At 42.9% G+C, this 1,097,041-nt stretch overlaps 15 protein-coding genes across 55 annotated transcripts; 9 read left to right on the top strand and 6 right to left on the bottom strand.

Moving 5' to 3' along the window:
- Positions 1-46,916: 46,916 nt before the first annotated feature.
- BOC (BOC cell adhesion associated, oncogene regulated) lies at positions 46,917-101,413 on the top strand. Of its 7 annotated transcripts, none has more exons than XM_032098562.1 (22): positions 46,917-47,004; positions 56,721-56,826; positions 56,942-57,038; positions 57,741-57,909; positions 77,943-78,110; positions 78,483-78,761; positions 86,381-86,527; positions 86,795-86,938; positions 87,353-87,646; positions 88,446-88,718; positions 89,260-89,561; positions 92,247-92,409; positions 93,295-93,405; positions 94,623-94,829; positions 95,645-95,826; positions 96,957-97,062; positions 97,248-97,370; positions 98,028-98,249; positions 98,654-98,880; positions 99,462-99,541; positions 100,178-100,371; positions 100,705-101,413. In XM_032098562.1, exons 5-22 carry the CDS (start codon positions 78,026-78,028, stop codon positions 100,887-100,889), a joined length of 3,324 nt encoding a protein of 1,107 aa, XP_031954453.1. In that variant the 5' UTR covers positions 46,917-47,004; positions 56,721-56,826; positions 56,942-57,038; positions 57,741-57,909; positions 77,943-78,025; the 3' UTR covers positions 100,890-101,413. The 7 variants fall into 7 exon arrangements, with proteins under 7 accessions (XP_031954453.1, XP_031954452.1, XP_031954455.1 ...); XM_032098561.1 differs by having other exon boundaries at positions 56,942-57,052; XM_032098563.1 differs by lacking the exons at positions 56,721-56,826; positions 56,942-57,038 and adding an exon at positions 56,845-56,941 and having other exon boundaries at positions 46,950-47,004.
- On the bottom strand, positions 84,623-144,717 carry CFAP44 (cilia and flagella associated protein 44). 14 transcript variants are annotated; one of them, XM_032098548.1, is made up of 35 exons: positions 144,401-144,717; positions 140,000-140,082; positions 138,171-138,348; positions 136,990-137,152; positions 135,863-135,965; positions 135,334-135,550; positions 133,719-133,833; positions 133,020-133,184; positions 131,764-131,919; positions 131,069-131,116; positions 130,208-130,307; positions 128,854-128,948; positions 127,001-127,207; positions 125,957-126,067; positions 124,149-124,301; positions 122,170-122,388; positions 121,109-121,251; positions 119,944-120,238; positions 117,961-118,016; positions 117,378-117,540; positions 116,922-117,052; positions 115,773-115,987; positions 115,215-115,380; positions 113,743-113,917; positions 112,178-112,663; positions 110,560-110,763; positions 109,962-110,157; positions 108,859-108,969; positions 107,241-107,371; positions 105,979-106,095; positions 105,169-105,370; positions 104,319-104,479; positions 103,403-103,537; positions 102,745-102,906; positions 84,623-86,740 (listed from the first exon to the last, which is right to left on the bottom strand). In XM_032098548.1, exons 2-34 carry the CDS (start codon positions 140,055-140,057, stop codon positions 102,772-102,774), a joined length of 5,310 nt encoding a protein of 1,769 aa, XP_031954439.1. In that variant the 5' UTR covers positions 140,058-140,082; positions 144,401-144,717; the 3' UTR covers positions 84,623-86,740; positions 102,745-102,771. The 14 variants fall into 14 exon arrangements, with proteins under 14 accessions (XP_031954439.1, XP_031954437.1, XP_031954440.1 ...); XM_032098546.1 differs by lacking the exon at positions 84,623-86,740 and having other exon boundaries at positions 102,488-102,906; XM_032098549.1 differs by lacking the exon at positions 84,623-86,740 and having other exon boundaries at positions 102,488-102,906; positions 138,171-138,342.
- Positions 144,718-145,570: 853 nt separating this feature from the next.
- ILDR1 (immunoglobulin like domain containing receptor 1) lies at positions 145,571-163,885 on the top strand. Its single transcript, XM_032098545.1, has 8 exons — positions 145,571-145,675; positions 148,582-148,752; positions 150,843-150,992; positions 151,601-151,720; positions 151,871-152,017; positions 156,259-156,390; positions 157,396-158,201; positions 159,692-163,885. Exons 1-8 carry the CDS (start codon positions 145,621-145,623, stop codon positions 159,731-159,733), a joined length of 1,623 nt encoding a protein of 540 aa, XP_031954436.1. The 5' UTR covers positions 145,571-145,620; the 3' UTR covers positions 159,734-163,885.
- A 3,217-nt stretch (positions 163,886-167,102) lies between these two features.
- Positions 167,103-168,456, top strand: LOC116436403 (apovitellenin-1-like). The gene is made up of 3 exons (XM_032093509.1): positions 167,103-167,178; positions 167,552-167,711; positions 168,357-168,456. The coding sequence occupies exons 1-3, from the start codon at positions 167,118-167,120 to the stop codon at positions 168,454-168,456; spliced, it is 321 nt and encodes a 106-aa protein (XP_031949400.1). The 5' UTR covers positions 167,103-167,117.
- A 12,215-nt stretch (positions 168,457-180,671) lies between these two features.
- On the bottom strand, positions 180,672-182,819 carry GPR15 (G protein-coupled receptor 15). Its single transcript, XM_032098541.1, has one exon. The coding sequence runs from the start codon at positions 182,817-182,819 to the stop codon at positions 181,719-181,721; it is 1,101 nt and encodes a 366-aa protein (XP_031954432.1). The 3' UTR covers positions 180,672-181,718.
- Positions 182,820-190,141: 7,322 nt separating this feature from the next.
- Positions 190,142-202,487, top strand: CLDND1 (claudin domain containing 1). 2 transcript variants are annotated; one of them, XM_032098543.1, is made up of 7 exons: positions 190,142-190,209; positions 190,581-190,758; positions 194,431-194,559; positions 194,690-194,984; positions 196,158-196,265; positions 196,639-196,776; positions 196,870-202,487. In XM_032098543.1, the coding sequence occupies exons 4-7, from the start codon at positions 194,696-194,698 to the stop codon at positions 197,088-197,090; spliced, it is 756 nt and encodes a 251-aa protein (XP_031954434.1). In that variant the 5' UTR covers positions 190,142-190,209; positions 190,581-190,758; positions 194,431-194,559; positions 194,690-194,695; the 3' UTR covers positions 197,091-202,487. The 2 variants fall into 2 exon arrangements, with proteins under 2 accessions (XP_031954434.1, XP_031954433.1); XM_032098542.1 differs by having other exon boundaries at positions 194,419-194,559.
- Positions 202,488-216,423: 13,936 nt separating this feature from the next.
- On the top strand, positions 216,424-227,205 carry LOC116439260 (phospholipase A2-like). Its single transcript, XM_032098544.1, has 4 exons — positions 216,424-216,992; positions 220,118-220,283; positions 223,778-223,884; positions 226,966-227,205. The coding sequence occupies exons 1-4, from the start codon at positions 216,950-216,952 to the stop codon at positions 227,127-227,129; spliced, it is 480 nt and encodes a 159-aa protein (XP_031954435.1). The 5' UTR covers positions 216,424-216,949; the 3' UTR covers positions 227,130-227,205.
- A 1,887-nt stretch (positions 227,206-229,092) lies between these two features.
- LOC116439257 lies at positions 229,093-236,454 on the bottom strand. The gene is made up of 4 exons (XM_032098540.1): positions 236,105-236,454; positions 231,971-232,414; positions 230,269-230,410; positions 229,093-229,207 (listed from the first exon to the last, which is right to left on the bottom strand). Exons 1-4 carry the CDS (start codon positions 236,196-236,198, stop codon positions 229,198-229,200), a joined length of 690 nt encoding a protein of 229 aa, XP_031954431.1. The 5' UTR covers positions 236,199-236,454; the 3' UTR covers positions 229,093-229,197.
- A 2,522-nt stretch (positions 236,455-238,976) lies between these two features.
- On the top strand, positions 238,977-291,248 carry GRAMD1C (GRAM domain containing 1C). Of its 9 annotated transcripts, none has more exons than XM_032098535.1 (18): positions 238,977-239,080; positions 240,448-240,576; positions 256,998-257,082; positions 259,841-259,944; positions 261,717-261,812; positions 263,009-263,089; positions 269,419-269,537; positions 270,749-270,869; positions 274,692-274,851; positions 281,300-281,446; positions 282,240-282,358; positions 283,447-283,589; positions 285,189-285,292; positions 285,986-286,165; positions 287,620-287,677; positions 288,192-288,302; positions 289,133-289,238; positions 291,028-291,241. In XM_032098535.1, the coding sequence occupies exons 1-18, from the start codon at positions 239,006-239,008 to the stop codon at positions 291,103-291,105; spliced, it is 2,016 nt and encodes a 671-aa protein (XP_031954426.1). In that variant the 5' UTR covers positions 238,977-239,005; the 3' UTR covers positions 291,106-291,241. The 9 variants fall into 9 exon arrangements, with proteins under 9 accessions (XP_031954426.1, XP_031954424.1, XP_031954422.1 ...); XM_032098533.1 differs by having other exon boundaries at positions 238,991-239,179; XM_032098531.1 differs by lacking the exon at positions 238,977-239,080 and adding an exon at positions 239,440-239,742 and having other exon boundaries at positions 291,028-291,248.
- A 1,030-nt stretch (positions 291,249-292,278) lies between these two features.
- On the top strand, positions 292,279-299,711 carry ZDHHC23 (zinc finger DHHC-type palmitoyltransferase 23). Its single transcript, XM_032098530.1, has 4 exons — positions 292,279-292,445; positions 292,682-293,377; positions 294,075-294,242; positions 295,035-299,711. The coding sequence occupies exons 1-4, from the start codon at positions 292,339-292,341 to the stop codon at positions 295,300-295,302; spliced, it is 1,239 nt and encodes a 412-aa protein (XP_031954421.1). The 5' UTR covers positions 292,279-292,338; the 3' UTR covers positions 295,303-299,711.
- Positions 299,712-302,822: 3,111 nt separating this feature from the next.
- On the bottom strand, positions 302,823-324,861 carry CCDC191 (coiled-coil domain containing 191). Of its 3 annotated transcripts, none has more exons than XM_032098524.1 (16): positions 324,772-324,861; positions 322,539-322,680; positions 320,134-320,262; positions 319,421-319,599; positions 318,700-318,923; positions 317,744-317,900; positions 315,705-315,895; positions 314,738-314,984; positions 312,962-313,416; positions 312,369-312,463; positions 309,685-309,767; positions 308,530-308,631; positions 307,439-307,582; positions 306,213-306,365; positions 305,655-305,809; positions 302,823-304,163 (listed from the first exon to the last, which is right to left on the bottom strand). In XM_032098524.1, the coding sequence occupies exons 1-16, from the start codon at positions 324,844-324,846 to the stop codon at positions 304,031-304,033; spliced, it is 2,664 nt and encodes an 887-aa protein (XP_031954415.1). In that variant the 5' UTR covers positions 324,847-324,861; the 3' UTR covers positions 302,823-304,030. The 3 variants fall into 3 exon arrangements, with proteins under 3 accessions (XP_031954415.1, XP_031954416.1, XP_031954417.1); XM_032098525.1 differs by having other exon boundaries at positions 322,539-322,626; XM_032098526.1 differs by lacking the exons at positions 317,744-317,900; positions 318,700-318,923.
- A 70-nt stretch (positions 324,862-324,931) lies between these two features.
- Positions 324,932-338,325, top strand: QTRT2 (queuine tRNA-ribosyltransferase accessory subunit 2). 3 transcript variants are annotated; one of them, XM_032098528.1, is made up of 8 exons: positions 324,932-325,215; positions 326,224-326,279; positions 327,519-327,595; positions 330,272-330,481; positions 331,419-331,618; positions 334,200-334,351; positions 335,826-335,943; positions 337,005-338,325. In XM_032098528.1, exons 1-8 carry the CDS (start codon positions 325,019-325,021, stop codon positions 337,264-337,266), a joined length of 1,272 nt encoding a protein of 423 aa, XP_031954419.1. In that variant the 5' UTR covers positions 324,932-325,018; the 3' UTR covers positions 337,267-338,325. The 3 variants fall into 3 exon arrangements, with proteins under 3 accessions (XP_031954419.1, XP_031954418.1, XP_031954420.1); XM_032098527.1 differs by having other exon boundaries at positions 335,823-335,943; XM_032098529.1 differs by lacking the exon at positions 324,932-325,215 and adding an exon at positions 325,266-325,284 and having other exon boundaries at positions 335,823-335,943.
- Positions 338,326-346,361: 8,036 nt separating this feature from the next.
- Positions 346,362-360,870, bottom strand: DRD3 (dopamine receptor D3). Its single transcript, XM_032098523.1, has 7 exons — positions 360,760-360,870; positions 358,106-358,397; positions 353,005-353,117; positions 351,658-351,800; positions 350,348-350,544; positions 349,133-349,478; positions 346,362-348,315 (listed from the first exon to the last, which is right to left on the bottom strand). The coding sequence occupies exons 2-7, from the start codon at positions 358,385-358,387 to the stop codon at positions 348,119-348,121; spliced, it is 1,278 nt and encodes a 425-aa protein (XP_031954414.1). The 5' UTR covers positions 358,388-358,397; positions 360,760-360,870; the 3' UTR covers positions 346,362-348,118.
- Positions 360,871-379,409: 18,539 nt separating this feature from the next.
- On the bottom strand, positions 379,410-880,599 carry ZBTB20 (zinc finger and BTB domain containing 20). 9 transcript variants are annotated; one of them, XM_032098515.1, is made up of 12 exons: positions 851,906-852,073; positions 851,765-851,809; positions 793,323-793,382; positions 759,723-759,844; positions 719,060-719,135; positions 636,635-636,698; positions 567,640-567,740; positions 521,865-521,920; positions 440,331-440,427; positions 433,174-433,361; positions 412,744-414,351; positions 379,410-407,513 (listed from the first exon to the last, which is right to left on the bottom strand). In XM_032098515.1, the coding sequence occupies exons 11-12, from the start codon at positions 414,329-414,331 to the stop codon at positions 407,095-407,097; spliced, it is 2,007 nt and encodes a 668-aa protein (XP_031954406.1). In that variant the 5' UTR covers positions 414,332-414,351; positions 433,174-433,361; positions 440,331-440,427; positions 521,865-521,920; positions 567,640-567,740; positions 636,635-636,698; positions 719,060-719,135; positions 759,723-759,844; positions 793,323-793,382; positions 851,765-851,809; positions 851,906-852,073; the 3' UTR covers positions 379,410-407,094. The 9 variants fall into 9 exon arrangements, with proteins under 9 accessions (XP_031954406.1, XP_031954408.1, XP_031954407.1 ...); XM_032098517.1 differs by having other exon boundaries at positions 793,323-793,379; XM_032098516.1 differs by lacking the exons at positions 851,765-851,809; positions 851,906-852,073 and adding an exon at positions 880,523-880,599.
- Positions 880,600-1,025,370: 144,771 nt separating this feature from the next.
- GAP43 (growth associated protein 43) lies at positions 1,025,371-1,078,638 on the top strand. The gene is made up of 3 exons (XM_032098513.1): positions 1,025,371-1,025,673; positions 1,056,069-1,056,696; positions 1,077,867-1,078,638. Exons 1-3 carry the CDS (start codon positions 1,025,644-1,025,646, stop codon positions 1,077,953-1,077,955), a joined length of 747 nt encoding a protein of 248 aa, XP_031954404.1. The 5' UTR covers positions 1,025,371-1,025,643; the 3' UTR covers positions 1,077,956-1,078,638.
- Positions 1,078,639-1,097,041: the final 18,403 nt, after the last annotated feature.

The raw sequence follows: 1,097,041 nt of genomic DNA, 5'->3' as shown, positions 1-1,097,041 counted from the left end.
AACATTGTGCTGCTCAGCCCTGGAGCACAAGCTGCAGCCATTCCTTGTGTTCCACTGCCAACACAGAGAGGCACCAACCTGTGCAAGGATAAGTTGCACAAATGTTCCCCCTGCCCCAAGAAAATAGCCCTTGCTGCCATAAGAAAGGCAAAAAGCATGATGGAGCGAGGGACCACAGCTATAACAGTGCACACTTGCTAACTAGGAAAAAAATGGATAAGGAGGAGGAGGAGAAAGAGAAGGAGGACAGATGTAGCAACAGCATGGGCTTGGGCAGGAAGGGGGCTGGCAGCAAGGGAGGCAGCCAGACACGTAGGGTCCCTCTGCTGATGCCATCAACTATAGGGCTCAGGGCCTGTTTATTATCATTGCTGGCAGCAGGGAGAGTTGGGGTTTGCTTTTTTATGTTCTTCTTTTTTTCCTTCTTTTCCTGTTTTTGTTTGTTTGTTTGTTTGGGTTTTTTTTGTATGAGTGTCTGTGGGGTTTTGTTGGTGGGGGGGGGGGATGGTTTGTGACGTCTGGGCTGCATCTCGGCCAAGGAGGGCTGGGGGCGGGGAAGGAAGGGTGAATATGGGATTTTGCCCAATCCACTGATTCTCAATGGAGGCTCCAGGCAACCCTCGAAGCGCTGTGAGGCAGCACTGGCCCGAAGAAAGGAACCTTCTTGGGCTGTGGGGGGAAGGCAGGCAATGGCAGGCATCCCCCCTGCCAGGTGAGCGGGAGCCCAGCCGCTCTCCCCTTCCCCCAGTCCTAGTGCCCAGCCAAATCTCCCAGTGGAGATTTTGGCCCCTGAGCTCAGGCCAGGAGGTTGTGCAGCACTGTAAGACTGAAATGGGTAAATAAATAGAGTGTACAGAGCAGACCTTTGGCTGGAGGGATGCTGGTCTATGCCAACTGGGGCTGTGTACGTGTGAAGCTACACATACATGTGTGTGTGTATATATATATATATATATATAAATAAAACCACATTCCTGCATGGAGCACAGACTGTAAGGCTGGTGGCAGTGGCAGTGACTGTGACTTTCCAGCTTGGCCCCACATGGTTTCTTCCCTGAGCCTGCTGTCCCTGGCTAGGTGATATCATCTCTTCCAGGAAAACATCTGGTCCTGATTTCAGGCCTGCTGGCGACCGAGCTACCGCTGGCCTTCCAGGCAAGGTGCCCTATGGATTAATTGCTTTCACAGTTGAAAACGTGCACCTTGATTTTTAGTCTGAATTTGTCTGGCCTCAACTGCTGGCAGCTGGTTCTCATAAATGCCCTTTTCTGCCAGATTAAAGAACCCTTTGATATCAGGACTCTCTCTCTCCCTTGAAGTGCCTGTGGATCAAATCACTCCTTGGAAGAACCAGGGAGAGTGTGCCTTTTTAAATTGCACACTGTAGGGTGGGTTGTCCAGACTTCAAACCTTTCCAGATTAAGCCATGTGGCATTAAATATCCTTTGGCATCCACACCTGTTCCTGCATCCCTCACTAACATTGTTAAGGGCTGCCTGCCAGCCCGGGATGCTTGATGCCTTCAAGATGCAAACACAGCCATGCACGGACCAGCAGAGAAGCAGAGATTTGGGGGAGACCCAACAGATGCATTTGGCCGTAGCAGTTTTAACTTTTATATTTTTCAAATCCTGTACTCCCTAGTGTGTAATTCTGAAGTTCCATGTGGCCTGTTAGCTGCTGTTCTCTCATGCTGCTTAGACATAACAAACCCTATCTAGGTTTGCACTTCAAGGACACCTTGTTGTCCCAGGCCCCAAAATATGTAAACTAAAGCCTCTGAATGGGGGGGGGGGGGGGGGGGGAGGAGAGGGGATCGTTTGGTAATTACTTCATTGCCTGCAATTGTAATTGGAGAATTAACCCTGATATGCAAATGGACCAAACTTATAAAAGTATGAAGAACCCGTGACCCGGGGTCCATCTTGGGTGGAGGCTTTTGACTGCCCAGGGTGTACCTTTGAAGGCCCTTCAAATAAATACCTGCTTTTATTCTCTTAATCTTGTCTAGCCTCTGTTTTCAGGTAGCCACTTCAAGGCATCAGCTTGGCTGCTCCTTAGGTGTGAAAGGACCAATGAAATGAAATCTTCAACTGTGTCTGCTGCTGAGGAAATCATGGTATGCTGAGTGGGTCAGAGCAATTGAGGCTGACCCTCACTAGTGGGAGGGTGTGAGGGAGATTGCAAACTGGCCAGCACGTTGCGTACCAGCAGCCTTGGAGGAACAGATTCATCTCTTGGATCAAAGTGTGTTTAGCCACAAAAGTCTGTAAATGGAGAAAAAAAAAATTGTTGGTTTGCAACATTTATTTTTCAGATTTTAGCTTCTTGTGGTAGTATAGCATAAAAGAGGGAAAGGTTTGGAATGAAGCCTCGAGCTCACAAAGTGCAAAAAATATCTTCCTGCCCAGTTTTGCAATAAAAAGATGTTTGTGTCAGCAATGGAAAGGAGAGCTTTTGTTTGTTTGTTTGTTTGTAAGCTCTGCAGCCCAGTATCGCTGCCGTGTTTGTTACACCCAGAGCTCCTGCAGAGTGGCATTTCCAGTGTCCACACACGTCTCCACTTGGTGGCTGGAGTGCCACAGTCTGTAACACACAGGGTCTGGGATGCTGAGACGCTGCTACTCTGCCACACTTACAATTGTCTGGGGTTATAACCAGCTGAGATTACAGCCAGTTGGGTATAACCAGCCCTGGCTACAACAGCTGGGGAATATGAAACACTGGCCTTGGCCCAGTAATTTGCAAAAGGTCACCCAGAGAATCTCTGGCATGGCAGGATCCGAACCCTGCTCTTTTAACTCTGCCTCATCATCACAGAACACTCTCCTAGGTGGGGCAGCTCCTCAAGTGCAGGCAGAGCTGTCTGGGCAGCCTTTCCCACTAAACTGCATTTCTGAAAAATAGGATTTATCTCTCACAGTTGTGTATTTTAATCAGAGATACAAGTCTTAAGCTGAGGGCAAATCAGGCCCCTTCTGCCCATCTGATGAGACTGGGAAGTAAATCCATAGGGTATCTCAGGAGAGAGCACCACAACAGACTAGTCCAACGCAGACCACAAAACTTTTCATCAAAACCTGGATTAAAATTCACCTTTCAGGAAGATTTAACTTCTTTACAGACTTTGTGCACTCTCCAATTCTGCAAACTAAAGCAAATGGTAAAAATGTCTTTCACCTGCCCAAGCAGGACCAGTGGAATTCTCCATCCCACCGGGGTGCTGACTAGTAGGGTATTCCCTGCAGACCTGTATCTCCTTCAGGAGAGCTAGGGAGAGCAAGTCGGTGTTGCGACATCAAACCTTTTTCTTCCTGTGTGGTGATCAGTGCTAATGGGACTGTAAAGGAGAAAAAAGATCTTCTTTCTTGCCTCAAATCCTCCTACCCCTGTCCCAGTCCCAAGGGTCCCGTGTGATATGAGACATGTGTTTTCCTTTCATCCCTGCCTGAGAAACTCATGTTTCAGCATTAGCATGCAAGATGGAAGAGAGGCAGCATTTCTGGGAGGATTTCATCCCAGAGATTGCTTTCACCTTTTCCTGACTATTTTCCCAACACTAACTGCAGCAGAAAACCCTGTCAGTTTGTTACCTGCTCACTCCCCGAGGTGGTGAGCTGAATCTCTTGACTCTGTCAGTGATGCACTTAGACATGTGACAAGCACCTCTCACCAGAGGCTGCTATCGGCAGCTCAGGTACGAGGTGCTCTGTAGGGTGCATGGCAAAGGAGGCGTGGAGAGGGGAGGTAGCTTCTTGTCTCACCAGTGAAGAGGTGTTAATTAAAGTGACTACTTTAACTTTTTCACGCCCTGACATTCTTTGTCAGCCTGATGAGAACGTGCATGACCCAAGTGGCCTCCCAGGAAACGCTCCACTCTCCTCCTTGGCCACTCTTCACCATCCCCCCTTCGTCATCATCTCCCGCCCACCTCCCACCTCGGTGCTGCTAATGCATTTCCATTATTTATGAGACATCCCTTGGTGTTTCCAGTTCAGCCTTTCTCATTCTTCCTACTTTTTGCTTGGCATGTTGAGGTCCATGGCCCAGAAGTCAATATGGCTCAACACTCAGCTGCCAAACACAAATCCCTTGAACTTTTCCTTTCTAGCAGGGTTTGTTTTAAAGGAGCATTATGCGATCATTGTACATGGTTGTATGAACAAAGCAAAAGTCACAAGTTTTGGATTAATGGCTATGGAAGCCAGTGCCTTCTCAGGCTGGCTGTAAAATATGTAACCTACCATCAGCAGTAATGTGGACCAGAATCCTGTCAAAAGATGGAAAAGAGAATTCATCTCTTCAGACGCCCTCTGTTTTTTCAGACGCGCTCATGTTTTGATGGTTTATCAGTGGCACAGCCAGCTGGTGCCATCATGGTTACAGGTTCCTTCTGCCTTGCTGTGCACAAGGAAACCATGTAACACATGATCAGTGCATTTCTCATGTACTGTCTATGTGAATAAGCCTTTCAGCTGCAGCACAAGTAGGTTTGAACTCATTGTAGTGAGTTCACTCGTTGCAGCACTGCTCTGTAGGGAAACGGGGAATATATTATTCTTTTTTACAAGGCCTGCATTTGCACGCTGACAGAGGAGGCCCAGAGGAATGCTTCCTCACCAGACAGCAGCCAGACCTTAGCTGGATGACCTTATGGCTCGCAGACAGCAGTTTTACTAGCACATCCAAAATAAACCTGTCCTTTGTCCTGATGCAGAAACTGCACGGAGGCTGTTTCATTTAGAAGCCATTCCTTGGACAGCTTATTCCTCCAGTGGCCTGGGAAGGCTGTCAGCCTCTCCTGTGAACTATTTACCACATCTGCCTTTTGTAACACCAAGTTATTTTGCTGCCTTGTTCCCACTCCAGCCCCCACAGCAAGAAAATAATCGTGCACACCCAATTAAAGCCACGCACAACTCTCCCAACATCTTCTGCTGGCCTTCAAGGATGTCCATGGGTTTTCCCACTGAGAGTGAAGGTTTCTCATTTCCACTGTAATAGCCCAGGGCTTGTTGTCTAAATGTGATTTTGAATTAGGCAAAGGTCCATGGTTCCATGTCGATGCCAAGATGTGGGTGGGAGCGGAGGGGAGGATTTTTTCCTAGGGATTTGAAATCTCTTCTTACGCTGTTTCTGAAAGATTTCATCTCTCCAGGAAGCAGAAGTCTCTCGAGATGAGCTGTTTGTGCAAGACTCTGCCGTGTGGGCTTGAGCTGGAGCCTTCAGATGCAGCCAAACCAAAAGACTGCATTTTTTCTGGGTTGGGACCAGTCAGGATCCAAACTTCAGGGAAGGATTTTGGTCCAAGAAATTGAATCTGAGCTGCTCTTATCTTCAAGTGTTTCAGATGAAAGGGTCGCTTGAGCCCAAGAAGGCGTGTGAAATGCAGTCACCCTGACTTAGTTGTGCCTCCAGGCAGGAGATGTGCTGGGACAGTAAGGGAAGCTGCTCGTGGCTCGGGTGGGTGCGTGATGAAGTGACTTGACAAGGGACACACAAACAGCCTGTAGCAGAGACAAGGAAAAAAATTATCTAAATGTTGTTTTGTTATCCCTCTTTGATCCAGAGAGACTACTTTGGCTGGGCCAAATCCACAGCTGGCGTAAGGCCCTCCATACTATCCAAATGTCTAGGAAAGATGCAAACATAAAGATTGAGTTAGGAGTGAGTGGTCCTCATTTCTAACTGGAATTTACGACAGGAGCCAAAGTTGGAGTTCACATGAAACACATCCCATTTCAAATCACCAAAGCCAATGCCTGGGTTGGATTTTCTTCCATACCAAATATCAAGGCTGAAAGCGTGGCAATGCCTTGTCTTGAAATATATCTTATTTCCACGGTCTGGCTAAAGAGGTCCCTCACTCCCAAACCATTAAAGCCTTTGTTTCTTTCCTAAATCTCACAGCACCGACGTTTGCCGTGAAATCACCAGGTCAGCATCCCCCTCCTGGCTTTACTCCTCCATTCTCTGTGAGCTTGCTGGGTTACACTCCAGGTTACACACAGGGAGATGAGCTGAGAATCCCCAGCAGCGACAGATAAAATGCTGCCAAGTGAAACCCACACTTGTTGCAGAGTCGTGTTTTAACCTTGTCCCATCCCTCCCCCTGTAGAAAGCCAGCCTGGGTGGGAAAGTCGAGGAGAAATAAGATGTTACGTTCATCCCGGGAAGCTGAGGGACGGGGGATTTGTAACTGGAGACCAGGGTGGAGGCGGGGGAGAAAGAAACACACAGAGATATTGATGACCCCCTATGTGGGCAGGTCGGCTGTCCCCGGCGCCCCTTTCACAGCACGTTTGGCATCTCTCGGCGCCATGCATCCCTCTACGTGCATGTCCCTGCATGCAGGCGCGGGCGGTGGGATTGGGGGGGGCGGCTCCAAAAGCCTCGCTGAGAAAGGTATTTCTTGTGGGGAGAAAGACGAGGGGGGGAAAGAAAGAGGGCAGGCCCCCTCGCTCCCCACTGAGTCCATTTCTCCTGCTTTGCCGGAGCTGTCAGCCTTGAATCCCGGTGGCGTCCCGTAACTAATTGACAGCAATGGGGGCCTTTGGGAGCCGAAGAATACGCATCCTTGCCGGGCGAGCGCTGGAGCAGGGGCTGCGCGGGCAGCTGTGGGGGATATAAAGGGCGGCTTTGAAAGCCTTTGTGCCTGCCCGCAGTGCGTGCGGGCGTGTGTGTGGCGGGTTTGTGGCGAGGTGAGGATGCCGGGCAGGGCGGCGGGGGGAGCCGCACGGAGAAGCCGCCGTGCACAAGTGAGGTTCTCCCAGGGAAAAGGGGCGGGGGAGGGAGGAAAAAGCCCCAAACGGAGCGAGGAGCGAGGTCCCCGCGCTCTCTCTCAGAGGCCGTCGGCGCTGCGAGCAGGGAGCTGGCGGGGGATTCGGTGTAAAAGCCAGGGCCGTCGCGAAACTAGATCTCTGTTTTTCATCCTGCCCTGGCCCAGACTGTAAAATATGACCTGCCCGCACGGCCGCCAAGCTGCAGCTTCGAGAAACAAAACCCCTGCTGTGCTTTTTTTCTGGGCTTTGGGAGCGGGCAAAGAAATCTTCCCTCCCAGGTGTAACCTGGCAGCTTTGTCCCTGTGGCCATCCTACCCCTTCCTGAGGATGCTTTGATGCCCACCAGAGGAAGAGCTGGATTTTTTTATTATTGTCCTGAAGCCAATTGCACAAACACGTCCCAGCGTCACAGACAAAATATTGTCCGGGAGACATTTTTATGTTTTTGGCTTGACTCATGCAAAAATGCCCCATTGTCTGTGACATTTTAAGAAACAATCTCTGATAAAAGTACTTGCACATCTACAGCTGGAAAGAAATAAATTAACTGCTTGAATTTCTCCGGGGTCTGTCACTGTGGAATTGAATAACAGAAGCAACCAAATGGGGACAAGTGTGGAAGAAACAGCTCCCAAGGCAGCTGGGCAAGGGTGCTACTATCAAACAAGCCTAGCACAACTGTAGTGGCAACAAGGGACACTTATATTTTAGACCTAATTTGTACCCAGTTTTTGAGAAAGTGAGTGTTTGAAAGATGGAGCATCAGTTCATAGGTTTGAAGGTCAAAAGATATCATTAGACCAGCTAGTCTGATTGCTTGTGTTACAGAGACCCCAGGCTGATATCCAATTACCTTTACATTGAGCTAAATGACTTGTATCTGACAGTAGCACCTTTTTGGGTTTGTTTTTTTTTTTTTTTTGGTCACAGTCTTTTGTCTCTTTATTTCAGCTAGGCCCTATGCAAAAAATGCTTGGACTCAGCCAGTAAAGAGATTCTGGGCATTTGGCAAAATGCAATTTTCATTCTGTGTTTGCCTCACTTAAGTAGAAGCTGTATTTTTGCTAGATCCTATGTGTGACAATACAGCACAGGAAGTCCGGCTCCTCACAGGTTTGCTTGCTGAGCAAGGCTAATTGCCCAGCTCTAGGCTAAAAGAGAGGTGCCCAGCTATCTCCCAAGTCAAGTCCAGAGGCCCTTGGAAGCACCCCAGTTCCCAAAACTGTTCATGCTGTGGGCAAGGCAGTGAGCCCTCATCCTTTCTGTTGCCTGTGAGTTATACACTACAGGAAAGGGGAGCTGGATTTCCTGGGGACTATAAACAGCTTTTTGCTTGGTCACAGGTCAGTGTGGGAAGGTTTTCTCCGCTAATCCAGAGTGGGCATGTTAAATGCAGGGAGCAGGGCAAGCCCTGGGTGGGCAGTTGGGCTTGCTCAGAGCATCCAGCCCGTCTGGTACCCATCCAGTAGCTGGCTAGTGTCTCTGCTCCTGTGAATTAATGGTATTAAAGGGTGGATGATCAATTTGTGCTGTTGAAAGAGAATTCCTTGACCAACCAGAAAAGCAGTTCCTCATGTTGTTGGGGTTTTTTTTATAAGTAGAGAAAAGCATGAAAAAATATACTCATTTATCAATATGTTTGAAACACTTTTTTTTCTGGTTTGAGTCACATGGATGATGGTGTTGGTTTCTCTATGCCCCAAACACCCTCGGGCCAATACAGCTCTGTCCAAGCTCTGAAAGATGATGTTTGCTCCATCTAGTAACCACTGGCTTCAGCCCAAGCTCCCAATGAACTCAGTAAAAAGATTGACTCAGCTTAAAAGGGAACATGACCTTAGTCTGTACCCTGAACAATAGTTCAGAAATGCCTGCCTGGCTGCAGGCTGCAATGACCTGTTGCTGCTTGTGAGAGTTGCACTGCAGGCTCTGGGCAGCTCCGACCATCTTTAGGCTCCATGTTTGTGGAGCACCCAGTGTGGAATCAGTATCAGTTTTCTGATGGATGCTTCCACACGTTGTTGCAGCAGATACGTGATAGCAGAGCCTGTCAGTGCAGGTGTGAGCAGGGATGGCACTGCTCTCCCCCTGCGAGCTCTGGAATTTCAGGCAGCTGTTTTGACAGCAGAGGGGTCGCTGGTTTGTGTGGGAAGAAAGACTGTGACTGCTGGCAGAGGCATCAGTTCAAGCCTACTGATTGCTCTCTCTTAGCTGACAGTAAAAATAACTCTATTTCAGATAGTACAGCGTTGTTCTTTCCATGTGGAAAAATCGGAAAGGCATGCAAAACTCTCCGTCTTTTTTTCCTGCCAACTGCCTTGATTTCTACTTCCACATTCCCAGCTGCCGCTCCTCTTCAGGTTGCCCTTTTTGACTCCTCGATTAACTTCTTTGTCCACCCGTTTACCACTCAGGACATGGCGACCTTTGGACGTAAATCTGCGCTGACGTCCCTCCCACTTGCGTGCTTTTGTCGGGGCTGACATCTGCGAGACTCCTTGTGGTGGAGATGGGAGGGAGCCGGGTGGATGTGGGACCTGGGCAGAGCCCTCCCCTCCCAGGGCTGCTGCCCACCTCTACTCTGTGTTGCTGGCTCCCCGTCCCACAGCTCAGCGCTTTAGCTTGGGATGAAAGAATCACACATTTTGGTCTGCAGCTACCAGATGAGACTTGAGTGTAGGGGCAGCCTTCACTCTCTGGTGTCTGCTGGCTCAGGAGTTCCTGAGCTGCCCATGGGACTGCTGGCTCTCACCTCCTCAAGACACAGACCATCTTTATTATCAGGTTAATTTGGACAAGCATTCTTGGCAAGAAAGCCGAAGCCTGTATATGGGCCCAGCCCAGCCCGCATGCAGTGCCCCTTGTTGGAGCTGCTGCTGTTTGAAATGGGAGCCTTGTTTGGAGGACACCCCCAGAGCCAGGACAGTGCATTTGCTCCTTATGTTACATCAGGGTGCAAGGTGTCCTCCCTGCACAGCAAGTCTCTGACAAGCCTTGCAGCTGTGAGGGGGCCACAGACCATTGCAGAGCCCAGCCATGCACCTCAGACCAGAGCTGACAGGTGGGGTGGACACAGCACCATTTTCCAGAAGCAGGGCCTTGTAGACTTTTGAACCAGAGGCAACTTTTTCCCAAATGGTGTCCCAGGCTGCAGCATGAAGGCATTATTTGCTCTGAAGTGGGTTTTAGTCTGCACAGAGTTTGACAACTGGGATATGGAGTGCTGCCTCGTGGGTCCACTGTGATTTTTGGCAGTATCTCCTGAATCCTGCTCTGAAGCTTCCTGCTCTGAAGCTTTTCCGAAGTCCTGCCCAGAGCCTGCACCAGGGATGTGAGATGCCAGTTAAGGTTCAGCTTTCCAGCATCGTGTAGGGATTTTGGCTTTAATTACACAGACAGAGCCCCCTTCCCCCAGCCTCCCCCTTGTTCCCAGCACAATGAGGTCAGACACCTGCAGAACTGAACTTTAGGGAAATGGCCCCAGAGCAAGACAAAGGCGTTGGGCGGTGGGGGACGGGAATGTGAGGGGCAGGCAAGCAGCTGCGGCAGAGGAGGCACAGCTGGATCCCCCCACAGCACTGCCTCCTTGCCTGCCCCTGCCTCATCCTTCTCAGGCCTGTTAGAGTAGTTCCTCCTTGAGAAAGCAGAGTAGTTTCTCCTTGAACTCCATGGTAGCACCACAGCTGCCAGGCAAAAGAGTCCCTGGACAAGCTCCTTGCTGAAAGCCTCTCTGAACAGTTAAGGGAAGTGGTCTTGTTTGATGTTTACTCACTGAGCCCTTTTCTTCTCCTCAGCTTTACCCAAATAGAGAGAGACAACTCCGTAGAGGTTGAAATAGATGAGCTCTCCCCATCAGACCTGGAGACACTACGACTGGGCAAGCTCTGAATCCCTTCCTTGCCTCACTTAGATCAGTCTTTCTTCCTTCAGTGGAGGTGGAATGCAGATGGCATTGCTGAGCTGTGTCCAGATGCTTGAAAGACCTGCTTTAAATACTTTCCTAAAGGAAAAGGAACAATAAGCATTGCAACTGCATGAAGGGATATGAAGTTGTACTTACAAGCTCAAGAGGTCTGTGAGCTTTACAGAGCACTCTTGGCAAATGAGTTTTAGTGAAATCATACATGGGTTGAGCTATACCAGGTTTTTGTTTGTCTCTTCCCACTCAAGAGAAAGGAAATAAGAGGACATATCCATTCCTTAAAAAAAAAAAAGAAAGAAAAATATTTCAAAAGAAGCAAACAAAAAAGAGAGGAGGACTAATAGGTGACCTACATTCCCACCACTGGTCTGCTTCTCTGTGTTCACATATGTTAAGTGGGAAGAAACACAGTGAGTAGATAATGAAAATGGGATGACAGATACAGTGGAGTAGGTGGATAATGAGAGGAAAAGAATTAAAAGGGTCATCAGTTCTCATGCTTACGGATTCAGCTCAATATACTAAGTGCCAGGAGAAAATCTGGGGAGTTGCATCATTCAAGTGCTTCCAAGGAGATTTCCTGTGCTTCCTTTTGATGTCAGGCAAGTGGAACTTGCCCAATAGTACCTGCTTTCAGACAGCACTTCTCCCTAGGTTGTAGAGGGCATTGTATGAGCACTGCATGAGTATAAGAAAGCATCTCTTTAATAAGAGATGACTGGTTGGAAGGGCCAAGTGAATTCCCCACTCCATAGAGGTCTGCAATGCAGCAGTTACAAGGCAGCAAGTTAAGCCTGAGCTTTGGACAGTGTTGGATTGAGGACTTCCAGTTTAGGCTCCATCTCCTTTTGGAAGGGTCTGTTCTGCCCTGGAATGGTGTCAGGCTTAAAGTCTTCTCACCTCACTGTCACACTGTGGGAATGTTGCGGAGGGGGTTCTGTGCCTCCCATCATCTCTCCTAAGGTACGACCCACTGTGCTGCTGCCTGGGCTGAGATGTGGTGGTGAGGGGTAGGGATGAAGGGGAGGGGGTGGGGGGAGAAGTTGGTGAAGAGGGTAAAGGAAGCAACTTTTTAAATAAAAAAAAATAAGTGATGAATAGATCGGCTAATCCCGGGAAACCTTGAGAATATAGAGCAGCGTCTGTGGAGCCTCCCTTTTTTCTTTTCTTTTTTTTAATTTTCCTTTCTTTAATTTCGCTGCAGCACGTATAATCAATTATGGCTTGAATCGGGGATAAGGGGAGGGAAAGTACTTCAATTCATAAATCAATTTTATACGGTCATCAGTCAGGTTGTGAATGCAAATACCTCTGTCGGTTTAGGTTATTCAGAATTAATTGACTCCCACCGGGCTGGGCTGCAGATGGAGAGAAGCTTTCTCACAAAGTCTGCTCAGGCTCAGCATGGGGGCAGGCAGGCGGGCTGGCTTCCTCCTCCTCCTCTTCCTCCTCTTTCCTCTCCTGGAGCATTATACTATTGGCGTTGAGGAGAGTTTTGTGTGTGCGTGTGTGTGTCCCCTCTGTGAGAGGGAGAGATGCTTGAAGAAAGAAAGGGATATGCAAAGATTAAAGTCACAAGCCCCCTCTTCAGCCCTGGCCTGCGCAGACACTTTTATGTGATTAGGAATGCTTTGCTTTCAAGGGTTTGCTTTTAAGCCTTGAGCTTCTCTTGAACTTCTCCAATAAGAAAACAAACAGCAGTGTCAAAGCCTCCCCTGTGCCTGGAATTCGAGCTCGAGTTGTGTCATTAAAGAGCCACTTCGCTACTGGGACTTTGGCATCTGAGTCACTGTTTCAAAGCCAGTCTGGGGCAGGAGAGATCGAAAGTCATTAAACATGTAGTGGTTGTTTTGGTGGCCTATTGAAAAATGAGGTTTGGAGGGTTTCAGGGCCACCGGGAGGACACAGAACAAATGCTGCCACCTGAATCCTCCCTCCTCCTCCTGCACCTTCTCTCCAAAGGCTGCATGGCTGAAATATCTGGCAAGCTGTATGGAGAAAACTCAAAGGATGGATTTGCTGGAGGGTGAAGAGGCAGCCCCTCTTTTTCTCTCCCATTACCACTACCCAGGTCAGCACTCCTCCTGGGCTAAAAGGCAGGGCAGAGCTGGCACTGCACTACAGAGGGGGCTCTCTCCATTTCCTCACATCCCCACACCCCAATCCCCTCGTGGGACTGCACCCGTCCTGGAGGCTGTCACCCCACGTGGTACCCCAGGGCTATCACCCCACTTCTCTCCTGGCCCCATGACCCCTTCCCTCCTCCCTGGCCAGCTCCCTTTGTCTCAGTGGTTAGCTGATGCCATGAGTTTCCCCACACAAGGGACAGTCATCCTGGTTTTTGCATGGTCTCCCCAACCAGTCCAGACCTCAGACTGCCTGGCATGCCCACCACATCAGCCACCCTGCGCTGGAGGTTTGTGTCTGGTGTTGCCCTTTCCCAGATATCACACTGATGGAATGAGTGGGGAACACTACTTCATTGCACTCCCTGGGAAAGATAGTTGGTATTAACACTCAGGCACACGCCTTTCCCTCTTTGTTTTGGCTTGTCACACCTAGGCCTTTTCAGACCAGGACACCTCAGCTTCAAACTGCAGGAGCTCATCTAGAGAAGCAGGCCATCAGACATGCTTCAGTAGATACCTAACTATGAGATCAATTGCCAAAACCAGTCAGAGTAGGTAACCCTGTTTTCTGCCTGGGGAAACTGAGGCACAGATAAATATGTGGCTGAATCCAAAGCATCCTACTTTAAAAAGTGGCATAGCTGGGAATAAAGCCTAGGTCCTATTCTCTACACTCTTGTTATGGTACTCACCAGGACCCCGACAGTAGACCACCAGAGCTGAACACATGGGGCATGTCCATGCCCTCTGCTGTACAATGGGCTAAGCACATCAGGTTTCAGCAGGGCCGGAGGCACTGGCACATTAGTGGAGTGCCGGAGATGACCCAGTGGAGCTGATCCTCACAATGCCATGGAAACAATAGGTCAGAAACACCAAAAGCTTGGAAGAGGCTGTGGAGGTAGCAATAACTGGAGAGGAAGCTTGGCTATGCTTAAAGCACCCCGGGAGGAGGAGGCTGCAAAGGAAGATGAAAGGAGCTGTCTGTAGCTGTCTGCAGTTAAGTGGGGAGGTGGGAAACGGCTTTGCAGTTCTTCAGCAGGAAGCGTGGGGAGCAGGTCTTGGCAAAGGGAAGCAAAAAGGAGAAGCAGAACAAAAGAGCCATGCAACTTCCACTCAATGCTTTCCTCCATTTTGGGCAAATCTGCTATTTGAACAGCAACCAAAGAGCCAGGTGCTTTGGATGGTCTTCTGCAAGGCTCTGCCAACTTCACAGCACCCCTCAGCTGCAAAATTCTCCGCTAGTTTTCACAGATGCAATTTCATCAGAGCCCCTTCCCACGACCCACTCTGCCCCCTCTGCCTCCACTGCAGTCACGGGCACACCTACACACACCATCCTGCCACCCCATTTCCCCTCAGTGCTTCCCCTTCATGATAAACACTATGGATGGGAATTCATGAGAATATGAATGCCCCAAATTCGTCATCCTGTATTTTTTGAAATGAACTTGGTCCATGGTCTAGAGAAGGCAAACATGGAATTGTTAGCTCTAGCACCAACCTGGGAGCCTCAGGGAATTTCCCAGCCCTGCCACATGCCAAAGTACAACCCATTAGGAAGGATGGGCCCCGTGTTTGCAAGCCTGACAAGTCTTTCAGACTGAAAATGAGAATTATGCAGACAAGTCACCCTCTCTTCTGCTGAGCCTGTTGCACCTTGTAGGTTCCCCATGGCCAGCATGTTGTCTCTGCTGCGCCTCCTCTTTATGGCAGTGCCAGGGGGATGTCCTGCTCTGAGGCTGGCAGTGACTGGGAGCATGGCATGGGAGCACACTGTATGTTTTGTGCGTGGTGTGGAAGGCCTCAGGCTTGTGGCAGTACCAAAAAGCTTTTGCCATATGGCTCTTCCCGTGGGAGCCCTGTGCTCCCTCTTCCTGTGACAAGCACCAGGAAATCCATGCATTAGATAAAAAGGTGTCATGACGGCCTTGTGCAAGTCCAAGTCCCATCCACCCACCAGCCTGACAGTAACCAGGTCTGACTCTTGCTAAACTCACATCCCTGGGGCCAAAAGCTGGAATCTGTGCTGCCTCTGCTAAGCCTTCTCTAAATTCCCTGCTGAATATCCCTGAGAAGATCTGCTTGGTGTTCATCAGGTTGGAAAACAGTTTTAAAAAAAACAAACATCCTTTGGGATCTTCCACCAAATCTGTAATATGTGAGAATTAACCTATTTTTAATGCACTGCCTGCTTTCCCCACACTCCCTTGCTGGCCTGAGGCTGGTTCATCTTTCAGAGCTGAACAATGCTTCGTGTGTTTCTGTTTGCTCAACATTTAGAGGGGAGGCCTTCCTCTCTTCAGTGTTTTCTTAGCATTTTTTAATCATGTTTATAAAGTCAAATACCTAAGTGACCAAAAGAGGGGCGAAACTGCTTCTCTGCTCTGCAGGGTACTGAAATCTCCTCTTGAAGTCAATGGGGAGAGCCATGCTCTGCTGAAATCCTGATCAGAGCTGGGGCTTTAGCAAAGGGGAGGAGTGAACCCCTTGCTTTATTACACAGCTCCTTTCACAGAGGCCCGGGGAAGGAGGGGAGAGGTGTGGGGGCGGGAATCTTTACATCCATGGTAGGACTTCTGAAGAATTTACAGTCATCTTTCCTAGAGACACTAAAGATTTTATAGCCTTGGTACCAGTGGTTACAATGCCCTATGGAGCACAGAGCTGAGTGTATGCCAGGGACCCCTTCATCTCACCAGAGGCTGGAAGGTGGCCAGGGGCTTCACACGGGGAAGTTTATTTCAGAGAGAGAAGGGAGTGAGGAAGCGGGAGGGAGAGAAGAGGGGAGAGAGGCCGAGCAGAGGGGGAGAGGGAAGGGAAAACAAAAGCATGTGAGAGTGAGGGAAAAAGGCAGGATGAAGAGCAAGGGAGGGGGAGCAGAGGGAGGCAGCAAAATGAGAGGATGCCAGCATGGGAGGGATGAGAGGAGAGACCCAGAAAGGAGGAACAGAAGGGAGAAATGAAAGGGAGAGAGAAAAACATTTTAGAAGTGGCAGAGGGAGGAAACATGAGATGAAGGAGTAACAGAAAAGGAGCCAGAAGGAGGGAAATGAAGAAATAGCAACTACAAGTAAAGTTAGAAAGCAAAACAGGTTCTGAGAGCAGGTACAAGAGGGAGGCTTGGAAGCAGCCTACAGCCCAGTCCCCCAGACAAACTCAGCACAGAAAATCAGGCTTTTCAGTGACTGTCCCCATTCTCCTGCCAAGTGTTTAAACTGAGAGAGGAGCCAGGGAGCACTTCTGCATACCCAATTCTGCACAGACCTGCACACCCAGGCTCCTCTTGGGCAGATATTCACAAAAGTGAATATGCATCTATACATGCATTGTGTGTGTGTGCATGCATGTGTACGCACCCTCACATGTATGTGCAAGCAAGTCACATATCCAACGCGATGGCATCCATGCTTTCCCCCTGCTCACACTTCCGTGCACCTGCTGTGCCTGTACAGGCTCTCCCTGTACCTTCACCTGCCTCCACAGCCATCCTCACACCCAGCTTGAGCTCCACTCACTCCTCGGCTGGCTGCAAAACAAGGCTGACACTTTGTGAAAAATGCTGAGGTTTGGATGTTTAGGTCCATTCCATGCTGGGGAGAAAATGAGCCTTTAAGAAGCTGGTTGTTCTTTTTCTTTTTTTTTTTCTGTCTTTTTTTCCACAGGAGGGAAAAAAAATCAGACAGGAAAATGAAGGCAGCAAGTGCTCCACCCTAGCACGTGAAACATGGACATTTAAGAAATAGTTTCTCTGACCTGGTAGTCTGTGAATGCAGATTTAATGACGATTGTGGTGGTCAATTGTAGCCTGGTCATTTATAGCCCTAGGAGGCTATGCTTGAGGCCCCTAGCCAAGGAGTTACAGTGCTGTCAGGGCATTAGAGAGTCAGTTCCTTGTTCTTCATCCTGAGTCTGGCAAAATCAATATGCTGGCATATCTCTGGGTGCAGTGGGGTGATCTCTGAGCTCTGCATCTGCTTGGTTTGCAGATGGGGGGAGCATTAGCCCAGGGCTCCCACACAGTGGTGTGCCTCCTGCAAGTGGAGCCAGGCAAACCTGGGGCTCTCGGGCCAGAGCGGATGTCGAGCTCCTGCCAACATCCCCTGCCCATCACTGTGTTTGTAAAGCACAATGTGCCAGCTCAGTCTCAGGGAGGGTCAGTGGCAATCATAAAACTCCCTTAAAGCGAACATTGCACTCATCGTGCTTCTCTCTCATTATAATGGACAGAAAGGGGCTTGTAGCAGAGATTTTCTGTACTTTTATAGGTGTTGCCAGAGCCCAGAAAGGGTAGGGAACCAAAGGGCAAGAGACCTGGCAACTGTATATTGGGATGAAGAAGCAACAGCGGTTTATTATTCTATTAAAATCGCTCCCCACAAGCTGTGTAAACTTTCTCCTGTTGGAAAAACGCTGCACAAAGGCCCTGGGTAATACATTGTTAATGGGTCTCTCTCATACCGACAGTAACCACAGCTCCACGCTGGAGGACTCGGCAAACCAGCAGAGGAGGTAGATCTGTGCACGCTGCAGGAGCATGTCCTGACATCTGAGCACCATAGCAGAGCCATGAGCATGCCAGGGGAGCATCCTCTCCATGTCAGTGTTAGTGTCAGACCTCCTGGGGGACAGCTGCATGTTTTTGGACACTTTAGGGGCATGTTGTCCCCTGCCATAATTTGGCACCAGTTGAGTGTATTTGACTTTAAATGGATGAAATGTAAAGAGACAGACCTTCAGTTAGACAGCTGTTGGAGAACAGCTTGAGGAAGGGATGCTTTTATTTCAAGACCTTCCAGATGCACGTTTCCTTCAGCTTGTAATTCAGCCTTTCACTTGTTTGGCAGTGCTCATCTAATGCCATTGGCTTTTACAGCCTCCCTGTGAAACATCACTGCTTCAAAAATGCCCCTGTCCCCTCTCTCCCCATATTTTCTTTGAATTTTTTTGCTTTCCTGTAGAATAACCAAGAAATGCGTAGGGTAAAGTGCCTCTGGCAAGACAGAGAAAGCATGAATCAATAGAGTCACAGGAGTGCAAGCTGAGCACATCCTCTGTACCCAGCAATGGAAATCAAATTTACTTTATTTTTTCTATTCTTATTTGGTCATCAGAGGCAGCCATAAAGCCAAGGCCATCTGCTTTGGAGATGTGTGGTCATTTCTGCTAGGAGAGATTACCAGCAAGCCTGCATGTCAGGGCAGGAATAGAAAGGAACTGGCTCTTGTGCCAAGACTTTCTTGGTAATCCAAGGAATTCACCCACAAAAAATGCTCAATTAGTTCAAACTATAGTCCAGAGGGGCCCTGGCATCCTCAAGCTATAAACAGAGAAGAGAAATGGATCTGATAAAAAGACACATTTCTGGTAGGCTTGGAGGAATGCTGTGTGCTCAGTACATGAAGGGAATCTGCATGGCTGTGCACAGGTCTTTACTCTGGGGCCATGCACCACTGGTTGATTAAACCTTTTACTCCTGCTGGTGAATAATTATCCACCTGACCTGTTCCACCACAGGCAGCAAGAATACCCCATTAGTGACTTCTTCCCAAAGAGACTGGGGTGCTCATCCCTCATCTGGCTCTACTTGGCCTTTGGCAACGATGCTTAGGCCAGAGGTTTTGGTGCCAGGTGCTGGGTGCTGACAGGAACATCCCCAGGTTCAGGGACCCCTGCGGGAGACCTGGCTCTTGCAGGTGGGCAGAGCGCTGCCTCCCAAAGGAAAGAGCCTGGCACCTTGGGAGGTGTGGCCCAGGGCCTTAGTTCTGATGTTATTTTGTTCCCTGATTTTGGAAGGAGCAGTGGAAACAATTAGGTCTCTTAATTTCTCTGAGGCAAGATCCAAATACAGAAAAGAATACATCTCCCAGGCAGGGAGAAGTGGGGAATTAACTGCCTTTTTTTGGATGAGATCAGAGAAAGCTGATTTATGAAGCAGAGAGAAAGCAAAGTGCTTTTATGGGTAAAATGTTCCCTGCTTATTTCCTTTCTGTCAGACTACGTTCCTCCCACGCTTCTGGCTGTGAGCTTGCTCCTTGGAAGCCCGTTTAAGCATTTCAGCATGTGATGATTTAACTGGGCATGGATTCTGACAGATCTTTGCAAATAACATCCCAGGAGTTGCTGGAGGTGACAGCCTAACGCTGACTCGGGGCACTTTCAGGAGGACAAGGCTGGCAAAGAGAAACCCAGTCATCCCTGTGTGCTCCCAGCCTCTGCCAGGGCCCCTCTGAGCATCAGGCCCTGGGAGACACCCCTGGCCATCCGCTGAGATGGGGTGTGCCTGGCAACCTGCTCTAGCTGCTGTCTCCTTTGGACAGGCGGAGGAGACGCCGCTCCACGGCACCGAGGGCTGCAGAGCTGAAGCCTCGCAGGGTGCGGGGGCGTTGGGTTACAGCTCAGGCAGAGCGAGGGAAAGCAGAACAGGAGAGAAATTCAAGAAGTTGGGTGTGGAATGAGAAAGTTTCTGCAATCGAATTTCCACACACGGCGCTTTCAGCTCCTGCCAACGTACATACGGGAAGGGATGAACTCAGGGGAACTCAAGAGGCTTATTCCTACTGAGGGAGAATGTAGCAAGCAACTAATAATGTTGAATTATGGGGCACCAGAACTGGGGCATCTCAAGTGTTGATGGTCAGGCTGTGCTGTCTGCCCTGGTGGCATGGTTCCTAGTGACAAAGACACCCTGCCACGGTAGGTAAGGTCCTGGCAGATCAAGCTGCAAAGCTGCATGTGCTGCACCCACACTTGCAAGTACAGCCCAGTTTTCACTTATATAGGTGGGGGCATCAATATTGCCTGAACTGTGCAGAGGAACCACAAGTGGAGCCACAGTGGCGATCTGTGGAGCATGAATGTGGAGCAATTCAATGCAGGGATGTAGCAGGTTTTGGACACCCAACAGACCCTTCTGGGGATTGCTGGAAGGTTCTGGTACAACTGGCTGTCACTTCTGCTCAGGCACCACCCTGTTGATGAAGTATCAACCAGAAAGAACTCCAGAGCACCTGCAAGGACACCGTAAGGTCCAGGGATGGGAACAGTCAAGCACTTGACACACCTTCAGAGGAGAAAATTAGCAAAGGAAGTGAAATTAAATCACCCCCCTATGAAATCAGGCAAAACAGGAAAATACAGTTTAATAACCAATAGTGATATAGAGAAGCCCCCACGCTCAGACCCCAAACTGCGGTAGGTTTACAAGGAGGAGGGGAGGGCAGGGGTTGGAGCTGGGGGTAGGGAAGAGAAAGCTGTAGGAATTGACCTCTCTCCCCCCTGCCCCCTCCTTTTTCTTTAAATCCCCACCTAGTCAGGAGTGCTCATTAAGGATGGCTCTCGTTTCCCTAATTAGGCTGCCCCATTCCCTTCACAGGGCTCCAGACCTCTGCCATTCAGCAATAACAAGAATAACAAGAAACTCGTTATTTTACAACCTGGGCCGGGGAGGAGGGGAAGAGGGAGAAGATGGCTTTGTGATGTGCTGCTTGGAGGAAAACAAGCTCAGAAAAACCTGGGTCGAGGGAGGAGTCCCTCCTGTTAGGGAGACCTGGTCTCCTCTTAAACACTCTCTTGCCCTAGTACGTGCCTGCACTATAAGTAACGCTATAAGGAATGAGGATTTGTTTGGGGTGTTTTTCCCCCTTTCTGCAGGCTCATTCTTGAAAGTTGTTTTTCTTTCTAGCAATCATATGTATGTGTACTTGATTTTATGTGAAAAGTAACCTCTAGGGACTGTGACAAGGCATGAGCCATGCCAGCCCTGAGCTGGGGAGGAGGAGGTGGCAGCTGCGGCAGTGGGACAGTCCACGTGTTATGTGGTCGATATTTGGCATTCGGCAGCACGAGGGAGGCTGTGATGGTTTGCCTCGGGGAGGGCAGCAGCGGAAGCCTGGTTTCAGCCCGGCTTTCCAAATTCCCTTTCCCTCTCGGATGCCGAGGCTGTGCACGCTCACCCAGTGGCCAGCCCGGCTGTGCCCCACGTGTGCGAGGTGCCCCCTCCAGCCACCCACAGCTATGGCCCCTTTGTGACTTTGCCACCTCCATTCTGCATCCTGCTGCTGATCCCCTCTGGAGCGGCATCCCAGCAAACTTCCTCGCCAGCAGATGTTTGATTCCCAAAGCTGCTGTGAAAAAAAAAAAAAAAGCCAGACAAAGAAACCTATGCCTGTTTTATACCCATGGAGCAGAGATGGAGGATGAGTGAAGTGAGGGCTCCCTGACAGACTCCTTGGGTCCCCGTTACAGCATCTGTAAGACGTGACCTTTCCTCTAAGCGTCGTGTTGTGTAGTATCCCGCCCCAGCAGCAAACAAGCTAAGTCAGCACGACCAAGCATGTGTTTAAGTGTTGTTCTGGATGAGAGGAAAAAAAATAAATGCTTGCCACCTTGCAAAATCAGACCCTCCCTGAGCATTTGGAATTAATTTTGTCAAAATGAGCTTATCATCTCCATAAATTGTTTCAAATCCACTCTGTTTTGCAGAGCTAAACATTTCAACATTTTATGCACATTACCAATGGAACCATCTTTGCTCAATTTATGCCTCATTTAAATAACTTATTACATCAGATATAGGGCTTTTTTTATAGCTCAGTTTTAAGCCTCTTTCTCATACTCTCTTTAAGACTTGTCTAAGTCTTTCAAGATGTTCTTTCAAGCCCTCAGACCAAATTAAAACATCATTCACTGGAGCTTCAGCACTTAGCAGTTTCTCAGAGATCTGGCAAATACTCTTTGAAATACCTCGGGAGCAGAAGAAATGCCAAATAATGTCTGCCTTAGTTTACACATTGAGATTTGAAGCATGAATGTCCAAAGTTATGCCTCAAAAGTTGGTGCAGGCATGTAAGCAAGGGATCCCAAAATTCTCTGAGGTGACAAATACCCCACAATAAAGTCCTCAGGGATTTATGATATCAATTACTTGGATTTTGCCGCCGAGCCTTTCTTACAAATGATGGTTCATATTGTTTTCTAAATTCATGTTCATGTCTTAACTCATTTACATCTGCTAAGGGGTTTGGATTGTCCTGATTGTAAATAGACAAACAAGTATGTATCTGCTGGGACTGAGATTCACTGTGCCAAACCCTCTTTAAACACTCTTCTCTTCCACACACACAGGAAAAAAAAATTTAAAAGCCCAAACGCCCTAGATTTAGACCAAGGAAAATTGTTTCAGCTGAAACAGTTTTCTTGGGGTAGGATTTTTTGTGCCTAACCCCAGAACTTTGGGTCATCTGAAACATTTAGCAAATTGACATCAATTTTGCTGAATTATTTTGACTTAAAGAAAAGGAGCCTTGTCTGCAGGGGTAAAAAATCTCCTACTTAGCTCTGCACTATTTTTATGGAAGTGATGTGTCCCAGCATATCTATCAGATTAGGAAAGATTGTTGCTCAGCCTTTAGCTGTGATCAGCTTTCCCCCACCAAGAAACACTTAGCGAGGGCACGGGCTGGAGAGAAGGTGTGTTACAGCTTCATGGACAGCCTGGGCTGTTGGAGTCTCTTCCAGCCTATGGAAACATTCAGGACTTTACCTTTTCCTGCTGGTAAAACATAGCTTTGCCTTCCTGCCAAGAGGGGAACTTGGGGATGTTTTGTCTGTGCTGACCCTCCAGCTGGGGCCAGGACACGTCTTGGCCACAGCAGGATGGAAGAGAGTGCCCCGGATCACACAACTGGTTTTACATCTCCTCTCACTTCTCCTGTTTCAAGCAGAAACACATGGCAGGTATCTTTACAAGCAGAGGACATCTGCATTACACCAAGTGCATCTGGGTTGCACTTGGAGGGAAGCTCTGGAGTTGCTTCCAAAGGCAGACCTGATGTCTATACTGAAAGTAGTGGACATGGGAGTATGGGAAGGACCTGGTGTGCCACGTGCTGGTCTGGAGGCATCAGCTTGGTGGCCCAGGGGCTGATGGATGAAAAGCACAATGTATTTGCACCTACCCTGGGCCCCCTGTGTTGAAGCTGGGCAGCACAGCTAGCGAGACACATTCCCTAGAGGCCTGAGTCACTCTACACTTTTCATTTTCTCCTTAGTCCACTCGTTAATTATGTGCTGCACTCACATCTGGGTGGACCAGTCGGGATCACAGTTGCTGGAACGATAGGCAGTCCCAGCAGATCTCACATCTCGTGGAGGTGGAAGTGGGGGAGACCTTACCTTCAGGCAACTGGGGCCCTGGGCCAGGGTCACCTACACCACAATGCCTGCCACGCTCTTTCACACGTGTGAGCACAATGGGAAGCGAGGCGCTCCCAGCTGGGAAAAGGCAGTTTGCAGCTATTCTGAGCCGTACTGGTTGGAACCCTCTTGTGAAAACAAACTGAGAGAGATGTCCCTGGTCGCCATTGACTAGCACTGCTGGGACAACACAGGCAGCTTTACTAGGTGAGAGAGGGGATGGAGGAAAAAGCCCCAAGTTCTCCTTCCGCCCTGCCCTGCTCCATTCCTGCTGCCCTGGGGCGCATTGTCCCGCTTTGTCCCCGACAAGCACGTGTGTCCGGTAGCACCGCAGTTATTTTTAGGCGGACTTGGCCAGCATCCATGGTGGTGGTGGCTTTGGTGAGCCGGGAGAAGCAGACTTTTCTCTCTCTGCCTTTCAGTGTTTGGAAACAGTGAGGCTGCCAAGGCAGCCTGTCTCCTGCTCTGCACTTCCAGCCTCTGGAAAGTGAGAATGAGCCCTGAAAAGCCTGGCAGGCTGACCAGGAGAGCCTGCCAGGCAGCCAGCAGCATCCTGCCAACACCAACGGCCCTTTGCTGCCATCAGCCAGGGAAAACTGGGGCAGGGGAGATGGAGAAGGGGAAGCAGCAGTGGAGGGAGAGGCTGGAAAATTGCACAGGTCCCTCTTGGGAAGAGCCTTTTCATTTCCTGAGCCTGACTCTGCATTTGTTATGGACGGGAGCAGCATGGGAGGTTGGAGCAGGGGGAAGTGGGGAAGGGCGAGGCATCCACTGCAGTCCCTCTGGGATTTCTTGTACATGTGTTTAGGACTGGGTCAATCTTCCTCAGGGGAAGGAGGCTGCTGGCATTAGCCAGGCTCGGAGACCAGAGCAACTTGCAAGTGACAATGCAGTTGGCCTGGGCCAGGACACTTGTGGGGCTCCCCCCTGCCTCCTGACACCTGGTTTGGCCATCCCAGGTGAGAAGGGACCAAGACATCCCTAGAAGGGACAGAATGAAGAAGCAAAGGACTGCTACACCAAGGGATGCTGCAGACCACGAGCAAGGCTGCATTGTGGGCAGCCCAGCAACTGGATAAAGGAGAGGTGTACTCTATCCCCGATGGAGCAAAGAGCAAGTCTAACAGTCAGCAGACCACTCAGCCAGCTGACACTGATAATGCTGGTTTTGCCTCAGCTACTCAAATCTCACCTCTGAATGAAACCAATTGTTTTCTTGAAAAAGAAGCAGGGGGCATGTTTTTCTACCAAAAGCTTTGCAGATACCCTGTACCTCAGCAGGAGCAGCTAGGCCATCAGCAAGGCAGCAGTGGCAGCTGGGGCTGAGGGACAAATCTTTCTGAAATGCTGGCATGTGTTTCACTACAGACTCTTGTGGGAAGCCCACTCCATAGGGCCAGGAGCCTCTCCTCTCCTGGCTGCACACCAGGATAGCAGGGCCAGGGCAGTGGCTGGAGCCCCCTTTTTCTCTCAGAGCCCCTCCATTCCTGGCTCTGAGCCGTGCCACTGCCAAAAAGGCAAAGGACTCTAGTGTCTGAAGGGGAGGGAGAAGGAAAAGAGGAGGTGCAAGTGTGCGCGCGCGTGTGTGTGTGTGTGTTGGGGGGAGATGGAGACATCGGGTAAGAACAGCCCAGCTTTCAGAGTTTGGCTAACACCCTCTCCAGCCTCTCACTCAGCATACACGGGGTCCCATGATCTGAGTAGCAGCCCCTCTCAAGCCATTGTGTGCCTGACCCGCTTAAATAAACGGTGTTATTTTAAGCAAGGGCAGTCGAGCATTTGCCGAAGGACCTTCTCTTTCTTGCTCCCTTTCTCCCATCCTCCTTCCCCCCCTTTCCCGCTGCTTCAGTTTCCCCTCCCACCCCACTTTCCTTTACACAGCACGATTAATCCATCAAACCGAATGGGGGGGAGGAGGAGGGGCAATGAGCCCGCACTCCACTGAGCACTGAAGAGGCCCCCATTCATGGGTCAACAAAACCAGGGAGGACTCTTGGACTTAATCAGCCAAGGAGCGCTCCAGCCCTGGAGACAATTAACATCAAAGCAATGCAGGAGAAAGAGGAGACGGGACAGCCAGGAAGCCTGGAAACCCACATACAAATCCCGATTAAAAAGGGAGGGAGGTTAGGGAGGAAGTGGAGAGAGGGAGGATGCTCGGCAGCATGCGAGAGGAACTGATCCATGTCTGCCTCCAGGAGTGGGAAACTGAGGTGCGAGGAGGAGGCAAGACTTGCCCGAGGCCGATGTGCAGGGCAGCAGCATGGGCTTGCTGAGGGCAGGGTCCTCATCTCCTAAATTCTGCAAAAGCCCCTTGCTGAGGCTGCCCTGGGGTAGGAACCCGCATCCTCAGCAGCTGTGGCACGTATCCCTTACACCAGCTGAAGTTTCATGAATGTCAGTGGGACTAGGATTAAGAAGCAACATGTGGCCGGGTGTTGCTAGCCTCCCACACCTCATTTTGAAGGTTGTTTCCAACAGTCTTGTCATAGTATTGTCACAATCCACATAATTGAAAAAACTTAATAATACTTTATTGTTACCTTTGGGCACTACATCAAAGACTGCATGCACCTAAACACAATAATCATATTTTGCCTTTGTACCAGATGGTCACTTGGCTGCTAATGTAAACTGGCAGTGGTCCCACTCAGTCCCAGGGAGCAGCAGGGGCTCCGTGGCAAGAGCCTGGCACGCAGGCTGCATTGCCTATGGGGAGGGACAGCCGAGCCTGGAAACTCTCCTTGCACTGAAGCTCGGGGTTTAATTGCGGCTTCCTTTGGAAATAAAAGCGGCAGATGAAGTTATAGGTGAAGAAGGAGCAGCTCCTGCCCCTGTGGCTGCGGGCCCCTACGCACACGAGTGCGCTGAACCGAAAAGAAGGGGTTGCACACTGCTGAGAGGAAGGGTAATGGCAAAGGAGGCTGCGGGGCAATTTTCCAAAACTTTTGCTGCACGCTTCCCCCCTTCATGGGCCTCACTCTGCAGAGATCTTTCCACACCTCAGGAGCACCATGAGGAAATGTTAGGCTGCTAGTGAGCTGTTGCAGTTGCAATTTACCATCTTCTTAAGTTACTGTGGGATTATTGAATGGAAAATCAGATCTGTGCCACAGCTTGCTAGCACATTCCCTCTTCTCAGCCCCAGACTGTTACGGTCTCCTACCCAGAGCTCTGCAACAGGTAGTGCTGTCACCAGCCTGCAGCTGCAGCTATGGCTGTGCTGAGATCTTACAGTCTGTGTGAAAGCATCAGCTGTGATGGGGTTTGCATTACCTCCCTACCATCACCCTGACAAAGCACCACAGAGGTGCCGGAGCCCTCCTAGAGGGGAGCAGGGTCTGTGGGCAATGTCTCATTAAACCCTAGCAGCTCAGGTGTTCAGAGAGCAGAACACATGGTACACGTGGAAATGCCACCTCTCTTCCTGGTGATTCCATTGGCATTTTCCCTGATTGTACTTGCCTGTTTCAACCAGTAAAATCTCCAGGACTGGGACTTTCTCCTATGGTGGGAAAGTATAAATCCTTAGAGCTCAAAAGGTGGCACAAAACCACTTGATTAAAATATATAGGGGGGCGTGCATGGTGCTTCATGATGGTTAGGCTTCTGATTTGGGGGTACGGGGCATTCTGGTTCATGGCTTTTGAGGAAACTCTTAAGAGGTACAATTCCATTGAAGGCTGTGAGCAGAAATCATGGAAAACAGAGTATAGAGACCAGGAAAAGCTCGGCAAAAACACTGCCAAGAGGACCTACCTCTTCTAGCTGAAAGATGACTTTCATATAATGAATTGCTAGGTGGCCCAATGAACCACTATGTTTCCATACCAGTATTTACCTCAGAGTCCATCACCCAATTCATACTATGTTTCTCAGTGTGTAAATGTTTGCTCTGTCCTTCTGTACACTTGAAGCCCTGATCTACACAAGTGTCACTGTTCAGGGGCAGGCAACTGACAAGCTTTCCTGATGCTGATCTCCATAGCTTTGAACTGCGAGTGAATATCCCTGCGTACAGGGATAGAGCTAAGTGAATCCCTCAAAAATTGGGACCCTGAACAATGGACTTGGGTCAAGATCAGGGCCCTGGGCCAGTTGCAAGTGGTGCACCAGATTCTGCAGGAGTAAGGGCTCTTTCCAGAAGGGTCGGGGCCACAGAGGGAGCAGGACATGAGTTGGGTCCCACCACCTCATGAACACATAGGTGGCAGCATGGGCAGGTCCATGCAGATAGTTATTCCCCACAGGAGAAAGGGGAACTTGGAAGCAGCCCACATTTCACACCACTAAAATTCCTTGTCCTGTGGGTTGCTCTGGCAAGGTTTGGCTGCTCTGGCTGAGTTTGGTAGCCATGCAGTAGCTCTGCACAGCTGGCTTCATGCCTGGCATTGTTGCCACCATGGGCAGACAGGTGAGGAGGAGGTGAGGGAGCACCGGCATGGGGGACCAGCTCTCAGTGTATCAGTTACATCTTAATTGCAGCTGTCTGGTTGCAAGGAAGAACAGGAAGGGGAGCAGAGAGCCAGCTTTGGCTTTTGTTTCATGCACTGAACTTTTGGGCTCCTCTTTCCTTTCTTCCACCCACCCTCTTTTGCTCAGATACAGCCACCCACAGGCTTGCACTACACTCACTCATGCTTTCTTGTTTTGTCCTGTCATGGCTCTTCTCCAAGAGCTCGGAGAGTCTCTTGAAGAAAAGGAAAGGGGGAGACAGGGTTGTGTGGAGGTAAAACACTATGCAGCACATTCCTTCACCTTCCTCCTCCTCTGCACTGTCTCCTGAGCATCCCTCCCTTTTCCTCAGCAGGTACCTATGGAAAGTGACACTGTCAACAAACCCCCAGCAGGATCAGCCTTTGGTCTTGCTCAGGCAGCTGGTTCCCATTAAATGTTCTCAATCATGGAGAATTCTTTCTCTCTCATCTGAAATATTTTATTATTGCTTTTCCTTTCTTTCAGTTTCCTAAAGAGAAGGGAGGGAATTTGCATGTGTGCATGCAGTGAACTAAAGAAAGGGAATTTAGAACTCAGTCTTACCATGCTCATGTGGAAGGGTATGCATTAACCAGCTGCTGTAACATTTATTCTTTCTTACACACCCACTGAACTATTGCTCAGGTTTTCATTCCCCCACTACCTCAGGTGGAGTCCCCAAGGATGAGAAAGGTGCTGTTTCTTGAGCACGAGCCCCTCCATTTTCTTGGCTGCAACTAAAGGAGGCCAAGATTTAAACTGGGTTGGGTTGCCTGCAAGGCTGAGAGGTTTCATAGGAGCAGCTGAGAGCTGTGGCATTCCCATTTTGCCCAGGTGCCACTGGTTTTGGGGTATAAGAGGAATTACTTGGCTGAACAGTTTGTCAGCACCCTCTCTCCTGAGCTGACACATCTAAGACCACTGTCTGGTGATGCACATAAGACCAGTGTCTGGGCTCTGCCTAAATCTGGTGAGGACAGGTCAGCCCAGCCAGGTGGGGACTGGTCCCAAGGTTGCTCCTCCAGCGAAAGGCACCCGGGGAAGCTGAACACGTGGGTTGGGCACTGCGTGTAGCTTCCCTGAGCTGTGTTGTTCTACTCCTGGCTCACAAGCCCTGGCAGAGGCTGTGCTGAGGCTCCCCTGAGGCAGAGCAGGGACTGTGCCTTGCTCTATGGCTGCTTCTAACACTGGGTTTAACACATGTAGGCCTGCTGAGGACTTGGAGACACAGTCGTGGGAGAGCACAACAGGACTGAGAGGCAAAGCACCCCAGGTGCAAGAGAAGACATATACCTCAGTCTTTGCCCAGGGCACCCCAGTCTTACCCCTCTGCCTTGCACAGTGATTCTTTTGGCCAGCAAGTTTTTCTGTTCACTCTGAGCACAGACAAGTGTTTTCAAGCCTGGGGCACCTACTTGCTAGGTGATTCCTCCATGCCTGTAACTCCCAGAGCTGTCCCTTCTTGCTGTGGAGCTACCGCGTTCTGGGACCTCCCCCAGGTCAGGGGCCCCCTCGCTCCATACCTCAGACCCTGCGTGGGGTGGATCATGCAAGATTGCCAAAGTTTGCCACAGGCTTCCAGCACTGTTTCCATGGGGAGATGCTGAAAGGAGCAGTAGGCTCTAACAAGGAGGACCATGGATGTGAGTGGTTAGGAGACAAAGAAGAGCTCCTTAAGAAGAGAAAAATGTATATGATTGCATAAAACCACGGTTTTGTTGAGACTGACTCATGGCCTGAGCAGCATAGCTGATCCTAGGGCTTGCTGCAGAGCTGTCTCGGCTCCAAATGACAGAATGGGTAATGCAAATTTTCCCTGGTAATTGTTCAACCTCTATTGCCTTTGAAAAGACAAAGAACACATGAAGCCCCCTGCTCTCTAATGAGAAAATGCCTGCACTTGGTTTTCTCCTCTGAAATTTCAACTCTTTCTCTCTGCTGTTCGTTTCTGCCCTGCTGCCTGGCTGTGGCCTGGTGTGATGCCTGCAATCTTCCTCCTGGGACCAGAGACATGTTTCTCCTCACAGCTCATTAGCAGCAACCACCATATCATCTTCAGCCATCTGAGAAAGTATCCTCATCTCCTTGCTTGCAACTGGCTTGCCAACAATTTCCCCGCAGGGCTGGATGGCAAAGGATCCTGCAGCTCTCCTGCCTTAACATGGACACATGAGAAGCAAATCAATCCCAAGTGCTTCGCAGTAGGGATGTAGCGCTGGAAGGGATCTCCTGTTTTACTATGTCTTGCCCCTTGCTATTGTCAGCAATCACTTCGTGCAATCTTCCGCACAAATGTGAAGATCCAAACAATCCTAATAAGTTTTAAGATTCTCCCACTACCCCAATTAGTAGACTCTTCCAGAACTTGACAGCTCTGAGGCTTAAACCATTCTGGTATTTCCAGTCTCAATTTATTCCTGGCTGGAGCATGCCCACTTGTTCTTGCGCCAACATTGTTCCAAGGCTTAAATAGCTCTGCTCCCTCCCTGGTGCTTATCCCTCTGATGTGTTTACCAAGAACAATCATATCCATTCTCAGCCTGCATTTCACTGGGCAAAATAAATCAACAGTCTCCTGCCTCACGATAGGCACTCTCTTCCCCTGACCACGCTGCTAGCCTTTGTCTGCATCCCCTATCAATGTTTCTCTTTCCAGTGCAAATGGCAAGAAGTGGAAACCATTCTCCATCACCTGTGCCCTGAATAGGGTCCTGAGCATCACTCCAGTTTTTACTGGTGCCTCAGTGGCCTAAGAAGGTCTGAGTGTGGTGATTTTTATAGGCACAAAGTGCTTCTCCCAACGGATTCTGGTTTTGACCCTTGAATGCTGAGTAAAGTAGTGCCTCATGGCAGTATTTTGACACCACTTAGGAGCCAGCAGCCCTGCTATGCTCTGAAGCTGTCATGCATGCTTTTGGTAAAGCATGCAAGACTTGCTCGCAAAACTGTAGGGATAAAGTTACTCTCGAGGTTTTGACTCATTTGGTGGCACTGGCTGTTGAAGTTGGGTCTCTGATTTCCCAGCGTAGGGAGGCACCCTGGGCTGTATCACTGGATGGGCTTAGCTGAAGGTTTTGTTACCTGGTGGTTTTCTTACAGTGCAAGAGGTCCACATAGGTTTTGTCAGTGATGCTTTCCTGGACATTTGGAATTCCTGTGAGCATGATATTGAAAGGCCGAAATAAAATTATCTGGGTGTGAGTGTGCTTTTTTCATAATTTAGCATGTTATCTAATCACTTCATTTTTCACTTGTAAAAGGTGTACAAAGTGCAGACGACAGATTTTCAGGCTAGGATATGCTGCAGTAGAAAGAAACAAACAGGTCTACTTTTCAGTTAAGCCAAACCTGGACTTCAAGGAAAAAAAACAATCACTTTTGGCTTCTCAAAGTATAGGAACTCAGCCATGCTCTTAACTTTCTCTTACTGACAGCTGTCCTTCAGTTTCATTCAGTTCTGTTCTGTAGATCTGTAACAGCATTTCTTGTATCTTGGTGAAAATCCTGCTCTGATTTTGCTCGGTTCCAAGATCTCAGCAGACACGTTGTATAGAAGCAGCTCAGCAGAGTGATCTCCCTCTTGATGGATTGACTCCCTGCTTGAGAAAATGTTATTCTGACAGAGCACCTGTGGCCCAGACTGATTTGAGTCCTTCTCAGCACCAGACAAGTGTTGGTGTTGTACCATGGCATGCTTTGTGTCCATACAGAGAGGCTGAGGTGTAACAGGGAAAAAATACTCAAAAACTTAAATGGTTTCTTCCCCCCATTAAAGTCTTTTGTTTCTGAAACCAAAGCACAGTAAATCAAGGGGTTCTGCCTTAAAAGAACTTCATGTGCTCTTTATTTTTAAAAGAACAACCCCCAAACCAACCAAATCCCCAAGTCCCCAAAAGGAAGAGGAGGAGGAAAAAGATGGGACCTCAGAGAGGATTCATAAATCACATTGCAATGGACCTGGTTCCTGCATTCAGCCCACCAGGCAAAGCGCAGCACATAATGGGACTGGTGGGCCATGTGTGCAAGCAGACAGAATGCAGCTGACTTGGAGGAGACGTGCTCTCTCTGGCACATATAACACATGCTCAGTCCCTGCCGTGGCCTCACTCAGTCCCTCCTGCCAAAAAATAAACAAGCTGGATCAAACCTGTCATGGTCTGGAAGCCTTCAGCTCTCCCTTTATTTTAACATGGTGAGCATGGTCTGGTTTCCCAGCATTAATGCTTTGGCATAGTGCTGAAAACCTGTTCATTCTCCAGTTCTTGGACTGTGGCTTCCCACCTGGTCATCCAGGGTGTGCCCAGACCCCAGGCAGCAAGAAATTGGAAGGAGGGGAAGAAAAGGGCCACGCATTTCCCCAAAGCCAGACCTTTCCAAGATTTTTCCTGGGGGACTTCTTGCGGAGTTGCCCAGGAAGCCCCAGGAGGACAGCACGTGAAGTCCAGAACACCACTGCATGACCCCCACGCCCTGACACAAGCAGCCAGGGGCTGAGGCAGCATTTTGGGCACACAGAGCCAGTGAGGAGCCCTGCAGGCTGTGGGGTGGGGCATGCCCATTCCCACATGGATCCAGAGGCACGTCAGGCTGTGCGCCCACCTCCTGGGGCACAGGCTGCTGGGTGCTGCCACTGCTTTGCGCGCATACCGACCACAGGTGCAAAAGCATGGTCTGCCCCCAGATCCTCAATCCCAAAGCATCCACATTCACATCCAAGCGTTTTGAGGCTCCTTCTCCAGTTATCCAAGCAACCAAAAGGTCACAGGTGATAGAAGGTAACAGCTCATGTGTCACCCAGCAGCCGTGCCCTCTATCTGGGAACAAGGGCAGTAGGTGGCAGATGAAATTAAAGGCCAGGTTTCTCTTTAGCTTCCTTCAAAATACAACTTCTCCTATTGCTCTGCTGAAGCCTGAAATGCTTCTGTTATCAGAAATGGCCTCAGGATGTTCACAAGGCTTTCCTTCAGTGTCCTTTGGTGGATACCCACAACAAGAAGATTGGAAAGAAGCTAAATCTAAGTCCTAACTGTTCTGCAACAAGCTGCAGTATGCAAGTATGATTTTGTTTCGTGTGCATCTGGGTACTGACCTGACAGTATCCCAGGGAACTGATGAGTTCAGAGGGTTACTCACCTTGCCTTTGGCACCCCAGAGGCACAGAAACAGGCAAGTGTGATGTGATTTGGGCATTGCAGCATGGGATACATTGTTTTTCTTTTTTTTTTTCCTTCTTTTCTTAATTTGTCCTTTTTTCAAATAAAGGAGGAGGAAGGAATCACTCTCATTGGGACTGTTTCATCCTTTGTGTAAGGAAAGGGAAAGACAAATAGGGAATTCCAATGGCTTTTGGGACAGCCAACACCTGGGTGGTGCATTGTGCTTAAAATGGTCTCCAAAAATAACTAGGACCACAAAGGGGGAAAACTTAATAATTAACTGGTTTCCATCTCCAAATGCTTTGGAGACATGAGCTAATCAGTCTGTAGGCGCATCCAAGCACACACAATGTCTGTAATTAGTTTGCTCTTCTACTTCCTTACCTCTTGCCCCAGAATATTGCCCACCAAGATTCCTATCAGACAGAACAGGTCTCTTTCTGCCCTTTCTGCAGAGGCCTGACAGTCTTGCCTCCTCTCCTCAAAGTACACTGTCTCTCTGTCAGTCTGTCTGTCTACTTCCCTCCCCTGCTGGCCATGATCAAATTTCACTCAATGAATCACAGTCTACTGGAAACTCCCTCCGATCTTTGCCAAGAATTGCAAAGTTGATGAAAATGGGACTTGGAGCCAAAGGCATTTTAGCACAGTGTCTCACCAGTTCCAACCAACTGCATTCCCATTGCAGTTGGTTGCTTCTGGTTGTCCTGTTTCCGCTTTCAGCTTGGCACCTCTCCACCTGGAGCATCTTTCCCAGGATTATCATGATGATTACTTGATGCTGCAATACACCTCCAGGGCCCTCCTGGCAGATTCAGGCTTCCTTCCACCCCAGTGTTCCCTGGTTTGGGTTGGGTTTTTTTTCAAGGAAGAGGACTTGTTGAGACCAAGTGCCCATCTATCCAGATCACTTGTGTGAGTTTAAACATCTTCTCTGTTCCCAGTTATCTGGTACAGTTCTGCCCTTGAACCTTCCTTCCCTCTCTGACAATTTCATGGCTCTGCTGGTTCTTCATGCTAGACCTTCACAGTCTAGCAGAGCAGGTACCCCTTGACTGACAACCACAAGTCCTCTCCCAGGTGGGACCTGGATTCTTTGTGGAACCCAAGGCAATGTTACTTCACTTTTCTCCACCACTAAAATGAGCATAATAAACTCCATTAGGGGAAGACACTGGATTTAATGCTGGAGAGGTATCTCAAAATGGAGAGGAACCACTCTGAGTTCTCCTGGGGCTCTCCAGCACACAGAAAGGAGGTTTCTTCATGCCACCCTTAAGCTAGCTCCCAAGGACTTAGCAACAACCTCTTCCTCAGGCCCAGGCTGAGATGCTGAAGCAAAGTCTCTTTGTGTTGATGTCGTCCCCATGTCCAGAAACAGACCTGTCCTTGGGCAGTTAAGCCTGGTGAGACACTGAGGAATAGTCCCTAGACATTTATGTGTTGATAGGAAGATTTTCATCCCTGAGGCTCTGCAGTGAGGTCCCAGGGCTCCCAGGCAGGACAGCATGCACAGTTCCCTTTGGGGCTCTCAGAGAGGCTGTAGCCCTGTCTGGCTGCTAGCACAGCCTCCCCAGGCCACAGTGCGGCTGTTGCAGGCTGTACAGGAGCACCATCTCCTTATTCTCCAGCCTTCACTTCTCCCTCTTGCCTTTCCACTTCTGCCCCTTGCTTTTGCTGTTTGTCGTACTTCCTATTCTATTTCCTCTCCAGGGCTCTTTTCTTATCCTGCCTGCCATCACCTCCCCCACCCCCTTCCCTCTTGTTTTCTCTCCTCTCCACCTCTGATCCACATCCAATCACCCCAGCTGGCTCCTCTTCTCCTGGAAGCCACCAGGGATGTGAGACAGATGCCCTGGATCAACAGGGAGCCACAGTTCAGTCCCAGCCCCCAGCTGGCTCCCAGCTCTCATGTCCCAGCTTCCCATCAGGAAAGCTCAAGCCCTGACCAGTCTGGGAAGTGATAAAGTGCCTTGCTGCCCCCATGCAAGGTTAAGTCCTCCCACAGGAGTAAGGAGCAGTACCCCAGCACAGGCGTGGGCTCTCTGACAGGAGAATGCAACGCGCCTCTGCCGCCTGCCATCCCACACACGACCACCTAGCCTTGGGGGACAGCCACAAGCACTTATCAGTATTCGGCCCCTTGCCGTGAGAAGGAGGGATCGTTTTCCTTTCTGGGTCTCCCTGCTCCCCCTCTAGCCCTCTGCTCTCTCCTTGCCTCTCATCCATTTCCTTTGACACTGGTCCCAGGCCCACTGCCAAGTCTCAGATCCATTAGCGAGGTGCCTTGCTGACTGAAGCACAAATCAGGATGGATCCGGGTGCAATTAGCAGCTTCTAGCACCTCATCTGGAAGGCATTAGCTTGGCGTTTGGGGGAAGGGGTTATGGGTTGGGAGGAGAAGAGGGAATGGATATAGATGCCAAACAGAATAAATAAGCTATTTCTACCACTCCTAGGAACAGCCATCGAGAATCCAACAGCAACACATCCATGCAATAACCATCTGTGGGGGACACAGTTACTGTACCAAGCTGGCGTGACCCATAGACCTTTCCTCCTGGAGGATGTGGTTATCATGTACAAGAAGGTACCGAGATGGCAAGAAGGTATGCACTTAGCTAACAGCTTGTGGGTGATAGCCCTCCTGGTTTTCCCTCACAAACCAAAGCTTGTGGTTATGGTGTCTGTAAGTGGACTTGGTCTACTTTGCCTTCCATCTGGCTCCCAGTGCACTAAAATCCCTGATAACATGATGGCATGGTGTCTGTCTGACGTGTGATGAGCCAAGACAGACTACCAGGTATTAGTTATCACAGCCCATTTGTGTGGTAGACACAATCCCCAGTTAAACAGTTCTCATCAAGCCAGGGTTCTATATAAAATATATTGGCCTTAGTTTTCCTCACCTAGCCTTGTAGATACTTTTTAGGAAAACCTTGGCACTGCTCTCAGCAGAGACCCAAGCCATCCCCTGCTCTCTTATCAGCTTGCTCCAGGCTACAGCCAGGGTGCATGGATGCACAGGAGGCTGTGACTCCTGGGCAATCTCAGTCCCAAACAACAGGACAGAGCAAACATACTCAAAGCCTTTGTAGTCCCAGAAAGGTTCTGCTCTTTCACAGGCACAACGATGCTGTCACAGAACATGTCTCTGAGGGATTCCAGTATTACTGACCATTAGAAAAGGTGACTGCAAGAGTGAGAGAACCAAAGCCAGCCTGTTCATTATCTTTGCTTTTCCTTTCCCCTGGATCTCAGCTTTGGGGAGAAGGCAGGGTGGGAGTGGGGGACCTGGGGGCTGTCCTGGGCCCCTCTGTGGTGACAGAGCAGTCTGAAGGGAAGTTGGACCCAGAGGGAGACAGGGGGCCGCTAGCGGCAGGTGGCTGGCATGGCTCTGAAACAGTGCGTGTTGAACTGGGAGCATTCCAGGGAAAAACCAAACACCGAAACCCAGTCATCTCTGGCAGGAGAGCCCACCAGCCAGCAAAGCAAGGGGGCTGGCTTTTATTTGTTCATCTGTGTATTCATCTGTGATCCCCATGCCCACACGCCAGATCCCCCTTGCCATAGCATGCACAGGCCATTCCACTTCCTGGGGCCACCTGCTGATGGCCAGGGGCTGGGGAAGCCAAGGCTTCCTCTGAGCCAGTGATCTCATGTTATTTCTGTGCAGGCAGCAGCTGGAAGTAGCTGGAAACATCTCTAACAATAATTTTTCCTACACCGGCTGTTGCCAGACGATGGTCTGTGAAGCCCTGCTGGTTAATGAGCTCATGGAAAGTGAGCTGCACCTGGGCTCCAGGGCCAGCCATATTCTGAAGACATCCAGCCCTGAAACTGTGGTGACATAGGTGTGAGAGTGCCTTGTAGAAATGTTGAGGACTGATGATATTTATTGGTTCAAAGAGTTTGGCACATGTTGTTACATTCTCTGCTGGTTACCCTGGTAGGTACAAGGTAAAGTTGGTGATGGTTTATGCTGTCAAGAGAATGGAGACTGGCAATGCATGATGCTGGACTAGCTTAGAAGGACAGTGGCTGGAAGGACCCTGTGACTGTTCTCTCTGGTTTTGGTACAAAGAGGCAAAATTGCAAGGCATGAGAGAAAGCCTGCACCTCCTCCTGCCCCATCTATGCCTCTTGCTAGCAAGCGGTGGCCAAAGCCAGGGATGGTAGAAACTGGGACATTCATCCTTTCAGCATCCTTGTTCACTGACCCAACGTGACAAGGAGGCAGCCCTGTGGTACTCAGTGTTTTCCAAAGAGCAGATGCACAATGCCTGGAGTACAACAGAATGTGGGAGCCTCCTCCGGGTGAAAAACACCAAGTAAATGTGAGAGGGGCAGAAAGGGGGGAGCGGATGTGCAATGAAGGGTGTGAGTGCCAGGGTGGCGGGAAGTGCACCCGTGCTGTGCTCTGGGGGTGCCACATGAGCAATTGTCTGCCCTCCCTCTGGCTGTGAGTGGCTGTGCCTTGCCTGCATCCTTGGAGGCAGAGAAGGACACCCGTGCACGCTCTGCCGGTGGCTGCCTGCACGTACTCTCTCGTTTTCCTGGCTGAGGCAGAGAGAGAAGGCCTGGTTTCGGTTAAGCCTCGGTCACACAAAGATGCCTTTCCTATTACTCTTTTGTTTTTCATTCTAAGCAATGTTCCTATTTAACTCTTGCAACTCTCCCCTGTTAGTGTAGCCTGCCCTGCCTGAGGGCTAGCCCAGGTCAGAGATAATTCAGGAACAAAGAGGAGTTGTTGGACTGTGGGGCTGGAAAACCCTCAGCCCCACCGAGAAGCTTTGGGAACCTCAGTATGTAAGAGGGATAATGCTGTTGAGAAGATCCGGGAGGCCAGGATGAAGATACTCCAGTGGTGTAGTGCTGAGCATGATAGAAATACCTAAAGAATCAGTCATGGCATTATCATGACTGAATTTGGCACCAAACTTCAAATCCACAGAGGGGGAGTGGGGGAGGCGGAAAAGAAAACATGCAAAGGCCTTTTCAAAACCCAAGACCACAAGAAAAAACTTCCTATAAACAAATCAAATGGAAATATTTTTTTAGTTCTATAAACATTTCCCCTTGAAGCGTTCAACCCAAATATTGCATCACTGTGCTAAGACATAAACAAATCTTGCAGTGAAAGAGATGCGCACCAACAATAGACTGCCCTGTTTGCCTTGTCCGGGCTGTGAGAAGTGCAAAAAACAAACAAACAGGGCAAAGAGTGACAAGCAGAAGAGAGATGTCTGAGGAGTACTTGTTTGAATATTCAAGGGAGAGAAGAAACACCACCCCACCCCCCCAAATCCCACTGAGCTTCAAGAAGGAAATTCATCTCCTTCAGGGTCCTTAGAAAGTCACAGCTCTGGCAGGTCAAGGACACCAGCCAAACTTGTCTTTCAGAAAGCAAGGTAGCTTCTGATTTTCCCCAAATATATTATTTAAAAATATATATTCTTTGACACAAGTATCTCTTGGGTAAAGATGTATTTATTTTTGCAGCGATTGTAATGGTGGTGTCAAGAACTAAACTGGCCAAACCGTGCTGTGATTTACACCAGTGTTGTACTTCCTATACAAGGAGCCCAGTCACACACCTATGGGAGGGTTGTCCTCTGAGAAGCATTTAGCAGGACTTCAGCAGGAGGCAGGGGTCTGGGGCCTGGCTTTTAGTTGGTAAAAATCTTTAGAGGCAGTCCAGGAAGAAGAGTTTGGCACCAGATTAGAAAATGTGAAGTACCCCACAAGAAACACACCCCCAAGGAACAGCAGCAAAAGGTGATGCTGGGACACTCAGGACTGCCTTTTGCTCTGTCTTCCTCATGTGTAGGAACCTCTAATCCAGCTCTACCTCCTCCATTTCTCACGTTTTTTGGAATGCAGTTTGACCCTGTAGACATCATACTTCTGAAAGCAAACAAAGAGATTTGCCTCCAGTCCCTCCTCCTGCTCCTGTGCCAGGGAGAGCACTGTCCCTGCGTGGGAAAGGAGAGTGGACAAGGACATGCTGAGTGGCAGCAGCAGTGAGGGACATGGTGTATTCACCATGGCGCCATTGCACTCAGCAATTTTGGTGCTGCCTGGTGTCGTGTGTTTCAAGTCATAGTACCGTGCTGGGATCAATATTTGGCTCATACCTCAAACAGACACTGTAGGAGCTGCCAGGGACCTACTGGCTTTGTCTCTCTCATCATGAGACACAGGCGAGGAGCTGCACAAGTCACTTGGGTGGGAGGGAATTTCATTCTTGTTCCAGCTCACACAAGAGACACTGTAGAAAGGGCCACCAAAAAAAAGCTGCTTGGTTCGGTCTAATGGGAAAGTTTCACTACCAAAACGCTAGCATCAATTGAAAACTCTTGGGCAGGTAAACTGGCTCCGTATTCAGCTGAGATGAGACAGAAACATAGTTATCCATGATTCTTCGGCTGGGATCACACTACAACAAGCAGAAACAACCACAGTTTCTCTGGTGGCTTAATGCCCTCCTTCCACAAGCCCTCCTGGCACTGGGCAATGCTATGCGGGGTCCTCACACTCAGCAGCCCTGGCCGAGCTGCCTGCAGCACTGCAGGGAACAGTAAACCTTCTGAGACCATTTGATCTCCCTAGACTCTTGACAAAACCTTCTCCATGCATGCTTTCTTTGGTCTTGAGAAAATGACTTCAGGTGCTGCTGTGGGAGCTGATTTATGAGGGGAGGCTGACAGAATAAAGGGCCTCACACACTTCTCATGTTACATTGCATCTAGCTGGTGTGAATTCAGAGACATTTACACCCAGCTAACTGAGGGAGAATTGGGCCCAGACCCAGTTTATCTGTCTGACAACAGAGAGAATTAAAGACCTGTAAATGCTAAGCAGGGGTGGTCCAAAAATATTAGAATCAGAAGTAATGGAATGAAGTATACAGGAGTAAAATTTAAGTTGAAGAGAAAAGATTACAGCTGACATACATTCCCTAAGCCGAGTGTTCTGCCTTCCACAAGATGCTTCTAGGTATGGCTTACATCAGTCAGAAAAAGGGATTAAATGGGTTTTGGGTTCAGCGTGGTCTGGCACGCAGCAGGCAGACTAGATTGGGAGTATTTTGAGTACTGGTGTCTTGCAAGACATCAGAAGGCAGCCTGCAAGTGGATTACAGCATCCTTCTCCAAATTCCCACCCATACAGTCATGCTTCATGCAATATCTAACACATGCAGTCAAATGAAATGGCAACAAATAAAAGCAGCTGGTAGAAATGAAAAACGAAGAATTTCAAAGCTTTGCCTGATTTTTATTTGTCTATAACCGCTGGCTGCTGCTTCGTATCACGCCACGAAAGAATGTGTGGATTTCTTTTTTTCTTCCCTGAAAGATTAGTTTGTTCTTTGGCTTAAAAAAGGATCAGAAACACTAAGTTATATAACCTTTTAAAGTTCACCTAACCCTTGTTCTCAGAGACTGTAAATTCCTGAGCACCATGGCCTTAGCATCAGCCATGATTCTTTTTTCTAAGAGAAGACCTAGTTCCTAAAGTTTCAAAGAAATGACTGGTAGGTGCTTTGCTGTCCTGCTCTTAAAAATGCAGTAGAAGTGTATTTGTGCACAGCCTAATGAAAAGACAAAGCAGGGCATATATGCCCAGAGGCATGGAGCTGTAAGACCAGCTCTTTATTTTTTTGCCTTTTACTGAGTGTCCAGATTGCAGTGGAGTGATGGTATCCAGTGGACACCATATAAAATAGAGAGGAGAGTATTAGGAGGACACTGCAGATAGGCAATGCATAGCCTGGCTGACCAGAAGGACAGGGACTCATAATGGTTCAAACATAAGCGCCTGCAAGGCTTAACACCAGAGAGTTGAAGATACTGAGGAAGATGATACTAAAGGTCCATATGAAGAATAAGGAACAAATAATGGAAAAGTGCAGGTTGGTAAAATAATGCTGTTCTGAGAGACATGTCCTCCAAGTTAAACAAGAGCAGCCTCCTTAAGGCTCCCCTAGCTGGGCTAGCCACTGGGACAGAACAGGGGAAGGTAGGTCTAAGGAGAGTGACACCTCTGACATTGCTTGGGGTGTCAGGAATGTCCTTTGGCCAGCTGGTCCCTCTGAGGAGAGGGAGGTTATCCCAGGGTGCATCCTCACAATTTAGGGGCTTAGCCCTCCTTGGGCTCCATGAGCTCTTGGATGACCCCAAGAAGCAGCAGCTCATGCCTGGGGCCAGGGGCTTCCCCACAGGCTGAGCCCAGAGTGGGACCTGCCAGTGCCGCGGGGGCTTCCCCGCGCTCCCTTCGGTGCCTGGCTGTCTCCAGGCTGCGGCTGCCAGGCTGGGATGTGGGTTAGCAGATTTTTTCCACGCTGTTTCTCCGGGATCCCTGACAGAGCCCATCAGAGCTGCCTTTTATCAGCACTGCACGCCTTAGTGAGCCTGTCATGACTCACACACAATGTGCTCTGTGCCGGATTAATCCGGCTGGCTTTCATGCTCAGGATGTGGGCGCCGGATGGGAGGGGGGCATTGGGGGCACAGGGACAGATGTAGGGCTAGTGGGGGCCCGGGAGACTGGGGATCCCCAGCCTTTTCACTTCCTGAAGTTAAGGACTTGTTTGAGGCTGTTCCAGAGGACAGGGTAAGCACAAGCCTTAAGCAATGAAAAAGAAAGATGGAAAGGCAACAGGTGGGAAAGAGCTACGGGAAGAGAGATTATAGGTGAATAATAGGTGAATAAATGGACTACAACAAAGAGAGAATGTGATGCAAAGGGAGATCTGTGTGCCTTAAAAGGTAAGCTCCCTTGTTGATAGACATGACAGGCAGCTATTTCCCACAGGTGTAATTACCCAGGGACTGCGCTCCAGCTAAAGGGATCTTTTCAGTTTTCAGCATTAACCTGGAACACCTTTAAGATGCCTCCCCATCTTCACAGTTGTGGTCTGTAAACCACAATGACCTACTACAGATTAAGGGAATCATAAAAAGTGTGAAACCCTAAACCCAGCGGAGTCTGTACTAATAGGAATAAGCTTCCCATCAACTACTGTAGCACCAGGTTTCCATGCAGAGTCTCCAAAGAGAAAACAAATCTCACATGAGAAGAAAAAACCTGCTCTTTCCAACAAACTTCTACAAAACTAAAAATGGATAGCAGGGGGAAAGGATGAATCAAAGCTACCTAAGCCAACACCACTGAAACATCTTGGACTCTGCCATGATTTCCAGCTGAAGGGGTGCACACACACAGAGAAAAAAAACCAAACTGATTTTTGAAGAGGTGGTGATGTTGCAGTTTTATGTACATACATATAATTTGAATGCATATGCTAAAACATTATATATATATCTCCTCCAATGTGAGATTCACAATGTTCACTTGAAATTATCTGTTCTATCTAATGCATTTCACCCATGAGAGTCCTACTTTCAGCACCTACTGCCCAAGTTCCCATCTCCACTTGGAAGGGTGAACTATTTTATAGAACGCTGTACTGTCTATCCATTGCACATGCATCCAAGAGTTTCCAGATAATTTCCTACTCAAGAATGAGAATAAGCTTGCCTGCCACTGAAATATCACTGTCTCTGGGTAAAATACAACACCTACTTAACAGCACAGAGCAACATTGTCACTGCAAAAGATGACATGCATGGTCTTGTTTTTACATCCTGTCCATCAGGGGAGCATTTCTTATCATTATTCTGAGACGGATTTTGGCAGTGAACCCAAAGGCAGGAGGGCATGTCCTACCGCTTTCTGCACACAGCAGGTTCCTGGTGCTCTTGTATCCAGTCTCAGGACTTCCCACATCCAGCACTGGCAGTGAGGTGTTTGGTCATGATCACAAACGTGGTTATATTTGCTTTCACTGCAAGAGAAGTTTTAAACTGTAGGAGAGTAGTTGCTGAGTTCTGAGGAAGGAAAGCACGATTCTAGGGTGGGGGAAGCTATTTATTTAGTGCATTTGTCTGATCTCCTTGCTCATGCAAAAAGCTTTACCAATTACCTTTGATAATTTCCCATTAACAAAACATTTTCTTAAACACCCTGTCCTCTACTCAAAATGTTCAGTGACGTTGTAAAACACTTGCCAAACACAACGGGATCTCTCTGACTGCTGATCCCTGAACACTTTAAGACAAGGAAACAAATGGACCTGAACCAAATCTTCTCATAGACTCACTGATTCTCCAAGTATTTCCTATCAATGACCTGACTACAAACAGAATAGTAGTTCTTTACAACATCCCCTGTGGGTATGTGGCACAGAACATAGGCACAGCTGTACCCACCATATATAAAAGATGTAACACCTTTTATACCCATATACGTACCACTGCAAAAAAAGAGAATGATACCTATGCGGGACTGTGTTTCTTACATACTGTTTTTACCATGTCTGAAACAGGAACAGTACTAATAAAACTATCTTGCTGCCAACCCCTCTCTCAAGAAGGAAAAGCTAGCACTGGTTCACCGCGGGTTTTTTTTATTTCAAAATACATATGTTATCCCTTGTGTGTGCTTTGTTCATGCATGAGGGGTAACATATATTCTGAAATGAAGGAAACGCCAGTGAATGTATGATATTTCTGTCTGACATCAGGATGAGCTTGTCACAACCCAAGTCTATGTCCCTGACTTGGACCCTAGTGGTAAAACTAAACTGACATCAAGCTGGTTTAGTTTATGCCAGCAGAGATTTCCTAATATAGACAGGTCCTATCTCTTGTCCTTTCATCCCACCCCCCCTCTTTAATTTGGCTGAGTTCTGATGACTGAATCACTTCCCCCTTTGTTTCTCTGATTTCTTTCCTAATCTGCTCCTGAAAGATGCTTAGTTCCTGAATCCCTATACAAATACACTTTCCTTTCTAAGCTTCTCACCAGCCAAACAAGGTTTTATTTGTTTATCTAATTTGACATGCCAAGAGAGAAATGATCCCATTTCCTATGGATTATCAAAGTAACAAATAGCTTTACAAGAGGGTAAACAAAGTAAAACTCATGCTGAAACTCTTTTGAACTGGGGGCTTCCCAGTTCACATCCCTTCGTAATGTGAGTCTTTCCCCTCTCCTCTACACTGTACACAAGATGACTTTCTGGTCACTTCGGACCATGGCCATTCCTAGAACTTAGCTAGTCATCACTGCCTCATCCCTCCTTCCACAAACTTACCTTGAATTTCCAACAACATGGCCAGACAGCTTTGAACTCGCTCTATGATGGAGCATTTTATCCACCTTGTCTTTGCTTCCACAGCCTAATTCCCCCCATCAATTTTTCATTTTTGCAAAAATGCAGAGCTGGAAGAACCTGGTGATGAGCTAAGAGCCTCCATGGAGGCAGGGATGCAGAACTGATTTTTGTTGGGAGTTTTGCCTAACTCAGGCGGCAGACATGGTACACCTAAAGCAGCACTCTGCAACACACCTCCTGCAATGTACATTTCTGGAGAATAATAGACAAAAGGACAAAACTCAGGCACGAATCTGGGCTAAAATTCGTAAGGACTCAGAGTCAGAGCTGCTGATGAGCTCCTCCCAGGACGGCAGACCCCAGCAGTGTGCAGCCTACATTTTTTCAGGGCACTTAGGTTTGGTGGCTGGGGCCTGGCTGGCTCCCCCCCACCCCCAACATCCCTTTCTGTTTATTACTCCTGCCGTAATTGGAAGGCATGTGTGGATGAATTAAACATAGCAGGACAGATGAGAAAACTCTCCCTCTTAGCTGGCTGAATGAGCAAATTTAACTGAGCCTGTTACCCACTGAGTATCGTGCCGACATGCCAGGGTCCGGTTTCCTTTGAGCTCGCCCTTTCATGCGGAGTCCCTCTGTGCCCCCTGCCTTGCTCCTCACAATATCAAACAGCTGGAGTTTCAGCGGCCCCGAGGAGAAGCCTTTGCATCCGACAGCAGCAGCAGTGGGAACTTTGTCTGGGATCAGAGAGGGACAGGGCCAATATGGGCAAATTGGTAGCTGAGGATCAGGGGGGCCCTGGCATCTCCAGAAGGAGATGGGACCCCCCCACCCCCCAGCCATGGGGCTGTGCTTGGTCAATGCCCAGAGTAAAAGTTTCCTTGTGCCTAAGGAACTGGGGTTAATGAGGGGGTTTCAGCTTTCATACTGCTTCAAGCTTCAGACAGGCCAGTGGCATCCAGAAGTCAGTTCTGGTGGGGAGTTTGAAACAAATGCGTGCCAGCCTAGAGCAGGCATCCCCAGTACAGCAACAAGAGAGCTTCCTGAAAGCAGGACTGCCACTGGCTTGTCCAGGGATGCCAAGGGGACATGGTTGCACAAACCAGCACCCTGCTTTGTCCCAAGGCATTTCTTTTGGGAAGCAGGTGGGAAGAACAGCACAGGGAGGGCACTGCCGCATCCATCTATTCCCTCAGCCGCAGGGATAAACAGGGAATGTAATCCTGCAGGGCTGCAATCTTTTTTTCAAACTCTTTAACAAGCCCTGGGGCACTTCTTCGCACAAGGTAGCTCTAATTCTGCTCCCTCGCCTTTTTCTTCCCACCTCTGTAAGCCTAAAACCAGTTGGGGCTAATTCAATTCCGGCTTTAATTTAGGAGAGTTTACGACTGCTTTAAATTAGGAAAGCAGTGTTTTTCAGACAAGGCAGGTGCTAGAGGTCTTAGCACTTGTAAAAATTAGGCCACTTAGAGGGTGTCTACATATGGATTTAGCACCTGAGGGGTGTGTTACTGAGCAATATAAGGAAAAACTTGAAATCTTTGAAACAATTCTTTAAAAGATAATTAGACAACAAAGTTACCGTTTCAGAGGAAGGAAGTTTGTGTTTAACCTGATAAGTCTTTGTGTTCAACCTGATAAGCTTACCCATTGAAATGAAAGGTGAAGAAGCCATCAACACACATTCCCTTGGAACTCAAAAAATCCTACAGAAAAATCAGTTTTAATCTTTTCAGCACCCACGTAATAAAGCAAGGAAGAACCCCAAATCCAAATACAAAAACACCAAATCCTTTGCATCATCCTTATGTTCTCTTATGTGTGAGAAATGAGTAAGCCAAGAGATCAGAACTCTCCTACAGTGCCACTAAGCAGGAGTAACTCTGAAACCCAGTGGTGACATGATGAAAAATTTCAACTCTTTCACCTTCTTTGAAGACTGAAGGACTTCACGTTTAGAAACTACAGATCATGTTTGTCGTCTATGCTCTTTTGTACATGGCAAAAAGGTGAGAAACCTATCCTGACCTTTCAGTGACAGATTTGTTTCAAGATAGTCTTTACTGAAGGGCCTTGAAAGACCAAAGATTTCCCTGCACTTCTAGGTAAATTTAAGTTTTGAGGCAGGATTGATGCAGGGAAATGCAGTTAGGAGGAACTGGTTTGGTTTAATCTTAGGGAGTGCTGTCATTGCTTCTCCTGAAAATTTGTGCCCGAGACACCTTCCGTGAGAGCAAGCACCTGCCAGGAAGGGATGGTTGGAAGAAAAGACCTTTCCATCCTTCTGGTATTTATTACAACTGAGGACCGCCGAGGATGGGGTGGGATGGCCGCCCAGGAGGGGCGCCCGGGGAGCTCCGCGAGGCGCTGGTGCCACTCCGGTGGGCGGTGCCAGCCCCGGAGCCCCGCGCCCGGGCGCCCCGGACCCGCACCCCGCACCCCGGGCCGGCGGGGCCGCCTCCCCCGCCCACAACAAACTTTTCGTCCCAACTTTCCCGCTTCCGCCGGGCGGGGAGCGTGGGGCAGCGGGGAGCGGCCCTGGGGGTCCGCGGCTCCCGGTTCGCCGTACCGGGGGACGGGGATGGTGCGAGGAGGGGTACGGCGCTCCACCGCTATCCGCCTTTGGGGAAGGGGTTTTACTTTGAGTTTTCTCCCTCCTCTGGCTCCTCCTCTTCTTCCCTCCTCCTCAGGGGGAGGGGAAGGAGGGAGGCTCTTGGGGCAGGAGTAGCTAGAGCAGGGAATTGTTTGGGAGTTCAGTCATCCAAAAGCCGTCTCCCGTATGGAGGGTCTGGCTTCCCGCATCCCGGCGCCTCTTCCCTCCTCCTCCTCCTTCTCCTCCTCCTCCTCCTCCTCCCGCCGCGTCTGAGCTCAGCGCGGCCCCCCATCCCCAGCGCTAACCCGCAGAAAAAGCACAACCACTACCCCCAAACCAAGGGCCCCCCCACTTTCCCCTTCCTCCAAAATAGGCTTTTCCCCCCTCTTTTTCTCTCCTTTTTTTTTTTTTTTCTCTCTCTGTGTGTGTGTGTGTGTGTGTGTGTGTAGTGAATTCCCCGCAGATCCGGCCTGGAAGTTCCCAGCTCCTGGAGTTAAGCCTCTTTGTTGCTTCCCTTCGTTTGGGGCATCTTTGTGTTTCCCCCCGCCTGCTCCACTGGAGACTGCGGTGAGTGAAAGAGAAGGGGGCCCGGGCCTGGTGGCCCTGGCGAGTGGCTGGGAGGACGCACGGTGGTGGCGGGCGATGGGGCGCAGGGCTTTCGCCCCATCCATCTTCAGGCAGCGGCAGAGTTCGGGAAGTTGGTGTGGGGATGTGAGGAAGGGGGTCTGCCTAGGGATGTAGGAGACATGACAGGGGAATAGTGGAGACCCGCTGGTCCCCACCGGGACGGGGCTTGTTTTCGCGCAGGCAGGTGAGATGTGGGGGGCTCGGATGTTTCCTTCCAGCTCTTCCTCCTCGGCGGGTCGGCCAGAACTAATGGTGGGCCCATGGAACGCACACGCTCCGCGGTGCTCCAGGGCTCGCCTGGAACTTCTCCCGCAGCCTGGTCCACGACCTTGCCCCGTCCTCACTGCCGGCTGGGCGAGGAGGGACGGTGAGCAGTGGAGAGAGGGAGAAGCTGTGCAAAATAAGCCGCAGATCCATCCTCCATTGCTCGAACTCTTGTCAAAAGCTGCTGGGAGTTTACAGGCAAGAGCTGTCTCTGGCAGATGCGAAAGCATTTTGGTTTGTGCTCTGTGAAGGGGCTGCTGCTGCTGCAAAGAAAAGCAGGGATGGGTAGTTTGTTAGTAGAACTTTTGTCCTGTTCTGTGACCGTAGAGTTTGTAACCCTGGTGCAAGGATTAGGAGCGATTTGGGTCAGGGGAAGTAATTTTCTGCCTGGCAGTGGGATGTTGTAGAATTTGTGCACGCGTGCCTCCTTGCTTGGACTGCAACTTTGGCAGGTCGTCTAGATGGTGACTGTAAATAGAACATGTGCTGGGGAGAAAGCGGGGTGCTGAATTTGTAGCCATGTCCGAACCAGACTTTTTGAAGTGCTCTGAACATACTAATAGTTACTTTGAAAAATAATAATAGACTTTAACCAATACCCCTGGCTGGCAAAAGGTACTTAATACAAATCTATCTTTGGGCATTTCCCCAACTAATTCTGGTATCCCAAGTGTTATTTCACTGGCATTGTGTGAAAGGCAGTTCACGTCTATTAAAGTTGGGGTTTTTTGTCCTTGTTTGTTTTATAGAAACTCTCTTGACCTCTCTGCAGCATTATGTGAGTGGGATAACAGGAATCCATACACACACTCAGCACCCGCATGTAATTCCCAGCATGTCTTAAATGTTTTTCTTGGTGCCCAATTCTCTTAATTTCTACATTGCTACCGTAGTGTCTTTTTGATATGTTCATTTGCAATCTGTCATTAAAGTTTCTTTTCCCATGGGCTAAAAAACTACCATGGAAAATATTAGAAGAATGTGGGCGTTTTGTAAGTAGAATTTTATCTCAGTTTTCTTTTGAAGCTAACTGACTCAGTGTGCCTACAATTAAGAGGAGGGTTCCTCCATATTTATGCCTATGTACTTATATGGCAGACACTTCAATTTAATGGGTTGAATATTGACGTTCATGGCTCAGGGAAGGATTTTAGCAGAAACACATCATGGGTTTGCAGTGAAGATTTGTTCTGTTTATTTAAGTGACCTAAAGAAATGAAGGTGAAATAACTTCCCATGCTACTAGGAGTCACATGGGGATCTCCTGAAGTAAATAGGACAACTAGGAAGAGCTGTGAGCTCCCTGCAGGGTGCATGATATTCTCACAAGAAATAAATGGAGTTTTTTCCCATGTCCTTTTCTTAATCCTCCCCTTCAGATACCGTTACAGGGACTCATCCTGCATATCCCAAGCAGAAGAGATCCCAGTAGGTGTTTGCTGTGAGGGTTGAAGTCAGACACAGTGCAGTCCTCCCTGCTTCCTGCTGGGGAATGTGAGGCAGGTTCATCAGAATGGTGCGCAGAGGTCCTGTGCAGATGGGAAAGGCAAGTTCATTTTTTTCCCACTCATACACACACACCCCCACAGGACCTTTATTTGAGAGGTAGCACAGTACAAGTAACTACCACACATTTCTTCTCTGCTTGGCACAATGAAGAAGTATTAGAGCTGCATAATTGTGCATGTGTGTGCTCCAAACTAGTGTGTAAGGTGTATGAGTTCTGTGTATCCCTGCAGTCTGGAGAAGGCAGCTTTTCTGTACTTTGTACTGGCATGATACAGAAGCACAGAGCGAGAGGTTCTTTGAGATTGCAAAGTGAAACCCAGTGCCTGGTGTTTGCAGAGGTCTTTCCAGCCTGCAGGGTGTGAGACTCCTGGCTTGGAGTTTTGCTCCCTTGAAGGACAGGTGAATCATTGCTCAGTCCACTTCACTCCATGAAATTCTTCTATATCCTCAAAACTAGCAGCAGACAGGTCCCTCCAAATCTTCACTACCAAACTGGCAGCCCTGCAATGCCTTCAGGATGCTGATACAGCTCCTGCTGTCTGACTGGGGCCAGCAGAATTGCCTCTTTGGGAGCCAGCTGGAGCCTCCTGCAGAGCAAGAAGCATCTCAGGAGGGGCTATGAAGCAGGCAGCCTGCTGTCCCCACGCTCCACAGTGCTGCATAGGAGAAACTTCCTTTCCAGAGTTAGGAAAAGTTACTCATTTACGGCAGACCTGAATTTTTGTAGTTTCTTGTCATTGTTAGTGAAACACTTGACTGAAACACCACCAGATCTACCTGCCAGTGTTTCCTGGCCTCTTCCTGAACAATTATTGCTGCTTCTACCTGGGCTGTGGGAGGGAACATGGATGACAGGACAGGAAAGGCACTTCAGTTGGAAGGATGTATTCGGATGTGGAGGTGTTTGAGCTGGGTCTGCAGCCCATGCACATGCCTTGTGTGACCTCACGTTTTCTCCACAGCCCTGTGCCTTACTGTTCCCATGCAGAAAATGGAACTGGACCCTGTGCTGGTGGGTTGAGCACTGGGAGGAGGGGTAGATATTGCTGTCTGTGTTGACTCTTAGTAGCTGACCTGTACCCACCCTCCTGTCTCTCAGAGCAGAACTCAGGTGCACTGGGGGGGGACCCTCTCTGTTGTGCTCACCCTCCTAAGGACTGCCACAGGGCTGGAGAGGCACCTCTGTGCCTCCAAAATCGCTCTCTTCCCAGGCAAAGACAGGCTGTCTTCCAGCACCCCACCTTGTGTGCCTCATGAAGCAGGGGAGCAGTGACAGGGAAGAGTGTATTGGGAACCATGCTTTTTGTTTTAGCCCAGGTTGGCCTGCAGGTGGATTTTCAGGGACTTGGGCTCAGCTGGGCTCAGTTTAGTCACTCAGCCTGCATGATGTTACAACAGCAGTAGGCCAAGGTAACTCCAGGTTAACAAAAGTTCCTTTGGTAGTAAATAGTGGTGGGTTGTTCATTTTAATATCCAATGCTGAGTGCCTCAGAGACATGAGGCACAATTCCCTTGGACTTCTTTAATGGGCAAAGGTGACTTTGATATATTACTGCTGGTGTGTTACAGACCAAGGCTTGCAAATTTCTTGGTTTAAACCGTTACCTCCCAGGCTAAAAATTTGCAGTGTGAATTCTGCAGTTAGGCTGGGATATCCCACAAGGAAAAAGTTCTCTTGCTAAATCTTTGGAGACTTCCTGTTTCTGGTTAGACTGAAAACATCCCGAGGGAAAAAACCTGCTGCTGTGTATTTTGGTGCTCCTGTGGTCAGTCTCAGTTTAAGAGGCTGTTATGTATTCCAGTTCCTAGGCCACAAGAACAGTTTAAGGTGAATAATGACTAAATGAATTGCAGGTCCTTAGGTAGAATGGGGGTGAATATCGTCTTCCAGGTTTCTAAATGTACTTTGGGTAATTGTTCAACAAAGGTATTGCAAGCATCTTTGTCTGTTTCTTGATACTGGGTTTAGTTCCTCTTGGCTCCAAATCATACAGCATCATGTCTGCTGCTTCATTGGCTGAACATAGTGCTTGAGGCCGGTTTTCTGGAGGGAATGCTTGCAGAATGGGAAGCTTTCAAAATTTGCTTTGTATGCATATTTGTGCATAAGTCTTCTAAAATCTCTCCACAGGAGCATGTGCTCCAGCAACACAGCTGTTTGAGTGTCCATGGGAAGCTAAGACAAAAGGAGTATGGAGCAGTAGAAGCAAGTTGGCTGAAAAGCTCAGAAAGATATTTATTGCAGGGAAAAGAAACCACTTGGTGCTTACACAGTCCCAGAGCTGCTGCAGGCGGTGCAGAGCTTTCTGCTTAAACAGGGAGCAACAGATCCCTGCCCTGAGGATGTTACATGCTCCTTTTATTAAAATGGCCTCTCTTCCTTGCAAAAGGACAAATGGGATGGGAGGCTCAGCTCTGCCTGATGGAGTTGGTAGCAGAGCACCTGGACTGGGTGCCTGTGAGGGCCTCTGAGGGCTGACATTGTGTGTTGTAGGAGCTTTTGAGTAAGAGGCAGTGCCAATTTATTTTGGCTCTAGTGGCATTGATGGAGAGAGATGTGCGTCAGGGAGCGTGTGGGACGTGCTTGAGCTTCTTTGCCCTCCTTGTGGGCAGTGTGCCAGCACAGAGGTGAGAGCCAAACTTTATCCTTGCTTTCTGCTCAGCTGCTCTTGAGCTGTGTCCAGTCATCTTCCGTGAGCAGCCATTAGATGTGAGGATGGCAACTGCGCCTTGTGCCTGTGCAGAGTGTTGGAGGATTGCTGGGCAAAGTCCAAACCACACCACAGAGTGTTACCCCTATGGAAACCTACCGTTGTCAGGTTCGCAGAGGTTTTGGGCTGTGGTGTCTCTGTATTTGTGTGTGAAAGCCAGATGGTGTTTTGGAAAGAGGTCATTTTTCATTAACTTCTGTGCCTGGCATAGGCAGTGAATCTTTCACCCCGAGCCCTGCAGTGGCAGTGCTGTTTTGGCTCTCTCAGGTCCACTCTGGCAAAGAGATTAGCCAGCAGGTTGTACTTTTATGCACAGCCATAGACCCAGGGCCCTGCCAAATGCGAGGATGTGTTCACTGGTTGTAATGTCAGCGAGTCTGAACAAGCTTTTATATCTGAAGACTGTGCATCAGGCCCTTCTGCTGCTCTTTAAATCACAAGTGCAGGGGAAAAGGGTGTAAAGATCCCTGTCAGAACTGTGTCGTCAGCTTTCGAATACCAGAATGAGGTTACTTTTTATTTTTCTTTTAGTTGACAAAAGGACAGGTTAGACAGAGCCCTGTGAATTAATGTGTTGAGTTTAGTGTGGTTTAGAAAGCCTGTGGTAATACGAACATATTGAAGTAGCCTTTGAGAAATATACTGCAAATATGGATACATTGGCCTGGAATACAGCATTTATTTCTAAAATTCAGCTTCTTCTGATAATGTCACTATAATTTATCCTGGTACTTTTAGGGAGAGCAGCCACCTTGCTTAGTGATGCCAGTGTTTCAGGGTGCAAGCCTGGGATGTGAGGGCAGCTGCATTTGATTCTCTACACTACAGATTTCTCCCCAGGCTGGGGCAAGCTGCTCTTTGCCTCAGTGCTCCACCTGCAAAGCTAAGTGGGACTTCCCTGCCTCCTTGTGGTGTTGAGGATAGCTCTGCTGGAGATCAGGAGAGACCATAGATTTGTTGGCCCTCAAAAAACCTCTTGGATAAGGACCACAGTTGGTTTCAGCAAAGAGCCTCCTGCAGCACTGACAGCCCAGTGGGAGGCTCCTGTGGTTGCCTCTGGGGACGTGTGCCCCTGCTCGCTGGGTGGATGTGGGCTCTGTAGGGGCTGCAGGATGCTTTTGGTTTGGAGGGCAGGCTGGATGTGCAGCTATAGCAAAGGTCCCCTCTGAGCGTGACCCTTGGGGAGCCTCGCGTAGGTAGCAGCAGTGCAGCTGCAGCGAACTTCTGGCTCCAGCCAGTGGTGGTACAGAGAGGCCATTGTAATCCTCTGTGCTGTACAGTGTACATCTCAACAGGCAAAGTGGCTCCAGGGTTGGTTGTTTCCCCCCACCTCCCCCTTCTCCATCCCTTCAAATCTACTTTATGAAGTTCCTCCCCTTAAATTGAAAATTTGGCCTTATCTTCAAAGAAGCCCTTTAGTGCCAAGCTTTTAAAGGTGGGGAGGAGGCGAGAGCAAAAACATCACATCCATTAACAGCCCAGTTGCCAGAGAAAATGTTTTTTAAATCATAATCTGAAACCTTAGTGTTTGGGAGCCAAAGCTGAGATTGAATACAAGTATGGGCCTTGTCCCTAGAGAGTCGCAGCGCTGGGAACATGCTGGCACAAAGACAGACCGTGGAGCGCGGATTCTTGTGCATGCACGCACACAAATAGACAATTATTTGGAAGCCAATAGTGGCCTGGATGCTGAAGAAATTTAATCTAGTGCCTTCTGCCCCAAGTTGCTCCCTGAGCTGTAGCTGATGTGGAGAGCATTCTCATTACTCCAGTGCTCCTCTGGATGGCAGCCCCCTCTGGAGCAGGAAGATTCCTGCTATTTGTTGGCCATGGGTGGTAAAAAGGACTGGCTGGTCCAGCTTCTTTAGAGCCTGGTGCTGTCAGTGAGAGATTTCTTTGGGGCCCCTGAATGGTGATGGGCATATGATTTTTATGTTTTATTTCCCCAGAAGAAAGCTGCTTGTGTAACAAACCCAACCAAGCACTGTCAGATTGAAAGGTTAGGTCTGAGTCCCAGTGTCAAGAGATATTCTCAGAAACATGCTGGGTGGGATATTTCAAAAACACCTGGGCTGACTTCGATGATGTGGTGAAGAGCCAATGAGGCTTGGGCATTGACAGACCAGACAGCTCCCCTCCTCACTTTTCAGTACAGGCTCACACTTGGTGGGTGTGCAGGACGGTCCCACTGTCACCACTGTAAGAGCTGCCCACTGTAGTAGATTAGTCCTGACCATCTACTCCTGCATGGAAGTGGACCCTATTTCATAAGTGGCTATCAGGCAGATCTTGGCTTGTGAGCAGTTGAAGTGCAGCTTCTAAGCCAGAGTCATCTGGGCAGAAGGAGAGCAAGATGGCCCAATTACCCAGTTGTAATGGGGTTTGAATCCCATGAGGAGCACCCCATGACTAACTTCTTCTGGGACCTTATGGCATGGCCAGCCAGACCTTGCAGGAGGAGGGCTTGATATCTACTAGCTCTTGAGTACCTGTGGGGACTTCCTTACCCCTCAGCTGGCCAAGCAGGATATCAGGCTTATAGCTTACGGGCATTTCTGGAGGCTTTGTAGAGTGAGACAAGCCTGTGAGAAGCTGGTGCTCAGAGAGCACCTCAGAGAGGCATGCCAGCTGCTTTAGATGTGTCCATCATCACTTCCTCACTCTGACTTTGCCCTTGAGGTGTCTGGGACTGGCCTGAAGGGAAAAGATGTTTGCTTTCCAGCAGATGAAGAGCTGAGCTCCTGGTTCCATGCAGCTTGTGCCTGAACACCTCTGTAATGCTGTAGAGAAAGAGTCCAGGGCCACGCAAGGACTGGTTGCCTTTGAGGACCTTGCTGCTCTGGGTGCCTGAGGTACTGTAAATGTTGCAAGAGTAGTTCAGCTAATGTCACCCCAGCTCCAGATCCTGTCAGAGGTGGCTGCCCAGGCAGCAGAGAGGAAGAAGTCTTGGGGTCATGATCAACTATGCTGGATGACCATGCAGCCCATTAGTTTGATGATGGATGCTGAGAAAGGGAGGTCAGTACCAAGGTACAGAGCTGGAGCTGCTGGAGCCTGGGTGTGTTTGCTGACCCTACTCACCTCTTGGTAGGGAGGTATGGAGCCAGTTTCAGGAAGCCTTAGGGAGGAGTGATCTGGTTTACATGGCTGCAGCAAGACAAGCCAGCCCTGTGTCTTAGGACAGGTACCAGTCCTGCAATACTCCTGCTCCCACTAGAGTTGGCTGTCCTTGCCTGGTATGAAATGTGCTGTGGAAAATAAGAAATACGGGCTGTGGGATCCTGCTGATGGCATCATGAACCCTGTGGTCTTTTGTGGAAGGAAGAGTCTGCTACTTATATCATGTAGCAATTTAAGCTGGAACATAGTTGCTAAATATACAGTTGTCCTGTTTTCCTCCCAATTGCCTGGGCTGCAGATTTGGGGAGAAGGGAATAGGAGCACAAAGAGAACAACATCAAGAGCAAGTGGCAGGCTGTGTTTATCATTGAGGCCTGACCCTATAATCTCCCTGGGGATAGCTTTGGACATCCCTAACCTCTGAGCCACTTGAAAGAACCACCTTTAAAAAAATTTCCCAAACTGGTGACCAAGCGAATGAGTGCAAATTTCCTCAGCCACAAAAATGTGACTATAACCCAGTTTTTGCATAGCTTCAGCACTGGAGATAAGTACAGGTTTCTTGACTCTCTGGATGAAGGCCTGAGAAAGGCCTGCTGTGCCATCTTCCTCCATCACCATATTCCAAAACCTAAATTATTATTTGTATTACAGTTGTGTCTACAAGTTTTAACCAAGGCTGGGACACATCTATGATAGACACCATGTTAACTTGTAGTGAGAGACTGTTCCTACATCCCCATTCAAAACAGTGAAGCAAATGCGGAAGAGGAGATAAAAATAGAGCATGAGAAGGACACGTGTGCCTTGGAGTGACTTGGCAGGTCAGGACTGGAGCTAAGTACAGGTCCCATGTTGCCTGGTACTCAGTCCCATGCTCCATCCTCCACCTTGCCCTGCTTCTCAGAAGAGGTCGAAGTCGAGCATCACTAGATCTTGGTTGAAAGCTGTCTGCCTTGAAGCTGGGAGTTGTCCATAGCAGAGTCTGATCTTCCTCAGCCCTTAGCTCACATCAGTGGCTACATGAGCTCCAGTGAGTGGCTTCCCAGAGGGGCACTTGGCACTGCAGCTGGTGTTGGTAGCATCCTGCTGCTGTGCATGCCTTACATTGGGGTAGGCAGCGGGTCTTGCAGAGCTGGGGAGCTGCAGGGGGAGAGCAAGAGCTTGTGGCTGCAGGGAAAGAAAAGGAGCCAGTTACGTCTTTAATTCTCTCCTGTCAGTCAGTTTTCAGTTGTGGCATCATGCTTTGAAAGATAGCTGGAAGAGGAGAGTGCCACTGTAATAACAGTGTTTTGCTTGCAGCGTGCAATCTCAAGTAGAACAGTATCATTACATAAATATTTTGTGCCTTTCTACAGGGGGTCTGGGACTGTGCTTCTCCTGCTCTGGAGGCATTGCCTTTCAGTGCACAAGCCAAGAATAAACTCTAACAGATGCTGCTAAGGCCAAGTCCATGGCTTGTGTTGTGCCCAGGTGCAAGAGGAGATGTTCAGATCTCCATGGTCAGCAGAGGTACCTTACACTGTAAGGAGGTGCAGGAACAGCAGGGAGGGACAGCAGAATTAAAGAGAGTTGCTCTTCCTGAGCATGTGTCTGGGGACATGCAGGGGTACCTGAATGATAATCTGACCCCTGCAGGCACAGGCAGCCCAGCAGGGAGCAGCTGTGTGGACACCAATGGCAGGATACGAGCAAAACCTGGCTTGATGCATTAACTGGGAACTATCTGTCAAGGAGGATAGGATTGCTTCAGTGAAACCTGGGCAGGTTCCTTCCCCCATCCTTTCTGGTCTGCCTTGGAACACTGTTCGGGACAGCAAGTGACAGCTCAGATGCATCCTCTTCTGGTATCTATTTGCAAAAAGCTGTAGGCAAACTGTCTTGGGGGGCTGCTCAGGGCCATGCCCTACTGCTGTCCGAGTAACAGCCTAAACTGCAGTCAGAGGCTTTTTGCTCAGAGGAATGCTTTGAAATATATTGGTTTTAATGGCACTGTGTTACCAAGGGCTCTTTGTGTCTTAAGTGAAGAGATGACTTTGCTCTACTCTGCAGGAAGAGGAGCCTATCTGCAGTAGGACTCCTCCATTTTGCAAGTGGTTTGATGTGCTCTCTGCAAGCAAAGTAATTGAATTCGAATTGAGAAGAGATCTCAGATGAGGTATTTGTGCCCTTGCAGTTTCTTGCTGGCTCAGTCAGTGCCTTGGGAGTGGAAGAGTGGTGGGAGACTTCAGACAGCTGCACAGTTACGGCTTTTTCTTCTCTGTCGATCCCAGGTGACTCCCTGTGCGTGAAAGACTGTGAAGAGGCCCCAACATAGCTGCTGCCTTCGCTTCTGTCCAGCTGAATTAGACAGGGCATGGGATGGAAAAGGTGTTAAAAAATGGGTTTGTGCCACTCATCCATCCTCATGCTTACTAAGAATAATCTCTTCCTCTCTCCCAGCACACAGCCCCCTTTCAGTTTTGCCTCAGACCTCACAATGAGAACAGGATTGAAGCTGAGGCCTCTAGCATGCCCCTGTTCCCTGCATGTGTGCTGCCTCCCAAAGGATGTGGGTGCCTCTGCCAGGTCCTCGCACCCTCTTTTCTCCCTGTTTTCTGTCTTTAACTTCCCCTCCTCTGCCTGAAGTCCCTGTGCTGCCAGCAGCAGTTGCCGGGGCTGAGAAGGGCTTGTTGGGCCATATCCTGGGTACCCCTGTCCTTACTTGTTTTGGGGAAGGCTGATAAGGAACAACTGGGGGTGCCTCCCCAGGCACCAGCCCACTGCTGCAGAGGTGTTCCCAACCCTCACCAACCCGAGGCAAGTGCCGAGCACTGGCGTGTCAGAGCGGGTCTGGGGAGCCCTTGCCCGGGCACGGTGGCTGCCTGCAGACACAGGCAGGGCTGCTGCCTCCCCACAGATTATTCTGGAGAAGCACCGGCCTCGAAATGAGATCTGTGTCTCTCCTTCCCTTCTTTTCCCTCAGCTGGTGCATTGGGGCTTGAGGCAACATTTTCAAGTCCCCACCAGCATTTCCGATCTCGCAGCGTTCTGCAGGCTGGGAGGGTTTGATGCTGATCTGTCTCCTTACAGGCAGGCAGAGAAGCAGCGGACATGGCGTGTGCTGAGGTGCCAGCATCTGCAAGGGGCATGTAGGAACCAGGCCAAAAAGGCTCAGTGAGCTGTTAATGAGCCACAGATGGTCAGCTTTATCTTGGAGCCTGCCGATTTGGCCTTCTAGAGCTTTCTGCTGAAGAAATATGTGAGTAAAAGCGGGTGGTAGGTAAGAGCTGGGAAGGAAGACCCTAAATTAAAGATCCTTAGACATATATGGGGTCCTCAAGAGATCATCTCTGCTGGAGGCTCATTGTGTTTTTTCTGAAGGTCTCCGTAACTGCTTGTGGGCTGCAAAAAAGAGACTAATTTTCCATGGAAGAATTTTATAGTTGATAGGTAAGAACAAGCAGAGGTTTATCTGTGGCTGTTACATAGGAGGATCTCCTGAGGCTTTGCTGGAGTACCAAGCCCCAAAGGCTGCAGTGGATGTGTTCCCCTCTTGCACAGGGCAGGATGCTCCCAACAGATGTTTGTTATCGGCAAAGTAAAGCAGAGAAACAGAAAAACTTCAGCTGGCAAGAAATGCAAGGGGAAATTATAATTGTTTCCCTGTTGGGCTTGCAGAGAGAATTCTTGAAGCTGCTTCCTGTCCCACTGTAACATTTTATGTTTATATATCTCTTTCATGAGGAACTATTAAATCCTGCAGCATGTTGTGCATGTGACTATATGGGAACAGCTAGTTTTACCCATCCTATGGGAGAGTGTGCCAGCTGCACAACTGGATCTAAAATCATGGAGCAGCATTTTCACAAAACTGAGTGCTTTTCTTCCTAAAAGAGTTCATAGTATTTTCCAAGTTAGGAAGTGGTCAATAATTTCCCTAATGGTAATTCTGAGATTGTATTTCCCTTAGATAGGTGAGTTTTCACAGTTGCTAGAGGGAGGGGAAAGACCTTATTCCTTTCCACTTCTAATGCTGCATTTGTGGTCTGTAGCAAGTGACAGTATTTAATGTAATGTAGAGGGTACGTACTGCCTGAGCTGATCTACAGATGACTTTGCACTGAACAGTGAAAGGTTTTTTGGGGGGTATTTAGTGCTATGGGACAGTCACAGATTTCCCTTCTCAAAGAAAGCAATTAGAGATAAATGTCCTTGAGACAGAGGATGGCTTTTGTAGAGCACCTAATACTGGGTTCTTAAAGGAGTCTCTGTAAAATAAAGGAATCTAATACTCCTTATGGTCCTTTACTGGACAGTAATATAGGATTTTTGGAAGATCCAAAGAGTTCTAGATTTTCTTTTTTTCCCCTGGTAGACAAGCAAATGTCAGGGGTTTGCTGTGTCCTCCCAGAACACTGCTGGGTGAGTCTTTGGAGAAGACAATCTGATCTTTTCTGTGAAACATTTGCTAATACCTCTCAAGCAAAGGTGCTTTCTGCATTAAAAAGGCTTTCTAAAATGATAAGGCAATTCACAACACAAAAGCTTCCTAGTCCTTAGAAGAAGAGGTAGACTTCTTCAGTTAGATTATTAGCATTTTAGACTTAGGTTTTAAAAATGTCTTAGGCTGACCAGAATACGTTGATAGATGGAGAACAGATTAGAATCTCCTGTTCTCACCCCCAAAGCCTAGGAGCTGGTGTCACTGTTTATTCCTGGTCTCTTTACTGCTTACAGTTTTCTCCAAAAATTACTAAATATGTAAAACAAGGATTGGGTTTGGGGTTTGAGGTTTCTTTTTTTTTTCCTTCCCATATTCTAGGCCAGACTCTGACCACAGTCATGTATTTGTTTTTTTTTTTTCTCCCTTAATTCCAAATGGAGTCACATAACAATAGCCTGGAAAAAAAGTACTGGAAATGATTTGTTCACGAATTTATTTCCTTTTTTGGGCTACAAGGAGTGGGTTAGCATTTGGGTAAGGAGGCTGGGAGCTCCAAGCCATCTCTTTCAAGGTTGAAGAGGGTTTAAATGGGAACCATCCTGGTAAAATGAGAAGTACTGTGGAAAGGCAGCCTTTCTGGGGCAAGCATTTCTATTGCTCCATGTGCAGAGCCTCATGCTTGGGGCACCTTTTCTCAGCTGAACTTTATTTGCTATTTATGTAACAAGGTCTAAACAGGCTTTGTCTGCCACGGGCGGGCAGGGACTGACTGGAAGAGAAATGCTCCTCCCGTCTTGGGCTTCTTCAGAAGTGGGTGATTGTTTTCTTTCCTTAACAGTCTGCTAATAGGAGGTAGTGGGTGGTGTTGTCTTTCTTATTTATTTTATGTAGGATGTCATGACAGATGGTGATTTTGACTGTTGTCCACAGCTGCAGAAACTGATTGCTTTCTCAACCAAGCTATCAGCTATGATGGAGGCATCAGAGCAGGATGATCTGTGAAGGAGGAAAGCCTATCAGAGACATCAGAGTCCCAGCTGACCGTGTTCTGTCATTTCTGTCCTGAAGAGCAGGAGAAGTATTTTGCAGACAGGGTTAGGAGATACGTTTTCAGTATCAGGATCTTTGGGTCTTGGGAGGTGACACCTCTGATTACAAGGAAAATTAAAAGTCACCAGGTGGGACAGCAATGAATATGTGATTGCTGTGCTGGTCAGGATGGTGGTTGTTAAAATATCAAACAGTACAGGCAGTGAAATCTTGATATTTTACTGATGGTTCAATGTGTTTGGTCCTTATGGGAGAGAAAGCAGAAGCAAGTGGAGCTTATGCATACTGGACAGGGAGAACATAATCTGATAAAGGCTAGACCAGTCAGTAAAGTTTTCAGATCACAGGAAATTTCCTCGAAGTATTTATTTATTTATGGCTTTGCTGAAAAATTTTCAACCAGCTGTGTTTAAAAATATAACAGTAATGAGATACTTAAAAAAGGAGTTAATCTCTCCCTCTCTTTGACATGCTGCAGAGCACCAGCTGTAGCACAAGCAAGCCCTGGGGAATCCAAGTGGCCTAGCTGTTCAGCCTTCGAGCCAAAGTCACACCTTGGGAAGCCAAACCCCAAGGGAAGCACTGGCCTGTGGCAGGTCATGAGGATGCTGGAGGGTGACCATTTGCTCATCTTCAAGGGGCAGCAGGTTTAACCTGCGGAGCTCTTCAGCTGCCCAAATCTTCTCAGTTCTTATGGACCCCAGCCACTTGTTCTCAGGGCAACAAGACCCAGTTTTGTCTGAAATATGGGGAGACCTTGAACTGTCTCTGACACCCCTGATGGGAAAATGCTGGAAGGAGGAGGAGGGGAAATCAAGGGCTTTTGTACTGAGGGAACAAAAAACATGCTCTGTGTGTCCCTGGGTTCAGCTATTACAGACTACAAACCAGACTGGGTTTTTCGTTTTGCTTTTAAATGCTTCTTTAGCCAATGCGATTTTTTTAAATTATTTTTTTGTCTGTCTCTTCAGGAGACAGAGCCAGTCTGGGACTCTTCATTTGGCCCATCCAGCCTATCCACAAAGCATGCACAAGCCGTCTTTCCAGGCTCATTTCCTCTAGGATTCCCTATGGCTTTGCAATGGCCAAACCTTTGTGTTTGATGTCAAAGGTGGAAAGGGCAAGCTAGCTGTGCTGTGTCCTCCGGTCCTGTGCCAGTGGAGCTTAGTGCTGGGTGCAGGAACTCCATGAGAGTAGTGAAAAATGTGTGTGGTGATTGGCAGAAATTGTTTTGAGGAAGCACATGCCTCCTCCTCTGATGATGGCATGGCACATGGTGGACTGGAAAAGCAAAGCATGTTAGTTTTGGTCCTGGGTGGAGGATTGTGGGGAGAAGTCTTGTCTCCTCTGGGCCCACTGGTTTCAGCTTCAAGATGCATATCACAGCAGAAAAAATCTCCTCTCCCCTGTTTCCTTTTTCCACCGCTGGTAGCTAATCAAGATTTGGTTTTAATGACTTCCCTCTACTCTCTCTGCTTCCTCTCCCCCTGCCCCACACATGCCTTTTTTATATTTTTTTATGCATTTCTTTTTGGCAGAAGTTGAAACACAAGAAGCATTTGGACCAAGATGAAAACAGTGGAGGAGCATGTTGGGCAGTGCAGTGCTTTGTTCTGAGTTCAGGGGGAGACGAGGGGAAGCGAGCGGGGACGGGATGTCATTTCCCAGATGGAGACCCTGCCAAAGATGTTCTTGCTTCAGAAAGCAAGGAGTGATTTTTGAGGCTGTACCACGTTTAACCCTTCGTTGACCCGCTTCTGCCATCCAGGGAAACAGCAAAGGCCTGGACCAGAAGTGGGATGGTGTTGTGTTATGTGGCCCAGGTGATGTGGATGGTCTCAAGCCAAAGTCTGCTGTTGTGACTAAATGCTGTCAACAGTTGGAGGTGCTTGTTCTCCTGTTGGAAACCCTAATGAGTGGATTAGCAATCTGCAGTTGTTTGAGTGAGGGTCCAACACTACTGCAATTGCTATTGGAAAAACAAGATCAGCATGTTCCTTAGAGGTGTTAGGACTGCTATGCTATCTCCTGCCCTGCCAGAAGCACCTGGTCAGATTTGGGATGCTGCTGAACTCTGCTTCAGCTCTTCACATTCCAGGGCAGGGAGCACTTTTGCCTTGTGATGCTTGGGAAACACCTTGTCCTGTGACCAAAGGAGCCCTGCACTGCTGGGACCACAGCAGCAGCAAGCCCCAGCCCTAGGTAGTTTGTGGTTGTGCTGGGGACCACTGGCTGGTCATAGCACTGGTTCCTTCTCTCTGTTTTGAGCCAGCCTCCCATGTGAGAAAATTGTAAGTTTGGAGGATATGGGGGGTGTAAAACCTCTATAGGCATGTATTTACTGCCATATTTGTAGCTCCTTGGGCCTTAAATATTGCATTGTGTGTAGGCTGCTGATTTAACTTCCCAAGGGCTGTTGCACAGTAGGAAATGGAGGGTGAGGATACAGGAGGGGAGCAGAGAAGGAAAAGTTAAAGCAACTCTGCCTCTTCATTACTATTTCTTCCAGGTTATAAATACTTGGAGCACTTATGTCAGGACTCTAGAGGAGCTCATTTATCTCCTGATGAAAAAACCTCAAGGGTTTTTGTCTATGGTACTGGACTGTTTCTTGGTATGGAGGTTTGGCCTTTTAAATCTGGATGGAGTTCTCCTGTGGAAGGCCGCCCTCTTTCCTCAGAGTTGGAGTAGACCAATGCTGTATGCATAAAATGCATCAAGTCCCTTTTTGTCAACTCAGACAGAGTCACTATTCAGCACAACTAAAACTGCAAGCCTCTTCTTCATTAGGACCAGCAACCTCTCTGGCCCTTTGATCTCTCACAGTCTTTTTTCTCTAGCTAGGAGGATGACAGCTTTCCTAATCCCCCCATGAATCTCCTGAACATAAACACAGTCTAGGTACAAAGGTGTCAGTAATTTTGGGCTGCAGAACCACAAGCTTCCTCTTCCCATCACCTTTGGCTGTGGCATGAGAGTTTTGGATCACTTGTGCAGAATGCAGCTGGCTGCAAACACATCAAGGGATGGTTATACCAACATTACTGTGGGTGCATCCATGGCCAGTGACTGACAGAGAAGGGATGCATCCAGTGCTGGCCTTGAAACATGCCCTGTATCTCTCACACTTCTTTTAGACAGCCAAGAGAGGTCTGATCTATAGGAAATGAGTATAATGCCACTCTGGTATCCTCTGTTGGGATGAGGCGTGGAAGAACAGGGGCGTGTGGACAAAAGATGCATGTGTAGGATTGCCTGTGATGGGTTTCAGCTTTATTTTTGACATGTGCAATCTTGATTGCTTTCCCATGGAGGTCAGCAGACCTTGTTGGAAATTCCATGTGCATGTCTTACTGCACAGCATGTCTAAACTTGCATATTTTTAATCCATTTTCTTGGATCCTTTAAGTCATCCAGGTACCCTTTCCAGCAGTCTTGTGAACCAGGGGAGGGAAGCACTGACCGATGAATAGGGACCTGGGTGGGAAGCAGAGAGCAGCGTTTCTCCTCACTTGCCCAGTGCCACTGAGCACCCTTGGCTTCAGGGCTGGGATCAGCTGGCTTGCCCTCAGGTCTTTGGCCCTGGTCTCTGCCTCCTCATAAGCACAGTAAATACCACCGCAGGCTTCTAGGTAAAGTGGGACTAAAATGCGTGGTACCAATAGCTGTTGGGTGTTGCTCATTATCTTGGAGGACTCTTTTCCACCTGGACTTTGGCTTTATTTCACTTGCCCGGGTGATTGCATGTGTGTGGTGCAGGAAGGTGTCCACTGAACCCACACAGACTGCTGTACCCACAGCTGCCCAGGTCTGCAAATCTTATCCTGGATGAAAACATTTTGAAGGTGTGAATTGCTCATTGTTTGTCCATCCTGGTGGTGGGTCTTCCTGAAGTAGTTCATCCTTTTGGCTGCACTAGTGCCTGCTGATGGGCTCAGCTGGCCTGTGACTGCTGATCATGGGGTATTTGCAAATGGTGCCACACTGGCTCTGCTACTTCTCCTTCTCTGTTTACTAAGTTCTTGGCAGCTGGATGTTTGAATATTTGCTTGACAAACACTTTCCCTGCAGTCTCTGATTACAGAAAGTTTAGTCTGACAAACCCCCCAAAATGAATTATCCTGTTCTCTGTTGTCAATGGTATCTCGCAGTCTCCCTTAACCACAATATTTTGTGTGTGGTGCAAACTCATATTTTCCCCTTGTTGCAATCAGCATGCCCCTCCCTGCTCTGTTCAGTTACCGAGGCAGTATCCCCAAGATGCTGACATCTGTATTTTACTAATCCAAAAATCCTGGGGCTACCAGGAAGCAGTATGGATAATAACACTGCATACCTGTCTAGCACCTTTCATCTGAGAATCTGAAATTGTCTGACTCACATTCATCTCGTTACTGCTTGTACCAGCTGGAGTTTGCTATTCCAGTTTTTGCAGCCTGGAAAGCTGAGACACAGGGTAAGGGTATGTTTTGTCCGATAGAGGAGGCAATTCCAGAAATGTGGCATCATAACCTCCAAGACTATGAGTTTCTATCCCTCTCTGTCTTGCTAATTTGCCTCTGAAAGGGAAAGAGATCAGTGGGATGGTTGGTTTTGAGCAATGCTTTTTTGCAGGGATCCATGGCTTTATTTAGTGTCTCAGTAAATTCCACCCAAGAACAAAAAAGCAATTGCAGAATTTCTCCAAGGTAAGTTACCTTCCTTGGCTGTGGTCAGGGGTCCATAATGTAGTTCTCAGGAAGAAAACTATCCAAATATTGTCTCTTGTTGTCAGTTTGGTGGTTTGGAGCGATGCTGAGGGACAAGTGTTCATGGTTGGCCTGGATGGGTAAAGTTCTTACTGTGTTTCAGGGGTGGTAATGAGACTTGTGAAAACATGTCTGCAGGTGTCTGGGTGGTCAGGCTGGGCTGTTAATCCATCCAGCTGCTGGCCTGTTTTGGACAGGGTCCAAGACCAGGTAGGACACTGCTGCTTTTCTTACAGCTTCCAAACACAGCTGAGGACCTTCCAAGCAGACCTGGGCTGGTTTATGGTTTTGGGTGGAAACCACAAACAAACCACGTCAAATTGCTGGATTCTGCCCCAAACCAGGCAGAGTGCATAGGCTTCTACTTCATTTTGCTTGGAGATGACTGGAAGAGGTGGGAGAGGGAGGAAAACCTGCATGGATCCAGTGTTGATGTAAGGCTGTAGGTGATCCATTCCTAAAGCCTTCACGTGCCAATTCCCATGGCTAGACCAGACTGATGAGGGAAGAATAATAAATAATACCTGAGCTGACATCTCCTGGGAGCTTGGGTTTAAGAGGAGGGATATTTTGTCTGAAACCCTTCCAGAAAGGGACAGCTGGGAGGGGGATTAGTGTAAATGTGGGCCTTCAACATATGTAATCTCAGCTGAGGTGATGGGGCAGTTGGGTCAGGGTTTCCTGTGCTGTGGGGCCCTGAAGCATAGTGTTCACAGGAAATAAGAAACCCTAAGAAAGGGGGAGAATTGCATGCCCCGGGGTGTAAAAGTGCATTTATTTTTCACGTGCTGCATCAGAACACGCTAATTTTTGCCTGGGAGGGAGGGCAAGTGGATGCAAAAACAGTCCAGTTCGCAAGGAAAGGAGTGGGGAAGTTCGATGCCAGATAGCTCAGAAAAGGTGGCTGTAGGACTGTCCCCCCTCCACTTTGGCGCAGGGCACGAGATGGGCGCCCAGCCGTGCAGACCCTCCAGCGGGCATGTGCCGCGGCTTTGTAAGGGAGTCACGCTCTCCCCTTGAGCCCAGGGCACCCCCGGCTCCCCACTCTATCCCCCTTCTCACATTCCCTCTTCTCCCATGTGCTTTTATTCATTTTGCAAACAGTGTATGCCAAATCCGACTTCACAGCTGGCTCTGCTCCACGTGTTTGTTTTCTATGCCTGCGCGGCGCTCGCCAGCTCTGCTTGCGCCACGGCTCAGAGGTGGAGGCGGCGGGGGGAGAGCAGGGCTGGTGGGGAGGGAAACGGGAGCAGGCTGCTGCCTGCCAAGCCCTTATTTGTTTAAAGCTTAAGCCTGTTTGAGAGAGCCTTTTTGGAGTGAGGGGTAAGTGGCAGGGGTGGGATGCGGGGGAATGGAGAAAGTAAACTGTGCGTCAAGGAAAGCAAACTTTACAGCTGGAATTGCTGCTGATGCTTGTTGTGTGAAAGGCCTGGGGAGGGGCCTTTGCCTCTGTGCTCGGGCTTTTAGCGTGGGTGCGACTGTGAATGGGCAGAGGTGAGAAGCGGGGAGCCAGTGGCCGGTCTGTGCTGTGCCCGTCATCACGGGCGCTGCTGCTTGAGGAGCACTGGCTGTGGCACTTGGCAGCGTGTCCTAAGAGCTGGCTGGGGTGCAGGCAGGTGAGTCTCCCTTGCCAGGCTCTGAGGCAGCAGCATTTTGCCATCCTTTTGTTGTGGAGCATCCCCTTGTTGACAGAGAAACCATATGCCGGCCCTGCCCATCTGTCTGTGCAGGGCTACGTGAGGTCTTGCTTCATCCCCTGCCATGTTTGGCTGACTGTCCTCAACAGGACCATCATTCTTGGAAAGGCGTGTTTATTGTTGTGATGATAAATGGGGCAAATCACATGCAAACACAATCTTTAAAAAAGCCTAAACAATGCAACCTTCTCCTGTTTCATCTCTGGGAAGAGGGGAGATCTGTCACCCATCCTGAGACCCCACTGCAAGTGTCTCGCCCAAGATTTTTCACCTCGGGGTGGGCCCTGTGGGGCTTTGGAGCAGTGTGGCAGCTGCTGATCATGGCACAATGAGGGCTCTGGCTCAGCCCATCTGGGTTCTGGCACTAGGTGCTAGTCCCCACACCCCACCTTAGGCATTTGGCACCAGAGTATTTTCTATGGACCGTCATTTCTGTCCCTTTGTTTTGCTAGCCTTGAGCTTCCTCTTGTGTTTTTTGGAGTAGTGACATGTCTTCCAGGGGAAATTTGTCCCAGCAGAGAGTTCTACAGGCTTTTGACCTGCTCCCATAACGAAAATGATTATTGTTAGTGAAAAGCAATTTAGTGACAGCTATGGAGAGTAAAAACTCCCATTTATTCCCAAATTTATGAAAGAAAAAAGATCCTCAACTTTTAAATATCATCTTCAAAGGACAAGAAAAATGGGCTTGTGCTCTTTTGCATCCCAGCAACAAGTCATTGCTGAAAAGAGTGCAAACTAGAAGGCAGTTTCTCTTTATGGTGGTGATGGGGATGTCTCTAAAGCCAGCCATCTGGGGATTAAACTTTGTATTGACGTTACTGGCAAGTACTTTGTCCTGTCTCTTTTGTGTGCTCTTCTGGATTTTGATGTCAACTGTGTTAAACTAGCCTTGTGCTTGTTAATGCAGTTTCTGGGCCCGCTCCCATTGAAGTCGTGGCAAAGATCAGGCTGATTTTGGTGCCAGTAAAATCAAGTCCTCTGTTATAATCCAGAGCTTGTGTTGTTTTAGCAGGTATTTCTGCTGTGCCACTGGCTTATGTTTATGATAAGCTTGGTTGGTTTTTTACTGCAACAGTGGTAGGCACCCTTGCTCTTCAAGTACACACTGGAAGAAGGTTCAGAGCCTAGGAAAGCTACCTGAATCTTTGCTCTGCCAACAGGAAAATATCCCCATAGCAGCTTTCCTCAAGGAAGGCTTAACAGTGTCACTGGCAGTTCCTGTGGACTTCTCTGGTTTGTGGTTTGGTTTTTTTTGTTTGTGTATTTGTTTCACTCTATTACTGTTTCTAATTGGACATGGAAAAGATTTTTCTATTGTTCCTAGACAAAGATGATTTGAGTTGGTTTTTTTTTTTAGTTTGGTACTTAAAGGTAGGCTCATGTTTAAGCATATGAAGATGTGGACTGCTCTTAAAAAGCATCCATAGCTGCTTTCTCTCTGGCTTGTGATCTCCTCTGTGAACAAGAGCTTCTGAGTCTCAGTTTGCAGGTGGCCATGGCTGTCAGACACTGAAATGTGCTCGTTCCCTCAGCACTCCTGCTGTGCTCCATGCAGATGCTGACTGGTGGGGTTTGTCCACCACTCCTCTGTGCTTTGGTTTATATTATACAGAGAGAGGAGTGTTTCAGCTGGTGGTTACCAGCATGAATGGATGCTGGGATATTTATTGTCTGTCCTGTTGCAAGCTTGACCCCATCACGTGACAGAAACAATAAAATGGAGATGAGTCTTTTCAGAGCAGCTCAATGTCACACCTTTGCCATGATTTATGGTCTTCTTTCCCATTATTGACCACTGGTCTGGCTGCAGAGGGGCCGTAGGGTGATATTAGGTAGCCTAGGATTTGGGGTTTTTTAGCGTTGCTGCCACATCAGTGGCAAAATTGTTGTTCTGGTCAACATCTTGGTGTCTTGTAGTTGGGGAGTGAAAGTTGGCTGTGTGTGTTCCCCAGGAGCTGCTGGGGAAGTGATGCAGAGTGAAAACAGCTTTGGAGAACATCCTGCTCGGGATCCCCACGGAAAAATGCTGTTTCACTGGAACCAGAGCATACTGTGGAAGTGTATCTGTTGATTAAGCTTTTGTCTTAAAGCAGCAAGGAGATTCTGGTGGAGAGCAGGAGTGGTTTTCCTGCTGTTCTGGGTAGGCCACATTTAAATTAAGTGGAAGTGTGTCAGCTGGGGAGAGAGATTTGCTTGAGAGGTGATGGTGTGAGGTGACAGCCCCTTCTCAGAGGAAAACGGGACAAGGATTTGAGCCTGGATACACATGTGGCAGGTGAGCTGTGGCATTGCCATGTCCTTGCCCTGAAGCAGTGGGGACAAATGCAACATAAGGAAATCTGCCAAAATCCCAACTCCTCTATTTCTTCTTTCTTGACCCTCTCATCTAAATTTAATTTTATTGCTTTTTCTTTTCTGTCACCTTTATTCCACACTTCCCTTTAGTATCTCTGAGAGCTTTTGCCCAACATCACTTTCCCTGGGTCTGCCAGGCCTGCCTTCTCTCTGACCTCTCCCTAACCCAAGAAGCAATTAGACTCTCAACATCAGATTTCAAGGTTTGGGGTTTTTTTGTTTGCAGAGGATGAGAAGGGGAAAACAAAAGCAGTGCCCCGAGTAATGTAAACTAGCCACAGGCACATCTGTGCCTGTGTAATGACAGCTCCTGGTGGGAACTGCCCATGGCTCCCTGCGCCCTCCTCCACTGCAGCTGCTGACAGGGAGGGAACAACCTAAGGCCCGGCTCATGTTGATGTAGGATTCGGCATGGGGGAGCCCAGACCAGAGCCAGCTGCATCAACTGGCACTCACCACCCATCCTGTGGGTCCCACAGCATCAGTTGCCAGCAGAGCCATCCCCTGGGCTTTTCTTGCCCAGATGCACACTCTCACTTGTTCCCAGCTCTTTGTTACATGCTTTGCTTCTTTGTCCAAACAGCAAAAAGGTGTAGACAGGTAACTTTTGTTAGTGCTTGTATCAAGCATCCTAAAATAAGTAACTTTTCTACCCAACGGTGTGAAGTCTAGAGGACATGGGATTGTTTTTCCTGTGTTTAGTACAGCATCTGCCTGCAGCTCTGACTGCATTGACACTGATCTCTGGCTTTAGTTGTGATGGGAATGATAAAGTGAGTATTGTTTTCATATGGCAAGATAGAATGCTTCAGGCAAGTATTACAGTGCAGTAAATCCCTTGCTTCTAAGACTCAAGGTGTGTTTTCTCATCACACTGGCGTGCGTGGATGACCCCTTCCCTGCTGCCTCTTCTGAAATATTTCTTACCATAAAGATTCAGTATTGTCCCATAGTAAAGCCTCAGAAAAGCAAGACTTTGTTGCTGCATGGTCAGATGAGTTTGTAGCAGCTGTGGGGAAAACTGAAAACACTCCAGAGCAGGTAACTCATCTCAGGTGTGTGACTACATTGATGTGGTTTTCAAGGGGATCCTGACCCTTTTTTTTCTGACACCTGCCTTGGCAATAGAGTAGGTTGAGCTGCACCTCTGTGGGGCCTTGGTCTCGTAGGACCTTGATAGCAGCAATTCTGCTGATTTTTTGACATTTGAAGGTCAAGACCCTGAATGCAGGACCTGCACCCTTCTGTAAGTGCTGCAGATATACACCCCCTTCAGGATTCCTCAGCTCTTTAAACTGGGACCTTAGCTGTGAGGCAGGAGAGTCTACAGGTGGATCAAGGATGAGAAAGATGGAGAGTACAGAGGAAAAGTTGGTCTAAAACTGTGGCAGCTCTCCCAGTTTGGAGTGAAGTTGGACTGAAAGGTTTTGATAGGAGAGGCAGCCTGTCCCAGCCACGGGGGCAGCCCCGACAGCTGCTCCAGGGCCACTTTCTCCCTGCGTGCACTTGGGAGAAAGAGCCAGAGAGCAGCCAGTAGTTCCAGGCTTGTTGCAGCAACAACATCTGTTTCCTAGGTGCACTTTGTTTCTGAAGAGGCTGTGCAGCACGCTCCATCTGCGCCCTTCTCTTTTTTCCCCCTTTTTTTTTTTTTGCCGCTTGTGCCGCGATGGGCAGCAGACAAGGACGGCGGCTCCTAGGGGAGGCAGGCGCTTCCCGGGAGGACCCTGCGCCAGCTCCGTGCCAGCGCTGGCTGTCGGGCTCTTTGCACCCGGAGCAGTATTGTCAGCATCTTGACAGCTGGCCGGCTGCATGCTTATTAGTTACTACTTTCCTCTTGCCTTCCACCTCTCCTTCGCCTCCGTAACCACCTCCACCTTCTCCCTTCCTCCTTCCCGCTCCTGCCCCATCGGCTGGCCAGCCCTTGGGGAGCCCCCAGCCTCTCCAGATTAGAGCTCTCCAGGGACTTCGTCCTTTTGAAAGGAAGAAAGAAGGAGAAAAAAAAAAAGGGGGGGGGGGGGGAAGGGAGGGGGGAGAAGGAGGGGAGGAAAAAAATTTATTAAAAAAAAAAAAAGAGAGAGAGAAAAGAAAGAGGGGGAACAGAAGAATGAAAACAGACCCAAGGGGCAATAGTCCCTCGAGCCATTTCACTGCATTACAATGAATATGGACTCTATTAAGCTCCGTTCTGCCTGTTAGTGTTTCCCAGGGCAACACAGCTCCCATATGGCAAGCATGCAGCAGATTAGGGTAGGCCTCCGGGCTTCATTGAGGGCCCGAGGCTTGACTGGCAGTTGAACCCCATCCTTCCCCCCCCCTCCTCACACTTGACACTGCCTGTGTTTATCTAAAGCAAAAAGGGCCAGGGTGGGAGAAGGGGGCATTTGGGGGGTTATTGTCCCGGGCAATGGGAGAGGGCAGGGAGAGGGATGGGGGGGTGATGAGGGAGGGAGGTGGGATGGAGGAGAAAGGGGGTGGGGGGGGCACAGCCCCTCATACATATTCAGGAGGGGTCTTGAATGGGCAGAGGAGAAATAAAGCAGATGGAATTCATGTTAAAGAACAGCCACAATCGCCCTCCAAAAACAAGGAGAGAAAAGCGGGCAGCCTTAAAGGAGCGTAGGGAGCAGCGTTTATCCAATTAGCAGGGTTGTCAAATTGAATTTACTCAGAATGGAGGGGGAAGCCGGGGGGGAAGGAGGGAAATTAAGTGTCTAGGGCATGGGGGGAGCATGATATTGAAGAAAGGACGTGGGTTTTCTTTTTTCTTACGCTTTAGCCTTGTCTTTTCAAGGACTGGAGCTGCTTTCAGGGCACGCCAAGGGGCAGCAGAAGCCAGTGTGTATACTCTGTTTTAGCACAGGGCTCCTCTCCTGATAACTGTGGAAAAAAGGACGTGTATCCTGTGGGACAAGGCCATCTTTGCATTCCTGGCCCGCCTGCACTAGGGCTGTCCCAGGCTGGCGGGTCCAGCCACCCTGGGACCACCATGCCACAGGCAGTGCCCAAAGCGAGCCACACTCACGGTGCCTCTGCCATGGTGACACTGGGGAGCCTGTAGTGGGTATGAGGGTGGCATTTCGTTCTTCAAGCGGCCTCACACTTGCTGGCTGATGAAATGCCAACGTGAAGGGGTTTGCTGGAGCTCAGCAAAGTCAGCCTGATCAATGCCAGCTGGAAAGTGGCGCTCAGTTCAGAGGAGCCGTTGGATGGAGAGGTGCCAGAAACTGCAGGCATTGGGTCCTCAGGGATATGTGCAAAAGTCAGACAGGCTATGAGAAGGCTTTGCATCCTGTTGCTAATTCAAAGCCAGCATGCCCAGTCCTCTCCCTGGTGAGGCTGCAGGCTGTTGTGGAAAACTGCTCGGGGAACTGCTCAGGGAAGTAACTTCATCCTGAGGAAGACAGAAGAAAGTTACGAAGGTTGTTGCATGTTTGGTTTGTTGCTGGTTTGGTTTGCATGAGCAGTTCTGCTCAAAGAAAAGAGATGTTTTACTTGCAAGTTAAGTTTATTTTTAAAGAGGTGTCTGTTGCTCAGGACTTGCTTGAATTAAAACTGTGGTTCTTCTTTAGGGTCACCTAGTTGCAGTTTGGAGGCAAACCCACTGATCTGTGGTGGTTGTGCCATGCCAGGTTTTACTCGGGATATTTTCCTTCTGCCTATAAGCATGAATTTATTCCAGACACTTTCTCTGTTGTGGCTTTTTGATGGACTCTCTGAGCTCACAAGCAGACAGTAAGAGAGTCTTTTTTTGCCTAATCACTTTTAAAAAGGGAGGAGGGGACCTCCTCATACAGTTAGTCAAGGGCTATGTTAAAAGAGCTAATGCACTCTTAAATCAGCTCTCAGTGCTACAGAGGGAAAAAACAGGCAAGCTTTTCTCCCTGTTTCCACATACGCTGTGCTACCACCTTGATAAGGTGGTGTAACATTGGGTTCTGCCTTTCTGCCCTCTCCTGATACCAACCACTTCCCATTTGGGAGCCTGCCACTTCCTATGGCACCTGCACACCCATCCCCATCAGCTGCCCATGCTGTTACATGGGAGCTTCTGTCCTACACCAACCTGTCCTTTTCCAAACCCTTGCAGAGAAAATGAGCATAACTTAACAGTGTGAAATTAATACTTTGGAATGGGGACAGGGGTTGGGTAGAGGTTAATTTTGCCCTGCAGGATGTTACTGTTGGATGGGTTGGGGAGAAGCAGTCAGGGATGCCCAGATTGCTGTCCATGCCCAGGAATCATGCAGGGACTTTGCAGCTGATCTGCTCAGGTATGTCACCTGGACAGTATTTTTGCAGCTAGAGGATTATACAGTTGTACCATGTGATTTTTCAGGTGGGATGGAAAAGACTGGGGGTCCGAGAGCAGCTTGCTTGATGGGATGGAGGTCCCAGTGAGAGAGCTTTTGATTTCTAGCCCTGCCTGGCACTGCTTTACTGTATAACCTTGGGCCAGGTTGGCTTCCTCTTCTAGCCCTCAGATTCCTAAATTTGTAAAACAAAGGGATACTGTTGCTCTTTTCTCTTTCACATTTTGTTTTTCAGTGGTTTGTGCTTAATGGGGGAAAAATACTGTATTGTATTAAAAACCAATGATTACAAGTAAAATTGGCTCATAGTACTGTGTAAGACATTGCTTTTTCTGAAAAGCTAAGGTCTCAATGTATGAAACAGAGAGCTGGGAGTACCATTGTCCCTACTTGACTTGCTGGAAACAGAGAGCAGCTGCAGTGAATTCTCCAGAGTCACCCAGGGTGTCCCCAGCTGTTAGCTGGACTGAAGTTGCTGCAGCCTTACCCTCGGTGCAAAGCAGTGCCTACTCCTTCCCACAGTTGATCCCTTGCAGGAAGATGTGCCCAAGGCCTGTTCTGCCTGACACAGCCCCAGACCAATGTCATGTGCATGGGTGACTTTCCCAGCTCCCGGTCTGCCTGTGCATTCCCTCAGCCTGCCGGCGGAGCTGGGATGTGTGGTGCAGGGATGCTGCCCCGGAGCTGGGGCAGAGGCTGGTTCCTATTTGGGAACCTTGTAAATTACAGGCAGTGTGGCAGTAACGAGGGCTGCTTGGCTGGCCCTTGTTAAGCAGGAGGGGGCTTGGGGCTGTGAGCAGCATTTCCTCAGTAAAACCTTCAGTTTCTAATCAGCAAACACCTCTCCTGCTGCCTGTGCTTAATTCAAATCCCCTTTTCCTTTCGAGTTTTGTCACCCCCCTGCACAGGCACGGGCCTTTCTTCCCTTTTATATCTTCACCTCTGGTTTTCCTTTCTTGCTCTGCTGCCTTTGCAGTGCCCTCCGTCGCCGCGGCACAGCTGGGGCAGGGTTAGGTGTGTGGTGGGAAGCCGAGCCGACAGATTTTACACCCCCACCACCCCTCCTTAGCTGATGAAGCTCTCGTTAATTTTTTTCTCTTAATGGCCCCTCCTTTGATTTACTGGGCTGTCTGAAAGGGACTTAGAGCTCCACAGACAGGAAATTGTTATTTTAACCTGTCAGGAAAGAATTTAAAATAAATAAACAAATAATTTTTTTGTTTGCCCTCACTCTTGAACGTCTTTAAATTATTTTAACTCTTTCTTTTCCTAGATAACAATTAAGCAGGAGCTGTCAAGGCTGGTGTTGGTGGCTGCAGAAGTGCTGGCAACCAGGGGCAGCTCACAAGGTACCTGCCTTGGGGAATGGAGGCAGCAGAGCAGGACGCTGTCATGCAGCAGCCCTGCAGCCCCTGCCTGGGACCACCACCTCTGGGAAGTCAACTGGAATGCCTGGGGCCTCCTCCACTCCCCACCTCTGCCTCCTCTCCCACTGCAGTCCGCTCTGGTGCTGCTGGCAGGGATATGAGGCAGATCGAAAGCTGCCTGATTAATAAAGTTCCTTGCTTTGCACTATTGCAGACTGCTTAAGGGCAGCATTTTCAAAAGAGGTCAGCTCCCATTTAGGCATCGAAATAAGTTGGTTGCCTATTCAGGAGAGCTCAGCATGTCAAGAACTGAATGCTTTTGAAAATCTGGCTTCAATTGTGGAAGCTGAGAATTTCAAAATCTGGCCCTGGATCCTAATAGTTCTTTTGGAATTGATGTTTTCATTCATTTTCCTCATTATTTTTATGCTGGCCATTTACTTTTTGTACTTCACTCAGCTGTGAAAGAAATGGCCACATGTCCCTATTTAGAGCTCATACCCTTGCCTGGAGGTTTGGGGAGTGTCATGGTTTTAGGTACCATACACTTGCTGCAACACACCTTCCCTCCTCACTCTCTGCTCAATACTGTTCAATCTGCCCAGTGCCGTAGCCAAATTTTTTGAGCTCCTCTTTTTTTTCTCCCCATGTATTGCTCTTCATCTTTTCACAGACCTGGGGGCAGCCAGTTCAGTCATTGCATCGATGTGCCTGGGTGGTCTCCTAGCTCGTGAAGGGGCTCATGCTCAGTTCTGCGCCTTTGGCTTTGCCTTTCTGGCCAGAGGCTCTGTGCAACGCAGAGCTGCAGGGAGGTCTGGTTGGGAACGTCTTTGCCTACCCCCTCCCTCAGCCTGGGCTCCAAGGAACAACTCCTCTCCGTCCAATATTTTTCCATTCTGCTGCCAAACCCATCCAGATAGGGGGAATGAGTCAGCTTTGCTCCATAGGCTTCCAGCACTGAGGAACCAGACAGTAGGTCCTGCCCCAAAATGTTTCTTCCACATCAGTGTAAGGCTTTCCATCTCCAGGAAACCTTAGGGTGTGAGGTGTTTTAAAGCCAGACCTAACTCAAAGTCTTTTCCAGATGAGTGTACTTAGTGGGACATTAACTTGAGCATCAGCAGTGGTGTCAATGCTGCGTGTTCTGGTATGGACAGACCCAGGGCACTTTTACAGCCATCATCAGTGGTGACTTGCCCTAGTGGCTGTGGCCTAATGAAGGGTGCTTTGGTGGCTGTCTTACGTGGAGAAATAAACTCGAGCAACTCAGGTGGGTCTCCAGGTCAATCACTGAAGTATCGTGTACGACACTATGTGCTGGTTGGTGGGGGAAATGTTGAGACTCTCCTCAGGTGAGGAGAGTGAATACCAAGAAGGATGAGGTGTGTGGGAGGGAAGTTGCTGTCTTGTCTCTTTGGCACTGGAGGTTACCCACAGGGATTTTCACATGTAACGGGGCCGTGGCGTGCAGTAGCTGGAGTATGGCCTAGCTGGTCTCTCTGGGTGCCTTCAGGATATGCCCGATATCTGAGCTCTGTCCATGCTCCTGCATGCCTGGAAGCCACATTGGGCCATGCCAAGCTTGACTTAATTTACCCTGCCTCTTAGCAGGGCCTGTCATCTTGGCCTCACAGCCACTCTTCCCATGACTGTGTAACTCCTGGAAAGAGCTGCCTTGTGTAGAGCCTGCTGGGCCAGCCAGTGCACTGGACTCATACTGGCCTGCAAAGTGCCATGTAAAGATGCTCTTTGCGGCCTTCTCAAAACTCCAGCCGCACGTTGCATTACTTGCTGGTTTTTTTCCTTTTGAAATCACCAGCTCAGAGGAGGCTTTTCTTCTCTCTTCTCAACTTTATATGAATGTCTCTTCCATTATTTCTCCTTCAAGCAGGGCTCTGGGACATGGTGGGGGGAAAAGGGACAGCCCAATTTGCAGAGATGCATGCAAGCCAGCTTGCTGGATTCTTGCTGTCATGATGGGGACCTCAGTGTGGCTGGCCATGGCCATTGCCCTGTGCTGCACTCTTGCACCTTTGCTGTCCCCAAAGGCCAAGCAAAGTCATTTAAGAGTAGCTTGGTGGTATTTCCCCAAATGCTGTGGTTCCTTGCTAGCAGTAATCAGCCTTGCTTTGAGCAACTCACCAAGCCTCTCAGGGGGAGCCTGTGTCAGTCGTTACTGCTGGAGTTAGGAAGTTTAATTTTGGGGGATTATGCTTGGAGGGACTTGTGCCCTCTTTTTGACTGGGATGGTTATGGAGAGCGCATGTTCCAGCAGGTGATGGCTCAAGCAGTGACCATGGTGGAAGTAGGAAGTAAGGACCCTGCAGAGTCAGGTGCTCTTGAGGATGGTGCTTGTGGCTAATGAGCTGATTGCTAATCAGCTGCTGCTTGGGCTGTCTGCCATGGCTGCTTTGGGTTCGGTCTTGGGCTTCTTCCCTATAGACATACCACAGGAGCAATTCTGCAGTGCCTTAGGACTTGCAGGTCATCCTAGTGCTGCAGCTGAAGGGAGCTCAAAATCCTATAGCTGCATTATGAGGCCAGTAGAGGGAAATCTCCTCTTGATTTCAGCCTGTTGCCTTTGATTAAAGATGAATTCATTCTGACATCTGAGGTGTCTCTTGGGGGAGCTACTGAGGTCTTTAATCCCTCTGACCTGACTTGTCTGCTTTAATATTCGTTCATGAGTCTCCAAAGCAGCTGCTGCAGTGTGCAGCTCTTCACAGCAACCTGGGTTGTGACAGGTGGCCTTACATTTCTAGTTTTTTGGGGGCTAGTTGGTACTTTCAAATATGAACCTGGTGGTTTGTGTAGACTCAAAACAGGTGGTGTGTTTCAGGCAGAACAGTTAAACTGAAGTGTTTTCATAGGTTGAGTCTCTCAGTTAGAATGGACTTGTAGTGCTCATTTACTTTAGTGTTCAGAGTAGAATATATTCCCGACATAGCCAAGAAGTGGCAGCAACACTCAGTGGATCTTCAGTGACACTTTGTTGAAAATGTTTGTGTTTTGCTCCTGAAAATTGCCTGGTGTGCATCACTGTCATTCACTGTGCCAAGTATGAAATGGGGAAAGGGAGTGTGTGTCTGTGTGTGCTCGTGTACTGAGGGCTGAGGATGGGATGTCTTGGGAGACTCCCAACCATGTCTGGGAGAGAGGCTGGAGAAGAGAAATGCTTGCATCAGTGTCTGTAGCCTCCTCAGGCCACTGGCTCGGTGAATCTGTGGCAGTTTAGGGATGTTGGTGGAGAAGCCAGGCAGGGCTGGAAAGCAGAGAGAAGCTGAGGGTTTCATCCATCGTGTCTCTTGTCATCCGCAGGAATCCACTGCCGCACATCCACTGCATCCCCTGAGGCAGCTTATGGGACCCTTCCCTGGGCGCCCCAGGTCACACCGCATGGGATGGCAATGACACGTGGAAGGAAGAGGCCCATGTCCCCCATCCCTTGCCTCGTGCTTGCGGCCGCCAGCTGTTTTGCCAAACTGAGTGAGTGTCTGTTCTGACCCATTTTGGTTTGCCTTGATGCTGTTTTGCGTAGCCATGCCTCAAGTACAAAGTGGTTTTCTCTCTCTCTGCTGTTCCGTGAGTAGCCTTGACCAAAGGTCTAGGTTCAAACCCTCCTCCAGAGGAGGAGATACATTTGGAGTGGAACAATTCTCTCTGGCAGTGTCAAGAAGAAATGGGGCTGATGTACATCTCCAAACATCAGGGTGGGTGTGTGTGGAGTCAAGGGGAAGGTGCAGCACAAGCAGGGGCAATGGGGAATGCAAAATGTACAGCACCACAGCTTTTTTCTCCATCCTTTCTATTGCTGAGTCTCACAGAGCTTTCTTATTCCCATTTTTTCCCTCTGTGCAGGTGAATCTCTGCAGGTCACAGTGCAGCCTGCTTCCATTGTCCAAAAACTTGGGGGTCCAGTCAGCCTGGGGTGTGTGGTGGACCCGCCCCGAGTGAACCTCACCTGGAGACTGAACGGGAAGGAGCTGGCTGGATCAGACGAGGTGCTGGGTATCCACGTGGAGCGAGGGAAGCTCGTCATCACGGCTCTCAACAACCGCACCGTGGGGCGATACCAGTGCATCGCTCGTGTGCCCGAAGGAGTCATTGCCAGTGTCCCTGCAGTGGTCACCTTAGCTAGTGAGTAGCTTCAGTTCTCTGCCAGCCCCTGCTTTGCTTGGGCCATCTCTCACGCATCTTGAGAGGCTCATCTATTCTTGCTTGTCCATGTTGGCACCAAGGGATGACTCCTTTGGTGTAGGCCATTTTGTAGCGTTTGTGATTGTGGACTGGCTGACATGTTGTGGCCCAGCCTCACCCAAGCTGTCCTCCTTCTGTGTGGTAAGCTGCAGACCTGCCCTGCAGGGAGGTTGAGTGTACAAATAGTACCTGCTGGTGCTGATGGCCAAACTGCTGCTGGGGCTGCTGCAGGACTGCTGCCAGCACAGGATCAGTGTGTGCTAAGTTTTACTGCCTTCCTGAGACACAGCTCTGAGTGAGGGACTTTGCTCCTATCCCTGAGCTTACATGCTCCTCACTGCTGCCCTCTGGCATTGGGAGACGTGTGCATGGCCAGAGGTGTCTTAGGTGGGGAACTCTTCTTACAAGTGCCTGGTTTTGGCCAGATGTTGTGTGTATTTGGCCAGAAAGTGCTGTGTTTGGATGCATCTGAGAAAGAGCAGTGGAAAGCCCCACCTTCTCAGAAGCCCACACAGTGTTTGGTGGAGGTTGCCATTGCCTTGCAGTGACAGTCCCTGAGCGTAGAAAGGGCTTCATCTTTCCCAGCAAAAGGGAGTTTGGGGCTAAGTCTTAAGAAAATGAAGAAGTGAAGATGTTTGTGCAAAGTGGGGCCTGACTTTGCTTTAAAGCCAAGAGCTATTGGCTTGTCACTGATACATTAATCAGCAGTGAAATGTTTAGGCCAGGCTGGGTGGGAGGAGGAGGAGGCCAGGGAAAGCAAGGAGAGAGTTGCTGAACTCTGAGGCAGGGTGGGAGGGGGTTGTCACGGGGCCGAATCTGTCAGGGGATTTGGCCTGAGCCCCATGCTGAGATTAAGTTTCGGAGAACACATTCCAGAGCAGAAAGGGGGCTGTGTGTGCTGGTGGCCTGATAGAAAGAAGGAGAGGAGGGGAGAGGTGGATGGGATTACCAAGGGCATGGTTTGCATTTAGGAGAGTAGGGTGTGCACAGCTCCTCAGCCTGATCAGTTCCTGCTTAGCTGATCCCCTTTTCTTTTTTTACTCGCACCCCAACCCACCCCCACCAGCTCTGTCTCTCCTCGGAAAAGTATGTCTGACCTATCTGCTTTGGTCTAGCATCAGTGGTGGATGAGAGACAGGTCCTAAAGCACCAGAAGGCCCCACATTGTCCTTCAGGCCAAATCAAAGCCACAACTGAGTAGTGCATCAGCCCTCTCCAGGTGCCAAATCACCTTCGCCTGCTGGGGGTATGTGTGCAGAAGAGAAGGACTTGGCCATTGCTGTGGTCCCTGTCATGACAAATGGACTTCTGAGAGGAAGTCAGGAGCACCATTCAGTGGAGCTCACAGAACTGGAGCCAGAGGTTGGATGATCAGGCAACTAATCCATTGTGGAAAACCCCTGTGCTGCGCTGCACTGCGCTGCATGGGTCCCTTGTCCTCTGGGGAAGCTGGGGATGGCAAAGGCTGTATCCCACACACCTGGACAGCCTTGGGTGATAGAGAGCACTCAGGTGGGGAAGATTTAGCAGTCAATGAGTGAAGAGAGAGAGAGTGTCCCAGTAAAGATGTGGGACTGAGGGTGTAGGAGGAAGACCTCTTCTGGATGGGTTCAAATAACCAGTCTCATGTTCATGAGCTGAAGGCTGCTTGCAACAGTGGCACTGCAGTGGTCTGAAATAACAGGAAGCACCAGTTGGTGGTGGGACTGAGTTTGAAAGCTGTGGTAGCAGGTGTGCCCCAGGCTCTGTCTCCTGCTCCAGACCTCCTCTGCAGGACCTTGCTCAGAGCTGATTCAGTGGCGACCATGGTCCTGGGAGGGAGAGGAAAGCCCCTGGCAGGTCAGCATTGCAGTTGATACATCTTCTCCAGATAACCTTCAGGGCTGAAAGAGAACCATCTGAAATTCTTAGTTTCCATCCAGAAGTTATTTTGGAGTGGCAGGGGGAAGGTGAAACTGGAATGTGAATGAAAGCAGGGGGGCGGGGGGAGCAATGGAAATATTTTCAAGGCTTAGGTTTATTTTGGAAGAGGACCTGGAGTCATTGAAAGAAGTGACTTGCTAGGTTTCAAGGAGTGTGGGTAACATTGTCTGGCAAACTTTTAGGCTATTTCCCCTCCTTTCTTTTTGCCTTCTTTGAAGGAAACAGTCTTGACTGCCCCAGGCTCTGTGTGCCCGGTCCCCCGGGGCCTCCCTGTGCTTTGCTGACAGTCAGCAGGTAGATAACCATCACTGCAGTGCTGGCAGCCACAGCGTAGCCCTGGGACTGATACCTCCTGCTCTCATCTGCAGCACAGTGACGCCGAGTCCATCTCTCTGCCCCCTGGCTCAGAGAGCTGGTTGAAACTTGCATTTAATTTCTCCAGCAGAGATAAAATAGCTGTTGTATATCCAGGAGGTGGAGGGTGGAGGGATTTGCAGAAGGGAGAGCTTTCATAAAGTGACAAAGGGAGTAGCACTTCAGGCATTACTTGGGCACCTTTGAGTCCAGTTAGAGCTGTCCTGGTGCTCCACACAACCTTGGCAGCCTGTGGCATGTCAGTGCAGGTCACTGCAGGTCGCACCTGCTGATCACTGCTGGCCTGGCCATGGTGCACAAGATCAGCGCTGCAGGCCCCAGGGCAGCACTGCAGTCTGGGACTGTGTATGGATAAAACAGGAGTATTCCTGGTTTTCCAAGCCCAGCCTTAAGCCTTCATATGGATGACAGCTGCAAAGAAGACAGATACTTTCCGTGCCTGATTCTAGGGAGCAAAGTTGCCATCCTGCCAGCAAGCCCTGCCCCAGCCCCTCTCCTGAATAGAGGTGCTGTATGTAAAAGGCATGGCTGCAGTGGGATCTGGTGGTGCCAAGTAATTCCACCAGGGACTTGTACATGGTGCTGAGGGCTGGTTCTGTAACAGCCAAAGGTTTGGAAGGTCAAGAGCTCTTCGTGGAGCTCACAGGGGCAACTGAAGTGCGGGGCTGGAGCAAAGCTGATGCACAGAGGTGGCAAGAGCTGTGTAACTCCCAGCACTCATCTGCACACAAGGAAAATCAGTGTAGCAAACAGCAGCAAGCCTGACCTGGATAGACATGACATTTAAATACAAAACAGAAAAATAGATGAGGGGTGCAACAAAGAAACTCCACCCATTCCAGTGTCCTGTGGCCAGGGATGTGGGAGTGCAGGTACCTGTGTCCCAGGGAGGCTCACTGCCCTGTTCCCTCCATCGGTGCCACGGGTGAGGTCAGTCCTCGGTCTTGTGGCAGCACGTGTGGGAAGCTGGACCTCAGCATGTGGTGCTTGTGGGCAGTGACCCTGCACGGGGTCGGGCTGGGCATCCCCCAGGAATTTGCAGCTGCTTTCTGAAGACAGCCCCATTCATTTTCCTTCACTGGGGCCTCTCCTCTGATACTCCCCAGAGAAATGGCAAGAGGGAGGGAGGGAAGGGGATGGCTGCCTGTTGGAAAAGCATTTGCAGAGCAGGCATGGGGGCTCTGGCCCCGGGGCAGAGGCGGTGTGAGAAGGGGAGAGAAGGAAAACACAGGTGGTGTTTTGTGAGCCAGCAGAGTTGTGGCATGAGGACCGTGAGATGGGCCCAGGGTCAGGGAGTGGGGCTGAGGCATGGTGGGGGAGATGTGCTGGGGCGGTGTGAGTAGGCAGGAGTCTGTGGGGCTGTGCCTGTCTCAGCAGGGTGGGAGGAATCTGGTGGTGACAGCACCAGTGCCCAGGCTCCTGCGGTGCTGGCTGGATGGGGAGCGAGAGCCATAGCCCTAGGCTGCTCTCACAGCTGAGGGGGGAAATGTGGAGGGTGCCTGCCCCCAGGATGGAGAACTCCATTCCTGCCTATTCCCCTTCTCAGGCTCCCTCCCCTTCCCTCTTTCACCCTTCCCTACGGCAGGGAGGACTTTTACCTTGGGGGTCATAATTTTATTTACTATTGCTTCTTCTCCAAAGTTATTTATGGTCTCCCATTCATTTAATCGGGTCTGTCTCGCCTGCCTCGTTGCTTGGCCCCCAGCCCTGGGATTCAGCTGGTTTCCCTCCCCAGTGACAGCAGCACAGTTGGCTGCAGGGCTGACCCTCCCCGCACCCCACCTCGCCCCATCGCGCCTCGGAGCTGGCTGCAGATGGACACAAGCAATGGCCTTTGGTTGCACTCCCTCCTAAACAAAAAAAGGGGAAAAAAAGGGAAAAAAAAAAGCCCTGTTGTCCCAGCAGGGCTGGGATTGGCAGCGCTCAGTCTGCCTGTCCGCAGCACCTCCTGGACAATGGCTGGTAGATGAGGACTTGCTTCACTGTGGTCAGGCATGTCTTTTAAGGACAAGAACATGGGCTGGCACGCTGGGTGCTGCCATATGAGAAGGAAAACACAGCCAATGAGAAGGGATGTGGTTTCTCCCAGCTGCAGTGAATGTTAGACTCTGGTGCAAATTGCATGTTAGATGTGGGACCTGGCTGCTGCTGGCTGGGCAGCTGAAGGGGCAAGTGCTGCATATCCCCTGGCAAGTCCTGGCATGGACCCTCTCCTCCACCCCTCCCTGCCCTGCCCGGCCTGCTGGGGGGGAGCATATATGGTCCCTCCACAACTTGGGGGCAGCTTGTCTGAACCCCCCAGGGTGAAGCCGGTTGTCCCAGCTTGGCACTGCACCCTCTGTTTTGCTGTGCTGGGGCCAAATGCAACAGGATGTGTGTGGGGGAGCTTGTCCCATGCACAGAGGGGGACGGGGTGACCCTGACCACCCCTCACCACCTCTGGCTGACGCATCAGTGCTAAAGGATGGCTGTACATGCCCATACCAGTGGCGAGCAGGGCAGTTGAGATCGCCCGTGGCCAAAATCCACTGGCAAATAAATCAGTCTTGTTCTCTGTGGGGAAGCAGGAATTTAGGGGAGTAGTTTGGCAGGAAGCTCATACACTTGGCATATGAGAAAGTAGTTTGTCCCAGTTCTGCTGTTTTTCCCCTCTCTCCTGCCAGTTTCACTGTGCTTCTCCAGAGGCACCTGGTTCTTGCTCCCCCAGCCACCCCAGGATCCCTTTCCTCTGTTCCCTCCCCCTCTGTCCAGAGTTTCACTCCTTCATGCCTCGCTTCTGGGCTGAGGGGAAGCCAGGAAGAGCTGCAGGTCCTGCTCCCTATTGTGGGGCTGCAACACCCACAGCTGTGAGATGTGGGCTGAGCCACCATCTGGGGGGCTGCATGTGAGAGGTCCCCCTGTCTGCCCAGCCCACAGTCGTCCCAGGAGGTGCCCTGGTCATCATTTTCCATCTTCAAGATGGCTCTGCTGTGCCAGGACCTTGGGTCTGCTCTTTTTCCAGGCTCCTGGGCCCCTTCTTCTCTTCAGGGTGTGTGTGCATGTACACGTGCTCGTGTAAGTGTGTGTGTGCAGATCCCTGCCAGCATTGCTGGAGCCTGTGCCTTGGCTCTAAAATCTTAATTTGGCTGTGATGAATCCAGACCACCAAGGCGCACATTAATTTTCCTGATGCTCGTTTATATTTTGTTGATCGGAGAAACATGCGCAATGTGGGCAGGCAGACACTGAGCTTTTGCCACTTCTCCACCTCTTTCCATTTCTGTGGCTCTTACTATTTCATTCCTTGATCAAATATAAAAAGCAAAGAGGAGAAAATATCCATCATCATTCCCCTCCCCAGCAGTAACTTTCATTGGAGGAGGAGCGTGAGGTGCTGCCAGCTTTTCACAAGTTGAGTTAACTTTCATCTGGCTTTAATATCCAGTGGAAACATGGCTCCCCTCCTCAGCTTGTCTTAAAGGATTAATCACATTTCTGAAGTTCACCCATATTCCTTCTTTTTATTTTTTTTTTTTAATTGAACAATGCCAAGAAATTCCAGAAGTATTAAGCATGTTCATTGCAAATCATTTTTATGACATTGCAAAACCTCCCTTTCTTTTCAACCTCCTCCCCTTCCCTCAGATCTGGGCCCGGGACCGCTGGCTCCCCCAGCAGCCGCCCAACAGCCCCTCCGCACCGCGCTCAGGGAGGCTTTCTCAACGCCTTGCCAAGAGAGCTGGTTTTTATTTAAACTCCATAAAGGATCTTGCTTTAATCAGAAAGTCTGCTTGAGAAATTTCATGTCACTTTTCCATGACTGTGGGTGGGAGAAGCTTGGAGCCAGAGTTGTCTTTTGCTCTTGGAGCGCTGCTGCATTTCCCAGAGAACAAACCCCACATTTTTCTGCTGGCTGGGGCTGCCAAGGGAGGCTGCCTGCCGCCCGCCCGCCGCCAGCCCTCCTGCTTCCCCCGCTCCCCAAACTGCCCGAGGTCGCTGGTGCCACATCCTGCGATGGATTTCTAGGGGTGAGGGAGCTGTCGACAGCACGTGGCCATGCCGTGGCTGCAGATGCAACACATTGCCTTAGAGTGGGGTTTTGCAAAGGAAGTGTGGTCTCGTCCAGATTTAGTGGCATGCCACTCAGGAGATCTGTTAGCCCTGGGTCCTGGGAAGAGGCACCAACCTGAGCCTTGATGTGACAGCGTGACCTGCGACCAACTGCGGGATGTGCCATTGTCACTAGTGGTCGCCTGGGCTGGTGTACAGCATTGTAAAAATGCATGTGAGAGACTTTCTTCCTGGCACAAAACTTCCTCCCTCACACCACAGACTGTCTGAGACAAACTTCAAGCTTGCAGTGCCTCAGTAAGATTTGCCATCACACCCAGAGAGAATGGAAACCAGTTTTGTCTCTGGAAAGTTTTGTGGGGCCAGGTTGGCATGCTCCCTTGCCCTGCCAGATGTAGGGTTTTACTGCAGTCCTCTCCTCCTGCTTTACAAAAACAGGGAAAATAAAACAAAAAGCACTTCCTGTGCTTCCAGTCCTGCTGCCCACATCAGCCCAGCCAGGGCAGGAATCCCCAGCACAGCCTGGCAGGGGGATGTGGTGGGACAGGGTTTTCATAGATGCTTTAGGGAAGGAGCAGCTGTGCCATGTAGAAGAGGAGCTGGTTTTCCTCTCAAGTCCCTGTTCTTTTAACTGGAGCGTGGGCACTGCTTGGGCACATGTGAAGCATTGTGGTTAACCACAACTTTCAGCTGTGAGATATTTGATGGGAGCAAGAGTGCCCAGAGCACAGATGCCAATTTCTCAGGTGTTGGAGGAGCTCAGGGAGCATCACAAACTTTCTCCCACCTGGCATCTGTACTCTCTTGAAGCAGGCTGGGCTCTCTGAGTTACAACTACAAAGTCAGCTTCTCGGTAGCATGACAGCAGTGTGTGAAATAGCAGGAGGCAGAAGGACCTTTTTTGGCCTCCTTTCAGTGCTGCAGTAAGTTGGCTCATTTTTTACTCCCAGGCCAGGATTTTTCGCACCCGGTTTCCCAGCACTGGAGCAGGCGGTCTCTGCAGAAGCTGTGTTTTAAGTTACTCATTTTGTAGGAAGAAGGCGAAAAAAAATAAAAGTGTGAAAGCAGGCCAGTTTCCCTAGCTGCTGGGGTCAGAGCAGTCCTCTGCTGGCACCATGATGAAACAGCCCTGAGTCCATGGGGAGAGGATGAGCTGACACTGAGATGTCCAGCCAGCCACTGAGATGCCTTGTCCTTTGCTCTTTTTGCAGATCTCAAAGATTTCAAGTTTGATGGCCAGCACGTGATTGAGGTGGATGAAGGGAACACAGCCGTGATTGCCTGTGACCTGCCTGAAAGTCACCCCAAGGCTCAGGTCCGCTACAGTGTGAAGCAGGAGTGGCTGGAGGCCTCCCGAGGTGAGTGCACAGGGGTCTGTCCCGACAGGTTCCCTCACAGGACGCTCAGTTTCACCCTTCCTTACCAGCTGTCTCTGCCTGCTGCGTCCTCGTCCCTTTGCCACCTGTCTGAGCACAAGTTAGTTCAGGGTCCCTGGCGTGGTCTCCCTGATGTCCATGCTGCCTGGGACATCATGTGGTTTTTCTTCAGGACACTGCATGTCTTCCAGGAGGCTGGACAGGAACATATCTTGTGACCATGTGCCATCTTCTTTTCTCTCTCTACAGACAATTACCTTATTATGCCATCTGGGAACCTTCAGATTGTTAATGCCAGCCAAGAGGATGAGGGGACTTATAAATGTGCTGCCTACAACCCCGTGACACAGGAGGTGAAAACTTCAGTCTCCAGTGAGAGGCTCCGTGTGAGACGTAAGCCACTCTCCCTTCACTGCACATCTCCAGCTTTTGGAGCACAGACCAGTGCTATGGCAGCTGGTTTTCTGTGTGAACCATTACCAGTGCTGAGAAAACTCCTTTCCAGCAGCAGAAGGCCCCAGGGTCTGCTCCTGGAGTGCGTGTATGCAGCCCTGGCATTGCTGTGCTTCCTTAGGATTTGTTCTTGGTAGTGGGCAAGCAAAGGCCCTTAGCCCTTTGGCAAGGTGGCTTTGCTGTGTGTGTGAAACCCTTAGAGAATGTCCCTCTTGTCCTGCATTGCCATTTACCTGCCCCAGCACAGGGAAACAGTGTGCCCTACCACTAACCCTACCTACCCAATGCACAGGGTGCTCTCCCACCATCCACCTTCCTTCCCACCCATCTCCTTCCTCTCTCTCTCCTCCCCAGGCTCCACAGCAGAGGCAGCCCGGATAATCTACCCTCCTGAGGCTCAGACCATCATTGTCACCAAGGGCCAGAGCCTCATTCTGGAGTGTGTGGCCAGCGGGATCCCCCCACCGCGGGTCACCTGGGCCAAGGATGGCTCTGGCGTCTCTGCTTACAACAAGACGCGCTTCCTGCTCAGCAACCTCCTGATCGACCCCACAAGCGAGGAGGACTCGGGCACCTACAGCTGCACGGCTGACAATGGCGTTGGGGAGGCCGGAGCCGCCTTCATCTTCTACAACGTGCAGGTGTTTGGTGAGTGCTGCTGGAGCTGCTGTTTCAGAAAGGACTTGGACCCTCATCGCTGCTTTTAGGGGAAAAGACTAGCACCGATGCACTCTCCTCTTCCTGGACAAACCCTAATGTAATGCAAACCCCTGCTTGTGGTTCCAGTTTCCAGGAGACTAGACATTCTTTCTTGAGGGTAGTGGTTTCTCCTTCTTGGCTCCCTTGGATCCTCCCTTCCTCTGCAGAAGCTCTTCTCCTGTCATTTGTGGCACTGCTTTTGTTCTAATACTTTCTAGTGGAGGACTGGTTGCTTCTTAGACGTATTTGACATTGGCATAAGGAAGAGACATTGGAGTGCCTTGGTTTTTGTTCTGTTTTGTAGGGAAGCTCTCTATGGGGTGGAAAATGTAAGGGATACTACACCTTAGGTATTTCTACCATGCACACTTCCCCTTCTCACAGTTGTTAGGGAGACTAAGCCTGTGTTTCACAGATTGCATTTCATCAGGTGCCAGTGTGTTGTGGCACAAGCACAATCTTTGCAGAGTAGCATTTCAGCTCAGAAAAATGGGACTTGTAGATGTCTGATGTCATGTGAGGGGGCAGATGGCCTTGGACTACCTCTGTTTGCAGTTTGTGTGGATGCTGAAGGGGAGGAGCATTGAAGCAGACCCATGTGGGCCCCCACAAAGGAAGTGGGAGTTTAGGGTAGGAAAGGATCCATCACTCTGCTCTCATCCCTGCCAGAGAGGGAAGTGCAAAGCCATGACCATGCCATGCTCCCAGCCAAGTGGCACTCAGCAATCTGTGGTTTTTCCTCACACAGAACCCCCAGAGGTCACCGTGGAGCTGTCCCAGCAGATCATTCCCTGGGGCCAGAGCGCCAAGTTCACGTGCGAGGTGCGAGGGAACCCGCAGCCCTCGGTGATGTGGCTGCGCAACGCGGTGCCGCTGTCAGGCAGCCACCGGCTGCGGCTGTCACGCCGGGCGCTGCGGCTGCTCAGCGTGGGGCCCGAGGACGAGGGCATCTACCAGTGCATGGCCGAGAACGAGGTGGGCAGTGCCCAAGCCATGGTGCAGCTGAGGACAGCCCGCCCGGGTAAGCCACTCTCTCCAAACTCGTGGCTATTCAGTCACAGCCTAACACACAGAACAAGGACAGGGGAAGAAAGTTGGTGTGTTGCTCCTGCCTCCTGTTTAACCTATGCTGCGAGTGCTGTTCTGCCTGGGGTCTCCATATCTCCCTGTGGGAACACATGACAGCAGTTTCACTTCTAAGGGCAGGGCCATGTGTGCACGTTGGGCGATCGCTACACAAGAGACATGGGACATCTGGGTGTGGTGCCTCACCCCATGGCTTAGCTCTGCCTCTGAGCTTGCACTGAGCAAGAGCCTAAAAGCTGAATTCACCTGGGGTAAGAGAGGTACCACCTGATTCCTTGGACCCTGTTGAACTTACACAGAGTAAGAGGGACTTCAGAGAGGCAGGGAGCCCTGTGGTTTATAGCAGGGGAAGGAGGGATTGTTGCCAACACCTTTTTGAGTGGCACAGCAGGCAGCACCACACAAGGGGCTCACAGCTCTGCCTTCACTGCAGCCTGGGATGGGCATTTACCCTGCCATGACACCTTGTCTTCCAGGAGCTCCACTCAACCCTGGGCGAGATGCCCAGCTGGACTCGGCTCAACCTCCAACACCACCTTCCAGGGACAGTGCCTTAAAGCTGCTGCCCTTGGATAAAGCTAGACTGCCAAAGCCTGGAACAACCCCGCTAGCAGCATCTCCACAGTGTGCAGCCAACAAGGAGCTGGTGACTCCAGCCGAAGCCCCCATCATCCTCAGTTCTCCACGGACATCCAAGACAGACAGCTACGACCTCGTGTGGAGACCCCGGCCTGACAGCAGAGCGCCCATCCTCTATTACGTGGTGAAGCATCGCAAGGTATCACTGTTTTGCCCTGCTCCCATCTTCCCTCTGTGCCGTTCCCAGGCAGGCTGGTGGCCTCACCACACATTTGACACCTTGTGAGCAGGCGTGTTGGGGCAGGGGCACCCATCACTCACTGGTGGCACTGGTTAGTGGGACCTCCTGCGCTGCAGCTCAGCCTGTTGAGGTGTGATGAGTATAGGCTGTGAGAGGAGGTTTGCTGAGCTGTCCAGGAAGAGCCCAATGGCAGAGCCTGTCTGCTGAAGTATGCAGAAGGCACATGCACGCATTTTTCCGGTAGCTTCCACTTCCAATTCTCAGTTGTGTCCTTGCATAAGTAGGAAGTCCTGAGGGCAGGTTGCACGATGACTTGCTCTGGAATGCTTTTGTCTTGGCACAAGCCACGGGGACACCTCTGCCTTGACCGGCTTGGGCTGCAGGACACAGAGCAGCAGCCTCTCCACTGCATGTGCCTGCCCTGCCCAGCAGCACTGAAGTGCTCATGCTCAGTGAGTGTGAGGAGCCAGCAGAGAGTTGCCATAGCCATGCTAAATCCTCTGGGAAGGTCCTTATCCACTGGTTTTATTCTAGAAGCTGGAAGGCAGTGCACTGTTGGGTACATCTCTTGCAGGTGGCACAATCTAAGCACATGGTGTATGGCTGAGTCCTGCTGGGGCCCAAGGGCTCCTCCCTCTGGGGTGCTTCACAGCACCGTGGGCACAGTGCGGGCACAGCTGTAGCCCAGCAGTTTCTTTAAATGGCGAAGCATTGTCGATGGAAAAATTCTGCTTTTGAGGTCTAAGGTATCTCTTTCCATTTTGCTGGAGATAAATGAGAAAAAAGAGCTTGAATTTATTTGTCTGCTGCTTTTCTTTCCTTTGAGTAGGCAGGGAGTTGCAGTAGAGAGGCAGGTGTTTGAGTATATTCCAAAAACTTGCTAGAGCACATGTTTGGGATTCACAGCCACTGCAAGGCACTATTTTCACGTACATGTGAATATATGTATCTATTTTCCTGGAACTGTGTGATTTTGTGAAAATACAGTGTAACAGAAGACTGTTACAATCCTTGATTTCTTTCTAAACAAAACTTAAGATGAGGATTTCAGCTAACCATCTCTGTAAAGAGCCCTTTAAAACAAAGGCAGAAGATGCCAGCACAGGAACACAATAGGGCGAGCTTAAATAAAAAACAAAGATGCCAAAAGCATCCCCAGACTATTGGCTCTGGTTGTCTGCCAAGAAGAGATTTATTCCCCAATGGTGTATCATGTAACTACCAATTCTGCTTGCGATCTGAACTCACAGCCTTGGAGTTTGTCCATATTTGTTTTGTTTTTCAGCGCTTCACCTGGAAGGGGCCGTGGGGCAGTGAAGGTCACCGTGGGTCACTGCAGTTTGCAGTAATATGTTTTCAGTGTAGTCCAAATTCTCAGCTGGAGACTCTTTCTTGGGATGCTTAAGGATTGTGTGGAATGGAATTAGTCCCAATAACCCTTAAACTTGTTTAGAAAGAGTCTCTTTCTATCCAAGATCCTTAGGATCAAGTTATATAATGATCTGGTTTTGACACTTCTGACTGGAAAAGCATGTGTGTGGAGAGGGAAGGAATCAATTCAGCGACAAAAGAAAAGGCTCTTTGTGTAGAAGATGGCTGTAAGGAAAGTTAGACCTACTAACAGGAGACCTACATTTGTACTGGGCAAGGTTCTGCTTCTTCTCTAGAAAATACCTATGAATGTCTCTTTTTACCCTGTTCATACACTGCCCCTAAACTCTCAGCAGCCTGCAAGCAATCAGATGCCATGCAGAACTTACTTTTTTTTCTTAAGAGTTTCTCTTTTTCTTTCCTGGATATTAGCAGCCTTTAGGGCTCCCCTCCCTGGCCTCACAATTTTGCAGGCTCAGGAATAAAAATAAAACGAGGCAGGCATTAATCAGTCAGTGTCAAACGCTTGGAGAAGATGAATGATACAGCAGAGTCTTGGCATTTCCGTTCTGTTGCGTTGCCTGCATTACTAATGCTCCTTTCGGCACCGGGTCACTTCAGTGTCCTGCCTATTTGCCTGCAAAAATATTATCTTTGCAGCTGGGGAGAAGGAGGAAGGTCCCACCTTCCCTCCCCCTCTGCATGGGGCATCAGGGTAGCACCAAAAAACAAACTGTGTTTCCAAGCCTTTCTGAGGGCTGTGGCCATACATGGTCTCCTCCCTGCAGAAACTTGTGCTCCAGCATTATGGTTCTTCATTTCAGCCCCAAAGTGCCAGGGGTGAGGCTGGATAAAACTCAGTAAAACAAACTTCTGTCTGGGTACCTCATCCCATGTAAATGGCCAGCATCTAAATGAGCAGCTCAGCAGCTGGGCTGCAGGACAGGTTTGGCTCCTAAAGCAGCTCAGTCCTGTGGCTAATGCTGCATCTTGAGGGGCACACCCACTCCAGAGACTTACACACATTGAGGTGTGGTGGTATCAGAGGGACCCAGAGGACAGAACAGGGCTGACTGAACCCTGGGGTCAAGAAAACACTCTGGGGCTTAGGTGACTTGTCCTGCTTATACCTGAATTGCTTGCTGCAATTCCTTTGCAGAGAGGGAAGGTAGACGTGATTAGTACACAGCTTACTAATAAAGCTTCTGAGCTCAGTGCCCACAAGAAGCCCAGCCTGCCCCCAGCTCTGCAACGCCTGCATTGGTCTCTCAGCAGGTCACCAACGCCTCGGACAGCTGGGCAGTGAGGGATGTCCCAGCCTCGCAGCACCGCCTGACCCTCACCAGGCTGGACCCTGGGAGCCTCTACGAGGTGGAGATGGCTGCTCACAACTGTGCCGGCGAGGGACAGACGGCCATGGTCACCTTCCGCACCGGTAAAGGGCAAACCTTCCCCTGGGTTCCCCTCTGCTCTGAGTCGGGGGGGGGCCTCTGAAACATCCTGTCCCAGCCCTGAGCACAAGGCACCAGCCTAAGGACAATGGGTGTGTTTCTGCTCTGGAAACCCATCTGCCCTCAGTTTAGAGCAACTGTCAGAAGGGACAGTGGAGGGTAGGAGGGGGAAAATTCCAACCCATCCTCTATGTGGGTTGGAACGAGCCCCTTCTTCCCTTGGTGTTGCAGTTGAACACTTGCAGAACCGTAGAAAATGGGTCTATCATAAATGTCAAGAGGTTGTTTAATCCATCCTCTGCCTGGAGACAGGATCACCCTGGGGAGGTTTCCCATCAGGTGTTCATCTTAGCTGTCTCTGAAAGCCTCTCCTGCACTGAAGGAAACTCCAAGCCTTCCCACGCGGTCTGCTGGGTGCTGAGCTGTCTTTGCCAATAAAAGGATGTTCCAAACATCTATGCTAAGTGCCCCTGTCCCCTGGCTGGTTTTCATTTCTCCAGAAGGTGTGGGGAATGGCGTTCCCTTCATAGCACCCTTCCCCATGGTGTTGAGCTTGCTCACATCTCCCCCCAGGCTCCTGTCTTGTGATAATCACTACCTTCTCAGGCAGAATCTAGCAACATTTCAAGAAAACCAATATAAGTTGTGGAAAATTAAATATGAAGGGGATCTATTAACAAATCTGCCCCTTTAGCTTTAGTTCCTGCCAGCAGGCTGAGTGCTTTGAGCCCCTAGGGCTGTTAGAATCCAGGAAGTACTTACCTCCGCATCCTGTCTGGGAATATTTGCTTTCCTCATCACAGCACAAGCTAGTTCAGAGAGCGCATCTCTGCTCTCTTTTACTGATGCCACCTCTCCCTTCTGCACAGGCCGGCGCCCAAAACCAGAGATTGTTGCCAGCAAAGAGCAGCAGATCCAGAGGGATGACCCAGGCACGAGCACTCAGAGCAGTAACCAGGCCGACAACAGCCGTCTGTCCCGTAAGGCCCTCCCTGAACTGGCAGCAGCGAGGGTGAAGGGTGCTGGGTCTCTTATGGGTGGCAGTGGCCAGGCCATGCTGGGGTTGAAGTCTCTGCTGGGTAAATCAAGACTGCAATGCTAGATGGGTGGTTTCTAGTTCCTGACAAGGAGAGGTCCTTGTGGGACACCCCTGCTACTGCCCTTGGCAGACAGTCAGTTCTGGAGAGCAGGCAAATCCCACTGCCTGGCCCCACCTTTAATGCAAGGACTTCTCAGCAACGCTCTGCCTCTTGCTGAGTTCCACACGGAGGGTTCGGAAAGCCTTGTCTTGGAGTCTGTATGTGTGGGCACAGGAACAACAAACTCTGCTGCACCAAGGGTGCTGATGGAATGTGAGGGAGGAATGGGGACCAAGTCCCTGCATGTCCTGGCATCCTCCTCTCTCAGCCAAGCCCTGGCAAGGGGCAATTAGTTCTCATTATAGGGGTGCAGAGTGCTCCATTTGGGTATCTTGCTGCACTGGAGAAACATCAGATCCTTACTGGTCAATCCAATTTGTTGTTTCCGACCTTGTCTCTATCATTACTATTGCCATTATCATTTCTCTGAAATTCTCTCCTTCAATCCTAATCCTCCTGTGAAGTCCCATCCTTCAGTCTGCCCCATACTCATTCATTTGTTGCCTTTATTTTCATATCCATAGCTCCGTTCATCTCTTTCCCTCCCATCTTTTGACTGTTTTCCTGTCAAGTTGCATTTCCACAGTTCAGAACTTTTCCTTATTTCCTTCCCAGCTGTTTCTTCTCAATCTCTTCTGTTTCCATCTCCTACACTTGGCTGTCCCCAGCATCACTCTCGCCCTGCTCACAGCTTCCACATCACCCAGGCTTTTTGCTCCATCTCCAGCCCTGCATCCACCCCTCTCACTGCTCTCCCTCCCATGATGGGTGATCACACCTCAAACCTTGTCTTGTCTTACTTGAGCTGGGAGTGGAAAAGGAGCAGGATGCAAGCAGGAGTAAAAGGTGCTTGCGGGCACAAACTGAAAGGAGTGAGGATTTAGGGGTGCCAGCTCTAATGAAGACACAGAAGGAAGAGAGCATTCAAGATTTACAGAGCATGTGGGTGGGTGCAGTGCAGGTAGTCCTTCGCCCACATACCTCTGAGCTACTGGATCCTCCGGACAGGTTGGGCAGAATACGTTTCACGTCCTGATCTCCTTCTGGGTCCCTTGCAGCTCCAGAGGCACCGGACCGTCCAACCATCTCCATGGCATCAGAGACATCTGTGTACGTGACCTGGATCCCCCGAGGGAATGGCGGGTTCCCCATCCAGTCTTTCCGTGTGGAGTATAAGAAATTGAAGAAGTTGGGAGACTGGGTCCTGGCCACCAGTGACATTCCTCCCTCTCGCCTCTCTGTGGAAATCCCAGGCCTGGAGAAAGGTAGGCAGGTGCTCTCCTCCCTGCTTCCTGGAGGTCTGGAGGAAAGCTGCAGGGTCCCTGGAGGATGGTTAACCATCTGTCACATCCTGCTCAGCCCTGGCATGTGTGATCAAAACAAAGCTTCCCTGACTCCCACCTTAGGTGCGTGGGGAAAAAGCTGTAGATGCTTCTCCAGTTTCTCCAGCTGCAAAGACCAGCATAGGTTTGACCTCCCCTGGGGAGGCTCAGGCATGCTTCTCTGTATTACAGGATACAGTTACTAAAGGCATTTGGTTTTGCTGTTTACCAGACAGGACAAAACTTTCCTTAGCCACAGGCAAGACAGATGGGCACACAAATCCCATTGCACTTTACATGAGAAAAGATCTTATCACTGAGCTGGACAGCTTAAAAGGGGAACATAACTACCCCAAACTAAAGACCAATAAAATGAAATTTGGGTAAAAATAACTTAAGCTTTGAACTGACGTTTATGTACTTAATTCCCATGGAGTAGAGGAAGAATGCCTTTCCATACCTGCTTTCAGGTCAGGATATCCTTTCAGGCATTTCTTAACCCCCTACACACCTTCCAAAACTGCTATCTGACCTTTGGACCATCCAGACAGGAATTGGGGAAGGTAAATAAAAGCAGGCTCCACCTAGGACATAGCTGAAATGTGGCCGTTCGGTGTTTGTACTTCCATGACAAACTCCCTGTAGGCTCTCTGCTTTCTGGAGATGTAGCCCCTCTTCATGCTCAGGGCCGTGCTGACAGTAGAAATCTTGGAAGACTCCAATCCCTGCAACGCTTTTACTTTGCATTTTCCCCATAGGCACATCCTATAAGTTCCGTGTGCGGGCGCTGAACATCCTGGGAGAGAGCGAGCCCAGCGCGGCGTCCCGGCCGTATGTGGTGTCCGGCTACAGCAACCGCGTCTACGAGCGCCCCGTGGCCGGGCCCTACATCACCTTCACGGACGCTATCAACGAGACCACCATCATGCTCAAGTGGATGGTAAGGTTTGTAGGGGTGGGGAGCACTGCAGGGGCAGGAACCAGGTGTGTGGGTGCTCCTTGCCCACTTACACCTCCTCCAGGTTACCACACTGGAGCCTGCCACCAGCACAAATGGAGCTGGGATACAAAAGCTGTCTCTGCCAAAGGACGACTGGGCTTGGAACACATAGAAGGGCGGGAAGTCAGAGAGCCTAGGAAACCCTTTCCATCTGAATCTAACATTGCATACAGGAAGATTTCAGTGGGTAACCTTGGGGTCTTGACCATTTTGTTCAACAAGCACAGTTCAGTAATGCATGGGGTGGCTGCTTGCTCTCCTGGCCACATTCCTGGAATTCATTAGCACCGTTCTCTGTCCTAATATTTTCCAGCAGATACGTTCTTCACATTCATTTGCTGGGTAACAATCCTAAATGCTGATAATCATTTACAGCAGTCCACTCCAAAGGATTTTTAGGAGTGTGTAGGATCTTCTGGATCACAAGCCCAGATCCAAGTGTTTTCAGCAGCTTAGAGTTTATTTGGAGGGATGCTTTGCTCTCCTCTCCTAGCTGCTTCTAGCCAGAAATTGCCACAAGGCAGGGTGGGCACTGCTGTTCATTTAAACTCAAGCAGTACCTTGATAAAATACTGGGTGAAAGACAGCAAGAACACACAGAGCTGGGACAGTACTGCCCTGGGTGTGGGGGAGGAAGAGAGCTGTCTTCAGAAACACAAGGCTCCTGCAGTGACCAGTTCATGGCAAACCTAGTTGGTCTGGAAGCCACGAGCCTACCGGAGTCAAGGTGATGGTGTGCTTGCCCATGCCCAGCTGAGTCACTGTTGTTGAGGAGTTTTTTTTCTCTGAGTCATTGGCTGTGGCTGCTGTGAGAGGTAGCAGAGCTTGGAGTGACAGGCCCAGATTCACAGCTTGTCTGTTACCTGAGAGAAGCAAAGCTTGAGAGTAGAAAGTAGCACTCAGCTTTTGCAGGGAAGCCCTTATTGTGCAAACCAGTGGCAACATGAGGAAGATCCCTCTGCTAGGTTTTGTTCCTGTCCCATCCCATTTATCCCACCTGCTCCTCACCTAGTACAATACAGAGCATTGACATCTCTGCTAATTTCTGCTCTCCCTCCCATTCTCTGCAGTACATCCCAGCCAGCAACAACAACACTCCCATCCATGGATTTTACATCTACTACCGCCCCACTGACAGTGACAATGACAGTGACTACAAGAAGGACGTGGTGGAAGGTAGGAGAAGTTGAGAGACTGGTCCCAGCCACTGGTTCCTACTGGAAGACAGCACAGCCAAAAGGAGCCCTGTGCACAAAAGGCAGCAGCTGTCCAGGCTACATTACCTGGCACTGCTGCAGAGCTGGGCCAGCTGCCTGTTCCCTGAGGAAGCTACGAGCTCCCTGTGCTTGTTCCCTCCTCAGGAGATCGGTACTGGCACTCCATCAGCCACCTGCAGCCAGAGACCTCGTATGACATTAAGATGCAGTGCTTCAACGAGGGAGGCGAAAGCGAGTTCAGCAACGTGATGATCTGTGAAACCAAAGGTAAGCGGCTTCCCCGGGCAGCTCTGGGAGCAGAGCCTGCTGCCTTCCCTGCCTGCAGCTGTCAGAGCACAGCTGGGCAGGAACCATCCCTGCCTGGCAGTGCGTCACCCAAGCTCCAGCGAAGTGGTGGAGGCAGCGCTGGGGAGAAGAGAGACACAGGCTCATCCATGCCGTTGATCAGTATGTGACCTATCTGTGTACTTAGCCTTGTGCGGAGTCCATCGCTGCCCCTCAGAGTAGCAGTTTCACCTTTTGTTTTCCTATCACATAGGTAGCGACTGGAAGCAGAAGGGCTAACTTCCCCTTGCTGTGCTGAACTCCGGTGTTGTGTTAGAAGCAGGCCCCATGTTGTCTTCCAAGCAGCTGCACTGTCATGACAGGAACAGCATTAAGTCCAAGTGTGTGCTTTGGAGAAGCTCTTTTGGTTTTGCTTTTGCTTGAGCAGTCCAAGAGCAGATCTGGCAGAGCTGTGAGCCAAGCACAGAGGCCTTGTCTGTACTGCCGTATGCATCAGCCTAGGAATCCTGTCATCCAGGAGTGCTTCTTTAAAGCCACCATAGATCTCTGGCCACTCCACAGCAGTGTAAACGTTCCTGGATTGGGCTGCTATGCCATCTGCCATGTCTCTGTCTAATGTTCTCTCTCTTCTTTCCACAGCTCGGAAGTCTCTTGGTCTGCCAGGTCGTCTTCCACCCGCCACAGTGCCCCCTCAGCAGCGTCCTCCACTCAGTGGTGGGCACAGTGGCCTGGGGACAGGAGCCATGGTGGCCCGTTCCAGCGACTTGCCGTACTTGATTGTAGGCGTTGTGCTGGGCTCCATTGTACTCCTCATCGTAGCTTTCATCCCCTTTTGCCTTTGGAGAGCTTGGTCCAAGCAGAGTAAGGGTTGTTTCTTGAGGGCTGATTTACAGGATGTGGTTTGCCTGTGGATTAAATCTGACCCTGGGTATAGTTGCATCAAACACCCAAAATGTGAGGGAATTGTGGGAAGCAGGGAAGGGGTGGGTCGAGGGCAAATCTCAGATGGAACCCCATAAAGACAAAGGCCACTGTTCGTCTCCTGTCCTGCTTGCCTTGTTGCAAAGGAACCTCTGGGACTAGGGGCAAAGGGGCACTACATTTGCAGCTGTGTAGGGCCCCTTTCTGCCATTTGTCTCCAAGAATACTTTGCGTGCCAAAATAGCTGCCTGATAGGACAGCCTAACCCTATACAAGCTGAGCTTCAACAAGCTTCACTTTACCTCTCATTTTTGCCTCAGACTTTCTTTCCCTTGCCTCTGCAGAGCAAACCATCGACATGAGCTTCCCGGGAGCTGGGCTGCTGGTGTCATCCTGCCAGTACACCATGGTGCCTCTGAGAGGCATCTCTGCTCCTCGTGCCAGCGGACATCCCTTTGTTAATGGGCAGCCCTATGCCAGCAGGGCACATCTGAATGGCATCTGCCCCTCTGCAGGAGTGGGGTATGCAAGCACTAAGCCCCGAGATTACAGCCCTGATGAAGTGCCACAGGTGAGTCCACACCTGGGATCAAGAGCTGGTTTGTCATGAGCTGGAGGCCACACTTGCAGTGAGAGGACTTCTCCAGATGTGGCTGGCACACTTTGCAGCATGTAGAAGTGGCAAGACTGCCTTCCCAAAAGAGGTTTCCCCTTTGCACTGAAGTCTGAGACATGGGGGGAACAGGAAGGTCTCCAAAACACTGCTGAAGGGGTAGTTTCTTGGGCCAGTGGCTCTAAGTATGGAGGAGGCAGTGAGAAAAGGCTACTCTGATGGGAACAGTTCCTGTTTCCCCTGAGCAAAGCTCAACAGGGACTGACAGTGCTGAGAACTCTGTAAAGGGTAACAGGCAGTGCCAGAGCTGAGACTATAAATTGCTTATCCCCCACTGATTGAGCAGTAAGTGTGCAGTGAGCTTTTCAGTGCTCAGTTCCACTGCCCTCAGAAACAAAAGAAACAATTTCAGCTTTTTCTGCCTTCTCCTGTAAGAGTTTCAGCAGTGTGCCCCAGGGCTCTGACTCACAGATCAGCACCTGCTTCTTAATGCTGCCATGTGCCATTGCTCTGCTAAGAATCCTTCTCTCTCCTTCCAGTCACACGAGGAGACCAACGCCTTGCTGCAGGCAAGAGTGCTGCAGAATGGGAGTGCCCAGCAAGACTACCAGCCCTCCAGGTTAGAACTGGTGTGTGGAGAGGGAGGGTGCAACTCCACTGGGACCCACAAGACTACATGCTCACAAAAGCCTGCCCTCAATACACTCCCATCCGTCCCAGCTCTCTTGGGAAACAAATCCATGCTCCAGCACTAAGCTGCCTTAGTCTAAATTCTCTTCGCACAACTCATTCCTCTGAGGATTTCAGGAAGGAATAATTTAATTGTAGAGATGACCAAGACCTACTCCACTCTGTCCCCTTTTCCTTCTCCTGTTCCTAAGTGGGAGATTTAAAAGGAGGATGAGAGAAGCAAACATCTGAGATTGATGGTGATAAACAACTGCTCCAGACTCTGCCTGGTGTCCAGCTGTGAGTGCTTTGTGTCTCTCTGTTCAGACATCTTCCGTACCATGCTCCCTGTGAGGCACTACTCCTCCCAGCTCCTGTGGCACTCACCAGCTGTTGGATCATGGATACCAGGTCCCACATCACCTCATTCCCCTCCCACAAGTACATCCCAATTTCTGCTCTTCCCCTCATCTAGGAATGTTCTGTGTCATAGCATTGATGAGCTGGCTGAGACATGACACAAGTAATATCTTTCAAGGAGGAAAGATCTGTTAACAGCACTGAACCTCTTTGCCTGCTTCCCCAGATTGCCCAGCTCCAGAACAGAAGACAGCTCTTTCCTCTACAGTCTCCCAGATGACTCCACTCACCAGCTTCTTCAGCCACAAGATGACTGTCCTCACCTTCAAGAGCACTTTGTTGGCCTCCATCATCCAGTGATGGGAAGCAAAGTGGGAGGCCCTAGCCTGGATGCTCGACGGGATACCCTCTTCCACCAAGGTCAGTAGTTTGGAAAACTCCATGCCTCCTTCATCTCATCACTTTAGGCTGATCTTGAAGGGAAATCTCACTGCAGAGCCTTTCTGATGGCTCATATTCAAATGCTGTGAATCATCTCCCTAAGGCCTGATCCACTGATGCACCCCTGTAGTTCAGATCAAACTTGTTTTGCATAATCATGGCATCACATTCCCACATGGACTTTCAGAATGCAGATCTTCCTCTTTGATCAGACTACCCCTCCTCAAAAAGTGAGCTGTTCACTAGAAGCCTCCCTCAGCATCTCTCATTCCAGTGTGCATTGTAATCACTTCTTGCTCCTTTCCCCCTCAGGAAGCCCTTGCTGCTTAGGCCTAGTGCCTGTTGAAGAGGTAGAAAGACTAGATTACTGCCAGTCCAGAGGAGATCTCCATGTCCAGAATCCGGTGATCTCATCTTTGGGTCAGGACCTACCAAGACATCTGAACAGCAGCCCTCCACCACTGAGACCCTTAGAGACTCATCCTCCCACCAGCTAGGGACCAAGCTGCCTTTTGCAAAAGACTTATTCTAAAGAGAAAAAGAGAAAGGGTATTTATTTTTGTATAACACCCCTATTTATATATTTATGCACTTGTATATAGATGTATATGTGCCTTTTGTAATGGTATGGAGACAGAAGGCATCCTCAGCAAGGTCACAGGAGGACCCAGGAAACAAGGCAGCAGCTCTCGGTGGCACCTGCTGTCCATCAGAGCACACAATGGAAAACAGCTGGACAAGAGACACTGCAGGACATGGATCCAAACAGAGCTGCCACCACTAAGATCCAGCACCCTCTTGCAGTGAGGGCTTCACAAGAGATAATGCTGTCACAAAGGCCTTTTCCTCTCCCCCACAGGAAGGTTTGTTCCAGGAACACACTCCTGTGAATGGACTGGAGTTATGCACTCTGCCTGATCAACTTAAACAACCTTTCACATACACGCCATCTGCAGCCGCCTATCTGTAAAGACAAACCCACGCTTTAACATCTAAAATAAAGGCTTTAGTCTTTGCTGTGCCTGGCTCTATGCTAATTCCTCACACAGAATGAGCCTTCTCTTTTTTACCTGCAGACATACAGCAAGCAGGACACCTGGGGAAAGGTGACATTTTCCTGCAGTTAGAGTTTTCCAAATAGTCACTGGTGATATTTAGTCTGAGCTCTTCTTGTTTCCTGTCTCCAGCTGAGTCTCTGGTTACCCAGCTGGCAGTGTATGTCTTGTGCCCTTGGTTAGGCCAGGGGTTCGTGCCAGACAGCCCCTCGCCTGGGGCTCCAGCCATTTCCCACCACCCAGGGCACAACCTGCAGCTGCACAAGAGCTCCCTGCACCAGGGGTGTTGCTCAGCAGGGACCCCCTGTAAAGGCAGGCTGCACAAGCCCCAGTCACACGCTTGTGCTGGGACCAGCAGGAAGTTCTTGTGCCTGGCTAGAATATGGCTAGAGCCCAGCTGAGCATACACCAGACAGAGACGCAAAGACCAGTGGCAAAAGGTGGGCAGTGGGGAGGACCAGCAAGAGCAGCTGCAGGTTGTTTAATTTGTTCAACTAAAAATTAGCACCTCAGAAGCCTTGCACTGGAAGAACACAACCCCTCCACCCTGGGGCTGAAGGAAGGTAAGTGCTGTAAATGATCATATGCTGCCACCACACCAAATAAGAGAGGCAAAAAAAGAGTAACACCTGAAAACACACAGAGCTTGGCCCTCTCTCACTCATCAGGCATATGCAAGCCAGTGGAGTTACAGGCTGACTTTGCATTGTTACACCCTCCTCCTGCTAGGTAAATTGCTACGTCCTGCCCTGAGGACAAAGGCCCCTTTGCTTTCTCCAGGCAAGTAGCACCACCCTTGACTCTAGCCCAGGTAGCAGAGCAGGGCCATCGCTGCTCAGCAGTAACAAATGCTCACTTGAGGCAGACCTCTTCTACCATTCTTGAGAACAAGGTACCAAAGCGGTATTTGCCCCTGTGAAACTTCAAATCAGCTTTCCACAGCCACTTGTTTGAAGAGTAGACACAGACATAATGCACGCGCAGACACAATGCACACACAGACACACACAGGGCACCTTGTCCAGTGTAAGCCTCTGCAATGGACTGATAGCAGTATTTAGTAGTTTTATTTGCAATTTTTTATTCCCTATCAGTTGCTACAGTCGTATTTTGATAGAAAAAACAAATATAACCCTTTACAACTAAACCCCTGTATAGCCAAAACAATTTTGCACTTCCAGGCATGACTGCTGCCAGAGTTAATTGTAAGAGTGACAAGGATTGTTAGGTAGCATTTCTGAACAGGGAGTTGGAGTCTCAGAGTCCTGTGGTAAAGGTTGTAGAAAGAGGCACCCACCTTTTCTGCTAAGGGAAGAGAGTTCTTTCACTTCCTCTCTATTCTGACCCGCTTGATTTCCTCTCTCAGAAAGACCACGTCACGAGTCGTGTGTATGAGCCGTGACTCCAGCCTGGCTCTCTCTTTGATGTCAGTAGTTTGGGAGTCCTGAAAATCTCTGCCCTGTATAGAGAAGAAAAAAATGGCTCCTATAAAACATGGAGAATGAACAGTAGAAATTCATTTCAAGCAGGGAAAGTGAAGCTTTGCAAGAAGCAGGACAGCTCCATGACTCCTCCACTCCTTAGTCAGAACTACATGAAAGTCAGAGTGAAGGTTCACAGACTTACTCCCTAGAAGAGAGCAATAAATCCACTTTCCATTGTAATGCTTTGCTAAACGACCGTTTCCATGTAACAAAGGAATATTTCTTTAATTCCTGCAAGACATATTTTAATTAGAAGTAAGATGAGTTTGTTTCAGTCTTAGAAAGCAGCTAAGTAAGAAATTGCAGAGTTGCTAAGGTATGGAGCAGCCACTCAGCCTGTCCCACTCATAGCCCAAACTGCTGACTGCAGAGCAGGATGTGAGACCAGGGAGCTGGTGAGGGCCAGATGATCCCTTACCCATTTCTGAACAGTCCCAAACCTGCAAGCATTGCAGTGGCTAAAAGACTCACCAGATCAGTCGTCAGCGATTCCAGCTCAGTTTCAAGCTGATGCTTTTCACGGCAAAACTTGTTCAGCTGGTGCAGCTTGCTGGTGTTTTCCCTTGTCAGCTTTGTTAGCTGATGCTGCAGGACTACAATTCTTTTCTAGAAAGATGTAAAAAGTTGATCTGGGATGAGAGAGGACAAAGAGTGTGGAGTGGGAAAGAAGTGCTAGGCACAACGTAAATGTCAAAAAAGACAGGTAAACAACAGACTTATCCTACACACACCACCTGATCTCACAGTACCTTTAGTGCAATGTCATCTTCTTGTTTTTAACCTATATATATATACTGCAAATGCCTAAGTAAGTAAAGCAGTTAAGCAAAAAGTAGGGGAAAAAGAAAGCCATTAGGTACATAGTACTTCTGTACCCTCCTGTGCTTTTCTGTAAGGGCAGCATAAGCGTGTTGCCTGCTTGCACCACAGTAGCTGAGCCTTAGGCCCCCTCAAATGGAGACATGAACTTTCAGACTGCACAGACTGGCACTCCAGGCATGAGCCGGAACCTGCCCTGTACTCAGTTTGTCACCAAAGGCACTGGGAGAAGGCAGTAGGTGCCTAATGCCACCCGAGAACCAGAGAAAAGCATTCTGCAAGAGCTTCTCATAGGGAATGAAGTAGGACGATGAGGTTTTGGAAAGCGAAACAAAGAGATCAACTACTTCCATGAAAAATAGGATGTGCATCAGCAACTGGAGCAGAGGTAGGAATGATGATGGGAAATTGGAGTTGAACATTATGGTCTATTAATGACAAGTGAAAAAAAAAAAATCAAACATGAGCACGTTCACAAAAGATTTTAGTGTAACTATTCAGCCCCCAGGGAAATGAAGCCATAATGGATCATCATAACACACGTCTTCCTCCTCTTCCTGCTGCTTACCTCCCATTCTCTGAGCTCCACAAAATGCTCATATTCTTTCTCCATTATTCTCACTTTCATCTTCTCCATGGGTATGTTAACAGAGTGTGCTTGAACTGCTTCAAAATCAACCAGCCGACCAAATTTCTCCATCATCAGATGATTGCACCTCTCCTCCAGTCCTAACATGGCACAAATGGCAGCACTGTCATTCATTTCTTAATAAGAATTTCTGCCTTACCCCAGCTTTTTGTGTGAGCTCTTTGGTATTTGCTCTGTAAAAAATAATTCACACAAAACCACACAGAGCTCACAGCTAAGTAATGCCATTTGTCCTTGCCCATGATCCCGCCTGTGTTGTCACTAAGCCACACTCTAAGCCAGTCCTAGTAAGGCACTCCCACACCACAGGCTGTACAGGGCCTCTGCAAGTCTGGTGGTGCTAGACACAGCTTTGGGTTTGGCTCTTGGGAAAGTGTTTTGAATAGGGCTTGTTTAATTCTTCAGATTACAAGAGGAGGAAATTGCCAGAAAAAGCTTATGTATCTTTGGGGAAACTACTTTTTTCCTAGGAGTTCTGGTTTACAACCAGAAATAGCAAACACATATCCAGACTTCCAGTGTCTCATCTTAGTCAGCTCTACTTATACTAAGTTCCCAAATTATTTCACACAGCCTGGTGACTCTGCAGTGCTGGAGAACTACAGCTACTCCATCAAAACAGTCCATTTGATCTGTTCTATTTTCTGCAGTAACCCTCTGTGACATCTGTGCAAGTATAGAGACCAGACATGGTGAGTTACCCGCACCCAGTGAGGGGGACAGAAGGAGCATTGGCAATGCTGTGTTGTCCAGAGTCTCTGTCACTCACGTTGAATCTCTGCCTCCATCTCCTTTTTGTCCTGGAGAAGCTGCTTATGCTGCTCCCGGGCCTTCTTATGGATCTCTCTTTGCATTATCTTTTCATTACGTAGGTCCACAATTCTCTTCTGCAGGTACTGCAAGGACTGGTTGGTAAATACCAAAGTCTGAGAGAAGTCACGGGGCATCTGCCCATCAACCAAGCACTGCACCTGCAAAAGCAGCCAGAAATAAGCAAGGCTGGCTTTATTTATTAAGGATGCTGGAGATGTCTGTATATCAAATGTGATATATACAAATGTGATAAATACAGAACCAGTGAGTGAGGTAATAGTAAGCATGGGCACAACTCTTTTTTTGGGCCAGGGAATTGTGTAAATGAATGCATTGTATCCAACGTGGCATTATTGAATTGGGCAGAACTCCCATTAGTTTCAATAGTTTTCGGTCTTTTTTCAGTTTTTTTTTTTTTTTTTTTTTTTTTTTGAGGGGGTGTTTTGGGGTTTTTTTCCCAGGAGAATATCAGTAAGTATGGACCTGAAGGAAAATACCATGCTGAACCTATAAAGCACTTGAAGACTATGCACATTTCAGCCATGGGCCAGCCTGCCTGTCCTTACCTTGTTTCTGTCAGCACAGGAGAAGGCAAAACAAAAAACGGAATTCTAGAGGAAATAGTAGCATCAAGTTCAATTAAAGGCACTTCCCTCCCAGGAGACCAGAGTGGATGGGGAACTAAAGGCCCCAAAGAACAGTAACACTATTGTTTAGATGTACACAGGCCATTCTGCACGCACAGATGCACAACATCTTGAATTACCTGATGGAGTCTCAAAGGCACAACTACATACAGCTCATTCAGTCTCTGCAGCTTTTCCCACTGAAAGGCCTCCAGTTCCCTGTTTGTTGTGTCCAGACTGGCTTCTACTTCTTTTTCCTGTAGAAAGACAAATTGTGGACAAACAAAATCCTGTAGTACTTAAAATACGTAAGGCAGCAAAGCTCTGTTAGAGTTCCTGATCCAAAGGGAAAGAAGTATATTAAAAATGTGCTTTTTTAAAATTACATGTGATAGGTGAGTTTCACAGGCAAACCCAAGGCTCATCGACATATATGCAAGCAAGATTCCAACCTGAATACCTCTGCACACATGTGCACTCCTAAATGTCTCCTTAGAGAAGACCAGTATGTATCAAGAGACAGCTGCTTTGTTTAGCATCTAAAGCACTTGTAGATCTACAGAGCCTGCAAGATAATTTTTATTGTGCTATGCCTGGAAATGCTTATTGATTCTGCATGAGAAAGAAACAATTCAGACTCAAATATCATGCCTCAGGGTGAATATGTGGCAGCTGGCACTTAGGAAAGCCTTTAAAAACTAAAAAAATGTTCTAAGTTAAGCACACTTGATGGAACATTTTTGAGACAATAAAAGTGCAAGACTTGCATAACGTTATTTTGGTAGCACTCTCTCTCTTCCAGATAACTCTTCAAATTAAGATATTTTTGAATTAATACAAATCAAATTTCTTAATGAATGCAGGCGTTCAAAGAAGCTAAACAGAAAATTTGTACCAAAAGACTTTATTCAGTGGTTACCTGTGACAAAGAGCAAAGGAAAATAACTAGAAGCAAAAGAAATAGATGGAAGAATAGAATTATAAAGTGTTTTTAATAAAAAGCGTTTATTTTAACCTGGATTTGTGTTAGGGTAAGCATTCTTCAATCTCTCTCTGTTCCTTTACACACATACAGAGGATAGGCCAGGCCACACCATGTATTTCATCTGAACCAGAGAATCCAGTTCCTGCTGCTGCACGAGGCTAGACAGCTGGGAAGGAACCGGACCTAAAGCCTCCATCCAGCCCCATGAAAGCTAAGGTTGGACCAACTTGATTTACCCTTTTCAGGAGAAGAGGTGACCCATGTTGAGTTGCCTCCTGCCTCTGTGCTACCATAGATACCTCTTCCTAAACAAAGGCCTCTCAAAGAGTTAGGATTTTGTTTTTAAATCTTAGACTAGCACTAATCACTAGCACTACATTTAACATGCTGATGCTTGCTGAGAAAACATTACAGTACCTTTCTGGCCAAGGTATTATATTCCTTTTTGAGATCAGCAGCAACTTTCTTTTCCTCTTCTAAAGCCTTCTCAATGCCTATCCGCTGCTGCTGCAGCTGGATGGTGTTCCGGAAGAGGTCCTCACTGCAGCCTGAGAGGGAAAGGGTCAAAGAATAGCTTACTTTCACTGTGACTGCACTGGAGTTACTGGGTAGAGCTGGTACCTTCTCCTATTGTGCACAATCCCAGCATTCCCCATAATAACATTGTGGGTTTGGTTTCCTAGAACTTCCTTAAACATGAACCCATGGACCACGTGCCTCCATGACCAGGTGAATGTCTTGGATGGATCTTCTTTTTCTTTACATTCAGTCAAGACCGTTTGTTTCCAGAAGTCAGATTAAATGCATCAAAGCCAGCATTAAAGCCAAATGCTCAAAAAGTTAGCTTTTGTAAGCAATGCAGTCCCAGTAATTAATACATGTTGCAGTAAAATCTTCAATTTTGTGAGCACATAGTTGTTTCTCCATAGCACCCTTCCCTACAAATTATGAATTTGCTGTTGGGATCATTTAAAGCTCTGTTTGTAAACAAAGCTGTATTTCATAGAACCTGTGTGATGGTAAGGAAGATCTGTGAATTTCTGTCTAATACTGTGATTTCAGTAACGCTAAACAAGGGCACAATTATGCCCAAATCAGCAGGCATAATAAGAAAAAAGAGGGTTCAATAAAGGCAAAGAAAATTACACATAAAGATTAAAATATGAAGAGGCTAATGCAACACGTAATTTCCCTATTAAATTAGCAATTTGGACTTTCTGAATAAGAAGTAAAAATCTTTATTTCTTCCCAACATTCCATTGAAAAATGAGATGAATGAGGAGTTAATAAAAAAATTCCATTTGTGGAAATGATATTAAAATCCAATTTTAAAAAAAGGGGAAGGTGAATTGTTGGTAAGCTCGAACTTAAAAATGAAGCAGTGCTGTTACATGGTCACTGACACACCACTCACAGATTTTTTTTAAAAAACATCCTAAATTAGTTAAACTTGTACAAAAGAAATGGAGGGAGAGAGGTTGCCTGCCTTTTTTGAATGCACAAATGAAGAGGATTTTGCAAAGTAAAGCTCCTAACTTTTCAGAGCAGCCTAGCAACAGGCAATTGCTGCATAAATCCACGAGGTGGTAACAAAGAGCTTCAATTAACACCATGAGGATCTCCCTCAGAACGTCCCTGAACAGGGAGGGATCCAGCCAGGCCAGGCAGCCGGTTTCCAGAGAGCAGCTAAAGCCTTACCACTGCTCCACTCCAGAGAGGAGCCTTTTCTCTCCAGAAAATGGCCGTGAAATGGTGAATGCTTCTTTACACAAAATAATTAATCCTTAGTGCTTAGCTAAGTTTTATTTTTCCAAACTTCTTTAATTAGGGTAGTCTACACTACCAGCAGTTTTATTATCTTGACCAAAGTTTCCTGGGGAAAAATGCTGCGCACAGGAGGGGTACACACATTCCAGCCCTTCATGGCTTTAACATGCAGCGAATAATTAAAAATTCTGTGTTTTCTTTTCAAACACATAATATTGCCCCTAAAGCTAAACAACTAGTTAACACAAGGAAATAACAGCTTAGGTACCTTCTGGGCAAACAGAGCCATCAAAGGCTACATCTTCAGATCCACAATTTTCTTCATCAGTCTTTAAGTCAGGCTTTTCACCATCCTCCTCTTTGTTCTCCTTTTCTTCATCTGAAAGAAACAGATAGGCTGCTTGCAAAACACTCCAGACCCACCAGCTATGCATTATGCCAATGTGCTGGTGAACACAAGCCCAGTAACCCATGAAAGATCATTCTGGTAGTATGTGAATCCAGGCACCTTGTGCCTATTGCATTGATCTGATGTGATGTTTTCACAGAAAGGAAAAAGAAAAAAGAGGAGGGAAAAAAAGAGGGAGAGAGATCACCTAGTAGTGGAAAAGGCACAGGTGCAGCCCATGTTTTTGGGACTTACTTCAACAATATTTCCTCTCTTTATATGTGTTAGGAATTCAAACAGTGTGGGTTTACCATTATACTACAGAGATTAATCTACCAAGCAGAGTATGGAAACATAACTCTGTCATAAAAGCATCACCATTGTCTGCACTTTTTGCTAATCATGTCCCACTTGAAACCGAAAGCCAAGTCAGAGAGAGCACAAGTATTTTAGCTCAGTAAGACTGCCTAGCTTTAACAGCTTAAAACTGAGTCACTAAGACAAATTAAATCCTTTCCATATTATGTTTAGTCCTGTGACTAATAGATGATTGCAGATTAGGTTTATGATCTCTCATTAGTCAATGGACAGATTAGAGCAGAATGTCACGAATGTGGCAGACTAATCACTTATCCATAGCTCCCATTGGTGCAGCATAGGAAGCACCTATTTAAGGCTGTGCCTCTTCCTCTTACCAATTATCAGTCCTCAGTATTGACTAACAGGACGTAAATTGCAGGAGCTCTTATCAGACCAACTGCAGTCATGTTAGAAACTGGATTACATCATTGTTATCATTCACGATGACTGCCACAGAACACGCTGTCAGTCTATAAACAAATCTGGATAGGGCTGATCTATGGGGTTTTGAACTGACTGGAGTGTTGTGTGTACTCAGGGCTCCAGCTAGACAGAGACATGTACTTGACCACATGGAAATATGTGCAACAAATCCATAAAGCAGAAAGAACAAAATCTCCAACCTGCTTCTCTTCCTAGTTCTTTTTTTCCCACAAACTCAACTTCCTTCTTCAAAATATCAGTCAGAAAATCAGCAAATTCGTTGTTTTCTCCAAGGGATGCTTCGAAGCTGGCATAAAGAGCTTTCTCACGTTCTTGAAGCATTACAATCTCACACTTTCTATCCTCCATTTGTGCAATGTAGCTCTTCAATTTTGACTAAGCAAACAAAAAACTACTTCAGTTAAAAGGTACAACCCATGTGTATGTAAATAAGATGCATCTGTGAAGACGTGGAAATGCAAAACTTGTCTTTCTCCCTTTAAACCCATGTTTCAATTAAGCATCACCTAGAAGTATGTTCTTAAAATATGTGATTAGTCACTTACGCCGTATCATGAAGGACCTATTAAAATACAAATGTTAAGATTATTTCAAAGATAAGTATTGGAAGTTAGAAGTGACCATCCTAGTAGGCTGATCATCACGAGTTTCCTGTTTTTCAAAATTTAGCATTAGTCACCGGATCAGTGCTCAAACAAAGTCAAGGGATGCCACCATTTACTTTATGGTTTGCTTTTGTTTCAAGCCATGCATTAATGGTACACGTGGTCTACTTACTTGTATGTCCTCTTGTTCATTGATGAGGGTACAGATTTGCTCCTCAAGAAGGTTCTCATGTACCTCAAGTTTCTTCAGGATAATCAGCTCATCACAGCATGTGATGCAGCGCAGATCAGCACTTTTCATCTGCATATCCATCTTCAGTTTCTTGTGCCGCAAAAGGCGAAGTTCAGCATCGAAGTTGATGACCAGTGTGTTGATCTGGAGCACAGGAGAGTTGAATCAAGAACAGGAAAAGTATTACCAGTGCAGTCAAACATGCAAAGCTAGAGAAAGGAGCAGAAGGGGAAAATTCTCTCTGCCAAATCAACAACTCAGACTTTCTATTTCCTAGACAGTACTTAAGCACTTAGAAAGACAAAGTTAATCCCAAATGTGTCTTTGTTCTCAGCACAATAATAAAAGAATCACCAGGGCTTCACAGGAATCTTTCACTACATCCCCTCCATCCTTGAAGTATTTTACTCTTCCTAGAATGTTTTAGAGTAGTCTGTAGTTTACAGTAGTTTATGTAACATTCCCAGATGCAGCAATAAATAAGTCTTCTGCCTTGACAGACTTCTTTTGAAATAGCTGCCAGCTCTTCCCTTAGACATTTACAGCTAAATCAGTACTAGCAGCTGCTAACATTAACTTATAGATGTGTGATGTTTACAGCAGAATTTGGGTATTCCCTAAAAACCTTCATACACATAGACACAAGGGTGTCTGTGTTGAGGCAGACCAAAGAATCAATGGCCAGCAGCAGAAAATAAAGAAAAGGTGCTAAGAAATGGAGCGAACAAGTGAACAATGGCACACCTCTGGTATACTGCTCTCTGTACCCTCCTAAACTGGCTTAGGAGCATCCTGAGCTTGAAGTGGTATGCTTCTGTTCAACAGCTTTGAGTGGATTTTTCTTCCAGACTTTATCAAATTATAGCTTCCCCCACATCCTAGCACTGAGTTTCCACAGCTTAGCTATTGTTGGATAGGAAAACTACTTTCATTTGCATGCTTCAAGCTTTCTATGTGACCGTTTCATTTAATATCTCTCCTTCTTTAAAGAGATTATTCCCACTCTCCTTTTCTAAGCTATTCAGAATTTTATCGCATCTCTACAACCATTTCAGTTGGTCTTTTTGCAGGCCAAAGATACTTTATCCCCTTAGATGTACCTTTGAAAGAATCTTTTCCATGACTAAGCATTTTGGTTACTCTCTTTTGTAGCTTTTCTAATCCTACAAAGTAGTTTTTGAGACCAAAAAGTTGACATTACAGTTGCTTAAGAGCTGAGATCATCATGAATCTACTAAGTTGTAGTGATGCTCCTTTTTTAACTCTGTAATTTTTCAAGTTTTTCAAGTTATGTCTAACATTTTACTTGTCTTTTTTTTTTTTTTTTTGGCCACTAAGATCATAGTTTCATGGAACAATCAATAAGAAATCTAAGATCTGTTTTTCAAGTGATAATAGAACACAGGTCATAGTTATGGATTTATACTGATTAACACTGCAAATTTGCAACAGTTAGCATTTTAGAGTAGCTGCAATCCTGAGACAGAAAGGGTTTTGGATTCATTTATGATCCAGTGGGATTTTTTTAATCTGACAAAAACAACTTTCAATTTCCTACCTTTTTAATCAAGGTCTCCTGCAAGTATAGATTTTTTATCTTCTCCCTCTTTAAAATTTCCAGTTCCATTTCTGTTGGCTCTGCTTTCTCCATGTCGAAAGCCTTCTGCTCCTCTGTGACCACCGCTGATGCACCTCCAGCCTGTGCCATGGGGTCACCCTCTTCCACTGGAGGACTTCGGAGAAACACGTGCCTAAATGCACGAGATGAGGGACACCCTTCCAGTGGTTCCTTGAGCTTTGCCTTGGCCTCCTGCTCCTCTTTGAACTTTAGGAGGACGTCACTGTTGTACTCAACTACTTTTTCAGGAACCTCATCTGGGTGCAACTGAGGGATCGGGGGAAGAGGGAGATGTTCTGATAAATCTAAGCTTGCCTGTATGGATTTCAATTCCTTCACTAAACCCTTGATTTCCTCAATAATAGAAACCTTGAGATCCCGCAAAGACACAATCTCTTTGTTCATATTCATTTTCATCTTACAGATCTGCAAAGAAAAAACAATTTTAGTAGGATTCTCCAACAGAGGAAGTAGTCTTCCCCAACACAAGAAGGCTAACATTAGGATTATTAATCATTCTGTGATACGGGGATATTGTATTAGTTGACTCTTTTTACATGAAGTAATGATTGAATGTGATCTATCATTAATATACTTGTCAGAAACTTCTCTGATCTTTATAAAAGAAAATAACACACCACCCACCTGAAACAACTGGAATTCCTCATCTGTATAAGCCCAGAATCTATGACAAGAACTATTCCCTTTCTTTGTCCTAATGAGTTGTGTTAATCACTGGATATCTGGTAGCATCAGCACTACAGCGAAGTGCTGAAGCTCAAGTGTGAGACTAAAATGATCCAACAAATCCCCTGAGACTGTAGCATTGCTTGTATAATGCTTAGACCTCACTGTCAAAGTTATCCAGTGTCACTCTTTTGCACTCCAGCCAAATACAATGAAAGACCATTCCTGTGAGAAGGATGAGGGGACAGAAGTCACAAGGAAAGCAACAAAGATACTGTACAACATTTGGACTTAGTATGTCTTCATGGTTAAAAGATATGTGGCAGCTGTAGGAGTCCTACCACAGCAAGGTGACTCCAAAAGATCTGGTTTCTCAGCAGAATTCCAACTCCAGAAGCAGTGATTGCCAAAGTGCAAATACAGAGAGGCCACACTAGAATACTTGTCCTTGCTCACATCCCTGTATTTGTAAAGTTATTTCACGGCAGGTGTTATTTAGCTCACTGTTTTAGTAGATTATAAGACTTTCTTATAATTCAAAAAGACAGGTGTTCCTGCTGAAGCACTAGTAAAGGTAAATTCTCTTTCTCATTTATAAAGTGCCACCCTGGATTGATTCTGGTTTGGGTTTGGTGAAGCACAAGACAGTTCACAAGAGAAGGGCTCATTTGTAACTAAAGCTTACTCAAAACAGCATTCTGTCCTTCAAGGCCTATTCCCACACTCACTTTGAATTCCTTTCAAAAAATTTCTTTAGTGATTAATACACTATCCTCGCTTCCCCCCAGAAATGGGGCAATATACACAGTTTTACATACCAACTCTTCCAGGGATACAAGCTGCATCATCTTCTCAGCGTTCATTCGCTCGTGTTCGGTGAGTGTGTAGTTAGTGGCAGTCTTCAGCCTGTAACATCCAAAATTTGCCCGTTCTTCTTTGATCTCCTCAGCATCTTCAGAATTCTCATAGTTATCTCTAGGTTTGCTCTTGTATCTGGTAGGTACAAAATAAAGCTGAACTTTCAGACAGAAGCATAAAAATGAACAGTTATTTCATACCCTCATGTTGCACATGACTTGTGCAACAAAATTTGGGAGGTGAAAGAGTGATACATCTCTTTCAGAAAAGAATGGCTACCTTGGAAAGAATATCCTTCCACATTTAAATGAAAATCCCAGATTCTTTTTTCCCCTAAGAACTCTTAAAACACAGCTCTGCCATGGAAAAGTTTAAATCTTCACACTTGGACTGAGTTCTGGATTAAGTGAGTACATGCCGCTATCAATTTCAGGGAGCTGCACATCAACAATCTACCAGCCTGCAGCTCACAACACCTACTCTACATTGTTGAACACTCAATAACCTCAAAAGCTTTGTATTCTGACTCTACATTGGTCCCATTCCTTGTCATTCGTCTCCTAAGGAAGAACTTCTGTACTGCCATGAGCACAGAATGGTTTGGGTTAGAAGGGACCTTAAAGATCATCTCGTTCCAATGCCCCTGCTATGGACAGGGGCACCTTCCACTAGACCAGGTCACTCAAAACCCCATCTAACCCGGCCTTGAAAAAGAGGTTATTCGAAGATATGACTTAGGTTAGATATTTGGAAAAGGTTCTCCACCCAGAGGGTGGTTGGGTACTGGAACAGGCTCCCCAGGGAAGTGGTCACAGCACCAAGCCTCACAGAGTTCAAGAAGCATTTGGACAACGCTCTCAGGCACATGGTGTGACTCTTGAGGCTGCTACGTGCAGGGACAGGAGTTGGACTTCGATGATCTTTGTGGCTCCCTTCCAGCTCAAGATATTCTATGATTCTGTGGAAGATGTCCTGTCCCCCTTTCTTGCCTCTCAAGATAAAGACCAGCATGGAGCATGAAGGCATATCACACTCACATAATGGCTGAGATGCTAACACTGCTGACCTCACCCAGCTGTTACAGTGTCTGCTCCACATGGTGCTTGCAGGATTCACTAAAAGTTGACTGTAACGGCATAGGTGTCTCTCAGTCATGATCAATTTAGACACATTTTACTCCCTATCTGAAAATGTAGCTACCTAGCTAAATTAACATTTGATAATATTTTAGATGAACCATAGAAACTAAATATATTCTAACGCTCTCTCAAGACTTAGTGATACGTGAAAATTCATCTGTTTTAATTACAGCCCTTAGGATTATAAAAACCTAAGCAGAGAGATTATAATGCCATAGGACAGCTAAATAGTATTACTTGACCTCAGACAAGAAGCAGAACTAAAAGGGAACAGAATCCAGTTCAAGACTCACAATTCATGCCACTCTGCCCTCCTCTTCATGATCTTGGCTTTCAGTGCATCATATTTCTCAACAATTCTTCTGATTTTCTCACGTTTGCTTTCTATATAACGCGTGGTTGGCTTTCGGTCCTCTGGTGTCTCCAGCTTTTCAGCCTCATTCTCAAAAACTACACTTTCTGAAACAAAAAATAACCATCTGAAGATGTAAATACCACGCAGCACAGTGCAGTCCCAGCTACTGGAAACTCCCCCGGACAGCTCCTGTAGAGCTGATGTAAATCAGGATAGTTCTGTTGTAGTGGATGTTCTGAAAATATTCAGGGTCTTTGACTTGACTTTTAGTCACATTCTACCCATGGGGCTGACAGACAATTGCTGGCATTGACCTAAACACGAAAAACATACTATGTATGAGTGTTACTTTGTATGTAGGTACAAAAAAAACATACCACAGCTATATTTCTTTACCTGTACTTACACATCTATTTCTTTATCTTGGACTCGGGAAAACAAACTGAGATGAAAGACAGAAACCCTATTACTGAAAGATTTAAATGGTTGTCATTACCTCTATGCACAGAACTTGTCTCCCTGGGGATTTCTTCTGCTCGTTCTGCCTGTTTAAGTGCTGTCCACTTCTCTTTAAGTACTGCCCACTTGCTGTCCCCGTGTTTCTTATCTGGGGCATATTTCTCGGACATTGTTAGAAGGCTGTAGGTGGAAATCTGATGATTGCTTTGGATAGCATGAACAATAAGAGTAAATTCCAGAGAGTCCCGAAACCTGGAATGCCAAATTAGACAAAACTGTCTGATGGCAGTGGGCACAACATACCATTTTGCCTGGACGAAAAGGGCACGAATAGTGTAGTTTACTCATTGCACATGCAACCATTATATGTAAATCCCCAAGTGAGTAAGTAATTGCATAGCATGATAACATCTGACACTATCTATTGGCTTTTATCCAATCTAGGAATGGAGATGCTCAAGAATAAACACATTAATATCTTCACCAATATTGAAACTTACACTAGGCTTTTCATGGGAATAACCCTCCTCTTCCATTAAGGACTGATTAAAAATATGCTCATTCAAGCCTTTTTCCCCAGTCCCATACTCTGTGTGCCTAAGGTGTTTTTGTTATTGTGTATTTCTTTTATTAATTCATCTTTTGCTCTTACCTGGATCTATGAAAACCAACGCAAAATGCACCTCATGCTTAAACTTGTGTTCTTGAGAAAGTTTTGTTTCATAACTTCAAATTGTATAGAGGACATCGTATTAGCAATGACACTAAAATATCTGACAGATATGCAAGATGTCTTAAAAACAGGCATTCATTTCACAGGTTTTTTTCAATGTTTCAGTAAGAGTTCTTGGTTCTTACTGAATGTACAGGCAAAACCCCAGGCAAACAGTCTCAACCAGCTTTCTTCATATAGAAGTGAATCAGAATTAAGTAATTTCCTTCATTTGACTAGCTGCATTTTTACCAAAGATTCAGTAGAAGTAATTACACATAAATATTAATATATACTCGCATGTATGTTCCAAGTAAAATAAGAAGTGAATCATAACAGAACAGATGAAATATTGATTATATGAGAAAGAGAAAAAAAAAAATCACATTCTTTTTCCTTGTGGGAGGTACAACTTCATAGACAATAAGCTCTATGGAAGGTCAGGGAGAGAAGTAGAAGAAAAGTGGTAATTACTGTGTTTGTAGTTTCTGCAGTCCAATCAATTGTTTCTCGTGCTCCCAAGCCAGCTCCTTTTGCACTAATTGGATTCTCTGTAGTTTCTGCCTATCCAGCTCCTCAAAGATCCTACGGTCCATCTCAAACTCCTGCAGGAAGATGCAAAACTCAACATCACATTATTTTGGCTACTAGGTCTTGATAATAAATATTTTTACCTAGGTGCCATAGTTCCATGCACATCAACACTAACCTTTATTTCAGAAGCTATCTCCACAGAGAACCACATTTTTCTCCTGTGCTTCTTAATTGGCACAAATCAACAGCTGTGATTCAGAAGTCCCAGCAATTTATATATTCCTAAAACTACCTTAATCCAAAATATTGGACATCTTTGGCCCCAACATGATATGTAGCAACATTTTAGAAGAAGGTCCCTCTAAGGTAAATGACCCTCATAAAAGCCAGGTGTACCTCTCTGTGCAACTGCATGTGCTTGGGCAACTCCTGATTCTTTTGAAGGAGAAAAGCAAAGTCATGTCTCAGCGCACTTAACTCCTCTCTCCTCTTATTTTTCTTTTCTTCAGCTTCCTCCATTTTCCGTTCAAACTCCTTTTTCTGCTTGTATTCCTCAATACTGAAAATGCATGAAAAGAAAATGGCATTATCTCAATGCAAGAGAGGAAAGATTACATGACCTTTCAGACTTCCCTGACAGTCTTAAATTCCCAGTGAACTCAACGGTTCTTAAGGTAACTTAGAAAGGAATCATCTTCCTGTATTTTTGTACATTCCTAACATCAAGGGGCTTTGACTTTTTGTTGTCTCTGTAGTCTGAAGTTAAGTGTCTCATAGTACAATATTTGAATTACTGCCAGAGAAAAGCAGATGAAATGGACAGAAAGGCTGAAAAAACTGTGTGTTTAACAAAGAGATGACCTAAATTCAGGGTGATCAACTTCTTCCTCCTCTTTGTAAGCAAAAAGAAATACATGGACTGAGGAAAGAGCTACCAACAGTTGAAAGTCCCTTTCATCATTATCTAAGTATCTCTTACGTGTAGGCATCAGGATCCTTAATATCTTCAGTAGCCTTCTCCTTCTCAAGACCACTCTGGAATAAAAACATTGTCTTGTCTTTAAACAAGCAGTTATAGTTTCAACAGACAATAAGACTTCTAGAAACAGTAAGAGAGAACTCCCACCACCTCTTACAAAATCAAAAGAAATCTTCATTTTCAATATTACTATCTGGGCCTTAAATATCAGGTTGCAGTGTTTCAAGCAGAAAAAGGAATGAAGCTGGTTTATATGTAAAAGAACTAATGAAACATAGTTCTTAGGGACAGAGAATAAAAATCCTGTAACCTCTCCATTGGCATAAATCATTGCTTGTCCTAACTTCACTCTGTCCCACAACATCTTTGGTTCTCTACCCCCCTAGACCCAATTCTCTTGTCTCCCCTCACTGCCACATTGACAAGAATCAGTGTGTCCTGGATTAATTCCAAGTTACATGTGTAATTAATCTGGTTGGCTTCTGCTGACTGCATAATGGATTCACAATTATCAGCTGTGAAGAATGACAGATGGATGGACATTGCAGTAGCACAAGCCTCATTTCCCTAGGCAATCATGCTCTGAAAAAAGAGGGGGGACCATCACCCAACAATTTAGTTGTACTTAATTGAACTTTAATTTAACTCAATTAGTTTCAGATGATTTGTATTTGATTCTCTAAGAATCTCATTAAGTTTAATGAAGACAGAATTTTTAAAATCTTCCACATGACTTAAAACTAGAATAGATAGCAATGAAGATATACTTTGAAAAGGGAAAAACTCTATTAGGATGGTCATTAAGCAATGTTGTTCGCTCAAACAATAGAACTGACCATAAAGGTCTTTATACAGAGCTACTTAACTATTCAAAACTATAAATCTGTATATATATTTTATAATTGTACATTAATCACTTCTTGTAATGCTGGAGCTAGCAAGGCTCTGATATCAAAGGTTCTAATCATTCACTTATAGAAAATAACTCTGACTCTATTCTCAATGCTATATATTCTTGTCATGCTGGTAAAGAATTCCAACTAGCTGAATGACCAAAATCACAATTTCCTCTGTCCCTGTTATCAAGCATCCTTCAAAATGTAGTTACCAAGCAGTATTAAAATATATTTAAAAGTTTAATTTGTTTTATGTTGACACTTTCAAGATTTTTAAACTCTACTGAATGTATGTCTACTGTAATATTTATTGTGCACAATGGCACTTCTTTACTCAATAGCTCTCGCTGCTTCTTTCAAGTGATATTTATTTAATTCAGACACCCTTAAGACTTTTTAAAAATTTAATAAAGTCGGAACATTTTCAGTGGAGGAGTTGACATCCCTCCTCTTGTGCATTGTCAGTAGAACTGTTTCTGAGTTCCAGTGTCATCTGTTCAAGCATGCTAGAGGTGAGCAGCTCTACAGTGAGTACAGGACACCAGTAAATTCATTACTACTAATGCTGTCCAAGAGTGAAAGAGCAACAGGATCAGCATCCTGTTGTGCTATTTTGCAAAGGTAAAAAATCCATTGTGAATTTTAGATGAATGGTACTATATGTATGGAGAAACTACACATTTGATATTCTCCAACAGTATTTCTAGAATCCCCATCCAGAGCAGAATCAAACTTTACTGGAATTAAACCCAAGGAAGGCATGAAGTATGATAAATCCTTGCAATTCTTTCATTCTAGGAATATGCATGACTATACCTTTGAGTGGGAAAACACTGGTAGAATATTACATCTGAACAATACATACTGTGTTTATTTGGAGAAAACCACAAAACACCAAGACCAAACAGTGCACTCACAGAGCCCATTTATTAGGGAATGTTTTGCAGGAGTTGATCTTCTAAATTGTTTCGGAAACTTCAGCTTTTGCTATGAAAAATCTTTTAAAAAAATAATTGAACTGTGTTTGTCCACCTGGGTAGTTTCATACCAAATAGGCCTAATTCAGTGAGAGAGGGTACCAGCTTACCCTAGGAGGGGGGATTATGACTTTTAGCTCTTTGGGAAGCTCTTCAGGAAGTGCTTGCGGAAGCTCTTCCTCTGAACAGATGTCGAATGTAAAAATGTTTCCATCTCCACCACAGGTAACCAGACACCGATCATCACGACTACAGCAGATGCCCCGGATCTGCCCATAATCATTGTCATGTACGTTCAGGTACCAGTAGTCCTTCAGGGCATCCACGGACAGGTCTTTGTCATTGAGAGGATAAGCACGCAGTGAGCCATCCTGCATCCCACAGAACAGCAAGCGGCTGCTGGTACTGTTAAATAAAGAACAAGAAACAGTAACAGCAGCAACTTCTAACAAGCAAGCTCAAAATATGAAGAGAGCTTATCTAGCTTAATAGCAGTCACTTTCCCAAGTTTGGAACCTGGGAGCAAAATATTTGGACCATTTCAAGTATGTGTGATTTTACTACAAAATGTTTTTCAGCTAACTGGCTGCTCAGGAACATTCCAGCACTTGTGAGGTACCATAGAACTATCTCAGCTCTGAGTTGAGCAGTGTGGCAGACACCAAATTAAAAGCTAGAAAAGCAGTTTTTTCTCCCTGCTCCCCATTTAGTACAGATGGTGGTGAATGCAGCAGTAGATTAAAGCCTGAATTAAACCTGTCTCCTTTTGATGCAGAACATGCCTACTCTTACAGGGAACCCAATACTGGGAGTCTGAAAAGAATCCACCTTTTTCATTCATACATATCACAGAACATCCCAAGAAGCCTATATTCTTAGCACAAGAAGGATGGACTGACCTCTCCAAGTTGGTCTAATTCTCTTTGGTAACTATGATAAAGAACTGCTCTTCTGCTGATCACTATATGCAGGGACTTCTAAGGGTTCTCCTAGAGTTCTACAATGTAGGGTGGTTGAGTCCTAATCAGTACTTACTTAGAAATCAGACTTTTTCATCTTTGAAGGTCTTTTTAATTTATTCTGTCAGACACATAGCCCAGCTATGTCCATTAGGAATTTTAAGTGAAACTCAGTTCCAGGAAATCCAGAGAGAGTTCCTGTATACTAGAGTTGAGCCACAATTGAAAAGAGACAAAGGAGCATACACTCCTCCCTTCCAAGTTCAGTTTTATCAAGCTTTATCCCAGAGCTATTTGTTACATTACAGTGTTTTACCAGAAGGAGATTTGGTGAATGGGATTGTCATCGGTGTCCTCCATAGGAATCACTTCAAAGGGTTCATCTTTCCTCTTCTCAGGGTCTTCTTCATCATCATGTGAGAATTCGCAATGATAGAGAAACCCTGAGTCGTACCCACCCTGAAGAAGAGAAGGACCATAAAGAAATGGTGATAAAAGAAAACTGAAGCAGCTGACCAGGTAAATATAAATTTCAGAATAATTCTTCCTTTCTTAAGGATCTAAGATAGGTTAGAAAATGTTACTTCCAAACACCTAGAGATCCTATTTATCCACAGACAGAAGTCTGCCACGATCACTGGCATTACAAGCCATTCTACCACTGATGCCATGATGATTTTTGCCTTTTCTTTTATACTCCTGTTATACCTTTTTACAACTTCTGTATTCTTAGTGCTTTTTGCCTACATTCTTGGACTTGTTTGTTCAGCTAAGAGACAAAATATTTTAGAAGCTCCGCAGTTAGGGATCAGTGTGCCCCAGACCCCAAGGTCCTCTCCAGAACACATTCTGTAAACTAAGATAGAACCATCCAGGGGAAGGTTCCTTGGGGAGGGGGGCTCACTCAAGCCTCTCATTGGGGAATTTTTGATAGATATGCTAATTAGAAAGACCTATAATGTTACACCAGATCTTTTGAGGGGTGCACTGTGGCGTGCATTTCAGTGCATTCGACCTGGACGTGTGTACCCAAGGATCCTTAAAATAAATACCAAGGTAAAATCCCTTTTTCCTTTCTAACCATGTTTGACTCTTGATTTTAAGACCAGGAAAAGGCATCACTACTTTGTTAAAATTCTACCTTCTGCTTGTGAGGGAACAGCTCAGTCTTTGTGCCCATTCAGGCACCACCAAGAGGGGTACCTACCAGAAACATACCAAACAATCTGAATTGGAGTGACACTACTGGTTTACTTCACAAAAACCACTGAAATTGTCAAGGTTGAAAGGAATTCAATGTCCTAGGGATGGCAGGTTTCAAAGGGAAAGGATGTGACATCATGCAATCCCATCAGCATGAAGTAAAAACTGATTTACCAAGGAAAGCCAAAATTTTCCTGGTGCTGAATAAAAGCCACAGAGGATGGGACTGGGCTCCTCTGGTATGTAGAGAGGTGGCAATGGTTCTTCTTCAGGTTCTTCCTCTTTAGTTTCTTCTATCTCAAGTCCCATCTCCTTTTGTTGCTTTATCCATTCAAGCCTTGCTTTCTCTTTCTCCTGCTTTTCTTTCTCTCTCCGTGCAATCTCCTCCGCCAGCTATTACAACAAGCAGAGAAACACTGAGACATGAAACCAACGCACTCCCCACATCACTGACTGAAGGAGTGTCATAAATGAAATCCAAGGTGGTCCTGGCATTATACATACAGAATATCTACAGAAATCTCTTTCCTGTCAACTAGGCAGAGATCAACCAGACTTCAAGGGGCTCTCCAGTGAAATGCCCCCATTTCCCTCCTCTGAAGTATTTGCTCTTGGTCCTTTGAAACAGAAATAATTCTGAATGACAAGCAGACTTCAACATTTCCTCAGAGAGATTATTCCAAATCTTTACCATTATGCTTACTCCTACATAAATCCTAAGTCCTGTCCCCTGCCTGCCCTGGAGAAAGAAAAGCACTGGCAAGCTGAACTCAAACAAGTTCTAGTGCATCATTGGTATAGAGCAAAAGAGAGAAGCTGTAATGGACTTTATGTTTTCTGAACAATGAAGGAAAGATTCATCAAACCTTTAAAACTCCCTTCCATTCAAGCCTACTGTAGCATAAAAAAGTATCAAACATTCTCTAAAATATCTAAGAAGATATTAGATTGCTGAATCAGCAAATCTTTAAATATGATCAGTGGATCTTTGTCTGATTTATCTTTTAAAAATCTCCTGTTCTAGGGACTCTACAGACTATAAAAAACAATTTTAGTGCTTCACCACCCTAACTGTGAGAAATCTTTCCTTGCATTAAAACTTCCTTGTTGTAACTTATTAATTATTGATCTACTTCCAGAGGAAAAAGAGAGCAATTAATATCCTTTCTCTCTGTAGAAACATTTTTTATTTTTAGCATTTAGAGTGTTTCTCAACATTATTTGACTAAAAAAAACCAAAACAAAACAAGACCAACCAACAAACAAAAAAGAAAACCAACAAAACTCTACACACAATCTTTTAATCGCTCCTTCAATATGCATGCTTTGTGATCATTCTTATGGGTATTGCTGTGAAAAAACACGTAAAGATCTTTCTCCTGAGTACTGACTTCCTCCAAGTTATAACATGAAATGAAGCTTTGCCTGACATTGAGTAATACAGGAGCAGTTAACAGAGAAGGCACAGAAATCACAAGTTAACAACAGAGCCAGAGAGGCTGTTCGTGGTGGATTGAATATGGAACTGAGAGCCTGCTCACTGGAGTTCCCCTCCTGAGCTTAACATCAGCTTGCATTTCAGTTTCACAAAGTTAACTATAGCTGTGAATTGGCACAACTCTTTTCCTTTGGCCCCACATATTCTTTTTAAATACTGAGTTGTTCAGAAATGAAACGCACACCTTTAAACTTAAAACATTTTTTAAAAAACAGAAATACTGCTAAATAAAGAGAGATGTTTCATGTTTTGCTCAAGGTGACTACATGGGGGTTTTGTAACTGTTCAAAGGAATTTCCTATAGGGCCAACATCAACCATAAGAAATATTCTTTTTGTGAAAATTACAAAAATTAAAATATTTTGAGAACTAGTGCACTACCTTTCCCTTTCTCTAATGCTGTCTTCTAATTATAATCAAAATTTACATCATGCTTTCAGTGCCATGTAGGTTTTATTTGAATAAAACAAAACCAACTTGTAATTTCAAGCTACAAATGGCATTGTAATTTCAAGCCACAAACTACCTGGCATTCCGTTTCAAGGAGCTTAGCAAAAACCCTGTGATGAAATATAGGGACTAAAAACTCTTTTGGGTAGTTTTGTCACCTGGCACAATGAAGAAGATTAAATTCTGCCACAGAAGGGTTTTTTACCTTGATTCGGGATTTAATGCTATAAAAATGGAAGTACTGTGTTGGCAGGTTTTTTATGTGATAGGTGGTCACTGTATCCTGCTTCCCAGGGAGAGGGGCAGGAACCTGGACAGCAAAGCCATTCTCACAAAGGATGAGCAATGTGCTCTTGTCCTGTATAAAAACACAAATACAAATATAGGGCAGATGTATAAATGGAATTGAGACAAATGGGAGGAAAAGTTAGTCAGCAGATGCACAGGCACATAGCCAAACTCCAGCCACACTTACCTGTGCTCTTATTTCAATGGACACTTTTAAATGGACATCAGAAATCAGTGAGCTTCTTTTATGCTAGGCAAAGCTAAGGAATTGAAATCCTTGCTGTGTCCAAACCAGCTATAATTCTGACACTCCTGAGCTTGAAAGCAGCATGATGATGTTTTGGAAATTTGGTTAAATTAAAAGACGGATTTGACCCAAGAGTTAGGAGGTTTGGGGTTGATAATTTCATACATTCTCATACTAATAAATCTTTTATATCATCAAGACTTGGCTCAGAGTCTTGCCAAATGCTACTTACCTCTCAGCTTGTTTTTTGCTGGTACCTGACAAGCCCCTTAAAATGCAAAGTTAGGAAGAATAGATGAGGTGAGGGTAATAATTATTCAGTGTTTTGAGATTTTAAAAGACAAGTCCGTATTTAGTTTCAGTTTACATAAGCTATCTGGAGAAAAGAAAGAGGGTTATTTTATCTGACCATCACTAAAAATGTGCAAAGAGGGCATATTAGAGTTGCTATGGAAACCCTAACTAAGAATGATACGGTTCCTGTGTCTATAGGATCTCAGTTTAAAAATGCGTTCATTAAATGTAACGTATTTAATCACCAAAGTGCTTCTTTAAAACAAGAAAAAAAGACGTAGTGTGACACTCAGATGCTGGCACTGTGTTAAGCAAGTGTTTCCATCAGGCAGTGGAGGCCAGATACTGGTAGACAAAATTACTCAGGCAGAATCTAACACATCCAAGACACAATGAGTGCTTTTTTAGTAAGAGGGAGTACCTTGTCTTCAAGGAAAGGACTCCAAAAGCAACTGTCAGATCAAGATCTGTTGTTTCTGCAGTAAGATAGAACACATACCAGCAAGACTTCTTTTGCTAGCACGGTTTTTAGCAGTTCCAATTAACAAGTAAAAATACCAACACTTTGCCACTATGCACGTGTAAAATGTATCTTGTCAGCATCTAAATATAATGAATAGCCTCTCCTCTAAATAAGGATACTGGACCAAACAAAATGTCAGATGTTACCCTAACCCTAGAACACTTTTAAATATTAGCAAGAATCTATTTCGATATGTCCTGACACATTTCAAACACAGAATGTGAATTTCAAGAAGCACCCAAAATCTTGCTTAATGTGGTCAAAATGCTTTGCAAAAGCCTGTCTTAATATGGGCAAGAGTCCCAGGCAATAATGCCCAAATAACTTCTTTGTCAAAGAGAATAAGACCTTCCAAAAGCTAAGGAATAAGATTGTTTCTTCAGGTCAAGGGCTCAAAAAGCAAACCAAAATCTTGTGGTTTTCATTATCCAAAACCCAAAATATGTCCATAGTGACTGAGCCAGAGATACAGCTACACAGAACCTGTTAGAAGCTGTCATGCTGAAGCAGCATGAAGAACAAAGTAGCAAAACATTGTTTGTATTGTCTATAGAGAAAAGGGCTAGAGTTATGGATCTTCATCTATTTTCATTGGAAGTTCTTTTCAAAATGATATTTTAACACTGCATGGAAGGAAAGAAAACAAATGTGCATTACTCACATGAGAAGGTGGAGACCACTGTAATGCCTGTACAGGCCCAGGGACACAGATGAATCCAATTGGCTTGTATTCATCCTCAATAGCAAAAAAGAAAACTGTTTTGTCTTTACTCTGAGGAAAAACAAACAAACAAACAAAGATGATGACTGAATCAAAGCTGACCAAAAAATTCAAAAGACTCTAAGCACTTTATGACATAAGCACATACTTCCAATTTTTTTTTTTTTTTTTTGTGGTTAAACAGGGGAACTTAGGACTGGATTTCCATGATGATTACTGGGAGGAAATAAAAATCCTACCCATGTTGCTCCAAGAAACATGTTGCACCCAATAACTGTTAATTGCTCTCATGGGCCTCCTCTGGCATCCCCAACCACATGCTTTCTGCCCATTGGCCCAGGATCTCCTTTAAATCTCAGGCTCAGGCCTGATTTTTCAGATAAGACAGCACAAGCTGATTCCCCCAGATAACAAGAAAATCCAGAACTGGTACACAACATGATTCATTGTAGCTTAAATCCTACATTAAGTGAAATGCATGGCAGTTCAGCTCAAGGAACATGTAACTGCAAATGCACTGATCAGGGCTAAGGACTAGCTTTTAAAAAGAGACACCACATTTACTGGAAATCATCTCAAAGACTACCAGGCATAATGACAAACTGACTGACTGACCCTGTGGTAAGGCTGAGTAGCAGCTGGATTGCTGCCAATGTGGTGTATCAACAGACTTGCTTTTACTAATTCCAAGATCCTACTAAACTAATTCCAAAATGAACTAAATCCACCTTCAAAGGGGATTACAGAATTCACACTAAACAGTCCAGTAATTCACAAAATGAATTGTGTGAATTGCATGGTTGCTTTCCTACAGAAAAACAGATGTGTGTGCAAACAGACCCTTCTCCCAGCACAGAGAACTACAACAAGCAATCAACAGCAGCAACAGAAGTAAAACTGTGTTGTCAGTAAACAAACTTTATCTCTTTAAATAGGCTTTACATTTGTGGCTTAATAAAAATAACCAAACTAAATGATACATACCCCTGTGGCAAACACACGTCCCTTTCGTTCATATGCCAAGGCTGTAACTGCAGCAGCATGAGGTTTAAAGACTTGTTTCAGATTTATCTCTGCACTCTGACTGGCCTGTCTGGCATGACCAGGCAGCAGTCTGGGATCATAAACCTCAATTATGCGGACAACACCATCTTCAAACCCCACAGCAATCAGACCTCCTTCAGGATTTACCTTTAAGTGAAATGAAGAAAAACAATCACAGTGTACATCTGAGAGCTTAGAAGAATAATCCATATGGCACCTGCTCTGGTGTTTACCTGCAACTCACCTTATGTGGAAGCGTTGCTCAAGCACAAAGAATATTTCATACACGGGAAATGTTGTTTATTCTCTCTAATACCATGAAGGAAGAGAGAGAACTGGGGCCTATTTTTTGGGTTGGATTGTGCTTTGTTTTTTTTAGTGATAACATGCCATTGAGACTGAAAATGCTAATGAGGATGTGCTTGTAACGTCTGAGGAAGAGAATTCATACTGACATTAAGATATATCAGTAGCTTCTTAAGGAGAAGAGTTGGAACTCAAAAAAGGAGTTATATTACCCTGAATATAATATGGGGTACCAAATGTAAGTATGATTTTTGAAGAGGTCAGGGCACAGGCTTGGGTCTGGCTGACTCCGTGTAAAGCACAGGAGTCAACAGGGACAGCTACTTGAGATGGAAAGTAGGAGTCTTTACCATAAGTCCTGTAGGTAAGCCAATTGCTAACAATTAAGAGAGGCTTGAACTGTGATAAAGGTTAGCAGAAACAGGTCTGTGTTTTAGCTGGATATAGCTGAACTTGTGGATTTAGCTGATATTTGCCCTACATGATAGTGTCTTGATGTCAATTACAAGCTGACTTCAGTGTTCACTTATCTAACAAGTATACTGTTAGGCTTGCCTATGAGGAGATTATGGCATACAGATGCTTTAAAGTATGTTGGATTAATTTTTCTCAGACTAGTAGCACAGATTTTCAATTACATTTGCACACTTTGAATTGTGTCTGAGTATCTAATGTGATTTCAAATGCAGCTAGATAGACTAAGTACCCTTTGTTTTTCAAATTGGGTTTAGTAACAATTTTCATAAAACTGAACTGAGTCAGTTTTGTGATGCTGCACAATTTATTGTGGCAGACAGCTTACCTCATGAATTCACAGGTCACCACTTAACAACATCTCTGAAAGCCTGCATGGCCAGAATTATATTTTTATAAAATATTTCTTTTTATAAAATGAAGGCATTGTCCCAGTGGAACCCTCACCTTGAACATTCAAGTAATTATTTTACTCCTAAATTTGCTTATAATTAACCCATCGGGCTTGCTGTGTTTTCTCAAGAACATAACTAGACACTATTTTAATTAAAATTAGCAAATATGTCTAAAAGTGATAGACTCCACACTCCACAAATGATCAGTTCTGGCAACACTTTTTTATGATTTATCTCCAAATGTTTGTGATTTGTCTGGGCTGTCATTTCAAAATGTGTTAACTAACTCATGTTAATTGACAATTGCTCTGCGTGGGTTAAATAGAAGCTGTTAGTCTACAAACTCAGACTACTTCCCATACTGCACACTAAGATCTGATTTTAAAATCTTAGGAAGGCACAAAGTAGGATACCTGGTAATCCATAATAAAGTTAAACTGTACCCATACTGTATGCAACACACTACTCCACAAACTTATATATACATCCTGCTATGGTAAATTGCACTGGGGCCTAAAAAATGACCTCTAATGTCTTGTTTGGTGAGCAGCTTTCTGGATGCTGGCAGTCTCATAGGCTCCTCGATGAATTTTTGCTAACATGCTAGGAAAAACTCACAACAGCCGGTGTCCATGTCAGCGCTGTTCCTCCCTGTTTAAACTTGATTACACTCAGTTGGCTGTTGCTGCCAAAATCATAGATGCGCACTGACCCTGTGGGGAAATGAGACAGTAAGAATTTATTTCTTGCAATAGCACTTACAGGTTAGGATTTATGCAGAAATGTCTATTTATTTGAATTAAAATCTGGATAAAATGTATGTTTTCTCTTTTGAGTAATAAAATGCCTGCCTGGAAAGATGACTGATGGTTACAGAGTACCACAGCTAGCATGGTGCTCGTGAACAAAATATATGATTTCTTCACTCTTCAACTTATACAGAACCAAGAGTTGTCGAGGCTGAGGGCTGTAATAAGAAGTCCCATGCTTACAATCCACATGTAATTTTCAAGAGAGCACAGAACTGTGGCATACTGTAAGGAAAATCTTTACTGACAACATAGGAAAATATGATAGGCTACTACTTGGGACTGCCTAGGGATGAAAGCATTTAAAGGGAGGAAAATATAGGAGATTGTCCACAAAAGATCCAATTTCACCAGAGGGAAATTTAACAGATTTGTAGGCACACATAGAATTCCATTCCAACTGGCATACATCTGAAATGTCATTGCTCAACTGGTAGGAGTTTGTCTTCAGGCTAAAAGAATATGTGCATTGTATAACACAGACAAATTACATGATAGTACTGACAAGAACTGAGTTAAAAGACCTTGCAGTGTTTTCTGTGCAGGTAAATGACATTGTTAATGTTCTGGCCAGTAGTTCTTCTTTCAAAGCACAATAAAGCTAAGAGTGAGAGGCCTAAACAGCAATATTTATACAAGTTAAATGAATATGTCTGTAATTACATGTTATCTGTTGTTGAGAGCATAATAGCTATAGTATTTTCTAAGAAAAGCACAAACATTAATATTTGCAATGGCTTACACTATGCTGGAGGTGTACGTAATTCCTTACAAAACAAAAATCCCAACACTTATTAATCCCCAGCCCTGAATACAAGTGCTGCTACCCAAACCAGATGTCTCTTTTGTCTCAGAATGTCTTTTCAGCCATTCCTTCAGAACAGTGTACAAAGTTTCCCATCAAAAACTTCTGTGAAGTTTAATAATTAATTAATAATAAATAATTAATACTGATGAAGCAGTATTAATGCGTTGTTTCAAATATATATATTAATGATTTGCCTCAACTATTCAAGAACTGATCCCAGGAATAACAACTGTGTGTAAAGTGACTTTGCAAGAGCAAATGCACAAATGCAAAACACAGTAGCTGCAAACTGAGCATCATGGCCCTTCAAAACCAATAATGGCAGTGCATGAGAGGAAAGGAACACTGTACTTACGGTCAAGAGCCGTGGTGGCCATCAGGCATGTAAAGGGAGAGACACCAATGGCCTCAATCCTCCCCGAGTGGAAGGTACACATGCGCTCTGGGTCATGGGTCTGCGGCGCAAAACAGAAGAGAAATTCTGCTGCATGCTACTCTTGTGCTCTCCAGTTTGGGTTTATGCTGCCTGGGAAATCATTTCATCATCCAAGGAATTACAGGCTTTGCTACTCTTTCTTTACATTAGTTTGTATAGTATGTGTCTTTTATTCACTATAAAATTCTTGGATCATATTTTACTTTTCACATCAGAATTTTATTCCCTGCAAGGGATTGTTCCAGAGCAAAAATTAAATGCCCCCTTTTTTACCTCTGCCATCTACTTCTCCACCAAAAACATCTCCAGCAGCAACACTAGTTACTAGTAGGATAAAACATGACAAGTGGGTTTCATCTTCGCCTTGTTTTTTTCTAGTTCTTTCTGTCATTTAAAGACTACAGTAAGGATTGGTTCAAACACCTATCTATAGAGGATATATTGACACTCCTTGAACTCATTTCCTGCATCCATGTAACTTTCATTACCAGTTTATCAGAATCAAACTCCTTTAAAGTAACTTGAATTTGGCAGCTGAAATTCCAGGAATCAAAAATCAAATTCCTCTTTGTCACCCTGCACAATCATTATAATCAATTACATTTGAAAATTTTTATAAAACAAAATATCTGTTCCAATGCTAAAATTTTCTACTGAGCAACTTCATAAAACACAAATTCCATTGCAGGTGCAACCAGAATCCTGTTACAGAATGTAATAGGATATGGCTCCTATTGCAAATGAACTGAAGAAATCAGAAGAAAGAAAAAATAAAACTACCATATTTGAAAAAGTCAAATCCAGCTTCCATATTGCTCCACTTGTATCCTGAAGAAGAAAAAAACATTTATTGAGTATTTTCAGACTCAATTTGGAAATAAAACTGCACATGGTGACTTCTTAAAAACACCTTAATGATTATCATTGTGAAACAGAAATTACTAAATGCAATGATGTTGGTCTTATGAAACCCATCCATCAATTCACGGCAATAGAACTTGGACAATACCTTTTGTCATTCTCCTATCCTTATGCCAGTCTCACACGTTACTGTACACTAAAAACACAGCACAGCATAACACAGCATAATGCAGTTGGAAAGGACTTGCAAGGATCATCTTGTCCAACTCCCTGATCACTTCAGGCCTGACCAAAAGTTAACTCATATTATTAAGGGTCTCTATTAAATGCCTCTTAAACATTGACAGGCTTGGAACTTAAATCACCTCTCTAGGAAGCCTGTTCCAGTGTTTGAAATAATAATAATTAATAATAAAAATAATAATTTTTAAAATAACAATAATAATAATGGTAGGTAGGTAGATAGATAAGATGATCTTCTATATATCCAGAGGAAGATTGAATTCCACCAAAAAGAAACACACTGGTTTGTAATGGACTCCTGCTGTTACTTACCATCACCTCCCTCATCTTGTGCTTCTCTGTAGGGATGTATGTATCTGAGTATGTCTTACCTGAGCATACCAAAAGGGCTGTCCATGGTCATGAATTTTTGTCATGAAATTCAGGCTGACATTCTTGCCAACCCAAAGTTCACTCATAGGCTCCACCTCCACTAACCCTGTGTCATCCACAGGATCAGCAGTATCTATTACCTCGAAGTTCCACACCTTCACGGCATTGGAAGAATTAAAAAAAAAAGAAAAAAAAAAAAAAAAAGCAGGGTTTTTTTTATAAGACTGAGTTGTTTTCATACACAATAAATACAGAAATTCAAAATTTTAAGAAAGCAAAATCACTGCTTTGAATATAACCTAGAACAATGACAGGAGCTTCAATTCAGCCCTGGCATTAGCACATGGCAGCTTCAGAACTATGCAGACCAAATGATATCTGTGGGCTCTCTGCATGGCTCATACTGAGGCAGCACAAACTAATGGGAAGTCTAACCCTTCCATGTTCTGCTCTGTGGGATAAGGACAAGATATAAGTTAGCATGCTTATAATCAAGTGAATTTTCCTAAGGGGATAGCACCAACCTATAAAACACAGAAACAACAACAGTGTCTGAAACCTTCCACTGTCTACAGATCAGTTTCCCATTGATTATCTGGATCATTTCACACATCAACAGAAGACACATCATGTCCTCCCTTAAAGAGCAGGGAAATAAGATTACAAAATTCTTGATCATTGGCAGTTGAGATCAGAAACTGGTGTTATACATAAGGAAGACATCTTGACCTTAATTTATGAAATTATATGTTAGCTTCAGGATGATTTTTCTTGTAATTGTTCCCCTATTTCAGGATACCTATCTCTGAGATGCTCATTAATTTCTGTGTCATTTTAGCATTAATAATCTGAGCTTTTAAATACTCAGAAAATCAATTTCAAATATTCCTGTAGTTTATTATTTATCTTTGAAATAATACTATGCATTAATAGGCCTGAAAATTATAAAGACGAACAAATGTTAGAAAGCAGTCAAGAACAAAGCTGTTAGAAGACCACTGAAGATTATTTTGATTTACTAAAGTAAAATCTGACTTATTTATTACTATTAAACAAGGGACACTGCGTGCCATGCTGTCCAATTCAAACACATACACTGTGGAGACGTGCTCTTATTTTCTTTGTCCTAAAAATTAATTTTCAGAAAGAAACTGCACTCCAAAATTTCCTCCAAAAACCTGGTAAATGAGATACATAGTATTTACCTGCTGCCATACATTTGCACACCTAAAGGCAGAGCAAAAGAAAAACTCACCCGAATGACACCATCTTTTCCAACAGAGTAAAGATCTCCTTCATCAAGAACTAACTGGGTGATAGGGCCCTCGTGACAGGGCTTGTGTCCAACTTGACAGAGCTCTACTTTAATGAGGCCAGCTTCCCAAAGCAGAAAATTGCCCCACTCAGTTCCTGAGACAACCTTCAATGCAAATGAAGATAAATATATTAGCACCTGCATGCAATCGTGCAGAAATACAGGCAAGAACCCAGTTAACATTTGTGGCTTCCTTCCATGAATGCATTAAATCAATAGCAAAGTACAGACTTTTGCAAGAGAAGATGTAAAGGGTGAGGAGGCTCAACTTTTTAGCAGTGTGACATAATTTGCAAATGGTTGTAGATTAGGACCAACAGTCTCTTTGTATTTCTGTACACTGACGTTTTCGCTACCCCATTAGAAGACACTCAGCTCTGAGCCAACAGAGACCTTTTCTCTGTGAACTACAACACTAACTGTATTTTCCAATTACTACAAAGCAAGCCAGGTTTTGGGCAGATTGATGGCAACAATTCTCAGAACTGTTCTGATTCTGATTCTCAGAACAGCGCATCACGGGCCTGATTCAAAACATTTTGAAGCAAATAGTAACTCTCCAACTTACAAAGCAGACTTTATATCAAAGCCTAAAGGGGTACATAATATTTTTTCTTTTTGTCACTTTTCCTTACTTACCTTCCCATCGGGCAGCTCCACAAAACCCGTAATGTCGGACACTGCTGTTTTTCCAAACCTGCCTAAAGCTCCTTGTAACTTGAGACCAGTTAATGTGAGAGCCATCTTCCAGAACCTGAGTATAGAAAAAACATCCCTGTCTGATACAAGGTTTCTTAAACACTCTTCAGTCTCTCTCAGACACTGCAATACCCTCACCAGGCATGCCTCCGAGGTAAGAGCTGCTCATTTATTACTCTTTTTCACAGGAGAACCTGGGCTTTTTTTCTTTTGAAAATGAGATAAAGCTTTATAACTACACAAACATTTCCCTATGCTACTCCTATGAAAAAGCTAGGAAAAGGATTTGGAATAGGCAGAATGAAGATTAAACTACTATTTAAAATTAAGAAGTGTAAAATGCACAGCTACATCTTTCCAGCTACAACCCATACACATAGTTAGGGATACCTATTTTATTCTTGCTGTCTCCAGTGTATGATGCTCAGCTTTGTAAATCCAAGGGACTGAGGTCTTCACTGAGTATCATCCAAGCCCTCTTGCAGAATTGAACTGTACTATAAAATCTCACTGAGCCAAAGGTTTTATCCTAAATATTAATAGTTATTTCTATTTGATCATTAGTACAACATAACTTGAAATTGCTGCATTGCAGAAAAATTAACATCTACTGCAATTAGGGATGGTTCAGGGTGTGCAGGAGTCATTACATTTAAGAGAGCTGTTGAAAATTGTAATTTGAGTCAACATTTGGGTGAAAGGTCACATTTATCATGTTATAAAAGCTATGACAGAGTTTATTTGTAGTATTTTAGCTCAAAAGAAAGCTTATAAGAGGGTTTGTTCTTTCAGATTTCCATAAATAATGCATTCTACACCACATTTGTTCTGTGTCTAAATAAGTCATTTGCTATTTCAGACCTACTTTGCAACCAAACTATAAAGCAAATCTCAGATTTTGATCTGATTCCCCTGTTAAAATTCAAAGAAACTTTAGATGCATTGTAATTTTAAAGGTATCATTTTTATTACGATAGGATCGCACTCATATCTTAAGTCTCTGTTGTGTTAACATTTAAGTACTGGATAAACCCAGAACACAAAATGAAAGTTTAAAGTCATTTGGTGTTTGGTCCTTTTTTACAAAAGGACCCATGAGCTTAGGAGAGAAGGGAGTATATGGAAGCGTATCTTTTGTAGGCTTTTGGTGGGATTAGAGGGTTTCTGATCCATGACTTGGCAATCACCTCTAATAGCTGTCCAAAGAGCAGATGAGCTCAAGAAATCAAAGGTAGAAGGCACAGAAGGCATATATCCTATGTTAGGCCAGCTAGAGGACATGTATCTATAAGTATTTTTCATTACTTCTTCCTAGTGTTTGTTGAAATTACAAGAATGGAGCCAGCGGTACTGACATTTAACATCAAGCATCATCCTTTTTGGACAGCAAAGGCGTTGAAAGATTTGTTTGACTGGCTGAAGGTCCTGAAATTCCTCCTTTTTGTAAGAGCTAAGTAAAATAGCATTCCTCATTAGTACATGTTTGCTAAGGATACATTCTTGTTTGTCATCTCCTATGTATTTTGACTGCAGAGGTGTTACGTATTAAACCTACCTGATGTGTCCTGATCCACCTGTAGTTAGATGCTCTTCATTCTCAGCAGAAAACATGACCTTGTAAACATCCTGTGCAAAAGCTTTTGACCTCAACAGAGTCTCTTCTTGTTTCCAGTCCCATATAGTCAACATGTAGTCAGGGCTGCTCCCAACACTGGCCAGCAAAGTGCCAGCACGGTTGAAATCACCAAAAACATAAGCTGTCTCTGTTCCACCTGAAGAAATGTACAAGCCCCAGTACACATGCACAGGAAAGATAGAAACAATACAAAAATCTACTCAGAAGGAGCTCAACTTTCACTGAGGTTTTTTTTCAATAGGTAACGGCTCTAGGTTGGCTATTGATCAAACAAAAGTTTCTTCCCATGCAATAATAAAAAACTTGAAACCAGTGTTTTCTATTTTTGCTGTGAAGGACCAAAAGATTCTATTTCCTTCTAAACTAAAAATGATCCACTACTCCATCTGCTGGGATCTTTAAACACTAGTCCATCTGTATAAAATGAAAATAGAACTTTTTACACTACCTTTCAGTATTCTGTAGGGCCTCACTGAAGGATATGTGTAGATGACAATGTTTGGCTTCCCTCCTTTTTCTCCTACGGCAAAGTACTCCTTACTAGGGTGTGCCTTGAAAAAGCAGAAGTCCTGTTGCATGCTGTAATGACACCTTTGTCTTTATCCTGCTAGTTTTTGAGTTACTGTATTCACTCACTCATTAGTCAAAACACACTGCCATAAATACTAGATTGCATTTTTCTGTGTGTTTATTCTGAACAACTGCCAACCTGTTGCTCAAGATCAGAATGAAGCCACTTTGCCCACAAAATGGTATATCACACATACACTGCAGAATCACGACAAATGGTGAAATAACCTGCTTTGTGATCCATTCTTTTACTATTCCTGCCTCACTCAACCCACTAGCTAATCTTTCCATAGCAGCATTTGTGTCAGCAGCTATCTACTTCAGCAGACAGCTGCAGAAAAGCCATCCTGAGCGACAGTATTCTGAAGGTGTAAAAATGTACATCGATTCCCCAGAAAAGGCTGCTTACAATGAAGCAGGACAGTCTGAGGCTGGTAGTCTGAAAGCCTGGCTCATGTGCAATAAAACGGAGAGATTGCAGAGCTTTCACAGGGTAAGGTGCTTCAAATTCAGGGACAGCACTTGAGACTCCAAACTCTTGATAAGTTTAATAGAAAGTTTAATAGAGTGAAACCAGATACTTTTTCTCTCCATTTGTGTAAGAGCTTGATTTTCTAAATTTTAATTGCAAGTAAGACTCTATATTAGTGTCAGTTGTGAATAGGACAGATGAAGTGTCGAAAAAAAATAAGAGTTTCTATGAGCCAGAAGATTTAAGTAAGAATGTAACAGTGCTAAAAATTAATCCCAGCTGGACTTGTCAATCTTTTTAGGTACCTGAGCCTGGGACTAAGGTATGCAAATACTTGTTCTCTGCCAATTACATTAATGGGATGAGAAGCCCATGGTGCATGGTCCACACATTCCCTTAATCAATACCATAGTTTCTTATGTATATGCATGTGCAGCTGTAGAAATCTCCCATATCTGCAAACCACAACCAAGCAAACAGGTTTTTTTCTTAGATAGTGACTAAGGTTCTTAAACAAGAAACAAGAGCCATACTGTGATAAACCCAATTCCACCACCACGGCTGCTCCGGACATATCTCTGATGTTTAGTTCTCAGGTTCTGGAGCACCACCTGGTTGCCTGCTATATACACCACAGTATGGCTATCCATTACCATCAGATTTACAGGTCTGGTACAGTCATATCCAAAAGAATGTCTGGGAACAGCCCAATAAGGAAAAGATTAGACACTGTCTTTCTAGAAAGTTTACTAAGTGGATAGAAATGCTTAAACTGAAACTGAAATGGGAATACTGAAACTAGTGACTAAGCCTGAAGGCAGGAGATAGTTTTCTTCAGTATACAGTGAAAGTAAAATATATGACTCTGAGAGGAAGGCACAAGTAAAGGCCTTCTAAAGTTCATATTCCATCTTTTCATCTCCAGTAGGGGTACACCTCTTGCTTCTACTGGATCATTTGGAGCTGTAAGGAATTCATACTTTATCTGTGTTCCCTTTTCAAATAAAATGTAAAAGATGTGCACCAGATTACCAGGAACTGTCCTACAGACAAGAGATCAAACCAAGCAAGTTTTCAAGCTTACTTCTTAATTGTGTACAGGCAGATGTAGAGAAGGGAAAATCCAGTCTTCAATAGCAACTGAACTGTGTCTGCAGAGAAAACCACCAGCATATATGAAAGTCACATATCCTATCTTACCCTACTTGACCATACCTATCAAAGAGTTTATTGTAGCTCGTAACTGATGGGCATCACTTCCTTTATTCTATCAGTTTAGATCTTCTGAGCACCAGAATACAAATCTACTTGGTTCCTTTCCCACTTCTCCCTTATGAGCTACACAGCAGCCCTTCTGCCCTCCCCTCAGCTTCTTGGGGAACACCAGTGTGGCTGCAGAGAAAGGGAGAGCTTTGCAGGGCATATTCTTATGCTAGTCTTCTGCCTGGTCACATTAGCTTCTCTATGATCTAGTTCTACATGAGTACTTATAATAGTAAGCATTATGCCCAGTAAGAAACGTTTATGAGGTCAAGACAACATTTAAGATTAAAGTCACCCAGAACCATAACTGGTCAGGATTTTTCCCCATGTCTCAACCAAAGGTATCCCACTAATGCTACATAGGCTACTCCAAATTTGACAAATACAATTTTAAGAACATATATTAAATATCATTAGCTTTGAATTTGCACAAGCTCAACAGAAAGGATACTTAAAGGTAAGAAGGTCAGTGGGTATCTCAGTGTCGTCAGTGGCATATGGGCCTGAATATACATCTTCATACGTATAGAAGAAGTTTTCCGGGATTTCCTTTTTTACCTCCTCAGGCCTTTTTTGTGATTCTGAGGATACTTGACTACTGCCTTGTTCTTCCAAATTGCCTTCTGCACCTCAGAAGTGGGAACATAACAGAAATTTATATTCACCATACGTTTTGGGTTAGTTGCTGATATTTGCACCTAACCATTAAAGGGAAGGGGTCACAATTGTTAGCCTCCTTTGACAGAGCAATAAATACTTCATAGCTCAAAACAGGGGTCCCATGTCTTAGTAACTACTTGTTCTGGGACAGCCTGTAACAAACATTCCCTCAAGCTTTTAAAAACTTTACTGTAAATATTCAAAACTGAAGAGTTGAAACAAGAAAAATTTTGAGACCATTTGAAAAATACTGATTTTAAAACTTGAAGACTTACCAAAGCAGTTCAGTTGAGGTTTGCTTGATGTTTAGGTCTGCACTTTAGAAACCAAACAAATTTTAAAGTGTCTCTTTTCAGTAGCTATTGAATGCACATTGTTACACAAAACAATTAGTAAAACCACATATAATGAATCACCAGAAGACACCATTGTCCTCAAGAAAGAAAGCTGCTAATGTGTGATCCAGAGTAGTTCTTCACTGTATTGCAATGCATAATACTGTCAACTTGACTTCCAACTAGTCATAAGCACTTGTTAAAAGTAGTTTCCAGTGGGATACATCAGGTTAAATATATTCTGTAAGCATTTCATGCTGTCCTGACTGTTTTCTCTCCTAGGTGTGCCACAAAAAACAAGCAAAGGGGTCAGAGACCAGCCAGGCAAAGAGCAAAGTTAAGGCAATTGGAAGGGAGCAGAAATACTCAATCACTGTAACTGATTACAGCCTGAGGTGCTGTTCTAAATAATAACAGTGAAAAATAATGAAAACTAGAAAGTACCGGGGGTTTTAAGTTTGTGCCAACATGTCCTCAATAATACTTTCAGTATCTGATTCCACTTGGTCCCCTTCTTCCTCCTGTTCCTCTGCTTTGGTGATTCCTTTGAAACACTAGTTTTGTCTTCTTTTGCAAAGTATAATTGGGATCACCCTCTTAGGTATTAATTCCTTGGACTAATTTGCTCATACATGCCATATTAAATAAATATATAGCTCTGTAATAGTAGAAGAATCTCCTCTGTCCAACAGCATACTTCCTGCTGTTTAGCATTAAGTGTAAGGAGAAGTTTGCTTCCAAAAAACAGTAATTTAAAACTCACTCAGGGGAAGGAAAGAAACCCGTCCTATAACAGGAAAAAGGTGGAATAGGAAGATCAAACAAATGCCAAAAGTAATGTAGCAATGCATCAAAAAATCCTTCTAAAGTGGATTTGTTATTCATGCTACCTGGATCTAGTGTGTTAGATGACATGCAGGACAGTTGAAATAGACACTGGACAGGCATTTCAAGACGAAAAATATGTTAAAAAGAAAAACACAGGCCTCTGACTGAAAGAGTCTGGTGGAGTTAAAAACCTGATTTCAGTATTATCTACAAAGAGAGGTCTAAGCAGCAAAAAATTTCAGGGGAGAGACTTTGTGAGCTGAGGCAGAACAGGAACAGCAGGCACAGTGCTTAGTTCAGAACTTCACTATGAACAGAGTAAAAATAAAATTTGGCAACACCAAGAGCAGGAACTGGAGATGAACACTTACTAGTAAGAAAGGGGTGAGTGGTGGAAGAAGCCAGAAGTTACTCTAGGTTCAGTATTGAAATCACGATACAACGGGGAAATACTCACCACTGGGATCTGCCTGTGCATCTTCTCCTGGTTCCTCATTGTTTCCCTCCTGTTCCATTGGAAAAGATGGATGTCCTCTCTCCCTGGAGGTGGTAAGGAGGAACGTTTAGTATTGTTGCCTTTATTTGCCACTTAGACCATTTTCATTTCCTCTCAAATGCTTTGAGATTCCCAAAGATGGTATTTGTCTTCTGCCTGCACACAAGTACAGATAACCCAAAGATATGTCCTACTTTGTAGAGTGAATCAATTGGCCCAGGTTTTAGGACTCCAGGCTCTGAATAAATTGCTACAGCAAGACTTTCATCTAAATACTGTGTAACAGGGGGAACTGACAACTGATTTAAATGTTTTGAGCTTCTCTTTAATATACTGGGAGGAGATGTGCTTTTGAGACGAGGCTATTCCTCCACCCTTCTGGTGGGCTTCACAAAAACATCAGGACATAGACATTCTGAGATCATCTAATATCTTGAATGGAAAAGCAAGAGAGATGAATCTTTAAGGAAAAGGGACTTTATCCAAAACATTTTATAATAATGGAAAACAAATTTTAAAAGTTAACACAATTAAAAAATAATAAAACAGCTTAATAACATTCCTCCCTTGTGTGATTTTCATCTTTCAGAGATGAAAATCTTTTTCAGAGTTCTACAATTTTCACTAGTTACTACAGTCCTCTGGAGTGGAAAAGGTCCAAATTTGTCATATAAAAACCAAACACATTGACCATTTTTACAAAAGTCTCAAAAAGAAGCAAAAAAGCATAAGCATTGTTCTTTAATTTTTTTCTGCTTTTTGATTTCAAATATGTTCTCCATCTGAACACAAATGAAACACCTTAAACTGCACATTGGAGCAACTTTGTATCAATATTACAGCACAAAAAAACCTATCAGAAATCAGAAAATTCAGAAGTTGAATGAAAAGAAACATGAATACTCAGAATAAGAAATATGGGCAGGATGCAAGCAAATCTCTCTTCATTTGTAATCATGACTTTGATACCACTAAAAAATCCCTAAAAATGCACTTCCTGTTTCCAGCTTTGGGTCAGAATCCATTTGGAAAAAATATTTTGAGGAATTTCAGGCTTTTCCGATATTTCAGGAAAGGCAAAGTGTCCTAACATAATGGCACCCATGAGAAGGACAAGAAGGACAAAGAAATATTTCAGACATGTCATTCTTCTTGTTATATAGCCAATCTTCATCCAAAGGTTCTGAGTATCTGCCACAATCTGACCTTCCTGCATAATTTCACATAAGAATTACAAATGAGCTTTTATCCCTTAGGAGTGCTGAGGAAAACTTGAAAACAGACAAGCAGAAAGTTTTACATTTAGAAAACAAATGAAAATAAAACAATTGCAATATATCTCAATATATTTAAATGAAATTCATGAGTTTTTAATGGGGTAACACCACTGATATCACTGAAGAAATAGTTATAGACTATTTGCATAAATAGATAGTGGAGTGTTCAGAGACCTGAATTCTAATTCCAAACCCAGTAATGACGTGTACAATTTGTATCAGCCATTTCACCTCTGGCTGTCTCAGTTATCTCCTGTGAAAAATTAGATAATAATACTTACCCATCTTAGCGAGTGTTTTCATATCCACAGAGAAAAGAGCAATGAATTTTCAAATTATTTTAACTAATTAGCAATCATTTCTCTTCTAAAAATTAAGACTATGATAGTTTTCATTATAAATTAATTCCTATCTGGAAAATGCTTTAGGCTGAAAGAGGATATGAACATTTCCGCCTGCGTTGACATCTAGTTAGAGAAAGATACTGCAGTGTCCACTGTGCACATTTTTGTGATGGCATTCAAGCACTGTGCCTAAGAAGATTCTGAATTTAAGGACTCAGAAGAGGCTCATGGGGGGTAACGTGTCTACTTTGGCCGCAGACTCTGGGATTCATGAGTTGGCTGATCCAAAAAACTCCAGTGCAGGCTCACCATGACAAAGGCATTCATCTCTCTGAATGTTGATTTTATTTTCCTGGGGGAAACCTGGGGGGTTTTGGCAGGTTTTTTTGAGGCAGATTTGCTAAATCAGAAGGATTTAAGCCTTTTGATATTGAAAACTGAGATGGTGACAAGTAGAACCGGTGTGACAAGTCTAGCGGGAAAAAAACACTCATAATTTTTCTACCAATGCCTGGCCAGGGCAGCCTATTTTCTCCCTAGTCCTAGTAAAGCAAAACACTGACTTGAAATAACTGTACCAGATCCACATCAGTGTCGTCATTTCCAAGAACTCCATCAGGACTGAATTCAGGTTATCCTTGTTTCAGTGGACAGTGCAGAGTTCCATTTTCTTTCAAATTGTGTTCATTCAGGTATATGTCTTCAGTTATTTCAAAACTAAAATGTTCTTTATCAATTTTGCTGCCACACAGAATCTTTACATATGGGAGCCTCTCAAAAATTCTCAGTAAATTTGGACATTAAGTGATTTCTCATCTCAGACAATTGTCTCATTTATTCAAAATACAGCATAATTAAATCAAATGGGCGTTTTTTTGCTAACACGTAAACAAATTCAGTGAGATGACACCACTTTCTTTCTATTTTGTCATCCTACACTTTTCTTCTTTCCAGAAAAAAAAAGATGTTTAAATGTGTAAGCCTCATAAATGCAGTTCTTGCCTTCATAAACCCTGTGACTGACACTTCAACTGCATAAAATACATGAAATTAAATAATGATCAAAAGGCAGCCTACAGTTTTACTTTAGAAAACAGAACATATCTAACAGTTATTTTAAGCTGTCTCTGCCCCACACCATTAACTCTTTAGGTGTGCTTAAATGACAGCACCTATCAGCTTTTACATCCACAGAAGAGTGATAATCAGTTCTGTCCACTAATTCAGTTTATGTAGAAATAGGGAACTATTACTGCAGAATAAAACTGCAGTGCTATTAGTACCAGCAATAAGCAAGAGATTTAAAAAATATTTCTACATTGTGCTACTTCTGAAGGATTTTATTTCTTGGTTCATTCTAAAATGTGCTAATTTTTTTGTAGAAAAGCTTTACCCACTGATGGACTTTGGAGAGAAAAAAAAAAGGACACTTGGTCTTTCCTTCAGGAGAGATTGTATGTTATTCCTTTAGCTGTTTTCATTCCACATGAAGGAACTCAAGTTTGTCCCAAGACTTCCAATCCTGACTCCTCCTAGCACTGCATTATGAGCTCTCCACGCTACTCTCTCTGCTCTTTCTGACCTGGGCTAGCACTGGTCTAAACACAGCTGCAGCATTTGGGTATCGTGAGGGATGTCTGCCACGAGGAACTCCATACTGATCATCTCTTCCAGGGTGAGGCATCTTCTTCGAGTCTAGCTCTGCTTTGGATGTGTCAGGTTTCTTGCCATCTGCCAAGTCCTGTTTCTTTAACTCATTTTCAAATATGGTCTCCTCAGCACTTCTTTCTGAGTCTTTCCTTTCTTTTTGAAAAACAGCAGACCATCGACCAACTCTCTCAGTACTCCTTTTAGCTTTCAGACCACATCAGAGTACATCAGCAATTTACGGGGCTGCTGCTGAGTGCAAAACGTGCAAACAGGAAAGTCTTGTGAAATTTACTTTCATTAAAAAAAAAATTAAAGTCTTTTAGTGCTTATATACGGAAAGAAAAATATCCAAGTGTAAATCAGCCATAGAAACCAGTGCTATCTGTATACCATTATCCATCAGCATTACTAGAAGATTAGTAATAAAAGTCAGTTTAGGCAATCAACCCAAGATCCCAAGGAAAAAAAAATGTACTAGAGAATATGGCTGCTCTTACAACAGCTAGAGGACTTGAGAGCAAGGAGAATAACAGAGGATATAAATTCTGACAGCAGTTAGGTATATAAATTATTTACTAGTCAGAGATGGAGACAGCAAGGATAAAGCTACAAAGCAGGATCTAGACACATCATCTTTATCACAGCTCCATTGTCTCTCTTCTCCCTCATCAGAGAGAGAAAAGACATGGACCGGAGCCCTGCTGTTGTTCTCCTCACTATGTTACACACATGCGGAGTATTTTCCTATTTAATTAGGAGAAATAAATCTAATTTCTTTCCAATCTAATTTCCAGTCTTGTACCTAAAGTAGCCCTCTGTATGATCCACATATCCTAGCTCTGCCACATGCAAGTAAGTTTCTTAAAGCCTGCCCTGCGAATAAAGGTTACCAGGTTTTTACTAATCAGAAACAAGAGCAGGTGACATCACCAGTTACTTATTAACTTAGAGCGTAAAGAAAAATCATAAAAATGAGTATGAGAGCAGTGCCACAAATGGAACGAGCAATGAAATCAACTGCCTCACACATGGTGAAGAAAACCCAACAAGTCCCACATTTCAGTGGTCTATCCCTGCTGAAGGACACTCACTGCTGTTTAGCAGGGATAGCAGAGGGCAGGCAGGGGACACCTGGCGCTCCGCAGGGCGGGCAGGGGAGGGAGCCTCAGCAGGGCCTTGGGGAGGGTGCGGGCACAGAGGGGCCCCGAGGTCGCAGAAGCTGCGGGGGCGTGAGGAGCGGGGCTACCGGGGACAGCCCACGGCACTCGCGGGCCCGCCGGGGGTGGCTGTGTCCGGAGCTGCCGCGGCCTCCCCACAGCCCCGGTACCTGGGCCCGGAGCTGCCGCGGCCTCCCCACAGCCCCGGTACCTGGGCCCGCTCTGCCGCGACCTCCCCACAGCCCCGGTGCCTGGGCCCGCTCTGCCGCCGCGGTTCTGTCTCCAGGCAACCGCGGCGGCGGCGCAGCGCCCCGGGAGCGCGGCCAGCGGGCGGGTCCGCGGCGCTACCGGGCCAATTACAGGGGATAGTGGGTGTTTTACTTTGGGTTGCTGGGGTTTTTCCTTTAAAGTAATCTCTGCTTTGGCTACGGTTGCGGACTTCTCAGAACTCAGCGGGAAAATTAAATTAGCGACAAGACGAGAGGACATAGTGTTGAGCTGCGCCAGGGAAGGTTTAGGTTGGACATTAGGAAGAATTTCTCCACAGAAGGGATGATTAGATATTGGAATGGACTGCCAGGGAGGTAGTGGGGTCACTGTCCCCGGTGGTGTTTAAGAAGAAACTGGACGTGGCACTCAGTGCCCTGGTCCAGTTGACATGGCGGTGTTCGGTCACAGGCTGGACTGGATGATCTCGGAGGTCTTTTCCAACCGAGCCGATTCTGTGATTCTGTGAATTCCCCAGACGTTCTTCCCACCCGCAGTTCGAAGCGTGCGCTCCCGTGCGCCCCTCGCTTAGGGCGCGCTGCCCCCGGCGGCGCAGCTCGGGCGAAACCTCGTGTGTGTGCCCGTAACTTCCCATACACCTGTGTCCTCAGGATAGATAGATAGATAGATAGATAGATAGAAGTTTTATATCGATACAATAAATATATGTTGTGGGATATATATTTTTCATTCTACATATATATATTTAAAGCAGTTTCTGAAGCTGGCGGCGGGCATTTTGTCCGGCGTTCCGGCGAAGGGTGCAGGTACAGGGGGAGGGGACTGCAGCCGGCGGCAGCTCCCGGCCCAGGGACAGGTGCCACGGAAGGGGAGGGACAGTGGGCGCGACGTCCCCGGGCGGAGGAGGAGGAGGAGGAGAGCGCGCCATGGCCCCGCGCGGGCGCTGCCGGTGGCCGCTGCTGCTGGCCTGGCTGCCGGCCGGTGAGTGCGGCCCGGGGCTCGCTGCGCCCTCGGGGCCCCTGGCCCGCCCTGCCCCGGGACACCCCCGCGGCGCTGGGGCCGGGATTCGGGAGGCGCCCTCGGGTTTCGCCCGGGGTTAAGGTGGTGCGGAGTCGGGGGAGCGGCGGCGGCCCCGCGGGGAGGGAAAGGGGCGGCCCGGTCCGGGCGGGCGCTGTTCCCCCCGGTGCCCTTCCCCGCCCGCGGGGCTCTCCCGAGCTCGGTACAAAGCCGTGCGGAGACGAGTTTCGCTCCCCAAAGGTGCGGCTGACCTCTCTCCTAGGAGGAAGTGGCCTCCTGCTTCCTGGCAGCCTTCAGTATCGGTCGCGTGCGGCCAGCTCGGCTGGGACCTGGGCGCTGGGACACGGGGCCGATCCCTTTTGGCCTCTCGCAAGCGCCCACCCGAGCTTTTGCTGCCAGCTCAGCAGCCCCAACCTCTCGGGGATCTGGGGTAGCTGCAGTGCTGCTGCACCTGCTGGGCACCTGCTCGTGTGGGGAGCAGGAGCTCACCTCCGCGCCCACGGGCGGCCTTCAGCCAGCAGAGTTCTTTCTGCCAAGCTTTGCGGGTTGCCTGACAGCTTCTAACCTCCTCTTGGAAATAAAGTGAGCATTTTGCTTCTTGGATGCCTGGGTCTTGGATGATGACTGGCTTTAAATAGTGAAGTTTGGTTTTTCACAGAGAACCAGTGAAGGAAACAAAATAGTATGGAGGGTATGCTTGTTTATTGTCTTTCTTGAAGCCATGTTCCTGGGAGATGCTCTAGCCAAGACTTGGCTACACTGGCTCCAGAGGTTCGTGTCTTCACTGCAAAGCCAAAGATGTAGCCAAAACTTGCTAGATTGGTAGTGTCCATATTTGTTCTTTCTAACCAGGATAAGAAAGATAGCATCCTGCAGTGGCGTAATGCAGTCCAAGTTTAGGAACCAGCCTGAATTTCACAACTTTTCCATTTTCTTGGAGGAGGTTAATAAGAAACATTGGACATGCAGTGACATCTGACTGTTCTCTGGGGGAAACAGTAGGTTTTCAAGCTCTTCAGAAAATAAGGAACTTACTTTTCAACACTGGCTGTTTTGCAGAACAGAGGTAATGAGAAAGCATTCCTTCCATAAAGAGATGTGGGTTTTGTTAGTAAAAAGCACGTAGTGATTTTGAGTGTTTTATTCTTGCCAGAGAGATGCTGTTGCAGGAAATCCATGGAAAGCGTTTTATTCCTATGAGCCTTGACAAGTCAGAATTCATATGGGGTTTCATTTAATTGACACTGAGATCAAGGTTTTGCCACTCTTGAGAATTTGAATTGGTTTCTTGTGATTTTCTGCATTAAGATCCCAGAGTCAGCTGTTTCACTATGAAAGCTGAAACAAGATGTGTTCAACTACAGTGCTTTTAAATAAGACTGTAACTACCTGTCAGCAGTCTGGACCTTGCTGTGCTACAGCATTGTATAAACTTGTTTTATCTAGAGGTTTGCACAGCTGCTGGTGTTTCTGTGTTTAAGTGCATGTGTGTCTATCTTCTTTTTGAGAAAAGCCCTGGATTCAGGGTTTGCCCTGGCCCTCTCTATGTTTGTGTGGTATTCTTAAGTCAAATGAGTTTGCTCTGCCTGTGCTTTCAGTTGGCTGACAGGGTGTCCCATTTCAAACCAGAAACTGAGCAAGTACTGCATTGACAATACCCTACTGCAGAACGACTTGTTGAGGCAGCATTGCACCACTGCAGCATCTTTTCCACAGTGTGGAAACTGTGTGAGCTTGTATTTGCTGGGAATGTAGTGTGGAGGTGCAGCCTAAGAGGACATTGAATGATGCTTGACAAAGAATGATGTTTGCAGTTGTGGTCCAGATGTTACTACATAGTAGTAGCAACTTGTTCTCTTGCTCTCATCCTGAAAACATGGAGTAGAGGGAAAATCTTTGAATATGTGATAAAAACCAAGTGTTGGTTCATGGAGACCTGTTCAGTTGGTACCTTCAAGCCTCCCACTCTCGTTCCCATCCTTCCTGCTGTCATGCTCCCCAGTTAAGAAGCAACTAGCACAGCACTGCAATCCCTGCCTGGTTCTCTGGCATGTACTCCCAACAGGGCATCCCACACTTGCCCTGCACTGTTTATATTCCCTTATCAAAGGCAACTGGTGATAACTTTGCTATTGTTAATGACAAGCACAACTTACTGTACTATCAAAGTTTAAATAAGATAGAGATGTCTCTGGAATAGAGCTAAACTACAGCTTATGAGAAACTTTGTAAAACCTCCATGAGTGTGTGCAGCTGCTTGGATAGAAAGTGCTGTAGAGTTTGTTAGGATGAGTACATAACAAATACATAATGAGAGCTTAATTAAAAAGGAAAAAAGGGGGTAATTGATGTGTGCTGTTCTGAAGTGGTGATGAACAATTAACTACAGTGCTACAGCCTGAAAGTTTTATTGTCTTAATCCTGGTCACCACCAAGTAACATTCTGATGAGTGTCTTAGCAAGACCTTGATTAAATTGATTTGGTGTTTATACAAACATATGGCGCTGCAGAACTTTTCTGGTTAGGATTAAAAGCCAAGGGGGTCCCATCCCATGTGCTTCTGGGACAGTTTTCCCCATGTAGAAGGAGTACACAGAGTGATAATGCTGCATGATGGCTACTCATGCTTTGGAGAAAATAATTCCATCCATAAGGCAGGCCAGTGAAGCTTTCTTCTGTCAGGAAAAGATGGGACTCATGTTCTAACCAGGGTTTGTAACCCTGGATGACTTCACTGGAGGGCCTGGGAGGTGTATAGGTGCAGGTCCTGAGTGGGGCCAAAGGTGATGTACTTGGATCTGGTGCAGATGATGTGATGGGAGGCCTGAGGAGTCTGTGGGCTGATGGCCTCCTGTGTTCTTGTTTGCAGGTTGCCTCTCCCTCCTGGTGACAGTGCAGGATGTTGAGCGCTACACCACCTTATTTGCCACTGTCATCCTCAAGTGTGACTACAGCACCTCAGCGCAGCTGCAGGACGTGGTGGTGACCTGGCGCTTCAAATCCTTCTGCAAAGACCCCATCTTTGACTACTACTCAGCCTGTAAGTGTCAGGCTCGTCTTCCAAGGAGTCCCCCTTCAAATGGGAAGAAAGGGGAAGGTAGACTCACTGGGGTAGTACAGGCTTTTGACCACTTCCTATGCAAAAACCAGGTGGTGGCATTTCCCTGCACTCCAAGGAAATACAGGTCATGTCTGTGATTTCCTCTGAAATGTCAAGGCCTTATGAGATTGTAGAAATCCCATCCAAAGCAGCTGTTTTGTCCTCCTTGTCATCAACTCAGAATGTAGGGCAGTTCAGCTGTGGTTGACACAAGTCAATCTTGGCAGCCCCATCTTATGCTTCGGCATGTTTGAAAGCAAGGGCCCTGCAACAAGTGGGCCTTAGGGTTCCCTGGGGGACCTGTGGTTGGAGCTGGATACCTGTGACCAGATGTTACTGATTTTAGGAAGTAGAAGAAACACATGCATTTTGGAGAGCATGAAGACTTCTAAGTAATAAAATTTAGTAGTGGTGGGAGCACTTCATGTGCAGACATTCTGGTGCGGGCAGCCTTCATTCAGGGGTGTTTAATAGGGTACACAAACTGCATCCCAGGATAACCACCTGGTCAAAAAAGGTGATGATCCCACTATATTTAGTGTTGATGTGGCCTCACCTGGAATACTGTGTGCGGTTCTGGGTCCCAGGATTTAAGGGTATTAAGGTACTTGAATGCATCCAGAGGAGGGCAACAAAGCTGATAAAAGGCCTGGAAGCCACATCCTGTAAGGAGCAGCTAAGAACTTTGGGCTTGTCTAGTTCAGGAAAAAGGAGACTGAGGGGTAACATCATTGCTCTCTGCAGCTTCTTGAGAAGGGGAAGTAAAGAGGGAAGTGCTGATCTTTTCTCCCTGGTATCCAGTGATAGGATGTGTGGGAATGGCTCAAAGCTACATGAGAGGAAGTTCAGACTGGACGCTAGTGAGCATTTCTTTGACAGAGTGGTCAAGCACTGGAACAGGCTTCTTAGGCTGGTGGTCGATGCCCCAAGCCTGTTGGTGTTTAAGAGGCATTTGGACGGTGCCCTTAATAGGATACTTTACATTTTAGTCAATCCTGAAGTGATCAGGCAGTTGGACTAGATAAGCTTTGTAGGTCCCTGCCAATTGAACTATTCTGTTCTGTTCTATTCTTTGTAAACCCTGCAGAATGTTTAAATGGCAGCCATAGCATAACTGTACACTTAGAACTGAGCTCACAGTGGGCGCTTGGTGCCCAAACTCTCCTTTATGCAGTCTGGATGGGTTGGGTAGGCATGTTACTAAGTGCTCTACAGCCTAGTCCCCAAGCAGGTGGGTCCCTGGCTCAGCTGATCCCAGCATAATGAGAGTGCTTTTAGCCCAGGCTCAAGCTAAGAGTCCCCAAAAGGGACTTTGTGCTCCGTTTTAGGTACAGCAGTGGAAGAGCCTTTGGCAAGATTTGTCCTCATCTCTCTTCACTGCAAGCCATTTACAGAAAATGCTGACTAAATCAGCTGTCTCCCCAAATCTCAGCTCCCAAATACTTGGAAATTCAGTGTTGGCTTATGATGTGAGTCTGTACAGAAATTGCCTCTACTCCTCCATTAATTCTGTTGGGTGTATTTACACTTAATCCTTAGCTGGATTCAGATGATGGATTATTTTCTGTCTTTATGAGCTCCACAACATTTAATGGGATACAGGAGGGAAAGGGAGACAATCCTTAGAGCAGTTCCTGTATGCCTGGGGATTTTGTTTGGTAGATAAACACCCTTTGTTTTAGTTCTAGGACTCTTGGGTGTTTTATGACTTTTTCCTTTCAACTTCATACTGTGAGCTGCCTTCCAGCCTACCACCATTAGCTTCTTTCTACTGTTGTTCTTTCAGCTGTGAGTACAGGAGGCATCTCCTCTGCAGTTCCTGCATTCTCAAAATCTCTGCCATTCCTGTGGCTCTACCTCTGTTTGTTTTTGAGTACTCCAAGGCAACTTACTGGTTTGAAGCCATGGTTTGTATTGCTAAACCAAAGCAATTGCACACATGTACTCAAGAATTTCTCCACTGCTCACAAAAGGATAGAAATTGGTCTTTTGAAGTAACTTTTGACATCTCTTATGATGTGTGTTTGTAGCATACCAGGCTGGTTTAGCCCTTGGCCAGGACCCTTCTGACGACTGCAATGACAGCCAGCGGAAGGTGCGCATTGTCATCCAGAAATTCGGGCAGAAGGACCCTGTGCTGGGCATCGACTACCAGCAGCGAAAAATCACCATTCAGAACCGTGAGTGACCTCCCAGGCAGGCAGTGAACTCAGGAACTATCCAATGTCTGCCTCTGCTAAGCGAAGAGAAGCATAAACATGGCTAATGTAATATGTAGTTTACGTAGTCCATATGGCAGTGCAATAGGAGCAGGGAAGGGCCCTGTCCCCAGCTGGCCTCAGGGTGTTGGAGGCACTACAACTTAAGGCTGAGCTGAGGATGCCAGAGCATTTTGCTGAAGAGCACAGAGGCTAGAAAACAGTTCCTTATTCCAAGTACTGCATAATTGTCCAGGTGTATTATATGTTCCCTGCTGTCCATCGAGCAATAGATATTGCTCCTGCCAGAAGAGCTATTGGGATTGCTGACCTAACAGGGACAGTGATCTGTGTTCCAAAACCAGTAGGGTTGGCTTCCAGCAAGACAGAAAACACAGACTGGCAGTGAATGCTGTTTATAGGAGTTCTCAGTGGACTCAGGTGGGATTGTTTGAATGTGACGGCTATGCTTGGAAAGAGGGGAGATGCAGTACTCTGTGTCACCTGCAGGCAGAAGGCTCTTTTCAGGTGGAGCCTGAAAGTAGTGTCTTTCAGTCACAAATAGCCCACTGTCAGTCCCTCTCCCACAGGAGCAGACCTTGTCATCAGTGAGGTCATGTGGTGGGACCATGGCATGTACTACTGCACTGTGGAAGCACCAGGAGACACCTCAGGTGATGCGGACAAAGAAGTTAAGCTGATTGTTCTCCGTAAGTGCCTGTACTTTGTTGCCAAGATATCTCCTCCTCTTCTCTTCCTCTCTACCCCAGGACATCTCCAGCAGTAGAGAGGTGCTCAGTAACTTACCATGGCCAGATAGATCAGGATCAATCCTTTTTCTCTCTCCTTTTTTCCCACAGACTGGCTCACAGTACTCCTTATCATTCTCGGTGGCCTCCTCCTCCTTCTGCTGTTTGGGATATGCTGGTGCCAGTGCTGCCCCCAGTATTGCTGCTGCCACATCCAGTGTGGCTGCTGTCCAACACGGTGCTGCTGTAATCAGAAAGGTGAGGTTCAAGCAAATGTGCTTCCATTTATGACTTCTGACAAGACAAAAGCTTGGCTGGGAGTTTGCTGAGCTCCACTTTCTCCCTTCTGCTCAGCACCCATATAAACTGAGACATTTCTTTGGCCAATGTGACCTCCATGACCAGCTAATCTGTAATGAGAGGAGGGGATTTCAGATACATGGAATCTATCTTGCTTCTCTGTGTCCAACTTTGACTAGTTTCTCCTCACTCACACCTTGTTACCAGCTTCTCACACCATCCAGGGCGCAATCAGTTCTCTTGTCTAAGTGACTCTGGACTTTCCTGTCTTGTGGTTCATATGCCTGTGCATGTGAGAAAGGCAAGCAACTCTCCAAACTAGCCTTACCTTTAAGTATGTTGCTCTGAATTACGTAAAAATTGGAAATTTTTTATCTGCATGTTATCTTCAGAGCTGTTCCTTGTACAAGAAAAAGATTTTGTTTGGTTTTCTTTAGGGAAGGAAGTGAGAAGAAAGCAGGGAAAGATGGTCTCTTGCTGATCAGCCTTGCAAGTGCATTCTGAAGTTTTGAGGGTCAAAAGAAACTTTGTTCTGTTTGCTTTTAGCAGTAATAAAGTTTCTGCAGCCAGACCCTGTTGTTAATAAGGCTACTGTTTGAATTTTGGCTGTTAAGTTCATATAACCTCTGCATTCCTGTAACTGAAACTTGGTTAGACTAGTCCCCCTTAAGCTTACACAGTCTAACAGTAACAAAATACAACAAATACATTTATTTATCATTGAAATCACCAGATTCTTCCCCAGATGCTACAAGGAGAGGATTTATGAACAAGGAGCTCTGTTTCAGGTTTACCTTTACTTTCAAAACAGCTATTTAGTATACCTTGGGTGTTAAGCTGTGAGAATTTTAGACTTAAGCTTAATTTGTTTAGCCCTTGCAAAGAGTGAACAGAACATCCCTTTTATTGCTAAAAACAAAACAAAACATTGGAGGCTTTACAGGTTGTCACGTAAAATGTGACTGTGGAAATTTGGCAGAAAAATGAGGCTGTGGAAATTTGGCAGAAAAATTAGTTTCTGTGGAAGGGGAGAGAGGTGATGGAGACGAGAGACTCACGCCTCCAGAATTCCTACTTCTCAGCAAAAAGGGAATTCAGAGTTTGTGTGAGCTCCTTTCTGTTTTTCTGCGCTGCAGATTATAGCTCACTCCAGACTGCTGCTGTTATTTCCTGCCTCCTGCTAAAGAGGAGGGATTCTTGCAGGGTTCTCTAAGCCTCTCCGTGTTCATGAGAGAAGGTACAGACAAGTCCAGCCTCCTTAACTGGATGCTGGATTCTGTGCCTGTAATTTCCATCCAAGCTGCCTGCCCTCTTTAGCCACTTTACAAGGGATCCCTGTGCCTGCTCCTCTCCCCTAATACACACCTTCACTTCATCCTGCCTTGACTTACTTTTTTTGCACTCCAAGAAATGAACTGGAGGCCTTAAAAAACACAAGAAGATAGATTCAGGGGACATCTTAAAAACAGTGCTGAAGAATAACATTCACACAGCTGAAGAGAAGGCAGGAATCCTCACCTGCTGTGCGAGCATAGTGTGAGTGTGGGTGCTTCCTTCCCCGTTGTTGGCCACTAGAGGACAGCGTGGATCTGCTGAACAGTCACAGGTGCCCGTGAAGCAGGATAATCCTGGGTGCTGTGAATCACGCCATTAACTAACATGGGTTTGAACCGAGCAATAGAAGAAGTACATTGTTTGAGTAATTCGGGATTGATGTGCAGAAATATTAGACATGCCCCAGGAGCAAGCCAATTACATTCCCCACGGAAAGCTCTGAGAAAAGCCCATCAGGGTAAATATACGTATGACCTCCTTCTGGTCCTATTAATTCCTTTTCTACTGTGGACTTCTTCCAATAATGAATCCGGGAAAAATAGGATATACTTGCACCTGGGTCTCACTAAGTTGGAAAATACTTTATTTTTATAATTGGCCCAGCAGCTGTTAAAGTCTGTCAAAGATTTTTCTTTGAAGAACAGATTTTTCCAACAGAGAGTAAGTGGAGGGAACAACACAACATTCTGGCAAAACAGGTAGAGGTTTTAGAATTAGGGTGAATCTGACCTTCCTCAGATAAATATGTTCACTTTAAAAAGATCTGTAACTTGCATTTTGCAGATGGGGAATCAGACTAATGGATTCAAACTGGAAGGCAAAGTATCTGGGGAAGAAAGAAGGGCTGATGGTGGTGAAGGAAGACCAGGACTAATTCTGGATTTGTTCAGCTGTAGGGAGAGATCAGAAAGTGACAGGGACAGGATTACTTTGGTCCTAGTGACAGCCTTCCTACCTTAAGAGGGAGAATGCTAAGCAGGTATGCCCACAGATGCTGGATCTCTTACTCCTCATGCACTCAGCAGGCTCTAGGACATTCTCAAGGTAATAACTGGAGGAATGGGAGAGGGAGAGATAAGGCCTTCCCCTTCTATTTATCCCTTTTCTTTGTATTCTTTCTCTCATCGTCTAAGTTTGAACATAAACTGGAAGAAAATCCCTCGGGACAAAAAAAAAAGAAGCAAGTTTGACATAAAGTTCTTGGAAGCTGCTACCTCAGACCACACAGCTTTGAAGATACCAGATTATTAGGATTAAAACCCCTGCAGTTTCTAGCTTTGTAGTTCCCTCTGGTTGAAGCCAGACTGGGGAGGGGGAGGGAGTTTGCAGTGGAGAATGAAGTGGAGCTGCATGAACTGCAGTGAAAAGGAAGGATGTGTGGAGAGGCATGGTCAGTCCCTCTTTTGCTGCAAGTGGTGCTCTGGATAAATGCAGTGAAACAGCTGAAGGAGGACATGTTTAATAACTGGAGTGCTACCTAAAGTGGAGAGCTCAGTCCCAAAGAGCGTGCAGTCTAAATGCTGCTTACTGCAGTGAACCCAGGGGACAGAATTAATTGGAGCTTAGCTGTAGCCTGGTTCCTTAAAGAAGCAAATCTTATGCAGTCATCTTGTCTGTCTATCCCTTGTCTCTTTCCCTCCAATAGCTTTTAATTTCATCAGCCAACTTCAGCCAGATTTATCAAAGGGATGAAAGTCTCAAAGGCAATTATATTCCTATCTGTTTCTTGAACTGTAATGTTCTGTTCATGCCTGACCAGACAAGAGGCTGCAGTAAAAGTCTGTCACTTCTGAAACTCCAGGAAGGCCATAAAAGAGAAATTTTGCAAAGGCACTGTTGCTGAAAAGCTTCACCCAGGAATGACAGACAAACCAGGCTTTGTAAAGTCAGGGACTTGCAGAATTTACTTGCTTGTAAACTTAAGTTTTGGTTGGTTGTGGTAGAAGAAGTAAGTTTCTGTAAGATGTTTTTAGGTATTCCCCCAAAAGAAGCAGCAATGAGCTATGGTTTTGAAGGCAAGTATAGTGAGCTTGTCTGTGTAGAGGAGAGAGAAATGCTGAAAAAAGGGAAGTAAAATTGGAGTCTGACCCCACAAATAGGGGTCTGGAGTTAGCAGTAGTGGAAACCCTGTGAAAGAGAGAAATTTCCACTGTTTGCTCTTTTGGTGCCCTGGACATTGCTGTTGAGAACAGGAAATTTAGTTTGTTCACCAGTTTGACCACACTGTCTTAGGGGATTTAATTTTAGCAGTCATTCCGAGGTAAACTATGGAGTGACAAGAAGAGTGGTCAAAAGACTAGAAAGGGAAAAGCTGGACAGTGCACCTCTGAGTGCCTTCTTTGTGAAACAGAGGAAATGATGGAGTATAGAGTGGAAAATATGATCTGGACAGAACCCACATAATGGTGGCAAGGAAAGGTCTCATTTAGCTGGAAATAGAAGCCAAAAGGAGAAAGGACCAACGATGAGCTGAAAGAATTTTGAGAGAGAGAAAACTTGCATGTCTTGCTGTGTGAAACATTATTTCCCACCTTTCTGTAACTATACTTACAATGACTGGGCAAGTAGAAGTCTTAACTTGGTTATGTGCTGCATACTTAATCATAGTGTTACTTGTTCCCAGTTGCTGGGACTGGAATCAGAATGTTAGGCAGTAAAGTTTTTCTTCTGTTTTAGGTACTTTTTTGAAGATGTACAACTTTGTATTGGAATTTTCTGTACTCTGTTTTACCTTTGTTGTAGGGTGGAGAGCGATTTTAATTGTGTGAACTTCCTGTATCCAAAGGCTACAGCCTGTGAAGCAAAATGGATCTGCAAGCTGTGCCCTCTGGACAGGTGCTGTAAGCTTTCTTTTTCTTTTCCAGTACTGGAACGGCACCAGTTCATGAAGCAGGCTCAGGCACTTGCACCCTGGTTATCACCCAACATGTTCTACGGAGGTGCCGACAGGAACTCAAAACTTTCCTCTTACCAGCTGAACCCTCTACTGCAACGAGGTGAGACCATGGGCATCATTTCAGAGGGAAATCAGGATGAGAAACAGGTAACTTCTTTGGGAAGTTCAGCATTGAGGCTTTAGCTTCTCTACCAGAACAGAGAGAAAGATGTTCCGCATGACTGCATGTCCTAGGATGACAGCTCTGCCACATCTGCAGTGCACCATAGACTTGTCTGGGTGCATAAAAACAGCTGGTTATCTTAAGTGTCTTTCTGGGCTCAGTGCTGGGTGAAGCAGTTTAACACTAACTAAGGTGTATCTGTGCTACACCCCAGCAACTGTAGGGTAAATATACCCAGCTTATCTTGCTTTGTGTGGCAGAGGAGGGTACTGTCTCTTTGTTCTGCTGTGCTGGTCACGGTCAACTCCTTATAGCCAAAGCTGACATGACAAGTGAGGTGTAGTTTGTTTGAGTTCTTATCAAATGTCTAGTCTTCAAATGATTAAGGGCAAACTGCCTTCTCTGCAACAGATCTAGCCTGCATGCAGCAAAACATGAAGGACTCTTTAATGAACCAGGAAGAATTTTCTTCTCCATTTGCTACTTATATCCATGCATACGTGTGTACATACGTATGCCTGGGTATAAAAATTTTCTTTTTTTATTTTCTTTTTCTTTTGCAGTATTTCTTCCAGTTCAATGAAATATAAAAGGAAACACTATGATCTTTCTCTGGTTATTTGTAAATAAAATATGGTATCAGTGCTGTAGGGAAAAAAGTTCCTCTAAATACACAGGCTGTATTTCCAGGTGTGCTGGACTTCCTACCTCTGCACTGCCTAAACCATGTTAGATCTTGCTGCAGCTTATTAGTTACTACTCTTTGCACCATACCTCATTTGGTCTGGATGTGCTGGTTGTGGTGCCTAAGACTTGCGCAGTTCTTGCAGTGAGGTGGAGCAGGAGAAGAGAAAGAACTCAGCCAGGATCATGAGTGCAGAAGGGCCCTCTCTTCAGTGTTTTCTCTTGACTTGCTGCGTTCTCCTGTGCTTTTATCCTTAGATGTATCTCTGCAGAACAGTCTTCCACTGGCGCAGCCGCAAGCTCAGCTTTCCCATAACAACGGTGTTTTGGACTACCTGGAGTCTGAAATCCAAAACCTGAACATGTCCCAGCTGCGGCCGCCCTCCCACCAGCGGCAGGCTGTGCAGCCCAGCTTGCTGTCCTCGCTGGGCTCCGACATCGTGCCACCCCCTCTCGCCGACCACGTCTCCTCCAGCCACGGGAGCAGCCACTCCTCACGGCCACAAAGAGCTGCCCGCACCCCCAGGCCCTGGGACTCTGCAGCAGAGGACAGAAGGGAAAACCGGAGGTGGCCCTTGCCTTCCACTGGGGATTCTCATTCCAGCTACAGTCAGGAGCCCTGGGACAGGCAGCGAGACGATCATCCTCAGAGGCAGAGGACAGGTGGCTACAATGGCAGGCCCCAGCAGCCCCGACGGGATGTATCTCCCCCGCGCCAGGCTGAGAGGGGCAGGAGCAGCAGCAGCAGTTTCTATCCGGAGGAGGCCAAGGAGCGCTCCAGCCACCATCGTGGTGGGCGGCAGGAGCCCGGGGCGAGGCGAGAATATGAGCACCATGCTGGGAGGAGCAATTACTCCGGCCAGCGGCGGCACAGCTACTCCCCCCCTTCTCGCAGGGGCTCGTGGAGCTCCTCAGAAGAGCGAGTCCATGTCCCGGTGTCAAACCGCAGGCAGAGGAATCGCAGGTCCCGGGAGTGGCCAGAAGATAAACCCCCCAGTTATCGCTCCTTAGAAATCATCCCAGCCCAGGACAAGAAGCACAAAGGCAGCGCAAGGACCCGCTCGGTGAGTCAGCTGCCTTTGTGCTTTGCCATCTAAGGGAAGAGGGGGGGTTTAGGGAGAGAGAGGGAATGCCTGCTACTTTCTGTAGCCTGTTGTCTTCCAAACAGAGGCCAAGGAGCAAGGGGTGTTCTGCACAGCTGGTTATGAAGAGGCTGCTGAGTACCCTCCTTTTGACATTCATTGCCTGGATGCAGTATGTTCAGGGGCAAAGTAAAAAGGCAAAGCCCTGGAAGTGTTCAATGCCAGGCTGGATGGGGCCCTAAGCAACTTGGTCTAGTGGAAGGTGTCCTGCCCAGGGTAGGGATGTTGGAACGAGGTGATCTTTAAAGTCCCTTCCAACCCAAACCATACGATGATTCTGTGATTCTGAAATAAATTAAGTTCCCTGTGGATACAAAAATGCTGTTAGCAAGAAATTTTCCTGCTTCTTTCTAAGCCCGTGAGATACTTTTCTCTCTCACAAAGATATTAGCAGAGTTCTATAAACTATGAACACCTGCGACCTTGCAGAGCTTTGTTTATGGTACAGTAGAAAAATATTTTGACAATGGATGTTTTAGGATTTTAGCCAATCACCCCCAAGGGGTGGCTGATCCTTTGTCCAATTAGACTATGAAGAAAAAAGTCTATAAAAGAGTTTGTAAAATAATTAAATAAATCAGTCTTGCTGCACAATTCCTGCCTGCTGGATCTCTCTCCTCTCCTCCCTACAGCTGCAGGATACCATAATAGTCCCCTGCAGGGTGACATGTTATATTCCTATCCCCATCCAGAGGCTTTTGGGGTTCTGTGTATATATTGGTGTTAAAATAGCTGTTCTGGTACTGACTGGGAAGAAAGCACTTCCAGACTAGGCAGCAGCATCCATGCCTCTGTAACCCTCTCTGGTGTTGGTTTACTTCTAATTTCTTTTAAAATGTGCATGATATTTTTAAGATGGCTCATATGGGAAAACATCCAGGTAAGATGGCTAAAGCTATATGAAATAGGCTTTAAGATAATGGGTGGCATGGATGAGAAATGTGTCATTCTCCAGGCCAGGTGGAAGAGGATGACTCGCTTGTTGGGACTCTTGAGAACTGAACATACTTTATATGGACAGTGAACAGCTACTGTTCACAACTCTTGTCAGTTTGCACTGGGATTAGACTTCAGGTAGCAACCTAAGTGTGAAAAGCTTCATATCCAATTGCTAATCTCCAAATTAGACAGTGTATTCCCCCTGAAAAAATGAGGATTCTTTTAAATAAAGAAAATGTTAAGTGTCCCTTATCACACATACTCAGAATTTTACCAGGTGGGAGTATTCTGAGGGGCTCTGTGGTGCATATTACCATTTTCCCTTCTGTGTTGTGGAAGAAAGTGCAATTCTAGTTCCAGCTGGGATGTGTATATGTATGAATGGTTTTTGTTATGGTGCTCAGAGCAGGTAGGAAGACATAGGATTTTCATTCATCATTCCTTGTTCCTGAATCTTTTATTTTCTCTTGCAGGACAGAGGAAGTTCCCACAGTGGAAGAAGCATAGTCATTTAATGTCAGTACTGGAAGAACTAAGATTCCCGCTGGACTTCTCCTAGTTTTTCTACTATTCAGGTTGGGGTGGCTGCTTTTGATTGAACAGACAAACAGCAATAAAACAGATGAAGCAACTTCCCCTTAGACTTACAACTCGGAAGAATATGTGTCTAGAGCCATGAAAGCCATACATAACCTATTTTTATTGCTGTGATTTGGAAATTTAGGTTGGCCTAAGTTCTAATGGGCTGAGGTTCATTGAAAACTACTGGAAACAGCAGATTTTTTCAGTAAATAGTCTATTCCCAGTCTTTAAAGAGAGCTACCAGTTCTCTTTATCAAGTGCTGTGGCACTGCAAGGGAGCCCAGTCTGTAGAATGCTGGTCCTTTGCAGACCAGTTACCAGAGAAAGGTTCCAATGTTCACAGAGTTGTAAAGTCACAAGACAGTAGAATAATTTAGATTGGAAGAGGACTCTGGAGGTCATCTGATCCAGTCCCCTGGGAGCCTTGTGGGGAGAGGCACAACATCTTTCTAAGGCCCTTTGTTGTGCTTCAGAATGTGTAATGTTTGTTGCTTCTGCCTGGCTGCTCAGCATAGCTGGGACAGTTGCTTCCTTTTGTCCCCACTAAGCCTCTCTCCCAAACAGGAGGATCATGGTGCTGGAAGAATGTTGACTGCCTTAATAAGGTCTCACTAGCATGTCTGCAAATTGCCAGCTTATCTGCTCTTTGCTGACTGAAACAACCTGCTCTACTTTGAGCTTAGACCTTAGTGCCTTAAAAGGTACTTGTTCAAGCCTTTTATGCAGACTTGAATTTATTTGTAAACTTAAAAGGCTAAATTTGCCAAGGTTTGTCCTTCCCTACAGGGACTGAGCAAAGTATGACTACTGTTCTTTACCTGGGACCAGAATTTCCTTCAACTCTAGGAAGCATGGTTTTGGTGAATATATCTTGCCTAAGCCATGTACTCTTTTCCATACATTTTATATTCTCCCTTTCCTCTCTGTGCCATGTATCATATACATGGGGTGGGATAAAGGGCTCTGAAGAAGTTTTACAGTCATCATTTTTACTGCTGTCCTTGATCTTTACCCTGACACTTACACCAACCCTGCAAGTGTGGTGCATCTGATCAGAGCTGGATTATAGGGTTTCCTCAGTTCTCACCCTGCAACTAAAACACAGAATTTCTCTATGCCATTTCTCCTTGATGTGATTAATCCACTGTTTTAATTTAAAATGTGCTGGAGAAAGAGAAGCTCTCTGGATGCTGGCTGCTTCCACAGAAACTGTCTTGCCAGAGGCACTTCTTGGATTTAAGAGACTCCACGGTTGGCAAGGAGCTTCTGGAGAATCTTGTGAATTATTTTGTAACCCAGAGGCACTGGAGAGTGGCCAGTACCAATGACTGTCTTGCCTAGTTTATTTCCCAGCCAGTGCCTTATGGGACACTTGCTACTGTTTGTTCTTTAATGTCCTCATTACTCATGTGCTTATGCTTTTCCCTGGAAGACTTGGAGAGACTTTCACTTTGTCCACCTCTTTTTTTTTCTTTTCTTTGGACAATGATGGGAAGCATCGCCCTTCGAACAAATGGTCTGAGTTGGATATGCAATGCAGTTGCTGGTCAACCCAGGGCTACTACAGAGTACTCATCTTCCTACTGTTTCTTGGCTGAATGGGCTTATTTGTAATACCTGCCTATGGAGATAAAGCAGGAGGACCAACGAGCTTCTCTGGTTGACTTTGTTTCAGAACTGGAGGCCTAGTTTTTGAAGACAGAGGGTCTCTTTGCCCACAGTTGATGGCTATCACAAAAATTTAAAAAAAAAAAAAGCTAAAAGACTAACTCCAAATTTGAACTCAAGAAAGAGGGGCTGTAATTAGCAGAGTACTTGTCTGCATTAGGCCCAGACTGAACAAGGTGTATTGACCCATGAGTCATATTTGAAATACAGGGAATTGTGTTCACAGAACTTGCAAAGCTAGTATCACTCTTGAATCTGTTTATCAGCCCCTCTGTGGATCATTTTTTTCTTATTTTATGACACGCTGAGGATTTTATGAACCACCTTTTTGTATGATGGACTAGCATTTTTATTAGTTAAGTGTGTATGATGACTGCAATGACAGAAAATTATTTGGGGCTGCTTCTTCCAAAACTAGCAACCAGTTTTGACATTAGCTTTACCCTCTGCTGACTTTTAGCAGATACCAGGGCCTGGCAGATTCTACCCGTGGAAGCTGAATTGCTAACTTGGAATTTGACTCTCTCCTTGTGCTTCCAATAGGTTCATACATCATGCGAGACAACTTTTTCCTGTCCTAGCCCAAATGTCCAGGTTTCAGGAAAGGGCTGCCCCTTTCTCCATCAAAAGTAGAGGCTATTTGAGACATGTGGTGAGATCCCAAGACAGTTGCATGGAAGGAGTTCACTTTCCTTCACATTCAAGTGGGTACAAGCCAACACGTATCCAGCAAGTTTTCCCAAGAGCAAGAAGCCTCTTGCACTGCAGGAAAACTGAGATTACTCTCTCTGTAACAGGAGCAGCTGTTGGAGCTGCTGGAGTATGAGCACACTAACTGCAGAGGTGGTGCTTTTTTATCTACATCCTAGGAAGGAGCCCTCCATCTTTATTTGTTCCTCTAGTCCCCATAATTGAGCTAGGGTGACTAATTGTAGATTTGTGAATGCAATTCATAAATTGTGAAGTCTGAAGAGTTTTATCTGTACATACTTGATTTCTTCTTCAGTCACTTTGTTCATGTTTATAGAAACATAAACCAAAACTCTTCAGGGAGAATTGATTGTATCTCCGTGTTAACTCTGCAACTTCTTAAATTGTGACAGAAGTAGATTGGGTGATCCATCAGGGAAGCAGAAATGATACCGGGCTTACTAGTCTGCAGACCACTGCGGTTCATAAAGCACCAGCTGGTGGGCTGTGAAATAACGACAAAGGAAATCTATCTTTGCGTGCTTTACAACTGCAAGCAGACAGAAAAGTGGGAAGGAAATAGGCTCTGCTTTAGATGCTTATTTCTGATTTTAATTGGCTGTAAATGAAGCCCAATGTAGCAGCATTGCACAATACAACGTGGACACTTTTCCAATAAGATCACAGGGTCTTTGACTTTTTAAGAGAGAGAAAGAACTGAACAGCTCCAATACAGCACACTGAAAGAAATAACAGTAGGAAGTATCCTAGCCTCATTCTTTCTACATTGCAATTTATTCATGCTTAATTTTTTAGCCATTCCAAAGAGCTGATGTTCCTATGTCCCATTCACGATGGTAAAAGTTGAATATTTCACATCTGGGAGTTACTGCTATTCTAGACTTTTGTTCTTCTGTTCATGCTGGAAGAACAAGAAATATACCTTACCCCCACAGAATGAATCTTCTGTCTCAGATAAAGTGCCTTCATAGCCACTGGTGTTACCCTAATTTAGAATAATGAAATGAGTAAGTGACCATGCCATGTAGGGCCAGATAAGGTCACCCATGCTACAGTCAGCTGCTGTCTACCTCAGACTGGAGATGCATAAGAGAGATAAAAAATCGTGTAATTTTTCTTTGATTAAGAAAGTACTTGCAATATCTGGCTTTCTTGCTTATTTGCAGAGCGCCCTGCCATTCTGGAATGCCATTCCAGGAATGGGAGGCAAGGGCTGCTTCTGTGCAATCATTGATCTGGTCTTGGCAAGTGCCTGTTTGGCACTAGAAAGTGCTGAAACCCCCAGTTGCTATCTCTGGGATTATATTCATGATAGCGCTGCCTAAAGTTAGGCTGACTTCAGGGCTGGGGAAGTTGCCTTGTGTGACAACAGCCACAATGCAAAGCTCTTCAGCAGTATGAATTACCACACAGGGCAGCTAAGTCCCTTCTGTTACTACCTCCTGCAGCACATCAGTTTAAAACACCCACTTAGAGCCTCCCATTTGTTGACCTGACAGAAGGAAGAAATGACACTTGAGGTTATCTTAAATTAACCCCTACAAGTAATGACTGCTCATTCCTGTTTCTGCTAACTTTAATGCCTATGATGTGCCTTGTGCTGGTCTTCTGAATGTTACTCCAGCTTTAAAAGAAGATAATAAATGTGTAGATTCTCTTCAATGACTGTCAAGTGTATAATTGAAATATAAGAGAACTTTCAACCAGTTGCTCTTGTGTGTTCTTCCTAGACCGTAAATTGCTTTTTAATGTTTGCACCAGAAGTGGAACTGAAAAGTCTCTGTCCTTATTTCTTGAATTAACATTTTTACACGTCAGTAGGAATCTTCTGTTGTTATGTTTTGGACAAAAATGCAAAATGGTTTGCTTCTATGTGGGATTTTTTTTGGGGGGGGAAGTCTTTTTTTCTTTGTTCTTCTGAGAAAAAGGATCATTTGAATAAATACATAGCGAGTGGAAAAATGTCTGGAAACTATTGGCGGTCCTCTTCAATGATGAGACTCAGTGTAGTTTGGCTGCCACGTCTGTAAAATGAGAACACTTACTGTTTGGTTCTGAAGTACTTGGAGCACCATGAGAGGAACAGTCTTCTAAAAATCTTGTTTGATTGATAAATGAAGGTACTGGTTGAGCTTTTCACACTTCCCACATGTGACAGTCCCCTACTAAGTGGTTGACATAAGAATGGAAATGTGTTGGGTCTCACACAATAGGCTTAATTTCTGTCCTCCCATTCCCCCAGCTGATGCCCTTTGTAGCTCAGCGTTGTGGCCTGTCTCTTGCCCCCGGCTGCGTGTGCCAAACACAGGAGATTGGACCTACTGGGGACCCAAGGGGCACTTGGAACCTGAGCTATGGGAAAACATTCCCTACAGCAGCAATGCAGCCACTTTCTGACTGCAACTTGGGAGCCTTGGGAGATGTTACCATAGAATGGTAAAAATGGTTTGCTTTGGAAAGGACCTTACAAGATCATCTCATCCACCCTGCCCCTTCCACTAGACCAGGTTGCTCAAAGCCCCATCCAACCTGGCCACTTGTGAAGTGTCTACAGCTTCTCTGAACAACCTGTTCAACCAGTGTCTCACTGCCCTCACAGTAAAGAGTTCTTCCTTGCATCCAATCTAAATCTTTCAATTTAAACCTGTTTCCCTTTCTCCTGTCAATACAAGCCTTGGTAGAGTCTTTGTATTTCTTATAAGAACCCTTTAAAGTACTGAAGAGCTGCAGTAAGATCTCCCTGGAGCCTTCTCTCCAGGCTGAACAGCCCCAGTTCTTTCAGCCTTTCCCCACAGGAGAGGTGTTCCAGCCCCATGATCATTTTTCATGTCCCTCTGGACCCGCTCCAACTGCTCTATGTGTTTCTTGGGCTGGGGATCCCTTAGCTGGATGTTCCTCCTGGTAAGTTTTGACAGCTGTCTCAGGTGTATTCTCATCTATTCAGCCTGTGCAAAAAGACTTGGTCACAGGGAAAGAAGTGTGAGAGGGGTGCACAGCTCTGTGCACCATCTGGTTAATGCATTTGCTGTAAGTGGAGGGGGAAATGCCAGCGGGTGTAACAGCAGCAGGTAAGTGCCAACTGCCAGAGCAGTGGGTTAGGGCACAGGAGGAGTAGGAGCAGGAGCAAAATTCAGCCCAGCTCTAGCTACTATTAATGTGGAATTTGGTCAGCTTATGAAAGGGGCCTCTGTGACATGGTTGCCTGCAAAAGTAGGGGACTCAGTGACCCAGAAGCTGCCTTCCACATCTCTTGGGCTCGGGTCAGACTGACCCTCCATTACCAAATCTCAGTAACAGGTCCAGAGTCCTCCACAGCTTCTTGCTTGTCCCACTGAGCTGGATGTGCTTGCAAAAGAGCAAATGGGGAAACAAAGCAGGACCTTTGACCCCTTGCTACCACTATATTAGCTCTGCATAAATGCTGGGGTCTCAGATGTGCACCTACCTCAGCTTTGGCCTGAGAAAGAGAGAAAGCAGGACAGGTAAGAGCTGAACTCTCTGTTCTGGGTGGCATGGACTTTGTGACTGGTCTGTCTAGACCATAGACAAGTGAGTGGAGGTCATCTTCTGTTTTGCCCCATCTCCTACTGCAAACCAAAGTGTGAGCCCTTCTCACGCTCCATGGCCAGGAATGGTGCTGAAATGGAGGAGGGTGGGAGTACCTGGGGTGACCTGGTCTGAAGCTGAGTCATGGATGCTCCATAAGACACTCATAGGAGGGTAAAGCCCATGGTAGGAATTGCAGACTTTGTGTTGGGAGATACATAACCTTTTCCCAGGTGCCTTCTCCACAGCGACTACAGGTTCTAAAGGGGGTAAGAGCATCTGTTCATGCTCCTGGGAAGCAAATTTATGCCTTTTGTGAACATGGAGAGAAACTGGCTCTGGGATTAAAAATCAAGGAAGAGTGATAAAGGAGCAACTGTGCAAACATCTAGTGAACTGGGTGATAGCTTTTGGAGGTAATCTGTGCACAGAAGGAAATAAAAATGGATGGAGATCTCCTTACTGTGGGATAAGAAGAAACATTGACTTGTAACCACCTGCTACGGGATTTAGCAAAGCATTCACATATAATAGACTTTCAGCCTATTTTGCCATTGCAATTCCTATGTTCAATGTTTTCTTCATGTTGCTCTGAGTGATGCATCCCTCTAATTGGGGGCATAAACCAATTTTAATTTCTAAACACCTTTTTAAGTGCAGCATGTTTGAAAAGCTTGTTTAGGTGTAAGGTATTTTCAGTGTACCAAGTAGCAAACTTTCAATTCTCCAATTCTGAGTTTTTTAAAAGACAAAAATAAAGGAAGTCAGATGAAGCTAAATTTTGCACTCACTCACTTTTGGGAACTTGTTCTGCTTGGGCTACTGTCTGCTGCATTAATTCCAAAGTGAAAAAAGGCAAGGGAACCTAGTTAGCTAGTTGGGACTTTGCTCAACTAAAGCAAGACAAAGTACTCTGATCACTGGGTCACTAAGATGATCATTGTATGTGATGTACTCACTAGCACAATGATCTTTACAGCAGTTTACCAAAACAAACAAAAAAATCCCACCTTATAAATTTTTCAATTGTACTTATGCGTGGAGGAAACCTACTCTGACTTCTGGCAGTTTTACTGGTTTGCTCATGTGCTGAAACAAGGGATTTTAGCTCTTATATAAAAGAACCAGCTTTAACTGTCCATATTGCTTTGAGATCCTGAAGTTATTATTGTGGATATTTGTGATTATACAAATAAAAGGACACCTTCATTTTTATACTGCCTTTTCCTCACATCTTCAGAGGAAATGCACCATGATCTTTCTGTTCTTGTCTTCATTTATTGGTTAGGTTTGTTGCAAAAATCTGGTGTTTACCCAACAAACAACCCCAAACATTGTATGCTGATTCCCACAGGTCTCTCTGTGTAGAGAGCAGAACTGGTACTGCAAACCATGCTGCAATCCAGGGCATTGGTGATAGCTCTGATCCTGCTCCTTAGCACCACTCTCCCCGGTAAGTCTGGAAAGCTTTGCTGTTTGCCTGAGACAAAGCTCAGCTTCTACAGGTTCTCGTGTACTGTGAAGTAGGACTGAAGCCAAATAATTTAGTTGAAAATCATGACTACACAGTGCTTGGCAGCGTGGAACAAATCAGTGGAGACCTGGCATGAAAACTGCCCATACTTGGTGCAAATACTCTGCCATGAATGGTCTATGACTTAGATACCCATGACTGGGTGAAGAGGTGCTGCTGGATGCTGCTAGAGCAAATTCTGGGAGAGGTTCTGAATCTCAGAATTTCAAATCTCTTTCCCTGTGCTTCTGGGAAGATGGCAGAGACACAAGTGACATGAGAAGCCTCATGGGGGTTTGCCTTTTTTTCTCAGAAGTGCAGTCAAAGTCCATCTTTGAGAAAGACCGTCGTGACTTGCTGGCCATCCCTGAGGCTATTGCATCTTACTTCTATGAAGCTGTGAACAAGGTGTCCCCTAAAATCAGTCAGTTCTTGCTGGATACTGTCCAGAGTCCATCAGTTGTTGCGGCCAGGTATGGAAAGCTGCTCTGTAGTAGCACTCCATAGCCATGTGTGAAAGGGAGAGGGAGGTGTGGGAGAAAGAATAGATTAATCAAGTATCTATATGGGGAGATCGAAGGGGAAATTAATCAGCAACCAAAGCCTGATGTACCAAGGAAACAAGGTGCTGGAAAGTGGGGTGAGATGGTACGGTCTCCTGCGAAAGCACAAGCTCTTCCCAGAGAGGCACAGTGTACATGACAATGTTCTCAGGGATAGCTGGTACTGCTCTTTATCCATGGGTACTGAGGGAGGAGGCCACTGGCTGGTGGGGGATCAGCTGTCTGGAAGGGTGATGCAGTGCTGTGAGGGGCTGAGTACTCAGTGTGCCAGGATCACTTGATGCAAACCATAGAACTGGCTCTAACTGTGCATATATCTTGCTCAAGGAAGGGGAATGAGTTTCCTCACCAAAGGAAAAGCACGATCACCCTAGAGACAGTTTGATGTAACTCGTGGCACACACATACTGCCTATTCCTGTCTTCTGAGGAAAGCCCCTCTAGGACTGCCAAGGAGCTCTGCACTCCCAGCGACAGGCAGTGTGATAACTACAGCAGATGGGGTTTACCCTCGCATACTTGTGTATCTTACCACATACTCTGTTGTCTCCTGCAGACAGAGATTCGCCAAAGAAGCAGCTAGAGTCAGTATAATGTTCGAACAGCTGATTGAAAAAATAAAGAACCTGTGGTACACAAGAGTCCTAGGCTATTAGCCAAGTGAAGACAAGTCAGTGTTTCCTGATGTGTGTAACACCCTGCAGTGTCCTCTTTCCCCCTGCCCCTCCTACGGACCAAGATCAGTCAATAAGACAGAATCGATGCTCCTCTTAATGCCACTAGAGGGAACCCACCTTCAGAGACCAAAAGATGGAAGGCGTCTGCGGAAGGCGTCTGCTGAAGCCTCCCTGGAAAAAAATCAAGCGGCTGGGCATGGGGAAGGCAATGTAGAGATTGTAGAGCTCTTCTGTAGCCAAATCTTGAAAATTAATTCCTCCTGAATGGCTTGGCCATTGCTCCTCTAATAAAAAAAAAAAATGTTGGTTGTTACACTTCCTTAAGTTTCTTGTTTGTACTCACTGCTACAGAATCCCACTCCCCTTAGCATCCCACTCTGCTGAGAATGTAGCTGTGACTCACAAAAAGTTTTTGCAATGCTAACAAACCCTGAGTGTTCAGGTGCTTTTAGCTAAACTGAGATTGTTCTTGGGTGGAGGAGGCACTACCTGAGCACCTTTCAGAGTAGCCACAATTTTTTGTGCAACTGATCATGCTGCTTGGTTAGGTAGGAAGCAAGTAGGTGCACCTGTACCACATGTCTGGAGATTTCAGATAATTTGGAACACAAATGCCAGTAAGTTGAACTGTCCATCAACCTGAGCAGGACTTTGGAAGCGTGTTTCATTGGCCAGCCAGAGAGGCTACTGAATGAGCTTTTCCAAAGCAGAAATGAGTGGAAAATTTTTCACTATCTTGACCAGTTTATGAAAGGGACACTTATGCCCAGCACTGTGTGTCAAGACCTGGCAGGTCTTCATCAGTCCTGTGTAACTCTATCAGCTCAGATGCCCACAGTGGACAAAGAAATCCATCTACTTTCCCATTAAGCAAGCAGAAGCAAGTAGGCAATTTTTCTGAAATCACAGTGGGAGATCGGCAGAGGCTAAAGCAAGTCCATTATTTTGTTGTTTTGTTTTTTTTCTTTAATTATCAGTCGGATCAGCTATAAGCTCACACTTAACCACTTGCCTGGAATAAACTCCCCCTCATTTTCCAATTTCTTTGTCCCAGCAGCTCCTTGTCACCATGTGCAATCACAATGAAATCAGTGTCCCCATGCAGAGCAGCAAGTTTTTCCATCTCCGGTGGCTTCACCACTTCTGCAGAGCTGTTTTGCAGGTTTATTCATTGCTGCTTGTTTTCCTTAGACGGTCTGTGCTTTCCCGGCCACAGTGAACGCACATGCGTATGTATTATGTAAATGCACCGGTATTTAGGAAGAGATTAGGGAAAGCAGAAGTTTTGGCTGATAAGAACATTTACCACATGAAAAAGCCAGGACCTTTAGCTCTTTTGCTACAGGGATGATTTTCTTCCTGCTTGTTTTTGCATGTGTCTGTTCAAACTTCCCCCTCCCCCCCCCCCCCCCAAAACATAACACTTATAAGGAGAAGCCCTGCAACTTAAATTCCCTCTTATCCCAGGGAATAATTCAGAGTTCTGAATTTTCTCAGAATAGAGCTTGTTCTTCTGGCATTTCTAAAGTATTTCTTTCTGAAAGAGTGAAAGTCATGAGTCATATGAAAGAGCCTGAAGGTGGTCTTAAGAATTTGGAGTCCTGGAAATCAGTGCTTCAGCCTTTTCAATCTACTTGTATGCATGGCCAAAAAGAGTAGGAAAAAGTTTGGAAAGTATAGGGGTCCTTGTATTGCATTTTGATCCTGTTGTGTGACTTCACTAATGCAACCCAGTGGCATTTCTGTATTGCATCACTGCACAGCTGGACCAGCACAGTAGCTGGCATGAATTCTGTGCTAAAACTTAACAAAGTTGACATTTTATTAAGTGCACTTCATTATAGCCTTTTGCTTCTTTGCAATGTAACCTCCAGAAAATCCAAGCCAGATGAATCCTGATTAGCAGTTTGATGTCTGATTTTAGCAGACGGGCAAAGTAGAATCAGACCGTAGCTCTCTGTGTTTGTTTGTACTCAATCTCCTGATCATGTAGTTAGTTATCTGTACATTTTTATGCTTGAAAAAAGTAAGCAGAAAACCTTCCAGGTAGTTAATCTCTTGTACAATCTACAACGTGGTTGGGCAACCTATGAAGAGCAAAGTAGACAACCTTCCACTGCCACTTCTGCCCCTGATGTTACTGGCATCCTTTAAGACAGAAACTAGCAGCTGAGACAGCATTCAGGCTGGGATTGGGTAGGGGGAATAAAAGCTTTTTATCCCAAAAAGAACCCTGGGGCTAATTCATGGGACACATAATGAGAGGGCCATATATTTTATATCTCAATGTTAAAATATTTCATATCTACTCTCAGTTTTCAGTTGGAATAAACAGGTTGATCTGTAATTTCATTTTAAAACATGTACAGAAATCAGTTCCCAAGTGATGTTTGTTGCAGAGTTCACTGAGTGCTTCAAGATTCTTGGAGAGGCTTTGTAAGTGAAGCATTCATTTCAGTGAGATTCATGTCACAGAAACTTTCTTTGTGAGTAATCGTCATTCAGCTCGCAGCTTTTGAAAAGCTTGTGGTGTAACTGGTTCAACTGAGTCCATTAAAATGAAATCTTAAGAAATGTCAGGTTTCTGTTGTTTCTGAGATGGGTGGATAACCCCTCGGGTGTTCCTGATTTCTGCAAAAAACACCCTTTCTTGAAAAGTATTTATGATCGTGGATACTTTACACCATTTTCCGTGGCTCAGAGTGTTGATGGCTTTTACACTTCCTAGCTCCCCTCACCTCTTTTAACGCTTGGAAAATTCACTAATTAATGCTAAGGGAACGCACGCCTCGGGCCCTGTGCTGCTTCGAGCACCGGTTGCTGCCCTTGTCGAAAAACAGCCCAAGTCCTTCAGCGGCAGAAAGCCCAGTGTAGGAGGTTTGAGAAGACGAGGACTGGGAAAAGTCGTGTAAAATATTTGAAACCTACGGCTGGTACTCAAGCCTACACCCACGCAGACATTGCATCTCAGGGTACCGCAGGTTTTGTCCTCTGGTGAGGGCTGTGCGGGCAGGCACAGCGAGGGGAGGGAGCAGGCGGAGATGCTGGACGCGCACTAGGACGCAGAGCTGACACGGCCATCGTTCTGATGGCTCTGCCCTTCCCACTTGTGACTTTGGACTTTCAGCAAAGAGGCTTTTCCCGATTTTAAAAGTAAACGCCAAAATCACCAACGGGGTGCTTGTGTGCGCATGGCTACGTGAAGCTAGTAAGGAAAAAAGGCACAAGCGTGCAGCGGGCGGCTGCGGGGCAGCGCTCGCCTGCAGAGGGGCCCGGCGGGCGGCACAGGGCGAGCCTTGCGTGCCGGGAGGGCGGCCGGGATCAGTCAGCGCCCGCTCCCTTTCGCTCCCCGCCCGCGCTCCCGGCCGCAGGCGAGCGCTGACTCAGAGCGGCCCCGCCGCCGCCGCCGCTTCGCACGCGATGCCGCCGGTCCCCTCATTCCCCGCATCCTCCCGGCCGCGCAGGGAGCGCGGGCACGCTCGGGCGACGGCAGCTGCCTGGCAAGGACGAGGGGTCCCCAGCCCAGCAGGGGATGCTCGGGGAGGCGGGAGTCGGGCAGGAGTGGCTGGAGGAAGGGAGGACGAGGTTTACAGCCATAATCCCACTCTTTGGTGCGGCTGGGACAGGTAAATTGCTCCCTGCTGGCCGCCTGACCCCGTGGAAGGGGAAGTGTGTTTCGGCATGGGCCGAATTGGGGTTGAGAGGCTGCAGCTGGGCCGGAGTTGGGTGGGGAAGGTTTGAATGTTGTTTCCGTAATACACAGAAAGTTTTTCGCATGTGTTTGCTCCCTTACCTGGGTGCTCACCAGAGGGGTGGGGGCTCCTTTCGTCTGGGTGTGTAGTGACCATGCTGTGCGTTGTAGATGCAATTTTTGGGGGTGAGAAAGGGTGTGCCGAATTAGATGATCCCGTGCTGCAGATTTATGTTTAGATTTGGGGGTGATATGCGACTAGGTAACCTCTCAAAGTGTTTCTTCGTGAAATGTTTCTTAAGGAGTTTCTCGGTTTGCTATTCAAAAACCTAGAAAATTGCAGCACAAGTCCAAGCTAACTGTTTGGACAGTAGCTGTGGTGAAACTGCTTTATTAAAAGTTTCCCAGTGCCATAACTTGGCGGCCTTCAGATGTGCACCACAGCACCAGGTACTGCCCGTGTGTCGTGGGAGATGCATCAACTTGCTCGCTGCCATGCCGGGAGCATAGCTGGAAATGGTTTAAAGAACATTTGCTAACCACCCCGAGCTGCACTGATTACTGAAAATTATAGCAGAATAAATATTTACAAGTACTGCTGCTATACATGTCAGTGAAGAGCACAGACTGTTTATATTCACGTTTATATTCACAGCCTCCTATCTCCAGGTTTACAGTAGCATCCTTGTTAAATGGGTTCAGATGTTGGTTTTGGGGCTGTTTTATTCTCAGTTCACTTGAGAGACAAAAACTTCAGATATGAGGGAAAATGTGTGAGTGACCCAGTGTTTGAAAACAAGTGGATTAAGTTCCCTGCTTAGAAAAAATACTTCAAGATTGTTATTTTTTTCCTGATTGTAACATTTTCCCTTCTTTCCAAAGGCCTCATTGTCTCTTGCATTTCCCTGGGGTGCCTGATGTTAAAAGTCCTGCCAGTGAAGGACTGCTCCCTTTGGAGTGGAGCACGGACCCTCCCAGGTAACCTTCCCTTCAGCAGCGGCTTCAAAATGCCGTGCTCAGGTCGGCTTTGATACTTGGAGAGCACAGAACTGCAAAACAGCCAACGTGGCTGTGTGACTTGCAGGACTAATCTGTTTACAATTACTGTCAATTAAATCCAAAGTTTTGTTGGTTTTTTGTTGTGTTGTTTTTTTTTTTTTTTTTTAAGGAAGGAAACCCACATAAATCAAACCTTGTTAATGGCCACAGCCTGTTTTGTCCTTAGTTCGATGCTGCCTTTTGTCAGTTAAACTGCCACTGTGGCTGTTGGCTAATTCGGCCTTTTAGGTCTCCCTTATTTCTGAGCTGCTTTGCTCAGCATGAAAATGGGAAGTCTCCTATTTCTTCTTTTGGAGTGTCAAAAAGAGTTGGAGCTACATACAATTATTTTAGCAATTCAAGTAACTAATTAAGTCTTTTTTGGTCAGGAAAAAGCTTGTGATTTTTAGATTCCAAATGAGCTTTTAGTATTCTAGTAATAAGGTTTACTTGATAGAAGCCTTATTTTCTAAAAATAACTGGTAGATTTTGCTGGAGGGAGAAATTGTTAACTTTATTTGGAGTTACCTGTTTTTCCAAATAGTACTTTGATACTCCAGAAAAATAAAGATCTATTGTATAAAATCAACATACATGCACATGACATGTAATACTTTTCTATCTATTGAGAAGCAATGCTTCATCCAAAATAGTCATGAATCTGATTAACTGTATTTGCAAAAATGTCCTTTGTTCATATAAACTCCATCCTTCTTCTGAGGACCTCTTAATAGTGGTTAGGTTTAAAATTTCTCCACTTCAGTTGTAAGTGCCTTTTGCTCCATCGCATAATATTGTGGAGGGTTCAGTGGGTGGTGAAGGAGAGAGGGAAAGAAATATTTCTCTGTTGAATTGACTCATCACAGGTCAGTAATTTTTGCCAGCTCATGCGCAGTGTTAGAAATATGGTGCAGGCAATTGTCATCTGTAAACTTAGAGAAAAATTCATGTATCAAAAGAAAAAAGACAAGAACAGTAGGCACTGTTATAAGTTTTTTGGGCAGCTCATTGGCAGCTATCCACCATAGAGGGCTGGCAGGTAATGCAGACATTGCTAACTTGTGTCATAACACATTAAATCAAAATATGAAGTATGAATGCAGAAAGTACTTCAGTTCTTGACACGCATTTACTCCCACACAGTACCAGGGTTTATGACTGATGAAGCAAATCACAGACCTGACTTAAATAACTGAGTAAATAAGAAACCTGGTTTTGAAGCACCTAAACTGGCATGTGTGATCATGTCTGTTCCCTGAGTGGACTGACTATGTGTGATGCTAATAGGTGGTTATACCCTCAAAACCCTTCAGCTTTCCTTTTAAAGCAATCTTTGTTTCCCTTCCAGTATGTGCAAGGAAAGCGTGTGGTTCAAGGGTAAACCTACAAGTTCAAAAGCAAGTAAAAGGAACCTCTGAATAGATTTGCATGGCATCTCATGATTTTTAGTGAATTTTGTGAGTTCTGAGGATAAAGGATGGCTACCTACCCATACAGGTTTTGACAGATTTATGTGAAAAATAATCTGTTAAGTGTTTGCTCTTAGTGAACTAGATGATTGCCTGCAGTCTTCTCCAGCTGTGCTGGTAATGCCGCTTGTTAGAGCATGAGTCAGAATGCAGGTTTGCTTTTCTCAGATAAAAAGGATAAAGATGCATGTCACTATTTGTCCTCTCTATGAACATGAGACACTCAACAGCTGTTAGCAGACACTTCAGCCATTGTGTTTTCACACTACAGTTTATCCTGTCCTTACAGCCACAGGAGAAGAGCGGGGAACACAGATGCCTAAATCACTGTGACCTTGCCCTACGCTTTATCCAAGTTGCTTAAAGGCACTTTAAAGAAGGTGCAGCCAGCAGTATCAGGAAACCTGTCCAGCAGCACAGCTGGGAGGACCTATTTGGATGGCTCCTGTCTCTATGTGAGACCATAGAATTATGAGTTTCATGGGTCTTCAGAGGTTTTGGAGATGAATCATTAGCATGAATTCTAACAGACACACTAATCCAGCTGGGTTCACTACTGGGTAGGTAGTCTGTGAGTTAGGCTTTGAGTCTTCTCCCTCAGCCAAACCCCAGCTCTCTTGAAGTTAGTCATACAAAATTCCAGTTGATTTTCAACAAAACCACCAGTTTCCATACTGACTTTAATTAGTATTTATTTGGATGACAGTGGAAATAAGGACCTATAAGCATCATTAGTCTAGTTGCACAAGTACTTAAAAATTCGAAGAGTAGGAGGATTACCTCTCCTTTACGAATCAGCAGGGCTTTCAGACATTTTTAATAGCCTCAGGAAGGTCGCAGCCTCTTAAGTGGCTATGCAAAAAAGTGTGTGTCACAGCTATCAATGTGGTTGCCAAAACGTGAGTCCTGGGGATTAGAAGGGTTGTTCAAGGTTTATTCTCTTCTCTAGCTACATCAAGTCTTTTTTCCATGCAGCAACTCTTCTCTGAAGTGTTCTCTCATCAAGTGCTGGCTTAGCTTCTCATGGGCACCTCGTTTGAGCACATTTCATATCCACCATACACTCTTTGTCCTACTCTTGACAAAAAGAAAAAAAATGTGCTTGCTTTTTCTGTCGAGGTCTCTCCTTGTCTTTATTCCCCTGATTTTTCCAAAGTCACCTTCTCTCTTCTGGTACGATATCTGAAAAAGTTTTTCAGTTACCTGAGGGTGTTCCTAAGTGGTCAGAAGTACCATGTTCTTTGACTAGATTTCATAATACCTTATCTAGAGCTGAGGTTTTGGGCATGCCACTGCACTTTTCAGTGCATTTGTTGCTCTCTCTTTGCTTCTCAGCACCCCTCTATCCACAATGTCCTGGCTGGTTATGAGGAGAGCAGAAGTTTATGTACATATATATGTTTCTTGAAAGCTGCTAAGCTTCTACTCTTACTTGCAACACTTTTTAGGTGGTGTGATTGTACCCACGGTGGGTAACTCCCACAGATTCAAACACAGGCAAAACCAAATATGCACCTGTCTCTTTTCTCTCTTTTTTTTTTTAAATCTTTTTTGTAATGGTTTGCATTTTTACTCTGTGTGAGGCATGATTAGAAGTTTCTGTAGCTCCCAGAGGAGGGGGGTGAGGAGTGGGTGGCAGGGGAAATGGTGGTTGTAATCATGCAGTTGTTTAGGCAGTGCATGGAAGGAAGTCATGTGAGTGGTCAAGTCAGGTGCATGGTACTATATATGGCAAACATTTGTGCTGTATTTATTTATACATGGTGTTTCTCAGTGCAAAAGCTGCTCTTTGCATTTAAAGCCTGACTTTCTGGACATTTGGTGTAGCAGTTTTAAAGCTAGACTGAAAATCTGGATAGATTTAAAAACCACTGACCAAGTTTCATTCTCTGAGCAGATGCCACACAGTTTCAGTCTGGTTTTCTTTGCTTCAAATTGAGGGTTAAAGAAAGGGCATCATTTGAGAAACAGCTGTTCTTTTATATTCATATTAACTAGTTTTATCAGTGTAGAAAGAAAGAGGGCATCAGATTCTGGGGACTCCATTGCACAGTAAAAGAAGTTTGTTTTTTTTTCAGAATTGACTAGTAACTTTTGGCTGCACGCAGTTATTTCCTGGTATTATTGAATCCACTTTATTTTTGAAGGATCTGCTGTTTCAAAAGCAAGTATTTATCTTGTCTGGATATCAGTGCTTTGCAAAGGGTCTGAAGCTAATACAAATGAAAGCCTCTGAATTCACCTTGTGAGAAGCATTTTCTTTGGGATAGGATTCTCACCTTACATTCCCTGTGACCTACTCTAGTCCCCAAAGCAGCAAAATGCAGTACAAATTGAAAGAGAAACATTTGCCTTTTTTGACATCTATTGCTGAGATGCCTCTTTTAAAATCCCGTGTACTCTAGAAAATGTGAGAAGTAAACAGCAGAGGATATATGTTTACTTACTAGACTTAGTAGGAGATTCTGAGTAAGAATGTGGTCTCTTACTAATAATGAAACTGTTCTGAAGTGTGAAAATATGTATTTTGGTCACAATTCATTATTTAGATGATTGATATTGAAAATGTTGCATGCTCTCAAACTATAACAAGTGGCCTCAATTTCCAAAGCTGCTGCAATCTGGTACAGAAACATAGGTGAGGTGAATTGGGAAAAAACCCCTATGTTTCAACAATTTATTTTTTAAAAAGTATCAACACAACCAGCCTGGCCTTTGGCAGGAATTTTTCACCAGCTCAGAGCTGGAAGGCTGCCTTTCTTCTTGAAGGCTGTTGGTTTCCAATCCACTTGCTTTCTCATCTCCCATATTTTGCATTCTTTTACTTCATTATGAACTCGGGTCTTACCTGCCCAGATGTTTGGGGCCAAACCCCCTCTGTCATTTAGTGAGACTGGAGTATTCAAAAACCTTCTGTCACTTGCAGGAAGACTCCGGCAGGGTACTGAACACCTGCATCTGGCAAACTGAGCAGCTGCTTGGGTTGTTATTGAGACCTAGAGTGCACTAATGGCAGGCTTTGTGGTATAATGTTAGATGTTAGATGAGATAATGTGGGCCCTTTCTGGTTTTCTAGGGGTTCCCAGCCACCTCTGTGTGTGACATTTGGCAGCACTGTAATTACTTCTGAGGCCATTTAATGCATGGCCGGTGCATATTTCCATCAGTTGTGGATTTAGATAGCTCTTTCTTTGTTCCTATTCATGAACTGATCCCCCTTTCTCTGAGAATATGCAGAATGCTGAGATATTTAGTAAATAGCCCGAGGGGATGGATTTTCCACTGGAGGATTGTGGTCACTGTTTTCTGTGCTTCACTTGCCCTGAAATGTGCTCCTTAAATGGGTGAAGCCTTTTAAGCAAGAGAAGAATGACAGATTCATTTAGATTGGGAAAGACCTTTAAGAGCATTGAGTCCAACAGTTTCAGTTAGAAATTTTGGGATGTGTAATGATTTGTGCTCACAGCTTGCAAATCTACTCACAAGTTCCTGCTGACCTCATGAATGTAAGTGATCCTACAGGGATAATAAACTAGTATTGCAGGAGTAAGACTGTAACTGTTAAAAGTGTGTGTTAGTCTCCCCACCCATGAGCTGACATCTCTTTGTACAGTATGCCTTGCAAGCACCTGAGAAAAAACCCCACGTCTTTTGTCAATGACCTTGCTGTTCCTGTGGAGCAGTCAGCAAATCTATCATTGCAACATTTTTGCAAGGTCAGGAAATATTCTTTTTGTAGTTCAGCCTATTTGAAACCTGAGGCACAGACATGCTGCGAGGGGCTTTGCCTCCCACCAGTCTGAAGGAGCCAAGACAAGAAGCTGCAGATGAGATCTGGATGCATCTAAGTCAGTGGAAGTTTTCCTCTTGGCTTCCAAGAGCCAATCTTCACTGCAGTACTTGTGGAGGGTCAGTCCACTGCAGTGACTACACCACTTTTCTTGTTTTGAGGGCAGCAGGTTTGCCCTGCTGATCCTGGGTCTGAAGCTATCCCCTGTGTGACTTTCTCCTCAGTCCTCTGCAACTCAGTTTTCCATTTAGCTGTGGTGCAGTTGTCAGTGCTAGCACATATGCTGCTGAAATTAAAGTCACAAAATTTCTTTGCCTATTTAAGCAAGCATCAGGTCTGGGTAGAATTTTTCTTTGTGTTGAGATGAAATACTTTATTTCTGAAAAATGCTGATTCATTCAAGCCAAAACTGAGACCAAGAGAGGCTTCTAACAGGATCCTGATTTGTACCAAGAAGGAGAGGCACTTCAAATTTGATTGTGTACACCTCAGGAAAGTGCACCAACCTCTAGATTGCTGGGGGTGGTACTGATAGTGTAGTTGTTTTCATTAAAAACCTCAAAAGGTCTTGATTTAATTCTAAGGCAATATAAAAGCATCTCTGAAATAATGAAAAGGTTTGTGGGATGGGCAGATGAATGTTCCCATCCAGACTCACTGACAGATTTTCTAGTAATGCTTTGCTATTTTTTGATGACAATGATAGCAGAAGTTAGATTACAAAAAGCCAAATAATATTTCTTTGCTGCAGTCATAGTGGATTTATTTTAAAATAATAAAAGTTGCAGGGAAAAAAGCCTTATCCAAATTACTTGCCAAGGTCTTTGGCAGGTGTCATATCAGAATTGCACCATTTCCATTTTACATAGCAAACCAATTTACTGTCATTACATTCTTTTAACATAGATAAAATAGGCATCCTGTTACATTACTCAAGTCTACCACGTTAAATACTTTCAATCACAATAATTTTGCTATCATCTTAAGATATTTTAGCGCCAACAAACTAATAAATGTTAATATGGAATAGTGAAAGTCCCTGAAGTAAAGCTGTTCAAGCATAGGTTGTCTTTTCTTTGGAAAAAAAAAAAAAGAAAATAATGTTTACCATGTCATGAAATTGTCAAACGACCTGCAGTTCACAAGAAAATAAAGTACGCTATTCTGGGTGAAAGTCTGAAAGAATCTGTTGAGTTTTCCTTTACTGAATTAGTTGCCTTTGGTATATTTTATTTCCTTGCTCATGTGGAGCATTTGCTGTGGCATTTATATGTGATTCTCCTCAAACCTGGCAATATCTATCAAGTTTATTTGTTATTTTCCAGAAACTAAAGCTTTGAGCATGAGATCTTGGTGGATTTCCTTAGTAATTTTTCCAATTTGATCTGGTATTTTGAAGTATTTAAAAAAAAGAAAGAAGCAGCCTTAACTAGAATTATTTAAGGTCTTGTACATTGGGTGTATTCCAAAGTACTGCAGTGCTGTAATAAAAACCATATCTTAGTTGAAATGCAAATCTTAGGCTTATTTTTTTTTTAAAAAAAAGGTCTCCTTATACAGTTGTAAAGGTAGAAAGAAGATAAGAGATGGAGAAGAGAGCAGTTTTTGAGGGTCACTGCAGATAAATTTAAAACTCTAAAATTTGAGCTGACACTGGTCTCAGTCTCAAACACTGGCAGGTCTGGGAACAGTTGATGCTCTTCATGCAGTTGTACGCCTGAAAAAGGAGTGTGGGAGTTAGGTGGGGGTGGGAGGGAAAGTCTGCCGTGTGGAGGAAGAAAAACAAAATCTTTTAGAAGAGGTCGTGAGGAAGGAAGCAAACACATGCAATGAAGGGAGGGGAGAGCAAAACCCTTGTGTGTGTCTCTGTGATACCCTCCTCGTAGCCCAGGTGTGCATCCCAGTATCTTACTGTGTGCCAGAGAGCACTCTGCCACCCGCAGTTGCTGAAAGACACTTCTGCCTGCCCTGAGCCTCTGAGCCAGCTCTCCACCTGCTCTGGTAGCCAGCAGGTCCAGTGTGGAACTGGCTGGGGAGCTGGGCCAGATGTGCATGCCTTGGCTTCTAGGTTTGTGCCGCCATTGTGTGAGGTCTGCTTTTGTTTCTCTGCAGGCATTAAACAGCTCAGCTGTTGCCGATACAAAAAGCAAACACCAGGATTTATTTGTAACACTCCAAATAGTCATTGCCATTTACGGATGTTTAGAAAACAAAGAGGTGTGAAAAGAAAAGCCATAGTGTGAATGTACACATGCTGCAGTTACATCGGAGGGATACCACTGCCATCGCCCAGTCTCCAGGGGTTTTTTCTCTGCTGTCCAATCAGTAGTCAGCCCTTCAGGCTTTGTTCATTTCTATTTTTCATGAGCTAAGTTAGCTGATACAGCCGTCTTCCCTTTGAAGCCTTTTAGCAGGTTTGCATGTGTGTAACCGTTCGCTCTAGAACCCACCATGTCCTTTTCCTTACTGGAACTCTTTAGTTCTGACCCAAGCAGTCAGAAATTGTGTGAGGTCCTCAAAAAAAGTCTTTAAAAGCACAAGTGTGCTTTTGTTGGTCTTCTTTCCTTTAAGAGAAAAGTTAAATGCAAGGTTTTGCTTGTCTCCTGGTTTCTCTGCCTTCAAGTTCTCTTTTTTCTGAAATCTGAGGGGCTAAACACTTTAATGATTACGATTAAAACTGAAGATTTAATGTTATAATAAGAAGCTGAGACTTAAAATGCACAAGACTCAAGTTATGAGAACTGGTAACACACAAATTCATAAAAATACTGGATTTCTAAGTTCAGAAAACCTCCAAAAGCCCATAATTGTTCAGGCTGGTTTGAGGACATTGTGAATTATTTGTGGGCAAGCTAGAAACCAAAAAGAAACACTCGTTTTTCTCACACAGAATGAAAACCTATATACACACAAGTTCAAAGCTTGTCTCGGAGAGGCCTTGACTGAGTCACATGGTTCTTTTCTGTAGTTTGTAGAACTTGTACTGGGGTTCCAGCATAAGCATTTGTAGCTGTTTCTCGGTATGATGGTTTCACATTTACACCATGCGTTGTCACAGCAATCATCATTGTGAAGTAATTCTGGGGTTAAGGTTTCCTATTCCATCTATTTGCATTTAAAAGGAAGCAGCATCCCACCCACCTGAAGCACTGGCTGCATTACAGTCGCACCTTTCTCTGTTGCTCGATTCTCTTTTTCTTTTCCTGCCATCTCTGGGGGGAGAAGTTCCTTCCTCCGAAGACCCAGCTCCCAGTCAGAGGGACACAGAGCGCTTCCTCTTCCTGGCAATATAATCCCCTGCCACAAAACTGGATAAGGAATGGCTCAGGTGGGTGTCCAGGGTGTCAGAGTTGTTGCTGCTGATTTTCACCCGTGGGCACAGGCACTGGAGCATGGCTCTGCGGATGTAGTTGTCAAAGCAAAAGTAAATGAAAGGGTTGGCACAGCTATTGGCAAAAGCAAAAGGGCTGCTCACCTTTATGCCCAGCAAGGCAACCGTGCCAGAAAAGCAGTCAGGATGCTTTAGGAGTCGCAAAAGGATGGCCATAAGCTTGAAAAGATTGTAAGGAACCCAGGAGACAACAAAAGCTGCCACTACAATGAAGACGATCTTGATGGATTTCCTCAGTTTCTTATCACGTTTCCCAGCCTTCTGATAGTGCACACAGAGTCTCTTGGTGATGGAGCAGTAAAAGGTTAAGATACTCAACAGTGGGAAGAAGAAGGCCAGGATTAAAAGCATCAGTGACATGATCTGTTTGGCTTCTGTCACGGCTTTGTCTGTGCAGTAAGTCTTTCCATATTGCTTCTTCAGTTCTCTGGACAAAAGGGTCGGCATCCCTAAGCAGCAGGATAATAACCAGACACAGATGCAGAGTGCTCTGGAATAGGATCTTGTTCTGATCTGTCTTGCGACAGAGGGGTGCATGATGGCGAGGTACCGGTCAGCACTCATGCAGGTGAGGAGCAGGATGCTGCAGTACATGTTGACTGAGATGACGTAGGAACTAGCTTTACAGAGGAAAGATCCTACCCTCCAGTTCTCATCCGACACCTCCATGTCCACCCAGAATGGCAGCGTGATGAGGAAGATGAAGTCAGATGCAGCGAGGTTGATGATAAAGATGTCAATCAGCCTCTGCACCCGTCGCTTGAAGACCAAGGCCGCTATCAGGATTGAGTTGCCAACGATGCCCACCAGGAACACAGCGCTATAAAGGATAGGGAGGAAAGTAGACATATGTTGCAGCTGCTGGTACTGGCACTGGTCATCGTAGTAGTAGTCGTAGTTGAAGCTGACTGTAGCCATGGATGACAGCTCAGGGAGTTCCATTTCTGGCCCCGCTGTCTTCATTCTCTCTCTGAGGGAGGCTCGGAGCTTCCCCTTACCCTTCCCTTCCAGGTCTTCGTTAAAAACATTTTATCAGTGAGCGGGGAGGAGGGGGAGAGGGGGGAGGAGCAGAAAAGTGGTTTTGTGGGGAGGTAATTTTTACCCTTTTAACCAACTGCACAGGCAAAAAACAAGCAACAAGAGTATCTGATTAGTCAAAACCCTGCCTTCAGAATAAATGCTTGAGAGTTTTTAAAAATCAGGTTTAGTTTTACTGATTCTATCTCCATTTTGCATTTTCTGGCTTCAGGTTTTGCTTTTCTTTCAGGTGGAGGGAAGGTAGTTTTCAAGATTCTGAACTTTTTTTTTTTAGGAAAGTATATTTGTAGTTTGAAGACATTTGAGATTGTACCAGCTCATAAGAAGCCCAGGAACAGTGAATTCAGGTGCCCCAACCTTTATCTATATTCAAAATATTTTGTATAAATTGCTTGTTGGGGCAAGTTTGACTTTTCTGAGGCTTGGAGGTTTTCACTTTACTTGTCTGGTTATGATTGTTGTTTTCTGTTTGAAAGTAATTCTCTCATACGAATATATACAGGGAGAAACATTTAAAACTACTATAACCATTCTACCCTGTAGTTGGTTGCTCTTTACCTGTCCCAGGTTTTTCGCTGCCCTACCAGTGCTCTCCTCCTGCCCTGCAGCCCCACCAGTTCCCCTAGATCTGGAGTGCCCACATCCAGCTCTAGGAATGTATTAGAAACTTCAAGAACAGTTTTCCAGTGTGTCATATATTCTTCTGCAATTTGAAACTTGACTTGATGTTCCCATCCCCCACATAGGCTTCCTTATCAGCCACAGTCCTGGACTCCAGAGCAGCAGTTTGTTCCTTCTCCTTCTGGCTGCACAGCCTGCATGGCTCTTGAGCTGTTCTTATATACAGCACTCACTCCTCTTAACGAGCTCTGATTTCTTCCATCTTTCACTCTCAATATCAGTATTGCTCCAGCTGTGACTTACCTTACAGACAGCCCCTGCAGCGTTGCATAAATCAAATGGAAATTTCATTTTTAAAACTACTGAATTCATTACAGCTTTGTCAGCGCATACTAATTTGAAACCTGCACTATTAGTTTTCATCATCTTTCCTCTCTTCTAAAGATAAATTCATTTTCTCCTTCCTCTCCCTCCCACCAGCATGTTCACAGACCAGGCGTGCCTCCAGGATTCTCAAAACTTTGAGGAAATCACCTCCTGGTGTGTGCTCCATCCCCGGGCAGACAGATTGCATCTGTATGTGTCTTCACATGCAAAGAGCAACTCCAAACTGCATGCACAGCAAGTGAGTCCCTCCAGTGCACTCTGGATGCACTCAGATTCATTCTCCCAGGGCTCAGGTTATGTGCTCCTGTGCAGCAGGTGCCTGCTGTGAAACGACTGGCTGCTGGATGGAAGGGTATTTAGGTGGGCACTGTCTCAGCTGTAGATATGCTGATATCTAACAAGTGCCTAGTTATACACAACTGCCTTCCTATCTGTAGGGCACTAGTGGACTCTAGCTGACTATTTTTATGGAATGTGTAAGCACTTGCCTAGTGAGTGTAATTCAGCCACCACAAACTCTGAGAAAGGATCAAGGTGTATAAAAACACCCTGGCTAAGATTATTGATTTGTATGCCACAGATGTAAATGTGAACCTGTAAGGAATAGCAGGCTAAAAATCATCTTCCCACCTTCTCAAAATGGGTGTAAGTGTTCACCCTATAAATCACTGTGTCCTCTTCTAAGTAGGAGGCAGTGACTCTGTTTAGTTAGTTCACTTATGAATCAGAGTAAAAAAACTTTCCATAGATTTCTAAAATGCCTCGTTGTTATTCTAGGAGTAATCTCCTGCACCTGATTGTCTAAAAGACAATTCTTATTTTCAATGAAATGTAAAAGTCTCTTCTGTGGTGATTAAAGTGAGTAGGTACTGTTGCCATAAGTCTTTTTGTTCATAAGAGACTTGTCACTGGTCAGTTACATATGGATTTGTGTGCCACCTTATTTCTCCCCTGGCAAAGCTGGGAGAAGGAAGCACAGAACCAAACTCCTAACACACTTAGAATCAGGTTGCATTTGAGGGCATTGCAATTTGCATGCAGGAGACATCAAGTGTAAACCTGCAAGAAAACACAGGCTAAAAACCATCCTCTCCCCATCTGAAGAGAAAAAAGAATACACTGAGTTTTCAGCCAAGACTTGTGTAAAAGAGCCCAAGTAGCTGACAGTTTACAAAAAAAGATATTTGATGAATTCAGTGCAGACATGAGTTTTGCTGATTTTTGCTTATTGCTGCTTCAAGGAATGTGTTTTCAGGTTTGTTTTTTCTTCCAAGGAGCAGTGGGAAATGGAGGCATTCTCTTTCCATCAGTACTAGAACAGGAGATCAGCTGAACCCTACAGTCAGTTCTACAACAGTTCTGCCTCTCTTGCAAAGGCGGACCTACCTGTTATTTTACTCTGCAGTTAGAAAATAACAGCTTACAAGCAGTTACAAGCTTTAGAAATCAGACACAAACTTCTCTTCCCTCCATCTCACACTACTTCATACTCCTTGAAATTCACTTCTTCCCTCTCCACCTCAGAGCAAACAAAAAAAGTATCTTCAAAAAGCTTAAAGGCATAATAAAGATAAGTTTATGTCTGTGTATTCCTGTGTTTGTGGTTCCTCACTGTGTTGTCTCTCTTTAGATTAACAGCCTTACTCACTAAAATAAAAAATCAAATAGTAAACCTTTTCCAACAGGGACCAACTCTGCTCTGCTGAATTTGCTCTGTATTTCTTGAATGCTACAAGCAGACTTAGGGATGTCACTGCATGTTGCCATATTCCACATGTGACACTTCCTTATCTGAACAGAAGATTTGCAAAGATAATCTAAAGCATAGTCGTGAATAATGAAGTGATCTGTAATTATCCAAGTGGAGCAGCAGCAGGCATATTTGTCAGTAGTCTGGGGTGGTTTTGTGTGATTGTGATTCACTTAGGGCATCATGTAGTTTCTTACTCTTCCCAGAGTTCACTTCCCTGAGATAGAGCCAAGCTATCAAAAATACTGAGTACATGGAAATTCCCGTGATAACACTCCTGCACAGATACTACAGAAAGCTCAGGAGGACAGACTCTATCCTCTCCTCATCCTACTCCTATATTTCCACAGCATTTTCCTCCTCCCAGGCTTCACCAGATACATGTAAACACTTTTCCTGAAAGAATTCTCTTCTGAAGCAACCAGCTACTGGTTGGCTCAGGTGTATGTTCTTCCATTCGGGATACCCATCTTGTCCAGCCCTTGATGCAGCTCTGAAAAAATGAAGCTTCTGGGTGCTGAGAATGAACTCAACCGTTGTAACCAGGCACTCAGAGCAGGTACTGCGACGGTGGCCCCGCATGTGGCCAGTTCTGCTTTAAATTGTGTGTTGCTCTGATGGTTCTGACTCTCTCAAATGCACCTGTGAGATCTGTCAGGTCCGTGTTTACACCATTCCTTAAATCTTCCTCCTAGGAAGCGCTGAGATGTTTCCAAGAGCAGCAAGGGAGAAGCTGTCACGTCTTTGTTCACGGTTCTGTAATGCCTGTGATAGATGTATTATGGTAGGTAGTCACGTAATTTGTGGGAAAAGTATCTGCACAGGAAGTAGGCAGCGTTGCCGATTTTGTTTGTTACACACACCACCTCCGCCTTACAAAGTTCTGCAATTTCAGGTAGCAAGGTGTGGGTTTGGTTTTCTGTGTTGTTTATATTTTGTTCTTTTTGTTGTTGTTGTTCTACACCCTCTGTTTTACTGATAGTTGAAATGTCATTTTGTTCCAGCTTGTACATGCACTTTTATATAAGAACAGGCAGCTAGATAAAATAAGCTGCGTATCTGTAAATTATTAATAGTGATAAATGCTGAGAAGGACAGAGGTTCGTTTGGCTGTAAAATAAAGTGTAGTAGTTTCTGAATGATTTTACTTAAAAAACATGTAAGAAACAGATTTGCAGACCTAATTAAAAAAGAAAAAAAATCAAAAACCCCACACTAAATTGGCTGCAACTGCCCTACTATGCTATGGCTAGTTGAAGGCAGGCTCAAAGGTAACCACATGAATGCTAACCAAAAGAAGTTTCGTCTCTCAACAAAGAGGAAAAGGTGGGACCTATTCAGGTAAAATTGTGGGCACTGATAGACTGAAATAGTTTCATGCTGAGAGCAGTGGTCTACAAAATGCAGTGCAGGAAGAAAATAGGTTTGTACACTTAATTTTTAGATATTGCTTATTGTCTATTGCCGTTTATTTAATCTTTTTTTAATTTCTATTTTTGTGTATGTTTTATAATGTACATTATATATTGGTACTGTAGTACATATGTATAATTCTAAAAAAATATATACATTTAATAGGGGTGCCTGCTCAAAAAGCTTTTACTGAAAAGATGCATGATAAAAAGGTTTGGAGAGCACTGACATAAAGGATGAGTACCATTATAATGCCCCAACGCTATTCATGTTATTTGGGAGAAGCACATCTAGAAGGTTTTCTCTCTGTGAAAATTATACTACTGTGTTCTGTGCCACAAAAAAAATTAAAGAAAAACAAAGAAGGCAGAAATAAAACCAGGCAAACTGTATAAAGAGGTCTGAGGGGAATGGGAGGGATTTTCTATTCACTCAGGCTGTGGGAAATGCTCATAGATGGTGCCTAAAACTAAACCTGAAAAACTTTTTATTTTATTTAAAACTAAAACTTTTTATTATTGAGAAGAGAATATTTGTTGGGGGAGGTGATATCTTGTAAATTAACTAGTAGTTTTGGAAGAAACGGGCAGACTTTTGAACACCTTTTTCAGGTCTGAATCAATAATTCCTGAAGTGAACGTGATATATGAAGAAGGTTTTTTTTCTTTTTTTGTCTTGTATCAGCTTCATTTAATACAAGTGGTGCCACCTCCTACAAATGCTTACATATTTCCTTAGACTGTGAGAACTACAATGACACACATTTTGTACTAAACAATTTAATTTTTTTTTGCAACATACTGGGGTTTTGGTTTTGTTTGTTTTGTTTGCAGCACTCTAATGTTAAACTCTCCGTCAATGCCCGAGAACTCAGTAATGCTCGTGATCCAGGTCTGCTATCAAAGAAACTTCACTTTTGCCAAAAGCAGGAATAGCATTTAAGCTATAGCCCTGAGGATTATTTCCTTAGCATTGTTCCCTTTGTGCTTTCCTGTGCACAGTAAAGCAAACTCTTACTTTTAAAACCTTCCCAACTCATCCTGTGCTGTAACTAAACTGATCAACCAGTGGTTCTGCTGAGGCACATTGAGGAGGTGTGAAAAGAAGAGAAAAAAGAAAAGCGTTGCTGGCAAGGAATGACCCCATGCATTTATCTGTAACGTTTTTATTGGGTTGCTCTTACTATAAGGAAGGGTATTTTTCCAGGAAAAAAAATCCAGATGGAATCTGTAGAGAGTATTTGATTTTAAGTAAATAAAATGAAAATTCCTTCTGGATGCTTTTGAGCAGCTGCACACTTCACATTGATCAGGGCAGATTATGAAAAAGAAGAGGCCACCCTAGCCTAATTTAATAATGGAAGTAGCAATGGCTGCAAAATTTTTCAGAATTGATTTTCATTTTTACAAAATTAGATCTTTTAGGAGAAAACTGTAGTCGTGCCAGTGTTAGATAATTCACTGCATTTTACAGCAAATGGTTCCAATTCTGCTTTTACAATTTACGTAGTACAATTTACATGGCTTAGAATACACAGGGGTTTTGTTGACTTTTTTTCCTTTTAATGTTTTCTGGCTTCAACCTTTGATAGCTTTTCCAGGTATACAGAAAGAAGTTACTGATTTTTTTTGTTCCCTGTTGCTACTACATGTATTTTATAGTCTTGTGAGTCCTTTCGTTTAATAAATTAACTCCTTAAATAAACTCCTCTTCTATAAATAAAATGGACTGACCTTCTGTGATATATTTCATTAAGAGAGGTTTTCTAATTGCTCAGTGATTTTCATATCCCTTTTCAGGTTTATCTCTATTTTGCCAACATATCAAAACTAGTCATGCTATTTCAGAGCCAGCAGCAATTCTAGATGTGATACAACTTCTTTCCTTGTTATTTCTCAGTTTATACATCCGTGGTTACGGGAAAGTTGGGGGGTTTTTGGGGTCACATCTTGGTAGTTGGTACTTCACCAACATTCTTCCTTTTTCATTTTGTGTTTCCCAGGATGAAATCTTAGGTAAGTATAGCCTCCAGTCTTTGCTTTTAAATTAATGAGCTCATCGATGACCTTATTGAAATGCATGTTTGCTTGCCCCAGCCGCGACATGATCAGGTCACCCTGTCCCAGTACCCTCTCTATGTCATTATTTACCCTTCCCTCGTGCCATCTGTGAGGTTTATCAGTAGTACTCTGCTTTCTTCCAGGCCATCGATAAAGATGTCAAGTATTTTAGAGTCCACGATAAATCCCAGACAGACCGCGAAATATGTCTTTCTACACAGTTTTATTATGAAGTGTTGCTGAGACAGCTCCATGTTCCAGAAAGGTGGGGCATATAGACAGAAATGTCTTTCATTAAATACAATTTCTAATAATTTTTTTAATTAAAAAAGTAATGTTGCACCAAATCTGAGAAGTTTCTTCTGTGGCTGTTTTTCACCTTTACATCCTACTTTCTTACCTTGCTGTAAAAATGCTTCCTGGCTGTTCTGGCGGAGGAGTTGATCAGGATAATTCCCCAGAAGTCCTCAGAGCGTGAAAGCCTCGGATGATGCTGGGGTTTTTTTCTGACTATTTGTTTGCTTGTTTGGAGGTTTGTAAAACCAAGACTGGGTGGGCTGGTCTCTCAAACAGGGGAATTGTTAACCACTTTTACGAGTCCTCTTGTCATTTCTGTGGTTTCATGTACCAGGGATGGAGGGAAACGTCCAGTTTGAGGCATGGAGCCAGTGTTACCAATTTTTTTGCAATTTTTACTGGGTTTTTTTCCCCCTTCCATGCTTTCCCAAGTCATTCACCCAGGCTATCATGTCACCATTTTTTCCAAGCGATCAAGAGAAACAGAAAAAACTAGAAAGGAGGTTGTAGCCAGGTGGAGATCGGCCTCTTCACCCAGATAACCAGCGACAGGACGAGAGGCCACAGTCCCAAGCTGTGCCGGGGAGGTCCAGGCTGGACATGAGGAGGAATTTCTCCCCAGGACGGCTGATGAGCCATTGGAAAGGGCTGCCCCGTGGGGGCGGGGGCCGGCGCCCGGCGCCTCCGGAAGGGGGCGGCAGAACTACATCGCCCAGCGTGCCCCGCGCGGGCGGGCGCGGCGGGCGGAAGCGAGGCCGGGCCGGGTGCGAGGCGGCGGCGATGGGCGGTGGGTGCCGGGCCGGGCCGGCGCTGAGGGGGACGGGGCTGAGGGGGGAAGCGGGGCTGAGGGCTCGGGGTGCTCCCCTCGGGTTTGCTGCCGGCCCGCGGCTGTCGCCCCCCGCGCGGAGCTGGCGCCTGGGAGGCCCGAGACCCCCAGGGGCGGTCGCGCTCCGTGGGGATGCCCGGCCGGCCCGGCCCGGCCCGGCGCTGGGCTGGTCCTGCAGGGACAGGTTCTCTTGGCCCGAGGGTTTTTCAAGTCATTTCACTTCTCCATCTTACCTTTTTTTTTTCGTTAATGATAGCACTGGGAGATGTCTGTCAAGTAATTTCAGAGTGAAATGATGATGTCCAGCCATTCGGTTTGCTCTCTTCTTGTAGATCACTTGTTGTGAACTGGTGGTGTGGAAGAACCTGAATGAATGGAACAGTCAGGGCAGAAGGGAGGTTTGTGTTTCATGCTCTCGACTGGCCACAGGACACAAACAACACTGTGCCTCTGAAGCCATCTGGAAGCATTGGAGCTGTGTGTCCTGAGCGGCTCTGTGCATCTCTGAAGGTAAGAAAGTGTTTAGTAGTAGTCTTTCCTAACATTTTGTTGCCCTGAATATCGATCGGACGATCCTGTTTGGTGCTGTTGGCAGCCCTCTCCCCTTATTTGCACCCTCTTGTAGGCCTTTTGCCTAATCGCTTTTTGACTGCAAGCATGTTTCCTGAGAGAATGCCAGCCAATGCAGCCGTCCTTTTTTTGTGGTGTCACGTAAAAGGAGTTTCTTGAATGTGGTGGCCCACTGTTAGCTGGAAGGAGTGACAGCAGTAACAAGATAAAAATGCATGGTTTTGTATTCCCTTCTGACATGGTACAGTAACTTCTTACAAAGACTGTCCAGTCTTCAGTCTTAGAGTTGATTTTTCGCCAGAATACTTGCTTTTGTTCTGTTCTCTGTTTTTCTTTCCTGACTCTACTAACTTGCCCCCTTTGTTTTTACCTTCTTTGAAATGCATGCAGTCTAGTCATTCTATTGAGTATTGCTTCCAGTTTGGCCTTTGCCTTCTCTTTTTTGAGCTTTTTTCAAAAATTTTCTTTTTTGAAAATTTAAAAATTTTTATGTGTCTCATGTCTTTTAAAAAGTGAATATAATCGCAGTATCTTGTAAAGCACTTTCGCCTGTTTGCAACCATCTAGTGTCTTAAATTCGTTGCATAGCTTAGTGTCAGCTGCAACTTGTTTGGAATAGCTTCTCCTGTTAGACAGAAATGTGCTGTCAGAGCTATAAGAACAAACCTGTTAAAACAGTGAAGGCTCTTGTTGACAGCCTATGGAGAAAAAGCATTTTTATTTGTTATCAATCTTTGTCTTTATAATTTTATATTTATAATTTATAATTTGGTAGCACTAATGTTATTTTTTCGTAAGCATCTCCTACACGTTGTTCTGCACAGAATCTTTTGCAAAGTGTGGCATTAATCCCATAAACACACAGTGTGTTTCTTCGTGGTCTTCTCCGGTAACTATTTCTTACTGGCTGTCCTCGCTGTTCCCTTTGAGCTCTGCCTGGGGCTGGCAGGATGGTTCTCTCTTTTGAAAGGACACCTCATTTAGGGGGGAGTGTGTCTCCTGTAAATGAAGATGCAGTGGATATGCACAGTGAATGGGCAGGGTAGTCGAGTCTACTCCATTGGCAGGAAAAACTGGTTCAAGCTTTGCATAAAGTGTTGTAGAGTTCTTCATCTTTTCTGTAAGTAGTTGCAGTGTTAGGCAGAAGCATTGAGGGAACCTTTATTGTAAGGAGCTGGGGGTCCACTCTTGCCTTGTCACTGTCCTGTCCATACTGAAAGTCATTTGGGGAAAAATGCCACACAAAGCCGCCCACTAGATTTTGGGGTCTGTAGCCCCCTCGGCTGCTCTCTACCCCTGCCTGCAGTTAGATTACAAGGATTGAAAGTCAGTAGATTGCCATGTCCCTTTTACCAAGTGGATAATGAACACTGGGCAATGCTTTAATTTGCTACTTGGTGATTAAGCCTTCATTTTGCTTATGAACCGTTCTTGGTTGCCAGCTGACATCAACTCTGCCGTGTTCACAGCACACCAGCACACAGAAGGCTGGTCAGAAATGCGTAGTTGTTTTTTAATGGTGATCTAGTAGGGATACTGCCAGCACCAGTGTTCTGCACCTGGCAGCCAGGGATATGTAGCTGAAAGTAAGACTTTTGGGGCACTTCTTTTCTTTCTCTGTGTTCGGTATAAATTTGATAGGGCTTTGTCAGCATTTATATTGAAAGGCAGTGACAGCAGATCAGTGGCCCAATAATGTCCCGGTTACATTCTTTTTCACCAGACACTACTCTGAGGATGGAGCTTGGGGGTTTTTGTGATCCTTCCACCCAGAGAGAGCCCTTTCTAAAGAGAGGAGTCTGTTGCAGAGACAGTTTCTCATGCAGTAGATCGCAATATAGTGGAAAATCCAGACCAGCCTGTTCTGCTGCTTGCTCTGAGAGTGATCTACTCATCTCTGAGCTGAGCTGGGCAGAAGCTTTGGCCCTGGAGGTGCCACTTGCCCTGTTTGCTTCGGGGGCAGTATGTGAAGGGGAAAGGATCCCTCAGTTAGCTCAGTAGGTTGTGAATGGTGGGGTCAGAACTATACAGCAACTTGTTCTTCCTATCCTGTTCATCCCATGTCCTGTGTACCTTGAACAAGATGCTGGGATATCAAAGGAGAGTACAAATACATAAACAGGAATTAAACACTGCACAGAGAATTTGCTTCCAAGTCTGCGCTTAATTCTATGTTTTCTACATAAATAAGCCCAGATACGGTGTGTTCTCCCTCTCAATATTTCTATTAACTTACAAAAGTTTACAGCTTGTAGATTTAAGTACAGTTGTGGTATGCAAACTTGGCAGTATTTTGAATGGGTGTTTCTTGTCAGTTCACCAAAAATCAGTTCTATTCTTTCTCATCACTAAGGATGCCATTCAAGGATGGATATTGCAGAGTGTGTGCCTCATTTAATGTGGAAATGAAGCATAGGAAATGATATGGGAACACATTTCTCCTCCTTGTTAGCCAGTTTCAGACAAATACAGGAGCAGATGGAGGGGAAAAGAAATAAGAATGGTATTGTTAATGGCAAACATTGATGCCTTTGAAATTCCCTTCTTTAATTTGCAACTTGTTTTCTAGTTCAGAATTTCTTACTGACAAGTCTGACTTGAGGCTCTGGTGTTTTTCCTGGTGAATGCTGAGGTTTAAGGCACTTGCTGTTTCCAGTTGCGGTTCATTAGTTGCAAAGAAACTAGACCAAAATATTTTGATCAAAGTATGTGGGAGAAGGGAGGTAGAGCCAGCAGTAGACAAGAGCTGATTAGATAGTCGCTCCTGCCACCAGCCTACCTCTAGCTGCTGAGCTAGTTTCAATTTTTTTTTTTTTCTGGCAAGTGCATCAAGCCTGATTCATAATAATCCATAAATTTAATCAAGCACACAAAGCACGTGAGAACAACTGGCATCCGAGAGGAGTCCTCTGGTGTATTGCAGCCACAGAACATTTCTTGTATTACCAATCACTTGCTCATTAAAGTCATGGTATTGTCATAAGCATAAGCATGTGTGGTATTTGTGTTCTCCCCATGCCTCCTTTGACCGTGAATCTCTGCCATTTGGGGGCATGACCCGACAAAGGAGGGCATAAATGACCCCTAAGAGAGGGACGCGAAGTCCTTGCAGCAGCATATGAAGGCCTTTCAGTTTTGTCACCTTGTTCCCATGGAACAGGGCACCCCTCTGCATTGTTCCCGGTCTCCAAAAAATACCATGGTATGTATTGTGGCATTATTGCAGCATTTATCGTGATTTCCAGATTTGTCTTCCAATGCTTCCTTCATGTTCTGCCTCTAGTGCAAACATTTCTAGTGCTACATTTCTCTCTTCCCTAAAGGCATTCCAGCACCTTGGCATGGCTGCCCTTTGTGAGCAGCCTGGAAGAGCTTTTTCGTCATGCCTGTGGTTCTTATCTTTGCTGTAAACACAAGCTGTGAAAGTCTTATGGGGTGGCAGGCTAAAAATAATTTCCACCCTTGGTAATCTCTTAAGGAAAGATAAGTCTTCTTCCTGGGCGTTGTGGATGGAGTCTCTGACGTTGCCTACAATCAGGATCACAAATGGCAGGGAGCTGTGTCATCTGCTTTGGAGATGAGTTGATGTTGTTCTGTCAGTTGCTGTTTCAGGGAGAGCAGCCAGTGCAGTGTGACTGGGAGAGCACACTCTCCAGGATATTATCCCTACTTGGAACTTGAAGACCCAGTGGATGCTGGCCAGCACTGTAGATTTGCTCAGTGTTCCTTTGATTCTAGCAGGTAGGGAAAGGAAGGCATGCATACCCTGAGGGGGTGTTGCAGAAGGGGGCTGATGCCACGAGTTTGGCACTGCTGGGATAACTTTGTGCTTCCAGAAGCGTTGCTCACTTGTCCCTGTGTCCCCACCCAGGGCGCCATGATGGATAACCGGTTTGCTACCGCGCTGGTGATCGCCTGCGTGCTCAGCCTCATCTCCACCATCTACATGGCAGCCTCCATTGGCACCGACTTCTGGTACGAATACCACACCCTGTCCCCAGCCGAGAATGTGAGTGAAGCTGGTAGAAGCATCTGGGAGGAGTTTGTCAGCAAAGATGCAGATGAGAAGACCTACACAGATGCGCTCTTCAGGTGCAACGGCACGGTTGGACTGTGGCGGAGATGTATCACTGTACCCAAAAACTCTCACTGGTACAGCCCACCAGGTACCTCCGGAGCCATTATCACTTCCCTAGCTTGCCTGGGGTGCTAACTTCCTCAGAACACTTTGTTCCTCCAGAAGGTTTATTTCTAGCTTATGTTTTGGTTGCTTGGTTTTTTAATAAAGACAGTCCAGATTTTTAAAGAGGCAAAGGGCAAAATGGTCTGTGGCTGTCAGTGCTGCAGCTTCTGGTTTTGACACATGATACTTGATCTAAATTTAATCTCACAAGCTTGATTTTTATTTTGCCTCAGCTGTCCAGTTGGGGCTACAATTATAGTTGCTCTCCCAGTTACTGTGTTTAAGGACACATCCTGGGATCCAGCAATGGAATAAAGACACTACTTTATCAAGGAGGCACTTGTTGCTTTTAGCTAGTCATTCACTTTGTTCATCATCACATCAGCACATCCTGGATTCCTTGAATGGATATGGAGTGAAATATTTGTATGATTTTTCAAAATCATTGGAGGATAAAATGTGTGGTAAACAATTATTTTAATTGCTTCAAGGTCGATTTTGGGTACTTACTGTATATGTGAACATCTTCATTTGGAAATCTCTTAAAGATGTACTTTCAGATACATTTCTGGAGGAAAAAAAACATTACATGAAATACTTTTTTTTTTTCCTCTCATGAAAATGCTTATTTTGGAAGACACTTAAACCAGTTCTGCTCAACAGTATTCTCAAAGAAAAATCTGAGGTAGAAATTTAGTATAAAGAAGCAAATCCTTCATATTTAAATAGGCTTTTTATCCCTCTTTTGATTTAACTGTTAGTATGAGACTGTGTTCTGCGTGTGGAGATAAGCACAGTTTAGTTAAGGGACCCCGAACACATGAATATGTGGCAACATAGTTGAGCATCATATGCCACCACATTTCTTTCCCAGTCTGTTACACATGGCGCAGTTCTCTGTGGATAATCCAGGGAAGCTTGAAGATTCTACATGTTGGAATGGTGTCCCTTAGTGTAGTACCTTGTAACAGCCATGCTATGTCAACTACATCATAGGAAAGCATCTACAGATCTGTTTGGAGAGGTAATTTTTGCTCACAAAGGGAACTCAGAGGAGCTTCCTAGCTCAAATCATTGGGAAAGGAGGATTTGAAAGGGGAGAAGGAGGGTTGAGGGAAGACACCTAATGGTAACTTTTTCTTTTTTCCACCCCCAGAAACCGATATGACTACAAACTGCATCAGTTTCTCGCTCTCTGATCAGTTTGTAGAAAAGTACATAGAGCCTGGAAATCACAACAGTGGCACGGATTTGAATCGGACTTGTAAGTGTCTTTCAGTTCTGGCAGATAAGAAAGTAGAATTAAAAAAAGATGTTTCTCAAATACAGTCAACAGCAAGGAAAGCTTCTGTGTCTTGCTCGCCATTTACTGTTTTTTACAGTAGCACAGGCAGTAGGTCAGAAGACATAAATGTGTTAGCAAGGGTTTTGCCTATGAATTTTTTGCACAGGAATTTTTGAGTTAACAAATTAAGTTCTTTATGCTTCAATGGAGTCTTTGGTCCTCTTTAGCTATGAATGTGGAATGTCTGATGAAGCAGAAACAGCAGGGTAGAAGGGAATGTAAGATGGTGGGAGGAGATCTGTTTTTAGCACACCTTCAGCAAACTTGAGATGTGTGTTTCTTTCACATACAGATCTCTGGCGATTGCAGTTTCTCCTGCCCTTTGTCAGCATCGGCCTCATGTGCTTTGGGGCTCTGATTGGGCTCTGTGCTTGTGCCTGTCGCAGCCTTTACCCGGCCATTGCCACTGGAGTCCTGCATTTCCTAGCAGGTAAGTGTCCCGCCATCCTCCTCCAGAAGCTGAGAGTACCCCCTGGAGCACTCCATGGGTGAGCTCACTGTGCTTTGCTGCTTCCTTCCCCAGGGCTGTGTACACTGGGCCTCGTTGGCTGCTATGTAGCTGGGATTGAGCTGCTCCATAGGAAGCTGCCTCTGCCAGAGGATGTGAGGGGTGAATTCGGCTGGTCCTTCTGCCTCGCCTGTGTGTCCGCACCTTTGCAGTTCATGGCAGCTGCTCTTTTCATCTGGGCAGCTCGCACCAACAGGAAGGAATTCACCCTCCTGAAAGCCTACCGTGTGGCATGAGTGCTGCTACTGCAGTCTGGGGTTTCCATGTTAGAGCCTCTTCTCCCCAGCCCTTACTACTTTTTTCTTTTAGTCAGAATTTTATCATGTACTGCATGCTTCTTGCCAGTCGACAATTTAGCCTGCAGGCCCTGAAGACAAAGACCTCTGGGCTAAATGACCAAACCCTGCCAGAAGTCTGCAGAACTTTAACAGGTTTTTTAATTGGGTTTTTTTAAGAATTGTTATTATTTTTTAAACTACATTTGGTTGTTGACAGTTCCCCTTAGTTAGGTGTACAGGCCCCTTCCTAATTTTATTACCCTGTCAGCCTGGAGAAAATAGAAGTGGTGTTGTGAGGTGGAAGAGAGATAGGAAAAGGTGCAGGTATGCAAGAATGGGAACTTCAATGCACAAATAATACATAATGAGGAGCTGTCTGCCATGTGACTGAAGCTGGCAGTACCTACAGGGAGCACCCGAGAGACATGGGGGAATTCAGAAACCTCTGTTAAGAAAATACTGTAGCTAAATCAGTCTGTAGCTCAGATCTGGGTCTCCTATTGTCACTAGTTTGCTGTGTTTTGTGGCATCTGCCAAAACAGCTGGAGGGAGAGCAGGCAGCTGTGGCAGTGCCTGTACAGCACACCCTCCTGAATGCACACTGTGCACTTGCTTCTGCCAAGGAGTAGGATAAGATGGCCCTCATGGAGCTCTGTCCTGCTGTAGCTCCACTGCTTCCAGGACCCAGGCTAGTTTGGTATCTGCACTACATGTGATTGTGCACTCTACTCTTAATTTGTGGTGCTTTTGCTTGATGTGGAATAAGGCTTCTCTTTTGTTGAAAAGTACTTCATCACAAGTTTTTTGGTTTTAATTTGGTTTAGTGTATGTGTGTATATGTACATATATAAACTTAACTTTTTTTAAACCTCACCTGTTTATCCTTTATAGCACACAACAGGGTTTTTTTAAAAAGTGCTGTTCTTTCCCCATCTTGTTTAAGTTAAATAATAATAATAATAATAATAATAATAATAATAATAATAATAAAGACTCAGAAATTTTCAGCTTTGCATGAATCTGATGGGAGGGTAAGGGAATGATCTAGAGCTGATTTTACTTGGGGAAAGAGGAGCCAGTGTCTAGATCATTCTCTCTTTTCATGGAAGTATCACCAGAAACCATGACATTAGATTGGATTTTTTTAAATGAAATTCTTGGACTCCTGCTAACTTTAAATTTTTTCCTGCTCATCACTGGTGGTCACAACAGCCCATAATTTCTAATTAATTCAAAAATGTTATATTTATTCTAAATCACTGCCACTCTAGCCAGACTGGGTTACATGTCATATCTAGGAAACAATGTTCCAAGACTAAACTGTTTAATTCTGAGGCCTTAGCTCACCTTGTTTCCTTACTTCATGCTTAATAAAAGAAGTATGCCTTAGGAGAAGTAATTCCTGACAAAACAAGTGATGGCAAGGATTCTGTGGGACTCTGGTGATGAGAATGATACAGAAATAGGCATTTTTATCTCATGGCTGTTTTTCTGTTGTGTTTTGTGCCTTTGTGCTTTTTTTTTCCTAGTAGGTGTTTCTACCCAAGCTATGTTTGCTGGATCAGCAAATAGCCCTAGTCATGATTTCCCTGAAGATCAGATATAACTGCTTGTGTAATTTCTTTTATTTTTTCTCTCGAGTGTGTGATAGGCTTCTTCTATTATCATTCTTGGAATCTTTACGAAGTAAAACAGAGATGATGATGAAAACCAGAGTCACTGAAAAAGCAGTGGCAGGCCATTCAAGATAATCCTCTTTCTCCTGCTGTTGAGTAGTTTTTTATTTTCGTCCTTAAACAGCCCCTTTCTCTCCCTATGGTGTCTGGGCTATTTGTAACCTCGTGAGAGGGGATGTGGTACTTTTGTGCAGTATCTGAGAGTAAATGAAAATCCGTGCTGCCTGATCTGTATGATAAGGTGCTTTTTCAGAGTAATTATCCTGACTTAGATAGATAAGGCCTAACTGCTCAGCTTGTCATGTTCCTCATTTGCTAGAATTACTAGGGCATGCAAGCCTCATCTTGGGTCAAAAGGACTGAAGTTGCTGTTCTGCAGTTTGAGAGGAAACACTGCTGCTGATTTTATCTAGTACAGTTTATGAGTTTTTTTTCCTTTTTTTTTTCAGGAGCTGGCAGAATATTTGTTTTATGTGATTTTAATCTGAGCAATGGAAATCCTGTGCCCTCACTCTCCTCTTGTATGGGACACTTATTTTTCTGAAGTGTAAATCTCAGTTGTCAAATATTGACTTTCTTGCCTCCAAAAGAAGAAATGTAATAGGGAGAAAAGGGGATGTTAGAGGTGCTGTCAGTCCTTTCTTCATCATTTTAAATACCAGCAAAACCAAGATTGCCTGCTTGTGTCTATGCCTGAGACAAATGTTTCTGGTTTTCTCTGCCCAGAAATGAAGAAAAGAGGCTTTAATTGAGTCTTGATTTGGACCATTTTAACTAAAATGAGGGTCACCTTTCAGATTTGGTGGGGTTTTTTTCTGTTTTGCCCTTGTGTAAAGTTTTCTTCATCAGAGTGGATCTTGGTGAGAGGCAAATCTCACCCAGAAAGAGGGCTGGCCCTCTCTGTTTGGGGTGGGGGATCTGTGTATCAGTATTCTGCTTTGTAAATGTGTGTTTCGCTCAAGGTGAGCAAAAGGGAGCAAGAAGAGTTCTTGGACTGCTGGCTTGGGTCCACTAAATGGCATTGGTTGACAGAACAACAGAGGAGATACTGAGGATGGAGTAATTCTGTAAAAGAGGTGATTAAACACATTAACAAATAATGAGAGACCCCAAGTGTGTGACGCAGGCTCTTCACACTGACAGAGCCTCATGCCTTGTTCAGAGGCTGCATTCAAGAGGAGCTTGAAGCGTGTGTGTGTCTTTGTGGTCACATACATGTGTGCAAATGCAGACACCCTTGCTCAAAAAACTGAGGAGTGCTTCAGCTTGGGAAGATAAAAGGCTGTATTTGTATTTCTCAGTATTTTGTGGTCTGGCCGTGCAGTATGTTTGCTGATACTGGTTCAGTGCTGAAGGTAGGGATGAGGCAGATACAGTTAGATGAAAACAGGTGAAGAAAGGGGGTGTTGTGGGTCTGTGTGCACAGGGAAAATGGCACACATCTCTAACACTTGTATGTGCCGGTGCAAGTGAAGAGAAGGAATATCAAAGGAAAAGGAGAAACGGGGAATCTGGACTGAGCGTGAAAACTGAGGACTCTTGGCACTACATGTGAGCAAGCTCCCAGAACTCCAGCATGAATTCCCCACATGGTATTTCATAGCCAGGATAGCAAAGGCCAACTGCTCCTGTATCACTCACAGCTCCATCACAGTGGTGGCTTAAGTGGGTGAATTGTCCTCTTGTGCTTATGAGAAGCTCCTAAACATTCTGTCCCCCAAATCTGAGGTCAGCAAGCTGCATTTCAAACATGCTGCTTATGACACTGTTTCTTCCTCACAGGCTTGGGTTTGTTTTCCTGCTGACTCTGTGAAACCTCTGGGAAAGCAGGACTAGCAGAAACTTTCACAGATCAATAAAGTTTTTAGTCTAGGTAGCAGCCTCTTATTTTCTTTCTTCAGATGGATGTTCTCCCCATTCTCTTCCCATGCTCCAGTAGTTCTGAGAAGGGACTGATAAATGAAGCTGCAAAGAGGGGGTTTATTGTGTCTGTAAGGACAGCTCCTGCTGGTGTTAGAGATGGCTGAAAATAGAATAGTCAATCCCACTTCCTTGCTTTAATAAAAGAGTAAGGAAAAAGAAGTATAGAGCAGACACAAAAGATTGGTTTGTTGTGTAAAGGGGACAGTTTGCCATGTACAAAAGTAAAGATACATTTTGAGTGCAAGTGGCTGAAGATGATGCAAGAGTCACTTTTAAATCTTGTCATGCCAGAAACTATGTGTCTTGTTCTGCTTTTCCTTCTGGATCATGCTGGCCAGGTGATCCTTTCCTCAGAGAAGGTCTGTTGCAGTCTTTTTGCTATGGTGATAGTGAATGCCTCCTCTCTGTCATCTAAAACGCTCTGAAGTATTTTTTTGAGGAAGGTGTTTGGATTTTGGGCTGGTTATTTTGTTTTGTTTTGTTCTGATTTTTGCCACTTAGGCCTGGCACCAAGTTATGTACCAGCTTGCAGTCAGTCTCTTGCAGTATTGTTCTGTGATTCAAAGCAATGACTTCTGAAAAGCTCTTTCCTACTCTCCAGCATTGTGTGTCCTCAGCCAGCACCTGTTATTCAAAGAAAAATTCTGAAATGTCAGCAGCTTGTTATCATTACATCTCAGACTGACTATCCAGCCCTATTTGTGTGTATTTCCTGCTTGAGTGAATTCTATGTCTGAACAGAGAGGATAACATCTTGAAGCTGCTTTTTTTTTTCTCATTACCTCAGGAATAGCTGGAGTTTGTGCTGTAGAACTTCTTTATAAACTGGTTTCAGATAGGAAAGGATCAAAAGTTTGCATGTTTGCTGTTAACTTTTCTATTGCTGTAGAATATTGTCCTGTGTTTTTAAACCATGGCTTTCAGGACTACGGAGTGCCAAGTGAAGCCTATGTTCAATTCATGGTTCAGATACATGGCAGTGGAACAGTAGATTCTCCATAACTGGAAGATTGCATAGGTGTCTGGATATAGCAATAACAGCCACATGCAAAATTAACATTTAACAAGCACTTGTCTGCCTACTGATACAGACCAAGCCTTTATAAAAACCAATGAGCACTGAAAAAACCTGAAACTAATAATATATTCCACCCCCTTGTCTCCTCCTTCCTTCTAAATTTACCCCTCTTAAAAATAGCCATAGGGACAGTGTTTTATTTATTCCTCAGGTTAGAGCCATGAGTGTCAGATGTCTCTGCTCCATGCTTTCTGTGTACAGACAAAGCTAAAGATGATGGTGACCATGACAATACCTTTGTGAATTCCCTGAGAACCTTATTTTCAGAGACTTTGCCTGTGAAAAACGTGTATAAGAGCACCAAAGGTGGCCACCTGAAGTGTTTACACTAATGTTGATTTCATTGTTGATTGAATCCACCGGTTGATCACCAAGTTGGTGTGTTTTGGAGCACTGGCTGGGTGAGAGCAGGAGTGTGCTGGACTGGCATTGCAGAGTAGGTACTAATTTTCTGTGGTGCCTCAGCTTTGCCAGAGCCTTCCTGCATGCTGGTGTTTCAGATAGCAGATGCTGGAGAACTGGTTCCACAGCCTTTCCAAATCTTTCCTGGGTCTCTCCCTTACCCCATTGCTAATTCCCTATTTTAAACAAACTGCTTGTGTGGGTGATTCATTTCTCCAGCCCTCATAAAATTGCTTTGATTACAAAAGGGGTAGAGTTCTTCTTCCCCACAAATCACTTCTGCTTTCTGAATGCTTTCTGGGGCTGTAGCAGTAGTTTCTTCTGCAAACAGATCCCTTTTGTCTTGTGCTGAAGTGACCCATTCAACCAGCGGCTTTGATTTGCATTTTGATGTTTACTTCCACACAAAACAACAGCAGCAGTGGTGCAAAACCACGGTTTCTGCCCAGTGCTGGGACTGGTTGGGTTCACTAAAGGTCTTGGAGTTCTGGAAGGTGGTTACCCATCCACAAATGATGAGGATGTCGCAAGTGGTGTCAGTAGCAGGATGGTGCTGGCAGAGGCACCCCAGTGTCCCAGTGCAGAACGGGGAGGCGAGGCAGGAGAAGCTGCTGAGCTGGCTCAGGCTGCAGTGGGAAGTGAGCAGCCCTGGAGAGTGCGTCCCAGGCTCTGGAGCAGCTTCACCATTCTGCTTGAGCCACCGCAGACCTGCGCGGGAGCAGCGCTGGGACAGCTCTATCAGTGGTGTGAGGGACAGCATGAACACGCTCTGGGATTTCCTCTGCGTCGTGGGGCTTGAAGGGGAGGCTGCAGCAGCCAGGGCTGTCCTCTGCCGGGAGCACAAGGAAGTGTGCAGCATTATGGGCAGAGGAAGCCAAACCTGTTCTGCAGGAGATAAGTGTGCTTTACCTTCAGCCGCCTTTGTGAACTGACAGGAGTGGCATCATCCGGGTGGCAAACTTGTTACTGCCATTCTGTGTCTCCTTGCTTCCTTCTCCCAGCTCCCGAATCTCCCCTCACTGATTCTCCCCTCTTTGTTCTCTCTCTTTCACCACAATATATGAACTAGTTACTCACTTCAGAGGCACTTTGGGCCATCCTTGGAGGACCTTAAATTTGTCCACATCCCTATTCCACAACCATCTGGGTGCGTCTGGAAGCCTAAAACCAGCTAATTGGAAATGTGAGGCAGAGGGACGTGTTGGGGCATGCAACTACAGCCACTGGCACTCAATTTAACATGGCCTGAATGCTGTTGGCTCTGCCTGCCAGGTGCTCATTTTACAGTTTAAACTCTCTGCATCCAGTGTTTACACAATGAGAAATAAGAGCTTAATTTGCAGTAAAAGATTTGCATTGTACAGTCCAGGCTCTCTACTTCTGTTACGCTCCCTGCTCTGGGTCATCTTTACCCCAGGAGATGCCAGTAGGGAGCCTTTAGCTTCTTGATCCATGGACATTGTTGCTGTTCAAACAGGCTGTCAAGGAACCAGAGATCAGCTGATGGAGCACTACAGAAAACTGCCATGGTGGTGTCATACATAATACAAAGATTCTGGTCTACAGATAAAGACAGTACATGTGGAATTTTTTTCCCCTGTTTTCAGAGGCTGTATCATATGTTTAGCTTGGGTTTTTCCTGTTGCCAGTCATTTTTAGATTAACTGGTAGAGTTTCTAGAAATTATGGGAGTCACCTTTGTCTTCTTACTGGAAAGGAATATTTCCAACAAAGATGTCGTGGATTTCAAGCGCCCAACTTAATGAAAAATTATGAGGGTCAGCTGAAGCAGTGAGAAGTAAGTGGACAAAGAAAGTAATTGAAAATGAAGATTCAGAAAGTTGAATTTCAGACAAAAATAATGTTTTCTGTAGGTTTCCTATTCTGGGGCATAGTAAATTGGGATACGTATAAAAGATGCAGGAAATAATTGTTCTTCACTTGACCACGTTCAGCCTTAGCTGGTGTGTGTTGAAGCTGTAAGTCAGCTGGGGGTATCCCAAGAGGAGTGAACATCACCTCTAGAACTTTTAGAAACCATAACCTACAAGATAGGGAGTGACAGAGCCATTATGTTGAAGGAAGGACTCTTTGGGTGGGCCAGGTGATTTTTTTTAACAAAGGAAATTGATACAGAGTTTCAATTGCTGGGAGTTGTCCACATCCACTGGTGAGAGGACAGGAGGTAACCAGCTTAGTCTGTAGTAAAGGAGAACTAAGCTGAGGGACAGAAAAAGCCATCTCAGTCTTGGCGTGCTTGGTTCTGGCTGGATGATTATTTGTCCTTTCAGCCCTACATTGTTCCTCATCCAAGCTATCTTCAGGAAAATGCATCACCTACCCAAGAGCTCATCTACTGAGTGTTACCAAGAGACACCATTTCTGAGGGACTTTATTTATTCTGTCACAGAATTATTTGCGAAATACAAATACCAAAACTGCTAATTGAACATGGACCCTCAAATGAGTGTTGTGAAATTTGGCAATGATTCAATTACTTATTTTACCTGAGACACTGGCTCAGGATGCGTTCCAAAAAGTCACTTATATAGGTGTTTCCTAAAATTTTAGTTTGTTGTATTTGTTCAAGATGTGTTTAGTTTGGGGCTTGCTTAATCTGGTTTCTCAGTGAGACAAACCTGAGGAAACTAGGATGTCTATGTATTTATGTGTAGTGGTTTCTAAACCATGGCACTATGATTGTTGTCCTTCCTTCCTGTTCAGAATTTATTAGCCAGTTCAAGCCAGAGATGATGAAATACTGGTTTTGTTTCTTGTAAAGGAACTTTGTGGAGGACGGGACACTGTTAATGCCTCTATTGAAGGTGCCATTGCCATCTGAGTGCTTACTAAGATGTTCCAAGCAGAATAATCATTTGTCTAGATGACAGTTCATGGTTTTCTTACCCTTCTTTTTTAATCACTGATGTCACTGTTATACGATGAATGAGAGGTACTAGGTATCAAGACTTTTTTAGGTGATTTTGTGAAACGTGAAAGAAATGCACTGGGGTTTGCTCTCCTGGATTTAGAACAAGCAAAAGACTAGCCTTGAAATCCTGCAGACATTTGAGTGATGTCATGCAGATCTGGTCTGTAAAATTCCCAGTAACTGATATGTAACTGTTTGGAACCTTGGTGCAGCATTCTAAGAAAGTCTGTCACTTGGTGTAATGAAGAACCTCCGTTTGACTCTACAGGATACATCTCACCATATTCTTGTCTCATTTATGGCATTTCCTGTAGGGCTGAAATGAGACCACACATTATTTGTAGCCCGGAACTGCTGTTTTTTAGGCATTGCTGGAGTAGTTCATAGGGAGTTACATTAAAAATTTGTCATAAATAGCAGAATAAGGGCAGATGTTTGATATGCAGTGAGATGTCTTTTTGATGTTTGTTATGCTGAGTCAGGCTGAAATGAAAGTGATCAAAGGAAAGCATCAGAAATTAGAGGTGATGCAGAACTAGACAAAAGTAAAATTTGGAAAATAAGTCTGAACTGTAAATAATGAAGCTGATATTCCTTCTGCCCTTGCAGGAGAGCAAACAGCTTCATATTAGTGAAGCAGTCATACGTGTTCTGAGATAGTATTCTTCTTGAGCTTGTTCACACAGGAGTACTCATCAGCAGTTTCCCCACAAACTTCTTTGGAATTTACTTTGGAATTTTGTGACTGAATATTACGTTTGTTAAGCAAGATGTCTTTGTTAGACATTCCTCTTCATTGTCATAAATTTCTAAGACAGATTTTTCTTTCAAATAGGAAATAACTTGCTTCTCATCATAATGTTCTAACAGTAGATTCTGCCCTATCTGAAGTCAGTGTGTGCTTCATTCTTGAGCTCCCCTTTGTTCTCTGTATCTTTATTTTTTAATGAAAATTCTTTCTAATGTGTGACTGACTTCTCTCAGATGAGTCCTTTGAACTGTTTCCAGCTCTGTTATCAAAAGATGCACAAATCTTCTCATAGTGACAAAATTTAACAAACAAGAGGAGAACATTAAAATCATGAGCAGGTAAGCCCACAGAGAGAAGAGCTGGTCCAACTGGAAATAATCAAATTTGAAGAGAGTTTCTAGCATCTCAATGCCACAAAGTGGTGGGCACTTTGGGTCTATGACGCTGATGTAGTAGGTCTCATATTAAAAACTTAGAAGGAAATGCTGTGAGTTCAATTCTGGTATAACCAGATCACACACTTAAGGGTTTTAAATAAAATTTCAAGATTTTAGTGTTAGATGGTAATTTTGTTTCAACATACTGCCCTACATTTTATAGAAAAATTAAGGAGAAGCTTTCGGCCTTTGTTGCTTGCCTCGACTCTGCGGTATAGGGAATTTGTTTTGAAACTATGTTGTGGTTTTCAGTTCATGGGGTTTGCTTTGCTTTGAGGTTTTCTTTGTTTTTGAGACAAAGAAAATCTTAGTAAGAGAACTGTCTCCCCAGAGATCACTGCATCAACACATTTAATCTCTAGGATTACATTGCTTTGTAGATTGTCAGACTGCTTCAAGGTTGACAAATTTACTTTGTCTAAGGCATTATCCTATGAAGACTTACAAAAATATTAGATGAAGGGAAAGTGTCAGCCAGTTGAACACTTCCAATCCCTACTTTTTCACAAAGCATGTTAATATCAGGCTTCCAGTTAAAGCTCGGTATGATGGTACAGAGATAAGTGAGCAAATAGCACAACAGAGCCTTGAATATACAAGTTAAAGTAAACACACAAGTACACAATTACAGCCATGGGCAAAATATCAGTCTTGGCACTTCTCACCACATGTAGGTAGTATGAAATGCAAATTCAGAAATTTTCTTATACTAGCCAAGTACAATAATTGTAGCCAGAAAAGGTCTGCAGAAAAGAAAAGGAAAGAAATATTTTCTTTCAAAGAAAATAAGATGTGACTCAGAAAACAATATTTTGGTCATATCTGGCATTAACATAAGCTGATAAGCAAAAATTAATTCGGCAGTAGTCTCAGAAAAAATACTCTCTATGAACAGTAAACAAAGCACCAAACACATAATTTGGCAGTGGTTGGAATGTGTGAAGACGTGCTCAGCGCTGTGCAAGAGAGGATAGCAAACTTGCCAAGCCAAATTTAAACGAAACAGTGGCCTAACTATCGTTCTGCCAGGGAAAGCCAAACTGCAATGCCAAGGAAAATAGAAAGGTTAAACTATCAGGGAATATAGTGATTACTGAGAAATATGTTTTGATTGATGGATGTATTTATTTACAGTTAAACTTGCTAAACAAGTGGCAAGGGATGCCCTCAGTAGATCTACAGACAAAACAATTGCTACTGGAAGAGCATGCATGTGATTTTGGCTTCTCTCTAGCAAAACTGCGGAAAAATGTAATGTTTTGGAAACAAAACAAGTAACATTTTCTGGATAAGTTACTCCAAGAATTAGACTGCTTGTGTCACTCAGTCCAGCAGAGCTTGATGGAATTCTGTTTGAAGAAAAAACCCTACAATAAGCTGTATTTCTAAAGTAATAGTAGAAATTGGCAAATAGACAGAATCCTTGTACTGAAGTACATAAAGCCAAGGAACCAACTGACCAGTCAGCCTTGCCTCAGTCCCTGGCAAGGTAATGGAGCGCCTCGCTCTGGAGACATCTCTATTCACATGGTGAGAAGAAGATCGGGAGTAGTCAGCATGGATTCACTAAAGGTAAATCACGCTTGACCAACCCAATTGTGTTCTACAATGAAGCAATTACCTGGGTGGGTGAGGGGACAGCAGTGGATATTGTCCACCTCCACTTCAGCAAGGCTTTTGATACTGTCTCTCACAGCATCCTCATAGGCAAACTCAGGAAGTGTGGACTGGATGAGGGCACAGGGAGGTGGATGGAGAACTGGCTGAACAGCAGATCCCAGAGGGTCGTAATCAGTGGCACAGGGTCTAATTGGAGGTCCCTAGAGGTTTCCCCCAAGGTTCAATACTGGGCCTAGTATTGTTTAACTTTTCCATCAGTGACTTGGGTGAAGGGGCAGAGGCCTCCTCAGCAAGTTCACTGATGACACAAAGCTGGGAGGAGTGGCCAATACCCCAGAGGGCTGTGCAGACCTCGACAGGTTGGCAAGATGGGCAGAAAGTCCCCACAAAAATGCCCATGTCAGGAGCTCTTGTCGTACTGTAATATGCTGCCTGCCCAACAGAGGAATTTGAGAACCAATAAATATCTGTATGCCCAATCCAACAGAAGTAGGAGTAAATATCAATGGAGTTGCCTCTGAGCTAATTTCCAGGCAGAAGCCAGAGAGAACCTGTGAGTAGGCAAAGACGTGGCACAAGTTTTACTAGTGTTCACACTCATTCTTCTGCCTGGAGAAAAGAGAAGCCTCTTCTTCTCATGTGTCCCAAGTTATCACTATGGATTGAGTGTCCAATATAGCTTCACTTATGAAGATCCTGAAACCTTCAATAATTCTCGTGTCAGAAAGTTCAGGAGCTGATTGCAACACATATCAGCTGTTCAGAATGACAAGAATGCCTTCAGGCAGAGATGGATGCTGCTTACTGTGCAAATATGACAGCGGTAGAGATCAGGGACTTGATGTCCAGTGGGGTATATATGGATAGGAACAAGGTGTAAAAAGAGACAAAATACACAAGTTCCAGACATACAATGGAGTAAAGTGGGAAGGGTGTCTTGACTGTGAGAAAATGCACTGAAGTAGAACATAGCCATTTTAACTAGGGCTCTCCGGAACTGACCTACTCTTTGCTGCCCAGCCTAGAAGGCCAGACACCCTACATTAATTTATACACTTTATCATTGCAGATCTTTTTTCTGCTAACTATTCAAACATTATTATTGCAGGCAGTTTCTTGGTGTGCTGGGAACTGGGTGAACTCCTGAACTCCCAAGTGATGACTGGCATCCATGAAGTGATAAGACATTTCATCAGGCACAGCCTGTTATCTCATTCTACCACCTCACAACCAACAGCATTCTAATCATACATTAGCAGTTAAAATTATAAATACACTGTGTTGTTCAGTAAAGTCTTAAATTCTCTGTAAGTACTATGTCTGGTATGAGAAACAGGCAAGAGAGCAAGGTAAAGGTTGAAAATTTCCTATACCTGTAAGCAAAAGACTACATGAAATCATAATCAAAATGCCTCACCTGGATTATTTGCTGAATATAAAAGAGGCAGCTTTACTGAGAATTGAGGACATTTCATGAGCTTCAGGGAGCTCCAAGGGGGCTTCCTGTGTTGGCAGTTCCTTGCTGTGTCTCAAGGCACAAGTCACTAAGTTCCTCATTCAGAGCACAGCAGCATGTAGCCCTCACCAAACCTGCCCTTGGGTGCAAAGGTACGGGCCTGGATCCGATAAACTCTTGTCATGTAAGGGAGGAGAGGACTTGCACTGGGACTGCAAATGTGGTCATTTACCCACTACAAGCACAAAGCCTGAAGAGGAGATGTAATACAGGCAGCATGCCCTCAGCTAGGGGCTGGCCAGAGAGGAAAAACCCACAAACCTACTAGGTGACCACAGTGACCAGCCCAGAGCATTGTGTAGCAGCAGAACAAATTGCAGATCTGTCTCCTCTCTTCTTCCTGGAGGGTGGAGCTCTTTTCACTGTCCTGATGTTTTTTCCTTGTCTTTTTTTTTTTCCCAAACCTTTTAATATACCCAATATGGAACTAATTTCCGCAGCAGCAGAGGCGGTGAGTCACGTAACAAAACAAGGTAGCAGTAGTGAATATGAGTGTTGGTGCAGATGTGTATATATAGAAAAGAAAGAGGTTTTGAAGGACCTGTGGAAGGATGTCAACAGTGTAAGGGACAGTATTTGAATTGGGCTTGGTAACTCAGACTGTGATTGTGGAAATAGTGAAGAGGAGTTTCTAGGGTACTTTCATTAATGTAAGCTTAATTGTGTGTCTCTGTGTGGGTCTGATGAACAGCACAGAGATTCCAGGAATGCTTAAAATCTTGCTGTCATGGTTTCACTAGCCATATGCAGCACTGGTTGATGTCAAGAAAAGACAGCAGCTAAACCTTTGCTCTCTAATGTTTCTTCTATTAAGCCTGTAGCAGTACCCTTGAGCTCGTGGCCAACCTTCAGGAGGGCTACAGGAAAGATGATAGTGAATCATCATGGTAGTATCTTCAGGGGGTGATTTCACATTTCATGTAGGAGTAGCAACACCACCTAAAACTTAGCGCATTATTGGCTTTCTCTTTATGTCTTCAGATGTCAAACATGGGAGACATTAGCCTGTACACTTGATGCATCCTAATTTAGCAATCTGAATAATGGAGCAGAGGTACTGCAACATACATCCTCTTTTCTTCAGGAAGACTCTAATTGCCCTGCTTCTTAAAAGTGGAAGATTCAGAACTCCCAAGTGCTCCCTGATGCAAATAGGACCAAGTGCTGTTATGAATGGAAGCCTTCAATAAAAAAAGCACTTTCCTGTGTCTGTTGCTACCTGAGGCTGGAGATAGTTACCAACGTGAGTCTCCAAGCTATTTATGATGTTGTAGGTGAAAGTGGTTGGTTGGGACAAAAGGTGGAAGGAGAGAGGTATGAGATGGCAAGTGTAGAAGCAGGAAAAGTTTTAGTAATTGAAAAAAAAGAAAATGAAGCCTGAATAGTGGGGAAATGAGAAACGGAAGCAGACAGTGCACAGCAGACTACGTGGAAAGGCAGCACTGGAATACACTGGCAGAGCTGAGTGAGGATATTGGTCTAGAGTTGTCAGGGTTGAAATGTACTTGCAAAGGTGGAATAAGAATTTTATGTGCTGATCTGTATCATACCTTCCCCACCCAGGCCATCCCTTCCTCTGTCTCCCAGGAGGATCTATGAACACACCTCTGTTTACATTTACTTTACAATCAGAAAAGAAAAAAAAAGTACGATTTTGCTCTGTTGAGAACTGCCCATGAATTTAAACAACAGACTTCAAAACACTGACACATCAAACCAAGTATTTTGGTGGGCTTCAGAGTCTGGGTGAGTACCATGAATCTTGGTGCAATTGGTATGAATTTGTGTCATGGGTCTTTCAGCTTTGTCTCTAACAGGAGTTCCTGTTAAATGAGCACAAACATTTATGTTAGCTGTTCTTTTACGGGGAACTCAGAGACATTCCAGGAATTTGTCTTGGATACCAGACTGTATGTTCATCTCCATATGTGTGGGTGTTCCCTGGTCTCCCGTTGGATGAAGCAGCCAAACCTCTTGGTGGATGTCACAGGCTAAAGCAGCGTGAGTATTGAAAGAAGACACCTTTATTCAACCTGTATCCATTTACTTCATCTTTTAAGTGGGAAATGTCACCAGGGCTCTAAAATGAAAGCCAGCTGTCTCAGGGTGCTCAGCTGATCATGTATGCCTGGTTTTCACTCCAGACAATGCTCAGTGTGGTTCCGAGGAGATGCTCTTGTCCCTGGTTTGTATTGACAGCAATGTCCCTGGGTGGTGATGGTAGTGGGTTCTGCACTGCCAGGGCAGGCAGTGTTTCTCATTCTTGACTATCTATGGCCAAGGGACATTGACTGCAGTCTTGAAAACCTTTTTGGAGTCATGGCTCCCTTGCCCTGGCACATGCAGCAGGTTATGTGAGTTCCCAACAGCTCCTGGAGGACACAAGAACCTCTCTGTTCCTGAGCAAGCCTGTCTCTCCGGTGGTAGGATGGCTGCTTGCTCTACAGCAGAAGGGCAGAACAAACAAGGAAATGAGTGCTTCTGAAGGCCTCAGCATAAGACAGAGTGTCACGAACTCTTGGGAAAAGAAGGCTGTTAAAGTCAGAAAGCCTTGATGTTCTCAGTGACAGCAGAAGAAGGCAACGGGGGCCTGCCACCACCTGCAGTGGCTGCACGACAATGGGACATCTGAACCCCATCTCCCTTCTGTGGATTGCATCTCCTCTCTCCATGGCTTGTGGAAGGAATGTGTGAAGGGATGCAATTCTGGGTTTCATGGGAAATGAATGGAGCTTGCATGGTTCCAGATCCTCACCAGGGCTGGATGGAGGCAGCCGTGAGGGTGGCAAGGCAGCCTGCTGGGGTGGTGTAGCTCTTCTCTAGCACACAGCCCACAGTGTTTACCCCACATTCAGCAACGCTGACAAGGAAGAAGCTGCTGCTCCCTCCACATATCATATTACTCCCCTGCTTTAACTCCCCATCATGCCCTGACTCCAGTCAGCTCTGCCTGCCTGCCCTCCAGCAGCGTTATACATGCAGACCATGAGGTCCACTCCTTCATGGGAGCAGTGCAAGAAAGTGTGCAGAAGGGGAATGACACACGTAGAAATTACTTCAGAGGGGAAGGTCCCCCACAGTCAGCTCAGGAGACAGTGCCTTCGGAGACTGCTAGGAGAAAACTGTGACAGTGAAAGCCTGAGAGAGGCGGCCTTTTGCCTTTATCACCTTAGGAGGCGGTAGGGGGGGAGTGTGACTGACTATAGACAAAAGCAGGCACTGACTTTGAGAGGGTGCTGCAGGCTGGAGCCATCCAGCTTCACTATTCAGAAATGCCACAATCAAGATGAGACCAGCACACAGCAGCAGTGAAATGCAAGGAGATACATACCAGACACCCTCAAACCAGGAGCCACTCTTAGAACTCTTTTCAGGGCTGACTTAGAAACTGGAAATAATAATAATAATAATAATAATAATGTTGTCTTTCCTCATTAAAGACTGACTGGGCTTTATCAGCACTAAAAGAGGTGCAGACCTTCCATGCAAGACAATATTAAGCAAGACTGTTTACTTATTATATTACTGTGTTAACTCTGTAACTGGTTATGTCACCAGAAATCATGTGGCAGTCTTAGATTTACTTTTCTACCTCCAGACAGGTAATGTGGGGTTTGCTTCTCTTTAGAACTGATTTTCTCTTTTTATTCTGACTACCCAAACAGTCATTCTGTATCCTTCAGTCTCTTTAGTCCTGGTCTCTGGAGGGGCAGATCCTTTAGGAAATCTCTAATACTCGTGGTATTGCAAGAAAGCTTCCTCTGTCCCTCAGAGGAAAACCCAGTGGCTGGGACAGCAAAAGCACCATTGACTCTGCTGGTGCTGAACAGAGATCTCTTCTTGAGGCTGGTGGCGACATCCACAGTGGTGGCTGGGTATTTCATCTGAGGAAGGACAGCCTCTAGGAGATGAAGGACAGCCCACCTTCTACAAGAAGATCTGACATCTTAAACTTCATTGGGTAAGCCTTGTTAAAAACTGCGGAGTCCTTACAAATATCTTCACCCCTTCAACCGAAGATTTTTCCCAAATATAGTTTTTCAACAACAAACCCAAGAGTATGAAGTACTATCATTCCTGAGAGCCAGCTGGTTTGGTGGTACACGCCAAGGGAACTGTTTTCAACATAGCCAGTTCATCTGAAGAAACAGCCTCCCAACAGTACGGATTGACTGCCCCACACAAGTCACCTGAGGCTCAAAGTAAGTTTCTCGTGCCTGCAGTTTTGGACAGACTAGTCTGAGTCAGAGTTTGATGAGATGACACCTAAAATTCTCATATGCTGCCTCTTGCCACTAGTGAGGGTGGAGCTCAAACAGGTAACATGCAAAATTCACAGGAACGGGTGGGATCAGGAAATTAATTTTATTTCCCTTAACAGCACTAAAAATGCCCTTGTGATCCCAGTGCATTTGTTGTAACATAGTAAGAATGTGATTAGCACTTAATACTATTTAATAAATATGCTGATTAACGTAGGCAACAGTAATCAGTACTTTGCACAGATTAACAAACTTGACCAGTCAGTGGTGTGAAACAATCATGAGGATGTGTTATATTAACTCTGCTTTGCGTTTTGGGGTTGAATTTGGGCATCCCGTCCTAATACCTGAAGAAACCTTCTTCAAAAACTGAAGATACATTTGGCTATGAAAGGAGTCTCTATTTCTTTATTTTGCATTTCTTGCTGAATGGGGGGGGGCAAAAAACTAATCTGTTATTTGGGGTGCTGTGAGAATGGGAAGAATAGAATTAATTTCTGATCTGAAACTTTATAATGTCTTTTTTTGATCAGGTTTATAAATCAGCAAGGCTTTGAAAGAACATGATTAAGTGTCTGTTTTCAAATCCAAATGATTCGGATAAATCCAAATGAGAGTAGATACTTTTGGTGACAGTTTCCCCCGACTTGGGGACCCCAGGAATCCTGTAAAGCAACTGCAGAGGTTCCTCACAACTCCCTCTTGGTCCCCGATTAAGAACTGGGACAGCCAAATATCCCTCAGGGGTGGGGTTTTCTCTAACAGGGCGTACGTAGTTCAGCCAGACCCCACGTGATGTTTCAAAGCCTGCCTTCTTCGTGTCGCTTCTCACAGGCCCGGTGTCCATAGAGCCTTTGATCACAGCACATCTGTCCTCTGGCATCCTCTTTCTGCAAACTTCCATTCTTACGGTCTAACATTTGCCAGCAACAGCTCACACACACAGAACCCTGAGCACAAACACAGGCTGGGTGGAGAGTGGATTGAGAGGAGCCCTGAGGAGAAGGACCTGGGGCCATTGGTGGACAAGAAGCTCAAGGTGATCTGGCAATGTGCACTCACAGCCCCCAATGCCAACTGCATCCTGGGCTGCATCCAAAGCAGCGTGGCCAGCAGGTTGAGGGAGGTGATTCTTCCCCCCTGCTCCACTCTGGTGAGACCCCATATGAGGTACTGCATCCAGCTCAGGGGCCCCGGCATAAGAATGGGGATATGAACCTGCTGGAGCCAGTCCAAGGGAGGGCCTTGAAGATGATCTGAGGGCAGGAGCGCCCCTCCAATGGAGACAGGATGCTGGGGCTGTTCATCATGGAGGAAAAAAAGGCTCCAGTGAGACCTTATAGCAGCCTTCCAGTACCTAAAGGGGGCTACAAGAGAACTAGAAAGGGACTTTTTACAAGCACTTGTAGTGACAGAACAAAGGGGAATGGCTTTTAAATGAAAAAGGGTATGTTTTGGATTAGATATCAGGAAGAAATCCTTTACTGTGAGGGTGCTGAGACACTGGGACAGGTTTGCCCAGAGATGATGTGGATGCCCCGTCCATGGAAGCATTCAAGGTGAGACTGGATGGCACTTGAAGCAACCTGTTTGAGTGGAAGGTGTCCCTGCCCATGGCAGGGGTTTTGAACGAGATGATTTTTAAGGTCCCTCCCAACCCAAACCATTCTATGATTCTGTATGATTTGGCATTATGACTTGAGTAAATTAATAATTACTGAAGGGGGTTTCCAAGGGCAGAAGTGTAAGCTTCTCCCAAGCCCCTCCGAAGTAGTGCAGAAGCCAGGGCAGGGTGTCCGAGTTGTCCTCCTCCCTCTCCTGCTGCCAGCACATGGCCCATCATGGGGGTGGTGGTGGGCAGGAAATTTCAGGCTGGTAATTGTAATGAGATTTACTCAGTCCTGGTGTCTCGTTTGCCCTCTATCACAGGCACCCAGGATATACTGTATCTTGAAAACTTGCTTGACAAAGAGTGATGGCAGCTGCACTGGGGCAGGTCTCAGCAGAAGGGAGCTCCATAAATGACTTGCTGATGACCTTTGATTTGACTACCAATATGTAGCAAGCAAATATTTAAACCCGTGCCCTTAAGAAAGGAAGCACAGCTTTAGCATGGGGAGCTCAGGCAAGGTGTGCTGCTATGACAGTCCTGGGCTGTGCCCAGGAAGGGGCAAGCAGCCTTCTTCCCCTCCTCTTCCCCTCCAGCAGAGCACCCTGCCCATCATGCCCTGTCCAGGTAAGGGGCAGATGCTCAGACCCCAAGTCGGGTGGCTGCTGTACCAAGGAAGGCAGGAGTTTTAAAGCTGTTTCAGGCCCAAAGACAAAATAAGGGTGGCCATTCCTCTTGCCCACATTGCCTGTGACCCCATACAAGCAGAGGCTGTGTGAGGGGGAGGTCACCTCTGGATCTGGCTGCCTGCTGTGAACTAGAGCCCCAGGGGGCTGGACCCAATGCTGGTCTTCTGCCGTGGCTGGCACCCACATACTGACGAGTCTTCAAGAAATCCACTGGTGTTGGTCAGGTGGAGCAACAGACCAAGAGGGTATTTATCCCTCAGAGTGGTGCTGAATTAGCTCTTTTGGTCAGTTTATAATTAGGTACTTGCACTTAACAGTATTCTTTCTGTTGGATGTTTATAGTTTTGTCTTTTCTTTTTTAAACATGAAAATAATCGGTCTTAAAATAAAATAATTTTTAAAAAATACCCTGGGAAGTGATCTATAAAAGGAGAAAATCCTTGCCAAGGGCATGCCACAGCAGCGAGCCCAAGCCACAGAAAGCCCGGTTGAAGGCTTCGCTTTGCCGCAGCTTCTCAGAGGTTAACCAGGGTCTGTAAGCAAACAGCTTAAAGAAGGAGCCCGGCTTAGTGCCTGGGTCTTGGGCTGTCCCAGAGACTACCAGCCTAATGCCCTTCCAGCAGCCCCTCCCTCCCAAAGGCGATGCTGGGCAAACAGAGCCAGCCCTCGCCCTCTCCTCACGCAGCAAGGAGCGGGGACGGCCCGGACCCGCACTGGGGCTCAGGGGCATCGCAGGAGAGGGTGTTTCACTTCAGACGGGCGCAGAGCCATAACAGGCATTTGTGTATATAAAGCCCGGAGCAGCAGCCCGGGAGGATTGTTTAGCACAGCCACACCTCGGCTCACTCGGCAGCACGGCGAGGCGCTGCCGGAGTGCCGGCAGGCGAACCCCGAAGTACGCGAGAGTGGGAGCGATCTGCACATGGGCCCCCGCCTGCTGCTCACACTGATGCTGCTTCAGGCAGGTGAGTACCACCCCTCGCTCCCTCTGCCCTGCCATGCCTCCCCCTGTGCAGGGACAGCCTCTCCCCTTGCCATCGGCTTTGCGTGATTCACGGCAGGACCTCCGTGTGATTTGGCCGAGGAAAAAAAGTGTCACAAGACAATCCTCAACCTTACAGTGAGGGACTGCCTAAGTGAGCTGCCTGCCTGCCTCACTTCCCAGCCCCAGCTACGGCTTGCATAAACTGTATAAACACAGGTCTTTTTATTTTTTAATAGTTTTCTGCTACAGAGTTGTTAGTGTCTGTTTTCATAGAAATACCTTCTTTTTATACCAGTGGCCATGGAGTGAGCAGTTTCCAACTCATCTGAATTTAAAATAATTTTTTAAAATTCTGTTTATAAAAGCCATAAATGATGGCTAACATAAAGCCCCTACACACAGAGGCAGCAAAACACTAAACTGGCATATCTGAGGTTATAGCTGCAGTTGACTTTTGAAAGAAAAAACAACCTCCTGCCTTCATTTACAGCAAAGGCTGCCAGTTTAAGCAGGAAGTAGTGCTAAGTTGTCAGATTCGCCTCTGCACACCTCTCTGCAGGTATGTTCTTCTCTAAGGTGCTCCATTAGTAGTTTAACTAATGATTGGACGTGCTGCTAACGGGATATTTGGCTAGAAGCAGGCTGCTGTGGAGACTCAGACTTTTTCAAGGCTTTCCGGCTGTGTTGGCTTGGCTGCCTAGTGTAGAGAAAGCAATTTCAGTTTTTGGTCAAGTTATTAGCTGTGCACCTGAATATTAAAATGTACTTGCTGGGGCTGACCTCTCAGCTGCAGCAATGTGCTGCTGGCTCAAAACCCAGACAGCTTTCAAAGAACAGGAACATCAGAGGCTGCCTGGATGCCTCTTGCAGAACACGCAGCCCTAAGCCCACTAATTGAGTCTTTTGGACTCCATTTCCTTTGGGGCTTTCTCCCACTCACTTTCATGAGCAGTTCTGCACTGTAATTACAGTTCCCTGATCCTCAGAGATATCCCCAAAAGAAGAATGGCCTTTCTTCTTCTGGGTGAGGTACAGTTACCTTATACCAGCCTTAGCCATTTTCAGCCCATGGCCAACAGACCAAGCCCAGCAGTCCTGGCTTAAGAGGCCAGCAAAAGACAGCTGAAAAAAAAAACCAAGCTGCTTGTCAGAAGGCCGGAATGCCTACAAAGAAGTTTTTGTCTCCATTGGAACATTTTCAGGGTCTGCAAACTGCAACAGGTTGAAAAAGCATGATTTATACCCCCAAATCCAAAGCAGCTCACTACTTGTGATTTCCCCTGAGAGCTGAGCCCCCTTCTAACTCTGGAGCCTTGCTGTTTAGACAAGGAAAATAAGTGGTCTCTTTAGTTCTCAATAAAACCCATCTAATGTGTTTTTAGCATGAAAGCTGAACACTTAAGTAGTGTTCAGGTGAGAAGCCGCTTGCTTTTTCAGGAATGTGCATTGAATCCCCGAGGAATGCCCCAGGAAGCAGACAGAGGCTGTGTTGGAACAGCCTGAGGTGTCAATCCCTGGGGTGAAAATGGTGGCACCCGTTCCTGCTGGGGGGTCAGGCTGGGAGAGGGAGCAAAGCCTTGCCTTGTCCTTCGTGGGGAGAGCCCCTCCTTGTCTTCACTGGCGCTTGGATTGGGCTCGGAGGGCGAGCTAGCCCAGGAGATGCGGGAAGAGGCCCAAGCAAGGGGATTAGAGGCTAGGTTTTAAAAGGAAAGCAACTGTTTTAATAATAGTATTGAGTCCTTGGGTGGTTTAGGGGATTAATTAGCCCGTGTTTGCACAACACTTTGAAGAGGTCAAGCATGCTGCAATAGCCAGGGGCAGGTGGCAAAGCGACCTCAATGGCGCGTTCCCAGCTCCCAGACATCACCTCCCTCTCCATCCAAGCATGCCCGAAGGTCCCCCTGTGTGTTTTTGGAGTGGCTGTGCATGTGTGGGATGAGCAGATGGGTTAGGCTGTCAGGCTGAGGATTTTCATCCTACCAATAGAGCAGTGCGAAGTGCATTTGGTCCTTCACAGTAAATCCAGGCATGAAATGCTCCTATTTGTCACTATAGCATGATAAGCAGCAACGTTTGCAACTGAGCATCACAGTGGGTTGAGTATTAGGGACAGGCTACTCTTGGTGTTCGTAACACTGCAGGACTGAGTCTGTGGTTTCTAAAAAAGTTGCAAATTAACATGCACAATCATGAGACTGTTTGAAAGACTTGTAATTCACAAATCTCCAGAGTGGCTTGGGTGGCCATCCATACTCTCCAGCTGACACAGAGCTCCTTTCTTCTTTTTTCTTTAAATTAATGCAGCCCACCTGTTATGACTTAGGTGGAACATAATAACGGAAACAGATGCAAGTGTTGCCAGCACTTCCAGAGTCTCAAGAGGAAGAGGATACATCCATCTTGGCTGAGGGAGGCACTTTGTCCTTGACAAAGTATGTACTCTTCAGGCTCAGGGACTCATAGCTGTCTCTCTGTGCAGATTAAGAGCACTGTCAGTACTTTCTGCCACCTGGACAATGGTTAAGGGATCCTGAATAGTGGGGGAAACTTTGATAACGAAAGAAATCTTGAGCAACATAGAAACCTCACTTCTTTCCACAGAGCCCAGGTTAGGTCTGGTTGCCTGGTTGTAGTCTGCTGCTTCATGTCCCAGTTGGGACCATAGCATAGCTGGAAAACTTTCCCAGGTTTGGGAGCTCTGGGGTGCAGGGAAGCCCAGCTGGCCCTGCATGGTGCTGGCACAGACCTTGCAGAGCTTTACAGCTTGGGCTCTGTGATGTGCAGGACCAGGCACACTGCTCCTGGGTGCAATACAGCTGCAATCACACACCAGTGCACCAGAACTAGTAAGTTCTGCTTGAATTGAGCTCCCATGGAAGAAAGAGCCTGCTCGGGTATTTTTGCATCCACCTTTTGATTATCCCAGGCCTCAGACAAAGCTCCCTGCGGAGTACCCTTTGCCAGCTGAATGTCACGACTAGTTAGATTGTCAGGGCTGCACCCAACCAGCCAGTCAAAATCAAAACCATCTCCCTTTAAGGACTGTAGGAAAATCAGCAGCAGGCATGTTTAATCCTTGTGTGTAACCGTGTTCTGTCTTTGCAGTTTGGAAAGGTGCTCTGGGAAAATCCCATTCACTGCACACTCGAGGAATCGTGGAACTGGCTGGAGCTATATCGTGTGGCACAGGACGCTCTCCCTTGGCATATATTGGCTATGGGTGCTACTGTGGACTGGGAGGACGAGGTTGGCCTAAAGATAAAACAGATTGGTAAGAAAAATCTCAAGTACGTGTCCAGAAGCAGCATGGATCTCCCTACCCTTCTTTGTTTGTGCTACTGTGAGTCCACTGACTCATTTGCTGCCTTGTGGACAGGGAACTTAGTACATATGAACATACTGGGGATTTGTGAGTGATGACCCATGCATCTCTTGGGATGTGAATGAGGGCTTAACCTCCTTCTGGATGACACCAAAGCTCTTAGGACCTTGTACTATGTGGGGTAGAGGGCAAAGGAGAAACCAGGATGTAATTTCTTGAAATAACTGAATGTTTTTTTCATAGAGATCAAACCCTGCCTGACAAAAGGAGAGTAATCCAAGGTATTTGGACGGTTATTTCACCCAGGTCCTTAAAATGGAAGTGATGGGAATATCACTGTTTATTTTCTTGAAGAAATCCATATTGATGCAAGGAGTAATCAAACCTGTTGCCTTAACTGCCTGTTAGTTCACATTGAATCAAGGTAGAATAAGAGAGGAGAACATGTTATTTCCCCTTTTCTTAGTTAGTGGGGCAGATGTTGAGCTTGTTATTCCCAAGGAGTGTTGGAGGTGTTGCAATGAAAGGCTTCTTTCCTGTACTGTGCAATGAGCATCCGAGTAAAGCTGAGCATGGTGAACTCTTGTCTGCTCTGAGCCTGTTATTTGCAATCTCACCAGGTTTGGAATATCAGAGTCAGAGCACACAAGTCTATCTTTACCTACAGCCAACAGGCCAGATGCTACTAGTAAGCAAGCCCTGCTTTTAGGAGGGGTGAAGGCAGTCTGCAGCTCACTGGGAAGGAAACTGAGCTTTCCAGAATACCTTGCTGCTGGAGACAGTGCACATTGCTACAAAACCAAATTTTGCTGAGTTAGCATGACAGCAAAAGCAGGGGAAAAGGAAGAAAAGGCATCAAGGTTAAAGGCCTCTGTGGGCATGAGAGAGAAGTTGTCCCTTAAAACTAATGGAGCTGTCTTCATTAATGCAGTGAGATGTTTCACTACCAAAGTCCTCTCATCATGTCCCTTTATTTGTCTGTGAAACATTTCATCTATGAAACAGTCAATATGGGGCTCACAAATGATGAGTAACTGCAGTAATACCTCTTGACCTGCTTATCACAGCAGTGTGTGTGAGGTGTTTAATTATTTTTTAACAATTTAAACAATTTAACAAATCTCGTAACAAAGCCTTTAAAGTAAAACACGACTTCACTAATTTGGAGTATGGCTTTTATTGAAGGGCCAGCAGAGTGAACTAAAAGCTGTTTTCCATAGAGGCTGAGTGATGTCCAAATGTAGGTGACCCTGGGAGATGCAAGTAGTCAGCGCTCCTGAAAAAGAGAGAGTAAGATATGGCCAGGTGTTCATTAGGCAGTGTTTCTGCTGTTGTTTAAATTCCCTGGAGTATGGATTTTATCCTAAAGGAAGAAAATGAGATTTTTCAAGTGGAAATGCCTCAAAATATCAGGTAGTTTGTAAAAGGGAAGCTTGATCTTCTAAGTACATTCATTATTATTCCTTACCTGCAATGTTTGGCTGCTGTAGAAAAACTTGAAAGATTTATTTAGGTTCTTAACTAGGAAGAATCAGCAATGCCACACTAGATTTGGCACTAAAAATTTCCATTTTCTGTTTGCTAGAGAAATTGGTATCTAAGAACTACTGCAATGAGTAGTGTAGTTGAGTACCCCACACCTATCAAAGTGACCACATTATTTTCCATATTTGCCATTCTAAAAAAGAAATAGAGTGGCAAAACTACTGGCTGTGAGTGACAAACACTGTTTGAAATTAGTCACCCCCTTGTCACTTCTGGGTTTGTTACCGAGACCCTTACAAAAGGAGTAATTTTCTTGTGTGTAATTCAGTCAATCTGTCTAGACAGGGCTAGAGTGCTGCTAAGCACCTCTCTTTTATGTGCAAAAGGAAAAAATGCCATTGAGTGGGTAAGCCTTTTATAAGGTTTATTCCACATACTGACTTTGATGTGGTGTTGTCAGTAATTACCTTTTCCCTTTTGTTCCACTCTCACAGTTCCATCACTTCAAGACATCATGGCATTTCTTCCACATAGAGGCAATAGATTTGTTCCTCCTTCTCCTTTTTGTTCCCCTGGATTGCTGCAGCACCTGTGTTGTAAAGTAGGACCTGAGGGTGCTCAGCATTTCCCTGAAAACACCATGAAAGGCAGGGATGCATATATGACTCATCTAAGTCATGGAATCATTAAGGTTGGAAAAGATCTCTAAGATCATTGCGTCCAACTGTTAAATCCCGGCAAACTCATCGGGAAGAGTAAGATTTCCCCTCTGTCGCAAAGTTAAAGCAAAAGGAAAATATGCACAGCAATGAGGGTGCTGTTGATGTGACACACACAACGTGACAAATTCTTACCTTAGTGGCATTTGCTCAACAGCAGGGGTCTGGCCAGCTGATCCCTGCGGACCAGCCGGAGCTGTCTGTAGCCATTAGGGCTGTCTCGAGCAGGTTGTTTACTAGCCAGGTGACACAGTCGTGTTTGTTTGCCATAGCTGATGGCCAGTGCTCTGCCATGGTGTTGGTTGACTCTGTTTGTGTTGGTGTAACCGAGTGTTAGCGGGTTATTAAAAGCTTAGCTCCACTCTGACCCAGGTGCAGCAAAGGGCATTTCCAGACAGGAGGAGACCATCTGAAGGTGGCAAAGGACAACAACAGGATTCCTTAGTCTTTGTTCCTTGGCGGTTCTTTCAGATGTTTGTAAAATAGGAGCCAAAAGTCTTCTCAGTTTGTGCTGCTGTAAGCTATCTGTCACCTTGCTGCAGCTGTGGGTATCATCAGGAGGAACTGCTGTAAGGGGAGCAGAACTGTGCCCCAAATCCTGTGGTCCTACAGTTTATGTTATGTCACTCTATGTTAGATCTCTGCAGCATGAAAATGTGAACTATGGTGCAGATGTGCATAGAGGGAAGATAGGTGAATGCCTTAGATGTAGATATTTTTAAGGTTCATAAGTTAACTGATACAAATTTCGCCATTGAGATGGATTAATTTGTAGCCAGCCCTCAGAACCTGGATGGGCCAAGGAGCATGTGGCCGGTCCAGGTGAACTGAAGAGATGAAGCTTCTTGATGATACTGAGGAAGGCAAGAAACATCCCAATTCCAAATTTTGGGATGAGTCTAAGCCTAAGCCAGTGAGCCACAAAAGCACAACTTACAGGAACACTTCAGCTCCCTTTCAGCCAGATCACCGTGTCTTGACCACACATGCTTTCATGAGGGCAAAAGCTCAGAGGAAGAGGTACAGTGGTCATGGGAGAAAATATGACATTAACGAGCTCCTGAGACACGTGAGCCTTCCCAAAGATGCCAGGATACTTGGTTCATCAACAGATGATTTACTGACAGGCCGGGGTGAACTCTGCTGTCATGAGCTCTGTGTGAACAAAGCAGCCCTGGAGTCTGTGCCAACAGTGGAATGCAGGAAGACACCCAAACTCTATCCTTTCATGTCTCCCAGGTGCTGCCACAGGCACGACTGCTGCTACGACACGGCAGAGAAGGAAGGCTGCAACCCCAAGGTGCAGCGCTACCAGTGGGCATGCGAGCACAACACCGTGCGGTGCGGTAAGTAAAGGCTGTCTCCTGTCGGGGGGGGTGGTTTCCCTGCCTCCTCTGCTGGCACCAGGCTGACCAAAGAACTCTGGGGCCCCCAGAGGCAGGTCTGTGTTTGTCAAGCTGGTTTCAAAGCTGCTTTAGGCAATGTCCGTTCTCTTCCAAGCTCTCTGCCCATTCCTTGCCAGGAGTCCCCAGCTGGAGCTGGGAGGAAAGCTGGAGCCCCAGCACAACCCATTCCAGATAACCTGAGATCTCCCCAGGCTGAAGAGTGGGAGTGGAGGCCATGGAGCCCACAAGCCATCTTAGTTTGGCAGGGATTCAGATGCATCCCTGGAGACTTTCTGCTTGCTGGCGTTAAGCATGCCTGCTCCTCGCTGGCCTCTTCCCACAGCTGCAGGTCTTCAAGGGTGCTCTTCCCATTGCAATTCTGGCCCTACCTCCAGCAGGACTGTCCACTTTTTTACTATCCTTAAGCACTGCTAGAAAAGAGGCAGCCTACTTAGCATGGCTGCAAGACAGGTTAAATAGGATGCCAGCCTGGACCTCTGCCCCATGTGGGGCTCCAGCCTGAAGTCCTGGGGTTCCAGCAGGGATTTTGAACAGTGCAGAATCAAATGCTCTCGAGTGCTACAGGCAGACAGTGAGTGTGGGCTGTGCTCAGCTCTACAGCTGGTACCCAGTCAAGAAGGTTTGAATTGCAGTCACAGCCCGTCAGTGTCTCGCAGAGTTTGTTTTGACATACACCAGATGACTTGAGTTTTAGAACTTGTCACTTGTATTTCCAAGTCTCCAAAAAGCTCCTGGTGGTAAAATGCATTGTAAAACAAAGTTTGAAAAGAAATTGTGAGAGTAAAACGTATCCCCATAATCCTCAAAGCTACTTGCTCGAACATTAGAAGACTATTTCTGCCTTATCAGAAGACCATATTCTACTGGTGCAATCCTCAGCATCGCCAGCAGCTGAAGATCTGCCAGCAGATAGGGGATGGGACACAGCACATCTGCAGCTGGTCTTTTCCAAGTTCCAGAACAACCTATTAAATACAAAGTGCTGGCAAAGGAATGTGTCACTTTAATGTACAACTGCCCTCCCTCCTGCCTACCCATATTTCCATAGCTGACTGATATTTTTGCTAGTCATTTTATGGGAAAAAGCCCAGTTTCTCTTTGCTGTGAAGGAACAATCCAAGCTGCAGATATGTGATGTACCACTGAGTCCATGGTGCGTGTGCCATAGGAGTGCAGGGGGCTGCAGTTGCTCTGACTTGGCCAACAAGCATGAGTTAAATGAATTCCATTAATTCCTTAACTGATGTCCAGGCAAGACCTGATGCATCCATCAACTGTTCTGCACAAGCCCTTGGCAGGCTTCACTTCCCCCGACATCCCCGGTGAGGAGGAACAATAGAAATGTGCTCTGAAGGCAAATCTCCAACCCCAAGCTACAGCACAGCAGGTCTTACTGGGATGTGAAGGTATAATGTCTGATCCCATTCAAACAAAAGGGATGAAGAGTTAAATTTCCAGGCATGCTTGCTGGGCCCAGAGTAATGATGTCCAGAAGTGTTAGAAGCAGAACTGTTTGCGCTGTCATTTCAGTGCAACAGGAATTAGATGCCTGCTGCCTGACACTGTATCATAAATGCAGGCATTTTCAAGTAAAAGAAATAGAAACTCATTTTACGTGGGATTTCTTCTCTCTTTGCTACCATTAGGTAGTTTTGTTTGTGGAATGAAATAACTGGCAGAGACATATTCTTCAGTCCAGATATGCGACTGCCTGTAGGCAAATTTCATTCAATAGATATCTGGAATATAGAAAAGGCTGTAAGTTGTGGGGTCTGGTCAAAAAAATCACTCTGCTCTAACAGAAATGTTGCAAAGCCAGACTTTTGCACTCACATTAGATGAACAGTGGCTGGCACAGCATGGGAAGAGCTCAAGGAACAGAGGGGCAAGGAGAATATCAGGCAAGACTGGTAGCTAAGAAAAAAGTGGCCTTAGGTCCTCATTGATGGGACCCTTGAAACACTTCTACCAGTAAATATGTGATTATTCAGACCAGCTTAGCAAACATGGGCTTTTCTTATTTTTCAGATACAGGGTTTATCCATCAGAGTCCAGTGAATTCTGAAAAAGTTCCTATACTTGTTGCAGTTGGTTTTGGAGTAAAGCCCATGTGCACTGGCTCATCAAGTTATACATTAAACTTTGCCTAGTGCAGGGTTTTGGGGCTGTTAGATAACCCATGGCAGCAGCCTCAAATAAACAAGGCACTGTGCTTTTAAATAATACTAACCCAACAACTGCATTTAAGCCACCTATAGGTGGGATGAGAGGTTCACTAACTCAAACTCAGTCATTTGCAATGTAGCCTTCTAAGCTAGTGGCTTTGATGTTCTTCATGGTCATGGAGTCATACAGTTGCATTCTATATAGTTCCATGTATGACTTTGATCACTTTGTTAGCTGCTGGCTCATAAAAATCAGGTACCTGGCCCTGCTGCAGAGCTTCTTGGCTCCTCTGCTGTGATCAGAGACACGTAACAGCAACTGATACAGCAAGAGTGAAGGACGCCTGGTGGGCACCCTGATGCCCTCAGGTTTCTGAATATCCCTCTGAGAGGCTCCTCCTTTCAAAGCTGGTTTTTTTTTTTTTTGCCTTTTGAAATCAGTCTGTTTTGCAGAGGGAGGAGTTAGAAAGGAAATTCACTGACTGAGGAACGGTGGAATATCTTTACCTCAGGCTAAGATAAAATAATTTTCCTTTTTTAGCTTTGGCTGCTGCATTAAACCCTCATAGTTCACACAGTTCTAGAAGGGAGTGCTCCATGCTGGGCAGATTTTTATAAGCATTGCCAATTTACATTTAGCTGCTACTTTCTGATGCTCTTGGTCACAATTAAGGTCAGATCTGTTGAGAGAAAGAGGGCAGGGGAGGGTCAGATCCACTCACAGCACAACATGTTGGTCCTGCTGCCACAGCCTCTGATCCCTAAGAGTTGCTTTTTTAGGGAATTATGCCTTCTAAAACTGTTTCTTGCCTTTGATACAGAATCTCTCATCCTTGGCTCACATTTTCTTTTGCAGATAACCTGACAGACCGGTGTGAAAAAATGGTGTGCCTGTGTGATCAAGAAGCAGCCAAGTGCTGGGGAGCAGCCCCATACAATCCACACTTCATCCTCTGGCCAGACTTTTTATGTGGACAGACTCATCCCACCTGCCATGTCAGATATGGGGGGCCAGAATAATATTTTTAGGACCTTTCTTCTAACAATTTGAACCTGAAGGTGCTGGAATAAAATTTTCCCTCGTTTTCCAGCTCTAGCAATGGTGTGAGAGAATTTCTGTTAGGCCAGGGTTTATGGGAAGGAGAGACAGACCAGGAAGGCACAGTGGTCTGGGAGGGAGGGATTTACCCTCTGTGTGAGACAGCACTTGGAATGTACCGAGCTCTGTCTTTGGGTGGACAATAAGCAAGTCAAGAGCTTATGGGTTAGGATTAAAGGGCAGACTAGTAAGGGTGACACTGATGTGGGTGTCTGCTACAGGCCACCCAAGCAGGAGAAAGTGGACAAGGCCTTCTACAGGCAGCTTGAAGCAGCCTCACAGTCACGGGCCCTGGGTCTGGCGGGGGACTTTAACTACCCTGACACCCGCTGGAGAAGCAAGGTGACAAAAGTGATATGGGGACTGGAGTATCTCTCTTATGAGGAAAGACTGAGGGAGCTGGGCCTGTTCAGTCTGGAGAAGAGATGGCTGAGAGGGAACCTCATCAGTGTCTACGAATAACTGAAGGGAGGGTGTCAGGAGGATGGATCCAGGCTCTGCTCAGTGGTACCAAGCAATGGAACAAGAGGCAATGGGGCACAAACTGATGCACAGGAAGTTCCACCTGAACATAAGGAAGAACTTCTTTACTGTGCAGGTGACCATGCACTGGAACAGGTTGCCCAGAGAGGCTATGGTGTTTCCCTCACTGGAGATATTCCAGACCCACCTGGACCCAGTCCTGTGGCATGTGCTCTGGAAAGATCCTGCTTGGTCAGGGAGATTGGACCAGATGACCTATTGTGGCCCCTTCCAACCTTACCCAGCCTGTGATTCTGTGACAGGGTAACAAATATACTGAAGCAAGGGCAAGATCCTGCTCTGATCATGGCCTTTGCAGAGGGTTTGTTCTGTGGTGCAGTGGGAACACATTTCCTGTCACCAAATGGCGCCTTTTTTTTTTTGGGCAGGGGTCATAGAATCATAGGGTAGTTTGGGTTGGAAGGAGCCTTTGAAGATCACTTAGCTCCAATCCCCATGCAATGAGCAGGGACACCTTTAACCAGACCAGGTTGCTCAGAGCCCAGTTGTCTTATCCCTCATGCTCCTGCCTCACAGCACTGGGGACACTTCTGAGCTGTGTTCAAGGGTAAGCAGAGTTACACTGAGCTATTGCAGTTGCAAGGTCAGCAAGGGTTTCTCACTTCTGCTTACCAGCAGGCACACCCACACTTTGCAAAAGAATATACACTCCTCACTGCTGCACAGGCTTCAGAGCTGATACGCTGCTCTCTGATACATATGAAAGATGATCTCCTATATAGGCATGGTCACTGACTGCCTGGGAATCAAATATTGTCATGTAAGGAAACGGTGGCTGTGGAGAACATCAGTCATGTCAAGCAAATCTTTCATCTCTGCTTTTTTTTAGAGGGTATTAGAGGCTTATATTCAAACAACACATTTCCTTCTGGCAAGAGAAACCAAAATCCCATTCTTTTAGCCAGGAGTAGCTATGTACAAGTGGGCCTTCTTTGCCTCTTTGTTACAAGTGTTTAGGCTGGAGCAAGCCAAAAGGACAAGAGCTGCTTTCAGAACCAATGCTTTTGATTTCCTCAGGTAGGTGCTAGCACTACATGGGCACTGGGAGCACCTGGGTAGGCTGGGCTCCTTCTGTCTCTGCTGAAGCTCAGCTTACAAACTTCAAGCCACACCTTTAAATAAGAACTAATGGCATGGAAAGACCCAGGGTACCTCATCAGAGTCTAAATTCGGAGATATGTGGCCAGACTAAGTGGAGTTTTGGCAGGTGATAATACAAATTTCTTCACAAAAGGCTGCTTTGCTCCTTGCTGCAGGAGGATGGTGAATATGCCACTGTGGCTGTTAAAGCTGCAGGAAAAAGAAGCTTGCTAACAAAAATTAAAAAGCCGAGTCAACATGTAGAGGCAAAGGCTTTTATTCCATCTAGAGCTCCACTTATGGGGCATCAGAAGTTGTTCCACCTGCAGGCTTCGCATATCCCAGCAACTCCTCTAATGCTGCACCTCAAGCTATGCTGAGCAAGAAGGAAAGGAGAGAGAATGAGTGAGCAACACAGAGTCAGGACAACACAATAAACTCCTCCTAGGCTTTCTGGCAAAAAACGAAGTTGTAAACTCTTAATGTAGACTGTTTGCAGAGGGATGATGCTCTGTGGGCAGCATCAGCCTATAGAAGGGAGTACGCTTCCCAGCAAAGGCTGGAAGATCCTCCCCGGTGAGAGAGGCAGAGCTCCCGGCGTGTCCCGGTCCCCGCCACGCTGTCCATCAGGTGGCGGCAGCGCTCCAGTGAATGGCAAGAGCAGCTCTTCCTTCAGCCCTTCAGGGAGGGGATTTTTTTCATCACGCCGAGCAAGATATTTGGGCGCCAGGAGAAGAGGTGCAAATCACAAGTCTCCTCACTGAACGCAAAAAGTCAGCTGAGCTCGGTTTGAAACGCATACCACATCTTGGATTGCTCAAAATGGGAACTAAACTTGTTTCAAAATGCAGTGTCAGTCTCCTCAAATTAGACCAGTTGACAGAACAGGAAAAAAAGCAGGCAAGCTTTTGGGTACATCAGCCTCTTATTGAGGCATTTCTTTGGCTCATGTGTGGTGAAAATGTCTGGTTTTCCCAACGTTATGAGCTGCTCTAATAGAAGAGAGATCTTTAAATACAGCTTTAAAAATCACACCTCACACACCTAAGCCATTAATAGGCTTTTTGTACACAAGCATTGCAAGAATACAGATGTAAGCATGAAGCTGGCAGGAGGAAGAACCATCCTTCAGCATAAATGTTAAAGAACTGAATCAGTCCTTGGTCTTTGTTAAAAGAAGCTGCAACATCTCACTGAAAAACTCTTGGCTGAAAAGTGGCAATTGAAGAAGATCCTATTATTTTCTTTATAGGTAACTCATTAGGCCCATTGGTGAAGCTCTACCCAATATAAACAAAAAACTATTTGAAAAAGTGATGGAACATAGAGCCAGCTCTGTTAGAGTTTCGTTCACACTGCTTATCTCCTGAACCAGATCCCATGTCTGACCAGAGGTAAGTAAATGTCTAACTCCTCTTTCAGTTAGAACACTGGTACCTTTGGCAAGACTCTTGTCCCATGCAGAGGATGCACTTCCTCAGCTGCGGGGTTAAAACAATGATCAGAACCGCTATGCCTCCAATACCAGCTGCCACAACCCCAATGATTGTTCCAATGGATTCTTCTATTCCAAACAAGCCTGGGGGAGAAAGGAAGGTAGAGAGAGTAACATAAGATATTTTCCAGACAAGTGCATGCAATGCAGCCAGCATGTTTTCTGCAGTGGCTGCAGGGGAACCTGCTTACTGTGATTATGCTGATGTCTTGTCTGACATGAAATCCCTACTAGAGTGTCTTGCACTACAGAGCTACTGATTTTTTTCATTCCTATATAGGAATTCCTAAGCAGCATTCCTAGGCTGCTCTCTGGGGCTTTAGAGACAGGACAGCCTCATCACCCCAGCAATCTCCCTCATCAGCTAGGCACTATGGGATGGCAAAAGAAGCTGCTGCTTGAATTAATGGGACTCAGGCCTGTATGCTTTATTTTTGAAAAGAAAAAAATTACTCTGACAACTTTGAGAAAGCCATCGGTCTCCCTGTCTGCTTCCAAAGGAGACAGCACCAGAGAGCAGACAGAGCTCTGCTGAAGTCCTTTCCTTGACTGGCTGCTCTTGGGACTGTTGCATGGCAGAGATGGCATAGTGCTGAAATTATACATTTCATCATCTCAGGAACACAGAAAGGCAATTATGCTAGCCAGAGTGCAGACATTTCAAGAGTAACCTGTGCTACTGAGACTATGAGATCAAGCCAACAGGAGACCTTATTAGACACACAACCAAGCCCTTGCAGAGGGGCACAGTTTTCTTGCCTTAGTGTTATAGTTTAAACTGAGTAGTTTTATAAAAATTAGTAACTCAGGCTCAAAAGGCCAAAGGTTTAGTGAACCTTGGTGAGATAGAAGATTTGGTAATGAATAAGAGGGAAATGGCACTTGTGTAATTTACTCTTGACACAGAAGGAGGTATTTTTTCTTAATTAGATAATAAGAAAATAACCCTTCTGATGTGCTGACTTTTTGGGACTGGAATCTGTTGAGCCTACAAAAAGGGAAGGTTTGACATTTCCAGCTGATACAGGCATAGCAAGTTACTACTTTACTTAACACAGCTAGTGTGTATCTGTGGGGCTAAGAAAACATAGCATGGCCCTTTAAATGCTACTTTCATTTTGATGTGAATGAAGTTCATCAGAAATTATATAACGATGATATTATATATGATCCTCATGATTATTGTGGGATTACTTACGTCATTCGGAGTTAAGGAATGACTATGCAAGCTAGTGGGTTGGAGAGAAATAACATCAAAAAAAAGAGGTCTAGAGCTATTCCTTGAGATGGTACCTTGTCACCTGTCACAGGGCTTCTGCCAGAGCTGTGAGTACAAGGGGAACTTGTTTGATTGTTTCATTCTTTACAATGAGTTTATTTTTATGGATAATGTTATTCCTTCTTTTTTTGTTGTTGTAAATGCTCCTTCTTATAATAATACCTGTGATTGTTTATAGAGACAAGCTAATGAATTTTAGCTGGCCTTACAAAAATAATGAGAAGTGCTATAGAGCAATTACACTGCATGACACCAGGCCCTTAATGCCAGAGGCTAAACAGGCCAACTTCCCTGTTTCTGCAAATGTGCAGACCAGCTTTGGAGGAAAAACAAGGAGGAAAAAAGTAAATAATTCCAAGTATTACCCAGAGCCCTCCTGATCCTGAGCTTTGTGCCGTCTCCTGTCACCACCTTCCCATCCGGAAGTGTAACCTCACAGAAATAAATACCATGGTCACTGGTTGTCACATTGAGGATAATCAAGGAAACATCCCCTTGGGACAAGTCTCCACTCATGAAGACCCTGGAGTTATTTGGCAACATGGTCACATTCTTTTCTAGCAGGTCCATCTGGCCCTTTTCATCTTCTTTGTACCACTTCACCGTCAGGTCGGTCAGGGAGGGACGCTGCGGACTGTTAAGATGACAGTTCAAGACCACAGTTTCACCCTCTTTGGCTTTCTCCTTGGCTGGCGTTTGAGTCACCAAAAGGTTCCACGGCTCAGGTGTCAACAACAAAGGCTGTGCTGTTACATGAGTTACAGCTGCTGCGTTCTCCCTGTTTGCACCTCTGCCAGTAACTCCTACATCTGTACCAGGGAAGAGAGAGAAGAGGACGGCTGAGGGTGACAGCATGATAAATATGATAAATGTCCCTGCTGCTCCTGACCTCTAACCGGCACAAGGAATGGGTCCTGGAATTAGGACTTGAGGGCAGTCACTGTTATGATGATAGGGATTTTCTTCCTAGGTCCTGCTTAGATTATGTTCTTAGGTCTTTTCCTGAATATCAGCTCCTTTCTACTGCCATCCTAGAGGACGAACAATGCCACTGTCTAATGGCTTTGGGTGAAATTTTGAATCCAGTCAGCCACATTTCCACCTGCAACACTAATCTCTTTCTTCTCACCCCAAAAAGTCTCAGGGCCTGATGTCCCTGCTTCAACTGCTTTTGAGGCAAAGCTAAAAATGCACGTACAGTTATACACCAGCAGTTCTATTCTGGCAAGCGCACTGAATAAGTGCGTAGCTGATGCAACTGCCTGCATCCCAAAACATAATGTGATTCTTAGAATTTCTGACATGCACTTTCATTACAGGACAGGAAATCCTGAAATTATGGGAAGAATCTCCAATACCAGAGACCGAATCCCCAGCAGATCCTATCAGCAGTCTGGGGGACTGAACATCAGCCTTGTGCACGTACTGAGGCTGAGGGTGACAGCTACGCTCTGTGAAGGGACCATTTCCTGCTAACTTTTGTTAGAAAAACATGAACATGTCTGTATTAGATATTTCAACCTGCCTTCTCATACTCAGGTGCTAATCACAGTATCATATGCTTGAGCTAAGAGTAGCGGGAGTGGATCTCATTTCTGGAAACAAGCCTGGGCACAGAAAATGAGAGGAATAGTTGCTGTCTCAAAAAGAGGGAAAAACAAACCTAAAAATAAGCTTTTGCCAAGAAGGAGTTCAGACCAATTTTTGGAAAAGCTTCTTCCGTTGTTTTATTTTCTTCAAGTGAAACAGTCTCCCTTGGAGTTAGTTCGTGTCCTGTCAAGGACTGCAGACCACTCCAGAGTGAAGGTCGTGATTTCCCATTGTCTTGAGTCTTTCATTGCCATGCACAGAGTGAAACGCTATTGTGTGGGTCTGGTAAAACATCACAATGACAATAGATGCTCTCTGCTCAGGGACAAATGTCTCGAGGCAATGGAAAACCAACCCTCTTTATGATCAGTTTGAGACTTACTTGAATGGCTCCTCCAGGCATGCTTGTACACAAAATTCACAGTTGTATTCATAGTTATTATTATTTATGCCTCTTATGGGAGTAGAGGATTTTTGTCAGACAGCAGGGCCCTGTTGTTCTGGGCACCTCAAAAAGGCTGGGGTATAGAGCTTACAGTTTAAATATGAGGCAAGAGATAACTCTCAGATGCAAAAATACAGGAACTGTAAACTGGCCACGAAACTAGGCAGCAACAGAGCATGTGAAAAACCTTATGAGCTGTTTGGTGCTCTGTGCTTTTACCTCCAAGTGAAAATTTTGGCCTTAGAACTGAAACACCAATCCATGGGAATTGGATGACTGAGAATTAGGTACCCAAATACAGTTTTGAATCCAGTTCCCTAAAATTAGTAGTTCGTATTAAAGGCACCAGATGAGATAATATCCTTCCATTCATATGTAATCTTACCAATGAGCCCACTGGAGTTACCTGGGGAAATCTGAGGTCCAGATCTTCCCTGTCCAGTTAGATCCATGTATCGAGGCAGCAGTCATAAAAGTTGAAGTATCTTGACAAGATACTTTGACAAAATACAAAGTATAATCGAAATAACAGACAAAGCTTGACATATTACAATTTTTGTGCATCAAATATTCTGAAGTGATATATTTAGTTATTTATTACAGTGAATTTGAGCAGTTTTATAATAATGCTCTTTTAAAATCTCAGTTTATCAACCATTTTCTCCACGAGATAACTGCTGCTTTAGTTAGCGTGTGCTACTGATACCTTGTTTTCAAGGAATGGCCACAAAATTTCTTCTCTTCTGCAAGTATTCCAGCCTTGACATATGCACCCCTGTGACACAACTGTAATTTTTATTTCTTTTAGTGATGCAAAAGGTATAATTTTTGCACAGACACTTAATGACATAGAGAATGTAACTGAGTAGAAACAATGTGCTTTGACGCCGCTTTTGTTCATCATGAGTTTTATACACTTCTCCTATCATGAAATAACTGGCCTTGTCATCTGTTTTATTCCACATCTTTGGTTCAATACAAATCATGTAATTTAATTAGGAAAACCAAAACAGGAGAGGAGTAAGCTGTCTTGTTTCACCCCAGCTTTCTTTGAGGGTTTCACTGAGAAGGTCACAGCACTACCTCTATTTTTCTCCCTTTGTTTTCTTTCTTTTTCTTTTTTAAGGCTGCAAAACTGGAACATATTAGTTCACTGGTATTCAATTACACAATGCCCTTATCGTTTTGGCATCTGGGAGCATACCATGCCAAATGCTTTGCTGACTCTGCTTCAAAGCTCTTTTTAAGTCAATTGCTTCATTAGCAGAGTGATGTGTAGGTCCCTTGTTATGCGGGTTGTGGGGCTCAAGCCTCATGGAGAGGAATGCAAGGCTTTGTGGTGAAAGCACTTGAGCTAGACAAGGGTACAGAGAAATACAGCATGGATGATCCTGTCTAGACCTGGAAAAACGATTAGATGATCTAATAGGTCATTGTCATATGAAGTCCTTAGTTCACGTCCAATTTTCAGCCACGGGGGAGAAAGCTCTCCGGGACTCCCTGTAATGCGGGAATGTGCTCCACATTTGGCAGTACTAACAGGGCACCTACGAAGCCCTCAGCCTTCCCTTTATGTAATCTGCAGGTTGATACTTTCCCATGTAAGGCCATATCAGACCTGTAAGTGAGAAATACACAAGGCAGGCTAGAGGAGGTGGGGTGACAAAAGGAAAGAATAAAGTAATAGCTGCACTCTCTTCCTGTCCTGGAGCCTCACTGAAGTCTTTGGTGCCTGGAGTAAATCCGAGCAGCCCTGCAAGCTTCTTCTGCCAGCCGCCAACAGCATGGGGGAACCAAAATGGTGTGTGGAGCTCAGTGCAGAATTCTACCTTTCCAGTTCAACCTCCTCTCCTTCATTCACGCTCAGTAGCTGGAGGAGAGGTTGAGAACAAATAGGGCCCAATTTCCAAGCCACAAAAAATCCTCTCCTGCTGAAATTACTGTCTTTCAGATGGTTTTGTTGGCTTTAGAGCTCAGCTTCGCACTCATACCATGCTGGTGCCATGAGGGTGCTTTACAAGCTGTATCCAGCTCCCAGACATCTATGATTAAGTGATCAATTGCTGCACATTGCTACTCTTAATTTATATGACTTTTGCCCTGGGCTAAGGTTGGCTTTCACAAAGGGATATGAATAACTACCTTGTGACAATAACTGGTTGCTAATATATCAGAGAAATAAAATAGAAATGAAACTTCTAGCAATGATGATACACATCTGGGAAAAGGCAGGCAAATACACTCTTTCTGAACATTTATATTAGATAAACACGAACATATCTAACAAGAAAAGTATGTTTTAATGCAATGCACAACACTAAATACAATTTCCCTGCACCCTGAGGAAGCCCTCAATGGAAAGCTACATTACAGAAAAAAAAGAAAAAAAGAAGAGAACCTCTCAAGCTAAGCTCCAAGAACAACCTACATTTCTTCTAATTAAGGAAGGTGGTTTAGTACTCACCCACCACCAAGAAGAAGATGAATGAAGACACTGCAGATCTATAGAATTTCCCAATGTGCTGGCTCATGGTTGCTGAAGTACATGGCCTCACCATCTCTCCCTTTGGTAGTACGGGTAAAAATATGTGTGTATTATAGCAACAGGACCTCACATTCTGCCCAGTGAATGTCACACTTCCTAAAGTTACCACAGCTTCGAGCTCGCAGTGCTCTGCCTGCTCCCTGGATGAGAGCCACGTTTGAAGTGACAACAGTGACTTCCCCTGGGGCTGTTCTGATCTCTCTCTGAGAACATGCCAAAAATGCTCTGAGAGCAGAGGGAAGATAATACATTGTTTTTCACTTTAGGCTTGTATAAACCACAACTTTGGGCCAAGTACAGAATATCCAGATACTCCAAAGGAGACCTCTCTTCTGCTGAGCCCCTCCCGAGTGATGGTGAGAAAACAAAGAGCATTGGCTTAATTTTCTGAACAGGCAGACCCTAATGTACCACAGTATCACCCTAATGCACCACAAAAGGAACTCAGTATCTTTGTGGCTATATGCACATGGTGTTTATAGATGATCTGTATTCCCCAAGGTGTTTTTTTCAGTGCAGAGCAAACCCTTTTTCATCAAAAATCGACTACTTAAACTCTATTTATATTTAAGTACAGCTTGTCTATATGACTCGGGTGGAGGGGAAAACTGCTGGAGAGGGTGGCCTATGTGCAACACCAGCAGGTGTGCTCTGAGTTAGCCTGTGTTTATACAAGGCCCACACAGAGCATGACTTTGTGAGAGGAGCTACAGCAGCTCCGAGCCCCACATGTACCACCCAGCCCTGCCAGCTGTGCTACCCCTGTACCAAGCATGGGCTACTGTCACTATTTGGCTGACACCTCTTCCCTCAACTACAGGATTAGGGATTATGGCACACTTTATCTCAGGATCTTGCATCTCTTTAAAACTCTTCAGGTAATGGAATTGTGCTTGAGTATCCAGTAAAGACTCAATTCCATACCTCTTAGAGCACAATGCAGCTGAGAGAGGCATGACTATTTCTGCTTTTCTTTGCATTTGAAAGCAAAAAGGACCCACACTTGATTTGCAAAACTTGGCTGACCAAATAATGTCAAGGTCCATTCCTGGAGTCACCAGTTGTCACTCTAGCTTTGGTGTGCTGATCCCAAAGCAGTGGAATCAGTGAAAGCAGGATAGGCTAGAGGGAGTACAGTTAAAGGAACCTGGGAGGCAAATTCTTCTCTGAAATGGCTTGGGAGAGCGGGAAGACCTGTGATTACCAGGCAGAAATCATATTAGGAAGGGAACTGGGACCAAGTGCAGAGCAACAGAGCACTTGAGAAGAAAGATGGAAGATGGTGAGGGTCTTCTGAAGGAAGTACTGCCAAAGTGTTAGTGAGCAAACCCAAAATATCCATGAAAGGAAAAAATTAGGAGTCCAAAACGATGAAGAGTTTGAGGAGGAAATAACCAGTAGAGTCAAAGGCATCTGGCAGATCAAGAGGATTTGGGACCGAGTTACCAGTTTTGAGTACTGATTTTGACTGTGTGTAGAGGAGTCAGCGTGCAAAGATGGATCTGAACCAAAGGCCATCCAAACATTGCCTGATTTAAACCCAAGTACTTGGTGTGCTTCAAAAAAACCCTTCAAGTGTGTTGTGATGGACATACCACCACTGTTCCTGCAAATGCTACTTATGTTCATTTCATCCTGAACTAGCAATTCTCTTGTGAATCCTCCATTAAGTAGGTCATGCCTGAGCCAAAGTGCCAGGTCAGCCAGCTTTTAACCGAGGGAATACAAAGGGGGTTAGTGTTGTTGGCAGCCAGCAGTTGAACATGAAGCTTCTCCCACTTGGATAACCCAATATGATTCAGTTTTTGGACAAAAAGAAAAATAAACTGGTACCCTGAGTATTGTTGAAAAAAGCCCTCAAAATTCGAGTTTCAGGTGCAAATCAAGAAAGCAAGGCAAAAAATTAAACAAAATGCACATTCTTTTTTACACTTTATTGTAAATTTTGGAGACTTGCCGTTGCTTGCATTAAAGCTGTCCTGTCTGGGCCAACAGCTGGGAGGGGGTGTCACCCATGGGGACTTCGGGCACCTTTGCTATTGTAGCAGTGAGCAGGTATCACAAGGCCCTGACATGTTCCTTCAGGGAGAGCCTCCACACACTTTCTAGGGAAGAGGTAGAGAGAAAGGGGACAACAGGAGGAAGCACTGTTGTCACAACAGGCTGCTCTACTCCTCCTTCCCTTGGCCATCCATCGCTTTTTCCACCATCTACCAGCCTACTTCTTTGCACCTCACAGGGCTCTTCTTTTTGTGTGAGGTGACCTGAGGGCACAAATCTGCGAGCCATCATACCACTCGGCGCCGCTCACCAGCTTCAAAAACGAAACCCAGGGTTTCCTGCGATGACACTCCCTCTCACTGACTTCCTTTATGTCACCTCATCCTCTGCTCGGCCCGCAGCCAGCTTTCCCCCTCTCCCCCTAGGAGTCCCCCCGGAGCGGCCTCTCGGCGGTGTTTTCCGTCGAATCCCACGAATCCGGGATGTGGGAGCCGTTTTGCTGCCCGGGCGCTGTTTAACCGGCTGCGCTCACGGAGGGCCGCGGGCGCGGGACTCTCCCTCGGGCAGGAGGCAGCGAACGCCGCCCCCCCGCAGCCGCGAGTTTTTTCCTACTACAGCCCTCAAACTTTCCACCGGCGCGCAGGCTTCCCAGTTAACCCTTGTGGAAGGCGCAGAGGGGCTGCCGCGGCCGGACGAGGGGGCAACCGGCGGCGCCGCAGCGCTCCCCGCCCCCCATGACGGCTCCCCCTCCTCAGCAGCAGCAGCGGCGCCGCTCGCCCCTGGCAGCCTCCTCCCGCCGCGGGCCGCCGGCCCCTTTAAATGGCGGCCGCGGCCCCGCCGTGCGCCCCGCGGAGGCAGCCGGCGGGTGCCGCGCCGTCCTCGCCCCCCTCCATGGTAAGCGCCGCGCTCTGCGCTCCCCGCCCGCCCCTCCGGCGGGCTCCGTGCCCCCGGCCGCCGCCCCGCCGTCCCCCGGGCCAGCGGCGGGCCGCGCAGGTAGGTGCGGGGGGCGGCAGCCCCGCTCCTTCCCCGGGGGGCCGCACGGGCGGGCCCCGGACGCGGCGGCGGCGCGGCTCCGCCGGCAGCGCTGGGAATCTCTGCCGTACCCACCCACCTCCCCGAAAGTTTGTGGGGCGAGGCAGGGCCAGAGGCAGGGTGGTCCCTGGGGCTCCCCGATGAGTGGGGGTGGCGAGCGCCCTGCGGGCTCCGTGCAGGGAGGGTCTGGGCTGCCGGGAGACCCAGCGCGGGGGCGGCTGCTGCACCCCGGCGTTATGGTGGGGCGGGAGCGGGCGAGCAGCAACTGGTGGGGATTGCAGCGAGTCCGGGTGTTTGAGTGGAAAAGCCCCCCGGGGGCAGCTCTGCTCTCGCGCCACGTAGCCTGGAGTGTCTGTGCCTTTGCCTCGCCCCGTGTCCCCTCCGCAGCGTGTCCCCAGCCCGGGCCGCAGCCCCGGGGCAGCGCTGGGCGGGGATGCGCGCCCCGGGCCGCCGGGGGTGGCCCAACACCGGCTCGGTTCGGAGTTGGAGTGGAAACGCAGCGTTGCCTCGTCCCGGCGGATGCGGTAGTACAGGCGGGGTTACTGGTTAGGGCCCTGGGCTGGGTTTGTACCGTTTGCTGGGTGGAATGGCACAAGTGACTTTCAGTGGCTCGGTTACCCTTCATAAAGTACAACTGACCTCCAAAGCGAAGAATACTGATAACAAAGGAGACTACTACAGAATTAGAAAACAGTACTGCTTATATCTTCATAGTAAGTGATGTGAGTTAAATTATTTGCCTCTGAAGTGTTCGGCGTGTATTTATATACAACTTACAGTGTAACTAGCAGTAAGTATAAACATTTCATGTATCGATATTATAATAATATGTGTCAGTCCTCTGGTAAAAATGCTACACCTGTATGACCTTTCTCAGGTTCTGAAAGGTCTCACAGATTCCTGAGACGTGCTGCAGGCTAGGCGCTGATGTCTTGTGTTGATGTTATTTCAGTTCCAAGTATCTGCAGCTTCAGTGTACAAGTTGGGGGCTGCAGTGGAAATAAAATACTTTGATAAAAAATGTAAAAGAAATTTAAATATAGTATAGTCTAGGGGAAAAAAAAACCTCCAGTGAGAAAGCTGTCAGTGGGAAGTGTTTCCATACCACTCACCTTGGTGAAGCTACCATGTCAGGTTTCATTTAATATGCAGCTGTTAAGTGGACTAACCATCTTATTTCACCTTTCTCCACCGTTGCTGAATTACATACCTTATTTCTTTGTTCACAGGAAGTTCATGAAGTGGATCATGGTCTTATTAACCAGCTACTTGCTAATTCAGAGGAGACTCTTAGTTCATGCACAGAGAAAATGCAGGGTCCTGCTCAGTATAGCTGGAGTGCTGACTGGAGCTTTTGGGTAATGTGTTTCATCTCTTTTCTAACTTGGTTTCAATTTGTAAATATAATACATGTCTATTTTAATTTACATATGTGTGTATATGTACAAGCTTTATATCCACAATTCTCAAGTTGCTTTGTGGTCATGAATTAGTAAAGTGTTCTCCACCCATGTAGTGAGGCAGGTAATTTTATCATTACCGGCTTACTAAAGCGTAAAGTGAGACTGAGAGGGGGTGAAGTTGTTTATCTGATGTCATGGATCAAGTTAGTGACAGAACTTCTGCCTTCTGTGTCCAGTCCTGTCTCCCAGTCTGGCATGGTTCATTGACCCACCTAGTGTCTCTTATGTCTATAGAAAGACATTTTTGGAGCTCTGATGCTTTTTAAGCATAAGGGCTGAATTTTGATTCTCCTTGGTGGTTCTGAATTGGATTCCTAGTGTCTGTTTTTGTCAAGTAAACACATTTGTTTTCAACAAGAGTAGATAAACTTCCTGTGTTTTCTGTAAAAATGGGATTTGTTAATAAGAAAGGCAGAAAAGGAGGAGTTTAATTTTGTTCCTTTCCAGGAAAATGCCTGACTGAAAGCAGAGTATGTAATAATAAATGCTGATTTCAGTACTTTTCTTTTGGTAGATTTTTTTTTTTACTGCCTTGAGAGAAGGTGAATATATGTATGTGGACTTGGAATATACGTTTTGTTGCTAGTTTGGTGAATGGATTGGTGAATCCCTTTTGTTTGATAGGAAGGAGACCACATGTGCATGGAGCCACAGGCAGGGTGACAGCTGATCTTGTGAGAGACTTCGAGTGCCAGAGCTGTGAGGAGGGGAATCTGACTCAGGTTCTGTATCAGGTGTCCTCAGTACATCTGTGTGCTTAAACTCCTAGGAACATCATCTGGACTACTGTGTCCTTCTCCTGATGAGGTTGTCAGAGTGTTCACTATGCTTAGCAGGTGAAAGATTAAGTAACTAGCAAAGGCCATAAGGAATCCGTAGCAGAGCTGTGAGCAGAAGTGGGGGTGGATCAGATTTCCCAACTCCTTATTTATAAACCTAGCTTGTATGTTTTCATCCCTCCTGTTCACAAGCAGATGTCCTAATGGTCAGGACATCTGGTTTTGCGTCTCAGGCCATATGATAAACACTCTCCAAATGCATGTGTACTCTTAAACTGAGCATCAGTAGTCTGAAACTGATGGAAATGGGACAGGCCTAATAAAATCCCAGCAGGTTGTAGACTTGTGTTACTAGAGTGAGTACTTGTGGTGTTCAGTATTTCCTTCACTATCCCTACAGAGACAAGGATGGTGCAGGGCTGTCCTGCCTGTGCCCAGCTGTGTCTCTGCACTCGAGTGGATAGGAAGTTGTGCTGTGCAGACATTGTAACTGCCAGCTATGCTCTTGTGAGGTAGCAAATTAGATTGTGCAAACTAATGCTTGATGGTTTGTGTACTACCACTACTGCAGCTGGTATTTTGTGTGAGGAATAAACCTGTCAGGTCTCGGTGTCAGGTTGTTGGACCTGCAGTTAACAACTCAGTGTTTCCTTGATAGGCTTGGCAATTGAAAATAAAGTTATTAAAGTATTCTATGTGGAGAATGTAGCTGTGCTTTTGGCTTTGCACTCTCTGGTTTGAGACGTGCTGAAGGCTTGAAGTTTCTTTGAACAGAGCTTTGAGCCTGCACAGTGCAAGATATTGTGTATCGTCCCAGTGCCACTCTGCTTCCTGTAGTAATGCGTGCCTGTAACTTCATGGGAGTGGGATTCTTCAGTGCAGTGGCAGGTGCTGTGTGAGGTGTTTTCCAGTATGATTAAATTATTATCTTCTGTCTAACTTATACTTCAAGACCTTAGTATTTGTTTGATGTTGGTGTTTATCTGGTTCTGCAAATATGACCTTGCAGTTAAAACAAAGTCATTGTATAATACTTCCCTCTTGTAAGATAGTGCTGTGGCTTGAAATGTTGTAGCCTTACAGCCTGTCACTGATTAGTTTTAAAAACCTCTACCAGCCTGGTTATAGGAAGCCATTATTTTCTCAGCCTCAAGGCAACTGAAGTGTAAAGTAGCAGGAACCAGAAAGTCACAAATTCGAGGCAAAAATTAAGATCTTCTATTTAAAATGTTATGTCATTGGCATCTCTTCTTGACAGAAAATGTTTCAATAACTTGCATGGTTGATGATCAGCTGCTGAGTATTAAAAACAAATCATTAAAACTCCCAAAAGTCTGAGTCATAGTAAATGTGTAGGTGATAGCATGGAAGGCAGCCTGTTGCAGTGTGTGAAGCATGTGTCACTGACATTTGATGAAGATGATCTGAGTTTCCTGTGGCAGGTGGGGACTTTTATGCTCATTCCCACTCTTAAGTCAGTAGAATGGAGGGATTGCCACAACAGCAGGACTAGCCTGTGGTAGCAGCCAGGGATCAGCTTTGTTGTCTGGGTTATTTGCTTGGAGAGGCTGCATGTTTCCAACAGCTTAGGTTTGCTCCAAGGGCTCATTTCTTCTGAGGATGATGTACTCTTGTTTTGCTGATGATAGAAACCAAACGTGGATGTTGGAGCCTGACTGGTTTGACTTCAATTTTTCATGGATTGAGTGGGAGTAGGCAGTTGTGCCATGCCTCTGGAAGTCAGGCCAGGTATCATGAATGCTCAGTAGGTGCTGTGAGCACATGTAATTAGCAGCAGGCTAGGGCTGGCAGCCTCTGGGATACAATCTCTCTCCTGGCTATGGTGAGTGGGGAGAAGGAAGGGTAGCAGAGAAATATCAGGGAGGGAAGAAGAATAGCCTATCACTATCCTATGTGAAATTTTTCTTATCTCTTAAAACCCAAACCTTTGGATATCTTTATTGAAAATTTTTGAGAAATAATTAGTTTTCTCTGTTACTGTAAGCAGTTCTTAAAATGATAGTGTTACTAACTGCTGTTTGTAAGGTTGATAGTGTGTCACAGGATGTTTTTTGGTTTGGTCCCACCCCCCCACCTGCAGGTGGACAAAGCTGGACTTCTACAACCTCACTGGAGGAAGAAAAAAGATTGCTTACAAACTTAATCTTGGGGCTTTCTCTCTGTGCTGGAAAGTGTAAAGCTTGTATCTCCATTTGATTAAATAGTCCTAGTTTTGGCAACTGCAAATAGATTATGAAAGGCAAAGATGATTGGAAATTAAGTTATATCTGGAAGCCCTATCTCAGGATTCTGAATTCATCTTTTTATCCTTTTTTATGCCCTTCATACTGAAATATGGTTCAGTTTAATATCTTTGGAAGAAGAAACCTAAAAGCCTTAAGTATTCTACCATAGTGAAGAAGGTAAAGGTGAATGAGAAAACTAATGAAAAGCATCCTTGCATCAAAAGTGAGCCCCTTGTGTCTGGGGACTCTAGTTTACATTAATGAACAGTCAAAGAAAGTTCATGTATGTCTGCAATAAGAAGAATGCCTGTGGAAAAAAAACCCAAAAAAGTAAGTCCTTCCCTTGGAATGAAAAGGTAGGTGGAACGACTGGAAATCAAATGAGCATCTCAGAAAATTACTTGTATTTGGGAGGCTTCGTTAAGCATTTGGAAATGTGAGGTGTCAAGGAGGTGTTGGAAAGAAGATAATAAAAGAGGGCTTAAAAAAAGGCAATTGATTGGAGTGTAATGCCAGTTTAAAGAGTTGGTCAGTGTGGAGGAGTCTGACAATAGAAGCAAATAACTGATACAATGAAAAGTGAAAATAAGCCTTTTACTTTTCATAATAGAAGAGCGAATGAGGTTGCACAAGATTGAGAAAGTATTTTGAATTTTTACACACATGGATTTGGTTTCTACAGGAAAGAACTAATCTGGGAGTATGTGACAATATGTATGGCAAGAATACAGTAAGCATGTGTGACTCAAACCTGCGCAGGAGGGATGCAGATAAGTGTCACAATTTGGAAGAGAGCTTACTGAAGCGCAGTAAATTGGGGTACTTCAAGGCCCAAGACTGGTAGGGTTAAATGAAATATTTCTTGTATCTGTAGTTGTTTGAATCCTCCTTCCACCTTTCTCTGAGGATTCACACCACTCTTGGAATGGCTTGCTGGGCTGGTTGAAGTGGTAATTGTTTTGGGGGTTGATATTTAAGGCCTTGTGACAGTAGCTCTCTCTTATGTTGTATGCTTGGTATGTTGCTTCTTATCTGTGCCTCCAAATGTTTGGGATGTGCAGGAGATACAGCAATTCTCTTGACACTGGAGGAGGATTTTTAGCCTCCTTTTTATTTGGTGGTATGGAGCAGTCTGCTAAAGAGGATGAGAATTGATTGAATTAATTGGGTAGGTCTACAAAGAGAATAAAAGCCTTTAAGCACATTAATGCTGCATTTTGGTGTTTTGTTGGTTGGTTTTTTTGTTTATTTTGTTTTTTTAAAAGTCCTAACTTTAGTACAAATAGCTTTTGCTATAGTTGTAGCACTGGTGTGTTGTTTGTTTACCTACCTGGAATCCAGAAACAGGTGCCTTTTTTCAGCCCTGTGATAGCACTGATTATACAGGAACAGTGTTTTAAGGTGGTAGGAAAAGACAAACTGCAGTTCTAACCAACCCTTGAACATGGGTGGTTAGGCTAAAGGGGTTTTTCTCCCTTCTTTTCATGCTGGGAATGTCTTTATTGCTGTTGGTGCAGCTCCAAACTGAGCACTGGGGTAGATCTGGCTGGCATCAAGTTTTAACCAGTTCTGAACAAAGACTGACGGGGGTGCCCTATTGAAATAAGCTTTTGCCAGCTGCAGCAGTACGTAGTTCTATATAATATAAATTATTAGTACACACATGTAAGTTAGTCTAGAACCTGAAGATCAAGTTTAATAGGTCAGAAAGAAAATACTTCAGATTTGTGTGATTTAATTTTTTTTTTTTCAAGTCACTGGGAGCAAAACCATTAGAAATGCAACATGGTTCAGGAAATCTTCATGGGGTTGGAACAGTGATATCTTTTTAATGAAAGGGAGGTCCCTAAGTTGCAGAATGAGTGCTTTAAAAGTCAACTCCAGGAGATGGGTATAAGATTTTTAAAATATTTCTTGGGTTTTTTTGCCTTGTGGTTCGTTTACAGCTTGTATTTCTGCAAACAGGTAGTGGTGTAGCACTGTGTCTTTCAGGTCTGCTATGGATGAGGCACTTGTATTTAAGAAGAGGGAAAGAAGACAGGAAGATGAAACTGTGCAGGATATGATTGTTTTGTGGTATATGAAGTTATTAGCAGCAGCCAGGAGAAGCTGTTTTGGGGCAATTGTTTGGTCAGTGCCACTTTCCATGGAATTTCAAGTGCAGTATGGCTACTGGCAGGCTTAATGAGATGACCAGAGCAATTTATAGCAAAGCCACAGTCACTCCTACATTACTAACTAGGTAGTGTTGTGGTTTAATATGCTCCTTCAGGTCTTCACTGTAGTCCTGATCGAAAGTATTTATGTATCCTTTTACAAGTTGCTGAAAAGTAAATGGCACCAAGGGGAATTACTACCATGGTGATTGTTTCCTTCATGATGTTGTTTTCTGATCTGTATTTGGGCACTGTTACTAAAATACAGATCAGAGATGCAGATACAGAGAGACAGATTTTACTGGCAGAGTAAGGAGGGCCATGTCCAACTGAGATGTGCCATTCTTTTGCTTCGGTATTTGGCTACTTTGGCATCAAATAATCTTGGTGGGACTTGGCTGCAGGTAAGGAAGGTGAGTTGAGAAGTTATGTCTTGTAGTTTCTGTATTGTATAAGGTGTTTTTCCTCACCCTGAAAGCATCTGGATTTTCCCTGTTTGTTAAATGGATCAAATAAGTCCAAAGACAGGCATTTTGAATTTTTTTGTTTTACTTGGGTAGCCTGCAGTGAAAGATCAGGTGAAAAAACAGATGTTCTTAACCAATAACATTGGCTGCTTGTTTCACACACGTGCTATACAAGCAGCTGTGAGTCAGATGAAACTGCTGTTCAGAAAGGAATGTATTTCGTTATCCAAAAGGAAATAATCTTGATTGAGCTTCTAATTGCCATTGCATCATAATACTTGGTACACTTGTGGCTGTTGAAACCTGGACAACATAGTTACAGGACTCAAAATTAGGCTGGGGAGCAGACAAATTGACTTGAGCTAAAGGGTAACTTCCTGCTGGAGAGTGACAAACTCACTTCAAGTACAGAGTTAAAACAGTAACTGCAGAGTTCATCCAAACCCTTGGTTTATTTGTATTAAGTTTGTTTTAGAAGTTGATGTATCACAGGACTTTGTTGTTCTATTTTGATTTACCTTTTTCTAACTCTTCATGCGGTAGACAAAATTACTAAAATAGAACAAAAAGAATGCTTGAATGCTGCTTTTTTGAAGTCGAGAAAGTAGGTACAGATGCACAACTTTTCCCTAAAATGAGCAGGGCTGTTAAGAGCCTTGTGAATTTGGCTTGTGCTAGTGTCCTGGGGAGGCTGCCTGAGACATTGTCTTTGGTCAGGGGCATTACAGGCATAGTTTTACTACCAGGTTCAAAGATGTTATTGCCAGCTAGGAGGTGTTGATGAGGATGCTGAGTAAATCTGAGATTGGGACATCTTGGCTCTTGGAAGCTAAAAGCACCCTAATTTCTAATTCAGAACTGAGGAAGAATTAGAATTAGTTTGTCAATGAATTAGAATTAGTTTGTCAGTGGAAGCATCCAAATCTCTCGCACTTTTTGTGTAACTGCCATCCAAACTCAGAGGTGCTTGGTGGCAGTTATATAAATTATTATATTTGAAACTGAAATAATCTGCCTTATTGCTAATTGCAGATGTCCACAATCAGGTGTTCAATCAGCTGCAGATGGTGTTATCTTATAAACAGGAAATGCACTTAAAACAGTCTATGCTAATGCTATTTTGGAGACTTGAGTCACACTGGTACCCAGGCTCTGGTACGGCCTTTCTGAGATCACTTTGAATCTTCTTACTGGCTTTCTGATGGAAATAAATTGCCAGTGAGTATTTTTATGTATGGATATGCTTCCCAATATTTTGCTGCTCTTTCAGCACACGGCGATTCCCCGTGATGTATCCTGTCTTTGCTTTGGGAAGGCAGAAGAGTTACCTCGTTTTTCTCGTGAAACCAGTTCCTGCTATTTACATATGTAGCTGATCTTGACAGCAGAACTGCGGGCCATCCAAAGCCACCACCCAACTAGGTGCACAGAGACAGCTACTTATCCTAGCCAGCAGCCCAGGCTGCAAAATGACTGTAAATACAGCCTCTTTGTGTTCAATTACCTTCTTTCAGACTTGCAGATTTAAATCTGAGTGATTAAAATGCCTTGAAACACATTTTTCTGTTTCTTCTGTCAGCTTTCTCAGTAGGATTGTGCTGGGAGAGGGATCTCTCTTTGCTGCTGACTCCGTGTAGTTAGCTGTGGAAATGTAGCAGCCAGCATAAAGAAAGCAGAGTAGGTGCGTGCCTGCTGTTCCCCTCTCAGAGCAGGCAGAGGTCTGTTGGACATGCAGAGCCCTGGATCCCTTGCCTTAAAGTGCCTCTGAAGAGCTGAGCTCTGGGCAGCTGGTGAAGGGGTGGCTGGTAATGTTCACATTTTGGGGAATTTGGGTGTGCATGAAGCATGCCCTGATGTTCTCCTCCCCTGTGCTGGAGCTCAGACTGAGAAGGTGTCTTAGCAAGGGCTTGACTTAGAACAGGGGACAGTGGCTGAGTCTTGTGTGAGAGTAGATTCTTCTCCATGCTGAGTTGCCAGGTACAGATGTACTCTTAAGGCTGGTTCATGGATTGTAGCCTTCAGCGATGCACAGAGGAGGGGTGCTGGGCATTAAGTGCTTCTTTTCCAGCTGGTGTTTCCCTGGTGATAGTACTTCCCTCTGCTATTCCCTTTGGGACCTCTGTGAACTTGAAATGATTTATGCTACTGCAGTCTGCTTCCCAAAATCAGTTCCGATGATGGCGGTTCTAGATTGGAGCTGGGCAGCTCTTAAATGTTACCCCCTGCGGAAGTTTCTTTGCCCAGCTGCTGCAGCATTTGTGTGCCTGTTCCGCAAGGCTGGGGTGTTTCAGCCTGTTTTCCAAGCTGGCATACAAGCAGAGGCTGGCAGAATGCTAGCTAGCACTGCTGGAGGGTGTCCAGCAGCTCTGAGCAAGTGGGTGAGAAGGGGGGAGCTGTAGCGGCTTTGGCCAGGGATTTGTATGGTTTGGAACAGGCTGCAGGCAGTTAGAGGAGGAGGAGGTATGTGTAGGGGGGTGTGTGTCTTCTGACTTTACATTAGCTTCATGCCTCAGTCAGTTTTATTCTGGAATGGAGCATATGCTTCGCTATGCACTGTTATGTGTCAAGCTTGAGATTTTTATTTCCAAATCAGAGTTGTTCTAAAAGTACATTGGCTTCACTGTTAAAATGCTCTAAAACATTTACTTGCAGAAAAAAAAGTACTGAATACTACGAAACCATTGCCTCAGAATAAGCAGGGGATATTCTCAGTCCAAACTCTTGTTTTTCAGGAAAAAAATATATAGTACTGCTAATGGCAAGAGGCTTTCTTATAATTGATAAGAAGCTTATTCCCCAAGCACCTTGTTTGAGTACCTTCATTTGAACCCTATTTCAGTGAAACGTAATGGCTTGTGAAAATGAGCTAATTCTAGTGTGACCTTGAAGGAGAAACTTGGGAGAGTTCCTTACATGTTCTAAACTGAAATATTGTGTTACAAAATTCTTCCAGGTCTGTTCTACTGTTTTTTGGTTTGGTGGGTTTTTTTTGGGGTTTTGGGGGTTTTTTTGTTGTGGTTTTTTTATGTTTGTTTGTTTGTTTTTTTTTTTTTTCTCTTTTCTCCTTGGATTGCTTTTTTTTTTTTTTTTTTAAAGAGCATTAAAAATGTAATCTCTAACTGGTTATGCAACTCAAAGTTCTCTGAAGAAATACCTTTATATTTTCAGCTCTAAGTCTTTGAATCTCCTTCTTGGGAAGGATGCCAGATTTTAAAATTCTTCACAAAAATGTTACCTTTGTTATAATTATATAACCTGATGTTAGCAGCATAGTATTTCATATGATGCTAAATTTTCTTGTCTGTCAAAATCATAATTGTAACAATTTTGGTTGTGGATTTTCTAGGCTGTTTTTCAAGCCATGCTCCACCATGTTTTGATATCTGTACTTACACAGGTGAAGCTCAAGGATGAGACCTTCCTTCCTGCTTTTGGAAGGACACTGTGAGGTGTGGGAATGACCCAGGCCTTCTGTGAGCAGTATTCCAGTTCAGCTCAGTTCATGTTACATGTGGGGAAATGCTTGTGATCAGGTCTCCCTGGTCACTAGTTGACCAGAACTGCTTTTCAGGAAAACAGACTTGCACCACGTGTCAGGCCAAGGATGGCTTGTTAAAACTGATGTCCATCTTACTTGGTGAGAGCTGGGCTACTCTTGTGGGACACAGTGCTTGGATGTACTATATCCAGTCTTTAAAATAAACAGAAGCAGTCTCCCTTTCAGAAGCACCTCATTCAGTCACTTTTGTGACACTGGGTGTCAAATGTTTTTTAAGTGGGCGTCTAAGCAGCTCTCCATAATGAAATAGTTGTGAGGAGTTTCTTTCTACGTGGATTTTTGGAAGCTCCAGGCGTTGGTGGTAAATCATAATTTAACACTTTTAGTATGCCTGCCTGTGCGTATGTGAGAACTAGTTAATAGTAACACTCATTTTGGGAGAACTAGGTACTCTGTCTTTAGCCTTGTTTATGGGATCTCATGGGCTTAAAAAGCCACAACCACCACCCCTCACTCCCCTATCCACCTCAACCTTCTCTCCCCAACCAAACTGATCCCTAGAAGATACAGTAGCTGAAGTATTTGCCAATGACCTATATTTTAATATCCCTTTCTTTAACATCTCTTAGTGACTGAGGAGAAAATCAACAGCATCCTCCTTCAGTGGCATCCAGTAGAACTTTGGTGAAAGTATGTCTTTCTTCTGATGGAAATACAGTATGTATACTTCAGAGTTTCTTTCTCCTTCAGCCTCTACAAAGAAGAGGGGGGCTGGGTCACAGGAGTGGGGACATAATGACCTTAGTGCACAGCCCTGTGCCTACCAGTGGCCCTGTGCTTATGAGACTCCCCTCTCCACAGGTAAGGCTGAAGGGAAAAAAGCCTATAATGAATGTAAGGAAAATAGTTGTAGCTCCCTAAACATTTCCCCCTCCCACTGTGATTGTGAGCTTGTTTCACATTTCCTTGAGAGCATGGGAGCTTTTGGAAAGCAGTCTCCTAAGGAATACAATGGGTGAGCAAAGCCTGGCAACAGTTGCTTGGTTTCTTTTTTTTTTCAGTTGGTTGACATGCCTCTCATGACCTGTGAATTAAATACAACTGTGTGAATAAGAAGATGTGATCAAATATCTCCTTATTTTAAAAAAAACCCAACAAAAACTCCCAAACACATGCAACACCCCCCAAAAAAAGAAAAAAAAAACACCTAAACCAACAAAAGTGAACCAAAGTGCCCAGTATTCTGTACACAGCACAGTAAGTCACCCTAAGTAATGTCATGCTGCTCTTCAGGTCCTGTGAATTTTTTTTTCCCTGTGTAAGTTAAATGTTTTTGCCCTTAAAGAGAGAAAAGAACAGAAGTCACTGCTAGTAAAGCTTTTGAGTACTCAATGACTGAAAATTGTTCCTAAACAATTTTTTTTCTGCGATTTTGTCAAGAAGTGGTTAGTGGAAATAGATCACTGTAACAGAGTGGATCTGGACTTTTTACATGTGACAAGGTAAACAGAACAAGTCTGACACTTCCAACATACAGCCTAGTTCTTGCTGTTAGCAGAAATGGGATACTGTGCCCTGTAACAGCAAAAAGATAAGGCAGACTGGTAGTCATGTGGATGTGAGCTTTCACTGTGGTTCTGTGCCTAAAAGCAATCTGTGATTCAGATTTCTCTGTTTGTGGTAACTCCTGCAATGCTATATCTAGCAAGAAGAACACTGAAAATAAGAGAGGATTCAGAAAAGCCTTAAGAATAGTTCTGGAAAAAAAAAAAAAATCTTTTTGCTAGTAGACTTGAAAAGCTTAATCCCTACCTCAGAAGGAGATATGGAGTAACTTCTTACAATTCAAAAATAATTCATGAAGTGAAGATAAAGTTAACCAACTGGACTAGTAGAAGAATCCATAGCTAGGACGGATTTTTCTATCCAGAGTGACTTTTAATTTAAAAAGGTAGAATATATATTTTGTTCTTTGCCAAAGGGAAATTTGGTCATTGCAGATCTAATTTTAAAGCAGGAGAGCTGTGGCTTGTGTGTTACATAGATTAGATTGGATCATTAATGAACTTTTGTGGACTGAAGAAGTGGTTGCAATGGAATCAACATTTCTGTGATGGAAAGGTTGTCAGACGTGGCACCTTTTACGGGTGAGAGACCACCATCTCAGTGTGCCATGGGAATTGTTCCTTTGTTAATAAGGGAGTCTGCCCAAATCTGTTTTGAGGTATGTGAAGTCTTAAGTGTGTCTGCCTTACACTGTTTAATGAGGCTTTTGTTCAGGGCTGTTAACTTGGTTCTCATCTACCCTAGTGGGGCTTTAATCTGAGTGAAAGTGGGATCTTGGTATGTTTTGTTTAGTGGGTTTTTTTGGTAGGTTTTGGGTTGATGTTTTTCCCCACTATATCAGATAAGTTTGAAGAATATTTGCAGTATAGAGGAGTGTTGTACAAAATCCAAACTTCTCTCTGAGTGTTGTTCTTCTGGAGGCTGTTTTCTTTTTCTTTCTCCTGATGCTAAGAAGGGTTTTTTATGAATTTGAATAGGTAAGAAATTGTTATTCAGTAGAAATGCAACAGCTTTTGCCAGAATACTTAATGTTTGTTTTAATATGCTAATGTAAGGTTAAAATGTACTTTTATCCTAACCTTACTAATACCTCCAAATTTGTTTTTGACCCTGTCTAGAAATTTCATAGGAAAATACAGGTCTTTGGGGAATAGTCAAGTGATCTTTAAGTGAGATTTAGAGTTAGTGGCCTGGATTTACATGCTGTTAGACAGAGGAGCAAACCTGTGTGTTCCATGGGCCATATTCTGGTGGTTAAGTGAGGCTTCTGAGCATAAAAGAAACAGTAGTTCGGGCAGCTTGCTTTATAGGCCTGTTTGATTCTGGGACCCCTAGCCCATGGTGGTAACTGATACCAAGACTGAAGCTCAGTGGGAGACATCTCTTGAAATGAGGTGTGTACTGGTTTGAAAACAAACCAGTGCGAGATCGTAAATCAGAATTATAATTTAATAGGAAAATTAAATAAAAGCAATAGTACAAGAACACTGACAGTCAGGATACAGCCTGACACCCTGTTAGTCAGGCTGGTGGTAGCAGTCCAGCTGAAGAGGTCCTGTTGAAGCGGTGATCATACAGAAGGGTCTGGTCTTTGCCTGAAGGTCCAGTGGTAGCTCTTGTCCTCTAGGAATCCAATAGGGCTGCTTGTGCTGTTCCAAACCCCGGATTGTATCCAGGTGGGACTGCTTGGCTCCTCCCCCCTGGGCAGGGCATCTCACAATGGGCTGATGTAGTTTTATGAGTCATGGGGTGGGTCCTTGATGGCCCATTAACAGAGATGAGCTCCGGAGGGAGTTATCAGGGATGAGTCACGGTAGGAGATAACACTGTCCCGCCTGTTTTAACAGCTTGTGAAGATGATAATAGAATACATCTTACATTGTAACCTAGGACAGGTGACATCAGAGTTGTTACCCCACTGGTGAAGTCAACTTACATGTGATCTCAGCTGTTGTATTCATGGCTGCATGTCACAACTACAGACTGCAAATTGTCAGGTAACCTGTGTTTTGTGGTGTCTCAAAACAAAGGGAAAACACTAACGAAACAAATGCAAAATTATTGCAGCCATTAGTGATAAAAAATGTGCACACCATTCTGCTGAAGTTGATTGCTTATTTGCATGCTTAGTGATATTTGCAATCAAATACTTTCCCAATGATTAGGATTTTTGCAGTATTCCTGGGAGAAGGTGTTGCTTAATTTTCCTCTGCAGTTTGCTAAATGGCTCAAATTGTTTGCAGTGGCTACAATTTGAAGATGTGAATGTGAAGGGAAGCTGTTTTTTTAACAGGCCTCTATCCTATAAATAACTCAGCGTAGTCCTATTTAGGTTTACATTTTTTTTCTGGAACGTGACTTTATATAGTTGAACTGGTCCATTTCTAAAAAAGGTATGAGAATCACTTGGTTATGTGTCTCCAATATCTTGTTCTTACATAACTGTCTTCTGTAAAACTTTCTGGTTGTCACTGAAAATGGTTTTCTGTTCATGCTATTTTACAGGTTTCTGGTATATTTTGTGGCTTCAGATGAAAAATGCTAATAAGTTGTCGGCTGCACTTAATAATTTCCTTAGTGATTAAATATAGCATAAGCATAAATGCCTAAGATTATCCTCAGGCAAAGTGTTTGCCTGATGACTTATAATTAAACTTAGAAACGTGTATGTATTAAAAACAAGTTGCTGTTTTCATCTTGTGCCATACTACAACCTGATTTATGCCTTTCCTCTTTTAGTATTTGGTGCTAGATTTTGTAACCCAGAGGTGGCAACCTGCTTCAAATGCTGCCACATGTTGGACATTGTAGTAGTGATTAGGAGAGATGCTGTATTCATAGAAATGTCTTATTTTCTTCACTTTAAGGAAGTTGAAATTACCAGTAGTGTTAAAATTGCCCTTCTTGTTTCCCAGGTCTGTTGAGGGATCTCTCCGTTATCATCAAGCCACATACTAAGTAGGTAAAAAGTACAGATTTAAGTGAGCTAGTTTCCATGAAAGGTAGGGAAAAGATAAGGTTGAAAAGTTTCAATGTGCTCACATTTTTTCTGCTGATTAGATGAGGATTCAGAGCAGACTCTGCATAAGTGTTCTAAGAGCTCAGTAGAAATCTACAATTAATAAGGATTTCTTACAGTGTGTCACTCATGACAACATTTCTAAATGCCAGGAAGCGTTTCTCAGACAAGCTATAGCAGGTTTTATGCTCTAGAAAAATTGCATTTCTAAGTAAAACTCAGTGTCTTGAGTCTTGACTCTCAGAGCTGTTGGACTGGCTGATTCAGGCACTAATATAAATGTGTCTGTGATGCTCCTATTTTCTTTGATTCCTTTTGTCGTATAACCACAGAAATGCTGAACTTCAGTGTAGCTCCCATTTCTTGTATACAGCATGTTTCTCTGAGAAACTACACTTCTCTTTAAAAGCATTGCTTCCTAAATCATGATTTCACAAATTCTGAGCTTTCAGTTTCCTCTCATGGCATACCAATTCTTTTATCCCCTGTATGCTGGCATTGGCAACACAAGTCCAGACTTCAGTCAGCTGAGGTAGGACTGTGTGTAAACCACAAGGACTCTGGAATTACAGGTGGAAACTTTACAGATGTGAGTTAATTTTTCATTTTCCCCCCACATCTCTTTCCAGAGTAATTGCAAAGAACTTGGTTTCTTCAAAGCAGTGCAGACACTGGATTCCTGTTTTGGATGATCAATTAAAAGCGTGCATTTCAGGTCTGGATGTTGCAAACCAAGAAACCATAGCCCACCTATTTCAATAGATTACATGCTCTCCAAGAATGTTATTTTTATAATCTCAGAAATAACTGCAATATAACTGGAAGCATTACATCTTAGAGGAGACATGTCTAACATGTTGCCCTTTAACTGCACCCAAACCTTTTGTGTTTACTTTTCTCAGAAGGGGAGGGGTGGATGTATTTGGATGTATTTTCTGTCTCCATCCCTTGCTGGCTTTTTGCATTACAGTACTCAGAATATCAGTGGACAGCAAATACTTACTCAAACAGAGGTCAAACATAAAGACTTTCTTTTATTCATGGTAATAGAAGGTAACATTGACTTACTTTTTTTAAAAGCTGATCTGTGTCAGGGCAACTTTGTTCTCTCCCGTGTTACATGCACTTAAACACTTGACTTTGAGGTTGCATTTGTGTTCTTGTGACCTAAGAGCTCAATTCTCAAGTGTAAGTAGATGCCAGACCATCGTAGGATGTGAGTGTAGGGTGGTGTTCCAGGATCTTTTGAACTGTAAGAAGCCAGAATGTCCTCAGTGCAAAAGAGCAAAATGTGGGACTCTTGAGGAGATGGGAGCACTATTGGCTCTAGCTTATTAAAAGACCCTCAAGCTGAAGATAAGTCTGTCATGGTTCTGAGATTTTTTTGGACAAGCACAAACCTAGTGAAAGGGTAGTGGCTGACTAACATGCTGCAGGAGTGTGTCAAAAGTAGGTGTTTTGTTAGTAAGCATGCTGCAAGGTCATACAGTCGAAAGTGGTTCTTTGCCTCCTTTCTTCTTTCTTTTCCCCCCCTCAATGTAAGTAGTAACTAATCTTATGTAGATGGGTTTAATGGTGAATGTCAAGTTTTGGAGTAATACAGTTGCTCAAGTAGAGAACAGCATGTATGTGCTTAAAATCTTTAGGAAGGTTTAAAAAAAAAAAAGTGTGAAAGAGGCTTTTGTAGTATATTTATACCTGGTTCTAGGAACACTTAAAAGTGATTTCTTCCTGTAATAGCTTTAGTCCAGCTGAGTCATGGCCTTATACACCATTTAGTTAAGACCGCCTCTAAAATAAGTGTCCAATATCTGTGAAGAAAAAAAATACAATCCTCTTATAACTGCAAAATGAAAAGCAGGGCTTTTACAGCAGAATATTTTATGGAGAATGTGCTGAAGCTCTTCATTTGAATGGGAGCAGGCACATTTGTTCATAAGAATGAGGAGTTAAAGTCCATCAAGATAGTCCTCTTTCTGTGAATTTACTGCCCAGTTTGAATCTTAAGAGAATCATAGACAGACAGTGATCTCTTTAAATATGGGGTGAACTGTAGAACATCACAGAAAATCAAGAAGTGATGGTGATGCTGCTTACTGGAGGAAACTTACTACCTTTATTCCTGCGGATCTGGTTATAGCACCTGGTGAGAAATCCAGTGCATCGTAGTATTCCTGAAGTGGTACTACAAATAGACATTGATGTTCTAGGTTGTGTCTAGCTATTGGCCTCTGTGAGAGCTTGATTTTCTCTGTCACCTCAGTGTTGTGGCCTTGCTGCAAATATTTAGTCCCAGAAGGGCTCTCATCTCCTTATGGGTGGAGCAGGTTGCCATCATAGCGCTGTAATGCTTTGTGACTGACATCTGGCCTGATACAGGGAATAGTTTGGCTCATGCCAAATAAATACTCTTACATAAGTAAGCATAAAGTTACAGTGATGATCACATTTAGATACCACCTATTCTTTATTGCTCTTCTGAGGTTCATTTGTTCTTCAAGATAAAATTACACATCTAGTATGAAGACAGTTGATGGCTGAAAATAAATCTGTTTGCATAACCTTTTACTGTTCTTTGTTGCAGCTCTCAAGTTCCACTTACAAATATAGGAGTGAGGAATTCAAGAGACAGTTTTCTCATCTGCCAGACTCAGAGAGACTCATAGTAGGTAAGAAGCAGTTACAGCAAAAGTCCTTGTCTTCTGGCTGATGACTTCAACTTGCAGTCATGTCAAAGCATTTTGGGTTTTGTATGGCAAATTCTAGCTACACCTGATAACTTCTTATTCTCCTCTCTCTGAGCTTGCATCAGATACTTTAAAGGAAAAGCCAGGTCCATACTCCTTTCCTCTACTGCCTGCTTTGTGAAAAAAAAAAAAAGGATGTTGTTTTTGAGACCCTGTTAACTAGGTAAATCATCCTTAGCAAAAACTTTCCCCTTGCTCTCTGGAACTAGCACCTTTGCCCAAAGCACCTTGATTAATGTGACTCCTGGGACTAAGTGACACAGTGGGTGGCTGTAATTTAAAAGACTATTTTTCAGATGAATAGGAGAGGAAAGAAGCAGATGTCAGAGAATATCAAACTATGATGCATAACTTTTCTCAACACTGAAATGTTCCCTTTGAGCTCCAGCTCGGTTTTACTCCACTGCAGAATCCAAAGCAAGCATGTAGCCCTACCTCCTCTGCATACAGTGATGCACCTTATTCCCTTCTTTATCACCTGCCTGTGTTATATTTGTGTAACAAATACACTGTATGTTTTCATACAAAAGAGGCACTGTGACTGTTTAAAGTTCATCTCTCATTTTATGCAACTTCTAAGGAAGTGAACATTGAGAGGCTGTTAGCATATGCTTGCAGCATGCAAGCAATGGCTCTGAAGCAGTTAAATCTCTGTGTCTTTTTCCAGCCTCAGGAGGCAGTTATCCTCTGAAATGCCTTCTGCATTTTTAAAATACTTCAGTAGGGAAGTAAAACAGAAGGAAAGAATATTACTTCAAAGCATTGTTTTGATGTTTCTCCTTACACTTGATGGATAATGAAAGCCATGGAGTAAACTCTGAAGCAGTTTCAGAGAAGAGACTGCCTAGGATTTAGAGAAAGATGTAGTAATGGGTTAATCTCAATCTGTTCCATCAGAAGAAAAGCCACTACTTTTATATAATTTTTTTTTTACCCCACGAAAAGCAGTGCTTTAAAGGAGTTTTTGCATCTTCCAAGCAAGGAGCTCTTCCTTTGCTTGGTGCAGAGAAACTTGGTACAGGCTTTACAGTGCTCCAAGAACCCATTGCTTGCTGCTGTTCATTAAAAGAATTGTTACTGCTTCTGTTCTTAAATTAGCTGTTAAAAAGAAGCAACTATTCCACTGTAATGAGCACAGTATGTAAAGATTATATGAATATTTTTCTATTTTCTTAAAACTATTTTCTGAAAATGAAAGGAATTACTTTGGCTGTCTAAATGGGAGCTTAAAGGAGTGCCACTATAATTTACCTGAAAATGTTTTCAAGCAACATATTAAGTTATTGGTTCTGAAATCTTAGAAGGAGAAATGCTAATCTCTTCCTTTTGTTTTGATATTTGCTTTTGTGTAGGTGGGTCAGAGTGGGGTTGCTCATCACTTGCTCAGTGATGACCTTTATAGGTCTGAATCCCTCTCTTAATAACACAGAAGTCAGATGCAAACTTCTTACTAATGCTTTCCTCAAGTCCTTAACCTTGAACTCCTGTTGCCTTCTTCTCTCAGCGTTTTGGTATCTGACTGTTCTTTAAGCATGCATTTACAACTTACTTATTTAGATTTGTGTAGTTATGTCTCTTAGGGCTTGTATACACGTCTCATTCTTGTTACAAGAAACTTTATTTCCACTTGATTATTTGAGGGAGGAAATGCTAGAGAATTTAAAAAAATATAATAAAAGCTTCTGTAAATGCAGACATAGCTTGAAGTTAGGATGTTGGGGATTTCTGAACTTCTTGGTATTTGAACAAGAACTGTATTATCTTCTTGTAGTACACAAAACCAAAATTCAGGCTCAGACAATACCAGATACAAAGCTATTTGATACCTCTAAGGGTAAAATCACTAATATATTGCATCAATACATACATTCTGTGTATTTTCTATATATTAGGTAGCCTTCTTTAGGTTGGAGCTTCCAAAAGAGGTCTGTCTTAATTATTTAGCAGCAGTACTTGTGAAAATTTCTTTTGTTTGGATCTTCAGGCTCTGAAATTGGGAAAGCTCTCGGAGATTTTTAAACAGTGCAACCAAATCCTCTGCTCTTGTTCTTAATTAGCAGGTATCTGATGATGGGTAATTGCATTGTAGATGAAATCCGTTTTTCAATATGGGTGTTTCAGTCAGAGACAGTATCATAAAAACAACAGTCAACTTCTGGAAATATCCCCTGCCTGAAGAACTGGATATCTTCAAGCTGCCTGTTAGTGTCTCACTCTGCAGATAGTTTTAGCTAGTGATAGGATCTGTTTAGTGGTAAACTATTATCTTACTACAACATACGAGCTACTGTTACATAGGAGTTGACAGTATAATCTGTTGTACTAAAAGATGTTTGTGTATTCTGTTGTTTAGGTGCTTTGAAGTTTGACTAATGAATATTTCTCCCGTGTACTGCTGGTCTTGCCTGATACCTCTTCTCTGAAAACCTAAGATAATGCACAGGGGTTGATACATGGAGTGCTGTCCTCACACGGATGTACCATCAGCTCAGACTTTGGGCTGTTCCCAGAAAATGGTCTGGATGCAAGCCAGTACAAGTCTGCCTTCATAGTCTTCTTAAGAGTGAAAGAAATGGCTTTTTATTGTATTGTAATAGCCCATCTCATTTTAGGTAACAGGTTGGGGTCAACTGTGCTGCAGTCAGTGGGTGAGTAACTTGCTCTTGCTCTCTGTACACAGATTATGCCTGTGCGCTCCAGAAGGATATCCTGCTGCAGGGACGCTTGTATCTCTCTGAAAACTGGCTCTGTTTCCACAGCAACATTTTCCGATGGGAGACCACAGTAAGATCTCTAAGCTCACTTGAATCCCACCTTTTCTCTGTCCTATCCTGTCAGGATATAGGATTAGAGTCTCTCACATCTTACCCTGTCAATCTCAGACTAGTAACTTTGGGCTGTGAAGAAAGAGCCTGCATCCCTGAGTGGAAATGCAGATCCGTTCTCTGTAAAATAAGAATAGCAACGGAGGCATCTGAATGCTGAAGTAAGCCTGCTCAGTCAGTCATTCAGCATGGGGAGTTTAGGAATTATGCTAAAGATGGCTTTTAACATTTCTGGATGGCAGTTTGCCTTTCTTTACCATGCAGTTGTCCTATAAAGGCATGTAACACACAATCTTCTACTGTTAGACCTGGGGCATGACATGGTATGTGGTGTTGCCCTATTCAAGAGCTCTCCAGCATTGAATCTTACTTGACTTAGCCTCACACGTAACTATCAGCATCTGAGAACAACAGAAGGGAATTGATAAATTACTTCTGCAAGTTCTCATATTGTGATCTGTGGCTTTTGAACAGTATGAGCAAAGGTAGATATTTGTGATCTGTTGGCCCTTTATTTCTGTCAGATTAGGTTTGTGAGTTAAAATTTTTCATTCAAACAGTTGTTGCACTTGCTGTAGAACTTGCATGAAGCAGTGAATGAGAAAGGGAAGACAACCTAGCTAACAGGGGATGGACATGTCAAAATGTTCTGTGAGCTGTGAGACTGCTTACGCCTTAAGTTAGTCTCTTAGACTTAAGTGCTCTGAAATACACAGGACAAACAACAAATAGCTTGTGTATTCAAGATGGCAAGGGGCTATAGAAATACTTAACTGAAAACCAAGCTTACTTTTGTCAGATGGATTTGGTGATTGAATATATCTTATTTTAGATGTGAAATTAATTAAAAAATAAACCCTTTGAAATTATATGCTTGAATATATAAACTGTTCAAAGACTGGGTTTTTTAGCCAAGCCAGCATACATCCAGGTAACCTGTTTCTGCCTGTCTAGCAGAGTGATATATTCAGCAATACCTTTAGGCAATCTGAGCTCATCAGCTACAATGTTAGAGCCAAGTTTGGGACCTCATTAGCAGGCTGTGTTGTTGTAAAGAGAGATGGAGTAAGTGGAGAACCTTCTTCTCACTGAGGAAAAAACAAGATAGAGCTGTATGTTTCTCCTTTCTCTAAGCTGAATGGCAGCACAGCCTCATACTCAAGAGAAGAGGTGGTAGGCTGGAAGGAAATGACTTGTTGCAGGCCAGATAGACCATATTCTTCAAACACAAACATTTCAACTACTAATATACAAGTCAAACATGTCTAGGCAGGAAGAATTTCTTGCAGTGACTAGACTGCAAATAAAACTCTGAAGATGGACTATATAGTAAACTTCTGTGAGATAACACAGTCTATTATCTTATCTCTCTCATCTGTGTCCTGCTTTATGTGTAGCATTCTGATTGGGATTGACTTTCAGATCTGTGATTTGTATTTGGTTGGGACTGTGGTGTGTGGCTGGAGGAGTGGAAGAAAACAAGAAAGAACCACTTCCTTCCCTAGTCCTAATGTGAAAGAAGAGGAGATGACTCTTAAGTCACCTCAGCTTCTGCTTTGAAATGCTTGCTGTTAAAGCAGCAATTAGAGACAGTAATTGCTTTTGTGATCTCATCTGAATTTCATCCTAGGGTTTGGGGTTAGTTTGAGTTCCTCTTGCATGTTCTGTAACGTCTAACTTTTTAGTCATAAGTTTTTTTTAATATGTCTTATTAAATGTGTTTCTGCTTAGATTTCTATTGCTTTGAAGGATATCACTTTCATGACAAAGGAGAAGACTGCTCGTCTCATTCCAAATGCCATACAAATAGCAACAAAAGGAGAGAAGGTGAAAATCTGTGTTTAAATATGTTCTTGCTAAATGATAGAGTCCAGAACACAGCACTTGTTCTAGTCTATATTTGCATAAGTAACTTCCCTGTCAAATGTTTAAATGTGATTGGGATTAGAAGGCAGACTGTGGTTTCGTGCCTGTGCATGTTGGTTTGCTAATTGAACTCCAGTTTGATTGCAGAATCCCTTAGTGGTGTTTATACAGTAACCAGAAAGTAAAAGTTTGTCTCACCTATTCCAAGGAAATCTATTTTAAAACTAAAATTCAATGCATGAATTCAGAATGTGTATTCTTCATATTGGAAAAATATCAAATCACTGAATTTCAAGTGCTCCTGGAAGAAAACTACTGGAAACAAAAGGAGTATGATGTCATGGATGTCAAGTCATGGAGAAATTTACCCCAGAACATGTGCTGGGAAATGAAGTTTTTGAGTGTGTATTTAAAAAACTGAAAAGCATGATGCAGAGTCTTCTTATGTGCAACACACTTTGTGATTAGTTCTTCTATAAATGCCTTGAAAATAATAGTTCTTTGCAAAGAACAGAGAACAGCTTATCACAGTGAACCTGGAGCAACTGTTCTTTGTGAAGGGACTGTGATTCCTCATATTTGGCTGGTCCCTCTCAATTTATCCAGTATTAACTTTCATAGACAAGGAAGATAGACCTCTTTGCTAAAAAGCCCCCAGCTTTCCAATGGGAAAGATTTTAACACTGCAGATGATGCATATAATTTGATCTCCTATTTTAATTATTTTAATTTCACATCATCTTGTGTGAAAATGTTAGTAAAAGGCATATGTGGCAGAAGAATGGAAATAGCTGCAGCCTGTAAGAAACAGGCATGTGCTTTTCTGAATTGTTCAACCTCCTATTTGCAAGTGGGGGAAAAATTTAAGTGTGTAATTAGTTGAGGAGGGAGGATCTCTTTCTTTATGCCAAGGGTAGCTACGTGGCCAGAACAGCAAGTGTCTTTGTATACTGTGTGGACATTGGGGAACATATTATCACTCACTGAAAGTGATACAAAGTGTGGAACATGAGGAATATGACCCCAGGTTTGTTGAATGTGAAAGGAGGCATGCTGTTACTGATAACCTTGGGATATTCAAGATACAAGGAAGCATTTTGGGACTCTTGAAAATAGCTACATGTGAGCTTATTTTTTTACCTTGTTTTTTTCTGCAGTTTTTCTTCACGTCATTCAGTGCAAGAGACAGAAGCTACCTCAGTATCTTCCGTTTGTGGCAGAATGTGTTGCTGGATAAGGTAAGCTTGTCTGCATCAGTACCTGTGGTTAAGCAACCAAATAATCTTTTTCTAATGCAGACAGATGTGCCTCTGGAGAATAAGAGACTTGAAGTTAGCTTTTCCTTTCTGACTTAGAATTCTAATCTGATGTTCTGCTTTGGTTCCTTGTACTTTAGATCACAAATGAAATTCTCATCCTTTCCTTCTCAGGCTGCCACCTACAACTCTGCTGTTGATGGAGCATTTTGCCTTTGCATATAGGTTGCATGCTTCTCTTCACTACCAGCTCTAGCATATGTTACTAAATTGATATGCATTTGCTTCACATTTTCTATGCCTAATTTGTGATCAAAAAAGCAAGAGGTTTTCTCAGTGAAAACTTTCAAGGAAAAAGGCCAAAACTCCTATTCAGATAAGTTAGCAGCTAAGAACCTTTGCCAGCCAACTCATTACAACTCTGCTGACCTTGAATAAGTGCAACAAAGGCAGGCTGTATGATATGGAAGTGTATTTTGGCAACTTCTGCTAGTTAGCTTGATTTATATTGCAATTTGTGGATACTTAAGCTAATCATCTTACTAAAAATGGACTGACACTTTTGCAGAACATCACTGCAAGAAAGACAGTTTTTGTAAACCAATTCCTTCCTGTTTATGGCTCTCGTTGTTTAAATATTTTAACACAGTTGCAATTACACACTGAAATACCCATATATAATGCTGCAACGATCCCTAAAGGTTTAAAGCTGTTGTGCTACTTACATATAGTAGCTACACTTTTTTTTTTCTTGTGTTAGATGAATTTTAAGGTAGACTAGAGGCACTTCTTGTCAAAACAAAAGCTGAAAATAAAGGGAAGTGCTATTTAAGGCAAAACCAATGTTTCTTGCAAATCTCTTGTCCCTCAAATCAAATACGATATAACTGTAACTTCATAACCATCTTGTCTTGAATCCAGCCACAGAGTACTATGTCACCTGTTGACTGCAATGTGCAACTGGAAGTAACCTTGCTTTCTTTCATTGTGCAAAATTTGTCAGAAATGGCACTTACATTATTCAGTTGATTGGTTTGTGGTGCTGGAGGGTCAGTCTATGGACATTCAGGTATACAAACCTATTCTAGGGCTGGAACAGAGGTAACTAGCTTAGTACTGTTCAGTATTAGTTTTTCTTGTGTGTTTCTACTCTGTGACACTGAAATGAGTATCACATTAGGATCAATTTTTCACTTTAGAGCAGTAGCTAAAGGATAGATAAGAAAGCAGGAAGCATGAACTGCATGCAAGATGAGATGAATTAAGCCAGCAGGTTTTAGGAACCAGTGCATTTGAGTAGCTTGGGAACTAGCCTTATTATTTCTATCAAATTGTGCTGTTAGCTTGCTTGCATCCTCACTGAAGTATGTTAATAAGATAAGTCTGTTTGTGAGAATTTCCCCTTGGGGTTCTTAGTTGTAAAATGGAACACTGTCATAAGGTGTCTGTAGGGCTTTTTAATGTAGTATGTTTGGAACTGTTATTGAAACAGGATTTCTGTTAGGTTGAGTGCTTCTTCTGCAATGTAGTAATGACTTCTGATTCTCTGCTAGAATGTGTTTGAGTCACCTGTCAGCCTTCTTTAGATCAAGCTATAGAGGGGCACTGTGGAGTTGAAAATAGAAATTGAAGTTGCTAGAGCTGGATCCACTGACTCCACTACAGTAGCAGGTGTCTGCTGAACTAATACTAAAAGAGAGCCCTTGGTGTTTTCAAGCAGTTTTGCTGTTTTCTCCCCACCACCCCAATGTCAGGACCAGCATACATTTGGAAAATATCTCATACATCTGACGCCCTGCCATGGTATGCAATGCCTGAGTATGTGAAGCTTGGTGTTCCTGATCAAAGGGATGCCATCAGAATCTACAAAGCTTTTGACAAAAAACAAATCTCACTCTGGAACCAGTTCCAAAAGGAGCCGGTTTTAATGTTTCCTCTACAAACAGCTAGATGCTTTAAAGCCTGTGAATAGCTTGGTTATATTCTGGAGCACATCTGCTAGACCTGGAGATGATACCCAACTGTTAAATGATGAAATAAAGTAATTCTCTTGTCTTCAGAAGTATAACTGACTATGGTGTCACAGTGCTGGTTTGCGCCACCTGACGGTGAATAATCCCCAGTTTTCAGGATTTGGATCCAGGGGACTGGAATTGCATTTGCTTCAAATCATGTCTGCACAGAGGTAATTTCCAGTCACTGGTCTCTTTAACACTTCCTGGGCATAGATTTTGTTCTGAGGTCTCACCTCTGAAGTGACCTGTCTGCTTTACCTGATACACCTTAAGCTTTCACCACCTGTAGAACTTCCCAGTGGGGTCAGCCTCATACCCTTTCCCAGATCTCCATCTGGTGGCCGTTCTGCCTGGTACCTCCCAAGTATTGCGTGTCCTACATGGTTGAACGAGTAGTCCTTTGACAAGCCTGCCTTTCTTTCAGAAAGTGACTTGCACAGTGCAAGGAAACCCGTAAATGGTTACATGCTATTCTGTGCCCAAACTTACTCGTCTATCAAGATGCTCTCCCCCAACTCTGTACCACTGTTTGGACAGGACTCCTGGTCCTCTTTAGCTGAGTTATAATTTTCTAGCTCATAACTTCTTCAGACTTGCTCAGAATACACTACAGTGTGTTTGGTGCCCTTCAACTTTTGTTCCTCTGTGAATCAGTGGGTACTTTCCTCTTAAGATGGGCCTCTCTTAAACTTTTTATTCTTTAAATGTTCATGTAAAGGCTTTTTTCTTTGAAGGAAAATTCCACTTTTTTTTCCCCATCCCTGTTGCAAAAATGTGTGCAGAGTGAGTCTCCTAGGCTTTTACCTTGCCATTGTTTTTTAAATGATCCAGCATCATGGAAAATAAGGAATCATTAATGCAGGTCTGGAAGAGACATGACACCGGTCTTGATAAAACAGATAGCTGCTTCCACATCCACTGTAGCTTTCAATAATACATCTGTTTATAAAATCAGCCCAAAATCCTGTTTTGCAGTGAGCTTTCCAGATTGGTACAAGAAGTTTATTCATGGCTGCTATTGACAATAAGAGCAGTGCCATTTACAGTTTTGCTTTATTTTCCTAAACCTTATGGGTGTCAAATATCCCTCAAGTTTAAGGGAGAAGGAACAAATTAAAATGTAATTAGGCAGGTCATTCAAATCCCAAACAAACACAGCACTCCTTATTTCTAATGGAACAAGATCTTAACTTAATCGGTCTCAATTCCCATGAGTCCTCTTCCTTAGAGTTGGATTTATTTTCCTATTGTTCTTCTTATGCTTTGCTGGGTAGAGATTTGCACCTGTCTCCAGAGACATTGTAGCAGGTAAGTCTAGAGGTGTGAGTAGGAACAGAATTTCTGGTCAGCTGGGCTTCTTGTGGCAAACATCTACCAGGACAGCAGTTCTGCCTTCCCCAGCAGTTTCTCAGGGAAGGTTGTGAAAAGAGAGATGTTTATTTGCACCTTTGTGTACAACAAGATTAATTTTAAAGCTAAAGAAGGCTTGGTTTGATTCTGAGCATCGTGTTTGGGCAGTTAGAGGGAGAGTTTGCTGTTTTCCTCCCCTATCCTGCAAACAATCAGAGTTCTGTATTAGAGTTGCCTGGCAGGAGTGTGGTGTGTGGTGGGGCTTGTCTCTTGAGTCAACCTGTATGGCATGTCTTGTTCATATTTCTCCATTTGTCCATAGAGAGTAAAAATCAGCAACTTTGCTTCTGTCAGTGGTATTCTGTAGTATTGCTTGTGCCGTGACACCGCTTTGTCTGGCATGAAGCAAAGTATTGATGATCTATGCTCTGGTTGAAAAGACAAAAGTGTATCCCAGCTGCTTCTTGTAGCCTTTGTTTTTGTATACAAAGAGAACTGAGGAAGAACCCAGTGTAGACCATCACCTTGAATGGGCAAAGTAATTCATGTTCAGATTTAGCCTTTCAAGCTTCAGAGCTTCTCTAAGCCATCCTCTCAGAAGCAGAAGTCTGACCCAGAAAATTTATGCCCTTCTTTGCTTTCAGAACTGGCTCTTTCTAACACAATAAAGCAAGTCTCGTTTGATCTTGGCTTGTGACCATTAAGAACTTATTATATCTAGCTGAGCTAGGAATAATTGAGCAGAGTGCAAGAATCCTGTTTTAGAAGCAGAAGTCAGTAACATTGGCTTTACAAAACAACAGGAAACAGCTTTATAGATTCCTTTACAGAAGCTGAAAAGCTTCTCTGCTTTCCTCAAACTATTGAGCTGACTGTACAAGGGCAGTCTGATTTGCCCATAGACAGAACATACCAGTGAATTTCATTAGCAACATTAGCTCTGACCCATTATGACTGGAAATCAAGGCATTGGCAATACTGGGCAACAGAAATTAAAATGGCTTTGTTTCTGTCCTTTGATTCCTGGTTGGAAGGTGTGCTAGCTAAAAATACATCTCAGTCATATTTTGAAACCATGTAATGCCTGCCCGTTTTTTAGCCATATAATAAGAACAGCTGTAGGTAGTTGTTTGTGGTTATTAGTTTATTGTTCCAAAGGACAGCATGCCTGGGGAAAGTAAGGCCAGCTGTAAGTGGATGCACGTGTTTCAGCAGTGCATTGCTCTGTAGAACAAACCCCCGTGCAGGGGGAGGCTGGCGTTAGCTGCTATGACCCTTGCTTTATTGCTGTGTGTTTTGTGTTTTAATGTTTACTTTGCCCTCGCTAGGATTAAATACCTTGAAACTGATCTCTGCCAATAGGGCGCTTGTTGCCAGCTGCTTTCTGAAAAGCCCGAAACCGTGTTCTGCCGGAAAACACCCGAGGGAAAAACCCTTCCTCGTCTCCCGCGTTGGGCTGTGCTTGCCCCGGCCTCGGGGGGAGCGGCTCCCGTGCGATGCTTTGCGGGGGCGAGGGGGCAGCGGGACCCGCGTGGGGCCCGGCCCGGCGGCGATGGCCGGGACTGCCCCGGTCCCGCCCCGGGCCGGCAGCAGCGGCCGGGGAAGGCGCTGGCCCGGGCCCGGCGCGGGCGGGGGGGCGGCTCCGGGCGGGCCCCGCCGCCGCCCAGCAGGAAGTGGGAGCGCGGCGGCTCCCGGCGGGAGCGGGGCTGCCCGGGAGCGGCGCTGCCCGGCGGGACGCGCCAGGTGGGTCGCGGAGCGGGACGGGGAGAGAGAGCGGGCGGGGAGTGCCGGCAGCCCGAGGAGCGCCGGGACGGCTCTGGGCGCGCATTTGCATCCTGCGTGCGGGTCAGCTCCGCCGTGTCTGTCTAAAATTGCGGGTACTGTAACACTCTACAGGTGAAGCAAGCGGGTGGAGAGGATCATTTAAAGGTCCTTTAAATAATGCATGGGTATTTAATGTCATCATTTCATGCAAATAGTAAGCACTACTTGTGTTACTGCCTCATTAGCACAGTCCTGTTCCCTTGATCAATATGGATGGTGGCCGAGGCACATTTTCCAGTGTGGTGTCTCCTGTTTTAAGATCGCTAGTATTGCTCTCTGAGCTCTGTTAAATACCAAAAACCTTTTATTTCCTTTCTCTCTTTTTTTTTTTTTTTTTTTTGTCCACCCCTCCCCCCCCCTTTTACAGCCAAGGTGGACTTTGAAACTCATTGCTTACTCTGCAGATAGGACTGTGTCATAGTACTTTCACCTCTAAGCTTTCCTGATGATTTAAGAGAACTTAAATATGTCCCAGTAGCTGTGGGAATTCATAGAGCAGGACAGAGATATTGTAGAGAAGAAGACTTAGCTAGTGGTGAGTCAAGGTAATGCTGAAGAAAAACAACTATTTTTCATAAAGAGGATGCTGGTGGTACAAATTGAAGACCTCCTGTCCCACCTTGGCAAAGTGGGCAGTTGGCTGACCTAGACACCAGTGTAGTGACTGAAATGCTAGCCTGCCACGATTTGTAAAGTACTCTGAGCATCCTCAGGAAACAGGCAGGTATCTATTAAGCAGTTTGTTCAGGATCAAAGATGGACCTAACTGGTCTTGTGCTATGTCGAGTGAAATTCGAGAGGGAGGTACCTTGAAGGTATCTCTGAAAATGTTGGTAACGTGTAAAGAAGCAAGTACTGGCCACAAGTGTGTTTTCTCAAAATGACAATTTTTCTTACACCTGATGTTATTGGTTGAACAGCAGTGGGTTGGGAGTATGGAGCAGACAGGAGTACAGTTGCCCAAAACGCTGAAACCCAATCTCGGAACGTGATACCTGAATGCTTTCGGTCCTTGTCAGAATTGAGGTTAAAGGCTGTGGCGTAATTCGAACTTGTTGCTGTTTTTCCTCCAGCGCCTTACTGTGCCATACCGTGGTTCTTGACTAGCTCGCTTTGTTTCAGAGGCTGACCAAGCAGGAATTCTGGCAGCTGGTGCACCAGAGCTATGGCTCTGAGCTGGGCCTGAACAGTGAGGAGATGGAGAGCTTCCACTCATCGTCTGAAGACAATGGGCAGTCTCGGTAAGGAGAGGCTGTACAGCCTATTGAAACACCTGGGGAGAAGCAGTGTCCTCTTGCTTAGAAACTGCTTCTAAAGAGCTGCTGTAGCCTTACCAGAAAGGTTAAGCCTGTAGTAAAAGGATGCAGAGGTCTGAACTGCATAGACTGGGCACGTATAAAAACTTAACTGAGTGAATTTTCTGAAACAGTAGGAGTGCAGCTGAGGCCCCTTAGAAGAGCAGAGAGGAAGACCTTGTTTTCCCTGGATCTGCTTGGGGATCAGCATAGGGTAGCTTAAATAGCAGCCTTTTCCCATGATGGTGCCTGTATGCCCTTCAACGGTTTGGAAGGTTTGAATGGAATGGAGCTGTATTGTGGTTCAGGCACTTTTTTCTTCCCCTCTGTGGAGAAATACTTGTTTTGCCTTGTTCTCCTGATATCTGAGGTCTTAGCTTATTTTTGTATTGTCCTCAGCTTGAATTAAAAAACAGAAATAGTAATATGATAAGCTGGAATAATTGTAATAATAATGATGTGATTTTTTTTTTTTTTTTAACAAATATGAACTGATTTATGACCTGCCAGTGTCAATCTAATAACAGCACTTTACATATCTCTATGTAAATAAGCATGACTCTACAAAACTGAACAGTGTAATTTATGTCTCTTCAATCCTGTATTATCTGAGTATGTCTGTGAGAAAAATGTCTTGAGTTCATTGCAGGCTTCAAAAGATACCCTATTAAATATGTTCTGATTGTCTTTTTTTTTTTTTTTTTTTTGATTGGTTTGCTTTTTGTTTTGGGCTTGCTTGGTTTTTTTGTTGTTTTTGTTATGTTTTGGGGTTTTTTTGTTAAAAAGTCACAACTTTGCAACTTTGGAATAAGGGACACAGGAAAAAAAATTATTTTCTGACACTTTCTTAAAACATTTTCTGTCCAAATTAGTTATAAGCTACATCTGTTTCCTCATTTCCCACAGCACTTGCTTACTTTTTGATGCACCAGTGCTTGGTTTTATTGACCTTATGATCAGAAGCTGAATCTTCTGAGAGGTAGCTGGAATGAGGAAAATGGCTTGACCTTAATGAGCTGGGTGTGGGAAGAAACGAGTTGGTATTTTTTAATGTTATCTGAACAGCAATGTTTTGAATGCAAAAATCACATGAGACGCTTTCTCAGATTTCTCAGCACTTATATCTCCAAGGATATCTTCCTTTTTGCTTTGGGCAGATCCAGCATTTGTGATGATTCTGGAGAAAGGGATGAAAAACTACCCAAAATGATTGGTTTACTTCGTGAGCCCTCGCTTCAAACAGAAGGAGAGCCACTCAACAGACACACGTTGCCAGGAGTAAGTGCTGACACAGCCTTTCTTGCTGTTTGTAGCTGATAAGCATATCTGCTTAACTTGTGTATCTGTAAGCATAGGATGAATGGAGATTGCAACTTCTAAAGAAGTCTTTGAGAAGTCAAGAATGTTTCTTAAATCTGAAAACGAGCAAAATTCTTTATAAGAGATTACTGTTGGTGTGAGCTTTAGCAATGCTCTGTCACTAATTTGCAGCACAACCTAGCTAGAATGCTGAGGCTTATGCCCTGGTCTGGTTTTTGTTTTTCCTTTAAAAACATCATTACCTGATTTTTCTTACCCAGTTCCTGAGGATACCGTATTTGTTTTTTATCCAAGTGCTTTTTGATAGTAATGCCTTGTTCACCAATGCTTTCTTGCTTGTGCTGTTTGTCATTTGAAAAGATCTCTTATATTACTATCCTCTACATAGGGTATATTAAAAGATAGTTATGCTTTGTTACCCTTGCCTTGAAAGGTCAGTTAGTCTGCTGTTGTGATTATATGAAACCTTTTTTTATTGAAATCTGTGGAAATGCTTCAGAAGGAAGGGGGAAACCCCCAGACTTGCTATTATAAGGATGAATTTTACCTTAATGCCTTGGGTTAGTACAACTGAACAAGCATGAATGTCTCACTCGTGTTCATTCATGTTGTATGAATTTGTGAATGTGTTTGGCTGGTGGGGGCTATCACACTATTAGTAGTGACATCTGAGATGGGCACAGTGTCTAGCACTGTTACTGGGACTCCCATGTGCAGCTGTAGTCTAAAAAGTTGCAGATATTTTCTCTTTGGGTTATTAGATATCCCAAAGAGCTTGGAAAAGAAAATAAGCCACTAATGCATTTTTTATAAACTTTACTAGGGCTGGGTACCTAATTGCCAGTTTTGCTTTGGAGAATTTGGGGAAGGAAGGAGATTATTTTAATAGTTTTTACTACCCTATAAATCTTCTGACTTTTGTCACTTGCTGAAAGTGATCTGGAAGTTAAGTAGGATTTAAATAGTTCTGCCAAAATCCAAGTTAATGGCTAGAAACTCATATCCAGCAAACGATATTGGTATTTCTCAGATGTTAAAAGCTTAGTTACTTGAGTGATGGGTATTCCTTATGGAAACCCTAACAGTATAAAGCAAGATTTTTGGAGAGTTGTAAGAGAGGCATGAGAGGACTGGGTATGCTGCTGGAATTTGGGCTGTTTGGGATAACTAAAAATCTACACAGGTAGCCTGAGTTTGGACTTGTAAGTCTTATTTGCACAAGAACAAGCCATTTAAAAATAATTGCTGTGCCTGGAAAAAGAAGCCACACCCAGAGATGTCTCTTGTAGGTGCTAAATCTAATTGGGCATCTTGGTAAGGAGGAATGCCTGGGGATTTGGCCTGTAAAAATGCCAGGATTTTCCCTTGAATAAACTGCTTCTGAAAAGTCTTCTAATTATAGTGTAAAAGTGCAATCTTGCTAAATGTGTAACTAAACTGTTTAGTTTACTGTTTCAGGGTAGCTAAAATGCACAGTGTTTTTGTCAGCTGTATGTGTCACTCAGCATTACTCAAGAATGTCCATGCTCTCTCCACAGCCCCAGGATTGCAGCATATTTTGTAGAACCACAAGGGCAATAGGAGGAGGCAGTAGTGCTTAGAATGTATTTATCAGAAGCCATCACAGTGATGACACAAAGCACACTTAACCACCTTCCAAAGACTGGAGGGAAACAGGCTTAAACTCCCCTTTACTGCTCTGATAGACAAAGTAAGTCCCAAAGCTCTCGTAAGAGGAAAATCTGAAAATAGTGGAGGGGTTGGGTCTTGTATTTGGCCCATCTTGAAGGAAATGTTGTTAATGGCTGTCTGTAGTTGATTGAGGAAAGTCTGTGTGGAACCCTGGTCATGGCTCATCTGGCTCTCAGTGTATGTGAATGTGGGAACCAACTTGTTGCCTGTTTTTGTAACCATCATCTTCCCTTCACCCCTTGCAGGGAGGCCTTCCAGTCCCAGAGCTTGCTGTTCACAGGCTAAAAAACCAAAAAAGCCTTGGCACTGAGCTTAGCAATACTGGACTAGCTCGGGAGATAAATGTACAATAGGGAAGAAATTATTAATCTTTAATTTCAGCTGATAGATCTTAAAATCTTTACTCTTTAGTGTGAAAACAACCCAAACAAATGCAAACCAACCCAAACCCCCATGAAATCTGTGTTAAACTATCAGTTATTCCGGGAGCCCCAGCTTGAATCTCTTCTTCCATGACATCATGAAAATTTTTTTTTTCTAGAAGCTGTTGCTTTTGTCTTCTGACTTGAGCCTGACTTTCCTGCTCTGCTCATGGCATAATGGGCTGCTCTTATGCTGCTGGTGGGAGCTCCATGTATTCAGTAGATCCCTAATTGTTGTCAAAATACTGTGAGAGTTCCTTGGGTTTGTGCTGGATCAGTGTGTCAATTTTTAGGCCGTTCTATCACAACTAGCTCCTTTTTGACTTCCATTTGTATTGGTAGAGTATTTTGACATTTAATATTGGTTCTGTCTAGATCCTGTTGTGGGACTGAGTATAACTTACATGGCAGCTCCTCTCAATAGGACCATTTGTTAACTGATCTGTTTTTCTGATTCAGTCTTCCTTTTTAATTTTTTGATCTTGAAGGAGTATTTTTGTCTGCTTATACTGCAGTCAGATTGATGCCTGTCTCTATTTTCCAGCCACCTACCTCCTCCTAATGGCCCTTGGTTGCACAAAAAAAGTAACAGGTTTTTATTTCGAAAAAAACCCAAGAAGTACAGGAAGTACATGATGACTGTTCAAGCACCAGATGCTCTTGCTTTCTTGAGTCACTGCTGAATAATCTTTAGGGAAGATGCTTTTGCAGATGAATCAGAACAACTCAGTTGAGGAGCCCTGATCATGTTTACTATGGCCCATGCAGTGCTCTTCTGGGGGCTGTACTGCTCTTGATTCCAGGTGTTCCACTGGCAGCGGTGGGGCCTTGAGGAGAGATTTAGAGTGAAAACTGATGAGAAGCTTTTTGGGTGGCATTTTGAGATATATGACCTTTGTCCATACAGTTTCCTTGGAGATTTACTTCTTTAAGTGTGCAGTGGTATATGTGCTTAGCTGACAGTTCTTGTTTAAGGTTAAGAGCTGCATCATTGATTAAGTGATTGATGTTCTGCTTATATACTGGAGATGGTAAATGATACTCCATTGCTTTGTTTCTGAGAAGCAACATTTTATAGGTAGGATGGCTCTAGACAGTGTTTTAAATTTCTTTTTTCAAAGAGTGATGGAGTCCTACAAAATAAGAACTTTTCAAATATATAATTGGGATAATTTAGTCTTGCTGAAAGAGAAAGGCCCTACCTGTTTCATTGTGCTTCCCCTCTGGGTTGTTGGACCCTTGCTTAAGCCATTAGGAAAAAACTAACCTGATGAATACCAAGCAAATCTGTGTTAGGTTAATGAATTTATAAATGCTAATGTTGAAGCAGGGAAGGGGCCGAAACTGTGCAGAGTGGTGCAAGGGGACAGTCCTGTGTAAGGCAGCTCTTTGTACCAACAGTGCATAAACAAGAAACAAGTCTGCTCCTTGTTACTGGGGTTTAGTAAAATATTTAAATAAAGGAAAGAGAGGTTGTCTGGGGTAGAGGAAAAAGGGAGAAATTAGTGCTTGTCTGTGTGGTAATTGAGTAGATAGAACTTGTGGCTTTCTTTGTATGGCTGTCTTTTTTAAAGTAACTTTCTCTTTGGGTTGGTTTTTTTGTTTTGTTTTTTTGTTTTTTAATGATCTCTGATTACTGATATTTTTTTTTTCTTGGTTGTTTCAGGTGGAGGAGTCCCCAAGTGAGAAACAAATAAAGAACCCTCTTCTATCTTCAGAAAGAAAACCTGCTAAGCTAGTTAGGAGCAGGTCTTTAGAAAAATCCTTAGACCTTAATGAGAATGAAAATCTTTCAGAGAAGAGCAGTGCCTCAGATAGTGAAGAAGGTAAATCTCTTAACAGCTGGGATCTGTAAAACAACATGACTTTGGTGTTCTGTCTCACTTGTGGAGAAAGTTAGAGAACTTCCTGATCTTATGAAACTTGCTTGCTTATTTGTTTCACAGAATTGCAACAAAAAGGTTTTTTATCTTAGTTTCTGGGGGAAAAAAGTTGTTGAGTGTTTAGAATGAAAATAAATTGTGGTTTTTCTCTTTTGGTGTGTAGAGAGTTGCTAACAGCTGAAACTAAAGAAAGTTTCTTCACAGTGGGGTGGTGTTAATTTCAAAGATGTCTCTTTCCATCCTTTGCATTTCTTGGAAACTGAGGGAAAACATTTCAGACTATTTTTAAGTTTCTGAAAGATTCCCCCAACTCCCTCTTCTTTACACTCCTATGTTCTTAAGGCTTATGGGCTTCATTGTTATTGATGGTGTAAGCTGAGGAACTTACTGAAAGCCCAGGGAAGATAACTCCCAGCTTTCAGGAGAGTATTGTGCATATTCTGAATCTGATCTGAAGATGAAAAACCTTCATGGATATCTTGCAACAGATTACACTCTCTGTGCAAACATAATCTTAATGGATCCTAATGTACCAACCTCATAACTCATTACCCAATATAAGATAGAAGAAACTTGGATACCTGGAGGATAAACTTGTGCTGAGGTCTGTGGGTGCTTGTCCTGTGGTCCCACAGTAGCCCCTGACAAGTTCTCACTTTCTGTGGTGAGCTTTTCACTTACCCTGGGGAAGTTTTCTGTGCCAAAGGGCTGTAGTTGTTGGGGCAGCTCATTGAACTTTGGTGGATGTTCTGTAATATCTGAATCTTTGATTCTGTAAATGCCTTTAAAGCAAAGTGTGCACAACCTGCATTGGTTCCAAGGTTATACGGTGGTGAGCAAATGAAAGACAAAAAGCCCAACAGTAGTACTGTGCTCAGTAGCAGCTGTGTATTTCTTTCATGTGCAAAGAGAACTTACTTCATCACTTGTTGGCAAGGAATAGAACAGTTCAGTTGATTGAGGCCAGTTCTTAATCTCACTGAGAAATTTTATATCTTGTCATTTCAGAGTTGACAACTGAAGTTGTTTGCAGGTGACATTATGTGGGGATCATTGAGGTGTCCAGGAAAGTTTTCAGAGTTGCAGTTTGAATTGGCTGCCTTCAAGTTGTGCTTTTTGCCTGGGGATATACTTTATATTCAATAAACTTTGCTTTTGCTCCCCCACAGTGCTTTTGTGTTGGCTTGAGTTCAGATTCAACTCAATGCATGTCAGACATTACCATTTTTGTGAATATACGTACTTGAACAGGCTGTTGTTTATGCCATGCTCCTACACACGTAACAAGCTTGACAAATTAATTTACTCTTCCAAAGGTGTATCTTTTAGAGCAGCAGAAAGTTTTGGTCTTTGGATGTTTTAGATATTTTGCAGCTTTCCTATCTTCCTATTACCACATCTCTCTTCTTTCTCTGGATTTTAGTTTTTATGGCAAAGGTCTCCAGTGTAACTGATTAAAAAGTAGTCCTGTTGTCTTTCCTGCTACTAGTTGCCTAAATCATAGCAGTAAATATTCCCTGTCATGCCTGCATTAGTGATGTTGAATAAACTGGAGATGTCTCTTTAATAAAAAGACAACTGACTTCATGCTGCTTTTATTTCTCTTCCCTTCCCCAAGACTAGTCTTTTTTTATTCAGAGCAGGATTTTCTAGACTCACAACATTAATCTTTTCTGTCAGAATCTTTATGATTAGAATGTCTTTCTTCTGTTTCTCTGTCTGTTTTCTGTTGCAGTTGCCCCACACTCTTACAAGGTGAATTCCTTCACGCAAACGAAACTAGCTTTCCTACATGGCAAAGGTTTACCCATGCGATTAATTTCTCTTGTGTCCTCTGGCTCATACTCAGGCTGCCCATGGAGGTGTCCTGGCAAATAAGGTGAGGGGCAAGCTCAAGACTCTGGTTCTTCACAAGATTAATTCCCTTGTCCTAAGCAGTTCTCACCTTGGGGATGGGGGGGTCTGCATCCCACTGTCCACCACTGGCCTGTTGACCTGCCTCTTGGTGTTTTTGTCCAGGTTTATAAATAGAGGATAAATCCTGAGCCATGACAAACTTTTGGCTAAGCTAAACGTTAATATCTGTGGCCTTAATTCTGAATTTCAGAAAACAGGTTTTAGTTCAAGCATAGAATACATATTTGCAACACAGGGCCACGAGATCTTTTTAATTTCCTCAAATGACTCTTTAGTATATAGGGTAGTTTGTTTCTTTGTTCTCAATGACTGTGTCCAGCAGCATGAAATACTTCAAATAAAGAAGGGGAAGCAGGATATTGGAAAAACAGTCTTTTCTGCTAGAAGGCTTTACTGTATGCAGGGAGATCATACGTTTCTGCTGTCCTTGTGTAACGTGACAGACTTACTGTGTTGTTTCTGTGTGTACTAATACCCACCTTAAATGTGTGATCTGCAGGAGAGTATAACTGCCTGTACTGTGGTGCTGTAAGATGGGCACAGCGGAGGCTTGACTTTGCTTGCAGATAGTGGTATATAGGGCATATGGTGTTTGAAATACAGGATAGTTGAAATTAGGTTCAGCCCTGTGTTAGTTGTCCCCCTCCCCACCTCAATATGAAATTTTGGGTATATGGTGTATGTAAGGAAGAGTAGCCCTGTTATCTTGTTGGAATTTTAATCAAAATACTGAAAGGATGTATTTTGTTGGAAAAAAAAAATTATTTACTTTGGATTTTGGAGGATATTTGTTTGAGTCACTTGAAGGCAAAAGGTTGTAGGGATTCTTTATCTTGTGAACTGGAAAGGGTTAGCATTGTGACAATACTCACTCAGTAGCTCCCCAGGTTAATTCTGTACTTAATGTTTAAAGTATAGGGGAGGTGTCTGAAAATGGTTAATACTGCTGATGCAATCTTTAAATAGATGATGTCTGGAACATGTTCACTTCTAGGAATTGGTTTTATTCACTTGATTTCTGGTGTATCTGGTTAAAGGCTCCTACCTACATATCTTTCATGCAGCGTGTAATTTTTTCCCCATCCCCAGCGGTATAGAAATGTTCAATGGTGCCAAGATTTGCGTACATACTTTTTTAAAATCTGATCCTCCCCCAACTCAGTGGAGTGGAAAAATAAACCTTCTTATTAATTTGTTTGATAGTCTCTGCTTGTATCAGTTCAGCTTTCTTAATTTGGTTGTGGTGTGTTTTAACTTCTTGCTGTTGGTTGTGGATGAGAATTTTAATAACAATGTTTTTCTTACTGCTTCCCCCCCCGCCCTTTTTTGTCTCTTTTTTTGCGCTGCAGATGTCTTTAAACCTCTGCCATCACTGCTGCATAATGGTATTATATTCAAACATTATTTCACAGCTTGCTTTGCAGTGATGAAATGACCTTATGAAGTGCAAGGCAATAGTGGGGGAGGGAATAGACCTGCTGTCATTAGGCTGAACCAGGACACTCTGGGTAATATGTTTACTTCTGTGTTTTTGGGTCCCTCAGGGTCCTTACCTAAAATCAGAATGATCTCGTGTTCTTTTAGCAGACAGCTCCAATTCAGCTATAAATGTATTCAGGCTAAGAGAGTTAGTGTGATAATAGTATGCTGCTGAGGGGTTAGAACAGCACTGAAAGTGAAGGAGTTAGACTGATATCTCTGTATTTGCACATAACATTCTGTTAATAAAGAGCATTCCAAGCCAATCTTAGGTAAAATGCTTCATGTTGCCGTAGTGTTGTGAAAAATAAAGGCAGATAGAAGTTTACCTGTGTGAGTTAAAACAAACACAACAGTAGACAAACATGCATCTTCATTTGTAGAGAGATAAGTGGTTAAAGCTGCCTGTTCTGTTCAAACTGCAAGTGTACAAAAGCGTACCCTAACTCATTGCTGTGTTACTTTTTGTGCTCGCTGCTTCATTTAGGATTTCTATGGATATGTTTTGAGAACTTGGAAGGTACTTGCTTCCACAGATGTGGAACTCGCAACACAATTTATGCATACATGCACCTTCCAGACTCATTGTCCAAAAGGTTTCCAGTTTTTCTGGAGAACAGCTGTTTGAATCCTAGCATCTAAAGTAGCTGATGGGCCTGATATATAAACCTAGTTTTAGCTTGAATTTCCTAAAAGTTACTGCTTTATGTGCTAATAGCATTAAAAAAACCCAAAACTTTGTTTCTTTCAAGAGCTAAGAAGGATTGTAAGTAAAAACGTATTTTTCAATAGATTCTCATGCACTTGGCACTTTATTGACTGTTCCTTATTAGAGACATGACTATATAGAGATAGTGTAGGTAAATTAACTTACAGGAAATTTTGTATAGACCTGTGGGTGCTCTTTCTTCAGACTCACTAGAAAGAGGACAGACTCGGAGTAATACAGCTTGGTGGCAAGATCTGCACCTTAAGGTAAAAATGCATGGGCTTCATGCATATCATAAGTTGCCCTGGCTTACCAAATTACTTTGCATCAGCAGAAAAATAGTGGCTGTCCTCAGGCATTTCAGGTGAACACGAAGTTGTGTTGTTTAGCTCAGGCTCACTGGGGCAGAGGTAGCTTGTGTTATCTTGTATTTGCTAAGACGTATACAAATAGCTGACAAAGCTGATCTGATGCTTATCTGGTGGCTTGATCATGTGTCTGGCTCTTTATTTTTTTTTTTTTTAAGTGGTAGTAGGTTCCTTGGGCATGTCAACATCCAGCTGAGTGACACTCAACCACAGTAACTAGGTTTGAATTGCCTGCTCTCTGATTCTATGCCAGCTGATGCACAGTAGGCAGAGGGGATGTCAGCAGCAGTATCTGAAACTTCCTGTCTCTTAGCAAAAGAGAGGATGTGGGAAGTGCACTCTGAAAGGAGAGATCTGTAGTGTTGAGGTCTTGTTAAGTGAGGTCAAACTTACAGTTCACTTGGCCTGCCTTTTGTTAGAGTTAGGTTCAGCTGGGAGTGGAAATACAGTGAGCATAAGCTGAAAGCTCAGGCTGATTTCTGGCTTCCTGCAGAATGTTTCAGCACAGCAGAATTTGTATTCTACGTGTGATGACTGTGTATTGACTGGTTAAATAGACCTCTTGAATTGTGTATTTGCTTTCTGTCCCATCTCATAATTGTGTGGAATTACAATTGCATAAGCAGAACATAGCACAGGAAGGAAGTCAATCTCTTGTGCAAGCACAAAAATATAGCACTCACGCTTCACTTTTGGGGTCCTACATTGAAGCCTGATGAGATCAAGGAGAGCTTTTTTGGAGGCAGATGTTCTAACAGGCTTCAAGCAGGCTAGGAGCAGCATTAGAGGAAGTCTGCTCAGTCAGAACTGGGTTTTGTTGGGGACTGCTGTGGTTGTTTAGCTGCTGCATTTGCCTTTATTGATACTGACTGCTACCAAGCAGCAATGTTTTAAGTGCTGTAACCTTAGCTTGTGGGCAGCTTGTGAACTACACTGTGATATTCAGGCTGCCTTTGCATTAGTGGCTGGCACTGACCTTTCCTAGCCCCGAGCATTCGTTTGTATCAGTTGAAAGGTTGGCCATCCTGAAGATTCGCTTTTGGGCTTCTTGTTTCATTTTAGTGATGTGGGGGAGGGGCTTGTTTGTCTTGTTGGTAATTACAGTTTAGGATTGGCTTGTTTCTAAAGCATAAGCAGATTGAGTCAGGGTTGGCATAGGAAACTGCTTGCCCTCCAGGATTATAATTCTATCCCTTATCTCTTGCAAGCGTGGCTGAGACAACCACAAAGCTGAGTCATGCCAGCAACCACCAGGACGCAGAAATAGCAAAGATCAGTGCTGCAGCCACAGAATGCCACTGGGGTGTTCGGTGGCTTTGAAATAGGTGGTGGCATTTGAGCCTCTTAGTGCATTTTTGGGGACTGCAAAATGGAGCAGGGTATCTCTTGTGTTCCTGCTCAATACGTATGGAGGGAAAAACAGTTTGAAGAACTGCTTGGGAGTCTACCTGGTCCCTTAGACTGTGGACACTACCAGTATTATAAATGTTAAAAGCAGAATTCTGAAACTAGCCGCAATTAAGAAGAAAACTGCTATGGTTTTACTGTCCTTGCTTCTCTTTTGTACAATAGAGACACATGTTAATGAAAATTATGCTAACTTTGTCTTTCCCCAATATTTCTTGTAGAATTAGTAAAATACTGAAGGCAAAACTAAAGGGATGGGACCTTTTGTTGTTAATTTATCAATTTGCACAGGGAAATGGTGGTAGTTGTGTATACTTGAAAATCAGCTCTGGACTTGTTCCTGAAGGCAACCTACCTACCAAATCATTTGCTGCTATAATTACTTGGTTTCTGAGAGCGAGAAACAAAGGCTGATGCAAGCTTGGGAAGGATTTAAGATGTAATAAAGCTTAGAATGCTAGAAAGGTTCTTCATAATACTGTTCTTAACCTGATCTCTCTGTCTCTCTTAGCAGTGAAGGAGACTGTCTCTGACAATGATATCTATGGGAGGCTTTTTATAAACAGAGTTTTCCACATCACTGCAGACAAGATGTTTGAAATCCTTTTCACCAATTCTCACTTCATGCAGAGGTTTCTTAATTCCAGGAGTATAGTAGGTAATAAACTCTTCTTTCTGTGTATGTTATAAGCTACCCTGAAAATTTTTACCTCTGAGAATTGCTAAATAGGGCTAAGTTGAATTTTAAGTTTCTCCTTTGCTTTAAAAGAATTTTTAAGCTTTAAAGTTTCACTACGAGAAAAGATATTTAAAGCTAGACTGTTGTTTCCCTAGATATGTACATTTTGGAGTAAAAGCCTCATTTCAGTGCACCACAGACCTGCACCTTAATGCCTGAATTTTGAGTAGGTTATTAAGTTGATGCATTCTGTGGGGTATTTCTGATTACATTGTGTCCCAGAAATAGTGAAAATTGTACGGCTGGCACACAGGCAAAAATCATTGCATCCTCCTAAACGATACTCACAGGCTTTAATTTTCTGGATGAGTAAATTTTATTCACTGAGACAGTAAGAACAGAAAATTAAGTTAAAAAGGGTAATATTTATTCAGTGTCAGCTTGGAAGGCAAAGTGGCAAAAGCTTTTGATAATGCTAAGTGAATCTATTCAACTTCAAGCAAATGGGAAATGACATATTTTCATTTAATTGCTTCTTCTTTTCTCCACCCTCAAATCTCTTTCAGTAGATTCAGGTTCAGCTATTCAGAGCTTCACCTTTGTTCATTAGCACACTACAGTTTTCCCTTTCCTGGAAAAACCTCACAACTATTTGGAATCAGTTTTCTGTCTTTCCCCCTATTGCTGTTCTCAAACTCTTAAGACACAATAGGGCAGAGATAATGCCCTTCAGGTAATTTTTATGTGAGATTTTGCATCACTTCTCATCTAGATGCTGTATCAACCCCTTGGAATAGAGACTCCAATGGCAATCAGTTGAGGACTTTGACGTACACTGTCACGATTAACAATCCACTCTGTGGGAAGTTCACAACTGCAACTGAAAAGCAGGTACTGTGTGCATGTGTGTGTCTGTCTGGTGCCCTTTAAGGCAAGGGAGAGGTCAGCTCTGTGGTCTGTCAGAGTTCTGACTGGGATTAAAGTTCAGTGAACTGAATGTGACTCTGCAGTTTAAACAGAGCACCTCTAAGGGTGGCTTGCTGTCTCTCTCACCATTACTGAGCCAATGCTTATTAAATGAGAGAGGTTTTCTACCTTTACAGATGGCTGTAAACTCCATAAAACTTGCAGGGAAAAGTATTATTATCTCTTAGGAATTGGGGGGTGAAAAGGTGCAATTAAAGGCTTTCCGTATCCACTTCTGGGCTCCCCAGTATGAGATGTGAAGAGTCTGACAAAGGGCCACTAAGATGATGAAGGGACTGGAGCATCTCATCTGAGAAATGGCTGATAGCTGGGAATGTTTAGCCCTGGAAAAGAGAAGGCTCAGGGGCATCTTAAAATTTATAGAAGTATCTGAAGGGAGGGTGCAAAAAAATTGAGTCAGGCCTTCACCATCAAAGGCCACACATTTCAGTGGTGCCCAGCAATGGGACCAGAGGTGATGGGCACAAACTGAAACACAGATAATTCCTTCTGAACATCAGGAAACACTTTTTCACTGTGAGGGTGACTGAGCAGCAGAGCAGGTTGTCCATAGAGATTGTGGCATCTCCTTCCTTGGAGATGTTGGAAAGCCCCCTGGGCATGGGCAGATAGTCCTGCCTTAGTTCTTGGAAAAGACGAGCACCAGAGGTGCCTTCCAATCTCAACCCTTTTTGTTATTCTGCTTTGGGAAAGGTCTCAAAGAAGAGCTGTGGTCATGAGGCAGTGGCCAGCCTTGCATCTGGTACTTGAAGTGGCAGTGGGGAAGTACTGCTGCTGCCAGTGTTGGCTCTAGCAGGAGGCATCTTCTCTTTTCCCACCCCACCTATGGTTAACATTCTTACCTGGTTTCTATAGTGATTCTTCAGGCTTTCTCTCTCCTTGAGTTCACTTGGAGTTGGTTAATCCAGCCTAAGGAACTCAGGCTGCAAGGGGGTGGAGGGAATTTATGTACCATGAATATACCTTCTTATTTTTATTTTCTTTTATGATAGATCCTGCATAAGCAGAGTCAGAAAGGTCAGTCTTACCAGGTGGATGCTGAGGTCCTGACACATGACGTCCCTTACCATGATTATTTCTACACTGTGAACAGATACTGTATCAGTCGCACATCCAGTCACAAGTGCCGGTTACGGTGAGCCTGGGTGGTCCACGGGAGGAGGGCAGAAGCCAAGGCAGGGATGTTCTGATGATTAGTAAAAGATCTGCCAGCAGCATAGGAAACGTTGGGTTCTCTTCTGGAAAATAAGCTTGGTCACATGTATGCTGTGCTTGGATCTCATTAATGCAGTGAGAAACTGACTGAGATGGTGACTCTGAGGTACAGAACTCATCTCCAATACCAATTTGGGTCCTGACCAGCCTCGTGTTTTCAAGTGCAGCTGTGTGAGTGGGATAAACTGGAAAAAATTGAGATGTTTTATTACAAGGTTTCCCAGACATCCTTGCTAAAGGCCTGCAGAGGAGAATGGTTTCACAGGAATGTGCGGGGGAGATAGAATGTACTTAATTTTGCAAGGAGGTGCTCAAGTGAACTCTGCCTAGATATGGAAGTTCCTCTCCCATTTGTTGAAAACATTGGAAGTGGTGCTGTCTTTAGTGAGAGTTTTTATCTCAAACTTAATCAGTACTCAGGAAAGGTTAGCAAGCCTGGATTCTATTCGGGTTTATCTCAGGCTATAAAACTACTGCAAACTCTACTGGGAGGAGAAGGGAAGAAAGGTCCTTGAAAGACTGCTTTGGATTTTTTTGGAGTGAATCACTGTTATTCTTTGAGACCTAGACTTGTTTATTCTGAGATGCACGACAACCCTAGGGTAAAGAGTAAAAACCTAGGTATTAACATCATGTATAGAACAGAAGGTACATGGTGATGTCACAGCTGGCCTTACTAAACTGTGCTTAAAGTGGCTCAGAAACTCCATTTGAAAGGAGTTATTGTGTTAGACTGGAAACACAGTGGGCTTACATTGATTTGGAAGATTACTTAAAAAGTTGAAGAAAGTGTATTCTAGGATAGTCAGTGTTCTTGACTGAAATCACAGGCTATGCTTTTGTCCTTTATAAAGGACAAAATCCTTTATAATATCCTTATATCCTTAAAATCCTTTATAATAATCCTTTGGGATTCACTCAGCTGTTAGAAGCATTCCTCTGAAGGATTCTAGTCAATTCATTTTTATTCTGGAAGCGTTATTGATTAGCTTGACCTGAGGAATGCAAGGTAGGACTGTCATTTTCCCCTCTGTCATGCTCACAGAAAGACAGATTTTAATTTCTCAGAGTAGGGTGTGAGCACTTGATGTATGAGTGGTGATAAAGAATTTCACCTTCTGCACCTTGTAGTGCCCATGTAATATATCATGTGTACATATACAAAGTAAAAATCAGGGGTTTATTATCTGGAAGCCTGAATCCTATTTTAAATGTGTGTTAAAATGAGAATGCATCAGAAGGTAGAAATCGTCTTCTAGTCTGAGTCTGAAGGAAACATTTCAAAATGTTTCCCATAATTTGGACATTCAGATTTTGAGGCTTTAGCTGGAGATGTTGTCTTTGCTACTGTCTCTTGCCTTTCTTCAGTGAAAGTGCTGCCCAGCTGGAGAGCAATGGCAGTTCCAGTTGGTATTTCAGATTTTAGACATGAGCTGGAGGCCTGCTTCTGATAAGAGATTTCTGCTATCACGGTGCCACCTAGAAGAGCACTCTTTCATTATTGCATTCTGTTTGCTAGGGTTTCTGCAGAAGTGAAGTACAAAAAACAGCCTTGGGGTCTTGTCAAGTCTGTAATCGAGAAGAATACTTGGGGAGGAATACAGGAAAACTTCAAACAACTTGGTGAGACATTTTCTTCTTTGTGCTGGAGTAAGGAGGCTACTTTTGCTATGTATGTTTTTGTGGCTGTCAAACCTGGCTCCTTGAAGAAAGGCTTGGAAAAAAGGCAATGCCTAAGCAGTCTTGAAAGACAGAACTTCCTGTCATCAATGTATCTGCCAGTTGCAGGGTATGGAAGAAGCCTTTTGGCTAACAAGGGGCTTTTGTATACCTGGTCATAATTACTTTCAGAAGGAAACACGAGGAGCAGCAGGAAAGCATGTATTATGCATGTGCTTATCTCTAAGAATTTCCTTGATTGTGCATTTGAGAAGAGAAGCAGTGGCACTTGGCAGGCTCCATGAGTGTCTGTTCACAGCCTGGCCAGCCACGGCTGCAGGCTCTCAGTCTGACACAATTCCTAGTCTCAGTCTAACAGTGTCTTGCAGTGCTCTTCCAACTGCTGTCTGGCATAGCATTGAACAATCCTGCCTGGGCTGAGTGTGCACCACCTCTGCTGAGTGTTCCAAGTGCCTCTAGCAAATAGAACTGGGGTGGAGGTCAGGGTGTACTTTGCCAATTAGCTGCTTTAAGTTCATGTACTGGAAGGTGTGCTTGTTCCTCTCGCTGCCATCCTGCATATCTCACAATTTGTCTTCAGTGTTAAGCTGTTCAGCTTTCCAGATTTCTTCAGTAACCTTATTCTTTCCACTGCAGAATCAGATCTCCTAATGGAGGAATATGCAATTAATCAGTCCATAGAAGACTCTGGGAAATTACTTGCTCTGAGACGGAGGCGACGCACTTTACACCGGGGTTTGGCAGAATCACTTCCCAAACGTTCTTCCCAACATTCCTCTGGTGACATGGGAGTAGAGTCCCAGGGCAGCTTAATAGGTAGGAATTTTTCATACCAAGTGCTTTCCAAAAGGTGTGTTCAAGAAAGCATAACTCTTAAAATAGTGCAAGAGTAGCACTTGTGTATATATTACTGTTGTCTTGATGTAATTGGTGTGACAGCAAATGCTTTAATAAGTTCAGGCTTCTTCAAGCTTGCATAAAGTAGATTTGGAGTATGCATGGTTACTTCCTATCATAAGTATCTCATGAAATCAAGCCTAATATCACCTTCAGTTTTAAGACAAAAATCAATCAAAATCTAAAATGCTGTTCTATGTCTGCAAAGGATTGAAAATGAGTTTGGATCAGGAAAAAAAAAATTAACCTGATTCTTGTAACATTTCTGAAAATTTGCTTTTTTTCTTCAAATAACTGCACACACAGGTCACAAGTTGATTAAACTTTGCCACTTGCCTCTTGGCCCTGTCATCTCAGTTTTGGTTATTTATTTTTAATGTTAAGAAGTCTGTTTCCCATATGCTTCTGTAATTTCTGGGTCACTTAAGCATTTCTTGCAGTTCCACTGCCCTTAGGCACAAAAGACTTGGGCACTGGGGAGTGGTGGATTCCATGACAAAAATTGAATTGTAAACAATGAAGTAGGAGCAAGTGCACTTCCCTTAAGGGGGAGACAACACTGAGTACACCTTTGAGAGAATATTTGGATCAGCAGTGTGTGTGAAGGACTCTTTACCTATCTGAAATTGCTTCCTAATTACTTAATTTTGCTACTGCTGCTCCTCCTTTTCAGATGAGCGTGTCTCTCAGGGTACACTACAACTTTTATGTATGTCCTTTGTCCAGGGCAGGATGTGCAAAACTGGAATTATTTTTGAAGATCAGCCTGCCCACGGTGATAGGTGCTCAGTTTGGAGAGAACATGCACACTGTCCCTCAGTAGTGTCTGATCCCTGTTGCCTGATGAATAGCAGATGGCCTCTGGAAAGGCTGTTTCCAGGACAATAGATAAACCAAGCCAGTAAGGATGGGACCAGTTACAGGAAAATGTGACTGACACTGGTTGTCAGAAAGATGAATGTGAGCAGGAGAACAAGCAGCAGAGAGCCACTTTGCAGCCTGTCTCTGCTGTGTGTGACTAGCAGCACATGTGCTGGATGCACGTTAGGAATGGATGGACTGCAACCCTCTCAGGCTATTCAGCTTTACTGTGACCATGCCCCAGCATTCTGTTCTCCCCAGCACAGTGGGATAGGGGGAATTCTGATGGAAGAGCCTGACTGTTCAGCCAGCTTCTCAGAGATGACTGCAAAAATACCTTGGTGAATGGTGGAGGTGGTCATGTGCACCGACATGACCTGTTGTTTTTTTCCATCAGAAGTTGTTGAGCAGTTCTGTGTGAAGTGCTGGGCACTGACATATATCTATCTGCACGCATCCTTTAGGAATGTTCTTCAGTACTTTTTAACCTCCTTCTCTTCCATGCCCTATAGGAAGGAAAAGAGATGCAGTAAGTAGGACCACCACCATCATTGTAGTAATGAGTGTCTTGTAAGTACTCACTTGCATTAAAATGTTGCTTGACTTAAGCTCATCTTGATCTTTATCTGTATTTGTTCCTCATTTGCATGTTAACATTGCATGTAGCATGATAAATCTTAACCTAATTTGAGTGGAACATGTAGGTATAAAAGGGGAATGGATTGACTTGGAAATTACAGGCAGAATGAAAATGCTGACTTGCCAAACTAGTTACCTTGCACGTCTTTCTTAGGTCTGATCCTATTAACAAAATAAAGTCTAGAATTTACAGATTCCTAATTTTAAAAGTTCCAAGAAGAGATACTGTTGTTATTTCTATTTGCTATTACCCAGCTTAATGGTAACTGCTAAGAATTGTTCAGATAGATACTAATTTCCAGTACAGTGCTGCCCCACACCTTTTTTCTCCCAGGATTCTGGGAGGATTCTGTTTCCTTAGCTGTCTTTAGCCATGATCTTGTGTTTGTAGCATTGCAAATGAAATTATTACAAAACCTGGGTTTTTCTTCTCTTCTCTCTACAGTTTGCTGCTCTTGGTCTTGCTGAATATAACACTGTTCCTCAAACTGTCAAAGATAGAGCATGCAGCTCAGTCCCTCTATCACGTCCAGCTTCAGGAAGAAAGCTCTTTGAAGTAAGTTGAATTCACAATCTCTGCTTGCTTTCTTCTTCAGCTTATGTGAAAATATGATCTAAGGAAATAAATTATAAATAATGAAATTCAGTGGCAAGTTTTCAGAAGTGGCTGGGGCTTGCTGTGGTCTATGCTGAAATCCAGTGACATGTCTGACTGCATCTTGCAGTAATAAATTTCTCCTTTGACAAGCTTTTTTGGGAGAAATGTTAACCTTAGTTTGCATTTATCAGCCTGCTGTGACTCATCTTCTGTGAATATCATAGTGCTGATCACAGAACCAAAGTATTCATCCTGTGTGAACCAGCATGTTCTCAAATGGAATGTTAAAGGTTCATTTAGCTTTTTAGCTTCTTTCTGTGAGTCTCCTGCTAAATCTCTTCTCCTTCAAAAACTTCCATGTTATGTGCCTTTTGTACTCAGACACAGAAAGATGGTACTTCCTCTTGAATACAGTATCAACAAATAAGTTAAAAACCATATCCTGATGCTGAGACTGGAAGAGGTGTAGGGACCTCCCATAGTGACCATCTCAGAACTGGTTAGAGCAACTTTCTTCATAAGAAGGATCTTGCTCCCTGAAGTGTGAGCCTTATATTGTAAATGTAATGTCAGCACACTTTTTTCTTGGTGGCTGTTGTCTACAAAGATCTGAGGTACTAGCTTCAAGAAAACAGGCATTGAAATTCAACTGCAGGCAGCTTTTTATGTGGCTTTTGTAAGAGGGTGCTTTTAGCAATGGCAGAGCAATGGTGGCAGAGAACTGTTGCTTTTATAAAGGCATGGAGGTGCTTGTTTCATGTTTCTGATGTAATCTCCATCTTTTTCAGCATATCCCCAGAAATGGTATCAAAAGAGGAGATTCCTCAATATGATAAGGAACAGGTTAAACATGTGAAGGGAGTTTTAAGAGACTCAATTGAAATGCTTGAGCAGGTAGGTCTGACACTCTTTCCTGGTGATGTTCTTGTTTCTCAACAGCTCAAGTTTTCTCCCTTGTGTTATCATAGCTTTTGTTTGATGTGGTCTGATGCTAGATAAAGTTTTCTTGATCGGTTTTGCCCTAGGCAGTGCTTATGTTTCTGATGTTTTGGGTTGGTTTGGTTTTGAATTTGTTTCTTGGAGGGTTTTTTGGGTTTTTTTTGTTTGTTTGGGGTTTTTTGTTTGGGTTTTGTTTGGTTGGGTTTTTTTGGGTTTTTTGTTGTTGTTGTTGGGCTTTTTTGGTTTTTTTGGGGGGGGCGTTTGTTGGGTTTTTTTTTTATTGTTTGGTTTAGTTTTTTTGGGTTTGTGGTTTTTGTTTGTTTGTTGGGTTTTTTTTGTTTGGTTTGTGATTTTTTACTTAACTAAGATGTAAGTGTGCATGTCAATTTTCTTCAACTTGTCAAGTGCTTAAGAGATGTGTTGATGCAGTTCTGAATCATGACAAAGCAAAGACTGGAGTATTTCAAAACAGATTCCCTTTCCTAAGAAGACTCATACTAAGATGTTTTTTTTCCCATCTTATTTTGGGGTTTCTTCATTCATTTTTATCCTGGCTTTTGCTCCCTGCTACTCTTCTAGATATTGGCAAGAGCTTCACTTAGCATTGATATCAAGGGGCCACCTAATCTCTAGTGAAAAATAAATAAATTCTGCAGACTCATATTTTTCTGAGAGGCTCCATAGAAGTTAATCCTCCGTCACAGTAACTTAAAATTTCAGGCTCCTGTATACTACAGACACACACAAAAAAAGTTGTTGAATACTGTTGTGTCTCTGATCCTGAAGTCCATGACCGTTAAATCCCTAAAATCCCTAGGCTAAAATTTCAACTCAGTAACTGAAGGACAGTAAATTGATGCTTTAGTTTTTACTTACCACTCATGAATGTTCTGATTTTAACTTCTTTTATTAAATCTAAATGCAATGGAATAAATTATTAGTTTAGGAAAGCTGAAGGGGGAGTTCACATGTACCTTTCTCCAGCATTTGCTCTTTCTTCTTCCATACACTAAAGGAGGTTAGAAAAAGAAGCCATTTTTTATACTTCTTGTTTAGAGGTGTCTCTGCACACACAGCTGCTATTCATCTATTAATTAACCACTTTGATCACAACTTGAAAAAGCCTGAGTGCTGGAAACTTCACTTTAGAGAGAAGGTTTTCTGGTTTCCATGCCCTTTTAACTTTTTCTGCTTACTATCCAAACAATTCCTAATTCTGAAGTGTTAAGTGCTTTTTGAACACACAGTGTAAAAAAGAAAAGTGAGAATTTAGCCACCTTTTTCATCCAGAATAACACTTTTTGTCTGGAAGTCCTGACACATCTTAGTGCTTGCTACCTTGTGTTTTCTGAGGGTTGTCAATAATCTAAACACACTTTGTGCACCAAAATGCACTAGGAGGGCCAGGTGTTAAAAGAAAATTCATGTTGTACTGCCATGTTCCTTGGAGTATTTGCACTGAACATTATCTGTGACTAAAAATGAGTTGGGTGGTTTATCTTTTGTGCTGTTGTCTGGTGAGGTGTTAAGACTTTATCATCCTAGACTGTTAGTATTTATAAACTCTGCAGAGTGTAGCTGTTAGGAGAGCACAGTAAGCCAACTGTTTATGGAAACAAGGAGGAGGAAATCACATGAAATCTTTAAAAGAAAAGGAGGAGGGAGGCTATTTTCCTGATAATGCTCACCCATACAGGAGACTGACTTAAGTAATTGGTGGGGGGGGATGATTGTATCTTCACAGCTGAAGATTTCCCTTTCCATGCTCCAAAGAAGCTTTGACCACTTGAACAGGACACAGAGCAGCAAGACTGAGAGTTAATAGCCACACCAGCTTTTTATTCAAGACGTCTGAAGAACACGTGTGTGTGAGGACTTGTGGGGTAGGGATTGTAACTGTCTCCTCTGGACTCTTTACTGTTTAGCTCAAAAGCTGCACAGAATAAAGGTTTGTGGAAGAAGTAAGTCGGGTTCTGCATTGCCACAGCTTGGCAGTCTTGTCTCTCCTGCCAGCCCTCTACCGTGGGGAGGCTCACTTCCAAACAGCGCAGAGCTCTTGCATCCATCCCATGGTGAGTGAGCGAGGGCAGTTGTACTGCTGGTGAACAGATCCGAACACTTTGGAGGGTGAAAAACACCCTCAGCAGAGAACTGGGCTTGTCTCTATGAAATCGCAGCTTTTTATGTCAATGTACAAAATGACCGTCACCGAGGAGTGTTTTGGAGAAAAAACGTTACTGGATTCACAGCTACAGGATCTTCATAGGCTTTTTTTAGCAATGGGGACCTTGTGGAACAAGTCACCATCTTAAGATGAATATGCCTAAGATTAATTAAGAGGAAGAGGTTTGATATCTCTTGCATACTGCAAGCTTTGGCAGGCTGCCTTCTGCCATATGTTTCTAGCTCTCCCAGAGAAATTTCAGCCCTCGGTGTTTTCCCTCCATCAAGGGCTGTGCTTCAGTGTGGTGTGCCCACTGATGATGAAACACCTTTTCAGGTGCTTCAAGCGTTTTCTAAGCAGGTTGAGGGAAAGAAGATGAATATAGAAAAAAAAATCCAAGAAAATGGAAGGGCCCCCTTCCTCGAGGCTGGGGTGCGGTTGGAGGGCAGCCCTGACTGGGGCGGTGCTCAGCCCGTCAGGCAGCGGTGCAAACACGGGGTGTGGGGTCGGGAAGCGGGGCGCAGGGTCGAGTTCAAGGTGTACGGTGGGAGACTTTTCCCGGCCGCGTGTCCAGCCCCGGGTAGCGGGAGCCCCGCGGCGCCGCCCCCCGCGCCCGCCACCTGTTGCGCTGTCCCTTTAAGGCAGGTGCCCCCGCGTGACGGCGGCCCCGCCCCCCGCGCGCCCATTGGCGCGCGCCGCCGTCAGGTGGACGGTCCGGGCGGGGGCGCCGCCCCCCGCACACCTCGGGGCGCGCGCGGCCAATGGCGGGCGGGCGCCGCGGCGGGGGTGGGGCCGCGGGGCGGGGGCGGCGGCGCGCGCGGGGCACCTGAGGCGGCGCCGGCGGCGGGAGCCGCTCCCGGCCCCGCGGGAGGGACGGGGCGGGCGGCGGCGATGGAGGAGCCGCTCTGCTGCTGCGAATACGTGGACCGGCGCGGCCAGCGCAACCACCTGGCGGCGTGTTGCTGTGACTGCGAGGAGCTGGACGACGGCTGCGACAGGTACCGGTGCTGCGACCTCCGCCACCCTGGGGGCCGCCCGACTGCGGGACATCCTCCCGGCGGCGGCGTCCCCGTGGGGCTGCCGCTCTGAGGGCGGGGGAGCCGCGTCCCGCTTCCCGAGAAACTTGTTGGGAGAGAGGGCGAGGGGAGGCGGTGGGAGCGGGACGGGCAGGGGCAGGGCGGCGGGAGGGCGGCTGCCCCGGTGCCAGCCGGCGCTGTGCTCCCCCCGCTCACAGGTGGCTGACGTGCAAATCCCTGCCCCCGGGAGCGCTGGAGAGGATCGCCGACACCATCGCGGACCGGCTGCGGGTCCCGTGGTTCTCGGGGGCCGTGAAGATCAACGTGAGCCTCGTGCCGCCGCTCGTCCTGCTGCCCGTCTTCCTCCACGTTGCCGCCCTGCACTTCCTGCTGGGGCTCATAATCCTGACGTCCCTGCCCGTCGTGGTGCTGTGGTATTACTACCTCACCCACCGGAGGAAGGAGCGGACTCTCTTCTTCTTGAGCCTGGGGCTCTTCTCCTTGGGATATATGTACTATGTGTTTCTCCGGGAGGTGGTTCCCCGGGGCCACGTGGAATATTCCCAAGTGGTCGCTCTCACGTGCGGGTTAATTCTTATGCTTGCAGCCCTGTCTCGAGCCAAGAAGGACCCTGGCTATCTTCCCATCCCAGCAGGCAATGAGGAGCCATCGCACCAGGGTTTGGCCAGCAAGAGTGTTAGAGGGAGCTCCAGCGGGCTCCATGGTATCTCAGGTGCTGCCAGCAGTCGTGCTGTGAATGGGGAAGCTAAAGGTTATTGCAGGATGTCAGCTGGGCAGCCAGAAGGTGTGAAAAAGGACTGGTGCACTAAATGCCAGCTGGTCAGGCCAGCCCGAGCAGGGCACTGCCGGCTTTGTGGCAGGTGTGTGAGGAGGCTGGACCATCACTGTGTCTGGTAGGTTTTGCACTGCTGAGGCTCCCTGTGTTCTCTCTTTCTCTCTCTCGTAAGTTCCCTACTTTTTTAAGCTAGCTTCTTTTTTTTACAGTCCCTGGCAAATAGAGTTGTTTTTGCTGTGTGCAAGACCTTATGACACTCTTTAAATACAAAAAGCTTTGTATTTACCCTTTAAAAGAACAGTTGGAATAATTGTTTATTCTAAGTGGGTTGAGCTGAGAGCTGAAAGCTTCTACAGCATACTTCAGAATTGGCTTGACTTCTCTCCTGTTTTTTCATCAGTTTGCGTTGGTTTTTTTTTTTTTTTGGTGTGGGTTTTGGATTTGGTTTTTTCTTTTTCTTTATTAGACTTGGTCTGTGGAGCACTAGCAATCCTGCAGTTAAGTTGCTTTAGTGGTCTCCTGAGGCAAGGGAGCCTAAAGCTGCCTTTTGGGTATAATGTGTCTCAGTAAAGGATACTACCCTTGCTAAAAATTTGAGGCAAACAGTCTGCTGCTGTTACCCTACAGATCTATTGTCTTGTGTTTGTAACTTTATAAAGTTATAGACCTTCTTTGAATATATTTCAAAGTTCTCAGCCTGTGTTGAATGGAAGCACCATGGAAATCAGGTTCTTTGACAGCTGGGGGAGGGAGAAGAAATAGAAGACAGTTTATTTTCTTATTTTAAGCAAGTAATCTCTTCTTTCCTTTTGGAGGATTAACAGCTGTGTAGGGGAGCACAACCATCAAGCTTTCATCCTTGCACTCTCGTTCTTCATGCTCACCTCTGTGTATGGGATTACCTTGACCCTGCACACCATCTGTAGGGGCCGAACTCCCTTTGTGGCATTGTTCTACTGCCCCGGGGCCTATTCTGACTACAGGTGAGATGTCTGTCTGGAAGAGAGCTGGGGTGGGAGCAGCCTTGCTCAGGCAGCTTAGCTCCTGCTCCTTGTTCTGCTGGCTGTCAAACCTGAATGCAAAGCGCTCCCTAAAAAACCCTGGAAAGCAAAGACATGTCTCTGCTTTTGCCAAGGTGGGCAGCCTGAGACTTGGAGAAAGTTGAAGGAGCTGGGATTTGAAGTACTTACTGTGTTATATATAGATGTACTTTTAAATACATTTGCCCTCAGATGCAGGTAACAATCTGACAGCCTGAAATCCACATGTGCTCTCTCCCTCTTATTCCTCACTATTTATCTAGTGACTGTCCTCCACGTTATCTGCCTAGAACATGCCCTGTCTGGCAGGGAGGCTGGTGGGAGCTGTTGGACACGAGTTCAGAGACCAGCACTACCACAGATGGGCAGAGTACTGCTACTACATAAGTGACTCTTCCTTCCTCTGCTCCATCTCATGCCCGGTGGAGTATGAGCATCCTGGGGTCCTTAAATAAGGCCGGAGCACCTTTACAACAGGAAGAGTAAAGAGCTAGGTTGTGTGACAGCAATGTGCAAGAGTAGCTCTGGTAGCAGTAAAAACTCTCATTAAGTAAGCCCTGAAGCTTTAATTTTGAGAAAGCTTTTAAGGATTATCTGATGAAAGCAGCAAAGTGAGATCACTGTGGCAGATGTTAGACAGGGATTTGAAAGGATAGTGATTACCAGGGAAAGTCACTTTGTAGCAGCTGCTCCAGTACTAAATGGCTTCCTTCCCATCTTTTTCCCTTCTGCCAGCTCTGCTCTGTTGTTCACCTGTGTATGGTACTGTGCCATTGTAACAGCTGGCATGGGATACATCCTCCTTATCCAGCTGTTGAACATCAGCTACAACGTGACTGAGAGGGAAGCTCGGCTGGCTCTGCGGGACAACACTGGGCGCAGACTGCTGGGCGGCTTAGTGATAGACACTGGCCAGTATAACCGGGGACTCCTGTGCAACTGGGGCCACTTCCTGAGCCTGGGGTCTTCTCCTCCACAGCGCTCTGCCGAGGACATTGTGTGACACCCCTCTTTCTGCAGATGTGTCGTGGTTCACTGACTTTGTTTAGCAGGGGAGCCGCCCCTCCCTCCAGGACTCCTTCCTTGCACAACCTTCCCTTGTGGTCGGCATGTAGGCTGCCCATCCCCTCACCGACAACACCAGAGGTTTTCCCAGGTGGAATGGTTCTTCACATGCTGTCAGCCAGCAATAGGATGCAGAAAGCAGTAAGCCATATGTGCAGATGGGTAGAGGAGGAGCCTGCTGCCATTTTCCACTGTGGGAAACAGCAAGAAGAGCACAAGGTTTTGAGAACTTGAGTTTTCATTAGATGTGAACACTGGCATCAGGAGTAACCGGCTGCTGGGCTTCAGGGAGTGCACTGGTTCCTGCAAAGGTTAAAGAATCCCTGGCTCGTACCTACGTGTGGCATTTTGGAGATGTCAGAAGAGTGAACTCTGGATACAGATGGACCCTTGCAGAAACCAGGCTCTTTGGCTAAAAGAGACTGTCTAGGCAGTCACTGAGCAGCGTTTTCCTCTCTGGTGCATTTATTTATTTATTTTTACTTTCTTATTCCATCCAGCTGTGTACATGCTTCTATTAAGTGCCTTTGTGAGCTATATTCCTGTAGGGCTTTGTAGATTCCTTCACCTCTTGACCCCTAAAATTGTTATTCCATCCCTGTCTAAATGAGTGAAAAGAGATCCCATTGTTCTTTCTGTAAGCTGGGTCTGTATTGGTTTGAAGGCTTTGCTCATCTCCCTCAAAGTGTTTCTGCTCTGATTATGGGTTGTGACACATGACAGCAGGTAAATACACCAAGTAAGGAAATGTTTTGAAGTAACAATGAACTCTGAGGGCAAAACAAGAGTGCTGTCCATCTGGTATTACTGTAGCTTTATGGAAATTACCTTCTCCTTCTGTCTGTGGGAGAAGGGAATCTGTGGGAGAGTAGGCAATTCTGCTAGCAGCATGTTTGGTAGGTAGCATCTTGGTTGGTTGTGTTGCTGTCAGCACAGTGATCTTGTCTCAACCCCAGTTGTAGAGCTGCCTGACTGTAGAGCTGTTTTCTCATGCCAAGAAGCCAAGGAACAGATCAGCCTTAGGGTACGGAGGGAGAGGTGGAGGATGTGTTAGAGGTGTCTGATTTTGGGATAGACGACCTGTAGTGGCAGGTGAATGAGCCTGCAAGAATGTGATTTGTTCCTCATCAGCCTGCAACTGTATTATGGCCTGGACTTGAGCTTCAGCCAAAATGACGAGGTTTTGGTGGCAGTGGTTTCTGGATTTCGTGGGTGGGATTTTTTTGTTGCTTTTTGTTTTAAACCCTTTATGTATGCTGTTGGCCCTGCAGCAATAGGAAGGGTCTGGCTGGAAGAGCTGGGGACCATGGCACAGGAATTACAGGTTGGGCCTAAGGTGAAAAAGCAGAGATCAGAGCTTTGTCGTAGCCATGGTGATTTCAGATGTGTGCATCATGCACAGGTCAGGCCTGCCCCTGACTGCACGGGCGTGGCAGGCAGCTGGGGGATGTTGGGCAAGTGATGCTCATTCATTGTGCTGCTGTGCATTAGCTTTGAAGAATGGATGGATGGTGCATGGTGCTAACAGAAAGCAGGGTCAGGGGTGTCCCTTGAGATCCCTGCCAAATTTGTTGTGAGTGCTCTTCATTACATGTCCCACTTTAAGGTAAAGATTGTGTCCCTCTTTGTACTGTTTGGTTTCCTCGAGTGGCACTTTTTATAACCAGCAGATAACTGAGGAGCAGCTGCACCTGGAATGTGGCTGTACAGAGTTACTGAATTTCCCTTATTTCCTCTTGCCCCTTTTCATCCTGTGAGCAGTTCTCTATAAGGAGGTAAAGGGACAGCTCTCTTGCTTCTTACCCTCTAACCAAGCACCCTAAGAGGTTCTGATCACTTCCTTGATCCTAATGTGAATAAAAAGGCACCTAGCTGGACTGTGCAAAGCATTCCTTTTTGACTCTGTTTGGAGCTTGAAGCCTGATCCTAGGAGTTGAAATTGAGACAAAGTTGCTTTCCCTTGATTTGTCTGTAAATGTTTCCAAGGCACATATGTATTTTGTGATGCCTGCTGAGATGAACTGGAGCGTGGCAACCCTGGAGATAAGGATGCTGTGGGCTAGTGGGATCTTCTTAGATCTTACCCTGCTGGCACTGAGGAATATTGAGGCAGAAGGACCTCCTGGGCTAAACAAACTCCTGCAGTGGAGACAGTCAATTTGTTTGTCCCTGTGCGTTGCATGCACAGGAATCAATCATGCACCCACGGGCTGAACGAGTTCTGGGAGCTTTTGCAGGTTTGAGATAAGTGATTCTCAGAGTCCTGCTACTCCTGGCTGGGAGAAAGCAGAGCAGATCGCAGGGCTGGCAGTGTTGGCCCTGTGGTACTCACTTGCACTCATAGGCAGAGATTGGTTTCTACTTTGCAGCCTGTCAGTGTAGCCTTGTCCCTTGTCTCTCAGTGAGCTCTTAGTGATTGGGAGGTTTCATCTGAACTGCTTACACCGAGACTCTCTCAGGGCTGTTCTCCCAGGCAGCGAGGAATTTGGAGTGCAGCTTAGGAACAAAAGACCTGAGACTAATGTAACCATTTCATACCTTGGTCAGGCATGCTCCAGTATAGCAGGGGTGAAGTGCTGAAGTAAATTTCATTTTTTGCACTGGCTCCAGTGGGAACCAAAACTATTCAGGGCACTAAAGGGTTGCAAGAATGGGATTTTTCTAGGAGGAAAATGCAGTGCTGATTCCTCAGTGAATAGGAAGTTCAGGTTGGCTGTAATCTGCATAGCAGTGGTGACTGTTTCTTTAACAGGATTTGTTTACCTCTTCTTCCTGAAAGGATTTGCTTTGTGAATGCCTTGGGAGATGAGAAACATAAAGTAACAGGATATTTAAAAGGCATCTAAATGGGCGGAAGAGTTTCAATCCCTTCAGATGCATACTTGGGAACTCTCCTTTTAACATCCCTGAGAATAAGCAGGGAACTCTTGGAGGGTAGTGCTCCCTTTGCAGTTATTGCAAGGGCAAACTGTTGTGATCCGGTGTGCTCAGGAACAGTTTCTTTTCTGAGTTATTTCCTGCTGAGCTTGGTACTGACCATACTGGTAGAAAAATGTTAAAATCTAAGAGCGTTAAGAGTCAGTCCTCTGGCTCACTATGTTAGTAGCTGCCTAGATCCATGCTGCCTGGGGGTTGGAGCAATAGGAGCAGCCAGCATGTGACTTGTGGGTTGTGTGTGGCCTTTAGGCAAGGACCAATGTCTCACCTGTAAAACTGTATGCCTGGCAGTGCAGAAAACAGTACCCTGCTGGCTTTTGAAAAGTCTTCCCTCTGTATAACAAGAGGACTTAAAGCTGATCAAGAGCAGGGAAGGATTCTGGTAACAGCCAGCCCGGATGATTTTCCACCCAGACTCAGAAGTTAGTTTGTCTCGCTTTACCCATGACCTTTTAAGAGGCACTTGTTGTTTTACAAATAACGTGGACTTCTGCAGACCAGGCAGCTTGTAGGGGACCAGGCTTCTGGTATTGCTGGTGTTGTAATGTTACACCCTCCGTGCCCAAATGCCAACACCCCACTGTTTGGCGTCTGTAGGAACACTGTAGTGGGAACAGTGCACCTTTAGATACACCCTATAAGTGGTGGCTTGGCACTCTTTAACTGTGTCTTCCTTCATTGTGCTTTTTTGTAGGCGAGTCACAGGTCCCCACATCGACTGTTTCTCCATTTAACTTGTCCTCAAATGACAAAAGTCGCTGGTGAGCCTGAGCTGGTGCTGCTTGTGACTCCTAATCACATTTCAGCCTTCATGCTATGATGGTGCTTTTTTTTCCCTTCAAAGTAGGTTGCTTTCAAGTGTCTTAATGAAACCATTTGCTGTAAAATTTCTTCTGAAGATAAAATGGATACTGCCTCACTGCCTAATGTCTTAATAATGTGCTTGGTTTTTTCCTCCTATATGAATGTATATTGCCTCATTAGGGCAGGAAGCGTGTGTGATTATGGATGTGTTTTCCTGTATTCCTTTCAGTGAAAAATTCTAGTTACCTAGGATTTTTTTTTTTTTTTTTTTGCCACTACCAGGATGTTCATGCAGCAAAAATCTTTCTGCAGACAGGTGAAGTTCTTTCTGAAATGTGGGAATTCAGCCTCCCAAGGTCTTGTCTTTATGGAACTCCTCTAATGATAATGTGAAGAGTGATGGGCGCTGGAAGAACTGTCTACGTTGGAAAGTTTTTTGGTTGGTTGGTTGGGTTTTTTTTAAACCTGAGCTTTAGGAAGAAACTTTGTGAAATATTTGTGAGCCTTTTTGAAGAGACTGATGTGTGTATGTTTGTGTCCATTTTGCATCATATTCAGTGTTTACAAATGGGTATCAACTGAATCAAAATAAATTAATGGAAATTATTTGTGGAGTGGCCTGTTGATTTATGCCAACACACGCAGGCAAGCCAAATGACCAAAAGCTGCCACCATCTCATGGCTGGCTGTTCAGCTGTCAGCTGGACTTGGGAATAAGGGACCAACAGTCTAAGGAAAAGTTGGGAAACAGATGTTCTTCCAGTTCTGCAAAAGTTGACCTGTGGGTTTGTTGGTATTGAGATAAAACAGACCTGCTGGCAGTTTCTCAGCATCCTAGAAACTAGGGATATTCCCTCATGGTAGGAGTTTGAATGGGGATCTTTCATCCTATCAATCAATCAATCATCGGTCTCTGAGCAGGTTCCTAGCCTGTTTGTCATGTGTCTTGTTTCCCCACTGGCACCTGCCCACATAATACACCCAGAACCCCAAAAGAGAACAATCTCTTACTTTAAACCCTTTTCTAAGCCATATTTGGAAATGACATGGATATTCTCCTTGTAGATAGTGGGAAGAGATGTAGCCTTTAATCCTGTTGGTATCTTGGGACAGCTGCTGAAAGGCGAGATGACTTTTAATGAGTAGAATCACAGGTGCCTTTGATTGTTCCAGATCTCTGCTTTGATTCGCCTGGGTGGTACTTCTGTCTGGTGTTCAGCTGTTTCTGTTTGAAGGTAACTTTGCACTGCTGACAGCAAGGACCTTCCACCAGGGTTTTTAGCTGGAATGAGACAGGTGTTTGCAGAAGGGTGTCAAGACTTTGACACCCCAGCATGACCAGCTTTGTGAACTCTGTTGAGTGCTGTTGATGGGGACACAAGACACTTCTGTCTCTCCCCAGCTTTTATTTTTTTCCCCCGTTGTGGCTTGCTGTGTTGCCCCTGCAGAGCAGGGCCATGTCTGGAGCAGCAGCTCCTGTGCTAGGGGCAGCCAAGGTGCACTGCTGGGGCAGGTGCCCATAATGGATAGCAGGTCTGCAACGATGTGAGCTGTGGATCACGCTGCAGTGGTCCATGGACCCCTCCCAGGCTTACTAGTGTCCTTCCCTGCCTAGGGGGAGCAGAGGAAATTGTTTAATACTTCAGGCACTCTTTCAGATCCTGTTTGTGCAGGGCCTAGGGGATTTGGAAGTGACTGGTGTACAGATTTAATGAGAAGATGGTATTTCTGTGGTTAAGGTTTTTGGGAAACTGTGTAAGAACTCTGGAGGGCAGGTGTCAGTAGAGGATGGGGAGTTTGCAATCACTTCAAGGTTCTCTATTTGCTGTTGTACCACAGTGAAAGTCCTCCCCCCATTCCTGTGAAGGAGAACGAAAGCCTGGCTGTACAGCCACCTCCCTCTCTTGCTAAGAAAAGCAAGGAGCTGACAGGCAGGAGTGTGCCTGAGCTGTGAGAGTGTGGGCTGATGACCAGCATTAAGGCATTGACATCTGCATCTAACCAAGTGTTGGAGCAGGAGGAATGCTCTGGTACAGCTGTAGGCTGAAGCTGTTTCCTTGGTCTGACAAGCTCTCTCACATGTCACCCTCCTGTGGGAGCCTCAATTTGCAAAACACTAACGTTGTGCCAGGGATTTTAGGGGTATCCTGTGCATCATCTGGCACAGCCTTGCTTCTGCCAAAGAGGTATATGTTTCAGCCATGTGTGGATCAATAAGGAAGTCAAGAGGCTTCTCCTCTCCCTTTTAATTTCAGTATGAATGTGCCTGATCCCTGAACATCTTCCCTATTCTTCAGCTGGATCTACCTGAGGCTTCAGCTCCATGCTTGCACTGGCAGTAGGCAAGGGCTCTCAAAGCACAGCTCCCCCGATCTTTTAGCTTCTTGCTGCTGGAACTGTCCAACCAAAGAGCATCTGTCAGGAGAATCTTTCAAAGCTACTAGGAATAGAAGGAAACCCTGGAAGGTGAGAGCATTGGAGGCAAAGGACAGTTTTCAAAATGTTGACTGTACTTCAAGTTCTTTGGAGGAAACTATGCTCTACATAAGCAGTATTATTTTCGTGATGGTGAGTGGGCACTGAGATGAGTGGGAGCTGTGGGCTTTGAGGACAAAATGTGCATTGCTGGGGAAAGAATCTGCAATTTCGTAAACTGGATACACCCCTGAGTAGCCAGTGCTTTGGGGCACCTTTTTTTGCTGCGCAAGATGTAAATTCAGTACGTATTCAGCCTGTTACTAGGGTCAATTCCAGGCTGCATGTGGGTGCATCCACTCTACTGCTCCAAACTCCTGTTCCTCCCCCTACAGCTACAGCATGTCCTGTCTCTGGTTGGCTGGAATGCTGCCTTCTCTCTAGGTGAGGAAGGATATGTCCTCACCTTTTGTCCTCTGGGTCACTGTTCTCCTTACACTGTGAATCCAGGTGGAGGGTGGGCCAGAGGCTTTCCTCGCTGTGTCCGTTGTCAAGCCCCAGTAGGGAGGAAAAGTCCAGCAGAAGCATGGGAGCATAAGGGCTGGTTCAGGAGTTCCAGGAGCTCATTGGGCACTACATGGCTGAGACTTTCAATGGGGAAGAATGCACTAAGAGCAAGTGGATTGCTGTTAGCACCAGGTGTGGCTGCTGGCTGCACTTGGAGCATTACTTTGGGAGCTCAGCCCCAGCTCTGCTCCTCCCTGCCTGTTTGGCTCAGTCCTCTGCAAAAAACACTCCCCTTCTGCAGTGCCCGCTCTTCCCCGCAACACGAGTTATCCAGCCTCTCCCAGCTTGTGCTTCCTCTCACAATCTGCCTCGTAATGCAGCCAGATGGTCTGAGCTTGCCCACACTCCATGCAGGCACCTTCAGCTCTCTGCAGAGAACAGGCTTGTCTGACCTGCTGCTGGTCAGGTCTGCACTGCGCCTTTGGGATATGGGGAATGTTCGGGTGTTGCACAGGATGGCTGTGGGAGGTACCTGGGAGTGACAGCTGTCTTCAGACCTGCACCAACAGCCTGTGTGACAGCCTGGCTTTGTGGGCAGGGAGAGTCTCTGACCATATCCCTGTGTCTACATGGACAGATTCCCAGTGCTAAAGCTCTGGAGTGTGCTGCTGTGCTCGGGCACCCACCTATGCCACTCTGCAGCATTTAGTGCTGGTCTAGGTCCCTGGTTCTGGCCTTCTGTCCAGTGCCATTCAGTTGGCTTCTGACACAATCTGCACCAACAGCTCAGTTGTATTCGTTTCAGATTTTGGTTTATTGGAAATTTTCAGTGCATATATGGGTTTTACAAATGATCTGTTACAAGAGAACAGTAAACTGTTATTGTTGTCTTCCTGGTGTTACTCAAGTACTTCCTGTACTGCCAAATGCTTTTGGAGAACTTTGCCTATCTGGCTGTGAGACGGAAGTGATTCTAGCTTCCTGCCGTAAGTCGTTCCTAAGACATACTGTACCTGAACAGCATTACCCTGTCTGCATTATGCTGCAGGTTAAGGTTAAACAGAGGTATGAAACTTGCATTTTAATCATGTCAGCTCTAGCTTATGTAAAAGCTACAATCTGCCTTTTTCTTGGAGTTTTATCTTTTTTTCTTTGAAGTACTGGATCAAGTGAAACAGCCCAGACAGACTTGCACAATATACCCTGAAATATTAAACAGCTTGGGAAGTGTTTAAATGACAAGATAATTGAGGCTCATAAACTTGGGATCACCGCTTGATGCCAAAATCAAAGCACTGTGTTTGTGAGCTGGCCAGTGCTGCAAACAAGGCAGTCTCTTGCAAAAGAACCCAGGTTTTAGATTGTCCATATGCAGTGCTGTGATCTGGATCATTAGCAAATAGGGTTTGCATAAACAGCTCTTCCCTCACCTCCTCTAATCCAAACTTTCCTGGCTCAGTTAGCTAGAAACTGTGCTCTGGGTGGCCAAGTTCATAGCAGTGTTTAGGGGTCAGCTGACAGTCAGGTCTGTCTGCTCTCTGAACAAGCTGTCACCAGAGTACTGCCAACAGAAAAGCACTGGGCTACTGCTTAGGGAAAAAGAGATGAAGTTCAGTTCTGTGCTTCCTTGGATGAAGGAAGATTCATGTCAGTGCTGCAGCTCTGCATGTGGAAATGGCCTTAGCCTCAAACACACCCCGTGCTAGGCTTTGGTTATCTGGGGTTCATAGCCACCAGCCAAGACACCCCTACGGAGGCTTGTGGGGTCCTCCCCAAGGAGGAGCTTGAGGGGAACGACTCCATGAAGTGTAAAGTGAAACTGTCAGATAAGCTTCCATCTATGCTTTGTTTACAACAACAGTGACCACAGGGAGCTCCCTTTGGATATAAGACCCTCTGCACTTGGTCAGCCTTCCCCTTGGACTTGTTTCAGTCAGCAGGGAGATAGAACTGAAGAGAATCGGTCTTGTTGTCTCCTTCCCATCTCATCTGGCTCTCTTCTGTCATGTCTGGAAGTTGGGGAGAATTTCAGCTACTCTCCTACGTAGCTGGTTTCTTCTTTCTTCTCTTTCCCTTTCCTTTTTCATCAGTAATGGGTACTGCCTCCATGCCTTGAATGCGTTCAGTGTAAGTCTCCTTAAAGAAATTAGGGACACAAGGAACAAGGTGACAACGTGCAGATGTGTTCATAACATAACAGGCAATCAAAAGAGCACTCCTATTTGAGGGGGGAATTCAAATCTCAAGGATTTGTCCTTTCTGCTGATACTCAGGGCTGTCACATGTTAAGCATCTACATGCAGACCATTTCATTGATATGTCAATCATGCTGGGGAAAAATAACATATTTCCCTTTTCTATTCCTCTCCACCAAGAATTTTGCTCTTCTCTCTGACAGGATTCATTAGCTGGTGTTTGCTTAGAACTCTAAAGATGAAAGAGGTTTTCTGAGGAATAAACAGGGCCTCTGAAAGAAGTTTCTTTAGGAAAAATGCAGGTTCATTTGGTCCAGACCAACCCCTTGGGAATGGAGGCAGCTGGGCTCCAATTCTTACCTGATTTTAATCACCCCATCACAGGTGCCCTGCCCTGGGTTCCCACATGGGTAATAGGGACCAACAGTCCTGTCTAAAGAAGAGTTTGTTATGGCAAGGTCTGAACTGCCTTTTGCTGGTGGGGGAAGAGATAATAAGGAATGACAGGTGATTGTGCTCCTAATAGGAGGTCATATGTAGAACGAATCCAGTCTCTTCCTGGGTTTGACTTTCCCCTGGTTCCTCCAGTTTGCTGGCTTATTAAACTGTGCACTATTCAGAACTTACTGATGCAGCAAGCTAGAACAGGTCTGCCCTACTATGTAAGAGGTGAATTTAATTTAATTCAATTCTTCCTCCAAGGTGCTGCAGATCCCATTGGGGCTGTGCAAAGGCACAGCCTATTCATGACTGCATAAAACTACCATGCTCTTTCATGGTGAGGCAGGTGAACAGACTTCTGTTTTCTGCTGAACTTTGACAATAGTTTTTTCTTCCTGCTAGAATGCTTTTTATGGGACAAGGAGTGGACTGGGTGTGTCCAGCTCTAGTCATGATTGGTAGAACTGACTGCTCTAGTTTTTGCTGTCAAGATAGGCTGGTGATGGCAAAAATGTAAAGACTCCTTAAGTAGGATTTCTAGTTGATCAACTTTGGATTTAAGAACTAAATAATCTGCTGTGGACAAAAAAGTACTATGTAATTCCTACACAATCATTTGGCTTGCTATAATTGTACTTAAAGATTTTCCTAAGGCAGCTTTTAGCAAAAGCTGCGTGGCCAGATCTGCTAATCAGCTTAGAAAGTTTCAGCTACTTATCCTTACTTAGGCTTTCACTGTATTCTCTTTTTTTGAGATTTAGAAGTCCTGTGCAGGATGCCATTACACTTTCATTTCCAGGCTGCATGGAAACTTAGCATAAACCAGCTGATGCTGTCTGTGCATATCACAGAAGCAAAACACCAGCAGTATAGAACCTGTTTTTCCTGTGTTCCTGGAGAGCAGCTGACCTGTCAAAAGTAGTCCCTAAAATCATCTACAGGGTATATTAAACTGAAGTAAAAAGGACTGCTGGTCAGGGCATACACTTACTTATTACTGTGTTCAGTAGCAATCTTCAGCCTCTCCCATAAGGCCCTTTTTTCCTCCATGATATGATCAAACCATGCCCAGAAGTACTTCCTCATGAGGCAGACTGTGTGGAAGGTATCTGCTCTCTCCTCCTGAGTGGAGAGATAATCCTTGTACTGGGGAGGAGGACAAAGAAACAGGTGAGAATGGCTTTTTTTCTTCTTTTCTATCCCAACCTCTGGCCCAATAAATAGAGCAGTGCTGAGATTGTGGCAGTGAAGGGTAGTGGGCACATGAAGGGTAGTGGGTACAGGAGTGGAGGAAAACCAGCAGGGAGCAGGGTGAGAGAGCAGAGGGTGGAGGAGCAGTGTGTAGGAGAAACTTCTGGGTGGAAGATAGTGATGGAGAGCGAGCAGCTGAGAGAAGGTCTCTGAAGAAGGGAATAATGTTGCTGGAATGGGGATAGCAAAACTCTGCAGAGGTTGTGCTACAGCTGAGTGAATTTGCACTGTGGTGAGGGGAGAGTGTGGCAGCAGCCAGCTCTCTTGGTGTCATTTCTCCACTGTGGTGCAGGCCAACCTTTAGCCAGTTCCTGAAGCCCCGCCTCAGTAACATTTGGGAGTAGAAGTCCTCAGCCCGAGACATCTTCTCCCTGAGACTCTGCTGGGCATCCTGCAGCCAACTCATCAGGCATTTCCTCTGCAGGCCCAAGCTGTGATGCCTTTGTGCCACCTGAGTGAAAACAGCAGAGACAGCAGCTGGTTACCTGAACTGGTGACTACCTAAGTATAACGCCACAGAAAACTGAGTGCACTAGAAAATCATCTCAGCTTTTTGGGTCACCCCCAAATCCAGATTTCTGACAGCTGGAATAACTTACAGGATCCCACAAAGAGGGGTCAGCATAAGGAACACCACCAGTCTCTCTACCAGGCCATTGCTGCATCACTTCTAGAGAATGCCCTTTTGAATGAGACGCTCAGTTTAACTGATTGTGGATGGGGCAGAGGCATGGCCTGTAACAGCTTAGTCCAACCCTGTCCATAATGCTGACCAGCAGGGTGGACATATGGAACAGCTTGTATCCATCTACTTCTTCCCAGCTGGAAGCCTTTGTGCATTTGGTGAAGTACTGTGAGTAGCTTCAGTTCCAGTGACTTAAATGGAAGCTTTCCAACTTAGCCCTGGGCTCTGGCTCGATCTTCAGGATACGGCTGAGTGTTATCAGTCTCCCCCTGATAAGGGATGCTGAGTCCGTCACGTGTGGAAATGTTTCATTAGCAATACTCCTGCACTGAGGTCTCGGAAGCTGCCACTCATTGTTCTGCACTGAGGATAGGGCCAGGATAGAATAGATTGTTGGATTATCACCTGAAGTGTCCTGCCACTAGCAGTGGCCAGCTCTGTACCAGCAACTTCAGAGAGAGGGAAAGCCCTGATGACAGGCTGGGGTTAACTCCTGCAGCTGAAGTTGCTTGGTGGTATCTCACTGATAAGCTTTGCCGTGGAGTATGAGAACTGGCAGGTGCATGCCATATAACTTCAATTATTTTTTTTCTGTTTAATCCTGGTTAATCAGCTATAAATGAGGATGCCATCCCTGCAAGTTTTTAGTGGCTTTTAATGACTATTGTCAGATGGGCTGATTTAAAGAACTAATACAGGGCAAGGTATGCAGGGAGAATTTTTGCTTTTTCCATCTCTATCTGGCCTAAAAGCCTATTAAGACTTCTGCTAAGTGCTGCATCTACTCTTCTTCCCTTCCTGTTATGGCACCAGTCATTTCCTTTACCCTCAGCACTTACCACTACATTTTCTTTGGCTTGCTCCCTCAGCCTTTTCCATGGCAGTATTCCCAGCTTTCTGAGAAGGACCTTCTCATAATGATCTTTAGCCTTTTTCTGGAGCTGCTGTTCTTTCTCCAGCCTCCTCTGCTTCTCCAGTTCTTTCTGCAATACAAAAAGCAGTAGTTTTAATTCCATCAGGATGAAGAGGATATTAAGCAATGACAATAGATTATCATATTGGAGCTGGAGGTTCTGACCTGACAGGAAATAGGGATCTGTATCATCTTTAGCACTGCACACCAGACATGACCCCATGTAGTAGAACCTGTGTCCTAAAGCAAACTGTCTTCTCCTGGGAGATGATGTGGCAGGAACCTCCTTTGAGGTCCAAAGATGGTTCTGAGTTTATGCATGGACCCTATCACTTAATTTAGCCTAAACAAAAGGGGAGGGATGTGGGCATTTCATAACTGTAAAATACTACTTTTGACTGATACTCAGGGATGAAGGTCAAACGTACTAAAACACTCCAAGCAGATCAGTAGTTGTAGGTTGAATTCCTGTAGGATTTCAAATGTACTATTTGGGTTATTAGGACAAGTAATTTCCAACTACCAGTAATGATGTGCAGATATTCCTAGGTTAGCTCCAAGGAGAGAATGCTTCTATTCTTCAGGTGGAAATCTGCCCTTGATACAGCAGTCAGGCTTGTTTACTTTTGAAACACGTTTGTGACTGGTATCACTGTGTACAATCGAGGGGTGACAAGAGTGGATGGAGTCTGAGAGTAGACTGAACATGCTGTCACTGTGGGGGGCTTATGTGGCTCTGTCTCAGCAGAGAATGCCCAGCAGCTGGGACCTCTAGTCCTGCTGAGGAGACAGACAACATATACTTCATAGCACGTTTGGGACACAGCCCTTCCCCTAACGCTGCCAGAAAGGGGAAGATTGTGAGTGTGTATTGTGGGTGCCGTGGCTGTGGAACTCTGCTCTACCAGTGAAGACCTTCAGTTCACATTACTCTGGCTGCTGACTGAGTACCAGTGGGTAATGATCTTCTTCCCTATCCCTGCTAAACGGGGAGAAACAGGTGAAACATTTGGTCACCAGCTTCTGCTGCCTTCTCTCCTCCCGGCGTTTTTCCCGCTGTGCTTCCTTCTCCTCGGCTTCCTTCCTCTGTCGTGCTTCCTGTTCAGCCTTCAGCTGGGCCTTGAAATGGAGAAAGGTGAAATTCAATTTGTTTCATGTGACCTTTTCCATGAACACAGATCTTTAAACTTTCCTACTGTTCCTCTAGTATTGACCAGCATCTGGAACTTCAGAAGAAAGCAGACCTTTTCACATACTAGACATGATCTCTGCTCAACAGTGATCTGTGGAAGGGACAGGAAGGAGGGACTGTCCTTTTTACTACCTATATACATATCTGCATCAATCTATCTATTTATTTTTCTATGTATGTACATGTTTATCTTTCTTTGCCATAAGTTACAGTATTTGTCCACTCTTCCTCTAAAAAAATGTAAACCACACACCAAGTCATTTATTGAGAATTTGATTACTGAAGTCAGTTCTGAATCCCTGGGCCCTGCTCTCAAGTTTAATTTCCACATGCAAAGCAGCGTTACAGGTACCCAAACATTTCTTTCCCCAAACACTGAAGATAACACTTTCTACTCCTAATGCAACTTACTAGCAGTGTTTTCAGTAACAGTTTAATACCCTAACTTAGAAGGCTCCTCTGTTTGATGTGTATCACAGAATTTGTGTATTAGCTATACAGACATTGTCAGTATCTTCCCTCTTCAGCAGCGATTTGCTAAAAGGTGCAGATTTTTACCAGGCAAGACTGCATGTCCTCAAGCTGCATGGGACCAGAGAGGAAAGGCAGGGAGGGGAACCCCATCACTGCCAGGTCCCATCAAGTGGATCTCTGTGTGCACTTCCACCCTTACCGTTCTCAGCAAAGACAAGCTACAATCATGGGGTAGGTGTGAAAAAAGGGGGGTGATAGGGGAGGCTGCTTCTAGAACTGTGACTTCAAGTTGAAGTGTCTGCCTATGCTATAGCAGGGCTGGTGCTGCAAAAGCAGCTCTAACTACTTCTTTTGATGTGTGATGGACATTTGCTTTCTCACAAGTCATAAAACTCCTGCTTTGGATAAAGGGCTTTTTCTTGGTCCCTGACTCTGGGGTTAAATCAGCATTTCTTGTAACTGGAATGATATGAAAGACACTTTATTTCATTTTCCACTTTCCTTACCAGTTTTTCCTCTGTTTTTCGTTGTTTGGCTTCTTCTAGTTTCCTCTTCTGTTCTGCTCGCTGAATTGCTCTCTCCTCCATCCCTACAGAAACAGAAGACATAAAGCTTAGAGGAAATGAGCTACAGTGTTATAGCAGAAGTTTGGTGAACAAGGATGCATCACTCTATGCCGGGCCCCACTGCCCTGGCAATGCCAGCACAAAGGGACTTGCTTTCTGCAGCCTCTTACAGCCAGCAGTGTTGTGAACAAGGAACCTAAAAATGTTTTTGAGATGACTCAGGACCACAGTAATGACATTCTCTCCACCCTCCTTGGTTGACAGGCACAGCCATAAGGCTTAGTTATGAAAGAAGCTGTGTTCAGGTTTGTCCCTGCCTTTCCTGATTGAGGGCTGAGGCTTAGGGCACATCATTTAGCAGCAATTGCTGTAAGGTCTCCAGTAAGCTCTAACTGCTTATTTAAAAGCAATTTCATGACAGAAAGCATCACTGTCACAGTGACATACAGGTACTTGGTCCCACTAGTAAGAAACTGCTGCATAATGCTTCTTTTGGAAGGTAAATTGCAATGCAGGGATCTTGCTGGCCATCAGCAAAGGTGCTACACACAGAACATGCAGAAGAGTTGGGAACCTGTGCTTGCTTCCTCTGCAGTTGCAGACAAAGCAAAGGCTGGAGCAGTCAATAACTGGGAGGCATTGAAGTGTTTTGAACACAGTAGGTTTCTGTAGGTACAAAAATGCTGCTAGCGAGGACTTCTTGTTATTTTCTAAGTCCGTGAGAAACTTTTCTCTCTCACAGAAGAGGTAGCAGGGAATGTAAACAACCAAGCCACCTGCAACCTTGGAAAGTCTTGTTTATGGTATTGTAGAAAATATTTTGACAATGGATGTTTTAGGATTTTGGCCAATCACCCCCAAGGGGTGGCTGGTCTCTTGTCCAATTAGACTATGAAGAAAAAAGTCTATAAAAGGTTTGTAAAATAATTAAATAAATCAATCTTGCTGCACAATTCCTGCCTGTTGGATCTTCTCTCCTCCTCCTCCCTATGGCTGCAGGACACGGTGATATACCGTAGGAACCAGGCCTGTGGTAATAGGTTTCCTCAGATTCTCTTCTCCTCTCAGCTGTCCCAGGGTTCTCTGGCAAGGGAAAACCATGCAGTGATAACTTCATCACTGGATTTTTTTGGGGATCTTTAAACACAAACACTTGAATGCTTGCTGTCTCTAAGGTGTGCAGAGTTCAGGCAAATCAGGGTGAATGATGGCTTGGACTAGATAGCGTTAGAGCTGAACACAGGTAGTGAAAGGCAACTATTAATGCCCAACTATCATGGCAAAAAAGGTCTGGTGATGCCCAAACTATTGAAACATCACAATGATTATATTCCAGGTAACCTTTCATGCAGGCTGTGACTACTGTGCATTGATGCAGAAGAACTTCACCATAGGATATAACCAGAATCCTAATTTACTGATGAAAAGGCTGTGTTGCATATTTATTGTGAAAATGCTGTTCCAGTGTGGCCAGAGAAGGGGAGATATCTCAAAAAAGGCAGGGATCTGGAGTTCCTTCCCCAGCCTGGCTACTGTTGTCTCACTAGGCATTTAATTCCCTTTGAAATCTCAACACCTCTGTCAAAGCTGGATGAAAATGACTGGCCAGTTTGAATGTTACTTGGATGCATTGACACAGATCTGTGCCATAAATCGAATCTCTCCTGATGGGAGAGAGTTTTTAAAGTCCTTGCCAGGAGTTAGTTCGAGAGACAAACGGAGACTTTCAGCCTTCACAGCTGCTAGATAGTTGTTTATTAAGTCTTATCAGAGAAACAGTCACTGGCATGACCCAGACACAGCACAGAGCAGAGAATGCAGGAGAAAAGCCTAATTATCAAGATTTACACAGCCTTTTAAAGATAAATTACCCAATTAAAAAAATGCAAGATATTTTCACTTTTTTACCAATGTCCAACAAGTTCCTAAATCATGTAGACAGGAACTGTGGAATTCTTTATCCAATCATCCCAGACCACTACTGCTGCAAAATATGGAGTTAGTGAAGAAGAAGAAAGAAGCTTTTAACTACAACTTATCCTCCATTTTGAGGTTTTCTACTTTTATCTATTTATTATGCAAATAGACCTAAAAACTAAATTTTTCACCCTGTGGTAATATCACATAGTATTCTATCACCTAATTCACACCGGTTTAGTTTCTAGTTCTTTTCTAATAGTAGGCAGTTTTTTCCAAGGTTGGAGGTCAAAACACTGTTGTTCAGGGGGGTAAAACCCCTTCAAAACAGGCAGAGAAATATTCTCTGCACTCTGGGTTCCTACATGCATGACGAAGGGAATGAGACTAATGGCAACAAACCCTGTACAGCTTCTCTCTCTGAGTTTTGTCATAGCAGAGACAACCACAGGTGTTAGGACTAACTGCCACAACAGTGTACTAAGTGTGGGCATGAGGGGTTTGCAGTGTCCCAGGCTTCACAGATGCCTGTCTCAGATAGGAAAACAGCTCACTCTCTCTCACAGCACTCATCAGACTGGGAAAGAGAATGCAGAATTTTACTTGCATAAAATCATCAACCAGCAAAGCTGAGGCAAAGAGAGACATTTCCAGATAAGCTGTTGAGAAAAGCGGTCTGGAATGGTCTTTGCTATCTAGAACAATACCTTTCAGTACGGGATGAGGTGAGGTCAGCCAGCTGGAGGGCCTCCTGCCTTGCACTGCTGCCCTTGTGTTTCCTGGCCCATGAGAATCAGGTAGGCTATGAAAGAAAAGAGTAAAGAAATTCTTCAGTGAATGTGGTCAAACTACATCTCATACCTACCACCTATGGCCTTGCAGCTTCTGTTCTCCATTGTGCTGCATTATCCCTGATACACCCTTCTTCTGCTTGAAATGGGACTGATGATGCATCCTTGCAAAGGAACTGAGTTCCAGGGCTGCTGCATGGTCTGAAATATGGAGGATGATACTCCTTCTTTTCATGACTAAATAGATCCCTGCTGCTACTATGGGTGGCACTGGTGTTGCTGTTTCTAAGTGGATCCTAAGTAGAGATCACCTGGTGTTGAGCCAGTGCAGAAGGTGAGAAGGAGAGAGAACTGCGGCTAGTCTGATACTTCCCTTGAGGCTAAGTCACAGCTGAGAGGAACAGCAGGTAGCACTAACATGACTGAAACATGCTTAGCAAATTCTGGCTCAGCTTGAGTGGGAATGAGACAGGATGACTAACTGACCCTGCTTTATTGAGGGCATATACCTCAAAGGGGTTGTATTCTTGCTTCTGGATTGTTTTTCCTCCCTGGTTTGAGAAACAGAATTGTTAAACGTCTGGGTTACAGCCGTAGCTTGTGCTGCCTCTTCTTTATCTCTGCTCAGCTTCTGATGTTCCTGCAGTTTAAGGATCAGCTCTTGCTGTTTCTGAAGCTGCTGCCTCTGCTCCTCAATCACACGTTGCTGGAAGGCGTGACGGTGCTCAAAACGGCTACCATAAGCAGGAGAGGTCTTTGGACTGAGTGCCTGGAACTGCTGGAGGACAGTGGCTATTTGATTCTTGTACATAGCCTGGTCCTGGGAACTCAGGGCTGCATGTCTTATGGTAATCTCCCAGGCAAATTTGGGGTTTCTGCGGAAATGAGATGTGTGAACAACATCCCAGCTAGACTGGTCTCTGGTCTGGTCAGGCTGTTTCTGTATGAGGTGAGTTTCAGTTGGCTAGGGGAAAAAAAAAGAAATTAGGAAAATTTGGCATTGATTAAAACTAAGCACTCGCCTACCCTTCCTGCATAGTGTTTTTTTTAATGCAAATCTAGTGAGATGCCTGAGAAGTAGGGTAATCTCAGCTATGCAGTCTTTATCCAGTCAGGCCAGAGGGGCCCCATTATGCACAAAGTGGAGGCTGTGGGGAAGAACTCTTAAGGAGCTGAGTGCCATTTCACCAGGAGGAAAAAGTCCTGATGAGGCAAGAGCTTTGGCAGGAATACATCCTGGCTATTTTGTCAGGGAGCATGGCTTAGGACAGCTCATTTTTCAGGGATTAGCACACTCCATTTTGGACTGTGTTGTCCCTGCTCAGCACTCAGATGGAGAATAAAATTAAAAACAGTTGTTGAAGTGGTCTACACAACTGATCTACTGAACAGTCCTCTTTTAGACGGAAGTCTGCAAGGTGCTGCTTCCTCATGCCTCTTTTCCAGCTTTGATAAATGTTACCATGAAACAGGTGCACAGTGGGGAATGAGGCTGCACCTTTCTGACACATGGTCATTCTCTGAAGAGGCATCAGCTGTAAGGTCTGCTTTCTGATTCCTAGGTCAAACCCTAAATTCAGTTCCATTCCTTCAGCACAGATTTTATCAGTGCAGCAGAAGAAAAATAGGGGCCTACTAGGATAGTATAAGCACTGAAAGAAATCAACTTTTGGTTACACTTAGACAAACAGAAAGCTTGACCTGTAATACGTGTGTGTGGGCTCTAATACTGACATCAGGATACTGCTGTGGTACAGGTTTTATAGACAGAAGGGAAGGTGGGGATCCAACCTGACAAAAGACAATTTAAGGAAGCAACCTCTGATTCTCCTCTCTTACCTCCCTGTGATGCGCATTATCCTGAAATAGCCAGTGACAGCCTCTATTTTTCCCCATACTTAAAAGCTGGAGAGCTGCACTGGCATGAAAAATATCTCTTGTCATGCAGTCAAGTTATTCTTTTTCAGTCTAAGCTGGCATCAAAGATGTAACTAATCTCTCAGTAAAAGTGATCTGGGGGTGGGATGCTCATTGCGATCAGAGTACATGAAGGGTTGTTCTTTGGCAGCACTAGAGATTATTTTTAAAACTCATCCATCGTCCTTCACATTTACCTCTGATTTTTAGACATCTCTTCTGAACAGCTGCAGGCAGGTATTTGGGGGTCACCCTGGGAAAGAAGCTTTCCTCTGGGACAATGTACTTTTTATTTCAGATTGCATAAAGTAAGTACTTTCTAAGAGTACAGCTATGCCAATAGGCAAAACTACATGGGAAGGATTTACCTTGTCTTGCTGTAAATCTTGATGATTGTTTCCTTCTGCTGTCCCAGGCTTGTTAACCTCCAGTGGCCTGTCCCCACCTTTCCCCCGTGACACAGCCTCCAGCAGCTGTTCCATCTTTCTCCTTGTCTGCACCCTCTTGATCTGCAGCTCTCGCTGTTCTGTCTCTGCTCGGCTCCAGCGCTGCCAGGCCAGAAAGCAGCAGCGCAGGAGCCGTCGCTCGTTGTGCTCCACAGCCAGTTGGGTTTTCCTGAATGACAAAACGTTTGTGTTATGGCAGGAGTGAGGCTTCTGCCAAGGCACAAAGCCACATCATTTCCTTTTGTTGCTTAACTCTGAAGGCCCTCTGAAGTTGTACAGAGCTTGTCCAAGGACGAGTGGGAGGGCAGAAAGGATGGCTGCTATTCTGAATTAAGTTTCACTAGTTCACACTTTGCAATTTCCTGTGTCATCTCTGGAATGCAGGATAGTTGCGAAAGAGGTATCATGTTCCCTGGCCAGCTGCATATAGGGAAGTGACAGTGTCTCACCACTGCAGCCTGCCAGACACCTGCAAGAGCAGTGTTTCTCTGGATGGTAGGAAATTCATCCAACAGCCTCCTTAATCAAAGGCACTGGCTAAAATGATCTCTGCTACACTACTACTGCAACAGCAAATACATTAATCAGGAATAAATTTGGCAACTCATATTCTCTGGAGGCCAGAGCGAGCCAGGGTGAGATTTCTAGGAAAGATACCTACAGAGAGACTGAGGCTTGTTGGAAAGTGCTAAAGCACTTGTTTCTATCTGTCCTCCTTTTCATCTGTGCCACAATGCCTCTGGCAGACTGCAGGCAGTGTAACAATTTTCTCAAAAAGCTGCTGTTTCCCTCCTGCTGGGTAACTGACAGGCTCCTTTTACAGTCCCTGATCACCACTCTGCCCAAGTACGGATGCAGTAGGAGGAATTCCACAGTAAAGGGTCAGTACCTGTTTTGATCTTGGAGATGAACTTCCAATTGCTGTGTCTCCTGCTCTACTTTCTGGGCCCAAGCATAGTTTCTCCAAGCTCGCAGGGCCTTCAGTTGGCATCTCCAGTCAGCAAGGGCTCTGGCTTTTCCCATTTTAATTCTGTGCTCCAGAATGACTTTCAGCCAAGCAGAGAAATGTCGTTGCAAGCACTGCATGGGAGAGTTTCAAAAAACCAATGAGCAAGATACAGTCTGCCACACAAATACTGATCCTCTCCGCCCTTTGCCTATTCTAACTTTCCTTTTTGAGATTCTTTTTAGAATCCTCATTTTCAACAATTACCTTGAGGATAAAGAAAAAAAAGTATTGCAGAGCATGTGCAGGTCTTCTACAAAAAGCAGAAAGGGTCTAAAAAGAGACATCATATCATGGGGATCCATGCTTTGGAATGAAATGCACTTAGTTCACCAAGTGTAAAGGAATGAAATGGGTGAGGAACGTAGAATTTCTAGAGACATGGAAAATATTCTTAAATCTAGAAAATGTCTAAGATGTTACAGATGAGAACACGTGTGAAGAAGTCCTGCTTTAAAAAAATTTTTTTTTTAACTTAGACAAAAATCAAGTCACATCCTAGAGTGAATTTATGACACCACCTCAGCTCATCCTTGTTCCAGTAGGAAGCCAAACCTTTCCCCTATTGTGTAATTAGACTCGCTGCCTTTGGGAGTAATTTACATTGTACAGAGCAGCAATTTGCTATCTAATCTACCCCATAATTCTCGCCCGGTCACTGCAGACACTGTTCATTTTGATCCTCCAAGTGGGTCAACTCACAGGACTCTGCTGTTCCCTTTTTGTCATAGTGCCTTGTGTTAATTGCATTCCTCTCTCACTTGAAATCTTCAAATGGAGACTTACAAAAAGTCAATGCATTAGCTGTTTCTTTCTGCTTTAGGAAAGTAATCAAAATGTCACTATTGCTTAGCTCAGCCAAGCTGTGGCTTCTCCCATTACGCCAGTCCTGAATTGTTCTGTGGTTTCATTCAGGCTTATCTTCACAGCTTAGACTGTGCTGGAGAGAGGTTGTGTACTGCTAAATAGCAAGCCAAACTCAAATCCAGCAGATGGGCAGATGGATTGAGCTGTGAGGAGAATCACCATAAAAATGATGGGACTCTTCTGCTGAAAAAACCCCTAGATGTAGACATATAGACATCAACGATGATGACTGCTCTATTAATTGAAAACATTATGTGATGGATAGCATTCATACCTCCACTCAGGAAATTTATTCCCTTTGCTCAGACTGCCCATAGAAAATTATTCAGTACTAAAAGATCACTCTTCAGTTGCAAGTATTTGATACGTGTTTAACCCAGAGCTGACCATGGTACCAGAAAAATGAAGGTAAAAGAAAGAGGTTCCTACTAGGAATTATTAAAGTTTGTTTGCCTCGAAAGAGCTGTTGCAGTAACACAGAATATCCTACTGCACCGAGTGGAAGGGGGTCCCTGAGGAACCTGTTACTGTGGATGTCCTGGCGTGCATCAACTCTCAGAGCTCCAAATTCATCTCAGGCTGCAGCATTTCTCTTTCCTCTCCCTGTTCCTGAAATAGAGTCTGCAAAGCAGTCTTTAAAATGCCTTCCCACACACACAATAAGGGCTTCTCAGGCCTTTTTTCTGCCACTTTCTCCTTTTATTTCCTTCCTTGAGGGAAAACAAATCTCACTCCACTTCCTACTCTGTATATCCCCTTATTTCTTGATTGCAGAAGCCTTTATGGTCTCACTTGTCTTGAGAGCTTTTCCACAATTCTAAGTGAAATGTCCCACTAAGTACACTGGAGGCACAGGCCCACTGGGGTTGGCACCTCAGGATTTCTTGCTCCTAGTCTTATAAGACACTTTTTGCCCTGCTCTCATACATTCCTGGTATCAGGAGGTCTTGGAAAAAGTAAAAACTTCTGCATAACCATGACTTCTTACTTCATTTTCCAAATGGTAGCCAAGGGCAGGGAGCTCAGAGTCTCAGATAAAGAAAGGTGATGCTCACTCTCTGCTTACTGATGTGAATCCTGTGCAGCAGCTCCTGAGTCCTTCTCTGTTTCTCTTCTCCTTGCTCTTCTCTCTTCAGGACCAGGGGTGGTGACACAGTAACAGACACCTCCTGCACTGACAGCTTCTGAGGTTTTTTTTGTATCTTCCCCTCCCTGCAAAGTGAACAAACATACAGATCTAATATCTGATATACATCTAATACCTTCTCTTTCTGGCCAATTCCAAAAGAACCACCTCTACAGCTTAGAAAGTTGCTGATTATTTTAACTTGGCCTTCTTAAAAACCACCTCTGTAATGGTTTGGGGTCCCAGAGATTAAACAGTCTGGTACATTTTCTAAATATAGAAGGCAGAAGAAAATAGTAAATAATTTCAGTAAATATTTCATTTAAGCACTTGTATGAGAAGATTTAGGATCTCAGGGCTGCCTAAGTAAATAAATGGCATTCCTAAAAGTGACATCTCTGTGACAATCCAAGCTCAGCAAAAGAAAAAAATTATGTCTCTGCAGAATCCTCAGCCAAGAATGCTCTTTTATCTTTCATAGTAGGGAAAGTATTGCAAGTGCTAGGCTTTCAACACAGACTATTTTTTTCTTTTATTTTTTTCTGTGTACTGGCTTTCTGGTGGCATTAGATGCTAACAAGGCTGGATGTAGCCACAGAGCTGATGGAGAGAATGTACAGTGGTGCAAACACACTCCTGCTTTGTGTTTCAGTGCACATACCATAATGGCTGAGGAGAGGATAACACTATATTAGCCCACCTTCCCACTCATGGAAAACTCTGTCACTGATGTTGGTAACAAAAGGCTAAAAGGTTTTGGGAGAGTTCAGAGACAATAACAGCTGTTTTGTTTGGGATCACCACTGCTCTTACATTTAACAAAAGGAGCTGATAAGTGCTTTCATATCTCTACACACACACATACCCACACACCCTCTTCCTTACATTCTCCAAACTTTTGCCACAGTGTGCTTCTTCTCAGCCATTTCCTTTCGAAGCTTCACCATTTCCCTCTGGATCTCCTCCTCCTCCTTCTTAGCCTGCAGGGCCTTCCTTCTATCCTCCTCCTGTGCTTGGAGCCTGGCCTCAGACAGAATTGCTTTCTTCAGGGACTCTTTTTGTCTCTGAAGCTCTAAAGCCTTCTGATGCCTCATTCGGTTTTCTTTCACCTGGGAAGGAGGAAATCGGCAAAATCGGAGAGCAAGCACCAAAGGCTGAAGAATTTGAAGCTCCCTGTAGACTGCCAGGCTGGGTCACAATCCACCTTTCACATTAAGAAAGAAACCCTACCCGTAGCTGGCACTGACTGGAGAGATTCTGCTCTTGACCATGTGAGAGAGTGAAATTAAATCAATATTCCTTAATGGGAGCAAATTCAGAACTGACTGCTATGGCAGCTCTTCCTGGAAGTCTTCAGAAAAAGGGAGAAAACCTGAACAGTTTTAGTGAAAGCTGACTGTGCAAGCTACTGCTGAATGGCTAATGTGCACATGGAAATGAAGTAAAGTTTCAGCTGAACTGGGGAAGAGTATCTTTGGGTAGTTGCTTCCAAGTCAGAGATTATTGCAGGCTCTGAGAGAATACTGGGGAGGTATCACTGAGCATTTACTCTAATCCTATAATCCTCCATCTTATTCCTTTTAACTGAGCTGCCTTGCCTGCTCACCTGCTTGTGTCTGAGCTCCATGATTATTCGTGGATCTGCATGTTTTTTTTTTTCCTTGATCTCTTCAAGTCTAAGGTGTTTTGCTATACCACAGTTCACAACTTCACTCTGCAAAAGATGCTGAAGGTATTTCTGGACAGAGGAACTTTCCATTTCACATTCCAGATAGCTGCACAAGTCTGAAATGAGAAATTCAGATTATCTCAGGCTAGTCTGAAATGAATAAACCCTTCTCAGATCACAAAGCCTAATGTAATTAAAGGGATCACTTCCCCAGACTGTGAATGCATTTCTGATGAACGTGGACACACTGACTGCACTCCATTTATCCCCAGAGTCTTAATCAGTCTCCCACTGAACACGCTAGAGCACTAACAATGTTTCATCCATTTTTTACTGTCCCACCTCTCAGCATCTCAAACGGCTGTATAAACTTGACAGGCCTCAAAAATACAGGTTCACAAAAGAAAAAAAAATTCTCTTTTACAAGGGGAGACACTGAATGATTATGAGGTGCATTTATGCAGTCATACAGCAAAATGCTGTAAGAGCTGGGGGACAAAAATCATCATCTTTAATCTTGTTTCTACTGAGTCCACTGTCCTGGCCTCAAAACAACTGTTACCTCTCAGTCTGATAAACCATAAGACCTGACCTCCTTCCCCAGCACAGCCTCAGAGACGAAACCAGGACTTGCTTTGCAGTGCTCTCACCATCAAAGTGCTCATACTTCGGAGGGGCTGCAGGAGGCTCTTCCTGAAGGACAGAGTCAACTTCCTCTTCTCCATCACTCAGCTCCAGTTGCAGTTTGGACTTCATCCACTTACTGAGCAGCTCCTGGGCTACCATGAAGAAAGAGACCGATGACTTCACTTGCGTAAAAAAACTATATGGCTAAGTGTAAATTAGCAATAGTCTGGGATAGCTGTACGCTGAGAATGACTGCAAGCTGATCGGCAACAGAAAATGGAATAAAGCTAATAGTTCGGTTCTCATCTTCTTGATCTATAAAAGAACAGGAAGAAAAGGTGCCAAATTTTGTCCCTGTCACATGTGTCACAAATTAATTCTTGTCCTCCTTATTTTTCCAACTATGATTCCATGGGCATTTAGATCACTCGTGATTATTTTACAGCATTTATTGAGGAGATGGAATTCACATGAGATAATTCATAACTCAGATAGTTTTCATATGTTTTACCACTGCACTTGTAGACACTTAGATGGTTTCCACATCTACAGCCAAGGCTGTCATATGCTAAATTCAGAAGAACTGCTGTTTGGACAAACATTTGCTTCATCTGTACAGGTTAACCCTTTGCAAGTACCACATGAGCTACTGGAGAGTCTACGAATCTGTCAGGTGGCAAACTGCACCTGGGACTCAGGGTTAAGACTGCAGCTACAGGAATGCACCTATGATGGATGTGGTGCTCCTCAGTGAGCTCAAATGCCTAATGAACAGCTGGGTATGAAGTCCTTCAATGGACTGTTTGCATCTCCAGTCTTCTGTGGAAAAACAAAAGAATTCCTTTTTCAGAGTTCCTTCTCAAAAGCAAGGTCAGCTCACGTGTCTGCTGCCTCAAGAAACCAGCTGACCTTGCTGTATGGGTGGCCAAGCTGTTCCTGAAGCAGGACACAGGGCTGTAAACTGCAAGGCGTCAGGAGCAGCCCCACAAGAAGTGGAGCCATCCTCAGCCGTCCGTGCGATGAGGATGGACAAGGAGCTGGGATCTCGGCAGCCACTCTAGTGGGAGTCATTACACAGTGTAAGGCACACAGTCAACAGACAGGAGCAAACAGCTGCTCCAAATATTTCCCAACACAAAGTGAAGATGCTCCCTGGTATTTCTAAGGCAATAAAGCCTTTTTCAAACTTTCCTAAAAAATGGTGTGTTTTTTGAAGAAAGCATAAATCTAATGTTTGTTGTCCTTCAATCACTTTTATTCTCTTTCATAATCTCTCAGGCCAGCTCAGAACAGGGAAATATATCTGGTAACAGAAAGAAGAGCAGAAACAACTTGCCACTTGGGGAAGGGTTACTTTTTTGACTGGGATTTGTGATCTTCTCATAACTGGAAGAAAAGCGTTCTGGCACTTCTCTTATTGACACCTTCCTTTGAAAAGTGGGCTATGTGTAGTTAATACCACTAAGTATTGTAATAATGGATTCCAGATAAAAGAAGTTCAGTTGAGCTAGGAACAGTTCTGAGAGATTGGTAGCTATTAAAAGGAAAACCCTAGCAGAGAAACAAAAATATTAAAGAAACGTGAGGAAAGCAAGGAACCTTTTCACCCAAGGAAAAGACAAGGCTTTTCACCAAAGCCAAGACAGCTCCTTTGGAGCCTCTGTGCTGTATAATGCATTCAGACAGTGCACTCTAAGTAGGTAAGTGTATTCCATGTTGTCAGTTGAACCCTTGATGATGACAAGTGAAAAAGCTGACTTCCTGTATTGAAGTGGATGCTCTTAAGATGTGTCATCATCCTGTTCTGTAATGCTGACTCGTAAAAGAGCGGTTAACTCAGTTTTTAAAATCCTGTCTCCTATCAGCTTTTTACACTGCAGACATATTCCCAGCACTGATGGGTGATAATTTCCCTCCTCTTTGTTTTTTAAATCTACCACAGCCTTACTTTCAAACTGCAGCAAGCACCTTTGGCTGCAGGCTTTAAAAAGAAATATTTAGTTAGCTCATTAGTGAGGAAAATTATGCATCATTATTTGTAGATGTGAAATTTACATAGAGCAACTCCATTTCCACATCTAGTCTGCTATCAGAAATATGTCAGGTAATTTCACCTGGTTTCCTACAGCCCACTACCTTGGCTTTGACCATACAGTGTGTCTTCAAGGGCAGTTCTTATCCTTTTCTTGACCTGCTATCTCCAGGAGACAGAGAGTTTATCCTTCTTTTAGGTATGCCATTTAAGATCAACCTTGAACTTCAGCAACTGATCCTTCTTATGCCTTTCTCCATTAGATGAAAGACATCTGACTATTAACTGTTTCTTGTGAACTCAAGCTTTGCAAGAGCCTGTTCAGATCAGAACAACAAAGCTGGATCAAGAACAGTTCATTTCAGGCAGCTTGTGGCAAGCAGAATTTTAGCTCACCTTCCTCACGGGCCTCATGATGATCTTGCAGCCGTTCTGCGGTTTCCAGACTTGTCAGAGGACCCCAAGGCCTCTGTGGATACCTTGACTTTTGAAGGGGAAAAGCTTCAGAGAGAGCATACTCAGAGGCTCGGTCCACTCTCTTTAAAGAAAGAAAAACATTTCTAAAGATATTAATTTTTACACTTCCTATATCCACATTTCTCCTCCAGAGAGCAAACATCAGTGGGAATGTAACACAAAACAGCATGGCTGTTAAAAGGAATAGATTTCTTTTGAAATGCATTTCTACGACTGCTTGATTGCATAAACTGGACTTAGAAGTCATTAAGCAATAAACACTCATTTGGCAATTAATGCCAAACACAGAGACTGGAGAACACAGAGAGAAAGGAAACACCCAGGAGAGAGACTTGCTGAGCTAGTGCCCAGCAACCAGCAACTATGAAATTTTTATCAGCTTTTTGTCATAGCCAGGCTGAGAGACTTCCTGTCCCATATTCATCTCTCTGCAATGTTAATGGTCCTGACATGTCACTGTGTTTTCACAAGTAACACCTGTGCCCCAGACAGTCCATATTTCTGAACTCTGTTTGTGCTGCTGCCAGAGGCCCGGGATGCTGCCTGAGGAAGCAGATGCACACTCCTACCTGCCACAAGAAGCAGGCTGAAAGTGGGAGCATGGATGTGCCCAAGGAAGCAAAACAAAGGGAACCTCACCCTAGAATTCATTTTCTTTGATGTCAGGTGGTTGCAGGTGCAGGATGCGGTGCTTTGGGGTAAATATCTTGTATTACTTGCCAAAAAAACCTGCAGCACTGCTCAACGGGAAGTTTTGTGTGTTGAGTTTTATGCACAGCAACAAGGCACCTTACTCTTCATATATGAAGAGCTGGATTGGAAGGGACCTTTACAGGTCATCCAGTCCAGCCTCCCTGCCAAGAGCAGGGACATCTTTGATAACACCAAGTTGGATGGGAGTGTTGCTCTACTTGAGGGCAGGAAGGCTCTGCACGGGGGTCTGGACAGGCTGGATTGATGGGCTGAGGCCAGTTGCATGAAGTTCAACAAGGTCAAGTGCCAGGTGCTGCATTTGTGTCACAACTCCAGGCATCACTACAGGCTGGGGGAAGAGTGCTGGAAAGCTGCCCGGCAGAAAAAGACTTGGGGATGCTGTTTGACAGCAGCTGAACATGAGCCAGTGTGTGCCCAAGTGGCAAAGAAGGGCAACGACATCCTGGCCTGTGTCAGCAATAGTGTGGCCAGCAGGATCAGGGCAGTGACTATCCCTCTGTACTTGGCACTGGTGAGGCTGCCTTGAGTCCTGTGTCCACTTCTGGGTCCCTAAGTTCAGGAAGGACATTGAGGTGCGTATCCAGAGAAGGGAAAAGCTGCTGAAGGGTTTAGAGGGGCAGGTGAGGGAACTGGCATTGTTTAGTGTGGAGAAATGGAGGCTCAGGGGTGAACTTATCACTCTCTACAAGCACCTGAAAGGAGGATGTAGCCAGGCAGGGGTCAGTCTCTCCTCCCAGGTAACAACAGACCGGGTAACATGGAATAGCTTCAAGTTTTGTCATGGAATATTTAGATTGGGTATGAGGAAAAATCTCTTCACTGAAAGGGAGATCAGGCATTGGAACAGGCTGCCCAGGAAAGGGGCAGAGTCACCATCCCTGGAAGTGTTCAAACAACCTGTGGATGTGGCACCTGTGGACGTGGTTTAGTGGTGAACATGGTGGTGCTGGGTTAATGGCTGGATTCCATGATCTTAGAGGTCTTTCCCAACCTTAACGATTCCGTGATCTTCAACCACCTCAGGTTACTCAGAGCCTCGTCTGTTGACACAACCTGACCCTGAATGTCACTGAGCAAGTTATTCCGCCTTGGCCCACTGTTCCATGCCACCCGATCCAAACCTCGGCAGGGACTAAGACAAACCACAGCGTTCCAACCTCTCGTGTCTCTTCCTGAACCCGAGTTTCACGCTGCCAACTTTGGCGCCGTTCGCTCGAGTGCAGCGCGGACTTCCCACCGGCCGGCAGACCGCCCAGCCCTGGGAAACCTCATCCCTGCTCCTGACCCTGCCGTGCTAACTGCCCGCGATCCCAGGGCAGCGGGATCCCAGGGCAGCGGGATCCCAGGGCAGCGGGATCCCAGGGCAGCGTCCCGCCCCCGGCGCCCCCCGAGCCGCTGAGGGCGAGCGGGCCACGCTCTCCCCGCCGTGCCCCGTTACCTGCGGGAGGCGCTGCCCCGGGAGAGCCACGGCCGCACCGAGCACGCCCGCCCGCCGCCCGCCCCTCCCGGCCATGGCAACGGAAGGGCGGTGCCTGCCCGCCGGCGCCCGGTGATGACGGGGCCGGGGCGGGAAGGGGCGGCCCGTGTTCGCCGCGGCCCGTGTTCGCCGCGGCCCCTGTTCGCCGCGTCCCGTGTTCCCGGTGTCCCTCGTTCCCCGCGTCCCTCGCCGGCGCCGCGGAGCGAGGATGAGGCTGAAGCTGCTCGGTGCGGGCGGCGGGCGGCTGGGCTCGCTGGCGGGGCTGGGCCGCAGCGGGGCCGGCGCGCTGGCGCTGCCGGGCTGCCTGCTGTACACGCGGAGCGGCGCGGCGCCGCACCTCACCCACGACTCGCTGCGGGAGGTGCGCGGCGTGCCCGGCGTGGCGCAGCTCGCCCTGCCCGCCCTGTGAGTACCGCGCGCGGGCCTGGGGCCCTGCTTCCCCAGCCAGGGAGGTGCAGGGGCGGGGTAGGAAAGGTGAGGGGAAAGGAGTTGGAGGGCTGCGTGATTTTTAGCGTGTTTAGGCCAAACCCATCGTGGTGACTTCACAGTCATCTTCCTGAGGTGGGCAGCAGGGCGGGGGAGGTGATTCTGCCCCTCTGCTCTGCTGGCACTGCACCGAGAGTGCTGCATCCAGCTCTGGAGCCCCCAGCATAAGAAAGATGTGGGCCTGTGGGACCAAGTCCTTTGGAAGGCCACAAAGATGCTCAGAGGGCTGCAGCATCTTTCCTATAACAACAGGCAGAGAGATTTGGGGGTGTTTAGCCTGGAGAAGAGCAGGCTCCAGGGAGACCTTTTACCAGCCTTCTGGTACCTAAAGAGGAATTATAAGAAAGATGGTGACAGATTTTTAACGGAGCCTGTTGGGATAAAATAAGAGATAACTGGCTTAAACTGTAAGAGGGTATCTCTTGTAATGAGGGTGGTGAAACACTGGACCAGGTTGCCCAGAGAGGTGGTAGGTACCCCATACCTGAAAACATTTAAGGTAAGACTGGAGCAGTAGCTAACTCTCAAAACTAGTTAGGTAAATGGCAATTGAAAGTAAAGATTAACATGATAAAGCTTGTGTGGTTGTTGAATGATCTTGAACACATTAGTGATGCTACCCAAAAAGTCATAGTCTAGCTTTGTGCTCTCCATCAAGTCAGTGGTCACTAGTCAGTGCAGGTAAAAGCTTTACGTTTTTGCCACAGAATTATGAGTGCCTTGGGTTGTGAGCTGTGATTCTTGAGCTCTGTGACTCTGTCATTTCCTTCCATCTGTCCCTGCTTTGCTGCCTGACAGCTGGATGGCAAATACCAGTTCAGCGTCAGACAATGCATAAGTATGGAAACAGAAGCCGTAGTTATGAAATCACCAATCTCTTTAGACAGTTGTCTGCTTAGTTAATGTGTTTCTGTATCTGGATTGCAGGGCAGAAATTCAGGACGTTCTGGAAGAGTATAAAGAAGGAGCTGCAAAATTTATAGGTAAAGTACAAGTGTTTGCTTGTATATGTGAGAGATAAGGCAGGTGGATCCCACTAGAGCATGTTCAGGCAGTACAGGAAGCAGAAAGATGTAGGCTTGCACATTTAGGGATTTTCTCACTCAAAGTGCCACTAGGGAAGACTCAAAATAGTATGTTGTCACTAGTATGGCCAAAAATCCTTCAATCAGGCTTCAAAGTGTCTGTAATTTCTATAATTTACAGACAGTTCTTTGTGTATGGAATCTAGCACATTTTGCAAGGAAAAAAGATTGAGTTGCCAACCCTTGTTTTGTTTGTTTTATTTTTTTAAAAAGCACATATAAATTTGGGACATGCATTTCATTATATAAAAGATATTACGGTTTGGCTTTCTAAAGGTAGTTTGCACCCAAATTTCGATAAACTTTAACTGCTTTGGAGCAGTTTACTCTTTCAAGAGAAACTGAAAAATGTCTTTGTCTGAAACTTCCTGGAGGCTTTACCAATTTCAGTGGCTATTTCTGAAGAGATAGATGTCTGTATGTCACTGAGACATACTGTCTAGCTTTCTGACATTTGAAACCTCCTGGCTGGCAGGGATGATGAGTTTCTCATTTGTGTAGTTGATAATGTTCCCTCACTATTCTGTTCTTTTCTGTGAGGGTGGTGAGGCACTCAGACAAGTTGCCCCATCCCTGGAAATATTCAAGGCCAGGTTGGATGAGCCTTTGAGCAATGTGGTCTAGTGGAAGGTGTCCCTGCCCATGGGTCATGATCTCTAAGGCCCCTTCCAACCCAGACCATTCTGTGATTCTTTGTCCTTCCTTAGAAGTTCTAGGCTTGGGGTTGTTGCTCAGTTTGGATTGTGTCAAATGTCAGGTGTCTCCAGTGTATCAGTTATCAGTTGAATGGTCAAGTGAGTCAACTGTTGAGTCTGGAAAATTCTAATAGGTGGAGTATTAATCAAGAAGAAACATAAATAAATCCTGAAGCAGCTATGTAGGCTGCAGGACCAAAGGGTATTATTTCATGGTTTGTCCTGCTGCTGCACTCTCCTCCAGGCAGTTGGTAAAACTGAGGAAGAAGTCTGCCTTCTTTGGTGCTGAGAGATAGATGAACAACATTTTCTTTGTCAGAATGGCTGTATTCGTGTGGGGGACAATACCCTGTTCCCTTTTGCAGATCCACGAGCCACATCTTTATGTTAGCTTTGCTTCGGTTCATGAAGCTCTCCTCTGTGTCTGTCTCTCTGTTTTCAGGTATGCCAGATGCTGTGCTCTACTGCTCCCTTCATGACCCAGTCACTCCCTGCCCATCTGGCTACAACACTAACAAGGTACAGTAGCTGTAAAGTCTTGAAAAGGTCCGCTAAAGTTCCCAAAAGAAACCTGCCAGTCCTCCCTCCTTCTGTGTGGGTGTGCTCAGACAGCCACAAGATTAGCAAAATAAATCTTTGCACAAAGAGGATTACCATTTACATGCTCATACCTCAACTAAATAAAGCTGTCCATGTTCTTACTTGGCAGCATGCACCTTGAACGGTTCCTGAGCAGTTAAGGGGCAGTTCAGGTAGAAAGGAGAGCTCTGGCCTACCATGCTGTTGTGGTTAAAATGGCAGTAAAAGAAAGTACCTGTGTTTTGGCATATGTGCTGTACAAGCTTATGGTGATGCCGTTGATAAGTAGTACATCTGAACCCTTGTATGTGTATTTACAGCCTGCTACAGCCCACAAAAGGGAAAGACTTCAGAATTTTTGCAGGAAGGTGGCTCAGCAATCCAAGAGTGCATAGTGTTGCAGACATTTGCCTGTTCCACCCCGCAGGCACACACATTCCCTGTGTAATCCATGCCCTGCCTGCTGCCTGACACAGCTTTGTGCTGGAGCGGCCGCTCCTGGAACCTGCTCAGATGCAGTCAGTCCTAAGGCCACATTTGGTGGAAGGTCACTGAGTGACAGAGGTTAACTACTGCCGTACAGCTATCAGTGTGTATTCCTTGCTGCTGAGTCCTGTCTGCAGGGAAGGAATTACCTGAAGCTTGTCCCACCACTGTGCAGCTTTGAGGTGATAGCAGCAATCTGAACCTGGGTGTTGGAAGTTTGATTCAGACTCTTGGATTTTTTAAATAAGCTGGTGAAGGTATTTGTCACCTTGTTGTAAGGCCTTCTGCACCTGGATCTGTGCTGATAAATACTTACGAAAGCTTTTTGAAAGCAGTGGGACAGAAAGCTCTGTGCCAGAAAGTCTAGCATGGGCTGGATTTAAATAATCAGAGGATAATGCTCAGCTCTCTAAGCTGCATGGCTATTTTATTTATTAAAGCAGCTTTTTTTCCTCTGGAGAGCAGAATGAAGGTAACTGGATGTGATTACACTCTGCCCTTTGGCTCAGACAGCTCTAACTTTCCTCTGTCTGCCTTCACCAGCTGTTCCCTGATGCTCTCACAATAAGAGGCAGCAGGTACTGTCTGAACAACATGCTGCTGCAGGGCAACCTACAGCTGCTGTGCTTCGGTTATTCTGCAGATACAAATTTTGGATCTCCTCTCTTTGGAGTTGCTCTTTTTTTTAGTTGGAAACTTGCAAAAGATGTTATTACTTTGGAGACTTCTGTTTTTATTCAAATTTGGTGAAATTGGCTGATAAGGCCAGAAGTAATCAGGAGAGATGGATGGATGGACGGACGGACAGACAAGACAGATGGACCACAGGCACACGGTATACTTGTGCAATCCTTCTGGGTCTTTGTGGGGACCAGACCAAAGAAAAAATTGTTCTGCTTATATTTTTTGCATTGGCTGATGAAATTCAATTTGCAAATTAGTATGCATGAGAACTGCACTGCTTAATCTGTCTGTCTGGCATTGGCTAGGTGAATGTATTTAAACCCTCAGGCCCCAAAAAGTGCCCATGAGACTCCAAGCTATATGCTGTTTCTGATGGCTGAAAACCCTTTCTCATTTAAAAAAGCATGAACAGAATTGCAGATGAAATGGGCTGACTTCCAAAGGGCTCAAGCCATGTACTTAATGTACTTGAATACTCCTTTAAAATTTTGGAGCATCAGTGTCACAAGCCTAGCAATGATACAACAAAAGCAATGGCTGAGCTGCGCTCACAGGTTAATTAGAGATTCTGCAAAATAGGCTAAAATGTGAACATTTTGTGAATGTGAATGTTTAGTGAATTGAATGGTGACATCTGCTAGCCTGGAGGTGTTCAGGTAAGATAAAACCTATCTGTCCATGTGCTTTTGTCTTGCTTTAAATTCTTTTGAGGGTATCACGGATGGAAGATGGGGTCCCATGTGTGCTGGCAGGATGGGAAGCATGTGAAGAGACAGGGAGGACTGTGTGTGAAATCCTAATGAGCACTTGCCATTTCTTACACTGGCTCGGTTTGGGTATTTTACTGCCTTCTAGACTTGCTGGATTTGGGACCTAAAATAACTTGGGATTCTAAGATTGAATGCTAAACAAGCTTTTGTATTCTTCCCAGTCTGTATGGTTTACATATACATGTACATTCACATGTGTGGCAAGAGTTAACTGCTCAGAAGAGGAAATAGTTTCTTGGGTTTGCATTTTGTACAGGAAGCTGGCGAGCTGTATTTGCCATTGCAGCCTTTGCTGCTTTTTATAAGCCTTTGCTTACTTTTGTGGCAACATAAGTTTGGTTGGAATTCAAGCTTTTTTTTTTCTTCTCCAATTCTGCCACTAAATTGTGTGTGATGAGAGGCCAGCTGCTCTCTCTCACATTTTCTAACATGGAGAAGTCAGTGTTGAGTGGGATGGTTTCACCATAGTATCTTAGAAATTCCAGTTCAGTCATTTAGCTCCTTTCACTCATTGTGCCAAGTGCAGCTGATTATCTGAGCCATGCCCCAGGACAACTTATCTAATGAGATATCATTCCAGTATCTGGTGTTTCACCAGACCAATTCCTTCTCTCTTTTCACCCTTAAGATCTGCTATCCCTTGCAACTGATGTTCATCCCTGTTCTTCTTACACAGACGGTCTCCCTGTGGGGAAGCTCAGGGCGCATGGAAGTGACAGCTTCCAAGTTCATGGACATCCAGCGGGCCATCCAGCCAGACTGGTTCCAGTGCATCTCTGATGGAGACACCATTTCTGGGGAAGCTGGTAGAAAAAGAGCCAAGAAGTCTGTGGATAGGTCACTTTCCTTCTTGGATATATGCCTTCAGCTGCAAGAAAAATCGCCGGTAAGGTCCCCAAAGTACTGAGGCACCAGCACTGCAACTGTGTTTTGGTCTGTGCTGCGTGCTGGACCAGCCCCAGGATGTGATTTAGTAGGAAATGAGGTCACATGTGTGTATCAGAGAATGCCCAGCTTACAGTCCAGAGTGAGGTATAACCAGTAGCACAGTGAGTTTTCCTTCCTTCCTCTAGTAAATTGTCTTCTGCACCAGGGTTACCCCTCATCTCTATCAGCTGAGAAGAACTACTTTTTTGGTTTTTTTCTTTCTGCTTTTGGACTGTGATGCATTTCTTTCACTTGCTGTATTATTAGATGCATGGGCAAAGTGGAATCTTCTTACTCAGATTGAGAAAACCCATCTTTCTGCTCTGAAGTCCCCTTGGCTCCAAGTGAAGGAGTATTTGATAGAGTTAGTGCTATTCTTTATTTCTTCCAGCAGCTTTGAAACTTCCTTTTGGTGAAAGGAGATATACTATCTGAGTCTGCACTACAGGGGAAAACAGGTGACAGGAGTTGATATTTGTATCTCCTGAAAGGGAGTTCCTTGTGAGATCTGGTGTCTGACAGCCAGGATAATGGCCCCTGCTTTGTATTTTGCACTAACACATCTATTGCTGAGACCGCATCCATAAAAAGCCGTGTACAAAGATGGTGTGTGGTTATTGCCTTCTGTAGGGAGGTGGGAAGAGTGGCATCAAAATTCTCAGTGAGTCAGTGTCAAGGCAAGGAGCAGAATCTTGTCTCTACTAGTCTCCTTTCTTACACATGAACTTCACAGTGTTGTGTGGAGAGTAGTCTTAAATGAGATGAAATCCTGTGGTTCTGGCAAGTTCCTGGGAATGTGGGGCTTAAGTAGCAGGCATCTGAAGTCTGGGCTGTGAGATGTCTCTCATGTCTTTGGCAGAGCATGCTCTAATACTTGTAGCTTTCTCCTGGGACAGGAACTACAAGGAAGTGTAATGTTTGGGGCAATTGAAGGTGGAGATATCTTGGAAGAGAGACTCAGATCAGCCAGGGAGACTGCCAAGCGGCCTGTGGGTGGCTTTCTGCTAGATGGCTTCCAGGGAAGTGCCATGGCCAAGGAAACCAAGTTGAAACTGATAGCTTCTGTCACAGCGGAGCTGCCAGAGGATAAACCAAGGTAAGTTGTGTGGGCAACATCCCAAGAAATCCATCTGTCCTATTACGAGCAGCATTGACAGGCTGCTGTGCAGTTTCCCTGTAGGAAATAATCGCTGTATTGCACAGCTCTGTGTGTGCCAGGCTGCATAAATTTTACCACTGTCAGGCTGCAGTCTTCATCACTTGTTTCAGTTTTTAGCTGCAACTGGCACCAGGCTTTGCTCATGCTGTGGGTTTGAGTGTTCTTCACATTTGTCATCCTTACATTTTTAGGAAGAGTTACAGGTAGGATACTTCAGAGTTACTTGCATTTGATCTTGGAGGCCGTGGTTTACTTGAAGTTCAGCTCAAACAAGAATGTTATGACCTAGATATTTTGCAGGGACTTCTCAGTAAAACTGTCATGTTTCTAGCTTCTGTGGTCTGAACTGGCGGATGGCAGAGAGGGGTGCTGGCAGAGCTAGCCAGTGCTTGCTACACGATCTTGGTAGTCAGCTCTGTCCTCATACCTGAGGCACTGAGCCTGTGCACTGCCTGGGGTGGTGCAGCCTGACCCAGAACAGTGGTATTCTCTTCTTGGACTGTGTGGGGCTTACTGCATATCTGAGTTGTTAGTGTGCCCATCAGACCCGTGCCAGGGAGTGGACAGGAGTGGCAGCTTTCTTGATCCTTATAACTGACTAACAGTAACTAAAGACTTGTTGAAAACGTGTGCTAATATTTGCTAGTGGTTCAGAAGTGTAGGGGTATCTTAATTGGGTTGAGCTTGCTGGATTATTACCAGAGCAACTGCTACAGAAATAATATGGTTGCTTTTTTCATGGTTTCCTGAAGAGAATGACAGAGGCCCCACTGTGTTCCTGCTTCCCTCTGCTAGCAGAGCATTGCTCTGACCTAATGGTGTTTAAAAGGAAATTAAATGCAAAAGCACTGTGCCTGGTGTTCCAGCTTGTTCTTGCTTAGTGGTGCCTGGGGTTTGAATTTTCCTGACAATTAGAAGGCTTGCTGTGTCGTTGCCATCCTGTCTGGTTGAGCTACTTAAAAGATCCCCTGGGAGCATTAGAGTCCAATCTGCTCATCTAACCTCAGTGGCTACCAGTGCATCTGCCTCATCTATCAAATTGTTTGCTTGTCTTGTTAAGATAACTGTTTCTGACCTCTTGATAGGAAGAGAGCTGGTTAGCCCCAGGGGCTCTTGGAAGTACCTCAAGTGAATTTCAGGCAGTCCTTTCTCCTGAATCACCCTTGCCATTCTGACTGGAGAAGTTGTTTTTCAGCCCTGTTCTACTGCAATATGAAATTCTCTGGAAGACAAGCACTTTCTGTGCTTCACTCAAGAAGTGGCTGCTTTTTGTGTGATGGTAAAATGATCTTATGAATGTACTCTTTATAAAGAGTCCTTTCATGTGTCTAAAGGTGCTGAAGTCTCTTGATAAAATTTGTTTTCCTTTCCAATAGCATAGGAACCCTTGCAAGAACAAATGTTTGTCCTTACCTGTGCAGAGATGAGTTTCAACAAAGCTTTGATCATATATATATAGAGCTACTGTTTTGACTTTTGCATATCATGTTCTCCCTGTCACGGGAGCCTGAAACATAAAACACTCATGCTGTAAACTTCTCCTATCCTTATTCTGTGCTCATCAATTTAATTGGAGTACTTAGAAAAGTGACTAAAAATGGCACCTTGTGACTTCATTTATCAGCCCCTGTGTGTTTTCCTAATTATCTGTTTAGCTCATTGCCCTACATTAACTTCTACTGCTTTCAGCCCAGCTATGCACCTGCAGGAGAGCAGGCACTGCTCTTCTCTCTTACACTTCACCCACCCTTGGTGAAGCTGCCAACTAAATTTGGCTGCCATCAGGATCTCTATTACCATTGATGGCAATCCAGCCAGGCTGTTCCTGGCTCCTAATGCTGTGTCTCAGGAGATGTTACAGCCCACGTTTTTGGGTAAATCATTTGAGCAAGTAGAGTGTAAAGAGAAGGGAAGACTAAAGCAAGGAAGTTTTCTCTTTCTAATGATGTTTCTCATTAGTGCATTCTCCCTCGGGCAGTTTTCCAAGTGCAATATGACGTGTCTGTCACCTGAAGGACTTGTATCTTTGACCAGCCATCTACTGCTGTCTCTGTTGAGACTCTTTTTAGACTTGTCTTCTAAACAGCTGACAAGCAAAAGGGTCCATGTGTCTGGGAATTGGTAGTTCACTGGGGCACAAATGTGATTAAGGAAAATATCTGTTCTATGGCACAGATGTTTTGAATCTAATTGCATTTATGTGCATGCGAAAGAAATCACATACAAATCACTTCAAACACAATGAACAGAATGGGGTTTTTCTGCAGAAAATGAGGGATTATTGCTGTCTTCCAAATGGAAAAAAATGAAATCCAGCTATGTAGTGGATAGGTTGGAGGTGGGGAAGTGGAAGCACGTGGAATTCTGAGTGATGACTGTTGTGCCCCCTGACCTTCTGATTAGCAGTTCCAGAGATAAGCTACACATGCTGCACATGACCTGGAGGTCTTTTTCTTCAGGTACCTGCTTGCTTCTCCTCAGAGTATTGTAGATTTGTCTTCTTGTGTGTCTCCTGCAGAATCATTCATGGTGTAGGCAGACCAGATGAGGTGCTTGAGTGCATTGAAAGGGGAGTGGACATTTTTGAGAGCTTCTTTCCCTTCCAAGTGACTGAGAGAGGCTGTGCCTTGGTTTTCAGTTATGACTGCCATCCCGACCCTGAAGCAACAGGTAGGCTTTTTGATGGTACTTACAGCTTTTACATTTTACATTGTGGCAAGCATAATTCATACTTGGGAGCAATCTGTATTTGAGGGCTTTGTTCCTGAAATAAGTGCAGTGACCACTGGAAAAACTGGGATTCCACTACCAAGCGTTCTTTTTAAGGTGGAGTACTTTGGTGTGAAATCTGTTGAGTAAAACTTGAGGCCTCTGAATGTCTCATTAGCCAAAATATGATGACTAAATATTTCTGAAACACCTCCTGAACAGAGGGGTTTTAATTTGACACCATTGGCAAATTTTCTGTTACCATTAACAGTGAAGGCTGGACCTATTAAGCGATCTGTAGAATTAACTGAATATGTGTCTGTTGTAATAATATATTTTGAAGTTATTTTTTCTAGCTGTCAGAAGTTTCCAGTTTATTTGGGCAGTTTTTCTCTCTGTCCTTGCATTCATGGGTTTGTATCAAAACCAAAATGCTCTGTTCATAACTCATTACACTGTGAGATGGAAATGTGTATCACTCGTTAAAGCACCTAGCAAATGTGTTTCATGCAGCTGTTTTGTTTTGGCCTATTAAGTATTTTTAATACAGGGAAACATTTTACATTTTTACTCTTGGGTAGAACCTGGTGGCTTTTCATGCCTGGATAATTCAGAGCCAGCTGAATAGAACAGAACATCTTGTTTCTTTGTGCTTGCTGCTTTATTTTTAACCCTTCTCTTTGTTTGTTGTTGTTTATCTTGTCTCACTTTATTCTTAAATTATAAGGGTCTGGGTAATGGCAGTAGTTTTGGCCTGTGTCTGTTTTAAACACAATAGGCATGGATTATGCAAACAGTAATATGGTATTTCCAGATACATCTCCTTCTCCTTAAGAGCAAACTTAAAAATGCAAACCTACAAAATTATGAGATGGTTCTTTATTTTTCAGATAGCTGCTGAAAAGGCAGATGTGGAACCTCCCTCTTCTGAATTAGTGCTACCAGCCTCCTTTCATTCCAGGTTTTTTTTTTAAAAAAAAAAACAAGAGGCATCTAAATCCCTGAGTCTGATCACAGTATGGGAAGTAGAATGATTGAATGCAGATAAGTTGCCTGTCGACTCTAACAAAGTCTCAATAAAATCCATTTGTTCAGGTGATTGCATTTCAGACAAAATACTTTTGATGTTTTATAAAGAATTCAGCTCAATAGAGCAGCAAAAAGTTATACTGTTGTTTCAGCTCTAACTTTTGATTAGTTTCAGTTGATTAGTTTTCACTTGTCTCTTGCTGTTTTAATCATCTAAAAGTGTATTTGTGTTAACTAACTTAAGGCAATTAAAGTAAAATGCCTGGTTTCTAGAAGAAAGAGGTGGAAACTTGCAGCAGGAGTTTTCATTTGGCAAGAGACTAGCAGAAATATCTACTCCAAGGTTGCTACCCTTGCTCTGCCCTTTCTCTCTGTTCTAAGGCTGTTGTCTTTTTAATTTAAGCAGTTTTAACACAAAATTGGGCCCAGGACCTGGAGAAGAATGGTGCTCAAGAAGACCAGGATGAAGTCTCTGAAGCTGACCCAGAAATGACACCATTTGAGATATTTCTGAAAGACAAAAAGTATGTGAGTTAGTGAGGAGGGTACCTGCAGCTGTATCACTAAATATGATGCTTTTCTCCTTTGTATTTATTTGCAGCTGGTCAGCAGCTGGATGAGAGACTTTGTAAAACATGAAGCTGTTGAAGAGAGTACTTTGGACATTGAGTGGAGAGTGTTGGACAAGCATTCTGGCTTGTTATCAGGCAACAGCCTATCTCTGAAAGCACTGTCTTTTGCTTGACCTAGAACCAGGGGTTTTCTGATCATTTATCCAGCAAACGTTTTGTGGTCATAATTATGTCTCAGCTGAAAGACCGTAGGTTCACAAGGGTGGTCTTGGAATCACTTTGGTCTTCCACATCTAACTTGGGTCATCTTGAGATACTAGATTGTATTTAAACTATGGAGACCCTCTGCTGTCTGACTCAGTTTGGGCAGCTGCAGATCAGTTCTGCCATTTCTGGATACTTCACAAAAACTTTGGCCATTGTTACCACTTGTCCTTCCTTCTCTTTGCCACAGGTACTTCCAGACTGTCTGAGTAGACAGTTGTGTTGCTTTATTCTCTCCACTTTGTGAAATGGTGCATCTCACAGAAGAGGGGAATACTGTTTTGTGAATAGTGGGATTAGTTAATCTGTGGTTTTGGTGGCTTTCTCCTTCATAAACTATGTGATAGCTGTCTTGCACTGCTGCTTTTCTGCCAGGGAAGGCACAGATAAGGCCTCTCTCTGCTGTTAGCTGTGATGTAGTCAGAGTTATTCTGACTTAAATGTGTGGCCTTTTGGCTCTGAAGTGAGTTCTGGCATGAGGAGACCTGGGTCTTTCAGCAGCCATGGTTCCACACCATGGCAGGGTATGGGAACTGCATGATCTTTAAGGTCCCTTCCAACCCAAACCGTCTCTGATATTTGAAGTCCTTTGTGCCAGTGGTGCTGGTCTGAGTTGTCACCAAATCTGAATTAAGGACCTCAGGGCTTCAATGCTCAGGTCCCAGTAAAAGGCCAGGTGGTAACTAGGTACTGTTTGTTGCTTGAATGTGTCTTACCTCTGATGTTACCCAACATTGCTTCTTCCTTAGATACCACGATGATTTTGGTCCTTTGCTGGAAGGATGCAGCTGTTACTGCTGTCAGAGACACACTCGTGCCTACGTCCATCACCTCCTGGTGACCAATGAACTGTTGGCCGGTGTCCTGCTCATGATGCACAACTTCCAGCACTACTTTGGTTTCTTCAGTGCCATTCAGGATGCCTTAAGGGACAGTAAACTGGACCAACTCAAGAAGCTTGTCTTCAGGCAGGCGCTGCAAGGCCCAGCAAATGCGACGCTGAGCCAATGACTTCAGAGAGGACAGAGGAGGTTGCAGGCTGCATCCTCCTCCAGTGGCACGGTATCACCTGGACCTGTCAGTAGGAAAATGCCTTTTTTCCTTCCTGGAGGGACCTGAAGGAGATGCTTGAAGAAGATCTCACTTCCTGGTGGGGAGGGACGTTTTTCAAACATCTCTTTTGGTTAGCTGGCTCGGTGTATTCTTGGTGGATGGAAGAGCCTGGACAGTTCACCAGTAAGACCAGTATGGATAACTTTGTTTTCAGGTACTCGCTGTTGGTTTCCCATGTGCAAGGACAGAGTTACTGAACTTGTGATTGAGGATAAAGCAGGGCATATACTTAAAATTAATCCAGCTGCCTGGAGGCTCAGCAGCTGTTTGGGACTCTTGTTCCATACCCGACAGTAATGAGTTTTCTAGAAAAACCTAGTGGTATCTTAGTGTCTCATCACGTATCTCCTTGGTCAGAAAACTCACCTCAGTCTAACCCGCTGACCTTGTAGCCATTGCCAGCATCTGTGTCCTTGGAAAGAACTAACTGGAAGTGCTGCTGTGTCCAGTGGCACAAGGGACTATGTGTTTACTCCTCTCTCAGGCCACCTGCAGTGCAGGATGTTCTTTGGCCTGGAAGAAGCCCTCCATCTCGGCCTGGCCTTGAACACCGCTGCCTCAGGAGTCCCAGTCAGTGACATTAGAGCCAGAGAGAAAAGAAAGTGTTTAATCCATGTCCTGCTGTAGAGATTTTTTTAAACTCTCTGTGCCTTTTCCAGATTTCACTCCCGTGTTAGCACATGGGTGACAATGTCTGTACTGTTCTTTCCAGCCACCGTAGCACTGGTCACAGAGCAGACTACACAACTGTCCCTGTGAGGTGGAGCTGTGGAAGGGATGTGTCATAGGAAAGGGCTTTTAGAAAACATTATTTTGTCTCCTTTTTTTTAAAATATGACTTAGTTATGTCACATTCCTGTTACTCAGTTGGGGTTTTTTACTGGCCCTTACTGTGGAATCATGGATTTAATAATTTTAGATTACAAAGCAACAATAAAAGAAATTTATTATTTGTTACGCTGGCTCCTCAATGTGTGACAGAGGTGGTGTACGAGAGAGCTTGGAATCAAGATGTCTCCTGAAAACTTGACCTAGCAGCCTGATGGAGGACATTATCTAGGAGTAGGATCTTATCATGGAGCAGAGTTCCAAATAATATGCGTTGAAAGAATGTCATAATCGACTTGGAAGTGTTGAAAGCAGCTGCCTGTCCCTCTCCCCATAGGAACTCCACTACCTGAATTAAGCTTGAAAAAATGCTACACTTAATGGCCTTAAAGCCATTAAGGATTAATCCATAGTTTGCTCTTCACAATTTCTGCAATGCTTTAAGATTTAATACCTCCCATCAGAATGACTTTAACATAGACCATAAGGGGTTTTTAGTTTCCCTGTCTCTTTGGGCAGCTACACAAACAAGGTTGTCACCGTCCTTTTTACCAATCCAGCCTTATTCACTGTGTTGCACTAACTAAAATTCTGTTCCACAGGATCCTAAAGAAATGCTGCAAATACTGCTCTACTGTTGTCTTCAAACAGGGATTACAGAGAATCATTCAGCCACAGAAACAACATAAAACACAGGATTATCGGCCTCACTCCAAGTGGTACCTTGTGGTTGTTAAAATTGATGCAGCACTGGGAAACTTGGAGATGGTGTCCTGGGCATACAGCATGAGGTAGAAGGTCTGCCTAGCTTAAAGAGCAGGAATTCTAATGAAACAAAAGTGGTTTATGCTTCTTTCAAGAGGAATGCAGTGGTGGTGCATGGGACCTTGCAATGCTTGTTTCTGCAGTGCCTGTTTCTGCAATGTTGCAAGTGCCTGTGCAAAATCTTTTGGGAGGGGATGGGTGTTGCAACTTCTCATTCACTGACACTCCTATATCCGTGCAATCACTGAAATGACTCAGCCAGCCCAGCGCTCGGGCGCCAAGGTAGCTGTGTCCAAGAGGTCAGTCAGGGGTGCTCTGTGATGACATGGAGGGTAAGGGATGGTGGTGGTTGTGTCCTCCTCATGTTTCCTGTATAATTCAGAGGCTTGTAACCTTATGCTAGTTTTGGAAGTGCTGTTTTATACCTTTTAGGAGCTACGTGTGATCAGTCAGTCTCCCCATCCTGCCCCACCTCTGTGAATCATTAGGATTTGTTAATTTTTCTTTATCTCCGAGCCTGGATGTCCCGAAGAGATAAACTTAGCTGTACTGGGATCTTAGTGGTCTGCTAAGTCAAGTGCCAATAACATGCTATTCTCAGTAACCTACCCTTCTCTTCTTTGGCTTTCCAATCCTTCCATACTGCCGTGTTATGTTTTTTTCCCAGTCATACCCATTAGGCTTTCCTGTTACAGTTCTCTGCTTAGCTTTTATGTGTGTGCACATGTGTACCATGGCTGCAAAAATAAACCATTTTCTACTGGGCAGAATTTGACCAGCTACACCTATTCACTGTCTTAACAAACACAAACATCACTAACCCTGAAACCATCTTAATGTGTTGTATTTATACAACTTCTCAATATGTCAATCCTCTTAATTCACACTGTAAAAAATCAGCAACATTTTTCATGCTAATTTAGAAAGTTTTTTATTTATTTCCATGCAGAGATCTAATTTCTTTCAAAAACAGAATTCCTGCCCTAATACGGGGATCAAAACTGCATGAAGAAAGCTAAACTTTCCATGGAGAAGTGAAAATTGAAATTAATAAGGAGTGGAAAAATGTCTGTGCTAAATTAACTTCACTAAGCACAGAAGACTGCAAAAACATCCTTGGCTGCCATCCATCCCCAAAGGGCAGAATATAAAAGAGCAGAGCAGAATGCAAAAAAAGATGGTGTGTTACATTAGACCCTTGAATATCTTTTCCTTAGGAACTTTTAGTGTAATCTTCCCCTTAATAAAGAAAAACCTTTCATGCTGATGAGAATATCTGGCAGGGCCTCATGTTAAGTCGTGTGCCTTTCTGACCATCAGTATTCTGTTCAGTAACTTCCTCCTTTCAGATCTGTTTAAATGTTGCAGGCTCTTTAGCAGTTTCACAGGTATGCTTTGAAATGTATTAAGGAAAAAAAATCGAATTGGTTTATTACAAAAATGTTTTCTCCTTTCCTTCAGCTTTGTCATTTCCCACTCCTCTCCTGCTGTTTAGCCACCCCATCTTGTAAATCACTAGGACACAGTGTCCCAGACACACACAGTGTATCCAGCCTGTCTGACCAGTTCTAGGTCTGCTCCTCTGTGGCTCCGCAGGATTGCGGGAGCTGCCCAAGACTGGAAGTGTCCCAGCAGAGTGTTCAATTTATTTCTACATCTCTAAGGTCCAGAGGGCTTTCAGATCATGGGATTTTTATGCATAGAAAAATCGGTTCCAGGTGTGTTTCAGAGGTGCTTTTAAGCATTGAGTAGCTTTTTTTTTTTTTAATCCTGAACCCTGTTTCTTGATACGTAACCTGAGTTGGCAGACAAAGGGCTCCAATAAAATGTTTAAACCTTTATCTCAGTAATTTCAGGGATGTTTCCTCTGTGATGTGGAAGGCATACATGAAATAGATGATGGTGCAGGCCAGTTTAATGGTTTTATTTGTAGTACTCTGGAGTGATCTACATAATTCACTTGGGACCTCATCTCTTTTCTGCTAATGCAGCACTCCTTCAGACTATTGAAGATGTTCGAGCACATGTTACCATCTTTTCTTATGCACATTCTGTAGGCATGACAGGACTTTTCAAACAAAAAGAGAATTAATTTATATCCCTTTGAAAAGTTGGATCTGGACTGGCAAAGTTGGTGCTGGCACAAAAATGATGCAGCAAAATGTTCTTGCTTCCCTGTTGATGTTGCCAACGTGAATGGTGTCTGTCAGAGTACACAGTCTCTTCCCTGGGGACATACTGACTTGGAAAAGCAATACCTTTCCTGCCTCACAATGAGGTGATGATGAACTGCCTGGTTAAGTCTACATCTGTCGTCTGTATGATTTAATTACATTGGTAAGGTGAAGGTGCAACACAGTGGAATGCTCTGTGCTTCTGACACAACTCCTCCAGCTCCTGGCTTTGCTTACTCCCCATCATTACAAAATCTTTGGAGAAAGCCTGCTCTGTTCACAGCTATTTGTGTGTCTGAACATCTTGCAGAGCACTTTGGGAAGCAGGTTTGGATGAGAAGGGGTTATCTGGTTAACCAGGATTATTTCAAACTTCTGAAGCCTGAAAAGCTAGGAATGTTTAGTGAGGACCAAAGGTAAGGAAATTATAAATAAAAGCCTTTGGGTCTGCCAGACAGCTCAAGATTAACCAGCTTTCTGTCTTCCCTATCCTTCTGCTACAGTGTAAAGCATTTTCTGGCCCAAGGGAGTGGCCAGTGCGCCGGGAAAGGCAATGGCTGTTCATGCCAGAGGCTCTGCAGGACAGGATGTATCTTACTGCCTGTACGTGCAGAGTAGATTGATTTGCAGGTTGCTGATCAAGAAAAGATCTAAAAACTGGAGCCCTTATATGGAATGGCCCAGCACAGACTTTCACGAAGGAGTGGTTTCAAGGTCCTTGGCCAGAGTTCCTGGACCTGTTCCTGTGCTCTCTGTGTGATACCTTGTGCTCTTGAGCTGACTGCCTTTCTGGGCTGGTGGATGTGTTGCAACAGGACATGAAGGTGGCTTTGTAGCAATGCTTTGTGCTCACTGCTCCCTCCTTCCACAGGAGAACATCTGATTTGTCTTTTGATGAGGTGATCAGGGGAGATATTGATGTAGCCAGCATCTTGCAGGAAGTCAGCAGAATCTACAAATCTGTCCTGAGCTTTCTATACTGCCCTTCCTGGACTAAAATGGAACCGTCTACAAAGTAATGTCAACTTCAGTAGTACTATGTGCTGGAAAACAGCTGAAGAAACCAGCCCTTAGGAAAGCCAGATGCTTTCCTCAGACAAAGCTGAGGGAGCTGGGATGAGAGAGAACAGACTGGCAGGCAGCCGAAGCCTTCAAAGAGATGCAGCCTCTTCAAGAAAGGGAACAGGAGATGGAGCGTCTGGGAGGAAGGAACACAGGCAAACAGGATGATTAGGATTTGGCAAGGCCAGCAAAAAAAAGGAGTGGCAGCTGTGCAGTATGTCCATGGGTAGCACTGCCAACATCAAGTTGCAGAAGCCACTGGCACGTGCCTTTTTGCATCCCTTGTTTTGCGCGCATCTTGAGGAGGAAGGAGCGCTGTTTTGTGGTTCAGGGACTGTAGCAATGGCTGCCACACTCCTCACAAAGGCAAAAGGCCACAGAGTAATGCTGGTAGCCTTCAGACCTGAGGCTGACAGGGGTACTTAGTGCTGGACCCAACCCTGGTACTGGCTCCCCTGTTTCCCACAGCCAGTGCCATCGTAAATACTCAAGGGAGTCCTGTAGCACCAACCATCTGCTCACATCCCTCGACCTGACCCCCACAGAGACAGAAGTGCTGCTGCCTCTCAGCTGAGGCATAGCAAGGTGAACAGTCCACCTGCACCACAGCCCTTCTGCCGTGACATAGGCTGGCAGAAAATGTGATTCCCTCAATATCTGGTCTTTATTTGGGCTGTTCAAGTTGCCATGCTCACAGCTGTGGGGTAGAACTTATTAAAACTGACAAGAGTCCCCAGGGCAGGAAACCAGAAAGGTCTTCCCCACGTCACCAAACATACAACAGCCTGATGCATGTCTCACTGAGATGTTTTAAGTCATTATACTGACATTATTTTTAATTATGTTCATTTTTTTCTTTGGCCCTAGGGGTTTTCTTTGCCTCATATTTCCAGAGGCATTTAGGGATAAGATGAGACCAGTGTCTGGCAGGAAGAGATTTACTGATGTGTATCCAGAACCATCACAAAGGAAGCTCAGGAGAACTCCTGGCCTGGGAGAAAGTGTACCCCTGTTGTAGAAAGATGTGGTTGGCATCAGAGCTGGTGGGCTCCTGATGCGACACTTGAGGCAGGAAGAAACCAAGGAAAGGTGGCATGAGTGATGCCAGGAAGGCATAACAAAAAAGACCACTGCTATGTCTTGAGCTGAGATTGACTACTTGGAGAGTAACAGAGCATAACTGGATCAGTGGCTTTTGAGATTGAAAGGCAGCATTGGTCTGGGATACCAGATACTTTGAATCCCTCACACCTTGAAATTCCTACAGCCTGTGAGCCTTCCTTTGCTCCTAAGGCAGTGGGTCAGCTGGTAAAATACTGCCAGGAGGTGACAACGGTGTTAATTCTTTATTAGCATTGGATAAGGAAAACTCACTTAGATGGCTCATTCAAAGGCTCATGCAGATTTGGGATACTTGCATTGGTCAGAGAAAGAACTGATGAGCCCACTCTTTTTGGGAGGTGAGAGTGTGTTTGCAGGCTGAAGGCTGCCAGAGTCTGTCACTTTGTGACCAAACCATCACACACTTAGCTGAAACTAATCAGATTGCCACCGGTGTCCTCTGGGTTGTCCACAATTCCTTTTTGTAGTTGTCTGAGTGCCACCACATCAGCAGCCTGCAGGCTGTTGAACCTTGCTTGAAATGCTGGCATTGATTAGACATTCTTCAGAAAGCATCACATCAGTAACAGCAATAAGCTGCAGCCAAGCTCTGTCTCCCAGAGGAGCTGCCGACCTGAGCAGGTTGTGCTGGCCCCAGCTGGGAACAGAGAACCCCAAGCCACTCCAATCCCCCTCAGAGAGGCAGACTCCAGGTGTACCCCCTCCTCTTCCCAAGGGGGAAGCTCCCTGTGTGAGCTCTGCAGTGGGGTCTAGCTGAGCTCAGCTGAGTATCTGGCCAGGCCAGCCCATCCCCTAAGGGGCCTAAAGAAGGTTACCTAGGGAAGTGAGATTTTTCTGCAAGGCTTTGCTTTGTCCTTGTAGTCTGGCAAATGTGGATTTTAATATCTGGCTGCAGCTGGGATTGTTAAAACATGTCCAACAGCTGCTGCAAGGTACCTGGAGCATATTAACTGAGCAGTGTCACCTGCAGAGCATTGGGCTGTGCTAGCAGGTGAAACCCATCTCCTCCATAATTTTCTTGCCTTCCCAGGAGTCAGCTTTTTCTCATGGAAGATTGTTTTATCTTCTGCCCCATGGACCTTTGTGCTCTTCTGCTTAAAGATTCCTGCATGATCTGGTGCTTGGTGTGCCTGGTGCTGCCTCTGACAAGGTGGGGTGTATAATGGTTTCTTCTCTGTTTATATTTTACAGTGTAAAACTCAACATAAGAGCTTTTGGTTTTGACTCTGGATGGCTTCAGTTTGATGCCTGGTACCATTTAGGATTTTAGTAACTTGGATAACCTTTGTTCCTTCTCCTAGATCTGAAGTTTGATACGTGCAACATGTGGCACATCTGTCACAGATGGGGAGCCCCAGGTACATATAGGAGAGCAAACTGTGGGATATGTGGGCTCAGTGGCTCATTCGTCTGGGTTCCTGCAGCTGAGCCAGAGCCTACGGCTCTGTGAGCTGGGAGATTGGGGATGCAGGGGATAAATGGTGTTTTTCAGTCCATTTCTCAGGCGTGCTGTAAATGTGTCTAGACAGGCAGTACTTGGATGGCTGCCTCGTACCTTGAGGGGGGGGCTGATCTTCTTCCCAGTGTGTTGCCAGCTCTCCTTCATCTCCAAAGGGTCTTAACTCTCCTCAGCTCTCTCTAGTGGCTTGTTTACAAATGTCTTTCAGTACAGGGGAGCTGAGCTATCCCATTCCAGCTGCCTGGAGGAGCAGGGTAGAGGTGAGCACAGACTGCAGGGCCCTGTGCTGCACCTGCACATCTGCCCAGCCCTGCAGCCAGAGCAACCTGTGTCTGTCTCTGAGCTCCCTTCTCCTCTCTGCAGGAGAGGAGGTTTCTGCGTTATCCACAGGCTCTTCTAATGTGAGTATCAGCATGCAAATAAATCCCTGTAGAATGCAGAGTACAGTGTCACAGCTCACCTCTCCCCTCTCAGCCAGTTGTGGAGCCAGGGAAAACAAAACAGCAAAGAGGAGAGTGTTGTAGAAAATTGAGGTTAGTAGGAGACATTGAGCACTTGGAAAAGGAGAATGCAGATTATTCTGCTGTAAATAATGAGGGAGGTGTGTGTGTCTTGGGGGCATCCTTAGCAGTCTCTCTGGCTTGCTGGAGAGGGTGGAGAGGCATCAACTGCTTGCACCTTTGATTGCTTCTGTTCCTTGGAATTTTCTATGGGGTCACTTGTGTTTGTATTGCCAGAGTAAAACTGGGCATGGAGCTCAAACAGCACTTGAGGGAGGAGGAGACAGAGATTGTTTTGGTTTGGAGTAGAGTTGTTGTAATTGTGTGAGGGTTTTGTGTGCTGTCTTTTTTTTTTTTTTTTTTGGTCCATAGCAGGTTATAGTTCAAGAGGTTGCTGTCAGTTCTGTGATAGGATAGCTCAAATCTTAGTTAGTAAAGAAAGGACTGTATGTTTAGATACAGAATTTTCCCCATCCCTTATAGCTGTGTGGACACCAAAATGCTGCTTAGTCTTCTGCCACACCTCCTGTTCTTACCTGTATTCTGAATCATCTTGGGGAGCACTCCTTGAAGAACAGGTTCAAATTCAGGTAAGATCAAACTGACCCCTGAGAGATGCTAGGCCAGGTCTTGAAATGAACCTACTCATCCCTTAAAAGATTTTCTTTTAATTTCCTCCTTTCTGACAATTGTTGTATAGAGCAACTGGGCTGGTGATCTTTGTTATGAAGCAGCGAGTGGCAGTCTGTCCACAGGTTGATTCACCTGATTCATAGCTCCTCCATCCTGTGTGCTGGGTGCCTCCCATGCTATCCAGCATCTTTGAGCAGATGGAGCAACACTACTGCATGTCTGCTTGGCATAGCTGGGAAACTAATTGACCACATTTTCAGAATTCATCTGCTGGAAGTGCTTAAAGCAGCCTTTGATTACTTTCCCAGTGCAAGGAAAATGCAAGTAATAATAAAGACTTCTTGTGGGTGTCCAGGTGGATGATAATTTTTTAAAGGGAAAGTGTTACAAGGGCTGCAGGTGACAAAAGGCTTATGGAAGGGGGTACATTCAGCACAAAGGTACCAAAACTTCCAGTTACACTTGTGTTTTATTGGGTTAAGGCAGTTACAATGCAGAATGGAGGGCACCTGCCCAGGCAAATGACACATGCTCTCCACAAGATCCTCCTCCCAAAACCCAGACAAACCAAAGCAGCAGCTAGAGCTCTGCTATGTGCTCTGGAGGCAGAGGACAATGGCTTTGGCTTTATATTAGGAAAGAAAGGAAGCCCTTCCCAGATGGAGAAGCTGTGGCACAGACACAGGCAGGAGCAGCACACCAAAGCTACCAAACGAGCATGGCTGACAGCACAACTAAGCCAAGTCCTGGGAGTGAGAGCTGAAGCCTCTGATCCAGTACTGCAAGAGGGCAAAATGAGAGAACCATTTGAGGCTCTCTGGCCCATGCCAGGTTTGTCTATATGAGGGGAAGAGCATTAGGGTGCCCTGACATGAGACTAGCTTACCTGGTACATCAGGACTTGCCTGTTTTTTTCATCCAGGAACTATTGGAGATGGCTTTGTAAAATACTACCGGGAAAGGAGACTGTGGCCAGGCTGTATTTGGCCAGCTCCTAGATGCTGGGATATACAGATGCCGTATGTGAGGACAAGAGTGTCAGGGAGAGTCCTGGGGCTGATCCCAAGGCAAATGTCCCTTCTTACTGGGAGAGATGTTATGAAACAGCTCTTCCCCAGGTATGGATTGTACCAGGAGTTATTGCAGCAGCCAGGTGGTACAAACCCTAAACCTGTCAGCAGTGCTCCTGTCAGGAGAGGAGCAAGGGTGAAAATTGGTTCCAAAGAGACCGTGAACAGGTTTTGAGACAGGATGCATGCAACCAGCTGAAAAAACAGGTTTGAGACTCTGGGAGCTATCACGGGCCTTGTTCTCTCAGTGGCCGCAGTAGATCACTGGGGTGTGTGGTAGTTAGCAGCCAATCTATCACTGGTCCTTGGGTCAGGAGGAGAGGGGACCCTGGGGTAGTGCTCCACTTCTCACGTGAACTGACCTACCAGAGGGAGGGCAGCCACCTCTCTATCTTGCAAGGAGCAGTAAAATACAAGCTGGCAGCACAAGGGAAGATTTCATTTGCAACTAGGGCGATTTTCTCAAGCACTTAGACTGACCCAGTCTTACGAGGCAAACCTTTTGATGGAAACAACAGGAGAGTTGTTATTTCTCCATCAGTGCTCTGTTTCTGAGTTTCCTTGTCCAGTTTTTGCTCTTGGCTCCTGACTGAAGAGATCAGGATCCTTATCAAAGAGGTCATGTTCTGTCCTCTTGCTAGGACTGCTGTGCACGAGCTGGGTGCCTTCTGCAGGCTGAGGATCCAGCTGTGGGAGGGCAAACGCATTTCCAGCATGGAGGCAGCAGAGATGAGAGATGCCATCTGCATTTGGGTCCCGTGTGCCCTGCGAGCCTGGCAGCTCCCAGGAGGGATGCACTGTGGTGGCGGATCTGCTGCACACCCGGAGCTGTGCCCAGCACTGAGGGACTCACTGGTTTGTCTCTCTTTTTCCCCTCCCTCCCTCCTTCCCCAGAAGTGGGAAGCACTTGTACTGTCTCAGGCAGGAGCACTGAGGCTCGGTGCGGGAAGGCAGCCATGCAGGTGGGGCGTGTTCCCGCTCTTCAGGGGGGGTACCTGGGGGGTACCTGGCTGTCGGCAATGACCACGTCTGGCTGACCATCGCTGCTCATGGCCGAGGGCAGCACGGCACTCCCCGCTGCCTTGTGCCAGCCCAGGCAGCTGCTGCAGACCTGTGCAGCCCGCTGTGGCCCCGCAGTCAGCAGCAGAGGATCTTGAGGAAGGCTTTGCGGAAGTCAGTGTTGAAGGTTGTGTAGATGATGGGGTTGAGGGCACTGTTGACGTATCCGAGCCAGGTGCTGGCGCTGTAAAGCCCTGGAGGCACATGGCAGGATGGGCAGTGGGCATTGAGGATATGGATCAAGAAGAAGGGCAGCCAGCAGACTATGAATGCCCCTGAGTTTAGAGAGAGGCAGAAAATAATCCATTGAGTTTAGAGCAGAACTATTTGGAAAGGGGCCTGCACTGGTGCCCTCTCCCTCCACCCCCTCACTATTTCCATGATGTTTCTGTATTTCACAAACACTGAAGGCCATGTTTATTCCTGACACAGGGATTTGGCAAAAGCTCGGGCTCCTTGCGACCAGCTTTGTGAATGGATCAGAAGTGGTTTGATGACAGACAAAAGCAAGTGGGCACAACTTTGAGGGAAAACCCACTGCTTCAGCTGCTTTAATCAATTACGATGAGGGCTGCTTTATTTCCCTGCTACTAGTGAGTTAATGGGGGGAAGCAGTGCATCTGGTGACCACAGCAGGTGACAGGGACACCAGTCACCTGGCTTCTCTACCCAGTTGTATGAACTGGTTCCTCTGTGGCTCCTTGCCCTCAGCTTCCCCTTCTGTAATTGGATCTAAGAGCTCCTGCATGTAAAGAAACTTAGGGTTGTTCCAGCCTTGTAATAGTAAAACAAAGGAAAAGCAAAGGTGTTGGCTGTTGCTCCCTCTAGTAGGGCTTGTTGGCATCTGATTTTAAACAAGGGTAACAAAACATAGTAAATAAAACACTAACATACTTGGCTCTCAACGTTTGGGAGCATTATTCTAGATCCCTAAATGTCCCACCACTGTCTCACCTGAGTTGTAAAGCAGTACCAGCTGAAGCCAGGGCCTAGCCTGCATTTTTAAAAATCTCAATATTAGGAGATTCTGTGCTCCTGGAAGTCCCAAACCATCACCCCCTGCACCCTACAGGCAGAATGGCTCTCACTCACCCAGGACAATTGCCAGCATCTGTGTAGCCTTCCTCTCCCGCAGCTGGATCAGTCGGGGCTGCTGCTGTGCCAGCCTCAGGCTGCTGATGGTTCTGCCACTGCTGAGCCTCTGTACCTCCACTGTGGGCTTCGTGCTCCTTCTCCTCTCTTCCCACCTGCTGCTCAGTGCAGGCCCTGGTGCCTTGGTGAGGGATGGCTCATGGCAGAAGCTTCGGTACCGCTGCAGGCTGAAGACAGTCAGCAACCTCCTTTTTGTAGACATCTCCTGGCCTGTGCATTTGAGTGAGAGACAGGGGGAGAATGTGCCTTGGCATCTGCTCGGCAAAGCTTTTCTCTCCATGTGCTCCTGCAAAAGAGGATGCCACACAGGAACTAGAAACCATGCAAACTGCTCATTGGATCAGAGGATGATGAAGGAAGTTGTAGGAGTTATCCTCAGCCTCACTTGCCTCTTAAATTGCACCATGTCCTCTGGACTGACCTGGGGGTGAACCGGCACTTGACAACTCTCTGCCTCCATCCCACCAAGGAGAAGCATGAGAACAGTAAGAACAGAAATACCTGCTCTGCTAACCTGTCATCTGTATTTTTGTGTTGGCCCTGCTCCTCTCAGCATCCCCACCCTTTTAATGTAGCTTCACTGTGCAAAAATGGGTAAAAGGAGGGGATATGCATGACCAGGTAATTCCTTTCAAACTATTCTGTTTGTTCCCATGGTTGCAGATACTTCATCTAGAAAGGTCAGTGGAACAAATGTTGCATGCACCATGAGTATCTTGACCTCTTAAGTCTGACAGATGAAGACGGTTTTTTATTTTAATAACAGAGGTTAAAGCCTGTGAAGCCCTGAGAATGAAGCTTCATTGAGCAAAAATCAATAAATGAAGACATTAAAATCAATAAATGAAGAAATTACCCAGACTTATGCATGGCTGAGAAAACCCTGCTCTGAAGAAATTTTGAAGTAGGCTATGCTCTTTTCTAGTTTCCACTTCTAGAGGGCAGAGATACACAGGGAATATCCTCTCTCTAGAGGTCTGAAAAGGATTTAACAGGACCTTCTACATCTCAAATATCACAGTGTATGAGTGAGGGATGAAAACATGTCCTATCCCTCCTTATGCTTTCTGTTCTGTGCTTTGGCCCTTTGAGGAGAAGAGATGATGCATTCCCTGTCCTTTTTGACAGCTCCTACTGTGTTCACGTGGCTCTTACTTGGTGTGCATAACACGGTTTGGTGCTGGCGCTCTGGCTGCCCTGCTGGGTGAGGGTTCGCTTCTTTTGCCTCTGTCTGAGCACGAGGTAAATCCGGACATAGAGCAGCAGGGTCACCATGAAGGGGAGGTAGAAGGACACCAAAGAGGAGTAGATGATGAAACTAGGGTTGGATATGGAACAGACACTAGGATCCCCTGGGGAGGAGAAGAGAGAGAGAGAGAGAGAGGAGCGGCTGAGCTGCTTTGGTTTAGTCAAGGACACTCTGGTGTGTTGGCAAAGCAGGACAAAAAGTGGCTGGGGACAAAGGCAGTCTAAGGAGTGCAGATTTTGCTCTGTCTAACCCACCTACCTGACTGATGCTTAAATTGAACCCAGCACAGGGCCATCTAGCATTAGGCAGCATGCATCTGCCTGCTTTTCTGGTCAACAACTCTGTTCTCTTCTTTCATGTCTATTCCTATCCTTTCTCAGAGGACCCTGTCTCCTTCATACTTTCTCCTATTCCTTTGACAGCCTCTGAGCTGTCTAGATGCTGTGTGCATTCTCCCCTGTCTGTCTGAGCCAGGCAGTAGGGGGCAGAAGAATTTCCCCCTCCCATCCCCTTCCTGCCTCAAGCACTGCAGAGAGGATGGGTGGGGAGCAGAAGCTTCTGCCTGTGACTCAGTGGGGAGGAAGGCTCCCTTGCTCCTCTGCCTCCAGGGAGACTGTGCTGCCCTAGCCTCCAGGGAGACTGTGCTGCCCTAGCTGAGGGAAAGGAAAAAGATCAACCTGCTTCCAAGGTGGAAATTTTTTTTTTTGCCCTCCTCAAGGGATTAGTTAAGGAAGCAGACAGCCAGTTGGATGGGAAGGAGGTTTCTAACAAGCAATGCTGTTATGCAATCCTTGCTGTTTAGAAATGTGTTCTGTATCAGAGTCAAAACTGTGCTTCTGAACCTGTTGATATCAGCAAGACACCACTGAGTCTGGTGTGTGAGTGTATTGTATGTGCTGCACATTTTGCTCTGTGTGCTCAAAGTGATTGTTTGATGGGATTCTGAAGACCTGGACACCTTGATGGGCATTGATTTGGCAGTAGAGCAGGCAGGTTTGCCCTTTAGAGCAGTAGTCAGTGTCTGCCTGAGCAAATGGCAAGTTTACAGACAAGAGCACGTGGGGATTTTTCTCTCCCTTCATAGTGTGCTTTCCAGTTCCTTAAAATTTCCTGTAACTTGGCAAATCTGCAGGACCCATGTTAAATGACCTGGCCATACACAGGGCAGCTCCACTGCAAACCCCTCCTGTATGCTATTGTTCAGGATACCACCTACCTGTAGTATTGAAGCCAAAGAGGAGAGGGCATGACACTGCGAACGCCAGCATCCAGACTATCACAATCATGAGAGACACCCTCCTGCAGGAGCTCTGCCCAGTGCTGTACTGGTACTGAACTGGTTTCACCACTGCTGTGTATCTGCAGACCAAACCAGCTCCGGGAAGAGGAGATGGAGGAGTGGAGGGAGGGAAAGGACCAAGTTTTTAAAGGGAGAAATGAAGGCAACATCGGGAACATGATGGTGAATGTGGTGAAGAAATAGAAGAGGAAAGTAGAGAAGATCAGATGATGGGATCAGCAATTTGTAGAAATGGTAAGTGGGGCATCAGGGGGAGGAACAGAGGAAATCAGAGTTAGTTGGCAGCAGCGCAGAGAAATGCTCAGCAGAACTCACAGCATGTGAAGCTACAAGGTTTGGGCTACCAGATGGATCTAGAAACCCCAGGAAACCCCTAATCTTCAAGCCCCTAAAGTTATATGGGCACTGCTGGGAAAGAGCACTCTCTGGAGCAACCACAAACTACCAAACTCTTTGTCTCAGCTGCCTGGTCTGGTGTTAGCCTGACAGGCAGAGGATTGCCCAGGGCCAGGTGTCAAGGACCTTCAGCTCCTGGGGTACCCCAGGAGATGCAGCTCAGCAGGGCTAGGATTTGGAAGGCACAGGAGTCTCATCTTCAGGAGAGTCTGGGGGCTGCTCCTTGCAGACAGAGCCAAACTGAAATGGGGATACAGATTCCCTTTGAGGAACACCAGACCTACCCAGCACTGAGAGCTGCCTTGCATTATTATCCTTGAACTACACATTACAAACTACAAAAGCAGTAGTTTTCCCTTCTCCCACTCCTTGGTCCCAGTAGCACCACATGTCCCAAGGTTTTGGCTCCCAGCCCTCAGCAGTGCTTAAAATAGGCTCAGTTTTAAAATGCAGAAAACCAGAGCAAAGCTCAAGATTATACAGCAATAAACTTAATCTCTCCCTGTGTATACAGCAGGACTCTGTTTATTAAAGCTTCACAAGTGAGATCTCCAGAAGGAGAAACCCCCTTCGAGACTCAGTGGGAGTTGGATGACCAGTTGTGGTTCCTGCCTTCAAAAAGCTTGAGGATGTGGTTGGGGCGTGTTTTATTGCTTGTATCTCCCCCACTCCAGTGCAGACCTCTTGTAGCACAGTGTGAGCAGAGCCACATTAACAGCAGCAGTGACAGGCACAGACCTGCAGGGGTTTGTTGTCCTGAAGACACTGATGCTGTCCGTGCTCACCCCACTTCCTTGTACCTGCCCCACTGAGGTACAGGGCTGACCCCCATGTCCAGACTATTCCCCTGGATGCTGTTGTGCCTACCTGTCAATGCTGATGGCACAGAGGTTTAGAATGCTGGCTGTGCACATCATTACATCCATGGTGACAAAGATATCGCAGCAGATCCGGCTGAACGTCCAGACCCCTCCGGTCACCTGCAGCGGCAACACAAAACTGTCAGCCTTGTTCTGCACCAAGTCCTGACAAGTAAGGGGGTTCTCTCCCCCAAGCATCTCAGCAGCTGGAGGAGTTCATGTCCACAGTGATGGGCAGAGGGAAACTGAGGCACCTGTGCTGTGTTCAAGATAACATGGCAGTAGGTCATGGAGAAGGAGCCTCACTTTAATTTCAATCCTTTATTTGCTCTTGCAGAGGGAGGCAGGGAGAAGACACAGCAGCTATCCCTTCTCTCAAGGCCTAGCATGATAAATTGATTTAAATTTGATATCACTGTACTTATCCTTTGATTAACGATTATCTGAGAAAATCTAAGGGTTGAAAGTCTTTCTCAGCCTAGCTGCCAAAGGGCTCTTGCAAGCAGTGAGCTGGAAAAGTGCTGCAAATTTTTTGCATTTATGTATGAAACTGAGATCTGAGACTGAGGCCTCTCAAAAACCTTATTTGAATTCTTATCTCAGTTACAGATTTTGATTATTAGATCTGAGTGAGAACTCACAGGCCATTCAGATAAAGGGGCTTGGGTTGCTACCAAGCTGTTGTTCTGGTTGCTTTGAGTTTTTAATCTGAAGTGTGTGGTTGTGAAAGCTCAGCTGTAGCCAGTCTTAGCAATGGAGAAAAGTGGTTTTGGACCAGCCACCGAGTTCTTGACAGTGACCTTTCTGATTGACAACCATGCTCCAAGCACTGTGTGGCCCTGCTCTCCTTGGGGTTGGGATGACAGCCTGACTGCGAGAGAGGTGGTCTGCCTCAGTGCCCACTCCTTGTAGGAGATGGAGGGCAGGCTGCCTCCTTGTTCAACTGCAAACAAACCCAGTGCTGTGCTGAATGGGGGAGTAGGAGAGAAAAAGGGGGGAAAAGTCCATGCCTGGAAGAGAGCCTGGATTTAAGCCTTCAGCCCCGTAGATCCTGCTGTTTCAGCTGAATCCTGGGAAGCTATCAGAAACTGCTGCTGGTTCCTGGTCTCTCTGCTTACATTTAGACAACATCTGGAATACTGCATCTGGTTTTGAGGCATCAGGAGGGGAAAAATATTGATAAACAGGAGTGAGTCCAGTCGAGAGCCACCAAAACAATCCATAGGGGCTGGAGCAGCTCTGAGGACCAGCTAAGGGAATAGGACTTGTTCAGTCGGGAAAAAAGATGGCTTTGAGAGGGGTGTGAGACTGACAGCTCTCTAGTGCCTCATGGGAGGTTTTTGAGTAAGTTGGAGGCAAGTGGCTAAGAAGATGGAGCTGGGTTTTTCACAGCAGTATGTGGTGGGAGGACAAGAGGCAACAGGAATGAGCTGGAAGAAAGGTGCAAACTGGTTAAGAAGGTTACTTTTCTGACCACAAGGACAATGAGATAGTGGAGCCAGTTGCTTGCTAAGTCTGTGCAGGATCCATCCTTGGAGGTTTTCAAGACCTATTCAAAAATGCCCATCCCAGGTGGCTGGAGAGGGTGCCACAAGTAAGTTTGGCTTCTCAGGCAGTGGGTCAGCCCTGCAGCAAGTGTTGGTGCATAGGAAGGATGCAGCTCCCTGCAGAGAGAAGCACCTGTATAAATACAGAATTCACTCAGTGAGAGTTGTTCAAGAAATAATCCTGAGAAATTTAAATGGCTTTAATAGTGGCAGCATTCCCACACAAGGGCACAGCAACTTGCTGAGGTGAGCTGTGTCTTTAGGGTGTTCTCTGCTGGACCCAGCTGCTACATTTCAGAAATCAGGTATTGAATGAGGCAGTCTTCCATTAGACCCTCTGACCTTGAATGAATGCAGAGAGGGGAAATGGGAATTGGCTTGCAGAACGCCGAAGGGAACTGTGCTTTCCTCTTCAGTTCTCTTGATACTGGTGCTGATCCTTTGTTTTCTTATAAAAAAGTAGGTAAAGGGGGAAAAAAAGTCAAACCAAAACCATTGAGCTTTTCTGCACAGTTAGGTGAGCTACAAGATGTGCAAACTGAAGGCTGTCCATCTGAGATTAGGGACCTTAATAGGTAGGTTCAGCTCCAGAGAAACATTACAGCGGCTTTACTTGAGTTTCAGATTTTGAGATCTGCTTGACCACCTCAAAATATATTAAAAAAAAAAAAAAAATGCTGGAAGCCTTTGCAGTGGGACCCAGTAAGGGATGTTTCTGCAGTTTGAGGCAAAAAGCAATGCAGTTTCTGCATGAGCTGTGGAGTCTGCAGAATATTTCACCAATCCAGTGGCAGGTGTTTGCATGAAAGCCAGCTGCTGCTAACCCAGCAGATGAACAAGCACTTAACTGAGGGAGTTTCCAAGGTCCTGAGCACATTCAAATGCTGAGCTCAAGAATGTGAACCATTAAAACTGAAGAAGGTGCTGGTGGGGACGGCTTAGAAGTGAGCCCTCTCAGGATGATGCATTCAGATCACACCACCTGCATACTAGACTGTAGCTTGTGTAAGAGGATGCTTGACAGATCAAAATGTTTGGGCTTAAAACCCGTCCTCACTTCCACCTGCCACTTCTAAAATGGGGAGTAGCTCTGTTGAAGTAGTTAATATTTACCTGTGGGGTAAACGAACCCAGAATTCATTCCAGAATTTAACAGTGAAGAAGAGCCATTTTATTATATGCTTTGTTCACAATTTTAAAAATTCTATTTCTGCTCTTCCTTTTATTGCTCTGTTCTAATCATCTTTGCTACAGCAGCTAGAACCTGCTAGTCTGCATTTCTGGTTTTCATGTGCTGGCAGGGTACCTCTTCTTTATCCCTCTGGTGCTTTTTGTCCAGGAATCTCAAAGGACATCCCAGGTATTAATTGACTGAATCCTCACATCTGCCTGGGTGAGGTGGATGGTCAAATATTATTCCCTTACAGCTGATGAGAGCAAACCACAGAGAGATGAGGTGATACAATCTCTCATTACCACTCACTGACTGTGCAGCAGAAGTGGGAATAATGTCCAGGATGAAATCCTGGCTCTATCAAACACAATGCTAAAGATCCCTATAGACTATTCAGGTCAGGTTCTCATCTAATCTTCCTTGATGACCAGTCTGCTTTATCTACAAAATTGTAGTATTATTATTTTTAACTTCCAAACTCCATAGGAAGATTTCCAGTTTATGAATGCACAATGATTATTTTTTTTAAACTTATGCATACCCACCACTCTCCTGAATTCTGGAAACAACAGAATCTCCACAATTCAGATATGAAGGGTGATGCCACATTGAGGAGCACATGGATGGGAAAGTAGGAAACCAAGTTGCATCAGGCAATGCCAGGCATGAAAGTAGTGGTGCATCTAAGCAGGCTCACTGAAGGGTTTTGTGTTTCAGAGCTGCTGCTTGGGGGTGCTGCTGGCTCCTGCAGCTGTGAGATGGCTGCTCATGGGTTTGCACGATGGGAGTACAAAGAGCACTCGTGGTCAGGGCTGCTGAGCTGCAGTAACTCAGCTCTGTCCCCCCTCTGACTCCAGTCCAGTAGAGCTCCTGGAGCTCACAGAGCAGCTTAGGTCTCACTGCTCCTGGGTGAGAGACACAGATGAGGAGACAGTGTGACTCCCACACAGTCTCAGCAGATTAGATCTCAGTAACAACCTTCTCCTGAAGCTTTCTTCTCCTTTGGAGGTAGAACTGGATGTTGTAAGAAGACTGAGGAGGGTGTTCCCAGCCATCCTGCCACATGTCCTCCTCCATTTATGCAATGACTACAAGGCATGATGGTGTTTAATGCCATCGAACTCCAGTGGGCAGGATACCCTGATGCCACTGTTTTGGAAACCTTGGTGAGCTTCAGCAGCCACAGCACCAGAGATCAGTAAAGAAGAGGGGCAGCAGTATTGGTGTATCGGACCTTACACTCTGGCCCCCAGGGGACTGCTAGACACACTGCTGAATAGCACTTCTGTGCCAGAAACCTCCTTAGGTGGAGATGAGGATTTTGAGGCTATAAAATGTTTTTATTGCTGCTCTGTCACAGCCATCTCAAAATATATCTCAGAAAGAGATAGTTCTGGTCTGCATGATTGATAGAATAACACATTTCATGGCCACAGATAACTAAAAATGGAGTGGAAAGCACAAACTTCACAAGCGACATTTAAATCTGAGGCATTCATCCACCTTTAGCCTCTCCATAAATAAGGGCCAGTTCTCCAAAGTCTGGTTTGGCAGACCTTCAGTAGATGAATAGGTATTCCACATGGTTTTGGGAACGGAATGATTTTTTGGCAATTTCCAGGCTTATAGTGTATTGAAGCATGATGCCATTTCTGCTTCATTGGTAGCATCGCTGATCCATAAACAGCAGCAAATATTGAAAAAACTTTGGGGCTTTTTGGACTCTTTTTTAAATCTTACTCTTGCTGGAGTCCTACAGCCCAGTTCTATAGGAAAAACTGTGCAATGCCAGGATTGGTAGTTTGGGATCTGTATGAGTTCTTTTCCCTGTTGTTTGGATGACTCTTCCATCAGCTGCTTTGATTATCCAAGCTCCACAGACAGAAATTAGTCTTGAATGGGTCTACAAACACAACTAGGAAAGGGACCTACTGTTGTGCTCACAAATAATGACCAAAGCACTGAATGGGGCAGAGGCTGCTCCACAGATGTGCCTCAGTCCCACTCTGTCCGCAGCAAGAGTGAATGCCAAGTATTTTCTAAAGCAAAGCATAATGTGATTTCATTAAGGATTGGAATGCACTTGAGCTGATAGACTATTCCAATCTGAAATAAAACTTGACTTTCAATAATATTTTTTAGCTGCAATCAAATTGAAGAGTCTAATTCTGTCTTGTTGGGTTGGCTTCCCACACACACACACTTATTCTTTTTTTTTTTTTTCAATCTTTCTATTTAACACACCCAAGCAGTACACATCCTGCAGGACAGCTCCAGGGCTGTCCCACACAGATCAGTCTAAACGTTGCTACTGCCTTCTTTAGGAACATGACCACGCATGCAGTGGTGTGGTTAAATTCTGCTGATCATTCCTAAAAGGCACTCACCTCCAGGTACACCATCCATGGCATCACCAAAGTAGCCACCAGCAAATCTGCCACTGCCAGGCTCACCACGAGGTAGTTGGTTGTGGTTTGCAAGGTGCGTTCCCTCAGCACAGCCAAGCAGACCAGCACATTCCCAAAGATGATGGCCAGAATCAAGATGCAGTAGCAGAGGGCGTAGTAGGCATGTGAGTGGGGCAGCTCAGGCTCTGTGGTGCTGTTTGCCCCACAGGGAATGGGGTCTGTTGTATTAGGATGGCTGCTGGCTCTGGTGAAGAGGGCCATGGGGCTGCCACTGCAGAGAGAAAGAAAGAGACGACAGAAAATCAGAGCTCTGCAATAATTGTGGAGAACAGTACCCCCTGTGGGTACTGGTATGATTTTATACTTTATTTACGAATGCTCCTTCAAGCCAATCAGAGAGGTGTTTTTTCTGCTCATATACAGGCAGAGCTTTGTTTAAAGATTTGTATGGCCTGTTCTGTTTTTCACTGAATCTAAGCCAAGAGAAGAATGCAAGACTTCACCTCCTGTGTGCATGTGAAAGGTGGATCTTGCCAACCAATGCAGCTGTTTGGAAAGTGGCAATGGTTTTGAGATGCACCAAAGTCACACCACAGTACAAGTCAGCTGGGCAAGAGTGCAGTCTAAAAGACAACAATTTGAATGATGAGAAAGACCCAACACAGTTACCCAAACATGGTAGAGATTGGCCAAAATTTGGAACTTATATCTTTTCTTCTGGGAAGTATCCTCTTCCTTCTCTCATCAAAAAATGTCTTCAATAACTTCACACACTTGAGTGCTTGGCTGCCTGGCAGAGCCTCTTGATCCCTGGCTGCCTGGCAGCAAGCACCACCTCCAGAATTCCTCCTTTTCGGCAGCATGTTTCTGTCCCAAGCCCTGCCTGCCTTGTAAAGGGTTGACTGCTGGTGCTGTTCCCATTTCATCCATACTGTGCTCTGTGTTTTCCATGCCTGGCCAGAAGATGTGCTTCCAGTGCTGAAAAGCAAACCAGCTTGATGTTTGGGATGAAATAATGGAAAGATGCTTGCAGGGTACTCTGCATTTCTTTTTCTTACAATAGATTCAAGTCTGTTCTCAGCAACCTACCATGATTCAGGAGGAGGATTTTTTTTCAGAAATATGAAAGCTGCTGTACCAAGGTTGTTCCATGACATTTAATGGTTTGTATCTTTTTTTCCTTTGCTACTGCTCCTGTTGCTGAACTCATCATCAGTATGACAGGTATGAAAAGCAAGGAGAAAACATTGCAAAGCCAGTGGTATAAATATTACTCTGTTTCACCTCACTCCTTGAACAGCAGCATCTGTGATGCACAGCTGCTGCACAGCTATGTTCCTGGAAGAGTAGCAGTGCAATAGGTATAAATTGCTCCAGCCCCTGGGGATATACTCATCCTTAAAACTGGTGTCACTCTCCCCTGATGCTTTGTAGCTGGGAGAGGACAAGGGTTGAATGAGATGGAAACTGAACTACCCTATGTCCTGTGAACACAGATCCCTCAGGACAGGGGTGAAACAATGGCACGTGCTTTGTTTGAAAATGCCTTTGCTTGTCTCCTCTGTCGTTCTTCTGCCTGTCCATGACAAAGAAGTTAAGCTTTCCACTGGATCACAAAGATCTCTTGTAGTATGAGTGCTTCTGCTGAGTCCAGGACTGTTCATAAAACAGTTGAGCTGCAGCCACCCAAAGACAGCATTAATTTTACTGTGTCCGTTGCACTGACACAGTTCTCATTCTGGGAATTCTATAATGCCTGGGACCAGGAAAGGCTGGTTCTGTAGTGCTGGAAAAAAACCCTACCTTAAGCAGCTGATTAAGCTGATAAGCTGATCAGCTGATAAGCAAGGTTAGAGCAGGGAATGAACAAAACATCACCCATAATATATATAAACAGAAGGCATAAGGCATCCCAACACACAGTTTAGCTGTGGGATTCCTGTCTTGTCTTCTGTCCTTTATATCCATGAGCACCGTTTTCGACTTTCACCCCAAAGTCAGTCTTCCCTACCAAGATCCCTCCCAGCCCTGCCAGGTCCCCCATCCCTGGACTGTCCTCCACCCCCCCAGTCCTGCTCACTCCGCACCTGGCCAGGGTGATGCCAAACCAGGCACGTGCCAGTGTACCTGGATACCCTCACAGGGGGGTGGCAAGACACCCACCACCCTGGGCAACCGGGTGACAAACTGCGATGGAGACAAGGGTCGCAGTCGTGGGGACGCGCAGAAGGAGGGGAAAGGAAGGAAAAGGGACGCTCCCCCCGTGGGTCTCCGCCTCGGAGAGGTCCGGGTGCCTGTCCCGGGCCGGATGGCAGGTCCGGGTGCGGGGTGCGGGAAGGGTCCGGGGTCCGAGCGGGGAGTCCAGGCGTGGCGGCGGCTTTGGGTTCGTTTCCAGCTGCGGGTGCTGCTCCGCGCCCGCCGCTCCGGCTGTTCCCGCTGTTCCCGCACCCGAGGGGCAGCGGGAGCTGCGCCGCTCCCCGTGGTGCCCCCGGCCCCGCTGCCGTGTGCCCCGGCGATGCCGCGGGGTGCCGGGGCGCTGGGGAAAATCGGGCGGGGAGGGAAGCGGAGGGCTGCGGGCAAAGGGACTGCCGGTACGGGCGGGAGGCGAGCGGGAGGCAACGATCAGGACTTACCCCGGCCCGTCGGGCCGTGCCGCCGCCGAGCAGAGCTCGGTCCCGGTCCTGGTCCCGTTGAGTCCCGGCCCGACCCGCTCCCTCCTGCCGCCTTCCCGGCGCGGAGCCGCGGGGCGGGACCGAGCTGGCCACCTCCTCCCGCCCGCCCCTGCCCCGGGACCCCGCGGCGCCCGGCGAGGGGGCAGCCGGCCGGGGTGCGCTCCCCGTGCCTTGCTCGGGTGCCCGAGAACTTGCCCTTCTCCTAAAGAGAGGCGGCGAATTTTGGAGCCGGGGTCCGCAGCAGGGCCGGGCTTTGCTGAGGGATGGACCTGCTCCTGCCTGGAGGCGAAGCGGAGAGCTGGGAGCCCGGGGAGCTGGTGCTGCGGCCGAGCGCGGGGGCTGCTTGCCCTGCAGATAGAAAGTTGTCACTTAACAGTTGAAAAAAAAGATCAAAGCAGAGATGATTTTAAGAAGGGGGAGGTTTAAAAATATTTATATCCTTAAATAAACTACCTTAAACCTGAGATGGAGGGCGGGTAAGCGGGGAGGAAGCTGGAAAGGAGACTAATACTGGGAAGTGTCCTTCTCCAGGGACCACCGCCAGTAGGCACAGCACGATAGCCAGGGCTCGGCTGCAAACCCCATCTCTGCGATGTGGCTTCCCTTGCAGTCTGAGATCAAGTCTCTGAGGCACAGTTCTCCTCAGACTGTAGTCACTGGGGTACGGCTGATGCCGGTGGATCTTCTCTCTCTGGGGGCTGGGTTGTACCCACCACCCACTCTGGCACAGCAAGTGGGACTTGCAGGGAATTGCCAGGAGGGTGCAGGAAGCTCAGCAGCAGGGCTCAGGCTTCCCTTCTCTGCACGTACGAGTTGTGGCCCTAGCAGGAGGAGACAAAGTGCCCTTCCCCTTTATGCACTCAATGGTGGGGGGCCACAGGCTGGCTTGTGTGTGGGCAAGGAAAAGAGGAGATACTGTGGAGAGCAGAGTTTATCTACTTATTTTTAAGAATTTACTTAAGAAGTATGTGTTGGGACTTGGGCTGCCTGGATCATCTCTCCTGCCTGCAGCTTTGCAGGCTAATCTCTTTGTGGGTGAGAGTGGTGGGAGGGAGAGGTGCTGCAGAAAGCCCTCATTACCCATCAGGTGCGAGGGGTGTGAGAGTACCATCTTTAGCCTGGCTGGGGATGGTGAAAGTGCCCATGCAGGATTTGATGCGGACTAATCAGCAGCACTGCCTTTAACCAAGACTGTGACTGCCCCATGGCAGCTCTGTGGATGGCATTGGAACAGTGGGATGAGTCACTGCCTAGTCCCTAAGGCGACACATTCACACTTGACCTCGCTGGAGGATATAGTTGCCAGCCTGTTAGACCAAATGACCCGTGAAGGGCTCTACAGCCCCTTTGCTCCCTTGGGAGCCCCCAAATGGTGTGACATGGACTGCATTTACCATGCTTACATTATATCTGTACAGTTGAACTTCTGCCGTCATCTGAACCATGCTGCTCACTTTTGGGGAAATGCTAACCGTGCCTGGGGCAGTCAAGGAAGGGGGGAAGCCCTCCTGCCCATGTCCAGCAGAGGCTTTTGAGCTGTGAGCTCGAAGAGTCCAACACACCCACACTTGTGTGGCTAAAGCCAGAGGGGAAAGCACACACCGTGATGCTTGTCCTGACTAGCGAGGGCTGTGCGAGTCCCGGGCTGGGTGCGGATGCCCGGCGAGCATGACTCCTCACAAGGAGGCTGACAGAGACATGGAGGCATTTTAACTTCCTTTTAGCGGGTTTTAAATGCAGCTTGTTTGTGGGCAATTCCCGAAGGACTGTGGCTGGCAAGGTGCTCACATTGGCTCTAAGCTGATGGGGCCACAAGGCACGACAGCAATAGGCTTTGCTGCTGTCAGCTGTTCCATGTAGCAGCTAACCACAGATCGATAAACAGACACTACCTGGCCCTCCTCGAAGATAAGGGAGATGCAGCAGGGGGAATGCACAGCTTTAACCACAAAATCACCGTTGTTCTGCTTCTCATTTTTATGTTCAGTGCTGAAACCTTGCCTGATTCCTTGCCCTGTGTGTCAGTGGAGCCCCTGGTTCTGTCTCCCTTGTGAAACTTGTTTCTTGCTTTTAATTATTTTTGTCTCATTTCTTAATATTACTCTGACTCCAGAAAAAAAAAAAAAATCGTAGACTCACAGAATCATAGACTGGTTTGGGTTGGAGAGATCTTAAACCTCATCTTGTTGCAGCTTGGCCTTGAACACTGCCAGGGAAGGGGTATCCACAGCTTTTCTGGGCAACCTGTTCCAGTACCTCACCACCCTCACAGTAAAAAACACTTTCCTAATATCTAATCTAAACCTACCCTCTTTCAGTGTAAAACCATTCCTCCTTGTCTTGTCACTATGTGCCCTTGTAAAAAGTCTCTCTCCGTCTTCCTTGTAGGTCCCTTTAGGCACTGGAAGGCTTCTATAAAGTGTTCATGGAAGCTTCTCTTGTCCAAATACAATTCTCCAAAAATAATCTAGTTGTAAATGCTGCTGCTCTATTGAAGCTCATTATCCTAAGTGCTCCCTTCCCACCTCCTTCCCAGAATGGCCTCCCTCACACCCCTTGTCTGGTTTTACCAAGACTGTGTCAGGAAAATTAATCCACAAACAGCAGAGGTTTATGTCCAAAAATGAGACAGAGGAGTCCTGTTACTTTATTTGAATAAAGGGAGAGGCCATGGGGCATTCCCCTGGGGTCTCTCAAATTTTTGGAGGGCACAGCCTCCTATTTATCCTAATTTTCCATCTGCATTTCCCTCTCCCTTTCCCCATTGGCTGAGGTACTTGAGAGGTACAAACTTCCCGAAACGCCTAATACCTAAGACTCCCTTCTAATGTATAACCCCCCCTTTATTTAATTCTTATGGAATTTATGGTTCTTCCCATTGTTTCTTTCATCTCTCAGCATCTATCTCTACCTATCAGCAAACCCACAGTTTGTGTGTAAAGACAAATCTATCTCATTCCTTTCAACTGGAAGCTCTTCGGGGAAGGGACTTAATGACTTCCTTGTGTTTGCTCTGCAGCAGAGGTCTTGTGGAGCAAGATAATAATCCATGTGATCATTTAATTTAGAATAGATTGCACCACACACAGAGGCAAGGCTGAATTAAAATTGCATTAGCAATCTAGAGTGTATTTGTGGCGATTTTTTTTAACAGTACAACTTCTTTAATACCGTGCTTAGTGCAATGTCTGTCTCTTAAAATCCTCTCCTTCTTCCTACTCCAAAATCAAGTGCGTGGTGTGTATTTGCCCCTGTTAGACACTGGACATGGTGCAGGCCTTGGCTGGGACAACATGATATCACTGGAGCATGGCAGAGAAACAGGTCAGTAGTGAGTTGTTATAACCTCAAAAGGAAAGAATATGCCAACAAGTTTCATTTCTCTGACTCCTTCACAGGCTTTCTGCCCCATGTACAGAAAGTGGACAGATGCTATGGTTCCCAAACCTGGTTCATTCCCAACCTGTTTCTTTGCCCTCACCTCCAACACCAACTCCTTAACTCTTCTTTTCAGTCGTATGTGTCCTCCAGCTCTTTGATAAAGATTTCAAATAAGTTGGATGAATGCCAGTGTTCCCTCTTAATATTTCCCCACCTCCTTGCCCCTCAGTCCCGATGTTCCTCTGTGCTGTTTGTCCAGTGAGGGCTGGTGAACTCCTGCTCCCTTATCCATCTCTCCAGCCTGTGCTCGTGTGTCTTCCTTTGGTTTCCAGCCACAGTCTCAGCAGCCTGTCCAGTTCCCAAACCTGTCTGTCCTTCCCTACCACTGCTGATTCCCAAACTCGCTCTTCACTTTGCCATCTCTGGTTGGGTTGCTGTGCCCTCCACTCCTGTGGCTTAAAGGATTGTTTGCAAATGGTATTATTGTGCTTTCACACCAGAGTTGCCGTCACTACAGCCCGTATTTGAGGTGTAGTGTCTAAAATGTGCCACTCAGGTGGAATAAATCTTCCATCCTTCATCCTGCAAGCCAGGGTGCCCTTGTGACAGTATTGTTAAAATACTCTGTGTCCATGGGGTTTTTCAATACCTGACTGCACAAAACCCTGATTTGACCTCATGGCTGACCCTGTTTGGAGCAGGATGCTGGGCTAGAAACCTCCTGGGGACCCTCCCCAAGCTCAGTTATTCTACGCTGACATGAAAATAACGTTGCCTGCTGGATGTGAAGTAAACAGAACTTTTCTGGCTGGCACAACCTGCAAACTTCCAACAAAACTTTAATTCATACCCATACTATCTAAGCAGGATATGCCTGTTTGGCCTCAGTAGCTTTAAATTTTTTACAAAATTCTCCCGTTTTCACAGTGGTGGCCAAAATGGAACTCAGTCAGCTTCAGGATTATCTATGCACAGCAGCTTGCAGAATCTGTACAGACTTCTTGGAGAAGCTACCACAGCTCATGTCAGATAAGATTCACATGAGACTCAGATCTTGAGGATATTGATTCCCTTCTGCCCAGCCTTTACCTTCCCTGTTCCCTCTTCCAGCAGTACGGAAAGAGGTGGCGCATCCCAAACCTGCACAGCCCACAGGGATGTGAGCTTAGCCTGCAGGGAATTTTTGCCATGCAAATCACATCTGCAATGGATTTTATACAGCAAAACATCATGACTCCAAGGGTGGGCGGTAGCACAACAACTCTCTCATCTGTTGGTTAGGTATTAGACTGGGACTTTCAGGTCTAAGTCCTCCTTCTGCTTTACCTCAGGCATAATCTGGTGTAGAGGAGCTCTCTCAATTTGGCAGAACTGTGACTTCAGGCACTGTATCCCATAAAGCAGGCTGATCAGATAAAGCCAGCATCCTGCCAAATTCCTCTCTCAAATTACTGTTTTGATCCTGTTTTGCTTTAATTAAATTTTGGTCATGTTAGAACACCAATTTTGCAGAGTGTCACCAGAAGGATGGATCCTGTCACCGTTTTCTTCTGCATCAGTATTGGGCAATTGATGCTGCTTGTGAGGAGAGGAGATGGGGGTTCTAAAATGAGGAGGGTGACTTCTGCAGGGATGCCTGAAAGAGGAAGCGCTGCGGAGGAGGCCAGGGGATCGTACTGCCATAGCTCACCTTGTGGTGTCTCCCCACAATCTTCACACTGCACCAAGCACAGGGAGTCCAAGGAGCTCATCCGGGTGGAGCAGTTTCAGGAGATAAGAGAGGAAAAATATCCATGTGAGAAAAAGAGCATCAATTTTCAAAAGTGCCACGATGCCTTTTAGAGTAACCCATTCACATTTTCACGCCAAGAAGCTGTGAAGCAGCAGGGCTGTCATTACCTCTGTCCCTCCTTCCTTGCCCGGAAAATGAACTTGCCTGCTCTGTGAGGAACTGTCCTGCTGGGGCTCTCACCATGCCCTCCTCTGAGGAACAGCCCTTCAGTAGCTGGGGTTGTAAAGTCATTTATCAAAGCGGCCCTAAATCTCAGAGAGGCTGGAGGGGGTTCAGCGCCTGCCACAGACATGTCTGGGGGCAGGGAAGGGCACGTTCCTTTCTTTCTGCCCGGGACAGCTCGGCGCTACTGGCAGGGAGCAAAGCGCCCTGGAGGCAAGGCTGGTTTCGGGAACAGCTGCTCAATTTGAACAGAGGAGGGGTTCTCTGAGCCAAACACAAATGCTAACGCTATATTATCTTCTCAAGCCAGTGCCCTTCCTTCTCCCATTTCTCCCGACCACCTCAGCCTGAGGATCCTCAGCAAGTAGGATCCCTCCTTAGCAACAGTCTGCTGCAGCATCAGCTCTTTCTGTGCGCCTGTGCCCCTCTTCTTCCCTCACACCACCTCCATCCTGAAGGGCTTTTGGGGTCTTGGCATCATCAGTATTGACACTTTTTATTGTACATCTGGAATTCCTGCTCCAACCTGGCTGTCTGGCTCAGGGGTGTTCTCACAGCTGGTGACAGGAATACGCTCATCTCACAGCTAGCAGGCATCTTTAATCCTCTGTTCCTGCCTGAGGCAAGAGGCTGTGTGCACACACGTGCATGCAGGTGAGTTGAAGGGGGTGTTTGTGGCTCCCTCCTGTCACTGACTGGTTTCTGGGCCCAGTGTCCACCCAGAGTTACCTCTCACTTTGTGCGGGACAAAGAAACAGACTGGTTTCACCAGGCAGTGGCACTGGTCGCCTCTCCTCTTCCAGCTGCGGTGTGACTGAGTAGCAGACATCTGTGTCCCTGGGGAGGATGCTCCCTGGGGAGATACCATGCTTCCTAAATGGACTTGGACAGTCCTAATTGCCTCTGACTGAGATGCCCGTGTATCCCATAACACACACCAAACATTTAGGTCTCACTCAGGAGTGTTGCCTCTGCCAAATTTTGACCGTCTAGCCCTGAGGCATGATCCATGAGTAGAGCAAAAACGCTCCAGGACACTTAGTTTCTATTTCAGGAAAGACAGCAGAAGATTCCATTTCCACTTTTTTTCACAAATTAGTTGTTCCAGGAGCCCGGACTGCTGCGTTTTTCTTCCTCATGCTGCTAGTTTGCGTGGGGCTTGGAGTAATGCCATCCTCCTTAGGTTTGCTGCTACTCCCCCTGTCAGACTTGGGTCACTAGGCTCAAAGTTTTTTCCACAGTATGATTGAGATGGTTCAATTGCACGAGTCATGTTTCCTTCAAAGAGCAATGAAGCTAAAAACATCTCAACCATTTTTACTTAAAAGCGCTGGAACACTGAGCTGAGGCAAGACCGACAAAATTATAGCCCGAACAGTGAGCCAAGAAATTAGGCTGCATTCTGGTACTCTTCATTACAGCTTTCAGAGGTACTTCAACTGCTATATACAGACATACCATGAACTGATATCAAGTGAAAATTGTTGGGGTGGGTGCAGCATTTATGGATTTCCTTGGCTGTGAACTGAAGTCTCTCTGCTTTCTGTCTGCCTTGAAGTCATACCTCCTCCAGACCTCCCCTTTCTCTCCTTCACCCCCTCAAATACCTGCCCTGAGTCTTACTCATCTGCTCGCCTCAGTGAACTTTGCTTTACCTATGGTTTCTTGTGAACTTTTCAATGCCAACCTCTATTCTGGGCTGTCTGCTGGGACATAAAATGTTGAGAACTGCTGCTGCCTCCCTGGTTTCCTCCCCTGCATCCCTGAAGCTCACCAGCAGACACGTAGCGTAAGGTGTCGCTCAGAACAGCATCTTCCTGTCTCACTGCCATTTACATGCTGCTCAGGTTTTAAAACCTCACACTAAGTGCTTTTTCCTGAAGAAGCAAACAACAGCCTCATCAGAGTCATCTGCAGTGCGCTCGCAGTCGCACAAGTGTTATGTAGCTCCAGGCTAATTTATTTATTTCTTTTAAGCCAAGCCTCTGAAAGCCAGAAATCAGGAGTTCCTCTGTGCAGTTATTTTCAACTTTGGGGCCATTTTCCCCCAGGACTTTGCTGTGGAGCGAGCATCATGGGCCCAGGGCTGTGATGCCAAGGTAGCTGGGCCACCACAGCTCCTTGGAGGGGTTCCTTGTGGCTGATGGCTGGTGACAAGGAGCAAAGTGGTTTTGTGAGGGAACGTTTCACCATGGAAAATGCCCAAAAGCCAAGAGCCCAGAGCATCTGGCTTGCTAGACCTGATGAACAACAGATATTCTTTCACACATCTGAAAGCCTGTCATACTTTCACTGTCCTCCTCCTGCAGCAACCCTTACTGATCGTTTGCCCAACACCACTGCGGAAGGTATGACCTTCTTCTTCACTCTGTTTAATTATGCTGCACATAGGAACTTTCCATGCCAGTGGCCTGATTCCTGCTGAACATTTTCAAAAGTGTTAAACTGGAACTAGAACACAGGGGAACAAAATGTCTTCGTTGAAACCCTGCCTCTTAAAATTGAAATCTCCTGTGGTTTAGAGCTCATACTCAAAATTTGACAGGGAATTCCTGCAGGAGGAGCCCTCTTCTGCTCATGTAGGGGTTAGTGTGATGTGTCCAACCCAGAGCTGAGGTTGCACATAGAGGTAACAGCTCATGAACAGGTTTGGGGACTGAGTGCTCTGACCAGCTCTGAGGGTCTGTGGGCCCTGCTGAGCTCCTGTGTAGTAGCAGGACTGATCACTTGCGTTCCTTCAGCATCCAGGAGAGCCAGCTGAGAGGAGCACCATCCTGAGTGGGCACTGGGCATACCTGGAGTACTATTTCCCAGTATGCAGGCAAGGCCTACAGCATGGGATGACTGCAGCTGGAGTGGCAGAGACTTTGTTCCTGCTGGTGGAAGGGCTGGTGAGGGAGGGGGCACAGGAAGCTGTCACAGGGCACGTGGGGTGTCAGTGACAGAGCAGTGATGGCAGCCCACAGGCCTGTCTGTGGGATGTGAGCAGACAAGATGTTGCTTCCCTGGGTGAGAATGGACGCACAACAGCTCTGGAAATGTATTTGAAAAGAGATTTTCCATGTAGTAGGTGCTCTGTGGTGTTTGATACAACCTCCTATCTTCATCCCCCCTGCCAGTGGCAAGGCTAGATTGTGTCCCACAGCAGTGGGTGGCCCTGAAGCAGCAGCTCCCAATTCCTTCTTGGAGCAGTGCCTCTGCCTGGTCCTGGTGCTGGTGGACAAAGCTGCAGCACGTGGCTGCAAACCCGGACACCGGGAGGGTCTGAGCACCCCTGGCCCCACACCCCATGGACAGCCTGGCCCCAAGTGGGGGCTGGGCTCCTGGAAACAGCCTCTGCTGTATCCTGGCAGCTGCCCTGGGGCAAACCCCAGCCCTTTGGTGGGAGCATGGTGACAGCCCCTGTGTCTCAGCCAGAGGGGCAGCTCAGAAAATGTAGAAATACAGAAGAGGTTCATAATCCTGCTCATGACCAATGCCCCAAGAAAAGAAAGAGATATCCTGCATTGGTTTCCCTAACACAGCTGCGTACAGTCTTCTGACTCATACAAACACCATGTGTTTTTCTTCCAAAAATCGATATCTAACTTCTTGGTAGCAATGATAACGGTGTGGCAGTGAGTCACACAGGATAATGATGCTGTTTAAAAAACAATCTTTGTCAGTGCTGAGTGTTTTCCCTGTCTTAATATTTCGCTGTCTTAATATCAGGGAAGATTAGTGATACTGCAAATCCTTGAAGAGAGGCTCTCTCAGGAACAGGCTCTGTATGCACAGCTCTTAAAGGGCCGTCACTGGATTATGGTGAGGGGTCTTTTTTCACTGCTGTGTTGTGGTTCAACCCCAGCCTAAACTAAACCCCACACAGCCATTCACTCTCTTCCCCCCAGTGGAATGGGGAGAGAATCAGAAGAAAAAACAGCAAGAGAACTCATGGGTTGAGATAAAGACAGTTTAGTAGGTAAAGCAAATGCTGCATATGCAAGCAAAGCAAAACAAGGAATTAATTCACCCCTTCCCATGGACAGGCAGGTGTTCAGTAATCCCCACAAAAACAGGGATCCATCACATGTTTTGGGAAGATGAACACCACGACTCCTAATGGCTCCCTTTCCTCCTTCTTCCCCTGGCTTTATATGCTGAGCATGATGCAATATAGTCTGGAACAACCCTGTGGTCAGCTGGGGTCAGCTGTCCCAGATGTGTTTCCTCCCAACACACTCACTGGTGCGGTGGTGTGAGAGGCAGGAAAGGCCTCAACTCTGTGTAAGAGCTGCTCAGCAATAATTTAAACATCCCAGTGTTATCAACACTGTTTCCAGCACAAATCCAAAATGCAGTTCCATACCAGCTGCTGTGAAGAAAATTATCTGTACCCCAGTCAAAACCAGCACGTGCCATAAGACATGCTCCTGCATTGGTCTGGCTGCTCACAAACTTTCACTATGGTTGGTCTCTGCTGTACATAACTTTAAGCTTTTTTGGTGCTTTCAGAACCAGCCCCCTCTGTAACATGAGGTGCCTGAAGAGCTGCTCATCCCACAGGCTTGTCCACTTGGCTTTGCCAGCAGTCCGCAGATCAGCCAGCCCTCCCAGGAGGTCATAAAATCATAGAATGGTTGGAAGGGACCTTAAAGATCATCTAGTTTCCCAAGCCCCATGTCCAATTCAGTTTCTCCTCTGGAGTGGTGTGATTACTGTTTCACTCCAAAAGGCAGAAATAAGGAAGTAAAAATGTGGTTTTGCCTTTGGCATAGGAGAAACACAAAAAGATATTAATGCTTCTCAGTGCCTGTCCCCTTGCCTTGTGCTTATGTTACTGTTCCAAGCGTTTGCTATAGTGTGTTTGCATTGAGGAGCTTTGCATTTATGGGATGAATGTGTTAGTCAAAGGAAGGAAACTTTCAGATATGCAGAAAAAAATGCCAACACTGATTAACTATAAATATATCCCAAAAAGTCAGGCAAGCCATCAAACGCAGTGAGAGAACTACTTGTTTTTCTAACCTTTTCTCTTCCAATGCAGAATATGAATCTTCTCAGTCCCTCATTAGAGATACCTGTCTCTGAGTTTGTTCCAGTGTGCCTTCTGGGAGGGGGCCAGAGCTCCTTCACACCAGTGGCACAGCTGTCACACCATCGCTCTGCAGCTGTGCAGGAGACCTGGGCTGGGAGGCCATGGGCTGTCCTGCAGCCCAGCCTGGGATTTTCACAGCAGAGCTCTGCAAGGTCCCTACACTGTGCCAGAGTAGAAGGCTGGCCGTATTCCCAGTGCTTTATTTCTTGGGTGGTTATTTTAGTTTTTTTCATTTTTTTCCCCCCACAATGGAAGTTCCACATGAGCTGTTCCTTCCATAAAACGAAAAGCTAGGAAACTTTTAAATGTCCAGAGTTTATTTCAGCACTGTGCAAGACTGGTCTTCATTCTGGGAGGGATTGGAGAGAACTAAACTGCTGTTAGTCATCTTTCTTGCCAGCTGCTCTTGTCTCAATGGGTCAATGCCTGTCAGTGTGGGCCAATGTCAGAAATTAGTTCCTTGCCTAAGCCTTCCTTGGGATACTAAATATTTCCGTAAAAGTTCTTGCTGTCTGTATGCTTCCCTACAGATTTGGAAAGTATGCCAACATATTGGAGAAAAAGTTTAAATTATTTCAAGCACTAAGGACATTTGCAGTAAAGGAAATACAAGCTTTGGTGCATAGGAATGAGAGGTGGTCTCCTGTCATTTGCTGATATGGATTTGTAATGACAGAAAAGGGGAGACATTACTTTGGAGAATTCCCCATGAACTTTTAGAAACCACAGGAGATGTAGTTGATAAAGATATTAAATGTATATTAGGTTCAGGAAAAGCTCCTCCAAAGGGGGAAAATGGGATTAAGCTGCCATGCAGCAGCTGCTGACCCATTCCTATAGCAGTCAGGAAGAGGTGCCGGTGCTTTGGTCCTGTCTAGGATGGGGCTGGATGTGAGGCTGGACTTTCCTACACCAGCAGGCTCAAGGTGGAGCTTGCCCCTTGGGCTGGAGTTCATGGCACTTTGCTGCTGCCCTGTTGGGTTTTTGCTGGAAGAGAAAGCTGCTGGCTCTCACCAGACCTCCAACTAGCACAAACCTCATGTGGGCAACTGAGGAATTAAAGCTCTGGGCTCAATGTGCACATCAAACTAAGATCATTCCCATAGGTTGGCCTTATAAATCTATAGCTGTTTTGGCTGGAGGATAGTTCAAGAGCAGGTGCAAAAGGAGAGGTGTTTCTTGGTGGCCTTTCCCAAAGAGTCCACTCCAGAGCATACTCAGTTATATTTTTTAGACAAATGCTTTCAAGATCAGGCCTCACAGGGTCCATGGCCTATGAACCATGCACATAGATGACATATGTGTGCTTGCTGCCCTTGGGTTCCTGCCAACATCCTAACTCCAGACACTCAGGAGAGAGAAGGCGCAGAGGGCACCAAGAAGAGCAGCAGCTTTGCAGAACCAGCATCAGTGCCAGGAACTTAGGAGGATGCCAGCACCTAAATTTCTTTGGTGTTTATTCAAACATCACCCCAGGCTGGTGCAGGATGGTTTAATAACATTTTTCTGTCTCACATATAATTGCAGGCTAATGGCCTTGTTAAAATACTTGGGCTTATGATCTGATTTTCTCCTAAGCAGCTGTTTATACATTTTATTAATGGTTACTAATTAAGTCGCTTGAATGAAGTCCTTTGGAGACTGTCCAAAGACATAAACCCAAATAAGCCTGGGCACTGTGATGAAACACAGGCACTAAAATATCTTCTCAAAAGCCATGTAAACAGATTGAAAATGGACCAAAGAAAGGTCTGATGAAAAGGGGTGGGTGGGAAAATATATGGATTCAGGTAGGTGTCATCTAAAACTTAGGGGAAGTGTGGAGAGGAAACAGGATTTGAATGCCTTGAAGTTCCTTTTATGCATGAGCTCTTAAACTCAGCAGCTTGTATTTATGGTCAGCTCAGGTTGCTAATGCAGTTCTGAGCCAAGGGGCACTTGGGAGACCTCAGCCCCGAGCCATCACACCACAGAAGGCCACAGAGTGTCCTGGAAGCCAAAAGCAGCTCTGAAGTCAAGCTATGACCTCAGTGTGCTGGCTTGTAAAGCCCCTTGGAGGCAAGACTGTCTGGCTTTAAAAGGAGCTTGTGCAGGCGAGAGAGAAAAAATTAAGAGCGGGTGAAGTTTTGGTTCGCTGTTAAGCCTGGGGAAGGAGATGTTGAGAGATGTGAGCAGCACAAGCTGCATTTGCTGTCAGGACCAAAGGAGCCCCTGTCATGGCTGTGTCTGGACACCCAAACCAACCCAGGCTTTGCCAAAGCTCCTGTCCTGCAGCTTGTTTGGCAGCATGAGGGAACGAATGCATCAGAAGAGATGTAGATTGAGAATTAGTGAAGAAAAAATGTAATTTGACTGATGTTGGAGAACTGGCAGCTGGCAAGCCCATCCTCCAAGGCAGTGGTCACTTTCTGAAAGTTTGGAAAAGCTGCCCTTGGGCAGCCTGGATCAAGCCTCTCCAGGCAGGACTCAAAGCACAGGCCTTGGGCAGGGCTGCCACAAGTGTTGAGGGCTCAGCTGTGTGACTGACTTAGCAGAGAGTACTAACAACTTTCCTTCTGTGAGGCTTTGAGGGAATTTCAAGACTCAAGAAAACACAAATAGCTGCAAACTTTAGAGGTGCATTGCCAGCTTGCTTAAGGCCAGGACTTAGGCAAAGGCAAAGCAGTTTCTGCCCAAGTCCCTGGGGCAGGCTGAGCTTCTGTGGGCTGCAGAGCTGCTCTCTGCAGGGAGCTGGGGTGGGCACAGAGGTGCCACAAAGCCCAGAGCTTCGTGACATGGGGTGTGCAGGTCATAAATTTCAGAGAGTGAGGATCTGTTGGGCTGAGAGACTTCCTCCCATCATCACTAAAGCCATGAGCTTGCAGATGCTTCTCCACTCTTCCTTCCTCAGCAAAACATTGGAGGTCTCCTTATGGCTAATTTCCACCATAGGGGATACAGGAGGGGGTTGTCTCCCTCCCTGTAACTGCTACACTGGGGACTGGAAATGCATTTGCAGACAGATGCAGCTGACTGCAGATCGGTGGCATGCTTGTTTATGCTTATTTCAGAGAATAGCTTTTAAAATAATTTCCTAAATTCTCACTGTAATAGCAGTATGGAGTGGGAATTGTGAGAGCTATCGCTTGTTGCTTACATAGCTTGGTGGTAGTGTGGCCTGGCTGCTCCTGGCAAGGGGGCTGTGCTGGTGTGTGACCACCACCTTCATGCTTGCTGGTCCAGGTACGGTTCTAGGAGGGTGCTGGGTTATGATGGCTTTCCTGGGGTTCAGACAGGGAATGAGAAATCCTGGAGTTTGTCTGAAATGCTGCCATTCATCTGCAGTGGGGGCAAGTTAATGCTACAGGCCTCCAAAATCATGAAAGAAAAAAAAAGGAGGGTTGTGCTGTTGTCTGGGGAAGTTTGGCTCCTGTTGTTTCATTGTTTGTTTGTTTTCCTTCTTTCCTTTCATTGCTTTGTTTTTAGTCTTTTCCAGACAGCTGGCTCTGCCTCATTCATCAGGCTAATTGATGATGGACAATGTGGCTATATGGAAATAGAATTTGTCTGAATAGCAGGATTCTTCTTCATATTTTAATGAGACGAGATGAGAGAGATGGGACTGTGGTCAGCAGTGCTGCTAGTGCTGTTATCATGCATTTCTTCTGGCTTGGGCACAAAAGCCTGGCATGAAATCCCTGTGAAACAGCCAGGGAATTTAAAACTGGGGAAAGGCTCAGCCATGCTTTGGAGAGAGGTCCATCAGAGCTGTGCTACAAAGACAGTCCCTGGGTGAAAGAAGTGCTAAATTGTTGCCTACAATTTTCTAGTGGCACAAGGGCCATGACACAGAGGCACATGACACATGGCACTGAGGGGGCCATGTGAGCTGAGCACTTTTCTCCACCCACATCTGAGTTTGAAGCCCATACTGGGGTGGATGTGGGTAAGGAGACCCTTGTCTGCTGGTTTATAGGCACAGAGAGCTTTTTTGTTATAGCTGAGTTTCTACAGACACTTTTAATTACTTGGATGAATGATATTTATGTCTTCCCTCCTTTCTTATATAATGACTTGGTCTGCAAAATTCATTGCATAGTGTTTGTATGAGAGTGGCAGAGTTGTCATTGATGATGATGATGAGGATGAGGAGGATAATGATCATTACTAAAGGGAGCACCTATGCCAAGGCCTTGAAGCATAGTCAACCCCACTCCACCAGGGCCTCGGGGAATATCTCTGGTCCTCAAAAAGATGTGCAGTGGGGGCACTGATGGCAGTATTTCTCCACAGAGCTGTGCAAGGGCATCCTCCTGTGTCTCCTGAAGGAAATCACATTTTTGTTCCTTTGGTGAAATGATATCTCGTTCTCCTATTGTGCTTCAGACTTGGGTTTCAGTGCACAGACCCACCAGTGAATAGGTCAGCCAAGGAAAATTGCAGCAAAGCAATGACAAGCAAGGCAAAAGCAGCTACACCCCACTTTCAAAAGGGCTTGGAGCTCAGCCCTGAGGAGCTGTGTAGATGTTTTGCCTCCTTTGAAACAGAGCTATGGTAGAGTCACTGAATGGCCCCCATGGACCTGGCCTTGCAGCACTTCATAAATCTGTATGGGCCCCAGAAATCAGAGTTACTGTTTGCAACTGTTCCACATCCCATGGGTATCCACCAGGAACATTAGGACTGCAAGCCTTCTGAAAAAAACAAGCTATTTTTAATGAAAATTGACTGTATTTTAATTTTTTTTATCAGCACTTACCAAAAGTTGCAGGTTTGATAAAAATTACTTGAACTTTCCACATTTTCCTGTGGGGATTATTCATCCTTGTTTTGGCACAAGGAGGCATTTCTAGTTCTGTGAGAATGTTGGCCCAAAAAACTTTGAGTTTCCTGTTCTTATTTTAAAAAAAATTATGTTCCATATTCCATACTCTGAGATATGCAAGTGTGAAGCTTTAAATATGCATTCCTGAAAATCCTGATTTGGGAGTGGTGCTGTAGCCTGAGCATTGAGCCACAAATCTCCAGGTGCAGATCTTGCATTTCTTTCTTAATGCTGTAAACAACTGTATACCAATAGGATTGATTATTCTTTTTCCTGTGTGGGCAGTTTAGCTATTGACTCTTGCAGTGAACAGTCTTTAGGAAAAAAACAACAGCAGCAACTAAGACTGATCTTGACAGAGCTCAGCCCTCTCTGCCAGCTGGCAGTGCAGCCTCACCTCCCTGCTGGTGTGCTGGGAAAGGCTGTTGGCTGGTTATGGTGACTCTGGAGGGGGTTCTTTGCTGTTGTGGCCCCTGGCTTATCATACGGCTGAATGTACAGCCCTTGCATATCAACACTCTGAGCCACACATCCCCTTTGTTGTGTGTCTGGGCATACAGGCCTGGATGGAGGGGCCTGCAGGTGCCTCATGCTGTCAAGCCATGTCTGGTGCCAGGCACACGAGGGGAACTGAGGTGTTAAAAAATGGAGGCTACCACTGCAAACAACATCCACTGCCCAGTTCCACATCTGCAAAGAGCCTGAGGGTTGGGGGAAAGGCCTGCAAGGAGCACTCTTGGGACCATATTTAGCTTGGGAAAGCAATCCTGCACTTCCTTTGACAGTCTTGCAGTCTGGAGAGGGAGTACATGCACTGCTGGTACATTTAGGCTGCTATTTCATTCCAGCAGGTAAGGGAGAGCTCTGGCCATGGCCCAGCCCATCTGTGATTATTATAATCATGAAATACCTCAAGAAGATAGGGCTCACTAATATTTGCCACCTGCCTCTGACTGAGTGAAGTGCATGGTGACATAAGGGGACCGTGCCGCCACATGGCTCTTACTGTGCTGGGGGACAACTGGTGCACACCCAACACCCCAGGAGCCCAGAGCCGGGTTAAACACACCCAAGTCATGGCTGCTCTCCCTGGGGTGGCACCTTGCCCCAACTCTTGGCAGGCAGCTGGATCACCTCCCTTGCCAGCAGGCTCTCAGTTGAGCATTTCAAACTGAAACAAATGTCTCCTGGCCAGAAGTTTCTGACCTTAGCAACTCTGAAGGAAGGTATTGAACCCACCCTAATTTTGTGCTTCTATGTTCAACTGCTTCTTCAGATGCAATGTGGGGTGTGAGGTCGAAGTACCCCAAGAGGGCTGAGCTGAGGTCGTGACTCAGGGTCCTCTGGCACTCAGAGTGAGGAAATCTCTCTGTGACAGCAGAAATGAATGTCTGCATGTGCACACCCATGAGTGTCCATGTGAGATGTCCTACATCCTTTGAAGTGTTTCCTGAGGACATGTAGTGGCTCCCCAGAAGCCTGTTTCTAGGCATTTTCCCAGTTTTCCCACTCCCAGCTACTACAGGTGTGATGTGGAGGAGAGGCTCATGTCAGGATTCTCATTTTAGGCTTATCTTGTGTGTCTAAGTGTGCTGGAATATCCTACAGCTGCATTGACCCTGGCCCATAGAGAAGCCACAGGGGACCAACCTCTTCCCCACAGACCAAATGTGAGGGTAAAGTTTGGGAGATTTTATTTCTTCCTAGAGTGGTGACAGAGCTTCTCCCTCATCAACTGTGTGTGTGACACCACTAAGGAGTACTCCAGCCTATGGGGCTGGTATAGAGACACATCCCGCATCACCTCTGTTCCATTTCCTTCTTATTCCTCCACTGAGTTCCCATCCCAAACCTCCTCCTGGGATAGTGAAACCCTTGGTAGGGTCATACCAGCCCACCTCCCAAACTCACTGAAACTCTGGTACTAGTCAGCATGGGAACACTGCAACAAAAACAAGCTGGTTTGGTGAAGAGGGAGGAGGGTGAGGCTGAGAGGGGACAGCGTGTGAACGTGAGATCAACCCTGTTGTTCCCGGCATGAGTTGTACCTGGGCCGCTCTGGCTCCTCCCAGGTCTGTCACAAATGAAGGTGACAGCAAGGTCTCAGCTAAGAGCTCAGCTAGGACCAAGCCCAGGTTCTTGATGTCAGCCCACAGAGAGTGGCCACTGCCAGGGACACACAGGGGACATGCCTGGGAAGGCTGTGGCTTGTGACACCTGTGGTCCAGCAAACCTCAGTATCTAGAGCTGATTTCTGTGGATTTGCCCTCGTGCCTCAGAGGGAAGTGTGTGGAGTTAGACATGTGATAGCTTGGCATTTCTGCTAATGGGGCCTGACAAACAGGGTTTTAGTTCCATGCTAAAACTACCTTTGTAGCTGTTCATGGAACAGTTTTTCCAACATGGTTTCTCCCAGGGGGAAGGATCCTTTCTGTTCTAACACTCATGGGTCAAAGGACTGCGGGGATAGTTGTCCTTCACTCCATTATGGAAAAAGAAGAAGGTAATTGTTCTGCATGCCATGGTTAAAGCAGGAAACAAAAGGCCAAATATGGTCCTAATTTACACAAGGAGGAAGAGCTAAGAGAAGGTACTGTGGTCTCATCTCAGGGGTCTCACTCTGTTCCAGCACAAAGCTGGTTATCCTAAAGTAAACCTGTTTATAGTACATGACCTGGAAACAAAATTAGGGGCTTTTCTGGGTCCAACAATGGTTTTGGTTAAGTGGCAGCAGTGATTGGGAAGTGAGCAGGAGCTCAGCTGCGTTTTCAGTTCAGGTTTGTGCAATAGTACTAATTCTCAGCCTCAGCAGCCCAAGCTTGGCAGTGTCTGTGCCCTGTTTTTCCTGTCACTTTTGCTGTAAGATTTTTTAAATGCACTTACTGCAATTATAGAGGAAAGAAAAATATTGAAACTGGAGGACTAGTCATTGTCAAGAAGTAGAAATCCAGGGGAAATGAGACCTCTCAGAGTGAATGTGGATCCCACTGCTCCCAAGGAGCACTTTGCTCTTTCAGGGCCTGAACTGACCAGCAGAATACATTTCTGGTATTTGGAGGGGGTTGGCAAGGGCTGAGCAAATGAAATGTTCTGCTTTCATAGGCTTGGTGCAGAGTTGCTTAAAATTAGAAGAATGGGAAGTCTCTAATCTTATCTCTGAGCAGTGTCTCAGACACCAGTGCCCCAGACTGTCAGGCATGTGGCCCCAACATCAACTACTGTTGCTGTTCAGACTTGACAATGATCCCATGGCAATGTTTGTGGCCGATCCTGCAGACAGCTGCCAGCAGGGCTCCTGTCAGACCCCATCAGAGCTAAGAGAGGTCCACAGGACACTTGCCATCCACCTTCCATGTTCTCCACAGACAAAGAAACACACAAAGACACCTGCAACATTCTTTTGTCTTTTTTTTTTTTAATTATTCCTTCATATTCAAACTTCACAAACAGTGTGAACTTGTACAATACCTCAGAAAGTGAAACTTACAAAAAAAGTGCTGGTAACATTAAAAAAAAAAAAAACAAAAAACAAACATCATTCTTAGCAACATCAATTACTCTTCCACACAAAACAGAAACCTTGTAAAATTTATTTCCGTATTTTTTTAAGGCGTAATACTTCCGTATAAAGTATATGCAAGAGATAAAACTTCACAGTATTCCAAAATGTCACAATAATAATAATAATAATAATATAGTATAATGAAGCGCTACAGTTAATTTTCTTTTTTTTATTTTTTTTCCTGTTTTAAATAACAAATACAAGTCACAGGTAAATATACGTGAGAAAAATACGAGGCTAATATTAAATGGCAGGTAAGGATACTCTCACTGTAAGAAAAAACTGGCAGGATGTGTGTATTTATTCTATATTTTAAAGCACTTGATAGAAAAGGCGTATGCAAGGTATTTTTTTTTTTTTAACAATTTTCTATTTGCTTGTTTTTGATAACTGACATACCATTTACAGAGTATAATGAGAGAAAAAAAAGGAACTTAACCCCTCAAAACTTTCGACCTGCTCTTCACATCGTCACAAACCGTGTTTCTGGAGAGATGCCTGTACAGCTGTGGGGTGTGTGTGTGTGTGTGTGCACAGCGGTGCGTGCAGGGCTGTGCGGCTGCGTGGCTGTCTCATCGCACGGGCGGCCAGGGCAGCGTGCCGGGGCCTGCAGGGATCCATGTCCTGCGCGGGACCTCTGCCAGCTGCGCCCAAATCCTGAAGTCTCCACGTTGGCAAGATGGTGCCCGAGGTCATCGTCACTGGTTGCCTGCGTAAAGACTTTAGGATTTAGGCCTGGGTGCAGTTTCCCATCCACTCGGCATCCATTGACTGCTGGGAATTCCTTTGGCCCCAAGAAGAAAGTGTCCAATTGTTACGTTTTACAAGAGCGTGTGCTCTTCCCTCCACCGTTTAGCTCCCAGAGCAAAGACCAACGGAGAAATTTCCGCCTGGGTCCCAGCCAGCCCCGCGAGGAATGGGAATGCGGATGGATGTGCCCGGGTGTGGCCGTGCAGCGTTCTGCAGCACCCCGGCCCCTGCACGCCCCTGCCCGTGCTCACAGCAGCCACTCGGCCCACGGGGAACAAAAAGACAGCAGATAGCATTAACACATCAGTAAGGTGCTCAAAGAAAAAAAGGCAGCTCCCACTCTTGGAATGGGAAGCCACATAAGGTGCTTCAAAAAGTTTTTTTTTTTTTTTCTTTTTTTTTTTTTTTTCAGTTTCAGACATTTTAAAAAAAGGACTGATTGAGCATGTGATACGTGAGAGCAAGGCCGAGAGTTTTGAGATTTCTAACATCCTCCATAAATAAGCGCTTCCTCAGGGCAGGATGCATTTTTGTTTGCTTGCTTTGTTGTTTTTTTCATTATCTTTGTGGTAGATTAGTTTAGATGCAATTTTATTTTCATATAAACCAAAAAAAAGTAACAAACCAACCCAATGTGAGAATTAGCATAAAAGTCAAACTGTGTTATTGGGCTGAGTTTTTGTTTTTGTTTCTTTTTTTTGCCCATTCATTCATTTAGCACCGTTCCTTTTTATTCTGGTTACAACCCAATTCCTTCTGTAATTACTGAACGTACAGAAAGGACCAAGTAGTTGTTTTTATTTTTTGTGATCTGTTTCAAGAGCCCAACCATAATTCCTCTGCTGCTGCTGTGTTTGTGTAGCATCTGGTTTCATGAGCTTAAGGAGAAAGGTTAGTCTGCCGATATTTAAGGTTGACGTGTGTGTTTGTATGCATACACATTGTTCTATACATACACACTGCATGGAGTACATTGGAACTGGAGATAAAGTCAACTGGGTTCAAACACATATGCACTGTCTTCCCCTATGTATTTGAAACAGTCTGGAGCTTTGATTTGATTTCTTTTTTTTAAAGTGCATTTAAAGCAAAATAACTGGCATTCACATACCCCATGGAAAACATGATTGCAGTGGAAAGCATGAGCATGCTAAACTCCTTGGACTTGACAACGCCAAAAGCAAATGGGGCAGTGACAGGCCTCAGTGTAGGCAGCTATTCTTGGGCAGCACCATTGGCAAGGAGGGAAGGCAGGAGGTGGTGGAAGGGAAATTGCTTTAGAGGTTGAATATTTGAACTGTTTCCAATTCTGACGCAGCTGTGTCATTCCCAATACAGCTTCCTTTACAATGATTAGTAACCTCTGTCTTATGGATGTACCCATCTGACTCTCCCTAGTTCTGTCTTTTATCGTGTATGTGTCCCAAGTGCCAGCATCTATTAGGAATAAGGCACTGTTAAAATTACAGTTTTACAAAAGATGCAAAATAATCCAACCCTAATAATCCCGACTGCCCACACTGCTCTCCTCCCCCTCCTTCCCTTTTCTGGGGGAAAATATTGCATGTGATAAGAGTCTATTCTTATGTTCTCTATGTGTGTCAAAAGTAGGCCTTGGACAAATGTTTTAAGTCCATCAGCACCAAAGATGGGTAGGAATGCACCCTTTCTCTTGTATGTATGTGCACACATGCTGACTTTTTAATTGGGAGAGGGGGAATAACTACATCATTCCCATGCTGCTCCTCCCAGGCTTTAGAGCCAAGCATAAAAAAATAAACTTCCAATCCCCCATCCACAACATTTTCATTTACTGGATCATTTATGGAAGCAATCGAGGGGTTTTTCATTCCACCACCCAGGTGCTAGAGGTTTTACAGGTGGATTTCTGAAAGGGCAAGCTCCAGGAAAGCCTGCGTGGAGCTTCTTGCTCTGCAGGGAAACAGCACAGGTGGGCGCCCACCCTTGCGCTTGCCTGCCGGACAGACAGACACCTCTCAGGGGCTGCTTTGCGCTGATTCTTACCATCAGAAAAGCTTCTCCAGCAAATTTGACTCCTCTGTGGAGTCAGGGACACTGACTGTGCAGCGGGCAAGTGTGCAGAGAAGCTGGGTGGCAGTTGGGTCCTGTCTATGCCCACGAGCAGCTGCGGATTGCAAGCTGCTTTTCCATTGTGCCAATGTGCTCTTTTCTCTCCATGGTTCTGACCTGGGAAAAAGTGATGTTCCAGTAACTGGGTGGGGTTCATTTGCCCTAAAAACACTGCAGTCAGCCCATCATAATGTGCATTTGCTGTGGCAGCTAGTACATCCTTCTCCAACTATAATGTCCACGAACTACCTTCCCTTCCCAGTGCCAGGGTCCCGCTGGCTCTTCTCACCTTTCACCAAAGGCTAGGGCTGCCTCATAAAGCAGAGAATAGTTGAAAATGAGGAAAGCAAGCAGACAGTAGGGGTAATAGCAAAGAAAACATGAGACCAGACGGTCCAGCATTTAAGCTCTAGGCTAGTCACTTTAGCCACCATCATCAAATGGACTGAGATTAAAGGAGTCTAAACTGCTATGGACTGGATTTTTAGAAGTGACACAAACCTCGGGCAGGCAATGAGTTGCCTTTTTTTATTTTAGTGGTTTAAGTCATCTTGATAAGGCCACAAACTGCATTTGTCTTGTCAATGTGACTGCTTGAAAACGGCATGCTTTGAAATTGAGTGAGTGCTTCACAAAGCTGGGATAGAAATGGGAGAGAAGAGCCACCACATGCTCACTACGGCTGCACTGTAAAGAGAGGAGCGTCTGAGGAGGTGGTGGTGGACAGTGTCTCCTTGGGAAGACCTGCTACATGTGGAAAGGGAAAGGAGCTAATAGTATCTCCCTGCTCCCCTTCCTCTCACCACCACCTTACTGTTTTGCTGGACACCTATAGACAAGTAGCACTTCTAAAGAGCCTCCTCCTGTTGTCTCTCACATGTGTAAGTTGGGGAAGGGGAGGAGGCTGGTATAATTACAAAAGGGGAAAAAGAAGGCACATGATTTTACTCAGTCCTGACTGAACCCACATTTTGAAAGCAAGGGCAGTTTAGGTGGAGGGCAAAAAAGTGCTCAGTGGAGCGGGTGCTCACTGAGAAGAAATCTCAGGGCAAAGGAAGCGGGAGAATAAAAAAGGAAAGGCAGGAGAAATGAAGGCCACATTCAGCTTTCTGTCTGCTTGACAGTCTCAAGATTTGGCTGCATTATTGTCCAGGAAGGAAAAGAGTCTGGTTGGTCTCAAATGTAGCCCAGTTACATATCTCCAGTTTTTGTTATGGCTGTTGGTGTCTTCCTCTTTCCCTTTTCTCCAGTCCCATGAATACCTGGAGCACTGCTTTAGTCTTTTAAGCCTGTTCTTCAAACATTGAGAACATGGCACACCTCTTTGGTCACCCTCAACCTCTACTCCTCCTCCAATCCAGACCAGTGATCAAACGGAGCTGTGCTCCCTGCTGGTCACTCCCACTGCTGGGGTGCCCAGAAAGGCTTGATCAGCAATGGAAAATGCAAACCAACCTCATGGTTTCAATGGGGTTGGTGAGTTGTTCACAAAAGCCACTGGCAGGATGAGGGCAAACCAAGGGAGCTGTTGACTGAGAAACGGATGACATTTACAGAGGTCATTATGAGCATCGCGTCTCTCAGTCACTTTCCCCTTGCACACTGCCATGTCCAGGTACCATAAGTTTTCTGTCTCCTCCAGTGATTGCAAGCCTTTCTCATTCCTGTGGTAGATGGGAGAAGGAGTAGAGTTGATGGTCCAGCTTTAGAATTCCAAAACACTGGAATTTCCTAATTTTCCCCCAAGTCTCTGACTCAAAAATGCATTCAGTTTCTCTCTCCCCCTTCTGCCATCCCCTCCAAATTTGCTCAGGAAATCATAAGGCAGAGTAATGAGAAGTAGGATCACCAACAGCTCTATGAAGACACAGGGTGGTAAAATGCTTCCCTACAAACTCACAGTCCAGTGTTTGTGACATTTCATAAATAACTTTTTTTTTAAAAAAGAATAACAGAAGAACAATCCCTTTACTTACTCATCTGAAACAAAATAAACAGCAGTGGCTACAAACTTCTTGTAACAATTACAAAATAACTCCCAACAATACAATTCCCCAACTTTTAACACGCGCCTTGGATGTTTTTTTTTAATGTTAAACCTCAAAACTGCAGCATATCCTTAAGGGCAAACTTTTCAATTAGTTTTTTCTTTCTTTTCTTTTTTTTTTTTTTTTTTAAATAATGTGTTCACCAAAAAGAAAAAAAATTCCACAAAACAGTCTTGTACCAAGAAAATGCATTCAAAAATAGAAAATACTACACAACAAAAATATGTACCCTTCCTTTCCAAAAGAGTCTTCACAAAAATGTAGAAAAATGCCAACCATTTTTTTCCTTTCCTGAACACTTAACTTTCAACCTAGGGCACAATTATTTATTGACTTATAATGTCTGTTTTTGCATAAAATATGGAAGATAAAAACCAACTATCAGGACTGTGAAGTTACAAACAACACTTCATTATTCTCCCCACCCCACATTCCCTCCTTAGAAAACAAAACAGAGAAAGCCAATGTTTCAACAACTGATTGAAAGTCGTCAGGTTAGGGAAACCCATCAGCTGATAAGGGGATTCAAAGATGCTGGCATAACAGGAAAATCATCTGTCTTTTAAAATGTATGCTTTCTGCATTCATCTCAACACGAGTCTCTGCCCCGCTGTACTCAAATGACCAGGCACTATGGAGACAGGACACTGCCCGGCACGGAAAGATCCGGGAAGAATTTGGGGTCAGGAGCCCAGGGACCGCACGCGGATGTGTGTGTGTGCGCGCATGTGGTGTTCCACTTGCAAAGAGCTCTTTCCATTTTGAAAGACAGAGAGGATGTTTCCATATGCCTTAAAAGTGCAAGGGCCATTTCTGGATCATAGTAGTTAAATAAGCAAAAGTTTTACTATGCTTAATAGTCAAGTCCATTTTTCTGGCAAAGGGAAGCCAGAGATAGATCACACCAGTTCACGGCTGGGAGTGGGTAACAGCTGAAAGCTGGTAGGCAAAAAGTGTCACACCAAGGTGCATCCAGAACTGATTTATTCAGTGGGAAAATGTTTTGCCTACCTTGAACAATGTTCAAGGGATATGATGTGATTAACACAGCCAAAAGACCAACTGTTTTGACAGCAATAAACTCTAGCAGTGGGGACTTGGGTGCTATGGGGAAGGCAGCTGTATCTTCCACGCATGTGGCTAAATCCATCCTCTGTGTACCTCCTTTGACTTCATTGCAATTACATCTGCTTGCACCAGGGATGAATTTGCCCCATGTGGTTCTGGATTTTATGCCTGTTGGCCATGTAGGAGCCCAACCCTGCAGAACACTGTGCTAGAATACTCCAGACTGCAGAGCTAGGATCAAAGAGGCTTCTCTCTTCTTCTGTTTGAGATTGTTTTTTTTCTAGCATATCTTTTAAAGGATGCTTCCATAACAAGAAGGAAGAGGGGAGCTTTTTCTTAGTCTTTTCCACTGCATGGCTGTGTGTTTTCCTTTTTTCAAATGGCAAAATGTGTTTGTGTTTACTTCCAGTGCATTTTTTTCTCAAAAATTCAAAACAAAAAGGAAACATTATTTTTCCCATCCTTCAAAAGGAAACAAAACCAAAACAGACCAATAAAGTACAATACAATAAAAATCAGGCATTATAAAAGACAACATGATGTGCAACAGCAATACCAAAGAAACAAAAATAAAAAATATATATATATATATTAGGATACAGGTGATAAGAATGAGCCAAGAAAGCTATCTAACCCCACTACTGGATGATTGGTAAGCATTGGTTAAGAAATACGTAAGGCTATTCTGAGATTTCTAACTTAACACAGTTAACCACTGCTTCTCTCACACCTTCACTTCCTCAATTTTTCACCTTTCACTCACTGGTCTTTTATGTCTTGAAACTGATTTTTTTTCCTTTTCATATTTTTTGGTCTACAGTAGAATTACATGTTAATAACAACAGCAAAACAAAAACTCAAGCTTGTTGTGAGAGTAAGTTGGTGCCACATCCATGATGCAGAAGAAAGAAGACAGACAACAGAACAGCCGCATTCAGTTTTTCACACACAAAGCATATTCGAGGGCAACAGCATAGTTGACCAAAACAAGTTTGGAGGGGCAAGCAGCAGAAGCTGTAGGTTTACAACTACACCACCAACCAGAGCCTGGTCTTTCAACTTTACCAATGTCCTTGAGGACAGCAGTAGCTCAGTTGCCATGTGGCTTTGCCATTCCTGTCATCTGGAGTAACAGCTAACTTGACATCTACTTCACCACTAAATGCACACCTGGTTTGATGGAAAACCAAACGGAAAAGAAAAAGTAAAAGGCTTCTAGCTGAGGCCAAGTGTATCTCTTGGTCACCTTGGCTATGTAACAAATCCTCAGCCAGTGGTATACTAGGATCAGTGAGAGAAGGCATCTGGCTGGCAGGTCATTGGGGAGGGGTTTTGAAGCGAACTCAGCCTGTCTAAGGTGATGTGACAGATGCTTAGCCTCCTCCATCAGGGGAAAAGTGATGAACACTGACAGGTTACCCTGGGATCGTTCTGTTAGTATAAATTCTATTAGTTCAGCAGGGATGAGAAAGCATACGTTCTCTGCTGGTTTTGAGTTGCCTTTGTAAATGTCAGCGTCACCAGCTACGAGAAATGCATTCCCTACAAACTTGGCTACAGCACTGTGACTGAAGCTCCATCGTGATTCCTGGCATTTTCTTTTTTCTGTGGAACTTCTGAAACGTAACATTTTCCTCAAGGGTAAGCTCTGAAATTACTACAATGTTGAAAATATCGCTAGCATTTTCTTGAACCATAACTATGCCATAGTCCCAGCAAAAACTCAAGCTGATCCTCAGTAGTGCTTGTCAATGTTGAGGAAAGGAACGTACAGAAACAAGATGATCAATCAGTATGGGGAAGTTCTGTTTTGGATCTAGCCCACTGGCCAAAGGGATTTTCATTCAAGAGAAAAGGTGCAACAATGAAGCAGGATGACAAATGGAGGAGAATTATGGAAGTTAGTGTTTCTCCATCTGGAGAAAAAATAGGGCATTAAGTTATGTGGCATGTCTAGTCAGCAACATATGTTTTGGCTTCTTAAAATAAACCTCAAGTTATCCTTGGTTTCTCAGTCAAGCACTGTCTACATGGGGCTATAGTACCATGCTGAAAAAAAGATAAGAGTTTGTGCTATATTTAATTGTAGTTCCAGTTAAACTAGTTTCAAACTGACCATGTAAAAGGAACAACTTATTTAAAAGCCATTGGAACTATACAATCACACTTATGCCCAGGAACTGGTGTGGTTGAGCACTGTAACCGGGTGGGAACATAAGCTGGAATTTGGCTTTTAAAAAATGGTTTGGTTCCTGTTTACATGAACTAGACAGTTCTGTTGAAACTGAGTCAGCTGGAATCAGGTTTAAACAGGCTGAATTCAAACCCAGATTTGGAGCATGGCTCAAAGCCCACTTCTTCAGGTTGCAGTACTTTTAAAAAACTAGTGCAAATGGCATCTTATCACAGCATTGCAAACATGCAGTGTTCCTCTCCTTGTCCAAATATGGTTGCCATCAGGTCACACCACAAGGGAGGAATATGCAGCAATCAGTCAGCCGGAACAGCTCAACCTACAGAAGTTCTTTATTTTACCACAGCAGGAAAGGCACTCTGGACACAGCAGGCTCAGTAAACCCTCAGCTTCACTTTTTTTTCTGGAGCAGTCCACTACTCCTCTTTGACAACGCAAATCCACTCTGACAGTAGCAATATATGCAGCTGCTTTAAACAAGGAAACAGAAAAACTCACCAAAGCAAAAAACAGGAGTATAGGCTCATTATACGAATTAACTTCAGCAGACAGACTTCATTTCCTCCCACATCACAACTCTGTAGCTGTCACTACTCTTATGGAAGCAAATGCCACTTTACAAAATAAAGGTGCTCTCCTGCCTCTGTATTATGCTGGCTCTCAAATGAACTGTGCTTTTGTTGGGCATCCACTGACTCATTACTGGAAGTTGACCTTCCAGTGGTTTTCATCTTAGAGGGCTCCTGCAGATGGCAAAGAAACAGACTGCATGTTCCATTGTCCCACTTACTTTCAAGGGAAGAGTCATTCAGTAGTTAATCTAACAGTACATCAGGGCATATCTCCAGTTCTTCTCTTCCAGTCCTTTCAAGCCAGGATGGCTGAAATCAGAGTGGAAATCTCAAAGCTCACCAGAAAAACACATCCTTAACTCCAAAGTCTCTCCTGGTTCCAGACAGACTTGTTCCTTCCCACCCAACACCTGCCTCTTGTATACCACTCCTTCTCTAGTTCTTGACACTTTTGTCAAAGGAGGCAGCCCAAGAGACTGATCAGCAGCAATCTGCTTTGCATTGTGCTCTCTGGGAAAGGTCCATACTACCCACATCTTGGTACTAATGAAGCCAAAATATCTTAGTTTCAAATCTAAGCTGAAATTCAGGGCATAAATAGATTTCTAGTCCCCCAATTACTCTAGCCTTTTCTTAGCAATTGGATGAGTATCCCCTTTTTTGTCCATGAAACCCCTGTGGTACATTAGACAGGCGATCCCTCCACTACAGGACCAAAGCAGATGCACTCATGTTTTACATTCTTCTCCCAGTTTCTCTACAGAACATTTTTCAGGATCCTGTTTTACCATCTGGCTAAAGTTGCCATTACAGTCTTACTGAAGAGATTCAACTTAAACTTTTGAGAGTTTATAGATCACAAAGAGCTATAGCAGAGATGGATCTTGCTGCACACTGCTACTGTTTTAGTTCTTCTTATAGTATGCTTGTTACAAAATTAATGACCAAGGCATAAACCAACATGCATCTTGACTGTAAAAATATTTTTCAGCTTAGCATTCCATTTGGTTCCAGCTGAAAGCCTTCACAATGCTAGAATATCTGTTTAAGGAGAGAAATCAGAGAGAAGAACTTAAAATGCTAGACAGCATCTTTGCCTAAGCAGGAATATTTCTGTATGTACTGAATTCTGCATGACCCTTTCTTGCCCAAATGTCCCTCCTGCTTCCTCTACCCCAAAGGCTTGACTGGAACACCTGTACTTGAGTGTTCAGGATGACTGTTTATTGCACTGTTCCCATAACAGCCTCAGAAAGACGTGCTTTATTTCAGTGACCTTCCCCTTTGGTAAGTCTGCTTTGTGACTTCACTTCTTGAGCTGAGAGATCTTGCTTTTACTGAAGGGATGCTAATCATAGTCAAACCTCTGGAAGAGATTCTAACAATGCAAGTTTTGACATCGGAACTAGGAATTGGTGTCTTTATGGTGAAGCCTTCCGCTGGTTTACACAATGAGCAGTTCTCCTAACTTTCTCACAGCCCCAAAGAACACTCTCTACAAAAAGGGGAGAAAAGATCTGTAGCACCCAGAAACTTGTGATGCCTCTTCAGTTTCTATTATAGTGCTTTGTTTATTTATTTTAACAGAAGGTATCCAATACAGCTGTCTCAGTGTCTGACTAGTTTCTTAAAATAAAGGTAACCCCACTTGTCATTCAACCTGGTCAGGTTTATGGTACATCCTGTTTTCTGTGCCTATCCCTTTTTCTTCTCCCTTCCTGCTTAATTGGCCCCTTCCAATCCTACCACATGTAAATATATTTCAGTAGTGCAATGCAGTGCAGTGCAGTCATACTTAGTGCAAAAAATAAAAAGCCTTATCCAGACCAAATAAGCACAAACTCCCTCCCCACCCCACCCAGCCCCAAGAAGTCAGCTCTCAGTAAAAGTATATGAATGCCCCTTAACAAAGGGGGATTTGCAGTCTCCCAGACACACTTTCATGTGCCTCATTTTCTCTCCTCCCAGTCGATGTGGAGATCTCATTAACAGATAGGACATTTATCAAAAACAAAGTCAAATGATAGAAATTGGAAAGGAGACATGCCATTGTTTGGGGGCTGCAGAAAGAAGAGAGAACTAAATGGATACAGCAAAAAAGGTCAGTAGTGGTTTTACACGAAGTCGTCTGATGCAAACTTTGCAAGGGCACACCTTGCAAAGGGCATGTGTAAGCGTGGATAAAAAAAAATAAAAAGCTTCCCTGTTCCAAATATACAGTTGCTATTTTAACAGTGCCCAAGCTAAGGTTCTGTAGTGCAATCAACTTTTCAAAGTGGCAGCTCTCTGTGGCCACCCTAAAACAATTGGACAGATCAACACTAACTTCAGTTTTATCCTGCTCACATAGGCACACGTGCATGAACAACTCCCTCCTCCATCCTGCAAATACTTGAGGATATATATAAAGTATTTTTTTTCACAGCCCATCTAGGGCTATGGTGGGGAAAGCAGGAATTTTAGCGACAGGCATATAAGCTCTTAGGTTCCTCAAAATGAAAATTTTGAAGGAAAACAAAATAAAGCTCACTAATTACAAAGGCAAGCAGGTTACTGAATTCCAATCAGATCATACCTGCCCTAGCCTATCTATCTCTTTTAACAAAATAAAACATCTGCCAGGGCTTGCCACTCCTTAACATATCACCTGGGAAAACACAACAAAGACTTTGGGGTATTCACCGGTTTGGAGGTTATAACTTCAGTTTAGACAGCCACAAGAGCTTCCATCAAACCCTTGTAATTACTGGAAAGGAGTGTGGGGAACCACCAAAGCAGTGTAAGAGGCCGTGTCAGGGAAGGAGGAGCAAGAAAGGGAAATGTATGGAAAGTGGAACACATTAGGGCAATGCTGCTGCTGCTATACTAATCTCACTGTAATTGCTCAGTATATAGAGGAATACTGCATGCTGCTTCATTTGGGCTCAGGCACATGCTTCCTCTTGCCTTCTGCCTCTTCTGTCACTCCCAGTCCCTTGTTGAAGATGGCAGCCCAGCCCAGAATGTAAACAAAAGCAAATACCATCAGATAAACCAAATTACAACCAAGAAGCAAGTTTCTCTTTTTAATTTCTCTTGCAAAGACACTGCGCCCTTCCCTCCAGGCAGGTGCACTGTTTCATCCATATACACAGAAATAAGGAAAGAACCTAAGAGAAAGAATCTAAATAGGGGTGCAGGGATCCTGAATATCTACCTCTAAACCAGAAAAATGCCAGGCTGCAAGGATCTTTGCTGTTTATCTCTACCAATGAGCCTATAGTGAAAAATAAAGAGTGCACAATGGAATCACTAGGCATGGCAAAGGGACAGCATCTAAATCCACTCCCTCTGGGTGCAGAGCTCCAGTGGTGCACATCCCATGCCCGAGCATACATGAGACACAAAATGAGTAACACTTACCAGCTGTTCTGTAAAGTCTACAAACTTCAATTTAGCCACTACAATCAGCAGCAATGAATTCTTTTGCTATTCAGCTGCTGTACTTCAAGGGGGTCCTATGTTTCTGCTGAAATGCTGTTCACACTATTCATTCTCCTGCATATCCAGTGCAGTAGCACTTTTTAAAAAGTCTACCAAAAATTTGATGTATAGTCTGAATTTGCAGTTATGTAATCAGATATGATAAAGAAACAACTTTATTTTACCCACATGAATATGTGACCACCATAACAGAAAAGGTATGGCAAGAGCAATTCTGGGTAAAGCAGTCAGAAATGTGGAATCAACTCCAAATATCCAATAACCAAATGCTTTTACATTGTTCTGGCCATAGAAAAGTGACACATCAAGGGTGTAAATTAGGGAAAAGGGATTGCTGTGAATCATATATCTACACTAGCTGTTGTGGCTCACTATTTAATTACTTAAGAAAAACATGCTATCACCAGTCAAACCCAAAGAAAGACTCAAGGCTATTTAGGACTCCCTGAACAAAGCAAGTTCCAAGCCTTGTTCAAAGGGAAGCAACTGTCATGCTCTGTAGGACTTTTTTGAATTAAGTCTTCCAGCAAGAAGGAGAGAATAAGTAATCTCACAGCCCTTAACACAGGCAAAACCTGCCTGGTGGAGTGAAATCAAATCTTGAGTCAGTTTTATGAGGAGTAGAAACTTTGGGCAGAAACATGCTAAATTTTGGGGAACAGTCCTGTGACATCTTAAATTATGTATATGAAACGATTTTTTAGGACTATGGCTTTCTGTAGGACTACATATGCTTTCTCTGTCAGAGAAAATGGACTCAAGTCAACAAAGGGAACGTGAGTCCTGCCTGCAGAATTTGGCCCACAGAGTATTGGTCCAATCAGTTTTCAGGGTTAAGCAGAGACCTCACTGATGCTGACAAGAAAAGTCATGCAGTTCGTCCTGCCTGAACTGAGCAGCCTTTTTATATTATGTTTGACAAACAAAAGCTCATTACGGGTGGAGTGAATGGGAAATCACCAATTTTCCACTTCAATTCATTGTAAGAATTTCTTTGAACCTGAACTTTAGAGTAAGGATCTAGGGAACTGATTGTTTAGAACATACAAAACTGGGAATAAAGTCCAGATTTAAAGGACCTCTATGAGTTTTGCAGCAGTCCAAGCTACATCCTGGCATTAGGACAAAGGAAACAGGACATCCTGAAAGACAATGAAGCTTGTTGAAGATACTTGTGAAAAAGTAGTTCTGACACCAATAAATGTGGTGACATTTCTTTCACCAATAAATAGGAAGTATAAAATTTTTACAAGTTATTCATACATAAAAAAAAAAAAAAAAGAGCAGCAGCAGATACTGGAGATTCATTCTTTCCTTCTAAGTGGCACAGGTGAAGAGCAAGTCCCTTGTATGGAGTTCAAGCATCTCCCTCTCCTGGGAGGCCCCCTGTCTTTGGTGCAAACGCCCCCAAAGTGGGGGACTCTCCTCTTACTTAACCTTGCAGCAAAGAGCTTTAAAATCCCTTTCTGTCCCGGCACAGTAGCACAGAGCAACATTCTCTTAGTACAAGGTTCTCCCTCTCGTGGCGACAGTGTTACCTACTTAAACTGTTGTGTTCCTCAAAAGCTGTACGAAACAGAAAAGAAGTGCAAAAAGGAGCTGAATATAAATGCTGCCGACCACAGAAACGTGAGACCATTGCTTGCATTAGCCCTGGAAGTCTACTTGGTCAACGAGGAGATGGAAAATGAAACTAATAATGAAAACCATATACTAGAATAAAGCTAATATTTGCATAGTGTTCCCTTGATGTTTATATCATTCAAGGAAAGTCACCAATGCAAGAATCTATAGAACTGTAAAGTTGATATCACCTCCTGTTTTCTCTCTCCTTAGAAAAGCAGAAAATATGCACATATGAAATGAGTTTCTTAGAACAACACAATTCTCAAGATCAGTACTTCTTCAGAGAATGAAAAAGAAAGGATACGTGTTCAAAAAAAGCAAGATTTCTGGAATCACAAATGACTGACTGTCTTTTATGTAGAAGATATGTTAAAATAGTGTTCACCAGCTGATTATTTTGTTAGTTTCACTTTCCCTTAGGCAATTGTATCTGTACACACTGCATTCTAAAAGTACAATCTCTAGTGTGGATAATCTACCTGTTTGGTACCATCCTGTTTGTAAAACCACTTCTTAGCCTAAAAATATAAACTGTAAACTGTATAACATGCAAAATGAATTGAGGTGTTTAAAAAAGCATTAGGAAAAATAAAAGGCAACAAAGAAATTAAATCAAGAAACACATTAAACTAGTATTTATGCTAAATGAATTACTGAACCTTAAAAAGGATTAGCAGGGCAAGTGTGGAATGGGTATGCGGCCATTTAAATGATCTGGTATTCTCAGTCAAGTGAGAACACTCTCTACAAAAATATGTATGATTCAGCATTCAGACAAAGGAAAAGGCAAAGAGCATGGTCAGAAAATGTGGACCACTGAATCAGCACTCTGTTGCAGCAGCTAACTGGAATTAATTTGGGAAATGGCACCTGTTTGGCTTCATGGAACAAAGCCCATCCTTCATGAATAGAACCTGCGTAATTAATATTGAGAGGATAGTCTCCTCCTTCCCTTACAAATGGGTATACACAGACTAAAGAAAAGCCAGACTTAGAAATCACTGCTGGAAGACCATAACTTTTAAACTGCAAGTAGAAAGAAAAAGAATGTGGTAGTGGCCTCCACGTACGTGCAAATGGCAGATGACAGGAGACTGTAAGGAATGCCAGCACTTGATTCCCATTCTTGAAGTTCTCATTTTAGTATCCCAAGCTGTGGCATAGGTAACCCTTTCTTCTCATTCCAAAATAACTTTATTGATTTGCAGTGACACAGATTTGCTCATTCTCAGTGAAAACACAGTTTGTAACTGATGTGGCCATCCCTCATTTCTTCCAGTCTTCACAGTTAGGAGAAACGAGACAAAATGAATACCTCCTTCACAACACCCATCCACTTCATTTTGCACATTTTCATTTAGGAGTGATATGTTATTGACCAAAGGAATGAAGGTCAGATGAATTAGATGTACCTGAATTAGGAAAGCAAACATAAATTTCCATGCTCTCATAAGTTTGCACTCTTACTAATTTTGAATGAAGACTTTCTGCCTGGGCCATCACTTGCAAGGTGAGAATACAGAAATGACATGCAAAGTCATGAGGCTTGGGTGTCAACCAGCTGTTCCTGGGCTATTTGGATCTAGATGTTCACATATCCCTAGTGACATTTTTTCAGCAATTCTGTGGTGACAATTAAAGTCCAGTGGGATTGACCCAAAATTCAGAACCAACAGGAATGTGCTATGAAGGTGGTAAAGGGAGAATTCACCTGGAAAAACTTATTAACTGAAACTAAAACTTTCAGAAGTTGTTTTCATTTGAAAAGGGAGTGATCAAGTGGATAAGTAAGGATCCAATTGGAATATATTAATAGTGGTGGATGGAGGTACTTATTATTGAATTCCTGGCCACATTCTGCATAACTATACAGAGAACAATGTTTCTTCTACCCCACCCTAGTGCAGAGGATAATTTTAGGAAATCTTAAAACTTTAAAGAAACAGGACTTGGAAGGAGTGAAAGACCACTTTTGGCATCTTTCTCCAAGGCGAGGAATGGAAGAGGAAAGTCTGACACACTTTTACAAATGAAATAATAGGAAATCTTAGAAGAGAGCTAATAGGTAACCGTATTTGTCTTGATTAATTGTTCTTCTGATATGAAAGGGTAGCAGGGAACAATCTCTAATTTTTTGTAGAGCCTAATACTGTTTTACCTTTTCTTTAAAAAATTACTTTTCTACATCTTACTACATAGAGATTTAAAAAAAGCCTGAAAAATGCTTGTAAAGACCATAAAGAAGCCAATAATATGAAAAAGCACAATAGAGCTGTAATAATTATTGGTAAATGCTTAAAATAGCTGCAGCAGTTGATTGGGTTGTGAATGATACATGTGAAAAATTATTTTTCTATGATCGTAGGCAGATGCAAAAGTTAAATGATTATACTATGTATATATATTGATATAGAATTGCTATATATATTGTGTACTGTATGTTCTAGCTTTCAGAAATACTGTATTGTAGTGTACTGTACTTAACTAAGCAGACCTAAATAGCAACTTGTCATTTTCCACGAAGTCACTAGGTACTGTTAACAAAAACCAAAAAGTCTATTTTCTCCCGTAAAAGAAATACATACTGTTACAGTCACAGACATTTTGACTATAGAGAGACAATGTACATTTAACCAAAGGAAAACCCCAAACCAAAATAAAAACCTCACCCCAAAATCAACCACCCAAAACTGTTGCATTATTTTCTTATTCAAAAGGGGAAGGGATATGCCACCAATCTAAGAAGAAGAAGAAGAAGAAGACTATTTACTCACATTTTATGACTGAAAATGAAAGAAAAAAGATATCCCCCTAAATCTTTATTTACCCTTTCTGGAACAAGGAAAATCCCCTAGTCAGGCAAAAGAGTCAAAAGAATAAAATGCTGCTTTCAGGCCCAACATGATACCAAAATAGGCAGCTGTAGGCTATTGAGTTCTGAGCCTAAAATGAGTTCTAGAAATCCTGCAGCTCTCATGGATTACGTACTGAGTAATGTTACTGACCAATTTCTTCTCCCCCTGAATATCTACTGGTCTTCTAGACACACTAACCATGGTCCTGAAAAGATTTTGGCAAAGACCAAGGGAGAGAAAGTTACTTGTTATTTATTAGTGACTGCACATTTGGAACGGATTACTCAGATTACTCGTAAAGATATTCATAATCAACATGTTTCAGAGTACATGAGGTGGGGAAAGAGCTGTTTGACATGATGCTTTGGAAACTAGAGACTCCAGACCTGGAATATTTTAGAGCCTATCGATATATATTATACTGCTAACTATTTAAAGACTTGATAATTTTTGACTGTTCTTTTTAAGGGAGCAAACAGGCAGGTTATTTTGCTTGGATTTTATTCCTTTGTTAGGTAAACATGTTGAAATTGAACTCAACTCAAAAGTTTTGACTGAACTCAAAAGTATTGTTCCAGAGCTGTCATCCCCCATGGATGCCTATGTCTGCTAGTGAAGCCTGCTGCAATGGACTATTTTACTTATTTTGTGGCTGAAAGACCACATAAGGCTCTAAGAGGCACACTTCAGCCCTCCCTTCAGAATGGGTACTCACAAAAATACACTGGACCAAATTTGGGTGCCACATTTTCAGTGAGGGCAAACATCGAATTTGGGCAAACATCCAACTAAGAGCATTTGGCTCATTATGAATATATGTGTGCAAATATAGTGTATGAGTAGTGTACTTACTTTTCATTAGAGTTATGTACCAATGCTCCACAGTTAATGTTGCAATCCTTGTTTCATCTAAACCCTTCCCTGCATCTAAATCATGCATGTCCACACACTCAACTAGCAGCCTGTCTGTAAAGCCAGTAAGAGATAACTGACTCTCTCCCTGCACATGCACACATCCACATGCACACTCAGACATACAGCTGCAATGCACACACACATACACACAGGCCTTATAATTTGATTTTACTCAAAGATCCCATAGGTACCAACAGCCTATGTGACAAATGAAAGTAAAGGACTTAATGAGAACAATTAAAAGAAAGTTGGGCAGTTGGGTGAATGCAATCCTGCTTCTTGAATGCGGTGATCCTCTAATCAAGTATATATTCAACATGAGGGTTGAACTTCTAAGGAGCTTTATAAGGTTTAATGAAGAATATGACAATATCCAGGTGGCAAAAAGAGAAGAAGCAAAGTGAAATAGAAAAGATGCCTATTTAACATACAGATCTCAGAAAGTTATCTGCCTGTTTTGTAGGAACAGGACACTGCAGAACCAGACAGTTGAGCACAGCAATAAGTATCTAACTGAGCTCTGCACATTCCTCAAGTACCACTGTGAACTTAGCAAAAAATCACCAACAAGTCAACAGTAGGAAGCGTGAACACTGTAGAAGTCTGCAGTACTGTCTGGAAAATACCTAAAGCAAGCAATGCTTTGCTACACACTGGTACCAGATTTTCCAGCAGGAAAGGCTCCAGTTGGGAACTCATGAAAGCATATGGGCTACTGTAATACCTAAGCCCAATGTGACAGAGAGCATTTATGAGGGATGCTTGAGGTGTGGCTGCATGGCTGTGAAGGAAATGTCACAGCTCAAAGAGGGCTCAAGTGCTAATAAAGTTTGCATGAGGAGTGAAAACAAGAATACCTCTGTGGTCTGAACTGGATAGAAGTTGTCACACGCGATGGGATATTGGCAGCTCTTTTGTTTGTGTAATGGTATTGTTGCAGCAAAAGGATATTTTTAGAATATGCTTCTCTTAGAAGGAATCACAGCTAAACTATTCAAAGGGGCTATATTTATCTGCAGTGACATGCATGCAATCCCAGGAGTGCCAATAGAGGTTGCACTGACAGAAATTCAGAACAGGATTTGTCACTTTAAAGTAGCTTTTCACTGGATTTCTCTCTCATGAATTTCACTGGCACTGGAGAGGCTGGAGTCAAATCACACTGCCTTACCCTCATATAATTCATTTAGTTTAGGAAGAGCATTTGCCCTCCCGTGTTTTATGGGGACCTGATGCCAACCAACCCAATCAAAAGTAGATCACTTTGGAAGAGGAACAAACTTGGAGCTGAAACTGAAGGTAAGAAACAGTGGAAAAGCACCATCCAATATGAAGAGACTGCTATGCCTCACTACTGTTCCTTCACTTCTTGCCTTCCCTTTCAAGGAGGAAAACACAACATATTTTGTAAGAAGGGAACGTTTTAGATGAAACTTTGCTACAGATACCAAACATAAGTACACTCCATACTGCTCAGATGCATTTCAGTTTTAAGGCAGCAATTGTCTATGAGGCTGTAGTGTATTCAAGGCTGCAGTGTATTTGCTTCCCAAGGAAGTATCTTAATGTTCTCTGTTTTTGAAAATTAGTTGAGGACAAATGTGTAAATTGGGGCATTAAAATACAGTTATCAAAGTGTTTAGAAGGCTTCACAGAGGGATCTGGAGAAAAGGAGGTTGAAGGGGAACCTCATTGCTCTCTAAAACTACCTGAAAGGAGATTGTAGCCAGGTGGAGATCAGTCTCTTCTCCCAGGTTACAACTGACAGGATGAGAGGAAATGGCCAGAAGTTGTACCAGGGGAGGGTTAGATTAGATATCAGGAAAAATTTCTTCACTAAAAGGGAGGTCAGGCATTGGAACAAGCTGCCCAGGAGAGTGGTGGAATCACTGCTCCTGGAAGTGTTCAAAGCACACGTGGACGTGACACTTGGGAACATGGTTGAGTGGTGGGCTTGGCAGAGCTGCGTTAACAATTGGACTCGATGATCTTAAGCGGTCTGTTCTAACAGTAACAATTCTGTGGTTCTGTGATTGGTTTGCTTACCTCAGTGCTACACTCCCTTTCCTAGGGGAAACATGAAGAGTTTCTTTGGGCACATGTCGCTGTGCACAAAAATCTCAGTTTACTGACTACGGGAAAGTTAGTGAAGTTCACGTAGGTCTGCTGGTGGAAACTAGGATCATGTGTAACATGAAGAATTGTGTTATAGCAGCAGAGTTCTGCTTATCTTGAGTTGGCCTCTTTTATTTCAAAAGGTATTAATGAACAATTCTTGGGGAAATTGGCATTTAAAAACCATGACTTATTTTTCTCCTGATAGGACTTTGCTAGAATGATGAGTAGAATATATTTGACTCCTTTTATTGAAAAATAAACCTAGAAACACTTTAGTTGAGTTACCAATTGCAGAAAGAATAGTGAATTAAAGCACATTATGGGTTCAATTTACTTTTTAATCTTATTCACAGTACATCAGCCAACTCTGCTTCTCCTACACTTGGACTCTCTCCTTAATGCCCGTGAGTCAAACACTACTGCAGAGGCTAAAATGCAAAAAGATCAGCAACATTGCTAAATACATAATGTAAAAATATCTATTTTAACTTTGCATTTTTTTCACTAGAAACATAATTTTAAAATCAAAATTATCTAACAGTATCCTAGTAATTGTAAACATTAACTCAGAGAGGATATTTATCCAGATACTGGCAGACCTACATAGGGAAATAATCTTTTTGTTCACCAAAATTTCACATTTGTATCACTCTGCTCTTTCCACCTTAGTTACTCCTGATCTATAACAGAGGGGGAGCAGAAATAACAACAATGAATGCATAACATTTTCTCTATTCTTAGAGGCACTAATCTAATTGATTAGTTATCAGCACTGGGAATAATTAGCCGGATATACACTAATACCTAACATATCTTGTTTCTCATTTAAATATTTTCTTAGAAAAACAAAGCAAAGATTCCCCCTTGTGCTGCCTTATGACAATAGAGAGTTAAGTATTCTTATTTTTCAAAAAGGTTGTCTCCCCTGTGGACCAAGTTCCTCTGTTTCATGCTAGAGAAGGCATAACCAACATTTTTTTTTGTCAGTTTGAAGAATATGCACATACCTAAAACTCTCTCTGTATTTCCCAGCTTAGCTGGCTCCTTTGCTCCGGCTGAAATGAACTGGATCACTGAGTAGCTTTAAAGGAAACTAGCTGAGAGCTTATTACTTCTTGCATGACAAATAAGGTAAGCAGCAGCAAGAACACTGACTTGGTGTGGCCAGAACCAGCTCCTGGTGGACGTGTATTCAGCACTAGGCCACCTCCATGCACTTGCCTGTCTTGCTGGCCATGCTGCAGACACTTGGCACTTTCAGCACCTGCCCCTCCACAAGGCCTTTCTACCTGCATTTGGTTTCTGTCAGCAGGACTGTCAAGGGCTGGGAAAGGTGTTTATTGCATTTACAAACTCAAGACTCCAGACTTAATCTGTAGTTTCCCTCATAAGCCTTTCTTCAACAGAACTGTGATTGCTTAGGGGCCAGATGAAGACAAACCTCCCGGGAGCAGAGGAGGCTCGAAACCTCTCAAGGCCAAGTTCTTATCACATTATACCTCCTTCACGAATTTTCACAGCCAGCACAAAAACAAATTAGGGAACATGAAAGGTAGCTATTTTGCTTGAGGCTGATCAGATACTGCTTCAGTTAGGTTACCTGCTGACTCATTTCTATCATGTTTATTCTAATGGCTCAGAGGAGCTGGATGCTGAATTGAAAGGGTTGATTACCAAGGCCTAGTTGATTCTTGGCAGAACAACCACCAGATGCTAATTTGATATTATCACAGAATTATAGAATGGTTTGGGTTGTAAGGGTTTTTAAAGTTCATCTAGTTCTAACCCCCCTGCCATGCGCAGGGGACCTTCCACTAGACCACGTCACTCAGAGCCCCATCCAGCCTGGTCTTCAACACCTACAGTCCACACCTTCTCTGGGCAACCTGTTCCAGTGTCTCACCACCCTTATAGTAAAGAATTTTTTCCTAATATCTAATCTAAACCTATACTCCATCACCTTAAGGCCATTCCCCTCAGTCCTATCACTACATGTCCTTGTGAAAAGTCCCTCTCCAGCCTTCTTGTCAGGTTCTGGATGGTCTGCCTGGACTCTTCTCTCTTCCAGGATGATGCTATTTTTTCCTTTTGAGTGGCAAGTCATTTTCAGCAGTGAGAGCGGGAGGATTTCCTTACCATAGGACTGTCAGGAGGGTCACAGATCTAGGCATACTGAAGGTCTGATTATGTTTGAAATGGTTTGAGTGGTTCTGATTTTGGACTGGACTCAACACCCCTGCAAAGAGTATGTTTTGTACCTTCTCCCTATGGGATTTGTTTTCATTACTAAGGGAGACAGGAGATGTTGGGATAATACTAATGGTAAGAGACTTGTTCCTTCACCATGTGAGTGATCCAGTGTTAACCAAGTAGCTCAAGGTTGACTGAATTCAGTCAGTGGGGTTGATAAGAAGTGGGGGTGCTGATGGTACGTGGGTGATTACTCTACTCTCCTTTGCAGGAAAAATGAAAGAAGAAAAACGGGTTCCACTTGGCCTCTTCGATCTTAGAGCAAAGGGAAATCTCATTCACTTAGAAAGCCAATTAAAATCTTTTCTCCCCTATTACCTTACTGTGAACTTGAGCTGTTTTTGAAGGTTCAGCATGGGCCAAAAGTGGGCCTAGCAGAAGACCGATGGATGTTGAGAAAGTGTCCCCAGAGCAGCTCCTGCAAAACATCTACACCTATTTCCCTTAAGAGACACTATTAATATGGGTTTTCTGAGAGGAGGAACCAGACTGAAATGTTATACTACAATTTACAGACTGGTTACTGTGCTGCTACATTCCCATCATTTACGAGTTGTGCCTGCCAGTCCTCTACAAGAGATCACTGTAGGAGAACCTTGCTAATGCACATGCCCCCCACACACAAATGGACACTCAGCAGCTGTCCTCTCCTTGCTAATCAGCAGACACTGAGCTTGTGGTCCTGCATTCCTTGTGGATTCAGCTTCCCAGAGAGAGGCAGACCTCAGAGAAATGGGCAAGGGAAGTCAAATTCTGGTTCTCTGATTTGTCATTTCTTACAATACAAGAATAAGGGTGTTTCCACAAACAACAACAAAATAAACTTGAAAAGGAATCATTTCAACAATGTGGTAACTAACCTGAGGAATTCACTTCCACAGGACAGCATGGAGGTCACCTAAGAATTAATAAACTAGATCTTTGAAGGACAAGGAGAATTATCTGCCACAATACATGATTTTTATATGGGATAAAAAGGTAAACCCATAAATTATTATGTCTTTAGGTTAGAGGCAAATACATATTTTATTTTTTATTTATATGTATTTTATATGTAGAAATAGCTAATGAGGATTACATAATAAATCTTATTCCTTAGGCTTATTGCTTTGTAATAATCCAACACAGATCTTTCATTTTCATTCAAATCATCTCTAACTGGCCACATAGAACAAACACACTACTGGGCAAGATGGACCACAGGGGAGGTCTGCTCTGGCCAGTCCTACATTTCCAATTCACTTCACCAGCCACATAGCACAAACACAGTACTGGGCAAGATGGACCACAGGGGAGATCTGCTCTGGCCAGTCCTACATTTCCAATTCACTTCACCAGCCTCAGCAGCAGTAAGAGAAGGCACTTACTTCTCATTCACTCTAAGGCTTCCTTTATTGCGCTTTTGCCTTGCAGAGAGGCCCTGACTTGTAAGCTTGAATTCATGTTCTATTTAATACCCATTTCCATTACCAAAGCAATATAAAGAGAGCTTTAGGGAAAGTGAGAATCAAGCTCAAGGAATGCAGGATATTGCATGCTTCAACAAAAGAATGTGTGCTACAGTCTGCATTTTCTCATCTGTATCATTTCATCAGCTGTTTTGAAGGAAGCCTTTCAAGCATACTGAGATAGATTTGCTCAAACACTGTCAGTAGCAGTTTCCAGATCACTGTGACTGCTATTCTTTCTGCAAAGGCATATTGTAGCAATACATGAAGTTTGAATGCACCGGTAACATTCAGATATTATAGTTATTTCCAAGTAGCAAATAAGTATTTCAAAGATGGAAGGAAGCATTGCTAAAAAGAATCTAACATTTTAAAAGATAAAGGAGATATGTTTGAGCTTCTAAATTCATAGTGACCTGACAAGCACTTTCAGCTACATTTGCAATGATGCTGCAAGTTGCTCCATGTTTTACAAGATCAATTCTGGAAGTCCAACAACGTCAGTTTATATTACAGGCAGTCATTTGTGAAGACCTTGGCCTAATTTCTTTGTCAAGTGTTTTAGAATTCAATCTATTATGCCTTAGCTTTACTTTAAGAACTATGTTTAGGTTTTTTTAATTGCCACCATTCATTCATTCATTCATTCATTCATTCATTCACAACTTATCTTTGATTCACTTCAAATTTATTAGACCTTATAAAAATTTGCATTTCAAAGATAATGCTTTGATTTAGGGAAGGATGAAAATTGAAGGATTAAAATTTGGATAGTATTTGGATTTTGGTGGATGTAAACCCTGATTCTTATTTCCTGTTTACTGGCATATCTCTTCTGGTGTCAGAAGTATATTCCAGAATATGCTACATCTTGACTACAGTTCACCAGGCTTACAATGGCAAATTAAACAGCTTTTCCCCAGACCTCAGATGACAAATGAACAGCTACATGTTTGTAAGCTGGGTAAAATTCTTCACTAGTTCCTCATATGGGAGAATATTCTTTGATACTAAAGATCTCAGAAAAAAACCTCCTTTCCCCAGAGAAGAACCTTCAATCCTTTAGTCTAGGTTCACCTTCCTCATTTTCTTCCACACCCTCATCTCCAGAACCTTTATTTACTGTATAGATTCAGTGTGTCTAAATGGCAGATACCAGTTCTCCCTCTCTGTGTCTTGCACTTTGTCTTTTCACGTCTTGATTTACATGCCAGCATTGCTTTTACCAGTGTGGTTATTAGAACAATATTTGTTAACTAACTTGTGCTCCTTCTCCAGCCCCCTGAACTACCCAAACAAGCTGGTAACAAAGAAAGATGTTACCATATAAGAGACTCGTTTGCTCTGGCACCCACCTCAAAGTCTCTCTATGCTGCATATTGCAACCAAGAATCTGGGCTTCAGCATTTAGGATCTGCTAAACAATACCTTGCAGGGTACAGAAAGATTCTGAGACTGAACCACCTGTCAGGTTTTTTTCCCCAAATAAATTGTAATGGAACAGGCATAGAACATATGGATGAAGTTACCTGTGTTGAATCACAGACATCTGATAGAGAAGCCGCAGGTGTAAAGAACACGCAAAATTGTATATGGAGATCTACCAAGTCAATACTCAGAAAGTTGTCCAGCATAAAAGAATGTCTCATATGAAATGCTCAGTGTTCACAAGCAAAAGGTTTTGTAAACTTAAGAAAGCTTAATTTAATATAGACACAAGTAAAAGCTAAACTAGCAAGTTTTCTTCTTTTTCTTTTTGCATATTTTTGTTAGGTGCTTCTTCTCTGCCTAAAATATGAAGTCCAGAGTGCAGTTGGTGTAAGTCCTCATATGGATTTCAAGCAAGACAAAGCTAGTGTCAGACACTGATCCAACTGAACTAAGGACCTATGTACTTTGGGAGTTGGCTTTGGGGGAAAAATTCTTACACAGATACACAGAAGACAACTAGGGAGAACACCAGTCCAAACACAATAAAACAAAATACAAAACACCAACATATATACGCAGATCAGGAATCAATCTTTCACACTGATCCTACATTCCTTGCATAGCTTTGTCTATGCAGAGAATGCGGGATGTGGCCCTTCAGTCAGACATTTTCGCAAATGAAGGGAAGATTATTTGCAATGGTAACGTTTTAAGTTGTTTTGGCATCAGCACAAATTCTCAGGGGCAGGATCAGGTTCCCACACAAATATGGAAGCTCTCTAGCGAGCAAGGCAGGGATGAGAGAACAATACAGCAGATTAATTCTTGTCCAGTGACCAAAAAGAAGGGAAATCCTAGTTATTACACACTTCCAAAACTTTCATTACTTTTTCAAAGAAGAAAGACTACAGTTTGTATCATCCCCAAAACCAGGGGAACATTGCTAGAAAAATCTCTTTCTCAAAAGGAACTGTCCTTCAGCAGAAATAAGTTCTGAGATGGAACCAAAAAAGAAACAACAGAAGCTTGGTAAGAGCCAAAAAGAGAACCATGTAATTCAAAAAACAAAGTAGCAGTTCAAATGATACTGCAGGATGCACAAACACTAGTAGATAATCTCACAGATGACTTCACAGAGCCCCTCATCGACCCAGGTAATTCTTGATTCCGTTAGAAAAGAGAGAGAATAATACTAGAAAAGAAAATTAAGAAAACATCCTTCCTCTTCTTTAAAATAAAAATCAAGATCATCTCCCCTCCCCCCCTCTATCTGGAAGCAGGTTAGCTAACCTTAACAGTCTCAATTTAAAATAAAATATATATTTTTATATATATTCATATATATAATAAAAGAGAAGATATTAGTGGCAGTGTATGCAAAACAAAAAAGAAAACAAAGAAAAATTACTTTTAACAATCTCACTTTTTTTGTTTTTTTACACAAATACTGTTGTAAATATATTAAAAAAATCAGCATTCTATCTGGTAAACGTCACTTTTTCCCCTCTATAAAATTTTGAATTAAAAAAGTCCCAACAACTCTTTTTTTTTTTAATTATTATTCCCCTCCCCTCCCACCCTCTATTCCTCTTTCTTCCACAAGAATAAATCCTGATGCAACTTTTTTTTTTTTGCAAAGATTGTGGGAACTAACCCTTCTCTTGTACCTAGATCCATAGGTTGCAACCTCTGATATCTTTGATTTTCCTCTGTGTTTCTCTTTGCCTTCTGTGAAAGTCCCTCTTGATTGTGCTGAGGCCCTGTGCTCAGCGAAGACACTGAATAAATTACAAAAAAGCCACCGTTGCTCGTTGTCTGAATCTTCTTGGTTTCTGCTATAAGGTGGTGGTGGTGGTACGAGAAAAGCAGCGGGGAGGGTGCACCAGCCAGCGTGGGATAGAGCAGAATCCAGGTGAGGAACCTCTGATTCTTTTTCCTCACCCTCCAGGGACTCCACACTATCCAAGCCACACTGCCTCGCATTCCCCTCAGCCCTTTTGTGTGTTTGTGGATGCGTGTGTGTGTGAGAAAGCAGACACGTGGTGGAAACCAGCAGGGCCTTGTTTCCTCTGGTTGCTGCTCAACCAGAAGCAAAATATTCCACAGTTCTAACTGGATACTGTGAAGTCCAAAAGCGGTCAGCAATGTGAATCATGTCCATTGAAACACTGCAAGCGGTGTACTTATAACGACAGTAGGCCTTGTAGATTTGTAATACATTTTGTTTTGTTTCTTTTTTTGTAGTGCTCTTCACAAGTGAGAAAAAAGATTTTTTTTTTTATTATTTTTCTGTCTGTTTTTTTTAAAATTTTTTTGTGTTTTTTTTTTTTGTCGTTTGCTTTTTGTAGTAAAGAAGGGTTGTATTTAGAGGCCAGTAGCTAGAGATCCAACCAGTGGAGCTCATGAAGCACTACCTGGCCTTAAGGCCACCATCCAAGGGAGGTTGGGAAAATTATTATTCACCCAGCCTCCGGAAATGTAATGTACCAGCAGGCAAAAAACAGTTCTTCATGTAGTACAAAAAACAACAAAACAAAATGAACCCAAAAAAAAGGAGGAAAATAAAGGTAAAAATGAAACAAAAATAATTTCTTAAATTCTAGTGCCATAGCTTTTTTTGTTGTTTCTATTTTTGTTGTTCGTAACAAAGAGAGAGAGAGAGATTCTACTTATCCGTCTGACACATGCATCCTCATGTGGTCGTTGAAATGCTCGATTTGGTCAAACTTAGCTGGACAGACAGAGCAGACGTACGTGGTCCCCTCCGTGCAGGCCACCACGCCAGCAGGGACAGCCCTCGCGCCAGTGCCGGTGGCTCCGGGCGTGCCGTTGGTGGCACTGTGCAGAGCCACATGCCTCTCCAGCAGGGTCTTGTGGGAGAACTTCTTCTTGCAGATGTAGCACTCATAGGACTTCTCCCCGCGGTGGAGACGCATGTGCACATTAAGGGAGCTCTTCTGGGTGAAGCGCTTGTTGCAGATACTGCACTGGTAGGCCCTCACGCCAGTGTGTGTCACCATGTGTTTGATTAGGTAATCCTTTAAAGAGAAGGAGCGCCAACAGATGCTGCATTGGTGTGGTTTCTCACCTGCCCATTACCAATGAGAGAGAGAGAGAGACACAGAGAGGAACAGACAAAAAAAAAAAAGAAAAATCATAAAATTAAACCAGTTCGGTAGAACTCTTTGCAATAAACTAATGTAAGTCTCGTGGGGGCCTTTGGAGAGGCGCTCTGGCTAACAAAAAATAAGTCTGTTAATCAATGTGTTTTGACACACAACATTTTTTTGCAACCAGAGGTTTCAAAATGCTTTACAAAGGGGGTTGGAGGTATTCCCTATGCATATACAGTAAAAAAGAGCTCAGGTGATTTCTTCAAGGTCACACAGGAGGCACTGACAAAGACAGGACTAGAGTTAAAAGGTCCTGGCATCCATACCCAGTTTCAATGGCACAGCCTCTCCTGTCTGTGCTCCCGTCTAGCCCCTCATGCTCATTTCTAGACAGGAAGGTCTCAGACATGCTACTTCACCTTTTGGTGCCTCCATTTCCTTACCAGCATGCAATAAAAACAGGGACAAAGCCAGTGATTAGCAGACAGCTGGTACCTGTGCCAGCTGACCTGTGCCAGACTCATTTTGGTCAAATTGCTTTAAATTTCTCAGGAGAGGAGTGATAGAGATTGTCAGAAGAATCCAACACTTTATAAGAGGTTTACATTTGTTGCTCCCTTTTCTGGTCAAATGTCATAGCTGAAGCATGTACAAAGAGCAGAACAGGGAACCTCAGGACACAGAATTGCTTAGGCCAGCCAGCACCATGCAAAGGGCAACCTAACAGATGAACTTCCATTCTAAGACACAAGAAACTTGAATAATTTGACTGCCCAGTTAAGTAAAATGCTTTATGAGGGAAACTAGAGATATAAAATACTTATGTAATCTTCCACACTGCCTTGTGTGCCCAGGACTGTTGTAAAACTTATTATGGAAACTCATATAATTGAACTCTGATCATGTTCAGACAAACCAGTGACTACAAGGATGAACTGGGAAAAATACTTAGCTGAGCACATATGACTGGTTTGTTCAGACTATTAAATCCTCCTCATGCTCAGAGTTCTGGAAGATAAGGCATGGTCTCACATTTCATGGTATCAAGCAATGTTTTCATGATATGCTGCTGCACTGGTAATGTAGACAACAACCAACACCCTGACTGCCCCATCCAAACCCATTTTTTAATTTGCTTTCTGAATCACTTGTGGTATATTTCAGGTGTGGAATTCATCATCCCCAAAGCTTTTAGGGATAGAGATGGTACCATAGCTCTGTAAGAATCAAAATGATCCTGTGTTTCACTGACTGAGAAAATTATTTTCCTGTGGTTATTCTGCAATTTCCCTTCTTTTTTTCTCTCCACAGACATCCTGCTTCCTTCTTTTTACAGTCTGTTTGGCACTGTTTTAAATCCTGAAGAGTCACTCTTCAGGGACCATGACATGCCGGTGGTAATATATAACTCACTCATTATATAGTGAGATTACCATATGCTACTTATATTCAATTCTAAGAGGAGATAATTAAAATGGATTAGATGTGAAAGGCCTACTTTTTTTTCTCCCCAAGTCTCTGTTTCCTTTTATTTCATGGTTTGCATGTATGATGGTGACATCCATGAATGAAATCCACTTGCTGCTCTTCCTTGCACTCATGAGGAGTTTGTCCTTACTTGGTGAAAGACACTTGCTCAAAACACAAAGTCCTTACTTCCCTGATGGCTTTGCCACACACAGTGCTGTGTTGTGTGTAGACAGGCCAATATGCTTGACATGTGATGTGGAAAATGATAGCATGTCAGTTAGAATAACGTTTGATTAACTTACAAGAGACAGACTGTATTTACAGAGCTCATTTTTGCTTAGGGCAATATATATCCCAGAGTTTGTAATAAATTGGTCTCCTCCACTCTAGACCCTGTTAAGATTATGCTATAAAAACACCTTAATTTTTGCCTGCATAGTTTCTAAGATACACTGCGTTGTGGCTTTTTAATCTTAGCTTCAAAGCCTTCCTGGGATTTCTCCTCCCCAAAGAATCACAAAACTTTAGTTTTTCTTTTTTGTATGCAAATTTTTGTGCTTCTTAAGCGAGCACTGTAGATTCTTTATTCCCATGATTCTTCATCTTCAAGTCAGAGAAAACTTTGCTCAGTGAATTAAATGTGCACGTAATTCCTTTTGCTTCTGTATTTTGTATTTGGCTGGTATTAGACAGCAACATGGGATGACTAGAATCATAGAACCATAGCATATCCTGAGTTGGATGGGAGAAGCAGCAATGTCAGTGCCCTGGTCATGGTCCCCTTTTCCAGCCCCTGTGTTTCTGGAGATGTAGGCTCTGCAGCTCTTTGAACCCTAACCATAATGGATGCTTGGTGCTGACACTGAGGTCATGGAATCATAGAATCCTGAGTTGGAAGGGACTCACAAGGATCATCAAAGACCATCTCCTGGTCCTGCACAGCAGCACCCCAAGAATCACACCATGTGCCTGAGAGCGTTGTCCAAGAGCTTCTCCAACTCTGTCAGGTTTGGTGCTGTGACCACTTCCCTGGGGAACCTGTTCCAGCGCCCAACAACCCCAACCAAAGGGTGAAGAACCTTTTCTGAATACCTAACCTAAATCTACCCTGAGACAGGTTCATGCCATTCCCTCATGTCCTATCACTGGACAACAGAGATCAGTTCCTGCCCCTGCACTTCCCCCTGTGAGGAAGCTGTAGGTCACAACGAGGTCTCCCCTAAATCTGCTAGACTGAACAAGGCAAGTAACCTCAGCCACTCCTCATACAACTTCCCCTCATCCAGTCACCATGAGTAGCCCAGATTAGAAAGGTGTGGAGGCAGCAACGTTGGTGCCCTGACATGATCCCCCTGGCACATCTTTTGCATCCTTTAATCCAGTATTTATCACAGTGTGATATGTAGGAAAAGGCAATAGTGCCTTATAAAGTGCAGACACTGCATGCATCCTAGCACTGTATTTCCATTACATTGTGGGATATATTTAAGTGAGTCTACAGGGAACATGGAAAAATATGAATCACTTGTATGTTTGCACCCATGTGAAAGAAGAAAAAGAGGTCTGTTTCTGTCACATGGAAAGCTACATCAGACTGTAGTTTTTGGAAACATAAAAACATACAGAGATATAGAGGCCTTTAAGTTACTGAATTCTGGTTTATGATTACACTCTTCCATGACTTCTCTTGTGAGCGCTCCAAACAAAAAGATTAATGCAAACATTTGCATCTCCCAAACCTCTCCATTTTTCTGTGGATCTTTTCCAGAGCCACTTTGCCTGGCTTCTTTTAACAGGGCTAAGGAAAGTCACCCTGACAGTGGGAACAGCTGTCTCCCCTCTATTTTTGTAATGATCCTGTCCATCACTAGACAAGGTAGCAGACAGACTTTCTCTGAGGCTGCACACATAAAGATTATTTTCAGGAGGGGTTTCTGAAGCCTAGCTCTCTGTTGGTTAAGGCGAAATTAGTCTCCCAGACATTCGAGGAGCCACTTAGCTCCTAAATGGATTTTGAAATGATTTATCTACCCAAATTTTTCCTTGCCACCACAGTTCATTATTTTGGGCATTCTCAGACCCACATCAATAAAATATTAATTCATGATTGGAGATGCCTATCAATTTCCTCAGCTGGTATTACCTGTAGAAGCTAAGAATGTTTTAGAACAGGTCTTCCAGCACTATTCTTTATCTGACTCCAAATAACCTAGTGCAGTGGTGGGGGAAATAAATACCAAGCTGGGGGTGGGGGAAATAAAGTATCTAATCTCAGTGAAGCTATTTGTAAAAAAGACTTTCTAGCTTTTAGAACAAGGATGCAAGCAGATATATTTGACTGTGTTCTGAAGGGGATATTCTTCTGAATAACGACACTATCTGTGTAGTATTTTAGCTACTCATCCACAACAGAAAGATGGAGAATATAAACAGACATAAAGGTAATCTTGGGATTCAGGACTCTTGATCCTTGCAATTATACATTTTGTACCAGTCCTGAGAAGTTGATCTTTTTGTATGTGTACACATACATGTCTGCCTTAGATGTCTAGAGGAGTTTTTCATTTAAGTGATAAATACAGGTAAATTGAAGTTAAAAGTTTATATATGCACATGGAATTGAAATCTATTGCGTACAACTGAGAGGCATGACCTACATTCCTCCCATACTTAGGGCAATTTTTCCAGGTTCTCCTCCATGTATCACAAACCCAGCATTTATTTTAAGATCTGATGTTAACAAAGCCACTGCTTGGTGAAAGAAATATTTACTCTTTCTCTAAACTAGAATTTCTCTCCAACAGCAGAAAGAGCCAAGGGCTAAAGCAAGCAAAACTTAGTCCTGAACCCATGATAATTCCTCCATGTAGTATGCATTTATATCCTGGCTTTGAAGCCTCATAACTTGGTAACGCTAGAAAAGGCCATTTTGGCTCAGTGGCAAATATGGTTACCTATGTTATCTCAATAGACCATACATAATGTACTAAAGCAGCTGCAGTTTTAAACACAAAGGTGCTGATGTTGTGTTCCATTGTGTTCCACGCGTATTCTTTAAATATTTTCTCATTGAACTTTATGTTTCTGTACTCACAGCTAGTGATACCTCTGACTTACCAAGAGACAAGGGATTACAGCAATCAGCTTCAGTGAAGTACACAAAGACTTTCTGACAAAACTTCAGATTTACTTTCTTACAGTAGTATGTGAGATCTAGAAAATATGTGACAGTGACAGTGTGTGTGTGTGTAACATCTGGGCCTGGACCTACTGCTGCAGCTCCACCAGTAATTAATTTGCCCTAACCTCACCAGCACTTGAGCTTAACACCCCATAGCTGTAAAACCTACAGGGGGATGCCTTTTCTTAGTAGATACAGTTTTTCTTACGACCTATTAGTTTCCACTCTTCCACTGAATGTTGCCTGGTCAGCTTCCAGGGTACAATGAATGCTCACCATTTCCTTGGATGGATGCAAGACACATTTTACTCCAACTAACATGAGCTTGTTTCTGCACCGTGTGTAGTTAGGCCCCTGTTTGGGATCCGTATGTTTCTGCAGGGGCTCAACTTCAGCACAGTGAGCCCAGGAAGTGTTCCGTGACACCAGCTCCCTGGATAAGCCCTCCCTCCTGTTTGTGCTGGGGGCTGGCAGGTTGGCAAACAGAATCTAAGTCCATGGTTGTAAAGGACCTTCTCTGGCTCCATATGCAAGCCAGAAGGAAGTACTCTTACCTGTGTGTACAAACATGTGCTTGACGTAGTTCTGTTTGGCGGTGAAAGTCTTGTTACAGAGAGTGCACTCGTAAGGCTTTTTTTCGCCTTGCCCACCCGCTGTGCTGTGGCCTGCAGATGGGGCCAAGGGCTGTGGGGCTGGCAGCTGGGCAGTAAAGGTTGACAGGCCGGGCTGGGACACTGTCACAAACTGTGTCTGTTGGCCAGCTAAAGGCTGGGGCAGGCTGAAGAGAAAAGGCTTAGGCCCACTGCCAGCAGACTGCGTGGTGAAAAGGGCAGGCAGGTAGGTGTTGCCAGCTGTGCCAATGACCTGAGTGTTGCTGGTCAGAGTCAGTGGCATCCTCAGATTGCTGGTGAGGGTTTCTGTCTGGCGTAAGTAGATCTGTGTGGTTGGCAATGGTTGGGCAACAGATGTGTTGACAGAAGGCTGCAAAGCCCCCTTTTCGGTGCTGTTATTGACTGTGAGCACTTTGCTGTCCATTTCAACGTCATTGCTTCTCTCTGGTGAGGAAGAGTTGGCATCTACATGTTGCTGCTGCTGCTGCGGCTGAGTGCCATCAGCAGGGACGTCATTTTGATCTGCTTGAGAGGGTTCTTGCTGCCCATCCCGGCCCAGACCAGCCATAAACTGCTGCTCCATGGAATCAGGCTCAGTGCCAATGGAGGAACTGACACCCGAGTCAAAACTTTCCCCTTTGGGCTCACTCTCAGTGCCTTCTGCTTGGTCAGTGTCCTCAGTGCATTCCTCAGACTCATTGCGCTCAAGAATCTGCACCCTCTGTTGGCCGTAGTAGTCATAGTCGTCCTCCATCTCCTGTTTAATATGGATGTTGCCCATCAGGGTTTGAATTCGGACAGGGCGGGGTTGCTTCCGGCAGTGTGTGGTCTCTGGAGTGGTGGAGAGGTACCGCTCCATCTGCTGCGACCGTTCATGAATCCGGGTAATCCAGCTGGGGTCTTCTATATGATGGTCCCTGGGGAGTCCCAGGGCTGTCTCATGGTGGCTGACCACAGCTCCACTGTAAAAGGAGCGCTCCCCACTGCCATTTTGCATGGAACAGGCATAGAGGGCTGAATAGATCCTGTCCACACTGTGCTGTGAATGGCTCTGCAGGTAGCCAGACTCTGTGTCAGTGCTCTGCCCCGAGGTGCCTGATTCAGGTGTTCCCCTGGGTGTCTCTTGGCCAGAATCCTGAATCACCGGGTAGACCTCTCCCACATTTTGTGAGACAATCCTTGTGCACTCATCAATCACAGTCTTGATCTGCAGGATGCTGGCGGCTGTGAGGATTTGGAGGGCCTCTGACTGTGAGACCCGCAGCACCCCGCTGTACATGAAGTCAATGAGCTTTTGCACAGACTGGACTGACACCACTGAGGGGATCTCGATGTCACTGTAGCCCAGCAGCAGCTTGTCCTGGAAGAAGGGGCTGCCAGCCGCCAGCACGCAGCGGTGGGCGCGCAGCATGCTCCCGTGGATGCGGACCGTCACGTCACAGAAGTGGCCACGGTTGCGCTGCTCGTTGAGGGTCTCGAGCACAGAATTGCTGAAGTTGTGAAGGTTGATGCTGTGAATGCGCTCTGTCATCCCCTTGCAACTGATGTTACCTGGAGCAGAGCAGGTGACAAAAACAAACAAAAAGAACACAATGAGTCTTGTCCTCTGCAGGGCCACCACGAGAGCACTGGCAAAGGTGACTGCCCACTGTGTAAACAAAACCGATTGCACTGCAAAAATCTCACACAGAGACATCGGTAAGAACACATCATTTTTGTAAGGCTACAACTAAACTTCATTACTCATTTCCAGAAGATCAAGTCCTGAATTTTTGAACAAAACCAAATGCAGACAGGTGTAGCTGGGCCTAAATTCCAATCACACTCCTGGGCCTTGGACTCCCTATCAGTTTATCTAGCTTTAAAAAGCTTAGAGCCAGTCAATTGCAAACACTGAGCACATGGATTAAAGCTGGATTTTAAGATTTGGATTGGACCTATGCCAGAAGAGATCAGAATCTTACTTTAATGACCCTAAGCTGTTAATGCAAAGAGTATATATGAAAATATGATTTCAATCTAGATTGCCTCTGTTTCACAGTACAGTTACTTGTATCAAAAAAACTGGCAGTCACTTTGTAAAATCCAAATCTGGTTCAAGATTTAGGCTGTAAATGTTCCTAAAATCCCACGCACAGTTTTGTCTGGGGTTGTGGTTTAGAACATTTGCTACTCAATAGTGACAAACAGTCCTCTGAAAAAACCCAAAGCAAAAAGTTAACATGAGCTGTCCCCTTCATTTTTAGCATATCCCAAGTTCTGACTTGCACCAGAATGCCATCATATAAAAACAAATGTTCTCCTGCTGTTATTTACTTTACAGAAACTGGAAAATTACAGACATTTACTCCAAGGAAGATTTTGTCTTAGTTTGGCTGAATAATCTAAATTGAGAACAGTTTAGAAAAGCATCTAACCAATTTGGATACAGAACCAATATAATCTTCAAAATTAACTTTTACAAGTGACTGAAAAGAAACTTCTTAATCTCTCAATCCACTGTTCCCTATCTTCATCTTGCTTGCTTTGGTTTTTATGCTTTCCCATTTCCTTTCCTGCTCTTCAGCAAGTTTTCATCTATTTAGGTTGTGACAGGCAGAAACTGTGGTTTCACCTTTTAATTATGAAGAATCAGCTGCGCCCCTTGATTGGTAAACAAATAAAACACTATTAATATTTTTTTTTCTTTTAGCATTTGTAGTACATACATCACCTCGGTTTCTAGAAACTTAGACAAAGCAATGCTAAATGACCACTAGTATTACAGGCATTTTGTCTTGAATATTCCCACCAAAGATATAACCACTCTTGCCACAATAACTTGTTAATGAGTGAGCATCCAAAAGTAAAAGTTGGTAAGTGTGAGTAAATTAAACTAGCTTATCGTCACTGTCTAACGAATATACAGAGCAAATAAATAGCACTGAAAGCAGTTGAAAGGCATACCCAGGCCTCTTAGCCCAACAATGTCTCTCTGCTTTGCCCTAAGGAGTGCTTTACATCTCATCCACAGGCAGTAGAACACTACTCACTGCAATTTGCAGGCAAATGTGGCATCCTCCCTGCTCTGCCTTTTTCTTCCCATTTATTCACTACCAACGTCTCGAGCACCCTCTGTTCTGGTGGTTCAAAGAGAAACCGCCTTGGACACTGGTGGTTATTCTAATTCTCTGAAGTAGCTGATGATTAAAGGGAAGCACAAAGGTCAGGAACTGGAAATCACAATGGGCCCAAGCTGTCTGAAGAAGTCTCATGTTAACAGATGTAAACCAACCTGTACCAGAAGGTTATTAATTTCCATGTGTGATTAGCACACTGAAGGGATGCTCACGTAGCAGAAACAAGGAGGAAATCACTAACACCATCATGGAGAGTGTGAAATAAATCTGTCTTGTTCATAAGTTTAGCCAGGAAACCTTCTTTCTCTGATGGGACTTACCACAGGACTAGAAAAACATCTTAGAAACTGGGAGACTTTCCTTCAAGGGCATTGCAACTATTATTACACAAAATATTGTACAGAAGAGATGTATTTCCTCCTCCTTCCTGATAGACTAATTCTCCAGGGGCCTCCAGGCCCTTCCAGATGCTTCCCTGCCCAACGTGTCCGATCATACAAGAATCCAAAATGGATTTACACAGAAAGTCAGAATCCTTGGCAAAAGCTTTGTATTGGTGCGGCAACAGAAGGAGGGAAAGTTATTGATAAATAGGTGACACCTCTTTTCAAGACTTATTATAGCAAGTGACTGTACAGCTACCCATTTATGTCCATCTATCTTTGAGTAGTGTCAGTGACTACCTGGTTTGCTCCTAGGGCTCATGCTCACAGAAACATGTCTTTATTTTCAGCTTTGTCAAATGAGGTATTTGATAATAAGAAGTAATATGCAGCAGTCTAACCCAATAACCCAAAATCCTACCTTGAACATGCACAATGTGGAATATTCTACACATACCAGAGATGCTACAGACAGGTCTCTTGATTTGAGAAAAGAAACCTACTTTGTTACTATGCAACTTGGCAGATAAAATTACTTTTGTGAGCAGAACTCTGAAAAATGCATCCTTAGGACAGCTCCTTTCCAGAAAGGTGTGATACGCATCATGAGACTGGATGACTTCCTAGTAAAGTGAATTCTGCCACTAACCCACAAATCACATATAGAAAGGAGGAAGGGCAAGGTTCATCTATAAGTTTCAACAGCCCTTCTCAGGTCCTGGCTGTGGGAATCAAGAGTTGTGTATATGTCAAGCCACAGTGTATTTGGTCCTGAGCTAACTTGATGAAACAGGCAGTTGAGGTTGATCCTGGCTACAGAAAAGAGGTTTGTGTGCATTTCTAAGAGTGATGTGAATAGCTCTACTATAGGAATTGATCTTGGATGCACCTTGTGGTGTAGGAGCTGGTCTGAAAGCCAACTGAGTCACTTCATCAATGGCATTATTTTTTGTTGCTATTAGAGTTTGCTCTTAAAAAGATCCTCTCATTGTTGGAACATCTACCACTTCTTCCACTGAGAAGCAACTGAAATTTACTCCTTGAGAATAAAAGAAGAAGGGTGGTTGGAAGAGACACACAATAAATGGTTAAAAAAAGCTAATACAGATTTTGAGGATGATTTTTCTAGGCCACTTTCCTTGACATTCAACACTGTAAACCATATCTATCCAAAGTCCAGGCAACCAAATAATCTGCATAAGTGTCAGAAACACTACTACACAAGCCACATCGGTATAAAGAGCAGTCTTAACAAATTCCAGAGATTGGTCTGTAGCAAAACCTGCTGTCCAACGCAGATCCTTTCCCTCTCTGCAGGAAACCGGGTCCAGATCCAAGTTTCGTGGTTGACCCCTACTTTATGCTGTTCTAAGCTGAAAGTCCAAAGGTGACGTTCCCCACAAAACACGAACTGGCCAATGCAGGTTTGAGTCTAAGTAAATGCCACATTCTGACAAAGACTCCTAGAGCCTTGGACAAGCCAGAAAGTGTGTCAGCTCCTCACAAGGCCCAGCTGCACACACGCACACTCATCTACTCGTCACTGCACAGAATGCCCAGCTCAGGAAAAAGACTCCTGTCTCAGGCTCTTCTCAGGCCTGCCACTCTTTTAAACTCGAGACAGTGGGAAACTTTCTGTGAAATTCAAGTGGTCTTTGTTAAGTACCCCCCTTTTTTTTGTCCAGTAAACATGAGGTAGAGATCCCAATGGACTTATTCTGAGAAACTCCTGTAAAATGGTTTTGTCCCCTTTCTGTGAAGCAAGTTCTGATTGGAGGGGTATTCACAAACCATATAGGAAAGAATGGATGTGAAAATGCAAAGGCCATTCTTACCCAGATGGGCAATGAATAGGCATTTGCCAGTTTAAAAAAAAAAAAAAAGGCAGAAAAAAAAGAAAGGAAAAAAGCCTAGACAACTGCACAGATTATGCACATTTGAAATCCTCCTGGGATACAATTTGAAGCTGGCATGGCATAAAGGTGAAACATATTACTGTGCAACTTTGAAAAAAGCTTCATTTGCTCGTATGCAAATGCACCGATTAAACTGTCAGGCTATTCACAGAAACATGCATGGAATTCATCCTCAACTAGTAAGAAGGAGCACAACTTGGATGGGAAAGGAAAAAACTTTTGTTGTGTAATACATGACTGAATGCTTAGATTAGTGTTTCCCTGAATCTCACCCACCCCTCCTGCTGACTTTTATGCTATGGGCATTCAAAAGAAAGTAGGTTTTACCATGACAATAACAATGACAAGCTCTCCAAGTACAGTACCAAAGGAGAAGGCAATGACAGAAGGAAACAGCAGGCAGTGGACTCCTGGAAGATGCTATAGAAAACGTGGAAGTGCAGCAGTGAGGTACATCAAGAATGGCTTGAGGCAGTTTTCTATTTGCCAGAGTTACCGTACTTAGACCTACATAGAGCTAGGAAGTTATGGCTTTAAATGGTGATTTTTTTGTTTGTCAAAACGATAAAAAATGACCAGAAAACATGTGATGTAGTAGAAGCAAAAATATGTACAGAATGCTGAACACTGCAGGCCATTCACAAATGGCTACGTTGCACATTTGAAAATGCATTTAGTAAGATTTTTTCCTGTACAGCCACTAGATGTCCCTTTCTGCAAAGGCAATTCCTGAAAGTCTTAATGCTCATAACTGAAGGATATCAGAGAATTTGATTTTCTCTAGTGTCTTTTAAAATCACAGTATCTCAAAGCTCATTGCACAGTAATGACTACCATTTCTAGAAACACAGTGGTGATGAATCCACCACAGCTACTGTAACTCAGCAGTAGCTCAGTACAGCCTTCACCTGAAGCAAAACTGCCTAAGATGCTGGAATCCAAGCTTTTTTGGAAACTCACTGTGTGCTCTTTCACAGGAATGACTAGCAGAGTGAAACCCAAAGACTGTGTGCTTTCATACTTATGGGGAATAGAAAATAATTGTCTTATATTCTTGACAACTGGTGGGCTTGCTGAGACAGATATAGATTTAGTTTTTGCCTCAATCTTCCGCAGCAAAATTTAGAAAATTGTCTGGCAAAACATCTTACTGATGTCTCACTTAGACAAGATCACCTAGAGCTAGCTTGGTGTTTTTGCCTAGTTTGTCTTTCTGAGAACCTTCTCAAGCCTTGCATTGAGAAGAATGCACACTTTGAGAGGTGGTGGAAAAGCTGGAGATGTATCTTGCTGGAGACAGCACATGGTCTCTGTGTTTTTATTATCAAAATGACAAGTGCTTCCCTAGTTGGGAGAACACCCTGGGCTCAGATGAAGATGTAGAGTTAGGCTTAGTAGGTGGTCTTCCTGCTTCTGGAGCTGTTTCTCTGCGCAACAGTAATCCAGCCACTAGCTCCTGGGAGCACAACAAACCTAATAACCGGCTGCTGCTGGAGACAAGCAGTATCATCTAGTCCTTACTCTCTTCCTCTACCATGTGTGGTTTTGGAAATCTCTAATCCTTGGTCTCCACATCAACTGTTGGATGACCACAGCCTCCTGTTTGTATCAAAAGGATGCATTAGGTTCTTCAGACAGTCATCTAGTCTACTACTTTTCCTCATGTGGGAATAATTTATCTACGCTATCTCTTCACAAATTTGTCTACCATGTCTGCAAAAACAGCATTGTGGATTTCACCTCCCTCCCCAGACAGACTGTCTACTGTCTTTCTAGCAAGAGAGATTTCTTAGTATTTAACTTTGAAACTGATTACTCAACCCCTTCCCCTAACAGACAGGGAGAACTATTGACCATTTTCCTCTTTATAGCACTCTCTCATATACTGGAAGGTGCCTCACTTTTCTTCTACTTTTCTTCTTTAGACCTGTCTTTTCTAGAAAATACAAACTCAGGTCTCCAAATCATCTTCATTGGTTATAGGTATTCTCCTCATACTTATCTTCTTCTATCTTCTCTCCAGCTTGTCCTTCTTTCACTTAAAATGCAGCTCTAAAGTGGGTAAAGTACTCTAACTGAGGGAGGTGCATGAAGGAGTTGCCTATATATCATTGTCTATGATACTTGTTAAAGACCTTACAGAACAAATAACCCCAACCAAACAAAGCCCTGTTACCAAAACAGATTTTCCTTAAGAAAGATATATGTGAGTAAAGAATCCTTATGTTGGAATAAAAATCTCAACTCTTTCATAAACACAACAGTTCCGTGGAAATACAGCATTTCCATCACAATATGTGAAAGCTACTCCAGCCCCACAATTTCCATACGAAGTCCTCATTTCCATACATTCGTGTCTTGTATTCCAAACTTTGCACTGCAACAAGCATGGGTGCTTTCTTCAGCTTCAATGACCTGACTTATGCCAATTGATAAAGCTTTATTTTCTGTTGTTATCAAGTTAGTTACTATAAAACTGGATTAACAGAGCAAAAATTCCTATATAGTGTTTTCATACACAACATTAGTACTGCATCAGCTTCCAACTCTCTGGGACCAATTTAGTGGAGTAACACTTCTTTCACTCAAGGAAGTGACCAGGATTCAAATCCTGAAAACCTGGCAATGTCTGACTTCTCAGTACATCTTAGAGATGCGGGAGAGACCAATTCAGCCACGCCTGCTCAGACTGATTCTTCTGAATATTTGGCCTCATTCTAAACAGAGGCCTGCAAGAGGAAAAGCTTATATGAAGTTTCAGGAATATAGAAGAACATTTGTATCCTCAGCAGGAGATCTGACCAGGAGTAGCCCTTGCTTTCTGTTGCTTTAAAGGTTTGCTGGAGTTTTCACCCAATCATCTGCTTGAACATCTTGAAAATCAGTATCTCCTTCTATAATATCTATCCAAAACAAACACCAGATGACACTACACAAATTGCCCTAACCCTACCAGATTGTTGTTAGAATCAAAATATGTAGCAGTCTACATTTAACAGGAAGTACTGTATTTTTACCAGCACAACATCTATTAATGTGTCAGTAATACACTCTATGGAAGAAAGAATCACTGTGTTCTGAAAGCTGTCAAACTTCTCTAAATTTTGTAGCTAATAACTACATTCGTTTGAAAGACAGAAATGCATGCACACACGAACACAACCTTATTCTCCAAGGAGAAAACACACCAAGGAGATGGCAAATAAGAGTGAGTTTGTTTAAACTTTTTTTCAGGAGCCTTTTTCTGCAGACTAGAGAATGCTCGGCAAATTTCCTATGGATGATTTGTTCAGTTAATTGCCCTGTCCTTTTTAGCATGTACTGAATGATGAGATATCCATTTTACATAAAACTGTAAGTTTAGAAGACTAAACCATAGGTGTTCTGTACAGAAAATGGCTTCTATACCCAGAGGACATAAATCTCCAGTGTCAAGCACAAAAGCCTCTATTTCAGCTTCCAGGCCTGGGGGCAGGCAGGGAGTCACCTTCCTATGCTTTGCCTGACAGATGTCAGGAGGTGTCTGTCCACACTAATCCTGTCTGCTCTACAGTCCACAGGTGGCAATGTCTGTGCCTCAGTTTTCTCCACACCTTGAACAAGGACAGCATCATGCACCCGGTCCTGCAGGGCTACCTGCCTCCAGGAATTTTAGTGGATTGTTTTGCACCCTTTGATAAAGAGTACTACAGAAATATCAAGAATTAACTCCACAGGTGTCTTCAAATTTTATTCTCCAGGCTTACAAAAACCTAGTTTTCTTTTCAAACTACTCTAGTGGCTAATTTTTCTATTCCTTTTAGGGTCAGCATCCTGCTTCCAATTTACTTACAATTGTAAAACACTAGGTAAAAACTGGCTCCAATTCATAGCAGTGTAGTGACCAAAGGCTCCAGTGTTAACAGCACGTTCAGCTATTTTTAAGTTAGAGAAGTACTACATTTTGAGCCAGGATATTTACTTTTCTCACTCTCAATCCAATTTGTATACTTGCTATTTTAGAAATTCCAAAGACACTTCAAAGAGGATACAGGCAAAAGCCATTTTTTATTCCCAGGCACATATTTGGGGTCCAGTCAAATATACCTCCACATTCAACACATACACTCTGATTATCTCAGTTCCTCTCTCAGACCTTGTCTGCAGACCATCTACAACCATGCCATTGTATCTCCATAGCACAGATGTGGACTGCATTGATGGAGGATACCCCTCCTGTGGGTACCCTCAACACCTCCAAGCAACATGTATGACATTACAGAAGAAGCCTCAGAGCTGTCATAGCTGCATTAACAGGGATTTCAACAGGCTGTGGCCATAGCACGACAAGGATGTTAATTCCCGTGCTCCGGTCAGTTGTAATCTATTTATGTTAGTGAAATATAAGTTTGCCAAAGAGCATTATAATGCACTTTTTAAAAATGTAAAGGGAGAAAACTGCACAACTGCCCTCTAAAAACAGGAAACAGAGAGAAAATGTGGTGCCACATGATGGCACCATTTCCTAGGAAAAGAAACAACGCTGTGCTCATCTCTTCTGTAAGAGATGTTCAGTAGGGAACATTTTCATGTTCTACACGAAATCCATTTCTACCACACTCTCTTGCTCCCAGAGAGCTCATGCATGATCCTGCCAAACCCCAGCATGGTCCCACTGTTTTAACTGGCTATAAGTTTAAGGCAGTTCATCTTTTTAAAAATCTAGGTGCCATCTATTTCTCCTTTTCCTTCCCAGTGCCAGGTGCTGTTACTCAGAGTGCATGTTTCACTGGTGGACCCACAGCACGAGAGTCACTGAGCAGGGAAAGAGGGACGTGGGCCAGCAATGCTGGTGTGAGCACTCCCTACTCAAAAAAAGATTAGGGGGGATGCTTCTTGGAACAAAAAAAATTCTTTGGAAAATGTAGGCAAACAAGGTGATATGTTTTGCTATTCTATGGCCCTGATTAAAAGACTACTCTAGTCCTTAAGAATACCTCCACCTGCTTTAAAGGCTTTTGTTTAAATCCTAATAGTGTATTTCAGACTGAATCCCCATAAGGGAAGTGGATAAGGATTACTTTTGGTTGTCTTGCTGTGGGGGGACTGTATAAACTTATATCCTCTCTCAGAAACCATGTTTAGGGAGGAGAAGGGGCTGGGGTTGGAGGTGGGAGCTGTGTCTGGAGAAGGAATGGATTAGAAGGTAATAGGTGCAAATATATTAAAACATGTCTCTGAAAGAGACAATTGCTATTTCATGAACTCCTTCATGTTCACCCTGTATTGTTAGGTTTTCCTTCAGGCAGAAAGACAAGGAGGAAAAGCTTATCAACCTGAGTGTGGTTAAATACAGTAAGCCTGAAAGCTTGTGGGCTTTGGTTAAAAGGAAAATATAGATTAAAACCTCTTAAGGTAATTACCTGTTTAGGAGGTTTCCATTCAAGCTAGAATTCTCTACAGGGAGTGTTTGCAGCAGTCTGTTAGGAAAAGGGTGCAGTCAGTTATGGTTGAGTTCTGTGGGAGAGCACTGCTTATTTCCTCCACGATTCCAGAGAAAAGCCTTTCAGTCTAGGTTTTGTTCTGGTCACAGAACTATGGTTGATGGGAGAAACAAGGGATGGATGAAAAATTGTAAATGCCAGTCCTCAGGGCTGAGAAAAGATTCTTTTATCTTTTCCAGTGCCTCTGTCTCAGCCCTGAGTAGAGGAAAGCTACCACATGAAAATGCTAGATTTTATTTGGTTATTTTTTCCATTTGTCTTTTTTATCTACTAGTGAAAGGATAATTGTTAACTAGTACAACTGGGTGCTTTGGTGAATATTTCAACTTAGAAATGTCGTGAGACACATATTCATACTATTTTGGACTGTGGCTTCTTTATTTTGAGCTTATGGGACGAGTGTTCAGGCCTGCTTATAATTCAGATTTAAATATCAGTGGGAAGCAGCACATGCTCATGTCTACAATACCGAAGGCCACAGGAAATGTTACTGTCCTCAGTGAGACCTCTGCGATCTCTGGGAACAGACTTATTTCCAAAATCACCTACTTAGTTTTCATAGGAATAGTAATGTATGGCTGAATGCTTTAAATTAATAAACCAAGGCAATAAGCAAGAACACAGCGTTCCTGGGTGGCTTGATATCATCAGATGGAACTCTAGCATTAAATGTATATTGTCAGTTCCAGTGCTTCCCCCCACTCCCTGGGGAAAAGGCCCTGGAATTACAGGCATACACAAGCATTCAGACACCAACAGGTGATATTAATGCAGTGCATGAGAGTTATTTCTCAGGTCTGCCTTCAGGCACATTCTACCCTCTACTCAACCAAAAACACTAGAGATAGCATCTGGGAGTTTTACTTTTGAATACAGGGAATCTGCTCAGTTTTGAAATGTAGCATAGGATCAAAGCACAAGGTATTCTTGTTAAAATTGACATGGTTGCCCACACAGGCATGAAACTACGAGAAGTCCCTTTCTCTGTTTTTATTTCCTGTATCATACCCCTTTTCACACAAAAATTGCTACTTTGTGTTTTTTTCTCTATCTCTGTAACATCAACAAATTACACGTTATCACTCCTATCATCTAGTTATAAAGAGCCTTTCAAGATTTTTAATAGATGCACAATATTGCTACACTTACATTTTCACTGGTTAAGAACGCAAAAATAGCTGTTGTGAGATTACTCTTAATTTATACTACTTCCCTCTCGTGGGCTTTCAAGAAGAAGCGTTTCACCACATGTCACAGATTGATACAGAGTATATACACTGCACATCCCAGCCGGGCAGAGATCCTTTCAGTGTTTAACACAACAAAGCTGGGATGAGTAGGGGTTCTAGGATTTGTTTGTCTCTTTTTCATAGGTGCAGTTAATTCCTCAAGGAGCTATTTGTGCTGACAGATTCTTGAATTCTCTTTGTACTCTCTTTCCTGAGTGGTAGATACATAAGACTGGATCTCATGTTATTTTAGCCTTGTGAATGACTCCATGCACAATGAAAACAGCCACTGAAAACACAAAGGAAGAGATGGCACAACGGCATCTCCTCTAGAAATGACAGCACCTGGTATCCTTGGGAATTCAAATGCACAGTGCCAGCCAGAACACACCGCTGTGGTCTCCATGCACTGTGATACCAGGCAAACACCCTGATGCAAATGAAGTTTAGTGACATTCTGATGGCTTACAGCTGACTTTCACCCATGGAGCAGATCAAACACCATGTTTCTTGTGAACATGATTTTCCCCCACACACCTCCTAGCACACTTTATAAACATTAGTAGGTGGTATTAAACAATTCCTTCGTTTTATGTTTCAGGTTCTCCCCCACTACCATGTTAAGGCTTCAGTTCAAAAAAAGGTTCAAATGAAAGAGCTCCCTCTGTTCAGTTGTGAACAATGCAAGAATTGTTTTGGTTTTCTCTTATTTGAATACTGGTTTGGCCATACCTTGTTCTAAAGTTACTGAGGGGGATCACAGCACAAAGATTACACGGCTATTCTACCACAGGTAAGCAAAAGAGAAGAAAGCAACTATGAAAGCTTATGGGAGACGAGCAAAAAGCTCCAGTGCTGAACAGATCACAGTGGTGAAAAGGAGCAGGAGGTGACCAAGCATATTTTTACACCTGTAACTTTGGAGTTGTGTAGCTGCAACAAACCAGGCCACTACTACACCAGTCAATGCTTCTCAATGTGTGGAAGGTGTCTCCCTACAGCACACAAGGGACTAACCAAGAAAGATGCAAGCACTGAGCTACGCAGCATTTTAACAACCCACAGTAGGACAAAAGGAGATATAGATGCAGCTGCTTCAGTTTCCTTCAAGCAAGAGTCACCTGTCAAAAGCTGAAGTGTTCCTCTGAAGACCGTATTAGGGAAACGGCACATTTGGTTTAGTCTTCTCACCCAATTAAAACAGAGGAGATGACAGCAGTAGCATGTATGGTTAAGACATGAAATAACAATGATTGGCATGCCATGTTTGACATCCTTCAAGCAGATCACAAAGTGACAGTTTTGGTATGTGCAACTTTGAGAAGAACAACTATTGAAAGGAAAAAAAGAAGAGGAAGTTAGTCAGAAAGAGTCTGAAAGGAAAAGATAAGGAAGTAAAATCCGTAAGAACGGCAGGGAGGTGGCCTTAATAATACTTTTAATAGAGTCCATATGCATATCCAAGGACAACAACAGAAAAATGAGGAAGCAGAAAATGCTACAATGGTTAAATAACAAGGTATAAGAGTTCATTAAAGCTGAAAATTTATTCTTCCAAACATGGAAATCATGCCCAAGTGACATTAATAGAACTGAGCATAAACTGTAGCAGACTAGATGTAAAACAAAGATTAGGTAGGGCGAAGAGGAAATTTAAAGAAAAACTCACTAAAAGCATAAAGACAAATACTGTAACAAAACATTATTTAAACATATCAGACAGAGAAAGTTAACAGAACAATGATTGGTATCTATGAAGTGCTGTAGACTATGTGGATTGATAGATTAGGCAGGCAAGTAGTAGTGTCAGTGTGTTAACTAGACTACTATCTATGAAAGCAGTAAAGGTAATCACAGAGGTTACAGAAACTCTACAGTGGAATTGACATTATTGCTTCATTTTCAAGATGGAGTATGATGGAAGAAGGTAAGCTAGCTCAAGGGAAGAAGAGGAAAGCACTGTTCTGGAGATTTATAAAAATACCACAAACCAAACCAAACACAAACCCCACATACAAAAAACAAATAAAATCCCAAATATTGAAAAAAAGTACTGGAACATCTTGATACACTGAACAGTGATAGATATTGGTACATATTCCTCAGTCTCTCATTTCATGAGTGAAGTGATTGAAATATATATAAAAGAAGGATTTACTGAAGACTGTCAACATAAAAAATGGTAATTAAAATCTTGGAGGGGCTGACTCTGAAGACATGAACAAGTAAACTCAGAAACAGACTGCAGACATCTTACTGGGCAGTTACAGTGTGTCTCAGTGGCTGCAGCATGACTTACAATACCAACTCAGTCACCTCAAGAATGGAAGCTATGGGAACTGTGAGGAGCAATAAGCCTTATCCTTTTCCCTGGTATTTAGAAAGGATAGACACACTGCACAAATATGCTGAAAATGTCCCCTGAAATCATGAGAGTTAGGAACTTGCATGGCAGTTTTAAACCAAAGCTGAGACTATGCATGTTATCACTGACAGTTCTCTAAATGGAGACCAGTAAGGAAAGCACTGAACACCACAACCTAACATCAAGACAGTATTACAGGGCATCAAGTAATAGAACCAACATTTAGGATAATTAGACAAATTTTCAAAGGCATCTATGTGTTACAAATATAAGTGATTTATGCACCAGTGAAAGTTGGGCTCCAAAGTGACACAGTTGCTTCTGAAAACATACTCACTGACTTCGTAACTGAAGTACCATATGCTATTAGCCATTTCTCAAGAGAGGAAAAGCCCGAGAGACCAACCTGACAAAACTCACTTAGCGCACTGATTCGAATACAGAGACCAGTTCCTACCAGTAGTACAACATTTTACACTGCCAGTTCTTCAGTGTATTGTGATGGCTTTTTCAAGAGGCAGGGTGAGCTCAGCTTATAATTTTACATACCTGTGCTTGTACTTGCTTTTGTCTCTACACAATTCAAGCAACATACATCTGCTTCTATGAAAACACAAGTTCTTCCTGACTGATATTTCTTTGATAATTTTACAAACAGAAATACAAGTGCATGGGACATAGAAATCACTTACGACTACTAAAAAGAGAAGCAGATATTAAACAAAATTTCAAATGTTCTGCAAGATGAAAGTATAATTAAGTGTTGTGACATCAGTATTTGAGAACTATGGATATACTTGCTTTCAGTTTAGCTTTCTACAGAAAAGGCCTGCATCATTATTATTATATCATCTAAAACAGATATCTAAACATACATCACTTCTTAGGTCACCAAAAACAACCTAAAAATATTCAGCATTAGCTAAGACATGCCATACATAGATCAGCAAAAATACAGCTGAAATGACTATTGACATACTGCCTGACTCTCTAAACAAGGACGCTGGCAGAATCAGGGTCCCCTTGTCTTCACTGAGAGTGAAGACCATTTCAAAGCTCCAGAGCAGCTCCTAGGGAATCACAGCCACATATTTCCAGGGGGAGGAGGAAGACCATAAGGGCATGTAACCATTCTCTTCCTGACACAGAATCTCAAAGAGAAACACAGGAAACCTAAAAGGTAAAGATGAGGCCAAACCACCTTCAGACCTATCCAGCCTCTATACTAGCCCCAGGCATATCGAACTGGCAGATTCATGGGAAGGGAATGGTGGGTCCCTCTAGCTGCTCAAGAAAATGAAAACCCAGAGTTTACATATTCACTCTCAATGCTCTGTGGAGTTCAGGAATCTCGTGAGGTTCCCACTCTGTCTTTCCTTGTCATGCTGGAAGGCTATAAAGCTACCAAAATCACAACTTAGAAGGAAAAAAACAAATACTCTGCTTTGAAGTTCCCATCCTGTGAAAGCTGAAAAATGCTGGAATTGGATCAAGTCAGCCATGGTACTTGAGCATGTAGAGGCAAAAGAGTTCAGATGTGGTCTATCATTGACAGTGCTTTTAAAGTGCATTCTATTTAATGCAAAAAACCTCCCTGATCCCTTGCTAAAATGTAACTTTAGAAAGTCCTCCCCTATTTCATCAACTTGCCAATAATTGCTTAACAGATTTAAAAAAAAAATACACACGCCTTACTTTCCTTCACTACTCATTCCTTACCAGAATCTCAGGTCTCTGCAAGAATTCTGTGTTCTCTAAAATCATAAAAACTGCTTCAGAAGTTTTTCCAGTGATTGTCCAACCTGCCTCTCAGTCCCATGGAAACTTTTTGCAAAGATGTTGCTTTTGTCTTGTCTGGAACAAATTCCTTCCCAGATGGACCATCCAATGTCTAAGAATAACTCTTTTAACTATCAATAGAGACAAAGAGATTCAGTTGCACTGTTCCCGTGGGATTCCTTTGAGTTTGGACACATCTGTTAAGATGCATACATCAGAGTTTGAATGAAGTTTTTGTCTGATTGTATCTTGGAGAACTCGTGAAAGTTTCTGCCAAAATGATCTTATCTCTTGGCACTTGAAAAACATATATAGTTATAGCTGCATTCTGAAAGGCTCCTGAAATAAGTGGCCTATACAGACCAAACCAGTTTAAATACAGCCAAGTCCTGATGACCTCCTTCATCTCAGCAAAATCTTTAGAAACTTTACCTGAGGCTGTTCAGCTTTTGAACTACAACCTCATGCACTTTATGCATTCTCCATCCATAAGCAAGGAAATTTGTGAAAACGTGCAAATAGCACAAATCTCATATGCTTCCCTTTGCTTTCTTATAAACTTTCCAGAACCTGTGTTTGTCCTTGCACGAGCACTTTTCTTCTGGGTAAGCACATAGATCTGTTTGTGACAGCTGAGTAGCTAGAGGTATAACCCAGCTGGAGTTCTATCAGCTCACTCTATCGCTTAATTCCAAATTAATTCCAAGTGGTGGTTTTTATCTGCCAAGCCCTCCTTGAAAACAGTTACCTCAGGAAGCACCTCTTCCCTCTTCCTCTAACTTGTTTCTCCAATTGTACTGCACAAGTCAGCATTTCCCAAGACTTAAAGAGATGGGACTGGACACAATGCATCCTGTGTTCTGGACCTAGCTTCAAGGACTCATCTCTGCTGGAAATAGAGTGTTCAAATCCAGAAATCTAGGACCCAGTCCTACAAGTGTGACAAATAATGCAATGTCATTTGGAATAAGTGGCACCAGAAACAGCATGTAGAACATACTATGCTACAGAATGAAACCCTAAACTATGTTGTGCATCACATATGACTCTACACAGGGTTTTTTCTGCTAAGTATTCATATCAGTAAGACTAGCATTCAGACTATTGCTTTAGGCTTTCTTCACCTCTGCCTTTTACAGCTGAGGAGCAGATGGCTATCACTAAGTTTTTATTTCCTATGCTTGGAAAAAAAAATTGATCTGAATCATTCCAAAAGCACCCTGATATTTTAAAGTAGATTGGCTTCTGAACATTTCTCATAATAACAAATATGTGGTGGTGTTTTCTGACAAGCACTAGTGACTGCGCATGCAAAATGGTCAGTGAAGATTTCAAACTGATCTGAATAGGTGGCCCATAAAACCCAAGTATTTTTTTTCCCAGATACATGAATGAGGCCTTATGAAACTATCTGTACATCTGTGCATTTTTCCAAGAATTAATATACCCTACCATGCTGACTCTTTCTGGGTGTTTCTGAATTTTTTAGTGAAAATTCCTCCGAAATTTCCTGTCTAACTCCAGCTTTTAAGTATTTTTGTATTATTTTCCATCCACTAGAAAAACTCCCCAGCAGAATGAAGAATGCCCTTTGAAAATGAAGTATCTGCCCATCTGTGGGGGTACAGGCAGTAGCATGGTCTGGGCAAAGGAGAAGAAGCAATGTTGTGCTGTCTAAAGGTAGGGGAAAGGACAGGAAGTCTTGCTGATCTAAAGAAGAAAAGCATCACCATGGGTCCAAAAGTTGAGAGGAAGAAAGATGTGGCAATGTAGCTCTGAGAGGAGGGGAAGAGAAGGACAAAGAAAGGGATTCTAGAGTGAGGGGAAAGAATTGATCCAAAAGGCAGGGCACATCAGAGGTATGGAAAAAGCATTTGTAACGACAGGAAAGCCCATTTTGAAATGTTGGGAGCCACAAAAATTAATCTCTTGTGCCCATGAACATATTCCAGCACTATGAATTGAGGCAATATTAAAAAAGAATACCACAATACATGGTAGAAAGCTATAGCAAATATGCAGTAAATATTCATCATGCCTCATTTTAGTTCATGTGAGTTCTTGCTATTTTGCAAGAGCATGCCAAAAATTAAATATATGCATACCACCCCCAACAAATACAGCCTGATAAAGGTCATAACCCATCATAAATAATTGTGAGCTTTTCTATTGGTTTCAAAGTTCATAGAATCAGCTAACAGATCAATACCACAAGACATCTTACCATTTCTTGAATTTTTGCAGGACTCTAGCTATATTTTGGGAACTAAATTTCAACAATTCACAAGATAGGACAATATTAATGCTGAAATTGCTATTAAACCCATTTTCTGAAAACAATCCCCCATACTTTCAGTGTGAAAGGAGCATCTAACCTGGGCTGGCAGTTTATTCTTATTTATAGAGTAATAGAATTGTTTAGGTTGGAGAAGGCCTGTGAGATCATCTGGAAGGTGATCTGGGGACATAAAAAACTTAGGGGTCTAAAAGACTGTCCACAGAACAGGTAGAGCATGAAGAGCTGCATACTCCACCTTCCCCCGCTGCCCTCTGCCAATATTCCTCACCCTGAACTTGGCCACCTCAGAAAGCAAAAGCAGGAGCTCATTCTCCAAGTTCCCTACAATCCTTGCTGGCCTCTGTCCTAAGGTTGCTTTCATGGGTTTCCATTTGTACTGTCAAAAAAATCAGTGTGAGGTTTGAAATCCCATTTACTAATGAACTCTTTCATCTTTGTGAATGGGATAAAGGGATTCTTTGTTTGAAAATAAGGATTATTTTTTTCTTGTTGTTCTGCTCATTTTTTGCATTTTTTCACAAGCTTTTTGTTTTCAGAAAATATTACAAGACAAAAGTGCACTCCAGTTTTAACAAAGAGCCTGACATGTCCAATTTGAAGAGAATTCTTGTATATACTAAATTGCATGCTGCCTGCTGTTCAACTGTTTCACATCTCTTTCTTCTCCCCAAATCACCAGGTGAGATTTAGGAAAGTCTCCCCCATGTTTACCAGCTCTATTAAAATCAAGATCTCTGGCAGAAGCTCATAATGAATAAAGTCAGAAGCCAACAGGAATGAATTGCAGCTAAAGTGATTTTGATAGTGATGATCCCTATAACCCGACTGCTTCCAAGCTTGGCCCTGAGGCAGGATTTTTAAATTAAAAAAAGAAAAGGATACACATACTTTTTAATCTGATTTTTTATTGTCATGCCCTGATTTTTTTTTTTTTTAGGCTTTTGCAAAGTCTGGTTGGCTTCTGAGCTGTTGAAACCTGGTGTCATCATCTTCCTCCTTTTTCCCAGTCTTGTAAGTTTTACAACATCCTAAACCACCACAGAAGAGGTAAACTATATATTCTAAAACTAGTGAGAGATTAGATTCACATTACCCTGCACATTCTTGCCCAAGAGACTGTCGGGCAGGGACCAATGTGAAATGACAATGTTTTGAAGGGCTGGTGAGGTAAGATGACTTTCCAAAATCCAGTTTTAATAATTTCCTCCCTTATTTTTGTATTTTTTGGCAAAATGGGGAAGAACATTTTCTAAAGGCCAGTTAACCCATGCTGAGTAATCTGAAAGTGAATGCCTTCACAACAAGGGCCTTAAAGCTGGTACAACCACACAGGTCCACAAAGATTTTCCAGACTCTCACAGAGTGATCCTCTCCACAACACACTCCCCTGTCTTCGTGGCAACACTTGACAGTCTTAGGCTTCAGAGCCAGGCATTTGTTTTCAGCACAGGCTGAAACTCCCCTGGTTGGGTAATGAGAAGCATGTGACTACATGGAGAGGAGCAACAGTTCTAGTTGGACAGGAACATGCTTGAGGGGTCTCCCCTTTTTAATTTGTAATAAGCAGCAACCTGACCTAACAGCACGCTCTCAGCTTTCTCTGGCTGATTACATTATCACAACCTTAACACAAAAATGTTCTGCATCAGGTGTAATTCCCAAAGAAGGGAAAAGGTAAGCCCTGAGGACCTACTGCTTATGACATTATGGAAAGAGCATCCAACTGGAAAACGTGGTCCACAGTAAGGGAGGTGTTTTCAAGAACCCCAGCAAGGCCCAGCAGCATGTTGGTGTACTCACAGTCAGATGACCCTGTGTGTGCGTGCAGGTTTGTTGGTGAATGTGGAGAGTGGATGAGGGCCGGGCTCAGAGAAGGAACAGCTTCAAGGTTCAGGCAGGGAAGGCCCGGCTTGGCGCTGCATGCACCCGTCTGAGTAATCTCATTCTCCTCAGACGCCTTCTGGTTTTCAGCTGTCTTGGGTTTCTTCCTGAAAATAAACAAAGAGACCTTTGAAGGGACTGACTGCATATTTGGGAAAAGGCATTTTTAGAATCTGTTAAAGATAACTTTCTTCCCCCACCACCACCCCCCTCTCGCCTCTCTTTTCCCTTACAGGGAAGGAGGCAGAGAAGACTTTCCTCCATACTTCTTGTTTGGAAACAAGCTGCTCCTTGTTTTGACTCTGATGCAATGGCCCTGAGACTGTGTTACAGCAAATAGGCCAAGCACGAAGCTCCTTATTCTGCCCCTACTGATGACATATAAAATGAAACTCGTCCCAGTAGTTTAGACAGTCAGAGTGCCGTTTGACAAATATTAAGCAAGGCTGTAGCATTCTGAATAGAGAGAGTTATACAGAAATATAATAGAATTGTCTGAAAAGCAAACAAATATGCAAGTTTCCAGTTCAAAACGAATCAGTGCAGAGACTTGTTTTGTAGGGAAAAGCACTGAGGCAATTTTGAGATGCAGAGGTCATCTAAGTAAAGCATTAAGACTCAGAACCTCAAACAACTGTCTGTGGGTGCTGTGCACACGAACTCTCCGTCCGTCCAGGACCTCCAAGGAATTAAGGCTCAGCGGTACACCAAGCAGGTACTTAGTCACCCCCTTAGTTTCACGGACGGGGAAGACGAGGCACCGGGCGAAGTGTCAGGTTTTGAATCACACAGTGAGCACTCTGAACAGGGCGGCGAGCACCTGTCTCACTGCTCCCCCTCCGTTACTCAGGTGCAGGTGCTGCCTCTGTGCTCCCCGAGGCTCGGGAGGCAGCCTCCGGCCGGGGACACTGCTGCCCTGGCCCGGGATGCGGCTGGGGCACCCCGGCAAACATCCGGCTGCTCCCGCCGCACGCCGGGGGGAGAACCCTGGTCACTCTTGCGGGAGAGCAGCGGGAGCCGGGCAGGCTGGAGCCATCCCAGTGGAACGCGTTCTCTCCTGCCGACACGCGAGGCGCGAGCAGTGCCGGGCACCCGGGGAGCAGGTCCTGCCTTCCGCCTGCCGGCGGATCCCTTTCCACAGGGCGGGACTCTCCTCATGAGGGGCCAGGGCGGGAGCCCCTTGTCCCCGCGCGCCTCTGCCCTCCTGCGTCCCACGCGGGACGGGGTTTGAGGGCTGCGCCGGCCTCTCCATCCTTAACCCGATGGTGCAGCACGGAAAGCGCCGTTCCCGCGGGGGGCGAGGAGGGGCAGAGCGGGCCAGCCGCTTACATAAAGGCCTTATATAAGGGCGGCACGCCCGGCCGGGGGCAGGGCCCGACCTGCCGCCATTACCTGCGGCCGCCGGCGGGGGGCAGCAGCGGCCCGGCCCGGCCCGGGGCGAGGAGCAGAGCGGGGAAGAAAAACTGCAATTAGAATAAAAACAGAAGTTAAACGGGCCAGAAAGAAAGAAAACAAATCCGTACCCTACCCCTCCTCCAGAAAAGCCCCTCCCAGGAGGTGGTGGGCGCGGAAGGCATGCCCTGGACCAGCCAAGGGGCAGCAAGAGGCGCCCGGTGGCAGCCGGCCGGGGAACTGAGCTCTGCAGGTGAACCACGGGGTCACACTGATAACCCCGCAGCTCTGGCAGCCCTGGTGCGTTTTGGATTACCGGGACTACAAATCTCCACGCCACAGGACGGGCAGATGGTATTGCTGCTGTAAACTACACGTCTATAATCAATGTGGTCAAAATGCACTGGCTGAAGTCTAATCTGATCGAAACCAATAGCACATGACTAAATGGACCTTAGTTAAAGTTGTAGAGGTACAGCAAAGGGCTGAACCGATCTATTCCATTGTAAATGGAAGGAAAATGAAGCCATTTAAAAGTGTGTTTTTTCATGAAGAGTAAACAGAGCATCTTGTCACTCCAAGCTTGGGCATCTTTCCTTTTGTTCCCTGTTCTGTCATCAGAATCCATCTCTTGCTACACAGATGAGAATGCCTGAGACACAAAGCTTGTATGTGAGCACATAGATTTTAAAGTACATGGACTGCATATGTTTTGTTTGTAACAGTCCACATGGATTTTTGGCATAGTCCAAACAAACTCTGGCACACCTTCACACACTTCATTTCCAGATCCCAGGACATTCCCATGGGCAGCCAGCATGCTGGGGACTGCAGGAAATCCGTGCATAAACCAGTGAATTTTTACAGCATTGCTACCCAAGCAGCTTACAAATCGCACACCTTTTTGGCCAGGAAGCAAAGGCTGCGTGTAGGCTTGGACTCTGGATGCAGAGGGCAATGAAGTAGCTTGTACCTGGGAGCTGAACTGCTGTCTTTTAAGGTCTGTTTTCAGCTCAGAGTTAGCCCAAGTTACATGCTTGGAATACAGCCTCTGACCCCAGGTCTATCCACACACAAAGCTGCCTACCCTGGGCAGGAGACTATTATTTGCAGAGTGGGGGCTTAGTCTGAGTAAACAAGACTTGTCAGTCACTAGCACAGCCATAGTCCTGTTGTTAAACCAAGCACTGACTGATGTTTCATTCTGTGGCTGATCCTGCCTGTGCCTCCCAGGCCTTCGAAACTCATTAGAGGGACAGGTTAAAAAATACTAGAGCAACAGGTAGTGACACCAAGGAGGCTGTGCAAAGCATCCCCTGCGTCTTCCTATCCAAACCCATATATTTTCTGCTTTGCCTAGTTCTAAGGCTGACACTGTGTTATCAAGATGCTCTTGTGTCATCATCTTTCCATGTTGCAGTCCTGCAGCTTGGTGACTTTTGCTCACTGGGATGGTAAGAATATAGCAGTGGTGCTGACTGGCACTGGAGATGACACCTCTCCACAGCAGTTCATTTCTCTCACTGTTCAGACATGCTCTGCATGTCACTACCACATGAAAGGAATGCAGGCTTCCACAGGAGGAAGGCTAAGGGAATCAGCAAAGTCAGCTAAGGATCTAAAGAAAGCTTTTCAGAAAAGAAAAATCCTGGAGACACTGTGATCAAAACTACCTATGAAGAAACCCAAACAAAGTTCTCCAGTCTGCAATGTCCAATTACTGTTGCCAGCAAAGGCAAAGCCAGAGCAATCCTGCTGTTGCTGTAAGTATATTGCTATTCTTTTGTTCTACCTTATCACCCATACAGAAAGCTCCTATTGCCATGATCTTCACCTATATATTCTAATTAAATATTCTTACATTCTCTTACACAGTCTACTTCTATTGCTATCTTATTGCTATAGTCTTCACAGGGAGAGTTGTTAAGTACTCAATCAGGTTGTGGCATCTCCATCCATCCTTGGAGATTTTCCAAACTTAATTGAACAAGGCCCTGAGTAACCTAATCCAGCTTGGAAGTCAGCTCTGCTCTGAGCAGGGAATTGGACTAGAGACCTCCAGAGGACCCTTCCAACCTAATTTTTTTTTCTGATTGCACACTACTTCTATGAACACTTCCATCAGCAAGCTCTCTAATATATCGCCATGTTCCAGAAGGTAAAAATGGCACACTAACTTCGGAAAACTGAATTGTTATAGGTGTGTCAGAAACCCTGAAAGAACAAGGGTAGGAGCAAGAATGAAACAAGTAATAAATATTGTTTGTGGAACCTTCCCAAATGACACCTATTTATGTCCCATCTCTGGATTTCATTGATTGGCAATCCTATGTGATTATTTCAGTAGCAAGGGTCAGTCTACCTTGCTACTTTAGTTCTTATGACTACGCTCTTCTCTACATACTAATCTTGGAAAAGAGCTGTTCGCTATTTACTTGTTAGTAAGGGCAATAGTTGCCATGTTGGGAATGCAAAAGACTTGGGAATGTGCTCTTGAAGCAAGGGGCTTCAGTTATCTCCAGTTATCTCCTTCTCCACACACACCCGTGGTGCATTATGAGTCCTTTCCCATACTGAACTTATTCTTAACATTACCAGAGGGCCATCATCATCCTTGCTCCTTGTGAAGAACGGCAGAAGGGGATTACAGCAAAGAGATGGCACTTCTGTACATGGACTTGATGCACAGAATCCCAGGAGTTGGGAACAGAAAAGATACTGACCTTTCAAAGTCTAGAGGGTCCCTGCAGAATTTGTATTTGCTCCTGGTTTACAAGAGATTTATCCAGTTTATTTCTATATATCCTACCTACTCTAACACTTCAAATTTTCTATCCTATGTCCATGTACTTTCCTTTTGCTAGTATTCACTTTCAGCATTCCCTTATATTTATTGTGTTATTTTTCATTATGTTAATTTCCACCACTTAAAATATATTACCTTCTTTCTCCATTCTATGGTCTCCCGCAACTAATAGTAGGCTAACTGCCTCCACTGTCATCCCTGAACTGAACTGTGTGTATCAGTGCTTACCAGCTCATGTGTAAAGCAAAATCTACAATCACTGCCATCATTTTATTTCTGTTTTCTGTCAGCATCCTCATTGCACTGAGACATTCGCTCCTTTCCACATACCTTAGCACTGCACTGTCCTACAACAAGATCTCAAATGGTGGGCAACTCACAATGATGCAGCGACTGTAATGATCTGGGCACTGGCTGTAAACTAGAATTGGCTCATTTCTGTTTAATTTGAAGGCAGAATGGGTAGTATTTTGGATGTCCTAACCTCAAAGCTATCTAGAAACTAATTACTACTGCTGAGCTTTGGAATGCCTTTAAAACCCCTGCCACACTTTCTTGCTGCCACTCTTGCATACAACTTTCTCTCCCTCAATTCTCCACTTGCTCTCCACAGTTGATTTCTTTGCATGTATCTCCCTTGCAACCATTACTTGAGTTTGGAATCAATTTCCCCTGGATGAGTTAACACGTTCTCACAGCAGGGCCAGCAAACGAGGTCCCTGTCAAAAATAGACAGTGTATGTTGTACTTCTCACACAGCAGCTATAACTAATGCTTGAACCTTCCCTTACAAGGGGAATAGCTCTCTGTCCTGCAGAGACGTCAGGTTAGCAATGAACAAATTAGCTCAGGTATAGGAACCAGTGTAGCTGTGCAGAGCCCACAGTAGCATCTTGGCTCTCAGGGGAAGCTATGATAATGTGGCTGCATGAGAATAATAATACATAATGAACAATAATGAGGCAGTTTTCAGCCTCTGAATACAGGGAGGGCTGGGTCACCAACCAGACCTTTGTTCGTCGCATATTAAACAGCACAGAGGGAACATGCCACAGGGTTGCTGATGTTGTTTAAGTGCTGCTGCTGGCTGCGTCTGCCCACCCATGTTCCAGGCATTATTTCACCTCTCCACAGATATGGCATCACCTTATAGTAAGTGCCCTCAGGTCAGAGATGCCTGTAGTGTCCAAGCATTCCACTTAACTCACTGGTGCACAGTTCGTTTGTAACCTTAGTAATTCACAGAGGCTGTATATAATTGAAAAAAAAAAAAAACCTCCGGCTTTTCAGATCCTAAAAATAAGAGTGTGAAAATAGTTCACGTCTGATTTTAAGCAATATTTTTCCTGAGTGTTCTGCTTCACATTCTTCCTCTGCCTGTGTGCGACTAACACAGCTCCTGATATCAGTGCTTATCACTGCCAGTGTTGTGTCTCTTCCAGACATGACATTGACAATACATATTTAGAAACTGACAAAGTAAAGAGAGGGAGAGATGAGTACAATCACTGAATATAAAAAAATAGGCCTGAAAGAACAACAAAAACCCACTGAAATCTGCCCAGAGACCTCACCTCAAAATTCAGGGCACACTGAATGACAGAGCTGAGGGTGAAGCTTCCCAAAACAAGCTCCCTACAAACCACCTGAGCCATCACAGTTTTCCTGCCAGAAGTGTTGCTTCAGTAGTTAAAAGTCCTGCACAGGCTGACTGCCTGAATATTCACACAGCTTCTCTGATGATTTTGCAGCCACATTGATCTTCATGCTGTTGCAGCTACATGACTGGCAGTTTGTTTAAAATCTCTGATTGCAAGTTTGTGTCATACAATGGAAAACACAAACTCCTGAAAACATCGCCATAAAATGTAATATGAAAGAGAAATCCCAGCGGAGCACTGCAAAGCAAGAATGGGAGGCACGGAGAGCTGACAAGAGAGACCCAATGTTCTAGTGCAATAAAAGCCTGGAAAATTTAATCAACACAGAAAAGTAAAATAAACTCCAAAATCCCTTACAGGAGACTGATTAACATAATTAAATTAAACTCAGAGATTAAGTTAAAGTAAGATTGAAATTTGCTAGGTCCTTTTCAGGCCTGAAGTAGGGTTTATATGTCTCAAAATTTGTCCATTTATTCCATCTAAACCATAAGTCTCATGGGAGTTGGGTCCTGACTACAGAGCTTGCCTGGCTTGTAACATCAGAGCATCTCAGCTACACTAACACTGTGACAATACTGGCAATTACTGAGAATTGATCAAAAGAATTCGAAACTATTATATTTACAGGGGGAAAATTACAAATATCAGACAAATGGTCACTTCAGAGCATAATAAAACCACAATGCAAAGTAGAAATTCTCTCAGGCAACTTTACCTATGCAACCCAGCCAAATCTACCAAATCATAAAGGCCTTGAGTCACAAATTACTCAAGGTCTGGAAAGAACAGTGTAAACCTTTAAGAAGTTGCAGTAGATTCCATCTGTATTGCCTGAAACACCAACGACAGGAAAGGTGTCTCATTAAAAAGTAGTAAGAATAAAAAAGAAGATAAACACTGCAGAGACAAACATGGATGAACCAACTAGAACAGCACGAACTAGAGCAATAAGTAGGGAGAACCTGCCAAACTAAAAGATACAAGCAGATCAAACCAGCCATTGCTGAACTACGCTGTGAGGCTATGACTTAAATATTTAACAGTTTTTTTATTGACATACTTTTTGCCCACATATTTCCTTGCAAATTTCAAAAGCAAAACTTAGTTTACCCTCATCAGTAAGGCTCACAGGTGCTGCAGTTTGTTTTTGTTTTTTTAAGATGTCTCTTTTTTGCTGAACAAGAAGTCTTTTATAAGAGATAAAATATACTTACAGTGGTTTCCAAACGGTATCACTCTTCAGGTAAATTACTCCAAGCCTTGGACCTAGTGCAGACGTTCATTGGGGCAGGGAACAGAGAGAGGCTGTGTCTGTACCAGGAAGAATCAAAAGGAAAGGTCAGGGGGAAATAATAATTATTTACTGAGAGCAAGAAAACTTGCTACAACTCTAACTGGCATTCTGTGCTGTGAGCACAGCTGGCTGCAGCCTGGTAGTGCCGAATTCTTCCCACGTCAGTCCCTCCAGCCCTGGCTGCAAACGACCACAGAGTCAGTCCCCAGTTATCCCAGTCTGCCCATGCAACCTGATCTGGTGAAGTAAGGAGGAGAGAGAGGATTAGCTACCAAAAGTGCTATCAGTAGGATTCCTTCTGAGAAGTTGCTCAGTCCAATGGCACGAGCACGGAGCACTGATGGAGAGCTAGCACAAACTTGGCACTCAAGTGCATCTCATCAGAACAAGGCCAGTCCTGTTCTGAGGAGCAACAAACACTTCTTCAGGACCGAAAGGCAGGAAAAGGAAGGAAAAATCCTCCTTCATGTCTTTTGCTGTCTTTACATCACAAAAAGCATGGCTCATATCAAAGCAGAAACCCCACTTTTCTCCCATCAGCCACCTGGTCTACTGCAGTAACACCAGGGAAGTAACCTGTCCGCCTTGCAGGAATGGTTCAGCTCAGCAGCAGTTTTATCTCTGAAATCTTCTGAGCTAAAGAGACAGTTGGAATCAATGGACTAAGATGGTATCCACAGAAAAACCTCAACTCCAGTATTTATTAGATGGCGATTTCACCATCCAGATCTAAGTTTTTGGGAGTATTTATATTTTTGGGGGACTTGAATCCCTCTCTAGACTAAGAGAACTCCTCCTTTGCTAGCTTTTTATAATCCTTGGGTAGCTCACTGTGGATGTAGGGAGTTTGTCTGAAGTTGACATCCAGGGACAGAATTAAATCCTGCTCACTTCACCTATGCAAAGAACTCTTGGGACAGGAACATATTCAGTGCCATCCACAGTGAAGCTACTGGTGCCACTTCCATTGAAAAAATGATTTTGCCTACTCTGAGCAGACCAGAAAAGCAAGTACTTGTTTTATCAAAGAAATCAAGAAGATGAATGCAAAATGATAAGAGATGTAATTGTTATTTCACAGGTAGCTAATATCACTGTGCAAGTTGGAATTTATGTCTGAAAATGCAAAACAAAAAAACCCACTGTTTGTGCAGCAGGAACACTGCAATGAGCACCAATGGACACAATGAAGGATTTTAGATGACACTGTAATAAAGCTCTTCACAAAATATACATTCAGTTTTATGTTCAATTCACACATTTTATAATGACGATGTTCCTTAGTGACTGGGATATATACTAAATTCTGATTTCAACAGGCTATATGAAACCTGGCAGCTACATTTTACAGGGGCTCAAGCAAACATTTTCTCTGATTCCAGTTTTTTTAGGTTCTCCCTCTTTGAGTCTGCTTTGAACCGCAAATTAAGTAACTTCAAACACACACACACAAAATCTACAACTTAGTCTGAACCTCTGAGTTTCACCAGGGCTTGGGAGAGGAACCACATGCATCAGGTTAGCTCGAAAGAATTACATAAAACAGCGACACCTTTGACCAGAACCTAGGATTGAATTTCAAAGGTGCAGCAGCAACGCCCAAGGATTCTGTAGATTTAAGTCCTTGCTAACACTCAGCATGGCTGACTTTGAAGCTCTCCTTCCCACCTCCGTGTATGCCCCACCTGTTCTGCTAACGCTGACCTTACTTCTTATACCCACTTTGCACACGAGTCTGTCTTTTATCTGGCTATTGCTCATCTTTTTAAGGCATAAATCCCACATGCCTTAAAGACTGCCTAGTACTTCAGATAACGTGCATTTTTAACTTGTACTAGAAGCCGAAAAATCACAGGATCGGGTCTTTAGTCTTTACTTCGGCTGAACTCCTGCTCACTTCACTCCTAATTTCACACAAGAGAAGCCTAAGAACTGCATGTATTAATCCTGCATATTTTGTCACCTCTCTTTTTGTGTCATTATTGCTCTTCCAATCTCTGGGATCCCAATCCAAGTGGCTCTCTCTTGTAGCACTGCCTAGCACTCAATCTGGCTTCACATCAAGGGTCAGGCAGACAAGTTGTTAGAGATGGGCTGTTGGAAGTCTTCTATAAAATCTGGGCACAAAAATCTCTGTGAAAGGCAATACTTAAAATATCTTCATTTTTCTCCATATTTTTTGCTATGGCCTGGGAAGATACATCTCTTTCCTCCAGTGTGATGAGCATAAAGCACTGAGATCCTCAGCAGTTGTTAGGTACTTTTTAAGTACATGAAATCAACAAAGCCAATGGTACTTCTGAAGACATTGGGAGTGCAACAGAGAATGAAATACCCCAAATTTTTGTAGAAGACTTAATCTTTCTTTGGAAAAATTAGAGGAAAAGGATCTTTGACCATAAGAAGACTGGGCAAAAAGAGAGACAAGCAGGACAACAGAGGAATGGGATGAGCGACATTGGGTTAAGTAACTTCTCCCCTGTCTACCTGGGCTTCTCTATCCAGAAACGGAAAGCATTATATTACTTTTCCATGAGGTACTGTGTGCTTAATTAAGATTTTGGAGGATAAATTTTCTGCATGAATGCATTCCAGAAATGCAGACTTTTATTACTTAAATATTCCCACTGATGATAGTAACTTGGGCATTTTATATATGCTCACTTTTATTGCACCTTGCTCTTTCCAAGTTTTATCTGGTAATTTAGAGGGTGTGAGGAACATTAATCGTATCAGTGTTTTTATTAAGGAAGGTTCATTTTATGAGAGTACTGATGTACTACAGATTGTGATTTAAGATGTACACTTTAGGTCAGTTTTATACTGACTTCAGTGCAGTTGCAGTGGGCATAAAGTCAGGAGAAAATGTGGTGCTTTACATAATAATACTGATGATTAATAGACTTCTGGACCATAACTCTATATTCTGAGGCACTGATCCTCCTTCTCCCTCCTAAAATTTGTGTCTTGACCCTTTCATCTCTTGTTAGCTACCTTTCCAGAGTTGTTCATTAATCAGCACCATTGATCTGATGTGGTCTGTCATATTGTATTACCTAAAACACAGAGAAGCAAGCACTGGCCTGACTCTGCTCTTTACACAACACACCATCATATTTCCTTTACAGATGACTTAAATATTATAAACATCAACTTACTGCTGTTTCTTAGTCCTAAAATTGGCTTTTTTTTCATTAGTTCCCTGCAGGGTATTTCTTTCCCTCCCCCTGGACATACTTCTGTCTGCTCAGAGACACCATCAAACACATTCAGTATTCCCTGCTTGCTAGGGGCACTCCTGTATCTGACCAGCAAAGGACAATCAGCAAAATAGCTCCTTCTCTTTGCTTGAGACCTGATACCACAGTCTTCTGTTACTTTTTTTTAGTGATTCCTGATCAAGCAGACTCAATTTTTTAGTTAATTGCTATTTATTTTATTCCTGCAATAGTCTTTTCTCTTGTATCTTCAGAATGCTTCCTTCTGCATTTCCTCTAATCCCTAGTAATGAAAAAATTAAAAGATGAGCTTCTTGTGAACTTATTTCTGATTATTCTTATTTGCTATGCTGGAACAGTGCTGTCTATCATGAGGCAATGGAAAGTAACTCACTAGTGCCTCAGAAGTTAGCATGTCTGATCCTAATCCACATTATTGTACAGGTCTCTTGAGTCATGTGGGGTCAGTTTTAATTGATGCTTTCACAGTCATGATATACTTTCAGACTGGGCTGTCTAGGCTAAACTCAATTCTATTTTGGTCACTTTTTCTCTCTGGGAGTAGCATTTTGGATTAAATTCTTAAAGCCACAACAAGAAAATGAGAACAGCAGTGTCAGCCATCAACAAATATGATTCAAGAATCAGCTTTCTGCATGAAGTGGGTTGTTCCAGATATATTTTACTGTTTCTCTGTAAGTAGAAAACATATCTTTTGACTAGGCCTGACTATGGCATTTACATTGTATGAACCCCATTGTATGTATCCAACTCCAATGTCTTAAACGGAGATCAAGATGGACTGAGATATAAAAACCATAGTTCCAACAGAAGCGAGGACTTGTGCCATAAAACCCACAAAAGTTTGGCAATATAGGACATGTTAGAAGGCCATAAGCATGATTTTTTCACAGTAGTCAAGGCTTCATTTAGGAGAGGAAACTGCTAATTTCTGTATTCTACTGGGACATCTCTATGTCCACTATCAGTATGGCCTAAAAATCAGAGATTAATTTGTTAATGGATTAGACATTTATAGAAAGACTGTTTAAAGAGGCTGGACTGCTCTAGCCTGGTAAAGGCCAATTTCCCACAAGGACATGTTTGCAATAGCACTAGAGAAAAAAATCTCTCCCTGAAGTCCCAGAGGTACTTACTGAAATCCAGAATTGCAACGTAGTCTACAGGAAAGTCTACATTATGTTCCCCCTTTTTGTCTCACAGGCCCTCTATTACTTGCCTGCATCTGTTTCTTTTTCCCTTCTTTCAGTGCCTTTTATCTGATACTATAAAATTTCACTGCTCTTAAGCTGCAATTCTTAAGTTTGATTTTGGCAATCGGAATAAGCATTTTCGAGGTCTCACTTTTGTCTGTTGATTTTTCTGATATTTCTTTCTATTTGGAAGCAGTAGTCTCAATGCAACAGCTAACCATGCCTAAGAGTTCAGGTCAAAAAGGATAACTCTTGTCCTTCTGACTTTCCTTTCCACTTCCCATGCCAAATGTCTCCTCCTACCTGGGGCAGTGGTACAAGGCCTCAGCCCAGAACATTTTGTCCCATTTCAGGTCTAACTCTGAGTGCTGCCTATTTCCCACTAATGAAGATCTCATCATGCTCAGTGTGTTGGGTGTATAAACTCCACACCTGCAGGTGTGGCAGGTGCCCAAGCAGAACGTGTGCTGCTCTCTTGGCTGCTCCTCGGGGCTGGTGGAGCAGGATAAAGCCATGCTTGGCAATGTTAAGCAACTGTTTGGACTTTGCACACCTGATTTGAAATGAAGATAACTGCTACTTGGAAGAGGGAACTAAATGTCAATAGTTGATAAGCCTATCAGAGCAGGAGTAGGTCACCAAAAGCCCTAATGTAACATTCAGCTAATGGTTTAAATGAGTACAAAAATCTGTGATGCCAGACTAAACCATGGCAGTGGGTCAGACCACTTTTCACAAGTGGTAACACAAGAAACAGTATTGTACACATACACAGATATATACATATAAGCAACCATATATATCTGTACGTATGTGGAGTTATATACATGATCGTTATTTTAAAATTATCTTTTTCTGGCGAAACGCTGCTGGGTATAAAATACAGAATTCTGTATATTCCTACTATGGAGCCTTCACAGTTGTACCTGAATGCTGAGTGAAGCCACATAATTCTCAAAGCAGTTAATTAAAGTGGGGTGCGACTGAGGCAAACAGATAAAGTCCTAATTTTATTGATGTTGGTGTCAAATGTGGAGTAAATCATCTGTGCTCAGTGGAACTGCACCTACATAACCTTTCCCAGCAACAGACTGATTTGTGGGTAGTGCTTGTATACTGCGAGCGTTGTTGAATCTTGAGTGCTACTTTTCTACAGATACTTAGTATTAATAGAAGCAGTGTGAGGGCATAAACAGCCTCAGGCATTTATGTGCTGATGCTGTAGGTTACAAGGCATCAGCATTATGGCCTGAAACTCAAAAGGTTTGTGGGAGGGGAACAAGTAAGAGGTTAAGGTTTTGAACCCATGAACACTAAAGATGGCCAGTGCAATCAGAGTATCGTCTTGTTAAAAAGATGGTGGCACTTGGACAACATGATACTGACTTGCTACCTTAAGCAAGATTCTCACAAAACTAAAGGTATAGTTGTGCTGCAATTAATATCTATGTTTCTGAAACTGAAATATGAGTTGCCATCACTGCAATCACCAGAGACGAAGAAAATGTGTAGAAATTAAATTGTTACAGTAATACATCCGCCTAAGCTACTGCTTTGGCTAGATGAGCCAGATTAGCTCATGACAGATGAGCTTCATGAACATTTCATTGCCAAGGAACCCTGTCAAAATATTGGTGATTTCTCCGAATCTGTTCAACATCATGGAGATGTCAAATGAAATCTGAAAGGACATTATTTTTCAGGAAGAACAAAAACAATGAAAGCATACGAAGAAAACGAGCTGAGTTTCTTCCTTCTCCCCTACATGTTGCCTTAAATGCTGTCCTTGCAAATACTTTGGCATTAACCCCGACACCTTTAGTCCCATAGATGCTGGTGAATTGCAGAAAGTACTGAACATCCTCAAAGAATAGATCTCCCTGTTTCAGTAACCAGGTTTTCAAACTGACAGTGTATTTTCATCAAGGTGCAGGGACTGTATAATCTCAGCACATAACAATTTAATCAAGATTTACACTATTGACATTGGTTCTGCCATACCCGCTCCCTCCTGGTCACAGTGCTACAGCACTTGAGGCATCAATGTCTGGCCACCAAGCTTGTGGTTCTTACGCTGAAAGACGATCTCAATCACAAGTCGGCAGTACCCTTTCATGAGTATGGAACATGATACAAAATGGTAAGTGATAAAAGTAATTAAATACTGTTTTTTCATGGCTTGTTGCTTGCAGAAACTATGAGATACTGTTTACATTAATTAAAGGTAGAATTCCACGTAGGACAGTGGAATAAATTTCAGCTATAAATTTCAATAGATTTGATCTATTTGTCACAGAACTATCCGTTTCAAGGTAAACTAAGAAATAAAAGTTTCACCGATACATCTGGTTTTCTCAAGCACCAAGAGTCAGGTTATCAAACAGATAAACAGAAAAATTGAACACCCTCCTTCCCCCCAACAAGTCCTTAGTATCTTCTTGACAGAATTCCTCCCTCTCCCTGAGCTTTCATTATATGACTTGTTTTATAAGGAGATGAAAATGCTTCCGTGATTTTTATCTGCATTTACTAGAGGAAGATTTATATTAAAAATCACATTTATATGGATTCTGAGGGGCAAAGTCTGAGACAAGGAATCTTTTCCTTAAGTTTTAACATTTTTACCACCGCTGCCCAAATGCTGAGCTAAACAACCGTGTTACTGTCAATTGTGAAAAAATGAAAATTATTTTTAATTTTTTTTGTTGTTTTGGATGAGTGTCTCTGTCTCTGAAGATTTCCCTTGCCAGTCATTCATTAAAGAGTCGGTAACCAACACAGTGAAAAGACTAGGTAAAAAGCATCACAAACGTGTTTTCCCATACCATTTTTCCTGTGTGTTTGCTGCCTCTGGCCTCAAACTGTACAAATGAAATCTTATTTGATTTATGTCAAAAACTATATATAAAATATCACACGGGATCCACAGAGAAACCGAGTCACTCTGGGCTTTAGTTTCATTACCCATTGAGGAATAACTGACTACAGCCTTGGAGTATGTAGAACTGATCAAAGCGCTTGCTTCCTCACAAGCAAAGAGAAAACCACTGTAGATTTCCTGTTTCATGCTTCAGTGCCAAAACACAATGAAAAAAGTTCTAGATGAGCATGTGAATTATTCTAAAACATTGTTCAATCAAATCTGATGGTTATGCGCATTTGTGAAACTCATCATTTGAAATGTCAAGTCACTGACAGCAGTGTGTCCTGAGGTGTGATGTATATTTGTGATAATTATTTGCTTTTTAAAGTTATGTATCATCTGCATCAAACCAGGATTTTTCTTAAGTGTGCCTTAAATGTAGAGATGTCAGTGCCAGCTGCATTATTCAGATCTGGGTTTTAAACACCCTGTGCCAGGAAAACACAGAGTCAGGATATGACTACAATGCCATTTTTAAGGCACTCTGAGTTATTTTTCACTGTTCTCTTAAAACTGTATGCGGTGCGGCTGATGGAGAATGATTACTAACATTAATAGTAGCTGAAGTGATTTCTGTGCAGTATATGCAGCGTGATGCATTAAGGAAAGTAACATAGCAATAATTGTTGTTATTCTTACTTCAGTATTAGCAAATGATACTCTTGGGATTTATTGTAATTCAGTATTCAGCTCTCTTCTGTGGCTCTTAGAGGCCTCTTCTCTGGTCATTTCAAAACTTTTTTGAATGAAACTGAAGGCAGTTGGCTCTGTTGTTGGATAAGTTCTGCTAACGTAGGAGGGCTGTCTCCTGAGTGCTAAAAAGACCATTTGCAAATCTTCAGCATCTTCTTCCTTGACAGCAGAAGTTACTATGCAGAATGGTTTAGATGGTGCTGAAATGAAATTTTACAGGAGATTCACAATATTCCAAGACAAGGCACGGTAGGGAATGGCAGTGACTTGAGGGAACCTTATAGCAACTTCCCCACCTTTTAGTTTTGGAGAGCGACACTGTAAATAAGCACCCCACCTATGACTGAACGCAACATTTTTCTTATCAGGAAAGAAATTCTGTGAGGAGGTGATTGAGTTTTTGACAATCTGGCAGCTACCTTACTCCTGCTATTTTGTGACAGAAAATCTTATAAGAAAATGGCCCATATGAACGAAATTATCAGGGTGCTTGCAGATATTCTGATTTCTGCCACGACCGGCAATAAGTACCATAGGAGATGGATCACGAATCTTAGCTGTAGGGGAGCTTAGAGCTATTCTAGTTCAATCAGATTTCACAATTTGCTCTAATGAAGAGCACTGGCACAAGTTCAAAGCTACTCCAGGTCTCGACTCTCCCTCCACATTACTATAAAAATGTCTGTAGAAGTGTTAACTGCAGAGGAGCCAAAAGTTGTTTTGGTTCCAGTCTTTCCCAGCAGGAGTAACTGAGAAAATAGAGTAGGAGTGCTAGTTCTGCTCACAGCTCCCTCTGCCTCATGCAGAACACCAGAGACGTTGCCGGGAACATGGCAAAGTATGCCCAATGCTGTCACCCCTCACAGCTCCCGCAGCCTCAACCATGCCCTGCAAACACCACCAATACAGATGTACCAGCTCAATAACTCCAGAAGTCTTTGGAATTAGCATCAACCTCCACTGCTGATAACCTGAAGTCTGTTTGCAAGCAGAAGGTATCAGGAGGATGGCTGTGTTCAGCCAGCATTGATTTCTTCAGCCTTTTGTCTATGTCTGCTTTCTGTCTGGTTTGGAGGTGGTTACTGTTACTACAAGTCACATGAATCATGTCTCTGTTAAAAAACAGAGCTCCAATTGTCTTACCTAACCCGTGGTAACTGCATGCCTAATAATAGCAAGCCATTCCCAGGTAGGGATTCTGTCTGTGTCCCAGACCCAGACACATCCACATGCATGCACACACACATATTCATATTACTTTCTACACCTCATTTCTGGGAAGAAGTGAGCTTTTCACATGCAATATGACAGTTCTGAGCTGCAGGACATGGCAACTATTATTTTAAAATGCCATTTTCACTTATTGCCTTGAGAAGCCAGTCTGGTATGTGCAATTTGCTTCTCAGTCCAAGCATCGAGAAGGAGTGAAAAAAAAAAACCCAACTGCACTGTTTGGTTTTGAGAGAACATTGAATGATGAAGGCTGTGGTTGGATCCTGTCCTGAAAGCTCAAGTCTTTCTAGTGTTAACTCTCCTTCTGTCTCTTAGGGAAGGCCCACACTTTAGTAAGATACGTCTCGTAGTTCTGACAAACCCTTATTTTTACACCTCTCAGTTTCCCCCTTGGAAAAATAAATGGCAATATGCAATTCCCTCATTACTGCAAGGTTAATAGATAATGCTGCAAATAAATAATGAGGTCTTCAGATGAAACTTCTCTAAAAATTGAAAATATTATTCTTTTTGTAATTCATGAGTGGTCTACAGAAGGAAGGAGTTTCTGAAGATTACTCCGATGTCACAAAATTCTGAACTTTCATTCAGTAGGAAGTCATCCTTGCGTGACTACCTACAACTAAATCATTTAACTGAGCACCATCCAGACACTTCCTGAACTCTGACGGGACTGATGTCAGGACCACTTCCCTTGGGACCCTGTTTGCAAATGTAGTGGTTTTAGACTATTTCACAAGGTTTTCCAAAGAAACCAGTTCCTTCTGACCGCTCTTATCATCAATCACCATTTCTGGGCATCTAAACTTGAATTATATGCTATTACCAACGTAAGAGCCAGATTTAAGTCATCCCAAACCTCTGTATTTTCTCATTTAAGGAGATGTCTTGGAGCCAGGGATTTGCAAAGTCAGTTTCACTTCTGAATTTGTTCAGCTTTGAGAGTTCAGTTTAGGTTCATCTCTTCACATTGGGTGAATAATACGTGTGAAGAAACAGCTGAAAATGTAGGTGATGACATAATAAAAAATGTCCTCCTTCAGCTTTTATTTCTGAATCTATTATCTTTCTTAGCTCAGATAATCTTTATTGAAAGTTTGTTGGGAGTACTTGAAAACAACAAAACTCAGTGGATCAGATGTCAAACTCTGGTTCTGTGCCTACCTCTGACCAAGGCAGGCTGTACTGCATGCCAAGCAATATCTTTGAAGAAATCCTATTTTCTCGTTTCTCGGGATCTATGGACAACAACCGACAACTTGGTATTGTTATTATGGGATCAAGTGTCTTACTTCTTATGAGCCCCTGGATCTACAAATCACTTTGCAGTAAAGTCAGACCTGAACTAAATCTAGACTGTGTTTGAACTCACAAAGTGACTGGTCTGGCCAACAACTGCAGACCGACTTTCATGGATGCCCTCTCACTAAGTTAGTCTACAATACTCATATGATCTCCCACAGATTCCTGTGGGTGCAACAGGGAAAAAAATTGGACCAATGCTTTTATTTGTTATCAAATAAAAGCCTACAGTTCAGCAGCAATAAGCTTACTGTGAGAAGTCCGAAGACCCAAGCAAGTTAAAAAACCGAATCAAACAAGAAACCTACTGAGCTGTAAACTGTAGTTTATCAGTATCATGCAGTCATGAGCTGACTGTGTTACTGCCCTAGGGTAAGAAGTTCTTACCTTCTCTGTAGGAAGTCAAATTAATTTGCCTTCACTATCTAGTAAGCCCTTTGTCAAGCACTGAGAAATTCAGATATTGGCCCCTCTGTGCTACAATGTATTCTTTGGAAAGTTGAAAGACAGAAATGAATGGAAACCGTAGAATGTGCATCAGTTGCTGAACTTGCAGCATTCTTGCTGGAAGAGCAGTAGTAATATTTTAATTGCTGATTATAACACTATGTCCCAGATTCCAGCTGAGCATCTAAGAACACAATGGATCTTGTGCATTCAGGCTGTTTTTATTAGAACTGAAACTCCTGTAGGAAACACTTTAACTGGGGACTCAGTAACGGGTTAAACAAAAGTTGGACTCAAGTTTCCAAAGCCATCTGAACTGGCTTCAAGAAGACATGAAACATCTATGCATCTAGAAAATGGAACCTGCAATTGACTTTTCTGTACCATCTGCTCTCAAGAACATTTTCTGCTTGGGAGTTGCATAAGCAATGAAAAAAAAGCACACAAACAACTTCCTGTACCATGTTTTCGGTCACTTGTAATGACGCATTACAAAGCAAACCAGCTAAATATGCACAACTGTGCCTCACTCCAGATGACAACATGTATTATATAAGAGCAATGCCTGACAGAAAGACACTCATTTTAAGATATCACGACACAAAGAGCACTCAAGAGGAAATATTCACTACATGTGAGAGTTGGGGGCAAGAGCCAGGGAGAGTTTTGCCTCCATCTCAAAAGGCCAGGAGTAGTTCAGAAAAAACAAAAAGCAGACATTTTTCGGTTTACAAAGTAAAATGATGGAACTTGTTGCGCCTCCTTCTGTAAAGAGGATTTTAACTTGGAATGAATGTAAGCTTTTTGTTGTTATTTAATGTCACTTTAATGCATTTTAGATTCAAAATTGTTCTTATCCCAAAAGCTTTCAAAAATATAATTTGTTTAGACTCGCTTCGTTTGTCTGTTGGGAAGCCATGGCCTGATTTAATCTTGTATTGTGGCATAAATAAAACAATATCCCCAGGAATTAAGAGCAGTTTAACCAGAATAAAAATATCTACCTCTCCAAATGAGTCCCAAAAAACTGTGTATGTATGTATGTGTTGGCCTTTCTCTTTCCAGTGACTGCACTAATGGAATTGGACGGAGACATATGGGGAGATCCCGGTACCTGTGCAAATGCAGGGAACTGCTGAAGAGGGGCTGAAGCCTTGACTGAAGCAGGGTGTGCGGCTAAAGGAGGTGGTTTGCCTCCACTTGGGGGTGTTTTTGGAACTGAAGTCGAGATGAGTTTGCCCACTAATGAACAGACTCAGCCCAGTTGTCAGTGTAGATCTGACCTGGTTTGGGCACGGGCACACGATCACATTACTGTTAAATTAGCAAGAGTTTGTGTTGCTGCAGGAGAGCAGATGATACCTAATCTAGCCTAAAGTCACAGGGGTGCAGACAGGTGATACCTGATCTGACATCCAGCCTGCCACATAAAGATAATCCATTTGTTCTGAAAACATTCAAATCAGTGTGTGAATCTATCCGAGATCAACATTTTGTGCTACACAGCTACAGTGGTTTTGATACTGTTTTATGACCGAGATCCACTATGCAGTCAAACTACAGCTTCAGAAACTGATTTTGCATGGAAACAACCAATTCTGTCAATCTACAGGGTAAATATGGGGGTGCAAACAGCTGCAGGGGAGACAAAATCCCCCACCTGAGAAGCACACCGTCTTTCCAAAGACTAGCCATGGAAGAAAAAAGGGCTTCACTTCCAAATCAGTATCTATTGTTTTCCATGGGCCAAAAGGACTTAGACTACCAAATTTTCTTCCTACCTTCAAAATACAGTGGTTTAATTGTTAATACAGGGTTTTCCTAGATAATGAACCCTGTAGTCTAGAATCTGCAAGATTAGATAATTCTCAGGAGACAAGTCTGTCTCCAAGAAAATATCTCAGCCTGTGGCAACAAATTCTCAGGTTAATGAAAACTGTTTTAAGATTTCAGCTGAATTAAGGAGGTGCACAGTTCATATAGGTCACCTCTGCATGGGAGGGAATATCGATATGTTTTCTGTACCTACAGTTCATTAAAAGCAAAACCTGGTTAATATCCTCTTTGCTACACCATCCTTCCTTTCCTGCCTAGCCCCCTTCCTGACTCTAATGCCTTACACCTCCATCCATCAGAAGGACACCATATAAAATTTTGTCCATAGTTACAGTGGCAAGTCTCCTCTGGTTTTCATGGAAGTTACATCCTCATAAATGAGAGCAGAATTTGGCTCTCTGTCTTTTCAAAAGGAAGACTAACGATCAAATAATTTTCTCACATCTCTGTTTGCACTTTCACAGTCTGGTTACATTGATTTGTGTCTCATAAGTAGACATTTCCTTTGTTGGTTACAAATCAATGTTATAGACCTAGCCTGCCTGCACATTTTTTCCTTCCCTCTTACAGTGAGAAAAACAAAGTGCAGCTTCAATTCCCCTTGCTTTATAAATGTGAACTTCCTTGATGAAGCATGAGAGAAAAGCAGATAAAATTCCAGCTCTCCCTCAAAAAACAGGAAACGTCTGTGCTTAAATTTCTAATTACCAAGATGCTTTATGGTATGATAAACACCTTTATCATTCCAGTCCTGCCACTGCTTTGTTAACCTAGCTATAATCCTCTCCTTCAGATATCACAAGACTTCCCAGGGCAACCCACTGTGATATCAGAGACAGCAATGACTTCATGGCATGAGTAAGGAAAAAAGAGGCAAAGGTTTTAGTCTGCAGCAGGACTGAGCTGCCACACAAATCTCCAGGAAAGGACAGAAAAGAAAAGGGTTTGCAATTGGTGCCTGAGAGGCAATGAGGTTTATGACTGCAGTGTGAAAATACAACGGTGAAGATAGATGAGTATTTCATTGCAAATGGATACGCGTGATAATAGAAAAGGAGTAGTAAGAAACAGAGCCATCAATCATAATATGCCAAGTAAAAGAAGGTACAGGTGTAAATGTAGAACATATCAGTTTGATTTTCCTTTATTAAAAGAGAAAAAAATAAAGTTAAAAAAGAAGAGTCAAAGCAGCCTCAACTCAATCTCAATTTTAATACTGTGAAGAAGTTTAGTAAGTGATGGTTCCACCAATTTGATGGAAAACGCGTGACTGCCAAAATGAAAATAGAAATTGTTTAGAGCTGGCAGCAATAATAATAATAATAATAATAATAATAATAATAATAATAATGTTTAGAGAATGTGAGATCAAAAGGGAAAAGAAAAATTTTACAAATATGAATGTGGCTGTCACCACCATCAAAGAACATCCTCACAAGTCAAAAGGGAATTCTATTTATTTTAAAGAACAGCATTAGGAATCAGGAAATCTGGGTCCTACTTGCACCTCTTCTGGGGAATCTATGCTTGGCCTTGAGAAAGATATTTCAGTGTTCTGTGCTTTAGCTTCTCTGTAAGACCAATCAAGATAATAATAGATCAACTTCACAGGCATCTTAATTCATGGGTGTTGAGCAAACACTTTAAGTTTTTTATGTAGAAACTATTTAAAGGCAAGAAAGAAAAAAAGGAATGTGAAGATTTGGGAAACATTTGAAAAAGAAATTCCACAACTCGACCACCTCCTCAAATCAGAGGAAGAGAACAAATAATGTCCTTTTTTGTATTTTATTTCCAAAGGAAGTATAAAGCTTCCCAGCCAAATGGGCACAGAAGTTTCCCCTGCAAACATAATCATGTAAATGGCAAGAGGGAGCCGTGGCTGGCTGCAGCCTTGCAACGTTGTGTACATGTGCCTTTTCCCTGCGAGATAACACCACACTGCTGGCCCAATGGAAAGCAAGATGAGAAGTTACGACTACTTGGAGAGCTGTCTATTTTCACAGACTCTTGACACAGCAGTTCAGGCAAGAAACCACATCACTCTAAGACTATGGGGACCAACCATTTGGACTCCCTGTTCCACCAATCCACAACCTTAGGCACCTACCTGTTTTGCTTGTGTTTAAAATAGGCCTGGCTTTCTAAAAACCTTGAGTATTGTAATAGTAGATATGGTGGAATAGGCCTTGATAGAGTAAACTAGATTTTAGAAAGAAAGAAAGAGAGATACAAAATAAGAACACTAAAATGAAGAGAATTATAAAAACAAAACCATTATTCTGATTTGATAAAACTTCGATCCAACTTTTCCAAACTCTTTTACTTAGACAGAAATGACAAACATAAAATACCAAGATGCCATGGGTCAGACCGGCAGAATCAAATATGTTAATCAATGTCTGTTGCAACTTTTGTCTCAAGTAAGAGTTAAGAAAAAACTCAGGGGACAGAACTACTCAGATCAGTTTACTGATTAGGAACATATCTACCAAAACCTCTAAGCAGGGATGTGTTACCAGCCCAAAAGGACTAGCACGACCATGTTCAGCTATAGGACAGAGAGAACTCAATATGCATTTCAACACAAATATATTTATAGCAGCTTGTTTACAGCTTATGGTGCCTTCCACTGTATTCTGCGTATTTTTCTATCTTGCACTATCAAAGTTAGCAGACAGTGGAGAGGTATGCATCTTTTTCTTATCTTATCCTGAACAGGCTTCACTAGCAAGGACATAAATTCTGTCCTTTCAATACCAAGCTACAATTAGCACAGAGGTCATGACATTGCAGTGAGCACAAAGGTCACAAGTAGCACTGCTACCACCCAGGGGGTTCCAGAGCTAAACATGAACCCAAAGCACTCTGGGCATATGGAAATGCAAAAGCTTGTTTTTCATATCTGCATATATGCATGTCAAGAGTAAATATTTAAGGAATGAGCAACATGATAACAAAAAAAAACACCCCCATGTTTGTAAGGATAACAGGGATCAAAATATGCAACTGACAGGTGGACAAAGTAGGTTTACCTGGTGCAGAGCACTGGAGAGAAATGAAGCCTTGCCTTTTACATTTCATGCATTTCAAGAAGCTGCTCAGATTATTTGTTTACTTTAACCTGATGTCTGTTCTTTTGACAGTAAGTGCCAAAGCAAAATTTGTACTGGAATACAAACACCTTCAGAAATTCCAGAGTATCTCAACATGGCATTTCTGTTTGGTTCTTTCTATAGAGTTGTATAGATAAACATCAAAAGGTGAAATATTTGGGCTCAAGTCACCCAAAGACTGGGAAGTGCCCAGACTGAGTATGCATGTTACTTGAAAAACCAGTTTCATGCGGAGTCATTACTGAGCTGAACATTTTCAAAGAAGCCTTGGCTAGACTTAGCTGGCTAAAGGTGAGTGCCAGTATTTCCTACACATTGGAGCAAGTAGCCTCAAAAATCCTGGCCCACAGGATTGGCTCCAAAAGCGGGTAGAGCTGAACTGTTAACTGAAGTGTTTGAAACACACCAACCCTGAGAGGATTATACTGAGTTTTGTGACAGCTACACTTGAGGAAAAAGAGGAAAGAAAGGGGCTGAAGGAGCCTGAAAGGAAAATGAACAATTCAGATCAATGGAACAGGCCTGGAGGCTTCTAAAGAGAATATTTTAAAGAACCACAGACAATGGCCACAGTCTAGACTGAACACACAGAGAAAAGTCAAGACAAATTGTCACCATTAAAAGCTAAGTAATCACATCACATAACAGCAAGATACAGCAATAGTCTCTCCGTCTCTGCTCTGAGGTGAAATCACCTGGAATGTGACAGTTGTTTCTGGGCACCTCCTCATCAGAGTGATTGTAGACAGTACAGAGAAGAGCCTCATAAGCAGCCAGCGTGGTAGAAAGACTGAGCTATTAGGGAAAGAAATGAAGAGCTACATCTGCAATAGCCTGGTTACATGCCAGTGACTATCAGATGAAGGCAAAGGCATGAAAACAAGCTGCATATAATTGAAAGGTGCAAATGACAAAAAAAAAAAAAAAAGGAAGAAAAGAGGTTAGCTAATAATATAAAGGTATATGGATGAAATCAACACCAGTAATGTAAAGCTGAAATTCCAAGCAGCAAATATTATAAACCTGAAAAGTAGTTTCCTTAGGGAAGTAACTGAAGTTTGAATGTGTATTTAAAACTGACCTAGACAAAACATTAGACATGCAATGCACACATCCTTCATTTGCCCTGGGGAGATGGGCTGAGCAGGTCTTGATTGTTTTTCCAGCTTGATGACGATGACTCCAAGGTACACTGTGTTTTTCTGGTCTAAAAACCATCCATAAAAATATGGAAACCCATGAAACACACTTTGGTAGGTTAGAAGATGATTAACCAGAAGGAGACTAAATTCATGTTCATTGGATAAGCCTGTGAATTAGGCAGAGTTGTATATGAAGAAAGAAGTAAACCAGCAAGGAGTAAAACCGACCAGGTTGAAGAAATGGCTTTCAGCATCAGGTTCCCAAAGAGGAACAGCCACACAGCAGAGTGGTTAATCCATTTCATAAAAAGAGAGCAGTATATATGGATCAGGTAACAAGATGTGAGAATGGAATTGGGGAAATTACTTTAAAGCATATGTGACCTCCTGAATCACAAGTTGGCAAGTCTAGGGAAAGGTTAAATGCTTGTGTCACAAATTCAGAAAGGTAAGTGTGCAAAAAGGGAGCTTGTCTCTCTCTAGAAAGTATCCTAAGAAAGTAAATGACAGACAGAGTGAGCCTTGCACTTTTCCATACTACTGAACCATGGATATAAGCCTATAAAAGAAAAAAATAATAGTCCACTTACCTGAGTATTGAAACACTGCAAAAAGCTGCACACAAAGACAAAAAGTATGATAGAGACATGCGGGGGGTGGCAGTGAAGGGAGTGCAAGTGTCTGGACACAGTGGGATGAAACATCGCTGTCACTTCCTATCCATAACCTCCCCAGGCAGCAAGGAGTGCAGACAGGAAAACCACTAAACCTGAGACACAGAAGCTACTACATAAAACAAACCAGATCCTGACTGATTTCAGCCTGTACTGGAAATAATCTTTAGTTTTTTTAACTGGAAAGTAAAGACCTTATGGGTGAGATGCAAGGGGAAGGCAGAGACAGAGAAATAAACTTTTTACTGATAGTTTTCAGCAAGAAGAACAAAGTCTGTCTTTACAGCAGTCATGTTATCAAAGAGAAAAATTAGGTTATCATCATTTGAGTGGTGTCTGGTTTCATGTTTTTCGGAAGCAAGGGGAAAAAAGACAACCTTCTTTGAGCCAGATACACTAAGTGATTTAACTCCTATGTCCTTACATAGGAGGGGCTACGTCAGATTTTATGCTGCCATGTAGCCCTGACAAGGCAGCCCCTTCCTGACACTGCAGCATCTTCCTGACCCTTCACTCAGCCTGAGGTCTTATGAGTACAGCACTGCTGTCTGTTGGCTCCTTCCACGGTGTGAAGGGAGAACATCTCATAAAGTTTCAGGTGACATTATACAAAGATCATATTGGCTTCTGAGCTATACTTCTGCTAACCTTTGTCATTGGTCAAGTATGACATCCAGAAAACTTTCCTCTTGCTCTACCTTCAGGGGCCCAACTCCAAATTCAGCATTAAGATACATCTTTGAAGAAGTCGAGCTGGTTGTATCAGCAATGGTGCTTCCTGCACAAAATGGTAAACATAAATGCAGTACTGATTACATTGCAAATCACGCCCTGAGGCTGGAGGTCCAATGAAATAGTGATTTCAGAAGCAGTATCAGGTAAGGTACTCTCGTTACTCCCCAGGCCATTGCAAAAAATTACTCTACGATCCCTGCAAAAACTCATGATTTAAAGAAAGATTGGTGGTCTCTGTTTGTAGCTTGACTCTACAAACATCTGTGCTGAGATGAGTGGGAGAGTTGTGCAATATGTTGGTAAATCTGAGCAGCCAAGGAGGGAAATTTATTCCACTGGTTTGGTCCCTGAAGCCCATGTATCGACCGACCACAGCCTGTGCTCCATCTTAGCTTTCTGCAGGTCTCTGCTAACTAATGGTATGTACCTGTCCAACTGCAGAGCCAAATATAGCTTCTTTTAAAGAACAGAAAGGAATTCCTGCTGAGCCTGACAGAAGACAAGCCCACCATGTGTCTGCCTGGTGCTGAGGAGTCTTGTGACAAAGGTGGCCGGAGGCTGCGTGTTTATTTTCCAGCTGATGTGCACTGATAACCTGACCTCTACACTTACAAGATTCATGTAATATTTCATGGCTCACCCCAGCTACCACAGGGCCTGCATCCTAAAGCCCCACGTATGTCACAGAGGACCTTCCAAGCAGCTGACAGACAAAACACTTCTGACACCCATTCTGGCTAGCATAACACTTAAATATGAGGAAGAAATACAATGCTGCTTACTCCCCCAAGTGCAAGGTAATTTTAAAGTTCATCCTATGAGTCCTTATAGAGAGGATATTTTAATTACCTTCAGCCTGTCCAAACCAGCACTCCTACTCCTATGTGTACTGCTGATATGACTGACAGCTGAGAGCTTTTCTAAACACCAAGCATAACACTGCAGTCACTAGCGACTCAAACTGCCTAAAGTGGTGTGATTTTTATCACTTTGACAATACTTATGACAACCTTCTTTAAGTGTAAAGGGATTTTCAAAATTTACTAAGATTTATAAAACAAGCCTACCTAAAAGTTTCATGTGTGTACGCAAATGTTGCCTAAAATCATACACAAAGAACAGTCTGATTTTGCCTCATACCAACATTAAAAAAAGGTGTCTCAGCTCAAAGAAACAAGCTTGGCCCTCCTTTCCTCAGTTTACATAGCCTTCCACTCAAGCCTGGGAAAACAGATAGGGCTCTTCCCCCCAGTAAAACAATATTGGACTTTCTCTGTGGAAGGGTACACTAATGTAACCAGTGAGACAAGGCATGGAAGAGAATCAATGGCAGAACTCATCAGGTTAATTCAGCTATTAAGAAAGCAGCCAAACCCCAAAAGCCCCTCAAAGGTCAAAAAGTATCTCCGAGATTACGTCTGAGAATGACCTAGAAGTCGGCGTCATCCAGAGTGCTAAAATGTTAAATTCTATGCAAGCAAGAATTCGCTCTGTATATGAGCTGAAGTTTTCAAACCATCCCCCACAGAGATAATCATAGTAGGATCCACAATAAGAAAGATCTTGTTACCTCCCAAATACTAATGCAAACAACAGCATGCTTCTATATTCAGAAAGCATCTACATCTCTGACAAGTCTAAGATTTCTGAGACCAGAGCAATAAAAGAAAGTCAAATGCAAGTAGGTCTTAATTTCAAAATACAGGTATCTTGACATCCAAAGGGTGCAAAGATTTTTTTTCCTGGCTCACAGTGTATTAGGTATTAGAAACCTAACCTCTATTTTATGTCTGACTCAGCTCCTGCTAAAATAAGAGATGCTGGTGGACCCAAATGGGAGTCTAGGACATTTTTTAAAAAGTCAGCCATTATTGGGCTTGGCTGGATATGATACATAAAGATGATTTTTCAGGCAGAAGCAATGAGCATAGCTCCACCCAACACAAACTGTGGTTCTGCTAGAACAGTCCCTTTAGTAGAGATCTGCAGACCCTCCCCTGTGTACCTGACTGTCTGCATACTGCCAGTGTAGGTGCACCTACTGCTGGTGCAACAGATGTTAAAGCAGGAAAACCTGACTCCCAGAGCAGAGGGATTAATGGCGCATTAACATTAAGGACCCAGTCGTGGCCATTTAAATACTAACAGCTTTAAGTAAGTTATCCAAATCTCGAGTTTACTGTGTGAGCCACTAGCACTTAATTATAGAAGATTTGGGGCCAAAACTTGCCCCAGGGTATGCATGAAGTCATCTCAACGATGCTAAGGGAAATCCATGTGCTATATATTAGAAAAGCAACTGGTTCTAAATAGGGCTATTTTAAAGCAGAATGCAACAGGTTATCTTTTACTGAACATCCTTTTATTATTTACATTTACAAAAACTAATTACATGACAGTTGCCCAGATTCATCAGCTGGGCTTCAATTTACATTCTTCACTAACATTCCCACAAAATCGATTAAAGAAAAGCTTGGTTTTAAAGCCTAGCAGCTTGAATTAATGTTCTGTTAAATCTGACAGATTTTGTCCATGGTTCTTTATTGACCCTTGTGCTTTTTTTGACACCTTTGTGAGGCACCTTTTCCCAACCAAAGTGTATTTCATGGTCCAGGGATGGTTTCTGACTGAGGGAAGAGTATTTTCACCTCCTCTTCACCTCCCAGAGCAGTATTTCAGGGCTCATCAAGAGGTGTGCCATTAAACCTAAAGCATGCTCATGGCTCCTCTCGCATTGCAGCAAACAGATCTGTCAGGCTTCAAATCTACTGAGCAGCAGCAGGTAAACACAGCTTTTGTTTTAGCAGCTCAGTTACAGCTAAGTGAGCATCTGCCCTGGCTGTACACAATAAACCTTCTATTTCAGAGGAGTATAATTGTCATTGTATTTCGTTGTCCTTTGAAACTTAGAGCAGGAGGCTTCAGCCTGAGAGGCCACTGCAGTCTTTAGGACATTAAAACCCCCACATTCTTCACCACTTACTGTAATATGCAATTATAGATACCTGTGTAAAATGAAAGGAAAATATCATACTATGTAAAGCCTCAAATGATCACTTGCCTTGGGATTCATCTACAAGAGGCAAAGCCATACAAGTTCAGTACTGTTACATGACTGTGGTACTTGCTATGAGCAATATACTGAGTAAAACTCTTTGAAGGTTTTCCTATTCCTGTTAACAGGTTAGGGGGCTCTTGAGAAGTGTCTTATCAGATGCTACTTTTCAGCTCTAATGAAACTTTCTGCTAAGTGGGAGCTGAGCTGCTCCATTTGCCACTTCTTTTGTAAAAAATTCACTTGTAGAAGTTATGGGCCTGTTTTCTTACATGCAGCCCTTTGCTTACTCCAAAAAAGACTTTTATATCACTATTTCTTCAAGAAATGCACCAGAACTTCTTTCTGGTTAAAGTCTCAAGGAATGGCACAGATGCAACTTTGAAAGCAAATCTGTGGTGAAATTCAGGACAGGAATGCAGCGCGTATGTGTTCAGAACAGTGTTCAGAACACGTTCTTCATACAGTATGAAGACCATAAAGTAATTGGCAACTCACCCAAAATCTTAGAATGAGTAATTTGTGGCAATTTCATCTACGTAAAGTTATCTATAGCATGTAGGGAACAAACACATACATGCTTTTGAGAAAAAATACCCAACCTCTTGCTACACACTGACATTGCATAGTATATGCCTAAGAGTTTAATGAAGTGTTTGGGGCCCATGCTAACTTTGGTGTGTAGGGCTCTAAGTCATGCAGTTCATGCTGATGTTACTGTATGCTGCTATGAATACAGACAAGAATTTTTAAGACCAGCTCATTGTGTTACACTCACAACCCTCATTTTATTTTAACGTAAATTGTGTGTTTAATCTCTTTTGAAGATTTCAAAGATCCTATCACCTCTATTTTTTTGGGCACAGAATCTCATGAGAGGATGCAGTATAAATGATACCCATCCATTCCATTGTGTTTCTTCCTTTCCACACTGTCCTTTCTTCCTGTCCCTTTATCTGCCTTTTTGGGTCTCTCTTTACTAATTTCTAGTTAGTCCCTTAGCCTGCCACTTGTTCTCCACTTTCACATCTACAGTTTCTAATACTCTGTAGTATACACCTTTTTTCTGTTTCTCCTACTTACCTCTCCTGGCACCATCAACGTTCCATGCCATCACTGTACCTGGGCTTTAGTTTGTGTGTTTACCTTTGTCTTGCATTTAGTAGGATAACTCTCTCTCTTGTCTGACACCCTCACCTTCCAATAACCCTGGTTTCCTATTATCTTCAGTTCCTACCACCCCAGAGAAGGCAGGAGGGGGAATGAAGTGCTTGTGGAGGCAGTGCTGGCTGTCACAGACTGATTGACAAGGAGCACGGTGCCTCCAAGTGCCGAGATGCCGCAGTTTGTGGAGTGAAGTGAGACCTTGGTGCCCGATACACCCTCCTTGCTTGAACAGACATTTTGAGTGTGGCTGCCGATCACTGTTAGCCCAGTGACTCCCTGCATTCTCCTCACTTCCTTCTCCCAAGCTGTCAGACTGGCAAGGCTCAGGAGAAATCACAGGTTTCCTAATTGCATTTGTGCCTGCACAGAGAGAAAACTTAAATACAGGCTGGTCAGATCTGTACAGATGATGGAGAATGTTTCGCTCCATTCTGTGCTAGTGTGGGCTCTTCAATTTGTGCCTGGCAGCTTCCTTGTTCCTGAGAACAGAAAGATAAACTGTGGCTTTGTATGGATGGGGAACATGACAAAGCAAAAGGAAAGAAAAGGAAGTTCATTACATTTATCTGTGCAAACATTTTCTCAAATGATTCATGCAATTTCACATATCGAGCCCCCTCTGTGAGCACATCTATCTTGGACGGCTGTATCTAGGATTTATAGAAAAAGCTTGTTCCTATATCTACTCAGTCAGATTGGAGCTCTTTATTGGTGCTGATGAGTCTATTCAGACTCTTCTGACTGTTCCTTGCTCAGAGGCAAGACATCATGCACTGTTTTCAATGGCTATTTAGGCATCGAGGGGGCTCTGGTAACTAGGTAATCCAGAGAGAAAAGCACAGCAGCAGCCAGTCTGGACTGCGACTCTGACTCAAAAGTGGTCAAGTTTTCCTTTGACTGCCCAGGATAGGCTCATTTTTAAGAGGTCATTTTCTAGTCAAACCAAACACAAAAGTTGACTAAATCAAGATGGCCCAGTGACTCTTGGGCATTCCAGTGCCTTGAGTGATGGAAGAGAAAGCAGGAGCCACAGACAATCCTTCCCCCAGGTTAAGGGTGGCTCTATGGGCAGCCTTAGTTTATTTGGCTCAGTGGCTCATGATTACTGAAATAACAAGAAGCTTTCTTCTGTTTTATCACAAAGTCTCACAGGAGGCTTCATTTGCATACAGTGACTCAGAAAGCTGCCTGCTGAGCTGCACGTACTGGATGTCTGTCTGGAACAAGTCAGAGTAATTTGTCCTCTTGTTTACAGCAGCCTATTTATAACAGCACGGAGATGACCCATGGATACACCAAGTCTACCCTCCAAACACCCAGAAAGGGGCTTTTCACACTCATCACAAAGCCTCAAATACTATAGCTCCCTCACCTCCTCCTTCCAGTGAAGATGATCTCCAAGAGCTACAGGCAGCAGAGTGGCTTAGAGCAGGTTTTGATGAAACACATTAGCAAGAACCTTTGTTGCTTCATGATCACAGTAAGAATCCATCTGCTTCAAGATGATACAAGGCCCAAAGGATTGAGGACAAGTGTCCTTGAATACCTGTGGACTATGGTATCCACTATTACTATTTTCCTCAGAAATAAGTTGTTTGCAGCCACTCCAAGGTGATCTGTGGCTTTCAGGATTTTTGTTCAATGGCTTCCAATGCTCAAAACTCCTAGAATGAATTCTATAAAGGCACAACCTGTCTCAGTCAGATAATTTCAGCACTTAACAAGACCAAGTTTCAGAAAGCACCATATGTCATGTATGTAAAAATGATAGACCTGTAATGAATCATATACATGTATTCTGAATTAATTTTTCACAGGAGTAATTTTAATGTCCTACATCTCCTGCTGGCTAAGATTTCCCCCTAAGAATCAGATAAACAATTCTCCAACCCATGCACTTTCAAACAACTGCTTCTTCCCAGACAAGGAAACAGGTTTTTCCTCTCTGTTACAGATACTGTATTCTTCATTAGAACCACAGAAACCTAAGGTCCTGTCTTCATCCAAAATTCTGTCTCATGTGCAATTTCTATTTTGCATTAGAAGACGGTCCATGTCACTGCTTTGGAAAAGAGAGCAGGTTTCTTAATCAGACATGCCATGCTTATTTTTGACCCTGTTGCTAGACTGAAATTAGTGACTACATGAATATATCTCACATATTTAACGTACAAATATAAGTATATATGTGCACACACACCCACCAAACTTCAACAGTTATACGTATTCATGCATGCATATGTGCAAGCAACTATTTAATTTTTACATATATATATATATATATATATATTTACAGGCATGTTTGTATATGTACCTACACACACTCACATATGTAGCTTGTAAGCATTTGACAGTCATTGAGCACTACCTGAGCTCTGCAATGTCTCTTTTGTGATATCTGAAGTATTTGATATTTGAACAGGAAGGGAGTAGGTCAATCACTCCTGTACTTACAGAAAAGAGACCCAGTATGCTCAAGGCTTACCTAAAACACTTTTCTGTTATATATATATATGTATGTATACTCCATTAAAGGACTCCAAAACTTCTCCCTGCATCCTCTTTTATTTGGGCTGAGCAGCACCACTTGGAAATGGAGAGTATGTTATACCCAAGCTCATGTCAGCAAAACTATCTGTATTTTATCATGAGTATGTCTGCCATTCCTACCCCAGCACTCTCCCTAAGCAGAGCTACAGCAGATAGTGATTCTTCTGCCTTTGCTCAGAAGCTTCTCCTCCACAGTGCAATTTCGAATATCTCAAGTTTTCAAATGCTTACTGAGAAAACAACCTCTTCTCCTGCTCCCTAATTAATTTTTCTTCTTTCTTTCTTTCTTTCTTTCTTTCTTTCTTTCTTTCTTTCTTTCTTTCTTTCTTTCTTTCTTTCTTTCTTTCTTTCTTTCTTTCTTTCTTTCTTTCTTTCTTTCTTTCTTTCTTTCTTTCTTTCTTTCTTTCTTTCTTTCTTTCTTTCTTTCTTTCTTTCTTTCTTTCTTTCTTTCTTTCTTTCTTTCTTTCTTTCTTCTTTCTTTCTTTCTTTCTTTCTTTCTTTCTTTCTTTCTTTCTTTCTTTCTTTCTTCTTTCTTTCTTTCTTTCTTTCTTTCTTTCTTTCTTTCTTTCTTTCTTTCTTTCTTTCTTTCTTTCTTTCTTTCTTTCTTTCCTTATTTATATCTTACCAATTGCACAGGCCATAAACTAAAATGGCCCAGAGTTCCTTAATGGCAATTTTGAATCCTGGAGCAATGACAAATACAAGGTGTGAATTTTACAATTCATGATGAAAAGAAATAAAAGACTTCTGTATTGAAGGATTACAATTCCTTTGATTTTCAAAGAGGATATGCAGAACGGGGTTAAAGGTGGCTTGTAAGGTCCTGAGAGATCAGCAATGCTATTTATAGCAACACTTTGTACAGAAAAACCATATATGCAATTATTCAATTATTCTGACATATATTTACAGCTGTTCCCTATCTCCAAGGCTGGTCAGGAAGGATTAGTAGAGTTGACTGTACAACTGATTCAGAATGGAAAAATTTACCCCCTTTTTATTTTTGGTACAAGTCTTAATTTTTCAAGAGATGTTTTTGTTCAGTTGCATGAGCTGAGCAGTCTGGATAGATGGTATACATCCCTTTGGCAGTACATGAAGGATTCTTTTTTTACCATTTGTTATTTATACCATCAATCTGGTCATCTAAGTCATATGCTTCCTGTTTTTAACTGAATGACAAACTTTTCAAGCAGGAGGACAGATTCCAAATGATGCATAAGCATTCATAACCACAAAAATCTTCACCTGAACATTTTGAAAATGTTCATTAGAAGAGAAATATGGCAGAATAAAATAGAATCTGGACAAGTATGCACAGATGCCATTTTGTGGTGTTTTGCCAGGCCTAAGATTAAAGAATCAAGATATAAATAGGTGAAATAAAGAACTCTTAATATTTTGCAAATAATTATGGTTATACTTCACAAAGAATTGTATGTCACAAGTTAGAGAGTGAAATAGGGTGGGATTAAGGCTTTCTGACACTAATATGGGAAGACTTTCATTACTAACTGATCAGAGACCTTACTTTCCAGGAAAATTTCCCAAAATTTAAACATCATGTGCCAGATGTCAAACATTCTCTAGCTACATCACAGCAGTGAGAACAGAAGCCTTCCTACTAATCACTCAGTTTTACCTGTGGCTGCATTTTGTTGTTTCCTGGCAATCCCACTTCACATCTTTGAGCCTTCTCCACCCAGAAGGAGGGGGAGAGAAGTGGAGATTGGTTGAAAGCAATATAAACTCTCTCTTCCCAGAGAAAAGATGTCTACAGCAGTGTGTGACAGTAGAGTCAGCAGGGAAATACATCTTGGAGTGCAGGGAGCTTAAATGATTATTCCTTGGCCTTGTAAGAAGCAGCCTTTGGGCCCATTTGTGCTATGCTTCCTGAGCATTTCAAAGAGCTGTTTTCCCCCAAAGACCTCAGCAGGATGAAAAAGAGCAGCTCGTGGGGAAAACACTACCCAGAGTGGGTATGGGAGGGGTGGGCAGAGGCAGCTGCCTCTGGTGCTTCGGACAGAGGAATCAGGAGGGTTTCTGCAGGGGGGAAGGAACACCACTATATCCATCATAAATGAAACCTGTTTCTTTATAGTCATGTAGAGTGATCAGACTCTTTCCTTGTGACACTAATGCATTGATGGGCATTCTCAACAGAGTCTGTCTTAGACACTACGGCTTGGAAGGAAAATTAGGGGGAAAAATAAAAAACATAAAGTCAAACCTGTCAACAATGATTTCTTCTGATTACAAGCAGTGCTGAGGTCATATACTACTGACATCAATAGAATTTTGCTTGTGCCTCAATATCCATTAGATTCCAACAGTCAGTTGCACGTTTAATGCATTCTAATATGAGTCAAATCCTTTGAAAACTGTGCCTGAGATTGGGAGGAGAGCTGGACATCACCATACACCTTATCATCATTCTTTTATGATGGAAGAGCATTTTGTACAACCAAATCTACGTTCCACTGCTCTCAGGTTAGGTCTCACTGATGATGTGCATTCCCACTATTTCTTTCTTCTTTAGATACTTATGCAAACCATACAGATGAAGCATCATCTCCTCACATAACCTTCAAAATATTTTGTCTCATACTGTCCTTGTAGGTTACTGAAATGCAGACATTCCTAACTTCCAGGCTAGAAATTAAGGCTTGGAGATGATGTTACTTGCCAGGTTCACAGAGGAAAGTAATAAGCAAAAATCTGAAAATCAGACTTTACAATTCCAAGCAAGTAATTTAACTTTTGGAATAGTTCCACTGTCCACTTTGTGATTGAAGACCCTGAAGACCCTTTTCCTCCTGCTATCCCACATAATTAAATTGGACCTTGAAGCTTTTCCATTTCTCATTAGATTTTGTCCTGTGCTTTTACTTAAAAAATATTTTGCTTTGAATACTTCTTTTTTCCTCCCTGTGACTTCCATTACTCCTGTTTCACTTTTGCTTTTCCTTCTGCATCCACTTGTTGCAACTGAGATCAGTAGAAGCTGCTGTGTTAGACGTCCCAAGAGCCAGAAAAACCACACACAGGATTTTTGAACTTCTAACCCTATCTTTTCCCTTTGGGTCATTGAGTTGCTTAAAATTTTATGCACCATGCAAAGCAAGTCTAGTTTCTCTGTAGGCAGCACAGACTATAGTCCGTTATGGCAACATTTTCTGGGGCTGTTAAGGGAGGATGCACACTTCTTCCTATTGCATTGTGTATTTCTGATTTCCTTCTGAATGCTCTGAGGGCACTGGATATTTACTGAGTCCTTCATAAAACTGAACTCTACATCAAGATTCACTTTCACAGGCCAGTTGGCAGCATGGCTTTTCCCAGCCCTGTGTCTCCTTTTCTCTCTTCTCTGCCATTCAGTCTCCAAGAGGCCTCACTACGTTGTGTTTTCCCCTCTGCTCTACTGTCTTGTGCTTGGTGGCAGACTGTCACATGCAGCTGAGATCACTCTGACCCCATAACTGAGCAATCTTGCATGTCAGCAGCAAGAGTAGACTGGGAACATCTCTGTCAGGTGTTATAAAATGTAAAGTGTGTCTGGCAGCCACAAACTTCATTACACCTCTAGCAAAGGCCTTATACAAAAGGCCTCCTGATGCAAGAACCTAGACTTCCCATATTTCTTTACAATTTCAAGTACAGTCCTAGAGCCAAATTCATAGCAGTGAAAAGTGAAAAGTAGGCTGAAGGCTCTTTTCCTGATGGAGAGAAATTGTGAATGCTAGCTACTTGCAATACCATGCTCACTGTGCTTTGGCATTTGGAGACATCCTTAAGCATGGATTTCTTGGTTTCTATTGTTTGTATGTTCTGCCCCAATGCTATTTCAGTGTATATTTTAATGAGTGAATTTATTATATAGCTCACTGCACAAAAATTTCAGTTACATTATTAAAAACTCCCTAGTACTGATTTTTGGATCAGATATTTCCTGCATGTATTTTGAATCCACTGTTGGTTATTGAATAGCATTTTTTATTTGTTTGTTTTTTGGTTTTTGTTGTTGTTGTTGTTGGTCCTGTCTGGGAATAAGGCCTAATATGGGTCTGCCCTCAGTACTGCTACCTTTTTTTTCCTCCCCTGTGTCCCAGACTACAGCACAGACCTCTCTTAAACCCAGTAAGACAAGATAAGCCTTTTCTGCCTGGCAGCATTTCAGAAACATTAAGTGTAAGAGAGAAGGTAAGTAATCCACCATGCTTCCCCATTTCTGTAATGGCAGAGGACATCTTGCTACATTTACAATGCTCCTCTGGGGATATTTCATCAGTTATACCTAACTCTAATGGACAAGAATTGATTTGAACTTTCTACTTAGCACAAAGCTGTAAACAGCTTCACTCCAGGTCGCAGCAATGAACTGGTGTGTAAAATTGAGAGAAATTTGGAAAACTTCTGTGTTGATCTATTAAGTAAGCTAGCAGTTGAATGATCCAGGGTTTATTAACTTGTCTTTTTGATTTTTTAAAAACAGAAAGAGCAATTACTAACCTAGATTATACATTTTTTCATTCTAACATTTCTCCTTCATTTTTTCTAGAGTACTGACATTTGAGCTATCTCATTTACTTTCAGTTGAGATTTGTCAAACCAGGATACAGTTTGGGAAGGTATTTTTATTGTTCTATTTAATGTCAGATGCTTATTTTTGTAGTTCTCAGAGCAAAAAGTCCAGAGAACTCTTTGTCCTGCTGTAGTAATATCTGCTAATGTCTAAAGTCTATAAAAAAATAGCATACAAAGCTCTTGGGGTATTCCCCCCGCTGTCAAGTTTTCTATTGGTTGGTACCTTAGGCAGTTTTAATCCTGGGCATGAAAGCAAAATTCCATCATTTAAAAAAAATTGGCATATACAGTATTATATCTTTGCCAAGGTTTGCAAAGTGAAAACACAGAGTTCTTCATAGCTCTGCTAGGGAGCAAATAAGCAGCTCCTGTTATCGCATGCTGTATTTTTTAATGCCTGTTGTATTAGAGATTATCTAGAAAGGTTGAGGCTGGGGCAAATGATCACATCGGTAATCCATATTTTAAGATCCTTGCTTCCAACATACTGATCATCATGGTGAGCTATGAAAACATTTTGTAAAGCGTTAACAATTCTTTACAGACAATACAAATAGTCACAGAAAACAGACAAGCAAAGGAGATATGTTTTATATTAATTCTAAATTTAGAAATCAGGCAAGCATAAGCAAGAAAAGACAAAACAATGACCTTCCCAGCTCAGCCTTTTGTTTCTGTTAACTAAAGATGTCATTCTGCAAGACTGTGTTTCTGCGCTGTTCCTCTGCGCTGAAGACAGAGAGAAAACTGCTTTTTTTTTGTGGATCATCATCTGGAACTGGTGCTGGAACAGGACACTAGCCCTGAAACCTTTGCTATGGGGCCACAGAATTTCCTCTAACACAGGCAGGGCAGAAGATGCCAGGTTTCAAAATCAAGCAGCACTAGCTGCCACCACCATCTGACATTCGAATGGGATCCCAACCTAATTCCAGCTGGTATGAACACTGAGAGCCTAATCCTCACAAGACTTTCTTTTGGAACTCTCACTGACATCAGTGAGAGTTCCCTTTTGTTAACAATTTTTCTAGTTTCTAGCAAGAGATAACTTGGAGATAAATTGAAACAAAATGGCAAAAGGCAAGACTGTCACCAAACTACTCTGATATTGATTGGAATAAATAATGAAAAACAGCCTATGTGCCTTCAGAAACTTGAGAACCACAGTACTGGTTGTGCAACTTCTGTATCTCTGGCATTTTAAGAGAGAAAAGCTTTTAATTTCCTGTTGGTCCCATGTTTGAGTAGAGTTTTTGGCGTTCATCCAGCACAAATTTAAGGAGTTAGTAGCAAAACCTAGGTGCAAGTCTAAATTTTATTCCCTGGTTTGTACTGGTGCTACAAACATGGCAGTAGGGAAACTGGACTACTGCTGTTAACAGGTTGTGCTCTTGTCTTCAGTTTTCAAATAACTGATTAATTTGGGTAATTCCATACTATGAGGGTCAGGTGAACTAATGTAGAATGCCAATATGTTTCTGCTTATTACTTTGGTGCTTTTGTTCTCTTATAATTTTTTTTATAGTTCAGTTTAATTTGATTTTATAACAAGAGGCACAGCTGTATTTTAAGTGTTTTGTAATGAGTTGCTCTGAGACACACTTCTTGACCCAATACCTCGATTTAGCATCTTTCTTGAGACAAATTTGCAATTTGGGAATGGCAGAAGATGAAGAGAGAGAGGTGCTAGCACAAAGGATTTCATCTGAACACTTCTCATTCCAGCACATTTCAGGGAGAAACTGCTAAAAGGAACTGGCTCTTCTAATACACTCCTTATCATAAAACCACAAAGACAGACTGGAATGAATTTTTAACTTCTGTAGTGATAACATTTGCCCCATCTCTTCTATCCTCATGGATATCCTGGGAAATGGATCCTGGATGCAATACACAATATTGGCTGCCAATTACTGCTTCACAGACCAGCACCGAGCTGGTAGCAGGAAGTGACAAAACCTCCTGGCATTTACTGCTTCAAAAGGTGCCCATCTGCAGAGACGACACCTGGGACCAGAGGGATGGGCTGTTCAGCACAGGAGGCATTAGGCATTGAGGCACTCAGGCATGGACAGATTCTTCCAGCCAAGTGGAAAGAGTCACTAAAGACTAACCAGCCTACAAGAAAGTGTTTATGGTTTTAACTATAATGGTAAACAATTTATAAACTACCGAAAAGAGGTTTGCCAAATTAATTAATGAGACAACCACTTGGTCTTTCAAAGTAATTGAGCAATTTTTGAATCTCCTTGTTTCTCCAGCTAACTTGCAGAACAGATTGCATTATTTGGTTTGTTTGTTTGTTTTGTTAGGCTCACCAACACCACCCATCTCAGTTCCCTGCATGCCCTAGGATTCATATGCAATATGATCCTAGACAATATGCCACTACACCCTCTGTGGAAGGTGTCTATAAAGGATCTTAATTGGCTGAGAATCATAACGTTCTTCAATACAAACAATGATGGCAAATGAAAAGAAATTCTTTACAATGCCTCAGTATTTCCATCCTTATATCCTTCTTCTTTTCTTTGATAATGTCCCCATCTATTCCCCCTCAAACTCAAGTTAAACTACAGAACCTTTTCTTTCTATGGGTTTGCTCTTTGCTTTTTCAACCGCTGTTGCACCCTTTTCTCTGTACCTTTTATCTGAGATTTATAAACCTTTCTTATGGATCTGCTTGTCCTGGACTTGAGCTTAGTGAAAAACACTTTTTTGACTTGAACAACCTCTTCCACTTTTGCCCATTTAGGCACACTCACCTTCCTGCTTTCCTTCCTGCACTTTGCAATACCGTGTCTCTGGTATGCGTAAGAAGTCTTTGTGAACCTTTCCATTTTGTCACCTGCATTTTATGGCCTTTCTTGAATTATATTTTTTTTCTTCCTTTCTTTTCTTTAAGCCAAAGTAAAATAGGCTACCATTATGAATCTGTTCTGGTATTCAGCAACATCAGAAGTGTTCTTGAAGCAATTCTTAAACACTGCAGTATGGCCTGGGCCAAAGAGCAGTTCTTTAAAGGCATATTATAAATGAAAACACTCTCCATAATAAATGCTATTTGCACAACTGCTTGACTTCTTCCTTCCAGCCATTCACTAATGAAAACAATAATATTTCTAATTTACCAAAATAAATAAATAAATGTAGGTGCAACTTCTAGTTTCTGGCAATATTCTCATCCTTACTAAATCATATTAAAGGAATGTACTGAAATGCAGCATGATGAATTCATTTTAATGAAAACACGGATGAAGACAATGAATCTGGTAAGAGAAGATGCCAGCATCTTTATACACAACATCTTTGAAAACCTATGCCTTTCCATTCAATATCAGATACAAATTCTGCATTGAAGTGGCTTAGCCCAAGGTGCTACAAACTTTGGAATTCAAACTAGATGACTACCTTTTCAAATAACACTTCAGTACAAAAATTCATGCATATTGTTCCTAATCATGGACTCCAAAATAACACTGCTAAAGAAAGATGTAATTTTTACTGCTCACCCCTTCCAACCTTTCCCCAAGAGGCAGCCCACATATCTGATCCTGATATTTTTCACTTGTGATTCTGGATACATGCAACAATTGCCTGGGAAATATTGCAAGGTCCCTTTACACAGGGTGAATTGGGTAAAGACTCAAAATAAGTGGTGCCAATCCCTTATCCATCTGGTTTATGACTGTTCCAGATGGAAGGAAGCTATTAGAACACCACTCTTAACTCCCAGCAAAGGCGGAATACAGTCTCCAAATTAATGATTTACCATATGAGCGACCTAAGCTTCGTCAGAAGGCCAAGAAAGTATTTGGCCCACTCAAAAATGTTCAGAATCGTCTTGAAACAGAAAAGATCAGATTAACAGTTCCTGAAATTTAGTAGCAAAAGGAGTTAGGACACCTTGACAATGGCTGACAAAAGCAGGACAGAAGTCAGCCCTTCCACTCTTACACAAGCTAAAAATGCGGGTCTTCAACCCACAACATATTGTAGGACAACCATCCTCTCCTGTGGCAGAGCTTCCAATTCAGGTAATGCAGGTGCAGCCTCTGACATCCAGCTTTGCTGGAAATGAGAAAAGTTACCAAAATGAATTACTTTCGTTTTCATTCAACCTAATGTTGTGCAACTCGTGTGGACAAGCAATGCAACCCACAAAGCGAGGGAAGCAGTCCCTGGGGGGTGACCAGGGGGCCCCCAGGTTGCTGGGGCAGCTGAATGGCAGGGCCGGGCTCAGCACACAAAGGGACAGATGAACAGGAGGAACCCAAAGCTTCGAGTGACACCTAAAGGCAGCTGGAATAATAGACACCTTTAAAGAGGTCTTTGAAAGTGGAATGTGGAGCCGAGATAGCAGGGGTACAGAAAAGGCATTGCTGAGGATTTTTCTCTTCGTTAAGTGAAGTAAAATACAGCCCTCGCTCATTATGGAGGCAGGCAGCTTCGCCAGGCTGATACATCTCATCAGCCTATTAATAAAGCTCTGCTCGAATCTAGTTTCACAAGGCAACCCATCAGAGTCTGTGCTTCCAACGTGTGCTACAGACACAGGGCTATGGAAAATCTCACCCTCCAGAGAGACCTGAGTGAGGCAGTCTTTTTCATTAATACCAAGTCTGCACAATGAATCAACAACAGATTCAATAAGGCCAGGAAGAGCAAAAATAGAGCTTCTGACCAAATAAAAGACATGTAATGAGATCAGAGTGAATTTAATGGGAACCTCTATTCCACTGAATAGGCAAGGTCCCAGACATCCTCCTTCCTGGGTCTCAGGAGCTAAGCCAATAGACTTCAAGTTGCATCATTAAGTTCAAAATCAGACGAACTGTAATTGAAATAAAAGTCTTATTTTTGGCTTGTTGATCAAAATGGAGCTCAGATGTGCCTGAGGGCATGATTTTCATCAGGACCTCAATGCAATCCTTGATTTCCCAAGCACTGCACCTGCAATGAATCATGGGCTCAACTAGTAGCATATTAATACCCAGTTACCTGGTGTGCAGGTGGAAACAGAAAATGCAATATTTAAATGCTTTAAAAGCACCTGCCATTTATAATGAACACAATTCTTTCCAGGCACAAAATTGCATCTTAACACACATATGCCATTACTGAAAATCATGCCCAGTGATTTTGAAATACTATATTCACATTTGTGCCTACATCCTGATAGCCTTTCATTTCCCCTTCCTCCAATAATTAGTCTAAAAGACCCTCTTCCTGACTAAGGAAGTTAGTAGAGTCTCCATATCGTGTTCATAGCAGATCCCTTAACCTTGTGGGAGAGTATCACAAAGCACACATCAACCGAGAGCCAAGCAATGATCCTACACTGCAACTCCGTCAAAGACCACTAGTTAAAAACAGCCTGTGGGCCCTCTAATATGTGATACAGCAGGTGACAGAGAACTGAGAGAAATGAAAAATCTCATTCTCATGGGTGAAGGGGCAGCCTGTCATCTGTCCAATTTTCCCCACACATGAGTAGGTAATAAATACCAATTAGCATCCATTGTCCTCATGCCTTGAAGCTTGGCCTCTAACTTGGTGTCACACACAGATTCCGCGAATCCTGTAGGATATTGTAGTACCTAGGCAGAAGAGAAGGTAATTTGGGAGTTTGGAGATCTGGGGCAGACAAATGAAAGAAATAAATGGCTTCTATGATTCTCTTGTTTCCTGCAGAAGAAAGCATCTGCATCAAAGTGACTTTAAACATAAGGGAATACATTCTCAATGTGTTGCACAGGGATTTAGCCACATGACTCCCATTGATGTTTATGGGAAATGAGTGGCTAAATCCCCATGTAATAGGTTGAAATTTTAGCCCAAGGAGACTGACTGTGGAGGAACTCATCAAGGTCTCTGCTTATAAAAACTGTGAGCATATCAACCATTCTCAAATACCATCTCTTTTGACTGGTATATAATCAAGAGGACCCCTTGAAATGGACTAGTGAAATTAACTCTGTAAAAGGTTACTGAGAAACCTGTAAAACTGCTCTATTAGTGAGTGCATGAACATGATCTGTGGGTCCAAGGGCATGTCAGAGGATGACTTTTGTGTTGATCATGTCACTTTTTACAAGCTGATACTCTTCTGGAAGACAACAAGGGGTTATTGAATAATTTAATGCTTCAGACTTCAGCAATGAAAGGTATCTAGCAGCACGGACATCCTGCTACAAAATGCATCAAGAAGAGCTTCTAACCATAGTTAATCTCAGTAGGTTGCAAGAAAACAAGGAAGATGCTAAATCCCTTGGCTTTCCTCCTGCCTTAAGGAGGATGGAGATAAGCGTCAGATTGAAGTGAGAGAATCTCTTCTGTCTTCCAATTACACAGATACAGGCCTACTGCAAGCCAGAAAATTTTCAGTAGCCAAAATTTACAACCAAATTGGCTATATGAATATCAGATTAGAGGTTTAACCAGGAAATACATGTCTAATTCTTTCCTCAACTGTATGACAGCTACTGCTCAGGGTAAATTAGCAAAGGACTAGCCTATTTCTGACTAGCCTATTTCTTACCCCTAAAGTCTGGGTAAGAGTGCTCTGTGAGACCTGCATCCTTTCTGCAGCAATGCCAATGGCATTCTGCAGACATTTCCCCTCCATGCCCTCCTGTCTGCCCCCACCCAACAGGGTTTTCTGGAGGTAATATGGACAAAAATGAAATGTTTTAACATAGCAGATCAATCGATTTTATTCTATCATCCAAGTGCAGGTTTCAAGGAAAACTAGTTCAAGTACAGTTATTACAGAAAGCAGGTTCTCCACAGATGTGCAGACAGCAAAATGATTGTTGCATGTCTCTAATCATTTTTATATAGCCGCCAAAAAACCCCTTCCTGGAGAAGTTAGTATTCCTGATTATTACATAGACTTGAGAAATCTCTGAAGATTGTGATTACAGCAAAAGATTTTTTTTTGACAATTATAAGCCATCAGTAAGTGTCATTCCATGAAGTTTGAGCAATGCATACTTATTCTTCTTTGGCCATCACACTACTTATTCAAAAGATAAACTGCATTCCTCTGTGCGTTTCAACTCTGAAATACTCTATATGTGAAAATTAATCTGGCAGACTCTTCTGAAATCACAGGCTTCTGAGATGAGCAAATGGGTACAGTTTTCTTTTAACTGTTTTTTGAACCCCATGTGTTGAGAGAAAACAACAGAATGGAAATTGCTCATCAAAATGTTAACTTGTGGCACGGCAGAGCCCCAAGCAGGTGTGTGGCATGCCGTTCCCTCCGCTGACATGCCTACCACATGGCACCCAGTTCTGCCACCTCCGTCCCTTCCCTTTGGAATTCCTCCTCCTGCAAGAGCTGAAATGTGGCTTGACTCCGAGTCGCACAGAAGTGAGACCTTGCAGAAAGCAGGCCGTTTGGGAAAAGCTTCATTTAGGATAATCTGTCATGGAATAATCCTTTGGATTATCTGAGGCAACCACAGTTCTTCCAGCCCAAACACAACTGTCTCAGCGAATGTGCTTGCTATTAGGAGCGTATCTAGTCAGGGAAAGATTATGATCTCGCTAATTCAAGGGAACAGCGAGGATGCTGACCCATCACAAATAGCTGAATTCTTCAAATTAACAAACAGTTGAACAGACAATACAAAATATAAATAAATAAAGGATAAAGTGTCACAGACCATACTTTGTTCATTTATTTTGACAACTCCTTAGGTTTAAATTGTGAAAATACTTTACAGTGTACAAGTAAATGTGCTGTGATGAACTTTCTAAAAATAATGAAGGCTTCATCATCTTTGAATGAATATCTATCCCTATAGCTTGTAGTGGGAACTGAAAGATAGTAGAGAAATTACCATACCAAGATAGCTTTTTCAGAGAAATTATGGGAGCAGAAATGTTCTTCTTGACTTGTTTTTCATTTTTCACAGTGTTGTGTGTATTTCAGCATCACAGACCTCAAGAAGCCAAAAACTATTCTGTGTCTCCTGGATTCTTTAGCCCTCTGCTAAACCTTGGGGAAGGCTCACTCACATTTCCCCCAAAATGTCTAATGAAGAAAACAGTACTGTGTCTGGTATCCACCCCCATTTGCCTTGTGTAGAGTCTTGCCAGACTTTCACAATCTGATATGCTAAATTTCAGTTACCTGCTCACAATCAGGTTTTGGATAAAGAGATGGATTTGAAATAAAACTCTCCATGGGCTCAGAATAAAATTTCACTTGCTCCGAAATTCCACATTTCTAAACATACTACCCAGAATTTTAGAAGTCATGTTTGAAATATAATCTTAAGGGTATAAAATGTTTATCTTCACAACTTTTTCACCCCTCTTGAAATGCAAGAAAATGTTCTATTTTTCTAAGACATAAAGAAAAATGTAGCTCCATAAATTAAAGAGCAGTACTCTTCTTCCAGCCACATCTTTGTCTTTTTCTCCCACAAAATGGCAGCATAGGATACCTTATTAATGTTATTTGAAAAGATGTTATGAAACCCGTGCCACGTGATTAGTTGTCTCAGGCCTTAAACTATCACTCTCCTCCTGGCCAAAGCAGCAAACCAACAGTTCACTGGTTTAGTTACTGCATTGGTTCAATGTGGCCTGGAGGTGCCAGAGATCATTCTCTCCTGGAAGAGTAGAGGATGTCCTAACACACTTTCAAGGGCCTCTGCATCCCCACACAGGGAATGCATCTACCATCTGCTTCCCATTTTCATGTAACAGTGCTCCCCCATGGGTTTACATTTCCCTTTCTCAGCTAGAGAGAGTATCACCTGAATGGGGAACTTGAGAGGTTTCAGAACAGAGGAAATCTCGCTGTGAAAAGGTAGCAGCACACAGGAAGTTTAAGAAAATCCTGATAACGTCAACAGGCTGCAAGAAAAATCTGTGGGCTACAGCAGTCCTTCTTTGGTGGCCCTGGTATATTTGCTGAATCCATGTTTTCTCTTAGAAATGTCATTATGAACAACTACTGTTTCAGGTTGCAAAGAAGAGTTACCACGCCAGAGCACACACATGTGGCACTCTTTCCAAATCTTCAAGAGGAAAAAAAAAAAAGATTGGAGCAAAAATCCTCACAGATTCTGTCTCAAAAGAAATATGAACTCTCAACTATTTCAGCCACTGGGTTCCAGCAGCTGCTGTTTATTCCTTTCACCCACACAGTGAGAGCTGAAGAATAAAAGGCTAAGGACAGAGTATTGTGAGTGAGATGGTTTGAGTCAAAGAATTACACTGAATGTAAATAGACTGGAGATGAAGAGGGGAGCTGGTATGGACATCTTATGCTGATAGCGGATTTATTTACCACAGTACAGGGCTGACTGAACAGGCAGCTGTCAGGGGAAGCATTCATCGATGGGACTGGGCTGGAGAATGGTAGAGGGCCTGATCCAAATTTACCATGAAAAGCATTCCTAGTAAAATATAATGCAGCAGTAACCATTGTTATAATATTTATTACAGAGTTAGTGTAGTTTGCTACTCAGATGTGACAGTATTCAGAGGTGAAAAAGGGGCAGCTCTTGCTACATGGACAGCACTGATGGGATTTTCAGGTTTGCCATTTTCCTGTGGCCAGAGAGGTAAATAACTCAGAGACATAGTTTGATTTCAGCCGTGGGATGGCAAAGGGAAAACCAAGTCATAGCTCTGTAGATACTCAGTTGCTCCACTGGCGGCCTCAGCCTTTCCTTTCTTCTCAGGATGGAATTTTTTATGATAGATGTGAGCTTTAACTTCATTCTTAGTGACTGAACTTGTATCCAAATGCCTCTTTGCTGGCTGCTTAGACTAGGTGGGGGGGTATTGCCCTAGAGCATCATGCTGTTTGAGGACAATAAACAGCTCTAAAAATTCATTACTTTCTTTAACCCCCAACTTCTCATTATCATTTTGCAGTGATAAATACAAAGTGCAGATAAGCAGAGAAAATAGAAGATGTGAAATACTCATGACAAAATACAGAAGCATTAAAGTGATACTTCCTTTGCCTTTACTTGGAACAGTAGTTAACTGACACGATAGAAATCATAAAACTGAAGAGCAAAAGTATTTTCAGCAAAAAAAGTGATTTGATCGTGTCTAAAGATTGTTCATAGCCTGTATTTCACCGGAGAACCAAAGTCCCCAGGGTTTGTTGGGATACATCCTGTGTGGCTTTCAGGATGGTTACCAACACCGTACTGTTAGCTGAGCTGCATTAAGAGCCATATGATCCCCTGTAGTCTAACAGCAGGGTATGCAATGTAGATCAACCCTTCCGAAATTTGGTGGGCACGATCTTCCCAGCGCAAAGCTCACTCACATCCTCAGCATTATCAAGACAAAGCTCAAGAGTCTTTTCTTCCCTATGACTTTTTAAAGAGAAATGTGTCCTTAGAGAAAATGTTGGGATGAAAATGTTTAAGTACTATTCAGTACGTTCCTGAAATTTTCCAGTGCTGCTCTTATTCAGGATTAAGTTCTACTTTATTGTGTTGTACCAACAAACAAACAACAAATCTAACCCCAAGGCATTTAGTCTAAATCCACTGGATTTTTACTGCACTACTGCTTAAGTGGGAACAGACCTCAAATGCTGCTACTCCTTTTCTGAAGGCAGAAGACCGTAGCACTTGAGCTCAGAAGCTTGACCATTAATTGTATTGCAGTGCCTATGACATACTTAAGTAGCTGAGCACAACAATAAACACAATAGCCAGTTCATTAAATCATTCTTTGTTAAGACTTTCCAAAGCTTTGGGCTTAAGCCTCTTAAAATTGAAATCATTATGCTATTTTTTTTTTAAACAAAAGAGCAAACATAACTCACATAAAAAGGGGAAAACACAACAGAGTCTTTGATGTATGCATCATCACTGTGATGTCTTACTGAGATTAAACTGTATGTCTAACACAGCTAAGAGGTTTCAACAGCTCTTTCCAAGGACAAGCTGAAATCAGGAAGGGCTATAAAGTGCTGTCGTTGCTGTCACCTCTCCTGCAACAGCTTTCCTTGGCCTGTCACATCACGAGAGAGGCTATCAATAAACTTTGTAGAGTGGTGTTTGTGGTCCCTCTTGTGTCTGTAAGTTCCTGTCAAAACCCTGACTTGTTGACGCACCCTGACAGGCTCTGAGGATGACTGGAAATGACAAAAGGTGGAAGCAGGAACGGAGGTTTGCTGCCTTGGGCGAGTTTGTGCTTTTAACACCATGTACTAATATTCTGGCTTAGAAAAACATAGCCAGACTATTCACAGCCGTGAGGTATTAGGCAGGCATTTTACACAAGGCTATTTAGATATGGATAAAATACCTTAATAAATTGCTACTGTGATGAGTGCACCAAGTTATGCTCCTTTTCAAATAAAATCATAAACCTTACCCTTTCTTTTGCTACACAGCTCTGGCAGCCTACAGCTTGTTTCTTTTCTCTGTGCCAGCATTGCAACCACACTGCGAAAGAACTCGGGTTCTCTTCCTCCATAAAACAATCCTGCACCTTTACTCACATCATATGCCATGGGCAGAATCTCTGCCTTTCCAGTACTGTAAAAACAATTAGTATGTGAAATCACACACTATTTGCATGAGAACATATTCTAAGGAAAGCAGAAGAGATATGCAGAGCTAAGCAAAGACTTAAAAGAAGAAATTACCATCTTTTCCCCCACTGTTGCCACTATCTGCTTTTTTTCTTCCCTCACTTGTTATGGTTATGACCTTTGTTGTTAGGACCATGTTGGACTAAGAGCCAGCTTCTGATGGTGCCGAGTGCTCCCTAGTTTTGATGGGTTACTTGAAGCTGCTAGGGCTCAGTTTCCTTTCCACAGGTATCTCCTAGACTCTAAGCAGTTTAGGGCTGGGGAGTGTTGCTTACAGGGTTGTGAAGTGCCATGTTCCTCTCTGGGAACAACAAATACAAACAATAATGGGTGTGTTGAACATCCTACTCTACCAGACCTTTTAATTGCTTTCTCACAGTTTTTACCATTTCTTACAATTGTTGCTACTATAAATTTCAGAGCTTACCCTGATATGGAAGTTACAGGATCACAGCCAAGGATTCCTTCTCTGTGACACAGCAGCCTCCAAGGCAGCTCTTCCTGACAAGAGGGAGGGTGAAGAAAAAAGGTGGGAGGGGGAGAAGGAGGCAAAGCCCAGCTTCTTCTTGCCCATGTAAGGTACTTCAGCCTGAGCACAGGGCTGCAAACTACCTGCCTAGGACAGTTGTGGCCACAGATGTAAGACTAGGCTCTCCTTTCTGTGCACACACAAAGCACTTACAGCTTTAAAATACATGTATAAATGAATTGAGAGTTAAAAACTACTAGAGAATACTCCACGGGATTATCTGTACTATCAAGACAGGAAAACTTTGCAGATGCTACTGTCTCTCTAGAGGAATAAATGCTTGCATTTTAATATTCTCAGCAGCTGGTTCCTGTTGAATGCCATCAGGATGATTCAGCCACCCACCAGGAACACCAGTAGCAAGTGCACACACAGACAAATCTCCAAAACTTTCTTCTCCTGATGCCACTGTTGTTACTTAGGCAGAGTCTGATCTGTATAAGCTATTCTTCATTACTACCAGTAGCAGGTTTAACTTCACCCCAGGATGGTGAAAGAAAAACAACTAGTCCCTGGGGCTGCCCTAATCAATCCAACTGTCTGCTTCCTATTAGTAGTGCTTCCCACAATCCACATCATTAGCAGCTCACTCTGTGGTTACCTCATTCACTTTCAGCCTCACCACAAGTAACATATGTCCTGCGAGCTCTCTGCTCAAAGTGATGGCCCAGGCAGTCTGATGTCCTTCCCCCCACCGCAGTCAACGTCTGATGAAGGGGACACCACCTTATAACATGCTTGGTTTCTGCATGAGACTCAACTGCAATAGATTACTTCCTCACCCCAGCTGATGAACAATCTATATCTAAAAATACAAGATCTGCTATCTTTCCCTATTAGGAAAAAAAAAAAAAAAATCCACCTCAGTGACGTTCTGTCTGTGGTCTGTGGACCACTTCCAGGTGTTTTATGGAGGTGCACCTGTCTAGCAGCAATAATGAGGCATTTACTTTTCCTCAAGCGGCAATGCTTCCTGACAGTTGTTGACTGGGTCAAATCACTCAAGGCTTCCTCTAATCCTACTGGGACAAATTTCTGCCTCACTTTTGTCTGGCACTTCTTGGAAGTAGAGTAAACTGTGATGCCAATATGCAGAACCCTACCTGGAGAGGCGAAACACTAGAGAAGACAGAACTAAACAGCACAATCACTCCTGCAGACTGGTAGACCCATGACTATAGATCCTGCAGTAGGGAAAGAGTCTTTCAATGGTAATTAATGTGATGACTGACAGCCAGGGAGTGAAAATAAACAGCTCAAATGCAAAATGGTGGGAATGTAACAGAGCAGCTGCATCCATCTGGTCAATAACCCCTGCTTAAGTTTTCCTCCTTAATACTACTGCCATTTCACTCGGTGCAAAAGGAAAGATGCTACAGGTGGACTGCAATGCTGTATCAACATCTATTCTAAAATTTTGGGGTTTAATTCCATCATTACAGAGCATCCTAATTTCAGCATTATTTAATGTTTTGAAAACAAATCATGCCTTCAACATGGAGATAAATGTTAGCACTGACCAAATCAGTGGTGTTGGCTTTCCAACAGGAACAACCTCAAATACTGGTGCCATGCATATAGATAACTCCTCAAGTAGTCTGTCAGACAAATGTAAGAAATTTAGGTTTATCACCTGTGCCAAGTTGCCCTGATGTGGAAAACAAGCCAAAATAGATAAGTCAGAAACTGTGCATTGGGTAAGTGACAGAAACATCATGAACACAAGTGTTCTCATGTCAGACCCCTGATGTACCCATACAGCTTGTGACACCTACTGCTGACTGCAGTGATAGTCATCCTGATTAAAAGACATGCTATCACATTCCTTACTTGCTTTGCAAAGAATATCTTCAAGAATTTGTATCATTTAGAGAATCCAGAGTTGTCCCTACCATGATCTCACCTTAAATCAACAAAGTTACAGAACCACCACTTGCTCTCTCTAATGAGTGAAACAGTTAAGTGCCATTCAGAGTGAGCCAGGAGTGTGCATGAATATGGAAAAGAGAGACAGGAGGGCAGCAGAAACTGAGAGAATAATCTTTCATACCAAATTAAAAACAACAAAAAAAATTAACGAGAATTTTAACTGCATGCCCAGTTTCCTGGTATTTCATCTCACGTAAAAAACAAGAATTAAAATTCACAGAAAGTAAAATCACCGAAAACCACCGATTTAATTTAACTGAATCATAAAAAACAGTGTTTCACTTTTCTTTTTCCATTTTGAAAAAAGAATAAGAGGAAGGAGAAAAATAACATTTTAACTTATTTTACTTTTTTTTTTTCCCCCCAATCAATATTGAGGTTTTTTTGACCAGTTCTTCCAGTAAGCTATCTCACTGGATGCGATGTGGCAACAAAGGTCTGTAACAGATAGTGGTTTCAGGGCTGAGAATGCATTGGATTGTCTTCTCTGTTATTTTAGACCCAAAGTATATTTTAAATAGCCTTAAAGAGAATGAAAATTCTTCTCATACCAGTGACAGGGAGAAATGGCTTTAGAAAGGACTTTCATGTTTCTAACAGTTTTTGATTTTTTGTCCTTTTGAATTTTTTTCTTTGCTTGCACAAATGCAACAGGATAGCATTTTTAAAAAAGATCTTGGAATATGACACTCAGTAATCCATCCATCAACAAGAATATCCAGATATGTGTTTCTTGCAAGCAGTGAGTGTCATAGCATTTACTTCCATGCACTTCATTCACATTGGAGACAAGTCAGCCACACAAAACCAGTTTGAAGGGATGGCTTTTTTTTTTTTGTTGTTTTGTTTTTACATCTTTTTAAAAGCATGTTATCGTCTTAAAAGTGAGTCTGAATGATCCAGACTGGCCCCATTTCAGTGCTTGGCCTACAATGGCAACTTTGAAATTACCATTTCTCTTACTCTATTTTGCCAGATTGGTTAGGACCAGTCATATATTTCCACAAGCAAACCAATGTCCTTCAGAAAAATATTTTTTCTATCTTAATAAAAACCACCCAGACGTTTACCTCGGCCAGAGGCTTTTATCAAGTTTGAAGAGGAAAACACTAATACCTTCAAAGCATGAAAACCTCATTACACTCACAGTCAATGATGAGCATTACCAGAGATGTTTCACAGGTGAAGGAGGACAGGAGAGAAATTATACGATATTTGAAGATGCAAGAATTCTTCATACTGAACTGTGTGAAATCCAAAGACAAAGGCAACCTTGCCAATTGCACCTAATTATTTTGTAAGCATTTCACAGGCCATGTTGATGCCATCTTCTCAGCTGCCCCTGAGACAGGAAACCACCAGCTGGTTTTAGAGTTGGTTGGAGTAATTTGAAGCCAGGGGTTAAGTGACCTGTTCCAGACTGCACCATAAATGGGCAGTGGGTGAGGAACGAGTCCCTTTCGTGATGTCCCAGCCACCAGAGGAAAGAGAGGTGTTGCTCCGGAGAGGGCTGGAAGAGAAACAACTGGAGAAAACTAACAGTACACTTACCGTAAGAAAGTTTTACCCTATTCTTTGTTCCTTTGTTGGTAAGGAAAAGAAAAAAAAGAAGCAAAAGCTATGTGTGTCAGAAGAGCTTTCTCTTGCCTAATTAGGCCCCCCTTTCGTTATGCCCTGAACATTGGAGTTTTAATCCTGAGCACAGAGAGGCCTTGGGCAGAAAATTTGGCCAGTCTTTTTCACAAAGTTTGAATGTGTTCAGACCTTTCAAAACTGTACCAACCCCTCTCTAACCTTCAGATTAAGCAGTGCATTTTCAATGCCATAATGAGCTAAGCCTGCTGGCCTCCTGTGAGATGGGAAAGTACCCGCTGCTTGAGAAGCCCTAGTCCAAGGTGAATTATTGCTACTTTTTGTTACATTCTTAACATACTCTGATATTTCACCATTTGTTTTGGCCTTATTGACAAGTGCAGATTAAATTGTTTCTTTTTCCTTTCTTTACTAGCTTTACGATGCTTCTCTTTTCACATTACTTTCTGCGTCGGTTCTCAAGACCTTTTCTCGTTTGTTCCCATCTCTTTCCCTCTTTATAACTGGATCTTTGACTTTAGCCACATATTTCTTTCATTTCTGTCTTATATATTCAAGTAGAAAATGAAACCTACTCTCTCTGCATACTGTTTCTCTTCTCTACTCACCCACTTCTTCTGCCACCAGTAACTCCTCACCTCTCGCTTCAAATTCCATTACTCACCTCTCCATCCCCTCTAACTCTATTCTGGGTGTCAAAAATTTACCATCAGTCAGCCAGACCAGCAAAGTTTATTAATACCAACCATGGGGAGAAGATTTCTGACAGTAGAGGGCTCCTTAATACATCAGACAAAGTCATAGCTGAAGTTAAGTTTAATTCAGACTCAAAACAAGTAGAACAGACTTTAAAATCTTCAGAATAATTGCCTTAAATATGTGGTCATTCCTGATGACCACGTATGCTGAAGACTTTAGGATTATCTGTCTTCCTGAAAGATATGTTCTAGCTCAGCAGAACAAAAGTGCTTTAACGAAGTCAGTAGGCTTTATCTTGTAAAAGGAACTAGTTAGGACTACAGGAAGTGCCCTTCCTGCTTGACCATCTTCAGAGATGAAAAGGCATCACTGTCCAGTCTTTCTTGGACTATGCCTGGCAGTGTCCCTGTTGTTCCAACTGCTAGCAGATATTGGATAGTTTGGGACAATTCCTCCCCTTTTCAGCTACAAGTCTATTTCTCCCTGTTTGCAGGGGTTACCCTTTCTCAAGCCTGGGCTTCACAGCTCCTTTAAAAATAGTGACTTTGAGGATCTAAATGGACGTATTCCCCTAGCACCCACCGGATGCTGAGAGGAAAAACAGAGCAACTTCTACTTTTCAAAAGCCTTTTCTCATTTTACAGTCCAGTCCCTGCCCCAGCTCCTGCTCAGGGCTTTTCCAGACTACCTCCAGCAAGCCTGACCTAGTTCTCCTTGGCTCACTGAGGTCCCCAGAAGCATCACTAAGAGCTCAAGATTAATACGTTTTTCCAACTACATGTTCAAAGGACCGTAGCAGCCACAGAGCTGTTAGGCCCAAGACACATGAAGTTATCAATGACTCAATTGACATTAAATTACCATTTGGATATTTATGTTCTTAATCATATCTATGAGAATATACAGTCATGTCTTAACTGAAGTACAACTGACAGATATGGAACCAATCAGCATTGAATACATGGATTTTTCAAGGTCTGTTTAAATTCAGTCTAAACTGTGGGTTTATGGCATGGCAAAAATTTACTGAAAAAACATGAGTTAATATTTGTCCAGTTCTTTCACATGAGAAGTGCTGTTACTGTTGTCAAAAAGTCTACTGTAGGCTTAAATAGCTGTGAGAATGCAAAACAGTTTAAAATTTGAATAGCTTTCGTAACTAATAGCAAGTAGGCAATATAACAGATGGCGACTCACATGAAAGATAAACCACATCTTAATAACAATAACTTACGTTCAGAGGGGTAGTGTTTCCTAGTGCTTAGAGCATGACACTGAGAACCAGGATTCCCAAGTTATCCTCCTGGCTCTGCCATTGATTTGCTGTGTGCATTTAGAAACGTCAAACATTTCTGTGCCTCAGTTTCCTCATCTGCAAAATAGAGATAGTTCTTACAAATATCAGCAGACCACTGAGGGGAAGAGGCCCAAGCTGTCAGATTTTATAATAAGCATCTTAGACAAATGAAGGTATGGAAGAGAGCTGTTGTGTGTTGTCATTGCTGAGTCAGTCATTGATCAAATTGCAAAGTGGTTACTTTGAGCTGAGCTAATACAGCCATCCCAAGAGTGGGAGGTGGCAGCTGCTTAACTATGCTCCATACCCTTATGGTGTGGTTCAGGCCAGGAACTGAATATTGCCCTGCACAACTGACACTTCAGAGGAAATTCAAGGAGGTCAAATACAATTACCTTCATTGAAATTTAGCCAGGATGTTATGCAATCTTTAACATCAGTCTGAATCTCTCTTTTTATATGTCTGCTAAAAAAGAGCACCTAGAGCTCTCCAGGTTTCTATCATCATTAGTTTTAGACACATATTAGGCACAGTACTTCATTTTGATCAGAAACAAGATTGCTTCTCACTCGCTGACTTTGCTTGGTGCAGTTCTACAGAGTTTCACAAAGGTTCTCCAAAGCAAACACCAGAAAAGTCTTACGGTGTCTGACCATAACTGAAAAATGCCTGAGCATATGTCTGAGCATAATACAAAATGAATAGGCTGAAAATCAATGTTCCCCTTTACTTTCCTCTATGTATGTTCTTTTGATGATGTTGTTATTTTTGTTGTTTATGAGGGATGGAAGTTTTAACTGTATGAGTAGTAGTCTACTTAGAGAGGGTCCATTTTTGCCATGCTTGCCAGACAGAGATGACTTTATTGAGAATTCAATGAAAATAGAAGTTAAAGAATTGAATCAAGATGTTAAAAAAGATTACAGAGAGTAAAATTCCTTGTAGGGTACATCGGGGTTGCTTCAGCAATGTGCAGGCAATGGCACAAACTAAAGCTTGAAACCAACTTGGTGGCTTCTCTCATTAGCAGGGAAGTCTGCCTCAGATCCGCTCTGCTTAACACTCTCCAGCTGTACAAGGTTATTGTGGCACTGATAATTTTCTGTGGCTTCTGAAAATTGTGGAGATATATTTCAACAAGAAAAAAATAGTATTATCTATGTATCTATCTATGTATCTACGTATCTATCTATCTATCTATCTATCTATCAAGAACAGTTGCTCTCACTGAAGAAGACTCTGGCATCTTCCTTTCAAAGAGCTTTCACTGGTATTTCCTGATTCTCCAGCCAAAGAAATCATCACTAAACCCTTTTCTCTGGAAGGACAGAACAAAAATTATTTCTCACGCTGGCTTGATGGGATATGTAGTTGAGATTAACAGGTCAAAGAGTTTTAGGAGTCCTATTCAGAGGACTGCCTAAAGAATATTCTATGTAACTAACTTAACTGCTCTCCAGATGGTCAAACTGAAAAGGCCATCTGAGCAAAAATCAAGTTTTGGAAAGTGACATCAGAAATTTTAGCCAGAGGATGTGGATTCTGCTTGCGCTGGCTTCAGTGGAGACAGACTCACTCTAAATATTAATTTTGTTTTTTTTTTAAAAAAACCCTTAATTTCTTACAAAGAAATGTCTGGAAATTCCATGTTGTTATTTTCAAAAGTGATGAGCTCAAATCACAAAATCTGGATCTGGATGCTTAGCAGTGCCAGAAGTTCAGGAGAGTTTGGACCGAGAAGGCTGGCTCAGGAAAGTGTTGAGTGTTTTCCCAGGATTTTCTGAAGGCCAATACAAGGGTTTCAAAGAGGAGAGAGGCATGTGCAACATGGCAGAGTTACAAAAAAACATCGCTTGGAATTTCCTGGGTTTTGTGAGATTAAAATTGTGAGTCTAATTAGTTTAAGGAAATTAGCTCTTTATAATTTTCATTTTGTATTGAAGAAGTAAGAAAAATTAAAAATAGAATGAGAATGGAAAAATTAATGGGTTTCAGTAATTAGTTAATCAGAAAATGCTCATGTCTTAGTGTGGCTGCCCAACACATTAAAAAAGAAAAAGAGAAAAAAAGTAACCATGACTTTCCTCATACTTTCCAAAACAATATAAGCTTCACCTCTGAGCTTGGAACAGCTACTTGACATTTCAACTCAGCTCATTTTTTAGCGGTAAGCCACTGAAATTGGTGTTTAGGTTGAAATACCATCTCACCATAACATTAGTACAGACATAGAATAAATACATACATCCTGGCAAAAATAAATCAGAATTTGTTGCTCCTACTGGCCACATCACATTTATATGAGTTGCATGCACTAATGAAATGTTAAATGGAAGGGAAACCTCTTCTGAGAGCAGACCTTTTCACCAAGTGCTGAACTGGGGATCTCTGACATCTGAAAGCAGCAGGACAACTTATTACGCTGTAGGAAAACACATTTCTCTTGACAGTGGTTATCCAGTCTGAGGCCTCACAAGCCACACACTGGTGCACTAAAGAGACATGTGTTAGACAAGCTGTTTTGTCCCTTGGCTATCACCCTCCCGAGCGCTGAACAGATCTGGATTGGGCTGGCTTAGAAAAAAAGTCAGATGAAAGCAGTGAAGTTAAGCCAAGTCAAAACACAACTTTGGTGCAATACCACCAAGTCCAAGTTAGGCTAACAAAGCTTCAGCAGCAGCGACCCTGTCCTTCTCTGCCCAGCCCAGAGCCATGCTTTCAGGCATTAGCAGCAGCACTTTGCTTTCAGCTTTCTACATGTCTTTGCTATATTTATTTTGTGAGGCATCTAAATAAGTCTTTTATAATTATTTGAGCTTGTAACATCTTTGAAACAAAAGAATCTACTCTGCAGAGATGATGTTGAAGAAGTCTGAAGAGCATGGGGTTCTTTCCTATAAATAAAGATGTTGAGCAACAATCCACTGAAATGGACAAAAACTTGAAAGAAGCCTTTTAATTCCCACTTACATTGCTCTCAAACTTCAGCCTTATCGTGGAGCTGTTTACTGATTGTCAAGTCAACTAAATTCATGGGCAACTACCAGAACGGGCTGACAAATAAATACAATACCCACAGCTAGGACTGCTCAGAGCACTGGAGCACGCGTAGAGTACCAGGGAACATCATGTACCGTGCACGCAGAGCACACAATTCTTACATTCGTAACACTTACTCCAAAAGCAGATTTCTTCCAACAAAGTCTGTAATTGCTTCCTCAGGAGCATGAATGTGCCTTAGCACGAAATGTTAAAGTAAAGCTGGTTTTAAGTTGGTCGAGGAAGAGAGAAAAGGAAAGAAGCCTGAAAATGTCTCTGGTCAAAGAGTCTCTTACTCCTCATTGGGACAACTGGCAAAAATGAAATAAAAAGAATGAGTGTGCTATTGAGAGCAAAGCAGACACTGGCACTTACCTGGAGGAACTGGAGGCATACACAAATAAAGTTTCAGACTGCAGGAGTCATCTCAACTCAGCTGTAGCATCTCCACTAAAGCAAGTGCACCCTGCAGGCTCCAGAGGGATGCTATGCTATGCAAGCACACACTCTGGGCTGTCTGGTTTCCAACACTTCTTCAAGGGGACCACCCTAAATCCTGATGTTCTAGCTCTGTTTTTCAATACCTTTTCTCAGGAAAACCTGCACTGACTTCAGTGGGAAGGTGCCTTAGATGAGAAGGAAGAAACACAACCAACTAGCAGGGTGACCTCAATTCAGTTCAACACACCTACAGTACAGTTGAAATGCAGGTGTTTCTGGACTCAACAAAAAAAACCTCTGGTCTGTATTTGCCTCACTTACAGGATTGTTTTTGTACACTGGCCTAAGTATACACTGGAGAGGAAAGGCTAAAACTTATAGTTCTTCAGCTGTTCTAATAGGAATATCAGCCCAAAATGTATATAAATCACACACCAAAATCTGTCCATACTTTCCTCCAGAGCGTGGCGATCGGCCCGCACACAGTCACTGCTGAACAGCACAACTTGGTAGAATGACTGGCTGGCCAAAGCATCTACCTCTGACAGAAAGTATCAGTAACTCCTTTGTGTCTCTACAGTGCAAACAGGACTTCAGCTTTGCTGATCATACCAAATTCAGACAAATAAAACACCAAGTTCCATAAAAATACAGCAGTAATTACAGAGGGAGCAAAGTTGTGTAAAAAGCTTATTTACTGGGTTGCTTGACAAAGTATATTACGATTCAGGTTGCAAAAAACTGAAGCAAATGAACAAAAACCCAAACACTTCAAATTCCTCCGAAAAAACCTAAGTCTCCTCCCTTCAAAACCTCACATTTTGGAATGTTTTAAGGATTTTCCTCCCCCCCACCTTTAAAAATCAATTCTTAACAATTCTCAACATAAATCCTTAGTTCACAAAGAGAAATTAAAACATTGCGTAGGAAAGTATCAAAACAAAACATTACCTCTCTTGGAAAGACAGACCTTTTTCCTTGCAACGATTTAGTAAATTTGATTTCAATTCAGTGTTTCTGTTGACGTGACTTAGCATTTTCAGGCAAAAAAGTTTTGCAGCAGTGTTTATCTAAATAATGTCATACTAAAGACAGCACAAACAGGGAAATATATAATCTCCCTTAACTAAAATGTGACTGAGTATCAGAAATGCTGCTGCCATAAGGCTACTTTGCTACACACCTCCAATTGTTAGCTGCTGTCTGGCTCCCCCCATCCTATTATTAGGCACCAGCATTCTGGTGCAGGAAACTTTTATGGGCGGCGTACACAAAGCGTGTCTAATTTCTATCTCGCACTTCATCCTCTCTTCCTTCAGCACAACATTTCATTTTCTTACAGCCTTAACTTCCCCCATTTGCTCACCTAAACGCAGAAAAGCCCAGCACAGGGATTGCTGCCTGACAGCTTTTCAAACTCGGTGTGGAGAAGGTGCCCAAATGAAATAAATAAATAAACAGAGAGAAGTTTATGAAAGTGAAAGGAACGGCACGGAGCGGTAGGAGCGGCAGCAGGCAGCTCTGTATTCCTCCTTAGATTGACACAGGTGTATCCCAACTTCACCCACTCAGGCAGGAGAGACAGGGAGACACACAACAGAATATATGGACACACCGAGAAGTGCCAGAAAGGGCACAGGAAGAAGTAAAAGAGAGAAATAAAGCCGAAAGGTGTTATTTATTTTTACAACTCGACAATGAACTTCAATTTTGGCAGAGGATTAAAAACAGCCCTGGGAAATGATTAAGTTTTTTTTTTTTCTTTTCTATAAAGCTTCAGCACAAAAAGAGAGATTATAAAGGGGATACGCTCACACAGGCACACATAAAATGGGGGGAACTAAGGAGAAGGAAATGAAAGGAAAAGAAAACAAACAGCCTCCTAACAGGCCCATACTGCTAACGGGAGTCCAAATAAAGAGTCATATGATATCTGATAGTGCAGGACACGTCGCCAGGAGCTGGAGCGGATTGCCTGCAGGAAGAAAGAGCCAGTGTGTTACTGCTCAAAGAGCTTTTCTTTCCCCTTTTTTTTATTTTTTTTCCCCTCTCTCTCTTTTCTCCTGTACTGTGAATGTGTTACTCTCAGGTCAGGTCCACGGAGTCCCCAAAAGACAGCTATCGCCTTTCTCCCTACTTCTGGATGCAGTGACAGCCACTGGAAGATGCTTTCTAGTTGAGATTGAGGGGGCTAAATCTAGGTTTCAGCTCTGTTCTGACCTCTCTCTTGAATCACCACCTCCAGGGTTGCAGATACAAAATTCTCACCAAAAGCATGTTAGATTTAAAAAAAAAAAATAAAGGGGGATTAGAGAGGTTGGGTGGAGGGAGAAGAAAAAGATTCAGGCAGAAAAAAAGAGCCTGCTTATCCTACGGAAAACTTCAAAGGCCAAGTCCCATTTCTGCTCTCTTTTGCTTACTTTTCCTGTGATTTTTTTTTTTTTTTCCTTTTTGGAGAGAGCAAGAGAGGAAAGTCACAGAAAATATTCAGATCATGAAAAACATCAGGAGTTGGGAAAACTCTCTGAAGGAATGAGGAAAGCAAGGATTTTAGGTAGAAGAAAGGCATTTCTAATTTGCCAAAAGTTTTTCTATTTGTTATGGTGGTCTGTCCCTCACGGCCAAGCATTTCACATTAAACTGGGGAGCCCACTAAGTACTTTTGACTTGGCACCACTATTGCTGCTGCCCATGGAAAGGCAGAACACCTGGGTTACCTACAGCAAAGGAACCTGTACTCGGGGCGGGGGACTTCAGCCCCGGATGACTCCCCAACTTCTGCTGGGAGAGCTGTGCCCACTGCAGCTTTGGAGAGCATTAGCATTCTGGCTAATGAAGCTGGGGGGTTGCAAGCCCCCAGTCTAGATACTGGTATGAAAACAAAACTGTGTTTTAACTGGTGGTTTCACTTGCCATGGACAGTTTTCCTTCACTTCTGCAAGGGACAGGCTGTATCCTGTAGGATGTTTTGCCACTGTAGGGTACTGAGATTTCTAAAGCGGTGCAAGCACAGAGCCCAAGGATGGATTTTTTCTCCCCTTCATCATATGAGGAGATGTAAATGGACTAATTCTCCGTGTACACTTACACAATACATAGGTGCTGCTTAAAAAGTGTTACCATACATATGCGATACCTACGTAGCTGTAACAGACAACCTCTTCTGAGGAAAGCCTGCAGCATGAAAATAAAAATCAAGGTATTGTAGCAGTAGTGCAGCCAGAAACAATCATCATAACTCTGTAATAATTTGATCTAGTTTTGTGTATTGTGTGCTCATGATTTTTAGGGGGGATATAATATACAGTTTCCTCTCTTGTTTTCTGTAGCTCTGCTATATGATGCTGTTCTTAGATTGGCGATTTGTCAAAGCCAGGAAAATACAAATCAATATAGGAAGGAAGGCAGAATTTGGCTAAAGAAAGCACTTCCTTAAGCTACTGAATTTGCAACAGTATATATTCTCAAACATCCTAACCACTGCACAGGAGATGCTGTAGAGAAGATATCCTGCGTGCTACACACTGTATGCAATGAAATACAAATCAAACATCTCCTTAAACATGATGCGCTATTCCCTTCTATATTACATGTGCCTTTTTCACGTACAACTAGACAAAGAGTGTATCTATAAGAAACACATTCAGAAGAACAAAAAGTCTACAGTGCAAGGAAGTCTATCCTGAAACCCTCAATCTGGGGATCAATTGAAGAACTAAACTCAGAAGGTGAAATGGAGCCATTTAAAAGAGGGTCCCACTGAACAGGAGGAAGAAGCAAACAAACAAATAAACAAAAAAAAATCCCTGAGCTCCAACTAATCATTTGAGCTGCCAGTGAGAGGTGACTTTTAGACAGATGGTCAGGGAAAAGCTGGGTCCGTGGACACAGACGTTAGTGCCCCATCTGTATTTTAAGATCCTAGCTTCAACAAGCCATTACCAACTTTTTTTCTAAGTGACAGAAAGTGAAAGATTTCTGTTCCCACTAATTTGCTTCTTTTTTATCGAAACCATCCCATTTCCCTCTTTTTTTTTTCCCCAGTAAAAATTTGTTGATTGATTTTTTAAGTAATCAGAAACTGTTTGCAGTATAACTTTTATAAAAAAAAAAAAAAAGCTAGGTAAGTTGGCAAAACAGCAATTCAAATTTAAAGAGAGAGTTAAAAAAAAAGGGAGAAAAGAACGACATACCAAACTCACTTCTTCTTGTCTCCCTTCCATTCCTGTTCTTATTAATTCCAAATTATAATTTGGAGGTAAGGGAACTGCATTTCCTTTCAATCTATTTTGTTGCTGCCACACATTCTGTGCTTTGCTTCTCTCTCTTTCTTTTTAGGAGGGGGAAAAAAAAATCCCTAATAAAAATAGAAAAACATATCTCAGGCGTTAAGCTCGCTCTCCCCCTTCCTTTGTAAAGAACTCTTTGTTCTCTAGTGAAAATGCTGAAAAAAATCCCCGGGCTCCCTGAAACAAGTGCAAAACACTTAGAGGCTTTTGGGCTGGCGAGGAGCCAGAAACCCTCCCGCTGTCTGGTTAGGAAGAGAGGAAAGAGAGAGAGAGGAGAGAGGGAAAAAATTGGAGCTTCCTTTAATAGACATAGGAAGCAGGTCTTTTTTTTTTTTTTTTTTTCCCCCTTTTTTCCTTTTTTTCAAAACTGGCGGTCAAGCGTTAAGTAACTCCCTGTCTAAATCCACCTGCTGGAAATGAACTTGGGTAACCCCCCCCAGGGGTGCACAAAGAGGAGACACAGTAACACACTCCCGGCTCTTCTCCCACCCGCCCCCTCCCCGCTGCCCTGCTTCCATTCTCCCTGCTCCCAGCACACAAATGCCCACAGCTCGCACTCCCCCTGCCACCACCAACCAACGTACCAAAATAAACGCTCGCTCCATCTCCTTAAAGAGCAGAGACGGCTGACGGGGGGGGGGAAGAAGGGAACAAAAAAAAACCCAAAAAACAAAAAAGGGGGGAGGAAGCGCTTTTTTCCATCTCGGTTGCGACAGTGATAAGGGGTAGGGAACATCTCATACCTGGTGTGAATGCTAATCAGCCAGGAGTTCTCCTTTTTTCCCAAGACAGGGAACTGTTTCCTTCCAAATTTATTAGAACCTCCTCCACTGCCTCTTTGAAAAACCTTCTTTGTCACCCTCTTCCCAAGTCCTGATACTTCTTTAAAAAAAAAAAATGGCTTCGGAGCTCCTTCTATTCTTGATATTGATTCTCTCTCTCTCTCTCTCTCTCTCTCTTTCTCCCTCTCTCTTTCTCTCCCCCGCCACCCCTCCTCCTTTCTCCTGTCTCTGTCTCTTCTGAGTGGTCTATTGATAAGTCCCTAGAGGCACTGGGTCAGCCTGCCCGTAGGAAACCAGACACAATGCACAAATCTCCGAGTGCCATTCTGCCATCAGCAAGCAGACCACGTTTAGGAGAGAGGAAAAAAAACACACACACACACACAGTAGAGCAAAAGACAGAGAGAGAGAGAGAGAGAGAGAGAGGGAGAGTGTGAGAAAAAGACTGATTGGAACAGGAGGGAGGGAGGGAGGGAGGGAGCGAGAGAGCGAGGGAGAGAGAGCGACACTGCCAGTCAGGTTAATCATCCCTACTTTAATTAGCTGTTCGGCTTAGACATAAAACAATTGAATTTGAATGATCTGTCAGTGGGCTCGGCTGAACCAAAGGGGAAATGCGAATATTACAAAAAAGACTGTTGGTGTATTCAGATAAGCTCGCAGGGAAAATCCTCAAAGGATAACTATTAAAACTTATCACCAAACAAAAAGTAAGATTCAAATGGCGTTATACAGAGGCCATCTCCAAAAAGCTGGGAGATCCCTTCCCTCTCTTTTTTACACATCACTGCAGCTTTTGCTGAAACAAACACCTGCACCATCCCACAGTCTTCAAAGACTACCTGTCCTGCAGGGTGGGGAAAGGAGTGCAGGTTTGCCTGCTACCTTGGCTTGCTTAAAGCAAGACCATGCTGCCCTTCAGTCAAATTTTCCTGATGGATCACTGGAATGTTGATTCTGGAACTACACAAGCTCTGGGAGCACATCCTTGCCATGCATGTCTACACAAACACAGACAAATTGAGCACCGGCAGGGTACAGACGGAGACATTGTGAAAAGGCAGTGCTGGGTACTGGGGTAAGACAAGTCTCAGGCACCAAGGAGGTGGAGAAATTATCCCCCCAAACAGGTGGCAAAGTAATCTATTTCTTCTACCCTGGGCTGCAAGTTCAAATGGATGGTTCAAATGGATGGTTCCTGGTACAGTTCAAATGGATGGTTCCTGGTGATACCCAGTGCAGTGGCAGCGCTGTGCAGCAGGCAAGGCAGAGATTTATGACACTTGTGCAAAGTCTGCTTCTGAAAAGGTGTGGCCCAGTTGGCCTCTCCCCCTGAGAAGGAGGGCAGCAGGTAACACTCTGCTCTGAGAGGGAGCTGTCAGCATGTTTAGCTCCCAGACATCACCGCCCTGCCTTGCCCTGCCCAGCCAGAACTTTCCCTTGTCAGATCCAAGGGACCTGCTTTGGGTTTCAGGACACTGAATGTCCCCTCATCAGGGACTCAGATGTCTCCTCCTGAGCAAACAGCACCAAGGGAGGTGTCTGAATTTATTCTGCAAGGCAGGTATATTCTCTGTGTTTTAAATACATTTTCTGTATGTCACAGAGGGCTGCAGATACAACATCAAATCCATAATTCCTGATCAGCTCTGTGAACATCTGCTGTATATAAACTTTTAAATGGGCATGACTAACCTGCAAGTGCCACTCAAAATCATGGGAAGAAAGTAGAGAAGGGACTCGCAATGCAGCTGACTGCTGGCCTTCTAGAGGGAGTGCTGGGATTCTCCCCTCACTCTGAATTTTGGGTACAAATGCTTAAGGAAGGAAGAAACAAAAGACCAAAGTCCTATCAACTTCTCTATATTAATTTCATCGTCTTTTTGACATATGTCTCCAGGCAAATCTGGAACCAGTTTTTATGTGTTTTGCTTTTAGTGGAGAGCTGATGGGAGATGTCAATATTATTCATTCCTTCTATCAACTTCTGCCATGGGAAAAGGTGGGTTCCTGGCCTTTTCCACCTTTTAAAATGTTACATGCTGGCTGGCTGTGTCCCACCTGCCTACCAGCCCCATTGGGGCCCATTGACTCACACAGTTTAGACAAGATCTAAACAGTCAATGGGAGAGGGATGCATTGAAGAAGCAAATGGGACATTGGCCTTAATGAAGTTATTTATGAGTTCTTTCCTCAGCCTCTCCAAAATATGAATTGCTTACATTTGAAATATTATGTAACGTAAGATATCCCAAGGAACAGAAAAGGAGATTTCAGAGAAATACACTACCATCAAAGGCCTCAACTCCTTTTCAGATGAGATTTTGTAGAGCACAGTGACAAAGACAAGTCTCTTCCCTGGGTCAGTACCAAAGTAATAATCCAGCAGAGTGCAAAACAGCTCTGGGCTACATTTCTAATAAAACATGCAGAGGACCTGACCACCTTATGCAGGGATTCAGTGAAGAAACAGTGTGCAGTCATGTAACTACAAGGTATGATAATGGTACATGGGGCCCTCCCTAAGGTTGCACAGACAACATTAGCAGTGGCATTTCCTAACTTTTAAGTGTTTGACTTAGTAACATTAACATTACAGTGATGCATTTTCAGTATAATTTCTCAGGGTTTTCTTTAAAAGTCAACTTAGAAGCTGTTCCACGTTGCTGCTGAGGCTGAGGCAGGTTAGCACCTGTGGAGCTGTAATACAGGACTCCACCACTTCAGCCGGCAGCGCCAGCAGCAGCTCGAGTAAAACAGCACTTACGAGGGGATCAATCACTGGACTGCGAGGATACTTCATTCAGTGATTTGACAGTGTCTTCCTGACAAAGAAATTGCTGAGAGACAGGAGCCCTTAGCTGACTTTCAAGGAGGAGAGCAAAGCACACTGCTATGGGGAGAGACTGGACCCTGGCTCCCCAAACCCATCCATCTTCTGTTGCTGTTGGATTTGCTTCCATTCAGTTGACTCCATGGACTGCTGTTCCTCCTGTTTTGTAGCTTACTTTCTCTCACGTTATTTCTCCCTCCCTACACTACTCCTTGTTACAGTCTGTTCCTCATCCCAGTGCCCTAAAAGAGGCATTCCCTCAAATACCTCTTCCCCTCTGCTCTATCCCAGGCATGAACAGACCCTGAGCACAGAGGAAAGCAAACTGCTTAGCATGGTAAATTAGGCCACGTGGTGTTTCAAGCTGCCTTAACTAGACCACTCCTTGCAAGACTGTTTAAAACTAACTCGGGTATCATAATTTGCAATCCACAGTGTAGACATATCAAAATGTCCTTGTTCTCATTTCCACTGCTTGCTGCCATAGCAACCCCTGGTCAAAAGGAAATTTCCATTGATATCAGAAGGAGCAGCATTTCACCCAGGTGAGTTTTTACTATGTGGCACATATTTTATTATCATGTGTTCTTGATACAGAGGTCCCCAAATCTCCTATAGCGCTTAATGTAGAAAACACTACTGTTAAGTCCTGCTCTCAGCTGGTCCCATTCTACAGGAAGCTACAGAAGTCAAGGACCTCCTGCTTTCTACCTGAATATCATCCAAGAGCTGACTTGGAGTCTAAATAAATGCATAAGGCCAGGAGGAGCTCCAGAAAATGTACATCGCCTTCCTCTCCTGAGATTTTTATCACAGATTTTAACTCAGATGATGATGATCTCTAGCTTTGCATGGTGCCCTCTTGCTTGGTCTTCCTTCATATAAATTACCGTGTGTATCAGGGAGGTTTAGCCGAAGAAGTGATAATTGAAAGCTCAGTCTGTCTGATCAGTTGAACAAAGTTTGCTGTTTGCTATGGAAAAGGCAATCAGTGCTGCAACAAGTTTTCAGACTCATGTATGACACCCTCTCCATAGGAACAAAATATTGCTACAGAATTGAAAGAGATCTTTATGAGAACTGCACCTGGATTTGCCATGGGCAAACGGCACGACTTACCAAAGGAAAAGCCACCAGAACTGCTCCTCACTTTCTGACTTCTACATGCATCACTTAACGCCATGCCAAAAACAGGACACGGAAATGGCAGAATACTTACTGCTTTAATGTATATGAAGTATTCTGCAATGCAACTTGTAGCACTCAGTATAGCTGATAAGAGCTGACATTAATGGAAAATCAACAGATCTGGGTGGCACAGAGAGGAATTTGGTTCCTTTGCAAAGAAGGAGCTCTGTCTGCTTGAAGAAATGGAATTTAACTATGTAATCTAAGGATGCGTTGTATAAATATATTCCTCTAGATTTATTGGCTTGTCTTCATAAACAGCTGTGAGCTTGTGCTTTTTGTTCAGAGATGTAAACCAGCACAGCATGTTGGAGAGGGTGAATACACGGTTATTATTCAGTACATAAGAAATTAGAGAAAGAGACTGGGAAGTCCACTTATTACAGAAATCAACTCCTTGCTTATCTTTTGGGAAAGCATAATTCCTAACTTGCACCACTGTGCTCAGTAGGTACCATTGCATGCTAAAGGAAGAAAGGTACCATGCCTCACATTGAGCTCATTTCTATCATAAATGCCATTTGATTTTCTGGGGCAAAACAAAAAAGCTTACTCCTTACTGCACTGATTACCAAAATCAGCCCTCTCTACCCCTCACTTCCCCCCACTCCTCCTGCCCCAAACTATATCGAATATCCAGGATTGGTTCCTAAAGCACCTTTTACCTACAATATGCAGTTCCCAGTTCCCAAGGCAATTCCTTTCAGAGATTTGTTGACAACAGGGAAATGTAAAGGGAAGCATCAGAGGGTCTCCACATTTTTACTCTCAGACAATCCATACATAATGGCTTATTTTGTGGGAGAGCCTCTCTTAGGAAAAAAAAAAAAGGAAAATACTGCAAACTGGTCTGTGAGAAGTATGTTTGTTCTTTTGTTTTTGTTTTAGCGTGCTACCACCACAGTAAGATGTGCTGAAAAGTGAGCCATGCCCTCCTGGGCACCAGTGCAATTTGCTTGCCTTCACTGGAAAAGCAACACTGCAACCTAGGGGAACTCCATAAAACATCTGGTTGAGAAGACATGAGACGAGCAGGACTCTGGCCTTTCTTCCTCCTCAGCTGCACTGGGCCCAGAAGTAACATTTTGAAAGTGTGTTTTTACAGAAAATTAAGGAAATCTGATCACTGGTTAAAAAGCAGTTAAATGAGGACGTGATTTTTGCAGGTAACGTGTTTTCTGTACATTTACAAGGAAGTTTATAATGAAGGCCCCCGAAGACTTTTAAACACTGAAAACATTAACTCTCTACTCTCTATCATGATCCATACTATTGTTACCAATTGCATCTCTGCTCTAAAATTAAAATTATTTAAACAGCATTGTGTGTTATATTCAGCCTATTCTGCTCTGGTCTATTACATTTTATTCTATGATTTTTGTAAGAAGCATAAGTATCTCAGGATGTCAGGAGGTTTAATTTTTTTCTCATACCTTCATGGGTAGACAATTATAATTCTGATTTGAAGAACTTTAAAGCGGACGTCTGCCCCACTTCTGTTCTAAACGCTGACGGGAAACATGCTACATATCCCTCTTGCTAACTTTGGTGCTGTCACATATTCATAAATCTTATTTCCTGCATTTGGAGGTGACAGGTATTGTGCCTCTGCTTCCAGCCTTTCTTATCTAAAGATGTCTTGTTTCAGGAGGCTTTTCCATAGGCTCAACGGTGAGGAAAAATTGTAATTATTCTCATATTCCTCATTCTAGACAAAACCTTTGTAAGAACAACAACATTGCTTGCAGTCTGGGGAGCTGTACAGCCACAGCCATGCCAAAAACATGAGATTGCCACCAAAATAACCCCACTGAGGGCTTTTGTTTTCTCTGTCCAACCATTAGTTTTGTCTCAGGGACAGCTGCAAAAGGGTCTCTATCTGCACATACGACTTCATCTCTTAGACTTGGATATAAATAGAGTGGGAAGCCAAAAACCCAGAAGAGGGTGTAGAGTTCTGACTCTTTTCTGCAGCAGATATAATCGTCCATCACGTCCTTCAGCTGGGTGAAGCCATGAGGGAAGAAGACACAGATAGGGTTGATTTCCACCTCCACTCTCTCCACAGACAGAGCTGCAGCTTGCACAGTGACTGGAACAAGACCGGCTCAGGAAATGAAGAGTAGCACATCACTCACTCTTCCTGCCTGTTTGCTCCTAATTATCTTGCAATACATCTCACTGGTAGTTTTATCTTACAGAAAGACAGAAGGTCCTTCTGGTTACAGCACATAATGACTAGTTTTAAAATGGCTTGCTATTCATTCCTGGGAAAACCTCAGTCTCTTTCTCCCTCCCTCAAGCTCACTGCCTCTCCTTCTGGGTAATTGTTTTGGTTTTTTTGGGGGAGGTAGGATGTCAATTCTCTGATAATGTATCCTGATAAAAGGAAAAGAAGGGCCAGCAGAGGTGGCTTTCCCTTTCTTTTGATGAGACAGCGGCCACACTGAAAGAAGTGACAACAACTGCAATAATTTATTTTTGGCTAATACAACACCTCTTACAGGCTTGAGCTATGCAACTCCTGTGTAGTCCTTAGTACAAATCAACAGAACCACTTTTATACTTGTCTTCCAATATTTCTCTCCAACCTCAGAGAAACAGAGAATTGCTAGAGGGCAATGAACTCTCATTTTGCCATTGACATTTCTGCAATCCATCTCCCTGAGTTGGGAGACCCTTTCACAGATCCAGAACCTCACCAGCATAAGGAAGAATTAGTATAATTAAGAATTAGACACAGGGTCTCTAAAATGGGAATCATAACAAGGACTAACATCACAAGAGTGTTTTCACAATTAATTCATGTAAGTAAAGCACTTACAAGATAAAAATGTAGGAGCTGCCACATCGGATTAGACCACTGCTCCATCTAGTAGAACATCCCATGTGCAACAAACAGCAGCAATTAATGCAGGGTAGCAGAACTGGGGTTCTCCCCCTTTGCAGGAACAGGGTTCAGTCTAAGAATAATCCTTGGTTAAAGCATTATTTTATTACTTAGGTGAGATATTTATGCCCCTATGACGCATCATCACTAAACAAAGTGATCTTACAATTAAAGGAAGGAACCAGGCTCAGCAAGGGTTGGGTACAGGGACTGTACAGCTGCACATTCATTCCTGTGCAGGACAGTTTCTGATGAAGAGTTTTTGCTTATCAGTGAGAGAACCTAAAATTATTCTAAAAATCACAAGTTTCAGAAACTCTTATTGAAAAAATGCATGGTAGGATATAAGTATTTCTAAAATTGGTATATAGGAAGATATATATACATACATGCATACATGAACAAGCTGGTTAAAAAAGTAACCTCATCCTCCCTGCCTCTACTTTGAGCAGGGTGAGGGTGGGACCCAGATGACTTAAGGAGGTTTTTTCTGATTTTATTATTCCAGGATTCTGTGAATTACAATTTTCCATGGCAGAGCTCTGTCACTGAACATGAAACAAATTGTGGTAAACATAATTTTCAAGAAAAATATAATCAGGGAAGTTTGTTGGGATGAGGATAGAAATTTAGCTCAAAGTGAAGAGGCTCCCATGCTCCCTCACCCAGTGGAGGAGTCCTGGTCCTAGTCTTTTAAAAGCTAGTTTCTTTATGAAAGAGTTTCATAAAGTTTCATTCTCATACTCCAAAACTGCAAATAGTTTCACTGTGGGATATTGCTGGTTTCTGGCCAGCTCACCTGTATGACTCTGCATTCTGCAAGTACCTGCAGACTTTGCATCACTGCTAACATCAGTTGTGTCAAGGCAATGACAATCTTCCTGTGATATTTCACTATCTCAGATGGTTTCACAACTTTATTTTAATTCTTACAGATTTTTCACTTTATGAAACAGCCTTATTTGAAAAGTAAATGGATGAGCTTGGATGAGTTTGTCTCAATTTAAGAGTGAGGTTTTAAAATTTGGTTTTACTTTTGTATTAACCAGGCAGTATTTAATAGCTACAATCATTACAATGCAAAACCCTCCTGAAAGACAGAGCCACAATATGTTTCCGTGCATGATTCTATTCTATTCTATTCTATTCTATTCTATTCTATATTCTACTTCTGTACAGTGTAATGAAAAACCCAACAAGTTAGAAGATAATCTGTGAAAAAACCAAATCCCTCATAACTGACCGAACCATAAATGAGTATTACATTACTGGGACTGGATAAAGTATCATCAGGGCCAGACTATTACATAAGAATATGTTAGTAATGTAGCAGCAGTCTAGTCTTTTAAGATGTGAAAGAGCGTTATCTAACCTCTCTGCAAAGTTCAGGAAGAGGAGCCATATGTCCAAATAATCATTTTCTTGCTGGTGTTTAACATGTCAGTTTTTTCAAGGGGCCTATTTCAAGTTTAAAAAAAAAAACAGGCGTGAAATGCATTTTGATTTTTTTTTTCCTTTGGCAAAAGCAGCTCATTTTCAAGCTTGCAAGGAAACAAGAAAAACAAAATCAAATGTCAAGTAGATTTGCTCTTTGTTGTAATTAATACGCAAGCATTTGCTCGTAGATGGTCCTGAGCCTGAAAACAAGTAGTGCCAGTTGTGGTACTATTAAAAGTAGTTCTCTGGGCTTCAAAGAGCCAAATGTCCAAGGAGTGAAAATCTTAATTCCAATCAGGGGCCCTAGGCCAGTGTCCATCAGTCAAGGGTCTGACCACAAAGGAAGGGCAGCATGAAGCCTGATGGCTGACGACTGAGGACGCGCCACATGCTTGCAGCACTGGGCCCTACGTGTGATGAGACAACAAAGAAGGGCAGGGCAGACTTCTTCAGAGCAGGAGGAGGGGAATGACTACCTGAAAATACGGAAATTCCAAAGCCCCACGCTGCAGACTGTATGCATGCTCAGTTTCTGGTCGAGCAAGTTACGTGAGATTTCTCTTTGAGTCAGAGCAATGTAGTGGATAAAAAGGCCCTGTCTAGCCAGGGGGATTTCCTGAGGCCATCACAGACCAGCTCCACACGCTGTTAAGAGGCTCGTTTTCATGAGAGTTCTTGTTGCATTTGTAACGCTGGCTCCAGGCCCCTAGAGCTTCAAGTGCCACATCACAGTGCTACAAGCCCAGTGCTGAATGCTTGGCACACGACCAGGCATCTTCCCTCTTTCTGCTCCCTCAAGTCAGCAGGTGGGGCTCCAGGGCTCCATCTTGTTTTGATTTGTGTGGGGAATTTTTTTCTCCAAGAAGAAAAAAATGAAGACAAAATTTCCCATTGAATATTTGCTATTCTCCTTTCCCCCATGTTGTTCTGTGGAGGTGTTTGGAGATAGAGAGAAAAAAAACCCATTTTTTTTTTCTTCCTCATCAAAGGGGCTTGGTATTTTCCCTGAAACGGGATGCTGGGAACACCTCATCACTGAGGCCTCCTGGCCTGAGATCTGCTCATCTTCACATCAGGGTGAATCAGTAGCAATTCCAGTGAGGTCACCAGGAGTGCTCTGGCAGGCAGCTCCCCTTGCCAGATGTGGGGTCAGCCCTGCTCAGCCAAACTCTTCCACAGGATCAGCCAGGGCCCACGCCCTGTGCCAGGTCACAGAACGGGTGTACACGGATGCAGGGCAAAGAAAACATAAACCTCTACCAACTTTCCCTGTGAAATAATCATAAAAGTGCTGGAACTCCAATGTTGGAGGCAAGAATTAGGGGAAAAAGCCAGCACCAGAACAAAACCCTACCAGCAAAAGTGTGTGATACTGGCCAGGATAAGAGAGAACCAGGGCAACATATACTATTTTGTTACTTACTTTCCCACACACTGATGTCCAATGTGTAATTCGGTCCTATCATTTAGGTCACTGCTGGATTTAGCCCTATGGGTTTGAACAATTAATTATTATCAGCAATAGAACTATTCCATTTTCGAAATGGGTTTGAACAGTAGATTAGTTCTAGATTAAATAATTTAACTACAGATCAGTAGTAGGTGTTTGTTCTACATTAACTTGGCATATCATTGAGCAGATATTACTTTTTAACGTTTCAATATACTTAATAATTTATAATACTACATCGTAAACTGGCTGAATAACCATCACCTTGGAACACTACAGCCAACACCTCCAAATTTAATCTCTTCTCCAAAAAGCCTTGTTCAATCTTTTAAATGGTCAGCTACATGAAGAAAGGAAAGAATGTAACCACAAAAGACTAAGAAAAGAAAGCTGTTTAACTCTGTGAGCATAAGCTCTCAGGTTACTTGACCTTAAGCAAATGCTATGCCTTGGTTTCTCCATCTCTACGTAACAGTGGTACCTAATTAATTTATTGCTATAAACACTATTCAGTTATTTGTAAGATGCTTTTCAGCAGACAACTTGAGGCAGATATTTCAAATGACTTCTCAGAAAATCTCTTGAAATGACCCTTAAACTCAAAGAACTATGTGCTTAGGTATTCTGTTAAATCCAGATTCATCCTGTGACTCAGTTTCCTCTACATCTAAGTGCTGAAAATATGACCTCCCTACTTCACAGAAGTCCAGGGAAAGCTGAGTCATTAACAATCACTAAGTAATTACAAATCCTTGGGCAGAAAGTCTTGGAGAATGCCTTAATGTTAGATACTATGGATAATTGAGGCAGAAGAGGCCCAGAGCTCACGCCATAAGAAGTTTCGGGGTTCATCATATTGGAACCAAAAGGATATGAAGTCAGTTTTGCACAGAGCAGCAGCATTTGGGAGCCATGAGGATGAATTATGCTCCACTTTCAGGGGAGAGAGAAGGGCTTCAGGCTGCTCCCTCCCAGGCCATTTCTCATTCACAGTGAGAAGGGCAGGCTGCTTCTACTCTGCTGGAAACAGGGGCACCACACAGATACTGTTTTCCAAAAGGAAACGCAAGAGTAAGAAGAAGAGGTGGATGGAAAAGGGATGAAGGAAGGACATATTTTCAGTTTTCAAAAAACTTTCAGAAGTGGCAAGATTACTTTCCAGAAAAGGAGAATACAGGAGATACGTAAAGTAAATGGGCAGCTCAAATGTCCTATTTAAGTTCAACCAATCATATTATTAAGGGTTAGGAATGCTCGGTTTGGGTTAAAGAAGTGTACAATTGGCCAGCTGCACTAAATATGGCCTTTACCTTCCTGCAGTGCTTAGGTGGGGACAGACCGAAATCAGGGCACTGGAGGTAACTTCTGATACAGAGCAGAGAAACTTGTCCTCCCTCTCATTGTTGTTACAAGGTCTGAAAGGCTGCAGACAGAGCACTCCTCATCGGAGAAGCCACAGTGTACATTATGGAAATAGACTGGAAGCACAGTTAAAGGTTAGCACGTCTTTTTCCCTCCAGCTGCCATTGATATGAATGAAGCCCATTCTTGCGCTGGCAAAGGGAAAGAAAAGATGAGTTAATGTCACCCTCCCTTCTCTAAATTCTCAGATTTGATGACTAACAGGCTACCATATTTCACTAGGAAAAAGCCTGGTTTTTACTTAAAAGCCCCAAAAAGTATACAGAGAAAGTAATCTTCAAGGTCAGAAGGTTGTTTTGACATTTAAGAAATACTAAAAAAGAATTTGGCTTTTAAATTTGTAAGCCAGAACTACTTCCAGGCCTGAGAGACAATTTGCCAAACTTCTAGCTGACCCCAGGCTCTTCAGAATAAGCTAGAATTATCAGATATATTGTGCTGTCTAGGTGCACACCTCTGATTTTAAAACAAAATTTTGATCAGCCTTAAAAGAACACAGTTTCTGAGACCTTTCATAGAAATAACATGCAGCCCTTGACACAATAACTGAAGAGGCTTTCTTTAATAACCGCTTTGGTGGAATTTTTTGCTTACTGTTGGAGAATTCAATTGCTTAATATACACTAATAAAAAAAATAAGGGAAATAGAAACATTTCAGCACACAGAAACCAAAAACCTCCTTTTATTTTACACCAAGCCTTTGATCCTCCCACCAATCCTGTTGCAATACAAACCAATTTCATTTAATGTTACATCTGATGAGCCAGACTTTTGTGAGATTGCAAAACTCTGCTAAATCACTGGGCAAACTGTAAATGGGCTGAGGGGAAGGTTCAGAAATTCACAAATAGCATGTACATGCAGGTGGACCACGCAAACATAGGTAGCACAACCTTGCTGTGCCAGCTCAACAAAACTTTGTGCATATATAGTATCAAAGGGTCATACTGCTGCTTAAGATGTGCCAGAGATTGCAGTGCTTCTCCTTGCAGCCTCTTTCTCTCACAACCCATCCTGCCTACCTCCCTGGCTCCACTTGTGCAAAGTGGGCTGTAAAATAGTCATGTTATTTTAAATAGAGGGGCTGTACTTTCTGCTTTGCCTCTCACACCAAAACAGCCAAACCAATTTCGCTGTTTCAATTAGGCAAGAGAAATGAAACTTTTGTGTTTTCTCCATACTTTTTTTTCAGTGACAAAGTCAGAAAACTTTCAGCCAAAAGGAGCAACACTTTAAGATGCAGTCCTGCAAAGGCAGCTGAGCTGAAGAACAAGAACCTGATGGAGCGGAGTGGGAGCAAAGAGGATGCTGCAGTTTCTGCTGCTTCCTAAATGCATCCTATATGCACCCATGCTATTTAAATGTTGCCAATTCTTATATGGACTATAATGGGAAATACTTTCTAAGACTGTTTATGAGATTTGTTTCTTCTACCCCTTTCAATCACAGCTGAAGTAATCACAATAATCTTCTGTTAGTTGGTTTTGGTTTTGGGTTTTTTGTAAGTTCTGTTCATAATAGCAGAAAAGCAGAGAATTTGTCAGCCTGCAACTCTGTTATATCAAACTGATCTGAGCATTACAGGATGTAACTTCTTCTCTGGGAAAGGATTTATCTTTAACAGAATAACCAACTTGCTGACTTCTGCCTTTCAGTAGTTCTTCTCTTTTCTCCACCCAGTCATCTCAGCATATCATTCTCTAGCCAACAAATACTTAAAATTCATACAATCTGAAAGATGACTCAGAAAGCAAGAACTGATGAGTTCTGACAAAAAGATCCATGAACCTGGCATTTCCTGGTGCATAGGATATTCACATACAAGAAGGAGAGATATGCATAACACCACTGCTCAGCGTTTGAATTTTTTTAGGCACATGACTCGCAAAACACTTCAACATAATAATGGAGAAGTTTTGGATCAGATAATTATTTGTGAAGCTGAGGAAGTGATACTGTTAGCAAAATGAGAAGAGTGTCATTTCCTTCTAATGCCCAGTTAAAGGCTAGCTTAGGCTGTGATTCTGGTTTTGGCAGGAGTACGTGGACAGCTTCTTGTGAGAACCACTGCAACACTACACAGCTCAAAGTGGAAATGATAAAGGGAAAACAAAACTGAGGCCCTTCATGAGTAAAATGGTCAATACACAGGGCACACAGCCAAAACTTTTGAAACGCTGAGAAATGACTGATGACACCTGCTTTTACCGAAGGAACCTGTGGAGTTAGGTGCTCCTACCTGGCTAAATTCATGTTTTTCCTAATGTAAATCCATAGTTTAGGTGCAGAGATTAAATCTAACCAAATCTAGGGCTACTGCAAATGTGCCTGCAAAGATTGCAATGTCTCATGATTACCATTTCTCGAGGATCTCAGATCAAATGTGTTGAGAAAATGAAATTATATCCCACTGAAAATATCAATACCAAATTCTTAATCTGAGGTTGCTACTGGAAATCCGCATAACGCACAAGGCAGCACTGAATCTTTGCTCCCAGAATTGGTGATTCTTCCAAGTTAAAAAAGTGAAAGCCATAAAAGCCGGTTTAATTGGGAAAGTAAGACAATGACTCTGAACATTGACAAGGAGTGGGCTTGTTAGGTTAGAAAAGCATCTCTACAAAACCTCTGCTAATATCTGAACTTCAAGAAGAATGGTATTCTGGTGAGCTAGGTCATAGTTGACACCATGAAGATGAAATTGAGGTGCAACAACAGGACATCAAGTGATTTCCCCAGCATCAAGAGGGAGTTTTACAGCTGGGGTTGAAGTGAAAAATTCATGTTTTCGGTCCTGTTAGAAAACTACAAGCTCATATTGCTTTTACTACAAACAGATTTCCCTTCACCATACTGTACTTTTCTTCGTACTGACTGCTCAGTGTGACCATCCAAAACCACTCCTATTTGTGTTATTTTTCACACACACCACCCTGAAAAAAAATTCAGTATGAAAGTAGAGCAGTTTCCTCCAATACAGTTCAACATCCAAACTAAGCAGCAGTAAAATCATATTTATTCAGTGACTGAGGTTTCGAACAGTGAAGTGATTGTTAGAGAGTTATAGACTGGACCATGCACTGAAAAAGACCCCAGAAGAGGCTTCTGGTGACAGCTCTCTCACCTTGACAGTCCTCGAGAGCACAGAGGGAGAAGGAGGAGTGTATGCACGCTTGAACTGGGGATGCTATCTGAATACAGTCAAGCTTCATGATCACAGTAGCCAGAATTTGGCAGACTTTACCTTTGGGAATGAAGTGTGGGGACAGAAAGAAGGGAGCCAGGTACCTGAGCCCAGCCCATGCATGTTCACCTACAAGCTGGGTGTGCCTGAAATGGGAGTCAGAGGGAAAGAGAAGCCAGGAGCTCCCTGATGCCAAATGCGCTCCCACACTGCCAAGCTGAGCAATCTGAAGGCACGGGTGCTAAATGTGGTCTTCTCTTTCTGTGCAGGCTCTGGCAAACACTCTACCTTTCTCTATGTCTTTGTTTTCCTGTTTGAATATGTGGTATTCCAATGAAATATAAATATTAATATTTGATTAGCGCTCAGCTACAAAGCTTAGCTCCTTAAAGTCTAGTACAGATCTTTGAAATCCTTGAAAAACTATATAAATATGAATCCTTTTATTTTTATAGCATTACATTAACGACTGTACAGTGGAAGTTGATGAATTAAATAATCTCTGTCTATATTTGCTCATACCTTTGTGAAACTGTTACCTTTTCAGCTGCTATTTCTCATGCCTCGTCTCAATCCAGAAATGACATTTTTGGTAAAGTTTTGCAAAAACTCATTCAGCTGCTTTTGAGTCATCCAAGTATGTAAAAAACAGTTTCCAGCTGTTAAGTTTTCCATAAGCCTTTTTTTTCTCAAACATGCTTGTATAATTATAACACAGCTTTGTTTTAAAACATCAAACTTGACACGTACATAGTCCTGAAAGGGAAGTAGCAGCACTGACATGTTTGAAGCCATTTTGTTTTGAAATAACAAGTTTTTTACCATATTAAAATATCTTTATTTTCTTAAATATTCTTCCAGACACTGAGCTTTTCTAACTGTAGACAGTCAATTGTGTAAATGACCAGTAAAAAAAGAGTATATAAAAAAGATACTATTCTTGTAATCTGTGACTGAGCTGTAGCAGGAGGACTAGGGGACAGTTTCAATTATTGCATATTTGCACTTTGGTATAGAATGGCATCAAATCAGACTGGAGGTGTTTCCTCACTTATATTCTGCCTAGACAGACCTGATACCAAGCAGTGAAGAATCAGCCACTTCACAGAATCACAGACTGGGTGGGTTGGAAGGGGCCACAGTGGGTCATCTGGTCCAACCTCCCTGCTCAAGCAGGGTCATTCCAGAGCCCATTGCACAGGATGGTGTCCAGACAGGTCTGGAATATCTCCAGTGAGGGAGACACCACAACTTCTCTGGGCAACCTGTTCCAGTGCATGGTCACCTGCACAGTAAAGAAGCTCTTCCTCACATTCAGGTGGAACTTCCTGTGCATCAGTTTGTGCCTCTTCTCCTATTGCTTGGCACCACTGAGCAGAGCCTGGATCCATCCTCCTGACACCCTCCCTCCAGATACTGACAGACATTGGTGAGGTCCTCTCTCAGTCGTCTCTTCTTGAGGCTGAACAGGCCCAGCTCCCTCAGCCTTTCCCAAGAGAGATGCTCCAGTCCCTTAATCATCTTCATTGCCCTCTGCTGGACCCGCTCCAGGAGCTCCATGTTTCTCTTGTACTGAGGAGCCCAGAACTGGACACAACACTGCAGATGTGCCTCATTAGGGCAGAGATGCAGGATCCCCTCCCTTGACCTGCTGGCAACGCTCTTTCTGATGCACCCCAGGATACCATTGGCCTTCTTGGCCACAAGGGCACACTGCAGTTCTTACATACCTTTATAAGATTCCCTCTCAGTCATCTCTTCCCAAGGCTGAACAGGCCCAGCTCCCTCAACCTTTCCACATAAGAGGGATGCTTCAGTCCACTAATCATTTTTCAATCCCACTTCGTTTAATCTGGAATATTTCAGGTTCTGATGTCTTAGCAAAATAAGTGTTGATTTTGAGAATATTAATGATGGCTGAAACAGCAGCTGTAGTCTGAGGGATTATTGGATTACATGGGTTTCACTCTCAGAACTACTTTTTTATATGACAATATAAAGGCATATGCAGCTTTTGTGCCTTGCATGAACCGCTGGCCTCAGCATGAACTCTTCTGTCATACTAGAGGAATTCTTTCTAAAGATGAAAAAATAAAGTCACTGCATGTGTAGGTTTTTATATGGGGCTCAACTGTGTTGATTTGTACAGACAACAAGAGACTCCATAGCTGTTTCTTATTCAAAGTAAATAGCAGTATCTCCTGCTCCTGCCTTGCCTGGGACATATCCTCCTACCCTGCAGGTGTGAGTCCACAGAAACGTCAGTGACATGACAGTGACTCTGAGGAGACAGCCTGACTCATCTGGAAGCAAAAGATACAACTCTGGCAAATGTGTGTGTGCATGCATACACTCTTCCTTACCTTACATTCTTTGTGCTTCTTTCAGTACACCTATAAATCAGTTGCATGTCCACTACTTGGAGAGGTTTTCTGAATGTGTCTCAAACCACATCAAACATACAAGCGGTGCTCAACAAACAAATGTCACTGGAAAACAATGACAGGGGAAAAACCTCAAGCAGTTCCTCTCCATTGCCCTGTCTTCTCCCTGTACTGTCTGCCTTGGAAAGCTCACAGCCAGGGATCAGTAACAGACTCTATTGTAAGCAAGTGGCAGAGGCAAGATTGCTCTGGGAACCTTAAATCTAAATTTCCTGAGTTTAGGTAGATTAAAATCTCAGCCGTCACATCCATTAGTGCACTTTTGTGTGCATGGTCCAGGCAAGTGTATTGTTCCTAAAGGAAAAGATACCCTATTGGGTAAATAGGTGTCTGTGCACATTTTGGCAACTCTAAGCTACATCATTCAGTTCTAATCAATGCTACTGGGTTTTGAAACCCACCAATATAACAATGAAGTGGAAAAAGCCATAGAAAAAGTCCAAACAAACTCTTAAGTTATGCTGTATGCTCTACTATTCTGAGTTTCAGTGTTGAGACAAAAGAAGAGTTTGCCATTTGCTAGTTGTTAATAATCAAGAGAAGATCTGCCAGACACACTCTTTGAGGGCTCTGTCTGGACCAGGTAGATGCTGCAATACACAAAGAGCTTCACACACAGAGAAAGAGTGTTCATGGACAATGATGCAGCGTTCTTAATTAAGATTTTCATTACTGATACATACATTAAGGTTTTTCTAATGCAAGTGCCCAAGCACTCTAATGTGCAGGTAGATGTCTCTGATTGTATCTCTATCTCCCTTTTGCACATCATTGCAAACATTCACCAGCCAAGGCTCAAAATCAGCTCACCTGCCCTTTGCTATAATGACTATGAAAAATAAAAAATGGTATTTTACTTGTCTGCCAGATGAGAACTTAACTTTTTGCAGTCATGAGAATGAATAGGCACTTGCAAAGCTGTACTACAGTGTATTGAAACTGATTCTGATATCACTTACACCTGTTTGATGTCGATGTAACATCAGGAGCTTCAATAGCATGAGAGAAGCAAAAACTGAAGGAAAAAATAATGGAAAAGACATGTAGGTAAATGGAAAATGGGATGAAACAAAACATGAGTTTGCCAAAGGTAGTTTGTAGTAGACTAACCGGATAACTTTCTTTGATAAGATAACTGATTATCCAGACAAAGGAAATGCAGTAAATTCAATTTATCAGTAGAGCATTTGATACAGTATCACAAGGGAAATTATGAGTTTCGATCAAGATTTGCAAAAGGACTGTAAGGTGAGAAACTGCTTACCTGAAGGGGAGATTGAGCAGTGGTGAAGAAAGAATTATTGGGCAAGGTGAAGGCTATATTTCCACAATGGTTTAGTTAAATAAAACAGCTTTTTCTATCTAATAAGATTTGGGTGGAGCAGGTAACATTTCTTTACAAGGCCACTCAAAGGGAGGGGGCATAGATTAGGAAAAAGTGGGGTCATGCTTAACAGCTGTAAAAGGGTCAAGCAACATCAATAAATTGCTCATGAACAATATTTAGTTCTCATTCACCTGTAATGTTTCAGTGTTATTTCTATGGTTCTGTTCCTTGGGAATTTCAGAAATGCTACAACTCTCTCAGCCGTTTACTTGTACAGTTTAATTAAATATCTAGTTCAGTTTTGTGCTTTTAAAATATTCTTATTCCTAGAACAGAATGCCAATTCATCTACAAAATCTGCTTGCTGAATGCCTTCGAATGCTGGACCCCGCATCTCAAGAAAACGCTGCTGGAATAAGATGTGGAGGAGAAATACTTGGTGAACAGAAGCCCTTACAAAAGCCTTGCTTCTCCCTGAACACATGATGTGCTTTTCTTGATCTAGTCAGACTACAATGCTTTGTGAATTTCTGCATTAGGAAAAACGGGGCTGCCCACTAGCAGAGTGGCACAAGCCAGGATGGAAGGCAAAGACATTGCCACAGAAGTCACAGTAGAAAGTATCAGTGTGAAATTAATTTGCAGGCTCCACAATAAAAGATCTGCCAAACTGCCTTCAACAAGTTAAGAAAAAGAAGGATTTTTGACAATCTTCCCCGAGGCATGTCTCAGTCCGCAGGTATTTCAATGACTAAAACTGTTACCTTTCCATTAAAGTTCACTGGAAGAGAAGCTCCATTTTTGTTTTAGCCTTCTGTGGCAGAATTTAAGTATTTAATGTCATGACTGAACTATGCTAAGCATGCACAGACATTCACACAAGAAACTTGCCCTAAACCCAAAAATGTAAAAGATTTTTTAAATGCAAAAATTGAAAAATAGTGTCTGAACCTTCATTCTTCAAAGTTGGTTATATGCTGATCACACATAACAGGTCTCCTTCACAACCTCCAGTGCATACTGCAGAGAATCCAGAATGTTACACATTATTTTTTGTCTTTTATGTAAAAGTGGATTTACTGCAAAAAGCGAAAAGCAATTAATCCCTCTACAGACATCCAGGATAAGTGAACATGGACTAATATGAAATTTAAATACACACCCAGATCCAAACGTTGCAAGTGATCCTTGCTTTGGAGTTGGGATTTCAATCTTGTCCCTGAAAAATCAAACTGTTTAGAGTATGCTTAAGAAGCTAAAACAGTAGAAAACAGCATTCAGAAAATGGATACAGCTATTCTATTAAACTCAAAACTTAGTAAGATGGAACAGGAGAGAGCAAGATCTGTTTAAATCCAAAAGCATTTGCTTTTGGTGCTGCGCAAAATCTAGTATTTTGGGCATGCAAACATATGAAATGAAAATATTACCTGGGGGGCTGAATTTGTGAACCATACGCAGCATGATATTATCCAAAATGATGGAAAGCTTCAGCAGTGAACAAGAACTTCAGAGGGAAGAATCATTATTTCTTAATATGCTGTGATCTTTTATGTCTAAGAGTTCCCATTCCCACCAAGAGGTAAAACAGCCTTCATGAAGCACAGCCTGAAGAACAACCACGTGTTTTGACATGTGCACCTCTGTAATGGCACACGAATGAACCACATGGCGGATGATTTGCTTCTTTTTTAAGTGGGAGTGGTGGAGAGGAAAAGGAGATGGAGGAGATGCTCTTACAAGCTCAATTCTGATTGTGGTGTCTCACACATAGGACATTCAGCATGGACATGGACATGTGGGCAGGCATTTAGACTTCCCTGAGTATTCATATCTTGGTGTCAGTTCCAATAGACAAATCTATGATGTCTTGATCAAAAGGTGACTTCTGGGAAGCTTCCTCTTTCTGGATGTTGTGTTTTATAATAACCACTCCTCCAGCACAACTTGTTCTTGGTACCATTTTTACCTTATATCTGGTGAATACATCTGATGGAGGCAGATACACAACATGATGCTAAAGCAGGGTGCATCAAAGAGGATTTCTGCATTACGAGAAGGACTCACAATAAAGCTCAGAAAAGAAAAAGACCTTTGGTGATACAGCTGTAGAACAGCAATGTGCTTGCCAAAGCTGGAAGATAATTTACCATAACTACAAAGGGAATATTCTGAAAAACTCTGCCACACTCTGTAGTTGTTACCATTTCGCACAGTGATTTCGACCTAACAAATTGGTCTGTCTTAATATTTTGATGGTTGGTGTTCAAACTGCTGTAGGAAATGCTGCTACTGCTTTGGAAAGGTGGTCTTTTCCATCCAAATATATTAAATTATGCCAGTGTGGGGTAAAAGTGCATTGAACAGCTCAATTTTCTCTCTGTCTCCTTCTTTTTTCTAGTTAAATCTGAAATATTATGCTCCTACAACTGTCTAGTTAAAGTCCATTTTTTTTTTCTGTCGTACTCCATAATATTTCAAAACAAGCTAGCACTCAGTCCATTATATCACACTAAGTAAATGAAAAACAACTCAGAACAAAGAGATTGCGAGTATGCATAATGGCAGAAAGGTGTGACATTTTCAGCTGTCATGCTGGCCAATCTTAAGTTCAATCTCATCCAGCACCAGTGAATATACTGTAGGTATTGCAATTAGAAAGCAGGTTGAACACATGCCTCTATTGTAATCCACACATCAACTTCACAGTTATGTGCAGCCTTCATTACTTGCTAAACAATTTGAATGTCAACACTTAAACTAATGCTTGAATGAAAAACTGGGATCAAATTTTGCTCCTTTTTGTAAGTCTGGCTACGTCTTGGGTTTTCTACATATTGGGTCTATTATTTATGCAGAAGTTTTAAAACAAACCCATGAACTTTGTCAGATTTGTTTTAAATAATGAGGGGTTTTTAATTCATGCACATCTATTGCTTAAGTCTATTTGATGGCCACATCTTCAGATAAAGATTAAAGCTTAAAATTGTGGCACTTGCTCAAGAACATTCATCCCAAGGTGTACTCTCAGTCATACAGTTTCATTTCTATAAACACATCAGGGTAGAATTTCAGCTCTGCTGCCATTTTGAGGCTGTTTCACCATTTCTCTCATTTGCCTCTGCCCATGTTGTTTTCTTTTTTGGAACATTCCCTTCCTTCAGGAGACACATAATAGCTGGGGAAAAAACACTCCTTTCCTGTCTCTGTTTAGGTGACCATCCCCTTCCTAAACCTCCTTCAGAAGCAGATCAACTGATTCCTCTAGATAATATGCATGTCTATTTATTACATTAATTATGGTAATTCTTGAAAAATGCTAACTCTTGAAAGCTGTTGTAAACATAAGGCTTATTACATGTAGACTTTTTTGGCATTTTGCAAATGTTCATTTCTGATTCATGAATACGCTTGACCTGGAGGTTGCTATCCTCTTCTCAAGTAAGGGAGAGCTTCTTAAGAAACCTGAGAAAAGATGCCTCCTCCCTGTTCCTAATGTAGTAATCACTGATGTTGTTCCTCATCTGCAAAATATCACTAAGCACAGAACCAGATAAAGGGATTCAGAGGGTGCTAATCAGTTGCTATTTCATGATAATGGTTCAGAGTGGTAACAAATGAGAGTTTGGTGGTGAACAAGTACCAAAGCAGGGACATATACATAGATAGCAAAGACTATTTGAGCATCATCACGTCTGATAAAGCGAGCAAGTATTCTCAGAAACTGGCTACTGGCAGGTTGGAATACTACAGGGTGTTTTTTGACATACAAATCACTGACCATATGATGGATGGTTCTCATAACTATGATGAGATCAGTAAGATGCCTCTCAGCTTCCCTTAGGTCATCATTACTTGACCAAATACGCCTTCATGAAGCTGGGGAATAAACGGCATTTTTTTGCACTTTTTTCCTTCTTTTATTTTCTTTTTTTTTTTCTTTCTTTTTTTTTTTTTTTTTTTTTGCCTGTCTTAAACTAGGATGTCAAGTAACAAGAATTAGAATCAGTGCTCAATCTGATAGGAAAGATGCTGGAGCTCAGTACAACCTGGTGACATCAGAAAACTATTTAAACAGAATGGACAGATATCCATGGAATTAGGTTAACATGTCCTGCAACTTCCTTGTATGTGGATGACTCTGGTGCCCTTCTGATTTGCACTTACCAAGGCTAACAGCAGATAACTTTTCAATATTATATGGGTTCCATCTGACAGAGAGTGCTCTGGAAGTAAAAGAAGTGTTCTGCTGTAGCTATTTATCCTAGTGTAGCTATCTCTCCTACTGTAAAGTACCTTGGTAATGCTGATACTGCTACAGGATGTTGACATTATGATTAAAACGCTCCAGACTGGTTGGAAGACTTCTTCCATGAAAAGAATGATTTTGACAAAGAATACACCTGTGTCTCTCAAAGTCCTGAGGACATTCAACTGGAGCAGAGATTAACTGTATCCCTCTTAAGTGGGAATATAGTTTGGGGGAGAGATCTATGAAATCTTTCCACCTTCAAAACCCTGATGCCATATAATTAGGCAGACGTGTGCGTAACATCGGGAGGAGAATGAAGACTGAATCATCAGCAACTTGTGGGTAGGGATATGAAAAGAGAGCCCAGTGCTGGACACTGAGACAGAAGGCAGAACAAATCAGTTACCTCTAGATCAGAAACATCCTTGACAGGTACCATTAACGGCTTCTAATGTAAAAATGTCCCATTTACACTTTTTCTGTTACCAAAAAGAACCCAGACTATCAATGGCCTGAAGGACCTGCCTATCAGAGAGAAAGGAGAGAGCCAGTACAGAACAAGCAAGACATGCCTGAAATAGAGTAGGGCTCCTATGGAGCTCGCTAATTTAGGAATGCAGGAGCACCAAGAAGGCCCTCTTGGCTGTGGAATAAGCTTGACTTAGAGAAGCGAGAGAGCATGTGATTCTAATCCCACATGTCAAGAAAGAAAGGCAGACAGATGCAAAACAACTAATGCATGGTCACACAGCAGAGCACTGTCGAAGAGGGATTTCAGCTTCAGGTTTACACATGCCTACCTATCATGAAGCCATCTTGCTGTTTCCAACTAAACTGCCTTGCCCTGCAGAGGTAAAACAACGTTAAACTGGTGCCTTTGAATGTTGAAGGCACACGGTGTAGGCCACAGATATAAATGGTTTTGCCGCTGCTGTGGGAAGTGTTAACACAAGCGGTGTTAATGCTTCCTGTCCCTGAGTATCATTAATGCTTTTTATTGATATTATGAAGTTCTGCAACAAAAGTAATAGGATTTGTCAGGGGCCATTATAAACTGCGCCTGCTGGATAAATACATAATACATGATGGCAAGGGTCCGATGGGCCTTTAATCAATTGCCTTTCTGAGTCAAATAAATGTCACATTAGACATAAGCCTTGCTGCATTCTGTGGGTGCCTCTGCTCCCCTCATCTCACAGGCCTGACACTGCCACGGGCAGCTATGGACACGCATAGGCTCCGACTTACTTGTAGGAAATATATCAGAGCAAAACTGGAACAGCATGTTGTAAATTACAGATTTGGGACACCTTATAATGAAAGGCAAAGGAGAAGGGAGAGAAATATGGGGACACCATAGGCATGATAGGTCAGCTCAAATACATCTCCTTGGGAGCTGGCATTGTCATACCACCTTTTGCAGCCACTGGAGCAAATGTCATCGTTCTGCCCACCGGGCGGGGGAGAAGGCACCGTGCCATTTCTTTCAGCACTGCAAAAGTAGTGGGTCAACTTTAAATGTTAAAGCCACATATTTTAGGTCTAGAATGAGGAAAAGAAAGCTTTTTCATTGTTTCAGCAAGCGCGTTGAAACAATTATGAACATCCATTTGCACTTTAGCATGCCTTTAAAGAAATTCCAACAATCAAAACACAACTCGAACATAAATTTACAGATTTGCAGGTTTAATTTGTCTCCCATATATGAAAGAGCTATTTTTCTTACAGTGCTGGGTTTTTTTTTTAATTCCAGGCAGCACTTTAACAGTCATCTACTTTTCTCCCTGAACAGGTAGGAGATAAGAATTTAAATTGCAAAGTGGAGATCTAAAGTAACACGAAGTCCAGGTATATTTGGACGTGGAGTTCTAAACCTAAATTTAAAAGCCCTCATTATTTTTGGCATTCACTAAATAGCTTCAGCTTGGACATCCCAAAACAGTGGCTTAAAATACTAGTGGACATTTGGAAAACTTTGGTCTGTCTTTACTTAACTATAGTAAATATTATGAAGTGGTAGTGCTATATTTCCCTTTATATTTCAACAAGAAGAGTCATTGTTTCAAAAGCACTACATTTCACTGCCAATATGTATGAAGGAATCCCAGAAAAATGCGCGTTTTTGTTCCAAATGCGCAAAACCATCATGTGTCAGAACCTGACAAAATTAAAACTCAAATGATAACAAACAAACACTCCCAAAGGCTCCATCCCCTATTCCCCCCAAAAAGAAAAAAACCAAAACTTAAACCAGGAAAACATTAATTCTTCCTGTTCTGGGTCTTGAAAACACAATTATCTGGATAAACATAGCATTTTCTTCAGTTAAAAAGGTCAGCGAATCACCAGTCTACATAGCAGCAGCCAAACTCAAGTGAATGCAACAAGGTGAGAAAAGAACCCTGCATAACATCCTCCAAAGAAACCACTCACAGATTTTTAATCCTGATACTGTTGGATGTCAATGAGAATACAGCCCATTTAATCTTATGAGATAAGGAAAGCAGGTCAGAGAACAGCCAGGACTGGGTAAGGAAGGGTCCCACACCACAGGATCAAACTTCAGCAATGCTAGTTGCCTGTTTTCTGTACTTGTTTTGCACTTGCACAGCATGGAATACTTTATATTTCATTCTGAATTAGAGCACAACAGCATAATGTCCATCAGAACATGTATATCTCCACACATAAACAGAAATCTTCCATATTGTCATCTAGAAACGTACATATAAATTCTAGATCAATCAATCACACAATGTCACTGAACTAAAATGTTGAGTCCCATAAGGTGACACTGCATTAAAATATTGGACTGCATTTGAATAAAAATTCACTATTGAGTCCTGTGGCCATGGGAAGTAACAGAGGCCCCAGGCTGACTTTGATGGAACTTGAAGAAAATGCGCAACTCATATCAATGAAAAGTACAAAATGTTATAAATACTTACACAAGAGACAAGGAAAGGTTCCTTCAGAGAAAGGCCACAAACTGATTGTGAGTGATCTGAGAAGAAAAGACAGAAAGAAAAAAGGAAATAAAATTGATAATAAACACACTGAATGATATCAATGTAACAATATAAAACAAGGATCAAGGAGACTTACAATTGCAATTCCCACAGCAGAGGAAAAAAAATTGTTTTAAATTCACAAACAACATAGATCTTGAAAGTTTTGAAACTATCTGACGCCAGAACTATGTAGCTGAGAAAACTGGTAATGGTTGAGGAGCCTTTCAGTCCTGGGATAATTCCAAGCCAGCAGAGACTAAATATCCTCTGGTGGCTGTTCAACAGTCTCCGTGAAATAGGCTTGTGGCTCCTATGGACAAATGCTCTTATCACAAAAACACTGCCAGATTTGAATGGCATCCTTCTTAGCAGTCATGCCAGATGACACAGGACTCTGAAACAGAACTCGTCTTCTTGATCCTGACCTTCACAGAAGAGGGGTTAGGCTTATTATTAGGGCTGAGAATGCTTTCATTACAGCTGATAGCTGCACAGAAAAATTGTGTTGTCTTAGTTCCTTCTGTCAACACAGTATCTCTTGGACTTGATTGATCTGTTACCCTAAGACCCCTAAGAAAAAAATGACTGCATGAAAGTGGAATGGCTAAAGGTTTGCAAACTTCTGGCAGACTACAGGTCTACTATGGAGTATCTAAGCTTTATTTCCAACATATTTATTTCCATATTTATTTCCAAAACATATTAACCTGGGATGAAGCAATAAACAAAATTAATCAAAGCCTGATGCTCTAAATTGTAACAAGAAGACACACTCCTGTTGGACACAGAAAACAAAGGCAGATGCTCCCCAAATGTTCAAAGCTACTTATCAGTCCTGTCTCCCATTCCCTTCACCAAGCTGAAAAAATTGGGGTAGTCAGGCCAGACAGTGCTCTCCAGAAGATTGTTACCAGGGGATCAGGAGAACAGTGGAAAACGACCACGGGATCCATGTGGTGTATTCCAGCACTTAAGACATGGCCTTCAACTTCTGTTTCCTGTCTAGTTACAGGGAGAGATTAGCTCTATCATTCCTCAAAGCACTTAAAAAACTCAGAGAAATATAAACGTGAGTTGTGAGAGTGAAGGAAGAGAGAGGAGCTGTCACAGGAGAGTGAGAGGGAAGGCAGGCAGCAAATCTGTTCAGAGTTGTAGCTACTATTTGTGGGAATTATGGTCCTGGTAGAGGGGAGCGTGAGAGAAAGCATGTGTACAAATCTAGTGGTTGGTTTGCAAGGGAAGTGGAGGAAACACAGCAAAGAGCAGAGACAATAATAAAAACTGCAGGGCAGGAACCAAGATGCTTATAGCATCCTTTGGACAGGCCACCCTGAGAGGCCCTTTCAACAGCAAATTTCTCTTTAAAGGAGCTGACTGCTCACACAAGTAAGGAAGATTTGCATGAGACAGAAGACAGGATGGATTCTGCCCAGACTGAAAAGCTGAAATGAAATAAAACAAAAGGAAGGGCAAGATCAAGCTTGTGGAGAGAAGGTCACTATCCTGCTTTCAGGAATCTATTATTCTAATGAACTGTAACAGGGAAGTTCTCCTGGTGGAGAAAATCTTTCCTAAGCATGTATCCCTTATCTTCCTTTTACATTTCTCCTGAAGACTTAACCATGGAACTCTATGGACTTATCTGTAGTAGATGATAGTGAAGGATTGTTAGGGGCTGGTAGTTGGGTAGTATTTCTTTCAGAATTTTGGGCAGATGGGACAGTGAGCTGCAAACCAGGGAAGAACCTGAGTCAAGAGGTCTGAGCCAAAGAATGTGCCTTGGAGTCCCAGAGTTTAAAAAAAAAAAAAAAAAGAAAAAAAGTGGGAGGCATCCAGTATGGGAAAAAAAACCCAACAAAACACAGAATGGAAAATTTTAGGCTGAGGTTAGAGTTTGGCTCTGTTATAAGCAACATAAAACAAGGTCTCTTAAGGGAAAGCATCAAGCAATTTTGACAACATAGATGCCAAAGAATTCTACAAATTATGGCCCGAGATTCCGGATGTGCTGAGTAATGACTTACACCAATATTACCATCAAATTTGCTCTAAGAAGTGAACAAGATTGTCTTCCCTAATTAAACTGTAGGGTAATTTTAGACAGGCACAATATACTAGAAGCTGCAAACTAGAATCCAGCAAAATCACCAGAACTGAAACACATTGCTTTTTTAAATGACTGCAGTCGGTCTGGACACTTGATTACCAGTTTTGTTCAAAAGAAAATATATGAAAACAAAACCTTCCCTGTAAAGTACTGGAAAAACAAGATGTGTCTGAGGAAGCTATGATTCATTCCAGGTTAGATAACTTCAGAACACGTATGCGGGAGAGAAATGGGCCAAATCCTGTTCTCACTGCCCTGTGCAATCATGCTGACTTAATTGAAACCATGAGCAGAACCTGAACCATTAAAATGCTGGGGTGAAACTTTTTATCATACAGCTCTGTTGGTCACTAGAGACATTTAACCTAATTACATTAGAGTAACACACTAGATTTCCTCAAGATATAGTATTATATAACGACATAAGAAAATGAAGTTGAAGAAAGCTGACTGTTTTCCCCAGGTCTCTATGTTATAAACAGAATAGTTACCTGTCTCTATATATGTCGCTTGTTTTCAGCCCAGTATGGCTCTGTTTGTTGGGCTGGACAAATGGAATCCACTGACTTTTTTTTATATCGAATTCCTAGTGTTAATTAATCAATATTACTTGGAAGATGTTGTGGCCACTGAACAGAATAGCCAAGGGCTAATCTTAAATCTGTCCTTGCTTCACTGTGGTCAGATTCTGTTCCCCTTCTCTTTCTTTGCTACATGAATAAATTCCATTTAACTCACAAAGACTATGAGACAAGCAAGGTCTAAATGTTAAGGCTGTTTAGGACTCTAGCTCCCCCTGAGTTTAATGAGAATAAGGTTCATAAACACTGAATAATAGCTATTTACCGGGAGTTAAGATGCTGAAAACCAGTGGTATGAGTTACATTATATAAGCTGATAACAGATTTATGAGGCTAACTACAATTTTCAAAAGTGACTGAGGTGTTCACATTGAAGTCCATTGGAAGTCAGTAAAATTTTGGCTGCAAACCATGCTGAAATATATTACCTTTGTTAGCTTAAGGATTGCTTACTTTCAACAAAACTAACATCTTAGATGCCAAAGTCATTTTTGCAATTGGCATTCAGTTGCTTCTTAGACTTTATTCACTAAATGGCTTGAGTTAACCTGCTTCAAGTGCCTTCTTAGAAGTAAATTGGGACAGCAATTCTGCTCTATTTCTGCAAAGTGATTTAGGATCTCTCTGATGTAATGCACTACGCCAAGGTGAGCAAAGTTAGTCCTTTAGCCCCAGACTAGGAAGAAGCAGGCTTGAAGGACTGACAACAAATTCAGATAATCCTAAAATGACTGTTCTTGCCTCAAAGCATTTTCACCCTTTACTGATATGGAACCAGTGAGGGGCACAGCTTTATCATATGTAATATACTCAGTGAATTGGATCTAAGATGCAATCTTGTCTCTCCTCCCATTCTCGGTGCACTACACCTGCCCAGTATCAAAACTAAAATTTACTCCCAGTGGAAGATAAAGAAAATCATTTACTAGAGAATTCCTCAGTTCAAAGGGGGCCAAATGGAGCCAGTGTCATGCTGGGGGGAAAGAACAGACTCAGCTGAAATTCAGTGGAGCCCTTTAAATGATCTGAGGGGGCAAAGAGGCTGCACTGCGTCTCTCACATAGCAGAGACAGATTACAGCAGAATTAAATTGAGGATTTTAGTGGATATAATTGTTGTTTTTATATATTAATGAATAACAATAATACATGATTGTAAACTGAATACCAGGTTTGACATTTAATCTGAGTGCTTATACCATCCATAAATGTTCATAAACGTCACAAGACCCCTACCCTTTGATTGAATTACAATCTAGTATGCAATTTAGGAAACACGGATTAATCTACATAGATTTATATTTCTGCAGGTTACACAGTTATTTGTTGATTTATACCCTTTCCCCCTAAGTGTCCTTTCCATTGAGAATCCAGGAACATACATGCAAATCTTTAATAGGAGAGCAGCTCAAAATCCAGTGACTAGCAGCAGATGGAAGCTTGGTTCAGGGAAATCTATACTAATTATCATCTGCTTTTTGAAGTCACCTCTGCTAATGGCCAGCAAAATCTTAGTCCCTGTGATATCTTCTATTACCTTCACATTACTTGTTACTACAGCCAGCAATCACCTAACATGTTTCTTGGCAATGCTGTGCAATTAAATCGCCTTTCAATCAGCTTGCTGAGGAATCCAGGGATGGAAACTGCTTTAATATTAGGAGTTAATTAAAAAAATGCAGAGGAAGGCAGTCAAATGTTATGTTAGCATACCAGAAATATGACAACACCTTAGCCACAGATGTCACACACAAGGTAAGGGGCCACATCAGGAAAAGCAATGTGGCAATGTAGAGAGGAAAATTACCTTCAAGTACTCCCTTTTTTTTTTCCTGTGGTCATGCTACTTGAAGTGACCACCTCCTTTAGCAGTCAAAATATCTGGAATTTCAGTGACCTGTATTAACAGGCTCCACTGCACAATGGTGTTTGCTTGGGGACTGATAATGACACCGGCTCAAGCACTGTGTCACAGCACACAAATGGTCCAAAAGGCCCATCAGAGAAAAAGCAGTTCAGCAGATCTTGACCCACAGAGAGGCCCAATCCTGCTCCTTTTGAAAGTGAGCAAGTCTTTGCAAAGGGCTAACAGGGCACATTGCTTTTCTTCCTCTGCATCTTCACCTCTGTGTGCCTAGCAGAAGAAGCAGCTCCACAGCCCAGCCCTTGTCGTCGTGGACTCACTCATTCATACAAGACTGAGGAGAAGGGCTGGCTACTCTGTTTAATAAGACAGGAAATGAACATCACTCAGTTGAGCTAGTGCTTGGAAAGGGATGAACTGAGGAGATGGTTTTACAACTGACAGCTTATTGCAGGGAGGGAGAAAGCTCACATGGGAGAGGACACTGCAAATACAGCTCAAGAGCCAGTTATATGGCCATGTATAAACCCTTAGTCTGCAATACTGGAGAACCAAAATAAAATGATCTTTAGGAAATGACAAGGAGTTTTTCTATGTACATTAGAATTAACATAAGTCTGTGTACATTGGCACACATGTATGTATTTTCATTATGAATCATGAAAGAATTTGAAAAGAAATCTAATCAACTACAGGTGCACATGCTCTTTTTAACGAAATAAACAGCCAAATTGTGGTTCTGTAAAGAATGCAGTGATGACACGACAACAATTTTGAATCAAAATTAATTGATAATATTTCCATCACTCATTTTCCAAAGACAGGGTTTGTTTAGAAGCTGTAGTCCACCAAAGATAATAGAAACGGTAACTGTTTCCTCTCTCAAATCTGAAGACAGAATGCCTTGCTGTTTGCCTTAACACATACTATAAAGGAATTATGACACAGCTCAAGTTTATATTTTCTTTCACTAGTGTATTTAATGTTACTAGTGTACTTAATATTGCTGTTAAATTTGGGCTGCAAAGTGTAGTAAAAGGAGACTTTTAAGGTTTTTTTTGGTAACTAAGAATGGTTAAAATTTTAGCCTTGTCTTTTTCACATCGAGAAATATGTACTGGAAAAAGTAGACTTCGAATGTGCATTACAAATGCACACACACAAAAATGCTTTTATAAACCAGAAAACTTCATGGACCCACAACTAGAAAATACAAAAGAAAAATCTTGCTGGCATAGATTTTTCAGCACACACTGCTTGCCAGGAAGGCTGGGTAATATTATGTTTTGATAAGACAAATTAATCCAATCCAAATTTGGACTTTCATGTATATGTAAGCTAATTCAAAAAGACATCAAGCTGACTTATTCCACAGGTAACTCAGCCCAAAATAAGTCCTAACAGCTGTTCCCAGTGAAAACACTGAGACAGATGAAACAAGAACAGTAATCCCTTGCATCTGCAAACTGAACTCTAATTATCATTCATTGGAGGTCTCTTGCTCCCCAAGAAGAACTTCAGTCAAGAAAAGTCTCTATACAAAGCACCTCTGAGCAAAACATCTTTAAAAGAAGAGCAGGAGAGTTCCCTGGAAGCAACAGCACATTACAGCTTCAGCAGCAGTTGCTTTAAGGGGCTCAGGGTGAGGGCAACACTTGCAAAATGTGAGAAAGACGAAAGGTTAAATAAATTCTTGTATTGTAATGTAAATGTAGCATTTTGACCATGCATCTTGACTTAAAAGATGGCCTGGAACAGTACTACTTTTATCTTCCTGTAACTAACCACTGACTACATCTTTGAGGGATTTGTTACCATAAGTGAAATCAGGGCATTTTGCTGGCAGGTGCCTGGCCACTGCAGCCTCACACAGCTCATCCCACTGGCAGAAGGAGGCTGCCCAGCACCACCTCCCAGTGCCACAGCACTGCCCTGTTCCTGCTGCCCACCACCACCCTGGAGTGCTGCACGGACAAGGAAATCACTGCTAGGGGACTAATTCTGGGAAACAGAATACCTGGGAAGGGGTGGCCACTGCCAAAATAACTCACAGCACCCACTTCTGACTGCCGAAGGGGCTTGTGCTGTAGGCCAGCTTCACTGCTCTGGTGGCAGATGCTGCCTGCTCCTGTCTGTAATCTTTCCAAGGCTCCTGATGCCCTTCTCCCTCGTTTTCGGGCCGTGTGTGCTCCCATCAAGAGACTGTGAAGGAGCAAAGGTGCCACTGGAAAGATGTTGGTTGCATTGAGACTGGGTTGTTCCCACCCAGCATACAGCCTGCTCCCTGTTCACTCTTGGAGAGAAAAGAGAGGTCAGCTGTTGACCAGATGAGTCGTCTTGGTGGTCCAGAAGCAATCTGGGCATTTCCATTTTATAAAATATGTTGTGTTGGTTACTCTTGGCACTTAGAACTCAGCTTTGAAACCTTAAATAGAAGAAAACAGAAAACATATCTACCTAAATATAAAAGGATATATACCTAAAGGCTCTGGCTGCCTTTCAGGATCAGAGCTTAAAAATTACATCTTGGCTCTGCTTATACTTGTAGGTGAATTTTCTGTTCTGAGGGAGTGTGGTTGAAGTGGCAGCTCACAAGTTGGATCTGTTGTCTTACACTGTAGCCACATCAAGTCATGCTCTCCTTATTGCAAGGTGGATAAGCAATGAAACATCTTTGCTTCCCTGCTTGGAGGTTTGCAGACCTAGTGCATGGTCCATGTTCCCTACATCCTCTCAAGTACTTGTCCTGAGCTCTGCTGTTCCAAAACTGGACTGCACAGCATGAGAAAATACAATCAAATAATACTGGATTATTTAGGCAGATGACACTTGAGTAACCAAAATGTTAAACTGAGAAAGTAAGGTACTAAGAACTAAATGCATCTTTATTAATAATAGCAATTAGTGAATTTACTATTAATAAGGAGATAATTGCTATAAAATCTAGTGATACATACAAATAGGCTACTAATGTGAGGAAGTGACCCTGAAAAAGTTACTGGTTGGGAGCTTTCTATTGCTAATTGTTATTTGCTTTCTGGGTATTAATGTTCCTCCATCATTATCTGATAAATCTAGTGGTGTTGTGATCACTTCTCTAAATGGTGTCCTTGGATCATATGTGGTCCCAAGAGCCATGACACTCCACTGTACGTAATTTATTTCCACAGCAAGACGTGCTGACTCTCCACAATATTTCTTTCATTTTAACATCTGACTAACATTCAATTTGGGACATAAGTACTCTGATATATCATTTTCCCCTGATGGCACTGCAGAGCAGAACTGAAGGGCACTGGCTGAGTGTACGAGTACTGCAATACCTGGAGAACAGGCTGGGCTGGAGTGGGGAACACTGCTAAGCCTGAGCTGCAAGGGGACTGGAGGGCTGTGCAGCGATGTTGGGGTCTGCTGCTGGGGGGCAGAGGGTATGAGCAGAGTTCTGGCAAACCCCAGGCTGAGGTTACACTGGACTTTAAAAATCCAGCTTGCTCTCTTTGGTGAGAGCTGCATGGTTTAGGACTTGACTATGAGGGTGTTTGTTAAATCAGGAGCAAAATGGCAGCAAGATCATTATGGAAAAGTGTGAGCATGTCAGATCCATCACCACAATCATTTAAAGAAACTGTCAGGATGTTTTCTTGACTGCCTATCCATAAAGAAATCACAACCTGACTCTATGAAGACCTATAGGAAAATCCTAACCTGACAGATACCATAGTCAAGAGCAGCAAATCCTAGAAAGATTAGAGAGCATATGGCTTGTGCTCCATCTTTTAAAATTTGTACTGCTTCGAACATGAGATGTGTTCTTGTGAGAGTACACAACACTTGGAACAAGACGAAAAGCATTACAGAAGGATTTCACTTGCCTTTAAGCCCCTGCAGACACACTGAAGTCACCGGGGTCATGCAACTGTATGCAGTGTTAAGCCCTCGGCCTCTACAAAGACAGGTTAAGTATGCGTTTTTTCCGAGTTTTCCAGAAGGAGAACCAACTGTTTTTCTCCTACAAGGCCATAATCAATACTTTGGAATTTATCTTTCACCTGTTTCTTCTCACTTTATGCCTATTAAAATAAACCAAAACTACCTTATAAAGCTCCACTAAAATGGCTTCTGGGAACAATAGTCTCCATTTCGTATTTGGTATGAGAACAGCATATTTTGTAGGACGCTGTTACTTCTGTGATGCGTGCCCTGAAAACTGAGTTTCAGGGTGACTAAACTTTACATTGCTCTTTTATATGGGAATGAGTGGCTAAAGTGTCAAGAATGCAGTCTCCTACCAATGAATTTGATCCCTCTTATCAAATGATATGATGTTGTTTTATAGGAACCTGTTCCTAAGTTTTACTGCCAATATATCCAAACCGCCTTCCCTCTTGAATCCTTGTTACATCAGTTTAACTTTGATATGCCTCCCTCCCTCACCCTCACCACCAAGGTGATACTGCAGGAAGGGAGTTTAAGTTGTGCAACAGCAGAGTAGCTTAGATGGCATTTTTCACCAACTCTTCTATCTTAACTGGAGTATTCATTTGATAATATAGATAGAGGATGAGACAGCGTAGTTGGCTGAATCAAATCATTGCAAGATGTAATTGAAGGGAAAAGGTAAAAGAAGTCATACTGTAAGTACCTAGCACCTTCTCTAGTAGGACTTAGCTTAGAAGTGACACTCTTGTTCCAGTCCTGAACTTCCTCTCCTGAGCAACCAAAACATCTCAGGCTATCTCAACCTGGGAATTTCCTTTGCTGACCCAGTCAACAAGTAGAAATGATACTTATAACTGAATTGTGCGTTATGTTTTGTGAAAGGCTGAATTATTCATAGGATTTTCTAAACTTCTCAGTTTTCCCTAACACAGTACAGCTTATCCATATCTATACAGCTCATCCAGAGAGCAACTAGTGTGCCTTAAAGTTGTGGAGTTCAATATACAGTCTCAGGAGCTTTATTTGTAAAAAAAAAACCAAACAAATCCCCAGCCAGCTGAACATCACCTTTAGCTTTATAGGGGTAATTCTCCTTATTCCCAATTTATGGAATGAAAAAAGGAAAGATGAGAAAGCTAAACTGATCTTGAAGCTGATCAATACTAAGGCAGAACTATGAAATGAACTCACATCTTTTGATGCCCAGTTTAGAGCCTGTATCACATCAAATGAGAAGAAAAATCCTCACAGAAACCTGAAAAGCCACCTGCATGCTCCTTTCTGTGAAAAAAATCCCTTTGATTGCTGAAGCCAAACCAAACAGCAGACACAAAGATTTTACCAAGTCTCTTAGTGGTGAGTCATAGTTTATGCTACTTATCAGCTTTCCTGCAAAGCTAAGTGTCCATTTCACAAAGACAAAACCAAAACCAAACAACTCCAAGAACTCATCCAAACTCAGTTTACATAGTTCACTGCATCCATTCAATTCAGAAATGTAAACCCCTCTTTAAGGGTTGGATTTGAATATAATCATTATATTATTTTCCCAGTTATCTAAAAATGCAACAACTTACGATGACCAAAAAGAAGTGAGTTGGTTTAAGATGCAGCACAATGAACTGGTTTTAAAGTCTAAGAACATGTCACTTCTTTAGATGGACCCTGTCTCATAAGTGACTGCAGAGTTATACTCAGGGTTAGTTTGGAAGACTGTTGGTGGGGGAGGAAAGACTCAGATCCAATGGATACTGTATAGCATGAAAGCAATGCTACCTTTATTTTGCAACCCATTGTTTTCATACGAACATGAATCAGTGAGATAAACTATGCCAATTTCTTCATAGCTGACTTGTTACAGGATATTGTTTGAGTCTTCACTAATGACTCCTTGAGGTTGGATATTACTGTGATTAGAAGTTGGGAGGACAGAGGTCTGAGACCTTTCAAAGGAAATATTTTGTTCAGAACTGTTACAAGAAAATAAAGTCAGCATTACAGTAACTTTAACAACCCAACCAGGATAATGGTCTGCTCATGTAGACAGTGCTTTTGCTATTTTAAATGAGGGAGATAAAGTTCATGTAAGATGGGAAGCTGAGATATCCAGCTATTCAGTCTGGGCAGTCAGAAAGCTGTCAGCTTGAGAAATATGAGTATCTGTGGAAATGCACTGGACAAGGAAGGAAGGCGAAGTTATTAGCAGTTGCAAAAAAAAAGAACAACCCCAAAACCGAAAAACCAAACCAAACCAAAAAACTAAAAAAACCCCCCAAAACAACAAAAAAACCCCAAACCCCACAAAAAAAAAAACCCTCCTTAAAAATTTACTTTTTGTTTGCGGCACAGATAAATGAATTAATGAATCTGAGATGCTTCAATACCCTTGGAAGCCTACTGAGATAGATTTTGGTTTTATGCTAAAGCAGGCTGTAGGCAATGCTATTCTGCGCTGACAATTATCCCAGAAAGTCTGGTGGCTGTGCTCATCACCGAGGTTGGCATGAAAAGTTCTACTGGCTTTACTGAGAGTGAAATGCAGAAGCAGCTCTACATCATGTTCATTTGTAGCAAAGGCAGATAAAAAGCATTCTCTGAAGACAAACACAGGTTTTGTGGGATCTGACTCCCCTCCAGGCTCCTATCTGCTTTAGCCACAAAATCTTAGTTTCCTTATTGCCAAAACCTGACATTAAAATAACTCACTTCCTTAGAAAGCATGATGTGAGAGAATGCATTTTAAAACAAAGCATCCTTTTCTTTCATTATCAGCTCCAGCTTTAATCACCAGCATCTAGCACTTGCCAGGATGGCAGGATCAGAACCAGCAGTGTTTGCCCAGATCCCTTTAAAACCTCCAATAGTGCAAGGTATCTGGCAGAGGTACCACCAGACTATGGTGGATCTTCATTGGAGGATTTCAAGTAAACCATGTATTTGAGAAATCTAGAGAGTTTCCTTATTCAAAGCACTCAACTATTTCCATTTCAGTGCAAGTGGAATGGTAAAAAACACTGAGAAATGTCTTACATGTGCAGAGCTTTTTAATGCACTCATATCAACAGACCAACCTACACACTTTAAGAACTAAGACCATGTCTCTATCCTAAAAGAGTCTTGAAGAAAAGTTAAGGACTAGACCACAGAGAAGACTCATTTACTAAGAGAGCTATACAGAAAGTGTCTGTGTTCCCTCAAAATACATTTTCCTGGGGACAGGTCAGGGATAAGACATCATATGTAACCTGAGAGATGATCACTGTTTTCTAGCTTCAAAGAAGGGAAAACCATGTGAGCAAACAACCTCCCCCATGTGCACCACACAAAAGTGATCACTGGGAAGAGTTTAATGGAATCAGCTTGTCAAAATGATGAAACTGAAAAAGCTTTTACAGATTATGTCCATGACAAAAACTTTAGCATAATGTATATAGTGCAGAGTGTTTTTTGTCATGGCAAAAAGGAAGGAATATCATTAATTTAGACACTAAGTGTAAGGTTCTGCTGAAAATCTCCATGGGATAAATTGCAGAAATACAGCCTTGACCAGACAAATGGAGCCAGGCAAGTCCCAGGTCTTGTTAGAAGTTATCGAAAGTGCCATTGAGATTTAAAGTCTGTCATCTCCGGTAGATGATAAGAAAAGGGTTGGGCTGTTTTCTTCAGATCTACAAGCATCTGGCTACAGTCTTGCTGGGGCATATACATGATTGGAATCGAAAATGAGCTCTTTTAAAAGTGCTTCTTAAAGGGACCCTATTCATACACAGTACTTTCTCCCCAAATCTTTTATGGGAAAAAAGCTCATTACGGTCACACAGACAAATGCTGTATAATCTTTCACCCTGTCCACTAGCAACGTGTTCAATCCAATTTACAGCACTTCCCGCTATTCTACTTCTGGACTCCCCACACAGCTCTCCTAAATGCATACCCATCCTGACCCACTGCTCCCCACCTGCTGCTCTTTCAATTTCAGGCTTCCCTGGAGCACTGACTGCCATTTATGCCTAATAGCAAGGTGGAGCAACTTGATTATACAACTCTGAAAAGTGAAATTTCTGAGCCATTTTTAGACATAGAAACACCATAATTAAGACACATATTACTGTATGTTGGAATGCTCTGAGACAGGGATGAGAATGGCCTTCACTTCAGGAAATGTCATTTTGTACCCATGACAATATATATTCATCTGAAAAACAAAACTTTCTGATTGAAGTTCCTTTAAACTCCTTCTCAGCTTGCTGACAGATCTATCCTTTCTCTTTACATCCATGTCAGCTCTAAGGGAAGTAAGGGCTGGCAATTAGTAGAGAGAAGTTTTCAAGGATTCATTTACCGGGCAAATTCATACACTTATCTGCCTTTGGAAGGTCCACCAGTAGATTCAATTTTTTTTCCAACAAAGCCTATTTTTTTCATCTACCTTGGGCAATGCTGCTCACTAAAAACATACAATCTGCTTCAAGTACTTGACATTTGGAGCAGGGGTGCATAGATGGCATCAAGCAGTGCAATAGACCACGTCACACAACTGACATACAGCATTGTTTTTGCATCCTGACAGCATTAATGTTAAACCTTGAGCCCTCAAACCATGTACTCAAACCCATGCTTAAATTTAAATGTGTGAATGCAATGGGATTCAAGAATATAATTAAAATTCAACCTTTACTTCAGGATCCATTAAACAGAAATGGACTTATGGAGGTGTTTAAATGGTCTGCTTTGTAAATACAGCTGAAGTAAGAATTGGGAAGAAGAGATGAAGACATCATTGTGAACTGGATACACTCAGAATTAGAGGGGAAAAAAATGCTACTGTGAAATTATAAAAGATGGTGACTTCTTTTAGAAGACTAAAAGCATTTTTGATGCAATTCTAGATTTCCTGATACTCTATAGCTTCCTGGTTAGGGATGCAGTTTGATTTTCTCTCACTATTTTTCCTTAAGCTAGTCCATCACCACTTGGAGAAGATCAAGCCAACTCCTGGGCTGATTCCTTTACCTGCACAAGGGAGGTGAGAAGCATGTGCAAAAAGCCATCTCTCACAGTACTTACCACTTACAGGGCAAGCTGATAGTTCCCTGCCTGAAAGTGTATGAACACGTGATTTTTCAAGCCTGCCTGCTTGAATGTTTGTGCAAAGCAAACACGCAAAGGGTGTGACTGCAGCCCGAGCAAACTCATTTAGAAAAGTAAGCGAATACTCCTGGACTTTTTGCCTGTGTGTGCATTAATGTCCACACAGTTGCTCTTTTATTAGGTGTAAGTGGCCTTTCTGGTTGACACTGAGAAACAGAGCATCAGTCTCATCCCAAGGATACATGCACATCTGCCAGCTTCCTTCATCTGTCAATACAAACATGCACAGGGTAGGAGCAGGGGTGAATCAGAAGGACTGAATGGGACTGACAATAGGGCTTGCATCAAAGGTAGTATTTCCCCCTCTCTCTGAAATGCAGACATTTTACAAGCCTTTCTCCCTGAAGGAATTAGGATTAGACTTCAAAGCCGCAGAACAAAACAGAGTCATACAGGCACACAATTATTGGACTAAGTCCATGGACAATGATACCAAGGGGTTTAACGTTCATGAGATCTTTTCAGGCTGTTGTAGTATCCTTTCTGTTCTGAGAGCTCTCTTGCCAGAGAAAGCCTCCAAGCCCTCTGGTAGCCGCTGTATTCACTGGCATGACAGCACCATGTGTCCCCAGCCTCACCGGTGGTATCGTATTCCCACTAGAAAGATTCAGTACACATCTTTCATGTTTCTTAATAAAGGAAAGGATTACAAGGTACTAAGAGTATCAGACTTAACCCCACCAGTTCCTCTTTCACCCCAATTCTCTTCCAAGATACTTATTACATCAATTCTAAATTAATTTATCTTAGGTAAACAGCACAAAAATATTATAAACAGAATCAACTCTTCTTCAACTTGCAACACATTTTTTTTTCTTTTACATTCTTTACAAATAGAAGAGGAAAAAAATAATATATGTACATAACGGCAAATGTTCTCCCACTATTTTTCTTTTTTTCTGTTTTTTAAACTGTTTTTATCTTATATAAACAGTGGTGATGGAACTATAAACACCATTATTCCACCTCCATGTTAATACTCTTATTATCTTGCATAAACAGAAGTGAACGAATATGTACATGACACCAATCAATCCTTAGGAAAAAAAAAAGAGAGAAGTTTTTATCTTTTATAAACAGCGGAGGAAGAACTTAATGAATTCAAAATGTAGTTTTCCTGTTTATATTATTATGATCCGAAAGTAGAAACCAAATGATGTATATTCAACATCGTGCACGCAGCCAGTTATGAAATACTTTCTGCTGACTTCAAGAGTAAACGCAGCGCCAGTGAAATCTGCAGGTCTGAGGGGTTTGAAAACTGGTGGTCTGCCTTGAACCACAGAGCAGGGAATGTGTTGTCTTCTCCTATGATACTTTTCCAAAGTTCTTCAGCCCCTTCCTTGAAGGGCCACCCAAGATAAAACACAATAGCTCAATCTCTATGATGAACCCTTAGTACTTGGTCTTTCTGGTGAGATTGCCAGATATGGGGAGGTAATTAATACAGATGGGTTTTGTGTAATGTGGACACCTGCCACTAGAAACTGGGCTCAAACCCCTAAGTCATTTCACAGAGGCCACCCAACAGCTGTTCGACAGTAATGACTTTGGGGCATGATTGACCTAGGTCAGATTTAAACAAGTAACTTCAAGCTGATAGGCTCCATATGTCAGTACTAATCTCCATAACCACCCACGCCTTCTGCTTTCTTATTTTTGCGTGTGCTTTTTTCTGGCTGATCTTCTAAAGCCCATCTCTCCGAGCCTGAAAGATTCTTCCCTCTACCGCATACATCAGCCTTAACCAGGATGAAGTGTAGTTGCAATTTTTTCCCCTTTACCATAGTTTTCTATAGTGGATCCTCCCTTCCTTTGCTTTAGCCATGCGGAGTCCACCTCTTTCTCACCCTAAACTGTCAGCAGTGGCAGCTGGGTTTCCCACAACGGGTGAGTAGAGGAGATTCTTTTTTTCCAGGGCCTGTCCATTTTCAAAAAAGGGGCTGCTCTTCAGGTTGATGATGCTCTTCTCTGCTGTTATACTTTGCAAAAGCAAGATGCATTTTGTTTCAGCCAGTCTGGGCATAAACACAAGCTGGGGTCTCCTACATAGCTGGGAGCAACTGGCAGACCAGGTGGTCAGCCTAGAATTTCCTTCAAAAACATTTATTCTGAAGCTCCAAGACTTTACACAACTTTAACTTGTATGCCACTTTCCCATCCCTAGAAAAGTTGGGATCCGTGCACAGGAAGGGAAGATCACTTGAAAAATTAGGACCCAATTCCACTGAACAGATTTTAACAGGATGCATGGTTTGAACCACCTGCTAAAGGGCAAAAATCTCTTCTATGGGTTACTGTACGTACTAAGAAGACCACAGAGGAAAACATCTGTAAAAAAATTCAGAAAATTTGAGATATTTGGGCCAATGAGGGACTGCAGATCCCCCCTGTTCTAGGAATTAGAAGAAAGAGTTTTGCTTGGCAGCAATCTGCTTTGCTGCACTTCAGACTGTGAAAAAACTTTCCTAAAATTATAATTGCTCAGATAATCATGATGCACTGATAGTGAATATAGAAACAGTGTTGTCCTGACTTGTTTCCCTCCTTTGTTTTCCATGTATTCCACTTATTTTCTATATTTGTACATACTCTGAGATCCAGTTAGTGACCCTTCTGCTTGTTATTAGAGAAGATCCCTGAGATCCACAGCTCTGGTCAGCAGGATCTGTCTGAATTTTCCCTCCTCACAGGCATGTTAAGTCTACAATTTGCAGCCTCTATCTATAAAGGCTTTTTCAAGCACCAAATTAAACACACAGGGAGAAGTGAGGCCTTTCAGAGGAGGGTAGCCAGAAATAGAAGAAAAAAAACATATTTCACCATTTGTTTTGAAAACACCAAAAATGATTAAAACATATTATAAATGAAACCAAACTAAGAAAAAAAATATCTTACCATATGAACAAATTCCCTGCCAAGTTCCATTTTTAAATCAAAGCCATTTTAGGCTCATATGTTGAAGAAGAGAGTCTTAAACTAACAAACTTATGTAATGGATTTTAAAAATCTGCACAGACGTGCTTAACTGAAATTGCCAAATCTGTTCGGACTACATGAGGAGAGAGGAGGAGGAAAGAGAAGGACGTAAAAAGGTTTGGGATTCATCTGTGCAACTGCCCCCAAGTTGAGACTCCCTTTGAAGTTGGTTCCAGCTTTCAAGGAGCCAAGAATGATGACTCACTCTAATTTAGTTTCTCCCCCTGCCCCCTTTCAGTAGACCTCAAAATCTGGGACAAATACTAACAGGCTTCCTTACCCATAGTAAAAATTATGAACTTACATGTAGATAGCAAAGGGAGAGAAAAGGGAAAGAGGTGAGTGAGTGAGAAGTAAAATACAAATCCACAGAGACTTTCAAACAAGAAGTAACAAAAGTTAGGGAGCTTTTGGGGTTGGCAGAAAAACGTAGACTATAAACCAGGACAGAAATGAACTGAGTGGTAATCAAAACACTGTTAAGTAGCGTGAACAGAAAAACGTGAATGACAATGAAATACTTGTATATCTAATCCATCTTTGGAATAGTTCTTTTCACCTAAGAAATACCAGGTTTTGTTTTTATGAAGAGGCTATCATTGCATTCTTCTAGGTAAGTATAAGAAAATATAAACGGTAAAAGAAAGGATTACTCAGCCTCTTGTGTAGCAACTGAAAAGGCAAAACTGGAGTTCTCATTCTGCCAAGCAAGGACTCCCTGCTTCAAGCACTAGACCTCCTCTTTCCCCCTGAAAACTATCCTGATACTCCAGCCCCATGCAACAAGAGTCACGCAACTTCTACGACCTCCCCTCTGTGAAGAATCGAGATGTGAGACCTGCCTTGTACCTGGCCTTTGAAATTCTCCAAAGCCAAGTGGAACACCCTCTGACCTACTCAGAAGTGCACCTGCTTCTCTCTCCACGCCAAATTTTGGGTGGCCAGGAAGGCCTGCTTACCCTCTCTCAGACTACTCAAGTGACCTTCTAAGTCTTCCTAAGAGTCGCTTGCATTCCTTCATCTGACATCTGCCAAGGTCAACTAATAGCAGGCCTCTTTCTTTCCCCTTCAACAGATTCCCCAACCAAATGTTGTTCCTTTAGGATTTTGGCATTAGCAATAACAACAAAATTACATCTGCATCGGATGACTGCATAGCCTTGCTTCCCTGGCACGTTTCTGCTCTCGCTTTCCAGTGTTCAGACAAGATTGTGTCTGGATCCAGGTTTGAAAAGCCCTTCAAAGTCCACAGCTCATGAGGTGGTTCAGGGGCAATGTCCTGATTTAAGCCTCTCTCTGTACTAATCTGACAAGAATGCTGTGAAGACCAAAGGGTAAAGAGCTATAATTGCTTAGTATAATCATAGGAGAGCAAAGGGGGTTCTGCTGCTTTTTAAAAATTAAAAATGTGTTCAAGTTCAAGAATGCTTCTCTGTTAAATTTACACAGAAAAATAATCTCAGCTCATAATGACGAACAATGACTTAACAGGAAAAATAAATCACAGCCAGAAGGCAAGTCCCAGGATTGCGCAGTCACTAGAAGATACAAAATATATGAAAAGTTACAATAGGGCCACAATAAAATATCCGCATTTGGTGGCCTAAATCACTCTCTCTGTTAACTCCTGTACAACCCAGACATCTGCAGATGTTTCTTCCAGTGACACTTCTGCAACCACAAGGCCTAAGAAACACACTGTCAGTGATGCATTCTCTACTCCACCACCTTCCGCGAAGAGCATGGGTGTAACCTAGGGAGAATTCACCTGAATGGGATGAGGGAGTGCAGAAATCACCTCAGGAATGTCTCATTACAATGGGATTTGCAGACTGTTTATACAGGCACATGCAGCACTCTTCTTTATATTCCTTGTTTGGATTGAGGTCCTTTCATGTGAGGCACTGAAGGTCCAGGTTCCAGGGAGCCTGTCTCTCCCAATGGCAGAGAACCACTGCCTTGTGCTGCCAAGTGCATGCAAAGGGCACGATGCTTTAGGTCTCATTTCCTCAAAAGAAAAGGCTGGATAACAGTTTCTTGGAAGGTCCCAACAGTACGTGGCCACCAGCTCAGACTGAGGAAAGTCTAATCTGAGCTTAATTATTGCTTTGTTATAGCTTTAACGTAGGAATTAGCAACTGATATTAAGGTTGGACTTGATGGTCTTGGAGGTCTTTCCCAACCTTAATGACCCTGTGATATGCCTTCATCATCATCCCCAAAGGGAGGAGTTGTACCAGGTGAGTCTGGCTACTGATCCTGACCAAACCTTTAAAACAGACTGGGAAAGAGGCAAGGAAACAAAATACCCATGCTAAATCAACCCATTCTCAGGGTCTTCCCACAGCAGGAAACACATGCTTTGGTAAGTCGTTATTTACTTCCCTACTTCCCTGTGCATCAGATTAATCAGTCCTGGGATTTGTTTAATACCAAAAGAAGATGGACATTTGAGCTATACTATACAGCAAAATATCAGAGACTGACATATAAGAGACTGAAATACGCCTTCATTTACACTCCCAGTTGTACAGCTGTATGAAACCTTCTAGGTTGTGCAGGTAGAGGATGGCTTTTGTTTAAAAGGTCTAAGATGACTGATTCTAGAAGGTCCTCATGCTCTTGGTTTTTACCAGCTTCCAAGAAAGTTGTGAGTGCTCACATCCTATCATAATGATATGGGAAGAGTCATGCATATTCAGATATTCAAAATTTTAAATTCTAGTAAAAAAAAAAAAAAGAAATAGACACTTTTGTTTAATAAATGAAATAATAACAATAAACCAAAAGTATAACTCCCCCAGCTACAGTTCATCTTTTCCGCATGTGTAGAAGTGTCTTTCTGGGTAGAAGACCAAGGCTGTGCTAGGAAAATGAGTAATTTCCAGCTGGGGAAATGAAAAAAAAAACCAACATATAATTTGATCAAGGGAGTGATCTCTTTTCCTTTCTCATATCGGTATTTGCTGCCAGATATAGGAAAGCTGTGACTCAAATCTGCAAATGCAACTGAAAACATGACTGCTTGCAATGGAATGTGCAAGTACTTACAACCACCTCTTTAAACAGAAGTACAGAAGGAAGGATGGTCTCGGGGCTAGTGAGGCTTTGCAGAATTATCACAAAATTCTACCAGCCCCATGGTGAATAGCTACTTCAGAGCAGTTAGCCTACCACAGCTATCTGGCACCACTGGCCGGACAGGTCAGTGATGAGCAACAGTGGAAAGAGAAGATCTTTTAAGACCTCCATCCTGCCAACAACCTGCCAAACCCCAGATTCCCCACACTTCTGCACCCTAGAGAAAACCAAGATTACGCAAGACCTGTTTAGAACAAAGTGCTAAGAAACAAGAACACCTGGGTAGTATTCTTTGAAATCAGGGTGACTCATAGTGAATCCCAGGGCAAATAAGTTTGGTGTGAACACTTCCGACCAGTTGGAGGAGAACTTGGTTTTCCATAGGGCTAAAAAAGCATGCAAAAGTATAGCAGGAGACAATTAAAATGCATTGCCACACCACAGTGATGCTGTGTTCTTTTAATGGGCCCATTCCTTCAACAGATGTTTGAGCAGCGGGCTGCAGCCTGCTATAGCTGCACCCACAGAAAACGGACATGTGCATTGTTCAGTTTTTGGAAAGTACTCTGTGGCCTTTCAGAGTCGTGGTAAAAATGCAAGCCATACCTGATCCCAGCTCCCAGGAATAATTAAGAGCCAGTGCTAACATCTATTCCAATTCTGATTTACAGCTCTTGTCAGTATAAATACAACTGTCCTTTTCTGCCACAGGGAAGAGTGAACTGCCTTGCAAAAAAATGCAAAGTGGCCTGATCTTTTACCCAGAACACTGCTGAGTAACTAATCCTTTAACCATGCCCGTTTGGGAGGGAACAACAAAAGCAACAGGCATTTTCTTCTGGGAAGTGTTGCATATTTGGACTCGGAACCTTCTTCAAACTTTAAAAATGCTGATGGAATTTCTGAGCTCTTTATTACTAAATACATACAATGAACTTTTGAAGACTTTGTTTAGACATACAATGCATTTTGCTAGGCCTATGACACTAAATGACAAAAAATATCCTGTTCAACACAGTTCTTAAATAACTTATAGTCCAGTTTTGAAAATATAATTATACAAAGGAATTCCTACAATCTTGGATACTTAGCTAAACAACTTCCTGATTTGAAGCCATAAGTACTCAGACAAAGGTGAAATGGACAGAAAACGGATGAAGAGTCTGGAGCTATCTTCAGAAAAGCTGGTCCCATCAGTCAGCTTTGCCTTGGATTTCAAGAAGCCAGCATTAAATGTGGGATTTCATTCTCTGCTTTCATATTCACTCCATTGTATGATTTAGTCATTTTTTGCCTCAGTTTTCCCGTGGCACTATGGAATAAATTCAGTTGTAAAATAAACTGTTGTTTTAAAATGACAACATGTAACTGTCACAAGAAAAATACCTGGATCCCTACAACACAGTTCAAAAAGGGGAGAAGACCCAAGTTCCATCAGCCCTAAGACAGTCAGTATCTGAGATAGTGAGAGCCTTAGCATAAAGGTTCTGCCTCGAGTGAGCTTTCTTGCAACTTCTGCTCATATTTCTGAGAAACAGGAGTCCTTTGGAAAAGGAAAACCAGATCAATATAGAAAAGAAGGGCTCTAAATGGAGAAATCTTGTTTGCTGCAGCTCTCCTGCTGACCATTGAAGTTTAAATGTTTTCAGCCAAACATTTAAAAATACTTATACATTGTGGATGTCCTCAGGGCCTTTTGTCCTTTTTATATCTAATAGCAAGACAGATATACTGCATTAGGTACAGAACACCAGATCAGCATTCTTGCGGAGCAGATGGAGCACAGATGGAGGATGCACCTGACCTCAATGCTAGAGCAAAAAGAATTGGTATGACTTAGAATCAGTCCCAGGCACTGGGATGTCAAATGTTGTTGCCACCCAGCTCTCCATCCACCACTGCTACAATGCTGTCTGAAATGCTCATGAAACAGATTTTGAAGCGTCATGGCTCACAGTTCAAGGTAATAAAACAAATCATAAGCAGTGACGGTTTTCTTGAAAATGTTTGGTAATAAACTGGTACAGTTCAGGGCTCGTTGCTTCAAAAGAACGTCAGATGTTTGTAGAGCTGGGATAGAGCTTGGGCAGCTTGGGCAGGTAAGTTTACTTACCACACCAGTGCAAGCTGTCTGCACTCATGAGTCAAAATACATGGCTTTTCTACCCCCTGAAGTGACTCTCTCCCCTTTTAACCCTAGTGCCATAGCAGAAACTGTATAGCCAGAGAAATCTTAGCTTTCTCACCCTTCTTTGTCCCCGCCTCCCCTGCAAATGGCCCCATGCTGTGGGCTCATTCTCTTCACCTTTTTATGTACTTGTATAGTCCACACTTCCCATTTTTGCAACAATTATTTTTAAAGTACCCTTTATAAATCAGAGACATGTACGTACAGGTGGGAAATGGTGGCACAGAAAACCTAAGGCTAAGGTTTGCAATGGTATTTTGATTCCTATTTCCTAGGAATTCAAACCAACTTTATCATCCACTTCATCTGCCAAGAAGAGTGGAAGCTCAATTACCTGAATATCAGGCAAAACCACTAATAAGTATCTGACCAGTAAAAGGTTCAGATTAGGTAGGCATTTTTCATTGGAATAAACAAGCTATAAAGAACACAACCCAACTTGAGATAAATGGAAATTAGCCTGTATCCTAAACCAAAGTAAAAATTACTGAACTTGAAGCTTTAAGTGGTGCTTGGACTCCAATCTGCTTATTCTGAAGTGCAAGCACAGGCCTCAGTGTCATTTCCACTATCACTTTCTTGTTTTCCTCTTTCTGCACCACATACCATACGACGGAACATATCATGAAACTGAGTATCATCTGGGTGCATACAACTAGGACGACTTGAGATTTTTCCAATAGAACATATGGCCATTGGAAGATGCCGATTTATCAAAAGTGAAGCCCTGAAAATACAACAATTTCAATGAAATTTTGTTTAGGGAAAAAAATTGAATGATCTGCTACAATCAAGTCAATATTGCATCACAATATTGCACCTTCTAGAGGGTTTTTTATTCAGATGGAATTGCATAAAAGACATTAAAAATAAAAGGAGAAGTCAGAACAAATGTAGTAAGTTTTTAATGGACTATCAATTAATTTTTTGGAGCAAAACCAGGGCCACTTATGCCAGAAGAGGAAGAAAACACACACCAACCCTCTCTTCCCCTGAACCAACCCACAGAATCCTACAGTGCTCTGAAAACCTGAAAATGAATTCTCTCTTTTCACCTCTCGTTCTGTGCACATGCTAAAAGAAATAAAAATCAGTTCAGCTTTGTTATGCAAATGAGAGCAGGATACTTGGGAGATAGGTCTGTATTTTCTACATGCTACAGAGCTGCAACATTTCAGACATTTCAGACCATCTTGTGAGTGGCAAGTGGAGGAATAACAGTGAGGAAATACTGTGGCTTACAGGATCTCCTGCCTAAATGCTACACATATAAACCTAAGCACTGTCAGTGAAGGCTACTGAAATCCTAGGGCTACAGTGATTTCAGCAGTGGCATCAGTGTGTCTGTGGGCTGGGACAACAAGGTCTCTTGCAGGAGGTGGTAAATGGGCTGAGGTTGCACAGTCCCTCTGACTTTTTGCCTGACACTACCAGACTGGGTCTGCAAAAAGTGTTGTCTGAAGTACACAATCAGAGGATGAGACTGTGCCTCCTGATGCAGAGTTCGGCATGTCCCAGGCTGTGAAGTGCTGCTGTGGGTCACGGCCAGCTGGGTCTGTGCTTCCCAAAGCACCACTACTGGGCCCATGGCTCTATGCAGATTTAGCACAAGGATCAAGGTAAGTATACCAAGCATGGAAGCACGGCAGATCCCACACAGCAATATAACCTGAGGTTAAACTCCCCATACCAGCTCTCATCTCCTTCCTGATAATGTGCTAAGCCTCCAGCCCTGCATTTGTCTAAGCAGTATGGCTCTTGGAGAAGAAACATTACGTTCTGCTCTGACTCCACGGGGGGCAGAATCACCATTCCCACAGCAATCAGAAAATGAGAGACATATGAGGACATAGTTCAGGCCTGAGAAAACCTTACCCTAATTGCTGATTACTAAAGTACCATAATGTGCTAGAGAAGAAAGGATTCCTGAGAACATCAGGACAGGACATTAGCAGATTAATATTAATCTCTAGAGTTCCAGATTCATTTCCTGTCCATGCTAATGTCCTTTTGATTACTGCAGAAAACAATCACACAAAAAAGTTTAATTACAAACATGAGAAGAGACTTAAAATATTAACATTTTTGAAGCTTTCAACCAAATATGTATAATTAAATGTAAACCTAGGATAATGCAATGTTAAAGTTGAGATTTTAATTGTGCAAAGGTCATGGAGTTTAGCATCAAAGTTCATCAGTACATTTAATCATACTGGGCCAAATTCTGCTCTCAGTCACATTGGCATAAACTTAGGATATCTTTGCTTTAGTAAGTAAAGATTGTTACATTGTCATGCTACATCAGTGTGCATAAACACTAGAACTTCCTCACAATGTTTGCAACACACAAAGCATTACATGTGTACTAAAAGGCACATTGTTGACATGAGACAAAGCATAGTTGAATTTAATTACATTGTCTATGCAGAAGTTCAATAAAAAAAAGAAGAAGAAAAAAAAGCACTGCCTTTTCAATTGCACAAGACTTTATCACTTGTCAAATTATTACACATTGTCCAGGACAGCATGATGGAAAATTGTATTCCATGCCTGCAAGACAGCAGAAGTATATTCATTTCACTGTTGCACAAGCAATATCTGAATCTTCACACTGAGTTAGCATCATTGCACAACTAAAGACCTGTATTCAAGAGACAGCCTCATTTTGTCTATCTAACCTTGCACTGTGCAGTCAGACTTGCATACGTGGTGCCAGATATCCACCAGAACCACAAGGGTCTGAGCTGTTGTTTTCCTGCAGAGAACAATGTGCTGAACTTCAAAAGCTTTTGCACCCATAAACAGCCCTGTTTGTGAGCTCAGTGCAGCAAACAAGTGCGCTTGCCTGCACAAAACTGCAGGTGAACAAACTTTGCTTGAAGCCCGTCTAAAAATCTGGTATGAAATGTCCTCATTCTCTTTTAAAAGACAACATAATTTAAAACAGGAGAAAACAGAATAATAATGTACTTTATTGGAATAAGTAGGTCATCAAAAAATAAATGCACCTACATTTATTGGAAAGTCTAGTCCTCATAAATGGCTTAATGGATTTTTTTCAACCTTACAGAAACATTATTCACCTCTGAGCTTTGAACAAGCTTGAGAAATTTCAGCCAAAAAGGTAATTGTTTCAGAAAGTTATAAACCACCAAAGATAGGGGGCTTGCAATAAAAGTGCTGTCTCAACCATAACTACAATAAATACAACTAATGAATAAATGTGGTCTGGAAAGAACAAACAAAATATGAAAAGTGTGATGTGGCCTGCACAAAATGCAGGAAGGTAATTGAGTGAGTAAATGCCAAATGAAGGATGATCCGGTCTTCTGAAGAATTCATCTCAGCAAAAGATTTGGTGAAGGACCTCTGGACCCAAAAGGAAGATAGCTACATTTTGGAGCGAGGGAAAACCTCTCCTCATTTATTAATGGAGTTGTCTGCAAAGCCTGCAAGCAATAATGATGCATCAAAGATCACATATTAGAACTCCCCGCACTGGTTACGTCTAGCTGAAACACTGACAAGACTCCACCTTCCTTCTCTTCCACAGCTTCCTCAAACAGTACCAATCTGCACAAACACCATGATACTCTTCCCAGTGGCAGCTCCTTCTGTGGCAACCCTGTAACTTAACACCTATCTTAGTCATCTTGAGTATCTGCAATAAAATTATGTGTACTGATCACATCCTTGTGCTCTAGAACTGGACAGACAGGAAGACTCAGGCACTTGCTTTCCAACAACTTTATCATCTTATGATACAGTCACAAGTGCCTGTTTATATACATGCATGTGCAGTCTCAAAATCCCTTACAAAAGGGCATGAGTATTTTAAATTGGATTCAAGCTTCCACTGTAAATAACCAGAAGGCCTGCATTCCCTAGTGCCATCTAGATACCACCAAAATTTTCCTCTACCAATCCTTCTTGAAAAATACAGTGTAGAAATCTTGGGAGAAAAGCTAATCTTACATCACTTGGATTCAAGATATGTAGACAGAAAATTACAAGAAAAGCTTCAATATGACCACTGACTTTGCCTTGAAATCCAGCCACATCCATACTTCAGCATGACCTTTTTGGTTCAGCTGTGGAATGTGGTACTTCAATTAAAACGTCGGTCTCCACATCCTAAGGCGTCATTTGAGGAGGATTTGGCAACTGAGAGAGGTGTTGTTTATTCCTCAACTGGCTGGATGTTATAAACTGCTCCACCAAAATAAACTAACAAAATCAAACAAATTCCCAACTGTGATAAACTGTAACAAGTTGCTCAACTTGTGAAATTGTAAGTGAAAAGGAATTAGAACTGCATTTCACAGCTGATTTTTATACTTTCCAGGTAGGCAAGTCAAGGGAGAATTTGAATGAATTTGGAAGATGGCGGAGTCCTTGTATTATCTCAACCTTTATGAGAAAGATGCTGTTAAGGATGCTGGACCACCATTTCTTTAGACAATTCTGCTGAACTTCCTAAATCGCAGAAAAAGGACAGAAAGTACATAACAGTATAACCCACAATTGCCTTAGTGCGTGTTGCACTAGCAAACAGTTATTTAAACATTAAATCTTTAGTTCAGTCAAGGTTTTCCTCAAATCCTACGTGTAAGCAGCCTTTTGCAGGTGTTTTACTAGCTAAAATCCCACAAATGTCTCATTTTGTAATTCACTCTGCCATACACTTTGTACAGAACACCACCTTCATCTCTCTCTGAAAAACTTGCATTGGCAGTTGTCAGAGAACGAAACTAACTCTGTCAAACAAAGTCTAGGAAGAAATGTAATTCAATGCTTGTGTTGTAATTGTACTTTTCAATTAAAAGGTTCCCAAAACCTATTTTTTGCTGGTTTTAGGAGTTCTGAATTGCCATTAATCTGATTTAAGGCACAGTGAACTTGGTGGGAATTTCTCTATTAACCCAACATTTTTTTTATGTGGTCCTTCTGGAAAATATCAGTAAATAAAAAAGATACATATGAAATCATGGCATGTTATTTCATCTTGTAACTATTTCTTATAGCATGCCATCTAAAGCACTTCCAAAACACTTTCTGAATTATGAAAACTCCCAAATTCGTGCAAAATGTCAAGTGCATTGGATTCTTCCTTGTGTAACTGCAAGTATTCTATTGCTATATGACTGAGCTACTTTGCTGGAAAATCTCTGTATTTTTGCTTCAGCCACTAGAGTAAGAGTATCTATGGCTTTGCGACTTGCAGATTCCAGTTTGTCTCAGGTTTTTCTTTAGATGTTTTATGATTCAAAAACCCCAAAGAATGAGACCTGTTACAGAGTGACATTTCCATTTGATTTGGTTTAAAAACATGTGTTTGAAATTTTAGAACATCAACACCCCCATAGAAATAGTTAACCACACACAGGGATAAAGCTCTTACTTTCATGAATTATCACAAACAAAGGGCTGGATATTTTGCAAGTATAACTTAGCATGTTTCAACTAAGATCTAAATAATCATACGGATTTTACAACATCTAAAAATGTGGCCAGACATTCTTTTGGCTAGTCGATATGCTATTTCAACAGCTTGGTGTTCTATCATTTCCTTCTTGCTTGATACTTAGAGCCATCTTTTCTCTATCAGTGTCACTAAATGTACCATTTGGAAGCACGTAATAGTCAAAACATAGCATAAAGGAGAGCTTTTCTCTCTGCCTGGACTGGTGACGTAGGTATCTTTTTCTGAGAGGCTGTTTATCAAGCCAAGCTATGCTGACTGTTGAATGGCTCAAGTTCATATTGCAGCTGATTTTGTCTGCTCAGTATTTCAGTGTGAATGTGAAGCCCACAGCAAGCATGCCATCCTTCAAATCCATCTCCTCCCTGCTCGGCAAGCACAGCAAAATGACAACACTGTGGCTTTCAGTGCAGTGCTCATTGCACAGGCTTTCTCTACCCTCTGAAAAGTCAGTTGGAATTTCCTATTTTTCTAGTTCCCCCTTATTTACACCCCCTTCTCAATACTTTTGTGCTTCTTGGTACTCTGAAAGAGGCAGACCACATCACGCCCTCACATGCTTCATACAGGAGCAGCCTAGAGGGCACTCACAACTCGGGTGGGCGAGCTGGCAAGCCTTGGAGGTGGCAACAAAGATCTTTAGAGAAATTCTAATAATCAAATATAACAGCAGGCAGCGACCAGAATTTTAAAAGACACCCAGTGCTAAAGGAACAACCCTAACCTGCTAATGTACTCTTGAAAGTACCTTCAGGCAATCAGTGACATCTTTAAACATCTAAATGCTTTTGATAATCTGGCATCCAACAATTAGATCCCTCCATTGCAGAGTTCCTGGAGATGGGAAAAGTGACAACAGAATACATGTGTTGCCAAATGCAACACACAAAACCCTGCTGTAAGGGCTGACATTTATCTCTCGTCCTGAATATCAAGGTACGATCCAGAGAGGCTACACTGTCCATCATGTAGTAATCCACTGTCTGGTTCTAGGTACCAGATCATCCCTGCATGCTACAGAAATAGCTGCAATCTATTTTTTTTCGGTATGAAGTGAGGGTGTTTGTGAAGCTCCAGACATTATTTGCCCAAGGCAAAATTTCCATTTACTTCACGGGTTCAGAAAGTATTGTTCGTTTACTTTAGTATTGTTCATTTGCTTTATTATAAGCATTTGCTCCAGTTTCAAAATATAGCAAATCTAAGAATTAAGAAATATGCCTCGTCAGTCAGATGTCTGGGTATCACCAAAAATCAGGATGGCAGACCATTCTGAATCCCTGTTTTATGGGAAAAACCACTGTTCAGGAGATTGTTTCCTTTAGCAAATGATGTTTACAATTCAAAGGATCAAACAAAAAATAAAACAAAAAAAGGGACAAAGCCTAAAAACAATGATTAGTTCAGATAAGCAAATGGTTAAACCCAGTCAGAAATCAGAGTTGCTCTCCAGTTTAATTTGATTGGATTTTGATTTTGCTCTCTAAAAAAGAGCACTTTTCTCTTACAGAGAGCTAAATACTAGCTATTCCTGAAGTATTATGAGAGTGAAGAAAGGATTCAGGAAAGCTTTCTTCTCTGAACCTCTTTATTTATCTGACTGGGATTAGGTATAACACTGTCATTAGCACTTGCTTAGCTCAAAAGTCCTGGGTGCATCATGCCCACTGGCATCTCCGGACTCCCAAGGGGGATGACTGTCTGTTGAAGAGCAGTGCCAGCCTCCTCCTATTCCCCCATTCCTGCTGGCACCCTGAGGCAAGCATCTGGGAGTGTACGCTGCCCCTCTCTGAAGCAGGTGCAAAGAATGGTAGTCAGCGTGTTTGCTCCCCATGAGCCTGCTGCAGGCAGACAGAAAAGCCTGGAAATCCCTCCAGTAACCCTCCCGGGGGAGAATGAGAATTTAGCCAAGTGCACTTAAGACCAAAATTGTTGCAGAAAGGAGACACATACACTTGTTAAAATCCGTCTGTAACATTCCCTCCCATCCTCCCCTTACTGTGGACCGATCTGGATTTCTAAAGAGTATAATTATGTCTTGCACAATGATTATGAGCTTTGGGAGCTCTCAGAGAAAATTTCCTCACTGCACATGTGGCCATTGGCTGACATACCAAACGCATATCACTCTATTTTTTATCTTTTTTTTTTTAAACTCTGCATTTTGCTGAGAGAAAGAGGTCAAAGAGAAAGGACAGACACCCAAGCCCACGGCCAGGTTCTGCACTAACCTGGTGTGTCCTGAAAGCCAAAGGGAAGAGCCATTAGAATGGCTTTTGTTTCCAAACACTCCTGTTCCCCTGTCTGCCTTCCCACTACCAACAGTAGGACATCTAATCTATCTGTACATTACCAACAGACCCTATATCAAGAATTATTGACAGATTTTTAATCTACCCCACTTATTTTATGTTCTCCTTTAACAGCCACACGAAATAGATTCTGTCTTCCCTAAGGCAGATGCTCAGAATTCACTGTAAGCCCATGCAGTGACATCAAGGTTTACAATCATTGTCAAGCTACCTGGAAGCTTTAAAAAAACCCCACTGACTGGCAAAATGCTAACAGCAAAAATTACTATAATACACTACCCTCCTCTCTGAATGCACCACTGATGGGCTGGACATGAACTTTGTCAATGGGAAATGTCTTTGTACTGAGTACAATTAATGCTTTTATTAAAAAAAAATCTTTCCTGAATGAGAGAACACATTGTCCACTCATGTGAAAATGGCACCACTATTTATCACAAATGATAGAGCCAGTCAAGAATAAAAGAAATTATTTCACCTGCAAGCTGTGACAATTTGAAGGCATGTAAAGAATAGCATCAGTCAGCTTGTACGGCTGAGGGTAATGAACATCATCTTTTTCCCATCCCAGTCACCATCTTTCCCATTTCCAAAGGGCCTCCAAAGATGAAAATGAACTTGACAATCATTCTGCAAGGCAAACTGAGCCTGATTCTTCCAGTCACTTTGTAATTCACTGCAGATGGCAAGAGTGAGATGTTTACTGGCTGGCAGGTAATGAGCCTCGCTGTAGATAATAGTGATGGACGGGCAATCTCGCCTGCTGACAAGGAGGCAACTCAACATGGGCACATGGCATTCATCCATGACTTCATGGAAAAGGATAGCTGTGACAATGCACACAGGTTATGAACTACCCTCCTCTGTTAATGTCAGCATGCAGCTACACTTAAACCTTTCCAGTTCACATTTAAGTAGCATGGAATTGATCCTGATTGTCCAGGAAAGTGGAATAGTCAGATTTGTGACCTATGTTTACTCTTCTATAAGAAGATACTGGATCTGTTTAAACAGCTAGATATTCCCTCTTCCCAGGTAATGCCATTCATCACAGCTGTCAGTGCTTCTTTAAAAAAGAAATGACCCTCAGGCATAGCATAAAATTTTGCGGAAGAACTATGCACACCTTTGCCAAAAGAACAAATAGCTTGGGTTTTTTGCACTGGGCTTGTATACACTTTGTGAAAGGCCTACACACACTGAATTATAAATCACTATTTCCATTTCCCCACCCCCACATAAAGCAACTCATATTAAGACCTACTCACTGCCCTGGTTTTTTTTTAATCTCAGACATAAGGGTAGTGGATTTGGACAAGCTCAGCCATTTGACGAGATATACTTAAGCAGCTGGTTCCAAGGGAAAGTCAGAGTAATTCAGAAATGCAACAGAAGATAACAGAAAAGCTCTAACTCCATTTCTCCTCTCCTTGTAACTTTGTGAAGTAAAAATAAAAAATCATACTCAACCAAATCCCACTGATTTCTTTTGTTTCACCAGAATATATTCCTCCTGAAGAAAGTGGGTATGGTTAATATTAATAAAATATATGTTTTAAAAATGCATTTGTTTTTACACATATATGTAAATATACACACATTTAAACACAGATATTGTTATTCCACAGATAGACACTTGGTCTTAGCTTTCCTTTTCTGAATCGAATATCCTTTCCCTCCTTCCCTGGTGAAATCTGATCATTTGTACTGTACCCGGGCTTCAAGACGTGATAAATGATCCCAGTGCTATGCAAGTTTCATCCAAAACTTGTCTCTTCATAGATTCACTCCACATAGTCTTTCTACTTTAAAGACTCATGTGATCATCACTTTGATCCGTTCTCCCTCAGCTCTATTAGGGGCACCATCTCTTCAGGGCTTGCAGCTTATAAAAAGACCACCATATTTTGATATGCCTTTGATGTTGTCTTCCAAAGTATCTTTGATTTTTAAGTTCTGTTCAACTCTTTCACCATTAACCTTGATTTCACTTAGGAATGAATAGATCTATAGTTTTATTGGAAGGCTAATTTAGAAATTCTGTTTTCTCTGGCACTGTTTTCCCCCCCTTAGCTGGAAAGGTAGGTGAAACCGTACTAAGAAACTGACCAGTGCGTTCAAAAAAAAAAGAAACTATAGATAAGCTAATACCTTTCTTGAATTTCGAGTTGCGCTTTTTGAGCAAGTCACTTACTGAATCATTAAGCTGCCAGCAAATGAAGTGGTTCTGCAGGATGGTAATGAGCCACACAGACCCTCCACACGGCCACTGGTGACTGAGAGCTGTTACTAACGGATGACTACTTAGTAGGACTGTGGTCTCAGTCCTGTGCTTGAAGATTGTCTCCCCCACACAGGACACTTGCATTTCTCCTTCTTTTGACGCTCAGCAAAGATGCTGAAACTGTAGAGGCCAAAGGAACCATATAATTTGAAGTAAACTAAACATAGAGGAGCAAAACACATTCTCAAGAGGAGAAACTGGCACTGTCTTTCAAGTCTCTTTAGTAGGTATTTTCAATTTTTAGCTTATGATATTCGAGATTTATTCCCCCTCCTCAGGCACCACTAAGTGTGACTGAAGATTCATTTTTTGCCGGTATAAAGAGACAGATGAAGGCTAAAACCAGGTCAGCCATATACCTGTGCACACTCCCCCCACCCCCAGATTTATTTATACACCCTGACTACGTTCAGGTGACATTCAGATACATTTCAGGTTCTTGAAAAAGAAACCAGCTTCCGTAGACGGAGCTCTATATCTCAGCGTGCCTTCCCTGTATTTAAAACTATCCTGCTTTTCCTCCACAACACTGTTTATCTCCTATTCTTCTGAGGAACAACTTAGTAGACTTTACTCGCTCTCCTCGGTTAAACAGAACTGCTTCTGATGAAGACAAACACATGAAGTCCTTGCAGCAGCTGGCATGGGCAAACCCATCCTTTTCAGTAGCTGCATAGGGCCATCACTGCAGCCTGTTGCCTTTGCTAAGGCACCACCACACAGTTTAAGGGTTCTTTCCCAAGAGCACTCGTAACGCTGCCACAATTATCATTCTGGGCTAACGCTCTAACACCTAACCCTTGGGACACCCGGAGCTTCTGATAAGACACTGCGATGAGAGAATCCAAATGCAGCTCATCAGATCCGTGCCCTTTCCAATGATCCTTCCTATCACTCATCGCACTTGCTATCTCAAACATCTTTGGCACAGAAGCGCAGGCTGGGCGCTACATGACCTGCTCACAGCACTTCTCACCCTCCAGCGCTTAAGTGCACAGTCTCACATCGTAGCAAGAGAGTCCCACCCGGGCTCTCTGCGTAGCCCCGTGGCCCGGCACAGTTCCGACTGTATCACGCCTTTCCGGGAATCTTAGCCCTGCTGGAAAGCATTCAGCATTGAGAGGACCCATCTTTATGCTGATAACACTAAAATATAAAATAATGCCAACAGCTGGTGCTACAAATGGCTTTTAAAAACGATGTTCATTCACTAAAATTCCTCTTGCTACTTTTGACATGAAACACGCAGTCTCTAATTATTCTGATCAAGACGGTGAAATACAAAAACAAACTTTAATTGTGTTTAACAGATATTTAATCAGGACTCACTGAACTACAGATTAAAGCTGAAATTCATAAACCATAATTACCCAATTGTCGCAAGCTTTTTGGTCCACATTCTGCTTCCGTCTGGGCGTCTGGCACTTTGCCCCGAATTTCTTTTAGTGTCTTCTCAGTTTCATTGCTGTTCATGTTTTCCAGCAGAGATTTAGCACAGATTATAAAATATCTGTTCTTGGCAACTTTATTAGTTGTTTTTTCTTAAAAAGATTACATTCCACCTATCCCCATTCTGGGGCTGAATGAACAGGCATATACCATGGGTTATTTCTCATCATGAGCTGTCCTTCCCAACTGCCAGGGTGACCTGCCCTACTCCGGTCCTGATTTCCTGACCATGGTCCTGCCACCAGAGCATCATCCGGATATTGCTTTGAGTGTGCCATGCAACATAGCTATCATGAATTACTCCTTCCTTCCTCCAGAGACAGAACTGGGTGCAATATGGTTTCCTGTTTTGGTAGAGGCTTTTTTATGCGCTTGATGCTCTGTATTTATATTTAAGAAGACATGATAAAAGAAATACGCTTCCCATGGGAAGCAGGGGGTGGTAATGTATACACCAACCACCAGTTCCTCAGGGATGTAACTGCACGGGTTCAGACTGCCTCCCAAGCAAGTGACAGATTGTCCTTTAGCACCGAGAGGATGGTTGTGCCAGAGAAGCCTGGCTGTTGACAGCAGTTTTCTAGGGACCTCCATACACTGTGTGCAGGTCATGTCAGAACTCCAAAGGCAAGGATTCCCTCCCCAGGAAGCATTCTCAGGAGCTTGCAAGGGAAGATTATGTGGCATTTCAGACACAGGAAAAACAGCTTAAGAAACTCCGGGTCAAGGTGGTGAAAACAAAGACACTTCACCTTATCAGAAGGGGGGAGGGGGTTTCACACACTCAGCCTGTTCTGTTGTGGGGAAACACAGAACTGCTGTTAGGCTTAATGCCTCAGAAATTTGTGCCATGAGACCAAATGGCGTGAGATATGGAAAAGATAGTGTGGAAGATGGGATCTCAGCTCTCTGCTAAGATACAAAAAAGAGTGAGCTTGTTTAAAAACCAGGATGGCCTTCCATGTGTACCTGCTATTGCTTTTTCTCTTAATAGCTGGAGTGCTCTTGAAGAATTCCTAGTCTGGGTGAAGATACATGGAACCCCACTGAAGTTCTGGCAGAGGTATTAGGCCTTCACGGCCATTCATTCAGTTCAAACAATTTCCTGACAATAAGTATAAGAATACAGGCTAAACCTTTACCTTCCTTTGGACCTGTTTTTAGCTAATGTGCAAAACATATGTGTCTTTTTTTTTTTCTCTTTTGCATCTTCCAAACATTCTTCATCATCAAAAATAGTATTTCATACATTTCTTTCTATCATGGTCTTTATGCCCTATCTCCACTTTCACTTCTTTTGAAGAGACAGGCACTGAACCTTCACATACCAGACACATACCTTCTTCATCAGCTCCTTCAGAGCAAGTCTTAAACAAGAAGCAGTACCACCTTAGTAGTCACTGCTGTACTTACATCAAACTGCTTTTTTGTTTGTTTGCGTCTGAAACCTCCTCTGAGCTTTCAGGACTTGACAGTCTCTGCAAGAACCCATATCTCACATTTAACAGCAGTCAGACACAAGCATGTGAACACAGAGAGACAGGGAGAAGTATGCTATTTCTTTTGTTTCTTTTCCTGCAGAAGAGAGATTTGATTCTTTCTGTCAGCCACACAGTCTGAAGTCCAGCCACAGTTCAGTCTGTCCAGCCTATGCAGAAGTCTGACAAGAACACAGGGTGGTTGATGACTTGCCATACATTGCAAGCCTGATTTTTCACAGGCAAATTGTTTTCCAGTTTGGCACAGTTGTTTGTCCAAGGGTTTCAAGCTTCGTATTTAAACAGTGATAAAGAAATTGCTATCCAGTGTTAGTGTCATTCTTCATTCAGACTGTTCCTCTGAAAACAGCCTACAGCCTTTGAGATGCAAAATGTATCGTTTTAATGTAGTCAAGGTCCCCGCTTGCAACATTGCTAAATCTATTTAGCAGATTCTTCCTGCTATAATCTGTCCCCAGACCTGAAGAAGCTCAGTGATTTTAAGTGTTTTAAGCTAATGATAATGGTTAGTGCCGAGAACAGATGTACCTGGCTGTGGTGTGATCTATTCTATTCAGCTGTTAGGAGCTGTGTATTCATATTGACTTAACATTTTATGTCTATTTTCAAGGTGTGATGGCTGCATGGGGTGCAGTCTGGGTTTTTTGCCCTCACATATGATGTATTGTCTGCCTGTGCTTTTGATACATGGCGACTGCATGGAGAGATAAGAACATGTGCCTGTTTGCTCTGATGCCTTCCCAAGATTTTGTATGTCTGTTCTTGCTGTCCACTGACACAACTATGGGAAGTAATAATGTACACCTGTATTCACACCAGACCATGACCCAGGAAACAGTTGCACAGATTAGATGTGCATGCAGAGAGTTTGATGACTATGCTATGTATTACAGAAGTTTACCTTCCCTGTGAAGGTACTGTGCGTGACTAATTAATTCCCTATAACTGGTGGTTGCATTGAGAACATGGCAAGTAGAAGCTGTTTTACTATTCTTCTCCATCCATAACACAACAGAATGTAAAACTCCTCAGTTGTGTCAATAAATGGTGCTTCACTTCCCCTCAGCACAATGAAGTGAAATTTCTGCTGAAAATTATTTTCCTGATCATACTGGAGGCTTGGTCTTGCCATTCACAAACATCTGCTATTGCCACCCTCTGGTGACAATGCACTGTTTGGGGCTATGATGCAGAGGAGGTCTTGTATCTTAAGACCTCACCACAGTCTTCCGACAAATAAGCAAATTCTTCCTACTTACATGGATCCTGATCTTCTGCTAGTGGGAGTTACAGTTCAGCTCTTGCAGAATAAATGCAACCTTAACTGTTCCACATTACCCTTGTGCAACAGGAGATATGTCTACTGAAAATGAATGCAGTCTCCTTGAACAAATCTCCTGTGAGAATCCAAAAAGCAGACACAAATGCAAAGCCGTGTGCAGCTCTAGCAGAGGCGCCATCTCCACGCTGACTAAACGAATGGAACTTTTAAGGGAAGATCCAGCAAGGTTAAAATCCAAAACCATTTAAACAACCATAATCATGGACAGGTTGAGAGATATGCAAAACCATGACAAGACACAAGATCTCAAGAGACATTTAAATTACTACCCTGATCTGTAAAGATTTACTGAGGGTGCCAAAGTGCAGCTCTGGACCAGCACACTGCCAGTTCAAGTTCTGAACAGTACTTTAAGAAGTTCTTGTGCTACAGGGCAGTGCAGTGATGTGCTGCAGTGCTAGAAACAAGAGGTTAAAAGGTTAAATTCAGAAGCCTAATTTTCTCTGATAGTTTGGCCAACTTGACTAAAGCAAAGCCCAGCTAAATGACAGGCACTATAAGCTTAATTCTATAGCTTCATGCCTCTCAATCAAAGAATGACACCAGTATCATAAACTTAATTTTCATTTCAGTACAAGGAATAGTTACTCAGATGTGATTGATACACATTCTCTCCAATCCCTAAACCATGTTCTGGGCTCTTTGTCTCTTTGAAAATAGGAATGCATTCTTATGAAAATATTACAGGCTAAATACCTAGGACACTGCTTCATAAAACAGGTAACTTTACTATGAAAAAGTAAGAATATAATCTAATTCTGACCTTTGAGGTTCTGCCTATACATTAACTTCTCATTACCCCATTTCCCTCTCAAGTCTAACTACCACAGAAGTCAACTTGCCCTGCATTACTGCTCAGAACATGTTCTATAAACATCCTCCCTTTTCCCAAACCCCTCTTTCCCCTGACAGGACTTTATACAGATGTATAGGGGAAAATGCCTAGCATCTGACATTTAATAAGAATCTCAAAGAGAATACACACAAAGTGCATTAAGATTTTCTCTCTGGTACTCAAAAGGAGGTGAATGCCGTTAGCCCACTGCTAGGGGACTAGTCTGTATCTGAAACTGGGATCTCTGTTTCTGCAGCCAATACAGCCATTTCTCTCTTACATTTTACATTCCAGCTAATAAGGTTCATATTTTTGATCTGGGAAGAAAACATCTTTGCTGGAAGTCATGATTGTGGAATTGGGTAGTCCTCAATAAAAAAGCCAAAACAACTTAAGTGGCACTAATCTGGGATCTCTTACACTGGGACATGACACTGCACCAGCTATGCTTGGCTCACACTTTTAAGACATGTTTTTCAGCTATGATGCTGAGAAATTTCTATGGGTTTGGTTTTAAGTGCAAATTGCTGTTGATAGAATTTAAACTGAAGTTCAAATATGCCAAATACCATACAGAAGGCTCTAAAAATGCTTCATTACCTCCCATCATTCTAGTGGTCCTATTCATCTCCCATTTGTTTCTGATATGCACACATTACCTAATACATTTACATGTATTGGACAGTGGGTCCTTGCAAGAGGCAGCCTGGACTCAGCCAACAGTGCCTTTTAAACTTCAAGCAGTAATAGTGATTAGAAGTATCACCTAGAAACTGAAAAATCCATGACCATAACCTCTCAGGCAAAGAGAATAGCCCTGCAGGACCACCCCAGGCAAGGGGTAGCATGGGGGAATTTTGCATAGATCAGCAGCTAAAGAGACATGCGGGGACAGTGGGAGAGGAGCAAGGAGTTTGGGGGTGCTGCTGAATGACAAGAGGCCTCAAGGAAAAATTAAAAGACACAAAGAGACCCCTTGCTACACCTCCCAGCACAGAGCCCCTGCAAGGCAGTGATTTCACCAGCACATACAGGCAAAGGACTGAATTTCTTCTCCCCACAAGGACTGCAGCCCACAGAGAAGGAGTGAGGAGCATGAGATGCAACAAGGGCAACAGAAGAGACATGAGACAGACAACTGTTTTCTACCCCAAAGTCTAACATGAGAGGGAAAATACTCAGCTTCTTTAAACATCATTAGGCATGAGTTCTCTCCAGCAGGCAGTGAGGCCAGAGCTCCTCGCACACTGATAGAGCAAGCAGCAAAGCTGGCACTGCAGCCAGCTGAGTCAGGACCTGGTCACAGTCAACAAATATGTGCTGTGTGGCAGGTAAGGTGTGCCATGGCTTGCAAGACACCTGAACATCTGCCTTTTCCCACTTTGGGAAGCACTTGTGCCAACTACCACACTGATGGCAACTTGTGGCCCAGGACTAAACCAAACCGGACTGACTCCACAGCAGGGAAGGGACCAGGGGCCTAGGGAAGATGGTGCTACAGCCACAGTGTAGGACAGGGAGGATAATGTTATTCTGTTAACCAAACAGGAGTTGTTTATGTAACCAAAAAGGAAAAATGTGAAGATGTCAAAAGCCTATTTTGACATGAGCGAGAAAGGAAAGCATTCATTAATGTCTAATAACAGTCTTTATTCTTGTACCAAACTTTATAAACTGACCAGAGTTCACTTGTAATCTGTTAGTCAACCCAACACTCTGAAGAAACTTCTTATAAGGGAGGAGAAAATCCCTAATTATTAAAAATAACCATAGGCTGCGCTTTAAGGTTTTGGTTTGAATCCAGTATTCGCAAGAGAAACCTTTCAACAGAAGGCACCAAGGAATTCTCATGGAATAGCTACAGGATCAGGACACGTATTTCCAGCAAAAGCTGGCCTTTCTTTCCCCTCCTCCCAATCCCCTTATTCCCAAAAGATACCAAGAAAACACAAGATTGTTGGGATTTCTATAAGAAGATTTGGCAGATTTTTCATATTTGTTTAGACTGTAAGATATAATTTGAATTTGGGTCTTGCCTCTTTCTCTCTCAGAGAAGAAGAATGAGTTATTTGTTCTCTGAATAAGTATTTGTTATTAGTGGATCAGACATGGATAAGGTATATTATTACAACCATGTTTGTTAGGTATGATTTACATTGTTTGCTGCATATCATCTTAGGCTGTCTTTAATTTTGTTATTCTTTAGGGGGTTTTTGTTTGGGTTTATGCATTTAGTCACAGTTGGTTGTGTTTTGAACTTGGAAAAAAATTAATACAAAGGAAATTAAAAAAAGAAAAAGAAAATATTTTCAAAATGATGTGGAAATCAAATCTATCCCTGAGTAATTTGATTTGTAGGAAATGGAGAGCAAAGCATTACAAAGCATTACAAACAGAATGCCTTGAAGTGCATCATAATTACTTACATGTGCAAATACATCGTCTAGGTTTAGGAATTCGGTTAATAATAGTCATAATAATTCCATGCCCTTACACCAGGTCTTTCTTCCAAGCTTCTCCACGTTTGTGTAAGCAGTTATTAACTAATGCCTGGGTACCTGTAAGCACTCTGCTGCCCTTATGTGTGGAGAAATAAGGGAAATAGGGGCAAAAGCTCTCCAGGGTCAAGGACAAACTATGATTTACTCTACAGGTGGGAGACAACTGCAGATGATTGTCTTCTAACTACAGGTGCATCAGAGGTGCAGAAGTTTGTAGCTGATCTGACATTTCTACAACTTCATGGCTCTGTAAGAATGAAGGAGTGCAACAAACACACATCTTACACCTTCTGTTCCAGAAAGTTTAAAGGTTAAAAATTGACGTAAATCAGATCCATGTTCCATCTTTGGTGGAAGACTGGTATATACAAAAACATACTGATGCTTTGTATCAAAGCACAAAGATTAACAAATTTGCCTTGTTTGGAGCTGTTTATGAGTGCAAATGGTTTTCATCTGAGGCTCCACAAATGGTTTTCAGACTAGGCATTCTTTGTGGAAATCTGGGCTGAATGTGGAAGGAATCTGGAGAACGGTACCCTATGAAGTTCAGTTGTTATAGAAAGTCCCAAACACCAATTTCATGCTTGTAGATTATTCTCACATTGATCTCTTAAGTTTTAAGAGACCTGAAACTCTTAACAAAAATCTGAGCATGCCATATTACCCGAAAGCTTTTCCACAATTCCAGGCTGTGAAGAAATGTTGGATTTTATACTCTTCTGCTGTTTATTCCATGCCACTTCCTCCATGTACAACTACATTACTCTCTCTCACAACTCATGAGAGGAACCCATGGTTTCTGCAGCCCAGGTCTTTAACACTCCACCCTTATTTTACCAGAATAAATGTTTTCATGCTTCATTGGATGACCAAAATCCAAGATTGCCAAATACTTCTGCTGTTTCATTTAGCCATGCAATAATTCTAATGCTTTGAACTAGTACCTGCTGAAATAGCAATAAGTTACTGACCCACACAGACACACAACTGCCTGTTCGAGGGTTTTGACATTCACACATCCCATTCTCTCTCAGCCTACATTTCTGTGCTCCCTGTGGCTGCAACAAGAAAGTGTCTCTCCACACATTTTTATTACCTGTTATGCTTTACACTAATAAAAACACTGGATATTATTTATTTGTCTGGCTGACTGACAAAGCCAGGCATCAAAGCATCATTCCAGTGTCAAATACTTCAACGCTCTAATCTTTCAGAACTTGTAAAGCAATCTCTTACGGCGCTTTGTGGGCTGTGAGATCACCCTGACAAACTGTGATAATGTTGGCAATCTCCAAATGGGTGTTCATTTGCAATCTTACTACAGAGGAATTGCTATGTTTCCAAATTTGAGGGCTTGACATAATCTGTCTTCACAAAGCTATCAGGGTCTGTCATAAGGCTGTCTGTGACCCAGGGATTTTATGGGGTCAGTATCTATCCCCAGTGAAACTTCATTGCAAGCAGTGGAATTACCTAGAGTACGACTTTCTCTATCTATTTGCTTTCTTTCTCTTTATTTAAAATACCCCTTCTTTGTACTATATGTTTTGAAGTGCAAACAGCACCTACTAATAACATCTGAGCCGGGTAGGGGAGACTGCTCCTCCAAATCATGGCCTGTTCCTTACAGTTCATGCCAAACCCTCTGCTCCCCTCATCACACTGAGTGACTAAGAAACAATGCAAATGTCAGGTCAAGCTACAGAGCTATTGCCATCATCTCTTCCCTTCCGTATGCTCCCAGCACTGGCAGTCTCTGGGCTGCAGTCCACAGGATATCCACAATTATGGCCCAGATTGAGGGAGGGGTAGAAAAACGATGGTACTCTGCCAATTATGTCAGAACCTAAACTTGATCCATTTTAAAACTGAAGCTGGGGACTGTGGGATAGCACTGTGTTTGCTATAATTTGTGTAAGGAAAAGAAAATAACTTGTCATCTCAAAAAAAAAAAAGGCAGAGTTAATGCAGACCTATAATAAATAACTATTTTATATTTACCTCTGAACCTTATATTTAACTACAGACAGTGCTATCTGGATGTAGAAGGATGATTTTTAAAATGCTGTAAGATGGTTAAGCACCTCAAGAAAAAGCGAGACAGGGAGTGTCAGGCTTTGTTATATTCATGAGGGCCACACAACTGCTAGTGAAGTAATTCTGTTTTAAAATTACTTAGGATTCCTTTAGAAAAGCCGGGAACACAGGATGGAAATAGAAAACTAAAAAAAGTGCATCCAGTGTTTCAAAATACTCTCCCTGCACAACACCCTTTCCCTGCTATCATCTCCTGAGGCAAATTTCCCAGGCAGTTCCTCACACTTACGGAAAGATCCTCCCCAAATCCTGCACAGGGTGGGGGTGAGCAGCTGGAACCTGGCCATGGTGGGGTCAAAAAGCCCATGCCAGGCAGAGGCTCTGGGGCACAAGCTGAGCTCTAAACACTGGCTTGGATACTCTGCTGAACTGATGTTGGAATGTGTTTTGCTATGTTTACTACGGTTTTACAAACTAAGTTCTCTTCCTTGGATTATTCCATCTAACCAAAACAAAAGCTGAGAAAGATGCACCATACTTTGTTTTATCCCCATTTAAGCTATTTTCTGCATTTCATTCTCTGTGAAAAGGAAAGTCAGCGTCACTATCCAACCTCAGGAATAAGGACCTAGCTGCAATGCTACTGGAAAATTTTGGAATCCAAGTAAATTCCAAACTCGTATTATGGCCTGAATTTACAGCAAACTTGCTCCTGCTCTCAAAACGCCTACTGCTTTCACCAGGAGCAGCAGTTATCCCTTGTGCCTCCTTAATCTTTCAGGAAAGAATGCACAGCCTTGGAAGCCCAAGGTAAATGTTTTAATGTGTGTGCTATCTTGCTGAAGTCAGTAGGTTGCATGAATATTAAAAAAAGGTTGCATGAAAAGATAGCACAAAGATCCATGGGCTTCAAAAGGTTAAGCAGCTTCACTAATACAAACACTGCAGTTGGGACAGCCCTGAACAGAGCAATACAACTGGTATGTGCTCTTCCTTCCTAAAAATCCTTTCTTGAGGGTGAATGTTATTTATTTTACAGTAAGCGGAAAACTGTTGAGTAGGCTTTTATACTAATTATTATTTGACTCTTTTGTACAAAAATCTATTTTTAAAGACAAAAAAGTCAAAGCAAAGAGCCCTACCTCTCTGCTAATACCACTTCAGAAGGTTTTTGCTAGCCACAGCTGAATTACACTAATGTTTCTCCTTTTTAATTTCCATCTTTTTAGTATTTTCAACACTGACAACAAAATTTTCCAAAAAATAAAGAAAACAGACTGTCACTGGTAGATCAGTATTTATAGATGGAAAGAATACAGAAACATATTAAATTTACCCTAAACAAGGGGGCTTATACCATGACAGAAACTTTTAGTGTAATTCATTTGTCTTATAAATTACATCCCTGGGGATATCCCTGAAAATTAATTAGGTCAGAGAGGGAAGGAAAAAAACCTGAAAACTTCTCAAAACTCCAGGAAACTAAGTTTTAAACACAGCAGTATCAAAAATCTCACTATAAAGTTCTTCCCTCCTCTTCCCCTATTCTTCTTTCAAGGAGACCAAGATCCTCATATTGAGAATCATTTTGGCCCACCAAGGTCAAGGAAACCATATACATTCAAGTACAAAACATTTCTGAAACTGAAGATTTTGCAAGCAGCTCTGCCTTTTCAAACAGCAAACTCCCTGGAAGAATTATGAAATATAATTTAGTAAAGACATTCATTGTGCTAATGTGGCTTTAAACACAAAGTTACAGTCACAAGATGTGGACATGATACATTCATCACACAACAGAGAAAAGCAAAGGGGAGGATGGCAGAAGGAAACAATAAGAATTTTAGACGAATTTTAATACCGGCCAAACTCATCCTCAAATCAAAACTCTGAAGGTTTGCCTGTTCATTAGTTTCTCTAGAGTTTAGGAAAAAAGGAATTTGCCCATGTACTCTCCCTGTAGCTCCCTGTCTTCATTTTGTGCAAGAAACAGCACTTAGGTTTTTTCACTCTTCTCAACACAGTTCACTGGATTGGAAGTGTTGATACACGTATGCAAAATCCAAGACATTTTCTGATTCCATTTGTAATGTAGATCAAATTTCGTACTTCCTGATGCCTGTGCCACCTTCCAGGACTAAGGGAAGAATAGAAAGACAACAAAATGCGGGGACGTAACTGAGCTGATGGTGCTTTATCACTGAAACTTTAACAGACTGCATCAATGGATAACTCCACAGTACAGATTTCACCTGGATCACATGAGGGCATGAGATGCCATTTCTGCCAGCCCTTGCAAGTGTTAATGTTAGCAGCAAGGAATAAAAGGTATCAGATAAGGCACAGAGCTTGCTGGTAAAAGTCAACACATCAAAATATATTTTAAAAACTGCATCAGAGAATTTATAATGGATCCGTGCTTTGCATTTTGAGGTGACAGAGTTCTCGATCTGGTAGAAAGTTCCCAAAGCTCAATTTACTACATTGTCAAAATATAGCCTGAGGGGACAATCTGACTTACAGCATCTTTATGACTGGTGATGAAAGAACCTCGCTTGGCTTTTAGATCCCAAGTTTGGCTCAAGATAGTGCAGTAGAGAACAGAACATCTTCTGTTTTATGCTGGGTGTTCACAGTGTTCCTCTTCAGCACAGAATTAGGTTTTACTCTATAGAATTCTCACACAGCTCGCTGATGGGTTAGAATTCACACCTTCAGATTTTGGGGATATACTTCACACCCGGCATTGTTACTGCTACTAAAGATACAGATTACACTGTCCTCATGTCATTGTGGCATCTGTAACAGAAAACTTTAGAAAATTCAGGGAAAAACTGCATCTTTTAGAAGGCCACAGCATGTCTTATTCATTATTCTTATTCTTGGAGAGACTTCAGAGCACAGTAACCGCATTAATTGGACATTATACGGACAGCCAAGCAAAGCTCAGTTACTGTGCAGATTTTACTGCTTTTTGCCATGTTGCTTCAAAACACATTTCATGTTTTAACCAGTCATATATACATATGAAAGCATTTCGCAACACTGGACAATGCTACAGATCCACAGGAAATAACTGCTTCACAAACATGAAGCAATCTGCACAAATATAAATAGCGTGGCCCAAATCTGTTCTAAATTATGCTTGTGCAAGCCCATGGAAGTCAACTAGTACCACTAACAGAACAGAACACACAAGAGCATGTAAAAGTATAAAATATGGCTCTACTGTTCAGCTATTCATGGTCCAAACCCTGCCAGCCTGCCATCACTTACATTCTACTACTTTACCAGCGTGGCTTTACAGGAAATAAGAAAAATACTGGGATTTCTAGTTCTCTCATGCACTGGGGGACACAAGTCCAAGAACATACGGGCTTAAATGTGTCAGCATCCTACATCACTCTTATTTGAAGAACATTTTTAATTTTTGTGGGTGGAGTCCAAAATTCTAATGCCATATTAACACACAGTGGCTGTTTCTGTAAGGCGTATGTCACAGGGAGCGTATGTATAGCAGTCCAAGGACAGCATTTTAACTTGATTTCAAGTGATTTTCTGAATTGTAATACCCTCAAAAGATGAAGTACTGATGCTGCTGGCAGGATATTTCACAACTTTTGTCTTCACAGTTTCATCCAGTCACCTCAATTCTGACCTCTAAGATATCATGCTATTGCAGATCTGGACTCCACACAAGGCTGTTTCAACAAATCTCATTTTGCTCTCTAATACACAGCATGTGACTTCAGGATTGGTATTTTCAATGCTGAACCGAGTTATACGAGTGATGAATGCTACTCTAGGCAAAAAGAAAGACTAATAGCAGAAGATTCTTTGCCATGCTAACTCTAACTAAATTTCAATCCCAACCTTCTCAAATGAATTAACCTCTTTACCAAACTCGCAGGTACAGACAGATACTGTGGGAATCAGCCATGTAAGTCTTCCAATTGGACACAGTGAGTAAAGTATTGCCAAAGGCTTTTCGGCTGTGACTCAACAGGTGGTTTGGCACCAAGATTTCTACCTGTTTGTGGTTTTCATCTCTGATTTCAAGACAGAAAATGAGATTATACCTTTCAATGCTGCATCTCAAGCAGGTTGTACGTAGAGCAAGGTTTCATTCCAACCAAATCTCTCTCTCTCTTGCAAAGCTGAGGAAAACTGCCAACCACTGCTGCTCTTGACATCAACATGCGACGCAGATGTCAGGAAAGGGAACAGAAAAGGGAGAGAAGAAAAAAGGAAAATAAAACTGTAAGTTTTACATAAACAAGAAACTGTACTTAATGACTACATCTGAGGAAAACAAAATAAAAAGTACTGGCTTTAGTATAAGGAAAAAAATAAACAAAACCTTGGAACAGTTTAATCTAAGAGGTTGGGGGGGGAGTTTGTTTTATTTTTTGGGTTTTGTTTTTTTTTTTTTTTTTATTTTATTTGATACACAGAATTTTTGTTTACATTTAGTTCCAGGAGATAAAATACCTTTACATGATAAACTTGAAGGGACAACATAAAAGAAACAAATCTATCATAGCATCAAAATTAACTACTGCATTACTCAGAGAAGAGTCTAAGCACCTTTAACAAACACCCTGAAAAGCAGCCAAAGCACTCACAACATATGTTCTTCCCTGCAAATAGCCCAGGGTGCAAGAGGTGGGTTTCATTTTTCAGTTTTTAAAGCCTTCTGCATAGGCCTAACTCTGCCTTTGTTGAAGGTGGTGTTAACACACACTGAATGCAGAAGGAACTGAATGTGGGTAACTGCATACTTTGAAAAATCACACCCAATATGTTCGACTGATGCCATCGTTTCCCGAGGACAAGTGTAGGCTACGGAATACTACAAATAATAGAGAGCAGTCATCTAAAGCAAGCTTCCCAGAACCAAGGAAGCATATTTCAATACTGTTTCACAGATAATTGGGGATGCACATCTTCAAAATAGTAGTCAAGAGTAGGTAAAGACTGTCTAGAGATGCTTACTCTACTCAGTGACAGAAGTCTCAATGCCTTTTCATAAAATAAGGGTTCTTCAAAGCAACTCTCAACAACCATTAAGAGAACAGTCAGTGAATCTATGCTTTTCGGATTAAAGCAAGAAAATGAAAGTCAGTACTTCTCCACAGACATAGATGTAATGAGAATGACTTTAATACATCAGCATTTGAGACATCCAAATGGGCCCACATTCACTAGTGCACAGAAAAGTGGAACCCTAATGACCAGCAAGAACTTTGCTTTGCCCTGGTAAAATCCTTTCAGGATACATTAATTTGCCTATGGAAAATGAGACCCTCATAATTAAAATGTATTAAATCATCTATACTAAGAAAGACTGGGCTGAAGAGAAAATGGAAGTATCTTATCATGATGATATAATCACTTGAGGGAAAGGGGCCCCAAAATGTTCTATTCCTGAGTTGGAAGAATCAGCCAAATGGGTCTTTCTTCCTCATGAGAAGGTCTTTCCACAAAAATACACTTCTCAGATAACCAAACTAGAATTTTTTTCTTCAACTACCTGGAAAAGGAGGGGGAAAAAAAGAGTAAAGAGTATTTTAGAACCAGCAGTTGGCAAATATTAATTTGACTTTTCTTGGGTAAAACAGTTATTCCACAAGAAAATTTTCATTTCAAGAAAAAAGAATTTCCACTGAAAAATCATTCTGATGAAAAACGCCTGGCCACAGCTACAAAGGCTACCACCACTGGCCTCAGCCAGGGGAAGGTCAATGCCAAGGCCAGTGGACTGGATCTGCCACAGTCCTCTTGCAGAATCATAGGCACAGTGCATCCATTCACTGTGATGTTCCTTCTGCTCCAGCTTTTCTGCCTACATAGACCCTCCCCTCTCCAGGGCAGGAACCGTCTCTCACTGTACTTTGTGCACAGCCTGCTGCAACACGTGTTTTTGATGGCTTTCAGCACTACAGCAGCAACAGTGTCTTTTCCTCCTACAGCAGCTACTCCCCAATATCAAGATGAGGAGAAAAACGTGACCTATGGCTGCAACACACTGCTAATCAAACACCATTGTATAGCATGGGGATGTGGGGGGGATGCCTTTTCATCACAGAACTAATCAGAGTTTATACACACAAAATCAGTAAACTGTAGACTTCAGACTTGTGATTTGTGTTCCAAGCTGCCAGAAATAAGGCAGGAAAGAGGGGTGGGGAAAGGGGGTAGGGGGGAAGTAGCTCCTGTGTTCATAATGAAAGAAGAGAGATGACTGGACTAAGAGCAGATGAGGTTACAAGGCAACAGCAGTGCCATGAGTTGTTTGGGCTTAAAGCCAGATGTCGTGTATTTCCTTTGATTGTTTCTAAATAATTAATGGTATTAATTTAATCATGTGACCCACCCACCCCCCTTTTAGTATTTGGCTCTGTGCACTAACACTAAATATAAAGGAGGAAAACGGTACTGTCTATAGCATACTGAATATTGATGCTATGTGTTTGGACTGCAGCAACAGCTGATACTCATATCCCTGAGACTCTGTATCGCACAGCACTCACACAGTGTTTGCATGAAGGAGATGGGAGTAGTATCCTTCATACTCCATCCATAAACCAACTCAACTATGGCATATGGACACTGCATGTCTGAAGTAGTAAAAGAGAGGGTACATCGCTCCCTCTCCGCCCACACTAAGATGAACCTGCCACTACTATTTCACGTAACATTTTCTGGCAAGCTCCCAGTTTTCAGTCATGCTGGTTTACTTGAAAGAAACACTCAGAGGAGACTCTGCTTGTCTTGCTGTTCGAACAAACAAAATAATCACGCATCTTGAGTTAATGGCCCAAAGCTTAATGAAGATCATAGGAAAGAGGCTGCCTGTGAAGGGAGCGTTCCCTTCTGACTTAGCCACATAAGCCACTGCTGTTGGCAAAAGGAAATGGATTATGAGGATAATAAGTAACCCAGAGCTCTGGTCTAGACAAGCCTTTGCTTGGTACAGTAGCAGTAAGTGCACAGAGAGAACAGCAACAACCAGCAGTAAAAATTTCATTTCCCCACAATTTTCTACCCCAGGGCAGCAGCAGCATCAGCAGGAGGACCCGTGTTTCTTTCTCATGGGAATATTTGAGCTGAGTACTAGGACCGCTGGAATCTAACAGCGGAATTCCTGAACAAAGAAAGGCTAGTGAAAGCAGATCCCTACATGCATGATTCTATGATATGCACTCAGGAGAAACGTCTGCCCACCCTCCTGTATACTACAGTGTACTTTCAGCTCCCCTTGTCAAGTCTCCGGTCCTACCCATCTTACCTACCTTTTTTCCCTACCACATTCTCACTTATCTTGAATCCTGTGGTACCCACCACAGAATCAGAATCATAGAATTGTCTGAATTGGAAGGGACTTTTAAAGGTCACCTAGTCCAACCCTCCTGCAAGGGGCAGGGACCTCTCTCTTCAACCAGATCAGCTTGCTCAGAGCTCTGTCCAACCTAACCTTGAATACTTCCAGGAATGGGGCACACACCACCTCTCTCGGCAACCTGTTTCAGCGCTTTATTCACCATCAGATAGTATTAAATGGGGCAGCTGGGAGGTAATGGAGAAAGAAATCTGACAGCTTGGAGCAGACCCTTGTTTTGTCCAGTAATGCCCCAGACTTCTGGAGGTAAGGACAAAGTGATATCACAGATGTCAAAAGAAGTTTCCAAAAGTCTGCATAAAGCTAATCTCACCAAAGCATACCTGTGGGGAGTCAGAGAGGGCTTGGTCAAGTCTCATTTCTTAGATTTTATCCATGGCTCCCTAGCTGGATGTCATTCTGCAGCTAAACTATCAGATCAAGACTGGCAGTGGTGCATTCTATAGTTACATTTCGTCAGTCAAGGGAAGTGAAAACCAAAGAATTCTCCACTAGAAAGCCTGATCCTAATCTTCAAGGACTTGACCCTAAGATTAGCCCAGCTGGTTAGAGCGCAGTGCTAATAATGCCAAGACTGTGGGTTTAGGCCCTGTATGGGCCATTCACTTAAAAGTTGGACTCGATGATCCTTGTGGGTCCCTCCCAACTCAGAATATTCTGTACCTTCTGACTTGTCAGTCAAGGCCTAGCAATCCTAAGGCATATTCCTTCACCACCAACCCACCACAGGTTCATAGGAAGAAGTCTGTCTCATTACATAAAGATCATATGAGAAGTACACCTGAGTCCTTCAGCTGGGACTGGAGCAGCACCAAAACCAGCTCTGGCCCTGCACACTGCAGAGAACATCACCTGGAGGGAGCATCACCACTGCCAAATCACAGCACGAGGCACTGCAGACAGGGTGGCAGAGTGCCACGGGTACCAGAGCTCAGGCTGTGGGGCTCTTTGGCAAGAAAGGAGCAGGATAAATACCACACTGCCTGGGCTGGGAAGAAAACATCTCTCCCTCTCCTATTAGTGCTTCTCTAACATGGTTATAAGGTTGAATAAAATTATGGGCTTATTGCTCATGGAAACATGTAAATGGAGAAAATACTAAATCATACCAGTTAAACAAGATGAGGAAGAGTAACATACAGCCCAACTTCAAGTGACTCCTTCAGTTCCTACCAGCTACCTACAGTAGAGTGGCAACACTTACACAAGCAAAAAGCCCATCAGGAATACCCGATGCCAGAGTCCTCCCCCTTGGAAGTCATTCACAGAAAATGGGCTCTGCAGCTTTGAACTGGAACAAGAGGAAACTGCTTCTAGACAGGAATGACCACAGAAATGACTACACTTTTTGCAAGGTAGAAACACTGCAAATAGACAAAAATACAGCTGAACAGTCACAGCACTTTATAAGCAGCCCCTGTACCCAACTGCTTGGTTTTCAGGATTTTGGGAGGTTGTGGTAGTGTGAGAAGACAGCATTTTTTCTATGGCGACAAGGATCTCTGAAAGTGTCTACGTGTCAGCCTTGGCCGAGAACGTATCCTTTGTTCCTTCTTCTGCATTATTTCCCTTTAATGATAGCCTTGCAGTGAATCCCATTTGCGAGCTGCTCAAATAAATGCAAATTTTATCTTGTAAGCAATACCCTCCAAAATGTAACTACCACTGAAAATAAAAATTTGAAGAGCTAAAAGGCACTGGGTCTTCCCTAGCGCCCCCATCTCCCCAGTGCACTGAACTGCTTGCTATTATTATATATGGAGTACCAGGCAGGGTACTTGCTATTATAAATATGTACTGTATTGAAATATATAGCCCAAGTCCCCAGGGCCCAACATTCTAATTAGAACTACAGTTGTGCAAATAACTGATTTATTTGGCTAGCTGACCAAACTGAGAATCTTGGAAAGGAAAAAAAAAAACCACAAACAAAAATCACCTATGTGTTTAATGAAATGGGTTTGTTTTTTTGGTTTTTTTTTGTTTGTGTTCAATATATTTCAATTAAAATTGACTAAGTTTCAAAACAAAACCAGAAACCTTGTTTAGAAATACCAAAACAAAATCTTCTAGCTTTCCAAAATTTTTAATTTTCTTCTTAGTTTATTTTTTTTTTGCATAATTTTGGCTAACCCATATCTGAGGTGAGCAGCTTTCAGCAAATGAAACATTTAACTCAACAGTTTTACCCAGATTTAAATCTAAGGGCTGAATTGTGAGTCAAGCAGCTCTTGACTTAATGAAAGAACAGGGAAGCAGAGGATCTGCATTATCTTCTTGGGTCAGCCCCTATCTTTGCACCCAAGGTGAGTTATTATTTAATTTTTCTATGGTTGTCTCTCTGTCCACACTTTGTCTCTGCAGTCTCTGAGCTTGTTGGGGTTACATGCACCTCCTACAGCATGTCTGTACAGCGCCTAAAACAACAGACTGCTCATCTCAACTGGGGCTTATATGATTTACTAAAATATAAATAACTCCTCAACTGCAGTCAAATCTCTTTTTAATGCCAATAGTTTCACTCGCATATATTTAGCAGCCCATCATGGGAACATCAGCTTCTTTTTTAATTAATTACTTATTAATAGATGTAAAATATGAACGGACAGCAAGCCTAGATTTTTCCTGCTTCATCAATTTCAGCACTCAAAGAAAGCATCTCGTTTACAGCTACCAGGAACCAACAGGGACATGTAATGAATGAAGCCTGAAACCCAAGATCCCCTCAGCACTTTTGTACCCCCATTATTTGGGGACAAATCCTCTCCTCCCTCCAGGGAAGGAAGACTAGCTGGATTGAAAGAGCTGGAAAAAGTGGAAAGTCGCACAGGCAACCTTCAAATTCCCTGTGCAGGGCTTTAGGCACACAATTGTCACCAGCAAGAATGGGAAATGCAAGAGAGGTGGAAACAGCCTGTGGGACTGCAGGGAAAAGGTCTGCCTGCCTCTCTTTTGAGGACCCCATGCATCTCATAAGGCCAGCTTGCCTAGCTGAAAGACAACTGAAGCTTGTTGGAAAATAAACACCACAGAAACAGAAAGGACTGCAACACTATGAACTCTTCAACTTCCACGTAGAGCACTCGGGGCTGGGGGTGGGGAGGCTTCTCAGAACATACATGGCTGTCACTGACAATAAAGTCAGTCACGTTTTTAAAACACTGGGGATGGAATTCAAATGTGCCCCATTATGTCTTGAGATGTACTCCCTGGGTACAAAAGGTGCGTGGGTTACGCTAAGCTCGTGTGTTCCTTTGCTGAGACTGTGAAAGGCAGCGCAAAGTGCAGACTGAGAAGGAAGGAACTGTGGAGCACATGGGGCCATAATTCCCACCCAAAGGGGCCTGATCATGGGTGCCCCCAGCGTCCTGGAGTCCCATGGCACCTTTAGCCTCATGCTAGTTTTCTCCATCCCTGAGACTGCTGCCCAGCGCCAGGAGACCCCACTGCTCTTTCCCAGCCCTGTGGCTGCGCCTCAGCCACGGCTCCTGTGAGAGGCTGTGAGAGGGAACAGCCCGAGCCAGGTGTGCCAAGCAGTCCTGCTCTGGACACGGGCAGCACTTGCAGTAGGCCATTCCCCTCAACACACACGTGCCCCCACACCACGCTAAAGGAGCAATTACTATAATTAAAAATAAATCGTCCTCCCTGTCCTTTGACTGTACTTATTGGCCATTGCTGCCATCTAGCCAGACGCATCTCCAGCATTCACAGAAGCCTTGAGCCTGTTTATTTTCTCACTGCTGCTCAGCCTGAAGCAGGGACAAATGCATTCCTTGTTACTCACTGCGTCTGCAGAGACATTTGTAAACTTTCACAAGGTTTTCCTTTTTTTTCAACAGGTGACAAAATACTCTATAACTGCAGGTGCTCTGGGACACAAACAGGAAAATGGAGATCAGATGCAGCTGTAGTTGGAGTAAGGGAAAAATTAAGATAAAGGCAGCAGACGAGAGAGTGCTAAAACAAGCAAAGAAATGATTGAGAAATGGTAGTTAGCTATTTTTGTTGCTAGCTTACTCTTGCAACGTAGCTGTAACACAATAATTTTGTCTATTTTGTTATCATGCAAATTTTTGCAGGTGCTACCAAGGGAAGTTTGTTGAAAAAAAGTTTCTGAACATTATTGGAAAAGGATGAAGAAGTTGTCGACTCAAGCTAGCACTGAAGGATGTGCTGGAGGTCACAGATGAGGAGCACTGGCTGGTGTTACTGGACTTGCAAAGTAGGAATGATAAGGAAGTGTTTTCAGAGAACTTCTAAGTTCAGATTTATTTGTCTAAGAATTTGGTCCCAAAATTCAGTCAGGAAAACATTCATAATGTGGGGGGCTGACTTTGCCCCATCCCTTCATCTCCTTTTGGTATGTATGGCATGAAATAGGTTCCAAAAAATAGTATGCTAAGGAGACTTAGAAACTGAAAGATTCAGACAGAGTTTCATGGCCTGATTTCTGTCCACAGTTCAGCTCTAAAAAACCAATGCAAACTTCCAGACACTGTGGCCTTTCACTTCTCTAGACAACCTGGTTTCAGAGCCATATCCAGCAACATAATAAGCAAAAGATGAAGCACAATGAGTAAAGAGAAAATAAACATGGCTGTATCATAAAATACAGTGATTGTTCTCTAGCTATAATGTTCCAACCAAACAAAAAAGGGAAGGAGGATATCAATAAACATCTGTGAATTCAAATTTATTTTACTGTACTTCCCATTCCACCAGAGAAATGAAGAAAATTTTGCATTTTGCTTCCCTGTTTTTTTTAACTCTGAAAAGGGAGGTTTCATGGATAATCCAGAGTAATATTCAGCTGTGAATCCAATTTATGCAGTGGGATGGGATTAAAAATGGAACAGAAGGTCTGGATTCTGAACCTGCTGTAACAGTTTTGATTTGAATAGAACCCAAGTCTTGAAATGGCTTGTTTTCCACTTCTGGTTTGGAGCTGGTTGAAATACTGCCACAGTAGCACTTCCTGTAATATTTTAGTCCAATATCCTCATTATTTGGAACTGAACTCTAAAGATTTTGGCACCATGAAATCCAAACAAAACTCTGTTCCTGACTCAACTGGCCCAGAAGTCAACCCAGGCTTAATCTGGTTCTGGGTCCAAATCCAGCTTCAGCCCATTTCCATTGTTACATAGATTATGCCATAATACCACCTCTAGCCTCAGGATTTATGATGCCTCCTCACAGGATGCATATTTGTGTGTAAATACATAAATCACATCAGATAAACAAAGCAGACATGCCAGAAAACAGGAGGGAAGGGAAGAGGAGAGATACCTACCGAGCAGTTTGTCTCTAAAGTGCTGCCAGTTGTGAAAGGACTCGTCGTGCTCATATCCCCTCATTCAGACTCTTACAGACACGCTAAGAGCGTGACGGCTGGCAGGCAGTGCATTTAAGTGCTGTTACTGAGGCCCCCAAATATTGACAGAGTGCCAGACTCTGAGAAACTATTGATGTATGCAGCCGGCCGCTGCTCCAGACACCTCTCAGACAGAGTCTTTAAATGTCACAGATTAATGAATTTTCATGAAATGGAGAATGAGAGAAAGAATTAAGAAAAAAAAAAAAACCAAAAAAACCCCATAGCACCAACATGAAAGCATCTTTTATCCCTACACAAAATTCTGCCCTCAAGCCTCAAGATTCCTAATAGATTATAACAGATTGTAAGTCGGCATGAGATACGGGATGGAGGAGGTTAGACCCTCTGGATCACGCAGAGCATCCCCAAACAAAGCCAATATGCGAGGCGTTCATTTAAAAAAACAACGAGAGTCAAGGACCACTCAGACCTCTGTTTCATTTTAACCTAAACCACAAGTTACAAAGCTTAAGGGGTAGAGCTGGTTAAATATTTTTTTTTATCTGAGGTAAAAATGGTGCCAAACTGAAAAATTCAGCTGTTGACTTTGAACAACCCTAACTTTAGAGACATTGAGATAGACAGATGTACTTGGATCCTCTCTCAGTATTTGATCTTGTGCTTGATCTTACTCAAGAAATTGCCAAAGTTATGATAGAACATTTTTATGCCATCAGATAAACCAAGTATGCTGATTATTTCTCTTTTTTCATTTATATCAGGAACTCAAATATGTATGCAAGAACTTCAAATATCATTAAAATGTAATAATGCAAAATGCAGTTGGAGTGTAAATGACAAATCTATGCATAACACATCACTTAAAGAGGAAGGAAGTGAAGGGATGATGCAGATGATGTATGCAGAGGTAAAAATGGGTCATTTATACCCAACCATGTTAAAGATACAGCTTCAGTGAGTCCCTCTGCACAGAGCCACTTGGAAGTGGGGCTCCATGAGCCATTTTTTCCCCTCTTTCCCCAGGCACAGATTCCTGCAAGGCTCTACTGCCCCCACTGCCCCTGGGATGTCCCACAGGATTCGTCTTCAATGCAATGACAGGAAGTGGGGTGAGCACCAACACACCCAGCTCCTTGCTGGCTGCCTCCTTCCCCCTCAGAAGCACAGCTGTCTGACACCATTGACTGGGAAATGGAAGCTGGTGCCACCACAACAGCCAGGCCTGTTGCAGGAAAATCCAGGGAAGCTGAGAGCACCCTGACGAGCAAAGGGAGTGCTCTAAGAAAAGCCAAGCAGCAAGACCCTATGGTGTTCCACTCCATTGGAACAAGTCAAGAGGAGGGCCATGAAGATGCTCAGAGGGCTGGAGCACTTCTACGATGGCAGACTGAGAGAGCTGGGGTTGTTCAGCCTGGAGAAAAGGAAGCTCTGCGGAGACCTTAGAGCAGCCTTCCAGTACCTAAATGGGGCTGACCAAAAAGGTGGTGAGGGACTTTTTACAAGGGCATAAAGTGGTAGGACAAAGGTTAATGGACTTAAATTGAGAGAGCACAGATTTAATTCGGATATAAGGAAGAATTCTCTATGATGAGGCTGGTAATGCACTGGCACAGTTTGCCCAGAGATGGTGTGGATACTCCATCCCTGAAGGAGTTCATGGTTGGATGGGGCTTTGAGCAACCTGATCCAGTAGAAAGTGTCCCTGCCTATGGCAAGAGTGTTGGAATTAGGTGATCTAAAGATCCCTTCAAACCCAAGCCATTCTATGATTCTGTGATTATCATTGCAGAAGTGTCAATATTCTTCACTGAAAACTGTTCTCCTAAGTTCCCTCTGTCTCTGGCCACACGAGGCTTTGCTCTCCACAGCATCTATAAAATCTTACTATAAGAACAGGGACTAACATGTGCAGTGTTCAAGAGGTGCTTGTTTTCAGATCATCTTATCAGTCAGATTATTTGTGGCAACCTTTGCCAAAGCAAAAAAGAAAAAAAAGTTTTTTTCTATAAACAAAGCTACATTTCTGTGTGTGAAGCCAAGTGGAAACAACCACAACAACTCCAATGGCAACCTCCAGCTCGTGATGACAGAGGAATCTTTGGTTTTCCAAAGCCAATTCACTTCTGTAGGTTGGCACACCTGGTAATTAACTGTATCAGGGACTACAACAGCCATTTGTGTTAGCCACTCTTGTCACCACCCAAAGCATGTCCTCCCTCCCACCACAGACCCCACAACCACCAGAGTTGCAGCAGGGTCTCCAACACCATTATCCATTACCTGCAGCTCTACAAATGGTCTGGATGAAGTAGCAAGTAGCCATCTTTTCCCAAAAGCCAGAGAGAAGACAGAGCATATGTGCGTGTAGGAGGGGATGACACAAATGACTTATTAAGTACAGGAGAAGGCAAAATGTCAAAGCCTTTTTATTCTGAGAACAATTTCTATACAAACAAAGCAAAAGAAAATCAATATAGATTTTCACACAGAGAACTATTTTACACATCATTGCAAACTTACTTTAAAGCACTCAGTACTTTTTCTTAAGGACTTGTAAAGAGCCTGTCTAATGTTACTGCCTATTCTGGTCTGTTATTTCTCCTCACATAACCCTTTTCCTTTCTCCTTTCTTCCTATCTCTTTTTAAAAACTAATAACTGAGGAGCCATCACAAAACACTAACCCAGCATTTCATTCATTCCAGTATCACATCTTCAGCAAAGGCCAGCACTGATTAAACTGAAGGAAGATGTAAAAAACATCAGCATTGCCCTGCTACAAAAGCCTTCACATACCTCAGCAGAGATCAGCTTCAGTATGAAGACTGAAGTTGAGCGTTGGTTGGGATGATCCCTGAAGCACACAGAGAGGCCCAAGTGCCCAAGCTGTGAAGTTGCTATGAACTTATGCAAAAGCCTTCTCTCCCGTTTTCTTTTGCAAATACTAGAATACCTAATAAGCCTTGTCCCTGTTCCCTATGCATGCCAACACGTGAACAGCCGTTCCAGTTCCATAAACTCTGCACCATCTCAAAGACTGGGATAGCAGAGGTAGGCAAAAATTTAGAACTGAAAGTACTCATGATTGCACAAAATATATCATAGAACAGAAGAAAGTAGAATATAATATGCACAGAAAAGAGCAGTTGCAAAGTAATGAATAGGAACAAATGTGTTACAGAATTAAAATTATTAGGTCTTAAGGAGACCTTGGAAGTTCCTAAGTTCAACCTCCCTCACCAGGTTTAGGATAGTACCACAGGCCATCTTCCTTTGTCTCATCTTTTCTCTTTGATTGTCACCATAAACTTTCCATCAATTAGTTAATTTCTGGTAGTAACTTCTGATTGTCTACCTTCAGTCTTTTTCTTTCCTGTCCTCAGTGTGCATGTCTGTGCATACATCACAGATCACAACCAGCTTACACCCCCCTCCTTGTTAAAAGTCCTACCTCTTCTGCTGACTTACTGCACTCTTAATCAAAAGGGCAGGAGGAAGCCGCCAGGATTCATTCTTCCCCCTCTCTCCTCCTCTCTCCCTCCCTTTTTTCAAATGGCACAAATGTCAAACTTTCTAAAAGGATGTTTGGCATAGCTGAGTTCAGTCATGTAACGTACAAAGTCGGTATGATCAAAAGGTTGCGGGACTGCCCACTGCTAAAGAAGAGTGGGAAAAAAGGAAACGGGGATCTTTTCTAAAGTGTGAAAGAATGCATGAGACAACTGTTGCCACTGGAAACACCATGTCTATTAGCAGCAGCGGTGGGTCTGAAACACGACAACCTAGGTCCAGAGTCCAGATTCTGTGCAAAACAGGGCTGTTCTGATCTAATTTTCTGCCCGTGAAGAAATAGGGACAGACACAGCTATGGAACCGAAGAATTTTTTTTTTTTTTTTCTGTGTGCTTTGCATCATTTTATGGAAAATAACTGAATCTATGTGGAAATAACAGCAGTTAGTTTTGTAGTCAAAGTTGCTGAAACTAATCAGGTGGAACACAGATTCGCATATCAAAAATATATTGTCTCTCTGGTATTTTTATACTTCTACCTTTCACCACAGTATTTTCATTCTTATTCTACCCACTCCTGAAAAGGAGAGCAAATTATTCCTCCCTTCTACATATCTAAGATTGTTATGATTTTGTAAGGCAACTGGTTTGCAATTGTGGAGCACTTCACAATTGCATGCTCGCATCTTCCTCTACATTCCTGATGCAACTCTGCTGGTTTTTTTCATCTGTTTATTTGCTCCACTTTGCTGAGCCCTTGTGAAAATGTTTGCATCTCCTTACCCAACATCAACATTAGAGAACAGTCCAGTTATGCCACTGGCTCCTGCAACACGTCTGCACCACAGTGGCATGAAAATTGGTCATTTCTGACTGGTCAGAATATTCAGCACGAACAATCTCTCCACTAACTCAGATGGAGTTTCCTTGCCAGAAGATAACCCCAAAAATGTAGACGAAAAAGCTCATCGTCAATATCCATTTAATAGAAAAATCTTAATTATAGATAGCTTTCAGTCCCAGAACAGTCGACGGGAACTTGAGATTAATTCCCCTTATGACAAAGTATGTGAACAATAACCAGAATTTGTAATCAATACCCAGAGGAGAGAGCATCCAAATTGTAACGGGGATTTGGGATTCATTCCCAGAGGGCATAATATATGATTTGGAACAGGTAGACTGGGATTAATTTTTGATTATGAAATATTTGAACAGCAATTTTCAACTTTTAATGAACAGAGGATGTGGACACCACAATTAATATAATTTCTAAGTCTCTCCATCATATTTCAGGAGACAGATGATAGATCACAAACAGCTGCTCGGGTCATACACAAGTTAATGTGGGAGTGCCACCTAAAGGAAAGTGCACTAGGATGGGACTCTGGAGAAAGGCAGGCAAAGACCAGAGTTGCACTTTCCCCATTTCTAATAAAACTTGCTTATTACGAAGTCTGCATTAGAAGTAATTATTCCATGTTTGCTGACTTTACATGGATAATTGTAAGTCAGAAAACATCAGTATGGGAACATGGCTTTTCTCTTACACAGGGAAAAAACATAAAGGTGTTCACAGGAGAAATAATTCTCACTCCGAAGGAAAATTTCAAAACAGGAGTGTACAAGGTAAAATATATAGAACCTCACCATATCCTGGGGGGAGAATACAACCCAAATTTCCAAATTTCCTTAGAATATAATAAAGCAGTTAATTGTTTGCCTAGAATGAAGATAATGACTGAGCTGTGAATCTTACCCTTTTCTGTTAGTTTCCACAAAATAATTTTCTTTATGTTTTCCTCATCAGGCCAATGAGTAATTTTAATGACTATGATCTGCATCTGTAGCCATGTAAGAAAAGACAAATTTTGTTTATCTGCATATCTTGCCATTTATGAATGACTGTAACAAAGTGATTTTTCAGGACACAGGTTTATTGTCACAGGGGTAAGAAAACCTAGCTCTATGTCCAGCATTCTGTACTGCTCAGTTGGAAGAGAAGCATCCAGAAGGAAAATGTCTTGCCCTGAAACAACTGATGTTAGTTGCTTCAGAAGCAGGAATAAAGATGAGACGAACCAAAATCCTGTTTCAGCTCCACACATACTTTATTCCTAATATATCTTTTCAACCTTGTAAGGTATTTTAAAAGATACTCTGAATTTCTGAAATCGAAGATTTACCTCTTCCATTTTATGCCAGTTTTGTTAAACTTTTGGGTCTTTCACTGAAAAGACATGAGACAACTGGGGCTCCCTGTGGGGCCACTCCTCTCCTCTCCTCTCCTCTTAAGCCTTCAGACCCACATCTATCCAAGGATCATTTCCTAAGTCTCCAAAATTATGTGTAAGTATGCTGTCTCTGCCAGATCCTATTAATCATAAACTTCTTCTCATTTCATTTCAGTATTAAACTCATCTTGTTCAAATCTCTAATTTTCCACACTGACAGAGAAGTTCTCTATACATCATTCAGTTCTATTTCCTAGATACGTTCAGAATTACAAAATTCATTCAAGCCCATCTGATCTCTTCTCACTAAACCTTCTGCCTTGCACTGACTGACAGAGAAGAATTAGCCTTCCTCCTGTCAGGTATACATCTTTTCCCCATAAAAGTATGTGAAAACACCCAAATACAGCCAGTGACTCAGCTTGCCCTTGTACTTATGTCTTTGCTCTACAAAGCAGCCAATTTTATGGAGCAGCAAGTCCCATTGATATAATATCAGAGGGACTACTAATATTTCTAAAGTAAAAACAGCTGTAGCTGCACGGCAAGCTACCACACACTGAAAGCAGCAATAGGGATGAAGTGGTACCATCAGCACCCCTCATTCCAGTGGAAGCAGGAAATCTCACAATGAAGTCATGATACAGAGTGACACTGCTGAGCCTAATACACCACAGGTCATTTTAAGTCATTAAAAAGTAAAAATTGCCAACCACAATTTTCCTCATTGATCATATCTAATATTAAACCCAGGTGCAGATCTTAGGGTTGGGAAGAAAACGCATGTTAGGTATTTTCTGCTCTTTCCCTGCTGCAGCAATGTCATCTATCTCATTTCTAACCCAGTGCCACAGCTTCTCTCTGGTTTTACAAAGACGCTGCAGCACTGTGCCAGCAAAACAAACGATGGTATTGCTCTATAGCAAACAGGAGATGGGACTAGAAGAGCACTCAAGCCTCCCTCTGTGGTTTTCTGCTTGGGTTTTTTTTTTTTTTTGTTTAGCCAGACATTCAGCAGAAACGATTATGCTTTCCCTAGAACATACATGCAACAGTAAGTTCGGTGCTCCAGAGGTGGCACCAGCCTCTGTTCTCCCCTAGGGCCAGCTATCCTTGCTCTGAGAGGCTCTGGTTCCCAACAACAAGTTGCAACCCACAACGTGTGTGGGGACCTGCAGAGTCCTCCACTCACACATCCACACACAGGCTCCAGCAGCCCTTCTGGTGAGTTAACCAAAGCAGCTATGGCAGGGGACTCAGAGTCAGATGGGCTCCACGAGGACATGGTGTTAGATTAGTCACATCACCAATCTCTGCCTCAGTATCCCCAAGTGTGAATTAGTTTTTGGCACCTACAAGTTAAGAGGGCAGCAGCTTTAGAAGCAGTGTATGTTAGACAGACAGATCGATATCTCATTTTAAAGAACAGTTTCTATTCTACCATACTTTTGCTGGTTTGAAAGAAAACAGACTGTTGCAGTATTTTTTGACTAAAAACCTGTAGAAGAAATCGTTACAGTCTTTTACAACCAGAATCTGGAAGGGTGTCCCATTGTAATATTTTCAAAGAGAAGTTGTGCATGCAGTATGTATGTGCATATGGTGTTTATGAATTGTTTTTTAACTTTAGATATTTTATTCATTTTTCCACATGGTACAAGTAGAACACACATCTTTGTTGGACAGACACCAACACAGTAACATAGCTTTAGATTTCAGGCACTCAAGACTCAGTGGGACAATAGGCTACTCTATCTTCATGCCAGGACATCACGTCCTGAAATTAGGATGCATGCCATCAGGCAGTTAATATCTCACTGAAGATACTCAGCCCTCAATACATTCAGTTATACTAAGTGAAGGAAACTGTAACCACTTCCAGTTATTTCATACAGAGATAAGGACCATGAGAACTTTGTGTCTTGGCATACAACATCCTATTTTGATTTCGCTGTACTGTGGGATCTGCTGTTATCCACAGTTTGCGGACTTCATTTTTTTTCTTACTTGCAGCATGCACTTCAGTCAAAACAAGGTTCAGAAGTCCTTAAAGCAAAGGGAAGGGGGTAAGGAATGGCACAAAAAGCCCTGACTAGAGTTTCTCAGGACAGCAACAGAAGAGCACAGATGCTACTGGTCCCTGCATCCCTACCCCCAGAGCCAGCAACACAGAGTTCAAAATTCACTTCTCCTGCTTGCACTGTGTGTGTGCACATGAGCTGCTCTTGCAGACTCATGGAGAACATCGGAAGGATATTCTCCAGGATAACTGCCTATCCAGACTCATCAGTGCTCAAAGTCAGATGAAATGCAAGTGTGAACAGCTTACCTCCAGACCAGAAAAGTCTGCCCTGCTGCTGCAGACTGCCATGTCCAACAACTATATCAACCTTGTTTATTTAATTTCAAAGCTGCTGCTTCCCTTAAGCTGTACCACAGTCTCAGGAATCACAAGATGGTGGCATTTAAGAAGTAGAGCCAATTATTTAATTGCTTTTCAGGAAAAAGCTAGGTGCAAAAGCAAAATAAAGTTTCCTTCATAAAGAATGGAAATACTAAAATTATAACTGAATGTTTTTTATAATTTAACATTGTGAACCATCATTCTGTTAAATAAAATGTAAGAAGGGACAAACGAGTTCAGAGAAAATACATAAATATTAATTCTGTTCCCACTGGTAATTTAACACCTATCTGATACCCCAAGGTCTTGAAAACACTGACTACGAAAAATAGTTCTTTCCCACTATCTGGAAAAAAGATGAGGATAAGGGAAATTAAACATTTACATTAACTTGAGACGCATTGGTTTTCATATAGACAAACTAAAATGCCTGTGCTGGGTACCTGTAATGATTCTTATCCATTGTCCTACTGAAAGTTTTTTCCTGTGCCTGGCTTAAATTTGAGGTTTCTCGACAAGCTCTAATGAATGGTTAACCTCGCTTTCCTGATAAAAAGCAAATGCTCCCTGACTTCACTCTTCTCTTGAAACAAGTCCATATGGATGAAATATACAGACTTCTGTCAACGCGACTGCTGCCTGCGTATTATTTACACGCTAAAATAATAAAAGGGGGAATTTTTTTTCCCCGCCCAGGAGCAGCAGGTCCTACCACGGGGAAGTTTAGCCCTGCTCTCCCAGGCACAGACCTGGGGCAGTGCCAAGTCCTCTCCCCCTCACTCATGCCCTCTCCCGCTCCCCCAGCAGCAGCGGCGCTGCCCCGGGGCTGCAGGCAGCAATTCCAGCGAGGCGGGGAATAAGCAGGAGATGTGCTGTAGCCTTGTGGATCGCAGGTGGCACAGAGCATTTATCTTCACACGCGCCAACGCGGATATCTACAGCTTAGGAGTGGGAAAGGTCAGGTATGTCAGCTATGATGGCAACAACCAGCCTCACTAGCAGGCGCGGGTGTATTCACCTCTCGCTGCTCACGGCCGGCGGGCGCCTCCGGAGCTGGAGCGGAGCGCCGGCCACCCCCGGGCATCTCCCACCTTGGCTTGGGGCTCCCTCTCCTTCCCCTGCCTGCTGAGAACGCGCCGCTGACAGAGAGGGTGGCAGACAACGCCAGTATTTTGGAAATGCTCTCTTCCGAAGCCACTGAAGGGATTTATTATTTATAGGCAGAGGGATGAAAACATGAAGTACATACATGGGGGCCCGTGGGGGGAGGGCCAGTTGCTGCCAGGCAGTAATTTCACTCTGAAGTTCCTATGACTTAAATAGCCACTTGAGCTCTGCTCTCGCAGTTTATGATGTCAATAGAACCCCTAAATGAAATTATAGCCTTCTGATACGCAGCGGGGTAGCTTTTTTTCACTGTGTAATATACACGGCCAGAAGAAATTGCACTATATGCACAGTTTCACTAAAGTAGAGTTTATCACAAGAATGTTCCCACTAAAATATGATTAGGCTTCTTGTTTGCTGGATAACACTTCTAATGAATCAGGGTATGCGTGATAGTCATGTTTTGTGAACGCAGACATGTACCCTGAGGTGAACTGGGCACTCCACCACCTCAAAGCACCAGCTATTTCATCTCCACCGTAATTTGCACCTGCTTTGTTTTGCCAGCAGCACAGACCCACGCTAGCTCTGGAACTCAAACTTGAAGCTTGCAAAGATGAAAAAAACAAGCAAGGCAGCAATGGGGGGATCTACATGCTGTATTTACAGGCACTTTCATTTTTTAAGCATGCCTGAGCCTGGTTAAACCTGATCAGCAGCCCTGTGAGGGCAGGGGGAAAAAAATCCACTTTTCAGATGGGTAAGGGAGAAATAGACAGAGGTAAAGATCATAATGATGCATCTGGGATACAGATTCAGGTCTCCTAAAGCCTGTTTCATTTCTCTCCATTCTCATTATGTTACCGATACCTTCCCCTTCACAGCCCGCGACAGGAAAAAACCCCCTTCATCTTACCGTTCATGAACCTTGCTATTTCTTTATCCTTGAGCTGAGGACAGACTGCAGCTGATAATTAAAGATCTGTGGTTAGTGGCTGCTGTACCTCAGTAACTTGCAATCCCTTCTACTTTCCTAACTTTCCTTGTCATATGACTTAATTCAAAATCAAGTTTCACTTTCTTTTCTGAATTACAGGAAGGCAAATTAGTCATGTTTCAATGTTGTTACCCAGGAAAACAAGCTGTTGTTCAACTTTTGGAAAAGAGAGGCTTACAATATTAAATAAGAAAACAAATTGAGAATACCTTAAAATGGGAAATGTACTCAAAACAAGGCAGTTGCTTTTATGTACTTTTATTGCAAAAAATTGTCTCTGGATACTGCTTAAATTCTTGTACTTCTGAAGCATCCCAGTACCTATGAATCTGCCTACCTTTATCATTACATCTTTTTCTGTGCTTTGTTCTTGTCTGATGCAGCTAACAGTCACAGAACAACAAGCATATCACGTCAAACAATTGTTGTGCAGAAAACAGTAGTTTTCATTCTACTACATAAACATATATTCTCTTCCCCAAAAGTGTGAAGTGGTGGTTTGAACATGAGGGAAAGAATACCATTTTCTCCTTGCTTGCATCAGGCAAAGGAAGATAACTTTCCCACTTCATCTATGGGTAAAAGAGAGAGGTTTAACTTGGCAGAGCGTGCAGAGCACTTTGAGATCACCAGCTGGAAGGGATGCTGTAACTAAAATGGCTACTGCTAGAAGCAGTGTCTGTATAGAAGAATGGCTGTATGTATTAATTTTCTTTTTTTTTTAAGCAACTATGATAAACTATTACACAGTAGATAAAGAAGCTACTACTAATGAGACAATTTATCATCTTACCATCCTAAACTGTTTAAACAGACGGTTAGAATATGATTTGAAATTGCAGATTTTCACCCTAACGATTTTAGACCATAGACAAACCATTATAACCTTGGCCTACAGTCAATAAGCAGCTTATACCATAATAAGAAAGACCGATGAATTTTTCCACATTGCTATAAATAAATACCAGCAAAGACAAGTTCCTTTGCTACCAGAGAGACTTGGAGAACAAATAAATTAATGAAATAATTTAAACATGGAGACGTTTAGAGCAACACAGAGACTCTTAAAAAAGAGATTAAACATTGTTTTTCCTTCTTGGTGAAAGATGCCAGAGTGACAGCCCTTGGCTTCAGTATATCCAGAGAACAAGTGTTATACAGGCAGAAATTTGAAGTTTCAGACATTTAGCACTGTGCTTTGAGAACTTTCCATTTCAGAAGTACTTATGTCTTTCAGACTTACACTGCCTGGAGGGAGAAAGTAAATCAGAGATAAGCTTCAAAGATCAGACCCAAAAGTGTGTGTGGGCGTTCAGTATAGCCCATTCAGAGAAGAGAAAAAAAAATCCATTATGTTTCTATCTGTGATGTGAACTGCCTGAAAGTTTGGGATGTTCTGATCTGTCAGCTGCTTTGAGTACACTGCAGAAAGGTGATGCAACAGCCAAGTTGGGATCTTAGCATCAATTTAGTCGAAAGCTGGGACCATTTGGATTGAGGCTTTGATGTATGTAAAGGTTATTTCTATGTGTATGTAAGACTCTTTACTGAAGGGATCAGCCAACTTAATTGCGGGTTTTGTTGAGAGCTGGTGATTTAGTTTAAGTTCAGAGAGAGGTCTGCAGCACCAGGGAATGAGGAGAAACAGCTAACCCTTGCTGCTCAGCGCTGAAAAACGTCTGCGGTCAACATAGGGGTTTGTACATGAAAAAGAGGAGTTCACAGTTCTTTACAGTTCTAATGCAAAACCAGATGGAACTCTGAGGTTTTGTCCGTCTTCCACTGAAGTTTTCAAGATTAGTCAAACTTCAGGCTGAAACTGAAGCATGGGGAGGGACTGACAACCCCACGTGGATTGAAACCAACAAAAATATTAGCAAAAATTGCCAGGGAGTAAAGCCACCAAATCTTACAGGACTTTACTTTTTGGTTATAAGAAATAGCAAGTACCTTAATATGGGTTGGACGTGACTTGACACTGAGCTTAGTTCTGAAGTCAATGTCAAAGCCTCTGACAACTTCAGTGGAGGACTGCTCAGCAACAGCCTTTATGTACCAATCTCAGGACTCAGAAGGGGAATGAAACCAGGGAAAAGGTGACTGGACTTCTCTGTATGTCACAGGTGACCAGCAGTAGTTGAAGAGGGGCTGCCTCCCTGGGTGTCACAGAGACAAGCTTGTTGATACACCTGCTGAATAAATGCTACTCAAAAGCAAGACAAGGGTGAGAAGAATGCTGCCTAGTTAATATCCTGTGTGAGATATGTTGGTTCCATTAAGGATCTTGGTCTTTTGCCAGGGACATGTTTCAAAGAACAGGATAATAACTCAAAATACAAATATTTTGACTGCTACCCTCTGTTCCTTATATGCCTACTTTGTTAAAAGTAGAAAATGTTAGTCAAGAAATGATTCATTTCTTCAAGTCAGATAATATGGAAGATGATGAAGGATGAATGGAACAGCCCACGCATTGCCCTGGCCTTCTTAAGCATTACAGCAGAAAAATATTAACAGAAGTGATATGTTCAGCAGGGCAGGAAAGGACAAAAGGAGACAATCTGGGCCTGGAGCTAGAGGTGCTCATCCTACTCCTTTTTTTTTTTTTTCTGCCTTTCCCATGCAGCCGTGAACAAATCACCGCAGCTTTCTAAGCCTTGTCTTCCCTATCCAACAGCTGAAAATAATTCTAAGTACCTTGATGTTGGCTGAGACACTCAGTTCTTTGGCATCCAAGATTTTGTATATGAAGTTCTACAAAGTACATTATTTTTTTTCCTGATTCACAGTTCCCCGTACAGACAAAAAGAGAACAGACGGGAAGCGACAGAGTTAAAAAAGAGAGAGAGAAAAAAAATCCAACCTTTCCCACTCCCTCAAATGGACCAGCAGCCTATAAACCAACTAGTTCTTCCTATTCCCAGAGGTGGCTTCCACAGAAGCATTTTCTTTTACAATGCATCCACCGTAGAGTTTCTTTTCTGCTTGGCTGGGCAATCAGGTATTCAGAGCATAATGTAAATGCTCAGAACACAGAGGCATGAAAACTTGCCAGACAGAAACTCCAAGCGAAGGATTAGCATCCCCCCCCTTCCCGTGCCCCCCCGGCCGGCTCGCCCCCCCCGCCGCAGCCCGGCCGCGCTGCCCGGCCTGACCCCCGCTGGCGGCCGAGGGGACACCGGGGCGGGCGCGGCCCCCCCGCTCCACCGAGCTCCCCGCACTCGGCTCGGCAGCCGCCGCGCTCCAAGCTTCATATTCCTTCCGTGCTTGCCGCTGATTCTGTTTTCATATTAAAAAAAAAAAAAAAAAAAAAAAAAAAAAAAAAAAGGCAAAAACACAACAAAAAAAAAAACCTTTATTTCCTGCTTCGCCGCGGCGGCCCCGAGAATAGAAGCCTTGACACATCAAATTCTGGGAGCTCACCACTCACCAGGGCTGTGGTTCCTGGTCCAAGCAGTGACGAAGGAGAATCACCTCACAGTCTCTGGAGAGTGGCAGGGCTTGGCTGCGAAGCGCGCCCTGCGCCGATGGGCTTTTTGAGTTCGCTCTGTTCCAGAGCGAGTGCCGAGGCAGAGAAATTAGGGAGGGGAGAGGTGGGAAGGAAAATCACTGGAGCCTCTTACGATCAAACTTCCACTAAGCAAGAGGAAATGTCTTATAAATAAACAACAGCAAGAGAAACAAAAAAATCCATCCCGTCCTGCCAGAGGAATGTACATTATTGTCTCTCGACGGAAAACTTTACACCACACCAGAAAGCAAGAAAGCAGCCATTTCTCCTGAAGCTACCCTCCCTTGGGTGGGGAGGAGGAGGGCAATGCAAACTTAAAAAAAAAAATATTGGGAAGTTCATGCGATTTCCCAGTAGACAAACAAAACTGTCCAAATTCAACAGATGTCACTATTCCAAGGTTTCACGCAGCACTAAATTTCTTTAGATCTGATGATTGTCACTCCACCACTAGGACACATTCAAGGAGGAAGTTCAAGGCAAGGGGAAGGAGGAGAAGGTCACATCATATGTATGTGTGAGTGTAGATCTGTATGCATATGTGTCTGTATTTATTTATGCATAATACCGACATTTTATGCATTTTATGATTCATAAGAATATTTTTATATCTGTATTAAAAAACTCGAGGTGCATGAAATTCTCTTCTCTCGTACCTCCCCATAATTTTTTGAGATTTACGGGTCAGAGTTCCAAGGTCTTCATTCTCGTCTCACAAGACTGCAGCTGTAACCTACTTAGAGCTGACATGTTACTGTACTGCAGCTCACAAGTGACACGAGTTTGGTGATTTCAGTACAGTCCCTGGCTTTGCGAAAAACTATTGCGTGATTTGGCACAATGCACGGCAAATAGCAGTCTCTTTATGAGGAACTACAGATGGCAATTGAAAGAGTAATTCAAATAATTTATCAAGCACATTTGGAGACCTAGAATGGGGGATGGCCCGAGTCGACGAGAAACCAGTATGCTACAAGTCATTATTAGCAAGCTTATTAAACCTGCCTCACATGCACAGCAGTAAAAGATCGGAGATTGCTGGTGAGAACCGAGGTGCTTGGCAGTGTGTGTTTTGGGTCATGACTAGGAAAGCAGAGTACAGCAGGTGAGGACCTACTTGAGAGGAGAAGTGGGACAAAAGACTGAAAGACCATGAGATAACTGAAAATGGCTTGGCAATCTCAACCTGCACTTCTGTTCTAGGGTACTTCACCATTTGAGACAGAGATGCAATGCTGAAAGAACATAGTGCCCACCCCAAAATTCAGTTTACCAAGTCTCAAAAAAATTCCTAATCTGTTGAATTCTTGAGGACTGCTGTACTCACAAGACATGAATGAAAACATGTTTTTTAAACTAATTAGTTTTACATCTGTGTGTTCTTGCTGGCAAAGTAATGCTGTCACAGACTTTTGCTAGCAACAGTCAGTCTACAATGCAGGTGGATAAGGCAGAGACAAGCTTAAGATTGAAGTATGGTTGAAAATAAAAGCCAAGAACCTTTAATGCAAAATTTATAGTAAATCACAGCTTCTTCAGGCTCAGATCTTTAGGAGAAGAGACTATTACAGCATTTCTAGCTCTGCAATACCCAGGTGATCTTAATAAAATAAAAGAAGGAGGCATTTTCAAGAGATTTCTTAAGACAGAGCAGAAGTGACATCACTGACACAGCACTGGGGGAGTGTAGGAAGGACAGGAGTCTCATTGATCTCACCAGATCAACTGGCAAATTGTACCTCTGACCATCCAGCTCATAAGGGCTGATACCAAAGAGGTCCTTAACCTGGAAGGGCGCTGGGTGACAGAGAGAAGCTGTCAGCTGATCTGACCTCATGAGAAATGCTTTGCTGATTTACAAATCAGCTCAGCATTCGCTTCTCTCGCCACCTTTGTGTTTGCCAGCATTGCCAGAAATACTGAAGAAAACTGAGACAAATCTGAGCTCTTGCAACTGAAACCTTATTAGTGAGAGGTGTCCAGAGAGCTGAGTGCTCAGAGAGCAGAGAGGTACATGAAGAATAATGGAACAGAATTTGAAATAATAATTCCTGTCTGTGACGAGGAAAACCTTTAACATTTCTAAGCAGAAACACAATTAGGAGGCTGATCAACTGTGACCTTAGGATCCCAATACCTTAGCTGCCTTTAGGAGACTTACATAGATGGAAGTGGAGGCAGTATTTGGCCCTCTGTGTTTAGTAAGTCATTCGCTAAACAGTCCAGAGATCAATAGCAGACATTAAATTAAGCACTCTGGCATTCTTATTATTTAGTATCATTAAGCATTAGGGATGGCTGTAGTGTAAATATAGGGAACAGAGAACCAAATGAAATCTTCTATTAAAATAAAGCCTATGAAGTTTCTGAAAATTAGACTAAACAAAAAAACACATGCAGTGAACAGATCACGCAATTGTGATCAAAATCTCAGCAAATTCCGGCTGTCTCCCTATCACTGCAGACTATTTCCATTACAGACTTCAGGAGACTGAATTGTGCCATTCCTGCTTCACTAGCATTAACAGTGGCCACAGCCTCAGAACTGCAAAATAATAAGAGCCAGGAGGACAATCATCTTCCTCAGATTTTTTATTTTGACATTTCCCATTTGTGCCCTTTTTCAAAGTTTTAATTTGGTAAAGGCACTTTTCAGCCTGTCTTTTAACAGGTCACTAATAACTTGGGATGCAAGATCTCATATTTCATTTTTTTGCTGCTGCCACCACTAAATATTTCATTTACCTTGAGTACAGCAGACCACTCTGGAAGGTTTATTTATTTTTCTTTTTCTTTTCACTATACTGTTTACAGATTAGTTTTTCTGAGTCATTATTTGCATTAGGTTAGTTTCATTCTACCTGTTAAAGTAAATTAATAAACTGCCTATCAAAATAGTTTCTTTAAGTAGCTCAGTGAGGCAACTGTACTGACTTTCCTTTTCCTTGGGAATTTCCATATTTCCTATATGGAAGTAATTGGGAGTCTTGGAGGTGGTACCTAGTTGTAACAAAAGCTTCTTCTATACAATATTTTTTCATATTCACAACTATGTAACACACACAAATATAAATATATACATTTGTGTATGTACATCTGTGCATACACACATACATGTAATCAAAACCATCAGAGTTTTATTTCTTCCCCCTGTCTTGCCTGTTAGTTCTTGAACCAGAAGACCAAATAAGTTTTGCAGAAATTCTACGTACGCACACACAGAGAATACAGGGCTAGACACAATAACCCCTAAGGCTTTCTCTGCCTGCTTTGTATCAGTATAGAGAGGACAAGCCTCAAAAAGGGTGATGCTTTCCCCATCTCAGCAAAGAAAGATGAGAAAAACCTCAGCAGAGGAAGGAGAGTGCTTGGAGACCCTGACTTTTCTTTCCTGTCCTCCATACGTCCCTCCACAAGCTAAAGCTCTGTGCTTAGAGAAAGGCCATGCTGCAACCAGACCTTGGGAGCAGCTGCAGATAAGCACCTGGAGGTTAATTCTGCTTTTTGCTCCATTAGCCTCTGCTCCACCTTTGTGACACTCTCAAGGAAGAAAGACAGGAAGGCAGCATGGCCAGGAGAGCCAGGCACGTGCCAGCAGCCAGGCAGCGCTGCAGGGGGATCATACTAGGGTAGGGCTGCCTCTAGATCCTGGGCTTCACAGGCTTTGGAGACCAGTTTGCTTTGTTCCTGCCAGTTCTGCCTCAGCACTGAACACTTGCAGGATGCAAGTATTCCCCTTCTCTGCAAGGCAAGCTTCATGGCAGTTCCCTGCAGCTTTTCCCTCTGCTCTACGTTCCTCTACATAGCAGGAGATACACAGCCTTTGGCAGTGGGTGCAAACACATGAGATAAACAGAGATGAAATAAACCTAGTGGAAAAGTCTTCTCCAGCTGTAGTGTCTCTCACCTATAAATAGATATTCTCCTGGTGTCCTCCACATGCAAACACAGAGCTGAGATTTTTTTTGTTGTTGTTGTTTTCTTGTTTAGTACAAAGCAATTAAAATGTAACGACCTCTCAAAATCTTCCTTTATTTAAAAAAAACTAGGTCAGGGACACAGAAGCAGTCAGTCATGGCTTGGAGTGGGCAAGCAAACAATTTTCCTTTGATTGTGCCCTTGTTTTTGTAACTAGCTTTTCTGCTGTGACCTGCTATACTTACCCTGTCTGCTGTGCTAACCAGCAACATGCCTTTTTAATCTGCCTTCCTGGGGTCTGCATTTGATTACAGCATTCATGTTCTATTTAGATTCTTTTGAATCATGCCCTGTGGTGCTAGCACGAAAGGTGTTATTTATAAAATGAAATTCTGTTGTATTGCAACTTGGATTCAAAGAGGACAAGCAATATTAAATACTTACTTAATTTAATAATATCTTGGATTTATTAACTCAATTTCATTACAAGATTAGAGACGGTAACCTGGAGGGGGTTATTAACTAATAAACAAGCTTCAGGCAACTTTGCCCTATATAAAATAAAATAAAAATACACATATATGCATTTAAATTACTTCTATTTTGAGGGCCCAGATACACACCTCTGGCTCAAAAGTATGGCTTTCTTGATAAATAGTATTGCAGAGAGCTCTTGGCTGGAATCCACGAAGCTCACGGACCCTTTAGGACCACACTCAACAGCTATCCCAAGTGACCGACCCTATTTAGTTGGTTGCATCCCGCGTGGGATGAAGTCTGCCACTCAGCTATGACAGAACTGATGCAGGCTACACTAACCTCAAACCACTGTGGGCAGCACACCAGAAACCATGAAACTATGCCAACCCATCTGCCCCTCCTTGACTTCCCCAGCACCTCAAGGCTCACGTTTGTGAGCTGTTGCACACCTCTTTCTCTCCCAGCATCAGTCCTGCAAATTGCAGGACACAACAAAGGAGAAGATTCCCCAAAGCATTTGGGGAAACTCACAGGCAACATACTGTATCTCCCATAAAAAAGCTCCTGATCTATCGAAAGCCTCTCTTTCCAGAAGATGAGGGGATGGAAAATTCCTGACTGTGCACACAGTATGATACGAATCTGTATTCTGATACTTAGCTCTTCATGGTAACTTTAACAACATTTCAAACCAGTACATATTCTGTTCAGCCAGATATGGCACAACTGGCAGCTGAATTGAACTGCAGTCTCTTCACCTGGTAAGATGCAGCATGTTTGTCAGCACCCCAGCCTAGAGACGAGGGCCAGATTAGAAAATTCACTGGAGGTTGAAAGCTCCTCAGGAGTACAAGAATACTGAGATGCAAATTTTTCTCCATTTCCTAAATAAAACTAACAAATGCTAATACACTATTAAATGCCTCCTCTCTGATACACTCTATGACAAGAAGTAGCTTCTGTGACTTTAAACCTGTCAGGTCCACAATAAAGCCTGAGTCTGACATGGGAAAATAGCACAGTATCAATGTCACAGATACTACAGGCAGGGAATTCCCACTTGGAAGTGCATGGCTGCTAAAAGCTTTCACCCCACATCTGTTGCACAGTTAGCTGTGAGTCACCTGCAGTCAGCTTCATTAGACCCGAAGTGTCACTCAAATAAGACAAGCTATTGCTAGAACAAGAGAATTCAGATTTTTAAGCATTTGATAGATTAAAAGGAAAGTGTCACGATATGTTAAATGGATATTCAAATACTTTAGGTCTCAGTTTTCATCTGCTTACAGATCATATGCCTTTGCTTAAAGCTGCATGGTAGGCAGAGACCAAAAATAAAGGGCAAATTATTTTTTTCACTCATGTGGTGTTGTTCATTGCAATGACTCAGTGAACGATAGAATCCAGTGCATGAAGATCATGAAAAGACAGAAAGACTAATGAATTAAGTCTGATCAGAAACAGATTTGAATTCAGAGTGATCTCTAAAATTCAGGACAGAACACCTAGAGCATGGTGGTGCATGGATATTTCCAAAAGAAACTGAGGTTAAGTAACAGAAATGTATGGAGAAGAGGTTAATTTGGGTCAGAAATGAAGGGAGATTGAGAAACAGATTTATGGTAAAACTTTCAAAGGCAAAAGCAATAATTGCACCCGCAAAAGGCATGTGCATCATTGCTACAAACAAAAACACATGCTTGGACTCTCTACAGGCAATCTGGCATCTGTCTCTCATTCTCTCCCTCCTCCTGACCCTGAGACCTCTCTCTCTGGAATTTTGTTCCATGAATATTCCATAATGCTACACTCAGCTCCTATTTTCAAGAAAAGTCAGCATTAGCTAATAACTGGAAGTTCACAGCATTACTGTCAATCAGTGGTTGGTTTCCATGAGAATGGAGACAGAGCTCAACAGAAAAATAGTGAGGTTCAGGCACAAGTGATATTGTGTCTACATATGTTATGTATGTACCACTTTGAAACTATGGAACTAACTTGTTTGGCACTTGATTTATTAGCAGACTCTCAAGGGTATCTACAAAATAAGCCAAGTTTAAACAACATTCATTTGGGTCATTTTGAAGTGAGGCAGAAACAAAATGTATTATTTGGTAACTTCAGAATACTGCAATTTATTCTCCTTTTTTCTTTCCTTGCTTCTTTCTACATGCTTAAAACCACCATTAAGAAAAAGACTGAAGCCTTTTTTTTCTACCTGGCTTTTTTTTTTTTTTTTTTTAATTTCATCCCACCAGCTCCAGGTCTCAAAGTATAACAATTTCTATCCTAAAATAATTAGTGAGAGAAATTTCTAACTGATTCTGTGCATTATAAAGGGGAACGATCACTGTTTTATTGATAAAAGCATGCTATTATTCCTGAATTGATACAGTCTGTTTAAAATAAACAGACTGGGCAATATGATGCAATGGCACAGGGTATGCACAGGGTAGAACTTTACAAAGGCACATTTGTCTTCTACTATTTTTACCGATTCATCAGTTTCTGGCATATTCTCTATTAGAACTAAACAAAGTAAACAGTGTAAGAAAATAAGGAAGTCAGTTATTTCCTTTTTCAGGGAAGCAAAGCCCAAAAATCCTATAAAATGTAGATACATTTCTAAATTTCAAATGTCGTTACAATTTAATACAATTGGGTGAATAGCTTTATAAGGAAGTGCTATGAAAAGGTCATTTCAATACTTTAACATAAAGAAGGATTCAGTTATAAAGTACACCCCAAATTTAAGACTATTTAGATAAAAGCTCTTGGCCTTACTTCTGATTAAATTAATGGAAAATGAGCTCATGGGTGACGGGAGAGAAGCACCAAACCAAAACCAGTTGAGAGACACAGTTAAAAAGTCAAACTCTCTTCAGTTGTTTCAGTGTGACCGATCTCAAGAAGAATGAAGCAGTTCTGCAGGGACAGACAGTCTCAGCAGTGGATGGAAAAACAGGAAGAGACACTGGGGTGAGAATGTCACTTGGGTGAAGCCTGCACAAGCTAGAAATCACTTGGCCTCTCTAAGACCCACCAAGACATAAGAAGTATAAATGAAATGCCACTTGTATGCATTCTTCCAAGTCTCCAGCCTCTTCCATTCTCCTCAGCCAAGAATCTCTCCGTGTATCTACCTAATGAAAAATTTATCTTCTTTTCCTCAGTGAAAATTTAAGAAGTTCATGGGACAGACCTGTTTTAAAGACAAACAATAATCACACTCTGGCCACACAGTGGGGGAATTTTCTCCCTCTTGGGATACTCTGGTTTTGCCCATGTGAGGTCAGCCTTTGAAGCCCACTCACATATCTCTATAATACAAAGCAAGAGTTCTTTAATTAACCAGACACTAATATAAAACTGGTACTTGATTTCTATACTGAGACTCAAGTGTGCAGTGTAGGAAGCTGAAGGACCTGGTCCAGCACAGCTGTAATCCCGTTCCACAGTATCCAGTGAAACCACAATTTAAAATTTTTCTTCGAGCATGTTTTCATTCAGCATTCTGTGGAAGGGCTGAGGCCCATTACAGCCATATTACATGGTAGAACAAACCAGTCTGACCCCAGGCAAAGGCTTTATCCTCCCTGTATCTCAGTTTCCCTGAGTGTCAGGCTGGAAGAGTCATTCTTTTTCACTTAATAGAGATGCCTTGGGAATTACCTACTTAATATACAGATAAAAAAAGGCTCTGAAAGACAAAGTACTGTGGGGCTGAGTGAGTAGGCTTGCTGCAGTAACATGGCTGTTGCCAGCAGGCAGCAGGTACCACAGATCTCATGAAAGATCACTCATCGATTTTAAGTCACGTTCATTTTTGTGCCTGTTCCGTAGGCCCCCAGAGATTAAATACAGCTGAGTGCTATTATACAGTTAGCTCCAGCAAATGAAAAATATACTCTTTTAGCAGTTTTATTCCTTTATCAATTACTACTTTAAGAGACTTGTACTGTATTATTTTGTATTGGCCAGTTGTAAAAATAATTTATTCCCTGAAGAGTTTTATTCCTTTAACATTTCAAATTTTTTGGTTCGATGTTTAGCATGTGACCATTTTCTGACAGAGAATGAAAGGAATACTTTATTGAAGGAGCTAATACAGCTCCTTTTCTTATGTACATTTTGACCATTTTAAAAGATCTGAATAGGATTTCCAGCAACGCAGAAAATCTAGTAAGATTTTTCTGTTTTCAGGTTTCTTTGCATTACTGCATTATCACCCTGGGGGGGAAAAAGATGGAAATCCTGCCCAGATTTCTGGTAAAGTACCAGACCTATTGAGGACCAAGCCCATTTTCCTCCTCTCTTCTAGGTACATCTTTTTTTCTTAAGCTTGCTCCAACCAACGAGTGTATAGAATGAAGACAAGTTCCTTACAAACTAGAAACCCAGTAGAAGAGCCATTGGGATGAAAACCTGTCAAGTGAACACAGAGAGCCACTACAGCACTGAGAGAAAAGCATGCTCAAACACTGTTCAATGACTGACACTGTCAGGTAGCTCCGTGACTTAGTTTTCTCTGTAAGTGGCTCAAACCACAATGAAAAGAGCTGTCACGATGAGGAAGGTGCCCAGTTGGATTGAAAGGGCAAACCTCTGTTTCATTTGAGAACATGGTATCATGGAGGCAGGAACCCAGATCAGCCTCCAGCTCAGCAGAAGTGTGTGATATCACAGAACACGGTGACATCGGTACACGTGCCTCAGTTGTGGTCATACACAGTACAGAGTCAATTAAGGGTGAAGCCATCTGGGATGAAGTTCATCTAAGGATGAAGAGGAGAATGCACAGGGTGTGCAACGGAGCAGAGCTGGTGTTTGAGCACTGCTGAAACAGAGCTAAGCTTTTGTGGAGACAGTGTTGCACAGCCTCATAAAACCTCTGCTTCTCAGCAGAAGATGTTGATTTCATTGCCAATTCATAATTCAGATCAGACGAGGAAGGATTTCCTGAGGTTCTCTAGCCCTGTTAACGATGGGGAGCCCAGCTCGGAGTAACCCTGGAGCTGTTAAAGTGAAAACATGCTGTATACAAGGTTTTGTACAACTTCAGTACAAACCCTGGAGGTCCTGAAGACTCACCTGAGTTTTACTTTAGGCTATGAAACACAAGCAAACTGTGGGAGAAAAGACTGGCAAAGCTCATAGCCAGCACCTTTCATCAGCCGTTCTCAAAGTAGTTTACAAAGGGATTTCCTAATCTATGAGGGCAAAACCACTACAGTGAGGAGGAACACCTTGTTCTAGACCATGGAGCATAGCAGCAGCAGACCAGGGGCAGAACTTGAGTTTCTTTGTGGTCTAGGCCACCATATTTTCCACAAGACACAACGCCTGAAAAAATGAATACTACAAGTTAGCAGCAAAGCTTTGTACAACCCTAATCAGCAGCCATAGAACACCAATCCCCTACAAACATCTGCTCAGTCATCTAAGCTTATTCACTGGATGTGGATGAAAAGAAGTCGTTCACTAACTGGAATGACTTGTGTCAATCTTTAGCCCTTTAAAACACTGAGTAATTTTAGAATTTCTGTGGTTAAATACATTTGTAAACTATTAAAACAGTCTCCTGGTACATGGAAAACATATGGTTTCAACAATGTTATTCCTTCATGAAGGCCTGTTTCTTCAAAGTTTCCTTTAGTTGTACACTAAGCTTGTTGTTCAGAATGCTTATTTTTATAACCATTTTCCCTCCTTTCCACAGCTATTTACTGGAATGATATATATGTGCATGAGTGTATATACATATATATTAAAGACACATTTATTGACTGAAGATGTAATGATATGGTGCTAGTCAGAAAAGACTATAAAAAATGCATATCCCCAGGAACACATTTCCTCCCATAGCTGGTGCACTGCAAGTTTGCAGAGAGGAAATGCTGCTCATTGTGTTTTAATTTCTTACACATTTGGTGAATACATTAAAAAACAGGGAAGAAGACAGCCTGCCCAGGCCAAGACCTACACATACATTCAGAAAGAATCCCTACATTCTACTAATGAAGAATGTCCATTGTTTCCCCACCACTCCCAAAGCAGTAAGCTAGAGTTGCTCCCTGTTTTAACTGTTTTTCCTGGGACTATTTTCCACGTCAGACGGTAATCACCATATTTGGCTAGCTCCACAGCCACCCTGCATTCACCTTCCCTCTCTGGAGTGATCCCAGCAAACCTTCATTGCTCTGATCACCAGTTCGTTTGTGAGCTTGAAGGAAGTTGTGTTTCTCTCGGGTATCTGGCTTGGCACTGCAGACTGCTGTTGGGTAAGATGTTAATCTCAACCTTACTTTGCACTTTACGGTTGAAAGGGAGAAGTGTAGCAAACAAGACCAGGCTAGTGTTAAGTGGGAAACAGTCATCCTTAACCAACGCTTGGAGCAGGGTGCAAACCCAGGAACTCTAAAAATCAGCCTTTGGTGGAGAAAAATTAAGTAGGAGGCTATTTCTCAGCAGCCAAGTGGGCTACACTGAGCACCACTCCTTCATTTCTGAAGAACAATGGGTCTGGCAAAACACCACGCCTGAATACACGAGAAGTGGACAAGAACAATATCACTTACATAAGAGCAAAACCCTGCTTTAAAGAAATTGAGAGCCGTGTCTCTTGGAAACACACTAGACCTAAAGTCACAAATTAGGGAAAATAGCTGAGGGAAGTGAGTAAACAGGATGGAGCAGAAACAGAATTGGAAAAGGCATGGTGACAGAAATGCAAGATATAAGTTGGGTACTGTATTCTATTGCTGGATGAGGAAACGTGAAAGCCAAACAAGTCCATAAATTCATTTCAGATATTAGCTGCATTGCTTAATGAACTTCTGCAGCATGCTCATACTATGAGTGCAGAATGATAATCTATAAAAGAGATTTGAAAACTTTTTCAAAGGTGTTTTTGTTCCCCTTGCATTTTACCGCTCTTACGATCACATTTCTTTTTCCTGTGTGAATTTATGCTGCCAAGGTTGGGACTGACTGATGTGTATGCATCTTGTTTGTACAAAGAAATCTAAAACATTACTCATGCAAAAGTGTGGATGCAACTCCGGAGGTCAGAAGGAAACACTTGTCCATGGAATCAAAATTAATAAATTATTACATTTATGGCTCAAACAGTCTGCCCAAGTAGCACTGTTTTACCTCCAAGTAATGTAAGCCACAGAATTTCACTTGGCTATGTCTGCATTCAATCCTATGGCGAGAAGCATCTTTGAATTGTGAAAACAGAAGGGAAAAAAATTGATAAGAGAGAGATCAAAGAAATGAGAACTAGACCTGGCATGGGAGAATAATTGTCAGTTAAGAAGAGGTAATGCAGGGAGAGAAACACTTGAAGGAATAGATGCCTGTACACTGAGTGAGGGTACTTTCAAAAGATCTAATAAATCTGTAATGCAAATACAGAGAAGGCAGCACTAGGACAGCAAGGGAGTAAGGAAGTATAAAGACAGATTCCATTTATGCCTAAAATTGACCAAGGACACAGTAATTATCATACATACTTTTAAAATGAGTACATCTGAACTATCAAGCTTGAGTTCTGACCTCCTGCTTGATGTAAAATTAAGTTTCAAAAAGGGAAAAAGGAAAAGCAAACTTGGCCTCCAGATGGGATGCTGAAAGAAGTGCTGCTTGCTTTATTTGTCCATGCAGTTTTCTTGCCACTCCTGCTAGAACAGCGTGAAGGACAATTGCTTCAATGAAATGAGTGCCCGAACGTGAACACTTCCCAACAGGAGATCCATGACGCCTTGACAAACTGTAGTGCCAGAACCCTCTGCCATCACTGCTCTGTCTGGAAACTGCCCTCAAATATTTGAGGCATTCCTGGAATTAATAAATAAGTGCTGATTTGGCCTGGCTAGTTGCTGCCTGGTATCCCTGGCTGGCACTGCCTTACAATGGATGGCATTGTTTTGTTGCAGCAATTCTTTTGCTTTGCTTCTTAAATTTCCCAGTGCCAGCAACAGGAAGACTGATTAATTTCAACTAATGTGACTGTTGAATCAAAGATATGACTCATTTTAAGGAAGCTTTTGTTGGATGCTTAGTCTATCAAACCATGCATACTTTAGATTATTTGGCTCTGTAGACAATATGATCAGGCAGACACAACCATTTTGGTTGAACTCAGGTACACATTATTTTTGTACTGAAAAGCTGGACATGAACAAAAGTTATAGTGCAGCCTCATGTAAAGTCTATAACCAATCCTTTCTGTGCTATCTGGAAAGACATGCATAATATACAGTGTGCTGAACTTATCAGAAAATGACAAAAAAGCAAGTAAAAGGGAGAAAAAAATGTTTGTCAGCCTCAAGTCAGTGAAGCTGTAGTACTCAGAATTTGCTTTATGCAATATGCATAAATGTCAGGTCACAATACAAAAACTGGGAAAGGAAAAGAGAGTATTTTCTCTTGTTATGCTTTTGTGCCATGGAGCAGCCCATAACACATCAGTTAACTTGGGGCTCCTTGGTGGACTAAACAGAATAATGCATTTCAAACATTTCTTTAATGAATAAAACTAAATGTAATACTACAGATATTGTCTCTACTTTTTGAAGCTCACATATACAGAGCTAAGTTTCAGGGGAAGTTCATCAAAATGCCTTTGGAAAACACCCATCTAGGATCATACTGTTTGCTTTTCTATCCGTGCATTTTCATAACAAGCTTTCATTTACAAAAATGCTTCCAAATGTTAGTTATTCAAGACTCACAATGGCTGAAATGGAAAAACAGTGGTAAAGGGCTGTTGTGATCTACTCAAGGCCACAAAAAAACCCCAGAAAACTTCCATGTATCTGAAACATGCTTCCATTATCATAGAATTAACTGCTCGGCTCACCCACACTTCTGTAAGACAAACACAGTCCTGATTCTATTATTCAAAAAGTGTTTAGAAAGAACTAATTTGCAAGATGGATATATGTAACAAGCATGGTCCTTTTACAGAGAAGAAAGGAGGACTGCTCTGGGTTTTCAGACTACCTTCAAGCCTTCACTACCAGGTCATTTGACTTGAAGCTGCTAAGCACAGAGCTTACCTTGGGTGCATGTAGGTACAATAAATATTTACACATGTGTATACATAAACGATGAATGCAATACATCTACATAAGTTTGAGCATGTACACACAATGTAAGGTGACTAATGAACAATTCATTGGCATGGCAGCAGAGCTGCATTTTTGGGACTTGCCGCATGAGCAGGCTCAACTAGAAAGCAACTGGGAGCAGGAAGACTGGCAATTACATGCCCTCCTCTCATATCAGTGTCTTAACAGTCCCCATATAGCAGTCTAGTCCCACAGAGTGGTCAAAGGAACCCATACAGGGTTTCTCTGAGAGAACAATCCTTTTCTACCACCTGGCAGGACTGTTGAAGCTGTATATAACTGTTCCAAGCGGGTAGGGGGTGTGTGTGTAGGTAAGAGGAACTGAACTATGACCTGACCATGAACCAAGAGGCTTTGGGCTTTTGATTCATGTGTTTCTGCCACCCATGTCATAGGGAAAGTTTCTGTTTCCACTTACCCATGTATTAGAAAAGAAATGGAAATAATTACCCACAGCACTTAGGAGACTGAAAGGCTTGACATGTGTATGTGTTTATATCTGTGTACATGCATGAAGTCTCCTGAATAACTTGGGAATATATGGGGAAGATGCTCCATTTAGCCCAGTCCTCCCTCTCCAATGGAGGTCAAGAGTAATCATCTAGAAGAAAATGCATAAAACCAGAGCAAGCCTCTTGTGATACCTTCCCAGAATATTCTCCTTCCCTTCAGTGATTTGTCGGAGATACCAAGGAATTTGGAAACCAAGAGAAACAAACAAAAAAAATTAGACCAGTCCAGAAATACGGAAGATTACCCTACATTAAAACCTGTGTCCATGTCAAGCAATGTCAGCTCAGGGGAAACCCAACAGGAAAGCTCAAAACAGAAATGAAGAAGACCTGTTATCTTTTTCTGACCACAGCCAGGTGTGGTCAGAAAAAGACCACATTTAAGCTATCTGTAAAGTCTGCATGTAGACAGGAACCTGTAAAGAGAAATCAGTCCTATTGTAACAGGAGTACCAAAGGAGGAGAATAATTCACCCTGGAAGGGCCAATTTATCTTCATTTATTTTAGAGAAAAATCTAAATTTCTGACTTTCAGATTTCCAAAATTAAGCAGGAAGGATTTTTACCCTTAGCTGCAACTTTGACCCCCAATTGCTATGGGTTAGACCCAAAGGGTGAATTCCTGAACTTTAGAGCTTGGAGGAAGTTTAAATCCCAACTCACACCAAACTTGTCAGACTTTTCCTGTACATACATGCTCCTGTTTTCCTGCAGGGCAGGTTTGTGTTGGGGGAATTCCTCTAATACTTTTCTGCTGTAAACTGGTACTCTTTTTTTCCTTCTCATCTGATGGCGTTCTCAGTACACAGATGGGAAGACTAAAACATTTGGGATCCCTTCCTCTGTAGCTACAGAAAGGACTCATATATGAGTCCCATTAATATCAGTGGAAGTATTGTAAAGAAATCTGCACTAAGAAGAGAAAATGACCCTGAGTTAAAAAAAAATTTCAAAGCTCTGACATCTAGGAACCCCTGTCACAAAGACAAACGAAGTAAGGAATGCAGGACAACTTGTTTGCCCAACTACAGGACATCTGGTCTGATAAACTCAAGTTGCCTTGATTTAGAAGCAGAAACTGTAACAAGTTAAGCATTTTCAAGGTAGTTTCACTTTTGTTTATTATTTGTTTGAATGTTCAAAAAACCAAAACTGGAATAACTGACACATACTCATACAGAAGGGAAAGCAACCCAATTCCATTCACTGTTCTAAAGGCAACAGAATATTCCCACTAGCAGAAGTGGATCATGAAGCTACTCTTCAGCACTCTGCTGCACTCGAAAGAGAGATATGGAGAGGGATCCCTAAGCATACTTTCCTGTTTTTCTCATTCCACCTGGAAAAGAAGGATGAGCCTGTGCACAAGTTACTCCCAGTACATCCAAAGGCACTGCCTATGGGGTTCTGCAGCGAATTGTCTGCCCACAGGGAAACCTTACGAAAAGCTTTTAACAGATTCCTGCAAGAAGAATTAAGTAGTTCTTCAGAGAACAGATGGAAGGAGAAAAAAAACATTTTTCCATCCCCGGCACCTGCTCTAGCCTCATATAACTAGATGATTATAGCATTCCTGTCTTAAATCATTCTCAAAAAGGGACCAAGTTTAAACTTTACAAACCTCAAACCCTAATTTAACCAAATAAAATACCACTCAACCCCGTTGACTGCTTTATTCTTAAATAAAGGAGGTAGAGTTCTTCTCGAGTGAAGCATCATATTTATTTTGACTTTAGACCTAACTCAAATCCCGCAACTCTGAGAATAAGAAAGAAAGAAAAAAGTATTTCAAGTGCACTTGCCAGATTCCAAACTGGGTAAATACAATTTCCTCATTTCAGTCCATTTTGCAGTTTCAACAGTCTAAGTTTTCTCTCTCTATACTTTAGGTTAGTAATGCTCTTGTTTCTTATTCCAAAATGGGTGCTGGTTTTTTGAAGCAGATGATAAGATTCCTGTGCAGCTTCTTTAAAAATTTAAACCTCTGATTATGAAAACATGCACTCATATACTTAGCTTACAGCTGGTTAGCTATTCCCCTGAATTTTTTGTCCTACAAGACTAGTCACACACTTAAATAATAAGCAGTTAGAAGTATTCACAAGAGTTTGTAAGTTCCTTTAGAATTTTTTCAGGTAAACAAACCTACCAAAATTCAAAATACTAATGTCAGGATTTATATTTCTGTCACTGCTCTGAAAATATAACAAATATATATAACATAAAATGCATATGTAAGGTAAATATTTCAATATTTACAAATGTAGTTCCCAGTAGAACTGAGACGTCTCAAAATCAGTGACAGTCTCAAATTCCAGAAGAAACAAATCTTTCTGAGCCATTACACATTGCAAATTGCAGTACCCATCATTGCATTTTTATAATTCTTATTGGTAGCTTTTCATGTTGTTACTACTTTTTACATAAAAAAAGTCCTATTGATCAGAACATCTATTTTGTTCCACATCCTTTTTAAACAAGAGCATAGACTATTTTCAGTAGTACTCAGCTTAGAGGTACCTACATGTACAGCCCAGCCCAGGGCATACAGGTGCCACTGGAAGCATTCCCACTTAGATAAATGGTTTTTAGTGCAGACTTCTTGGGAACATTCCTGGAGCTGTAACAATAATTGCACTGAAGCCAATGAAAGTTCTGGGTGTGCCATTAAATGAAAAAGAAATAGGTCCAGACAGGCTTGTACAAATTAGAAATACTCTAAACAGACTGCAAATCTCCTGCTGATTCCTTAATTTGGATTTTTAAACCAGAAATTCCTTCATCTGCTTTTCACTTAGCAACATTTTTATTTTATCCCGCCTTTCACTCAGAAATCTGGTCATATTACCTGGTCAAGACCAGGAACATAAAAATCTAGCATTAAATCCTGAAGCACTGCTTGCTTCTTTCTTGGTCAAAATTCCCGCTGAGATCTATAAAAGAGTATGGGCTAAAAAAAGCTGCTGAGAATTTATCTAACTCAAAAAACAGATGACACATTACGACATGGTCCTGTGACAGTCCACCAAAACTGGGAGAACTGACACGCAAAAGGATTTCTTCCATGACCTGCCAAATGCACTTTGACCTCTTTTTAGTAATTTCCTTAGGCTTTTTGATGGAATTCAAAAGAGCTCTAAAGTCCATTGTCAGAAACGCAGACACCTCACAGTGCTATAATTTTAAATCTCAGGAAGAACCCGTGCACCTAAACTGTTCTCCTCACTCTGCCAAATGCTTTGTCCAGTAAAATGATACAAAAGGATTGATTTGACAGGATAGGCAGTGCATTCTACTGCTGAAATTATGTATTGCTAAACATCCATAAGTAACATTAAGACTAACCTAAAAGCAGTGCTCATTACTTATTTGATTTTCTTTAAGAAAAGGTATAATTCACAGAAATTATTTTATGTGCCAACAAGCTCCTAAAGTAGGCATTCTCTCTAAAGCTGCACAGTAAGAATGTCACAACATCTTGTTGATTTGCACACTGCACTTCACATTAGATGCCACAGAAACAGTCCAGGCTGAAAAACACTCATGGGGACAGCGGATCCCAAAAAACAATTACATAAACAACAGAAAATCATATTTAAAAGCAATAATTCAGCTGCTTCTGGATGAATGATTAATATATATTCACTGAAAAGTTAGATGGCTTGGTCTCCAGTCCATGATGGAGTATGCACGAAGTGGTTCCAGTGTTTACACACAGGAAGTAAAAAAGCACATTTTGCTCTGTACAGTTTTACATAAACTTCATAGTGTCAAAGGTAATACATCCTCCTGGCTAAGGGGCAAGAAGAGCTGCTATCAAGGCAAGTTTGTTGAACAACACTCATCTCCTGCCACACGAAGTGCACGTCTGGAGATGAGAACAATGTCTAATCTGCAAAGGGAAAAGACCTGAAGTAAACAGAGAAGTTCTATGTACAGTCTTATTTCTCTGTAGCAGAATGATCTGCTCTATCAGGCTATGGAAAAGAGTTTCTGGGAACAAAGTGTCTCTAAACTATGAAGCAAATTCTCTAGAATAGGATAAAAAGGTTTCCACTATTTGTCTCCTCGGAACTTTCCATTACATAAAAAAAGTCTACCAGGACCTGGAAGCTGTGCTACCTGTAGAAAAATTCCATGCAGCAAAAAAGAAAAATCATAGAATCATTTAGGTTTGAAAGACTCTTAAGATCATTTAGTTCAACTGTTAACCAAGAACAGCCAAGCCACCACTAAACCATGTTCCCCAGTGTCACATCCACATGTCTCTTAAATACATCCAGGGATGGTGACTCCACCAGTTCCCTGGGCAGCCCATTCCGATGCTATACCACACTCAGACAGGACTCCTGGTCCCTGCTGTAAAGTGGCTTGGTGAGCACTTCAGCCAGTACCTCCACTCAGTAGGCTTGGGTGGATTTCATCTGGCCCCACAGACATGTGTGTCTCTGAGTGGTATAGTAGGCTGCTAACTACATTTCTCCTTGGACTATGGGGCTTCGTTCTGCTCACCATCCCTATCTTCTAGCTCAGGGGGCTGGATATCCAGGGGAGCAACAAATCTTACCATTAAAGACAAAGCTCTCAAACTGCATCCAGTCAACCAAACAAGGATCCTTTGTTTCCATAGGAATCAGCATCTTTTTTGACACAATCTAGAACCCTGAATCACTGTTTTCTGTCTCCTTACCCATTTATTTGTGCAGCTGTTATCTGTTTGCTCAGCAGACAGGGCAGTGAGAAGAGACCCAACAAATCAATACATATAACATAAATCTCTTAACTCTAACCTCAAACCAGTGCCAGGCCCATGAATCAGTGTATCCCCTTCTGAAAACACCAGTATCCTGGGCAGAAATACCACCTTTCTTTGGAAATCCTAATGCTATAAATACGACCTTACAATAAAAAGCTCACAGCCCTCTTCAGGTCAGTATTACTCTGACCTCCTCCTTTACATAAGCAGCAATAGTCCTGGGGGGGCTGTCACAAGTACTATGTTACATCAGACTCTATCAAGTAACACAAAATCTAATAAGGATCTTGTGAGTGTTCCCCAGTAAAAAAACCAGAAGACATTGCAAGTGAACTCCTGCTCTCCTGAACCATAGGTTTCATGCCTCATCTGAAAATTCCATTATAACTGCTAGATAAATACAGGATCTGGATTATGATGATGGTGAATGTTGATCTTGTAGAAGTAACTGACTGCAGATCCTTAACACCATGTCTGGAACAAAACTACCAGGAGTTTCCTTCTACATGGTGCCCCTTTAGTGTGCAATGCTGGGAGTACTCATGATGTCTCTCAGCTGCACTCTTGAGCCACGGCAGGAAAAAACCTCCAGCAACAGTCAGAAACCCATGGAGCACAAGCAAAACCTGTGTTTTGGAAAAATAGGCCTCACTGAACCTGTAAAGTATTAGCGTATCTTGCTTTCCTATGTAGGAAGCTCTTCACCTCCATTTTAAGCAAGACAGAGCAAACAAGTCTATTCTATCTCCTCTAACATGGCAGCATGTGACGGTCCAAGTGTTTGCTTGTCTCTCCTTGGAGTGGGTGATGCAGATTAGACATGCCTGTAAGGGAGGAGAGTGGCTCAGAGCTCAGGATTCCTTTCAGGGGTGACCAACAGAAGAAGTGAGTTTGCTAACGCACCACGTCACCCCCTTGGTCTGATGAAAGCCTCCACACCTCCCCTCCCTCCCCTCTCCTTTAATCTCTGCATGCTGCTATGTGGAAGGTGCCAACGTGAGAACAGACAGTTCTGAAAAGAAGGCAATTAGAAAAAAAAAAGCACAGTACTTTGGAAATTTAAACAACAAGCCCTGTGATCAAAATAATTCATAAAGGGAAGGATTTTATGAAGTCATTTCACGAGCACACAATGCCTTTTTCTTTTTTTTGCTTTGTTTTTTAAATAAATCCGTCAGTACACATGCCAAGGCAACACATCTGAATACAATATCAGTAGACACACCCTGAATCCCTGCGCCTGTGCTCTCCCAAGTTACAGCAAAGGCTAAAAGTTGGGCTTTTTGCCCGAATTTTAACAATTATCAATTTATTTCTTTTCGTTTGGGTGCCTTAGTTAAAGCCTTTTCTTCCCCTCGCTCCCCCTTTCTCCTCCTTTACGAGAGTTTCTTTCTCTCCTCCCTTCACAAAAAAAAAAAAAATTCTGAAAAATAGATTTTTCTCTCTGTGACGGTAAGTGTCTGTTTAAAAAAAAACACCTAAAGAGATCTAACTTATAATGAATCCCTCTGGCATAAGGAAGCCTGTTCTAATCTCTCTTTATAGGGCTTGAGTGATAGTTTTGCTCAACGAGTATTGACAGGGCCGTCCTGTTTCTCAGGCTTTCATTTTCCCTGAGTTGGAAAAAGGATACAGTGCATTTTCACATTCTCCAAGTCTGCAGTTGTTTTTATATAAGAAGCAATTTGCTTGGGTCACATCAGGTCAAATGGGAAGCCTGCCCAGCTCTTGGTTTTAAAGGAAAAACATACAGAAAGACACAAAAACACAGCAGTTTCCTTCATTAAATTCCACTCTACCTGCCATGGGCTTGCAGCCACAATGGAATTTCCCACCCTGGCTGACCATAGCTAAACTTTTTTTTTTTTCCTTCTCTCAATAAGAAGTCTTATTAGTTTTCTTTCAAGTGAACTTTGAGGTAAGGGTTATTAAAGTCGATGCAATTGTCCATTTTAATAAATAAATAAATTAATAAAGGCCTTCACGGGACTGTGGCCAAGTGTTGAAGTTCTTACTGAAGCCCAGATTCTGATCTTTGTTACAATGCTGTAAGTCAAAAGCAACTCTTCTAAAGTTGTTGGAATTGTGCCTGGGTAAAAGATCAGGATCTTGCCTCAGTTTTTAACTCATTTCTCACTCAGGGAAAACCTCAGCTGACTTCGGTATGAGTTTGCCTGAGTTAAGACTGCCTGTGAAGCACAGCATGAAGCCTGTCTCTGCAATGTGTTAGGCGTTCTGCTGGGCTCTTCCAAACTCACACTGCCTTCAACACTTGAAGGGAATGGCACCCAAATAACTGCCTTTCTTAGTACTTAGTAATTGCAAAAGTTACCAGAACTAGGAAAGCTTACTCCCAAGGAAAAGGAAATCAGCCACAATGCTCCCCCAGCCTCCGAAACAATCACTGAAACCTGAGGTGAAATTCTACCCTGAGCTGCAAGAAGAAGATGCTGAGGAAGTGACTCAGTGTGAACACTTTTAGGAACAATAGATCATGAAGATGCTTCATTGATTTCAACGCAGCCCTTAGGAGAACAAGAGCTGCTTGCTTTGCTTTGACTATGATTTTATTGTACACACAGGGAAGGGGGGGAGGGGAAAGATAGAGAGGGAAAAAAAGGATACATCCTGAACCAGACTGCTTCTTTTAAGATGCTAGAAAGGTGTCTAATTCAAATTTGGATCCATCTAACTATCAAAGCCTTTATACCTGGCCTCTCTCTGCTAAATGCCCAGTTGTTCCCACTGCTTTGCTACGAGTTTGCATTTAACTGCAAATGCTATAATTAAGTTTGCAGAGCAGTTTCCATTCAAACTATTTGCCCATAACTTTCTGCAAAGTTCTCCTTTTGGGCTGAAAGACTGGCCTCAAATGAATGATGCAAAGCATAAAGCAGATTGGGAGCAGGTGGAGAGAAAGTAGTGGAGGATCTGCTCAGCCTTGACAGGGCACCACAAGTGGGTGGCCCCCGCCCTCTTCACAGTTTTCTCCACTCTGAAAAGCCGTTTAGAATTTTTTTTCCCCCCACAATAAATTAAAAAAAAAATAAAGAAGGAGAAAAGAAAAAAAAAAAAGGCACAGTTGGCTCAGTGCCCCTGTATCCTCTGTTTTCCAGACACTCATGTGAAACAAGGGCAGTTTTGCCTGAATCAGAGCTGAGAAGTGCTGGAGTTGGCCTCTGAATGATTTTTTGGACTTACTATTGTGACTTTCATCCAGAGATCACAAAGGGGTTTGCACTATTTATCACACCGGGCAGACCTTTGAAGCAGTCTGAGCCGAAGGAGGGCAGAGTCCCTTCTTCCCTTGCAGTGTCCTTCCCCTGGCTGTCTAAGAAACAAATGAGTTTTTAAAAATTTCACATACTCTCTTTGGTTTCAAAGGCTGGCTAGTAAGATACTGCAAAGTTCTCTATTTTGTTTTCCTACGGTCAGATGGTTCTTTTCTTTTTCTTTTCTCCCTGCTCTCTCTGGTGTCTGTTTTTCTAGTTGATTCATCTATTATCCCTCTTTATGTAATTAAATTTCTCTACTCAGTGTGTCATTGTGCTCAGGCTGTATTGTGCTCTGTCACCTCCAATTCCTTTCCTTCAGAATCTCCACATCCCAATTCCTCTTTAAAGTTGCTTGCTGAAGCATTTGTTCTTTCAGCATCCCCATACGTTTATAAACTGGAGATTAGTTCACTTTGTCTGACTTCCAAAGCCATTTGCTGCTTGAGACCATTTCATGAGCTTGTCTATTCATGTGGATAAACAACAAAAAAATAAAATAAAATCATCTATACTGTGAATTAGGAAGAATAAACAGCAGTTGCATGGAACAAATACCAGTAAGGGTGAAATTAGTAACAGTCACAGTTTTGCTGATGTTGCCCCTGCCTGAACTATTTTAGTTTGACATACCTTTAGACAGTAGGATTTCACAAGTTAAAAGGATGATAAACTTTTTCAGTACAACCAAGTGATGCACCGTAACATTTAGCTCACGATTCCAGCATTTCTACACTGAAGAGTCCCTAAACTCACAAACTTCTGTCTAGATGATTAATCTGAATACTCTGCAGCTTCCCCAAGCAGTCCATTATTTCCCACAAAGCCTTTAAAACTTTCTACTAAATTCAGGATTTTGAAGGGATGTCTGGCTAACAGATGTGCTTGTTCTGACACTTTTAGATATCTTCCCTCAAAACAAGAGTCCTTTCAACAATTTAAATGCAAGTCAATGGCAAAATTCATATTGATTTAAAAAGATATGCTCAACTCTTGAAATAAGGAACTGAGCCTGACTGTCAGTCACTTTGTATGCAACATCAGAATAAATACAGAAATTCCAGTCTCCACATGGATCCATCAAATTGTTTTCATTATCTGCAGTTCAAAAATATGGCAGAAGGGGGGGAAAAAAAAAAAAAAAAAAGTTTTGAAATGGTTTACAGGAGACATGAAGGCTGAAGTTAGACGTAGCCCAAGAAGCTACCATGAGCACTGGAAGGTCTCCTTCCCCTTGAGAATGGGGCTTTGAGCCCTCTGGTCTAGTGGAAGGTGTCCTTGTCCATGGCAGGTGGTTTGGAACTAGGTGATCTTAATTTAAGGACCCTTTCAACCCAAACAATTCTATGTTTCTATGATCAGATGTGACATTTATGGCAGTCTCCTCAGCAGATTTTCACTCCTTTGAAATGGCCTCAGCCAATTTGCAAGACAACACACACCTCACTTCTCTGCTTTAACTCCCTTGGATCTGCATTTCTGCTCACAGAGGTGTACAGCGCTGAAACCTTCCAGGCTTCAGGGTCCATAGCCACAGTCTGCAAGACCCAGAGGAAAACTGGATCATCTCTAGGCAACCACAAATGGTATAAAAGCAGACAGAGGTGAGAAACAGAACTTTTTGTGTCTCTGGTACAAACCTCTGCATGGTAAATGTCTCATCACAGGCTAATGATTTATTGGAGAGAGAACCAGGAGACCAGGTGTACCACTGAAGTCTTAAAGAAACATTTGCCAGCAGAGCTTCAATTCTGGTCAGGGAAACTTAACAGCCTTAAACACCACAACTGACTAAATAAATGTCTTATAATTTTTAAAATGACAGCAGGAATGACTGCAATTATGCTTATTAGCAGATAAAAATGTCTTTAAAGGATTGGATTGGGGGGGTTTATAAAGCAAAACAGGAAACAGGCTCATTGAATACATCTGTGGTGCATGGTTAATCTAAGCCTTGCATACGTTCATTTTCCATGCCAAGCATGATCAGTATAAGACACGATTACAGTCTATCAGTTCTAGGGGTTAGAGCTTCAACTACTATAGAAAACTAGCTTAAAATTATAATCATGTTAAGATATTATACTGGTCTTCTTAAAGACCTGCTTAGCACTTTTGTATTTTGACTGCTTCAACAATATTCCCAGAATCAAGCCTTTAAAATTAACTACTTCATTATTTGTGTCGCTTAGGATTTTTCCAAAGTCAGACTAGGAAAAAAGTTTCAAATATGTTACAAGTTCTTCTCTATAACCTGCTCATGCTGCAATCAGTTTGATTGAAATTCCACATAATTTATGATTTTTACAACCTTCAAGAGTGGTAGGAACAGGAAAGAGAAAGTAAGAGATATTAATCAATCACACTTAAATGATTTTGATATTTAGGATAAAACCAGGGACCTAGGAAGAAAATACTTATGATTGATTTCAATATCTCTGGGATTTCAGATTTCTTATTTATTTGCTTAAATGGTAGACAATTTAACTACTAAAGTACCAAATTGATAAAATAACTGGGCAGAGGTAAAAAAATCACTAATGATACGTTAACCACCCACAAAACCAGTATTTATCCTTTTAAAAACCCTTACATCGAGAGCAACTAGTCTTCCTGCCTTTAGAGCCATGCACCATCCCTAACTTCTACACACTGAAAACCATAAAACACATTCCACAGACAAAGAAAGATACGAGGTCCGGGGCCGCAAGAGATCACAAACTCAAGGGCCCTGCTGTTTTACTGCTCAGCTGGGCAGGGCTGAGCTTGCAGCTGGGACCTGGGTGAGTTGCTAATCTTGGCCTCCCTGACGGTCGCAGGGAGAGGGACGGAAATGATTCAGCGGTGCCCGGTGCCAGCACAGCCCTGCTGTGCATCACACCCCATCCTCCCTCCTCGGCCCCGCAGCCACCCGCAGCTGGGTGTCCCAGGCCTCGGGACAGCTCTCTGCTAAAACCTGGGCTGGCACTGCCAGGAGGTTAAAGGTCTGTGGGTCTGTGCTGCTTGCTGTGCTGCGGGGTCCAGGTACCTGGGCCAGCTCAGGGCAAGCAGCAGTAAGCCCAATCGGGGTCTTTAACATGGGAACTCATTTGGCTGCCAAACAGGAATTTTTGAAGACTTTTGCAAAAACAACAAAAAAATTTCACTGCAAGGCTGACTTTGTAAGGTAGGTGAGGATACCCAGATTTCTAATTTCAATTTCATCAACCTCCACAATGGAAAATACTTGCAATTTTTTTTCACATTTCAAAACCTGCCAAGATAATTTTTTTTCACTAATTTATTATTATTACCATTATTTTTCCCAAATGTGCAATTCTTGCATCTGAAAGGTCTAGCTGGGTACTATGTTTGAGATGCTAAAGTTGCATGAATTCCCTAGAAATACTCAGCATTCACTTGCTCAGAATGGCAAGTTTCAACGAGATTTTCCTTGCTTTAATCGGTTTGAGCTAGCTCTTTGGCATTGTCTTATAAATAATAGAAGCTACACACTGCACTGTTATAACATCATTCATCTAAGGATCTCATAACTTAATTAAGAGGGACACTGTCAGGTTAAAAATCATATATTTTTCATTAAGTAATTTCCTTATCTATGTTACTAATAACATTTTAGGCTATTAAGCTGGAACAAATTCTTAAAATCTAATTTAACATCTACTACTAACATGTATATATTATATATACACACAGCTGGTTTACTCTCTGAGATATTAAAACAGATGTGCTAGCTTTACTTTTGTTTCAAGTTGGTTTCATTTACAGATTTTCATGTGTGAACAATGTTCTTCCTTCACAGTGGTATAAACACTCCACAAGAACATTTAAATGCAAACAAAAAACTGTATTAACATCCAAGAAAATAAAACATATGTTTTTGTTAATGTAAGACTTGCAAGGATTCAACAATAAAACTTTAATTTTGGAGAAAACTGCCTAACATTGTATGGTGGTTATTTTCGCTTTCTCTAAAGGGAAGGTGACAAGTACTATTTCCATAGTGCTTAATTATGGGAGAGCACAAATCTGTTTGCTGTGAGGGAATACATCATTAATAAATCCATTCCGCTATATTTGAGCCTCTTCAGATAACCAGAAATGTGCTGTTCCTTCACTGAGGCTTAAAGCAAGGCTTGCTTTTTGAAGGGAGAAGCTAGCTGTGGGGAAAGTTAGCATAATGAAGTTTCTACCTGTCAGAGTTCAGCTAAACTCGAGGTTGTTGAAGTCTGTGTGGCACTGCCATAATGGGGGGGACAGTCATGAAAGCACTGCGGGGTCCCTGGGAATCCATATAAATAAAGCGTAACATCAAAAACCACAGTGCCTTTTTTTCCAGGCTTCGCTTAATACAGGGTGGAACTAAGACACATGATCGAAGTCACACAGTGAGCTGAAGATAAAACCAAAACAAAAATCCATAGCCTGCACCACTCATTCCTCACTAAACTACTTAGTTTCTTCCTGATGTTTCAATGTATTTCATATGAAGAACAACAACAAAAAAAGCTATTTTTCACTTTTATTCTTATTAACTAATACAGCAAGAAAGATGGGGTTTTGACTTCCAGTAGGCCATTTTGCTTCTCAAGAGATTCCTCCTCTTTCTTCCCTTCCCTAGGTTCAGTGATCAGCAGAGCAGGTGTTCACTTGCAGATCCAGAGCTCCTGACACAAAAGGAGTTTTATATTTCATTTTGCTTTTCAATGGTCCATTGCTCAGACATCAGACCCAGAAGACATACTGCCAACTACTAAACTTTTTAAGCAGGTGGGGGTTGAAATGAGAAGCAGGTCATGGAGTCAACAGCAGCGAGTCAGGCCTGTCTACTGTTTAAAAGAAAGCTGCACTAAGACTGGAAAAAACACAAATAATAAAAACAGACAGCCAAAAGGCTTCTCGAGAGCCAGTGAGGAGCCATGGGAGTTTGCTAAAGACAACCCTGAAGAATGGTGGTACGACCTGATATTCACAACGAAACACAACGCTGTTGTGCACAAGACTCCCTGAGATGAGAAACACTAGGGTTCCTCAGTTTAAATGAAACTGCCTTCCAACTCGGCTGCAAATGCTACATGCTCAGGGTTAACCCATTTCACAGAGCAGAGACAATAAGAAACTGGGCAAAGGACCACCTTCTACCACAGGAACAGCTAAAGAAACATTATTCTGCCTGAAAATGTGTTTTATGCAGTAAATGTGTGAGCTTTCAGAGGTACCCTTTTGCTAGCTGATTGCAGTAGTGAGACTTCAGGGTATATTTGTTTGCTCATAGCCAAACCTCTGATAACCTCTGGTAAAACTTTCATCATTTCACATTAGTATCATTTTTTGTCGGGGTCAGATACAACTGCATGAGAGTCACAGTTTTCAAAAAGGTTAGGAGAGTGCATCCAGGATGCTACAAAATATGGATCCCAAAGACAGACTTTTCATGTTGCATCTATTCAGGATCCAGGACATAACAGCTTAGAACCCATGGCATGGGTCTGAATGGTGGCATTCCTGTATCATCTGCCAACCAGAAAGTTGCTTCAAGGGCTTGGTTAAGTCTTTCAGATTATCGGTGTTTCATTTTCTTAGTTAGCAATGTGTGGGACTTGTCTTGAGTAATGGTGCTTTAGCACTGTGAAGTCCAACCACCATTATGTACATCTCAGCCAAGATAGCCAGGGACAACAGATAGGATAATGCTTTTCAAAACTGTATTTGTGTCTTTATGTTGTTGTCTTAAAAGTATGAGGTCTGATTAATCTGGTATTAATGTGTCTAATTGTCTCATTAATCAGCACAGACCTTTTTCTATGCATGCTTCAGCAGTGAATAAATTGTAACAGTGATGATATTTTTTCAAGTAAGACAATTTTTAAATGTCACACACACATATATATGTCTGAAGATACCTGCCTTCCTCCCTGGCTATTCCTAAGACCAGAATATCAAATTTAAAAGGGAGCTTGTCTAAAACACCAAAATCAATCCTAAGAGTCAAGCACAGCTATCACCCTCCATGCCCACTTTGCTTGCTTTAAAGCTATGTTAACGCCCAGAAAGAAAATTTAGTCCTGTATTTCTATGCTTAGGGAGATTTCTCTTAAAATTTAAAAACAAATCCTTAGTTAATGGATTTAAAAATACTGCTGAACCCAAAGTAAAAAAGAAAAACCCAACACATTTGATACAACTTAAAGTTCATATTTGCTGTAATTACCGAGGACAAAACATCACAGCAAACCAGCTGTAGCTATTTATAAAGGAATTTAGGACTGACTCTGGGGTCTGATATCCTTTTCTCGTGGACAGGCTGAGCACACAGGGAAGATGTTCACAGTATAGTACTCTTGAACTGCTAAAACGATTAGCCAGAGCAACCATGAGCCAATGGCCTCAACCCTTTCCACATAAAGGCTAACAAATTCAAGCTGACCGTTACCCTAAAATAGTCCTGGTAGGCCACAACATGGTGATATTCATTACATGTGTCCAGTTCAAAGATGTTGCAAAACACAGGTAGAGAACTTGGTTTTTCAGAGCTGAGCATTAGCAACAAAATACTTGGGTTTTCAGTGCTTATACACAGGAAACCAAATGAGTTTCTATGTTTGAGTTGCTGAAAGCAAATATGATTGTATTCCATACCTCTCTCTCCTTTGCCCATTCTTGGGCTCACATGTGCACTAGTTTTCCCTCTCAGATACACACTGTCACATTTACTTTCTCCCTCCCTCCTGCATTCCTCCAACCTCTGTGTCCTTAACTGGCTATCCACACATGGTTTTACAAAGTGTTCACGTTCTCCCTTCCCTCTTTAGCCATGGCATGAACCCACAGCAGGGCTTTCTCCCCCCAGCCACTCTCCTGTCAGGTTGTGTCGAGCCCAGTAAGGCAGTAGCTGCTGCAGAAATGCCCTGCTGGGAATGGGTCCCTCAAGGATTCATGCAAAGGACTAAAATGGAGTCTTTTGGTCTATGTTTGAGTATCATCAGACAGCACACCCACTAATTATAACTTTGCCTTGTCCCTCACCTCTCCCTGAACCTGTTTTCCCTCTTCCCTGTCAGGAGAGTTAGAGACAGTGGAGTACATCCTTTGGGTATGTAAGGAAGGCCTCCTTCATTAAATGCTATGAAGTGCTATCCTCAGAAGCATGGTGTTATTTAAGTGCTAATCGCTCTAGTCTTCAGCATGTCCAAAATTATTTCACTTGTTACCAAAAAGCTCCATTGTCACACATTACGTTGCTGTTGCACTGAAAAATAATTAACAGCCTACATTTTGGGGTCCATTATTTCAGCTGTCTGCCTGATTAGGGAATTATCCAGCATTCCCAAGTTTTCAACAGAGAAATTAGAAAACATTAAAAAGGTAGGCCAGGGAACAGCTCTGTGAAACAACTCGTACAAAGAATGAGAAAAGAGACCATTCCTTCCAAACACTAAGACAAAGCAGTAGCTAAAAGTCAAGGCAATCTCACATAACAAGCAATCTATATGATAATTCAGGAAGGTAATCTTTTAGATGGAGTTCCAAAGATTATCAAACTCAAGTATTCAGTAAACCATTCTAAACTAGAAATCCTAAAAGTTACGAAGAACAGCACGTAATGCTCAAAACAGAAAGTATAACATATGGTGATACAATTTTCAATTTCAAGCAACATTTAAAACTGGATGTATACAAGAGAAACAATCCCTAGTACTTGGAGCACTAGCAAATGAGGAATTCATTGTCTCCTCTCTTGCTTGTTCAGAACCTCTTCAATTCCTTGCCTCTGTAGATGCAATCAACTTGATCATCTTGAAGTCTAGCTAATACACTGGCATAAGTCAGAGAGCCAATATCCTTGGCTGAGCCCAACAAAACCAGGTGTCACTGAAACTGCATCCAAACAGACCTCAGACTTCAGTGCCCACCAGGGTGAGACCAGCATCACTTCTTTATCCTTCAGAGCTTCCCGATTCAGTTAGCTAACATTGGGCAAATACTTGTATTACCAAAAAAAACCCCATCAAACCACCCTTCCCCCTAAAAAACTTCAAACACCACAACAACAAACCCAAACTACAAAAAACCCAGTGATATAGAAAATTTAACAAATAAATAAACTAACCTCCAAAGCTTTCAACACATATAAGTAAGCTGCAAATTTGCACAAGAACAAATCTTTAGTTGGAGGTAGAAGAGCAAATGTCTTAGAAGTTAGTACAGGTATTTTAAGAACCTGAATCTCAAGATCAAACTCAGCCTCTGAGGCACAGCAGTCTGGGAAGGGGCATCTTTCAAAGACTCTTTCCTTACATTCCAAACTGGTGGTTTGGGTTTTTTTTTTTCCCTTACTGTCTCAAAGCCGTAGAAAGTCATCTTTCTTTTCTTTCCAGATCCAACTCCTGACTTCCAACACTGCCAGCCAGGCCAGCACCCAATGCTCTCTGCCTCCAGCCACCGTGGAATTTCTCACCCTGGCACCACATGCCCAGCTGTGCTCATGGAAGTGGAAAATCTGACAGCATTGTCAAATTGGGATAATTGTTCCCCATAGCTCCTCTGTCAGTGAATATTTTCATATTCCTCTCACAGGAAAGCCACTGTACCTTTCATATTCCTCTGCTCCCAGCCACAGAATTCCTCTTTGCCATTAAAGCAGCAGTTAAACATGTTATAATCTGAGAAAAGGTTTAAAAATCTTGAGCAGATTAAAGCCAACAACACCATAACTGTATCTGGTTTAATAAATTCTTTGTGCAGCATAAACATGGGAAGAAAATGGAAAAGAAACCAAAAAAAGGTATCTATGTTTATGTAACACAGATGGATGTACTTCACGCCTGTAAAATCCTTATTTTATAAATACAATACATAGCTTACACTTGTGTCAATGTAAGAAAGAAAAATCACTATCACAATACAAACACTTTGGTGTAAATTTTAAACAAAACACAGAAAGAAAAGCTGTGCAGTAACTCACAGCCAGGCAGGGATCTGGAGCTCACACAACAGATCTCAGTATGAGGAACCATTTTCACCTCAGATTTACAATTTCCACCTTCAGATCGATCCAACCTTGGTATCCATGTAACCTCATTGCAATGCCATTGTTACCATCATGCCTGAGCTCCCCTTGATGTCCAGTGCCTCCATCCCACAGTCCCTGGGAGGCAAAACATGCTGCTTCCCCAGGGTCCTCTAGAAGAGTGGTGCCAAAGTACGGGACAGCCCAGGGCTGAAGGGTTTCAGGCTGGTATGGTGTTCAATTTTCCTCTTAAGTGCATGTTACACAGTTTTGGGATTTTTTTTAGGGACACAGAACTGAAAAAAAGATGCCAACAAAAATCCTGTTCACTCCAGCGGGACAAGGGCTGCCCTTTCTAATGTTCTCCACTGATTTTCCTCCATTTTTTTTTCCCCTGCCACAACCAGTGATGTTGTACCTGACTACTTGCAAGTCATCACTTTCTTTTTTTTTTTAAATGCTAGCCAATGCTTACACTGTCAAAACCGAAGTCAAGACTGGAGGGATATTCTCTCTGCTGCTTCCTTCTGTTCCTTTTGCTACAGATAAAGTGCCATTGCTACTGGAAGCAGAATAAACAACAGTCCTACTCTACCCAGAGAACTTGAGCAACTGTTTCTCTGAGCAATTTTCCACCCTCATATCTGTGCACGCTCCTGTAAAGGCAAGCCTTGTGCTGATCTCAACAATTTTAGGTGCAAACTTACGTTAATAGAGCAAATGAAGCTACGTAGTTTCACACCACCTCTAGCTGGTTCCAGACCAGGCCTGATCTCCCATAAGAAACAGGGATGATTTGAAACCAAAATAATTTAACCAAAGGCACTCAAGTATTACACTGGTATCTCCAAATAACTTTTGTGACCCAGAAAACATAAATAAATAGCTGATGCTCAGTGTAGGAAGCAAAGTGGTTGGTAATATATTAAGTGATATTCTTTCTTTTGATCACATAGAACAATGTTCATAGTCTCTACCTCTCTTAGTAACCCTGACAAGGGTCCCCTCCATTTGTTTCTGCACAGAAGCAGGGGTAGCCTATTCACAAATCAGTGACTGTGATCAGTATGTCTCTTTCAAAAATTAGCCATGTTGTGAGGCGATTAAGAAATACCTTAATGACTAAATGGAGGTGCACAAAATCCTTAGGCACTCAACAAAATTTAGGCCAAAAAAATATAAACCATGCATAAATAATAAATGTATTTAGTGCAATGAATGCCTTTTCCTATACATTTTATGTGTTATGAATTGAAAGAAATGAAAAAACATGAAGTAGATACAAATACATGCACACACAGAGAGAAAATTATGTGGCCCTTTCTAGCATGAAAAGGAAATTATTAAAAGTTGGATAAACAACAACGGAGGATATGACACGGGCAGCTGGAGAACCACACTGGGGGACAGAACTTCTAAGTGAATCCACACAAAAAAATGTCTCCCCTGACAATCCGTTGTTCTTCAAAGAGAATAATGATTCTAGAGATGAGTTTGCATTTGTCTTCGGATGTCACAATAAATACTAAGAAAGCAGCTGAATGAGAGTTATTATTTCCTCTGAGCAACGAAGGATTTGGGTAGACTGTCAGAACACCAGCACCCGCAATCTGAGGGCAGATACAAAGCAACAGCAAGCTAGCAGGGAGCTCCGAATCTGTCCAGGGCCCTGGGAAAGGAAGATGAAAGAGGCCATGGGGCAAACTGGAGATCTAAGAAAGGTAGATCTAAGGACCACAACTGCAAGGCAGCTGTTAAGTCATGAGGGAAACAGGAACACTGTTTGAGAAAGCGATCACAGGAGGCATAATGTTTTCCAAGACCAACAGAACACAAATGCACGCGAATTGGCGGGGAATGTGCTCCACAGCAGTCTATGCTACTTTGTTGGAATAACTCAGACAGTTTGGGGGTACAGGGGCTGCATCCAAATCCTTACCCTATTCACACATGTGCTACTCTGAACACAGCAGAAGGACTTGTAACCCCTCAGTGCTCAAGAGTATCACAGCTATATTATGGGCTGTCTAATCCTCCTGCTCTAATTGAGCATGCTGGGCACAACATAAATCCAGCCCTACCTCTCAGTAACAAGATGCTTTTCCAACTGGCCTGATGGAGTACTTGGCCTGATGATGACTCTCACAGTCAGATGTGCAATCTACCCTCTGGCTCCCTGTTGGTTTGGACTCATTGCCTATATACTCTAACACCCAAGACTGCGAGAGATAAAAGAGAGACTCCTGTTTGACTGTATAAAACAGTATGTTACAGACTATAGGTAAGCCATGTCCTTGGCACCCGCTGTTGGCAGAACTGGCCCTTTCCACTGCACACTCTTGCCTGCAGTGCTCCTATATGGAAGAAGACAACTGTAAATGACACGAAATGATCTTTAAAGGCAGCTGGAAAAACATCACAAACTGACCAAACAAAGTAGGGTGTAACCTCCCACTTGGTCAGGCTGCTTTGGAGTGTTGGTGTCACAATACTGAGGAACCTGTTTCACGGTTTGCTAACTTCCATGGCACATCTGAATTATCTTTGTTTAATCAGAATTAAGTCTAAAACGGACTAGGGATTGTGTCACGAAAGCATAAAAATATTTTTTAAATCCACAGCCCTGCCCTACGCCCCCATACCATTCTATCAAAACATACACGGGAAAATGTTTACAAGTTACAATCTTCCAGATAAGCCTAGTTTCCTGTATATATTTCAAATGCAATGTCTCAAGAACACACACATCCAAAAATCTAAAAATGCAGGTGGGGGCTGCACAGTGCTAGCTCCAGATTTTAGATTTGAAACATGTTATCTTCTTACCCATTGGCTTCAGTCTTACAGTTTTCCCCACTACAGCTGGGTTATAGGATGAAGTTCAGACTATAGCTGAACAAAGGGAAATGCTGCCTTTTCTGTATGTCAAGGTGCTCACAATTAGGGGGAACTCAGAATCACAGTTTAATTTGGCATTTTCAAAGCTGAGATTTCTTCATTTCAAAGACTGAGGTAGGTCTGTAAACTTCAAAATATCTAGCACACCATCAAAACAAGAGAACAGAGCAATCACCAGAAGAAAATCAAGTGCTTAAACTAGGACAAAGAAATAACTGACATGGATATTGGGTTTGCATGGCAAGGCTTTGGCAGCAAGGGGGCAATAGGGATGGCTTCTCTGAGAATCTGCCAGAAGCTTCCCCGACATCCAACAGATCCAGGGTCAGACGGCTCCAAGATGAACCCACCACTGGCCAAGGCTGAGCCCATCAGTGACTGTGACAGCTCCTCTGGGACAAGGTACTTGAAAAAGGGGATACACAAACTGCAGCACAGCAGAGGTAGAAAGGAGTTAGATAGAATATGTGAGAGAAACAACTTTGTAGACATCAAGGTCAGTGCTGAAGGAGGGGCAGGAGGTGCTCCAGGCATTGAAGCACCCATTCCCCCGCAGCCCTGGTGCAGACCATGGTGAAGCAGCTGTGCCCCTGCAGCCCGTGGAGGTCCATGGTGGAGCAAAGATCCTGCAGCCTATGGAAGACACCACAGCAGTGCAAGTGGATTCCTGAAGAAGACTACATCCCCTTAGGAGGCCCACACTAGAGCAGACTCCTGGCATGACGTGGCCCCATGGACAGAGAAGTCCATACTGAAGCAGGGTTTGCTGGCAGGACTTGTGACCCTGTGGGAGACCCACAATGGAGCAGCCTGTTCCTGAAGGACTACACCCTGAGGAAGGGACGCATGCTGGAGCAGCTTCTGACAAACTGTAGCGTCTGGGAAGGACTCATGCTGGAGAAGTTCACGGAGGGCTTCAGCCCGCATTCTCCATCCCCCTGTGTCACTGCAGGGAGGCATTAGAGAAAATCAGGAGTGAAGAGAAATTCAAGAAGAAAGGAAGGGTGGGAGGAAGGTGTTTGTAAGATTTGGTTTTATCTCTCATTATCCTACTTTGATTTGACTTGTAATAAATTCTATTAATTTCTCCAAGTTGAGTTTGTTTTGCCTGTGATGGTAATCAATGAATGATCTCTCCCTGTCCTTATCTGATCCACGAGTAATATTTTCTCTCCCCTGTCCATGTTAGGAGAGAAGTGATAGAGTAGCTTTGGTGGGACCCTACAGATCAGCCAGGGTCAGCCCATCACATGTGGAACTGGGCTTTTCCTCCTTTCACTCTCACAATCCTGTGGTAAACCATTTCACTTCATCTTTGGTTTAATTAAGGAAAAAATTATTGAAAACTCTCATGCTCAGAATGAGAACATATTAATCTTTTGTTCTGTGTAATAAGGTGCAAAGAAATGTAGTCCTGGCAGGATACTAATTTTTGATGTTGTCAATTAAAAAACTTCTCCTGGTGTTTTGAATGGAAAAATCTCTCAGAAAGTGTTTTTATCGAAGCACCCAGTTCCAAGTCCTGGATTATTAGGTTAAGCTCCGTCAGCAGAGAGACCAATATAAATGCTTTTCATACCATCTGCCTTGATGCCTTGACAAAAAAATAAAGAAGAGAAAATACATAAGTCCAAAATTCTCTTATTTTAACCTGTTTCGCTTTAATACAAAGCTGGGAAATTCAGGTCCTAAAAATATAAAATGAAAACCACATGATTACTTTTTTCTTTTTATCTTTCCTCAAAACCTTAAAAAACATCCCAAATCACCCAGTATTTCCAGGACCTGATTTCTTTTTATATTTTGAAATCAGAAAAGCAGCTTTAAGTAAGTATAGGCGCTAGCAAATCATTTGCTCCACTCCCTTTTGCTGTTCTGAAGAGATCTTGTTACAGTGCATGCATTTTACGTGGTGTTTATTAGGAGGCTCTATACAGTTACCAGGGTTTTGATTTTCCTGTTTAAAAACAAATTAGGGTGGTGTGCAGGGCCTTGCAATATTAGGCAGCAACTCCAACAGCTAATGATGGAGGACAGTGCCTCGGTGAAGGTGTTAGCGATCCATCTGGCCAATTAAAGAGTAACTTAGGCAGGGCCCGATACTATTTCTCAATTATGGTGGCTGTGACATCAAGACTTGAGCAGCAGAGAGATTTGGTGTGAAACAATAAAGTGAATCCATGCAGAGAAAAATCAGGGAAAAGCTGCTGTAATCCCACAGCAGAGAGGAAAGGGAAAATACTATCCGCCAGAGATGTACCTTGACTTATCAACAAGAAAGAGGGCTGGACTTCAAAAAAACCAAAACAGCTCAGACATGAAACAGATACTGATAAAGTCTGTCTTCCTACAGATTTGCAACCAGAGCCTGTGAGCACCAGACAAGAGGAGTACAATTGTCTTTGGTCTCCTCTCCCAGAACAAAGATAATGTTCTCAGTGAGCAGAATACAGCCTGTGCTGTGGCTCTTCTGTGCTGGCCAGCCAACTGTCCTCTGCCAAACATGTTTAGCTGATAAGTTCTGCTTGTTTGTCCCTCAGCAGGGGCACTACCCTGAGTTTTTCTCCTCTCCTTAGATACCAGTTCTGTAGAAAACAAATAATCTTTTCAGTTCTTTCCGACTCAGCTGAACAATATCAGCATGCTCAACAGCTACGTATGGGTGTGACAGACAGGCATAGGGACAGGCAGCCCCACAAACTCAGATGAGATAACTTGGACAACAGTACTCCAGAAATCTGAGGTGTTTAAAATCTGAAAGTGGATCCAAACTTTATCTTAAGCCATGCCCCAGGTGAAGAGAGACCAAGGCCTTGTTCTGTTTCTGCCTTCCCATTTGGACCTCCGTGAGGCCTGAACACACGCTCTTTTCTCTCGAGGGTTATTGCTCATGACTGCCAAAGCAGCCCAGCAGGATTGCCCACCGCTTAATTTGGATGTGGATACTGCACAGAACTGCACATATTTCATATCACAGACTGTTTTAAAATTTTTTGCTTGTTTTTTCTTGTCTTGCAGCTTCAAAAGCATCTCACTTGAACTCAGAAGCAAACAATAATATTTCTACCTGTCCTTTCCCGCTTGAGACATTTCTGCTGTCCCCATTTCTAGGAGGTTAGCACACCCCTTCCTTCCCATAGCCAGTCTCCCATGCCAGCTTTTACTCCTTTCTCTCATCTTTCAGCCACGACAGGAGAAGGAGTTAAAAATCTCGTGCTGCTTTCTGGCCAGTACCTTCTTAAGTATGTCACCCCTCCCCACGCACACAGGAGTTGCACTGCCCTCTCCCCAGATGGTTCCACATATCTGTTCTCTGAAGTTACAGAGATGGGAATGATTTTCCTCAACATGAAATGCTGTATAAAGAGTGTGGGTGGGAAATATGCAGTGTAATGGAACTGAAACCCCATAAGGGAAATCAATGCAGGCAGCTGCTGATACACTATTTACTTGAATAAATCATCCATTTTTCTCCCGGGCCAGATGACTTGAGGTATCACCTACCCATGATGGCAAGTGCAAATATAAATAATAAATAAAACTAACTGAGGAAGAATTCTCACTGTAATGGGGTTTTGTAGAAAACTAAGTTTCAGTTAAACTTAATCCTTGCTGTCTTCTGTGTCTCCAGCAGCAGAAACATCTGGTCGGTTTTAGATTCCCCTTGGATTCCCAACTTCAAAGGGAGTTATAAAGAATAACAAATACATGTACTGGCACTGAAAAAAAAAAAAATTAGAGCAGCAGGAGAGAATGGTAAAATTGTCCTTATTTGACTGCTAGTGACAGGCGCCACAGGCAGAACTGTGAGAAAAAATCTTAACAGCTCAGGCAAATAAGCTTTTTTTTTTTTTAATGACTGGCTCTCTGTACCAATGACGCAGAAAATCTATGGGATCTGCCCCATAATGGCAAGAAGCACATGTGCCAACAAATATGCACACAAGGGTATGCAGAAAATAGATTTCAAATCAGATATGTACTAAATAATAGGCAGGAAACTGGGAACTAAGTTTTGTTCCCAGCCTTTTCACTCATAGTGCCCTGTGTGTACTGCTGGCTAAATAATGCAGGTCCAAATTTTGGCTCTTTAAAGTCAGTAGGTCGTTGTAAAGTATGGCCAGAAACAATGACTGTCATATGCACTTTTCAAATCCTACTTCAAAACCTCCAGGAACAGGGGTAGGTAAGCAAACACAGTAACAGATGTCTGCCGCTCTCTGTCTTTCCTTTACTCTCTGGTGGCTGGAAAGTGAATGCTGTGCTCCTTTCATGAATGCAGCACACCAGCAACTACTTATGACATGTTTCTGCCCTTATGTACAGTGAAAAGAAGCATCTAGCTTCACCCAGAGCTTCTGAATCAGTGCACTCATGAAATAATCACACGCCATTCCTCACTTCATCCATGCAACATCAGGACCTCCTTTTTCCATTTTTTGTTTACCACTTCAGTCATAGGGTTAATAAAATAAATGTAAAATGAAGGATGTGTGAGGATTCAGAAACCTGTGTGAAGCCTCCTATCTGCTAAACATTAACTCATGCTGTATGAACATTAACTCTTGTATGAAAGCTGAACTTGTCGCCTCCTTTCACCAAAACTATAGACTCCCAAACGCCTGGCATCGTGTAATGCAAATTTATAAGATCGATGCCAGAGAGGAAAATTACAGAATAGGCTTTTGCAAATAGTATTAAAACCACAGCCATCCTTCTTTCACCTCCCTTTACAGAGAGTCCATAGAACGTAAGTTTTGAAAGCAGTCATCGAATAAATTCCAACGATTCCTGAATCAAAGAGACTGATCAACTTGTGTACATTTGATGGGACAAGAAAAGCTGTATTTGGCAAATAAATTATTTGTTACAAATAACTCATTCAGTTCTGTTGCTGGAGCTGCAGCCACGACTTTTTTCATGACCTTATTTTGCCTTATTAAGTCATGAGGTAAGCAGCTTCCCATTGTTTCATCTTTAAAGATATTTCAGGATTTCTTAAATGTCTCACATAACAGCAAGATGATATCATGTTTCCCATAAATACAGCAATCACATATTTACATGAAACTTTCAGAAGTTTCAGTTGCAAAAATATGAAGTTCTTGTATAATGCAATGACCAAAGGACTTACACACATCTGCAACAGGCCCCTTACTGAAGGACCCTATTTCCAAATTTGTTTCTCACTGAATATTAAACCTTGTAAGTGAAGACACTTTACAAAATGCTATAGGAATAGGAATTAATGAATATACGGTGAAATTTGTCATGCTTGAGACAGAAATCAGCAATTTCTGAAGCTGCTGCCATATCTCTGTTAAACAGTTGAGTCTGAAAAGGGAATCCAGAACTAACCTGAATGCACACAATCAGGAAGACAATTCTATGGATGGTGTACTGCTAATAGCTTTGTGGGAGCCAGCAGGGTAAACTCATTTCTTTCGCCCAAATTAAGTTTTGGGAAAGTCACTGACTTCTTGACCTGAAGACCTTTGATTCCTGAAAGGGAGCCTGCCTTCTTAGTGGGGTTTCATTACCTGTGTAATGCAAAATCCTCCTATTAGGAACCCTTTTGGAATTATGCTTACAATTTCCATTTGCCAGCAAAATGGCCCATCTACCTCTATAAGGAAAGATTAAAAAAAAAAGATCAGGAGATCTCAGGGTTCCCCAAACTCATACTCCCAGAGTTGATTCCATCAAGCAACACTTAATACCAAGTTAACATCAGACATTTTCTAACTTCTGTATTTGCAGCCAGGACAGCTGTACTGTGTTGATTTGGGGCTGAAGACAGCCCAGCCTGCAATAGCTTGAACAAGAGTCGTGGGTTCCGACTGCATCCAGCAGTGAGAATTGAGAGTTTCCAACATGAACTTGATACCCAGCCCACCAAAGCCAAGGAGAGAACTTCGATGAGGCTCAGTACGTGTTCCAAGAGAACTTCATCTGTTTTCTACAAGAAATCCTGGGACATCAGGTAACAAACACTTCAGTTACATGGCAGGACTTCTCCAAACATCTTTCCAAATGTTTCTTTACATCCTGTTTATGGTCCATTACATTCTCCTGTGACAAGGGCTGGTAGACCAGCTCCTACATGGTCTAATAGTTTCTCAAGTACCTTTCCTGTGCTCTTACATATCTGCAGCCATCCAGGCACAATGCAGCAATTGAATATAACCATTACAAACACAGTTCAATTCCTGACCAACCCTCAGCATGCACATATACATTTACAAAGCATTAATGGCATGGTAAGCTAAAAACAACCATCCCAATAATAGCAGCCAGCTAGGCAAGACCTACAGATGCTTTCTGTTTGCTTGGGATATTTTACTGCTTATATTATTATCTTTTTGATGTGCGCTGCTCTACCAGCATGCAGGAAATATTGTGAGCGTGTCCACAACGTAAACGACTTTATTTATTTACTGAGCTCAGAGGTGGGGTAGCTTTTTTTTTATACTTTTTAAGGCCTAAATATATTAATAACCCAACCCTTCATGTCCAAGACCAGTGCAAAATATATTCTTGAGATTAAATCAGTCTTCTTAAGACTAAATTTAATTTATACCAATACAGTAGGTTGCATTATTAATCATGTAAAAAAAATGCTGGTGAATACAGGAGATAGCTGTTGGACAAAGCATATCATTCTGCCTGTATTGTCACAGGCCTGTTTACTGAGAAATCCTGAACCAACAACACTGTTGGACTATTGCCCCAACATAAATTTATCACAAAATACCCCCTTTCTGGTTTGACAAACAGAAACAATAGGTTAGGTAGTCAAATGAATGGCAAAATTTTTCAATTGGTGTAACTTTGTCACCTCCTGTTTACCTCCAGTGGGAGTGAGAACTCCAAAGTTTGCAGAACCACAACTTCCACTGAATGGGTAATCAGACGTTCACTGATCTATCACAAACTTACAAAAGTTGCAGTGGTGATATTCTCAAGGAATATGAGATTGCTGTATCTATCCAAGCTCAAGGCAGACAGACCTGAATAACCAAGATATCACATGAGTGGGTTAAGTAGCTCAGTCCTTCAAAAAATAAGGATCATCACACTGTTAAGACAAGGTCAGATGCTTTACATTTTCCAGCAATAGAGCAATTCTTAACTACGTTCTTTGCTTTCAATCTTCACCCTTGCCCTATTTGTCTAACATACCCCCCTTATATTCATGTTTTTCTTTTGTAGAGTGCTCTCAGTGAAGCAAATTTAGGCGAGTCCTGAAGAATTTAAACTTAGACAAAGCTGTAATCTATGAAGTAAAATGCCCCCAGGGCATATACCACATTGTGGCCCTTGACAAGACTGCTGCCAGAAGAATTTCACTATTTAAGTACACAGATTCTACATGAGGAAGAAAAAGAGATAATGTCTTATGGGTGTTACACAGGACAAGGAAAGATGCAAAGCAGCAACCAGAATGTGTTCTTCTAAGGGAAGGTCCCTTTTAAATCAAATCTAGGAAGTAACAAATAAAGTGAATACACTAATATTAACCATATAGGCTTTACACTCACACTATCATTACCTTCAACTGTTTGCTCCCTTTGCAAGCAGTTGGACTGAGATAGGCACCCAGAGTTTGATTCATGACCAGCCCACAGAGATGGAAGTCAGGAGAGCTGAAATGGTATCAAAGGCTTCCCAGTTTGCTGAGCAGAAACACAGAATATATTTCCAGGGGAGATCTACATACAGTTGCAGAGATGGATTCTGATCAACTCTTACAGAGCTAGAAAGTCCCATGACAACATCAATACAAGAAGATTTCAGTGTAGTCCAAGGGTCACAGAATTATTTAGGTGGGAAAAGACGTCCAAGATCATTGAGTCCAACCTTTGACTAAACACTACCATACCAACTAAGCCACAGCCTTAAGGGCCACATGCAGTTGTTTCCTGAATGCTTCCAGGGATGGTGGCTCCACCACTTCCCTGGGCAGCCCACTGCAATGCTTTACAACCTTTTCAGTGAAAAAAATCTTCCTGAGGTCCAACTTGAACCTCCACTGGCACAGCTTGAGGCCTCCCTCCTCTTGCCCTGTTGGGTCCTCACAATTTTATTTATTTATTTATTTATTTAATTAAACACATTCAGCAGAATTCTGATGAAGCACTCCCTTAAGCACTGCCCAAGAGAGCCCAAACACAACCCAACATTTTTGCTTCACAGGATAGCTAGACTTTTAAATTTGCTTTTGTTTCACAGTTGAATTAAACACTGCATTGCAAAGTTACTCATGAAACAAAAATAAAAAATCATTTCAATCAATTGAATGTTGTTTTGACAAAATAATTTTGTTTTGATTGCTACTTTCAGTTTTGATTTACATTTTATATTAGAATATAAAATACATTTTTGAAATAAAAAGTTTGAAACAAATGCATTTCTGTTCCACAAATGCCAAAAAGCTTTATCGGGAAATATGAAGAATGAAAACAAATAAGAGTCCTGGAAGTATTTCCTTTTTAATGAACCATTATTTCCACAAAAAGAGAAGACCAGTATGTATTTTTTAGTGCTTCTAGTCCTGACCTTCAGTACACTTTAGTTAGCCTCAGAAGCTTGTGATACCTCTGCAACACTATCAATATATCAGTGACAATTGAATTATTATTAATAATCCAGCAGGTAGGCTGTTCTTGTCCAAGAACTGGTGGAGCTTACCACTGTATGAAAGGTAAGAGGCTTTTTCAGACAGCCAGTTATGTAACAACTAACACACATCTTGTTGGGTTAAGTACCATTAATTACTACTGCCATTTGGGGAAGCATCAGAACCAGTTCTGAGCAAGATAAAGCAGCAGACTGAGAGTCACAGAGAGTCCTACTCCTGCAGAAGAATCTGAAGTGAGGAGAAGTGAGGGGAATGACAGTTGTTTCTGCTCTGCCCTTTAACCTTAAACTCAACTGGTAGAAAAATGTAAGAGCAGTTGCAATTAATAAGATATTTAACATCTAAAATTCCTCTTTCTTTAACTATTTGCTTCACCTGATAAGAAAGCTCTTGATCATGGCTCACACATTTGCAAATTACTAAAATGCAAAATACCATGAAGTCATGTGAAGCTTGACTGAAACTATAAGATAAATCCTGGCCTGAACAGGGAAGAACTGAGAGCTTTCACCCAGATCAGGTAGCAGCAGGAGTGCCAACACATGAAACTGTTCATTTAGGAAGACCAGAAAGAGAGCTGAAGCACAGCTAGGCCTTTAACCATGACAGCACATCAGTCCCAGGCATCTCCAGCTGTTTCAGCATTGAGATGCTTATGGGAAGTGGTTGTCTCCCATGCCATTGGGTGAGAGGTTTTTGTAACATGGTCAGAATCTCAGTAAGAACCAAAAAATTTTTGTTTCTTATAAAGTGAATTTCTGAATGCAGTGCTTGGAGAAGAAGTATTCAAACAACTGTACTGCTTAGTCCCCCATGAAAGCATTTTTAACCAGAACTTGAACCTGCCTACTACAACATCGATGCCACACTTTGCAAGGCTGAGATGGGCGAAATATTGGGAGAAAATGGTTGGGATTATCTCGCTTGTGGGTTTTTTTAGGTATTAGATTTGGGGACAGGTATTTGGGAGGAGCTAAGGGTGGCTAAAATAAAAGGAGTTTGGCTTGCATATCTTTACCAATAGGTTATTACCGCAGGAGAGAAATACAAAGGCTTGTTCAAAAGTCTGAACAACAATTACCTCTAACAGAGATTTTCCTGCTGCACACCAAGCAGACTGCTGAATTTGTATTCTGCATACTGGACCCATGTGCTGACACCTTCCACAATCTGAAAGGAGTTGAAAATTCTCCCCTGCATCTTGTGTGTGCCTGCAGCAAAGGCTGCCTGTAACCCCTTCCTGACAGTAAGATTTCAGAGGAACTGCCTGAGGAAGATGACTGAATCCCTCACCCTGCACAAAATAAAAATACAGATTTAGAGATCAGAAAAAACAAGAAATACCCAAAAGCATGTCCATGCCTCAGCATCCTCATCACTAGCAGTCAATGCTCCTCGGGCTTAGATCCACATCAAGTGAAAAAGCTTCCCTGTACAAAAGAGTGCCTCTTCTGAATGACTTCCAATCCTTTTACCAGCAGCTTCCCTATCCCTTAGCTGGTCTTAGTTATTAGAACAAACAAACAAGAAAACCCCTCCCTCTGCTTAGCATCCCTCCACTCTCCTCTTTTAACTTTCCTTGTGTCTCCCTTCACGCCTCCCCAGGTTTGTTGTTTTTAAGCCCATGCACTAATATCTGCTCTCTTTGTCCTTTTTTTTTTTTTTCCCCTCATTCTGTTTGCTTAAAACTCCCAGCCCCAAAAGCAAATTTGAAGAAAACTGGCTTTCTCTAGTTATCCCATTGTTCTTCTCAGGCAAGATCTATTTCAGATGTTTCTATTTCAAATATTTAATGACAGACCTATTCATACAAAGACATGCCAACACCACTCCCCTGTCTCTTTGGCATGATGCAAAGCACAGAAAAAGATTGTCACAAGATACAAGGACTCTGTTAGTCAATAAAATCAAGTTCTAACTCATAAACAATATGTAGCAGATTCCATACATTGCCACACTTCCAGAAGCACAAACATGACAAAAAGCAGTTTCAAGGGACACCCCATGGAACAGGCGCATCCTTTTAGCACTACCACAGTGGACCTTGGCTGGCTTCCCTTCCAAGAGGACCTGTAGAGAAGCCAAGGACTGCATTGAGCCTTGGAGAGTTAACTTATTTTTGGGGTCTTGTCTTCACTGCAATGTTGTTTGTAAGTACAATGCTAATGTTGCCCCCAGCACGACTCCCATCCACAACAGAAGCCTCTTGCTCAAACTGAGAGCTATTTTAACTTGACTCTTTGGCCTAAAAACAGATTAGAAGTGGCAGCCCATGTGTTATAGTTACCAGTGTCAGTAACACAGTGGGAACTCATCAGTTCTCCAGTTACGGGTTTAAAGCGCTGATCTAAGTTCCTGCCTTGTAACTGGGATCTAGACTAAAACCATGGAACCCTTTTTCCCAGTTAGCTGCATTAAACTCAAGCAGGTAGAGGTGACACTCTGATGTTAATCATCTGCTTCTCCTCTCCTCAGTCTCGCAGTACATTCTGACAGAGAAATACTCCAAATTTGCAGAAGAAACTGCATATCCACAAATCAGTGTCGGATAGAGAACCCTTACAGACACCAGTCTGTAACACTGCTGTAACAAACTGATTCAACACAGCTAAAACAATACTGGTTTCAATCACTTTTACCCATTACCTCTGCCTACCCAGGCTATTGTTTGGAGTGAGGATGGCTTTTTGCAAGTCCCTTAGAGTCACCATCTGTGAAACACAGCACAGCTGCACCGACAGGCGACATGAACAAGGATTTTAGCTTTGTGTGAATTGCAGGTCTTACATATACAGTCAAAAGCACTTTAAGGCACATGTGGCATGTGAGAGCAAGCTAAGGTGTCCACACAGTTGCTCTGTGGCAACTCCAACCTCTTGCATATTGACTGTTACCTACATAATCCTTCTCTTCACTCTAATAAATCGGCATAAGATGAGCAAATCTAAGTACTGGCAACTAATACAAACCACCACAAAAGTGGCCATATTATCATCTGAACATCTCATGCTCTACTTTATTTACAGTCTCCAGGGCTGTAATCCCAGCTGGTAGTTTTAATTAGTAGTGAATGTACTTTCACAACAAATTGGACCTTCTCCTTCTTGGGCATCAGAGATTCCTTCCACAGATGACTGTGGATTATGAAGAGACAAATTTTGGGGATGTTGGGCAGACAGTTTTCTCATATCACATATCTGAAAAACTAGCATCACTCTCTGGCTCACAAGAGGACTTGGCAGCAAGTCAGACTATGACTATCCAGAAGACTCTTCCCTCAGTGTCAGAGTAGTAAGACACATAACGGAAACTTGCAACAAAGCATAAATAATTCTATTTAGAAGTCAATACAGAATTGTGGACTACAAAGCCAGCTGCAGAGGCTGTCTTCTTCTTGTGATTTTTGAGCCAAAACATGGGATAACACAGCAAGGACCATCAGAGTATGTAAATATCTACGCTTTTGCTTTTCCCAGTCTGTAGCCATTAGCGAGTGCCTTACTACAAAACTGCAAGTGGAGTAGGGTTTTAACAGCCTTTTTCCCCTCGTTGCTCTGGGATTTTTCCTTTCTTGGCTGTAACTAGTTGCAACCAGTTGTGAATAAGTCGTTATCCCTCTGTGCAACTCACAGCAACTAAAAGAAACCAGTGTCATTATGCAATTTAAAAAAGAAAAAAAAAAAGAAAAAGAAAAAAGAAAAAAAAAGAAAAGTTTTGTTTTATGGTTAATTATCCATGGTCTATTTACAAAATAAATCAACCCATTGTGCACCACCAGGATTTGTGGCCTCATTTGAACTTTGCTTTTCATTAATCACTTTAAAAATAAAAGCTAACTAGTTTTTTTTTTCTTCTTTTTGGTTTATTACTTGCATCTGGATATAAATTGTAAAAATGGTGAAAGAACAAAGTATGGATTATTCATCCTCAGTTTCATGACTTACATGATCCCAGTCTTGTCTTTCTCCACGTGCCTAAACAGATGCACAGTCCAAAAATTCCAACATTCTGTAAGAAATGCAATCACAAGAAGATTGAAATACTTTTTATACTCAAACTTTGTGTTTAAAAAAAAAAATTGCATAAAGGTTGCCTTAAGAAACAAAAAGGTGGGCAAGCATCTATAAACATAATTAAGCCACTGAAGGAGGCAAATGAAATTACTCAAGTAGACATCTAAGTAATACAAAAATGTTTGTGACAGATGAATACAAGGCTATTTTGTTTAGACAAAACCTACTTGCAGGCAGGCTGGAGAAGGCAGAAAATGGATATCTGATTTCTTTACGGTGCTTACAATTTGTACAAGAAACCAGAAATTTTTTTTTCTGAAAATGTTTGAATTATATAAGAAGTTTAGATCTTGTCCCTATGAGATGACAGAGAACTACTGCATTTCTGAAAACTCGCCAATGGAGAGGCAGACAAAGGACATTTTTAGCTGCTCTGTTAAAAAAACCCCAACTAACTGTATTAACACTTATTTCACTCCGATAGGAAATAAAATACATATTAGCATAAAACTGAAATTCTTAACCAAGAAAGACTGAACAATTCATTTGTCTCCACTATGAACTCCTCAAGTAAAACTGAAAAATAAGAAAGGCTGATACACAAACATGATAAAAGTATATACAATGATGGGATACAAAAATGTCACCCCTCTTCTTTATTTATTTTTTTTTCTTTTTATTTACCAGTACCAATTAAGTGTCCTTTGCCTTTACTATGACAAACAGAAAGTCACAGTGCTCCACTTAATCGCTAATGAAATGCTACAGATAAAGTTGTGCTGTCTGGAGGTCAAAAAATGTGGTTTTGTTGCACTCAAGACTACAACTTTTTATTTCTAAACTCCTGAGCTGGATGCAAGTACAAAGGTGACTAAAAGTACCCAACAGGTATATTTTAGAAACTGAGATAAAGAGTTGAAGCTAAGAAATTAGATCATTAATACTACATATTATTACTAATAGGAGCTCTGAAAGATAATTTTTGCGTGCCTGTTGGTGTGAAAAAGAATTGTAGAGGTTTGAAAAGTTAAAGAAACCCACTGCCTCCTCCTCCACTTTGCAGATGGCTGAGATGCTTTAACTTTCATTTCCAAAAGTAAATTAGCTCCTACTTAAATGAAAGTAAAAATTTAAAGCTGCCTCCACCTGATTGCAAAGCACAGCGGCCGGGCTGGGAGAATGGATAGGCCTTCAAAGAAAATAAAAGCCTTTTTAAGCGACTCCTCATATGAACGCCTGCCCTTGCAGCAGCAAGCTGTGGCCCTACAGCCGCTTTCCATTATAAATGCTAAATTGGGAAATGTTTAACATTCTTTGTTTAATCTTTGCAGTATAAAGAAAAAACAGCTGATTCTCAGAAACATGACAGCCTGAGCAACCATTAGTGATCTGCCTCCCCCTTCCTCAAAGCAGAACAGGCCATTTCCAGCCTCAGCGGTGACTGGCACTTTTTAATCAGGAATTTATATTTAGATGGAACCTAGAAGACAGGATTGAAACTTTGTCATTTTTTTCTTCCAGTGGTGTAAGGAGCCGAAGGCAACCAGGATATTTAATAAAAAATGTGAGTAGAAAAACAGTTTAAGAAATGTATGTAGTGGAAACTATGGACAAAGGTGGTTTCAGATGCTTTCTGCACTCTTTTCTGTTAATACCTTTCCACAGTCCTTCAATGAAGAAGAACATTATTATTTATTTTGATTTAAAATGTTACCAATTGAGTGTATTTTTCTCTTGTTCACAGAACATACAAAGCAGTGAGTCCATCTATTCTGCTGCAACCAGTCACATATAAAACAGCACAAACTCGGGAGCGAGCAATCTTTTCTGCTGCTTACACAGGCAAACCTCTCTTTGTATCTTGTGTCTGCAAGAACTTCCCTAAAGGGGTGAGTTTCATCACGCATCTGAAAAGTCACACAAGTCAGAGGTTTCTACAGTTGAAATTATGAAGTAATACCTCAAATCAAGTCCCCACAGAAACCAAACCAACTGAAATAGTTAGGTTTTTTACAAGATTTTACCCTGGAGCACACTTTCCGGATCATCAAGTTCAGTTCCCTGCTCTCCTCTACTACAGATATTAAAGGTCACTTCTTAAAGAGTTGTTTTTAATCCTCTGCATCAACAAGGTGAAAAGAGCTCAAACATCCTTCCCATCCCAGCTACCAGCATTCAGTAGCTGCCAGTGACAAGACCAGACATCCAGTGAACAAACCCACGAGCAAACGAGGATGTGCTCCTTTCCCAGCGGGGTTCTGACAGACAGCACGGAACATCCCCTCGTGGGGCTCACGCTGATGGAGGCACTCAGTCCAGACAGAGCCCTTGCTCTGCTCACTGACAACAGGAAAACATGAACCACGGTCCAGAGGCAAAAGCAAGGAGCAGCCAGGTGTCGACCCTGCTCGAAGCACTGCACACATCCCCACAGCTCCTCCTCACTGCTGGCCTTCAGTGACCCTTCCCTGCAGGTGTCACGGCCCACCCGCACACAGCACCTTAAAAAGCAGGGGCAAGAATACACAGGTTCTCTCCGGGAGAGATGAACCAGCTGCTTTGTTTGCTGGAAATGTGCAAGATAATAGCTTTGAAAAGGTGGACTGCAGGAACATTTAGTGCAGCTAGGCTTGATACTTTTGTTACAATTACTCCAAAAACATTGCTTCTTGCATCATTTCCTTGGGACTTCTGCAAGGCAAAAAGACCAGTGAAACTACTGAAGGCACTAGCAATGAGTTACTGATAGTGAAGGACACAAAATTGTCATGAACTTCCACCAAAGTGTGAGAGTTGCAAAAATGACTGTTCTGAGGAAGGGAGCGAGGGACGGAGGAAACCTTGCAGAATAATTACTAGATAAAAAGCCTACCATAGCTAATTCAGCACATTGCTGGATACAGCAAAATAATTTAGCTAGCTATTTTTCAAATAGCTGCCCAACCCCAACTATGCGTCAGGGAAGAGAAATAATGAAATTTTAAAATAAAAATTAATGTAGAGCTCTTTTCATTTCTGTTGTTGTTTTTTAATCTTTAGGGTTCATATTTAACCTTTTCTCTAAAATAACAAACTTGAATTTAAGAAAACTAAGGCACAGATCTTCACAGAGACAGGACTCAAACAGCTTATGTTTAAAAATAAAATAGCTGAGTCTTTTTAAGTTGTGAAGTGAAGACTTATTCATTAAAACTGAATATTAACATCTCATTTCAGAAACTGTTCAAACCATCCCTTTTGCCTATTTTGCCTATGAATTTAGGCAGACAGAAGTTTCACAGGTTGCATGTCTAGCATCTGGTCAAGTCAAATCACCCTCTCCTCCATAAATTAAAATTAGATTTCCATTCTGCAGAACACACAAAATTCCCTCGTTCTGGTTGCTGTTCAACCGTGCATATATAACCAGAGTTTTAGCAGCAGGCATTTACAAGGGTTTTTCCCTTTTTAAATTAGAAAATACTCAGGAAATAATTAAATGTTTGTTTGACCATTAAGGAAGGTTAGTGTCTTGATAGTAGTCCAGCCAAGCATACAAAGCAAAGCCAGGGACTGAAGACTTGGGAAGTTAGGGGTAACCTAGTGACACGCAGAGAAATGTCTCAGTAACTGAAAAGCAGACAGATGCCTTTAAGAGGGAAAATTGCTTGTCTGCCATTAGAAGTTATCAGGTTTTGTACACCTATTCCAAATAAGTCTCCCATTGCAATCAGTGCTGACAAAAAACTTACAGACCAAGACTCTGAAAAGACAAGCAGAAAGTAATTTTCACTCAAAGACAAATGATCACTCTTTTGATTAAGTCAAACACTGGACTCATTACTGAGCATGTTCTCTGTAAAGTTACACCATTTACATCTTCCAAGCATTTTATAAAGGGCTGACAGCTATGAGGGACATCAGGATAAGGGATTTTAAGGAGGTTACCCTCCTCCACTGCATGCAACTATGTTATAAACTGCTATTGATATGTTGATTCAGCCACAATTACAATTACATAGGTTTTCAGGCCCTATAATTCCTATAGGATAGTCTTCCAGAATTTAATCATATGATGGCCAAGGTTATTTCCATTTATATATTATCATTACATTATATAGGGTTATTAAATCTTGTGTATGTTTGGTGTCCACAGTTTGGTCTTCATGACAACACCGACCTGAAATTTAAATAATTTTTTAACCTCTACAAATTATTTCAGTGCCTTCTCCCTATGTATCCAAATTGATTTCATAAACATTAATAAAATAGATTTAGAATATTTCTGCAGGGCACAATAAAGCAGTATCTGCCAGTATAATCCCTAAGTGATTCTTTACTGAGACACAAATGGAGGTAGAAGAAGTTTTCATTGCCCAGAGCCAAAGCAAGGGCTGGTTTCAGAATCCAGGTGTTCCAATACATTTTTGAATATATGTGTACTCCCCAGCAGTTTGGTGAAATATACTTACAGAGCTTAAAACATACTTACAGAGCTTAAAATATTCCACTTCCTGTTTTCACAAAACCCTGTTTCATTTAAAGTTTGTCTCAGGGATCACTGTTGAAAGATGTCAGCTTCAAATTTTTTTTCTATTATGCCTGAAGTGGGCATAATTCACATGTAGACTCATTTTATGGTTCTTTTCTAATGCCAGAAAAACACTTTAAAATAACTGAGGCTCGAGCCCTATAACTTTATAACTGACCTAATAGACTCCTGACATCATATCAACAGAATTAGTAGCATTACACTGGGTAAGAATCTGTCCAAGAATGTGCACGCAGACAAGAACGATTTGTGAAGGGCAAAAGAAAACAAACCCTGACACAATGCTCGCAACCACGAACAGGTCAGATCCTCGGAGGATACAACCAGGAATAAATTGGTTGCAATAGCTACAGGAATAATTTCCTCCTGTAGTATGAACAGAAAAAAAAAGTATGAACTTTTCTTTACTATTGACCCATTTCTTCCCTTCCTTGAAGCCTAAGAATCCCTCTTTTTTTTTTTTTTTAATTATTATTTTAGCAGGGCTACATGTATTTTTTCTTGCATTTGACAGAAATAAATTAAAATATCCCAACCAATTATAATTAGAAGAATCTCTGGATCTTTATGGACACCAATCACTTAAAATAGAAATGAATAAATAAAATTCAGCATAACATAAAATTTCACTGTTCCTCTGCACTTGCTGCTGTTATACAGAGACTGACTTGACACTTGCATCAAGGTCAGGAGAGGAAAGGGAAAAAGCTTTCATTGTATACATCCAAAAGTTGGAAGGAGGGGTAGAAGGGAGAGGAGGAGAGACGCAGAAACACTGTGCGGAAGCCAGGGATGTTCCAGAGCACACTGTGACAAGAAAATGCTCAGTAAGAATTCCTCCAGCCAAATCCAGATCTTAAATAGATCCATTGTCTTCCAGCCTGAAGCCCATAAAAAGGCTCAAAATTAAAGTCTGTGCTGTGGGCACCCAGTCGTTCTTTCCTTTCATCAGGATTTGCAGGTTTTAATACAATCTGTCGTCAGGAAAAACAGCAGAGCTGTACAGTCCAGAGAGGTAACAAAAGCGAAAGGCAGGCAAGAGTTACATAACTGGCTTTTTACATAAATATTACATTGAGAGGTATTTTGCTTTTCAGAAAGGAAAAAAGATTTAAAAAAAAAAAATCTCAAACTAACGCCAGAGAATTCAATCCAACTTCACTTACTCCTCGTCCCTCTTTCACTTTGCAACATGTATCAAATAGTTGAAGTGAGGTGTTTCTTTTTCTTTTTTCATTACGACTAAACAAATAACCAATTCAGCCTTAAACACTTCATAACAGATTGTCTTGTATTACCTGAGAAGTGCACCACATCATGGAAGCTGGAAAAAAGTCTTATTTTCAAGCAAAAGCAAGCCTGCCTTGCTTATCTGCAGCACGGGGCAATTAGAAATGACCATGGATGTTAAACAAGCTCGCCTCTGTACAGTCTGAGAAAAGGGAAAAAAACCCTGCAAGTCTCCCCATCTGTTATTTCCCTTTTCTTTTTTCTTTCTTTTTTTTTTTTTTTCTTTTGGCTGTAGAAAAGCAAAATTATGCAAGAGCTTTTGAATGTAAAGCCTGTGTGTGCTTTTTCCCTTTTTGTCTCTGTGTACACGGTATGTGCTATTGCGTAACGGAGCAGAGAGTGGGCGGCGAGCATTTACTATTGATTTACACTACTCCTCACATTGAATTCAGAGCTGCGAGGGAGAAATACACGCAAGGCAATGCAGAGAGGTGACATAGACGTGGATTTAAGGCAATGTGCCGTGGAGAGAGGGAAGCAAAACATGCAAAAACAGAACTGTGCCTTCCTGAACTAAATGCAATTTTCCCTACCTTTTCATTTTTATGCCCTTTGGTAGAAGAGTGGATGCTTAAAACCAAACCTGCAAACCCCTCTGTCCAAAAGTAAGGTTTCCCTCCACACACCTGTGCCCAAATCCTAGTAGAAACCACAAACCCTACCAATTAATGCAATTGTGACACTTGTGCTTGGCATAAAAACACCTAGCAAGCTCTTACTGACCATGAGGGTCATTAAGGTTACAAAGACAATTCTTTTTTTGGTAATACTATACACGAACTTTTTACTAATTTCTTTAGGGCCTACAGGCTTGTAGGAGTGCAGAAATCATAGACACTATGCAATACAAAGCCTTGAATTTTTCTAGATGATTGGGTGACATGGAAATACAAGAATTAGAAACCGGAAACAAGGGAAGTTCAACCTATTATGCTCACTTATTAAGCCTGCCAAAATATTAATGTTGTTCTCTTTTTTCCACACACCCAGAGTCATCAGTTTAGACAGACAGGCCTCTGGCTCATTAATGAGAATAATTTTGAGTCTGTAAGGGGGAATCCTCTCGTTCCCACAGGTGAATGCCCATCACGTTGCTGAATCCCTTGCCTCCAAGGTGAGGCATGGCTGTCCACATTCTGCCTGCTCCCATTTGACACTAGGTCCTACAAAGCAAGGGAGCACCACCAAGCTGGCACAACACTGGACTTCTGGGGATCCATTTATTTATTCATATTGGTTTGGGGATTTCTCTAATAAAGCCAGTGGGACTCCAAAGCATGTTAACATAGTTTCTAAAGGATGCTGAAAGACTGAAGACTAAAAGGGAGTCTATTACACGCCACAGCAGACACTGAGCCTCACACCAGAAATGAAACTGATTTTGATTAAAAAAAAAAAAATAAAATCAAGTATCAATGCTCTTAAAACTTCTTTTGCACTACCTTTATTGGAAGACACACACTCCCCATATTATTTTCTTCAAATTGTGTTTAATGGACAACATGTTTCTACTTCAGAGATCTGACATCAGACATTTTTACAGGTCCTAAAATAGCACAGTGAGCAAACAAAAAGCTCCATGTTATAAGAAAGACAAACCCTATTTTAAGGAAGTTACACAGATATGCAATGTTTCTGACTATTCTATTTATTTTTTTTTTCTTTTACCCAGGCCCACATCTACTAACATTAACTATGGTACTACCAGGCAGCATGCAGTCAGGATCTCTGTCAGGCTGTTAGGAAAACATTCATTCACTGTCTTGCACATGCTTATTCATTTTGTTTGCACATAACTGGAATTGCATTAAAATTACCCAGAAAAATTTTACACAAAAAGTCATGTGCAGCGTAACTAGTCTGATTTATCTTAAAATGAAATAGACCCTTAAAGGAAAAGAATGAGGTCTTCATTAAGAGGGACCTAGTCATGCAACTTACTAATACAGTTGGGGCCAACTCAAAACATGCTCAGGCATATTTCCTTTGGTCACCAGGGGAATGCTGGGGGAAACAAAAGAGACCCAGAAGGCAAATTCTACTTCTCTGTCATGCAGTCACTAGAAACGCTGCTCCACAAGCAAACTTTGAGTGATGCTATGCAAGGTGAGTGTTTTGTGAAGGCTAAACCAGAGGACCAGCACATCTAACAATGAAAACCTGCACTCTTCTGACAAGACTGAATGTGAAAAATAACGTATTTTTCAGCACCTTTTATACACTTGAAGTTAGTCTGGATGTTTAGGATATCCTCATCTTACGGGATGCAGCTTACAAGCATAAAATGCTTTACAGGATGTTAGATAAAACAGACACAGAAAGAAAATAAAGCAGTAACAGCTAAGGGAAACCAAGCTCAGATACTGCTAAGGGCAGCTCCAATGCTGCTGTGCTTGATTTATCATTGTCCAGAGTACATCTATTTTTAAGCATTTGTTAGCATGTCAAATTTTAAGCAACTAGCTGTGTGGACTCTACATAGCAGGTTCAAACAGAGATCTGAATCACCTAAAAATATGAGCATACAAATAAGGGAGTTCAGATCTGGTATATTCTGTTCTTGAGGGCTATCAAGTGAAGCTGACAAAAATTTCCATTATAACCCACTTCCCTTCAATCATTCAAAAATGTTGGAAACTTCACTACATCAATTTTCTGTTCATAATGTTTACCCAATCTTAAATTTCCTGAAAACTTGAATAAACAAAAGTTAATCTGTTTTGCACATAGAGAATGAGAAAAAAACATCCAGAGATTTAAGAGAAAGGGAAAAAGGAGAGAAACTATCTATAGAAAAAGCACAGAAAACAATAGAAAATATGAATGGACTCATAGCTTGTAAAGTCAATATTGGCTAGATTTATGTTTCAAGAAAAAGCTTTCTACTATGATGAAAATACTGAAGTTCTTAAAAGTCCACACACCTACAAAATCCTACCAGACCTTTTATGAATACCATCTTGGATAGACGTTTAGGTCAGAAAATCCGGAAAGAACCCCTATGCGTGTGCTAAAAAACCTTGTATTTGTATTTAACTGTATTATTACATTCTTTAATGTCTCTGATAGATGTTCTCCCTACAAGAGAACATAACTACATTGCAACATTAAACTACATAAAGTAACATTATTTTTCACTGTGTTAGACAGCTGGTTTGGATAGATTTTTTGGGTTTTGATTAGCGAAACACATTAATAGCAGATGCCATTTGCATTTATCAAAGTTTCTATAGCTCTGTATTTGTAGAAAAACGATGTGACTTCTTATTAAAGACTATCATAAGGGAGAAACTAAGGTTATAAACAAGTTATTACTCTAGGATTTCATGATGTTGCAAGTAAGCTTAATGTTTCTCAATACAGATTCTGTCTTTTTAATGACTGTAGGAGGAGATAAGCACAGTGCTAGGTTGCCATGGGCTTTTAATGGCAAAATGAATAATAAAAAAATATTAAAATGATAGAGACAAAACCTAAATATACTGGAGATGCTTGCCAACTGTTCCTGCTAGTTAAAGAATCGATAAACCTTTGCAGACCTTGTGCAACATGACTGTACTTGCAATAAAAGTAATTCACAACAAGTATGCTTTTCTTGGCAATTTACCTTTACTTTTCTCCTACCAACTTCTCTTTCACATGAACCTTTTGGACTCCAGTGTTTTGGAATGACCATGACACAGCAGAAGTTGCTAAACTTTCCCCACCCCTCAGCTAACCTATTAAACATGTGTAATGGTGTTATTTCCTAATGGTTCCTATAGACTGATATATTTCCAAGACGGTTTTAGTCAAAATGAATGGCAGTAAAATTGGCAAAGACTCAGAAAGCAACGTCCAAGGAGACTAGCAAAGAACTCAGTCAGAAAAAATGGTCTCTGGATATTTTTGCCATGTCTGCCAGTACCAAAAGAATAGAGGTTATGTCAGTGTTTCCATAATAAACATCAGTTTTCAAGACTATAACTCAGCTGCAAAGATCTGATCCAGACTGAAATCAACACATGCGTGGTTTTAGATCAAGAGCAATTTTCTTCTTTAAACATGTATTTCCCCTGCTGCAAAAGCAGTATAATGTTATAATTTAATCTGGTGAGGAATTACTAATTTATCAGAATTAGGGAGAGGAAGCAGAAAACAAAATTCAGAATTCACAATAAATGCTTTCTGGGATTGCATAATTTCCTTCCAGATATTTATTCCCTATGAGATTTTGAAATGGCCATATTTCTAAAGTAATTGCTGGATCAGTATAATCCCCATCCAATGAACCTTAATATCTGTTTTGCTCCCTAAAAGCAACATCTTGTTTTGAAGCAAGTGTGACTTTCATACTGTGCAGCAGACGCAGGAAAAGACTAGGAGGGATTCAGAAGAATTGACAGGATCAGCCAGTTAATTTTTGAAGTACTGTAACTTATCACATGAAATCACCTTATTCCTCTCAAACACCACTCTTAAAACACACAGGTTTCATCCTGAGGGAGCCTGAATAACTAAGCTGAGGATATTCAGACAAAGGGTAGATCACACACCTGAGACATCTCTGGAGTGCAGAGGGCACCATGAGGTGTGAGAGCTGTGCCCAGAGCCGAGAGCATCCTCCAGCTCACAGGCTGGAGCTGCTGCTGCCAAAGCCACCACGAGCTGCAGCACCCCAACCAAGTCTGCAAGTCTCTGTTTCATAAAGCTTTATCACTAGGTCAGGGACAAGAGGAAGTGCCAACACCTCCTGTATCAGTTAGGGATTTCCCACAGGGTCTTATTGTTCATATACACATGACTTCAAACTCCTCTTTAATTCAAGTATCTCAATAGATACAGTAAAAACATGTACCTTCACAGGACACTTCATGCAGCTCAAAAATCAAATTTTCAGGAAGCACCTAGGTGATAGGAAACTGTGGTGTAAACTGAGTATGTTAAAATATACCTGGCAGAGCTTATTTTCAGGTATCAAAATAAGAAAGCTGAGTGAAAAATGGCTTGCACCAAACCAACTAATTAGCTCAGGAGCAAAACCCGGATGTTCTGAGCTGCCTTTTTCTCTTTTTTTCTGTAGAGAAAAGTTATTTTAGACTAGATACTTTAGGAAAACCTGCATTACATGAGCTAAATACCACAGTAAGCCTTTCACCACTTGACATTTTAATTTTCTTTCTTTGGTTCTGTTTTGTCATATTGAGTAAGGCTGGTCTGAATATGAATATACACATGCTGGTGTTTGCCTTTCTTCTGCTTTGCTGCAAGTTCCTCAGAATACCAAAACTTGACAGTATTCATCAGCTAATGGCATATTTTGAACACAAATAAATTAAAAACAAGTGAATTGTTTGTAACACAACACAAATCATCGGCAGCAGTGTTTTCTACTGTTATCTCTTTGTTTTTCCTCAGGATGGGCAGAGCACTTTGTACAAAGAGATACACTCTTATTGAACACCCTGCCCTGTGAGTAGTTCCAGTGGAATCATGACACCGATTAACCAAAGAAGGTATTATTCAATTACCCAGCTCTGTGACATATTTACTATTAATTAGACTCACAAATGGGAAAGTAAGTTCATAGATTCTAAATTATTTGTGCAAGATCTCACTCTAAGCAAGCGGTCAAGCTGGAAATAGGATCCCAAACAGCTGCCAGTCTATTGCTGAGGTAAACTCCTCAATACTACCTGTATTATACAAAGTAAAATAAACCACAGCATTGAGAAGTTTCAGGCATTTTCCAGCAACCTTGATTTATCTGAACATCCTCATCAAAGCACTATAGAATAAGAAAGAAATGACCTTTCATGCCCTTCTGAATAGCTGTAGAGTTTACTTTAGTAAGTTTAAAACCTTTTTGATTTTAACTACCTACATTACAGCTATGGATTAGCCAAAGCTATATTGCTAGAACAGAGAGAAAAGATGAGTGTTAAAACAGGCATCTGAGATTTACAAAGAGAAGGCTAAAACACACATATATGGGCACACACCCAGCATTATTTCTGAAAGTTAATTTTGCACTTAAATGCTTTCCTCAATACTCTACCACCCAAGTTCATCTGGAAAGACTGTAGGACCTGAAGCAAAGAAGATTTGTTGTACAGCAGAAGCAGAAAGCTGACAAGCACAGTGCGTGAAGCTTATTGTAAAATAGAAACCAGAGGTAGCACTTTTTCAGACTGTGGGCCAGGATTTTTATTTTATATCCTTATTTTAAGGTAAAATTACAAATGTTATGCTGTGACTTCAGAAGAAACTACACAACCACTTGTATTAAGCAAATGATTAGAGATAGTAAATCCTCTGTCACAAGTGCTGCTCATATTGGAAAGAAGTTTTCTTACCTTTTTACTCCGTTTGCTGAGAGCCAACAGTGTCATCCCCTTACTCATGTCAGCGTCAGCTACTCTTTTATTATACAGAAGGCGAGTAATAGCGAAACTGTGCTGATCTGCCTGCCTTCACTCTATATAGTATCTATATTTATAGGCTTTTGCTTCTATCTGAATCTATATTTATCTGCTTTATCTGCCTACAGTGCATCTGCTTCTCGTACACACAGACATATATACATACACATGTGTGCATGCACACAAATATACAGACACACATAAACACACATACGGGCATACCCAGAATATGGGTGCTTACAGCAGGCTTCTGCTCCGCAGCAAGATTTGTATAAATATAAACATATGCAGTGTACACAATATAAACCAAGGCATGCACAAAGAAAATCATCAGCTATTGCATGAATATGCCTTGCTGGCTTTGGGAAGGTTTATTATTCAGCAGTCTGCCTAGTCAAGAGGATTGTATACAATTAGTTTCCTTTACATTACTCTGCTGTTGTAGCTTTGCAAGCAGTAGCAATTTATGCTGTTATTTTGCTGGGAGTTTTTTTTCCATGTAAGCATAGTTGGCACAGTTGTGAAATCACTGCCATCCTGTCAGTAGATGGATTCCCTGTTGGTACCACTAAGAGTTTTTCCTCAGGCTAGTCATTAAAAAGCAAGAGTTAGGCCATCCTATGCCGGTTCAGGAGAGCATTCCCTAAAGGGAAGGAAGAAGGTACAACCCCAGATCCAGGTCGATCTGGTAATTTTAAGACCAAACATTCCCTAGGCCTTAAAAATAAACAACATTTTCCCAATTTACTGGAGAATAAATGGAGGTATGCATGTTCACATGAGGAGAAACCATCGTGCCACACTTCCCTGTATCACCAGACAGAGTTGAGGGTATTCTGTGCTATTACTTAGACCGGAACTATGTCTTGCTTCAACCTTTCTTCTTGCTGGTGAGGCTTCTGTTAAGACCATGAGAACTGCCAGGGGAGATAATGGAAGTGGAGTATGTGACAGTAAAGATCTCTGCGTTGCCATAATGTGATAAAGCTTCCATCAGGCCAGCTATCTAAGCAGACCATAGCATGTTTCTGCTGGACAGTCTTAATTCAATACTTTATTCACTCACATCCTACCATGTCCAAGGAGGAGGAGGAGTTTGCACAGTATAAGAGCAAAGCCAGGCAAGAAATCACTGGGGATTTCTTTCTGTCCCCCTCATTGCAGAAGCTGCAATTTTGGCTTTCCAGTTGTTCATAAGGCAGTAAAAATGAACTGCTGATTTAATACATGACCTCTGGACTCTCCTGAAAGGGACAGGAAACCCTAAGTAAAAAACTACTGGGTATATAGGCTGAGATACTGAGAAACCCCTGGATATCAAGGGCAGCTGAAGAAGACAGTCTTATCCATAATCCTTTCTAAATCCTGCAAAACTTCAAACAGGGCCCAACAAACATCCTGGCATTTCAGGAGTCAAAAACTATACTTAATTATAAAAACCCAGTCTCCTCTGAAAACCAGGTAACAAGTACATTAACTGCTAACTTGATGAATAAACAAATTATCATTAGGATGTATTTAAAAACCCTCAGAAAGTTCTTTAACTAAAAATCAGAAAAAACCACAAACCCTTAAGAAGACTTTTTATGTCAAGACCATGTTTGATAACTAAACCAGAAATATTACTACAAAATCAAAGACTTTTGGATAATTCTTTCATTCACTTGATCACACTGAAGAACAGCTCCTGTAGTAATTTTATGCTTATCTGGTATTAAGCAGTCCATTTGAAAAGGTTTTCAGAAAATCTACAGACAAGATGGTATTTAAATATAATATATATACTTTTCACTTAGATTTTCTTTTAATCTTAATACTCACATTTCTCAGTCATTACACTGAACTGTAGGTACTGAACAAAACTCTGTTCATGCTTTCCTCACTGTTAAAAGTTATCCTTACCCCAATGGCTGACACAACCATCTCAAAATTAAAAAAAAAAAGTAATTCCATCCTCTTAACTCACTGTTTTTTTAACTGCCCAACCTACATAGTAACAGGGGATCTGCTCTACTTGAAAAGTTTTGCTGTTTTGCCATCTACAAATAAAATACCAATTTGAAAGAGAAAGGATTTTGAGTTAACTCCTGCATCATCTGAGCACCATCGGTCTGGTAGGATCTATTATGAAAATACTAGCATACTGCAAAAAATGACAGTTTGTGATTACTGTAATGACTCCACATTTATGATATCTTTAGCAGTGACCATTTAGCAACTAGTCCATTAATTTTTTTCTCAGCAGGGTATTTTATAGTTTTAGTGTGTTTAAGAGCATTTCTAAATTGAAAAACATTATTTAATTATTCACGTGGTGGCAGATGGATTACAGAATATAGTTTCTCTTTGAGGGTGCCCTACAATGTACCTTTATACATATAAGAAAGTATTCAAGCACTTCTTTGATGCACAAATGCACAAACTCCTACCTCATTTGTTCAGCATTCTTTGAAATTTTGTAGGTAGCACATAAAAGGAACCTGTCTAATGCAAACTCTCTCCTTTCTTATGACAAAGAGAGTGAACATTACTGGAGTTCAAGAAATGTACCCTTCTCTCTGTATACATTGCACTGAAAAAATATAGGCTGGGACAAATGTCTAATACATCTTGCATTGCTTGGATGAACTTAACATCTGACATCCATCCATCCCTCCTTAGAAATCCTTCTATTAGATTTGCTAACTGATAGCTAGGATCTTAAACACACTATATTATTACTTGGACCAGCTTTAATGATATGTTAAAACTGAAATTACTTAAAGTAACACTTTATTTCCAAATAAATTAAAATATAAAATTTAAGCCCTATTCATCCCTCAAAAAATGACTTATGTCATTTTATACTGATGCAGCTCTGTGGGTTTATAACTCAATCTTATACTAGTATAACTATATACCTTCATTAAGTTGATCTGGTTAATTACTTTAGTAAAAATATCAATCCTTTCAGATAGAGCAATTATATTAGCTAAAATTTATGCACATATTGGGCCTTAGTAGATGTCTGAGACCTTCTAAGACAAAATGGTAGAGACCAGCTGTCCATTCCACTGTTCACATTCCTGAATAAATGCAAAAAAGCTGAAACTGCCCAAAATATGTCAGCTTAAAAGTAAATAAATTACATGAGCCATGCACTAATGTGTTGAGTCAGAATTTCAGGGACCAACAATAAGCATTCATGTATCAGAAGAAAATATTTGTCCAATTTATCAACAGACAAACAGTAATGAGAAATTATAAAAGAGAATTCCTTCAGTGAGTTCAGTGAGACAAATTTGAAGAATTACATGGATACTGTAAAGCAACCAAGTGTGTTCTGCAGCTTTGCACAGAATGGGCTGAAACCTCTTGAGGAAGGGCTGATCAATGCTGCTTCCTAACAAACAAAGTCTTAAGCCTCAGATACACAGGTGCAACTCAGCACCATCATCATCTCTTTATGCACTAGCTGCTTTCACGTGGCCAGCAACACTTAAAATATGGAAACAGGGTAAGCAGTGTGCTCTTCGAAAAACATCCTTCCATAACTATTTCAACTCTTTTACCCACAACTGTAACCAAAGACTGGAAGTGTCCTTTACAAGAGTCAGTAACAGAAACAATGGAGATGTACTAAAATTTGAACGGTGCAGGAATGCCTAGCTTAGCATGATGTATGGGTTTTCTTTCTTCTTTCTTTTTTAAAGCACTCCCAAGTAACATAAATGACTTAAGAAGAAAATACACTCTTGAAACTGTGACATCAATAGATGAATTTTAAAACATTATAAACAGACTGCCCAAAAAGCAGTGTTCCAGGGCTTTAGCACTGAGTTTGGTATATCTTTTCAGGAGCTCCTAGTTCTTTACAACTCTTAAATACTCTGTGGTTCTCTGAACACAGAACACAGCCTTATTCCTCCTTAGAAACCAGCAGAAAAAAGTTCTTGAGAAACAGAGGAAAAGAAAAAGAAAAGAAAATATTGTTTAACTCCGTAGATCATCTTAACCAAAATAATGAATTAGCTCAACAAATGTTGACAAAAACTTAAGGAACTGACTATCTCAATCTTATCACTTTTAACTTAAATTGATCATCCCAAATTTCCTGCAGAACTGTTGCAAATTATTTGTCTCCTAACACAATGGAAGGAAAGTATCCTACTCCCTGCTGTAAGCACTAAAAGCTATTGAGTAAGATTTTTGTTGGTAATTATCTCAGGAAGTTTTCTTGAAGGCTCAGGGGGAGCCTGAGCAAATACCTGATGTGGGGGAATAAAGACCACGTTTTCCCAGGGAAGGACAAGAGGATCGGCGTGAGTGGAAATATCTGAAATTCTATTTAAACATGAACAAAAAATGGTCTTGAGGGTACTCAAACACTGGAATTGCTACTCAGAGAGACTGTGGAATCTCCATCCTTGGAGATACTCAAAAACTAACTTGACATAGCACTGAGCAATGTGCTCCAGGTGAAGCTGCTTTGAGCTGAAGGATTAGACTAGACCTCACTGGTTCTGTGAAATCTTTGCAAATAAGAATTTAGAAGCCACACCAAACCAAATTAAAATACTTTCCTCTATATGACTTTATTTGCCTTGGTCCTGCTCAGAAATATGAAGTTTGACTCCAGGCTGTACGGGCTAACAGAGCAGACAGTAGAATTATCAGTATGCTTTTATAATACCTTCAGTAGCAGCAAAAGGCATATCCTTCACCATGTATTTTGTTTATGAGAGCTGCTGGAGATGGACACAGACTCAGGTCACCATAATCTATAGACTATCAGATCTCGCTGTCTCTGAATGACACCTTGCTTTGGAGATCAGATCTTCATTCTGTGTCTCAGCAAAGCCTAAAGACTCTTTGATCCATCTGATGTAAATATGTCCAAGAAAGAAGTAAAAATTCTGTGTACACATTCAACGAGATGCATTTTTCTAGGCTAATAAATACTTCTGCAAATCCAACATGTGAATGAACAGACCTGACTCAACTGACTTACATCATTAAAAGCAATATGCAAGCTCTCAGCTACCCTAAATTCAGTTTCCAAAAAGTATCATTATTTACAAGCCAAGATGAAACAGTGATAAAATTCCTAAAAGTCTTAAAAGTATTTCCATTATTTCTTCTTATTTGGTATGACTAAGAACTAGAGACATAGCAATTACAGCACAGAAAGAGATGAAGCAGTAATCATTTAATTGAAGTTTTAAAGCCAGAAAGACAGGCAAATACCAACCACCATGACTAGAAAACCTAAATCTGGAGATGCACGATTAGATGTATATAGAGCTACCCACATTCTTAAGAATTAAACCCAGTCAAAAATGCCAAACCAATGAAAAGAAATTTTAGCAAAGGCCAGTTTCCTCTCTTGGTCTTGACCTCCAGTGCTCTCATGTCCTCAGAAATATGGCGGAAAGTAATAAATGGTAAATATAATAACACAGTCAGAATCCTTTGGCCATTCTACCAGTCTAAACGATTTAATTATATAAGACAGTGTTCTGAGGCATATCAATCTTGAAAAGCTTTTACTAGAGCACAGCCCTACTGATTTCCAGCTGCTCAGGATTAAAAGTAATTTACCTTCTTAGGATTTTTGTAAGTATCTACAAGTGAGAATTTTTTCAGATGTGATTTTTAAAAGATGTGATAACACTCTACAACAACTGATTAGAAGAAATGGTTGGACAGAAGTGTAACTTAAAAAGTGTTTTTATGGTTATTGTCCGATTCTATTTTAAGAAGAATTTGCATTTGGAGTGCCCATCTTTTACTCTCCACTCAGAACATATACATTTCTTACATACCCATTAGGGCATACTTTCAAGAAGGTTACTTCTGAAGGTTTAGAAAATGATTAATAAAGGCTTCAATAAATGCTTATTAGCTGTTATAAAGGATTGAGTGGAAGAAGCCAACTGATGTTTATAATAACCTCCAGCCAGATCTGTGATGTGCTTACAAAACATGTAATACTTACTATCCATCTCAAAAATGTTCTAAGAATGCTGATAAATCATCTATAAACTTCTATGGGCTGTTTATAAAGTGTGTCATCAATATAAACGTAGCTGCCTAAACAATGCAAGAAAAAACTTGCAAAGAGGCTATTTGGTGTAGCTGTAAACACACATAATACTTCATTGTGCGAAGACTTGAGTAACAGTCTTCTGCTTTCACAAGGATTACTCCTTCTCATCCCTCAGCTGGTGATCCAAGTCTTATCTCCCCCTCCTGCACAGTACCTGCAGATATCTCAAAACATCTAGGAAAACTGAGCAAATTGTACTCACAGAGACATATGGGCCAGAAACTCCCAGAGCATCAGTAGGGAGTATGGCTTCAGATTTTCAAAACTTTGAAGAAAATTCCACCCTAAGCAACACAGGGAGTATATATGTGGGGGGAGTATGTGAATTTCCTTAAGGAACTTAACCAGTGAATGGATTAGTCCTATGAGCACAGGCAAGTGTTACCTATGTAACAATTATAACACTGACATATTTTTCCCTTTACCCTGCATAATCATAGATTATGCATTTTGCTGTTAAATCAGTAAAAAATCCTTTCATGTCAGTCAAATGACCTCACATTTCATTGAAAGCAGAACCTGTCCTGAATGTCACATCGGTGAGAACACAACAAAATGGAATTCTCTTGTGAGAAGCCAGTGCAGAATTTCATGGCATATTAATGAATCTTTTCTGATTGTGGTAAGCCTTTCACTTATTGGCACATCCTAAATATCACAGACAACTTTCAGTCCTTGCTCTTTTTTTTTGGAAAAGAAATTTCCTGGTGATAAAAAAGGCCCATCCAGGAAGTTACATACTGTCAGGAAGTTCGCAGGAGGGAAATAAACATACTGTGTATTACTTCTTGAAAAAATATAAAAAATGAGGGTAGAATTGCTAACAATTGCTAACAATTTCACCAACATTGGCACTAGAGCTTAATCTTCAGCAATGCCATTCTTCATTCATGTTTTGGCAGAAATCATAGCTGTGCTTTAACAGTAATATCATATATTGACTATTCTCAGTAGAAAGTATCAAGACTATCGTGCTCCAGGTATTCTATGTTTGCAGGTCTATGAAGAGAACAAGATTGTCCATTTTTCATTGCTTATCCCCTAATTCTATTCTTTTAGGCAGCCAAGTGAACTATTATGTCTGAAATTCAAGCCCAACTTCCTATCTACCACCACTGACTGAACCAGTGTGCTTCCACAGGTTTTCCCAGAAGCACAACTACAAAGGAGTGCCGTGGTTACGCTCAAGAAAATACGGATAACATTTTGGTTTGGGAAACACTGTCAGATGAATACATCGCTCCACCTCAGCTCTGATTGTGTCCGAGTAGCACATCAGAAACACATTATAGTTCTGATGGGAGGGTAAGTTAATACAGGAATATATTACATTGAGTACAGGAAAAATCGGAGGGCATCGTAGAAAATCTGGAGAGAGTGATTATATAGGCTCGGGAGGATACCAGCAATTATGAAAAGGACATTGCCAGTCACAACTGAAAAGCAAAGAACAAAGCCAACAATATGGTAATAATCACATACTCTGTCCGTGTGTGATGCCAAAATATTCAAAGCACAGAATGTTCTTTATTCACCTCACTTTAAATTGCTTGAATGAACCTAGCACTTATGAAAATGAGAGATTAAAAACATTGATATCAACCACCCTTTGGCCAAATCTTACTTATCTTATTGATGCAAGTAGTTCCACTGATTTTAATGGATGTAATTACCATTGACTTCAACAGAGCTACTCACAGAGTCAGGAGAGCAGGATGTGGCTCATTGCATAACCAAGCTTCACTTACCACCATGAATGGTGCCAACTCATCACTTCTGATGCAACGTCCCCGCTTTTCTGGTAATGGATCCCTTGAGCAGAAACAACTATACACATCAGATTCTGAGATACTTTTTATGTGAGCACAGCAACGGCTTGACTGAAATGAACAATTTTACTCTCTTCTGCAGAAGCAACAGTCAGAACTGCCTGACACATAGAACTTCATAGCATGATTTTATTGTTAATTTCTCCAATTTCTTATGAATGAAACATCTGTGTGGGGCTGGAATCACACTTCTGCAAGGACTGCCTATTCTCTGATGATCACTGTATATTTGAAAAGCACAGTACAAACCAAACTGATTTACAGTCAGCCTCCTGGGCACACGAATAGGTTGCTTCCAGTTGTGGGTTTCTAGCAGTGGATAGCCCTTCTGACGAGATTAGTCTTTTCCCATTCTCCCTGCTTTCAGACTTAAATGCAGAGTCTCATTTATGACCACACCAATTTTCTTCTGCAGTATCCCTTACAACCACGGCAGAACAGAGGGGATTTGAGGGACAAAAACACAGAATGTAACAAAAACATGACTGAGAGAAAAAGAAGGGAGTCACAGTTTTTGACATCTTACAAGTGATGCTAAGGATGTAATCTTCTAGAGGCTCAGTCCTCATCCTTCAGTCGTACTGCTTTAATGCCAGAGGTGGGAACTACTAAATGTGTGAGATGGCACCACAGACATGCAAAACTCAGGAAGGCAGAAGCCTGGAACTCTTTTTTCAAGGACTTCAAGAGGCAGCAAACCAGTTTAAAGGCAGTTAAACCCACTGGAATATACTATAAGCCATGAATGTCTGTCTTCAACCCCAGCTTTCCACAATCCTACAGCATATTCTGAATGGCTATTTATGGTAGGCATCAATTCTAGTGTCTTTCTTATTTCATTATAAAATTTAAGTTACCTCCATCAATCTTAAATTCCTTTGTGGGCAGCTGAGATAAGAACCAGTCTGAAGATGTTCTGCTGCACTAGTTCTTACTCATCTTGGTGAGAGGTTATTCATTGCCCTCTGAAATTCCTCACTGGCTCCTGAATGTAGTTACAGATTCAAAGATGACACAGATCTATATATTTAAGGACACAGGGTCCAGATACTTTAAGAAAAATGTGATCTTTGTTGCAGACCAAATCTCTGCATGTAGGACATTATGAAATTCTTCCTTTATAGAAATAATACAACTAGGCTGAGGTCCTGTGATGTGCATACTTTTTAAACGATTATTATCTCAAGCACACAGAATAATGGTTAATATTTCAGATTTTAAAATACAGTGGAGCCTCAATTATCCAAATTCAGTGAACCCAGACAAGGTTTTGCCCCTTGTCATTTATTAATTAAATGGTAAATTGCTTCTATTACTAATTATTTCCACAGATCCATGGGCATGCAGGGCATTCTGGTTACTGGTAAACGCGATTATCAAGCTCTATTCAGTGTTCTTCCCATGTTCTTTAGATAATTGAGATTCTGACGTACTCTGAAACCCATTTAAAATATTTTTTACAATGTACTACTGGGAGGGCTTCCAGGTCTTGTAGGACCTCCAGGATAGAGGCATCCCCAAGATTGTGGGAGGCAGCAATCTTGACAAGCCAAAAGACAGGGAAATGTGTCAGCCAATACGTAACATAAAAGCAAAACTACTTTGTGAGCTCAATCTGACAAATTTCTAATCCCAGAAGTGTATTAGTTTGAAGGAGTGACTGTCTGAATAGGATGCTAGCAAGTCAGGTATTACATTAAACTTGCTCTTTTTGGAGGCTGGTCTTTATTTAAAAGAAGTTCAGCTTAAGAATCCTTTAGATGTGAGGGATCCTACAAAGGAAAAATGGTTATAATTAGAGAAGGTGGAGCAGATTTAAAAATACTGAGAGATATTAAGGGTAGAGGGACAGAACTGTACACAGACCAGAAAAATGCATCAACTATGGGTAAAACCATGAGAACTCTGTATCAAAAGAATGTAAGCTGACAAAATTCAGGTACAAAATACAGCAAAGAACTGCTTCGATGGTCAAAACAAGTCTGCTGTCATTCTGAGTAGAGTATCTTGAACAGCCGGGACAAATGCATAAGCATCTCAATACAAAAACTAAGAGGAGTGAAACATCTATTAAAAAATAAACAAGGAACATATAAGACAAGTTCAGCAGCTGGAGAAGATGTTGTATATTGCAAAACTAGGGAGCACTTCATATAATTAGAGCAGAATGCACAGATGAAGGATTGTTGCTGTAAATGAAAATATATATATGAGTAATATGAATAAGTAAAAATTAAAAAGTAACAAAAATCTCCATGGGTTTTAATTCCATGCCTAAAAAGAAAGAGAATGGTGTTAGAATCATACTATGCACCATCCTACTAAAATGCTAACAGTTACTATGAAAAGCAAAATGGAAGACTTCAGAGACAGAAAACCTACGGAAGAAGGAGCAACTTTGTTTTAGCGCTAAGATAACTAAACCTACTTTAATATGTGCATATTAAAGAACCACTTTATAATAATGAACAAAATGCAAAAAAAATTCAGTTCTCTATAGGACTGAAAAAATAACAACAGAATCCACTACAGCAATATAAAATTTTAGGAAGAAAACCCTATTTAAAATAAGGAACAGAGAAAAAAAAGGAAATTAAAAAGAGGCAGCTAAGGGTAACATGTTCTAAGATGCTACTGTTAGAAGATATGTTATCAGAGATTCACGTCTCTTACAAGTAACAGGAAAGCCTTTCCTTAGAGTAGCTGTAATAATCCTGACCCCCAGCTGTCTGCCTCAATCATTTTGAGGAACATCTCAGCAGTTTGTCTGGCAGACACAGCAAATTACAGCCTGAGGTACTAAAGAGAGCCCTAAACAGTTCTGATTTACCTGAATATTCTGGGTTGTAAACTGTCATAATTCGGTTGCCACTTCAGATGAAAATCCTTTGCAAGAGGGCAAAAATCTCCAGGAGAAATGCATAATATGGTTCCCTTAAATGAAAGAACCTTGAAAGTTGTCCTGCAGTAATTAATTTCTACTCAGAACTAGCAAAACAAATGTAAAGCCACATGTAAAAACAAGAAAATAATAGGATTTTTAAAGCAAGCCAAGTGAAGGGATTTAATAGAAGTAAAAAGACATCATTCAAAAAGAGGAAGTTACACTGAAACACAGAAAGCAGGAAAAAAGTGTATGTTTTGTTGATTTTTTTTAAAAGAAAATGTTGAATAAAACAGGCCCAGGAAAATCTTGAGGAACAGCTGTTTAAAGCCATAAATAACCTTTCTGAACACTTTACATAAAATCTGTTTCTGCCAACAGATGAGGTGCAAAAGGGGTATTCAAAGAACAAAAATCCCAAATAAATTCCTTGCAGTTGTGTTCACTATGGAGTAGTTTTAAAAGGTTTGCAAGTGAAATCCCTTCTCTGGAAGGTTAAATCTGAGAAAATGTGCAATGGAAAGAATAAATGGTTCCCATCTAACAGTTGTAAAAGAAACTGTTATAAAGAAACTCAGTCGTGAAAGAGCTTAACTAATAACCCTTGCACAACAAAAAAATAGAAAGTGATTTAATGGCAATAGTAAAAAAGGGCTTTAGGAAGATCCACATAGATCACTTGGTCTATAATCTATACCATAGAAACTGGTAGAAATTATAATAAATAATAACAGACACTTGAGCAGATAAAACAGGGAAACTACAACATGAATTTTTGCAGATGGAAATTTTGATTCACAAATCAGTAGAGTTCTCAGAAGGAGGCAATAGGCATATGTTTCTAAAAATTAAAAAATATGAAAATCCTCACCAAAGTAACTTTCTAAAAGAATGCTATCATGCCATACGAGAAAAAAATACTAAATATTCATACAACAAAATAGGATTTAATTTAGCTAGTGCTACACTGGAAAGACACCATGGAATCCTTGAGGATATACCTATGAAAGAACCAGCTCAATATTCAGAATTGATGATAGAGGAGGAAAAAAACTCTTGGGAATTATTAAGAAAGAGCTAGAAAATAAAACTAAAATCATAACGATATCCTTCTAATAAAATCCATTGTAGACTCACATACTGAACACTCTATGTAGGTTTCAACTCTCAAGACAAAAGAGGAAATAAGCAGCCAGAAAGATGCAGAAACAAGCACAAAGATGTTCAAAGCACAAAACAACTTCTGTGCAAGGACAGATTAAAAAGAGTTGGGTTCTTCACCCTGGAAAAGAAATGATTGAGAGAAATACAAAGGAGCTTGATAAAATCATAACAAACAAGGACAAGGTGAACTGTTAATAATTGCTCCCTATTTCTCATTACATATTTCTAGAAAGCATCCAAAGAAGTTATCAAGCACCAGGTTTAAAGCAAACAAAAGGAAGTATGTTTTCACACAGTCTGTAATTAAATTGTGGAATTCATTGGCACAGGATGCTTTCGATGCCAAAAGGAAAAATGGTTTCAAAAAGCGACTGGACAAAATCAGAAAATACTGCTCAGGCTTTAACTGCCTTTCCATCAGGGCTATTAAACACAGTGATGCAAAAGCAGAAAACACTACTCCACACTACAAAATGCACATTTCTGAAGAGCAGAATGAACCAATCTGACATGTATCAGACAGCAGCTAAGCTTCAACATGGCTAACACATAGATCACAGAGATTTCAACTTCAAAATGAATTTATGGAGCACATGGATTATGGCTGCAACTGATGATTTACTACTGCACTGCCAACCTACTGGATGTTGATTAATATCCTTCCCCAGGTACAACCATAGTTAAAGTGTATGTTAAGGACAAAATGTTAAGAGTGAAACAGAGAAATATTTGGAGAAAAAAATATTCTTTCAGGAGACTTGTATATATAGATACAACATATTTTCCTAACTGGATGAGATTCCAATAGGTGATATTAATTTCTGAGATGAAAACCACCAAACTTTTGTAATTACCAGTGATGATACCCCCTTTGGTTCTAATGGGTGTTCAGCACTTACACTATGGAGTGATTTCTGTGGAAGCTGCACTTAGTCTATTGTGCATGTTATGCTCAAAAATGCCTTTTAAAACCAAGCAAAAACATTCAGGTCACAGAGCAAAGCACGCAAAAGTATGAAAATATCAAAATGAAGTCTGTCACAACAGCTGTAGTGTTACAATACTATCTTCCATGTTATGATTGTATATTTTGTGCTCTGTATAATGGATAGCATCCAGGGAATGAGACTAATTCAAGTACTCTTTTTTTATCCTCTCTGTTCAGTGTGTGGCCCCAAGCCTTGTTTACTGAGTGGCATCCAATTCTTGCATGAAATAAGATGGGGTTTTGTTTCTGGATTTTCTGTGGTACTCATTAATATAGCATCTGAATATCCCAGCAATCTTGGTGAATTAATCCTCACAATGTACCCTCAGATGTTTGGAATGATTTTAATTCCTTATTGATGAAAATTATGAGAGAAATGATGTGACTTCTTTTGTGGCCACACAGGGAGCCCGTATCAAAGACAGGAAGGAAATTTAGCTCTGCTCATTCTAAGGGGTGCTGAGCATCTCCTGAACTCATCTTACACAAAGAGCACTCCGAGAATTCATGCTCTGCCATCAGATCTGCAGGTCATCTGTAGCATAAACCTCTCCTGTGGAGGTGGGATACCATGGACAGGGACCTCCTTCCTACCACACCATCTCTCTAATCCCGTGAATTGGGAAAAGTGTCTCAAAGGATACATTGCTGCAAGATTTGCAAAGCCCTTGGAGATACTCAGATCACTGGCACAATGAAGAGCAAAGTCATGACATTCTGTTGTTATAACCTTATGCAGAAATTTCTCCCTCTGATTTGTGTTCTCTAGGATTCTTGCCAGCATGAGGGATTTTAAATTATATTTTTCTAAAAAGTCTCAAGCAGGGGCAGTAGTATGGATGTAAGAAATCAACCACTGACACGTGGACTGTTTCTATAATGTTAAAGATCGCAATTGATAGTTGTGCTGTAGTTTGTAACTAGGAATGACAACTTTATGAAACACTTCTTATATACTGTTCTTGTGTTCTAAGTGCATAAGAACACATTAAAAAATAGCCTTATGTTCTGCTACCTTAAGGGTCTGTCTCACACCTACCACATCCAAGAAACTGAGAATAAAGCTCTGTGTCTGTTCCTCTATTGTGTTTTGTGCCTACATATTGCAGCATTTGTGGTCTGTAAGATCACACACTGTAGGAACAACTTTCAGTTCTCTGTGACAATAGGGTGAGCTGAGGACAGACTGGCAATGTTTAGAGATGAATTTCCTGCCCTTTGTGGGTTTCAGTTAGACTCTTAGCATTATTTGAACTTTTGTGGTTTAATTTTCTTTGTTGTTGTTTTAATTCTAATGGCAGAAAACAGGAGACAAAACAACATCCCTCTGGAGGCAGTGAATCTCAGGATCTGAGGAGTAAATGGCCATGTTTTCTCCTTCTGGCATTTTAAGATACATCAGCAAACAGAGAAAGGACATAGCAGATCTGTAGAAAGGCAAAGGGACGTAGAGCTTCTTATCTTCCAGTAAAGATAACAAAGGCCTTTGGATCTGTTGGTGTTTAATGGTCTTCTGAAGTAATTTCTGCCCATTAGGATACCATCACAACAACAGGCTCAGGAACTGCCCACTACCATGGGGCAGAAGGAAGATTGTTGCATGAAAGCTGCCCTTTTCACTTTACACGTTTGAAAAAGAATCATAAAATAACTCCATCGTAAAAATAAATAAGCCCCTAAAGCAAATAACAAATTACTTTTCCGAGAGGAAAAACTGCCAGTTATGGGATAACAGTCACTAACTACTGCCAGGAGTTTTCTCAAATTACAGGGAACAGCAGCATGAGAAAGTTTTATTTAGGTCCACCTTGACTAACATATGCAGAAAGGAACATTTCTGATTCTTCCTTCTCTCATTCTCTTGCGTGTCACAGCTTCCTAGCCTTTGCTTTTGTTTATAGTCGTCTCTCAATATGTATTTCAGGAGAAGAAAAATCTAAATAAATATCACAGCCTGTTCCATTATGTGCCCTTCCTCTTCTTCTTCTCCTCCTTTCTTGCATATGTGCAGTGTTGTGGCACCTATTAACTACCCATGTTTTCAGAATGACATTATACAAGGTGCAGGATGTACCACTGTGCCCTAAAAATATCAACAACTGCATTAGTCTCACAATAATTAATGGCAGGCATTATGCAAATGACAACTTTTTCACTGCAAAATAATGACATTTCTTCATTTTGAGCAGAGTTATGCAAAACAATGAATTGAGGATGATAAATCACACAGGAGAATTAAGAAAGCCATAACGTTCCTGCCCAGGCAGGCAGAAAGACAGACAGACCAACAATTCAGAACACATTGTTTGTTCTCAAACCGCTATTAAGAAATAAATAAAAGCATAGCCAGTCGGTCATTAGAACGTATGTATAATTTAGTTTCCCCCCTTTAGGCAACTGTGCATAAGGGAACGTTAAATTCTAGCAATCGAATTATTACAAGTCACAAGCAAATTTTTTTTTATTAACCTTAATAAGTCATTCACTCAGAGACTACAGTCATCAGGCAAATAAAATATATCACATGTCATTCTCCTACACATTAACTAATTTCTTATGCAAACATCACAATGTATAGCAATTACCACTGCTCAAAAAAGCCCCAAAGTCAGTTTCAATTTATTTTAATGCTTTTGTGCGTGGCCATTTCCTGTGGAGCTTTGCTCTCTATCCCCATGTTTTAGGCACAAAAGAAACTGAATGCAAGTAACAAGAAGCTACTTCTCTGAAATGTTGCTGCACTTTTTCTTCTTTTTTGTGAATACTGTTGGAAAATGATGTCAGTAAGATCTTCTTGTGAGCTTCAAGAAGCTTCTCGAAGGTAAAAAGCCAACACTGGACAGAGCACCCTTCCTTTCCCACCCCTTTCTCCACTGCATGCTTCCCACCTCCTGAAAGAGCAGCCCCTGCCCAGTCCTCCCAGTGCCTCCTGCAGGGAGCCTGGTGCAGGACAGTCTGTGAGCTCCCCAGAGCCACCATTCCCACACTGCTCCCTGAGGAGCAGGCTTCCCAGTGAGAATGGGACTGGAGGGTAGCTTTGAACTCCCCCTACGTACAACACTCCTCCACTGTTCCTTACAGTGTCTCCTGATGGAGCGGAAGTAGCTCTAAGCTTTTAATAGACAGCACTCCTGGATCTTTCTTTTTAGTGATTCCTGCTGGGAGAGTCTGATGTATCAAAGAGTTACAGCAATTAAAGCTGGAGAGACCTGTGGTATTTAATCATTTAGTCCATCCTCCCACCTGAGCTGGGGTATTCCTTACGCTCTTTTTTCTGATGCTCTATCTAGTCTAACTTTAGAGTGCCAAATAACTGGGCTCCCACCTCTTCCCTGGGGAGGTTATTCCACAGTGGCACACGATGAGACTGGAAATTTCCCTAGGTATTTGCTGTAATTTTACTTCTTTATGTTTAGTTTTATTAGAAACGCTTTCATTTTCAGACTCCCAATACCGCCATAAGATTTCTTTTCTGTGTTAGTAGAGACTGAAACTGCAACAGACCTCCTCACATCCATAGCTCAGCATGACACTTAACAACATTGTCCACTGGAAAAATAAAGCCGGATTTAGAGCACCTAAATATTATCCAAAACCTGTTTTTACTGTCCATGGAGGCTGCTGCAAAGAACTGGTATGAAAAAGGATCCAGGACAGCACCTTTACAGCCAATGCAGTATTACCTCCCCTCTAGCCACATCTGCCACTCCCCTCAGGAAGCACTGGTGGCCATTCCAAACACACAAAAAAGCAGAGCATCAGCAAAGATTACATATTCCCCATGAGAAGGTTAAACTGCAGAGCTCTTGTGAAGCATAGTGAGAGGGCCTGGAAAACCCACAGTTCATGTGTCACAGTAAAGACATTATCTGAATCAATAGGAAGATCATCCACCACTTTTTCTTCTCCCCAAATGTTAGTACCCTTGCCTCCATCAAAGACAACTAAGTCATTGACACAGACATACAGAGAGCCCAGGAAAGAGAACAGTTGTGCTGGAAGTAACTGGTATCTTTGAAAACAAAGCGGTAGCAATTGACCACCCCCCTCCCACTATCTATTTCAGGACTTTCAGGATTCAGTGCAATTCACCCTGCCTTGGAACACTGCAAAAAATTCTCCACCTCCAGCCTCTCATCCGGAAGTTAATAACATTTTGCAGCTCTCCTTAAATAAAATCCAGCCCATCCTGGATCAATAAGACTGATGCCTATTTCCCTAATGGCAGCCGATTGCCATTTGCTATTCAAATCAGACTAGATAAATTACAGTACATGCCAAGGAACAGGCCAGTGAATTAAGACAGGCCTCCTGAGGACCAGTGATATTATTAATCTTTTAAGACACTATCATATTTCTTCTTGACAGTGTGCGTAGACTCTCAGACATGCTGCACTCAGATTGAAATATCAGCTGCTGCAAAAAATCAATAGCGTTAGAAACACAATAATTTTCTGTCTGCAGGGCCCCCAATAAGCAACACTTGTGCTTCTCCTCCTTTCCACATCTATGCTCCAAATGCATTTGTTTTAAAATCCAGGCCTCAATTCTGAATAGTCATTGTGGAGGACAAAGGTACTTTTCTTGTCATCCTTTGCCACAGAAGCCACAAGTGTGATTCTTGATAAGGTTGCGGTTCTCAGAGACAGCACAAGGTACTCCAGGGTCAGATACTCATCCAGTATATTTTACCCTTCTCCCCACACCTTCCTGCTCAGTCTCTTGCTCTGTCATTGAAGGCTTTATAAAGATAGATATTACTAGAGTTCCCACTGTCCCTAAGAAAAATGAAAATAGGGACCTAGGACATGAACTGACGAAGGTAGACCATACATGACAAGAAAGCAGAAAGCTTAAGGGATTTCTCTTCAGACTGGCAACAGAGAGGGTCAATTCAAACAATTTTGATCTCTTTAGGCCTGTGGATGAATTCAATAGAGGCTCTGACAGTCAAGTAAGATGGCCCTGGTTTCTCAACTACTCTTTATGCTGAAGGGGAGAAGGAGTCTACAGCTGGTAACTATTCCAAAAAGGGGTATTTTATGATTTATGAGACAAGTGGGCTTAGGGAAAAATGTGTATCTTGGGGGATTGGTAACAAGATGTTAAAATGAGGTTTCTCCTCACCCTTCACATGATATAGTTTAACTGTGTGGAAAACAAACAATTCTATAACACAACAAAATCAGAAGTCTCCACACAATTCTAAGCATAAGATTATTCTGCATAAAACTCCATAAAATAAAAAAAATACAGAAATGGACCAGACTGGATAAATCATCTCCAGGTTGGCTAAGCTGCGATTCGAGATTGCCAGATTTCTGGCATCCCAGGTCAACAGTGACCAGGAAGAGTTGATGAACGTCCCAGTAGGGTGAGAGGAGGGAAGCAATGAAATCATTCAAGTTACATCACAATTAGCAGTTGCCTTCTGCCCTTAAAACATTGTTAACAGCACTGGCAGGATTGGAGACCAAAAATATTAACTCTCCTCTGACTCTTGCAGAATCATGAGGGCTTCAATTTGACTTCCATTTAAAAAGTGGGGTAAGCATGACCACAGGCAAAATAAACATAGCTCTGCCTTCTAATGAATGCCAGGGTGACCTGGCTGGTGGATACACAAGGCTGGCTGATGTCAGCAAGGTGCTCATTAGTAAACGGATGAGGAGCCACTCTGTGCAGTTCTGGTGTGTGCTTTACCTTCTCTATGCTAAGCAGAAGACCTGGCTCCCCTCCTTCCTTGGGATTCTCCACACCCCTCTCTCTGGTGCATGAAATGACGTGCTTAGACAAAGACAAGAGTGAGCTGCCATCAGGCTGCTAGGGAGAGGGTAATTTTAATTAAGGCTGGCCAGTGGATAAGAATTTTCTTCATTGGGACAGATATAACAGGTCTCAAACTCTCAGATGTTATAAAAAACCATAAACTGGCCAAATACCTTCAGATCTAGACCCCTGAAGTTTTCAATCTCTGTGTCACCAGAAGTGGCCAGAAAGCTCTCTTCATCAAAGTCTTTGTGCTAAAGAGAAAAGAGAGCGATACGATGAAATGAAGATATGATGAAGTGCTCTCATCAGCACCGTGGTGCAATTTTCATGCGGGAAAGGAGGCTCAGGAAAGACCTTAATGCTCTCTACAACTACCCGAAAGGAGGTTGTACCTAGGTGGGGGGCAGCCTCTTCTCCAATGCATCTAGGGACACAAGAGGAAATAGCCTCAAGCTTGTGCCAGGGGAGATTCAGATTGGAAATCAGAAAGAACTTCTTCAGTTAAAGGGTGGCTAATCATTGGAACAGGCTGCTCAAGTAAGTGGTGGAGCCACCATCCCTGGAAATGTTCAAGAAATGACTGAACGTGGTACTTAGTGCCATGGTCTAGTTAACATGGTTGTGTTTGGTCAAAGGTTGGACTTGATCTTGGAGGTGTCTTCCAACCTTAGTGATTCCATGATTCTGTAATTTTCAATTAGAAAATTAGCTACTTCCCAGTACTTTGCACATCTGAGGAGCAGACTTGCGATTCACTCTTGCTCCTGATTCTCCATGAGTTGGACTTGATTCATGCACCTGAATGCAACTGCTCCCAGTGTATACAAGTCTCACTCTACTTCCAGTAGGTTTTGGTTGTGACATGTGGGACCTAGGAATGCGTTGATAAAACTTCAAAGTACTTGTGAAAATGTCATTGTGAGCCATGTGCATGTGGAGCTCAGCCTAAACTGTGGGGCTAATATGAGTATTGGCACAAAACTATGCGTGAGCAAGCAGTATGAGGACTAAGGAATAAATGCGAACAGACAGCATCATGGGTGATGAAGAATGGGATTTGAGTCTTCTGCTTTTCCTTTCCCATCGTCAGATCACTCCTCTGCCTTCTTCTCCTCTTTCTCCTCTAGTATCCTCTTACCTGTGCTATGTCCTCTAACTATGGATCATTGCTGCTTTGATTTTGCACAGCAAAAATCATTAATTCACACAATACAAGGGCTAACAGCAGCATAGTTTTGGAGAAGATGCCATGGTATCTAAGCCTACAGATATCACGGAGTGATCAAGAGAAGAGAAACTTATTTTTCCAGATCAGTTTAAGGGCTAAAATAATCTATACAGCCATGAATATTGTGAGCTGGGTCTTCTGACAAGTCCAAAGAATGTGGTGGTGGTCTAAAGCTACCCCAGAACCTGTGCCACATCTATGCAAAAAACCCCAAAGGTATAGCTGGGCTGCAGTACAGCATCATGCACACAAAACTCCCCACATCAAAGCACATGAGAACCATTACATTAAGAATGCCCCATCTTTGTATCTATAAGCACACCAAACACCTGAGAATGATCTGAGGTCTTTAGAAGATGGGAACTTCACATCACTGTGTATTGTAACAAGGTGTTTCCACACTAAACCTGTACTCCACCTGCATGTACCCTTTTCCTATTAGAAACTAACACAATTTACTCTGATCAATATAGACTAATTTCTTCTTTTCCTCCTAGGTGCTGTTATATGGTAGCCTATGCCCTCCTTCATCCTTGCATTTGGATAAGAAATAATTCCTGTGGCAACTGGCCATACAACTATCGTTCAGGTCTCCCTGATACTTTTCCTCTGGGAAGCAAGGCACCAGTGGTCGTAGCAAGACCACGTAACTCCTTCATGCCGAAAAATACTCTCGGGATTTAAAAGAAGCTGTGCACATCTTCCTTCTGACATTTCTGTTTCTAAAGGAAAGGATTAGACAGAGGGTGAAAGTACACAAAGTGTTAAGGCCATTGCTGCTGGTCAGAGCTGGTTGAGAGGAGATTCTCTAGACAGCCTCCTCCGGATAGATCCTGCTAGAACGGAATCTGCAGACTGTAATGTTTAAATACCATTCAGAAGCTAAAACAGTAGTGACAAACCCAGTTAGGTTTAAAGCCAGATTTCCATTGCAAAACACCCTGCATGCCATCCCTGCTGACAGGCAATGCTAGGCATCGCTGTCAGCTACAGGCTACAAAAGGAAGAGGAAGAAAGTAAATGTACTGCAAGCTTAAGGCACAGACACATACTGCTAACAACTGCTGTCTGATATTCTTCCTCACCCCCAGTCTCTGCCCCAAGACATTGCTCTGATTTTGCAGTACAGAAGAGACCTGGTCTGTGCACAGAAATCTACCCACCGACTACAGCTCCAGGACACCCCAGAGGGCATTCGTCTTACCCTGTGCTTGGCCCCTTCAGTTATAGGTGTTGAACAAGCCCATTCTGCGAGGAGGAAGCAGCACAGGGATTACTGTCAAGCTCCAGTTGTGATTCACTATAATCTACCAGCTCATTCTATAAAAAAAAAATGGATGGAGATGGAAACCGCGAGTGCTTTTAGGGAAGAAGAGCTGGGAGAAAGCGACAGTGTAAGAACTCCATTCTAGAAGGGTGGAATAGAGAGTCCAAAGTTCAACTGAGATGGTAAGGGGTTGAGTGACTATCATGGAAGAAGAAAAAGAAAGATCTGTGTGGAAATGGCCAAAAGACAAAGAAGATGCAAAGGGAAAGGCACAGAAAACTGCATAATAAGAAAATAATGTGAGATAAATGAGGATTTTGATGTGGTTGGGGGAAGAAAACCTAAGCAATGAAAAGATGTCAGCAAATCCAACCATACTTAACCCAACCACAGGTTGGGAGTGCCCTCCCTAAAAGATGCAGCTAGATAAAAAGTGTGTTTCCTTTTCTGGCTGTTAGCATCTATGTCTAGCAATAACTTGTGAAGAAACCATTTTTGAGAGCTTTGTCAGTTATTCTTTCCACATCACAAGCACAGTCTGCCTGGCATGGCCAGAAAAATAACCAAACAAAATGTGTTAAAAACTTTGGATGTCTTCACCTCTTGGTAATGATCCAGCTCTGCCGAGGTCAGAGGTGAGAGGAAGTCACCGCTGTTCAGTCAGCTCTGTGAAATGAGCCTGGAAAAGGTAATGAACTTCTCCAGAACAATACTCTCCATGGAACATTAAAAATAAATTCTGTCAACACGCCCTGTTGCACCCTTAAAAAAGGAGGTGGAGGGGAAGAAGGCCTGACATCAAAAGATCAGGAGCATCCTAAATTCTCCCACTGCTTTCAGTGTGAGTTGATGCAATGAGCTTCCACACGGCTGTGTGGGGCAAGCCACGACCTGTGCAAGGCATGCTAAGTAACGTGTTTCAGTAAGCCATGGCCTCCTTCTTTGTCTGAAGAAACACTTCCTCCAAATCATGGCTAAATCTGCTAAGAGGGGTGGGAGGAAACATCTCCCACTGTGGCAGACATGCTGCCTCTCTCACATGAGTAAAAATACGATTTCTCACACTCACACGACTCCATCTCTGCACTGGAACCTCCGGTGGAGACACTCCCAGCTCAGTTACAGGTTTTAATTATGCAATGACACTATGGCTTTGCTTGAACCAGCATGTGTCACCGAAGCCGATAGGAAATATGTAAGAAAGAGACCCAGTTTAATTAGCCTGAATATTTTACAATGATTATTTTCTACAAGAAAACCATCCCACATCTTGATTTGTCACCTGTCAGGTTGCTGTCCTTATCCACCATGATCTCTCCTCGCTTCTTTGTGTCATAAAAAAACCAATGGTGAAAATGAAAGACAGATGCAAACAAGATTTTGGTAATTACAGCCCTGTGGCTGGTGGTTGTTTGAACATCATTTTATTTCTTCCAATCAAACAAGTCCTTGGACTTCACAGCCCTAGAGCTTCAGACAGGAGTGAAGCTGATTATGACATTACAGTGCAGACTGGCAGATCAGACAAAGTGGATTTCACTCAGTAATTAAACTGCAGTATCTTTCGTCTAAAGTCCAGGACAGGATTAATCGAAAGGTAGCTCTTTATCATTGCGATTAGTGCTGGGATTTGAAGAGTGACTCCACAGATTTCTGATCTGATAGCTCGTCCTGGGTACCAGCTTATCGGAGACTGCACATCTGTCTGACTTTTAAAAATAGCATGAGGTCAAGATCTATTTGCCAAGTCGCACTATTTCCTTTATTTTATTTTTACTTGGAGGAAACTCAGATTGATTTAAATATTACAGTGCCCTTTGGCTTTCTGTGGCAGTACAAAGATTTCCATTTAAGACCTGCTAACATGTAACTCTGCCCCCACCCTAAACTGCATTGTATCTTGAGGACAGACTCAAAATTTTCTCTGTACCTTTAAGTTTATTCTTCAGGGTCCAAGAAAATCCACCTGATCTTCAGTAACTAAACAGTACAAATTTTACATACAATAGCTTCCTAGCTGCCCAAAAGTGTTTGCAAAAGAAGTTTAAAGCTTTCAAGGCACTATGAAGATTTACTGGAGGAAAATAGCATCTTAAGATTTTGGTTTTTTTCAGCATTGTATGAAATCCCTAACATAAAATGCCAGCTAATGCTTTTTTTTTTTTTCCTTAAGTTTCCAAAAAGCTTTCAAGGCTCCTGCTTCTCCTCACAACTTTAATAAACACAGAGCTGGGAAAACTTTCTCAGTATAGCCAGACAGTTTCCTTATGCTTCTGGCTGGGGAAGCAGCACTCCTGGCACCTGCTCTGATTTACTCACTAGAGGAAGGAGACTTTCTACAAGTGGAAGCAAGGCAGGGAAAAGCAATGGATATCTCTTTTAATTTTCTTCTGCAAGTAGTCATTCTATTTAAGAAACAGAAAAATCAAGGACAGAGAAAAACACTACTTCACAAAGAAAAAACACTACTCGTCCCTCCCATCAACAAAACACAGTTGAGAAACTGACTTAAAAATCTGGAGATACTCTCTACCTAAAATCTCTTCCAGGCAATACTGTTTTGAGTTATACTCTATAGAGAATACCCTGGTAAGAATCCCAACAGATTCCAAAAGTGCATTGGGGAGGTTTAGCATTTAGATTTAAGAAGTCATATACATTTTTAGGTTCCTTTCAACAAGTTTTGAAGCCACGGCAGTCACAAAAACTGATGTCCTACAGGGCACTATTACTAGGTTCCAACTTTTCCCCAACAAAGACTGATAAAAAAAGAAATATATTTGTGAACACATCAATAAAAAAAGTTTTTTTGCAGATGAATGAGGTTTTTGAAAGACAAATACTTTTACTGAAAATTGAAATAATTTTTTTTGTGGAATGAAGGCAAAAATTGAAAGTATTCTATCCGGAAGTCAATTTTCAGCATAGTTTCTTTAAAATTTTTAGCCTTCAAAAAAAAAAAAAAAGTCACAATTTAAACTGTTTTGTTTCATCCACAGAACAGTCCTGTACCTACCACATTCTACACAATTCAGATGTGATTTAGAATTGCTTAGCCCATCTGTAGGAAAGGATAATCACCACAATGTTCTTTGACATTTTGCCTATAGCAATGTTTCCTCTCATTTGTATGAATCTTGGATGTAGATTATGAAGATCTAAAGCAGGGGCAATCTCTTAATTTCTACCCAAACATTTATTAGAGACAGACCCTAATTCAGTTTGGAGACTGGGTAGTACTACAATCCAAATAAAAACCTAAACAATTCCCTAGGAAAACAAAGTATTTTATTTGCAGTTTTATTGTTATTGTTATTTTTGTAACGGAATTTACAGAGAAAAAAGCCAAATTATTCACAACCATTCATTTTAAGTCTTGAAAGCTATTTCACAGCTCTCGGAGTCATAGAAGACCCTCAGTATCATGCAGTTTGATTCCCATACAATAAAAAACTTACAATTCCACCCAGCAATTCCCACAGCAATTCTAATGACTAGTGTGTGAATGGGCACATAACATTTACTAACAGTGATGATCTTAATTTATGGAATTAAAACAGAAGAATATAAAAAAATACCTTGGAAATTTGCTTTAGTAAGCACTTTCCCTGCCCAAACACTTAAAAGTGGGGAGAGAAGAGGAAATACAGCCAAGCATGCAGGCAGAGGCACAGAAACATCACACAGAAGAATGATGAATAGTGCATTTCTTGGTCAGCTAATAAAGACACAGATAAGTAATACCAGACAGAACAGTTTCAGTAATCTTTGTTTAAATGGCTAGCTAAAGATGTAATAAAATTCTCACTGCTATACTTGTTCTTTGTAGAGGTGTGAAGGTGTGAATTTTGTTCCTAATCCTGCTGCTGATACTGTAGATACGATTCAGCTTGCATAGGGATTTCAAAGCTAGTATTCAGACCACTAAACTATTCCTCAGACCAAACTGAAAACAAAATGCAAATGAACTACTGCTGATCCTGAGCTCATGCTGTTTCCCTCCTGCCTTTTAGAATTTTTCCCATTTTTCCTCTGAAAATTCTAAAGTTTTAAAAACATTATTAACCAATCAAATAAGCACCAGCCTTTATATTTATATTTTTTCATTTCTGAGTCTTTGTATTTTGCTTTGATCATAAATTCAGTATCTTCCCTCCAATCAGGAGGACTAGAAACTATTTTATAAACAAAAAACAAAGAACTTGACATTATCTGTTTACTTCAAGAGTACAATCTTTAAGAAAAACATCAGCTATTATGACACTTTCAGTAAAACTGCAACCACTGCCAGCAAAGTGAAACATTAATCTAGGTGTGCACATCCTTCTGGTTTTCACATCATGCATAAACACTGAAATTCCACAAAAAGAGCCTTGTAGTTGTGTGTTGCTCTGGAGAAAAGCTGGATAGAATAACATATCCATGACTTCACACAGCGGTCAACCAGCAAGTGCTTCCCACTAAACAGGAAGGGACTCTCATATGCCAAAACCTGGCTTTGGTAACAGAGTGGGAAATTTCATATTAAGGTAAACCAGGGTAAGATTCATCCCAGTGTAAATACAACCAGAATTAATGTTATGTTTTATAGAGTTCCTAAACAACTACTATTTCTTCCACCTGGAAAAGGGGAAAATACATGTCCTGCAGCATGTTGTTATTTTTTGAAATAAAATCCCAGCTGAAAGCTTGGGTAAGTCTAGCTAGGAGAGGAAGAGAAATTCCAGCCATCAACACAAAAAGTGACTGCATTTGTTCCCCAAACTCTGAAGATGCTGCCAGCATCCAGTTCCTAGGCCATATGTTAGTAAGATGAACCAAATCGACCCATAATCCCAACCAGGAGGTTATCATGAGGGCTGAAACTGTGATGCACTCAGTAAGGATCTGTTTTTCTCAATTAAAGAAACAACCATAACTACTTTCAGTTGAGTCACTCACACTCATAATGTATCTAGCCTCAAAAGATATTTAACATCATATATTGAGTATGTCAAGCAGTCATTCCATTAATAACACTTTGCACTTCTATTCTGCTTTTTATGCCAGTAGACCAAAGCACTTTGTGATCATGAATTAATCAATGCTACCACCACCTGTGCACTGGAAATAGTTGGCTGGCATCCACTTAATGACCTGGGATGATAGCTGGAGATGTGATCCTCATTTTCCTATCTCCCAAACCAAGTTTTAACCAGAAGACAAATCACCAAGTAATAACACCAAATATTGATGGCTTCCCCAAACTCACCAAGTACTGAGCCCAATCAAAATAAATCTGTCAGACTAAGCAGAGATCATGAGCTTCGCCTTTACCAAGGCAGAGCATATGAAAACCAGAAAGATCAAAAATTAAAGAAACAAAATGCACAGCTTGCAACTTCCTAAATTAACACCAAGTTTGCCAGGATAACAGTATCTTATCCCACTGCATGATCATTAGGCAGGTTTACATTCCCTCTGTCCTGTGCTATGCTTACAGGCAGTAAATGAGACTGCCCGTTGTGGAACATTAAAGAATTGGAGAATAAAATAAACTGACCTTGCTGATTTCTAAGCCTGGTTCTAGGACGAAGTTTCATGAAGCTAAACCCATCAATGATGACTGTCAACAAAATATAGATTTCTGGAAAAGATTTTAACAGGACTGGCCATATTTAAAAGCTCCTCAGATTTTATGACCAAATAAAACTATTCTTTCAAGTCCCTCTAAATAATCCTGAAATACTTTGTTAACTTTTTATTTGGTTTCTACATAGGTAAAAAAACTGAAGTCAGTGGAAGGTGTGCTAGAATAAGGTCTGAAAAGAGAGTTTGTAAAAGATATTACTCTTATTTTTGCAGTAAAAAAATAGCTGCAGAAAAATATCTATGCCTGAAATGGAAGAAAAATGTTCAAACTTCAGTGTTGCTCTTAATAAGGATTATGTCTTCAAAAAAAAAGACCCAGCAGATCAGACTGATCACATCTGATTAGTTGATATATAACCTTATGTTCCCAGCTTAGAAAAAATAATGCCCACGGACCAGGACAAGATCCACTCACGCTATACACTATCTAGAATTTTAATCCACCTGTTTTAAACATTTGGTATACACCTTGAGTAACTTCAGATGATACATATTTTCCCTTTGTACTTCAGATTTTACCAGACTGCAGGTGTTTAAACATATTTAATATTTAAGATAGTATATTTCCCTCTGTATCCTGCAAGGATTTCAGTAATATGGACACAAATAGTTTTTCACTTTTGTTTGATCTGTATTGCAATTAATACAGAGGTTAAGTAAAACAGTTCCACTTCTAAGAAACTTTTCTACAATTAGTAGACATGAACTCACGCCAATCTGGGAACTCAAGTCATATTCACAACATTCAGCAAAATGTGCTGAGGGAGCTTTTACACTATCAGGTGTTGAACAGTTAAACTGTATTCTAATTATTCTTAAGTGCCCATCCCACCACTATTACATGGTACAAGTAGAAAGAGCATTTAAAGGTAAAAATTTTGGCCTGTGGGCTCACCTAAACTGCCAGAGGGTAACTGATGTTATCAAACTAGCATTAACGAAATCAAGTATTCTTTATATTATACACCATTTCAACAGAGTCAGAAATTTTGTCTAATAGCTACTTTAAAAGGATTTGTCCTAAAAAAAGTCTATGGTAGGATTATCATCAGTAAATCATATCTTAGATGTGGTTTCAAGTAGGTAAAGTTTGGGGCTTAGGGCTCAAAGCATTTTTTTAAGCATAGCTTTCAAGTGCCATCAGAAAAGCCCTTTGGCTTAATCACATCTGGACATGGCTCGCAGATAGGACTTAGCATTTCAGAGAGAACTGCCTTTGGGAAAAGCAGCTGAAGGCCAGGTGGTGTATCCTACAGCATCTCACATGGTAACAAACACCCACACTTGAGCCTTTATTGGACACACAGTGCATGGCTACCTTTCCATCTCTAACTGCTGTCAGAACTTCTCATTCTCAGCAAAAATGCAAAAAAGTCAGATTCCTTCTCTTTCTGGCTAACCATAAAATACGACATTAATGAAAACTCTGCTCACAAAAACTTCATTTTATGCCCTCCATGTCATAGTTGAGGAAATTCATCCTCTGTCTCTGCAAATTAAACTGGCTGTAACATATGCAAAATTTCCTCTGAACGAGGGAAAATTTGGAATTTTAAGAAAGAACATCCCTTTTAAGTTTTATAAATACACTGAGGTCAGTCCTGACAAAAATTCACAAAGTCCTGACTGAACAAATCGTGTTGGACTGCATTTCCCCTGACTCTTGAATTTTCCTTTCAAGATTATGTGATTGAATTTTCCAGACTAGATTCAGAGTCTACACTAGTCTCTTTTACCAGCCAACACACTTAACCCACTGATTTCAAATGTTTGCCCAGATGCTGCAGAAAGAAGGTGTTATTTGCCCTAGTTCCTACCTTCCCTCTTCACACACTGTGAAAGCTACCAAGAAGACAAGCTGACATGAAGAGGCTTCTCTCAAAAAACCAGAAATACCTCCCTGTAAAGCTCACACAAGGCATTGTCAAATTTCAAAATATGAATTTAAAAACAGAGACTTATCCATATTTATTCAAGATCTCACAAAGATGGTAAATATGATTAGACATGGATTTAAAGACAAATAATATCATCTGCTGTCTCATCTTCACTACTCTAAAATAAGATGCCCAACATTGGTAGAAGCATTCAAACTGCAGCCTATATTCTTACGACTCTACAGTTTCTTTTTATTTCACTTGTACTCGCTCTCTTTGCTGGCAGTGGTGGCACTTTTCACCAGCTGTATTTTCCCCAGTATGGGCATTAAGAAGAAGACTTTTGGTTTAGAGCACTGAAAGGCTCGGCAGAGCCATGGGCACCCACAGAGGAGACATGGGTTTGGATTGAAAGCAGCCTGGGGGACCTCGGTCAGTGGAGCACAGACATGCTATAACCACACGTTTATTGAAATGGGAGACTCCTCAAGCAGAGTGCTCCTCTTGAATTCTTGAGTGTTTTTCTTTCAGGGGCATTATACTGGCTCTGAATTCAACAAGAAATCAGATTAGGACTCCTGGGTTCCATTTCTGGCCTGCCACTTACCCACGATAAGATATTGGGCAAATCATTTAGCATAAATAAGCTTCAGTTTACAGAGCTGAAATACTGCACATGGGTGCAGTAAGGCTGATGAAAAGTACCATAATGGTATTATTAAAGTGCTTTCTCCCAGATTCTTTAAAATTCCCTATCAAATGTTGTCTTAACCTGCCTTGCTGAATTTTAAAGCCTACTCACTTTCTTAAGAGTCTCCTTTTCAAAGGAAAAAAATTTTGACTGTCTAAAGATTTCCTTGCAAACAGTTGTAAAAGACTTCAGAATAAGGCTACATATGGTGCAAGTAGACAAAAAACAATATGAGATATTATTGCTTTTAAGTTCCAACATGGAGTAGGATAATATGCTAGGATCTCTTTACATGTTTTTATCTGACTTTAGCTTATAGTTCTGGGTATGTGTGATAAACGGCAGCTGTTTCCATCATCTCAGTCCTGTCCCAGTAGCCATTCCCTTCCACTTGGTTTGATGTGTACTTGAGCTCTGTCAAGCAAGTATTGGTATGTGTAACTTTCTCAAACCAATGAAATTAACTTAAATTCAGTCTTTTAATGCACAAATTAATGTTCACAAAAACCTTGGGGATCAGATACAGCAGATTAGAAGTACTGAGGGGAGTCAGGCTACATCAATTAATATTTAAGACCAATAATTTCATATACAGCCAAATTCAGGAAAAGTGTAAGGTACTCATGCTGAAGCATATCCACTCAGCACTAATCTTTACACATTATGTATGTGGAAACTAAAAAGAGCTCATAAAATGTAAATGCAAACCATTTAGGGCCTAATACACAGTTGCATCATTATAATTATGTGCCCAGAGAAGTCCATCTTCTCAAAACCTGCAAACCTGCACAGTGCTCCCACTGTAAAGAGAGAAACAGAAAAGTGAAGACTAACATTTTTAGGGCAACTCCCTAATTTTGGTTACTAAGCTTGTGACAACATGCATAGAAGAATTTCAGGTAACTTTTGAACTGCTTACAGTCTTCATCCAGACTTTACAACCCATGAAAAGAACTGATCCCTTATATGAGGGAATATTTCAGATGCCTTTCTTTGTGACAAGGCAGAATGACACCTCTAAGAGCCTCATATTTTTCAGCTGACTGCAAAGGGAGCCCAAATGAGGACGGAGGTACCTGCACCACAGGTAACTAAATGCCAGCGAGAAGATCCTTTGACCCTGGCTTTCAGAAGCTCTGAGCATTTCTGGAATTTCATGAAATCCATAAAAGCTACAAGTGCTTAGCCCTTATGTGAACCAAAAATGCATAAAAAGAAACTTTCCAGAATTAACACACAATAATTGGGAGATCATGTTGTGAATTTATTACCAGTTTGTTAATTCAAAACATTAACATCACAAGCTCAGGGTAGGAGCCTTACTGTTCCTGCAGGTTTGGGTTTTTTTTTAAGATGATGTTATCTCCCCAGCTACAAATAAAACAACGCTCAGACTGGCCATGAGGAAGTCTAATATAAAATACCCCTCTAGAGACAGCATGACTTCAGCCACGATCGGACTTCTGGTGCCACCAGGAAAACTTTCTGATTAACTATTCTGCTGTGATAGCACACACTGTACCTGCTTTAGGGCAACAGCACTCTTCAGCAAACAGGACTGTCACCGAGGGGTTTCCTAAAGCTTTTGTGGACATTGTGCAATTGTCTCTTTTCCTCTTCACTAGTGTACTTTTTCCTCCTTTCCTCTTCAGTGAAAAAAGAAATCTGATCTTCACAGATGGAAAATTAAGTATTGCCAGGATGGTCAATATACCCAACAGCCATTCAAACTGGTCTGATAAATGAAATCATTTAAATAGTTGCAACCAAAATAAGCGACAGAAGGTGGGAAAAGAAATGCATAATTATGCCAGCTACTAGGGTACTGTTTATGTTTTATCCTTTGGAGCATTACAAAGTACAGAACACAAACTACTACTAGCATTTTTGTATACCTTAATATCTGCATATTAAACCACAGGTATGTGTGATATACAGAATTTAGGAAGAGTATAAATTACCTTAGCTTCTCCAAATGATATGCCAGGACTGTTAGTTGGTCATTCAAACCCACTGCCAGGAAGACTGCTCAATAATATAAAATGGCCAAACCCAATCATGATACAACACAATCACTTTAAGTCAACTCCATTCCTTATGTGATGCTTCCATGTGTGCAGGCAGCACATGTTAGAAATACCAGAGATGAGGTAAACAAGATTACACAAATTAACAGAATCATCCTTCTCTTCCACATAGACACCCTGACCTCCAAGGGCCCAAGCAGCAAAGAAAAGACAAAGTCGTAGTAGAGGGAAGGTCTTCACGGCTGTCCTTTCTTTCCCCTTCACTAACTGACTTTTCAGGGACTTTCCTGCATGTTAAGCATCTTTTTTGCATTGCTTAATATTGTTATTAATAATTCATATTTTTGTCTTTCTCCTCTCACTCTGACAACTTTTATTTTTAATCAATGGGCATGTGTCAAATTGCTTTGTTATTTATTTATAATGTAAGCTGACAAAAGAACGGGATATGTGGTATAAAGATGAGACAGTGTTTCTTTCCTACAGCTGATATCCTCAGTAATAACTATGTGTCTTATTCTAATCAGTAGGGTCCAAAAACTAATTTTGCCACAAATAATTGAGGACATATTTAGTATATTTGTACAGCTGGATGTGTCTCCCCTGTCCCCACAGTCATGCACTAACATAAAAGTCAAAAATGCGGGTTTATTTGTATGCATGCACACTGTCTTTGAGGAAGAAAAGGAGTGCACAAAGGTGTTAATAACAATGTGCCAAATACTGATGTGCTTATTCAGACAAATGTATTACTAAGATCAATGTTCTTTGTCCCCTAATATATCGACAGTTCTCACAGGTTGTTTATGGCAGAAACCTTCCTACTCTTTTCAGCTCACAAAACCCAAGCAGAATCACTAACTCACCCAAGACAGAGAGGACTTCAGTGGCACATATCTGCTTCAGCCCCCCATGCCAAATGACACATGGGAAACCCCTCGTGGCAGGATGCATGGGGTAAATGCGTCACGAGGCACCTTCTCTCATAAAGCTGGGAAAACAAACACTTCCTGATGGAACATGTGAAAAGTAAGCTTTGATTACAATTGGCTTCCATGTTACACATGTAGGATTTGACTCTTACACGCCTTTCATGCACACATATTTTACCTTGATGGCTACTTGAGAACTCATTTAGTTTCTCTCTGGATTTATTTCTGTCGCATAGTAAAAGCGTCTCTTAGCTCCAGCTGAATGGAATTCACTGTTGTGACTGCCTTGGTGTGTCCCGAGGCAGGAGGCAGCCCTGTCTGGACTGTGGGAATGGTTTGGTGGAACTTGGGATTGTATTCCGCAGCAGTGTTTGCCTGCTAGACAGGATATTGCCATACAGGGTGTAATTATTGTAAAATAAAATAAAACACAAAGCCATAGGGGGAGAAAAAATGGATTAGACCTTTTTTTTTTTTAAAAAAAAGGCTTCTGTGCCACGTGACTTCTAATTCAAAGGAGGGTGTAGACTGACGTTGTCTGCTTAAGACTCCTTCTTCCTGAAAAGCTCCTACTACCTATTTTCCTATAGTCACCCCCACGTGTTAGGTGCTCAGTGGGGGTGTGTTTGAACTTTTTATTTCAATGTCTGCTGAGAATGTTGGTGCAAGAAAGCGACATCCCTTTACATCCTGTTCCAAGCACAATGTAGTATCAGCAGAGTTACCTGGTGTAGCTCTGACAGCCAACCAAGCAAGAGGACATCAGAAATCTCAAAGTCACCATACAGGCTGGCCAGTGAATTTGAGAATGTACATCAAAGAAAGCAAGGTAGAAGATTAGGCTGTTAGAGCATTACATCATTAGAACAATAGTTTGGGAGGGGGAAGAATTTACTTTAATTTTCAGAATAAACTGCCATAGTCCGCACATACACATTTGCTTTTAAGTTTGCTGGTGTTTCATTCTGTTTTAATTTACCCACTATGGAGGGGAGAATAAAAATTGAAGCATTTTCTTTGATGTTATCCTAGACTTAATGCTTTCTTTCAGTGCCTTTTTCATCACACACATCATGCTGAGAGTAAGCACGGCATTCAAAGTGAGGATTGTCCCTCCCGATTTACAGCTCAGGGACAAAAGAAGGCAAATGTCTATTTCTTGTGCTTAAAGACCAGTTGGTAACCAGATCTCCTCATCTTATGCCTTCTTTTGATACAGCTATTAGAAAATCCAGACTCCAATATGGCCATAATGGAAGTGGTCAGTTCACATATTTGTCATGAACACCACCAGTTAATTTCCCCTCTACAAACTAAGGGACCACTCAGATTTTGAGTGCTAGAGGAAACTACGGTCCTTTGAACAACAGAAATACAGTAAAATCAGGATAACTCTCAGTTATCATAACTAACACCACTGCATAATCAGGGATCAGGCACATATGGCATCTAGACAACTTGAGAATTGGAGAATGCTGTTCTTGAGAGTGTTGTCCTTACCCAGGGAGAGCAACCGAGCAGTTCAAAACTTGTGACACAAGACTGGGGGAATTAGTCTCTGATTTTTGACCTCAGAAGTCAAGTGCTCCCCTCATCACCCTCCTTCTCCAAGAAGAACCTCACAGAATTAGCTTTTATTTCTTTTTGTGTTACCAGTTAGGAGTTGCATAAGCAAGTAAAAAGAGAAGTGCGTTCTTGTCCAGTAATCCCAACAACTCTGTGGATTTTAAAAGGCCAGAGGAAAATCCTCTGGGTGCACAGATGAGGTGAGCTGCAAGACAATTAAAAACCAAGCAATTTTTAAATAAGGCTAGTGTGCTGGAAAGCACCAGCTCTCCCTGGATATGAAATAATGCCCATTTCTGTTCATTGTCTTTCCATATCTGAGTCAGGAACACAAAAGCAAAGGTGTATATCAGTTATTCAGTTGTTGGTTGCCTTTTTTTTTGTTGTTGTTGTTCAGGTTCTTTTTTCATATGTGAACCTTTGTATGTGAGACTTTCACAATGTGGAGTACTGGTGTGCTTCACCTAAAGGGCATGGTAAACCACTCATTGACTGCCATGAATATAAAGTAATTGCTGACTCTAGAGAAGCTTGCCCTAAAAAAAAAAAAAAAGCAAAACCACCCAAACAAATAGGATCTAAAATAATCATGGAGTGTCAGCATGTACCTGATGCTTATGTGTGCTTGTGTGCTTCTGCCTCTTCTCATCACAAATTTTTCATTTCCTACCAGGCGAATCTTTTACTTTTTCCTTGATTTATATTACGCTTGACTAACAGATGTACTTACAAACTGAACTGATACAAAAGTACAAATGTCTAAGGGGGAAAGGGATTGCCACAGATACTACAGTTACCTATTCAATACATACTGGTACACACATCCATATGATTACAATCTGCCATGTAACATGTAGTGAATGCCATTCAAACCATTCCTTGGTGTGTGCTCAGTCTAAAATCTACTAGAGATTAAGGAAAAAAAAAAAGGGAGGCTTGTCCTGGTAAAGAAGTGAGACTACCTAGGATTACTGATTGAATGACCTGGATCTTGGGATGACAGAGTCAAAACAATTGGATCATCTGAGGTTACACAGAGGCTGAAAGCAAAAAAATCAGCTTGAACTCTGCAGACATGTGCGTGCTTCCAAGGGCTATGGATCTTCTGATTTAAATAGAGAGGAAAAGGTCAGGGCATCTGGTTTTTTCTTCCTCTATTGCCACTTTATTTGCTGTGTGGCCTGCTACATTTGTGTGTCTCAATCTCCAACTCCTTAAATAGGAATTGTTAGTTTGTACACAACACCAACGCCTTGAGATGATGTGGTGTGTTTTGCTGGAGTTCTTTTGCCATTGACTGAAGAGGCTGCTGGTTTTCATGTAAAAAGTAATGGCACTACTACTGTTGTGAAACCAAGGGAAGTTTATCTTTTCCTGTAGTCGCTTTTCAAAGTATTTACTTCTGCTCTACAAGCCTGCCTTATGCAGCATGCACATTTTGAAATTAAGTATACTAAGAGGTAAATCTCCTGATTATATTTACACCATGAGCCAAATTTAATCCTGCCTTATACACTGAGTAGACACTTCGACCTTCAAGAGATGCCAGTCAAGACAGAATTTGTCTCAGAACCTTTCTCTGACAAAGTTTTCCACAATCTTGCTCATGTGTTTTACAGTAATACTTTCTTTTCTCCCTGTTCATTAACTATTAAAATAAAATATTCACATGACAGATTTTTGCCTCAGTTTTCCCACAGCAATCATATTTCCTGACCCAAGAGGATGTCAGGAAGCTTCATTAATTGTTTCTGAAACATTTACAACTTTTCATGGAAAAGGTAAAGCATCTGTCTCCTAAAGGAGAAAAATAATTTCCAAATGGATGAAGTATCTCAGCTCCCCTCTGAAGCACACATGTATTCTAATTCTTCACTCAGAGATAAAGAATTCAAGACAGACATTACAATCAGTTTGTCAAGTTCTTGTGTGTTATCTGAAGACCAGAGCTTGTGTCTTTTTCCCTCCAACTCCTCTTTAATCTCAAAACAGTGTTTCCTTGTTAAACTACCTCTGCATATGCTGACAGGCAAGAGGTTATGCAGATTGAGCAAGTCATCCCACAAGTAATAGCATCAGTGAGGCTTGGTTTCCTTTATATTTGGGTTCTCTTCCTCTGTGACATCCTGGCCATGATATCCCCAGTCTTCCCAGTTATGACTGCCCTCTCCCACTTCTTCCTCCCATGCTCTTTCGCTCTTCACCCTGGCCACAACTCACAGCTCCTCCAGCTCCCTCTTCCATGCTGAGGGGCTGGCACCCAGCAAGTGCTCAGGAGGAGGAAGCACCAGACCAGTCTGGGAAAGATGACTGGCCCAGCTGGAAGGACAACACTCACATTGGTCTCCGGAGTGCACACTTCAGCTTCTCTTGCAGGCAGGAGTAATTTCTGCTTCTGCCTCATTTCTGGTTTAAAAAAACCCAAACTGTAGGAATTGGGTCTCCTCGCAGCCTCTCCACTTCTGCCAAGCTTGCTTAAAACTAGACAGTTTTAAGCTGACAAAGGAGGAGGAGGGTGTTCTCCTAGAAATGAGGCATCTTCTCATATCAGTAACTCAGGAGTGCAAACACCCCTGTCACCTTTACTTGTATTTTTCTGGATTCATGGATAGGTCTAACAAGTTGTTTCAGGCCACAATGGCTAGCCCATGAGAAACACAAAGCCCACTTAAAGTACAAAGAAATTACCAGCTGGCAGCAGCTCACTTGAGCTCATCTTACATGAGAGTTTTTTTAGAATTTCTTTTAAAAGCTGTATTAGAAGAATAGAAATTTTAAAAGAACCCAAACAATCTTTAAGATTTCTAAACAAAAAAAAAGGCTAATGTAAAAGTATCAGCAGTTGACGCAAATACAGAAACACACTAAAGAAAGAAAAACAAAACCAAAACCCCTTGAACTTCAAAAGATCACCAGGGATACACCATCAGAGATGGCCACCACAAATTTAAAAGCTGTATTTTCCCTTTCAGAGGGTGAATTTGCTTTCTTTTTCCTACATATTAGAACTGTAGCAGTATTTTAACACTAGGTGAAACTAGTAATATAAAAATGACAAGTTGGGAACGAGCTCCACAGGTAGGCACTGAAATAGTTCTCTGCTGCCAACTAGAAAAACGGGGATTGAAGATGGAAGAGATTAGGGATATCTCAGGGTTAGGGGAAGAAAAAAACATGTCAGAAAGCTATGCCTTCAGGATAGGAGACCACTGGGAGTTTGGGAAGGATATTGAGCCACTGTTAGCTGAGAACTTGAATTAATGTACTAAGCCTCTGTAATGACCAACTCCAGTGAACATACCCAGTCTGAGATCCACTGAAGGAACGATCAGCACTGAGTTCCAGATCTGAAAGCAAGAGAGCATCATATAAATATTACTCTGCCTTCATGCGTAATGCAGGTCCTAAAGTCCTGCCTTCTCCATGCAAACCAGATGAGCCCCCGGGAAATAAAGATCTCTTGGGTTTCATTTGTTCACCCTGAGATCTCCTCATGCAACAGCAGCCCTGCAGTGCCCCAGTGCAGCACAGCACCACCCGTGCAGGATCCCTTGTGCCCCCGGGCTGGGGAGGAGCCACGGCCCTGCACTGCAGTACAGCTGTGCTGGCCAAATGTCCCTACATTCCAAGTCCTTGCAGTCCTCTGCTGCCATGGGGCTGGTCCCATGCAGACTCCTTGGCTAACCTGGCTCACGACCCGAAGAATGAACATTCTCCTGACCCCTCTGCAATGTGACCCTGATGCACAGCTCTTGTGTGCTGGGCTTGAAAGCAAACAGTACATTTGGGGAGCCTTGGATTTATTTCAAAATAGATGAAGTCCTTTTCCAAAAGAAACAGGAACATTAAAGTCTTTGTAATGGAAACAGTGAGACATGGGTTTCAGACTGATCAAGCTGAAGCAGTCTTCAAGGCAATCCTTTGTCACAAACAAGCAATATTTTCACTCCACGCCCTGCAGCAGACCCCTGTGATATATTTTATTTCCTTTGCAACTGGCATAAAATAATTTTCCAAAGTCAAATACATCTACCTTCCTTGCTTCTCTCTCTTGGGACTCTTTGAAGGAGAAGGAAAACATCAAGACTAGACTGTGTTGTGGGATTAAACATGTCAGGAGAGAAACAACAAGAGGAAACAATTATAGGCATGATACATAATACAAAATAAATTGGGAAAAGTGTGAGAAAAAGAAAAAGCATAGCCAAATCATCTAAGCCATAGCTGCAAAGAGCCTAACTCCCCCTATAATTTGCCCACTCACCATCCCTTGGCTTAGGATTCTGCTGTACTCTGTTTCACCACTGCCTATCGTTCACACACATAAAACCAGTGCTGCTTTGAGCTACTCTGCTTGATCATAAAAAGCCTTCCTACCCCCAATATCTGTCCTCCTGCCAGCACATAAATCCCAGGTAGATCTGCCACGCAGTATCACCTCTTCACAACACTTGAGCTTCTGCGCTCCTGCACCTTTTATCTCACTTCAAACATCATTTTCTGAGGACTGACTCACACCACCACTGCCTTTATTTCTAAAAAGACAGGATAACCTGCCCTTTGTAGTAGCATCCATTTTGTCTGATTTCTATTCTTCTTGGAATTTCCTGATATCATATCAATTCTGCATCACAGGAAAGTAGGTGAACTGGTGTGAGGGGGAAGATCATCATGGAAAGAACAAATGCCTTCATAAAAGGACACCATCACTGCCTTACATTTATTTACATTTCAGGTGTCATCAGAGTTTTGAATGGCAGCTGTCATTCTGTTGCTGACACCTCCCTGTGTGGAGATATTTGTGGCATTTCTCTGCATTTCCTGCACCATTTATGCAATATGCTAAGTACAATCCTAAATGTATCCGTTCTTTTGCTCTCCTTCGAAACTCCTGCTCCAATAATCTGAAACCTCCATCACTGATCACCTTTCACATCCAAGGTTAAAGAAGCTCTCTGGAACTTCTGTTTGTCTGCATTTTCTACATCAGCACAGGGAAGGGATTGTATCACCTGACTGATGCCTTAAACATGCGGAAAAGAAGTAACACCTTTATAATGGAAAGGTGAGCCTTCTAGGGAAAGAGGTCACATCCTAGTAGTGATGTGCAAAGAAATGCTAAAGCCTCATTACTACTCACAGCTGTAGGGAGATCTCCTTCAACTCAGTTGATAATTATGTGGAACAAAAGGACCAGGACTCCTAAGACAATTTTCCTGAAAACAGGAGCAGGAGAGCAATCTTTCCTCCAACAGTATCACAGATATTCACATTTGGCTAGAGTACTCTTACAACTTAATTCTCCAGCAAGACCCCATCCTTTAAACAAAAGCAGAAAAAAATCTCCCTATTACCTTCTTTTCTCCCAACTCCTCAAAAAGTTTTCCACCCTATTCATCTTTTCATTTCACATTCAAAATGTGTTTTAGCTCTTATGACTTGTTTTTCCAATTTTTATAAACTTTGCTCCAACCTGATGACTAATGGAAAAATGTTTTTATGGAAAAATTGAGAGCATGATGCATCAGATTCCATAACTCTCAGAAAAACTTCTACAGAAGATTATTGATCTATATTACTTTCTTATTCCTGTATTCATTCATTTTAAAATGTGATTATGGTTATGAATCTGCTTTCTAATTGGGCTGAACGCACTGAAACACTTTCCTTGCAATCTAGATTTTAAAGACGTTAATATTTAATGCTTGGGCAAAAAGAGCCATGTTCATTATATGCCCTTTCCTCATTTCTTGCTACTAGTTAAAATTCTGATTAGTTATCCTCCTGATTTCCTTTTCCTTTATTTTGCCCTGAAATAGAATATCCTATTCTCCAGTCTGCAAATTAGAAGGCTCTACATTAGTGTCTCTGTTTTTTCCACCTCCAGCAATGCAAAACTTGATTTTGTTGACTCATGTAAGTTACTTGCTCCCGCAAGGGTAACTCTTCAGACCTCTAGAGAAAGGTGGCAGCACTTCATAGTCCTCTGTCATCCCAAGACCAAATGTGCTTAAGAGTACCTACAACAATGAAGTGCTCCCAGCAGGGATTCAGTAAGCATGCACCAGGGATTTTCAGCTGGATAGCTCAAGCTTAAGATCACAAAATTAGGGCCTAATGATGTTATTAATAATGAAGCATTGATATTCTCCAACCATTTTCATTCTGAACTAGGATTTATGGCAGTGTGAACAAAACCCAGTATAAATTACATCTGAAGTTATCAATAGCTGCAGAAGAAGTGAAAAAGTGTGGACACAGCTCCTTCACCACTGGAAGGCTGACTAGATACTTTGTCTACTCCATATTAAATGTGTAAGATAGCACAGATGTGACTAGAAACAGGTAATAGTGCTGATATGATTTTTCTTTCTCTGTTAATGACCTGCATGGGTTGTTTTGCTTGAGGTATTCAACAATTTACTCTGTATATTTCAGGAACGTGCACTGAGTTGACTCAGTATCAGGCATTTCAACAGTAGGATACACTTTTCCTTCCTTACTCTTTCCTGTACAGGGTTCACAATGATCTGTAGAAGGATACATTAGTTATTCCTCTGCTACGGCCCTGCTTTTGTGTGGGAAACAGACAAGAAAAGAGTTTGCAAATCGCTCAGCTCATCAATGGCCATGGTGGAATTCAGTGCAGGTCTCTACCTTCCAGCACTTCACTCTAGCTGTGAAGCTAGCCTTGTTCTTCGCAAGGGATGGCTACTTCCAGCACACACTGTCCCTGCACCACCTACCATAAACATGATTAAAAATATCTATGTATTTGGACTCTTAAAGTCCATAGTTTTTACTGTTTTACCTGGCTTTTTCTGGTTTGTCTGGGAAACAGAGTTTTTTCTTTGCTTTGCAGAATCTGAATAGGGAGCTGCACCTGTTAGCTCTGTGATACCTTAGGGCTCTCTAGTCAACCATCTGCTTTTCAAAATCTATTTGTTCTCTCTTGGGCAACCAAAAAGGCATAAAGTATGTTTTATCACCTCAAAGCTGAAAGTGAACATTTACTAGAAAAATATACCATTCCAGGTAGAATTTTGACTAAGGAAAAAGGAAGACATTTTCTGGTGGAAGGCAGGGAGAAGCAAGAAGAGGAGGCAAAAAAACGGTGAAGGGGGGTGAACTGAGAGGAAAGGAATGGGAATAAAACTCGCTTGCAGCAAAAGTCAACTTGATACGTTCTACTGTGACTCAGGGACTTTTTCTATAGCATGCCCCTGTATATCTGCAGAAATAAAAAGATAAGATTTGACAATCTGAACTGACAAAAGCTTTTAATACAGACACTTTTAAGTGACTGATGGTCTGGAGTTAAGGCTTCTTGAAACACCCGTTTCAAAGGAATGAAGTATCCTAACACCACCCGAGGAGCACTCCTGGGCTTCGCATGCTTTTGCCAGTAAGAGTAGACCAATGACTGATTCATACTTCCATTATATCACAATTGTGCTTTTATTTGGCACCCTCTCATCTCTTGCAAGTCACTTGCAGATGGTCTAGAAGCCACAGAACAAGCTGTACTTCCTTTCCATGTCAGCCATCCCTATCTTATGGAATCTTTCCAGTTTGCTGCACACAAGGTACAAGGATACTTCTGCACAGATATCTCTCTTGACTTCAAAACTCCCACTTTCCATAGGATTCTGTAGCTAGCCTTTCCATCAGCAGAAATAAAGAAATAATTTGCACTGCTTCCATCTCCCAGTGCTCGATAAGTTCAAACAACCCAACCCAGGAGAGGAAATGGAGAGATTTAGTGGGGTTGTTCAGGGCTTCACACTGAACAACGGGGGGTCCAAAGGAAATACTTCTGAGACAAGTATAATATGGTTATATAAGTCACTGTCATGCCACCACTTCGGGATTTGCAGTCAATGCTGATCACCCTGTCTCAAATAGGATAGAGGAGAAACAAGAACGGTTCAGAGAGTAAAAGACTCATTAAAACCCTCAAGAGGTTTTTGTATGTGGAAAGTTTAGAAAGCTTCAAAATGACAAAGAAAACAAAAAAGACTGAATGTAGTGGAAGTGATATAAATATAACTGCACAGAGAAAATAAAATCAATCTGACTTCCCAAGAAAAGAGGGGACTGTCATTAAAAGGCAGAACACTAAAACCAATAAAAGGATTTTTACTTTTCATCCACATGCTATATAATAAACTTCCAGTACTCTGTACCCAAAATGCCAGATGGGCCAAGATTTTATCAATTTATAAAGGACTAATTATTGCAATAAGAAAGACTTTTATAATAATAAATATAATATAATTATTGAAGTAGTTAGCATAGTACTGAATAAACAGAATATCCACAATTATGGTACAATAAACTATGAGGACTGAAAAACTGCCCATGTTTAAAGACATAAGTCAATTTTAATTTGATATCTATTAATGAGAAGTTACCCTTGTGTTAAAAGTTAAACCACCATTGCTCTTTATGGGGAACTTGTCATTTTTTTCTGAAGGATCTGATACTGGGCTCTGTGATGCTTTCTGTGTGGCTTTCCAGAGCTCTGTCTCCAACACATATGTGCCCCCATCCATCAAGTGTTCAGCTTGTTCACCACTCCTGAACATGGTCAGTACAATCAAAATAAACCCCCTGTAAAATCAAAGGAACTGCTCTTCAGGAATACGAGCTGTTTTCATTTACTTGTGAGAAGTGAGATTGTTTTAGCCATTACTTTTAATGCACATGATGAAGTGGGGAGAAGAAATAAGGGACAGCATTCTGTAGGTTTGATAAAAAATGACAGTATTACAGTTTTGTTATTTGATGATTAAGATGTGAGTAAGAGTCATATTTTAAGACAAAGTATTCTTAACCACCTATACATCTCCACACCCTTTTTTAGTATTAGAAAATGAAGTTCTCATGTGGAATAAACAGAAATAAAATCCTCTGTAAATTTGATCCAGCTCCTGAAGAGTCAAATGAGCCTCTTTTATAATGGATTTCTGTCGGAGTCTTGTATCTGATGTATAATTCTGGGTATAATTATGAGGCCGCCTGTCCCACAGAGAGGCTGTTAAAAGAACTTTTCCCCTTTAAACAGCTGTCTACTTAAAAGAAATGTGGAAGCTCAGGTACCTTGGAAACTTTCACCCATCAAATTTGGCTAAAAGTGGTGAAATTTGGGAGAGAAAGGAGTAGGAAACAGGTAGGCAAACTGTAGACAGGAGCAAACAGAGTGGGTTCTCAAACATCTGATTTCCCTGGGGAGCCACACCTAGGGAAGCCCTGGGGATTCAGGCAGTCCCTAAGAATCCCTTACAAAAAGTTCCTTCCCTGCAGCATCTCACAAGCCTTCCTCCAGTGAAACCAGCATGGCAATACCAGCACACACGGGGTGTACGGAAGTACCTGCCCCACATTAAGCTGATGTGTAGCTTTTTAATTAGAGGCACCTCCAAAGAAGCCAGCACCCATTTAAACTAAATAAAACCGGGCCATATACTTTCTCCCCGCTTGTTCTGTTTTCTTGTCTGCCGATACCTCTGTGCTGACAGAAAAGCACACACTGCAGCTTGCCTAAAAGACTATCTTCACTTCCCCAACTTTCAGACAAAATATAGCTGTGAAACCAAAACACCAGTTCTATCAGAGACAGAAGAAAGTAGCAGTCCTGTAAACGATGGCAATCTAAAGCTTTACAAGAAATATAGGCAGTAATACGCACATTCTTACCTGCACAAGTCTGTACCATCAGCCTTTGAGAAGTTTTTTTACATCTACTCTGTAACGATGCATTTTTTGAAAATGGTTCTAGTGCTCAGGAATGCCAAGAATTTAGGAAGAGAGCCACAGCTTAAGAGAGCAATTATTTGCCAGTAAATACTCAATTTGCTTGTCCTGTGATTTTTCTTCTCCTAACTCGCCCTCTCCATAATCCGTCTCTTGCTGCGTCATGAGCACAAGAAGTCTTTTCTTCATAACATAACACTTCAGTTTGCTATTTTGTTAGCATTAATTAAGAATTCCCTCTACTGGTCATTTTCTATACTCTTACAAATAGCACCTTGAGCCCCGGACATTAGCAGGCAGTGAGTCAGTGTGTGGGATTCAGCCACCATTTATAAACACCTTCAACCACATTCACCCAGTTTACAATATTCAGGACATCTCAGCTGAATTACTGCTTTGTGTCCAGTTTGTATTCAGATGGGGGCCATATGTTCCTTCATGTATTAGAGCAGAGCTCATTAGCACTGCTCCAGTCACGCCACAGCAAATATTTTTTTTCTATCTTAGCCTCCATTTTAACCTGATTAAAAACATTTTCTCCAGGGTAGGTTTCTGGAAAGGAACTGCTCAAATCCAAAGTACTGTTAAAATGGATACGTGTAATTTTAAAATTAGTTTAAAATTAAAATTTGCTGCAAAAGAACTCAATTGTTACTTAGGATTAAACTGCTTACTAAAAGCACCTTCTAAAAATATGGAAGAGTCTTCACAAAAGCTCTGTTGCAGTAACTACAAGGGCTAAATATTCAGGGAGCATACAGACCTAGCTCTCCCATAAGGATTTAGGCACACAGCCTATTTTTAAAGAGGGTATGTATGTATGCATCTGTGCAAGCAGCACAACTAGATTAACAGTACAACTAGATTAACACCTTGCAATAATGGGGAGAGTGGGTGTAGTCAGAAATCTGGATGTGCAAATTGTATTTCCTAAGAAATTTTGTGTAGGCAAGTCCCATTCTGCTCAATCAACAGTAGGCAGAGAAATACTATATTTGGAAAAAATTCATAAAATACAGAAGGAGTGACTTGAATCACGCACATTAATTGCTAAATGAAAATCTAGGTTCTGAAATACCAAACAGGAACACCCATATTGGGAGCAGAAGAAAAAAAATGACACACCTGGGATTGAACAGTATGATAAAGAACCCCTTTAAATCCATTTTAGAATAGAAATGCATCACCTGTTAAAATCAGCTCGGGTCTGGCTACTCTTTACATGAGTGAAAACAACTTTTGGGCCCCAAATTGAAGATTAACATCACATCATAAACACTTCTGTGCATTTAGAAGGACGATGTGCATTTCATATGATGCAGTGATACTGTAGAAACCCATGGAATTCCCACAAATTCAAACCATAGTATAATAAAATGTGTTAACAATTCCTCACATACAAATAAGTATTTCAAAATACCACGTTCAGGGCACAAACTACATCAGAGGCATCAAACACCTCTAATAAAATGTGTTTATGTTATATATATCTTATATATCTACTGCTAAGAAGCAGACAAGTTAGAAACATACTTAAACCAGTCAGTCATCTTTAGGATTATTGTACACATATATCCTGCAGTGCCATACGCCCAAACTGATTGGGAGCTCATGTTAAAAATTATTTAACTTTTCTCCCCAAACACCTCCATCAAAAAGCAACTGAACAGCAACACCCATAGGGTCAATTTTTCTGGGGCACTGACCATCTCCTCCACAAAAGACAGCACTCTCAAAAACCAAAATAGGATGGGGAAACAAACAGCATGTGAAAGGTGAAAAACCCCACTTCAACAGCACTGCTCCCTTCTTCCCTAAAACTCTGACAGCTCTAAAAACAGCACATAAATAATATATGCCATGGCTAATATACCTACCTACACGAGTGCCTTGGAAACAGGAGAACTTCCAAAAGCCCAGGTAGGGCCCATCCTGGATGCTCTGAAGTAGCCAACAGTTTGCACAGGTTTCAAGAAGACAGCAGTGGACCTGTTCCCTGATGCTCATTTGTGGGGGAAATACACTGAACTTCAGCTAAACAGAGCTACACACTAATTGTACATAAGATTAACTGTTTTCCCTTAGGCTTTGAATTACACAGACATAAATAAAGCATTTCAGAATTAAACCTGACAATTGTCAAGTTTATGTTATGCATAATTTGAGGGCAAAGAAGAGTGGATCAGTCTTAGGAGGTACTTTCAGGTTAGATTTTCAATATTTAGATGAGAATCTGAAAATTAAACTTTAAATCAACTCTAAACAAAATTAAAGTACATTAAAGAAAATGAAAGTGGCAAGTAGAATTCTGTTGTTAAGGTTTAAAGGAGAAAATAAATATGAACAAAAATAAATTTAATTTTTATAAATAATTGCAAGCAAGCAGAGTTTGTTGCAATATTTTGTAATAAATAATTCTTTCTGAAAAAATGGATAAGGGCTCCCCAGTTTTTGTTGTCTTAAAATTATGTGCTTCCACATTAATATACTAATTTGCCTTTGCACAGCAGAGCTTTTGAACGAAGAGCTGACACACTTAATAGGGACAATTGGGTTAAAAGGGAATTTCCTGGATAAAGTCAGAACATAACAAATTCTTACTTATCCAGCGTAGTTAATGTAAAATTATACTCTTCTCAACAGGGACTGCATGGCGAAAGGGATATCTGGTTTGTTTAGGAGGTGCCCCCATTAACTGGATTTTTTTTTTTTTTTTTTTTTTTAAATGCTCTAAGCAATCAGCCAGTAGAGCCAGACATTGTCCTCAGGTAACCTCACACAGCTGCCTCCAGTGCAAAACGCTGTCACTTCTCAGCCTTCACACACGGTGATCCGCTTCCTTCCTTCCTTCACGCTGCTCCCCCGGGGGCTGCCCGCCCGCCCCGCTCCGCTCCCCGGGCACCGGGAGCTCATGTGGCTCGGTGAGCCCGGCACGGCCGAGCACGGCCCCGTCCTATCGAGCCTCTGGGGGCAGGAATCCCTCCCAAATCCCAGCGACACAAAACTGACTGCGTGGCCACTCCGGTTTGAACCTCGCGTTTGCTTCCCCCCCGCTTGCGGCACCTATTTGCTTTCACTTTCGAAGGTACTTTTATTACCCAAAGCTGGCCAGGCGTTCTGCAGGGCTTTTTCTAGCACGGAACATCTCTCTCAAAACAACTTAGTGCTTTTGTTTCTGTGTCACGAAGGCTCCCGGCACTAACATTTCCATCCCACCTCCACACTGAGTTAACTCTCAGCGTTATCTATGAATTGTGTACCACAACTACACATTCAACACAGATGAGCATCTTTACCTACTTAGAAATGAAGAAAGCAGAACTCCAAATAATAAACTTAAAGAAATCATTAATTTTGAAGAAAAGAGAAAAGCAAATTAAGCCCACATTTAGGTACGTTAACCTGGTAATGTAAAGGATTCAACTGGTCCTGAACAGTTAAAATTCAGCTGCTCAATGATACATCTTTTTCCAGGTAAATTTCTACTGAAATCAACAGACAAGCTTCTGTACAGTGACACTGATACAAACCTGAGCTACTTCTACCAAAATCCCACAGATTTAGAAAGGTGTGATCATGCCCCAAGCCTGACCCAGTGATGCTTTAGGGACGACTGACAAGATGATTAGTAAGAACCAGCTTGCTGTAGAAAGCTTTCCACTGGAAAGCTGTTTCCTGGCAGGCAGGAAGGTCTACTGCAGCCGAGTGGGGAGATAAAGGCTATCACTATTCCCATTAGCAGTGTTAGGAATCTAAGAAGCTACGCTGTGACATGTCCCTCAATCCAAGCACAGCACGTGAACTTATTTTTTATTTTGCTGTCAACACTGACACGATATTTTCCCTAAATAAACCTTGTTATTTATTTAGTAAAAAAATTCTAATTTTTCATTATAACATCATGGATCTTGTAACCGATTTTCTGTACACATTCAACAATAGATTAGTCCCCAACATGGCCAGATGATATAACTTAGGTCAGGCATGGAGGCACAGTTTGTACAGGCTGTTACTAAGTGACAAAGGAATTTAGGGCATCAGTGAAAAGGTTGCATTTGTTAACTGTTCATTTTCAAACAGCAGCGGCTCCAAGGGAGCTGCATTTTTTTTGGCTGGTTTTTTTGATGGGATTTCCTGCCTACCTCTGCTGAAAGTTGCTGGAGAAGAGCTGGTCAGGTATTTTGGTAGAAGAATCATTCTGGGGAGATTTAACAAGCAGTCCAGGTGCTAAGCAGACCCCACTGATCTAAAGTTCCAGCCTCTGCTATTTCACAAGGGTTTTTTTGTTTTATTTTGTTTTATACATCTCCACTTAGAGTTCATACAGCACAGTTATTTCTAGCTCAAATAATAATAAAAAAAAAACCACTAGGAAAAAACCTGTAATACTTTATCCTATCAGACATGCTTATAATGCTCAGCTTATATGCCATTTACATCAGAATTGCTTTCCCCCAGTGAATAGTGGATAAAATCATTCTAGACTGCAGCAGATGGAACTGGAAACTTTGTCTTCCTGTTAGTATCTGGGACACATACGATCAGCCTATGTGAACAAGGTTACAGCAAAACATTTAAAAAGAAATGTATCAGGAACACTAGCATTTGCAGATAGTCTATGACAGAAGCAGCACTACACTGCTGCTCTGAAACAACCACTTTCACCCTGCAAAGGTTATCAAAAACTCCAAACGAGCCAGGCTGGGCAAGCTCACTCACTGCATCCTGCAAGGGTGAGAGGAGCACACAGGGTGGGAGGAGCACACAGAAGTCTCCTCTGTGCCAACAGTCCTACGCAATAGGGAGGGAGATGTGGACATTTCCCAAAGCAGCTGCTGACAAGGTGTGCTCGGGAAGGAGCGGAGAGGCCTGCTGTGATTGCCTGGAAGCATGGATAATGTTCTGGGGGATCTTCAGGACCACGTGCTGTCAGGAAAATATGGCCCTATGGTGCAGGCTGGGAACCTGATCCACACGCACTTTTTCCCATACTCGCCATCAGTTTCAGAGAGCAGGTTTATCTCCAAAGCACCTCTGAAGCAGGGAAAGAGCATCCTCTTCCTTTTACAGCTGGGGAATGTAGGCACAAGTATATTATTGACTTTTCCAAGGTTACAGAGCCAGACAGGAGCAGCCGGATGTTGGTCTGGTCTGCTGATCAGAGCCTTAATAACACCAAGCAATCCTCCCTCCAGCTCCAAGGCCACAACGTCTGCGGTTGAGTACTTTCACAGAGGGCATAATCTGGGCATACGTAAGGATGTGCAAGACAGGAAAAAACCTCTTGTTTCATCTTCACAGGAAGCCTTAGCCCTGAAGTAACCTTGAGGTAACAGAAATAATGAAGAACCTGATTTTTACTCACAAGTTTAACACATGAGGTTTGAAGGTCATCAAAGTGTTTTTGTCTCTGAAGTGAAAACTGGTGTTTTTACACTACACTTTCAGCACAGTGGTTTTAAATTATCTCTGCAAAGATGGATACAAGCAGTTTGTTTACCAGGTTAGGAACTGAGAAAAAAAAATCAACAAGATTTAAAACTCTCTTTGGCTTAATTACCCTTAACATTTTATTCACTTAATCAAAGAAAAGAAAAAAAAAATCAGCTTGACTTCTTTAACAGCAAAGTCAAACCAACTGGAAAATTCGCCTCCTACAAGAAATTTTGAAAGGGAAAACTCCAGATACTAACATGTTAGTGAAATCTCTTCAGCTGCAGACAGAACTGTATTGTAATGAAATCTTATATTTTGACTCCCTACCTCTCTTTCCCTCCAAAAGACAGGGAAAACTGTTGGATTTGAATATTGGTTTAGATCAACTCCCTTCCCATGGGCAGGGCCACTGCACAGGATACAGTCATACAAAATTATACGCCTGTAAATTTATTTTGCAGACTACCTGCACACATAAACACAGAAAAGAAATTACAGTAAGGTTAGAGAGTATGACTATTTCTTTAAAAATAGTTTTTCCCTTCCCTAATGCATGTTGCTAAGTTATATAAGTAGTTTTAAATTAATTTCAGAAACGGGGATTACTGGAGATCATTAATATTTTTTTTTCAAAATATACAAGAAGCAACAGCAATGCTGGAAATGGACTGGAGCTACGAGGTCCTCATTCTGCATCTTCACAGCACTTTCCTGGGGCCCCAGTGATTGTCTGTAACCACTGGGAAACAGTGATTTTTATATCTAGAGATCAAAGGGGCAGAATCTGTTCTCTGAGGACATGAAGTCCTAATACAAGCTAAAACTAAATGCTCTTAAGTTGCTCACCGTAGGGAACTTGGAAAAGAGACTTTGTTTTGCACCATTTATAGTGCTCTGCAATCAAAAGATTTTAGAAAAAACAGAAAAACGTATACATATGTTCAAAGAACTGTTCCAGATCTCATCCTACATTGACATTATATAGAAAAATAATAACATGGACATAGATATCTTTCGTATCAAGCTTCCAGTTTTATTTGGTTCTATTTATACACATATTTTGTTGTGGCAAGCTGCATTCTCTCTGGTCTCTTAGACAGTGGGTTTCATGCATTCTTGCATATATTTGAACTTTTGATCGTTTTCCAAAAATTCACTGCTAGTATCCTAGGCAGCCATCACTGGGCAGTGATATGGGTCATTCTAGCTCAGAATTAAAAGGAGATGAGTGTGACTGATCCTTTTTCTCAAGGCCAAATCTTATAACAAATCATCTGGAGAACTGCCAACAACTTCAATAAGACCAGAAATTGTCTCTACTGTTATCTAAAAATCTTCATGTGCTGTATGAGAAAAATCAGGGTGCAAATTCTCCAGCCAGATTAGACTCATTCTTCTACAGACTAGGAAAAGGATAATCAGACAAAAGAGCAAAGGGAGGGAAAGCAGACTTTACTGATGCCTATATGCTGTTGCTCATCAAATTCCAAAATAGATGGAGAAAAAGCAGGGAAACGCAAGCAGTGCTGCACCAGTTCTTCCTAAGCAAAAGTGGAAATACTACCTTTTTTTTCAGTACAATTTAGAACAGGTTTTATTATCTAAATAATGTATATTATATGTAAATATAATATACAAATACAACACAGGGCTGCTCTTGTCTTAATCCTTTAGACTTTGCTCCCGGCAAAGAGTGAATAGAAGAAAATAAAGCTGGAATATAAACAACTTAGGAAGTTCTTTTCTTTTCTGTCAGAAAGTGACAGGACAAGGGGAAAAACCTGTGCTTTTGTTCCCTTTTTTGAATTTCATGCTCTGGAAAGATGTCAGTACATCTACACAAGCATGCATGTGCATGTATGTATGTCGGATTTACTAGAATGGCAAGGAAGAAAATGAGGCGATCTCAAAAGCAGCCAAGAATCTGGGACTTTGAATTCTCTGACTTCAATAGTGTTTCGAGGACTCGGAATGTGACAGATACTGGCATATTGTGTCTTGCTGTGAATGAGGGGTCGACTGAAGCTTTACAGCGTCTCTGTTCCCAAACAGGAATAGGCACAGCTCATGAGGCACATCTGAAGGCTTGGGATGGGGCATTCTTGACCCCTCCCTTCCCAGTGTGCAGTGCTTACCCCAACGAATGCCTGGCCTTTTACTGACCTTTAATTTCATAATAGGCTCATGTTGACAAAACACTTCAAAACGAGATCAACACAGATAGGTAGCTTGTGCTGTGATACAGAAAAGAGTTTTCAAAAGCAGGGGAGCAGAGGAGATAAGCAGTAGCAGCATACATAATGGGAGCTACGTGTTCAGCTGTTTGCATGTTGGGCTATCATCTTCAAGTACTGCATCATATTACTAAAGCATCTTTTTTCCTTTTTTTTCTCTAAATAAAACTTCATATTACTAAAGCATCGTTTTTCCTTTTTTTTCTCTAAATAAAACTTCATTTTTTTTTCTTTTAATTTTATTTTTGGTGGGGCTTTTCTTTGGTTTTGTTTTTTGAATTTCATTTTAACTAGTCCTTTATTTCACTCAGTTCTATTAGGCAGCCACCTCTAAGCCAAAACACAAAGGCAGATGGAAGGTGGAAAGAGTTTGAGAGGATAACCAGAACTAAAGAATTTCAAGTTTGAGCTTCAAACTCCATAAACAGCCGTTTTAGCAAAGTTACCTTGTCTCATTGCTCTTTAAATTTCAGGGCAAATACTTAGAGTGATAATTTAGCCACGGAATGTTTGTATTAAACAGGGGCCTCCTGCTCTCAAGTTTCTATAGTTTACAACAAAGAGTTTATTAAACACAACTCTTTTCTGTCTGACATTCAAATCCATCTCAGCAACACACTCTCCTCTGGATTTGCGCCACCGAATGAAATGCTTTGGAAAAACAAAATAAACCAAAACCCTGCTGTGGAAACAGGACAAATCTAGTTTCACATCCCCTGCAGAGAGAGAAACAAGACGGAAGTAAAAAGCACCAAATGGAGCTCATAAAGCTTCACTCTGATCTCAGCCTCCACATTCTGGCAGAAAGCACCACCTAAGAGATGTGCTCTGCTTCAAGTGAGAACAGCCTCTGATTGCACCGTGAGCACAAAAATATATTGTGTGTGAACAATTACCCTGAACAAACTCTGAATAAGGGAAATCTGACTACAGAATAAGGGGAAATGTGGTGGGAGGCAGGCTAATTGTCCCCCTCCCTTGCCAAGACCTTATCTTGCACGCCAGCCATCTGTAGTTGCTGTGCCTGCAACTACAGTTTTGTGGGCTACGCTGAACCTCCTTTCCACAAACTGCACCACAAACCACAATGAGGTGCAATCATCTTGCCCATCAGACACCATCCACCATGGCAGGGAAGTGATTTGAGTGCGGTAATAAAACCAGTTTCTCATTTTATCACTGGTATTTGCTCGTATTCCTTATTCCATACAGCAGTGCCTAAGTGGAAGAAAATTCATCCTAACCCACAGGTGCTATGTGGAGTCAATGGGGCTGGTGTTAAAATTCACTACCTCTTTCTCTTTCAGCATATCTACAAATAAAAGGAATTTATTTATTTGGAAGTCACTGCCCAAAATAGGAGCATATTCTGAACATCATGAGCCCAACATGACAGAAGTAGAAGAATGCACACCTGAGTACAGTCTTTCTCTATTTCTCTTTAATTATATTTTAAGGACAATCAGCAACTTAGAGAAAAAGTGCGTGGTGGGTCAGGACTCTGTTTTCAGGTTTTTGTTGAATGAATCCACATGCACTTTGGTACATATACATGCAGACAGTAAAGGAAAGAAAAGGCACACAACTAGATACAGGAAGGCCACCTTGTGATCAACCAGGCTCTCACCTTGCTCGTAAAACTGATCCAAAATTCAGGTAGGAAACAGCTTTTTCTGCATGAGAACACAGCAGAATGCTCTGCCCAAATATGGGAGTTTCTGTAACACAAAGCATTGCTGACAGCTTTCTTGTGAACCCCCTGTGATCACATTCACTTCAGGGACTTTGAGTTGGCTTTACTAGTACACTGGGCACTCTGCACATACTCATCACTGGGCTTTTACAGCAAGAACATCTCCCATGTCATATGACAGTCTCTAGTTTAGACTTTAGTCCTTTATTCCTTCAGAAAGCAATGTTCTGCTGCTATTCCTCCTTTTTTTTTGTTGTTTTTAATTAATTCATTTGAGACTATTCCTTAAATTTTCATGTTAATGCATTTTTTGTGGAGGTCTATTAGTCACTTCTAAAGCTGTGTACAACCGTCACTGATTTGAAGTCTTTGTTACCATACATGTATGAATCTGTTTGCATTATCTGTGCACATGTATGTATGTACATGTGCATGTGTATGCACAGATTAAAAAAAACCAAACCAAAAAACCCTTCCAACTGCATCTTCCTCCCTCCTTCCTTCTCCATTCTGAGCAGGTTCCTGCTATCAACTGCTGGAGTGTGCTCACTCTACACCTAGAGCTATAATTATTTTGCTTTAATTTTACAAAACCTTTTGTTCCATTCCCACGAGCCCACCTGATCCTTATATTACACTTGCTCTATTAAAACACTCATGCAGAACAAAGCACAGTTGTACTGATTCATAAGTAACTCACCCCCCACCCCCTCTTTTTCTTTCTACTAGGCTCATGCATCTTACCACAGTTTCATGACACTGTCCCTGATACCACTCCATGGTCCCATTTTTGCCTTTTTTTTCCTTTCTTTTAAACTGTTATTTTTATGTGCTTAGGGTCCAATTACACCATTGTGTGCTGCTGTTTTGAATTGCTGTTGTTCTCAGTCATTTTATGTTACGCTCTTTGGCACAACCAATATAGTGCAGAGGGTGTTATGGAATTTATTTGTTGTAATCAGACTCTAGGATTCTTTTTCATTATTATTATTATTATTACTCATAGAGTACAAGCACCAAGGATAGCCCTATATTTTCTCAAGGCAAGCAAAGACCATTTGTGGCCAGCCTCTGACATCAGCCTCCCCTATCTGCAGAAAAAGGGCCCAGCAGCAGCTCAGATCAAGGTGATCACTATTATTTGGGCATGGCCTGCATGAACCACTAGACTTTACAGAAGACCAAAGACACCAACACCACTTGTAATAGGATCTTCACAGAGGCACTGGTCATTTCAGAACAAAAAATCCCAAACCAACCTCTCATAAATTATTGCTGAAAAATGGAAGGACAGAGTACAGTTTGTCAGTAAAGATGGGAATAATAAAAGGGCTGTTTCATCTTCTTGTCCTGTACAACTTCCTTGCGCTGAGAGAGCCTTCATTTTCTGCCTTATAAAGCACTAAGCATCTTGTTAGGACCAAGTAGCAGATAAATAATCATCAGCCAGAAGAGTGTGTGTGAAGACAGTGCTAGCAAAGAGCAAATAATGCCAAGCTCCTGGTAGGCACCTCTTAAAGATGGAGAGCAGGACATTCTGCAGTGCTCTCCTGAACGCCAGAGGAGGCAGGTGAGTACAGACCAGGCGAAGGGCTGAGAGAAGGCAACTACAGGAAGGAAAATGGGGTGTGTGTATGTTTTTCTGGGTGACATGTTTAACAATGGTGAATACTAATGATTTCTAGCAAGAGAGAATAACAGGAAAAAAAAGGGAATGTGGCAAGGCACAGAACAAACACATCTGTACAGGGTACAACCGAAAGTTGCAATTTACCAAAGAATAACCATTCTGCACATTTTTTGTAGCATGTCAGATCTATCAGATTTTTCTCTTATTAAATCATCATTCTACAGCAACAATCATTCTCTCAATCAATCCCCCGTGTTAACAACTCTTAGTAATGACTAACTTGGCAGGAACTGATGTTTACATATATTTTAAAGTCCTGAGCACTGTTCTGTATTTTTTGGATGTTAAATTTCCTTTACATTTTGTCTCTTATTCTTTAACCTGTTTTTAAAGGATGGATGCATTCAATTGGAAAATAAAGTTTTGTGACACACACTCTCAGATTATGTTAGTTCAGGAAATTGGCAGCGGGATAAGAACAAAACCATTCACCTCCTGATTGCTGATTCAAATCTAGCCCAAGTGAGATAGTCACAGAAGCTATAAGCCTCCCATGGTGGCTTTGTGATTTGAGATTATTTTTTATTTTTTGTGAATCTCAATCCACTTTAGACCAAGAACAAGAATTGCAAATCCACTGCCTCAATGAGCATTAAGTGGCATCACTGCACACAGTAACAAGGGAGATGCCAAAAACCAAACTGGTTCTGGGAACAAACTTCCAACCTTATCCTGGGAAACAATCATTAAAAAGCAGGGTATTTTGTTCCACGCAAATGTGAAGCAAAGGAAATGTATATACCTACCTACCAGACAGAAAACATCCCCTGTAGTCACATCAGCTGGTTGTTGCAACGTTTACCTGAGGTGTCTTATGCTGTGGCCCTGGACCACTTGAGAGCTGAGAGAAAGGGAGGGCAGGAGGGGAGAACAGAGCAAAGGTTTTCCACCACAACCCCTGAAGAAGAAGCAGAAAGCCCATGCAGTCCTTATACCTTAAAATCAAAAGATCCTCAGAGTTACTGAAGGCTTCGGTCATTATTTGGTCCATTTTTCTTGCCTTGGTAAGACAAACAAATGAGGCATTTAATTCTGCAGAAGACCAAACCTAAGGAGGGCTGTGTTGCACTTTGTATTTTATTTGGGACACGACCGATTAACAAATCTAATAGCAAAGCTATTTCACTAAACAAACATCCTATAGCATACAACAAAATAGTGATGCTCAGGCATATTTCCCATGGCTCCTTCTTTCAGGGAGCATGAATAATTAAAATCATTCGGGAATTAGCTACTCCAGCTTCCTCCTTTAGATGCATTTGCTAACCTGAGAAAGGTAAAGATGTCAGGACTCACGAGTAGATTTAAGTTTTCCCACTCTCTGTGCTGAAATGCAGCCAATGCAGCTTCTACCTTCGGATCTGCACTCGGGTGCCTCTCTGTTGTGTTTCACTTCACATTTGTGAACTTTAATCCTTAGAAACCTGAAAAATGCACAGCTGGCACACCGTGTTTGCATGCAACTTGGAATTGTTCTTCAGTGACTGTAGCTTGGACATGCACTTTACTATTTACAAAGGGAACTGAGATAAGAAATAAAGCTGCCTTTTAAATGGCCAAGTATTGCTAATTTTATATGGAGAATTTTGGGAGCAAGTAGTTGTTCTCAAAGTTTTCAGAGATGTTACTGAACGTATTCATGTACACAACAAGAAGAAGTGGGTAGGAAGGTCCTCCATTTTCTCCTTCCCTTGCTCTTCATTAATATTCTTTCTTTTCCCTTTATGAGAAGATGAAAAAGGAAGACACTGACAAAAAAAAAAAAAAAAAAGTATTGATTTGACAATCCTTGTCCAAAACAAAATTTTTGAGAAGGAGTAGCATTACAGATTGTAAAGTATATCTGTAAATACATACACAGGTAAGTGCTTCTATTACAGCAAGTTCCATTAAAATGTATAAAATTCTAAATATACCTAAATAGACAAAGTACAGTTAAAAATTCAGCTGCTAAACTGGCAGAAGCAGACAAACAATAGTAGAACTATTAGGAATTTGGAAAAAATCGCATATTTTATGTGAATTTAAACTTAGGATGTGACACAGAGAATGTTGACTTAACTTCGGAGTCGTAAGGTTAATGCTGATTCACTGGCAGATAAATCAAATACACACTGCATCTTTCTAAACCTTTTAATTTTTTTGAATATGTTTTGGGGAGGCTCCAGAATGAGCAGGCTTGTCAAGGGAACCTGTATCTGAGTGAAAGCTAGTGTTCATTACACGACTCAAAATCATAAATTACAAGATGCATTAGTCCAGCATAGCAAGGAACCACCATTTCAGGGAACAGGTACAGCTTCACTGAAAATAAAAGGAAATCATTTTCAGAAGGTGCAGTAGACAACTTCAGATCTCCTTTAACATGAGCTTTTATGGACACTGACTACACTTCAAAAAAGCACTTGTGAACTTGCTCACTGTTTTCAGGGAAACTGAAAGCACCAGGAATCAGAGAGAACTCAGATGTAAGTCTGCTTCAATCTGCCTTGCCTATTGTGAGGATAAAGGTAGCACTAGGCAAGTTCAGATGCAGGAGCTGCACACAGGCCCACACTGATATGCTGAGCACTGTGATGATGTGCTGTGCACTGGTGTGCTTTTCACACTGATTTGATGTGATTTTCACTGTTTGATCAGTGAATCTGGACTCTTGGTATTCTTGGTCTCGGTGGAAGCTCAGATTCTTACTCAGAGCTGGCTGAACTTGATAGGTGACATGTTGGGCTTCAAGCACTGGCATTTAACCAACGCCTTCAGTGACAGCACGTAGGCTGGAACCAAACCATCGCTTTGTACCAAGTGACCGGCAAGCTGAGAGCCTTTACCAAGAGTCAGAGGACACAGATGTTTACATTACGTTACATTACACAGATGTGACATTCCCATGACAATGTGTTCACCAGTATGGAGAATAACACAACAGGGAATAAAACCTGTTCAGTTATTTTCTACAGGAGAAAGTCTCAGATGAAGAAAGACTACCTCAAGTGAAGATGCCATCACTTTTACATGCCAGATTTGGCCTTGACATGGTATATGAACCTACAGCAAGATTTGAATTTTACAATTAGCTTCACATGCTTCAATTAGTTTCTCAAGCTGCACAGAAAGCAGAGGAAGCTCAATAGTAAGACAATAGTGAGCTTTTGAAAAAACGTTATAGGGAATAATTGTGCTCTGGAGAATTTATTTATTTACTAATGCAAACAGTACACACTGAGATAACATCTGGCAGTTTATTACAATGAAACCCAATCAATACTTCTGTCTACTACAATATCTGTCCACAAAACAGTCATTCCTCCTGGCATCCACAAGAAATACTCAACTATCTATTACAGTATCCTTTGTCAGCAAAAACAGGTTGACACCCTAATTCTTCTATTAGGAAGAATTAGATGTACCTGGACACAAGAATGATGGTGGAAAATTGGAGAGAGAGATGCAGCTTGTAGCACCACAAAGAATATTAGAAATTAATAAAATCATAGAAATGAAATTTCAAACCTATGAAATGTTTTGTGTTGGAAGTGACCTTTAGGATCATATTGTTCCATCTTGCTCCCCCTGTCATGGGCAGCGATACCTTCTACTAAAGCAGGTTGATCACAGCTCTGTCCAGCCTGGCCTTAAACACTTCCATGGATGGGGCATCCACAACTTCTCTGAACAACATCCCTAAAGAATTTAAAAAAGCAACAGATCCCAGCTCTTTTTTCTTGTGTCTCAGTGGAGGGTCCTGGTCGATGGCAAGCTGAATCTGAGTCAGCAGTGCCCTGGCAGCCAGGAGGGCCAACCCTGTCCTGGGGGGCATCAGGCACAGCATCGCCAGCAGGGCAAGGGAGGGGATTGTCCTGCTCTGCTCTGCACTGGGGTGGCCTCACCTCGAGTGCTGGGGGCAGCTTTGGGAGCCACAATACAAGATGGAGAAGGGCCTTGAGGGGAAGCCGTATGAGGAGCTGAGGTCACTTGGTCTGTTCAGCCTGGAGGAGACTGAGGGGAGACCTCACTGCAGTTATAACATCGTCATGAGGGGAAGAGGAAGGGCAGACACTGATCTCTTCTCTGTGGTGAGCAGTGACAGGGCCTGAGGGAACAGCCTGAAGTTGTGTCAGGGGAAGTTTAGGCTGGATACCAGGAAAAGGTTCTTCCCCTAGAGGGTGGTTGGGCACTGCAACAGGCTCCCCAAGGAGTGGTCATAGCACCAAGCCTGACAAAATTCAAGAGGCATTTGGAAAATGCTCTCAGGCACATGGTCTGATTTTGGGGTCCTGTGCAGGGGCAGGAGTTGGATTCAGTGATCCTTGTGGGTCCCTTCCAACTCAGTCTATGATTCTATGATTACTTTTGCTAGTGAGCTACCAGGCATTTTGAGACATTTTAAAGCTACAAGTAAAGGGAGAAATTTTGACTTCTCATTTCCTTTTGAAGTCAGGATTCAAAAAGAAGTGATACTGAACCTTTGCACATAATTAAAAAGCCAAAAATAAATTTGTTGTGAAAGTTCTGTGTATTAAAATTTCCAAGTAAGCCCTTTCATTTTTTCCTATTCTGTATTTGCTTTATTGCACATTGCTGTAGAAAAACTAGCATGTTTTGTGCAATGAAAAGTCACTAAGCACTAGCTTAGTACTGAACCTTCACCTTTCTGAAATCTAAATGCCTCTTGCAGTCTAACAAACAGATTGACGTGCAATAAGACATGCATTTCTACTTACATAACATGAAATTAAGAAAAAATAACAAAGCCACACAAAACAAAATCAATACTATTATTTTTCCTCCTTACATTTTTAATTGCTATAATTTTGCTTCTGTTGAAACAGTCATTTCCAAAGAAAAATGATATGTCTGATTAATGTGACTATACATAAAATAAATGTACATTTGCCCCTGTTTAATTTCACATTTTGCTGGCTCATTGTTCAAGGCATTTCTATTTGTACAAGACCTACAGGTGAAATAAGACCTTCCGTGCTACACCACGTCCTGAGGCATGGGCTATGTTCAGAAGTTATTGTGGTGATATGTTACTGTTTTCCCATAAAAACTTCACTTTGAGACGATAATTGGGATAGTGGTTATGAACTGAGGAAAGCAGGGAGAAGAGGGGACACAATTTCTTTTCATCTCTCCTGGTCTAGATGTACTGGGCAGAAGAGACCACATTTTAATTTGGACTGGTACACTAAGCAGCCACTATATGCCATTACATGTGATGCCTGTTTCTATAATTTCTGTTTGGTACTATTTGCACTAGGATTTCTTCTTTAGCTTCTTACTATTTCTTGCCCTCCACAGCATCAATGTCTTACTATAACCTAAAAGTCCTAACGACATGGCCATTAAGAATGAACTGGGGAGGAATTACAGCAATAGCTCTATATTAGCAAAGTGGTGAAGGAAAACAAAAACTGACCTTCCAAGCACTGAAACTGGTGAAAATCCCACTAAAGTAAATGAAGTTCCTATTTAAAAGGCAACAGTACCACTCCCATTGCTATCCATTTAGCCACATGAATTTGTGCTACACTTGCAAATACACAGAATATTTGACCTAGCTTTAAGTGAGAAGACTGAGAATTCAAATGTGCAGAACAGGCTCCATTATTTCTTTCTATATTTAAAGAAATGCAGGACAAATGCAGACTGGGTTTTGAAAGCTCTCAACACTGAGAAAGATCAGCACAGGAGTTTCCATTTGCATATCAGTGATGCAGAGGAATAAAAAGACCAAACTGAGTCAGAGACTGGGACTTTTACAGCGGGATTCAGGGCAAGAAAGAGCCCAGCCCCAGTCCAGCAAGCAACTGGTCTGTCTGAACTGCATATGAAATTTGCCAGTTCCTCATCAACGCCACAAAATGAAGACTTGTTTTGTAAGTTAGTATTAAAACTGGGCTAGATAAAATGGGAGAAGGGAATGATTTCTAACCAATATAGTCTTGTAACCTTTCACCAAAGAACTCCAAACCACCTGAAAATAGGAAAAAAATCCAAAATAGACCTTCATTTAGCCACTACTGGGCACAAACATGCATGCGAAAAATTTTAAGCCACTTTGGTATTAAAACAGGATAAATCTAGTTGTTTTAAGAAAAAAAAAAGGCTCTCTAAAGAAAGCATGATGTATTTATTTTCCCACTTTTTTTTTTTTTTTTACCAAAAGGTAAAACTTTTTCCTCTACATCAGTTCAAGAAAGTCCTGGACTTCCAGCAGAACATCAGCCAGAACAGTTGGTGTCTGCCCCTCACCTGGGGCGGGACTTTTGGAGAGGGGGGGAAAAGATGAATACATAAATGCATCAGACATACCATAACCCAACCCATGTGAAGGTCCACCTCAAGCACATATATTTGCAATGATTCCTGTCTCCACTGGAAGGAATGTGGAAGAATCCCAGGGACTTTATTTGGACCAGGACTTCCCTGTTTATCTGTAAAAGAAGTTATCAGAAAATGGCTGCACTTCATCCAGAAATGGTGTGCAGCGATCTGGCAGGGACCACAGGTGATAATTATGTTTGCATAACCTCCCTGGGCACTACAAAGAACACTGACTTTGTCACACCGCTTATCTGCAGCCCTGAATTTCACCCGGTTCCACAGCCCTGAGTTGCCAGCTCTAGGAAGCAGCAGGGAGGAGGTACAGAGAAAGTCCTATCCCATTCAGACAGTGGGATGAAGTACTGGCAGCAGTAAAAGTGAGACTTAGTGCTTCAAAACATGGATATTCAGGCTTCCTACAACGTCAACAAAGAAAAAACAGGAAGAAAAGCCTACTACCCTTTCTAAACTTCCACCAGTGCAACCATGATTAATCACAACACGGCTTTGAGAATTAGTTCTGCATTAAATAAAGAAATTCTATTTTGCTATATAGTATATTTCTTTCACAAGAAATAAAAGCATAAGGAGCTTAAAGAATACCTACTATATGGTATAGATACATTCTAAACATTATGACAGAGATAGTGTAAGAGATTGTTAGAAAATCAGTGCTTTTAATTGTAATTAAGTAATAGTGAAGATAATCACATAGAAAACTGTGCCACTGACAGTCTGACAATGCAGGAACATCAGAATTGTTTTCCACCATTCTAAGGCATGGGAAATCTCTGCCTATCTCATGTTGATGAAAGGCAAATTCTATAGGGGGATAGAAAATGGTATTTTAACAGCTGATAATTTCATAAAAAGAAAATGTTCCTAGCACATTTGGAATTCTCTAGGACATGAATGGATTGCAGTAAGGAAAAATATATTGCTGGTAAGAAATCCTGTCCATGGGAGAATTGCGAAGTCTTTAGTATCTAGAGCTTCCCTCCAGTTGCCTCTAGGCTGAATGCCATCCAACAAGATGCTTCCCTTTGCCCTTAACACATCCCAATACTGGATAAAGACCCTAACTCTAGGGTTTGAATCCCACTTGGAGTCATGCACCTAAAATGTTACTGCATCCAGCTTTGGACCTGGCAGCAAAGTGTTCTCTCACCACCTATTTCCTTTTCTTTGCAATAGTCTGAGATTTACATATGAGAAAAGAATGATGCTTTGAGCATCACAGAAGTTCAGGGACTATCTGAATGCAAAGTTTTGGTTCAATACCAGTCCAAAAACATATCTCTTAAAGGATTTTATATTTGCTATAGATTACAATCATAACTATTAGTTGCGATTTACCTTTCTACACTAAGAACTCTCCTGAACTCTTGCCAAAGGACAGTTCCCTGGACAGGGCAGGAAAACACTCGAGGTGACCATGACTGGTATCCTGAATAAACTAAATATTTGCTAGACATCTAGGGCTGTACTAATATCTGAATGTTCTCTTCAGTGCCATTGTAGAGCCCAGCACGCAGGCACAAGAACACCACAGAGTAACAAAAACTGCTGAAGTGAACAAGAGTTTGCCATGATAAATGTGTTCTTGAATGGCAAGCACAATCAGAGGAAGGGCAGCTGTAGCTGTAAAAGGGCAGTATTTTCTAAGCCACACACACACACACAAAGAAGCTGAGAAGTAGCAATACGCCAGTTTGTGACACAGGAAGAAACTGCAAATGGGATCCTTTCTGGAGTGATGTCCCATGGGAAGAGGAACCAAGACATTAAATAGCACTGAAGCCCTGACAAAAGTAAGAAGAATAATCCTTTCCTTCCTGCAGGATTGAAACAATTACGAGGAATCAAAACTTTCACATTCATGTACATCCGTGAGCATCAGTACCTATAGCAACCTTGCCTATTGACTCAGGGATTTTTCACTTCTAATCATGCTATATTTCCAGTCGAGTTGATATACTAATTTAATTCTATACCTTCTTGGTCACCTGGTGTCTGGGTCCCTCAGCATCCTCTCTCTGCATTCCTCAGGCTTTTGTGATGCCCTGACCACTGGAATTTCCCTCTGGTTACTAACAGCATCCGGACTAAAGCTGTCAGTAAAGCACTAAATTCGCCCCAAAGGATGATCATTTTATAGCTGTTTGCTTCAGGAACCCAGTATCACTTGTTCTGGGGAAGTGACAGCCACTCAGACATAAGCAGGTTAGTCGTGTATTAAAACAGGGCAACAGACATGACAAAACAGATTACCCTCCTCACTTGAAACCCTAATGAATGGAAAAAGGAACTGGGAAGAGATGAGAATTCATCTGTCTCTGACTCAGATTTTTCCACTGATGGTCTGATCTTACAAACTATATACATAGGAACTGTGCCACTATATCCCGCCTAAATGACCTGGGGCTGCATGATCATGACCTATTCTGGTTTGTATTCAGAGAGGACATGCAATGATCTGGTGCACAGCTGCTGTCATTGCTGTTGAGAAATATATACCTTATTTCTTGAAAAAGTTTTGCTGGTATGAGCCACAGTATTCTTGATTACTTGCTGCAAATCTTGGAAGAAATGAGAAAATATTCTTCCATTCTACAAAAGATTTTAATTATTCAAAATTTCAATAAGAACATTGCATGAGGAAATATGAACATTTTCTAAGGAAATATGAAGAAAAAGAAAATCTGCCAAAGAAAGCAACAGGTTCAGAAAATTGTTTATGCAGGTTTTGACTCAGAGATGCCTTCAATTATTGTTGACACCAAAACATTTTGTGAAGTCAAATACTTTTTGGTTATTATATAAAAATAAACAAATAAAACAAATATTCTGATCTCTTTCACGCCAGTGGAAACTGTTGAAAACAACAGACCAATTTTGGCACAGCAGATTAAAATCTTTTCCTAATCTATCATCTAGATATTGCAGGAGCAATGGCAGGAAAGAGGGCAGTAAAAACAAGATCCTCTATAGTAAAATTCAGAGCTGGACAACTTACACTAGCGAAGAAAACAGACCAGAAAATGTGGGTAACTCCCATTCATCAGGCTGCCCTACATCAGACTCCGGAGTTTGAAATGATTCAGCGAGAGTGTCCTCAGGGACACTGATGTAAATATAGAGTAACCACAATGCCTTTCTCTGGAGCCCCTCCCATTATACACTGGTTTAGCTAAACAATTTCATTTCAGATAGAACAGAACAGGAATACTTTGGAAAAGGCCAGGTCTGTGTTGCCTTTTTTCCTTTCATAATCTAATGACATCTCTGGTCTAAGATAACCTTCCTTGCTCAATAATATTTAATCTTTATTTTATCTTGAAGTAGACTAGCAAATGCTTTGATAAATGGAGTGAAAGATTTTCCACTTTCCCCCATAACATCTTCAGGTGCTGAAATGCTGAACTGTTTTACTACAACTCGCTACAGCAGTGCTGTGCAGAGAATCAATGCTTATATTCCCATGCCTTTTTAACATGAGTGAATCACAGCCCATACTCCTTTATATACTAAAATAACCACACACCAGAGAGCCATTTTCCTATCCTCATCTATTGTGGCCACTATTCTGCAAAAACAAGAGCTGCCATCTATGAAAAAAGTCATGATTCTACCCATTTGTACACTACAGCTGATGTCCTTAACATCCAGACCTACAACATACAAAGCCCCATACAACCCCTCCACCTCCCAAAAAAACCCTTAAACATTTGTAAGAAAACAAAAAAAAAACCTCATGAGAGCCTTAATCAAAGATAATTCCCAACTCCTTTTCTGTGCTAAGTTGTGAATGAGACTGATTAAAACCAACCTGAGAACTAAGAAAATTTTCTTAGTTCTTGGCCAACTGCATTTTGAGATTTGAAGTTTCATTAAGTGAAAACATCTTTCTAGGATGTTTGCATGAAAATTCAGAAAACAGAGGCAATCATAAGAAAAGAGAGACAATTACAAAGCTCTTAATCTCCTGAGACATTTACCTTTTTGTAGCAGGCTTTACTCCAGCCTCATTACATATTTGCTCTGATCATCAATCCTATTTGCAACTTTCAACTGTCTCCATGTTCTTTGTCAGAGGAGCTTGTATCAGGCAATACTTGGAGTGTCTCCATTAATCCAAATTTTAAAAACCAGTAACTGAAGCAAATCAGTATTTGTGCACTGACTGGAAAGAAACCCCTGCAGACTCACCACGACTGAAAATCTCTTTCCATGTCTATACAACTCCCTCCTCTGCCCTTCTCTAAAAAAAGAAGGGTCAAAGCAAAATGCTGGCAGCCCAATGAAATCTTTGGAAGACACAGCGTGCTTTCGGTTATGAGAGGATGGAAAAATGAGAACCCTGGAGATCTTTTGGGAACATTAGGCTTTATTAATCAGGAATGTATTTGCCACATACCAATATTCCCAAACAGTACACTGAAGCAGATAAATGCCTGGGAGCAACAGAACCCATCCAGTTTGGTCTTCTGTCTTATGGGAAGTTCTAGCATAACCTTAGAGGTGGTTTTCCAAGCCATTCCTTTAAAAAGAAACCTCCCCTGCTTCCATAGTACCTACAGGTTGTGTGTTCCAGCACTTTACAACCAATCCAGTCAGAACATGGCTCCTAATACCTAACTTGGTAATTTTTGCTGCTCATTGAACTGATTTCTTTAGGTCTTTCTCCCAGCGGACATGAAGAACAATTAATCACTGTGCTCTTGATTATAACTTCTCACTAACTATTTTTTTTTTTTTTTTTTTTTATTTTTTTTTTTTTTTTTTTTTTTAGTATATTCTCCCTAACATGCAACAAAAGCAACACTTTCAGAAGCATATAATGCCAGGTAGGGCTCCTACATATCCTCTTGCCCCTGGACCAGATAACAATCAACCAGTTTCTGCTTTCTCACAATTTTAACTCTAGGACAATTTCTGCCTTGACAAACGTTTTTGACCTCTCCACATTTCCACTGGGGTTCCACAGGTAGAAATCAGGGCAGAATTTATCCCCATGAGTTTCTGGATTAATGCCTTGGTAAAGGAAGGGGAAAAGGCAAAATTAATTCTCTTTGTTAGCGCTAACACCATTCCTCAGGGATAGTCAGCCCCAAGACAATGATCTTTGTTCAAAGCAAGCACACTTCCATACTCATCTCACATTTACAGCACAGCTTCTACAAGCCAATATCTGCATCAAAAGGGAAAAAAAAAGGCTTAAACTCATGAGAGTCTACATTTTGTCAGAGGAACAGGAACTGGGAATGGACTCAAAGCCCATCTTAGACCTGAAATTCTAGCTAAAACAGCAAGTTATAGGAGGAGAAGACAGGTCCCAAATCCATCAAGAATCATGAGGATTCCTGCACTGTAAAGAACATGGTAGTGCAGCTTGTTTGTTACTTCAAAACTCTTCCTTCATCTAAAAGCAGTGCTGTGATGGACGAAGACCTTCCCAGCCCTGACATCCTGACGCTACACATGCAGCCTGCACTCTGGGATGCCAGCTTACTGTGTCACATTGGCTTGGGTTCTGCCTGTTCTTTTCCTTATGCCTGCAAGCTCAATTGAACTTATGAAAATTCAAACTGTCTTCTGTCTGTTTCATACATCATCAGCAAACAATCACTAGACAAAATGAATTTGCTCTCTGTAATTTGGAGGTTACACAAATGCCTCTGCTGTATAATGTAAAAAAAAAAAGGGAATAAAGTTTGGTATGCAAGGTTAACTCAGCATGGAGGAAAGGAGCAAAGAAACAGAGAGAGAGAACATGAACAATAAAATACTCAAAAGTGGGGAGACTGACATAAGAATTACTTCTGTAAACTGGAGTTGGCCTTGATACCTTTGAGTGATGGGATTAAACAAAGGCACAAGCAAGTTGTGAAAGATCACCCCCAAGAGTGGCTGTATCACCATCCCTCGTGATTTGTCTACACAATATACTTATTAATAATAACAATGGTTACTATTTATCCCCTAAGAGCTTTGCAAACACAAATTCAGTACTGTTCCCAGAGCCATATCAGCTCGAACCAGATCTAAAGAGTGATCTGCTGAACAAGGCCCAGTGAGGTTAAATGACTTGTCCAGTGCCACTCACTGCACCAGTATCCATAAAGATTAGAACACTGGATCTCTTGGTCACTGATCAGATCAGGCTGCGTAAGGCTGCCCTTGACAAACCAACCTCTTTTTTAACAAAAATAACATGTCATATACTCCTTATTGCCCTCAGCACATAGCAACATAACTAAAACTATTGCTTTGAAAGCACATCTTTTTCTTCCACCCACAATATGCTGTCACTGTCTCATTCCAAAACCCAGCAGACACTGAGTATGAGCAGAGGTACCTCCTCGTGCTTGACTTAATCCTATTTGGGGTTAGCTGCAAACAGCAAAACACTAAACCACATCCTTAAAGCTAAGTGTTTGAGTAGTCCCATTGACCTCAATAGATCTGCTTGCCTATCAACCCACATGACTTTAGTTGAGAGAACCCAACATAGCAAGAATCCACACCACAGGCCTTTTGCATTAGGAGAATATCTGTACCACATTTAGAAAGTGGAGTTTTTCATGCAACTGTCTGACAGAAGTTCAGGTGTTATGTACCTGTATTTTCTTCTAATGCCATGTACCAAGTCAAGTATTTTATATTAGCCAAAAATTTGGCTCATCTTATATTAATCAGTCACTTTAGGGACATCCTAACATCAAAGCAGATTTCCACACTTTCATTGAAGAAATAAAATACAAAACTACCAGGATATGGCTTGCCTTTTTTCTTTGCTGTTTTTGGGTTAATACAGAAAAGACCTTGTGCCAAGTTCACCTTATTTAGGATCTTACAATTAGAAACACCTGATTACAGCAAACATACAGGAAACAAAGGAAATCCTTAAAGCATACCTTCCTCTATAAAAAGTGCCACTATTTTTATTGTGCCAAGTAACTAGCTACATGGACACGAGGTATAGCAAGAACCACATCCTCATCTTACAGGATACGTGTGCTTATGTAAAACTTTCCTCACCTTGTTCTTCTGTATTCCAGAGACAGACTATCCCAAGCCTACAGAACTTAAAAGCAGCTAAAAGTTTAAAAGTGGGGGGGTTTTGTGGGTGTTGTTTTGTTGCAGCTTCTTTTGTTTGTTTGTGGATTTTTTAAGCTATTAGCACAAGAAACTCAAGGATTAAAAATATGGACCTTTACTTTATGGAATGGAAAGACCTAGGCAGGAGAGTCTTAGGAGTCATGATCCCACACTCCATTTCCAGTTGGACCACTGATTTACTTGGACCTTGAGAAATCTGCTCAACATCTCTGTGTGGATGCACTTGACACTTTTGATAAAAAAAGAAAACAAAAAATATTTCCTATACATGAGTTTTAAACTTGTGCATTTATTTCCCCTTCAAAGTCTACAATCTCATGTAACTAAAAAAAGCTCATCCCAGCCAGCACCAATTGCTACTCTTATTTTTTCTTGGGCTATCCATGGAGGACTTAGTGACCATCTGGATCCTAAGGATTCAAAGAACTTGCCTCAATTCACTCTTATGCTGCTGCTGCTGCATTTTGGAAAGAGAATTACTCCTGCTTTCCAACAAAAATTTTCCCGGTTGTTCACACTAAATTGCAAGACAAGCATGAAATTTGGTACTCACAGATTCAGAAGAGTTTCCCCATTTTTCCCTGAACACCTCCCTTTAAATTGCTGCTGGACCCAGCAAATCCACGAGTGTTTTCAACTCGGCTCACTAGTGTAATTGCAAGGTTAACCTCTGATGGCCAAGGAAGCTGCTCACATTCAGCAATGAAGAGCAGAAAATGTTAAATACCATTCACTGGCCACAGCCTGCAGTTAATACACAATATTTAAACAACACAATGGCATGGCCCTTGCCAGTAATGTAAAAACACAGTGGAGTAGAGCCAGAATGGCACAATCTGCCTGTCTGAGTCATGCTTGGCGCTGTGTGCTGCAGGGGCAGGCATTAGCTGCCCACAGTGTAACTGTACCCTCCAGCTAGTTTACAATAAAACATTAAAATATATTAAAAAATAAGGGGGGGGGGGTGTAAAGGCATGATAAATCCCCTATAATAGTTAAAGTATTTTAAAACTGGAGTACAAAAGTACCACTTTAGAAGCAGGCTCTGGGTTTCATTACAGACTGCACATTTTGATCTTAAACAAGAAAACAAACTGACTTTGCTTTGTAATATTCCACAGCTTTGTACTGTTCAACTGAAATTGATCTTTTTTCCCCTTTCTACAAGCTTCTGGATTTTGTCATATATTATTTCATTAGACTGAAAGTATCTAAATATGCTATATTTTCCAATCCTCTTTTGCATGCCTGTTGTTCAGTCACTGAAGTTCCAAATCTTAATTATTAACCCAAATACATTCAATAAACAGATTCTAAATATGGGTAGATCAGAGTGATGTGCAATCTGACTTGCCTTTATGGAATAACTATGCTCTTAGAAAAATACTCCTTTCTTGCTGAGAGATGTAGCTGTTATTTTGACTGTTTTGTCGTGTCACAGCAGAGATGAATTAGGCATTTCTGCCTTCATCTACACCCTAGAGCAGCTGAAGTCCCCCATGATGTCATCAGAAAGTTGTTTGTTTTTTTCTTGTACGAAGGAGAAGAATTTGTTACGACATCATGAGAAGAGAACAAACTATGTTTTCTGCTATAAGGAATCTTCTGCTACTTTCTGTTATCTCTGCACCAACGTGCAGAAATCCTCGCTGACAAAGCGACAGGAACTGTAAGTCAACAAACAGAGATGCACAGTATTCCTCCTAATATTCAAAACAAAGCAGGAAAGAATGACCTATTCAGTGGTCTGAAATTAAAGATCTGCAAGATGTAAGTTCCTTTTTAATTTTTAAATAAAACATCCTTTGAACTTCTAAATCCCATTCAAGGGGACTCTGACCTTTATCCAAGACCAGCTACTGTGCTAACACGTTGGATGCATATAGAGGAAAAATACGGACAAAAGGTACCGGAAAAGCTTTTACTTACAGGAATGCAGTGTGGCTTAATCTTTTTGTTTTTAAGGTGCAGTGATTTCAGCATCTACAATGTAACTTCAGGCAGTCTGAAAAGAAACAGGTTAAAATCTCTTTCAGTTATAATTGGTATTTCAGATTTAATTAAAAATTAAACTTTCATAATGTTTCACCATCCAAAGCAATGCATTATCAGTCAAGCGTAGCCTTTTTTTTTTTTTTGTTAAAAGAAGCTCTTCCCAGAGTAGTTTGCTATGAAAGAAAAAGGCAAAAAGGCAATTGAGAGTAGCAAAATATATTTCTTCAGCAAAGGATCTCTGAATAATTTGGAAAGAAGCCTTCTGCCACTTAATTTTAACAATCAACCTTATACTAATTAAAAAAAAATCACAATTTAAAAAGACAGAAAAACACCATCACATACCAAAGACTGTGAGGATAAAAATGTTCATTTCAGCAAAACAAGGACATTGCTAGGACCAGAACATACGCACCAAAAGGGAAAATATGGTTTTACATAATGCCAGCCAACAACATTTTAAAAAAATTCGTTCTACAGCATGCAGCACTTTCAGACTGTTGCATGGAGGAGCAGAGAAAGACAAGTTCAAAAAGAGGAAAGCTGTTTTTAAAGTGTCCAACTCAAAAGGTCCCTTGCAACCTTTTGTTAAGGGATATGAAATAGCTCATCTATAAAACTGCACGGTTTCTTATCATGTAAAATAAATGTCACATTACTGTGTAAAACAGATGATTGAGAAGTGGTAGCTGTAGACACAGCATTTGAACAGATGCAAAAAAATGGTTTTTTTTCAAAATGCAGTTGAAATAGTTGGAATGACAATAAAACTCCAGGGGTTGTGCCATAAATATGAGTTTAAATGTTAGGCTGGAGTTTAAAACCTGTGGTTTTAATTATATCTAATTATAAAGGCTCCAAAACCAGGAGAAATGAGAAAAACAAAAAAATATTAATAATAAATTAAAACAATTTTGCAATAAGCTGTCAGGGTTTGGCCTCATAATAACAAACCATACAGCAATATACACAGACACATACAATGTTCCAATGACTCATTAAAGGAACAAATCAAAACTTCATTAAATTTTATTTTTAAAAGGTGACAGCAGAACTTGCCTAATTTACCCCATTCAAAGTCAAAGCTATTCTCCTCACCAGCAACACACTCACAGAGATGGTCAAATAAATCCCGGATGCAAATCTAACACTGATTTTGAATGTACCACAGGCTGGGAGCAATTCCTAGGTGTAATTTTACTTTGTTCTCCCGTACGTAAAAATCCAATTCCTCAAATGTCAGTGTTATATGAGGCTTCTCAATCCATCCTCACAGATGTTTAAAATAAAACACACTGTATCAGACTGTCACACAAACATGTTCACACACTCACCAATACCACAAAAAAAAAAAAAAGAGCTCACAAACTTATTTGTAGGCTTAAGTTTTCCACTCAAGATCAAAGGTATTGAAGAGCAGAAGGGAAAGCAGAGAGCACAGAAGGGGACAGCACAGGAAGAATTAGAAACAATTCTTGAGCATTTGAATGAACAAGAGGCCCCTGATAGAGGCACTAGGATGATGCTGCCACAAGATAACCTTTATAGGCTTGGATGAAATTTTTCCTGAAGGAACCATCTGAGACAGGTGTTCCTGCTCCTTTAGACAACCTTACATCAAACAGCTTTCCTTCTTCCTCTTGACTGACATCTAATAAGGTAGACAAACAGTGAAGAAATCCAGGCAAAAAATTGTTAAGTCCATCAGAAGCAGGCAACAGCACAACTGCCACATAAGTGATAACAGCCTCAGCTTCTGAACTTACATTTCTTTCACTTCCTTCCTCTTCCAAATTTACCCCTTTTCTAACATTTTCAGGACTGTAATGCTGGCTTGCTGGCAGGGAGGGAGAGGGGCAGCGGTATTTAAAATCCAAAGCTATTTCTTCTAATGAATGCAGTGAAAAACTGACCTCAACTGAGAAGACAAAGAGCATTCACTGAGGGTGAAATGTATCCCTCCCTGTGTAGGGAGCCAGCATAGAGAACACACCACTGAAGCCCTATTCTGATGACCTAAATAGGAATAAATTGGTGCATGGACTTCACCACTGTGAATATTGTCCAAAATGCCCATTTTCTTGTAGAGAATGAGGAAACACATGGCCCTCTCCTGTCAAAGCACAACAGCATAGCACCTCCTTCCCATGCTGGGCACAACCCTGACAACTGCTCTTCAGTGTACCTTCCTAGTAGTTTTAAACAGAAGTCTTTCATGCTTTGCCCTCTTTTCCTCTGACTGGAAAGGGAAAGGATGGCTTTACATTTGGCATTACTCTGTAAGTTAGCACGAGGGCATTGTGCCTGCAGATAGGGTGGCCCTTCTCGTCAAGGCAGGCATAATTAGCACACACTATGATCCTTCCATTAAAAGAAAGGGAGCCTCAGAAACAGCTCTCTGTAAGAGCCTGCCTTCCTGTGCACAGGTGAGAATGTTTAACACTTGTGGGGCAGGAGGTCATGATTGTTGACTGAAAGGAGTGGCCTAATCCCCTTGTGGAAAGCAAGAGACATGGCTCAAGAACAGTCAATGAATGTCTGCTTGAGAGAAGCACAAGAGCTGGAATTGCAAAAATTAGGAGTATGGCAGCTCATGAACGAGACACATGAGTAAAGTGTTAACAACAGAGCAAGTGGTACCTCTTAGTTAAGGCTTTAAAACAGGTTTCACTTTGCTTTCTGCCAATTCCTTCTTGCCATAAAGCTTATGCAGAGTCTGAAAACTGAGAGAGGAAAGCTACCAACTCTATAATGACCAAAGTTCATTAGCAATGTTCCATGACTTGCATAGGCCCCTAACGGTGCTTTGCCTCACTCATGTTTATGGTCTTATTCCCCACTTTGACAAGAATCACATTCATCCAATCTAAAAATTAAAGAGAAGGAAAAACAGTGCAATTTGTTATTTGGAAACATTTCAGAAGATGTCAGCCTTCTGCAAACTCTTAGCAATAAAGAAGTTCCGTATCTGTAAGGCTTTGATTTTCCTTGAGTACCTTAAGCCAGCTGGAGCAGGTCAGTTAGAGTCATATATAACTGAGCAGTTACGAGGAGAAGGAAGACTGGAAGAGAATACGGCGCAACACTAATCAATATCTTTAGAAATTTCTACATATAGAAGTTATAACATCCGTCAATTGATCTTTTTCAAGTTCACTTCTTGAACTGGAAATCAACAACGAAGCCACTGCCAAAAGTAACTACTCAAAGAAGGTAAAATACTGATGTCCTTATTCAAGAAAAAAAACCTCATTGATAATATAAAGGAACTCATCAACAACAACCAGGGAAAGAGGGAAGGGGAGGGCACTGGGTGACAAATGGACACACACAAATTGAAAACCAAGCCCATTACCTTCAGGAGAGTATTCAAAAATACTCATGGGCCAGACAAGAGACCTCATTCCAACTTTGGAATCTAAATAATTACATGATATGGCCCAGACTATTTTCTGGCATTTTAGGTTTGAAAACATAAGCAAAGCCATGGAGTAATTGTGTCAGAGACATGAAAAAGAAAAGTCAATTGTACAGGCTCCTCATCTAACAACAAATACACAAACTTTGAAATTGGAACCAGTATAGACACACCAGCACAGTGCTCTGTTCAGGTTCATCAGCAACTCAAAAGAACAAATCTTATTAATACAGATATAACATTACATTACTGCTTTTTGAAGGTGAATGCACTTTAGTTGGTATTAGCTCTCTATACAGCTTTATTTTTGTCACCTGTCTCTTGTCCTGAGTGACAGAATAAAAAAGAAATAAAAAAGGTAATGCCAGTGCTTGAAAAATCTTCCCAAAAAGTTTGAATTGGAGCTCTTACTACACTTTCAAAAACATGCAGGAATTTTGGTTATTTCCAGTTCTGCCTTCATACTCATAGCCATTTGTGTTGGCTAGCAGAGTTGGCCCAGGCTTTTTCCTAACACTAGGAATAAGCCGTAGGACTGTGGCTCAAACCAGAGTCACAGTGCTGCTGATGGGAGAAACGTGGGGGGTTTTGTAATTTAGCAGAATTGGAGCAGAGGACAACCTATAGCATTGTGCTGGGATCAAGGGATCCTCCCACCACAGGAATGGACAACAGGACATCAAAGGTTTCTTTGTCAAAATGGCAAATCTCCATCTATTATTGGTTCACTGCAAAGATGAGTGCCGACAGAGATTTTGTCTTCCTTACGGCATGCATCCTTTGAGTTTACTTTCCCAGTGAAGACTATATCCATTACAAATTTTAATTTACAAACCATGGCTCTTTCAGCTAGAAAAGCATTTTAATCAGGAAAAAGGTGTATTTTTGGCTACATTTCACACACACCCCACATCCCCCAACAGTATTTGAACTATTTTTGTTCAGGTATGATAAAACCCGCCTTTGGGCGAAGACTAAAACTCCTTGAAATCTCAGTTTCAGAAAGTTAGAGACAATCAACTGTATAAAAGCTGCAATGTATAATCCATTCCAGTGGTCACTTGGAAACAGGCACTGGATCAATTTCACCACAAGGACCCTCATACTTGTTAAATGTGTTGGATCCCTTAACAGCACAGTCCACTCCACTAATTTATTCCTACTGCTAACAGAGTAAGCAACAAGCACTTGAGAAGCCCAGCTGTGAAAGCACATGAGAAGCTGAACTTACCAACCCACGGAAGAGTTGGTCTCTATAACTGCACTTAAGATCTGACCTGGACTCCTAATGTTTAGGAGTTAAATGGGTAGTTCTGTTATAATCAGGTGGGACCCAGCATCCTTCTAAATACCTCTTGAAGCTTTCCTCCTACGCAGGGGCGATGATGGTAATCAAGTTGGCTGCTGAAAACCATGATATTCCTTATTCCAACTGTTTTCTTGCACAAGCTGTCCCTAGATCCTGTTTATGTTCCCAAGGAATAGGAACAGTGACAGCATGCAGCTTTCACGAGGCCTTGCCCAAACAATTCTTTCTCTAAAGATACAGTTTTTTTGTGAAGCAGCTCTGAAGCTGATATTCACTGAGCATCTCTTGGAATACAGCTTGAAGACTTTACTTATGCCCTTTACAAGCTATTGTAGCATATAAGCTTCTCCCACTTCTTTTCAAGGTTCATAATGCTTTGATCTTCACAGCCTCACTGCTCCTGCTGAATGGTATCATCTCCCATGGCTCATATTATCTTTAGTGCATAAAATGATAATACCTGTTAAGAAGCAGGCTCTATCACATAATCACAGCAGAACCTTCACATTTATTCTGGTTTAACAGAGAAACTTACATCAATAAATGTTTCATTGTGATGGGTATTTCAGTGCGGTGACAAACTGGGCGGATAAAGGAAATGTGGTGGATATAATTTGTTTGGATTTTAGCAAGGCCTTTGACACACTACCACACAGGAAGCTCATAGAGGCACTACAGAATTATGGTCTGAATACTATTACAATAAGGTGGATAAAAACTGTCTGACAGATAGGAAGCAATGAGTTATTAATCAATGTTAGAAAAGAACAGAAAGAAGAATCTACTCTGATGCAGAGCAATAGGTGCTAGGATTATTATCACTACATAGATTCATTAAGGATGAGAAAAAGAATGTAAATATTGACAGCATCCAAAACTGATGATTCAGAAAAAAGAAATTTATCAAATGTGAAAGGTATCAAAATTGTTAAGATCCAAATAATGGAGATGCGCATGAGCCAAAACAATGTGGTATTTAATATATTTTAAAATGTAAAAAACATTATCAAAAAGCAATACAGACTTTTGTTTTCAAACTCAGAAATAGAAGGTTTTCACTGTGTTTGCTTGACTTCATCATGTTACTATGCACTGGTACAGTCTAGTTGTGAAACTAGCTCCCTTGCAAAGCAAAATAAAATAATATATTTCAGTCACTGTGGTAAGGGCTGATCATCTGGCCTATTTTCTTAGAATACTAGTACTAATGATGAAAAGTTTAAAGTTTAGAGTAATCACATATGACATCCTTAAATTCTTCTTCAGAAACAGGGTACTCTTTTAGTTGTAGTTTCTGAATTTCAACTGCCCTGAACAGCTAAAGCCATTTTGTTGCTGATTTCTGGTACAGGAGATGACATTGAGCTATCCCCACAGAGACACTGCGTACACTCAAAGTTTAATGGCTATTACCTCTCCACTTCCTTCACAGATCTGTCCCAAAGAAATTCAGCCTGACCCTTTCCTGTGAAAGGGCAAGATCCTGGATGAAAAGCAATGTACTTAGGTGAAATGAAAAATCCTGGGGTAATGCACATAAATCTCACGGGACATATGGCAGAGAAGATCAAAGTGATAAACATTTGTTTGGAAATCTACATATCCCTAAGTGCTGAGCAATTAAACATAGCAGTTGAACATTTCCAGGATAAACTCATCAATATCAGCAAGATGTGAAGTTCACTACATCCTGCCTCTTTCTCTTTCCTTGCATGGAGAACACACCCCCAGCACCACAGCCTCTGCTTACTTGTGCCACTCCAAGAATAAGGCCAAAATAATTTTTAATGTCTTCTGTCTTGAGAAAGGACAAGTGAATAAGTGAGTGAAAGCTATGTGTTTTCAACTGTGAGAAATTTGGGAAAGTTTTCACGCTTCCTCTTGACTTACTGCTCATGGTTGTTGTCTTGACATGTGCCATCAGGAGACTATACCTGGTAACTCATCTCCATCACCTATGAAATCCATCATCTGTGGTTTTGGGACCTTTGATCTCCTCCCAAGATCTCCAGTATTTCTTCTACCCTCACACAGCAGCCTAAACCCATCTCCTCTCCCTAACAAGCACCTTCTTTCCTCCATCTTCACTGCAAGAATCTGCCTTGCTCACACTGCAAAGCTTCCATTTTCCCTTCTTGCTGCAGACAGACAAGGGAATAGGATGAAGCTGTGACACTTCTCTCAGGAGAAAGACAGTGAGGGAAGTGGTATTAGCAGAGAGGCACGAATTAGTGGTTCTGATGTCAGAGAAGTGGAAAAAATGAGAGGTGGAAATATGCACCTCAGGTCTCCAGAGCAGCAAGGGCAAGTGTGGCTTCTGCGGCGCCAATAGACTTTAGATGGACAGTAGGTCCATCACTGTTATGCTACCCTAAGCAGATGCCTTATCTCTGCAGCCTACCAAGGACCTTGGGAGAAACTTGGGATTCTGACATGTAAAAAGGGGCATGCGACCTTCTAAAAGTACATAAAATTAATAAAAAGCAAAGTCAGGACTACAGGCTAAGTTTGGACTTCATATAAGCAGGTGCATCAAAGTGGTATCAGGACTCCTCCAGATTACACATAGACAGATTTTATTCCACCACGTGCAGAAGCATGAATCAATGCAGTCTTTTACTTCAGCACATTATTAATGCTTTTGCCAGAAGGCCATTAACCTGGAGCCCAAAACCAGCTCCATCTTGCACAATGTCATGCACAAACCATGCCCAGAAGTTTCACATTATTTCAGTTTATGTAACTGCCATATTAAGCTCAAGGCCCAAGGAGGATACTGAACAATATCTTATTGTACAGGCTATTGAAATTCAATATTACAGGGACAATGCTACCAACCCCCTCCAATTTCATTCATCTCAGAAATCTTTGCAAATTTAATACCAGAGGACTTTGAGACCTTTGGACTGTACTGCAAATCTGCTGCTTAAACTTTTAATGTAACAGTGATGCAGGCTCTCAAATATCTCCCAATAAAGCCCATATATGTAATTCTTGTTTAATTAGACATTATCCAACAAGAAGAGAAATTCAAACCCAGCTGGAACTGTATAAAAGTTCAAGGAAGTTCAGTTCCTGCACTGTGTTTTGGCAAAGCTCTATTGTAATTTTTTTTCCCCAGAAACAATGCAGAAAAAAGAAAAAAAAAGAGAATATATCAGCAATGATTTGAACTGATCACTGTGTCAGGACAGGAAATAATATTTGGAAGAAAAAAAGAGAAAACGATCTTCCATTTACTTTCAATATTAGTAAAAACAAGAAAAACATTTTTATACTGTCAGCCGCATCCTGCAAAATCTAGGTAATAAAGCAACAGCATAATGACTAGATAAGTTTAAAATGGATTTTTAAAAAGCATGGCTACCATTTTCTGAAGAATAAGTGTATCTAAATACATTGCAGGACTGGATCCAGAGACCTCAGCATCCTGTCGGCCTGGTCCAATACAAATTATATTTATTCCAGGGACCTTGAACTGTGGAGTGCACACACTTAAATCTATGTAATATTTATCTTTGCTTCAAATACTTAAGATGAAGAATACATGGTATGAGTTCAAGTTCATGGGGCTTCTGCAAGAACTGAGTTGTTCGAAATTCGAAGACTAAAATTCACTCTGGCTCCACTTGCACTACAAAAAACCAAAACACACCTAAGATACAACAGAATGTTATGATTAGAAAAAAAACATTGGGTATTCAACTTTTTCCATAATCTATGTTTAAACAGATGAGATCAAATGTATCCTCCTGGTGGTCAACCAAACTACAAAATTAAAACTGGTATATAACTTTTTAACAGTAAAAAAAATTCTAACAAAACCCCCTGTACAGAAAAACACAAAATTAAGTTCCATCATGTTAACACTAACACCAGGCAAAAACTACAAGACCATATGCTAATTACATTCCAGGTAAAGAAGATGAGAGTTCAGATTTGCAAGTGGTAACTAAATTTCTAATAAAATAACAACTTCAATCTTTTTCAAGTCTTTTCCAAAATACCAGAAGTGATTAGAACACATTATGGACCAGTCACTTGCCAAGTTTCATGTTTGAAATCAAAGCTGTTTTAAAATTCCCTGAACAACAAAAAAAGCATTTTAAAACTGGTAACATTCAGTCATGGTGATATAAGCAAATACCAGCCAATCTGAATTTTGGAACATTCTTGATCTAATGCCTTTATGTTGCAATGAAGCCCAGAAAAATATTTCAGGCTCAATTGCTGAGACAGTGAAAATAATATTCATAAATAAAAAAGGATCATTTACATATTATACAACTAAATTTTTTATTTCTTCAGTATACCTTGAAAGAATTAAAAGGATAGATCCTTCAAGACTTCTGTTGTCATAACTGAGACACATCTTCATTTACCACATTTACCAAAGATGAACCCACCTGTAATTAGTATGGAAGAGCTAAAACTCTTCTTCTTCCCTCCTCTGCACCTCCCACAGAAAGAACTCAGCACTCTTCAAGCAATTTCTCTACAAATAACTATAAAAAGGAAGTGGGTCTATCATGGAGGAACTGCTTCGTTTCTCTGCACGTGCTGAAGAACTCTTTCTGAATTAATGCAGGCCAGCACCATCTCAAGCTCTGCTGCCTCCCCTCCCCCCCCCCAAACACTGCATAAGGAACAAAATTTGAACTTGTACCTTCCACAGTAAAGGCACTTGGGAAATACACAAAGCCTGCCAGGCACAAAACACCAACTGCTATTCCACTCTGTGCTACCTTTTTAAGGATTGTTGGCCACTTATTCTAATATATGCAAGCAAAAGAATGAAATACGGTAAGAAGCCAAAATTTAGGGCAACAGTTTACAATAGAAAGAACAATATTCTAGGAGTCACATGTACCTATAAATTCTCGTTATACATCTGTGCATACTAATAGAGACTATTACATAAAATACCGTATTATTTAACATCAACTGAATGGAGGTTTGGTTTCAATTACATGCAGTGAACTGTCCCTTTAATCAGTTGGTATAGTAACAGGGCTAAAATTTCCAAGCAAATTCAGCCTTTCCAAATCCTTGGATCTCAAAATTCTTTAGAAACACGCTTTCTTTTCCATTAAGAGATACAGTGATGCCAACAACAGCTACATTATTCCCCCAGCAGATCTGGAGATGCTCGAGCAGAACTCTGAAGTCCAGCTGCCAGATCTTCTGCTGTAGCCATCTGACACAAAACTCTCCCTCATGCATTTCTCTTTTCTAGCTGAAGTTTTTACTCTTCAACAATGCCCTATGACATTAATATCTTTATATTTTCTGACTGACTGAGCCTCATACTTGGGCAAGAAAGAAACTTTCCATTTCCTGAGCTATAACTGAAACCAGCCTAGGGTTTTATGTAGTCAGTGATCTCCTTTCTGTCCTCATTGACTGGAGGTCTGCATTAAGAAAAAATAACCAGTACAGTAGGGCCCTGATGCTCACAGAAACAAATAAATATATCTTGAATGTGAATTACAGGAGAAAAGTTGTTTTTTTCTTAGTTCTAAGCCACCTTAAGTCCAAAAGGAGGAAGTACTACACAGTGAATGTGTACAGAATTATTTCCTAGCTCTGCAGGCTGCAGAAAAATTCCACTGTGTTAAATAAGATGGTACCAAGGCCACTTAAACATATTAGCCTATTAAATCTGCATCTCCTTATTGTTCTTAAAATCCTAATGAAATATTCCAGACCACTATCTGTAGGACTTCTGAAGAGTCATGCATTACCACAATTTCTCTGAAAGCAGGATGACAGTCCACATACCACTGGTGAGACTCTTGCTGATGGCCTGCAGAAAACTCATTAGCCATGTTGCTCTGGCTCACCTATCTTCCAGTTCCTAAACTTCATCTAAAAACAACTTCACCAGCACCACCCCATGCCCCACAATTTAAAAACAACAAACCCTCGGCAAAACCAGCTAAAAGCACATTAAAGATTTAACTTTGCACTGGAAGCAACCCCAGTTAGTTCCTGAATAGAAAACTACACAGGCTAACCTGGAGGGGAGAAACGCCTCACATCTATGAATAAGAGGAGGATTGTCTCTTATTTCCTAGGATGTCTCTCACAATAAGATGTGTCTGTATCAGAAAAAAATAAAGAACCCTATCTTTAAGTTCCTACAAGTACAGCTCCTCTTAGGAAGGGTTCTTAGCTTTGAGCTATCACCGTGCTAAAAATAGAAATGTTCAGGAAACACATTACTCTTGAAAGTGATTTCACATACAATCTGTAAACATGTTGCCCTTTTAGGTAAAATGGCAATTGTTTGAAAGCCAGAAGCCAGAAACATTAAAGTGGAAGGGATCTTTAAAGACAGTTTGCAACCCAAAAGATTGAAATCTGTGCCTTTTTTTGTTTTCTGTAAAAAAGAGTCTGAAAGGACTAAGTAAAGTTGGGATAGGGGAAAAAGGAGATTGAAAAGAAACTTCTGCACTTTTGCTTTGGAAGTTTTTGTTTATACACACATAGACACATATATACACATATATAAAAGAAATGCAGGTGCTCTTTTCTTTTCATAACCTTGTAGGCATCTCTGAGGGACATGATTTGTAGCAATCCCAACTTTTGTCATGTTTCATGCAAATTTCATGTTTTCATTTTATCAGATATGGCTTATAAAAGAAAACTTAAAATTCACACAGTTCAGGTTACAAGTATAATGCTGTCATAGTTTCCTTTACTACTTTGTTTTTTGAGAAATCCTTATTTTTCTTTTCTCTTATGCATTCCCAATGCAGTTTGAATGCTACAATGCTACTTTATTGGAAGGTATTGTGGACAACTTCTGGTCTGTTGGGTGCAGAACATTGGATGATTATATCTAATATTAAACTTGAAGGTATTAAGAAACACAGTGATTTTTATTCTTCCAGCTGGTCAAAATACTATTTGTTAAGTTTCTCGATGCAAATTCTTAAGCAATGCTTGGAAAAATATGGGATTGTTAAGAACCAACTGTTTGAATGTGCAGTGGTAATAGCTAATAATGATTAAGAACTATTTACTATATGTATTTTTAATAAATGCCAGTCTAGTAAAGGTTTTCTTTCAAGCTTTAAGCTGGCTTGATTTAGCAGTCTTCCAAATACTTGTTTGCTGTAACTGGTGCCAACACCCAGCTTCTCACTGCATGGCTCACGTGTTGCATCCCAAGATCAAATAAGAAAAGAAGGGAGGGACTGGCTCCAGCATACATTACAGACAGGTAACAGGAATGAAAAAACCTTCATGCCTTACTTTTCACAAATTTGCCAGCGTATGACTGGAAAAAAAACCAAACCCAAGCAAGTAAACTTATGTAATCTGTTTTTCTTACAGCAAATTTCAGTAAGTCACACATAGTACAGGAAGAGTTAAACAAATCTCTCCTAATTTTCAGGATATTTTATTAATGGGAAGGTAATGTTCAGGTAAACCTTTCAAATTCACAAATGATCTTAGGTCTCCTTTCTTCAAGCTGCACAGTCCATACCCAAACTGTCCTTGAATCAGAAAAACATTTTCACCTGCATTATTCAAACAGCAGAACCTGCCTAAATCTTTCAGTATGAATCATTATCAAGACAAATGACAGCGTATCTTCAGAAAATATTGACAGCCTGTTTACCACTACCTTCTACCTTCTCCGTATTTGGCAATAAAGAACCCTGAGATCCTCAGTCAGGAATCTGAAAATTACCCTCATCCCACGCAGAGATCGATTCAATCAATCAGTATTTTCTTACTGCATAAAGAGACAAGTGGTTTGCCAAAGGTCATAGAGCAAATCATTGGCTGAGCCTGGAATAACTAAAGATATCCTGCCTCTGGACACCAGCTTTTTCTCTTGGTTTCCTTAAGGCTAGAATTCCACTGCCTGGATACATCCTCTCACTAATAAATTTACCAATTTCAACCAGATTTGCTAGAAGGTTATCACCCTGAATAAAAAGGCTGATTCCCATAAACTTCATAAAATTAAAAAAATTGGATAAATAAGCAGGGGTAGAGAGCAAAACTATTCATTTCTCCCAGACAGAACCAACTGTAGAAGTTCATGCCTTAAGTACCACAGAACTGGATTTATAAACACCTCAGAACCCAGGAAATACTTCAGTGAGAGGTCACATCTTCTTTATCATGAAGTCAATCAACCATAACACTAATCCGTAGAAAGTCTAAATTCCAGTGCTCACTGAACTAATTGTTTCTTGAAAATTACTGGAAGTGTATTCTTCTCTCCTACTCTGACCTTCAGCAGTCCTGATAAAAATGAACCCTATGAGAAGTAGTCTCCTCATTAACTTCTTGAGGTGGAACAAAGATTATGTATCACCAAGAAACATCATTATGCATAAAAAGTATGTTATTGGAGGAATTTCCTAATACTTTGGCTACCTAGTAACTTTACCTACTAATGTCCTAAGACATCCAGAACATCCTTCTGATTCCAAAGTAAGGGAAAAAGTTAATTTCTACATTATTTCTTTTCCTACAACTTCAAACCAGTCTGCTTCTGGCTTCAGCAATATGTAACTGTGTCAATAGATGCAAGGCACATTCAGATGCAACCATCACATGTGAAAGGTTAAATAAAAGACTTCAAGACTGAATGGCTGTTTAGAAATCTGAAGTTGCTAAACAGCCATTCATTAGTACATCCTTCAATTGCTTGAGGTGGGAGAAGGATCCACCATAATCTGAAAGCATTAATGAATTTGTTAGCAATGGGCTGGACATGGGCTCAATCAGCAAATAATTTTTCCCAAGGAAAAGGCAGCATAGAGGAGAGATTCTCTTAGAAACATCACAGATGGTCACAAAAACCTAGGCTCCAGCTTCTGCATCAAAGAGTAATTGCTGCTGAGCAGTGGAGGAGGAATGATGCAGCCCCTGTAAGAGAATGGATGGTGTACAACACAACACGGTCTGCAAGAGAGGAGGTGCCCCAGGATTGAAATGCAGCCCTGGAAGCTACCACGTTTGGGGTGGGGGTCTAAAACAGCAGACTGGGAGTGAATCTGTAGTGTCCTTTCCACATTTCATGAGATTTTTGCTTATTTCTGTTTGAAAAACAGGCCATGTGAAATAACAGTTTGACTTCTGTGTTGCCTCTTTTAGGCATCATCAACCGTTTCAGGGTGTAGTTATAAAAGACAAGTCTAAAAATAATTTTTCTTCTCTGACAAGCAGTATGATTGCTCCATTAGCCAATACCATCACTTTTCCAGAAGCTGTCAGTAAAATGGCAACTGATACCTACATAGGAAATAACTACAGTACCTCAGGTCACACAGTGTGACAGCAATGTGTGAATGCTGACTACTGTGTACACCAAACTTCACTTTCCACTTCCATATTTCTTTTCCTTCCCAATCATGTGACTCCAAGTATTGTAATGTAGCAACCCCCGACCCCACAACACATTTATACCTTACTCAAACCTACACCATGTGCTTCAAGCTGCTTAAAGACCTGGAAATTAAAAAGAAAGAACTGGTCCTTTTCAGGGCTTCTGCCTTTTCCACTTACACTCTGGAAGAGTACTGTGCGGTCATCCCTCATGATTCAAGTATCTGCAGACAGTTTTCCTCTCTGTTTATTTCATTACTGAGGCCAAAATTCTGGTACATAATCCCATAGCTCCTGTATACACCCAATACTGCAGAGCTTAAGCACTTCATTACAGAAAAAACTGGTGGCCTTCCATGCAATCTTCACGCATGGAAGTGGTGCACAGGTTCTGAAAAGTAAGCACAGACAGAACAATGTACTCCAGCCACTCTGGAGAACACCCTTCATGATCTCAACAGTTTCTTTTGGCCTTTTCTGAGTCAGAACATGACCACCTGTGGATTAACTCCCTCCAGCACCTTTTTCTGGGAAGCAGTGTTTCTGGAAAGCATCTTGCTGTGCTACAAATCTCAACAGGCTCATCACACATGTAGTCATGACACAGCCTCTTACTGTGATTTTGGTTTCCCATAATTAAGCTCCATAATAATAATTTGGGTAGCACTGGTAAAAGAGTGAAGAAAAAAATAATATACTACATCCTGCACGGGCAGGATAACATCAATTTAATCCTCAGGCCAAATGAAAAAAAAAGCATCTGAATATCCCCACCTAGAACACAAGTTTGGTATTTTATCTGAGCATGAAGTTGGTGGCTCAGGTCCCTCTGTTTTCATTTTCTCCTGTGCTCTACTTTACATCCCAACTGTGGCTGCATTCAGCAGCACACATTAGTGATTTCCAAATCATCAAGCTCATATTTAGTCCCTATTTTCAACTGCACACTAGAGACCTGCACCTATTCCACAAATAGAAAGAATCCAAATGCTTTCCCCTAGGCTCCTGCTTAGGATTTCATTATTAATTATATTTGAAGGTTATACAGTTAAAATACTAACTTTTTTATTTGAACATTTATATTGAGCTGCTGAGATTTCTAGCAGCTTAGCAGCATTATTTCTGTATAAGAAAATAAGCCTCTTAAATTCTGCACGCAGGCCTCTCGTCTAAAATGAAGATTTTAGAAAGGCACTGAAAGGTAACACTGAGTTAATGATGCTTTTTAGACTGAGACCTCCAAGACTGATCACACAGAACTCTTATCATTTATGCACCCCCTTGACCTCAAGCTCTTTCACCTGCTCTACCAACAGTGTCTGAATACAGATAAAGTTTAGCAAAAAGTTACTTCCAGAAGATGCCTCTCAGATTCATTGCTAGTTACAATTCATTACATGGATTTACTATTTCTAATGCAATAAGAAGTTTAAATATTTGGTAGCAAATCCCAGAAGACTGTATTTAACTATTTTCTCCAGAGATAATAAAGGTTAGGCACAAGAGTCATCCTTCAGGAATGGTGCGTATTATGGATAATGAAAATTTTTTGCAACGTGGATTTTGGTGGGCAGACCAGATGACCTCAGCAAAAGGAGGTCGATGCCAACCAACTCCTATTTCACAACACAAACTGAAACTCCCAAATTTTAGATAACTGGCCAAATTTTGATTTTAGATATAAGCTACAGTAAATCCAGAGCACTGACACTTGTACAAAAATCCAGGATTATTTCTTATTTACGACTGTGTAAGACAAGAGAATTTGTTTCACTGAGCCAATTTAATTCCTAGTTGTCTTCTTTAACCAGTTGGTATAACCCAAGAGTTAGATAACTAATAGGTCAAATGCTGAAAAAAATCTAAACAAAATTGTATGTCTAAGAATGGACACTTTTTTTCCAGATACATATTTTATATTTTTATTTATTAGTGACAAAAACACAAGCCCATCTTTCCATATATGTCAGAGACTGAATTTTAACCACCGATTTATTTTTTTTTACCCTTCACCCCTTGTTGCACCTCAAATAGATCTTGCTCTTGGAACTTTTTGCCCATGCTTTTGATTGTGATGTACAAAAAAGGTTCATTTTCCTAGGTCAACTCAGGTTCACAGCTGGACCTATCTGCTTACAGATCTGTACAATTCCATGAAGAGTTCCCACCATTCACTACTTCTCTTCAAAGAATTCTTGCTGGTCTGCAGCACTGAAGGTGCTCCCTGATCACCATGACCATTTACAAAACCAAAAGTATCCTGATGGCATTGCTTTCAAGATGACAACACCATAAAAGTATCCAACCACTTTGAAATATGAAAGCCCCTTCAAAAAAAGAGTCGACCCTCATACCTTGATAAATTAAGAGTATACAAATACACCAAACCATGCTCTCTTCAGAAGATCACAGCATGCCTTGTACCAGGTGACTGAGTCAAAGCAAAGGTTGCATCATTATAACTACTCAGCAGTTACAACTGTATTATAGTCTTGAAATTCATTTCTTGGAAAATAATACTGGAAGCATTAAATAAAACACACTTCATACATCTATTCCTAGGGTTTCTTATAATCACCCAAACTCTATATAAATACTAACTAATGACAGCTAGTTAAATGGAAATATTCAATGTTTAAACCTTAAAGCACAAGAAAACAACACTGCATTTAAATCCCATTAAAGGAAATGTATACAAAGGGCTCGATCAATTTTTTCTCCATGTAAAAATAACGAGGAAGAGAACAGATAAGTTAAATAAAAATTTAAATAGAAGTCTTTCCAAATTTAAGACATGTGCAAGAACACCAAGGGGCATCAGGGCGCTCCTTCTAAGCAATCCAGAATCCAAGAACATAATTTTTAATCAAAGGCACAAAATGGTGGGACTTGTCCTTGCTCTCTCTCGTCTTTTGAAAGGAGCCATACACACCCCTTGTGTCTTTTAACACTGTCAGGAAGCTGCCTGAGGACAGCCTAAGTTTCAGCATAACTTGCAGAGACTCCATCTCGTGTGCCAAGTTCCAGCCTGGAGTGAATATTTAACAGTAGAGTTATAAACCCGTGAAAATGGGGGCTTACAGCTGAACTGCCGACAAACCCTTCACTGCGTGGTGCACACGGTGCCAATAATAGACAAAACTGCCCATTTTATAGCATGCAAAAAAGGCTGGAATTCAGCTGTTATCAGGCATAATAATAAACTTCTGCTAGGGACTCAGGCTCTCAGCCTCAGATTTACATTCCCTCTGTCACTAAGAGTTTTTAAGTTAAACAATTTTACATGAAAATGCAGTACACAACATTTATATTACTGATGGCATTTGTTCCAACTGCTCTTGTGCTGAAACGCTGTGCAACTTTCCTCATGCTCTCCACCTCCTCCTCCCTAATCCTGAGACACCAGAACTGGGTATTGACCCGCTCACTTCTTCTACTCTTGGGCAGGGCCTCATCAAAAAAAATGAAATACCCCTCCAGACTGCACTCTTGCTGCACTCATCAAGCCATTCCAAGAAGGAGGGAAAGAAAAAAAAAAACAACCCAGCAGCAAAAAAGCTGTAAGTTTAAAGTTTCCTCCTGCTAAAGAGCTGAGGTCAGATATGGAAAAACTAGACAAAAAAAATTAAAAAAGGAGGCTTGCTTCTCACACAACAGACATGAGGGAAAAAACCCCATCTGGTCTAGAGGATGTAAAAGATCTTAAGAAGTTGTCACCCAAGTTGCCCCCAGTCACCAGCACACAGATCAGCTATTCAGACAAGTTCTTAAGCACAAATCTGCACTCCTTTGAAGTTTCCTTTTCTCCAGAAAACTATCCTTCACTCCCCCTAAGGAACAGAATTACATCAGTGACCACCAAGTTTAAATTTATCTGCCCAACGTCTATATTTTACTTTTTAATCCATCTCTCAGGAACAGCTTTTAACGCATTTGGATTTTTTTTTCTGTCATAAAATATTCTATTTATTTCCCAGCAGCTGGTGTCAAAAAAGTTGTTGTTTTCTTTAAATATTACTCTTAAATAAATAAAATATGTGTTCATATCATGTAAAATTAGTTTTGCCTGCTGTGAGTTTGTGGCATTATGAAGTGATCATTTTTCCAATGAATTATTCAAAATTAGGATAAAAAAGGAGAATAAAAAGATGACGGACAATAGCATGCCATTCAATTTGTCTAAATGCTGCAGTCATACTAATAGTTCACTGTGTGCAGCACAGATGAAACACTTTTTCTTTGTCAAATGTAGCCACTAACCTTAATTTAGTATTTCAGAGAGAGGTAGTGAAAGAGATTTATTTCGTTCCTGTGTCCCCCTGCGACTTATCTAGTGGGGCAAATAACAGACATGTCTCTTTTTGCCAGCAAGATATCAGTATTTTAGACAACAAGTTTTTCTTGCTTATCATCTGTTCCATGGCTCAACTAGTCCTTGATGGCCTTTAAGTCTTTTATTTTTTTTTTTAACCTATTCTTGTTTAAACCTCTGGTTTGACAGTGTCTCTCTGTCTTTTGCGAAAAACTATTAGAATTGTTAACATTTCCTCTGGAGTCTTCACATTACCCTGTCTTTCAGAACTGCTGTAACTGCACAGCTGTAATTATTCTCACTTTGAATTCTGACTGTCATATTTGGAAGGGGATGAGGGGTGGGATTTTAATAAATCATTCAGGCTCCCCAAGGCATATAGTATGTCACCAAACCTACTGAGAACTTTTAAGAGAAGGGCTTATGGACTGAATGTATAGATAAACTAAGACACAACATGCCTTTTTCATCAAGAATGAAGAAATGATAATATATTTGTGGGTAAAAAAACTCAGTTAAAAAATGCTATTTCAAATGCTTTATCACTAAGATCTGCTTGTAAAGGCTTGAAAACAGAATGCTTTTATGAAGCTTCAGAATACAGTTACTGAGTAAAATAAGTCTAGTGCTAAAAGAGCAGATTTGAGGCTCATGAATTTTATCTATCATTAGAACACAGAAATCAATCACTTAAATTCCATTTCAACTTCTACAATCCATACATGATGGCAATTAAAATATTTCTATCACAAAAATGCCCAGAGTCAGATCAGAAACAACAATTCCTTGTATCATACAGAAAGAGGGATTCCTTACCAAATATTCTTAACAGGGATAACATTAACCTGCCACACAATGTTCTTCAGAAACACCAGCCATCCTTGGTAACTCCTTTGAGCAGGAAGAAGTTTCAATGTTCAGAAAGAAAGTGAGGATATTTTGAGGGAGAAGGAGACTGGGTGGGGTTTGTTTTTAAATAATCTGAGTGAATTTCCCTCAGCATACAATGCAAATGGATTTAGATGAAAATCCTGGATCTGGAGATTGGAATCCTGGACAGTTTTCTCTGACCAGTATCATAAAAAGTGGAGTGTTTCATGCAGCAATGGTATGTTGATCACAAAGTCCTTCCACAATAAAGCACAAACATGCCTGTTGTCAATTAAAAGCAAGATTACAATAAAAGTGTCCCAAATTCCATTATCCCATAGCTACAAGCCACTACTCTTTTTTCCAATTTAATTTTTTTAAGTAGGTCATTTTGGTATACTCTAATTCTTCTTCTTTTTTTTATTTCTTTTTTTTTTTTGCCATTGCTGCCAGCCCAATTTTGGCCAAGTCTCTACACCCTCAAGACAAAATAAAATGCACTTTTTTTTTAAATACAAAATTCAAATATTTTTTTACACGTAACTCTCATCCACATCTTACAAATTTCTATACAGTAGACAGTCAAATGCAGTAGTCCATGAATCTTGCTTGCATAGCCTTTCAACATTTTTCATTTAAAAGCTAATGTAAATGGTAAGTATTTAAGGCTTACTAGACACAACAGGGTGTTTAAAGCACAAAGCAATTCAAGTCTTAATAGGAAAGAAAATCATGTCTCAAGCTATCTGAAAGGAAGGCCCATCTGTTTCCAGGAGTCATCAGCCTCCTGCCTCCACACCAACACAGCTGCTTCACAGTCATCTCAGCACTACCTACAACTCTCTGGTGTTTGGAGAATTTCCCCACTAGATTTCCTTTGTGAACTTTAGGAAATGAAAGAAGGGACCAGCTCAGGAAAACCAAGCTTTACCCTGAGCTTCAGTACAAACAAGAAAAGACTGTGGGAGTACTGTGTCGATGGCCACAGAGCATATACATATGCTGTATGCAAGATAAAAGGAGATTTCAGATCCAATTCTAATTTTTGTAAGAAATCCCACAAACATTTTGATGGATTAAAATTCCAGTTAGGGGCCTTCCCCACTGTCCACTTTGCCTGTGGGGACTGCTGGGACTTACCAGTGCATTCCATCCACAGCCACACAGAGAAGTTACAGACTGCTTCTCCAAATATTACTCAAGTACATTACGGTATCCTTAGCACTGACTTTTGCTTTAGTTTTTGCTTTCTTTAATAATACACACTCATTAGAAACACTGTAAGGGAGCAAAATGTACAAATCTACTGACACCAGTAAAGTTGCACTGATCTACGCTGACTGAACTTACTAATAAAGAACTGAAGGGTGGTAAAGTAATTAATGCTAGTCAATGCAGTTTTATGGAAAATAAGTCTTGTCAAACAAACTTGATTTCATTCTGTGGTAAGTATATGTATTTATAAGCCTAAGAGCTTATACACTTACAGTTTCATGAGCATTTGACTCAGGATTACTGCAGAACATTCTAGTTCCATCAATGAAAGCATGTGTTGAACTGCTAACTAATGGAAGACCCTCAGAAATCTATAACCCTCAGGGTCTTCAAACACAGGTGGGTTGAAGAAGATGGAGGTAAAATTAGTAATAACAACAACACTCTTCAGCATTTTGATCAATGACTCCTAAGTTATAAAATCACTGCTGATAAAAATTTCCAGGTGATGCCAAGACTGACAAAATATCAGGAGAACAGGATACCAATAGATGGGGGGAATCAGGTTTTGTAAAACTTCTGTTCTTTCAAATAAAACTTTTTAGTAGAGCAAGCCTTCAAGAAAAAGGAATGCATGCTGTATCTACAGGATGGAACATGGGTGCAGGTGGGGTGTGCTGCATCCTGAAAAACAGCAATTCTTAAAAGGATTACAACAAATAAACAACTGAACTTCAACACGCAGTGCAATGTGGCAAGGATGGCCAAAGCAATCCCTGGAGGCATAAACAGGAGGTAGTGGGTAGGCTTGGGAAGGCATTTTTACTTTTCTCTATTGCATTGTTTTCTAAAGGGATCTTCAGTTGGGTGAAGAAAGGCATAACAAGAACCAAAGTCTGGAATGTGAAGCCAAGAATGAAAGAAAGAAAAGTCAAATCGAAGCAGAAACAAATGCCACATTTTTAAACAACAAGGGAATTGACCAGTGGAACAAAACTATCAATGGAAGGGAGAAGCTTTAACCTCTTGATAGGTTCAAGATGGAGAGAATCTGTTTGTGCAAAACTGGGTTCAGAACACAAATGACTTTTCTGACTTCAAACCATACAAAAAGAAATTTCTGATATTATGTTTAATGTGACCTTCAGAGTGATAAAGAAAAGTGTTCCTTCTGAGTTACCATAACAAGCAGTCCTCCCACAAAAGATGAGTCCGGCACAGCGGAAAGGTTTCACTGCTTCTGAAGATTCCTGAGAAGAATTCTGAATCATGGAGACAGCCTGGAAAGACACTGCTCACATCCTCTGAAAAATATGTGTTGCTTTGTTTGTTGAGTGACTGTATTTTACCAGAGCATAGCTCAGACGAGGGCCATCACTGAGAGCTCACATGCAAGCAACTCCCAGAGCTGGAATGTTTACAGTCCTCTCGAGGTCTGCTTCTGGATTCAACTTCACCTTGTGCTGAAAGCCAAGTCAGGTCTGCTATACACACAGTAAGTTAAAAAAAAATCATAGAATCACAGAACTGAATCACAAGGGCCCCTAAAGTTCATGTAGCTCCAACCCCCCTGCCATGGGCAGGGACACCTTCCAGTACACCAGGTTGCTCCAAGGCCCATCCAGCCTGGCCTTGGACACTTCCAGGGATGGGGCATCCACAGCTTCTCTGGACAACCTCTTCCAGTGCCTCACCACCCTCATAGAAGAGTTTGTTCCTTGTATCTAATCTAAAACTGTCCTCTTCCTGTTTAAAGTCACATCCTATCTCTATGTGCCCATTTGTTGCCATAGGGTTTTGTTCCAATTATGAGTCCTGGTACTCACAGATCCTGATATTTGCTTCAAGCTTCAGGTTCAAGCATATATGAGATGACTCTGAAACCATTATGTTTCATCCTCTACTGTATTTCCCACCACTCATGCTACTGAAAGTTCATATATGGTCTAAGAATACTGCTACAGCTGGGGAAAAAAAAAAAAAAAAAAGCAGCATTAATGAGATTTTGTTATGGCAGCAAGTAGCTAATTTTCAAGTCCTACCTGAAAGCTAGGGCTGCAGAGATAAACAACCCCCTAAATATCCTGCTGGGCACAGCATCAGAGCTGGCTTCAAGGGAACAGCACCACCTACTGAATTGCTCCCAAGGGTCCCTCCAGTTATTCCTAGTGATTCTCTTACCAAGTACTGACCAGCAACTCTAAATAAATCACACCCCAAGATGGCACAGCTGCAGGCACTCAAAGTGATAAGAGATGCTTTCCATTCCTAACTCTAGCTTTGAATTTTCCTTCTACCTGCTGTAAATGGTTCAGCTTATAAATGCAATCATTTTTTTGATGTCACTAAAACTATGTTTTAGTTACAGTTACAAGCAAATGTCACTCATCTACACACTCTACCTACTGCCTGAAAACAATATGATTTAAGGAGTATGTCAGCAGTAAGAAAAGACTCTTCCCACTGGATTAAAAATGTGCATTTTAAGAAAGGAAACACTTTTAGAAAGAAGGAGAGGGAGTCTTCTGTTTCTGTAGTTTATTTTTCTGCTTAATGAAACAAGGTTTCCAGCTTCTACAATAGCAGCTGCAAAGGCACTTCATTAATCTCCTGAGTGCACTGCCTCTCCCTGCATACCTGTAGCTGCCCTGCTCGAGACTCCTGAAAATTATCTGTTGGCATCATTTCAACATTCTTATGAAAGAAAAAGAAAAGTTTTTAAAGAAATATAAAAGTACGTCAATTCTATAACTTTTGGAAAGAAGGTATTAACTAACAAGTTCATTGTCTGTACTTCTCCCATATTTTGTAGACATCCAGCAGCACTGAACTCCAACTTGCTCCCATTGAGAATAAATCAAAAGACCGTCTGTAGAGATCTACTCAAGTAAATGACAAACAAGGGAAGAAGTCATTACTGCAATCTCAACACAGAATGCGTCAAATGCCAGATGCTTGTTCAGGCCAAAGCCTTCAGGGATGATTAAAAAAACACACAAGAATTTTCAGAAGTGCTCAAGTATGCTAGGAAAACAAATGGCATGGGAAGCAACGGCTGCTTATGCCTCCTAACATCATCTAGATGATCTGAAAACCCCACATGATGAGATTTGGCCCAAGGATTTAGACAAACTCAAGTTTTCCCACCTTGTTCTGGAGTATCTAACTTGACTCACCTATTGCAAATGGATGGATATACTCACATTAATGCCCTGTATTTTAACAAGAAACAGCATCAGTGAGCCCCAGACCTCACCATCTGGGGTTTCTTGGTTTAAAAACTAAACATTAATTATGCAAGGGCTTTACAGGGTTCTCAGATCTGTAATGGCAAAGCTACATAGAGGAAATAAAAAGCTGGCGACAGGACAGTACTCACAGGCCTGATTACTAATTACATTTGCTTCCTTATACTTGCACCTGCCATAATTATGATAAAGGGTGGAGTTTCAAGTAGAGTTGATAGGGAATTTTATGACAGAATTCCCTCCAGAACATTGTAAGACACCACACTTTTTACAGCGCAGTATTTGTTAAAAACACAAAGATCTTTTGCGTCACCCATGTCATGGCTAACCCACAGCTCAGGGATTTCCCTCACAGACGACCAAAATGGTCTATACTGTGCAAAGTTTAGCTGACTCTAAATAGCGAAGTCTGTAGCAGCATGGAATGGAAAAAAAATCTTTGCTTACAATTTATTTGATATATGGGTTTTAAAAAATAAAATCATTATCCCACCAAGTGAAAATTCTGGCTTGTGTTCCACTCAAGGTTTGGAGAACGAAAGGGAAATTAATGTGTACGCTTGAGTCTATTCATGCAGTTACATTTTAACTCTGCAGTATAATCTCTTCTTCTTCACAATATCACAATATTTTTCCTAACTGATCTCCAAGCTCAAGCTTCACTTCTACATAAACCAGGACATACTGTTTTCCACATGCATACAGTTTACACAGAAATAAGAAAATCAAACAAAAACTACAAAAGTGGTCAAAATGGAGATAAGAGTAGAGGCTTATTTGCTCCAGTATTTTTTTTCCCCACTGGTAGAGTGACTTCCATAATGAAGTCCCTTCATTCACTAAAAAATTGCTCTTCATTTCAGCATCCATTCTAACAATAAACTACTGGAAAAATGCTTGTTAATACTTACCAATGCAATAAAACAATAAATACCATTCTGCCACCAGGAGAACGAGCTACTTAAGCCCATTATTTTTTAATTCACAGGAAACTAGTCCCTCCCACCACCTACCTCACCCTTCCAAAAAAAAAAAGAAGAAAAATAATAAAGGAAAAGAAAAATAAGACCTTAGAGAATGGGCAGTTGAGCAGAGGACTAAAATATCCCATGCATCAGGCAAAAGTCTGCAATATTATCTAGAACGACAGCACAGCCATTGTTAGTGCTGCCAAAGCACTGCATGTTTGCTGTATCACCCCGGGTCCCTGGAGAATAATAAACTAAGCAGATTAGACAGAGAAGGGTGTCTCTGCACCGCTCCCACCTCCGCCGAGCACGGCGCTGCTCCGCGCTCGGGAGCACAGGCGGGCAGGTAACCCACGGAACGGGTACTCCGTGTTGGCGGGGGCGGGGGGCCGGGAGCTGCTGCCAACAACCAGGGCCTGTTTATTATTTAACAGTTGGTATTGCTACAGGCCTGGCACTGCAATAGAGCAATCTCTGTTTCAGCAAGAGTAAGCCTGATTACAAGAGCGCGGGAGCCAAATCATGTTTACCATCATCGGCGAGAAACTCGGTGCCCCCCACAGGCACTTACAGCAGCGTCTGTCCGTCCATCCGCCCTCAGGCTGCCCCCTGGGGCAGAGTAAAGAAGAGGTGGTGGTCCTCGTGTGGCACAGGGAAGTAAGGTTTTTGACAGGGTGGTCCTCAAAACTGTAGGGTACTCGCTGTACTGGCACTGGCCAGTCCATGTCCTCGTCTCCCTTTTTGTGAGCCCATCCGCAGCCTCAACTCACCACCTCAAGCATCTGATATCACCCAGGAGTAAAATAAACTTCCATCTCTGGGCAGAGCGGGAGACAACAATGCTCTTGTGTATACAGTCTGCTTCACCTCCCAGCAAGGACAGCATGCCACAGAGACAGGACTGGAACAGGTTGCCCAGGGAGGTCGTGGATTCCCCAACTCTGGCAGTGTTGGATAGATAAGGCCTTGAGCAACCTGGTCTAGTGGGAGGTGTTCCTGCCCATGGCAGGTGAGCGGCTGGGACTAGACAATCTTTAAGGTCTATTCCAACCCCTTACCATTCTATGATTCCATGACTTCAGTGTAACTCCTATGATTCACAGAAAGGCAACACTGACAAATAACTTGGCATTAAAAGTTTTCTTCACTTGGTGCTGGAAGTCTTCCCTGTGCACAAGAAAAATCTGGAACACCTCCCTACACACACACGAATTTCAACTAATCCAACGTAAAAAAATTACTTACAGGAATGCACAAAGATTCAGTCACACTCTATAACAGAAATGGTGAAGTACGGAATCTATTGAGTAAATGCAATTATCAAGTGGCATGAATAAATAATACTGGGTCAACCCTCAACAATCTTTTGCAATCATAACAAAGGAAGATCAGACCACGTTGGTGATATGAAGCCTTCAGTTTTAGCCTGTTTGTTTAAATGATACCTCATTTTCGTAGCCACAAAAAGCTAATTGCATCTGATGGCTGCTTCTCAGTCTGGACAAAACAAGCTCAATGATCATCTACTTCCTGACAAACAGGCATTTCTCCAATTTTGGTGAAGTTCAGTGCAAGGGTGGGCTGCTGGGAGACATGTAGCCACTTGAATTGCCACCACTGGTTTGCTACGTGACACTGAGACCTGGTGGAAAGTGACTTTTCTCACATCCCCCCTTCATGAAATGGGGAAAATGAAAAGCTATGCATGTAAAAACTAACAACTGACTCTTTAATATTGATGAAGAGCTTAGCAGGACTGACATGGTAAGTGTGCTTAGAAACACAAAGTTTGATTTTATTCTGTATCACTACAACAGACCCTGACTGGTCTCATCAGCAGAGGGAAGCAAATGCAAAAGCCTGTGGAAACTAAGATGTAATTTTAAGTTGAGGTCACTCCCAAGTTAGGACAGCCAGGAGCACGGTAAAGCAGGATCCTTCAATGAACTTGTTATGGTTGCACCATGAGGAGGGCCCTGAGCATCATGAGGGATCCCATATGCAGGGAAAACTGGAGCCTGCCATAGCTTCTGGGCAGCACAAGGAAAGCGTTACTCAGACAGGTGGTTAGAAGCACAAGCCACCACCTGCTCCTGGATCTCTTGTCACTGTTTTCCCCAGCTGACTCTGGCCCTGGCTGCTTTCAGCTGGCCAAGGCAGCTGCCCCGTGCTGCTGGAGGGAGATGGCTGCAGGCTGCTCGCAGGAGCGGCGGGAGCAGCAGCTGTGCAGCCCTTCCCTGCCACCTCCTGCCCAGCCCTCTCGTCCCCACAGACAGGGACCAGGCTGGGGTTTCTATTTAGATGTCGTAGTTTAGTCAAAAACCCTTGGCTGCAGCACACATGACCTGCACAAGCCACGGTCTCACCTGCAAATTGCAAAACCAAGAGAGTCCCTCCAAGGCCGGCAGGAGCGATGGCTGTGCACGATGCCAAGGTGCAGGGAAGGGTGGGCAGAGCACACTCAGCCACAGGACCTACCCTATGGATGGGTACAGCACACTTCAGTCCCCAGAGCTGCCAATTTGGCACTAACACATAATTTGTACTAAATAACCTTTCAAGAATTCAAACACAAATAATGTAATAATAGCAATTAGACCCTTTACTAAGCATAGCTGTATCAGACGTGCAGTCCAGTCATTTCACAGAAGGTAAAAAGCACTTGACAAAGAAATCTGAATCTTCACAGGCACTAGAGGTGTGCAGGTATATGTTATAATTGCATTCCTTGTGTATTAATGTTTGCATATAAGAAATGCATGCTGAACTAGCATAACACCTCCTTCCTCAAATAATAACTAAGTTTCATACTGTGCCTGAAGTGCTCTTTATATAGTACACAGAAATGGGTTATGTAAAGATTAGAGCTGTGAGAGTTGTTCAAAACATAACTAAAAATCTAGCAACGAAATCCAATTCTAACCTGGGTTTCCCCAACACAAAACTCAGGCCAGTTTTACAGAAAGATCTGCGAATTTTTCATAGTTTTGACACTGAAATCATACCAATCTTATACCAATAAAGAGAAAGGAAGAGAAAAATAAGAAAAGGATGAAATGGCATGGAAAGAGGCTGGAAAAGAAAAACAAAACCAGGAGCAGTAAGGTTTCTTCCCTTCTTCCCATGCTACTGCCCTTCTTTCCCATGGTGAAAAGGGGAAAATTAGGCCCCAACTTTCAGTGAGTGAATCTTGTTATACTAGAGCCATGGTGCAATGTGTGGAGCTCAGGGTGTTCAGATGCTTTTGTATGTATGTGCATCGTTACTAGGAGATGACTAGATTTGGTACCACGATAATATTCCACTATTGTGTGGTGTTTTCCCATCTGATGTTGCCTTTTCCCCAGTTTAAAAAAAGAGAAACTAATAAAAAAGAAAATTAAAAAAGATACAATAATTGTTACTGCACACTCTAATGAATTATTGTGTTCGAGGTTCCTACAAAAAAAGTAATATTATACTCGGCTTATGTTTTAATTGATTTATTAATATTTTATCACAGGAATGTAATTTAAGCTCCTCATGATTTAGATCTCATAAACCTTTAGCATTTTGCAAATTCAAATTCCAATTTAAAGCCAGGGCGAGCAATTAACTTTTCTATCATCTTGTCAGGGGAGAAGGTTCGTGTTTAATTTGAGACAAAGTGACAGAAATATATATACACTGTATGTATTACCCCAATTTAATTTATGAGTCAGCACCATCCACCTTCCAAATGTAGATTTAATGGAAGGGGAGGAGGGAGTGGGGGGAAGACCCCCCGCTACTGTGGCACTTGCTGCAATATCTGCCCCAAATTCACTATGAAATACTGCCCCTGGCTTATTGAGATACAGGGCTAGATTGATTACAGCTCTATTTTCAACCCTTTTAATTTCCATTCACTCATCACTTTCTCATATAAAGAATGTTCTCTCAAATGTCAATTAGCCTTTCCCAGCCAGCGATGGGCAGTTGAAGCCACAGCAGGTATTCCCACTGCCTGTCCCAACTGTGCTGCTTCCTTCCCCCAACAGCCCCCTAAAAGGCAGATATCACACAAAGAAAGCTCCCCACAGGATTGCCACAAGTTAATACCTGTGGGGCCAAACCCCGTAGTCCTCGCTGCTGCACCAGTCACACTGAAGCTCTGCGTGGTTCTCGTTTGATTAAGGAGGAAACAGAACAAGAAGTGGTGCTACTAAACTACCCTTGCTACTATTTCCCACTCAAAAGGACATTCCAACCTCTTCATGTGTAATGAAGGAAATCAGCAGTTTAAATTTGCATGGGCAAAAATTTGCATGAGCAAAACAAACAGTTGGTTAGCATTTGCATGTGTTGAGTAGAGTAAGGGAAGGGCTATTCTATGGCTACCTGCCAGAGGCTTCCCAGATCTGCTCTCCCCACAACACAGCACTGCACCAGGAGTTAGCTCGTGAGCTGAAAAGGTGACTGAGAAGATGGCCCACATACCACCTATTGGTCTTTGCTGTGTCCCTAAACACTTATATAAAGCAAGTTGTGTTTCAGCTTTCCGGGGGAGGAGAGACTTCATTGACACATGAGAACTCTGCCATTACTGCCAGCAAGCCTGACAATCCTGTTGTATCAGAGGGAATTGTTTCAGAAAGGAACCAGGGGCTCATTTCCAACACTTCTATAAACAACCAAGTTGAATCTCAAGAATTCCAAAATCTTGATGCTGCAGACTCAGGCCCAGTAGTCCAAGATATTGGAATAATCAGGTCTTATCCTAATTGACAGAGCTGTCACACACACTCTACAGCTCTACATCCAAACATAAGTCAGTACAATTTAAAGTTTCAGTGTTCAACAAGCATGTCAGATGGTGCCAAGTCATTCTTCCTCCTCACGAACTGAAAATTCTGGCCTTCATCTTCAAAATATTTGAAAATCAAAACTTCTTTGAAATAAACAAAAACTCTCCACCAGTTTAAATTAAATGAAATATTTTGTTTTACTCATTCCAACCCACTTCTCTGGAATTCTTAGGCATCTTTAGTATTTTTTTCTTTCCCTAGAAATAGAAAAAGAATGCTCTTTATTGAGAAATCATCATTCCTTTAAGCAACAAACAAACAAACAAATCTGTATATGTACACAGGTGAAAAGTTAATCCAAAGATTTTCTCCAGAACTTCCTATGCAGTGCTATATCAGCTTAGGGTCAAAATGAGTGTAGCAGAAAACAGACATGAAGTACAGCCATTACACAAAATCCAAGATGCAGAAGATCTGATATCCAGCCATATTTCACTCTCAATACACACTGGACTTAAAGCCAAGCTTGAAAATCTTGTTTCATGCCTGATTCATTTATGAAGCTTCACTCTAATTCAAAGCCTTATCACTCTCTAAACTCAGGTAAAAAAAGAGCTCTGCTGTCATGCATATTTTTAGACAAATTATAACAGGGTCTTGCAATTTCCTTTGTTTTGTGGTGTCTGCACTGCTGATAGACACCAGCCCACACTGGCATCACTGCTGAGGTGTCCTAATACTTGTCTGAAAAATACTATTAACTGCACATCACAGGCATTTGAAGTGCATAAGAAAACCATAAACTTAATTACACTGGAGTACTGGTGTGATCTCACATGAAATTTGAGCTTCTGTTATTAAAAATAGGGAAATTGCATTTACTTAATGCTTCTTACAGTAAACCAGTCAATTCTAAACTTCCAAGATTGTATAATCAGACAAAACAATACTGGGGGGGGGGGGGGTAATAGACTCTGTGGAATTTACTAGCACAAACGTTTCACATGTCAAGCAGCAAAAATTTGTTTATTCTGATAAAAAGAATATTCCTTGAATTACTATTGTATATGAAATAGCAGAGCTAGTCAGACTGCACAGCCTAAAGACTTGGACTAGAAAAATTTGCAGAAAAGAGTGGTTGCTTTACCCCACCCCCAAAATATCCCAACATGTTGTGCATTTCAATCAGCTTTTAAATTCTTAGATCTTTTTTTTAATGCTCTGGAGCCATTACATCTACTCATCACAATGGCAACACAGTCTCCCTTTTCCATGAGCGATCCACTCCTAGGTCGAGAAGAATTTTGGTTTTATCACTCCTCTTGTTATCCAAGGTTTCCCTGTCTGAACCCATGAAATTTATCTGGAAAAAAAACCAATGAGGAACCCTTCCACTTCCAAAACCACAGCCATGAAGAAAAAATGGATTGTGCTTGAACTAGGAGCATGAATCCATGGCACTTAGCAACACCCAGACTTTAGATACTGCACTGAACGACGCTCCTTGGAATGAATCACATCCAGAGACGCTGACATCCCGATGGGTACCCTTGCACTTGCAGGTCTCCATTTAGAGGTAGTGGAAATGGCAGGGGCGGAGGGGGGAGGAATTAAATACCCTACCCAATCGTTCCCTAGCCCTCAGAGTAGCAGAAGAGCTATATTACACAATGCCATTAAACCACCCCTTTGCTTGGAGAAAAGTAAAACCACCCCCCGCTTCATTTCTCTTCCAGTGCCCACCAACCCTACTCCCACCTCTTCACTCTCTGGGACTTTGATGAGGGAAGGTTTGTACAAAGGATAATGCTTTCCAGGCAAAGGCTTGCCAAGCATGCCTACCTTATAGAAATCCGGAAGTTTCCAAGAGGCAAAAACTTTTCCAGGAGAAGAGTCTTAAACCTGCTCATGATATGAACCTGCCATGCAAACACACCAAGTGGACTCTGAAGACAAGGATGTTGAATCTTACTTCTGAACATCACAATTTGCATATTTAGATTAGAAAAAAAGTTTAATTTTTTAAAGTTTTGTCACCAAAGATCTCTCCCAAGGGTAATGGCTTCAGCAGAAGTGTCAAATCTTACAGTGTGCATTGTCAGAGCTTTTATGCAGCAATGTTTGCTGCTCATGATACATTACTTCAAACCTTTGCAACTGACTTTGACTTAGGGAAAAAAAAATCCTGTGTTCCCCATTTTTTGAGAATTAACAATGCCTAATGTAGCACAAGAGAAAAAATTTTCAGATTAAACTGACTCACACCTGATTTTAATCACAGCTCCTCCTTCCAGCAAACAATGTGCAGTCACTCCAGCTGGACGCTGGAGATTGTAAAACGCAAAGTAAAAGTAAAACTGTCTGTTGAGGAGTACATTGCTGTAGTAGTATCCCACCTAGAACCAAGTTCCCCTGAATTATACTCATTTGAAAAGGGGAGAAGAACCTTTAGGGTGGGCAAAATGGGGGAAGAAATCATCTCCTTCCAGACTTCTTGAAAACTGGCATTTGAAAATGATGTTACCACATAGTCTTGCAAATCAGTATGGTTTTGACTCACTCTCCCCCCACTACCAAATTACAAAAAAACCCAAAAGACAACCCAGAATGACACCTTAAGAGATTAAAAACCGAAGTAGCAGAATAACCTGAGAGGCAGGGCCACTCTTTGTGAAAGGGCACTCTTCAAAAAGTAGCTTCTGAAGCACACCTACACAATTCATACACTACTTTATTTAACGTTCCTTTTCATGTTTGCCCAGGTTCACGTCAAGGGTACTGCAACCCAAGGTGTTTCCACAGCAAACTTTCATGTCCGCTGCAATTTTCCCTTTCAAATTCAATACAGTAAAATGAAATGAAGCAAAATGAAACAATCTTTATATACCAGTTCAGCGAGCATTCCCTAGACCTCATTGTGCTGCATCTCTCATCAGCTCTCATTTACTCAGACAAGACAGAAAAGATTTGCAGTTCCTATTACATTTTCCCACCCTATTTCCCATTCTCTGTGTAATTTTTTTTCTTCAAATAATACTGATTGTGTCAACTGGAGGGGGGGGAAAAAAGAAAGAAAGAAAGAAACAAGCACTCTTTGTATTCTCTCTACAGTAATAAAATATGAAAAAAAGAATTCACAAGAAAACAGCTGAATTCCCAGTGCTTAGAAAACGGACCTGGCTACAGACAGACACATTCTACTTAGAGCAGCATCTCCCACTAAACTGTCAAAGTGTCAGGAAGAGTTGTGTGCACTTTTGTCAGTGAATAAATGTAGAACATAGTGCATTTCCTACCAACGGAAAGCCAAAGTCCTGGAAATTGCAATTTCATAGGGAGAGGAAAAAAAAAAAAAAAAAGAAAAAGGAAAAAAAAAAGTCTTTCACATACCAGCAAAGTGATGCAAGACCAGGGTAGGCTGCTACTACTGGTATTGACTTTATTTTTTTCTTTAAAGGAAATCAAACAGAATGTTTTAAAAGGCAGAAAAAGTGAAGAGTTAAAATGAGTAAGTGAATTGGTAAGAGAAAGCAGAAATACTAGCTTGCTTTGCAACCCACCTAAAGATGACTGATTTTACAAGCAACTCAATTCAAGCATATTTTTTGCTTTAAGCACATGCATGCTCTCACCATAATCCTGAGAATAAAAGCACCCTTTTCTTTTCTGCTGTATTCTGCCTTGTATACTAAACAATTTCAAGTGTTTGCAGTAAGTGAGGCAAGTGGTACTGAAGAAAACAGCTGCTTACTAAAGAATCTCTATTCCACCACAGACCAGGTCCATCAGGTGTACTATGAGGAGACTGGTTCCCACCAAAACCAGCATATGACCACATAAAAACTGGAAAAGCACAGGGAAGTTGAATTAAGTTTGCTCTGTCAACTTCAATTCTAGTGTTCACAAGTTTGACTTTAGGTAAATGAAATATTATTTCCTTTTTTTTTTTTTTTTTTAATGAATTTAACGTCCTGAATTTTCAAACAGCCAAGTGAAAAAGAGAATCTGCTACATACGAACATATATCAGTGCTTTCTGGCCATCAACAGTATGGCAACCTGCAGGACCACCAGACAGACCTCTGCCTCTTGAGTTCACTCAAGAGAAGAAGCTGATAACTGTAGTAGGTCCTTCTTATTTTCATGGAACAGCTATGGTCAGGGTGATGAGATGCACAAGCATAGAGTAGAACAAAAAAAATATGACCCTGACACAAAGGTCATTCAGTTGATTTCATTCCAAACTATGAAGACACAAGAACTCTTAGATGTTATCAGAATATTTTAGCATGGACAAAACAAAATGTTTTCCTCTGGTACCAGATTTGTAAACAGCCCACCTGAGGCAGAAGCAGCTCTCCCAAAACTTATGTTTAAAGCTACTAAAACTAATTAAAAATTATTACATGTCAATAAAGCTTAGACTCAAATGAGAGTGGTTTCTGTGATGGTAACTGCAAGACAGTGAAACCTGTGTCTAATAAATGTAGATAAGGTGCACGAGAGAGCAGAAACATGTAATTTTAACTTACACTAACACAACAGAAGCATGGGTTAGAGGAAAATTCCACTTAATAGGAGGAATGGTGACTGATTAAGCTGAACTCTTCCTACACATATGTTAAATTCAGGCAGCTATGCTCATTCAGTTTAGTGGACAAAAGTGCCTGCATCATTCCCCAAATCTACCCAATCCCACTGCCCTAAGGATTAAGATGCTGATAATAACAATAAGTGAAAAAGGGAAGATTTTTTTCAAAGACATGGGAGAGAACTGTGAAACAGGAACAGAGGAGCAGGAGGGGTCTCAGCCAAAAGGAATTTTGTCATCTGTAACAACTTCAGTCACTTCCTCCTGAGAGAAAACACACATCATCTTTATCACCACTGAATGAACTGACAGCGCAACGGAGTTATTTGTTAATTAGATGAAAAGCTAAAGTAACTTGATCCTACCTGACAAATCCTATAGGCTTTCCTTGTGGACCTGAAGGTCCTGCTTTTACTAAAGTTCCTGCCACCACAGCCCTCTCTTTCACTGGGAGCACAAAGACAAATTCACTGCTTTGGAAGGAGGAGAAAAACAAACCACCCACTATTCACCTGGTGGTGTTCATAAGAGGCACTACCCTGACTGTACTCCCCAAACTGCACTGCTCCTGTAAATGTATACATTAGACACATACAGGTCTGGCATTTACAGTCAACAAACAGCAATACAAACAACCACCAGAGAATGTATAAACATTTGTAGGAGCAAAAATACTCAATCTGGCTGCACCACACACAGTGTTTATTTATCTCCCTCGAAGAAGATCAATGGGAGAAGACATTCGAAACAACTTTTTAAACAATATGTCACTTTGTGTTAGTTTATGTCAGTGGGGCTCCTTCCAAGTACTTGTGTCACAGTAAGATATGGATATGTTTTGATAGTTTTCCTGTTCCTTTACTCCAGTCATGGCAGCTGGGCACAAGAGAACAGAGAGAAGGGCTGCTAGCCCTGATTGAGTTACCGATTTAACATTTAGAATCTTTGCAGCTCAAGAGAAAATTGCTGTGTATTTGTAACCTGAATGCAGGTCAGTAACTTTAAAAGGTCAGGCAGAACGTTTAAAATCCTATTGTTATTAATTCCCCACTAGCTCCCAGTTGTGTGAATGCCAATGAGCAGACTCAGCTCCTACTGGGCTGCATAGCAGTTAGCCTGCACCTCTGAACACCAGGTCCTCAAGAAAATCCAAAGAGAGTTTTGAAGCAATGACTTTCTGCCGTACAAGCAAATTACTTCCCTGTTCACTCAGGGCACACTTCTTCAAGCACTGAAGGCACAAATTTCTTTATTGGGGTTTTCTCATTTGTTAATAACCCATTAGCTTCATGTCAAGGCAACTGAGTTTTCTCCATCCACTTACTTCACTCCTTAGGAATACACTAACTATTTTGGTGCCATCTTGCAGTAATTTACACAGTATCACAAGATCTGGTGATGCTTCTTAATAAAAATGCAACTCCCATAGTACACAGCACTTCTATAACCCCTTTAGTTCAGAGATATCAAGCTACTTTGCAAACAATACACTTGCTTCACAAACCACCTCCACTGCATTAGGTCCATGTCATTAACCATACTTTGCCATCAAGATAAAACTAAAGCAAGCAAGGTAATGAAATTTAGCAGGGTTACAAAGAAAGCAGTAGGATTAGGAGCAGAATGTGAGTTTTGCCTTTCTAGCTCCCCAATTCATCAGAAGGCCAGCCACCTGAGACAGTGAAATTCAATGATTATGTTTCAGGTAGGTTTATATTTCTAAGATGCAAATACTACAGTGGGGGATTTATGCTACTGGCCTTCCAGGGGTCTTCTGACTCTACAGAAGCTTTTAGATACTATGGGGAAATACCTGTAGGAAAATGAAAACTTTTGAGTTTTCTTTCCTCAGGATTTGACTCCCACTTGAAAAGATGTGGATGCTCAGACAGGAAAGCATTCAGTCTCAGGACACTGGTGTCTCCTCCTCTCACTTATGTCCATCACATACTCCCCTCCTCCAGATCTAAGGCACTAGATTTGATGCTGGACCATTGGTTTGTCTAGATTTCTAACACCAGAATGAATTTATAAGAATAGATGAACATCTGTGACCACATATTTGGTAGTAAACTTGTTTTAAGGATCAGTGCCTTGTGGAGTAGTTACAAAGCCAAGAAGGCAATATTATTAATTTTCAGGCTCTGGTTTAAGCCATACATTAGTGATGCTTTGCTTTACTTCCTACCTTAAATATACTTGAAAATTTGTCATGACTCCCCATAAGTTAGTACCTTCAATGTTTAATTTTTCAAGGCAAATTGCTCTTGCATTGCTGGTGCAGTAACCTTCTAGTACTGATGGCCCTATATGAAGCAGTCTTTTGTTTTAATGACTTCGAAAATCTCTTAAGATCTTTTACCCAGGACTTTTATGAGCAACTAGCTTTCTGCTCTGGGAATGTCATCTCCATTACTAACTGAAAAAAGTAATGCTTATGTATCCCACACCAATACTGAAATATAATCAAATAAGGAATACTGGTGAGATATTAGACACTGAGCATAGTAAGAGAGACACACTGAATCCTCAGTAACTGTCGGGAGAACATAGCTTACTGAAAACAGATCTTGTTTCACAGGAACACAAACTTCTAGCTTATAATTTAGTGCTAAAGGGGAAGAAGAAGCCCAGCCTAACATACATTCCACTGATAAGGCACCCTATATTCCTACAGCTTTTAAAGGCATTACACTGAAAGAAGCACATTTTGTATGCGCATACGGGACCTTCAGCCATAATAACACATGAACAACTGCCATCCATGTTATATTGTCAGTATCCCACTTCCCAGTGCTTGAAAGGTGGCTCTGTTAGATTGAAAAAACTCCCTTAATTTGTGATTTTTCTAGTTACGCACCCTGACCTATTAAGTGGGCACACCTTGTACCCTTCCCATTAAAAGACTCTCCTGCAATACATTTGCCCAAATCAGTGCACTCAAACTCCTACAGAAATTATCCAACAGCATGAGCTGACTTGGAAAAAAAGTCCGCCTTGCTGTGAAAGAAGAATTACCCCACCAGAACTATCCCCCTCATGGCTTTCTTTTTTTTTTTTTTATTTACTTTTTAATGGAAGCAAAAACCCCTATCATCTCACCTACTCCTCTTTTAATAAGGAATGACTGCCGTGACTACCCCCATCTAGAACCACCATTCACTGCCAGCACCTCTGCTCTCCTCGTGTGCTTAGAGAATAACTGATTAGCACTTTGCATAATTAACCTGATTAGCACTGTGCATAATCAAACTGATTAGCACTTTGCATAATTAAAAAGAAATAATAATAATAACAATAATAAGCAGTAGGTAATAGCAAAAGCTGCTAGTCCCAATGCCTGTTCGTTAGCTCTAGGATTAGTTTAGTGTGGCATATTTTATTTCTTAAAACTATTTCTTTAAAGATGCACAGGCTCCTCAGAGATACAGGTTTAAAAATTCTCATCTACTCTCAAGATCACTAGTGAAAAAAATTAGTTCTTCCACTATTACAGCTTAGGATTTCTTCGGTGCCTCCGACTGCTGAAGCTGAAGACATTAACGGGATGGATGCCTGATCTGAAGGACCAGGGGTCTGGTTATCATATCTGTGGACAGTACTGCTTTTGGATTCATCATCACAGGATACAAAAGTCTCACATCTTCTTGTGCATATATATGCTTGCAATGTACTTCAAGAGTAGGAAAGCTGTTTTATTGTTATTGTTGAGATGGATAAGGTAAAAAGGTGCATATCCTCAAAAGTAGTAGGCATTGAATTCTCTCCTGCCCTGAACAATTACTCCAGACCACAGGAAGCACGGGAAGGAATACGGAATTAATCAGATCCCTGCCCCTAAGCCTGCACACCACTCTTCCCTCATTTGAGTATCACTCATCTGTATGTATTTTTTGCAGCCTGATCAAGAATGTGACAGACAGAAGGCACTTTGTTTGCTAGCTTGTCCCATGTCCAGTGTAAATATCCCAATTAGGGTTTCAGGATTAACCATCACCCCCCAAAATCTGAAGAATGTGCATAGCTACACCTAGCTAGATTGCAAACTCAGTGTAAACATCCATGTTAGATGCCTGCATCACTAATGACTCTGTTCTCCTGGACGTTCAGTGCCAGAAAGCCTAGAAGAGTGGTGTCCCAAGTGAGCCAGTAAACCACCAACATTTTCTGCTTGCTAACATGGCCTCATCCCTCTTAGTCACCATGTTACTCCTCACTTTAACCTCACCCCTCTCTGGCATCTTCATCATCAACAGCTCAGATTTTCTTCACATTCCACACAATCTTCACCTTACATATTCTATTACGCCTTCAAGAGTACCTGAAATATTCATTGCCAAATCTCCACCACGTCCTTACAGTCACCCTGCCTACATTTCCCACTGGGTAGCAGACACATTATGGCTTCCCTGCTGACTACTCAGCCAGGGTGGTTGGAATGCTGGGCAGCTGATCTGAGTGATCAGTCTGACTGCTCTTTAGCTGTCCAGAAAGGAATGCAGTGCCCAGACTGCACACACTGCTCAGATGCAGCACATTGCATGGACCCATCCTAGATCTGTGGCAAAAATTCTCCCACTCTGTCCAAGGTTCACTCACAAGTTCTCTCTCAGGAAATCAGCCAATGAGAAGCGGTGGGGTAAAAATGGCAATAAAAGATAATCTTATCATAATTAGCTGGAAATGAACTACCCATGCACAGAGGTCTCTCCATCACCCCAAGCTAAAGAACCCATATGAACAACAAAGGGTGCAGGGCTAGTTACTCACTTCACAAATTGTTTAGTTTCAGTAAAAAAGTGTTGCTGTAGAGATTTCTCAAGTCCAAATGTTCCTGGAGAAGGTAGTTCCAGTCATTCTGGGAAGGAAGCCAATCCCTTGGCTTTATATGTAAATATTTAAACAACATTATTTTTATATACATATCTTTTATACACATATACATATATGTCTTTAGACTTCCAGACTTGCAAAACGGCAATAGAAAAAAAAGCCAAGTTGACATACAGCTGTTACCTCTGCCTGAAACCATAACTGACCATTAGAAACAAAATACAACAAAGACTTCAAGATAATTGAGCCACGTCACCTTCATATACTAGTCTACCCAAACAGAAATGCTGAAAGAGCTGGAGTAGAAATTCAAAGGTAGAGAGAGAAAAGTCTCAAATTTCATCTCCTTAGAGGTGGCAAGAAAATAAGGTTCATCTATTTTAAATCTTTCAGAGCCTAGATGGATACAAGTGCTCCATCCACAGGTGTGGAATCTCCAGCTCTGGATGACACAAAGCTTCACATTCTGAGCATTTTAGTGTTATGACACCTGACAGTAAAGCTCCAACTTCACGTTTAGAAAGGTCACTCCTGCTTCAGACTTAAATCAGGTCCATACCTCAAAAGGGATAAATTGGCAGAAAATGCAAGTGAAAGAATGGAAATGCATCTGGCACTAAGATTTGGTGAATAAATAAGATGGGAAAAAAAATAAAGCTTTGAAATTGTTGAGGAGGGGGTTGATAAAATGGAGGAAGATGAGGTAGTGAGAAAAGGTATCCAGACAGAGCATATGATGAATAAATCAATCTATGAAAATAAAATTTACCACGTGAATTTCACCTCTATCTACTCAGAAAGCAGAAAACACACCCGACTACAAGATACATGTGTGTAAATTCATAGCTACATGATCTAAAGAAATAAAATACCTATGAATACAATAATTACATGTCTGTATGTATAGCAAAGCCAGTGAGTTTTAAGAACACAGAAGCGCACATACATAAAAAACCCACACAGAAAATAGGACCAAGAGTAGGGCAAGCCTTTTAGAAAATATTTTAATGGCTTTATAAAAAGCCTTCACCCAAAGTTTGAGGGGCTTTTGCAATCTTACATTTTTCTATTGCAAAATACACCTGCTTTCTTTTCTTTTTTCCCCCTAAACTAAATATTTCTTCCATCTAATGACTCTCTTTATTAGACAGCATCTAATTTGCATACATTTACATACAATTTAACTGCTAGCTTGTGAGAACAAAGAAATGGCTCTGTATTGCACTGAAGGACAATACTCAGAAAGGAAGGTATAAAAACCAGCCAGCTTGGTGGCTGTATATTCTCTTTGTTTCAGAAATACTAGGAGTTTTAAACACACTACTTAAAGGGTGAAAAAGATTATTTCATCAAACAATGAAAAAAGATACAGTGCAGCTTCCTTTTAACACATTCTCTCTCTGGCCTGGTTAATGGGATTTAAGGGTCCAATATTTCTTTGCTTTCTTCTGTTTCTTTTATTAGAACTGATGGATTTAATTCTGTCACATATTTTACTTCATATTTTATTCCTATAACAATCTATGCTGAAGTTCAGCTCCAATGCTAATTCAATACTATCTTCCTTTCCTCGCAGTCAGCCTGGAATACAACTGAGTGATCTCTGATGGGCATGAAGTGCTCTGCCCTCAGTGCCCAGTGCTAATGGATTTTAGAGAGTCTGCCAGAGTTTTGCCTCATGGCAACAAGTCTAGAGATAATGAAAACTTACCATGTAGCTGACTGGGAATCAACAGGAAGGGAAGCAGGGCTGAGCTCTGCTTGTGAGAACAGGGAGGGACTGTGGTCAGAGTAAATGCAGGATGTAAAGGATGCGTCAAGCCCTCTAGTTCCCTGAGGAGAGAGGGAAAAAAAAAAGAGGAGAAAATCATCTTTTAAGACCTTGCATAAAGGTAAACCCTTTAGAAACAGTTGCCAGGAACTCCAACACATGCCCTACCAAAAGCATGATACAATCAGCAAAGTGTTTTTCTCCAAAAGCTTTGCAGTTGGGATACCAATTGCTCAGGACAGCTACAAATCTAATCCATGTTGATTTGACATAAAAACCTTGCAGGAAAAAAACCATTTCAGGCTGCATGCTGCAGATGCCTACATCCTCTCATATGTGCAAAACCTAGGGATACAGAACAGTCTTCCCATTTCTCCTGCCTGCACAGCAGAGCTGCTAGCTTCACTTCTGAAATCTCCCCAACATCAAACTCAAGGACTTGTGCTCAGTGGGGCAGAAAAATTAAAGTAACACCATTCAGTGGCATAAGGATGGGTGAAAGATGACCCAATCACTCTGGTGGCATGTTCTAAGGGCCTGTCCTACAGAAATGTTACAAGAGAAACTTCTGGTGTACACAGACCTATTGCAATGGAATGGAATAAGACTATTCTTGGTAAAAGAGGACTAGGCCAAGTTACCCTGCACACAAAGCAGGTGTAGAATTCAGGACCCAGCAGTCATCTGCTCTGCTCAGTTTGCCCCAGCCAGCCACGTGGCCCGGGGCACACTGGCTTTGTATGATCAGCACAAGGCCAAGTGTTAATTCCATGGGTATTCTCACACCAGCATGAGTGGCACGGTGACACTGTGACTGACGGTACCAGAGCCACATCACAAGCTGTACACACAAGAAACTTCTGCTGATACTGCCCTGGTGTGACCCGCTGGCACTCAAAACACATGATAGATTATTTTCAGATGCAAATTTTAATTTAAAGCTGGCTGAAATGTTAATGAAGTTTTAGCTCTTTTTCAAAGGGGAAAATTCCCTACTGCTTACAAAAATGTTTTCTTTTTTCCTGCCCTCTGCCTGATCTACTTCTAGTGACATAGAGCAACCAAACCTCATAAAAGAAATTAATCAAGCCTTCGTATCATTTTCCCTTTTCAAGGGTGGAAAGGTTGAGGTGTGTGATCTTCAGTGTTTCTGATGTGCACCAAAATGATGTCTTCGAAAACAGCAGAGGAAGGAAATTCCAAAGCCACAGTTCCTGTGATTAACATATCCTATGCTCACAGCTGCATCTTGCTGAAACCACTGGGTTATCATCTCCAAAACCTTACAAGCATGGCTGTGTTATGATGTAAGCTGATTTTAATTGGAGGTGTCACAGTCCCACCCTTCCCTCACCTCCTTCCTCTCCTTGCCACACATCCCCAAGTCCATCCTTGAGCCAGGACTGCGTAAGTGCCTGGTTCAGGGAGCTTTCAGCTGAATGAAGGCTTCTTTTCCACGTGTTTTCAGCCACATCAAACCCTTGTTGCACCTCAAGATCCAGGCAGAAAACTTGGGGGCTAGAGCCAGGGAGACAGCAGAACTGTTCAAGTGGATGAACAGCAACAGAGCAGCGTCAACACTGATTAGTTTAAGCTGCTGTGGACCTGCATTTTGTGATGTCTAGGGCTGCTTTGGTATGCCACGGGAGAAAGGTTCTTATCACACAGCTGGAAGCCAAACCAATCACAGCTTTATAGGTAAAAAAGACCCCACCTCACATGCTAACTTAAAATAAACTGTCAAGCTACTCAGATCATACAGAACAGATGCAGTCTGCTTCTGACAAAAAATAGCTTGAGATAATGGTGCACAGCTACAATCTGCACCAGGGGCATTTTCCAAGTGGCAGGTTGAATTAGCCTCAAGTGACATGCATTACAGTAACACTTCCCTGAGGCAATAAGGCAAGGTCCCACATTCAAATGGAAAGAATTGAGCATTCTTGCCAAAGGCAAATGAAAAAGCGTGTGATTAAGAGCCACTGCTACCAGAACATGGTGAAACTCCTGAAAAATCTTTCAAGGACTTCAGAAAATACACCTGGAAATATAGAGCAGGAATTTTCCTTTACATGTATACAGTTACCATACTACACAGCTCTTTTGCTACTTTCCAGAGCAGAAGTATCAATTCTGTCCTGACTAAAAACTAACTTTGTAACCCTCAGTAGTTCTAAAGCCACTCTGTCCAAGCAGTTGCGCAGGATAGGCATCTGGATTTCAGCTGAACACAGGAGACACCGAAGTTCCCTTCTTTTGCTTCCCTGCTCTAGGGAATTGGAACATTTTACATCCTACAAGAGAGATCCTTTCGTGGTAAGGAATCACCTGGCACCACCACCTACAGTATCTTCAGGAGAAGGAGTCAGTAAGGAAGAGCTTCACTAACCAGTTAGCATCCACAGGTGATTCATCATCTTTGGAAATTACAGTAACTGAGAAGAGGAATCAGTGCCAACACCTGACCTTCCTCTGTTTTCATCGGCTGAACAACTAATACCCACCTTTTCAGTACTGCAGCTAGAATTTGTATTGCCAAGTTACAACCAGGCCTCAAGGGCAGGACACCAGACCAGGCATAAGAACTGGTGACTGGTTTTGTCCAACAATAACAAAACAATGCTTTCCAGCATAAGTGAGTCTGAAGCAACAGCATCCACACAACTATTATTTTTCATTCCAGTCTTCTACACATCCTCAAGATGGCTACAGTTATCCTGTCAACCACAGGCACCTGGACAGCTTGTTACACAAACCTATACGTGTTCAAGTTATGCAACCCCCAGACAAGAGGCTTGGCTGGTTTCCCCAACAGGAGATTCCCATATTCCTTCAACTGCCTTTTAAGATACAGGTACCAGTACAACCCATTTGTGCATATATCCTTCCTGTGCTGTCACTGAACATCTTTCTCTGTAAAATAACTGTCAGTTGGAAAGCATGCATACTTAAATATCCACACAATAACATATACACACACACCAAATACCTTGGCCAATACCTGTTTGATTGAATTGATTTCACTCTTTCCACATTACAACAGGTGCCCACAAAGACACGACTATCTTTAAACCAATGACAGGAATCTAAAATTTTTAATTATGCCAACCTTTGAATGCTTTCTATTCAAGTGCTCTTGATCAGTTTAAAAGTGTATTACAACAACAGCAGCCTAAAATTTTATCTTCTTTTCAACAATTCTTCTTGGAGCTTAAGGTAGGTTAAGCAAATTCTTCACCAGATTTTTCCCTTTCCTTTCTTTTGTTGTTATATACTCTACTGAAGCTGATAGATGAAAATGTAAAAGCTGGTTTGAGCAGAAGAATAATTCAGTGAAAGGAAACTCCTATTGCACCTCAGTTTTGGCATTTATCAAGTTCCCCTTTTTGTACATATGGGTGGGATTAGCCAAAGGAACAAAGGTGTGATTCTCTTTCCACTCAAATCATGGAGAAGAAGTCCGAGTTGAATCCATCAGCAGCATATTCAGACGAGTTTCAAGCATTTTTGAAAATCCTCCCCCTTCCCAACCTGCCCAGAAAGTGGGCATAAATAAATAAACTTCCACCCCCTTGTGTCCTGGAAGCAACATCCACAAGCTGCAGTTTGTGCAGCTCTGTCAAGTAAAAGATGGTGCAAATTTCTTTTTAAATACAAACAGTATTTCTGAAGTTAGTTCTTTCAAACATTCACTTTGATTTGATAAATTATATTAAATACAATTTGCCTCAGCAGCATTTTAAAGCATGACAGCTAGAGCAGGAGTAGGTCATTTTTACACGGAGAGTATGGTCTCCTCAGTTGTGTAGACAGCCTAGATTATGTATGCAGGCCCACACTCCCCGAGATAACAAAATTACCCGGCTTGCACTCCAAGCCAGTCAGAAACTGTGGAGTTGCAGATAGCGAAGTCAAGCCCGAGCCAATCAGTCCTGCTAAACAGCTGCTCTCTCAGTTGCTTATTAGTTCACCAGCACACTGGCCACAACCAAAGGCTTCAGATGGGCTTACAGCATGCACAGAACAAAATTCTCTGCATTCAAATACCACAGAAACGCAACCATGGATGAATACTACCAAAGGGTGGAGGTAGGAGAGAAATATCTTTTAAATTTACTGAAAACATTATTTTTTGAACACTGAAGAGAAAATCCTTACTCCTGAATACTGTATAATAACAGAACCATGCTGTTTGCTGGCAGAATGCTAAGTTTCATTTTCAGCAGAAAAAAAAAATGGTATAATAATTTTTCCTGATTTAGATGGGGTTTAGGTCAACCTTAGCTACATACAAATGAATGCTTTGTTCAAATTACAGGGTAATTTTAATTAGGACACCCTGCTAGACATCCCGTTGTTCTATTTAATGGACTTTCTCAATTATGAGAAGAAACACCTCCCCACCCGCCTGCGACTTCAAGTAAAAATTATGCTGAATAAATATACAAAGACAAAAATTATTATTCTGTATTATTAGATCTTTTTATTTCTGTTAATCTTTATTTGGCAACTGCTGTATCAAAAGGGCAGAGTTCAGAATCCCACACCCATTAAACACCTGTTTAAAAACCACTTGAAGCACCGGAACCAGCCAAATATGTCCCAATTAAGCAGAAACATTGGCACTGCTGTCTCGGGTAAGGAACACCCATTGCCATTTGCTCTCATTAGGTTAAACGGGTTTCTTGGGACATAGCTGAATTCCTGATTATGTGCATTGCAAATGGATGGAGAACACCAGAACAATAAAATTTAATTCAGCGTAGCCTTCTGTCCAGTTGTCAAGCACGGAATTTTGGGAAAAGCAAAAACTGAAGCTTTGGGAAGTAGACAAGAGTTATGTGTTGTAAGTATGTATGAGATAGCTCCTGCTTCTTTCAAGAAACTGCCTGGTCAACGTAATAGAAAGAATTGGGTTCGGATTTCTTCTTGAAAATGTTTTGAGATTTAGAGTCCATTTCATTTTTGTCAGCATCTCCTCCTCTGTGCTTTGCATTAGTTTGATTCGCTTACACAGTTTTATCTGTTAGTTAGAAGTACAATATGGTATCTTTTCATATTCACTTTAGTGTTAAATTGGCCACCAATTTCTTGATTTTGTATTGTTTATGATGCAGTGATGGAACACAAAGCCCAGGCAATAAAAACTTTGTAGATCAGACACCATACTGCAAGTCTTCCAAATATTTTTGTCAACTTAATTAAGTAAAGGCTCTTCTAGAGAGGCCAACTGCATGGCAAACAGAAGAATCTTACTGTCACTCACTTAACTTCTTGACCCCTGTCAAGGATGTGGGCATGTTTGCCAATAAGCGACAAGTCAAGTGGTCTTTTACCAAATACCCAACAGTACATTTCAGGGTGGTGCCACTAGACAGAATCAGAGCAGAGTGGTAGTGATTAGAAAGTGTGTTTGAAATGGTTCTAATATCCATCCTCAATCCTCTATAATCCCACTTCATTATCAATTTATTAACTTCCTTTGTTGTCCTTTCTGTCACCCTCCTGGGCTAGTTACTAATATATCTTAGTCTGAAAAGCTCTGTACTCCATGGGCATAAAAATCTAGCATGCTTCACATAAAATCGATCAGTTATCTGTATCCAAGTAAGACATGTACAGTCTCTGAATGGATCCCTTCAAATTAAATGTATAAAAAGCATGGTTCAGCACAATAAACACCACTTAATTCACAACTCATAGTCAGGATGTTAGCAGACAGAAAAGAACATCTATATATTTTTCTCTTCGCTTATGCCAGATAGACTTCTTGAGAACATAAATCCCGCTGGTTTTCTACTACCTCTTGTACTTAGTGTAGAATTCACAATTATTTAGTGCCTGCATTTCTAAAGTAAACTTTAGTACATGAAAAAAAAGCATTCTAGGAATAAAATATATCAGCCAGCACTTGCTGCTGACCTAAAACTATATTTATCTTCAAGACAACCATAAGAGTGGCAGATGCTTTCTTGTTCTAGCTGGCTACAAATGGCACTAAGAAATCCTAAGATAGACACCTGCGTACTTACTCTTTGCTTGTTCCCCCCCCCACACCCCCAAGTATTTTTGCATACAAACAACATTTTCTAATTTGCTATTGCTATTTATTTAGATATCCATGGATGCTGTATTCCTTGTGGCCTCAAGAACAGTTTCTCTTCCATAATCCTACTGATCTCATCAAAGGATGCTGGATACTCAAAACATCTGAAAAAGATAAAATATTCCATATTTGCTCTCCATTATTTAACTCACAAAAAGTGTCGCTTATAGCGAAAATGTTTTAAAATAGTACCTCTAAAAATTGAGAGCCACAGTCCTTGGCCATTTCTTCATTTAAGCCTTAGTAGCTTCCCCTCTTAGAAATGGTGGCTGACATTTTATTCAGTAGATATCTGTAGCTGAAACACTTGCAGACTACAAAGAGTAGCAAAAGCTACCATTACAAATGGATGTTTTTATTGGTAGACATTTTGAGACTAGGCAAAAGGGAGTTAGGAAAGCAGGAGTGTGGGTGGAAAGAAAACAAAGTAAGTCCACAAACAAACAAAACACTACAAATCACAACAGGACAAGAGAAGAATCAAGCAGTGATATAACCCTACCAGATTAGTAAAAACAATTCTCCCTTGATTGGAATTCCATTTTTCTTTTTTCCTTTGTAGTTCCATCAGACAACCATTAAAATGTTTAGCTGCATCACTTCCACAGGTACAAGTTATACAAGGAAGTTTATCAGGGTATCGAAGCACACAGTGCAAATTAAAAGGTAAAACCAGGAGTATTTTGTACTGTAAAAACAAATAAATAAAGGGAAACATCTTCTGTATACTGCAAAATAACCCCAAAACAAATTAATTCTATATGTTTAAACTGGCATTTAGCTTCCGCTGAATTGAAATTGTATTTTGAACCCCAGAGAACTGTGCATTAGTACATGTGCTGGAGAAGAGATGGAATATTCCATTTGAGGAGACACTTTGCCTAAATCCCAAATAGCTACAGACAAATCAAAACCTTTCACAATGTGATAGAAATGCAAGATATAGATTAAAAGGAGAGAAAGAAAGAAACAGCTTCAGAACTTGGAACACTTCGTGGAACTGACTTTTAATTGCCCAAAACAGCAATTTTTAAAGCTATTGCAGGAAACAATCAAGTCCCATACATCAGCTGAGGACAAGACCCTCTCAACTCTAGAAATATGTGGTAGTACCCAAAAAATGGGGGGGGGGGGGGCAGAGAGAGAGAGAGAGAGAAAGAAAAAGAGAGAGAAAGAGAGAGTGTGAGAGACAAAGAGAAAGAGAGCAAGAAGTGAGGTGTGGGGCTAACACCAAAGATGAAAACGGCTGGAATTAGAAGTCCAGATACATCCTTTATCTCTGAGGCATGAAGGGACAAAATAAAAGGGAGGCACATAAACTTTATGCACAAACTAAGGGGGAGTCAGTGGAGGGATATATTAAAAAAATTAATGTTGCAATATGCCATCTTATAATATTACATTGAAAACCACACCACTGTGTGTTGTTACTGTATTTGGCCAAGTGCACTACTGTGTTTATTTTGAACTTTTGATTACAATAAATCACTTGATACAGAGAGGCAACCAAGTGACTCACAGTCCCCTCTGAAATCTTACCATATTAAAATTTTGACTGTAGAAGGAACACAGTAACCAAAATCTATGTACACTACACCAGAGGAAGGGAGCAGAAGTATTGAACAGAACCTCCCAGGACTCCTTGGCCATTTGTTACACACGAACAGCAACTTTGCTGTGCCAGCAGTTATGACTGTTAGAGCAGCAGATAAATTTGGGGCAGCCTGCACCAGACACAGCAAACCATGGGCTGCCCAATTTTCTAAGGAAGGCACAGACGGTCTGCACACCTGAGCACGATTAAGTCTCACTGCTTATGAAGAAGAGAGTCAGTGTTGGCAGTGCAGTGGCTTGAAGGGGAGGGAGGCAGTTGGAGGGGAAGCATAAACCTGTTCCTGCTCACTACCAACAACATTATTGCAGGCACCAGTAATGAGGTGGCTGGGCTAGAAGGGGAAAGGGATACAGGAACTGGAGCGCTTTATCAGCTCCAAGACCAATGCTGGTTTTGGCACTATTTTCACTCTAGTGAGTTACAAACAACAAAAAAACCCAACCAAGCAGGTGCTAGCAATCTGAGAGACCACATGCCAGCTACAGCTGCTTCAAACTGATTCAATTACATCTGCCTGAATAGTCCCAGGACACTGAATCCACTGAAGGGAACCACAGGTCGAAGGGAGATCCAGTGCTTGTGGGCTCTTAACACTCCATTAACTTAAAGTCGAAGCCCTCCCAAGTGAAATTGGAGGAGGGCATTCAGACAGGATCTGAACTGTATGATCACACTCAGACTAGAACAAGACGGAAGACAGCATATGCATGACACTGGGATACACAGTAAAAGCCCATTGGAAATAATGCCTCAAAATTTTCCTGAAGCAGTCCGACAGCATTGCCTTGTTTCCCAAAACACTGGGTGCAGTACATTTGCTTGAACATGCTCTTGGGATTGGGACTTCACTCCAAACCTTGTTTGTACAAAAAAGGGCCAAGCAGCTGGGAAATTCTGGAGTGTAGTGTGTCCTCATTAGCTTCCATCTGCCATCAGAACTCAGCTCATGGCAAGTTTGGCTAAGTCCTGGTGTTCTCAGGTCCAAATCTGGGTCAGTTTTAATTACACTATACAGAATTCAGTGTGCAGTTTTTAAATCCTTATTATACAGCGCAGAAGAACGGGCAGCTCTCCAACTAATCAATTTTTTAAAAGTACATATATAAAAATTTTAAACCAGGCTAGACAGACAGTGGGTGGAAGAGAAAAAAAATGTATAAGCGAGTACAGGGGTTAGTTAAGAGAACTGTTAGCAAAAGTGGGTCACCAGCAAGTTCTGCTTTAAAACTTCAAAGGAAGGGGAAAAAGGAAAAAAACTCTTCATTTTTTAAGACACTGAAACTGATGTGCAAGATGTATACAATTCATACTGCTTTTAGAATCAGCATGGATTACACACAATAATACTGCAGCCAGATTTTTACGATGGGAAAGATGGATTGTCTTGTGGCTACAGGACCATAACAGGCACTGGCTGACCTATTCCCCTACCTTTAACTGTGTTATTTCCAGGGTTGGGAAAGGCCTTTTCCCGAAGGGCAAAGCCTTTAGCCTACAGGTACAGAAAAGGTGTGGTGGTTAGAAGTACAGTTCAATGGCATTCTTGAAGGTGACAGGGAAATGCAGGATGTTAGTCTAAATCCTTACCTAATTAATGTGTTTTGGACTACTTCAATTGCTATTTATTTCCTCTTTTTCTATGCCATCAAATAGCCATCAGCCAGGTCAGGACTTGAAAAGAGTTTTGCTTGCCAGGTTGCTGGCAAACAAAATGATAGAGGCACAGATAGCTGCATGTTTTTCACTGAACAGACACTTGGGATAGGATAGCACGCCAAATCTTATCTATGTAAATTGGGCTAAAATCTACTCTCAAAGTCAACAACCAGAATCTGCCCTGTTTAGAATCTTTGTCAGATGCAAGGGAGCAAGTAGAACTCTTCAGTGACAGCTACCAACATAAAGGTAGCTCAGAAATGGAGAGGGATGATCAATGAGCAGAGTAAATAGCAATGAAATGATGGATACTTGTTAGATGAGCATAATATTCTGCCTTCTCGTACACAAAAACTACACCTTCAAAAACTTCCAAGTTTGCTTTAACCATTTCTATGAAAAACTCCTGTTAAAAAAAGACTCCCCTTCATGCACCTTGTTAGCACTGTCATAGTTTTCATGTCAGAACCACAACATAGCAGAAACATGACACAATCCTGCACTCTCCCTTATACTTCTTCACTTGGTGGCTAATCCATACATCTCCAGCTGCTAGATGAACCTAGCACATTCTGACACAGCAGAAAATGCACTACTAACTATTTCAGGATCAACAAAAGCTATGAGGCTGGAGTAATGACTCAATGCTCTTTATTTGAAAGGAAGCTTTGTCATAAAGGTAACTGCCCTCTCTCAGATATGGCCCCACATACACAAAAATCGATACATTCAACATATTACACAACAATCCACACAGAAATAATAAAAAAAACAAACCCAAAACAACCAAACAAAAACAAGCCCAAAAGCCCCACAACCTTACCACAGGAGCAGTACAATCTTACGTATGCCCAGCTTCTCCATTTCAGTACCTAGTCCACAAATGGAGGAGGCTTTTTTCCCATACCACCTGACTGGTCTCAAGTTCTATCCCCCAACTGGGCCCACTTGGATTAATTAGGACAATTAGCTTCAGTGCCTTCAAATAACTCTCAATTTAGTTGAGCCTACATAAAAAAAAAAGCAAGTTGAAGCCACAAACAGACTGGGCAAGATAATCTTCTGTTATTGAAGAAGAAGATTACCCCATGCAAATTTGTTTTCTGAGGGCCTGGTTTCTTAGTAGAATGTTTTGCTCCAAAGTTTCAATGCAGATCAGTAACAGAACAAAAGGGAGCAGGAGAATGATAACACAGCAAACACTAGTAAATTTAGCCCAGATAGTATCATTGTAACAGAATGATCACACTCTGTAACAGATGTGAAATTTCAGTGCCCACAGGTGGACTATTCTCTCTTTTAAGGCACTGTTGCTGCGGTTGGGTGTGTCTGATGGACTGTTTGAAGACACGACCCACCAGTGACTAGGCAGAATTGCCAAGCTGTGAACTATACACAAAGAGTGGAGTAGCAATGCTATCGAGTGCTGCACATCCTCTGAAACACCGACAAGGAAACTCAGTGATGGAACAGGCTGGCTACAAAAATACCACCAATAACAACAACAACAAAACCCAACAAGAGGAGAGAATATAGGGTGAAAGGAGAGGTTCTGCCCGTGCTCTCAACTCTAGAGGCAGACTTTTTTCTTTCCCTTCCTCCCTCTAAAACCGTGTTTGGATGTGACCCAAGTCAAGGTTGCTGTGACTCATCTGTCTTCATAGTCTCATAATGCAGCCACTTCTGAGCTGTCTGTTGTCACACTGGCTGGCTCAAGGTGTATCTGCCAGTCCCAAGTTCTTATCACGGAGCCTATGGAAGAGGCCATTGACTGGCATTTCCTGAACAATCCACACTGTTCTAGCGTAAAGAGGGTCCCAGTGAAGCACATCATCTTTCTACAGTTCTTTTCACGAGGAAGCAGTGAAAGATGTGTTGTGGCACATGAGTGCAGATATAATCTACAGCAACAAAACAAGGATGCCATGCTGAGACAGGGGACATTTATTGCAGACTGTTAGCACCTGGGGATGTTAAAAACATAGGAGTATTTTACAGAATGAATTCTAACATGGCAGTCACCAGTTAGAAATTAAAGAGAGAATCTTGTCAGACTATTTCCACTGGAATTTCATGCTACTGTATTCATCTTACTGTACCTACATGCAGCATCTCACAAAATCCTCTTTTTGGGGTCTGTCCTTTCCACTGCATCAGCTGGAACACCTGAGACAATAGTATGATTTATAAACAGAATAAATCTCTCAATTTGGTTATACTTGGCTGCAAGAGCTTTAAGTCATATCCTTAACATCTGAACGCCATTTTTCTATTGCACTTTATTTTTGAGTGGGTGTTTTTGGCGCTATACAGTTTATGTAAAATGAAGCAGTACATAAGAAAATGCAACACCTATTCTCATGTGTTTCATAAACATCCAGCCCCTGACTCGTGTGTGCTGTGCAGCACAGTTGTTGTTGCCAGCTAACAACATGTTCTAAACTGACAGAATAAGTCCTACAGATCTCACTTTTTTTGAATTTTAAAACTAGGGGAGCCATATTAAGAGGAATTTGACAAATTAGCTGCAGAGAAGGAGGAAACCTGCAATTTTCTCACTGCAGTGATGAGACGGTATCAAGAACAGTGCTAAGCAAGGCCAACCAAAGGGACCACATATACTTTCCTAAAGAATAATACTCTTGTATATTGTTCCTGAATAAAAACTGAGAGTCCCCACTAAAGTGATGTCAATTGCAAGCTTTATGGTCCTGCCTGCATGACAGAAGACAGCAAAAACAGCACACAGACCTACACACATATCTCAGTTTATTTCTTTCTAGGATTTGATAGCCAAACTAATGTCAGAAGATGAATTCAGAAGGCCTTTTATGGCAAAACAGATTATAATCCAAGTTTAAAACAGAAAAGGAAATGACAACAGAAAAACACAGGGATGACCATGGAAAGAAAGTTTACAATGTAACTGCTTTTGTAGAGCAATATGAGATAAACACCAATTATCACAATTTTCTAGATGAGGAAACAAAAAGCTCTGATCACAAAATGAATCAAGCCGCTCATGCTGAATGTACATGATTATGTCATACTCTGGTTTCTATTAATTTTATCACATTTACCCTCAGGACCTGACAAGTAGTGCTTTCTATATTCAGATAAAGAAGACAACAACAATAGATAAGCACTGAAGCATGCATTTGGAGCATGGTTCAAATGAAAACCTACCATGCCCACATCACATCCCTTTGCAGATCAGAGAGAAGCTCAAGAGCATGTCCCTGACTCTAGCCAGGGCAGTTTCTCACTGTACCTGTGGGCAGGACAAATGAGAAGTCTTGCTGCCTTGCACTAAATCTTTCCAGTTGCTGGCAAACCACTGGGCAGGCATTTTCTGAGCAAGTATGTATGTTATACATACATATACGTATATATGTATTTGTTACATTATCTTTTCATTAAGTGGTCCTTGATAGGTTTTTTTTTTTTCATGAGTGTATCTAATTTCCTTAGTAGGCAGACTTCCTTCTGCTTTTTTCTTCATCTTGGGTTAATGACTTCTATTGTCAATATTAGCACTGTGTGTCTAGAGGAGATTTTCTGGAGCTGCAGAAAAGAGATCAGTCTATAGATCACTCCTTCTTGGTTAAAACTGCACAGAGTGTAAACAGATCTCAGACAATGGCAGATCTGTTCCCATCCCATGATGTAGATTTCAACAGACTGTAAGGATGCTATAGCTTTGTGGTTTGTTTAACTAGATTTATCAGATACTAACTCCTTTTACAAGAGCAAAGAGATGCTTTATTGAGCCAAGAGGCACAAACTGAGTAGATGTGAAGATGAAATGGTCTGGATTTGCCAGTCAAACAGTGTGACTGCATCTGCTGCTTGGATGCTGCCTAAATAGGCCAAGATCAAGGTTGTAAGGATTGATTTGATCCTGATCCCTCAAAGTAAATGAGACCCAGAAATCAAAGCTCATAATAAAATTTAAAATTATCCAATCAAGTCATCTTGTATTTCCCCACTGTAATGCACATATAATGTATGCATGTGTCTGTGTGCACAGTTTCACACTCAAATTCATCTTATCCCCTGCATTTCTATGTCCTACCATTGCAAATACACTCTGAAAGAACAAAATTGCTGGAAGAAAATAGAATGCACTGGAGCAGAGAACCTGTGTGCCACCATTCTCCTTTCCTAATCAGCAAGCACCAATTCACACCTCCTTGCCTCACCTCCCTGCCCCTTTACCAACGAGGAACTCACCTTACATCTCTATAATGCTTTCCTTGGCAAAGTCTGCAACCCCAGGCAGCCCAGCCTCGACTGCAGGCAGCAAAGGCATCGAGCTCAGCTCAGAGTTTGACATGCTTGGTGCATGTCATGTAACACAAGCAACCTGCTAACGAGCTGCTATGTGCTCTCTCAAAGTCACAGCTGCCAGCAACAATTGAGCAAGTGCAGCCTAGCTTTTCAGGATTCCTGCCTGTTGCCCAGGAACCACACAAAGCACTGGAGATTTTAAACAGGTGCAAACAGTGGTTTTCTCCCATGCCTTGTCCTCCAGCACATTAGACTGCACAGCGTCTGCAACAGCAACACAAGAAGAACCAGAAAGCAGGAAATGAACTTCCAAAATGTGATCAGAGTTCCTACTGATAATGCAACACTGATGACATGAGAAAAACAGATTGTACAAAGCACTATAAGCAGATGCAGGAAGGCTTGGTCAGGCTTGACTTCATGAAACCTGCTTTTCCCAGAAATATGACTCTGTGTTATAATTCTGGTTACATATTTTTCTAAATTTGTCAGTGTTTCTCACCTGCAAAATATTTTGTTAATGTAAGAGGTAATGTTTCTGAACAAGCAATGATTCAGAACATGTAATGAGCACCAAAAATAAATGAAAAGCGTATATATTAAAGCTTAGTTTTATAATAATTTGATAGCTGCATAGGAATTTTTAATGCACAAAACTGTCTTTCAAATAAGCGTCTTAAAAAGCATAATACAAATCACGTACATTATCTAATTGTGTGTATGTACAGAAATTCTACATGTACCATCTGTTTACAGCTCGCTGCTTAACATTATAACCTCGTACATACACAGCTCAGTGCATAGGTGGTACCGTAGGTAAACACAAATTGTATCTCCTGAACTGAAAATCTGTGAGTCAACTTTTAACAGGCTCGTTAGAAAAGACTGCACCAACTCCAGAATGCTTTGTTTTGTCAATATTGCCTACGCTGTGTTAAGGTCATCAGTACGAGTTTGCTATTAGCCACGTTCCCACATTGGTAATCAGGCAAATTCCCGTTAATTTCAGGCAGAATCTTGCCTGAATTGGAAGGGAGCAGGAACTGGTTAAGGCCATTAACCAGATGGCCATGGAGATCTAGCGTTCTCATGTTGTGATCAGCTGCTCTACCTGCCACTTACAAGCCCACTCACTAGCCCACGCACAGGTCAAACCTTGAGCAAGGCTCTTCTGCTGTTCCTTCAGAAATGTAATGTTACAACGCTGACATGCATGCTAAGGGCTTCTGTCTAAAATGAAAGCGCTCAGATAGGTTTTACCTTCCCTTTTGGATCCAGCTTTTCAGCTGGGTGTGAGGCTGAAAAGGCTAAAGGGTTCTCTTGTACAGACGCCAACAAAAACAAAGGTAAACTTAGAATTTTCATTAACTGTAAATTACAAGAGCAAACAGAAATAAGGATTGATGTGAGCAACAGGGAATGCTAAAGCTTCACCAAATGTAATGTGTAATGCTTCAACCCAAACATATTTCGGGATGACTGCCAAGAAGATGGGTATAAATGTGGGAGGCTTAGTAGAGTACAGTTTGAGCTAAAATGTGTAAAGTTTTCACTTGTGCTAAGGAAACATTCGTAGCTAGGTAAAAACAAGGGCTTATGAAAAATCCAATTTTACATCTAATCTAAATTTCCCTGGGCAAAGCAACTGCTCTCTTCCTAAACTGATCCTCGAGATAGCTGGTGGTGGCATATAATTATTGTGGATAGTATTGCCATGGGCTAGGCACTAGTTGAATACTGTAAATTCTAGAGGTGTGTCTTATCCAGCCTTATGTGGTTTGATGTATTCATCTAAACCTGAACTGGAATTAGTCATCATGATGCTTCTGTTATTTAGTGGTCCAATGACATCTGTACAACCAGGAGACAGAAGCATTGGCTCTAAAAAGTTTTCTTGTGCTATCGTAGTTTGCACTGTTACATGTTAGCTTTTCTGATCTAGAAACTCCTAGTGGTGAAGGATAAAGTATCCCTAATAATCAGTTTCTCCACTGAAGAATAGTTACAATGTCCTGCATGTTTTTGGGGCTGTAGGGGAAAGGGCATTAAATAACCCAAATAATCTCAATTTGCTGCCAAACATCCCCCAGCAGAAAAAGGCCTACATGATTGAGGTTTGGTTATCTACTGTCAGAGCTGTGCCTCAACAGTAAGAGTAGGAGGTTCTTCTAGCTCTACTAGAAGACCAGTTCATTAACTAGGATTTAAGTTTACTTTCAGTAAGATAAAAAATGGATAATTCTAGTAAAGGCAAGAGACTGGACAGTAAAAGGGCTATAAATGCTATAGAATTTTTCAACACAGGCTCATTTCTCACCTTTTCTAAAGCTACCTTTGTCTTGAGTTGATAGACCAATTATTTCAGGAAAAAAGTCAGTGTCAGTAAAGCTTCTTACCTGTTTTATCTGGATAGACTTCAGCTTACATAGTAATGAAGGTCCAAGAAGGCATTTTATTGGCTACCACTTCAGCTTTATTCATGTGATTGGTTCCAAAATATTTAGATAGCAACACAAGTTACTTCATGTTTCTCCATGTTAAGTTCAGGGTACATCCTTCCCTCTCTGTGCCTGAGATGATGCATTTCTTAGGTTTTCCAGATCTGCAGCTGACAGATACTGACAAGCTTTGGATTCCCCTTTCTGCACCTCGAGTTCCACAGATGTGGAAGTAAGAAGTTCGTATTGAAACACGGTACAAGAATCATTCTAACAATACTCAGTGCATCCCGATACTTGGCAAATATACACGATGACCCTCTGATAAAGAGGTGGTGACAACAGGAACTTATCCTACCTAAAAGAGAAAAATCTGAAAAGATACCACCTATTCATTCCATTGTTCCACATGCAGATCTATTCAGCTGAGAGGGCTGAAGGTGACAAGCAACCCTAGGAATACATGCACATAATGCTACTTGTCACCAGATGTAGTAACACAGTCTCCAGTGGCAGGGGAAACTGTGTCTTTCCATTCACTGGAGAATGTCTTCCTAAAGGCTAACACTGGCATGAGAATAATGAGAACATTTAGGAAGGACTCAAATGTACATGCAGCTCAGATTTGTTCCTAATGGCTTAATAGCAGGCAAAGACATTTCTCAGGGTGTCCAAGAACAGAAAGCACCCTACAGAAGCTGCAATAGAGTTTAATGACAACAGTGACTCAAGAAAGTCTCTTTAAGCAAGGATCCTTGACATTATGGAACAGGCCAGGATTTGCTGTTTTGGCAATTACTGTGTGATGAAGTTATGCTTTCTGTAAATTGAAACTTTCCTTCAAATTACATCAAGTGTGTGCACCTCAGCAAAGCTTTGAGGAGTCTGAAAGAAGAATGTATCCTTTTGTGCAGTGACTTCAGCAAAATAAGAAACTGGATTAACCACAATCTTCACTGGTGCCAGCCAGACCACAAAGTGTACCGTCAACACTGTGCTTGTAAGGTAAAAGCTGTTGTAATTTTAAAAGAATATCAATTATATATTGTGCCCCAGAAGTACTATAACCTTACTTCAAATTTCTTACAAAGTATGTCTTCTTGCACTCCTATATAATACCAGAATAAGGAACATTAGATTACTTTCTAGGAGTTATTTAAAAAACTCTAGGATCTCTAAGCAGATACAAGCTAATGTTATTATTCTGAATAGCAGTACAAGCTGCCCTCCATCCACAGCACCATGCAGGCTGTCTTTTTTGTAGTTAGGATGCATTTTGCAGCAAGACTTAACTGTTCTTTCAAGTGCACTGTACTGTTAGTTGTTGTCACAATTATTTATAAGTGGGGACATCTATCTCCTACTAACCTTCTGTTCTGGTCCAATATACAGGAAACAATTCTGAAGCATTAAAGTACATTTATAAGAATTTAAACTCAATATTTCTTAGCTAGATTCTGCCCCCTGGTTTTGACTCTAATCTCAGGCAAGTCAAAGATGGCATTCAATCTTCCACTCTATTGTGGGGCTTGTGTGCATGAAAATCTAATTTTGATGAAAGGTCAGGATAGAAGATGAAGATGTTCAGCTAAAGAAAAGGGTTTTCAAAGAGACTTGTAAACATGAGACCACGAGTTGGGTTTCTTTTTAAAATGTATCATAAAGGTACTGTAGCATTCTTTAACACAGAGAAGCAGCAGAATAGTGCATGAAACCCTCAATGCCAAGAAATAATCCATCCTTATTTTAGCCGTGAATTATCCTACAACCTTGAGAAAATTACTTAACTGTTCCGTGTTTCAGTTTCCTCATCTATCAAATGAGGACAATGATACTTTGTAAAACCACTCTAAGATTCTTTAAAAAATATAAATCATTTGGAAACTTGTAAAGTACATGCAACTTCTAAAAAATAACACTGAGAATATAAGAATAAATATTGCTTTAAACATTTGGTGCAATATTTTAATACAACTTATACCTTTCTTGTAAGTACTTTACAAAATTCTCAAGAGTTTACAATTACCAGCATATAGGATTTGAAGATACAACCTGCTTTAAGTTCAAACTTCCAACTGTTGTTTGAAACACAAATATTTTCAAGGACCTCAGTAAGAGATGGATTGGGTCCTACATTTTTTTCCTAAGACAGGCAACAGTCCTCCAGCTGAGGCAGCACTGGATTCTTTGAAACCCACAATAATCACCAAACTAAAAGAAAAAGAGGTTAACATTGTGTCCTGCCTCCCCAGCACTCTTTTCAACACCTGCATAATACAGATGCCACAGAAGACTCATTCTTTCTTTGAAGTACAGGAAACTATATTGTGGTAAAAGACTGAGTGTCATTCAAAGCATCCTTTGAAACTTCTTAAAAAACTGCATCTGAGCTTTGTATCTGGAGAGGTTTTAATGATTAGTTTATTTTTCTGTACTTTTAGAGCACAGAAGAGAAAATTCATTACATGTTTAAAACTCAACAAACTTTGCAGGCTTTAGATATTCAAATACCTCTACTTCTGAAAGTTTACCCTGCTTAAATGTATATTTGTAGGGTGTGATCAAAAAGTGGCTGGACATAATATTGTAGGTCTAATTCCAAGTCATCAATCAGTTTGTTGGCATTTTAGTGTAGAAGAGAAGTGCTTCCTCAACTTCGTCTTACAAGAATGGATCACAGAGTTTTTTTAATAACCTACCTTACAGACTGGACCAAGCATGGAAACTGCTGGGCCGAAAAGATTATACTCTCTGGACACTACTAAGATTGTATTCTCTGGACATTGTTAGCAATCAAAAAACAAGATATCAGAACTGGGGATGGCTCACAAGTTTAGAGACAACACTTATTATAAACCAAAAGCTACAATACTTATATTACTGAGGGAGAAAAAAGTTGGGGAGATTCTACAGCCATTTCATCTTTAATAAGTATTTCATTCACTAACTTTGAACACAGAGAAGAGAATTTCTATCCATCATGTTATTCAGTCATATTTATAGAAGATAAAAACTTACAGGTATTACATTAGGTATAGTCACCTTATCTCCAAGTAAAAAATGACATACATAGTTGAATACAAAGGCAGCAAACTGGATTTTCTTATCAAGATTGACATAATACTTGAATGCAAACAGGACAGCTAGATAAGAATTACAAAAGACATTAAAATCCCCCCGGTTTTAGGCGTGATTGAGAAAGCAACACCAGAAATATAAGCAAAAGGGAAAAAATACAATCATCCAAATAAATATTATGTTAAAAACTATATGTGGCCCAGAATCTGTGAAGACCTCTGAAGAGACATTGCCAACTAGAAGAACAGGAGTGAGGTGGGATGCTTTCAGATATTTAAGAGCATAGAGCGTGGAACAGAGTGCAAGAACACAAATGTGCCCGCAGAGGCTGTGTTAGAGCTTCAAATATCTCCAGCTCAAGTGACTAATGCTAATGTGCAAAGAGACAACCACTTCAAGCAGAACTTTTTACTGATTAAGTCACTACCATAAATCTCAATATGTTCCCTGCCATATTGGCAGCCTGTCCCTTTTTTCCTTTTAACTGTGGGCCAGATCCTCAGCTGGTATAAGCTGGCATCGCATTTTGTTGCCTTTAGTGGAGCTAAGCCAACTGATGCCATCTGAGCATCTGATATTATATTTCTGTAGCAGTTAAAAAATTATACAGTGGCATTAATTACTACATAGTCATGTCTCATAACCTCATGGCAGGGGTGGAAAGACTTCTCATTTATACTCACCAGTCAACATAAAGAGTGGAAGGGTCAATTGGTCATTCCATGCTCAGTTTGATGGCTGTAAAGCTACTAGTCATTTCGAACACAGGAGAAACCACTTTTCATTTTCCTATGTGATTTAAATTCTTAAATTTTTGTAACTCACAGGCATGTAGTAGCTACTCTATGTCCTTAAAGCACCATACTCCACTGCATTAAAAATGTAATGGATCTGACATGCAGAAGAACAGGCAACTGGAGCACACAAAAATTCATTTAACTGAGAAATAAAGTCCCACTGCCAATAGTAGATGCTGAGGGGAAGAGGGGTAAGACCACTTTCATCTGTAAACATCTGCTATGGACTAACAGCATATCAGAAATGCAGACACAGAAAGTCTCCAGTTTTGATAATAGAGAAAGTGGTCAGGGTTTTTTTTGGTTCAGCAAAGGGAGAAATGAAGCACAGGACTAATTATGGACAACTGAATTTAGTTTGGACTATCTCTGACAATGACCTGACACTCATAGTTTATACTTTTTGTGTAAAAGGCCCAAATGTTCCATTTCACTGCAGAAGGAAATAATCGTAACAGAAAACTGTAACGCCCAAATAAAATCCTTCTTCTCCAATGAAAAAACATTTCCTACTTTCTACCCAACACAAAAAAAAGTGTAAGCTGGGACCCCAAAGAACCAGGGTGGGCTCAGACATCTGGATATCCAGTAGAAGTAATGATCACTTGCACCAACATTTTGGATGCAGCAAAATGTTCACTAACTCACATAGGTTATTGAGGGTTATTGTCTGTGTATTTTAGGGAAGGCTGAAGGGAGTTAGTTGTGGCACTGAATCTAATCTTGGCCTGCCTTCATTTGCATTCTTTGCCCTTCCCAGTATTTCATATATAAATATCTCCTCAGCTCCCAAGTTACTTTTAGCACTTCATTGCCCCTGGACACTCAACATTGAGATCTTACTGAACATTAAACAAGCAGATTGCCATCTTTGTCTCTAAATGGGTAAAATGAAAGTACTAACCTATCAGACAAAAAACTACTTGTTCTCCAGCTACTGATTAGAACTTGCATGTTGGAGCAGCATGCACACTCCTAACAAGCTTCCAAATGGGGGATTGGAAGTAAGCAGATTCATTCTACAAGTAAATGTAAAATCAATGGCCTTACATTGGCTGAAGCCTATGTCCCAAAATACAGAGAGTTTGCTATCGATATAATGTAAGTACCCAACAACAAGCCAAGGCCAAAACATGGGAAGATAAACCCATGACTGACCTCAAGAGGTGTTTTACTTGAGTAAGGACAGACAATGAAATTCAGGGCTTCAGCCACTAAAGAGCAGAGCTACTGAAAAACAGGAAACAGAGGAGGAGACATTACAGAAAATGATTTATGGGGGAAGGAAAAGAATAAACAGGAAAATGAATAGGAAACAGGAGAAGCAAGGAACTACAGGTTTCAAAACACACTAGTATTTAACATGCCAAAAGACAAGTAACTGAATCTCCTGAGATCTACCAGGAAAATGCCAAGATGCTGGTGAAGTCACGCACTTTGGCTGTTAGGTTCTGATATGAGGACAAAGACATAAGCTCTACTGTCATTCTAGAGAGCATTCCACTAGGAACAACTTCAGATGGAGAAATCATGGACCTTCTCTCAGACTTCAGTGTATCTGAATAAAGGTTTGAAACCTATTACACACTCAGTAGAAAATGGAAGAGTATTTTAAACAGACACACTCTGCCCAACCCAAATAAATTTAAACAAGTTGATTAAGAATATGACTTAAATTCATATGAAAAGTATCATCCATCTTTTAAAGCTTGGCCTCCTATTTTTATATTGTACTTGGCAGAAATATATCCACGTTCAGTCATTTTGTCTCAAGTCAGTCATGGGATCCTGCTGTCCTGATATTGATGAGAATGAAAATGATAATATTCAAATACTTCATTTAACTATTATTTAAGAAATATTATCACTTAAATGAGACACTGCCTTCACAAAAGAATGCTCATAAAAATATAGTCTTAATTAAAAAAAAAAAAGGATTTTCTGTGTCTAAATTTTATAACAATCTATAAGTGTGTTCTGTCATCCTTACCACAGGGGAAGAAATTAAGCAGGAATTTCTGCCTGACAGAAATCCTGCAAGTGGGAAAGCTCTTAATTTTGACTTCAGGGTAAATTTTGCCTCAGTATGAATTCACAGGATTTGGCCTATGCTTTGCAGAGATGACTGGGATTCAAGTTTATTATTACTTAGACAATTTTTTTGCTAGAATTTTAGGAGCAGTCTTAGAAGAACTGGAGGGAATGAGTTTGACCAGAGACCAAAGAGATTAATTACTATTGTGTCCACTGGACATTAAGTGTCCAGTGGACACCAGCTGGCTGGGCAGAAGATGGGAATTAACACAGTTTAGTTTTAGAATACTAACATACAAAGTAGAATAATTTATTTCCTCCCAAAAAACATATTGGAGTTTATATTCTCATTGCTTATGTAATGGAGTTTTCCTAATATTTCTTGTTTATCAAAAATACTTGTTTGCAGTGTTTCCCTATAAAGCTCATATACCCAATTTCAATTTCTAATCAGAAAAAGCATGCAGGTGTTACTAGCAGGCCAAATGCTAGAATGCTTGCCCAGGATTTAGGCTGTCCACTGTTACAGCACAATGTGATTAAGAGTCCTCATAACATCTAGCTGGTAAGTCTGGAGAAGTCTGGCCAGGCACCTTGATCATAAACAGAAACATAAAGGCCATGCAGCCTCATAATATCCTCATCTCAAGTCTACTTGTCTGCTTTCTGTACAATTGACCCTTTTTTCTTGCCTTTGAAAAGATGTGGAAGGGAGCCAGGAAGAAAAGCAACAAGTCCATAACAGAGTCGTTCTAAGTTTCTCTGAAGAAGCAGTCAGAACAAATAGCTCCTCAAATTGAACCGCACATGAAAGCTCCCTGCTGCAGTTGTGTAGTCCCAAACAAGAGAAATGATGCAAATATTTTTTATGCTGGAACAAACTAGCCTCTAAATTTGTATTTACTCCAGTAAATAGTTCTGATTTTAACCTGTGATTTTGCTAGCTAGCAATAATTTTGGACTGTTGCTCAGAGGACATCTCTTTGCTTTGCTAACTATCTGCTATGACATGTATGTCACTGCAGAATTAAGCCATGTAAATTTTGAAAGTAATTTGCAGCTCTGAAACAATTTTTAGATATTTCTTGAAATTCCATGCTGTCAAAACTCAGTGAAACTGCAAAAAGCATATGAAGATAATGTCTATAAACACTGCAGCTGGCTACACAAAAAGCTGCAAAGAGCAAGGGTTACCAGAGCAGGAAAACACTGTTAATTACTAAGTGTTGTTTCTTGAAGCGTAATACCCATACCTGGGAACTACACATTCCTACCCATACATCATATCAACATTACAGCAGTAAATCTCTCTAGAAAAAAAGAGAAGACAAAAAGAGAAATGAAACAAATTAACAAACAAACAAGGTACTCACTGGTTAGAACCTATCTGCAGCTGTTCAACTAACAACTTCACTTTTCCCTCTCCTTCTTTCAGCAAAATGCAGTCCTATGAGCTTTACAAAGCTTAAATTCCTTTTCTCCAAAAGTTAGATGCTAATACTCAGTAGAAGCCAATTAAATTGCACGTTAAATACTAGTGTATTCAAGCTTCTCCTATGCCTGTGGATTGGGCAATGCTCTGCTCAGGAAGCTCAGGATAAATCTGTCCTCGGATTATTCTGGTGTGAGCTAGCTCAGCAGAAGGGACTTTTATTCTGATATGGCTCAACCAAAAAAGTACTCCGGACAGATATACAAGGAAAACAGAAAATACCCCACAAATAATAATCACATCATTGTTATGTATTCAAATTTAAAGTATTTACAGGATTAAGCAGTAACAGCACTGACACGATAACACATAGTATGGCCTCATCCTGCAAGCCTGTCACATGAATAATACTAACTAAGTGTGTGCAGTCCCTTGCTGTAATTGTTAAGTGCAGAAAACTATGAAATTTGGGAGGAAGCAGATCAAAAAGCTGAAGCAGAGAGCAGCAACGTGACTCACTTAAAATTCTACGGAAAACAAACAGAAATTCATAAATTAAACTGATTCTGACTTTTAATCTTGTCTGTGGGACTCAAGATCTCTCCCATGAGAATAAGTATAACAAAGCAAAAGCAACCCCTCCCTTGACATTTTATGATATTTCTATAATTGTCTCAATATACCAGATCAATTGCATTTGAAAATGCAGCTATTAAACCATAAGTAGACCATCTTCGGAGCCTTTGTTTGTCAATTGCATCAAACAACAATTCTTCTGCAGACAAGAAATCAGACTGTATTTTTACAATAATTGCAAGTCATTTCTAGGAGAAAGAGGTAGCAACAATACCCAAGGAAATAAAATAACACACTTTTGTGCTTTCCCATCAAAGCCAATAGTGGCATGGGTTTAAATCAGTCAGAGGCAGCTACGCATGAGAGATTGCACTCTGCAGGCTCTATCAGTCAGAAGTCAAGGATACACGTCCATGATTTATCATACTTTTCATGGTAATTAGCTAGAGTGCCATTTTGCTTCCAGTAGCATCACTCAACTTTCTTTTTTTAATTTGGTCTTTTTTTCTGCAAATGAATTTACATATTTCTCAGTCTCTCATCCCCTACTATGTTTTATTTATGAATATAGGCCTTGCTGATGGTAACTTTAATGTGAAGAAGGTAGTAATTAGTGTACCTCTCTGCTAAGTTAATCCCCTTCCCACAATGTCTGCAGAGAAGTTTAAGGTAAGTAAGAGTTTACAGTCAATATTAGGTTTAATTATGCTTAATGAGGGGAACTATCTCTGTTTACTAACTGCACCTAGGTGCGTAGCTCCTATATGAGTTTTTCTCCCAGCCTCATTCCACACTGTTAATAGTGCCACTGTGCAGGGTACATGTGGTGCTTTAATCCATAAAACTTCTCCAGGAGAGCCAAGCAAGTGAGGCACCTGTTTCAACACAGGTTCAGAGGGAGCAGAATGGCCTTAAAACAATGACAACTTTGTGTAAGGAAAAAGTTCTACTGTCTCAAATTTAGTGTATGCAGTACACTAGAGAAAAGAAGAAGAAACCCAAAAAAAACCCCACAGACATTCCCCAAGCCCTTCTCTTAAAAAATAAAATAAAATAAAATAAAATAAAATAAAATAAAATAAAATAAAATATTTGTTCCTGATTTTCAGGGAACACCCACATGAATATTTCCTGTAGGAGCTACTGTGATCTTTTAGCTCACTGAAAGCTCTATTAAGAATTAATACCCCGAAGTTGTACAAACGAATGAATACTTCTGGTCATATTTCACAAGCAGATAACTTCCACAACTAAAAAGATTCTAGAGGCAACTGAAGATGACACCAATGTTGTCCTAGAACTCCATACCAGCAAAAGGTCAAAAGCAAAGCCTCACACTGAAACCCAGTTCTACCTCAACTGCTCTGTTTTTAGCATCTGTGCAATGTTGTTACTTCAGTCAGAGTCTTCCTAATAAGAAGATCTCAGTTTGAGTTTATTTCAGTACTTTTTGCCATAACATCTTCCTTTGTGATTTCATGTATTATCCCCTTAAGAAATTCATGCAATGGGAATTTTTTAATACATATTTATAACTACCTATGAAAAATGTACCTTCCCAAATCTTTGATTCCCTAGGACGCATGGATTTAGGGGTTTTTGTGTGTGTGCACAAGGGACCAAGTTTGCAAGAGAAGTGCTGAAAAACAAAGCTGTTTGATTTCCAATAAGAAATGGAAGTGGAACACACAGTGAAATTGTTCTGTAAATGGAGAGGTTACTTCATTTGATTTTTTCAAAGCAGTAAGAAGCGAGTCCTGCATTTCATTCATATCAGAGAAATGTGACATTTCTTCAGACATAGCTTAGGGGTTTTCTTTTTTCTTTTTTTTTTTTTTTGCCCTAGTGAGCACTCTGCATGAGTCCATGCATTCCCTCCTTATTTTCGCCATTGGCAAGACTTCAAGAAAAAATATCTCTGGTTAGGAAATTGATCAAAAAAGCAGGAAAAACTTCTGCTAAATCATGCTTTTTGTTTTTTAAAAAACCACCCATTTTACAATTACTTGACTGTCAAAATAGAAGTAAGTAAAGTAAGATTTTATTTAAAGGCTAAACTCTGTAATTCTGCAAGTGATATCCAGATCATCTGTACATAGCTTTGACTGTACAGGTTTCAAAATTAAAGCTCAAGGCTTATATGTATTTTTCCTACAAACCAAACTAACCGTAACACCTATATTACCAGATGTTAAAGAAAAGGTTTTTAAAGGAGAAGTGTGATTTTTTTAACAGATGTTTTTTCCCTCTCGACACCACGTTCCAAAAAATGTAATCTGAAAATGTAAATACAAATTTAACTACTATGTAAAACTGTTAATAGCTACATAAGAAGAAAGAAAAAATACTTATTTTCCAAGTGACAATGTATTCTTCCTTTTGCTGTTTAAGACATCAATATTCAGATAAACATGGATTTCACTATGAGATGGAAATTATTTAAGGACACATATTTTCTTCAGAAAATTGATGAGGTTTTTGTATCCAAGAAGAGAGCAGAAGAGGTCATGTCACGTCTTGAATACAAAGTCCAGCATCTAGATTAATTTAATGACTTAAAACACTACAGAAGGTCTCTGAGGATCTGGAAAATTTAAAGAACTCATGATTTCAAGGCTAGATTATGGAAAATCTAACTGGAGAATGAAAATAGCACTTAACACAATTGGTCAACACCAGGAGAGGGCATATTGAAGTTACTTCTCACCTGCTGCTGCATTTCAGTAGTGACATGAACAAAGCTTGGGTAATTGAACATTAATCTATTTTAGCAAAGCACAGTTCTAGAGTTAGAGATGACAGGATCACCTGCAGGCCACTGATGCTCAGCGTACATACACGAGCAACCCCCAAAAATCCACAGGCAGCTCTCCAAACTACAGGAAGCAGATCTCCCTGCCAGATAGATGGATGTGGTCATTTTACAAAAATCTGTGCAGCTCTCCTCCCCAGACAACTGCTTGGGAAAAAGTTCCATACTTTTCTGAGGGGCCTGGGAGGAAGGTGGGCTTGCTTATTTGGATCAGTCTGGATAACCAGGGTTTTCACATTGCAATGTTGCCTCCACACATCTCTCTGCTCAAAGTCACCAATTATAATGAAGAATAGTGGGAGGATGAAGAGTTTTAAAACTAATTGCAAAATAACTAATTGCAAAGAAAAGCTGTTTCTCAAACATAAAGAGTTTGCTTAGGTAATAATATTTCTTTCCAAGATCTAGAAATGTTCAGTCACCCCTAAATGAATTGAATCTCTGCTGCAGTATAATGTCTTGGCAAAGAGAAAGACATTTTCTCTTGATGACCTCTGAAGTAATGATAAGAGTCTCCAGTCTTGGTGGAGGAGATAACCTGAGAGTGATTCAGTCTGGTGGCCTCTGGAATCCCAAGGAGGCTTAAAGTTTATATGGAAATAGTGCATCTCACATTTATAGCCCAGCCAAGCAGGTGAGATCGGAACATTGTGTTTTAGCCATATACCAATCAAACTGTTAAAACATAACTTAGAACAGAACACTTAGACACAGATACTGAGATCTTGGGGCAGTCCCATCTCATTAAAAAAACCCCAAACATTTAAATTTGCCTATAAACATTACTGTAAGGATATTTTAATTCAGAGGAAGGAAAAAGGTTCAGATCAAAGTTCTGCAGCAAATGACCACAATTCAGATTTATAAAAACTTATGTAATTAAAACACTCTATGAGTGAATAAGTAGCAATGTTTCTTCCTTCTTAATTTTTTTCTCAATATTGATTTCTTGCCAGAAAAAATACAAGTTTTCAGCTGTTTTTCTGTCAGAAGAGCCTCTGCCTACTTTCATAAATTCTCTCTGCCATTCTAAAGATATGTCTTTGGAAGGCATAGAGACTTGTATAATCCCCCAAGTCCTATTAATATCACTAAGAATGATACAAGTTTGATTCCAAAGAACCAAATGGAATGACTAAAATGGCCTCAAAGCTGTTTTTCAGAGTCAAAATGGTCTACCTCATCTTCTTGGCACTAAAATGTGCTGCTGCCACAGAAGTGGTCCAGCTCCCACTGCTGCTGACTTCTTGCTGTCTCTCATTTTGTTGTCTCTCATTGTATTTGTGGTACAGGAGGAAAAGGGGTTGATCTTTTAGTGACCCACACTGCTGAGAACACAGAGTTATGCAGGAATGCTTCTCTGCTCATCAAACTATTGCATAACTTAGGGTCAGCTTTGACTGGAAGGTTTACAGAATGAACAGCAAAAGCACATGGGAAGGTTCAGGTTCAGCAGCAGCATCACAATGTCCCCGCAAAATGTCTGATTCAGGTCTAACAGGAAAACAGATGTCCATCTACACAAAGAGGAGACAGGGAGAGAAAGAGGGAGATAATACCATAGAGAAGGAGAGAGAAAGAAATAGAGAAAGAGAAAAGAAGAGAAATAAAGGGAAGAAAAGAAGGAGAGAGGGAAGGAAGAAGAGGAGGAAACAATTTCACTGTACTACTCAGTGAGAGATGTATCTCCTGAACTTTGCAAGACACAATAATGTTTGAAATTAAAATCTTGAACCACCAAATGGAGGATTTAGCCCTCTCTTTCACAATTAATTCCTTGTCCACCCAAGTTCTACTTTTATGGAAAAAAAAGGGAAGCCAAGTCTCTTTCGGGTTTTAAAAAGACAATAGAATACAAATCTGTCCAGGAGAAGCAGAAAGTCACTGTCCTGAGCTATCCACTGAAGAAAATTAACTTTCCCAAAACAAACACCAGAGATATTAAATATCAGTACTTGTGATATCTGGACAGCAAAATTGCTATTTATTCTTTCCAATGAACGTAAACTGAGTCACTGGCACAGAACTAAGAATTTAAAACCAAATGATGTTCCACGTGGCAAAAGTAGCAAGTATCCCCTGTGCCACATCATCCAGATACCACCAGATGATCTGCAGTTCAGATGAAGAAGAGAATGGGAATGACTGAAAATGAGAATGAATGTGTTTCTTCTTGGCTTCCACCCTGACATACATCTGAGCAAAAACCACGGTGGTTAAAGATCTTGTTCTGAATCTCAAAAAACTTCTGTGACATAAATTCCTTGCCCCTACTTTTTCAGTGAAGAGGGACATTGTCTTTTTCATAGAGGAGGAATCAGGTCATACCCCCTGGCAAATCAACATGAATCACAGGCCACATGACTCAAACGTGCTCTAAGAGAGAGAATTTTAGCATCCTGAAACTCCATGCTTAAAGCACTGAACAAGGAAACTTGTTGTGCCAGTGTGTTGATTTAAGAGGCCAATCCTTTCACATTCATTATCCAAAAAAACTAGCAAAGGAGAGAGAGTAAAACATTACCCTTCCAACTTCTACCTTTTATATAGAAAAGCCAGGCACACTGGCCTGGCATCATTAGTTTTACTAGAATATCTGCTGGATAACATGCCAGATATGCATGCAGGTAAACATAAACACACATGCACACACAATACTGAACTTTGGGTTGGCAGCCAGGCTATGGTAACCCATGTCCCCTGGGCACAAATCAACTATGAAGGAACAGGAAAAAGTCAGTGTAATGGTTAACCAGCTCAGTGGGCTGTTTTTCATCACAAGCAGAGGAACAGCAGTGCAGGAGGCAATGCTGGTCACCTCTCCCTCTGGAATGCTACTGGATGCCTGGAATTAAATTCAGCATTGAAAAAAAACCAGCAAATGTAGTGTCAACATAAGAAAGAAGCTGAATTTCCCCTCCAGGAGTTGTAATAAGGAGGATTTCTGCATGGAAGCAGAGATTTCCCGTGAAGCTTGATGTTGAAAGAATATGACAGATTCCAATACCAATATTTATCAAATATGAATGCAGTTTTGGTAGGATTAATAAGGTTATTGGTATCAGATCTAGGCAATTATTCCCTATACAGCAGCAAGTGATCAACTCTTGTGGCAACTGGCCAAGTGTCAGCGTTGGTAGCTGCAACCACGGCATCAGGACTGCAACAGATGGTTAAAGTGCATCCATTCAGGTGAAACACTAAACCAGGAGAATTCCTACAGCCTATCAGGGAAGTGCTCTCAAATACTTTCAGACCTTTCAAAGTCTTTTACAGCAGTGTGCTAAAAGTGAACACACCAAAACACCCACTGTATTTCTTCCAGTGCTTCTTCAGTAAGCATTTTGCAGAGAGGCAATACACTACTGCCTGGACTTGAGCTTGAAAAGACAAATTCCATCTGCTTTTTTTCTAGTTTTCAATGATTTAACTTCAGCAGCCATGGCAGAAATGAAAATCAAAAATTAAGGTTTATTTTTTTTATTTTTCAACAAAAGCATTGGGTTCTTTTTAAAGAAGACCTTGAAATAAATGGTTTAGCAAAAACGAACAAAAAAAAGCAAATTCTTGCTTTCAATACTTTCCCTTTGAAAGGGTTTGCTCTGTGTGTGGATTATTCATTTACTTTAATTATTTTGAAGTGCTTCTGTTTGAGTGGGTAGGAGTTAAGTATCCACAACACCAAAGTAGGTCCTAGAATTAGTTGTTGTAAACAAAATGTTCTGCTGCAGTGGCCCAAATCGGCACAAGCAGTAAGCCTTGAGTATTTTGGCTTTTTCACAAAGAGTACTTCAGGAATATGGGACTGAGAGATATGGGACCCAGATCTATGAGAATGTATTGTGGGACTTACATTTTATGGCCAGGTCATATCTTTCCGAAAATCAGGAACTTCAGCTGTTACCCTTTGTTGGATGTTTTCAGTCCAGATAGCTCTCTTGTTAATTAGCTACACACACTAAAAACAACAAGAAGAAAACAAGCCAGGAAAGTCCTAGGACAACTTCAGATGGAAGTGTTTGGACATAGCTATGTGCACACATCCACTGAGAGAAGAGGAGGAACTGAATGTGGGGAAAATACACAGGATTATCACTTCATAGTCAGTGCACACCGACTTGAACAAGGATTCCAAAAATAAACACATCTAACATTTAAATCCCAAGCTGCATATTCAGCGACACCCTTTCTCTCATGACTGTATGCACACTGAAAACCAAAACCCCAGCAGGTAAACATCTACAGCTTTGAGGAATTTCAGTTCTCGATCTCATGGCAAATCTATCATCCAAATGTTCCACTATATCCACAGGTTTCTACTACCACATTCTGATTTAAGGACATAAATGCAAGAAGACTAAAGAAGACCAAAGACAGAAGAAGCAGTTGAAATGAAGAGTTTACGCTACCCACTCCCACACAGAATGGAAGATCTGATGTAGGCAACTGGAGAAACAGAGGACACCTCCTCTGGTACATCTCATTTCATAAGTCTCCCCGTTTCCTAACTGCATTCCTGTGCTTTGCACTAACTTCCACATATGGGCACTGCTGCCCATAGCTACACCCAGTATTTACAGGTAAGCCTGCAGCCTTATTCCTCCATGGAGATAAACAAGAGAGGAAGGAAAATAGTATGAAGAAAAGTAGGAAACAATTCTGCATTTACTTGTCTGTAGTTGGTAGCTGTATCTTAGGAATAGTTGCTTTAAATTACAAATTTTTACTGGAGTTTGATTTAAAAATCTCTGCCAGTTTTGACATTCAGGTGAAAAGTATTGCTGCTGGCTCCAGAATAATTTGCATATCTTATCACTAAATAAAATATGTGAGGTGTGCACCAATCTGATGAAATTATAAACAAGAGTCCACACAAGTACGCATGCCTTCCTGTTTGATTTCTGTCCTGTTCACTCCTCTATAATAAATTATATGATCATCTCCATCTAGCTGGAGGTTTAACTGTGCATGTAAAGAGGAAAATGATAGCAGCCTATTCTTTTCCATACTTTACAGCTGAGAACCTGACAAAAATGCGATTTTGGGGAACAAGCAGAAAGCCTATTTTGCTACCATCTACCTTCTCTTTAATTGCTACAAAATTAGCGGAAAATCCCACGTATGTATATATTTTTAAAAATAATTTCCCACCCTGGAAGTAAATAAATAAATGAAACTACACCTCTTTTACTACAAAGACAAATATACATGCCTAACTTTATGCCCTGCAATTAATCTCATGTATTTCAACAGGATTACTCATAATGCTGTAAGTGAAATACATGTGTAAATCCTTGCAGAATCATGGCCTGAACTGCCAACAGTTATATGGCACAATTAAACGCCTAGGTCTAAATGTCTCTGCAGAAAGATCAGAAAAAAACCCTTTAGGCATAACAAGTAACAAAATCTACTACACGGAGTGACTATGGGAGAAATAGCATTGAGGGTGTCGCCTTCCCTTGGGAAACTCACCTGTCACCAAATTCTTTCATGAATTCATCTTCTTCCTCTACCAGTTACCACCTTCACTTACCACTCTGCTCTCTACCATCAAATATCACTCTCCCTTTCCACACTTCCTCTGCTGCTATGTGAGGAAGGAGACAGGAGATGCATCTTACTTGTTCTTTTGCACAGTGAAGCAGGATGAGAGCACAGCCTAGCTCTCACATCACCTAGCACGGTAATAAAGAGCTCATGTGCTAATTAACAGACCTCGGGTGCACAACTTCCTCCTTAGCCTGCTGCAGAACCTTTCACACGCCAGTGTCTCACTGAAAATTATCTGGTAAATACTATGGGCAACCCTTAATCTATTACTGAAGTTCATTAGAAGAAGCTGCTGATCAAAATGCATATAAACTGGGATACCTAAACTGCCCAGCCCTGCCTTCTGAGGAGTAGCCTACCAACAGCTTCCTTCTGCAAATACTCATGAATGGCGTATGAGAAGTTACTCATGATCAAGTTTTTTTCCTAAAATCCATGGCTTACACAAAAACTTTTGCTTGTAAATTAACTCAGTTGGAAATATTAACTAAAATGCCAGGAAAACAAAGTCAATCCCTTAAAAGTTCAAATGACTATTTGTCACAAACGTTTCACCTCTACTAATGAACTGCAAAACTGAATGATAGAAAATGCAAAACTGTATTATGTTTAGCAGTTAACATTTTAATAAGGAGGAGATTAGCAATTTTTAATACCACCAGTGCTTTGTTATATACAGTAGCACAATAACTGAATATTTTAATTGCTAATTATTTAGACCTCATTCAGTTCTCACTCAGGCAAAACTCCCATTGAGGGACTCTTGCCTGAGAAAAGAGCTACAGGATTTGTTTTACTGTAATTTGAAAAAACTTTATCTATCATAAAAACTATCAAGTTATAGTGAGACAAAAATCATTAAATCCTTAGCAATATTAAATTCTACTGAAAGTCCCACTGACTCTCAACGCCAATGTTTTCATATTAAGTAAAATAGATAATTGCAGTTTACCAGTTGTAACTTACCTGTGTAATTTATGCCTAGATATGCTGGTGGCTCTTAAAGAGGTCTAATAATGTTTTGATTCCTCTTACCATATCCCTCCTTTTCTCCTGCGGGAAATCTCAGTTCAGATGTGATAAGGAAACAGCATTTCCAAACAATTATGATATCAAAACCTTCAGAAACACAAACATGAGCGTTTGCTTTTACCTTTAGACTTCGGCCTCCAAAAGGGTTAAGAGCAGCTCTCAACACTTCTTTCTTATGCTGCTGTAAAGAAAAGAAATGCATATGTTTAGGGATTTGCACACAAAAACCCCGTGAGTTTCCATAACAGTCAAATAGCTGGTGTTCAGTGGGAGAAGTGGGTGGAATGCTGTACATGTATAAACATACAGCTATCTGAAGGAAGACAAAACAAAGTCCTACACATTCACATGTAGTGCACAGGTGACAAACAAACTAAATGTACTAGCATTTCAAGCGTCACGTTAAGCACATGCTTCAGAGAGGAAAGTTATACAGCTGGACACAAAATAATTAGGGAGCCATTTCTAAGACTCCATGCTTCAAAAAAGTAAATCTCATTTTCTTCTATTAAGTGTAGTTTCATTCCTCTTAGGGATAAAAGCAAATGCGTGTCACAACCGAAGTTTTGCCACCCATGTTTGTCATTCAAATGCATTAGGAAAAAGTTACAGCTAAGTTCTCTGACAGGTCAAAAGTCTGAGGAGTTTTTTTTGTTTTTAATGAAAAATGTGTATAACATTTTCACATTTTCAAATATAAATGGCTTTAATGACTAAAATGTTCAGAAAACCTCTCCACAGGCTGCATTGAGAAAAAAAAGAACTAAAAGCAGACTTGGTATCATATGCTGGTAACTACCAAAATGTTCAGAAGTGGCTGTCATACAGCCGAGGAAAGAGAAAGCATTTTGAAGACTGGAAGTAGGAGCTGGGCACGCTCCTTCACCAGTTCAGAATATGGTTTGGGACCAGATTGGCATAGTTTCTAATTCCTGTTATAAGAGGTTCACTTAGATTACAGTGCTCAAATCAATTCGAGTCAGGCTTCCTCAATCCTCGCAGGACCAGTGAGATCCCCTTGTTCCCCTCAAGTGCTGACTTTCCACCTAAGAGCCTGTGCCCAAAGCTAATGCCAGCTTGAGTATGGCAGGACTAACTAAGACTACTGGTATTAACAATATATTAAAAAAAATTATCCAAAAATACAATTTTAGATAAATTACTAAAATATTTTTAAATCATTAAATGGTTTATATATTATAAAAATAATCTATATATTTTGCTAGTGGAGGTTCTTCACAGCTAGCCATGAAGACATTTTAACTACTGGGACTACAGGTAAGAACAGATTACTTATCAGAAATAAACTGATCTTTGGAGAACCTTTACTTATTTAGAAAGAAAGCACACAAAGTGTTGCCTTCTCAAATAAAGAAGATATAACACCAGTAGACTTTCAGGTTTGGCATTTTGTTTCCAAGCCTTGACTTCCCACCAGTTCCTGGCTACTAGTCTGTTTCTTTCTCTGAGACATGCTCATAATTTCTTTTCAGATCTCGTCATTTTCCTCTTGTTTTCTGGGTGATTTCTACCTCTGGTCATTACAAACAAACAATGCCTCAGCAGCATCTGCAGAAATTTCCCTATGGCAATCCCCCAGCCTTGGGTGCGTTGGTCCTGAGTGCAGTCAGCACAGTCTGCTGGATGGCAGCTTCCCCTGTTTTCAGGGAGGAAGGTTTATTTTGCTTGATCTAAGGCTGTGCAACAAATGCTTCATCTTTCCTAAGGTCTGCAGTTGCCTGAATAGAGACAGGCTCGCTGGACAGCAGCTGTTAGCACTTTCCAGCATTACACAAGGATGGTCTGGAACAGTCTGTCAGCTCTGCACAGACAATGAATAAAGCAAAGCAGAAGGCCTAGATATTGAGTAATGAGGATCAGATTTTGACCTTTAAATGCTGCTGGATGGATTGCACGAGGATATGTTTGATTCAAGCGATACTATTAGGTACAAAATTGTACTGTTTGCCTAATGTCTACTGTATCTACCACCTGAACCACTCTGCTTGCTGGCATACTACGTGCTGCAGCAAGAGATGGCTCTGCTGAATGAGCCCAGTAAGAGAGGGTGGTACTGGGGAGCCTGGGAGAGCTGAAAAGCATGGAAAGAGCATGGGAAAATCTGATTGCAAGGTGCAAGAGAAAATTCTGTATTTTAAAACCCATTGATCAGTCAGATCTCCAGCAGCGTTTAGACTTCTCAAGCTCTGCAAACGATTAAATCCAAGTCAAAAGCCTCAGTTTCTCTTCTCTGGCCCACTGGCATTTGAAATTTTGTACAACTACTCGTGATGACAAGCTGCCCTCTTGTCAGCTGTGATTTTTGCCAGAAAGTGCTGTACAAGAGTCTGTATAACTGCTACAGTTATTTTATTTTTGCAATCATTAATTGATCCTTTCTAAACATTTGAATGCCTGAGTTTAATTAGTGGCAACATTTCTGCTACAGTTTTTAAATCTATTTTTAGACATGATTTAAATTAATCAAGCCTTATACTTGAGATGGTAATTTGTTGGACCAAGACAGCTGTTTCCAGGCCATACACTTTGTTTTCAAATCCAACCTCCATGTTTAAACCTTTAGTGGTTTAACTTAGACCAACAGCTTATTGGTGATTCAAATTGTATCACATGAAGTAACACCCTCAAAATCTGATGCATTTGTATGACATCAGTGGAGTGAAAAACTCTGCACACAACTCAGGAAACCACTTCGGTTTTTTCACTTTTACATGAAAGTTAACTCCATGTACTAAGCAAAGGTGAATACTTCACAGCATAGGCTTACTGGGCTCAAAGCTGCAAGTCTATCTCAGTCCTCAGAGAGGCTTGAGGTAGGTTATGGGGATTTCCTAGAAGAATGTGCTTTTCACAATGACGTAAATGAGGTACATTTATTAACTCTGCTTTTTAAATATCTAACCAGAATGAGATCTACCACAAAACTAATTAATATAGAAATGGATAACTTAAACAGTCCTTAATGAAAAATGCCTCTTCCACTATGCTAATTGCTTGTACAGTAACAAGAGCATCCTGTACTGCTGAAAATGTAAACAAGAAGAACTATACACACTTGTTCATTTCCTTATGTTGATGCCTTACAGGCTGCATGGACTTCTGACATTTGCTACTAATGCAAAAAACACTGTTCAGTGACCTAGCATCAGATTTAGAGAAACCAAGATAAATACATTCCATTCAAGAAAATGTAATGAATGTGCCAATATTATTTACATTTTCTTCAAGATTATGGTGTGGGGGGGGAAATATTATAGGATGGTAACTCTTCTCTTTTTAAGATTCTACATTTAAGAACAAAATTAAAAGAGTAAGATAAATTATATTAGCATCACTCCAGTTCAATTCCTTCCAAACATAATCATCATACATATAAACTAAACTCCAGCAGCAAGTGAATGAAAGAAATCACTTATTAATTTTAGTTTATTAATGCTATAAATATAGGAGCCAAAAGGATCTCAGACATGATTCACTGTGAAAGTACACATTAATCTCTTGGTCTCTTTTGAGATTCAACCTGGCATGAAACTTGGGCAAAGTATATTCTCAGCAAAATGGACAGTGCATCCCAACAATGCTCTTAAAAAAAATAAGATTTGTGTGAGAATTTAATGTTTGTGGAAAAGTCTTATCTGGCAGACTTAGAGCTTGAAATGCCCTCATCTTCAGGGCAGCATTTCTAGCAGGAGAACAGATTGTCTCACACAGGCTCACCACTACCATGCAGCTTGGAACTGAGGGACCATGTTCAGTGGTCAGTTTTGTGGCTGGTTCAACTTTTCACTGGACTTACAACCACAGGGCAATTCTTACTGACTGTAATGTTTTTTGTGATACTATTTTGGTCCACTGAGAACTAGAGTTGAGATCTCTTTAACTTTTCTCAAGAGTCAAGCTTGTCTGTCTGGGGGGAAAAACCAGAATAAATCAAGTGACTAGCATTAAATTCCATGACGAAGACATTGTCTGAAGAATTTCTGAAGACAACTGCCCACAGCAGACCACTGACCTGGTCTGAAAGTGTAAGATAATGAACTGGACACGATTTGGCTTATTTGTGGGAAAGAAAGCTTCGTACATGTACAGAAAAAATTTAAAGAAACAACAGTGTTAACAGTTCCATTCTTCACACATGAAAAAGTCTTTCAGGAAACAATTTAAGTTCCCTGTGCACTACTAAAATCTATTTGAAAAATACTGCCTGCCCATATTTATCTCTGTGGAAGACTTGGATTAACTGTCTAGGCTCGGGACAAAATGATCTTTGAAGGCAACAGTCATGTGATGGAAAAAAGGGAGCATCTGTAATGCTGTCTGCGAGGTTCATATGCCTTAACTTCATGTACATAAGTTTATTTAAACAGAAATCATCACCTGGAACATGAGAAGCAAATGGCATTTTTAATATCAGAGGTACTAGCAACGAGCCTGTGTATTTCTTCAAAAGGAAATACCAGTGCAGACAGTGAATTAAAACATGCCATGGTAACAGATGAAGACTTCAACTGTCAACAAAATCAGGCTATTAATTTTCACATAAACAGTCTTTTTAAATCCTTGATTTTTAATATACAGTCCAAAGATCACTCCTCACATTTCAGCAGCTTTTGTCTTTTAATGCCGATCCCTTCAACTGACTTTTCACACAGCCCTGTGCTTGGTCTCCCCTTTGGAAAAGGTGAGTGAAAATATCAAATGATATCTTATTCTGCCAAGACCAAAGGAACAGTTCAAACATTCAAAAATATTAGGCAGTGGCTTTACTTAAGGTAGGAAGAGAATGTGATTAGCAGTGGGCAGGGGAGGCGGGGGGGAACCAAACCCAAATCCAAACCTCTTCTCATTCTCTGTTTCAACCTATGCATTGGTCTGGACTATGTAAAACAACAAGCAAAAATTACTGGATGGAAAACACAGAATTATTTTGCTTCTCATCACATTCTCTTCTCAAGTGACGGACACTCAGATTCAAGAGGAGCCTGGGAAGCTGTTGGCCTGTTCATTGCCACTGAAAGCAGAGGTGCCCAGACTGATCCACTTGGACTAAACTGTTGCCTGCCACAGGATGCAGTCTCTCAATGGATGGTTCTAAATGTGTCTGGGAGAGCAACTCACGCTGCTGTGGCCTCTCTGTACCTCCTCAAAAGACAAGGATTTCAGACTGTACATCTGTCAGCTTACAACATCTCCCCAGACCGTAGCTCACTCAAACAAGAAAACAGACACACAGTGTGTCTGTTACTGATCTTTTCCTTCAAATTTCTGTGCTATTTCTGAAATGGAACAAGGCTGGAACTTTCCTTTGACTGAGATGAACCAAATGTCACCTCATACCAAAGAGAGACTTCTCTGTCTCTGGTCACTGGAAATACAAAGTAAGAATCAAAGGTGCTGCTTTTGTCTGAAAAATCATTATCACCTTTAAAATTTAATTCCCTTAAATCACTAGAGATTAGTCTGGAGGAATGAAGAAGGGAAGTGAGAGATGACAATTCTCCATTCTCTCCAGAGATTATGTGTCCCCACAGATTTTGTTTCCTGTGCAGTACTTAACTCCTTGATGCCTTTTCTCTCATGATCTCTTCCTTGGGAGAAACTTCTTCAAATTTAAAAATCAGAACATGAGCCAAGTAAATAAAAATAAATAAATAAAGTTCAATGCCTATAAAAAGTACACAGACTAACCTGGTTAATTATTAACAAGTAAACATAACAAATTCTGAATTATTTACTTAATCTTTTTCAGCTACAAACCTCAGACTTTTAGAGCATGAAATACATGCTTTATTTTAGGACACAAACCAGGTATTTTATAAGGCTGTGGACTTTTTTTTTTGGAGTTGGAGCTGTTTTGAAGAATACACGTTTCTTATTAACCCCCAAATACCTTCCTCTCACCAAACCATGCTGGAATTTTAAATACAGAAATAAGAGTTTTAGTATAAAGATCCTGTATTCATGTGTTTGTTAGTGAATAGGATGGCTGTTTCTGAATTGCAGCTGAGCAAAAATAAGATTCCTGTGAGGCATATGCACCTTCCCCAGCTTCTGTACATCTGCTAGGAAGATGCTAGAAGCAGAGGGAGAACTTGGTGAAAGTTCCAGACAGAAATTCTACAGCAAAGGATGAAATAGCCCCAGCACAATCACATTTTCTTTACTGAATAAAGCTACCCTGCTGAAGCAAACCTTATCTGTGCCACAAGCAAAAAAAGGTCATTGCCACCGGTCCCCGAGGTTCCGACGAGATGCTGTTCTAGGCTGGACCTCCAGCTGGGCCCATCTTTATGTTCTCCCTTCTGACACATTGTTCTGCCTAATGCAGTGCAGATGTGGCACAGCCTTCCCAGGTGATATGCTGCAAATGAGGCAAGTTCAAAGTTCCTTGCTGGATAAAACAAGTGACATTTCTTTACCTGCTGAAGTTAGCACAGACCCTCTGAAGTCCCCAGCATTCAGCAGTGTAAAACAACGCCATCTCCTCCTCAGTAACCTCAGCCCATCATACAGTCACAACTTTTTGTCTGAATGGTAATATCATCATCATCATCACCATGGCAGAAACATGGCTGTGTATCTAGGAACTTTTCTTAACTAGCATTTCATTGAAATTATTCTGTAATATTGCCTTTGGAGCACTGGATTAATGAAGACATACCACAAAATCACAGAATGTGCTGAGTTGGAAGGGACATACAAGGATCGTCAAAGTCCAACTCCTGGCCCTGCACAGGACACCCCAAGAATCACACCATGTGCCTGAGAGCATTGTTCAAATCCTTCCTGAACTCTGTCAGGTTTGGTGCTGTGACCACTTCCCTGGGGAGCTGTTCCAGTGCCAGTTCACACAGTAATATTTCCTCAGCCTTGATACAAACATGAAATCTGATAACATATTTATTAATCTACTCTTAATTGCTCTAATGGTCAAACATTGTTTGTTTTTCCCCCTGGTTTTAGATCTTAACAATTTTGTCAATATTTATGTACTATACTTTTTTTTTTTTTTTTGCCTACCAAAGCCTTGAAAAGGTGCAATTCAGGAGATGAGACAGTTAATCATAGAGTTGGCTTAGTCTCTAATTTAGGTGGCCTACTTATGTTAGCAACATTTTATTAGCACATTATGCTGTGTATTTAATATTTAGTACACTGTATGAGAATGGTTTACTGTGTACTGCTCACATAAATGACTTACAAATTCTATTTGACACATAGAGAAGAGTGTATAAGTAATACATGTATTTCTGAGTATACCTAATGCTACAGAAAATAAGGATAAGCAGAAGACATGTAGAGAAAACACTAAAATGTATCTTTGATGGACTTAAAGGCTAGCTTACAAACACTTCAGTAGACAAAAGGTGCAGCATTAGGGATATGTGCACAATGCCCATCCCTTCTTTAACTTTTATTTCAAATCTTCCTCTGGAAGCCTCAGCTGAAGGAAAAGGATTTTCATTCAAAATTGCTGAAGTCTCACAATGGAAACAATTGCAACAAAACATACAGCAAATCCTTCCACAACCTTTTGTACTTTACTAGACCCAGAAGACAAAGTAGGATCTTTCTTTGAGTTTAGAAGTACTTTCAGGACATTTTTCAAGAGGCAGATAAGTTAGCTATGTCCTCATGAATTATGCAGCCTTTCCAGTGTGTACTTACACAATGCTAGCTGGAAGCCCCTGGGAAGGATGCCCAGTGCATATGAGCAGCAGGTGGTACCAAAGGAGAATCGCTCAGCCAAAGCAGATCCAAGTTTTCCTTGGAGAGCTGGAGAGCAGCTCTGAGCAGAGATCCCAGTTATCTGGTATAGCTGTAGCTATTTTGGTTATATTGGTGTTCAGAAATTACTGGAAAGGAGATTTTGACTTTAGTCCTTAGGAGGAAAAGTATACTGGTTTTCATGCTCCTTCTATTTACAAAGTGAATCAAAGCTATACCAGCAGGCACCTGTAAGGGCCAGAAAGGGGAAAATCACAGAATCCTTCAGCCTGACATGAATCAGCCCTATGTCAAAACACCCATAAGCAGTCCTGGTGCAATTCTTACACTTGATCTCTAACTAGTAAAGCCTTCACATTTATCAGAAATATGTTTTTCTGGTATCAATGAACAGGTGAATGTAACAGAGTGAAGGAAGGATGATAACCTCCCAAGACAAGTGGTCTCCAGTCGACTCTGAAGCTCAGGATACTCCAGTTAAGAAACAAAAGGTCATCAAAAGGCAAGAAAACTTGCTTGTAATCAGTTTCAGCTTTTCGTATTTCTTCTGCTGTATAATTTGTCAATATATCTATCAATCCTTTCATAATAAGGTTGCTAAGACAGATGCTAAGACTTCAGTAAATACCAAATTCCTTTTCTGCAAAAATAGATGATCACAGCAAAAGCATTTTTTTTTTCTGCTGGTGAAGTATTTGCAGCATTATTACAAAGGACTCTTACTGTTTATTAAAATCCCTGACAAAATATCAGTTCCAAAGCTTTTCCTACTATCATCAGTCGATGTTTGTCAAGTGACATTCAAAACAATTTTATTTTTAAAAACAGAAACAAAACAAAATTGAGCCTATTTTCCATTCTTTTTATTCTTGTACTTTACTGAATTTTTCAATATTACTCCAATACTTGTATAAGACTTACATGGCATACCTAAAATGCCTCACAACAGAAAAATTTAGTTCACATTTCCTCTAGGAAAAAAACCACAAAACAAAACAATCTACAATACCTCTTAGAAAATGTATCTTTCCCCAGTTATTCAGTGGGGAACATTAAAAATTCAATATTTGCCACTTTGCAATGACGTCTGGACACAAAACAGTTCCTTCATGCTGCAATAGGTTTGTCTAGTCTAAACATAAAGGGAATTAGAACAAAAATACACATTTGAAACAGTACTAAATGTGACAACCACAAAATATCTTCTATCCTGACAACACTCTTCCCCTTATTTTTTCCAGTCATTTCTACCATTCATTACAGATACAGTATTTATTTTTTATAAAGATTAATGTATAAAAACCAGTACATAGGAACCAAGTAACAAGAATGGGTCAAATTAAAAATTAATAATATTACAAAAATAACTATTGTATTAATCAATATGAAGACTGAGATGTTCAGATCTGTAGCACATTTTTAGTTCTAACATTCATTCTGCTTTAAGGACATGAGGACAGCTGATTTAGTAAAAGCCTTAGCTGAGATAACATCAATATATAGTATTTGGATTAAAACCGTGTTGGGAGCTATATTGCAAGCTAGCAGACATCTCCATTAAAAGAATGCATCATATCTTATAGGACAAATATAAGGTTTGTACAGATTAAGATCTGAAGAAACAATCCAAAAGGGGCTCCTCTTTTATCTGAAAATGCACCAGCAAAACTGAAGGGATAGTTGTGGATCAAACTTAACTATGGTTTAATCTTATCAAAACCAATAAGATTCAAGGATAAATTTAACTTACTGCTTATTACACAGCAGAGATTTTAAATTAAGAAAGCTTTAGTTCAAATATTTTCCATAGTAAAATCTGTTTCTTGAAGTGATACCCCTCAAAACATGTGATCCACTTAATATTATTTTAATAGGACCTACACATATAACTTTCATCTATATTTTTCTCAAACATGCACTGTTCTTTCATTTAATACAGGTCAATGGATTAGGCAGGGTTTTGTCCTGTGATGTTAAAGGAGACGAACCGAAATTTCTGAAACACGTCATATTCTGATAATAAATGATCTGTATTGCAGTAGAGTTTTGAGAGCACAGTGAGATTGATGTATTAGGCACTGTAGTGACACAGACTGGAAGGCAGTTGTCACTAGAAAAAAACTTTTCAGACAAGCCAGCCAAAGGGTGAAAGAGCAGGAACTACTTTTTCAGATGAGTTGAGGCACACAGATTGGAGCTCCTCAGAAAATCTGTGACAGAGTACAGTGTTGAACTTTTATCTCAGGTTACACTCCACTGCTTTAACAACAAAGCCTTCCTTCCTCTCTATTAATTAAACAGAGCAAAAAATCCCAGTATTACATCTACCCCATTAACTGAGCAATTCCAAGCATCATGCTACTTCACATTTGCATAAACCCAGTATCAAGAATCTCAAAGCACTTTAAAGCAAAGCCAAATAGAACTAGGTTATCCTCAATTTGCAAGTAGTGAAATAAAAACAGAGGCATTAAGGGTAAAGTCATCTCACCTGACTTTGGCCATCTAAAAAACACTGTGGCCTAGGCTGCTCCCTCCACCACTGGAACAAGGTGAGCATCTTGAGAGGGCAATTCTGTCTCTTCTCAGATACCTGGCTAAGTCAATCACCAAAGGAGTGTCATCCTTTCTTCTGCCTATTCCTTCCACCTAGCCTAGATGCTGAAGCTAAATGCCTCATGTTTAGATGAGTGAGCTACACATTTCTATTCCATCACAAAGTACTCCTCTATTCTCTTCCCTCTTTCCTATGAGGCAAAAAACCAGTGATGGGCCAAGGTTTGTGCTGACTAGTGAGCACACACATGTGGAAAGATAGGTGCACACTGCCAGACCTGTGAGCATATTGACAAATTACACGAACAGAACTCACTGCTTCTGGGTGCCCAGATATTTACACATTTCCAGAGGTACTGGAAACCAAGCAAATGGCCGTAAGTCTCTAGGTCTAGCTGAGATTTGTGCTGCTCTAAGCCCAGAGTGCAAGCCCAGAAGGAATATCCACGATGCTGTCACAATATAAAGAATGCTAATAAATAAAACTCACATCAAAATGAGATATTTTTTTTTACAAGAAAGGTGATAAAAGTCTGCTATCAGACTTTGATCACAAGTCCTACTATTCAGAAAAGGAAATACTTCTGAATTTCAGTGAAAATGAATCTTTCTGTGGCTGAAATAACTTTTAAAAACCAGAAATGATTGTATAGTTTTCTCTGTCAACTCAAAGATCAGATTTAGGGATCCAAAAATGTTTGACTTTTCTATCGCAGATCTGCACGCATCAGAAAAATCTGGCACTACACTGCATGATAGGACCTTGAAGCTCTGAAGTAACTGTGAAGTGGCAGTTCAAATAGCTCTTCCAAAATGAAAACTGGTTAACACAAAATTAGAGTGATGCCTCCTCCAACATTAAAACAGACACTGGGAATGAAAAATTCGTTGTCTTCCCTCTCCCACAAAAGAATGACTTTGACTAACAGCTTCCATTCTATGCATAGAAAGTTAAGTAATGTATTTCAGTGTTTTTGCCAAATAAAGCCTGGGAAGGAGTTCTCTACAGAAATCACAGGATGCCAATGGAGTTGTATGAAAAAATACCAGCACTTTCACTCAACCACTTTCAAAGTTCTAAAGGGAATGAGAATCAGACTTTGCAAATTCGAACTTCTTCTCTTTCTTCAGTTCCTGGAACAAATCACTCAATCAGGTACATGGAAAAGCACTGAAGTCTTGCTTTTGAACAAAGCACTGCTGTGTGGCAAATGGGCCTGAATCCTTCAGGCTCATCCCAAGCGGAACCAATCCCAGTGAGCCAGTGCTAGGAACTCCAGCACCTGGCTCCTGCCTCCCTGCCTTGGCAGGTGCATCTCTTTAAAACGAAAGCAAGGTGCTAACAGCAATGGTTATCTCTTATCAGCACAGAAGAATCGGCGTTTAATGCAGCAGCTAAAGAGCAACTCTCAGTGTTTCACGGCTCAGAGGCACAGGATGCGAAGGAGCTGCGCTCCGACCACAGATCCTGCCACTGGGAAGCACAGCAGCACCCGATCAGCTCATTTGTCAAAGAGCAGAAGGATCTTCCAGGGCAAGAGTAGTGGAATGGCCTTTTCTAGGAATAAATTTGCATCACAGACCTTACCACCTTCCTCCACACATGCAAAATTTATTTATTTGACCTGCCCACTGCAAACAGAGCTGAACTCAACAAAAAAAACCTATCGAGAAACCACAGTGCCTTTGAGTCTTTCTCCAAGTAATAGGATGAGAAAACAAATGGAAAAGCTCTCCGTGATGATGTGATGAGTGTATCCTTATGCTGATAATGCTAACACTAATAATTCCTCCTGCAGGTACTACCCTGTCAATAACACTTTTGGACAATTTTTTTTTTAAGGGCATGAACGTAATCTTAATACTTTGCAGAGTAATATCTTCACATCCATCTATGGTTAACTTTCCAAGCCAACATAATGCATATGAATTAGACCGACTGTTAATGTTTATTTTTATGGGGAGGAAGAAGAATATCTTAGCTCTGAACTTTCCACTTTTGTTAATGATTAAAAAGTTAATTAAGTATTAACTTTATTAAATTAATAATTTATATGACACACCTAAAAATTACCTACAACACATACTAGGCAAATCTGTTTGTTGTTTTCGGGGCAGGTGGATTGAGTGGATGAAGTATCCAGATAAAAAAAACCAGTTTCCAATAGAACTGTATGGAACATCTTCTATTTCTCTGAGAATAACATCTATTATTTAGCGTGGAGCAAATATGTTCAGAGGCTAAATGGTCTCTTTCAAATGACAGAGGTATTTTTTTCCCTCTTTTCGTTTAGTACAACATGCCTCTGATATACCAAAATAGCTTTTATTTAAAAGGCAATCTTTATTAGGTAATTTTTAAAATGGGAATTACAATATGTACCAGGAAAAAATTGTTTGGCTGTTTACTTACTGACTCTTTACAGAGGCCAATTATTTTGCCAATAGGAAAGATGAAATCTGTTACAAAAAAATAAATAGGACTTATACTTTAAATCCTATTCATAGCAGAGAGTTATTTTGTTTTTAGGTCTGGTCACCTAAAAAAAAAAAAAGGGACATTAAATTGAAGGCTGTATCATACTTCAACAATAATAACTGATTCCCCAAACACTTTCCACCACAAATCTCACTGGCAGGATTCCTACTTTACAAGAGATCAAAAGCTATCAGAAAAACAAGTCGGGGTGAGATAAAGAACAGAAGAAAATAAAAGGCTTCCTAACTTCCAGTCTTCTGTGAGAAATGATTAAATTTCTGCTTCTAACCCAGAGACATGACATCATCTCATTTTTTAAAGAAAAAAGTATCCTGTCTTTTTAACATCTCTCTCGTATATCCACCTTTGCAACCGTATCTGTGCAATCCACTATCACGACTGAAATAATCCATCAAATAGGTATCTTGGCCATTCAAATCAGAATGTGAGTGTAAAATTTCAGTCCTTACAATACTGTTTACCTGCGTGAGCCCCTTGAAATACTGGGTACGTCTGCTCAGCAGAGCCTCTCCAACACCCACACTTAAACAAGCCTCCCTGTGACACCACAGGCAGCACTTTCCAGTTACGTAAAGTCCCGCCAATCAGAAGAAGTCAAGAGTTAACAGCAGGATGCTGTAGAGAAAAAGCTAAACTTATGAACATGTTCAGATTGCCATTGCCCAAAAATCTGAGTAATGTTCCAGATATGTTATGTTAATCTGTTACACAAGACTGTCTGTAATGGGAATCTTTTTTTAAAGAGTATTTGAGGGTGGTGTTGGGGGTTGGATGAAGGCATGTGGCCAAAGTTATTACTGAATTGAAGAGGATTATTTTAATTATTATTGGACTATTAACCCTCTGCATGGCCCTATTTAACCAGGGTCATTGTGTTTACAACTCATATGATCTATAACCATTGTACTTGAAATTATTGTTGATCACTGAGCATTTTGGAGTAAAAATAGATGTGATTAGATGTGTAAAGCTCATTTGAATGCAGTTTTATGCATAGAATGGATTTCTATCCACTAAAAAACAGCCCTTAATAATAAGATATCAAGGAAAACACAGTGAGAAATGATATTTTCTGAATGTGATCTGTGTATTCTAGATACATCTCATAATGAACGTGACCAAATACTGAACACGAACTGAAGAACAAACCCTTTGTGTTGATGCAAAATTTGAGTGGCAGGAAAAAAACATTACAGAAGATAAGGGTTTTCATTCACAATGCAATGTAAATTAAAAAACCATGGATACAAAAGAGTAGAAACAAGAAAGGTAATATAACAAACTTACATTTCACCCTTCATCTTTACAAGGATCAAAAGAGGGGTATACATCTTCATTCTAGTTGAATGGCCACTATAATAATAAATTACAGTAGCTCATACAAGAAATAAAATATGAAGGACTCAGTTATGTTTTAAATTGAAGGAATGCAAACCATAACAAAAAAAGAAGCAAAACAAACTGTAAAGTCTATGGGATTTAATTTTTTCTTAAATGAGGGGCAAAATATACATGCAAGTAAGGTATTTCTGTATTTATGCAGTCACTTTGCCGTTGACTTCACTGGGAACAACACGAAGCTTGGAGACTTCTCTTACCAAGCCTATTTTCACTCTAAATAGGTCTTGGCGGTGTTGTAGCTGCAAAGCCAAAAAAAAAAATGAGGCCAAATTTTATGTGGTCATGCTAGCGTGGTGGAAAAGCTTTTGTGAGGATTTGATGCTGTAACTGCATTTGTACATCTGGCCTCCCACAGACCTTCAAAGACTTAGACATCCATAGATACTTACACGGATTATTAAATGGCCTGTTAGTAAAAAGAGGTGGATTCAGGACACTGACACATTTGAAATTGGTATCTGCAACTGGACTCTGACATTTCATTTGAATACTTAAAGCATTAATGTTATTGTATCCTGAGGACCTATATTAACAAGTTTGACGTAACAGATGGAAGCTTTTTCAGAAAAATGTAAACAGCTGATCCGAGAGCCAGCACTTTCTACAGACAGAACTTACAGTGAAATATAGCACTCGACTGTTTATTCCAAACACATCATGGCATTGTAAGTAGACCACTTTATGCAGTGGAGAAATACAGATAAATGTAAAAGGAACACACATCAAGAATAGAACATTCTCCTGCAAATTCTCTGCTTCTGACCTATCAAAAAAATTCCCCAAAATCAAGAAAATTATAAGCCAGAGCAGATAACTTGAACCAAACCTCACTGAATCTTCTTGCAGGGCTACTCATTGGTCATTCTCTACATCATCACATTGCTGAATTTTGCTAATTTAAATATTATGCTCATTTTAATATTATCTATTACACTAGACCTTACTGACTGTCTGTAATGTGAGTAGCTTTCTAAACATATACTTGCAGAACTGATCCTCAATAAAAATAAAAAACCTGCTTCATAAATAAGAGAAGCACAAAAAAGCAGGTTTTTTTGTGAAAATGGGGTTTTAACTATTCTTCTTGGATTACCCTCTTTGGTCTTTAAATTGCATGATTGTTCTTGCACATGTATTTTAAGGGCATATTAATAATATAAATGATTACAAATACAGGACCATCTAGTTTCTGCATTTTTCACATTGTATATTTGCTTTTGCACAATGGAAATTAGTAACAATGGCCACATCTGACTGCTGTTCCTTCTTGCATGATTTCTGTGATGCTCTAATAAAAGACACTGAAAATTCAGTGCTCTGGAATGATAACTCTGGTTACCATAATGTTTACCACAGGAAATTACCTATTGGACAACCTTGCCCAGAATCCTTAGTCAGAAGTGGGATGAATTTCAGTTTGTGGAGAGAAAGAACCAGCCTAGGGCATCACTAGCAGCAGTGCCTGAAAGCTGTCCTCCATTACAAAGGATGAAAGATGGAAGACTGCAGATCCTACATGAATGAAATATGCAACAGATTCCCAGATCCGTATCTGAACATGGCTTTGGGATTTTTTCCTGGGGAAAACAAGGACATCAAATTGTTTAAGGCACCATTCCAAAGTAATTGACAGGATTATCTTAATAACTTGGTTAAATAAGTAAACAAGAAAAAAAGATCCACGTTCACAACAGGCAGTGAAAGCAGCGCAGAGCTGCAGGATGGGAACTGCTCAGAAGTAGCACTAAAGCTCTGTGGTCAGAGTCCAACTTGCAAACCCTTTTATTCAGATGCTCTTCTGTTTCTGTGAGTCCATAACACAGTACGGCTAGTCTGCATCAGAGAAGAAATATCCATATTTATTAGGCTTATGACAGTGTAAACACCATTAGAAGTGGTTCTGGTATGACAACCCTCATTTTGCACTTCTCCATTTCTAACTTCCTTTGTCAATGCTCACTCTCATCCACTTAGCACTTCCATTTATTGTCTCAAGGCCAGATTTTCAGTACTTTGTGTTCATCTCCAGCTCTCTCTCTGCAGCTTTGTATGACAACCAAGCTGACTCCCCTGCTGTCATTTGGGATACTTTAACTGGGCAAAGTCCACATTCGGTTACTTTAAATATTTCTTGAGTATCTATTCACTCTGTGCTTTAGTGATCTCCAGACTTTAGTTTACATTCTTTAAAATTTGATTTTTGCCCCAAGTCCAGTATTTTTACAATATAACCTTTATATAAAACAAATGTTCCAGTACATGCAAAAGATTAAAGGAATGAAGGAGGCACTCAGCCGTCCTTTAATTTTACATGTGTTTAATGTTATCTTGAAGAAATGTACCTATTTTCATTTTGAATCTAATCTACAAGCTATGTTGGATGATTGTGCAAAGAGTCAGCATGAGAGCTGCTTAAAGAAATAAAATGCAGCCAGGAATAAGCACAGGATGTTCAGTGGCAAAATCCACTGGATAACGTTTGCTTACTCTCTTGGTACTTTTGACTTTATTTATGATATCCAGAGGATTGGAATCCAGAGGCAATCAGGCTGGTGGTTTTTGTCTGGCCTCTTACACACAGAAAGCAGCTAGACATTTCCGATCTGGGTTCAGCTACCCAACTCTTCTTCTAGTCTTGGGAATGGAGATGAAAGCAGGCTGTTTCAATTAGCCTGGCTATAGAGATGATCTGGTGCTGTGAATTAATTGATTTGAAGACCAAGAGGGACAGCTCCTGCCTAATAGAGGCCATGGAATTTCACTCTGTAATTACAGTTAAGTTCAGCTCCAAATCCAGTAGAAATCAAAGGTGACCATATAAGGCCCATCTCTAATCAAAAGTGGCTTTTTTTCCCTAACCACTAAGTGTAAAATATTCCATGTTTCTTTCTATTTCAAAAAGCCATTTGGGTCTCAAGTGAACCTGTGTGAAAGATCTTTATTCCTGCATAGACAGGAACAAATTTTCCACTGCTGCATGAAAAGACTAGAACAATGAAAGTATTGGGAAGGGAAGTGGCGGGGGGGCAGGGGGGGAGGAAAGCTCTGCCTTTTTGGCAGTACTCACAGAACATTAGTTAGGGTAGGTGGAGTCCTGCTGGGTCTAACCAACTGCTCATATCCCCTGTAACATTTTACTGGCCTCCAGCTTTACACAGTACATCTCAGGACATGGAGAAAAGGCTCATATATACATATATTTTAAAAGACACAAAACTCTAGAGCGCGTATCCAAAGCAGATCAATTGCCTTTGCAATATTCTCAAAACAAAATGTTCCACCAGCAGAACTGATAAGAAGAGCCAAAAAATGGAAAACACTTGCTACCAATTTATTGCAGTCACCCATAAACTATTACTAGAACATTATGTATTGGGGTTCAAGCCAGAAAGCTATTAAAGCGGACTGCACTAGAGTTGTTCCACTATGCTACTGAAGCATTAATAAGTCTTCAGAGAATTGTGTTTACATTGAAAGAATAATCTTATAATCAAATTTTCACACACACAAAAAATGCAGCTCTTTCTAGAATTACTGTGTGCCTTTGCTCTCTCCCCCACACTGGCTGGTGTCTCCACAAATAACATCATTTTCTATGTTTCTGTCTGGCCCAAACCCTGACGTACATACTTGTTCCAAGCTGGACAAATTTCAAGATAAATGGTGCTAATTGACAGTGTTAATGGGTGCAGAATGTACCACATCCTTTCCCCCTGTTGTCTCTGTCTAAGTGTCTTTCACTTTCCTTACAGCCATTCTTTGTACAAGATGAAAAAGAGTTAAAAGACAACGCTTTTACTTAGACACACGGATAATAAACATCCAGTGATATTCTGTGGGGCTGTGTTTCCATCCCTGTTACAGGAAAACCTCTAATAAATCAGAAACCTCCTTTCCCATTTCAGAGACAGCACAATATCCAGCAAGATGATTATTAACCCAGTGATTTACTGTTTTTACCTCAAGAATTGATGTTTTCCTCTGAAAAGGTGTTCGCTTTCTTTTCAGCCACTTTCCTCTGAGAGCACCCAGGTGCAAACCATACAACAGAGCAGGCCAGGTGGAATTAAGGCAGCTCCTATACCCCTAGAAACTGCTGAAAACAGTACAATTGAGTTCAAATATACTAGGCCATCGCTCCAGATAAGACTGAAGATTCTACTTGAATTAAGTAGGAAAAAGGCCTAAAATTCCAAGAAGGGAAACCAGGTCCCCTGTATGAATTTATTCATGTTATCCTAAGCAGCTAGTTTAGTTAAGAGCTGAGAACTGTGTTTATTGCTATCATCACCACCACCACAGACACCAGATAACCACTTCAACTAATATTCCCACTTGGAGTCCTAAAGAGTGCAGGCCTGGTGAACAGTATTATGTTATGACAGGTTTATGATAATGCCTTTCCTGATTTGCCTATTCAATTCCTGGAATATCCTTAAGGTTTGAGAGATGACTGGTAAAGCACTTCTGGCTGCCAGCTGGCCTGTAGGCTGTTCTCACTGGGCAGGAAAAGTTAAATTTCTTTGCAAACAGGGAGAATCCTTGGGAATAGAATACCATTGTAATGGCTGTAAATACTATTTTTGCTGTTTTCTGAACTTGTTGGCTAAATGTCCTTAAATTAGATCAGACAGTACTGATATACTTGACAGCAAATAGCGTAATCTGAAAAAACAGTAAGAGCTTGCAGCTCTCTCTGATGTCAATGGAAATTGTAGAAACTTGGTATCATTCCTTGACTTGGGCCTTTAGAATGAACAGAATTGCAAGTCAAATGTATCCCTTAAGTAACTTCACTTGATCCCACGTGGTTTTTACCTCTTGATTAATGACTGTGGGATATATTGCTTGCCCAGGCAGCACATTCACGTGTGAAGCTTTTCTACTTGCTCATGTAATTAGTTACATTTCAATCAAACTTACAACAAAAATAATAAGAAATCATTTCTATCTGCAGTAATACAAAGGACACCAGAGAGTGATTTTGCAGTAGATAACCAGGCCACATCTACAACTAAATCTCTCTCTAGAGTTTTGCCTCTTCGCAGCAGGACTTGGGCTCTGCTGCCATCATTCAGCTCAAGAGGTCCTTTTTGATTCTTCAAAGAAAATAGAGTCATGTGCCAGCACAACAACATGTCAGAGAGCCATTTTAGGTGAAACCCTTAGCATAATGCTTAAAAACTCTCTCTATGCCAGGAAGGGGGATGAAAATACTTAATCACAAAAATCAACACCCCAGAAAGGCTTCAAAAGCTCTCAAGTCTCCGGAGGAGATTTCTTCTAGGACCTCTGCAGCAGCTGAGTTATTGCACCTTCTGCTCCAGCTCCTTTAGTCCCTATGCTTGCAAGAAGTTGTCCACTGCTTCACTGAAGGGTTTACATTAAGACAGGAGTCTGGTGCCCAGGAGAAATGTCCTAGATGTTTTCTATGCTTAAAAGGCAAGATGTGCCTAATATGATTTTTCTGTAAAGAGCAACTGAAGTATGGTATTAATAAAAAATAAACGATGTTAACTTATGTTAAATCCTCCTCTCTTCTCCAAAAATACACAGCTGAAAAAACCCTACTCCAGCAGTACTAATGCACAAGCAAGTCCTCTCCATCTGCCAAATATGTAGGTCATTTCAATGAGTGACAGAGACAAAGAGGCCTGATTTTAATTCACGAAATATTCCTGCTAATAGCAAAGTTATTGAGACATCTGTTAAAAGCCTGACCTGTTATAATGGAGGGATATCTAAAATGACTGAAATTTCTATTTAAATTAATGCTACAGTATTTTATTGGGCATTTTAAAGAGGTATTGGTATTAACAAAAACATTATATAAATTAGAAACAGGCCTACAATAATCCTCCAGATAAAATCTAGTCCTGTCTTCTAATACTATGGTATGAGCTTTTATTTGTGCGTGCACTACATGTGTATATATCAATATAGCAAATACCAAAAAAAAAAAAAAAATTAAAATCTTAAGAGCCATGGCAGCCCAGTTTAAAGTTTGGCAGAGAACAGTTGGCAGACACTAGAAAAAAAAAAAAAAGAAAAAAAAAAAGTAAATATGTTTGATGGCCTGTATATAACTGAACATTCTTCAAATTCCTGTAATGGGAATGTCAATAGCATGGAAATCCTTGAAATGTGGACACAGACAGATAAATGTGACTGGAGCCAAACACCTCCACCCAGAATGAATAGCAGACCTTCAGACAAAGAAAATCTACGTCATAATAAACTACCCACTCAGTAACAGTAACTAAACTAAGGTTTTTCCTTTGGGGTAGTGGTGAAGCGAGCAGAGGTGGGAGATATGGGAGGAAAGGTCTCTGAAGGACTGCCCTGCAGAGGCAAGGCATGCACAGGATCCCCCTATCAGCACCCAGAGAAAGGGAGCTGAGCACCAGGGAGGACCATCTGGCACTGTGTGCAGGGCTGGGAACTGGCCCATGATGAGCACAACAGCTCTTGGGTTGTTGGATTCAACAAAACAGGACCATGACAGGCTTTCTTCTCTTTGCATTAGGTGATGTGAGACAGGATGCATCACACACAGGGTGAGCACCTCAGTCTCAGAGGCTGAACCAGGAGCTCTTTGCTGAATGTTCTTCTTCCTGCTGGCTCACTTCCAAAGGCCAGTGTTAGAACAGGGAGGCCAGATTTTCCAAGGCCACAGAGATATGAGCTAGAATGAGGGGCACAGGTCCCAGGTCTTCACTACAATTCCGAAGAAAACACTCAGAAGAGCACCTCAATCCCAACCCAAAGTGAACATGAAGCAGCCTTTCCTCTCTTTCTCACCCATATCTGGTTTCCTCCCAAGATGCTCCATGCCCACACAGGTGGATGTTGTAGGGCTTTCTCCAGTTCTGCCCTTGCTGTGGATGCCTTGTGGACTGATGAAATACTGAAGTGTAGCCAAAAAGTATGTAAATAACCAGATATAACTGAGGAACGAATCCTCAAAAGAGGATTGCTAAAAGACTTTGAATCATGTTGCAGGATAAAATACAGCTCAGAAAGTTTACCAGTAGACCACTTACACGTATTTTATATTTAATTCAAGGTTTCCTTTTTCTGAATCTAAAAAACACTAGTAACAGATAAATATATTTTCATTTAAATGCCACTTTGTCTCCAAGAGAGAAAATGCGAAGGTGTAACTCCTTTAAAAAGTGTGGGTCAGCCAAGGTAAACTCAATCCCGATGAAAAAAATTCTAGCAGGTGCAGAAAATACAAAGTCTAATATATGCTCCTCCACTATTACAAGATATTGTGCATCCCACTGCAACATCCACGTAAGTCATAGCATAAAGCCATTTGATGTACCACCCATGTGAAATCTATTCCTTTTTTATGAAACTAGCTAGACAGAGGTCTGGTTTTAATGTTCCTCCTGAGATGCTCTAAGAATGTTCAGAGTTTTATGAGCATGTCTTTACTTTTTCCTTCCATGATCAATATTTTACCACTTTTCTTATAGCTTTTTCCTTCTACTGCTGTGTGAGACATCAATGTGCCATGTAAAACACAAAACAAGGAGGCAAACTGCCTCTACTGAGGGTCTACCAAACATACAAAACACACAGATTCTTTTCTTCAGCACTCAGCTAAAAAAGCACTAACACACAATTAACAACAGCAAGAGGGAAAAGCAATGATTTTAAGCTACCAGTCTCACCTTAGCAATGAAATGTTCAGTCTTGATTTCACCCCTCCCTAAATACTTCTCTGTGCAATTCTAGTAAGTAATTTCTTAGCTGTATTTTTGAATGGATTATGAACACACCTTAAAAAAGCAAATGATCACCAAACAGTGCCTAGACAGGTTATATTCTACTTTGGTAAGATCAAGGGATATTTTTGTATTATTTCATTCCTCTGTCTAAATTCATGCTCTTCTGGCACAGACAGTGGCTTTGAGAAAAATTCTTAAAATCCCTACTTAACTAGGATCAAATAAACGTCACTGAAGAAGCCTAACTGTGCTTTCGCTTGCAGCCATTATGAAAAGAAAATGGAGTAAGAGTCAGATCTGTTCAGAATGTCCATCATTACTCAGTAATATTTTCCATCCTTTCAGCCTCATTCAGGGCCTTACTTGACAGACCTTTCTCTAAGATCACCCTTGCAAACAAGCAAAAAGTACAGTCCTACTGTGTACTTGGTAGGACAGAAGGACAGTGGACGTACACTACAGAAACTGAACTTTGGGTAAAATTCCCTGTCAGAGAACCGCACTGCCACCTTCTCAGCCCAAGGAATGTTAACAATCAGAATGGTACTTAAGAAGTAGATTATTAAAATCATTGAGAACCTCTTGTAAAAAAAAGGTCTTTCACTTGGGATAAAAAAAAAAAAAAAAAAAAATTCTCTGCAAGTTTTCGTACTTAATATGGTTAAAAGTTACAGAATTGAAAGATGCTAGTGGGAGAAACCATTATCCAATTTTCAGTGCATGAGCACCTCAGAGCTTGTGTAATAAAAAGATTTACAGCTTGTCCATGAAGTCAGGAGGTCCCAGTCCTGTGAGCAGGTCTGTCCCCTCACACCCTGCACTCAGCTGAATTCACTGCAGTTCTCTATAGATTCCCCTCAAGAAATGTGTGTAAGTTCAAGGGCTTAGTTATTTTCTGTCTCTTTTAGTAGGTCCTTCTAACTTAGCATTGGAGGAAACAAAAGTCCTTATTCACTACAATCTTGCTTTTTAAAGAATGTTGACTCTGCTCCTCATGGGCAGCTAGTAGAAGCTGTGATTCTTTATCTTGTTTTAAAATACAGTCATTTTATGGAACTTTGTTTTCCTTTAATGCTGAAAGCACTGCCTCAGCATTTTCTAGACCAGACCAGAATTCTCCCCTTGTTCCAAGAGACTTTGCTGTCTTACTTAAAAAGAGGACTTGTACATGGTTGGTCCCTATCTCATGTAAAGTGACTTGATCACACGGTGGCTTGGCATTCTCATGTTTTTGTGGCGGTTTTTTTCTTTTTTCTTTTTTCCTTTTATCTTTTTCTTTTTTTTTTTTTTTTTTTTTTTAAGGAATGCTATAAAACCCAGGGATTCATTACTAAGATCTGGTAAAATACTGAAAAAAAAAAAACCAACCAGAAAAACCCCAGTGAAACCAAATTCAGTCTCCACTAATGCAATACTACCATAAATAATCATTAAATATCAGTTTCTCAGAGGTGATCACGTTTTATTTGCACACAGTTGTTTGCAAGCCCTTTTCCTGGCTACCAAGCTTCACTGGAAAGTTAAGGAAACTTTAAGGGAAGTAAATACAATTTTCTTTGAAACAGGAAAGGGACTCTAATAGGAGACAGAGGTCCAAACAGGCCTTCAGGTGGCCCAGCAGACCTCAGGCTTGGCCCAGCCTTCCTTAGCATCCTTGAAAACACAGGGAGATTGGAAGCAGGGGGAACATGACAGGAGCAGTTGGGGGACCAGCTGCCATAACAAATCATCATCAGAACTTTTAGCCATCTCAGAAGTACCACAGGTACTATAGGTTTATACTGGGCCCAAGAGCTACTAAAGCTAATTCAGAAGTTCTCACTTTGGCACTGAGAGCCGGAATGAGGCCTCGGTTCCAAACTCAGGAGGTACAGAGCCAACCCTCCACCAACTTATGATGACTGCACAAGCAAATTTCCACCAGATCTAATTCTTTCAGTGTACATTCATTTCAGACGGATAGAGCAGAACAAATCCGAGATCAACTTTTCTGATTTAGTCTTTAAACAGTACAGTTGAAATCTCAGTTCCTTTTTGGCTTCTGGAAAATAAAAGCCTTGGGATGCAAAGGAAGGTGGAGAAAATCAAGCACTTAGGCTTTACATTCCTGTTTTGTCTTGCACCTTGAAGGATAATGACAATGCGGGGACCAGGGGCCTCCAGTAAACTGCATCCTGCTGTGACTTTCGCATTCACAGCTGGCAAAATCTTTCTGATTTCCAGTATTTTTATTTCATAAAAGATAGTAAGAAGGTAAGTTTCAGTTTCCCCCCTCCTTTCACAGACACAAGGTGCTTCAAAGAACAATGCCTGACCTTATCCCGAACTTGCCCTCTAGGTGTCACCTGGGCAGGAAAGTGCTGTTCTCAATCTCGGTCTGTTCCCTTTTACAGTAAGTTCATGGGGCATTTTCACTCAAGAAGGTGTATGCTTGAAAGGGATTCTGTAAAGGTTCCAAACAGACCTCTGAAGTTCAAATCTTTGTAGAGATTAGAACTTTTCTGAAGTTCCACAACACAAGCAGGTTGTGCTTTAACGTATAAACACAGAAACCTCACTTCAAAGCAGATGAGACTTAAGATGTTTTTTTCTTCTTCCCTAGGAGTGAGAGGACTGTATAAAAGATTTCCTAAGTGGCTGTGATAGATCTCTCCACAATGGCTTGGCACATGTTGTGTGCACTAATAGTTTGTCATAAAAGGATGATCAATGCTCCCAAGCACCAGCCATAGGCTGCGGAGCATCAGGTTCACCCAGAGGCTCTGAACAAGTGCTGTGGCAAGTGGCAACCTCGCCATGCTTCAATTTGTCATCTAAGAAATGAAAATAACAGCTCTGTCCCTCCGTCAGTATCGCACAACCAACCATGTTAGAGCTGTGTTAGTAAATATGAGGGTAAGAGGGGTATCACTCCCTGTTACTGAAGACCAAACAATTATTTGTTTTCAGCCTAGCTGGTGGGGCTTTCCATGCTGAAAGCCAAGGGTGGTTTAGGATTAAATTTATGGTGTAGTGTACAAAAGTTGCAGGATACATGCACAGAAGCTACTTTCCTCATCTGTGCCTCTCCCTCACTTGTAGAGAACTGCACTGAAGGGAATACTATAGTTTCAGTGCCACAAAAGTTGTGAGACCTTTGAATATTATGCTAGTCATAAAATAGGCATTTAAACAGTTTCTGAAACTAGTAGAGGCTTTTAGGGAACGGAATGCAAAGAGAAAACACAGGATGCTGGAAGGCAGTATGGAGAAAAACAGGTTGAAAAGATTTAACCAGAAAAATTTCTTAATTTATTTTCTTATTTGCATTTTGAGCTCTAATATTCAACCAAAACCTTCCAGGAGTCTCAAATAGTACCTTAAGACTTCTGGACTACAGTCTGTCAGCCTAAATTCAAAGCTTTTGTCCTTTCCACTTGTTTTCCAACACCATTACTATCCTATATATCTTAAAAAAACCCCCACCTAATCCATCAAGTGGGGCTTAATTTACAGAGAAAAAAAATTATATATTTCTCCGGACATCAGACATTCCTATTTCCAAACTCTAGACCAAAATTTGAAGTTAGACCTTAATGTGGGCTTAATGTAGACTTAAAGCTAGCTGGTTTTGGTTAAAAGCAAATACAATGAAATGTAAGAAATAAGAAAAAGCTACATGAGAGAAACCACTGGAGGTTGGATTGTGTTGGATTTTTGTTCATGTTTATTAAACATTTCCCAAGAAAGAAAACATTTTTACCACTGAATGACTACCACAGGAACCCACTAAAGAACATTCCAACTAGTCTAAGAAATAGCAATATGTCAAAGAGGAAAGAAAGCAACCATATTCACAGGATCAGTCAAATTCTCTTTTCTCTTTCCCAGGCAAGACAAGTAGCCCAAACACATATGAACAGAAGGGATGCATATGGGCTAGCACAGAAACCTCACATTTCGATTACAACTCATTTTCAAAAGAGACTTTGGGTATTTCTGATCCCAAGATAAATCAAGCCTTAAAAGAAATGCAGAGGGCATTATTTCCTAATGGATGATCCACTACTGAAAATGGATTGTAAGAACTTCAGGCATGATTGAATCTACTATTGAAATACTGAGCTGGCATTTGAAAAAGACAAAATTAATGTGTACAAATGGAGAACAATTCTAGAGTAAAGCTTTTGTGAGAGAAAATTTAAGGAGGTTCAAGGTATTTTTCATACAGGATAGGCAGATAAAAGTGAATAAGAACCAATGAGAAAACCCTTTCAAATGCAAACATCAACTACCTTGCATATAATTTTGTTCTTCTGGGACTACTGAAAAATCCTCCATTTACTAAAGTGATAACTGTACTGAGCTTTCCATCTCAACTGACTAGTGGCATGCCATCCTCAATTTATCTCCCATATAGAAACCAGTTTCCAGTAAAGAACTACTACAAAAATACTGTATTGAGTACTGTGGTTGTAAAATTCTGAAGGTGCCAGCAAACTCAAAGATTGACAAAGCTGTGATCAACACTGGCAAAGCAAGTTGGAAGACAAAGTTCAGCTCCTGTCCCAAATATAACTCTGCAGGAAAAAAAAAATATTAACTAACCACAAGTAAAAGTTTCAAGTCTTTTGATCTGGAGTCATCATTCTGTATTTAATTCTGGTTTATGTAATGCCTTCTTCCCTCCACACCCCAATTTCAAATTTATTTTTTTTTGCTCTGGAAAATGGAGTTTAAGTATAGTTATCTGTTATTCTTGCTGATCAATACCATCTGTGGCAAAAGACTAGGGAGTTATACTGGACAGATTAAATGCTGAAAAGCTTTTAAAATTACCAAGAAATCAAGTGCAACATACCATTCTGTTGATTGGTCTGGATTAACTCCTAAAATTGGCTGATAGAAAGATATGAGAATCTTTCCAAAAAGTTAAAACCTGTAGCTAATAAAAGTAGCGGTAATATGAAAAATTAGGTTCTTCTCCCTTTAAATCACAACCCATAGAGGCACTGAAGTAAATCCCTTAATCTCTTTTTAAGTAGCTATTTTATCCCAACTTCCTCTGTGGTTTATACCCTCAAAGCATCTACACCACAATTCAAGAACAGCCTAGACAAAGAGCTTCAAGTTTCTTTTCTTCAAAAAGCATCCAAAATAAAAATTAAAAAAAAAAAAAAAGAAGAAACTCACAAAACCCACCACCAAAACCAAACACAAAAACCCCAATCCCACAACAAAATAAAAAAAATTTCAGCAACAAAAAACTCACAAACCCACAAGAACCACTAACCTGAGTTCAGCCTTCCTGATCCTTTAACCCCTGTTCCAAGACCATGCATCAAGAAGAAACATTCACAACTCTTAAAGCCACATTATACATTCACTGAGGCGTGCAAATGATTAAAACACTGTATAGATCATTAATCTCTTTTCACCCTTGTAACCAATTTATGGACAAGAAAAGTGGAACAGCAATTTTAAAGCCTCAAGTTCGTATCCATGGAAAGTTTTCCTCTTTCTTCACCACAGTATTCAATAGAGCACTGAGCAGATCCAAGGAGATCTGTCAAGATTCAGTGCATGGCAGCCAAATTAACTCACTCAGGATTTCTAGCAAGCCAAGGGTGGATTGAGATGCAGACCCAGAAATCTACATCTCTTAATCTCTTGCTGAAACTGAACAGCTGATGAAAAACCTTAGTAAAACCTTTCAGAAGAAAGATTCAGTAATCAGTTTTAAACGATGATGTTGTTTCTTGGGGAAAACCAGAAAAGGGTATTTCAGATGTTGGACCATGCCTTCCTCAAACAACAGTAATTCCACAGAGTCATAAATCTGTGCCTTACTCACTAAACTCATAAAAGGTGCTGGATTATGAAGGTGAAAGTGGTTGATTAGACAGGCTTCAATTCAATGGTGCCACATAAACTTCACCAGAAATGCAGGTGTCTTTACCTACACACCACAGATGGGAAATTCCAGGCAGAACAGCTGGGTAACACATCTCAGACCACAGGGGAAGTCCTATCAGTACCCAGGGGAGTAGACCCTTGCCCTCAGACCCACATTCACATCATGCCTCTCAAATTGCAAACTAGACCAGTTCTCCATTTGATAACAAAGCTTAATCCTATCTTTCAATTTTTAGGAAGAGTAACACTGCAGATGTTGACAGCTTGTGGGATCTCGATGATCCCACTAGCTCAGCAAAGGAAACACCAGTGTAGCAGTGAGGGTTACAGACTGAAGTGGAGGCTCACCAGACTTTAAGGAACATGCCAGAGGCAGATGGTTATACAGCTATGAAAGGAGAGCATTGTAAACTAAAACCACATTCTACAAACTCCTTCCTTGTTTAGACATACGCACCCTGACTATTTACTAAACACATCTCACATCTTTACATTTCATCATCTGCATCAGCTCTGAAATATTTTGTGTTTGGTTTTGCTTAAATAAAAATAAACAGGAATTTTCACACCTGGTGCTCACATTTAAAGTCACAACACAGATAAAGAAGCACTCATGAACTGGCAAAGGGACACTCTATATTTGAATTATGGGTTCCCATAACATTTCATTCCTTTGGTTAATGCATTTCTTTGAACTCCTCTGTCCTAAGTGCACAGGATATATGAGCATATCAACACTTCCATGACAGACCAAATCACCCACTTTCCATTGCAGCAGATTGACATGTCATGGAGAGTGTGATTAGGAGGTCATCAGAGTACACAAAGCACCAGATTAAAGCTCAAAACCAAGACATATTTGCTCCTTGGGTTATTAAAAAAAGATCAGCAGAGGAAAAAAAGCCCTGTTGTAATTGAAAAATATGAGGCTTAATATATTGTTGAAAACCCTTCTGTGCAAGGCTGTTTGGGATTTTTTTAAGCCAACAGTATATTATCTTTTGATAGTGAAAATATGCATTTATTATAATGTGGCTTCTACTTAGGCTGGCATCAGGTTGACAGGCCAGCACTACTTGTTGCTGCACTAAACTCTTAAAAAAGAAAGCAAGAGGGGGTGGGGAGGGGAGGGGGAGGGGAGGGGAGGGGAGGGGAGGGGAGGGGAGGGGAGGGGGGATATAAGCAGGAGGATGAATGTTTTCCTAAGTCTCAGATCCTTTTGATTCTGCCTGTAGATCACACTGCTGATTATGTTACAAAACAGAAGATAATTCTTTGGATCACTGTATTTCTCTCAACTCTAGCCCACTACGATCCAACGTCTGCTTTTTTAACATAGGAATCCGAGTCTGCCAGTTTGCTATCCTTTCTGAGAAAATCCATCAGAAAGAAGGGAAGCAGGCAAGCTATCATCATATCCCACTGATGTCCAGGAAATGCCAGCCTAGCAGCTGTCACAACAAAGGAACTTCAAAGTCACAGCAAAAAAACTAACAATTGCCCTTACTAACACTGTATCATTAATGAAAAACTTTGTAAGTACCAGAATCAGCTTAACAAGGAAAAAGAAGAATTAAAAAAAAAAAAAAAAAAAAAAAAAAAAAGATAGGGTAAGCAGAGAGGTATTTGGTTGTTGATTTTTTCCCCCCTTTTTGAAGGAGAGATCCAAACGCCCACATTCTCCATAACGTCCTTGATTAAATTCTTCAAGAAAGTTATCATTCATGCCACCTCTAACCTTATGTCTTCTTACTGAAAATTTTCAAGGAAAAATGCTTTCCATCACGTCCTTGGTGCAAGAACTCAAGGATGTGCCTTTCTCATGAGCTCAGAAAATTTTAAAACCCCTTGTCTCCTTGGAGGAAGTAAACAGATGTCTGACAAACACTTAGGTTTACATAACATTTCTTCCTCCTTATTTATTGAAAAAAAAGTCTTTTTAGAAAGCACTTCATATTTTGAGAACACTGAATGCTTTCTTTCCTTTTTTTAGTACTTTTGGCAAAGTATGTTTTTGATTATTTAAAGATAATCTCTATTCTAAATTGCATCTGACTCACATAACCTCCATACTTTAGAAACCACAATAAAAGTGCCATATATTAGCTATAAATGAATATGGAGTGAGTCAGTGAGTAGTTAAGGACATTCCATGAAAATGCATGAACTGCATACAAACTTTTTAGAAAAATATTCTATTTAATTTTTAGAATTAACAATATAGACTCGCTGGAACAAAGAAAGTACTGTGTTTTTTTTAAATCCCAGATGCAACGTGTTTTATTTCCCTTATGTTTCTTTGTCTACTGCACAAAGAAACCTGTAGTGAAGTGACAGAAACAGTGGTGTTTTCAGAGAAAAAATAGTCACAACTTGTACATACTAAAGGATTTCTGTAATTATAGGTGGTTTTTTAACTCGTTCACTGGGAATACCTTATTTTTCGGCCTTTGCAAGGCCATCTTACAATATCAAATTACAGAAATTTCTTTAGGGAAATCACATGTTTTCCTCTACCTACTGAGTTCAAGTGTGCTTAAGTTCAGTGCTTTGAGTATTAAAAAAAAGGAGACAAGAAAGCTGATACTTCTACTTGTCAAGGCTTGTATTCTCAGCAATGTCTTAACACTGAATACATGAAGAAGTTCATTAAAAACTAACTGGAGTTTTCCCTGCACCATCATGTTTGCAGATCCAAACACTGGGGAGTCATGCCCCTTCCACATGCATCCCAGATCCACTAGGCATGGTATAAGTAACTACATAAAAATCCTAAGTAGGGGACATGAGACAAACAGAATTCTTACAGCACAAGGTTATGGCTATAAAGAGAGTCATAATAACTCCCATTCTATCAAACCCGTAGCTACTGTCTGAAAAACAGGTTTTTTCAAGATCAAAATCTAACAGAGGTAACACATTTACTACAGATGAACCTAAGACAAAGGTTCTCCATTCCAACTTAAAAGCAACAAAAGCTGACTGGACCATAATCTGAGCATGAACTCTAAACATGACGTGGAAACATATCCAGGAAAGGGCCTTAGCTATCCTGCCAGACATAATTCACTTCCAGAAAAAACATTAAGCACATAGGTGTTGAGCACGCTGGAGCACAAAGCTAGGGAAAAACAACAACAAAACCCCCCCATGGTAAGGAAGGAAATGCTCAGTGGGCCCAGGAGTACTATACCCAAAGGCATGCAATATCCTTTCCTACTGCCTTTCTTGACTTTAGGGTACACTAAATGCTTGGATGGAGAATGCAGGTTGAGTTCCAACAAAATTATGCAGCGACATCTCAGCTAACCCCCTGGAATGGACGAGTAGGCAGTCAGGGACACCCCAAAAATAACAGAAGATAACAGCAGTGATTAGTTATTGATCTCACACTGAAACATGGGGACTGAAGAAAACAGACTTTTGTAGCCAGTATTCTGAAGCCATAAACTAAGGTCATGCAGAGCTCTGGAGACAGACCACGTGTTAACCCCAAAGCCCATGTTGGTGGAATCTCACCTTTTTTCAACCCCTGCTCATCTGTCACCAGCACACAGCGCCAAGTTCAGGGTTCAAAAGACAGTCCACCCACCTATACCTTTGGCTCACAGCAATATTAAGAATCCTCTCTGTTAAATGACAGCTTGGGACAGCAGCTCTTTGAGCAGAGTAACTAAATAAAGAACCCCCACGCAGGCTACTAGTAACAAATCTTAAATCAGCGGCTGTTTTTCTAAACATGATAAAATAAGGATTTCCTCAAATGAGACTGGTGTGGGAGATCCTAAACCCTTTCCCACTTAATCCCCATAGGAAAAAAAAAACCTGGTGTTCACCCACACAGCTACAGCAAATCTTTTCCCCTCTTCTCTGATGGAGATGTACCCTCCCCTGATATCTCTGCCAATAAAATGAGAAGGAGGAGCGAAACTTAATGAGATATAAAAATATAACTGGATTCCTTTTTGCATCGTTTGCTGGTTCTATTTTTGGACTGTTTACCCACTGAGGTGACATGATCTGTAGCAACAGAGCATAACCCCAAAACCCAGCATCCCTCTCGGCAACACTTGCTCTGGTGCATCCAGGCTGAAGCTCAACAACGGCTGATGGTGCAGAAGAGGATCATCCACACTCGGAAAGTGAAACAACTGAGAGAAGGATAAAAGAATTCTTATTCTTGAGGTCTTAGATTGTAGGTGGACACATGTGCCAGATAGCTAAGGATGGAAAGGCTCTTCCCAAGAGTATGATGACTGGAGCAGACAGCCCAGCATTTTCAGTGGGGAAGATATCGGTTCTAGTGAGCCTAAGGAAAACAGCAACAGCTTTCTATCATGTAACTTTTTCAAAGACATTTTTCAATAGAAGAAGGACTAAATAGGTCACAGCAAACCTTACATGCTGTCAACAAAGACTGGAGTGGTTTTGCCGAACTAATCTATTCTGTAATTGAAAATGGCCCATCCCTTCAGCCTTCCCTCAACAGCCTTCCTCTCTGGCCTCTGTCATACCAAACAGTCTCCCGTTTTGCCCAGCCAGGTACTTTTACAAAGCAGAACAAGTGCTTTTATGAAACCAAACTCCCCAGCCTAGCAAACGAAAGGACATTTCAAAACATACCTGGCTCACCTGGTGCAATTCCCCCCTCCGCTTCCAGCAGTTTAAAGATAATGTAGGATTACTGAGGTTGGGTGTGCTCCCAGCTTTGTATCTGGAGTACTGTAAAGAATGGCATTTGGTTTGCTTTCTCCTGTATATACCTGTGAAGTAGGACCTCCTTATATTCAGCCACTCCAGAACTAAAATATTACAGTAACCTAATATCACACAAGCTTAAGGGCCTATCCCCAGATGTTTGCTCAAGAGTTGTCCAGTGAATTCAAAGCCACAAACACAAACCCATTCTATACACAGAAAACCCTTTAACAGAGCTACTGCTTCCCAGTGAGTTACAGAATGCATGCAACACTGGGTACTGCTCTGAAGTTGGAAGCAAGCACTATTTATACTGCAACAGAGAGCAAGTTTGGTCTTAACAGGAGGGATGCCAGCTTCCCAAGCTGGCATGCAGGATGGTTTTGCACATAGGAAAATAAAAATGAGGAACAGAGGGCAGAGGGGGGAGCAGGAACTGTAGTCCTCACTCCTTCTGTCTGTATCTGTTACAAGTGCAAAACCAGCTGTAAACAGTAAAGAAGTCCCTATTTAGCAAAAAATACCATCCCAATTATACAGTGGTCATGACAGTTTAATATTTTTAGACTTAAATTAGTCCACTACAATTCACTAGAACCTCCTAACTAAATGAAACATACAGTCTAAATCTGCAGCCTTTATCAGAATGAATAAGTACCTGCTGATGACTCTTAAGTTACAGGGGAAAAGTCTACAAAAAACCATTTTTTAATGTGATTGCACCAACTTACAGAGATGAAAGAAGAGAATAAAAGAAAAAAGAAAACACCTAGCATGTCATGTTAATCCTTTGCCAGGATATTCCAAAATGCTATTCTTCATTATATTTCCTTGACTTTTCTGCATATATTTTGTTAGTGACAGCTTGATTCTGCCTACGCTTATCAAACGGATGGGTGCATGCACAGCCATATGATGGAAAAAGGGCTTCTCCATAAGAACAGCAGCTGAGGGCAGCTTGCTGCCACCAGAATGAACCCTCCATGTTGCAGCTCATCCTGCAGGAGCCCTTGGGAAAGGAGAACTTGGGACACAGGTGAACCCGCCCGCTCAGAGTCTAGCAGCCACCACTGAAGCATCACTTGGTCTCAGCAGCTCTCGGAAATAGGTGGCACCAGACTGGAGAGCTTTTGTGTGCACTCATGTGTGTAATCTCTGGGCCATGTGAGACTGCAGGCTTTTTACCACCTTTGTGCAGAGTATACTCCAGGACTTCAGCTCATGCAAGTCTCAGGAAGTTTTTTACGATTCATGCTGAAATTTTTCCTTGCTGAGTTTTACCCCTTTGAACATCTTAGAATAATTCCTTTTTTGTCTTAATATTTTACACCCTTCAAATACTTGTAGATTGTTATCATATGTCTTAGTCATCATTTAGTCCAAACTGTACATATTAAAATCTTGTAATCTTTGCTCATATTTCAATCTCTTCAGCCTCTTAACTTCTGTTGCTCTTCTCTGAATTTTCCACTGAATTCTTGACAAGTTTTTGGCAACAGAGTGGCCAGAATAATAGTGTCATGGACACCTTACGGCTGTACAGAGATGAAGAGGGAAACTTGTGCAACACCAAAATGACATTAGCTCTTCCCCAAAAAACAACAAATATGTCTAATCTGTTGTTCAGGATCACTTATTTTTAGTGGCTGCATCACGAAATACTCTGAAATACAAGTAAATATTCACCTAAAAATACTAACTCAGAGACAAGAGTTTAGTACACTCAAACCTGTGCTTAATCAATCTTCATGTCACCTGTGAGGAACCTGACATGGAACAGTATTCACCTGCAATACTGAAGAGCAAATTGCTGAAGGGAAGTCTCAAAAGACAGGACCCATAGAAAAGGGACCACACAGAAACAAAGAATCCAGACAGTTTTTTCACCACAAACCAAACTAAGGAGCAAATTACAATCAAAGAGGTAAGGAGGCAAAGCAACATTTTAAAAAGGAAGTATTTTAAAATAGATACAACTCTTCCAAACTCTGTAAAATTCTAGCATACAAAATCTCTACAAAATAAGACAAAGCATGGTAGCTTTCTGTGTTGTATATCTGGACTGTAGAAATATTCTTCAGGTAAATCTGATCAGGCATGGGACTAAGATGCATATAATCTAACTACTATCTCCCTAAAAGTTAGGTATCTAACTGAAGCCACCATAATCATCTCTAGAGAGCCATTAATCCCATCCTAAAACCGTAATATATTTAGGATGAATAGCTCTCTAGGGGTATTTCTCCTCCTTTCCACTGATAACAGAGGGAGACTAAATAGCTGTCTCGACTGCATTTTTCTTGAAGATGACTAAAGTTAAGCAACCTGTACCCTAACAACATTTATAGCAGCTGGTCTCTAAAGGAATTAATGTAAGCAATCAGGTTGTGCAGGATCTTTGAATATTATCTTCTCTGGAATCTTCCAATTATTTGCTATTAAAACCAAAGCAAGCAACCAACTAGCCACCAAAAAAAAAAAAAAAAAAAAAAAAAGACTTACAGAATTGTATTCAGATTTCTTTTCACACAAGTCTCTTAACATTTGTACCAACATGACAGGTACAGGATGACAGAAATCTGTCACTGCCTTTAGAGGTAGGGTTCAAATGCTCTGAAGTGGCTATTAGCTGACTAAAGTTTGGGAAAGAGCATTCGACCTTCATCTGGTTCACAACAGGTTGAAACAGAAAATGAGCAGGAACAAAGTTACTCAACAGAGAAGACTCACACAAAGATAGGACTTAGCAATCAGGCAAAAAAGTTTCATTTTAGAGGACAATTATGGGAAACCATATGGTTGCAATGGTAGTGATCTGCAAAACTTCCAGAAAATTATGTCTGAGGAAAAGTGAGAGAAGAGTGAGTCTATTAAGACAGAGCTGACATGAGAAAACACACACACTGGTCACAAGGAATGCGCAAGCTAAGAGAAAAAAAAATTTTTTTAAAAAGAAGAAAAGAAGCGGGGGTTTAAAAAGAAAATAGAAACCAGAAATATAAGAAAAGAAATATAATATATTGACAATAGAAACCACTTTTAAGTCAGTAAATTCAGATTACAGTGGATGTAAGTGGCTTTTGAGTGAGGTCAGGGTACTCTCCTGAACTTTCCAATTCAGGGAGGCAACACAGGAAGAAGGTACAACAAAGAGACCATAAGGAATAAATAAAATCTACAAAAAAACACCTGAAGGATATCAAGGCTCAAAAGTGATTACAATTTTCTAGAAGCAAAGCTGAAGGAATCAGTGTTCCTCACTGTCCTCACAGCAGAGGCAGGAATCAGGCAAGGATACAAAGCCTAGAGATAACTGCATCACACATGGATACAACTGGCACATCTAATGAGAGATTTTACTTATTTGACCATGGGAAATGTGGTTAAGGGCAAGAGGACATTCACCTCACACAAAAGGAGGAGGGTGCTGGGCACTAACTTGCGAACCTACTGAAGGTCTTTTAACAAGGACTAAAATGGGCAGGTGAAAAAAAAGATCTCACAGCTAAATACAAACAACAATTTATAATGAAATAGTAATAATAGTAATGATGCTGTAATATAATAATAATAAAAGCACAGGCTATCCTAATAAAGAGGAAAGAAAGAGAATACCAGGGTTTTAACATCTCTAAAGTATGAGTACTTTACTGCTACCAAGACAGGAAAAAAATCCTGAAGAAAACAGGGTATCAGAGTATCTAAGTATAAAAGTTACACAAACATGTACAGACAAAATCATAATGGTTCAAAGCACAAAATTAACAAGGAATGTCAAGAATAGCAAGAAACCATTCTATTAGCACATTTAGGTAGATGAGGGAAAATGTGGCTTCGTTTATCAATGTAGAGGAAGTTCAACTGACAGATGATGTGAGTAGGCTGAAATGCTTAACACCTTTTTTTACCGCCATTCATTCAAAATTTCAAGTGGAGAGACATGGATAATTCATTTAATTCTCACAAAGAGAGGTATGGTCTTACTCCAGAAGAAATGGCAAACAAATTAGAGAGTACTGAGTTAAATATTTTTCAAATAATTTGTATATGAATTCATCCCGGTCTCCTTAAAGAATTGTCTGAAACACACTTCGAGACTTTGCAGAAGCCAAGAAAAGACTCAAAGAATAAATCTAGTACCTACCATGCAGAGAGAGAGAAATAAAAAGGGGGGGGGGGGGGGAGGGTGGAATTCCAGACCACAGAATTCAGGCTTAATTCCCAGAAAAAGTAGTGAACAACGAATCAAACCAGTTTTTAAGCACCTAAGTATAAAAGATGAGTAGCACTCAACACTGCTTTAAGAACAAATCATGCCAAAATAGCCTGATTTCCTTCTCAACAGGAAAAGAAACCTTGTAGAAAGCAAATGCCATGTACCTTGACTTTATTTTGGCCTTTGACATCTTATATATTTTTATATGCAAGCTAGGAACAAAACAAGCATATCCATGGTATCACACACATGCAAATCTATTTTGGATGAGGGAATCTACAGAGTAATTATCAAAATACAAGAATGCATCAACTGGGTTTCTGCCCTAAGTTTTGTTCTATTTGACTTTTTTATTAATAATCTAGATGATGGAATAGAAAACATTTTTATTAAACCTGCAGACGAATGAACACAGGAGGGCACTGAGTGGCTGAATAAAATTCAGAATTACCTTGGCAAATAAAAGAAATCTCAAGAGGTAATGGATGAGATTCAACAAGACTACAGGTAATGTACCTGGGCAGAAATTATTAATGACACAAATACAAGATGGTGATAACTGAGCAGGCAGCAGTTTTCAGAAAAAGATCTAGAGTTCCTGTGAATTATAAGCTTGGTATAAGTTAGCAGTATTTGACAAACAAGGAGTCAATCATCTTTTTAAGGTTTGTAAAAAGAGACGTGTAACTCCAAGGACAGAGGAAGTAATCTTTCAGCTCTATTCAGTTTGGGGAACTTTCAGGATGTAAACAGACAAATTATGGGTAGTGCTTTCAAAGCAGATGTGAAGCATCCACAAAAAAAAACTATGTTAGAGACTAACAGAAAGTCTTTAGAACATAATCCAATACCTGCTAGACCTTTCCATTAGCCTGAATAGCAGCTGGAAATCCAAAAAAATTTGGTCATCTGCTCACTGTCAGGGAAAGAAAAATGAATAATAGGTACAAAACTTCTTGAAAGCAGCAGCAAAGGCAGAGTGCTGGAAATCAACTGCACCAGGGCACAGTATTTTGGTTTTTTAACAGCAACTTGACGATTTTGTTAAAAGTACATTCATCAAGACTGTACTATTGTATTAAGAGAGCAGAAAATCTAGTAAGTCGACTCCATTTATTTTCAATGTTTTTAAACTCCTCCAAAAGCAATGAAGTTTCTTGGTACCAACATATCAGCAGTTCTGTGATGAACCGCGAGTGTGCACAGGTGGAGGCATGTCTGGACTGTTCCTACTTTCCCTTCAAAACAGACCTCTCCACCCCATCACCTTCCCATCCTTCTAATGCAGATTCTACTTACACCAGCTATTTACACAAATTACTGTCCACGCCCTTGTGTCACAGCTAATCCCATGGCACTGGTCCCTGCTTCATTCCCTCCCTGCCTTCCTCACCCCCTCAAAACCCCCTCCTCTTACCCCTGTCCCACTCCCTGCTCTGTTCCTCATGACCCCTGCCTCATGTTGCCTTGGGTCTCCTTCCCTGTCCTGAGGAGAAGGTGCAGATCCTGCCAGGGTCAGTGTTTTGGCAGCAGCTGCTGGGGCAGAGCAGGCTGGGTTACCACCACCAAGAGAACCAAGTTACCACCTGCCACATTGCTTGCCTGAAGCACTTTTCAGATGTTCAGGGCAAATACCTGAGGAAGAATGTTTATCATGTGGTCAGATAAGAATCTTGGCAGCAGGGCCGGGAGCTTCTAGCTGTTCGAGTGGCTGAAATATCTCAATGGATTGCTCCAGTCTGTGGCAAATATCATAAAAGAAGACTGCGGAGAAATGATTTCCCAAGTCAGGCTTCATAGCTTTTTGCCTGCCTAGAAGACAGGCACCTCAGCTGTCCCAATGTATAAAACTTCACACAGCCGTTTGTGTTACCTGGGCTGTCACTCCAGAAAAAATGCCTGCTGGCAGATCTCCCTGAGCTAAGGACTTCACTTAGAGGCATAAAACCCTGCAGATACTGCTGAGCACCATGGTGTCTGATTCCCAGGAACACACGCAGAAGACACAGCTGGCCAGCAGGGTGGTCTGATGCATCTCGAATACGGAGCCCCAGAGCAGAAGAGATGCTGCTGTGCTGCCTTTGCCAACACGTGGATTGCACACAGCATGGCTGAGAAGTGTAATGCAGAGAGTGATCCTATGGGCAAGCCCCAAACCTCACAGTGCCCTGCAGATCTGAAAGGTCTTCACACGAAAGAACACAAAGGTTCTTCCCATCAATTAAAGTCCACCTACTTGACAGGAAGCTATAAAATAACAATCATGTCTTAAAGAGAGGTAAACACGTAGTATCTATTGCCTCAGGAAACACAAGAAGTTTGCAATTCTCTTCAAATAACAAATACAGGCAGAGGTAAAAAGGCCTAATCCCACTAATGTGGTGGCAGAACAGTTTGGAGAATGAGAACAAGACTAAGTTTTAACAACGTTCAAATTGAACCATTACTCAAACTCATTATTCAAATCCTTATACACTCAGACTCTTTCCAAGTGCGCTACTAGTAAACACGGGCGTAAGTAGGAGTAAGCACACATATAAACCATTTTGTGTATTTCTGTGATGACTGCAGCTAACCCTGAAGCCACTGAAATTCTGCTAATGACAAGACACACATGTCCACAAGACAACAAAACTGAAATACCAGGAAGCAAATCCACACCATAGTGATTCATGTTTTTGACTCTGTCTAATTACTCAGTTCTGTCTGCTTCTATATTACTGGAAACCTCAAATATCCAAACAGCTTTCCCAATATCCACATACAAAACTTCAGAAAAATTAAGCCATTTCCTTTCATGTGTGTATCAACCTGTAGATTGCACAATATCTAGTGCAAAGTAAGAGTGAGATGAAGAGCCTATTAAAAATAAACAAAAAAATCTCTTTCATATGGCCAAGTATGAATATCCATTACTAAGTCAAACAAAACTCAAACTGATTGAAAAACTACATTGTTCAAAGACTTGGTCAAAATTGCCATGACAGAGTAAAGTAGGAACTTCCTCTATGGCTGGTTTTTTCCAGACTTGTTCATGAGAAGGCCTTCTATACCTACCTCAAAAGTGTTTGGTACTTTCAGAAGCTGAGATGACCAAACCATGCAAACATAACCTGATTTCTTTAACAGTTCCTGCCTTCCTACAGATAGCCACACTTTTTACTTTTATGTAAATATCACACTCTGCAATTATACAACTTCTTAAAACAACATTTTTGGCAGAAATGTCACGCCACTTATCTGGAATTTCTAAGCTCACTAGACCTAAGAGCCTTCTGGCCAACTATTATCTAAAATTGCTCTTCTAAATGCATATACTATGAGAAGTTCTCTGCATCCAGCAGCTTCAGCAGGTGCTTCTGGGCATTAAGCACTTTGGTAGAAAAGCGGCTACTTATTCAGAAACATAAATACGGAATTGGGCAGGTAAGATGAGATAATTAGTTCTTTCAAAGCTTAAGTCTTGACAGTTTTAGGATGTATGTTTTCATATGAAAAAACCTCAGAGCAGTTAGCACACTTGAACAAACACCCCTCCTTGATGCTAGCAGGGGACTATCTCCAATGAAGCTTTCAAGTTGATTACTTACTTTCTCTACTGGCCTGATCGAACCAGAACCTACAGGTATTTTCAAAATTCATCCTTATGCAGAGAGTTTTCACTGTGCAAATCCAATGTTGTTTAGCATGGAGATTTTATCAACTAACTCACAATTATTCATTAATTATGAAATCTATGAATTAACAGTGTTTTAACCTTATATGTGTACTTAGGAACAAAGTCAAATTAAACAGATGTAATACAAGTAAGGCTGGCAAACGTACTCTAAAAGACTCTTCAGAGCACAATCTCAACATACAATTATGAGCTCCTATTTTCACACTGTGCATAGGCCTCTTTAAGAGAAAATGAGTTTTTCCCAGGCAGCTTGTCATTACTATGCTCCCACCATATTCCATTCTGCCATCACAACCAAAGCAACCCATCCCAAAACCCTCCTTCTCATCTTGGAACTACACTGGAGTAGTCAAATGTAAGTAAAATACTTGCTTTTCTTGCAGTAATTATAGAATTCATTGCAAATACACAGTATCTCTGACTTTGGCATGTTTTATATTGGAACTTTGCATGTACAAACTGACTAAAACTGACTAACAGAAAGCCATCTTCAGTTATCTGTGCAGCTCTCAACAACTGCACGAGAAAACAACAGTGTCCAAGGAAAGGAAGGGCAATCAGTACTGCTGTCAACAACAGTGCAATAGCTGGCATTATGATATTTCCCTCAAAGTAAACAAGCTATTGAAATTTGTTTTGTTTTGGATCCCCAGTACAGAATTAATTGCTTGGGACAGTTTATCTATCTCTTAAGCCAAGCCTGCATGAGGATATTGAGAATGCTAAGGCAAATCAACTAAAGGTTTGACACCAATGTGCACACATTTAATTGTCTTGAAGCTGTGAGTAGATGCTCTAATTCAACAGCAAAGCTCCCTGTAGCTCCTTACTCAGTTAAGCTACATTGGTCTAAGACTAATTTACTCCTGAATTAAAGCAGTCCCCCAAGGACTCAGCACAACTCATTTTTGCATACTAACTTCATGCACTTAACCAATTTGCCTCAGCTCTTCCTGAGTTCCTCAAGCCTTATGGAGTTTTCAGCCTATAGCTGAAGGGAACTTGGCTACTTCATCTCCAATGCTGGGAACATTAAACTGAGTGTTTTCCACAACACCTTCCTTCTAGAACACAGAAAAAAACCCCCAAATTAAAGAGAAATTCCTCGCATTTCTTAGCTGCTTCCTGCTCCAAGGTGACAATTCAGCGGATTTGGAGTTTATCATTACCTTGGTCCTACTCTCCCTCCTCAACTTTGTGGAAGCCAGTTCTTGGCAACCAGCATGTTCACACATACAGGAAACAACCAGAAACAGGCAATGAAAAAAATGCAGGTGGATATTAATCCCAAAGTGGGATTTGAAATGTCTTTAGAGGTTTCCAATTGCGTCGAAGCCATAATCTACTGATACTGATTTTGTTCATCATGATTTGGAAATGGCAATCATATCACCATCTTCTACTGTTTCTCATCATGACCATTGTTGTGGTACCTCAGCACTCTCTGGAAATGAATCATAACCCATTAATTCAGTACTAATTCAGTTCAATACTAATCCTAAACTGGGGTTGATATTTCTCAAAATATTCTAATAAAATTATGTACAGATAGGATTGATTATTTTTAAAACAAATTAGTTGCTTCCTTACTTGTGAGAACTCAGACTGCCATTTTATTTAGGTCAAAATGTAAAGCACTTCTGGGACTGTAAGTACTCAGGAGAAGTAAAGATGTCCTTCTTCCATCTGGGGTCATTAAAACTTACCTGGATGGTGGCAGTACTTGGGGAATACTTTGGTTTGGCCTTACTGCACGGATGTACAGGTTTCAGTGATGCTTTGAGTGCACCCACACAGACACACTTGTGCACACACTTGTGCAGACAATATCCCAAGGTACCTCATAAGATTAAGTTCATTGACTGAGCTATGAGAATGATAAACTAGTGTTAGAGGCCCTGCTGTACAGCAGCTAGCTGAAAGGGGTGTTTAGAGGAATAAACAAGTATACATAATGCCTACCATTTCCTTTCCCCAAAATAAATTCATTCATTATAAACGAACTGTCACATCATCATCTTTAGAGACTTCGAATCATGTCAAAGCTGTATTTACTGACACTGGTTTTTCTTCAGCACAATTTAGAAACTGCAATCTTATCACCATGCTCTAACATTTCTCATCACAACCACTGTTGCGGTACCCCAGCACTTTCTGGAAATGAACCGTATTCCATGGATTCAATTGTTGATCTAACACTTTAAAACACCACTCAAGCCATGCACCACCAGAATAATGTGGGTGGTAGGCAACATGGGATGCACTGAAATATGGACTATTCAAATCCGTATTTTCAATTCTAGATGTTTTTAAAACTAAGTATCTAACCTCTCAGTGTCAATTAAAAAAAAAAAAAAAGTCCCAATCCCGAAGGGATTAATAACAAAAATAAGTATGCAAATGGAAGTGAAGCCCTCTGGACAATATTTTCATTGATTTGCTGGAGAGAAGGACCCCTAGTGTCCAGCTGGATTTTAGCCAGCCTGGGGTCTGGTGACTACACAGCATCCAGGACGAAAAAACATCCTAGCTTGTAAAATATTTCCTGCAAACATTTTCCCATCCCTCTTATTTGGAAACTGACTCATGAAAGGAAAAAAAAAAATACATAAATACAGTTCTGCTCTCCTAAACTAATTATTTCAAAATATAATCAAGGTATCATGTGATCACCTGGACTCTGAGGATTCATCATTACTGATGAACAGGAATGCGCCTTGGCACAATAGTTTCACTGGTTGATTATGCACTGCAGACACCTATAGATAAACATCTCTATTTGTAAAAAATGAGCACTGTCTCTGAGAGCAGTTGCTGATGAGGCTTTAAAAGCAGCATCAAAAAATGTAATGCTGGAAGGATGAAGCTGCCCAGCCCTGTCATGTGGTAGCTCCGCTTTCTAAGGAGGAAAAAAAAATCTGCACGATTCCTTATGATCAAGGTTTTACCCATTTATTTGGATAATCATTCAAATGGCTAAACAGACATCTAATTTGAAAATAAAAACGGATTGATGCAATCACAAACAAGTTCTGAAATTGTGATTTATAAAAAAGAGGGGAAATCTTGTTCTAAGCCAAAACACACACACAGTTACCTTTTTCTAATCAGAGCATTCATTTCTCCTCATTATGATCTCACAAGCACATTAAAATCTTATTAACATTAATTACTTCTGAGCGTCTATGCATGAGCAGCGACAGGCTTGCGTGCGCGCGCGTGTGTGTATGTGTGTGTGTCTCTGGATCATATCTACATTTATATACCTTGCTGCACTTTGCTTATAAAACATGTGAAAATATTGCTGCTAACACCAATTAGCTAATTTCACACACACAGATAGTAAGCTGCTGTCTCGCTGCACAGCTTATTATAGACCAGCAGACAGATGGACAGACAAACAGACGCAAAAAGCATCGCGGCTCCTCCTAAATGCAAGATCTAAAATGCCTGGCACCCCCAGGAGTGCGAGTTTCATCCTCGTAAGTCTGAGGGAACAAAATGACAAAAATAATTAAAAAAATAATAGTAAAAAAAAATAGGAGACAGCCAAATATCCCATTTTCTACACAGATGGGTTCAATGATGAAGTGATAGAGACAAAGAAAAAACTGGCAGGCAGACAAGCAGCAGGCGCACAGAGAGACAGACAGAGACAGATAAACAAAGCAACAGAGAAAGAGATGAAAGCATATTCATACATGTGAATTTGGGCTAAGCAATAGTAACTTCAGCCCACCAACAAGGTAAGGAAAGAAATGGCAGAGGCAAGAGTCACCATAAAAGTGACTTCACAAGCAAAACCCTGACACTTTACAAAACTATTTATGGATTCTATTTACGCTGAGCACACTAAATGCAGCAGTGCTGCTGGTGACACTCAGCTCAACCACAAACTCCAGAACAAACACAGGAACCTATGTGCCACTATGGAACTGCACCTTCCTCTTCTTCTTCACCCTTTGTTTCCATCTAATTTATATTCACCTCTATCCTACTTCTAAATCTCATCCTCCTGAACCCTTCCCTCTGCCAGAGGTTAAGACATAAACAACATATCAGCATCTCTCATCATGGCAAAGACATGTTCATCCATCACTGGGGGATCAGCCTCTCCACTGGGTCCCAGGGGGACACTTGCTGGTCATCTTCCTCTCTATCCAAATACCCATCTCTCCTCATCTTCTTCCACTCTGAAAAGAACTGCAACCCTCAACTGGTATTAAAACTTTAATTTATATCAGCAGGATACAAGGTTTAGAAGAGTCATAAATTGCCTTTCAGCCCTACTACCCTTTGTTCCATTTGTGCATTCTTCCACTGATGACATGATCAGGCAAAACACTATAAGGAGAGAAACAATTAAAGCTAATGAAGATGGTTCCCTTATTGGAAAATTTTTTGAAAAGACTACATCTTAATTTCTCATGGTAACACATGTGTTTGCATTTTCTGCTCACTCCTCTCAGAACAAGAGAAGTTAAATGTGGCAATATTTACTGTGTTATCCCCAGCCTTTTTTACGTAAAGGTTTCGGAGCACTTCACAAACTGTTCATGAAGCTTTGAGGCATGCAGAAGGTTCTCCCATCACTCTAGCTCACTGCTAGGGAACAGAAGAGCAGAGGTGAAGTACCCAGATCAGTAAGAAGGTCTACAGCAGACCTGAAACATCCTCTTATTTGTCACATCTTCTCTTCTTACACATGCCATATCTAAGGTTATTAAAAATAGTACCTGAATTTAAAAAAAATTAAATAAATTCAGCATCTGAAGATTGTACTCAGGATCCTTGATTTGTACTTAGCTCACTCATGACCTTCTCCTAATGCTGCTTATCCCGAAGAACCTACTCCCAGAGAAAGCCAGCACAGCTGCTGAGAAAACTACCATGAATTCAGTCAAGCAAGTTTGGGATGTATTGGGTGTATTCCAAACATCCAAATCAGTTCTGGTGCATTCTCAGCAAATCCAGTGATTCCAGGAAGCTCTGGAGCTCCTGAGCATGGGCATTATTACAGTTGTCTTGCACACAAGTGCTGAGCTTGGTGCGCCTTGCCCGAATTCTGCTCAGCTTGGTTTTACTGTGCACACACAGCAGATCTGATTACACTGCAGAGCAGGAACCATGGCATATGGCCCCTTCTGCCACAAGGAGCAGGTTCCTGACCTGCTGAGGCAGAAAATAAGGAAGCAAATTGAACACCAGTCCATTTGCTCGGCTTACTGCGCTTCTTTTGTTAAGGTAAAATATACAGGCGTTCAGAGTAAGGATATAGAAAAGTAAAAGTGTTATAAGCAAAGAGCAATAAAGATTTGAAGCTTTACAGTTTTATGCATATGACAAAATAGGCTTTTTCTTGCATATTTCCTAAAAAATAGAGTATAGACCATTAAAGTCTCTCTTGAACTATGCAGAATTACTTCCTCTAAGAGGAAGTAAGATTCTTTCTGACAAGGCAAGGAACCTCAACAATTTCAGTTAAGAGAGGTTCACCCAGAAGTTCAGCTCATTTCCTCAGGCTTCCCAGAAAGTTTGGAGTAATCCATGGCCTGTCATTCTTCCAGATTCCAAACCCTCCACTGTGTTCCCACCACACTGATCTTTAGGCACACTGAAACTTAGGAAAACGGGACAGCCAAGCAGAACTTCCCCCTAAACACATTGGTGATCCCCATCAAAACCAAGGAAGGGCCACAGAGAGATGTGAGTTCAATAAAATGGTTAAGAAGTAAGTATCCTCTAAATTTGCTGACTTAATGCCTACATAATTGTTGACTCTTTGACCCATCTTTCCCCCAAACCCATTTAGATGCATAATGGCTCATGGCACCCAGAAGGAAAAACAGTGTGTCCTATAAAGCACTGCTTCGGAGTTTTTGAAGACTACATACACCCTAATAAATTATGGTAAAAGTTGTACCTCAGTCAGTTAAAAAACAAATCCAGAAACTGATTTATTAAAGTAAATGCATAACACTGAAGGTGCTTAATGACAGAAAAAAGTTGCCAGTTTTTATTACCACAACAGCACGTAGAGGCAACTGTGTAGCAGGGAACCTTTGTAGAATATCTGTGTCTGAATTTTGCATGTAAAGTGGACACAAGTATCCTAAAGAGTAAGAGGACTCAAATACAATTGACTTGAGGATCTCTCAAAGGACCAGTGCTTATCAGCAGAATGAATCTGAGTGACCATTCAATCTAAAAAACAGGTCATATATGTGTGAAAGGGGAGCAGGGGATAAACCTCTCCTTAGGGGATGGATGTAGAGGAGGGAAAGGTATTTACTGCCTTTCCTGTACGAAGAAGCTTGACTTTCCTTTCTCAGGTGGGAATTATCCCAGTAAACCTGGTCTCCATGGACTGCATTCATCTGCTTCATGAACCTTACTGTACTGCGTCTGCCAAAAGTTCCAGCAGGCTGAGTCAGTGTGAGAGTACTTAAGAGGTGCACTTGGCACGTTGACCAGCCTCGAGATCCAAACCCCTTTGTGTCCTCTTGGAGGTTAATAAGACAAGGTTTTAGTGACTCCATCCTGGCTCTTATAAGCTTCTTGGGGATTATCGAAATTGGAAATTGCATATGAAAAAGCTGGTTCATCCAGTTTTTAGGAGGGACATTCATCCCATTTGCCCTTCAACCCTTGAAACGTGAGACATGCCTGAGGAGTGTTCTTTGTTATAGTCTCACACATATACCCAGTTATGGTGAGTCCATATGTCTCTGATAAAGGCAAAACCTTATTGTGCATTCCAGCTTTTTCTTTTGTAAACATACTACACTAGATGAATTTGGCTCTTAAGGAAGAAAGTATTAATTGTGCTGGCTAATAAAACTTTCTGTTGCTGTCCTTCCAATCTGGCCTTCTAAGCATCAACAGTCATTAAAACTGGCTCTTGGGAAGTGAAAAAATGTTAGAGAGCGGTACAAACCCAAAACTTGTTTGCAAGTTTTCAAGAACTGAGATCTCAAGATCTTGAGAATCTCATTCTCAAGTAACAAAAAGTTAAATGCAGCTATCCCTTGCACAGTTTTCAGGTTGAATATACAAGCAAATCAGTTCCTCCCACTGTTCATTCTCTGAGAGATGCCTCGGCAGCAACACACCTGTGCTCTGCCCAGATCCAGCACTCGTGGGCTCCCTTCACTGCCTGCATGGGCTTTGTCCCCACTGACAAGTTTAAACAGACCAGTAACAATCCTCTTTAGATGCTTGTGTCCCCTTAAGGGCTGTTTTTCCTTCTCTCACATGGCAGTTCTTAGACGTTAAGAGCCATTGCACGTAGAGCAGACATACACACAGGAAGTTCAGAACAACAGAATTATTTGAAGGCATCTTTGCCTTAATATGTGATAGGGAGCTCCGGTTGTCTCTTGACGACTATTTAATGGATCAAGAAACACCACTCTGTATTTCAGCCAGATATAGCTTTTCCCTATGATTTTTACTGTACAAAGAGAGGTGGAAGACTGGTCCAGTTTTGAGTATCTACTGCTAACATCTAAAGCTAACACTGGAGCTCATCAGGATATATCCAGCTGAGAGAAATCCAGCCACGGGAAAACAAAAAAATTGAAGTTACTTTAACTCAGTTAAGAGAGTAATTATAAATAATAAGCAAACAAAACACCAAAAAGGTTTTTTTCTTTAAAAATTCTGCTGTTAAAGACTTTGTTGATGTGTTGGTATATTAAATGTATTTGGCCTCAATTTTCAGTTACTGTAGGGTCTTTGTATTTCATTTTGGAAGTAGAAACAAGACTTTAATGGCAAAGAAGTTGCGTGTGTGTTACAATACCACAATGGTGTAAAAAAAAAAAAAAAAAGAAGCCTAACAGTCTTTAACATAGCCAAGAATCATCTGAGCTTCCTTTGTCCATGGAACATGGTCTTTACTTTTCCAACTCCCATCTGCATGTACAATACACTGAGGAAGGAAGAAAGAAAGGCCTCACTTCCTTCTTCTCTCTGTGCCTCGATTGTTTCTAATTAAAAAATGGAAATAATAATGTTGATTCAGCTACTGAAATTAGGCAAAACTAAATTAACTACTTTCATTAAACACTGTAAGATACTTGAATAAGTTTCTTCAGAAATGCAAAGCGCTATTTATCCATATCAGCAGCTATCTACGGCTAAACTGTCCTAGAACCTTTTGTGAGCATTCCCTCCTCCTGCTGAACTCAGCTGATAACTGTTCTTTGTTTTGAAGGACATGTGTAACTCCTTTATCTAAAAAAGCCTGGGAAAGACTGAGGCAGAACTGGCACCTCACTTTTTTGGTGAATGAGAACAAAGCAAACCAAAACAACAACAACAAAAAGAGATCACACAGGGTCTCAGGATTAAACCTTTGCAGATAAGAAAAAAAAGGCATTTTTTTTGGATGGTAAATTCTTTGCAGCCCTTGCCTGAGCATTATTCTCATAATCACCAACACCTCGTAAAAGCAAGCCTTTCCATCAACTCCATAAGCTGAGATTTCAAGGAGAGATCTGGGAAGAATCTTATTAATACACCTATGTATGCTGCCACAAGGGAGACAGTATCTAACACAGCAGAAATGAGGTCAAATGCAGCAGCACTGTCCTAAAGAAAACTGTCTCCTGGTCACAAATCACTTGCGGAGTACCATGCATCATCTTTACTGCTTCAGACGTATGCCAGCTGCAGCCAGTAGGGAGAAATACAAGGCTAAATTCAGCTCTTGGTTCAAGGTTGGTTCTTCCAAATTTCATGGAACTGGTCCACTTTTATAAAAATGTAACATAGGGCAAAATACGACCCATAAACATTTTGACAGATACACAGACATTCAGAAATTTTGCATGGAACTTCTTATCCCAAGAGCACAGTCCTCTGAAGATGATTATTGTATGATGATTATTCCAGCTCACTGCTCATAAGGAAGAAGGAAAGGGCTGTGGCCTCATCCCACCCCCTCTCTGGTCCTACTCATACAGAATCCTGCTGTAAAATTTTCTCCCTCTCTTGCCAGTGGGACCAAGTTAGCCCCTATTTTTGCATGAAGTTCAGACTTTTTGTCCTCATTTTCTTTGAACAGCTCTGCCCCCTGCCTGCGTCTCAGCTTTTATTTCTTCTAGCTGCTCACATTCTTCACGAACCTCCTTCCTAAATGCTCCATTTGTATCCTTCTACCACACTGAAGTCAATGTTCCATAGTAACATTACTCCAGATTCCAGTAACTCTTTAAAACAGCCTACAGTCTACTAAACCGTGTTCCTGCACAAGCAGACTTCACCAAGAAACTCTAGAGATGTTCATTTTAGCTCACGTCCTTTTTCCTTTCAAGTTTCTTTGAAACCTGCAAAAGATGTGGAGTGAAAATTAAATAAATTCTGATAGCAGAATAAATTATCACAGGGCTGGATATGGATGTGATCTAGACAAGAGGGCTCTCTCTCCAGCATTGAGACAGTCTTAACTGAGATAGCTCAATTATTAATAGGAGTTTGGTCAAGACAACCTAGGGCTGAATGCTGTGAAATGACATGGCTCAAAACATATGCAAAATTAACTTGAGATCCAACATAATACAGCCTGCATGAGCAGGGCAGAACAGTTTTACAGACATCCAAGCTACCTAAGTAAATACTAGCTCTTAACCTCCATGTGGTAAAAACCTTTTCGAAAACAAAACAAAACAAAGACCCAACCAAACCCCAGGGCTTCAGGTGTCAGTTCTAGTCTGACATGCCAGAGAAAGACCACAAGTATTCAAAAACTTCATGGGGAGGCTAAAGGGAAGTCATTAGAGTAAAGAAAGAATTTGTAATGCACTTCAGGGTGATAACAAGGCACAAACTCAAGAGGGAAGGATAAAACTTGCTAGTATAGCTATAACTAACACCCTCCTATTTGCTTTCAGAAATTGATAAACATCATTATCTCTATCCTGAAGACAGGTAATAGGGAAATGAAATGACTGGTTGAAAATAACACAAAAAACTAGAAACAAACTCTGAATCCTGCTTCCCTAATGCATAGCTTATCCTCATCACTATCTTGCATACAGTAGTGACTGCACTGCAATCTGATTAAAACTTCTGATACTGCACTATGACTTCATGCTGACAAAAATATTTAAGATCCCTGTAAACACATTGGGAAAAAAAAAAAGTTTGTCTACAAAAGTATTAAGAAAGGCTTGGAGTGGGATCCAGTCCCCTGTAAAAAGGGACTCAGAGACTAGAAGAAAAAGCATGTGAATTCGAGAATCCAGAAGTGCCCAGCACTAGGGAAAAAGAACTGAGCTTTCTCTTGTCCGACACAAAGTTCTGCATAGCTAACTGTACTGCAAAAGCACAACTGGCTTTTAATCTCGTTCAGGAGCAGCTGCTTTCACAGCAGTGAGATGTTTCAGGATGAGCCTGACTGACTTGGTGGATAAATGATTTGAGGTTGGTATAGCTCAGAAGGAACCAGCTCATTTAGGATATGTCACTATCTTAAAAACACTTTTCCTATCCAATTGCAGCAAGCTTTGAAGCTTTCAAAACTTGGCCGTGGCTTGGAGAGGAAAATAAAGCAGCATTTTCATGAAATGCTGGAAATTACAAAACAGGGCTTGGACTTCAAACAGTCCACCAGGACAGGCTGGGCCTTTGCCGGGAACTCATGTCGCTTCTAATCACTTGTATTAGTTTAGCACCAGCAAAGGTGCCAGATTGGTAGTCCCAGGCGCTGTATTCTCTATTTATCCCCAGAGCAGGTACCGCAGGATGGCAGGCTATCACAGAGATGCCAACCCCTGCTCCAGTTCCTCCCATCCAGGGACCTGGTGAGAGGAGGGTGATGAGGTCTCAGTGCTGTGTCTGCTGTGACTGCCCACACGGGGGCCAGTACCCTGCACTATGTTTCAGAAGGATGGGATGCTAAACTGCGTGGCTTGTGAAAGGGAAATAACGGAGCATCAGTCTTCAAGTATCCTCCAAGATGCTGAGATAGAAGGACCAGGAAATCTTTTCTTTGCATTACATTCTAGATGTCTCAAAATGAATGAATACTTGAGAGAGCGACAAGGCCAGAGAGAGTCAACGTACTGAGTACAAATGAGATTTATACGTGACTTGAGTCACTCCAGACAATTAGCTACCCACCAGGCTATTTGGTTTATTGTCCCTACTGGATAAAGATTTAATAAGCAGTCACCTAGATGGGAAACATGAGACTTGCAGAAAGGAAACTTTTCATTACTCTACATGGAAAACTTGAGCCCAGTCCCGCAACAGCTCTGCACAGCTGATTCCCACTGGTGTGTCAACGGCTGCAAGATGAAGCTCTTTTTCATGACAGTCCACACAGGTGGAAACACAGGGACCATCTCTTCTTGAATAATTACTGTGTCAGAAATCTTCCACACACTCCAAATATTCTATGGAAATTTATCCAGCTTTTTTCAGTTTTTTCTGTCCAGTACTCAATCTTACCCAGGACAGACATTTTTTCATGGTATGAAAGCACAAAATGCTGGATTTTAAAAACTTATCTACTTGGGAAATATGCTGTGTAGGGAACACATTAAACAATTCAGTCTATGTTTGGAAAAGAAATACAGATTCATCACAACGAGGAAGGATGTTCAAGAGTATCCTGAAAAAACAGCCGGTATTCAAGCCAAAGGATAGGATGAAGTGGGCACAACAGTATAAAGCTGACAAGCAGATTTAACTGACAGTGACAGAAAGAATTGGAAGCTGCCAAAGCCTAAGCTACATTAGGGCTTCTTCAGACACTACATACACTAAAATTGAAACTAAAAGCATCAATGAGAACATTTGATAAAACCCCTTCAGATGGGAAAAATCCTAGAAGCAGCTGCAGCAAAACAGAAAATACAAACTTTGGAAAATCATAGGAAAAGGGACACCTATCAAATATAAGACTGGGAAAAAAAGGCTGAATTACAGATTGAACATTTCATGACCTCTCAGCAGTCATGCCTGGTATCCAAGGGCTTAACACACTTCATCAGAAGACTTCTTTTGCTGTTACTACCGCTCGTTGCAAGAGAGCTCAAAGCCATTCATTTGGAACAATTTTTGTCAGGCAGTGTCCCAGAGGGTGTGGCCCGGTCTCCTGGGAATAGCATTTGTTAGTTTTAGAGAACCAGCAGAGGGAGCACATCAGCAATTAAACATGGTTTTCTTGTGTTTGTGCCTAAACAATGAGATTTTTTGGTTGAGTTTTTTGTTGTTGTTTTGTTTTTATTCTCAGCATTCCTCTGTCACTAATGCCTGTGACTCACTTAGCTCTCAAATTGCTGGGAGTTTAGGAGCCAGAACCATGGAGAATAGCAGGCTCCAAATCCAACCCACATAAAATGACAGTGGACACAAGCTTTTACCTAGTTGTCTTTCTTCACTTTCTCCCCATGTCAACCTCCATCTTACACATTCCTGACATCCTGCCCATGAAATCTTGTACTGCCACATGACGATTACTTTCACATTCCTGCACTGTAACCACTAACTTTCTAGTCAGAAAGAAAGGCATATGGATCTCTAGAGAGGAAAGAGAAATCAATAATTAACTTTCAGTCAGCTGAAAGGACAACTCTGAAGTCCATAAGACAACTTTCCCAGTCCTACTTTTGTAGCCTCAAGGAATTGATCACACAGCTATCGATGATTTTAGAAAAAAGATTAGAAAGCATGTCTTTTAGTTGAGAAGGAAGAAAAAGGAAAATCAGTAATTCCCATGCTGTATTTACCTCCGCATCAAACGACACACTATACTTGCTTGCATTTTCAGCTCTACCACGACCCCAAGATAAATTCACTCTGTCTGAAAGTGTCATATTAAGAGGTCACCTACAGGTGTAACTTACAGAATGGCGCCATGTCTGTCCTGCAAAAATTTCCCATAGGTGCTCTGCAGAGGGTTGGAAGCACTGCATTTATTCAGGTTTCCTTTCTTCTTTGCTGTAGTTACCAACTAGTTTAATTCAGACTTTCATAACCACTGGTTTGATAGTAGCTCAAATATTCTGGAAGACCCTACGGGTTCTGGTTCACCTTTGCTACTGTCACTTACACTTGTGCAAACCGGACATAAAATGTTACCTACTGATCTGTGTCCACCCACTGCAGAAAAGCACAAGGAAAGAACTACAGCATGAGGTATTAAAGAATTAAGTCCTACAGACACTGCCAGTGTTTGAATTAGGTAGGACTAACTTGTGTTAGAGTCCCTACCTGCCATAAAAGATCTCGAGGAGCAGTACCTGAGAACAGCAAGTACAGCACAGGCTGCAAATCTGCCCTCCATGGGGCTGGCAGGGCAGGTTGTCACTGATGGGATGAGGCCATTCTTGGCATGAAAGGATTTCAGCCTTTGCTCTGGCATAGTCCATGGCTTTTCCTCCCATAGTGCCACCTAGTGCTCGCTTCTCTGTGAGGTGAAGATCTGCCCCCTCGAACAGCCTGGGACCCTCCACACTCATTTCACCAAAGCCAACACCCAACTCTCAGAAGAACATTGTTTTTTTTCTTTAAAGACAGCTTTATCCCATTAGCCCAATTTCCAATTCCTGTATTCTATGTACTTCAAGATACAAAGTCTTCCCTGCACGTGGTAAAAGATGAACTTCTTTCTTCTTGAAAACCTCAGGGATGTGTAGCAACCTGCCCTGCAGCAGCAGCAGCAGCCCTGGCTGCCCCAGCAGCTATGGAAGAGGAGGTGGCACACGTCCCTGTGCTTCTGGTGACCATTTTACAAGACCCATCTGCAAACAGAACTCTCGCCAGCGCTGGGCGGTCAAAATGCTGTCATAGCACATGATGGTGCTGGAGGATTAAGTTCAAAAAAGTAAGAAAACATGAAAGACATAAGCAGCAATCATTCTGAAATGCCAGTCTCCTATTAGAGGAAAATTGGATCAGTGCCTTTAGAACTAAATATTAACTTTTATGATAAATACTAACCAAGAATATAGTCAACGCTATCAAAGGAAGAACCACCTGGACAAAAGCCTTTGCCTTTATTTACTCCTCACCGAAAGTTTAATACATCTGTGGAAATCTCCTCAAGTTAAAACGGTACAGCTCTTACAAAAGTATCTCAAAATTTGGTGTATGGTCAAACAGTACTTTTTACCAAGAGAAACCTGGCATAGACAGCTCATTAAAAATCCAAGTTATTTTTCACAGTTGATACTGTTTGTTTACTTTCTGAAATTTTCTTGGACTAGACAAGAACAGTGAAGTCCGTTTCACTTTGATTTGCCATCATTTTCCCTGTGCACCACAGTGTGAACATTAAACCCTTTAGTAGGAACAAGTTATTCTTTAAAAGTAACTATTTCCAGTGCATTGTTTCATTAAAAAAAAAAAAAGACATTTATAAAGAATTTGAATTTTCTGAAAGTTTTGTTAAAAAAAAAAATCTAAGTAACTTGAAGTTAAATTTCAGTCTTTAAATTCCCATTAACTTGTATGAATCTCTTTCAGCAGAAGCTCTTTACCATACAGATCGCAGTTTAAAAAACTCCTATAAAAACAGACTGGAGTGAAACCAACTGAAATCTATAAGGCCACAGCATGCGATCAATTTCTAAACAGAACTTCTATTCAAATTATTCTGCTTAAAACCTCATATGGTCTGCAAAAATGAGCAAGGTTTTCTTGAAACAATTTAAATAACAATTTATCTAAGACTGTAATCTCTCTTGTATGGGATTTGTAAGCCATCCCACAGAATTCTCTAGCAGGGGACACTATTCCCTATTTACATCAAAGTTTTACATAAATACTATTACAATTTTTTTAATATTCTGCAGCTGTTTTCCCTTATGAATAAGCTGGGCCTATGAAGAAAATGTGAAAATAGGAAAACTGTGAGTAATATTTACAATAATGATATATTCAACACAGGAAATTGCTACAACTGTCTTTATCAAAATAAACAAGATAGATATTTTTTCCTCCTTTAGGAGACAAGCAAAATCCTCCACTATTAAAAATAATTTGACTTGGTATTTGTTTGGTATTTGGATTTAACTGTCTTATATCCCATTTTTGGTCCTGTTAAAAAAAAAAAACAAAAAAAAAAAAACAACCAAACCAAAACAACAAAACCCCAGCACAAAAACATACACACAAAAAACCCAAGAGCATTGCTTCTCGTCTCACAGGAGTGAGAGCGGCACATACACACGCCATTCAGCCCAAAATTGCTCTAGCTACAGGGCATGGCAAGGCATGAAATAACTGCTCCAGGAGAGCACTTCCTCATGTGGGTGTGTTAGATAACTGTCTGCTCCAACACTAAAATAAAGCACAGTGTGACCCAATGAGCAGCGCCAGCCCTGGCCCGCACAGCTGCCCGGGCTGCGGGCAGGGGCACCCCGAGCACCCCGCGCACGCCGCGCCTCCAAACCCGGCCATGCCCCCCTGGCCAACAGGTTTGGCATTCCCCGAGTTCCAGCTACATCACCAGATGCCCGATTTAAGTTTACTTAGGCATACTTTACCCTTTGCTGCTTTATCCAGATTGCAAACGGACTTTGTGCTATTGAAACGGCTAAGTTGCTGGTTTGTTTTTTTGGTTTTTTTTTTTTTTGGCTAGAATATAGTTGGGGTTCAAAGAAAATCACATCCTCCTAGTGAAGAAGGTTTTACTATTAGAAAAAAAGTCTTACTGGAGAATGAAAAATGTTTCTCCTACTGTGACTCTCTTTCTCTGCTTGAATTCTTCTTGCCTGGAGTTTTCATAAAATCAAGAGCTATCTTGTAGTCATTTTTAAAGTTTTTCAAAAATGTTCAGATGAGTCTGGGCTTCTGCTAAAAGTACATGCAAGAATCCGGAGGTCCATGGGCTCGCCTACAAAAAACCTGGGCTGTTGAGGAACATACACCTGCACTAGTTCAGGACAAAATGACAGGTGCCTGAAAACCCCTCACCCATCCCACAAGGAGGATGGCTGCAAACGCTCCTGCTGCCTCACTCCAGGCTGACCACCACCCAGAAGCATCAGCAACTCCACCTTTAAGACCCCTACATTTCTGGCATAACTTCAGCATCCCCTCTACTACCAATCTGATTTTCAAAGCCTGAGATTCAAACTTTAGGAGAGGAGGAAATACCTTGCTACAGTTAACAGGTCATCTGGAGCAATAAACACATTTAAAGTCTATCAACAAAATATTAATTTAGAAGTTTGAATAAAAGGAAGGAGGAAAAAAAATTAGTAAACAATGAATGTCATTCCCCAGCTAAGAGATGAGCCACCAATTTTTGGCACACTGATATACAAAACCTTGAAAAGTTTCACTCATGTTCTGGAAGAGCTGCTAATAAAATGGAGCAAGTAGTTTCTGTAGTTACAGTGCCAGTGAATAGATCTGCTGCTTTGGATTTCAATTAACTTAGTTTGTTCAGCGAGGAAGCACTTCTGTAGAAATGGGGACTCGTAAGTTAAAGGACAGCTAAAAAAAACACCAAACAGCAGCAAAAAAACCTGTTGGCAGCAAAAGTTCTTTCTGGCTGCAAAATAATGGATTTTTAAGAAACATTTCAAAGGTTTTGAAGGTTTTGGAGAATCTCCTAGGCAGTCTCAGGTGGGTTAGGAATATTGCATTATGGACTCCTTTGTGCTAAAAGGAAGGCCTAATGCATGTTTTTAAGAAGTCCGCCTCATGCTATTAAATAAATAATTTTCTATTAAAAAAAGGTGATTGTTAGTGTTCAGAGATCTCCACTGATCAGCGTCCATTTTATATAATTACTTAGGATTCTCCAGAACATTTTATGTAACTCACTTCCACTATCCCTTTTCTTTTCTTTTTTCTTTTCTTTTTTTTTTTTTTTTTTTGTTACCAGCAGAGTAGCAGTTTTACTCTCCAACAGAAATGACAAGAGCTCAGATAAAAAGACCATTTCAAATGGATCAGTTTAAGCAGTCTTTAGAACCCATGATAAATCTGGGCTCCAAAAACTCGACAATGCTAAATGGGCTATGAAATGCATCACAAATCCCTCCCCAGAAAAAAAAAAAGAAGAAGAAAAAAAAAATCAATTCAGAGAAAAGCTTCAATGTTTGAAAAATACAAATAAGCAGCATATTTGTGGAACGAAAAATGGTAAATAAAGAGTTACTATTTCTGGACAAAATGGCTCGATAGATTTCATAATTTGCCACCACTGTAAAAAATATCTATTCCCTTCCCCCCTCCCTTCCCCGTCAGTACACACGGAAACACAAGCATAACCATGTATAAAGTGGGAGGGTGGGGGGCAGCCAAGGATACAAACTCCCTCTTAGAAAGTTTGAATTCTTATTAACCCAGTGATGCCTCCATAATGTTACATTAGATCAGCAACATAAAAGTTAGAATATATGTCTCCTTTCTTCCTAGTAAAGAAAACTGCAAAAGCATTAATAACGAAAAATAGATGTTAAAAATATCCTGGAGGAAAAAGTACATGTACAATAAGCAAAATTAACCCACTCTGCCCCCAAACCAAAACAGATAAACAGCAAAATCTCTGAATAAAAATCCTGTCAGGAAGAGTGGAACCTGCTTTCTCTTTTTTTGCTTTTATTTACTGTATGCCAAGCATGGACTTTAAACTTACAGTGTGCATATATATAGAAAACAAAGAACGAGAGTCACCGTTAACCCTGGTCACCGGCATTACAGTTAAAAGTCATTGGCAAATACTAATAAACCCCCATTTAGCAGTAAATAAGGAGAACATGATATATGGACCGACAGATGGAACTGCATAAACAGAAAAGAAAAAGCAGAGAGACCCACAAACATACAGAGAGAGCTGTTTTAAAAGAGTGAAAGATATTGATTTACTTGGAACTAGTGTTGGAAAACAAACGTATTTGTTTCCTTCATGATTAAAAAAAAAAAGTAATTAAAGTGAATCATAAGGGGGCACACCCTTAAATAAGTAGGGGGGGGAACATTTGTAGAGGGTAAGGCCTTCTGTAGATGTTCCGAATTTTAAGCTAGCAAATAGGTCTGGCAAACTTACATCTCCAAATTAAAAATCGAGGGGGGGCGGGGGGGGGGAAATAAAGAACTGCTGGTGGTTTAAGGAGAGTAGAGGCTTTATTCTTTTATGTTTTATAAAAGTTGACTGGCCTACCTTGTTCCCCAGTCCTCAGTTTGTCTCCTCATAGTCGCTGTCTCCCTGGAAGTACAGTGTGAGTGGTAATGACTGCCTGCCTCCCTAATGAGTCCATTTTCCTGCTCTTGATGTTGTGTATATACACACACTGCAACCTACCTTACAAACCACAGAGACGGGAAAGGGAGAGCGAGCGAGAGAGAGCGAGCGAGAGCGAGCGAGAGTGCGAGAGACAGGGAGAGCGAGAGAGGGAGAGAGAGAAAGGCGCACACAGACAAAGCCCTCCTACCAGACAGCAGACAACCCTCCTTCTCCTATCTAGCAAAATACAACTCGGCTAATGCAGCAACAGGTTCAATACTGCCAGGCTGAGGCAGCGTAGCAAAGGTATACGGGGCTGAGCAGGATTGCTGGCAAATAAACACTTCGGTGCCGGCTGGCTCCACCTTTCTTATTTATGTTACAGGATGTTGGAATGCATTGTTTCAGACAGTCCATATGATTATCATAAATACATTTTTTGTGCATATTAGCATGAAGCGCCGAAACGTATCAGCCATTCTGCTCCGTAACCTTATAGCTCTAACACATGCAGGGAAGGTGTAAACATATCTCTTTTGACAGGCAGACTACACAAAGCCCACTGATGATTTTAAAGTCATGAGATCTTTCAAGAAAGACGCTCCTGAAGATAGGTTTCCCCAGACAATAGGGGAGCAGGGAAAATTGATCTTGATGAGGAAGAAGTCTTGCTAAGAGACTGCTCGGTAAACAATTGAAAAGAGAGGGCTATTCTCCCCAGCATTCCCTCCTTTCAAAAATATATATTGGGAAGCTTCTACCCCTACAGCTATAATAATGTGCTGTGCTTATGTCTGAACAGGTGCAATGCATATAGTACATGGTGTTACAAGGACAGAAATAAATCTCTCAAGTAAAAAAACATTTTCCCAGTTGCAAACAGGCCAAGGTTATTTAAAATACAGACCTAATCTGAAGAATGTTCTCCCCGCTCCCTATATATTTTTGCTGGGGGGAGGAGAGGGGATGGACAGGTAGTGGAAGGTGCAAAGGGGAAGCAAAGATGGGAGAAACAATACATGTAAGCAGTTACTATATTTTTATTTTTACAATATTCTGTCACATCTGAAGAAGATACATGCTGCTTTTAAAATAATTTTCACTCAGCCCTGCTTCTCATCACACATAAACTTACGCTGTCACAAAAATTCTGTTTATTTTAATGACAACTACAGACACATCAAAGTAGCAGGAGCAGGGGGAAAAATATTTTGCACCTGTATTTCATCCTTGGCAAATGTTCCCCAAGAACTTTATCCACAGAGTATTTTTTCGATGAAGAAACTAGGTCCAAGGTAAAAAAAAAAAAAGGTTAAGTGATATTCCCAAGGTTATGCTGTAAAACAGTGGAAAAACAGATGAAAACTCAAATCTCCTGGAGCAAAAAGACTTTGCCTGGAGTAACTCATACCCACCTAAAAGTTAAGTATCCTGTCTAAGCCAGTTGTGTAGGCTCCCTCTATTGTCAGTGGGGAGCCAGGCACCTCCCAAAAGCAATTCATCCCAGCTTTCTCTCTCTCCCCACTGAGGAGGGAGCCTATACAACCAGATTAGGCTAAGCAGCTAGCTTGTAGTTGGCTAAATTAAGTAAAATGAATCTCACTTTTGATCTAAAGCTCTATTACAACATCCTGCTTCCCAAAACACATTTTTATTATCACATTTATTATTAGGCAATATATGCCTAAATTGTAGTGATGGAAAAGGGATAGCCTGCTGACTAAAAGAGACAGGTAAACTCTCTAGATTCATGGATTTGTACCCTCAGGCTGGCTGGATATTCATGATTCACAGAGTCTTTATAATATTAACCAGCCTGGTGACTGGTGAATTTGATTAGTTTTGTTCACTGGTAGATGGTACACATTTTTGTATTTCGCTTATAAACGTTCTCGTTTCATCCAGATGTAGCAGTAAATACGAAAGGATTAAGTAATTTATTTCAAAAGGTTAATTTTCATTAGTTTTTTCATCAAAACAAAGCCTTTCTTACCTTAGGGTAAAATATAAAGAGTAAAAAGCTCTAATAGATGACTTAGTTCAACTTCTTCTGTAATATTTAGCTACATACACACCTGGCATATGTAGAGGCAGCTCTCCAAGTTACTCCAAATATATATTACAAAAATTTAGTCATATTACATATTTTCTTCTCTGGACTTTATGACCATAGTCGCCTTATTGAAGGATATGTAAGGTCAGGAAAGCAGAAGGGGCATTTGTAGACTTTGCTTCTAACTGTGGTAACTTGATCTGGCTGTAAGTACCAATTGAGCAGTCACTGCCTCAGTTTTTCCATCTGTAAAACAGACTCAACTGTAGTTCCATGAGTAGATGGTACAGTAAATATGTGAAGAGTCTTCCCATCTCGGCCTGGCATCTCTCAGAGTTTTATGATGGCAAATATTATGGGAAAAATATAAGTACTTTGTCAAGGGGCTCAGTTCAAATAATACAAATAGTCTCTGAATTTAAAATTTAAAAACCAGGTCTACACCAAAATGAGGATATCAGATGTGAGAAGTTCTTAGTAGTCTGGAATATTTGATCCCAAACTAACATTAATTCCTTTGTCCTACCAATACTACACATACAAATCTGAACAGATTAAAATGTAACAACTTTGGATAAAAAACAGACTTGAAGCCTTCAAATTTAAGACATTCAGGTTGAAATCTGACTACTGAGTTGAAAATACCAAAGTTTGAAAAATGTTCAGATTTGCAGTTGATCCAGATCCCAAACCTGTAAGTTTCCGGGAGGCATCTAGATCCTTAACTTTCCTCTAACTTTCTAGAAATGTCATATATGCATCTGAACCAGGATCACAGGCCACATTTCCTCATGTTTTGAGGAAGTGTGAATCTCATAAGAACACTAGAACTGAGCCCAGTTCCATTCAGTTACAATAATGCTTAGAGCCAGACCCAAACTGGAACCCAAAGCCACCCCTTCCAAAGTCGCATGGAGTTTGTGTACTCACAGAACTACAGAACTAAACCAAACACTTTCAAACCTCAAGATTGTTGGAAAGCAAATATGAACTAGATTCCACTTAACCTAGTTCTGGCCCTCAATCAGAAATTAATCAAATTAACCATAATCTTTATAAAATCCAAATATATGTCTGACCTGAATGAAAAAAAAACCACAAGATGTGATTTGCACTACTGGTTCCTTGCCTGAAAGTCTTTCTTAGACTTGCATTCTAACCATCAATGGCCCGATTCTGTGTTGTCTTACTAATCATTCAGTCCATCTAAACCATTTTAAAAAAATCCCAAGTAGTGCAATTTGAATGGAGAATCCTGATTTAAATATTTTGCCAACATAAAACTGCCCATTTGCTTGATTCAAAATGTTCAATGAAAGCCTGCTCACCACCACACCACACTCCTGTGGGCCTCCAATTCCTCCTCTCCATTATATGAGGAGGTCAGTGGCTATGCACTTGGATCATTTGCAAGAAGAGGAAGGAGGACATGTGGCTGCTGGCAGCTTTCAGCTCTGTCACAGGACTGGACACAGACCTGCCGTGTGACAGTGAGGGCCTGCATGGCAGTCACACAGCTGGCCTATGCCTGGCATGCAACAGAACAGGCAAGCAAGCCTTTGTCATGTGCCAGGATCATACCTCTCCCATGGCAGAGACACCAAATTTTGGTTATGCCACACATGGTGTCACCCCAGGAGAAAGAGGCTGGGGCAGAGGGCTCCCGGCTGGCTTAGTAAAAGGCTGCACTACCCATCCTGAATGCAAGAACAAGCAACGCTGGGCTACCCAGTAGATGATACTCCTGGTTTTCTTTCTCTGCAAACTTGTCTTCTCAGTTCAGAGTTAGTCTCTAGCAACTGTCATTAGGGAGGCAAAGGAGCCCTAACCCCTCTAGCAAAGCCTCCAAAAGAAAGAAAAAAAATACTAGCATCATAATGGCAGGCGAAAAATGGTTGTATTTGATGCAGCAGGGGCACCCATCTCCAGTTCTGCCAGGGAACTGTAGAGCCTTGATCTTCAGTAGTAAAGGGGAGATAGGGACAACCAAAGTGCCCAGCAGAACTGTGAAAGACTTTGTTGCAAATGACAAGATTCTGGATGACGGACTGAGAGGGAAGGAAGGTACTTCATTGCCAAGTAACATATTCTAGACTGCTCTAGTCTCCCCTCTCCACTTTATGTCTCCAGGCACACCAACATGCTAAGTTTAGACATATCTTGTTGGCAGCCAAACCTGGAAAAGAAGTCACGGCATCATATAAACATGTCTGAGGAGAGCTACTTCCTTCAGAAAAAAAAAAAAAAAAAAATATTAGCCTCTTAGCAGATACCTAAGGGTTGATTTTCAAATTGTGAAGAAATTTGAGCGGGACTGACTCCATGAACTGGTTGAGTACCTTGCCTATCCCTATGATGGGCTGAAACACTGGTTTTGATGTACTTCACATACTTGAACTACAATAGTTCCATTAATACTTTCAGGGAGCTCTGCCTTACCAGAATGCCAGGAACTGTTCCTAGAAACCAGGCTGGTTTAACACCATGCTGCTGTTAAAAATCCCAGGCAAGCTTCCATCACAATTCTGTTTCAGATGGTACAGGCAGGACCTAGAAACAGTCACAGCAACATGTCTGAACTCGACTGATTCCACTCAGTCCCCTTAACCACATACACGGGTCTCTGAGACTCCCCTGGTGTTGCCAGCCCAACAGGATTGGTGATTCACATCCCTACTGGTGTCCTGCAGTGTCTCTCCAGCTTTGCGCAAATGTAATGAGAGAGATGCCAATTAAAAAAGCACAAGAGTCCTGCAGCGTGGCAGGCTGATTCAAATTAGATACCTGTATGAAGTGATTAAAAATAGGTTTTTTAAACCTGAAGAAAACAGGAGGACAGTATGTTTGATTTACATCAGCAGGGGCCAACAAAAAATGTAGAAGGGCCACACAAAGCTCTTTATCCCTGCAGATTTACTGATGATAATGCTGAGGACAGGAAAGGAGAAATACAGTGCAATTCTGGTGCCTTTCAACATGCAAAGTATCTCAATTGTTCTCCCATCTCAGCAGTCACTACTTACTGCCAGACCTCCAAATAAGTAATACTTTCCTTTAATATAGCAACTTTGATCCATCATACCATAGTTCAGGTGCACATAATCATAAACAAATCAAATCTCACTACTTCCTTTGGCAACAAAACTACTGTCATTCTCATTTTACAGATAGCAAAAAAAAAAAAAAAAAGAAAAGGTAAGTGCTAATCACCCTGTTGAGAACAGAAAGTGAGATTGGGCTGTTGGCCTTTCCTGGTGAAAAGTTCAGGCTGTGTTGCCTCTATGGATCAGTCTCTCAGACAGCCCAACTGATTGGCAAGACTGGCATGCACTTACTGAACCAGAACTGACTTTTCTATTGTTGTTTGTTTTGGTTTTTTTAAATCTCAGAGTGTCCTGAATAATAACTCAGATGCAAAGGCCAACACATCTCCAACAGTTTAAATAGATTTGTGTAAATCTGTGTGCAATCTGTGTACCAAGTACCATAAATGCCCATTTTCCTTTGTGATGACACTACCTGTACTTCAGTGCAGGAACACTTTGCACAATGACTGTTCCCTTAGGCCACATTGCACTAAGGCTGCAAAACGGTGTTTCTGTTGCATAATCATTCCATGTCATACATTTCTCTAGTACTGTCTTGGGTAAATGTTACTGCTACATCAGTAAATTGTGAGAGCGAGATCTCACAAGATAATAAATTTTGTCCCAGCAAGGCCAATCCCTCGCTTTTATACTCGTCAACACTGGTGTATATCAACCACCACCTACAGGGACTGAGAGTCCTCATCAGCTCCAGAAGACCAGTATCAGACCAACGTATCACTTTCTAATTCAAAAAACCAAAACCATACAAAAAGCCCTCAGACATCCATGCACACAAACTTGGGATGTCCATGTGTTACTAGCTTTCTGTCCTGAATGTTTAGATTGTGTTGCAATCATTTAACTCCTAGCAAGGTGCAGTTACATGTAGCCTTGGCTATATAAGTATGTTCATCCTCTCCACTTACAGGGTGCTGGGATATTACCTTTATTTGCATGGGCAGGCCATTAGTCACCAATTTAGCTGTTGAGCTAATGTGCCAGGCCCTCATGCAAGCTGTGGAGTTACAATAAAGTCAGATCTTGTTACATAGCCCACTGCATTGTATGGCGCACCCTCTATTATATAACTTTATGGTTCCCAAAGGTTACCTCAGATTCCATTATAGAGACGTGTTGCAGTCCAGCCAACATTTAAGGACTAGAAATTTGATGATTTACTTATGAAAATCCGCACTGAATCCATCCCAAACTGAACAACAAATTGTAAAAAGTAGTTTTACCATCTGAAAGGAGCAAATCAGGATGCAAATTCATCATTCTCCTCTACCAGATAACCAGGATGACTATCAAAGACACCTATTTTTGCTGCAGAAAATTAAGGAGCATGCAGAGGATTTGATTGCTGTCATAGTGATTGCAGACATTTATGACACGAACCACAGTGAAAATTCTGAAGCTCAAGGTGGCCAACACTTTTACCCTGTTTAAATAGTAGGGAGAAAAAATAGCCAGCAAACCATCCCAAACTTCTGCAACTCTAATGACTGCTGTAGCTGTTGAGATGCACTAAGTTGATCATGAATGAAGATCTGATCTGGATGGGGGAAAAAAGCTAGACACATCACTAGCAATATTTTGGAAGCTGTTATTTTACCCTCTGGGGCAACTGAATATTTTCATAAGCCTATCAGCGTGAATCCATTCTACCTGGAAAATATTTATGTCAGCATTTTCAAAGATGCTACTCATTCAAGAGGTAATTATCTCCTAGTTTAGAATATTGCATCTGAGAATACTGCCCCCCAAATGAATAGCCATTTCTGGAAAAATAAAAACAAAAATGCAGTATAAGTGTATCAGATGTATAAATGCAGAAATTTCATACTTGAACTTTCATTGCCTATACATGAAGTGGACAAAAACTCCTCTACACAAAAGAGACAAAGAGTGTTGAAACTTCAAACATCCAAAAACTCTTCAGTAGGCTCTAAAAGTTATGTGACTATCTTAAAGGCAGAGATTTTTAAAAAAATCTCTTTTATGATCAGAAGTATTTTTAAAACTTTTTTATGCAATTATTAAAACTAGAAATTTCTTTACATATTTTCTTAAAGCTAAGGATATATGGCCAAAAAATAAAAATAAATCACAGCATGTACAATAATGCTGTAATATTTGGAAGAAGCAACACTAAGTGCCATTATTCATCTAATACTTCACCATGACATCCCTTCAGTGGATGTAGGATTATTTCCCTCAAATACAGTCACTGTGAGAAAGTTTCTCTATGAAGTTTTTCTCCACATATTCTAGGCAAGGGTAAACCAAAGCATTTACCAGGCAAATGGAAGCTGTAAGTGACTGAAAAGGCTGAACTTTTGCTCAAACCTCTTAGGCTTGTTTCTCACTTTGAAGCAGTTCAGCCCAAAAGTTCACTGTAGGGCCTAGTTTCAGCTGGCCCAAATTCCTACTAAGTCCCTGTGCTTAGTGTTTCTGGATATGTGCCCCTAAAATCTCACTGCCAGCTAACAGAAAACATAAAGCCTAGGGACTTGGGGGCATTTAGGCCAAGTGGCTCTGACCTGTGAGTATAAAAAAGTGCCTGATTCTGTTTCAGGGCTAACTAAATATTGTGAGACCATTCAGTAAAGCAACGGAAATGAGTAAAACACCAAGCAAAGGTTTATCCTTGATAGCCTCAGACGCCCACTCCAACATCAAACTTAACTGCTGAGCCCTGTATCGAACACCCAGGAAACACTAGTAAGGATGTAACCTTTTTACTAACAGCAATGCCACCAACCTTAAGTATAAAAGTTTCATGTTCACAAACTTTGATTATGCGTAGACCACCTCAGGATTATTTTTGTGTGTATGTGGGCAGGATTTGTCAGCTTTGAAACATTTAATCAAAGATGTTTCTGAAGAATAAAGAACTGAGAGGCACTAGATGTAATAAAGAAAAGGAATGTCCCAGGTTGGGTTGGTTTTTTTTTTTTTTACTTTATATAATCTAAGTTCTATTAGAAAAACTAGACTGGTTCCAATTAGTCCTTTAGTTTTAGCCTAAAGGAGAATACTTTTTGATAAAGTGAACACAGTTTGCTCAGCTGTTTTAAAGGACACATTTAGAGGTGCATTTCTTTTCATGAAGTATTAATTGAAGTTCATTTTGAAAGGAAGAGATGAGAGAGTTTATTATTTAAAGCCAAAGAAATTAAAAGCAAAAAGTTGTAATAACTGAAAATTAAGCCTCAGGTCTTATTTTACAGAACAGAACAGAGATAAGAACCTTTCTTTCAATCAAACCTGTCAAAAATTGGAAGATCTAGCGAGGTTAGTGGTGGTGTAAGCCTGACAGAAATGAGCTTCGGTATCCTATAGACAAACAACTCTTTTATTTTGCCTGTGTTTGAACAAAAGGGCCTTTCATTACAGAACTAGAACATACAGAACAAGGTGACATAATATTTTCAAAATGATATAATAGAAACAAAGTGTACCAACTTCAATGCTACTCTTCAGTCAGGTTTTGTAACGAGTTCAAGTCAGATACTATTTTATGGTCAAAGGGCTCCTTTCCTATAACTTTCTTTGCAATTATTAGCTAGGACTGTAAGATTTGGTATTGCTACCAGGCTTATCTATGATTATATAATGAGAGATCTCCTTTGTAATATCTGTGCAATTAGGCATAATTAAGTTTGTCAGAGGAACGTTAATTTCCTGATTTTTGAGTAAATAAAGAATCAGTGTTAACATTGCACTAATCAGTACTAACTAACACTTAATTTGTTTTGTTTCAAAGTCAGAGGTCACATTGTGAAGCCATTTGATAATATGCAACAAAAAAACTCAGCAAAATAAACAGAAGTTGGAATAAAGATAACTTTATATTAGCTGGTACTTTGCTGTCCTACTGTTCCATTTGTTGAGTTGTCCTGAAGCCAACAAAATATTGGTGAGAATCGGGATAGAAATATGACTTTAAGTACTCTCTGTTGTAGTCTCAGAATGCATCGACATTTGTTTTTAACACACTGTGATAACATCACAGATGTTAGAACCATAAATGCCAGTACACCTTTACACTTTCTGTTTCAGAAACAAAAGTACTGCCACTACAGCTGAATGAAAGTCTCACTAGCTTCAGGAAACCATTTGAGGGCCAGGCACCAAGCAAGGGAAGAAAATCACGTCTGATAGAAATCCTACATAAATATGGAGCTATACATCACACATTCATCCAACTGAGTAAGCAAATGAGTTTCAACCTGAAATTCCTAGGGATTCCCAGAGTAAAGATGGAATGTACCATAAAAATTCACTGGGGATTCTCAGAAATGGGCTTATGGGGGCAAACTGTGAGCAAGCTGTTAATGGCTACCTGGTGCAGCACAGCTATTTTCAGTCATGAGAGCTGGGGCTTCCTGTTCAGGCACCACGTGGAGCTCATGTAAGCATCTTTAAAACAGGTATGAGAAAGGTAGCCACAGGGTTATAATGAAGAGGATTTATGGCGCATTACTCTCCCAAATTGCTGTTTCAATATAAACAGTATTCTGGGCTCCAAGTATCAAAATGTGACAATGCTGAAGGTCTACATAACAGGATTATCTCTTCTTTTTCCTGCCTTACTTCTTGAAAAAAAAAACCAAACCAAAAACCAGTAAAGCAGTAAATAGTTCCTACATTTAAATGACTGACAATAGTCTTCAGAGTCAATGCTGCTTGAAACATCCAAGAATTCTTGTGTTGGGAGACTGACTGGAAATAAACAAGTGTCAGCTCACATCTAATGCAATCTTTAATTAGAACCTCACAGTCAAGCAGCTACAAGCTTTTTACATCCTAAATTAAAGCTGTAATTTTGGAGCACAAGAAGTCAACCACCAGGGAACAAAAGCACCAGTTCACCACACTGCTAAAAGTCAACTCAGTCTGATCCCTGTTTCAAAATACGAAGAAAAGTGACAAATTACATCATTTTCTGGAGCAGACAGGCTATAGCTATTCCTATGAATTTTCAGTGTTAGGTTCTTAATGATGCTGGAAGTTCTTTGGGATAACTACAGGTTACTCCTCTGAGAAAATGTGCAAGACAAATAAAGCCCAAAAACTTGACTTACAGGTTCTCTCCACATCCATGTTACACCACATCCACAGGTCTCAAAGTTTAAGATTATCCATCCCTATCTACAAGAGATCAGTTTCAGAGGAATGAGAATGCTTACATCACAATAGCTCAAAGGTGTTCAAATCCCTGCAAGATACTAACACTTCATTCCATTCATTTTAATGGAAAATAGATGTCCAAATTCCCAAAGACAGCCCTTTTACCACTGGGCCTAAAGAAACAGATTACTTGAAAATATCTTTTTATCACAAGAGAAGACAGGAAAAAAATTCCAATTAAAATTGATGGAATTGATCAAAGAATGAAAGCCATCAAGGAACAAGACAGGCAAAATGGGGAATAAAGTAAGGGAAAAGGGCATAAAGTTATCTCATTCTCCTCAAGGAGTATAAAAAACTTCCTACTAGAGTAAAAGAAGATATTTCCAGTTTGTTTTCTAACAGCTAAAAAGAAGTGTAGATTAAAGACTAGGAAGCATATTGAAAACTGTGGCAAAGGCATACAATAAAGCTGGAAGTAAAACATTGTACACTTAATTACTCAATTGTCACAATTAAATGACCAGAAATCACTCGAGTGTTTTAGGAGTAGCCATAAGCCCCCTGAACATCACAGGTTTGACTCTGAACTGAAGTCCTTCCACTCAAAAAAAATTCCTAGGCAATACTTCTTGGGCTAAAAAGGAATTTCCTACAGCAGTCTTTAAGCTTATCATGGAAATCTGCATACATCTGGGAAGGGCAGTGGATTGTGGCATGTGATTAAAAAAGTACAGTAAAGCACCCTGCTTGAGTTGCAGCCTTCACCCCACTCCTCTTAGCACCTTCATTCTCCAACTCCTCCCTACTATCTCAGCCTTTCAGTCCCCAGTTGTCTCAAGTGCACTCAAGACTAGATCAAATCCTGGGAATTTCTCATCTGGGCCTAAGACCATCCCTGTGGGGACAAGGAAGTACTTGATGGATAAAGAGCAAACCATCCCACATAGTTACCACTCCACACATTCTCCCACTGTGGCCACACTCTCAACCCACAGAAAGCTTCTTGGAATTTCCTGCAGTACCCGATATGTCCTTCTCACTCTTAAAGCAGTATATGCACTTCCATCTTTGAGAAAATGTCAATTAACAATTTAAATAGTTACTTGTAAAGCTGATTGCTATATTTTCATTTATATTTTCATTTCATTTTTCATTATATTTTCATTTGCACAGAGAGGGTAATCATAGAATCATAGAATGGTTTGGGTTGGAGGGGACCTTAAAGATTATCCAGTTCCAAACCCCTGCTCTGGGCAGGGACATCTTTGACTAGACCAGGTTGTTTGAAGCCTCACCAAACCTGGCCTTGCACACTACTGGCACATGGATGCACACTACTTTGCAGCCGTGAGAGAGACTGAAAATACAAAGAAAAATCCCCAGAGGCAAAAAAAGGTAATAGAGGACCACTAAATATGATAAATATGAACAAAAGAAGCACAAGTTGTATGGTGCTGGTAAATTGGCTTTTTTTTTTTTTTTTCCTAGCAACTGAAAGCATCTGAGTTGCACTGGCTTTTAGAGGGGTGCTCCCCATGCCCTTCCATTTAAACATCAAACCAAAAAAACCAGATGTGATTGGTGAGACAGAGCCCTGACAGACAAAGCTAGAGGTGTTTCATAAGCAGAAATGCATTTGACCAAAGATGGCCTGCTCAGCCCCTCACAATAGGCCCAGGGAAGATGTTATTACATTTTGCTGCAGGGGTTGCTTATATATAGTTTGGCCAAGAATCCATGAGTCATGTTACCTATATTTACAATGTCAGATACAGGAACAATCCAGTGCTGACTGTTCAGGATCTGACACTTAGAAATGTTTACATGAAAAAAACAAAGAATAGGAAGAAGTGATGCTTGAAAAATCAGGCTCTAATTTCTATCAGCAAATGAGAAATTTAAACATTCTAAGACTCAACAGGAAAGTGACGCGAGTAAAGCGGTTCTGTCCCTCTTAAAAGACAGCAAAAAACATAAACTCTTGCCTTCCTACTTACATGGGGAATAACGCTTTCAGGGCCTGATGAGAGACATGCTGCCAGTTGATGGAATCATTTTTCAAATGATGCTAAAAAGAAAGTAATAAATGAAACAGGCTTTGGTCATGAATGTACAATACTTCTAGTATCTAAAAACTTCCATTAAGTAATCTGAGTATTCTGTAACAAGTCTAACAAAAGCCAGTGCTCTCACCCAGGTTTTCCATCCTAACTGTTAAATCCAGACTGCAGGCTTCTTGCTCTACTATTAATAATAAAGATACCAATGTTACAAACTGGAGCTTAATGGTTAACACACATAAAAATTTATATTCATTTATCTGACTTCAAGAGAAGTCGGAGAAAGCAACAGGTGTATTCATGTACCAAAGTAACAAAACCCAAGATAATTCTTTAACAGTATAGTGTAGGCATTGTCAAAATTGTTCAAGAAGTTAGGATGACTTCATATCCATCTCAAAAAATGCAGACAATTCATTTTTGCAGACCCTTCAAGATGAGATGTTCTTTTAAGTGAAACTATTGAAGCAGGACTCTGATGAGTCTGATGAACATGAAAGTGAGATGTTTTAATGCTGTCATTATCATTATTAAACATAACTGTAATGATGATATAAATCTGTGTTCTACACCTCCTAGATGCTCTTAAACATTAGACACCTTTGTGTCTTGAAGACCCAGAAATAAGGTAACCAGCTGATTATGCTGTAAAGAAAAGCTCTGCTTAACAAGACAGATGCAACCTTATTTTGTCTTAATGATATTGCCTTCAATGGAACACAAAAGGAGCAATTTATAGCAGTGATTGAAACATTTCTTTCAGAAACTTATAAATTCAGCTGTCCACTACAAAAATCTCCAAGAGGAGGAACAGGAGGATAATAAAAGAAAAAGTAACAGCATTGAACAGTGGCATTAGTGCATGTTGGCTATCTGAACATGACAAATGATCTCCTAATGGCCACAAGCTTACAGACAATGAAATGTATCTTTGTATGCTGCTATTAAAAAATGAAAACCATAGATATTGGTGCAGTGTTACCAAAGATACCATCCAGCAATGAGAAATAAATGAGAAAGATGCCTTTACTATTTGGTTAGGCAGGAAAAACAAATTTGAAACAAGAATGTTTAAAACTATTTCTTCTGCTTGTGATATGTGGCTGCTCTGTGCTGTATTTCAGCCACACTAAGTGAAAAATTTAACAGCCAAACCTGTACTATAGAGCCTAAAGACAAACCTGCTATCATCAACAGGCTGGATAACTCAAGTGAAAAAAGGTAACTGGAGTGAAAAAGTGCCCCTCTGGTTCCCAGAGACACTCAGTGTTCCTCTCAGGAACACGTGATTCTGCATTTGCATCAACAAGTGTCTTGAAATTTGCACTGAAAACAAGAAGGACTTTGATCAAAAAATAGCACACATTTTTCTCTGCAAGGAACTTTACAGAGAGGTACTAAATTTACAAAAGCAGTTGAAGGAGGTTTCAGAGGGACTTGACAGATTACAGGCTGATGACACTACCGTTACAGCCTCAGTGGAAATGTGGTTTGATCTAATTAACAACAAAGAACTAGAACCACTGAAGAACAAAATTAAAAAATTATTCAAAGACTCTTGGAAGCTTTCCATTTCATAGCCACCAGGACGGATTCGAAACACAGACGGATGGGATTAAACCCAGGATAAGATGTCAAAGATGGGATAGGCATTGAACATATTCCAGGTATCTCAAATATTCTAAGATTAAAAACTGAAGATACGTATCTTGCCCTAAATACGTGATTAAAAATTTATTTGATTGAACACAATTAATTTAATCATGCAGGTGGAAAATACAGATGTTAAATTAGGGCAGACAAGATGGCTGAACCTAGAAATGCTGGATTTTAGAACAGATGCATTGCTGTCCAGCCAACTCAGCATCACTTTTTCCACATTTTTAGTTTATTCATATCGCTTTCATTGAAACTGTGTAACAGCATAGGTGCTAAAATCAAAGAATCTGGTGAAGTGCACCAATATGCAGAGTTAGATAGAAAGCCTCATAGACCTAAATTTTTTCACAGATTACAGAGACTGTGAAGATGTTCTTGTTTTTAAGTACAGAATCATGCACTTTGCATTTTAGGTAATGTGTCTTTCTGTGTTCAAGGGATAAATACACCCATAAAATACATCACACCATTTGTGTGCGCTATTTCAGTGGATAATATACTGCATTTGAGTGTTGCCTCCAATAGGGTTTTGCAGAAAAAAACCCCAAAAAAGTCATGCTGGGGAGAAAAATTCACCTTTGATACACTGGCTGCTGTTTCCACATAGAAGTTTTCTCTCCCCATCCAATAGAGAACACATACCTCAGCTGAACAATTGTGAGCATATGTTAGCTATGCCAATATCCTCTGGAAAATAACAAAAGGCTTTAACTTATTTTTAACTGAGAGGCTCACATAACTAAGAAAGTTTTTCCTTGAGAATTTCAAGTCAAGTTGGGATTACTGTATTTCCCTCTTTGGGAAGTTGTATGATTATTAATCTTATAATTAAAAAAGTAGAAGTTAATGAGGAAACATGTTAACGTCAGATGATTTACGGGCCTATTAATATTAAAAGTGTATTGGGAAAAAAAAAGGGAGAAAAGGAAAAACCCATTGTGTAATCCAGTTCTGATGAAATGCCGGACAATTTTGAGACTGATAAAGTGAGTCACTGCCAACTGACTCAGCATGACAACGGGAGTTCATTGTTGCCTTCGGACTGAAGGAAGCAAGCACGCAGTTGGTTCAAACTGGATTTGTTCTTTCACTAAAATGTGCTATTTCCACCATCTTCTCTTCTCTTCTCTTCTCTTCTCTTCTCTTCTCTTCTCTTCTCTTCTCTTCTCTTCTCTTCTCTTCTCTTCTCTTCTCTTCTCTTCTCTTCTCTTCTCTTCTCTTCTCTTCTCTTCTCTTCTCTTCTCACGTCTTCCATCAGACCCTCTGGTGTCTCCAGTACACGCTGCATTTATTAAGCCCTGCACTATTCAGCTAGCATTGGATACAACACACATTAAGCCCTCAGATGCAGCATGTTACAAAATTAACTTAAAAGGCTGGAATGCAGCTCCATTTTTAAGTCCCAGTATATTTATATTTCACATATGGTTTTTGCTAGGCTATTCACAGGGGGGACTATAAAGCATCTCAACATGTGAGGTACTCTTGTAAACCTCACTATGTCCTCAGTTGAACTTACTGTCCTCAGGCATGGGGGATGTTGTACTGGAAGCATTAATATGTATATACGTGCTGCTTTTTACATCCACATTTCCTTCTGCTTGTAGGTTTGGCAACAGCAGGATGGCTGAATTCAGCTCAAAAAATGGAATTCCTGTTTGTCTCCAAGGCTTTCCAAAGATTAACTTCTGCCAATCACTGCAACTTCCCCCCAGCACCCTCTGAAGTTAACAAAACAAGGAGGGCTCAGCAGCTCCCATGGGGCTCGGGACCCTCCAGAGTCTGGGCAACAGCACTAAACCAAATATACTGCCCCCATCCTGGAGATCTCTCAGTTATATGAGAAGGGTTTCCTTTAATATTGCAATAAAGTGGATTTACGTTGTTAACATGCACAAGACTGACCAAGAGAAAGGCTCACCTGTTGCACAACACTGCATGAAGTGTACAGGGTAATGTTACAAAATCTGGTTTGTGGCTCTTTACCTTCTCCTTACCATCATTCACTATTTTCTGCTTTTCCAGATAAAGCTGCTTCTCCTGAAGTCTGTCTGAAATGTGAAAGTCATGTTTTGGGGTTTTTTTACAGGGGATTATCAGCATCTTAGAAGTTTACTGATTGAACTGTATCTTATGAAAGATTTTTAGAAATAAAACTAAATTATTTTTGAAAACAAACAAGCAACAAGAAAGGTATACACTTGTTCAAGCAGCTAAAGCATACCCAGCCATTAAAATTGTTTAAAATGCATATTTTGCCAAAACGAACTATGCCACAATCAAAAATTGTCATGCCAGGTGAGCAAAACTCCTCAGAACTAAAGGATAAGATAGGTAATCAGAAAATATAGTTGGTTATATCCAACTTGAATGTAGACAACTTGACAGGTGACTTGAACTAAGTCAGTCAACATCTCCAAATATGAGCTTATCCAGTGCAGGAGGCTACTAATGCTTTCCTATTTCAGAAGGGTGTCTTAAAGCTTAATTAATTGTTCATAAAGAACTCAGAGTCTCAGATGAGAAGCATCAGAAAACACCAAAGTATTATTAATCTCAGGTGCCAAAAAATTATCCCTGCTCTTGCGTGAAACAGGTCTGAAATATTTGTAATTTCTATGGTAGCAATATCCCAGTCCAGTTTGCAAATGATGGGAGTTATCCAAGTAAAATAAATTTCTGGCCATCAGAGTAAACAAAGACATCATTTTACGAGTCCAATCTAAATTGTAGAGATAATCAATATGAGAATAGCAGTGCCCACAATGAAACCTGTATTAATTATGAAGAGAGTTTATGAAAGAAATTAATCATTATTATGGAGTTTGCTGTAGGAATTTAATAGCATGAGCCAATTCTACATGACTCTTATGATGCTTGAGGTCAAATATGCTGAGTTTGAAATAAACTTTAATCTACTCTGAACTAACTTTGTATAAAAAAAGAAAGCTTCTCATAAGTTCCACAGTACTGCCCAAAATAACAAATCTATTCTACCCCATAAGTGCGTGTGGTCTGATATGCCATCCTGAAAATAGATTCTAATGTCTATCTCCTCTCTTTTCTTTTTTTTTCCTTTTTTGTTTAGATTGGTGCTATAGGAAAATTATATACACTGATTACAGGAGAAAATTTGATACGGGAGACAAGCAATATATTTTTAAGCTTACTTTGGTTTTTTGTTTTGTTTTTTTTTTTTTCCTTAAGTAACCACTCTTCCAAAACAAACAGAGAAACGTTTATGGAAATAAAGAAACAAATTATAACAATTTTAGGTAGCATACCACAGTCAAATAAATACCATTTTCTAATAAAACAAACTGGGAGAAAGCCTAATTGAACTTAACCCATAGTAACCAAGAAAGCAGCTCAAGGGACTTTCTGTTCCAGAATCAGAACCATTCTTGAGAGCTAAAGATTCATATCCATTGAACAACTTCAGAATCCCTTTTGTAGGATTGTAAATTCTTCTATGTCTGGAAGTGTTGAAAATGCCCAGTGTGGGATTAATTCCACCTCCAGTCAAGTCCTGGTTGTGTTCAAAGGGAGAAGAGTGAAACTGATGCTGAGAGTTTTTGAAAGGCCTATCCTTCGTATTTATCTGGTTTTGTGAAGTTCATCTTACACGAAATAAAAGAAGGAAGGCATAAGTAATGAACCCATCTCACTGATGTGAAGTCCACACATGGCAAGAAGTCCATGGATCAGAAGTAGATAGGGAATTCTCAAGGGGTCTCTTGTTTGGGGTACTTCTGAGCATGTGTGTGTGTGAGGAGCTTGTGAGGGGAAGGAAGCCAAACCACTGGGATGCAGCCAAGATCAGGGGTCGGCTACCCCTACAAGTGCACAGAGAGATGTAGCAGTAGTATCTTCTTGCTTTTGCAAAATATGGGATTAGCCATTTTGGAGACTCCTAATAACGTATGGAAAGCTGACAATACGGTCAACAACAATTAGGTGTGCAACAGGAGAACAAACCCTTAAAATTTTACAAGAACAGTCTCCAAATAAAAGAGTCAAAAAGAGCTCCGTGTGACTACTTCTCTGAGCTTCCTCTGTTGATGCTGTAGGATTTCTTCGTAGTTGTACAGTTCTGCTTGCTAAAATTCTCTTGGCAACTACAGACTTCCTTACTTCTGATCTCATCACACACAGATGGCTCAGGCTTGTAAAATATTATTAGGGGATGTGTTGGAGTGGCCTGAACATGGGTCACTCCAGCAGCGTAATCTGACTCTCACGATTTCTCTGGATATGTGTAACCTTGAGTTCTGCCACTATTTCCCAACCTGAAAAATGGGAAGAGAGTCTACCTCCTAACAAAGTGATGAGAACATGAGAGTGAATATACGTACAACCCTATATAAAAGAAAAAGTGTTACTGCTGTTTGGGGAGAGTAAGATAGGGTCATGTGGACTTCAGTTTTATTCTCTTCTCTGAAACAAACACCGATACAGATACAAATAGTGCCTGCAGAAAAGCAAGGGATGAACTTCTGTATATTTTTTTAAACATTCTGTAGCTTTTGTATGTAAGGTCTGCTTAGAAGAGTTTTGAATAGTTTAATAATTAAACCAAAAATCTTTAGTTCTAGAAGTATTAACAATTTACCAGAGTGGATTTATTTTTCCAGTGGTGTCATAAATTCACAGTATTTACCCACCAGTTCTGGTTTTCATAACAAGACTGTGGTTTTCATTTTGATCCCTGGTTAATTTACTGCTGCAGCACATCATTTTGCTTTGCTTTTGGAGGTTCTGAGGAAAAGTAATTCTTTACAGACACTGTTCAGATGGTATTTTTCAATTAAAAACTCTTAAAGCAGAAAGGAACTATTGTCTGGTGGGGGACTGAAGATCAGAGCTCAATGCTTGGCTCTACAATAGACTCCCTGGGGAAATTTTCAAAGGCACAAATGGCAGGTTGGCACATCACTCCCATACTTGCTTTAGTGGGAGTTAGTTGCCTCTGAAAACCTCTATTTCCTTTCCCTGGATTATCCCAATCAAATCATCTAATTTTTCCCTGTGTCTTGGTCTGCAACCACAACAGTGGAAATTCTAACATCTTGTTTCCCTCACCTCTCTCCTGACTTGCCTTTTTAACTAAAAGCTTCCTGAGGCATCGCCTCTTTTACAGCATATAAAATACCCAGCAGCAGTGGATGGGGCACTGATCTCATCTAGCTTCTGTCAGAATGCACACATGCAAATAACATTAATACTAATTGGGAATCTGGAGTTAGCATGCTTATCATGTCAAGTCTGGGTTATCATGCTGCCCAGGAACAGTGCTGCTTAGGTAAAAAGCACCACCACGTTGTCAGCCCAAGTGAATGGCATCCACAGAACATGGGCAGGACAACAAGGCTGGGTGAATGTCTCCCAGTGGCACCAAGATGAGCCATCTCTAAAAAAGGGGGATTATTAACCCTGTTCATCTCGGTCCTTGTTTTTTGGTAACTTCACTTTAAACTAACCTGTTCCATTGAAGTCAACACCCTTTGACCAAAATGTTACATTTTACTGGAAGAAAATGCAAAGCCTTAACAAATGTCCATGTGGCCTTTCAGAAAGCAAATCATGAACCTGAGTATGTATTTGCAAGTACTCAGCCACTGTGGTAACAAAACCAGGTCTGTCTTATTTATCTTGCAAGTCAGGATTATGCACAACGATTTTTGTTTTTAAACCACAGATGTAAAATCCCCAAAAATGTGACACATGGAACTACTTAAAGAGAGTGAATGACAATATACTGAATAAATGTGCATGACCACCAAATTCAAGAAAACATTGATCTGTATTTGTTTATTCAAAAAGTGGGGTGCCTCACAGAATTATTCTACTAAAACTAATAATTTCTTTTTTTTTTTTCTACTCTGCTGAACTTAAATGCGTTGTGACCATGAGTAAAAATAAAAAAAAACCAATTCATATTCCATGTGCACTCGTTAATTATCTCCTGTCCTACCAGGAATTACCACATTTGCCAAATGAGATGAGGCTAGTGCTCATTATATTCCAGAACATCACCACTGAGCAATGACGTCTTTCAGATACCCACTAGTAGTTAAACCAGGCTTTTTATTTTTGGTCTATTGCATAAATTATTCTCTAAGCCATTCATCTTTCTCAACAATTTCTTTATGGCTATAACCAAGATCCTAAGTTTTGTGGACAAATTTTTTCCCTCAAGTACACGCAGCAAAAGCCAGCAGCATTACAGTAGGAATCATTTTTTATGTAATATATTCATGAGTCTAAGGCATATCCTTATGTTCTAGGCACATCTTCCATTTCTTTCTGCATCACTCAGTTTGTATCATCTATGCAATCAGCCCAGTATGCAATGCAAGACAGAATTCCTACAGAAGATGTAAATAATTCAAGAAAGTTTGTAACTCCTCAGGGAGATTTACTCACAGATCACCTGTTCACAGAGTTTAAAGGGATGTCAGCAGAGTTCCAGGATTATTACAGACCAACGGTGGGAAAGGTTACAACAAAGTATCCATATTCTTACAGCGTAGAACTGAAAGTGGCTTTGATTTTGGATACATTAACAAACTTCAAAAGGATTGGTCTAAATCTGCCAGAGGAGGAATGTTGTTTGATTGCATCATGTACTGGGATGCTGCTGCAGTCGGATCCAGAAAGAATGACGCATCACAGTCTGACATAGCTCTGATAATAGATAAGTAAACGGTAGGATTGCCAAATGAAGAGGTCAAAAAAAAAATCCCAACAAAAACAAAAGAGCTGATAAAGCAAATTACAGCAACAGAATCTGCAGTGCAACATGAACAAAAGAAACCCAAACAAACCCCATTCCTATTACTGATGGGATGCCCGTGTCCCACATGGCATCACTGCAAATGGATTCTGCAGAGAGTGAGAACGACACAAGCCCACAGTTCTGCAGTAACAGCAGCCCACACAGAGCATCTCCACTTGCCAGCTGAGAAACCTTGACCTGCTGGCCATGTGCCTCCATTTCTATCCCCCTGATCCACTAAATCAGTCATGCCTTAAGGTAGATTGCAGTCATGGGTGACAAAACTCAAACCTTTTCTGTTTGCAACAATCCTTGTATTTTCCTCCCACAGGCAAAGCATGCTAAGGACATTCTTTATATGTCCGGAGGCCAACAGCCTGTCACTCTCTTTACACAGTGCACCACATGTATCTAGGACATAAAAAGGATTCTTTAAAACTCTAAAGGAGACATTTATACCCAGTACATTTCCAAAATAAGGATGGCAAGTTGCTGAAATAACTAATTTAAAACTTTTTCTCAAGTACAGAGTGATAGAATTAGAGTAAAATCATCCAGAAGGGGTTGGAAACACTTTCTCATGAAGTCTTAAACATCACTTCGAGTGACATTAACTTGAGCTACACATCCCATTGGAGAGCAAGTGTCAGCAAAGTAAATGCATTAGTTAAAGCTTAATAGTAGTTTGGTGTTCAATATCCTGAAATATTTAATATGTTTTTTTCCCAAAGTAAACTGTTATTCAGTTTTAATGAAGACATTAACCTGCTTGATTTGTAAGCTCCTTTGGGAAGTCAGTCTAAAGCACTGTCACAAGAGGTAGGCAGACGTAACAAGAGCTGTGACAGGAAATCAAGCATATTTTAAATGTTAAAAAAGCAACCAGACAATAAGTCTCAATATGCTCTTGTTTTCTTTTAGTTTTGTTTATTTTTTGGTAATATGATTTCTGCCCTTTAAAAGATGCCAATTAAGGCTGGCTATAACGTAGTCTGAAGGTAACTGTGGGTACTGAAATCTACGTGCGTCCTCACCAAATATGTTGTAAACAAGAAGTGGTAGGATACAGACTAGGAAAAAAAAAAGTTTGGGTCAGATTCTGAACTTCAAGACACTTTGCAGTTTCCAGCATTGTAGGATGACAGCTTTAAACTGGAATCCACTGTAACACTTTTAGTCACAGTTTGAATTTTCCAGACTGACTTTGAATACAGTCTACACTTCATGGGAACAGCCGGTCTTGTGAGTTTTCAGCTTGAAATGATAGTGATATAACAAGATGAGCAAAAATGGTGAGACCCCAAGCAATTAAGGTGGGTGTGTACTCTTCCTGAAATGCATATTGGTGGTTTGACAAGGGAGACAAGCTGGCTGCTTTGTTTCACAGTAGCTGTGTTTAGTTCATGCTGTCAAGCGTGGATTCTGACACTTAACAGTATTAATATTGCTATTTCTATTGATATAATTAGCACTTCTATAAATAATAGCTAAGGCTGCCATAGCTAAGTATATTACTGCAATCAGCACCATCAGGCCCTTCTTCGTTACACACCCTCCTGGAAATACAAGCTGATTGATCTCAACAAGAAGACAGCCACTGAGCAACGCTGTTGATTCTAGCGGCCCAGCGAGGAGCAGCTCCCACCATGTAGAAGTCTCTCCTAAACAACTAGTTTGTATGTGTGAGACTAACATTTCTCACCAGTCTTGCACCTGCCAACGTTTGACTGCTATAAATAGGGACCCTTCTTTTCAGCCACACGATAAAAAAACCCTCGCATTGAGTTCAGTGGGTGTTATTCACACACTACAATAGGGGAGAAGTCCTACAAATTGTTTTGGAGACTATCTAGACCCCACATTTAAACTCAACCTAAGCAGCACAAAGATTTTATTTATTTACTTTACAGTTATGAAACAGAGAACTGTTTAACAAAACAGATATTGCTGCTTTTAACAGAAGAACAGCAGCACCTGCCATTTCAATCCCTAATTCCATTCTGGTACGTTTAAAAATAGAGAAGAATGTCAACTTTTCTGGAGGCCCAAACTTCAGGCACTTCCAACCTGTTCCCCAGAACTTTGCCCTAGTTTTGCTACACCTAAAAGCTTTAACTTCTGTGTGAATTTTGACAGTGTTCAATATCTACCTTGAGGTAGTTATGCTTAATGACTGCAACTTACAACTAGCACCAGTGGGAGAGGGAAGTGTACAGAACCAGTGGTGGTGGTGGAAATAAAGCCTCAGGGTCTCAACAGATGCATACAAAAATACAAGCAGTTAAAAATTATCACTAGTTTTGGAAACAGTGGGTATTTTCTGCTTCCTTCATCTTCCATAACGTGATGTGGGTAAACACTGCACAAAGCTATTCTGAAGGCCAATATTTACAGTGTCTGGAAATAGAAGGTGTTATGTATAAGAAAAGCAGCCTAGATGTCTGACTGGAGCTTGCTACAAAAATGCCTTAAAACTTCTACCTTCTTGAGCTTTAGTCAAATGGACATGCTAACAGTCATATGGGAAATTAAGTAATTTTTGTGTACAATTAATATTGGGTTTGAGACAAGCACGTTTTTGAATCCTGGAAGTTCTTCCAGAAACAGTACTTGCTAGCTGCAGTACTTGAAAACTTAAAATGGTAAAGAGGAGACTATGGTTCCAAAGAAGCTTTGAACTCCTGTACTACTAATACAGCTCACTTTGCATGAGGCCAAAGCACTCAGAGAGCACTATGTCTTTCAGCAGTATCAACGCCAAAATCATTCCTGTATAATTCCACTGATGTCACTTCAGTTATTTCAAAGAGGAAATTCATGTCTAAGCCACCTTCTGTTTTCTGATGCCAACCCAGAATAACTACACCAAAGTTTATAAAACTACTGACATTGGCATTTATCGTCAAACCAAACAGCCAATGGAAAAACTGGCACATACCATTTGAAATTATTACTTGAGATAGTATTTATAACCCTGATGGCAGCATTTTGGAATTCTCCATATACATACCTTTGCAAATATTTGTGATGACAGCACATGGTATTATTCCTGTTGTACAGATAGGAAACAAAGACTTAGCAATTTTTCCCTAAAGTCAAATATGCTATTCGTGGCAGAGCAGAGAGCTTCATGAGGCCCAAGTCTTAAGCCAGGAACCCAATCCGGTAAACAAGTACTCAGTCTTCAACAAGCTTTCAAGAAAATATAAGAAGCAATAACTGGTTTGGACCCCATATTGGTTTAAAAAAATAAGAAAAGATGAAGGAATAATTATTTCTTTGAATAAGCTGTTAGAAGAGTCAGAATAAGCACTTTCTCCTATGAGAAAATTTGATTAAAAAATGTCTTATTCTGGTATTACTTGAGGCATCTTTCATGAATATCTGGGAAAATCAGAGTACAATCTGAGATCCACTGATATCAGTAAGCACAAAATGAACTACATCCCAAAATTGGGGGTTTTTTTCCTGCTCAGCCTACTCAGGCCACAAACATGGGACCTCCCAAAGCAACACAGACCTTCCAAAATCACCTCTGATTGTGAAAACTGGTCAATGGTAACTATTTTCTTCTGTTTCAGAAACGCTCAATGATTCCCCTCAGTGTATATACTGCTCATGAAAATTAAAGAACTGAATGTTGCTTTGCTTGGGTTGCTCTGATACCCAAGATCAAGGGTCATCATGCCTATGTAAGGTAAACAAGGACAGTTTACTAATAGCTGCCAATTTGAGACACTGTATTTTTTTTGTTTGTTTGTTTATCAATACTGTAATGATTTGTGCAAACTCTCTGCAATAGTTCTTCAGAGACCTTAAACTGCTGGTAAGATTTCTTGGGCAATTACAGATGAATTCTGCTTACTTAACATTAATTTGGTACTTTGAGCAAATTAAAAATAATTATTTTTCCCCATAGCATCTTCTACATTAATATCTGCAGTCACTCTGGAATCTTAATGAGCTAAACTCGGTAAGTTCTGTCCATTCTTGGCTAGAGGACTGCCTTTTCCTTCATGATACACATGCAATCATTTGGGAACAGTTTGCAAATCTAAAATTCCACCTCGCTTGAAGGGATTTACAGCCTCACATGACAAACTATACTGAACAATACTGAGGCCCTGTGAAAAATAAACAGAAAGAACACACTTATTTTCTAATACCAAGATGGAAATAGTAAGTCTTGAGGGCCGCCTGGAATTTGACCAAGGTTACCCAGCAAGGATCAAATCCTATTTGTCTTAGGCAGGCAGCCCTGCCGAAATCAAATAAGCCTACAGCACAGATCAGTATACTAAGGCTATGGTTTAACCTCTGAGGCATGCTATAAATCCTGTGCCACAAAATAGGTGCTATGGATTAATTTCTAATCCCAAATTATAACTCGTCATTGAAGATCTGAAAACCCAATTCCCCTCGCAGATTTACATAACAAGAACAGAACCATGCTGAGATTTTTTAAGACCTTACTTACAAAATTTCTAACAAAATATTTTCCAGGATACTCAATTAATGCAGTGACAAATAAATCACACTGTTAGAGGTAGCAGAACAAACAATACACTATGACACACCATCTTTTTTTCCTTTTTTTTTTTTTTAATCTGCCTGCATATCTAGTCATTAATTTACCCAATAAATTAATTCCACAAGTGGCTCTCGGAGTCATCAGTTTGAATTATCAAGTTTCTGCTCTATTTCCAAAACAATGCCAGGTATGCATGTGCGTAGGAGGGATGGGACAATGAAGCCAATAGGTGCAGCTGTGGCCTGGGAGGCAGAAGGTCTGTTCAAACTCTGTCACTGACTGCTCTTGACATTGGGAAGTCATTCCAGTGCTGTTTAATTCAGAGTCTTTCTAGCATATAAGATTTTAGCAACAAACATTTGGAAGGCAGAGACAAGCCTTTATGAACTTTATGAAATCTTATTTTCCCCTGAAAAATCAGGAACATGGGGGGAAATGGGTGTGTGCAGCCACCCAGTCTGTTTGGATTTCTGGCCTTTCTATCTTCCCCATGTGTAAAACAGAAGAAAATTCGACCTGCACAAAGCATCTTTATGCAAGTACAGGTGAAAGACCACCTCTGTAAATTCAGATGATTGAATGGGCATCTAGTACATCTAGTACATGTGGCACTGCTGCTGCACAGGATCTGAACTGTTCTTCTCTTTAATATGAGTGCTGGCAACCCTGATTTTAAAGCAGAGGGCTTAGGTTCCATTCCTAATGTTACATCACAGTAAGACCAAACATTAAATCCTCAGCCAGAAGGATTTTCCTTGTCTTTTACTTTTGTGCTAACACAACAAACAGGATACATTTTAAGACTCATAAACCACTTCTTTTTGGAAGACACAAGGCATTCATATCTTTAACAACTGAGTAGTCACAGATTCCACATGCTATCAGAAAGTTTTCTTCTCCTAGAAATGAGGATTTTTTAAAAAACACCTACAGATTAAATGATGAGATTTAAAATAATGCTAAAATTTTCTGTAATGTTCTTCCTGCATTACAAATGGACTATTAAATCAGTGAAGTGCCAATCAAATGTCTTTTGTACTTTGAAAGAAAGGTTTAAATAACAAAAGCAGTGTTTTTCAAGGCCTCTCTCTCCCTCGGTAGTCAGTGTCACCTATGCACTAATTACTACATATTTACTCGCTTTTCTAGTAAGATCACGATTGAATAGATTTTTTTAAGAACGTGATTTTTAAGAAAAGTTGCAATCAGAGCCTCGTGGATTATGCCTCTTATTAATCCAGCTTGTCTAAGAAAAATATAATGTTGTGCAGTAAACTTCAAGATATATGACAGGATTGAATAATAACAGCTCTTGATTCAGTCTCCAGCTTTAAAAATCAACTCGCTGCATGACCTCGGGTGAACCATTAATTAACTAGGGCCAAATCCTCTGTGGACTAAACACAATGGAACTAGCCAGTTTGTACAAGCCAAAGATCTGGCCCCAAGGTTTCCAGTAGTTTTGAAATGGGCTGGCCAAGACTGGAATTTTTTGTGCTATGAAAAAATATTTAGTTGTGTTTCAGGGTAAGAAGTAAAGCTCTCATGTCCTTTGTGGAATAAAAATTCCAAGCAATTCCTTTAAAGAGGAGAAAACGGGGGAAAAAAAAGAAAAAGAAAGAAAAAAAAAAAAAAGGTGGAAGTCTCTAAGGGGAAGATTTTGTTAACTCTGCTTTCTCCCTGAAAGCAGAAAGTAGAATTGACAAAAGTCTGCAAGGCAGGTAGCCATGAACCATCACTTTAATTTTCTGGTCAGAATAATGTAACTTCTTTTTTCCAGTAAAACTGAACTTTCTTGCAGAAAACTGCAACTTCACAAATACCACATTTTCCACTGGGGAGGGAAGGATCCTCCCAGTCAGCTCTAATACTGTGTCCTCATTGCATCCTCTGAACAGCTGAAAGAGCTCTTGCCTCTGAGGGGTTTTTGTGTGTTCAAGAGAAGGATAACAGTACTCTACTATCACAGATTTATTTTTGTCTTGAGTTACCCTTTCTTGCAAAGCACCCCAAGACTCACAGACGTGAAATGGTTCTGCATTTCTACAACCTCAGCCCCGTAAATTCCAAAGACATCATTTCTATATGAGAGCATATCCCAGACATTCAGAAAGACCCAGGAAGGCTCTCGGATTTCAGGACTGTGATCCAGTAGCTGTAGACAATAACAGTTTTTATGGAGATACTTTTTGCTCCTAAATAATTACTCTGCTCAGAGAGCCGAGCTTCAGGCGTTGCGCATTAGTTTGCTTGACTAGACAAGGAGTCTTACTTTCTCACAATTTCCTATTTGCCATTCAGCACAGAGGACTCCAAGGCTGAGAGGAGGGCTTTTAACCTGAGAAACACCGAGTTAGTCCGCTATAAAAAGAGGCAGAGTCTGGGGACACGACGGGCAGCGCGGCAGCCCGTTTCCCCTCAACCTGCAAATCTGTTTCTTCCCTGCGCTCCGATTGACAAACGTGAGCCCACTCCCTGCGGACTGGGCTACAGAAACCTGGGTACACGACGCTGTCCCCTCGGCACAGGCACCTGCCCGGCGGTGGGAGGAAGGACGAGGGACCGATGGCTCTGGAAGCGCTGTCGGACGCGCGGTGCGCTCGGGTGGGACCGCGCTGCCAGAGCCTCAGCAGGGGCAACGAGGGACAACTGATCTGCTCCGTGAGCCCTCAGGGACGGCATAAAAAAACAAACAAACCCCCCAAAACCCCGAAGCAGCTGAGATCTTCGGTGCGGGAAGACGAGCAGCTCCTCCCCAGCCGGGCTCTCAGCCCGCATCCCGCGGGGCATCCCGGGCACCGGCACTGCCTTTCTCCCGGGGATAACCCCCACCTGCCCTCTCAGAGCCACAGGATCACAGACTGCGCAAGGTTGGAAGGGGCCACACTGGGTCATCCGCTCCAACCTCTCCGCTCGGCCAGGGTCATCCCAGAGCACACCACACGGGATCGTGCCCAGACGGTTCTTGGGCATCTCTTCCCTCCCCGACCCTCGCTCACAAACGGGCGCCGCCAGCTTTTCCCGGCGGCGCGGCTGGAGAAGGAGGAGGAGGAGGAGGAGGAGCGGCGCGGGGGGGGACAACCGGGGGAATGTTGGTGCCAACTCTCCCTCCCCGCCCGCGCGCACCCTCCGGGGAGTGGCGCCGCCGGCTCCCAAACTTTTTCGGGCCGGTGAAAAAACTCCGGGAGGCGGCGGGTGCGCGTCGTCCCCCCTCCAGGAATAGGGGCTCCGCTCCCTCCCGGAATACGGGTTTTCCCTCCCCGCCGGGACGCGAGAGCCCGTCGCCCCCCCCCCCACCGCCCCTCACCCTCCCGCCCCGCCCCCGGTGGGCGGAGCACGCCCGGGCCCCGCCCCCGGCCGCGCGCTGACCCCGGAAGCGCCGGTACCTCTCTCATCTTCCCCTGCCCCGCGCTCGGCGCCGCCGGCTCGCGGCACTTTCAGAGGCGGCCGCCGCCGCCTCGCAGGGCCCCCTCATTGGCCCCCGGCCCCCCCGCCCCGCCGGCCCTCACCCATTGGCTCGCAGCGCCGCCACTCAGGGCGGGCCCCGCCTCCCGCCGCCGCCTGGGCCCGCCCCCCTCCTGGCGACCCACGGCTAATTCTCGATAGGCGAAGCCGGTCCGCTACGCGCCCCTCCTATTGGAAGGCGCAAACGTCCGCCAAACGGGCGGCGCCTCTCATTGGTCGGGTTTTGGCAGGCTAGCGGCCGCCTTCTTCTCCCGAGAGCCCTGAGTGGCTCGGCGCAGGTGTCACTCCTGCCGGCACTCGGGCACCGATTGGCCGCCGCGGGCGCGCCCGCCCTCAGGCAGCAGGTTTGGTTGAGCTCCCCCCCGCCCCGCCCCCCCCCCGCCTTCTACGCATTTCTATTTCCCGCTTTATTTATTTATTTTCCTCCATAAACTTAAATGACCCCGGAGGGGGCGGGGCCGGGGCGGGGCCGCGCCTGCGCGGGCGGCCAATGGGAGAGCGGCGGGGGGCGGGGCCGGCGGCGGCGCGGGCCAACGGGAGCGCGGCAGACGGGGCACTCTCGGCCAATGGGGCGGCGCCCCCGCCCCCGCCTGGAGCCCGCGGCGGGTCCCGGCGGGGGGGCCGGGGCCGGGCTGGGGACAGGGAACAGGGAACGGGGGGGCGGACAGGGCGTCCCGGGGTGGGAGGAAGGGACACGGAATCGTTTCCTTCCTCGCACGCAGGAGCCGCGGGAGCGCGCTCTGCTCGCAGCCTGTGTGAGGTGCTCATCCCGGAAAGCGAGGGGAAGGCGTGTTCCCAGGAGCGCTTCTCTCGTCCCTGCCCTGGCTCAGGGATCTCTCGCCGCTGCACTGGGCGCTGTGGGACCTCTTAGGGTGGGACAGAGGCCCCCTCAGGCAGAGCCCACAGGTGTTCCTGGAGCAAAGGCGTCCTTTGTAGGTGATGGGTTTGCAGCCGGGTCCAGAGCGAGGAGCACCAGCAGCGTCCTCTGAGCCCCAAGACCGCTGGTTACTCCAGGAGGGACCTGAGGGTAGCGGGCTGTGTCACTGTCCTTCCTTTCCCATTAAAGAGAAGGCCCAAACCTTCCTTAGTTGTTATACCATTGCTGCATTATAGAGTTTTCAACTGTTCTCAACATCTCTGGGTATTTTGGGGGTTTTGCTGATGTTTGTGATTGTAGTCCTTGATACTTGCACTGTTCTTTCAGAACTCTGCCCATCTGACGTACCTTCCCCTTTCTGCATGTTTCCTTCTTGTTTCTGCATGTTTCCTTCTTGTTTCTGCATGTTTCCTTCTTGTTTCAGGTCAAACAAAACTCACACTTTCTCCAAATTACTTGCTTGCTATCCCTCCTTCCTGTACACTAGGGTAGTTGAGATTTGGTGGTTATCATTCCTTTGAAGAACACTGAGCTTCCTACTTGCCTTTTTTTCTGCCGGACTATTCCTATGTGATCCAGCATAACATTTCTCCAGTTCTTTCATCCTAGAGATTGGTTATGTTTGCTTTTCTCTGTCCTTCGGTTTGCGCAGATCACCCAATGTAAAGTTATCATCCTTACCCAGGTTGGTTTCCCCATTCCTATCACAAGTGTTTGTCTCCTGGAGCCATGCAGAGAAGCACTCCCATTCCACATGGTTTCTCTATCTTCCATGTCAGAGTTTGTCACCAGTATTCCAGGAAATGTCCCTTGTTGTGGTCCTTCCTGCACAACCGTGTGTCCCATTGTCATGAGCTTGGGTGATTCCGCTAGCTGTTTGGAGAAAGCTCCTCTGTCCCATGAGTTGGGGTTTGTGGGAGGTCCTTACCAGGACAGGGCCCAGCTTCTTTCCTCTCATCATTCTCAGGGGCTTCTCTTGAAGCAGCCGTCACTCCCTTCTCACATTCGATTTTAGAACTGGTGCATAAAAAACAAGGCTGTCTCTCTTCCTCTCCCATTACCTCCCTGAGGAAGGCATTACCTTTACCTTTATGTTTGTATTCCAGTTACCTGGGTTACACCTTTGTTGCCTCAATTAGAACAATTAGAAGATACTCTTTATATTTTAGTCTATGTAGCCATTTGTGCATTGGAGGAATTTTTGGTGGGTTGTTTTGTTGTTGTTGTTTTTTTTTTTTAATATAATGGGATTAAGCAAATTAAATCTGGTAGCAGAAGAAGGTAAAGACCCCCATCAGACTCAGATCAGTATTGTAGTGAAGCACTTGGATTTTAAGCCCAGGCAGATTCTGACTGCATAGAATCCACATAACCATATGCTGAAGTTCTGTGCCGAATCAAAGCTTTAATTTCCTTCTCATTTCTTGTGGCCTGTTCTGCATTTTAAGATGAGACAGAGTGTGAAATAAAATACTCAGAAAAATAATTTCTCTAGGGCATATTCTGTTTGATAATGTCATACCTGGAACTTCATCTGGGCTGTCAAAACAATGTCGCATGACAGTAAAACTGAGCACACTTCATATACATAAATCTTTCACAGTCTGTAACTCGGTATCAAGAATGAGCTGAAGGCTCCTCTAGCTGAGCTATTCACTGAGTGAGAAATGATGTGACCATTAGAGAGCAGATACCTCCGAGCTGGTAACTCCAGGTAACACTGTGTGGAGATGGCAATGAATAAATTCATGGCTGTACATTTATGAGGCATGCTGTGGAGGGACAGGGATTTAAAAGAGATGCAGAAGAAGAGGTTCTTCTCCTTGAACAGCATTTGTTGCCCACCATGGTTCTTAAGGCCACATTTCTGGTGGGAATTGCAGTTGTATCAGTGATGCCCAGCATCCAGCAAGAGGGAACAGCATTTCCAGTGGTGATGTGCGTCTGCTTCTTTTTGATGTCATCATTAACAATTGTAGGATACTGAGCATGCTTTCAAAATTTATGGTCAGAAATCATGCTCAAATATGTTACAAATCTCTCAGAAGCTGTGATTAGAACCAATTGTGTTAATTTCAGGTAGTAATCCAACAAACAACCTGGTATTTAATAGAATTGCTTAGCATGGTATAGAAATATAAATCAACTATAGAAGGAGTTAAGAAATTTCCTCCTTGAAGAAGCAAAAAGATGACACAAGAGGACTAGAGAGGTCAGGCTAAATCACAAATGAAATAAAAAGCGAAGGTGAAGAGGGCAAATCTCATGCTAGGGTATCCAAACAGAAGAGTCATACCAAAATTAAGTGCAGGGAGAAGTAGCTCTTCTATACCCAGTGCCAAGGAGGCCTCAGCTGAAATACTGTGTTTGGTTTCAGACGCTGCCTTTAAAAGAGGTTATAAAGATTAGAGACTAAAATCTTTGAAGTGGCAATGGTAAGGGTCTTAGAAAACATGGCCTGCAAAAGAAGAACAAAGGAACTAGATTTGTTTAGTCTAGAAAAGGGAAGAAAGAATGAGGGGAACAGTACAAAGTTCTGGCAGTAAACTTCTGTGGGTTCAGCACCGTAATAGTCTTTGGAGGCCATAGGATCCCTGGTGGTGGATGCTCTTAAAATTACAACAGATTGGGGTCAACTGCCTCTGGACAGTTGCCCAGGGCAGCAAAGCAGGAAGATCTTGAGTGACATTCTGCCTTGCGGGGACAGGCTGGGAACTGCAGCACTGGGAACATAGCGTCTGCAAGAAACAACCCAAACCTCCCCAGGTCTTTCAGCAACAGCCAGCAGCTCCTGCTCCTCCTGAGGACATGATACCACCAGTCAGCTCCATGGTAGCATGTCACCTTTCTAAGCAGCAGCATGTGCCATTCTGCTTAGTTTCATTGTTGAGTTTCATGGCAAATCCAAGGATTACAATATAGTCAGGACAACACTCTGGGAAGCTACCAGGCACTGAGTGTCAGATATTGTCAAGTGTTGTCTACATCTGTCCCTGCAAGAACCTTTCAGGTCTGTCCTAGCATTACATTCTTATGAGCAGGGGGTTTGACTAGAAGAGCACTATAACACAAGGCCACTCTGTAGATCCACATCGTTGTGCTGGCTGAGCTACAATCCTAAAGGAACAATTCCTTTCACACCATAGAGTTGCAAGCAAATGCCTTTATTGGTGAAGTAACATTGGACTCTTGTAAACAGCAACATTGAAATGGTGTTGCATTTTTGTAGGTCGCTTTATGAATGTGATTATCAAATTTCCATATGGATGTTTACTGAATTCAGGTGTTGGGGGCTGAAAGCCCTACTGCAATTGGCAGGAATGAAGAAATAGTCCCTCATCAGGCAGAGCTCATAGTGAAAGCATAAAAAAGTCTAATTTATTGCATTCTTTCAATATGACTTCATTTTCAAGCATTTTGTGACAATCTGACCTAATATTGCACTGATTCAGGACAATAGAGCTGTTCTATTGTACTTTAATGACTGGAAATGTAATTTGCTTCCTGTTTAATATTTAGCCAGCAATAATACCAAAAAGGCTTATTGCTCCTAAGAAAAGATGAAAGGGGCATAACTCTTAAGGTTTTTTTGTGTTCAAAATTTGACCTACTTTAAAACACTAGAAACTCATTGGGAATGGTCCCTCAGAATTAAAAATACCAATATAAGATCGTTGCCTGGGAATTTTAAGATACATCACTTCCAGCTCATTGAAAAGCAGAATTTCCCTCCCAAGGGAAATCCAGATAATTCAAAATTAATTTTGTCCCAAAATACTGAATTAACAGAGTTTTTCCACAGAAAAAAATGAAGTTTGAAAAGAAAAAGAAATATTCTGAACTTCAGAAATATTTAATTTGGGTTTGATGATAGTCTTGAAATGTTTCAGTCTGGCTTAGCTGAAGAGCCATCTGTGCTTGTTCCAGCTGCCTCTAGTGACTCTCACATGACCAGTGCTCTGTGGTCTTGCTTCATTATACTTCTTGAGAGAAGCAGCTCCTTGGCCATCCCATCTTGCCCATACAGGGAGCAGCGAAGACAAATTTTGGTGTAACATGCAGGGAAGACAACTTGCAAAGGCTGATCTGAAGAGGATAACAGGAACATGCATTATCTGAACTGCTACAAAAGTGAGATATATGGTGGCTCAGACAGGTATGCTGAGCCATGGAAATGAAGCAGTTCGAATGGAGAACAGCACAACTAAAGCATAACCTTCATATGGGACGCAGCTGTGAATTTGCCCTCCTGCTTCCCCCAGTAAAGGCCCATGTTCTTTTCATTTGATGTTACTGCACATCCCATTGTATTTTTGGATGGTCATATTATATAACTCTGCCAAGCCTTTCCTTGTCCCCTGTCCCCTCGCTTTCTGTGTTAGACCTTTTGGGGACCACATTCCTCCACATTGTCGGTCTCTTATTGGGGCTGTCTCCATTGCAGGGCTCAGTGAGCTGAGTCCCACACCTACATTGAGAGAAAGCCTGAGATCCAAGGCTTCATGAAAATTCCTCCGGGGACAGAGCCATTTCCAAAAATCTACATAGTAAAAGTAGTTAGATATATACTGTTAAGCCCACTGTCATACTTTCACTTGTCAGATGGATATCCTGGTCTCTGCATAAATTGTACATTGGTAAATATACATTAAAAAACAACCCCCAAACAACCCAAACTATCACAAGTGATTCCACAGAAACATCTGTATTTTGCCAGGCCTGACTAAACTCACTCCTCTAGCAGCACACACAAAAATTACAGGTGTTACTGAAAGGAGGACAGACAGCAGACAATACTTCCAATGTTTTTTTCCACTTGGCTTTTATAAATAAGAGTGTGGCATCTCTTTTTAAACCATGACATTTTTGACAAACAATGATGCTTTGTGTTACCCTTGGGTGAGAAGAATGTGAACAGAATAGTTTCGGGGCAGTCTGAAAAGCAGCTTGGGAAGGAAGACGGCTGTGAACTATTCCCAGATCAGTCATTTACTTGCTCCATATATTTGGATAAGATACTTAGTCCTTATCTATATGCCAAGGTTGTACTGCTTCAACTTTAGTTCAGTAAAGCTATACAAACTCTGGTATTAACATGACTGTATTGGCATTCAAGTACTTTATCAGAGTAATATGCTCATGTCGGGCAAATCTTACCACTATAAAAACACCTTTGTACCATTACAGCTCCTGGCACAGCAGGGAGCACTGTTATAACCAAAAGATAAAAATCTTGCCCCTTGCCGAAATACTTCTACCCAACATTGAAGTGTGCACAGAGCACCTTTGCTGCTTTACTTTCCCCCATCTAGAAAAGACTTTTAGGCCTTGCCGTGCAGGGCTGATGAGCCTTAGCTCCCATCTGCAATAGAGCTTCGCAAAGTCTGCGTGAAATGTGCCAAGGCTCATTTTTAGCCAGTCACAGAGCTTTTTTAAATCTCTAAAAAGTGTTTACAGGAGGTAGCTGTACCGCAAAACACACCATAGCAGAGGGGTTCAGCTGGTCCTGCTTCCTTTTTCTGTGAAGATTTCACTTTGCATCTGACTCAGATTTTTCTCACAGCTATTTCATGACATATTGACTGTGCGTTTGTCCCTGATGTTTCGTGCATTAATGTGAAATCCCGTCCTTTTTCTCTGGACTTTGGAGATTGGCTTCTTCCCCCCCCCCCTCCCCCCCAGTCAGTCTGACAAGTGAAGGTTAAATCAAGAAGGACAAAAATCTTTCGTGTTCAAGGCAAAAATACAATAGGGCCGTTTTTCCTGCCACCTTTTACCCAGCAGCTGAGCGAGAAAAAGCCAAGTCCAGAGGCTGCCATCTGTGGGAGGAACGAGGCAAGACACCAGAGCCTCGAACCCTGCCAGCACCTGAGGGGAAGTTGAGCAAGTGTTGGGCTAATTGTTGGTGTAAATGACATCAGCATTTGGCCCTAGGATCAGTAGCTTCTCTCCGAATAAATTTAGTAAGTACAAATATTAAAAATACTTGCAGTTAGACATTAACCAGATTAAATGTTTGAGACAGCAATAGTAAAATGCATTTGATCAAACTTTATGGACTGAAACTCAAACAGAGTTTTATTTAGCAAAAATAATGGGGATGCTGATGCAATTCCTAGTTAATCAAAAAGGAAAAATTGAGAAGAATCTGCCTTTTGAAATTAAAAATATAATTTCAAGGACAGCTTTGGACTTGTTCACAAGAGATTTCCTAATCCACAAATCCATTCTGATGGCTCTTTTCCCACAGGCTTTCAGTCTAAGCACCAAGGCCACTGATATTTTCTCCAGGTTTGCTCTTCATTTTGAAGCCATGGAGCAGGATATTCTGCAGCCGGGTTTCTGCTCCATCTTGCCTGCTCAGCCCTGTATTGACTCAGTTGTCTGCTGCACTGGAGTATGAAAGGACTCAGATCCAACACTAGCAGGAAAAGTCTGGATTACACAGACCCCAAAAAGATACCTACACTGAATAGGATACATAGGAATTGGATCCTCTAAAATGTCAGGCTCTAAAGGTTTACATCCCTATGTTTTCCAAATATCTAAATAGAACATAAACCCACATCATGGGCATAAAACCCCCCTCACCTGCTTTCTTCTAAGAAGTATGGTGTTTAAGCAAAATGCAGGGCACCAGGACAGCCAGTCTGCCTGTTGGATGATAGCCTGGGTGCAGGAAGTCCTGTAAGCTGGAGGAAAGGTGGGACCCTCAAGAGCCCCACTGGATTTTAAGTGTTGGAGCCTTCCATGAGGCCTGCTGTCCCAGTCACCTCCAACAGCAGGAACTCCAGCCCAAAGCTGCTTGCTGGTGTCTAGGGAGTGGGTCACATCTGGCTTGAATTTGCATTTGCTCTTGTTAGCGCTCTAAAGGCTGTTTAATTTATGCTCAGCCTCTGTGTGGTGTGCGCATGTGTGCATGTATGTATTGAGTAAGAGACAGCTGGTCTTACACAGGCAAGGTTGACTGTTACCCCTGAGGCAAGAGGCCCATGGAAAGCAGGGTGGCCAGTGTTTTATTATTGCCCTCTACTATTCTTTGACCTCCACTTGATATATTTTTCCATAACCCTAGGCAGTGAGCTCTCGGTGGGTGGGAACTATCTGCTTGTTATTGTCTGCTAAATGAGGACCTCACTGTGGAATACAGCTTCTGAACATGGACAAATAGTACCAACAGGCAATGTGGCTAGCATCTGTCTTAACTGGTCCATCACCACAGGCAAGGTGGGTGTCACCTGAGCCAGGGGAAGCCTGCAATGGGAGTGAAATGCTGTTCCCTTGCAATTGTGGCAACACCAGTAAAATATGAAAGCCTTGATACATATGCAAGCACGAATGCTATACATCTCAAGAAGGAATAACTAGATAGCAGGACGCAAAGGTGACCTCTAAACCTCTTGAGAAGGACAGGGGGAAACAACATCGATTACAGTCAAAAGTAACAGTGTGAGAAAACGCTGCTTCAAGGTGTACCAGAGGCACATACTAGGCACTGGTGTTGCCCTTTCAGTTGCATTTGTTGCTGAAAAGTGAGTGATGTCAGCGCATCAAGGGAACTTCCAGGAGACTTGTATCTGCATTTCTGGCCCTCTAATATTCCTTTGTCGTGCAGAACAAAGGAGGTTTTTGCCTTGCCTATGGTATCTGATATGTGACAGTGCTTGCAGGATATCAAAGGAGCAACAGTTAGAGTGGTTGCAGTTGCACCATTAGGGATAAATGAAACAAAGCTGTACCAAAATGAAGTTGAGAGGCCATTAGCTCAAGGTAAACATAACCTGAAGGCCCCAGGGTATTCCCTGATTCCCTGGGAGGAGCATCCGTCATTTTGCCATGAAACTGCTTCAGGATGCAAGTCCTTCCTAAGGAAGCACTGAAAGCATGAGCTGAACGTACCTGATGCTGTATTGCCTGACTGCCTCAGTGGCCTCTGAGGCTTTAGCTTGGGGGGAATTACAAGCGTTCAGTTCCTCTCCAGGGGACATTAACTCTGGAACATAATGCTAGGCATTAAATTACAAAGCATATAATCATTTCACTGCTAATCAACTCATGCTCATACTAGAATTCTTACTTATTCCTTACACCTTACCAGATCCCTCAAGCTCACATTGCTTTCTACTCAACTGTCCAATTTGGACTGACAATACACAAGTGCTGTCTGAGTGGTGTCAGGACAAAAATGTTTGGCATTCTGAAAACTGAAAGTAAAAAGATTAAACAAACCTGAATACAAAAATATAACACATGCCCTGGCGTCCTCAAGATTGTATTTATTTTCACATTTAATTTTGGTAAAAATGTATCTTTAAGATTAGAGTCAACACAATCAATGTCTAGTCTGCTGCACTGTCAATATAAAAATCCAAGAGGCTTTCTAAAGGGACTGTGTCTAGCTGCCTGTGAATTTCATGGTGATGAAGGGCCCTGATAGTACAGAACATTGTTCAAGAGGCTGGGAACCAGGACATGCAGGTACTGCTTGTTTGTGCTAAGCACTTGCTCAGGGTTTTTGGACAAATTGTTTATTTGTTGTATCTTTCACACCCCCCTCACAAGAGAAAGTAGTAATAACAATATTCCTAACTTCTACACAAAAAGAATTAAAAGCATAAGGCAAGAGGGGTAGAGTTACTACTCATAATATCTACTATCATTATTCTAGGATAATGAATAAGTACAATTTGTGGCATAATGGACATTGCTGTACTAGCAGTAATGGAGTAAGATGGTACTGTGTTAAGGTTAGAGATCTATAAAAATGTTAAGTTTCTTTCTGCTTCCAAAAATAAGCTTGTCTCTGGACAGCTGACAGCACTTGCTGTATCTAGTGACAATGCTGAAGTGACAAGTCCTCAACCCTGGCTTGCTCCCTCATTTCTGTTCACAATTAGGTTAGGACCTAGAGGTTGCAGGATACGTGTTGCCTGTTTGCTGGATGATGTCATCCCCAATCACTTATGTATCATGTTTCTGGGGCACTGAATCATTTCCCTTTTTGTGCTCTTGCTGTTTAAGAGGAACTGGAACTTTTGCCTTCATAGCCCCTGGCTAGTAGTATTCTGGCATGGGAGCCAGTTATATTGAGCAGGCTGTGCTGGAACTTCACATTTCAACCAGAAACGCTTAGAAATTATGGTGCTTGCATCCCATCTAGTGGAGGGATCAGATGAATTCATCAGCTGCTTGTTGCTAAGTAAGCACATACTTCTGCTGCGAGTGTAGGAGCAGAGCTATCAGCCTTGTCAGGATGCAAGCAGTTCACACAGCACGCTCACAGTTGTGATTTGCCCCATGCAGAATGAATTGCGTTGATATAAAAAAGTCGGAAAGTTTTCCCTGATGTCAGGCATTTGCACTAGGAAGGAACAACTGGCTACCTTTAACTGTGGGCAACAGCTTTGCTGCTCCAGGGCATCAGCAGGAGAACCAGCTGTAATTTCTGAGTTGCTGCCAATGATTAAAACTAATTAGCCATTTTGAGGCTAACAAACACTTTGCAATTCCCTCTGAATCCCCCTACAGCCCCATAAGGCTCATGATCCAACTTGGAAGAACTTTCATCTACTTCACAGGGCGGGATGGAAGGAGATAACCTTTCTTCCTCCATGGAAGAGGCTGCAGAAGTCAAAACCTGTTCAGGTGTCCTTACATGAAAGAAGGCACTGTTCATCAACAGGTCAGGTTGAGCAGGGCATGTCAACAAACCCCCTAGTGCCAGTAGACTGAACCATCACTCTTGTCTGTACAGATTATTTTGACTTGCACTGAAATAATCAGGGGGTGGTGTCTGGTAGGTTTGAAAATGAGCTCGAGTGACTCGTTCTTGAGAAGAGTTCATTCTGCCAGCCCCTGAGCCTCATTCCCTACTGGCACCCCTGCAGCTGCACAGTGCAGAGCTCAGCTGTCTGCCACCAGGCAGAACATCTGCTGTTGGTGCCACCTGGCAGGCATTTCCCACTCTCCACCTCAGCATCTGGGAATTTCAAAGTGCTAGGGCAAAAGAGTTATTCTCGAATATTCTGTTATTGCTTTAATAGAGCTCATCCAGGCCATCTCTCCTAAAAAAGAGAAAGTGATCCAGTTTTACAACCAGCAGTTTCTTACAACCAGGAGTCCTTCTGGTACACAGAAAGCCTGTGAGCACACAAGATCCTGACACATTACCCACTGCCAGCTTGTGGAAACCTATTTCATAGATCAAGCACTAAAAGAATTACTTATGTATAATGAGAGTGTTAGAAGGTGGTTGTTCATTCCTCCTCCTCTTCATACTTAGTGATCACCTGTAAGTTGAAATGCTGTTTCTCTATATAACAAAGATACAATGCCATCTCTTACCTGGCAGTGCCTCCAGCCTTTGCACAAACAGATGCAAATCACGTTTTTATAGTATGAAAAGTCTCTGTTCGAAGTGCACTAGATGGCAGTGTTCCTTTTGAATCATTGCAGAGCCACTGCTCCACCATGATCACCTCATTCAGAAAGCAAGGCCCTAACAACTGTGACATTGTCATTCCCCGGATATTCTTCCAAATTTTGGGTTTGGTGGAAAAACTGCATGCTGGCTCTTTGAGTCCCTTCTGCCATTGCCTTTTACAGAAGCTCTGTGTTCAGTTGTGCACTGTTGCTTACTGGTGGTGAGCCCTCAGACCTAGCACTGGACCCAAAGGGCAGCTGTGTTCCTGCAGCACAGGGGTTATGACTCATGAAGTCCTTAATCTTATTCAGACTGAGTTTAAAACATAGATTTACAGCAATTTCCCAGTACAAGCTTTGATCTGTTGTCTGTATTGCTCTCTGGATCCTTTGGAAAAGAAGGTGCTTTGTTGATGTATTAATTTGAGATTTGGAAACTTTTGAGTAACACATGGCTTTCCAATGTGAAGCCAAGGAGATACTAACTCTGGGAATGCTGGGAATGCTTCGAATCAGCACATCTTACCAGGGAAACCTGCATCTAACTGCAGATGGGGAGAGGACTAAAGTACTTTTGATAGCCTTGTACCATATTTGAGCTTGCTCTGTCCACTCACAAGTGGTTTCCCAAGAGATACATTGGGATTGCTCACATCTAGTGATAAATTTAACTTCAGCCAGCTCTCTCAACTGTGCAGGTGTGCCCCCTTTTGTCCCCAAAGTAAAGCTCCAACTGATTAGCAACTGTGCTTTTAAGTGAGAGAAAGCAACTGTAAACGGAGCTGCACTCTGCAGCTGAGGTTGAAGGGATGGTGAGGGTTGAGAGCAGCTCAGAGAAAGAAAAGAGGTAAAGAACAAAGCAGTGCTCTAGCTGTATTGGTTGACTTCTAACTCCTCATAATGTAGGAATGCTGCAGAAGGCAATCATTTAGAAGGAAAATCTGATGGTAGGGTTAAACAGATCCCAGATGGCTGAAGGACAGAAATCCTGCCACCATAGACTCCGCTGTAAAGTGGAAGGTAGAGCAGCTTCCCTGGTAATGAATCCCTGGGAAGCCCTAGCATTGCACTGGTATGTGTGGCAGAGCTGCATCTCCCATTTGGTGCCTGCATTTGGCCCATTCCTGCACACACTGGAGGAAGACACAGGAAATTAACCCAGTCCTCATCCCTGCACAACCAGTCTATGGAGACAACACCAGCATTTCCTTTTCAGCAGACCTGGGCTGAGTCCCAGACCCTTTCACCTATAGGAGGAAATCTGATCTGATGTAGCCTTCACCCTGGCTCTGGGCTCAGAGGTCAGTCCAGGCAATTATGTGTAAGCAGAGGATATGAAGACTTTTTTTGTTAAAAAAAGAAAAAGAAAAAAAAAAAGTCTTTTCTGTTTAAATGCCACTCCATTGACCACTTGGATGGAAACCCACCAAAGCTTTTTGGGTACCGTGCCCTGCCAGCAGCCCTGTACAACATGTCAGATGACCTGCCTGGACTGCAACACTTGGGAGCTTGTAATCTGTATCCTGATGCTACACCTTGGCAGCAAGCTATGGTGTCTTTCTGATGGCCAGAGACACCAGCCCCTGTGGGGTAGTTTGGTGGCAAACATGGCTTTGTGTCCGTATCCAAGAGAGGGCAGCATTCTCCCTCGGCTGGGAAGGCAGGGGAGGAGGGAGCTGCCTGACCACACGTCTCTTTCTAGGAAAAGACATGCTTTGTCAGATGGCATTTCAGAACAGACTTTCGATTTAAGACTTTGTGCATCTGTTTAGGGAGATAACAACTGATTTTACACCTTGGAGTTGCTAGGGACAATTTATCACACACCTATAAGTAAAATCCAAGCCAATTCTTGGTGTGCCATCCTCCAGCTACCATTCCTTGCCTTTATTCAGCAAGAAGGCGTGGCAGTCTCCTGGTAACCAGCATCCCTCCCCAGGTGGTGGCACAGTGGGAAAGGCAACTGCATCTCTATTTCAGAACATATAGCTGTATACTGCAAGGGGGTGGTGGAGGAGGGAAGGCAGAAGAGAAGAACAAGTGGGCAGATGCCCACACTTTTGTTACTGCTTTATATTCATGCATAAGTTATACCAAAACTGGACCTCCGAAAGAGCAGCCAGTAAACATAAAAGGAGACTCCAGCATTTAGCAGTGGCTTGCATACCAAATGAGGCCCTCTGATTCTTAGAGCTGCATCTCCTCCAATTAGTTATCTGCATCATCCACCAAGGTGGGTATCTGTGGAAGCCCACACTGATGCTCATACTGTCCGTACATCTGGCAGCCTTCAAGCGCTGAGCTCCTGATGATCTCAGTGGAGCTGTGGTGCAGCTAAGAAACATCCAGCTTGTGCTGCAGCAAGGGAGAAAAATACACAAAAGCCTTTCCTTTCCCAGGTTCCTTCTGCAACAGGTGAGAAGGCAGGAGAAAATGTAAATAGCTACACTGCTGCACCACTCCCTGAAGTAAAGGAGACTGATCACAGGAAGTTTCCCCATCACTAGCATACTTGGGAAAAGAAATGTTCCACCAGCATTTAATTTCAGAGCTCCTGTGGTATGCTTCTTATTGGCCTAATTAACCAAGCTTGAAAGATTAGGAGTCCAAGTTCATATGTAAAACAGATGGTAGACAGGACATCAATAAAGCTCTTTTAGATTATGCTGGAAAAAAGCAGAAGCTTTTGCTTGAATAGTTTTCAAGGAAATGGCACTGATTTACAGCCCTAATATGGCATATTATTTTATACTGTTGCAAACCTTTACGAATGTGAGCTTCTCATTGAAGATGAGTTTAGCTACGGCAGTGGATGAGGGTGGCTTGGCTGTAGTGCTGAGAACATTGCATCACTGTTCAAGAGGAGAAAGTCTTACTGCCATCTCTGCTACTGACCTGACACACAGCACTTCACCCCACCCTGCTGCCAGCCTATTTTAAAAATGGGAATAATATAATGCTTCGAGATCCTTTTAAGCTACATATGATTAATTATCCTAACAGAGAAGAAAATGGAGTGTTGTTAGAAGTTCAAATCCTTCCATTTCTGAGTACTGCTATATTTAAGTTGGCAAGTGTTTTCACCATTTTGGTTAGAATAATTTCAAAGAAAAGGCAGGATGAGCCACCCTGCACTGATGCACTCAAACACTGTGCAGTTCACAGAATCATCTCTGACTCAGTCCAATCCTTCCATAGAGTCACATGGAAGGACTTAAGCCCTAAAAATACACATGAGAGCCAACAAAATTGGCATTTATCAGACTCTACTAGGGACACTATCCCCCCCTGTCACTAGTTCATAAATTTAAGATTAGCAGAACTCATATCACCATTCCATAGACAGCTGGAGGGATCCAAAGAGCAGTGAAAATATATGGATAAAAATGCCCTAGCCCCTAGACTGTGCCCAAAGGCCAGGCACCAGTTTGTTCTGTCTGCTAGCTCATACTGTCACATCTCCACCACAAGCAGACACTCACACTCCCAACGGAAGCAAGTACTAGGATGTGAGCACATGCTACACTTCCACTTGTATTTACTGTAACAGACATGGCTCTCAGCTTCACTGTCACTGTGACACTGGATGCTGGATTCAAGCATGAAGAGGAAATCTCTCTGGGACAGCTGCAGTCACTGTATAACAAACCCATCATGGAAACCCAGTGGAAACCATGAAATGAGAGTTTAGCAAAAGCTTGGTCTTATCTATTGACCAGGCCTATTGAAGGAACAACTGATGGCTGAAAAGTAACCAGGAGCATTCAGAGCTTGGTCTCATGAGAAGCTGAATATGAGCAGAATAGTGCCCTTTCTGCAGCCTGTGCATGCTGGGGTCACAGAGGATGCTGGATGCTCTCTGGGGAAGAAAAGACCCCACACTCAGCTGTTTGAATTTACCTGAAGCTCTGATCCTGACTGATTTTAGCAGAAAGATGGAAGAGGCACACCACCCCGATAATTAACTTTTGTACTGGTTGTGGCAGTGGTCAGAACAGAGGCCATCTGATATGCTTGTCTCCTGTGAAGCATTGAGACATGTGAAGACTTGCAGCTCTCAGACCTGTTTCTGTGGGAAGCAAAGATGTCTGGTGTGCTGAAAGCAAATGGGATCAGTAGTTTTCCTGTATTTCTTAAATGTGCTAAAGGGACTCAGCTCATTCAAGCCAGAGGAAGGCACATTAATATCCAATAAGCTTTTGGCAGAATACAGAGCATTCTTGCCAGAAGGGTTGAAATGCAGACTTGGACTAGGCAGATCCAGTAATAGGCTGGAGCACCTATAGTGGCAATTAGACAGAAGTGCATAGATCTAAAAATGCAATTCAATACCCCTAATCTCCTTTCCCATCATGAACCCACCCTCCCCCATTCACCAGGACTATAGGCCTCTTCACTTCCCTCCAAAAGTCCATAGATCCCTGTAGCCTGGGGGATGCTCACAGTGCTGCTTGTGCAAAGCTATGGTCAGGATAAATCCCTCCACAGACAAGTCCATCCTACTGCTTTTTTCATCGAGGGAATGAAGAATGGGGAGCATCACACACCTGCATTCCTATGTAGGTGACACCTGCACCTGCATATCATGGATTTCCAAACTTAGCTTTGCTTCTCTGTGTGCCTGATGGGAGCACCTCTGTGCTGAGCTCCTACCTCACCCTGACTGGATCTGAAGTAGTAGGTACAAACCACTTAAACCTGGATTCCCCCACATCCTGCACAACTACTGACCATGGAACTGTTCTAGAGAGGCTCCCCCTTGGGATGCATTAAGGGACAGAATTGCTTGCTTACTCCTTTGACAGGCACAGCAATACACACCTGCAAACAGCAGAGGATCTGACAGCTGTGCACATATAAGATGGGCCCTTCCCTCTGCCACAACTTATTTGTCCCTCAGTAAAAACAGAGGGACTCTCTTCTTTGAGGCCATGGAGGAACTGCTGCATTTCTCCTAAACTCTCTCCTACCCTTGTCTTTTTGTTTCCTGACCTGAGACAAACCAGTCCAGCCCTTAAACCAACACACACGCAGAAGCTCCACACTCAGTATTGAGGCAGCAGCAAGCTCCACAACACAGTATTCCTGCTGTTATTTCCACACAGTCAAATCCCACTCTCAGAGCAGCAAGTCCTAGACGAGGGCCTCACTTTGTGTAATCCCTCTGTGGGCAGGGACAAGGACTTGCTCAGCCCAGCACTTCCGAGTTTCCTTGGTTTTGCCAGTTGCCAGCTGACCCTGAGCTGTGCCCTTGCTTAATGAGCAGGTTTCTGTAGGTCTCTTTCTGTGCCATTTATCTTCCCCCAGACACTGCACAGGGAGCCTAAGCCAGGTGCCTGGGCCCCAAGGGCCACAACAGCTAAGCACTGTAGCAGCCACATCCTTATGGGATGTCATGGGCAGAATGGAAGCTTCAGAGAAAGTTTTCCAAGGAGATCATCCCATTGAATCATGAACTGCAGAAAAGATCCCCTTGTTTTCTAAATTCCTTGTCAGGGATGAGTCTATGATGCAGCTGAATACAATCTTAGTCCAAGATTTGGTCAACATTTTCTTTCTAGAGCATTAGAGAGGTGTTAATTGATCCTTTCTATGACTTTGTCCTGCAGGAGTAAGGATAGCAACCCAAGCGTATTTACATAAATAAAATAAATTATTGATTTAAATTCATGATAATGATTAGACCAAAAGATATTAATTAGAATTATTTACTACAAAGTATAGGATAGCTGAAACTGCTAGCATGGTGCACTACTTGTGGAAGCAAAATAACTATTAGAGATTGATGTCGCTCACCCATACCAATGACAGTGGGCAAATCTCACTGAGGAGTAACCTCGAGGGACAGCTCCATGTAAGGCAGGAACCTCCACACACACTCTGAGAAGGGGTATGTTCGAAGACCCTGCTCTTAAAAAGTGGGACTGGGCTTTTATAGCCCAAACTGATTATCAGTTATGGTGCTATGGCAGCTCAGCAGCTTTTAATAAGTTATCAATACTATCACTTGTTGGCTCCTTGATCAGGTTTGCTACGCTCTCACCAGAGCCAGTGCCAGTTCCTGTCAGGAAACATTGCTCTCCCTCAGAGTGTTTAACTTTGGGATTGATGAGTCAGGCTGGTCTCAGCATTCTTCAACACCAAAAGCAGAGTGACCTCCATTCTCTATGCACAGCTGGTAACTTTTGCAAATAGGGTAAAGTTTGAGCTGTGTTACCCACACCTAGGCAGATCATCCTCCTACAGAGGCTCTGGGTCTGCTCAGTGGCGAGCCACAGGGTGTGGTGACTAAAGCACAGACTCAGGCATCAGTTTTGCCTGCCAGTTCCAATATTGACATCTTGTGTTGTTGGCTAATACTTGCAGACAAAAAGGACATTGGTGGCTTATTGCTTGAGCAGGCACAGCACTTAGGAGGCTATTCTCTCAATGAGTACTCCCAGCCCCTAACACATCAGCCCAGGCAGTTCCTAGTTTAGTAACATTTCTTTACATATTGTTTTCACTTCCACTCACCTTTCGTTATAATTACAGAAGTTTATTTTGAAATAAGATCTCTGGTTTAATGGCAGTTCATCAGCTGCAAGCAGCAATGCCCCTTCTAGTCCCCAGAAGATATTTGTACTACCTTATTGTCTATGGAATGCCAGTCCCAAACTCTCCATGAAGTTCTATAGGAAGCCATGTTGCTCACCTTGCAGAACGGATACTTCCAAAGCAGAACACTTACTCAACAGTTTTTAGACTATAAACTTCAGATAAAAGCTGACAAATAACTTCATAGCAGATTGAAGTGAAAGGAAAGATGTAGATTTGTAGTGCCAGTGCTTTATAAGAGTCCTACAGGTATCAATGATTGTAAATGGTCAGAAACTCCATTTTAGGTTTCATGCAAGAGATGGCACTGTTAGCACCAGCAATTTATTTAGAAGAAGGAGGAAGTGTATGTGGGAGGGCACTGATGTATTTTTAAAGGTAGATTACAAACATTAATATTAGAGAGATATTTTTGTTTCTGTTTTGATTAACAGAAGGTTATTAATTTTCTCTGAAGAAAGACTCATGCATTCCATGGCAAGCATGTTGATATTTCACTAAGATTCAGGAAACAGAAAAAAGAGTCAACTAGAAAAGTAAACCCAGAAATCCAATGCCAACCAAGCTAGGAATGTTTCTTGTTTAATTAACAATTTATTTTTTTCTCTGCCAGTGAAAGAGCCCTATGCATACATAGACTAGAATTATAAAATTGTAATAGGTGAGGAATTTAGATCTTTCTTGGCATGTATCATATTAATCTTCACTTGCTAGATTCTACAGATATTAGCCAAACATTTCCAGATTTAAAAACCAAAAGAAGAGTCAAATAATCAAAAACAATCTCAGCAGAGCAAGCAGATTATCAATGCCTAAACACACTGCTCACATCCTAGAGATGTTTCTCACTAACCTTACACTCACTGTAGTTGTGGAGGTATCAGTAAAACATCAAACCTCTGCTGCTCAGTGCAGCAAAGCCAGTGAGCTGCTCGGTGCCTTCCAAACCTTGGCCCTGTACTGGCACTGCAGGTGATAAAGAAGAGCTGCCTCCTTGGTGGGGCCTGACCTGGCAGGGGTGCATAAGTCACACCAGGCTAACACAGCATAGCTGAATGAGGCCATGCCTTTGCTCTCATAGGCAGATGTACCCAATACTTAGGATATTCACTATGGTGTGAGGCACCCAGGCTCCCTTCTCTGGTAGGGAAGGGAGCAGAGCCTACTCTTGAGATGTGCTTTTAATCATTTGATAAAATCCCTCTTTCCCTGCTTCTGCTTTTCTGCTAAAGCCCAGTAAAAAGCCTTTAATCACAGCATTTCCTATTAGTCCTTTGGGAGGTTTCCCGCAGCATTTCCTATTAGTTCCTTTGGGTGGTTTCCTGTCAGGCTGTGGTTTCCTAATTGGTGAAGCTGACCAAAGTAGAGTCTGGAAGCCTTTCCTGCCTTCACTCCACCCCGGCAGCACATTTCAATCCCTCCCTGTGCCAGTGCAAGCACTTACACAGTCAGCTTCTTCGTTTGGTTGGGTTGATTTTCAGCTGTGTCAGTCCTGTGATTCCAGCTTCCTTGTGGCCCATCAACACTTGTACCAAACAAGGGATGGAGCTGGGGAAAAAAAAAAAAAAAGGTTAAGGGTGCCCTTTTTGTCAGCAGCCTGCTTTTGGGACAGCTGAAACCAAGATAACACTCCTGTGTTGCCTTTTCTGAAAGTCTGTGATCTGAATGCACCTTGCCACAGAGAGTCTGAACTATCTCAGCATCTAGCTCAGTTCTTTGAAACAAAATGATGTTGGAATCTCAGTGTCAATGTGTCCTAAACAGTGAATGTATTCATTGTACAAGGAGGAGAATAATTCATGAGAGAAATACAGGCAGACCTTGCTGACCAATGAAGTTACTGGAAAGTGGTAGTTTCAACAGTCTGATGATGCCTCAGTGTTTGGAAGCCAGAAAAGTACAGTAAGAGTAGTGGCATGTGATGTACATCTAGATCACTTACTTGTAATGAAGAAAAGAAAGAGAGATTGAAATTTCCTATTACTCCTAACCCAGCAGCAGATACCTTTAACTGCTGAAATCTAGATGTGCCCAGCTCTGCCATAAAGCGACTTTCCTTGGGATGTTGGGCAATTTCCTAGAGTAAGAGATCCTATAACTAGAATAATACCAGATAACACAAAATACACTGTAAGGCGCTTTTAGTGTCTTTCAGGTAAAAAACCCTAAATCTGACAGGTGAAGTCACAGCAGGTTGATGTTGTGCATTTTCAGCCAGGGAACAAGAGGAGAGGGAAAACGTTCAGTGCCTGGAGGTTTCCTCCAGTGCCATCCACAGACTCTGAGGAAAAGGAAGCAGAACCATGACACTTCTTGCATACCAGAACCACGAAGTTCCCTGAATCTCTGAGGAGAGTGGGAATATTGCACATGACTTAGAAAAAGCAAAGTCAGATGTGATGCTGATGGGGTGCTGGGCAACCTGAAGAGACAGCCTGAGGGCCTGTATTTCTCTGTGTCTGGCCTGGCATTCCATAGAGATGCTTTTGGGGAGTGATAAGGCAAGGTTTTTCCCACCAAATACGGGATAGCTGTGCTAGACGGACTCAACTTTGTGAGTGTAAGGTAACTGAGAATCTGCTCAGGTATGGAAGGGTAGGACTCTATGCTCAACATGTGGACAGAGGGAAGTTAAATGCTGATGATTTGGCTGAAAAAAGTTGTGGAAGGATTGTGGTGCATCCCCATTATAGAAGGTTGATTAAATGAGCAATATGAACCTATTGGCTCAGTGTGCTAAGATGGGCAAGTTTCTGCAGATAGTAACACCAAGGGACATATGTGTCTAGTGTTAGACCTGGCTGCTTTTAAAAATGCATTCTGAATTTTGAGGTACTTTACTATTGGGTAAATGGGTATGACACTACCCTGGAGAAAGACTCAAACATTGCCTGTGGGAGCAAGAAACTTAAATGACAGCCATCACACCTCTGAGGGACTCAGTGTTCGTCACAGGCACAAGTATTTGATAGATCCTAATGGAGTAGTTCAGTGCTGTCCACAACACAGAAGGGATAAGTAGGGATGCCTTAGCATCCTGTTGTATCATCTCTTTCCAAGGTTCCTGGAGTTACAAAGTCATTGAAATTCAGGTAGAAGGCTTTGCATTGATCCTCCAGACAAGCTGAGAGAGACCTTTGGGTTGAAGTGCTGCATCTCAAGCATTTTCCACCGATGTGCAAACTATTACTTCCTTAAAGAATGGAGATTCAGTCTTTCCACTTCCATATGCTCAGGTCAGCTGTGTAGGAAAACACTGCCTTTTCCATGCCAAGGCAATGCTCTTTGCAATATTCTTTGCTTCTTCACTAGAGCATTTCCAAAAGGACTGGAGAAGAATTGGAAAGCAACCAGAGCTTGATGCTGTGACTTATTAAAAAAAAAAAAAAAAAAAGATTGACTGGATAGCCAAATGTTTCTCCCTCAAAAAATGCCATCATTTTTTGCTTCCCCAGCACAAGACCCAGATGGGACCAAAATAACAATCTTCCTACATTGCTTCTGGTACATGTCATTAATTTAACACGAGGGATGTTGTTGATAGACACCAGTTTCTCAGCCTTCCAGTGTTATTAGCGATATGGAATCTGCTGCGGAGCCTGGTACAATGCCTTGTTTGCAGTAGGTTTGCTGCATGAAAAGAGAAAGTCCAGCCCCCACAGTTACAGAGATGTATGAAATGCTTGTTCTTTAGCATGACTCCTAACACAGAGCATGTGTTCACATGTGCTCACAGGAAAGATATATCTATATTATGAAGCAACATTTGTTCAACATAGTGGGTTTTGCACTGCAGAAAATCTTCACAATATTCAGTGTTCTGTGTTTCGCTGGTGACCCCTCCTGCTTCTGAGGATGTAGGACATCCATGTAGTTTAAATACATAAGTCATCAACCATCAAAATGCTAAAAGAAATCTGTGACTTTCTTCCTGTGAGCCTGGTTTGAGGCAGTGACTGAGAAATTAAAAAACCACATCATTTCTTCTCTGGCTGTGGATGTAAAAGCAGACGACAAACTGTATGAAAGAATTTTTCTTTCACCAATGAGTAATGGACCTCCCCTGTTTTCTGAGATGAATACTCAGTTGCTATACCTGCTTCTGACTCCCTGTATCTCATGCCCCACCTTGCAGGCAGCAACCTGACACTGCGCCATGGTCAGGCTTCAGCAGCCACCGCCTTACCGGGCCCCTGTGGCAGGCTGCACTGCTCCCCACCTCCTGTTTGCCTCCCAAAGCGATATAAATGGATTGCTATCGCTCGGTGCCCCTGCCCTCTCTGCTAATGTCTGTTTCATGCATGCTAATGAGAAGACTGGTAAGAACAGATTTATGTTTGGCTCAGCCCAGAGGTAACACGCATGAAAACGCTGACACAAATGCTGAATAAAAGGGATTTGAAAATCAACATCCCCTACTGTTACCAGCTACAGTGTAATCCTTTTCCAGGCCTCTTGGGAAATGTCCTTGGAGAAGCTCTGACATCAGTGCAGCTGCTTCTCTCCTCGGCAGTTCAAGCTCGTTTTCACATCTTTGACTGAGGCAAAAAGAAATAGCAGGGAGTGAACACATGAGAGTGGACGAGATTATCTTCATTTCTTAAACTTAGTTGTGGAGATAACATTCTTCATATTTCTGAGGATTAAATGGGTAACCAAAGAGGATAGTGGATGGAAGCAGCTAACTCCTAGGCACTGCTTTTGCCTTTTTGCATGCTAAACCCCTCGCCACTGAACTTCTTGTCTAATCTGGTGTGGTTGTTGGTACAGTTATTCACACAGTCACAGCTCTGCTTTACTGCAGTCAAGTCTCTCAGTCTTTCAGGCCACATGCAGAAATGCAGCTGGGAAGATGTGAGGATATGCATGATCATAACTTCTTTTTCTCATTGTGTCTGCTCTACTTACTGCACCTAGCACATAGCTCCATGACACATGGCTCCATGACACACGGCTCCAGCCTTCCCCCTTGAGCAAAGAAGGCAAATCTGGGAATGTCAGTGGTGGCCTTCACCTGTGGAAGGCAGTGCAGCTGCCTGTGAGTCTGAGCAGCTTCACATTTGCACTCCCTCAGAGACAAAGCGCAGCCCATGGGATTAGATGAGCACTGGCAAAAAGCATTTTAAAATGTGAAGACTGGAAGAAGGTGTAAAAGCCCAAGTCCAGCGCTGAAGTCCTTTGTCTCAATCAATCAGCCCAACTTGCACGTTGTTTGAGGTGAAGCAGGGAGGCCTGGGAGCTTTAGTATCTCTGGATAAATGCCATCCCAGTAACCCATCCCTAGCATGCAGATATTTGGACACCCTGTGTACTGTAGTTCTTCTGCATTTGTCTTTCCTGGAAATGTCACTTAGACTGGGCTATAAATGATCAAATCCTTCCTATAATCCTTCCTAATCCTGAGGGGAAAATAAGTGAGTTGTCCAGGCTTCCCTACAATCAACAGAAAGCGATGGGAGAGCATTGCAACCCCATGTCATCCCCTCCGCCCCAAATGATTTAACCTATTTCTCCTGGGATGGAGCGAGCTACTCTCAAAGATGCTTTTGACTGTAGCAGGCACCTAGGGGGTACCTTAGACCTATCTTGCTTTCAGGTTGCATCCTCTCCAAAGGGAAAGGGTGGAATTGTTGTAAGAAACACTGTACCTCTGTTACAGTGGTGTCCAGTGGGAGCTTGGATGCTTGGAAGACGATGGCTACAGTCAGGTTTACTCCTTTTCCCCACTGAAAGTCTCACTAACTGTGTACACGCAGCAAATATGTTTTGGACACTGAAAAGTAAGTGTTAGGTAATAACTCTTAGCAGATTACTTAAAATTTATAAGTGGTGATAAATAATGAATGATACATTTCAGCTTTTAAAGCTCTATATGCACTCCAAAATTTAAAGCTCCCATTCAACAAATGTGTTTATTTAGTTTCGGAAAATTGCACCCTTTTTTTTTTTTTAAAGCTTAACAGATAACCTATTAAAAAATGAATTAATATTTTAGGAGCTGTAACAGCCCTACAGTAAATAGAAACCTGACTCTGTAGTACTGCACCTGATTATTGGGGTTTTTTTTGGGGTTTTTTTGGTTGTCTCTCACGGTGACATTGATGATTGATCCTGCCTCTCTTGCCAACAGGAGGATAAGGAGGCATTTGTGTCCATAGAGATGGTCTCTCTTGTCCATTTAGTCACACGTGATTCAGATGACCTTGCAAAAGTCACCTGTAAAACAAATAAATTACTCTCTGCATGTCATAGTGGATCTAGACCCCCAACCTGAAAGATACCTCTGGAGATGCTGACTACTATCATTTCAATGAGAACTGAAGAAACTCAGAATTAGTTAAAACTTCACAGAATTGATCTTATGGGTCTTGATTGAAAGCCCATTAAAGCCCAGTGGAAACTCTGACCATCTGCACTGGGCTCTTGATCACTTTGCTAGAAAGGAACCCATAGATACAAGATAACAAAACCACACCAAAGAAAGGACCTTAACACAGCTTTGTCAATGTCAAAGTCCTGTGCAGTGATTTCTCTACATGCCAGTGTGAAAAAAGACCCAAAAAGGAACTACCCATCCCAACCATGTCTCTTGCCTGTGCAAGTTTTTTCTGCGTGTCTTTAGGGATTGCACTTCAAACTGGAAATAGTCTGTACCTAAGGCTTCTGTACCAGTCACCAATGCCTGGGGATTTGATGTGATTCAGAGCTGATTTGTGCAAGCTGAGCCTGCATGATCTCTCCCTGGGATCAGCCAGTATTCAGAACCACTCGCGTTATGCCTACTGAGCCGTAGCCTGGGATCAACACCCACACAGACTGAGATCTCAAAGAATGAGGATGTGTTTATACATACTATGTTATTGCTAGCATATTTTGAGGTAAATATTGATTCATTCTACTAAGTTGATAATTAAGGATTAGTTTATTTTCTTAATCATGTTTTCCTTGTTGTTTGGAGGTTTTTTGGTTTACTTTGGTTTCTCTTTCTTTTTTTCTTTTTTTCTTTTTTTCTTTTTTTTTTGAAGAAACTTTCTGGGTTCTCTAATTTACAGAATTACTGAAGTAAAAATGAATTAATGAATTTATCCTTAACTAGCTGTAATTTTCACTCCCTGTCTGGCTTGCTTTGCACAATAAAGGATGTGCAGAAGTTGTGAAGGATTTTGTCAGACCTGCAAATAATGCTGTTACATAATTGTCTCCTTCCCTCCATCTTCATTGGTGTCCTTAACAGAGGGACTGGCACTACTTACATAACCCACTCCCATTTCCCTCCCATTTCCCTCTCCCTTCTGGCTGTTCCCTATACACTTCTTGTTTCTCCAGCCCTGGCCATGTCCCAGCAGATGTAACCCTTCCCTTGAGACTTGCTACCAGCTGTGGCCTGGTGGAACGCGGGCTTTGGGATGTGTTTTTGGATGGCAGGGGAGACTGGAGCTGTTCCTGCTTTGGCAAGTGTGGTGCATCTTCCTGGACCTGATGAGGGATGGGTCATCTGACTCCACCTGGAGCCCATGTCTTGCCCAGCTAGGGCATCACTGCCATGCTAGTTCAGGAGGGGTGCTGCACCTTCTGGGGCCAACACTGAAATCCATGGAAGTGGTAGGTCTGACCAGCTCCTGTGGTACTGACCTTATGGTAAAGCCCAGCTCCTATGGACAATATCCTTATGGTAAAGATAAGGGCTGCCCTGTGCTGAAAGCCTGGGAGATCACATGTTGGCTGCTCTTTCCTCAGAGCAAAACTACACACGAGATCTTTCTTCCAGATTTTCTTCCAGATCATTTTTGATGTTAAGCTCCACTAAGGAGGACACTTTGGTTTGTAGGATTTTATGCTAACAGCTCGGATGAAGCCTGGTGTGTGTCTTAACTCCAGGTGTGGGGTCCTGTGGCCACTGGGTAGGCTCTGCAGGACCTGTGATCTGATCCCAAGGACCCAGGCAGGATGCATGGAGCTTGTGCTGCCCCACTCAGTCCTGGCTCAGGGGAGGTTCTGGCAGGCATACTCCAGGCTCTGCTCCTCGTGTCTCTCACTGCTCTGAAAGGGAAGTCAGACATCTAGAGGGAATACAAACACAGGATATTACGAGGCACTCACACAGGCTCTGATAGAAGCAGAGTATTGTAGTAAAATGATCCTTTATGGTCTCAAAGGTATTTAAAAAAATCTGCCAGGGAGAGTATTTTGACAAATACCTCATTAAAACCCCCAGAATCTCACACTGCACCAGTTTATGCAAATCCCAAGGACAAAGGAATATTTAACTTTTCACGTACCATAAATAAACCTGTTAAACTAATACATCTCCAAGGAATAATAAAATAGGCAAATACAGTAAATACATTAGTTCTGCTCCACTTTTATGTGAGAGGTGCTTTCCTTTGTCTGCCAGAGAGGCCATTCTTTCTGGAGGGGAAAAAAAGGAAACTGTTATTGATGGAAGGTGGCAGCCTGTTTGAATCTCAGGAAGCAAAGTCACAGCCTTCAACTGAAAGAGTGGCCAGAGCAGGCAGAATACTTGGGAGATAATGGGAAAATCAAAGAAAAACGAGGGAATTCTAGTGGTGGAAAAGAAGCATGAGGTGGATGCCAAATACAGCTCCAGGAATGGTAGTTGTGGTTGTTTAGAAGAAATTGCAAAGTTGGGGTAAACTGCCTCTCTTCCTAGCAAATGGGGAAGACTTGGACTTTGTAGTTTTAAAATTATCTCTTTTTTCTCTATTTCTGGTTATAGCCATCTTAGTTATCATAGAAGAAGGTTTTGAGACTTGTGTCACAAGTGGCAGGATGTGGCTGGATGTGAGAAGAGTGTCTGTACTCCCAGCAACACACCTGGGAAAGGACCACTATGCCTTAGAGGTCTAGTTCAGGAGGTTTTACGGAACATTTTGTTTTTAAGGCCAGGTTGGTTGGGGGTCTGAGAAACCTGGTCTATTGGAAGATGTCCCTGCTCATGAAGGGGGGTTGGAATGAGATGATCTTAAAGGTCCCTTCCAACCCAGCCCATTCTATGATTCTGTGATCCTCTGATTCTGTAATTCTATGATCTGCTGTGCTCACAAGGATCACATAAATCCCTATACCCTGACAATAAACTCACGATCTATTACAAGATAAAAAGTGTATTAAAATGTTCCATGGAAGAGGATAGGGAGCCAAGTCACCACCATTAATATGCTAGATTGCTGATACAGTAGGGCATTTGTTAACCAAATAACCTCTTAACCAAAACAAGAACACCAAAAGAAAACTCATGGGGAGAAAACCAAACACCTCACACCAGGTGGTTCTACGCAGTCTGACCAGTAGAAGACATCCCCTGTTCCTGAATCCAGAGAGCAGTTTAACCTTGATTGTGTGTGTGGAAAACATACCAGCCCCATAAGAGAAAATTCAGTGCAGGTAGGCATGACAACATGCACTGCCTGCATTGAGCCACTGGTTACAGGCAGTGTTAATTCTTCTCTCATTCTACAGACAATTAAGGTACAAAAAGGGGGGGGCGGGGGGAATTCCTATATTTTGCTCAGACAGGCCACCAGAGGAAAACAGATGCATGAAATTAATACAATGCAAATATGATGCAAATTCTATTGGTCCAGTCTGCTTTCAGCCCCTCCAAAGTACCAAAACATGGGACACCAAAGCGTTTTATCACCCAAGGCTGGCTTTCCCAGCTGCAGAGCTGTAGATTTCTTTCCGTAGGCTTCCAGGTCTTGGTTTCTCCAATGGAGCTGTAACTAAAATTGCTCCAACTAAAAACGTGCTTTTCTGTGATATGGATGCTTATCCTCTTCCTTTCCAGCAAAAACAAGCTTTTTCTTTTCTTTTTTGTTTTTAAAGGGTGGTGGAGGTAGACAGTGATTGCTGCAAGGGCTTGCTTGGTGCTGCTCTGTTATGTCTCTTCCTATATGTGAGCTGTATCTTAAGCATATCTTGGTTTCTCCATACTGCCTTGCATTGTACCAGGTAGCCATTCCCTTCATCTTCTTTCTGCTTCTGGAAATGGTGCTCTTAACTCCATCAGGCTCTTTCTCACATATTGCCTGATGCAGGGAAAGGTGCTGGTAGTAGAGTGGAGGCTGATGGTCTCGGTTTGGGAGGCCCATATATGACAGAGGAATATAAGAGCAACAGTACTGGCTTAGAGCAGTGTTGGCTAAAAGCAGGTACCTGAAGAAATGTGTCAGAATAGAGAAAGTAGGCATAGCACTACCTCTGCCTATACTTCCAGCTCGGTTTCCAGCTCAGGGACTTCCTGAACCAGGTCTCATTTCTGTCTACAAGAATTTTATTATCCACCAGTTTGTCCAGCCACTCTCCAAATGTAACTACAGTCACTACAGACCTTGTGGTAAGGAGTTCCCCAGTTCAACTGTGTGTTTGAAGAGAAGTACCTCCTGTGGGTTTTTTTGGAACCATCTACCTACTAGCTTCATTTGGTGTTCAAGGTTCTTGTTTCAGAAAAGACAGGCCACAGTCAGTGTGTGTCTACCATCTTCATGCCACTTGCTACTCTACAGTCCTATCAGATGTCTCATTTCTAGGCTAAAGATGACTTAGTCATCCCTTGTATGTAAGCTTTTCCATACAACCTCATTGTCTCTCTCTGAACCTTTTCCAGCTCTCCTATGTCCTCTCTTGAGATGGGAAGGCCGGAGCAGCAGTCAGTCTCCAACATGTGAACAAACTGTGGATTTCTACAACAGACTGCAGATAGTCTGTGCTTTCTGCTTGGTTCATCTCCTAGGAAGTCCTAACATTTTCAACCACTGCAGGCTGCCATTCTCTGAAGTAAAACTTCCAGAAGAAACATACGCTAACGGATCAACTTTGAAAGGTAAGGGCCATGTGTACACATTTGATGCAATGTGTTTATTCACAGACTTTTGTCTCAAGTCCTGCTGTAAGGATCACTTCGCCACAGCTGCCAGCTGATGTGATAAGCAGCCTGCAAATAAAGGCAACGTGGTGATGTAGAAAGGTTTAACAGGTACAAAAGCAGATAAAAAAAATTGTGGATTTCCTAGAGGAAGTTTCAGGTACTGGTGGTCAGAAAGCTTAGGGTCTTTAGACAATGCCAATGCATTCCACAATTTAGGCATCGGAGCTCCCCTTCCTATGTTAGCCCCATAAGACCAAAGCAAAATAATTACTTAGTAGAAAGCACGAGCCTGCCACTTAAATACTTTTTTCCTACCACCACTGGAACCCTTATTTTTCAGCTATCCCATGATCCCAGACAAGTCAAGGACTTTTCTCTCTATGCTTTCTGAACAAGCTATTTCATTCCTGGTTCCTCCAAGAGGGAGCAGGTGCAGTCCTGCTATCCACCTGAGCCACAGGGACACTGTCCAAAGGTGTTAATCCAAAAAAGACGTGGTAGAGCTTCAGAAACCAATCTTCAGAGGCCGGGCTCCATCATCTGCAAGCTGGAGTTTTAGTTTTCTTGGAAAGATTGATCAGTGTAAGTGCAGGTCAACAGAGGCTTTTGTGGTGGCATTTAAATGTTAATCAGCCACATTTGTTTAGAAGTTTAGAGGGACTGATCGTGTGTGTATGTCAGTGTGTGTGCAGGTGTGTGAGCAGGTGGACAGTAAAATCTGGCCATGGCAGATCAGGCAGCAAGGTGGGCTGTCTTGCTGCTGCACAGTAGAATTTCAGTGCCACAGCAAAGCAAAATGGTGCTTTCTAGACTTACACAGAACAGAGACAACAGAGCCCTGCGGGACAGCTGAGAAACAATGCCTAGCTGTGTGTTTGAGCTCTGAGGTTATGCACTGAGTACCTCCATGGCTGGTAGCAAGAGGGTCAAAATTAGGACATACCTTGAAGCGCATGCCAGCACACAGCGGGTCTGCTGCAGTCACCCAGACTTGCACTGCTAGCCTCCACCTACCCCAGGGGCCTTGGATGACATCAAGTGACTGACCTTTTAAGTGAAAGAGAGTGGGATGCTTCCCTGCAGGCCCCAGTATCATGGACTGCAAGGGGACGTGATGCTTGGCCAGGTCAGGACCATGCTGCTTATCAGTAAAATGTGAACAAGGGGTCCCAGGCTGTGTGGGAGGGCTTTTGGGAGCATCTCAGAGACTCAGAGGGTCAGCTAAGCATAGATGTGGCCAGTGTTTTCCATCCCAGCACCGGGCAGGTAGTACCTGGAGCAGTTCTTTAAGGCTTTATTTCTCTTAACTGAGATACAAGCTGTATAGCCCAGGAATGTGATAAAAGCCAATCCAGATTTAAAATGTCTGCAAGAGATTTGGAAGCCAGGACTACAAAGGGTTATTTTCCTGGCTGTCATAGTCCCTACTATTCCCTGAGAGGTGATGCCTGACTGCTTCTCCACTGTGTTTTGAAGCAGCTGAGTAAATGGGGCTGTGTATCACACAGCCACTTGCTCACTACCCATTCTCCTGCAATGGGATGGGGAGAAGTGTCAGAAAAAAGTAAAACTCGTGGGCTGAGATAAGAGCATTTTAATAATTGAAACAAGGTAAAATATAAAACTACTATTAGTGATAACAATAATAATAATAGTAATGAAAAGGAGAGAGAGGGGAGAGTAAAATCCAGAAGAAACAAGTGAAGCGTGTTGCAGTTGGTCACCACCTGCTGACCAATGCTCAGGCCATCTCTGAGTAGCCATCAGTCCCTCCTGGCCAACTCCACCCAGTTTATATACTGAGCATGATGTTTTATGGTGTGGAATATCCCTTTGGCCAGTTTGGGTCATTTGTCCCAGCAATGCTCCCTCACAGATCACAGAATCACAGAATCAGTTAGGTTGGAAAAGATTTCTGAAATCATTGATGATTTCTGTTCAACCAAACACCACCATGGACCAAACACCACCATGTCAACTAGACCCTGGGACTGAGTGCCACGTCCAGTCTCTCCTTAAACATGTCTGGGGACGGTGACTCCACCACTTCCCTGGGCAGCCCATTCCAATGTCTAACCACCCTTTGTGTGAAGAAATTGTTCTTAATCTCCAATCTAAACCTTCCTTGGCACAGCTTGTGTTCTCTCATGCTGTCACTGGTTGCCTGGGAGAAGAGGCCAATCCCCACCTGGCTACAGCCTCCTTCCAGGGAGTTGTAGAGAGTGATAAGGTCCCCCTGAGCCTCTTCCTCTTTAGGCTAAACAACCCCAGTTCCCTCAACTGCTCCTCATAGGAAATGCACTCCAGACCTTTCACTAGCTCCGCTACCCTTCTCTGGACTCAGTCCAGCACCTCAATGTCCTTCTTCAGTGAGGGGCCCAGAAGTGGACACAGGACTCAAGGCAGCCTCACCAGTGCCAAGTACAGGGGGATAGTCACTGCCCTGATCCTGCTGGCCACACTATTGCTGACACAGGCCAGGATGTCATTGCTCTTCTTGGCCACCTGGGCACACACTGGCTCATGTTCAGCTGCTGTCAAACAGCACCACCAGGTCCTTTTCCACACGTTCGTTTTCCAGCCACTCTGCCCCAAGCCTATAGCTCTCCACAGGGCTGTTGTGGCCAAAGTACAGGACCCAGCACTTGGTCTTGTTGAACCTCGTACTGTTGGTCTTGACCCATCAATCCAGCCTATCCAAATCTCTTTGCAGAGCCTTCTTGCCCTCCAAATCAACAGATCAGCAGATCAACACTCACAGCTAACTTGGTGTTGTCCCTGAATTTACTAAGAGTAGACTTGATTCCTTCATCCAGATCATCAGTAAAGGTATTGAATAGGACTGGGCCCAACAGAGATCCCTGGGGGACACCACTAGTGCCCAGATGCCAGCTGGATGCAGCACCATTTCCCACCGCTCTCTGGGTCTGACCATCCAGCCAGTGTTTAATTAAGTGACGAGTGCTCCTGTCCAAGCTGTGGGTGCCAGCTTTTCCAGGATAGTGCTGTGGGAGACAGGGTCAAAGGCTTTGCTGAAATCCAGGTAGACAACACCCACAGCCTTTCCCTCATCCACCAGGCGGGTCACCTGATCACAAAAAGAGATCAGGTTGTTCAGGCAGGACCTGCCTTCTAAGCCCATGCTGGCTGGGGCTGTTCCTTTGGTTTTCCTGTATGCGCTTTGTGATCACACTTAAGATCCTTGTGTACCTGCTCGCTGGCAGAGCTTGGGAAACTGGAAAGTCCTTGACTTAGGGTAAGCACTGCTTAGCAACAACTGAAGCATCCATGTGTTATGAACATTATTCTCATACAGAATCCAAATCACAGCACTGTACCAGCTACTAGGAAGAAAATCAACTCTATGTCAGGCAAAACCAGGACAGGCTGGATAAGATACATAAGATGCATCTACTAAGTGTGCTCAGTATTAAGCTGGAGGGATGGGGCAGATTTTGTAGTTCCCAAAAGCCTCTGCTGATCAATGCCAGAGTGAAAGCTGAAGCAGAAACAGATGAATCAAAGCAGCATTTGAGCTGAGGAAGTAGGTACATGATAGCTTAAACAAAGTGGTAGAAAGAAGACAGACATCCAGGAGAGGCAGAGAAGAAGGCAGCATATAAATCCAGGGCCTCAGAGAGGGACTGTTGATTTGAAAGAAATCTCTGGAGTATATATAAAAGAGGCCTTTTGCTGGGACTTCCAGTGACATCTGGGACAATGACTGTCTGAACCAAACAGAGATAAAAATCTCTAGAAAGAAAAGTATGCATCCTTTCCTCTACTGAGACGTAAAACCCATCTTGGAAAACGGTGCTGAACTGTTGTTCTATCCCCCCTACAAGAGAACAGGAAAATTATCACTGGGAAAGGGCAAGGCTCTATTTCAGGATTGTATTTCCCGAAGAAAATGAGAGTGAAATGTAACTGTGGATGTAATTTTACTGCCTTATGCAAGAAGTCAGACATATGCTCGTGATTATTTTAATTGTAAAAAGATGGCTGCTTTGCTTGTGTTGAGGAGAAAGGAAATTCCTCTTTCTCCTGATTCTTTGCAAGTCTGGGTTTATGTTAGTAAAGGTTCTTAGTACTTCCAAAAATTAGATCATACATGCTGTGTTGGGCAGCTGGCTTGGCCACCAGTTTCCCTAAGTGCTGGAGTGACAGCTCTGGTTGAAGGGGACACTCATGGTCCCAGGAAGCCTCTTCCAGGATCTGCCACTACAAAAGGCTCACGCCTTAAATCTGGCTTCTCCTGGAGATCAACCTTAAGCTTGCAACTGTCAGAGCACAGTACGGGGATCACATCTGAAGGAAAACATCTTCCTAGTTAGGGAAAACCACCACACCTTCATTTGTCATATTCTTAAGATAATTCTAGCTGTCTGCTGTAAAAGCATGTGCTGGATAAGTGCAGTATCTATGCACACAGAGAATTTGCTGCTGACAGCTCAAATCAAACCATCTTTCCTGTCTTTGATAACACCTGTAAGCACCTCTGGATACTACAGTGATTGGTATTTTATGTGTACCCAACAAAGAAGAGAAACAAATTGCAGGATAATAAGGGTGAACAATACCTTCTTGGTGACTTTCAAAGTGATGTGCAGTTTGTCCCATGTGATATTTCAGTGGTCACATGGACCCAGAAGCCTCTGAGGTTCCCTGAGCTGTTGTTCAGTCTGTAGCCTTGTTTTGAGCCACAAAGGTGGCCAAATTCAGTTATTATCACTGAATGTCCCTAAAGGGTACAGCCTTACTTGAAACTGACACTTGCAGAGAGACTTAGAGATGCAAAACTTTGCAGAACTAACAGATGCAAAATGCTTGCTTATCCTTTTCACTGAACTAAAGAGTGGTTTTGACTCTCAAATACAGTGCTGGACCATGTTGCCCCATTCCTTTCCAGTATTCTGTCTCTACTTGTTATGTAGCCTTGGGGAAGATGGTGATTATCTCTATACCTTTAGTTACCTAAAACATAAATTAAAATAATGGTTACCCACATTGTGGTGAGGTCCTGACTCTTCATCCATTAATGTTTTTAAAGTACTTTGGGATCCTGTGTAGAAAGCATTAGAAGACACCACTGTGGTTGTTTGTATGCAGGTGAAAGCGTCTGGTTTAGCCAAGGTGGGAGGTGTAGGTGGAATAAGGTCAGATGCAGATGAAATGACTCAGACCTTTGGAATTGAAAAGTCATTTGTCTGCCTGAGAACGTGATGTCAACTGATAAATGCTTTGCCTGGGTCCTTATGAAGACCGTCTCTCTGATAAAGAGTAGATTCATCAACCCACCCTAAAATGGGGCTCCCACTAGGATGGAGCACTCAGAAGCCCAGGATGCCATCAAGACATCAGTGTGTCACAGGCAGGTGGCTGGATTTCATGAGTCTGTGCTGAGTTACAGGCATGCTGCCCATCACAGCGTTTGAATCCTGCACACCAAAGAGCAGATGTAAGCAATGCAGGGATCTAACACAGAACAGCTTGGGTGACTTCAGAGTGGCTGTGTGCTTCTGATGGGAAATGGTAGTATCAGGGCAGAGCAGGTGTGAGTCATCTCCCAGGAGAGAGAGGCAAAAAAGAGGAGATGGGGAGGGGAGGAGGAAAGCAAGAGAAACAGATTAGCTCATACAGATATATTCCCCTTGCCGGGCTGCCCCTCCCTTTGTGCACTCCCTTCTCCCTCCACAACGTGCATACATAAGCACGGAGACTTGACTCTTGCGGCTCAACTCCAAAGCCCTGTCAGACAGATCACTTGCTGCTTTGTTTTCTTGCCTTGCCCATCTCTGCCCCAAATTCAAGATCATTTAATATGTGGCTAGATAAAACTTGAGCAGTTCTTCAATAAGCATTTACTTTCTGCTGTGCATTAGTCCAGTTCAATACTTCCCGTGGCAGGGACTCAAATAAAAGTGGGATGGGGATTTAGACAGCACTGGCTGCGGAATGATTGCTGCGTTTCTTGTATGATCAGCTTTCACCACAGCCCCAGTGTGTGCCAAGTGCCTGGCTCTAATGACTTAAATATGCAAGGCCATGATCAGGGCAGGAGGTGACTCGAGTTTATTAGCTGGGTATGACAGATGAGCAGTGCAGGAGGTGAATGGGTAGGAGGGAGAATCTGTGTGTTATCCGACACAGGGCAAAGGACACCCCAGTGCAAAACGACTGATGTTGCAAATGTTTCTCGCCACCATTAAGCCCACAAAGAGCTGGATGTGCTCTCTCTAACAGGCAAGAAATACAGCTTGCAAATGAAAGCACAGTCCCACTCACCAGCCCTACAAGTCCTTCGATGCTGTAGGACCAATATTTAGGATAATGGAGAAAATAATCTATCCAGAAAAGGAATGGTACTCAAAATACTTGTTATATTGAAAGCTAAAATAGCAAAAGAGTTCCTGGGAGGAACAGATTAATAACAAACAAGACAGCCACAGATCCCCATGGATTCCCTGCTTTACCAAATGACCTCACTCCTGTGCAGTGCGCCAAATTCTGCCGGATTGTTACCAAATACAGAATCAGTGATCTTAAACTGGATTTTGAGATGACGACTGTGCACCCAGAGTAACAATGGGGAAAAGAAGTAGGGCGACACTTTCTCATTCAAGTCCCAAAAGGCCAGGGAAGAAAGATGAGTGTTTCTTTTAATTATGAGAAGAAACACAAGATGTTCTTTTAAAGACAATAATGGAAAAGTGCCTAATAGTAAAGAAAAAGGCACTACAGAGTAAGAGCTGTATGAATGAATACATAGAAGAGGTCAAACTCTAAATACACTGGAAAGCCTTAATCAGAGAAGATGCTTGTGTTAATGTATATACCTGTAACAAATCCCAAAGGCTTTTCTCCTGCTGTATCTTGACAACATTTTTCTCATCTGTAACACAAGTAGACGATTTTATGTTTAGGTGCAGGTTTGTGTGTGTGTATGGGAGGGAGTAAGAATTAATAAATTGAATGAGAAGCCTGGGGAAATCTGACCATTCTCCACAGTCCTGAGAGAGCCCTTTTTTTCTGCAAGCATTGAATACATTCCTTTCACACCATCTGAAATGATGGGATGAAGCAATTAAGACAAAAATAAAGAGAATAAAACTACTGAGAAAGTCTTGTAATGCCAAAGGTTTAGTGTTCCATAACGGACCAGGATGACTCATATCTGTAAGCACTCTGAAATCCTCCTGCATGTTGACACAACTCCATTGTCCTGCTGTTCAGTGTCGGTGTTCCAGTTGTCACAGAAAATGAAAGGACAATAGTTATTGTTATGTTGCAGCTGTATATTGTGACTGATTCATAGTTTCCCTTTTGGGGAGGAACACCAGCTGATCTTGCATGTTCTCAGGCATTTGCAACACACACGTGCAATTCTCACATATCTGAAGATGGTGAATATTAGATTCCACTTGCTGCTAATAAACCATAATTAGTGAATGGCTGATAGAAGCTGTTACAGAAGTAGTATGAATGTTTCAAGGTGTAAGTGAGGTGAGGTTTTTAGGTGGGAAAGTCTCTTTTATTAGATGTACTGACAGGTTGGAAGGGAAAAAACCCACAGTAGAAAAGCCTTTGGGAATCCAACACCTTCTCCAAGCTGAATGCTTTCCAGCAGAACCTGAAAAAGCAGCTTTTTTTGCCAAATGAAAATTCTGTTTTAATAACAAATTTGCATTTGTTGTACAAAAAAAAAAAAAAAAGCGCTTGTGTGGTTTTTCATGTCAGGAAGCCCCAGTATTTCAAAACAAACATGAGCTCTGTCTGTCTGTCTGTCTTTCAACTAATATATTTTGTGGAGAAAACAATCCTTTCTAACATTGGAGAGTATGCACTCTCTCTCTCTCATTTACATAAATACATCTTTTATTAACTGTCAGTACAGGACCAATTCATCATGTAAGACATAAGCAGCTGATAAGTAAGCAAATTGGATCCTTCACTGCCATAACTCAGCAGATCCACCTGAGTTTAGTGGGTCTCCATCGGTTTACATCATCTTGAGGCCTAACCCAGACACGGATAGGAACACAGGCCAAATCCTAACCAACTCTCCATTTTGTTTGTCCCAGTTTTAGATGACATACCTCAGAAAATAAGGGGGAGTGAGCTCATGCACAGAGGCAATGCATGTGAGACTGTGTACATCAACAATGTCTTTTATTAAGCCACTAATAAACATGGACACAAATGAAAGATAGGCACCTGGACTGAAAGACAGACGACCATGGGCGCTGCTCCTCTGACTTTCCCTCTCATTGTTCAGCTGTGTTTGCTCGGGTGGCAGCCACATGGTTGTCTTTCAATAATTCAGGATCTGGTTCGCTTGCATGGCCAGTCCTGCTTGTCGCATTTTTTCACCTGATCACAAGTTCATCTCTCTGTAAATGAAGAGAAGCTTGTAAGGAGTTGCAATATCTTTTATTAGACTGTGGTCAGGAGAAAGGAGGACAATAAGAAGAGTTTGTGTGCCTGAAAGCTTTATCATTTTCTTAATTGTATCAACTATTCTAAGAAAATATATAGCTTTCTCCAACAGCTTATCTTGCTGATTTCCTTAGATTGTTGTGACTACTGTTATTTCAATGACCCTATATTAAATTTGTGTGGACCAAGATCTGCATTCCTTCTAAGTACCCACCTCCACTGACCCCCTTTTTAATTACCACTCATGCATACCGCATTTTGTAAGAGTAAGGGAACAAACAAGATTTATTAACATTTGAGTAAAGATGATTTAAATAATTGTTTGTCACTTCAAGGTTTGAACCATCGATCTGACCATTTATACATGAAGATGTTAATGCTAGAACTGTTAAAAAGTAAAGATCAGTAACAAAAATAAACTGAATAGTAAAATAACACAGTCTGCATCTCAAGCACGTTTTCCTAGTGTAATATGCAATGCACCACTAATGGCCACTATTCTTTGCAGTTTGAAGTAGGAGAGCTTGCACTAGGAAGCTCAATAGCTGCATCATTTTTAATCTGTTTTTGCTTAAAAATTATTATCCTTTGCTTCTTCATGTGCCACTCTTTAAATGAAAGTTTCAACGATTTCACCATCAGCAAAGTCAAGGTATTATCTCTGCAAATGTGGCTGGGCATGGAAGTGAATATAATGCATACAGAAGCTTCTGGAGAGTGATCTGAAGTCACACACCCATATATAGGTGCAAGCTATTACAGATCTGGGTAGCATGATCCCCTTTGGGGGTTATAGACTGCTGTGTAGAAGGGGCTGAAAAGAGCCAAAACAAATATTAAGGATGTTGTAAATATCACAGTCTCCTGTATTTAACAAGACAAAGGTCTCTTTTACCTGTCTCTCAACCTCCATCTTTTCTCATTATCAGGTCTAAGTGCTGTGCAGAAGGAAGTGTCCCCACCTCTGAGCACCTCTTTTTCAGTCCTAAGCACTCACAAAACAAGAGACTGTGACTGTTCCCACAGAGATCAGTCCTGAGAGTTTAAGCTAATCATGTATTTTGAAATAGCAAGGTTTGAGTTCATTTCACTTGCCTTTAGGGTGCAATTGCTTTGCGTTTCCAAGCTTTTATCTGCAACGATGAAGGGCAGATGCTTTTCCAATTTTTAATTTTTTTTTTACAGAAAGCTGAGGGTCTCCTTTAATGTCTCAGTAGTTTAAGCAGTGTGAAACAGCAGAGACAGCTCTGATTTCTGGGGTCTTGGCTCCTACTTCTTGCTTCACTCATTACACTGATGTTCAGCAGAAGTTAAGATGCCAGTAAGTATTTACTGCCTCTCCCATTAGCAACTCCAAGAAATCTCTTGGATTGTCCTTTAGGTCTGTTAAGGTTATTTCTTTTGTTCCAATCCCATCTCTTATTATGTATGAATATTTATACATATATTTAATCTGTTTTGCTCTCCTGTCTTGCCTTGGGTTATATTTTTTTGCTTGGTGCTTTCCATTTTGATTGAGGTGGTGACTGGATTGGCCTCATCTTCCTCTTGGTTCAAAGAACAATTCATTATTTGGTCATGTCTGGGGAATGAATGCCTCTGTATGATATGTTGGGAGACAGGGATAAACATCCCTTCTGGCTGATTGATAGTCTTATTAAAGATTGCAGTAGGTGAAAGAATCCCCTGTAGCTTCATACGGGTACATTCCCTTTCTCTTTTCCCCTCAGACTGGCTTTAGGGCATGCTTGGGTCTTGGCTTATGCTCTGCCCAATCTTAGAGCATAACTTAATTAGCCTTTATTGAAAGCCATTAGCATTGATCAATGGTGGCACACTTTTGTTTTTACCGAGGAAGATGACCAAGGTGTTTATCCACTAAAAACTTGCAAATGCAAGTTGAGTTTGATAATTCATTCCTATTCTTGCTGTCATTTTATAATAAGTTTAATCAATACACAAAGATTTTTAGCTTTTAGCTGTTATTTGCAATATGCAGGAGGAGTAAGAAACAGCAGTGGTAGCTTGATTCCCTAGGTACATATTCTTTCCTTGAGTTTTGCATTTGGCTTCCATATTGATCTTCTCTTAAGGGGCTTCTTTGCACATTTTCCCACCCTGAGGTCCACTGCCAGTTGCATCCTTGACACTGTCAATGCATTGAGTCTTGTCCTCATCTTCCTGCTGGCCCTCCTACCCTCTCCCACTGCACCCTGGCTACAGGAGACAACCTTCTGGACTCTATCCCTCGCATTCCATAAATCCCTTCTTGCTCATTTTTTACAGACAGCTCTCAGGGATGTTTCTCATCCAGTCCCCTCCCTGACTGAATGTCCTTTCTAAATTAATAATTAGAGAGCAAACAAAATGTGTATATAGCCTGCAATGAGTTCAGCTATTGTAGGCTGCTGATCCAAAGCATGTGAAAATCAGTGTGGACCCCTCCCTTCTTGATCAGGGTTTGATGCTACATTCCTGATCCTTCCTATAAAATGAACTTTTTTTTTTTTTTCTTGTAATGAGCTGCTGCAATCCATATAATAAATTAGATTATAATCCCCTCATGGGCAAGGACCTGTCTTTTTGATCTGCCTGTGCATTGTTGATCTCACAGTGCATACACGTCTTTGCACATTCTCACCTCCCGCTTATATCCAGCACACCAGGATATCAGAGTGAAATGAGAATAGAAGTGGACAATATTTTTCTAATTATTAGTGTGCAGATAAGCCTCTTTAATTAAAGAAATTATATACCCTGTAAAAAAGAAAGCTTCTCTGTTAGACTGCAGTCTTGTAATGGCTTTGTGTTTGTGCAATTAGGACCAAATCTTGAAGCCACCGAAGCCAACAGTGGTCCTTAATAGGATTAATTCTTCATTTGTGGGGTGATGGGCTAGATGATCTAAAAGGCCTTTTGCATCTTGTGCTTCTCTAATCTCTCTCAGGGTGAATGACATATAATGGAGAAGACAGCTGATTTTGAATAAACTGCATTAAGTGTCCACATACATTTCCTAATGCAGGTTAAAAAAAACCCACCCCTGTGTCTGTGCTGGTGTGCGTGCCGCTCTTACAGAGCAGGTCTCTCCTGTGCTGCAGACAGTGTGTGAGCTCGTCAATACCCTGCAGGTTTCTCAGGGGTATGTATCTCTGCACTTCCCGAGATCCTCTGGGAAAACTCCGCAGCTAGCGCTAATCAAATTGAACCACTGTCAAGACTTCCTGCAAAGCTTCGAGGAAACATTTCTGAATATTAGAGGTACAGAAGAGGAGAGTAAATGTTGGGGGAGGGAGGCAGGACAGTTTTAGAGCTTAAGTGGATTACATAGCTCCATAACCCATTTATGGGTCCGTGGACTCGAGTGAGCTGTTTTTTCCTCTCCTCTGGCTGTCTGCCTGTCAGATAGTTCCCCTGACAGGCAGGCTTTATTAACCTCCCCCAGCTGGTTCTCTCAGCATTTCTTATTTTCCAGTGCTTGCACCCCCCCAGCAGCTCGTCTCAGCCCTTCTCGTATCTCTGAGCTCCCCGGGGTCCTTCCTTTAGCTGCACCAGCTGTCGGCACCCGCTGAAGTCTCCTCACCAGCCTGCTCCACCCACATTTACCAAACCTGGTGGCAGGTCTCTGATTTCTGCCCACACAAACCCCAGGCAGCCAGCAATGGGTGCATGATTTGCCTCAGATCAGGAGACCTATGTTTGAAAGGTTACCTGCTCTGACTGTCTCCTGTTTTAAATTGCTAAAATGGCTATGTTAAAAATAAACAAGCACCGGAGCACCAGTGTGGGCTGGTATGAAGGAGCAGCAAGTGCCTGGTGCATCTGGATGCATTAATGTTTCCACACTTTGTGGGAAGGTTGGGTGATGAGTTAACATGAGCCTGGTTGTTCAGCCCCAGCCCTGAAATATCCCTTCAAGACTGAGGTGTGAGCCTGACATCTGCTGGGACAGCACCGCTGCTACAGAAAATGCCAGGCCATCCTTCCTCAGGGATGCTTTGTCAGGAGGGGTGGTGGCAGGGAGGCTGCTGCCTGAGGGACTCTGAATGGGATACATCCAACCTGGAGGAGGTAACACACCCAAAGGACAGGGTAACCCATCTACAACTCAATAGGAGGCAAGAGCTGAAATCCCAATTTACACTGAAGGGCTCCAGTCCCCCAGGAGAGGGATAGATGTTAGAGAGAAGACAGCCAGCATGTGTATCCAGGGTTTACAATGTCTGCATGGGTGTCCATGGCCACATGAGAGACAGAGCTCCATGAATGGCAGCAAGCTGAAATCTGCTTTCCCTCTTTCATTTTGAGGCATCCACCACTGTCGCTATATTTTTGCTTTGCTGATATAGCTGGTGGCTTGTCTGAGTCTTATTCAGCCCTCTGGGCTTTACAGCTGAAAATGCTGCAGGTAGACTCAAAAAGTCGCTACTTGATGTTCACCATCCATGTGTCTCTGTTCCTCCTTTCTGTCCTCAGCTACAGCCTCCTTCCCTTCCCTCCCTGCCACTATGATGCATCTGTATGGGACTTTTGTCCAGCCTTATGGGAAAGGATGGTTTCCAGGGCTGACTGCAAGAAAGTCATGTATGAGTGGCTCAAGGCCATGAGGAGTGACAGAGAGCAGAAGCAAGTGACACTTGTTCTAATTAAATGCTGATCTGATGCCTTAAAACTGTGTTGCTGTATTGGCTTAGGCAAGGAGTGCCATAAAAGGAGGGTGCTTGGCTGCTGGTGGCGAGGCAGCATCCCTGGGCATTGCTTTGTCAGTGAGGGGCTTTGAGTGACCTGATCTAGTGGAAGGTGCCCCTTCCGACAGCAGAGAAGCAGTGTTGCCTGTAGCAACACCTCTGCTCATGGCAGGGAGGTTGGAACTACCTGATCTTTAAGGTTCTTTCCAACCCAAGCCATTCTATGATTCTGTCATGAGGGCTGGGCTGCTTTTGGATCTGGACACAGCTCACCCAGTACCAGTAGAGGCACTTCAGGTTCTGATCCATTGGGTCTGCTAAAACGAGGGATCCTGAGCAGCGTGCACAAAATATGGTAGCTTGAAGGTTTGTCAGTAGCAGGGCTACCAGCAGCATCTTTGGGCTCTCTGCCAATACCTAAATAATTGGAAGCATTACCTTCTTCTAAAAGTAAACCTGGCCTTTGTGCTGCTTTGTCACAGCATTGTATTTTTGGCTCTCAGACATGAGCAGATAAAACATATATTTTAAACCCTTGAGGAGAAGAAAGAAGTTGGCTGTTCTCATGGCTTTAGCAGGGTTCTTATGACAGTGTATGTTGCTTTTTATTTTTCCACAAAGATCATACTCTAGAGAAATGTGACTATTTGAGGATTTCAGGGGTGTTATTAGTATTTTTAGAGTGTTTTTAGAGTGTTTTTAGAGCTTCAGACATGGAGGAACACAAAGAACTTGATGCCAGTTTAACCTAATGATTCAGAAACCATAATGCAAATAATAATAAGCTAACACATCTATTTTTAAACTCATGATTTAAGCCACTTGTCATGATTTTGATAGGGCCTGACATGATTTTCCAGCATTGGGTCTGGTAATAAAGCCTTTGTGTACTGATTTGAATGAAAAATCCTTTGAAAATCCTCCAGCTTACTTGCCTTAGTCAATACTTAACAAGGACTCAGCCACAGCAGCAAAAAATATCCACCAGTCAGGACTTTTTTTTTGACCCTCTCTTTCTCTTCCCTCATAGAAAAAGATCTGACACCTAAGAGTCATGATTCATTGTAGTCCCAGGGTCCCTTCTGAGAAAGTGGGGTGCAGGGATCCCTGTACATGGGAATCTTGGGGCCAGCAACAGCCTCTCAGGAGTCTGAACAGAGGGCAGGAGCATCCCTAAGTCAGAGGTTTCCATAGGGCTAAACAAGGGCTGAAGAGGGAAGAGGGTCAGATCTGAACAGATGGCTTGGGCTCATGCTACAATTATTCCATGTCTTATAAAGTTGTTCTGGGATGACCAGGAGTTGAAGGTAAGGTGAGCTTCAAGGATGCAGAGAGGGCCAAGCCATAGCACAGAGCCTCTGTGCAGCCTGCTTCCGTCCTGGAGTGGGCACATGAAATAAATTGCTTGTCTAGTGGCTGTGTCCATGGAGGAGTGGGAGAATGCCAGCTGGTCCCTGTGGTATTTAATTTCTTCTCAGGAGCTGAGTGAGGCGAACATTTTTGGGATGAAGCAGCTGAAAGCAGGAAAGGCAAAGTGCCATGCCTACTGCCCCCAGCCCACTGTGCTGTTGCAGGCTGGACCCAGATACCAAACTTGGTGGGAGACAACTCCACTGCTTTTTTATACCCCTAGATGCTACACAGTGTTTTCCAGCTCATCAAAAGTGTCTGGGAACAACTGAAGGAGCAGCAGGCTCTGAGAAAGCCAGACCCATCTCAGTGCTATTTTGAGGCACTTGGCTTTCTGGCCAGCGGGCATGCTGTTATTCCTCTAATACAAGAAAACAAACACATGGGGATATATATATGAAAAAAAAAAGGTGACTCATAAGTGAGAACAGCCTCATTTTGTCTTTAGAGGAAGATAATTTGCCACATATTTGTACCAATATTGCAAATGTCTGCACAAAGCTGCACCACCCTATCACATGCTTTGGGCTCCACATGTAGGCACAGTCACCTGCAGCAGGGGAGCAGGAGAGGGGCCACACTCAGTTGCTATTTGACCCTGATTTCTTCTTTTTGTCTGAAGAGTGGAAGAAGCCTGCTGCTTGGCCTTAAATCTGCCAGGAAGTGATTTGACACTTTGAGTAGAGCTTGGCCTTTTCTTTCTTGCATTAAAATGGAAGAGGATGATGTTTGATAAGTCTGTTACATCAGCATATGCATATATATACATATGCACCCATCTGTAGAGAATGATGTGAATAGCTTTTTATGTGACTGCTGGACACAGAACTGTCAATAAAAAGATTACCTGGAATGAGATCTCAAACAAGAAGTGAATTGTGAATGGCCTTGAATCAACTAAATAGGTGTGTTCACTCTCAGGATTAATGATAACACAAGTAACTGTATTGGGTTTATGTAGCAAGGCTTTGGTAGTGGGGGGGCTACAGGAGTGGCTTCTGTGAGAACATGCTAGAAGCTTCCTGTGTCCAGTGGAGCCAATGCCAGCCAGGACCAAGATGGGCCCACCACTAGTCAAAGCTGAGCTCCTCGATGGTGGTGAAACCTCTGGGATAACATATTTAAGAAGGAGAAAAAACTGCTGTGCAACAGCAGCCGGGAAAGAGGAGTGAGAATATGTGAGAGAAACAACTCTGTGAGAGAGACACCAGGGTGAGTAAAGGAGATGGTGCTGGAACAGAGACTCCCCTGTAGTCCAAGGACATCCATGGTGGACCAGATATCCACCTGCAGCCCCTGGAGAACCTCACGGTGGAGCACGTGGATGCCCAAAGGAGGCTGTGACCTCGTGGGGAGCCCACACTGGAGCAGGCTCCCGGCAGGACCTGAGGCCTCATGGAGAGAGGAGCCCAAGCTGAAGCAGGTTTGCTGGCAGGGCTTGTGACCCCATGGGGACTTGCACTGGAGCAGCCTGTTCCTGAAGGACTGCACCCCGTGGGAGGGGACCCACACTGGAGCAGTTCATGAAGAACTTCGGCCTGTGGGAGGGACTCCACACTAGGAGGGTGAGAGTGTGAGGAGTCCTCCCCATGAGGAGGAAGGAGCAGCAGAGACAACATGTGATGAAGTAGCTGCAAACCCCATTCCAGTGCCCCTGCACCACTGTGAGGAGGAGGGAAAAAAAAATTGGGAGTGAACTTAAGGTGTTTTAAGGTTCTGTTTTATTACCCATTTCCCTACTCTGATTTGTTTGGTAATAAATTAAATTCATTTTCCCCAAGTTGAGTCTGTTTTGCCTGTGACAGTAATTAGTGAGTGACCTCTCCTCATCCTTAACCCACAAGCCTTTTGGTGTATTTTTCTCCCCCTTTCCAGCTGAGAAGGGGAGTGACAGAGCAACTTTGGTGGACATCTGGTGTCCAGCCAATGTCAACTCACCACACTGTTCAACGAAAAAGAAAAATATTCCTTACCCTGAAAACATCTTCCACCTCTGCCCTGCTGAAGCAAAAGCTATTTGTGATGAAATAAAACTTCCTAAGTGACTTAGGAACCTCAGATCCATTTGTTAAATCTGCTGACCTATTTACTTAGAAAGATCTCATCATAAGGCTTTGTTTTCTCGTGGCTTTTTGAGGCAGAGATTTTGGTGGGGACTTTTTTTAAATCAGAACTAAAACCAACTATCTGCACATATCTGGAACTCATCAGCTCTACTGCCAGCGGTGTGCACACCATCTATTAATGACAAAATGAATGAATTAATGTGAAAAAGCTGGATGGGGAAGGACTGTAAACTCCTAATCCAAGCCTAGAGCCCTGCCAGGATGATTACAGAAATAGAAGGGATGGAGCAGTTCCCTGCTTACTCCCTGTCACTGCTGTTGGGGGCAAGAAGAGGGCATTACCTTTTCATCAGGACTCTTCTCTACTTTTCCCTTTCTCATAAGAGAAAAAGAAACACCTGTCACAAGGAAAGTTTATGAAAAATCAGAAATACCAAGAACCAGGAACCGAGCATCTTTTTGGAGACAGGAGAGCAAGGCAAGCTTTAAACTGGCATTTCTGTTTCAGAAGCAAACTCCCATTATTTCAGGGAAAAGCAGTTGGCAGCTTGGTCTGGCCCAAAGCACTGAAGAAACAAGCAGACAAATGGTGTTGCAGACGGGAATCCCCTGGTGCCCTGGCTAGCCCCACCCCCACCTTGCTTCCTCCTGTATCTTGTTTTGGGGAAAGCAGGTGGCAGTCGTTCAAGGACCTTAAAGATCCGTTTCATTTCAGGTGCCAACTGTGAGATCAACTGTTCCCTGCTCACCCATTTTCAAAGTCCCAAGTGGGAGTCTTCTTCTTTGCAGGAGAGTGTTTGCTACTGATTCTTCCAACCAGTGCTCTGATCTACAGGAGGTATGGCTTTGCCAGTGTCCTGTTAATTTAGTTACCACAGTCGGAAAATATCTCAAAAGATAGCTCACTCAAATTGCAATAGCTGCAGGCAAGAGGGCTGCCAGCAGGGAGCTGCCTTACAACTGGGCTTGAAAGAGCTCAAAGGTAAAGGCAGGTTCAGTAGTGACAAACAGGAGCAATAAGCACCTCACTCTGCCTCCTGTTTCCTGAAACATGTTTTCACAGAGAAAAAAGAGAAAAGAAACAAAAGGTGCCTTTCTAGTGGAGCAGGTGTGTCAGGGCCTGTTAGGCGTCAGTGGTGTGCCAGAGCAACTGGCAGGGCGTTCCACCAAAATTCAGAGAGGTAGGATGATGCAAGGAGGAGGAAGAGGAAGGGGGACGGTATTGCTGCTCTTTTCTGGTAACAGAAGAGAGGGATCATTGAATCATCCAGACCTGTGTAAGGCATGGGAAAAAGTGACACCAGGAGTGGCAGGATCACAAAACCTGGTCCTGTAGGAAGCAGCATTCCCCATCCTGTGCTGTGCTTGTCCCCCTGGCTCAGAACAGAGTGACAGATGACCTGGCACTGTCCCAGTTGTTAGGGACCCACTGCCACATCTGGCTGTGACACATCTGGTTTCTGAAGGATGCCGGTTGATCTTCAGCAGACTTTATCAATAGACAACTGTTCTCAACACAGGCCAGAGGGATGTGGGAATGTGCAGGCATTCCTACCAGCCTAATGGACCAGTAGGAGACCCCATACACCTGGGCAGCCCTTGTCACATAAAACTATGCCTTCTCTGCCTTGTAGGCGATCTATTCCCAAAAGAGCACATTTTACAACAAGCACTTCCTGGTGTAAAGGTGTCGTGGGTGGAGGGTTTGTGTTTGTGGGGAGGATAGGACAGAGACTGAGTGCTGAGAAAGGAAGGCAGGGCAGGCAAAGTCCAGCTACTTAGGTGTGCTTAATGCCTTGCATGGACTAAGAAACAGGATTATATTGTATTTCCTGACAGAGCTGTGTTGCCAGCATCTTACAGACACAGAGCGGTGAGAATCACTTTGGGCACAGAAGGAAGAGAACTGCTCATGAACGTCTCGGGGATGCCTCCTTTCCTTATCTGCAGGCCGGAGTCTGCGCCCCCCTCACCTAACTTCCCACGGGGAACCATGGTGGTGCTAAAAGCTCTGCGTGCGTTTCCAGAGCACCTCTCCCTGCTGGCTGCCCGAGCCTGAGCGCCAGCCTGTGCAGCAGTGACGGCCCTTGCTGTGCGGAACGCGGGGCCCTTCCCCGCCCGTCCCCGTGCGTCTGGCACGGCGCACACACAGCAGGGCCGCCCTGCCACACCGGCGATGCCCTTCCGAGAGCAGCGCCCCGGGCCCCTGCCTTCAGACAGCGCTGACATCGGGACCGCAGGGACAGCGCCTGCTCCCTCTCCACGGAGGAGGAGGGAAAGGAGCAGTTTCAGGCTCTGCAGTGAGTGGATGACTAGTGCACATATTGGTAATAGCACCGTGCCGGGGTCTCGGTGTGATCTTCCTGTTGCTCATTTGCTGGCAAGTGTGAAATGCAAATCCCTCCGGGCTTCTGTCTCCGCTCAATATTCACAGGAGCATGAAGGCTCCTGCGCGGAGGGGAGGGTGAAAGCTGGCAGACAGCAGGGAGCTTTGTTTCCTGCTTTGTCTGGAGTTTACGGGTTAAAAAATCTGCTTATTCGCGAGGCTTTGCAGGGAATGTCAGCTCACCGCACCCGCCCTGAACCCCGTCTCTGCCTCATCTTGGGGGCTGGCGTGGGGCACGACACCGGCAGGTTGCAGTTTGAGGGCAGAGGCCGCTGCACCAACGCTGTGGCTCCATCGAACCTGGCGGTGGCGGGGCAGGGATCTCGGGATGTAGGAGGGAGGTACCCCCGAGCGAGTGTGGCTCGGAGGGCTCAGAGCAATTACCCCCGTCCAGGACCCGCCGGGCGATGGTTCCCACCCTGCCCCTTTCCTGGGGTGTGATGGTTCCAGTCCAAACCCAGTCAGATCTCTGGAAATGGCAACTGAGACACTTGTTGCCATGGTGATCCTTAATAGTTCTGACTCAGATGTAGCGTTGCTACGGCAACCGCATCCGCAGCCCTTGGGAGGCAATGCCGGCACATTTTTTCTCTCATAGCGGAAAAGGGCTCCGAATCCCCATTTTGCTCACTTCTTGCTGCAGTGCAGTGACGAAGCTTTGGGGCTGTTTTATTATTCTCCTAATGAACGGCGATCCTGATCCTTCACCAAAGGATCTGCTGCTGTTCTGCAGGGTAAAAGTGCTCTGGACCGCCTCAGCACGAGCAGTGTCTGCACCATGAGGCGACCCGAGTCTCTGCCTTTCCGGGGCTCATCAGAAAACATTTAAAAAAAAAATTGAAATTTATTTTTCAGAAGGAGCAGTAACCTTTCCTCGTAGGTAGGAAAAGCTCCTTTCATCTCGGGAGCTGAAGATCTATGGGGGAGGGGAGGGGGGGATGGAGTGGGGTGTGGTAGCTCGGAGATGAAGAGCGTCTGTGGCTGTGAAAGGCAAGACAAAGGCAGGGCGCATGTGAGGGAGTGGGTGTGCCCGTGAGGAAAGGAGCGGATCTGTGTGCACCGAGTGTGTCCGTGGGCATGGCTGGGACTGTGAATGGGAGAGGAGCTTGCGGCAGAGGAGCCGCGAAGCGGAGCGTGGGTGTGCCCGCTCGAGGATGGGAGAGGGGACGCTCGGCTGCCCGAGCTTTTGTTTCCGAGAGCGCGCCTGCACAGGCACGGGCAGAACAGGTTCACGTCATGCAGAGCTGCGTGAAGACACTTGCTCACGTTCGGTCCGCGTCCCTGTCATCTGTGCAAAGTCCGCCACTGACACACGTAATGCCTCAGAGGCTCTGGATTCCCAAAGGGGCGGATAAATGTAGGGAAGCGGGAGTGTATATTGAGTTTGCTGTTGCAAACCTAGGGGAAAAGACTTCTGCAGCACTAAATAATCCAGCCAAAGTCATTTCATGCTATCCTTCTCTGGCAGAAGCAGGTGGGAATGAAGAGGCATGTGAATTCTACATGTGGGTACCCTTGGACCTACAGAGCCAAGCCCCTGTACTGAGGCCAGGGCATGGATCCCAAGGGAGTTGGTCAGTGCTTTTCCTGAGTCAAACGTCTGACTGCTCAGTCAGGCAGGAGGAGTCACTGGAGAGATGCTTAAAGCTCCCAAGACTTCTCAGGGGTTTGATAAAGTTTCCCTGTGGTTTTTCCAACTTGTCAGAAAATCCCACCAGGCTCTCTTCTGCCTGACATTTGGGTTCTTTTAGACACCATTTTGCACTGGTAGGACATGGCTGTACATCCTGGAGCAGGCCTTCAGAGATGGGATGACTGAAGGAAGGAAAAAATTACAAATTCACCATGAAGATGGGAGATAATTTTACTGCAAGTAACAGTGGATCTGGGAAGGATTTAAAAGCGGCAGATGCAAAGGATAAAGGATGTTGCTAAAGAAATCAGCCTCATTCTGTAATGGGAGAGTGCCCGGGGCGACTCTTGTGTGTTTAGCTTAGATGAGGTGAGGACAGAAGCCATATTAGCAAGGATAAGTTAGTAACACAAGTCACAGAGAAGGTTTTGGCATGGAATCTGATGAATATAAACCAACCTTAAAGACGTGGTGGGGGACAAAGACATGTGAATGAAAACTTTGGAGAGGTCCAGGATGGAGGAAGATATCTCAGCGTCCCTGAAGTGCATGCATGAAGGTCCCCTGCAGGTTAAGTTAAAAGGGAAAAGAAGAGCTGAATTAAGGTGAGAGCTGTGAGGGCTCCAGCAGAGAGAGGCTCTCAGGAGGTGGATAAACCTGTGGTATCTGCAAGGTTTCAGCAAGAGAAATCTTGGGACTCGGTAAATAGCCAGTGCAGGGTTTCTGCATGAGCAGTTTGTGAGGCTGGAAAGTGCTAAAAGCCAGATGGAGGGGCTCCAGGAACAAGTCTAAGGCTCTTCAGAGGTTAATATGGCCCATCCAAGGAGTTTAGGGAGATGGGGAGTTGTGAAGAGACTTAACTGAAGGGACTCAGTCAAAGGGAACTTTCAAATATGTACAATGACTTGCTTGGCATGCAGAGAGAAACTCATCCCTGGATTAAGTCTAATGAAATCAGCAGCTTTGGCTTTGGCCGTGTCTGTTAATTCCTCATGGTGGAGTCAGAATGAGGGGAAGTGGCCCTTCTGCCTGCCTCTCTAGAAGAAAGTGCCCGTCATTGGTGTGGTGCTTGTCAGAGGCCACAGCTGTGCCTGCACTGGGCCTGCGCTGTCACACGTGGACCTTTGTCACGTGTGGTGGGCAGAGCAGTACCTGTGCCCTGTCACTGCACATGCACCTCGTTCAGAGGTGGGACCCTGTCTGGCAGCTTGCCTTCATCTTGCAGCCATCCCCGAGGAACAAACTGGGTCTGGATTTGGGTTCTTCATCGCACTAGGAAATCACAGATCCCTCCTTCCCAGTGCAGCTGGTGCTCATTCCAGTAACCGTGTCTGGGTAGCACATTTTGACTATGATGCCTGCTGGCATCAAAGTGAGAGGAGAACCACACCGGGGACAGCAAAGGCTGTTGAAAGAATCCCTTGGATCTAAAACTAAATGAAGCATAGGACTAAATATTTTGATGTTTTCATCTCTATTTTTGGCATGATCAATTACAGAATTTGCTGGATGTGAGTTTTTGCCTGGAACCTGTAATAAAACATAAAAATAGGGCTGAATTACTGCTTGGAGTTTTGTTTATTTATTTGGTTGGTTGGTTCTTTTTTTCACAGAAAACAAGGGAAACTGGAGAGGACAATCCAAATAATTTGTTGTTTATTTATCCAGACAGGATCTAACCTGCTATCCTCTGCTCTCTTTGCTCACAGCTAAAGAAAGTGATGGAGCCTCTGTAAGGACATTGGTGGCAGTAAATACTTGCCTTCCTTGTATGTCTTTGGGACAGCTCAGTCTCTCTCACAGAGCAGCAATTTTAATAAACAAGAATTAGTGTAAAGCATGGAAAAACAAGATAATTATCATTGAGCCATTAGTCTCAGGATCCAGCAATTACCAGGTGCACTAAGATATTTTCAAAGAGAAAATCATGCCTGTGCAGGGAGAGGGTTTGGGGGCTGGTTGGGAAAGAAAGGAGAATAGGATGAAATACTGCAGCTGTCTTCTTTGTTGTTTCTTGCTCCTAAAAGAAATAAGTTGCTGTTCAGATATGCAGGTTCAGCCTGACCTGAGCTACAGACCTTCTAGTGGGATTTGAAATCACCAGCTAGAAAAAATGGCTGATGATGGCTGAGGCATGGGAGTGGGGAGACACACATGCTGGGACAGCAGAAGGAAAGAGAGGGTTGCAAGGCAAGGAGGAATAGAGCGAGGGCTGCAAAGAGGAAAAGAGGATGGTCTGGTGCCTTGGATGCTAAATAGGGTTTTGGGGTGATGTCTAATTGCTCTTGTTAATGAAGATTTTGTTTACACAGAACCCCTTTCTACACAATAAATCTCCCCTAAAGCAAATGGTAAAAAAAGAAGCAGAAGCAGGCAGTCGGAAAACTTGATGCCTGCCATCCCACATACATTTTGAATCACACTGTAGTGAGGGTCGAATCACACTGTAGTGAGGGTCAAATCACAAGAACCATGAAAATTTTCTTATTTTTTCTTCCTGTGCTTCTTAAGCAGTGATGTCCATGAGATTAGTGCTTACCTTGATTTAATGTCTCATCAGAAGCATGACTTCCCCGGCAGCCCTGCTGCGGCGCTACTAAATGAAGCATGCCCTGTTTTCTCAGCTGGGACTTAAACCTTTGCCCTTAGAGACCTGAGGGGTGGGGAAGAAAGATGGGGACAGAGTGATAGATATTGACCCACCTATCATGTCTGCTAAATTAAATTACTAGGCTTTATTTTTTAACCTATTGAAAACGGTTACTGTTCTCCGTACAATTGATGTTTGCGGAGGTTGCCGAGGTGGCAGCACCACAGCATGAGCCTCCCTTGCTCTGAACCTTCCCCCTGACTCACATTCTACGGGCGACCTTCAACTGTAAGGACAGACACTGTCTTAAGGAAATAGGAGAGAGAGGGAGAGAGTGGGGGAGAGAGAGAACATTTTCTCTGCCAGTTAATTGAATTCAGGTCTTCCCTTCAACTTACACTGGAAAAGCCTTATTGTCCTTTCATGGTGAGGAAACATTTACTCATGGGGGAGCAGAACAGATGAAACCCTCCAAAGTCCCTTTGCTTTTTTTTAGATGTCAAACTAAATTTGGATCTCATCCGCTCTTAAACCAGAGCTGACCACGGTCTATGGGAGAACATCACTGATTTCAGTGCTGCTTTACAGTAGGCAGCAATATAGCTCAGTGAATTATCCAGCTTGATGACCAATTTTTCAGTGTATCCTACGTTTTCCTTTTTCCTCTTCTCCTCAGCATATCTGCCCCATACTGAGTCCCTAAGAAATCCCACTCATTAAAAAAAACCCCTCCTTTGAGGGCCTGTTGTGACAACCCTTTGAACCTCTATGCTGGGAGAGCACAATGCACAGGACACAGAATTACAGGCAGTTAAATTGCCTCATTAAGAGAATATTAGATCCTATTTGTTTTTTTCCTATCAAGCACTTTTGAATACTTTATCCAAGCCAGTTTTATGTCACAGGATCCCTGCCATTTCCCCTGAGAGATTTTGCTTTACTCTCTTCTCCTAGCATCTTGAGTCCTCACGAGGGCTGAATGTGAGGTGTGACGTGGAGAGGGCGCAGCACCAGAGCCATTCACAGCATGCCCAAGAAGGGTGTCTGGAGAGGACACTCTCTCCACCAGAACATCTAGTACCTGCACATCACAGTAAACATCTTTGCCTTTGCAGCTAAAGTTGCCTTATTCTTTTTTTTTAAACACCACAAGGTATGTGCACCCTACCCTACTAAGGTGTTGAGTTTGGTTTAGCACTGCACCTCCAGCTAGGAACCATAGGATCTCTGTAATTCCGCTCCTTTGTCCTTTGCTGCAGGGATTTACCCCACAGAAAACTTTCAGGCTGTAAATTTTCTTACCTGACGATTGCACATTTATATTTCAGACTCCCAGCCATGTGGACTTTCTAGGCACAGCATGCAAACACTTTACTCATTTCCTGACATCTTCTCTCATTTTCTTATAATCTTTGTCACGGTTCAGAATTGTTTCTGTAATTTCATGAGCCTTTGTCATTATATTTGTTTTTCTGACTCTGGCCTCCTCCTTGGCCCTTACTCATGGCTTTCTGCAGCTGGCAGTGCCATACAAGCACCTGCTGCTTCATCCACTGCTCTGTCCTTTGCCGTCTCCTGTGTGATGCTTTGCCTTTTAACATTACTGTAACCTGTAGAAGAGCAGCTTACCCCAGACCAGCAATCTGTGTGTGCTTGTGTGCTTCTGACTGCTTTCTAATTAGGAAGACCTTAATTTACAACCTCCCATGTTCCCTGCAGTGTGCCCTGCAGTACTGTTTATCATCTCTCTGCCACAGCCAGGATCTATGCTGGCTTGCTCTCACTGAGGGAGCTGCCTGCTGTGCTGGTTGGAAAGGTGCCTCAGCTGCTGGTGCTGGGGTGGGAGATGGGGGATGTTTTACACATGAGGTTACACAGGGTTTTCTTTTCCCCCTATTTCTCACAGCACACTGAAATGATACTTCCTGGCTTCGTCTCTGCTGCTTCCCTTCATCCAAAGAGTCACATTTGATGCCTGGTCAGTTTGAAAAATGGTGCTTTTGTGCTATATGCTGAAACACATGAAGTAACTGATGGCCAGGATAAGAGTCAAATGCTCAGCAAGGTAAATTGCCATGGCTTCAGTGGAGTCAGTAAAGCTAATCCATTTTCTTCCAGCTGAGATTTGGGGAGCATAGATTAATTATACTATCTGGAATCAGCCTTGATTGCAAACTCAGACATAAAGAAAGATGTGGCTTCACTGACCTTCTTGTCCTGCAACACCTCGAGCTTCTCCTCTGCACAGTGGGGCTCAGTGGCTCCTGTCCCTTGCCTTCCTGCAGTTGCAGGAGAACAACTCATTCACAACAGGGATGAGCGATGCAAGGGGAAGGAACTCGCTGTTCTTGCACTGAGATGCAAGGCTAGGCAGCCTGGGTCTACAGAGACTCTCTGATTGATGTGGCAGGGAGGGAGTGACAAGCCTGCTGATGTGCTAACAGCATTTTACTCCAGCAGTTCTTGCCAAAAAAATAAAACACCTGTGACAAAAACTAAACCAGCTCACTTGCTCAGGGCATAGATGTACAGGACCTGAGAGCCGCCACCTGATGTGAGTTATGAAGCTTGGCCTTTCTCCAGGAAGATGAGTGTGATAACACTTGACAGGTCAGGCTCAGGGTGCTCTGTGCTCTGGTTCAGTACAGCTTGGCTTGGCCTGTCTCTGAAGGGCTGCCACCCCTGACTGCCACCCGTGACTTTTAATTCAGTCTTTACTGCAGGTCAGGAGATGAGGAGTGTGCACGTGAGCCTGCACATATATATAACACAAAGCAGCAGGGATTGGGGCTTTCCTCAGGAAATACTGATTTTCCCTGTTACTCTTATCAAAAAATCACTTTACTTGGACTGAATTTTGGTAGAAGGCTGCAGAAGCTGAAAGGGGGCTAAACCATTTGCTCAGCTGTAAGAGGAATATAATGTGTAACACCTAATTGCTTGTGATGTCCATCACCCTTTTCCAGCACCAACCCACACCATCAGGGCTCTTGGTGTGAGGGGACAATGTCTTCTCTTTTTACACCTGCCTGCTGGACCACACACTTTTCTGTCATCACCTTTTCTGGGCTCCTATAACTTTTCCTTATCATTCCCATGGTTAAACTTCTTTTTCTGAGTGGGGAGACAGCAATACCTCTTCCCCCATATCTTTGGTAGAGCCTTATCTTTATCTTCTGCCACCTTTTTTCCCCTGTTCCTGCTTGTGATGGCATAGGTCTCTGGGCAGGTGGGTTATGAAGCACATAAAAAAATCTATGGGGCTTTAAAAGCACAGCTTATCTTTTGGCAGGTTATTTTTAAGCCAAGGCTCTGCTTCCCTGCCCTGGTTCACAGTGTGATGGTTCAAGTGCAAGAGCCAGCTGTGATAAAGCAAGAATACTTAGTGTTCTCATTGCTGCTGAGAACTTTGTCACATGAGGGCCAAGTGACAAAAATGTTTATCTTTCTCCTAGTCTGCATGTCAGTGCAAAGTGGGACAGCCTCAGCCTGAAAGACCAGCAGCACCTTAGTTCAGAGTAGCTCAGTCTGGTGGCTAAGCCCTTCTCTTTGGGAGTGGAAGCAATGTGGGTTCAAACTGGAGGCTGATGCTGTGTCAGTGCCAAGAGGATGCTGTTGGGGAAGGAGGGTGGCTGGCTGCTCATGCTGTAGCACTTCAGTGCATCCAGGCTTTTCTCACTGTCCCGTTTAGGAGACGAGCTTACAAGTAGAAACTGGAAGTGTACCACTCTTCTCCCTACTGACATGGCCTCTTTCCCCTTAGTCTCATTTCACGTGAAATTATTTAGCAAATTCAGCTGGAATTTGCTGATCATTTTGGCGTCCCAGAAAACGCAGCTCACAGGAAACAAATGATTCAGCAAAAAAAGAGAGAAAATATTCACCTGCCTTCTTGCTGTCACATTTGCTCTATTCAGCTGCTGATGTATCAGTAGCAAATTCTTCTCGTCTGTGACAAGGTTAGACATAACACAAAAGCTGCCATCTGCCTTAGGAGGTTTTCTGTCTCATGAGGTAATTTTCTTTGGGTTTTCCCTAATTCCACCAAAGAAGAGGGATTCTTGCTCATGTCTTGGGGCTACAGATTAGTCTCCTTCCTTATCATGACACCCCCAAAATCTATTGCATGAGTGTGGTAACACTTGACAGGTCAGGCTCAGGGTGCTCTGTGCTCTGGTTCAGTACAGCTTGGCTTGGCCTGTCTCTGAAGGGCTGCCACCCCTGACTGCCACCCGTGACTTTTAATTCAGTCTTTACTGCAGGTCAGGAGATGAGGAGTGTGCACGTGAGCCTGCACATATATATAACACAAAGCAGCAGGGATTGGGGCTTTCCTCAGGAAATACTGATTTTCCCTGTTACTCTTATCAAAAAATCACTTTACTTGGACTGAATTTTGGTAGAAGGCTGCAGAAGCTGAAAGGGGGCTAAACCATTTGCTCAGCTGTAAGAGGAATATAAATGCGTAATACCTAATTGCTTGTGATGTCCATCACCCTTTTCCAGCACCAACCCACACCATCAGGGCTCTTGGTGTGAGGGGACAATGTCTTCTCTTTTTACACCTGCCTGCTGGACCACACACTTTTCTGTCATCACCTGGGCTGAAGACATAGTAGGGAGGTCTTTCTGTTGAAATACACATAATCTGTACATTTTCTTCTTTGAAAACAGGAAGGGTAGACCCAAGAGAAAATGATCCAGCCCTAATTGTCCCAGTGACATTTCCTTTGCTGTCCACCTACTCTTTCTTTTTTCCAGTCTGGCTTCAAATGCTGTGAACAGTGAAGTTTCTGTCGCTTTTTCTGGACATTATTCCACTGCCTAGAAAATCCTGCTCTCCCAGGTTACTCTAAAGTGGTATTTTCATTAATTTCATGTCAATGCATTCTCTTATGACCATCTGCTTGCTGTCCTTTAATACTCTAAATCATTGCATTGCTCGTGTTCCATCTTTAAGGCTTGTTTAAGCCTTTAATCCTCTCCTGAAATTATAATTTGATTAAATTATAGGGAATTACTCTCTTTTTAATTTTTCTCTCTCTTCTTAACCATTTTTATTGTTCTTCGATGAGCTTCTCTTTAATGTTGTCAATCTCTGCCTGGTTTTCAGCAGCCAAAATACAATGCAGTGTTCAAAACACCACACGATGTTTTCTATTTATGCCAGAAAATTTTACAAGGAAATAATTATTTCCTCAGATAAAGAAATAAGTCCCCAAGCTCTGCCTTTGATCCTACTTGGTCTCTGTACTTTGTCACCTCTCCCTCTTAAAACATGAACTATTTATCCCATCCGGTAAGATCTGAAGATCCTTATGCATATACTGTAAACACCACACTGCCAAAAAAAAAAGGGCAGACATCAGATCCCATTTCAGGCTATAAAAAAGAGACACGGAACATGGGACACCATGGTCTGCTCTGTGGTGGTACAGCCTTGCTGAAGCACTGGAAAGCCAGCATGGAAAGACACAGGCTATTTGGTGGGAACAGCAGAGGAGAGGGATAAAAATGATCTGAGGTCTAGAAAACACAACCTGTGAGGGAAGACACAAAGATTTGTGGTTGTTTGGGCTAAAGAAGACTGGCTCTAGAGGGAAGCAGTAGGAAAACAAGTCTTTAAATATATAGGAAATTGCTACTAAGACAAAGGAATTTAAATAGTCTTCTTTCCCACTGAGGGTATAAAAAGGAATATTGAGTTTAAATTGCAGTAAAGGAGGCTTAGGCTAAACAGTAGGACAAGCTTTTAGGGTAATGAAAATGTATGTGAGGTCAGGAATATATGGCCTAGGAATACCACAGGAATTGCCAGCACCAGAGGTGTTTCAGAATGGTCGGAAAATCATTAGGGAAAGTTTATACAAACACTGACCCTGCTCTGGGGCACGGGGTGCATTCAATGAGCTTCTTTTTCCTGTGGTGCTGAGGACAGAAAATGAGTACAGATTGCTGACCTTTTCACACTGCTCCCTCCTTTTAAGTAGATGCTCAGTGTGTGTGTGTGAGTATGTGTGGATGCAGCTGATGTTTGTGTGAGAGAATAATATCTTTTCTCCTTTTCCAACAGCAATTGCCTTATCCTGACTTTAATTTACCCTTAGGTTAATGGGGCAGAAGTGATATCAGGGAGAATAAGCCGGGCTTCATAGGCTAAGGTTTTTTTCGCTTCTTCAGCACATCTGATCATAACTCCTTCCTACACCACACCTGAAACTAGGCTTAGAATTATTCCAGAACAGTAGGTACTGGATCCTGTTGTGCTGATCTGTGAATAGAGATGGAGAGAGGTGTTCACTGCTCAGCCCTCAGCTCAGCTTACACAGCCTTGGAGCCGACTGAAGCATTTGCACCACCCTTCTCGTTATTTACTAACACGAGATGTGTCCTGCTTCCACTTTCTTTTCCAGTAACATGCCTGCCTGGTACATCCTCACACCAGGCTCTGAATGAACATCCTTCAGCACAAACAAAGAGCATGTTGGAGCTCTTTGAAAGGAGACACAGGACAAGGCAACTATCTTTGGAGCCTTTGGTTTTGAAGCATACGATGGAGTTTAAGGTGGTTTTGTAACCTCATAGTATATCACAGACAGGGCCTGGCACCAGGATCCCTCATGGTAATAGGCTTGGGCAGGGTGTTAAAAGGGGGTTAAAGAAGCACTGTCAGTCCACAGGGATGGTCAAGAATTGCCATGAGCTAGACCACCAGTCAGCACCCAGATATCCTGACTCTACCCTTTCATCATGTCCACACCTCTCGGGCTTGGATTTGATTCAGAACTTTAGTGAGCTCCTGTTTTTGGGATGAGTGTGGATGGTTTAGTGGCTTTCTGTACCTACTGGAGAGCTGTGCCCAGAGGTGAGCCAGGGCCCTTTCTGTGTTTTCACTAATGGCACGGAGAGTTGTTGCTTGCTGGTGGGAGAAGCAGGGGCACTGAATTAAACTTACAGCTGAAACAGAGCCATGAAAAGGACATGGTTCTTCGAATATGTGGTTCACATGTGAGAATCTTTGCTGCATATGTTGCAGGTGCTATGTGCTTGTTCATGTGGGCTTCAGAGGGGACTGGACTCTGAAGTTTAGAGAAGGGAAACCTACTGAGACATCAACAATTGCTTGTAAAACTCTGGTTTCAGTGTGTTGGAGGGAATTTTTGAGGTTTTCTGGATATTCCAGATACACATTTTATATTTGGTCTCTTAAGAACAAGCACCTTCCAAGTAGTTTCTTCCCTTCAGTGATGGACTAGAGGGTCCTGGCTAGATGGACCATTGATGTAAGCAAGGATAGCTGACTAAGTTCTTATGTCAACTTGATCTGTAATTATCACATCAGAATTGCTGGCATGAGCTGATGTTCAGTGTAAAAGATGACACTGTTGGGTTTACCTTGGTGAAAGATTCAACTCTGATTTCTAAATATGGACTACAAAAATCTGCTCCAAATAAAAAATCCCACCTGTAAAATGCATTAAAATTCCGAGCCAGAACTCAGCTTGTCTTTGGTGGTTTTCACTGTTTCAGCTATTACAGGCAGCAGTTTATAAAAGGGGCCTTCACATGACATTGTAAATCCCACAGTGAGCTATTGCAAGAGTAGGGGGAAAAATATGTTCATCCATAGTAGTAAATTCAGGATCACACAATAAGCACATGCTTCCTTCTTGGGGCTGCCAGTTGTACATGGAGCTGCAAGTGACTCACCGTGAGCCATTTTGCACTCTGCATTGTTTCCTCCCTGTGCTGGTGGTGTTGTTAAAGACCTTTGCACTTGCTAGTGACAGTCAGGTGTGAACAGAACTGACAGAGGACTTGGGTTGTGCCTGACCTACCTCTGAAGTGTGATTAGACAAAATGCAGCCAAAATGCATCATTTTTCATACCTATAGGGCAGCTTAATCTGCTTTTGAGCTCTACAAAGTACCTTAAAGCACTGTGTAAAAATCTCTAGCTCTCTTGAAATTTGAGCCTGACACATGAAAACTGAATTTGATAACACACAAGGGAAATGCTCTGTAAATCCTGATGCTCCACACTAAGTTGTGAGCTGTAAGAAGCAGGTATGACTTGTCTTCATTGGAGGGATGTCTGCAGATTGGGGTTTGCCCTCTTTGGGAAAGGGCTTTTCACACCCAGTTTTGTTACCTCAGGTAAATAGCTAGTGCTATGTTGTTTGTCAGAAGCTGAGAATCAAGCTGTCACCTTTGTGATCTCCTCGGCTATTCCTGGACAAGTTAAGGGTGACTGCTCCCATATGGTAGTTTTTCAAACAGTTGGGTCCATGCTGTGCAATAATGCTGCAGATTGATTGAGGCTTTTCTTTCTCTACTGCTCAAAAATTTCACATTATTTACTTAATTTCTTTTTGCTATTACTTGCCTCTTTCCTTTGTATTTGATCCCCTGTACTTTATAAATGCACATAATCAAAGTTAAGTTAGAGCACAGATTTATGACACGTGATCCTAAGGCATGCTCCTGTAGACAAAGGCATTTTGCTGTTAATCTCATACAGAGCACTTCTGGGAACTGAAGGAGTACGTGCTGCTTCTCAGCTGATCTGATTTTTTGCTGTTCTGCAGGAACACTGGAGAGCTGTAATAATCTGCTTGTTGTGCTAGAAGATCAAGGATCTCTTAGGGTGATGGAGTTTTCTGGAGTGATCTTCTGTAGTGGCCAAGGTCACAATATAGCTAAGGGCACCTGATTACCAAGCTCCTTTGTTTGTGGTGTGACACTAGCTACCTCTAGGATTTTTTTTTTCAGAAGAATACATAGAATTCTCTGTCATGATTGAGGTGTCTGACTGAAAGGAGCATCTGCATTTGCCTGTATATGTTGTGGTCCAAAACCTTGCTCTCCTTGAACTCTAAAGGCAACTTTTCCCCAAATAGTTCTCACATTCACAATTCCATGGCTTTAAAAATCAAAGATATGTGTACCAAGTTCAAGATCAGAATGAAATCTGAATGTTCCAATAGATTTGTTCTCTTCCTCCTCTCAGTATTTCTACTACCCTGAAACAATGACTTAGATTAAAAAACATTTTGTTCATTTTTAACAATTTCTGCAGAAGATCTCAATCGATTTTAGAAATACGAGTGGTATCTTCCAGGTTTCCTGTGTCTTGTCACATGCATTTCATGGATGGAGCACTGAGACACATTTTGCCCTACGCTGAGTCAAGGGGCAGACCAGTGCAGACCAGCAATGCTACATAGTACCCTTGCATCTCTACAGCGATACATGGTCTTTACACAGTGTCTTGGAACATTTATATTTTTGTTCACTTTACCTCAACAATAAATTTGAGCATTTTCTCCAACTTTCTGGAGGGAAGAATCCATTTCCCAGGAGATTTCTCAGAGCTGCACATGCCCCTATCAAACCTGGGTAAGTTTCTGAATGTACCAAATACAAGCTGCTGTGAACCAGGCGTGGGCCTGGGATCTGTCTTACTGCTGCTTTTCATTTTAAAGAGCAGGGAAATGAAGTCTGGACAAAAGGATAAACAAGAACATCTGATTCACAGCTTCTTCACAGATTATGCAGTTCTCTTCTTGTGCTTTCCTGTACCACCCCAGGAACCATGCTGCTTTCATAAGCACCTGCTTTTATCCCACCAGCACTCATGTCCTATTAGGTAGAGAGCAAGTTTGATCTTCTGGACTGATAAGGCATGAGAACTACTAGCAAAGGTGGAGAAGAAGCTTCCTTCAAATCACAATCTGAGCCACTGTCTCTTAGCAGTGTTTAGAAATCTGTACTATCCTGCTGCAGTTTCCTGAACTCTACTAATCAAGATTTTTCATGGCAACGTTTTCTGTGGGACAGAAATGGAGATACATGGGAGAAGACAGTGGTGCAACTGGTAAATGACTTGAGTTTTCAGCCAAGGAAGAGAGAGCTGGACTGATGCTCTCAGTGGAAATGAACAATAGGGAAGAGAACAGTTTGGAAATTAGGAAAATGTTCCCACAGGTGAGATCCCAGGGCTGAAGAACAACCTTCTCATGAAGGAAATAGCAAGAAAGCCTTCAGATCTGTTTCACAGCAGGTGACCACTTCAGACTCTAGAAGGACCTGTGCCCAGTGGAAAATGGGAAAAGAAATAGGCACTGCTGCATTACTTTTGCAGGCTTCTCTTGCACATCTGCATTACCAGGAAACTCCAAACTGCAGAGCATAAGGAGTGGCAGTGGCAAAATGAATTGACATGACTTCTGGTACCTGCCTATGCAAAAATGACATTTACTGAGTGACTGCCAGCCTAGGAAAAGTGCTGCTAAATCCAACTACACGTAGTGGGCACAACCACTGCTACCTGGTTTTGAGATGCCTCCCAGAGCGCAAATTTAATGAGGAAAGCTGATGCCTCTGAATGCCTTTGGATACAGATGCAGAACAAGTTATACGAGACAAAACATTTCTCAGGTTAAGGGGTGATCTTCACAGTGTGACAGCACAGAACCTTCCCATGGACCTACTTCTACCACACAGTCAAGTGAGATCGTTTATTTGAAAATGGAGTAAGTGACTCCCCATGCAACACGGGGAAAGAATGTACACAGGAGGCCATTGCACCAGAGTTGGTGATGCTCTCCTCAGGATCAAACCATAGCTATTTTTGGGTTAGCTTCTCTGTGTGCCGGTACTCACAGATACCAGGGGTAGGATAGTTCAGTATGGGTGATTAGAAATATAAGGAAAAAGTACAGAAATGGAGAAAAAAAATAGTGTCCTTACAAGCCATGCAGTCATCTCTGAAGAGGGAGGACCAGGGAGTTATATGGGGACAGCACTGAGTGAAACCACTGTTGTCTTGGAAACTCAAAGGGAAAAATTATCATACAGAAGGGGTTTAGAGTGTTTTTCAGAGACACTCTACACACACACACACACATACACACACACATACACAGACAAGATAGATAGATAGATAGATAGTCACACTCCTCTGCTTATTTGCAGGTGATTTTCTTGCCCAAAGTCAGTCATTATAAGAATTCTTTGTCTGATTTTAGAAGTAAGAAGAGGAATGAACCCCTACACTGTTTCTTCAGTATAATGAGAACTGGTCTTGTGTTAGCAATTCAAAGATACAGCTGTTATATATATAGATGAATTATAGAACATATAAGCATGAATTAACAGATCAGCTCTCTGATCCACCCCAAAGAAGAAAAGAAAGGAGACCTGTCTTGGATTATGAAGAAGGAGAGTTGTGGGCATATCTTAAAGTCTCCTTCATGCATCTCACTGAAATCTGAAAGAGCCAGGACCACTCACATCCCTCAAGTAGCTGGAATCACAGGAACTTGAGGCATTAGTGATGGAGAAGGCTTGCAACCATAGCGATTCCTACAGAGTACTTCCTGGCCAGTGAAGCAATTTTCCATGTGCCGGAGGTGGAATGGCAGGAGGGACATGCAGAAGACTCTGGTATCCTCTGGCACACATTGGGAGCACAGTCCTTGCTAGTAGGGATGAGCTTTTTGCCTCCTGAGGCTGGGGGTGGTGACAACGTGTGTGTGTGTGTCTACCTGAGCATGCATGGAGTGTGAGACACCACTCAACTTCTGTGGCTGAAGGCAGCTCCAGCTCAGATACCTCCTGTTCTCCTCTAGCACAGATGACATGAGGTGCTATCAAGGAGAAGCAGTGGAGCATTTGGTCCCTCAGCTCAGATGAGGCTCTAAACCAGCCTGCCAGAGACAGGCATTGGCAGTGAAAGGAGGAAGAGACTCTGTCCAAGGGAGAAGGCTGCTGTCTTTGCTGGTTCTGTGACTTACTGAACAGGTAGAAAAAACATGCTGGACTTTCTCTTCTGAGGCAAAATTTGTTTCCCTTTCCAGAATCTCAGGGAAATAAATTTTGTGATTTCCCTCTTGCTGTGTTGTGCATGGGTTTGGGAAGGCAGCCAGCAGCACAGATCCAGGCTCTGGCGTATGCATACACTCTGGCGTGGGCAATGAACTCCTTTAATATAGATTTATTTTACTCCTTTCCATGCCACCTCTCTTTGCCCATGGTGATACAGTACCACAATGCCCATAACATCTAGCTCCTTTAGTCCATAGCCTGCTATGCTTTAATCCATAACGTGTTATTAACGGCCTGGAGTTTGCTCCCCCATCCTTAATGTGCCCACCACTTCCAATACCAGCAAGAAGCTGTTGTTTTAAGACTGAATTAAGTCTTTTGGTATCCTGCAGTGCCCTCTGTGTGGGCCTGTATCTGCCTTGGTCTATACCACCCTTGGTCTGTTAGGTCTGTGACAGTCCACTGCAGCTCCAGAGCTTGGCATGCCATTTAGCTGGAATCCCCTGGCTGAGTCCACAGAACCCTCTTTTTAGAGACACAGATTTTCTCAAACTGCAGACCTTATGAAAGGTCTTGGCTTGCTGGTTGAAACAACTCCCAGCATCTCCTTCTACTCTCCAAGCTGCCAGTTGTGGTTTGTTTTCCGGAGTGGCCTGGCCATGGGAGATGACAGACACAGACAGCATGAGACCAGGTAGCCTGTTATCAGAGGTCCATATATGCAGTCCACTTGGAGTCTAATCCACCCTTAGAAAGTAATTTGATGGACACTATAGAATTTGTAAGGAGACCATACACTGGTGTCATGAAAACTACAGTCCTTGTGGCTAAGCCTCACACCAGGTCATGTGAATGGAGGCTGTCCTGCTATTAATTCAAAACAGCAGCATCCAGCTACCCTGAAACCACTGCTGATATCTTTCTGACACTCTCCTTATCTTGGGAGAAAGGCACTGATGAAAGCCATGTTAAAGCAGCCTGTCATTGAACAGAACCACTGCTGTAAGCCAAAGTCAAAGCCTGACTTACTTGTGGTGGTTTATGAAGGTGCATCAGCTGCATTGCATGACCTCAGTAACGAGTGTCTCTAGCAGCACTTGGGGCACGGTTCATCCCTTCCAGGAAAGGGTCCCTAAATACATGTTCTGTGCCTCACCTGGGGTGGTGTTGCCCTAAGGCATCTCATCAGGTGAGTAGCAGGGCTGACTCCCCAAACCACTGTTTCTTCACTCCAGCTGCTTCTTGAACAGCTTAAGGACCAGCCCTTCAATGCTCTCCACAGTGTCAAGTGTGTGTAAATTAAGTGACAAATTTCAGAGTTTACCTTACACCACACTGGGCCATGCTCTCTCCCAGTGTAAAATTGGGATAGAGACATTAGACCCCTGGTACTAAGCTGTCTTATGCTGTCAGGTGCCTGGCCTGTGCCCTCTGCCTGACCCAAGTTAGCAAGCAGATTTTGCAATTTCTACCCTGGGAAGAGGGAGCTGCAGGGCAAAGGCAGGGGAAAAACCCCAAGATAAACCCAAAAGAAAGCAGAGCTGGGGGCTGGCACATGATTTCTGCGGTGTGATGGGTTTACTGAGTTTCCTATGATGCGCTTATGATAAGGTAAGGGTATTAATTCATACCCCGTGCTTTGCCATGGATGGCAAAGTGCTCAGCCCAGGCACTCCTGTGTAAGACTTGTGTTTGTTTATCTGAGAATCGTTTCTTATGTGACCTCCCTTCTGGGTGCACTAGGGGAAGGAGGGGCTCTCACTTCAACTACAGTAAGTCCCAACTCATTCCCACAGAGCATCCCTGGGGACTGCAGTTGGTCAGGGTTCCTGGAAACATTCTTTGCATCCCTCTTCGCACATGACGGCTTGAGCCTATATTCCAGATGTGACCTTTGTGTAAGGGACAAAAGAAGGTCTCCTTTGTAAATCTAATGGCATCCCTTATCCAGCCTGCATATTTCCAGAGTTCAGAGATAGATCTTTGTGCATCAAGAAACAAAGAGCTATGCTTTCTTCCTGTATGTGCTTTTCTCTATTTTGTACCTTTTTATCCCCGACTGTTTTATATCAAGGGCTATTCATCATAAAGACTACAAAATGAATCCTCTCAGGAGACAGAGAAATATCTTGGCATCAACAGTTTAGTAATGGGTTAGACAGCCTTTTCATGTGGAGTTTGCCAATATGAATCCAGCCCCCACACCAGCAGGGACTGCAAATTTCTATCATGTGCTGACTGGCTGTCAGCCGATAGGAAATGAACTTAGTCCCAGTCCAGTTTCTACTCGATCAGTGCACGTCAGAAATACCATCACTGCTGGAAACTGTCTCCCTCTTTCACTGGCAAGCCTGGCAGAGAGGCTAGAAAGTGAAAGCGAGTCTCTCATCTCTGGGAGTAATATTAGAGACACATTAGCATCAGAATCTGTAAGGAAAAAGCTTATTCAAGCATTGCTAGTACTCAACCTGCTCTGTGTTGAGGCTTTTTGCTGTTAATATGAAACTTTTCACCAGCCTTGCATTAAAGCAATTCTCAGGAAGAAATAAAAAAAAAATTGCAGGTGGTGCCTTGACTGTAAGGGCACTAAATGAGTAATCTAGTCAGAGTTTTAACAGGTGAATGTGTCTTCACACAAGAGCTTGAAGATGTCCCAAATGCAACAGTTTTGTATGCTGAAGCTGTGTCAGGGAGAGGCAGAACTGCTCAGATGTCACAGCCAGGCCTGCTTGGGAATTCTCTAGCTCCATTGATTTTATTGAAAAAAACCACCAGGTTGCTAAAATCCAAAACTTCTCCATAGTTAAAATTCAGTTGGGAGGGTTTTCTTCCAGATTGATGATTGAATTCCTACCAAATATGATTTTCTGTCTTGCCCTGAATGAAGGCCACTAGCCAAATGCCTTCTGGTGCTAGACATACCTTCACATCAGAGAAACGCACCCAGGGAGCTGCAGTGGAAAAGGAGAAAAAAGAGCCAGATGAAAGTGTTGACACCATGCCACCCCACTGGTACAAAGAGGGTTTGCTTCTCTTCACACCCGCAGCACTGCAACAGCCCTAACACACCCATCTTTCATCTGCCTTTTCTCTCCACATTCCAGACTATAGGAACAGGTATAGAAGACACATCCAAAGTTTCCACACTGTTTGAACTTCTGAGTTGGGAACTCTTCAAAACAAGAGAGAACAAAGCGTCTCTGTGGAAGCATGGAGCACGTGTGCCAGTGTGTGCCTGCATGTACAAAAGTGTGTGTGCACCATCTGCCACTGGGATTCTGCTCTCAACACTACAAGCACAGGATGCTCTCACCTGTGGTTTTGGTACATGCTCAGGGCTCTTTTTTCCCAAAAGAATTTCTTATTGGATTCATTGCTTTGACAATTGGAAATGGCAGGAAAGGTGATGGCTGGATTCATTTGTCGCTTGAGATTGCATTGATGGCACATAATGCTTCAGAGGCCTGGTAAGCATCACCACGCCAATCCTGTGGCTGGGGGAGCCAGGACACAATGTCCTGTTTGCAGCCATCAGAGACAGTAGCAGAACCAGGGCCAGGATTCAGACCTGGTACCTCGCTCCCTGTGCCGACTGCTCCAATGCTGCTTACTCACTGCGCTTACAGCCCGATCCTGCTTTCACTGCTGCTTTCACATTCTTGTTGATCTGAGCTCTCCCTTTAGCTATGCCTTTCAAGTCTTAGAAGCTGTAATGAATATGTATCAACATTTCAAAGCCATAGATCCTGTGGTGGAGAAACAGAAAGGGGACGGGAGAGACAGACACACATACAGTCTAATTCATTTTTAAGTGTCTGTAATTCATCCAAGAGCATTATCAATAATTACTATAAGAAAGCAGTAACTCACATCACGAAAAATCAGTGCTTTGACAAAAAGTTGGCAGCAGACCTTACAGATATCTTGCACATGCAAAACCTTTCTGGAGCATGATAATCAGCTGGGGGTTGGTGTGGGGGGAGACCTTTCTGTCTGTTCACAGCTCCGGTGCCCTCACCAGGGAACCCTGCTGTTCTGTTATCCCTGTGCCTGCGTCAGGCACACTGGAGCTCCTGCAGACAAACTCAGTGGGTGCATGCTAGATCTCATTCCTGCAGGAGGTGTGAGTTTTCAGAGGAGGTTTATGGGAGCTGGATGGATTGTAATCTTAAGCATCCCTTGAAATATCAAGCCTGGATGCTCACTGAATATTTTCTCAGGGTCTCAACCACTGCCCCCCTTCAGCTGTGGCCATCACTGTCCTGTGCTCATGGCAGGGCAATGGGCATCTCCAACTCTCTCTATACACCACCTTCAAACTCTTTCCTCTTAAAGCTCTGACTGGGACATAGGTGGTGGCCTGGGACATAGGAGTGGGAACAGAACCTGAACTGCTTCCAGTTTGGAGCATCCAGCAGCCATCTCCCACCCACAGACCAGAACCCCCACCGTAAACAAAACCAAGGCAAGACAGATGGGAGAAAGGGAGAGGGGCACTCAGAGAAGGGAGGCTGTTTGTGTTAAAACTTGGATATCTTTTTCACCTGAACCCAGTTCTGGCCGCTCATTTTCTGGATGTGAAGCTACAAGGGCTGTGGCATTTAGATCCATTCCCAACCATCCCATTTTTGTGGGCTGCCAAAACCTGCTTCAAATGTATGGCCCTGGAAGGGCTGGTGATAAGATATGGGGATGCTTTGTCATCTTTCAGACCTTTGTGTTAGTTTGTGGAATATGAGTGATCCTCCTCCTCCTTCTCCCCACCATAATACAACCCATGTGATGCACCCCTGACTGTGGGACAGGCGCAGCTGGGTGCTGTGACCTTTGCTGCTGCCACATGCTACCAGTCATGCTGCTTTCTTGACTGCTTCTCCCTGTGTTTACCAGCACCATGGGAGCAGACACACTGGCATAAGTACCATGGAGCATCCGTGCTGTCATGTCAGACCTCAGGCAGAAACACAGCTGCAACCACAACATCCTAAATCCAATGGTTAGATCTGCCGGGAGTCATCAGTCTGAGACTTGAGCCTCCTCCACAGCTAAAGCTGACCAAAATCTCATTGCAACACAGAAAGTCACAGAATTTGGGTCACCCCGGTACAGTCCTCTGTGCTGGGCTACAAGTGAGGAACATTTGGCAGTTTCAGGTAATACAAGAGCAGCTGCTGCCTCTGTGGTGAGTGTCTCATGAAACTGCCAAACACCTGTACTCTCCAGTTGGCATCTCGTTAATTAACAGATAAAATTCAAGAGACTAGCTTCCTGCACAAAGACCTATATGCTTTAAATCCTGCAGGTGCACCTGGCACTTTAGCAAATACAGAGAAGGCCTGGAACCACCTGTCCCAATGGCCTGAGAGGGCGAGGACAGCCCATGATCCATAGATGGACAAACGGCCTTCAAAGGATGCCTAGAGAAGCTGGAGTTCTTTTATTTTTGCCAAATGTTGCTGTTGAAATCTTTATTTGAACCCTGCCAGTGTTAGAAGATGGACCTCTTATACACTTGGCACAATTTCTTATCTTTATATGCACCACACTGGCTTGATAAGCACATTTTATTTAATCTCATAAATCAAATGTTTATAGTGGCCCATGCTGTTCCCATGTAATGTCTGCTGCTCTGTGTTATAAATGGGCCATGTTGCACTGGCCTGTAACTCAGGAGGCCATACACCATAAAGACACTCAAAGCAGGAGCATTTCCTCATTGGCAAATACCCATGTTTCCTATGGAGAACACAGTTGGGGCATTTTCTGGGTCGTTTGGGGTTTTTTACTCCTTTAAATCAGGTCGAGTTTAGCACTTCAGCACTTTATCAGCTCATGCCACAGCCTGATGTTGGTTGTTGAGAGTACCTAGTCCTGTGATGTCCTCGCTGTGCTGGCTAACAGGAGGCAACAACACCTGTGGGGCAAGTCTGGCTCCCAGGACAGGGACCTGAAAGTTCCCAGTGCTTTGCAGATGTGCAGCTGCTTGGACAGACTGGATGTGAAGCTCTACCCTGATGCGCTGGACAGGAAATTGGAAATTGATTGTTTTTATTCCATCCCTCCCTGAAATTGTGGCACCAATGCCACACTGAAGGCAGTGAAATGCTGCGTGGAAATTGGTTAGATCTAGCACTCTCTAACTTTGTAATTACAGCACAGTGAGAAAGCCAGGCCAGAGCTGTGCTTTGTGAGTAATGATCTGAGCTACAGATTAGCCAGAAAATGAATCCTCAACTGGTATACAATGATACTGTCATTCCTGAATTCATTCCATACAGCAGCATATGTAAAGCCATAATACTGACTGCATAATCAGTGGGTGGTGTTGCTATTTTTTCTTTTAAGCATATGATGGACAAACAGCTTCTCCACTGTACATTTAAACCACTTCCATCATTTCTATTCATCTGTCCAGGATAAATTATATAGGAAAAAATGTGTAGGTGATGAAATTGCCCTCCATTTTTATCTGTTTTTTTTTTAACTGACAAAGGAGACACAACAGGCGAGGTGTGTGTTAAGAGGTGGGTGGAAATCATAAATAACTTGTGTCTTCAGAAACAAACCCTAAAAGCCAGCTTGACTGTTTGGGGAGTAGGGCTAGGGGCAGTCTGTGTGATAAGGTGTTGGCGTTCTTCCTTCTTAAAGCTTTCTATCTAGCTCTGCGATCTCTCAGCTATTTTTTGTGGGTTTCTTAAAACAAAAACAAACTAAGATCCCATTTCACAGGAATTAGAGTTTCCATGGAGAGCTGTAGCCCTTGGCGCCTGTGGTAGGTTGTGGCGTGGCTGTAATGACAGTCCCAGCCCGGTCCCACCAGTCCTGAGACATTAAGTGTAAGCACGAATGTGCACATGGAGAAACACATGCACTTCATCTTTAATGGGGTTTTAATTTTGTGCCTGTGGGAAGCGCCAGATAACAACCCTGGAAGCAGAAGCTGATTGATCACAGATCTGGTGTGGGATTTGGGTGGCACCAACAAGGCGCTTGTGACGTCCCAGTCTCGAGAAAATGACCTTTGTGGACCAACAGCACCAGTGGTTTTTCTGATGTGGAGGTTGACCACTGAAACTAGAAAACCACCCTCTCCAAACTTCCTGGTGTTTCTTGCCTTTCTGTGTCCTAGTCTCCAAGGCTTCTGGCCAAAATCAGCCTGGAGCCAAAGGGTCAGCAGCTAAATGAAATTACGAGGCTTTTAGAGAGCCCAACTTCCTGGGCAAAGGTGTGGTTCAAAGGAGGAGTGGAACAAACGGGGCACAGATCAAGGGATGGGGACCTCACATGGTGCTGGGAGCTGGCAGAGGAGAGAAGGGAAAGGGGAGGCTGAAGTCAGGCCAGCAGGAAGGAGGTGAGGATGGAAATGCAGGGGTGGCACAGGAGGGGTTCATGCAGGAGCTGGGCACTGGGTCTGAGGCATCAGAAGGGTGGCACAGGAGGGGATCTGCTCCTTACTCTTCTCTAACCCTGGTTCATCACACACATGAATCAGGAGGAGCACAGGGCTCAGACAAAACCACCGCCAAGTCAAAGATCAGCTGGGCAGCCTTTGCTAGGCTTTGCAGCACATACCTGCTAGAATATTATGTTTGATTATGTGCTTGCCTATGATTTTATGAACAAGGTGGGCTCTGCCTTGCAGCCCCCCAGGCATACCTTGCTGCCTGAGCTCTGAAAGGTGTGTAAGCTTCACCAGTGGCAAGCACCCAGGGCTGTCAGCAGCTGAATTCTGCTGCGGCAGCAGCAGTCCCTGCTCACATGAGGAAGGCACTCGAGTGAGAGGAAGGCTTCCCTGCATTACTGTGCCAGCCCTATTGCTCTAGCATGTTTCAAGGCTAAGAAAATACTCCAAGTCTGGAATTGATTTCTGGCTTTTTAAGTCATGCTGGCTGCACTCCTTGGAGGGAGGGAGCCTGTGTGAGCAGTTGGGGGATCAGGAGCTCTGCTGGGCTGCGGCAGCAGGAGGGGGTGTTAAAGGGAGAGGGTTGCAGGCTTCTACATATCAAGGCAGAGTGTCCAAAACCAGAACATGGAAATCTGCTTGGGGAGGGAAGAAAAACATGGGTTTACCCAGCCTAAGCTGAAATGGAAATCTGTGAGACCAGGTGACTGAACCCATAAATATTATTAGTGACCAAAATAGATGGTCTGGGCTATGCCATGCCATGCTATGCTACTCATTCCTTCTTTTCTCAGCATAGGACTTTCACAGCTGCCCCATTGCTTAATTTATTAATTTTAGAAGATGTACTTGCTATTGGCATAACACCTGTGGTCGACAGCCTTGCTGTGTTTGCTCTCTGCACCCAAGCATACCTAGTTCCTGATAGGAGGCAGTGAGGACTCTGGCAGAAGGCACTAAAGCAAACCTGAGGTTTATTCCAATGAGTATCAGGGACTGTTATTTGCAGCACTATAGTATGTAATTCTTTCAGTGTAGGTAGGCCCACGTGCTTGGTGGGTGGAGCAGCAGGAGAACTAAGACTTGATCTGTTTCCATTGAAAGCAAATGGGATTTTAGTCATTGACTTCAGACAGAGCAGGATTGGGACCCAAGAACAGAGTCAGTTTGCCAGTTTGTTGCTTGCCTACTGGTCTCATGCCAATATTGTGTGCGTTGGTGCAGGGGAGCGCAAATGCCTGGTCATGGGCAGGGGGGGAATAATTAGCAGTGCTTATTAAAAGCTATGGTGATTATTCATTACAGCTGCTGTAGGCCACCCTGCTTCAACAGCATGGGCTCTAGTGTCAGAGGCGGGGGGAGGGGGAAGGAGAAGCAAATGGGGGCCTCCTTCATGGTGGTGTTGCAGTGGCCGTCTCTTTTCCAGAAGACGGATGTTGTGCTCTAAGTACCTCTCCAGAGAGCTAATGGCCGACATGGCATTATTACCAGCCTGCGATGAGCTCTATCTTTTTTTTTTATGATAGTAATTTGTTACACTGGTTTGCCACATGCCCGCTGCTTCCTTGTTAATCCAATAATCTATATGAGAAAAGCAATTTGACATTCCTCCTTCCCATCTGCCACCCATCACCCAATCTATATCTTAACTATCAGTGATTTATTAATGGTGTCTGCATTAAGTACATCTCCGCTTCATTGGCGCCCTCGATTCCCTCTCTCCTAGAGACGCTCTCTGGATACATTTAGAGAGCAGAGTCAGCGTGAAGAGGAAAAGCCACAGGAAAAGCAACCAGGTTGGGGGATTTTAGGTGCTTTGGCCAACTCCATGTGTTCAACAGCCTGGAGCTCACTCAGCTGAGACTCAAGTGCATACTCGGCCCCTGTGCTCCTTGCAGAACATAATGCTCTAGACAATGCAGGGCTTTATTAAGTTTATGCCTATAGTCCTTTTGCCAGCATCAGTTTGTACCCAGTGTGGGTCAGTGTTCAGTGGCTCTTAGAAGGGGCTTTTGATGGGCCTTAATCCAGGGTTTGTTGGGCAATGCTTCAAGGGAAAACAACCATATTCATGACCTGTGGAAATAATGAAGTACAGTATCCAGTATCCTGGATTTCTCGAAGTCTGGAAAGAGTGGTTCTGTTAGCCTTTCTGTCAGTGGCAGAATGAACAGCACAGCCTTTATGTGATCACCTATTTTCATGAGTCTTGCAAGAATACTGTACCTTCAATAGCTTCAAAAAAGTTGGTTTGAAATCAGCCAGTGAGCTCAAAAGCTTTTGGAGGTGAAGGGCATCCAAGAAGCCCACATACATACACACACACAGACACACACACTCCTGTGTGCTTACAAAGGCCTTGTTTCCTTAGAAACCAAGCTAAAAATCTACTGGCAGTATTTCAGCCTGCTTGCCAGTATCAGGAAAGAGCTCAGGGACTACTTGAGTCCTGCAAAATGAAAATCTCTTTTCTTTTTGAAGGAATTCTCTGCTTTAAATTAGATTTGGGAAGACTGATCCTCACACAAATCAAAGCTTGCACTGCTCCATCCACATGGGTCACAGGACAGGCATTCCCGGTCATTCACCTTTCATTCTCAAAACTCGGGCAGTGTCCTTGCACGTGCTGGCCAGGCACTGCAAACAGGTTGCATTGATTCAATTACTCCCCACACAGCCATTGCATACAGCTCTAGCAGTACAGCTCAGCATCCTGCTGCATTTCCGTGTATGCTGAAACACTGCTTAATGACTTTCAGTTTAACTCACATGGGGAAAGCAAAAAAAGAACATTTGACTTGACACTAAAGTTCATTACACATATCTTTCTTGCCACACTCCTGGGGATCTAAGGATGCAGAGTGCAGAAACCAGATCTTGTGGATTACATAATCTAACATGGCCAGATTCAGTCATGGTAATGTTTCTGTTATACAGAAAGTTAATACTGCAGGTTGGATGCAACACCTTTAGAAAGCATGGGGTGTGGACAGCATAGCAAATGATAATTTTATTTCATTTTCACCACAGTTCTTTTTAAAGGGCCTTCACTGATTTAGAATAGCCTAACAGAACCTTCCCTCTAATTACTGCTATTTTTAAGATCCAGAAAGAAGTCATTAAAGAACAAAGCGTGGTGAGAAAAGCCAGAATCCCAGGAAACAGGGACAGTGTGGAAATGAAACAGTTACAAGCAAAACTGGAATGGATTTCATTGCTTTTTGAAGTCCGATGCAAAGAATGGTCACACAGCATGCACCTCTGTAGATGTGCAGGGGCAGAGGATGATCTGTGCCAGGGCTGGCAGAACGCACTGTTGGTGCTGCTAAATTGCCTTCTGAGATAGCTGGCACTGCCTGGACAGTTCCCACCCAGCTTTTTCTCCCTGTACAGGAAGGGTAACTGGGGAAAGTTTGGATTCACCAGGGTCTGTGGTGATTGACTTGGTGGTCTCACAAAGTGGTTCTCACGTAGCCTTGCAGTCTTGCTACATTGAGCAGTGTTTATTTTCCTTCTGAATTTTTGCCTCTTGGTGCTGGTGAGCTTTGGTTGAGATGCTCTTCCCAGTGCTTGGCTCCCCAGCCATTTTCAGTGCCTCAGGATGCCAGTCTTAATATTGTTGAAGGCTCCCTAGGTGATTATTTTTTGCTGCTCCCTTTCCCTAAGGCTGAGATTTTCATTTGAGATTTAGAATATCAGTTAACCCACATTTATCAAATGTCAGTATCATTTGGAATAATTACTCTTTTATGCACAATGAAAAATCTTGGGATAAACAGACTGGGAAGAATGTAGGTATAGAGTCAGTATTAGGAACTAAATGATCTGGTTTGGGTTTTCTTTCTTTTCTTTCTTTCTTTCTTTCTTTCTTGAAATGGTTTGGGTAAAAATCTATTTCTTGATATGACTTCAGCCATGGGCATGTAATGACCACAACTAGATCTGCGGAATAGTCGAAAAAGGGGGGATTTGCTCTGATTTGGTCTGTGGTTTTTTTTAAAGGAGTAGGAAGCTAAATTCCTGAACTGGAGGATGATGAGGAACAGCCCATGTAAACCCAGCTGTTTCCTCCAGGCATTCATTCACAACAATGAATGAAGACACAGACCCTATCCCTGCCTATGCCTCATCAGCTTGAAATTATATTTCTACCCCAGGTTTTCTGGGGTAAATCTGTTTTATTTCCTCCTGCAGGAACTGTTCCACTTTCTCTAACGTATTAGGGAAATCCTTTTTGTATGGAGTTCATAGAGAGGTTGGTTACAGGCATTGCATGTGTGGTACAAAGCAGAGAAATGTGAAGATGTACCTTAAACTACATGTGAACCTCCTATAGCAGAGGAGGTAGACCTAAAATGGGGAAACATTAATATTTCACAGTCCCATCAGATGGAGAAAGCTGCCCCTCTGTGCTTTGTGTTTTTTAACACTGCACTGCTGAATAAAGCAATGTCTGCCTCCAGTCTTTTATTCCCATCGTTTGTTTCTGTTAAACTTACTGAAAATGGAAAGGGAGCATTTCCTTTTGAATTGAATGACATGTTTTCTTGGAGCCAAAATAAGGGGGAAAAAAGGAGTTTGTTTATTTGTTTGTTCACTGATTTGGCAAGGAAAGTCCCCCGAGCATTTGAATTTTGGCTGAGATCAGGACTACTACAATGTTTTGTCTTTTTTTCTTTTTCAAGCTTATCTGCCAAACAACAATAGCTCCCTACACAGGCCTGCTGGAAATGAGATGCAGTGGCACGGAGTACCAAATGACTGGGCTAGGGAGGGTGTGATTGCATGATAGGACAGTTCTGACCATGCAGACCTGAGGGGTGTGGCACAGTGATGGCGCTTCAGCTGAAGACAGTGAGGCTGAGGTGTGTGGAGACAAAGTGCAGGAAAAAACCTGCTGCTCTCTCTCCTCCCCCCCAGAGACATTGCTTGCAGTCCCCCCACACCCTTCTGACTGTGTGACGCTTCTCCAGCTGACTTACTCCACATGAAAAGGACAAACCCCTAGAATAAAAAACAAATCCAGGAATAATCCTGGCAACTGTTTCCATAAAGGATCCTATAGGCAAAGATGGGAAGCACATCGTTGGTGTATGATACTGCAAAACTGTGAGAAGAATCTGTATATTTGCTCTGGGCATTCCCTTAGGCTCCTGTGTTTTAATAGCATAATCTTGAATCAAGCTAATGTTAGAAGTAAAGCAGAGATCAGGGAGTGAAGGCAGGAAACTCTGGCTGAAGCTAGATCCTGATTTCATGTATTCTCTCCTACTCCAGATAACACCAGTTTGCTTGACCAGTAACCACTGCAAGTTGGAGCTTTTGACAAGCCGGTGTTCTGGGACCTGGGGTTTCCAAAGATTTTCACTTTCACAGAATAGCTCTTCTGCAAACAGTCCAGAGGAACTGATTCAGTATTTATATCATTACCTGTATATATAGCCTTACATTGGGAAAAATTTAGAAGTCAGCATTTTGTATTGTAAAACTGCCTGGTGCTCATGATATCAAGAGCTGCAGACAGGAGAGCTGATGGATTATTTGCCCTGTCTGCTGTGTATAGAAGAGCTCATTTTGGGGTTTAGTAGAGAGAAAGATTTCATGAAGGACTGCAGAAGACGGAAGTGAAAGCTGGGAATTATTTGGGGTGGAGGAAAAGAACAGAAAGAAGAATGGTAATCTCTCATTTGTAGCATTGGAGATCTCTGCAATTGCCTTTTGAGATAGGAAATTATTTTCCCCTAATAATCTGCCTGTGGTGTGGTTTTCCTCCCAAGGAATATGAGGCATGTGTAAAATTCTTACAATCAAATGTGAAATACCAGTGCTGGAAAGATAATGGTTTGACAGCAGCCAAGCTGCCCCAGGCTGCCATCACCTTGCATATTACTCCATGAGGTGTCTGAAACTTTTTTTCAGTGGAAGATGTAGTTACAATTATATAATTAATATTTTCCTTCATACTTCCTTTAAAAAAAAAAATCTTAAAAGGTATTTTTCCTGTTTGTACTGAAACCACTTTTGTGTTTGATGAAAGCTCTTTTTTTTACAGTGAGCCTCTAGGGAATAAAACCAAACCCAAACCCTAGCAACTCATATTGTTGTAAAAATGCTTCCAGAGAAAAATACAATTGCTTCTGACTAGCTTTAGTTATCATGGTTTTTTTATTAAAATCTCCATCTCTTTGCATTCCTGCTGCTTATTTGACAGTCTCTGCTTGTCTTTCTTATACTCGCTTGCCACCATTTCACAATCTCTCTTTGTACTCCACACTTCCTATTTTTAATTAGAATTTTCTTCTTTCCAATTCCTTCACCTTTTCTGTAGCAGACCTCTTAGGTAGTAGATGATCCTAATAATATCTGAGTTGGAGCTGAACTTTAGACCCACAGTATATCTGAGTTGTTTTGAAGTAGCTAAAAAGTATTAGAAAGAAAAAAGGTAGACGTGAGACATTGTTGAGTGTTTTTACCCGATTTGTGTAAGTGGAAAGGGGATGCAACACCACCAGCTAAAACAGAGTTCGCATTCTCTAATAAGGACTAGAGGTTGTTATATGGGAGAAATCATCTATTTTTAATACATTTATATATATTTATATGTTTATAATGAGTACTTTGCATTCCACTTCTATTTTCCTGCCCAAAAATGTGTCAGTGAAACAACTTGAAAGATCACTGAATGGGAGAGTAAAGGATGTGGCAATTGATCTCTGGAGGTCTCTAGACCCACCTCCTGGACAGGGCAGGGCCAGGCAGAGCAGGTTGCTCAGCACCTTATCCAGGCAAGCTGTGTGTCCATGGACAGACATCACACTACATCTTTTTGGGCACCTGCAGCAGCCTGCAGGGACACAGTAGAACCCAGCTTGGTTTGCACACGGGGTCTGGACAGGAGGACTGAATCACAGAATGGCTTGGGTGGGAAGGATCCTTAAAGATCATATAGTTCTGACCCCACTGCCATGGGCAGGGACACCTTCCACTAGACCAGGGTTGTCAAAACCCCATCCACCATCGTCATGAATACTTCCAGGGATGGGAAATTAGGCATGAAGCTGTACTGGGCTAAGCCTTGGCCTTTCCTTTTGTTGTGACATGCTCATGCCTTCTCCATCTCTCAGCCTGAAGCATATCAGAGAAGCAGTTCTAATTTCAACCTCTCTCTACTTTGTAAGTGTCATTCAGGTTTAAAGTAAACAGATGCAGCTCACATGATCCCATGCAAAAGAAAGGAGAAGAAATATTCTCTTTGATCCTGTCGGGTGGACTGTACTGTGCTATGAGACCTCATACCTTGTCTTTGTACTAGAAGATGATGTAAGGTAAGGGAGAAACGGTGAGGAAAAGCAGCTTTGGGGCTTTTGTTGCTTCCTGTAGGCCAAGCAGAAAGGCAGCACCCAGAAAGGGTGGATGCTTGGGATGCTGCTGGCATCAGTCAACCGTGGGCCTGTGACTGTGTGAGTTCAAGTCCTTGCTCTGTTTCCTGTTCAGGTGGTCACAGGAAAAGGAAGTCAGGCTCTTGTCTCATGCATTGAGGCAGAGCTCTGTAGCTCCACAGGCTCTCAGGGGGTGGATGTGCTGCTGCTCAAAAAGCAGCACGTTTTCTGCATGGAGCAGAAGACAGTGAGGCCAAGGTCTCACCCTGCAGGTGGCCCCAGATCTTGTGGATACCTGCAGCAAGCTCCATGAAGCCATGGGCCCTCCATTCAGGGGGTTGAAACAGATTTACCATCTGGACATCTGTGACTTTACATCCAACGGAAACAACCTCAGCACACTGTGGAAAAAACTGGCCTAGTCAAAGTTCAGTAGCAGAGGAGAGATTTATTGGTCTGGCCATCTTCTTCTCTTCCAATATAATTTATATCTACTCTTTAAATCAGGAGTAATAACCAAATTATATATGTTGAAAATGCTGAGGTCTAGGAGTGCATAAAACATCTGAAATGAAACCTGGAGTGAAATTTGACTAGTTTCAGCTGTCGATACAAGCTTAAAGCTCAGGTAGGGCTCATTAGGAAGTTCAGCTGACCTTTTTGACTGAACCCAAGGCTGATTTTATGTCTGATCCATAGAGAACATATTTTTTCTTTTTTTCCCCCTTTTTTTTGCCTACATGAAATCTCACTGATTATGACTGGAAGCTCCTAAGTTTGTTCAAATCCAAAGTTCAAAGCAAGTTCAAAGTACAGGAAGCATGTAGCCATGAAAATGGAAATAGTTGAGTTTTAAATCCATGAGATCAGAGCAGCTGGAATTTGTACTTTGCTGAGGCTGCCTGAGCCAGAATGCTCTGAAAAGATGAGAGTTAAATCCCGATGAATAGAGAAGAATGAAGGAGGCCCTGGTTTTGCCCTTTATCTTTGGCGAAGGTATCTGTCTTTCCTAAATGGTTTTCCAAGATGAAACTTATGTACTAAATATTTGGATAGAGCCTGCCATGCAATACACTGGAAATGGTAAAACAATGCATACTAGAAGAGAAATAACATCTTGCCTTTTTGGCCTTTAAGTAGAAGTATGGTATGGCTGGGAGAGGTCTAGCTCCATAGAATTGGGTTATTCAGGAGTTGTTATCTCAGTAGAAGTCTAAGCAACAGTTTACAATCTGCTGTATGAAGGAGGCTCGCACTAAGGAGTGGTGAAGAAATAAAGCCTTAGCCTTGCTAAGTTCTGAAGATAAGAGCAGAAAAAGTGCAGCAGTTTTGCTAGAGGAAGTGAGTAAAACAGGCATGTGCTTGGGTGCAAGATTGCTTCTGTTGGGGAAATTAAAAGAACAAGCAAGTGGAGAAAGACAAGTCCTATGATTCCTTTTCCTCCTTTCCTGAAAACATTTTGCATTTATACACGCTCTAGGAGTGAGAAAGAAATGGAGAAATGGACCTGGGGAAGATACAGTTCTGAAGGATGGAAAGATCTATCTGTATCACCTTGCCTGGTGTCAATCCCAACATCAGGCATGGAGCCACATCCAGCAACCACCTTGTGTCATTCAGAGACACGTAGCTGAACAAAAGGGCAGGATTTTGAAAGTCCCTGTCATGTAGTTTAGCACAGGCTTGGAGCTGACGACCTGTAGCCATGGCTTTGTCATCATGGATATGGAAGAGGACTGTACAAGCTCATGTGACAGACTGCATTAGATTGCCATGACTTCTTGGGGACTAGTGCCATCTGAACTTCAGTGACAAGGACAAATCAAAACTGAAGGAGAAGATCTTGCTTACTAAGAATTTTGTACATTTTGGTGGTTAAATCAGGGTGTTTAATCCACAAGTTTTTCAGGCGCTGTTCTGTCCAACTGAATTGCTCTCATCATAATGTAATTCATGCAAGCAATTAGGCAGTGCTGCCTACAGCAATACCTCATCCTCTCGAGGGATTAGAGGCAAAGAGGAACTCACCATGGTTTCCTAGCCCACCCCAGTATATATTTGTGTCTCTGCAGGTCTCTCCAGCCCCGTGCAACTCATACAAAAATCAACAGTCTCTCATGCTTTGATATAGCACACTGGCTTTGTCTTTGGCTGTAACATGGAAGGCTTCGGGTGCTTTGAGTATTGAACACAAGTGAAAGAAAAGTTGCTTTCAATACCCCTGGGGCAAAGGTTTACCCCCAGTGTTACCCCCGGTTTGAGCCACATGTATGTCTGCTAAATGGTATGGGTGTCAGCCATCCAGCATTTGCTTATTCTTCTAGTCCTGCTGGTAATTCAGAGGTGTGCTCTGTCTTCTGCCCCAGGAGCAGAGCATTCACTCTGGAATGAAGACGAATAATGTTGGCTCTTCTGCTGCTTGTACCCTTCCTCCATTCCTTTCCTGCTTCTTCTGAACCCCCTGACCCTTTCAAAGGCAGCTCAGCAGCCTGCTCCATCTTCTATTGAATTGAATTGCAAATCTGGAGAGGTTGCACTGGGAGCAAGCCATCCATTTCAATTCTGTGTCCCTGTTGTCCCTGTCATGGGACCAGGGCAGACCCTGAGGAAATACAGTCAGCATTTGTTGACTGAGCCCTCTGATAAGATTAACTTCTGGTTTAGCAAGAAGCCAGTCATATGGTCCCAGCTGTGTTTGGGCCAGCCAAGACTCAGTCACAAGACAGAACAAAATTTCTGGAGCTCTGCATACAACTCATGGACAGTGACTCACGCTTCCAGCAGCATCACTGGAGAAGCAAACTTGCAAATCTCTGTTGCCCATTAGGAAAAAATAAGGCAAGATCAGGCAGCCAATTTTGGACAACCTACCTACCTACCTACCTCCCCACCCTACCATATGACAAGAATTCTTCTGACGGAAGCACCCTTCAGCAAATTGCCTTTCTGCTGAGGAACCATGGAAGATGGATGGCCAATGGGAGGAGCACCATGTGCTGCAGGGGATTACAGTGCCCTGATCCTACAGTGCCCTGATCCTAAGGAAACCAGCACAGATCACAGACCCAGGGTTTGTGTCCTTACTTGGAGTGACTAATTTTCCACTGACTGCCAGAGGTGAGGGGTCAGAGGGAGGGGTCAGAGGGAGAGGTCAGAGGGGGTCACAGATCAGTGGAGACAATACAAATCAAAAAGAAACCCTTGGCCTTTTAGGTTAGTTTGTATTAGCAGTTGTATCTATCTTTTTTTTAGCTCCAGCCTTGCTTACCCTTTGGAGTAAACTGCTTTCCCTTGAGCACCTACAGAACAGCAGGTCAGAAGATGGCAGACACACAGGTTTATGCCTGACATCCCTCTGTGCCGACCCTGTGACAACAGGATTTCACTGCTGTGTCTCTCCAGAGCTGCTCTCACTCTTGGTGACTTCAGTGACAGAACTTTTAGCCTTTTTAAGCAATGTAAGACATGCAATAAATTGCAACATGCTATTATGTTTGGTATCTCGGGCAGAACTCTGCTCTGTAGTGGGCTGGGTGGCACATCAGCCCTGGTGTAGTCTGCCAGGCACCCTGCATTCATCTTGTGTGAGCTGCCAATGCCCCTTCAGCACACTGGGGTTACAGTGTCACTTGAGAGCATTCCCTTTCACCATTGCTGCATCCCAAGGGTGCTCGTTACTGACTCTCAAGGCCTAGGTGTGAAGAATACAGAAAAAGGGGCTTCTCACTCTGTGTCTCAGCTTTGGCGTGTATATGTGTGTTTATGTTTATCTTTCTTTCAGTGATGATAATAAATGAACCCACAATCCCCTTCCAAAATTAAGAGTTACATGGTTACTTTTGTGCCATGCCTGCAGCCCTCATAGTGGCTGTCTCAAAAGGAGTAGTTTAATTTTTCAACAGATTGGGAGTCTTTAAAATTAGGTTTGTGTCCAAAACTGAGAAGCAAAAGGAGCCTTCTGGCTATTCCTTGACAGAGTGTTTTTGTCTCCAGCTTACTGCCAACTCAGTGAGACTAGCATGTCCTGATGGCATGGGAATGTCAGGGAATGCAGAGTGTGACCCACTCCTCCATGTGGGTGGCTGCTCCTTGTCATGGCACTCAGGACATGCTCTGGTTGGAAGCAGCAGGAAGGCAATGTGCTTCCTTGCTTTCCTTGTCTGGTTAGTGGTTCTTTCTGAGGAGATGGTAGCTGTTTCTCCCTTCCCTCCTTTCAGGTGTGTTTGATTTGGGGTTTTCATAGGTGCTGTTTGCGGTTTTCAAGTCCCTTGGGCGAAGATCTCTGGCCCTGGGAACAAAATTGTCACAGGGCTGCACATTCAGGGACTTTGATAGGGACCAGAAGTTGCAGGGTTTGGCTTAGTAGGGGAACGTGTTCTAACTGTGGAGAAGATAATTAGTTGTAAAAAACATATGGCACATCTCTGTGTGAGCAAGGCAGTTGTTATGTTGACAAACTCAGCCTTGCTGACAGAATGGCTATGGAGCATTTTACTGTACAGTGAATTTTTTATCCTGTTGTACGTTTCCCTGTAGCTACCATGAGACATTACCATCTTCAATATCCCTCTTGTCTCACATCTGGTGAGAAATAGTAAGGTCAATATCCCACAAGCCATCAATGTCTCAGCAAGCCCACTCTTCTCTATTTTTTGTCTTGACAACAGCCAATAGATCTCAGGCGGCTTCCCTTGAAATACAGGAGAGAGGAATCTGTTTATAGTTTATATGTTGTTACTTAGAATATTCATAAGAGTCATAGAATAGTTTAGGTTGGAAGGGATCTTTAAAGGTCATCTAGTCCAACCCTCTTGCAATGAGCAGGGAGCTCTTCAACCAGATCAGGTTGCTCAGAGTCCTGTCCAAGTGGACCTTAAATGTTTCCAGAAATGGGGCATCTGCCACACCTCTGGGCAACCTGTTCCAGTGTTTCATCACTAATACCTGCTTTTTTTGTTAGAATAATCATTTCTACTTGAGCTGGAAAAAACCCAGATTGTCCCAGGAAAAGGTGGACTTGTGCCCAAGAATGTGATGGTTTCCATGGCAATAGATTAAGATGGGCTGTCTAAGGCCAAATCAGATCTCAGAAAGCTCCGAAAAAATCTGGGGTGTTGGTGCCCATTACAGTCTGTAAGCACAGCACCATCACTTCTGAGTCCCTTTGATTAGCTGTGAAATAGAAATGGACTCTGCAGCTTCCTAGGGATTTACATTCAAAAGGTGCTGCAGCACTGCCTGACTTGGTCAATATTGCTGGAAAAAAAGTAAACCAGTGGTGAATTTACTGCTCAGGGTTGTGCTTTCACAAGGAAAGCAGGGTAGAACTAGTCCTTGAATCATGACAGCTCCTCTCTGTCCTCTCTTTATAGTCTGGTCATGACCGTCAGCATGGCAATGTGGGAAAAGGAGTTTTGGGATTATTTGGTCCCATATGCTTTGATACAGGGAATGAAAATTTAATCCTCTTACTGCATGTAGTTTTCTGCATGAGACTAAACAGAAACTTGAGATAGAGGCATTAGGTTGGGAATGTCAGTCTGTTTGCTTTAGACTTCTCTGCTTTGGACATCTGCAAATGGAAGTGGCTCCAATAATGGACAGCCTCCAGCAAATCATCTGTGTGGTTTTTTGAGGAGCCTAACAGTAGGAATTGCTTACTTGGAGATATTTTAGCATGCTTGATGTAATCTATCTTCTTTTCTAGCTGTAGGTTGTTGAGATGAGTGATTCTCTGCATAGGAAGAGAACTATTTTTTGAGAAGAAATCTGGTTCTAGCTTGACTACTTATTCAGTATCGAAGTGGATCTTTCTTTTCTTATTTGCACAGTTTCAGCCAGAAAAAGGTAACAAATCTGCTGCAATCTCTGGTGTAAGTCTTTCTTACTCATTACTTTAATGAAAATATGAGTTTAGAATCCCTTCCTAGACAGGCTGCTTCAGCTGTTGCCCAGAAAGTAACTCCAAATTATGTATTAGCAGCTTGGACTATTTTTGAACGACGACAACAACAACAACAACATCTTTTTTATATTAATAATTTATGTGCCTAAAAATTTCCCTGTCATTCTTCCCCTCAGAATTGGATTTTTTTTATTAGTTCCCTGTTGAGCAGACTATGTTTTGATTTGGGGAGAAATGATAGTTACTGCTCGATGACAGTTGAGACAGACATTATTGGGAACATCCCTGCATGTCTTACCAGCAGTTGGATCTATTTGGCTGAGCTGATGCTGGATGACATTTTCACTCCAGTCTAAGACAGCCCATGTGGTTGTGTGCCGGTGTCTTGCTGTGTGGTAAGACATAACCTAAAAACTGACACCTCGGCACTAGTAAGATTGCCTTGTCCATTTTTGTTTTCAGCATGGCCAGTTGAAAGCAGTGAACAAGCAGTGAGGAATCTTTTCTAATCCCATCTTTCAAAGTCCCAACCATTAGCAGATAAGGAAATTTAAAAGTCACAGATAAAGTTGCATTGTTACCAGCAGTGCAACTGTCAGGATCTTTTCTGAATGCATTTCTGCTCTTTACCCGAACAACTGATTCTAAGAAGATATAAATGTATTTAAACACTACATGAAAGAACTGCTTCTACCTAACCCTGTCAATTCTGATGATTCTTTATTGGTGAAATAACAACTAATTGTTCCTTAAGAACCCCAGGCTTGTAAAGTTTGTTGATAGTCATGTTGTTTTATCTTTAATTACTTCATTCACAAGCTATTATTCAGGCTTTTGGTTAACACTGTGTTTTTTTCATAGACTCGTTGATGGTCCCAGTTTAGCAGAGCCAGTATTTCTCTGCAAACTCACTCCTCAGTGGAACTGCGTGTAAGTCTTGAGCTCGACATCCTCTCAAGGATCTTTCCACACCTCTTGCTATTAGCGTATCTCTGCACCTGTCTTTTCCATTTGCTTTTCTTTTTTAAGGAAGCGGGAGGCTGTCTCATTTCCCTGAAGAGCCAAGCACCCCTGTCAGCCACCATTACTCATGGTGACTGTGGCACTCAGCTGCGACGGCAATGGAATCTCTCGGATTGACACCGCTGTGTCTCATGGGATAGGCAGTCCTGAAGACCCCAGGAGGTAACATGAAATAGGAGCATAAGACATTTCATACTGTTATTCCCATAAACCACTTCAAACTCAAAAATAATGGCACTTCGAACTCAAAATTATTATTTTATTGTCACCAGACCATTTTGGCACAAAATAGTTTGGTTTGCAGTAATGAGTAGGGAAAACTCCAATTTTTTCACTGAAACTTTTGATTATATTGTTTTTCCATTTTTCTCTCTTCATTGAAATTTTCTATTCAAACACCTGACAGTAAATTTCTGATATTGTTAAGTTGAATCTCCAAGAAGCTATTTCTACCTTCCCATAACAATTTCTTGCATACTGAATCAAAACTTTTGGGCAACTTCAGTGATAATGTTTTTATTTGTTTCCTTGCTCCGCTGTCTCTCACAGCTGAAAGAAAAATACAGGCTAACAATGTCCAAAGCAGCCAAGTCCCCTCAGCCTAAGCTTTACCAAGACCAGCATAATTAGTACCAGCTTTAAACACAGCTAACACAGGCAGTTGCCCAGGGCAGCAGACTGCTGGTGGCAGCACAGCAGTCACTGATCCTCTGCCTCCTTTTCTGCGTCAGAGCCACAGAGATGGAGCTGCTGCCAGGCATGCAGGCCAAGGTGTCTGTGCCTGGGTGTACACTGTCTCCCTGGGAGCAGTAACTGCTGCCCATCCTCCTCCTACTCCCCTGGCATCACCCTGAGGGTGGAGCTCTCCCAGCTCCAGTTCTGCCCTCTGCTTGCCATCCCCAGGCAGAGAGCCCATCCATGCTGCTTCTCCATAAGGTGGCAAAGTTGAACTTCATTTATACCAACAAAGGGCTTTGAACTAGCTGTGCAAGAGGTTCTGCCTTGTATTCATAAATGAGGATTATGTTCTTCAGTCTCTCATACTCTTTGGAAAGCATTACTATGCAGAATATGCCTACCACTGGTTTTTTGTATTTACACATAAGTCATTTGAATGGTTGTCAGGCTTGGTACCTTCAGAAAACATTTATTTGCCTCAGCACTTTTTTCCACTTGGATCCATGTGTACATTTGTGTGTTGTGCATGTGGCGGATGGGAGGAATATATACTGTACACATGTATTTGTGCGTGAGCATGATTTTGACTAAGTTTGTGCTTATTTAATCATGTCTGATGATGGTTTACAAAAAAGGTTTAAGACATAGATGCTGGGTATAGGTTCTGAAGTTTGTGGATAAACGCCTCTATGCAGGCAAAGGAGAAGAGGAGGCTCAGGAGTGATATTATCACTCTCTGCAACTACCTGAAAGGAGGTTGGGACCAGGTGGGGGTTTCCCTCTTCTACCAAGCCACTAGTGACAGGATGAGAGGACATAGTCAGGGGAAGTTCAGGTTGGACATTAGGAGGAATTTCTTCACAGAAGGGGTGATTAGACATTGGAATTTACTGCCCAGGGAAGTGGTGGATTCACCATCCCTGGAGGTGTTTAAGAAAAGACTGGACATGGCACTCAGTGGGTCCTGAAGCCTGTGTTGCCTGCTCCCACCCAACAGAGGAGCACTTCCAGTTCCTGACAGGGGCTACAAGGCATCACACACCAGGTGAAGAGGTGTCCACTGTGGTTAAACACTGCAGTACCTCTGGTGCACTGCCTGGGCTGGCTCTAATAAAGATGATGCTGGTATATAATGCAGCTACAAAGTCTTTTCCAGATGAAGAGTATGTCTATTCCAAGGGACATTTGAGGTGGACATTTCTAGCCAGAATAATATTACTGTCACGGTGGGCAGTGGCTGCAGAAGGGGTGTGTGCAGTCACACAGCATAGGCTCTGTTTGGTGGCTGTGAATGACAAGTGATGTTGCAGCTCAGTGGCAGCGTTTCAGTGCTGCACAAAAGATGCTCTCATGCTTCTGTGCTGTGCTAGCGAGGGGCCATGACTGTGGATGTGGTGGGCAGAATGTGCACTGGCAGAAACACGGGCCAGCTTTTTAGTTTTTGTTGTTTTGTGGGGTGGGCCATACGTTGTGTGCATGCTGACATGGCCCCTGCAAGGCGCTAATCTGGGCAGTAAGAGGGTTACATGTTTGGTGTTGTTTGGGTGGCAGGCACTGTTCTGAGTGTCAGACCTCCACAAAGAACAATAGAAAGTCAAATAGAAACGCTGTCACTGTGGCCACAGCACAAGGCAGAGCTGTACCTTTGCTTTAGTCCTTCGTGTTTTCCCCCATGGCTTTTTCCCTTTCATTGTTTTCAGGGCAGGGAGATCTTCCTTTCATCTATCGAGTGACCTTCCCATCCCCTGCCTGCAGCACCAGAAAGAGATTAGCACAGATGAGAAAACACAGAAGAAACCTGCTGGAGCCAGTATGGGAAAGTCTGCAACAGGAGGAGTGAGCAGCAAGGTGTCTGAGCATGGCCGGGTTGTCTCTAGGGGACACAGACACAGGATGGTTTCAGGTCCTGGCGCCACTGTTCCAGTGGGGAATTGCAACCACTTTAATTAGGAGCTAGCTTTAGCATTTCCCCAGAGCAGCAGGAGGGGGGGAGACAAGAAGTCCCTGGAGAGAAGGGGGAAGCTGGAACAAAAGAAGCAATGAACACAAACCGGAATAGATTTTCTAAAGGAGGTACCACACACCTGGAGATCTTCTAGGAGGGCATCAAGAAAAAAAAATAGGAGTAGTTGCAATTAAAACAAAGAAAAGCTGGAGGGGAAAGAGTTTCTTGTTCCAAATATCAAGAGTTCCAAGTCTGTGGATCTTTGTGTGCCTACAGCATGGTTGCCTGTAGGCCATGAGGTCTGCTGTGGGCTACAAGCAAATTCCCTCACTTGGTATCCTCATTTGCAGTGGAGTGCTTGAGAAATTGCTCGAGGGCCACCCTGATCTAGTATGAGTTTGAGGTGAAAAGTAGAGCTGAGGGGTGGGGAAGCTGGCATGTTATCAGCATATGTAGTGAGAGAGACTGGCTGTGAGGACCAGGAACACACTTTCTGTGTATAGAGCAGGTTCTAGGCTTGCAGAATATAACAGCAGGTGTGGGTGTGGAGGAATTGGATCATGCTGGGTACGCAGACAAAGAGGGACCTCAGCAGAATGGGCAGGATATGAGTAGCCTTCTCTGCAGCCAAATCTTGTCTTCCTATGGCTGGACGTAACTTGCGTGGAAATGGCTATTCCCTGGGCCCTAGCTAATATAGTAAGGGTTAATGCATTGCATAGTGGCAATAAATTTTGCGTCTATGACAGAGGAGTGGGCCGGAAATGTGTGCTGAGGAGAAGCTGCTGTCAGCATTGTGCCTTTTATTAGTCTGTACTTTTCTTCCTTCCCTCTAATGAAATGCCCATTGACATTTATGTTCTTGTCACCTGGTGAGAAAGACATTGTCACTCCACTGATGCTTCTCCCATCACAGCGGGTCCCATTCTAGCACTTCAAAGTAATTTTCATCTTCTTTTTCCATGGACAAACCTATCCTGGATGGATTTACCTGCCCATTGAACTGGCAAAGATTACCTCTAGACAGCAGCAGAGTGGACCTCTATGGCTTTGCTGTTAACTGCACCTGCACTCTTTCAGGGTCACTTGAGGAGCTTGTGTCATGGGCAGCCTGCACCCTGCAGGGCTGCTGAAAAGGATCCAAACACACCCTGCTCTCTAGTGACTTACTCTTAGTTTCTCTCACTCCTGTCTTTGCCTTGCTTTGTCTTCCAGATAGCTCTTGGTCCCAGTGGCTCTTTTATGGGGACGGCAGGTCTCAAAGACAAGCTTTGTTCACTGACCAGGCAGATAGGAAAGACCATCTCAGTGTCTCAACAAGGGAAAGACAACAATGGAGCTCATCCCTTATTAGCCATCAGAAACTGTACACTAGAGAGAGCCCTTAAAGGTATCCAAGATGTGAAAAACTTCTTAGTTTCCACGAGTTACAGGATTAAGATGGCTAGGAAACTGTGCTTCAGTAGTAGTAGAGTTTATGGAGCCACATGCTTTATTGCAAAGCAATAGTTATTTTACTATGAAGGTACACAGCTTCATTGACAAGCAGCTACACATTCCTTTGTAACATGTCTTGGTCAGGCATGCACTCACAGGAGTTTTTAACATAAAATCTACCCATACTACCTGTCAGTGAAGAGGTAAATAATTAGTCTTTGCTCAGTTGTCTTTGGTGTCTTTCATGCTCTTTTTGTTTATTTGTTTGTTTGTGTTTGTTTGTTTTGTTGGGGGTTGATTTTTTTTTTTGGTGGGGGAAGGAGGATCTTGGCTTTTTCTTCAAGGTTTTCTTCGGCATTGTAAAACCCCTTAGCAGAACTGGCCACCTACTTCCACAGCTGGTAGGGTGAGATCACAGAAATATTTCATGGTCTCTCAGAGGAACTCCTAGGTTGCTGGTAGGAGTGTATGAGCAAAGAAGAAGGCTTGATGCCAGTACCATCCCCTCCTGCATGCGCAGCTTGAACTATCAAATTTTTCACAGTCACGGGGGAAGATGTTTGATTCTTAGGTCCAAGTGTGCTTCCCAGGCAGCTGTCTCCTACCTCCTCAGAGAAGACACAATGGGCTGGAAGGAAGGCTGGTTCTGGTCTTCAGACTGCCAGCTGGACCTCCCTGGTACAGTGTTGGCATCTGGGCAAAGTACAACTCCTGTATGTTCTCTTCTGGTGGTTTAATTCTGAGTGTGGAAACAAACAAGAAGAAAAACTCCTAAGTCTGGAGGTGCACAAGTCTCACATCACATGGGATCCGAAATCAAAAAATCTTTACTCCTTCACATCACAGAATCACAGACTGGGTGGGTTGGAAGGGGCCACAGTGGGTCATCTGGTCCAACCTCCCTGCTCAAGCAGGGTCATTCCAGAGCCCATTGCACAGGATGGTGTCCAGACAGGTCTGGAATATCTCCAGTGAGGGAGACACCACAACTTCTTGGGCGACCTGTTCCAGTGCACGGTCACCTGCACAGTAAAGAAGCTCTTCCTCACATTCAGGTGGAACTTCCTGTGCATCAGTTTGTGCCTCTTCTCCTATTGCTTGGCACCACTGAGCAGAGCCTGGATCCATCCTCCTGACACCCTCCCTCCGGATACTGACAGACATTGGCGAGGTCCTCTCTCAGTCGTCTCTTCTTGAGGCTGAACAGGCCCAGTTCCCTCAGCCTTTCCCAGGAGAGATGCTCCAGTCCCTCAGTCATCTTTGTCATTCTCTGCTGGACCCGCTCCAGGAGCTCCATGTCCCTCTTGTACTGAGGAGCCCAGAACCGGACGCAGCACTGCAGATGTGGCCTCACCAGGGCTGAGTAGAGGGGCAGGATGACCTCCCTTGACCTGCTGGCAATGCTCTTCCTAATGGACACCACTGGCCTTCTTGTCCCCCAGGGCACTGCTGGCTCAGGATAGGTTGTTATCCACCAGGTCCCCCAGGTCCTTCTCCACAGAGCTCTTTCCAGCAAGTCAGCACCCAGCCTGTGCTAGTGCAGGGGGTTATTCTTCCACATTTGCCTTTGCTGAATTTCAGACAGTTCCCATCTCTCCACGATGCTGAGGTCCTTCTGAAGGGCTGCACAGCACTCCGGGGTATCAGCCACTCCTCCCAGCTTTGTGTCACCACTGCACTTTCTGAGGAGGCCTCTGCCCCCTCACCCAAGTCATTGATGGAGAAGTTAAATGCTACTCTTAAGTTAAACAACATCACTCCCTGCATCAAAAGTGAGAAGTTTCCTATGAATTAAAAGGCATGATATGCATGAGAGTTGCTTCATCTTGTTTCAGTTAATAACATGAATATACTAAACTTATGAAAACATAGCCTGTTATTGATTTAATCTTCCAGCAGATGATTTTTTATGTTGTGGCTGAAACTGTTTTCTGGAAAAGACTGTTCCTCATCACTATCCTGAATCTGGCTTGAAGAGTAACATATTCCCTCACATCTTCCTTAGGCCAGTAAAAAGGAGGATAATTTAATCATTTTCTTTCCAGTAACTCAGGCATTTTCCCCTCTCTGAACCTTTGTCTTATAACAGCTGAACCATAGGTCATCATTATTTTTCTTTCAGCCTTTTCTAGGTATAACACTGGCTCTATCCCCTTTGAGAACACCTTCTTTTCCTCCTCTTTCTCTCTTTTATTATTTCATAACTAACTGTTTGGTCTGGACATAAAATCCTAGGAGACAAATATTGTTTATTTACTCTACCAATTTTTTTCTCTCAGCTCTTTTGACAAATCCTATCCAAGTAAATACAAATTAATCTGTAAAATGGTTGTTTAAAAATAATGCAGTCAGAGTTTTCTCTAGGGTCAATAGCAGCAGAAACTTGTGAGATAGTACAATTAAAAAAGGTTACTGAAAGACCATCCCTGAATGTTTGTTCCAGGGTTCTCTGAAGGACTTCAACAAAACTTGCTGTCAGTCCATCTGACCCTAGGTGAGAAGCAGGCAGTGCCCTGCTGAATTTATTTGAAGAATAGTTGGAAATTTCTCAAAACTGGGACAACAATGGAGAGTTGCATAAGGTATGAGCATTTTAAATCTCATCCTTTTGAAGTTCAAGGCATAATTCCCATTGGCCAAAATGTAACCCAGACTATACAGTCAGGCCATAGGTAAAATACCATATTCCCTACAACATCACTTCATACAAGGGTCATTTGGTTTTGTGTTTGGTTGGGTTTTTTGTTTTGTTTGTTTGTTTCTGTTTGTTTTGTTTTTTAATAAGTCTTTACAGTCAAACAATAAAGGCCGTGTTTTACATTTACAGGATTAAGTAACTTCTTCACTCACAAACTTCTAGTTTAAGGGACAGAAGGGAATAACATACTATCATCTAATCTGACACATACCAGAGACATTTACCCAGCTGTTTCAGTAATGAGTCCAGTAACTTGTGTGTGCTTAAAATAATGCATCATCCAGTAAGGCATCTGATCTTGATTTGAGGATTTAAAAATGTGCCAAAGCCAGCCTATTTTTGTACTCCATTCTTCGATTTGTTAAAAAAAACCCCAAACAAACAGGTTTCATTTCTTGTCTGAATATGTCTGCGTCTAGCTTAATGTTAGGATTTGTTGGCTCGTTTTTCTCTGCCGTACTAAAGACCCCATATGTACTGGCCAATTCTCTTGAGGTGTTCAAAAATAAGTTAGTCACCTCTTGGTCCCCTCCTTGATAAGGTGAAGAGACTAAGATACTGATACATTAGTCTCCTCACCATTGAGATGTGTGAGCTGCCCTCTGTCGTGTTCTCTTCTGAGTCCGGTTTTCACCCCATGGCTGCTACAGAAACAACTGAGCAACACAGAGTCCCTGTACTTTGCTGATGCCATCTTTGGTGCCTGTGCTTTCCCCAGCTGGGACTGAGCCTCCTGTCTTACCCATAAGATGTGCTCTCTGGAGCTGTTCGATTTTGGCTCATGTTCACAGATTTTTTGGGGGAATTCCGTCATATAACTGAGCCCAGCAATCTCTGCATGTTCCCAATTTCCTTATGTGAACAATCTGCAGCTTCTTCTTAGAGGAGGATTCTACATAGCAGCAAGTTCTGGAAAGCTCTTTCATCCAGCTATAAATTTGAAGTGATTTTTTTTCTTGTTTTGAAACCCCAAACTTCGAAAACAGCTGTTGTCTCCATCTGAAAGAACACAGCATAAATAAGCCATCGATGAAACTGTGTGAGTGTGGAAAGTTGAATAATGTTTCCAGACATAAGGAAACAGACATTTGGACTGGGCTTGGTGTGAAGTTCTTTGAGGGATGAGAAGCTTGTTTATTTTGTTCAGACCAAAATCAGTCCAAAAATACTCCCATCAGCTTATCCAGTGTAAGAGGACATTCCCACAATAGCCTTCCTCTCCATTGCAACTGAAGACTACTTGAGGCTGATCTTGGATTCCATTCACATGCTTTAACTTATCCAGATCTCTGAAACCCTCTCCTCTTTGCGAGTCCTATTCTGCAATCTCCTTCTTCTGTGAGTTGTCTCACAGGAATTTGTGAACAAGTTTTGTCTTCAGTTTTACCAATAAGTGATGCTCTTTGTGATCCCCTGTGGAGCTGTGAAGCTCAGGTTAGGTATTTTCTAGAGAAATACAGGAGCAAAGGATATTGGGAGGAGGGCCAAAGCAACTCAGATGTGATGCATTTGTTATTATGGGGCTGTAGGAAAAGGCCTCTTTCCTTTACCCATCCCAATTTTCTTTTTCATTAGCCTCCTGACGCTAACCTCGGAATAACTTCTAAAGTAAACCACCCATAAATATTGCACGAGTCTCCAATACTAAAAGCTGATAAAGTTTATAGCACTTATAAAATAAATAGAAGGAAATGCTTTTCAGTTTCCTATTTATAGGTCTCAAGAGAGATCTCAGGTATGATTTATCACTTCAATTTTAACTGTATTAGTCTCCCCCTATGACATACACAGAACTCTTTTCCTTGGTCATTCTTTTTTTCTCACACACAGCTGCTTCCTCTTTTCCCTGTAGACGTGCTCACACCCACACAGCCATTTGCCCTCCACATCCTTTGCTAACAGGCAGGAGACTGTGCTCTTTTACAGAGTGTTGAGTGCCATCAGTTTTCACCAGAGTCAGCAGGTGTTGAGGGTTCTCAGCATTTAGTGAAGCGCTCTCAAGCACACGTAATTCAAAGGAAAAAACTACTTTTTTCAAGTGAATGTGGCATGCGGCCAAAGAAGGATTAAAAAAGAGGGAGGCAACATTTTGGACGTGGGTGGATCATTAAAGCACAGAGAGTATAGTTAACATAGGGTATGTTTCTTTTTAGGGCATTCCTACATGCTTTCCAAGTGTTAATGTTTCTAACCATGCAGTATTCATCCTCAATTGCCAGTACATTGCACTTGAGCAGATAAATGGACTGTGGCTAATAATACTCTTTTTCTTGGAGGAAATGAACATCACTCCTTCTGTTTTATAAAAGTGGAGGCACACTTCTGGCCATGTACCGTGTGTCTGAATTAGCATTTTATTTCAGTGCAAAGGTGCACTTCTGAAGTAAATATCCCTGTCCCCATGTAGTTTATTTTCCCATTTAAATGGAAACTCTTATTCCAGAAATATATCTGCTAACAGGCATTCAGCCCATGGGGCTAGACTACAGCTAAACCAACTAAAACTCTCCAAAACATGTAAATGTGGACATCAGATTGTCAGTGCCAGCTGTTTTGCTTTAGAGTTCCATTCCTATTACACTGCAGCATTAGCTAATGTGTCAAGCCACCACACTACCAACCACAGCATTTGATACCACTGCATCCTAACTGCACTTTCCTGTCCTGGTTCTACATTAAAAACCAAACAAACAAAAATGCCTTTCATGACTGGGATTGAAATAAATACACTTATGTTTGAAATACCCACAGACTTCACTTCCAGGGCTTTCCTTCCCAAAACCTTCAATTGATACTGGAATGCAAAGAACAGTGAAAAAGAGACCACAAAAACCAGAAGTCCTCAAAGCTGAAGTCTAATTTGCTCCACGCAAATAAAGGAATTAAAACTGCTGCTTCTGATACTCCTTATGTTAAGCTGCCCATCTCCTTATAACAGGAGGGAAGCTGAAGTTTAGATGACATGAACCTGCTTTCTAGAAGGACCCATGTTGAATGGATAGGTGAGGGGGTATGGATAATGGAAGAAAGGTTCAACACAGGAGAAAAAGGAAATGACAGCTGAAAATATCTGCATGCAGTGAAAGGGGAATTCTTTAAAAGCAAATGCTTCTCTTACTAAAAAAACCCCAAACAAACTGATGTGGGGTGAAGAGTACTCCGTAGACATAGAGAATTCCTCTTCCTGGGTGTCAAGAAGTGGCATTTCTGTTTGAAATTTGCAAAGCCCTTCTTACAGTTTCTTCATGGATCCTCTGATATTGGTCTCTGCACATGAAAGGACACTGAGAAAATGTTACTTTCAGTGAATTATGCTCAATTGTTTGGCTGAGGCTCTGCCTCGCTGATCCTCCCTGTTACAAAATACTGCCTTGTCAGCACTGCCATTCTCAAGGGCCTGTCCCCATCCTCTCCAGTTCCCACTGCTCTGGCTAAGGCTTTGCTATTCTTGACGCATGAGCTCTCACCTCTACCACATCCGATCAAACCATTGCACTTTTATTATTCAGCCCGTTAGTTAGCACAAGTAAACCTTCCACCATTTACTGCTTTATACCCCACTGACCATGCTGTCGTCTCATATTGACAGCAACCACAGCTGCACTTTTCTACCTGCTCAGGACAAAGACAACTAGTCAATTAGTATCAACTCTATTCCTTTCCAGTTCAAAGCTTACTCAGTCTCTGTGGTTGCAGAGAACCAGTTCTGGACACAAAAAAGTAATATTCTGGTTTAGTTCATAATTGGTCATATCTGACAAAATTGACCTGCTGGATAATATTGGGATCTATTCATTATCTTCAGGAAATATTGAAACTGTAAGAAGAGAACTGTAACTTCAAATGACTTATAATTCCACAATTTAACCCCTGTGTTGTCATCTTGAGACTGTCAAGCACAAGGTTTGTTTCAGCTGAGTTCAGCCACCTAAAACCCAGATATTTAAGTGTGAAGTCAGAGTCCCTCTATATCAGTGGGGAGACACAAGTGGCTACATGGAATGTTGCTTCCATCTATTAGAGACACCTCTTGGGATGAGATGAATGCTGCCTAGGTTAGGAAACCCATTTGTCCATGTGGCCTGTATTGTTAATAAAATGAGAAGACTCCTTGCAGACGGGCGATTCAAAGACAGATTTTGCTGCTTTGTGATGCAGGAAAAGGCTGGAGAATGCACAGAGAAGGCCAGTCTGTAGTCACAGGTCTGACATGCAGCTATGTCTCCATGCAAATGCTTCTCCTTCTAAAAGGTACCACTGGAAATCAGAAGGGTAGTGTCTTTTGGTTGTCGTCCAGCCCCTGATGAATAAGTTATTGAGGATTTTCATAGCGATAAGGAAAGAATTCCTGAGCTTCTTATAGAGCAGCTGGGCAGCAATTCTTCCTTCTCAACCTTCCTGACCATGGCTCACCCCCTGTCTTTGCAAGGCCTTTCTGCAGTGCATTTCTCCTGTGGCAGCAAGGAAGTTAATGAACAAGCCACCCAACACAGTCTGCTTGGGATAACAACAGACTCAGGTGCTGAACTGCCTGGCAGATACTGCAAGGCCAAGTGCCAGTGAACACAGGAGCAAAGCAGAAGATGTGCCTGGTCACTGAGGGAAATGAACAAGGCCTAGACATGGTTGGGGGAAGCAGCCTGACTGAAAGCCATCAAAAACCAGGTGCTTTTATTAGCCTGCCAAGAAGCAGCTTGGTGAAAGCAATATGTAAAATGTAAATGTCAGTGAGCAACATGATCGATGGAGCTCTGTGAATAGCCTCTAAAGACCAAGCCTGATGTGCCAAAGAGTCTTTATTTGCAGAGATCAGTTCTCTCATCTGTCAGTGAGTAGGGAGGATGAGCTTTCCAAGTCCAGAAAATGACATGGTTCCTATCAAACCATTTTATTCTGTGCATCCTTAGGGTAAATCGTGCCTCTCAATGAGCATAGCACTGGTCTCAGAGAACTACAAGCACTACAGGAGAGCCCATTGGTCCTGCAGAGAAGATTGATAAGGATCACAACAAACAGAATTTTTCTTCCTGAAGCCTGAAAACTGGGAACAAGACACCAAGCACTAATGTAGGGCTTAAATCCTCCCTGGTTTCTCTCCTGGAAGAATGGGTTTTTGCAAGCTCAGTAATCTTCCTGTATCACGCTTGGTCCAAAAGCTGACAGATATTCTCTTGCTCTGACAAATAGATCGGAACAGCAGGCCACTGAGCCCTGTATTTTCCTTATTGTGCCTCAGCACAGGACTGGCAGAAAAGAAATATCAGCATGGAGACTGCTCCATGCTCCATTCAGCCATGAGCCTCTCCACTGAGATTGCCAATGAGAGCGAATGTAGCGAGCTCCAAAGAGCTGTGGTTTTAGTGGTATGGGCACCTGTCCACTAGGAAGTGAGCTGAAACCTCCGACGCATTTCACAGGTCCCACCAGAGACCCATCAAACACTAATAACATTCAATCACTGCTAACCAAGGCTGATTTTGGACCAAATGCTTGGAAGCGAAATACTACCTATCCCACCACCCGCCCCTGCCATAAGTCAATTATACATTGGAGTATTTGAAACCAATAAAACAGAGCTTTTTACTACATGTCATGGCTTTCTTTGGAAGGTATTGCAACCACAGTTGAGTTTGGAAACTCCACACATAGCTTATTTTATTTTCTTTAATGACTTTATACATATATATCTCGTTACCAACCTTTTTATCCACATGATGTTGCTAATTTTTTTTTTTAAATTGCAAAGAATATTTTGTTTCCTTGTTTCAGTCTGGCAATGAACTATATAATCTTGTTACTTATTTAGATGCATTTGCTCAGACAGCTTTCGTACTGCCCACAGTTAGAACCCACTCTAATTCAAACACCATCACTTATCACATTCCAACCCACTCAATACAGTGCAGTGGCAGAGATGTTGAGGTATCTGTTGAGAGGACCTAATGCCAGAGTCTGAGCTGCGGTTTGGTCCCATGCAGAGACCTGCACCAGCTCTAACAGTGTCCAGTCAGTTTGGTGGGCAGACAAATGCCACCAGATGCAGATCTCTTACACATGACCTATGGGTCACCAGGGATTTGTAGTGATACGGCCTAATCCAAAGTTAGTTTCGCACAGGGACAACCTGCTGCTGGGTTCAGCTGGCTTTGAAAGAGGCCCTTAGATGAACAAGGCAGATCTTGACTGGAGCTCTGTGTGGTGAATAACTTTATAAGTCTGATGTTTCCCAAAGAGAGAACATCTGTCAGCACCCCATTAACTCTGGGAAGAAGAAAAATTTCAAGACCAAAGACGAAAACTGTTGTTTTAGTTTCAGCTGCATTCATCAAATGAGGTATATCTACAATTTCAATGCTTCAGTGGGAAAGAGCAACAGTCCTTAAAAATGAAGGAAAGCAAAAAATAAGAGTGGCAATTTTTTTATTAAAAGAGGAAAGGGATGAAGGGTGAGGTGATAATTAAGTACAAAACAGTATCATGTGAAAGCACACTAAATAAAAAGATATTCTACCTCTGTCCTAGAGAGGTTAAAAACAAACAAGCACACAAACAAACACACAAACAAAATCAAGGGAAGCCATTTAGTGATTATAAGGAAACACAGTCCTTGAGGGACAGGGAATTGTTTCTCTGTGGCAAGATGAGGACCAATTCCCACCCCAGGCTCTTCAGTGCTTCCTTTGCTTGACCCTCTTGCCTCCCTATCCCTTCACCTCCCCCTTCACCAGCCTTAGCCTGCCATCCCTCTGCTGCTGCTCTCCCCTCATCCTTTGCTGTCTTTTTGACTTTTTGCAGTTCCCTAGCAACAGCTGTTTGCAGCTGACAGGAAGAGCTGTGGACATTTTGCAGGCATATTAACGGGCAGGGTTCGGCCTCAGCTCACAGGTGATGGCTGACCCCAGCACCAGGGGACACACAGCAGCCCCAGGGCAACAATTTCTGCACCAGTCTCTGGTTATGACCTGAAACAGGGGGGCATCATTCAATTCTTAAGCTTCAATTGTTCTTCTTACTGGTTAACAGAAGGTTACTCCGTCTGTTTCATTGGAAACACTTATTCCCCCTTGCCAAACACTGGGCTTCACCCAATGGAAAAGCCTGTCAGACATCATCAGTGGCAATCCTGTGGTAGGGACATATGTATTCAAACACGGCACAGGCATCTTCATTCCTCTCATTAAAAACAGCAGCTCTGCTTTTCATGAGCTGGATGCTGCTCTGACCACCCTGCTGTCCAGTCCACCTCACTGCTGGAGGCTGTTACCTCTCGGGCAGCACTGGGAAATGTGTGCTCACAGCTCAACTCTGAATGTGTTAGCCAGAGCCACCATGGGCTGCGTATGGGGACAGCCAGGGACCTGGACACGTGTCCCCTTCCACCCGCTCGGCTTCTCTGACAGCAAGGCTCTGTCACGGGGGAGGATGGGCAGCTGAGGGCGGCAGCATCACTGCAGTAGTTACTGGAGCTCAGCAAAAAGAGTGCTACCCTGTCATTATTATTGATGATGTTGTTACTATCACTGATAACTATTGTTATTAACTATTATTATTATTGTTATTGTTGTTGTAATCCCCTTTTAATTTGCCTCAAAGAAACCGAACTTGTGTTACTTGGTACAGCAGCCATTCCCTCACCACTCACAAACATCTCCTGTCAGAAATGCTGGAGCTACTCCGGGAAGTATGATACAAGTTTTTAAACCACTTGATAAGGTCTTTTGAAAACTGGACTCCAAATCATTACACTGCAATAATTTAGTTACTCTGGAATGGACTAGTACACCAGCTAAATTTGTAAGGTGGGCACATACTTACATCAACCTATAATGCCAAGTGATCAAGGCATCTGAAAGAGCACCCAGAGTAGTTATTTCAGTGTAAAACAGAAGAAGAAAAGAGACAAGGTTTTCTCCATTACTCAACAAAACAAGTGGCAACATTTTTTATCAGGCAGCCACTGATGTTTGAATGCTGTGATAGTGCCTCGATCAGAGGTTTTTTCCTCCTGATTATTTCCAAGCTTCTTAACTATCATGTTGAATAAAGGTGCAGAACTGTCTTGCATGATGGAAATTATATGTCTGGCTGTTGTGAATCTGACCTCATTCTCAGCCTTGTCTTTTTCCACAGTGGTCTTTTCTCTGTGCCTTGCTCATCCCTGGATGGGCAGGGGTTTGGCAGCCCAGCCAGCTGGTGCACCTTATGCACGAGACACACCAGTTACCCCACCTCCCACCACCTGGCACAGTGTCCACATCTCTTATTTTCCCTGTTCAGCACTCCTCGCAGTGTCCCTCGCTGGCACCCTGCGTGTCTGCCAGCCAGCTGTGTCCGGGGTTGGGGGTCCCATGGCAGGAGAGAGGCTGCAGCTTCCACAGCTGCTACAGGGAGTGTGATGTCTAATGCCCACGTGTGTTTTGGATAGGAGCAGACCTGCCCCTGCCCATCCCCAAGTGATCTGGCATACTACAGTGACTTAGACTGCTCTAAGGTAGGCAGCAGTATTAAGACAAAGCTTCATAAAGGATAACCAGGTGCCTTTTCTCTCCTAGCCTGCACACTGCCTTTGCTGCCCTCTCCATCAGCAGCAATCATCATTTGCACTTGTAACCCATTCTCCTTCCTCTACCATTTCCACCTTCCTAGCTCTGCCCCTGTGCCTCCATTTCTATGACAGCAATCTCTGCTGCCTGGAGGAGCTGTTTTGTAGAGTGGGATGGAATACAGCCGGATGATAGATGGGACAGAGGAAGTACATGTGGGCAGAAGGCTGCTCAGGTAGAGAGAAGGGATTGTGGGGTTTAGGGAAGGTAGCAAACTGGAAATGGAGCCCACATACTCCAGGGAGTAAGAAAGGAATAAAGGGCATTGGGAGAGAACTGGCAAGAGAACTGCAGGAAAGGTGGCAGACCCTATCACCTATCTGTCATCTCCTATAAATCTGAAAATCCCACTGCCGGCCTCTCTTGTTCACACACCTCCTGAAATCTACTATCCTTTCCATCAGACTGATGACACCCAAAGTGCCACTGATCTTTCTCACCCTCCCCCACTTTTCAGCCTTTGGAACTGCCTTCCTTGCCTTTTTCCACTGATGAAGAAAATCACTTTTCTTACCCAAAATGTGCTGGCAGCAGGAAAATTCTCTGAGGCTGGAAAACCTCGAGGTGCCGGGGTTGTGACCTGATGGCTGGGAGCTTACCTCCCAGCTTTTTATTTTTTTTAACACAAGCCTCACAGAAGCTGAGCTGTGCCTGCTCCCACACCTCTGCAGACAGCATCTCCCTCTCTGGTCCTACCACCAGCCACAGCTGAGACCTCTCTATAGGGGTGAAAACAAGCCCATGTCCTATGGCCATACATTTTTGCCTTTTTAATTTTTTTCTGGTCTCTGTTCTTCTGTAAATCTATGCTCTTTTTCTTCTTCTAGCATTTGTTTTTTTTGGCAATATTCATTTTTCATCTTATCTCCAGTCCTAAGCTTGTCTCTTTGTCAACCCAGCTTAGCACCAAACTAGTTAAGTCTAAATGCCCTCATTAGACTTGAAATGAGATAAGTGGTAGAGGACAGAAGTTTGCACTTCTCAGGTAACGTTTTACGCTCTGCATTGTCTCAGGTAGAGAACACTGCTTTATTTATACAAGCTTGTATTTTATAGCTTCTCTCCCAAATCAGAGGGAAAACTACTTTTGTTTCCAAAGAAATTCTTGTATTCTTAGAACTTGAATATGCCATTTGGGCCACATAAATGAATGTTGGCCAGATGTTTAATATCCTTGTTTCAATGTGTTTTGCTGACACTAAAAGAATAATGAATGTTCCTGCAGGACAGCTTGATGTAGATTAGGATACAACAAATGCATTTTGATTTTTGAGAGTGAAGAAACAGCAGAGACAAAAAAATGAATGAAACGTAAATTCTGTTCTTATTTTTCCTCTGTGAACTTCATATTTTATCCATAGATCTGAGTACAACATGCATTATGAGTTGACCAGCCATATACTGTAAAAACAAGGCAAATATACACCTCAAGCCAAATCACAATTAATGCCACATAAATCACCCCATATAATGGGTCTACAGAATCCGCTCCTCCTAGCTATACTCGGTGGATATCTTCAGCTGCCTTCCAGCAAGGCTGAATTTGGTGAGGTAAGTGACAATCTGGAGTGTTTATGTGTTCCACCTATTGAAAAGATGACACTACAAGGGATCAAATTTTGCTGTAATTTATATATCTTAAAATTCTCCAGGAGTTACTGGGTGTTTGTTGGTGTACCTGAAAGCAGCATTAAGCCTACGATTTATGGAAGCAGTTTAGTACAGCGATAAGCCTATCAGAGATTAACACACACACACAGAGTTTCTGCATTTTGTAAACTGCCATCAATCCCCTCTACTGCCACCAGAGAAGATAATATCTTCTTGTCTTCAATAAAATACACTCTTTCTAAATCTGGTACCAGAGATATTTATTCCTTGCACAGCTCAACCATATGAATAAAGAAGTCAGAACGACTAGATCAAGTCCAACACAAATCTGTTGGTATGCAGTGTATTTTATGTCATAAGGCATTTTTCAAGTTCCATGCTCAAATATGACATGAGACAACATATTGGGAACTTGGAATATGAAATCCTGGTTCTGTTAAAATCCTGGTGGTCTAGTCATGTCACTGCTTCCAAGAGAGTTTGTCTCTGGGCAAGCCTCAGTTGTATTAGTGCTGGTATCCTTTGGCAGAGCATGGACTACAGATGAAACTGAGGGATGAACACTGGTGTACTTGAAATGTATTGTGCAGCTAGGGCTGGTCCCTAATGGTGTATTATGCTCTAACTATTCACCTCCTTCAGTCCTTAATGGCATTGCAAAAGGGAAGAAAATGGTCACAGTAATATAGAACAATAACCACCACCAAAAGCTGAGTTGTTGTCCAGTGTCAGACAGCAGTGCATTTGACCAGAGGAAAGGGCACTCAGCTATGAAATCAGGAAGCACTTTTCAATAAAACAGAAAAAAATAGCATTCTGATGAAGAACTTAAAATGAGCCTGGGACTGGACCAGGTGGCATGGTATGTGAGGCTTGTATGGCATCATTTGGAAGTTGAGAGATGTGAAATATTTTTTTAGAAGTTCCAATGGGACCAACTTTTCTGCAACTGGTGATCCTTCTCTGTTCTGCAGTACCTATTCTTTGGTTTATCTTCTATTTTTGGCAACTACTTCTTGTGAGGAACAACTCCTCTTTTTTCTAATAAGGTACTGCAGTATACATTATAATAAAGGCCTGATCTCTGCTACAACACAAAGATCATCCAGCAAATTATATAAAAGATAAATGGGTGAAGATGGAAGTCCCATCTCTGGAATGAGACATAGGGATCCAGTACCATTAAAAGCTGATGTCACTAAAAGTCTCTTTAGGAAAAGCCTCTGTTCCCTGAGGGTGGGATTTCCCTGTGTGGAAGTATATAAACCTAGAAGACTCTAGTCTCATCCTGCATTATGTAAGATTATATAAAACCAGCAACAGCAGAGGCAACCATTCTGTGTAGCCCAGAGTCCTCTCTCTGATAGGGGCCAACAGTGGTGCCCTGGTAAGAGTAGAGAGCAGGGCCAGCATATAGCAACCCCTGCCCTGTATATTCTTCCAGTCTCAGCAAGTTTTGGCTTAAGAACTCCCTGTATAATACAGCAGCAGAGATGCATCAGGTAGCTTCTGATGTTTGCTTCTTCCAGGATTGTATTGGATTAGTTCTGAAACTCACATGAAGTTCCAGCATCCCTTAAATCCTGAGGAAAGGTACTCCAGAGCTTAACTGTGCATTACATAAAGGAGCTGTTTCTTCACTCCACTTTGAACCTGCCACCTGCCTGCCTTGAACATGTGCTGTGTGATTCCAGCACAGTATTTCTGGCCCCTCCTGCAAGCTGAGGCAGAGGAAATCATGTTTGCAGACTCAGCAGTGTTAGGTAGCGCACAGCAGCAGCAGAAAGCCACATAGGAGATGTTGTTATTTTCACACCACTCCTTTTGGGCTTTCAAGAACCCAAATACTCCTGGTCTTCTCGTCCATCTTATTGACTGGATCTGACTTTCTGGGTTTTGTGGATGGATATACATGATGGCAAGCCTTCTTGGCAAAAGGAATGTCCTGGCTATCCAAAAGGAATTTGAAGTCTGTTAGGATTTTCTTCTTTCCTCTGCTTCACAGTCACGTTTCATTTCACCAGTTAAAAGCCCTGATGTGACACAGGAGGTTATTCAAGGCCATCCCATGGCAGTGCAGCTGAGTAAAAAGTATGGTTTACAACCCCACTAGCAGCTGAGCATGCTAAATACACAACACTCTTGCCAGCATGAAGAAGCCATGTGGCTCCAGAAGCTATTTCACTGTAAAGACGATGGAATAGATTTTCCAAGCTGTGCACAAAACTGTGCAGTACAACCTCCTTCCTCCCTCTGAATCACACCGCAATGAGTGTAAAGTAACACAACAAGCACTTATAGAGCCTTCTGATTTTCTGATAAAGGCTGTTGGTATAAACCCCACATCCATTACATACTTTTTCAGACCAAGATACTGTTTATTGCACAAGGGCAAATGCAGGCTGGGGTCTGCCAGCACTGTGCCGGGCTTAAGGAGATGAGAGCTTTGGGTTGTGCCCTCTCATGTCCTCTCATGCTCCTTGTCCCAGTACGGGCAGTCCCCTGCAGTTAAAACATCAGGCAACAGCAAAAACTGTGCACCCATCTAGCATTACACTCTTAATGGGCTCTGTTGACCCTCTCCCAAAATGATCTCTGTTCCTCTCTGAAAGAAATTAGGCCTCTTCCCTTCTTCCTCCTGAACACCACCAAAAGGGGAAAGCACGCGTGGTAGTAAAAAAGTGTTGTTAAAGCACACTAGAGGTTCTAGCTGCTCTGGAATATCTGGGGAAATGTGTGAATATAGAACCAAAAATGACATTCTACAGGTTTCAAATATCACACACAGGATTGCTGCACAGAGAGGTTGTATATTTGATGGCTGAAATACTGCCAGTCTCTCCCCCGCCACGAAACATGTTCATGATGCCTAGACATAAAGTTCAGTGTTTCATTCCATCTCAATAGGGATTTTATGACTAAAGTGTCGAGGATAAGAAAAGACCAATTTGTAGTTTTATTGATCAGGCTAAAGGTCAGGGGCAGACGTGTAGGTCATGGTGCTTCCTCTGAAGAGACACAGGACCAACAGCATACCTTCTGAAAGCTGAAGAATGAGGCAGGGAGGGGGAACTTACACTGATGAAACATGTCAGCTGAGATGTCAATCATCACCAGATTGGACAGGCTCAGAGATGGGAGGCCTCGCAACAACCACAGCTTTGCCCCCGAGCCTGCATGCTCTGGCAGAGGGGCCTGTGTATGTGTTTGCTGAGCTGTGATGTGGTGTATGGGCAAATGCCAGGATGCCATTTGATATAATAAAAACATAATTCATGCTGACAAAGTTTATGAGATCAGGTTTCCCAGTCCTAGCTGAACCACATAAAGCATATACTGTCACTACAGGCATTTTGGCTGAAACAGCAAGGGCTTCTGCTTCATGGAGATAGCCTGGAAGGTATTTGTCACCATGGCCCACTCTGGGCTGGCTGCAATAGTAGAATAACACAAAACTACATTGATTCATTGTCAGGAATTTAGTTTAGGCTTAAAATGCCATGGAGTGAAATGGTTTCCACAGCAATGTCAGTTTTTCTCCCCTACTTACATTAATTTTGTCCTCATTTGCTCCTGTGAATCACCATGGAAAGTGAGACTTGGTCTCTGCCGTATGTGCTGTCCCTGGTCTCTCTGTGCTACGCCTGAAGGGTAAAGCTGCTTGTGGCTGAGGCTGTGCTTGCTGTGCACAGCTTTCATTAAAGATGGTTTAAGCTGACTTTTGTTCCTGCTGCTTCTGAACTATGCCAAGAAGTCATCTTCATGCCTCTGGAAGGTCCCACGCCTGTTCTCCCTGCTTACCCCACCAAGAGTAGCAATAGAAGGAGGCTTTCATACTTTCCTACCATTTAGGATAGATACATGCAGGCCAGGCAAACATTATTGTAAGTGACTTCATTTAGGTGTTGCTTTTCCTGACCTTATTTCTTCAGATGTAGTGTGTACAAAGCAAAAAATGGGTGTTGTTTTATGGCAAATTCAATCTTCATGTACAAAGAAGAATGATTCCTAAGTCACGAGTGACAGGCTAACACAGCTAAGCTCTTTGAAGGGAAACAGAGAGCTAAACCCTTCCCTTTCGCTTCTTTTCCCTATAATATATTGAAGGCAAACTAAGACTGAAAATAGGCAATGCTCCAAGTCCTGAAGAAGATTTATCACTGCATGTTCAAAACATCTTAGGTATTGGTCCCATCATCCAGACTGTAGGATGGCTTGATTAATATCCCACTACTTCACTAAACTTGTAATGAAGGGAACGATAGTGGTCATTTCTTAACATCTGATCCAGTCTTGTGGCAGGGAAGGTAAATGACAGCTGTGTCTGTGTACTAGTAACCATTTGAGCCCTGTTTTCTCTGAATTTGGAATTAACAGAGCCAGTTAAAGGCCCTGAGAAGTATAAATTTAGGAATTGTGTATGTTACACACCAGGTCTGTCAGGAACTAAGATGGTCTAGCATACCCACTTGTACATGCTGAAATGGAGAAAAGGCCTACTTTCATTCACATTTTCTTATTCCAGATCTCACACTGGCTGAATTTTTCTCTGCCTGTATCATCTTCATCCTGATGGTTTTTGAACTCCAGACAAAATATGGCTTTATCACACATATTCCTTCTAGCAATCTAATTCCTTACCCTTCTTTTCATGCTATATTTCTCTACCTGTTGATCAGCTGAGTAATGAAGTTCCATCATTGGTTCTGGCAATTTTGAGACCTGAGTTCGCATCTCTTGAGGCAGACAGTGGTGTAGCTAGTTCCATAGCTCGCTGCTACACAGCTTGGTGGCTTCTAGGTGCCTGCTGCACTATCAGTCAATTGGAGCTTTTTCTGGCCACAGCGATTTCATGACTGTGGTCAGCTGCAAGAGTCATAAAAACCTGGATGTCTTGTCTAAGAGCTCATTTTAAAGAAAGAGGTGCAGTCATGTGGTAACACAAAATCAAATAATAGTTATCTATTCCTCAGATGCAATCTTTATGCCTGGCAGACTTAAGAATCTGGTGTAACTCTTAGCACTCATCTCCCCCTGATCCATACCTTTTCTCTGAAACGTGGAGCTGGAGAAATGTCCTACCCTCCCATAACAAGGATTGAACAGCCTAGGCTCTGTGTGTATTCAAATTATAGCCTCAATGCTCCATTAGTGTGCATTTCTATCACCTTCACTACTTATATATTTGAATGTCTGGTAAATAGGTTGTTCTAGGAAAGAAGAAGAAAGGGTCATATTTACTCAGTGTAATAAGAAAATAGAAGAGGAGCAGAAAATTGAGAGCTGCCAGCAACTCTGCCCAGCATTTTGCAGCTGAGGGAGTTTGCATTTAACAGCCAAACCTATTAGACCACATCAGATCTTCTAATTAGCTAACAACAGACGGGGAGAGACATTCCCTGGGTGAAGCCAAACAGCAGCTACAGTGTCTATGCTGTATCATATTGGGGAGTGACCCATCAGTGTGAGGGTCTGGGAGGACAATATCAAAGAAGGAGATCCTACACTGCAAATTGGTCAGACCATGGAGGAGATGGGGTAAGAGACAGAGATCATTAGAGGGAAAACACAAGGAAGGAAAGCAGGGGGTCAACAGGCATCAGTTTTATTTAGAAGAGCAGAGACAATAGAGTAGCCTCATGTACACAGGCAAAATTTTAGTCTCAGAAGCATCTTATTGGTATGGAGAAAGGCTCCTTTTGATCTCTGATGTATAATTGCTGGTTAAGGACACAATGAAATATTACAGAGAAATTGGGCAGAAAGATTTCAGCAGCCATATAATCAGGGACACAAGAGATCAGGATGAGATTTGGGAGAGTTGAAGGTGAGGGCAGAAGACAGTTTTGGGGCTAGGAGAAAAGAGAGTTACATAAGACAGTCAGGTCCAAAACTGGGGCCCTACTTGCACCTTTTAGGCAGAGTAGGTGTAAAGAGACTCTCAGAACTGAAACTGGAGATAATGTTTTGCTAGCCAGGACAGTGCATTTGAGATAAGGATGGTAAAAGAAAGGACATGATTCACTGTGAAGAGTAAGACATTGTAAATGAATTTCCTGTTTTCAACCTACTTTCAGGACATATGCTTCCACCACCAGGCCAACCCTCCAGGCTGGCACGCAGATGAATGCAAAGCCTGACCTGTTCCCACAGGACCTGCCATCACCTGTGCATTTTGTGAGGGCTTCTGGAGCCATTCCCCCTACTCATGCTGTGCAGTGCAACTCTTCCCCAGGGACCTGTGAACAAATTTGCCTGTGTGGGCACACATGGGAACAGTGCAAACGGATCTTCAGTGCAAGAGGCTTGGGTGGGCTAGTGACAACTTTTGCTACAAAGAGGATGTATTACAACCCCAAGTGAAAGCAACTTCCTTGTCTTGGTCTGTATCTCAGGGTAGGTCAATCCCACCTCATTAAAAAAAACCTAAAAAAACTCCCCAAAATAAAACAAAACAACAAAAAAACAAGCATTGGAACCCCCCCAAAACCAAGAAAGAAATGCATGTAAGAGATTTTCCTCTTTTCAGTGGATGAAGGACAACTTGATCTCCTGAGGAAAAACCTGGTTCGTCCCCCAAGAGAAAGATAGCCCTCACCACAATATAAACCTGTAAAATGTAGACAAGCCACAAGGGTTGGCAATTACAGTTCCAATGCTTGTCCATCCCTTCAGTCAGGAAATTTTTCCTAATGACCAATCCAAACCTCCCGTAGTGCAGCTTGAGGCCATTTCCTCTTGTTCTGTCGCTTGTTACCTAGGAGAAGACACTGAGCCCCAGCTGGCTACTGCCTCCTTTCACGTAGTTGTAGGGAGCGATCAGGTCCCCCCGAGTCTCCTTTTCTCATGGCTAAACACCCTTAGCTGCCTCAGCTGTTTCTCAGCAGACCTGTGCTCCAGACCTTTCACCAGCTTCGCTGCCCTTCTCTGGACACGCTCCAGCACCTCAATGTCCTTCCTGTCGTGAGAGGCCCAGAAGTGGACACAGGACTCGAGGTGCGGCATCACCAGTACAGGGGAACAATCACCGCCAGAGTGCCGCCGGCCACACTATTACTGATCCAGGCCAGGATGCCCAGCTGGCCTTCTTGGCCACCTGGGCACTTTCCGGGCATGTCCCAGCCCCTGCTCCCCGCTGCAGCGTTGGGACGCGCCCGCTTCCCGAGGAAGCAAATGGGCTCCGGGGCCGGGCCGCGCGGCGGCGGCTCGGGGCTGGTTTCCATGGAGACCGCGGGGGGAGCCCTGGCGGAGGGGACATGGCTGCGGGGACGGGCGGGGGGAGCGATGCCGGCGAGGGGCGGCCGCCTTAACCCTTCGCTTGGGAGCGAGAGGCTTCCCCGCGGGCCCAGCGGGCCGTGAGGGAGCCCGGGGGCGCTGGGGCGGCTCCGGCTGCGGCTGGCACGGCTCGGCGGGACACAGCGGCTGGGCTGCGCCCACAGTGCAGGGCAGTGACAGCGTGTGCTGGGGAGGAAGGGGAGGATGAAGAGCACGTGGGGATACTGCTGTGCCCGGCTGTCGCTGTCATGGACGCCTGGCCGGGTGACTGCTCAGCAGAGCCATCCTCCGTGGAGATTTCGCGCAGCAGGCTCAGGGAAGGCACCAGCCATTGTCCCCGTTAAATATTTAGCAGTTTAACCCAGCGGCATCCTCTGGTGGGAGCGCTGACGGTGCCTGTGGTCCCCCTCCAGTGTTGGAATACAGGGTGTGGGAAGGTGGTTGGGGAGCTTGGGGCAGTGGGCAAAGCCCCAGCAGGGCTGCACATGCAAAGGGAACTGCCCCTGTGTGGGTACACGGGCCTGGGCTTCACACAGGAGAGAGTTGCACAGTTCAGAGTGGTGGTTATGAACAGAAAAGTGCTTGTCACCATGGTGACCAAGCAATGCCGCATCTTCCTGGGAGTGGAAAGCGCCAGTCCCAGAGCTTTGCTGTGTGAGACCAGTGGGTTAAATGCAGCTGGCTTCACCTTTTGAAGGCAGGGATCACAATCTCTGTTCGATTTGTATATATGCCTGTGATGCAAATTGGTTGGAATCAGCCTGATGCCAGCCTAGGGACAATATGTGTACAAGAAGGACACCAGGAATGTGTGCTGGTGTCCACTGCAAGCTGTGTCTTACTGAAAGAGCCTTGCAAAAGTGGAGGCTGCAGCAGGGAATGCAGCAGGGCACAAGGGTGGAGGTGGCAAAGCTATTGTCTGCCTGGTACTTTGAATAGTAAACTCAGTTTTATCTGAAGGTTAAGATGTGTTGGTGTCATGGGGTAGGGGCTGGGACTCACCAAGTTTAGCTAAGGGTCTTCAGGCCTACAAAATGTTCAAAATTATGTTTTAGGTAGTTATAAATGCATCAGTATATACTTGCATATCAATTTAACATAAATATTTTGAATGTTAAGCCCAAAAGCATCTGATCAAACTTTTTTTGGCTGGATGCTAGTTTGTTTTTTTTTTCAATTTTTTGTGATGCATTCAAGTAACACTTTTAGCTATCCATCTTCAGACATACCAAGATCTTTCCTGGTATTTTGGAATTTGGGGTTTGGTTGGGGTTTTTTGTTTGCTTTTTTTTTTTGTCTTTGGGTTTTTTTGTTTGTTTGTTTTGTTATGTGGGTTTTTTTTGTTTGTTTGGTCGGGGTTTTTTGTTTGTTTTTTTTCTGGGGGGAGGGTTTATTGCTTGATTGGTTGGTTGGTTGGTTGATTGGCATTTTGGGATGGTTTTTTGTGGTTTGTTTGGTTTTTTTTTGATTTTGCTACCAGCCTCCCTTAATTTGATAAAAGTTATTACTGCTCCATGCAAATTTTGGTTCTTTTCAGGAAGGCCTAAATATTCATTCCAAAAGAAAAGTCTTTAAAAGCCCTTATCATTAGTGGCTCCCAAGAAGGTTTAAAGCAAACTCCCCTGCCCCTCTGGTACAATTCTCCATTACTGCATGTCTCTCTAAGAAGAGGGTAGCTCCTGAACATGATCTAAGAGACTTGTCCAGTTATTCACTGGTTCTCATACATGGGAACTCAAAGGCTTTCAACCAGAAGGAGGGAAAACAAAAAACAAAACAAAACAAAACAAACCCCAAAACAGCAAAAGTGACAAGGACGGGAGGGAAGGAAGGAAGGAAGGAATTCGGAAGGAATTCGGAAGGAAAGGAAGGAAGGAAAGGAAGGAAGGAAAGGAAGGAAGGAAAGGAAGGAAGGAAAGGAAGGAAAGGAAGGAAGGAAAGGAAGGAAAGGAAGGAAGGAAGGAAGGAAGGAAGGAAGGAAGGAAGGAAGGAAGGAAGGAAAATGAAGGAAGGAAAATGAAGGAGTGAATTCATCCTTATCTGCGTCTCCTTAGGATCATGGAGAATGAGGTTTGGCTGATGGAAGTAGTGGCAGATTCCTGAAGCATTCGGGGAGAATTTTGTTGCAGATGAGAGGGACTCTTGAGTCCAAGAACTGCTTGCACTTAAGAAGAAAATGCCCATTAGAGAGGTGAGAAACACCAGTCCCGTATGAGCTCCTCACAGTGTGTTCAGCAGTGCTGTGCTGTGAGTATTTGAGCATGCCCCAGATGAGCTGGGATATCTGTTTGTTTCCAGGCAGAGGCATGATACCCAGAAGGAAATTAGCCATATTAGCAGAGGGTAACATTGAGGTTAATCTCCCTCATTTCTGAGCAGGATTCACTGGGTCTCAAAGCACATGTGGCTATATTGTTTCCAGCTCTGTAGTTATTTGGGATACAACTGCCCATGACCAACTCTGGGAAAAGTAGGCAGTAGCTGCACGAGGTACTGAAGCACCACCAACCCTGCTGTCAGCTCTGCCAAAGCTGGGCTGGCAACACCCCTTACAGAAGGGCTGAGTTGTGTACCACATTCATGGCTGAGGCTACTGGTCTCTCAAAACACCCTTGTTGCCTCTATTTCCTTACTTCTGGAGTCTTGAGAGATTTAATTCCAGTTCCTTTCTGCCTTCTTTCCTTTCCCAATCCTTTTACTTTCTTTATCCTCTTCTTGCACAGGAATAGTGCAGAGCAAGTCTCCACATCAAAATTGAATTTTGCCTGCACTCCTCAGAATCCACCAGCCACCTCTGGCACTGCCTTGGGAGATCTCTGCTTGGTGTAGCCACATCATTTGAGACCACCCAGCTCAGGTATGTTTGCTATAGCTAAACCTGGCAGAAAGCCCTGCTCCCTGTCACCCTTCCTCCCTTCCCCTTCCCAGGACACTGTGGGAATGGCAGCTGCAGCAGAATTACCTGGCTGCTTTTCAGAGGAACGTATCCCAGAGCAAAGTGAGGCAGTGGCCTCAACCACTCAGTATAATTAAACTCAAGCATCATTTTTGTGTAGCCTGTGCCGTGGCAACCACAGCAGTTATTCCCATTCAGCTGGAAGGTTTAGAAGGCAGAGCCGTGGTATTTCACAAAAGATTCTCCTTGCAGGCAGGGCCTTAAACCATTTCATTGAATGAAATACACTCAAGAATCAAAGAGTGCCAGAAGGAGGGAAAGTGGGATGGAGAAAAATGCACAGGATAGGACCACACTATTTCTGGCTGTAGTTCAATAACAGTTCTTGAGGCAGCACCTGATATACTGTTAGGGTGAAAAAGGCTTTTTATACCTAGTGCTTTGGCATCCTGATAGCATCTCTGTTTTTTCTCTCATTCACTCTTGAGTTCCTTGGAGAGGCAATATACTGTCTTCCCTCTAGTTAAAGGGAGAAGGGGCTAATTGCATAGACAGGTCACTCTGTTTCTGCTGAAGGTGAAAAGCAAAGGGCTTGTTAATTCATGCATGCAGACAGGAGGATACAGCAGTGTACTGTTAGCCATTCCAGGTACCATCAGTAAGGCAGGGTGAAGCAGCTTGGCACAATGCATGCAGCACTTGCCAGAGCAAACCTCTGGGACAGGGTAGCAGAAAGAGTAATGCTGATAAAGAAAAGCCAATCAGAAAGGAAGGGAAAACCAGAATAAAAGACAGGGGGTCAGATTGCTTGGTTGTGATATATGACCCTAAATTCTTCTAGCACCATTATGGGGAAGGAAATGGTGTGACCAGAGTATTTTTGCATCCCAGCCATTCTGGACTCTTAACACACTCAACATACAAGCCAGGTAATGAAATTGCCAAGGACAGAGCAGAAAGTACAATCTGGGACATGGCAAAGGGACTGTGAGATCCTTTGCCACCCAGGATGGGCTCTAATGTATTATGCTGGAGGTCCTGGGACAGACAGCCAGAATGTGGGTTATGATTTGCTGAAGGGAGCAGCAGAACTGGAGAGCCTAGAGTTGGAGTTCCTGCAATCCAGGCTTGGACTTCTTCAGGTCTTAAGGTTTGAGTACTGCTGCCAATGAATGCAAAGGAAATTTGACAATCACTCTCAGCGAGTGAAAGAGAATATCACTTGAGTCTTACATGGTGCTTTCATCAAGAGATCTCATGTCTGTGTCGTTACTGATAGTTTTTTATGTCTTAGGAAACAGATATGTGGAAAAGGCAAGCAAAGTTGTCCAAATTTGCCCAGTAAACTGGTGGTAAAACAAATAGGAAACCTGCTGCCTCACTCTGCCAAACTGAGTTCACTTGTCACACACAAGGGAATGAAACATAAGGCTGCTGTCTTCCTCTCAGTCCTTCTGAGCTACAGCAGAAAGCTCTTTCTGAGGCTGTGGATACTGAGGTGTCCTGTGCCAGGATGGCAGATGCCTGCGCTGTGTGGGTCCCATGCCCTGTGAGGATCATTGTCCAGACAGCATGTCTCAGTTTGCAACTGGTCTGAAGTACTCCTTCCTCACGTGGAATGGCAAATGGTGGGGAGGTAACTAGATTGATCTCCCTTGTAGGCCTTTCCCTGGGACTCGGTACACAGGTTCCAGATGGTACAAAGCCCCTGCTGCTTGGATCTGCACAAAAACCTGTGTCTTCTTCAACCTATTTCACAACAGATTTGGCTCACTCTTGGTCGGTTGCTATTTGTACAAATTAAGCTGAGCTGCCAGGAACGTTTGCAAACAGTGAAAAGCAAAGTGGGATGCACAAAGCAAATCAAAATAGGTCTCAAATCTGGCAAAATGCCTGCAGGTGCTCATAACATTTGACTTACTCTAGCTCATGTATTACCCACCCACACACTCATTCATCCAGCTTTCCCCTGCCCTCACACCCACACACACTCACCCTTCACAGATTCATTCACCTTCTCTTCCTATGGTGGCCGGTGAACATATATTACAAGGGACAGAGAGTTTTCAGTAAGACAAGTCCCCAGTACCACAAGAACCACTTTATATTAGGGTGACCAGAAAGGCTTCTCGCAGGATGCGTGTTCTGTTATGTTAATCTGTCCCAGTTTGAATTCCCCAGTTGGCTGTTAGCCTCTACCCCCTCGTCACGCCCCCAGAGTTCCCCATTGGTCCCCGTTCCCTGGTCCCGCCTTTTCCCCGCCCCTGGATAAAACTGTGGGTTTTGGGCTCATGTTGGTATTTGCCTCTGCAATCTTCAGCGGTGTGGGAGCCATCAATGCTCCTGCTGGAACGCACACAAATGCCCTTCTCGACTCTTTGCTACCGACTATAACACTGAACCCACCCGTGTGTCTGTGGGGGCACGCGGGACCCCACGGAGCGGAGCTGGGCAGGGATGGTATTATCTTTCCCCCATTTCCTCTTCCAAACACAGTCATTCCCACAGACAAATATACCCTAGGCACACTCTTTGTTCCCCACATACAAGCACACACACATTTTTGAGTGCTGAGTGCAGTGACTGTAGGTGGTGTATATACATTCATATCGCAGATGATGCTGTAATCTTATACCTATGCTGTGAAAAAGCCTTTGGGATTAGTGAGCTGAGAGCTCTGATTGTTCTCACTTTCACGTAAAATACCTCTAATCCAGTTTATGGGGCGGACTGTTTCCATCCTTCCCTGAACTCTGCCATTGTTTTCTAGGGAATCTTTCTTTGTGTTCATTTTTGTCTTGCTCCACTTTGCCTCTTTCTCCCAATGCTTTTCCTTTTCCACGTTGCTGCCCCAGACTGCAGCGTTTCAGAGAGCTTGGCCATCCCTGTATCTCTCCATGACCTAACACTGGCCCTGATTACCTCACTGAGAGGATGAGCAGGGATGAGCAATGAGCCTGCCATGCAGTGTGGGGCACAGGGCAAGAAATCCTGCAAGGTATGGTGAGATCAGAGGCAGAGACAGTAAGTGGTGGGGTGGATCTTGCTGCCATCCGAGCAGCGCTGCGTCCGCCTGGCATCGAGCCTGCCTCTAATGGAATGTGACCCACCGCTGGGAATGAGCTCATCTGTAATCCACTTAATTGAGTTTTATGAGCAGGACTCTCACATCAGGGAGCCAGCCTACCTTCTTCCTAGCACTCACCCTCCTTCGCTTGCTGCCTGGGGAGGAGAAGGGGAGTGGGGGGTGTGTGTACTGCTCCACTGAGCTAGTGATTGTCTGGCTTCTGATTTACTGTCTGCCCTGAAGAATGAGCAGGGAGCTGGACAGACATGCTCTTCAAGACACCCACTGCCTCATGGTGTAATGTTGTTTGCTTCTGCTGCAGGATGCACAAATTTCCATGTGACTATTGGTAATGCTGTCAGGATTGCAGAGTCTTAAGTTTTCCCAGCATTTTGGTCTCTGTGCAAGTACTGGGTACTCAGAGGAGATGCTCTAATGTATGCATGAACCATCTTACCTGTGAGTCCAAGTGTAGTGGGGCAGAGTCACTCTGATCTCACTCCTGCTTTCGGTGTGCAGTGATCTAAGTGCTGTAGCTGTCAGGATCCTGTAAGAGCCTTTGTTTACACTGTAATGTCTTGCCATCTTTAGCATTTGCATCATCATTTGTTTGTACTATGTGCATTGGTCACATAAGAACCAGCTAACAGAGAAATCTGGCTGCTGTCTGCCAAGGGATTTGCAGGCTTGACTCTGTCTGGTGAAAGATGCAGCCTTTTCTCTTGGTGAAGCAGAACAAAGGGAGAAAGAGAAAGTGAGGGAGGGAGCCTTCTCCCCAAGGGAGTGTTACTCTCCTTGGAAAAGACTAGTAGAGCCCCTCTGGCATGCAAAATTTGGGATATATTCCCTTCAGTGCTGGCATAAATGTCTATATTTGAGATAAGTACCGGCTACAACTACTGCTGCTTTTCTATCACTTCTGGTCTACTTTGTAGGAGAAGACTTTTTCATGGTTTCAGATCAAGTGTTGCATACACATTGCAGAGCAGCAGCTCAGCAGTTCCACAAAGCTGTAACTTTAAGGAAAGTTCATGGCATATGGAAAGGGAAGTGTACTCACATGTTAACACAAAGATTGTAACAGACCTGTGCTGGGCACAACAGTGTCACCACTGTGTATTGAGTGATTCCTTAGGTGTTCCTTAAAATCCCCAGACACTGAATTCATGGAAATACTTGATAATAAAATATCTCATTTTTGTAAATGTGTGCTTTTCGTCTTCACGGTTGCAGATAATACTGAAAAATTGGACCAGAAGAAATCTGAGGATTCAAAACCCAGAGAGGAAATAAAAAAAATCCTTATTATATGTGATGTTTTTTGGTTGGTTGGTTTTGTTAGGTTTTTTTGGAATGGCATGTTTTTTAAACCAATCTCACAGAGAGGTGCAGTGACTTTCTATTGAAATCCCAATGCTGAGCTGCTCTAATGACTGTTCAGGATGGTTCATTGTAACTGTACTGCAGATGAAGTGCTTATTTTCTTCCCTTCTGCTTCCTGAAATTCAGGACTCCCTCAATTATAGAATCATAGAATCATTGAGTAGTTTATGTTGGAAGGGACCTTTAAAGGTCATCTAGTGCAATAAGCAGGGACATCTTCAACCCAATCAGTCTATTCAGAACCCAGTTCATGCTGAACCTGAATATGAGTTCACCCTGAACTCACCCTGAACCTTGAATATTTCCAGGGATGAGGCATCTACCACCTCTCTGGTCAACCTGTTCCACTATTTCACCACCCTCACTGCGACAAATTTCTTCCTTGTATCCAGTCTACCCTCTTGTAGTTTAAACCCATCACCCTTGTCCTGTCATAACGGGCCCTGCTAAAAAGTCTGTCCCCATTTTCTTACAAGCCCTCTTTAGGTACTGAAAAGCCTCAATAATGTCTTCCTGCAGCCTTCTCTTCTCCTGACTGAACAACCCCAACTGTCTCAGTCTTTCCTCATAGGAGAAGTGTTTCAGCCCTTGGATTGTTTTCATGACCATCCTCTGGACCTGCTCCATCAGGTCCATGTTTTTCCTGCACTGAGGACCCCATAGCTGGATGCAGAGCTCCAGGTGGGGTCTCATGAGAGCAGATCAGGGGGGTAGAATCACCTCCCTTGATCTGCTGGCCATGCTGCTTTTGAAGCAGCCCAGGATATTCTTGGCTCTCTGGCCTGAAAGCACACACTGCTGGCTCAGGTCCAGCCTCTGATTCACCACTACCTCCTTCTTGGCAGGGTTGCTCTCAATCCCTTCATTCCCCAGCCTGTATTGATACCCGGTTGCCCCGACCCAGGTGCTGGATATTGTACGTGTCTTTGTTTAACCTCCTGAGGTTCACATGGGCCCACTTCTCAAGCTTGGATGCATCCCATCCTTCGGGCATGTCAACCACACCACTCAGCTTGCTGTCATCTGCAAACTTGCTGCGGGTGCGCTTGATCCCCTGATTGTATTGATGAAGACATTATACAGTACTGGTCCCAGAACAGACCCCTGAGGGACACTACTTGTCACTGATCTTCACCTGGACGTGTGCTTGTGCTAGTAGTTGACTACTACCCTCTGGATGGGATTATCCAACCAGTTCCTCATCAGCTGTTGTTTTTCAAAGAAAGTCTTTTTGTCTCACAGTCACCTAGAATGTGAATCCAGCTGGGCCAGCAATTCTAGTGTCTTTCTTCTTTTTTTCCAGACTTTTGCAAAACAAGCACTGCAGGAATAAAACATTCTTCCAGTACCCAGCATCTCACTCTCGTATTTCCCCTATGTCCCAGCTCCACATACACATATGTGAGGAAGGGCTTTACTCACACACAAGGACTCTACTACTCTACTGCTACCAACGCAACAGATAAATTTGTTGGAAATTGCTGAAAGACTGGTATTCAGTTGGACAAACTTAGACAGAGACTGCCTTGGAGTCAACAAAGACACTTTTTTTTTCTGTCATACCGTTTACTTTAAAATCCGCAAACAGTCATCCCAGCATTATGTGAAGTCTCCAAATGGCCATGCAATCTGGATAGAGGTAACACTGTTCCAGTGAATCCAATGCTGGAAATATCTTGTCCCAACTTAAATACATTCTTCTGCCATGTCCTTTCACTGTGAAACTCCTGACATGATGTTCAATGCTATTTTATCCCTTGAGTAATACTTAGTTTCAAAAATGGCAGGAGACCCTTGGTATTGCCTCCGACTCTTTCTGTTTGTAGGATCTGCACAAAACATATGGTACATGGAGAAAGGAAGAGTTGTTAAAAGGATGAAAGCTGTTCCAGTAAATGTGGTTGTTAGGAGCCAGTGGAATATCTGTCATCGATGAAAGCAAAATATTTTAGGGTATTTGTACTTTATGGCACAAACATTTTTTAGAGAAGTTTGGTAAAAATAATTTTTTTGAGAAGTACACTGTCCAGGAAATTTCTGCTGTCATGTCTTGTAGCACTAGAAATGTCAAAGTTTCTGCAAAGATCTGCACAGTGTTTCACTCCGCTGCCACTTCAGTCCCCAAAAGAAACTTGTATATCATTTCCTACCTGTCCATAATAGCTGGGCTAAGAAACAACCTTCTCCACAGCATTTGCCTCATGTTTAGATGTTCAGGCAATAGCAGGAGATATCTTGTTTATCTGGAGAGAGGCAATCTTAAAGTAGCTGAGACTGAAATAATTGCTGCTCTTTCCTCTTTCTTCCCCCACTAAATACTCCCTTCCATGGTGATTTCCCAGGTTTGCTGGTGTGGCTGAGCTAAAAGCAGGAGACAGAGTGCTGAGAGGGGCTGTGCTATGCTGTGGAGGTCCATAAGGCATCAGCTGTGGAAGGTCGTGCATCTCTCCACTCTCAGTGATAAATACACAGCTTGGCTCTTCAGCCTCGCCCTCCCCCAGTGAGCTCTGCACATGCATCTACAAAACACCCACTCACATGTATGCCTATAAACAAGCAAACAAATCATGCCACCTAAAAAAATTAATTGAACAATTCCTCCTACAGCCTGGGAAGGAAAAGAAGAGTATGCTGTTTTTTTCTATTTCTGAAATATTGAAGAGCTACTTAACTACTATTGTGACAGAAAGGTAGATAACTAGGTTGATTACACAGTAAGAAAGGAAGAGGAAACTGTGGAAGACAGAAAGAGAGAGGAAGAAGCTTTGTGTTGTTATCTGTCAGCTTGATTAGTGGCTTTCTCCTGAATCCTCAGTAGAGTGGCCTCCATGGGTCAATCTCATTAGAGATAAAAATGGAAGAGCTACAGGAGTCCACACTGAGCTTTACCTAGAAAGTTTGACAGCAGGGCCACTGCTCGGGTTTGGAGGAATAACAACAAGGTGAGGAGGTGACTGAGGTGGAGATGGCTGTGACAAAGTGACCACCGCTGACCAAGTGACCTGTGGAAATCTATTTGTTCAGGAAGGCACCAAAACCCAGGTTTGTTCCTAACAACAAATCAGTGGCAAGACACCTTGACAAGTAGATGCTGAGTGGACAATTTTCCAAATAAGCTGGCTAACTGTCCTAGGTTACAATGTAAGATGTGCCCGCAAGCATGTATTGTATCACCATCTTCATGAGCTGTTAAAACCAGGTGGGGCAGTGCTCCCTGCCTTGTCCTGTTAATGGCCCATCAGTGCCTTATCTCATGACTCATCATTCCACTGTGAGATGCTCCACCCAGAGGGAGAAACCAAGCATCCCATCCTGGGATATAAACTGTGATTTTTGAAGACCACAGGCAGCCTTTCCCACTGGATTTCCAGAGGACAAGAGCTACATACCTACCACTGGACCTTCTGAGGAAGACCAGATCTTTCTACACAGGATCACCGCTGCAAGAGAACCACATCCATTCACTTCAGGAGGACTGCACCCACCACCTTATTGGACTGCTGCTGCTACCCTGACTAACAGGGTCAGGTCGTATCTGACTCTGTCAGTTTAAATCAGTTCTTTCCCTGCCTTGTTTTTTATATATATATATAAGTAAAGAACTGTTATTCCTATTTCCCATATCTTTGCCTGAAAGCCCCTTGATTTCAAAATTACAATAATTCGGAGGGAAAGGGGGTTGCATCTGCCATTCCAAGGGAGGCTCCTGCCTTTCTTAGCAGACACCTGTCTTTCAAACCAAGATACTAACCCACAGGTGACATTTTCCTACAGGTCCTCAGAGAGTGCATCAAAGGTGATTCTAAGAAATGAATCTGTTCCACAATCAGCAAGCAAAGTTTTAAGGTCAGCAGCCCTCATGGGGCAGCGTGAGGCCTACAAAATTGTCTCAAGGAAAGACATCTAAATATCATTCAAAAACATCAGGATCCTTAATCTCATGGTATTTGATATCACAAAGAAATTGTCAGGAAAGAGGAAAAAGTCGAGAGTTTCTTAGGGCAGCTGAACTAGTATCCCAGTTTATTTTCTAGGGAATATTTTCCATGCAGAAGATTATCAGGTGGCCATCACAGATATCAGGAAGGGAGTCAGGAAACTCATGTGCTGTATTTGGTCTGCAGTAGTTACATGCAACTGCACTGGGTTTCTCACTGTAGAAAGGGGCTGAGTGATGCTTGCCTACCTCAGGGGTGGAGTGACTTTGGGTCCTGTTTGTTAAATGCTCTTTCATCCTCTAGTGCAACACAGCATACCAGTGCTGTGAACAGAGTTATAGATGGGATTGTGGACACTTGGCATCTGCCAAGTGGAGGCAAGGAGGGGAAGAGGCACATGAGGGTATGTGGTGTGTGGGAGAAGTTCGTAGTGCATCTGTTCCCACTCTACCAATATCTGACATTAGCTATAACTGCATGGATTTTGCAAGGTCTGTGGTAATATGAGCTTCCTGCAGTAGATTAGAGTCAATTTCTGTATTGTCAAAAGTGGTCATGTGCTTTGGGTTTAGGTATTTTTGTGGTAGCTGAAGGCTGGTTGGCAGTGTCAGAAAACCACTGCTTCACACTTCCAATGGGATTACAACCTAAGAGGGCTAAACCACTGCTGGGCATGGAAGTTTCCTGTGACTTCTTCAGTGCTGCTTACAATGCACCTGTGCTACCTACAGGCGTGTCCCGGTTTGAGACAAATTCGGATGAATGTCCGAATTTGAACGTCCTCTGATAGAAAGCAGGTTGCAGCCACCCCTCCTCCAGCAGGTTCTGGAAAGGAATATTCCTCGCAGGAAAGTGAAAGAGAAAAACCCCTATTTATTTAACAAACACACGGGAACAGAATAATGCTCAATAATAAAACCTCTCACTGTGGAGAGAACCTGGTAAAATTCAAAGTCCTTCTGTAGGTGTGGTTGTTCTCTCTCTGGAGCTGCGGTGTGGCCCCTCCAGGCTGTGGCCTGGGCCTCCCGGTGCTGGTGATCTGGACTGGAGCAGAACAGTCCAAGGAAAGTTCTTGCCTCAGCTAGCGAGCTGGCTAAACAGCAAAGAATTTTAACTCTCTTGTCTCTCTCCTGAGAAAAAGCCAAAAAACTTGGAAAAAAAAAAGGAAGGGTGCTTCCTCCACTCTTGCCACTGTAGAAGCATGCAGAGGAGTAGCAGTGACCTTGGAGCACAAAACTGCTTTGAAAAGTTCGTCTGGCTTTTTTTTTCTTCTCTCACACCCAGTTTTAAAGACACAGAAAGGTACAGGAATCATGTCTGGACATAGAGCGACGATGGGGGATACAACATCATAAAGTCACCCCAAGACAAGGTGTCATAGCCAGGGGTACCACACTTCCACCCTCAAACTCTCTGAGATGCTCCTAAAATGGGATCCTGTGTCTATCCTGTTCTTTGCCGACATGCCTCCACTCCAGTTGCCTGTGATCCCAATTGGTCTTGGCTCAGCAGTCCTTCTGTTTGCAGCTGTGTGGCCCTGTGGTGATACAGGCAGTCAGTGTTCTCAACACAAGGTGTGGTTTATCAAAGCAGTATTGTAGGCCATTAAAGGAAAACCTTTCTTTTAGTCCCCTCTGGTAGTAGGACAGCTGCTTTTGCTTTTCCAGTCCTTCAGTGGATCAGGTTTTTTTGTAAGTTTGGGCTCCACAAAGGTATTTCCTTTCTCCTGTCTCCAAGGAACGGGTCTTAAAGCCATATTGATGCTTTGGTCCAAATTTTTATGCAAAATTCCCCTCATGATGTAGAAGTAACATTTTTCCAGGAATTATAGCAAGTTACTCTCTGTTAGGGACCCTAGTTGTGTTCACATAAGGTGCTTATTTAGAACTAAGACAATACCTCTGAAGCTGATTTACTGGTATTTGTTTAAAAATAACTCTTTCCTCTGCAGTTTTTCCTGCTCTATGGAGGTAATAAAAACCCTTGTAGCCCAACATGACTCTGTGAAAAAATTCCCAATTACATGCCATATAATATCCCTGATCAACTCCAAATCCTCCACTACATTTTCATTTTAATACTTTGTTCTGTTATGAGGTAATGTGGAGAAATCAAATGAGGATATGAAATTCAATTTTGCAGAGGTCCCCCCAAAATTGCCAGCCAATTACTCTGGCTCTGAATCAATGGCATGCAAGAGAAGTGCTCTGTGTTGCATCCTCTAATTCTTACTGTTGGCAATCTCCATTGTATAGAGAAGCTCGCAGAGGCAGACATTCATTTTAATATTCCCATTAGAACAATCCTGCTAATACAAGTGATTTAAGCACAGACTTTTGTTGTAGAAATAATAGCTTAAGTGGAGGTGGAACCTCCTCTATACATCTTTCTTTTTTTCCTTTGAAATCTCAGGGCCTACAGCATATTATATGTCACAGGAAATATCGATGTAACTGCATATTGTAATTTGCTTGCAGCACGTATTTTGGAACGTATCAATGAAGTGTTTGACAATGATAACAATGCAGAAAAAAATCTTTTTTATGATCTAGCAGACTTTTTTTTAATCAAGCTGTTTAAGTCTCTTACTATTTGTTGGTGGTGTAATATCATAACAAGAAGCACTGTGTAACTAATGCTGCATCCAAAGTGAAAACATTGCTTAAAATGTCTCCCGGCTTGTAAAATAAAATCTTGCCAGAAAAGGCCTCTTTACCTAAGAGACAGGCATTTACGTGATCAAGGACTTCCCTCCACATCCTCCCATCTATGCAATCAGTTGTGTAGTTGTGAATGATGGAGTCTACAAATGGAAATGTCAGGCAGAGGGTGTTTATGCAATTTTGAAAATAATGTAGATACTGTAGTTGAATCTCAGAGAGATAAGATTACACTGTATGTGTCTGGTTTTGTGTCTGTGTGTATGAAAGAAAGAGCAAGAGGGAGATTACATTGTGTTAGAAAAAAAGAGTGACAGTGTGTATTAGAGAGAGATAAAATTGTGTTTCAGGGCCTCTGTGTCAGAAAGATTTCATTGTGCAGGTGTGTGTGTAGCTGTCCTTATGTTGAAGAGAAGGTCTGTGTGTGTTTAGAGGGCGAGATGATGGTGTCTGTGCATTGTAGGCATGCAGAGTGTTAGAGAATGTGTGCATGTGTGTGTATGCACGTGAGCAAGAGGGCCTATACCGTGCATTAAACATTTAAGAAAGTCATACCGTGTAACTCTGTTGCAACTTTGTTTACAAAGGAAATCACTGTCAGAGTTTTATAAATATTTTTCTGAAATTCTGAATTTCCTAGAGCATCTTACACTTTTTCACTCAAAGCAAATTTAAAAGTTCCTATTAAAGTATTTGTTGAAGAGGCAAAGCTGTATCTAGGGAAATAGGAATGATAAAATTCCATCTGAAGAAAAGTCAGTTGGAGTAAATGTTCATTTCATTGATGAACAGCACTTGGAGTAAACAGAAAAAACCAAAATTATCAGAACTTGCATTTTGCCCAAAGCAAATTTTCATGTCACTTGTTGGGTATTTAATGATAAATTCATTCAAAACAGTAAGTAACCAAAAAACATGTTTCCTTCCAGGAAACATGAAAATGTAGTGGTGATTCAGAAGCTAGGAGTTGTGATATGTACCTGCATTTTTAAACAGAATGCATTCTATCCTTTTTCAAAATTAATTTGTGAATTTAAACTCCCGGATAAAAGCACTCTTTTTTAAATTTTATTTTTTTAATACAAAAAGTAGTCGTGTGAATGGTGTATTTTTCTTTGCTGAGAAGAGGCAACATTTTGGATATGCTAGAGAAAAAGTGTGGCTGACACATATGATGGGGAATTAAGGTGTGCTGATGAGAAAAAATGGACTTCTACTATCTTCTCCTTCACTTGGACTTCCCCTGCATCTTGACAGCAATGCTTCTGCTTCCCTATATCTGAGTCATGGCCAGCTCTCAGCACCAGACACCCTCTGTGTGTACAGCTCTGCTGGGGGCACATGGCCTCTCTGGATGTGCCCACATTGTGTTCTGCTTCCATGGCCGAGGGCTGAGTCTGTGAGGCAGTGTGGCACTGGGACACACAAAGCAGAGCCCACTTTCTGTGGCCTGCACTTTAGTTGCTTTAGCTATTGTCACCTTACTCAGGAAAAAAGTTGAAGTGGACCACTGATAAATGTTAAAAAGGTTTAATCTCACCTTAGCTTCATCATTTAGGTGATTTAGGCTGCTTGTGTTGCTGTGGTTTTATACTGAATGCATACATGTAAGAGGAGGTCTCCCTGATCTCTCCTGCTTACCATCCCCAAGGGGACTGGATACTCCAAACTACCTCACATAGTAAGTAGGTGAGAGCTGAGTGGTCAGGACTTGCTTCTGCTAATCTGAATGCAGCATCTGCATGTAGGCTGGTGTTCTCCACAATTGTGATTCATCTGCCCATCACTTCCATGTGATGGCAACCTTAGACAAAGCTGTTCGACTGCCAGGACTGTCACCACACAGGTTTGTAGAGAAGCATTTGGCATCCTTCACATCTGCTTCTAGCAAGGGGGAAGAAAATCTGCCTTGGAGTGGGTAGAGACCTTTCAAGTCCTGCAAAGACCTGTGCAAGAGGCAGGAAGAAGGTGGTAGGGTGCACAAAGGATATTTATGTTCGGTCAGCAATGGTTCTTGTCTGCCTGGGATGGAGTCCAAACCTTAATGTTGGCAGCCTTTTACTATCAACAGCCATAAATCCACAAACTCTATGTTATTAATTGAGATCCCTTTGTGTTATTCTGTAGTGTCGGCCATTGACAGACACAGACTGGCAGGGAATCTGAATCATTTATTCAAAGGAACGAGCTGGTTTTATACACTTTTCCAAGGCACAGTATTTCCTTATATGGTAATCCTCACTACATGACCTATCCCGTGTTGCCACATCAGCAACACACTTTCCAGTTGTTCTTTTATGGGATGATCACTCGCTGTTCACCCGTCTGTCAGCTCCCGGCAGGCCCCTCTCTGGAGGAGTCTCCCCTGTGACACCTCCTCCTCCCAGAGTCTGGTGGAGACAAGCCTCTCTGTGCTGCCATGTGCTTTTTTGTGCTGCCATGTGCCTCTGCAGGCAGGTTTTACAGCCCACAACCTAATTCTGTCTTATAATTACCCATACTGTAGGACCCTCATTGCAATTCAGCAATGGTTAACTTCTCTCCATAAGTTTTCCTTCTTGGTCTACAGCAATCTCAGTTCTGGCTGCAAGTTTGATGACAGGCTCAAGGCATGAAGAAGGGTGAGACTCTGAATACTGAAGAGAAGGAAGTGAAGACAGCTCTTTCATCTGTTTCAGCACTAACCCAAATGGAAGCCATCCTGCAGCCGTGCAGGGTAGCCATTAAACATCTGCGCCACTTTGTGCTGTCACATGTGAAACTTTCCCTATCTCTCATGCTCAAGTAAGATGATATGCAGACATCTACTCAAACAGTTAACCTTCTCTGTGCTCATTCCCCAAGAGAGCTAGGCTGTGTAATTCGGGACCATGCAGGTTTCAGTGGTCATGGAATGTGGGTCTGCTATGCTTAGACAACACCTGCACATCTTGTCTTGGTGGCCGTGTCTCTCTGTACAGTAACACCCAACACATCCTCCCCTTCGTACTGTCATACACTTTGCTGCTTCTCTTGTGTCCTCTCATGTTTATGTGCACTGCCAGGTTTGCCACCTGTCAGCACCTTCTTGTGATTCTTCTTATGTTTTCTCCTTTTTTGCAATGCCACAGCTCCTAGAGTCAGGTGGTTGCATGTAAGTGCTGACTGTCATTTAAAAAAGGATGCAGATTTGTAGCTTTTCTGGTTGTGGAAATGTTGTGCTATAATGGATTAAAAGAAACAAAATGAAAATACACACTCTTTCTTGTTTATTTGCTTGATTTTTATGTCAATTTAATGAGGTTTTTTTTGGGGTGCACAGCTCAGGTTTTTATTTACCCATTGTAGATTTTGGTACACCTTTGTATGCACATGTACCTTCTCAGCTGTATATATAAAAATACACACACATTTGGTGTAGATATACATGTGTACACCCACACCTACCAACTGCACATATTCCCTTCTCACAGAAACCTTCTCTCCTACTCTGCCTTTCTTCCACACATTTCCCTTTCTGCAGTTTCTGTCCACCACCTTCCTCTGAGTTATGGAATCTCCACTATTGCTTGTACCGAGTAACCTTCTCCCCCGCTCTCCCTCCCTCCTCTCCTTCACTCCAGGAAAGCTCTTTCTGATTCTTTTTTCACCGATGTCTGGCATTCGTACCTCTGTAGACAGAGAATGGCAAGAAGACAGTGACGTGAGCAGACAGAATAACCGGGGAATAAAAAGGAGTTGGTTGAGAATCTGTAATTAGAAGCCCAATTTCCATTTCCTTCTCAGGCACTTTAGAATCCCTTTCAGGGGTTTCTTGACTGTCTCAAAATTGAATGTCATTGAGATTTTTTTTTCTTCTTCTTCTTCTTTTTTTTTTTTTTATTTTGCATCCTCTTGTTTCCTTGGCAACAAGTTGGTGATGCAGGAGCTAGAAATGTGCTATGTCTCCGTGGAGATGTTGGCGTGGGTGTGCCATGGTGACATCCACAATGGACGCACAGCTCTGCCAATCCTACCCCACCCCTTGCAATAAGCACCATGGGCCCAAGCTCAGGGGTGACGCTTTTATTTTTAGCTCTACAGGTGTTAATGTGCTCTCTTTTCATGACGATGAGTCCAGACATCTCATTAGTTACATCAGCACAAATTGACTGACTCAAGGAGGGCTTTTAGGGCCAAGCCTTTAGGTTTGTATTCAGGAACTTCATAACTCGGAAGAAATTACACTCCTATCATAGACTGTACCCATTGCAATGATTTGAATCCTTCCCATTCTCTTGGGGAAGAAAGTTACCAGTCATCAATGAATAGGGCTGTGAATCAGAGTACCCACATTTAATTTTATTCTAAATGAAGTTGTTTCGCTCTTTCATACCTCAAGGGCTGTTCATTTGGAATGCAAGGAAGCAGCTATCACTCTTGGCCTGGGACACGAGAGATTAAATTTCACTGAGATGTTTAGCTGTGAGGTTCCAAGGCAACTTACTTGTATACTTCCATAAGACAAAACTGTCTCATCTGAAGAGTCTGTTGCTCAGATAGCTTAGCCTTCGTCTAGGGCTGCCCAAATGACTCAGTGTAATGTTCTCACACCCTCTGGTCCAGCACACTCAACATCTTTACAATAGGTTTTTTTTACTGTGCATATATCCTGTTCAACCTTCTTAATTCTGTATTTTGTTTTCATCAGTGTTCTGGCTGCAGGCCAAGACCCAAGCTCTCCTTTGACATAACTCTTGATACATACAATAGTGGAGTAAGGGCTAGCCTCAATCTTATCAAATATCCAGGGGTCCTGCTGCTTTTCTTGTTTTATTTTCTAGGAGGCTTTATGACATCACACAGAAACTGTGATGTCAACAAGGAGCCTTCTGGGTAGGCTTTTGAGAGGTTGCTATGGATCTTGCTGCCAAAATGACTGTAACTTTATCCCAATGGGATTTGCAATGGGGCTCATCCATGCAGCAATAAAGCCAAGTATCAAATTCTTCTTGCCAGAAAGACCAATTAAAGGATTAAATGTGAAAAGCTAAAACCCATAACAACCATAGTGACAGGGTTTTCTTTTCCTTTTCAGACTGTAATCATCTTTGCAGCATGTTGTTCTGGGGTCAGCATCCTCAGGGATACATTGGTGCAGCAAATGATGGAAAGAAGCTGGAGAGGAAAACCAAAGTGAACCCAGCCAAGGGAAGATAAGCTTCTCTTCCAACCATGCCGGCAGATTTCTTTTGCCTTCTTTCCTACACTTAAAGTTTCGAGCATAGACTGAGTTTATTCATCTTCCAAGACGTGTGCTTGTTCAAAAGGTGTTTTATTGTGTGGAGCCAGAGGAAACATGAGGAACAATCAGGAACCAATGGCACATTAAGAAGATGTGTCATTGACACAGCTTGTCAATGAGAAGTGAATCCAGATTCCGTTTTTAAGGACATTATGTTCCAAGAGAGACACATAAATCTGACTAAAATGCCTTGTTCATTGAATCTGAATCCAGCATTTAGTCCTGACTGCCACTGAAATCCGGGTCAGATTTGCCTTTTTATTTGCGCTCGTGTTAACAGATGAAAGAAGCTGACACATCTGTCTCACACCAGCATTGTATCTAATGCTGGCTAAAGGAGGTCTCCTGCCTCAAGGAACCAGCAGCCCATAGGTGTGATCTGATAAGACGCAGAACACCGTAACAGAGACACTTGCATTAAGCTTGGTGGGGGAAAAGGCTGCATGTTTGGCTGCATGTTTGCTGGGAATGGAAGTGATACAGCAGTGCCCACAGCCTAAAACCTATTATGTGATGAACTACCTGGAATAAACAGTAAAGGTAGTGGGAGCTGTTGTTGGAATACTCGGTAGAGGGATTGCGTCTAAATCGTGTGACTAAAACTAAATAGAGAGAAAGATGAGCTCAAAAACTTAGGCAGAGCAGTTCTATGGGACTTTCCTTTTTCTTTAGTCTCTTTTTTCCCCTAAATGCACTAGCAGAAAGTATCTGCAGTCTGCAGAAAATTTTAATTAAAACGCTGCAGTGTTTATGTTTCCAGCCCAATAACTGTTACTGATTTTTCAGGAAGAATCAAGTTTTTCCCCAAAGAAAAAACCCTCTTCTTCCTCCCCATCTCCCATCTCTGGAGCTGTGGGAATGAACTCTACACTTACTGGGAACACTGCAAGGAAGATCCTGCCAGCTCAGATTCTTCTCCATTTTGAGTAGCTGCAGGGAAATCTCAGAGCAGTTTTACCCATACCAAACAGCAATAGATTCCCCATGTCTTTTGAAAAGAGGGTATAACATGAAATAAAGTTCAGCCCAAATTCTTCTGGCACCTTTTTGTGCTGTGTCCTTCTTGCACTTGTTAGCACCCCTTAGTGCTAGGCACTGTGCGCACAGAACACATGAGAGACCTCACCCTATCTCGTGTCCCCCAGAGATTAGACAAGTATGCACCAAGTATGGGATTGCTTTTGATTTCTCTTCTCTTCCCCTTCTTCCCCTGACTGAGATTCAGCAGCTTCTGCAGTATAGCAAGTTCCTGTCAGCTGTCAGGGCACTAAAAAAAAGCTTTATCTTGTCTCCACAGCCCTGAATGACAGGGCTGGCAATAGGTGCACTTCAGCCAGGCAGCCACTCCTGCCATATGCTCTTCCAACCTCACTGCATGCTAACACAGCAATCTGTAGCCTGGCAGGTTTGCTGTTTTCCCTTGCAAGACGTACAAAAGGAGGCAACCCTGGTTCCTGTCTCCTCCTATTTCATTATCTTATTAGGCTGGATTGCAATCCAATTTTTTTACCCTCTTCCTCCAGCCTTGAGTGAGAGTCAGACCACCAGTCCAACGCTGAGAATGAAAATCCTGCTAATTCTTTTAAACTAGAATTGACTGGAAAAAATGGCCTTGGGGCACACATGCTAAATTGAGTTGAAGCCATGCACCATGAAGTTAGACAGAAAAAAACCCAAACAACCAACCTATCTTCCTTTAGGGAGAGAGGACATTAGGTATTCACTCTTCAAGCATGCCAACTAATCCTCCTTATTCCACAAGGCTAATTTCAAAATAACATTTATATGGCATGGTTTGCACTGATGAATCAGTTAGCTGCCCTTTATAATAAACACAACTGCTTCCTAGACTGCTCTTTTCTACTGCCTTGTCTGCCAGTCATCTCTGTGCCACATGCTCCTTATTCAAAGGGCGCCTGTTGAATAACCATGAAGCAAAGTTACAGAGCAGGGGCAATAAAAAGGGTGAAGCACAAATACATAGTACAGTTTAAACCACTGTATTTCTATGGTCTTGCTGTAGGGACATGGGGATTCTGCTGAATGACTGTGCTGATGCTTGAATGATAAGCCTGTAATTTACTTGCATGGCTGTGAGACTGCTTCCTGCTGAGTAGGAAAGCCTAGACGGGTGTTTTTAGCCCCAACAGTGCTGCAGCTCAGAGCAGTTCTTTGCTACCACAGGCATCACACACATCATGGTCTGAATGAGCCCTACACCACAGCATTTGGTTAAATATTGCTGGCCAGTAACAGCTGGGAAGTCCAGAAATTGCAGGAGGAATATGTTTGCAGCCAGCTGCTGTGGGAGTAGCTTCTGATGGGTCTGAAATGCTATTCATTGATTTGGAAACTCATCCGTGGAGCAACTTATATTAAAAGTGCACTACATTAGCAAAAAAACCTGCCCAACGTGCTGGTGATTCTGCTGACTCAGAATGTCAGTCTGTCCCTGTCATGAGGAAACTTCAACTCACTATCTCATCCCACCCATGTCTGACAACGAGGCAGCAGTCACAAAGATAGCTCACCCTCCAAGAGTTTCATAAATATCATCTCTGGGTAGATGGCAGAGATTCAAATTAGGGAAACTCAAGTGTTACTCAGTCTCTTTAGCAGCTTGGGAATGACCATCTTTGGATAGACCAAACATCCATCTAGTTCACTCTCTTTATTCCGGAGCCAAAACTAGAGATGGAGAGAAGCAATAAAGAAACAGCAAAGATGCTTCTCCCAGACACTCTTCCTGCCTCTAAGAGTTTTCAGCTCTGATACTTTCTGAGGTAGAGAATGTCTGACTAATCAGCAGACATTTAATTCTGAGAGAGCCATGGCAAGTTCTGTTTCTTCCCTTATGGATAGGCCAAAAGAAATTATTCGGGGTTGCAGGAGTCAAACGAGAGACCCATGCAGTTTCAAGGAGGTGGCTGTGTCAGAACGGTTTGTGAAAAGTACAGTAGAGGGGAAATTTCAAGACCATAGGGGTAGATTTGGGGATAATGTGTACCACAGGGTCACAGAATAAGAGTTTTTCCACATATGACTTCAAAAGAATCAGATTTGAGACATTTCAAAAAGTGTCTTCATCAGATGCAGTCATGTTAATTACCTTAACTGTGGATATGTTTGGCAGTGACTAATAACAAAGATGAACTATGATGTATTTCAAAGGGACTTGAATAAAGATCAGTGAGGATTTTGTTTTCTCCTTTAAGAATGTGGTAATTGAGAAACTGAAGTAAATTGATCAAGGTCCCAAAGTGTGTTAGGAGCAGTAAATATATCGCTGCTGTGAAAAACAGATATGGAACTATTTGAAATTGTAAAAGAAAGGAGTGAGTGCTTTCTAAACACTGCAGTGAACATATATAGCTTTTAAATAATATGAACTCTGGGCTAAGCCTTAGAAAAATAGAGAGTGCTGTTGCCAGGGCATAAGTGTACACACATGGATAAAAGGTTGTTGTTGCTCAGCTTTATACATGTTCCTGTTAAAGAACTGTTTCCTGAAGTCTATGAAAATGTCCATTTGTTTCAGGAGATAATGTTGATTTACTTTAAGCTTTACTTAAGAGCAGTTGAACACCAGGACCAGAAGAAAGCAGCAGAGTCTATTAGGTCCTTGACTGGGATGACTGAGTAGAGAACAAAGTGTGCCTAAAGTCAATGATAGTGTAAGTGAATTGGATTCATTAGGATGTTGCAAAGAAGTTTGAAAAACTGAAAGCAAGTGGTTCTGCATCCAAATTTGAAATCCACTTGTAAACTAACGTTTATCAAGGCATCTTTTGGACAGTCTGAGGACTTCTAACTTTGATGCTTCTGTGGATTTATCTCCTAGGAAGAAGGATCTTAGAAAGACAGGATCCACAGCAGATCCAAATATTTCCAGTGAATCAAAATAAACAAACAGGCAAAAACCCCCAGAAACCTAACTAAAGTAAGTGAAAAAACCCACAACAAAACAAAACAAACAAACCCCCCATGGTTTTATGACTGGAATGCTTGGATAGACTTTACAGAAATGCACGATTGCATTGGATATAACGAAAAAATTTTAAATCTTCAGTAACGTTACTGAATTTTGCTTTTGGGGGTTGAAAAGCAGAGTGTGACTACCAAGTAGAATTTCTGTCCACTTAACAGCATTTCAGGAGAGGATAGAAAGACTTACTATCTCGTATGCCTTTTAATAATGTCTTTGTAAAAAATTCTCACTATTAGGTGAAATGACATGTCCAGCACAAACAACTTTGATATGTAGATTACCTCCCTGCTACAAGAAAGACAGAAAGTATTGTACAATAGAATGTTGGAGGAAGTGACAGTAAAATAGGATTTAAGATCAGTTTTAATTCAATGAAGATAAAAAAAATGCTTCTTAAATTTGTTGTGTGTAGAGGAATAGGGCTTTAATGCTGAGCATGACATAATTTTTCGAAGTACAAAACCATCCTTTAATTTTCCTGGGATGTGACACTTGTGTGCTTACACAGAAAGGACCTGTTATGTCCTAGGAAATGACGAGACAAATTTTGGGTCAGTGAGGTTGGACTGCATGTGAACAAGATCTAATAGGAGCCTGCAGGAGTTTGATAAGATGGTAAAAAGGGAGATCTAGCAAAGTCCCGTTTTCACTGGGCACAGTATGATCAAAATTAAGTCAGACAGAGTAGCTCAGCATCCTTTGGGAGACCATTTTGACTTCTTGGATGACTAAACATACAAAGGAGGCAGCTTTTGCCAAAGATCTGAGAATTAATAACCTTCACTGGCTTCCAAGCAACAATACGAAATGAGCTCTGTGTTTCAGCAGCTTTCGTCTCCCTGTTGAGCTCAGTTTTAGCCTGTTAGTTCCCAGGGGTTGCAGGAAATGCTGGAAGACCTTGAGGGCATCACTATGCCTCAAGCCATGGCTTGGTAACTACTGAGCTTAAAGCAAGAATGAAAATGCCCATGATGCCATTTTAACTTTAACATTTTAACATTCCTTGTTAATGGCTGCAGCTAAGCAGGGAGGGGCCTGGCCTGTGTCATGTGCAACATGGAGATTATCTGACACTGTTCGGGTTTTGTGTTTCGTGTTGCCTGAGGACTCATTGTTTTGTTTTCCCTGTTTTATTTTTCTTTTAAGCTTTTAGCCTTAAGAAGGAAATGAATGACATATAGTTTTAGACAGAACTCAGTACTGTTCTTGAACAGAATCATAGAACGTTTTGGATTGGAAGGGATCTTAAACATCATCTAGTTTCAAATTCATGACATGGACAGAGACATCTACTAGACCAAGTCGCTACAAGCTCCATCCAGCCTGGCCTTGAACACTTCCAGGGATGGGGCATCCACCAGTTCTTTGGCCAATGACTTGCTGTTCCTCACCACCTGCACGGTAAAGAATTTCTTCCTAGTACCCTGTTACAGTGCAGATACTGCAACACGCATATCAATCAACGAGGCCCGTGGAAAGAAATATCTATGGACCGATTCTTGATAGATGTTTCAGAGATGTTTATTTCGCCAGCTGCATGGCCGGGGCTCTGCCGAGGAATGGCTGCTATCACCGGACCTGAGGGTCCTTGCCCGCGCAGGGGAACACAAACCAACCAATGGGGAACGAGGCTGACCAGGGGCAGGGAAACCCCGTGCCTCCCCCCCAGGGCCCCTCTCCCAGGGCTACATGGCGGGGGGGGAGGGACCCCAACATTTCACCCATTCATTTTTAACAAAAAGAGATTTAAAACTTAACATTGGAAACAACTGGATAAACATAACAAGAACAGTTTCAAAACAAAACAAGCCACCCTCCTGAGTCTTTAAATGTCCAGACAGATTCTCTGGAACATCTTAAGGCTGACAGAAGGGAGACAGGACTCTCTGGGCATGTCTTTTGGGGAAACTGAGGCAGGAGATGGTTTAATTTCTTCCCTCCCCCTTTTCATCCTCCCCTCAGCATCGGAGAGGAGTTGTAGGGAAAGGGAATTGTATAAGGAAGCCATGGGGTGAAAAACAGATTAGGAATAAACTGGGGATTGGGTAAACTTAGGAAAGGGTTCATATTGGGTATAGGGTAAAAGGGGAAAGTAGGCTGTGGGTAGGGAAATTGCTGGGATGGATATTGTTTATAATTTTGTGCATAATGGCTGCCTTTGACTGGAATACCCCCAGGCCCAGTAACATTTGCTTCTTGTAGACCCTTCTTTCCTTGCACTATATCAAATTGTACAACTTCCCCATCTCCTACACTTTGCAGGTAATTTTTAGGGTTATTCCTTTTAATGGCAGTTCTATGGATGAATAAATCTTCCCCTGTATCATCTCATGTTATAAATCCATAGTTGTTTTTGACATTGTACCATTTCACAGTTCCTGTGATTTTCATTGCTACAACTTCTCCTATCATGTGCTTGTGTGTTTGTCGTGGCTGCTGGTCCCGCGTGGCTGCTGCCTCGCCAACTCCAATGTCTCGGCCAGGCCCCCGCGTTGCGGCTGCTCCGCGCCCTCCGAGCGGCGCTGCTCCGGCGCGTGTCCAGGCTCTGCGCAGCCCCGCGTTGCCATCGCCGCCGGCCCCTGCCCACACGCCGCCCCTCTCGGTCAGGCGTTCACGGGGCTCGCTCCACCACGCGCTGTGTGGGGCCGGGCGGGCACCGCCGTGTTGCGCTGCTCCCGCTGCGCCTCGCTCTGCTGCTGACACTGCAGCTCGCGCCGCTCCACCCGTGCACGGGAACTGCCTCGCTGCTGCTCGCAGAGGGCTCGGTCCATGTGGCCGAGGCCGCATGGTCCCTGAGGCACGCTTCCCTTCACCAGGACACAGCTGACATTGCTCAACAGTCTCGGTAATGAAATAATATTCACAAAAATATTCTTCCATCGGCATATATTTTGACTCAAAAATTAACTGTGTCCAAACAGTATTCCAAAAGTCTTTGGTAAGAATTAAATCCCAAGAAACATAGAAAAAGTTCTTAAACAACCATGCCAGGAAATGTTTCAGTTCTTTTGAGCTTGAATTAAGCTAAAATTTACAAATCGCTGTTCAAGAATCTTTTCAAGTTTAAGATAAATGTTCATATGCAGCTCTGAGGGCCAAGAGTCTTTCCATGGTTCCTCCATAATTTAGAGAGAATATCCAAACCAAGGCGAGAAGAGAGAGATCTAGAGTGGTTTTTACTCACGAACTTCCTGTCCTTAGGGATTGGTGTCTTGCCCGCATTACCCACCATTTGTTACAGTGCAGATACTGCAACACGCATATCAATCAACAAGGCCCGTGGAAAGAAATATCTATGGACCGATTCTTGATAGATGTTTCAGAGAGATGTTTATTTCTCCAGCCGCATGGCCGGAACTCTGCTGAGGAACTGCTCAATCATGGGACCCGAGGGTCCTTGCCCGTGCAGGGGAACACAAACCAACCAATGGGGAACGAGGCTGACCAGGGGCAGGGAAACCCCGTGTCTCCCCCCCAGGGCCCCTCTCCCAGGACTATGTGGCAGGGGGAGGGCCCCAACAAGTACTCAATGCAAACCTACTCAGTTTGAAGCCGCTCCCCCTTGTCCCGTCACTACATGTCCTTGTTAAAAGTCCCTCCCCATCTTTCTTGCAGGCTCCCTTCAAGTACTGGAAGGCCACAATTAGGTCACCCTCACGCTTTCTCTTCTCCAGGCTGAACAATCTCAGCTCTCTCATCCTGCCTTGAAGCAGAGATGTTCCATCCCTCCAACCATATTGGTGACCCTCTCTGGACTTGTTCCAAGGATCAATGTCCCTCCTGTGCCGAGGACCCCAAAGCTGGGTGCAGTACTGCAGGTGAGAGCAGAGTTAAGGGGTAGAATCCCCTCTCTTGCCCTGCTGGCCATGCTGCTTTGGATGCAGCCCAGGCAATGCCAATGTTATTTTTGAACTGTGACTAACTTTGGGAAAGCTGGACATATATAATTTGCTTTTCTAACTTTATAAAGACTTACACAGATCCCTGACTTGAAAAGAACTCTAAAATGAGAAAGCTCAGAATTACACTTCCCAAAGCAGATAAAATTGTATTCTCTTGTACGTGTTCTTAACAATAGAACCTTTCAATATATGATGATATGATACAGATAAGATTGTCAAACTCTCCATCATTTACTATGGAACACTGTTCATATTTGAGCTTAGCTTTCATAACAAACAGAGAATGAACTTCTTTTTCCTCCTCTCTAGCTGAATAAATTAGGGCAGCAAGGAAGTATTACCCTTCAAATTTTATAGCATATGATATTAAAATAAATTTTAACTTGACCCCACTGAGATGAACACACATGAGAAGACCATCAAGGTCAGCATGCTTATCTTCTCTGATGTAGGCAGTAAACGAATGCCTTTTTCCTCCTTTCTCCCTCGAGCTGAAGGAGACCTTTCCACCTCCACTGAGCCCTCCATCTGCTGTGTCATTACCAGAGCAGGCATAAAGGTCTCTGTGTGCTTGACTGTGGGTCCTCATCACCTCCCTTGCTGCTTCCTGCTGCCTTCTGCAGGCTAAGAAACCCTCTCTGGCCTCTACTTGTGTCAGGTTGTGCCTCAGCTACTGGACAGAGGGGACTGACAGCTGTGAGTGGCAACTACACCAGGGACGAGATGAGTGAATTGTGCATGCAGGTGGTAGGGCAAAGAAAGGGGGGTTGCAGGTGGGAAACAAGACTGGCTTCTCTAGCATGTCACAGTGCCAGGTGTGCATGAGATATGGCACTTTGTTGTATAAAACAGTTCTGTCAGCTAGTGAGTGGGACTGCTTTGAGAAATTAGGCTGCCCCTCTCCAGAAAAGTTTCTTCTTGCCACCATAATAGCTTGGGGAAGGAGCTAATCTCTCAGATTTACACAGAAAACTCACCATTGTGCTTGGAGCAACTCCTAAACCTCCAGAAAATCACAGTCCAGAAACACAGCTCTGTGTCCTGTAGAGCTGAGCTAAAATAGGGCCTTTTGCTGTATTGCAGTTTCCATGCACGGGGCAGCAGATTTGGATTCCCGCCTGCACAGACGTGGACTCTTAATAAAATTCCATCTGTGTTTCCTGCCCTCTGGGGTGAATTCCTTTGGCTAACAGTGAGGTCTTGGAAAAGAAATAATAATTGCTGTACCAGGGCACTCCTAAGAAGGTTGGGTATGGTGTGCATCTTGTAATGTAGAACTCTTTTAATGCATGCATACAAAACACAGCTCTGATGCTGCTGGATGATAATCCATGGGAATTTTAGTTAAGAATTTCCATTCTCCACTATTGATGATTTTAGCAAGGAAATGGAGCACTTTTTAGCATGTAAGAGTGTTTCAGTCCCAACCTAAAATTCATATAGATTTGATAGTGAATGCATCAAAATCACTATGGGTCTATCTCCCATTGTAACAGCATTCTAATTAAAGGGAACTGTAACAAAATTTTAGCTGTGGTGAGACTGAACTAGGACCCATTCCCTGTCCAAGCCCTGTGCTCTGCATTTTGGATTGGGGAGCTCTTCCACTTTAATTAGATGCAGTGAGTTTTGTGTTGAGGATCCTACTGCAAGGGAGCAATCCTCTGCAGATACCATGTCTACCTGGCAGACTGAGGGATGTGGACTTTCCTCTCAGTGGGTATTTTGTGGCTAAACGAAATGAAGTCAAGGCAAGGAGAGAGTCTTTTTAGAGCCTTAAAGGCAAGTGGATGTTTACAGTTTTCCTGCTCATTTAATTCGTGGTAGATCTTTGTTGTTCTAACTCTCCCATGTGCAGCTGTGGGTAAGTGAAAGGGTCCTGTGAGCTCACTCCACCGTTTCTCCAATACAAATACTTCCTATGTTTTTTAACAGTCTCTGATTTGGAGTTTGCTGCTGTGATCCTGATCAATGGCCTGGTCACCATATGCCTGTGAGTGAAGCATGACCATGGTTAGAAATTTTTAATGCCCTTTCCTGAAAGGCTAAGGCAGATTTGGCCTGTTGGATGTTCTTCATCTCTGGAAACTTCACTCCACAGCTGACACTGGAGTGCCAGTTAAGGGCATAGGAAAGTCTTCTTCAGCTTTTTTCCTTCTCATTCAATCCCTGTCAGGGTCCAGGGTACCCCATGTACCTTCCCTCATGAAGGCTGTTTCAGCTCAAGTCAACTCTTTTGCTGGAAAGAAGAAAGAGTCTGGTCGGCTGAGGGGACAGCACAGGAGAATGAACCTGTTCCTGCCCACTTTCCTTCCCAGTGCTGAAGCATCCAGGTTATCATCCCCAACGTGGCATCAATGACGGGTGTTGTGGGCACATGCAGAGCAGGACCAGGTGGTCCAAAGAAGGCTCAGGAAATTGTACCTCACACCATAATACTGTCATGCCATCATACTGGTATCACTGGGCATCTCCCATATTCACCCCTGCAGTGTCAGGGGAATGGCAATACATCACCGGAAAAAGCCAGGAGGGGAGTAGAACAGAACTGAGGGTGGACTCTTCTTCCCCAGTCGTGTGTGCAGGCAGTGTGTAGGACTCACCCCTCAGCATTAGTCTCCCTCTCAGCCCCATCACACCCCGCAGCACGGAACAGCGCAGACAGCCCCACGTGGCACTGTGAGATGGTGAGCCTGGATGCTGACAGCAACTTGTCACAGCATGGCAGGACTTAAAAAGGGTGGAGCCAGCCAGGGTAAATTGGCCCATTCTGAGCTCCTTGGTGACACCGATTCTCATTCAAAGCTTGCTTTTCTGAGCCTGTGCTACAGCAGGAGGGACTGTGTACAACAGCACATGTTGAAGGGTCCCTGGAGAAGAAGAAAGGGGCTTCCTGGGTCATCCTGTCTCACATTTGGTTTGGCTTGTAAAGTATCACGTTCCCCCATGGCAGACTACAACTGCACAGAATAATAGCTGATAGGTTGACTGCTTTCTGTGATGACATTTTTCTTTTTGACAGACAAGCAGATGAAATTTCATTTTATTGAAGAGTTACAGTTTCAGCACTAAGCTGTGCTGGGATTTAACTGTTATGTTTGTATTTTTGATGATTCTGAAGCTCAGTAATAATTAACATTGACCCAGGGGTTGTACAGACCATTCTTTGTGCATGTTAAAATTATTCTACCCTTGCTTGTAGCCAGGTATTCCAGTTTGTATACACCACACAATTTACAGAAAACACCTTTTTTCTAAAATGATGAAAACAGGGAAATTATTGAGGCAATTTCTTACTATGTGTGATATTTTAAAGTCAGGTGTCTTCAGTGCTGTGAGCCCAGCTGTGCAGGCATGGGAAGAAAAATGGAACTCACGGGGAATAAATGCAGAGCACCTGTGCACATCTCTGTGACTGGCTTGATGGCAACAGGTGCTAATGTCACATGAGTTCAGTATCATGCAGGATAAGTAACCCAGCAGTCATTAAAGACACTGAAGGAATTAGAGCATTCCTGGACTGGCGTTTTCTGAAGCCTTCTCTGCAAGAGTAAGTGGCATTGTGGCTTTTGAAAATCATGGCTTTAAAGCCTCTTACTTCAGTCTTAGGTCAAAATAAACTAAGCTCTCCCTTTCTAATATTAATAATTCAGGATTAACTGAAATCCAAGGTAAATTGATATAAGTGATCCTTATACTGAAAAATGGGTACTCCTCCAAGGAGATTCATGACTATGTCTAAGTCATTTAGAAAAGGAGTTTGGTTGTAGTGTTGCACTGCACTGTTTTTTGTCACTAAGACACAGATGACTGAAAGTGAGGCCAAATGAGACCAAAGCTGCAAAGCTACTGAGGAGACTGCAAATGCAAGTGGTCCCATGGTGGGATTTTCAGGAATGCCTATTCAAATGAGGATACCAAAACTCTTTATAAAATTGGCTTTTTTCCCTCTAGCATGAAAGTTGGCTAACAAAAGGCAAGGCTACCACTATATGTGGAACATATGAATAGAGAGAAAACCCAGTCTATCTCCCAATGAAAGCAAGTCGCTCACTTTAGAGCTGTTTTTACTGAAGCTTTAAATATCCCTAGTAACGGGACTTTCACAGTACTTCTCTCAAAGAGACGCCTCTTCAGTTTAGTATGGTTACCACTGGGACAGCCCTTCTAGGCAAACTGTTTCCTTCTTGGTTTCATTTAGTTTTGTTTGGCCAGGGAATCAACCTGATTACAGTCCCAGGAGCAGGTCGGAACTATGTGCTTCTTCAAAATGAAACTGAATCTGATCTCTTGAACCTAAATTAGCAGCTGGACTGAAGATGTTTTTTCTTTCAACTTATAGGGACCTCAAGCTGCTGGGGTAACCTTGCAGCAGAACTCAATAGACTTAAAAAGCACGGTTTTGTGTCTCTTACTCCACCCAACTTATTTTGTAATAGCCACTAATATGTCTCGTTACTTTGAAATGATCTTTACCCTTTTAAATTAAAGACGTGACTTTGAATAAAAGGAGTCACCTTAATAATTACTTTATATGAACCATACCCTCCTTCAGGGTGAAGCAACATGCAGCATACACCAGAGTGTATATATCACTCCAAATGATTTCCTTCTAGAGGGTTATAGCTTTTGAAAATATCACACTTATCCACCTCCTTAGCTGTCATTCAGTCAAGTCTTACAGATAAAGCTTTTTAAATCTATGGTCATTGTTCACCCCCTTCTTGTAGCTCCCTTCCCTGGTCCCCCATTCATGTTATTCTTTGGAACTGCTCTTCCTTTTAGTTGTGTAGATTCAAAAGCCAAGGTCAAAGGGGCCTTTCAGGGCATGTCTATACTGCATGATGCAGTGTTATCCTGCAGCTCCGAAGGAGTGCTGAATGAGCCAGAGTTGGAAGTGCCCTGGAGAGACAAAAGTGTCATTTGGATGAAAGCATCCCATCTTGACTTGGGCACTTAAAGAGATGGAGATTCACCTGTTCTTCTTCCCTTAACTTCTGCTTCTGATTTTCATTGATTCCCTGGCTAAAGTCTGTGCCTTTATTTCCCTCTCATTCTCTTTGGCCTTTTCATTGCTGTGGACTTGTCCCTTCTTCCTTCTGTGTTTCAAAATAATTTACATTACAGCTTCAAGTGAAAACAGCTGAAATGGCAGGGCAAGGGAAGCTGGGATATGATTTTCAAAACCATATAATTTGCTGAAGAATTTAAAAGTCCAACTTTTAAATATACTAAAAGGGTCCTGATTTGAAAGACAGCAGTGTTAGGAACTGACCTGCCCTGAAAATTCGGGTCTTAATTTATGGCTCTTCTATGTAACAAAATTAATTCAGAGGAAACTCGGATGTGAGTCTACAGTGGACTGGCCACTCACCACTAAGTCTATAAGTTTGGGGAACGTATTAAGGAGATGTTGTCTGTGTGCCAAAAATTATTTGTGATAAGCTGGAGCATACAGTGCTCGTGGGCTGGGTGTGTAGAGAGCTGGCTCTGCCTTTGGCTGTGACTGATGGTGGTGAGCAACTGCCCCGTGTGAACACAAGAAAATGGCCGGACCCTCACCAACTGCACCAGCACAGTTCTGCTGCCAGCCTGCTCCTCCTTCAGGTGGGTGTCTGGGAAAGATGGGGGCTGGGAAGGCTTTCCTCGTCAGGGCTCCCTAGCACTCGGAGGTTCCCTAAAAAGGCCTTGTCAGTGGGAAGAAAAAAAGCTTCTAAAACACTTCTGAAGCGTGATTTGTCTGACCTAGTTTAGGCTCCTACTTTAGGATGATCTGAGTCACACCCTCAAAGTTCCCATTTCTCTTCATTGTCACCAAAGGGAGACCCAGTTGAAGCTCTCAGACATGTTTTACCAGGGGACCCCCATCTCCCAATGGCATGGGGAACAGCCGTGTGGGTTGGCAAGTGCCCGCAAGCTCATGACACACTCTCTTCATCGTGGAGATGAACCCTCAGCAGCACTGGGGCCAGGGCAGAGGCTCCTAAGTCCCACAGGTGTAATTCAAACTGCCAGTGCACTGCTCCTCAGTGCCTTGGCATGGCATTGCCAGCAGTGACGTATGTCACAGAGATCCTTTCCTCAAATATGATGTCCACTGCTTTCTACTACTCCACTTCTTACCTCTCTTCTTTTATGATTGCACAGTTTGCCTTCTTCTCTCTGCATGCATTTTCTGAAGCTGAATCTGATTTTCATTACTTAATCCTTTGGTCTGCTTCTGTGTCAGCTGGTACTTGCAACTCTTCCCAGTTTAGTATCTTCTCTGAATGTCATTACCATCTCATTACTTCCCTTTTCTAGTCTGTAACCCAGGACCAACACTGATACCTTCTTGACCCCAAAAGGCACTTCCCTTAAACTGCATACAGATGTAGAGAGCTAGCTAGATTTTTTTTTGAAATGCTGTTTGCTTTTCTTAAAATAAATGGTGTACTGGGAACTGCAGTGATATCATAGCAACAGGATGTGATTATGTAGGAGTCTGTACTGAGGGGTATTCCAAAAACTATATCTATATACATATGCATTTATTTGTATAAGCATGCACACATGCATGAATATTTGTGTTAATAATGTAATTAGATGTAATTAAAGAGCAAAGACCTTAGTAATAACCTCAGACAATTTTTTTCTCTTTTACAGGCAGTTTTACATTAAACATAAATTAGAAGTAACTCCATGGTGTGGCAGAGAAGCTGATGTAGTGACATTAGTGCTAAATAGAGAACAGCATCTGACTGTGCCTCCCAGACTCAGTAAGTGAAATAAGCTAAATTTGAATTTTGGTAGATGAAATCCTAAAAATCCAGCAATTAAAAAAAAAAAAAATATTTTTAACACACTCAACATTGTCACACTTTGGTTTCACTGTCGTCTGGGATATTTTTTCACAATGACAGATACAGCTATCCAGCTCGTGTATATTCTGAGAAAACACAGCGTTATAACTTTCCAGACGCGCGCTTGGGAGCGAGCGCATGTGCGCATTAATGCTCGCTGGGGCTCCTGCATCGCCATGATCTCCTGCGCATGCAGACCCATGCACTCCCGCTCCCACACGTGCACGGGGGCTGCCTCCGGGTGTGAACACGCACATCTGCCTCGCAATAGTTCACAGCAATTTGCAGGCGGAGATCAATAGGTGTGGGAATTACTTGGACGCGGAAATTACTTGAGATCTATACGGAAGGGAAAGGGATGATTTCTGTGGGTTTGGAAGCTATTCTGCTTTAAAAAAAAAAAAAAAAAAAAACCAGAAGAAAGTATCGCAGGAGTATCATTTTCTGTGCCTGTGGAAGGTCTGTGGGATGGACTGAGGGAACAAGGGAGAAAGTTGTTCCGTTCCGTGCTGCAGGACATCACTATTCAGGGTTTATGCCTGCACATACAGGGAAGGCAGCACGTGCATATATGTTTGCGAGTGTGCTGGGCAGAGGGGTTTCCAACAGCCATTTTAACATATTTACCAGCTCCCGTTTAGCTCGCAGCTCCCACCTACGGTACTTCACCTGTCCGTGAATATACCGCCTGCCGTGGCAGTACCTCCATTCCCTCTTCTCCCCTCCGTGCCCACCCCACCCCACGCTCTCTTCGCGCATAAATCCCACTCCTGGCCGTGGCCGGGGGCTTCGGCTGCTCCCGTGGGAATAGGGCTGGGGGCTCCCCAGCCGCCCGGTGCCTCCCAGACATACCCCAGCCCACCCCACCCCTCCGCAGCCCGCAGTGTCCCCTCTCCCCTGTCGCCTCTGTACAGTGGGAAAGTCGTTGGGTAATTGGGTCCAGATTGAAAATTTTAATTATTCATGAGGCTGGCGAGGGACTTGGGGGGGGTGGGGGTGGCTGCCGGTGTGGGGGTGGGGTGGGGAGGTGACGAGTCAGGGAGAGCTGGTGAACAATTCTGGGAAGGGTAGGGAGGGAGGCAGGGAGAGGCAGCGTGTGCATGTGTGATGAGCAATAGCTGTGGACCTTCCAGTTGCTGCTAACTGCCCTGGTGTGTGTGTGTGTGCGCGTGTGCTCGTGTGTGTATGTGTGTGTGAGCGAGAGAGAGAGGGAGAGAGGGAGGGAGGGAGGGAGTGGAGAGGGTGGGGGGGAGAGATAAGAGAGAGAAGAGGAAAAGGAGAGAGGAGAAGGAAGGAAGAAGAAGGAAGGAAGGGGACAATACGATCATGCTGTGCTGTATGAGAAGAACAAAACAGGTAGAGCTTAAGATTTTTATATTTCTTTCTGTTAAGAATTCTCCCAGGCTGCTGGGTGTCCGTGGGGTGCGTGTCTGCCTGAGTGTGTGAGGGGCTGGGGTAGGGGCTGGGGTAAGGGGAGGAAATTTCAGCTGCTTTCAGCAGACGTCTCTTTTGCAATTCTTTAGCATCTTGCGACTGAAGGTTCTTTTCACACCCTGCAACGTGACTGTTTTGCCTTTACGGGGCTGGTGATGTGGGGAAGGGGGGTGGCCTACATGTACATTTGGGGGAGCTACCAGAATCCCCCCTCTATTCTTCTTCTTCTTATTTTTTTTTTTTTTTTTTAAATAGGGGCAGTTATATTGCCTAGGATTTTCTGTCTGTGGTTCTGAGGGTGTGGATGGGGCGGGGGGGGGGGGGAGAGGTGGAGGGGAGTGTTGCGGCTGGCAGGAAATGTGATGAGATCTGGCTCTACCTTGGAGATAAAGGAAGCAATTCTTCATCTTATGCCAAAAAAGAACGGATGCCCAGTGAGCCTTGATCCCTGGGCAGAACGCTCTCAATTGCTCCCGTTTCTGATGAATGGGAGATGCTTTATGTGCCTGTGCTGTGAGGTGGCTCGGAGGACAGGTGTATTCATTTTTTTGTGTTACAACAACCTGAGCAAGAATTAACCTGAAGGAATTTTTTTTTAACCTATTCTATAGTGAAAAATCCAATTAATTAATAACAAAAGCATTAGCCTAAGGAGGGGGAGAGTCACCCTCTTTGCAATACCCTTCATAGTACAACCAGTTAGACAACTGTGCACCAGCTGGTAAAGAGACAGAGGACCACGCCTCTGTTAGCTCCGAACTCGGGTGGGATAAGAGAAGCTCACGGTGTGAACCTGTTGGAAACCCGTTCATTTTCTTTCCTGGTACCGCCCGGCTTTTGCTATAAGGGAATTGGGATGATGAGAAGGTTTGGGTGGTGGCTAGTGTTCAGTGTCAGAATTTTTGTGTCCAAAATGATAATGAAATTAGGAAAAAAAAGCTACTTAGATCATTTCCCCCTCACCCTTCCCCCTTTTATTTTGTGTGAAAGCCCAAACCTGCTCCTGATTAAGAAAGCCTGTTTTGGCTGAATCTCTTGGACTTCCTCGGGAGGATGCTGGATTTATGCAGTTGGAACTTTGAGGCAGGAACTGACCCTAGATATCTTTGTAAGACATTATAGAAACTTCCAAGAATTACGGATTTGTAGGAGCTCTGGTCCTTGTTCTGAGCACAAAACTCAGTCTTTAGGCACAGCACCATTCTGGTTACTTTCTTTATATATGCATACATTTCTGTGTCTTTTACAACGTAGCACTGCAGTATTCTGTTCACACGCTGATGTGAGTAACTACAGCACAGTGTTGAAAGAAGATTCAGGTTAAAGTGTGTTTCTGAATGGGGATGTGTGTGTTAGCAAACGAAGGAGAAATTTGTAGAATAATGGGGAGGGCCAAGTGATTGGGATAGAAAGAGACCCTGCGTCATCCTGTGTTTTTCCTCATGCAGGTTTTTCAAATGCTGTGCAATTAATGATATGCTCACTAAAATCTGGAAGGAGGGGGTGAAGGCTGGGGAGGGGGGAACACATTGCAGTCAGACAGCAGAGCACGTTCTGGTGGCAAATACGGGATGAAAAGAGCAGAGGAGGAGAAGAAAGGCAGACGGAGGCAAAGTGACAGAGCAGTGGGTGGAGGTGCACTGCAAATTTTAAAATAAAGTAGGCGCTCTGGGGTTCTTTGGAGTCCGAAGAGAGCTACTGGGGAAGAGGGATCATTCTGCCCATACCGTCGCGGGTTGGGCATTAAAGCTCCCGAATGACATTCTGATGTACCTGCTCTTTACATCCGTCTGGGTTTACTCCTGTCGTTGTGTATTCTGTGGTGTTTAGCGATGCGTGGCATGCGGGTACCTTGCTCGCACAGAGCCCTCTGTCCCCGCTCCCACACGAATCCACCGCATGGTACACACCCCTTTGCGCGTGCACGAGCAGCTCGCAGCCCCGCTCTGCGCGCCCTCGCGTCCGTACTACACGGATACGCACGGGCACACCGTGCGCTCGCTGCACATGCTTTCCTGAGCCTCACGCAGCCACACAACCCGATTGTGTCTGCCCGAGCGTATTCGTGGGTATTGCTGGGCTCGGAGCCCAGCTGCTGCCCCTGTACCTGAATACACACCGCAATTGCCAAACTGGCAACACAGCAGCTTGCTCGGGAAAGCTGATGATACACCAGAGAAAGCTCTGATTGGGAGAAGAAAAAGACCTCAGTTTTCAGCTTGTGCTCTTCCTCTGTCCCCACCCAGACTCTTCACAGAGAGAAAAAGACGGAATGGGTTTTTCAGCACTGGCAGGAGTTTTCTTCCCAAAATAAAAACAGCTCTCCTCAAATTATTTTTCAGGGGAAGTCCCTGGTGTCCCACCTTTCTGGCAGCTAAAGAGCAAAACGTTGAAATTACAGGCTTGGGCGTGGAAGAAATCTCTTCACATTTGTGTCTAGGTGTGCCTGTGTGTGTCTGTCCTCCCACCCCTCAGACACAAATATGTTCACACACTCATACCTTGCAGATTATTCTTTCTTGTGGGTGCGATGCCAGTGTGAAGAGAAGTATTTGACTGACTGACTGTGCCCGCCCATGAGAGATGTAGATAGCTAAGTGTTGTCATTTCTGCCTACAGCTGACTGCAGCTCTGAATCTGAGCCCACAAAATATTCAGCTGAAAGGTAGTATAACTGAAAGGCTGGGTCGAGCTATATCTGAAAAACTGAACTCAACCCTTACTGCCACTGAGAGATGCAGTCAGTAACACGCAGGGCTGGGCAGTGAGATAGGTGGCTAGAAATGCAAGTGTTGCATGCACTGCATTCTAGAACAGATGGACGTTATGGGGGTATGTGCTCGGTATTGGATTGCATGAGTGATTAAACAATAACCCGCAAGCAGGTTTCCCACTTGTGGGTGAGATGAGTCTCATTCATCACCAGCCATAGACGATGGCTTCCCTCCCATTCCGTCTTCTCCTCCTCACCCCAGCGCCAGAGAGCCAGCGGCTGCAAAGGTTTAAACCTGCCACACCCAGCAAATCAAAGGAGGGAGAGGGGAGAAGAAGCAGTCTGCATTTCTTCCCCCTTCCACACGAGCAGCATGAATAAACAGGGCTGTACCTCTAAAGATGCAGTTTAATGCAATTGGAAAAGGCAAAAGCATTAGGGAACAGTTCTAGCAATTACAGCCAGCCGGCGAAGTGGCTTGTCATTCCAGGAACTGCAGAGGTGTACAAGAAGGAGGAAATGGAGAAAAAGAGAGAGAGGAAGATGCATGCAGAGTTAAGGTTTTCTTGCCTCAGGATATTAAAATGTCTCAGGCTTCATTTAGAATAACTTAATTATACTGCACAATTCAGATGCTTCAAAACTTGCAAGGCGTGGTCTTACCTTTAAACACTGCCGTGGACAGAGGAAAAGGGGTATTTTAAAGGAGCCACACCTCTCCTCCCACCACTTGCCAGCATGGTGTAAATCACCACAGACTACTGACTTCAGGGCAGAGGCACTTCGTGTGCACCAAGGGAGAGTCTAGCCACTGCCTCTGCCTTTCTGAGAGACACTGAGCAGCTTCTCTGCTTCTTCCAGTAAACAATTGTGCCATGGAAGTTTAATTACTCCAGGTCCTTACTATTTCTCTTCCTGGGGCAATACCCCTGAGATTTCTACTGAGCAGGGTATCTCCAGAGAAACATCCCTCCCATCACCCTGTCCTCCACTGCCTTTGCTAACTATTAGAGACATTGATTTCTCCTAGATCATGTAATGTTCTTAATGGCACAGACAAGCCCCCCCTCCTAGGGAACTAATTGCAGGCAGAGATTCCAGTGGGAGAAGGACAGCCGTAGTGCTTAGTGGGAAAGAAACCGGTCTGTGGATCCAAATTGTCTGTAGCCGCTTGCTCCTGAATTGAAGTCCCAGCAAAAACCAGTCAGGCAGTACCTGCTGGTATACAGAAGCATCCCTGTCTAGAGGGCTGCAGTGAATCTTCTGTGTGACCATGCCAGGCTGGGGACACGTGTGCAGCCCAAGGAACCAACATGTATTATCTGAGGACTTGTCCTGGCCCAGTGCTGGGGCTGCCTGAATGATCTCAGAGCTGTTCCTGCCTCAGGGTAAGGAAGTGAGCTGTAGCTCACAGACTCTGCCCATGCCATGCTGAGAGGGTGGGCATCACTTGGGGATGAAGATGAGAGGGACTCCTCCTTTTGTCATGTGGCTTTGACTGGCTACAAGGAGAAAGTGCAAAGAGTTTTCACCTCAAATTCACTCTAATTTCAGGCCAGCTGTCCTGGACCCTGAGATTAGCTCAGTTGGTTAGAGCATGGTGCTGTTACCACCAAGGTTGTGGGATCAATCCCTGGGTGGTCCATTCACTTAAGAGCTGGACTTGATGATCCTTGTGGATCCCTTTCAATTCAGAATATTATCTGATTCGGGTTCCGTGATGCCATCCCAGGATCTAGTACCCGTCCTGCACAGACATTATATTTCCCTCTCCTCATTTCCCAGAGAGCAGGAATTTCTCACTGCTGGCAGCTGCCAAGTTGCAATGCCTCCTTGGGCAGGTGAACCAGGTGAACCAGGCCCATTGCCCCTTGCAAGATGAAGGCAGGCTGATAGTCTTGCATGATGCAAACAAAGGGTGCGTATTCCTGCTTGGATTTGCTGGGCTTGTGCTGTGAGGCATGTGCTCCTCATAGTGACTCGTGTGCTCCATGTGCTGTCCACAGCAGAGGACATGTTGCAGAAGTGGGTTCTGCCTGATCTCTAGCAAGCAGACACGTATCTGCTGAGGGATCGGTGCATTAACCGGTAAAACAGCAGCTATAGCCTGAAGGTTGCCTCTGCTTTTGGCTGAGATAATTTGAAACAAAAGCACCAGAATCACAGAATATTCTGAGTTGGAAGGGACCCACAAAGACCACTGAGTCCAACTTTTAAGTGAATAGTCCCTGTAGGATTGAACCCACAACCTTAGTGTTATTAGCACCATGCTCTATAAACGGAGGCCTCTGCATGGCTGTGGAAGGCTGGTGGTGCATTGCTGACTGCCATTTGCTCAGTGCATGCACTGCTGGCCCATGCCTCCTTCCTTCTGTACAACTCTCCCATTGTCCTTTTCCTGAACATAAATGACTTGTGATTACTTTGTTGTTTTGTGCTTCCTCCCTATACTGGGAGGGCTTTATTTGGATTTCAGAATGAACAATAACTCTGATGACAGTGCCAGGCTAAAGACACCTGAGGATGAGAAACCTTTTGATGGCAGGTTTCTTTTTTGATGCCCTTTGGAAGTCACTGTGTGCTTCCCCTGTTTGCTGTGAATCTGACAAGTCTCATAGGTAGATTTGGCAGCAGTCCTTACCTGTCTGCATCTAAGTTTTGAAATCCCAGTAATCAGTGTTGTAAAGAAACAATCATAACCCTGTAGCTCTACACAGAGGAATGTCGGGTTGATAAGAGGAGGTTGGTGATCCAGAAAGGTGTGGTGGAAGGTACAAATGCTTGCTGGTAGAATATCTTGCTGTGGGAGTACCAGAGCAGGTATCCAGATGAAACACCTTTCAACATCTGAAGTCCAAAATCAAAGTCTGGAATCCATCCATGTTCATTTAATCTATAATTCCAAGATCCTCCTGAGCACACCAGGAGGGGACATGTAACCTCAGAGCTCTGATGGCCTCATGTGGAGAAGGTGTTTATATTTCCTTAGGGCTCTCTCTATCACCTGCTGAGTGTGTGTGTAAAACTCGATGGCTTTTCATGGTTGTGAGCACCACAGGACAGTATATAGGAATTGGTTTAAGGAGAGCTGGTTTCTCTTTCTGGCAGGGCTATTAACCTGCTTTCTGACTTGATCTAAGTGTACATTCTCTGACTGTTATGGCCATCTCTGCAAGATGCTTCTTTAATTTGGAAACTAAACAATTAGTGTGGGGAAAAAAAAAAGGGATTCAGAAGCCCTCAAGTGAGAGATGCTTTAGACAGGCAAAGCTCTGCTTTATCCATCCTCAGTCACTCCTGCAGTGCTAGGATGTTTATTAGCCCCTTGAGTTCCTTTAACACAAACCATTGATTTTTTTTCCCAGACGCAGGCTTTATTATAATGGATCAGAGCCTGAGAGTAGGGCTACAACTTAGTTTTCTCCCCACTATTCACCAGAGTGGTAGCTCCTCCCTGACCAGCACAGTGATCCAGCCTACGAGATGTGTATGGGGTGAAGGAATAGTGTAATGAAAATAGTGATTTGTTTTTAATACAGCAAAAGGAATTTGTGCTCTTGGAGTTACACTGATCCTGCTGTCTCCACCTGTTACTCATGCTGTCCCTTCTCCCCATCTGTTCTGCTCCTTGACTTCCCCCTGCTCCCTTGACCATGCAGTCCTCCTGCCACTCCTTCTCTCCCCTAGCTGGGTCCCAGCCCTCTGTTATGCTGTGTTTCTTGGGGACTCCTGCTGGCAGCATCAGCCACTACTGCCAGGGTCTGGCTCCCTTCACCCTTCCTGGCACTGGTATCCGAAGGAAAATTGGGTTCCTTCTTTGTGCTCCAGTTGCTTTTGTATCTGCTCCAGTTCTCCACTTGGGCAGGAGTTGTAGCTGCTACAAATGAGCATCCCTAGACAGAGACAGCAAAGTGGTGCATCTTCACCTCTCACCTTGCTGTTGGCGTAGGTAGAAGGTTGCCCAGCCCCACTGGCAGCTGGGAAGGCTATGCAACAAAAGCAATGCAGTACAAACTAATGTCAGCCTTCCTGCTTTCCTGATGGTTCATGCTCCTTCCAGGCTTGTCCCTTGGCTTCTAATGCCACTGTTGGGTGGCAGGCTGTGCTCCAGCTGTATTGTTGGCCCAAGACAGAATGTCCTGAACCTGCCAACCAGGGTTGGTTGGCATTTATGTCTCAAAAGGGAGGCCAGGATGTACTTACAGTCTCTTAAATTACGACCAATAAATGTCAGTCCCGTTCATTACTCATCTTGCAACTGAAGATTCTTGAATTAATTCCAGCCGTAATCACAGTATATCTCTATTTATAGAAAGCTGGGACATCTCACAATATTTAGGCATTCTCTCTGGAGGATACACCTTTCTGTAAGAGCTGGTAATTAGTAAAGCTAAAAGGCTCCAAAAGAATATCACTTACTTGGTTTGAATGCCCTTAAAATTCAGGGGTGCAGGGGAGTGTGTTTGGATCTGGACCCCTTCTCATAATCACCTAGAAGTGCTACTGTGCTCTCAGGAACTTCAGGTTTTTTATTAATTTGGATCATTTCTAGTAATTGGTAATGTACAGAATAATTTTCAGTTTTGATTACCCTTATAATTGTTAAGACTATTATCAATTAGCATTCAGTTCATCAGACTATTGAGTGGAGTCTAATCCATTTATTTTATTAATAGCATCCAATGACCTTATAAATCTGCAATGTTAAGTACTCCAGGGTGTGCAGGTTGGGCACCATGGTACTATGCTGTACTCTTTTGCAGAAGAGGCCAGTCATTTATATTAATTCAGATTGAAATCATCAGGATGTAAACCACAATGGTTTTAATCTGACCATTGTTCTCCTTGTATCATTCCACATTCTGTCTGCCCACAGCTTTAGGAGTAAGGCATTCAGCGGTGGATTTATAAATAATTTAACAAAAAGTCACCTAGGTTTGGAAGGGTAGACGTATAGAAACAAGTGTCAGTTGCTGATTTGCTGACAGTAAAATTGCAGCCATTTGGTTTCATGTGAGAGTGAAATCACCTGCTGAGCAAATGCAAGGAGGGCATCATCTGCTCCTTTGTGCCTGAGAAGAGTGGTGAAGCTGGGACACAGTACAGGAATGATGGGGAACTGAGGCAAGGGGGCTTTTAGAAGCTGGACCAAAGTTTACCCCCAGCAGGGATGCTTCACTGTCTTCCCTAGAACTGGGAACACCTTTCACCTTACCTAGTGTTAAAATTTTAATTCTTGGCTTGTTACGTTGGAGAAGCCAGACCGGCATCTTGCAACAACCTGGATGCACAGGCTGAGATGATTCTGTCAGAATGGAGGCTTTGCCTGATCAACGGTGAAAAACTGTGGCTTTAACCCTTCCTGCTGTTTGCAATTCCAGTGGAATTTCAAGGCCTGCATAGAATTTTGAGGACTGACAACCAGAACAGAAAATTGATGTTTAATATTGACTGTTAAAATTGCAGTCAAAATCATGATAGGGATGCAACCAGTCCTGCCTAAAGCACATCACTGGCAAATGGCCTTTCCCTTGTATCCTAAATTCCACTCAGAATACCAGCTAGAAGAGATAAAACCCTAAGGAAAGGACAAATGGAGCAAGGAAAAAAAGATCTCCCCCCAAAATAACTGAAGAACTGAAGCCAGCTGAAATCTCCATGAAGTAAACAGAAGTTGGATAACTTCAGAGAGTAGTTAGCAGAGTTAATATGTGAAACAGTACTTGAAGCTCGCTCTTACATGGTAAAACTGGATATGCAGCAAAAAGAACCCTCCATTATGATGCTAGTGCACAAGATTCTGTAGAAGACAAAAAAAAAAGACAAATTAGTGAAAAATGACCCCCAATGACTCATAGGAACTTTTAGCAAATCTTCTTTTAAAGCTCGGTTAATTCTTACTTATATTCATTGTTTTCTTCCTTTCAGTGGTATGGTTCCACAAATCAGGAAGAGATACTATGAGACAATGCCTTATCTTGTAGAATTTCATTACTCTTTCATCAGGGTGTGACTGTCAAGAGGAGTCTGAAATGTATCACAGTATTTTACCATTGTTCTGAACTGAGAAATAAGGGATTGTTCTAAACTGAACTACGTTCTTAGAGGTGTCTGTCATAGGCTGTAGAACTTTAGAGCTTCCTTCCTTTCTAACTGTGGAGGTGCCTAAAGCCCTCAGATAATTACACTTAAAACTGTAAAGTCCCCGTCACATTAAAAGGCTGCATACTGGCATGCCTAGATGATCCTTAGTTTTATAACCCTCAATCAGCTCAATACACAGACAAATAAAATATTAATTGAGCCAAGCAGGAGAGTGAAATAATATCATCCTGACCCTCTCTGTTTATGATGCTCATGGAGAGGAGGGAAGAGCTGTGGTTGAAGCTTTACATCAAGCATTGTCAATAAGGCCAAAGTATTTTATGCCCATTTTGCATATCTTCAGTAACATGATCAGCTGCAAGCTGATGGTTAAGACAGTTAACAGGAGCCACAAAGGAGGAAGATCAGGATCTAGGAAAAGGGCAGGACAAGTCAGGATGTACTGATGTAAGATCGTTCTTTCAAGTCATCCTGGCTTATTTACAAAGGTGAAGGAAATAATCTCTGAACCATAAGCTTTGAATGCTTTGAAGACTCATGAGGGCTGGATGAGGTGTCAGAAGGCTGAAAACAAGCAGAAGATAAGAAATTGCAGACTACCTGGTTTAACTTCATTCCTGGGGAAAAAAAAAAAAGGTGGAAATAATCAAATAAAGGAGATTATTAGGAGCCAGCACAGATCTGTCAAGAACAGATCACGTCAAACTAATTTAGCTTTCTTCTGTAACAAGCCTTGTGGATACAGAGGAAGTAGTTGTCATACCTTGTCATTTGTAAGGATTTTGACATTATCTCACAGTCTTTTATCATAAATGAAGCAAAGAAACATGTTCCAAAGGAAAGCATTACAGCAGGGATGCAGAACTGGTGTAGATAATTTTACTCAATGAGCAATTCTCACTGATTTCCTGTTGCAACGGAAGACTATTGAGCAGGTTGCCACAAGCTTCTGCTGTGGCCTGCTAGTGCTTCATATTTTCATTAAATACATTGTACTTTATATTACAATTTTAACCTGGATAGCTGTCTAGAGGAAGTGTTTTATAAAATCTGCAGATGGCATAGACCAGGTATAGGCTGGGGGAAACAGCTATAATTCAAGAAAAGCTTGTCAAACCAGCGACCTGGTTTGAACAGCATCAGAGTGAATGTGAAGTGCTCTCTCTGGGAATGATTCATAAATTGCAGCCAGTTGTGCATGGGAGACCACAGGCTGTCCTTCAGGAGGGAAGACAGGGTCTCTAGAGGACCACAAGTTCAGTCTTAGTCTAGAACGTTGTCCTGTTGCCAGGAAGGGAAACAGCATCCTACCAGGCTGTGCAAGTGAGAGCACAGGCTGCAGACACATCTCAGAAGCCTTCAGCTCTGATGTGCACATTTAGGACTCAGCTGAAATGTCCTGCCTTAGTCTCATACTGCACTCCAAGGAGGTATGGTCCAGCAAGAGGATGTGCAGACTGGGATAGTGAGAATTGCTTGAGGTCAAAGGAGAAAAGACTGAAATAATTAGGGTTGTTTGATCTAAGAGGAATAAGGCCAGAAGTGGTCCAGATGCTAGTCTAGCAAGTACAAGAAAATAGGAGTAATCTGTTCTTGCTGCCCCTGATGTATAAAACTAGGAGTAATGGTCTTTAATGGGATGTCCAAAAAGATTGTGATGCACTGGGATATATTGAGTAAACTGTGGAAGCTCCAGTCACTGAAGGGCTGTAAGAAGTACCTCTGGACCAGAGGATGGACTAAATGGTCTCTTGTGCTCTTCCAACACTATTTCATATGATTATTATAAAATATTCACCAAATCAGAAACTGGACCCAGCCTGTCCTCTTGCAGATGTGTGCTTAAGCAGTAGGATATAAAGTGATATTTACTTCTGTATGCTCTCTGTCTCTGGCCTGATGCTTATTTAATTCCTCCATGAGAAAAGCCAAGGAGCTTAAGGAAGAAAAGCTGGGAGCAGCTTGCTCTAAAAAGTCATTTGTAGGAGGGAGGTAAGGGTTGAGATCTTTTCAGGTACAGTAGAGAGTTGAATCAACATCTTCAAAAATTTAGGGAAGCTAGTGTGTCCACTGAGATAGTGAACAAATACCTATCTACTGCACGCTGTCAGAGAGGAACTAGAGTTGTTTCATTCAGTGCAGAGACTCTGGGTTTGGAATCCAAACCGGAAGGTACCTCCCCAATAACCAGAGAAAGGTGTCTAAACCCAGACTGTTTAGATGTCACTCTGTCTTCAGCATTTGTTATAGGCAGGTTCAAAAGGCATTCACTTGGTGTGTTATGGTACTGAGGTGCCCAGTTCTACCCATATTTTCTAGTGGACTTAAGACTATGGCATCAGCAAGACATCTCACCTTCTTCCTAGACTTAGCTCCAACCTCCATCTCCTGAACCCAGACATCTGCTGGAACTCCACACTGAAGTGCCCTTTTCATCATCTTCACAAGAGAATTATAACAAGGGATTTATCAAATGGTGGCTTCTTCTACCTGCCTGACATGAATTGTCTCAAAGCATTTCTATGGCAGTCACTCAGAAATTGCCAACCGGAGTGCTGTACTCCTACTAGAAGTCACCTTCAGTGCTTAATCCCCTCTGCTGCCATTATGATGTGTCCTAGTGGTTGCTGGGAATACAGAATAAAACATACTGAGATAGAATATTCACCTTCACTGGATGTATTCTCTTGCAGGAGAAGAGCTAGTGCTGCATGGGAATACAGAACAACTAAAGCTGATCTGTGGTATCTTCCAATATCTCATGCTAAATCCATACAACCCTCAGGAAGATATCCTTTGTTTATTCCTAAGTCTTTTCACAACACAAGAGGGGGAACAAGACACCCTGCCTATAGTCAGGATTACCCAACTTCTGGCAGATGAGATAAATTGCGATAGTCAATCTTTTCATCTACATCAAACTTTATTGAGCTTTTCCTGTTTGGACAAGAATTTTCTTGGTAGGGGTCTTCTGCAAATAGGCACTGTGGTTTTTTAATTTATTTGTCTGTTGAGATTAGAGGAATAAAGCTTTGAAAGTGCAAAGAATTTTGCAACCATTTAATAGGTAACAGTTGCACCTTTATAATACAAAGGAGAATGTTATGATTTCAAATGATGACATTTCCTATTTTCTCCCTTTTTAGTTTACATTTTAAAAAGAAGATTAAACACCTTTATTAAGCATACATTTAGTTTTCAAAGTCAAACACTTAGAATGCAGAAAATTAATTAAAAGGGTTGCCTATCCATCTTTAATTTGTCTTCTCTCATGAATAGACATAAAAATGTGGCTCTTAATTATAAGATCAAACACTAGTGCCTTTTTTTTCCAAAGGATCCCTGTCTCATTCAGTGCATGGAATGGAATATACTTCGGGACTGAATGAGTTTTGCCATAAACGAAGCTGATTTCTATAGGTCTCCTGTTTCATTTACTGCCAGTGATGAAGGTTATGTATTGAATTGGGCAGGGGGCTGTTCAAAAACAGCAGAATGGTCTCATATTTTGGCAATTGAATACTGCCCTGAAGAATTAGGCTTTTTCCTGCCTTTTGTCACAAGTTCCTCCATGATATGAAAAGACCACATAAATGAGGTTTTCCATGGGTGGCCACTAATTGGTGTGTTCTCATTTTCTGGGTTCTCAGTTTGAGACACCTGGGGTCTGACTTGCAGAAGTGCAGAGCTGTTATTGTACGGAGGTTTGCTGTCAACACACACAGAGCTGGGGAAATACTAATCCAAGGCGTCACAAATTAGGGACCCAAAATTCATCGTTGCTCTGGCCATTTTGACCTTAGCTGCTTTTTGTTTGATTTTAGTGTGTGCAAAATAGAGATAACAACCCTACCTATCTCCGTGGTTCCATGGCTACCTATCCATTAAGGCTCGTGAAGCAATCAGATATTCTGGCAAAATAGCACCACAGAAAAAGACCATGAGGAAATCAGTATTCAGTGATGGGTTTGAGTGGTGTGTGGCAAATAAGGCACTTTGGTGTGCTTGAAATTAGGATAACAGGAAAATACTGAATTGCTACCCACTCTGTGAGCTCGTCTGTCCTTTGTAGTCGCTGAGGTGGGGGGGACACTTTCAAGGAAAAAAGATACAATAAAGACTATTGAAAGGCACCTGTGCAAGGAAGTCAAAGTGGGGTTTCAGAGGTAATCTCCATTTTACATTTTCCTCTTCCACTTTTAACGTGTGCCCAGAAAGATGCTTGTAAGGCAGGCTTTTTATGTAATACATGAGTCACATTACTTTTGACTTGTGCCTGTGAATGATGGGTTGCAAAATAATTGGGAAAAAATGGGCCAAAGGTGTTATCACTGAAACTAGTACTACACTTTTCATTGATGCTGGAGGATGTCAGCTTAGATCCTTAACAAACCAATCCTGGAACACTCTTGTTATTATTCCATTTGTATGTGAGGAAACTGAGGCACAGAAGAAAGTGGAATAATCTGCTGCAGTAATTCTGTCTGTTTTCTCTGTAGACAACCAACAGATTTTAAACTAGCATTCACATTCCTTGGAAGGAATTAATGTAGAAAGGACAGAAGAAAGATAGGTTTGTCCCTCCCTTCCTCCCTTCTCCTCACCTGGAATAAGTAGTTTGATTAATGAAAATAATTTGTTTGCTTTATTTGCCAGTTGTTTTTTATTTGTGTCTGCGGGACATGTATTTGCCTGTGGGACTCTGTGGGAGGATCTCGTAAGGAAGAACTGACCATGAAGTAGTGGAAGCAAGCAGGTCTGTGCTATCCTAGGTCTTGTATTCTGAGCTTGTGCTGTGCTCATGAAGTTCAGGCTCTTGGTTGCTGCCCTGGAGGATCTCCAGGTGGGGAGGGTGTGCTTGCAACAGGGTCTGGATCATAAGCTCCACAGGAGGATGGGCTTAAGAAAGAGATCAGAGCCTTCAAACTGCGCTTAACAGGGAGCCTAAGAAGAGGCAAAAACCTTGGTGGTACACTGTCATACACTTTTATCGATGAGACCCTTCTCCGTACTCTGAATATGCTGTTGCTATTGTGGACACCATGAATATTTGCATTGCCTTTCTTAAATCTCTGGTGTATAAGATGGGAGACAATTTTCTGGTCAGGCACAGGTGGGGAATTTTTCCTGCCGTGGTTACATGTGCTGGCTGTTGCTGAGCTGTTGTGTTGCCTCCTAAGTGTCTATGTCCATGAATTATCCCCAGAAGAAAATTTACTTCTCCAAGACGTGCACAAAGCAGCCTAACATGCTCAAGGGAGAGTTTTTCTTAGGAGAGACTGAAATGGAAATACAGAAGTCCCAGTACAAAAATTCATTAATCTTGTGGGGGGGGTGGGAAAGCAACTCTTGGGCGCTGTGTAAGCATGGAAGAAGAGTAGTGACTATGTCTGTTGTCCTGAAATGTGCCAGCATGGCATTACACTGTAAACACACCAAATCTAATCCCCGGTCATGGTTTGAAGCCTATGCCTTATGAGGACACCTTGTCTTTTATTTGAGGACCTTCTGCTGAGATTTCCTCTGTGGTAGCTTAAGAGACTGTCCTCCTGCTCCTCTGGAGTTAAATCTCTGTCTGCCAGGACTGGTGCAAAGCTGATAGTCAGGACAGAGTGATCAGAAGAGAGATTTCATGCAGGCAGTGTTGGTGGCCAAAAGAGAAGTTCTTGTTGGCAGGTCTGGAGGAAGGACACTGTCCCTCTGCCACTTCACAATGGAAGTGGAGAGGCTGTCAGTGTAGGGAAGAAAGCGACCTTGTTGCCAAGTGAAAATGTGGTTGTCTCTCTGGGCCAAACCTGATGCATGTTTTCCAGGAAGGCAGTGGAAATGTAGATCTTCTGTTAGCTTTTGTGAGATGGTGGGGATTTTATGGTCCCTGCTACTCCCAAAGCAGATGGGATTTTGGTCTAACTTTGCAGCAACCCTTGTGGAAATATGCACTGCCTCAGCCCAGGAATGGAGGGGGTGGCAGAAAACGCACTGGACTAGGTCAGGAGATAATTTTAGTGGAAATATCTGTGACCATGGGGCTTCACTGGCTTCTTATCCCTCTAGAAGGAGAAGAACTGACCACAGCAGATAATACTGTACCTTGTATTACAACTTCCACCTGCTCTGGAACTTCATGAAGGGGCTTTACCAAACTAAGGTCAGCCTTCCCATCTCACAAAGTGCAGTAAGGGCCCCATTGGCAGGGCTTGCTTGCTTCTCTTCTGTGGTTTTGACCTGTCCCTGCAGAGGGCAAAATGTGCTTCTTGTTGCTCTGCTTTGCTAAATCCATCCAGTTCCATCTTTCACGTATGATTCATTTTCTCTCAGCTTCACACAGTATGGTATCATCGATGCTGATATCCCCAACCTGGAATTTTTCAATTTGTCTTGGGTACTTGCCTCTAAGCTCTTCTTGCTGTCAGGTGCAGCAGACAGCAGAGGATGCTGAATACCTCTAAGGGGTACCATACAAAGCAATTCTGCTGTTTGGAAATCCATCTGTGAAAGCTGAGCAGCACAGAAATGTCTGGAGAAGTTAATCAGAATTGGAAATAGGCACACTTTTTAAAGAAAACACAAGCTTCAAGTACTGTGATGTAAGCAGGAGGTCATTTTACTGCCAGTGGCAGTGAAATAGTGCTCAGTTATACAGAGCATGGAAAGTGCTAAACAGGATTTCTGCCATTCCTTTGCTCCACTTTTATCAACGCCCTGTGCTTCTGCCCTGCAGCAGCCCTGCTATTCCAGCTCTGATATTCCAGGGTAGCTCTGGAGCTGACAAAAACTAGGCAAGGGTATAGCTGATCCTTTGAACAAAGTAATTCTCTGTTCAGTAGCTTTTTTGTACATATTAAATGATTAAATCTTCAGGGGGCTTTTCCCTGATGCACTAATTGTGCATTCATTAAATTGCCAGATAAGATGTACTTTCTATTAATTTATTTTTTGCTAAGAAAAACCCTTCATTTTCCACTGATAATCCTGCCTCACCTAATTCAAGGATGGACAACTTGTGGCTTTGGACCCAGAGGTAGCTACTGAGCGATTGACATATAACTCCCACAATGGAATCACGGAATCATTTAGGTTGCAAAAGACCTTTAGGATCATCGAGTCCAGCCTTTGTCCAATCAGCACCTTGTCAACTAAACCATGGCACTGAGTGCCACATCCAGTCATTTCTTGAACACCTCCAGGGGTGGTGACTCCACCACCTTTCTGGACACCCCATTTCAATGCGTGGCATCCCCTTCTGTGAAAAAATTCCTCCTCACGTCAAACCTGAACCTCCCCTGGCGCAGCTTGGGGTTATGGATATATATTGTATTACTGGCAGCACACTGCTGATGTTAGGACTGCTTTTTTATCAGTATCTCCATGTAGGAAGAAGTTCCCAGGGTCTTCTGAGGCCACTAGCTTCCTACAAGCACTGGGACTCAGCTGGGCACCCAGCCTTATCCCATCCCACACTGGATGCTGGCACCCTGGGGAGCCATTGCTTGTTTCTGCCTGGGAGCTGCTTGTTGAAAAATCCCTCACCTTGCCTAAGGTACTGGATAGGAGGTTGACACCTCTTGGAAATTGAAAGTTGTTTTGGGTTTTTTGAAAGATACTGATGAAGCCAAGAGGTTTGAGCTCCCATGATGTAGTTAATTACATTTTAAAAAGTGAAATTTGGGTAAGAGTTGCATTATCCCACATTATTGGGAGTGGAAATAGACTTCAGCAGCAATACGAGCTAATATATGTGTGATAAAGACCACAGAGAAACTGTGTTAGAAGAAAGTTATTAAAGATGCTAAAGCAAGTATAAAAAAAATAAACCAACACTGGAAATGTAGTTGCCTGTGCAACCTCAGTATGGTCTCCTCTTGTGAATGCATTTCAGTACACTTCTAATAACAGGAACACATTTTTCTTTTCAGGGATTCTGACTGCATTCGGGTCACAGAATGGAGAGTGCTCACTTAATGAGCAGTTATTCAATATTTTGAATTCTCATAATAAGTCAGTGTGTGATCCCACATAATATTCAAACCTTGTTCTGAAATCAGAAATACTAATTTTCTCCTGAGCTGTCTTGTGATTCTGAGCACATCCCTAACATCATTTAGTAAATCTTTGCAACACCCATGTGAGATAACTGAGTATTTTTTCTCCATTTTTTCAGGTGGACAGCTGAGGCACAAAGAGTTTGGTCAGCAGGATGCCCTAGTTTTATGTCCTGAATTTCAGAAACAGGGCCTGACCTTTATTCATAGTTTTTGTTTTCAATTGCACATCTCTGAAAGCATCTCCCATTACTGTCAGCTGCAGCTCTGAGTGCTCGGCACTGCTCCAAATCAGACTCAAGGTGTTTGAAGTCAGCTACTCAGAGATGCAGAACTTGTCAATAGGAATGACCCCATGATAAGCATGGGCCAAGATAACCGAGGAATCAGCAGCAAAGGTGGAGCAGGGGTGTAGGACAGCCATCTGTCAGCTGCCCCTGGGATCCTCTGTTCTCCTTTGCCAAACTTTTCCCTCCTGCATTTTAACTTTCTGACTTCCAACTGCAAAAACTAGGACCAAGATTTTAGTGTAATCCCTTTATACCCCAGAGTTTCCTAAGCTCCAAATATCCAGATTTCCTACTAACACTTTAAGTCTTCTTTAAGCTACTTTGTTTTACTTTGCAATCTCGCAGCAGATATATACAAGCCTTTTTCCAAACAGTGGAAGGGTGGTATTAGGTAATTTACAGAAGTGTCCTAACAAATAAAATTTATATAGGCAGGAGCCTAGTAGGATTTTCAGAGAGCCTTGGTGTCTAATTTGCACTGGTTTCAATAGGATTAAGGCAATGAGGTATTTGTTAAGATCCCAGCATTCCTTCCTTAAAACCTGGCCCTTTAATTCTTCTTTCAGCCAAGTTTATAGGGAACCACTAGAGCTAAAGCATAGAAATGTATACTAAAATGTTAATAATTCATGGTAAAGTTCTGTGAGAGTACAATCTGTAAAGCAGGCGTCTTGGGGGAACGTGTTATATTTTCTTCAGGCTTCAAAATAATTGCTTCTGCAACCAAAGGAAATTACATGTAGAAAGTTTTTTCTCTGCTTTGCACTGAAATCAAAGTCTTAGTCACCTGAAAGCCCCAATAGGTGCAATTCTACATGAGTGTCCTCAGATATTCTAAGAATCAGGCAGATTCCAAAACCTTGGTGTCTGGTTTGAGAGAGTACAGAAAGTGATTGTACATTCATAACGCATTCTTTCTGGAAAGGATCAAATGAATCTCATTGAATTTAATCTGTTTGAAAGTATTCTCTATCTAGGGTTCATTTCTGATTTAATTTCAGAAGGATTTAGTGAATTCATTATGCAAACTGACAGGCAGTGTATTTGTTGCAATTTGCTCACTTACTCCACTATGTTTATCCATATGTGTGTGTTTGTGACATGCAGTTTGTGATAGTTGTACAACGTGATTTCCCCTCTCTGACTGGGAAGGAAGGGAAAAAAAGAGTTCCCCCCCCCAAAAAAAAAACCAAAACCAAAACCCACCACACTCCTGGGCTAAAATTTTAGATAGATAATCATTCACTGTAATGCAATTTGCATGATTTGTGCCTATTTTCCTGACTGAGGGACCAGTTAATCTGAACAGTATAGTACAATAAATGACATGGCCTGGCCACATAATGTAGACATTTGCCTACCATAATCTGGGTTGTTTGAGCAGACCTACGATTTGCTTGACTCCAAAGGTGTGCCTTATGAAGGACTTGGTATTTTTATTGTTAACAGGTCAGTAAATTGATCTGGCAAGAACCAACCTTGTCCTGTGATTTCCTGAAGAAACAGAATTATGTCTTTCTACCAAGAAATAGCACTATATTTTAGGTGGTGCTAGGAGAAAATAAGCTGGCTGCTGTAGTATCTGAATTGTTTTTCTCTGTAAACCAGTGTGCTCCCTATGCCCTTTCAACACACTCTCATTGTCTTGTCTGCCATTGCTTGTTTCATTGCTTCCTTTCCCACACCACAAGGGAGATCCATCCATAGGACGTAGAAATAATAATGGTTGTCAGCATTATAAATCCTTATGCGTTTCGGTTTTTCTTACAGTGGGCACCTCTTCCTTCATCTGGAAGGAAGGACGATAGGAGTCCTGATGGAAACTCTTGGAAACCACCAAAGAGGGTTTGACATTCTTCCACTCCCTCTTACTTTTCCTGGCTGCTCCAGCTGCTTGACATCCTCAGAAAACTCATAAATGTGCTGAATAGCATTAGAGGGGAGCTGACAGGAAATGGAGCAGTCAGGACAGTGTTTACCAACCTGTGTGGATTGCTAACTATCTATAGGACATGGCCATTCAGAAGTTCCTTTAAGCTATTTTTTTTCCTTTCTTTTTCCCCAAATCCTTAGCTATTTTCAGCTCCACCTATTTTAATGGCTGTAGCTTTTCCTCCTGCCTTTGGGAGTCTGATCCACACATTGATTTATTTTGAGCTATATTGCTAATTACTATTTTTGTAAGTATAGTGTTTCATTATTCATTAAAGCTGGGGAGACATTTTAGTAATTTCTCCGTAGAACAAATGTAATTTAGTAATCAAGTAAGATATCTGGTTAGGGCTTAAGAGGGCTAGGAGGAGTGATCTGACAAAGAAGGATGGTATGACAAGTGAGAGCTATTGATATGTGGAGGGGTGTTACTAAGAAAGCAGAAACAAACTAAAGCGTAGACAAGATACAGGGGGCTGGCTGAAACTCTGGGAGCAATTCTTTATTTCACCAAAGGAATAAACTGCCACAGGAACCCAGAAAGCCATTTTTGGAGCAAATGTCCAAATACTGGTCAAAACCACTCCTGCAGGGTGGATGAACAGAATCAGCCCTGCTGCACTGTACAGGGAGGGTCTAGAGGACCCTGGAGATTTTCAGTTATTTCCTCTTTAGTGTGTGACAAAGCTGCTCAGTGTGAACTGGCCCTTACTAAGAGAAGAGGAAACACTGCCCATTTTCTGGTATTAGATCATCTGTGCAAACTTATCAGTGCTTTCTGTCTGGTTTTGCATGGGTTCCTGAGGGAAGAAGGTTCCTATTCCAGAAACCCATACATCCTTCTCAGGAAGAAAACTGTATTTCCATATCAAACCTGCAGCAGAGTAGAAAGAAGTGGAAGTAGCTCTGTGCACTCTGCCTTCCCAGCCATCCTAGGAGTCCTTATCAGGGTCCCTTTTCCCTCAGCTTCTCTGCCAGGGGGTCACTAAGTAAAGTCCCCCACAGGCTGGGCTTCAGGGGTGTCTGGATGTAGAGTACAGTTCTGCTACAGATGTACCAGATGCAGAGTCATCCAAACTGTGTGCCTGGGGAAGAGACGTTACAATATGCAGTGCTTTGAGGCTACTGACACGCTTCTTGATTGAAGAATGGAAAAAACCTAAAAGACCTGATGACCAACATATTAAATACCTATTGAAGCCCTATTTTAATAACAACTTTAAAATGGGAAGCCCAGGGGGTGAAAGAATTGAAATAAATAACAGTTGTCCTGCAGCAGGAAGATCAGGAGAAGATCTGGATGACTATTTGAATGTGGCTGTGATATACTAGCCCTTGTAAGTGGTGGATCCAAAGACTTGTGGCTTTTTCCCTCGCACATCTATTCAGCATGTTCCCTTTGGCTGGGGGTCTTTATAGCACTAAAGTAGCAGGGTCCACAAAGGGTTTTTTGCAGCAGGCACTGCAGGCTTGCCTCCCCCTTCCCCCTTTTCAATAGGGTTGAATACAGTAAAGGAGCAAAGTAGGAAATAAAATGGCTCAAAGCCACATGTGCATTTCCCATAGCTCAGTGCCAGGGTCTAGAAAAAGTGACTAAGCCCTGGGGCTACTGAGTCTCATGTTCAGGATCTTCCCAGTCAAAACCATGCCTGTACTCTGGTGACAATCTTACCTGAAGAGGGGAGAGGGGTGCCACTCAGGAGTGACAGTTGCAATCACAGGCCTGATTCATCAGTTTTACAGACCTTGGGAAGCACTGGAGTTACACAAACTGGGCAGCCAAGCCCAGATTGTTGGGTGAAAGAAGCTGTGTCATACACGTCCCCTCTGGAGATTTTTTCAGGTTCTGGCAGACACTTAAGCCCCCTTTCAGGATGTTCTCATCCTCCACTGACAGGAGGAAGTAGGTAAGATAACTTAAATATTAAATATTGCACAATACTTTACTGAGTTACACACCGTGCATTTGAGGTTCTTGCAGCACTACAAATACTAATTTAATTATGTTCAGAGTCCTTCTGGAACTTAACAATGTTTCCAGTGGAGCAGCAGACCACAGAGGTCTTGTAAAATTATCCCTAATAAAATGTCATTGGAATCAATGAAATGAAACTCCACTTTCATCATCTGACATTGCTTTTGGCACTGGACTTCAAATAAGATTTTCGTACAACCATTTGTTAATAAGTTGTACAAACTTTGGGATAGAAGGAATAGAAAAAGATGGTCTGGGTCTTCTCACTCTTTTCTGTAAGTCAGCAGTATACAAGAGCTCTTAGTGGGACCAGTGACCTGTCTCCTGTATTTGATATCTCAAGAGTAGGTCTAACTCTTCCTGTTCTCACCTGTACTGGTGCCTAAGCAGGGAGGAGATACGGATCTCTCTCCTTCTTTCTCTGCTTGTACTGTAAACACGTATGAGAAATGAAAACTAAATGTAGGCCAAGAATAATTTCCCATAAGGTTTTCTATAAGGTCCCTGACATCCAAGGCATGGAGTTGCTGTGAAGAATTCAGATAAGAGGAGTCCATGTCTTACCTACTGCTTGTGTTGAATTCATACACAGGCTGTCACGACAGTCCTATCAGACACCTTGTAGAAGATCTGTGGGGCAAATGTCAACACCAGTGGTACAACTGAAGTAAAGGTGGGTGGAGACAATGGCCAGGGCAAGCCAGAGGATGCAATCTCTGGGTCAGTCAAGCCCCAATGGGCATGAAGATCCACAACACAAATTAATAAACTGAGCATCCATGAAGATCAGATCCATCACTCAACACCCTCATTCTCTGCCTTCCAGCAGCTAGGCTGACACCCTGTCCTAGTGAAGTTGAGGCTGGTGTTAACAGGGTCAGGAAATCCCATGAAGGGATACCCCAGTAGGGCTAATCCTGACTGGTAAGGAGAGGCCATGCCAGTGAGACCTGTTGAATCCATCAGAACCAGAAGCTGAGAAAAAGCCAGCTGCCCCAGTGAGAAGATAGAGTCTATACCAGTAGGTAGAAGCTTTTGCAATGGATTGCTGTGGTAATGGGGATACAATATCATGGTGGACACTGAGTTCAGCTCTGCAGTGGGGTTGTGGGATTGGTCTATTTGGAACAAAAGCTGAAGAGGCTATGAGAGAGGATGTCTTAGGCAGAGCTGTTTTAAAGGCAGTTTATCAAATTGCATAGATCTGCAACTCTGATTTTTTGGGTTTTGCTAAGAGCAGCTCTGATGACTTGAAAGATTGTATGGTGCTCCTCAGGGAATGAGGAAGCTGTTGGCTAAATGTGATGCTTGAGTCTAGGCTCTTGTTCAAGACTTGAAAAACAAAAGGCAGAGGTCTGACCAGGAGGTTAACAGAACAGTAAGAAGGGCAATACTTACTTTACTGGCCTTTCAAGATCCCAGTCAAGAATCCCGGTTGCTGCCTTCTTCAGCTCACCCTATAATTTCAGCTGGGATATACACCTTTGTCCCTCCTGAAGTTTAATTGCTGTGTGTGACTGAAGGCACAGGTGGCAGCCACAGGGTTTCACCCCGGCCATAGCTGCAGTTCAGGAGGAGAAACACCTTTTCTTCTTTGTGAAGGTGCTAGGTATAAAGCAGTGGTGGTGGCACAAAGGGCCAGTCCTGCCTGACTAACCTAGAGGTTTTCTCTGAGGGAGTGACTACACCAATGAATAGGGGAAGGGCTCCAGATGTCACCATCTGGACTTCTGCAAGGCCTTCAACATGATTCCCAATGACATCCTTCTCTCTAAACTGGGGAGAGAGATTTGATGGGAGGACTCTTTGGTGGGTGAGGAATTGGTTGGACAGTTGCCTCCAGAGGGTAGCGGTCAACAACTTGGAGTCCCTGTAGACACTGATGACAAGTGGTGACCTTTAGGGGTCCATATGGGGACCAGTGCTATTTAATGTCTTCCTCAGTGACATAGACAGTGCACCATCAGCATGTTTGCAGATTGACAGGCCTGAAGGATGGGATGCCTTGTGTTCATATGGAGGAAGCAGGACATAAGCTGCTGCTTCCTGTGGAAGTCATTCTGGAAACCCTGCATAAGCCTGGACTCTGGGGAATCTCAGGGGAGCAAGCCTGAGCAGTAAATTAGCCTCTGTGCCCTGGGTGCAGCTAGATCAGAAGCAAATGTGTCCAGCTTTCATGGGGGCAGGCACTCTGAGCCACTAGAGGCTAATAACAATTCCCTGAAAAATTTTGTGGAGTCCAAAACTAAGCAAGCGAGGAGAAAAAAAAGAAAGTGAGAGACAAAAGGTAGGAACGGAGAGACATTGGTAATTCTGTGTTTCATTACCTGCTCATGGTCAGCAGACCACGGATTCAGAGTCTGAAGGTGCTACTTCAAAATAATCCACAGAGCAGCAACCATCCTTGCCCAATCTGCCCCAAACACAACCAAGCAAACCACACAGTTGGAGCTTAAAAAGATAAAATTTCTCTTTAGTCCAGTGGCATGCAAGCTTGCATTTCTATCTAAGCACATCTGCATCAAAAATCAGCTGTTCTTTGAATGGACTTTTCTAATCAAAGCATAGTTCAAGGGAAATTTTTCACCTGATTCTTTTGCTGAATTTCTTCAGTGTGGGCTGTTTTGGGAATACATTTACACAGTCAGCTTGGATACCTTCCTGCTTCCTTTCTAGGCTTTGATCCCTTGATCTGAACGCCTGCTGACTGGTTCCTTCTGGAGTGACACAAGTATTTCCCTCCAGAAAGGAGACTAGACACAACTGACAGTACAGTATGCACCAGCATCCAACCTCAAGCAAGAACATAGATGCTGATTGTGCCAAACACTCAAGACCTTCGACACAGTCCCCACAGACCTTGTGCCGTGGAGTGCCTTCATGCACTTAGGCCACACCCCAGGGTATACACACACCCTTGGCATGAACTATAGAAGCACCACCTTAGCAAGTTCCACCCCATTCCTGTCTCTGAGACTCTGGGTGCTTTAAATTGAAAGATGAGTGAATGCAGCCTGTGCCCCACAATCACCAAAGTGCTCCACAGAGCCCAGAACAGACCCAAGGCAAGTGTTTTTCCCTGTGAGCTTCTCTGCTCCGGAGATCATGAACACCATCCTGAACATCATCCACTTTCATCCCCTTCAGGGGCAAGGCTCTACTGTCTTTCACCCAGCCTGCAAAGGCAACGTAAGCAGTACTGAGTGCCTTTTTCCATCTAACTTCTGGAGCTGTTGGAACTTCAGGGTGGTAGAGGATTGACCACCAGCTTGAGAGAAACAAGGTGACAAACAGAAGGGAAGTCACAGAACAGGAGGGGAGAGTATGGATTTATTAAGAAGGCTCACTAGAAATATCTAAATAGGTCTAGCTTAGATTATCTTCTACCTCTCTTTTCAGTCACTGTACACGAGTGAATAACACCCAACCATCTGCCTGTTATTTTCTTATTTTAATCTAGGCACCAGAAAATAGAGGGGAAGTTTCCTACATGTGAGAGAATCTTGTAGAGGAAAGGGTGGCAACTCCGTTGTTAGAGGATTTGAAACTGGAGAGCTGAAACCCTGCTAGTTACACCCTGGGGAACAATCCTGCTTAGGCCTTCAGAGGGATGAATTAACCTTTTCTTTCTCAAGGGTGTTTTACCCACCATCACCGAAGTCATCCTGGGAAAATAAAGGAACTCTATTTGTTTCCTCACCTTGAAGACAGGTTGTGCTGACAGGTGCCATCCTCTAGCCAGGTGTCTTCACACCATTTAACTGGGTTAAAAAAAGGTGTTCTATGTGCTAAATTGCTTCCTCACTTCACAAGGCGTGAAAGCCTTTTCTCCCTTTCACGTGTCCGTGCTCCACTCCTTCTGGGGAGACAGCTGGTCTTTTTTTTTAATACATTCTGCTCCTTAAATGCCATCTCTGAGACAAATCAGGTCATGTGGAGCCAGGCCCATGAAAAACACTGAGGACTCAATCCTGGGAAATCACTGGGAGCTTAAATTTCTGTGAGTCTAGGCCCAAGTGACCTTGAGTAACATCAGTATGAACATACATTGAGTTCTAGTCGAGAACAGAGCATGGGCTGAGAGGCATCTTAACCCCACAAATAGCACAGGTGTTTGGGTGATTCAGCACTAGTTCACCTAAACAGCTGAAGGAAAAGTTTCCACACATACTTTAGCACAGGTGTCATGAGACAGGAATGACTTTTGGCCTTTGTTCTTTGCGTGGAGAACACAGTTGTTGGGGTTTTTTTGTTGGTTTTTTTCCTAATATAATAATAATAATTATTATAATAATAATAATAATCAGGTATCATATTTCCCTTGGGTGAAATGGGTGAAGTGGGTTATTGATCCATAGTGGTTCTATGGATGTCCAGGCTCTGGACAGTATTGATGCTTTGTCTGGTGAAAGGTGTGCGAGTCCTAAATCTCGGCTTCCAGCACGCAGATTTCAGAATACTGGGAGATGGCCATGTGTATTGAAGGGGTCTGGGATTTGGTGTCACGTTTAAGAGGAGCTCCTAACTAGGGATAGAAAGGAGCAGGGTACCAGGGTGACGGCTGAGCTCATAGCATGGCTATAGCATACAGCAGCCTGATCCTAGGATGAACATTAAGGTGGGTGATACATGCCATATATTGGAGGGCAGAGAAACACCAGGAAAAGGAGAGCTAGAGAGAGAGGCAGAGGAAGCTGTGTAATATTCAAACACCTTTCAGTGAAACAGTAAGTTCTTTCTTGGTCTCTCCATCCCAGCATTCAAAATACAAAACTATGTGATTACTTTTCCAAGGAGAGGCAATGAGGTGCGCCATGAGAGACAAGTGAACTAACAGCAAGCAAGGACCAAAGCACTCAGTCCTCTCCTTTCTTTGCCAATATGTGGCTGAAAACATGTGGAATATCTAGAAAACACCTAGCTTCTCCATTTCTCCTTTCCTGAAATACCAGCGTAGGAGACATTTAAAAGGGTCTGGAGGTTGTACTAATACTTCCTTAATTCTTTGCCATAATTTGACCCCTCTGTAAGCTGTGAGTTTGAAGATGGAAGTTGCAAAAGTGGCCAGAGATTAGAAATCTTCTTGTCATGGCTCCAGGAAATTTCTACATTCCTAGTACCTAAGAGCTAACCTCTGCCCCATCTGTGTCTTAAACATTAATTTCTTGTCTCCTGCTCTCTCAGCTACGTGATAGCAGGGAAAGTCTCACTTACAGGAACAGTCTGCCTGGGAAGGGATGTCCTAGAAACCTGGAGGTGTGGCAGACAAGCAGATGGGGATGGTGAGAGGATCATCCCTCTAGGACTAGAAAGATGCTGTGGGCTGTGTAGATAGAGACATAAAAGTGTGTTTCATAAAGGCAAAGCCTTACACACTGGCTTCCTTGGGTATGTGAGGACGGTCTGAATAAAAAAATGGACTTGTTTGACTATGTTGTGTTATATGTCCATTTAGCTCTGCATCCACCTGCCTCAGTTATGTCCTGCCATTACAGCATCCATGATTTGTTTAACACTAAATGAAACAGAGCACATTTGCTCTGTGTAAAATGGCAATACATTGCATGTAACCTAACAATATCGTGAATATGTCAGTATTAGGTATTAGTATGAGTTTGCTTTACACATAAATGTGTAAATGAAGGGGAGGGGGCAATGGAATACTAATATCTGAAACCAATCCCTACCAGACCTGATGCCTGGCTGGGAGCTCTAGATTCCATGCAAACACTAGTAATAATAGCCACTTTATTCTAGCCACAATACTACAGCCAAGATGTCATGAACGCTTGGGAGATAGATAAGACAGACAGATTTCTTGTTTTCCACTGAGATGGTTTTGAATGCATCCTGGCAGGGCTGACTCACCCTTTTAGCTTTCCAAGGAAGACAAATTGCTTTCCAGGAGCTTCTGCTGTATACAGGTTATTTTTGAGTGCTTCCTTAATTAAGGTTTATCTGCTGTGCACATAATCCACAGGTGAAAAGCCCTTGGGGCTTTTTTTTTGTGTGAACAGAAGTTTTCCCCTGAACAACTTGTTTCTCACCCAACCCATTGTTATACAACATGTACCACATACTTTATGGATACCATGTCCTACCCCAGAAGTACCTGCAGGCCAGTAGCCTGAAAAAAAAGTGCTTTCAAATGCCTGGGATGCTTTACTGGGGAAGGACGCTTTACTGGGGAAGGACTGAATAGAAACAGGATTCCTGAGGGCCACAGTTGGCAAAGACAAACTATTAGTACATTTCTTTCATCCACAATCTTGAGCTCCACCTCTGCCCCAGTCTCATGTTTCTTATCTTTTGTATCTGAAATTATGCTGAAAGCACCCTACTGGAAATACATTTTGCAGTTGCACAATTTGGGATCTGGCAAGGACTCAAATGGATGTCACCCCAGCTGGGAGAAGAAGACAATGATGTCACTGGAATAAGGGAGCCTTTTAGCTTTGCCATGCTGTAGGTGCAGGTGAGAGGTTTTGGTCTGACCTCCCTGGAGAGATGTGCTCTCCCATCCCCTGCCAGGCTGACTGGCAGTCACAGCTCTCTGTGAGGGCTTCTGTCAAAATAGCACAAGAGCTGACCCTGTGGCTCCCTGTGCCCTGGACTCTGGCTAGCAGAGGGAAGGAGATAAACCTTTACAGGGCTGCATAGCTCAGGTAACAGGACAGCTCCTCTGGAGTCGGAGAGCCGGGCGTGCAGTAGTCCACGACCTGTAATAGCCATCTTGGTTGGTGTAGGAGGTATGTGGGATGAAAGAGCAACAAGGCCAGTGGCAAGAAAGGTCTCCCTTCAGTCAATGTTTTTCATCTTGTCCAGGGATTAACAATTTTGTCACATTCACTAATGGTTTTGCAGGAATCAGGCATGGGGACTGGACCCTTAGGGCCTTGTAGTTATGTCTAAATTGTCCTTCCAGTCTCCCAGTCTTGCTGCTTCTCCTTGGGGAGAAGGAGTCAAAGCTACAGCATCTAAGTGTAATACAGTGCTGTTACCAGTCTGTCTTCATGTTGCTGTGGCTACAGTGTAATGCTGGCATACCCGAGATCTCCTTAAACCAGATAGTTCAGGTATTAGCAGTTAGGTTGCCACAGCAACACAGTACTTACTGCAAGCTGCAAAACTTGTCTAAGGAACAGGATGGATGAGCCTGTGTGGAGCTCTGCACTACCCTGGCAAGTTAAACATACTTCCAATTTGTTTCCACCTCCTTGTGCTGAAGTAGGCTGAAAAGCTTCCCCCAGATGCTGAAAAACAGTGTTGAGTTAGCTGTGCAAGACACACATGAGTGGTGGCAGCCTGCTGGTGCCTACATTGTCTTTACACATAACCATCACCTGCTCTCTGACAAGCTGAGACAAACATGAAAGCCCATTTTCCATCCTGCGTCATTTAATGCACTTGGGGAAGTGTAGACATAATGCTCAGCTGTGCCCCTGTGATTGGTGCAGCAACCATTTTGTCCCTGGGCAAAAAAATTGGAGCACAAAAATTCTTTCTGCAGAATTCTGTGTATTAATGCCATTTACATATTCATTCACAGCCTTTCTCACTCCCTACATAAGCATCCTGGCACTTAGTGTTCCTCCCATCTCACTTCCTGCTGTATACGGACCCATCCACATCCCTGCACAGATGTGTGGGGTGGCTCTTCTCCTTGATGGTTTGGGGCTGCTCACTCCTTGGCCACCATACCCACTTAAAGAATGATGGGCACCAGTGCTAGGGTGAGGGATCACTGGGGACCCAGTGGGACATAGTGGGTACCACCCATGGCATGGCAGTGGACACGCGACTGGTTCCCTGGCCAAGCATCGCTTCCACAGGTGTGCTCGACCCACTCTTGTGCTGTGGAAATGATCATTTCCAGTCTCCCACATTCCCAGGGAGTGTGGCTGCTGTGGCCACTCTTCTTTCCCCCTCTCCACAGGCACGATGTTTCCGGTGGCATATCTGCATGTTGCAGTGGCTTCTTCTCCCTTCTTTCTGCCACACTTTTACTGAATGTCCCCTCTCTCTGCTCTTCTGGTCAGAAGCCTTTCCCCAGATGGCACATTGCAGTTTCAATGGCCAAAGGAGTGGTTCTCTCTTCCTACCCAGGAGTAAATGCTTCTATCTTTCCCAGTCAGCTTGCTTCCTTTGTTTCGTGACCTGAGCCAGTGATGGAAACCAGGTGCAGACAGCAAAGAGACCAGTGGCTCTGCTTCCAAGTAGGTCTTTTGAATGCTTCCCAATGGGACTATTAATAGAACAGTGTCCTTTCATCAATATGCAGCTGAGCTGTTACTTGCCCAAGGGCTGCTAAATTATTGGGGTGAAGTGTGATCTGTCCTGTAGATGCAGTGAAGGTTTATAAGCTGAGCATTATCTCTCTGCAGCAGACCAGCGTGAGGCACAGGCTCTGTTTTGGTCCCATTTAAGACATTAATTCACAATTTAAGTCTAAAAAACATGGGGAATGCCTGTTCTTTGTTATAAGGCTGAATTCCCCCCAATAGTCAGAGAAATAATAGTAGTCTGCTGAAATTGGAAAGAGTGATATTAATCTGCCTATTAATCCTTCAGTGAAACCATGAGTGGAGAGCAAAGGCAAAGCGCTCGGAGCGCTGGCAGGCAGGGCGTTCGTGCGGAGTACATCCTGTGAATATCTGTGTGCGTCTGACAGCACAGAACTGCAGTGGGGCGGGCAGCAATCCTATTCTCTGTTGGCAATCCCGAGCCAAAAAGCCATAAAAGACAAAGCACTTGGTGTCATTAGAGTCACACACCTGTGAAACAAGGTGTCATTAAAAAGAAACACCATCTTGAAGGCAGAGGTGGATTTGGAAGGACTGTGAAAATCCCCCTCGGGAGAGTGTTTTGAAAATGAGTGGGGGAAAAAATTGGTGTATTTCAAAATGAATGGGAAAATAAATCTTGGGAATAGAGACAACCCAGCTGGTGCAAGCCTTTCTACGCAGCCAAGATGCTCTCAGCATTGCTGACGGAGATGATGAGGTGCTTTAAATTCCTTTTACAAACCTCTGGCTGGAGGTTTGGCTGGAGACCTATGTCTGTCCAGCCTTGGGATGAAATTAGGGCCACCTGGCTCCAAACCCACACCAAATGGAAAGGCTGTTTTGAAACTTGTTACTGGTAGCAGGAGGGGAAAGTGGGACATTCTCAATAAAATTAAAGCTTCTGCTACACCTGAGGAAATCTTAACTTACCTCCCTCTTTTCTCCTCTGCCCTCCTCCCTTGCTCTTCTTCAAAGGTTGAAAAAAATGAGGACGGAGACCAAAAGATTGAGCAAGATGGCATCAAACCAGAAGATAAAGCTCATAAGGCAGCCACCAAAATCCAGGCCAGCTTCCGCGGACACATAACAAGGAAAAAGCTCAAGGGGGAGAAGAAGGGAGATGCCCCAGCATCTGAGACTGATGCTGCCGACAAGAAGGAGGAAGGCCCTGCTGGCGGAGCGGCCGAGAACAAAGAAAGCGAGGCTCCTGCTGCCACAGAAGCAGCCGCCGCTGACAGTGCCCAGCAGGAGGAGGGCAGCAAAGACAGCAGCGCGCCAGCAGAGGAGAAAAAAGGAGACGGAGCCGCTGACACGGGCTCAGAGCAGCCAGCCCCACAGGCTGCCACTCCTGCTGCCTCCTCAGAGGAAAAGCCCGCTGCTGCCGCTGCCCCCGAAAGGGAAAGTGCCACTAAAGCTTCCACTGATAACTCGCCGTCCTTGAAGGCTGACGAAGCCCAAGACAAAGAGGAGCCTAAACAAGCCGACGTGCCTGCTGCTGACACCACTGCCACCACCACCCCTGCCGCAGAGGATGCTACTGCCAAGGCAACAGCGCAACCCCAAATGGAGACAGTGGGGAGCAGCCAAACCGAAGAGAAGACAGGTGAGTGAATGCCTCACTAGGGAATGGGCCTCTCCAGAAATGGACACCTCCCCTGGGCCCCTGGGAGCAAGAGCTGGTGTGGGGATTAGATCAAGAGTTAACAAGGGAATCCCCTTGCTAGCTTTTAGGGGTGGGAGAGATTTATTTCTTGCTTAACATCCTCTTTCCTGCTTCGAATCAGCTTTTTGAAATACTGCAGCTCCTGCTGAGGTTCCTGTTCCTCTAGATGGAGGTGCCATCAGCCCTTTTGTCCATGGTGGCAGGAGAGTGTCTGCCAGCTGGGAGGCTTGAAGGGAGAGCTCTCCAAGATCTGCATGTGCTAAAGATAGTGATGAACCTTCTCAGTCACACTAGCACAGACAGCTCCAGTGGAGCAACTTGAGCAGCTCACTGGAGGCTTCCAAATTTAGCTGAAAATCTTACAAGACAAAAGCTGTCTCATACTGCAGGAGACCTTGCTGATGGGATGGTCATGGAGTCAAAAGGGTCTTTCTTCCATCTGCTTGTGTGTGGATGAGATTCTTAGTACAACCACATCCTAGTCAGGAACATCTTTTTATCAGCAGTGCTTATAGTTTCATCCACACCTATCCTTGTAGGGTCTCTGCTTGGAGTACCCCATGACAGCCAAGCTTGCATGAAGCTTTTAGATGTGTAAGCTGATTCAAATGTGGATAGTAAGAGAATCAGGTAGGGAAAGGAAAGATTAAGAGCCCTGACAGCTCAGTGAGTGAGGACAGAAGAGAGGGTTGAATACCAAAAGTCTCTCTAAGAGGTGTTTTCAATTCCTTGCTGTTGACCGAGTGCAAGTCTGCTTAACCAGTTCCGCTGAGAAGGGGTGAAGAATCTTGAAAGGCAAAAGTGGAGATTTTTTGACAAACATATAATGTTTAAAAATCATAAAGAAGAACTGATTTTAAATTGTGATACTGAGCTGAGTAGAAAATGCATCAAAGACATGAGGATATTTTTCTCTCTTGTTCTTTACCTTTCTTGTTTTATCAAAGAAATAGAACATAAACAAAAAAAAGGTAACATTGGAGGTAGACTCCAAATGAAATTCAATTAAGAGGCAGTACCAAGCAAAACTGGCCTCCACATTCATGAAATGCTCGGTTGTACAGGGCATTCTGCATTCATTAGCTTGTTGAGGAAAAATGTTGCCTATCACCTTGATGCTCATAAACAGCCTGATGTAAATGTTAGAGAGCCTCAGCACCCAGTGTTGTACTTACTGATGTTCCTCCATAATTTCATTTGGTCCACTACTTCTCCTCCACAAATTGCAACTCCCACTCTTTAATTAGGCTTCCAAGCTTCATAGCTAACCTGGGCCTTCAGGCAACTCTATTCCTGCTCAACAAAGTGGACAGATAGGGAAGAACAGATATCCAAAAGGACAGATTAAATATTGGGAGAGGAACTCATGCAGGACATTTGTGATTTAAGGTTTAGGCAAGGAGAGCAGCCTTAAAGAGCGTGAGTCTAAACTGATTGTACTCAGCTACAAAGGGTTCCTGGTTTTACTCCTGCTTATTTAGAAGTTTCTAGAAATAAGCCTTGCAGTTGTATTGTCCATGTTTGCTTTTTGTTGTCCAGGTCTCCAGCCATTTGTTCTTACTTTATATGATGAGTTGAGTGGCAACATGAATGTCATGTGATTAGTGGGATATAATTTGCTATGTTGCATGCTGTACTTGTGTCGGTTTTATACTTAGGCAAAGGTATAAACATCAATGGCAAGAACAGGACAGGATGAATCAGTGTTTTGGGGTCCTCTGTACATAGGATAATGAATGCTAATTCCCTGTTATTTAAGACTTGGGGTGCCTTATTCCTAAAAGCAAGAATGATTCTGCTTTGAATTGACATTCCATTTTTATTCAGATTAATCTGCTGTAATGGATAGAGGTAGGGAATTCATAGTAGCAAGCTATTTGATTTTAATTTTCATTTCATTTTACCTGTTTTGAGTCGTCACTCATGAAAGAATGGTTTATTTCTATGCAATATTCCAAATAATTTTCAGGTATCTTCCCCAGGCTCTTGTTGGTTTTAACATCATTTGAAGTGGCCGACCATTCATGGCCACATCATTTGAAGTGGCCATTTAAAATGCACGATTTAATATGCATTTGCACATGATACTATTACTTATGTAAATATCTAACCAACAGAGGCAGCTGGAAAATCTGCAGTCAAATATATGTATTTAAAAATGAGTTTTCAGTGATCAAGTGTTCAAGACCAGTATGTGCATCCATTTATACTTATTCAGTATGCATGCAGTAACACTCAAGCTTACCAATGTTTGCAGAAAGCAAACATGGAAGGTGTGTGGCCAGAGTCAAGCTGATAGCCTCTTTAAAATATTAATGAATATAGATTTTTCTTGAATTCCAATTCCAGTATGATATCAGCCTTCCAGTCACAAACCTGAACAGCTGGCTAAGTGCCCCAGGAGTCATCCAAGAAAGAAATGCAAAAAAGATTAAAGAGGTCTCCTTGTCCATCTCTCTGAGGATTCTGGGCTGTGCTTTGCAATACACTCTATAGCACAATGTCCACAATAGTAGGAGGCTGCTTCCTTCTTAAAGAATATTCCTCTGAAGAGCATCTTCACATTACGAAAGTACCCACAGACAGGAAATATTTCCTGACAGAAAGCCTGTGTTTTCTTTTTGCCATCTTCATCCTATTACTCTCTCTTACATCTTTAAACCTCTCTGTCTCTCTTGGTACTTACTCTTTCCATAGACTTAAACACATTTGCCAGATCCTGACCTTTCTCCCAGTCATCCCCCAGCAAACACAGCACTGGTGGTTGCTGGCATGGCTGTGATGGTCATTCATGAAAGAGGGGACATCTGCCACTTCAGTTCTTCTCCAGCCCAGGGACAGATCCTCTTTCAGCTTCATCAGTCCCCTTGGCCTTCAAAGGTCACCTCTTATCATTTCTGTGATCGAAGACCATCACAGTAGTGTGCAGTGTCAGGCTGCCAAAAATAAATCAAATTGGCTCCTGGCCAGTGTCATTGGTTGGCTGGTTGCCATGGCTTGCTTGGCTGCTACTACCCTGAGGCTTGCCGACCATGCTACTTTGGGGTGGTGATGTTCATCTGCCTTGAAATTTACTACAGTGGCTGTATTGTGCTATCTGTGCATACCTTCCCTGGTGCAAGCACAAGCAAAAGGCAGGGGCATTTAATTTATACCCAGGAGAGATTTTTGCCTTTATCTATGGGCAGGACAGAAAAAGACAGGAAGTGGGGAAAGGAATAACTAACCAGATAAAGACAAGTGCACAGATTTTAATGTTTAATATTTCTGGAGTGCGGGAAAGACAGAGTGGTTCTCTGTACCAGTCAGTTGTTCCCCTGACAGCCCTCGCCACTCCTTGTTACTCAGTTCCACAAGCTCTATCTGTCTGTTGGTAATGGCTTAGGAAACAGCTTCAGACAACTGTCCTGCATCCAATAGCATCCAATTGGTCTGGAACCCCAAGCATTCCCAGTTGTACAGTAGGGCAGTTCTTAAGCAATTCTCTATGTAGATGGAAAAAAGAGATGACTTCTAACCTGGATAAGGCATGAAATGAATCAGTGGGCTTTGTTCAGTGGCAATGAAGGATTGATGTAAAAAGAACAATCTCTCAAACCTCTTCATGTATTTTGGTGGATGACAAGAATGCCAAGAAGTTGTCTTCTCATCTGAGCATCCTTGTCAAGACTCAAGTTTATAGGTTTTCTTCTTATGATCCAGCTTTTGCCTCTTTGGTGTTGGTATTATGCTTAGAGAGGCTCCCTTAGATGCCAACCTACTCAACAGGACAAAATTCAAAAGCGATTGGGGGGAATTTATACATCACATATGGATGAGGAAGTGAGACTCATTCTAATCTTGGCTTCATTGGCTTAAATCCAGAGAGTCTCCATGAAAGTTACTGGAAAGAGTCTGTTAATGCAGTTTTGAAATGAGATCAGCATCCAGCACAGCAGACTATGGAAGAAGATGGGCTATAATGTCTTCCCAGGGAGGAGAGGAGGTGAATGTCACACAATGTTAGACTCCATTTGTACTTACACAAGTTTTCAAATCTCACCTCCAAATTTGGTTGGCTCTCACATCAAAGCACTCTCAGATTGTCAGGTAAGAATACAAAGCCCAGAATGTGAAAGAGTAAATTGTGCCTAAGGAAACAAATGGATCTTCTTTTGTTGGGAAATAGAGAATGCTTTTTTGTGCTTGATGAAATAGCTTTACAATGGAGCAGCTTCACAGCTGAAATGAAAAATCAGCCAGGTGATAAGTGCTTTGCATGTAAGCGGGTCAGCAGTTCCCCCAGGGCCCTGTATCCTGCAAGCAAGGAGCACTGGGAGGCAACATCTTCCCTTCCTCAGAGGGAGCAAGTCCCTGTGGAACCTTTTTCATGGTTTACAGTTGAATTAGTTCTTTGTTTTCAGTTCAGTCCCCATATTGATGAAAGGACAATACTTGCTGCACTTTGGGAGCACTGGCTATATAAAGATTTGGAAAGGGAGACTGTCTATTGTCTTGTACCAGCCAGAACATGCAGCCTGCACTATGCAAGAGGACTGCAGCTGTGTGACTTGGAATTTCAGTCTTGGCCCAGGAGTAGCTGGCATGAGGCAGAACAACCTCACTGCCATTCCTGTTTCAAGGGAGCTTATCTCTGCTGCTACACCTGGCAGCCAAGGAAAGCAATGCAAATACAGTAGTCTTCCCATGACTGCCCCAGAGGGAGCAACTCTAAGCATACATGACAGCATTTTCTTGTCTGTAGTACTGCTCCAGCAACAAAATAAAACTATAAATGCAGTTTAGGTTACCTGATGGATGCTGATATATGAAGTATGTGTCTAGTCCTCAGTTGCTCTGAAATTTTTAATCTTTGTATTGTGTCTACATAAAACATCTAAACATGTAAACATCTCATAGGTATTTCATAGCTGGGTTTGCATTGGTGCAAATCGCCTTGTGAGGGGCAGGGTGAGAAAAGTGGAATGCCACAATTTTCCTGCACGCAACCTGACACAGGTGCAGGATTTCCTCCTCTATTGCAGTGAAATACTGTCTCTTGTCCCATGTATGCCTCAGGTCTGCTGTTCCGTGATGAGATGCAGCTTGCCCTGTAGAGGTGGGACCTGCACTAGTGGGCCAGTGGTGAAGCAGTACTTGACCCCTTTTAATAAAACCATAGGTGACATTAAGCATATTTCCTGATGACAAGGTGTGGGCTGACTCTGTAAAAGGCCTCTTGAGGAGAGCAGGGTAACCACTCCTTCATGCCTAAGGGGTACCAGTTCTTTTGGGACCTCAGTAAGAAAACATGGATACTCAAGGCTGGTTGACTGGCGTATTTTGTGAAGGCTGCAAATTATAGGAAAGGTGACAGCAGTCTTTCACCCTTTCTGGTGTTGGCAGCTACAGCTGTTGCTCTTCCAAACCACATAGAGGTGACATTGTTTAAGGCAGTGCCTGCCAGTGTCACAGTGTGTGCCATGTTGTACAGTGATCGTTCACGCTAACACATGGCTCTCTACAGACAAGACCAATGCTTGAACTCCACCTAGATTTTGTTCTAAGTCACTCTCATTACAATGTTTTCCACAGTGGCCCACTGCATCTGCATTCAGATCATGTTCAGAAAATGCTCTGTGGGAGGAAGGCTTTCTGTCATAAATGATGAACAAAATTTCTGCTGAGAAGGGCTCAAATAGCAGACCTGTGGGCAGTCTGGACAGACAGACAATGGAATTTAAGTGTAGACTGTTTGCTGTAGCTGCCAGAAGTGCTCTGCACCACTGCCAGTGTCATCTCTTTACTCTAGGATCAAGTAGGCTGGACTTTTCAGATGGATATAAGCTTGCAGAGTATCAGCTGGGATTTGCAGCTCCAGGGAACTGAAATTTAAAATTAGAAGTACTGACTCTGTGGTATGGATGACTGCCACGTGCAGGGGAAAAGGATTTGGAAGGTTCATCAGGTCAGAACAGTCAGATTAGTTAGACATTCCTCAAGAGCTATATAATAGGTGCATTAAGACTGGATTATCAATGTCAGTGCAGTGATCACTTCCAATCTCTGTGGAAATTTCATAGACTCTGGTGAGGTGAAGCTGTACTCACAAGGATCCATGCAAATAATTGGTAGAGGAACATAGAAATTGCCAAGCCAGGCCAGAGCTACTATCTATTTATTGTACTTGCAGTGGCTAGCACAAAGCACTGCTATGGGCAGATCTAGGGTAAGCTGCTTCTCTACTACTGGGACTCATCCCTGTCTTCTACTGTCTAAGATTTAGTTTACCAGGTAAAGCATGATGTATTCTCTCTTTTGATGCTAATTAGCTGTGGTGTTATATGGCATATATGTATATATATGTGTGTGTGTGTATGCACACAAAATATCTGATTGACGAGGCATCAACAGCTTTCCCAACTCCAACCAACCGTACAATGGCCATAAAGTTTGGTGACAAATTGGCCACCATTGCCTTAAATATCTTTCTGTACTTGTGCTATATCACAGAAATAGCAAAAGCTTGTGATAGCCCTACTTCATGCCTTTGATTGTGAGTATAGCATCATACAGTATGCATTTATGCACAGAGGGCATAGCATCATAGCCCTTGCTGTTCATCTCTTTCTTGAAGAAAACACAAGCAGTGCTTTCAACTGCTTTTTATATGAAATTTTTCCCATAATTTTTAGGAACTCTGTTGCTTTTCTCTGCACTCCCTTTAAATTTGCAAATCTATTTTATGGGATGGAATGACAGAGTGTCTTCATATCAGTCCAAAAAAAGGCTGTAATTTTATACACATATTTCCAGAAAGGCATTATTTCTTCTCTTTTGTTCCTCATCCCAGTCCTTACGCACACCAGCCTCTTCGCTTTTTGCAGACAGCTACCCAATGAGCACTGATGACTGCAATGACTCTTTTTGTAAAGACACTACTGAAATATTTTATTTAGCCTTATGATGGTCTGTGAGACTGGACAGTGGCTAAGAGAACCAAGGAAAATGTAAGCAGTGACAGAAGGCTTACAAGTCAAGCCAATGGCATCAGCTCTGTGGGGTAGTTTCCACCTCCAGTTCTGAACCTCCAATAGACCTGTGGAAGACCATACTACACAAGCTCAATTTGAACAGGTCTCTAGGCATAGTATTTCTCAAGACTACATTCATGCTGCAAGCTTGATTTAAAGAAGGGCTTCCTCATTTCTTAGCTTTCCACTCTGGATATCTTTCAGGCAGAAAATAGATAAGATATTAAAATAATGTGTGTGGGAAGCCCAGAGGATGGGGAGTACTGCTATTGTCTGCTTTGCTATTCTTTGAAGAAGAGTCCAGTCTGGTTTTGCAGGTTACTAGAACTGTGACTTCTTTCCTAGTTCTGTATTCCCTGCCAAAGGCTCCCTTTACATATCCTTTAGCTCTAATCGCCTGTACCATGTAAAGAGCCTTGGTTATATCATCACCAAATGGGAATTTCATCTGTGCAAATGTTTCTCTTTTCTTTCTGTGTCCTTAGCTACATCAGTGTCAGCATGGGACACTGGAACAGAGAGGAAAATCTCAGCTGAAGTCCTGGCAGTCAGGAGTCCACCTTGGACACCTGCTCTTAGCCAGGCTGTGGTGTACTCAGGAAAAGAACCATGGAAAGCTGGACAGGGTCCAGAGATGTAAAGGAAAATGCTGTTCCCCTAATGACCAGAAAAGTGAGACTCAATGCTTCATGCAAATAAGTCTTAAATAAAGGTCATAAGGTCCCAATTATCCAGTGTTCAAAGAATGAGAGATTTCCCAGCTGTACCTCGAGGCAATAGCAAATGAGTCCTCTTTTCATTATGAAAGAAAGCAGAAGGTGGAAAACACTATTCAACCTCTCCATCTTCCCTCAGCAAAACACAGTAATTGGTAATGCTAATAATGATAACCGGACATTACCTGTAACCTACAGAGCTTAACGAAGAAGAAAATCTCTCTGACATTTGGAAGAGCATCCAAATCCCAGTGCTGAAGTGGGTGCAGTGGTACAGAACCATAGCTGATAATGCATTTCAGGTACAGGTAAAGAGATAGGAGAGTAGGAACAAGAACTCTGGCCATTGTGCAGGAGCATTCCTTAGTGCTGCTGACCTTGACAAAACTGTCTTAGCAGCTGTGAAAAATGTTTCAAAGATTTTACTTGATAACCACTTGAAGAGATGGAAGACAGAATAAAGTAAAAGTAATTTAAAGTTGGGGCAGTAGCAAGTACTTTTAAAAACCTCTTTGATGTTCTTAAAAGCTTGGGGCATACATTGATTTGGAAATGACACAAGCCTCTAACAGGGAGGTGTGAATGCAAGCTTGTGTGGACTAAGTCCATAATTGTCTAGTTTTCAAATGAATATGGGACTCCATTCCCTAACTGGATGTGGACTTAGAAAAAAGAAAGAGTATGTGTTCCAGTTTAGACATTCCGTGTTATCTATCCTGCTTCTGTAAGACTAGGATTTCACCCGTGATTTCAGCCTTAATGTCACAAGCAATTCAGAATAACCTCCAGTCATCTGGGCTGAAACAAGGGATATGCCACAGGAGACCAAACCCTGTGACTGGGTCTGCCCCTCTTCAGAAATATTTGTGAGTTGAAGGAGTCTGCCTTAATCTTAGATCTGCTTACAAATGGTATCTATGTTTCGCCCCCTGGAAGGCACTCAGCACTGTGTTGTAACATTGGTCCTCTGCTTTCCCTGTTGTCGGAAGGGATGGAAATCCCCCACATTCAGGGGATCTGATCAGAGGGCTGCTGTGAGTTTATCTTTGGTAAGGCTGCTGCAGTTCATAGGAGCAGCTATTCTGTCCTGCTCTTTGTCTTCATTCACAGTCCCTTATTCAAGTAGTACACCAGGGATGCAGGTGGTGAAAGAAAGTAACTTCTTTATTGCCAAACAGTGAGGAGGCATGAGTGTCACCTTGATCTTGGAACTCTGTACCACCCCTGTTCAGTCCTGCACTGTCCCATGGATCAGCTCCTTACGGTCAGCATGGACTTTCAGGGTGCTGCAGGTTTGCAAGCAGTGGCACTGATGGGTGTTAGGAAGAAGCTTCAGCAGTGCAAACAGGTTTGGCACCTGCCTTTAAGCTTGTCTTGGGCGTTGAAGGTATGTTTACCCAAAGCCATCCCAGCACTATTGCCCAGCCTTAGTTGGGAGACTTACCAGTGTGGCCAAGCATGGTGCCTATTTGGACTAAACTTGACCTCTTGTCCATGACACAACCTCTCCCAAAGACAGCTGAGGCCCACCAGGCAGGCAGGGGAAAGAAATGCACAGCACTGCTGCTGTGCAGCAGACTTTGGTCTCCAGAGACATTGACCCAGCACTGTTCACTGCACTCAATGAAGAGACAGAAGATGAGAAAGAAAATGGTTTTCTGTGCCTCAAGATAGAAACCTTTTTCATTGCTGCAGCCAAATGACTATGAGAAAAATGGATGGAATCACTGATTTTTACATCAGGGAAGAAGGAGAAGATTCCAGCCACTCCTAACGGATGTAGCATGTAACTGCTTCTTGGCCTCATTTCTAGCAAAACACAGAGACATGGTTCTCCCAAAGAGAGGAGTTAAGCCTAAGTGCAGTTTAAACCACAACCATTCAGAGCTTCTGAGTCCTGCTGGACTGGAATTGTTCTGTGATAATCTTTTTTTCATTAAAGGATCCTTTAATTATTCAAACCCAAACATAATATATACCACTACCACGAATTACGGGATTTGTAGATTAAAGTAGTAAGAAAACCTTTGCCTGCTTTTAGAGTAGCTAGCATGTGAGGGTCAGGTCCTCCTTGAGTGGGACAGAAGACAGGGTGGGCTTTATGCCAGGAAGCTGAAATCCAGTGAGCTTTGCAAGCAAGCCATTGGGCTGCTGGAAAACTTTTCCCCTGATCCCTCCTGCTGGAGCTATCCCACTTTGTATAAATTATTTATTGTTTGCTGGAGACAGGATGTGGCATTTGGTCTCCCCTATTCCAGATGAGTGCCCTCACCACTGGTCTACAGGGTCAATGTTTTCCTCTGGCCCAATAAATGTTTAATGGTTTATGGAAGTGGAACAGCTCCAGCAAGAGAGGAAGAGTAAGAGAGACATGTTCATTCACATGGATACCTTACAACATCACTCTGTGACCAGCAGGCAGGACCCGAGCCAAGGACCTTTACAGCAAATAAAATCAGCGGGAGGAGACAATAAGAGCACAGAATGGTGGGGTGCCACTTCCTATGCCTCAGTGCAATTTCAGAGCAATTTCAGAGCAGCTCAGGCCTGATGAGTTCATGCCTCCTATCAGGCCCTCTTCTTCTTATGCCCATCACTGTCAAAATGATGGTGCTCAAGCCAAAATTTTGGGCTGCTCCACCTTGGTCAAAAACTTACAAACTCTGCACGTGGAAGCTGTGGTAACTGTGGGCCTCCACAGACCTGTGCAGAGCTGGGCTTCAGGGCAGACTTTGGCTGCACACGTGATAGTGGAGGAGCAGCTACTGCTTGGCCCCACAGCTGAGTAAGGGCCAAGGAAAATGACCTTTAATGAGGAAGAGGAGTCTTGTCATTGCAGACTATCTTAGCAAAGGGCTGTCTTAGCTCCCTATAAGGGTACTTTTTTCCACAATAGTGGGCAGTACTGAGGAGCTGTTGACAACCCAGACATTCCCGCTGCTCTAGAGCGGGAGTGCATCCTGGCCATGGCACAGCTGGCTGTGCATGGGGCATGGGGCTGCCTGGCTATGCCCCTAGGTGGTCTCCCCAGCATTTGCAGCTGTCCCACCGAGTGCCCTCATGCCTCATGTCACGGCCGAATTCATTATCTGCCTGATGGAATTGTTGTTGTGAAAAGCTGATTAAACCGAGATGGCTACTGTGGGACAGCTGCATCGGTTCGCTCAGTGCAGCACTCAGAGAGTTCAGAGACTCGATAGTCCCTCTCCAACTGGGAGAAATGGCTCTAAAAATTGTTTAAAAAAAAAAAATAAAACAGAGCTTGCCAAGTCTGAATTAAAATCAGAATTACTGATGCAAGCTGCTGCCACCTTCACAGAGAAGACTGGTGCTGGCAGTAAGAGCGCTCATGAGAGGTTTTCCAGGCAGCTCCTTCCTTCCTTCCTGCTCTACAGCTTGGCTCTGAAAATGGCTCGGGGCTGACCTACACCCCCTTTCCCCTGGAGCTCACCACTTACTGGACAAGCATCACCACGCCTCTGGTCACAGAGATTTCTTGGGGCAGCAGGGACGACGACACAGCCCAACCTCTCACCTTAAGTCAACCCAGGAGAATCTGGCCTTTGTATGATCTGGGGAAAGTGTCCAGATGCCCACCCAGTTTTGCAGGACAAGTGCTGTGGCTGCTTATCTTTCCATCCTTGGAAAAGCAGTTTTTAAGCAGTCCCAGGCAAGGGATTTCAAGAAGAGGGGAGAACTGCTCTGCACCAGCAATGCCATGGTGATGTCTCGAAGTGGGGTTTTTCCCACAAGTGTTTATAGTTCAAAATGCCTCTTCCTGTGTCTGGGCTCTCAAGCCTTCTCCTGATGAAATGAAAAGCAAAGGCTACCAGGAGTTTTCCTGGGTACAGCATGAAGCCTGAACCACCTTCTAGAGAGCAGTGCGTGTGTTTCAGTGCTCATCCTGCACAAAACACATTGGGATTCTATGGGTGTGCACCAGCTGTGCGTTTGAGAAATATTAGTAATTTCTTTGATGCAAAGAGATGACATCGTTGGTGTTGCAACTGCTGGGGACAGTTATCAAGAAGATGGCTGTGGAAAGCCTGACAACTGGCATTTAATTAATTTTAGCATCCAATTTGCAGAGCCTTCGTGTATGATGATGGACGGAAACAAACTAATGATCTCTAAATGAAATTTCTCCTTCATTTAAACTCGAAATGGGAGGATGGCAAAGGGAAGAAAAAGAGACATTTTATATCCTCTCCTTGATTGTAATTCCCTGCCTTCAGCTAGATCAATATCATTTCTGCTGGAGATGGAGGCTGCCTCTGGTTTCCATGGCAATGTGGTTGTTGGAGGCTTGCAGGCTCCATGAATCCCCAATTTATCAGTCTTCTAGGCTTTAATAATGGAGACCAGCAGTCAGGCAGCTTATGAATGGCACATGTCTTTTGGGCTGGGGGAAGGGAGGCGGGCGTGTGGTTTGTAGTAAGGGCTGCAGCAATTTGTTTTCCTGCCACTGACAGCTGAAGGGGGAGGAGTATGAGGGGAGGAGCAGCACATTAATTCTGGATGCACTGAAGGAATTTCTAGACCATTTTGCTGCAATTACAGAAGATTTCCTCCTTTAGTTTCTTTTCCCTAGGCAGTTTTGCCGGGGAAGGGGAGGAGAACAGCTTCACAGCCAGTCCTGTGTGAGGAGGTGGGAGCTGTAGATGACAACCCAAAGGCTCTACCACTCTGCACGTTTCCTTCTTCTTCTTAACCCTCTTTATTTCAGGATCAGCAGTGCATGAATGCCAGCAGTCTGCCACAGTTTCAGGTTCATTTTTATCCCCCTACTGATCCTACCACCATTGCCAGGCTGCTCAGCAGAGCTGTGAGATGGGCAGACCTCTGAGGACCTGATCTGTCTGTCAGGCTTCTGTCACTTGCTGTGCTGTTCTCTGTGCATCTGCTTGGCCTCTCCAAATTCAAACCTCTGTCCCCAAAGTACTGTAAGCTTCATTCCCTGAATTAATTACTTTGCTAGGAATGTCCTGGCTATAGAACAATCACTATCTGTCACTTCAATGAGGTTCAATTGGCCTATATCTATTCAGGGTATTTCCATTTCTTCTTATCTTTCCTCTGATTTCTCCCCTATAATCTCACAGGGCAGTTGCTCTAAAGAAGCTAAAGAATAAATGGATGGGTGTCAGAAAGATCTTGTTCTTCTGTCCCCTCACATGCCCTATATTTCTAAACCATCCTCCAGAACTTAACCAGCAAGGGAGAAATGATGGGTGGCACAAAAGAATGTTGCATGAGATGGGGACATCATGATTTCCAACACGTGCCAAAAGCAGCTGTCAACTGTTACATTCCACAGCTGGAAGGAAATTAAAATCTCTATATTCAAGCTCTTTGAATCATAAGGTATTTAAGGAATTAAAGAGTACCCTTTCTGGTCTGCAGGACCTATGTGAAATCAACAGGGGCAGAGGAGAAGAAGAGTAAAGAACAATTTATGGGTACTTTTTTCTAAGGTTTTTCTCAGCTGAAGAAATGAACGCAGGAGATAGAGGGCAGCTGAGCACCTGATTGTTCATCAGATCAACTCTGATCCAGCTGATGGCTGGGGATACCCTGCACGAGTCACTTCCCATTTCTGCCCTTCAAGCTCCCTGGCTGTGAAGACCATGGAACCTTGGTAGAGGTCTGTTAAGGTCACAACACCTCTGAGGTCACAGCACCTTTGATGCTGTTTGGTAGGAGGCCACTCAATGCCAGTGTAAAATATCTGCCTCCAAGGCACTCTCATCCCGAAAAAGCTCTTTTACTTTGCCTTTGGCCACTGTACTGCAGAGTGTCCCACCTGCCCACCACGGTCTGGTGCAGCAAAGCATCCCCACAGAAGCACCGTGAAAGATCGCACTGCTGCCAGGTGGGAGCACTCTGTCCTCCCTGGAGCTGCCTTTGCTTGTAGCTGTGGCAGTGCCCAAGGGATGGGCCTTGCTAAAGGATATCTTGCTGTCTGAAAACCTCACCACTCTGGTAGGCTTCTTCCAGTTCCAGCTGGAGTGAAGTTGCCCAGTTATGGGTACGGTATACAGGAAGTTTGGGACAAAAGTGCTGGTAATAGGCAGCAGTAAATGAACAGTCAGCAGTAGGCATGTTGTTTTTCTCAGCCTCCATGTCTGGCTGCATCCATGGATATGGGAAAGAAGCAGAAGTGGAAGAAAGAAGGAGAGCTGCTTCTTTCCCATTATCCAGGATGGAAGAATATTTGCAAAGGTAGGTGCAACAGGATAACACCTCACATTCACAAGGAACATCCTCCCTTTTCTCCCCCCCACCCTCTTCCTCCATCACTCCCATTTCTCTGGAGACCTCAGTGCTCCCTCCCTCAGCCAAAGTTGGGGAGTTTCCGTGGCAACCTGGCAGCTGGTGTCTAGACACTGTGAAAAATGGTTTGCAATGGAGCTGTAAGCCTGACTCCCCTTTCCACTGCCGCACACCCTGAGCGTCTCTCCCACCATTCCCTCCCTTTCCATCTACTGCACACATGGATGCCAATGTGGGCTTGGATTTCCATGGTGGTGCTGGAGGAAGAAAGGCATGGGGTGGGATGAGAAGGAGTGGAAATCCCTAAGCCACTGGCTCTTGAGCCTGACAAAGCACAGAGGCAGCTGGGGCGACAGAACTGGGTCTGGCTGTGCTCTGAAGGTTTAGAAGGATCAGAAAAAGAGGCAGCTGTCCAAGCTTGGACCGAAGTTACCAGCCATGGGACTTACAGAAGTTGCTTTTTTTTCTCACTGCTGGGGCAACCGAACCATTCTTACATGGTTCTGGAAAAAGATGAGGGGGTACAGGAATAGGAGGCCCAAGCTACCATGTATGGGGCCATGTTCACCTCTTTAGTTCAAGCTTAACAGGCTGACTTGCTTGCTTCTTTCCAGTAGTTACTGGGCAACTTCCCTGAACCTCCTTGCTTGCACTCGGGACATTCCTCCCCACCACCTTGTTACAGGGTGTGCCAAGGGTTTGCAGATCTCCCATGTGCCATGTGCTCACAAGGACGCCCAGGGCTCACAGGAATCAGTACCATGGGTCTGTCTGTACAGACTGAGGGATTCACCAGGGATTTGGGAGAAATCGTACAAGCCGATACCCTGGACCAGACACAACCACTTACCTGAAATACCCAATTCCTTCATTTCTCAATGTTTAGCTGGGGCAGCATAAGTCTACCAGTTTTTAGAAGCAGCAAGTTGGGAGGGTGGAGGATTTTAGCTCTGCATATGACACATCATAGGGCTGACTGCAATGGGCTAACATGGACCAGAGACAGAACTGTGTAAGCAACAGCTCTGAACCTGAAGTGTGTCTTGTTTCAGCAGTCTCAGACCTACCATCGTCTGCCTGGAATAGACTTCTGGCTGGCTAGAAGGACAGATGGATCGGGACAGATGAATCAAGCTGTGAAGCCTGGATCCAAATCTGGATCCAAATGTCATTACAACTAGGAGATGCTCAGGGCAGGGATTTTAAATGAGGCTTTCCAGTGCTCCTTACCTTCAAAAAGAAAAAAATTCTAAGTAGCGTCTCTGGGTCATATGAGATCTCCTGATAAGAGGGCAGGAAAGCCCAGATTAATATTTAGGAGTAGAGTGACAACCGGATGAGGAACAGGTTTTCCGTTCCATCTCTGCCCGAGCTGTAGCTGGCAAAGGACAGAGAAAGGAGGAAGCACGACAAATGCTAGAGAGAGCAGTGTCTGAGTAGATCTGGGCAGTACTTCAGCATGAATGCACAGGAGAGTTCTAGCTGCACAATCAATATTAGCAATAATTATGCAAACAGTGAGAAAGCAGCAAAAGCAAAATCTCTGCATCCGTATTAGAATCTCAGAGTGTTGTGCAATTTCTCTTCTCTTGGCATTGGCTGTGGTAATTTAAAGATCTGCAGTGGAACAGAGACAAAAAGGAAAACAAAACCCAAGCCACCAGCCACAAAAGAAATGATCATGAGAGAGGTTGCTTCTACTGTGGTCATAAGCTGATGTCTGCTCTGATTTAATTAATCTTGGCAAGTCAGATAGGAGCTGGGCAGGTCCCAAGAGAGAGCGTTTTACCCGGAAATCCACTCAACCTAATTTCACTAATGTAGGGCAGTGGAGAGACTTGGAGAGGAGCCTGCACACTCAGCCATTAGAGCACGGTGTAGAAAAGGCAGCTGGAAGTACCACCATCCAGCAGAACTGCTGCTTGCGTGCCTGCTTCAGCTTCACAGAAACCAGAGCTGCATATGTTCCAGGCGTTTGCTCCCCAGCAGGGCTCGCAGACATGACTCTCACCCTTTCCAGGAAATAAATGGAGTGCTGAGGAGCAGGAGCTCTCTTTGACCCTATTGCAGCAAGGCTCTATGTCTCACTTCCATATTGTTACTCTTCCATGGGTAAGGCTGTTGCCCAGCTGGTGCCAGGTGGAGCTGTAGGTATGAAGCCTCTCTTTGACACAGGCCCTTCAGCAGGGAAGCAAACACACATCGGCCTCTCCCACCGTGCAGCTCTACCCCTTAAACAATTCCGCAGCAACGGCTTAAGGTTTGTCCAAGGCTGCCCAAAAGGTTTCTCAACTTGACTGCACCATCCAGAGTGCTAAATGGAAGTGAAACAGTGGCGGCTCAGCTCACAGATGCCTGTCTCTTTGGCAAAATTATCCTATGGTATAAGATGATCTGGACTGCAGCATAGATTTCCAAAGGCTGAAATAAAAAAAGCAAACTAAAGTCTCAAAGCTAGAAGGGTGGGACTACAGGACTGGAGTGACCACGAACAGTGCAAGTGATGACTGGTGCCCATTAAAAGAACTGTAAGGGTGGGGATTGCAAGCACAAACTAGGTTGGCTTTGTTGTTGGTTTGAGGTGATTTTTTTGGCTTTCTGACCTAGCCATTCTTGCTTTTTCCTTCAGGACTGAATTTGGTTTTGGCCCCCCCTCAAGCTTTTTTTTGCTTTATATTACAGCTCTGCCTCCCCTCCTGTTTTCTTTCCTCCACTCTCATTTTGTGAGTTTCTTTTTGCTTTGTAGCTGGAGGGCCCTAGAATAAATGTGAATGTCTCCACCTTGGCTTGCTGCAGGTGTAGGTATTCCCAGACTGAAACTTGTCCTAAAGTAGGCATCTAAATAAGACAAGTTAATAGAGCCTTAGAAATGTCCTATTTATTTCCACTAATTAGGAAGGAAGGAGACGGTGAAAAGATCAGCTGCAGATGTCTCTCTGTAGATGTCTGGAGTTTGGTGAGATGTCCATCTACTCTGACTTCAGCTTTCTCATTTCATGATGTCACCACATGCACATTGATGCTGCCCCAGTCCAGGTCCACCTGATGAAACAGCTCACTGCTTCCTGCTTGTTCTGTCCCTTGCAAGTGGACATAGGGGGCTCTGATCGTGCAGGAGGAGATCGCACAGTGCTGGCATGTTCAGAAGGGAGGCAGCTTTAAACAGGTGGAAGTTTGGCTACCCAGGATAAAATGCTTTTGTTCCTCAAGCAGGGGATGGCTGCAATTCTCAACCACTTTTTATCACCTTTGCAACAAAGAGCAAAGTGAATGTAAAATGCCAAAACTGCAGTTCTGTCTGTATAATGCTATCTGTCCACTATAAACCCACAGGTGCGATAGCCCAGAGTTCAAAAAACTGGAAAATCAAGGCTAGTATTGGGTAAAAAGCAATGTAAGAAATACTCTCTCTGATGTATGGAATCCTCAGGATAGCTATCTACTCATCTCCCTGGAAATACCTTGCCCTCCTTTGCTGGGACACTGAAAACAAGGCTGGAGAAAGCCCAGAGAACATACTGCAGAAATAGCCTGCACCAAACAAACTGGTGAGTCAGATAAACTGTCTCACCTCTCCTCCGAATTAGAAACTGCTGTTAACTGGCCCTGATGTCACTGGGGCTCTGATGCACTGCTCCCACAGCGCAGAGAGAATCCTCTTCTTTTTACTGCTGTGGTTTAGCAGTGCCACAGCTTCAAATTTATTTTTTTGTGCTGAATTCCTTTTCCTTCATGATATTGCTTCTTGCTAAAGTTCATTATTACATAATAACACCAGGTTGCTTCTTTTCCCTCATCCCAAAGACCGATGAAACACTGCTAAAGCTGCTAGGAAGTAAGACATAACAGGGTGTAGCAGTACACAGAATGTTTCCCCTTACTGCTTCAATATCATGCAAGAGAAAAGAGGGAGAGTGATTCACTGAATTTTGTGTGATAATTCTTATTCAAAAAGCTGGACTTCTTGTTTATACTTGGATATGCACAGTCCAGCATTTGGGTTGTAGGATTCCTCTCCGTTGATTGAATATGTGATGAAGTGACCTTAAATTGTTCCTGCTGTTCCATGACCCCACTTAGTCCAGCCTATTTCATCCATGACAGAAATCAGCGCTGTCTCTGGCCTGCTTCAGCAGAGAGTCATCGGCCTGCCACTATCTGCTCCCCAGAGAACATTAATGGGGACAGTGAGGCACCTCTGTGCAGCTCCTCTGCCAGCCAGGGATCTCTAGGCGCCATGGGCACTCCCTGGAAATTAGATTTGCCACTGCGGTGAGCTAACAGGGAATAAAACACGGCAGAAAATTGTGTTTCAACTTGCCTGCTTATCCTAAGCGCAAGGACAGCATGGGAACACTGTGAGCTAACCAGCATCACTGAGGTTGCCAGCTCCCCCACTTCGGGTGTGAGATTTCCTGCCCATCCCTCCTGGAGTGCTGTCAAGAGCCCATCACTGTAGGAGCTGGACCCCACTTTCAGCTGGTGATTAACAGGGCATCTGTGTGACTCGGTAGCACAGCAGATGTGCAGGACTCCCCAGTGTCTGTCTGTCCCTGTGCTTGCAGTGTTATGGGCCCGTCTGGTGTGCTGTCTTGAGGGGGCTGTGGGACTGCCAGCTAAAACCCGTGCATATTTTTGGTAGGAAGACACAAAAAGTTTTAAACACAATGAAAAACAGTGTCAGGATTTGTGCTCCTGAAGCCACATTACTCTTTCACTCATCTTCCATTTATGTGAGGAGAAAACCCCAGAAATTCTGCCTTACTAGGATCTGTCAGAGCCTCGTAAGAAACCAGACTTTGCTGCTGGCTAACAATAGTCTTTTCACTCAAGTTTAGGGGTAGATGGTTGCACACTGGGATTCTACTCTCAGCTTCATCATTCAACGTGTCTCCTGCTATGAATGCCTTAAAGAGCAGCATTAAAGAGACTCTCCTCCCTCCCAGTGATCAAGTCATTCAGGAAAATTTTAAAAAGTAGGCCAAGATTTGCCTCCCAATGGCACTTGTTACAATCCTATTTTAATCAGTAGCCTGTTTTGTCTCTGGTCTGTGGTGGTAGCTGTACCAGATACAGATGGAGTCCTTGAATAGCTGGATGGAGTCCTGCTTAGCTGTTCAGTATCAAGGGAAGGAAAGTCCACAGATGTTTTTGCTGACAGGGGTTTTGCAATGCAGTGGCTGTGGCCATGGGGATGTTCTCACAGAAATTTTTTTCTTTTGGGAAATCAGCAGTCGGTTGACAAAGATAAAAAGTATTTGAAGGTCCAGAAGCAGATCCTTTAATGAAGATGATTCCAAATGGGAAGTTGCACACAACTTAAAGGTGATTCATAAGGAAGTGGTGCTTAGGAACATATTTAAAACCCAGGCTAAAGAGCTGAGGGAGAGGGAAGCAGGAATGTAGCACCTACTGCCAGTATTGGAAGCAAATACAAGTCTGCCATCTGATGGCATCAAATGGACCAGGCCAAAATGCATGAATGGTGTCAGTAAGGAAACTTTCACATCCCAAATAGCATCCTCACTAAACGTGGGTATGAGGGTGCTAATCCTCACAAACTAAACACTGGTAAGTGAACATCCACATTGTCAGACTGACGGCACAGGCCCTGGTGTGATTTTTGTGTACACCAAGTAGCTTTGCTTCAGACAGGTCCCAGACACAGCTACCCTCTTCTGGAGAAGAAGAGAGTTTATCCATATGGACATAAGCTGTGTGGTGCCAGCTGGCCCTGGGGCAGTCCCTGGCCCATTATATTTACTGGTACAACGTACTTTGATAGCCCATCAGAGAAGCCAGGAACTGTGCAGGGAGCCCAGAGTGCTCTCTGAATGACCACTGTGGTTACAGTGATGCTACAGAGGTATGTTGAGTGCCATCACTGAGGTATATGTCATACCAATGACATGTGGTCTGTCCCACACCACCCAGCCCTTCAGCACTTGTTTCTTTTCCTTGTTCTTTATCCCAAGTCGGATTGCTGCTTGTTTGACCTCTCCATGGGTGTGGGAGCCAGTGAGAAAAAGGGGAGATGGCAAGGGAGCAGGCCAGTCACTACAGTGCACTAAGACCCTTTTCATTATTCTGTCTTACAGCCCTGCAGCCACCTTTTACAGGACACCACCTTGTCCTGTAAAAAGCAATCCAAACAGTGCAGGGATTGTTTCTGAAAGAGGCTGGGGACATGTTACTGTACCCTGATGAGAGCTGGGCAGTAGAAGCTCAGAGACAATTAAATCCATCCTGCTGCAATGAAGGAGGCATGGGCTAGATGAACACAGAAGTGAGATCACTCCAGCTTGAGGGGCATTGTTTTTGTTTCCTTGTTCCTCCTGGCTGCCTCTGCCTTCCCCTGGATTCTGATCCTCTGTCTAGTTCATTGTGGGATAGCTCCTAGCATTAGTTTTTTTCTCATGTGAATGATGTGTCAGAACAAGGTGTCTGCCTGACAGGCAGACCCAGCCTCCAGTTGTACTCACTGCTTCCCCCAGGGCAGCTTTGCTTCTGAGAGACCAGAAAACTAGAGAGATGTGGCAGCCTCTGGGTGAAGACTCCCATTCTTGAAGGCTAGAGATATTTCTCTAGATCTCTGTTCAGTGTGAGAGAAGTTTCAGTTACAAGTTATAAAATTTTTCCCTCTGGGTCTTGCAGGCTTCAAGTGTATATAGAGGGGTTTTTTTTTGTGACCTCATTAAGTCTCAGCTGGGAGGATCCATAGCGGTAATTGGGGGACAAAAATTCAGCAGTGGTTGGTACCATCAGTGGGTTCTGTAAAAGGCTCTGTGATCTAGTTGATAAGCCAAGAGTCTAATCAGTGCCCGTAATGAAATGACAGTGGTGGTCTGGCACATCAGCAGTGAGCAGGGCAGCTCCTTCCAGTGGCACATGCTTTCTGGCTGAAGGTGTTTTGTGAGAGCTACATATTTGCCTGCTGGACTGAACCTTAGCATATTCTTTCCAAGCTACAGAAATTCCAGGGACTTTAAGCCCTAGGTCACTTTTGGGACCGACAAGCCTGAAGTCATGCAGTCCATCAGGCTGTGTGCGCGTGCAGGATGCTCTAGATCATGGCTGACTAACGCTGGACCATCTCTTTCCCCACTAGATGCTGTAGAAGAAACCAAACCTACTGAAAGTGCCCAGCAGGAAGAGGTGAAAGAAGAAGAGAGCAAGGCGGACCAAGAAAATGCCTGAACATTAAGAAATGACTCCCCATTGCCCCTCCCTCCCTCCCCCTATCCTCTATCCTTCCTTCCCACCCCAATCTCGATCTCCCCCCTTCCTGCTCACATCTGTGAGCCTGTCTGTCCCTCTCCCATTACCACTTAAACCCTTTTTCTCTCTGTGTGGCAAACATTTAAAGAAAAAAAAAAAGCAGGAAAAATCCCAGTCAAACAGTGTGGCTTAAACATTTCTTTGTTTCTTGGTGTTGTTATGGCAAGTTTTTGGTAATGATGATCCAATCATTTTGGGAAAATTCTTGCACTGTATCAGAGTTCTTTGACCTGGCGCGTGCGTGTGTCTGTCTGCCCACTGCGAGCGCTCTCTCTCTCTCTCTCTCCTCTCTCTCTTCTCCAAGTGTGTGTGTGTGCAATGTTACGTTCATCCGAGGAGTCCAGACTTAACGAGTGAGTTAAAACAAAAGAGGGGGGAAAAAAGGTTCTTTTCTTCCTTTTTCAATGTGATGGAATGAACAAAAGAAAAAACAAAGGACCAAACACAGCAAACAAATGAACAAAAAGAATACTAAACCCCAGTTTGTTTTCAGAACTAAAAGAACAACAACTAAAAAATGTGCCAATTAGCATAATGCTTGGCTCCAGGCTCCTTTTTCAAACTGAACAATAATTATAATAAATGAGAATAATTATCATTAATACCACCGTGTCGCATTTCTATGCTGCCGTACATCCTGCTGGCCTGTGGTCTTTGGTGGGCCACTTCTTGCGTGGCCCAGCAATGCTCCTTGGCCACCAGTCAGTAACCGACTGCTCTCCTTGGCACTACTGAGGGGATTTTTAGGGGGAGCAGGCTTGGATTTGGGGTGAGATGTTAGCACTGAATAACATAAATAATGAAAGTAGCAAAATCAGTTTTAGGAAAGAACGAAATAAGCGTCCCTCTAGGAGACCTCTAGGCCCCGATTTGGAGAACTGTGGTGACCTTGGAGGTATGAGCCTGCAGAGGGACAAGCTTGATCCATGCCAAAGGTCTACCCCCTGCCAAGGGGTGTGCCAAGGGCCACGAGGGGACAGGGCCCTGGGACCTGAGCTTCTCCCCACAATAGGATGATGCTCACCCCATTGGGCTGGAGTTGAAGTCCCTGGGTAGCATAGCATGGTCCCCCAAAAGTGTTCTGTTTGGCAAAATAAATTGGGCCAATGCATTGAATAAATAGGCACACAGGCAGGATGAGGCCTGGTGCCATAGGAGCAAGTTGGCAGCACTTTGAGAAATACCTCATTCCTGCTCCCCACAGAACCCCAGGGTGGCTCACCCAGCTCTAATGAGGGCCAAGGCTTTCAGCTGTCATTTATGGCTCTGGGCAGAGCACCACCTCCTGAATCTCCACCACTGCTACCCATAGGTTGTGGGCTGTTCCGCAGTGCCTCCCAGCCTGTCCCAGTGGAGGACTGACAGACGCCAAACCCAGAGCCTGTACAGCCACCTGGGTCTGCTGCTGTCATTGCGAGCTGTGAGAGTGAACAGTTAAAATATATTTAGTAATATCTGGGCTTTCATAAAAGCCCAGTCATTGGCTATTACTGCTCTTTCACTGCCCTGATTATTACCGTGTGCTTTCCCAGCAGCTCCTGCATGCTTTCCTGGCTGCATTGGCAGTGACAGCCAGAGTACCATGCAGCATTACTGTACAATGGTGCAGGAGCAGGATTAAATTGTCCTCACAGCAGGAACACCAAAAGATGGGAGTGCTGACAGCTACAGCGTCCTTTGGTGGCCAATGCTTCTTGGAGTGGCAGCCCCATGGCCTTTGGAGGGCTGGCTGGCACTCCTTTGTTCTCCTCCATCTCTTTGTTGGAAATAGGGAGAAAAGATGAACAGTGTCTCCTCAGGAATGATCACTTCGAACGTAGACTGCTCACTGGAAGTGCCATCAAAACATGTCAGGATTCATTTCCATGTGCTTCCTGGCATTCTGTAGAAATAAGAGAGAGAGAGACAGGGAGGTGTTTTTTTTTTAAAAAGAGGGAAAGAGAGAGTGGGAGAGAGATTGGACAAAGATTTTTAAAAACAGGGATTAGAGAGATGAGGGGGGGAAAGATTTTCGAGTGGATAGATGGATGATAGGGAGAGAGAGGGGAGTATAGCTAGAGAAAGAAAGATTAGAGTGAACAAGATGAGAGAGAGACAGGAAGAAATTAGATAATATGGAGCAATAGATGATTGATAGAGATAGTGAAACGTAGATAGCTGAAGTAGATTAGACAGACTAAATAGGTAGAAAGATGGGCTGACTGACAGATAGGTATTGTGTCATACTTCATAAATGATATATATGCTAATATTCCCATGTCATGATGGGTGGTAAACCCTGAGACACCTTCCAGCCTGACCTCAATTCAGCAAATGTAGCGCAGACATCAGGCATTGCTTGGACCGTATGTCAGGTCTCACCACCCCACCCGTGCCTGCTATGGATGCAGCTGGGTGTGGATGGTGTTTGGGAGGGAGAGAGCTCTGAGGGACACGGGGGCTGAGGCATAGGGAGGAGAGGTGTACACTATGTTTGCTGTTCGTAGCACACAAGGGGCCCAGCCCAGCGCAGACACTGCAGACACCCCGTGTCTCTAGCACCGAGCTGAGAGAACTGAGGTTCAGCTCTCAGGATTTGTGGGAGAGGTGTTTGGGAGGAGGCAGAAAGGAGGGAGCACGGTTTTTGTTTGGCCTTATCTCCTGTCATGACCATTTTAAAAGGTTTTCTGTCTTGCCTGTTCCTGCAAAGACCATGTGGTCTCCCTGCTCTTCTGATTTCAGACCCCAAACTTTTCATCTTGCCTCCACTTTGCTATTACTATTTTTAACTTTATAAGGAAAAGAAAACTGCCTCTCATGTCTTCCTGGACATAGGCCTTCCTCCCTCCTCAAAAAATGAAACAACTTTCTCTCCCCAGGGACGTTTTATCTTTGTATTTTGCATGTTGCCTCCCCCTTGGCTGATGGTTGGGGCATCGCGCATGTTTTGTCACCGTTTGTAAGAACATACTTTGCCATGTTGCTTAGAGAACAAAGGGTTGGGTTTTGTGTTTTGGTTTTTTTCCCCCCACAAAGAGAACGGGGTATGTGGTTACCAACTGCAAACCTAAATAATTTAAATACTAATTCCTCTCCCTTGGTTGCAGTTTAAAATTACTGGCTGTAACCAAGCACCCCCTATCTTTATTATTGTGCCGTGTCCTGATCCTGCCAGAGAGTCAGGGCAAAGAGAGTGTGAGAGAGAGCACAGAGACAAACCCAGCCTTGAGCAGGCAGTGGTTTAATGTGTAATACACAAGATTTGTATAGGAAGCTGGGCTGTCTTCAGGGTACAGGAAGAGAGCAGAGAATAGCATTTGGATTTCCTTGAGTTGCCTCTTCAGCCAGATTTTCAAAGGCTAAAAGGAAACAGTATAAAGGATGTAGCATGGGACGGAAACTGGAAAGAGAACAAGGGTATTTGAGGAATGGTTTTTCTAGCAAGACATCAAGTGAGCTGAAAGCAGCAGAAGAGGCAGGAGGTCCCAGAAGTAAAGAGTAATCAGCAGAGTAGTTGAAGCTTTTCTACTACTGCTGCTGTGACAACCAACAGGAATTCCCCAGGGAGTATGTGTCTATTCTCTCTCCCTGAAGAGGATATAGCTTTGCCTGGAGGTGTGTGTGGTTGTTACTTTATGTAAGAAAAGGGCAGGGCATATCAGAGTGACTCACACTGGGAATATGGTGCCTGACCTCACCGTGCAGTGCTGTGGAAATTCAGGGTCTTAGAGGGGCTTTTTCCATGCCCCTGTAGTAAGATATGCTAGTGACCCACAGCTATCCTGAATGCTCATACCAGCTGTAGGCCAGCTCGACATTTCATTACTACATTTCGCTAGACTAAGCCGTGAAAAAGTGAAAAGAATTCCAACATAAACTCCCCATCAATGCAGTAGATCGTTCTCATGAATTTGGTCTGCTTTGCAATGCTTGTGGCATTCTGCCTGCACTGATAGCAGATGAAACCCCACAACCCTTGCAATAGTTGCCTCAGCCAAGGAGCTTCTCCATGAACCACATTCCAAAGGGAGGGGAAGGGCATCCTGCTGAGATCCCTTCAGACCCAGTGTTTTCCAATCCTAAACCCTAATGCAGCCCCATGAGAGGCCTTAGCCAGAAGGAACTCACCTGTGGTGACCACATAAACACCATTGCTTGGGAAACTCTAGATGAAAGAAATGGCCATGACTGACGGAGAGGGGTTTAGGAAAAAAAAGAAAAGAAAAAAGGAAGAGGGAGTTCATACCAACCTCCTCACAGGAGTTATTTCTTTTTTCCTGTGGTCTTCAAACAGCAGGCTAGCACTTGTGACTTTTCATACTGAAGGTCTGGTGCTTGTCATAGGCGTCTTAGGAAGGAAGTGGAGTGGCTGTGGTTTGCAGAGGTGGAGGGAAGGGTTTGAATGAATGTTTCTGTGGTTCCTCTTGGCTAAGGAGTCCGCTCGGTGGTCACCTGCAGCTCAGTGACGCCAGAGGTGGCGTTGGGGGTCCTCTTCCAGGCCTGTGCTCAGATTCCCTGCTTTTCTGCATTGCCACATTAGCACTTTCACTGGATATTTAGAGCACCTCAGGACTGGTTCTCCTCTCGCTCACACTGGGGTAACTCAGGAGTCGCTCCACTGGAACCAGTGGTGTTAATCTGGTGTGAAAATAATGCGAGAGGAGGATTCAACTCCTCGGGGGGGGGGGGATTTTCCAGGTCCCCGAGGGGGAAAAAAAATCAATGGGAGTTACATGTCTAACTGCCACTTGTGCCTGTGAAAGTCTGCCCCTTATCTACCTATATGTATATAGGGTACAGTTTTCAGAATAACCTAAGTGACACGGGCACTTGAGAGCACACATTTCACTGGCTTTCAAAGAGACGCAAGTTCCTAAGGCCCAGATGCTGAATGATGTCCCAGCTCCTCTCTGCAGTGCATTTGGGGGTCTCAGGCCTGAAATTCTCCAGTCATTTCCCAAAATGGAACTGAAGATCATGAGTCATTTAGGTGGTCCTGAAAGCACTACCCTCTATCCATTTTTCAGGGTGTTGATCTCAGGTCATGTGCGAGCCTGCATTCTTACCTACAATGCTTTATTACTACATTCTTCTGTTGAGCAATACTTGGAAGAAGAGGTGGAGGTCGAGATTTGCAGAACAGGCTAGTGACCCCAGTGGCTCACATCTGGAGTGCCCAACTTGAGAGACACCTCACTGGGGTCCAAGCCACGGGTCCCCTGTATGCTCTGAACATCAAGATTCATGTATTACACACCCAGAACCACTGGTCACTTCTAAAAAAAGAAATCCCAGCCTGAGACCTAGACTACTCTCACAAAAGAAAATCCCAGGTGAACTGTTCACCCAATAGCTTGGTTTTTCTGCTCATGCCTGTTCCCAATGAATAAAACAAATCCCTGTGCATCACCTAAGCCCTATTTTGAGGAGTTCCACTGGCATACAGCTGAAGTAACACAGTAATAAATCGGGGCCTGAAGAAGGTGGCTACAGCCTAGAGAGTATCAAGAACTGTGACGTGTCTGGAAGCTAATAAGAGCAGAACTTGACGATTAGAGCGGCCCATTTCCGATGCTCTTGTGTGAGGATCTGGAAAGAGTCTCTCACTCATTGTACTTGTGCATTATGAATGTGTCCATCTGCAGAGATCTAATGTACACATATGTCCTGAATATTGTCCTAAGGTTGCAAGCTTCAAAAATGAGCAGAAAACATTCCCGAGAAGTGAGAATAATACAGATGTCTGTATTTGAAAAATTGGTTCAAATAAAGTCTCTCACTTATAGATACGTGTAGTTGTGTGCAATTATTTGCTCCTGGAATAGAAATTTCTCCCTTGTTTAGGACTTTGATGCTTTTACCAAAAAATCTCATTTCATTCTCCCTTGACCTTCTCAGTCAAGTCCTACTACCACGGAAAAAAATGCTTTCTACTTATTCTTTCTGGGTAAAAAGCTATCTTAAATTGAAATGGTGAAGTAAAAGGCCTGGTATGTTTTTATTGTGCTTAATATCCATTGAGGTAGAATATCTAACTGGCCTGATGGAAGATGTGGTCTCCTGTGCAAAAGTCCTGGGTTTTTATATAACATGACACAGACATCCCCACAGAGACTCTGACCCAGGAAAGGCTGGCCTGTGGCTGTCTGGGCACTGCCTGGAAACTGGGCTGAACTGAGAAGCACTGTGATTGGGCACCATAGAGCTGCAAAATATCCAAAGCCATGTCTGAGCCTGGGATGTTCTGAGTCAGGGAATCTGCTTGGGTGTAGAAATGGGAGTGGGGGTCACCAATGGCTGGACCTCTGGGGATCATTCAGTCCAACCCCTCCAACCCTCAGCCAAGCCAGGGTCACCTAGAGCAGGTGGCACAGGAACTTGTCAAAGTGGGGTCTGAATATCTCCAGAGAGGGAGAGTCCACGACCTCCCTGGGAAGCTGTTCCAGTGCTCTGCCACCCTCCATGGAAAGAAGTTAGGCAACCTTGTGCAAGCTTATCTAAAGATATCAAATTCCTCATCAGATTTAAATCTTCAGTAGTTCCCTGGGAAATACCAGAAGTTTTTGAGATAGAAATATGTATTTCAGCAGTTAAGAAGCCCCACCATTATTTCCCTCAGTATCAAGTTTGTGCCAACCACAATGAAATATGAACAGAGCAGGAATTGCTGCCCAAGCTGTGCTAGGCTTCTGACTTAATCCTTAGCTGTATCTGTCAGCAGCTCAAGAGCAGAGCTGAAATCAAGCATTTTTGTCACATCTATTCATCCCAGGAAGCTTTGCAACCACTGTTTAGAAATCACTTGCAACTCATCTATGAAATACAGCAGCTGGCTTAGCAAGGGCCCAGGAAAATTCCTGATGAGGCTCCAAGGAGCTGCCTGGGAAACAGAGCAGACCTCAGCACCTCACATGGGTTCTGGACAAAGTGCCAATTTACAAATGACACAATTAGATGTCTGTATTCTTGTGTGTAATCATCAGTTGCCTCGTGGCTTCTCCAAAAAAGGCGTGGACTACATCTTGTGTGCAAACAAATATTAAGCATTCAAAATCAAGTGGTTTCAATTAGCCACATCACTCGATTGCAGGGATCAGCCCTGGCAGATTGGCTTTGCTTCTGTGGGGCAAAACACCTCTAAAGGGACACTCAAGGACCTCTCTCCAAGTAAGTGGTTGTCTTGAGGCAGCAAAGCTGCCTTGCACTCTTTTATCTCCACCTGTTAGAGGGGGAGGGCAGGAGCTGAACTGTTGGCCCAGGGCACGTGTGTCAGCTGAAGCTCAGCCTAATGTAAATCTCCACGTGAGACTTTCTAACCAGGAACACAAAGCTTGCCCTGCCTGATTCCAGAGTCACATTCTTGCCACTGCAAGAAGAAATAAGCTTTCTGCCTGAATTGTAGAAAATGATCCATGACTCACCTTGGGTGTTCAACCTCCCCAAGTTGCCCAGGTGAACTCCCTTTGGGTATCTTGCCACATGCATGGACTACCCCAGCAAACTTTCCCCCATTTCTGAGTGAGCAATGTGTTTCCCATTCCTTTGGTGGTCTCCTGGCTCAGCCCACTCTGGACTGGGGGAGACCTCCTCTCCTTGGGGAAATTGCAAGGGGAACTTCAGGTTTTCCTGGTTTTTGACAATGCCAACAGCTTCACTGCTCTACTGAGGTCACAGGCAAAAGACCATTGTTTCTCACAGAATCACTCAAATGTGTAAGTCTGCTTTCCTTACCCCAGCAGGGAATATGAAGCACCCTGTAATAGACATTTACAGTCTCCCAATCTGCAGCACTTAGCCCTTTTTTACCATTGTATACAGAGCTGGCATCAAGTCTGAACAGGGTTATTCCCTTGTTGAAGAGGAGCAGAAAAAGCGAAAGGAAATGGTGCATTTCTGTACCTAAGATCACTTTTGTTTATTAAAAATGAAATTATTTTTCTCCATGAAGGGCCACTTTTATATATTGAAGAGGAAATAATTTTCCTCTAGCTTGGCATGAAATGGTGAACATTAATAGTAAGAGAGGCTAGGAAGTGAAAGCCCATTTCTCTCAGAGGAACACCACTGACTCTGTGGCTGAGAGGCAGGGTTTGCAGAGAGGTGGTAGCTTGTACAAAACAGACTGGGGCACTTGGGTCTCTGCAAATGCATCAGCCTACAACCCAAACTACAGCCTGGGTACAGGTAGAAAGGCACTGCTTAATTTAATTATGGTAGTTGATTAAGCAAGTTATGAGTAAAATGTAATAAGCACTTTGGGAGCAATGGGTGGATGCTAAGCCAAGAGAGAGAAGATTTGTGGTGAGAGAGAGGAAGGGTGGTACAGGTCATCGGTGGCTGGATAACAAGGAAGGGTTAATTGGGGTGAACTGAAAACAGCTGGTGAGGCCTTTCTCTGCTGAGCCCATAATTATGCTTTTCTTATCTTGAGACAGTCATCTTCTGAAGGGTTTTGTGGCCATCCTTAGGACCCTGACCCAGAGAGGGAAAAAAGTTTCTCTCACTGGAGGTGAAGTCTAATGTAGAGGGTTCTGTTTTCCCCCTCTACACCGGGTGTGCCTGTCCTTGGCCATTTATCTGTGTACAGTCTGTGGCTTAAATTTCAATGAAGCCTCATTCAACGCCTGTCTGTGCAGCAGCTCATTGTTTAAGTGCAGAGACGATTTCATTGTGGGTGCTGTGGGGCAGAGGCTCCTTCCTTGTATTTGCCCAGGGCCTGAGTCTTTCCTTCTTTGGTCTCTTTCCTTTTGAGGCAGACTTGAGTGATTTAGGCAAAACAGAGTGAAAGCTAAGAAGCTGCCACACTTCCTGGTGGCCTAAGGGGGTGCTGGTGGCTAACAGCAGAGACACTTCAGCCTCTGGATGTGGAAGACCAATGTTCCTGGAAACCATGGAGAAGATATCTGTGAGGCGCAGCTCCGTGAGTGATGACAGGTCACCTTCTTTAGAAGTCACTTAAAGACCAGAAGACAATTCCTGTTGGAATGCCAACACCCAGCAAAGGGGTAAGCAGTTCCTGAACTCTGGCACTTTGGCTTCCTTGACCCCACCGCTTCTTGGTAGCAGAGAGACAGGAGACCTACAGCTGTGGGTTGTCTCCCTCAGGCTCCTCTCCATGCATGACAGCCAAGCCTGGTGCCAGACACCCCACAGGGCACATTTGGCAGTCAGGGCTGGAAGAACAGGGTGCAATGCAGGGTGCACAGTCTGGAAAGACCTCACATGCTGACTGGTCCCTAGGAAAAAGCCAAAGGCCTCAGGGGCATCGCCATCCCATCTCACATCCCAGGGAAGGGTTCTGCTCACCCCAGGACATGGGCTGTGGCAGGATGCTGATGGCTGGGGAGGGCTGGCTCTGCCTGGCCATGGCCTCTGGGCTGTTGGCACACACAGCTCCCGGCCCCTCGCCGGCGCACAGACCATTAATAAGACTTTCCAGCCTGTCATTTCCACGCTGAATCCTTTGAAAGCCGTGCTCCTCTGGGCCCATTAGAGGGAGGAACTGTCTCTGTTGAAACATATGGGGCTGTCAGGCTCTGTCTGTTGCTCTGAAAGCTGCCGCCTCCCTGGCTCTTTGCTGATGGGGGGGCAGCAGCTGTCTGGAGGAGGCAGTGATCAGGATGGGGGCTTGGGAAGGGGCTGGGGGAAGATAGCAGGTGAGCTGGGAAGGATGCTGGTAAACAGTGTGCTGCTAGCTGGTGGGCTGCTGTAGGATATTGGGATGCTGGGCAGCTCAGGGGGAGTCCCTCATGCTGTGAGTGTGATAGGGGAAAGAGATACATCTGGGGACAACTGGGTGGTGAACATTGCAGGGGTGTGTAGGGGCAGGCTGAGGCAGCAGGTGACGTGGCTGACAGAGTTGTTTGGACTTGTCTGGGAAAGGAGAGGATGGCAGCAGTGTTGGGTGACTATGGGGAAGCTGCAGAAGGGAGACTTTGGAAAGCATCATGCGGTCACTCGGCGCGGGAGTTTCTCATTAAGCAGCACACCCGCCCCCCAGCTCCATTTGCAGAGCCTGAACAGGATTTAATGGAGTCCCTTGACTTTTTCCTCTGAAATATTCATAGGTTTTAGCAGTCCATTTCATGCTCACCTCCTTCTCCATTAACGAGCATCGAAGAGGGACTGGGTGGAAAGTAGGCTGCTGTGGAGCCAGGGAGCCAGAAAAAAGGGACCTGTGCCTCTGACCAGGGACTTCTGGGAAGCCATCCATTCCTGGGCTGCTCCATGGCCCTCTCACTAGGTCTGCAAAATGACTGGAAATGAGCCCTGGGCAGCATGCACAGGGAGGTGATTAATAGAGGGAAAGGAAGGAAACCAATTAAGCAGAGTGTGCTGTCTGGAGCTGCTGCCCCCACCCCTCTCACACAGATACACCCATGTCTGTCTCCCTGCCTGTCTTCATAATGTGCAAGTCCAAGAGCTCTGTAAGAATCTCACAGGCTGACAAAAATGCCTGGAGGCAATTAGTTTCCTCCTTGCTTTAGCACTAATGCTGTGCTAGGATACAGGGAAAGTCCAGAGCTTCTGTGAGGCAGCACAGAAGCAGAGAAGTTGGATTACGAATGCCCTGTCTGCAGTACTGGGCACAGCAACGATCCTGCTGGGAAGTGTGGAGAAAGGGTGAAATAAATAGTGCCATTGCACTCTGGTGTATGAAATGGCCCAAAAGATCGGGGCAGCTGGGATCTCAGAGCATTTTCCAGACCTGTTGGCTTCTAAACCAGGGCTCTAATAGTCTAACTAACTGATATGTCCCCACCAAAATCTAGAACCAAGTATCTCTAAGATTCTAGGAAAAGGTGTCCCTGCTCATGGCAGGGAGGTTGGGGTGGTGGTGGTGGTGTTTGGAACTAGATGATCTTTAAGGTCCCTTCCATCCCAAAACATTCTATGATTCTATGATTTTGGGGGTAGGGAGAGGTGCAACTCTCACAGGGTTTGACTCTGCTCCAGAGTCAAACCTTTTTTGCAGCAGTCACGCTCCTAAAAGCATGCAGTTTAAAGTCCTAAGTAATTTTTTATCGAGGATTCCATGGACAACAGTAGGACCTGGATAGTGCTCTAGGAAAACAGAGTGGTCCTCCACCAGTGCTATCACTGCAAGAGGTACAAGAGGTGCTCAACAGTGGGCTTCCAAGTTCACTTGGCTTCTCTCTGCATTATTGCTTTGATGAACAAAAAGAGCAAAATCTGCATGCTGATGAGTTGTTCGCTCTGGCTGACAGAGACAGAAAGCAGGATTATAAATGTACCATTTCCTGTGGTTCCTCCCCGCTGGATTAAAAACCAAAACAAAGTCACAGATGCAACAGCACCTATTTATTCTTGCTCTCAAAACACTCACTAGTCAGGCTGCTTGCTTCCCCTTCCCTCCATACACCCATACACACGTGCTTGCGTGTGTCCTGGGAATCAGATGTTTATGCAAGTATTTGCAGGATGTTCCACATCTCCCTGAAATGATAATCAGCATGCCCAGAATCAGCTTAATTACAAAGCATTCAGCATACACCCACAGGCTCTTCCAGGGCAGCTCCACGCAGCATCTCCATGAATGAGTCTGCATGTTTTTTCCTCCGCTGCCAAACACGGCTCCTTATCAAGAGCTCGGGCCCTCACATCTGAGCTGCTGGGTTTTCTGGTTATTTATTTTTTACCAGGAAGGAAGAGAGAAGTTTGTAAAGCAGCAGCAGGGCATGAGCAGACACTGAGAGTGATGCCTTAGGTCTTAACTTTGATATTTTTCAAATCCTATACTGCCTAGTGTGTAACTCTGAAAGGAGGGGGCAAGCTTGGGGAAACTACATCATTAACTGAAGCTTTAATTGGAGAATTAACCCTGATATGTAAATGAACAAAACCTATAAAAGTGTGAAGAACTCGTGACCTGTCGACCATCTTGGGGTCCATCTTGGGGCAGCATCCTCTGGCGCCCCAGGGGGTACCTTTGAAGGCCTTTCAAATAAATACCTACCTTTATTCCCATACTCCTGTCTAGTCTCTGTTTTAGGTGGCCTCTCAAGGCATCAAGAGTGTCTCAGGGTGGGACTTGGCTACCTCTGATTTTTTGCAGCAGTCTCTCCATGCAGGATAGAGACGTGAATGATCCCAGTTTTAACTGGGCCAGATCAGAGATTTAAACATGCCGAGTCCATAGTCGGGCAATTTCTCTCTTTAGAAAAGACAAAAATCAAGAATCTAAGTACCAAGAGGTGTGGAAGTCTGAAGTTTTGCCATGCATGGGTTGCACCCTGGCACATCTGGATCCTCAGCAGATAAGCACTTTCTAGAGAAGCAAGGACTGCTTGGTTTAGGCAGTCAGAAAACACAATTCTGAGGTAAGAAAAGAAAGCACTTTCTGAGGCAGCAAAGTGCACCTCCTGTAAGAAAGAGCATTATTCATGGCTCTTCAAACCTTTTCTAAAGGATCTCCTGGACTGAGGCTGTGGGCATCTACAAAGATCATGGCCACGTCTTGGCTTTTAGTCAGTGCACTTACTATCAGCCCCACAGCAAACAATCCCTCATGTAACCTCTCAGGTCATTTCACAGAGGTGCTAAGCACAGGTGGAAGAAAGATTCAGGCTTCCCCTTATCACTCTGTAGTTACTCTTTGTGAGCCTGACAACGTCTGGACTGTTCAGAAAACCGTAGCTGACTTTATTTCCTTCCCTGTGGCATTGCACTAGCAAAACCCATGTGACGACGATGATCCTATCACAATGTTATACACACTGGAAGCATTTAGGGCTATGAAGGTCACACTTCACTAATTTACTGCCTTTTTGTGGTGCCTGGGGACCACAGAGCCCAGAACCCTTTTCTGCCTCTACTGTGCTTGTCATCACATGGCAAGGAGTCTCCATTTAAAATACAAATCCTGGTGTCAGAGAGACATAATCAAACCAGCACTTTGGTCTGAAGCAAGGGAGGAGTTCCCAAACACAGGTTCACTTCTCCACCTGGGCATGATTACACAAGGAGATGTGACTTCTCCTCTCTGTTCATAAAGGAAAATTTAAACCATTTTGCCCAGTCTTCCACATGCCAATTCACTAGCTATTCAAGAGTGTTTGTATGAACAGGCCTTTGCTCACACAGGCACTTGGCTGTTGGTTGCTATCACAAGTGAATAGGATGCTCCAGCAGCATTTTGGTGCCCAGTAGTTGGCCCAGGTAGCTGATCACTTTTGGTGTCAGTATTGCCAAGACTTAAGGACTGTCTTATGTTGCTGGTGCTGCCTCCAGGCCTCAGAAGTCTGCCAGCCTCAGCATCACAGCATTTCTATCACCCTGCACCCAGGAGCTGTCAGTACTCTTATCAGCGTTATCTGCACAACCCCTGGAGCGCCGTAGGAAGGATAGTTATGACAACAGAGAGCTGTGAAGGCTTAGACCCTCCAGACATGTCGTGGTACTGTCCTCCTGGTTGGGCAGCAGGACTCAGCCGCTTGCCCAGGGGCGTGGGAAGAGGCTGTGACAGAACACACAACTGAGCCAATCTCTCAGGATTTCGGGCAGATCAGATCAGTAGCTGCTCTGCCCCGAAGTATTTATTCTGCAGGGAAGGCGGTGGGAATAAAACATACCTTAAAGCCTTGTTAAAAATACACGCCATGAAGACAGCTCCCCTCTCAGGCTAAAACTGTCTCCAGGGACGATCTCTGGGGAATGCCTGTGTAAGCAAAACACCCACCAGGGAGAAGGTTTCTCAGGGGGCGTGTCTGGAGGTGAGCGCTCCGCTAAGTGGAATGCCTGGGGAGAGCACGTTCCCGCATGATGTGCTGCCTGCCTCTGCCTTTCCCTAAATAGCGCATCCTGTCTTTGCGGCTCGGAATACGCTTGTCACAGAAAAGTCCGCACACGTAGGGTAGGACTTTCTTTTAGTTCATAGCCAGCCAGCTTGTAAAATCAGATTTTAAGCTAGAAACACCTTTTGAGCTAAGTCAGCTGCTTGTGAGTAGCTGCTCGGTGCCAGCTGAGCTGTGCCCAGAGCCTTTGCACTGCACATGGGCACAGCCAGTCACCCCTTATGCTTCTGCTAATATCCAGGTTTAAATGCCACTGTCATTCAACTGGCAATACAGTGACACAGCCACCTGCACCGGGCAGCCTTGCCATGTGGTGACACAGGAGCTGGTGTAATAGGGAAGGAAAACAAGGATTTTAGGAGGCCTTGACATAGGGAAGGCAAAGCACTACTGAATCAGTGACTGGGGGTGCACCCCTTGCTCCCTGCTGGGGAATAGGGGAGTCAGGGGCAGCAGCAGGTTTTGGAGATGGGGCAGCCAGAGAGCCCTGCAGCCTGCATGGCAGTCACAGCAAAGCATCCCTGTGCTGCTCAGAACAGCTCAGCCCTGCTTTCTGCTGCTGCTGAGACTGCTGGAGGGGAAAATTAGATTTGCCTTTTGTTCAGCCAGCCTCACAGAAAGCCTCGCTCAGTGGCTGGGTGAAGAGCAGAACCTGCTCATGGTGCCTGCACTTGAGTATTGGCTCAGCTGAGAGGGACCCCAGGAGCTGAACCTCTTCCTCTCACAGCTGGCTCTGAGAGTTCATGCTGGGGTAGAGTCTCCATGCCACAGAGACATCAGCCTCCCCCAACAGCTATGCCTGCTGCTCTGCTTGTGGTGGAGAAAGCCATTAAGGATGGCAGAGATCTGTGGGACCTGTGCTTTGCTAAAGGAGGCTCAGGACCCATGGTGCATGTGTGTACTTACTCAGCTGACTGCGCATGCCTCCCAGATATGCCCTGTTGTTGTCCCAGTTTCATCCCACCAGAGAGTATCATGGCACATCCTGACAGCAGGCAGCTAAAGGAGGAGGCAGAGTGCCCTCCTCCTCTCCTCACATTAACCATATTCTGTTCTGGCTGGTCACCCCAAAGGCAGCTCCAGTAACATTTTCTGTCTGAAAGGCACTGATGCTGGAGCAGCATTTAAATTTATGTTCCCATAAAATATTTTTTCCATAAAGCATTTTTTTCATAAGCCATAGGACAGATTGGAATCTGACACGTTCAGCTGTCGCTGGATGAAGGGAAGAGCAGAAGTGACAGGAAATTTTTAGGAGAACTATATTAAACTCTGTGTAGGATTTTGATTTAGTAGTAACAGTAAAATGAAATTTCAGCTGATATTCCATTATCCTGTTTGCAGTGCACTCTAATAGCATCTCCATTCATAAAACAGTTCAGCTCCTGTCCTTTGGTGTTGATCTATTTGTTTTGCTCTAGAGCAGTTTCCAACACACAATGAATTTGCCTTCCTGCATACTTGTGTATTCAGGAAAGGGACAACACCTTTCCAGGCTGCCAGCCTTGTATTTGCGTGTTGGATCCTGAGAATGGAACCTCTCAAAAGCACATTTCATATGGGTGACCCTCTGCAAATGTCTTTGTGGACACTTGGCCAGATGTATTTGTTCCCCCATCTTCTGGGCTAGTGGGGTGCAGTGTGAGCAGATAGGCAATGAAAAGAGAGAAAATACAAAAAGCTGGGCTAGGAAGAGGGCAGGGGCTCAGGAGGCAAACACATTTTCTGTTTCCACCTGACCAGGTGCCAATGACCCATTACAAGTGCGTGACTTGCCTGGTTTTGCAGAAATCACGGTATGCAGCCTCACTGGAGGCTTGCAATGCCTCTCCCACTAAGCCTGGCTTGAACTGGAAATCTTTTGTTCTTTTTGGCTCTACCCTCACTCACAGAAGTCAGGCTGTGCAGCCGGCATCCAGGCAACTGTGAAGCATCTGCAGATACAAAAGCAGAGGTGCCATGTCCTCACGGCACTCATTCCTGAAAATTTCATCCCTTCTTTTTGGAATTTATAATAATGGGCCTCACTTTTTACTGACATTTTCTTAGGAACTCTGCAAGGTGAAGGCAAAGCACTACCAAATCCCAAGGGTATAATTTTACCCCTACTTTCTGGTGGCATTATAGATAAATCACCCTTTAGAGTGAGTTCAGCCCTATTTGTCTCCCTTCTCCACGCCCTTCCTATCAGATACTGGAACGCCTCAGCCTCCTTCCCTGTCTCCCAGCTCTTGCAAGATGTGCAGCTTCTTGCAGGAAGCCTCTCTACACCAGCGTTAAGTTACTAAGCAGCCGAGATAAAAGGTTCCCACCTTCATAAATAATCCATGTGGGCCAAATGGCTTGTGCTTGCTCGACAAACTCATGCATGAGAAACAGAAAGGGAAGAGACAAGCACTAACCCAGCAAGGAAAATAACCACCTCACGCCAATAAAGGTGGAAAGGAGATTCAGAGAAGCAAGAGAACAAGAGTAGAAAACAAGGAGATGAGCACCATCAAACACTTATTTTGTCTTTATTCACAAAGTGTCTGGAGACTGGTTTTGATTTAGCTAATTTACTCATTACAAGGAAGTTACCAGAGCAGCCTGGTACCTGCCAGCCCCTGGGTGACACTCAGCCCACACCTCTGATGGGTTTGCCCATGGTCATTTGCTGGCGTTGGAGGGATGTAGATGTGCAACCAGCATCAGAGGGACTGGTGAGCCCAGCATCAGTGGTCCCACTGCAAACACAGAGTGTGCAGCCCAGCAGTCACAGCCCAGGCAGCCTTTCTCAAGGGCTGCTGTACAAAGGGCAGCTCAGCTAAATGGGCTGTCCTGCAAATTAAGTTTCTGGGTAAGTTTGCCATTATAGAACAGCAGGACTTCAAGCTTCCAGAGCAGATGCCACACCTGTCCTTTGCTTCTCTGGCACCTGTCAAACACAGAGGCCCATCACTATGTGACAGGGGTGAATCCCTTCTGTTTGATAGGTTCTATGTCTAATAACTCTGCCTTGGGAGAGGAGCTCACTAGCCAGCACAGCAGACCCATTGGTGTTGGTACATCAATGTCCTTGAAGAAGGTGTCTGTGCCAAGAATCAGAATTGCACAGTAATGACAGTAACCTTTTCAGATGACAGAGCTGATGGTGAGCACAAATAGTGTCCCTGTGCTCTTTCTCTTAGGATGATCCAAAGACATTGGTAATGTGCAGATAAGGCAAAAAATACCCATTTGTGCCTGATTCACCACTGAGAAACCTCTCACTCCGAGCTGGTGCCAAACTTTTAAAGGGAGGCTTAATCCAGGGCAATGAGTCAGGTCTGGCACAGTTAGCTCAGGAGGTGTCAATAAGGACTTTAGGCAGGTACAAGTCCACCTCTGCTGTTTGTAAGCACTGGACAGAAACTGCTGCCACAGGGAGAGTGCCAGGCTGTAGACTTGCCACTCCCTAAATTACTGCATTCCTTCGACTGAACACAAGACCTGGGCCTGGCTGTCAAGCCTTGTTCCTTGTTCACAGGTGACCCTGGAGTCGGTACCAGATGCAGAAGGATGCATGGAGCAGTGCACAGGCTCCCTCCTCATGACACGCACCTCTTCCTGTCCTTGACAGGCTTTTGTCCTATGATTATGAAACAACCACATGTCACAGCCACAAAGCAAGAGAATGCAATGGCATCCCCAGTGCTTTGGAGATGAACAGAGTTCAGCAATTCATTTATTTAAATTGCCCAACTGACTGAGGAAGGGGACTATTCCCTCTGGTATACAAGCACAAACCATCTCACACAGCCATTCTCCTTGTGTCCCAAGCCAAACCTCCCTGACCTTAGCTGTGATCAGGCCATCCCAGTTTCTTAGACTGTTTTGTGAAGCTGAACACAACAGATTTTGGCCACTGGAGTAGTGATGAGTTCCTGCTCCTTCAATGCAGTAAAAAACTGCTGCAGACACAAATTTAAAAAAGTGGGAGAGAGGATAGTATCAAAGCAAATTCATGCTCCTGCTCTAACTGTTTTCTCAGCTCTAGGATTTAATAAGAACAAGGGGGATCACTAAAAGGGATGAAAGGAGAACTCCCAGAGTACAGACAGTGACCAAAGGAGTGAGTGAGTGAGTGAGTGAGTGAGAACACTGGATTCCTTGGGAGATAAAGTTTCATTGCTATGGAATCAATCTTCTGAGCTTCTCTTTGCAATTTTGTCTCATCTGGTGCCTCTCGAAATCAGTTTCCATTTGTCTGTCTGGTGCTAATTTTCCCTCATTTGCTGCATTGAAGCCATCATTAGAGGCACAGAGTGCCTGCAGTGCCTTTTTTCCCCCTTTCTTCAGTCACTCTCCTTAATATCTCTTGGTTTGTTAGCTCAGCTATCACTCAGTGGCAATCAGATGCTGCTGGTCTGATCTATCTGCCTCTGGGTGCCCCATCCCTCCAGTTCCCAAGGACACATTGCTGCCTGGGGTAGTTGCCTGGGGCAAGGGCCAGGGAGGTGCTTTAGAGCAATTGCCAACTTTTATCTGCAAGTTTTACAGCCCTTTCTGAGAGATGTTTGATATCTTTCTTGATTTCCATTTCAATTAGCTAATGGAAGTAACAGATAGAAGAGGAAGGGTTTGGACAGCATTGAAAATGTCCTCTGAGCTTCTGGTCTTTGCCCTCAAGGTGATTCAGGGTTTGTTTGGAGTCAGAAGCTGGCTCTCAGCTGTTGGCTTACAAAGAGTGCTACCTCTGCCCCCAGGAAGTGGATCTGTCCCTGCAGCCAGCAGCACAAATCCTCATGCCTGTTCCATATCCCTCTGGTGCTCGAGCACTCCAAGAGGTGCATCTCCCTAGGGACATGCCCCACCACAACATCCTCAAGCAGACGGCAGCCCCAGACCTTGCTTGCACACCCGTTCCTCCCGCTTGCTGCCAGATCACTTGGCAGTGAAAAGCCTGGCTGGGCTCTGGTGCACGATCTGCCCCACTAAGAGAGCACACACTGCGGAATGTGCTGGGTACGGGGGCCGTGTCAGCTGCAGCCCCATCCTGCAGCGTGGGAGGCTTGCCCTGGTGCCTGTCAGCAGCTCTGCTGTGCCAACAGCTGCCCCAGAAAAGCAGCTGAGCAGAAGAGCCCGGCACCACTAGCAGCAAGAGCAGATTGCTCCGGAGCGTGGCACGGTGCTCATCCCTGCTGTGTTGCTGTGGTGGAAACGGCAGCGCTGCTCCTGCTCTGCCTCAGCC

Source organism: Corvus moneduloides, chromosome 2, assembly GCF_009650955.1.
Source record: "Corvus moneduloides isolate bCorMon1 chromosome 2, bCorMon1.pri, whole genome shotgun sequence".
In the NCBI taxonomy this organism is placed as follows: Eukaryota; Metazoa; Chordata; class Aves; order Passeriformes; family Corvidae; genus Corvus; species Corvus moneduloides.
This window is presented reverse-complemented; position numbering and strand designations above follow the sequence as displayed.

What these genes read in the sequence shown, in the direction of transcription:
- BOC (XM_032098562.1), top strand. Translation starts at nt 78,026, where the DNA reads ATGGCAATGACACGTGGAAGGAAGAGGCCCATGTCCCCCATCCCTTGC. An exon ending in ACGTGGTGAAGCATCGCAAG is followed by an intron (nt 89,562 to 92,246) that starts GTATCACTGTTT and finishes TTGGTCTCTCAG; the next exon opens with CAGGTCACCAACGCCTCGGA. An exon ending in GCCCTGATGAAGTGCCACAG is followed by an intron (nt 98,881 to 99,461) that starts GTGAGTCCACAC and finishes CTCTCCTTCCAG; the next exon opens with TCACACGAGGAGACCAACGC.
- CFAP44 (XM_032098548.1), bottom strand. Translation starts at nt 140,057, where the DNA reads ATGGAACAGGAGGGAAACAATGAGGAACCAGGAGAAGATGCACAGGCA. An exon ending in GAAAATTTTGGCTTTCCTTG is followed by an intron (nt 121,252 to 122,169) that starts GTAAATCAGTTT and finishes TCTCTTCTTCAG; the next exon opens with GGTGGGTACGACTCAGGGTT. An exon ending in AGAACTAGGAAGAGAAGCAG is followed by an intron (nt 108,970 to 109,961) that starts GTTGGAGATTTT and finishes TGTTTCTTTCAG; the next exon opens with ATGAAGAAAAGGAGAACAAA.
- ILDR1 (XM_032098545.1), top strand. Translation starts at nt 145,621, where the DNA reads ATGGCCCCGCGCGGGCGCTGCCGGTGGCCGCTGCTGCTGGCCTGGCTG. An exon ending in AGTTAAGCTGATTGTTCTCC is followed by an intron (nt 151,721 to 151,870) that starts GTAAGTGCCTGT and finishes TTTTTCCCACAG; the next exon opens with ACTGGCTCACAGTACTCCTT. An exon ending in GTGCTGCTGTAATCAGAAAG is followed by an intron (nt 152,018 to 156,258) that starts GTGAGGTTCAAG and finishes TTTCTTTTCCAG; the next exon opens with TACTGGAACGGCACCAGTTC.
- LOC116436403 (XM_032093509.1), top strand. Translation starts at nt 167,118, where the DNA reads ATGCTGCAATCCAGGGCATTGGTGATAGCTCTGATCCTGCTCCTTAGC. An exon ending in CCTTAGCACCACTCTCCCCG is followed by an intron (nt 167,179 to 167,551) that starts GTAAGTCTGGAA and finishes TTTTTTTCTCAG; the next exon opens with AAGTGCAGTCAAAGTCCATC. An exon ending in CCATCAGTTGTTGCGGCCAG is followed by an intron (nt 167,712 to 168,356) that starts GTATGGAAAGCT and finishes TGTCTCCTGCAG; the next exon opens with ACAGAGATTCGCCAAAGAAG.
- GPR15 (XM_032098541.1), bottom strand. Translation starts at nt 182,819, where the DNA reads ATGAAGACAGCGGGGCCAGAAATGGAACTCCCTGAGCTGTCATCCATG.
- CLDND1 (XM_032098543.1), top strand. Translation starts at nt 194,696, where the DNA reads ATGATGGATAACCGGTTTGCTACCGCGCTGGTGATCGCCTGCGTGCTC. An exon ending in CACGGATTTGAATCGGACTT is followed by an intron (nt 196,266 to 196,638) that starts GTAAGTGTCTTT and finishes TTTCACATACAG; the next exon opens with ATCTCTGGCGATTGCAGTTT. An exon ending in AGTCCTGCATTTCCTAGCAG is followed by an intron (nt 196,777 to 196,869) that starts GTAAGTGTCCCG and finishes TTCCTTCCCCAG; the next exon opens with GGCTGTGTACACTGGGCCTC.
- LOC116439260 (XM_032098544.1), top strand. Translation starts at nt 216,950, where the DNA reads ATGGGCCCCCGCCTGCTGCTCACACTGATGCTGCTTCAGGCAG. An exon ending in CCTAAAGATAAAACAGATTG is followed by an intron (nt 220,284 to 223,777) that starts GTAAGAAAAATC and finishes CATGTCTCCCAG; the next exon opens with GTGCTGCCACAGGCACGACT. An exon ending in GCACAACACCGTGCGGTGCG is followed by an intron (nt 223,885 to 226,965) that starts GTAAGTAAAGGC and finishes TTTCTTTTGCAG; the next exon opens with ATAACCTGACAGACCGGTGT.
- LOC116439257 (XM_032098540.1), bottom strand. Translation starts at nt 236,198, where the DNA reads ATGGTGAGGCCATGTACTTCAGCAACCATGAGCCAGCACATTGGGAAA. An exon ending in CATCTTCTTCTTGGTGGTGG is followed by an intron (nt 232,415 to 236,104) that starts GTGAGTACTAAA and finishes TCCCTGGTACAG; the next exon opens with ATGTAGGAGTTACTGGCAGA. An exon ending in CAGGATCAGGAGGGCTCTGG is followed by an intron (nt 230,411 to 231,970) that starts GTAATACTTGGA and finishes TTTCTCCCCCAG; the next exon opens with GCTTGTTTGGAATAGAAGAA.
- GRAMD1C (XM_032098531.1), top strand. Translation starts at nt 239,455, where the DNA reads ATGGTGGGGCGGGAGCGGGCGAGCAGCAACTGGTGGGGATTGCAGCGA. An exon ending in GGAAAACTTCAAACAACTTG is followed by an intron (nt 285,293 to 285,985) that starts GTGAGACATTTT and finishes TTTCCACTGCAG; the next exon opens with AATCAGATCTCCTAATGGAG. An exon ending in CAGGAAGAAAGCTCTTTGAA is followed by an intron (nt 288,303 to 289,132) that starts GTAAGTTGAATT and finishes CATCTTTTTCAG; the next exon opens with CATATCCCCAGAAATGGTAT.
- ZDHHC23 (XM_032098530.1), top strand. Translation starts at nt 292,339, where the DNA reads ATGGAGGAGCCGCTCTGCTGCTGCGAATACGTGGACCGGCGCGGCCAG. An exon ending in CTGGACGACGGCTGCGACAG is followed by an intron (nt 292,446 to 292,681) that starts GTACCGGTGCTG and finishes CCCCGCTCACAG; the next exon opens with GTGGCTGACGTGCAAATCCC. An exon ending in GGGGCCTATTCTGACTACAG is followed by an intron (nt 294,243 to 295,034) that starts GTGAGATGTCTG and finishes CCCTTCTGCCAG; the next exon opens with CTCTGCTCTGTTGTTCACCT.
- CCDC191 (XM_032098524.1), bottom strand. Translation starts at nt 324,846, where the DNA reads ATGGCCGGGAGGGGCGGGCGGCGGGCGGGCGTGCTCGGTGCGGCCGTG. An exon ending in AAGATTTACAGCAAGACAAG is followed by an intron (nt 313,417 to 314,737) that starts GTAAATCCTTCC and finishes TTTTTCCCCTAG; the next exon opens with CCAACTGAAACTCACCTCAT. An exon ending in GCTTCAGGAACTGGCTAAAG is followed by an intron (nt 305,810 to 306,212) that starts GTTGGCCTGCAC and finishes CCTCCTCCCCAG; the next exon opens with TACAAGGATTATCTCTCCAC.
- QTRT2 (XM_032098527.1), top strand. Translation starts at nt 325,019, where the DNA reads ATGAGGCTGAAGCTGCTCGGTGCGGGCGGCGGGCGGCTGGGCTCGCTG. An exon ending in CTGGCTACAACACTAACAAG is followed by an intron (nt 327,596 to 330,271) that starts GTACAGTAGCTG and finishes CTTCTTACACAG; the next exon opens with ACGGTCTCCCTGTGGGGAAG. An exon ending in TCCCGACCCTGAAGCAACAG is followed by an intron (nt 334,352 to 335,822) that starts GTAGGCTTTTTG and finishes TTTTAATTTAAG; the next exon opens with CAGTTTTAACACAAAATTGG.
- DRD3 (XM_032098523.1), bottom strand. Translation starts at nt 358,387, where the DNA reads ATGGCCCTCTTCACCAGAGCCAGCAGCCATCCTAATACAACAGACCCC. An exon ending in CTTTGGCTTCAATACTACAG is followed by an intron (nt 350,545 to 351,657) that starts GTAGGTGGTATC and finishes TCTCCTCCCCAG; the next exon opens with GGGATCCTAGTGTCTGTTCC. An exon ending in GATGCTGGCAATTGTCCTGG is followed by an intron (nt 348,316 to 349,132) that starts GTGAGTGAGAGC and finishes CTCTAAACTCAG; the next exon opens with GGGCATTCATAGTCTGCTGG.
- ZBTB20 (XM_032098516.1), bottom strand. Translation starts at nt 414,331, where the DNA reads ATGACAGAGCGCATTCACAGCATCAACCTTCACAACTTCAGCAATTCT. An exon ending in GCACATGTTTGTACACACAG is followed by an intron (nt 407,514 to 412,743) that starts GTAAGAGTACTT and finishes GGTAATGGGCAG; the next exon opens with GTGAGAAACCACACCAATGC.
- GAP43 (XM_032098513.1), top strand. Translation starts at nt 1,025,644, where the DNA reads ATGCTGTGCTGTATGAGAAGAACAAAACAG. An exon ending in GTATGAGAAGAACAAAACAG is followed by an intron (nt 1,025,674 to 1,056,068) that starts GTAGAGCTTAAG and finishes TCTTCTTCAAAG; the next exon opens with GTTGAAAAAAATGAGGACGG. An exon ending in CCAAACCGAAGAGAAGACAG is followed by an intron (nt 1,056,697 to 1,077,866) that starts GTGAGTGAATGC and finishes TTTCCCCACTAG; the next exon opens with ATGCTGTAGAAGAAACCAAA.